Raw genomic sequence first — 1,153,433 nt, 5'->3', positions numbered from 1 at the left:
CAGTAGAGAACCGAGTTGAGGGTTTGGCAATAGTTGAGCAGCTCATAGTGGACGATTCCCTTCCAATCCCTCCAAACACACAGCAAAACCTTCCTGACCGTCAATCCGGGTTGGCGATGGTTTGGGCCGGTTCACCGCGCTTCGACCACGACTTTTTTCGCTTTGGGTTGTCGTACGTGATCCACTTTTTATCCCCAGTCACCATATTCTTCAAAAATGGGTCGAGTTCGTTCCGTTTTCAGCAGTGCATCGCAGGCGTTGATCCGGTCTAAAAGATTTTTTTGCGCCAACTCGTGTGGCACCCATACATCCAGCTTTTTTTGGAATCCAATCTTCTGCAAATGGTTCCAAATGGTTTTATGGTCTATACCCAGTTCCTGGCCAATCGAGCGAGTGAGATATAACTTGAGACTGAAAAAGACAATCACAACACTGTCAAAACGCCTTTAAATAGCCGTATAGTATGACCCGATGCGTTGAGTACAACACAAGATATGTTGAAGTGTTGCCATATATTGACAATATACGACATTTCTTTTTCCCCAACCCAATATCTTGATTGACAATGCCAGTTGTCACGAGAACACCACTTTTCGGCTACTTGACAATTCTTGCAGCTTAAACTCACGTTGTACCTTTTTTTCCCGGTGATCGTTTAAAACTCTTGACCTGGAAACCACTTGACTTTCGCCTTGACGTTTATTTCATCGTCTATTATAACGCGATTGAACTGAGTCAACAATGTTGTGTACAACATACACGCTTTTGCTTTGGCCGAGGTATTGACTTGTATATTGACATCCTGGCTTAACTCTTTACGCTGTTGGTTGTTTTAGTCCCAAATGTTTTTAACATCTCTAATGAAAAAGTTAGTTCGAAAACGCTAGTCACTCTTCTTGCGCTCGCTGTTGCATCTTGGTTCCGAGTTACTTCTGATCATGGCTTGTCTAACGTTTTACCAAACGCTTTTATAAGACTTGTCACAACCTACAAAATAATAAGCGTTCAAGTTCTTCGAATGCACGATTAAAAATATGCCAATTTTGAATCGAACAATATTTGACCGTTCCACCCTTCATTTCACCACATCTAAAAGAGATATGAACTACTGGCGCTGAAATTGCAGTTCAAATTTGCAGCAATACAAAATCGTCTGATTGTACTTATGAACTAACACCCTTGTTTGACTAACAAGAGTGTTAGTTCATAAGTACAATCCGACGGACTGTATTTAGTGATCCCCGATAATCGTTCGATTCATCGATTAATCGAATACTTCCTACAGAAATCGATTATTATTCGAACGAATACTGCGCAACCAATAATCGAAGGGAACGAATAATTTACGTCGATCAATCGATCCAAACACAGAGAAAAAAAACGTACGACCATTGCAGTTTTATCCTGTAAATCAATCATTATCTTTGACGTTCCCCGTAACTGGTAAACGAAGCTCAATGCCGTCAACGCGAATTGAGCTTCGTTTACGAGTTCAGGGGAGCGTAAAAGTTAATAATTGATTTTCAGGCGGAACGAACACTTTTGATTCCAGGTGGCCTTCTAGCAAATGAAAAATGTTAGTCTAACTAATTATTTCTCTCAGAGTGACGATTAATCGATTAATCGATTATTTGGGGCGATTAATCGTATCGAATATCAAACTGCTGAAAAGTATTCGATTAGCTAATAAACGATTAATTTCAAAAATCGGGGATTACTAACTGTATTGACTAACGACTCTGCACTCGCCGTTTTACGTATTCCTCTGATATCTAGCATTCGATATCTTCTGCGAGGTCGATGCTGATGGGGATTATAGCTGTGATAACAAATACAGATTATATAGTTCTAAATGCACTCACGACACGAAGAACATGAGTCAGAACGTACTATTCAACTTCTTACGATTGCGATAAGTATTCAGATACGCAATCCATAATGGACTCGGCATAGTCATGTTCAACTGAGGATAGTCAGCGGACTATGAAGAAATTCCCCTTCGTATTCAATTGGAAATGACTTTTGGCTTCTTCACGCAGTTTTTCCGTCAACATGACTCAATAGTCAATCAGGCGTTTAGTCGCTATCTCCCTCTACGACTCTCATTTCATTTTTCCCCGTCGAATGGAAATGAAGTCGTTTCTCTCTCTCATGTATCCCGTATGCATGTATCGATGTTTGAGTTCAACGTGGTTTGACATATACTACAGGTGAACAGGTGTTTTTAAACGGTTTTATTTAGCTTGCCCTGTTATCTGTTTGTATGTTTGTATATTTGTAACATGTTTGACTGTAGTGCTGACCCACATTAATAGAAATTTGACCTCCTTTCTGTTGAACGATTGATCTGAAATTTGGAATACACCTTTATCTCTGTAGTCATTATTCAAAATGGCGGATTACATATTTTCTGAAAACCTAATCGATATGGGTTTTCCAAAACCCCATCAATATGGATATCAAATGAAAGGGCTTGACTAGAAGAACACAGTTATTTATGAAAAATACAAACCCAAGATGGCTGCCACTACAAAATGGTGGACTATATATTTTCTCATAACTTCATTAATATGGATATCAAATAAAAGGGCTTAATTAGTAGAATACGGTTATTTATGAAAAATGTAAATCCAAGATGGCTGCCACTACCAAATGGCGGACTACATATTTTCTAAAAACCACATTAATATGGGTATCAGGCTTGACTAGAAGAACACAGCCACTACAAAATGGCGGACTCATAACATTACAGATAATGTACTAAAAGCTTGAAAATAATTAGACAAGTAGCAGTTAGCAATTAACATACACCTTCCTTCATTAATCAAGGTCATTGATGAGACTAAAATAAAATCGTGGGGCACGTTGGATTTCCATTAACGGCATTTCATGGTTTCATCATATACCCCGCGATTTTATTTTTAGCCTCATCAATGTCCTTGATTAATGAAGAAAGGAGTATGGTAACTACTAACTGCTACTTGTCTAACTATTTTCAAGCTTTGAAGTACATTATCTGTATTATTATGTTGTTTAATCACAAAAAAAATGTTTAACTTAAAAAGTTTTTTTTTACTTTTTACTTATTTTATTATATTTTTTAAATGCAAATATTTCGAATAACGAAGTGGCAACTGCCACTGAATTAGGATTAATGAATTGTGTTTTGGTTTGTGTACCAACAATGTTTACGCGAGAGGTGTTCCTACAGATGTAAATCACTTCCGCACAACAGTTGAAGGTTTGTATGGTTGTAACTAAAGTGATGGTATTAATTCAAAATTATATTTTAGAAATTAACGAACCCAAAAACGAATATAGAAGTGTCGGAGTTAGTCCCGACTGACGATGTCATTCTCGTTTGTCTTACCATCGGAGTGAATGACAAAGAAATTCTCTATTAAAATTCGAGAGCAGTCATGTATTTGAATGGTACTTTATTTCGTAATAATGTTTCGATAAATTCAATGAATTCCTACAACAGATAGTTTTTAAAACAACTTAACAGTTATAAATGATGTTAAAACATTGGGTACTCTGGATATAGGCAACTCAACTAGAACAGTTCATCGCATGTCCTAAACTATCCAACTCTGCAATAGTGATTTGAAATTTCAGAACATTAAAATAAATCATACTGTGGGCTATGGATCATGCCATCTTTTGAAACTCTTAGACGAAATTAAAATTAATGGACGAAACAATCATATTTCCTGAATGGCCTAAGTCTACCTAGATCTCTAAATATACTATGCTCGATTTTAAAAGGCTCCTGCTGATTATCGATAGACGACTATTTAATGATTACTTTTTGTTTCTGCAATAGTACGATGTATGCGTTGCGAAGCGTTGATTTTGCGTCCGATGCGGCGTAAATCGCTGATATTTGACAATAAGGCTTTGATAAAATGGTACCGTTTAATGCATGCACATATGGCTCAGTATGTTGCGACTTTGAACACATCACTTTCGCTATCCGGGTTACACGATTGCCCTCTCTTGGCGCCGTGTGGCCCTAGTAAATCCAATTGACGGGCACCCACTGATGCTCGTGGCTGAGGGCATCCAGCGCGTCGGTCACGGCCCGAAATGACACGTCGAAGTCCTCGTTCACGATCACCATGTCCAAATACTTGTCGTACTTCCTCTGCAGCAAGGCACTTTCCTCCACGGCCGAGACTAGGTCATCATCCTGTGCGTTTGGGTGAAACGAAATTTTGTGTTAGCATTTGGAAACGAGCCTCAATATGTGAGAATAACTATCAGTCGAGACACGACCCTCTCTAGAATATCTTACCTCATACAGGGATGCCAGTGATTCCAGTGTTTTTGCTCGACGGGAGCTGAAGCGGATTGAGCTCTGGCGGTCAAACTGGATAGAATGAAAATAAAAACACAAATAGACAAACGACATTTATCAAACATGTTTCAAAACAAAAAAGACGGGTGGGTAATGTCGGGGACATAACCGGAGTGACGTAGGACTATACAAAGGGGACAGCTTTTGTTAAATATATATTTTAAATATATTGTTTTATTTTCTTCTCCTACGTGAATACCTACCTATCTACCTGAAAAATGGATTAGTTTACTGTTTACTCTTCATGAATATGTTGATGGTTCTGAAAAGAACCTTTGGTGTTGTGTTTTTGTTATCACTCGATATTCCCATCTTGTTCGGTTAAACCTTCCTGTTTAGCTATTGCGTTTGCCACTCGCCACAGCTTTCACAGTTGGAAAATTTCTTCCCATCCAGCTTGTGACATGTTGTTCAGTAAATTACATTTAATACGACGTGCCGGAGAAACACTTTGCCACTCACTGAAACTAATTGTTGCCTTGATGAGCGCCGAACCGAAGCTGCTCTGTTCTTGATGCGGGTTTTCTGATTGTCGTGAGCAGTTTTGCAAGCCAACTCGAGCACTCCGACGGCCGAAACTCTATAATCGCTGTTAGTTGTACTGGTGCTCCGGCACCAATCCGTTCGGCCTAGTTACCCTTGCGGAGCAATCAGTGAATGCGACCAACAGGGAACTAGAGACTTGCACGGTTCGAGTGAGACTTTGCCTTTCCCTTAACTTGTCCTCCTTTGTTACGTCCACGATGCCGATGCCGTACAACCACACGGGTTTACGGTTTGAAAGAAAATAAGATATTTTTTTGGGGTCCGCGTGTTTTATACTCTAGCGGTACACATTCACAGGATAGAGACAAATCGGCAGACTCAGCCAGAGGGGCGAGTCCAACGAGACGAACGAATGAGCGTTAAAAGGGAGCGATGGCAAAAAAAAAACATTCATTACGATTTGTTCGCTCGTTGGATTCACATGCAGGCTAAAAAGGGTCCTTTTCAGGATCACAAAATTATCTTCAATCTAAAGAGTTTATTGTTTTGTTATCACTCGATATCCCCATCTTGTTCGGCTAAACCTTGCTGTTTAGCGATTGCATTTGCCACTCACCACAGCTTTCACAGTTGGAAAATTTCTTCCCATCCAGCTTGTGACATATTTTACAGTAAATTACATTCAATGGCACGTCGCATTACCACCACTCAGTATCGGATTGGAGGTAATTTTAACCTGTAATTGAACATTTGCGATGACAGTGGTACAGTGTCGACTTTCAATGTGGGGCCATAATTTGGACCCCGAACTCTATGTTTGCAAAAATGTCCAACTAAATATGTCACATTACTGGTCCGTCCAATTAGCTAAATGTCGAGATAAGTGTAAATTACTGTACTTTCAATCTAGAAGCAATTGAGGAATTGGTGAAAATCAATAAGCTCAGAACAACTGCCAAATTCACATACTCATCATATCCTGGCAAACAAATTATGAAAAAATCAATTTGTGTTTTATTATTATTTTGGATATTGTTTTAGAAAGCATTGAACTGTATTTCCTAAACTCTTTTTTGGAAGGTTTAATGGCCCTGAAAAGCGCCTTGTTTTATGGAATGGTTCCAATTTAGAAAACTTAGTGGTTTTGAAAAAAACCATTTCGAACGCCCTCGATGCCGCCTTGTTCTGGATTTGCCACCAAAGCAGTTTGTATAAAGAACAAACTTTTTTCTTCTGCTACCTGATGCCGTTTTGCGATTGCGTTTGCCACTCGCCACTCGCTGCAACTGCCTGTTGTCTTGATGTCCACCGAACCGAATGTGTTCTGTTCCGAATGCGGGTTTTCTTATCGTCGCGAGCAGCTTTGCCAGCTAACTCGATCACTTCGGCGGCCGAAACTATATAACGCCGGCTAGGTAGACTGGTGCACTGGTACTAACGCGCTCGGCCTAGCTACCCTTGCGGGGAACTCCAGATCAACACGGTTCGAGCGGGATTTTGCCTTTCCCTTCACTTTTCCTCCTTTACCATGTCCAGACATGGCTGCTTGGGTTGGTTTGTTGATGTGTTGTGATGCGAACCGATGTGGTGTACGGTTTGAATGAGAATGATCGTTACGGCAGCGTAGCGGGGATTTTTAAGCTGACTGGCTGGCTCGAGAATTACGCATGTGTGAGACTGCGACCAATGTTTCGTTCATTTTTTTCTTTTTCCTTTCCAATCGTGCTTCATTCTATTTCGCTGCTCTGGTTGCCCGTTTTGGTCGGTACGATTTGAGGAGCACAAAATGGACCAATCAAAAATGGGCACATAGTGCATTTTGACAATGCTTGATATTTCACAATTATTCAATTATTTATCTCAAGAAAAATGAAATGTTATTCGTTATGATAAATGCGTAGATATATTTCCTATCAATTGATGCAAAAACCTTTGCGATCTATTGAGAAATGCTCGAGTTATAAGCGTTCCAAATCTTGCATTTTTTCCTACTTGTTCAGTGCCTAGATTTCCATTTCACCCCCTATATCTTCCGGTTAGACGTAGTCCTACGTCAACAAACAAACTGCATTATGTCAAACAACATTTGAGCATGAGAACCACAAAAGTGATGGTTTTTGTTTTTCTACACACTTAAAAGCAAGATTTGGTCGTTATTATTGAATATATTTCCATTTCAATTGATTCTAACCATTAAATTTCCTCAGTAAATGGTAAAAATGTTTGAGTTTTGTATCTCAACTCGCGATTGAACCATAATCATAGATAATTTTCGGAAATTTTTAGTTTGATAATGCATATAGGTTATGAATACTGTGGATAATTATGATAAAATCGATATCATATTAAGATGGCTGATATCATTGATTACGTAGGGGATTATGTTCGGCCGATACGAGAAGGATCAGAATGATTTGAAACATAATATACCTTCTCGTATAACGTACCTACCACGATGTACAGTGATGATTTCCTGACGCTTTTAGCACAGAACAAAAACTTTAAACCGGTAAATTTAAAGAAAAATGCCGATTTTTCAACAACGGAACAGAATACTCTATATAATAAATCAACCAACTTGATTTGATATCGATTTCATCGCCATTTTCTACAGCATGAGCCTTTGGAAAATGTTCGGAAGTAAGTATTCATAACCTATATGTTTTATCAAATTTAAAATTTCCGAAGAGTGTATATGACTTTGGTCCGTTTGTATGTTAAAGTCATTGTAAATGTACAAAAATCAAACTTTCTTGAGCTTGAGTAGATTGTACACTTCGTAGTTGATTTCCGTGATTTACCTGAAATTGCACAAAGGGCATACTGAATGACGCTTGAGAGTTGAAAATCATTCTTTGTGGCAGTTTCGGCGATTCGAGTTTTAAATAAGTCAATAACGACACCGGGCACGTCTTTACAGTCACCAGGGGGAAGGGAAGCAATGTTAGAGTTATATTCGAGACCAGAAGAGACACCTGTATAGCGTGGTTCTCTTGCGATTATCATGGAAGGAATAGTTGTTAGTGGGAATGGGTAAAAAATGAAACTCTCAACTATTGACGAATCGAGGTTCCGAAAATAATATCCACTCTGACCTGAGAAGGCCACTGAGAAAACTCCTTTAAAAACTTTCGAACAATAGTTTTTATTCATCACATTTCAAAATTTTTCAATTGTCTCGAACGACGTTATTTATGGCAACCTGAGATGGTCGCCGAAGAACTCCTTCAATATTGCTCGAATAAACGATATATTTTTCATCCTGAGAATGTCACAGAAAGAACTCCTGACTTAGAAGTTTATCCATTTCTTTCGTTGCAAAATAACCATGGATAACAGCTATTACAACCATCCTGGTTCTCAATAGTTTCAGGTTATTTTTCGGACAAGCTACTATAAAGATCCGTCATTCGCAGGCAACTCTTTCCGTTTTACTGATAAACATTTAATGGTCAAATTGAATTTAAATGGAATAAATAGAATAGTATTTGCCCAAAAGCACGTATGGAAACTTGACGTGGGACTTTGACAACAATTTCTTTTCGATTAAGTTTTGTAGCTAAAAATACAATTCATTCAATGGTGGCCCTAGGAAAATCGTTTGTTTTAAGAACTGAGTTGAACTTCTAAAGGGTTGAAAGAGTTGTAGTAGTAAAGAGAATTCGGAACCATTTATGATTGATACTTTGTTTTTCCAAAAGTAAACTGCAAAAAGGATAAGAACTCCAACATTAAGTCGAAAAATTTCACATTCTTTGATTTTCTTGTAGATATATTTGTAAATGTACATAATAATCCCTATTAACGAGACCGTCCCAATAGAAATATTAACCGATCGGTCGCCTTTATTCTTTCGTTTATTTAACTGATCTGAATACGATAAGAAGCCATTATCATACAGCGCATTTTTGAACTTCAGTTGAAATAATTAGCTTGTAGTCATCTCGCGAGTCATTTTCTCTCCTTTGATTCTGTTAACTGCTTGCTATCGACGAATGTAGAATAATTCTCGATACGCATCCACTAACCAGGTTCGTCACGTGAAAAAACATTTGAGAACAAATAAGGAAACCAAACCATGGATTAGAGATGTGCAGAATAGTTCACTTTGATGAACGATTCAGTCGCTAACCATTAACCTAAATAAAAGTTTTTTGAACCTTACTTTCACTTTTTCGTTCAGATACCGGTATCGAGAATAACATTGAATGCTAGTTGAAACTCAAAAAACATAGGCAGCTTCACTCTATGCTAAAAATTTTCCTGCAAACATTAGAACCTACTGCGATATTTGCAGAATTACAGTAGATTCTGCTAAGCACTATAAAAATCCTCTTTTTGGTACTTTTTTGAAATCCATGCAAAAAAAATTAAATAATTTGGGTTTGCTGTTGAGGTGGTTAGCAAAAAAATGTGTTAAATAGTCAAGAAAAAACAAAGAAAAGTCGATTTTTCATTTCTTCCCGATATTGTTGCTCACGTCACCTACAACCACCAAAATAAAAATATGCACGTAAAATATTAAAAATATTCTGAAAGTTGTAGCTTCAAAATTATGCGCATCCCATCAATATGCGTTGATTTTTCACGAAATTACAGCATGTCAAAAATCCCTTAACATTTCCGACTTCGCACTCTGTTCCTCTATTTTTTTGTCGAATGTAGTATACAAAATTCAAAGACGTAATCCTACGTCAATAAAATGAAAACAGTAGAACTCGGATTATCCTCGGAATAGTCTGGCAAGATCATCGCGTATACACCATTAAGGAGTTAAATGATATGCAAACACGAAAAAAGAAACTTAGCATGAAAACTTTATCAATACAAGAATCATGAAACTATCCATCTTGTACCCCAGTGGTCAAATAATTTGAAATTCATGACCAAAACAAAAGAGCATAGCCCTACCACTCACTAAAAAATTCCAATAAGGCCTTTAAATTTACTATAGAACTCGCTGTCGCGAATAATCCGCACCACTTCTTCTGTAATTGACGAATTTACGTTGGATTTACAACCAGATGGCGCAGCGAGTAAAATGACGATGTTTTGTTTTTTTTTGGTATGAAATTCGTTCAAATTTTCTAGAAAAATCAGAATTTATCTTCAAATTTCCCGGTTTCATGTATACTTTCCACGCTGAAAAGGTTAGAAAATCATCATTTTACAATGTGCTATGTATATTAGGAGGAATGGCTTGTTATAAGTATTGTAACTTTAATTTTTTTCAACTAAGTAAACGATGAATAGGGTGTTTTGTGCTAAAAATACTGAAAATACTTCTCGTATCGGCCCCTTTATAATCAATGATATCAGCTAATTTGATATGATGTCGATTTCATCGCAATTATCCATGGTATCAATAACCGGCATGCATTATCAAATTTAAAATTTTCGAAGATTATCCATGACTTTGGTCAAATCGCGTGTTGAAACCATCGTAAATATACAAAGCCCTAATTTTCTTACCATATACTGACGACAGTTAATGGTTGAAATGAATCTGAACAGAAATAAAATGAATAATCACTACCGAATCTTGCTTTTCAGTGCGTAAAATAAACAAGCACCCTCACTTTTGTGGTTCTGAGCTCTAATGTAGATGTCGCATGAGCTGATTCAGCTTTGCGTAAATTCGTCAATAACGACCGAATTTCGCTTTTAACCCTCCTATACTCGCGCATACGGTCTGCAGAACGAGAATCAATGAGGTGGCTAAATTAAATGATCATTGAAACTGAATTAAGTTAAAGAAAATATATTTTCTGGACTTTTTTCACTCAATTATATCTTTTTCTTTAAATAAATACCGATAACACCTAAAATACACAATAACAATATTACAGAGACACCCACAGAGTATACGAGTTACGATTTTGCGCGCGAGTACAGTAGGGTTAAGCGCGTAGAAATACAAACACCAACACTTCCGGGGTTCTTGAGCTCAAATGTAGGTGTCGCCTGAACTGATGTAGTTTTGCGTCAATTCGTCAAATAATTTTACGTTCTGGTTACAACAATGCGCATGCAAAATCAAACATTACAAGGCGCAACCTTTCACTGTAAACACTTGGATATACCCCTCTACTCACCTGTAAGCTTTTCATCGAACCCTGACCGGACCTGCGTTCCGAGTAGAGCAACTTCAACTGTTCCATTCCGGGCGCTGCGATGAATATTACGTATGGCATGAATTCAGCACTATTATGCAGGATTTTCAGCGCACTTGGTGCGCAATCGAGAACACACATTTTTCCTAGAAATAAAACAAGTTTCGAACTTTTTGTTGGTCGAAGTAAAATTGCGAAAACTAACCTTGTCGAATAATATCCCTGATGGAATCCAGATGTGTCCCGTAGAGATTTCCATTGTGCTCTCCAAACTCTAGGAATTTATTTTCCTTGATTTCTTGCTCCATAGTTTCCCGGTCGGTGAACCAGTAGGCCTTACCGGATTCCTCCAGAGGCCTCGGTTGACGGGTAGTATCTGTAAAAAAGACAAGCTCATTATACAAAGAATAGGTATTAATTGCAAGCAAAAATTACGAGGTAACACTGAGCCAAATTTGTCCGGATCGCTGTTGATCAGCCGATTCTTGAGCGTCCGTCGCCCAACACCCGACACCCCGATCAGTACCAAGGTTTTCCGCTTGAAGGGTGGCATTTTCGTGACCTCCTCGTACAGCATCAAATCAGCCTTATCGAATTCGCCGTTCTGCTTGGTTTTGTACATAGTTTTGCGCTTTTTCTTGGAAATCTGAAAATTTCGGTTTAGAACCGCGATGAACAATAAGACCGAGAGCAAAACTCACCCTCGTGCCGCATATGCTTATCTTATGCACGAAATCCGCCTCCGGTGGTACGTACGCCTGGCGACGCTCTTCCAGTTCCTGGGAAGGGATCAACCCGATGGGGCCATCTTCGCCGGCGTGACGAGCCTGCCACCAGTTGGGGTCTTTCACGTTGATGATCTGCAGTATATCACCGCGCTGGAATGGTAATCCTATGTCCTGGCAGGGCAGTAGGTTGTCCTCCGCCGGGTCGTAATCGAACAGCGTGCGCATGTAACACTGAAAATTTGATCGCGAAAGAAATGTTGTGTAATAAATTATTAGAAGGTTATGAAATTCGAATCCACTACCCTAGCTAATCTAAAGTGCGACGAGATGCATTTTGTATTTGTGTTCTGCAAGTTCTGCTTGTGTACGTTGAGAAGCAACTCTATTTCGCAATATCAAGGATATTTTGGGAAAATACACAAAAGTCAAAATGGTTATGGGAATTGGTCATTAAAAAGCATCGTCGCCAAGTTGGCAGACCTTTGCTTTGATGTGGAGCTTGAGCGCGATCTGTCATTGAGTTTGTATACAATGCATTCTCAGTTCACATTTTTGTGAGTTTATAAAAATTAGTAGAGTTTACACGATTAATTGAACATGGACCGCGTTGTCATTTATGTCCGCCCTGAAAGACATAAGTTTCATTCAAAAAATCAAATGCGTATAGATTGCTGAAAACAGGATAGAACAGATCAATTTCAACTCCATAATCATAAAACGAGATAAGACATGGGTTTACGAGTTTAAGACACAAACCAGTCAATGAGATTTGGAATAACGTCTCCCAACTGAGCCGAAAAAAAATCGATGAAAAGTCAAGGCAGTATTGTTTTTATTTATGTTTATCGCAATGTTGTCCAATCGAAATCCTTGCAAGGAGGTCAGACGGTAAAAAATATTATTAGTGACATTCAAGGGATGTAATCTGTCGAGAAAAGACAGTTTTGTGGACTAACATTATGAATGTAAAGTTAAATCAATATTAGCAACCACCGAAATCTCATGACATGGTTCCAGCTTTTTTCATTTTAAAACTCAAATTACCACTTCAAGAAATCGTTTTTAGTCTACGAGAGATATAAAAAATAGTTTGATTATTGAATTAGAAATAGTTAGAGTATTTCCACGAAATGGGACAACTTTGAACTCAATACGATAAATTTGAATGAATAATAACAATTTTGCACATTGATCAACTCCTACTATTTTTTGATAGAACGTATATCGGCCCATATTGCAAACTCACAAATCACAACATACGACAATGCATCTGTCTCGCCAGAAATTCTAACCTCTAACTGGTGTTTAGTCAGCACACGTGGAATGTTACATACATACAGTTAAACATTGAAGAAGTGCACGTTTAGCCTACAAAGAGCTACCTTTGGGACAGCTACAAGTGCTAGTAATAAGGTTGTATTTTTACAAACTTATACACACGTGTGCTCTCTCTTATGGATGGATGGTGATTGCTGCCTACTCATCTGCGGTGATCTCATAGTGTTGATAGTACGTTGGAGTGTAATAAGTAACAAAATAATAATACAAACAAAAACGCTAACGAAGCAAAATGCCGAATAGTAATTAGCGTTCACATTCAAAGCCGAACGCTGCTGGAATGATAGTGCCGCAATAGGGTTGATAAAAACGTATAGGTTTGATTCAATTACATTTTAAGTCACAAATTATTGTAATGACTTTCCTCAACCTTGTGCAAATTACAATTCTTTTTATCAGATGGCTAAATTTAATTGTAACAAAAACAAATCGTAGTTCGAAATCCAGTTGTATAATTGAAATATGGTGATCCATAAAATTGTTGGAAGGTCACTGAAGTTTCTACGAAAAATAACATTTCAAATACAATGTTAATAAAACTAACTCAAAATCTAATTTAATAAAGAGTGTACCGTTTAAAATCTACATGCACTCAAATTGTTTTAACTTTTGATCAGTTGGGTAAAATTACTTGAAATTTCGCGTAGACATAGTTTAATATGTATTGTTTACACTCTGTGAGTTAGTTTCATCAGGTGGGCAAATACATTCAAATTGGCGACGAAAGAACAGTGCGTGCGCGAAAATGTGTTGCACAAGTACTTGAAGAATAAGGATATGTCGCACAGTGCCATCGGAAAAAGTTGGGAATCGCGAATTCCACGGTGTCTGTTATCCTAAAACGATTCGAAGAAAGTTTGACTGTTGATCGGAAGCGAACATCCGAAAAAAAGCCGTTAGGTAAACAAGAACGGGCACAAACACGTGGTTGGAACGCCTCAGATTAAGGTGTGGCTAAAAAGTTGCATGTGAGAAAAACTTTCGTGCAGAATTCCAAAACTCGATCAGAACTACGTACGTTTGAAGTTCAGAAGTCCCCAAACCGTGCGAGAAACAGGATACGGTCGCAACAAGCCGTGACCGGAAGTAGTACGACCAGAAGTTAATGAAACCACCCTGCTGCGTAATGAAAGTCGAGACATATGTGAAGGCGGATTTCAATCAGATTCCAGAAAACCTGTACTTGACTGCCAAGGATAAGTTGAATGCTCTTGAGAACCTCCAGACACAGAAGATGTCGAGGTTCGCCAAGAAGTTCTTAATTTGATAAGCGATTCGAACATAACGGCGAAATAAAAGAAATGAATGATGCTAAAACTTATGTGTCGCCACGACAAATGCAAATTACTTTTGCGACACTATTCGGAGAGAAGCGGTTTAAATGCGCGACAACGAAAAAGAACTTTGCGAGATGAAAAATGATAACCTAATGCGGTTGGTTCGACAGATATATTTCGAGTAAAGAAGTCGGTTAATCGTTCGATTAATTCAAATAATCGAATATCTGAAATTATACTTAAGTAATTTTGTATCGAATAATTTAAAATTCAAATATGAATACATCGAATAATTGTCACTGTAATCGCGATTAATGAAAGAAAGCATTATTCTCAAGGTTAATGCATTTTTAGGTTAAGAATTAGGTTATATATTTTTTTTTATTCAACAGTTTGTTATCCAATAATGGAACATCGACAACCTGATAGACCACGCGACCAGAATGACAACATGATACGTGATTATTACAAGAAAAAAATATTCGCTCTATTAATCGAATATTAAAAGACAATTATTCGAATGAATCGAATATTGAAAAAGGCCCCAACGATTAATCGAAAATCGAATAAATGAAAAATTTAGACATCACTGATTTCGAGTGTTCTGTACATTTCACAGTGCGTTTTATATTATTTGACCGGTGGCTATCGGTACATCTAGCTTAGAGGATAATAGAGAACAGGTCCCTTTTGATATGAACAATTGAGTTGCGCAAATTGCTACGCACTATTGAATGCTAGTAGAAAAGCGATTTGGAGATATTGAAATGTGGCTATACGTAAATTAGCCTTTGGCTAATCGGACCTTTGTCCGGGTGATTTATTTCCTTTTTTGTTTTACGGATTCTATCTCTTGAATTTATGGACATTCTATATTGACACGAGATTGGTCTATAGCTCTTTTTTGTACAGCTAGTAATACGGATTAAATCTGGTTTGTTTGACTGAATCTTATGATTAAACAACTAACTTCAATTGTTTCTTTTTACTCCCTGAAAGTTTGGCGCTAATCGGATGAAAACTCGAACTTTGAGGATGAATTTTGTGTGTGCGGATTTTAAACGATACACCTTTTATCAAAAACTTCTATATCTCTTTATCACATTCCCCCTTGCGATGTTTTTTCACATATTTTTTATAAAAATACTGTTTCAATTTATCTAAGTTTGACGTATAGTGGTGCCGTGTCGAACTCACCAAAATATGGTAATGAATTTTTACCAGGAATATAAATACGAAACAGGAATTTGCAAACAAATTGTAATGTAACTATCATCATAATGCATTCCTGGCAACATTGTCTTGTTTTGACATTTAACAGAACTCTTTTTGACGTAGAACTACGTCTTTCATTAAGGGTGCCAAATCAGAAAACAGGTCACGTTTTTATGAAATAAAGTTAACGTTAATAACTATTTTTGTTTCGAACGGATTTTAACGATTTGCATACCAATCGAATCGGAAATTTTCTAAGATTTGTTTGTTATGCTATACATTACTATCCCATAGTCTGTATATGGTTTAAACTGATGAAAATTGAAAGCAATCACATTTCCCCATACATTTGTTCTGTCCATTTAAGTGCTTTCCCGAACAGAGCTGTCAATATCGAGCAACTTATCAACGAAGGGGGATATTTGTCTAGAGTATAAACAGTGGGTCTCGCTGAGGCAAACGTTCATTCTTCATGAGGACACCGACTGGACAACACCGTTGCTGGGCGAGCTGGACCATGAGGGATCGAGTGCCATTCTCAAGGCAATTGGGATGGAGGAGTAATATGAGGAAAGAGTAGAGTTTTTGAAGGACGTTTTTGAAGGCTAGAGACGAATGAACTGAAGAAGTTTAAAGTCTCTTTAATTCAACAAGAAAAGGAAAAGAAGCAATGAACATCGCTTATTCTTCCTTCTTTTGCGCCATCACATGTCTTCGTTTCGGACTGAGCTGTGGACGTGACCAAGATACTCACTCGCTGATGCTTCTGGCATTGCAATCATTGCATCAAACTGACGCCATTGCATTAATGTTTTGAGTTACACAATTGTGTGTGGAATCATCAAGCTGGGCTCTCGTCGGCTCACTGAGAAAATAAATGTTCTGGAATTTTATCTGTGGTTTGCTTTAGCGTGCTAGTAGCACAATATTCTTCACCAATGAGGACAGCTACGCTAATCGAGACCGACAATATTAACAGAAAGGGCTTCTGTTGAGAAGAGTGTAAAACGCAGATAAGTGTGTGTATATTTAGTTGCTTCAAGCCATCGATATATGGATATTTGTGTGCGTACGTGCGTGCTTCATAACTCGTACGTAAAAATAGTGCATCTTCGCTACGCTGAAACCCCATTTGTATCTGTAAATGTTGTTCTGAAATTTTGTATTTGGTTTCGCTCGCCAGAAGCAAAACTTTCTCCACTAGCGACATATATAAAATAACAGCGTAGTTCTACGTCAACAATACGGTCGTGTCTTGGACACAACCTCCTATAAATTTTTTTTCAATTTTTAGGTTTGCAGAGCTTTGAAAATCGGGTTTTGTGAGTGGAAAGTGCAATTTGCGGTCAGCATTGATTTTCTGCTACGATTTGGAAGAATCTGCTGCAAAATAACATCTAATGCTTGTCCATGTCGGTGGACATGCTCATGGAAAATCACCGTGATTTGAGTGCTTCAAAAAAATAAAACGGTGATGTTATCATAAGAAACGGTGTTCCAGAAAATCTAAAACGGGGCTCCACATGAAGACCATGGGAAGATCCTGAAGTCGGAAAAGGGACTCCACATAAGCTGAATAAGAAACAGCAGGAAAACCGAAAAATCACCAGGTACAAAAGGAGGTCATATCTGCATCGAATTGTGACCTGCGATGAAAAGAGGATAAGAAACATGGCTTGAGACGAATTCTATAAACAACTTGGAGCTCACTGGGATTCTTCACTTCGACAAAAAAGGAAAGCGAGGAAAGCAAGAAGCTGAAAGGCAAGTTCTTGTGTCGAGTTTGTTGAATTTCGTTTTGGAGTCAATCAGTTTTCCGAGATCTCGGATTTTTGACGTAGAACTACGTCTTTCAGGAAGGGTGCCAAATCAAAATACAGGTCACGTTTTTATGAAATAAAGTTAACGTTAATAACTATTTTCACTGTGAACGATTCCTCATGATTCGCATATCAATCGAATCGGAAATTCTCTAAGATTTGTTTGATATGCTATACATTACAGTTCGCTAATCTCTAAACGGTTTAAATTCATGAAAACTGGAAGAACCTCCTTTTTCCCATACATTTGTTCTGCCGATTTGTGTGCTAACCCTACCCGTATTTCGAATGCTTAAAACTCGAACATTTCCTAACAGATCGAAAAGATGTTTGCATCAATTGATAGCAAATATTTCTACGCGTCTATCACAATTAATTAAATGTTATTTTTCATGAGATGAACAATTGGCGATCTAACACAAAACGTAAATGATCGGTGAGACATCTGGATTTTGTTTTTGAACTAAGAAAATGATGATAAGGTAACCTTAAACTCAAAAACAAATTACGTATATTTTACTTCCGGTATTTCGAAGGTAGTTCTCACATGTAGGAAACACGTATTTTTCAACTTGTTTTTGATTGTGCTCTCGAATTTTCTTTTTTGATTCAACCATTGTCAACATTTATACAATTTTCACTACTAAAATAGGCAAGAAAATAACATGTTATATATAAAATTGTGCAGAATTAAATTTCTTACAAACTGATCGCAATCAAATAATCTTTTATGACTATAACATTGTGATTAATGGAAATAACTACGAGCCTTCCATAAACTCACATTGCAAAATTTAAAACCATCACTTTCACTTCACTTTCACCGCAGCGCCACCTAGGTGTAGATTTGTACGTTAGATCGCCAATTGAGTAACTGTAAAATGTCAAGCGTCATCTAAGCGCTCTAACTGCCAACTGTTTTGATTGGCCCGATTTACGGTTTCCTCAACACAGACTTCTGAATCGATGTACCTGTGGAAATCCGCTTTGAAAATATACAGACAAGTCGGGGGTATTTTTGTTCCCACCGAGCTGTGTTTCCCTAACACGGACTTCTAAATCAATGTGCCTGGGAGAATCCGCTTTGTCTAAATTAAGAGACGAATGAACTCTCAGAGTTTAAAGTCTCTTTAATTCAATACCGTTACCGTTTGTCAAAACATGCAAGTCGGGGGTATTTTTTTGCCACTGAGCTGTGTTTCCCTAACACGAACTTAAAAAATAATGTGCCTAGGGGAATCCACATAGCAAATACATGCAAATCGGGGGTATTTTTGGATGTGCAATAATTTCAGAGGAAAATGTAAAATACAATGATCGTTTGACAATTTTTCCGCTCAGATATTTTGGTAGTCCTAGGCATCATATTCAGCGTAGAAAGACGTTCATAAAATTTATTTGTAACGAAGAACATAATCTATTACAAAAATTTCGATGCATTCTATAATAATATTCGAAATGGTAAACAAGTGGATTGCATAATATAATTGCGTAGATCTACGTCGAAAATATGCGGTCGGGTCCTAGATACAACCCCTTACAATTTTTTCAAGGTTGGCCGAGGATGTGTAGGATGTGTAGGCGCTGACGAGTAAATCATATCACTTCACACTTCTATGTGTTCAACTGCATGCCTTTTCAATTGCAGCAAGCTATCAACAAGTGTACCTCAACATTCAAAAGGGCCGAACTTGTCGAGTTAAGTGAGAGACATGAGTACCAACATAACGCCATAAAAAATAATCGAAAATCGAATATAGGTAACCCACGGAAATCAAAAATATGCGATACTTTTTGAATAGAACGAACAAAATACGGAGAAAGAAATAGCCAGCATCCAAAAGTCGACATTCATCGTCCAACCATTCCTTAGTCAGGACTATAGAGCTTAGTCATGCAGATCCGTACATTCTGCAGAGTTTAGTTCCCCTTTTGACGTAGGATTTGAAAATCGAAAATCGAGCACATCGTGAAAATTGTATAATTTCAAACGCTTATTGCTCAGTCATTTCATGATGAATTGATGGAATTTTCGCGTCAATCGATTTCGGCACTCCAAAAAATGTTTTATGTTGAAGAAAATAATATATGTCATGAAACTAACAATCAAACAATTGAAAAATCTCAACCCCTATCCTAACGGAAATACCCTCTTCTGATTGGTCGAAATTGAAGACACATGCGGCGGTTCCCTAACAGAGGCATCAAAACTTAGCAGCCTGGAGGAAATCGACATTGCAAATACATGAAAGTAGTAGGAGCTTTTGTTCCCACTGAAAAGTGTTTCCTAACAGAGACATCAAAACCAAGGTGCCCGGGCGAACTCGGCATTGCAAATATATGCAAGTCGAGGGCATTTTTACATTGCAAGTAAGGTGGGTGATACGATTAGTTCTAGCAAATAAAATTTTAATTCGGAGCTTTAATGTTGGTTGCTTCGTGAAATTTCATATCAATGAACGATCGTTGAAAAATTTAGCACAAGTGTAAGTGTAATTGTATATGGTAGCAGTTGTGTTAAAATAACTTGATATATGAAACGATTTATTTCAATTTTCATAAACAAAAACCAAGGTGTGTTCCCGCTCGAGAATGGGTCGTTCGGTTTAAGCTGTCTGTTTTGTTGTATTCATTTTCACCCAAGGAAAATTTATACGGCGAGAAAAATTAGAAAAGTGATTTCTCATATGCTCTACACATAGTATAGTATAGGTGTTGTTAGTCCAATTAAAATTCGCTTTGGGTTGAATAAACACTCAGAAAGTAAAAATTCTAAAAGAATTTTACCTTCTCCATTTCAAATATGTTTTCTCTATATTAAAGTAAGAAGTTTTTACTAATGAGAAAAATTGATAATTATATTCGGTATTGGTAATATTCTTATATTACATTGATGAGTTTTTTTTTCTTTATTTCATCCATACATAACACAGGAGGCATCTCGTCTAGGATCACAGAGGGCGGTTTTCATCATACCTCGTTCCACTTCGGCATCTTATATCGGATACGCACCATCCAACGACTATTTACCATCCTTCTATCATCATCACTCGGTACACACTGGTGGTTATCAAAAGGTTTACCGATGTAATTTTTCCAACACATCCAAAATCAACAGATAGCCCAACGGAATCCTATGTCAACTATGCGGTCGTGTCTCGGACACAACCCTTCTGTGACTTTGTTTTATTTAGTAATTTTTCCAACGGTCATCCAAGAAATTTTATGGAGTAGTATATTTGAATCAGGTAATTGAATTTTTAGTGATGACTGTTGAAGAAAGCTAAAAGATTTTGGATACACCATTAAGAAAACAGTCCCAATTAAAATTGGTGTCATAATAATGAAAATTGAAGTTCTGGATAGTTGCCACCTTATGTACAAAGTTTTTAAACAATCGCAGAGGGTCAGGCCAGTGGGCGATTAATTTAGCGTGAAATTGCTCAACCATTATCTTCTTCACTGAAGACATGTTGGAAATTTCGTTGAAATCAGGGAGGGTCAAGTTACCGTAACTTGATTACTCATTCGGCAAATGTTTTCGATAGATACGTCTGCGCTTAGTATATATCAGTGCTACCTAGTTGCAAAATTAGGAAACAGACGCAGCATGTTTGTTGCCGATGAAAATATTCCTAATGGAATAAAATGAATTTTGGCTATTCGTTTTTCCACTATCTGAGCAGCGTAACCATTCCACGCCTAAAAACAACACAACAAACCAAACCCTTCGGAAACTAAATTCACACTTCAACAAAACCAAAAACAATATTCTTACAAACAATGGTATCTAACTAAGCGCAAACTAAGCTACACAGGAAAATAAAACAAAACAAGAATAAAAACCACACAACTTACCGTCAATTTCTTCCCCGTCTCTAAATTTTTCCCACTTTTTACCTGTCCACCGGCCATCACAATCCGGGCGGATTTCATCTCCTCCTCCAGACTGGGTCCAATCTTCAGCGTCACGGATTCCTTCGCCCGAGATATCTCGGTCTGTAGATCTTCGGGCGTGGCCACCGGTACGCCATTCACTTCCAATATGACATCGCCCGGATGCAGCAGTCCCTGCCGGTCGATCATCCCGCCGGCAATGATTCGGGCCACCATCAGCTGGTTGTGTTCGTCGACCTCAACCGTCAGACCGAGCGGTTCGTTGGGATTCCGCCGAATCCCAACCATTTTGATGGTCTCCCCAGGCATTCCGTTCCCGGCCGTGGTCACTGAGTTTGTCAGCGATCCGTCTAGCTCCGATCCGCTGCTGCCACCGGGAGACGCAGGTGTTTTACCGTCACTTCGTTCGCTGGGAGGATTACTCAGCTTCGCTAGCGTTATCTCGCCGACCTCGTCGTGGGAGTGGATCAGGGCACGGAAGTGGGGATAGCGAAATATTCGCGCTAGTTCCCGAGCATTTGGGTTCCGCGACAACGTACACCGATCGACCACTTCCCGCAGCAGAGAGACGTTGTTCAGCCGGACTGGTTTGAGCGGGGGCGAGACTTCCTCTAATTTGTCTTGGATCTGAAAAAAGAAGTTAGGAAATAAAAACACGCGAATTAGAAGGTTAAACGAGAATAACGGGATGGGTCAAGGTGTCGCAGCGCGACGCGTTTGAACAGTTTAACATTGATCGGTCATTTTAACACGTTCGTCGCCCAACGCGACGTTTTTGAGTTTCTTGCAGGGCCCAACTTGCGAATAAATTATTAAATGAAGATCAAACTAAGTTTGTAGATAACTTTTACATGATCTAGCAATGTTTGTTTTCAATTGAAAACGAATTGATGACAATAACACATGCCAAAGTCATATTCTAGGGGTCTTGCAAAAAACTACAGTACAAACCATCCGTACTATAAATTAATAAAAAGTATAGTATAAACTATATAATATAATGGTTATGTTTTTATTTGTTATATTTTTCTTCATATCCTATAATTACATTTGGGTGCCTATTCTATCAAATTCCTTCGAAAAATCCTATTCAATTTGAACGAGGAAAGTGTCACCCATATGTGGGTGACGGGGCGTCGAAAGTGTTAACGGGTTGCACCGCATAGCGACACACGGCGCAACCATTCCCATTATGTTCAATTATTTACGAACTGAATACGGAGCGCTTGGAGGCATTACCAAGCGTACGAATGTTGCAATCGATTTGGTTCGCAGTGACACACTTATTTTTCAGTCACTTCATGTGTTGTTGTTTTTATTTTTGCTCCGAACGATTGTAACACAGTTTCACTACAACCCATTGCAGCTGTACAGCTTGGTCGAGTCGATGGAATCGCTGGAAGCTGGAGGAATACCAATATCGCAAATAACGCGACGATGAGTCATGCCTTCAAAATCGCGCAGCTCGGGTATAAGCCTCTTGTTGGATACAGTTAATGGATGCCATTGTTCTGGTGTTTGTAAAAGTACAATCTAATAGTAGATGACCGAAACAGGTGTAATAGATTCGGGTGAAATTTTCGGCAGTGAGCGTTTCTTCGGAATACCCATAGACATATATCATCAATAAATTGATACATGATGAACCATGATGAGATTTCATCGGCAGAGAAGCTTTAATTTAAAGAAATTGACCAAAGAAATGAAAAATCATTCAAAACGTGTCGCGCGACGACTGTTCCTTTGCGATTTCTATAGGTATGGTCATATTGGACCAGGAAAGAATTCATATAAGGTTGGGGAAAAGAAATTTATTACTTCAATAAACCTGGAGGAAAAAAAGGTTCTAACATCAACTGCACGAGTTTCAACAAAATGGAAAATTGTTATTCTTATTGTACTCTTGATCAAAAAGAAATTCAATTCAAACACGCAATCCATTCATGGAACACAGCTCCACACAGCAAAATTTTAATTAGAAGAATTACCATTTAATCTCCACAATGCCGATTGCGTGCTCAGTGGCATTTATCCGCACGTTTAGCTTTTATCTCACTCCCTACTCAGTAAAGTATCCGCAAGTTTCCAGTGCTCTATAGCTTCGGCGTAATACACCATATGCACGTCACGATGGGAAAAGTTAAAATCGAAACTTTTCCACAGCTATTTCGCACGCTATTAAGTTAGATCCGATCGGAAAATTAGAAAAGTTTCACTTTAGATAAGCGAGACTAGTTTTTAAATTAACGCTGAGCGGTTCCCACAGTGAGAAAAAAGAGAAACAAACAATATTATTTCGGAATCAATTTACTGTTACCCGATTTGGCTTGCAGTCATAAAAACAATGTTCGGTGCAAACACCTGGGATCCCACTTTAAACACCGTAAATCGATTAGCCCTAATCTTCCTTCCGACCGTTTATTTTCATTAAGATCCTTTAGTCTACTTCTCAAAGCTCATAAACTCCCACAACGAATCCTTTGGGATGAATGCTCTACACCTCTTCCTTCTAGACAACATTTACTTTGGAATATCAAATAAACACATCAAGACAAACGGAAAAAAAATCTCGTTTCACACCTACCGCAGAAGTCGTAAAAATGTATGCACAGAGTAATCGAGCCACAATAAAAAAAAAACTAATAATATTTTCTTCCTCGCTTTGGTGTGCCCCCCACAGGTGCACCAAACGATGGCCTGTTCACACCTCTTTCTCTGTTGGTAAGAGGTTCTCTTGCATTGCTTTCACCCGCGTTGAGATTTAAGGCTTATCTAATTACCGTTAAGCCATCTCATTGGCTTCCGATACTAGGGTGGTTCCATCTTCAAGTGTTGAATTCAGTTTAATATTAACCTTCTTTTTGACGTAGGACTACGTCTTACATTAAGGGTGACAAATCAGAAAACAGGTCACGTTTTTATGAAATAAAGTTAAAGTTAATAATTAGTTTTGCCGCGAATGGATTTTAACGATTTGCATACCAATCGAATCGGAAATTTTCTAAGACTGGTGTGATATATTATACATTACAATCCCATAGTCTGTATATGGTTTAAATTGATAAAAAATGAAAGCATTTCCATTTCCCCATACATTTGTTCTGTCCATTTGAGTACTTTCCCGAACAGAGCTGTCAATAACGAGCAACTTATGCAGCCGCCAGAATGGGAACAGTTGGAGACGAATGAATCGTTGGATGTAATGCCTCCGTAAATAAAGGAAAAGAAGAAGAAGAATAGAAAAAACGAAGGGGGATAGCGAAAAGAGAATATTTCCTCTGAGGAAAATTCTCAGAATCTTTCTGCGCTCGAAATATTAAAGGTCGCATATTTTGCTCGTTTTGTGTTTTATGTTTCACCTCGAGCTGTGAACGCTAGCTGTACATGTGAATAGCACACCTTCGATACTTTTAGTCGCCATTCGTATTTGCTCTCGTGCGCATCGACTCTGTTCTGATGCAATACAGCTCTGTTGACGGTTTTGACCGAGAATCGAGAATCGATTTTTCATAAACGGTCATTCTCGCGTTTCATGTTTCATTTTTATCTCTGCAACTGTGTACGTCTGTGTGCTTGTTGAATGGCGATGAACGGAATATGCCTCTCGTTAAATACCCAGTGCAATGCGTGCATTGGTAAGAAAGAATCGTTGCTTTTAGAAATGATTCTACAAAACCACGCAAGCCATTAAACCTTTTCAGGATCCCGGAACTTTTTACCAAAGAGTTATATATGAACTTGTGTCGTATTCGCAAATAATATCCGAAATGAAAAATCAACAAATTTAAAAAAAAAGATTACGTAGTCCTACGTCCTAAGCAGTCGTGTCTCGAATACCACTCCTCGATTTTTTTCTTTTGATGGAATAACGGGTCTAGCTTTTTAATTCCATACTGCCAAGCTATACTAATCTTACTTAGTTATATCTTCTAACTACCTACACTGCGTTTTACAACTATAGAACCACTAATTTTTTCAGAGTTTTCAGAGATATGTAAAAAGTCGGATGAATTGAAGTTTATAGTGTAGGACATAACAACTATCTTCATTTGGTTTATTGAATAGAGGCTTCAGACTCTGGACTGGTCAGTTTATCTACCATAACAAAACTCAATCAAGAACTTATAAGGAGTGATCGTACGAATAGTAGATGCAGCTTACAAGCAATATGAGTGATTTGAAGAGCTGTAACGAGCTGTATCTTCTGCGTAGAACGAGATACACACTACAACATGGTGCAGCTTGGTCAAACCCACCCCGAATGGGTTATTTAAACTGATTGAGAACTAAAGATGACCTACGAATTAGGAACTTATTGTAATTTATGTGAAATTGACGTTAATTTTGTAAAGGAGTGACAGTTTTCCTATCTGGTTCTATAGTTATGAAACACTGGAATTTTTGTTTTTTGAATGTTTCGCATCTAAACACAAAAATAAAGTTCAAACGGCCAGTTTTTCAAATGAAAATAGTTGTTATGTCTTACACTATATACTTCAATTCATTTGACTTCTTACATATCTCTGGAAACTCAGAAAAAATGAGTGGCTCTATAGTTGTGAAACGCAGTGTATATGTAATTGGATGGAGAAAGACTGAAGTTGCGTAAAAATTTACAGTATAAATTGTACAGAACACATTAAAACAATCAATAAAAGTAGTCAAAGTACTTATAAAAATCAAACATTGGGATTGTCCATCATTTGAAGCATCTTATTTCAGCATTGACACAGTGACTCTCGTTGAATCTAACAATGAAAAGCTTCAACAATTTTGACGTAAGACTGGGTTTTTGATTTCTATATTGGCGATCTAACGCAAAACGTAAACGATCAGTGAGACATCTGGATTTTGTTTTTGAACTAAGAAAATGATGCTAATGTAATCTAAAACTCAAAAACAAATCTCATATATTTTACGTATATTTTTTGTCCTAGAGTTAAAAATAAACAATACAGAAATAGTTTTTGGAGTATAAATTATTTTGAATAAATGTTTCTTGTAAGTTTTCAAACAAATATGTACCCTAAAATGGGGGAGCACTGGCCTTTTTCTCAATGTTATGTGAATTAGGACATCTAAACCCTGGAATATTAAGTTTCATATCATCAAAACAAGGACTGTCCTAGTTGAAACGGAAAGAAATAAAGCTCACATTTCTTAAACTTATTAAAATAAATGTTTCACGTCCAGTTTTCATTTTGGATCTCAATCTGGATAACGGAATTATTCAATAAAGTTGAATTAATTTAGATCTGGAACCTACCGACGCGTATCGATACATGTATGAATTTGTAATTAATGGACATTTCACAGACGTAAACAATGACGCCGATTGGTACATTTAGATGATTGAAACACTTCAGAAAATATGTTCATCGATTCGTGTTGCTTTTACCTGAATTTATTTAATTATTTTTTAATAAAAAGCAAGGTTTGTTTTGTATTACAGTTCACGACAATTTGCCTTATGAAATACGCATGCCGTCAACCTCATATTTATGGGCGATTCTTCCACTTGGTATTATAATGGCATTTCTTGATTTTCGATCTGAAACAATATTTCAATATTTTGCAGCGAATCCTTTATTTTTGATAACTGTTTAATTACTTGTATCTTCAGGGCTGGACTGGATTAGTTTGTCAATGATGTTTTGAGCAATCGAAGCCCAGGACTTGGGAATTCGTACGAACAATTGATCCTTAATGCGGAAACCATTACGTTCTATTCTGCGATCAACGATCTCCCATAGGTTCCCAATCTGATTGAGATTCGGAGAGTGAAGTGGGCCGTTCATTAACGTGATTTTATATCATTGAACCACTGTTCGATCACCTTAGCGGCGGGCTTTAAATTATTATCGCATTGAAAATCATCTTATCAGCATACTCCACTCTATGGAGCAATTCCACCTCAAATCAGCCAATTTTGACGCGACCCTTTTCGATTTTATTGAAATTTGGTACAAATGATGGAAGCTACCCAAAACCATAATTTCCATTATCATATGACCAATTTTAATTACGACTGACTTTTCATAAGGACGTATGCAGAAACATTGAACTTTTTTTCAAAAAATCGAAAATCAGATGTCCAATTAGAATATGATGTTTGACAATGTTGTTAAAAAATAAATTAACCATTTAGGAAAAATATCATTTCAAATGTACTCCTAAAAGATCGTACTCAGAAAATCAATTTCATATTAAAAACATTTATATCTCGAAACACCTATTTCTATTAGAAAACCCTTCCAATTTAACAAAATTTGACGTACAGTGGTGCTCACCAAAATGGAGATGTATATTTTTGAATGCTTTGTGGAATCGTAACTATTAGGAAAAGTGACATAAAAAGTGAAATCTACATTCTACATAGTGATTCTATACGAAACACTATGTATAGCTTTTTATCCTAGGAATAACTGTTCTCGAGATATAACATTTTTTTGTAGTGAAAATAATGTTAGTGAAATTTCTATACGATGTCGGAACTATAGTCTTAATGTCCAACAGCATTATGCATTTTTTAATAGGATTACTGGTAAGTTTCTTGGTTTTTTTCAAAAACTAATGCTTTATTCTACAAAAATGGTTACAAATTTAATATACAAGGCATTGCCCGTCGCTAGTCACAACTTTTTCCCATCTTTCTGGAAATTCACGGATCCCTTTGTGGAAATAATCGGCCAGCTTGTCGGCTAACCACGAATCGATCCAATTTTTGACTTCATCAAAATTGGAGAAGTGCTGGTCAACCAGGCCATGTTGCATCGATTGAAAAAGTTAGTAATCGGACGGAGCAATGTCTGGAGAACACGGCGGGTGGGATGTGAACTCCCATTTCAGCGTTTCCAAGTATGTTCTGATCGGTTTAGCGACATGCGGCCGAGCATTGTCGTGCTGCAAAATAACTTTATCGTGTCTTTGCTCGTATTGTGGTCGTTTTTCTTTCAGTGCACGGCTCAAATGCATCTATTGTCATTGGTAGAGGCCCCCGTAATGATTTTATTCGGTTTTAGCAGCTCATAGTACACCACACCCCGCTGGTCTCATCAAATAGATAGCACAACCTTCTAGCCGTGGAATATTCCGCGCAGCCGTCGATGTTGATGCAATGCCGGGGTATCCATACGTTGCCCGACGTTTAGGATTGTCGTAATGGACCCACTTTTCATCGCCAGTAACGGTTCGATGCAAAAAAAACCCTTTCTTCCACCAAAATGCGATGACTTTCCGCATCTTTTTTCTTCATATTGAAGTAATGAAGTAACACTCCCCGCAAAAACACTCGTTGATACGAAATTCGACATATTCGAAGTGGCAAAAACTATGTTGTTTACGCTTAAACTTTTTGACATGAACTGAAAAAGACGTGCAACGACAGTAGCTTTCCAACGAATGTCTGGAAATTTGATTCACTGGAATAATAATCAAGTTACGCCATCTGTTGTAAAATCGAAAAAACTGACCGGTACACCTAATAATATTTCACGTACATGATTTCAACTATATTAAATCTCGAGAACAGTTAGTCATAGGATAAAACGTTGTATATAGCTTTTCATCAATTTTCACCGCATTTCATTTTTGATGTTACTTTTCTTATATGGTTACGACTTCAATGGTATTGAAATTTCAAAAATTTTCAAAAATTAATATCTCAATTTTGGTGCGTTTATCAGGGCACCACTGCACGTCAAACTTTGTTAAATCTCTATTAAAAATATGCAAAAAAAAAAGGGTCGGAGGGAGGGTATTTTAAGATATAACTTTTATTATTAAATTTAATTTTTGAGAAAAATTTTCAACACTATATATGAAATACGATTTTTCCTAAATGGTTCATTTATTTTACAACAACTTTGTCGAATATAATATTTTAATCAGACTTCTGAATTTTTAGTTACGATTTTTTAAAATCAAGATCAATGATTTTAATTACGTCCTTTTAAAAAATCAGTCATAATTTAAATTGGTCATATGATAATGAAAATTGTGATTTTAGGTAGTTTCCATCATGATTATCAAGTTTCAATTAAATCGGAGAATCAGCAGCCGGCTTATTTGGGATGGAATTGCTCTATGAAGATGTTATTACACAAGAAAAACGTCCAGAATTTCTACGATTCGATAAATTCGAACCAACGCCGTTTGCGGAAAAGAACCCCTGCCCATCACATTATGTTTAATATTCTTTTGACAGTAACATGCGTCTCCCAGCGTCGATTGGTTAACATACACGACAAATAAATTCATCTCAGAGAAATCAAAACACTGATTGATTGTTCGAACCTACACCGATAGCTATAACTCTTGCTGTACCTTAAAAGGTGCTTTTGAGGGTTTCTTCTGGATGCATCTCACAATCATAGGATTGTCTCTGGAATGAGTAGAGCGTGGTTTATCAGCTCAGTGGTCCACTTTCCTTTTTCTGAACAAAATTTGGCATATTTTTCGCAAATCACTTTTGGTCACATTCCGGGCCCATAATCATTCATAATTTTTTCTTTTTTTAATCCCAATGGAAGGCTGTCTGGTGATATCCGAATGCTAGATGTTATATAAATGAGAAATATTAATCGCTTCTTGTTTTCAACTCATATTTTGAAATTAAATTATTAGGAGCACGCAGAATACAACTTTTAAGTTGCACAACAAAACCTTTCACATTGATTTTTCAGTACTTAGATTAAAAAAAAAATTGAAAAAAGATGAAGTAGCACTTGTTTTGATCAACACAAAATGTTGCTTGTTAACAAAACTTTGATTAGCTGATTAGATGATTATTTCCCATGCGATCGTGTGTTACGAATTACCGTCAACCGTCAACGACAGTGCATGGTTTAGTTCCAATTTTAGAAGATTGATACTTTAGTAAACTGACACTCTTTATAATTATTTATAGACAGTTGCAAATGTTTTGTTCAAAATAGTGTAACTTTCTGTATCTAAGAAACTCACAGTCTAATTGGGACTCCATTTTAATGCAGATAGTTATATCTGATTATAGGACCAAAAAATCTTTAAAACAAATCTGTTCCATTTATATACGGAACAGATCGCACCACCCTATCGACAACCGCGACGCTTCCTTCCTATGGCCATTTGAAAGTGAAAATAAATATCTTCGCTCGCTGGAAAATAACGTTCACTGCTATTGCCGCTCTGTGTGAATGCAGAAAGCAATTCGCTCCGTCGTGAACTTAGATGCCCTTTTCACTGTCTAGTCAAAACACGAGATTTTCTTTGGCTTTCCCGCACTGTTTCGTTTCAATCTACACCCGAATGGATTCGAACGGGCGCGGAGCTATTTCACCGTTCCGACTGATTTGACATTGGTTCGAAATTAGATGTAGGAGAAGATGAACTTTAAAAAAATAACTTGGGGGAATACTCTAAATACTCACAATTCGCAAAAACTTGTGTTATCTTTTAATCTCTTGCGATGAACAGTCGAGGAACGTGTTATACTGCCGACCAATCGAGCATAACTAATCCGCCACGTTGCACGTGAAGGCGTCATTCGTTCCTACTTAGTTTTATGACGATTCTATTTATCCATTACTAGGAACTATGTAGGTCAGTAAACGTTTCCACACCGACGGCAGAATTGAGGGAAGGAATCCCCAGGTGCGACTCATGCGCTCGCATGCGCTCAGAAAACGGAAACGATGCGTTAGGGGACAGGTGTGCATGATTGGAGAACAATTTCTTCAAGGGGAATTTGAACAGGCATGTTAAAACAATTGATAGTTGGCAGAATAATTCCAGTTTGTTTCACATGTTGTTTACCTATCTACCGTTGCATAAAGATAAATGGTAACCGCCAGTATTGATATAAGAACGATAGAGTAATTGCTTTTTCGGGTTGGAATGTTTCAAGCTGAAATCAACGGAGCTGAGGTCATGGAGTGAAAATCCCACATTAATGTATCGAGAACCTTCCATTTTTTTTATTTTACAAACCAATTGATGTCCTTGTATTAGCTATAACTCGCCAATTTTTCGGTAACATCGGGGACGACGTCCATTATTCTACTTCCTCTGGTACCAAAATGTGTTCTACCTTTTTCCAACAACATCACATAATGATAGATGATAGCCCCATCGAGAACCTTTCGTCCCATTTTGACGCCATTAATTTAAATCTATGGCACCACTACCGAGCTAATCGGTACTATTTTAGGGCCTTTTACACACATCAGCACTGACCTTTTCGGCCTTTTCTGAGTGGACCAAAATTTATCGTTTGTCCACAACGTGTTGTACCTTTTTTAATAATCTTACTCGAGAGTAGACAAAAAAAGAATTCAAGGTGAAAATTTTGGAGAAGGGCTCTAATTGCTTTAAGCTTGCTTGCTAGAAGCTTCCAAATTTTCATTGCTACAAAACTTCTTCGATATTAAAACAAAATGAATAAATGTTATCTTTTGATGGATCATGTAACGGCTATTTGCATTCAACCAACTTTAATTGTTGCTATCAAGATAAAATTATTTTAAGCAGTCAAAACATTATTTTTTACCTGAAGTCGTCTTATACAGTATGTTTCTAAACTATAGAAAAACTCAATTACTAAAGGGTGTGTCACATCAAATTGCATCACGAAAAAAAACGCTGTAGTAGACCGATCCTTTTGAAAATGTTAGACAGTAAAATAAAAACTATTAAACAACTTTTGGCATTTTCTTTTTATTCATACTTCGAGCCCAAGCCCGTATGCTTACACCTTCCTCTTTACCCCTTCAAAAGGTTCTGTACAACGTCAGGTTGTAGTTTTTTTTTTTGAACAGAAGTCCATTTTCTCTTGAAGTCCGCCTCCGATTTGACAACTTTTGGGTTTTTCCGGAGGGTCTGCTTCATAATCGCCCAATATTTCTCTATTGGGCGAAGCTCCGGCGCGTTGGGCGGGTTCATTTCCTTTGGCACGAAGGTGACCCCGTTGGCTTCGTACCACTCCAACACGTCCTTTGAATAGTGGCACGAAGCGAGATCCGGCCAGAAGATGGTCGGGCCCTCGTGCTGCTTCAATAGTGGTAGTAAGCGCTTCTGTAGGCACTCCTTAAGGTAAACCTACCCGTTTACCGTGCCGGTCATCACGAAGGGGGCGCTCCGCTTTCCGCAAGAGTAGATCGCTTGCCACACCATGTACTTTTTGGCAAACTTGGATAGTTTCTGCTTGCGAATCTCCTCCGGAACGCTGAATTTGTCCTCTGCGGAGAAGAAAAACAGGCCCGGCAGCTGACGAAAGTCCGCTTTGACGTAGGTTTCGTCGTCCATTACCAGGCAATGCGGCTTCGTCAGTATTTCGGTGTACAGCTTCCGGGCTCGCGTCTTCCCCACCATGTTTTGCCTTTCGTCGCGGTTAGGAGCCTTCTGAACCTTGTATGTACGCAGGCCCTCCCGCTGCATTGTCCGCTGGACGAATGAACTTGACAAATTCAGCTTATTGGCGACATCCCGGACCGAACTTCTCGGATCACGTCTAAACTGCTTAAATACGCGCTTGTGATCTTTTTCACTGACGGAGCATCCATTTTTGTCGTTCTTCACCTTCCGGTCGATGGTTAGGTTCTCGAAGTATCGTTTCAGTACTCTGCTGACCGTGGATTGGACGATTCCCAGCATCTTACCGATGTCCCGATGTGACAACTCCGGATTCTCGAAATGAGTGCACAGGATTAATTCACGACGCTCTTTTTCGTTCGACGGCATTTTTCCAAATTTACGAAAAATTGACAGTGAAGCATGGCCAACGTAATCTATACACTCTTATCTGATTATAAGCGAAAGCTGAAGATATAATTCCTAAAAATTAAATTTCTACAGCGTTTTTTCCGTGATGCAATTTGATGTGACACACCCTTTAGTACACTCTCTGCAGAACGATTCTCTTCCAATCCAATTGTTAATAAATGATAAATCCACAAAACAACAAATTCCGAAATTTCATTCACTCTGAGTTGCCATCCGGTCAAAACTCCAAAATCCAAGATAAATTTCATGTAACGGTACACGAAACTGTTTCAATACCCAATCAAAATGTCATTCACCTCTGCGTTTCCCCTACCTGCATTCCGAACCGGGTGGCCGGCCACAGAATAGGTCTGTTCATTCAAAATTTATGCATTCTTGCTCCCACGGCCGTGAGCTCAGCCGTGTAACCCCTAGCGAAGAAAGTAGTTAATGGAAAACTAAAATCAAAGCAAAACAAACCTCTCATTTGAATTTCCCACTTTACCAACACACCACTAGCCGTGCCATTACCGATGATTTGCTACTGCCCACCACCATTCTACGGGGAGAGACACACAACACGTAATCTATGCGCTCGCTTTCAGAATCTCTGTTATGGGCGTTGGTTGCCGTGGTGGCGACCATTCAAACCCCTTTTGCTGAGTACCTGACTGACTGAACTGCATTCTCGGCTAAAGGCGAACATGACGCAAATACCCGCAAATGTCCCGCAGCAATTGACGTCACGTGACTAACAACACACTAGACCTGCTAGTTCTAGACCAACCAGCGGAAATAGTTTGCCGAAACAGGTGTGTGATGTTGTCGGTGAAGACTTACGGTCACTTTGCATACCCGTTCATTCCGAGAGGGCCCCTCCAGTGTACAGTGTACATACATCAAAGAATGGTTCTAATTGACGACCGAACCGGCTCCCACCGCTAATCATTGGGGAATAAGGCACGCGCGATTAGGTTTAGCACGGTAGCAATGTGATACCTTTGCCGGTGTACTTTGCAAAGTGCATGTTGTCCGTTTTAGTATTATCACAAGCGTCAATTGTTTTGCAGCAAAATGAAAGTTTCATAATAGCGTTAGAATTACGTCGGAACGTGAATTCCAGTCCAGAGCGAAAACAAGTTTTTTCAAAGTCATGGTGTCATGAGCGTAACTTACAAGTTGATGTTCATGGAAATTATTATGAAAGAATAGCTTCTGATGATGGGGAACCAGATGAATTAAATTTGTAATGAACATAAGAATATTCGCATTTGAACGTTTCTAACCATAGGTCTTTTGACGATTAAGACTCAAGACTAATTTTTCAATAAGGCGTATGTGTTTGCATACCTGTATTCATTAAAAAAAATATCATGAAAACTGTTGATTGTATTAGAATTGTGTCTGAGAAAAAGTTGCAGAGAATCGAACTTCATATAAAACAAAATAATCATGTTATAACAGATGTGTACATGGTTGCCAACCATTATTTACAAAAATCAGGAAGAATGGAATAGAAATAAAAATCAGGTAGAAATCAGGATAGCTCATATTGGATTGTCCGGAAAGTTCGTATGGATTTTTGGGAAAACGAAAACATCATTTTTATAGGCAGACTTTTGTACATACAGTGATACAAACTCGTAATCGTACTCCACCATGCAGATCTCTTTTCCCTCCTTTTGAAAGTCGAAAACAAGGTTTCGGAACATTCTGTTTAGATAAATTCATAGTATTAAATGAAGTAAAAAAAAAAAAGTTAGTGATACTCCTCCACAATTTCTCGGCACCAATCCCAGTTAAAAAACCATGGAAGTAACCTGTGTAGGAAATTTAGAAACCATCAATTTTCTAAAAATAACGATTTTAAAAACCACTTGGTCAAAAAATGGATGAATATTTCTTCCTAATGCACAAAAAAACTCGTAGATAACGGCTAAACACAGCTAAAGATAGTTGCAATGAACAATGGATACCATGCTAAGGATGGAATTCTGAAATCGATCAACGCTTTGTAAATCGAGTTGAAATTTCAACTGCATTTCAGAGTACGAATATGAGTTTGAGTCAATTTACGTATATTCGCACATACATTCGCTATTCTTAGCGAAATAAAAACCATTATTTTGAAAACAGGTAGCAAACCTTTCAACTCTCATATGACACTATGACTTTACCTAAATAGAATGTTCCAAAACCTCAAATGAAGGGAAAAGAGATCTGCATGGTGGAGTACGATTACGAATTTGTATCACTGTATATTCCATTTCATTCTACATTCTTATTATTGTGTTCTACAATATTTCGCTATCTTTCATGCAGCTTCAAAATCCTATCGTTCCAAAAAATTGTTGTTTTCTCGCATTTTTTAAGCTGGCATATAGTTGAAGTTATTGCCATTGAGAGAACTTTCCAGAGATCTTTTGATCTATTATTTAATTTTCCCGAAAACCTGCATCACTGCAGTGATCTGCTGAGAAATCAAAAACACATCAAATGAGGGAAGCATATCAGTAGTGGATGAATTGTTGCAGTTGTTGAATTCTGATACTATTTGTATCGATTATATATGTGTTTTAGAGATGGGCAAAACGGTTCATTTCAGTGAGCGGCTCTGAGCCATGCGCTCAATGAAAAGAGCCGGCTCATTTGAGCGGCTCGACAGTTCTTTTCAAGAACTGGTTTATTTGTATGTGTAAAGAATGGAAGACGTAAAAAATAAGGTTTAAAATAATAATCAGCGCAGAGAATAGGAAAAAAAATTACTTTACTGAAGGTTTTCTCTGATATATTTTCATCACAATAATCTTCTTTACTTTTTTTAATTATAAACATTATCCTTTCAATGTTATCTGATGAAAATCTACTACATCTTTCACTGCTAACTTGTCCTGCTTTCGGAAAAACTAGCTCACATGTCGCCGGAATACATAATATTTTAAAAAAATTTGGTAGAGCCGCGGAGAGATAGATTTCCTCTCATTCCACCAAAGCAAATGGTCGCTTATTCTCAGCAAATGTGGTTCCGCTAAATATTTATCTACAATAGATATTGCAGCAGCTTTTGGACCATGTGAGGATCGATGATTGCCAACCAATGCATCAAACTCCTCCCATACAGATGACCGCGCTTCATCACCAACGATTTGTGGTAGGTTCGTAGGCGTGTATTCTATAGATGTCATTTTTAGCGTCCTTATTAACGACTGGTGTGCATAGTTGTACTTTCTGTTATCCCCAATACCTTTCTGCTTAAAGCGAGGATCTAGCAGTATTGGTTAGGCTTTATCAGCTCCGAAATCAATTCATTACAGAGCTTTTTCTAATCACCGATAGAACTGATTTCCCTTGATCTATATGATGTTGATCATGTCGAATTATCAGTCGAGAGAGTATAGCAGTTTTCGATAACGACACAGTTTTCTCCCCGTTTTATATCCCAAACATTTTTAAACTGTTTCGAATGGAATGTTTTCATGATTAACTGTATTATATTAGTCAAATCATTTCATTCGATACCCATATGTGGGAGTTGCATAAAAAAAGTAATTGGCAAGTTTGGAGTTGGATTTATCATAAATAACTGTGCTCTACTAGTCAAGCCCTTTCATCTGATATCCATATGATGGGGTTTTCAGAAGAAATGCAGTCTGCCATTTTGTAACGGTCGCCATAACTGTGTTCTACTAATCAAGTCCTTTCATTAGATACCCATATTGATGGGGCTTTGATAAAAAATCATATTTCACCATTTTGTGGTGGCGGCCATTTTGGATTTTGCATTTTGCATTTGCATTTTTCATAAATAACTGTGTTCTACTAGTTAAGTCCTTTCATTTGACACCTATATTGATGGGGTTTTGACGAAGTTTGTTGTCAGCCATTTTGTAACGGCCGCCATCTTGTATTTTCATTTTACATAAATAACTGTGTCCGACTAGTCAAGTCCTTTCATTAGATAGCCATATTTATGGAGTTTCGAGAAAATATGTTATCCGCCAAAATTTTTGTATGTTTGTAAATTTTGACGGTTTTGGCGCTAAATCAAACCGCTCAAAAAGCAACATGGGAAACATATATTTCTTATATATTTCTTCCGCACTGCCGCAGTCCACGGTTCGCCAGAACAAGCGTACGATCCACGGTTCTTTACCAATAAGCCGGCTCTTAAAAGAAACACGGTTCTTTAATGAACCGCAGTTCTTTTTGAACCGAGGTTCATTCAAAAGCCGTTCATTTGAGAGCCGCGGCTCATTTTTAAAGAACCGTGGATCGCTCGCTTTTTCTGACGAACCGGCTGGAATGATCGGGAGCGCTCGCCCATCTATAATGTATTTACTGTAGTTCCACAATTTAAGTTGATACTTTGAATTTGACGAGCAAATGTAAAAAAAATATATTGACTATTGGCTACTCGTATATGCAAATCATACAAGGCAATATTGTTCCTCAAAAAAAATTTCGATATTGTCTATCAAATTTGTCACATATTCGGGCTCCACGAAATTATTTAGCACTGTAATTATAAATGTATGGACCGGAGAGCTCTTATGACAGTTCGCCTTTCGAACCAGGAAAACTTTTATGGATCCCAGTATCTTTTTAGAGGATAATTTTCATTCTGATAAAGCAAATAATTTTAAAAAATCACTAGGAATCAGGATCAGTTCTGGAAAATCAAAATTGCAAAATTGAGTGTTTGTAAGGATATCAGGGAACAAACCAAGAAGTCTGGGGAATCCTGAAAGATCCGGAAGGTTGGCATCTCTGGGTGTGCAGTTGAAATTGTCCGGTTGATGTTTTAGATGTGGCTAGCTGGTTTGTATGCATTGTTTCGATTTGACATATATGATTTTTTCATTTAAAATTGAATTTCAAAACTGAATAAGAGCCATTCTGCAAAACCAAGTACCTTGCTTGTTCAGCGCAATAAAAATTTCGAGTTTCGTTCCGAATAAAGAGCATTTGCGGCACTCGCTACTTTTGTTTTTTCGTTTGAAGAAAAAAAAAGTCGAGACACATCGTTTGCTTGCTATCACGTTCGAGATACCTGCGCGCAAAAATCATGAATTTCCCCGAGTGAAGCCGGCCCATCCTCTGCAAAGCCAAATCGTTTCGGCCGAAAAACAATACATGATTAATTGAGACTTTTCTTTGAAGAAACCGCTAATGTCTTTCAGGACGCAATAAAAGCCCTTAACTGAGAAACGTTATCACAGCAACACTATTCCCCAGACCTGGCCCCCTCAGGTTATCACCTTTTTGCTCCAATGAGACATGTAGGGGAGGTGGGGGTAAAACGGACATGTTAAGAAGTACTTCAATTATATCTTTGGAAACTCATGTTTCCCAAAACTTTGATGCAGTTTCTCGCAATTCAATATACTGTTTTTCTACCTAATTGGCCAAATATTTTACAAAAAAGAGTTTTTCAATGTTTTTTACTAAAATTAAAACAGACCGAAAAGTACAACATATTTTTCGATGCGGGTATAATGGACATGTAGTGGGGGTAATATGGACAGGTTTATAATATATGAAGCGTAGAGGTTTATCGATCGCAAGAGGAATAATTTTATTCAACCAAGTTCTGAACTCATCACGAATGTCCGTTAAATGATGAAAAAATCGAATTAATACACCTAGAAGTGATATCGTGCTTTTCAGCAGTATAAACGGACAGACCCTCAACTATTTTGCTTTTGGTTCCAGTCAGCTTCTAAACAGTCCACATTTTTCGATTTTATTTCCATTTTTAGAAGCAGGGGATACCTTTGGAATAGATTAAACATACTTTTAACAGTCCATCTCACTCCCACTGGCAACTGTCCGTTTTACCCCACCAATATAATTATTTTAAAAATTTCAACTTTTCCACTCAAAAATGAATTTTGCTTTTCCGTACATATCTAATATCGCTTCTCTGTTAACTCACAAACCGAAATATAACCATCAGCGAATTGAATTTTGATATTAAACCACTCAAAATGCTTAATATCGAAGCAGCTAAAATTACATCCTCACGCGGAATCATGTATGATTTTCGGTTTTTGTTTCCCTTCATATTCATATAGACCGCATAGTTTTGCTAGCAACACCGCTCCAGTGAGAAACCAAAAACTAGTTTTAGCACTTTTCCCATTCCCTGCTTTCTGCAAATGGATACCGAATGACGACGTAATTTTTCTTGTATCATTTATCGCTCTGCACTTGGCTGTGCAGTGGTTTTCGCTATAGTAGAACGGGTCGATATATGCGGTTCAAACTTGTGTGCAGGCTTCGAAAATGGTGAGCGATGTTTGGTACAGGTCGTATATGCGATCAACAGTCTTCGATCATCTCTTTGTTTAATCATTTAGTGTAATACAAGTGAGTAGGTTAAGATGGGGGGATTTGGACATAGGGGGTGATTTGGACCAATCCTTTATCTCAAAAAGTACGGCCCAACTTGGATTTTTTATAATGTCATCTCCTTCTATTGTTGAGCCGTATGTACCTAACGTAGAAAAATGGTAAAATTTAACAGGTGGAGGGAACGGTAGCATGAACATAGCAAGCACTTTGATTTCAAAAAATATAAGTTTTCCGATCGTGGTTTTAAAGTTTTTCCCGCTGATTAAACAAACTTTTCGTGTTTTGTGCAGTAAAGTTCTGTTCACCTACAGAAGAGTTTTGATGCAGCGAAACTGTATGTTTGATAACAATGAATGAAATTTATTGCATTTTAATTTTTGCATGTTGTGCGGGGTGACATGGACATGTATCTGTGGGGTGAATTGGTCCTACCGGTTTGAGACTTTTCTTTGGTCTAATTGTTTCCAGATGCCGCTGAATTACAAAAGAAAGGATGGGCAGACAACGTTGGAAAAGGAGGAGCTGGAAAGAGCAACGCAGGCCATCAAGAACGGATTTTCTTTGACCAAGCATAGAAAATGTTTGAAAATGCTCGAACAACAGTGAAAAGTTCCATACAGAATTCGAGATGGTTTCAATCCAATTTTTCTGTTCTGGAATCTGGCCAAGACACCTGGTATCGGTCCCAGAACTCTGTTACTGATTGTAACATTATCCCAAAACTACTCTACATAAACATAAGTATGCTTATGTAGAGTACTTTTGTTCTTCATTTGCAGAAAAAAGCGGTCGAAGCACATCGTTTGCTTACGGAAGCTTATGGTGAACATTCTCCAGCAGTGATAACGTGTGAAAAATGGTTTTGGCAATTCAAAAGATAGATTTATTTTAAGAACCCTCAACCCGAGAAATTATGGCATTCACCTGGTGAAGACGGACAAATGCAAATCCAAACCGTTTCAGCCAAAGCACAATGCTCTGTGTATAGTGAAACCAGGAAGGTATGATGTACCATGTGTTACTAAAATCGGAAGAACCGACCGATAACGAATCAACTGGGAATCGTAGTCGCACTCGCCCTATTTTCTAGATCTGTTCTCGTCTGATTATCATCTTTACGATTCAATGATACATGTACATGCAGATAAATGTAGGGCTGCACTTCGCCGAATGAAGATGTCGAAAATGGGGAGGTTTCCCTCGAAACAAACAGCATGATGTTCTTTCAAGGAATCCACAATATGCCTGAGAGGATGACAAAATTTGTAAAATCAAACGAAGATTACTTCGAATATAAGTATTTTGAGGTTCTCCTGAGAATTATGGCTTCCTCATCTAAAAACCCGGACAATGCAAATAGTCCTAGTAATTCATCCAGTAATTTTTGTAGCATAAATACAAATAGTAATAATTAAACAATTTAACAAATAACATAGGAATACTTTTTTTATGTTACTTGCCGCTCACTATTTCACAAGCAGAAATCTGCATACAACTCAACTCAACTTGCATTTGTAATTACATGTTTTTAGCGGACCAGGACAAGAAATGGATGGGTTATTACTTTTCTACAAAACCGACAAATGTCAAGTTTCTCATATTCATATCAAAATATCAATTCCAACGGTTAACAATATTTGTTTGGCTTTGGACCTCAAAAACGAGAGACTACAATCAGAAACGAAAGATGTTCCATCTTTTAGTAAGGGTGTCAAATTAGAAAACACGTTTTTATGAAATAGTTTTAACGTTGAAAACTATTTTCACTGCGAACTGATTTGAATGGTTGTCATACAAACCATACTATCAGGTTGTCATACATAACATACTATCAAAATCTCTAGGCTTTATTTGATATGCAATACTCTAGTCTGTGAATAATTGAAAACAGATAACAATTCCCCCATACATTTGTTCTGTCAAATAAGGAGTAACTGCGAATACAACGAATCATTCAGACGTAAATCTGTCGCTTGAAATGCAAACGCAGAGAATAAACAATGCCACATTTGAACATACGCTGTGCAGGAAAGAAATATTACAATTTAAGCTCCGGCCGGTGGGAACTTGGTCACACGGCCAGAGCGTAAGCCAGAGCATTTCAATTTTGAATCAACCAGTCTTTCTCCTGCCAGCGAGCGGTTAACATCACTTCGGATGGTCGATAATGCGTCGTGTTGTGAATGATACCATACAAAACGTCAATTGTCATGTCGTCTGGTGGAGAGCGCTTGTGTATTTCTGCATCACACGCAAATGTAGATTGAATTGGCTATCATCAAACGCTGGTGCACAAAGCATTGATTGTTCAGAAATGGTATAAGGGAAATTTACCTTATTTCATCAGCACCTCTGACTTGCCAGCGCCATCTACCAATTTGAATCCATTAGATTTTGGTATTGGGAGATATATGCTAGGGAGGTTAAGTAAATTAAACTTTGGACACTATTAAATATCGTTTGGAGAAAATATGGGACGAAATGTCTATCGAAGTCGTGCATGATGCTTGTGATAGTTTTGAAAAAGCATTTGTGGGCCGTAATCGTATACAAAGGTGAACTAATTCCATCATAGCTTTACTACTTTACTATGATAATAGAGAATAACCACAGAGGAAATGATTACCTGATTTTTTCCGAATGTCGTGCTTGAATATTTAGAACAACATAAATAAACACAAAGGAATGCTCGTGTTTAAGGGGGAACTCCCGTCTGGAAAATCGAAAAAATCGAATTTTGGTTTTTTGCATTTTTGGGAAGCTTAAACCCTCAGAAATGTCCTACAAGGATTTTTCGATATTTTATTTCATTGAAAAGTTACAGCCGAAAGTATGAAGTCACAAATTTTGAAACGCGTTTTTCTCGAAACCATGTTTCTTCAACTGGTAGTATCGATATATCAGAATCTACTCGATCGATTTGGCTGAATTTTGTTATCGGCATATATAAATGAATTATCTAAAGCCTTACATAGCCGTTTTTGAACATTCCATTTTTTCGATTTTTTATGAGCTTCTACGTAGCGATTTTCCATGAAAAACATTTTTAACAAAAATAGCCGCCATTTTGGAAATGTTTCGAACTTTTAAAAACCCCTATGTAACGCTTTAGATATTATCCTAAAGTTTCAAAATATTCATTGGAATTTGTTCTACGACACCCCGTTGCTTCAGAACCGTTACCAGCAGCAACACTTTGAGCTCCGATTTTTTTTGCTATGCTTTACATTCAGACCGCATCAATAGCATTTGCACAATAACATTTCCGGCAAACTTATGATTATAATTTTTCTTTAAATTTTACGTAGAACGTAGAACGTAGAGAAAAATACATAATTGTTAATTGTAACCAACGGCTTCGAAACAGTTTGACCAACCTATTCGATATTGGAAGGTAGTTTGGAGGAGATACTCGCTCTTCTGAAATATAAGTCTTGAATCATAAATTGATCTGCGAAAAAGCACTGCACCGAAGGCAGATTGAAAATTTTAGTCAAATCGGAAATCATGCGTTTCAAACGTTTCAAACATTTGGCAGAAAATTGCCCGCTCACTGAAAAAAGTCAAATACACATATGGCAATTGAAACTTTCAGATTACATTCCTCACAGACGGAAGATCAACAAACAAACGCATCTGTTGTGGCCAGCAACGGTTCTCGCTGGCCATCTCACCAAACATAAATCGAGGCAGAAGAAGAAAAACAACTGTTAGACACACGCAGCATGCGCACGTGCACACCGCGTAGGTGCTAACGAAAAGATAAACATAATCAAAATGTGAGCCAGAGTGCGTTGAGATGCGTTCAACAGAAAGTAGAAAGTTACGAAAGGTAGAAAGAACGAACAAGAACCGACGCCACAAAAGAGAATGAGGTCATTGATCTGGCCGAAACGCACGGATGAACACGGGAACCCGAAACCACCTAGGATGGTACCTGTTGATATGTTTTGGAATTCAAAACACAGCATTGCGGTTTTTTCTTTTAATATTTTTTATGTTTCTTCTTAACAACTACGCTATATCTAAGGAAAACACCTCTTCGTCTCTTCGTCTGAAAACATACGAGGCTAAAACGGATTAAACCTAACACGATTCTAGTTTTTATTTTATCCAAAAAGGCACATTTACGGTTCGTTAAATATGTTCACTGACATTCGTTAGTACTTTCGCGTTTAAAGGTGTGTGTGCTCTGTTTGCGCTAGTGGCTTAAAAATTAAAAACTCGGACGGACGGACTTAACAGCTATGTTCCGTATGGTTCAACGGTTTCGTCATCACTTAACGTTATTTGATTTGTTGTGATTGAGATTCTGGCCTCAGCAGATTGTCGGCGGATGCCTAGACTATTCCTCCCACCGGCATAGTGGATACCGTGCTGTGTGGTGTCGTGGGACGTGACCCGGCTAGCGAGTGCGCCACCGAAGCGTTGAGCGACTGCATCGTACCCATCCGGAGATGAGCGAGATCCTCCAGCTTCGTCAGGTCGGCTAGTTCCAGGTAGAGCGAGTACACCAGCAACCACCCATAGATGGATGCAATCACAATTACGATCCAGATGAGGGTGATTAGAATGTTATACGCGAAGATGAGATCGTTGACGATCGAAAATAGCAGCAGAGCCAAAAATCTGAATATCGTGAAGATGGCGAATGTCCACAGCCAGGGCACAATTCGATTCTCGTGTTCCTTGCGCAGCGCGTGAACCAACATTATGCTGGTTATAAGGATTACGAGCGCACAGATTAAGGAGAATAGTGCCGCGATCATTAGGGCATTTCGCACGTGTTTGTTGCCTACGTACACAAATTCATACGAAATGACGTAGTATCCGTAGTGTGTGGATCCGGGAGCAGCCATTACCAGACAGTATATGTCGAAGACGGAAGTGATAATCGTGAACAGTGCTATGAAGATCGAAAAAGTGCCAGTAATTATCGCACCCCGCTGGATGTCCATGTATTTGTTATTGTGCAGAATCGGCTTCTGATACCACGGTATCCGGATCGATTTCATCGATCGCGATCGCTGCGAGTGCAGATTCGATTGTGATCTACTCGTGATGTGCGAGTAGACCGACGGAGTCGACCTGTAGGTCGACGGAGTCTTCCGACCGTAATTCATGACGCGTTGCTCGTTGTTCAAAGCTGCAAACAATCAAAATATGCCACATTGAGTCAGCGAATTATCGAGTCTGGGGGTGGGAATAAATTCGCTTAAAACGGCCACTTGTTGCACTCGACACGGCAACCAGCACTAATGACAGAGAAATTTACACTTGAACTTGGCACCGGGAACTTGACAGACCGGGAACTTTCGCGCATCGGAACGAAACTGACAGATGTCGAAATCACGCGCACGGAAGACCGCCGCCGCCGAAATGAACGATAAATTGGCACCAGTGGGTATCGATCAAACGAGAAATAACAACCGACACAAAACAACCCAGACAGAGTGGCAGACGGAAGAAAAAAAATTACTGTAAAAATCTAGTTGGACGATTATGAAGGAGGGGTAATGAACTAATCGATAAAAATGTGCCATTTTATCGTCATCATAATGACAGAAGTTTTTTTTTCTTCTATTTTATCATTCAATATTTTTTGCTGTCCCCCTCCAGGCCAGTCGTTTTGTTCAGCTGTAATTTCTCGTCATCAGAGCTTTTTCCTTCATAGTGCCATTTTAAGCAGATACAGGATAAATAGGCCAATAGAGAAAGAGCAGTTATTGGTTGTGAGCTGTACGCAGGTTATATGATCTGATCGTTGCGGTTACCACAGAAACATGTGAGTCAGTTTTATGTGCTATGCGTGAAATTTGACAACCCGAGCGCTCATTTTCCACTGAGAAAATATTTATAATAAATTTTGGAAAATTTTTACCGATAATTTTTTATGAATTCAAATTCAACGCAAAGTTTTCATCACCTGAAAGTAATGTCTTGTATAGCATAGTTTGTGAATAGAAATTTATGCATCATGAGAAACCAAAACCAATTGCCGATTTAGAAATGTGAATTAAAAATACCATAATTATTGTTCTGAATATATTCCTCCTTTGAACTTTTGCAGCCTTATTAAATGTTGATATGGGTGTCGCACTGGCCGAAAAAAAATTCCCTTGTAAAAATCCTCAAATCTTTTGTTTCTACCAAGTACCGTTATCCATTATTCATAGAAACTCCATATTAAATGGTGAACAAGTTCACTAGTCATCAAAATTTTGGAAAAAGCGTAAACTATTACATGGTTAAATAAAGTTTTTAGCATGATTCATTTTTATGATGGTTGAGAGCAGTCATACGACCGCAAAGAGTCACAAGTTACTCTAAAATTCGTTTCGATAATTTGGTAATTATTTTGAATCTCTAGGACCCTGCAACATGAATGACTGAGTCTAGACTCCAGAAAATCTGCTGTTTGGTTTTGTTCCATTAAACAACATCGTTTTTTTATTGGATAGGCAACCAAGATGGGTCAAATATGTACCCTCAGCTCAGAAAATATTATCATGGATCTCAAAATCAAAGAAAAATCACTGGAAAAGATAGCAAATATAATCGGTCGCTCTAGAACATTAGTTAATAACGCGATTCAGCACGTCCGAAAACATCAAAACGGTTCAAAAATCCAGCTAAAGACTCGTCCAAGATAGACAACACTGGCAGACTATTGTGTTATCACACGCATCGCCAAGAAAAATCCATTTATAACCTCCGCAGAAATTTGAGATAGAATTGCTGAGGATTAAGGAATTGAGATGAGCAGCCGAACAACCTGAAAAAACTGGAAGGAAGCGGGTAAGTGCAAGTCAGAGAAAGTTTGCCGAAAATTCCCCCGACCAAAATAGGAATCGAACCTGAACCCCCTATTGCATTCGAAAAGTGTTTCATTCAATTTTTAATTGAAAATATATACCCCAAATATACATACCGTAAAGAAAAATAATTTTCCAGGGGAACGTGGGTGTTCGAATTTATTTAAATCAAAATATAAATTGTGGGCGGGACGAAGTTCGGTGGGTCAGATAGTTGTCTATAGAATGCTTTCTTGAAAGCATAACGGAAATAGTATGCAGTGGGTATTAAATTCAAGGTTACTGAACCACGACAGAATCACAGCTTTTGCAAAAACTTTTAAAAAACTTTCGTTGCGTTGGTTTTGTCAAATGTATACCGGAAACTAAAAAAAGATCACATTATGGTTGACATCCAATAATACAGAATACAGAGCTAAATATCCGAAACACAAAAAAGAAGAACTCTCTGTTTTGACAGTATATGACAGAGATATAAATCCAGCGGCAACACTATATGATAATTTCAGTGCAAGTCAATTTGAGGTTTATCAAATATTTGTTTCAATTTCAGGAAAAAACAGGAACCTTGACAAAATAATTTTACAACAATACAACGCATGGCCATATGAAGCAAAACCAGAAGAATCTACTCTCATACCTCTGTTAGGGAAGTGTACTCTGTCCACTATGTGAGACCATTCTAATCCATTGTTAAATTTGCATGCTCATCCAAATGAAAGCAACAAAGTCTGGTGAATATAGCAGTTGCGAAACGTCGTTATATAAAAGCATAGCAAAGGAGTTTTTTGCAACGTACATGAGAGCTAAAACATATTATGAAGTGTTATTTTCGTTTCTATACTTATATAGCAACCGTTTCTTAGAAAACTCGACACACACAAATTAGTCTTTTTACTGAAGTGATTTGTTTTCATCATCAATATTAAAAATGTCAATATATTGGGTTGTCCGAAAAGTAATTTCCAAATTTTTTGTCATCACAAATAAAATACTTTTTTTGTGCATAGAATGAACGCATAAAGATGGGATGTACCTCATCTTAAAGCTTAAACTCTCGAGTTTTAGAGCATTCTACGAACATATTTTTATCTTGGTTTGTGTAGATGTAGTGTGTAACCAAACGTTGAGTTACAATATTGAATTTGGTGAGAAGGCCAACCGTTGGTTTGGACTTTACCCAATTTTGTAAACAAAAAATTGTTAGTACTGTCTTGTCATATGAGAAACCAACAGTCCATGTCCACAATTTGTGTTTGACCTTTCTGTAGTTTCGCACATGAAAATAAGAGAAAATAATTTTAGGAAGACAACGATTAACTGTCGTAGCAGGACGCAGGACGCAGGAGTTCTATTTTTTGTACAAATCAAAACAAACAGTTAATTGCAGAATCCCGGGTTGGTGTTTTACAAAAAGTTATTTTATCGTTAGTTAGTTTTATTTACTAGTAGTAGGGAAGAAGATATATTTGTTTACTTAATTATTCGTTCATTTATTTATTTATTTATGTATTTATTCATTTATTTGCATATTTATTTATTTATTTATTTACACATTCAAAGTTATTTTTAATATTTATATACAGTTGCTTGTTTTGCTTGACCAAAAACTTTACATTTTTTATTCATATAAGCGAGAAGCGAGTGGGTTAATTTGTCCAGGTAAAGCTCGCTTCCTTAAATATTTGATTGTAAGTTGTATTTGTCTATCGGAGTATTGTCACTCGTCGTCACAGCGAAAAAGGCATGGCTTTGACGATGTGGAAACGGCCCTCAATGGAAACTTACCAGAAAAATTAAATAGGGTAGAAAGCTTCAATTGCTTGAAGAAATTCAAAAGACGTTGTTTGCTCGGAAAGGAAAAAAGAAAGATTTGAAATGGGACAAATTGGAAATTATCGGGGAGTCGTCGCGAAGAACTAGACACGGTCTGATACTATTGCTAAGTCTTCGAGATTTATTGGATTATAAATGAAAAAAGTACATACACAAAAAATTATTTATTCGTTAGGTTATTCAATGTGTGGGGTTTTTTTTTGTTTTTCGTTAGATTTCGTTTTAGTATAAATCTTGTTTCCCGCCAACGATAAAAAGTGTTATAAACGGTTGCATTTTGTGTCCACCATTGTTGTGTGAAAAGAATGATCAAGTGAACAAAAATATCGGGAAGAAAATAAAAACCATTCCTTTCTGTTTTCTCAAAGACTTTGTGGACTAACACAAACGCCGATGTAATAAATTATCTTTGTACAGAATTTATTGGAGGTCTTGAAACTGCATTTCTGCATTTGCGATGCGAAAATTATTTAATCAATAACGAAGGGGAAATTTTTCTTTCAAACAACAATATCTCTGTACTGAAAGGTCTTACAGAAACGTTATAGGAATAAAATGAAAGCTTGTTGATAGAGCTAACTAGATTTTCTTATTGAATTAGTAGACCAAAAATTGTGTTAGTCCATAAAATCTTTGAATATACAGAAAGAAATAGATTTTTTATTTCTTTCTGATTTTTGTCCACTTCATCTACGTACACCAAGATAAAATATTTATGCGTTCATTCTATGTAAGAAAAAAATGAATTCTATTTGTAATGAAAATAATCGGCAGTTAGTATTCGTGCAACTCAATATTTTACTCGTTCATATCACATAAGTTGATGGTTGAATATTGATTCCAAATACATAAGTTGATAGGAAATATCCCCAGAACTTTTTTGCATAAGACGTATATACCGGAAATAGTAAAATAAGCTAACAATATGACTTTAAATTGATAGATTTTTCCGATTTTATTCGTCGTTCACATTCTCTCATACTACAACAAAAAACATTTTTTGACCCAATTCGGACGTTAGCTTTCATTGTATGGTTTGTCACGATGCCTCGAGCAAGAGGGTTGTTTTGCTCTGTAGTTTCGATTTTCTTATAGGCGGATGAACTTCTCTAGAACAAACATCTAAACTAAACTTTAGGTTTTTAGTTACACTCTAGGTAGTGCTAGCTATAAATGAACTGCAAAAGTTCGAACCCCCTATTATTCAATTCTCTTTCTTTTTCTATATCTCCAGAACATCATACATGTTTCAACAACTACCCAACTGACAACCAGTCGCAGGTGGCGGCAGCGAGTGGTTTCAAACGATTCTTAAGATAGAGAGATGAAAGTTTAGATTCATCAAATAAACTGAAAAAGTCTGAAGCAGCTTATTTCGATAGTTCAAAACAGCTTCATCATCTCCAAAATAACCCCGGCGAACTAACTTCTAAATACAAAGCAGAAAAATAAACGAGAAAAATGAAGCCAAAAGAAAGTGAGAAAGAATTGTGTAGAAATAAAATCAAAACTCATCAGAATCCAGCAACACCAACGCCAATGACATTACCGTAGGTTTTCAGAACCACTCAAACTCTCACAAACTCACAAGCCACATTATCATTTGAAAAAATCAAACAAATGAAAATAAAACGATATATTTGAATTGACATCAATACTTAGCTTCGGTTATGTCTCCGACTTTATCCACCTGTCTTTATTTTTTAATTGTTGTTCTCAAAACCGAGATTGAGAATCGATGAAAAGATAAATCCCTCCGGTTTTCATACCGTCAGGTGGAAAGTGTTTGTGTATCATTCAATCACACGTATTGAATCACACTGTTCTTCTGATGGATCAGATAACGCATCTTAGTGGAACATACGACCGGAAGCTGAGGTTGAATGTATTTTGGACAGTTTCCAGACCTGAAATTCTATAAGACCACTGCTAGAGGAAACGTTCTCAGTGAATTTTAGTTCGTTTACGCTGATAAATTTTCCAGGAAGTCCTTGATTTGGCGAGGGATTTACAGCTGTGGACTGAAAATCAATGTTGTCGTCACAAAAATTACATTGAAAATGTACAGGAGAGAGTGCCTGCAGAAACTTGCAAGCTGCCACCACAGTCGAGAGGTGCTTCAGTGGTACCGTGACAATGGGATCAATTACATTGAAAAACACCTCAATCCTCCGAATTGCTGCCAGTTCCGCCCAATCGAAAAATATTGGCCAATTGTCAAGCGGAATTGAAGAAGGGTGCCAAAGTGACACGGGATGCAGAAGGCATGAAGAGATCATGGGATAAAATGGACGCTGAGGTTGACCAACAGGGAGTCCAAACTCCGACGGAGGTATCCGACGAAAAATACGAAAATTCATCGAAACTGTAGAGGAATATTTTTTTCTGAAGGAACAATTATAAAAACATTTTTTGTACCTTTAACCAATCTCGAGATACAACTGGTTTTGTGACTCTGGATTCTAAACAGCTTTAATCAACAGTTGAATATAGTTGAACTTTTTCATCATTATTTACTAACCTTACCCAAACAGCTGCATAATAAAGTAATATAAGCTATGTTCCTGGGATCTTCATTACGCTTCGATATAACTTACAATTTTGAAAGAAAAATGTAACAGTTCGGCTGAAAAATGTGTAAGTGGATGCGGAAGCAATTCGAAGCCCAATTCATGCAATTTTGCCATCGTTTTCATTGATTAATTTTTTTTACAAAAAAAAAGGTGCTTCACTCTCAATGCTGTAACTCACGAACCAATCGACCGATTGCTGTCAAATTTTGACAAGTATCCATTGAAAGATGGTGCTTTGTGCTAGTCGAGTAGATTTTTGCAAGAGGCGCCATCTAGACGTCAACCTTATGAACTTTTCAGCCGAACTGTTACGTTATATCGATGTTTCCCTGTACAGCCACATGTCATGAGCGGACGAAAATAAGGCCACCATAAATACGGAGTGCTATGTTAAACATGCAAAACATAATAGCAAGATAGTTTAGGAGCGTTTTTGAGCATATTCCATAACATTAACTTCAATAATGCATTTATAGGTTACTAGCTGACCCGGCAAACTTCGTCCCGCCCAAAATTTATTTTTCGTTATCACATCAACGTTTTCTTATTAAGCGCACGTTCATAGGTCCAATCGCAGAACTGTTCATTGATTGATCTTCTAATATATCCTTTAAAACTACCCTTCACTATAAAATTCCTAGTACTTCTACCAAAACTCGTCATTACAATAATAGATTATTTTCAAACACAATTCTCGTTCATGATTTTTCAACCACTTGCAAATAACATGTTTCTCCGTTACATGGAATAAATGTTTGATACAGAAAATATGATAGAATAAAGACAGCTCTAAATCGGACAATTCCTTCTTCGAACAACGCTTATGAATATGTAATTGTAGAACATATGCGAATTGGATTTTTCGAACTTTCCCATTTTCTTTCAGAGTTTTTCGAAATTTTTCATTTGTCATGTTTGGTTAGAATATTTTTATTATTTTTGTGGGACCCCCTCTCCATTCCAGAGGAGAGAGGTGTCATACCATCATAGAAACATTTCTCGTACCCAAAAACTCTCACATCCCAAATTTGGCTCCATTTGCTTAATTAGTTTTCGAGTTATGCAGATGTTTGCGTTTCTTTTGTATGGCAGTCCCCATGCCCTCAGAGAGGGGGTAAGTGTGTCGAACCACCATAGAGACATTTATTGCCACCTAAAACCTCCATATGTTAATTTTGGTCCCGTTTGCTCGATTGATTCTCGAGCAATGCAGCCCCCTCACGTAAAGAAGACGGGAGGAGTGTCAAACCACCATAGAAAAATATATCGATCACTAAAATCTCTGTATGCCAAGCTTGATTCCATTCGCTTGATTATTTCTCGAGTTATTCAGAAACCATCTCCCCCCCCTGTAGAGAGGGGGAGGAGTGTCTATTCACCGTAGAAACGTTTCGTGCCCCCTAAAACCTTCACATGCCAAATTTGGCTCCATTTACTTGATCAGTTTTCAAGTTATGCAGAAATTTGTGTTTCTTTTGTATGGCAGCTCCCCCTTACAGAGGGGGGAGGAGTGCCTTACTATCATAGAAACATTTATTGAACCCTAAAACCTACACATACCTCCTTTGGTCTCGTTTGCTTGATTAATTTCCGAGTAATGCAGAAATTTGTGTTTCATTTGTATGGCAGCCCCCCCTTAGAGAGAGGGTAGGAGTGTCTTACTACCTTAGAAACATTTATTGCACCCTAAAACCTCCACATGCCATCTTTGGTTTCGTTTGCTTGAATAATTCCCGAGTATTGCAGAAATTTGTGTTTCATTTGTAGGTAGCCTCCCCTTAGAGAAGGAGTAGGAGTGTCTAGCCACCATAAAAACATTTATTGCACCCTAAAATCTCCACATGTCAAATTTGATATCGTTTTCTTGATTGACTTCCGAGCAATGCAGAAATTTGTGTTTTATTTGTATGGCAGCCCCCCCTTAGAGAGGGGGGAGGGGTCTCGAACTGTCATAAGAACCTTCCTAGACCCCAAAAACCCCAACATACCAATTTTCACTTCTGGTCACTAAAAAATCGACCCTATTTACAGAAAATCAGTAATCAAACAGGTTCTAAAATTCACGTTTTACACCACTAATTACTCAGGTGGATGAAGAAACACGTATTCAACAAATCATTCAATTTTTCATTTCAAAGGAGAAGTTGCAGTGAAACATCAACCTCTGTACCTTGCATTTTCACAGATATTTGAGCACAATTATTACACAGTTCCATTGTCGGATCAAAACAGTTTTGTGGAGACAAAACACTTCACAAGTGTTTCTCCAGTCAAATGTAATTGACTATCAAAACAACTTTCCACCACACTACAACAACACACGTGTCGATGAATAGATGAAGGTACACCCACAGTGGCACAGTGGCACATAAAGGAAATACCGCGACGAAAAATCACAAAACTTGCAGTTTATAATTGCATAACAAAAACAACAACAGCTACAGCATCGAGATGAAAAAACAACAATCATCAGCTTAATATTCGCGGCATCGACTTCTCTTGCTTGATATCCACACTATTGAACACGCCAAACGCGATCAAAACAGGTTTTCTCATCTTGCTGAGAGTCTGAAGTCTCCAGCTCCAAGTGGGGAGTCTCGTACGAGGTAGTCGCAGAGAACTTCCTCAGCTTAGCGCAAAAAAAAACAAAGACCACTACAATTATGCATTGCGGCGCTTGCGATGCGAAGTGGTTTTGTTGATGGAGAAAAATGCGAAACCTGTTTACACCAACACACACCTCAGGTCTTCGACATAGCTCACTATTATTTCGTCTACTGGCTGGATCTGCAACCCGTTTGGGCCCAACCAAGAAGACCCCATCGCACCAACACATGCTATGAATCTTCAGCGGTGGTCGTGTGATGACATGGGTGGATACCTTTGCGGGGCTGCAACTCCCCCGTATGCTTATTGCAGGGGGATGGGATCACAGGAAACTTCACAGTGACTTACTATAATGTCTGTCAGCGAAATGGGAGTTTATTCGAAAATATTTCGATAATAATTTCACTAGCAATAACAAGCATTCGATACAGTCTTTAAGGCCTGTGACGAAGAGATTGGACGTTCCACGTATAGCACGTAATAAATCTGACTCACGGTGTACGATACTCTTTCCCATGCAAAATGTTATGCAAATTAAAACTACCTGCATATTTTAACAATGTGAATGAATTTTCTCACAAACCACAATTGCATCCGATCATATATCCTTTAGCTTTCCGCGAGCTCACGTAATGAGGTTATTCAGCTACGAACGATGGTACACACCTTAAATTTAACCTTGTTTCCACTGTGGACACAGTCGTGTTCGATTCGAAACCACCGGGCTATCGATTCCGAAGGTTTTTATGTTTCACATTCAGCCTGGCAGGCACAGCTCACTATATCAGAAAGGGGGAATGTTGCAATAATCACTCGACGCAGGGAACACTTTTGGAACTAAAACATTCATTCAGGGGGAATGGAAAACAAAAAAAAAGAACTTAATATGAGGTAGCAACGCGACGCAAGCAAACGAGCGTTCGTAAGCACGCAACTTGTAACGAACACGGTTCTCTCGAAACTGACGAACGGCGCGCTCGCGTGTGGTGAATTGGGGCCGCGCTAAGTTTTTCCAGAGGAATGCCCCCCACTTCGGGCACCTTTCCATGCTAGACAGTAGTGTAAACAACCGGCCGCCGTGATGATGAGTAATCGCAACATAAGACGGTGTGAACGAAGAACTCACGAGAGCCGCCCGGCTGTACTCACCAGGTGTGTGTAGAGGGAAACCCTCAGTGGTGAGTTTCCAGCGCGGTGTTGATCGCACTCCGAGCGATCGCCAACTCTCTTTCTCACCCACACATACCACCTCAGGTCTCCCTCAGAACGATCACCACCCAGTCGCAGACAACCTGTGCCGCGTCACTCGTGGTGAATATATTAATTAATTATCCACTGCGTTCGTATACTAATAGCGCGTCGACACGATATATTTTGTTGTCACACCGCTCGTGGCAGCAGAGTGACTTGTTTGTTCAATTCATCACCCACCACAAATCCCACTGATGACGAAATGGATGTCAACACATGCACCGACCACGAACAAATTTTTCCGCATTTACATAGATTTTCCCATTAGCATACCCTATCTGAATGAACCAGTAACGCGAGACATAATCAACACGAAGAAAAGTAAGTTTGATCATAGAGTTGATATTGTCTGTATAGTTTTGTCTATTTTCAACGCTTGGTAACGTGACCCCATGTGTGTCGATCGTAATGCCAGCAGCGGTCGACGCCCATCCGACGGGAACCAACTGTTGTTGTTAGTTACCCAAGTGTTTGCCTGTGGTAGAGCAAATGTTGTTAATATTTGGCAGAAAGAAAGAGTAAAATTTTTGGCGGAGACGACGACGACGACGACGCAGAACCGGTTTCAACACGGTTTAATGACTTGTACACATGGAAAGGGTACGTCATCGTTTATTCTATACTACAGGTTGAAATGAACATGCAAAACATGAAGCAAAAGCCTGTTTTCGGAAGCAACGCTCAAGTTGGAGGGATTTAAACAACCTGACGGGACAAGGAATTGTGTGCCACGCTCGTCACTTGAACAATAATTTCAAGTTATCGTAATGATCGATCGCACAATGTTCGATATAATTAATTTATTTTCGATAACAAATTACATAATTTCTTGTTTTTCATGTTTTTTTTCGTTTTATTATAATATTCTTAATTTTATGTGTCCAAATCTCGGAATAATATTAGCCGTTTGAAATCCGCATGGGCACTCCGGCGGAGCACACTGCCGTATTGAAAGGGTTAAGCTCGAAGTTAGCATAAAACTTTTTTGCGCACGCACTGTTCTTTCGTCGCCATTTTGAAAACTTTTGCGCACCTGATGAAATCAACTCACAGAGTGTAAACAATACACAATAAACTATGTCTACGCAAAATTTCAATTAATTTTACCCAACGGATCAAAAGTTAGAACAATTTGAGTGTGCGGATTTTAAACGGTACACCCTTTATGCTTACGGATGGATGATTGTGCATTATGCATCTAGATGAATGATTGAAACGAATTCTATAAAATATAAGTGGAAAAACATTGTTTTATCAAAAATTGCTCAGAAATTGTGTTATGAATTATTCTTTCTGGTTCATTATGATTGTGAAAACACTTTTTGTGTCATGTTAATATATTTGATGAAATCACCTGGCATCCCTGGTTATGATGTTTTGTTTTGATTTGGTTGTAATGTAAGGAAAATTCTAATTTGAAAATCTGTAAAACAAATCTAAATACTGAATTAAATTTGATGGTTGCAGTTGAAAACATACATTACTTATGCGAATCTGATTTAGTCGCGAAACAATTTCTGAAGATAAAAGCGGACCAAAGGGATGCTTTAAATCAACAAGGTGAACGAACACATAAAAAAAAAGTTGATGGGTCTGAGCCTAGGGGCACGGACGAGATCTTGACATAGAACTGTGATTGTGTGTAGTTATTGCATTTAAATTGAGTTTTTCATTGTTCAAAATCTGTCTTTTTTTCTCTTTTGATACATCAAATGGATGCCCTGGAAAAACCGTTTCCTGTATGTACAGGTCGAACTCGATTATATATAATCGCAACTTTAATTTTCGAATCCAATACACAATCGAATCACAAAAAAAAACTATTTTTCTATTTATGTTTGACATTCATACATTAATGAGAAATTGTTTTCGTGAGATTCGATTATGTAGAGGATTCGAAAATAATTGTTGAAAAAAAATGGTCGACTGTATATAATCGAGTCCGACCTGTACTTGTATCCTTTAAACGTGTTTGATGACATAACGTGGTTGAATTCGGTACCGCATTCTGTTAAAAAATGTACACAAAAATACAATTAAAGCCATTACTACCCATTATCCTGTTTATTCAATCATGCAGAAGATGACAAAGAGTCATCATGTATCATTTTTAAACACAAGTCTAAATAGTTAAGACCTACATTAATAAAAGCCTGGTTCAAATCAAGATAATGCTATTTTTATATTATAGATAAAAATAGCATTATCTCCTTCGTTACCACGTTGTCCGGAATATTGTTTGTAATAACTTCATAGCTCTGTAAGATCGCGACTACTCAAGCTATCATAATCTGATTTACGTGGGTATACCCATTTATTGCATTTTCACATAACCAAACAACATACTCGATATTATGACATCCTGGACCACAATTACACAAATTGTTAGTAGTTATAAACACGATGAAAACGTGAATTGAGCACAAATTGATTGGACAACATACAATCTATATAAATAAAAATGTAAGGCAAAATCTGTTGGTAAGCGGAAAACCCGAAGAAGGGATGGTCCGATTTTATCCTCCTGTATTTTGTTGTATTCGTCTCTTCTCGTAGATCAATATAGTGGAGATAAAAATCAGAAAATTTCCGGAAAATCCTGAAGGAATGTCGGAAAATTCGGAAAATTGAATTCCCACATGTTCGAAAATGACATCATTATAAGCGTTGTCTGCCATTCGATATTTGCGCTATCGAACTTGATCTTTGTTCGTAAGTGGAAATGGATTTTCAGGCGAAATAACGCATTTCCATATCTCGTATCCTCTATAAATAAACTGGAAGGCCAAATGTGTTGGTAAGCGCAAAACCCGAGGAAGGAATGGTTCAATCTGAGTCATCTATTATCGTTGTATTCGTCTATTACCGTAGATCAATATAGCGGAGAGAAAAATCGGAAAATTCGGAAAATTGAATTCCCATATGTTCTACAATTAGCTAAACGTTGTTAGTCGATTTGATGTTGGCGCTAACGAAATTGATTTTTGTTCGAAAGTGGAAAAGGATTTTCAGACGGAATAACGCATTCCTATATCTTCTATCTATATAAACAAAAATGGAAGGCCAAATGTGTTGGTGTGTTCTAAACCCGAGGAAGGAATTGTTCGATTTGAGCTGTCTTTATTTTGTAATATTCTCTGTATCAAACATGTATTCCATGCAACGGAGAAACATGTTATTTCCAAATGCTTGAAGAATCTTGAACGATAATTGTGTCTGAAATTAATTTTAAATTATGAGGACGAATTTTTGTAGAAGTACTAGACAATTTATAGTAAAAGGAAATTGTAAAGGGTCAAAGGGTAATCAATCAATGAAGAGTTCAGTGATTGGACTCACTAACGTTCACTTAGTAAGAAAACGTGGATGTTCGAAAGTATTCCAATCAAAAAATCTATTTTGGGCGGGACGAAGTTCGTCAGGTCAGCTAGTATAATATAAAATTAATGCCTATTATCGGTAAATGGGAAATAATTCATTTTACGCATCAACTTTAGAATTTAGGCAGAAAGATTGCTCGTTGCGTCGGGAAGGAAGCAAGTGGGTAGTGCAATCGAAAGAAAACATACCCAATTAAATCGTCAAATTGTTAACTTTTTTTACTATATTCCCTGTTCATGTTTCAAGCAAAAAATATTCTGGATACATTTCCTGTCTAATGATATATAACACAACATATGTCGCAATAACCATTTTGAGTAATATGCGTTTGAAAACTCTTAATAAATCGTTACATTTTTCGTAGAGTGACCCCCCTATATAGAAATCAAAGGCATAGTCCTATGTCAACAAACTAGACGACTACTCTGTATCAGCGAGCGCGGCCGAACGGTCGGGTCAGACGAGCTACTCGTCTTTTATAGTCGGCTTCTCAAATATGAAAACAAACAAGACAAGCGCTCGTCTCTTTGTCTCGTCTTCTGGAATAGGGCCCTATGAATAGACTAATACCTAAACAGTTCGATACACTCTTCATGCTCTTTGTCAATTTCCCGATCGACATTATCGTCCATCAGGACATTTAATTTAATATGGAAGAGCAAGACAATGCAACATTCCATACTGCTAGTGGCACGGACGGAAACTTGACGTAAGACCTTGAGAACAATTGCCCATGAATTGAGTTTTTGTAATTGTTCGTAAATATGTAAATTTAACTTATCCAAAACTCCAAATAGTGGCTCTAGAAAAACCGTTTGTTATATGAACTGAACTGAACTTCTATGGGCCTTTATCGGCGATATTATCCTTATCTGAAAAATTGCCTGTGGTGAATCGTAATAATTATATCGTCAGGAGATTCAGATTAGATATCGTATGACCGTGAGTGTTTCCTCACGGTCATACGATATCTAATCTAATGTTGAAGAACTAATTTCTAAACGGTAACAGCGTTTGTAAACCTTCTGTAGTGAACTGATCCCAACGGGTGTTGCTTATTTATAGGGAAGGGAAAGGGAAATAAAAATGCGGATTTGGGGAAGTTCAGCTGGCCAAATAAAACCGTTAGCAAATCTTGAAAAGATGTCGCGAACTGGTATACGTGAGTGTACCCTTTCAGAACTCTCAATCGGCAACCAGATTAGTTTTTTCATGGCAACATTTTCGACATTTCCAACGTACTCAAGATCATATCCCACAGCAATAATGTAGAATGATTGTAGAACGATAGGTCAACCAATGGATTGAAAGCAACGAAAAAAACATTTTTTTTTTTCAATTTTCTTTCCCACAAGAAGATTATTTGTTTATCCAATTCATGAATTGTTCCGACTTGCTTCAGATTTTTTCTGATAATCATAAAGTATATAAATATTACAAATGAATTGAAAAAAATGCATTAAATTTAAATTTTACAGCTTTGGCAACAATCTAAATCAAAAATAAAAAAAAACTAATTTTAAATTAAAAATAGAACATACATTAATAAAAACACGTGTTACATGCATTTTGCTTGTGAATGACACTATCGTTATTTGTCTTTTCGTTTTAACGTAAAGCATCAAAATCCGAGCACTTAAGCGCTTACGACGATAATATCAACTACTAAAAAATATTGCGATACTATAACATGAGGCAGTACCATTCCAATAGGATTAGATGGCATTCGTGTAAGTTTTGAATCACAGAAATCCACACACAAAATTTGTAAATATCTTCGCTGTGTCGTGATTCAAATTTTCAATCACTATTCGAATTCCGGACACTTTTGTTCCAAATTCCGATCACATTTTACCAGTAACTGAACAAACAATATAATTCATGCGAAGTGGACCCAAATCATCTCGAAGTATTACTGTCCCTTGATGTTTCATTCTTCTCATTTTAAGATTCTAAGATTTTGGATTGCTCGTGTAGTATTGATATGTAGTTCATAAAATGACGAAATGAACCATTAATTAATAATATCATTCGAACAGATCAAAATGACGTATGTCACCACTCAAACATTACTGTAAAACAATATTTGAGGAAATTTTCTTCTAGAACCTCTAGAAATGTTATTTGGATAAAACTCGAAAAATCTTGTATTTATTGCTTCATATCCACGAAATCACCGATAAAAGATCATCGATAAAAGATAAATCGATGATGTCATTAATTGATGTGCATTGGGACACGTTTTCTGGTTACAAATCACTGCATCGAACCTAACCTCAATCTTCTGTCGTTTTTCTATCAATGCAAATTTTGACATTTCTGTAGCGTTTATTTTGACCATCTTCATGTACTTCGACATTTTGCTGAATAAAATAAAAAGGGATCAAAATAATAAACTTCGGCTTGACGTTTCTGTGTGGTTTGTTTCGTCTCCCATTCGTGAACATTTAAATAGGGGTATGTAGAATTTGAGACGAATGGTAGCTGAAACAAACCACGCTAAACTGACAAACTGACGGCTTCATGCACTGATTAGCACGTTCGTCGCCCAATGCGCCGTTTTTGAATTTCTCGCGGGGCACAAATTGCGAATGAGTTATTAAATGAAGATCAAATTTAGTTTGTAGACAACTTTTATATGATCTAGTGAATTTTGTTCTATTTGAAGACGAATTGACAACAATAGCACATGCCAAAGTCATATTATACGGGTTTCGCAAGAAACTGCAGTACAAACCTTCCGTACTATAAATTGATAAAAAGTATAGTATAAACATTATATTAATATGATTATCATTTTATTATTTTTCTACATATCCTATAGTTACATTTAGGTGCCTATTCTGTCAAATTCGTTTTAAAAATCCTATTCAATTTGAACGAGGAAAGTGTCACCCATATCTGGGTGACGGGGCGTCGAAAGTGTTAATGCAGTGAATTCCGGAATTCACAGCAGATCAAAAATATTTCTGAATCGATTCTATTGTTCAATTGAATCGTTCTAGATTAAACGCTCACGCAACAAATTTTAATAACTTCTACAAAAGTGAACCGATTTTTATTTAAAAAAAAACAAACACATTACGACTCCGATGCTGTTGAAAATCCGAGTTATTTCTTCTTTAAGTTCCTTTAAGTTGGCTTATTAACATAGGTCCTCCACGTAACCCCAGAGGAAGTAATCGACGACGAAAATGTTTAAATTTTTACCATAAGAGGGCAAATTTTCATTGAGGCTTCGGTTGCTCGATTAATACGATTTCACTAAAAATACACGTTCTTGTAAATTGTACACTTTGACACTAAAAACCATCCCAAAGCCAAATATTATCGTCCCGAAGAGGGGAATGCAGTGTTACCATCGACGGAGCGTAAAAATTTTTTATAAGGAGCTATTCGATTTTTTTTTTGCGTGAATTTTGGCATTAAAAATCTATTTCACTACATTTTAGACGTGGGACTACGTCTAACCGGAGTATATGGGGGGTACAATGAAAACCTAAACACAGAACATGCAGGAAAAAATTAAATATTCCGAATGCTTATAACTCGAACATTTCTTACTGGATCGGATAGATGTTTGCATCAATTGACGGGGAATATTTCTACGCTTCTATCGCAATTTATAAAATGTTATTTTTCATTAGATAAACAATTGAATAACTGTAAAATGTTAAGCGTAATCTAAACGCCGTAACTGCCTCGTTTTGATTGGCCCAATTTACGGTTTCCCCAATACAGCCATCGTAACCAAGCAGCCTTGGGGAAATCGGCAATGCAAATACATGGAAGTATGGGGATTTTTGTTTTCACCGAAATATGTTCCCTAACACGGACTTCAAAAACAAGCAGTGTTGGAAAAATTGGCATTGCAAATTCATGCAAGTCGGGGGTATTTTTGTTCTGACAGAAAAGTGTTTCCCCAACACAGACTTCAGAACCAAGATGTCTGAAGAAATTGGCTTGCAAATTCATACAGGTCTGGAGTATTTTTGTTTCGACTGAAATGTGTTTACCTAATACAGACTTCTAAACCAAGGTGTCTGGAAAAATCGACATTGCAAATAAATTCAAACTGCGAGTACTTTCGAACTCGCTTGCCTATGTGCAGACTAGAATATGTTAACATGGTCCTCTAAACTTAGTAACCCGGGAAAATCTTGCAAACATTAGAGGTAAATGAACATTCAAATTGAAAGGCTCTATAATATAAAAAGTATAAGTTGAAGTTGTCGATTCATGCAAGCCGGGGGTACTTTTGCACCCGCATGTTATTATGCACTCCGAAAAGTGTTTTCCTAACACGGATTACAAAAACGGGTACGAACACAAAACTTTGGTTTTTCAAGATTGCATTGAAGGATATGCCTTTATAACTTCTGCTCACTGAATTTCTGGCACTGAGTGCCTGAAGTTCATCAAATCAACCAAATTCGCGGATCGAGAAGTACGTACACTCGAGAGATGCAAACTTCAGATGGCAATGTAAAATAAAATAATCGTTTAATAATTTTTCTGTTCACATATTTTGTCTTAGGCATCATACCAAACGTAAAAGGACTATCATTAAATTTACTTGTAACGAAGAACACAACCTATCACAATTACATGGCGTTTATTCAATCTTTTTACTCACAAAGCAAATATATTGAATTCGATTGAATCCGTAAAATGTTTCATTCAATCAAAAATTTATTCAATACAAACAAATGATTGCTAAGCTAAGCTAGTCCCACGTCAACTTTGAGGTTATATCATAGATATAACCCACCCATATTTTTGGTATTATTCTTCAGTATTTGACTTCTTATATCAGGCTTCCCAACAATATTTTCGTATCAAGTATCAAGTTTTTTTTCTGCTCGAGAAAGCATTTTTGGAAAAAATGTGCATAGCAAACATACTTGCAAAGTAAACACTAGCGTGTATATGCATTTTATGCAAAGTATGCAGTATCTCATTTTATTACGTATTATACGTCAAATGGAAGAGTTTAGATCATGCACAATATTAATGTTATTTAGAATGAAAATCCTTTTAGTGACCATGAGAGCCTAATATCCAATTGATGTAAACGGAAGCAAGTTTACGTGGGTTTTATATTCAAATCAATTAAAGTCAACGGATCACATTTACACAATGACAATCTGATCTTTAGAATGACGATTTTAATCCTACGCATAACAATTGGAGAAGTTGAGTCAGATTTTTAGAAGAAAACAATGATCGGCTTTTTTCTTTTTTGGTGGCGTAGACAAACAGAATTTGCTTCTATTGAATCACCAAGCAGGCAACGAGCATCACTACATTTTCTGAACGTGACTGTATTCCTCGGTGTTCGCTCAAGTTCTTTTTCTCTAGAACTGAGAGAACAATAAACAGCGGTTGATATCGGAGGATTTTTGGGCAAGCAAAGGCGTGAAATGGGTTTGAACGACTACTGGCTTCTGCAAAACGGAGCAATATGCCACATTATCAATGCATTGCAACGATAATTTTCGGTTTACACTAACAGTCCAATTAGTCTAGGAGAGTTCAAAGACAACTTAAGATCTGAATTGCAGCAATATAAAAAGCTTACTGTTATATAGACAAGAATGGCGATTATTAAATGGATGTGGATTTTTGAAAAAATATCTAGAAAATTATCGAGAAGTCCTATACATATGATGTCAACGTAAAACGATACAGATAAACAGAAAAACACAGAACAAAAGAAGTTTGGTTCCTTTTTATTATCATGGTAAAGTAAATGAAACACGGCAAATTTTCCTTGCACAACTTCTGAACAACCAATGCCTAATGCGTCGGTGTTGAATCCTGTAAAGCAGAATCATTCTTCTCCAAATATTACTTTGGCATAAGGAAGCTAAAAATGCTTGCGGTGTTTCCTATTTATTCAAAATCAGCAGCAAATTACAGATAGATTCAATAAACTAATTGGGGTATCCGTACCCGTTTTGTAACGCAACAGAGCACGTGCCTGCTTCTTCAAAATTGAATCAATTAATGCTGTGAATGTTGCTTCCTCGAAGCACTTTCGAACTGACATCACTTTGCCAAAACTGAGTTTTCTTTCATTATTCTCTTAATTGAAAAACAATGAATAATTAACGAGATCGCTGAACATAATCGTTCTTAAAAACTTGCTTTAAGTGAGGAGAAACTTTTTCTGTGTCAAGCAATAAAATGCCACTAAAAGAAGAATAACAATTAGATCATGAACTGTTGGAACATTTAGAGTGAAAAAACGAACTTCGAGACGTCAGGGTCGGCATATAAAGTAGTCTTCTTTGAACAAACTTTCTTCGGAATGTTATATCAAGTTATATATATGTTTTGCACCACTTCCGGGAAGATTCTCGATAATTTTAAGATAAAATTGATTGCGAGCTCACGATTCATCATTATACTTATTTATGTAACTTCAATTTTAAGTATGCGACTATCTGAACATTTCAACGTTTCCGTACAAACAAAATAAACACGCAGAATTCCAGAAAAAGTTTAATTAAGTTGTAATGGCTAATTGTCCCAATTTCATTCTCTTGCTGCGGTCGGTCGATCTTATATGTATTCAAAACATGATTTCACTTTCAACTCTCAGCGGGAAATCGTCTACGTTTTTCTACGTATTGATTGCTATTCCTCGTTCTGTTGTATTCAGACTCCCAGCGGCGAATTTCCCTATCTTCCATCTTTCATACATCAGTATAGAATTCTATCAATGAATGGAGTCTCCTGAGACCGACTCGCACTTAATAATCGCGATCCATTGAATGACTGTTCTTAACGATTCCAGTCACTGTTCTCATCGCTTCAATTTCTCTTTCGGCGAGATTGACTTTAATCTCCATTAGCGAAGTTCAGAATGGTTTAATTGTTATCGCTGTGGTCGAAGGGTCTCCTTTCATGTTTTCGCTCGCACAAAACTCGCGACTGGTTGGGTTCATGGGCCTCTCCGTCGCTGCTCGACGAAGAATCATCATCATCAATGAACTAAATCAATTTAAAGTAATCTGATTTAATTAGGTCCGATGGGTGCCGCAATTTACGGAATGGCATAATTGGACATGAAATTATGACCCAGACACAAGGGGTCAGTGATTCATGCGAAGCAACACGCAACCATTTGGGTGAGCGGTATGTGACCTAACGCAATCTATTAGGGAAGAATCGTTGTTGCTGCGCTCACTCCCACTATGGCGGAAGATGTGTCACACACAGTAAGCGCCCAGCGTCGAGTGAAAAACATAAACACTCTGTCCGAATGTGACACTAGTCACCAATTAAGTCAGCCAGTTTATGAGTGTGGCGGAAATTGGCACCGACAACGAGAGTCCAGATCCAATTAGTCTGAGAAAACAAATGATTTTCCGCTACTGGCGGGTTCACACTTTAGGGGTGCCGGGTTTTGTGGTGTTGATTACAATCAACATATGTTTGTTTTAACCTTTGTGTGCGCATTGTTTAGGTTCAAATACAAAAACATTTGAATGAATCATAGATAAAAACAGACATCCCTAAATCGGTTAACACTGACACACTTTCAATGCTGAGGAAATGTAGAGGAAAAGGTCATGACACATGCCTAATAAATAATTCAATTAACACACTCTGACACCATTCCCGTTTCGTCTCGGGATGCGTTCGAGTAGCGGATGAGGATTGTCCATGAATGATCTCGCAACCGTTTCGGACTTACAATTAACGCTTACCTTTATTATTTGGGTAACTGCCGGATTTTCTAGAATCCCTTGCAGGAACACAAGATCGGTTTCGTTCGCTTCCGATTTTCCATTCAGATCTTCCAAATTTTCACGAACGTGTTGAAAAGCAGCTGAAATCGAGTAAAAAAACCTACTGTTAGTGCTATTATCATTATACCCACTTTTTTGGCTGAAGTAATTTGTTTGAAAGTGTTATCACATTCAACGATAATGTCTCTGGAGGCTTCATTATTGCTCTAACCGGGTAAACCCATTACTTCGCCACCAAATGTAGAAACGTGCCACACAAAACTTCAACAAACCAAGCGCACATACACTCGAGAACGAGAATCCACGAACCAAGTAGGGGGAATTAGGGTAAAACCGACACTCTAAGGATTTCCACATATTTCCAAGATCTACTATATGTCTTAGACTTCAAATCGTTACAGAACCTCTCTTCAAATTCAACTGAAACATTCTACAGTATCTCTTGATCATTTTTTGATTAGTACTCGAATTTTGATAGAATATAAAAATTGATATTTTTAGGTGAAATAAATGGGAGTAGGGTGAGATCGACACCCTGTCGGGTAAAATCGACACCTTTGAAAAAACGAATTAAATATCTATATACTATGTGGACACTTTAGGATCCCAGCTTAGGTGAGCATCCACGTGAAATATGCCGATGGGCGTTAAACGAAGGGATACCATGAGCTCTGGCTTTTTCTGTTGACATGCCCGATTCAACGTTGATTCTGGCTGTTTTATTAGTTCAGCTCTTCCATTTTATCTTTCGAATATAAACACGAGACATCTACAAAAAGTGAGAACGCATTTTTCCTGTCTATGAAACACAAACCAGGTGTCGGTTCTACCCTGATTGAAGGTGTCGGTGTTACCTCGAAATTTCAAAACAATCTTTTCGAGAATTGATATGCAACAACACCACCTCCCGTCTCACAAATTACATTGAATAATGATCTACGATGAATTAAGCTCATAAAAGTATCGAATTTTCTACAATTTTCCGACTTAAACACTTAAATTCCACGAGCGAAATTATACATGAGCTGTCTCATGTTTGCTGGCCGGTTCTGTTTTATTGTTTGTTTTGACAGCAAAGCGACTTCCACATATGTGAGGTACCTCGAAACGTAAGAAATGACAAGTGTGTACAGGGGACATCGGAATTTTTCCAAAAAATTGCTTCTAACTGAAAAAATCAGTGAATGTCGGTTTTTCCCTGATTTCCCCTATAAGAAATGGTAGGGAAAAAACCATCATCTAGACTGCCGTTAGAGAAAAGTTTCTCCTTCCCACATAAATTGAGCAGAATAAGTTCAGAAGAGCACCAAAAATATCACGAAGTCAAGCATGTAGACAATGTTTCTTTTTCACTGTCGAAAACCTCACTTTACTTTCCTATATACGTACGATGCCGGCAAACTTCTTGAGATAGTTCGTACAAATTCGAAGGAGTTAAAGGCTAAGAAGGGCATGCAGGGTACGCTCAAAAATATCGTTTATCATTCATGAAGTCAGATGCCTCCGATAGCGTGATGTCTTTCAATGTGTATCTTTGTAGTTATTTCTATGTTATCTCAATGGAATTTATTAGGTCGAATCATCAGTATCATTCGTTTAGCAATCAAACATGTTTTCTTATTTTTGCAAGTAATGATGAACACTTGTTGATAAATTGTTTCAGTCACCGGGACAAACATATCTTTTTTTAATGACGAAAGAATTCTTAGTTAATCTTCTGTAAACTGTAATGTAAGCTGCATAGCACAATTACTATTCTTCATCGGAATGTTATGTCTAGTTAAATGCCCTTCAGCATCACTTTACATCGTGTATGTAGAGGTATTAGCTAATTTAGCATCTTTTGACGTAGGACCATGTCTTACATTAAGGGTGCCAAATCAGAAAACAGATCACGTTTTATGAAATAAAATTAACGTTAATAACTATTTTTTCTGCGAACGGATTTTAACGATTCACATACCAATCGAATCGGAAATTTTCTAAGATTTGTTTAATATGCTATACGTTACAATCCCCTAGTCTGTATATGGTTTAAATTGATGAAAATTGGAAGCATTCCCATTTCCCCTTACATTTGTTCTGTTCATTTGTGTGCTTTCCCAAACAGAGCTGTCAATAACGGGCAATTTATGCAGCCGCTAGAATAGAAACAACGAAGGGGGATAGCTGAGGAATATTTTCTTCATTCTTCGCGAGGTCACCGACTGAACAACACCGTTGCTGGGCGAGCTGAACCGCGAGGGATCAAGTTCCTTTCTCAAGGCAATGGAGGTGAACGAGTAGGAAAATTTTCCAAGGTTCTTTTTGAAGACTAGAGATGAATGAACTGAAAAGTTTAAAGTCTCCTTATTTCAATAAGAAGAGGAAGAAAAAGAAGGAAAATTCTCAGAATCTTCTGCGCCCGAAACAACAAAGGTCGCTTATTCTGCTCGTTTTTTTTTGTTTTATGTTTCCCTCTCGAGCTGTGAACGCTAGCGAATATTTCACTTGAAGTGCATCTGGCATTGCAATTAACACAATCCGAGCCATGGCAAAGCAGGGGAAAAAGGAGAAGAGTGCAAATGATTATAGGTCGCTTCTAGCCCTCAGTGTTTGGCTTTTTGTGTGTTGCTTGTTTTCATTGCGCGAAACTTAGAACCTGTTCACTTCCTGTACATGTGAATAGCACACCTTCGATACTTTTAGTCGCCATTCGTATTTGCTCTCGTGCGCATCGGTTTTGTTATGATGCTACAAGCTCCTAGCTTTGTTGACGGTTTTGACCGAGAGTCGAGAGCCGATTTTCCATACACGGTCATTCTCGCGATGCTTCATTTTTGTCGCTGCAACTGTGTGCATCTGTTAGACGCGTGTTTGATGCTCGTTGAATGACGATGCACGGAAGATGCCTCTCGTTAAATACTCAGCACAATACGTGCATTGATATAAAGAAACGAAGTGCGTCATATGACCAATTAGTGTATTGTTCTCGCAAAGGCAACAAATAGTCGTTGCTTTTCGAAATGATTCTACAAAACCACGCAAGTCATTAAACCTTTTCAGGAACTTTGTACCAAAGAGTTATTTATGAAATTTCGACGCATTCGCAAATAATATCCGAAATTGATAAACCAACAAATTTAAAAAAAAAAGATTGCGTAGTCCTACGTACTAAGCGGTCGCATCTCGGATACAACCCCTCGAATCTTTTATACGATTTTTTTCCAAACTTAGTCTAGACTTAATCTTGAATGATCGAAACTGCTTTACACTTTTATTATGAACTAGCTGACCCGGCAAACTTCTCCCCGCCCAAAATTTGTTTTTTGTTATCAACACCTTCAAACATTCACGTTTTCTGGCTATGAGCAAGTTCATGAGCCCAATCGCAGAACTGTTCATTGATTGATCTTCTATTCGACCCCGTTGAATTTACCTTTTACTATAACATTCTTAGTATTTCTAACAAAACTCATCATTATAATATCAGATTATTTCCAGACATAATTCACGTTCAAGATTTTTCAACCACTTGTAAATAACATGTTTCTCCGTTACATGGAATAAATGTTTTATACAGAAAATATGATAGAATAAAGACAGCCCTAAATCAGACAATTCTCTCCTCGAGTTCTGCTCTCATCAACACATCCGGCGATCCTTTGGACGTAGAACTACGTCTTTCAGGAAGGGTGCCAAATCAGAAAACAGGTCACGTTTTTATGAAATAAAGTTAACGTTAATAACTATTTTCACTGTGAACAAATTCTCATGAGTTGCATACCAATCGGATCGGAAATTCTCTAAGATTTGTTTGATATGCTATACATTACAATTCGCTAATCTATAAACGGTTCAAATTCATGAAAACTGGAAGAACTTCCTTTTTTCCCATACATTTGTTCTGCCGATTTGTGTGCTAACATTTCTTAACAGATCGGAAAGATGTTTGCATCAATTGATAGGAAATATTTCTACGCGTCTATCACAATTAAAAAAATGTTATTTTTCATGAGATGAACAATTGAATAACTGTAAAATGTCGAGCGTTATCTAAACACCCTAACTGCCAAGTATTGATTGGCCCGATTTACGGTTTCCCCAACACAGACTTCCAAATCGATGTACCTGTGGAAATCCGCTTCGCAAATATACATGCAAGTCGGGGGTATTTTTGTTCCCAACCGAGCTGTGTTTCCCTAACACGGACTTCTTAATTAATATGCCTGGGGGAATCCGCTTTGCAAATAGATGCAGGTCGGGGGTATTCTTTGGCGTTTAGTACTCTTGTACTAGTTTGTCGTTTTCTATTACAAATTTTCGATGCATTGTAAAATAATATTCGAAGTGGTAAACAAGTGGATTGCATAATATAATTGCGTAGTTCTACGTCGAAAATATGCGGTCGTGTGCTAGATACAACCCCTTACAATTTTTTTGTTGGTATAGATAGAAGAAGTTATAGGAGTGCGTCTCATCACATTAAATTCCAATTCCAGTTTCGAACAAAGATCAATTTCGCTAGCGGAAACATCAAATGGACTAACAGCACTTGTCACTATGTAATTGTAGAACACATGGGAATTAAATTTTCCTTTTTTCCTACAAAGTTTTCCGAAAATTTTTACTTGTCATGTTTGGTTAGAATATTTTTGGTTGGAATATGTGTAATATTTTTATGGGACCCCTCTTCATTCCAGAGAAGGGAGGGGTGTCATACCATTATAGAAACATTTCTCATACCCAAAAACCTCGAGTAATGCAGAAGTATGTGTTTCGTTTGGCTGGCAGCCCCCCTTAGAGAAGAGGAGAGGAGTGTATTCACCATAGAAACGTTTCGTGACCCGTTAAACCTTCACATGTCAAATTCGGCTCCATTAGCTCCGGCTTAGTTAGTTTTCGAGTTATGCAGAAATTTGTGTTTCATTTGTGTGGCAGCCCACCCTTAGAGAGCGGAAGGAGTGTCTAACCACCATAGAAATACTTATTACATCCTAAAACCTCCATATGCCAAATTTGGTTTCGTTTGCTTGATTAATTCTCGAGTAATTCTGAAATTTTTGTTTCATTTGTATGGCAGCCCCTCCTTAGAGAGGAGGGGGGAGAGTCTAACCATCGTAGAAATATTTACTGCATCCTAAAACCTCAGTATGCACAATTTTGTTTCATTTGCTTGATTAATTCTCGAGTAATGCAAAAATTAGGGTTTCATTTGTATGGCAGCCCACCCTTAGAGAGGGGGGAGGGGTCTCAAACTATAGCGAAATATATATATATATATATATATATATATATATATATATATATATATATATATATATATATATATATATATATATATATATATATATATATATATATATATATATATATATATATATATATATATATATATAATAGATCCTTTTATACTCGCATCCATCATCGAGCCGAAACTTAAATGTCCATAAGTAACAATAAGATTGGCTGCATTGACAGTTAAATCGATACCGAACCGAAGAACGAATCACGCACGAGTTCGAGTTCGAGTAACATAGAAAAAGTATGGGAAATGTGAATACTTTAATTTTTCTATTAATAACAATTCAATGAAAGTTGAAGTATCGTAATTATAGGCAAAACAAACCTCGGAGAAATTCCATTTCTAATGAAACTTAACGGGGGTTCGGGTTCGATTCCCGTTCTGGTCGGGGGAATTTTTCATCAAACAAATTTCCTCCGTTTTTGCAGTGTGGTCACGCGTATTCTAGAGCTTGCCACTCAGAATGCATTCAAGGTTATTTGGCATAGAAATCTCAACTAACTACTAATAAAAATGACGCAAGTAATATACAGGGTTTTCCATTTCGGGCTTCCGAAAGTATACAGCCCTGCGCCGTTTGACATAGCTGTCAACCAAAGCGTCATATCGTTAGTTGAATGTCTGCCATTTTACAATATGGATCGTTTTAGCATCGCACAACGTGTTAATTTTGTTAAATTATTCTATAAAAATTATGAAAAACCGGCAAATGTTTTTCGATTTTGGTCGTCATGGACGGCCTACAGAGCACACAATCGCTAATGTAGTGCGTAAATTCGAGCAAACTGGATCCGTAGCGGATATTGTGAAACCTGTGCATCATCGTAATGTGCGTTCGGTCGAAAATATTTCTGCTGTTGCAGCCAGTGTGGAGGATGACCCGATTGTTTCGATTCCACGACGTGCTCAGCAATTGGGCTTGTCGAACACATCATTGTGGCGAATTTTGCATTTGGACTTGTACCTACATCCATATAAAGTCCAACTGGTTCAAAAATTAGAGCGTGGTGACCATGGAATGCGTCGGGCATACGTCGATTGGGTGAACGAACAACAGCAGCAAAATGCTGAATTTTCGCATCAAATTTTCTTCAGCGATGAGGCACATTTCGAGCTCGGTGGCTATGTGAACACCCAAAATTTCCGCATATGGGGCTCAGAAAATCCACACGTGATTGTTGAGAGGCCGTTGCATCCGCCAAAAGTCACTGTTTGGTGCGCAGTATGGTCTGGTGGAGTCATCCGGCCGTATTTCTTTGAAAATGAGGACGGCGAGACGGTAACTGTGAATGGTGAGAGCTATGGCCGCATGTCAATCGATTTTTTTTTGCCACAAATTGAAGATATGGATACGGATGACATGTGGTTTCAGCAGAACGGCGCCACGTGCCACACAACACGACCGAACATGGCCATATTGCGAACGAAATTTGAGGGACGCATAATTTCGCGTTTTGGTGATGCCAATTGGCCGTCCAGATCATGCGATTTGAACACGCTAAACTTTTTTTTTGTGGGGTTATGCGAAAGACCGTGTCGATGCCAACTCTCCGCAAACTCTTGAACATTTGAAAGACAACATTCGTGAATTTATGGCCGAGATTCCGCCCCATATGTGCTGAAAAGTCATCGAAAATTACCTGTTTCGGATCAAGGTGTGCGAGGAAGCCCTAGATGTACATTTGAATGATGTTGTATTTCACACATATGGTAAAACCAAACTTTAATTTGAAATAAAAGTTTCATCGAAATTCGAATTCTAAGTGTGTTTTATTTCAATTTATTTTCGGAATTTAAAGTTGGAAAACCCTGTACTATGTTGAGACGGCGAAGTTCCTCTAGGAACGTTAGTGCCATTTAAGAAGAAGACATGCTACAGCTAGCACTGCACATATAATTTTTATATGAAAACCACACATCAAAAAACATTTTTCAGTGAATACATATCTAAAGTTTACAAAAATAATAAATAAATCTAATATATTTTTCATATTATTACGGAAAGTTATGCATCACTGCTCTTTGAAGTAAAAATAATTCAATGCGACTGCAACGAGTTAATTGTGTTCCAGAATACTTTTTCTACCTTGTTAATTATTTACTAGTGAAGACGAACATACTTCACGAAAACGAAATATTTTTTTTCTACTTGTGAAATTGAAACAAAAAAAAATGAAACCCCCGCGATTTGTCTTAAAATCGTTGGAATTCCAATGTTGCAACTGTGGCATTATAACACATCCTTCACCATTCTTAATGGTACTAAAAATATCACTCTACGAAAGTTTCGAGAAGCATCCAATAAACACATTCCATCAAAAACATAAAGTAAAACCATTGCATACTTCTGAGACGATAATATGTTTGAAAACGCGAGCAGCATTTCCGCTAACGCCTCGTCGTTCAAAACGACAAAAACCACATAAACGCAAAAGAATGGACTACCCATAATATGAACATTATTCAGGAAATTATTATTTGTTTACGATGAAATGAAATGTGATTATAAACGGAGATCTAAACCAGTGAAAGGCTTTAACGGCCCATCTCAGGAAAGGGATCACTCATCCGCGCCGTCAAAATTAGCTCCTCTTTGAAAACGATTTCAAAGCATCGCAAACAGTTTATTTGATTTCACTTCCCGAATGGAATCATCATTTGCGTATTCCGCCCGTCGATCGTCAGAGTGGAAATTTATTACCCAGTCCATGATTACCGTTGCTGCTCCTGATGAAAAGTTATGACGTTTTGGGGCAGGGGAGAACAATCATTTTTCATTTAACCCCCACCCACAAAATCACGCACTCGCCTGCCTAAATTTGTCCGATGAGTGTTTGGAAGGTTCTCAAAAGTGAACCAGAAGCAGCATGATTAATGTCGGAGAACGCAACGGTCAGCATCCAGTGTGCGTGTGTGAGACCCGAAAAGCATTACTGTCATCGTAAACGTGATTGATGCCGGCAGGTCCTGCTGGGGAGCACTTTTGGGCGTGGGGGGCACGGAAATGTAACGCATGCTGTAAAAGAAACCAATGTTTTTGCTTGCTCTCCATGTCGGCTGATATATGTCAGCACGACACATTGTTGTTCCGTTGGATGTTTGCACGCAAATCTGTCACCGATGTTTGTATCTGAATGCGTGGCAACAAAGTAACAATATTTCCTTCGTGATAAATAGGAGTTTATGCTTTTCGGTACCGACTGGCGGCTTTATGTACCACCGATCACACACACATTAACCTACGTAACGAGATACACTCAAATATTGTTTTGTCACATCCGATGATATTTATAGAACTCATAAATCAGTATTTACAAATCACGGGCCAGATGAAAAATGACTGCGTTGCTGCTCCTAATAGCTTGTACTTGAATGCTGGCGAAGTACAGATATAGATGTTTATGGCTGCGTAGAGGAAGAGAGTTGTTTTTGTTCAGCACTAGAAAAACAACATCGAGACGAAATTTTGATATCTGTTTGTGAATCAAAGAGCAACAGATATAATCTTATTTTGTTTTGAGGATTTACACATTCCAACATAGTATTCGTTGTTGTTTGTTGTTGTCATGTGAAGGTTGACATAACAGCTGAATGAGGAAAATGTTCAATTTTCCTCATGCTTCAATATAATTAAATGTTGAAAAAAATACAACGTCTCAGAGTACAAGCAAATTATGATGTTTCCATACAAGACTAAAGTTGAAAATCTAACACACTTCAACAAGAATATGCTGATAATATATTATCATTAACCACAGTTTACGAAGATACTTTACTTTAACACTTTCCGAAGGAAGGAAGGCAACTTTATATCTCCATAAATCTAAGTCTTCCGATGTTTTTTTTCCGTCATCCGAATCCCTAATGTTTTCCGAGCCAGGAAAAATCGCTCTGTATGTATGGTTCTAGCATTGGATACATTTTCCAAAATGGCTTCTTCGAAATAATGTGCGATGCAGGGTAAGACTAAGTGCCTTCAATTTTCGGTATGACGCTACGGTATTATTTCAAATATTCGACATATACTGATGGGCGCGAAAAAATCCACCCCATTTGAAATCAAAGTATTCCAATATTAAGAGTTTTCAGTACTCCAGTCAATGCTACGTAAAAGTAGGTAATTAATAGACTTTTTTGCCTTTTCAGTATCATTGATTTATTTTTTTTTTTTGAAAAAACAAAAATGACTTTTGTTCGTAAATGGGTACTTGTAGGGAATGACATGAAAAATCTACTTCATGGTTTATTTCAAAATAATAATGAAAACAAATAAAAACATATAATTAATAGTCAATATGATCCCCTTTGGCTTCGATAACCAACTGACAACGCTTTGGCATATTTTCCATGTGGTTCCGGAGGTGTTGGGGGTCCAGCTCTTACCCCATACTTTCCAGCAATGTTTCGTTGAGGCTCCTTACGCTGGAAGTCACGCACAATCAAATTTCGGACATGTGTTGAGATTCGCTTTCCGCCCATTTTCCGGAAGCTTCATCAGCGCCAAAAACACGTCACTATGTACGAAAAGTTGACTGAACAGCTACGAAAATTATGTTTGTATCAGATGTGAAAACCGAGGATTGCATCGAGGAAAAAAACACGGTAAAACAAATTTGCGTAAGTGGATTTTTTATGTCATATCAGCCCTTCCATACCAAACCGATATAGTGGTTCTTAGATTTTCGTGAAAAGTGGTAGTCTGCTTGCAGAAAATTGGGTTTTTCGTAATTATTGATTGTATTTGTTACATGGTTACATGGCTTTGGACTAGAGGGTGATATATTTTGTATAAAGATATGTGATTTTCGTCGCAGTCAGCTCAGCTTTCAAGAATAAAAATATAAAAATATATAGCGCCTTTAGTCCAGTGCCATGTAAACAATATAAAACAGATACAGGGGAACTTCGATATAACGTACCCTCGTTATAACGTACAATTCGATATAATGTACAATTCGATACAACGTACAATTTTGAAAGTAAAATGTACGTTATATCGAAGTTATCTTGTACAATCAATAACCAAAACAGAATCCATTTTTTTACAATTTTAATATTTTTCCAGACTAGCTAATGGAATTCATATTGATATATGATCCATCTGTATCGGTGAAGTAGTTCAATGTTTAGAATTTTTAAAAAGAGTCATTTTTGAAAGAAAAAAAAAGGAAGAAAGTTGATTTTTCGAACAACCTTAATATGAAAATGGGCATCCTAATGAAAAAATAAATAATACGGGTCAAATATTTCGCGAAAAGGAACAAAACTACAATTTTCCACGAAAATCTGAGAATCACAATATCAGTTCGGCATGGAAATGGCTGATATCTTCGTGCGCGAGATCGAGGATAGAAGGTAGGAAGATTCACGGGTTTTGGTTGTGTCAAACTTTGATTGAATTAGTAGCCAGGAAGATAGGAATTCACATATCAGGCAGACACGTCAGTTACCCAAATGGGACAAAATTGAATGTGTGAATAAATAACGTTGAAGTAGGATTTACAGAAACTAATTACACATTTGCAAAAAATATTTATCGCATTACATTCATCATTTGAAAAAAAACATGTCACGAATCAAAATGATTATTTTTTCTTTGATTTCTTCTTATATCAGGATAAGTATTCTATTGTCTATTATTCTTGGATTTTAGAGGAACATTATGGAAGTTTATCTCTTGTCCGCAATTGTAATTACTTTTTTTCACAATTAGGATGCTGAACACTTCATTTTTCTAAAACTTGAATGCAAGAGGAAAACTTTTCGTCTCAATCTAGATCATACGGAGTAAATAAAATTTATTTTTCAAGTGCATTTTACATAAAAAAAAGACTTGCAACAAGACGAGGGTATCGAAAATTTAAGGAACGTTTCTATCATATTATTGTATTATATTGAAATTCTTTGTCGGTTTCAATAGATATACCTACCTGCCACGATTTTAAGCGTTTTCTTTTGACGTAGGACTACGTCTTACATTAAGGGTGCCAAATCAGAAAACAGGTCACGTTTTTATGAAATAAAGTTAATGTTAATAACTTTTTTTGCTGCGAACGGATTTTAACGATTTGCATACCAATTGAATCGAAAATTTTCTAAGATTTGTTTTATATGCTATACATTTCAATCCCATAGTCTGTATATGGTTTAAATTGATTAAAATTAGAAGCATTCCCATTTCCCCATACATTTGCTTTGTCGATTTGTGTGCTTTCCCGAACAGAGCTGTCAATAACGAGCAACTTATGCAGCCGCTAGAAACAACGAAGGAGGATAGCGAAAAGAGAATATTTGCGAAGTAAGTAAGCTGTCGCTAGCGTATAAGTATTGCGTCTCCTCTGAGGAAAATTCTCAGAATCTTTCTGTGCCCGAAACAACAGGTCGCTTATTCTGCTCGTTTTTTGTTGTATGTTTCCCCTCGAGCTGTGAACGCTAGCGAATATTTCACTTGAAGTTTATCGCTGGCTGTGCATCTGTTAGACGCGTGTTTGATGCTTGTTGAATGGCGATGCCCGGAAGATGCCTCTCGTCAAATACTCAGTCCAATGCGTGCATTGATATAAAGAAACAAATTGCGACATATGACCAATTAGTGTATTGTTCTCGCAAAGGCAAGAAAGAATCGTTGCTTCTCGAAATGATTCTACAAAACCACGCAAGTCATTAAACCTTTTCAGGGTCCCCGGAACTTTTTACTAAAGAGTTATTTATGAACTTTCGACGTATTCGCAAATGATATCCGAAATGATAAACCAACAAATTTCAGAAAAAAAAAGATTGCGTAGTCCTACGTCCTAAGCGGTAGTGTCTCGGATAAAACCCCTCGATTTTTTTTTCTTCATAAAAAGAGATTGGATACGAAAAAAACCTTCGAAAATGAGAAAAAGCGCGACAGTTTCCGTAATTTGTACTTTTAGCTGTTTTAATGAAAAAAAGTTCAAATTCTAGCGTTAAGAATCATAAAAACTTTACTTTTGACGAGAAGTAAATTTGAATTATAATTAAGTTTAGAACACCTCTTCTTAGTTTCTATTGAAATGTCAATTGGGCCCTTATGATTTTGAACGCTATCATTAATTTTTGGAAAAATATGGTACATTCTTTTATATCCGACTATTTTTGCTTTTAATAACAAAGCTTTTCTTATGTAGTGGATTATTATAAGATATTATCTATTATTTATTATCTTGAAAATCCTCAAATCCACCTTTGAAATGCCCAAGAAAAGGCAATATTCTGAAGAAAGCCTAAATTGTTAATGGATCAATATGATGACAGTAAACTAAGAACTCAGAACTCAGCGTGTAAACAAGATACATTTCATAACAGTGGCGGGAAGTTATGAGGTAAGAAGTGTTTTGCGTTATTTTGAATAAATATTTGAAATTTTGGGGATGACGATTGAGATACACCCATACCTCGCTTTACGGCCTAGGTACGTTCCATGAAACTTGGTCACAAAGCGAAAAGCCGTATAAGAAATCATTTATTGTAATACAAATTCATACAAATTTAATGGGATCGGTTTCAAATTTGTTAAATATGTAACATGGTTTATCATTCACAATGCATTTTATCTTTCTATCTTTCTTTCTTTATCTTTCTAAATCAAAAATACATACATAACAAGTACATACATTTGTCCATAGAATAATAACAGAGTCTGTTATAAAATATAATGTTACGTAAAATATGTGTATGTATATTTGAGTGCCAATGAAATAGCCATCTTGAATTTTCAAACGGGATTTTCTTGAAAATGTTGATATTTTGCACAGAGTAGTTTTTCAAGGGAATCAACATTTTTCAAAAAGTTCCGTTTGAAAATTCGAGATGGTCATTTTCATTAGCACTCTGATATAAACCTATCAAGATATATCGACATAGAAAGAAAATTTTTTTGGCCGTTATAGCAAAACATTCTAGGCCGTAAATCGAAAACTGGCCTTTATTGAAGAGGGCCATTGTAGCGAAATGCCGTATAAAAAGCGGCCGTATAGCGAGGTATGGGTGTATTTGAAATGCTTAGAATGTCCGAAACTAAAATTCCAAGGAAACATTTATACGAAGGTAAATTATTTTGGTTTGTCCAGTCGAAAACATGATCATGGTTTGTCCACTTTTTTGAATGCTCTAATTCATCACACCTTTGTCAAATCAGGTATTCAAATGCTTCAAAACACATAAATAAAATTATCTTTTTCACGATTTACAGTTTTACGGATTCACATGTTTTAAAGGATTATAAAATACACCTTCTATTGGTGTCAATGCGCCCCTCATTTGAGCTAACTTTTAATCAATCACCAGATTATTATTTGGCACGTATTCAGACCTTTTCTGGATTGTAACACTTACAAATATTGTAAACATCATGCTTGCACACCATCTGTATCAGCTTATATAGCTAAACCATTAAATTAACGCATTTCGATGACCTCAATTCTGATCATGAGTTGTCCAATTCACTAATGTTGTTTTGTCCACATGATTTCTAAGACAACCGCTTGGCGCGCTGCAGTTTGTTTATTGTGTCCTTCGCGCATAGCAGAAATAAAGGTTCTTTGTGTTGAGTGTGTTGAAGTGAACACTTTTAAAATGCCCAAGAAAAGGCAATATTCTGAAGAAAGCCTAAATTATGAATGGATCAATATGGTGACAGTAAACTCAAGCAATGAGAAATGCAACATCTACCCGAAAATTCGAATTTTTTCATTCAAAAATGATGATTTCTAAAACCGGACAAACCATGATCATTTTTTGAGCAAACCATGATCAGAGGTGGTCAAAACATGATCATAATTTCTCTTTGAGGAAAATCGTTAAAAAACATAAAAAAAATTAATAATTTCAACGCCTTATCTGCCGTTCTACGCAGAGTTGTCCCATGTTCCAAAATAGGCAACTGAGAAAAACGCAATCAAAGTTTTCAGGCATATTTGCCTACCAGAAGCATTAAGCATTTCAGCTTGGCAATACACCGGGTTCTCATAAGCAGTAAACTATTGTCTAATGAAATGTGAAAAGTTACACTCACTTATTCTTATTAATCTTGATTACGGGCTTAAAATTCATGGTGGGACAATTATGCTTAGAATATCAACATGGGACAATTGAAGAAAAGTGAAAATGGTCAAAAAGTAACATGGGACAGCTATAAGTAGAACGGCAGTTATGGTAGTATTAAAAACTAGAGACTTGGGGCATTTTAACAAACCCAAACTCGTATCGATTATATGTGATTTTCATGAAGATAAATCGATTTGAATTTACTAGTTGCATAAAAACGCTCTGAATCGGACAAACCAATATCATTTACCCTTGTAGTTCATAGTGCGTATTCATTTTTGTGAAAACTTTCAAGAGCTTTTCGTAGAAATCGGATTATGGAAAAATTATCTATAAAGTATTTTCAACCAAAATATATTTTAGGATTTTCAATTTTACGTTTTATGAGTGAGCAGTTTGAGAAACTGACCAACTATGACAGAGCATTGGACAAAGCGTCAAAGATTTGCGGCTATTGATTTTGTGGAAGCCAACAGCATCCAGCACGGATTCAACCGAGCTACAAAACTGGCAAGAAGAGATTGATCATCTAGCTTCATGAGGAAGCTTCGCCTGTTTCTTTGAACCCCACAGCAACCCTGTCCAAAATTGTAGGATTCAACAAGGAGCTAGTCAATAAATATTTTGAAATTCCTTTCCTTTGCTTTTGAATGCCTTCAGCGACCTTTTGGCTTGTTTCGCATTCTGGGTACATGAATGGTGAGCAATTATTGGAATGGCTTCAACACTTATATTTGCCGCGGAACTCTCAGAACCGAAATTTAAAAAGATTGATAAACAAAAGTATATGATTGATTGGTAGGGAGAATGAATATATTATATTTTTTCTCGAAAGCAGCCGTATTTGAAATGTTAAAAAATTCAAACTGTATATAATCGAACCAGTATATAATCGAGTCTGTATATAATTGAGTTCGACCTGTATTATTTCAAAATGTATTTCTATATTACAAGTATGTGGATGGTCTCTTATTATAATTCTAGGTGCCGAGAATCAATCAGCACATTGATTTATCGTAACTAAATTCACACCGATAGATGGCATGATAAGATAATTTTCGACCATACCAACCGCCTCACCCACATAACATCATACAGCTTAGCTTAGATGATACCTACACACGCTTCTGAGTGTGCTTTCACCGGAAGTTATTGTAAGACAACCGTTAGGTGCGCACCTTAGCCCCGCACAACTCTATGTTGTTTCTCTACAAGACTGAAGTTGAAATTCTAACACAATTCAAAAAGAGTAAGCTTATAATATATTATCAGCAACCATAGTATACGAAGATACTTTACTTTAGCACTTTCCGAAGGAAGGAAGAAAACTTCATATCACCATAAATCTAAGTCTTCCGCTGTTTACCGTCATCCGAATCCCTGATGTTTTTCTAGCCAGAAAAAAATCGCTCCGTATGTATGATTCACGCATTGGACATATTCTCCGAAGTGGCTCCTTCGAAATAATATGTGTTGCAGGGTAAGACTGAGTGCTTTCAATTTTCAGAATGACGATACGATATTATTTTAAATATTCGACATACTTCAACATAGCACTTCAGCCAATTTAGAATTGTTCAAGGCTTTCTAAGAAATAAGCGCTCACCTGAAGTGATTTGGACTCGTCTGGTTTATCCCGGGAGATCTGAGAGTGTGCAAACATGCAACGGGTTGATGATACTTTGTATCGCAAACGTATAAAAAGAAGTAAAATTCCCCGGAAAATTTCGCACTTTGTACCAGCGGTGTTTGGCACATTAAAGACAGCGAATAAACAAATATGTGTAAACGCAGTTGGGATGCGAATTCCAGGTAACCTTCAAATTAATTCAACGCTCTGCACTTGGATATAATCTAATGGCTTGCACTTGAAGTAAACCAAACAAGACAAGATACTTGAAACACGCCTCCCACATCACTGTACGCACGAAGCTCATCCAGATCGAGATATTATCTCCGCTTAGATAGAACAAAGCCAATCTTCAAGTAGTTGAAATTGCGCGCAGTGAGCTCGTAGGGCATAATTAGATTAATTTGAAAATTACTTACCATTATCAATTTGCTTTGAACTGTTGTAATGCATTGAGTTCATACTGTCCAACAGTTGCCGCCTTTCCGCACTTTCTTTTTTACCAAAACGGACCATTTCGAGTGATGAATACGATGAAGTTTTATTCAATGTCACAAGTTCATAATTTTCACAAATTAGAAAAGGGATACAACAAAAAGATTTTCACTGGGTGTATTTCCACCAGATAGCACCAATCGGATCTCACATTTTTTTCCAGATAATGTGAACAACTGAATCAAACAACTCATAACCACTGCAACAGACTAATAAAGCACAATAACAGAACATGATACGAACACGAGACGAGGTGAGCTTCAATCAGATGAACGAACCGAGACGGACAGAAGCAGTGGAAAACCTCACTCACTATTTTGTCAAACACTAGACAGATTCACTCTGGCCACTGATGAAACAAAACACGCACCCATCAATCTCACATCAGCGGCAAAATAAAACATATTTACGCGAACCGAAGTGAAAATAACTGAAATTGATGAAATTTTTCTTCTAAAAATACACCGTCGTTTCCTCTCAGACGGATCCTCCAAAGAAGACGATCACTATTTTTTTAGAAGTAACCTGTCCCGTTTTCCAACAATCCCACCAACCACGCGAGTGTAACCACTTTGTGTTCACATATGATACCGACTTCCGTCGTGTGTCCGTCTCCTTCAAAGAAATATTACTATCGCCCGCACAAATCGTGTGTGTGTGTGTGTCGACTCCGGAGCGCCACATCGGACAGGAATGGAAAACCACGCGCTCTCAAACGCCTCACCCGAATCGTCCGAGGAAAGCTTCTGTACTGAATGTTGTTGATGGTGCGTCAAAATTTCCGCCGCGATGAAAAACCACGCTTTCCACGACACACCGTTCGCTTTCCCGCAGCATCCCGCGGACTTCTTCGATCTTCGTTCGGTCGGCGAACGGTCGTCGGATGCGACCAAGTAACCGACTGATACAGGCGTGAAGTTCACTTCAGATCACTAGGAGGCGCCATCCGGCGAGAGTGTGAGGCCAACCATGGATAACGTAACGCGATTGGTTTGTTGTGACGAAAAATGCCAAAATATTTCATTTTTTTCGCACCACGACTCACAAATTCGCAGAGAGGGTTGTTGTTTTGTTTTCAGATAGAAAATAATCGTTTATCGGTAAACAATTGTGAATTAATAGGTAGCGATTGAGATCTAGAGACTGAAATGAATCAATTTTTGTCTTGAAGGTTTAGGTTCTGCATCACAAAAAATTGATTTTAGCGTGTTGATATCAATTCTTGTGGAATGTTTGTTGATATTCTTGATTTGTTCCAAAAACGTCACAATGTGATGTTACTTGTTACTTGTAAACAATTCTCCACATCATTATGATTGAATGCTTTCATCGCTGTCAGCTGCATTTTGTGCGATAAAATTAAGACATTCGACGCAACAAAGCGACTCAATAAGGTGATTTTGATGCAAGACCACGCTCGGCCACATGTTGCTCGAGTCTAAGAAACTATAAAATAGCAATACAATTTTCAAAACAATTCTCAGCCTCAGTATGGATGTGTACTGTCGACTACTCGCTGTCTAGAGCGACACCGAAACACTAAACTTACTGAATATCCAAGCAATTTTGACGTAGGGCTGCGTCTTTCAGTAAGAGTACAAAATCAGAAAACAGGATACGATTTTATGAAATAAAGCTAACGTAAATAACTACCTTCATTTCGAATGAATTTCTTCTAGATTCGTTTGAAATCCTATACATTGCGATTCTCTAATCCACCAACATTTTAAATTAACCAAAATTAAATGCATTCCCATTTTCCCCAACATTTATTCTACCCATTTGTGTGTTTACCTACCTATGCTGAAAAATAAGGCGCAACCTATGCATATCCTTCCTTTGCTTTTTTGACGTAGAACTACTTCTTTCATTAAGGATGCCAAATCAGAAAACACGTTTTTATGAAATAAAATAACGTTAATAACTATTTTTGCCGCGAACGGATTTTGGCGATTTACAGACCAAACGAATCGGAAATTCCTTAAGATTTGTTTGATATGCTATACATTATAATCCCATAATCCGTATATGGTTTAAATTAATGAAAATAGGAAGCATTCCTATTTCCTCATACATTTGTTCTGTCCATTTGTGTGCTTCCCCGAACAGAGCTGTCAATAACGAGCAACTTATCGACGAGCAACGGAGGTGAAATCGTAAGATGTAAAGTCTCCGTGAACAAAGGAAAAAAAGAAGAAAGAAGGGAATATTTGCCTAGAGTATAAACAGTGGATCTCGCTGAGGCAAACTTTCATTCTTCGTGAGGAAATCGACTGAACAACATCGTTGCTGGGCGGACTGGACGGCGAGGGATCGAATGCCTTTCTCAAGCCCCTGGGGGTGGAGGAGTAATATTATGGATAAGGTAAAGTTTTCCAAGGGCCTTTGTGAAGGATAGAAACGAATGAACTGAAGAAGTTTAAAGTATCACTGCGTGATTCATAACCCGTACGTAAAAATAGTGCATCTTCGCTACGTCGAAACCCTATTTATATCTGCTCCCGTGTGCATTAGCCCTGTAACGATGCAACAATCGCCTAATTTTTTATGCTATGATTGATGATTGTTTGGTGTTGCAAATTATGCAGTCGTAATTATAAATATAAACAAGGAAGGGAGATAGTGGGAGGAAAATATTTACACTAGGGTATTGATAATGAATCTCTGCTGAGGCAAATGTTCAGCCTTTTCCCAAGCATTTAAATTCATTTGTTTTCTGTCATCAATGCATTGAACTGACGCTATGGTGAAGCAGATGTTAGGGTTGTGCCAATTATTTGGGGAATACCAAGTTATTCAATAAGTTATATTAAGTTATTAATTTATTTGGGCTCGCGTGCCAGTCGAAAAACTGCTTTAAATGTTCTGAAATGTTGTATGTGATTTGGTTTCGCTTGCCAGTAGCAAATCTTTCTCCACTAAGGCTGCGCTTTTCTCGAGCATGTATTGTTCTGCGAGTACATTCTACAATATAAAAAAACATTTCAGGGCGACCAAACCGGTAGAATGGTTATTCCAAAATTTTCGTAGCATTATAAAATATCCTCGGTAATAAACAAGCGGCTTGAATTAAACTACAGGGTAGTTCTACGTCAACAATGCGGTCGTGTCTTAAACAGAACCTCTTATAATGTTTTTGTATTAGCTTTCAATTTTTCAGTTCTTTCACCTCAAGCCCTAAATAGGGCCAAGGTGGACAAACTTAAAGTAAAAACTCCTCCATGCCTTGAAAAAGACAAAAAAAAGACGCTTAGCTTGAAATTTCTATACTGTGCGCTAGTTCGTTCTATCCTGGAATTTGCTCCTGTTGTATGGTGCCCTTTCCCCAGCATTTGGAAAGCGCGCATTGAATCTGTACAAAGAAAGTTTGTACGTCGTGCTTTGAGGAATCTTCCATGGCGGAATCCAAGGGAGTTGCCTCCTTACGAGGAACGCTGTAACCTGCTGCGAATTGATACTCTGGAAAACAGGCGATCTGCAGCACAAGCCATGTTCGTTGCGAAGCTGTTGAGGAACGAGATTGACTCCCCTTTCTTGCTAGCTAATCTAAACATGTATGCTCCAGAACGCACCCTACGTCATCGTGATTTCCTTAGGCTCGATTTCCGGAATAAAGGGTGTGTCACATCAAATTGCATCACGGAAAAAACGCTGTAGAAATTCGCCCAGTAGACCGAACCTTTTGAAAATTTTAGACAGTAAAATAAAAACTATTATACAACTTTTGGCATTTTCTTTTTATTCATACTTCGAGCCCAAGCCCGTATGCTCGTACCTTCCTCTTTACCCCGTCCATAAGGTTCTGTACAACGTCAGGTTGTAGTTTTTTTTTGAACAGAAATCCATTTTCTCTTGAAGTCCGCCTCCGATTTGACAACTTTTGGGTTCTTCCGGAGGGCCTGCTTCATAATCGCCCAATATTTCTCTATTGGGCGAAGCTCCGGCGCGTTGGGCGGGTTCATTTCCTTTGGCACGAAGGTGACCCCGTTGGCTTCGTACCACTCCAACACGTCCTTTGAATAGTGGCACGAAGCGAGATCCGGCCAGAAAATGGTCGGACCCTCGTGCTGCTTCGATAGTGGTAATAAGCGCTTCTGTAGGCACTCCTTAAGGTAAACCTGCCCGTTTACCGTGCCGGTCATCACGAAGAGGGCGCTCCGCTTTCCGCAAGAGCAGATGGCTTGCCACACCATGTACTTTTTGGCAAACTTGGATAGTTTCTGCTTGCGAATCTCCTCCGGAACGCTGAATTTGTCCTCTGCGGAGAAGAACAACAGGCCCGGCAGCTGACGAAAGTCCGCTTTGACGTAGGTTTCGTCGTCCATTACCAGGCAATGCGGCTTCGTCAGCACTTCGGTGTACAGCTTCCGGGCTCGCGTCTTCCCCACCATGTTTTGGCTTTCGTCGCGGTTAGAAGCCTTCTGAACCTTGTATGTACGCAGGCCCTCCCAGTGCTTGGTCCGCTGGACGAATGAACTTGACAAATTCAGCTTATTGGCGACATCCCGGACCGAACTTCTCGGATCACGTCTAAACTGCTTAACTACGCGCTTGTGATCTTTTAACTGACGGAGCATCCATTTTTGCCGTTCTTCACCTTCCGGTCGATGGTTAGGTTCTCGAAGTATCGTTTTAGTACTCTGCTGACCGTGGATTGAACGTTTCCCAGCATCTTACCGATGTCCCGATGTAACAACTCCGGATTCTCGAAATGAGTGCGCAGGATTAATTCACGACGCTCTTTTTCGTTTGACGACATTTTTCCAAATTTACGAAAAATTGACAGTGAAGCATGGCCAACGTGATCTATACACTCTTATCTGATTATAAGCGAAAGCTGAAGATATAATTCCTAAAAATAAAATTTCTACAGCGTTTCTTCCGTGATGCAATTTGATTGAGACACACCCTTTAGTTTGCATGGCCAGCATGATCCGTTGGAGTTTATGTCTGCTAAATCCATTGGGATTTTCTCATCTTCGGCTAGCAATGCGCTTCGGATTAGATTAAATGATCATTTCAGAATAAGTTGACACTCGCAATGCGTGTATTTGATACTGACTTGATTAGGTCCATTAAGACAATTTGATGTCAGATGGATTAAATAAAATAAAATTTTAAAAAAATATAGGAGGTTGTGTCCAAGATACGACCGCATTGTTGACGTAGAACTACGCTGTTATTTTATATAAGTCGCTTGTTTATACCTTCGGATATTATTCTATAATGCTGTGAAATTTTTGAAACAACTGCTTAGTAGAATAATCTTTGAAATGGTTTTTCATTGTAAAATCAGTTGACGATGTTGACGAAAAAAGTTGCATTACTTTCTCATGCTCGAGAGAAGCGCAGCTGTCACCCTTAGTGGAGGAATTTTTGCTACTGGTAAGCGAAACCTAATCACATACAAAATTCCAGAACGACATTTACTTTCTTGGTGACTAAACAAGCGAAATAAACTCTTTTTGTTAATATCAACAACCTCGAAAACAGTAGCAATACTTCATTATGATCAATATTAGCGCAAATGCAATTCTAGTTGAAGGCAGTTTTGCGACTGGCACGCGAACCTAAATAACTTATAACATTCCAGTAAGACATTCAAGATACTTGGTATTCCCCAATTTTTTTTTTTTTTTTTGAGCATAACCTTAACGCCTGCTTCGCCATAACGTCAGTTTAATGCATTGCATTGATGCATTCTCAAAGGCACCAAAGAAGCCGTTTACATTTTCGACCGACGCGCCGAAATCGCCTATTTTGCTGTTGTTCGATGCGGTGTCACACTCGCGAAAGCTCGGTTCAGTGCGAGCGCTTTTCACTACACCAACATCGCGTGCATCATTAGATGACGCTTGCCTCGAAATTTCATTGCCCCTGGCAATGCGTTCTTTTTTTGCAGGGCTAGAGCCTGCCTCCCTCTTCTTCTTGCTCATCACACACTACGCGAAACGTCTAATTTATGACGCGGGAAGAAAAAGCAAACGACGATATCCAAGTTGGGTTACCACTGGTGGAGTCCAATCTTAGATCGAAGCGCAACGAAAGCAAAGTGAACTGGATTGCTCAATAGTCCGATGCCGAATGAAAGTTTGCCTCAGCGAGATCCACTGTTTATACTCAAGGCAAATATTCCCCTTCATTCTTCTACTTTTCCTTTGTTCACGGCGACTTCAAATCCTACGATTTCCCCTTCGTTGGTCGTCGATAAGTTGCTCGTTATTCACAGCTCTGTTCGGGAAGCACACAAATAGACAGAACAAATGTATGGGAAAATGGAAACGCCTAAAGTTTTCATGAATTTTAACCATTTACAAACCAGGGGATTCTAATGTATAGCATATTAAACAAATCTTAAGTAATTTCCGATTCGTTTAGTATGTAAATCGCTACAATCCATTCGCGGCAAAAATAGTTATTAACGTTAACTTTATTTCATAAAAACGTGACCTGTTTTCTGATTTGGCACCCTTAATGAAAGACGTAGTTCTATGTCAATAAAAAATAAAATGTTCCTTACGGTCCCGATACCGTTACGTCATCGCATAAATTTGGTTTCAAAATGTTGAAGGGTTGTGTCCGATACACGGCCGCATAATTGACGTAGCATAATGTTACGATATTTGCAGCATATTGATTTTGAACTTTTTTGAAAAAAGTCACAGGAGGGTTGTGTCCGAGACACGACCACATAATTGACGTAGGATTCCGTTAGGTTATCTGTTGATTTTGGATAATTACATCGTTAAACTCTTTGATAATGTTTAGGTGGACTTGAAAAGGGCCGTTTTGTTTGGATGTTGGGTATTTGTTCATTCCACCAGTGTTTAACGGGTGATGATGACAGAAGGATGATAAACAGTCGTTGGATGGTGCGTTTCAGATAAAGGATACCGAAGTGGAACGAGATATGATGAGAACCGCCCTCTATAATCCTATAATCCGAGATGCCTCTTGTGATATGTATTGATGATATAAAGAAAAAACAGGAAGTGGGTTATATCTATGGTATAACCGCAAGGGTGACGTAGGACTATCGTTGATTTAGAGATCATTTGTTTGAAGTTGAATCTGAATTCATTCTGAATGAATGAATATTTGGAGAACTTCGAAAACGAGAGCGTTACGTTGGAGCCACAAGGTTTTATGCATCCAATATTGGATACGGAAATATCCTACTGATGGGGAAGAATAATCTTCAGAAGCTATCCTGTTAATTGCGATTGATTGAAAAATCACAAAACCAAATGTATTTGGTCACAGTGTTTCATGGATAGAAAACATTAAAATAAACTCTTTCACATGAATGTAATTTCAAATTCCCAGAGGAACTGGCAGATTATTTTCAGTAACGATTAGATATTTCCACATTTTCCTCGATACTGGAAGCCCACCAGTGGTTAATGCTAACTCGATAACCATCTGTTAATAGCACTTGATTGAAACATATTTGGTCACAGTGTTACATGGATAGAAAACATTCAATTAAACTCTTTCACATGAATATATTTTGAAAATTCCCAGAGGAACTGGCAGATTATTTTCAGTAACGATTAGTTATTTCCACATTTTCCTCGATACTGGAAGCCCACCAACTCGATGCCAACTCGATAACCACCTGTTAATAGCACTTGATTGAAATATATTTGGTCACAGTGTTACATGGATAGAAAACATTCAATTAAACTCTTTCACATGAATATATTTTGAAAATTCCCAGAGGAACTGGCAGATTATTTTCCAGCAATGATTAGATCTTTCCGGAACTTTCCCGATGCTGAATGGCATCCTAACGGAAAGAGTTCTGCGCGTGTATGTGTCGATCCTTCGCCGTCCACCTCCTCCAGCACGTTAGGCAACGATGTTGTCTTGTCGATGTCCTCACAAAAAATGAATGTGTCTCACCACCAGAATATCGCTTAAGTATGCTTTTTGTGTGTGATTGAATCGAGAGAAGGTGTGGTTTACGATGGCAATTTGGAAGGCAAACTAGAGGGGAATGAACTCTCTGAGCTCGGAACTTTCGGCGACTGAGCAATAATCGATTGCTGACGCATACAATATTGGATACGGAAATATCCTACTGATGGGGAAGAATAATCTTCTGAAGCAATCCTGTTAATTGCGATTGATTGAAAAACCACAAAACCAAATGTATTTGGTCACAGTGTTACATGGATAGAAAACATTCAATTCAACTCTTTCACATGAATATATTTTGAAAATTCCCAAAGGAACTGGCAGATTATTTTCAGTAACGATTAGATATTTCCACATTTTCCTCGATACTGGAAGCCCACCAGTGGTTAATGCTAACTCGATAACCATCTGTTAATAGCACTTGATTGAAACATATTTGGTCACAGTGTTACATGGATAGAAAACATTCAATTTAACTCTTTCACATGAATATATTTTGAAAATTCCCAGAGGAACTGGCAGATTATTTTCAGTAACGATTAGTTATTTCCACATTTTCCTCGATACTGGAAGCCCACCAGTGGTTAATGCCAACTCGATAACCACCTGTTAATAGCCGCGCGTGTATGTGTGTGTAGCGATGTCTTCCCAGGGAACCGTTTGTGGCATCACTCTCCTCCTGATAGATTCCCTTCTGGCCTAGGGTGCACAAACAGGCTCTTGGTGACACCGTTCATCCGCGCTTTCATGATAAATAAAGAGCTTCACCGCAACAGCGACAACATGCTCCAATCGCTGTTCAATTAGAACTGAGTGGATTTCCGAGCGCCGCTCGCTTATATACCGATTGGTGATTTCAATAGCCTGTTTTGAAAGCAATTTTAAGACTATTGAAACAAGTTTTTGGATCAAAAAGTAACAAGTATATAACGCGTAGACATTTTATCTTTCGAATGAAGTGTTTATCATACCATTTCGTTCAGTTGTTTAGGAGTTATTAACGCTCAAAATCTCGGTCTCCGGCGTAACGCTTTCGTTTTCGAAACTTTGATTTTACACCCCGGTATAGAAATGAAAGACGTAGTCCTACGTCAAAAAATTCACCAATGTAATATAAGATAATTATTAATACCGAACACAATTATCAATTTTTCTTATCAGTAAAAACATGTTACTTTAATATAGCGAAAATATATTTGAAACGGGAAAGGTAATTTTCTTTTATAATTTTTACTTTCTGATTGTTTATTCAACCCAATGCGAATTTTAATTGGAATAACAATACTTAATACTATATGTACACCTAATACTATATGTACTATATGTAGTGAGACTCTATGTTGTACGGGAAAGGGTTAACACAACGGCTATCGTATACAATTTTACACCTACCCTTGTGCTAAATTTTTCACAATACACGATCGGACATTGATATGGAGTTTCACGTAGCAACCAACATAAAAGTACCAAATTTAAATTTTATTTGCTAGAATTATTCGTATTCTTACTTGCAATATAAAAATGCCCCCGACTTTCATGCATTTGCAATGTCGATTTCCATCAGGCAGCTTGGTTTTGATGTCTCTGTTTGGGAACACATCTCGGCGGAAGCAAAAGCTCCCCCTACTTCCATAAATTTGCTATGCCGATTTCCACGCCGCATGTGTCGTCAATTTCGACCAATCAGAAGTGGGTATTTCCGTTAGGATAGGGGTGGAGATTTTTCAATTGTTTGATAGTTAGTTTAATGATGCATATTATTTTATTCAATGTAAAAAATTGTTATGGAGTGCCGAAATAGATTGAAGCAAAAATTTCATCAATCCATCATGAAATGACTGAGCAATAAGCGTTTGAAATTGGACAATTTTCGCGATGTACTCGATTCTCGATTTTCAATTTGTACCCCAATATGTTCCCGAAAGACGTAATCGTACATCAAAAGACATGCTGCAGTCTCAGTCAACGTCCTTGCTGCTGACGGCTTTATTCTACACATTGCGAGTTCTTTTAAAATTTTAACATACGCTTAACAGATAGTTATAGAGAGTAAATGATAACCTAAAAATTGAAGATGTAACGAAATTATGGAAGATTTCGAACACTTATACCTTACCAGGTGGGAAGACTCTGTGTAGCGTGCATAAAAGCCTTAGGCTACATAACACTTAAAAGATCACTCAGTTTAGTCTTGGCTTAAGATAATACTTTGAAATTATCAAACCGTCTTTTTAAATGCTACGAGACTGTTGATTCAGATCTTGCAATTATGTGTGTAAGTATGTGTTTGTAAATGTATTTAATTTTTGTTCATGCACTCTGTTTAGCGAACGATTCAGAGCTCGATTCATGCTTCATGTAAATTCGTGGACTCGCGATATTCAGTCGACTTACATTTGTCGTAGCCCTTTGCGTAAAATAATTCTAAAATAATCTAAAATAACTTCAAGACCTTCGTCTACAATGCGGTCATGATACCTTAGTTCTAATCTATATAATTTACACACAATATATCAAAACTCGTGTTTGATATGACGAATTTCACCATGTCTCAGATTGTGGGTGTAAAAACATTGACCACTTAGGCGGCTCGCACACCGGAGCAATAAGCAACTAGCAACTGTTAACATGCAATAAGCAATATTATCGCCAATGGATTTTTCCATTTAATTTTGTTGATCTCGCACACCGACGCAATACGATATCGCTGTCGCCTTTACAGAGCAACACATGTCGCTAGCAACACGGCGTGTCGGTTGAAGAGCAACTTATCGCCCATATTTTGACAAGTTTCGTACATTAAGCCGATTGTCTGCATAATTTCAGGGTTTTTTATTGCTCTGGTATGCGAAAAACAACAAAATAAGTTGCCTGTTGTATATTGCGTATTGCAGTTTGCTAGTTGCTTATTGCTGCGGTGTGCGAGCCGCCTTAAACAACTTGCATACTTGAAATCTCCAAAACAAATCTACACCCAAAGTTAAATTTTAGCACATGTTATGGCATCCAGATTTATTACTTCAAATGAGCCGAAAAATAATATATATATAAATATATATATATATATATATATATATATATATATATATATATATATATATATATATATATATATATATATATATATATATATATATATATATATATATATATATATATATATATATATATATATATATATATATATATATATATATATATGCTAGAGCCAATATGAGCGAGCGACACAGGTGACATATTAAAACTTTTGGCATAGTTTGCCAAATAGACGGCCCAGACAGAGAAAGATATATTCTCGTTCATGTTCTTCTTTATCCTCTTAGAAAACACTTTCCAACCTCATTTTATGATGAGATGTAATATTATCACGCTTTTATATAACAGTACTGGCAGCTATATGGATAGCGTGATCTTGTGAAATATCTTTGCATTCCAGCCGGCCTTGATTCGACCCCCAGTGACGTCTTATGGACTTTTTTTTTGCACAATCCCAAATGAAATGAGAAACGAAAACAGAAAGAGATGTCTGCTCGCATACATACAAACCTTTTTTTAAGCATTCAAAACAGCTCATTTTTTGAGCAATGGACCCTCCAGCACACGAAATAGCATTGATAAAATGAGATGTTTTCAGCCAACGCTAGTTTGGGTGTAGACGACTTTTTGTAAAAAACCTGAGTCTATTTGTCATATTTTTACAGAAATTGCTAACTCAAAAACTATAAAACCTACAAAACTATTTAAAAAATTAAAATCCATTTTCTCATAAATATATATTTTCAATACTAAAAAGGAAATATAGAAATATATAAAAATAGCCCTGACAATAACCAACAAGTGCATGAGAAGAAGGGTACTTCTACAAGAAAAGCGTTTTTCGAACGACAACTTGTTCCCTTCGAAAAATTAGTAATGTTATATCCGTAACATAACATGTGAATTCTCGCGACGTTTTTTTCTATTCAGTAACATGACAATCGTGAGAATTTACACACAAAAATGTTTCGAGTAAAACAATAGTTTTTTTCTGGAGTTTCCATGGCCGAAATTTAAACAATTTCCTACATTTCATTATTTGACGAAAATTTTGTAGGTGTTATAATTTTTGAGATAGAAATTTTAGTAAAAATTTAAGAAATAAAACGTGCACTTTTTTCGGAAAGCTGTCTAGATTGTTTTGATGATTGAAATGCAATGCTGCCTAAATGGGCACGCTTAAAAAAAATCATTGCAATCTTAGTTGGTGCTGCCGTTGGCTAGTTGAGTTGGCATGAATTTGTCATAACCTTTTTATACTTCTCTCATTACTAATTCATTTAACTTCTCGGCTCAACGAATCATGAGTCACTCAGGATTTGATATCACCCATTTTCCCAACGAATGTAGGTCAGCTAACACCACGATCCACATTGCCAAAACATTCTTCATAAATTTAAAGCAGATATTTCGATTAAGAGCATTATCTAACTCAGTCAGGAATTTTTATAGACTAAACAATACATACGAAGCGCCGCTCCCCAACCCATAAAGTAAGAGCGAGAAGCATCATCTGGATAATCCAAACCCGTACTATTATACTCAGCAGAACATAAATTTCCAGTCCACCCTCCTCTTCCATTCGGCCATGAAACACATTGAAACTAGGATTACACACTTCCCACGATTTCCTACACTGGATTCGTCTTCAGAAGAATCTCGTTCGGACCACAGCAGAATCGATAGATCGAAACGCAAACCCAACGGAAATTGGATTTCACCGACAAATTTCACATTGATATATCGAATGAATACCAGCTGGCTGTCTCCTCGCAAATGTGTCATCTTCGGAATTATCGTTTATTTTCGAATCATTTCTCGTATTGCCACTATTTGTAAACATATCGATGATATAAAAATACACGAGTTTTGTGTTGATTTGAACCGATATGAATCGATTGGGAGGCATTTCAATGTTGGACTTTGGTCAGTTGAATACAGTTGAACGTTGATTCCTACGGAATGTAATATGATGATATTGATATTCGATCAGTGGAACAAAAAGAATTGAATTTCAGAATCGGTGAATGGACCAAAATATAACCGATTACCCAATGACGGAAAACGGGTAAGGTAAACATAATCTATATGCATAATTTTTTATTTGTTTCAAATACAATGTTTATCATGAACGCAAAAAAACGAGTGGCGAGAAATTCAGAATCCATACTGTAGCGATAGAAACTTGTGAACACAAATTGATAATTTTGCTCCAATGTGTCATATTGTGTTCAATGAATGGTTAACCGACAATCTTTTGCCGCCGAGTCTTCTAAAATCCACCGTCTATTCTCCTACCGAATCATCCGTTCGTGATGTTTATCTCCTTTCAATTGGCGAAAGAAATGTGTGTTTATTCGAAACACTATACAATGACGTCTATAAACACAACATCGGCGCACGTTTAGTGCTACTTCCTCTGCGGGCCAGTTCCATTTTCTCTCTTTCCGACACGGAAAGTTGTCTCGATGCACGCGATTTGCTCCCATGTACCCCGTGCACAGATCTCGTAGGTGGCACGGAAATTACCACTGTGAGTAAGGAGGAAAACCGAACGATGCCGGGTGAACACGAGCAGCACGACTGCCAAATTGACTTTCCGGGAAGAAATATTCACTGCAGATGAAGCGAAACACGTGTGTGCCCACCTTCGGCCCTCAAGTGTGTTTGGGTATACAGTGACTCAAACCCGTAATCGTACTCCACCATGCAGATCTCATTTCTCTTCTTTTGAAAATCGAAAACAAGCTTTCGGGACATTCTATTCAGATAATGTCATAGTGTCATATAAGAGTTAAAAGATTTGCTATCTGTTATCAGAATAAGGGGCTGTCCACTTGGACAGAAAAAGTACGCTTTTAGACTCCCCCTCCCCCTCCGTGGACAAGCGTGGACATTGACTATACCTCTCCCCTGTTGTCCACGTGGACATTCTTCCATATATTGTAATTGCAAAAAAAGGAAATAATTGCATTGTGCCTATATTCAATTTTAAATTAGTCTTATTTTATATTTGGTGTTTTTTTTTTGAAATTTCAAGAGAAAAACATGTTCTCTTTTGTGAACAAAATAGAAATTAAAAAAATATTTTTTTCGTCTCCGCAAATCACATATTCAAAAAATAAAGTAGGCAACAGTTCGAAAGCTTCTTAACTGTACTTGATCCAGCTACAGTATCTCAAATTAACTGTTGTTGTCAGCGCAATACAAAACCTTTCCCGTCATCGTTTGGAGAATTTACAGAGGACGCGTTCCATTCCATAAATCGACTAACACTACATCAGCGCTTTGAAAATATGTGTTATTAACGAATTCCCAGCGACCATTCTGCATTTCAAATAACTTAAATCAAATAACCTTTTTTGAAAAAAAAATGCAAATGGGCTTTATTGGTAGTAACGGTTGTTATTTATTATTTGATTCATTCATTAACATTGCCCGAAAAGTTATTTGTATCGCGCTTCAGTTTGTTCCAAATTCTATTTATGTAGTATTTCTTATACCACTATATTATATTTGAGAGTTTGAAAACTACAATATATTTGAGAGTTTAACGCTCTGTTAATTGTATGAAATGGTGAGTTAAAATTACTAAAACCAAAAAATCGTTCTTTTTCATCCCATTTGATCGAATGCGTATGGAAATCTATCTTATCTTCTTTGTTTTTAAGAGGCTTTAAACTTTGCAGTTCATTCGCCTCTATGGAAATCTATTTAATGATTTGTGTAATAATCCCATTATGATAACTGCCCAAACTACTACTTCTTCAAAACGCTTTTCGAGAACATTCCAGAGAATCGACGTCAAATACATATCTGCTTTTCGAATGGTTTTGACGTAACGATTGTTTCCAACGCAAAAATAAAAACTGAAATTAGAAACATTTCTTCGGTGACTTAAAAGGACAGTACAACAGTAAAAATACACAATCAAGCGAATATTTATACAATTAAGCATGAAATAACATCGGAAGAAACTTATTTCACAATAAAATCATTCGCCTGCAGATAATCTCGAGAAACGAGTGTCTATCGAAAAGAGTTTTTCTGAAGACTTCTGCAATTGTTTAGTGCAATTGAATGTTGTTTTATTTGAAGCTAATCGAGGTACTATTTTAAAAAATGTGTCGAAAGCATTTGAATGAAGAAACAACCAATTTTTGTTTATCCCAACAGTTTATTTTATTAGGCTCATTTAGCAATTCAGCTGTAACAGAGCCGAATTCATTCGTGTACATTTTTTATCTTAAGATAACTTTTGTTGTATATTACATTGTTATCATTTTGAGGCGTAAGAGTATTGCTATCTATCGATAAACATTTATTTTATCTATAACACAGTAGCCATTCAGGCGTAAGAGAATTCCTAATTCATTCGATGCACAACACATGTCGCCTTTTTTCGGCGTAAGAATATTGCTATTGTTCGAATGTTCACAGATGGGCTGTTCACAGCGGGACTGTTGATATGAGGCTTCCTTTGTTGCGTTATTAATAGTGCCAATTATCGATGCAGCAGACCGAAAATGTGAGCGGTAAGGGACTGGGATTACCGACACATGATCATTGCTGCGTGAACATAGTAGCTAGAATAACACACTAAGATGGTCAGTTGAGGGGCCCTGAGCTATGAGCTCATGATCGTTCGCTTAGTAGCGGACACGCAACCAATTAGGCTACGAAGACCCCCTGAGAAACAACCAATGAATTTAGGCATACTTCTTTACTAAACTTTGACTGCAAGATACTAGTTCATATGTTGAAGCGAAAATGAGAACAAAGAAAACAACATTTTGAATGTTTTATTCCATAAAGCGTATTGATAGGGGATTCCTCTTGGCTGTGGTGCAGAATATGTAATCTAATCCCAGATTCAAAGCCCCTCTGGAAAAAACACGAATGTGGTAATAACATGTGTTTATTAACGGAAATTTCATTTGTAACATCACAATCTTTCGATCGGTAGGACAAATTGATCCTTAAAAACTGATCCCGGTGCTGAGCATACCTAACGCAGCTGTATCAATATGTCATTAACGTCAAAGAACGTCGCAAAATGAATGCCAAAAATTCGATAAATATTTGGAAACGAGGGTACAACCCATCAGAAAAGGTGGACTGAATCTGCTTCTTTTAGTACAGAGTTCTGCATATGAACTCTGTTTTTGAGGTGGTATTATAAAATTTGGATCGCACTCGTTTCGCTAAGTCCTTTACAAATTGTTTGGAAAATCCTATAATATTCCGGTCATTTCATCATATTATTAACATCCCACATATACTCTGCAGATACAAATGTATCAGCAGTTCGCTATGTCAAATTTACTATCACGTAGACCTGGATTTAGAACACAGAGTTCAGTTTATACTCAAATATGACGTAGCTAAGAAGTTGAAAAAGAGATCCTCCACTACCAATGGAAGCTTGATAGCACAATGTTATGTAACTTCCAGAATACATATTTCAGTGCAGAATACATATTTCAGTGAAGAAGTTCGATGATATGGAAGAATATTCGACATAACCATTTTATGGATAAATAAGGAGTACCCAAAATAGACGGAAAATGCAGAAAAGATATCATTTATTTGAACAGATCTGAATGTATTTAAAAAAAATTGGTTTAACGTGTCCACGTGGACATTATCTGTGCCCCCATCCCCCTCACCGTGGACAAGCGTGGACATTTTCGTACCCCCTACCCCTCTAAAGTTGTCCACGTGGTATGTGGTTAATGCTTAATGGTTTCTCTAAAATGGCGAATGTATGTTCTAATGTATGAAAATTGACTCAAACTCATAATCGTACGCTGGTTGAAATCTCAACTCAATTCGAAGGTGTTGGCCAATTTCCGAATTTCATCATTAGTATGGTGTCCCTTGTTCATTGCAACTATCTTTAGCTGTCTTTGACCTTATGTACGAGTTTTATGATGAGCTTGATGAATTGTGTTTGATTGCCCTTTTTCGCGGAATTATTTGTTATAGCTAGTCAAAAACTCACAGAGAAGACTACGATCCACATTAACAGACCCATTCCATGAGCCACCAAACACTTTGAATGAAGTTTTATAAGGAAATTTCTGATACTGATTATAACATGTAAATTTTCAATTCTCCATAAGATATCAACATCAAGCATTAATAATGGTAAGTTTCCACTTTTTCATGTTCTTATTGTATTAGGTGTACCGTTAAGTTTCTTCGGTTTTACTAGTGAAGGCGTAACTTGATTATTATTCCAGTGAATCAAATTTCCAGACATTCGTTGGAAAGCTACTGCCATTGCGCGTCTTGTCAAAAAGTTTAAGCGTAAACAACCTATTTTTTTGCCCCTTCGAATATGTCGAATTTCGTACCAACGAGAGTGTTTTTGTGGGGAGTGTTACTCATTACTTCAATATGAAGAAAAAATCTGTGGAAAGTCATCGCATTTTTGTGACCATGCTCCAACTGAGCGAACGTGGTTTGCACGGTTTAAAAGTGGTAATTTTAAGTTGGAAGACGAAGAACGTTTCGGACCGCCAAAAAATTTGAAGATGAAGAATTGGAGGCTTTACTCGATCAAGATCCGTCACTAACGCAACAAGAACTTGCAGATACACTTGGAGTAGCTCAGCAAACCATATCCCATCGTTTAAAAGCAATGGGAATGATCCGAAAGATAGGACATTGAGTGCCGTATGAGTTGAAGCCACAAGACGTCGAAGGCCGTTTTGTCACGTGCGAACAACTGCTCCAACAGCATAAAAGAAAGGTTTTTGACATAGGACTATGTCTTTGATTTCTATATAGGGGGTCACTCAATGCTCGGCCGCATGCCGCGAAATCGGTCAAAACATACATGGAAACGCTGAAATGAGAGGTCCTATCCCACCGGTCCCATGTCTCCAGGCATTGCTCCGTCCGATTACTACCTTTTTCGATCGATGCAACATGACCTGGTTGACCAGCAATTCTCCACTTTTGATGAAGTCAATAATTCAATCGATTCGTGGTTAGCTGACAAACCGGGCGACTATATCCGCAAAGGGATCCGTGAATTGCCAGAAAGATGTGAAAAAGTTGTGAATAGCGGTGGTCGATTGAATATTAAATTTTTAACACTTTTTGCAGAATAAAGCATTATTTTTTTAAAAAACCAAGAAACTTACCGTTGCTCCTATTATTAACTTGTTGTCTAATAATTTATCTTTTTTTTTATTGAGGCATGAACTGTTCTTTTCAAGATATCAGGGATATCAAGAAATTTGACAAGAAAGGTAATTTTTCATTGGAGAATGTGTTAATCGAGTGCATTTAAAATGTCATTTTTCCTAAATAGCTAAATATTTTTCAGCAACTTTTTTTATTCCTTTAGTTTATTTTATTAGGCTCATTTAGCAATTCAGCTGTAACAGAGCCGAATTTATTCGTGTAAATTTTATCTCACGATACTTTGTTATATATTACACAGTAGCCATTTAGGCGTAAGAGTATTCCTATCTTATCGATATACATTTTAATCTATTCCACAGTGGACGTAGACGTAGTAGCTAGAATAACACACAAAGATGGTCAATTGAGGGCCCTGAGTTATGAGCTCATGGTCGTTCGCTTAGTAGCAGATACGCAATTAGGCTACGAAGACCTCCTTTTCAACAACTTTGTCAAACATCATATTTTAATCAGAAATCTGCATTTCTAGATACGATTTTTTGAAAGGAAGGCGTCGTGCACGAATTACATAACGCGAAAATTGGGGTGGTGGTCGAGATTGTGTTACTTAATGTGACATTGGGGAGAGGGGGGTAGCCGTAAAGGTTACATAACAAAATTCCAACAGCTAGCTAGCGATTCTGAGACTAAATGAAGGCACTGTTCGAAGGATCGCATTTTCTCTCATGTGCTCGATTTTAAAAGGGCGTGCGAGCTGTCTGGATTTGTGATTATTCGATCTCAACGAATAATCAAGCCCCTTCATAATTTATAATTAATGTGGATGGAGAACCATACGAGAACCCACGTATAAAAAGATCATAGATATTTTCGATTCATCATTTCAATCAATTGTATCTTGATGCAATATTCGTTGCTACAAATGCTCCAGGGCGCAGAGCTTACAACCGAGATGAACATCGGATGGCTTCTCTTCCCCGGGAGTTAGCAGGTTCCAAAAACCGCATTTTTAGCGTTACGTAATTTGTGTAGCACGCCAAACATCAATGATATTGAATACACTTAATCAGTTGTAATTTAAACTGGTCATATGATAGTGAAAATTGTGATTTTAGGTAATGATATTTTGAGCCAATATTTTTTGTAATGAGAAGCCTTTTTTCTTAAATATGTATATATTAGGGTGCCAATGAAAATGGTCATCTCGAGTTTCAAAAAGTTAGCCGATAAAAAATGTTCACCACCTCGAAAAAACACCGACGAGTAATGCAATTTTAAGACATTTGGCTCCAAATTTTTTTTTCAAAAATTCGATTTTCGGTGATTTTTCAAAAAAAACTCAATTTTAACGTCTGCGACACCAGTAAATGAAGTCCGAATGAGCTAATATTTTGCATAGGGTATATTAATGTGCAAATCAACATTTCGTAGCAAGTTCCGAATGAAAAATCGAGATAACTATTTTTATTGGCACCATAAACCATACTTTTCGTTTCGCATGCCGAAAAAAAAAGTCCCAGAGTGCCGATTTTTGACAAAAAAAAAATTTTCGAGATGACACTAGATCTCGACGTTTCATGCCATTTTAAGACGTTGGGCATCAACATTTATTTTCGAAAACCCCGATTTCCTTTACTCCCCCCATGGGTGATTTCTCGATTTTCAAAAAACTCAAACTTTGACCGCTTTGCGCCACTCTCCCTTAAGTCCGATTGAGCTGAAATTTGGCATAGGGTTTTTTTTCGAGGTGGTGAACATTTTGTATAGGGTAACTTTTTGAAATTTCAGGGTCGATTTTTTCCCATACATTAATTGGCACCCTAATATATACAGCGCGGACTCGATTATATACAGTTTTTGATTTCTTTTCACTGTATATAATCGAGTCAAAAAAAAATTTATTTGTTTATTTGTTTTTTTTTGCAAGTATTTTTCATTTTTTGAAAATAAAAGAGGAATTTGATTTTTGATGCATCCCCTTAAAGACAGAAGACACCTTTCTCACATGAAAAAAATAAATTTATCCAGATTATCTCAGGAAGTGATAGTCGATCATATTTGACGAAAAAAATCCTCCTACGCATATGTTCGAATTTCAACAATGACAGAGATATATAATTTTTTTTTGTTTCGGACTCTGTTGCCTCAAACTGACTCTACATTAAACAATACGCTACGGAAGTCGATTCTGATGCTCTCATTTGCTGGTTCGCCTCTGCAAAAAAAAATTAAAAGTTTATAATTTTTAATGTGTTATTATTAATTTGATCCAAAAAAATTATATTAAACTAGATTGTTTCTTTCAATCAAATTGAAGGTCTTTGCCCGCTCTACAATTTGTTCTTTGATGTCCAGCTTCTATCTTTTATAATTTGGCTGCAATATCGATATAAACAATTCCTGGTGAAAATTCAAGCCAAATGTTCAAAAATTACGATTTTTACCCCCACTGTACATGTAATAGCCACTTAAACTTCACCTTAACGTTGAAAGGTTACATTTCTTCTTGAAATAAGCCATATTTGAAATTTAAAAAAAAAATTTCCAAACTGTATATAATCGAGTCCAAAATTGTATATAATCGAATCACATATAATCGAGTCTGTATATAATCGAGTCCGACCTGTATACACAAAATTACACAACAGTGTCTGCGAGTGAATCATTATAGTATAAAGGTAATTTTAAGGTTCGTTGTAAGAGACACCTCATTCTATTCTCAATTAATGTTAATACATAAACATTCTTATGATATTGCTGAGTGTTTTCATTACTTTATAGTTTTTGTTGATTCCATAACTTACTGACTCACAATTTTCTCTTTCTCATTAAGCATTTTGGTGAGTGGTATATGCAGGAAGCCGTATTGCTTAGAGATCTGTGTTTTGGGAATGTCACTATCTTCTACATTTTTAAAATATCCGCTTCTCTACAAAATAATAGAAGACATTTTTCTTACGGTTCATTTTTTGACTTTAGACTAAATCTTCGTAGTCAAATTGCAAGTACATCCATACACATCCATACAAGCTCTGCTGCTTCCAACAAGAAACATCGAGCTGTTATGCAATTAATAACACAACAATGATTACAATGATTATTGTCTCTGCTATTCGGTCTAACTAAACAATGGAACAGAAGGAATGCTCTTACCCCTTAATGGCTACTGTGTAATTATCCATATGTATAGATACGATAAACAGGTAATATTTTCACGATTAAATCTTGCTCTGTTACAGCTGAAATGCTAATGAGACCTAGTGAATAAACAAATGGAATATAAAAATAACCAAGACAAAAAATATGTAAAAATTTATCTGGGTAGGTACATCTTTTTTTATTGTTCTGTATGCACAGATTCTCTATGTTGGAAAATACAGATTGTTGCCCTTAAGTACAAATAGGAAGATAAGTCTTTTTTACCACGTCTATCAGGAAAATATGAGAGGGTGAAATAAAAATCCAAAAAAACTGAAGATATGAGAAATAAAACAAGATTTCGAATGCTTGTTACTCGATCATTTCTTGATAGGTCGCTAGGGTGTTTGCATCAATCGATTGGAAATTTTTCTACGCATCTATCGCAATATAGAAAATATTTTTTGTTAAAGAATATTTTTAAAATATCAAGCATTATTTAAACGCGCTAAATCCAAAGTTTTGATTTGCCTAATTTGTACCGACTAGAAGAAGGGACTAGAGTAGCAGCGAAATACAATATCAATTTTCCACCGTGTATATCATGCTATCCGAGAGAGAAGAAAAAATAAGAAAGTCATATAAATATTGGTATCGCTCTAGTCAACCTCAATCTCGTACCAGCTTGCGAGCTGTCTTTCCTACAGCTGACATCATATACAACGGTTTTACTTGATATAATGGACGTATCGTATACTGTTCAACTCCTGAAAAGAAGCGAAACATTGCGTCACAAGTCCCACCCCCGTGTGCCAATCAGTATACATAAAATTAGCAGCACAGCCGCAAAGCGATCAGTCATTTTGTAAACGGGAAATAGTTAACACCATCAACCAAAAGAGCGAGCGATAGCAAAGCAACAACATCAACAGAAACAACCTAAGCAGCAGCAAAATTTCCAATTTTCCAGCGCAGCGTACGAAGTTTTAAGTTTTGCGTTAGAATGTTATGTACCACAATGAAGCTTACCTTTTACCCTTCCAATGAAAAATAACCAGAGAATCATTTATTTGATATTTGTCTTTTATTTAACGTCTTTATATTTCAGAAGAAATTGACTAAGTTGGTCAGTAATAGGCATGTTCTATTTGAGAAAACAATAGGCGTTTTCCATTAGAGGTTTCCTTCATTATTAATTAATTAATTAAATCAAAACAAAAACAGTTAACGAATATCATGTAGTCAAGTAAAAAAACAAATTAATGGAAATTTCAAATTCTCATCGTTGTTGGAAATTAGTCACGCAATGTTTTCTAGCGATTTCGTCTCTCTTCCACTTTGTGGCGCACAAGAGATGCCAGGTTTGAAGACATGTCTTTATTTTGAAGACATGGGGCCTGATTCTTGAATACACTTCACGGTGGAAACGAAAAAAACCGCACGCCACTGAACTACGTTTTACGAGTTAGTGAAGTGTCGAAGATAATAATGAGTTTTCAGGCAGAATGAGCCCTTTTCAAAATTTTCAAAAATTTCCGTTCCTACCGTGAAGTGTATTCGAAGTGTATTCGAGAATCAGGCCCATTTTCTCGTACCGTGTAAAGACATTTGAAAGAAATCACCTGGCATCCCTGCGGCGCACAACCGGTTTCTTGCTTACATTTGTTTTGATGACATTTGTTCTTTTCGCCCCAAAGTATATTGAAATAACCTTCAGGTGTGCTACATTACTCGATGCATTATTGTGAGTTCTGATATTCAATGTAAGCGTTTATTATATTTAATGAGAATTTTACAGCAAAAAATATAAACATGACAATTATATTGCAAGCGGTTTGTGCGGTTGTTGTTGTTGTTTTGAATTATAGAGACTTTGAGCTGTATGACAGTCATTCGTCTCTTTATACCCCTTTACACACCGGAGCAACCACTCAAAGTTACACAATACTTGTAGGTAATCATTTCAGGTGGGCGCAGGCGCCTCTTTTAGATTACCCTGGTACATGATACCAGGGTGTAAGCGTTCAAGTTTTGATTGCAGTATCAAATGTACTGAATCAGGTTAGCCTCTTTAAGGAAATCCAGAGTATCTCTTTCTTTCCGTGTGTCGTTCTGCAAAACGACATCTAGGCCACCAGTTAAGCCGTACCTCCTACGAAGGTCCGCAGTTCGCATGCATTCCGTTAGAATATGCCCCACCGTCAGGCGGGTGCCGCAACAGGTAGGGGGCTCTTCTTTCTTTGCTAGGAAGTTATGAGTCAACCACGTATGCCCGATGCGAAGACGCGAGAGAATTCGCTGTTCATACGTGTTGGCTCGGTCCCTCCATTTGCCGGTTGATGCTTTAATTCTACGAAACTGCAGGTCCCTTCCACGATTCCATTCAGCCTCCCAAGTGAGGAGAATGGAATTGTTCGCCCTTCTAATGAGGTCCTTACCAGGTATACCTATACTGGTAATGGAGCCTCTCCGCCCTTCGTTAGCAAGCCGATCGGCGGTTTGTGCGGTGGTTGGTATCAGGTTGTCTCGTTTCAAATACACTGAGTTTAGCAGTAAAACATATGCTTTCTATATTTGTTTATATATTGTGTAATGAAACGCGGCATGCCTGAAAATTTTATATGCGTTGTTATCAAACGAGCAATTTGTGTGCGTACCTCGCTTTACGGCCTAGATACGTTCCTGGGCCGCTAAGAAAAAAGCCGTATAACGGATCAATTATTCCAATACAAATTCATACAAACTCTATCGGATCGGTTCCAAGCTTGTTCAACGAAAAGCCGTATAAAGAGCGGCCGTATAGCGAGGTATGGGTGTATATAAAAAAGAATATTCATGAAAATTCAATAAAAATAATTTTAAAAGCGATTTCCGTTTACATTTTAAGCTATTACATACAATAAACTTTTGTTTTACGTTAGAACCGATTTTTTTTCATGATTTTTTACCATTGAAATTGATCCTGAATTTTATAATGCGCAAACAGTGAATGATTTTCGAAAAAATCGGCATCATGTTCGTATTTTTTAACCTACTTATAAAAAGTTTATCCAATTTGCTTATTTTATTGCATCAGCAATTCGCTATTTTTTATCCATAGATCGCTAATTTTTTGGACGCTCAGATTCCGAGATATCGTCACTGACCAACTTACCCCTATGACCAACTAGCCCCGTCCTACCCTGTAGTTTAATGATTATTTCTTTTGGAATTTCGTTTTGGGAGCGTAGGAAATGTAAATCCGGTAAGAGATACTGAAACACTGCTTGGATATTCAATAAGTTCAGTGTTTCGGCATAACTCTAAACAACGATTAAGCAACAGTACATGTTAATACTATAGCTGATAGTTATATGAACATTTAAATATATTTGTTATTGGGAATGGTTTGCGCCGCTCAGTGTGAATGAAAAAATTTAAAAAATGCTTTTAGTTCGCTTGCATCACATCGGCGCTGTATAGAAATATTAATAAGAAACAACATAGTGAACCATGTATTTACTACTTGTTTTTCGGAACCCATATAATTGGACAGATCGCAGAAACATTTTCTGTAAAGATATATATACGCACCTATTACTATTTGAAACAAACTATATATTGAATAATTGTAAAACTAAAAAACCTGATTTTTCGGATTTTGCGCTTTTCCTAGACCTAAAGTATCATTTTAAGATACTGTAATGTGTTTGATAGCGAAATCTGTGATAGGAGCACCTTATTCGATATTGAATATGCTGTAAACGATACCCTAGTGGTATCATATATAGTTTACGACCTATTCTCATGCTAACCAAATTTTTTGCGTATAATTCCATAATTCGACCACGAAAAATTCAGCTTTCCAAAAATGATATAAACAACTAGGGTCTCTTTAGTTCCGATACCTTATAAACCTCAGAAAACTAAAATTCCTTCTAAAAATTCTCTACAAAATAGTCTTTAACTGGCGATTTTTGAAGGAAATGTTCTCAATCATCCAATGCCTGTATATCGTGCGATTTATACATAAACATGTACAAAAACGCGCAGAAATAGATCAACCTAGAATTGTTCTCGCCTAGAGATCAAACCATAGGCCCAAAATCCAACGGTCAATTAGTTTCCATTCACCGAGTCATGATTGACATACAGCATTACGATTCGGACGGGAATGACAATTTGATAAAATCATTGAGAATGCTTAAATATTAATAGATATCCTCATCGACTTTCATGACATGCGGCAGGGAATCGCACGCATGTTATCGAGCAAAAAAAAGAACGAAGAAAAGTCGTCCATTCAGTCACAGCATCATCATCAGCCTTCATCCCAATCATCGCGGGAGATTCTCTTCTGTCTTTATTATTAGTGTTCCAAGTAGACTGTCATGGCGCGATGGCCGATTGACAGCAGGACAGGCGGCAACTCGGGCAGATGAAATATTTTATGACATGTCTACCGAGAATGCTCTACGCTAGGCAACAATGGTGGAAAAAATATAATTTGTGGTTTCAACGGAATGTTGCGAGCCGAAGTTAGTGATCGATTTTTTTTTCGGAGTATTTCTTTCGTCTTTCCAGCAAACTTTTCACGCGCTGGAAACTTTGATCTGATTTCATTTCGCCGATAAACAGATTTTACGGATGTGCTTCTCAGCTGGACTTGCTTCATGCTCACTTGTAGAAGTAGAATACACTAGGGATAGATAATTTCTCCGAATATTTACTGACTTGCGGTACGATTCACGCCACACTTTGTGTGGTGGCGCTTAAACCGATTCAGTGGATATAAATTCCATTTATTCCATACATACAATTGCATATTCATTTCAATCAGATACTGTCAGAATACAAATAAGCCTCTAGATTCCAGCTCTAATTGGATATGGATGTAATTAGGGAGACAGTTCTGGGTGCAATGCAAATTGTCCACCAATGGCGGTAATGAACGCAAATAGAATCGACACATGAGATCTAATGAAATCTAGATTTTTTTAACGTTAAATGGAACCGGAAACACACTAAAACGGTACTCTATTATCCAATCGAAAATTTATTCCATAAAACATTGTAAAGGAATGCTGTGTCACACATCACTGTCACGCCAAAATCACAGAAATAAAACGGGAAAAAACGATTAGTTTCAAAAATATGAAACCGCTGACTGGTCGACCACCAAAATGAACAGCCACAAATAACTTTCAGGAAATTTCTACCATACCAATTGTCAACTGTAAATATTAAATTTCCCACTCAATTCCGCAACTCTTTTACGAGCCAGTTTCCCGACAAAATGTGTAGTCCACATTCTCCAATTGGCAAAATATTTACACCCACATAATTACATCCTGCTTGCTTCACTGGCGGTACAAAAGATGCGGTTCGAGCGGCGCAGCAAAATCTCGCTCCGCCATAAAAACAGGTTTCAGCAGTTTTCCTCCGTCACCGGCCGAGCATTCTATCTTGATTTGAGAAGACACACTCGGGTTGCAACGTAAAAAAACATGCAATCAGCAAAAGACGGGTGCATTGTCAATGAGTGAAAGATTATCAAAAATTCTGAATGAGTGTTTTATAGCCATCCACGCGCTCTCGTTTGGTTCGCACTGAATTCCTCCAACTGACGACAAGCGAAACAAACTCGGTAACTCGTAATTATTCACCAACCCGAGCTCACTGGGGTCCGAAAACTATCACAACAAACAGGTTTATCATCACTCGCGATCACAAGATCTCTCGTACGCTCGCAGGGGGGCGTAGCAAGTTCCGCGTGTCTGAACCCGAAAGCCACACTCACAATCACCGGTCGGTAACTCTAGCGGCGGGGCCAAGCGTCGTTTGAGTTCAGCAACAACGGCAAGACTGAATGCGCTCCTCGCATGTGAGGCCAACCAAGGGCTCCGGCCCGCCATCTCTCGTGCAGTTTCCCGTCCAACCAGAAATGTCAGAATAGCCAAGCCAGAGGAAAAAAAGCGCAAAGTTACTGCTACAGCACAGCACACACAACGGCAAATGGGGGATGGCCAACGTGGTCCTGACAGGGTCGATCAGGTTAAAGTTGCTGGTCCGTCAGGCTAGAGATGCCCAGATTGTATTGCAGAATGTGTAATTATTCAGAACATATGAGAAGATCGAACAACTTCCAATAAAACACATAAGAATGCAAAACTTATGGTTATGAGGATAAGCAGAAAATAAATTTATATAATCATAATTTCAAATCCAGTAAAGAAAGCCCACAGAAGAGTAATAAAGACAACAATCTAACGGTAGCGGAATACAGTGCCCATTAGACGGGTTAAATTTCGTAAGTGTAGCCCGAAAGCGTGACCACAAACGCTTCTATTTCAGAAAGCCCAATCGAATTTTTAAGGCTTAAATTTTTAATCGAATCGATTTGAGCGCACAGAGCCGACGCTGACATATTGAAGATGAAGCCTTAAAATTGTGAAACAAAAGCAAAAGGGAACACGTTACCCGCCCCACAAGTATGAGCTGTGGTGAGCACGATGAATTCACCATACCCACCAGTCTGTGTAACTCACCTCAATCAGATTGTTTTCCGATTGAGCCGATGATTATGTGGCATTAATCAAGAGACTTCCAGTGAGTGACTTATTTCCCCTCCTGCTTCCACTTGACTAACACACAAAAGCGATTATGCTGTCCATTGCATACTTTCCTGACCTCAGCTCTCTGTGTTCGGAGCAGCAATGTCGCTTTTGTTTTGTCCCTTTATTTATCGTTTGGGTTGTCCCTTTGGCTTATGGCCTAATTTTGTTGTGCCCCTTCGGTCTACCACACCCTCTTCGTTAGTCTTAAACTAGAGGGAGAATTTAGGTGAGCAATCATTCTGAATAATGATAACACTATGTTTGCTGCCGATTGGTGGCAGATACCGGGGAAGGAAAACATCCACGTGTTGACAATTGCTTCCTAATGGAAAATGGATTCGTTCGGAAAAAGTCACAGGAGGGTTGTGTCCGAGACACGACCACATAGTTGACGTAGGATTCCGTTAGGTTTTCTCTTACATGCTGATTTTGGATATGTTTGAAGAATTACATTGTTAAACTTTTCGATAGTGATTTGGTGGCCCTGAAAAGGGCCGTTTTGTCTAGTAGTTAGGTATTCTTGCTTCACTCCACCAAAGTCCATACCCGAGTGATAATGATAGAAAGATGGCGATTAGTCATTTGATGGTGCGTATCACGATAGAAGATGCCTAAGTGGAATGAGATATGATGAAAGCCGCCCTCTGTGGCCTTGGACGAGCTGACTCTTGTGTTATGTTATGTAAAGAAAAACAAACTCATCAATGTAATATAAGATAATTATAATTATCGAACACAATTATCAAATTTTCTCACCAGAAAAAAAAGTTATTTTATTATAGAGTAAATATATTTGAAATGGAAAAGGTAATTTGATTTATTATTTTTACTTTCTGAGTGTTTACTCAACCCATTTCCATTTTTGCTTTAAAAACCCAACGGAACACGATGCTACATGCCTCAAGGCGAATTTCAATTTGACATTGATATCGGTCATTGATATGAAATTTCACGAAGCAACCAACATAAAAGTTCCAAATTTAAATTTTATTCATATTCTATCAAACATAAGTTCTATTCAGTTCATTGAAATATCATTCTTCAACTAATCCATCGAATGATTCTCATTGAAACGAAAATTAAAAAAAAGCACTCATTCATCGCTCCCTACTTATTCGCCAGCACGTATGTAATCAGCAATGCCCACGCTAGTTACAATGACCACTATCCATTTGCGCGCGTCGTTAGTTGAACTATCGACCACGAGGGTATTTACATGCTGATTTCCCCCGGACACCTTGGATTAGAAATCTCTGTTAGAGAATACATTTCGAGAGAAACAAAAGCTCCCCCTACTTTCATGTAATTGCAATGCCGTGATTATTCGTTCCAGTCCCAGAATTCCATTTGACATTTGGCATTTTTTTTTTTTAAATTCGTTTATTTTTACAGGCTCAGTTACGTAAGTTTAAAGGAGCCGAATTCTTAAATATGTTTTTAAAACTATATATATACAAACAATTTTCTTAAATTTATGGTTAGTAATGTGGGAAACCGATTACTCGCGGTGGACTCGAGTTTAGAAGGGTGACATAATTTTTCAGGAAAAGGATGGGATATAAGGAAATTATTACAATGTTGGTAATCACACACACTCAATTCTTAAATCTATTCGTATATCTATTGTGAATTTACATTTCAACTTGTTCTGCTGATTAAAGCAAGGGGACCAATTACTCGTAAGGGAGTTTTCTAAATTCGATCTGGCAACAAGATACACCTCACACAACCAAACAACGTGTTCGATGTCGTGGTAACCTCGGCCACAAATGCAGAGATTGCTACCGGCCAGATTGAAACGAAAGAGTAACGCGTCTAACGAACAGTGATTAGACATGAGTCGGGAGAAGGTGCGAATAAAGTCCTGACTCAAGTCCAGACTTTTGAACCATGGTTTGAGGCTAACCTTAGGGATAATCGAGTGAAACCACCGGCCCAATTCATCTTCGTTCCACTTACGTTGCCAGTTTGCGATGGTATTTTTACGGACTACAGAATAAAATTCATTGAAGGCGATTTGACGCTGATAAATATCGCCTTCAATTGCACCAACCTTTGCTAATGAGTCAGCCCTCTCGTTACCCGGGATTGAGCAATGTGAAGGGACCCAGACAAAGGTAATGACATAACAGCGTCTGGATAAAGCACTCCAAATTTCTCGTATTCTCTCAAGGAAGTACGGCGAGTGCTTTTCCGGCCTCACTGAACGGATAGCTTCAACAGAGCTAAGACTATCCGTTACAATGTAATAGTGTTCAACAGGTCGTGAGGCAACGCTATCCAGCGCCCAGTGTATTGCTGCCAATTCGGCAATATACAAACAAGGATTCTGAAGACTGTGTGAGGTGCTAAAAAATTTGTTGAACACTCCAAATCCTGTGGACTCATTCATAGAGGACCCATCAGTAAAGTACATATTATCACAATTGACACGCCCATATTTTGCTTCGAAAATCGTAGGAACGATCCCCGATCGATGATAATCTGGAATTCCATGGATATCCTGCTTCATGGACAGATCAAAATGTACAGAGGAATTGATGTAGTCAGGAAAACAAACACGGTTGGGAATATACGAAGAAGGATCAACCTGCATGGAGACGAATTCATGATATGAGCTCATGAATCCAGAATGAAAATTTAGCTCGATCAGCTGCTCAAAATTTCCGATCACCAATGGGTTCATAACCTTACACCGGATGAGGAACCGAAGAGATAATAAATTGAAGCGATCTTTTAGTGGGAGTAGGCCTGCCAAAACCTCGAGACTCATGGTATGCGTTGAGGGCATACATCCCAACGTGATACGGAGACAAAGATACTGAATTCGCTCGAGTTTAATGAGGTGTGTTTTGGCAGCTGATTGAAAACAGAAACTGCCATACTCCATCACTGAGAGAATAGTTGTTCGATACAACATTATAAGATCTTCGGGATGGGCTCCCCACCAGGTGCCGGTAATTGTACGGAGAAAGTTTATTCTTTGTTGGCATTTTTTACTCAGATACCTAATATGGGCCCCCCAAGTACATTTGGAGTCGAACCAGACCCCAAGATACTTGAATGACATAGCATGAGTGATCGGTTTACCCAAAAGTTGAAGCTTTGGTTTTGCTGGTCTATGCTTCCTAGAAAAAACCACCATCTCTGTTTTCTCCGTGGAGAATTCGATCCCTAGCCCAATGGCCCAGGTTGAAAAATTGTTCAAAGTATCTTGTAAGGGTCCTTGCAGGTCGGATTCGTTTGATCCTACGACAGACACCACTCCATCATCTGCAAGTTGTCTTAGGCTGCAATTTTGTGTAAGGCAATTGTCGATGTCGCTTACATAGAAGTTGTACAAAAGGGGGCTTAAACATGAGCCCTGGGGGAGGCCCATGTAAGAGAACCGACTTACTGCCGAATCTCCGTGAGAAAAGTTCAAATGTTTCTCACAAAGCAAGTTATATAACATATTATTCAATAGAGGCGGCAGACCCCGAGAGCGTAATTTGTCTGACAGGACCTCTATTGAAACTGAATCAAAGGCCCGCTTTATGTCCAAGAATACTGAAGCCATTTGTTTTTTTCCGGCGTAAGCCATTTGAATTCTGAAGAAAGCAACGCAAGACAATCATTCGTCCCCTTGCCCCTGCGGAACCCATATTGTGTATCTGAGAGTAGGCCATTCGTTTCAACCCATCGATCAAGGCGAAACAAGATCATTTTCTCCAACAATTTCCGTATACAAGACAGCATTGCTATTGGGCGGTACGAATTGAAATTGGACGCGGGTTTTCCGGGTTTTTGAATAGCTAAAACTCGTACTTGTCTTCAATCATCTGGAACAATATTATGTTCCAGAAACCGATTGAATAAATTCAACAAGCGATGTTTCGCCACATCAGGGAGGTTTTTCAACAAGTTGAACTTAATTCGATCCGATCCCGGAGCAGAATTGTTACATGAAAGGAGAGCAAGAGAGAATTCTACCATCGAAAACTCATAATCAAGATCGCACCTATCTTGTGGTATATTTCGAACAATTTTTTGCACGGGAGCGGAATCGGGACAAACCTTTCGTGCAAAATTAAAAATCCATCGATGTGAATATTCTTCGCTTTCATTCGTTGAAGAGCGATTTCTCATGTTTCGAGCCACTTTCCATAATTTTTTCATTGACGTTTCTCGTGACAAACCTCCCACGAAATTTCGCCAATAAGCACGTTTTTTCCCTTTGATCAAATTTTTGAACTGATTCTCAAGGGCTAAATACGTTTGAAAATTTTCAAGAGTTCCACGTTTCCGAAAAGCTTTAAATGCATTCGATTTTTCTATATAAAGCTTGGAACATTGGCTATCCCACCATAGATTGAGAGGCCTTCGGGAAATGGTGGAACCTGAAACGGGTTTCGTTTGAGCGCGAACTGCGCTGTCATAGATCAAACGAGAAAGGAAGTTATACTCCTCCAATGGAGGTAAACCATCTCTGGAATTGATGGCTAGAGCAATCGCGTCCGCATACTTTTTCCAGTCAATGTGTCTTGTGAGGTCATATGCCATGTTTATAGATTCAGAAGAATTCGACCCAATGGTGATGGAAATTTTGATTGGCAAGTGATCACTACCGTTGGGGTCCTGGATTACATTCCACTTGCAATCTAACGATAATGAATTCGAGCAAAGCGAGAGGTCAAGAGCACTTGGGTTAACAGGAGGTTTAGGTACACGTGTTGTTTCCCCAGTGTTCAAAACGGTCATATTGAAGCTGTTACAAAGGTCATATATCATCGATGAACGATTGTCGTCGTACTGTTCCCCCAGGCAGTTCCGTGAGAGTTAAAGTCTCCCAAGATCAATCGTGGCTCAGGAAGGAGTGAGCACATGTCAACAAGTTGCTTGCGGCTAACCGCAGCTCTCGGAGGCCAATACAAGCTGACAATACAGAGGTCTTTGCCTCTGATGTTTGCATGACAAGCAACAGCTTCGATCCCTCCAATAGGTGGAAGGTCAATTCGAAAAAATGAGTGGCACTTATTGATCCCCAATAGCACCCCTCCGTATCTGTCATCACGGTCCAAGCGTATAATATTGAAATTATGGAAAGAGAGATCATCTCGCGAAGAAAACCAAGTATCGGACAGAGCAAAAACATCAGAATTGAACTTATGAATTAAAAATTTGAATGTATCCAATTTAGGGATAAGACTACGACAATTCCACTGTAAAACAGTGATATCTCCGACCTCTCTATTTAAATTAGACATCAAGAGAGATAATCATTGCAAGGAGGGGCCATGTTTGCATCAATTGTTGCAAAATTGTCCTTAATACTGGAAGCATTGAAATGACAATGGTTCTGATGGAGTCGGAAACGTTAAAACACTTGAAGATTTGATCCAAAGGTCAGACAACTTTATAAATCCCGATTGGGAAGTTGAGCTGGACGGAAAAATAGGGACAGTTGGGGTTTTTGATGTCCCATCGAGTGCTGGGTCGTTCGAAGGTGAACTATTCCCACGAAAGCCAGGAGGAACCTGATTTTGCTTGACCGCTGCACTCGATTTTTTAGGCAAGCTAACAGCGGATATCACCGGAGGGACTTGTGATTGAATTTTGGGAGTGGTCACATTTTTGCGCCGGGGATTCCCTTGGGAAATAAACGGTGTGCCCCCGTGAGCTGTGTCCGCTTCCATTAAAATTTCCGCAAAAGTGCGTTTCGAGCGTTCCTTTAAAGAGCGCTTCTGTTTCTCCCAGCGACTCTTGTAAATTTCACAAGCTGAGAGCTCATGTGGGGTCCTCCCGCAATATGGACACTTATGCTCAGTCGCACTGCAGGATTTCCCAACATGTTGCTCTCCGCAAGTGGCACAGCGCTCCTTGTTGGCGCAGTAGTCTGCTGTGTGACCAACTGACTTACATTTGTTGCAAGTCATGGGCTTTGGCACGAAGAGACGCAGCGGAAGCCTCAATTTGTCCACCATAACGTAGTCAGAGAGGGCTGAACCAGCAAAAGTTACTCGAAACGAGTCGGACGGCGTGAATTTTGTTTTTCCCTCTTCCTGGGACACTTTTCCTAATTGATGGCAGTCCAAAATTTTAACTTTCGTCAAAGGGAGCTTTTTAAATCTGCCATCTCCCTCTTTTATTAATGCGCTCGTCAGACCCGTTTCTGTAATCACCCCCGAAATTTCTACGTTATGGCAGGGCACATATACGCGATATTCTAGTACGAACCTATTGTCGACAACAATCTCGTTAGCTTGCTTCCGGTCAGCCACGACAACACGCAGTTTGTTCGGTCGAACCTTTCTAATTTCGACCACGGAGGAATAATTTTTTGTCAGATCTTTCATGATCTGAATGACGTTGAGCGATTTCCCGTTGGGTTTTGGCCGGAAGAAAACAACCCATGGGCCAGATCCAGATGCATCTTCTGGATAGACCTTGACACGCGGAGAGGGGACAACTGAGGGGGAGGACGAGGTCGATTGTTGAGCGGAAGCGGGAACAGTTGGGCTGGGAGGCAAGTTCGGGAGATAATCGGAAGCGGGAGCGGGAGATTGAGGGGGCGAAGTGGAAAAGTTTGCCAATTTTCTTGAAGGGGGCTTGTTGAGGTTGATTAACTCTTCCTCTGAAAAGACATCTCTGAGAGGGGAACGCGTTTAAGCGACTTCCCAGTAGTTAGTGAGGAGGAAACATCAGACTCAATGTCCATATCAAGAGGATCGCACTCTGCCATTATGGCAGATATACAATTATGCTTTTTCTTTTTTGACGTAGGACTACGTCTTTCATTTCTATACCGGGGTGTAAAACCAAAGTTTCGAGAACGAAAGCGTTACGCTGGAGACCGAGATTTTGAGCGTTAATAGCTCTTAAACAACTGAACGAAATGATATGATAAACACTTCATTTGAAAGATAAAATGTCTACGCGTCATATACTTGTTACTTTTTCATCCAAAAACTTGTTTCAATAGTCTTAAAATTGCTTTCAAAACAGGCTATTGAAATCAAAAATCAGTATATAAGCGAGCGCCGCTCGTAAACCCACTCATTTATGATTGAACAGCGATTGGAGCATGTTGTCGCTGTTGTTGTGAAGCTAATTTCGTTTATCATGAATGCGCTGATGAACGGTGTCACCAAGAGCCTGTTTGTGCACCTAAGGCCAAAAGGGAATCCATCAGGAGGAGAGTGATGCCACGGTTCCGCTTGAAACATCGGAGCAGCCGCCACACACACACACACACACACACACACACACACACACACACACATACACGCGCGGAATTCTCGTTGCTATCATCGTTGCTGAAAAATAATCTGCCAGTTCCCCTGGGAATTGAAAAATACATTCATGCGAAATAGTTTATTTTAATGTTTTCTATCCATATAACACTGCAACCAAATACATTTGGTTTTGTTATTTTTCAATCAATCGCAATTAACAGGAAAGCTTCTGAATATTTTTTTCCCCATCAGTGGAAATTTTCGTATCCAATATTGGATGCATAACATGAAAAACGGAAAATGTTTCACATCGCGAAAATCAAGTCATTTTCGAGCGATTATTTGCTTTCTACTCATATAATGCTTCGACCAAATACATTTCGTTTTGGATTTTTTCAATCAAGTGCGATCAACGTAAGACCACGCCTTTCGGCAATTTATTAGAGGTGCAATGAATCTTTAGGAATTCCCGCTCTACGCGCACTGGCAAACAATGTTTACTCAACAATTTTTTTTTTTTTTTTTTTTTTTTTTTTAATTCGTTTATTTGTACAGGCTCAGTTACATAGGTTTAAAGAAGCCAAACTCTCAACTATACTTTTACTATTAACATGTTTTCTTAATTCTACGGTTAATGAAATAGGAAACCGATTACTCGCGGTCGACTCGAGTTTAGAAGGGTGACACATTTTCTTTAGGAAAAGGATGGGATGTAAGGAGATTGTAACCATGTTCACACTCACACTCACACTCACTTTCACATTCATACTCACACATCACACTGAATTCTTAAACTATCCTCACATCTAATATGTATTAACAATTTAACTTATTCTAATGTTAGGGAACCGATAGCTCGCGAAGGACGAAAAGGAGGAGAAAATGGGGGGGAAAGGATGTAAGAACAATCACACTCGAAGATCGATATCTTTAAGGAAAACATATATTTGGGACATGTAATCAAGGTCTAACCGAGCCAACACATCTCTCACCGGCACATTGGGCTGCCTTCCTCGAGCCCGAAGGGAGTTTTCTAAATTCGATCTGGCGACAAAATATAGCTCGCACGACCAAACAACGTGTTCGATGTCGTGGTAACCATGGCCACAAACGCAGAGATTGCTGTCGGCAAGCTTGAAACGAAAAAGCAGCGCATCTAAAGAACAGTGATTGGACATGAGTCGGGAGAAGGTCCGAATAAAGTCCCGACTCAAGTCCAGACTTTTGAACCATGGTTTGAGGCTAACCTTAGGGATAATCGAGTGGAACCACCGGCCCAATTCATCTTCGTTCCACTTGCGTTGCCAGTTAGCGATGGTATTTTTACGAACTAAAGAATAAAATTCATTGAAGGCGATTTGACACTGATAAATATCGCCTTCAATTGCACCTACCTTTGCTAATGAGTCAGCCCTCTCATTACCCGAAATGGAGCAATGTGAAGGGACCCAGACAAAGGTAATGACATAACAGCGTCTGGATAAAGCACTCAAAATTTCTCGTATTCTCTCAAGGAAGTACGGCGAGTGCTTTTCCGGCCTCACTGAACGGATAGCTTCGACAGAGCTAAGACTATCCGTTACAATGTAATAGTGTTCAACAGGTCGTGAGGCGACGCTGTCCAGCGCCCAGTATATCGCTGCCAATTCAGCAATATATACCGAGCAAGGATTCTGAAGACTGTGTGAGGTGCTAAAAAATACGTTGAACACTCCAAATCCTGTGGACTCATTCATAGAGGACCCATCAGTAAAGTACATATTATCACAATTGACACGCCCATACTTTGCTTTGAAGATCGTAGGAGCGATCCTCGATCGAAGATAATCTGGAATTTCATGGATTTTCTCCTTCATGAACAGATCAAAATGTACAGAGGAATTGATGTAGTCAGAAAAACAAACACGGTTGGGAATATACGAAGAAGGATCAACCTGCATGGTGATGAATTCATGATATGAGCTCATGAATCCAGAATGAAAATTTAGCTCGATAAGCTGCTCAAAATTTCCGATCACCAATGGGTTCATAACCTTACACCGGATGAGGAACCGAAGAGATAATAAATTGAAGCGATCTTTTAGTGGGAGTAGGCCTGCCAAAACCTCGAGACTCATGGTATGCGTTGAGGGCATACATCCCAACGCAATACGGAGACAAAGATACTGAATTCGCTCGAGTTTAATGAGGTGTGTTTTGGCAGCTGATTGAAAGCAGAAACTGCCATACTCCATCACTGAGAGAATAGTTGTTCGATACAACATTATAAGATCTTCGGGATGGGCTCCCCACCAGGTGCCGGTAATTGTACGGAGAAAGTTTATTCTTTGTTGACATTTTTTACTCAGATACCTAATATGGGCCCCCCAAGTACATTTGGAGTCGAACCAGACCCCAAGATACTTGAATGACATAGCATGAGTGATCGGTTTACCCAAAAGTTGAAGCTTTGGTTTTGCTGGTCTATGCTTCCTAGAAAAAACCACCATCTCTGTTTTCTCCGTGGAGAATTCGATCCCTAGCCCAATGGCCCAGGTTGAAAAATTGTTCAAAGTATCTTGTAAGGGTTCTTGCAGGTCGGATTCGTTTGATCCTACGACAGACACCACTCCATCATCTGCAAGTTGTCTTAGGTTGCAATTTTGTGTAAGGCAATTGTCGATGTCGCTTACATAGAAGTTGTACAAAAGGGGGCTTAAACATGAGCCCTGGGGGAGGCCCATGTAAGAGATCCGACTCACTGCCGAATCTCCATGAGAAAAATTCAAATGTTTCTCACAAAGCAAGTTATATAACATATTATTCAATAGAGGCGGCAGACCCCGAGAGTGTAATTTGTCTGACAGGACCTCTATTGAAACTGAATCAAAGGCCCCCTTTATGTCCAAGAATACTGAAGCCATTTGTTTTTTTTCGGCGTAAGCCATTTGAATTTCTGAAGAAAGCAACGCAAGACAATCATTCGTCCCCTTGCCCCTGCGGAACCCATATTGTGTATCTGAGAGTAGGCCATTCGTTTCAACCCATCGATCAAGGCGAAACAAGATCATTTTCTCCAACAATTTCCGTATACAAGACAGCATTGCTATTGGGCGGTACGAATTGAAGTCGGACGCGGGCTTTCCAGGTTTTTGAATAGCTATAACTCGTACTTGTCTCCAATCATCTGGAACAATATTATGTTCCAGAAACCGATTGAATAAATTCAACAAGCGATGTTTCGCCACACCAGGGAGGTTTTTCAACAAGTTGAACTTAATTCTATCCGATCCTGGAGCCGAATTGTTACAAGAAAGGAGAGCAAGAGAGAATTCTACCATCGAAAACTCGGAATCAAGATCGCACCTATCTTGTGGTATGTCTCGAACAATTTTTTGCACAGGAGCGGAATCAGGACAAACCTTCCGTGCAAAATTAAAAATCCATCGATGTGAATATTCTTCGCTTTCATTCGTTGATGAGCGATTTCGCATGTTTCGAGCCACTTTCCATAATTTTTTCATTGACGTTTCTCGTGACAAACCTCCCACGAAATTTCGCCAATAAGCACGTTTTTTCCCTTTGATCAAATTTTTGAACTGATTCTCAAGGGCTAAATACATTTGAAAATTTTCAGGGGTTCCACGTTTCCGAAAAGCTTTAAATGCATTCGATTTTTCTACATAAAGCTTGGAACATTGGCTATCCCACCATGGATTGGGAGGCCTTCGGCGAATGGTGGAACCTGGGATGGGTTTCGTTTGAGCGCGAACCGCGCTGTCATATATCAAACGAGAAAGGAAGTTATACTCCTCCAATGGAGGTAAACCATCTCTGGAATTGATGGCTAGAGTAATCGCGTCCGCATATTTTTTCCAGTCAATGTGTCTTGTGAGGTCATATGCCATGTTTATAGATTCAGAAGAATTCGACCCAATGGTGATGGAAATTTTGATTGGCAAGTGATCACTACCGTTGGGGTTCTGGATTACATTCCACTTGCAATCTAACGATAGTGAATTCGAGCAAAGCGAGAGGTCAAGAGCACTAGGGTTAGCAGGAGGTTTAGGTACACGTGTTGTTTCCCCAGTGTTCAAAATGGACATATTAAAGCTGTTACAAAGGTCATATATCAACAATGAACGATTGTCGTCGTACTGTTCCCCCCAGGCAGTTCCGTGAGAGTTGAAGTCTCCCAAGATCAATCGTGGCTCAGGAAGGAGTGAGCACATGTCATCAAGTTGTTTGCGGCTAACCGCAGCTCTCGGAGGCCAATACAAGCTGACAATACAGAGGTCTTTGCCTCTGATGTTTGCATGACAAGCAACAGCTTCGATCCCTCCAATAGTTGGAAGGTCAATTCGAAAAAATGAGTGGCTCTTATTGATCCCCAAAAGCACCCCTCCGTATCTATCATCACGGTCCAAGCGTATAATATTAAAATCGTGGAAAGAGATATCATCTCGCGAAGAAAGCCAAGTTTCGGACAGAGCAAAAACATCACAATTGAAGTTATGAATTAAAAATTTGAATGTATCCAATTTAGGGATAAGACTACGACAATTCCACTGTAAAACAGTGATATCTCCGACCTCTCTATTTGAATTAGACATCAAGAGAGATAATCATTGCAAGGAGGGGCCATGTTTGCATCAATTGTTGCAAAATTGTCTTTAATACTGGAAGCATTGAGATGACAATGGTTCTGATGGAGTCGGAAACATTAAAACACTTGAAGATTTGATCCAAAAGGTCAGACAACTTTATAAATCCCGATTGGGAAGTTGAACTGGACGGAAAAATAGGGACAGTTGGGGTTTTTGATGTCCCCTCGAGTGCTGGGTCGTTCGAAGATGAAATATTCCCACGGAAGCCAGGAGGAACCTGATTTTGCTTGTCCGCTGCACTCGATTTTTTAGGCAAGCTAACAGAGGATATAACCGTGGGGACTTGTTCTTGAACTTTGGGAGTGGTCACATTTTTGCGCCGGGGATTCCCTTTGAAAATAAACGGTGTGCCCTCGCTAGCTGTGTCCGCTTCCATTTCATCAACTGGCAACGCGGAAAAGGTATTGTGTGTTGAGATTGGTTGTTGTTGTTGAGCCAGTGGAGAAGCGCCCTTTAAAATTTCCGCAAAAGTACGTTTCGAGCGTTCCTTTAAAGAGCGCTTCTGCTTCTCCCAGCGACTCTTGTAAGTTTCACAAGCTGAGAGCACGTGTGGGGATCCTCCGCAATATGGACACTTATGCTCAGTCGCACTGCAGGATTTCCCCACATGTTGCTCTCCGCAAGTGGCACAGCGCTCCTTGTTGGCACAATAATCTGCTGTGTGACCAACTGACTTGCATTTGTTGCAAGTCATGGGCTTTGGCACGAAGAGTCGCAGTGGTAGCCTCAATTTGTCTACCATAACGTAGTCAGGGAGGGCGGAACCAGCAAAAGTTACTCGAAACGAGTCGGACGGCGTGAATTTTGTTTTTCCCTCTTCCTGGGACACTTTTCCTAACTGTTGGCAGTCCAAAATTTTAACTATCGACCGAGGAAGCTTTTTAAATCTGCCATCTCCCTTTTTTATAAATTCGCTCGTCAGACCCGTTTCTGTAATCACCCCCGAAATTTCTACGTTATGGCAGGGCACATAGGCGCGATATTCTAGGATGAATCTATTGTCGACAACAATTTCGTTAGCTTGCTTCCGATCAGCCACGACAACACGCAGTTTGTTCGGTCTAACCTTTCTCATTTCGACCACGGAGGAATAATTTTTTGTCAGATCTTTCATAATCTGAATGACGTTCAGCGATTTCCCGTTGGGTTTGGGCCGGAAGAAAACAACCCATGGACCAGTTCCAGGTGCATCCTCTGGATAAACCTTGACACGGGGAGAGGACAAAACAGAAGAAGAAGACGAGGACGAGGTTTGGGCGGGAACGGGGACGGTAGAGGGGGGAGATGAGGTGGATGGTTGAGAGGGATCAGGAGCAACAGATGAGGAATGCGAGGTCGATGGTTGAGTTAAAACGGGGGGGTTCGGGGGATGAGTGGCGAGGTTTGTGGATTTCTTAGAGGGGGGCTTTTTAATCGACGACTCTTCTGTATCACACGGAACGCGCTTAAGCGACTTTCCGGCACCTTTTTGTGCAACGGAAAGGGAGTCATCGAAGGAGATCTCCATATTAAAAGACCCCCCACCTTCATCCATCATTTATGTGGCTGATAATTGCAATAGTTTGAATGATTCCTATAACCTAATAAAAAAAAACAAAGAAAAACAAAAAATAATAAAACTACTTGCTAACGCACACCAGTGCGATGATTGCGGTAACGGCTGCTGCTCGATCGGATGATTGCAGACGCCGCTGCGATTGTGCACTTTTCAGTCCGGTGCTCGTTCTCACGTTCTCGCTCACAGCGATTCACACGAGATGCACCAGTACAATTGAACTTAGCGATCGGCTGATCGCGTGTTGGGCGCTCGGCACAAATGAAATGGTGTATCACACCACTAAGCGCGTTCTTCCACACTGATATTGTGTGCGTGCGACTGACCACCGTGTCCGACTCCAATTTGCGATGGCGATGAATTGGCGAGAAATGAAAGCCAGCCACTTTGGCAGGCCTTGTTGCGGCTTCTCCACTCGCTGATTGCGAGGTTGAACACAATGTCCACAAGACCACGGTAAACGCGTGATAATAAAAACACCAGGGCGAGTAAGGTTAATAACAGCTTACGGCACTCGATCACGATTACGGGAACGCGAAAGTAAACGACTGATTGCTTGCGCTGTCCAGACTTGAATGTACTCAACAATTTCTCAAACTAGAAATGGGTGTTGTGAGAGAGGATTAGCGAACGCGAAAACGACAAACGGGAGAAAGATACGTTTGGAGGTTGAAGGAAATTGGCAGAAAACTTCTTCATTCTATCATTCAAATAATGTGATTCATACCACATCGTTTTGCCAGAAAGAGATTTTTAATGCTCAAAGGAGGAATCGAGTCCTCCGAGGAAATTACCCAGCGCAAATTAGAGTCGACTATCGATTGCGGCATTCGTACACAAATAATTTTATAATGCAGTTTCACCAAAGTGATTTCTTCGGATATATTCACTACATCATGTCATGTATTTCATATTCTTCATAAGGAAATCCATATCCATGGCACCTATCGGTAACGAATTATTATCGAAACCACGATTTTCGCTAAATGCTCCTTTCAGTTCGGCCTGTAAAAAACTTTTCTGTACTCTAATCCATCAAATTTGGAGCCCTGAAAAGGGCCGTTGATTATATGCTAAGCTAATATAGCACGCTCTCCTCGGATACGATGGGCCAGCTGGATGTCCTTGGGCATGATGTGACGCGTTTTGCATGGATAGCACACAAATTGGTATCTTCGAATAAGCCTCCTGCAGCGTCATAACCGCGGAACTTTGGAAGCGCAAGTCGGTTTTGAAGTCCTGAGCAATTCCACGAACCAAATGCTGCAAAGGTAGCTTGCGGATCAGCAATTCGGTCGATATCTGATAGCGACGAATTTCATGCGAAGTTCCCGGTCGATAGCGATGTGGCTTCTCCACCTATCCTGCTACTAGTGCGCTTATCCGAGCTGACTTCGTGTGCCTTACCACCGAATGACTAACGAGCTGTCTGCGAAAGACTAACCAGCTCGAGTCCTCACGGTGCGAGAGTAGAGTAAGAAATGAACGAAAGCAAAGGAAGCGTCATTTTATAAACCATAAAAGTATAGAATCTAAATCCCACCCTTATTATATTCGTGAGTATACAGTAAGCTTATACAATAAAGAGGGTGGGGTTTACATTCGATTCTTTTATGTTTTATAAAATGACACTTCCCTTGCTTTCGTTCATTTCTTACTCTACTCTCGCACCGTGAGGACTCGTTTCATCGGGACTAAGCAGACAGCTCGTTAGTCTTTCGGTGGTAAGGCACCACGAAAGCAGCTCGGATAAGCGCATCAGCCGCAGGAAGCGTGAAGAAGCCACATCGCTATCGACCGGGAACTTCGCATGAAATTCGTCGCTATCAGAAGTCGACCGAATTGCTGATCCGCAAGCTACCTTTGCAGCATTTGGTTCGTGGAATTGCTCAGGACTTCAAAACCGACTTGCGCTTCCAAAGTTCCGCGGTTATGACGCTGCAGGAGGCTTATTAGAAGATACCAATTTGTGTGCTATCCATGCAAAACGCGTCACATCATGCCCAAGGACATCCAGCTGGTCCATCGTATCCGAGGAGAGCGTGCTATATTAGCTTAGCATATAATCAACGGCCCTTTTCAGGGCTCCAAATTTGATGGATTAGAGTTCAGAAAAGTTTTTTACAGGCCGAACTGAAAGGAGCATTTAGCGAAAATCGCGGTGTCGATGATAATTCGATAGCGATAGGTGCCATGGATATGGATTTCATAATGAAAAATATGAAATATATGACATGATGTAGTGAATATATCCCCATATCGAAGAAATCACTTTGATGAAACTGTTTACCGTTTGTCGTTTTTAATTGTTGGGAAAGGGCATTATTTCTGCTGACTAAATTCCAAGAAAAAATCCATTCCTTCTTTAAGCGTGATTCATTCTGCTTCGGATCAACGGAACAGTATAATAATCATTTCATACAAAAGATAAAATGTCCAAGAGTTATATGATTGCTATTTATTGAGTCGAAAAATTGTTTCAATAGCTTAATGATAGCTTCGAAAACAGGTTATTGAAATCATTCGTATCCGTATGTAGCGCGCCCACTTGGAAACCCATTAATCTTATTGGAATGTGAGATGGGGAAGCTCATACTTACGTCTATGCATTATGCTGTACACTACAGACTTTTTTTCTCCGTACTGATTAAGAAGCCGACCGAACTATCGGTCGACAAGTCAGTCTGCAGTCGGCGGGGGCTCTTAATTTCGTTTTTGCAGGCCGAACCGAAAAAATTTCAGTCGAGTTAACTCTTTTTTACAGTAATGCTTTTGAATCCGGACACTTTGCATTGCATTCAATATCATACCACAGCCATAACATTTTTTTCATGTTGAATTTATGCGATTAATAGTTGCTAATATAGTTACTGATAGTTTCTTGATAGTTACTTATCAATCGCATTAATTCAACATGCAGAAAATGTTGTGGCTGCGGTATGGTATTAAATGTAACGCAAAGTGTCCGGATTCAAATACATTACTGTATACTTACTTCGATGTTATTCGTTTCTCTCTCAGGGTATGCAACGAATATAATAAGGGTGGGGTTTAGATTCTATACTTTTATGGTTTATAAAATGACGCTTCCTTTGCTTTCGTTCATTTCTTACTCTACTCTCGCACCGTGACGACTCGTTTGTTTGGGACCAAGCAGATAGATAGTTAGTCTTTCAGTGGTAAGGCACACGAAAGCAGCTCGGATAAGCGCACCAGCCGCAGGATAGGTGAAGAAGCCACATCGCTATCGACCGGGAACTTTGCGTGGAATTCATCGCTATCGGAAGTCGATCGAGTTGCTGATCCGCAAGCTACCTTTGCAGCTTTTGGATCGTGGAATTGCTCAGGACTTCAAAACCGACTTGCGCTTCCAAATTTCCGCGGTTATGACGCTGCAGGAGGCTTATTCGAAGATACAAATTTGTGTGCTATCCACGCAAAACGCGTCACATCATGCCCAAGGACATTCAGCTGGCCCATCGAATCCAAGGAGAGGGTGCTATATTAGCTTAGCATATAATCATCGGCCCTTTTCAGGGCTCCAAATTTGATGGATTAGAGTTTAGAAAAGTTTTTTGCAGGCTAAACTGAAACGAGAATTTTCGTTTGGATGCCATACAGCATCGAGAAAATTCCGGAAAGATCTAATCGTTGCTGAAAAATAATCTGCCAGTTCCCTGGGAATTGAAGAATACATCCATGCGAAAGAGTTTATTTTAATGTTTTCTAATTATATGGCGAACACAGCGACCAAATACATTTGATTTCGTAATTTTTCAATCAAGTGTAATTAGCTGGAAAGCTTCTGAAGATTATTCTTTCCCATCAGTAGGATATTTTCGTATCCAATATTGGATGCATAACATGAAAAACGGAAAATGTTTCGTATCGCGAAAATTATATAATTTTCAATCGATTATTGCTCAGTCGCCGAAGTTTTCATACTCAGAGTTCATTCTCCTCTAGTTTGCCTTCCAAATTGCCATCGTAAACCACACCTTCTCTCGATTCAATCACGCACGAAAAGCATACTGAAATGATATTCTGGTGGTGAAACCGATTCATTTTTCGTGAGGCGTCGTGCACAAATTACGTAACGCGATAAGGGGGGAGGGGGTAGATGTTGCGTTACTTTCTGTTTATTAGAGATAGGAAATTGCGTTACGAAAGGGGGGGACCAAGAGAGTATCAGCATCGAAATACGGTTCCTCGGGAAGACATAGAAGCAGCCGCCACACACACACATAGACGCGCGCAACTCTTTTCGTTTGCTGGTTATCGAGAGGAAACCTGGAAAAAAATGATCGTTGCTGAAAAATAATCTGCCAGTTCCCCTTGGAATTGAAAATTACATTCAAGCGAGTTTATTTTAATGTTTTCTATCCATATAATACTGCGACCACATACATTTGGTTTTGTGATTTGTCAATCAAGTGCAGTTAGCAGGAAAGCTTCTGAAGATTATTCTTCAGAACAAGGTTTTTTATGTCCAATATTGGATGCATAAAACCTTGAGTCTCCAACGTAACACTCTCGTTTTTGAAGTCACCCAAATATTTATTTATTCATTCATTCAGGATGGATTTAGATTCAACTTCAAACAAATGATCTCTAAATCAACGATAGTCCTACGTCACCCTTGCGGTTATACCATAGATATAACCCACTTCCTGTTTTTTTTTAAATCCTTAACCTAATATATATATACTTAAATACTTGAAGCGCACGGTGCGGATGATTTGTAACGGTGCTCCAATCGAACCACGTGATGATCGCTTGGCACAACAGCAATGGTGTATCGCACCACAATACGATGACGATGGAACGGCACACGCTCACAGCGCCCGCAGTGGAGGACTTCTCCTTTCCGTTGGTTGTGATTACTTATCACTTCACTCTCGCAATAAAGGAAACCCCGTTAGGGCGAAACAATCACTTCAGCGAAACCGATAACGGTATTGTTCCAACACAATAACGGACACGAACAACTTTGCGTCCGGCGGCTTCGGACTGCGCGAGCTGACTGAGATAACATTTTTGTAATATATTATTTTACTGCAGCTTTTCCCACCCAAAACGAAAAAAATAGGAGTGGGTTATATCTGTGATTTGTGTTTCATTTGTATGGCAGCCCTTCCTTAGAGAGTAAGGAGAAGTGTTGATGCACCATAGAAACGTTTCGTGCCCCCTAAAACCTCCATATCGTGTATCCATCCATATTCATGTATCCATATGTCGTGTATCCGGTTCCATGCTGCTCGCTCTCAGCTCTCTAGAGCACTGAGAGCAAAAGGCAGACAATCGGAGAGGGGGGAGGAGTATCTAACCACCATAGAAATATTTATTGCATCCTAAAATGAATGGAAGAATTCTTAGTTTTGTTGGTTTGGTCCTGAGGAAAGCGATAGTGTAAATTCCTCAGAAATTCTATATCTGTCAACTGATCAACTACTCACTCGTATTCTGAAATCCGACCGAGTCAGAATTACCCAAATGAATTACAATTTTGCATCTATAATCTATAATCCGTCCGACTCAAGTCCAATCGAATTGTGCAAATGTGGCAACCGTGCCACGCAATTCATCATAGACGACATTGAGCTTAGTGTTCCATTTTTGTGCGAAATCGACCTTAATTATATTTATTTAACTAAAATCTAACCAGTATTCGTCGATAATTTGATGCTTCCGGCACGCTTTGTGTCGTTTACAAATGTTCAACCCTCCGAGAACATTTTTTCGAACTCCGATAAACGTTGTTTCGCTCCAAAGTAGATTCACCAGATGTCACAAGCAACGTTCGTAATGTGTTCGCGCACTTAATTTTTTTCCACACAAAATTTGAGCTTGAGCTTGAGCTTGGGTAGACTGTTCATTTCGTAGTTGCTCTCCGTGATTGACCTGAACCAACCAAATTGCACACACAGAATGACGCTTGGGACTAGCAAATCATTCTCGTTGTGCAATTTCGGCGGTTCGAGCTTTGAATGGTCAATAACGACGCCTGCCACGTCCTTACAGTCACCAGGGGAAGGGAAGGAATGTTAGTATGATATTCGTCGCCCGAAGGCTAGAAGGGTCGCCTCTATAGCGTGGTTCCCTAGCGTTTATCAAGGAAGGGATAGTTGTTAGTGGGAATGGTTAAGAAAAAATCAGGATTCACTGCGGTAAGTGATGTGATTCTAAAATCTTAAATTTGAAATTTTTAAATATAAAATTTTTAAATTTTTAATTCAAAATTTTTAATTTTTAATTTTTTAAATTTTAAATATGTAAATTTTATAATACGTTCGGCGACATGTTCCGTTATTTATCACGCGTACGCTTTATAGAACTTCAATCACAACAACGGACAGTTATCTTTAGGAATCCTTAGAAGGTAACCGAGACAACTTCCCCAACTTACCAACCTAGCGAGACAACCTGGAGAACTGCTATTCTTCACGATATCACAAAAACTCGTAAAAATAATAATGAAAACGGTTGCAATGATAATGTCGATCACCATATAACTCTCTTGATCAAGTATATTCGGTACAAATCTCAATATCGAACTAACGCTGGCGATTGTGCGAAGAAGCATTCATGATATGTTACGCTTTGAAGCAGCGGGAAAATATCTAGATCTTCCGAGAAGACGTATTCAATTGAATGACAGTTTAATTAGCTGCTCAATTGGATGAATCAATTTTGATATCCTAAATTTTTTTCCACACAGAATTTGATACAGATTCTTTGATCCATTTTTGCAATAGGCAAAAATCGAAGATGAACCAAAAAACATGTAAGAAAAGCAGTTGTCAAAAATTAACTGAACATTCAAAAAAGCCGTACTTGTAATCTAGAATCGAATATACGTAACCCGCGTAAATTCGAAAGTCGCGATACTTTTTGAACAGACTTCGTACCTCCAAAAAATCACTCATTACATAAGAGTTCCTTACAGCATTTTTTGTTCTGAGGAAATTTCTATTGCACTATTTTATTATGAGCCAGCAAATGTGGGACAGCATTGATTTATTCCCGTAGGATGAAAATAGTATGACCTTTCTCAATTCCAACCTACGTAGCATTAGCATTCATTCTAATGGGCGTTCAAACACCTGTATAGAAGGAGAAGGAATCACATCGGATGAAACATTATTCATAGCTAGATATATTTTCTGATATCATACATTTATTAGACCATTCAACAGGTTTCCTTCTAGTGCCCAAACAATTGGGTGCTTTGTTAAATGATGAAGATAAATTGACACTAATATGGTCACACATTATCCGCCACACTCGAACAAGCTATCATGAGAACTTTAATATCGCAGCAGAAATTCGTATGTAGAAAACCGAAGGAATATATACATGCGACCATGCGACCATACAGCCTTATGTGCACTGTATAGTCCGATTCTACCACTAAACTGATCGATAGCAGTCGTTAGGAAAACATAAATTATTCAATATGAGAGCAGGTCTGGCACACAGCTGCCAGCAACATCTATGTGTATGGGTGCGCCTCCGTGTAAACACAGCAGCTACCGCTCGTCTCCATCAAGCAAACCGAAAACGAGCGCACGGTTGTTTACGCAAGCAATTAGAAACAATGCAAACACACTTACCATAACCGCTTGCAAATTCAACAATCTTCTCGGAGCTCCTCAGCAGGCCAAAGTTAGTCCACAAATTATTGATTCGTCGTCCGAAAGACCGTCTGCGTACCGGTTTGCTGCGGCTAGTTCGCGCTGAAACCACTGCCTTCAACGATTTCGTTTTCAAAGGTTTCCTAATCTCATAACGGTTCACATCGTCCGGAACTGATATGAAAACAGAAGCACAGTTTCTACAGTTGTTATTGTTGTTCTCCTCCACAGTACTAACCAGCGAGGATGGTTCACTGCTCTCGGGATACGCAATAGGAGCATTTCCGCTTGGCTCTCTCGGAGGCTTCGCTTTCCTGTTTCCTCCGAAAAACGATTTGAAACTATCGATAAATCCGACACTTTTACGCGATTCCTTTTCCCGAATCTCGTACTTTTGAACCATATTCACCGCTTACTGATTCGAGGAAAATCCACTAAACAAACATTTTCTCTGCTTGCGCCGCGGACACTGAACAACCTTGCAAGGTGGCAGGTGCAAGAGCTACAATCCGATTCTGCTAGCGGCCGGCCGGTTCACTGAACTGGAAAAGAAAAAGCTAATATCTCTTCCGTTTTTTTTTTTCTTCGCAATGCACTACGAAAATTATGCACACGCGATACATGCACATTCGCTCACTGCACTCCCCTTTCTAAACAACGCCCGCATGGGTCAGTTGCCCGGCTGCAAGAATGAACCACGCGCACGAATCACTCTTCCTGTTCTGAGTCACTACTTGTTAGTTTTCAAGAGGTATCAAATCTAGAGGAGCGTCACAGCGCGCGGCGAACCGCAACTCCGCTGTGTACCATCACGAAATACATGCTAATATATGTGTACGAACGGTCTCTTAGCTGGCCGATTGGAGGCCTTAGTTTGTTTTTTTTTTGCACATCTAAGTAGTGGATAGTAAATAAAGGAATTAATCGCAATAGTGTGGTTTATAGAACATTATTTCCATCAAAGATTCGGGCACAAAGATTAGGATCAAAAGTGAGAAGTGAAGTATTAAATCGTGGGTTATGAGAACGTAATAACAAGCCCGAATTTTCCATCACTTTCTACAACTTATTCCATTCTTATATTCTGGTACATTCCGGTACAATCTTGTTAAAACGATGTTGATTTAGAAGCAATCTATCCGTTCACCCCAACATTTTGGAAACGTGTACTTCCCAAGTCATGCTGCATCAAACAAGTGGTAATCATATGGTGCTATGTTTAGGGAATACCCTGTGTAACGAAGAGTTTCCCATACGAGCCTCACCATTGTTCCTTTTACGGGTTTTCCAGAGTGAATCCGAGCGTTATCGTGAAGGAGAATGAAGGCACACTTATACGTTGTTAGTAGCTGACTTGACAGTGAACAGCTACTGGGCCGGTGAACTCACTTGACAATCGGTTGATTCGCATAGTCCGTTCACACAGTGTGAGTTACTGGCGTGAAAACAGAAACAACTGCACAAGTTTACCAGGAATGCAAGGTATTTTTTCAAATGTCCATCAAATAATCAAATAATCAAAATTATAAATGTAAATGAACTTTTTCATATCAAATAGGGGAGAGGGAGGCAAGTTGGCGAGGGTGGCAAGATAATGAATCGGTAACTTGAAGGTAGCGCCACCTATTTTATACTGAAGATGCATCATAACAAGGCCAAACTTTGTATTCGGTAACTCTGCCGAAAACGTTATCACAAAAAAAGTGAAAAATAAAAATGTGAAAAATCGATTTCATGTGGATATGCTCATTCTTTACGGACGGTATTTAGGAATTGCATCACCTCTTACTGATCGTACAAGTCGTGCTCATACACTGTTTGACCGAAGTCAAATATTTGACTCATTTTTACAAATAAAATTTGATCAACGTGTAGGGTAGAGGGTGGCAAGTCGGCGACGTGAAGATTTGGCGAGCCTTGGAGCTTGGAATATTTTTCTTTTTTTTTTAAAGTTGATTCTGATTTTTATAGTCTCAAATGTTTTTTATCATATTATCTATTGGATGGACAAAAAAAACTAAAAAACTTGACAACCAAAAAACTTTGCGCAAAAAGTGTGGAATTCGCCATCATGCCTCCACGTGGAGGCAAGATGGCGAATGCCTGGAGGAAAGTTGGCGAATATGGTTTGGTCACCTAAAAATCAACAAAATGTAATAACAATTATTTATTTATAAGACAGAAGGACATAAGAGGTACAAATAAGTTCAATGTACACATAAATCACACACATATGGTTTGTCAGGATACATCCAATAACTGCATTCAGAATGTGCTGAATCGAAAATCTAACCTTCATGTCTGGATATTTTCGTCGATAGCGTCTCAAAGTTGATTCTGGCACACCGAATTGTTTTGAAGCACCCAGAACAGACGAACCTTCTTCTATAGCTTTCATAGCATTCTCCAAACTGGTGTCCGACATTGACATTGGTCTCTTTTTCGCTTATAAGTTCAAACCATCTGCAATAAAAAACTAAAAATTTACATAATGTTGCAGTTCGCCAACTTACCCCCAAGCGACTTTTTCAATAAAAAAATTTAGCTGAAAAAAAATCATGACTCGCCGGAAACAAACAGATTATGTACAATAGAGTACCTTTATCATGTATAAAATTATTTTGAAATTAAAACTTTCCCCATAGAGTGGATAATGAAATTTGAAAAAAACGGAAAAAATAACAAATTCACGATTTTTCACTTTTTTGTGATAGCGTTTTCGGCAGCGTTACCGAATACAATGTTTGGCCTTGTTATGATGCGTCTTCAGTAAGAAGTAGGTGGAGCTACATTCATTACAACGGGTCAAATTACCGATTCGTCATCTTGCCTCCCTCTCCCCTACTGATCGAAAGTACAAAACGCGACAAGCAAATATTCAATTATTGGATTCCTAAAATATTTTTTCGCCCTGTTCTTCGAATCTATCGGTACATGGTTAGATTGTTTTAAATATTTCTGTCGATTGTTTAACATCGTTTTGCACTATGGAAAATTGAAGAGTGGCAAACAAAATAGTGTTTGTACAAATATTAAACCAATCTTTATCTGTCAAAAAGTATCAAATATTTAACCTCCGGACAAACAGTGTACGGCCACCTTAAGTCGTCTAACAAAGTCATCTGCTGCGCACAATAAGCTTCGAATTTGGTAGTCATGAGGCTTTGAAAGCATGTACGACCAAACAAAATAATCCAGTGGATTAAGATCGAGGGAAGATGGAGGCCATTGATCCTTGGTAATAAAATTAGTCAAATTTTCCTGGCACCACTGCTATGCCACCTTTTCTGCATCATATTGTTGAAAACAATAATGATCATCCCCAAATAACTCTTCTGAGCGAGGAAATACGTTTCGCTTCAAAATTATGTCGAGGTAATAAGCTGCATTGATTTGCATACCTTTATGAATGAAAATAAGAGGAAGTTTTCCTCTTTTACATATTGCTCCTCAAACCATGACTGATGATTTATTTCGATATCGTGACACGTTATACAGTGACGTCTCGATTATATCACGTTAAAAAAATTTTCGCGTGATAAAATGGAAACGTGATATTTTTATTAAACGAAAAATCCTTTTTTCCAATATGTATGATTTAAACATTAATTTCCATGCAACATGCTAAATTAATAATAAAACATTTATTACAATATTTATCACATGGACACGTAAAACCACACAGTATAACATGATATAACGAAATTATAGTTGCAGTGCTTTTCTCATAGCAATTTCTTTTGTTTTTTCGAAGACTTTGTGTGAAAGACATTGTAGCTAAATTTAAGTTATTTTGTTCTTCCCATTCTATCGTATTATTAAATTTTTGAATTGAAGTTTTGTATGAATTTCATTCTGTTTTTCATAGCTGCTATTTACGGTTGATTACTGTAACTATTCGTCTTTTTTTCTTCATCTTCATCTTTCCTAACATCGGTATCTTCATCCTTTTCTGATGGTTCATTCACTATACCGATAATTTGGCTGTCGGAAAGTTGTGTGTGAAATATTCTTCCTTCTTCGAGGTCCGGAACTGATAATTGATTACCAGGATCAGTAATCATGAATATGGTGGATACAGAAAAAGACAGCTTCATTGACCAAATTCATATTTGTTTAGTTTGTTTAGTTGTTTAGTTATTTTTTTTCAGTGCCTTGTCCAGTATTTATGAATTCAGCATGATTGACATATCTCGATATAATACGATATGTTTTGAAGTTGTCCCTGATTCATCATTCTGTTGACTTTGGAAATCATCAATTAGTCCATTGCCAGAGGAAATTTCATCTCCACAAGCAGTGGTGCGTAATGCAGTTATCTATTATCCGAACGCCCGTACGTTGTAAAATTTTTCGGAAACTTCCAGAACAAACTGATTTTAGAAGCATTCAAGAAATAGTTTCCACTTTAAAACATCGAGGGTTCTTCGACTTTCTAATTATCACCAATGGATGTTTATGAGTACCAGAAAAATTGTAACATGAAAATTATTCGGTTTTTGTGAGCTTTTATTCATGCGAAGCCTTTTTCTCCTACAAATGAATTAACGTTTATCTGGTAAACATTTTGAAAAATAAGGCAGATTCGTTGCAATTATATGCCTGACTAGCTGACCGCTCAACATTTGTTTTTTTGTTATCAATCCCTTCAAACATTCACGTTTTCTTACTATGAGCAAGCTCATGGGTCCAATCGCAGAACTGTTCATTGATTGATCTTCTAATCGACACCGTTGAATTTACCTTTTACTATAAACTTCCTAGTATTTCTAACAAAATTCATTATTATAATATCAGATTATTTTCAGACACAATTCTCGTTCAAGATTGCAAATAAAACCACTTGCAAATAAAAGGTTTCTCCGTTGCATGGAATAAATGTTTTATACAGAAAATATGAAAGAATAAAGACAGCCCTAAATCGAACAATTCCTTCCTCGAGTTCTGCTCTTATCAACACATTCGGCGATACTCTTTTATTGGTATAGATAGAAGAAGATATAGGAGTGCGTTTAATCACATTAAAATCTATTTCCAGTTTCATACAAAGATCAATTTCGCTAGCGCAAACATCAAATGGACTAACATCACTTGTCACTATGTAATTGTAGAACATATGGGAATTTAATTTTCCAAATTTTACCTTTTTCCTTCAGAGTCTCCCGAAAATTTTCAATTGTCATGTTTAGTTGGAATATTTTTGGTTGAAATATGTGTAATATTTTTATGGAACCCCCTCTCCATTCCAGAGTAGGGAGGGGTGTCATACCATCATAGAAACATTTCTCATACCTAAAAACCCTCACATTCCAAATTGTGCTTGATTAGTTCTCGAGTTATGTAGAAGTTTGTGTTTGTGTGGCCCCTGTAATTTGTGTTTCACTTGTATGGCAGCCTCGCCCCCCTTAGAGAGGGGGGGGGGGTGTTTAACCATCGTAAAAACATTTATTGCACCCTAAAACCTCCACATGCCAAATTTGGTTTAATTTGCTTGATTAATTCTCGAGTAATAAAGAAATTTGTGTTTCATTTGTATGTTTTGGTTTCAGAAATTTGTTTTTCATTTGGGGGTGGATAGTCTAACTACCATAGAAACATTTTTTGCACCCTAAAACCCTCATATGCCTAATTTGGTTTCATTTGCTTGATAATTTCTCGAGTAATGTAGAAATTTGTGTTTCATTTGTATGGCAGCCTACCTCCCCCCTTAGAGAGGGAGGAGAAGTATCTAACCACCGTAAAATCATTTATTGCACCCTAAAACCTTCATATGCCTAATTTGCTTTCATTCGCTTGATTAATTCCAAACGTCAAACGTCAAACGATAATATAATGAGTGGTGCTGTTGAATTTTTTCCTACTATGTGATAATTCAAATGTTATTCTCAAACGAGGTGATAGTGAAACCGAGGGATCACTCTAAAGAAGCAATTGTGATATTAAATTTATAGTTATATCATCAGTGCATGAAGCATTCCAAGATATTTGAACAAAGTGTCCGAAATATGATTCAGAACGGTAGATATTGGGTTGGGGAAAAAGAAATGTCGTATTTCTGATCGAAATTTGACGCTTTATTTAACATACTTAAAATAATCCAATTTAAGTCAAATATGCGCCGTTTTGCTCGCAAACTTGTTGCCATTTAGAAGGCAACTTGATTATAACAACACCTCCCCCCCCCCCCATCCTCTTTATTTGCAAAAAACTCAGACAGCCAGTTTTCACAAGCCTCTTTTTAGGCCATCTTAGTATCACCAAGAGCGTTTTGCATGGACCGGAAGAGATGATAATCACTTGGAGCCAGGTCCGGACTATACAGTGGGTGCAATAGGACATCCCATCCGAGCTCCCGTAGCTTCTGGCGGGTCATCAAAGATGTGTGAGGCCGAGCGTTGTCCTGGTGGAATACAACACCATTCCTATTGATCATTTCTGGCCGCTTCTGGTCAATCGCCAGCTTCAACCGGTCAAACTGCTCACAGTAGAGAAACGAGTTGAGGGTCTGGCCATAGTTAAGCAGCTCATAGTGGATGATTCCCTTCCAATCCCACCAAACACACAGCAAAACCTTCCTGGCCGTCAATCCGAGCTTGGCGATGGTTTCGGCCGGTTCACCGCGCTTCGACCACGACTTTTTTCGCTTTAGGTTGTCGTACGTGATCCACTTTTCATCACCAATCTTGTTCAAAAATGGGTCGAGTTCGATCCGTTTCAGCAGTGCATCGCAGGCGTTGATTCGGTCTAAAATATTTTTTTGCGTCAACTCGTGTGGCACCCATACATCCAGCTTTTTTTGGAATCCAATCTTCTGCAAATGGTTCCAAACGGTTTTATGGTCTATACCCAGTTCCTGGCCAATTGAGCGAGTGCTCACATGCCGGTCTACTTGGATGATTTCAACGATTTTATCGGTTTCCACGACGATTGGCCTACCAGTACGGGGAGTACCTTCGACAGCCACTACACCAGAGCAAAATCGATCAAACCAATGCTGTGCTTTGCGAATCGTCCATAAACTACACGATTTTTTTCGGACGCCTTCGTTGCAGTTTTACCTCGCAGGTAGTAAAAACGTAAAATATGGCGAATTTCTTGCTTGATGGACTCCATCTTTGACGCGCTTTAACTTGAGACTGAAAAGGACAATCACAATACTGTCAAAAAAAAAGGACAATCACAATACTGTCAAAACTTGTAGCACAGATTGTCGTCTTTAAATAGCCGTATAGTATGACCCGATGCGATAAGTACAACACAAGATATGTTTAAGTGTTGCCATATATTGACAATATACGACATTTCTTTTTCCCCAACCCAATATATAGATATAGATTGTTCAAATTATTTTTTTGAAGTTATCCATTGCACAAACTTTAAAATTGAGACGAGAATCGCTGAACTTAAACGACACAGATACTATCAACCACCACAGCCGTATCTAGTTTACTGTATTTTCTATTGAAGTAAGTATAGAATATCTACCATCAATGAATTTAAACATTAACACAATTCTACCTTCAGCAGCACATTTAAATTTTCTTATAGTGCTCATCATTCGCTATCCAACTCTTGACGAGTAAAGTTCAGTGTCGTTATTGTGCGTTGCCACTTTTACTATTGTGCGATTGGTATAGTGTACGAGTGAAGGTCATTGCTGTCCGCTTTCGAATTGACCTTTTGTGAAGTAGAACAAAGGAAGCAGCGCTCTTGCAGCTTGCAGCCCTTGGCGGCTGTTGAACATTGGCATAACGGGATCGCCATCGTGTGGCTGTCGTTAACGGGAATTATCATCACGTGACCGTGTGAGCTATTCTTGCGCTATTGTGTTGATCCATAGCGCGTAGCCTCTGTCTCTCCCTGGTTAGGGCAGTAGAGCGCAGTATCGGAACAACTTTTATATTAAGGTACACATATTTAATATTAATATTATTGTTCAACTCATATGTTCATTGCTTAATATTATCATCATAATTTGTTGTTTGTTTGTTTTGTTTTTTTTTTTTTGAGATTATTGTTAAAATCAATAATAGATTAGAAATAAGACAAAAATTTTTGTAAAATGGAGAATAGTGGAGGATCTCCAGAGATGGAGATCTCCGATAATGAATCCCATTCAAGATCTGGGAAAAAACATAAACGAGTCCCTCAAAAAGAAGATAATTCTTCTGGGGACGAATCTGCTCATCCTTCCAAGCCCCCCTCTAAGAAAATAGCACGCCTCCCTTCTGAACCCACTGTTACTTCCACTCCCCCTCTCCCATCATCGATTTCGCTTCCCCCTTCTGATGTTTCCGATCCAACCCAATCCTCGTCCTCGTCCTCGTCCTCGTCTTCTCCCTCTGTTGTCTCCGCTCCACGTGTCAGATTTTATCCAGAAGATGCACCTGGAACTGGCCCGTGGGTTGTTTTCCTCCGGCCAAAACCAAAAGGAAAAAGCCTTAACGTGATTCAGATCATGAAAGATCTGGCCAGATACACTTCTGTATCTGAAATTCGCAGGGTTAGACCGAACAAATTGCGGGTTGTCGTGAATGAACGGAAACACGCAAACGAGATTGTTGCTGACCAACACTTCACTCTCGAATTCGAATATAGAACATTTATACCCTCCCATAACGTAGAAATTGAGGGGGTGATAACAGAAACGGGTCTGACGAGCGAACAAATAAAAAAAGAAGGAAAAGGCAAGTTCAAGAAGCTTCCCTCAATGGAAGTAAAGATCTTGGACTGTCGCCAACTCGGGAAACTCTCCCATGATGGGGACCAAACTAAATTTACGCCGTCAGACTCGTTTCGAGTCACCTTTGCTGGTGCCGCCCTCCCTGACTACGTTATGGTGGACAAATTGAGACTACCTGTGCGACTCTTCGTGCCAAAGCCCATGACTTGCAACAAATGCAAGTCAGTTGGTCACACTTCAGATTATTGTGCCAACAAGGAGCGCTGTGCCACTTGCGGAGAGCAACATGAGGGGAAATCCTGCAGTGCGACTGAGCATAAGTGTCCATATTGCGGAGGATCCCCACACGCGCTCTCAGCTTGTGAAACTTACAAGAGTCGCTGGGAGAAACAGAAGCGCTCTTTAAAGGAACGCTCGAAGCGCACTTTTGCGGAAATTTTAAAGGGCGCTTCTCCACTGGCCCAACAACAACAACAACCAATCTCAACAAACAATATCTTTTCCACGTTGCCAGTTGATGAAATGGAAGCGGACACAGCTAGCGGGGGCACACCGTTTATTTTCAAAGGGAATCCCCGGCGCAAAAATGTGACCACTCCCAAAGTTCAAGAACAAGTCCCCTCGGTGATACCCCCAGTTAGCTTGCCTAAAAAATCGAGTGCAGCGGACAAGCAAAATCAGGTTCCTCCTGGCTTCCGTGGGAATAGTTCACCTTCGAACGACCCAGCACTCGAGGGGACATCAAAAACCCCAACTGTCTCTGTTTTTCCGTCCAGCTCAACTTCCCAATCGGGATTTATAAAGTTGTCTGACCTTTTGGATCAAATCTTCAAGTGTTTTAATGTTTCCGACTCCATCAGAACCCTTGTCATCTCAATGCTTCCAGTATTAAAGACAATTTTACAGCAATTGATGCAAACATGGCCCCTCCTTGCAATGATTATCTCTCTTGATGTCTAATTTAGATAGAGAGGTCGGAGATATCACTGTTTTTCAGTGGAATTGTCGTAGTCTTATCCCTAAATTGGATACATTCAAATTTTTAATTCATAACTTCAATTGTGATGTTTTTGCTCTGTCCGAAACTTGGCTTTCTTCGCGAGATGATATCTCTTTCCACGATTTTAATATTATACGCTTGGACCGCGATGACAGATACGGAGGGGTACTATTGGGGATCAATAAGTGCCACTCATTTTTTCGAATTGACCTTCCACCTATTGGAGGGATCGAAGCTGTTGCTTGTCATGCAAACATCAGAGGTAAAGATCTCTGTATTGTCAGCTTGTATTGGCCTCCGAGAGCTGCGGTTAGCCGCAAACAACTTGATGACATGTGCTCACTTCTTCCTGAGCCACGATTGATCTTGGGAGACTTCAACTCTCACGGAACTGCCTGGGGGGAACAGTACGACGACAATCGTTCATTGTTGATATATGACCTTTGTAACAACTTCAATATGACCGTTTTGAACACTGGGGAAACAACACGTGTTCCTAAACCTCCTGCTAAACCAAGTGCTCTTGACCTCTCGCTTTGCTCGAATTCACTATCGTTAGATTGCAAGTGGAATGTAATCCAGGACCCCAACGGTAGTGATCACTTGCCAATCAAAATTTCCATCACCATTGGGTCGAATTCTTCTGAATCTATAAACATGGCATATGACCTCACAAGACACATTGACTGGAAACCCATCCCAGGTTCCACTATTCGTCGAAGGCCTCCCAATCTATGGTGGGATAGCATATGTTCCAAGCTTTATATAGAAAAATCGAATGCATTTAAAGCTTTTCGGAAACGTGGAACCCCTGAAAATTTTCAGACGTACTTGGACCTTGAAAATCAATTTAAAAACTTGATCAAAGGGAAAAAACGTGCTTATTGGCGAAATTTCGTGGGAGGTTTGTCACGAGAAACGTCAATGAAAAAATTATGGAAAGTGGCTCGAAGCATGAGAAATCGCTCTTCAACGAATGAAAGCGAAGAATATTCACATCGATGGATTTTGAATTTTGCACGGAAGGTTTGTCCTGATTCCGCTCCTGTGCAAAAAATTGTTCGAGATATACCACAAGATAGGTGCGATCTTGATTCCGAGTTTTCGATGGTAGAATTCTCTCTTGCTCTCCTTTCATGTAACAATTCTGCTCCGGGATCGGATAGAATTAAGTTCAACTTGCTGAAAAATCTCCCTGATGTGGCGAAACATCGCTTGTTGAATTTATTCAATCGGTTTCTGGAGCATAATATTGTTCCAGATGATTGGAGACAAGTACGAGTTATAGCTATTCAAAAGCCCGGAAAACCCGCGTCCGACTTCAATTCGTACCGCCCAATAGCAATGCTGTCTTGTATACGGAAATTGTTGGAGAAAATTATCTTGTTTCGCCTTGATCGATGGGTTGAAACGAATGGCCTACTCTCAGATACACAATATGGGTTCCGCAGGGGCAAGGGGACGAATGATTGTCTTGCGTTGCTTTCTTCAGAAATTCAAATGGCTTACGCCGAAAAAAAACAAATGGCTTCAGTATTCTTGGACATAAAGGGGGCCTTTGATTCTGTTTCAATAGAGGTTTTGTCAGACAAATTACACTCTCGGGGTCTGCCGCCTCTATTGAATAATATGTTATATAACTTGCTTTGTGAGAAACATTTGAACTTTTCTCACGGAGATTCGGCAGTAAGTCGGGTCTCTTACATGGGACTCCCCCAGGGCTCATGTTTAAGCCCCCTTTTGTACAACTTCTATGTAAGCGACATCGACAATTGCCTTACACAAAATTGCAGCCTAAGACAACTTGCAGATGATGGAGTGGTGTCTGTCGTAGGATCAAACGAATCCGACCTGCAAGGACCCTTACAAGATACTTTGAACAATTTTTCAACCTGGGCCATTGGGCTAGGGATCGAATTCTCCACGGAGAAAACAGAGATGGTTGTTTTTTCTAGGAAGCATAGACCAGCAAAACCAAAGCTTCAACTTTTGGGTAAACCGATCACTCATGCTATGTCATTCAAGTATCTTGGGGTCTGGTTCGACTCCAAACGTACTTGGGGGGCCCATATTAGGTATCTGAGTAAAAAATGTCAACAAAGAATAAACTTTCTCCGTACAATTACCGGCACCTGGTGGGGAGCCCATCCCGAAGATCTTATTATGTTGTATCGAACAACTATTCTCTCAGTGATGGAGTATGGCAGTTTCTGTTTTCAATCAGCTGCCAAAACACACCTCATTAAACTCGAGTGAATTCAGTATCTTTGTCCCCGTATCGCGTTGGGATGTATGCCCTCAACGCATACCATGAGTCTCGAGGTTTTGGCAGGCCTACTCCCACTAAAAGATCGCTTCAATTTATTATCTCTTCGGTTCCTCATCCGGTGTAAGGTCATGAATCCATTGGTGATCGGAAATTTTGAGCAATTGATCGAGCTAAATTTTCATTCTGGATTCATGAATTCATATCATGAATTCACCTCTATGCAGGTTGTTCCTTCTTCGTATATTCCCAACCGTGTTTGTTTTCCTGACTACATCAATTCTTCTGTACATTTCGATCTGTTCATGAAGGAGAAAATCCATGAAAATCCAGATTATCTTAGATTGGGGTTCGTTCCTACAATCTTCAATGCAAAGTATGGGCGTGTCAATTGTGATAATATGTACTTTACTGATGGGTCCTCTATGAATGAGTCCACAGGATTTGGAGTGTTCAACGTATTTTTTCGCACCTCACACAGTCTTCAGAATCCTTGCTCGGTATATATTGCTGAATTGGCAGCGATATACTGGGCGCTGGACAGCGTCGCCTCACGACCTGTTGAACACTATTACATTGTAACGGATAGTCTTAGCTCTGTCGAAGCTATCCGTTCAGTGAGGCCGGAAAAGCACTCGCCATACTTCCTTGAGAGAATACGAGAAATTTTGAGTGCTTTATCCAGACGCTGTTATGTCATTACCTTTGTCTGGGTCCCTTCACATTGCTCCATTTCGGGTAATGAGAGGGCTGACTCATTGGCAAAGGTAGGTGCAATTGAAGGCGATATTTATCAGCGTCAAATCGCCTTCAATGAATTTTATTCTTTAGTTCGCAAAAATACCATCGCTAACTGGCAACGCAAGTGGAATGAAGATGAATTGGGCCGGTGGTTTCACTCGATTATCCCTAACGTTAGCCTCAAACCGTGGTTCAAAAGTCTAGACTTGAGTCGGGACTTTATCCGCACCTTCTCCCGACTCATGTCTAATCACTGTTCGTTAGATGCACTACTCTTTCGTTTCAATCTTGCCAGCAGCAATCTCTGCGTTTGTGGCCAAGGTTATCACGACATCGAGCACATTGTTTGGTCGTGCGAGGTGTATCTGGTCGCCAGATCGAATTTAGAAAACTCCCTTCGGGCCCGAGGAAGACAGCCCAATGTGCCGGTGAGAGATGTGTTGGCTCGGTTAGACCTTGATTACATGTCCCATATATATGTTTTCCTTAAAGCTATAGATCTTCGTGTGTGATCGTCCCTACATCCTTATACCCTCCTTTCCTTCCTTTGCGGGTAATTCGTCCCCTTGCTATAAATAGTAGAATAAGTTGAAATGTAAATAAACTATAGATATACGAATAGATTTAAGAATTGAATGCTCATCAACATTGTTACAATTTCCTTATATCCCATCCTTCTCCTAAAAATATGTCACCCTTCTAAACTCGAGTACACCGCGAGTAATCGGTTTTCCACCTTACTAACCATAGATGTAAGAAAATTGTTTCTATATATATATATAGTTTTAAAAATATATTTTAGAATTCGGCTCCTTTAAACTTAAGTAACTGAGCCTGTAAAAATAAACGAATTAAAAAAAAATATAGTGCTCATAGTCAAAACATACAGTTTCACAAATTATTAATTCTACTTTAGGATTCTTGTGATTGTCGTACGGTGTATACCGAATTATTGAGCGATTTGGGATTTGTATTCTTTTTCATTAGCTTCTTCTTCTTCTTCAATGGCACTAACATTCCTAGAGGAACTTCGCCGTCTCAACGTAGTATTACTTGCGTCATTTTTATTAGTACTTAAATGAGATTTCTATGCCAAATAACACGCCTTGAATGCATTCTGAGTGGCAAGCTCTAGAATACGCGTGATCACAGTGCAAGTCGGAGGAAATTTCTTTGACGAAAAATTCCCCCGACCAGAACGGGAATCGAACCCGAACACCCGGCATGTTAGTTATGACGCTAACCACTCGGCCAAGGGAGCACCTTTTTTTTCATTAGCTTATATCGCCTTATTACCACTACACAAGAATAAATATATTACAAAAAATTATGACTGTCTCGTTCACGGCTCAAATAGGGAAACGGCAAAGGTCGTGCGTCTCATGTCACAAAACCGAATCAAAAACTATGAATAATTCTGAGTAGCTATCTACTCAGAATTATTCATAGTTTTTGATTCTGAGCTCATGAAAATAATATGCTTTCAAGATTTTAAAGAAATATGAGGTATACGCTACAAATCCATCAGTAAGAAAATTTTCCATGAATATGGCTAATCACAATAGACGGCATGGATGCTCAAAAATATTTTTTCTTCTTAAATTTCACTTTTTGTTCAATAATTCAACGGCAGATTGAACTTTGCATATAATTTCTCCTTTTTCGAAAATCGTAATAAAAGCGAAACATTTTCAGTGATAAATTCGAGAGTGATGAAAACGAGACGTGATAGAAACGCCCAGTTATATAATCGATACGTCACTGTACTTATGGGAAAGTACATCCTCGATACTTGCACTCCATACACGATCATTTTGGCGAAAATAGAACTTTTCATCCGAAAAAAATAGTAGCTTTCGCGATCTTTTAAGACTCTCTCTTTTGCAGCTTCCGAAACACCATGAACCAAACTTTTTTTGTATGATTTGAGTTGCATATCTCGCCGCAGGAGTAATCGGAGAGATTCGCGATTGACATTGAGGTTACTAGCCAACTACCGAGCAGATTGAGCAAGATTCCGGCGAAGTCTTTCTAACTTTGGTGTTCTCACAGTTCTTTTTCTTCTGATCGTGGTATTTCCTTGTTACTTCCGATCTGTACATACCTATCTATGGTACGGTAAACAAATCTTTTGTTGATTTTGAGGTGTTTGAGGTGTTTCAAGATATCTCCAGGTTTAACTTTAGGACATTCAACGATAACAACTTCTCTGTGCCCGTTCATCTTCGCAAACAAAATGCACATGGACGCAACATTGTTATTTTGTACTATGATTTTTTTTTTTTTAGTGATTTTCAACACATTTCGGCTGGTTCGTCACTTTTACTTCCGTTTTTGGAAGAATGTCGGGAGTGAGAATTGAACTCTCTGCGTGAGAGGTATGGATGTTACCACTACGCCAAATGGCCTCCTCACTATAATAATGAACCTTTCATTTGAAGTAAGATTTCGCGTTTAGTCTACTATTGAAAATCGAAGTTTTCGTTACGAGACTCGAAGATGTACAAATGAATGTGCCTGAAAAACAATGCCTATCGTGCATTAAGGCACACGAAAAAACTTTGGAGTTTTGGCCAGATGTGGCAAAATGCCACTAGAGCCAAAAGTTACTTCAGAGTTACTCCGTGACAATACTTAATACTTAAAACCAAACCTCAAATCCGAATGTTCATAATAAACATCACATTACCCACAAATGCCACCGTCGATAGAAACTAGTAACTGATGAGCTCATCGACTGAACCGTCTTGTCATTCACCTTCTCGCGTATAGGTCTGACAGACCGAGCATCAATGGGGTGGCTGAATTAAATGAATATTAGACTGAAGTTAAAGAAAAAATATTTTTGGAGTTTGTTCACTCAATTAAAATTTTCTCTGTGAATAAATAAGGTAAATGAATTTGGTTTGTCCAGTCGAAAATATGATTATGGTTTGTCCGCTTTCTTGAATGCTCTAATTCAGCACACGTCTGTCAAATCAGGTATTCGAATGTTTCAAAACATATAAATAAAATTGTCTCTTCCATGAATTACAGTAGTTTTCTAGTATATTTTTACGGAATCACATGTTTTAAAGGATTATGAAATACACCATCTATTGTTGTTAATACGCCCCTCTTTCGAACTAACTTTTAATCGATCACCAGATGATTATTTGGCACGTATTCAGACCTTTTCTGGATTATAACACTTACAAATATTGTAAACATCATGCTTGCACACCATTTGTATCAGATTTACATAGCTAAACCATTAAATTAACGCATTTTGATGAACTCAATTCTGATCATGAGTTGTCCTATTCAATAATGTTGTTTTGTCCACATGATTTCTATGGCAACCGCTTGGCGCGCTGCAGTTTGTTTATTGTGTCCTTCGCGTATAGCAGAAATTAAGTTTCTGTGTTGAAGTGATCATATTTAAAATGCCCAAGAAAATTCAATATTCTGAAGAAAGCCTAAATTATGAATGGATGAATATGATGATGTGCAACATCTACTTTAGAATTCGAATGTTTTCATTCAAAAATGGTGATTTCTAAAGCCGGACAAACCATGATCATTTTTTGGGCAAATCATGATCAGAGGTGGTCAAACCATGATCTTAATTCCTCTATGAGGAAAATCGTTAAAAAAACATGAAAATTTGAATAATTTCAACGCCTTATGGTAGTATTAGCAACTAGAGACTTGGGGCATTTCAACAAACTTGTATCGATTATATATGATTTTCATGAAGAAAAATCGATTTGCATTTACTAGTTGTGTAAAAACACCCCAAATTGGACAAACCAAGATCATTTACCCTACCAATAACGCCTAAAAATACACAATGGCAACATCACAGAGACGCGCATTACGATTTTCGCGCGAGTATAGTAGTGTTATCGGTCGCGCTAGAGTGCGGAAAGATGGCGGACAAACTATCTACAGTGTAACGGAGAAATTCACTGGAGAGTACACCCTGATGAGCTTTTACCTGTGCGCTCTGGCGGATGCGCACAGGTAAAAGAACAGAAGTAACTTAGCGCTGTGTTTCGCTGAAAAAAGTGAACCGAGGTAAAACATGCGTGTTGATTATATGTCGAATGAGATTGCACTCAGTTTACTCTCCAGTGTACTCTTCAGTGTACTCCTCAGAGTGACACAGTGCGGATCAGTGCGCTTAAGTGCTGGACACAGGTTTTCGCACACTCAAACTCCCAAGAGTAAAGTAAGAGAGTAAGAGAGTGCGACTCACTCGCACCATGATTTCTCCCAACTAGCGCACACTGGTTCTATATAAAATTGCCGGTGAAAGAGAAAATCGCATGGTTTCTCTTTTGGTGAGTGATGATTGTATCCTCAGTTTGAGTATGAAACTCGCGCGCGGGTGTACCATTTCAGTGAAAATGCCATCACTGCTAGATAGTAGAATTTCGAATACATAGGACACAACGCATATCACTGAATATTTGCGTGCAAAAATAATAAAAGGAAGGAAATAATGATTTACGGCATTCATTCGTTAATTGAGCGAGCAAGACTGCCCAGTTATCGGCATTCGCTTGCCAACTGGACCAGCATGTAAAACGTCAAATGAAAAAAACTGGATAAACAAAAAGTTTCCACTGAATGTCTTGCATTGAATGCGACAACAGGTGTATCACACCGGTGATATATATTTTGGGGAAATTATTTTTCTATAATTTGATCATTGTTGTTGTCATGCGAAAATAATGTCAATTTTTATAACATCTCAAATTACATTCGAATTCCCCTCACAGGATATCTTCAAATCGAATATGACGTGAATTTTCTTACGAATTGCTGCTTTTTAACTGGACTACAACCCAGTGAGCTCCATAACAGCCTAATGTTTACCACACAGAAAATATTTGCACTTGAAAATAGGTGAAAAAAGCTCGTGTAAGCTATCCTGCCCATGTTTGTATAGGAGACGTAAGCGACAAAATAAAAAAAACGACTTTTTCGCTATTTCGCATTCTACTCAATGTAATACGTTTGCTCAACATGCAAACAAACATTTTTTGTTCGAAAAAATTTGAACAATTTTGAAAAAAAACTTTCCGAAAAATCACTGTTTGTCCGCATAACAGACGTAGTTCCACATACTCAGCATTTACTCATACCGTTAGAGTAAGTCACTCCACCATCTTTATGCGATTTATCGTGATATCGGTAAATCATGTTGCTAAATTACGAACATTGCAGATTGACTTTACAAATTCAATTAATTGGAAAAACACGAACCTGCTGTTCTTATCATATCCCAGAGGATTCTTCAGGAAAAAAGTACTATCATAGACTCGCAACAAATCAAGAGCACCTTTTCCAGACATTTCACTAAATTTCTTCCAAACCTTTTTGAATTTATCTCATAACAACTGAAACTACCGACAGAGACGTTTTGACTATTATCGGAATTGTAAATACTAAATACAAAAAAATTATGTATAGGTAAATACAAACAGAGCAACCTGGTGATTACGTCTAGCTATGCGGACAAATGTTCATTGAAACGATTGATTGTCCGCATAAATAGACGCAAGCATTTTCCAAATGGAAAAAAAATGTTATAATCCGCAAAATCACCTAGGATCTCTTTTTGCCGATAATATCCTTAAACTGGACAGATCATTTCATCGGAAATTTAGATGGTTATGCTTGTAGGCCAAAAAACAACAAAAATGCGTTTTCCCAACACTAATGGTGTTGTTCATTACGTCTCCTATGCAATCATGGGCAGTATCTATAAGTATGCACCGGTGTATGTGTGTGTGTGTATGTCGTTTGTTGTTTTTGGTACACAAAACAAACCATTCCATTTGGAACTCCCACATAACCATTCGCAGCAATGATTGATTTCGTTGGAACTGTCACAAACATCCACAAACCTCTGTTAGAACGGGCATGCTACTTGTGCAAATGAATGAACCAAATGAACCATCTGTTCAGAAACGCAAACTTCTGTACACCACATTTACACTAACGACCACGTGCGTTCTATTTTCCACCGAACAACAGCGACACCATCAAATCTTATCAGTAGCCATCAATCAACGTCATTTGTAACCGGGAACAGCCGCTCGGTCTCTACGCTCAAGGATCGGAACCATTTTTCGTGTTAATTCACCCAAATCCACCACCTAACTGAAACAACAGCCCTGTGAGGCTTTTCCATCAGCCCACCAAAACAAACTTTTTTTGTCGTACGATAGACTCAATAGACGTAAGAAACAGCGATGAATGGAGAAAATCAGAGAAACACTATTTATAAACCGATTATTTGCCTCTATCGCTTAGTCACTAGGTATACATAGGTACATATGCTATATATACCCAGTGACATTATGGGGGTGGTAGGCGATTTACGCGCGATTTGCCTAGCTCCAACTTTTTGGTTCGTTATCAGCTGTTGTATTGTAACAAGGACAGCGTGAGGCAGCGGTGGAAACCAATTTTGGATGTATCGGTTTTCAATTATCTATTATTGGCTTAATCAAGCCATCAATTATTGTGTTCTTGCAAGCAATTATCACTAGAATAACATTGCTCAGAACAGCTTAAACCTATGCCTAGTCTGAAATAGTAGCAACATAGGCTACACGCGAATGCGAACAGAGCTTAATAAGTTTAGTATATTCATCCACCGTATTAAGCGCAGCTGAACAGGGCCGTTAAGCCGGCCATAGACGTTCAATATTATGTCGTAATATTTTCAATATTACCCCTAGACGATCAATTATATTGCACAAACCAAAATATTCAATATTATTGATCAATAATATCCAACGTCTATGGGCCGCTTTAAGGCTGTTTTATATTATCCAGCACGTAGCGCGTGGAGAACTACGAAGATGCTGTGTTTTTACAAGCCAATCGTATGTCGCTCAACCCTTCAAAGTGCTCTGTAATCTCCTTCTCTCGGAAACGATCAACGATACGATTCGATTATGAGCTTCATAGATCGACGTTGGACAGAACTACAAACATTAAGGACCTAGGAATCATTTTAGATTTGAAACTAACGCTCCAAGAACACACTTCATACGTTGTTTCCAAGGCATCAAAAGATCTTGGTTTTACGTTTCGTATCACCAAACATTTCACCGACATACAATGCCTCAAAGTTTTATACTGTTCGCTGGTTCGCTCGATCTTGGAGTACTCATCCGTCGTTTGGGCTCCTTATTACGACAACAGCATCCGAAGAATTGAGTCCGTTCAACGCAAATATGTACGCTTCGCTCTACGTCGATTACCCTGGAATGCTCCTCAGTTTGTTTTCGATCTCTTACAAGGGAATATCGATTGCCCAGAATTACTACGACAAATAAATTTCAATATCAGAAGGAGAAATCTGCGCAATCACTATTTTCTTCGTCTTCCAACATCGCGCACTAACTATGCTTACCATGAGCCCGTTACAAGCATGGCTCGCGTATTTAATGACCAAATCGAACTCATTGACTCCAATTTGACGAAAGAATCTTTAAAAAGCCGCCTCCTCCGTAACCGATGGCGTAAGATAGATTGAGATAATTTTTGTATCATTTGGGTTGTAATTGAACCTGTTGATAGATCTAAATGTAGCATAAACGGCACGTACCGACACGGGCAGACAAATACATGATGTATTCATATTAAATATCAGGCATAGCAACTTTTCTGTACGGACCGGAAGCGCCAGCGTTGCCAATGTTCCAGTTTAAACTGGATTCTTCCAGTTTTTTTCACTCGATCCAGTCAAACAGTTAAACCCTAAAATCTTCCAGTTTTTTCAAATATTATCCAGTTTTATCCAGTTTTTTATATGTGTGCTTCAGTTTTACCCATTTTATGTAAAATAAATTCAAAATGTATAGACAATATCCCTCACTTACCCTTCCTATTCCTGGCCCAACTTAGTTTTTTTTTACATTTATCGTTCGTTCGATCCAATTTGCGTTTCCCTTGGATTTCACACTCAACTCAGTGTTATTTTTTTCTTGCTTACTATTCCGAATTTCTAGGTCCTTCTAGTTGAGACTAATTGAACTACCGTTTCAACTAGCAATGTTCATAGTCTTACCCAAATAGGTTCATAGAGCCCGTGTGCTATGCTGGCTTTGAGTTTATATAATCATCGAATGTTATAGGCCCTCCAAATCATTTTAAATTTCAGAAGACCTTAGTGTCAATGAGTTACATTGACTTTGATTGATATAAAACCCAAGTAATCTTGTCCCCGTTTACATCAATGGGATATAAGTTTTTAATGGTCTCTCAAAGTATTTTTAGTTCTAAATAGCATTAATATTACACATGATCTAAACTCTACTATTTGATGCATATTTCGAAAAAAAATGCAGGCTTTGGATAAAATACATAAGCACTATAGTGTTTATTTAGCAAGTATGTATACTATGGATATTTTTCCAAAAGTATATTCTCGAGCAGGAAGAAATACTTAAGGATACCTCATTTTGATCTTGATACACAAATTTAGTTTGGACAAGTCTGATATAAAAGTAAAATACTAATAAATAATATCAAAACTGGAGCAGTGTTGCTTTGGTATTGAATGTGCTCTTTTTAGAATTGAAATAATATTATGGGACTCAATGAAAAAATATTCTAGAATTTTGATACATAGATCACTGCATACATTAGTGCAGAAAAAGAACAGGATTGATTCCGTGTCCCTGTGCACCTCAATTAATCTGGACATGACATGTTATGAAGGATATGATGGACATGAAGCGTTGACGAAATTGAGCCAAGTGTAGCTACTGGTGATCGAACCGATGTCATACCGAAGAGTGACGAACGCACCCATACCATGAACTTCGACGTTTGATTTGTATGTATGGTGCTACTCGCCCGTGTAGTTCGTGCCCGGCACCGGAAAAATGTTCTTTTCGAGAATACCTTCATGCATTTGTCTGAAACGTGATGTGTATGCCCGGAGCCGTTTAGCTATATATACGCATACACATTTGAAACAAACGCAATAATATTTGTCTTGCATGAAAAGTGCCGTGCCGGTTACGCTACGTGCCTGATAACCTTTTTACGAGCAACGCTCTGAACCGAACATATCTTCGTTCGGCAATCTTTCGCTGAGCGCCTCGAGGTAAGCCTGCACACATCAATTGACCTTTTCAAGACTAGATGCGAACAAACTTTCATAGTTTAAAATTAAAGAAGTTCAAAGTTTGAAACTCTCTGCTTCAAAGAAGAAGAAAAAGAAGGCACAGATTTACTTCAGTTATTACTCTACTCCCGCGCGGATTGTTCGCGTCCAAATCAGATGCTTCAGAGTGCATGCACATGCACAATACATAGGGGAAGGTGGCCTTGACCCGCCCACTCAAATTGCAACGGCCATCCGTCACATAAAATTCTTTTTTTTTTTGGCGACATCGGCATTTTAATGTTTACTAAACTATGTTTTATATTGGTCGGTGTGGTTCATGAATGCTTGAATAGGCCAAATCGAAACTCCCCTTTTCGACACCTTCACAAATGGTGGTTCTAATAAAAAAAAAATGTAAAGGGTTGTATCTAGGACACGACCGCATATTTCCGACGTAGAACAACGCAATTATATTATGCAATGCAATTGTTCATCACTTCGAATATTATGAATATTATTTTAAAATGCATCGAAATTTTTTTTTATAGATTATGTTCTTCGTTACAAATAAATTTGATGAACGTCCTTTTACGCTTGATGCCTAGTACTACATCACAGATATCACAGTTTCATTAGGTATATATTACTTAACAAACAACAAATATATTGGTGTCAATTGGACTGTCCCCTGAATAGCCGCAACCGGTTTGTTGAACCCTTGCAGCCAAAACCTTGTAAACTGGTGGGAGTTCTACAGGTCTTTCTAGTGGACCGATTTCAACCAACTATTTTTTACGTAATCTTGGATATATTCCCTGTCATCGTACGTAGAATTTTTTCAAAATATTGATTTTTGAGGAAATGGCAACATCTTCTGTAAAAAAAAGCGTTTTTGTCTGGAAAAACGAGACAAAAACATTCAATTTTATTTTTCAAAATATCAAAAAAAAAATCCTCCGTACGATGACAGGAAATTTAGTGGAGAATCTGGGAAAAACTATCTCATCAAAATCGGATGGACCGTTCCGGAGGTAGAACTCCCACCAGTTTGAAAAACATGGTTTCAAGAAAAACGCGTTTTAAATTTGGGATCCGCACTCCTCACGCAAAGACTTCTTCTTCTTCTTGAATTGCGTTAACGTTTCCTGTGGAACTTTTGCCGTCTCAACGTATGCATTGCATTAACTAGCGTCATTTATTAATACTTAGTTGAGATTTCTTAAGCCAAATAACACGCCTTGAATGTATTCCGAGGGGCAAGCTCTAGAATACGCGTGACCACAGTGCAAGTCGAAGGAAATTTCTCTGATGAAAAATCCCCCGGCCAGAACGGGAATCGAACCCGAACACCCGGCATGATAATGTGAGACGCTAACCACTCGGCCACGGGTGCATGTGACGCAAAGACTTAGGTCCACTGATAAGGTGATACAATTTGTTCAAAACAATGTAGGGCACATATTGTAAGTAAAAACCCTACAGTCTGAAATGCTGGAAGCAGAGTGGAAGAAATGAAATTCCTATCCATTTTTTTATCATTCTATTTCATTGCATTTCCAAAAATAAAGTTAAATTCTAACCGTTGTGCAAACTTAAATATTTTCAGAACTTTCATATTATACAAAATGCATTCAGTTATTTTTGTTTGTATGGCATTGAAACATCAGAGCAATTCTGATTCTGACGGATGACCGCTGTTTAATTGGATTGCACCTTAACTAGCGAGCTCCCAATTAAAAAGCACTTCAACTAGAAAACTCCCAATTAGCGAGCGTGTTGTGAAGTTCTAACCCTTACAAAATCATATTTGGTACTTATGTATTATCGCCACCGGAATCGAGGGTTGTTTGCGAGAGGTTGCCGCTTTTGACGGCGGGTCAGCGGGTCAGCGGCCGACTCGAGTCGCATTACCTAAGCGGTTCTTTATCTTCGTTAGATGGGTACTTCGTCCCATTACATTGATCTCAGAATCACCGAAACAAATCAATTCATAATGAGAATAGCACTCTGGTAGCGTTCATACGAAAATACCTTCTTGAATGGCACTGACGTTCCCAGTGGGACATTTGACGTAGGTATTTCTTGCGTCATTTTTATTAGTAGTACTTAGCTGAGATTCCTATGTCGGAAAACCCGCCTTGAATGTATTCTGGAGTGGTAAGCTCTAGAATACGCGTAACGAAAATACCGCAAATCCCAAATACGCATTTCCACAACACTCAAAAATAATAAAACACTGCAAACATCAAGGCAGCCACAATATAAAAGATAACTGAGTGCCCGTGAGAACAATAAATTGTTCCACTATTGTATTTCGGCCTCTGTGATGTTAATACATACAGTGATGGGCACAAAGAATCCCCCTCCATTTCAAATCAAAGTGTTCCAATATTAAAAGCGTGCGTGGCTTACAGCGTAAGGAGTGTTAACGAAACATTACTGGTAAGTATGGGGTAAGCCGAGGTGTGGTCGAGCTGATCATTCGGCAACGACTGGGAAGAGGACCGAAACGTAAGACTGATGCAAAAACGGACACGAGAAGTAAAGAAAAACCTACGAACGACCATTCGGACGATTGAACAAAAATTGAATCTGGACCTTTCCACTAGCACCATTCGGCGACACTTGGTGGAACGGGAGCTACTTGGCCAAAAATCGACCGATGATCAGCAACACCAACAAAAAAAAGGCTTCAGTTTGCGAGGGATAATGTCAACAAGCCGCTGGAGTTTTGGAAGCGCGTTATTTGGTCGGACGAGTCCAAGTTCGAGCTGTTTAATAAGCAAAGGCCTCCAGGACAGGCATCTACAACCGACTATGTAGCACGGTGGTGGAAGCATCATGATGTGGGGTTGTTGCTCGTGACTGGGATGGGAAACATAACGCAGTTCAACGGTATTATGACTGATGATGATTACATCGACTTTTTTGGCGAGAACCTAGAAGAATCCATGCTGAAAATGAGGCTGGAGGATAACTACACCTTCCAGCAAGATACTGTCTCGAAGCATACTGCGAAGAAAACAGCGAAATTCTTTCGATCGGCCCGGATCAAACAAATAGTGTGACCACCCCAAAGCTCGACTTGAGAATGTATGGGCGATTTTGAACAACAAACTAGACAAAACTGACACTACGAACAAGCAAAACTATTCTGCTACGTTGAGGCTTTGGACGAACTGGACCCCCAACACCTCCGGAACCTCATGGAAAATATGTCAAAGCGTTGTCGGTTGGTTATCGAAGTCAAATGGAGTCCTATTGATTATTAATTGTTGGTTTTTATAATCTTTTTTTTTTTTCAATAAATTATGAAGTGGATTTTTTATTTTTTTTTTATCCCTTTTGTTTAATTTTTAGGCTCATTAGCATTTTAGCTGTTACAGAGCCGGATTTTAATCGTGTACATATCACATGTTTATCATATCTATAATTAGCACATCACACAGTTTCCATTTTTCGGCGTTAGAGTATTCCCTTCTATAACATTGCATATGGTACACATTTACACAGTAGCCATTTAGGCGTAAGAGTTTTCTATCTGGTCTTCCATTGTCCAGTTAAACCGGACAGCGGAGACAGTTGATTGATCATTGTTGAGTTATTTATAGAACAGCAGCCCGATGTGTCTTGCTGAGCAGAGCAGTTGTGTGGATGAATCGATCTTATTTCGACCGTGGATCGATCTCCACCGCTGATGATTGTTGGGTGGACGTAGTTATTCTGTAACAACACAAAGATGGTCAATGAGGGCCCTGAATTTTGAACTCACGATCGATCGCTTACTAAGCGAATGCGCAACCAATGTGGCTACGGAGACCCCCTAGTGGATTTTTTATGTCATACCTTAAAAATACCCATTTAGAAACAAAAGTCATTTTTGTGTTTTTTTGAAAAATAAATCAACGATGCTGATATGAAAAAATTACCTACATTGACTGGAATACCGAAAAATTTGAAAAAACTTTTAATCTTGGAAAATTTTAATCTCACATGGGGGCTGTTCACATACTACGTGGACAGAAAAAGCACGATTCAAACACCCCCGCCCTTCCGTAGACAAGCGTGGACATTTCTTGTACCCCTCCCCTTTTATCCACGTAGACATTTATAATTATTGATGTAGGATTACGTCTTTCGGGAACATATTGGGGTACAAATTGAAAATCGAAAATCGAGCGCACCGTGAAAATTGTCCAATTTAAAACGCTTATTGCTCAGTCATTTCATGATGGATTGATGAGATTTTTGCGTCAATCAATTTCGGCACTCCATAACAATTTTTTACATTGAATAAAAAAATATAACTAACTATCGAACAATTGAAAAATCTCAACCCCTATCCTAACGGAAATACCCACTTCTGATAGGTCGAAATTGACGACACATGTGGTGGGTCCCTAACAGAGACATCAAAACCAAGCTGCCTGGGGGAAATCGGGATTACAAAAAACACATGAAAGTAGGTGGAGCTTTTGTTCCCATCGAAATATGTTCCCTAACAGAGACTTCAAAACCAAGCTGCCTGGGGGAAATCGGCATTGCAGATACATGAAAGTAGGGGGAGCTTTTTTCCCACCGACATGTATTCCCTAACAGAGATTTCAAATCCAAGGTGTCTGGGGGAAATCAGCATGTAAATACCGTCGTGGTCGATAGTTGAACAGACGACGTGCACAGATGGATAGTGCTCATTGTAACTAGCGTGGGCATTGCTGATTGCATACGTGCTGGCAAATGAGTTGGGAGCGATGAGCAAGTGTTTCTTCGTTCCAGTAAGGATCTTCCGATGGCTTGATTGAAGAATGATGTTTCAATGAACTGAATAGAACTTATGCTTGATAGAACATAAATAAAATTTAAATTTGTAACTTTTGTAATTTGTAACACAACTTAATTGTAAAAATGTATATGTATAATTGTATATGTCTGATGAGAAAACTTGTGCTCGATAATGATAATTATCTTATATTACATTGATGAGCTTTTTTTTCTTTATTTCATCCATACATAACACAGGAGTTATCTCGTCCAGGACCACAGAGGGCGGCCTTGGCACGTGATACGCACCATCTAATGACCAATCACCACCCTTCTATCATCATCCCTCGGTTATGGACACTGGTGGAGTGAACAAACCATACCTAACAACCAGACAAAACGGACCCAAATCATTATCGAAGAGTTTAACAATGTAATTCTTCAAACATATCCAAAATAAGCATGCAGCAAATAGCGTACAGAATCCTACGTCAACTATGCGGTCGTGTCTTGGACACAACCCTCCTGTGACTTTTTTTAGAACAAATTCAAGAAAATAATCGAATTGCGTTTGATTTTCATTTCATTTCTATTTTCTGTTACATGTTTTTTTTTTAAATGGATGGGTTGTTTTCGAACCATGACTGAATACTTGACGTAGGATTACTTTAAGATATTTATTGTATGTTGAATTTGAATATATCCGAACAATATATTATGATGTTCAAAAAATTAAGTAGTGACGGGTTGAGATTATGTTACTTGTAATGCTTTATGGGTATGTCTTACGTTATGTTAGGGAGAGAGGGGGTCCAAAATTCGTATGTTTAGCGTCATTGTCATTGTCATTTGTGCACTTTATTCTTCTTTATTCTTTGACTTCTTCAACATTACCTGGGAAGTTCTTTGTATCGCTCTTCAGTTTCTTCCAAATTCCATTTATGTTGTCTTCGGCTAGCTTTTGTGCGTAAAAAAATGCTATAACTGTTTCTGACAAAGGGTGTTCGATTTTTCGATTTTTCTCGTTAAAAAAATAAAAATAAAAATAAAAACATTGCCCATCGACCACTATTTTATTTTTTCAGACAGTCTCAGCTCAATAGAGGCAATCCGCTCAATGAAAGTTGATAAACGCTCATCTTATTTCCTAACAAGAATAAGACATCTATTGAGTGTTTTGGTCGAAAAATTATTCAAGATTACCTTAGCATGGGTTCCCTCTCATTGCTCGATTCCGGGGAATGAGAAAGCGGACTCGCTAGCTAAGGTGGGCGCTTCAGAAGGCACACTTTTTGAAAGGCAAATTACTTATAACGAATTTTTTCACATTCCTCGTCAGGACACACTCGTTAGTTGGCAGCGCATGTGGAGTGAAGATGAGTTCGGTCGTTGGTTACACACGATTATCCCTAAGGTTTCGACGAAAGCTTGGTTTAAGGGATTGAATGTCGGTCGTGATTTCATTCGCGTGATATCTCGGCTTATGTCCAATCACTACAACCTAAACGCGCATCTCTATCGAATTGGGCTCGCAGCAAACAATCTTTGTGATTGTGGCGATGGCTACCACGACATCGAGCATATTGTCTGGTCGTGTATCCGGTTCCATGCTGCTCGCTCTCAGCTCTCTAGAGCACTGAGAGCAAAAGGCAGACAATCGGATATCCCCGTCCGGGATATCTTAGGTAGCCGTGATCCTGATCTTCTGCTTCATCTATACCTGTTCCTCAGGAACGCCGATGTCAACGTTTAATGATTTTTCCTTCGTTGTGTCCCTGTTTCGTATCCCTCCTATTCGATCTATAAACTTTTACTTAGTCGCGGCAATACATACACACACTCTTTACAGATACACGGGCCAAAGGTTGTGCAGTCCACTGATGATTCAACAAAAGCCAAAGATTGTACCGCTCATGACAACTCTACACGAGCTGATGATTGCGCCGGCTAGTGACCATTCTATCCTGGATTCCTCGAGAAGACGCACCACGCTAGATATGGGGTACAGACAAGGGGGGCGTTGCTGGTTAATGGTCAGCTGCATCCCAATAGGAAGTATCCCGTGTCGGGCACAGGTACAGATCATTGAAGACAGCAACATCACAATTACGAAAACACTTGTAATACTAACCTCGAGCCAACCGCGAGTAATCGGTTACATATTACTAACATAGTTATAAGGCAAACATTGTCGAAATATTGAACTCCCGGCCCCGTCAGGTTGACGCCATATGAGCCTTAATAAAAATATATATTTTGGATAAAAAAAAGGGTGTTCAGTCATTTTGTTATGAATTTACCAAATGGTCTGCAGGGAATTGCTTCACACTCGCAAAGCCTACTTTCTTTTAACTCACGCTAGTCGATCATCTAAAAATGATACAGTAAGCTGCTTATTGCTGCGGTGTGCGAGCCGCCTAAGTGTATTCGATAGCTTCGCCCACATGTTTGTCGAGCCATTCTACATTGTAATTTTCAAACAAACTGCATCACGCGCATCCTCTGCAAGGAATTTAATTTCTCAACAAAACTGCTGGCTCGAAAAGTCACGATGATATGGTTGCAATAGTAATATTGTTCAAGTTATGAAAAGAGTTCGTATTGTGATGTAATTTTGGATCGTTCAACACCCAAGTTGTCGCTCAAACTTAGATCAAACTTAGAATTAGTTAATCAGTGACCAATTTCAGATCCCATTCACTTAGCTAATCCGCAGATTCATCATTCCATTGAAATAAGTTTGGAATTGGTATTTGCTATTTGCAACAATGATACACCCCGCCTCTACAGAACACAAAACTAGGCTGGGTAGGGTGCCAATGATCTTCCTGTGTAATTTCTTGAGAAATATTTGGCTGATCGGAAAGCTACATCCTGGTGGAATTAGTGATCTTCTATTAACAATGGAAATATATCGATCGCTCACAATTTATGTTTATGCTTTATTCACAGAATATAGATTTCAATGTGAACAGTTTCGTAACCCCTACCCCTGGTTTTTTTTTCGCCCATCAGTGTAAGGGTCAAGACTATGTGACCTGACCATGCATACAACATTTCCAAAATAATTTTCATTAAATATTTGAAAACCTACAACTGCCTTCGAGCATGCTAATATCAAAGAGAACACTTATTCACACACTTCACAAGGTATTCGTTTGTTTTATAAACTGCAATAGAATTTATGGAAAAACGGCACTTAAAGTATAGTTGAAAACACATGGTATGTTTATATTTGCATCATACAAAGTTCATTTTAATTCATAATTTGTTACTAAAAGAGTGTCTATTTAACCTGGAAATACATTACCATTTTCACTTCACGCAAACGGAACACAACGGAGCACGAAACACAATATCGTCAACGCAAATACGCCCTTTGAGTATAATTTGGGTCGACGAAAGGAAAAGAAAACACAAAAAATCGACGAAGTCAACTTTGACAGCCGATACTGACAAACCGAGTGATGCGGGAAACGCACGGAGATGAGAAAGTTAAAACTGCAAAAAACTGCAAACTCCGCGGCTTCGCGTATATTTTCCGAACGAAATACTCGCAATACACGATAATTACGCTTCCCGAAATATCAAAATTAGCCGCCGGAAGTGTTAGCAAAAACTCCGGTGATTTTGTTTACGGTATTTAGTACGTTCCGGAGGAATTATTAGGAAGAAATTCACATGCCACAGGGCATCAATTGATTACAAACCATCAGAGACTACGACTGAGATTTGTCCTTGGGCCAGAACTTTGGAAAAGAGTGTGCAATCGAAGGATATTTGAAGTGTATTCCTGCGTGGAAATCTATATCGTACAGAATAACTACCTCCGATGGTAGCGATGCTATGCTAATTTTCATTCTCATCGGAACAGTTCAGATTTTTCGCGTTTTCAAAAGAATCGGACACCAGCTCCGCACACTACTGCTTGCGATGGACAAGATGGGGAAGACTACTTCGAACGGGAGCATTGATGGATCAACAAAAATGTAATTTTGGTTTTTGAGTTAGAAATACCGGGTTTTTAACATTTTTTCTTCTGCTTTTTAAGTGTGTTTAACAAAGATGAGAAGCAAAATTGTGTTGAGATTTCTGGAAAGAATGTAACCGTGGTCGGTGGCGCTGGTAAGCACGACCATGGGAGTTCGAAGATCAAATTAAAGAATATAGTGGACTACAAATGGGAACTGAAAAATTATCCGGGTCATTTGATTGCGTGTCATAGAGGAGGAAAGCTCATTGCATACGCAATAACAGGTAGAATTGCTTATTCATGTAACGTGTAATATTTAAATTATAACTTTACACCAACGTTTGTAGTAAATCATCGCGCCACCCCGGAAGGAATGGTCCGTATTGTGGACCTTTCGCTCGGACAACGCGCACTCATAAAGAATATGTCAGACGAGGTACTCGATTTGCAGTTTGCACATATCTCGTCCAAGATTATACTGGCCGTAATCGAACAAGCTGTGCTTCGCGTGTTCACGGTTGAGATTATCAATGAGAAAATCATATGCACAGTGTTGATTATGATTAGCGATCCGATCGATAATCACATTCCAATATGCGATAAAATCTCCTGGTGTCCATATCTGCAAGACAACGGTTATGAAGATGAGTATGCGAGCCAACTGTTGGTGTGGACACGCGGCGATGTCTTCCAATGTTACAGTATTAGTGCCGTTGTTCAACGTTACAACTGTTGGTTGATCGATGCGAAAGATATTTCCGAGGGTGGATTCAAAGTCAATCTGCCGAACATCACCGGAGCGGTATTCTCAGCCGATGGAACAACACTGGCCGTCAGCTGTGACGAAGGAGTTATCCGGTTCTATCAGATTTATCAGCATACCAATGACAACAACTTGCGCTGTTTACATCAATGGAAACCCCATGGGGGAAAGACAATCAGCAATTTCTTCTTCCTGGATAACTATACCGAGCAAGGAGCAGAGTATATTTCTTCTATTCGATCATAAAAAGCTTCATTCTCATCTGCTTCTCTTGTTTTCCAGTCAAGTTTTATGGAAACATGCGATAACTTGTTCGGACAACAACACGGAAATCAAGTTATGGTCCTGCGAGACCTGGGAATGCACACAAACAATCAATTTTGTTCCGTCGATCGATCAACCGTTGAATTTCAAGGCCGAAATCGACCGAACTTCGTCGTTCCTTGTCCTCTCGGACATAACCACTCGCGAGATGTACGTGCTTCAAATTCGCAAAGAAGTGGTTCGCTCCGACAACCGAACCGACGGCGGCTCCGTTAGCAATGGGAATTCGGAGGCAAACTTCGACAGTTCCAAGGAGAACGAAAACAAGCCAAACGATCAAGATATCACAACCTCAACAACCCTCAGCTCGACCGGCACAGGAGTTCCGTTGACGCGGGCGTTCATTTCCTCGATCGCAGAATTCCCCCTTTCGTCGCCGATTCTCAGCTTCGGTATTCTGGATGTGGCCGTTCGGATGTATAAAACAAGCGATGCTTACCTAATCGAAGAGTTGGATGATTACGACGACGAGAACAGTGCTCTCTACTGTGTGGTAATCCACATGTTTCTCGTTCAACCGAAAAGCGTGCAGGAATGCTATGTGCTCTACCAACCGAGTGTGACCTATTTGACTGATGTCCTCAGCACCATAACGAGCATGAGCAGCGAGTATCGTAACATGTCCCAGTCATCGATCGGCGGTTCGACAGGTAAAGATGAACGGATGAACAATACACCTTCCGTGGTGGATGGCGTTGTTCGCAACGCAGGAAGCCGTCTGTCGACACGAACGGGTTCGGAAAAGTCGATAAACGTTTCGGACAATAATGATTCAAATGCAAAGGAAGTGGAAGACTTGAAAAAGATGGTATCACCTAATGTATCTGCTGTGAACAGTGGTGCTGCTGTTGGATTACCATCGGTTGTTCTGACGGTTGGGGGAGGAAGAATCAGTGTCAATAATTTGGCAAATACTGGTGTGGGTTCCACCAGCGCTCAGCCAAAGCAACCGATCAATTTGATGACGCCGGACTCGTTCAATTCAACCAGCGTGGAAAAATCTGGTGAGTGATAATGACTCCTTTATATCTATCATCTACATTGTTTTTCTGATAAGTTTTTTCAATGGTCAAAAAATTGAATCTAGAAAACTAATGAAAACCGCAAAAAATCTATCGGAATAAGCAATACTCAGTATGTAATTCGTGGTTTAAAAGTACACACTTGAGCTTATTGTGTTTCCTATGCTACCTTCAAAATGAATTGCATACTTATTCGATAAATCACGGGGAAGTCACAGAGTATAAACAAAAAGATAAAAGCTTTCTAAGACTTCCCAGGGGTTTCATTTTGACTGTAGTATTGGGACCTTTGGCTAACAACCTACTGTTCCCGAAATACCTAAGTAACAGTAAGTAACAGTAACCAATAATGAAAGATTACGAACTGATTTTACGGCAACGACTTTTAGTGCAAAACAAAGGACAAGAATTGGAACATGGAATGTATTAACGTTAGCTCAGCAAGGAAAGCTGGCACAACTTGCCAGCGAGGCCCGTCGGGCTGAGCGAAGTCCGTTGGCCTAACTTTGGAGAATACAAGCTTCCATCGGGACAGGTGCAATTCCCAATGAAATCGAACTAAAAATGCAGATTTTAAAAACTTGTATTTTCGATTCGAACGAAAGTTGGTACTCCGTTTGGGTTGGAGGAAATATGAGTTTTCCACAGCATTTGGGATTTTTTTTGACTCGAGTGTAACTTTTGGAAAGGCCGTATCGATTTTAGTAAGAGAAATCTTTGATAATTTATATCTCAAAAACTATGAGGCGTACCGAAATGGTGTCTTAGAAGGGTTACAGAGTATTGATGTTAAAAAGTGAAAAAATATACACTGAGAAAAAAAATTAAAAACTTTCTTTTATTTACAAAAAAAAAGTTTAATTTGCAATATCTAAAATACATGTTTTTATTTTTTCATAAAAAATAGAAGTCATGTAAAAAATTTAAAAAATTCAACCGAAGATGGTAAAACTATTCTTGACGAACTTTGTGGAACATCAATATTTTATGAATTTTCGAAACTTGGAATTTTTACTCGCGAATTGCTCAAGCAAATGAAACCAAATTAGGCATATGGAGGTTTTAGGGTGCAATAAATGTTTTTACGGTGGTTAGACACTCCACCTCCCTCTCCAACGGGGGCCAAATAAATGAAACACAAATTTCTGCATAACTCGAAAACTAATCAAGCAAATGGAGCCAAATTTGGCATGTGATGATTTTAGGGGTCAAGAAAAGTTTCTATGGTGAATAGACACTCATCCCATCACTCTAAGAGAGGAAGAGGGGGGGGGGGGGTGGTGGAGGTTGTCTCTATTCTATCATATTTTCTGTATCAAACATTTATTCCATGTAATGGGGAAACATGTTATTCGCAAGTGGTTGAAAAATCTGAGGAAACATGTTATTTGCAAGTGGTTGAAAAATCTTGAACGAGAATTGTGTCTGAAAATAATCTGATATTATAATGAGTTTTGGTAGGAGTACTAGGAATTTTATAGTCAAAGGTAAATTCAACGGGGTCGATTAGAAGATCAATCAATGAACAGTTCTGCGATTGGACCCATAAAATTGTGCTTAGTAAGAAAACGTGAATGTTTGAAGGTATTGATAAGAAAAATCAAATTTTGGGCGGGACGAAGTTTGCCGGGTCAGCTAGTAAGTAATATAATAACAAAATACAAACGGTTTTCATGCAACAAATTTGATTTCATATTTTTATCTGATTACAAAAAAGGTATATAAGTCGTAATTCTTGAAACCGTTGTCGAAAAGCACACCTCATGTCATCTTCGATATCCACTCTGTTACGGTGTTTTGTTTTCATCAGCAGCTTTGTAGGAAATCCAGATTCCCATAATACTAGGCAAAAGACAACAACACTTGCAACGCTTATTTCACATGTTGGGATAAGAATCGATCATTTGTAGATCGATGAGATTAATCCGAAAACTATGGATGGGTTATACCTATGATATGACCGCAAGGTTGACGTAGGACTGCCGTTGGCTTAGCAACCATGTGTTTTTTTTTCACCTCGGATGTTCCTCATTGGGTACGATATCGCCGCTGTGCAGAGCTATTGATTAAACTAGTGAATGTATGAAACAATTTACGTATTCAATTGCAAACAAATCCCAATTTAGGTCAATTCATGCATTGTGGTAATGGTTATCGCAGCAAATAGTTATCAACATTTAGCCTAATCATCAAGCGGTATGCGTAGAAGTTCAGTGAGCTGGCGACATGAAGGGAAATGCAGTCTTGAATAACCGAGCCAAAGCGTTGCATTTGCACCCGATTTGTTAGCAAAATGAATCTGTAGTGTAAAAATACAAGGGGGTATAAAAGTACTGCCGAGATCTGCAATGCCGATTTTCCCAACTTTTTAGTTTCGGAATCTGTGTTGGGAAAAAAACATTCCTGTTTGCAAAATTGCAAGCGAGTACAAAAGTACTCGCTGCTTGCATCTCATTTGCAATGCCAATTTCCCCACGCTCCATGGTTTTGAAGTCTGTGTTAGGGAAACATTGCGATTTGCAGAAACACAAACGAGTACAAAAGTACCCGCTGCTTGCATCTAATTTATAATGCCAGTTTCCCCTGGCTCCATGGTTTTGAAGTCTGTGTTAGGGAAACATCCATTCATTCCAGCGATGCTACCTCAATCGTTGCGCAATCATAACTGAGTAGATTTCCGAGCGGCACTCGCTTATATACCGATTGGGGTGATTTCAATAGCCTGCTTTGAAATCAATTTTAAGGCTATTGAAACAAGTTTTTGGATTAAAAAGTAAAAAGCATAGATCGCGTAGATATTTCATCTTTCGAATGAAGTGTTTATCATACCATTTCATTCAGTTGTTTAGGAGCTATTAACGCTCAAAATCTCGGTCTCCGGCGTAACGCTTCCGTTTTCGAAACTTTGAACTTACACCCCAGTATAGAAATGAAAGACGTAGTCCTACGTCAAAACTACTAGTCGGAAAGCATTTCATGTCAAAATTTTATTTTTTTGATATAGGGAATTTTTCAAGTTTTTTCAATTTGTTTCAAGTTTAACTTGTTGTAAAAAGTCTTGAAAAATGCTGTACAATTTCCTTTTTTATGGTCTTATGTACTATTTCATCATCTGTTCCATCATCATTCACTGACGAAAGTATTTCAAACATTGCGAAGTTGTTCAATTGAACAGATTTGGAAATGTTTGCCGAGGATCGGAAATTTCAGCGTATCAATTAAGTTTTTGTGGCAATTTTTGCTTTTGCTTCAAAGCGAAATAAATGTGCAATATTCCCTTTCATTTTCCCTTTTTTTTAATGATCAAATTCCCCACTAGGGGGGAATTCCCCACCGGTTGGAAATCACTCGGCCTTATTCTGCGTGGCGTGTGAGGTGAGATGACAATTGTCACTTATGTCACGCGATTCCACCAGGCGTATGCCGTGAGAAATCTCACTTGAATGAACTCTCACTTTATTCCCGCTCTCAAATATACGTGACGATTGTCACATGAACTGGGATTTCTAGGTGACAATCGTCGACATGTCTTGAGGTGTCGACAGTGCATGAAAACAAATGAAAAAAGGAAGAGGAATAATAAGTGTTTTTTTGGGTCGTATAGAATCGATAGTAATGGTATTATATGTATCAATAAATTCAATTTATCTTCAATTTTCACAGTACGAAAGACAAATTGCAAGTAGTTTTTTTTTGTGAAAGCGGTAGTGAGTCTGTTATTCCTCAATTGGACGAATAAGCACACCGAAATTATTTTCATTTCATGAAATCTATTTATTTTCTCTAAAATATATCTATCATATGGGTCTTGTGTTTCATCTATCTATCCGCGAGTCATCGTCACCGAACTGCATATCCATTTCAGAAGCCGTGGTATATGCCCGAGCCGGAGCCAGAGCAACAATTTAACACTGAGAGTGCAGAGAGCAGCAGCAACTACGACCAAAACAAAAAAAAAAGCTAAACTTTACAGGAAGCAATCAACAATCACCAAATCTAAATCAAATACCTGCAAATTCGGCAGAATGTCCTGATACACTAACAACAGGCCAGGTTAAATCAGATCTATAGATACGGTACTGACTGCAGCAAAACAAATATCTGACCTCTCTGAGCGAAACAAATAAAATTCTGGGATGCCAGATGTTTTTTCTCAAATATATGCGATAAAAATCTGAAATATTTGTAAATATGTGCTAATGTCTGACATACTGACCAGCTTCGTTTATCATATGGAATCAATAATGTTTTGTCACTATTTTAAATAGCCTGCAGCAGGAATAAAAGGTTATGATAAAAGTTAAATGTCTACAAATTCGTGAACACATGTGCGAATGTGGCATCTCTGATCAGATTTGGCAACCAGCAGAATGAACGCCTTGTCACTTGCTGTTCATCCTCTCACATACATCAAATGAACCTCTCACGGCATCCGAAACGACTGTAGGAATAGAGTGAGGAGAGTTGCGTGATGGTGATGTGACAATTGTCATCTCACCTCACACGCCGCGTAGAATCAGGCCGACTTTCTGGATAGAATAGAATGATTTAACCTGGCCTGTTGTTAGTGTATCAGGACATTCTGCCGAAATTGCAGGTATTTGATTTAGATTTGGTGAAACAGTTGATTGCATCCTGTAAAGTTTAGCATTTTTTTTGTTTTGGTCGTAGTTGCTGCTGCTCTCTGCACTCTCAGTGTTAAATTGTTGCTCTGGCTCCGGCTCGGGCATATACCACGGCTTCTGAAATGGATATGCAGTTCGGTGACGATGACTCGCGGATAGATAGATGAAACACAAGACCCATATGATAGATATATTTTAGAGAAAATAAATAGATTTCATGAAATGAAAATAATTTCGGTGTGCTTATTCGTCCAATTGAGGAATAACAGACTCACTACCGCTTTCACAAAAAAAACAAACTACTTGCAATTTGTCTTTCGTACTGTGAAAATTGAAGATAAATTGAATTTATTGATACATATAATACCATTACTATCGATTCTAAACGACCCAAAAAAACACTTATTATTCCTCTTCCTTTTTTCATTTGTTTTCATGCACTGTCGACACCTCAAGACATGTCGACGATTGTCACCTAGAAATCCCAGTTCGTGTGACAATCGTCACGTATATTTGAGAGCGGGAATAAAGTGAGAGTTCATTCAAGTGAGATTTCTCACGGCATACGCCTGGTGGAATCGCGTGACATAAGTGACAATTGTCATCTCACCTCACACGCCACGCAGAATAAGGCCGAGTGTTCGATGTCGATGCTATTTTAGGACGCGTTACATTAATACCTCTGGTACACTTAAGATTGCGATAAAGGATAAACTAGAACTCAAGAAAGCTCTGCCCCCATCACTAAAGCAACACTGTCCTGTTTTCGTCATATTTGGGATCCTACCATTACGGAACAAAGGCCATGGAATGAAATAATCGGCCTGATTCTACGCGGCGTGTGAAGTGAGATGACAATTGTCACATCGCCATCACGCAATTCTCCTCACTCTATTCCTAAAGAGGTTCATTTTATGTATCTGAGAGGATGAACTGAATGTGACAAGGTGTTCATTCTGTTGGTTGCCAAATCTGATCAGAGATGCCACATTCGCACATATGTTCACGAATTTGCAGACATTTTACTTTTGTCAAAACCCTTTGTTCCGGCTGCAGGCTCTTTAAAATAGTGACAAAACATGATTGGTTCCAAATGAAAAATGAAACCGGCCAGTTTTGTAGACATTAGCACATATTTACAGATATTTCAGATTTTTATCGCATATATTTCAGAAAAAAATATTTGGCATCCCAGAATTTTATTTGTTTCGCTCAGAGAGGTTAGATATTTGTTATACTGCAGTCAGTGCCATCGTTGCTGCTGCTGCTGCTCTCTACGCTTTCAGTTGTTGCTTTGGCTCTGGCACCGTCGTGTATGGATATGTAGTTCTGTGGTGATGACTCGCGGTTAGATAGATGAAACCCAAGATCCATGTAATAGCTATATTTAAGAGAAAATAAGTTGATTTCATGTAATGGAAATATTTCCGGAGTGTTTATTCGTCCGATCGAGGGATAACAGATTTCACAAGAATTTTAAACTACTTGTAATTCGTCACTCACACTGTGAAAATTGAAGATAAATTGATTTTATTGATACATACAATACCATTATTATCGATTGTTTAAGACCAAAAACGACGCTTATTATTTATCTTCCATTTTTCATTTGTTTTTATGCGCTGTCGACACCTCAAGACATATCGACGATTGTCACCTAGAAATCCCAGTTCATGTGACAATCGTCACGTAGATTTGAGAGCGGAAATTTGGTGAGAGTTCATTCAAGTAAGAAATCTCACGGCATACGCCTGGTGGAATTGCGCGTTATACGTGACAGTTGTCATCTCACCTCATACGCCGCGTAGAATCAGACCGATGATGAGATTTATAGAAATCGCATCAACCGTTTACACTAGCGCGAACTTATATAATGAATATATACCTCAAAGAAGTGTATCATATATATTCTCATCTTTACATCTATTTTTTGGTGAATAAATCCATCTATAGCTATAGATCTCCCTAGTGTAAACCCGCCATAATGCTTCGCACACGCGATGGAGACAGGGATGCCAGGTGATTTTCTCAAATGTCTTCACATGGTACGAAAAAATGTCTTCAAATGTCTTCATAATAATATCGGAGGAAACTAAAACTCATAAATTACTTTTGAATAAAGTATAAGAGCTTATTCAATGTCCAACTGGTATTGTTATAGAGCGCATTTCATTAAACTTGCTTTGAGGTTTCGAAATTTATTTCAATAAATGTGAACAAAGAATATATTGCACAACTGCGAACTAAATTTAATGAGTTTAGAAATGATAATTAGCTTGATAAACCGTTGATTGAGTGAATATAGCCCCAGTTCTTCCCAAGAACGGAACTATGATACCTCAATTTGTTTAATTCACCTTGAAGTTGTAACTCAAACCATATCCATATAGGCCCAAAATAATAAAAATCCAATGTCACAATCAACCGAATTCTCGAGCGCAAATGAGCTAATATCTTCCAGAGACAATATGTATTCAGATCGTTGGAAATTCTTCAGAATTTGAAGTAGAAGTCGCTTTATTGTTGAATTCATTATATGTGCTTCTGGATTTTCTGCTTGGAATAGTTCGAAAAAAGCAAGTAAATGACCCTGACACAAAAGTCTCCGTTGATTACTATGAACAAAAGTAAACAAGTGACACTGATAAAAAGCGAGCGGATGACACTGAGATAAAATCCCTACTCTTGCCGATATTGTCGGCCAATAGTTAGAATTTCATGGGAATAATATCTCTCAAAAACCCTCGTACGCTGAAATGTCTTTCCATATTTCATAATGTCTTCAAAATGTCCTCACAAAATCAAATGTCTTCACAGTAAGTCAAATGTCTTCAAAATGAAGACATGTCTTCAAACCTGGCATCTCTGCCCATATTCCGTTTTGCCTACCAAGATTGGGTCGATGAAATGTCAACAATCGACCTCAAATGCTGCCACCTTGCAATCGATTTATCGACCTTCAATATACATTCATCGAACAACTTGACGTCACTTTCTTGCCAACATGTGCAAGGCGTCGACCTGCTTTCAGCACTGCTCACCTCTTGTTTGTATTGATTTGCTATTGAAATGAAAGAAGAAAAAATACATAATTATTTTTAATCATTATATTAGGCTGTCAAAAAAGTCCTGCGGTATTTCCGCGAGGTGTCGTTGTAAGCGTGTAGTTCTAGTTGTATTCATTGTATCGAGTCATACTATAGCTTGTTGGAAAGGTATTTTTGCGCGCTATAATATAGTCCTTGACGGTGTTTTGTTTGGTTAAGTCGTTCGTGAGCTATAGTGTCGCAAATATGGAGCAAAATAAAGAGAAAATCCGACATATTTTACAGTACTACTATGACAAAGGCAAAAATGCATCTCAAGCTGCCAATAAAATTTGTGCAGTTTATGGACCCGATACAGTTTCCATTTCCACCGCACAACGATGGTTTCAACGTTTTCGTTCTGGTGTAGAGGTCGTCGAAGATGCGCCACGCTACGGAAGGCCTGTCGTTGAAAATTGCGACAAAATCGCTGAATCAGCCGAGAAAGACCGGCATTGTAGCAGCCGTAGCATCGGCCAAGAGCTGGGGATAAGTCATCAAACCGTTATTAACCATTTGAAGAAGCTTGGATTCACAAAGAAGCTCGATGTATGGGTGCCACACACGTTGAAGCAAAAAAACATCTTTGACCGTATCGACGCATGTGAATCGCAACAAAATCGACCCGTTTCTGAAGCGGATGGTGACTGGCGATGAAAAGTGGGTCACTTACGACAACGTGAAGCGCAAACGGTCGAGGTCGAAGCCCGCCGAAGCGGCTCAGACGGTGGCCAAGCCCTCATTAACGGCCAGGAAGGTTCTGCTGTGTGTTTGGTGGGATTGTCAAGGAATAATCTATTATGAGCTGCTTCCCTATGGCCAAACGCTCAATTCGGACCTGTACTGCCAACAACTGGACCGCTTGAAGGTAGCACTCATGAAGAAGAGGCCATCTTTGATAAACAGAGGCCGCATTGTCTTCCATCAGGACAACGCCAGGCCACACACTTCTTTGGTGACGCACCAGAAGCTCCGGGAGCTCGGATGGTTCTTTTGCATCTGCCGTATAGTCCGGACCTTGCACCAAGTGACTACCACCTGTTATTGTCCATGGCGAACGAGTTAGGTAGTCAGAAGTTAGCCACAAAAGAGGCTTTTGCCAATAAGGAAGCGAGCTTCTATAACAGGGGTATTATGAAGTTGGCATCTCGTTGGGAACAAGTCATCGAACAAAACGGCGCATATTTGACTTAAAACAGATGATTGTAACTAATTTTATGAACAAATGAAAATTTAAAAAAAATACCGCAGGACTTTTTTGACAGCCTAATATTACAGATAATTACAGATAATCAGCCATTCTGTTCAGCTATTTAGTTTTGCCGCTCATTTGCAAATATGTATATATATTTTAGGTGGAGAGGGTTTTCTCATGGTAAATCTCAAAATCTGAGCGAGGGCAAGACTCTAATAGCTTTTCATATTCCAGTTCCTCCCGGCGATCCCATTCTTCAATGGCTTGGGCTTCTTCAGCATTAGAATCCTGCATTGGAGGATACTCGTCGCGTTTTTTCTTCATTTTAGTATTGGTGTCGATGTCTCCAGGGTCTGAAAAGACAAATTCATTACGGCATTATTCTCATAAAAAAATGCAACTTACATGATTGCTGATAACGATTAACAGTCTTGGATCTCATCCTCGCATCCTAATAAAGTTTTTCGAAACACCATCGATGGCAGGTCCTGTTGCTGTTCTTCGGCACGGTCAACAAGGTTTGGATGATACTGCTGCGGAAACTGTTGATGCTGTTGGCTGCTATCACAGTGGCAATCCACACTGTGGTGATGGCGGAAATAATCTCGCTCACAGGAAGCAAAATAGCCTGGTGTGTTCATAGCTGAAACAAAATAAAATAATTAGTAAATGAAAAATAGAAATAGAATCCCAACTCACCAGTTGTATGATTCGATTGTTTTGTTATGAGATGACAGTTTGGCGGAGAAAAAAACAGGGAACAAAGAAAAAATATTCAGAACTAAAAAAGTTAAGAGCTGATGAAGTGAGAGGATACTAAAAAAAAGTTGTGCCGTGGTGTACACGATTCCAGCCCTTCTGGTTATCAAATCAAAAAACAGCATAAAAAATCGAAGAGATTCTCAATCAGTAAAGATACCGCTATCGCATGAACCTCGGGCAAGTGAAAAACATATTTTTGAACAAAACGGCGGCCGTTTGAAAAACAAAATACGGTTTAAAACGTTTTGTGTTACGTTTCCCGATTTTTTAAAAATAGTGAAATTTTAAAAATATCATTTTTTACAGGTTCATGTGACAGAGAGATGACTGTAGATCAGAGTTGCAAAATCTCACACTCACTTTACTGACAGCGCAAGATATTGAGACAACATCAAAATCAACCACCAATGCCCCCGCAGTTCATGACAAATGAACCAAACTTAATTACATGCAACCGACACTCCGTCACGTGGAACATTTGGTTTTTGCATTATTCCCCACACTCATTCGTTCCACTGTCTCACTGAGAATTTACGCCCGAAATTTTCATACGCATCTTCGATCAGCTGACAGTGGAAGGGAACAAAATTCCATACAAGGAAATAAAATTCCATACAAGGAAATAAAATTCCATACAAGGAAATATCATCTCACTGACACCGCGTCAGACGTTTGAACGCGTGTTCGTGTGTATGTTTTCCTGGTATGTTTCTAGCCCCGGTCCCATTTTTGTGCCACTTATTGCACACACATCGATGGGCAACGGCACATTTGAGTGTTCAGTTTATTGGTGTATGACCAACGAAAATTTCACCAGGACGCAATGAAAGGTGATATTTTCGGCTTGAATTCACTGACATCGAGAATGAACTGATATTTCTGTTGATGGAACGAAAACTATATCATAGGCACAGCGGCACCGCGATGGAAAGAAGTGAAGAGTGTCGGTGGAGATATTTTGCACTGATAAAAATTGCTTTTCGATTTCAACATGTTCTTTCGAAATTTTGCATCCTTGCTGTAGATCTTATCCATATAAATTCGACATGAATCGGTCCAGTAGAGCTTGACATATTGTCTACGCCAGTTTAAAAAAAACTAATTTAGAGACAAACGCGTTTGAAGTTCATTGTTATGGCCGTACCACGTTAGATATCGCATCACAGAAAATGGCTCTAACCTCGTAAATAATAAGATTTCCGATAAGTCCTTTCTTGGGTATATTCTTGAATACCTAAACTACAGAATTATGGAGGAAAATTTTTTTGACAACATTTAACTAACTATGCGCGAAAGAAAATTTAGCGAAAAGTTTTTTGCTAATTATTTATTCCAACAAATTGAATACAATCTCTATTCTAAGCATCGCAAAATTGAGATTACACCATAAATTTCTCCAAACTAATTAACTTTTTTAGTAACATCTTTGCGAATTAGCGTACTTTTTTTCGTCAGTGTGTGACGTCGACACCAAGCCACTGCTTGGGTAATGTTGGTTTTTATTATTTGTAGATGTTTGAAAAAGTTTCTATCAAAATGGAACGGTATAGATATTGTTACACGTACAATGATGATAAGTAAGACTTGTCGAGGAAAGACATTACGGGAAATAGCAGCTGCTGTCGAAAGAGCCCACTCTACAGTAAAGAAAATCATAAACAAGTGGAAATACGATGGAACCATGGAAAATCTCCCGATAGAGAACGCAAACGGATCCTATCCTCTGATGATGAACGGGTAATTGTTCGAACATTGCGAAAAAACCCTTAAACAAACATTCCTAAGTAGCCGGCATCATTGAGAGACCTGTCTGCGCGAACACTATTCGGAGAGCAGCATACAGGAACAATTTGAGAGGTCATGTTGGCCGTGAAAATTATTTCATCTCAAAGGTGAATATGAAAAAACGACTACAGGTTGCTAAGGTATATATGAACAGACCTAAGGAGTTCTGGAACAAGATCTTTTATACGGGTGAGCCGAAAACCAATATCTTTGAATCGAATGGAAAACAGATGGCGTGGAGGAAACCAGGATCGGTGCTTCAGATTCAGCATTTAGTTACCACAGTAAAATACGGCGGCGGTGGTCAGTTGATGTATGGCGGCTGCTGGAACTGGAACCATGCCTGCTCTATAATGTCCCGATCAACTCAAAACACCTCCGAAATCACCGAACTTGAACACTATTGAGTATCTATGATGGGAAATCAAGAACCATCCATTCTTCAAAATCCAGGGAACGAAGCGGAACTCAAAACGACGATTACGGAGATCCGGGAGGCACTTCCATCTACAGAGACCAGAAATCTTGCCTCAGCGCTCGCAGGAAGTACTAGACGCCAAAGGGGGGCCATACCAAAAACTAGGGGATTGTTTTTGGTTGTCTGTTAATACTTCTGAACGGGTTTCAATTTTCCTTTTAAAAAAAAACATAAACTAAACATTTTTTTCTAATCACAACATGAGGGTAAAATGAATCGATCATACGATGAATTCACATTTAATACCTATAGCTTAACGATGTTCATTAAAGGAAAATTCGTGAACTAGGCACACAAATTAGTGTTATTTTAATATAATTTTAAGTATGACTATGAGGGTGGTTTCCTATAAACAAACGGGCTTTTGTGAATAGTGTAACTTCTATTGTTTGTTGAAGATTTATTGTTAAAAAAAATTAGTCCCCAGCTAGATCTATGGGTGTTGTTAGCGTTCGCTGGTTGTACAAAGGACGTGTTGACTGTCAGTCGATGTAGCGATACCAACATCATGAATATTATTGTTATATCGATTATATATCACAATTAAAACTACACAAATATACATGTAGTGGATTATATTCTTGAGAATGATTGTTTTGACATAACGCAAATTCTTGTTTCAGATAATCACAAAAATGATGAAACGGTAAACCCGGATGTGCTGAATACGCTCTTCATGTTGGCCAATGTGACCAAACAGCAGCAACTTAAAAACAGCGAAGCGTCGCCCAACGACAACCTGACAGAGAAACCATCACCACTGAGTGTACTTAACATGGTGAATAGTGCAGTACTCGAGGAACAGGAGAAGGCCAAAGTTCGGAGATCCGACGAATTACGACAGAAAGCATTGTCAGGTATGTTGAGGCCTTTGTGTAGCTCATTGATAGAACAAAACCAACACGTTGATTCCGTAGCAACACCACCCGTACCACCAATGCCCTCGGCTGAAATGCTCGCTAGCGGTGGGTCCAGCCCTAGCCGGGAGATCCAAGAAATCCTGTCCCTGAAGGATAATGACTGCTACGACTCGGATAACATTTTAATGGACAAAATATTCGGTATCGGTGAGGACGAGCTGAATGATCTGGAGAATGAAATTATTGACGACGAGGAAGAGGACAATGGTTACAACTTCAAGAACATCGATGATGACGACGATGAGGATGAAATTCACCAGCGCAGAGAGCAACCGAAGTCACTTTCTCAAACTGCACCGAAGACATCGGAGGCGAAACCAAACAACCATGATCAGTCGCACGGTTACGTGAAATCGGAAGGGACTCACGAGAAGCTAAGCAAATCCGAGCAGAACAAAAAAATAGACTGGCCAAAAGTTCCGACGGGACCACATCCAACGCAAAACAGCTTCATATCTCCTACTCAACACCCACCGCCCCAAGCTCCGATGATCGTAACGGTGCCAAACGATTCCAAACATCTTGATGATATCAGCCAAAAACTGGATCGAATGATGGATGTGGTACAGATGCAATCTCGTCAAATATCAGAACTGAGAACTCAAATACACGATATGAACACTTCTCGCTCGGAGGACATACAACGCTATCAGTCCCGAATCGACCAGCTAGAGGCCAGCATTCCAAAAATAACCTCCGAAGTATATAGCAAAATTAATACCCATCAAATATACAAGCTCGAGGCAGCTATTCACGTTCAGAACAGAACGTTTAAGGATGAACTGATCGAAAAAATTCGAGTATTTTTGTCCAATCAACTTGTGCAAAAACTGGCGCCCATGGTTATCAGCGAAGTGCAGCGGGTCTGTGTGCCGTTGATCGGAAGTAAGGTCGATCATATCACAATGCTCTTCAAGAAGGAAGTTGTGACAACCATGCAGGCCCATGACGCCGCCTTCCGACATAGCATCGATAAAATGAGCCGTAGTCAGGTAAGTCGGAATCGAGTCGGTTCTATTTATAAAACACTAGCTAACCCGGTGAACTTTGTTGCGTCCAAAATTATTTTTTTTAATATGAATACCTTCAAACATTCACATTTTCTTACTAACCGAACGTGGTCCAATCACAGAACTCTATATTGATTTATTACCCGGGACGGATGTCTTGGGTGTCACTCCTAAAAAAATACTTTTTTTAGGTTCATTTTTTTTCAACTGGCTCAGCAACGTTAAGCATTAATGAGCCGTGTTTATGAATAGGAAAAAGCCCCTGTGAGGAGAACTATGCAATTTTTTTTTTCAAAAATGCATAAAAACCCTATCGTTTTTTTTTTTTCAAGAAATGGTACAATATAAATCATTACAAAATTTCATTTCTATCTATCTGATTCTTATGGGCTCGGAAACTACTGAACCGATCGACATGAAAATTGGTATGTAGGGGTTTTTGGGGTCGGGGAAGGTTCTTATGATACTTCGAGACCCCTCACCCCTCTCTAAGCAAACGGAACCAAATTTGGCATGTGGAGGTTTTAGGGAACAAGATACGTTTTCATTGTGATACGACATTCCTCCCTCTTCTCTATGGGGGGACCACCATACCAATGAAAGACAAATTTCTGCATAACTCGAGAACTAATCAAGCAAAGGGTAAGGGAAAAACTCGAGGAAGGAATCGTTCGATTTCAGATGTCATCATTTTATTATATTTTCTGTATCAAACATATATTCCATGTGAGGGAGAAACATGTTACAGTCAACTCTCCCTAACTCGATATCCAAAGGGACCATCGAGTTAGGGAGGTATCGAGATACAGAACATTTTTTCCTAATTTTTTTTATGTCTCAAATTGTCATATATTAGGGTAAGTGTCCCAATAATGGTATGAATTTGAATTTTTGATTCATTCCCTTAAAGTGAAAAAACACCTTTCTCATATAAAAAAAATATTTTTTCCAGAATCTTTCAGGAGGTGATAGACGGTTATATTTCAACGATGACAGACTTATAGAACTTTTTCTTTGTTTCGGATTCTGTTGGCTCAAACTGACTCTACATTAAAAAGTATGCTACGTAATCCGATTTTGTTGCTTTCATTTGAAAGATGAGAAAATTTAGTACAGGATATAGTAGTGGAACATCTAAATTAGTGGATTAAACATTTTTGAAGTGGAAAATTTAAAAGTTTTTTTTTATTTGCAATTATTAATTTTCTCCTAAAAATTCATACTAAACTTGATTGTTTCTATCAATTAAATTAAAGCTCTCCAACCTCTCAACAATTTGTTCTTTGACGCCCAACTTCTATCTCTCTTAATTTCGCTGCCGTATCGATATAAACAATTCCTGATGAAGATTCAATCAAAATCTTCAAAGATCGCGATTTTTAACCCACTGTACTTATAAAAGCCACTTAAATTTCACCTTAATGCTGAAAGGTTAATTTTTTTTCTTGAAATTATTCATATTTGAATTATAAAAAAAAACTTTTTTTTCAAACTGTATACAATCGAGTCCTAAAGTTTACATAATCGAATCATATATAATCGAGTTTGTATATAATCGAGTCCGACTTGCACGAGGCACTAGGTTAATAAAGAAAATATTGATTTAGTATGTTACTCAAACTGAATTGTAACGATCACGCAGGAACTGTTCAATCACAAAGAAATGTTCGAATAGTTTCACAGGAACATTTTCAGTTGATTTCAATATTCCGGACATATTCTTCAGGTTTGATTTAACGTTCGAATTAACATCTCAATAGAACTACTATCTTCAGGGTTTTTCTCAGGTTTTTCAACACTTTCTAGTATATCGGTATCTGGCATCAGATCACAGCAAATCACGTTTTGGTCCTTTTTGCACTAATTATTAAAAGACATTGAGCAATCGAACGGTATTGTACCGTCGACATCGCTCACGACACATTAATTATGCCAGCGGAATATCACTCCCGTCCATGTTGGTTGTGCTTTAAAGTTAGGATTTCCCAGTTTCTGGACAAATTCTCAAGCCATATCCCTAAGAATAGAAGAGGGGTAAATTATTTTGTCTAGCTTGACAAGACAAAAATTCATTGACCGCTCCAGCTTCTCGATTCTGACCAACCTTATATGCTTTTGGTCTAGATACAATTTTCCATTCCGATTCCATTTTTACTTCAGTTTGAGTAGTGTTGATACCGCACTTTGTGCAATACTGAAATTATTTGCAGCTTCAGACCCCTTCCGTCCATATTTTTCGACCTGCTCGATGATGCTCAAACCTTGCGCAATGGTTAGCGTTTTGATTGTTCGCTTGAAAGGTTTCTCGTGGTTTTCCATACTTGAAAAGAAATTGTTTGATGACACGAACACTCCGTCTTTACTTTCAAGGGCAATTGAAATCTGAGGTAATAACGCACAAAAACATGTACGCGAAAATCAATCGAGTTAGGGAGGTGAAAATCCATGGAAAAATGAATCAAAACACATCGAGTAAGAGAGGCATCGAGTTAGGGAGGTATCGTGTTATGGAGAGAAGAATACTTGTAAAATCGAAGGTGCCATGAAATCCATCGAGTTAGGGAAAATATCGAGATACAGAACATCGAGTAAGGGAGAGTTGACTGTATTTGCAACTGATGAAAAATCTTGAACGCGAATTGGGTCTGAAAATAATTTGATATTATAATGACGAGTTCTTGTAGAAGTACTAGGAAATTAATAGTAAAAGGAATTTGTAAAGGGTTAAATTTAATCAATGAACAGTTCTGCGATTGAACCCATGGACGTTCGCTTAGTAAGAAAACGTGAATGCTTGAAAGTATCTATAACAAAAAACCATTTCCGGGCGAGACAAAGTTTGCAGGGTCAGCTTGTAAAATAATATTGGAGGCTTCTTCTTGTGACTTTTTTGATAGAGATAATCACCTCCTTGAAGATTGCGTACGATTACGTGCATCTGAGTATTTTTAGGTTCTGAGGGAAATAGTTGGAGAAAAACGAAAACGTTGAAAACCGTAAAAAATAAAACTATTCATAAAAAAACAAAAAAGTTGGAGATGTAAACGATAATTAAAAATAACAAAAAAAATACACACATACTCATACTTGAAAGTGTTTGGACTTGAAGAAATAATATATCAACGAAATAGCCTCGAGATTACGCGTAGCCAGAACGTCGCGGATCGAAACAATACTACTCACATAAACTTTCATTGACAAGTCAAAATTAATAGAAGGATTGAACAAAATTAAAAGAATGGTCTGGAAACCAGATAAAGCAGATGGGCTTTCCAGAGTCAGAAATTCATGATATAGCAACATTCGATTAGATTGAGTGCCTAAGGTTAGCATTTTTCCAAAGTATAGCAAACTATCGGATTGAGTGTTTCACAACGTATCAAAAAACGGAATGATAATTCGAAAAAGCGCACAGAAAGAGGAAGGATACCAGCTAAAATTTTCTAGTCTCGTTGTATGTGTTAACTGCATACATCCTAAAGCAATACGCAAACAGCGATATTGAATTCTCTCCAGTTGCAGAATATGAGTACAGGCAGCGGAACTGAAGCAAAAACTTCCTTACTTCATAACAGATAAAACGGTTGTTTTATACAACCTAATCAAATCGTCGAGATGAGTCCCCCACCCTGTTATGGATCAGAGGAAATTTATTCGTTTCTGACATTTTTGTTTCAAGTAGCCTATGTGCCTCTGGAATCAAACACAACTCCTAAATACTTGAATGACACGGAGTGTCTAATTGTTCTACCCAAAAGTTTAAGTTGCAGTTGAGCAGGAAGGTGTTTTCTTGAAAACACAACCATCTCTGACTTTTCAGTAGAAAACTCAATACCCAATTTGCAAGCCCAATCAACCAAATTATCAAGAGAAATCTGCAAGGGATTATACAGATCAATACTGTCTTTGTCCATTACCGACACTACACAATCACCTGCATATTGTCTCAAAGTACAGTTTCCTGATAAACAAACATCAATGTTATTTACATAAAAGTTGCAAAGGATTGGACTAAGACATGAGCCTTGAGCCCATGTAGCTAACCCATAAAACTGATGAAGAACCTTGGGAAAACTCCTATGTTTTTCACGCATTAGGTTAAACAGAAAACTATTCAATTTCGGAGAAAACCCATTTAGATGAAGTTTTTCAAGAAGAAAAACCTCAATGGAAACTGAATCAAACGAACCCTTGATATCTGGAAACACTGATTCCATTTGATGCTTTCTACACAAGGCTATGTCAACCTCTGATGAAAGCATAGCAAGACAATCATTAGTTTCTTTGCCTCTACGAAACCCGAACATCGAAGGTGAGAACAAAACAGGAAGTGTGTTATATCTGTGATATAACCGTAAGGTTGATGTAGGACTATCGTTGATTTTGTGATCATTTTTCCGAAGTTCAATCTGAATCCATTCTGAATGAATGAATAAATGAATATTTGGGAGACTTTGAAAACGAGAGCGTTACGTTGGAGGCACATGGTTTTCTGCACCCAATATTGGATACGAAAATATTCCACTGATGGGGAAGAATAATCTTCAGAAGCTTTCCTGATAATTGCACTTGATTGAAAAATCACAAAACGAAATGCATTTGATCGCAGTATTATATGAATAGAAAACATTAAAATAAACCCTTTCGCTTAAATGTAATTTTCAATTCCAAGGGGAACTGGCAAATTATTTTTCAGCATCGATAACATCTTTCCGGATTCTTCTCGATGCTTGAAGTTCACCAGTGGTTAATGCTAACTCGATAATCACCAAACGAAAAGAGTTGTGCGCGTGTATATTTGTGTGGCAGCTGCTCCGATGCATCAAACAAATGTTGATGCTGGTACTTGGTCGCCTTCTCTTCTCCTGATGGATCAGCCTTCTGCGCTCCTTAACAGTTCGGAACATACTGAATGCGTTTCACCACCAGAATATCGCTTAAGTATACTTTTTGTCCGTGATGGAACCGAGAGAAGGTGTGGTTTATGATGGCAATTTTGAAGGCAAACTAGAGGCGAATGAACTCTCTGAGTTTGAAACTTTCAGCGACTGAGCAATAATCGATTGAAAAATATATAATTTTAGCGAAACGAAACATTTTCTGTTGCGCGGAAGAATAATTTTCAGAAGCTTTCCCGCTAATTGCACTTGATTGAAAAATCACAAAACCAAATGTATTTGGTCGCAGTATTATATGGATAGAAACCATTAAAAGAAACTCTTTCGCTTGAATGTATTTTTCAATTTAAAGGGGAACTGGCAGATAATTTTTCAGAAACGATGACATTTTTCCGGATTCTTCTCGATGCTGGATAACAACCAAACGAAAAGAGCTCCGCGCGTGTATGTGTGTGTTGCGGCTGCTCTGATTCCTCAAGTGGAACCGTTTTTTGATGCTGATAGCCTCTTGGTCGCCTTTTCAGTGACAGTGGCATTGTGTCTGAAAATAATCTGATGGATTCCCCTCTGGCCTAAAGTGCACAAACAGGCTCTCGGTGACACCGTTGATCAGCAAAATGCTCCAATCGCTGTTCAATCTGAATGGAGGGGCGCTCGCTTATATACCGATTGATGATTTCAATAGCCTGTTTTGAAAGCAATTTTAAGGCTTTTGAAACAAGTTTTTGGATCAGAAAGTAACGCGTAGACATTTTATCTTCCGAATGAAGTTTTTATCATTTTGTTCAGTTGTTAAGGAGCTATCAACACCCAAAATCTCGGTCTCCGGCGTAACGCTTTCGTTTTCGAAACTTTGATTTTACACCCTGATATAGAAATGAAAGACGTAGTCCTACGTCAAAATGCTCTCACAACCGGAAGGAAGCATATCACTAAGCTTTTAAGAGGATCATTTATGTTTAAAACATTTAAAATATTGTCCACTAGGTCAGAAAGCGCAAACAAGCCAGGCTTTGACCGCAAAAAAGGAACAGACGGGTTAATTTTTCTAATTCACTTTGCTCTTTACATTTACCTTTTATTTTACACCCAAAATACTCACTAGAAATAATTTATATAACAGAACAAAGTTTGCCAGGTCAGCTAGTAGATATAGATATAGATTTTCAGTTGTAATGTTGTTTTTCTTTTAGGTATTCATCGATGCCCTGACATTGTCCGTACACAGTGGGGTGCAGAAAGGGCTGGAAATGTTGTTTAACGAATCTCTGCGAAATGTGATTCTTCCGAGCTACGAGCGATCCACAGTGGAGCTGTTCCAACAGCTCAACGCCACCTTCTCCGCCGGAACGAAAGAATGTAAAAACTAAAAATTGAGTATTTTGTTGTTTGCTTGTTTGTAATTGTATGTTGTTCGCTTTTAGATTTACAAAAATTGGACCAATATGTGGCCCAGCAGAAACAAACAACGGATAAATCGGAAGAAATTATCGAACTGGTGAAAAAAGTACCGGATCATGTCAACGCAAGCACCCAGCACCAATATAAAGCTGACACGACTGGCCTTCGGGAAGAAATCAACCGAGACTTCAAGCTGCTGCAATCGAACCTGCTCAAAATCATCCGGGAAAACATTCGCCACGAGATCGAGAAGGGCCTCGAAGCGCAGGCGTCTTCACTCGAAGATTCCGTACTGTCAGCGGTGCGGTCCCAAGCCCAAACACCTGCTCCCACCAATGTGGACATTCAGGAGCAAATCAAACAATTGCTTGCTCTCGGACAGATAAACAGTGCCTTTCACAAAGCACTGCTATCCAACGATCTTAGTTTGGTGGAGTTCACCCTGGAGAAGGCCGACTACAAGCAAGTGTTTAATCCCTGCCCCCTTGAACAGACAGTTCTGCTCTCGCTTATTCAGCAAATTTCCGCCGACATGTCCAACCATAATGATCTGAAGCACAGGTAAGTCGCAATGTCAGATAGAGTGTCTGTGACACAACTGAAAAAATTTTTTTTAAAGGTATCTCTCCGATTCGATAGTCAATCTCAACTTTCTGGATCCGGTCACGAAAGAGCATTCAGCTAGAGTGATGCGTGAGCTAACCCAGAATTGTCAAAACTATCTGAGCGCAAATCCCTCATCTCAACTAACAACTAGCATCAAAATGCTTATGATCGCCATCAAGGGTTTGGAGTACAAGCAATTCTGATATGTGTGGAAATAGTTCACAGGCGATGAAAAAATTCCACACTCATTTGTTTAGATTTTCAGGTTTTTATGTTATTCGGAGAAAAGTTAAAAATTCGGTATTTTATTAGAGAACATTCCATTCTGAAGTTCTCGAAAAGCGGTATCAAAAAATGTTTATTTTTCTCAGAGGTATTTTGGGAAAGTTTCGATTTGTTTGTACTGTTTCCATTTTTACGCTCGGTAATACAAGCCTTCAATTTTAATTATTGATGATGCATTGGGTTTTATAACAAAAACTAGAAATATTTGAATGGTGCGTAAATGCAGCGAGAGACTGGACAGCAACATATGTAAAATCACCGAATCAAACATCATTATTCATTCAGAAGATATATGTCATAAGAATTATAAAATTAGCCAAAGCTTTTCTTATCATCTTGATCGGTAGTAAAATATCACAGTACCTTTCATTAACAGATCCCATTTTGTCCATATTGGCAATGGTGGAACATGGTTGCTTCGACTTGAACTTGCTTGCTTGCTCCTCAACGCTGCTGTAGACCACACTGTTATCGAAATTTCTTCAGATGTACCCGTAAAAGTGGTTTCGTCAAAAGGTCAGGTAATTCTCCACGGAGAAAACAGAGATGGTGGTTTTTTCTAGGAAGCATAGACCAGCAAAACCAAAGCTTCAACTTTTGGGTAAACCGATCACTCATGCTATGTCATTCAAGTATCTTGGGGTCTGGTTCGACTCCAAATGTACTTGGGGGGCCCATATTAGGTATCTGAGTAAAAAATGTCAACAAAGAATAAACTTTCTCCGTACAATTACCGGCACCTGGTGGGGAGCCCATCCCGAAGATCTTATAATGTTGTATCGAACAACTATTCTCTCAGTGATGGAGTATGGCAGTTTCTGTTTTCAATCAGCTGCCAAAACACACCTCATTAAACTCGAGCGAATTCAGTATCTTTGTCTCCGTATTGCGTTGGGATGTATGCCCTCAACGCATACCATGAGTCTCGAGGTTTTGGCAGGCGTACTCCCACTAAAAGATCGCTTCAATTTATTATCTCTTCGGTTCCTCATCCGGTGTAAGGTTATGAACCCATTGGTGATCGGAAATTTTGAGCAGCTTATCGAGCTAAATTTTCATTCTGGATTCATGAGCTCATATCATGAATTCATCACCATGCAGGTTGATCCTTCTTCGTATATTCCCTACCGTGTTTGTTTTTCTGACTACATCAATTCCTCTGTACATTTTGATCTGTTCATGAAGGAGAAAATCCATGAAATTCCAGATTATCTTCGATCGAGGATCGCTCCTACGATCTTCAAAGCAAAGTATGGGCGTGTCAATTGTGATAACATGTACTTTACTGATGGGTCCTCTATGATTGAGTCCACAGGATTTGGAGTGTTCAACGAATTTTTTAGCACCTCCCACAGTCTTCAGAATCCTTGCTCAGTGTATATTGCTGAATTGGCAGCAATACACTGGGCGCTGGACAGCGTCGCCTCACGACCTGTTGAACACTATTACATTGTAACGGATAGTCTTAGCTCTGTCGAAGCTATCCGTTCAGTGAGGCCGGAAAAGCACTCGCCGTACTTCCTTGAGAGAATACGAGAAATTTTGAGTGCTTTATCCAGACGCTGTTATGTCATTACCTTTGTCTGGGTCCCTTCACATTGCTCCATTTCGGGTAATGAGAGGGCTGACTCATTAGCAAAGGTAGGTGCAATTGAAGGCGATATTTATCAGCGTCAAATCGCCTTCAATGAATTTTATTCTTTAGTTCGTAAAAATACCATCGCTAACTGGCAACGCAAGTGGAACGAAGATGAATTGGGCCGGTGGTTCCACTCGATTATTCCTAAGGTTAGCCTCAAACCATGATCAAAAGTCTGGACTTGAGTCGGGACTTTATTCGGACCTTCTCCCGACTCATGTCCAATCACTGCTCTTTAGATGCGCTGCTTTTTCGTTTCAAGCTTGCCGACAGCAATCTCTGCGTTTGTGGCCATGGTTACCACGACATCGAACACGTTGTTTGGTCGTGCGAGCTATATCTTGTCGCCAGATCGAATTTAGAAAACTCCCTTCGGGCTCGAGGAAGGCAGCCCAATGTGCCGGTGAGAGATGTGTTGGCTAGGTTAGACCTTGATTACATGTCCCAAATATATGTTTTCCTTAAAGATATCGATCTTCGAGTGTGATTGTTCTTACATCCTTTCCCCCCCATTTTCTCCTCCTTTTCGTCCTTCGCGAGCTATCGGTTCCCTAACATTAGAATAAGTTAAATTGTTAATACATATTAGATGTGAGGATAGTTTAAGAATTCAGTGTGATGTGTGAGTATGAATGTGAAAGTGAGTGTGAGTGTGAGTGTGAACATGGTTACAATCTCCTTACATCCCATCCTTTTCCTAAAGAAAATGAGTCACCCTTCTAAACTCGAGTCGACCGCGAGTAATCGGTTTCCTATTTCATTAACCGTAGAATTAAGAAAACATGTTAATAGTAAAAGTATAGTTGAGAGTTTGGCTTCTTTAAACCTATGTAACTGAGCCTGTACAAATAAACGAATTATAAAAAAAAAAAAAAAAAAAAAAGGTCAGGTCATCGTTTCCGTGGAACAGTACTCGTTTTAGACAACAATGATTTCTATTTGAGTGAAAAACGAATGATTTTACAGAGACACTCGTTGGCTCAAGCAAAAGTTTCCAATTTGATTCTACCACCATCTAACGTCATTCCGAGAGGCAAATGAGGGAATGCAAAATTCTCTGAGAATAGATGAGCAAAATCCAAACAGTATTTTTGCGTTAAACTCGAGAATGAACTTTGCGAAGATGATAGGTGAATGTTTTCTGTCTCAAATAAAGTGAGCCATAAACGGAGAATAGAAGGGTGAGTTTTATCTGTGGATGAATGTTGTTGAACGAATTTCGATGCGATTTTGCCCATACCTGGCCATAACCTATTGACGGATAAGGTATTGTTCCACCTCATCCGCTAACCTATTAGCGGATTGTACCACCTATAGTACAATAGGACTAAAGTTGAAAAACCCGCCGATAGTTTGAACGTCTGTATTTATTGGTTGCAGGTTTTAAAATGATAGAAAATATTTATATAATGATACTACAGATTTCTCATCCGTTGCAAGATCATGAATCCATTGGTGATTGATAACTTCGAAAATCTACTCCAACTGACTCCTCAGTCAAGTTTTATGTTTTTATACCATGAGTTCCTTACCCATGAAGTGCACCCTTCACCGGGCATCTCCAACCAAGTTTGCTTCCCATACTTTTGCAATTCCTCCGCAATTTTGACCTGTCCATGCGACAAAAAATCCATGGAATCCCAGATCATCTACGCTCCGATTCTATTCCGCCGATATTTTCGGCAGAATATGGGAAAGTTAGATCTGATAAAATGTTCTTTACTGACGGTTCATGCATAAACGGGTCCACTGGCTTCGGCATCTTCAATGAAAATTTCAGTGCCTCTTTCAAACTCAAAGATTGTTCCGTGTGTTTCGCTGAAATGGGTGCGATATACTATGCTCTAGGGATCATTGAAACACTGCCCATCGACCATTATTTTATTTTTTCAGACAGTCTCAGCTCAATAGAGGCAATCCGCTCAATGAAAGTTGATAAACGCTCATCTTATTTCCTAACAAGAATAAGACATCTATTGAGTGTTTTGGTCGAAAAATTATTCAGGATTACCATAGCATGGGTTCCCTCTTATTGCTCGATTCCGGGGAATGAGAAAGCGGACTCGCTAGCTAAGGTGGGCGCTTCAGAAGGCACACTTTTTGAAAGGCAAATTGCTTATAACGATTTTTTTCACATTCCTCGTCAGGACACACTCGTTAGTTGGCAGCGCATGTGGAGTGAAGATGAGTTCGGTCGCTGGTTACACACGATTATCCCTAAGGTATAGGTCGGTAGTCGTGATTTCATTCGCGTGATATCTCGGCTTATGTCCAATCACTACAACCTAAATGCGCATCTCTATTGTATTTGGCTCGCAGCAAACAATCTTTGTGATTGTGGCGATGGCTACCACGACATCGAGCATATTGTCTGGTCTTGTATCCGGTTCCATACTGCTCGCTCTCAGCTCTCTAGAGCACTGAGAGCAAAAGGCAGACAATCGGATATTCCCGTCCGGCATAACTTAGGTAGCCGTGATCCTGATCTTCTGCTTCATCTATACCTGTTCCTCAGAAACGCCGTTTTATGATGTTTCCTTCGTTGTGTCCCTGTTTCATATCCCTCCTATCCGATCTATAAACTTTTACTTAGTCGCGGCAATACTTACACACACTCTTTACAGATACACGGGCCAAAGGTTGTGCAGTCCACTGATCATTCAACAAAAGCCAAAGGGCTGATGTTTGCGCCGGCTAGTGATCATTCTATCCTGGATTCCTCGACTCAAGAAGACGCACCACGCTAAATATGGGGTACATACTAGGGAGACGTTGCTGATTTATGGTCAGCTGCATCCCAATAGGAAGCATCCCGTGTCGGGCACCGGTACAGAGCATGGGAGACAGCAACATCACAATTACGAAAACACTTGTAATACTAACCTCGAGCCAACCGCGAGTAGTTGGTTACATATTACTAACATAGTTATAAAGCAAACCTTTTCGAAATATTGAACTCCCGGCCCCGTCAGGTTGACGCCATATGAACCTTAAAAATAATATATATTTTGGATAAAACAAATATATCAAATATATTTCTGTGGAGGCGATCTGGCGTAGTGGTAACATCCATGCCTCTCACGCTGAAGGTCACGAGTTCAATTCTCACTCCCGACATTCTTCCAAAAATGGAAGTAAAAAGTGACGAACCAGCCAAATGAGTTGAAAATCACTATAATACAGATAAAAAAAATAGAAAACATTTGTTTGAAAAGCAATGGTTGCTTCGACTTGAAGTTGCTCGCTGCGTTGATGCTCACATTAACCCATTTCCTAATGACTCTAATGGAAATTCATTATCAGTCTTGAAAAACCTCAGTGGCACCAAGATGGAAACGGTGATCGCATAATAAAATAATAACATAAATGATTAATTCACATGTTCTCAAGAGATTAATTCACTCGTTTTATTCGACTTCAAATGTTCTATAACATGTTTCGGAAGTTTTACACGTTTCCGTTTTTTCTTCTCGATGACTTTATCTTTCACACCGTCACTGAACGGTGGGTTCCTATTTTGCGATTTCTGTTTCTTTGATTTTTTACAAGACAAGGGATTTGGATTTTTCATTTTCTTCCTACGTTTTGGTTTCTGGTCCGTATCCACCAAAAGTCCTTGCTTCTTCTTGAGGTTGCTCAAAGTCTTTTCGTCCACTTCACGGACCTGCACCTTGGCTTGTGTTTTAGAGGCAGCTGCCTTAACGCTAGCTTCCGACGGTTGCACCAAAGTGGGAACTAGATTATTGTGGAGATAGAAAAGCGGTATCCCGGCCTGGGAACGAATCTTGTCCTGCAGATCGCGATCCTGTGTGGCCACTATATAATTGCAAGTCTTAGTGAGAGCCCGAATACAGGCCGATCCTGGAATAGGATGCTTCTCGTGACCACATTTATGCACGAGAAATTTCTTTAGCAGCTGACACACCGCTACTAGTGGACCACCGATGTTTTCAGTCTCTGTGATTATACAAGCCGTCACTATTAGTTTCAGCTCGCATTGAAAGTATCTTTTGAGCTGTTCCTCGATTTGAAGTCGTGCCTGTTGAATGTTGTATGCATGTTAAAAATACATCAACCAATCGTTCGCAAAAATGTTTACCTTATAAGCAGCATGACAAAATGTACCATCGATCAGGACAAGCAGCGGCTCTCGAAATCCAAAGTTGTTCATATAGAAACTCATATACTTGCGAGCTTTTTTATGTTTTGTTACCTTCATCTTGTATTTATATTAAAAAAACGTTCATATCGGTAAAATATAGAGAATATAATGTGTGATAACGAGATACAAACGAAACGTAAACACCAAAAGCAAAACGTGACAACTGTTTTTCTTCTTTTTACCTATCCTTTCCGCCACCGTACACACTAAATATGCACTATATGAAAAATATGTGAATTCATGGGTGATGCACTGAGAGAAATAATTAGTAAATATACGGAAATTTTTTGGTAAATACTACCAATCTATAGTCATTTTCGACCGTACTAATAAACACATATGTCAAGCAGAACCATGATTCGGAAGCCCAATATCGGCTACATTTTCTCGCCGAAAATGCACGTATCAGAATTATATCCTTATTATACCTCCGTATTGCCTTATGGGAACAATGAAAATGGTTAATACGCGCTTTTCTCACCAATTTTCAGATATGACAATATACAAGCTTACTAATGTTATCGAGTAAAATATACTAATCTCTGGTAGGGATGCGGGTTTGTTGACAATATGTACAAAAAAATTTGTACATTCTACTAATTTTGCATTACCAAATGTATTTAGTAGTTTTCGACCGAGGATTTTTCTAAGGGTGATCATTCGTACATTTTCTCACGGATAGCTGATTCTGAGATGACGGGCCTGTTTCTCAAATACACTACGAATTTACTTCACGGTGGAAACGGAATGAAACGTATTCGTGATGACAACGGTACGGTGTCGACATCTGATTGAAACTGACGAGATTAGTTTCCCACTAAACTTATCATTATAATATCTAATTATCTTCAGATGAAATTTTTGTATGAGATTATTATATCACATGAAGAAAACAAAATTCTCCTCTCACATTGAATACCAGTTTGATACGAAGAAGTTAATTTTCATTAATGATTTTTTATTTGAAAAGTGCTCATTCTGCCTGAAAACTCATCATTATCTTCGACACTTCACTAACTCGTAAAACGTAGTTCAATGGCGTGCCGTTTATTTCGTTTCCATCGTGAAGAGTATTCGAGAATTGGCGATCTAACGCAAAACGTAAACGATCGCTGAGACATCTGGATTTTGTTTTTGAACTACGAAAATGATGATAAGGTAACCTAAAACTCAAAAACAAATTATGTATATTTCACTTCCGATATTTCGAAGGTAGTTCTCACATGTAGGAAACAGGCATTTTTCAACTTGTTTTTGATTGTGCTCTCGAATTTTCTTTTTTGATTCAACCATTGTCAACATCCATATAATTTTGACTACTGAAAGAGGTAAGAATATAATATGTTATATATTAAATTGCGCAGAATTAAATTTCTTACAAACTCATTGCAATCAAATAATCTTTTATGATTATAACATTGTAATTTATGGAAAGAACTACAAACCTTCCATAAGCTCACATGGCAAAATTTAAAACCATCATCACTTTCACCGCAGCGCCGCCTAGGTGTAGATTTGTACGTTAGATCGCCAATTGGCAATTGGCATATAAAGGGTGTGTCACATCAAATTGCATCACGGAAAAAACGCTGTAGAAATTTAATTTTTAGGAATTATATCTTCAGCTTTCGCTTATAACCAGATAAGAGTGTATAGATCACGTTGGCCATGCTTCACTGTCAATTTTTCGTAAATTTGGAAAAATGTCGTCGAACGAAAAAGAGCGTCGTGAATTAATCCTGTGCACTCATTTCGAGAATCCGGAGTTGTCACATCGGGACATCGGTAAGATGCTGGGAATCGTCCAATCCACGGTCAGCAGAGTACTAAAACGATACTTCGAGAACCTAACCATCGACCGGAAGGTGAAGAACGGCAAAAATGGATGCTCCGTCAGTGAAAAAGATCACAAGCGCGTAGTTAAGCAGTTTAGACGTGATCCGAGAAGTTCGGTCCGGGATGTCGCCAATAAGCTGAATTTGTCAAGTTCATTCGTCCAGCGGACCAAGCAGCGGGAGGGCCTGCGTACATACAAGGTTCAGAAGGCTCCTATCCGCGACGAAAGGCAAAACATGGTGGGGAAGACGCGAGCCCGGAAGCTGTACACCGAAATGCTGACGAAGCCGCATTGCCTGGTAATGGACGACGAAACCTACGTCAAAGCGGACTTTCGTCAGCTGCCGGGCCTGTTGTTCTTCTCCGCAGAGGACAAATTCAGCGTTCCGGAGGAGATTCGCAAGCAGAAACTATCCAAGCTTGCCAAAAAGTACATGATGTGGCAAGCGATCTGCTCTTGCGGAAAGCGGAGCGCTCCCTTCGTGATGACCGGCACGGTAAACGGGCAGGTTTACCTTAAGGAGTGCCTACAGAAGCGCTTACTACCACTATTGAAGCAGCACGAGGGCCCGACCATCTTCTGGCCGGATCTCGCTTCGTGCCACTATTCAAAGGACGTGTTGGAGTGGTACGAAGCCAACGGGGTCACCTTCGTGCCAAAGGAAATGAACCCGCCCAACGCGCCGGAGCTTCGCCCAATAGAGAAATATTGGGCGATTATGAAGCAAGCCCTCCGGAAGAACCCAAAAGTTGTCAAATCAGAGGCGGACTTCAAGAGAAAATGGATTTCTGTTCAAAAAAAACTACAACCTGACGTTGTACAGAACCATATGGACGGGGTAAAGAGGAAGGTGCGAGCATACGGGCTTGGGCTCGAAGTATGAATAAAAAGAAAATGCCAAAAGTCAATAGTTTTTATTTTACTGTCTAAAATTTTCAAAAGGATCGGTCTACTGGGCGAATTTCTACAGCGTTTTTTCCGTGATGCAATTTGATGTGACACACCCTTTATAACATGTTATTTATTTACCTCTTTCAGTAGTGAAAACTATAAAAATGTTGACAATGGTTGAATTAAAGAAGGAAATTCGAGAGCACAATCAAACACAAGTAGAAAAATGTACGATTCCTGCATGTGAGAACTACCTTGGAAAGCCCGAAAGTAAAATATACGTAATTTGTTTTTGAGTTTTAGGTTACATTAGCATCATTTTCTTAGTTCAAAAACAAAATCCAGATGTCTCACCGATCGTTTACGTTTTGCGTTAGATCGCCAATCAGGCCCGACATCTTAAGAGATGACTAGTGCTAAAATTTACGTTACATCAGAGTTACAACCTGATGACGCAGCGAGTGCAACGATGATTCGTTTTTTTTTGGTTTGAAGTTCGCTTGAACTTATTGGCGATCTAACGTACAAATCTACACCTAGGTGGCGCTGCGGTGAAAGTGATGATGGTTTCATATTTTGCCATGTGAGCTTATGGGAGGTTTGTAGTTCTTTCCATAAATTACAATGTTATAATCATAAAAGATTATTTGATTGCGATGAGTTTGTAAGAAATTTAATTCTGCGCATTTTTATATATAACATGTTATTTTCTTATCTCTCTCAGTAGTGAAAATTTTATAAATATTGACAATGGTTGAATCAAAGACGGAACTTCGAGAGCACCATCAAAAAAAATTGAAAAATGCATGGTTCTTGCATGTGAGATCTACCTTGGAAAGTCTGGAAGTAAAACATACGTGATTTGTTTTTGAATTTTAGGTTACCGTACCATCATTTTCTTAGTTCAAAAACAGAATCCAGATGCTCACCGATCGTTTACGTTTTGCGTTAGATCGCCAATAAGAAAAATCTGAATTTTTACTTGAAATTTCCCGGTTTCAAGTATTCTTTCTACGCTGAAGAATAATTTGGTATAGGGGAAATGAGGTTAAAATGAACAGGGTTGGTAAAATGAAACAGTGCTCAAACTTCGATAATTAAGCTATAAATAAATTGATACTTCTTCATTATCCTATTCTTGGAACATTTGAAGCTGTTATGCATGTTATGCATGAAACTGTCAAATGTAAAAAATAATAAATAAAACAGAAATTTCTCTCACGGTAGCCATTTTGATGTAATTTTGTGCGCATCGTATTTAAGGAATTTCAAGTGAAATTTAAATTATTCTACCTGATATGTTCGACAAATCATCAGTTTGGATAACTGTTCACATATACAATGAGAGGTAAACAGATATTTTGTTTGGTTTCAGTGATTAATTCGCATCCGAAATTACTTTGTTGTTTGGAGCAAAATGAGCCACCACTGGATAACCTAGGTAGTGCGGACTGAATCAAAACGGCTGTCAAAAAAGATCCAATTGAAATGTCAAAAGAGATCCAACGATCAGGAGTGTTATTTTTCTTATGATAATCAACACTATAAAAGAGGTATTGTTGTCAAGGGCAAAAATAAATAAAATTATAAAATGAACGAACTACATATTTCCGTCAATTGTTTAATTAACCATTGCATCTCTGAAAGAGCATCTCAGCCTTTCACTGAGCAACGTATTTTTAATGTCCCCTCTCTTTGTCATAACGTTTTTCCGAACGTAATAAAAACAAACAAAGTCAGAGTCACGTAAATGTTTACTCCTGCGATTTGGAAATATTCGATAAAAAGTGGAAGGAAGAGCTGCCAGATGATTTTTAAAAAAAGTCTGTAAAAACATGTGAATGTCTGTTAAAAATGTGGAAAAGTCTGTAAAAGTGTGCAGATCTATAGAAATGTCTTTTAACGTTAATTTTCACATATTCATTAATACTTTGTACATCACGATGCACGTAAGATTGTATTCTGTATATATATACAGCCATTCCATGCCAAACTAATATAGTGGTTCTCAGATCTTCGTCAAAAGTGGTAATTTTGTTCTTTATCGCAAAACATTAAACTCGTATTTTTTTAATTTGTCATTAGGGTGCCCATTTCCATTTTAGGGTGATCCCAAAAATCATTTTTTTCCACTTTTTCCCAAATGACTTTTATCAAAAATTTATAACTTTCGAACCACTAAACCGATTTAGATGATCGACATATCAAATTTAAGCCAATGAGCTTTAATTGAGAAATATTTAACTTGCATATAATATGGATCCTATTTTTAATATGGATTGAAAGCTGAGAATTTTTTACATAAAATATCTTGATATCAGAGATGCTATTTTTTTCGTTTTTGAAATATGATTTTTCAAAACTAATCGATGGTTCGAAAAACAATGTTTCCCCATTGTTCCCACTACAAAAAGTCATAACTTTCAAACTATTGGACCGATTCATATCATCGACATATCAAATTGAAGCTTACGAGTTATTTTTCTTTGAAAAAATATTACTTTTGCGCAAAAAATTGAATTTTGTTTTTGTAATTATTGATTTAGTTAGTTTTTCATAGTTTTCTCGGTTAAAGATAGGAGCGCTATATTTTTTTATATTTTTTATGGAAAGCTGAGGATTATTTACCTAACATATCTCGATATCAGAGATGCTATAATTATCGTTTTTAAGTTAGAATTTTGTAAATTTAACATGTTTTAAGTCTTTGATCAATATTCATATGTGACTAAACTAGACCTATGCTACTAGAATCCAATCTTCTCGCAAGTGTGAATTTTGCTTATTGGCTTCAATTTAATATATCGATCATCTAAATCGGTTCAGTAGTTCAAATGTTATGATTTTTTGCAGAAAGTTATTTTTGGACAAATGGGGAAAAATGATTTTTTTAAAATCATATCTAAAAAACGAAAAAATAGCAACCCTGATATCGAGATATGTTGTGTAAAAAATCCTCAGCTTTCAAGAAAAAGTATAAAAAAATATAGCGCCCTCTAGTCGAAAGTCATAAAAAAATAAAAAACGACTACAATCAATAATTACTAAAATATAATTATTTTTTTCGCAAGTTAAATATTTTTTAATAAAAGGCTAGGTCAATTTTATATGTCGATCATCTAAATCGATTCAGTGATTCAAAAGTTATTAATTTTCATTTGTCATTTTTGGGAAAAAGTGGAAAAAAAATATTTTTCGGACCACTTAATAACTTATGTCCTGTAATGTGTTTAAATGTTTCAACGATCTACACATACATACATACACATACATACGCGTTGTTAATTTTTATAAAAAACAGTATTTCACCGTTGATATATTCGACATCCACCAAGGCTTGCGGTCTTGTCGTTGATGAAATTTATAAGAAAATGCAGTGTATACTTTCCATCCGCCATGCAAGGCTATACAAGTTTTAGATCACCACACGGCCATGAACCATGTCTGTCGTAACAATATCGAACAGTAACCCATATTTCGTCATAAGCAGACCCGAAAGCAAATGTAAGTTGTTAAAAATAGAATGAAAATTTTTATTCGATGTTGTTTAAATACTTAGAAGACATAGTCCTGACCCTAACTTAACTATTTTTCAATAAATCTCCTTGCATTTCAGCAAAACAATCTTATCTAGAACAGAAAATATTTATCAGAGACAATTTTCGTTCAAGATTTTTCCTTACCTGCAGAGAATGCAATTTTCATTAATTGTGAATAACCGTATCCTCTCTTTTGTCTGCAATGATGTCAAGGCAAAAGTTCATACACACCAGATGGGCCAACCAGAAGGACTGCTGGTCTAACGTCATGTGTATTGATATATACTAAATATAATAACTTTTCTGTATTGAAACTATGGAAAAATGTCATATGGTGAGTCAAATATTTTTAATGTGATGAATAGATGTGATGAATGTTTTACGGATATGTCTGTAAATTTACAAACATATTTGTAAATCTGGCATCTCCGGTGGTCTGAGAATTTATTGCAAGAAATCGCTTGAAAACATGCATGAATTTGCTTGAAAATGAAGTGGATTGAGTCCGCACCACTTAGTGGATAACGACTGACAATGTCATGTTTTCCAAAGCTGATCTAGCTCACCAAATGTTGCTTTTCTAGGGGTTCATTTTGTAGCTTTGACCCTGAAAAAATAAGCAACCTCGACCAAAACCAAACCTCAATATGTGAAGCGTTATGTGTTTCTTACTACTTTTTCGCACGTATGAGTAAATTCTAATTACTACTCTAGGTGAATAAGCTCAGCTTGATTCATACATGTATCTACTATTTCAATAATGATTTAAACAAATTTAGATAAGGAACAATGCATAAATCTATCCCATTTAGCATGATATGTGTAACTGTTCATTTTACCACCAACATGTGATCATTTTAACCGCACGATAAAAAAATGCTCGATTTTACATCTTATTTTCTTTTAATGAAAAATGTACTATTTTTATTTTTTATAATAAAAACCGTTTGATATCTTGAACAACAGTTAGTTAAGCTATAATATTCTTCGAAGAACGGAAACTGTAGCAGTGTGTGGACGCAGTAAATGGGCATATTCCTTAGGGTGTTCATTTTAACCGCTTTTCCCCTAAGTGTTTTAAGTTACATTTTTAAGTAACGGCAAAACGGTATCCCCTGCATAATCAATGATATCAACAAACTCAATATGATATCGATTGCATCGCCATTATCCACAGCATGAGTTTCTGAAAAAATGTCCGGAATTTAGTAATATATACATTATCTAACTTAATTTTTTTTTGTGATAGATGCGTAGAAATATTTCCAATGGATTCGTGCAAACAGCTTCACAATCTATTAGGAATGGTCGTGTTAGAAGCGTTCGGAATCTTTTATTATCTTCTACAGGTTCAATGTCCAGATTTTCATTTTACACCGCATATAGTCCTGTTAGACATAGTGAAAAAGCTCTGCTAGAAAGCTCAACAAACAATCATTAGCTGTTATAAAACTAATGACAGCATCGTAATGAAACGAATGATAGCATTGAGTGCTTAATAAGACGATATGTTGGACTATATGTTGTATAAAAGATTATTTAGACCAAACTGTAGCTTTTGTTCAACGTTTCTTCAACTTCAAAGCAACTTTGTACAGCACATGACGAACTAATGAAATGAGCATTTGCGGCAAGTGTTTTTAAGTTCATAATCGACTGCTTGACATTACATTTACATTTGATAGATATTTCTTTCCAAAGCTCATCAAAAGCTGAACAATTTATATCTACGAAAAACATTCAGAAACATCTGTCAGTAATATCGCCAAAAATCGAAAAATGAATTTATTCAAAACATTCGATAACAGGCTTTCAAAGAACTTCCCTTCCGATAAAATACACGATTCCTAGCGAGTTTTACACTTTTGGAAGGTCTGATAACAGAATTTTTTCTCCGAGCTTCTTTAAAATCGCCTCCAATGCTTTTACTACTGATATACTCTTGGTAAATCGACGACCTCTAAGGTGTTTTTTCAGCTCAGAAAACAACGAATAATCTCAGGAAGCCAAATCAGGGAAGTAAAGAAGGTGTGGCATAACTTGAATGTCGTTTCGATAGGGGGCTGTCCACATACCACGTGGACAACTTTAGGGGGGGTAGGGGGTACGAAAATGTCCACGCTTGTCCACGGTGAGGGGGGTGGGGATACAGATAATGTCCACGTGGACACGTTAAACAGATTTTTTTGAATACATTCAGATCTGTTCAAATAAATGATATCATTTCTGCATTTTCCGCCTATTTTGGGTATTTACTCTATATTTATCCATAAAATGGTTATGTCGAATATTCTCCCATATCATTGAACTTCTTCACTGAAACATGTATTCTGCATGGAAGTCACATAAACATTGAGTGATCAAGCTTCCATTGGTAGTGGAGGATCTTTGTTTTCAACTTCTTAGCTACGTCATATTTGAGTATAAACTGAACCATGTGTTCTAAATTCAGGTCTACGTGAGAGTAAATTTAACATAGCGAACTGCTGATACATTTGTATCTACAGAGTATATGTGGGATGTTAATAATATGATAAAATGACCGGAATATTATGGGATTTTCCAAAAAATTTGAGAAGAACTTAGCGAAACGAGTGCGATCCAAATTTTGATAATACCAGCTCAAAAACAGAGTTCATATGCAGAACTCTGTACTAAAAGAAGCAGATTCAGTCCACCTTTTCTGATGGGTTGTACCCTCGTTCCCAAATATTTCTCGAATTTTTAGCATCCATTTTGCGACGTTATTTGACGTTAATGACACATTGAAACAGCTGCGTTAGGTATGCTCAGCACCAGGATCAGTTTTTTAAGGATCATTTTGTCCTGCCGATCGAAAGATTGTGATGTTACAAATGAAATTTCCGTTAATAAGCACATGTTATTTCGACATTCGTGTTTTTTTTCCAGAGGGGCTTTGAATCCGGGATTAGATTACATATTCTGCACCACAGCCAAGAGGAATCTCCTATCAATACACTTTATGGAATAAAAAATTCAAAATATTGTTTTCTTTGTTCTAATTTTCGCTTCAATATATGAACTAATATCTTACAGTCAAAGTTTAGTAAGGAAGTATACCTAAATCCATTGGCTGTTTCTTCATTTCAATGCTTTCGACACATTTTTTTAAATAGTACCTCGATTAGCTTCAAATAAAACAACATTCAATTGCACTAAACGATTGCCGAAGTCTTCAGAAAAACTCTTTTCGATAGACACTCGTTTCTCGGAGATTATCTGCAGGCGAGTGATTTTATTGTCAAATAAGTTTATCCAGATGTTATGTCATGCTTAATTGTAAAAATATTCGCCTGATTGTGCAGTTTTACTGTTGTACTGTCCTTTGAAGTCACGGAAGAAATGTTTCTAATTTCAGTTTTTATTTTTGCTATGGAAACAATCTCTACGTTAAAACCATTAGAAAAGCAGATATGTATTTGACGTTGATTCTCTGGAATGTTCTCGAAAAGCGTTTTGAACAAGTAGTAGTTTGGGCAGTTATCATAATGGGATTATTACACAAATCATTAAATAGATTTCCATACGCATTCGAACAAATGGGATGAAAAAGAACGAATTTTTGGTTTTAGTAATTTTAACTCATCATACAATACAATACAATACAATTCATAAAAATTAATACAATTAACAGAGCGTTTCCTGAAGCCAACGATTTCACATATTTTCAAACTCTCAAATATATTGGTAGGAAGTGGTATAAGAAATACTACATAAATAGAATTTGGAACAAACTGAAGCGCGATACAGATAACTTTTCGGGCAATGTTAATGAAGGAATCAAAGAATAAAAAACAACCGTTACTAATTAAGCCCATTTGCATTATTTTTTTTTTCAAAAAAGGTTATTTGATTTAATATTATAATCAGAAAGTAAAGCAGTTTGCGTTGCATCGAATGAAAAATGCACTGCCTCAGACGAGAATTGTCTAGTGTAATTTTGCCTAACGAGCACTCTGGAAGTAAAAGCAGAATGGTCGCTGGGAATTTGTTAATAACACATATTTTCAAGGCGCTGATGTAGTCTTAGTCGATTTATGGAATGGAACGCGTCCTCTGTAAATTCTCCAAACGATGAAAGTTTCGTATTGCGTTGACAACAACAGTTGATTTGAGATACTGTAGCTGGATGAAGTACAGTTAAGGAGTTTTCGAACTGTTGCCTACTTCATTTTTTGAATATGTGATTTGCGGAGACGAAAAAAATCATTATTTTTGTTTCTATTCATTTGTTCACCAAAAAAGTACATGTTTTTCTCTTGAATAATTTTTTTATCATTGAAAAACGCCAAATATAACATAACACTAATTTAAAATTGAATATAGGCACAATGCAATTATTTCCTTTTTTGCAATTACAATATATGGAAGAATGTCCACGTGGACAACAGGGGAAGGGTAGTCGATGTCCACGCTTGTCCACGGAGGGGGAGGGGGGGAGTCTAAAAGCGTACTTTTTCTGTCCACATGGTATGTGGACAGCTCCTAGTGAGGAAATGCGGTACCCATTTTGCGCACACATGTCCCAGTTTCAATTCGTTCGCTAGGATATTGTGTGTCGAACGGATATATTCATGATCTCGGCTATTCGTTCTACACTAATAGACCTATCTTCTTGCACAATAATTCATATCGTGTTGATATTGACCTCAGTACAGGAGGTTCTGGGCCTTCCTTCGTGAGGAATCAGTTCACCCGATTCTCGACCATTTTTGAAGCTTGAGTACCATCGAAAAATTGTTCTTTGGCTCATAAAAAGCCCACCATAAGCCTCTTTTATCATATCGACCGTTTCTGGCGCGGATTTGCTCAAGAGATGGCAAAATTTCATCGCACAACGTTGTTCATTTTTTAGCGTCGCGTCACACAAAGCGAAAACTTCGGAGGCGAAAACCAACACGATATCAAAACACATATAATCATCCGCTGTAAACGAGTGTAGGTACAATACTGACAGTTGTTCTTGAAACAAAAAACCACAATCTACACGTTCCCGAGATCATTTCAACCGTAACCAGTGTTGCCTCTTCAAAAAACAGGAAGTGGGTTATATCTGTAGCATAACCGCAAGGGTGACGTAGGACTATCGTTGATTTAGTGAACATTTGTTTTTAGTTGGATCTGAATCAATTCTGAATGAATGAATAAATGAATATTTGGGGGACTTCGAAAACGAGAGCGTTTCGTTGGAGGCACAATGTTCAACAAAAGAAGCAATCACACAAAAGTTGTATAATACATAATACATTGCTTGTATTGTGATATGATTTGTATTCCATTTCCAATAGACAAAATATTTGTCGCATCAAATAAGTCTACATAATTTTTGCGTTTGCTCATCCTTTCTCACAACACCCATTCCTCGTTTGAGGAATTGTTGAGTAAACATCGTTTTCCAGTGCGCGTAGAGCGGGAATTCCTTCTTAAGATTAATTGCACCTCTAATAAATTGCCGAAAGACGTGGTCTTACGTTAATCGCACTTGATTGAAAAATCAGAAAACCAAATGCATTTGGTCGCAGTGTTATATGGATAGAAAACATTAAAATAAACTCTTGCGCTTGAATGTAATTTTCAATTCCAAGGGGAACTGGTAGATTATTTTTCAGCAAAGATGATATATTTCCGGAATCTTCTGGATGCTGGATGGAAATCGAACGAAAAGAGTTTCGCGCGTGTATGGGTGTGTGTGGCGGCTGCTCCGACGTCTCAAGCGGAACCGCTTTACGATGCTGATATTCTCTTGGTCGCCTTCTCAGTGGCATCACTCTCCAGGCTCTTGGTGACATTCCAGTCCATTCTTTGTTTTTTGAGAGGCTTTAAACTTGTAGTTCATTCGCCTCTAGACCTTGGTGACACCGTTCATCAGCTCTTTTATGATGAACGAAGTTAGCTTCACCACAACAGCGACAACATGCTCCAATCGCTGTTCAATCATAACTGAGTGAATTTCCGAGCGACGCTCGCTTATATACCGCTTGGTGATTTCAATAGCCTGTTTTGAAAGCAATGTTAAGGCTATTGAAACAAGTATTTTTATCAAAAAGTAACAAGTATATAACGCGTAGACATTTTCTCTTTCGAATGAAGTGTTTATCATACCATTTCGTTCAGTTGTTTAGCAGCTATTAACGCTCAAAATCTCGGTCTCCGGTGTAACGCTTTCGTTTTCGAAATTTTGATTTTACACCCCGGAATAGAAATCAAAAACGTAATCCTAAATCAAAAAAATCAGTTTCTGAACGTTTCTCGTTGTAGCTGTGAAACACTCTAAAAAGCGTCTGCCAAGGAGCTAAAAATTTAATTCTATTCATAGAAATTTGATAAAATAAATTGGAAGAATTTGGAGTTGTACCTACTATGGTCTCCACAGACACTTAAGGTCAAACAGACTTAGCAATCATGCGAAATGTTCTCTGTACAAAACCCTCAATAGACCGGTTGTACTCTACGGACACGAAACGTGACCAATACTCGAAGAGGACCTGCGAGCATTCGGAGCCTTTGAACAACGGGTGTTAAGAACCATCTTCGGCGTTGTGCAGGAGGACGGCGTATGGAGGCGAAAGATGAACCACGAGCTCACGCAACTCACCGGCGAACCCAATATCCAGAAAGTGATCAAAGCTGGAACAATACGTTGGGCAGGACATGTTGCAAGAATGTCGGACAACTATACAACTATCCTGCAAAAATGGTGTTCATCGGGAATCCGACTGGTACGAAACGACGAGGAGCGCAGCAAACCTAGTGAAACAGGACCTGATGAACACAGGGTGCCGCGGAATTGGAGAAAGATAGCCACAAACAGAGATAATTGGAGAAGATTTGTAAATCAGGCCATGTTGTAAAGACGTTAAGCCAAAATAAAGAAATAAAAAGCCATGAGCTGAATGAAACTATCACAAAATCATCACACTGATGGGGAATTGTTAGTTGGGAGTAATCTACAATTTACCTGAGAGATTTCGGGGGTTTCTTCAAGTTGAAATAATTTAAGGTTCTCCTGGAAATAGAGGGGTCTTTTTCATCGAAAGAACCGAATGATTTCTACTTGCACATTCTCCATCTTCAGAAAACAAATCATTTGTTGATATTAAATCCGAAAAGATTTAGAGAAACAAATTTACATTACGAAAATCCAAATAAAAAAAAAATTATCTCGAAGTATTTTTCCCAAAAATGGTACACAATACAACCATACAACAATACACCATTTGATATTGGAATATCACAATAGAAACTGTTAACCCTTAAACAAAGGCAGTCTCTCTAGAGTCTAGGCATTTCGCCTAATCCACAAATAGCATTTGTGTACCTCCGATGTTGAGTGATATAATCAATATTCTCAGTGAATTATATACAGTACAAATGTTCATTTAATTATTACAAAAGTTTATTGACTTCTAATTAACATAAACGAAAAGTTTATCCAAATGAATTAATTAACAGACTTATTCAAAAATCGTTGGTATCTCCGATTAAACGTATTCTCCGTTTCAATGGAAGCAAACACACCGGAACCACCTTCGGGCATTTTATTGTTAGAAGTTTTTTTGACAAACCGATTGAAACGTGTATACTCTAATCCACCACTCCAAATACTACCTACTACATCACGAAAATACGATTTGCCGCAACACTTCCTCTTGTTGTCACCAGAACTATCGAGTACAAAAACAATACAACTTCATCCGATAATCATCCACACAGTAACTCTGTTTACCGTAGAGATTCGTCCTGCTGACACTACCAGTAAGTGTGCTCTGATTGAAGGAATCGATTCTAACGGTCGCTTCGAACTCCGCCCCACCCGGTTTCGTCACGAACCGCACACTTATGTCACTAAACTGGTTGACCGGCTTTTTGGAAATTATTTCCTCCGTCGATACACCCAGACTGGCATCCTCGATCGTGTACAAATGGAGAACACTGCACTGGGGGTGTTTCTTCAGCATTTGATTCAAACTGTCCACGGTGTAGCGTGTGACCGCCACCACCCGATAATCGTTCGTAGCGATTGGTCGGTGATTGTGGCAGGTGCACCAGTGTGAGGCAATCCCGGCGTCTTCACAGGAGCGTGTCGGGGAGATCGGTAAAAACAGACTTATCCCTCGGGGAACGGGCTTCGTTTCCAGCAACTCGAAAGATCGCTTCTTGATGCTGGTTGGGGTCAGTGAGGATAAATCGGCCAGATCTTTGAGCGTTTCGTAAAGATCGAAATGAGACGTCAGCTGTAGTCTATTCTTGCGTAGATTACGGTAGGCCGTTGGATACTTCTGCTGGAACCACACAGGAAGAATAATGTACAGAAATGGTTGTCGTTCTTCCATCATTCCCTGATATGTGTTACGATAACTTCCCCAGCGTATCCCATGGTCACTCAGTAATACAACGGCTGTTTTCTCAAAGAATCCTTGCTGTTCCATATGGGCCAACAAATCTTTATAATCTTTATCGATTAATACGGGATAGTTCAGCAAATCGTGGGTCATCGTACAGGCCCAAAGCAGCGAAAAGCTAAGTCGATCCTTCATTACCGTTACTATTTTCTTAGCATATTCTACCAATATCTGGGTTGGATTTCTGCCCCCAAGACAAAGCTTAGCGTTCACCTTTTTATTATACCCGATCGACGAATCTGCTTGTCGATAGAAACTCCTCAGATAGTAATCTGTGGGTTGTTCGTGGAAGCCCTTCTTCAGGTAGTTGAAAGTCTCCAGAGTGCTAGAGTCCTCCGAGTAGAAGGTGCGATAACCAGCATCCGCAAATGTGTGCCATATGAAGGGACACAAGTCGAAGGTACTGTTCGAGTTTGGAAGACAGACAGCTGACAGTTCTTCTACGTCCAGTCCTGTTAACACTGGTACCAAATTAGGGTAAGTATTGTCACCCACTTTGTTGTAACCGAACATCTCAACAGCTGAAAGAAACAAGAGATTCTATGAAAAAGTGTTAATTGATTATTCATAGTATTACCTTTCAGTCGATCGATCACAAACTCTGCGGTTTGTCGCATCTGTCGGTGAAAGTTCAATCGTGAAACACTATCTATACCCAGGATCATAACACTAAGTTTATCGTCGTTTATCAAGTTTTTAGACTTCAGATCATTTCTTGTCTTTTCACATCGTTCTTCAACCGCTGGTTTCAACGCAACAAATGCAAAGTAATCCCGGTAGAATATAACATTCTGCCTACTGGGATGCGTACAGATGACCGCTATGAATTCACAGCTTATTTCCATCCGTTCGCCATATTCGAAACAATTCTCCTGTCCAACGATTCGAACACCGTTGTTCGACTTGCGCTCGAACGGCCTATAGCAGCACTCGATCATGCTGGCATTTGTCAGATTGTAGTATCTCTCAACGTCGTCCTCGTTCAACTGAAACCAAATGGAAGTGGCATCGCTTTGGATCAACGCCGGAGTACAGTTGAGAGGGTCAACCTTCTGAACAAACTTCTGGATGTTTTCGTCCATGATAGGCAGACTGGGCATCTTACAGCCTGGCGTATTAACGAAATAAGAGCTGTTGTAGTTGAAGTGCTGTTCCTCATCCTTCGTCAGATAGGCTTCCTCCCAGTAGGGATTCCCCGTTCCTCCACCGTAGATCCATGACGGTAGACTGATGCTGTACAAAAATACAAGTAGTACACCGGTTAGAACCAGTGCTAGTTTGAATCGCGCTCTACGTGAGGGTATCTTGAAGCTGTGCGATGCTCCCAACGGGCTACCTCGGGCTATCAACGTGCGGTAGTCTACCTCTTTTGGCATGGTTCTGAAAATGAAAGAGGAAAACCGAAAAGAAATCATTATTTTGTGAATTAATGTGAACAAAGTCTTCCCCGGTGATTCCGGTGGTTTCAGTTGGACTGATGAAATATACACAATTTCTAACCAATGGAGCCACCGAGGTTCTTAAAGGTACTAATCACCAGTGGATTTATGTTCTACTAGCTGATCCGGCGAACTTCGTCCCGTCCAAAATTATTGTTTTGATATGAATTCTTTAGAACAAATTTCTAAACTTTTTCTCATCATAACATTGTTCTATGGGCAGAATAAAAAAATACAACAAAATGAAGACGGCTCAAAATTATGCTTTCCTTCTTCGGATTTTGCGATTAGCAAAACATTTGGCCTTCCTTTTTTATATTTCTATAAATACAGAAGATAGAAGATATAGAAGTGTGTTATTGCACCTGAAAATCTATTTTCACTTTCAAACAAAGATCAATTTCAATAGCGCAAACATCGAATGGACCGACAACGCATATCATGATGTAATTTTAAAACATATGAGAAATCTATTTTCCGAATTTTCCGACCTTCCTTCAAAGTTGTTCGAAAATTTTCCGATTTTTCTCTTCATAACATTAATCTACGGGCAGAGACGAATACATACAAGAATTAAATCAATACAAAAGAATGATTGCTAAGCTAAGGTAGTCCCACGTCAGCCTTGCGGTTATATCATATATATAACCCACCCATTTTTTTAAAAATAATGTTTGATAGTTAAAATTCCAAAAATTTCATACATTCCATTCTTTGACGAAAATGTTATAGATTTCGAGTTAGCAGTTTTTATAAAAACTAATGAAAAAAGGCCCTGTACAAAAAGTCGTCTAGGTATTTTACAGATATTTCAAGTATGTAAAGTTGCTTAAATGCACTGAATTGCCACTACTAACAAAAAATGTATTCAACGACAACACCCAGCGAAGAATACAATCATGCTCTCACATTAACTGTGTTTCCGTTTGTTTCGTCAATGATGTTTGTTTGTAGCGCTTTACTATAATACATTTAGTGTGTAAGAAAATATGCCATAAAATACTTACACAATTGTTAGGGATTAGGTTGAGTAACATGTACACTAGGGTGCCAATGAAAATGGTCATCTCTAATTTCAAAAAGTTACCTCATAAAAAATGTTCACCACCTCGAAAAAACACCCTATGCCAAATATAAGCTCAATCGGACTTAAGGGAGAGTGGCGCAAAGCGGTCACAGTTCGAGTTTTTTGAAAATCGAAAAATCACCCTCCCCCCTAAAGGAAATGGGGATTTTTGAAAAAAAAAAATTGATGCCAAATGTCTTAAAATTGCATGAAACGTCGAGATCTAGTGTCATCTCGAAAAATTTTTTTTGTCAAAAATCGCCACTCTGGGACGTAAAAATTTTAGTTTTTTTTTGAAAAACGAAAGATCACCGAAAATCGGGGTTATGAAAAAAAAATTGTTGGTGTGAAATGTCTTAAAATTGCATGACACATCTGCTATCTCGAAAAAAAAATTTGTAAAAAATATATTTTTTTTGGCATTTGGTCGTTTTTCCGTCTGAAAAGTCAATTTTTAACAAATTTTTTTTGGATATAACTGTAAATCTCGATGTGTTATGCAATTTTAAGATATTTGGCATAAAAAAATGTTTGAAAACCCCGACTTCCGGTGATTTTTCGGTTTTCAAAAAACTTAAATTTTAACGTCTGCAACACTAATTAATGAAGTTCGAATGAGCTAATATTTTGCATAGGGTATATTATCGTACAAATCAACATTTCGCTACAAGTTCCGAATGAAAAATGGAGATAATTATTTTTATTAGCATTTAAAACCATATGATTCGTCTCGTACTCTGAAAAAAAAAACTAACCAAACGGCACTCTGTGACGATTTTTGATAAAAATATTTTTTTTCGAGATGACACTAGATCTCGACGTTCCATGCAATTTTAAGACATTTGGCATCAATTTTTTTTCTCGAAAACCCCGATTTCGATTTTCAAAAAACTCAAACTTTGACCGCCTTGCGCCACTCTCCCTTAAGTCCGATTGAGCTGATATTTGGCATAGGGTGTTTTTTCGAGGTGGTAAACATTTTGTTTGAATTGTTTGAAATTGTCTTTTTGAAATTTTAGGGTCGATTTTTTCCCATACATTCATTGGCACCCTAATGTAAACATTCACATAGAAGCTGGAATGAGAGAACGTAGAGGATGCAACGGAAGTAGAGATGGGGTTAGAGATGGATAGTAATGAATATATAGAGGAAAGGATGGAGATTGAAGCAGAAGAATCGAAGCATCAAGAGAGTGAAGACAGAATAAGGCAGATGAAATGATCGCTGAAATGATGGATCATTTCCTGACCAACGACTGAGCACTCATAAAATACACATAGAGAAAAAGTTGTATATTCTCTCAATTTATTAAATTGTTGTCTGTGACACATAAATCCTTGAGAACCAGTGGTAGCTGATAGAATCAGGTATTTGTCGGATCTGTCTTTGATTAGAATTTTTTAAGAGGCTCAAAGTGGAAAATAATTTCCATTCTCTATCCGATCAAGACCCGTTGATTTAGGGTTTAGGAAGCAATCTTCATCATAACCCCGGAACACCCAGCGAGTAGCGTTGTATCCAGCGTATTCAGCCGGCGACTAGGAGTCCAGCGGAAAACCACACCAGACACCGACACACACCCACACATATTTTGTACCGGATAGGTAATAAAATCAAATGGCTCAAATCGGACGATTCCGCGCTTACCAACACATTTGGCCTTAAATTTTCATTTATATAGATATAGAAGATAAAAAATGTAGGAGTACGCTATTTCACCTGAAATCCATTTCCACTTTCAAACAAAGATCGCTTTCGATAGCGCAAACATTGAATGGACCGACAACGCTTATCATTATGTAAATGTAAAACATATGAGAAATCAATTTTCCAAATTTTCCGACCTTCCTTCAGAATTTTCCGAAAACTTACCGATTTTTCTTTCCATAACATTGATCTACGGACAGAGACGAATACATCAAAATAAAGATGGCTCGAATCGGACGATTCCTTCTTCGGGATTCGCGCTTACCAACACATTTGGCCTTACATTTTTATTTATATAGAAGAATTCATGAACATCGATATAAGAAAACCGACGAATATCGAGTTTTACGTTTCAATATTGGAAAATCTATCTGATTTTTTTTTTCAACAGTTTGAAAATAGAAAGCATCAATAATTAATGTTTCCGGGTTCTTCCCTCCACTACAATTCTTACAACCCGTTTGAAATTCAGTTCACATCACTAACTGTTTTACCAGGGCCACTATTCGAAGTATTGAATGAGGTGGATTCACGGATTTCTGAACAGATGCAAAAACTCGAAAAAACTAGGCTCAGACCCTTATTCTTTTTCGATATTTTGGTTTTCCGATTTTATGTGAGCATGATGTTTTTTTATTACAAAAATAGAAAAATCTTCAACAAAATAAATAGTCAAATTTCAACTCAATCTGCGTTATAGCTTCCGATTTAAATGTTCCGCCAGCGAGGTACAAATTTTTAGAGGGCCAGCTACCAACGCCTTAATAAACATTGTCCTAAAATTGTTAGAAAATTTTTGATTTTCTTTTCTCTTCGTAGACCGCGTAAGCATAAAACATCAAATTAAATCGTTTTCTACGCTCCTACACTACATTCGCTTGCATCCGCTGACCACGTGGCTGGGAGTTTGCAGTGTTTGTCGATGAAAGCTGTTTTTTGCAGCCCGATGTTACCTAAACAAAGCTTTAAAAGAACTCACTTCACTTTCCAAGAACCATTCAAATATAACAAATCTTTCCAAACTGAAAAACTGATAAAAAAATTAGGGGAAAAATGTTTGAAAAACATTGATTGTCCAGAGGAATTATAGTGTCAATAATATTTAACACGATCGAGTCAAACCTGTATTCATTACGAATCACATCTCATAGTCAAATATCGGAAAGTCAACATTACACCAATAGATGGAATCAGTGCCATGAATGTGTATGAATCTAATCCCAATATTGGAAAAATTCAATAGACCAACTTACCACCTTAACTTTTTGTACCGAGCTGATTGACTAGAATTTGAAAACATTTTTCCAATTTCCGTTACGTTCGCTTCCTGATTCATTTCCCCAGTTCCGTTCTCACGGCGGAATGGCGAACTCTCCGATGAAAAATGCGCGAAAATTCCATTATCACTGCCAAACTCCCGTAATAACTACATACATACATACACCGTCACCGGCTCCGCACGATGTATCCAAATTGTAATCCACTTTTTCAATTTGATACTATTTGTAGTGCACTGGGTATAAATCAGTAACTTTTTTTGGCCCGTTTCCAGCCAATGTCCTTCCTACTGAGTTATGTTTTTCATCGTTCTCTAAGCATTGCCAGGAGGCAGCCTTAATCTCGGCAAGAGAACCACACTGCGGACGCGACTGATGGGGAGGGAGGTGGCGGTGAGGATTGGATGTTTTTCTCTTTTATAACGATTCTTGGCTACTCTTTTGATGATGCCGTCTAGTCAGAGATTCAGATGGTGCAATTGGGGTGCGATAGGATAGTTAGAAATGAAAAATGTTGATTACTTAGAAGAAGTCCTTTTATCTCAAATGTAGCAAAAACAAGCAAAACTACGAAGATCCTCTATGAACGTTAGTGTCATCTGAGAAGAAGCTGAGCTCTCATACTGAGGCAGTAGCATTCATTTTTTGACGTAGAACTACGTCTTTCATTAAGGGTGCCAAATCAGGAAACAAGTCACGTTTTTATGAAATAAAGTTAACGTTAATAACTATTTTTGCCGCGAGCGGATTGTGGCGATTTACATACCAAACGAATCGGAAATTCCTAAATCTAAGATTTGTTTGATATGCTATACATTACAATCCCATAGTCTGTATATGGTTTGAATTGATGAAAATTGGAAGCATTCCCATTTCCCCATTCATTTGTTCTGTCCATTTGTGTGCTTTTCCGAACAGAGCTGTCAATTGGCGATCTAACGTACAAATCTACACCTAGGCGGCGCTGCGATGAAAGTGATGATGGTTTTAAATTTTGCCATGTGAGCTTATGGAAGGTTTGTAGTTCTTTCCACAAATTACAATGTTATAATCATAAAAGAATATTTGATTGCGATGAGTTTGTAAGAAATTTAATTCTGCACAATTTTATATATAACATGTTATTTATTTACCTCCTTCAGTAGTGAAAACTATAAAAATATTGACAATGGTTGAATTAAAGAAGGAAATTCGAGGGCACAATCAAACACAAGTAGAAAAATGCACGATTCCTGCATGTGAGAACTACCTTGGAAAGCCCGGAAGTAAAATATACGTGATTTGTTTTTTGAGTTTTAGGTTACATATGCATCATTTTCTTAGTTCAAAAACAAAATCCAGATGTCTCACCGATCGTTTACGTTTTGCGTTAGATCGCCAATAACGAGCAACTTATCGACCAGCAACGAAGGGGAAATCGTAGGATGTAAAGTCTCCGTGAACAAAGGAAAAGAAGAAAAACGAAGGGGAATATTTCCCTAGAGTATAACACCAAGAAAATAAATGTTCTGAAATTTTTTCTGCGATTTGGTTTCGCATTACGGTAGCAAAACTCTCTCCACAGAAGATGTCAGCTAAGCTGATCTAGACCGGCAATATTAACAACGAGGGCTACCGATGAGAAGAGCGCAAAACGGAGATAATTGTGTGTATATTTGGTTGCTTTGGTCCATCGATATACAGCCATTCCATGTCAAACCGATAGAGTAGTTCTCAGATTTCGTAAAAAGTGGTAGTTTCGTTCTTTATCGAAAACTATTAAACCCGTATTTTTTCATTTTTTTTTGTTAGGGTCTTCTTCTTCTTGAATGGCGTTAACGTTCCCTGTGGAACTTTTGCCGTCTCAACATATGCATTAACTAGCGTCATTCATTAATACTTAGTTGAGATCTCTTAAGCCAAATAACACGCCTTGAATGTATTCCGAGGGGCAAGCTCTAGAATACGCGTGACCACAGTGCAAGTCGGAGGAAGTTTCTTTGACGAAAAATCCTCCGGCCAGAACGGGAATCGAACCCGAACACCCGGCATGATAATGTGAGACGCTAACCACTCGGCCACGGGTGCACGGGTTTTTGTTAGGGTGCCCAATTTTATTTTAGGGTCATTCGAAATATCCCCTTTTTCCAAAAATGACATTTTTAAAAAAATCATAACTTATGAACTACTGAACCGATTTAGACGGTCGATATATCAAATTAAAGCTAATTAGCTAGTCATTCTCGGAAAAATACTACGTTTGCAAAAAAATCAGGTTTTGGTTTTGTCATTATTGATTGTATTTGTTTTTTATAGTTTTCATGCTATCGGGACCATGGGTGCTATATTTTTTTATATTTTTTATAAAAAGTTGAGGATTTTTCACATAACATATCTCGAAACCAGGGAGGCGTTTTTTTCGTTTTTGAGTTATGATTTTTCAAAGTTACCCGATGGTTCAAACCCTATTTTTCCCTTTTTTTTCCCAAAAATGACTTTTTTCAAAAATATATTACTTTTGAACTACTGGACCGATTCAGATGATCGACATATCAAATTAAAGCCTACTAGCTAGCTTTTTGTTTTGAATAATTAACACACTTGCCAATTAATTGGATTATAGCCACATACATCCAGTCTAGTCGCATAGAAATATTGAACAAAAACTATATTATGTGAAAATACCTGTGCTTTCTGGAAAAAATATTAAAAAAAAAATATGACGCTCTTGGTCCCGAAACGATGTAAGCTATAAAAAAAAACAAATATAATCAATAATAACGAAAACAAAATCTATTTTTTAATCAGAGTGTAATATTTTTTTAGACAATACTAGCTCATTGGCTTTAATTCGATATGTCGATCATCTGAATCGGTTTAGTAGATCAAAAGTTATGATTTTTTGTAGTGGAAAAAAGGGAAAAAAATGATGTTTCGGACCATCGGTTAACTTTGAAAAATCATAACTCAAAAACGAATAAAAACGCCTTTCTGGTTTCGAAATATATTAAGTGAAAAATCCTCAGCTTTCCAGAAAAAATATAAAAAATATAGCGCCCTTGGTCCCGAGGCCATGAAAGCTATAAAAAACGAATTCAAACAATAATAACGAAAACGGAATTCAAATTTTCTGCAACTGTAGTATTTTTCCAAAAAACGACCAGCTAATTGCCTTAAATTTAATGTGTCGAATGCCTGAATTGTTCCAGTAGTTCGAAAGTTATAAATTTTGGAAAAAAGTCATTTTTGGCAAAAATGCGGAAAAAATGGATTTTTCGGACCACCCTAAAATGGGAATGGTCACCCTAACAAAAAAAACGGGTCTAATAATTTGCGATAAAGAACAAAACTACCACTTTTGACGAAAATCTGAGAACCGCTATATCGGTTTGGCATGGAATGGCTGTATATGGATATTTGTGTGCGTACTTGCGTGCTTCATGACCCGTACGTAAAAATAGTGCATCTTCGCTACGCTGAACCCCATTTGTATCTGCTCCCGTGTGCATTGGCCCTGTAACGATGCAACAATCGCCTAATTATTTTATGCTATGATTGGCGGTTGTTTGGTGTTGCAAATTATGCAGTCGTAATGATGAATATACACAAGGAGGGGATATAGCGGGAGGGAAATATTTACGCTAGGGTATTAGTAATGAATCTCTGCTGAGGCAAATATTCAGCCTTTTTCCAAGCAGTCGACATTGTTTGTTTTCTGTCTTCAATGCATTGAACTGACGCTATGGCGAAGCAGGTGTGAAGGTTGTGCAAATAAATTATTTGAGGAATACCAAGTTATTCAATAAGTTATATTAAGTTATTAATTTATTTGGGCTCGCGTGCCAGTCGCAAAACTGCTTCAACTAGGATTGCATTTGCGCTAACTTGATCATAATGAAGCAGTGCTACTATTTTGAAAGTTATGGAGATTAACAGATAGAATTTATTTCGTTTATTATGTCGCCAAGAAAGTATATGTCTTTCTGGAATTTTGTATGTGATTTGGTTTCGCTCGCCATTAGCAAAACTTTCTCCAGTAAGGATGACAGCTGTGCTTATCTCAACCATGTATTGTTCTGCGAGCACAAGAATGAATCATCAAATAATTATCGTCAAATGATTTTACAATAAAAAAAACATTTCAGGGTGACCAAACTGGTGGAATGGTTATTTCAAAATTTTTATGACATTTTAAAATAATATCTGCACTTATAAACAAGCGACTTGAATTAAACCACAGCGTAGTTCTACGTCAACAATGCGGTCGTGTCTTGAACACAACCTCCTATAATTTTTTACTTATAAATCAATAAATCTCGATCGATATGCATGGAACTTGATAACAGAGCCATATAAAGTCATGGGGAAGATGGGGGTAAGACGAACATGTTAAGGAAAACTTCAATTGTTTCTTTGGAAACACATGTTTTCCAAAACTTAAAAGCAGTTTCTTACAGTTCAATATACTGGTTTTCGAAATAATTGGCCAAATGTTTTATAAAAATGTTTTTTTGTCATGTTTTTAATGAAATTAAAAAATGGGTGGGTTATAGCTATGATATAACCGCAAAGTTGACGTGGGACTAGCTCAGCTTAGCAATCATTTGTTTGTATTGATTAAATTTTTGATTGAATTAAACAATTTCCGAATTCAATTGAATTTAATATATTTGCTTTGTGAGTAAAAAGATTGAATAAATGCCATGTAAGGTCAATTCAAGCATTGTGATAGATTATGTTCTTCATTACAAGTAATGTTAATGACAGACCTTTCACGTTTGGTACGATTCCTAGGACAAAATATGTTAACGGAATAATTATCAAATGATTATTTTATTTTACATTTCCTTCTGAAGATTGCATCTCTCAAGTGCACGTACTTCTCGAACCGCGAATTTGCTTGATTTGATGAACTTCAGGCACTCAGTGCCAGAAATTCAGTGAGCAAAAGATATCAAGGCATACCCTTCAATGCAATCTTGAATAATCGAGCCAAAGCGTCGTGTTCGTACCCGTTTTTGTAATCCGTGATAGGAAAACACATTTCGGAGTGCAAAAAAACATGTGGGTGAGGAAAGTATCCCCTGCTTGTATGAATCAACAACTTCAACTTATACTTTTCATATTATAGAGCCTTTATTTTTGGTTTTGAACTTTTCAGTTCATTCGCATCTAATGTCTGCTAGATTTTCCCAGGGTCCCTAAGTTTAGAAGACCGTGTTAAGAAAACATATCCCAGTCTGCACAAAGGCAAGCGAGTACAAAAGTACTCGCTTGCATTTATTTGCAAAATCGAGTTCCCCACGCTCCTTGGATTTAAAGTCTGTGTTAGGGAAACACATTTCAGTCGGAACAAAAATACCCCCGACCTGCATGAATTTGCAATGCCAAGTCCCCCAGACACCTTGGTTCTGAAGTCTGTGTTGGGGAAACACATTTCGGTCGGAACAAAAACTGCCCTCGACTTGCATTAATTTGCAATTCCAATTTCTCCACGCTCCATGGATTTGAAGTCTGTGTTAGGGAAACACATTTCCGTCGGGACAAAAATACCCCCGACTTTCATGTGTTTGCAATGCCGATTTCTCCAACACTGCTTGGTTTTGGAGTCTGTGTTAGGCAACACATTTCGGCGAGAACAAAAATCCCCGTACTTTCATGTATTTGTAATGCCGTTTTCCAGAAGGCTGTTTGGTTATAATGGCTGTGTTGGGGAAACCGTAGATCGGGCCAATCAAAACGAGGTAGTTAGGGCATTTCGATAACGCTTAACATTTTACAGTTATTCAATTGTTTATTTAATGAAAAATAACATTTTATTAATTTCAATAGATGCGTAGAAATATTCCCTATCAATTGATCATACATCTTTGCGATACAGTAAGAAATGATCGAGTTATTTCTTGCATGTTCTGTGTTTATGTTTTCATTTTACCCCCCATATACTCCGGTTAGACGTAGTCCCACGTCAACAAGCCGAAGAGTAGAACAATTTTATCGATGCGGGTATAATGGACATGTAGTGGGGAGAATATGGACAAGTTCAAAATGTATAGCGTAGAAGTTTATCGCGCGCGAGAGGAATAATTTCGCTCTCTCTTAGTGTTTGTGCGTCCAGTAACTGAAATAGAACAAAAAGAGAAAGCAATATAAAAAAGAGTTCAATATTCTTTCCTTCACTTTCCATCATGCATTGGATGTGATTATGGATGTGACTGTCCATTTCAACTACACCAGTGCAATTATTTCAATAAATTAAATTTACAATTTACGAATGAATTTACTTTTCCGTACATACCTAACATCGCTTCTCTGACAACTCACAAACCGAAATATAACCATCAGCGAATTCAATTTTGCAATTAAACCACTCAAAATGCTTTATATCGAATCCGCAAAAATTACATCCACACGCGGAATCATGTTTGATTTTCGGTTTTTGTTTCCTTATTTCACTTTTGATCAGTATTCATTATCAAAGGATGGTTTAAATATTCTAGAAAAGCATGTAGAAGGGGCTCCCATCAACAGAAATTTGAAATTCATAATGCAACTATACAAATCAACCACCTGTCCATCATACCCACACTGTCCGTCTTACCCGCGGTTCCCCTATAAAGGGTGTGTCACATCAAATTGCATCACGGAAAAAACGCTGTAGAAATTTAATTTTTAGGAATTATATCTTCAGCTTTCGCTTACAATCAGATAAGAGTGTATAGATCACGTTGGCCATGCTTCACTGTCAATTTTTCGTAAATTTGGAAAAATGTCGTCGAACGAAAAAGAGCGTCGTGAATTAATCCTGTGCACTCATTTCGAGAATCCGGAGTTGTCACATCGGGACATCGGTAAGATGCTGGGAATCGTCCAATCCACGGTCAGCAGAGTACTAAAACGATACTTCGAGAACCTAACCATCGACCGGAAGGTGAAGAACGGCAAAAATGGATGCTCCGTCAGTTAAAAGATCACAAGCGCGTAGTTAAGCAGTTTAGACGTGATCCGAGAAGTTCGGTCCGGGATGTCGCCAATAAGCTGAATTTGTCAAGTTCATTCGTCCAGCGGACCAAGCAGCGGGAGGGCCTGCGTACATACAAGGTTCAGAAGGCTCCTAACCGCGACGAAAGGCAAAACATGGTGGGGAAGACGCGAGCCCGGAAGCTGTACACCGAAATGCTGACGAAGCCGCATTGCCTGGTAATGGACGACGAAACCTACGTCAAAGCGGACTTTCGTCAGCTGCCGGGCCTGTTGTTCTTCTCCGCAGAGGACAAATTCAGCGTTCCGGAGGAGATTCGCAAGCAGAAACTATCCAAGTTTGCCAAAAAGTACATGGTGTGGCAAGCGATCTGCTCTTGCGGAAAGCGGAGCGCCCCCTTCGTGATGACCGGCACGGTAAACGGGCAGGTTTAGCTTAAGGAGTGCCTACAGAAGCGCTTACTACCACTATTGAAGCAGCACGAGGGCCCGACCATCTTCTGGCCGGATCTCGCTTCGTGCCACTATTCAAAGGACGTGTTGGAGTGGTACGAAGCCAACGGGGTCACCTTCGTGCCAAAGGAAATGAACCCGCCCAACGCGCCGGAGCTTCGCCCAATAGAGAAATATTGGGCGATTATGAAGCAGGCCCTCCGGAAGAACCCAAAAGTTGTCAAATCGGAGGCGGACTTCAAGAGAAAATGGATTTCTGTTCAAAAAAAACTACAACCTGACGTTGTACAGAACCTTATGGACGGGGTAAAGAGGAAGGTGCGAGCATACGGGCTTGGGCTCGAAGTATGAATAAAAAGAAAATGCCAAAAGTTGTTTAATAGTTTTTATATTACAGTCTAAAATTTTCAAAAGGATTGGTCTACTGGGCGAATTTCTACAGCGTTTTTTCCGTGATGCAATTTGATGTGACACACCCTTTACTCTGAAAATGTGCCAATTTAACCCACACCACAGCCGATTGCTTCCTTGCTTCCGAAGAACATTGCCCATTTATCCCCGATATTACCACACTACAGGGAAAAAAAACTTTATTTTTTGGGTCGCCTCATAACTTTTGCTTGTGTGGAGACGGTCCAACGAACGCATCCTTCGTATTTATCCCCCACAAGGGCAAAATTATGCTGCTACCATGCACAGAGCAAAAATCCATGTAACATCATAAGTTTTTACGAAAACAATTTAATCAAAAGAAGATCTCACACGTTTAAGAAAAAACTTTGGTGAATGCCTTTGCTTATTTACATGTTATACAAAACTCATTAGATCTGGACTAGAATGTATTTACATTCTTCAGTTTCAAATAGATTACGAATGAAAAGATGTAACATGATTACATCAATTCATTCACTTCTCCTCAGTCACAGTCGTGACATATAGAGAAACGGCAACAATTACGAAAATGAGACATTTCAATCGTATTATCTGAGCGTTTCATGACTTAATTATCGCATTTCTCGCTGTCCAGCATCTTCAGGCCGAATGACTAGAACTGCTGTTGGATATGTGGCTTCTATATTCATATGAAAAATGATGACACAATCTTTCATGTCGTTAGCATTCACGGATAGCGAACTCGTGACTGCAGTAGTAGTTCAGGACATACCCATTGCATTGCCATTCCAAATTGTGATATCCAACAGCAAATAGTGATTTCATAATGACAAAGCAAATCTGCTCATGCAATTCCCCAGATTCAATTCTACACAATTCATCTTCAATCGTATATGAGCTTATCCAGAAATCCGTTCCATGTAATCCAACTAAAAATCTTAACCCTCAGCGTCTGGAGAAAGTTGTCAAATTTCAGCGCTGTCGCCAGCATGTGTCTTAATATATTTTCAGAACGGATGTGATAATTCTACTACCGGAATCTTCCACAGATGCAGACTTCCTTTGCTTCATAGAAAGTGTAAAAGAAAAAGGAAGCTTTTTTTCTGTTGGGATTATATCTAATGCCTTCACAGTCAATTTCCTTTCATAACAGTCATGTGGTTCGGTATGGTGCCCTTCACAGGAATTTCACTTTGCTAAGCATGTACGGAAGAGAATAGGAACTGAATCCTTTCTTCGCAAACACCCTTTGGCGCACAATGTTGGATTCTCACATGAAAAAAAGTAAGAGTACAGTTTGCTGATATTCGTCCAATGTTTTTTTTTTATTAATCTGTGTTCCATAAGGATGCTTATACCAATACGTCGATAGACTCCTTCACTTACTGAAAACTTTGTTGACCTAACAGTTACTGAACAAGTAACCTTTTAATGGGCGTCTCCCTTCCAATACCATCATACACACAGCATCACCTTATTCAGAGTCAATCCGAGCTTTGAAGTTACAGGCTTACTTCATAATTTTTGCAAACAATATTCCTGTATTTTACTCATTCTTTATCCCTCGGGGTGATTTGCTTCAGATATTTGTTGATTTAGTTGCGTCTTCGGCGGCTCGCACACCGGAACAATAGCCAACTAGCAAACAGCAATACGCAATATGCAACAAGCAATATATTTTGTTGTACTTCGCATACCAAACAATGAAAACGCCTGACATTATGCAAACAATCTGCTTGATGAATGAAACTTGCCAAACTATGGGCAATAAGGTACTAGCGACACTACATGTCGATTATATGATATGTTCTTGGTATGATATACCCACAGAATATTCGCAATCGATTGAACAGAATATTCCATATTCTCTAATAAAATTGTAGTTATTCATCATCATCGAATATAGTATATAGAGTGAGTACGTTCGGTTGGATTTCATTTTCTATTATCATTGGCAACACTGTACAAATGTCTGAAAAATTATTTTTATAAGTTTTATAATCAGCAGTTGGTTGATTTCATTCAGAAAAGTAGTCCTTAATTGAACCCGAATTCATTATCGTTGCCTAGCGCACCGACAGTTGAACTTGGGTCCCGCAAGAATCTCGACCGAAATGCACTGGGCGACGAAAGTATTAAACCTTACATACGAAGCTCACAACACCTTTTGGGACTGTTTCAATGCACACAAAAATGATAGTGAAAAAATCCCATTGCTAACGAAATCGACTGGTATGCGAAAACATTTCGAATCCATCGCAATCATATTCCGTACGTTTGGTGGTCATTAAACCCTAAGCAGCACCCCCAAGGTTTGCTAAAGTTTATCATTCAGCTCCTTGCAGTATTGTTTACAGTGTAAGACTTTTCTTTGAAGCTGGCCTGACGTAAAACGAAGCAAACCGTAATCGGTCGGTTAAAATATTTATAATAAAAGTCAATAAATTAATTATTTAATGTATGAATTAATATTAATAAAAATTTGGAAAAAATATGATTTACCATGTGTTAGAGAGAAATTATTGATTTTGTTGTAATATCCGGTATCCGGCCGGATACTAACCGAATACCCGTTTCATCTCTAATGTTTATGCATCAACCTTTGAGAAGAGCGAGAATAAAAAACTACATAATTATATTTAAAACATTTTAGGTTTTCACTATGTTTATGTTCCTTAAGATATATCTGCACTTGTTTAACCAAACTTCAATGCTTATATACCATTGAATGGATAATTAAATACTTGTTTGAAGAGCAGTGGGTAGACTTAGAAAGAACTTTGTAATTTATGAGAAACAAGCACTTTTTCGGGTATTTTGAAGCGTTGTCACGTCACAAAAATAGATTTTTGTTTAGATTATCAGATGAATCTTAGTTCAAACATGTTTATACTCAGGGTTTCTCTTAGCAAACAATGAGGGTCAACATCCCACAAAATTTGGTGAAGAGCGGTCCACAAATAAAGGAGTATCAATTGTCTCAAGAAGTTGTTGTCACGTCACTAAAAGTATACGATCCATTCCAGCGTGACGTGACAACATTTTGACTCACTACAAAATCTTTTTTTTTGTTTTGAGTTTTCATTTAGGAGAAGGTCGGGGAAGACGGACAGGGTAGGAAAGCTGGACACCTATATGCCCATGTTTGCATAGGAGACGTAATCCCCAACACCATTAATGTTGGGAAACGCATTTTTGTTGTTTTTTGTCTACAAGTGTAGCCATGCAAATTTCCAATGAAATAATCTGTCTAGTTGAAGGATATTATCAGCAAGAAAAAAGGGACTTGGAGATTTTGCGGAATTAAACATATTTTTTCCACTTGAAAAACGCGTGCGTCTATTTATTCAGACAATCAATCGTTTCAATGAACATTTGTTCGCACAGCAAGACGTAATCACCAGGTTGCTCTGTCGGTAGCGTTAGTATTTACATTTCCGATAATAGTCAAAACGTCTCCGTCGGTAGTTTCAATTGTTATCGGATAAAATCAAATAGGTTTGGAAGAAACTTAGTGAAATGTCTCGAAAAGGTGCTCTGGATTTGTTGCGAGAATATGATAGTACTTTTTCCCTGAGCAGCAGGTTCGTGTTTTTCAATTAATTGAATTTGTAAAAGCAATTTGTAATGTTGGTAATTTTAGCAACATGATTTACTGATATCACGATCAATCGCATAAAGATGGTGGAGTGACTTACACCAACGGTACGAGTAAATGCTGAGTATGTGGAATAATTCGATGTCGAATTCGAGGAGTTATAATGCTGAGAACAAATATTATTTTAATTTTACTACGATCTGATTGTTCCGTTATCTACTCGAAGATTCAAATGCAGAAATTTAGGTAATTATAACAGTTGCTTCTCTTCGTTCATCGTAGTGTAGTGTACAAAAAACAGTAATTATATGAGCAGCATTTCAATAGTTTCTTTTATTCATCTATTAGAAAATGCTAAGTAATAAGACACTATCATGAAAGGCATGTTAGGACTCTAAAAAGAATTCAAATTGATTCAAATGTAGATTTAGGTTATAGCACATGAACCTGATAACTGTTTATTTTCGAACGATATATGAAAGTTGTATGGAACTACGTCTGTTATGCGGACAAACAGTGATTTTTCGGAAACGTTTTTTCAAGATTGCTCAAATGTTTTCGAACAAAAATTGTTTGTTTGCATGTTGAGCAGACGTATTACATTGCGTAGAATGGATAACGGCGACAAAGTCGATTTTGTTCATTTTGTCGCTTACGTCTCATATACAAACATGGGCAGTATGTATTATTGATAATTTTTTAGTTTTACATTTTTATTTTAAATTTCAAACATGTAAAAACTTGCAATACAGAGTATCAATACTTTTGACACTTACTGTGTACACCCAGCTGGCCTTTTGTTAAAATTGTATATAAAATTATTGAAAATTATACGATACAAAATTACTTCATTAAAATTGCAGATATTCGATTATTTCAATTAATCGAACGATTAACCGACGTCTTTACCATCACTTCCCTTCCTTTTCATCGAATCAGCTGTAATTTTTCTCGCTTTTAAATCAGGAATATTGATGTTATAAAAAGGGTCTTCCGTCAACACAGTTGCGTTGAATTCTATCATTCCAAGATAAACAGTCATACGGCATCTCAAAAATTCTAATTATTCACCACGGCTAGGACCACTTCAGACAGTTTTCAGTCATCAGCAGGAACAAAAAAACTCAAATGGAAGCGACAGAATAGTTGTAAGTATCGACGTCTCAACGACCTAGAGAGGAGATTCTATGGGAAGTTAATGGCGGAAGTCAGAAAATTGGCTTACGAACTGACAGAAAAAGACGGACTGAAGCATTCGTTCATTAAACCAACTCAGATGTCTGGAAAAGCCTAGCTTGACGGTTTTAAACAAAGTCCGAATCTGTCATTCCGGATGCCGGAAGCTATTTAACACATGAAAAAATAAGAAAAATTACAAGGCCCTAGGTGATTTTAATCAAGGTCTTTCCGACAAATTTCCCTAACTTACTTTCTTTCGTACGCTTTGCATAAACTACCCGCCTTCCGCATTACATAACATAACAAGCAGTCTTAAGAATGCAACCCAGTGCTGATGTGTAACAAGAACACATGCGCTCTGGCGAATGAGCACGCTCCGAAACACAAATGAAATGTTTGGTTGTCAGCGCCGTTCTTACGCAGAGATTTGCGCTGAGTTTTACGCTGAAATTTGCGCCGTATTGCTACACTGCGCGCTTGAATCTGGATTGCTCTCTCTGTTGAGATATTTTTCTTCACACAAGCGTATGCGGTTCAAATGGGGGCGCGCTGTTGTTTTTATGCTTTGCTTAGAAAGAACGAAGACAAAGCGGGCGCTAGAATTTGATGTTTGTGTGTATAGAATGAGACGCGCATCACACAAGTGAGAAGAAATGTTCAGTATCTGAGTTCTGCACCGGGTACATTTTGTGCTGTCGTGCTTATGAATTTTGTGCTCTTTGCACCAAGAGAGAATACAAGTTTTCTTTGAGCGCGCGCTGATGAAAATTAAACTCAAGCGCAGCGCTGCGTTTGTTTTCTGAAGACTGATAACAAGCATAATGAACAACCAGATGTTTTGCCTACACAGATGTTTACCACCAACGATGTTTTGCCTGTGTCTAGGTCACAAACAATTTTAGGTAGAATATAAGTCTTGACATTTGTTGAACAAACACTCAGTAAGAATCAGAATACGCTACGCGTCACATCTCTTGTTCTGTATGTCCGAGACCCCAACGGCCGACAGGCTATTATTAAAAGCTTGCATCTATTTTGCAATGTGGATTTCTTTTTTTTTTTCTTTATTATAGGGACTTTCAACACATTTCGGCTGGTTCGTCACTTTACCATTTTTGGAAGAATGTCGGGAGTGAGAATTGAATTCGTGATCTATGCGCGAGAGGTATGGATGTTACCACTACGCAAGATCGCCTCCATGTGGATTTCTCCAGACTCCATGGTTTTGAAGTCTGGGTTAGAGAAATACATTCCAGCGATCGTACCATTTCGTTCAGTTGTTTAGGAAGTATTAACGCTCAAAATCTTGTTGCTCCGGCGTAACGTTCTCGTATTCGAAACTTACACTCCAGTATAGAAATGAAAGACGTAGTCCTACGTCAAAAAAAAGTATCAATGTACACGCACTTTTGTTTGACCAAATTTTGATCCTAACACACTTTAACTGGTAGAACATGAATTGATATTATTTTTAATGTGATCTTTAATGTGACTTTATCTAGAAATTTTCGAGGCCTGAGGAAAAAAATGTTCTTCCATCAAAACAACGCGCTCTCCTTCGCAAATAAAAACAACATCACAAATTCGATTCACAGAGATTTTGTATTCTGATGCATTATTCCTTCGAATCCCTCAGATCAAGATCAAGGAAAAAAAATTAGTCTAATTATTTTTTGAATATTTCAAGTATCCAAAGATGCTTGAATGATCAATGTCTTTACACCAACAACGTTTCAATGCTGTCTGAGAAGGTGCTGCCACCTTCTTAGACGAGTTGGCATGAAACTCTTCTATAAAGACATATGAAAATAGTTACCATTACCTATCTCAATCAGAGAAAACAAATGAAACGATACAATGCAAATATCGATAGATATTTATATCAATTTTTGGCTTGCATATTTTAAAATCTGCATTTGAAAATCATTCGTTTCGTAAACCTTACAAATCTCAAATCGGAGAGAGTCCATTACAATTGAAGTTTTGAAACCTCATCATGCACAACCCCTCCTACTTACCGCGTTTTAGTCATGTGTGATCTCCGGCGAGAGTTTATCAGGCGTATCCACCGTGGCAAGGTCCTTGCTCCCTTCTGCACCACTTCGCTCGCGAATCTGTTTCCCGCAGTGGGAAAGTACACACTCAAGGATAATGTAAATACTAGATACAGTGTGTAATCGACGTTGAGTGGAAAACAAAATACACACACTCGATTTCAATCGAATATTATCACGTCCCAAACGAGAGCAGTATTTTTTTCTCCATCTATCCGAAAGAAATTTCCGCATTCATTGCCCTTGAGACTATTGGGAGACCGTTGTACAGCTTCATTCAAGATTCACAACTTTGTTACGAGTTTTTCTTCATATCCCTATCAATTATCCACACGCTACGCCAGTTTTTATAAATTTTTGTCAATGCAGACTGGGATTCGACTGCCAAATATTCACATGTCCTTGGTATTCGTGTCACTTATCTCATCATCTCGATATTTCCAGCTCCTGCAATCATTTTCAGCAACATTGCTCCCACAGACATTCCTTCACTACCCAACAAAGAAAATGCAGACTACGGTCAGCAAGGAAAAACACAATTTTGCCACCCTAAGCACGACTTTTCACGGTGATCTCCAGACTCCAACTAGCAGAAAAGCCTTAGCCTCGGTTCAACCACACATCTTCCTTCCACTCAAGGATGCATTTTGTCACGCACGAAAAGTAAAAGTCCTAAAAAGTAGCATCCTTCCAGCCTTTCGTCTGCACATCGAGATGAGATGGGCATCCGTGTGTACCTAGTAGCTGATTCGGGATGGAGTCTGCGCTCGGAGAGAATGCCCAACCATACTCTCCGACTGCAATCGCTATGGTAACGCGTGTGCTTGTATTACCACGGTTCACGGAAACACAGCGTATTGCCGGCGCCAAGAACCTATACGATTGACTGACTGACTGCCTAACTGACTGGCGGAGGGTGGTTGGAAGCACAAGATTTTCCCACCCTCCCAGTCATCGGATTCGGACTGAGGGGAATACCCCAGAGGGTTACGTGGGATTGTTTTCGATTAAATTCAACCGGATCGAGTGGCATTCATCGTGTTGTTTCTCGCGCATCATACCTTTTGATCCCATCTCACTCCCCACGGATGCAGCATTTACTGGATGCCGAAGGAGTAAAAACAAGAAATATGATGGATGAAAGACCTATATATTTTTTCTTGGACAAAGATAAAGAATTTCATTTGTTAGCGAAATATTTCTCTCTGAAACCATTCTTATATTTTATTCAAACATCGCCCAAATTTGTATGTTCTGAATCTGTGCTGGTTTCAATTGATATTTTCCATACATTCTATAATAGTTGAGAATATACATAATGTTTCATAAAATGACTACTCAATTCTTTTAGTTTCCACCGATATACTCTTTGTCTGCTCCCGTGGCCGAGTAGTTAGCGTCCCACATTATCATGCCGGGGGTTCGGGTTCGGTTCGCGTTCTGGCCGGGAAATTTTTCGTCAAAGAAATTTCTTCCGACTTGCATGTGGTCGCGCGTATTCTAGAACGTGCCACTCCAGAATACAATCAAGGCGTGTTATCCGGCATAGAAACTCAACTAAGTACTAAGTACTATGTTTTTAAACGGTTTTATTTAGCTTCACCGGTAACGTGTTTGTATGTTTGTAACATGTTTGTCTGTAGCGCTGTCCCACATTAATACAAATTTAACCCCGTTCCTATTTACGGACTGATCTGAAATTTGGAACACAGCTTTATCTCTACAGTCATTATAAAACTTCCTATGACGGATTACAAATTTCCTCAAAACCCCATCAATATGGTTATCAAATGAAAGGGCTGGAAAAGTAGAATACAGTTATGTTTAACTCTCCTGTACTCGCGTGCAAAATCATAACACGTATACTCGCGCACGGTGTCACAGACCGAAAATTGAACTTCTCTGTAATGTTGCCATTGTGTATTTTTCAGGCTTTATTGGCATTCTTTTGAAGAAGAAGATAGGATTGAATGAAAAAAATCCAAAAAATATTTTCTTCGTCTTTATTATGTTTTAATAGTCATCTAATTCGTCCTCCTCAAAATAGAGTAATTTTTGATACTCCGACACAAATAACGAAATTCGAATTGTTAACTGTTACTATATAAAAGTAAGCAACTGAATATAATTCATGGACGTATAAAGAGCTAAATAAAATAACATAAAAACGTATTAATTGATTGTGGTTTCATTGGAGTAAGAATCAAAACATAGCATAACTGCATGCTCGAAACAAACATATTTTTTACATTTCATGCAGTTGTTGTGTGTTTTTCGAGTCTTTTATCGAAGAGAAGAATGTATAACGACCTTCTAGATAATTACCAGATGATAAAGGTTCTGGAATATGAAGTTTGCATATTTCTATTATTCTTTGTCTGTTTTCTTGGTAAACTAAGAATTAATGTCTTTTTTTTAGATGGGGCATAAAAAGATGATATAAAAGGATTTCTAGGAACTTCCTTTTCTTTTTCTTGTTTTCTTGTCGATATTGTCCATTATAAAAAAATATCCCCGAAACTGTTAAATTGATAAAAATTACTATATGCTACCGATTAGTTTATAGTTTACTGTTTACTATTCTTCCACAGGTGAAATTCTTTCACAAGTGTGTATATGTATGACCATTATATTTAGCGAATAACTATACGAAAGTCAAACATTTATATTTTGCTTTTGAACGTATGACTCTAACGACGAATATATCGACGAATAGTTAATATATGGATCCGTTCAATCCAGTTACAAAAGGCACTGAAATCAAATAAGAATAGTCCGGTAATGACCTTATGCATTATATTCAATAAACATTCCACGCCACTAACATTAATTTATACATTTCATTCAACAATATTCTAGAATATGAAAAAAGGCACTGGTCCAAAAAAGTTACTCCTACACTCGCGTCGGTGTGTCAGACCGAAAGTGTTAAAAAAGTGACACACGTCCCCTTTGTACCAACACATGCGATACGCTAAACGATGACGAACGACGAATAACGAAGCTAGAGAGAATCGCAAAGTCGTGGTGTTGATATTTTCTGAGAAATGAACGAGTTATTGATTTCTCGGTCTGACAGACCAATGCGCGAGTATAGGAGTGTTAAAGAATGTAAATACAAGATGGCGGACACTACAAAATGGGTATCAAATGAAAAGGATTGACTAATAGAACACAGTTATTTATGAAAAATGCAAATCCAAAATGGCGGCCACCACAAAATGGCGCCATATATATTTATTCAAAACTCTATTAACAAACATGTGAATGTGATTGACTGGTAGAACAAAATAAATCATAAAATAGCAAATCCAAACGCTAAAGCTCACGAGTTCAATTCTCACTCCCGACATTCTTCCAAAATGGAAGTAAAATGACGAACCAGTAAAAGTGTTGAAAATCACTATAATTTAGAAAAAATATATATTGCAGAAAAATATACTAATGATACAGATAATGTACTAAAACTAGAAAATAAAACAAGTAAAAAAACGTTTTAAGTAAAACGGTTTTTATTGTGATACAAAATAATAATAATAATACAGATAATGTACTAAAAACTAGAATATAATAAGACAAGCAGCAGTTAGTAGTTATCACATCCCTTTCATCATTAATCTAGGGCACTGATGAGAGTAAAATCGTGGGGCGCGTTGGATTTCCATCATTATTTGTTTCATCGTATGCCCACGATTTTATTTTACTCTCATCAATGCCCTAGATTAATGAAGAAAGGGATGTGATCACTACTAACTGCTACTTGCCTAATTATTTTCTAGCTTTTAGTACATTATCTGTATTATTATTATTATTATCACAATGAAACCATTTAACTCAAAAACATTTCTTCTACTAGTTTTATTTTGCAATCCAGCGGCATCTGGAATAAATTAGACCAAAGAAAAACTTCAAACCTGTAGGAACAATGCACCCCATAGAAACGTGTCCATATCACCCCACACAACATGCCAAAATTCAAATGCAATTAATTTCATTTATTGTTATCAAACATACTGTTTCGCTGCATCAAATTTTTCCTCTTCCTTAGGCGAACAGAACTTTACTGAACAATACACGAAGAGTTTGTTTAATCAGCGGAGAAGACCTTAAAACCACGATCAAAAAACTCACATTTTCTGAAAATCAAAGTGCTTTATGTTTTCATGCTACTGTTTTCCTTCACATGTTGAATTTTACCAAAATTTCATTACATTAGGTACGTAAAGTTCAACAATGGAAGAAGGTGACATTATAAAGAATCCAAGTTGAGCCGTACTTTTCGAGATAAAGGGGTGGTCCAAATCACCCCGTATGTCCAACTCACCCCGTGTTACCCTACTACTAAATGATTGCTTTGAAATGGCCAAGAAATGATGAAAATTTTCACTTCATGCTAATTTGATTATTTAAACCCAGTACCTAACTTTCTCGACCATTTTTATATGAATTGCCTAATGTTTGCACTAAATTTATTTTATTTCTAATGATACTGCATCCCATTGAGAGATTAGACCTTCTTTACAATGTTTCGGCAATAATCCGATCCATGGCTGCAGTTCTCCAACTCCCGACCGCACCGATTCTTGTCAAGTCATCTGGTCCAACCACCTCGCTCGCTAGGCTCCTCTCCTTCCTCTCCGGATTCGATACGAACACCATCTTTTCAGGGCTGCTGTCCAGTAGCCTTGCAACATGTCTCAAGGGGTCGATATTGACCACTTTGAGAATCCCACCCTTACACCCTTACACATTGACTGGATGTCTAATTTGTTTTATTGAACGCAACACAATTTTGTGTTGGTTCACGAGAACGAGCTGGATAAAAAAAAGCATAATACTTGATTTACCTTTGCATTCGCTCGCAAAACATACCTCTTTTGTTCGTTAAATTGCTCACTTGTTTTACTATTTCCCCTGTAGATATCTTAGGTGAAAAAATTGCTGGATAAATTTAGACGGCAAAATGGTATATACCCACGAGTATCAAAAGATCGTGGACTCAGTACCGCCAACAAAACAATTGGCGATCTAACGTACAAATCTACACCTTTTGCGTTAGATCGCCAATCACGTATTGACGAATTTACGTAAAGCTGAATCAGCTCATGCGGCATCTACATTAGAGCTCAGAACCACAAAAGTGAGGGTGTTTGTTTATTTTACGCACTAAAAAGCAAGATTCGGTGGTGATTATTCATTTTTATTTCAATTTAGATTCATTTCAGCCATTGAATATCGTCAGTATATGGTAAGAAAGTTGGAGTTTTGTATATTTACGATGGTTTCAACACGCTATTTGACCAAAGTCATAGATAATCTTCGAAGTTTTTAAGTTTGATAATGCATACCGGTTATTGATACTATGGATAATTGCGATGTTATCGAATCATATCAAATTGGCTGATATCATTTATTATGTAGGGGTAGATACGAGAAGGATTTGGAGTGTTTTTAGCGCAAAACACCCTATTCATCGTTTACTTAGTTGAAAAAAAATAATGTTACAATACTTACAACAAGCCATTCCTCGTAATACACATAGCACATTGTAAAATGATGATTTTCTAACGTTTTCAGCGTGGAAAGAATACATGAAACCGGGAAAGTTGAAGATAAATTCTGATTTTCCTAGAAAATTTGAACGAATTTCATACCAAAAAAACAAAACATCCTCATTTTACTCGCTGCGCCATCTGGTTGTAAATCCAACGTAAATTCGTCAATTGGCGATCTAACGCAAAACGTAAACGATCGGTGAGACATCTGTATTTTGTTTTTGAACTAAGAAAATGATGCTAATGTAACCTAAAACTTAAAAACAAAGCACATATATTTTTCTTCCGTGCTTTCCAAGGTAGTTCTCACATGCAGGAACCATACATTTTTCTACTTGTTTTTATTGTGCTCTCGAATTTCTTTTTTTTGATTCAACCATTGTCAATATCTATACAGTTTTTACAAATGAAAGAAGTAAGAACATAACATGTTATATATGAAATTGCGCAGAATTAAATTTCTTCCAAACTTATCGCAATCAAATAATCGTTCATGATTATAATATTGTAGTTTATAGAAATAACTTAAAAGCTTCCATAAGCTCACACTGCAAAATTTAAAACCATCATCACTTTCACCGCAGCGCCGCCTAGGTGTAGATTTGTACGTTAGATCGCCAATATTTTACTTCCGGGCTTTCCAAGGTAGTTCTCACATTCAGGAACCATGCATTTTTCAACTTGTTTTTGATTGTTCTCTCAAATTTCCTTTTTTGATTCAACCATTGTCAATATTTATACAGTTTTCACTACTGAAAGAGGTAAGAAAATAGCATGTTATATATAAAATTGCGCAGAATTAAATTTCTTCCAAACTGATGATGAAGATGGTCCAAAACCGACCTCAAAAATATGATCTTTACCGATCTCCTGTTTTGCTTCGTAGTTATTTAGGACGTTCACTCAAGTGCTCATTATACCGGACGCAGTTTTTAGTACATTATCTGTATCTTTAGTATATTTAGCACGTGAGCGTGAGAGCATGTAGTTGCGGCAGTGTGTTTGTGTGTGCATATGCGCGTACTTGTGTTGAGTGGTGAGCGCTGAGCGGTGAGCGTTGAATTTGTACGGAATATGAATGTGAGCGTGAAGCGTCAAGTGCGATTCACATACAACATCCACGTTACGTTCACGTCCCGTCACGTTACGTCAATTATTCTACCATGCATTTCTTATGGAAACATTCACATATACCGGCAACGTAACGACCCGTCAGCATACGTTCAACGAAAACGACCGGCATGATTTGTAGAAAAGAATAATTGACGGAGACGGACGGTTTGTTTGGTTTTTGTCTGGGATTTATGTCTCGGGTTTTTGTTTTTATTTTGGTTATATTTTTTATTCCAAATTTTGAAGTCAAAATCATTCGTGACTAGTTGTGATTAGTAGTAAAATAGTCTATATATTATTATTGTTGAATAAGGGTCGGGACTAAGGGGTTTAAGCATTTAAATAATATAATTCAATGATTTTCATAGATTTTTTTGCAATTGCAATTTAAAACTGTTGTAGGTGGCGACACCATGAATAACATTAAATAAATCATTCGTTTGACATTTGACGTGACGGTGCTGCTGCAAGCATAGGGCCTGATTCTCGAATACACTACGAATACACTTCACGGTGGAAACGGAATGAAACGTATTCGCGATGACAACGGTACGGTGTCGACATCTGGATACGAGATTAGTTTCCCACTAAACTTATCATTATAATATCAAATAATCTTCAGATGAAGTTTTTGTATGAGATTATTATATCACATGAAGAAAACAAAGTTTTCCACTCACATTGAATACCAGTTTGATACGAAGAAGTTAATTTTCATTAATGATTTTTCATTTGAAAAGTGCTCATTCTGCCTGAAAACTCATCATTATCTTCGACACTTCACTAACTCGTAAAACGTAGTTCAATGGCGTGCCGTTTATTTCGTTTCCACCGTGAAGTGTATTCGAGAATCAGGGCCATAGACTGCAAGTGTGAATTGGTGGAGACGGTAAAGGAACGTGTACATTCTTTTCCGTAACGATCAATGTGAATCGCACATTAAGCGTTAAGTTTTAAGCATTAAGGTGAAGGTGGAAGCTAGCCACAAATGGCTGCCACTAGAGATGGGCAAACCGTTCACGAACGGTACGAAAGAACTAGTTCGCCGAAAAGAGTGAACGAACGGTCGTTCTTTTTCAAAGAACGGTAGTTCTCCCCACGAACTGATTGCGAGTGAACGGTTTGTGAACGAACTGATTCCGAAAGAACGGTTTGCGAATGAACTGATGGAGAGTGAACTGTTTGTGAACGAAGTGTTTGCGGGCGAACTGTATGCGAACGAACTAGTGCAGCTGAACTGATTTGCGCTGGACGGAATGGATAAATATAACGAGAACGGAACAGGAACATAAAACGATATTGTCATTTATGAGAAAAATGTATCTAACGCAAGGTTTATTTTGTTAATGTATACTCAATTTTGGGTTAAAAATTAAATAAGATTTTCGTAGTTTTAGCTTGAGCTTGCTTGAGCTTGGGTAGACTGTACAATTCGTAGTTGCTCTCCGTGATTGTCCTGAACCAACCAAGTTGCACAAAGAACACACAGAATGACGCTTGGTACTAGCAAATCATTGTGCAATTTTCGGTGATTCGAACTTTGAATGGTCAATTACGACGCCGGCCACGTCCTTACAGTCACCAGGGGAAGGGAAGGAATGTTAGTATGATATTCGCCGCCCGAAGGCCAGAAGGGTCGCCTCTATAGCGTGGTTCCCTAGCGTTTATCATGGAAGGGATAGTTGTTAGTGGGAGTGGTTCAGAATAAATCAGGATTCACTGCGGTAAGTGATGTGATTCTAAAATCTTCAATTTGAAAATTTTGAAATTTTTAAATATTAAATTTTTTTAATTTGTAATTTTTAAATTTTAAAGTTTTGATTTAGTAGATTTAATTTAGGATTTAGTAAGGAACTCGCTGTCGCGCTCGCGGATAATCGAGGTTCGACTGTAACTCACCCACTCTCCCTTGACACGATGAGTTCCATGTTGGCTATTGGGGGTCGACATTGAAATTTCTGTCCTACACACTGAATGGCACTTGGGAGTAGCAAACCAGTCTCATTGTGCAAGTTTCGGTGATTCGAGCTTCAAATATTCGATAACGACGCCGCTCGAAAGCCAGAAGGGTCGCCACTATAGCGTGGTTCCCTAGCGTTCATCATAGAAGGAATATTTGTTAGTGAAGAGAGGTAATATTAGGATTTACTGAAGTAAATGATGTGATTATGTAAACGCGAACTATCGATCACGTGTCACAACAGAGATTCTGAGAAGGAAAACCTGTTAAATCAATTGGGCCGGCTATATACTCTATAATTAATCAAGATTACTTTTTATCGAGATCCAATCGCGACGGCGAAGAATTATTTTCGAGAAACCTGAGAAGGTAACCGTGAAAAACTCTTCGAAATCATTCGACCCGGCGATATATTTCGTTATCGATTCTTAGAATCAACAAACTGAACACAGAAATAATTTTGTACACACACATTAAACATGAAATTATAAACATACAATCTGCTATATGGAACATTAAATTAGAACCAAATGTGTCATCCGCAACTCTCTGCCACTGAAATGGAGTATAAAATTCGTAAATATAATATGTAGCTGAAGTATGTTAACATGGACGCATACAATGACTAATCGCAATGGCGGGAAATAATAAAAAATAAAGAATTAGAAAAATTACGATGCACTGTAATGAATGAATCAGATTATATTATGTGTTAGAGTCGTTAAACTTTTTTGATGTCATAAGCTACCCGAAAATGAAGAAATAAAAATTAGATTTTTTGTATGTTCCAGTTTCTCCCTAACGTTTTCGATAATTACTTAAGAGTTATAATTTGAATTTTAAGATTTACGATTTTGGAGATTGCATCGCACCTCACTTATTTTTGTTCGCTTGACATCATTTACTCTCGAAAAATAATCACCTCTCACACTCACATTCTATCATCTCTCCAGGAAAGCAGCCAGTTAATGATTCCTAACGAAATTGGAATCATTTCCAGGATTCCTGTTAGAAGTTCATTCGCCAGAAACAAAACCCGTGATGAACACTTCAAAATTTAACATTTAAAAGTTCTATGTCGACATATATGGAATTCAGCTTTCAAATTAAGAGAGACGTATGAATAAATGAATAAAGCAGTAAATTGACATTTGGATTTGAGTAAATTAGATTTTCGTAGTTTTAAAAGCAAAACTTTATATTTTCAATTTCATGTGTTCTTTCAATTCCGCGTAACATTCATATATTTCCTGATTATCAGAAATAAATCTGGGGGAAGCTGGGACGATTCATGGATTAGGTAAACATAAAATCTTATAGTGAGGGCAAAGTTTTTTCGTTGCTTTCTATTCATTGTTTGGCCTATTGCGTGTACGTGTTATTGTGATTGTTTGTATGATTGATTGTTAGTGAAAATCGCTGCTGATTTTTTTTCCCTGAATGAACATTATAAAATATGATATTACATGGAACCTGTGTCTTGTCCAAAAAGCGAATATGAAAAATCGCACATATTTTGTGCGCATCAAATTATTACATAAACTTTTGTCGACTGATGAACATATTTTCACATACAGTTTGCGAATTTTAAAGAAGAAGCAGCTTATCTTTCCCCACTAAATTTCAAAAATATAAATTCCATACCTACACTATCCAATCCAACGATATTAATTAATAGCTGTATATTGATGTTGGGTTCCAGCTAACATTCTATGTTGTTCTTAATACCGCTGAACGAAAGAGCGAAAGAACAGTTCAAAAGAACTGATTCTCTTAGATGAACGGTTAATGAGTGAACCGTTCATAAAAGTGAACTGTTTTGCCCATCTCTAGCTGCCACCATGGCACTCATTTCTTTCATCTCCCTCCCTCGCCCCTCGCCCCTCGCCCGAAAATCAATAATTTTGCGAAACAGTGTGAAGAAAATTATCGTTTTCGCACACTTCCCATCAAGTAATATTAACCAAACTCTAATCGATTAATCACAAGATATTAAATTTTCATCTGCTGTCACACTGTATAGTGAAAAACGTCGGAAAACTCGAGCAAGTGCTCTAAAGTTAATTTTTCGTTTTTCAATCTTCGGCAATGGTTTTGTTTGTATTGGTGAAAGCATCGTTATTTTTTCGACACTAATGCCAGACAACATCATCCATAAAAACCACTCAATAAAATGTTATTCTAGATTCATAGCGATTCATGTCATGAAAATCAATAGAATAAAATTATGTTGATATCAATGCACTTGTTAATACCAAAAGAGCCCCAATTCGCATGTGTTATAAATTTGCTTATGTTACGCTCGCGTATAAACAGAATTTTACTCCATGTGCAAATGCACCTTATATATATATTTATATTTGCAATTGTTCATCGGAACATATCGTTCATATATTTTACTTTAGTATTGAATTGTTATTTTTTTTCAAATGTATTCAAAGACTGGTGTCAATGAAGCGCCACACAGTCTGATAAGTGAATTAATCTATTTACGTGTGCTTTGCTCTTCTCTCACAAACACTATTACCCAATTTTTACACGTGGGTTTACCTATACCACTACAATGGCTAGATTCCACCTTCACCTTAAGTGCGCTACACATATAGCGTCACCGTCCCGTCAACTATTCTCTTGGACTTATTTTGCCGACGTCAAAGTTGCCGGTCATGGTGTATGTGAATGCTACCGTACGATTTCCATGGGAGAATATTTGACATTTCATTCCTTTACGTTGACTTCACGGTGACGGGACGGTGTATGTGTAGCGCACTTCAAGCGTTAAGCCATATCGTAGGAGTTTTTCCTCGTTGCTAGTCGCAAACCAGAAGTCAAAACACGTTTATTTTTGTTTTCCGCTTGTCAGTTATTTCCACATAATGTCATTTCCGGCAAATTGGGAGCAGATTCGCTGCAAAAAAGAGCGTTGATTTAGGACCACCATTTTTGAAAGTGTCGAAAAAAAGGACTTCCGATTAGGTCTTTGTTTCCCTCTTTCTTAACACTCATAAACCACACCGATCGGTAGAAAACATAGTTAAAGTGTCATGCTATACATTTCAATACTGAAGTTGCTAAAAAACAGAATTTTATGTGATGAATTACCATTGCGATTTAGGATGTCGGGTCAGGGCCACCCTCCCGTATTTATCCAGTTTCCAGATGGCGGGCAATGCGCCTGGCTTAAGGCGAATTGATGTTACTTGCGTATGTGGAGATGTGGAGAATAAAATTTGGGGTCATATGTATTTTTTGTAGCTAAATTTAAGAAAAAATAAATAGATTTAGATATTTAGATTTATAAACAATAATTCGAATTTGAATATTTTATTTATTTTATATCACTTGTTTAATCTACAACAGATATTTACACACAACGTATGCATCACAAAAAATATGACGAATTTAATTGATTTCTAAAGAAAAACGCGGTCCAGTACGGGGATGTATGTGAAATGCTTCATTCCGTACGGGTAACCATAACTGAACCCCAATGGATTTAGAGTCAGAAGCCTCCACAAAAGGATGCTATTTGCCGCTCACAAAAAGCAACAAGCAACACAATAAATACGGGTATATTATTCAAATCAAATACCCTGTAAGGGTTTATTCAGTTGCATATATTATCTAATAATTCTATGCTTTGATCCTAAAGTCTTGTTGTGGTTTCAACCATTGAGCGTGTAGTTAAGAAAATCGGAGTCCATTATACACGCGATTGACAGAAGCTTGGTTGAGAAGGTTTTTAATATCTGAAATGAAACAATTAGACATTACATTAGACATTAGATTACAAGAACATATGGTTATGCTTAATCACAATACCCGTACCTTCTTTTTCGGTATCACTGAGTTGCGTCTTTGGGAATTCCACGTCAAATGTGATGTACAGCGTTCCTCGCAAGTTGTTATTTTCATAGTTCGGCATACCTTCGCCATTCTTACGGATTCGTGCCCCGGGCCATGTCACTTTCTCACGAGTGACAGGCACTTTGTGCCCATCTAAATGCTCAATGTCGAGAGTAAATCCAACCAGCGCGTCCTACAATCATGAATGAATTCAATTTGGCATGTTTCTTTTAGTAATTTCGTTGGTACAAACCTGTAAACTAATCGTCACATTTGTGTACAGATCATCTCCCTTTCGCTCGAACCTCTGGTGCGGGACAGTCTTTATCTTCAAGATGAGGTCTCCTGGTTCGCCATCGATGTGAGGCTCACCTTCCCCGGAGAATCTCGTCTCCTGACCATCTTCCATTCCTTGCTCAATTTCAATCTCAATCGTGCGTTCCTCATTCACCAGCTTCACATTGGGACATTCGTCGCACACGGTCTGTTGCATCATCTGAAACCGTCCAGGGCCCAGGTTTCTCGTCACCATCTCCTGCCGACAGTTACATTTTCGCGTACCATGTGCAGATTTCATCACCGGTTTGTTTCGTGTGATTTCCACAAAGTTTCCAACGTACAACTCCTCGAGCGTCACGAAGAGATCCATCACTATGTTGGCTCCTTTGGGTGTTTCGCGCTGTTCCTGACCCCCACCGAACCCGAATCCAAAATCACCGAAGAAATGGGCAAACGGATCGCTGTTATCCATCATACCTTCCTTCTTAACACACTCCTCCCCGCACCGGTCGTAAAGTTTTCGCTTGTCCTCATCGGACAGCACCTCGTAGGCAGCACCCAGATCTTGGAACTTTTGTGAAGCATTCGGATCGTCCTGGTTCTTATCGGGATGCAACTCTTTTGCAAGCTTTCTGAAAGTAGGCGAATCAGATTTTTGTTCAGTTAACGACAAGCAGGTTAAATACGGGAAAAGCAGTTTTTGTTCAGTTATGGAATGGGAATCGATTATCCTCGTCCAATTATACATTAGTTCAGTCTGATCTCATGATGGATGAATAAAGAACAAAACATTCGTGTGACGTGTGATTAAATAAGCGCGAATACCAGATCAATAAAATTTATTGGTACATGCTAAATTCCTCTACGATTGTTTCCACATTTATTTTTCATTACTATTTTATGAGTAAAAGATAGGATTTTACGAGTAATATATATACGCCCCATTAAACGGAATAACAGTAACAGGGGAGTAAAAGCTCAACACAAAATACATACCTGTAGGCTTTTTTAATTTCATTTTTGCTGGCTGACTTCCTTATGCCCAAAATTTGATAGAAGTCCCTGCCAGCAGAAGTTTCTTGAACCAGCAAGATGAGCGCTGCCTGAAGTAGAACAGTGCTCCACACTCCGGGAAATTTCATTTTCGTTCTTTCACTCAATGATGATTTCGTCTAATCACTAAACTTCTCAACGCTCATAACCCGTAACTCGACGTAATTCTATCAGACGAAGTTCAATAATGCTCCATTCGATAATTCATTGAAAACTAACTACAAATTTTATACAATCGTCTCGTACCGAAAACACCCGTCATCAGAACTCTCTTTTCTTCCGCGTCGTCCGTCTGACAGTCGGCACTGTCAGCGTTATGGCATTTGCTGGAGAGCGCTGATTGGTCGAGCGAAGTGTCGTCGGAGAGGGGAAGGTTGATGGGTTTGATTGTTTTGGTAGTCCTCGTATTCACTGCTGCGCAGGAAGCAACTGAAACGAAAAGCAACTCGCTTGTGATTTCACGCCATCAAAAAACATTCTTCAATTCGTGCAAACCTTCATATGAGGACGAATTCGTAAGTGATGGATAGAACTCTGTAGTTTATCGCACATACACTCCGTTTCATAACCACTTCTTTCAAAAAATGTATAAGAAATCGATAAAAATTGCACAAATTGGGTTGAATGCAGTAATTATCTTCGTTTACAAGATTAAAGCTAATCTTCATCCTCTTTATCGTTTTTGGTTAGGCACGAAACATTCTAGAAACTAAAAAAACTAAATCACTTCTTTACAAAATAAAAAAGTTCGTGTAAATTACATCAAGTTCCTTTGATCTGACATCTTATTTAGATACGCGTCGAATCATCGAACTTTCACCACCAAAGTTGCGAATTGAAAAATATCGTGTAACCAGAAGGACCAAAAAGCGGCCCATACACGATCAGTAGCATTGACACTATCAGTAATGACAATAGTAGCAAGAATCACTCCGTTCCGTATAATCACTATTCTTCAACCCTTCACGATCATTTTTATCGCTTGGAGGAATTCAGCAACGCTAGCCTTCATAGTCGTGAGAGGAGCAACACATTTTCGAAATGAAAATTATCAATGAAAATTATATTTATTGTATCAAATAAACATCCCCATCAATAATTTGAAAGGTGTTCTGTTAATAACGAAAAAATCTTGAACGAAACTTGTTTCTTATAATGATTTCTAATTATAATTTCAACAATTTGATCTGTTCTTATGTTGTCTTCCAGTAATGGATGAAGAAGGTTCAGAATAATATGTTATGAACATTCAATAAAAAAATTTTAAATGCTTTTCATTGATATATTAACAATTTAAAACTGTATTTTGTCATAGTAATTTTAATAGCTTATGCTTTATTCACTACAATCTAATACCTTCGTAGATGTCGACACCGTATCTTACCCGTATCTTACTCGGGTTCACCAATACAATACAAGTATTATTTTGGAAAATCTAAAAATAAAGACTATTGAAATGGAAAACCTGCTGCTTTTGCTTTTGTATTATTGGAATCGTAATCTAATTCGGATTCTGATTTGGAGAATATATTCGCATAGACGGATTTAAGCTTCGTGTGTTTTCATTGGGAGGCGAAAATAATGATAGATATTCAGGTGGAATATACATGCTCTCAAAATCCAAATTATGAATGAAAATTTACTTTAACGTATCGAATATTTATTTTATGTGATGAAATAAGAGGTTTTTTATCGATATCGCATATTATAACATATTGAACGAAAACTGTGTCTAATGATGATTTTATATTATAATAGTAATTATTTGTGGAGCAGAAAATGCATCGACAAATGGTTAAGTGAGTGTCAGGACTACATGTGTTAGGTAATCAAACAATATAAAGTAAAAATTTTCATTCAAACTTTTATATTTTTCCACTCTTCTGATCTGATAGAGAATAATTTAGCTCCCAAGCACTAATATCGCCACCAGACGTCGACACTGTACATTTGTCGTCGCAAATATAAACAAATCAGACTATATAACGCACACCAGCTTTCGTGAAACTGAAAACGTTTTTTTATTACAGAGTCAGTTTGGCACTAACTCAGTTTTGAAAACGAATTCGCTATTAAAACCTATATAACCCATAATTATAGAAGTCTGCGCACTAGACATCAGAACGATTCTGACATAAACTACACGTTAATATTTGATGATAAACATACACGAAATCCTCGAGTGACAAAATTAACTCAAATTCACGCTGACGGCGGAATAGTGTCGACATCTGGATACCACATTAGTTCGTATGAGGCCAACTCTTCTCTATCTGATTAGTCTGCCCTACGGCAGTTTTAAATTACAGAAATTTGTATGAAATTGTTTTTCTTGGCTTTATTTACCTACTAGAAGTACGTTGTTCTGACCCTGATTTAAAGTATTTTGTGTGAATTTTCAGATATTCTCTCCAGAACTTACCATTATAATATAAAATTATCTTTAATTATCGATTACATACAGACTCGATTATATACAGACTCAATTATATGTGATTCGTGATGTGATACAATTTACAGCTTGGGATTTTTTTTAATATTTCATATATGACTTATTTCAAGAAGAAATGTAACCTTTCACCGTTAAGGTGTAATTTAAGTGGCTATTACAGTGGGGTAAAACTAAATTTTGGGGTAAATTAAAAAAAAATTGTTTTGACTCGATTATATTGGCGATCAAACGTACAAATCTACACCTAGGCGGCGCTGCGGTGAAAGTGATGATGGTTTTAAATTTTGCCATGTGAGCTTATGGAAGGTTTGTCATTCTTTCCATAAATTACAATGTCATAATCATAAAAGATTATTTGATTGCGATGAGTTTGTAAGAAATTTAATTCTGCGCAATTTTATATATAACATGTTATTTATTTACCTCTTTCAGTAGTGAAAACTATAAAAATGTTGACAATGGTTGAATAAAAGAAGGAAATTCGAGAGCACTATCAAACACAAGTTGAAAAATGTACGATTCCTGCATGTGAGAACTATCTTGGAAAGCCCGGAAGTAAAATATACGTGATTTGTTTTTGAGTTTTAGGTTACATTAGCATCATTTTCTTGGTTCAAAAACAAAATCCAGATGTCTCACCGATCGTTTACGTTTTGCGTTAGATCGCCAATACAGTTAAAAGAAATCAGAAACTGTATATAATCGAGTCCGCGCTGTACTTGCAATCAAAAGTGATTTTCATTTACACAAAGTACTAATTTGATTTGGGAAAAATAATATTCATTCATAATTTTTATTTTAGTGTGTATCCATTTCTTCTGCAAACCCATATTGTCATGCCTACTCCCACATTTCGTAATGCGAATTTCAATGCCGTCATCGCGGATAAGTAACTCAATTTTGAAAAAAAAAATTGGGCAGATAACTCATTTTCTGAGTGAAAAATCTGGATAAACGTCCCGCAGAGTTACGCAAATATTCCATGAATATTCGATAGCTTTGTCTCTCAGCTACGTTTAGCAGTAATCTCATATAAGTCGCAAAAATTTCTGCATAAAGTTAATCTTTTTCTGGTAAATTTGAGGGTGGGTCAAAAAGGTAAATAAACAAAGCCCGAGTCAAGAAAACGTTTGTTCATTTGATCAGAGAAACATTTTACTGTTAGTACATGGGGAAAAAAAGCTGGTAGAAAATTTGTTTTTCGAGCAAAATATAGTTGAAAAAATTAATTCAATTGACTCCGCATGTCGCAGGTTTATCAAGTCAATTATCATTTCAAAACTCATATTTAGTTCGCAGCTGCGCAATATAAAATATATTTATATATTCATATTTACTGAAATTTATTTCAAAATCTCAAGGTAAATTTAATGAAACGCACTATACAACAATTGAATAATCTATCAAACATTGCTCAAAATTGAGTTATAAAGTTTAGTCTCCTTCAATAAGGTTGTGAAGACATTTGAAGACATTTTTTCGTGCGATGTGAAGACACCCGAAAAAAATAACCTGGCATCCATGATCACCACGAACTTGAACAGGCTTATTCAAAGGGCTTTCGTGCGCTGAACTGAAATTTCCGGCAATTTGACAGTTCATAACAGTCCAAAAAGGCTGCTCTGAGCGTTTCCGCTGTCGCTATTTCTTTTTCTGTCCTCCGTGGCATGGCGGACGTGCTTTTATAAGTTTAAGTCGCGGTAGTTTTTGGATTTTACAAGTGAATCCTCGATCTAAAATGGTTAGTATAAGTTGAAAACGATTCAGAAAGTCATGTAGGATAAAGTTCTGGTGATTTTTGCTTATTTTGAACGGTGGATTACGTACAAATTCGACTATTTGTACGTGTTTGATAGATTGCGCATTGTTTGCTGTACTGAATATATACATATGTCTGATACTTCTACTCGGAGTAGAAAAAGAATGTGGTGTTAATATATTCATTTGGATATTCTTGAGAAGATCTTTTTGGAGATGTTTATCTGTGTGATGTCCTGGCTTGTTTACTAATTTTCCTGTACATGAAACGTCCCAACAACCATTTGTTTATAATCGTAGAATTTACTAATGTTCCCTTCATGATCTATTATAGAGTTTGACGGCATCCCGCCCACTGGTTAGTGTCTATTCAGACAAAAATGAAGCCCTGAAGGATAAGAACATCGCGTTGCCGTACGTGTTCAAGGCACCGATTCGGCCCGATATTGTGAGTGAGATCTCGCAGCTGATGCGCCGGAACAGGCGTCAACCATACGCTGTCAGTGAAGCAGCTGGTCATCAGACCTCGGCCGAATCATGGGGTACAGGTCGCGCTGTGGCTCGTATCCCACGTGTTCGCGGTGGTGGTACTCATCGTTCCGGCCAGGGTGCCTTCGGTAACATGTGCCGCGGTGGTCGCATGTTTGCGCCAACCAAAACCTGGCGTCGTTGGCATCGTAAGAACAATGTGAACCTAAAGCGCTACGCGCTGGTTTCCGCAATTGCTGCTTCCGGTGTTCCGGCCTTAGTTCAATCGAGAGGTAAGCATAGCAGAGGAATATTTACATTTTACCTACCTCGACTGTTCATTTGATATCTTGATACCTAACAATGTTTATTTACTTCTAGGACATGTTATCGATGGTCTTTCGGAGCTGCCATTAGTCGTCTCGGATGAAATCCAGAAGTTCCAGAAGACCAAACAGGCCGTCTCTTTCCTTCGCCGTTCCAAGGTTTGGGCTGATGTCCAGAAGGTATACAAGTCGCAGCGTCTACGTGCCGGACGCGGTAAGATGCGCAACCGTCGCCGTGTTCAGCGTCGTGGTCCATTGATTATTTACTCGAAAGATGAGGGTCTACGCAAGGCGTTCCGCAACATTCCTGGTGTTGATACCATGAAGGTTTCCCGTCTGAATCTACTGAAGCTGGCACCAGGTGGCCATGTTGGCCGTCTTTGCGTCTGGACCGAGTCTGCTTTTGCCCAGCTAAATGACATCTATGGCACCTGGAAAACTAAGTCCACCGTCAAGAAGGACTACAATCTGCCGAACCCTCTTATGGGTAATACCGATCTTGCTAGACTGTTGAAGAGTGACGAAATCCGTAAGGTCTTGAAACCGACCAAGAAAGCCGTTCATCGTCACGTGCGTCGTCTTAATCCACTTACCAACACGCTCCAGCTGGTCAAACTGAACCCATATGCTGAAGTGACCAAGCGCCGGGCTCTTCTGGCCTCCAAGAAACGCAGGTGTGAGCGCATCGTTGCTGCATGCAAGGCCCGCGGCGTTGAGCTGGACAAGAAGAACAACGCAGTCAAATACCTGGCCCAAGAGAAGAATCGTGAGACTCAGTTGGCTAAGAACAGAGAACTGCGCAAGAAGAAGATCGACGCTAAGAAAGTTGCAGCGAAGAAGAAGAGCAACTTGAAAAAGAAGAAGGCACGTAAGACCGTTAAAAAGCCGAAAACCAAGAAGTAAACCAGGAAAGTAAATGATTAGAGTGAACTATCTTTCCATATTTACTGTAAAGAATAAAAGCTGAAGCTTGCATACCTGTGGTATACAAAATAATTAGTTGTATTATTATACTTATATGAATTTATTCGACGTTTGTTTTATTTAATTTTGTGTTTGAACAGGTGTCTAGAATCGGGATTTTGAATGCAATGAATGAACGTGTTTATTCCCTTTGGTTTACCTCAGAGAATTCACATAAATAAGTTTTTCTGAATAACGTCGACTTTGGAATCCTATTCTGCTTGGCGTATGAGGTGAGATGCACCCGTGGCCAAGTGGTTAGCGTCTCGCATTATCATGCCGGGCGTTCGGGTTCGATTCCCATTCTGGCCGGAGGATTTGTCGTCAAAAATTTCCTTCGAATGGCACTGTGGTCACGCGTATTCTAAAGCTCGGAATACATTCAAGGCGTGTTATTTGGCTTAAGAAATCTCAACTAAGTATTATTAAATGATGCTAATTACGTTAACGTTAAGACGGAAAAAGTTTTACAGGGAACGTTAACGCCATTCAAGAAGATGAGGATAGATGACAATTGTGCCAAAACACAATTGTTATAGTGCTTTACGAAAGTTACGAATCGTTCGTTCTGGGAATCACGTAGGATTTTGTACTGGTACGAATTGCGATTAAATGCTCCTTTAATTTAATACAAACTTTAAAAAACGGCTGAACGTATCAATACGAAACGTTCACAGATGTTTAAAGAATATACTAGGCTAAAAATATGCCTGCAAAAATTAGACCTTACTGCAATATTTGCAGCATTACAGTGGAATTTGTAAAGCACTATGCAAATCCAATTTTTGGTACTTTTTTGAAATCGATGCAGAAAATGTATATTAGGATGGCAGCGAAAATGGTCATGTCAAATTTCAAAAACTGACCATGTATATTTTGTTTATTTGCGATCTATCGTACAAATCTACACCTAGGCGGCGCTGCGGTGAAAGTGATGATGGTTTTAAATTTTGCCATGTGAGGTTATGGAAGGTTTGTAGTTCTTTCCATAAATTACAATGTTATAATCATAAAAGATTATTTGATTGCGATGAGTTTGTAAGAAATTTAATTCTGCGCATTTTTATATATATAACATGTTATTTATTTACCGCTTTCAGTTGTGAAAACTATAAAAATGTTGCCAATGGTTGAATTAAAGAAGGAAATTCGAGAGCACAATCAAACACAAGTAGAAAAATGCACGATTCCTGTATGTGAGAACTACCTTGGAAAGCCCGGAAGTAAAATATACGTGATTTGTTTTTGAGTTATAGGTTACATTAGAATCATTTTCTTAGTTCAAAAACAAAATCCAGATGTCTCACCGATCGTTTACGTTTTGCGTTAGATCGCCAATTGGTCCAAAAAAATGACCTGTGCAAAATTTCACCTCAATCGGATATGATTTAGGGGTGCCTCAAAGCGCTCAAAGTTTTGATTTTTTGATCCTCGAAAATCTTCCAAGGGGGGAATTTGGAAAATCGAATTTTTTTCGATACCAAACGACTTAAAAGCCTGAGAGCTTTAGCCTGTGAGGCAATGATGGTATGGAAAAAAATAATTATCGAGTTTAAAGAACCGACCATGCACATATGGGTTCATCACTCAGACGTTTTGTTATTATGGATTTATTGGGGGCAATGTTTGTTCATCTAATCAACGATTTATCAAGAAAAGTTTAAAATCTATATATATGTATTTCCAATAAAGTAGTTGTTTTGAATTACTCATTTTCGTTCAATATGTGAGGACCCTTTTCGTGCCGTGTTAAGTGCGATTCACATACAACATCCACGTCACGTCCACGTTCCGTCACGTCACGTTACGTCAGTTATTCTACCATGCACTTCTTATGGAAACATTCACATACACCGGCAACGTAACGATCCGTAAGCATACGTTCAACGAAAACGACCGGCAGGATTTGTAGAAAAGAATAATTGACGGAGACAGACGGCTCGTTTGGTTTTTGTCTGGACTTTGTGTCTCGGATTTTGTTTTGATTTGGTTGTACAGTAATTTATATCTAATTCGACATTAAGCTAATTGAACAGATCTATGATGCAATACGTTTAATTGGAAATTTTTACCTCTTATTGGACATTTTTGTAAACATTGCGTTCGGAGCCCAAATTATGGCCCCACATTTAAAGTCACCACCAGTCGCGAATGTCCAATTACTGGTCAAAATCGACTCCAATGCGTGTGTGAATTGGTGGAGACGTTGACGGAACGTAGACGTTCTTCTCCGTAACGTTCTATGTGAATCGCACATTAATATATTCAAAACAGTCATCTAGCATCGCTGGATATGAGTTCAATGTTTACATTTGGTTATGTTGTTTGGAAGAGGCCCATTTGAAAATATGTAAAATCTAACAATTACTGAACTGAATTTTATGGTTGCAGTTGAAAACATACATTGCTTATGCAATACTAGTTTAGCCGTGAAACAATTTTTGAAGATAAAGGCGGGGCAGAAGAATACCGATGCTTTCAATCTACAAGGTGAACAAACACATCAAACAAACTAGACGATTCGACTGATTCATCGACGAGCGCGGACAAACGGTCGTCGAGCGAGACGAGCTACTCATCTGTTTTTAGTCGAGCTTGGCTTCTGGAATATGAAAACAAACGAGACGAGCGCTCGTCTGCTCGTCTCGTTTTCTGGAATAGGGCCCTATATTGCCATCAATTTTTCCAATGCTTTTAACTGTTTTGCGTATTGAAAAAAATTGTTTTGTGTATTTTAGCATGTAAACATGTCATTGTATTATAGTTTGGGTTGATTACATGTCTAGCTCTCACGACCCGTTGAAGGGTTAATCCTCGAACAATGCAGAAATTTGTGTTTTGTTTGTATGAGAGCCTCCCCCACCTTTCAGAGGAGGGAGTTATGTCAAACCATCAAAGAAACATTTCTCATACACAAAAACCCTCAAATGACAAATTTGGCTCCATTTGCCTCGTTAGTCTATCGCCAATAGTAAGTAGATTTGTGGGAAGTTATCAGGCCGGATTAATGCCCGGTTTCTCGACGACGAATCAGATTTTTACACTGCAGCAGATCCTCCAAAATTGCCGCGAGTATCAGGTCCCTACGCACCACAACTTCAAGGCCGCATATGATACAATCGACCGACGACAGCTACGGCGGATCATGGACGAACACGGCTTTCCACGAAAGCTGACAATATTGATTCAGGCAACGATGAACGGAGTGCGGATCTCAGGTGAGCTGTCGGAATCATTTGAGACTCACAGGGGACTTCGACCAGGTGATGAACTCTCCCGTCTGCTCTTCAACGTGGCGCTGGAAGGTGTTATGCGGAGAGCGGGCTTCAACCTTCCGGGCACGATTTCCAACAAGTCTAGATCAACATGTCAAAAGGGCCTATCTTCTTTGATCGATTCTCTTTCATTAATAACTCAGCTGTAATAGCATTTCCAGATGTGTTCGACGATAAGAAGTGTAAAAGCGGACCTCGTTTATGGCAAAACTACATGGCAAAACTGGAGCTAAATCTGTCTGAAAGGCCGTGGTTATCGAAAGAGAAAGTCGATGAAGAGAATCGATCAAAGAAGATAGGCCCTTTTGACATGTTGATTTAGAAGTCTAGTCAGTCGGACTTGTATACCTGACTGAAACACGAAGCAGGGCTGATTGGGCTTGGGATCAATGCGTCTAAGACTAAATACATGCTAGCAGGAGGGACTGATCGCAACATAGTTCTTCTTGGTAGTAGTGTTATGATCGACGGCAACGAGCTCGAAGTGGTAGAGGAATTTGCCTACCTTGGCTCATTGATAACAAATGACAACTACAGCCATGAAATTCTAAGACGCATAGTCAATGGAAGTCATGCCTTCCATTGGGCAAACTCGGACCGCGTATGAAATGTACCATGTACAAATCCCTAATTCAACCGGTTGTTCTCTATGGGCACGAAGCATGAACGATGCTTCAAGACGAGTCACAAGCGCTTGGTATCCCGAACGTCAAGTGCTCAGAACAATGTACGGTGGTGTACAGGAAAATGGAGTATGGAGAAGGAGAATGAACCACGAACTGACGCAACTCTACGGAGAACCTAGCATCCAGAAAGTCGCCAGGGCTGGACGAGTGCGATGGGCAGGGCATGCAAGATTGTCGGACAGCAGCCCCGCTAAGATGGTGTTTGCATCGAATCCGGTGGGAACAAGAAGGAGAGGAGCCCAGCGAGCGAGGTGGTTGGACCAGGTGGAGCAGGACTTGGCATGAATCGGTGCAGCCGGGAGTTGGAGAACTGCAGTCATGGATCGGGTTCATTGGCGAAAAATTGTGAAGAATATCTATACTCTCAATGGGAAGTAAAATCATTGTAAATAAAAATAAATAAATAAATTGCTTCATTAGTGCCTGATTAGTTCTCGAGTTGTGAAATTTGTGTTTTATTTGTATGGCGGCCACCCTCATAGAGAGGGGGAAAAGTCTCGAACCATCATAGAAACATTTATTGCCGCCTAAAACCACCACATGCCAAATTTGGCTTCATTTGCTTGATTAGTTCTCGAATTATGCAGAAATTTGTATTTCATTTGAATGGCAGAAAAAAATATTGGTGTTTTGCAGTTTAACGGGGTTTCTATCGACCAAATCTTGTTTGTCACAGCAGATAATGGAGCTAACATGTTTTACCCGGAACCGTTTTCCATGACGAAGGACATCAATGCGATGATAACGAATTTCTTGATTCACTTGCAGTTGAATTTGAGCCTCTGCTCTGTCTGACTCAACAGATGTGCAAGTCACACACTTCAGCTTGCTGTGGGAAATGTCGTGAAGAAACACGAACAAAATTCTCAGGGTTACGGACCTTGTCAAAGAAACATGGAAAACAACGTACTGCTTATATTTTGAACACAAGCAAGCTTCCAAAGTTCCACTGTGGTCTCCAACCAGATGGGGAATTATCGAATCGATCATTAATAAAATAAAATTTACGTCGAGTTGGTTCAGGAATACAATGATATCGGTAAGAACAAAAATACTAAAATCGTAACTGTCTCAATACTGTTTATTTCGTCAGGTTGTTTCAAAAGTTCTTACCCTCAAAGGCCAATCGCTTCCTAAGTGTCTGGCACAATACTGAATAGCATATTTATCACCAGCTTAATGCTTTTCACACAGAAGAGATGACTCATCATGCGCGACTTTCAATACCAGGCATACACTGTGTCGTGCAAGGAGCAACTGCGCTGGCCCCTCGGTGACCTATTCACCTATTACACCATTCGGTGAGCGCATTGCATAAAACTTTAGCAACACCCTGATATATAAGAACGTCAGACCGGACCATGTGACATTTTTATGATTTCGAGAAAAACAATTTAGATACGCTTTCCTGCTGTACGCATGATTCTGATAAATCTGATCTGAATCGAATAAATGTGATATGTATTTCCCAAAATGGTTAACCTAATGCCTCGAAATTTTTAGATTTATGACTTGGTTCCCTCTGACTTAAGACAGACCAAATTGAAGTAAAGGCAATAGGGTATAGAGTGATAGGGTAAAACAATTAGCCTATTTTATTGTTTTTTTAAAGCACATCAAAAACTGAACGTGTTTCATCTAGTAGCTATAGAATGATCTAACGAGCGCCTGTCAAGGTGCTAACAAGCGGATTCTATTTCTTGAAATTTGGTAAAAAATACTAATGCAAAAATTGAATATTGGAAATCATCTAAACGAAAATTGACCCGTTCTGACTGGTACAACCTGCGCCTGGCTATTGTGCATCATTCTGTTCAAGGGAAAAAAAACCAGCACACTGCGATCACTGCTGGCTACCGTTAGAGGCGAATGAACTGCAAAGTTTAAAGCCTCTTGAAAACAAACAAGAAGGCCTATCGCCAGTTTCAATTTAGCTACCGTGTTAAATTGTGCTCCAGAATGAGTTCTCAAAATACGCACAAAGCCTACTCGGAGCAATCTAGCAAAGCACGAGAGAAAAGTTTAAGCTTAAGCTATGCCTTTGATAATTCTAATCTCGCTTCAGGTAGCAAGCAGCCAACAACCACACACAGAGTTTTTTAGTTGGTTCTTTTCTAAATTGTTGTCCTCCACTTGACGGCGGAAGTGCAATGAAAAGTTGCACCACATCAATTTTAGTGCTGCCCGGAGGGTATTATTGTATCGTAGAATTACTACTGAAGCTTCATGGAATCGGGCATTAATAGTACTGTAAAAATGTTATTGAATTGATCAGGTTCCTGAGACTATTGCGATTGAACCATACAAATCAATGAACCAACGAATAAAATTCCGTCACTGGTGTTCTTCAAACCAATCATCGATTCATGAATCACCATCGCATCCACAGAATTTAGTATGCGTTTCGAAATACTGAAAATACGGGAACATATTGGGGATACAAATTGGAAAACTAAAATCGATCGCATCGTAAAAAATGACCAATTTCATGTCGTATTGCTCAATAATTCCATGATGGATTGATGAGATTTTTGCTTCAATCGATTTCGGCACTCCATAACAGTTTTTTACATTGAATGAAATAATATATGTTATGAAACTAACTATCGAACAAATGAAAAATCTCAACGAAAAATACCGCGTTCTGATTGGCCGAAATCGAAGATTAAAGAATTTAATATATTTTGTTTTGTTTATCTTTCTAAGGACGAGAAAATGCCACGAGAAAAATTGGAAATGTGAAGGAATACACCCAGGTTTTTTGCGCGGTTTTTTTACGAGGTTTTTTTTACGCGGACTTTCCAATTAACGCGGTTTTTTGACGCGGATTTTCAAATTCACACGTTTTTTTTTACACGGATTATCCAACAGCCCAGTGCAATATAACATCTCCCCCTTAGCTCACATTTTTCTCTTATGTTTGTTATGTTATGAGCATATTACGATAATTAGTGCTTGTAACGGAGCTTAGCGCTTATGAAGGAAATAAGTGCCGCACCTTATCACGATTCTTACGTGGATTTTATGTGTTGGGTAACGGTGAGCTCACCGCAGTTGGGTAACGGGACGAGGTTTTTACGGGCAGCGATTCGTGAATGTCTTTCCCTGTCTACTTAACTCTGGACGGTCCAACAGTGGTGCTACACCTGCATCGGCAGTAGAGTGTACAAATCACAAGGGAATCTTCTAGCAACAGCAGATGAACCAAACTATAGCTACCAGTAACCAACCAAATTGTAGGAAAAAACTTCGCGTTTTCGTAAGCGAGTAACACTCAACTTTTTACTTCCGTTCTACGTAAGAATAGTCCCATTTTATATCTATCATTAGGTGACATGTTTTTTTTTACGCGGATTTTCCAATTAATGCGGTTTTTTTTACGCGGATTTTCGGATTAATGCGTTTTTTTACGCGGATTTTCCGATTAACGCGGTTTTTTTACGAGGTACGTATCTCCCGCGAAAAAAAACCTGGGTTTATTCGAAAAAGTGATTTCCCATATGTTCTACATATCTTATTGTGCATTGTTAGTCTAATCGAAATTCGAAATTCGCATATATTCACGATGCTATATGCCTTTCGAATTCTAATCGAAATCGAAAGGCATATAGCATCGTGTTCCGTTGATTTTGAAGCGAAAATGGCAATGGGTTGAACAAACTCACTCAGGAGGTACAACTTAGGAAAGAAAATTACCTTTTCTATTTCAAATATGTGTTCTATATAATAAAGTAAGATGTTTTTTTGTGGTGAGAAAAAATGATCATTGTATTCGTTAATGATAATCGTCTTATATTACCCACAGAGGGCGGTTTTTAACATATCTCATTCCATTACACAATATTTTCTATAATTTTTCAAAACAATTCAAGCAACTCATAATTTTTACGAATATCAGCAAGAATCAAAAACCACTCAACAAACCAAATGTAGTTGTTTCACTCCCCAGTGTTCGCTACCCTGTTCCTTGCTGAATTGACACATGGAAGGTTCATAAGTGTTGGTGCAAGAAAATCGTCCTTTCGCCACATAGACTCGGCATGAGCCAGGAGCTGTCGCCAGTAACTTTCTTGCCGATGTACTCTTTGGTGTGTTCATACGATAGCTAGCATTCAGGCGTTATATAGAAGATTTTCCATTTTTTCTTATTCGATTCTCGAAAGGATTTATCGACTTCGGACAATATTCATAAAATCCACGTCCCTGTTAAATGGACAATTATTTAGCAAAGTTGTGAAATTCGATGCGGAAGAACACGGTGGTCGTTACTGTTACGAAAGACAGGTGGATTAATTTTTCTTCACACCCCCATCATATATGAAAGAGGATTATGAATGTGGACTAAATCGATTAATATCGAGGTAAATATTGGATGTATATTGAAATTGAATAAGATACCTTCTGTGTAACTGCAAGGAATTGGTACAGAGTATCACATACTGAAAACACACGTTGCGGAACAGAAGTGAATAATAATAAATTATCTTTCTCTGATTATTTCTGAGTATGTGAGAGTGACAGATATTATAGATTTCTTGTGTAAAGAATTCAACACACTTTTTTTCGTCATTTACCCATTAATCACTTGCTCTTACAGGTAGTTTAAGTAACAGTTCATATCGGTTAGACTGTTGAGTGCCTTTCACACACTATATACAGCAAGAAAAACGAATTCGATGAAAAACTTTCCAATTTGTTGATCTGCCTGTGGTGTAAATCCATGCATCCACTCCTGTAGAAATGGATTCGAGCCAAAAACTGTTTTCGGCTACTGCCAAAAGGGTTGCTTCAAAAAAGTACACAATTACATTTGCATCGTTCCTCGTTATTTATGTGTTTTTGGGTTAACAAGATGTGATCAGCTTTCCCCCAATTCATTCTACAATTTACTCAATAATTTAGTTCACAGCTCTTGCGACTTAGCACATCATACCGCATATTACTCGTCTCGAACGCGGCCGTGAAGGCTTGTCGGGAAAAAGTGAGTGTGCCTGGCGAAGAAAAATCGATTTCATGCCATCATCCGCCTCTCGCGAACACAAAATCATACACTCATTCAATCAAAGCTCTACCTGTTTACTTTATAACTACAACCGCACGCTAGGGTGGGTCTGTTACGATTACATCTCAGCAAACACTATATTGCGGTTTTTGGTTCTGAAGTGCACTCAGGAAAGATTAGATATCGTGTCGGGTCGAAAGTTTACATCTGAGCGGTTCTAACAGCTGATGTTTCAAACCTGGAAACCTGCAGTAACAGAGTTCTGGGATCGATGCCAGGTGTTTGGGCAAAAACCAGACCAGACGAATTGCATTGAGCTCATACAATGCCTGTTCTAGCAACAAAATTTTATGGTACAAAAGGATGGCGTTACCCGACATGTAGCATACCCTAGATATTCGGTGACAATGATTGTTGAATGTGATATTTTAGGTGCTTCATGCATCCGTTAAATCAATCTATTCCGGCTGAACGAGTTTTGAGATTGAATGAATGAGTAAGCTTATTTTTTTCCGGTCAATTCAAATGCCATTTCCCGAATATCACTTGACGTTAAACCTTAGGCCTGATCACGAACGTTACTTCACGGTGAAAACGAAGTGAATTGTATACAACCTTATTACGGCTGTCACCGTGTGTGTAGAATCCAGAAGAGTTCATCCGTCGTGACAATTTTGATGAACTCGGTGTTATTATGAATATCACGATACTGTCACGTCACGGGGAAAAACAGGTATATTTGTCACTTGTGTTTTAGATGGTGAAAGCTAGTCACGCGGAATGGAGTAAATTTAATTTCGTATTTATTTAGCTTTTTTGCTAACATTTTGGATCTTGTCTTGTCTTGTTTAAGAAACAAAAGATAAAAAAGATAAACAGCAATTTACCCGCCTGGTGGCACTTTTAGAACGAAATTCTGACTTATCCAGAGGACGTAAATTTGTTTATTTGAACTCGGTAAATGCGCTATGGGATGTAATTAACGATTAAAAATGTTGTTCCCGTAGGTCCATTGAAACATGGCGGAGTTCTACTTCCGATTGTCTTGAATGAACAGATTTTTTTGTTTCTATTTTTAGGATTAGACTAAGAGAGAGTTGCAACACCATAAAATGGCAATGAAGGCCACTGGCCCAAATACGATCATGATTGATTATGTACAGGGTTTTCCAACTTTAAATTCCGAAAGTAAATTGAAATAAAACACACTTAGAATTCGAATTTCGATGAAACTTTTATTTCAAATTAAAGTTTGGTTTATGCCATTATGTGTGAAATACAACATCATTCAAATGTCCACCTAGGGTTTCCTCGCACACCTTGATCCGGAACAGGTAATTTTCGATGACTTTTCACGGGTTCAAATCGCATGATCTGGACGGCCAATTGGCATCACCAAAACGCGAAATTATGCGTCCCTCAAATTTCGTGCGCAATATGGCCATGTTCGGTCGTGTTGTGTGGCACGTGGCGCCGTCCTGCTGAAACCACATGTCATCCGTATCATATCTTCAATTTGTTGCAAAAAATGCGCACCAAACAGTGACTTTTGGCGAATGCAATGGCCTCTCAACAATCACGTGTGGATTTTCTGAGCCCCATATACGGAAATTTTGGGTGTTCACATAGCCACACGCTCTAATTTTTGTACCAGTTGGACTTTATATGGATGTAGGTGCAAGTCCAAATGCAAAATTCGCCACAATGACGTGTTTGACAAGCCCAATTGCTGAGCACGCCGTGGAATCGAAACATTCGGGTCATCCTCCACACTGGCAGCAACAGCAGCAATATTTTCGGCCGAACGCACATTACGATGATGCACAGGTCTCACAATATCCGCTACGGATCGAGTTTGTTCGAATTTACGCACTACATTAGCGATTGTGTGCTCTGTAGGCCGTCCATGACGACCAAAATCCGTCCGTAATGCTCGAAACACATTTGCCGGCTTTTCATAATTTTTATAGTAAATTATACTATTACGTTGTGCGATGCTAAAACGATCCATATTGTAAAATGGCAGACATTCAACTAACGATATGACGCTTTGGTTGACAGCTATGTCGAACGGTTGTCAGCGCAGGGCTGTATACTTTCACAAGCCCGAAATGTAAAACCCTGTATAATGTTGATTTGTTGGTATTTTGAATATAAAATAATAACTGTAAAGTTTTTCCAACATTGCAGAGCTAGTTTTTTCTAATTCAAACATTCACAATTGGCGGCCCATACCAGAATCAGGACGATAGTTAAAACTTTTTTACGTTATAGATATTTTCAACGGTATTGTTTTGAAGACATACTTTGAATGAAAGAATATTAAAAAGTGATAATATGTTTAAAACAAGGAAAAATGAGTTTAAGCATTCACAAGATACTGTTTTTAAATTCTTTTCTAGTTTTTTTCCCATAATTTTGATACCCATCTAAAGAAAATCTGAATCACTTTCTGCTTTTGGCAAATTCCTTGAAACCCATCAGATGTTTTCTATGAAGATTATGCTTCTGACCGACGCTGCTGACCAGTTTCTGTTTAAATAATTAAATCAAACCTCGTGTCCCGTATATCAAATTACACGAGAATGGGAAGGATAAGATGAATAAATTTCAGAATCCCATATGGAAGTAGCTCAGATTATACTGATCGTGAGGAGGATAAATTCGTGTTTGTTATGAGATATAGAAGATATTATTATTATTCATCTAAATTGTAGAAACGGTTCATAAAAAATGATTCTAAATATTTCTCACTATTAAAACGAGTAAGACAGAGCTAAGTACAAGAATATGCGAGATGTCGAGTATTAAACATAATAGTCATGTTTTATGTCTAGCGTAGAATAACATGCCCATATGTTCAACAACTACATTATTCCCGAGCAACGAAGTATTCCTCCTCATCTTTGAGCCAGCATTTGATTCAGCAAACTAATCATCGAGGTATAATCGCAAACTTGTCGTTCTAAAATATACGATTAATTAAATGGAATATTATCTCATACGCTGTATTTATTTTACTTGCATAACGTTCAAACGTCCGAAATTATGCAACCGACACAACGTTCAAACACCCGACATTATGCAACCAACATGTCTCTTATAAACGGGAATGAACACTTTTACTTCACGGAGTTCATTTTCACACGCAACTGTCCGTGACAATGATGATAGACACAAAAAGATTAAGTGAAGCGTAAGTGACGTGAAAGCGTACGTGGCAGTGATGTTCGTGATCAGGTCCCATATAACTGATTTTGCAGGTCGAGAATACAACAATTCCTATTGAGGTGATAAAACGGTTCTATGTAATTCTGATGATGCGGCCGACGAATTTTGCATGAATCTCTTCAGTGTTGTTCGAGCATTTATAAATACTTTCGATGCTTTGTACGATAAAAAAAATCCGTCCTTGATTGCAGGCCGCGTAGCTCTTTCAAGTTCCCCTTTCTTCGAACGTTGTCTGTCCATCCTTTTTTATTGTAATTCCACGGCATCTCGAATCAATTAGATCAAAGAAAAGTTTCTAACCTGTATGACCAATCCACCCCACAAAAACGTATCCGTATCACCCCACACAGAATGCAAAAATTAAAATGCAATTTATTTCATTTATTAAGCATAGTGGTAAGTTTCTTCGGTTTTACAACAAATGGCGTAACTTGATTATTATTCCAATGAATCAAATTTCCACACATTCGTTGTAAAGCTACTGTCATTGCGCGTCTTTTTCAGTATATTTCAAAAAGTTGAAGCTGAATTTCGTACCAATGAGAGTGTTTTGCGGGGAGTGTTACTTCAGTACTTCAATATGAAGAAAAAAGCTGCGAAAAGTCATCGGATCTTGATGGAAGTTTATGGTGACCATGCTCCAACTGAGCGAACGTGTCAGAAGTGGTTTGCACGGTTTAAAAGTGGTAATTTTGACTTGGAAGACGAAGAACCTGGTTGATCAGCACTTCTCCAATTTTGATGAAGTCAAAAATTGGATCGATTCGTGGTTAGTCGACGAACCGTTAATTTTTGAAAAATAAAACCATGGAACTCACTGGTACTCCTATTATATTTATTACTATTAAAACTTACAGCAGTTTCGCTGCATCAAATGTTCGGTGTTAAATTAGAGGTGTCGCAAAATTGAAAAAAATCGCGTTATTGATTGCATTAGGTTCAGCATTTCGTAACCTACATACAATTTTTTTCAGATTTTTCAAACCCTCAACCTTTTCTGGATTATAACATTTACAAGTATTGTAAACATCATGCTTGCACACCATTTGTATCAGATTTACATAGCTAAACCATTAAATTAACGCGTTTTGATGAACTCAATTCTGATCATGAGTTGTCCAATTCAATATTGCTCTTTTGTCCACATGATTTCTATGGTAACAGCTTGGTGCGCTGTAGTTTGTTTATTGTGTCCTTCGCGTATTGCAGAAATTAAGTTTCTGTTTTGAAGTGAACACTTTTAAAATGCCCAAGAAAATGCAATTGTGGGAGATAGTATTAATGATGCCATTTTAAAGAATATAAATGATAGTGGAAAGTCGAGTGTTCGGAATTCGTTAGAATTTCGTTGAATCGAACTATCTGTTACGTAGCTTTGACCCAACTGCTGACAAGCTTTGTACTCTCTCTCTCCACGATAGGAAGAAGAAAGGAGAAGGAACTGTGGAATGTAATGAGAGAGCCTATAGGAAACTGAGAGTTATAAACGAGAGCGAATCTTTTATGTTAGATGCATGAACAACAAACTCAATTCATTCTCTGGATTATTGTTGGTTCGAGTGGTTGATTTTCGGAAGAAAGGAATAATTGGTTACGACAGCAATATTCTGAAGAAAGCCTAAATTATGAATGGATGAATATGATGACAATAAACTCAAGCAATGATAAATGCAACATCCATTTGAGAATTCGAATGTTTTCAGCCGGACAAACCATAATCATTTTTTGGGCAAACCATGATCAGAGGTGGTCAAACCATAATCATAATTCCTCTTTGAGGAAAATCGTTCCAAACAAAAAAAATTGAATAATTTCAACGCCTTATGGTAGTATTAGCGACTAGATACTTGGGGCTTTTCAACAAACCTAAACTCGTATCGATTATATGTTATATGTTATAAAAATCGATTTGCATTTAAAGTTCAAGATCATTTACCTTACATACGGTTCAACAATAAAAGCATATGACATTATAAAAATCCAAGTTGAGCCGTACTTTTCGTGATAAAGGGAGGGAGAAGGATTTTCAAATCACCCCCACTTACCTTACGTGGTGCACCGCTTTTCTAATCAGTCAAAAAGAAGGCATCCTGAAGCTATTTAAACTGCAACTTCCACCACAAAAAGCTCCGCTGGATTATTTCAAATATACAGATTTTTTTTATCCCATTTGTTTATTTTATTTAAGCTCATTGGCATTTTTTAGCTGTAACATAGCCGGATTATAATATTGTACATGTTACATGTTTTATCGTATCTATAAATTGTACATTGCACAGTAGCAATTTTATGGCGTGAGAGTCTGCTCTGTTCTTCCATTGTTCAGTTAGACCACCGGACAGCGGAGACAGTTGATATGATCATTGTTTTGTTATATTAGGCTGTCAAAAAAGTCCTGTGGTATTTCCGCGAGGTGTCGTTGTAAGCGCGTAGTTCTAGTTGTATTCATTGTATCGAGTCATACTATAGCTTGTTGGAAAGTCCTTGACGGTGTTTTGTTTGGTTAAGTCGTTCGTGAGCTATAGTGTCGCAAATATGGAGCAAAATAAAGAGAAAATCCGACATATTTTACAGTACTACTATGACAAAGGCAAAAATGCATCTCAAGCTGCCAATAAAATTTGTGCAGTTTATGGACCCGATACAGTTTCCATTTCCACCGCACAACGATGGTTTCAACGTTTTCGTTCTGGTGTAGAGGTCGTCGAAGATGCGCCACGCTCCGGAAGGCCTGTCGTCGAAAAATGCGACAAAATCGCTGAATTAGCCGGGAAAGACCGGCATAGTAGCAGCCGTAGCATCGGCCAAGAGCTGGGGATAAGTCATCAAACCGTTATTAACCATTTGAAGAAGCTTGGATTCACAAAGAAGCTCGATGTATGGGTGCCACACACGTTGACGCAAAAAAACATCTTTGACCGTATCGACGCATGTGAATCGCTGCTGAATCGCAACAAAATCGATCCGTTTCTGAAGCGGATGGTGACTGGCGATGAAAAGTGGGTCACTTACGACAACGTGAAGCGCAAACGGTCGTGGTCAAAGCCCGCTGAAGCGGCTCAGACGGTGGCCAAGCCCTCATTAACGGCCAGGAAGGTTCTGCTGTGTGTTTGGTGGGATTGTCAAGGAATTATCTATTATGAGCTGCTTCCTCTATGGCCAAACGCTCAATTCGGACCTGTACTGCCAACAACTGGACCGCTTGAAGGTAGCACTCATGAAGAAGAGGCCATCTTTGATAAACAGAGGCCGCATTGTCTTCCATCAGAACAACTCCAGGCCACACACTTCTTTGGTGACGCGCCAGAAGCTCCGGGAGCTCGGATGGGAGGTTCTTTTGCATCCGCCATATAGTCCGGACCTTGCACCAAGTGACTACCACCTGTTTTTGTCCATGGCGAACGAGCTAGGTAGTCAGAAGTTAGCCACAAAAGAGGCCTGTGAAAATTGGCTATCCGAGTTTTTTGCCAATAAGGAAGCGAGCTTCTATAACAGGGGTATTATGAAGTTGGCATCTCGTTGGGAACAAGTCATCGAACAAAACGGCGCATATTTGACTTAAAACAGATGATTGTAACTAATTTTATGAACAAATGAAAATTCAAAAAAAATACCGCAGGACTTTTTTGACAGCCTAATATATAGCACAACAGCCCGATGTTTCTTGCAGAGCAGAGCAGTTGCATGGATGAATCGATGTTCATTCGACCGTGGGTCGATCTCCATCGCTGATGATTGTTGCGTGGAGGTAGTTATTCTAGAGCAACACAATGCTGGTCAATTGAGGGCCCTGAGTTTTGAACTCTCGATCGATCGCTTAGTAAGCGAACGCGCAACCAATGTGGCTACGAAGACCCTCCAACATACAGAATAAGTCCAGCAAAATTTTTCAAATGCTCAATCCGTCATAGCCTTTCGAAAAATATATTTATTCAAATGTAACAAGTTCATTTGACTAGCACACACCGTAGACGTTTCGGTTATTTTTTCCATCACTTGCGTTTTTTTCCTGATATGAGCTGTTCTTGTAATCATCAGAAAATTAATATAGATTTCAATGCTACACGGGGATTCAAGATCTGGTGAGAAACAAAGTACTATCAACATTTTTGGATTTTTTTTACAAAAATCATTATATCTAGATTTTTTATTATTAAACACTGAATATATTTACTATAAATTTTATCCTCATTTGTTTATTTATCTTTTAACAATAAAACAAAAATTGTACACAAAAAATATTCATAACTACCTGACCCGGCGAATTTCCCGCCCAAAATTGATTTGTTATATGAATACTTTCTAAGAGAATGTTTTTGAGTTCAATCGCAAAGCTCTTCATTGATTGATCTTCTATATAAATATAAATAATATGTTCTCTGTTATATGGAATACAAGTTGAATACAGAAAAGTAAATTTTCGTTCATGATTTTTATTTTCAAAGTGCGTTATTCAATCGGAGAATCCATTGCCATTGGGGGGTTGAATAAGTATTATTTGTTTTACTCCTAATGCATAAAGAATACAAAAATACGTTGCGGAGGAAGATTTGTGTCACCCAATAGGGCTCTTGCTACACATAACGGGTGTTAAATAAAAAATGAGATTTTTTTCAATACCTTTCAGTAACTCAAATAAAGAGCGTAAAATTTTCTTTCTCCAAGAAAATTGCTCTTTGGGCTAGAAACAGTAGGCGTGTTTGGTTTTGCTAGTTTGAATTTAGTCAAAGCAAAGATGGCGTCGAAACAGCACGTGCTCCGCGAACGCATTGTACGGTTCTACGAAACGCATTTCTAGCAAGGAAAAAAGTTCACGGTGGCACATTTTAAGGAAGAAAATGTACCTGTCAGTACGGTATATCGTATCCTGGGTTTCCTGAACGTAAAGCGGAAGGTCGGAAGTGGTCGTCCGGTGACGATAATGACGAAGCAGAGGAAGACATAGTTAAAGAAGCTGTTTGACAACAAGGACGCAACCAGCCTGCGTGACGCCGGTCGGAAATATGGCTGCTCCCACGTATTGATCCATCGGACCCTACACGAAGGAGCAGATTGAGACGGTTAAATCACAGTGTCGGTGAATGGCCAAAAAATACCGCGGGACGTCTTTCGTTCTGGACGACGAAAGCCGAGCGGTCTGGCAATCAACCAACAAATCTATCGAGAAGAGTGCCTCGATAAAATCCTGCTGCCGTTCCTGAACGAGCATCACGCGGATGGGAAGTACGTCTTCTGGCCGGACAAGGCGTCTTCCCATTACGCCAAGAAGACGCTGGCGTATCTTGAGGAGAAAAAGATACCGTTTGTTCCGAAAGATCGTAACCCAACAAACTTGCCCCAGTGCCGCCCAACAGAGGATTTCTTTGGCTCACTCAGTGCCATAGTGTATAAAAACAATTGGAGGGTCAAGGACACGAAGCAACTGTCTACAAGAATCCGGAATTGTATCCGGAAAATGGACGTAAGTGCCATACAACGTTCTTGTAAGAGCATCGCGACAAAGTTGCGTCGAACAGCAGACCACGGCCCTTACTCAAACATTCACTGACATTTTTTTGAAGAAAATACATTATTAATAATTATACTACTGAAATCGATGAAAAAAATTTTTTTTTTATATGTGATTGAAAAAATTCTCATTTATTATTTAACACTCGTTACTGCAGAGCATCTGTTGAGCAAACATCATTTGTTTACATTTGTAGCTTCTATGCAGCAGGAGCGGATAAATCGACGTTCTTGTAGATGATTTAAATAGAGTTGCGATCTTCCTATTAGCGCGAAATATTTCATAGAAAACTTTGTGAAACAGTTAGGCAAGCTATTTACCGAACAAGAGCTTTTGTGTGACGCATATTGCTTAACTTACTAGCACCTCTTTCGCGATGTTCATTGAGCGACTTTCCCACTAGATTTGAATCGGAAAAATAACAGTAAAGGATTATCAGTATGTTCGGACCTAGATTCAAGACACAGAGGCTCGAGAGCTCACGTTCCAATGCTTCCTTGTATTTTCCATGAGTTAGCCAATTGATGGATTTTCTTCGTTTCCGATCAATTTTCTTATAACCATATTTCACTTCTACGCAGAGCATTCAGTTACCCGGAAATCATATCTGAGGGTTGGTTGATCTTTCTGGCTGAAAACGTTCTTAATTTCAACATAATCATCTGCTTTTTTGGCGGGACTAACCACCGATTAAGGATATCTGCACACGAATATTTATTATAGTCTACTTCTTCACGAGACCAGCATTTTAAGGCAAAAAGCACGAAGCCTGAATGCACGGAACCTAAATTCACACAATCCGGCTATACAATCGCAATGTGCAATTTGCATTGTTTCTGTGAAACTTTTCAAATAATCAATCTGCTTCCATTGATATGGGTCAAGTCATAACAGAAATTTTCTTCGCATGTTATTGATATAGTGTAGCGCGTAATTTCTATTTCTCTATTTCGCTTAAATAATTATTTAAACAAAGTTCAATCTTGTCGATCCATGTGAATCCTATGCAGCGATCTCTTTTTCCTGCCCAACAGATCACTAATACATATGCACTCTGCAAGCGCCCTAAATATGCACAGTACTTAGTAAGCTCAGTAAGCGGGCTTTGTCTGCCACTCAGCTTAGTGTTCTTTGTACATCTCTAAATTGAGGGCTTACTATGCGTTTTCAGTTTTTTTGCAGGCACAGAGTGAAGCATGTGAATATCGTATATCGAATTCCAAGTTCTTCGAAATGTACTGAAATCATCTTGATCCAAGAATAGAATATCAAATAGAGAAGGAAAATTAATGCTAACATCTGTTGGGATTTGTGCTTTCAAACTATCTAGTTTTAACTGGGAGGAACTGGAGCTGGTATAAATTGATGTTCGTTTTCAGAGGTTCGAAGCTGAATCGAGCTTCGAGATTTGTCACCTTCGCAACAAAAGGGTATCTTTCTTAGGAATTCCAAAAATACGTTCTCAAATTTGAAGAATTGGTTTTCATCGGGACTAAACAATTTTGTATCAATTCCAACAGTAACTACTCCTTGTTTCAATGCAACAGTTCCTGTCGTTACATTTCACTACTTGCAAAAAGTAATGGGATGTTCTCACGTGACGAGCAAACTACTCGGGTGAATATCCTAAAAAGTCCGATTCATCAATTTGGGAGTTTGCGGGCTTGATATAATCTGCTTGATGAGATATCAATCGATTGCTAGGTTGTTCCACATAACTTTTAACGATCTCGCTGCATACTCAAAATGTTTCGCTTCCAGTTTCGGGTCCTTTGTTTCAAGTTTTTCATCCATGTGAAATCCGTAGTTATCATGATGAAGTATGAAAGCTGTAAGCTTCCGGAAAGAGGAGCCATTCGACATTCAATTCTGTTGAAAGCACTGCGAACATTTGCAACAACGAATAATGCATTAAGATTCAATTACAGTAAAACCTATTTTTGTGCGGTTTTTTTGTGCGATTTTCTGTTCTTGTGTGGTTTTTTTGTGCGAAGAAAAGAAGCATATTTGACGAAGTTATATGCATTTCAGTGCGAAAAAATAAAATTTGCGTCTCAATTATCCACTTCTGAGATCATTCCCCTCCTCTCATCAGTTTTTCTAAGTTTTTGCATTTTTCTAACAGCAACACGTTTCGACATGCAACTAAAAGCACAAAACAGCCACGCGCATCCGAAAAGGCAAAGTTTTTGTGCGGTCCCTATCCCCCGCACAAAAAAAGGTTTGCCTGTAATCAAAATGTTGAATCGCCATATCTATGACCTATTTAAAACGAGGGTGCTCGTCCAGTCCTCCATCCACATTAATTATGATAACTGGTTTAAATAGTTAAAATACCTAATAATTTCGAATTCAGGGAGCTCGCTAACGTTTTTTTTATCGAGCCCATATGTTCGGAGAACAGTACCTTCCTGAACAAACTGCAACATACAGTGGTCCCGTATCCAACTGCTCCAGCATGACCAAAGTTCCCTAGCTTCTATCTGCATCTGCGATAACCGATGAAATAAACTAATGATTAGCTGCCGTGACAAAATCGTGACCTAGAACAGGGGTTTTTAAATGGTGTTCCGCGTGAAATTTGTGCTCCTCGAAGTTATAGCAAATGCTCCCACTTGAAAACCCACCTTTTTTTTTCCAAAATATATATTTTTATAAAGGCTCATATGGCGTTAGCCTCACGGGGCCGGGAGTTCAATACAATTTTTCTTATTATCTATGTTAGTAATATGTAACCGATTACTCGCGGTTGGCTCGAGGTTAGTATTACAAGTGTTTTCGTAATTGGGATGTTGCTGTCTCCAATGCTCTGTACGTGTGCCCGACACGGGATACTTCCTATTGGGATGCAGCTGACCATTAATCAGCAACGCCCCCCTAGTCTGTACCTCATATCTAGCGTGGTGCGTCTTTCTCGACTCGAGGAATCCAGGATAGAATGGTCACTAGCCGGCGCAATCATCAGTTCGTGTAGAGTTGTCATGATCGGTACAACCTTTGGCTCTTGTTGAATGATCAGTGGACTGCACAACCTTTGGCCCGTGTGTCTGTAAAGAGTGTGTGTATGTATTGCCGCGACTAAGTAAAAGTTTATCGTTTGGATAGGAGGGATATGAAACGGGGACACAACGAAGGAAACATCATTAAACGTTGACATCGGCGTTTCTGAGGAACAGGTATAGATGAAGCAGAAGATCAGGATCACGGCTACCTAAGATATCCCGGACGGGGATATCCGATTGTCTGCCTTGTGCTCTTAGTGCTCTAGAGAGCTGAGAGCGAGCAGCATGGAACCGGATACACGACCAGACAACATGCTCGATGTCGTGGTAGCCATCGCCACAATCACAAAGATTGTTTGCTGCGAGCCCAATGCGATAGAGATGCGCGTTTAGGTTGTAGTGATTGGACATAAGCCGAGATATCACGCGAATGAAATCACGACCTATATTCAATCCCTTGAACCATGCCCTCGTCGAGACCTTAGGGATAATCGTGTGTAACCAACGACCGAACTCATCTCCACTCCACATGCGCTGCCAACTTACGAGCATATACTGACGAGGAATGTGGAAAAATTCATTATAAGCAATTTGCCTTTCAAAAAGAGTGCCTTCTAAAGCGCCCACCTTAGCTAGCGAGTCCGCTTTCTCATTCCCCGGAATCGAGCAATGAGAGGGAACCCATGCTAAGGTAATCTTGAATAATTTTACGACCAAAACACTCAATAGTTGTCTTATTCTTGTTAGGAAATAAGATGAGCGTTTATCAACCTTCATTGAGCGGATTGCCTCTAATGAGCTGAGACTGTCTGAAAAAATAAAATAGTGGTCGATGGGCAATGTTTCAATGATCCCCAGTGCGTAGTATATCGCACCCAGTTCAGCAACATACACGGAACAAGGATCTTTGAGTTTGAAAGAGGCACTGGAATTTTCATTGAAGATGCCAAAGCCAGTGGACCCATTTATGAATGAACCGTCAGTAAAGAACATTTTATCAGATCTAACTATGCCCCCATATTCTGCCGAAAATATCGGCGGAATAGAATCTGAGCGTAGATGATCTGGGATTCCATGGATTTTTTGTCGCATGGACAGATCAAAAATGACAGAGGAATTGCAAAAGTATGGGAAGCAAACTTGGTTGGAGATGCCTGGTGAAGGGTGCACGTCGTGGGTAAGGTACTCATGGTATAAAGACATAAAACTTGACTGAGGAGTCAGTTGGAGTAGATTTTCGAAGTTATCAATCACCAATGGATTCATGATCTTGCAACGGATGAGAAATCTGTAGGATAATTCTGTGAACCGAAGAGTAAGCGGGGGTACTCCTGCCAAAACTTCGAGACTCATCGTATGTGTCGAATGCAAACACCCCATGGCTATACGCAAGCAACGATATTGTATTCTCTCCAGCTTGAGAATATGAATCCTGGCAGCTGATCGGAAGCAAAAACTGCCATATTCTAACACTGATAATATCGTTGTTTTGTATAACTGAATGAGGTCTCCTGGATGGGCACCCCACCATGTTCCGGTTATTGTTTGGAGAAAATTGATTCTTTGCTGGCATTTCTGTTTCAAATACGCAATGTGTATTCCCCAGGTACATTTAGAGTCAAAATATACTCCAAGGTATTTGAAAAACATCGAGTGCTTGATCGTTTTGCCGGATAGGTGAAGCTGGAATTGGGCGGGTTCGTGCTTCCTAGAAAAAACGACCATTTCGGTTTTCTCCGTAGAGAATTCGATACCCAGCTTGAGAGCCCACGTGAACAGATTGTTCAGGGTATCTTGCAAGGATTTTTGCAGAACGGCGGGATTAGTACCCGTGATGGAAATAACTCCATCGTCTGCAAGTTGTCTCAGCGTGCAGTTTCTAGTTAGACAATCATCTATATCATTGACGTAAAAACTGTACAAGAGGGGGCTTTGGCAGGAGCCTTGTGGTAGGCCCATAAAACTGTATCGAGAAGATTTCAAGCTGCCATGATTGAAAAACATGTGCTTTTCTGACAGTAAATTGTACAGGAAATTGTTGAGAATTGGTGAAAGTCCACGATTATGAAGTTTCTCTGAGAGAATTTCCATGGAAACTGAATCAAATGCCCCTTTGATATCGAGAAAAACGGAAGCCATTTGTTCTTTGCGAGCAAATGCGATTTGGATTTCAGAAGCTAGCAGCGCGAGACAATCATTTGTCCCTCTACCTCGGCGGAAGCCAAACTGCGTATTTGACAGCAAATTGTTCGTTTCGACCCACTTGTCCAAACGAAGTAGAATCATTTTCTCTAACAATTTACGAATACAGGATAACATTGCAATCGGCCTATACGAGTTGTGATCGCAAGCCGGCTTGTTGGGTTTCCGTATAGCTATCACTCTCACTTGTCTCCAGTCATGCGGGACAATATTCAGCTCCAGAAACTTGTTGAACAAGTTCAGCAAACGCTGTTTTGCCAAGTCGGGAAGATTCTTCAACAAGTTGAATTTAATCTTGTCCGACCCCGGAGCTGAATTGTTACATGAGAGGAGGGCAATTGAGAATTCCACCATCGAAAAATTCTCATAGTCGCATTGGAGCGGAATGTCGCGTACGACGCTTTGTGCAGGAAAAGAATCGGGACAAACCTTTTTTGCAAATTTGAAAATCCAACGGTCAGAGTATTCCTCACTTTCATTTGTATGGTTCCAGCCACGCATTCTCCTAGCCGTATTCCAAAGAGTGCTCATAGCGGTCTCCCTTGACAAACCATTGACGAACTTTCGCCAATATCCACGCTTTTTTGCTTTAATCAGACCTTTTAGTTTGGCTTCTAGAGCTTGGTGCTTTCGAAACCATTCCACTAGTCCAGTTTTCCGGAATTTTTTGAAAGCGGATGATTTTTCAAGGTAGACCTTTGAACACTCCTTGTCCCACCAAAGTGATGGAGGACGACGTCGTAATGTGGTAGCAGGAACACGTTTCTTTTGAGCTTGAAGTGCGCTTTCGTAAATCAAACTCGATATAAAATTATACTCTTCGAGTGGAGGAAGTTCATGCATTGAAACAAGTGCTTCAGATATTATTTCTGCAAATTTTCTCCAGTCAATATTTTTCGTGAGGTCATACGCAATATCGACTGACTCACGAGAACCTGATTCATTGGCGATCGATAAAATTATTGGCAGGTGGTCACTACCGTGGGGATCTTGGATTACCTTCCACGTGCAATCCAGGGATAACGAAGAAGAGCAAAGTGATATGTCTAGCATGCTTGCCCGTGCAGGAGGGTTGGCTATTCTAGTTGCTTCCCCAGTATTCAAAACTGTCAATTTGAAGTTGTCACACAGATCATAAATCAAAGTGGCACGGTTGTCATCGTAGAGTGAACCCCATGCTGTTCCATGGGTTCCACCTTGAAAAAAGCAATTCTTTAATTTAATTTCATTGGGCATATAGTGATTGATCTTGTTTGTTTTGGGTCAGATATCGTGTAACTGCGACGCGTAACCGAAAAAGATTTGTTCCCAGTTGGGTAATGTTAATGCAAATAGAATTTGTTTTATTAATTAAAAAAAGACGGGTGGGTAATGTCGGGAACATAACCGGAGTGACGTAGGACTATACAAAGGGGACAGCTTTTGCTAAATATATATTTCGAATATGTTTTTTTATTTTCTTCTCCTACGTGAATACCTACCTATCTACCTGAAAAATGGATTAGTTTACTGTTTACTCTTCATGAACATGTTGGGGGTTCTGAAAAGAACCTTTGGTATTGTGTTTTTGCGTTTTTCTTACAAACTTGATTCTTGTTTTTTTCTGAAGGCTTTGTACTTATTAAATGTTCAACGCCGGGCATCTTTCGGCGTATACACATATCGTACAATCAAAATGATGGCTGTGATAGGGAATGCATAGATGGTTATCAGCTCATTCACTATCATATATTTCACTATTGAGCACATTACCGTACCTTAAACTGTGGTTTCGGAAACGAATGAATTGTAAGATTTGTAGTCTCCGCAAACAAAGTAAATAAAAATGAAAAACTGAGGTTTTGGAGACGAACTCTACGATCTGTCGAGAAATAAACGAGCTAGAAGCGTTCTGAAAAACCAACAGTAAATACAGGGACGGATGACCTTCGGATTAAAGTTCTTTAAAATAAGAACAGAGCAGCAGGAAATACATAGCTCATCATGTTGCTCCTTAGTTAATTTTCTATACAATGCAGATGTAACGTCAGTCAATTTTCAACATCAGTTATCAACCAAAGAAAGCAGTTCTTGCTACCGAGAAAATTCGTTAATGCCATGCTGCATACAATATGTTGTAATTTGAAGCCACTTTTAATTCGGAAACCAAGCATGGGTTTGTGAAAACTGAATGATCAATTTAAAAGGCCCCAACCACCAATCAAGAACAAGCATAAACAAAATAAATCAGTCTATATTATATGTCATATTATGTCACTTTAGAATGCATTGGTATTGTGAATAACTTTTAATAACTTTTCTTTGAATGGTTTAATGGTCCTGAAAAGCGCGGTGTTTTACGGTAGCTGGTTTTGTCACCAAAGCAGTCTGTATAAACAAACTTTTTCCTTCATCTAAAGGGTGTGTCACATCAAATTGCATCACGGAAAAAACGCTGTAGAAATTTAATTTTTATGAATTATATCTTCAGCTTTCGTTTATAATCAGATAAGAGTGTATAGATCACGTTGGCCATGCTTCACTGTCAATTTTTCGTAAATTTGGAAAAATGTTGTCGAACGAAGAGCCGTCGTGAATTAATCCTGCGCACTCATTTCGAGAATCCGGAGTTGCCACATCGGGACATCGGTAAGATGCTGGGAATCGTCCAATCCACGGTCAGCAGAGTACTAAAACGATACTTCGAGAACCTAACCATCGACCGGAAGGTGAAGAACGGCAAAAATGGATGCTCCGTCAGTGAAAAAGATCACAAGCGCGTAGTTAAGCAGTTTAGACGTGATCCGAGAAGTTCGGTCCGGGATGTCGCCAATAAGCTGAATTTGTCAAGTTCATTCGTCCAGCGGACCAAGCAGCGGGAGGGCCTGCGTACATACAAGGTTCAGAGGGCTCCTAACCACGACGAAAGGCAAAACATGGTGGGGAAGACGCGAGCCCGGAAGCTGTACACCGAAATGCTGACGAAGCCGCATTGGCTGGTAATGGACGACGAAACCTACGTCAAAGCGGACTTTCGTCAGCTGCCGGGCCTGTTGTTCTTCTCCGCAGAGGACAAATTCAGCGTTCCGGAGGAGATTCGCAAGCAGAAACTATCCAAGTTTGCCAAAAAATACATGGTGTGGCAAGCGATCTGCTCTTGCGGAAAGCGGAGCGCCCCCTTCGTGATGACCGGCACGGTAAACGGGCAGGTTTACCTTAAGGAGTGCCTACAGAAGCGCTTACTACCTCTATTGAAGCAGCACGAGGGCCCGACCATCTTCTGGCCGGATCTCGCTTCGTGCCACTATTCAAAGGACGTGTTGGAGTGGTACGAAGCCAACGGAGTCACCTTCGTGCCAAAGGAAATGAACCCGCCCAACGCGCCAGAGCTTCGCCCAATAGAGACAAGGCGATTATGGAGCAGGCGATCCGGAAGAACCCAAAAGTTGTCAAATCGGAGGCGGACTTCAAGAGAAAATGGATTTCTGTTCAAAAAAAACTACAACCTGACGTTGTACAGAACCTTATGGACGGGGTAAAGAGGAAGGTGCGAGCATACGGGCTTGGGCTCGAAGTATGAATAAAAAGAAAATGCCAAAAGTTGTTTAATAGTTTTTATTTTACTGTCTTAAATTTTCAAAAGGATCGGTCTACTGGGCGAATTTCTACAGCGTTTTTTCCGTGATGCAATTTGATGTGACACACCCTTTACCTGCTGCCGTTTTGCGATTGCGTTTGCCACTCGCTGAAACTAGTTGTTGCCTCCGAACCGAATGTGCTCTGTTCTGTAGGCGGGTTTTCTTATTGTCGTGAGCAGCTTTGCAAGCCAACTCGAGCACTCCGGCGGCCGAAATTCTATAACCGCTATTAGGTACACTACTGGTGCTCCGTCACCAATCCGTTGATGCGATGTGATGTGAAATGATGCCATACAACCACACTGATTTACGGTTTGAAAGAGAATGATATATTTTTCAGCGGATCCGCGCGTTTTGTACTTTAGCGGTACACGTTTATTGCGTTTATTGTTTTGTTATCACTCGATATCCCCATATTGTTCATCTAAACCTTCCTGTTTAACGATTGCGTTTGCCACTCGCCACAGCTTGCACAATTGGAAAATTTCTTCCCATTCAGCTTGTGACATATTGTACAGTAAATTACATTCAATGGCACGTCGCATTACCACTACTCAGTGTCGGATTGGAGGTAATTTTAACCTGTAATTGAACATTTGTGATGACAGTGGTACAGTGTCGACTTTCAATGTGGGGTCGTAATTTGGACCCCGAACTCTATGTTTACAAAAATGTCCAAATAAATATGTCGCATTACAGGTCCGTCCAATTAGCTAAATGTCGAACTAATTGTAAATTACTGTACTTTAAATCTGGAAACAATTTAAGAATTGGTGAAAATTGAATAATGAGGAAAGTCTCCAACTATCAATAACCTCAGAACAACTGCCAAATTCACATACTCATCAGATCCTGGCAAACAAATTATGAAAAAATCAATTTGTGTTTTATTATTATTTTGGATATTATTTTAGAAAGCACTGTATTTCGTAAACTCTTTTTTGAAAGGTTTAATGGCCCTGATAAGCGCCTTGTTTTATGAAATGGTTCCAATTTAGAAAACTTTGTACTCGTGGTTTTGAAAAAAACCATTTCGAACGCCCTCGATGCCGTCTTGTTCTGGATTTGCCACCAAAGTAAAAAGAAAAACTTTTTTCTTCTGCTACCTGCTGCCGTTTTGCGATTGCGTTTGCCACTCGCCACTCGCTGCTACTGCCTGTTGTCTTGATGTCCACCGAATGCAGTTTTTCTCATCGTCGCGAGCAGCTTTGCCAGCTAACTCGATCACTTCGGCGGCCGAAACTAAACACGATTCGAGCGGGATTTTGCCTTTCCCTTCACTTTTCCTCCTTTACCATGTCCAGACATGGCTGGTTGGGTTGGTTTGTTGATGTGTTGTGATGCGAACCGATGTGGTGTACGGTTTGAATGAGAATGGTCGTTACGGAAGGAAGGAAGGAAGGTATTGTATTATAGAGACTTTAAACTTTTGCAGTTCATTCGTCTCTAGCCTTGAGAAAGGCCCTTTGAAAACTCTACTCTATTCTACTCCAGCGCTACCACCTCCGCCCTCTTGCCTTGAAAAAGGCACTCGATCCCTCGCCGTCCAGCCCGTCCAGCAACGATGTTGTCCAGTCGGTGTCCACACAAAGAATGATCGTTACGGCAGCGGAGCGGGGATTTTTAAACTGACTGGCTGGCTCGAGAATTACGCATGTGTGAGACCGCGACCAATGTTTCGTTCATTTTTTTTTCTTTTTCCTTTCCAATCGTGCTTCATTCTATTTCGCTGCTGCTCTAATTGCCCGTTTTGGTCGGTACGATTTGAGTAGCACAAAATGGACCAATCAAAAATGGTCACATAGTGCATTTGGACAATGCTTGATATTTCACAATTATTCAATTATTTATCTCAAGAAAAATTAAATGTTATTCGTTATGATAGATGCGTAGATATATTTCCTATCAATTGATGCAAAAACCTTTGCGATCTATTGAGAAATGCTCGAGTTATAAGCGTTCCAAATCTTGCATTTTTTCCTACTTGTTCAGTGCCTAGATTTCCATTTCACCCCCTATATCTTCCGGTTAGACGTAGTCCTACGTCAAAATTCAGGTGCTCCGTCAAATAATTTTACCAGAAAAAGTGCTCTACCATAAACAAAAACTGAAAACCGAGATGCATTATCGACCGCTGTTTGGCCTATTACAACACGTGCTTTATCATCTTGCCTCAGGAAACACAGCTTATTCCGTCCCAGCATCGAAGTCAGCTGCTCAATAATATAAGGACGCGTTGAGTTATTTATCAATAAAAATGGACGTTTGTTACGTAACGATTACAGCTAGGGTTTACGGTTAGACAACATGAAGCTGAGTGGTGTCTTGCTAAACACTCCATTTTTGTTTTCGTTCAAGTCGAATACGTCCTAAAGTTTTGTCCATTTCTGTTTTCATTCGAAACACGAAAATTCGTTGGTGCAAAAATTACAATTGTTGACATCGGACAATTCGACTATGTGATGAAGAAAACCTTCGTTGATCGAGGAATGCTTTCAATTCAGTGTTTTCGAATGTCAACATTGTCACCATCGAACATCGTCCGGACATCAAAGTCACCGTCATCGAAGCGAAGGAATTTAATCATGGAATTGTTTTCCACTTTAAGTGCACCCGTGGCCCAGTGGTTAGCATCTCACATTATCATGCCGGGTTCGATCCCCATTCTGGCCGGGGGATTTTTCTCAGAGAAATTTCCCTCGACTTCCACTGTAGCCACGCACATTCTAGAGCTTGCCCCTCGGAATACATTCAAGGCGTGTTATTTGGCTCAAGAAATCTCAAATAAGTATTAATAAATGACGCTAGTTAATGCATACGTTGGGACGGCAAAAGTTCCACAGCGAACGATAACGCCATTCAAGAAGAAGTTTTCCACTTACAGTATCTCCGTCACCTTTTTGGAGCTTCAGCAGCGGGTTCCTTTTTTTTGCTGTATTATACTGACTTTCAGCCTTTGGCTGGTTCGTCACATGGTCCAACGAATTTATTCCGTTGGAAGAATGTTGGGAGTGAGACTTCAATTCGTGACCCTTAGCGTGAAAGGTACGGATGTTAACCACTACGCCAGATCGCCTCCCTTCAGGCCGTTTTCTTTGTACAAAAGAGAAAAAAATATTAATTTAATCAAATTTATTTATTATTTATAATATTAAAAACTTTTATCTCAATTTTTTTTTATTTTTTATTGGACACCCTTTCAATGAAACAAAGTTTGACGTACAGTGGTGCAGTGACGAACCCACCAAAATGGTGATATGAATTTTTGAAATTTGAAGTTTTATCCTAGGATTTACCGAACCAGCATTTATTGCTGGAGTTATTGATTGACAAACATAATAAAAAAAACCGGTACTTTATTGACAGAATATAATTCGTTGATTGAGATGTATAAAATTATAATCGAAATTTGAAGCTCAAAAAATTTCTTCAAATGAGTAAGTTCTCTTAAATATGAACGCAACTTAGATTTTCTATGATTTACAAATTCTTTCTTTTTTCATTTCTTTTTTGATCATATCTTCAAATGGCCTCCAGATTACTCATCATCATCATCAAACTTATCAACAAACAACATGATCGAATCAATAATGCTACATACTTTCGGGAAAAAACTTAGATTCGTAAATAATCTGTCTCACATCATCATTCGGTTTTCTTATAATCCAAAATAACGCGAAACAATTAACGTTAAATGCCAAAATTGGTATAATCATCATCATGATCATCACATCTAATAAGAAACTACGATTAACATCGCTATTCGTACACTGCAGACTAAACTATGTGTTTAATTGCTACACCACCAATTTGATGGCTATCCTTAGCATCCTAGATTGTATCGTGTCTATATTTAAGGGGTCGTCAACTACCTAGAACTGGAACTGGATGGCTTTTTCTTCGATGGGCTCCGGTAATCGATTTTCTCAAGGACTGCCGGCATTCTCATTCAGCGCGAGCAAACAAAAATGAACAATTCCATCCATCCACTGCTGTACTGACCCATATCAAGCATGCTTATGTAAGGCCAGGTGGGGGCCATTCATTTCCTTGAGCACTTTTTCATTGAATCAGCCGCGACGAACGGTGCAACGCCCACCGTCAACACCATCGTGCCGTATTTCTTTAAGTATAATTTATTTCCGGACAGCACTAATAATGGCTATCTCAATTTCCTCACGACGATTTTTCGTGGAAATGTGTGCATTAATTACAGAAAATTATACCTACGTTGCAATGGGTGTAGTGTTTTATACCAACCGTTGGTGCGAAGGGAAATCATGGACTATGTGTCCAACAATCCATAAACGCTTTCCCGATGCATTCAATATGTGTACCCCATATTCGCAGATCGTGAATACCACTTGCGAATGGCTAAACAAATCGGCCACCATCATTGTTTTCTATGCAAATTGCGACTATTTCCTACCCGCAGGTGTTTGCCGAGTACTATCCCTATAAAGTGTATGTCTACAACAAACGTTGCGTGCATGGTTAGCACTCCATGAGCAACTGGAAAACGTTTCCCTAGTAAAAAAGAGACGGTCTGTTAGACACATTAAACAATATTCTTCTAAACCGAACAAATCAGGAAATAAATACCACGGAAATTGCGGCAATGGCACCGAAATAAAACAACCAAGAGTCTATACAAAGGAACTCATTAATTAGAGAATTTGGTGATAGGTACTCCAAACATACCGATTCCACCCTTGATTCAGTGTCTATGCGACGGTGTCGGAAGTTATTGGCAAGACACGCGAGGAAAAAAAAAGATTCAATGATTCGGAATATCCTGTGGTGTAAGCCATGCATACCCTCGTACAGCGGAAGCCGCTGGTGGTGGGCAGAATCATGTTTTCCACCCGTTCGGCGGTGGTGACGTGCAAGAAAATAATGAAGTCATACTTTTCCTTCGAGGAGGGCTTTCTGTTCAATCATATAGTAGGGATGCACAAATAGCGATTTGCGCTCTTCCCGAACATAACATTGTTCTAATTTCACAATTTATCGAAACGTGATATAAACAGTTATTCCAAGCCAAAATTGATTGTAGAAGTTTCTTTTTATTTTATTTTATTACAAAAACGTTTATTAATCAGACTTAATTACTTATCATCTAACTTTTACAGAGTAAAATTTCACCTTAAAATAAAAATTATTCTCAATATAATGAAGACTAACAATTTAATAATAACTAAATCTAACACTAGATTGATTGGGCAGGATTAGCATTTAGGACTAGGAGTTTTTATCTAATACATTTCTTATGCAAGTATAGAAAATTCAATGAAATGTACTATCAATGGAAAGCTTATTTTACAATGCAGTGTTCTTCATTCGTAGGACGTTCAAAGCGCACCTACTCGCCATAGAGCGGAAAAAAATATTCAAGCTTTTTCGATCAAATCGCCGACAAAGATGGCACAATAGGCCGCAATGCCGGATCGTTTCGGAAAGAACACAACGTTGTGAGTTTTTCTGGGATAATCGAGGTGATATCTGGTACGACCTCTTGAAAGCCAGTTAAACTGTCATTTGAGGGGCTCAGTAGGAAAGGGGTATAAGTGAATTGATCAATTTCCCTTCATTCACTTTTTCTTTAGTTAATAACTCAACTGCAAAAACGTTCTTGAGTTTGCTATAGAATTCGATAGATGAGGTTCTGACCTATCTTCCACATTGTCAAATACAGCAGCTGTGTGTTTTCAGCTATGTTATGACCAAAAGAGAGAGTCGATGTAGAGAAATCGATGATGTCACTTACACCCTTTTCATTTTGAGCCCTTCAATTTTGAACACTACCGGTCTGATCGAAAAAAGACAGGAATATCAGAGAAGACAAAACAAAGTGATGTTTCTTGATGGCAATGTACCGTCACACCGAACAAGACCCGCATGAGAAAGAGCTGGCTTGACTTGGCTCATTCCGATTACAATTTGTTTTAATCGATGGGACATGTATTCGCTGAACAGCACTTCAATTCTTTCGAAAATGGGAGAAAGCGGTTAGATGATTAGTTTGGTTGAAAAGACGGTGAATTTCGAATCAACTTTGAGTTGACGTCTCGATTATATCACTGTCGAATTTATAACTGTTTATATCACGTTTTTTGAAACATAAGGAATAATATGAAAAGATCAGTTTCAAATTATTGAACAAAACATAAGAATTTCACAGAAAAATATATTTTGAAGCATTCATGCCAATTGGGGTAATTAGTCGTATTCACTGAGATTACAGAAAATTTACTTACTGCGTAATAAAAAATCAATATTTTGTTTTGAAGGAAAATAAAGTCAGCTCGAAACGGCTGTATACATGTGATTTCTCAAATAACTTTCTTATAATATCTAGAGATAGAACGGATATCCGGGAATTATCCGGTATCCGACCTATTCGGCCAATATTTGCTATCCGGCCGGATTCTGGATATTAGAAAAAATTAATAATTTCTCATTAACACAAGATAAATCTTTTTTTTTAAATTAAATTGACATTAACTCATAACATTAATTCATTAACACTATGACTTTTAACACTATTGCAAGGAGCCGAATGATAAATTCTAGCAATCCTCGTCAATTGAGGGTACTTCTTAGAGTTTAATGACCATCAATCGTATTGAACGAGTCGAAATGTATTCGCAAGGTTTAATTTAGTTTCGTCTCTCTTGCTCCATTTGGTTTGATTTGTGGTGAAGTAAGCGTATCCTCTCTCAGAATATCATCCCTGTGGACAGTTTCAAGTTTTGAAATCTTGAATGAAAATAATTAATTGATGTTTTTCGCCTATTTGAAATCGTAGTACCTACTCTTTCTCGACTAGTATTAAAATTACTTCAACATATTCACAAAAATTTCATCATTGTAACCTTTTAATGACCATCAATCGTATTGAACGTGATTGCGAACGAGTCGAAATGTTTTCGTAAGCTTTGCTTTAGTTTCGTCTCTCTTGCTCCATTTGATTTGATTTGTGGTGAGGTAAGTGTATCCTCTCTCAGATTATCATCCCTGAGGACAGTTTCAAGTTTTGAAATCTTGAATGAAAATAATTAATTGATGTTTTTCGCCTATTTGAAATCGTAGTACCTACTCTTTCTCGACTGGTATTAAAATTACTTCAACATATTCACATCATTGTAACCTTTTCTGTTAATAAATCCTTAACAGAAAAAAGTTCAATATATTTTGCAGAAAAATTGATGTTCTATTAAGGGATATTCATTCTATACGGAAAATTTAATAATAGTTCATTTTTTATGTAAAAATGTGTTTATAACTCCCTAAAATGTAATCCTCCATTTGTTTCATGAACATATGCAGTTTCTCCCAGTTTCGTATTCGCAGATAAAGAGCCGAATATCCGGCTGCCGGATATCCAGCTATCCGGTCTCGAAACTTGCCGAATATCCGGTATCCGATATCCGGCCAAACTACCATCTGTTTCATCACTAGTAATATCATTTCTTCTGAAGATATTCACTTACGGGGCAATTTGGGTGTACCTGCGTCGTTCATGTTCAGTGGTGCGATAATTTTAAAAAGAGCTTCGGAATTAGATGCTTAAGATGTTGTATTCGGCCGATTTTTGAGCAATGAATACAAGAACTGAAAATCAGTATTTTAACGTTGACCAGGTCTATAATTACGACGAATCTGGTTAATTTTTCGAAACATTAAAACGTTATACTACCTCATTTGGAAGAAAACTGTGTTCCTAGGATCAGAACTGTTAAAACCCGGTAACTTACATACCATGTTGTTATGTTTCTGATACTCAGAATCTGACAATGATGATAATTGGAAGCTCGAAGAACCCGCGATACGATACCTTCAGTTACCTTAATGCTTGGATGGCAACTATTTTGTGAATAGTTTCAAAATCAGTTTGCGCCGGAAGATTGCCAGTTCCTATCCTAAAATAAAACTGCAATCTAAATCTCAATCAATCAATCTAAATTAAACATTATCTGATAATAGATTGATAAAAACTTTTTTCTATCACAGAATGCAACCAAATGCAACTAATGAATCAGGGAAAGTTTAAAAAAATAACTAATATAATAGAACCAATCTACAAAGAAAAACTAGTAATGACAATCATGCTCAGAAACACTGAACAAGGCAATGACGAAAAAACATTGAAAGATGTACTATTTTAGATATTTGAGTCCTGATTGAACGTTTTGTTAACCAACATCACCAAATCTTTCAAGCAAATAGGTGTAATGCAGAACTATTATTCAGTTCAGTGAATACAAAATTTCTCTGTCTCTCTCTGTCTTGTTTATGACTTCAGATCTTTAGACTCAAATAGTGGTACCGGAGCTCGGAATGATATGTCACATATCAGTAAAGAGAATTGGCAATCAAAAATGAATGAAGATACCGATGTGGATGAAGATGAAGATGAAATTAAACATCAACAAAATGTAATCCGCACAAAACAGAAATTAAAAATTTATGTGATACAATAGAATCCGCGGAACGAAACAACTTAGACTTAGGTCATAGCTCATTTAGATTACTATCTTTGAGAAAAATAAGAGAAATTGCAATGAGAAAAACACTGCAATAATAGTTTAGTTAGAGACCCCTAACAGGTGCGTCGAGTAAGAGCTCACACACCCGAAACTGTCCCCCACACTGAAGTTTTTGAACCGGCCGATAGTTTGGTCGGACTGGACTGGACTGGCGAACCGACCCAACTGAATCGGTATAAAGTGCACATTTGCATACCTCTCAATACTGATTGAGAAACCGACCAAACTATTCTGCCGTTCTACGCATAGTTGTCCCATGTTACAAAATCAGCAACTGAGAAAAAAGTTTTCTCGCATATTTGTCTACCAAAAGCTTTAAGCATTTAAATTTAGCAATACACCGGGTTTTTTTATAAGCACTATACTATTGTTTAATGAAATGTGATGAGATCCTTCACTGAATCAATCAAGCTTGATTACGGGTTTAAAAATTCATGGTGGGACTGTTATGCCTAGAATTGCACTGATAACCTCCAAATGCCAAATTTGGTTTTATTTGCTTGATCAATCCTCGAGTAATGCAGAAATTTGTGTTTCATTTGTATGGTAGCCCCCCCTTAGAGAGGGGGGTGGAGTGTCTAACCACCAAAGAATTATTTATTGTACCCTCAAATCTCCATATGCCTAATTTGGTTTCATTTGCTTGATTAAATCTCGAGTAATGCAGAAATTTGTACTTCATTTGTATGGCAGCCACCCCTAAGAAAAAGGGGAGGGGTATCCAACCACCATAGAAACCTACTTTGGTTTAATTTGCTTGATTAATTCTCGAGTAATGCAAAAAATGTGTTTCATTTGTATAGCAGCCACCCCTAAGAGAAGGGGGAGGGGTATCTAACCATCATATAATCATTTATTGCACCCTAACACCTTCACACGGCAAATTTCGTTTCATTTGCTTGATTAATTCTCGAGAAATTTAGAAATTTGTGTTTCATTTGTATGGCAGCTCCCCCTTAGAGAGGGGAGAGGGGTCTCAAACTGTCACGAAAACTTTCCCCGGCCCCAAAAACCTCTACATACCAATTTTCATGCCGATCGTCTCAATAGTTTCCAAGTTCATAAGAATCAGACAGACAGAAAGATAGACAGACATCACTCCATTTATATATATATATATATATATATATATAGATGGATGTACAAAAAATACATGGTGGGACAGTTATGAATAGAATATCAACATGGGACAATTGAGCTTGATGTTGTTTTTTTAAAAGCTGGGAACAAACTATAAGTTTTTTGTGTTTTTCGTAAGATTATGCATAAAAACAACGTTTTATGAAGAAAAGTGAAAATCGTCAAAAAGTAACATGGGACAACTATGCGTTGAACGGCAGTATTGGTCGATAAAAAGTCTGCAGTCTGTGGGAGCTCTTATACTATGTAATATTGTGTGGTTTTACGTGCCCATGTGATGAATATTGTAATGAATATTGTTTAATAAATTTTGTTAAATTAATATTAAAAATGTACATATAGAAGAGAAAAAAAGATTTTTCACTTTAGAAAAATTGTCTGTTTCGAATATATCACGTTTCCATTATATCACGCTATTTTTTTAGCTTGATATAATTGAGACGTTACTGTATTTTATATTATTCAAGAAAAAGAATAAGAATATTTTAGTGATGAAATTTCGATTTCACATTATGCGAAATAGCTACATCGAAATGTCAAAGTTTTCCCGAAAAAAATAGCATGGATAATATCATTTAATTCAGCCGAATATTTGTTACCTTTGATGCTAATTTAGGAAACAGCAGCAAAGACAGTTTTTTATGTTACCCTCATATCTTGTACTAAAATTTGAAGTTTCGATTTTGAAATCTCAAGTCAGCAGTTAAGAAATTATTGACTAAGAATACCGTATTTTAGTTTTTAAAATCAAACAGACATAATTCCCGGAATGCGATACATCATGTCACTAATATAAAATGAACATCCCTAGTGAGGAGAATCCACTTACCTACAAGCTCCTTCAGGTGATTGTCGTTCGTGCATACGCTGCTGACATTTGTTTTTTTTTTGCGCGCGGGTTTTGAACAAACCGCCATCAACTACCATTGGGGAGAGCCACCAACGATGACGACGACGCTCGTCGGAAAGCATGTGGTGCGAAATTTTGGGTCAACCTGTACATGCTTATAATGCTTCCAGTAGTTTCATAGATTTCAGTCGCCCAGAACCTCAACCCGGACACGGTTGCAACGGAATTGATTTACCACCGACCGTGGGCAGACAACGTGTTCTGTTGGATTATTAGGTTTCGGTTAGTGGGAGCCAGTGTAAGTCAATAGTAGTAACGCTAAACAGTCACGCGAACGGCATGTGTTGCATTTTTATAAAATCCCATTTTGTAATCATTGTAACAAAGGTAATGGAAACTATACTTCACGGTTCTGATAAAAATATATTCGCTTTCCATGTACAAGCTTTGTGTTTTTGTGTTTCGTTTGGTGATGGACATGTTATAAAGTGAGATAATCAATGAATCTGAGGATCCCGCATTTTAACACATCTAATACAGCGACCGTTTCTGCCGTTCTAAGCATAGTTGTCCCATATGCCAAAATCAGCAACTGAGAAAAAAACGCATTCAAAGTTTTCTAGCATATTCGTCTACCAGAAGCTTTAAGCATTTCGGTTTAGCAATACACTGGGTTTTTTTTTATAAGCAAAGAACTACTGTTCAATGAAATGTGAAAAGATCCCCTAATTTGAATCAATCAATCTTGGTGACAGGCCTAGAAATTCATGGTGGGACCGTTACGCTTAGAATATCAACATTGGAAAATTAGCCTTGATGTTGTTTTTTTGAAATACTGAGAACAAACAATTAGTTTTTTTGTGTTTTTCCGAAAGATTATGCATAAAAAGATCGTTTTATGAAGAAGGGAGTGATCTGCAATACTTTGCATATATATATATATATATATATATTTATATATATATATATATATATATATATATATATATATATATATATAAATCTCGTTTTTATTAGGCATTCGCAAACAAGGGGCCTGATTCTCGAATACACTTCGAATACACTTCACACTGGAAATGGAATGAAACGTATCCGCGATGACAACGGTACGGTGTCGACATCTGGATACGAGATTAGTTTCCCACTAAACTTATCATTATAATATCAAATTATCTTCAGATGAAATTTTTGTATGAGATTATTATATCACATTAAGAAAACAAAGTTTTCCACTCACATCGAATACCAGTTTGATACGAAGAAGTTAATTTTCATTAATGATTTTTTATTTGAAATGTGGTCATTCTGCCTGAAAACTCATTATTATGAGTTTCACTTCACTAACTCGTAAAACGTAGTTCAATGGCGTGCCGTTTATTTCGTTTCCACCGTAAAGTGTATTCGAGAATCAGGGCCAAGGTGTACACGTGTTCTGTAAAATTTGTAATTACTCGAAAAACCGAAGCCTTAACGAAACTTCGTCCTCTTATGGTAAGAATTTTAACATTTATCGTCGTCGATTACTTCCTCTGGGGGTAAGAGAAGGACCGTTGCTATGGTCATAAGTCACAAATTTTGGAGGAACTTAAAGAAGAAATAACTCGGCTTTTCAACAACATCGAAGTCGTAATGTTAGAGTTGTGCATGAAGAATTTTGTTCACCGTTTAAAACGTGTATTTAAAATATTATACACTAAATCCTTTTTTTACACGACTGATGCGTGCGCACAAAAAAATTGCATAATTTCGAGAAAATCGCATAAAAAAGATTGCCCCATCACCGGCGCGCTCACGTCACAACCACACTCGCACACGCTCTAACAGAATTTATTCTCTTCTCTTCCTTTTTCCAACGAAGCGACGGTAATTTCGTAATTTCAATAAAATCACGTAAAAACATCGCGTAACTTTGAGAGAATCGCGTAAAATAAAATCGCGTAAAAAAGAATGCAGTGCAGTTCATTAATTTTCCAACAAATTTTTCAAACATCATATTTTAATCAGACATCTGGATTTTGAGTCATGATTTCTTGAAAAGAAGACGAATTATGTTGAATATGCCCTTTGAAAAAAAATAAGTTGATCATAACCAATGTATATGATCAGTGGCGTAGCGTGATCGGGTTTTCGTTTTCGAATGAATAATCATTACATCAATTACAAAATAAGAAAATAAATATTATTTGTTATTTGTGGATGTCGAAATATGACTCAAATAAATCTTATCAAATGAATATCTTCGGAAGCTGAGACTGACATTGATATAGTACAAAGTCTTCTCGTGAGTGAGCTTTCGCTCTCTTGTTGCGGACTCAATGGAATGCGCAGCAATAAGCCTCTTCACAAGATGCCACATAAATGTACACGGTTAGAAACAGCTTCACTGTACGATTTGGAACGGATTCTTGGAAATCCGAACCGATTCTTTGTGTTAAACTGTATCACATTCAATGCAATCTCATTAATGACATCATTAGAATTAATTTCAGCAGCCTTGAAATGTCTACGAAGTTTTGGTATCACTAGCAAAAGCTGCTTTTCCGAAACTTCATAGTTGTCAATTTGTCAAATCGACTTTTTCATTTCGCTGTCAGGTGCTCATAACATGTGTCGAGCTTAAATTGCTTCCAAAATTTCGGCTTCTTTTAAAATTAAAAAAATTAAAATTAATAATGCACTCCAATATGTCACCCTTCTAAACTCGAGTCGACCGCGAGTAATCGGTTTCCTATATTATTAACATTAGAATTAAGGAAAAATGTATATATACTAGTAACAATACAGTAAGGAGTTCGGCTCCTTTAAACCTATGTAACTGAGCCTGTAAAAATAAACGATTTAAATAAAAAAAAAATGCACTCCAACATTCCCTCTTCCATCGTTGGACCGGGCCCGGGAAGTCTTTCACCTGGTTAACTCATCCTTTGAGAAATTCTCCTTTCAGTAGCAAATTTTTAATGGATGGATTTTAATAAAACCTTCTTAATAACCATTTCGTCTAGTCTGTTCCTTTCAACAGCGAGAAAAACTAGCCCAAAGCCCAAAGAGTCTACGAACCATATGGATACGGATTTTTTGTTTAGCCTTCTCAACAAATCCTGAACTCCTTCATTTGATCCTGACATGGTCGGAGTGATCGATAGCCTGCGAACGGGACGAACGGAATCTGCAGTTTCTCCCACCCAAAACAAAAAAAAACTAGGAGTGGGTTATATATGTGATATAACCGTAAGATTAACGCAAGGCTATTTCAAAAAGCTATCACTATTTATAAGGAGTTAAATAGTTTGCTTTCGAAGTAGTTTAGAGCGAGCTATTGAATCAATTTTTCATGGTCAATAAGTGAAAAACATCTCTCACAGATCTTTCATCTTTCGCATAATGTTATTTTCATACCACTTTGTACATCCGGTAGAGAGATATTAACGATCAAAACCTTGTACTTTGAACGTCACCCCCTCGTTTTCGAGACTTACACCCCAGTACAGAAATGAAAGATGTAGTATGACGAAATAATGAACATAAAAACCATGAAAGATGCTATAACATGAACTTTGCATAGTGAAGTGACTTGTTTTGTTAGATAATACCATAAGTAATAACCGGTTACCTTCACTCAAAATCATGATTTATTTTTACAATATAATATACTCGTTATGGTCATGGGTGTCACCCCCCTAAGGGTGACAACCGGGGCGGACCGACCCCTGCAATTCCGGATCCTCGTGTTCAGCTGCTTGGTATCCGTAGCCGTTGGTATTATCCTTGTAGACCAGGGCACTGAGGTAGCCGAAAAATTCTCGATCGGACGGCACTGGGGCAAATTGGTCTGGTTCCGTTCCTTGGGTACGTACCCGCGATAATTCTTCGTCATCCACCGGCACTGAGACTCCACGGTCGCTATCTGCTCATCCGTATACTCTGGGGACCTAGTCTTCTTCCGACAGACGATGCCCTCTTGCTTGATGGTTCTGTGGATGTAGGAATGGGCCGTGCAGGCGTCACACAAACTCGTACAGTCCTTGTTGTCGAACAGCTTTTTCAGAGATTCCTTCTTCTTTTTCGTCATAATCTTCGCCGGACGGCCACTACCGGTCTTCCGCTCGACGTTCCGGGATGCCAGGATCCGGTAAACAGTGCTCACCGACACATTTTCGTCCCGAAATTGATCTACTGTAAACTTTTTTCCTTGACTTTCACGCGTTTCGAAGATCCGTACAACGCACTCGCGAAGTGCTTGTTGTTTCGACGCCATCTTTAATCGAACTGACAGCACCCGAGCAAAAAGAAACGAGCAATCCGTTTCTAGGGAGCCCAGAAAGTAATTCTCTGGGTGAGAAAAAAAATACGCCCTTTTTTTATACAGAAAGGTATTGAAATAATTCTCATTTTTTATTGAACACACGTTAAGTCAGACCGGACCATGTGACATTTCTATGATTTCGAGAAAAACGAACTTGAAGTTTGGTGCTATAGGAGGTTTTCGTTGAGCATTCAAAACAATTTCGATATCGAAACGGTATCAAGCAGGAATCGAACCAGTGCCGGCTGGGATGTAGGGCTGTTTTACACGACTACGCTATCCCCACAGATACTAATGCTGTTGCATAAATCCGTGATAATATTACACAAAAGAAAGTGTTGGAAAGTGTTTCCGTTTCAAACGTAAATCTATATTTTTTTCGTTCTGGGCCGTGTATTTGGCAAAGTATGCGAAAAGGTTTCATGTGTGCTTATTTGCAATGTGTCTCTTGTTTTGCTCGCCCATGTTGATTCAATATTACTATGGCATATACACTTTTCTAATGCTGTATCCAGCGTTGCCAGCATTCCAGATTTATCTGAAATCTTCCAGACTTTTATTAATTTATTCTAAGCGGAAAAATAAAGAAAACATTGATAAGACAAATCCTGGTTTTTATCTACCAACAGCCAGACTCTACTGAAAAACACTTGGCAACCCTGTCTGTACCAGTATGGAAGAGTAGCACATTTTCTGTTGTTTTAAAACTCATTTCATATAATAAATCAGAACTATTTTGGGTGTAGATTTGTTAAATATCAACGTTATAAATTAATTTAAAAAGATCTGGTTAGTTTGGAGCCATTACGACATCAAAATATGAAACAGTATATATCGTGGCCCCAGTTTAGCTGAAAATCTTATCATGAATAATAATTATAAAAAAAACACAATACATTGCTTGAATCCCGCAGGTGATAGTGATTTGCTTCCTGTCGATTATACCATGGCCCGGCCCGAGCGTCTTCAAAATATCCTGCTCAAGGGACAGCTCCCGTGTGGTGCGAAAGATAGTGCAATCGAAATGGTTGCCTATTCTGGAGAAGTACCAGGTCCAACTCCCTCTCGAGTGCCCGTTTCACCCACTGCGCGATATCTTTGGGCCGCAGCAAAGCGCTAAGAAACAGCACCGCCCCAGCCAGTGGACCTGTGGGTTCTGTGGAAAGAGTTTCTTCGAGGAAAAACACCTCGACATGCACTTTGAAAGCCGCCACCGGAGCAACATCAACATGGCGGAAGATGCCGTCTGCCTGGCGGATTACTGCGACATGATGCGTTGTGAAGTACTCATTGCGAAGGACGCAACGCTCTCGTTCGGTGGGGACCCGAACATGATGTCCACCGACATCGAGGTGTGGAGCGAGTCCACCGCATACCGAACGGCGCTCTCAACTTCCGGTCCAAGAGATTTGGCGAAAGTGCCAGTGAGGTGCGTAACTTGTGTCGGAATCACAACGTTTTCAACTGTTCTCAACCTACCTTCCCGTTTTTTGTTTTTTTTAGGAAATCATTCTTCCCTAAGATACTACAAACGCTTAAAAATGATATCCTAAATGGGCACAAAACACAAACATCTTCACTCGAGGAGAATCAGCTTGCAAATTGCGATGCTTCCGAACATCGTAAACGCCGAGCGAACAAACATTCTCCCGACGAAGGTAATCTAACAAAGGTCTCTGAAAGACCTACGCTGTATTCATTATTTTCAGATGTACTCGATCAACTAGTTAATGTTGACGATGATGGCGACGATGAGGACGAAGAGGATGAGGAGGATGAAGACGACGATGAAAATGATAACGACAATAACGCGACATCGCAGTGCGATCAAAATCTTGTCGACTCCTCGTTGCCACCCGTTGATCGAAAGCAGCAGAATTTGTCGGCAATGCAACGAATGAAAGCTAACTGCAAGTCGGAGGAGCTTGATCAGTTGAAAACTCGTTGTGAAATACTGGTCCGCGATTGCATCGTTGGACTGCTGGTACAGTTATCTCTAGAAGACTTCAAAAGCATGGAAGAAGAGTTGAACCGGGCGGTCTGTTGGTACTTGTCGTGCGAACGATACTGGGAGGATGGACCGTTAGACCAGAGACCCTTCCCATGGGGATTGGTATTTGTGCTAGTGATGGTTCTGTCACTGGGGGTCTGTCTGTGCTACTACATCATATGGATTTTATTTGAGTGAGTATTGTGCCGTAAAACATTGATGTGAATTTAGATACTTTTTTTACCACCACTTCAATCTTTCATAACGTTTTGACAGTATTTGAACGTCCATTTTATGTCTCTTTTCGATACTTTTTTGGCATTTGTGTAATATTATATGTGTCTGTGTCGATGTTAACTTGAAATTAACTCAGCAGTGAGGACCACAGCCCAATTGGAAGCAATCAAATTACTGCTCACCCAAGTCCCACCCATGGAAGACACTATTTGCAGCCCCAGTCGGCTAGTATCTACCATCTGCAAGACGGTGGCCACTCCGCCACTAGTCTCAACAGTCTAGGCCAGATGTCTAACATAAACGTCGCAACGACAGGAGCTTCAAGTGGAACTGATCTGCAACATACACCACAGATCCACGCTGCACAAGTACAATATGGCGACGAAGGCGGGTACGGATACACGGCTGAGGGAACGAACGCAACCGTGGCAGACGGTGCGGCCATCCTAAGTGGGACAGCCGGTGGAACCGAATTTAGCGAGCTAGGACAAAGCGAACACTACATCTACGTTACCTATCCGCCAGAACTGAAACGAAGACTACTAGAAAGGTACGGTAGTGACATCTATATGCAACTTTTACGGAAAGATGCATTCGAGTACTATTAGCGGTTTTTATTCGGTGTCGTGATGTGTGCCGCCTACTTTCTCTTCCTCTCTCAGCACTATCATTTTTCACGCTAGCCACAATTTAGGTGATGTACAAACTCGTAAATATTTATTGCCAGTGCTAGCGCACTGTTCTGAAATACACGGTGGTCTAGAATGAAATTGAGAATAGAACATAATTTCTTTATTGAATCATTCGTACACTATCCTTAAGGGTCCCTTACACGATGAATAATAATTACATTACTTATTAGAATTACAACAACGATGATCGTGTAAAGTTGACAAAATTTTTATGACGGACAATGATGATGCAAATCCGGATTTTCTGATCTCGCTCCATCATTTCTGTAAAAGGGCAGGTACACTATCATTCGTGGTGTCTAGGATACTGTGCGACATCTTGTGTTAAAATATTTCTTTGTGAGGTAGTTTTCTCTCTGTCAGGTTAGTGGGCCCAAAAGAATTTTGAATTTCTAGAATTTAAATGAAAGTTATAACTTGTTGTTACTTCAATGCATAAAACACGTAGCACTGAACCTTACTTAATCAACTTTCTATAATTTTTCTAAAATCCCTACTAAAATTCATAATTATAAAATAAAGTTATACCCAGATATTATTTCAGTTGAAGATTTTTTCACTATTTGTGGAAAAACCTGTTATTCTATTACATAGAGGAACATATTTTATACGAAGAAAATGATTTTCATTTTTATTTTTTGATTAAAAAAAGTTTGTCCATTCCACCTGAAAATCCGTTATCATTTTTGCTTCACAAGATGGAGCATCAAGCTCAAAATTATAACTCGCGATGGCAACAATACAGTGTCGACATCTGTTGCCCAAATACGATGATGCAGCATACAGGTAAGATACGGTGTCGACATCTACGAAGGTATTAAATGATAATGAATCAAGCATAAGCTATTGAAATTACTATGATAAATACAGTTTTAAATTGTTGATAGATCAATGAAAAGCATTTCAAAATGTTTTATTCAATGCTCATAACATATAATATTATTCTGAACCTTCTTCATCCATTACTGAAAGATATTCTAAGGACAGAACGAATTGTTGAAATTATAATCAGAAATCATTATTAGAAACAAGTTTCGCTCAAGATTTTTCATTGTTTGCAGAAAATCTTTCAAATTATCAATGGAGATGTTTATATGATACAATAAATTTATTTTTCATTTCGAAAATGTGTTCATTTCTCTTGCGACTATGATGGCTAGAATTGCTGCATTCATCCAAGCGATAAAAATGATCGTGTAGGGTTGAAGAATAATGATTATTCGGAATGGAGTTATTCTTGCTGCTATTGTCAATACTGATAATGTCAATGCTACTGATCGTGTAAGGGCCGCTTTAAGGATTCATTCAACAGGACATTATAAACAATCACCGATACATGTGAAATACGTACAGTCAATCGCAAAATAGAGCGTACGCCCCGTGTTAGTTCGTTATTTTTTGAGTTTTCGTGGTGTTTTTTATTCGTTCATTTCGACAGGCTCAGGGTATATGGATATAGGAACGATCACACACGAAGATCGCTGGCTTTAAGTAAAACATATATTTGGAACATGTAATCAAGGTCTAACCAAGCCGACACATCTCTCACCGGTACATTGGGTTGTCTTCCTCGGGCCCGAAGGAAGTTTTCTAAATTCGATCTGGCGACCAACCTCGCACACCTCGCACGACCAAACAACGTGCTTATATCTTGATAACCTTGGCCACAAACGCAGAGATTGTTACTGGCAAGATTGAAACGGAAAAGTAGTGCATGATATGATATGAACTCATGAATCCAGAGTGAAAATTTATTATTCAAAGTATCTTGCATGGGTCCTTGCAGGTCGGATTCGTTTGATCCTACGACAGACACCACTCCATCACCTGCAAGTTATCTCAGGCTGCATACATAGAAGTTGTACAAAAGGGGGCTTAAACATGGGCCCTGGGGGAGGCCCATGTAAGAGACCCGACTTACTGCCGAATCTTCATAAGAAAAGTTCAAATGTTTCTCACAGAGCAAGTTATATAATATATCATTCAATAGAGGCGGTAGACCCTGAGAGGGTAATTTGTCTGACAAAATCTCTATTGAAACAGAATCAACGGCTCCCTTTAAATCCAAGAATACTGAATCCATTTGTTTTTTTTCTCGGCGTAAGTCAGAGTTTTTGGTGTTTGAAAAGTAAATGAGGGGCTCAAAAGGAAAGGGGTGTGAGTGACATCATCGATTTCTCTTCATCGACTCTCTCTTTTGGTCATAACTTAGCTGCCACACATTCCCAGCTGAATTTGACAATGTGGAAGATAGGTCAGAACCTCATCTATCGGATTCTATAGCAAACTCAAACTGGAACGTTTTTGCAGTTGAATTATTAACTTAAGAAATAGTTGATGAAGAGAAATCGATCAAATCCTTTACACCCCTTTCCTTCTAAGCCCCTCAAATAATTAAAAGCGGCTTATATTCATCATAAAATCGTTCGAATATAAAATCATGTCATTCCCGTTTACCCTTCACGGTCAAAACGAAATGAAGTGTATCCGCGATGACAACGGTACGGTGTCGACATCTGGATACGATATTAGTTTCCCACTAAAACTTATAATAAAGATACAATTTTTGTAAGAGATTATTTTACCACATGGAGAAAACAAAGTTTTCCTCTCACATTGAACACTATTTTGATACGGAGAAGTTAATTTTCATTCATAATTTTTATTTGAAAGCTGTTCGTACTACATCGGTTGAGAAATGCAAACATATATATAAAATCAATCATTTAGTATTTGGAATGGCCCCCTTTGACGTCTGGCAATATCTATAAACGTCGTGGCATCGTTTCTACGAGATTTCTGGTCAATTTACACGGAACACTATCCCATATCTCCTTAATCGCTGCCTTGAGTTCCGCTTTGTTCCTTTGATTTTTATTGTTCAGACGGTTCTTGGTTTCCCACCATAGATGCTCAATAGGGTTTAAGTCAGATGGTTGCGGAGGAGATTTGAGTTGATTGGGAACATTATAGTGCAGCCACTCCCGCACGATGAAAGTAGTGTGCTTCAGACCATTATCCTGTTGAGTTTAAGCTTGATTTGGTACACTTCGTAGTTGCTCTCGGTGATTGACCTGAACCAACGAAATTGCACAAAGAACACACCGAATGACGCTTGGGTGTAGCAAACCATTCTTATTGTGCAAGTTTCAGCGAATCGAGCTTTAAATAGTCAAATACGACGCCGGTCGTGTCCTTACGTTCACCAGGGGACGGGAAGGAATGTTAGTATGATATTCACCGCCCGAAGGCCAGAAGGGTCCCCTTTATATCGTAGTTTCCTAGCGATTATCGGAGAAGGGATAGTTGTTAGTGGGGGGAGGTAAAAATCAGGATTCACTGTGGTGAGTGATCTGACTAAAGTTTATCCATTTCTTTCTTTGTATGATCACCATGGATAACAATTATTACAACCATTCTCCTCAGGGGCTTTAGACCCTCTACCCTGGTTCTCATTCTGGACAATCGTAGGCGGAGTTGCTTCGGGTCATTATCCTGTTGAAAGTAGTAATCACGAGGGAGACTCAATTTCCGCACGGAAAACTGCAGGTTACGTTCCAGGATGTTCGAGAAAGGCTCTAATCCATCGCCAAATCGATGAACCATACAAGGATTACCTTATATACCTTAGCAAACTCTAGTGGTTTTTCCATATTCACCTTTTGATGAAAGGCTTTTTACGGGCAACACGACTTCTCAGATTGTCTGATGTCTGCGCTGCCAGGTCTTCCGGTGGTGCCGGCTACTTTGATAGTCAATTTGGGAATGCTTGTTCTAGGGTTCTTTCGTAATGTTCACACGATTACCCGTTCATCACCAGGTGCAGGATCCAACTTTTACGGAAAATGCATCCGAGTACTATTAACGGTTTTTATTCGGTGTCGTGATGTGTGCTGATTACTATATTCACTTCCTGCATTCCGTCCCGATTCCAGCGATAAGGATAATACAACTCTGCTATCATATACAATTTGAATGTTCATTGAACTGGAATGCACTGATGAAACCTCCATGGGAACGCCTAGTTCGCTCGACACAGTTGTGCTTTTTTATCCATTATGTCGTCTAAGTGGTTTCGGTCCTGTTGTCGATCTGCGAACAGAGATTTCCCACCCACCTGCTCAAGGTCAGAACCGCAAAAATACCGTTCTAGATCCTGCTGAGGAATCTTCGCCTTCTAACATTACTCCTAAGTTAACACAAGCTCCCCAAGCAAACAAAAATCAGTTTAACTTTTTTTATTATTTCGGATATCATTTCAGAATGCATCGAACTTTTGTATTGTAATAACTCATAATAAATCATTTTTGAAAAGTATGGGGGCCCTGAAAAGCGTTAATGGATTCATTCTTGTTCTCGTGATGTAAAAATTTGTGTCCTCATTTTGTCAATGCACTTTTATAGACAAACTAAATGCAGCCACAGGCAACTCTGCATCAGTGTCAGTGACTGAGTGCAGGACCGATTACACGAAAGCGATGGGTGATGGTTGTCCATTGGATGACAACAAAATGAAAACTCGTTGGTCGTTGCCGGTGATAACATGTTATTCATTGCGATAGATACGTAGAAATATTTCCTATCAATTGATGCAAACATCTTTGCGATCTATTGAGAAATGCTCAAGTTATAAGCATTCGAAATCTTTCAGTTTTTCCTACATTTTTAGTAGGGTGCCAATGAAAATGGTCATCTTGAATTTCAAAAAGTTACCCCATAAAAAATGTTCACCACCTCGAGAAAAAACACTCTATATAAAATATCAGCTCAATCGGACTTAAGGCTGTTGTCACATTAGGCGGATTCGCCGCCGCGGATATCGCGACGGTTTTTTTTTCTCGATATGAATTCGCTTCCAAAACCGCCCCGCTCTGTGTGACATGGCTAATTCAAAATACACTGTAGATTCTCCGCTGCGGTTTTACTCGCGGAATCCGCCTAATGTGACATCAGCCTAAGGGAGAGTGGCGCAAAGCGGTCAAAGTTTGAGTTTTTTGAAAATCGGAAAATCATCACTTGGCGTAAAAAACAATTGAAAACACTGATTTCCGGTGATTTTTCGGTTTCAAAAAACTCAAATTTAAAAGTCTGCTACACTAGTAAATTGAGTCCGAATGAGCTAATATTGTACATAGGGTATATTATCGTGCAAATCAACATTTCGCAGTATGTTCTGAATGAAAAATCGAGATAACTATTTTTTTTGGCACTCAAAACCATATGTTTCGTTTCGTATTTCCAACAAAAAACGAAAGTCCCAGAGTGTCTATTTTTGACAATTTTTTTTTCGAGAAGACAATAGATCTGAAGATGTGCTCCCTTGGCCGAGTGGTTAGCGTCATAACTAACATGCCGGGTCGGGTTCGATTCCCGTTCTGGTCGGGGGAATTTTTCGTCAAAGAAATTTCCTCCGACTTGCACTGTGATCACGCGTATTCTAGAGCTTGCCACTCAGAATGCATTCAAGGCGTGTTATTTGGCATAGAAATCTCAACTAAGTACAAATAAAAATGACGCAAGTAATACTACGTTGAGACGGCGAAGTTCCTCTAGGAACGTTAGTGCCATTGAAGAAGAAGAAGAATAGATCTGAATCTCGATCTCGTTTCATACGATTTTAAGACATATTATCAAACATTTTTTGACGTAGGACTACGTCTTTCATTTCTATACCGGGGTGTAAAATCAAAGTTTCGAAAACGAAAGCGTTACGCCGGAGACCGAGATTTTGAGTGTTAATAGCTCCTAAACAACTGAACGAAATGGTATGATCAACACTTCATTCGAAAGATAAAATGTCTACGCGTTCTATACTTGTTACTTTCTGATCCAAAAACTTGTTTCAATAGTCTTAAATTTGCTTTCAAAATAGGCTATTGAAATCACCAATCGGTATATAAGCGAGCGCCGCTCGGAAATCCACTCAGTTCTAATTGAACAGCGATTGGAGCATGTTGTCGCTGTTGTGGTGAAGCTCTTCATTTATCATGAAAGCGCGGATGAACGGTGTCACCAAGAGCCTGTTTGTGCACCTTAGGCCAGAAGGGAATCCATCAGGAGGAGAGTGATGCTACAAACGGTTCCCCGGGAAGATCTCGAAGCAGCCGCTACACACACACACATACACGCACGGAATTCTTTCCGTTTGGATCGAGAAAGATCCGGAAAATAATCTGCCAGTTCCTCTAGGAATTTAAAAATACATTCATGTGAAAGAGTTTATTTGAATGTTTTCTATCCATGTAACACTGTGACCAAATATGTTTCAATCAAGTGCTATTAACAAATGGTTATCGAGTTAGCATTAACCACTGGTGGGCTTCCAGTATCGAGGAAAATGTGGAAATATCTAATCGTTACTGAAAATAATCTGCCAGTTCCTCTGGGAATTTAAAATTACATTCATATGAAAGAGTTTATTTCAATGTTTTCTATCCATGTAACACTGTGACCAAATACATTAGGTTTTGTGATTTTTCAATCAATCGCAATTAACAGTAGGATATTTCCGTATCCAATATTGGATGCATAAAACCTTGTGCCTCCAACGTAACGCTCTCGTTTTCGAAGTTCTCCAAATATTCATTCATTCAGAATGAATTCAGATTCAACTTCATACAAATGATCTCTAAATCAACGATAGTCCTACGTCACCCTTGCGGTTATACCATAGATATAACCCACTTCCTGTTTTTTGAAAACCTCGATTTCCTTTACTGCCCCCTGGGTGATTTTTCGATTTTCAAAAAACTCAAACATTGAACGTTGGCGTTGTGCACAAATTACGTAGTGCGAAAAGGGGGGGAGGGGTCGAAGTTGCGTTACTTTCTGTGTATTAGAGATAAGAAATTGCGTTACGTATGGGGAGAGGGGGTGGCCGAGTGGTTAGCGTCTCACACTATCATGCCGGGGGTTCCGGTTCGATTCCCGTTCTGGTCGGGGGATTTTTCGTCAAAGAAAATTCTTCCGGCTTGCACTGTGGTCACGCGTATTCTAGAGCTTGCCACTCCAGAGTACATTAAAGGCGTGTTATTCGGCATAGAAATCTCAACCAAGTATTACTAATAAAAATGACGCAAGTAATGCTACGTTGAGAAGGCAAAAGTTCCACTGGAACGTTAGTGCCATCCAAGAAGAAGAAGAAGAAAAAGGGGGGAGGAGGTCCGAAATCCGGATTTCTAGCGTTACGTAATTTGTGCACGATGCCTTTGCTCATTCTCCCACTTGACTTAAGTCCGATTGAGCTGAAATTTTTCATATGGGATTTTTCCGAGGTGGTAAACATTTTGTATAAGGTAACTTTTTGAAATTTTAGGGTCGATTTTTTCCCATAAATTTATTGGCACCCTAATGTTCAGTGCCTAGATTTTCATTTTATCTCCTATATCTTCTGGTTAGATTGAATAATTAGCCAAAAAACGAAATTCAATATTATCTAGTCAAATGTGTAAGTATTTAATATGCATCAAAAGAATGAATGTATTAAAAATAATCTGTACCAAATAAATGAAGGTATCGCCAAGTAGCATGTGTGTGCTCAATTTTGTGATTGACTGTGTGTGGTGACACATCGGTTTAGCGGTGCGAATATCAAATTTGTGTAACTACCTGTTTTTAGAAGAATCTAATATACTCCGAAAGACACATTCAAGACCACCCTGTATTGTGCAGCAATTGCCAATCTCGTTGAGAAAATCCAAACACCTTTTAAACTATTTACAAATATTGTAGCATCAACTAGTTACAGTTGTTGAATTGCATAAACCAAGGTTTCTTCATTATCTCTTAAATAAATGCATTGTCTTCATCATTAATAAACGCGTAGATGACACGTTCCAAGATTGAACCGAGATTGCACCGCATTCATGGTTCCTTTTCCACATGTCGAACCGAACCGCATGATTCTATCTAGATCGAGTACTGAGTTTAAGACAATTTGCCTCTATTTTCTAATAATTGTTGTTACTGTTTTCTCAACTATCTTTCTAAATGGTTGTTGATCATCAAAAGGTAATCTTTAACGTTGTGAAATAGTATTCATTAACCGTATATCTTTATTTAGTTTTCCTAGCAACTGTAGTTAGTTTTATATTTACTGAATGTTCTCCAATAACTTCTTCTATCGAAATTGTTTTTCACAAAATCGAAGATGGTATGGACAACAATCGAAACAATGAATCGAATCATTGTCTCGTTTTCCATATCAAATTCAGAGACCGTTTCTTCCATCTACTATGTCCCTATGTGTCACCATTTAGTACTTCCCCTGATTTCCTGCAAATCCGCAAACAATTTGAACTAGTTAGTAAATCGAAAATTCTCTCGTTCTTTTTTCTCGTTTCTTTTGTTCCTTTTCTTCCTTTAGCTGCTACAATAGAACGACCCGACTGTAAAAATTAGAATGAGACTATTAAAGCAAGCAGCGAGAAAATATTGAATCACTCGCTAAGGGTTAATCACAAAATCCATAAGTAGACTAACACTAACTGGTTACTAACATTGTTGAACTCAATGTTATTAGCAGGAATCAACAATTGTTCTAACAAGTGTAATAGAAATCACAACGATAGTGCTTTTCACAAAGTAAATATAAAGCTTTAATAAGCAAAGGATAGGTTTTGAGAAATCTAAAACAGTGAGTCAATCTGTAGGACCTAGATCTTATGATTTAACACGCTTACATCGTTTTGTAGACGGGTAGATACCACTTTTGTTATTTCAATAGTGAATAGCTGGTTTTGGTTCTACATTTCTCATTCAACAATCCATGTTCTATTACAATACCATAATGATTTCAATAAATGACCTGGTGAAGCTGCCGGCACTTAACTTTAATCTAGCGTATACTTATCATCAGTCACAAATAAGACCAAAATGAAGGGCAGATGATTACTATTGTTCCATGTTCCATGGAATAGTAAACCAAAAAACGCTCCTTGCACTGTTCATAACTATAAAGTACAAACAGAACACTTACTAACCGTAATACTGAGTTTTGAATTCTGAAGTCGCTTCATAATAGTTAAAATTAGTATAAAACCGAGTCGCCATACGGTTTTGTACGCATCGTGAGTGCCGCGAACGAATAAATGGCAGCTCCCTATTTTGGCAGCAAGTTTAGCTCAACTGAACCAATTTGTAAAAATAAATTTAAATAATCGATAATCAATTTTCCACTTTAATACAAAAGAAAAAAGAAGAAGAAAAAAATCATCGCAAGAAAGAGTTTACTGATTTTTTCTTTCCCGTATACTTTTGAACAAAAAAAAATTCAATTCAATCCGGATGACACGTAGAGTAAACTATAATGATAAAAAATAAGACAAATTCTGATGTAATGAGCATTACTAGACATGTGAAGAGAATGCGGATAAATACCATTTATCTGAATAAAAGAAATTTATAACATAGCAAAATAGGTTGTTTTCTTATTCTATTTTTAATACCACCATACGTATTTAGAGTACTGTATTATCGATGCCAGGTTTTACCAGTTTTGTGTCCCTGTGTGTTTCTGGAAACGATGTGAACTTTGCCGGAACATGCCCGTTAATCATAAGCACGTAATTATTTCGATAAAAAATTGTCGTTCCAGCTGTACTCGACATTGTTCCAAAAGTCGCGTGTTACGGACGCCAGTGTGGAATTTTATGGCCTAACACGTGGTCGACTACGATTGTGGCCTAGCTTATTGAACGATATTCGAACATGTTATAAATATCGTAATGTAATCCTACGTCAACTATGCGATCATGTCTAGAACACAATCAATCAAAACACATGATGAAAAGGAGGTCAGAACATTATGACCCTTATTCTGCATGAAGAGAAACGAACAATCCGTCTCGTCTCGTCTCGTCTCGCTTCCAGCCACTGTCGAGAGATATTCTATTCCAGTGCACGAATCACATTGAAATGTCAAGACTGGTCACTATTTAGTGTTATGATCAGCGAGGTCAAATGTGAAAACATGTTTATCAAAATTTTAAAAATTTATTAATCGACTCCTCTCAGTGCCAAAATCTTAACCTCTTGCCGTACGATTTAATTTCCAACAACAGGGCCCAAACACGAGCACAGTAAGTCGTTTCGATACTCTGCTGATTGTGTGTATCTTACTTGCAATCGTAGTAGTCATGATGCGGGACACGTATCCATTTCACATCGATAGACGACGAGTGAGGTTCGATGTTGTACGTTCTGGCACAGTCCAATCGCCACGAGTGTGGTTCGACGTTATACGTGAAGGGGTGAAAATCATAATAAATAGGAATAAGTATTATTGTCATTGACGTTTTTTCTTCCTGCATATGATCTTAGCATTCAGACGTGTGGTTATGATAGAGTTATTAATGGTGGAATTGAATTAGAATAGAGTTAATGGTACATAAAATATGGATAGACAAAGTATTGCAATTTAATCCGCCCGTTTTCAATTTATTAAGTATAAACGAGCTATTTGCGATTTCACAGCATTCACGGTTCATCAGTAATTTAGGTAGCAACCTGACGGCAGCAAGGTTTTCCAAATGGCCTTTCTCTAGGCTAGAGGCGAATGAACTGAGCAATGTTGAAACCCCTGTAATTCAAACCAAGATCATCATCATTCAAGTCACAGTCTCGCACCAACTAACAGAAAACAGTCTTTTTTCAATGCTGATGTCAGACACAGCTGCACTACACGATACAAAGGAAGAGTTAAATATAAATGTATAAATGTATCGCGTCGATTTTCATACCATCTGGTGAAGTGTATTTTTGCACCACCTCATTTCCGCATACAGTTGAATTTCACTCGTTGGGCTATCTTTAGTTGGGCTTCGATTTAGTTGGGCTTCGATTTAGTTGGGCTTCGATTTAGTTGGGCTCCCGTTCGTTGGGCTATAGCCCAACTAAATCGAAGACAAACGTCAATTCTGACAACGTAAAATTGTTTTCGAGGGGCTCGTGGATGGTGTTTTTAGGTTTAAAATAAATTTTAAATGAATCATTGAAATAAATAAAATCGAATATTATTCAACAAAAACAATATTTATTTTAAACGTTTCAAACAAAATTAAACAAACCACGTAAATTCATTTTCAACAAAATGGTAGAGTTCTTCAACATGCTCGTTTTAACCATTCAACTTCAGTGATTTTCGAACGCAGCGCGTTCAAACGGCATACTTCTGCAACATCATGCTTCATATAGCGAACTAGGCAATCAATTGACTTGATTGCATCGCCAAAACCAGGATCTCCGGTACTAGTAATGGAAGTATCAAACGAATTACTTCCATCTTCTGTGTCTACCAACCATTCTTCTTGCATTTCAGGTTGATCTTTCTTGAGAACTGATGACAAAATCTCGTCATCAGAGAACACTTCACTGGTTACCCAATCTGGATTATGATCAGCATCATACACCTGATCTTTATACCTTGTCTTGTTTTGCTTCCGTCCGCTTGCCACGGTCTCATCACAGGTAACGACAGAGCATGTGGCTAGGAGCTTGATGAACAAGGCAGATTCATCTGCATTAAAGACTTGGGATAGTGATAGCTGCATTTCCTGAATCTTCTTCTGTAGAACCTTCTTGAAATTTAGATACGCTTCAACGTTCATCGATGCCTTTTCTCCTGTTACGGCTTTCACGCGCAATCCAAACCGCTGCTTAAAACGATGCATCCAGCCATCCGAAGCAGAAAAACCGTGCACCGCATAGAGCCCCCGGTCCTGGAACATCTTAAACAGCAGCTCCGCCTTTGCTTTAAGAATATCCACTGTCAACAAAATGTTGGACTGCCGCTGCTGTAAAATCCAGATGTAAAGAGCTTCTTCCAGCAAAGGGAACGTCTGCTCTTTCAATGTTTTTCGATTATTTACACCATATTCCTTGAACTTGTCCACCGCCTCACGAATTGCTTCTTTCTTTTGGATTATTCTCGTGACCGTAGAAGATCCTACGCCGTACTTCTTCCCAAGAAAGTCATGCGTACCACCTCCTGCTTCAAAATCTTCAATTATGCGAACCTTCTCCACCAGCGTCAGGAAATTGCTCCTCCGTTTCCGGTTAACGTTCGTACTGGATCCTTGCAAACCATCCATTTTGAGCCTGGCGATCGAAATGAACGTATATTAAATCTACGCTAATTTTAATATCAAACTTCATTAAGAACTTACCAATTAATCCAACCTAGAACGAAACTCAACCACGAATGAAATAAACGTCAGTGGTGTGAAAACTTTTCTGCGTTTCCCATAACAACAAACAATCGGTGTGACCCTCGATCGATTTTCGACTTTGACAGTTCAGCCCAACGAGTGAAAGTCTTTCACAAATTGGGCTAAGAGCTTAGTGCAACGAGTGAAATTCGACTGTACTATACATAGGAGTAAGTTTATTTCGAAACGAGAACGTTCGGTGATGTTTGTTACTTATTGACCCAAAAACATGTCGTCGGATGGCCGTGAAAAATCAAATGCTATTTTCCGATTCACAATTACAATCAGTCATACTTTACAACACTTCGTTGATTTGACGAATGGCATGTTTCATTTGTACATATTTCCTCTCGCTGTATGCCTCCTATCCGATTGAATAACCACAACTAACCTAATCCCCTAGGTTCCCGAGTGGTTAACCGCACACCTAACATGCCGGTGGTTCGGGATCGATTCCCGTTCTGGTCTGTGGTCACGCGTATTCTAGAACTTGCCACTCAGAACGCTTTCAAGGCGTGTTATTCGGCATAGAAATCTCAACTAATTACTAATATAAATAACGCAAGTAATACTACGTTGAGATGGCGAAGTTCCTCTGGAAACGTTAATATCATTTAGGGCAGTATTCTAGTCTAGAAATTTGAAAAAAATTAAACAAATTTTTCGTCATATTTATGACGCTTAGGCATTCAAGAATATACCGTAGAAAGGACTTTTCGAAAATCCTATTATTTACCGAGCTATAGCCATTTTCCGAGTGTCATAGTGATTCTCGCAGGGCTCAATATGGGTGTCGTAGTGATAACATCACAGGGATCAATACGCTTCTTGCATTGTTCAACGCGAGTTTCAAAATGCACAGCCTAGCTGCAAGGAATCGGACGGGCCGCAGGTTATGGATAGCGAAATGGCCTCCAAATATGGAGGGTAGGTGAACAATAGACAATGAATAAGTACCCCTGAAAAAGCAGCAGTAGTTAATTAGGGCCGGGAGATGCATAGTGGGCCCCTAACACTATCTCCCCTAAATCGACGCCGCCATGAGCGTCTCAACCCAAAAAAATCGGTGCGTCTGATCTCTAGGAGGAGCGGCCCAAACAGTGTATGTTTTGGAGCGAGCGGCTTAGAATAAAATGCTGTATCCCGCCGGCTACACCTGAGATGGCAGCCTCATCAGAAGGATGTAGGGATCGCGACCCTGGTAAGGTAGCATACCGAAACCCATCCTAACCACGAACAGCAAATTTAAAAATACGGAACATATTAATCGGTAGAGACCTAGGCAACGAACACGTAACACGAATAAGGTAAACGATTGGAAATTAGGTACTTGGTACGTCAGATCTCTCAATGAACCGGCGCGAGTGGGCTTGCTTGCTCGAGAATTACAGCTGCAGGGAGTCGAAATCGCAGCGATTCAGGAGGTTCGGTGGCCAAATCCCGGAGAAAGGGAATTCCGTGCAGTAGACCCTATTGCACATACTTCTTCCAAGTACCAGATCGGGGCGTCGGTTACGAAATGCTGGGAAAACAGAAAACAAGAGTCATCCGGTGGAGATGACCGTATAACTATAGTTTAATTAACACCTACGCACCAACGACAAATCCGATGACGTAAAAAAATGATTTCTACGAAAAACTAGAACGAACCTATGGCGAGTGCCCAAAACACGACGTAAAAGTCGTCATCGGAGATGCAAACGCATAGGTTGAGAGGGAGGAATTCTTCCGTCCGGTCATTGGAAGGAACAGCCTTCACTGGTCAACCAATGAAAACGGCCTGAGGCTGATAAACTTTGCCGCGACCAGAGGAATGGCCATATGTAGTTCCTATTTTCCACGTTTGAATATTCGGAAACATACCTGGGGGCACCCAAATGACCTGCTCCCAGATCGATAACGCACTGATTGACGGTCGGCACTTTCCGAATGTTACTGATGTCAGGTCTTTTCGCGGACCAAACATTGACTCTGACCATTATCTCGTAGTTTGTAGGAACCGCGTTATCGAACGTGCTGAAATCTCGCACAGAGAGGACGATGCGGTTCAACATACAGCGGTTGAAAGTTGATAGCGTGGCAGAAGAATACGCCAGGGAACTGAACCAACGGTTCGCAGAACAGCAGGAGGAACAGGATATAAATGGGCTGTGGAGTACTATTCACGGTACCATTGAAACGACAGCGAGAGAAATGGTAGGTACGACGCGGGGAAGACAGCGTAACGGCTGGTTTGATGCCGAGTGTCAGAGAGCGATAGACGAGAAGAACCGTGCCAGGAGTCGCATGCTATATTTTTGTACCGCGCAACACTGAAGAAATGACATGCATCTAGAAAAGCCGAAAAAAAAAAGATATTTAAATATGAATTAGAGTAGTACTGAATCTCTAAATCTAAAAAACGAAAAAATACGTTTTTCACCATAGACCCTATGTTAAACCACATAGGGGTTCAAAAAAACTGCCATAATTTCATATTTGATATTCTATACAATATTTGCCATACAGCTGGTGATTTGGTTTTGGGCACTTTTTACTCCCTTACCCGGCCAGGTCCTTTGCCAGGAAATTCTTGATTTGGCTGGGATTTCCAGCTGTGGACAGAAAACCAAGGTTTTTGTCAAAACAAGACAATGCAATCGAAAATGTATAGGGGAGAGTGCCTGCAGAAACGTCCAGTGAAGTTATGGCCATATTTGGTAAGTAAGTCACTACTATCGAAGGGTGCTTCAGTAATCCCCTGTGACAATGGGATCGATTATATTGAAAAAGACCTCAATCCTCCCAATTGCGCCCAATTCCGCCCAATCGAAAAATATTGGGAAATTCCGAAGTGGAATTGTGGAATTTGTGCATAAGTGATTCGGGATGCTGCAGATTCGAAGAGATCGTGGAATAAAATGGGGGCTGAGGTTGAACAACAGAGAGCCCAAACTTTGATACGAAAATTCATCGAAACTGTGAAGGAATAATTTTTACAATATTCTGAATAAAAAAAATTAATTATCTATATTTTGATACAAAAACATTTTTTTTCCATTAACCAATCCTGAGATATAATTGGTTTTATGATTCCGGATTCTAAATCATTCAAGCTTCAATCAACAGTATGATCATGAGAAGGGTTGATTTCATCTTCTAGTTGAACTTTTTTTTCATTATTTACTTATCTTACACAGACAGCAACACAAGAAAGTAATATAAGCTATCCTGAGTTCTTTATTATGCTTCGATATAACGTACAATTTTGAAAGTAAAATGTACGTTACATCGAAGATTCACTGTATCATCTATTGTATCTATTTTTTAACAATAAAACAAAAATTGAACTCCCTTCTGGTTATCTCAAACAATAAAAAATCTCACAGTTCTAAATCAGTCAAAATGCCACTATCGCATGAACCTCGGACAAGTCAAAAACATGTCTTTTAGGCAAAATGGCGGCCGTTTGAAGAAAAAAATAATGCTCGAAACGTTTTTTCTCAGGTTTCCTGATTTTTGAAAAATAGTAAAAAAAGTCATGATTTTTCAATGGTTCGCGCGATTGTATTCATGTAAATTTTGTATTCATGTACACCCCTATTCTGTATTTCGATCGATTCGAAATATTCCGAACGACTTGATAAAATTCCATTCTGTATTTCGTTCGAGTTGTTTTTGCATTCCGTTCGATCTGTTTTTTCTCTTCGAACATTAAATGGACAAAACGTTCGAAATAGGCAATGCAAAATTATAACTCGAACGAAATGGAAATCCGTCGGAATACAGAATAGGGCTGGTAAATTCGACATACATGAATCGGCTCAGTAGAATTTAAGATATCGTGTACGTCCGTTTGAAAAAAAATAGTTTAGAGAAAAAACGCACTTGAAGTTAATTGTTATGGCCGTACTAAATTAGATACCGCATCACTGAAATGGCTATAACTCAATAAATAATGGGATTTTCGAAAAGTCCTTTCTGGGGTATATTTTTGAATTCCTTAGCTTCAGAAATATGAAGAATTTCTTTTTATTTTTTTTCAGATTTCTAGTCTAGAAAGGCCCTTTTGGAAAACTTCGCTGTCGCTGCCATCAGGATGACTGACAAACCGCGAATCACTTCGAGCATTGTTTCCGGGTTGAAAAAGCGCCAAAGAGCAGCGCATTTCCAGCCGAAAATGAAGAAATTTTCAACGGTGAAAGTTGCGTTCTACAGTGGAAAAATTGAAGGTGAAAATTTGTACCGTAGCAGTTGCTGTCGATATCGGCACCCCACATCACACCCGATTCGGTTCGGTTCGAGTTTTCTGTTGCCATTCTGAGTGTTTTTTGGAGCGTGGAAATGTCATTTCGCTAAGAGATACTGAGAAATTACTTGAATATTCAGTTCAATGTTTCATTGTCTTATTTATTTTTTATTTATTCCGGAATAAGTGAAAGGCCCATTTAAGTGTGGCTTATTCAAACCTTGTTCCTTAAATGGGCATAAAACCTTCTCTACTCTTAGATATCAACAGATTTCCTAATCCTGATTACACAACCTATGCTTACATCTAACGTCAATGAATTTTAATCTACGTAATAGTAACCTAGACTAAACTGACCAGACGTCCCGCGTTACGCGGGACAGTCCCGCATTTCAACAAAATGTCCCGCGTAGGATTACGTCCCGCGAAACGTCCCGCTTTTGGCAAAAGAAACGAAAATGTCCCGCGATATCAATATATTTCAGTATTATAATTTGATCATGTTGATTTTCTTAAATGGATGAACCTCAAAATAAAACTTTTATTTGTCAGACTGTTCAAAAGCGCTTCCAATGCATTCAACGAATAATACGTTGAGCTGGTTTAATCGCACCGACAGTGGACTTTTTGTTTAGAGAGTGTCAACTGGAAACGACAGCAACAAAATCGGAAAATTGATTTTTATAAAAAAATATTTTTAGAATTTTTATAAAGATTTATAAAGATTTTTATAAAGATTTATAAAGATTTTTATAAAAGTCCCCTATTGATCCGCTGGGACCAACGTGAGTCAAACGAAAAGTTCATCTTTGGTCCTCTAGCTCGGTCATTGCTTAACGTGTTAAATAAGCCGAAAGAACTAGTATATGCTGGACAGGAATAGGCAGGGTTGTTTGATGGAGTATCGCAAATGAAGCAAATGTTGGCCGGAACCTCAATCATGGCTGATGATAAGATGTATGTCGACATGTTCTTTTACCTTTCCGTGGCTTTGGTAGTCAGCTATCTCTTCATTATGGCCATTCGCTTAAAAGTTTTCTATAGGCCGAAGCTGGGGTATGTTGGGAAGGTTGGTGGTCTACGCGACAATGTTATCTCCAGCCGATCCATTATCCATTCTCCAGTGATCTTTTGGCATAATAGGCTGATCCCCGTTGAAGAAAATTGTTGAATTTGAATCGTGCTTGCCAGGCTTTAATGCTCTAACTGAGCCAGTGATTTTCAGGCGTAAACAAAATCTAAACCACCGAAAAATCACAACTGAATGACGATACTTAGAAAGAAATAATACAGATCAGGTTTAATTGCAAGGACACATGTTAAGTGTTTCACGAATAAATGAGACTCGCTAAACTATGGTTTATTTTCACATAACGTATATACATAACGTTTTGTTTTTTTGTGTCCCGCGTTAGACCTTTGACCATCTGGTCACTTTAACCTAGACTAAACTAACGGAACACATTATACTAAGCTTAACGAAACTAACCGAGCACTTCATGAAACCTGCTTCTATTAGGTACAAATGGAAGTCAAATACACAATAACAACGGCTAAACACACGACACATACTGCTAATTGACTTATTGTGGCCGTTATTTGTGAGGAATGCCAGAATTCGGAGGAAATCGTGCGAATCGATCGGGTTCGACGACGAATATCGAAATTGAGCTTATTTAATACAGCAGGGCAGTCGAAGTGAGATTGCAGCACGTCAGACCCTAAGCAAGCCTTGGTAACATTTTTCAGTTAAAAGGGGATCTAGATCGATTAGCTGGTAGCTATCCTCATACGAGGGTCGTTCAAAAAATAAGTTTCAGTGCCTCAGAAATCGCGGAAAAATAAAGTTAGGACAAAAAACAAGGTGATTTTCGTAATCTTCGTTTTATTTTCTATTTTACTGCACAATCGCCGTAACGTTCGAGGCATTTTTCATAGCGTGACACGAGTTTTTCTATTCCGAGCGCGAAGTGCGTGGTGTCGGCGTAAACGATTCGATAACATCGAAGAGATTCGTGACGCAGTTACATCGTACTTCAAAAAGTTGGACGCTACGCACTTCGCGCTCGGAATAGAAAAACTCGTGCCACGTTATGAAAAAATCCTCGAACATTACGACGATTATGTAGAAAAATAGAAAATAAAACGTAGATTACGAAAATCACCTGGTTTTTTGCCCTAACTTTATTTTTCCGCTATTTCAGAGACACTGAAACATATTTTTGAGCGACCCTCGTATCTTGGGAGATTGAAAAGATCGTTCCAAGGCAATCGTCTAAGAGCAAAGCGGATAAACTCGCGTTGAATTGCCTCTACTTGTTGTATGTCGTTTTGGTGATGTAGTGCCTCTACAATTGCTGCATACTCCAGGGAGGATCGAACCAACAAGTAATAAAGAACCTTCAGGTAGTAGACATTAGTGAATTGTTTTGCAGCACGAAAGATGAAGCTAAGACACCTTGAGGCTTTAGTAATTATATAGGGCCCTATTCCAGAAAACGAGACGAGCAGACGAGCGCTCGTCTCGTTTGTTTTCATATTCCAGAAGCCGAGCTCGACTAAAAACAGACGAGTAGCTCGTCTGGCTCGACGACCGTTTGGCCGCGCTCGTCGATGAATCAGTCGAATCGTCTAGTTTGTTTGATGTGTTTGTTCACCTTGTTGGTTGAAACCATCGGTATTCTTCTGCTCCGCCTTTATCTTCAAAAATTGTTTCACGGCTAAACTAGTATTGCATAAGCAATGTATGTTTTCAACTGCAACCATCAAATTCAATTCAGTAATTGCAAGATTTTACAGATTTTCAAATGGACCTCTCCCAAACAACACAACCAAATGTAAACATTGAACTCGTATTCAGGGATGCTAGATGACTGTTTTGAATATATGAACACGGCACGAAAAGGGTCTTCACATATTGTACGAAAATGAGTAATTCAGAACAACTACTTTATTGGAAATACGTATATATAGATTTGAAACTTTTCTTGATAAATCGTTGATTAGGTGAACAAACATTGCCCCCAATAAATCCATAATAACAAAACGTCTGAGTGATAAAACCATATGCTCGAGGAAAAATATCAATGAAACCAAAAGATATATGAAACTTATTCCTTTTTGTTGTTTTTTTTAATATTTTGGCACTGAGAAAGGAGTATCGATTGATCAATTTTAAAACTGTTTGTTGTTTGTCTCAAAACAAAAACATGTCTTCTCATTTGACATCACTGATCATACCGAGAAAAACTGACTGAAGTCTCTCCAGTCTACCAAATAAAACCTTTCAATGAAACTCGTGTACTGGAATGGGATATTTTACTCGTCTCGACGTGACTATTAGCCTAAATCCTTAACGGTGGCTTCTCGTTTGATACGCCTATTGGCAATGGCATAATCGAAGTAATGAGGAAAGCGTTTACGAGCAAATGAAATGACAGAGCTTTTGTCGGCATTCAGACTCATCATTCGGAAAAAATGGTCAGTTCTTGTTGAAGAAAATGTGCATCTTCTGGACATGTTATCATACAGAAAAAAGTTTAGAGTCATCGGCGTATGAGAGCTTGAAACATTTGAGTATAAGGTTCACATCGTTCAGGCACAGTAAAAATAAGAAAGGTTCGATGTGGCTGTCCTGTCGCTCTAGACAGCAAGCAATAAACAGTACATGAAAATTCTAGGAGTTAATTTGAAAATCTGCTCAAATTGGCGTTTTGTTGCATCGCGAAACGTTTGCGCTCCGCACTCCATGGCAGTATTCATTCATCGGCCCTTATTAGTGCTACCAACGGTTTCTACTAGATAGTTTCATTTTTAAATTTCTATAAATTTTTGTTTCTCTTCGGTTATAATTTCGTAGTCCTACGTTAACAGTATGGTCATGTCTTGGACACCACCCTTTTCTTTTTTTCTGCGGCCTGCGGCACCATGACTAACACTTTATTTAACTTTCTGAAAAAAAATTGAATCCCACTGACATAGACTCATACACAGACTAAAGATTAGATATCTAGGACATAAAATTTTTGAACGAGGTTGCTACTACTTCTATGAAAAACTGAGTAAAGGAATTTCGGACTACAAAAAACAGGAATGATTTGCAACTTTCATTTATTGTGCAATTTCAACTCAATTAATATTATTATATCAAAATATAGATAACTTTGAAATTTATATTCCATTCGATTCCCTATTCGATAATCATAATCATTGAACAGCACGAATCAACAAGGGTGCATCGGGTTGGGGCTTACCTGCAAAAAAGGAGAAATAAAAAAAACGTTAGTTCCAATTATTTTGGGAATAATTTGTTGGAGCATTTGCTTGTTTCAGTATTATCAATTATTGTTTCACATTGTTTTCAAATAATGTAGGTAAGGATATATTTTGCTATCATCATGAAAATGAACAATTTTACGAGTATAATGGAATTGTTACACACCTCAAAACACAGTATCGTTCCAGGACCGTATATAAGAAGTGCCAAACATCTGCAATGACAAGCGACAACATTAATAACCATTGTTGAAGATAGGCTGTTGAAATACAGTTAGATCATGTTTTATCAGTAATTGTATCGTTTCATGAATTCTCAAGTAATGTAGGTAAGGAATATTTATTGAAACTCATCACCGAAAATAACTGTTTATACGTGTTCGTTTATTACTACAACTCACCTTCATCGTGGTTTTTCCCTCTGTTTACACGATCTGAAAACGAAAGAAATTTTTTTTTATTCTTTATTTTTAAGACTTTCAGCCTCCTGGGCTGGTTCGTCTCAGAAAACGAAAGAAACATAAATATTAATCAGAATAAAATATTTCATAACGTTGGAAGGAAAACATGTAACAAATGCATCCAAGATGAAGAAAGCAGAAGGTTGGCCAAGATCATCCGACAGGAGTGTCAAAGGTCAAGTATTGTTCTGGTCCATCTTGAGACCGCCTGACCCAGGCATTGAGGCGGTCGGACGGCTCTAGTCAGGACGAAATGTTTTAAAAATTTACCGGGTAACCTACCTAAAAGAATCTTCCCGTGGGCTTGTTCTTGTTTTCACAATTTTCTGGGGCATCTGGAAAAGAGAAAGTGTTACAATTAAATGAATCATTGTTTTTTTTTGTAAAGTGTGAAATTGTCACTCAAAAATTGATGATTAGATTTGGAATTAATACAAATCAGGATAGGCCTATGAGCATGTTAGTTTTGTCCATATTTAGGAGTGCTCAACAATGTAAAAAGACAATGACATGAGCAATTATTCCAAATAAGACATATTGGATACAATTTGATGTTTCGGTCAGTATCCTTATTCATTACCGGAATCAAACTAAACTGTATGTAATTATACAAAAATTGACATCTGTTCCAATTATCGAGTGCAACAAATGACATGCAATTACAAATAATAATTTACCATAGTTTAGTCAGCATTAAGGGCAACTGAAACACTGCCCCAAACACTCGTCAAACATGGTATTTCGTACGGTTAACAAAAACTCGTGGTAAGCAAACATACATGAAAACATCTTTTATACCAGCACATATGAGTTTCAACTTACCTCAATTCGATATATCCATTTTCGCATCAAACTGCTTATAAACAACTTGTCAACCATCACTATCACGACCCTCTGTAAGCTGTAACGAGAAAATATTCGAATGTAACACATTGTTCTCTTGGAAAGGCTGATATGTGATCAATATACTATTCATGTTGTCACTTTTTTCAGTACGAATTTTTATCAGCATCGTTTTACCTAAGACAGGGATAACTGAATGATTCTAAGTTCATCATAGAAACATTTATAAAATATCGATTACCGCCTCCGAAATGAGTTGTAACATTTTATTTGGAAAATTGATGCTGCTCACCTTGTTCAGATGAATGCATATTGCACTGCAGGCTTCCACTTTCAATTCCCATCAGTCGAATCTGTAATAGAAAAAACCATTCAAAATTATTGACATTTCATTGGTAGAGAGAGAACCTGAGAGGTCTGTTTGGAAGCTAGAGTGATATATCAGTGCGATTCTTTCTCAGCATCATTTCCTAAGACAGGGATAACTGAACAAATCTAAATCATCATGATATTTTTAAGGAAATCAACAACATATTACTCACATCATAAAAAAAGTTATGAATTCAAATAGAAAGTATGAAAAACGTTCAAGAAACTCTAATCTCTTATTTAAAGCAACTCTCAGTTGATGCTGGGATATATAAAAAAAAACTAACTTACCTAAGTCGGAAAGTTTCGTTGAACTGTAGTAGCCTTGGAATCTAAAACTGTAATCAGTGGATGTAAAAAAGAAAACTGTTTAGTATCATTTGGACAAACTATGAAATGAAATGAGGAATTCGCAAATTTCTTCTTCAGATTAGAACTAACAACATATGAACATTCAGCCTGGAGCGGTACATCAATGTTCTAAATAGAATTGCTATCATCATAAACGGAGCGAATTTATGTTTAAGTGATTGAAGCCTGATAAAATATGTTACGCACCTTTGAATTATTCCGGTATCTGTAGCCAGCGGGAGCAAGGCGCCGTGTTTATTTTGGTTTCTTTATTCTGAAAAAAAGAATTTTTTTCAGAATAAAGAATCAACATGATTGCGAAGTTCGAATTAAAGAGTTAAAGAGTTTCGAATTTTGGAGTACGAATTAAAAATGAAATGTGGATATGGTCAGTAAGGAACTGGTTCATGTAAGAAGACAATTCCTCGTACCATATCGTTGATGTTGTCCACATCGGAGATCACTTAGGTACATATAAAACAAACGCTAAGTGATTGACTAGTAGAGGACAAATATGTTCATCAAAACTCGCTCGATTCGAACAATTAAATACTCACCTTTTAATTAATTATGACACACTGCACTCCAGTTGTAGAAGAGAACTGTAATAGAAGAGAAAAAAAGGGTGATATTTGTTTATAACAATTATTGTAATAAAAAAAAAGTTTGAAATCAGTTGTCGTTACCAACAACAGCGGACAGGGAACCATAATCGGCCCAAATCTGCCACTTTGCTTGAGATGTAACAACTTGTTGTCGTCTCCAGAAAGGACAGCGAATTTTATACGACTCCCGTGTTGACGGAAACCTCAAACACGCCGTTCTGTGAAGAGACTGATACGTGTATCTGTAATAACAGTAGTTTACAGTGGTTTATAGTTTCACAGGCACTTATTTCGAGTGTGTGAATGTACAACATAATCCCCACCCATAGAGAGTGCAGAGTCGCAAACAAATATAACAGTATTTCAGTTTTAATGCAATCTCCAAATAATAGTATAATAAAAAAAAATATCTTGTTTTGCTAATTCAAACGTTGTGCTTTGTTTTCGACCGGACTTAACTTATAGAACCATGACAGGACCCCGCCAGTGGTAATCCTTTGTAGACACTTACAAATGTAAGATTTTTATCATAATTTTCAGTCCACATTTTCGAACCGACAACCTTATACCGATTTTTGATCCGAGCCCGAACAGTTCGTAAAACGCTATATAGTTGTTGACGAACCTGCTTGGACACATAGCAGAATGTATTTGACCGATCGTTGTGTAAAATGATTGACACCTCTGTTCATGAGAAACTCACATTCGAAGTAGAAAGTCACAATCGTTGAAAAATGTCTACGCGTCAACTATTTAGAGTGCTGTTTGTAGCTCTTTAGGGGAGTGTTAACAAGGATGTTTAGTGGTACGTGACAGAAGTACAGACAGCTAAAATATAGAAAATTTATTTTTCTTTCAGAAAAAATATATTCAAAAAATTATTCCTTAACACTTTGAAAATGTGTAGAAGCGAGGGGAAGCAATGTAAAAACACCGATACAATTCTATATAGTTGTTTACTTCTTACGATTGCATGCGATTCGTACAGCCACATTTTCGTAAGAACCTGCAAGTAATGTCACCGTGGCCTGAAGGTCGGCTAATAAAGGCTCGAACCTCTGCGTTTTAATATAAATCTATGACCATTAAGAAATGATTCATTTCATTTCGTTGATAGCGGCAAAGTTCCGAATGCAAAATCGAGACGACTGTTTTTATTGGCAACCCAAAACCATACTTTTCGTCTCGTATTCCGAAAAAAAACCCCAAAAGTCCCAGAGTGTCGATTTTTGACAAAAAAAAAATTTCGAGATGACACTAGATCTCGACGTTTCATGCAACTTTAAGACATTTGGCATCAATTTTTTTTTAAAGCCCTGATTTCCTTTATCTGGTCGATTTTCGAAATTTGACATGACCATTTTCGCGACCACTCTAATGTATAGCTTCCGAACATGATCGAAAAATCAGCAATAATTTATTTAAATTCCCGATATTTGCTGAACTGAAAAGAATAATCCAAGGAAAGACCATTGAGTCAGAAAAAAGGAAGTCTTCTCTGCAACTGAAGCGTATCCTGTTGTCAAAGATGAATCACCCACACAAAAAACTGTTCGAATTCGGATCGAAATCGGTAATCGATCGTCGGTTCTAAAAGTGTGGACTGTATGGAAATCTAACTCTTTTAGGATTACCACTTCTGAGTCATATCATGAATCTACAAACTAAATCCGGTCAAAAACAAGGCACAATGTTTGAAAATAACACAATGGGATTGATTTAATTCTCTATTTGATTCTACTACATCTCTGCCCAAATATGCATGGTTGGCGTTACCAACACAACTCTGTGATGGAAAACGCTTTTTTCTTGTTTGTATGTGAATAATCATGACTGCGAACAATTTAAATAGACTAAGCACTATTTAATAAATATGCAGGATGGATGGAGGATGGATGGGAGGACCAGCCCAGGAGGCTGAAAGCCTCTCAAATAAAGAATAAAAAAAATTGGATGGGAGGATGTAGGATAACCCTTGAAGGATGTTGTTGTCAGTGCTTGTCATTTTTGAAACTAAGGAATTAAATTCTTCCCGATTCCTTCCGCTCAATCGAGTCATTTTCGAATGATTGATTTTAATGGGGATTGAGTGAAATTGGATTATTTTCTCAATTAATCTTTTTCATTAATTTATACTGTCGTTTCCTTTCAATTTGGAAAGCAGAAGCTTTTTTGACAATTGAACCCGCTCAAATGGGTTATATTCATTAGCATCGTCTAAGTCTGAACAAGGTGCAACAAGAAATGCAGTAGGTTCTTTATTAAGTCGTGTTTTGCATGATTGGTACCAAAGAACAGAAGTTTACATACCTTACAAAGCCTATCTCTTCTGATAAGGCGAACTCGGAACAAAATGCGCACCATTCTACCAATGTTTGACAAACCTGAAGAGAAAAAAAAGAATGTTACAATTTTGATCTATTAGTGAATCGCTATATTTACATTTATGTCATAAATGTAACAATAGTTTCCACGGTGAAAAAACAAGTAGACATAGAGTCATCAATTTGGTCACCAGAATAATAAAGTAATTTGCTCTTGTCCAATAGCGAAGCAAACGCAGTAAAGGATTTTACCGCGATCACATTAGAATGGACATATAGAAATTCATAGAATTGAACAAAATTTTGAATAAATAATATGCAACTCACCTTCTTCATACAAGTGAAATTGGTACAAATTCCGAGTTTTCATTTCCGCGTTTCCTGAAATGAACAGAGAGATTCAATTAGTATTTGAACATCAGTTTTCTGATCATTGTAGCAACGGCGACAAAAGCATCAATCAGATAGGGCAAGTCTGGGTAAACTGTAGTTTCAACAACATGAAATTCTGTCCCCGAATGCGTATATTGATTAAAAATCATCATTCAATGCGAGTTACGGAATGATAATACAAATGTGTTAAATTGTCGTCTCACCTTAATTATTTTCAGATGCTTTGGCTACAGTGTTTGCTTGTTTGTTTCCCGACAACAAACGTTTCCTGAAATAAATTAAGAATTTCTAATTATTGATGTTAATATTGCGTGAACCTTGGTCTCTATTTCCAAATGTGATCAGATCAAGCAAGCTAATATGGGTAAGTATGTTTCAACAACATAGAATTCTGTTCCCAAACATTTTAAACTCATCATAAAAATAATAAATTATATGAAAGATATTTTTCTTTGCTTACCTTAACACATTTTAGGCTTAGACAATCGAAGAATCAAAGGTACAATTCAGCCAGATCTGAAATTGATGAGATAAGAAAGAGACAAATGAGATTCGACTCAATGACATACAAGTTCGTGAAATCTTGTAAGGAGGTTCAGTAAGACCAATCGAATATTTTTGTTCGACATTATTATTACGTAATATTCATTATTTTTCATCATAAAAAAATAAATAGCCTTAAAAAGAGAAGGCTTTTTGTACCCACCATAATTCTTAATGCTTCTTCTGGGCGTAGATCGAGGGAGTTCAAAACGATATCTGCAAAAAGGAAAATATCGTTAAGTTGCTATTTCTTGTTCAATTACTGGAAAAAGAGGCACAACTCAATGCGAGCGACGGTCGATTTTTAGTAGTTTTGGCGCCTCAAAAGAAATGAATTCTGATTGGCCAAGAAAAATTCTGATATTTAATACTCGTTATTTTGGCAAATACTAGGCAATGTCGATCAACTACTAATAGCCACCATCGCTCACTTTTTCCTGTGTGTATGCAGACATCAGATAGGGCAAGTCTGGGTAAACTGAAGTTTCAACAACGGAAATTCTGACCCCTTTATGCGTATATTGTGTTATAAATCATCATGAAAGCTACACAACCGATTGGATAAATCAGTGCAAAAAAAATTATTCTCCATATGAGGTCAAATTTCATTTTCACACTAAAACATTTCCTATGAACAACTAAATTCTTACCTGGATGCAATGCCGCCGATGTTGTTCAAAATTCAACTCATGGATGGCTCTGTAATGAATAAAAAAACAGTCACAATGAGACGATTTATGAACAACCTCATAAGTTCGTAAAACACATAGATGGCATGACTACTTAAGTATCCAACTAATGTTTAGGAAATACATACAGGGTGCGTATTTTCAAAATGGATAATAGAATGAATATGTCTGCAGCGATCGCTATCGTTGTAATTGCTGTTTTTTACAATGACATAGAACTTTGAATTGGCACAAACTTTTTGATATGTTCGTCATTTTGAACAGCGGTCACTTGCTTAGTTTGATTTGCCATTTCATTAAGAATAAACTGAGAAAATGCCAGCAAATTGTGCAGATTTTCTCGGAAAACCAGGTTCAGTGAAAGAAACCCATTTCGAGCTATTCGTCCATTTTACGGCCGACATAATCGTCCACCAAAGTCAGTCTTTCAGCCATCAGGATAACACGCGTCATTAGATACGTCGTACAATGTGTGGTGACGCTTGGTGACCGACGGAATCATTATTCTGTTTTTCTTTAAAACTATGAAGAACCAGAATGCAAATAGTTAACCAGCACAAGGTTACGATCACCGACTTATTTGTACCACAATGGAGGGGCTCAGACGGAAAGGGATTTAAGAGATTTTCATTAACTTTTTCTTCAGTCAATAACTCAACTGCAAAACCGTTCCAATTTAAGTTTGCTATAGAATACGATAGATGAGGTTCTGATCTATCTTCCACATTGTCAAATACAGCCGAGAATGTTTTTGCATCTAAGTTATGACCAAAAGAGAGACGATGTAGAGAAATCGATCGACTTACACCCCTTTCATTTTGAGTCCCTCTATTTAGTCCATACATTTAATGTGAAGGAGCTTTGGATTCGAACAAGATGATGCAAAATACAACCGTTAAACCATTTTTTTGTTGTGAATCTCCAATCTATGTGAAGTGTTGGCACATGATCCCTAAAATTGAATGTATTTCGAGTTACGATGGCAGAGGTTATCAAATAGGCAATCTGAGAAGATATCCAAAAAAACTTCTCTCAATTAAGTCAAATCGGCGTAATATTATGTGACTTTCCGCGACTTCCAGCAGAACTTGGATACATGCCATACTACAAGCCCAACCTTATTATTTTTTGCGTAGAATGTTTCCGGGAGAAGTAAAGTTTGTATTAAAAAAAATGGACAAAAATTGCCGATTTTTTATTTTACACACACTGATGACATTACCCAGGCAGCATCAATCATAGTAAACCATGAGTCAGCAGAAAAAAATTGACGTTCAGAAGTGTGCACGTTCAAAGAACGGTATCTCGCCGCGTCGAGAACGGATATCATGCGGCACTTTGCGGACGTCGGATACACCCGTTGTTCCGGCGCCTACAACATCTTGTCCCTTTTGGGCAACAAAAATAGCATCGAAAGAAAGCCCGGTTCCGGACGGCCGACGACCCTGAGCGACAAGAAACTTCAAAGGATACTTTATAGTACGAAGTGCCTGCCGGAAGTTGCATCGTTCATCAAGAAATACCATAAGGCGCCGGTGTTCTGCCCGTATTTGGCGTCGGCTCACTACTCGAAGCAATCGTTAAGGAGATGGAGCGGCTAAACATCGATTTGGTACCTAAGTCGGCGAACCCGCCCATCGTCCCATCGAGAATTTCTGGACAAAACTGAAGCGTAAAATCTACTCCAACAATCTGTCCGCGAAAACTGAGAAGGAATTGATAAATAAAACGAAAAAAACTCAAAAACATGCCTATACCCATGTTTTTGTCCGCCATGGCGAATGTTCCGTTTAACTGCCGGAAGGCCGCTCACGAGGACGTAGAATGTTTTTGCAAGCAAGCTAATATAATTACCATCTGTCTATTTTTTTATCACCATTCGAAAAAAAGTTCATTATTTTTTATTCACAGCTTGCTTTGATAGACATAGATTGATTGAGAAAAATTGTGAATATTATGATTATCAAATACAACTTTCAAAATCCATTCATCCTTGTCAAATTCATTCAAAAATTCAATAATCCAATTCAAGAGAACGCACTCTGTATCAATCATTTGATGTGTTACACAATTTAGATTATTATTGATTGCGAATTCCTCAGATTAGAACTAACAACATGGACTTGTTCAGCCTGGAGCGGTACAACATATGTTCTAAATATGATTAATTTCATCACTAAAAATCCCAATCAATAAACCAAACATTCGAACTGAATGAAAACGTCTACAACTCTTATTTGGAATAGTACGAATACAACGGTCGTTGAGACTTACCTCTCGCGAAATAGCAAACGGAGTTCAACGCAGTTTCGGTGTTCTGGAAAAAAAAATAAAAAAAACACGTTATAACATTCGACAAAAACATATCAATGTCAATTACTTCATGAAAAAAAATGTCGCTGAGATTGCGAGAAAGGAATCGAGATTTGGTCCGATTTCTTTGCAGATTTTCATCTTTGCTCTAGTCCAGTAGAAACAAACATCGACCGAAACAAACACAGGTCAACATTTACAAGTGAGCTGGACGGACACTTCTTGAAGTTTTGCCATGAGAACAAACAGAAAGTGAAACTGTCTGGTAGCTAAAATATGTAGTAATGTGAAACTTACCACAAATTATCTCTGTTACGTGGAACTCGTTCTCTCTGTTATCCACATATGAGGGAACAAAAACGTTCATCTGAAAATTATAAACCGAATGATATGCCGTCAGTATTTGATTATTCGAAAAATCATTCAGTTTGTGATTTATGTATTTATCAGATTAGAACTAACAACATGGTTTGGTTCAGCCTGGAGCGGTACAACATATGTTCTAAATATGAATAATTTCATCACGAGAGTTTGCAGTAAATTGGACTCAAGGGGCATGATCAATCAGACATAAAAAACTAAAAAAAATTGGGAAAAAAATAATTAACTGTGGTTAAATTGATGAAAAATTCACCGAAACGCTTCAACTAATGAAACAAGTTTATGGACGCTTATCTTTTTTGTCACCAAATTAATTTTACCAAAACACCAAAACTTATTTTACGAAAAATCTATTTGGTGCAGAAATTTTCTGATATTGCAACCAAAATGTACCAACTGATCATTACTCCTTCAACTTATGCCGAGAATTTCGGAGAAAATATTTACCTTGATTATTGTCAGCTGATGGGACGAGTTTAGGTCAATGCAACCTGTAACGAAGACAAAAAAACACTATCAAAATTATGTTCGGTGATGATTGCAGTATTGCAGTAGTGTTCGGTTTCGTTTTATTTCAGCAAGTTGGAAAACAACACATATGCGTTCTGCCTGGGACGGTACATATAAATCCAGAGTTCATCATTTTATTAATAAAAATAAATATTTTTACAAAAAAATCGATTCATGCCATACTAACCTATTATCGATCATGAACATCTTCGTCTTGAACAATAAGTTGATGGACAAATATGCAACCTGAAATATAAAAAAAATACTGTAAATGATATTTGCAAACAGTACTGAACTCAGTAAATAATCAAACGAAAGAGTGATCTGTCACTAGTCTTGTGAAGGGCAACCGAAACGGGCCATTCAGTACCCAGCAAAGTGACTATCTATTATTCTTGTCCTCTAGCCTTGTCTAGCCGAACCATGACAGAATAGATTCGGTTGATAATAAGGTATGTGGACTAAACCTTTTGGACAAAATGCGAACGATATTGGCAACCCGTGATAATTTTACAAAAGAAAAATAAAAAGAAATTCCAGCTTAACACTTTAATCTCATAACGGGTGAGAGTTTTAGGGTTGACGAGTAAGTGAACAGGAGCGATCTTTTTTTATGGTATGCTTGCCAGAAACTTCGAACTCACAATCAAACGCAATGCGAAGACAGAGGTATCATCTCGGTTTTCTCAGCGGAGAACTTAATCAATTACTTTTGTAAGGGCTCGTGCAGGTCAGATGCTTTTGTTACAACAATCAACATCACTCTAGTTGCAATACCGCTAGACAATTGTCGAGGTTACTTAGGTGAAAAGTTGTACAAAAGGGAACTTGAACATGAAACTCATGTAGAAGATCCAACTTAGTCATCGTGCACAAATGACGTAATGTGAGAAGGGGGAGAAAAAGGTCGGAACACGTTATTCAATAGAGTTGGAAAATTTAGAGTCTAATTTTGTATTCTATCCCATTTAGCATTCATCCTAAGGCGCATCAAAATTGATCATAAAAATATTCAGAACACAAAAATGGCAAATTTGTTGGTAGTGTATTCAAACAGTCATTAGGGAGGATATCCAGTGTAACTGATGATAGATTACAACACCTATTACTTTAGTCCCAAGCTTCCTTTTGAGTCAAATATGGGCGCATCTGATCCAAATGGTCTGCTCGGACAATGTTATCAATGGTTATAATTTAATTGATCAAAACTGCTCACCTGTGAATGATACAGCAATACACGGCGGGACACTCCGCATCACAGTAGTCCTGGAAGTGTAAAAATAAGCTGTTGATTAAAATCCCCATGAGAACTCGATTGTATTTAAACGCTCAAACAAAAAGGAAGGTTGTAGGTAATACGCATAAGGGAATCAGCCAATGAAATTAGTTGACTCCCAAGAAGAATAAACCTATTTTACTATTGTCCTTTAAGCGTCAGAATATTCCTTTGTAGCGCGACTATTCTGTGTCATGCAGGACATATTCGTAATTAAAAGTGTGAGCGTTTCAGAAACTAATGTATTTTCAATCGAATGACAGAAGTGTATTTCACAGTTGCCCAAAGTTTCGATTTTGAAAAGAAAACGCTATCTGTCTCGAATTGGTTTCCAACTCGTGTTGTGCGGGTAGGAAATTTCAGCAGAGACATTCTGAGGAGAGCACTCTGAACTGTATTTGAAAATGAAGTTATCTACTAATCTTTGAAGAAAAAAGTACATACCGTTTTCGATACAATCGGCATCCTGGGAAATATTTAGAACAGAAATATTTTCGCAATGATTCCTGAAACATAAAACAATAAAACAAACCATTAGAATACAAATTACACAAATAATGCTGCAAATATGCATGATTTAAACAAAATTAATGTCGTTGCACCGTGCGATGTAGAGTCACAAATAAGCTCGGGACTCCAAGATACCTGAGAACGTTAATCTGGTCCAAATGTTCAATGCCTAGTCGAATTGAATGTGGAAGAAGCATATAAAGACGTTTGGACCATCAAAGCTCTCAACGAATTTTACAATATGAAACTCACCTAAACAGCGCAACAGCTCAATTCAGTCATATTTCGGTGCTCTGGAAATAAAATCTTATTTGTATTAAAATGCCATTGAAAAAGGGTATAAATTTCAAAAGCGACCGGCAAATGTTTTGTCGGTGAGATTGCGAGAAAGGAATCGGAGTTTGGTCCGATTTCTTTGCAGATTTTCATCTTTTCTTTCGTCCAGTAGAAACAAACATTAACTTAACGGATTAAAGGTCAACATTTACAAGTGAGCTGGACTGTTTGTAACTTGAGATCGAAGAAAATCCTTATTATAAAACAATCAAAGTAAGCTTACCGATTGTAGTTGAAGTGCGCCATGGGTAATTTCCTCTTGAATCTTAGATGGCTGAGAGGATCTCATTCCAAAGCAGCATACCTCCTATCCCTAATTACAAAGAAAAAAATCGCAAAATATCTAACCTAGATCGAAAAGATAACCACATGCATGAAGTTTTATAGCCATATTTTTATTCACGTTCTAACGCGCAGCAATGTTGTTGTTTTGACATCGGCAATTACAGTTATGTTGGTCTTGTAGTGCGCAAACAGAAACTGGCTTCCACAGCCAGCCAAAGAACGAAAAAAAGGTTTGCCCTAGGTAGGAAATAATAGTAAATGGTGGCAACAGTACCGACCACTCGGTTGGTATTGGCCACACCACACGCGCACGCCCGCAAACTGAAACGGCTTATCGGTTGGACTTGGCAACACGTTCCAATTCATCCTTCTTCTTGATAGCATACGAGTTGGAAGATCCCTGGAAACCAGAAACAAAATGGATGATTTGAAATGGGTCACAAACCTGCGATAAAACCAAGCACATATTTAAAGTTGCACTTGAGATTTTGCATTATGCATGCAATTGCTTTTCGAGATATGATACGAAGTCACTTCACTCTTCAAGGATTTTCCCTGAACTACTTGGCAATGGAACGATGCGCAACCCGAGACGTTCGGAAGGCAACTAATAAATTATTCCAGAAATCTCTCGATTTTATACAAAACGAAAAGCAACAAACTCACCTTTGCAGCGTTGATCAACTCATCAGCCAAGCATTCGGCAATGGTCTTAATGTTACGGAATGCAGCTTCACGAGCACCGGTGCACAGAAGCCAGATAGCCTTTAGAAAAAGAAAAGTAATAATGTTAGCACCGTGAATCTTCAATTATTAGAAAAAAGTTGTAATTGAGCAACTAGAACACTTGATTTATGTTTCATGAAATCTAGCGACTTCAGCCACTCAATTTGGGGTTTAATATCCGATCCGAATGGAATTGAAAATAAACATACATTCAAAATGGTTCATCCAATATGCCTGTATAGAATCGGAAGCTAGAACATATGCCCCTTATGAACAATACCCTACCTGGTTCACACGACGCAGGGGCGACACATCGACGGCTTGACGACGGACGGTACCGGCACGGCCGATACGGGTGGAATCTTCACGTGGGCCCGAATTGATGATGGCCTGCACCACAATCTGCAGGGGGTTTTCACCGGTCAGCAGATGCATTATCTCGAAGGCATGGCGCACAATGCGAACAGCCTTCAGCTTCTTGCCATTGTTACGACCCTTCATCATAAGCGAATTGGTCAGACGTTCCACAATCGGGCACTGAGCCTTGCGGAAACGCTTGGCAGCATAACGGCCGGCGGAATGAGGCAGATACTTAGCGTGCTTCTCCTTGACGGCAATGTAATCCGAAACAGAGATGTCCGAAATGTGGATATCATCGCTGCTCCAGCGACCGAACAGTTTGATGTCCGGAAGTTCGGCAGGCTGCACAACCGGAGCCTGCTCGAAGACCTGGGGCTGAGCGTTATCACTCTCAAAGGTGTCGTAAGCTTCAACTTCAGACATGGCGCTGGAAAACACAAGTTCTTTTATCAGTATTTTCTGTAGCAAATAGAGGGAAATTACTTCAGCAGTTCTCGTTCCAACTAAGCGCGTGAGCTCTATTTCACTTTATAACACTATTGGTTCCTTTTCTTGCGTTGCTTAACCGTGAAATCATTCGGAGAAAAATTGAAACCCAACACGTGCGCGTGATGGTTGGTGAGTGAATGAACGAGTCGACCTTCTCGCCTAACCCACGAAGCTATGAAACTTGCAGTCGCATATATGCTCGCATACGGCCAAAAAGAATTTCCTTTCAAATCACTAAATTCCACCAGCCTTACAGTACCTCCAGATCCCAATTTCACGAATTGAAACTTAGTTGAAACGAGCAGCTGCTGTTAGTGAAAATACGTGAAAATATTCACTAGTTTTGGTAGAAAAATCAAAAGATATTCACTTATTTACGTTTAACACGTCTGTGTTTGACAATGGTAAAAGCCGGAAAGAGGAAGCATATCAAGTTTGATGCATCAGGTTGGCAGCACCGATTACCGACAGTTGCTGTTTTCCACTCAAATGAGATGTGAGACGTTTAATGTTGCGATACACTGAACAATATGACACAGCAGTCATACATTCCGTAGAAACAAGAGATAGTTCTTGCAAATATCATACGAATATGAAGAATACAAATAACATACAAATATGGGCCCATTCCATACCAAATACTGTGGTTTTAATTGTTTTTTTTTATATTTTCATTAGGGTGACAATTTACATTTTAGGGGGGTCCAAAAAAATCAATTTTTCTTCCTTTTTTTCAAAAATTCATAACTTTTGAACTACTATGGGTGCTCATACACTGTTTGACCGAAGCCAAATATTTGACTATTTTTGGCAGATAAAATTTGATCAACGTGTACTGATCATATATTTTCAACGCAAAACATGACAAGCAAATATTTAGTACTTGTTTGGTTAAACTTTTTTAGACCAATTTGTCAAACAATGTAGTGAAGCGAGATGGAAAATTAAAGGTGGGAAGATTTTTAAATCTGTCACGTCACAATACACTTGAAAAATAAATTTAATTGACTCCGTATGACTAAGATTGAGACGAAAGTTTTCCGTTTGCGTCTTAGTTTTAGACGAATGAAGTTGTCAGCACCCTAATTCTGAAAAAAAGTAATTACAATTGCTGACATAAGATGAACTTCCATGATGTTGCTCTAAAATCCAAACATAGTAGACATTAGAATACTATTTCTGATATAAGAACAAATTGAAAAAAATAAAAAAAATTTAAAAAAAATAAATAAATTTTAGTGCGTGACATGTTCTGTTTTTTTCAGCCGGGTGCTATGATTGATGCTAGGATCGTTAGCAAAATCTCAAGCAGAACTGTTAGTGGGATACCCAATTCATATGAAAACAAAGGGAAAATGTCAGTGGGATACCCGATATGTTGGCTCCTGTCAGTTCAATGGGGGTTCTCTAAAGACGTCACCCGGCTGGTTTTTTTATAATGCGAAAAATATGTTTTAGAAATATGTAATCAGTTTTTGTATATCCTCTTTGAACGTTATTAATCATTTTTTGTATATCCATTTGAGTTACTAACTGGTATGCCTGATATGTGAACTTACTATCTATCGGGCAACTAATACCCGTGAATCTTCCCAACTTTTCTCATCTTGGTCCCAATCCCAGTGCCACACTAACTGCTGTCAAAACGTTTTTTTATTAACTCAGTTTCAACCCAGTTTCGCACTAGGTTCACCCCAAAAGCTGTTAGTTTCGCACTGAGATGTTTCACGGGTTCACCAATACAACTATACTGAACTGTCAAGATGTATGAACTAAAGCAAGGCGCCTAGAAGTATATCCTAAGGTGAGGCCGTTTCGTCACTTAGTTGGTTAGGGGAGCGGTATATGAAAACAGTATGGAAGAAAGCAGAAGCGGAAATATTTGCTTGAAGCGTGAAAGAGACAGACTGATCACGAGCGAGCTTGGGCCCAAGCGTATTGTGTTTTGTTTACAAACAAAACACAGTAGACTTCCAAGATGGCTGAAGAGTAGTTTTAGCGAGTTGGCCCACCTTAGGATATACTTCTAGGCGCCTTGGAATAAAGGTGTGACCGTGTCTTAAATAAGTGTGCAAGGGGAAACGGTAAACGGTATCATGGGGTCATTTTTGAGTTTAAATTTTTAATTGTTTTTCAGTATTCGATTAATCGAGCGAATATTTATTTCTTATAATCAAAACGAACAGTCATTTATTTTATAAAAAATGTCATAATTTTAAAAGTTACATTAAATATAATTTTGAAATAAACGTGATGCAGAATAATGGTTTTTGAAGGAAATGGTATTTCAGTATATTGATAAATTTGCTATTTCATGATTTTGACGATTGAAAAAAGAGCACACCATGAAAATGATGCACAATATTTTTATTGTACCAACATAAAATGTTTTCTGTTCAAAATTACCTGTTCTTCGAATTTTGTTGAAATAGCTGATTTGTGTGTATATTTCTGCTTGGTCTCTATAACTACTAGTTCAAAAGAAGTATATTTATAGAATCATTGATCACTAGTATGTTATTTTTCCTTGGCACCCGGAGTTTGAATACTACTATTTTAGAACGGGAGCTGAGAACACCTTCTTCTAGTCCGCATTTTACTCCTACAGACTCTGAATTCTTCTTCCCAGTATCCTCCACCACCAGTGAATCATTTTTATACTTCAACCGTGAATGGTTTAGCATATTCGATGAATTTCGACGAGACACCATGACTGCTAAACAAATTTTGAACCGTATTTTTTGAAAAAATGGTTCCCTTTTTCATTAATCCCGATTACTTTGATAATTATTCGGTGTTTTCATATTTTGGTTTTTCATTATTCGATATAAAATTATTCGATTAAAATTTCAGATATTCGATTATGCAGGCGCTACACGATTCGTCCAACGTTTCACTCGAATGTTGGACTCAAACATTTGACTCGATGAATCGACAAATGTTGTGACGAATGTGCTGCTACACGGTGAAGTGAATGTTCGATTCAATGCAATCGGTCCAAACAATCGACGAGTATTTGGATCGAATGTTTATTGTTTTTATTTACCATCAAAAACGTTAGGAAACTGGACGACGATGCCGTACACTGGAGAAATAGTTTAGTAAAAGCAGCTACCAAATCTTTAGTAGCCAAAACATTGGTAAAATATACATATTTTTGGTAAATATTACCAAAATCGCGTAAAAGTGGTGTCAGACGCAATGAACGTTCTTACCAAGGATTCGTATATGTTACTTCATACCCTTAGTAACCTTGTTTGTTTTGTCATACCTAACAGCTGTGAAGCGCGCACTTTGCAATTGCCATTTCTCTTTTGGAGACGAAGATAGATATTCGGAGGTGAGCATTTTGTTGATGTTATGTTTCATTACATGTATACATATTTAATATTATTAACATATGTTTTTCCTTTGTTCATGGGGACACGAGAGAACAAAATACGGATGAAACGCTGTGCTACCGACACTTTGTTAATCAGCTATCTCCGTCCCTGAATAATGCAAATCAGAGCGATGCAGCAGGAAGAGGAACGGAAACTTTTTCGAGTACTCGAGACTTTGGAAATGCATATGAAATTGATGTGGTTGAGGCTGCGATAGTAATTTTCCCCTTGTACGCTGCTCATAGAATAATTGATGTTATTAAGTACTGTTATTATTATTCACAATGATAATTTTTATATTGTAGAATAATTGATACTGTTTATAGAATAAGTTATATGTTATTAGTATAATGTATTCTAAGTATGTGGAGTTAAATGTAATCAAATACATTTTTTGAATTAAAAATAATTATTAAAAAATATTTTCATAATCCCTGATAGGTATTCATCACAAATGAGAAGCAACATTTTCACTGATATTCAACCAATGTTGGACCAACAAATCGCAGTTTGTTTGACATTTTTTCCTACCATTTTTCTTTCGTAACATGTACCAATGATTAGTAGGGTAGAAAATGACAAGAGAATTGGTAGCATGTACCAAAAAATTCGTCATATTTACTAAATTTTCCTCTCAGTGTAGCAATTGTATTGATATCGGGCTGTAAATTAAAAATGCTTGAAATCAACATTATTAAACTGCAATATTTTGCCGAACATTTTGAATTTTATGAATCAATTTCATAGTTCCTTCATCTAAAACTTGTAAACAAAACAATCTGTCAAAGATAGATTCGGACGGATCGTGTAGCGGTGTATCGAATGTCATCGAGTGTCGAATCAACAAATGACAAAAATCCTTTGACTCGTGCCACTCGCGTTGGAAGGTAATCCACAACAAACGGATTACCTTCCAACGCGAATATTCGACACTCGACATTGGAGGTTCGTAGCTCGTCAGTCGACTACACGATGCGTCGAATCATCGAGCGTCCAACATTCAAGGGTGTTCGTCGCATCGTGTAGCGCTGGCTTTAGGGCATCCATATACTAATGCGGGCGCTACACGATTCGTTCAACATTTCACTCGAATGTTGGACTCAAACATTTGACTCGATGAATCGACAAATGTTGTGACGAATGTGCTGCTACACGGTGAAGTGAATGTTCGATTCAATGCAATCGATCCAAACAATCGACGAGTATTTGGATCGAATGTTTATTGTTTTATTTACCATCAAAAACGTAGGAAACTGGATGACGATGCGAGTATTGAAATTGCTGCCGTAGCAATTGTACTGATATCGGGCTGTAAATTAAAAATGCTTGAAATCAACATTATTAAACTGCAATATTTTGCCGAATATTTCGAATTTTATGAATCAATTTCATAGTTCTTTCATCTAAAACTTGTAAACAAACCAATCTGTTAAAGATAGATTCGGATGAATCGTGTATCGGTGTATCGAATGTCGTCGAGTGTCGAATCAACGAATGACAAAAATCCTTTGACTCATGCTACTCGCGTTGGAAGGTAATCCACAACGAACGGATTACCTTCCAACGCGAATATTCGACACTCGACATTGGAGGTTCGTAGCTCGTCAGTCGACTACACGATGCGTCGAATCATCGAGCGTCCAACATTCAAGGGTGTTCGTCGCATCGTGTAGCGCTGCCTTTAGGGCATCCATATACTAATGCGGGCGCTACACGATTCGTCCAACATTTCACTCGAATGTTGGACTCAAACATTTGACTCGATGAATCGACAAATGTTGTGACGAATGTGCTGCTACACGGTGAAGTGAATGTTCAATTCAATGCAATCGGTCCAAACAATCGACGAGTATTTGGATCGAATGTTTATTGTTTTTATTTACCATCAAAAACGTAGGAAACTGGATGACGATGCGAGTATTGAAATTGCTGCCGTAGCAATTGTATTGATATCGGGCTGTAAATTAAAAATGCTTGAAATCAACATTATTAAACTGCAATATTTTGCCGAATATTTCGAATTTTATGAATCAATTTCATAGTTCCTTCATCTAAAACTTGTAAACAAACCAATCTGTCAAAGATAGATTCGGACGAATCGTGTATCGGTGTATCGAATGTCGTCGAGTGTCGAATCAACGAATGACAAAAATCCTTTGACTCGTGCCACTCGCGTTGGAAGGTAATCCACAACGAACGGATTACCTTCCAACGCGAGTATTCGACACTCGACATTGGATGTTCGTAGCTCGTCAGTCGACTACACGATGCGTCGAATCATCGAGCGTCCAGCATTCGAGGGTGTTCGTAGCATCGTGTAGCGCTGGCTTTATTTGGATTAATCGAACGATTAACCGACTTCTCTAACTGCAAAACGCTCGAAAATATTTCCATGACCAACCGACACCGCAGCAATCACAAAGCAATTCATAACAAGTGTTTTTTTTGTTGCGAATATTACGTGTTTTGCTCCATTTCATTTGAAAATATGTCAATAATACGTGAGATAGAGGGGTTAGTAAACCATTAAATTTAAAATAACGGAACTTGTACCCAGGATGTGTTGTTTCTGTGTTGCTTTTTAAAGAGGTCTTTTTACGGCGGCCCGACTGCGAAGGAGTATATATAAAATATTTCTATTTTCAGATAACTCTATGGCTCGATGTGTGGCACCCGGATACGTGAGTGTTTAGCTATTGATACCCTGGCTCGAGTCCAACTTGAATTATGGAAACATATCCCACAAATTATCAATCCATCGATCCCCAAGGGATGTGACTATTCGGAAGAAATGGCTTCGATCTTTGGACAGGAGCTAAACAGCAATACTAAACACATGTATATTTGCTCGCTTCACTTCAGTCCAGATTGTTTCATTCATATCGATGGCTTGGAAGTACAATATCGTCGAAAACTGATACAAACAGGTAAATTTGAACAAATCCATATTATAGTTACAATTATTACACAAAAATGTCTATTTTTAGCTGTTCCTACTGTCAGAAAGGCTAACGATTCTCATGCCTCAGGAAATTAAAACGGACGGCTCGCCGAAAGGTCCTGATTAACATCCGCGGAGTTGGTCCAGTTTCTAATGGGACGAAACATGATTATCCCGAGAGGGATATTCCGACAAATGAAATCGGGAGCAGCACTATCAACATCTCTAATGAAAAACCTTGTGATTCTGCTAGTTCTGAAAGCTCAATTCAAGCACTGCAGTAGCAGGTATCGGAGAGCTACAGAGAGCTTCAGGAAGCTAAACTCTGAATTACCCAACCACAATTTCCCCTAGGTTTTGATCTAAATAGATTATCTTTACGCAGCAATGAAAAAAATTAGCTAAAAAAATTTAGCATTTAGCTAAAATACAAAAGAAATAAACTTATTCAGACAAATTCATTATACCGCTCCATGATAATTGCAAAGCTAACATGTCACAGCCTCACTGTTACTGATGCACTAGTCAGTCCAGACCAAGATGCTGAACGATAGGTGTTTCGTTTTTCTCAGCAAACATTAAATCGTATAATTTTGCACGTGCCAAGTCTTACAAGAAATCCGAATAAATCAGAATCGCATATAATATCAATCAAAGTATGTATCGTGTATATTTGAAATTGCATAAAATGTAAAAACTCGATTTTATATACCATTATCAAATTAAGTCGCAATTCGGTATAAGAAACATCAATTTTATGATGTATATTGTCGTAAAATATATTTAATCCGCATCATATGCGTATATTACGCTGATGCAATTTATGTGTCGTATAAGCGTATAATTTAAATCGATTCAGTACTGTAGTAAATCGTGTTGCATGCTGAAGAAAATCATGAAACAGTAATCATATTAGATCCTAATAAAGAACATATTACATCATATTGAAATGTCAATGAATTGCTGATGCACTCGAAAGTTTTAACCGCTGTTGAATTAAATTTCAGATAGCCGCGCGAGATAGCTGGTGGATGATAATCCAGACGACCGGAGTTCGAACCCACATCAGAGCAGTTTTTACCAAACATCAATCTGTGTCATTTTAAACATTCATATAAGTCAATCAATCAATTATTATTTCTACGAACATAAATACTCATATAAAAAAATGGTGATTCGTGAGGTTATAATAAACATTTCACGAAAATATTTTGCGCCATTTGTTTTTTTTTCTATGTCTGTAATAAATCGTATATGAGTATGACAAAAGTTGTATTTGGTGCTTTGACAATTCATGAATATATTCATATTAGATCGCAATTCAATTCCAACATAATCGCTATTATAGCCGGTCAAAGTTGCATATTCATCCAAACAAATTCGGTAAGCATTTGCCATGTATGTATATGGCCTCCACTTTTGCATGCATATGCCAGTTAGGCGCATTATATGCCAACCAAATGTTAGGGCATATGATGTTATATATACGCTTGTGCGATTCACATACAACATACACGTCACGTTCACGTCCCGTCACGTCACGATACGTCAATGATTCTACCATGCAATTCTCATGAAAACATTCACATACACCAGCAACGTAACGACCCGTCAGCATACGTTCAACGAAAACGACCGGCAGAGTTTGTAGAAAAGAATAATTGACGGAGACGGACGGCTCGTTTGGTTTTTGTCTGGGCTTTGTGTCTCGGCTTTTGTTTTGATTTGGTTATACAGTAATTTACATCTACATCGACATTAAGCTAATTGAACAGATCTGTGATGCAACACGTTTAATTAGACATTTTTACCTCTAGTTGGACATTTTTGTAAACATTGAGTTCGGGGCCCAAATTATGGCCCCACATTGAAAGTCGCCACCAGTCGCAAATGTCCAACTACTGGTCAAAACCGACTCCAATGCGACACTGAGTGGTACCCCAGCATATCGCTTTATAAGTAACTTACTGTATTTTTTATGCCAACATATCTCTTAGCTCCAAATTTCGGAGTGAAAATCATTCGCGACTAGTTGAAAGAATTATTTTATTTATTATTATTATTGCATGTGGGTCGGACTACGGGGTTTAAGCATTTAAATAATTGAATTTAATGATTCTCATTGAATTTTTCAAAATTTAGAACTGATTCTAGGCATGCAGATTTGAAAGAGGGCATTGCAATTTAAAATTGTTGTAGGTGGCGACACCATGAATAAAATTAAATAAATCATTCGTTTGGCATTTGACGTGACGGTGCTGGTGGAAGCATTGACTGCATGTGTGAATTGGTGGAGACGTTGACGGAACGTAGACGTTCTTCTCCGTAACGTGCTATGTGAATCGCACATTAATGTTTGCTGGGTTGACACTTTCAGGACATGACGTGAGACGAGTAGCGAGACGTAACTTTCAGAGTTATTTACTTTTTGTTTGGGTGTGCGGTTATGGTTTCATATCAAAAAATATCAGAAAAATAATTGAAGGAAAAATAATCAAATATATATTCGTGAAAAATAGTACACAACTTCCTTTTGCTCTAGCCAATTACTTGTAACGGCCCTTTCCGGATCTTCTGGATCTGGTAATCTCCTTCCCGGTATATGCACAGCATTCCTCCCTGAGCGAAATCAGTGGAGCCACAATCAGCGTTATTTGTTGTCACCATCGCCATAAGCTGATAGTACTCTTTTCCCCGCCGATGGGAGCCAATCAGAAGTACATTTTGCTTGGAAAGAAAGGCATTTTTGTGCTGGTTCATAACGACAATCAACCGTGCCGGCGAAACTGTAGTCAATGTTTAGTGTTGTTTGGATACCATCTATGTAAATAAGTTCAAACTTACGGGATACGTCCGAACGGCAATTCTGACATTACGTTTTACCTTCCACTTCACTTTCCTTGGTTCCGAGTATTGTTTTGGAATATCTAAAAAAAAGACTATGAAAATGGAAAACCTACTGCTTTTGCTTTTTTTATTATTGGAATCGTAATCCAATTCGGATTCTGATTTTGAGGAGTATATTCGCGTAGACGGCATTGAGCTTCGTGTGTTTTATTGGGAGGCGAAAATAATGATGGATATTCAAGTGGAATAAACATGCTTTCAAAATCAAAATTATGAATGAAAATTTACTTTAACGTATCGAATATTTACTTTATGTGATGAAAAAAGAGTTCTTTTTCCGAAATTGCAAGAATATATTGAACAAAAACTGTCTGATGATGATTTTATATTATAATAGTAATTATTTATGAAACAAATAGAAATGCATCGACAAATGGTTAAGTGAGTGTCAGGACTACATGTGTTAGGTAATCAAACAATATGAAGCAGAAACTTTCATTCAAACTTTTATATTTTTACGCTGCACTTGGTCCTTCTGATCTGATACAGAATAATTTACCTCCCAAGCACTAATATCGCCACCAGACGTCGACACTGTACATTTGTCATCGCAAATATAAACAAATCAGACTATTAGCGAATTCGTTTTTAAAACTGAGTCAGTGCCACACTGACTCTGTAATAAAAAAACGTTTTCAGTTTCACGAATGCGGTGGTTTGTTGGTGTGCGTTATATAGTCTGATTTGTTTATATTTGCGACGACAAATGTAAATTCTCTATCAGATAAGAAGGGCCAAGTGCAGTGTAAAAATATAAAAGTTTGAATGACATTTTTTACTTCATATTGTTTGATTATCTAACACATGTATTCCTGACACTCACTTAACCATTTGTCGATGCTTTTCCTGTTTGTTCCACAAATAATTACTATTATAATATAAAATCATCGTTAGACACAGTTTTCGTTCAATGTTTCTGCGATATCGGTAAAAAACCCTCTTATTTCATCACATAAAATAAATATTCGATACGTTAAAGTAAATTTTCATTCATAATTTTGATTTTGAGAGCATGTTTATTCCTCCTGAATATCCATAATAATTTTCGCCTCCCAATGAAAGCACACGGAGCTTAATGCCGTCTACACGACTATACTCTTCAAAATCCGAATCCGAATTGGATTACGATTTCAATAATACAAAAGCAAGAGCAGTAGCTTTTCCATTTTCATAGTCTTTCATTTCTAGATTTTCCAAAACAATACTCGGAACTTGACAGTTCAGTATAGTTGTATTGGTGAACCCGAGTGCCAACCCGTGAAGCATCTCAGTGCGAAACTAGCAGCTTTCGGGGCGAACTAGTGCGACACTTAGTGCGCAACTGAGTGAATAAAAAAACGTTTTGAAAGCAGTTAGTGCGGCACTGGGGTTGAAACTGAACAAAAACGAATTCGCTATATATAACGCACTCCAACAAACCGCCGCATTCGTGAAACTGAAAACGTTTTTTTATTACAGAGTCAGTTTGGCACCGAGATGAAGAATAAAAGGTGGGAAGATTCACGGGTTTTGGTTGTGTTGAACTTTGATTGTGTTAGTAGCCAAGAAGATAGGAAGTTCACATACCAGACATACCAGTCAGTTACTCAAATGGTACAAAATTGAATTTGTCAACGAATAACGTTGAAAAAGGATATACAGAAGCTAATTACAGATTTTCAAATCATATTTTTCGCATTATGAAAAAAGCAGAACATATCACGAACTAAAATGTTTATTTTTTTCTTTGATTTCAGAAATAGTATTCTAATGTGTTTGGATTCTGAAGTAACTTCATGGAAGTTTGACTTTTGTCAGAAGTTGTAATTACTTTTTTCACAGTTAGGGTGCTGAAAACTTCAGTCGTCTGAAACGAAGACGCAAGCGGAAAACTTTTCGTTTCAATCTAAGTCATACGGAGTCAATTAAATTTATTTTTTAAGTTTATTTTACATGAAAAATAATTGCAACCTTTTCTCCCATACACTGTCAAATGTTTATCCGTAAAAGGAACAAAAGATTGTGTGATTCTGACTTTGTTCGTTTACGTTTTTGGTCGACGTAACGAGAAGTAAAATTGAATTGAAATTAAGTTTAGAACACTTCAAAAATACTGTAATTTCAGTTTCTGTTAAAATGTCGAGCCCTTATAATTTTGAACGCTAGCGTTGATTTAGGGAAAAAAAACTAGTTCGTTCATTTCATTTGCTTATTTTTACTTTTATTTACAACACTTTTCATATGTAGTGGACTATTATATGAAAAGTAACATACATAAACGTCATAACTAACATGCCGGGTGTTCGGGTTCGATTCCCGTTCTGGTCGGGGGAATTTTTCGTCAAAGAAATTTCCTCCGACTAGCACTGTGATCACGCGTATTCTAGAGCTTGCCACTCAGAATGCATTCAAGGCGTGTTATTTGGCATAGAAATCTCAACTAAGTACTAATAAAAATGACGCAAGTAATACTAAGTTGAGACGGCGAAGTTCCTCTATGAACGTTAGTGCCATTGAAGAAAAAGAACATACATAAACAAAATCTGTGACGTCACAGATTTAAAAAATCTTCCCACCTTTCATTTTCCATCTCGGTTTGGCACTAACTCATTTTAAAAACGAATTCGTCATTAAATTCGGTAACTGAATGTTTATTTTGTGTATGTAATTATTTAACTCAGTTTTCTTGTACCGGTACAGGGCCTAGGATTCGACTGAATTTTAATCCATCGTTTGTAAGATGGTACGTTTGTGTTGCATTCCAATCTGTCGCAATGCAAAAACTAGCTGCAATGACGGCGCGAGTTTGTACCCATTTCCTGTAGATCCTGAGCTACGACAAAAGTGGATTGAATTCGTCGGTGTAGACCCGAACAAATTCCGTTGGAAGATCAAGTTCATCTGTTCGGATCACTTTCTCGATTCCGAACTTACCGAAGAAAATGGACAAACAAAACTTCTCACTGGGGGTAGGTCTAACGATTGATTAACACGCGTAACTTACCTTCATGTATTCCATTAACAGCTATCCCGGTGGTGTATTCCTATGAAGAAAAAACAGATGACATTCAGCAGAAGGATGTAATGATATCGGGAAAACCTGCCGTTGCGATTACTGCTAAAGCGGTCGAAGCAGGGGTTGAAGAAATTGATCTGAGATCAACGTTCTGTAGGATTTGCCTAAAAAAACAGACCGGTTTATTGCCTTTCAGTTCTAAGTTGCATAATAAAACACTGACCGATATTATATACAGCTTCTCCGGAATGAGGATCGATTGTAGTGGTAGGGTCCCTACGAAGATTTGCGTTGGATGCGTTTCAAAAGCAGATCTTGCTTACAGCGTTCGAATGGAGTTTATTCATAATGCGCGAATACTACAAAATATGCTACGAAACGGACAACTGGAACATCATTATAGATTCTATGAAACCCACAAACATGCCCGGGAGGGAGAGAATGAAATATACTTGAATAACTTGATTTCGACCATAAAGCTTGAAATCACAAAACAGGTTTGTACACAATGTTCAATAATAATTATATATTTATTCATTTTGCGCTTGCAGTCAACCGAAGAACAATTGAAACAGCCTGAAAAGACCCAAGAAGAACTGAACACCGAGGAGCAGATATCATCCAATTATGTTGAGTTTGGTACTGCGAATGCATCTATAGATTCAAAAAAAGTGATTCTGGATGGGTCCCCTTATGAGGGAGATGAGCAAGAGGTAAAGGATGAACCATTCGTGGAACATGATAATTCTGCGAACATATTAAAACACGAAATATTGTCGGACTCATCGGAAGACGAGAGCGAAGGGAAGTTTGTTTTTTCATGGGAAGAGTTGTATAAACCACCAAAAACAACTCAGCCACCGAGGCGTGTTATCGAGCGTCTACCGAAACCTAAATTTGTTCCAAATACTTGTTACATCTGCAACACATCGTACGCTGACGCCGATGTACTCGATACGCACCTGGAAGAGCACGTTAGTATAGTGCCACACACCTGCGCTGAATGCAGCACACCAACGAATCCTTCGGTCCAAAGATCGCTGGTTTCGCTCAACAGGCATCTTCAGTCACATCTGTATCCGTATAAGTGCAATGAATGCCCATTGCGTTTCCTGACAATTCCAACCTTTTCGGAACATCTTGACACGCATGACGATACGTTCAAGGACGGCTACACGTGTGAATACTGTGGAGATTTCTACACCATGAAGCGACGTTTTATGATTCATATTGCGAAACACCGCGCGATTGAACTGGGTAAATATAAGTGCGAGCACTGCGGGAGGGCATTCGGCAACACTACGATTCTCAAGCGTCATGTCAGGATACACACAGGTTGGTAATTTTTGTTTTTATTGTGATTTATTTTTTTAATTCGATATTACACAGACAATGCACAAAGTACATAGTAAAGGGGGGCCTAGAGGCACGGGCGGGAACTTGACGTTGGACTTTGAGGACAGTTACTTTTGAATTCAGTTTTATGATTGTTCGGAAAACCGTGAATTTAACTCATTCAACACTCCAAATGTTGATCCTAGAAAAACCTTTTGCTATATGAATTGAACTGAACTACAAACGAATTGTACCAGTTGTAGTGGTAGAAAGAATCCGGGACCATTAATTATTAATATTTTCTTTTTTTTTTAATAGTAAACTGTTGAAAAAAAATCTGGTAGATATTCCAACAATAACACGAAAAATTCCACATTCTCTGGTTTTCTAGTATGATGTTCATAAATGTACATTGTTCCTACACTTATTTCTAAAAATGACACAGTGAAGTAGTCGGTATTTCCAAATTCCTTCATTGCAGTCTTCATTTGGGTAAACGTAACATTCGAGCAAATTTTTCATTCGAGTAAATGTCGTATTCGGGTAAACGTAGCATTCGTTTATTTGTTGCATTCGGGTAAATGTTCATTTGGTTGAATGTTGCATTCGAGTATTGATAACATTCGGGTGAACGTCATCTAGTGACACAACCTGTGGCGACATTCTATTATCCCCAAAGTTTCGACGAGGGTCTGGTTTAAAGAGTTGATAGAGGTTTTTTGTTATCTGTGTTATAGTGACTTTCAACTCATTTGGTTGGTTCGTCACTTTTTACTTCCATTTTTGGAAGAATGTCGGGAGTGAGAATTGAACTCGTGACCCTTAGCGTGAGAGGCATGGATGTTACCACTACGCCAGATCGCCTCCGATGATAGAGGTTTTGTTAGAAAGGTTGTTGTCTAATCATATCATGTTCAATACACGTCTCTATCATGTAGGATATGATATTGAGTACACTGGTAATGTCGGAAATTTTGCAATGAAAAAACTAAACTGGCTGGCAAGAAGTACTAATGGATGTCAGCTTGTATTGGCCTCCGGGAGCTGCGGTTAGCCGCAAGCAATTTGTTGACATGTGCTCACTCCTTCCTGAGCCACGATTGATCTTGGGAGACTTCAACTCTCACGGAACTGCCTGGGGGAACAGTACGACGACAATCGTTCATTGTTGATATATGACCTTTGTAACAGCTTCAATTAGACCGTTTTGAACACTGGGGAAACAACACGTGTACCTAAACCTCCTGCTAACCCAAGTGCTCTTGACCTCTCGCTTTGCTCGGATTCATTATCGTCAGATTGCAAGTGGAATGTAATCCAGGACCCCAACTTGCAAAATCAAAATTTCCATCACCATTGGGTCGAATTCTTCTGAATCTATAAACATGGCATATGACCTCACAAGACACCTTGACTGGAAAAAAATATGTGGACGCGATTGCTCTAGCCATCAATTCCAGAGATGGTTTATCTCCATTGGAGGAGTATAATTTCCTTTCTCGTTTGATCTATGACAACGCAGTTCGCGCTCAAACGAAGCCCATCCCAGGTTCCACCATTTGCCGAAGGCCTCCCAATCTATGGTGGGATAGCCAATGTTCCATGCTTTATATAGAAAAATCTAATGCATTTAAAGCTTTTCGGAAACGTGGAACTCCTGAAAATTTTCAAACGTATTTAGCCCTTATTTAGTTCAAAAATTTGATCAAAGGGAATAAACGTGCTTATTGGCGAAATTTCGTGGGAGGTTTGTCATGAGAAACGTCAATGAAAAAAATATGGCTCGAAACATGAGAAATCGCTCTTCAACGTGTAACCTTTTTCAAAGCTTACAAGCTGAGATCACTCGCTTGGTGATAGTTTTGATACCAATGAAAAACAAAATATTGTTTGTAAATATAAATAACCGCACAAGAAATAATTGAATTATATAAAACAAATTAAATAAAAGAGAAACAGAAACGAATTTCGCAAATCAAATTAAAATTGAATTCAAATTTCGGGCAACCCACTATGAGTTTCGTCGTCGCGCAACGTATTTCAAAAAAACAGGGGAACTTTCAGCACGGCAAAAAGAATTGATGTGTCGTTAAGTGAGACGGAACTTTGAATGCAAAGTGTCGCGAGTGAACAAAACCGAAATAATTCCTCTCGCAGTGCACATACCGCTATCCAGGTCGCCGAAGGTCGTCCACCAACATACGACCAACCACCATCATCTAATCTTCCGACCAGAGTCGGAATTATAAGCCGTAGCAGCCGAAGATGTCCATCTTGCCGGTTGGAAACCGGAAAACGCAGCGCAACATATTTCTGAAGGCCGGCACAGCCGCCGGTAATAACCACGTGGTGACGGTATCACAACAGCGACGGAAGCAGATATGAGCAGAGCGAGTGAGTCCGTTTAGATCTTTTTAATAAATAAATTGTCATTGGATTATGGAATAAAGTGTTTTGATTCGATTCTATAAATTTTGCTTGCGATATTTTCTTGTGTGCACCAAAGAAATTGATTTCAGCTTGATTAGCTCCACACGAAAGAAGAGACAGTTGAGTTTCCACTAGCGCGTTTTAGTCGACCCTGAGAATAATTGAGTGAGAGTTAGCTTGGCTGGCTTAAGAAGACATCCGCATCGGATTACAAACGAATGAAAGCGAAGAATATTCACATCGATGGATTTTTAATTTTGCACGGAAGGTTTGTCCCGATTCCGCTCCCGTGCAAAAAATTGTTCGAGATATACCACAAGATAGGTGCGCTCTTGATTCCGAGTTTTCAACTTGTTGAAAAACCTCCCTGATGTGGCGAAACATCGCTTGTTGAATTTATTCAATCGGTTTCTGGAACATAATATTGTTCCAGATGATTGGAGACAAGTACGAGTTATAGCTATTCAAAAATCCGGAAAGCCCGCGTCCGACTCCAGTTCGTACCGCCCAATAGCAATGTTGTCTTGTATACGGAAATTGTTGGAGAAAATGATCTTGTTTCGCCTTGATCGATGAGTTGAAACGAATGGCCTACTCTCAGATACACAATATGGGTTCCGAAGGGGCAAGGGCACGAATGATTGTCTTGCGTTGCTTTCTTCAGAAATCCAAATGGCTTACGCCGAAAAAAAAACAAGTGGCTTCAGTATTCTTGGACATAAAGGGGGCCTTTGATTCTGTTTTAATAGAGGTTTTGTCAGACAAATTACACTCTCGGGGTCTGCCGCCTCTATTTAATAATATGTTATATAACTTTATATAACGTTATATAACGGGGATTCGACAATAAGTCGGGTCTCCTACATGGGACTCCCCCAGGGCTCATGTTTAAGCCCCCTTTTGTACAACTTCTATGTAAGCGACATCGACAATTTCCTTACACAAAATTGCATCCTAAGTCAACTTACAGATGATGGAGTGGTGTCTGACGTAGGATCAAACGAATCCGACCTGCAAGAGTTCTTACAAGATACTTTGAACAATTTTTCAACCTGGGCCATTGGGGTAGGGATCGAATTCTCCACGGAGAAAACAGAGATGGTGGTTTTTTCTTGGAAGCATAGACCAGCAAAACCAAAGCTTCAACTTTTGGGTAAAGCGATCACTCATGCTATGTCATTCAAGTATCTTGGGGTCTGGTTCGACTCCAAATGTACTTGGGGGTCCATATTAGGTATCTGAGTAAAAAATGCCAACAAAGAATAAACTTTCTCCGTACAATTACCGGCACCTGGTGGGGAGCCTATCCACAAGATCTTATGATGTTGTATCGAACAACTATTCTCTCAGTGATGGATTATGGCAGTTTCTGTTTTCAATCAGCTGCCAAAACACACCTCATTAAACTCGAGCGAATTCAGTATCTTTGTCTCCGTATTGCGTTGGGATGTATGCCCTCAACGTATACCATGATTCTCGAGGTTTTAGCAGGCGTAGTCCCACTAAAAGATCGCTTCAATTTATTATTTCTTCGGTTCCTCATCCGGTGTAAGGTTATGAATCCATTGGTGATCGGAAATTTTGAACAGTTTATCGAGCTAAATTTTCGCTCCGGATTCATGAGTACATATCATGAATTCATCTCCATGCAGGTTGTTCCTTCTTCGTATATTCCCAACCGTGTTTGTTTTCCTGACTGCATCAATTCCTCTGTACATTTTGATCTGTCTCACGATCATCGAAGCAAAGTATGTATGTTGATAGCTCGCGAAGAACTAAAAGGAGGGGAAAAGGATGTATGAACAATCACACTCGAAGATCGATAGCTTTAAGGAAAACATATATTTGGGACATGTAATCAAGGTCTAACCGAGCCAACACATCTCTCACCGGCACATTGGGCTGCTTTCCTCCAGCCCGAAGGGAGTTTTCTAAATTCGATCTGGCGATACAACTCGCACGACCAAACAACGTGTTCGATGTCGTGGTAACCATGGCCATAACCCCTCCTTCGCGAGCTATCGGTTCCCTTCCTACTAACATTAGAATAAGTTAAATTGTAAATACATATTAGATGTAAGGATAGTTTGAGGAATTGAGTGTGAATGAGAATGTGAATGTGAATGTGAATGTGAGTGTGAGTGTGAACACACATATCCTTAAATCACATCCTTTTCCTAATGAAAATGTGTCGCCCTTCTAAACTCGAGTCGACCCGTGAGTAATCGGTTTCATATTTCATTAACCATAGAATTAAGGAAACAACATGTTAATATATGCTAGTTGAAATATAGTTAAGAGTTTGGCTCCTTTAAACTTAGGTCACTGAGCCTGTAAAAATAAACGGATTAATAAAAAAAAAGTACTAATGGTTTTATTTAGCCAGCTACCCTTCCACAAATCCACTGGTTCATTCCACCTCCCTTCCCTATAAATAAGCAGCACCCACTGAAGTCAGTTCACAACAGAATTTACACAAATTTCACGAGGCAGCACTCACGGTTATAGGATATCTAAAATTAATACGAGCCAACCACAGACAAATATGGCAAGCTAGCTATTCAATTTAAGATTAAGAATGCAGATGCCTTCTTTCGTATTCAGCTAAATTAAATAAAGAATCGTATTCAGCTAAAAAACGAAAGAAAAAAGACGATCGAGCGATTAATATTTCTGTGGGGACGGATTTTGAAATACATTTATGAACATCGATACAAGCAAACTAGAAAATGTCGAGTTTTTCATGTTAATGATGGAATATTTATCTGATAAGTTTACTATTGAAAATAGAAAGTATTATTGATTGATGGCTCCAGGTTTTTGCTACAACTACACTGTCGTTCTACGCATAGTTGTCCCATGTTCCAAAAACAGCAACTGAGAAAAACGCATTCAATGTTTTCTAGCATATTTGTCAGAAATCTAAAGTATTTCGGTTTAGCAATATATTGGTTTTTTATAAGCAGAGAACTTTTGTTTAATGAAATGTGAAAAGATTCCTTCATTTGAATCAATCAATCTTTGTTACAGGCTTAAAAAAAGGTGGGACAGTTATGCCTAGAATATCAACATGGGAGAATTTAACTTGATGTTGTTTTTCGAAATACTGAGAACAAACAATTTTTTTTGTGTTTTTCCGAAAGATTATGTATAAAAACATCGTTTTATGAAGAAAGGAGAGATCTGCAATACTTTGCAGAATACAAATCTCGTTGTTATAAGGCATTCGTTAACAAGGTGTACACGTGTGCTATTAAACTTTTTTTTTATTTATTTGAGAATTAGTTGGTTATTCAAAACCAGAAATGAGTACATTGGTCCTGCTGAAAGTGTGACATAGAAAAAAGGCGACCGAGCCTCATTCTTGTACTTGAACTGATTTAATTGTTATAGATCTACAAAAATATATGGTGGGACAGTTATGAATAGAATATCAACATGGGACAATTGAGCTTGATATTGTTTTTTTAAAGCGGGGAACAAACTATAACTTTTTTTTTTGTTTCCAAGAGACTAGACATAAAACATTGTTTTATGAAGAAAAGTGAAATTTGTCAAAAAGTAACATGGGACAACTATGCGTTGAACGGCAGTACATCTCTTACCATTTACCCTCTTACCCATTTAAAGTTCAGTTTACTTCAGTTCAGTTCATATAACAAACGCTTTTCGTAGGGGTTTTAAGTTTGGAAGTTTTGTTAAATTTACAGATTTCTGAATAGTTACAAAAAGCTAATTCAAAAGAAATTTTCCCTTAAGTCTTACGTCAAGTTCCCGTGCGCGCCTCTAAGCACAGACGTTTCTACTTTTTTTTTTTTTTGATAGTACAAAGACAACGTACAAAACTTATACTCTATACCTATATCGTTTTTCTAGGTGAGAAACCGTTCGAGTGCAAAAAATGTGGCCGTACTTTCAACCACGAGGAAAACTTCAAAACACACAAGCGAATACACATTGGAGAGAAGGCATACGTCTGTGAAGATTGCGGGAGAAAGTTCACCAGTGGAACCATGCTGCGCTATCACATGGCGGAGCATTATCCGGATGATCCAAAATATCGGATTCAGAAAAGAGTTTCACAGCCCCGCATCAACTCTCAGGGCCAAGGCACCGATCCGAAACTGTACATATGCGTGGTGGAAGGATGCGAGTACGAGACTTTCATCTATAGGCAATTTTTCTACCACAAGAGTATGCACACAAAGAAATTCCAATGTGAACAGTGTGATAAGCGCTTTCCGTTCAAAAGTTCTCTGGCCAGACACCAAATGGTGGCGCACGAAGGTAAGGGTCCAGAGAGAAATTTGAAGTGTCCGTACTGTCCGAAGTTATTCTACTGCAAGGTGAAACTTAAAGTCCATATCGACATCCACGAGGATAATCGACGCTATAAATGCAAGTTTTGCGGCAAGGCCTTCGTGCAGAAGCCGAATTTAACGGCTCACGAGAAAATCCACACCGGGGAAAAACCGCATGCCTGCAGGTTTTGTCCGGCCGCGTTCATCTCCTCGTCTGCGAGGAAAAAACACGAAAATACACATCAGGACGCACAGTTGAAACAGATCGACAGTATCTCCATAAAACAGTCTGAGGTAGTGATGGAAGAGGTTGAAGAAACTATAGAACATATTGAGTTTGAGCCGGAATTAGAGGTCGAAGTTAGCGTTGATGGAGAAGAGATAGAGGAATATGTTCTATATTAAAATCGCAAGCACTAATGAATTTATCCTTACGATTCCGTTGATTAAAAATCTACATTTTAACGATTGTTTTGACTGAGACTTTTTGCGGTTCCTCAGCATATGTTTATGTGAAACGTGATGCATGCAGATTATGATCCGAAACAAAAGCCGATAACAGGGGATCTTCGTAGCCTAATTGATTGCGTGTCCGCTACAAAGCGAACGATCATGAACTCATAACTCAGGGTCCTCAATAGACAATCTTTGTGTGTTATTCTACGCAATTCTACGTCAACGCAACAATCATAATGTGATGGTGATCCCAGCCTCTCACTTCACATACGATCTGCTGCATCGGTAATTGGTACTATTAATAACAAAACAATGAAAGCCTCATATCAATAGTCTAGCTGTGTATGATCCAACTGGTGAACATTCGAACAATAGGAATATTCTTACGCCGAAAAAGGTGACATGTGTATCGATAAGATAGGAATACTCTTAATTTTCGTTAGATAGAAATGTACACGAATAAATTCGGCTCTGTTATAGCTGAATTGCTAAATGAGCCTAATAAAATAAACAGAAGGGACAAAAAAGAGCCGATAAACGAGTCGTTTCGCCGAGCTCAAGTATCTTTCTTGAGTAACTACAGTGTCGGACAAAACCTTAACCCTTTGTGGTCGTATTTAATTTGTATATGGGTGTCGTACTGGTCGGAATTAATTTCCCTTGAAGAGCATATGTCACTGCATGTGTCATGTAAGATTATGAAAGCTAAATAAGATCTGTTTATTTGTTGTGAATTTTAAATATGCATTTACTAAACAATGTGTTTTTATAGAACAGTTATATTTTATAATTCCCCTTCGTGTATATCAGTCGAATAACCTACAAGTTTTACGAACCAGCCTGCGGCTGAAAGTCTCGAAAAAAGGCAATGAACCCACAAGACATTCCATCAACTTACGTACACATTTTTGTACTTCTCTCCTATTCATATCGTAGTTTAAAATAAAATTAGGATTACTAACGTAGAAGGTGCCGCCTCGTTTCATCCTTTCTACTACACTGCGTTTCACCACTATAGAACCACAAATTTTTTCTGAGTTTCAAGAGATAGGTAAGAAGTCGGTCGAATTCAAGTATATAGTGTAGGACATAACAACTATCTTCATTTAAAAGATTGGCCATTTGAACTTTATTGTTGTGTTCATTCAAAAAACTGAAATTCCAGTGTTTCATAATTATAGAACCAGATGGAAAAACTATCACTCCTTTACAAAATTAACGTCAATTTCACATGAATTATAATAAGTTTCCAATTCGTAGGTCATCTTTAGTTCTCAATCAGTTCAAATAACCCATTCAGGGTGGAAACACTAGAATTTTAGTTTTTCGATTATTTCGAGCCTGAACACAACGATAATGTTCAAATGGCCAGTCTTTTTAATGAAGATAGTTCTTATATTCTACACTATATATTAGGCTGTCAAAAAAGTCCTGCGGTATTTTTTTTTGAATTTTCATTTGTTCATAAAATTAGTTACAATCATCTGTTTTAAGTCAAATATGCGCTGTTTTGTTCGATGACTTGTTCCCAATGAGATGCCAACTTCATAATACCCCTGTTATAGAAGCTCGCTTCCTTATTGGCAAAAAACTCGGATAGCCAATTTTAACAGGCCTCTTTTGTGGCTAACTTCTGACTACCTAGCTCGTTCGCCATGGACAAAAACAGGTGGTTATCACTTGGTGCAAGGTCCGGACTATACGGCGGATGCAAAAGAACCTCCCATCCGAGCTCCCGGAGCTTCTGGCGCGTCACCAAAGAAGTGTGTGGCCTGGCGTTGTCCTGATGGAAGACAATGCGGCCTCTGTTTATCAAAGATGGCCTCTTCTTCATGAGTGTTACCTTCAAGCGGTCCAGTTGTTGGCAGTACTGGTCCGAATAGAGCGCTTGGCCATAGGGAAGCAGCTCATAATAGATTATTCCTTGACAATCCCACCAAACACACAGCAGAGCCTTCCTGGCCGTTAATGAGGGCTTGGCCACCGTCTGAGCCGCTTCAGCGGGCTTCGATCACGACCGTTTGCGCTTCACGCTGTCGTAAGTGACCCACTTTTCATCGCCAGTCACCATCCGCTTCAGAAACGGGTCGATTTTGTTGCGATTCACATGCGTCGATACGGTCAAAGATATTTTTTTGCGTCAACGTGTGTGGCACCCATACATCGAGCTTCTTTGTGAATCCAAGCTTCTTCAAATGGTTAATAACGGTTTGATGACTTATCCCCAGCTCTTGGCCGATGCTACGACTGCTACTATGCCAGTCTTTCTCGGCTAATTCAGCGATTTTCTCGCAATTTTCGACGACAGGCCTTCCGGAGCGTGGCGCATCTTCGACGACCTCTACACCAGAACGAAAACGTTGAAACCATCGTTGTGCGGTGGAAATGGAAACTGTATCGGGTCCATAAACTGCACAAATTTTATTGGCAGCTTGAGATGCATTTTTGCCTTTGTCATAGTAGTACTGTAAAATATGTCGGATTTTCTCTTTATTTTGCTCCATATTTGCGACACTATAACGCACCATATTAACCTTTAACGAATGAGCACATTTTTCTAGAACGATGATCAGTTGGTCGGGGTTCTGCCAGTACGAATCAAGCGCCAAAAACATTATTTTGAGATACACCCAGGTTTTTTTACGCAGGGAATACTTCGTAAAAAAAACGCGTTAGTTGGAAAATCCGCGTAAAAAAACCGCTGTTCCATGAAGAATTCATGGTTTACAGGAGGTACATATTTCATCAGATGTTGAATGTCGTTGTACTTCGCACGAAAAATGCCGTGCCCTAAATGGTAGAAGTTCCATTTTGGTTTGACTAAAAAGGTGAAGGGCCTCCTAATCTCTTCCTCAAGTCTAACTTAAAGAATGGATCATCAGGGCCGTGGCTATACTTAAACATAAGTATTCCGGGTTTCGACTTCAACACAAAAATGGCTTTCAAACTCAGCCAGTTCACATTGTCTTTGTTCTTATACCTTTTCTTTTTCTTTTTTTTGATAACTAACTTTTTCCACGTTCAGTGGAGTAAAAAATGAACTATTGAAACACGAATTGATTTGGCAATAAATGCTGGTTGTGCTTCCCACGATGCTTTTTCGTAAAACTGTTTGAAATTTGAGAGACGTTACTCAAAAGAAATTTTGTTATAACAATTTTTTGGACAACCACAGACGTAATCGGTTTGAATCATCTTAGCCGCAACTACCGCCCCTCGTATGTTGATGTATGGTTTGCCTGCATTTCTATTATGGTGGGTTACATTAGAGAGATCTATAGCTATGGATGGAATTATTCACGTGAAAATAGGAGTAAACGGGTAAGAATAAATATGATACACTTATTCGAGGTATATATAACTTGAATAAATTCAGCATATGTAAACGCTTGGGAATTTCTCACTGGTGAGAAATCACTAAAGTTGGATGCAGTTCTACTTTAGGTGAATATATTCACCGTAAATATGAATATATTCATTATATAAGTTCACGCTAGCGTAAACGGTTGATGCGATTTCTATAAATTTCATCATACTTCTTCATGAAATGTTCATTCACTAAACTAAACCCACCCTTAGAGGCGAATGAACTACAAGTTTAAAGTCTCTCAAAAAACAAAGAATGGAAAGAGATGATGACATTCTGTTCTTACGCGTTAAACACACAACATCCTTAAATAAAACCTAGGAGAAAAAGTAAAAGTTCTTGACTTTCTTAGTGCACTCTAGCCTTCCTTCTTGGAAACCATTCGCACCATCGATATCGGCCTGAGTAGACTGCTGTGGAAACCAATGCCTGCTTTTCTCAAGGCGGAAGAAGAGTTTTATTTCCACACAGTTGAAACCTTTTACCGTGTTTACAGTCCACTGCCTTGGCGCTGAGGAACGCGCCAACAACGCTTACGTGGTTTTGACGTAGGACTACGTCTAACCTTTCAATATAGGGGCCCATTTCAATATTTCGGTGTGAAAAAGTGTTCAGTTTTTGAACGCTAATACCTCCTCAATTAATGAAAGTATTTTGGTTCCAAATACACACATTGATAGGAAATATCCTCAGCAATTGTTTATATGCTACACATTACGGGTTTTCAGCTCATATAAAGTTTTTTTTTGTCTCATTATTTATTCTAGGCTCATTGGCATTTTAGCTGTAACAGAGCCGAATTTTAATCGTGTACATGTCACATATTTATCATATCTATGTGGGATAGTTGAGAGACCCCTCGATGAAGTGTGGAGAAAAAACTCAGTTTCGGATTACACATCATGTAGAGCGCATCGCGTTTTCGTGGTTGAATAAATTAATGTTCAATAAAAGTGGTTTTTGTATATTTCCTTGGCAATTCACCCATTCCGTCTTACATGGGGGCTCAACCAGGATAATCGAGTTGCTAGGAAATTATCAGTCAAGTGGAAAAAGCGTGAAAAACTGTTGAAATTATAATGTGAAGCGATTCAAATCAAGATGGCGGATCGCATTATCGAGTTGTGTGAAAATTTTACGAAAGTCGGTTTGGTGAGAGAGTGTGAGAAACGAGGAATCTCCACGGATGGAGAGAAAAAAGCGATGGCGAAGAGAATTATATCTCACGACACGAATGTGGCTGTAAACGATGTGAGTCTGTGTGCCAACGACGAGGCGCTCGACAACAGCCAACGTGAGAAGCGTCTTGGAACCATTAAAAACGGCGTAGACGATGATTGTTCTTCCAACGACGATGGCAGCGAAAAAATATGTTACGACGAAGAAAATGAAAGTGTCGATGACAAAACCGATTACGACGAAAGAAGCAGTATCAACGACGAAAGGAGCAGTGTGGGTGCTCATTTCCAAACCGCTGTAAATAATGAAATGATGTCAACCCCGAAAAGATTGTATATGTCGCTGGAACGAAGGTCATATTCATTTCGTGATGTCGAAGACAGTATCGAATCTTTTGGAGCAGACGACGGCCAAGATGTAAAAGTTTGGATGAAACAATTCGAGGCTATGTCAAGGACAGCACATTGGAATGATGAGCAGAAACTAATCATGTGTCGTAAAAAGTTAACGGGCACTGCAAAACGGTTCATGTTCACCCAACGAGATGTTAGTTCATTCGTCGAGTTAAAAAGCGCACTGTTAAAAGAGTTTGCCCCATTTGTGCGTGCAAGCGATGTACATCGTAAGCTGGCAGCACGAAAAAAACACCCGACGGAATCAGTGAGAGACTACATTTACGAAATGCAGCGAATTGCCCTTCAAATAGATCTTGATCAACCGAGCATATGTGAGTATGTAGTAGACGGGATAACAGAGGACGAATTCCACCGATCTCTCTTGTACGAAGCGCAATCCATTGAGCAGTTGAAAGAGAAGCTACTGAACTACGAGAAGGTGCAAAGGAAATCTTATAAGAAATCTCGATCAGACGATACATGCACGAGGCGAAAGGAACATCGGAAAATGGAACCGAAAAAAGTGAGCGAGAAGGTCGACACGAAACGGCACTGTTTCAACTGCGGAGAGTCATCGCACGTTGCTAGTGAATGCCCACAGAAGAATAACGGACCAAAATGTTTTAGTTGTAACACATTCGGTCATCTATCGAGAGAGTGCACGAAAAAGGTGAGAAAAGCGGAGAAAAAAAACGCAGCAGAAGTTAATGTGGTGAAAACTGTAAACAACGCCAAACCAAGTGTGCATATTAAGGTGAATGACTTAGAAATTTGTGCTATTGTTGACACTGGTAGTGAAGTTTCTTTGATAAGAGAACATTTGTGGTCAAAATTATCAAAAAAAGGATTACAGTTACAGAAATCTACACTGAAAGTGCGTGGTTACGGCGGTAATGTACACGTTGTTTGTGGTGAAGCTGTTTTGAAAATGTTCCTCGGCAATAATGAGTATGAAATTCGTGTTTACATCGTGCCGCTCAGTGCTATCGATATGCAAATGTTGATTGGCATGGATTATCTTGGAAGTGTTGATTATGCTATCACGCCGAGTGGTGTTCGCATAGAAAAGTGGGCGACAGAAGAATCCGATCCAGATATTAACGACGTGAAATGGATTCGTCGTATCGAGGAGTATGTCGATGTGAAAGAAGTTATCGTACCGTATAAATATCGCGGTCAGGTTATGGAACTTATTGAGAACTATACACCAGCAACAAACGTAAGGGCGGCCAATGAACTGACAATAAGACTGATGGATAATGATATAGTCTGTGAGAATCCGCGTCGTCTCGCGCCAGTTGAAAAAGAAGTCGTGAAGAGGCAAATAGACGAGTGGCTCAAAAATGGAATAATTCAGCCGTCTACCAGCGAATATTCTAGTGCAATTGTCGTGGTACCGAAGAAAGATGGTTCGCGCCGTGTATGCGTTGATTATCGTGAAATTAATAAAAGAATGATACGTGACAAATTTCCGATGCCTAACCTGGAGGAACAGATAGATCAACTATCTGGAGCCTGTGTATTTACCACGCTTGACCTGAAAAATTCATATTTTCACGTGCCTGTGGAGCAAAAAAGCCAGAAGTATACGTCATTCGTAACCAGTGAGGGCCAGTATGAGTTTTTACGTGCACCGTTTGGTCTTTGCACCAGTGGGAATTGTTTTGGCCGATTTATCAATACAGTGTTGAACGATTTGATCAAAGAAGGGAAAGTGATTGTATTTGTGGACGATATGATCATTCCATCCAAAGATGAAGAAGAAGGATTGGAAGTGCTAACGACAGTGTTGAAGGTATCTGAAGCAGCTGGATTAAATTTTAATTGGAACAAATGTGTTTTTCTGCAACGTCGTGTAGAATCTCTTGGCTACACCGTGTACGAGGGTCGAGTTGAACCAGCACCAGCTAAAATAGAAAAGCTGAAACAGTTCCCGCAACCGACAACGGTGAAACAACTACAGCGCTTCTATGGACTGGCTAGTTATTTCAGAAAATTTATACCATCGTTTGCTGAGATCACACGTCCGTTATCAAACACGTTGAAAGGAGGAGGATATTTTGAATTCACTGAGGAAGCTGTTGGTGCGTTCAATCGGATTAAAGACATGTTAACAAAATATCCTGTGCTACGCATTTTTCGACCCGATGGCGATACCGAAGTACACACAGATGCCAGTAAAATCGCGTTAGCTGGAATCCTGATGCAGCGTGCCGAAGATGATGGGAAATTTCATCCCTGTTATTATTATAGCAGACTCACGAATACTGCAGAACAGAACTACCATTCTTACGAGTTGGAATCGTTAGCAGTGGTCGAATCTCTAAAAAAGTTCAGGTGTTATTTGCTAGGTTGCAAATTCAAAATTGTAACGGATTGCCGTGCATTCAAATTGTAACGGATTGCCGTGCATTCTATGATGAAGCGCAAGATGAACGTACGCGTGGCCCGATGGGTTATCGCTCTTGCAGAATTTGAGTACGAAGTTGAACATCGTCCAGGAATTAAAATGCCACATGTTGATGCTCTATCTCGTGCAAATGTGTTGACTATATCGACTGCTGTTTGTGCTCAGTTGCGTTCTGCTCAAGAAAATGACGAAAAAGTGAAGGCGATTATGGCAGCTGTTGGACAAAGCGATTCATTCAAGGGTTACACGATTAGTAATAGCATACTGTACGAAGGCGATGGCGAAACACGACGATTATACGTACCGGAATCAATGGAGACAGCAATAATTCGATCAGCCCATGATAAGGGGCACTTTGGCGTGAAAAAAACCAAAGAAAGGATATGTGCAGATTATTTCATTCCTGAAGTTGAAAAGAAAATTAAACGATGCATCGATACATGTGTTGCTTGCATTATCGGCGAAAGGAAACGCGGCAAACCTGAGGGTGAACTTCCTCCAATCCCAAAAGGTGACATCCCATTAGACACCTTTCACGTAGATCATTTAGGACCGATGCCATCTACGAGAAAATCGTACAATTATATCTTAACGGTGATTGATGCCTTTACGAAGTATGTTTGGCTATTTCCGACGAAAACAACTACGGCAGACGAGACATTGAAAAAACTCAAATTAATTTCCGATTATTTTGGGAATCCGAGAAGAATTATAAGCGACCGTGGATCAGCTTTCACTTCTGGAATATTCACCAAGTATTGCAATGACGAGGGCATAGAATTGTATACAATTGTGACCGGTGTACCTCGCGGAAATGGACAGGTGGAGCGTGTCCATCGCATAATAATCCCGATGCTAACAAAGCTGTCAAATGAAAGGCCTGACGAATGGTTCAAACATGTGGGTGACGTACAAAAGTTCATCAACAACAGTTGGCAACGTGCCATAGAAACAACTCCTTTTCAACTGCTATTTGGAGTTAAAATGCGTACGAGACAAGACGAAGTACTTCACGCGATACTGGAACGAGAAATGCGAGAGGATTTTGAACGGGAACGAAATGTTTTGCGGAATATGGCGCATGCAAGTATTTCTAAAATACAAGAGGAGAATAAAAAGTTCTACAATCTTCGTAGAAAACCGATGCACCGATATAAACTTGGTGATATCGTAGCCATACCGAAGACACAATTCGGCGTAGGTCAAAAAGTGAAACCTAAATATTTTGGACCATATGAAGTTGTGAAGGTTTTGAATAACGATCGGTACGAGGTAAGAAAGCTAGATGAAGAAGCAGAAGGACCAAAATCAACATCGACGGCTGGAGATCATATCAAACCGTGGACATTTCCGGATCAAGAATGATGTCAGGAAAGGCCGTGTGGGATAGTTGAGAGACCCCTCGATGAAGTGTGGAGAAAAAACTCAGTTTCGGATTACACATCATGTAGAGTGCATCGCGTTTTCGTGGTTGAATAAATTAATGTTCAATAGAAGTGGTTTTTGTATATTTCCTTGGCAATTCACCCATTCCGTCTTACATCTATAATTAGCACATTACACAGTTGCCATTTTTCGGCGTTAGAGTATTTCCTTCTATACCATTCCATATGGTACACATTTACACAGTAGCAGCCATTTAGGCGTAAGAGTTTTCTATCTGTTCTTCCTTTATCCAGTTAGACCGGACAGCGGAGACAGTTGATTGATCATTGTTGAGTTATTTAGAGAACAGCAGCCCGATGTGTCTTGCAGAGCAGAGCAGTTGTATGGATGAATCGATCATATTTCGACCGTGGATCGATCTCCATCGCTGATGATTGTTGCGTGGACGTAGTTATTCTGTAACAACACAAAGATGGTCAATGAGGGCCCTGAGTTTCGAACTCACGATCGATCGCTTACTAAGCGAACGCGCAACCAATGTGGCTACGGAGGCCCCCTCATATAAAGTTCAAATTGATGAAAAATTGGAAGAAAGAATTCCCTATTCTCCCATACATTTTGTCTGCGCTCCCGCAGCAAACAGCTATTCATTACAAGCAACCACGGGTACGGGTGAACCGTATGGACAAGGCGAAGGAGGGAGACAAAAAAGAGATTATAAATAAATATAGGCGGTCGCTACAACGTTAACTATATGGCTATATAAAGTGAGCGATGGTGGGGCTTGGCCACATTCTATCATCGGACGCCAAGCAGGAAAGACGCTATCTTGAAATTGATTTTCAGCATAAGAGATATCGCTGCACTTGCCGGGGATGTATGCGGTGCGATACCGCAAGAGTGAGGGACAGGAGTTTCAATGGGATGTGGAGCAGGAGAGCCTATGGAAGTGTGTTAAAAGCGGTGGAAGCGTCACGCCGGGTGAATGAGTGGCTAATCGCGCTCGATTTGATAGAATGCTGGAGTTTTTAAACGGTTTTATTTAGCTGTGACATATTTGTATGTTTGTATGTAACATGTTTGTCTATGACGCTGTTCCACATTAATTGAAATTTGATCCCTTTCCTGTTGACCGATTGATCTGAAATTTGGAACACACCTTTATCTCAGCAGTCATTATAAAACTGCATATTTCATAATCCTGAAAGTCCAAGATGGCGAATTACATATTTTCTCAAAAACCCCATCAATATGAGTATCAAATGAGAGGGATTGACTAGTAGAACACGGTTATTTATGAAAAATGCAAATCCAAAATGGCCGACACCACAAAATGGCGGATCCCATATTTTCTCTAAACCCCATCAATATGGGTATCAAATGAAGGACTTGACTAGTAGAACACAGTTATTCATGAGGAGCGCAAAGCCCAATTATATCACGACCATACTTGGCTTCTGAATTGTTCTTTTTTTCATTCCAAACCCAACTGTCATCGAATAAAGACGTTCTCCAAACTAAACTTATAAAAATATCAAAATTTTCATTGAAAACTTGAAAATTTCTAAACATATCCTTTTACAGTTCAGGGTGAAATAATTTTCAGAATGCCTTGGGACATTCGAACGTGAACATGAACGGAGAAATATGTTGACGTCTATATTCACCACTGTTTTCATGTTCACGTTCATCGAAGTCGGTGAGCGTGAACGTGAACTATGGTGAGTTCACCAACATCTCGATTCCACGGTGGAAATTCAGAATCGTTGTGAAATATTGAATTGATCCACGTTTATCAATATACATTATGTTTAAACATGTTTTTCAACTAGAAATTGTTCATTCCTATAGTTTTAAGATGTTTTCCTCTCGTTTTATATATGAACTGATGAATTATTAACAAAAAAGTGTTTGTCCGCGTTCACGTTCACGGGAACTCTAAACCTACCTTAAGCAACTCTCATGTTTTCAGTGAAAATTTCTATCTGGATTCAACTTCATTCAATCGGATCTCTGCAAGGGTTGCTTCGTTGCTTCGGGTTGATTAGTGAACAACTGTATATTTTATACGAATTACTTTATTGAAGCTCGATGCTTGTTTACTTCACGTTTACTGGCGAACTTTTAATATAAACGTGAACGTGAACTAAAACATTCTATTCACCACGATTTTTTGAGTTGTTTTTTTGCATTGTGGTTCACTAGCCTTTAGATGAAGAATTCGCCCCCATTACCCACATAACATTGATCTCAAAATAAATTTCACTACGAAAACAAATCATAATGAAAATTGCATTCCATTCCATTTCAAAATTGCGCCCCGGTGGCGTTAATACGTAAGTACCGAGAATAGTTTGATCCAAACTCGAATGCCGTTACCAGACTTCAACACTGTACATTTGTCATCGCAGATATATTGAGTGATTGTCGGAAAAAATAATAGCACACCTGTACTAGCAGTCAGTTTACGTTGGTTTTGGGTATATATTAGAGGTATGAACATTTAATAATGTGTTGGACTGATGAGCTTTGCAGTGGCCATCTTGATTCTCCCCACATTATTCAGTGAAATCTCAATCGTTTCTATTCAGGTTGATACGGTTTATCCTTGTTTATATATGTAATTACTTAATTTAACCGGTGCAGGGTTTTACATCGAGTTTTCGGTTGAATTTGAATGCTTCTTTTGTGAGATGGTACGATTGTGTTGTATTCCAATCTGTCGCAATGCAAAAACCAGCTACGATGACGGTGCTAGTTTGCATCCATTCCCAGCAGATTCAGACCTACGACGAAAGTGGATCGAATTCGTCGGTGCAGATCCAAACAAATTCCGTTGGAAGATCAAGTACATCTGTTCGGATCATTTTCTCCACTCCGAACTTGTAGTGGAAAATGGACAGAAGAAGCTGCTTACTGGAGGTAGGTCTCATTGATTGATAGCAGCTCTTGATATGTATTGACGTGTTCTCCACCAGCTGTTCCGATGGTGTATTCCAGTGAAGGAAACGAAGATGATGAAGTTGAGCGGGAGGATGTGATGATATCGGAGGAACCTGCTGCTGCGAGCATTGCTGAAGAAAACGAAGCAGTGGTGGAGGAAATTGAACTGAGGTCGCTGTTTTGTAGGATTTGCCTCAAAAAGCAAACCGATTTGTTGCCTCTTAGTTCGAAGCTACACAATGCGGCGCTATCCGATATCATTTTTACTATCTCCGGTTTAAAACTCGATTCTAATGGCATGGCCCCTACGAAGATTTGCATGGGATGCGTTTCAAAGGCAGATCTGGCTTTCAACGTCCGGATGGAATTTATACATAATGAGCGGATTTTAGAAAATTTGATAAAAAGCGGACAGCTGGAGCACCATTATAGATATTATGACGACCATAGGTATGTCTCCAAAGGAGTGAATGAATTGTACTTGAATAATTTGATATCGACTGTTAAGCTTGAGGATGCTGAGCTCGAGCAGGTTTGTATTCAACGTTTAAACATATTTAGGTATTAACATAGCTTGGCTTTGCAGCCAGCCGAAGCACAACTGACACAGCCCGAAAAGATGGAAGAGGATTGTGAACTGAGCACTAAAAAAGAGTTAGTTGAGTTTGATGCTACGAATGTATCCGCAGACGCCGAGGAAATGTTCCTGGAAGAGCACCTATATGAGGAACAGGAACAGGAGGAAAAAGATGAACCATTTGCGGATCATGATAATTCTGCGAACATGTTGAAGCAGGAAGTGTTGTCGGATTCGGAGAACGAAAGTGAAGGCTCTGCGAAAAAGTACGTTTTCTCGTGGAAGGAATTGTATAAGCCGAAAGCTGCTCCCAAAACGCAAAGGCGTGTTATCGAGTATCGACCGAAACCTAAATTTGTTCCAAACACTTGCTACATCTGCAACACATCGCACGCTGATGCCGAAGCACTCGACACGCATCTGGAAGAGCACGTCGCTGTATTGCCATACACTTGCAGTGTGTGCAGCACCCCAACGAACCCTTCGGTGCACAAATCGCTGGTTATGCTCAACAGGCATCTCCAGACCCATTTGTATCCGTACAAGTGCGATGAATGCCCTCTGCGTTTTCTGACGAGCACTACCTATTCGGAGCATCTGCGCAACGTACACGAGCAAGGAAACAAGGATGGTCACACGTGTGACTACTGTGGGGAATTCTTCACCATCAAGCGACGATTCCAGATGCATATCTCGAAGCATCGTGCAATGGAAAACGGCAAATACAAGTGTGAGCACTGCGGGAAGATGTTCGGCAACAGCACGCTCCTTAAGCGTCATGTTAGGATACACACAGGTGAGTGCCTTGTTTGGTTTTGCTTTTGATTAATATTGACACAATAGGACACAAAAATGGGTGCACCCGTGGCCGAGTGGTTAGCGTCTCACATTATCATGCCAGGTGTTCGGGTTCGATTCCCGTTCTGGCCGGGGATTTTTCGTCAAAGAAATTTCCTACGACTTATTTACACCGTCTTCGACTAGTCGTACAAATTGTAATTTGTTTATACCTATGATAGACATTTTATCCTATTTCTAAAAGCGTTCTTAGTCAAAAAGAATGGACAGAGTGGTAAGGGAACCAGACTGGCGCAGCGTACCCAGCGTAATGCGAACTAGTAGGGTAGGGCGGAGCTAGTTGGTCATTTTTGAATAAAAGTAGTTAACTTTAACTTATAATAACTTTGTTGTAAGAAGTTTTGCGTTAGAATGTTATGTACCACAATGAAGCTTACCTTTTACCCTTTCAATGAAAAATAACTAGAGAATCAATTATTTGACATTTTTCTTTTATTTAACGTCTTTATATAATAATAAATTGACCAACTAACCCCACACACGGGGTAAATTGGTCAATAATAGGCATGTTATTTTTGAGCAAATAATAAGCGTTTTCCATTAGAAGTTTCCTTCATTATAAATTAATTAATTAAATCAAAACAAAAACAGTTAACTAATATTGAGTCTCGACCGAACACTCGTCGGGTGCGGATGAGTTTTTCTTTGCGTCTGATTTTTTTTTCTTCTTTGTTTAGCGCGTTTCAACCTGTTTCGGGAGCCGATCTGGCGTAGTGGTAACATCCATACCTCTCACGCTGAAGATCACGAGTTCAATTCTCACTCCCAACATTCTTCCAAAATTGGAAGTAAAAAGTGACGAACCAGCCAAAAGTGTTGAAAATCACTATAATACAGATATAAAAAAAAAACCTGTTTCGGCTCTATTCGCTGCTAGGAATAGTTTGTTGGTGGAAGTTATCGTGAAAATGGTTTCTGGTTTCGTTGTGTTAATGGTGTTGTAATGAAAAAAAAGTTCAAATTCAGTTAATCAGTTTTGTGGTTATTTTACTGGATTATGGCGTTGTTTTTTTTTCAACTCTCTCGTGTACCGTGGTTATGTGTGTATACGTGGTAGCTTGCTTTTTAGAGCATGTTTTTTACAGCAGTGATATTAAGGATGGAATCCACTAACCACTAATTCTGCTAGCAAAATGATCCAACTGTATCGAGAAACATCAACATCCCAGCTAAGTACTATTGACAATTTGTTATTTTTATAACCGATCCGAAATGCAATCCGCTTCAAGTCTCTCGGTGTTGTGTGCGAGAGAGAGAAAGTGTCAGTCAGTAGAAGACTGCGGTGATGGCGGGTGCGGCTGCGTGCGAGAGTGTGGCATTACGAGTACGCGATCGTGGAGGATGTCCAGCAAACATGTGATTGTATTGGTGTGGTTGCCTTGCTTCCCAGAACGGACTCGTTTGCTTCGGATAACCAAGGTAGTTTGATTCTTTTCGTCGGTTGACGTACAGTCGAGTTTTTGTGAGAGCATATTTTGATTGTGCGATAGCTGACGGATGGAGGCAGGCTGTTTTGTTTGTTCGAGGCAGACGATTTCGGTCACGGCAAGGCGGAGCGGACGGTGTAGCCACGCCGGTGCAGTTCTATGTCGTTGTTTACTTCTCGAAGTTGCGTGAGATTTGTGCAGCCGCATTTTCGCGCGAAGTTGCATTCAATCTAAACGACATTCTAGAGTTTTAGAAGATCCAATAGTTTTAGAGGTTTTTATATATCTAATATTGTCTTCGTGGTAAAGAGCGCATTGACGTCAACGTAACATCGATTTTCTTTTCTTTTAAATCTAGCTAGACGTTGACTTTGATGTGTATGTACAAGCGGCCATAAGATTTCCATGCAAGAATATTCAATGTAGTGTGCGTTTCGACCATGGGAATGTTACGGAGGTCGAGAGAAAAGTTTGAATTAACTTACATTTGTCTCTTTTGCTCACCCATGTTTTTTCTTGGGATTAGTAGTTCACCTTGAATGTCAGTGAGTTCTTCTTGTATGTATCTCCTTTTCGTTTTTTTTTGAATAGAGGATTGACGTTGCTTTTCCTTCAATTATGTCATTCTAACCCTTACTACAAGAACAATGATTTCGTTAATAATTGCTCGACTGATTACTTGAGAAATTGTTAGTTTTTATTACAAATCCAAATCGCAGGTATCAAGTTTTCCTTTTCGAGGTTCAAATATAAATTGCAAGACTAGGTTCAAGATGCTAGAGTCCCAATTCGGAAAACTTCCGTGATTTCCGTGTATTACAATGGAAGAGCATGACGTGCGACTAGGCACAAGTATTAAGTCCGATCCGAGTCTGATAAGACCTTATCAGGTGACCCTTCAATATATTCAATCTTCAAATGCATTTGATTTTCGAGTTTTTGCTCCGTTGAACAGAGGAGACTTTTCAGGTTACCGTTCAGCTGCTACGAAATGCATTTGATGTTCGAGTTTTCGTTTCAACGAGTAATTGGGTCCACGCTTACAACATTAATTCACTTACCAGAGTTATGATCCTTTTGCAGAGACCTTTTCAGGTCACCCTTTAATATCTTCACGGCTACGAAATGCATTTGGTTTTCAAGTTTTCGTTTCGTCAAGTGATGTCTAGTTTGCGTTAGCATAATCACATCACTTACCACAGTGAATCCTGATTATTACCCCTTCCCACTAACAAACTATCCCTTCCATGATAAACGCTAGGGAACCACGCTATAGAGGCGACCCTTCTGGCCTTCGGGCGGCGAATATCATACTAACATTCCTACCCTTCCCCTGGTGACTGTAAGGACGTGACCAGCGTCGTTATTGATCATTGAAAGCTCGAATCACCGAAAATTGCACAACGAGAATGATTTGCTAGTCCCAAGCGTCATTCTGTGTGTTCTTTGTGCAATTTGGTTGGTTCAGGTCAATCACGGAGAGCAACTACGAATTGTACAGTCTACCCAAGCTCAAGCTCAAGCTCAACAAAAACAGTTAACTAATATCATGTAGCAAGTAAAAAAACAAATTAATGAAAATTTCAAATTCTCATCGTTGAAAATTAGTCAGACAATCTTTTCTAGCGATTTCGTCTCTCTTCCACTTTGCGGCAAACCAGAGATGCCAGGTTTGAAGACATGTTTTCATTTTGAAGGTATTTGATTTCGTGAAGACATTTTGAAGACATTGTGAAATATGTGAAGACATTTCAGTATGATAGCGTACGTGGATTTTTAAAAGATATTATTTCCATGAAATTGCAACTATTGGCCAAAAATATCGTCAAAAAAGTGGGGATTTAGTCTCAGCGAACGAAGCAGTCCGAATACACATTGTCTCTAGAAGAAATTAGTTCATTTGCGCTCGAAAATTCGAATGATTGTGACATTGAATTTCTATTATTTTGGCCCTACTATACAATAGATTAACCTAGATCTTTCAAACGACCACTTCACAAATCGAAGGTTTTCCGATTACATATCTTTTCTACAATTAGTTTCATGGATATGGTTTGAGTTAAAACCAAAATTTCAAAGCTGGAATAAGCAAATAGAGTTATCACAGTTCCGTTTTTGTGTTAAGAACTTTCCTCCGATATTATGGTGATGACATTTCCTCGTACCATGTCAAGACTTTTGAAAAAAAAATCACCTGGCATCCCTGCGACGCACAACCGCTTGCATTCTTGCTTGCATTTGTTTTGATGACATTTGTACCGTTCGCCCCAAAGTATATAGAAATAGCCTCCAGGTATGCTACATTACTCAAAGCGTTATGATATTCAATGTAAGCGTTCATTATATTTAATGAAAATTTTACAGCAAAAAATATAAATATGACAATTATATTGCAAGTGGTTTGTGTGGTGGTTGTCTCGTTTCAAATACACTGGATTTAGCAGTAAAACATATGCTTTCTATATTTGTTTATAGCTTGCGTAATGAAACACGGCATACCTGATAATTTTATATGCGTTGCTCTCAAACGAGCAATTTGTGTGACGAACTAGCCCCTCTATATATAAAAAAGAATATTCATGAAAATTCAACAAAAATAATTTTGAAAGCGATTTCCATTAATACTTAAAGGTAATACGGACAATAAAGCTTTGTTCTACGTTTGAGCCGATTTTTTTTCATGGTTATTAACCAGTTTGAGAACACATTTTATAATGCGCAAACCGTGAATGATTTTTGGCGAAATCGGAACCATGTCCGTATTTTTTAACCTACTTAATAAAAAGTTTTTCCGATTCGATTATTTTTTCGTATCAGCAATTCGCTATTTTTCATCCATATATCGCTAATTTTTTGGACGCTCAGATTCCAAGATATCGTCACTGACCAACTTACCCGTATGACCAACTAGCCCCGCCCTACCCTACGCTGTATAGTACTTTCAGTGCATGGATACCTGTGAATTAAACTGCGTGACGTCGTATGAAACCCATAACGGAAAATGCTTTCGCGGTCGCAACGGCCACATGCTCACCGAATCTAAGCTTAGAATCAATAGTAACTCCGAGGTCGTTGATGAACGATCACGTTCCAACTCTGTTGATTCCACCCAGTAACGATGCATAACAACCGTATCGAACGCTTTCGCGAAGTCAACGTATACTACGTTAATTTGTCGTCTACCTTCTACTTCGCGAGACAGGGCATTGACGTTGTACATAAGATTCGTAGTTGTAGAGCGATACTTCATGAACCCGTGTTGTCCTTCAAAAATAATGGGGGATATCACTTTGTGCACCAACCTTTCAAATACTTTACTAATACAGCACAGTAGAGTAACGCCACGATAATTCTCCACTTTTTTGTAGTTGCCAGACTTGTGAATGAGAACAATGTAGGCAACTTTCCAGGTTTTTGGAAAGATCATAATCGGAGCCGCTAATTCCCTCGAGCAGTTTTTCAGCAGTAGGGGAGATATTCCATCCGTCCCTTCTGCGATTGTGTTGGCTTGGATATCATTGAAGTTGACGCTACGAGGGATACGAGGCACGACAGGTTCTGTTTTACGCTAGTCTGAATCTTGGCAATGTAGTTGCTGTAACTGTCGAACAACACTGTCTTGTATGTCAGTTCGATATTTCGAAGATGATTCCGATCGCTTAAGACCCCGAATTGAAGAAGCGGTGACGAGCTTTCCTGAGAATGTTGCACAGTTTCCGGAGTTCGGGGGTTCACCACGGTTTACTAGACATTGTTCTGAACGTCTTCTGCGAGGCACGTCATTAAACACCGCACACACTCTATCCAACTTCTATAAGACCGCCCTGATTCTATTTCGTTGTAACACAAGCAGTTAGAACTTCAATAAGATACATTCATACATTGGTGAATGCTTAGAATAAAGTATATTTAACGTCAATTTCGTTCAAAAGAGTTGTTTGTTTATTTATTGTGCTTATATATGATAATTTCAGCTGTCCAGTTTCTATTTCAATAATTGGCAACCTTGCCATTTCGGCTAATAACCTGGAAAATTCGTGTTTGAATACTATTTACCAAATGCTGCTGAACGAATTTTTCGCTATTTTTCCATGTTTCCGAAATTGCTACCTTGAGCTCTTCAATCATGGTGTACCGTTTTCCCTCAGTGTAGATTCTGCGTACAGGATCCCCGTACGATTTTCAACAGGATTCAAATCTGGAGAGCGATCCGACCAGTCCAAAAATTAAGTTTAGGGTCCTTAATCCATTGCTTAATGTTGGGAACATGGACATCCCTAATTATCATGCCAACATAAACATCGCTGAGCTCACTGGTGGCAGTTAAGCTGTCACCCGTAGATGCGCGCAACAGCATAATAATGAAAACAAAAACAATAACAGTGCAAGTCCGTCATCGTTCAATGTAGTCTGTTTTTAGTCCATTCAATAATATAGTTTTAATTTGTTTGTATTTACGTTCGTGCGTGTTTCATTTGTACGTTATGTACACGGCCACCCCGATACCGCGTACGTAAACGTGGCGACGAGGAAAAAGTTCAATTGAGAACATTTTGCGCGAGTGAGCAAAAGTGTTTCGCTATCGGAAGTGGAGGAAAATTGCCGACAACGGTATGTTTTCGCCCGGGAATGGCCCGCAACACCAATCAGTGGCGGGAAATGAACTGCAGCAGGATCCAGCAGTTCAAAATCTCCCGCCGGTAGTGAGTGTACACCAACAGCAGTCGCAGCCAATCATCCTCCCGCCGATGTTTCAGCAACAACAACAACAACAAAATTTTCCATCGATCGACCCAAAGATGCTGCAATTTTTGCAACAGATGCAACAGCAAATGCAGCAACAGATGCAACAATTATTGCAACAGCAGATGTAGAAACAGTTTCAAGCGCAGATGCAGCAGCAGCAATCATTTTTGAAGCAGCAAGAGCAGATGTTTCGAGCGGTGATGTCGGCCATCAATGTTCAAATGCCGACGAACCCGGAACAAATTCTCGATTCGCTGGCGAGTAAAATCCTCGAATTTCGATATGAGCCAGATCAAAACATTACGTTTGCTGGTTGGTATGTGCATTACCAGGATTTATTCGCCAAAGATGCCGTCCGACTCGACGATGAAGCGAAGGTGAGATTGCTGCTGAGGGAGTTGGGTCATCGGAACACGAGAGGTACACCAGTTACATCCTACCGAAGAGCCCCAACGAAGTTAATTTCGACGACACGGTGAGCAAACTCAAAAGTTTATTCGGCATCCCAGAATCCGTGATCAGCAAACGGTACTGGTGCTTGCAAGTCACGAAGCAAGCCACTGAAGACTAGAAAACATTCGCCTGCCGGGTGAACAAACTGTGTGTCGAATTCGAACTGGGGAAGCTTTCGAAGGATCAGTTCAAATGCCTCGTGTTTGTATGTGGACTGAAAGCAGAAAGCGATGCGAAGTCAGAACCAGGTTGCTGAGCAGAATCGAGGAGCGGAATGATATCACGTTGGAGCAGATTTAGGAAAAAATGTCAACGACTTTTGAACCTCAAGCACGACACGGCGATGATAGAGGCAGCATCTTCGTCGGCAGCAGTGTAGAGCGTAGCAGTTAAGTGGGAACCCGCTCAGGGCGAGGATCGCCAGAATCGAGATCCTCAAATCAGCGAAGTGCTGGTCCAGCAACGCCTTATTAGAACTGTGGTGCCATGCATTATTCGAAAGACTGTATTTTCATCAATCATCGGTGCAAGGATTGTGGTCAAGTAGGCCACAAAGATGGGTACTGCACCAGTGCCAAAAAGATTAAATCCTCAAGCCAGCGGCACTCATTCAAGCCAGTGGTAACAAGAAGTGTGCAGGTGAAAAACCAACGGAAGCGAAGGAGGTATGTGGAAGCAGAAGTTAACGGCAGGCTGATCGGTCTCCAGTTCGACACTGCATCGGATGTCAGCATCATTTCCGAGCAGACATGGAGGAATATCGGGCTACCCACAACGAGTCCTGTAACGGTTAAAGCTGCCACAGCGTCGGGAACAAATTTAAAACTGGATTCCGAGTGTTCTTGTGAAGTAGTGATCAAGGGGGGAAAGCGTCATGGTCGATTCATCGTGGTCAAACAGCAACTCAACCTGCACGGACTGGACCTAATCGACAGCTTCAACCTTGGATCGAAGCAGTTCTGCAATCAAATCAACAGTAGTCCAACATCAATAAGTTCTACCCAAGCAGCTTTTCCAGCGGTTTTCAGCATCATACCTTCGTTTTCTGCAATAAGCACCAAATCAACCGGAAATACAAAGAAAAGAAACAGCTGTACAGGTACCTTGTCGCTCTTCAAGTCCGCGAAAACCGCCGTTAAGGTTTGATCCGTACTAGTTGTATTAAGAGGGGAACTGTTGGGAACATAGACATCCCTAATTATCATTCCAACATAAACATCGCTGAGCACACTGGTTGCAGCTAAGCTGTCACCCGTAGACGCGCGCAACAGCATAATAGTGAAAACAAAAACAATAACATTGCAAGTCCGTCATCATTCAATGTAGTCTGTTTTTAGTCCGTTCAATAATATAGTTTAAATTTGTTTGTATTTACGTTCGTGCGTGTTTCATTTGTGCGTTATGTACATGGCCACCCCGACACCGCGTACGTAAAACTTAGTTCCCTTGCTGATATGAATAGTAGCATTGTTTTGCTTGAATGTGAATTTTTCGTGACGATATCCATGCAAAAACGGTGGGAGAGAGGATTCCAGAACATGTAATCCTTGAATGACGTGAAAGCTATCTCCAGTAGGGCCCGAAATCTTCGAAGGTAAAAAATAAGTACCGACTCTACTCTCAGTAGCTTCTTTTCAACTAGAACTGCTTCGGCAATCGCCGGCAACAAAAAGTGACTTGACTAGAAAATTAAATGACTAGCGAGGATGACTAGTGAACTAGTTCAGTCAGTGGTTATTTTAACTGACTCGACTAATGAATACAAATCTACCTCTTCATTCAACTGACTTCAATCCACACTTCCATTTCCCCCTGACACTAATTCGCGTACCCGCGTACGGAATATTATTTTCATCCATATAAAGAAGAACGAAAACATGATTTCTGTTGCAAAAAAGAAGTTACCACATCAATGGACGGTTTATTGTCTACCCATCGTGAACTCAAACCAACGAACTTAGACGTTTATCAAGTATGCTATAATGGTCCTCTCGTTAGTATTAGTATTAGGCGTGCAAAATAGCGCACACACACTGCACGCTATTTTATACGTGTGGGTAATTTTCGTGTACGATACTAAATAATCTAGCAAACCTGTAGCGTACATGTTGTTTGATATACGTTGAACTCAAACATCGATGCATGCACACGTACATGGGAGAGAGAAAGAGAGGAACGAATTCGTTTTGAGGGAAGTCACTTCAAAATGCAATGGACAATTTGACTGGGAAGAATGAAATGATACCGACTGCTTTATTGCTGACTGCATGAACGATTTTCATATTTCGGTTTCACATGGAGGTGTTCACATTTAACAAGGAGTTTAAATTTAGCCACTATTCGACTATATAACCGGACCGAGTTGTAAACAACAGTAAGGCTGATGTCACATTAGGCGGTTTCGCCGACGCGGATTCCGCGAGTAAAACCGCAGCGGAGGATCTACAGTGTATTGTGAATGAGCCATGCCACACAGAGCGGGGCGGTTTTGGAAGTGAATTCATATCGAGAAAAAAACCGTCGCGATATTCGCGGCGGCGAATCCGCCTAATGTGACATCAGCCTAATTGAGAGAACCAAAATGTCAGTGAACCGCAGCAATATTGGGTACACTGGCAATATGAGGGATTTGACGTTTTAGTCATACCCCTGTTATTAACTGAATACGGATATAGTCAGTCAGATAGTCAACTGACTATCCTCAGTTGACTATGACTATGCGGAGCCCTGCCTATCACACTCCATTGCGCATCTAAACAATGTTATTTTAAATTTATATACAACATATATGAACTACGCACGACTATGAAAAATAGATGAAAATTGAAATTAGACTTAGAAATGCTTGAAATACGATGAAACACGAGATAGTTCAGCCAATCCATTAAAATTCTTGCATAAAGAAAACAACATTCGAGCACTAATTAACCCCCATTTTGCAATTTTGAGTCAAAGTTTTGGGTCACCGTGTAGGTGCACAACTAGTCAATTTAATCACGAGTCGCCACTGCATTTGTACTTATTCAATTCAGAGTATAAAGTTTTCAAAATACCAAATTCATGAATAACACTAATTATTGAAATTCTCGCTCATTCCAATCAGTGCCTAATTCCGTTCACTTAACAAAATACTCTATTTCATTCTTGCTTGTTGATTTCTTCTGATAAATTATGTTTGTGTATACTTGCAAAACAATAGTTATCCGAAAAATTGGCAAACAAAATGTTAACCAATATCATTTGTCGTTCAGCTATCCGCCATATTAGTTGTTTTCCTTAGTAAAGTGGCTATCAACCTTGACAGTTATCAATTTACAAAGTGTAAATGAAGAATAATAAATACTGAACGAAACAGGTACACTGCTCTGATTTATTTTTTTTTCACATACTTTAACCCTTTCGCGACGGGTGCCGTGTATATACGGCAGTCACTCGGTGCATCTCAGCGGCTGATCCCGTCTATATACGGCGGCCACTTTTTGTGTCCATAAAGACTGACGTCGCTTGTTCATGGCAGTCTTTTATTAGTTCACAGCGGTGATGATACTACTGATGATAATCCTATAAGACTCATAGAAACACACTATCCTGCTTCGTGCACATCCGTGCATGGAAAAAATAAAGTCCGGAGATGCATTGTTTGCCGTAAAAATAAAAGGAGACGTGAATCCCGTTATGAGTGCAAAGAATGCAATGTTGGATTGTGTGTTTGTCCCTGCTTTAAAGTTTTTCATACTGTAAAAGATTATTAAAAATGATATGGAATAAATACTATTGAAATCATGATTATAATGTTATTTTATTTCAATATGAACTTACTTGCGATTTTGCGCCTTTGTGAAAATTGGCAAAGTATCGGTTATCACGAACATAAACATGATTGGAATAAGGATTCCCCCATTTCTACTTGTTCCTTTTTCCATTCAACAGATTTTATTCGTTTAGTTGCGGAGAGCAAAAAAGACGCTGCCCCGAAACGCATGCAATATGATAGGTCGAAAGTAGCAGACGCTCTGGAAATGGTGAGAACCGGGAGTTCCGTTCGGCAGGCGGCAAGATTGTATGGGATTCCGAACTCAACACTGCGCGAGAAGCTATTAGGAAGGCATTCTCAACCAAATCCTGGTAAAGCAAGAGTTCTCGAAGCAACTGAAGAAGGACGAATAGTTGAATGGCTGCTAGCCAAAATAAAAGTTGGATTCCCCGTGGACACCAAGAGATTAGTGTCAACCGTAGCACATTATGTGCGAAAATCAGCTCGTCCCAATCCGTTCAAAAACGGGATACCTGGTCGTAAATGGGTCAATGGGTTCTTTAGTCGGCATCCAGAAATACCGAGACGGGTACTAAGCGTATTGCCAAAGCCTCGTACGGCCGTTTCTGAGCCACAAATCAGAAGCTGGTTTCACAAAATTCGTGAGCATTTCGAGGAAGAGGCGCTGTCCCATGTTTTGAAGTCTCCGGAAAAGATATTTAATTTGGACGGAACAGTGGTACGTACAATACCCACACAGGAAGCTAATTCCGGTCAAAAACTCATCCACGCAAAGGTAGGAAACGCCGAACGTGAATCTTACACTGCACTGTTTTGTGGAAACGCAACTGGGCAGTTAGCACCAACGTTGATGATATACCCGTATAAATTCAGGATGCCAAAAGAGATCTGGCAGAAATTGCCCAAAGGTTGGGCCGCTGCAAAAGCCGAATCGGATATATATTGCCTGTTTTTCAAGGATGTTTTTTATCCTTGGGTTGTCCAGCAAAAAATAACGTTTCCTGTTATAGTTTTTCTAGATGGATATAAGTCGCATGTCTCATTTGAAACGATGCAGCTATGTACGGAAAAAAATATAATCCTGGTTTGTCTTCCACCGAATTCCACTGAAATCACCCAGCCGTTGAACGTTAGCTTTATCCGACCACTCGAAAACTTCTGGAATCAAGTTCTGGTAGAATGGAGGACCGACAATAACGGTGAAATACTTCCGAGGAAAGAAATTGCATCACTTCTAAAACAAGCTGTGGATAGAATGACGAACCTACAATCGACATTGGTTAACTGCTTCCGGCAGTGTGGATTGTATCCGTTAGACCCTGATGCTGTTAATTATTCAGGTCTTATTGGAGAAACCAGTGAAGCATTTTCAACACAAACTGTGTTACCAACAATGAAGAGTGCAATAATGAATCCTTTGTGAAACGCTTCGAATCAGGGTTGTCACATTTAATTCTGTGAAATTTTCTGAAAAAAAACTGTATATCTGTATTTTTACCAAAAAAAGAATCTTTGAAAAATCTGTATCGAAGAATTAAGGAAAATAAAACAAAAGTAAATATTTACGGGTTGTTGAAGTCTTATCAATGAAACGAAACAAATCATAAAAAGACTTCCTTCTAAACCTTCGAATTGTATTATGTTTCTACATGGTTTTGTTGAACCTCATCCTTCATCTTTCAAGCTCCCCCTTGATCCGATACATAGTTTTTTTGCTTTCAAAATAGAGTCTACAAATGTGGGTGCAACCGATTTCCAGACAGGCATTTGGCATTGTAAAGCTAAAATATTCGCTCAACACACGCTGTTGAATGTTATCAAAAAGTGACAATCAACGCAAAATACAATACAACGACATGTTTACATGTCAAAATACACAAAACATTTTTGACGTAGGACTACGTCTTACATTAAGGGTGCCAAATCAGAAAACAAGTCACGCTTTTTATGAAATACAGTTAACGTTAGTAACTATTTTTGTTACGAACTGATTTTGACGATTTGCATACTAATCGAATCGGAAATCCTTTGTTTGACTTTGTCTTGTTTGATATGCTATACATTACAATCCCTTGGTGTGTAAAGTGTTTAAATTGATGAAAACTAGAAGCATTCTAATTTTCCCATACATTTGTTCTGTCCATTTGTGTGCTTCCCAAACCGTGCTGTCAATGACGCGCACCGCGTGCGCACGCGAGAATAGAAACAACGAAGAGGATAACGAAAAGAGAATATCTGCGACTTAAACTCCACCAAGGAATGTGAACAGTCATTTTTGCAGGTCAAGGAACTTATTCAGTCCGGTAGTTGCCTAGTACATTACTCACCAGAGCTTCCTCTTATTCCTGCCACGGATGCGTCTCCCTATGGAGTGGGGGCATTATCGAGCCACATAATGCCAGACAGATAAGAACGACCAATACAGTTTGCATCACAAACCCTAAATCGCTCGCAATAAAGGTACATGCAGGTTGACGAAGAAGCGTACTCAATCATACAGAAAAGAAATATTTTCAGTACCTTTACGGCCGTAAGTTTATTCTTATTTCGGACAACCAAGCGATTACAAAGATATTTGGCGAACACAAGGACCTACCCGTAATGTCAGCCTTACGGATGCAACACTACGAAACATATTTGCAACATTTCGACTATGAGCTAATGCGGATGCATTTTCACGAATCCCGTTAGAGCACAGGGAAGCTGAAAATATCGTGAAAGGGACTGATGTCATTGAGATGAGTCAGATTGATACATTGTCATTACTGCTGCGACTGAGTTAGCCCAGACTACTTCCGAAGAGTCATTACTGCGGGTTCTACTTCAAGCCCTCGAATATGGGCAAAATGTTGAAGCGAAAAACCGGTTCGGCGTGGATCAAAGCGAGTTTTCTCTCCAGAATGATTGCCTGCTACGAAGAATCCGGGTTTACGTTCCATCGAAGCTCAGAAGACTGGTGCTGGAAGAGCTTCATAGTGCGTACTTTGGTAACACACGTACCAAATCACTGGCTAAAGGTTACTGCTGATGGGTTGAAATTGATCGGGAAATTGAAGAAATGATTGCTAACTGTGCAGACTGTCAGGCCGAGCAGAACCATCCAAGACACCATTACATTGCTGGGAGTCATCAACGGAGCGGTTTCAAATGGTCCACGTGAATTTCGCTGGGCCATACTTAGATACATATTTCTTTATTTACTTGGACGCGTACAGTAAGTGGCCAATCGTGATGATTTCTATAACTTCTGAAAATACCGTAAACATGTGTCGAGAAATTTTTGATACCTACGGAATACAGTCGGTACTCGTGAGTGATCATGGAGTTCAGTTCACTGCAGCAACATTCCAGAGTTACTCACAAGAGAGGCGCCATACCATCCTGCGACGAACGATGCGTTACGTCCAAACGTTAAGCAGAAACTAGTGATCCCCGATTTTTGAAATTAATCGTTCATCAGCTAATCGAATAGTTTTCAGCAGTTCGTTATTCGATACGATTAATCGACCCAAATAATCGATTAATCGCAATACTGAGAGAAATAATCCGTCAGACTAATATTTCTCATTTGCTAGAAAGCCATATGGAATCAAAAATATGTTAATTCCACCTGAAAATCAATTATTATCCTTTACGCTCACCTAAAGTCGTAAAGAATGCTCAATTCGCGTTGACGGCATTGAGCTTCGTTTATGAACTTACGGGAGCGTCAAAGATAATGATTGATTTTCAGAATAAAACTGCAACGGCCGTACGTTTTTTTCTCTCAGCGTTTGGATCGATTAATCGACGTAAATTATTCGTTCACTTCGATTATTGGTTGTGCAGTATTCGTTCGATTAATAATCGATTTCTGTAGGAAGTATTCGATTAATCGATTAATCGAACGATTATCGGAGATCACTAGCAGAAACTAAAAGCATTAAAGTGAATAAAGGCGGAGATGAACTTGGAGCTCTCTAAAATTTTATTGACCTACCGGAAAATGATTCACCCGTCTACCGGAGAGTCACTATCAATGCTTGTGTTCGGTCGCCAAATGTGATCAAGATTGGATTTGCTTTTGCCCAAGTATGAGCCAAGAGCGAACAATTATTACGCCGTTCGTCAGTTTGAAGAGGATGATCCAGTGCGTGTGAGAGACTTTTTGTCTAACGATAAATGGAAGTTCGGAAAAATTGTGGAGAAGGTTGGGAAGCTACGTTATACCATCCGACTGGGCGACGGTAGAATTTGGGAACGTCACATTGACCACATTGCCGCAATTTATTTAATTTATTTTCGGTCGTCACAACAAGACTCTTGATCAGACTCAGCAAGTCCTAAACAGTGCATATGTATTGAAAACATCAACAAATTGATTGTTTTTCAATGATTTTCCGGGGAATTTGTTCTTGCTGCTCTAAATTGAGAATTGTTAACACGAAAATAGCTCCAAAACGGATAGTTTTTTGTTTATTTCGCGTTCAAAAAAAATGAGGCATGTTGATAGATATCAGAACTAGTTACCACATAAGGCTAGAAGTGATAATTTATTGTTAAAGAGAAGGAAAAAAAATGGTTGGGTGAAACATAGTCTGCACTACCCGAAATCAGAACTAGTTACCACATAAGGCTAGAAGTGATAATTTATTGTTAAAGAGGAGGCAAAAAAAAAATGGTTGGTGGAAATATAGTCTGCACTACCCGTAAAAGAGTTGAATCGTTTGCCATGTTTTTTTGTGGCAAAACATATGATAAAATGAATGCTTTCAATCCGTTCCTACAGGCTTCGGTAATAAGCGGATAATAAATCAACAATCCGAAACAAGACTTGAAGTAACTATTCTTCAATTGCATAAGCTCAGGCTATCCTTCCTTCACCTCGGTATTCTTTTTTTTTCTAGGCGAGAAACCATTCGAGTGCAAAAAGTGTGGCCGTCGTTTCAACCATGAGGCTAACTTCAAAAACCACAAGCGACTGCACATTGGAGAAAAAGCGTACATCTGTGAGGAATGCGGGAAAAATTTCGTCAGTGGAACCATGTTACGCTATCATATGGCTGAGCACTATCCAGATGATCCGAAATATCGGGTCCAGAATAGCGTACCGCGGCCCCGCTACAACGCCCAGGGTCAAGAGATCACCACCTATTCGAAACTGTACACGTGCGAAGTGGAAGGGTGCACATTCGAGACGTACACTTATCCCACGTTCTTCTACCACAAGAATATGCACACGAAGAAATACCAATGTGAACAGTGTGATAAGCGCTTTCCATTCAAGAGTTCTCTGGCCAAACATATCATGATTGTGCACGAGGGTAAGGCACCGGAACGGAACCTGCAGTGTCCCTACTGTACGAAGTTGTTCAACTGCAAGCAGAAACTCAATCTCCACATTGACATTCACGAGGACAATAGGCGCCACAAATGCAAGTTTTGTGACAAGAGTTTCGTGCAGAAGGTAAATTGTGTGGCTCACGAAAGGATCCACACCGGGGAAAGGCCATATGCCTGCAGGATTTGCCCGGCCGCATTTATCACCTCCTCCGGTAGGAAGAAACACGAAAATACACACCAGGACTCAGAGTTGAACCAAGTAGACAGTATTTCCAAAGAAGAGCCTGAGGAGATAATGGAAGAGATTGAAGACACAATCGATGTGGAACATGACGAACTGGAACCCGAGTTAGAGGTCGAGGTTAGCGTTGATGGAGAAGAGTTGGTGGAATATGCTCCGTTTTGAAATGACATGTCCAAAATCAGAATGTTATCATTCGTTAATTGTGCTCAGCAGTTGTTAGCAAATTAATTTTAACGATCTAATAAAAAAAAGCTAAAAACTTTCTACATATTACTTATTGTTTTGATTGAGACTTTGTACTGAAGAAACCTATAAAACGTTTTGCGAATTTGTCATTCGATGATCCTGAAAGTGAAAGAAATTCGTTCGAAAAGCGTAGGAGGTCGACGTTTTATTCCATTGCCAAAAAGAGAATCTTCTTATTCCTTCAGCTTGTTCAGCGTTTTAGTCTAGTCTATACGTGATCCAATAGTTTCCATATACTTTAAGCGGAAATGGGAAGGAAAAAAGGCGAAAATTGAAATTTAAAGGTAATGGACCCTTTTATATAAATCAACGATAAGATTGTCTTATCAAAATATTGAATCGAATCGAAATGCATATCGATATGGAGAAAGATGTATTACCTAAACTCAATCTAATTATTTTATCAGATACAAAAGCAACCATTGACAATCAGACCTGATAATCTAACATTAGAAACTATAATGAGTATGATCCAGTTATAAGGGTACGTGGCGAGCTCGACGATGTGGTATCAAGCAAGATACAGATGGCCTGTGTTTACATCTTGGGGGAAAGGGAATAAAATGCATTGGTTCAGTGAAATACCTAGGCGTAATCCTAGATGCTAAACTAAACTGGAATTTATCCTCCACCTGTTACCTCAGTGGTACTGATTGGTTTAATTACCTCAGGGTCGGTTCTTTCCTTTTGAACGTGGTGGACTCACGAATACTACGGAAGCTGATGGTGTTGAATTTAATGGAGAATTTGCTTATCGTAAGAACGAAATGGTAAGTATTTTTTTAAATTTGTTATATATTTTTTTCTTTTCTTTTCAGGTTAATAGGTTGAATCGTTGCGGTCGAGCAGGAACAGGTTGACTCCAGGTTAGTATGTTGGTTTTGTGGGAGAAAAAGGGTTTTTGTGTTTTTTTTGATTTTCTACTCACGGTGCCCGCACACGGAAATCGGTCTCATCGGTCCAAGTGACGATGAGCTAGGCTCGACCAGAACTCATCGCACTGTGACCTCCGAAACGTTCGACCGACTCAACCGCATAGGTGTGGAGCAGTGATAACGTTGGGGGCTCGCTGACCACCGGGGTTTTCTCCGAGGTACCTCCTTCGTCGTCTGATTCCTGCGAGGAGGGTGAATGTTGCCCGTCTTCCCTTTTTTCCGCTCGAACTTCACTTCCAAAAAGCACAACTTTAATCTTGAATATTTTCTCTTAGATCGATATGATTTCTTCGACGGTCCGTGACCTTAGACCAATCCGAGCCGCTCTCATTCTGCTTTACGGCTCGGATCCCTCGTTTACCCCTCACTCTATTCCTTCCGATCTCTCTATCCGCTTTCTCTCTCTCTCCACTCTGCATTTTTAACGCTTTTTTGTCATCCTTTGGACCAGAGAGCTCCAAATTTGTTGTAAGGAATTGGCGATCTAACGTACAAATCTACACCTAGGCGGCGCTGCGGTGAAAGTGATGATGGTTTTAAATTTTGCCATGTGAGCTTATGGAAGGTTTGTAGTTCTTTCCATAAATTAGAATGTTATAATCATAAAAGATTATTTGATTGCGATGAGTTTTTAAGAAATTTAATTCTGCGCATTTTTATATAGAACATGTTATTTTCTTATCTCTTTCAGTAGTAAAAATTGTATTAATATTGACAATGGTTGAATCAAAGACGGAAATTCGAGAGCACCATCAAAAACAAGTAGAAAAATGCATGGTTCTTGCATGTCAGAACTACTTTGGAAAGTCCGGAAGTAAAACATACGTGATTTGTTTTTCAATTTTAGGTTGCCTTATCATAATTTTCTTAGTTCAAAAACAGAATCCAGATGTCTCACCGATTGTTTACGTTTTGCGTTAGATCGCCAATTGACGAATTTACGTTGGATTTACAACCAGATGGCGTAACGAGTAAAATGAGGATGTTTTGTTTTTTTGGTATGAAATTCGTTCAAATTTTCTAGAAAAATCAGAATTTATCTTCAAATTTCCCGGTTTCGTGTATTCTTTCCATGCTGAAAAAGTTTGGAAATCATCATTTTACAATGTGCTATGTGTATTACGAGGAATGGCTTGTTATAAGTATTGTAACTTGTTACCTTCTCAGTAGTCATATAAATTATGAGAGCTTGAGGATTTCATGTCTTTATTAGTTGGAAGGTAAAACTAGAATAATCACAAATCTAAAAGCATGTCACTCCTGCTTCTGGCATGGCTACTGTGATCTATCAACAGTCATGGTAGCCAAGGTAGCATCTCCCCCTCTAATTTGGTAGCAGTGGTAATCTTGAAACTTGATTGGTGGCCGGGTTGATCGCACGGGACGTTGCAAAGGTGTCGATGTCAGAATCGGCTGGGGAACATCCATTGACAGTAGAGTTTCATCTCCTTCACTCGACAACGTATCTTGAAGATCAAGAACCTCGGCTGACTCAACGTGCTCCTCATCGGATGTTGGTTGATCCAAGTTCAGGACTTCATTAGGTGTTGGTTGATCGTTCTGGATCGAAGATTGGGTTCTGTCCAGCTGAGGTGTTGGTTCAGCTGGAGTAAGTCCAAAGTCGTTAATCAAGGTGGATAATGGTGCTGGTGCAGGAGCAACTTCTTCCATTCCCGTTCGGAGTTGATCAATGTGCGAACGTAGCACTTTGCGTCGACCAACTTGGCAGTCCAATAATATGTTGTAGTTGACGTTGCCAATAGCTTCGAGCACAACACCGGGCATCCACTTCCACTTATCGTTTGCAGAGTAGACTTTGGCATAAACTCGAGCACCAGCTTGGAAACTTCGCTTGACTGGTTGATGTTGCGGGTGAAATTCTGGTTTGGGTGACGGTCGTAACAGGTCCAAAGTTGTCCTCATCTTGCGTCCAAGCATTACCTCGGCTGGAGATTGTCCACTCAGAACCGCTGATGGAGTGGATCTGTAGACGTACAGGAACGTTTGAAGCGCAGTAAGGGTTGACCTCTCTCCTCCGTCGACAATTTTCTTCAGCGATCTCTTCAAGGTGTCCACAAACCTCTCCGCTTGCCCGTTTGATTGTGGATGATACGGAGCTGTACGGAAATGGACGATCCCAAATTCTTCGCAGAAATCACGGAATTCAGCACTGGTGAACTGGCTTCCATTGTCCGACACAATGACTGTAGGAATTCCAAATCTTGCGAAGCATTCTCGAAGAAATGTGGTCGTTGTGGAAGTAGTCGGGTAACGAGTTTGCAGTATTTCCGGCCACTTTGAGAAAGAATCCACCACAACTAAATAGTATTCTCCATCCACAGGTCCAGCGAAATCGATGTGGAGTCGTTGCCAGGGTCCTTCAGCTCGAGGCCACGGTTGTGGTTGAGCATGTGGTGGAGATTTTGCAGCATTCGCACAGCTTGGGCATCTACGAACGTAGTTGGTGATGTCTTCATCTATTGTCGGCCAGAAAACGGTTCCACGAGCGATAGCTTTTGCCCGTTCGATGCCAGGATGTGCTTGGTGAACTTGCTTGAGGATCCTTTTCTGCAGGCTTTTGGGAACTACAATTCGATCCGCCATCATGATACAGTCGTCAATTACGGAGTAGGAATCTCGACGGCTGAAGAAAGATCAAACTTCTACATCTTCGATACCTTCGCACCGTGATGGCCAGGAACCTTGTGTGTAGGAAATTACCTTCTGGAGCACGGCATCCTTCTTAGTGGCGATCTTCAGGCTCTTGTGGGTGACTGGAAGATCTTGAATAGAGTCATGGAAACAGGAACTAACGTCATCTTCGACTCGAACCATAGCGATGACTGCTTCTTCGTCGGGTTTCGGATGGTTGCTGATAAGCCGGGAAAGTACGTCAGCGTAACCGAAATCATGAGTTGATACGTATTCGATGTTGAAATCGTATCCCAAAAGTGTCAGGGCCCATCGTTGGAGCCGATTTGCGATATGTACAGGAATGCCCTTTTTGGATCCGAAAATTCTCAGCAATGGTTGATGGTCCGTTTGAAGCGTGAACCGGCGACCCCACAGCAAACGATGGAACTTCGTGCAAGCAAAAACCAATGCCAACGCTTCTTTTTCGATTTGGCTATAGTTCTGCTCTGCTACAGTCAGCGATCTCGATGTATGTGACACAGCCTTGATGATGCCGTTCGGAAAACGATGAAGAATAACTGCACCAATGCCAGTTTTTGACGCATCTCCTGCCACGATAATCTCTTGCTCTGGATTGTAGTGGGTGAACAACAGACCAGATTGTAGCACTTTTTTGATGTTTTGGGAAGCGTGCTGACACTCCTTACTCCAATCGAACTTCGTGTCCTTTTTCAGAAGGTTGTCTAACGGATGGCGTAGTTGGTGCATCTCGCGGACAAATTTGCCGTAAAAGTTGACTGCACCCAAGAACGATCGCAAGGTGGGAACGTCGGTTGGTGCGGGCATTTTCGAAATGGCTGCAATCTTGGCTGGATCGGGTTGGATACCTTTAGCAGAAACGATATGTCCAAGGTACTTGATTTGATCCTGGTGGAATCGGCACTTCTCCACACGTAGACGGAATCCATAGTCACGCAGACGGTTGAAAAGCATGTGGATGATTCGGTTATGATCCACGAGAGTCTTGCTGTGCACCAGAATATCGTCGAGGAAAACTTCCACACCACGTAGACCCGAAACCATTTTCGCCATTAGCTGCTGGAATGCACCGGGTGCTGACTTGACCCCTGGAGCCAATCGGTTGAAACGGAATAACCCACGGTGGGTGTTAATCGTCAACAGCTTCTTGGATTCGTCATCGACCTCCACCTGAAGGTAGGCATCCGACAGGTTGATGATGCTGAAGACTTGACTGCCGGATAGCTTGCTGAAGATCTCCTCCGGGGTAGGAAGAGGGTGGTTGTTGGTCTCCAGTGCTGCGTTGAGCCCAGTCGAGTAATCGGCACATACACGCACTTTTCCCCCCGGTTTCTTGACAACGACGATGGGTGCTGCCCAGTCCGAAAAATCGACCGGCGAGATGATGTCCAACCGCTCGAGTCGATCCAGCTCCTCTTCTACCTTTTGGATGGCATGAAAAGGCACCGGTCGCTTTGGTCGGAAAACGGGTTGGGCATCCGGCTTCAGAGACAGTGAAATTTTCGTCTTCATGTCGCTACGCTGTGCGATGCTTCCGATCGCCTTCAGCTGTGGTGAAGTTGTCAATTCCTCCATTTCTCTCTTTCGTACAGGAGAGAGCGGCTATAAGGTAATTCTTCTCTCTCCTGCTACGGTACACCCAACCCGCGATCCCAGATGATCAAACCATACCGTGTTTACAATTTTACTATTGTTCGCTAACAGCTGACCAGGGTATAACTTCCCTACGATGCATGATTTGGGGTGATCAGTTAGTCACGAACATCCTCACCCACCCTGAAATTGCCGATTTCTGAAACGATAAAGAAACTCCTCTTCGTCGGGGATGGGTGAAGGATAGGAATTGGTTTGGGTTTTTGTGAAGTCTATTGCATAAATCTCCAAAATTGATTCCTCCAATTGCTTTGAAAATTTTCCTAGACTGTTGAAACAAAAGCTTTCAACATCTGAGTTTCCTTAATTCAGTTTCTCGAAAATTGATTTTTGATGTTCTCCAACTCTCATTCACCATTGGCAATCATGAGTAATTCTTTCTGTGATTGCTCCCTGATGTGTCTCCTTCCACTATTCGAGTGAACCAATCGTTGCCTCGTATTGGTTCAACACATCTATTAACCAAACTAGCCTCATCAATGGATCTAAACTGAGTAGTTGTTGATCTAGATTCCTCCGTTGTAAACTTGTTACTGGTTCTTCTCATTGCCCGGTTGGTTCCAACGCACCCGCACACCACCCAGCCGAACACCGTTTCATACAATGTAGGTAATTGTTCTCCCAAATGTAATTTTCTACCGGATTCGAAACAGTCGAAAAATGATTCGATCCCAAGCACGATGACCACTGCCATGGGTACGTTGAATAAGGGATCCGCCAGCCTGATTCCCTCTGGAGTTGCGCATTCGTAGTTGATTGTTTCCGATGGAATATTCACCGCCATTCTGGGAAGCACCAAAAAACTCATTTCCCGAGAGAAACTTGAGTTTCGAGAACTAATTGCAACCCGAATCCTTTGCTTCGCCCTAGATGCGACGTGGTCGATTCCTAGAACCGGAATGTCTACACGTTCTCGATCCAGATTCAACCTTTGGCTAAGTCGTTCCGACACGAAATTACTTTCCGAGCCAGAGTCGAGGAGAGCTCGTGCAGTTATACGATTGCCGTCATCATCCACAAGTACAATCACAGCAGTTGCCAACAAAACCTGCGATGAATGTTTGGAAACCCATGCAGTTGGTATCACCGTATTTGCCGATAGATTAACTCCTGGCGCCGAAGATGAACTCGATTGAACCTGTTTCTTCGCTGCTAGGTTACCGTTGGGGCTCCTTGGGGTAGCAACAAACCTTGGCTGGTCCTCCCTACCTCTGTAGCACACCAAAGTATGGTGTCGACCACTACATCTCCTACATATGATTTTCGATGAGCACTCTTTCGCATGATGACCCTTTCGGAAACAGTTGCGACAAAGGTTGTGTGTACGCAATACTCTTTGCTTCTCAGTAACCTCCATTTGCCGAAATACACTACACTGGTTAAGCCAATGATTCCCAGTATAACCGAAGCAGCGGGGCCTAACGTTGACACTACCCTTCGTAACTGTTGGTTTCTCCCTTGTTGGTTGTTGTAGTTGACGTTGACTTCTTCCCTCATGAGTTCTTGTTGGCAGAGAATCTAATCAACGAAGCCTTCGCTGCATGAATTCGACTAGTTCATCGATCGTATCTCGATCCTTGGTGGCTGTAAACTCTTCCCATCCTCTACGGGTCAGTGGATCCAGGCGTGACGATGCCAAATGCACCAATAGAAGATCCTTGTAATTAGCTGGCTCTACGATTTGGTCAAGTATCCGAATTGTCCTGACCAGTCCTTCCAACAGGGCGTGCAAATCTCCGGACGATTCCTCAGTCATCGTTGGCAGTTGGAATAGAGTTTGTACATGCTGCTTCATCAGCTGTTTGCTGTTATCGTATCTTCTGCACAACATGTCCCACGCTATTTGAAAGTTGCCAGCAGTAATCGGTAATGGATCGACTAAATTCCTTGGCTCTCCCTGCAAACATCCCTTCAGGTAATGCAGCTTCTCCACTTCCGGTAAATCCGCCTTAGAATAAATCAATGATTGAAATAAATCCCGGAAGCTCAACCACTCGCATATCTCTCCACTGAAGGTTTGTAATTGTATTGGAGGCAGGCGTACATGGTCCAGTGTACCTTGCATTGAGGGCTCGCTGCCTCTACCAGAGCGACCAGGTCCGTCCTCCCTCTCCCTAACTCTGTCCAACAGGAAAGACTTGGACTCGTAGTAACCGTTGCCGAATTCCTGTCTTTCCTTCTCAAGATTATCATCTGACTCCTCGTAGTCTTCGTGGGCCCTAATTTCCACCAGCGTTTGCCCGAATCTTTCCCATAGTTCGTCCAACTTCTCCAACCGTACCTCCACCTGAGAATTATCCACCTCACTCCGGAAGTTTTGTATAAAACGTCGGATGTCGTTGAAGGATGCCTGAATATCCTTCAATTTTACCAGTAGAAATCGCAGGGATGGAGGTCTCATGGTAGTAGATCCAAAAACAGCAGGCATCATGACACGAAAAACAACGAAGAAAGTTACGGTGTAGTATTCTGAAATAAAGCCTAGCTTCGCATATACCATGTAATTTACCTGACAAACTAGTTTATGGTGTCCCAAAATCACAAATTGATCAGAATACTACAGCTCGTACAGTCGACCAGCCTCAGGGTGATTCAAATTGGAGGGAAGAGGAGGAAAAACCACCGTGTAATATCTATGTTTTCTGGCCCCGGCGAACCATATACTGTTGTATCTCACCTGGAGAAAACAACAGCTGCACCAATAGTGTCTGCCGTTCGTTTCAGTAAATCCACAGCCACCACACGACTTCAGAATCCCAGAGAATACCGTTGGAAAAGTTTGTTCCAAAAAATGTCGCTCAAGATCCAATGAAGCATGAACGTTTTATCAAATATGTAATCCTTCCCCATAAATACAGTTCGGCCAATAGTTAACTCAATCACTCGATGTAGGAAATAAGGTGGCAATCAACAAAGAGGCAAGGATATTTATTTAGTTATGTGTATTTCTGAAAACTTCGGCTGGCATATACGTTCTTCACTCACCGAACAGAAAATACTAAGCTGCTTCCTCTTCTTGTTGATGCTGACTCTAAAGGCGCGTCCACATTATGCCGAATGATACCGATCGGCCTGTACCAGGCGGCATATTCGGTTCGTTAAGTAATGTGGACGCCCCATCGGGTGCACGAAGCCGAAGTCCCATCGGATGCACGAAGCCGTCACGAACACACGAAGCACTATGTCGTCAACGCTAATTTACTTCGTTTTGTTTTGGTTCGACTTTCTCGAACCGGACCCACTTGTTTCGGTTTGGGTTCGGTTTGATTCGAGTCGGTTTTCGGCACGTCGGCAAGCCCGGGCGGTACGTCCACATTTAGTCGGCTTTACCGGGCGGCTAAGGCCGATTAGCGTAATGTGGACGCGTCTTAAGAGACGAAAGGTTTATTGAATCGAAGGATCGTCCAAAACACCCTTTATGTTGAATCAGTGGATCTCCCAAAAGGCGAATCTCAATGAGTATCCAACTGTACGCCAAGAAGTCTACCATCCGTTTCCACAAAGTTACGCCGCAATAATTCTTCCAGCTACCGTTTGTCCTTCAGTTATCATGCTTGTTTCCAGCAATAATCAAGCACCATGTTTCTCCAGACAACACAATATTCCCAAATTGTCCACGTCCGAAGTACAAATGTGCGTATAGGTGAATTAATTCCACCACAATCAATTCAACACAGCATAAATAGTTTACAAATTCAGTACAAGTTTTTTTCAAAATTCACATTTCGTCCACAAAATTTTTCAATTTTCATAACATTGTTTCGGAAACACATTAGCACAATTAAAAAAAACGTTCATACGATTCCACAGGTTCAGTTAAATGAAACACCATGTTATTCAAACCAGTTCACAAATGAATTTTACATATTTCAATTTAAAAATGTTAGGAGTCAGTCTCACACAACACGAATTGTTCCAATAGCACGTCCAAAGTAGAAAAAGTCCACTTAATTGAACGCTTTCAGTCCGATATTCTTTTCGCCTTTTCGATAATTATGGCGTATTAAAAAAAAATAATTTCCTTTTCTTCCGCTTCAATTGAAATTGTTCCCCGAAATAAAACGTCCTTGTTCCACTATTTGTATGGCGATTATTCGCCAATTCAAATGGCGAGCGGTTATAGAAACCGCGAACACAAAGCACTTCGCCAATTGTTCACACTACAATCCGGCTCGAAGGACCAAAATGTTGGGTGTCCGGCCCACTTCGAAAGCTCAGTTATTCCTGACACCCAACACTACTTGGGAAAGTCCTTTCCCCACCAAAATAGTGTTCCTCTAACGTCGGTGAACACACATAAAAACCACTATATTCACGCAGTGCCCAGGCAAACATTAATCCACGAACAATCAGCACAATCAACAGCGGAGGGTTCTTCCTCTTAATTGAAAACAGACAGTGCTGGTACAACTATACATTTAATCCATTTAAACACTTCTACAATATATTTACAATTCACATTTCACAATATTATAATTTACATTAATATTCGAAACGAACGACACTGACATACAATCAATACACTCTGTGTTTCCCGTGGTGGATTACTTGAGACTGAAGTCGCTCCGTCGATCTACAGAATTTTCTGCTCATCTCCCTTGATCGCTACGCTGTGCGATGCTTCCGATCGCCTTCAGCTGTGGTGAAGTTGTCAATTCCTCCATTTCTCTCTTTCGTACAGGAGAGAGCGGCTATAAGGTAATTCTTCTCTTTCCTGCTATGGTACACCCAACCCGCGATCCCAGATGATCAAACCGTACCGTGTTTACAATTTAACTATTGTTTGCTAACAGCTGACCAGGGTATAACTTCCCTACGATGCATGATTTGGGGTGATCAGTTAGTCACGAACAATCATCATTAGACACAGTTTTCGTTCAATATGTTTCTGCGATATCGAAGAAAAACCTCTTATTTCATCACATAAAATAAATATTCGATGCGTTGAAGTAAATTTTCATTCATAATTTTGATTTTGAAAGCATGTTTATTCTACCTGAATATCCATCATTATTTTCGCCTCCACACTGAGAGGAAAATTTAGTAAATATGACGAATTTTTTGGTACATGTTACTTAATTCTCTAGTCATTTTCTACCCTACTAATCATTGGTACATGTTACAAAAAAAGAATGGTAGGCACATATGTCAAACAAACTACAAATTGTTGGTCCAACATTGGTGCAATAACAGTGAAAATTTTGCTTCATATTTGTGAGAAGTAATCATCAGGGATAATGACAATATTTTTTAATGATTATTTTTAATTTAAAAAATTGTATTTGATTGCGTTTAATTCTACATACTTAGAATACATTATACTAATAACTTATTCTATAAACAACATCAATAATTCTCATTGGAATCATTCTATAAACTGCGTACAAGAGGCAATTTTTAATCGCAGTCTCAACCACCTCAATTTGATGAGCATTTCCAAAGCAAGTTCCCGTTCCTCTTCCTGCTGCATCGCTCTGATTTGCATTAGCTGATTAGCAGAGTGACCGTAGAATTAGCACGTTTCATCCGTATTTTGTTCTCTCGTGTCCCTATGAAGAAAAGAAATACATATGTTAATGATATTAAATATGCAATAAATTATGTATGTTCACCTTAAGTTTTTTACGGTCGATGATGTGTTGAAGAAAGATTCCAATCTTAGCGACAAACTCGCCGTTACCTTCAATCCCATAACTTGGATGGTTTTTGGTAAATAAGTATTACGAGTCTGGGATCATGCCAGCTGTAAAGACAAGGAAAAAGGTCAAAAGTGTTGTAATGTATAGAATATAACTGATGTTTATCCTTGGCGGGAATATGAAAATAGTTTCCCGACCGAGGTGACTGATGTAATGATGTAAAAAAACGAATACTTATCTCCGATTTGTTTATGATGAATGATTGTACTGCATATAATTTTAAGGTCAACTAAAAAAGAAAAAAATGGTATTAGGTCAATTTTCCCCGCCGAAAATATGAAAACAAATTCTCGGGGGAGATGAATACATAATTGAATTCAATAAAAACAAAGTGCTTACCTCCGAATCGCTTCGTCTCCAAAAGACAAAAGACAAAGTGCGCACATCACAGTTGTTAGGTATGACAATAAAAACAAACTTACTAATGGTATGAAGTAAAATATACGAATTCCTGGTAGGAACATTCATTGCGTCTGACATCTTTTTTACGCAATTTTAGTAATATTTACAAAAAATGTGTATATTTTACCAATGTTTTTGCTACTAAAGATTTGGTAGCTGCTTTTACTAAACTATTTCTCCAGTGCAATGAAAGCACACGAAGCTTAATGCCGTCTACGCGAATATACTCTTCAAAATCAGAATCCGAATTGGATTACGATTCCAATACAACAAAAGCAAAAGCAGCATTCTCATAGTCTTTATTTTTAGATTTTCCAAAACAATACTCGAAACTTGACAGTTCAGTATAGTTGTATTAGTGAACCCGAGTGCCAACCCGTGAAACATCTCAGCGCGAAACTAACAGCCTTTTTTTGTAAATTAAAAATGCTTGAAATCAACATTATTAAACTGCAATATTTCTCCGAATATTTTGAACTTTATGACCCAATTTCATAGTTCCTTCATCTACAACATGTAAACAAACCAATCTGTCAAAGATAGATTCGGACGAATTGTGTAGCGGTGTATCGAATGTCATCAAGTGTCGAATCAACGAATGACAAAAATCCTTTGACTCGTGCCACTCGCGTTGGAAGGTAATCCACAACGAACGGATTACCCTCCAACGCGAATATTCGATGCTTGACATTGGGGCTCGTAGTTCGTCCAATATTTGGGGGTGTTCGTAGCATCGTGTGGCCCGTCTTTATTGTGGCACTGGGGTTGAAACTGAACAAAAACGAATTCGCTATAATTATTTCTCTCAGTATATCAAAACCCGTGAATCTTCCCACTTTCTATCTTCCATCTCGGGTAAGATCAACGTGATTTGACATATGCTACAGGTGTGCCATTTTTTTTGTATTGTACACGAAAATTACTCATAGATATAAAATGGCGCGCAGTGCTGTGTTCAGAAACTCGGAAAAACTTGTGAATTTTGTTGATATAAATCCGTTTTTCTGTATGTTTCTACACAAAATTAAATTGAAGACAAAGTGATCTAAAATTTCGTTCAAAATTCCTGACAAATTGTACGCTATTTACTGATACTAACGCAAGGACCTTCATAGCATACCTAGTAAGGTAAGAGATCTGGTAAGATAAGCAGTGACAGGTACCTGGTTTTGTTTTGTTTTACGTACGATTATTTGATTTTGTTACTTTAAACCGTTGCAAGACCTCTGATACAGTTTTCGGTAGTATTTGAGTGCTTTAATTGCGCGATGGTACGTTTGTGCTGTATTCCAATCTGTCGCAACGCGAAAGCTAGCTGCGATAACGGAGCGGGCTTACACCGTTTCCCAGCAGATCCTGAGTTACGTAGAAAGTGGATTGAATTTGTCGGTGCCGATCCAAACAAATTCCGCTGGAGGACTAAATGTATCTGTTCGGATCATTTCTCCCACTCCGAACTTATAGAAGAAAATGGGCAGATAAAGCTGCTAACGGGGGGTAAGTTCCATCGATTGATAGCAATTCATAGCTCATATTCATGTGTTTCTCCACCAGCCGTACCTATGGCATTCTCCTGCGAAGACAACGAAGAAGATGACAGCGTTATGCGGGAAGATGTGATGACATCGGAAGAACCTTCCACTGCGAGTATTGCAGAAGACGGAACAGCAATTGAGGAGATTGAACTGAGATCGTTGTTTTGTCGAATTTGCTTAAGGAAACAGCCCGTTTTGTTGCCTCTCAATTCAAAGCTACACAACGCGACACTAACCGATATCATCTACACAATCTCCGGAACAAAGCTCGATTGCAGTGGTATGGTTCCTACGAAAATTTGTATGGGATGCGTTTCGAAAGCTGATCTAGCTTTCAAAGTTCGCATTGAGTTCATACATAATGAACGAATATTACAAAATTTGCTAAACAACGGAAAACTGGAACACCATTATATATCTTATGAGGCTAATGGATGTGCCCCCAAGGATGTAAATGAAACGTACTTGAATGATTTGATTTCGGCTGTCAAACACGAAGTCACGGAACAGGTATGTATCCAAAATTTCAACGTGTTCAAGTATTAGTTAGCTTTTCAATTGCAGCCGCTCGAAATTCAACAGCCCAAAAAGGGAGGAAAGGGTCGCAAGCAGAGCCCTAAGAAGCAGCTATCAACCACACATGTTGAGATTGACACAACGGATCCATCGGAAGATACCGAAGAATTCTTCCTGGAAGAACATTTAAATGAGGAACTTGAACAGGAACCGGAACTAGAGGAAAAAGATGTACCATATATAGAACATGCTAGTTCTGCGAACATATTGAAGCAGGAAATAGTGTCGGATTCTGAGAACGAAAGTGATAGTACCACGAAAAAGTACGTTTACTCGTGGACGGAATTGTGTAAGCCAAAAGCAGCTCCCAAACCGAAGAAGCTTGTTATCGAAGACCGTCCGAAGCCCAAGTTTGTTCCATACACCTGCTACATCTGCGACACATCGCACGCCGATGCCGATGCACTTGATATACACCTGGAAGAGCACGTTGGTTTGCTGCCATACACCTGCGATGATTGCAACACGCCAACGCATCCTTTTGTCTACAAATCGCTGACTGCGCTCAACAAGCATCTCCAAACCCATTTGTATCCGTACAAGTGTCATGAATGTCCGCTGCGTTTCCTGGACAAAACTGCCCTTGGAACACATTTACGCTACAAACGTGATGATGAAAACAAGGATGGCCACACGTGTGATTACTGTGGACAATTCTTCACTATGAAGCGACGATTTAAGATACATATCGCGAAGCATATCGCGTTGGAAAAGGGTAAATACAAATGTGAACACTGCGGCAAGACGTTCGGTGACAGTAATCTTCTTAGGCGGCATGTTAGGATACACACAGGTTTGTATATTCTTCATTTTTTTGGAACTCATAATACACAACTTATCAAATTCAGCTAGTAAAGTTCAAACTTCAAAATGCAAGAACAATGACAAATTTCCTGTTTAAGGGCGGACCCCGGTCTGGAAAATCTAAAAAATCGAATTTTTGTTTTTTCAATTTTTAAGAAGGCTATGCCGTCAAAAATGTTGTCCTACAAGGATTTTTCGATATGTGATTTCGTTTGAAAATTACAGCCAATAGTATGAGGTTACCTCAAGAGATATAGTATTGCTGTAGACATTTTTAAACGCATTTTTCTCGAAACCATGTTTTTTCAACTGGTGGTATCGATATTCGAATTTTCAAAAACACCTATGTAACGCTACAGGTATTGTCCCAAAGTGTCAAAATATTAATTTGAATTCTTCCTGCGACACCCCGTTGCTTCAAGGTACCGGTTTTCAGACAGCATCTACGCATCCACCTGTCAACAGCGTAATAATCATTATTCGCACATTCAAAAATCTAAAATATATCTTCAAATATACCATAAACAATAACCAAAATACATAAACACTCTACTTTATCCCTAACCTTCGAAAAAAAATCACGAAAATTCATAATTTTTTAAGCAAGCTTTTTTATATTTTACGCAGTAAGTCCAGTTCTTCAACCGCTACTTTAGATTTCGTCTTCGAATGAAGCTTGAAACATTTAGAATCCGCAATCACTGTTCAATTTATAGTAACGGTCGTAGTAGGCCTATGTCAAATCGTTTATCAGCAACTCAACTCAATCGAATCTATTTTTCAAGTGCATTCTGCTTTTAAAAACCAAAATCTTGCAACTTTTTTCCCCATTTTCCGGTACTTTCGTATTAGCGTCACCGGAGCCGAAATACAATAGATAGCAATTACTTAACCGGGCAAACGTATGCCGTCCGACGCTCGCTAACGCTCGGTCGGACCTAACTAAAGGATCGTCTCCTATGTTTCAAATTAATCGGGCAATCGATGGAACTCAGGTTTGTTTGCGAAAGACCGCCGCTTCCGACGGCGGGTCGGCGGCCGACTCGGATTGCGCCACCGCGGCGGCTTAGGGCCGCCTCTGTTCCTTATCCTCGATTGATGGGGACTACGTCCCCATTACGTTGACCTCAGAATAAATTTAAATAAGAAAAACTAATTCATAATGAAAATTGCGCTCCGGTGGCGCCTTAAATACACCAAATCCCATATACGCATTTTCGTAGCACTAAAAAATGACAAAACACTGCATACAACAAGGCAACAACAATACAAATAATATTTGAATGCCAGTGCGAACAATAAAAATGCTATCTATCATATTTCGGCTCCGGTGACGCTAATACGAAAGTACCCGTTTTCCCTATAAGAGGAGCGAACGTTTTCAAGACCCGGGCTTTGTTTATTTTACTTTTGTGGGCGAGCTAGAATTGGAATAAATGTTGTAATTTGAGTAATTCGTATTTTTTAGTTGATACTGAATATACTGAAATTTCAGAATCTACACAAATGTCAGTAGTGCTCTTATGATTTCAAACGCTAGGAATAATTGATGTAAAAACGTAGTCCATTCATTTTATTTAATTCGATTATTTTTGTCTTTCACAACAATACTTTCTCTATGTAGGGGATTAATATAAGAAAGGTAACATTTTTCGAAAAAAATTACTATGCACATATTTATATAAAAAAGAGAGTTTTTCCCACGAACGTATAAATCATCACGGGAGAACGGCTGATCAGATCTACGTCGTCCATTTATATTGTGAATTGGTCTTCACCCAAATTAGAATGATAGAGTACTTTGGAAAATTTTGGAGATGATTTGAAAAATTCGAAAAAATTGACTTTGCACATCTTTATATATAAAAGAGAGTTTTTCCCACTTATGTATAACTCATCATCACGGGAGAACGGCTGATCAGATCTACGTCGTCCCTATATTTTGTGAGTTTGTCTTCACCCAAATTAGAATTATAGAGTACTTTGGAAAATATTTGAGATGATTATAAAAATTCGAAAAAAATTGACAATGCATATCTCTATATATAAGAAGGATATTTAAAATAAAAAGGGAAAATTCGAAAATAAGAGGTACGCATATATATATGTTCCGCAGTGAAAATCATCATTTAGATCAATTTGACAGATCTCAACGATAACAAACAAACTCTCTTGAAGTATATCCGTTATTTTTACCAACCAAAAGTGCACCCGTGGCCGAGTGGTTAGCGTCTCACATTATCATGCCGGGTATTCGGGTTCGATTCCCGTTCTGGCCGGGGGAATTTTTCGTCGATGAAATTTTCTCCGACTGTGGTCACGCGTATTCTAGAGCTTGCCCCTCAGAATATATTTAAGGCGTGTTATTAGGCTTAAGAAATCTCAACTAAGTATTAATAAATGACGCTAGTTAATGCATACGTTGAGACGGCAAAAGTTCCACAGGGAACGTTAACGTCATTCAAGAATAAGAAGACCAACCAAAATATTCTCTAGAAATACATTATATGGCGTAACAACGTTTGCCGGATCTACTAGTTTTGTATAAGTATAATCAATTTTCAGTTTGGAAATGTAGTCCATTAGGCGAAAACGGGTCACATAACAATGTGATATCAATTTATTTATTCGTTTGGATTGGATTGGACCAATCATGGTGGAACATAATTTAACTTGGTTGCTACATCATTGCAAAACGAAAAACTTCTTACGGGCTTTGAAAAAAAAACTAACAAGAATTGGTGTAAATATTATAGAAATGCATGAGCCCAGATTATCCTTCCCTCACTTCGGGAATTTTCTTTTTTAGGCGAGAAACCGTTCGAGTGCAAGAAGTGTGGCCGCCGGTTCAACCATGAGGATAACTTTAAAAACCACAAACGTTCCCACATTGGAGAAAAGGCATACATCTGTGATGTTTGCAAAAAAAATTTCGTTAATGGAACCTATCTGCGTTATCACATGGCGAAGCACTACCCGGATGATCCGAAATATAGGGTTCAGAAGAGGGCCCCACCGAGGCCCCGCTACGATACTGAGGGTCAGGAGACTACCACACATTCGAATCGGTAAGCACATGCGAGGTCGGAGGGCGCACATTTGCGTACACTCATGCTACATTCACTATCCACAGGAGAAAGGCACAGAAGATATTCCAATGTGAAGAGTGCGATAGGCCGTTTTCATTCAAATATTTACTGACCGAACACATGGCAACCGTGCACGGGATTACACCGGAGCGAAGCCTAGAGTGTCCGTACTGTTCGAAGTCATTCAAGAACAGGCAGAGACTCAATTGCCACATAGACAGCCACGAAAACAACCGACGCTACAAATGCAAGTTCTGCGACAAGTCCTTCGTACAGAAGGTGAATTGTGTGGCTCATGAACGGATTCACACTGGTGAAAAACCGCACGTCTGTAGGATTTGCCCGGCTGCATTTGTCACCTCCTCCGGGAGGAAGAAACACGAAAGAACACATCAGGGGGTAGAAATCATTCTGGCGGATAGTGTTCCAGAAGAACAACTCGAGGAAGTAATTAAGGATGAAGATGATAAAGAAATTGTTTCAACAATTTAATCGATAAAAACACTTCAAGTACTATCGATTGTTTTAATTGAAACTTTGTTCGAAAGCCCTGTCTATTTATTTCACAGCATATGTTCATGTAGATTTGGGGTATAGCCGGATGGCATTGGAAGCGAAGTTTGTGTCGTGATCATAATGAAATTTCTTCTGTACAGGTTGGCAATTGGATGATCTCATTCTGAAACTTTGGGCCCTATAATGTAAATCGAATCGAGAAATTGATACATTCAATATCTCTATCACACAGATAGCGTTCCATCGGTACTTCGCGTACCTGCAGGCATAAAATGGACCCCATTCGTGGTCCTTAGCTTCCTGTCCAGTAACTCCTATCCCTACCTCCCAGTGGTGCCAGCTGGGGTACGAGTAACCATAGAGAAGATCGGGTAACCAATCCCGATGGGATCTTGGTCGTATGCTGACAGGGAAGGGGGCCTATCCGAGCGTCTGTTCACCATGGAGGTGCGGCTCAAAACAGCGTCTGTTCCCCATGTCAGTAGCGACTGATCACTGTATTCGTGCCAGCGAGGAATCTAAAAAGAGGTTTATGCGGAGAGCGGGCTTCATGGGGCACAATTTTCAACAAGTTCAGTTTATCTGCTTCGCCGACGATGTGGACGTAATCGAAGAAACACATGTGACGGTAGCGGACTTGTATACACGACTGGAACACGAAGCAGAACTGATTGACCTTAGGATTAATGCGTTCAAGACTAAATACATGATAGCAAGAAAGACTGATCGCAACAGAATTCTTCTTGGTAGTAGTTTTGTGGTCGAAGGCGAGGAGCTCCAGTTGGTAGAGGAATTTGTTCACCTTGGCTCGTTGATAACCGACAACAACAACAGCTGTGAAATTCAAAGACGCATAGTCAATGAAAGTCGTGATGATAATCACTTGGAGCCAGGCCCGGACTATACGGTGGGTGCAATAAGACATCCCATCCGAGCTCCCGTAGCTTCTGGCGGGTCATCAAAGATGTGTGAGGTCGAGCGTTGTCCTGGTGGAAAATAACATCATTCCTATTGATCATTTCTGGTCGTTTCTGGTCAATTACCTGCTTCAAACGGTCAAGCTGCTCACAGTAGAGAACCGAGTTGAGAGTCTGGCCATAGTTGAGCAGCTCATAGTGGATGATTCCCTTCCAATCCCACCAAACACACAGCAAAACCTTCCTGGCCGTCAATCCGGGTTTGGCGATAGTTTGGGCCGGTTCGCCGCGCTTCGACCACGACTTTTTTCGCTTTAGGTTGTCGTACGTGATCCACTTTTCATCACCTGTCACCATCTTCTTCAAAAATGGGTCGAGTTCGTTCCGTTTCAGCAGTGCATCGCAGGCGTTGATTCGGTCTAAAAGATTTTTTTGCGTCAACTCGTGTGGCACCCATACATCTAGCTTTTTTTAGGAATCCAATCTTCTGCAAATGGTTCCAAACGGTTTTATGGTCTATACCCAGTTCTGGCCAATCGAGCGAGTGCTCACATGCCGGTCTACTTGGATGATTTCAACGATTTTATCGGTTTTCACGACGATTGGCCTACCAGTACGAGGTGTATCTTCGACAACCACTACACCAGAACGAAATCGATCAAACCAACGCTGTGCTGTGCGAATCGTTAGAGTATCGGGTTCATAAACTACACGATTTTTTTCGGCCGCCTTCGTTGCAGTTTTACCTCGCAGGTAGTAAAAACGTAAAATATGGCGAATTTCTTGCTTGATGAACTCCATCTTTGACGCGCTATAACTTGAAACTGAGAAGGACCATCACAACACTGTCAAAACGACACTTGTAGCACAGATTGTCGTCTTTAAATAGCCGTATAGTATGATCCGATGCGGTAAGTACAACACAAGACCAAAGGATTGCTAAGATGGCCGCCTTTCAGTAGCCAGCATAGAAAATCATGAGCATAGAAATCATAACCTAAAATTCAAAATGAAGTGCTCCGCGCGATTCTTCGGCTGTGATTTGAATTGCAAATCGTCAAGAAAGCTTCCGGATGGGTATCCAAACATCGCTTGCCAAAAAAAAACTATCCAACGTAATCAAATATTAACATATATGACTCCAAACATTAAACAATACGTGAGCCCCCTAAGCGCGAGCCCTGTTTTATGCTGCCTACGCTCAATTTGCATTGGATGGGATAGGGTTGCCAGAGCCCCGCACAAGACATGTTTAAGTGTTGCCATATATTGACAATATACGACATTTCTTTTTCGCCAACCCAATATGTACATTTCTAGATCAACATGTCAAAAGGGCCTATCTTCTTTGATCGATTCTCTTGGGCGACTTTCTCTTCCGATAACCACGGCCTTTCAGACAGATATTACTCCAGTTTTGCCATGTAGTTTGATAAACGAGATTCCCTTTCACACTTCTCATATCATCGAACACATAAGGAAATGCTGTTACTGCTTAGTTATTAATGAAAGAGAATGTAGATGAAGAGAATCGATCAAAGAAGATAGGCCCTTTTGACATGTTGATCCAGATTTTACCAATGTTTGCATAACCAAAGATCTGGTACCTCCTTCAGTAAGCTCTCGATGACACGGTTGCCCACGAGCCTCCGATGAAACCAAATGAACGGTAATACACTTTTGTTTAGAAGTTCGTTTATGTATAACCGTTCTCTTGTATAACCCCGTTGAATTTGGCCAGCAACTGGTCATACTACTTTCAGTCCCGCGTTGTTGCCATGTTTTGCTTCACTTAGTAAACATACTGCTTCCATAGATTCCAAAATCACTGAGTGTTGTACTGGACAAAAAAAAGTACCGATTCTAGATTTCCATTTGCACGAGTGAACTGTCTCATAGTACATCTTGGCGAAGAACAATAGAAACGCTTCTCCAATATGCTGGATAGCAATGGACGTTTGATATGGACACAAACAAAACGACATTCTCTGAGACGAACCAGCCTAGGAGGCTGAAAGTCTCAAAAATAAAGAAAACGACATTCTGTGCGAGCTTTAAATTTTATTGCATGAGCAAAATAGTGTTCTTTCTATAGAAATGCATAGAGACTTACAAACGGTGAAACAACAATATATATATATGTATAACAAACTGGTGCTACCTCTCAGTATTCGTACCACGATGTAATCACTTCATTGGTTCCATAAAATATGAAAAGCGTATAGGTAAAAAATGCTGATAAAACTTCTATTCTCGCAGGCGCGTCATTCATTCCGGACTGCCGCTGAGCAAGGAGAAGGGATTGGCCATAGCCGTGCTGGAGCTGACGGGAGACAGCATCGAATTACCCTCCTCATCCTCCTCATTGTCGGCATCGTTGCTCGCGGCGCCTGCAATATCTTCCGTATCGGTGTCCGACAGGTAGTCATCATCATCCTCTTTTGTGCTGTTATCAGACAGGGCTTGGATTTGACTGATGAGTGCCAGTTCCGGATCGTTCCGCAAACTTTCGCGCATCCGATGAAATCCAATTGGTTTCAAGGAGAGTGAAATCTTCCCGTCCAAAGCCATTCGCAGAATGCTGTTGGCAGCGCGGTATGTATCAGGCCTTGCTGTCTTCGCAGTTAGGAAGCCCCGCTTAATTGCCCACGCATCAGATATATCGAGCGCAGACCAGCCTCCGCTCGCATCATTTTCCGGATGCTTCATGTTGAGTAGAGTTGGTAGATCCAGACGCTCGGCTAGATATCTAATCGATGCGTACGGTTCACGAAGTTGGGCAATTGGATAACTTCCCATCAGCACTTGAAGCCTTCTCGGGATGGAAGATGGAAACACCAGGCCGGGACAGTCACACAAACGAACCGTGTTCGTGAGGAATATTGTCTGAAAATGTTTCGTATGACCCGGTGTTCTGCTGACCGAAACGACCTTTTTGCCCATTACTGCGTTGAGGAGAGATGATTTTCCCACATTAGGAAACCCTACGCATCCAATGGTTAGCACACCATTTTTGAATCTTACTAATTCCTCGAACGAGAAATCTTTTTCCTCCTCGTGAACCCCTTCTGACTCCACTGGTTCGTCATCCTCTCCGTCTATGTCCATGGGAGCACTTCTCTCTTCGAGGATTTTCTGCTGCCACGAGCTCAGGTCGACGTCGTTGCCTGCGTACTCCTGACAGATGTTATAGATCTGTTGAGCACCTTCGGCAGCCATACGCATTCGACCTTTGCGGCGACGTATTTTCAGACCTTGACTATTCTCTCGCTTGCCACGCAAGTTGTACGAAGGATAAGACGTGAAAAGCACAATCTTGATATCTCTGTATTTCTCCTCGAAGTAGCGCTTCCAAGCAAGCACTACTTCAGGTTCGACAAGGTCTACCTTGTTCATTACTAAAATCATGCGCTTACCCACATCCTCCGTCACGTAGTGGTATAACGAGGGTGGGAACATTAGGGTCTAAAAAAAGACTATTGTTAGTATCGTTACTGTCCAAAATGTTCCACAGTTTACCGGAAATCGCGCATCCACAATCACAAGCACCATTTCAGACAGTTCAAGCACACGCCACAGTTGACGCCAGGTCTCCAAATTTAGCTCGCAGAAACTTAACGATTTCATGTCATCGTAGTGAGTCTTCTCAAGATATGTGATGTATTTCTGTAACGCAAATTTTTGTTTTATCAAAATTTTTCAAAGCAAAATTGTGTCGCTTACAAAAAAGTACCGGTTCTCGTTAGCATCCAATTGCTCCTTGGACATCTCGAAGGTCCATTTCGGTCGCTTAGGAAAATCGTATCCCACGAAGTAGTTGTCCCCCAGTTCCATTTCCTCTTCGCTGCACGGCACAAGTGCATTTCTGGCTTCCTCCTTCAGCTCACGGAGTTGCTTGCCCGTCTCGCGTTGAAATTGCAGCACGAACCGGTTGGTTTTACTGCGGGGATCCTTCATGGGTTGCATATTAATTTTTTCCACGTTATCAGGAAATGACTTTGGAATATCGCTATCTTCGCTGACATCGCTTGATTCCTCATCGTGCAGCTTTCGAATGATGTTATGGGAAGTGCTCGCTGGAGGATAAATTGTGGTGAAAATGTGATGCAGAAGCACAGCTCTCATCCGGATGTTAATGACAACCCTTTGTGCAAACTTACATTTGGCCTGTTTCTTAACCAGAAGCTGTTGCTTCTTCTGTTTTCCGCTGAACGGAACCTTTCTTCTTCCTTGGGGCATACTTGCAGTTTTCCGACTTACGAAACAGCAGGATTTTACGTTTTATTTTGGCACTCCCTTGAAATGTCGATCATATCAGATTTCTATCAAAACAAACACGCGAATGTGCCGTTAGCGAAAAGGTAACCCAAGTTGATTAGCAAACGTTGGGAAATTTATTTCAGCTGTCAAAATTGTTTCGTCATTTATGCACACTTAAGTGTGCTACACATACAACGTCCCGTCACCGTTTCGTCAACTATTCTCTTGAACTTATTTTGCCAATGGCGAACTTGCCGTTGCGGGTGTATGCGAATGTTTCCATAAGGCGGCGGTGACACTGGATGCAGAGAAGTGATCGTACGAATTGTATGCAATAGGGCGCTTGCAGCGTGCATATGTATTAGTGATCTGTTGGGCAGGCAAAAGTGATCGCTCCATAGGAATTATATGGAGCGACAAGATTGAGCTTTGTTTAAATAATTATTTTAGCGAAATAGTTATAAAGATTACGCGCTAATCTATATGAATAACATGCGAATATATGTTTCTTCACATAAAAATATTTACTTTTAGCGTCAAAGCCATACACACGGGGAAAAATAGAAATTTCTGTTTTGGCCATGATTCATATCAATGGAAGCAGATTGATTATTCAAAAATTTTCACAGAAATAGTGCAAACTGCACATTGCGATTGTATAGCCGGATTAGGTGAAGTGTGCTCCCATTTAGGTTTTAAGCTTTTTGCTGGTCTCGTGAAAGAATAAACTATAATGAATATTCGTGTGCAGATATCCTTAATCGGCGGCTAGTTCCGCCAAAAAAGCAGTTGATTATGTTGAAATTAAGGACATTTTCAGCCTGAAATATCAACCAACTCTCAGATATGATTTCCGAGTACCCGAATGCTCTGCGGAGAAGCTAAATACGTTTATAAGAAAATTTATCGGAAACGGAAAAAATCCATCGATTGACCAATTCATGGAAATACAAGGAAGCATTCAAACGTGAGCTCGAGACTCTGTGACTTTGATCTAGGTGCGAAAATGTTGATAATCCTTTTTCTGCCAATTTTTCGATTCCAATCTAATGGGAGAGTCGCTCAATGAACATCGCGAAATAGGTGCTAGTAAACTAAATAATATGCGTTACACAAAAACTCTTGTTCATAAAATAGCTTGCCTAACTGTTTCACAAAGTTCATGTTAGCTCTATGCACTATTAGAATGACCGTAACTCTATTTAAATCATCTACAAGAACGCCGATTGATAAAAATCCGCTTCTGCTGCATAGACACTACGAATGTAAACAAGCGAATGTGTGCCCAACACATGCTCTGCATGTATGTGTAGCAAGAGCCCTATAGTGAAAGTAAACAACCACATTGAGTTGTATTGGTGTGGTTACATTGCTTCCCCCTTGCTTCGTTCGAATTCGTCTGTTTCTATCGAACAAAATTGTTTGTTTCTATTCGTACAATCAAATTTTCGTGCGTACTCCTATCCAAAGTAACCTTAGCCTAAGGCGGCAGTGACACTGTATGCGGAAAAGTGGTCGTACGAATTGTATGCAATAGTGAAAGTAAATAACCACATTGAGTTGTATTGGCTTCGTTCGAATTCGCCAGGTTCTATCGAACAAAATTGTTTGTTTCTCTTCGTCAGTTATCGTACAATCAAATTTTTTCCTGCGTACTTCGAGCCAATGTCACCTTAGCCTAAGAATTACATGGGAAAATAATTGACGCAACTTGATGTGAATATTGTATGCGAATCGCATTCTATGCTATGTTATGTTTGTAAATAGCATTCAAAATTATTTGAACTTGTACGAAATTTTTGTAAATTAATGGGAAGCAGATAGATATTTTTCCCTAAAAAGTCTCATATTTGATATAAGAATATGTGTTTTGCACGGATTCATATATTTTAGCTACATATTTACAAAGAAAAGTTTTTCATATATAATATTCACAGTCAAATACCAACGTTGTCTTTGCTGCATTCTGATTTGGCTGACACCGTCATACTTTTTGGAAAATTTACCTTTTCTTAATAAAACGAGGTTTTTATGCATAATCTTTCGAAAAAACACAAAAAAACTATACCTATGATATAACCGCAAGATTGTCGTAGGACTGCCGTTGGCTTAGTAATCATTTGTGTTTTTTTCAATTAGCATTAATCGCATCTCGGATGTTCCTCATTGTGTACGATCTCGCAAGCGAGTACAAAAGTAACCGCAGCTTGCATCTATTTTGAAATTTTGCCGATTTATCCTGGCTCGATGGTTTTTGAATCTGTGTTAGGGAAACATTACGATTTGCAGAAACGCAAGCGAGTACAAAAGTACCCGCTGCTTGCATCTTTTTTGATATGTCGACTTCTCCAGGCTTCGTGGTTTTGAAGGCTGTGTTTTCCGAGCATCACTCGCTTATCTACCGATTGGTGTGATTTCAATAGCCTGTTTTGAAAGCTATTGAAAAAAGTTTTTGGATCAAAAAGTAACAACCATATAACGCATGGACATTTTATCTTTCGAATGAAGTGTTTATCATATCATTTCGTTCAGTTGTTCAGGAGGTATTAACGCTCAGAAACTGGTTGCTCCGGTGTAACGTTTTCGTTTTCGAAACACTGAACTTACACTCCAGTATAGAAAGGAAAGACGTAGTCCTACGTCAATAAACAACGCCAAATTCAATTGTCCCATGTTAATATTCTAAGCATAACTGTCCTACCATTTATTTTTAAAACCCGTAATCAAGCTTGATTGATCCAAATGAGGTGAACTTTTCGTATTTAAATAAACAATAGTTTACTGCTCATAAAAAACGGTGTTTTACTAAACCGAAATGCTTTAAGCTTCTGGTAGACAAACACGCTAGAAAACGTTGATTGCGTTTTTCTCAGTTGCTGATTTTGAAACATTATTCTTTATTATTATTTGATTCATCTGACAGAAATAATCTTAATGAATAATCTATCACGTTTTAAAATACATGCAGTCTTCTTATACTATTAACAAATTGTGACGTTGACATTCCAAATTCAAACACTGATTCAACGGACGAAAACATGCGGATCATTGCACAAACAGGTTGGTTGTATCCATACAAAGTACGATGAAATCCCGGCTGCATTAGGGATCGGTCCCCCAGCATCCTACCCGAGGCTCGAAAGTCCAAAAGCGATAGGAGATAAGAGCAGTCGACATCGCCATTGAGTAGTTTAACTACAAACGTCGCTTGTTGAATCTTTCGTCTCCGACCAAGTGTTTCAAGTCCAAGCAAGCGGCACCTGTCAGCATATGCTGGTAGGTTCAATGGGTCACGCCACGGTAAATTTCTGAGCGCAAGCCGTACAAACCTCTTTTGCACTCGTTCAATCCTTAGGTTCCACGTGACATCATTAGGAGCCGAAACAGCAGATGCATTCTCCAGGATCGGGCGAACAAGTGAGCAATACAATGCTTTTAGGCAATGCGGCTCCTTGAAATCTTTGGCAATCTTGAATAGAAAGCCAAGTTGTCGGTTTGCCCTAGATATGGTCCAGGTATAATGAGAATGGAAGGAAAGTTTAGGATCCAGCACTACGCCAAGATCTACCACTTCATCTACTCTCTCAAGAACATTTTCAACGATGTGATAGTCAAAAATGTTTGGACAACAATGCGTAGAACGACAGTGTAGTATATGCCAAATGCAGTTGTACTACACTGAGCTTCGTGTGTTCGATTTGTGAAGCGAAAAATGATAATGGAATTTCAAGTGGGATAAAAACATTTTTTGAATAAAAATTGCGAATGAGAATTAACCGTTTTATTATCAAATATGCGCTCTTGGTAATAGAGTTCCACCTTTTTTCGCAAGTGGAAAAAAAATTGTGAGGGATTCTGCCTAGGACACGACCGCATTTTCGACATAGAACTACTGAGTTATATTAATCAATCCGCTTGTTTATCACTTTGAATGTCATTTTAGAATGCATCGATTTTTTTTTTAATAACTTTTTAGAAAAAAAATTTAAAAAAATTTAAAATTAAAATTTAGTGTTGTGAAAAGAGTCGTAGTTTTATAGAATCAGCTGAAGATAGGTTAGTCATGATTCATTCTTTCTCTCACGAGAACAATACGACGAGCACGGGGATAATAAGCAAGCATCGCAAGAGTTATTTATTATATGGACATATCACATTGAAGACAGAAAATCACGGTTTTCGATTCCCTCTCCCCCACGTGGACCTTTGCCTGTATACTTGAAAATTGGAACATCAAAATAATTTACATCCCATCTTTACGCGTCGATTTTTCACGAAGTTGCAGTATGTCTAAAATTACTTTAAAATTTCGATTACGCATTTTGTTCCTTTAATTTTTCTGTCGAATTTAGATGTGCACGTATTTTGATTTTTTTTTTATTTTATGTGTTCTTATGGGCATTTTCCTTACCCCTCTATCCTTACCGCAGATAATTTTGGACCTCCTACCACCTCAAGATGACCATGTAATATGACCCATATTATTTACGGTGAAAAATGAGGTTTTGATGTTTATTTCAATAAAGTTGAACAAAGAATATATTCCGCAATTGCAAACTAAATTTTATGATAATTGAAATTGAAATTAATGTTGAGATATAATTAATTTTTGAAATTTAGAAATGATAATTGTCTTGATATACCGTTGATTGAGTGAATATCGCCCCAGTTCTTTCACGAAAACGGAACTGTGATTTCAGCTTTAAAGTTTTGGTCGTAGCTCAAGCCATATCCATAAAACTAATCATTGAAACGGTATGTAACCGGAAAGTCTTCGATCTGTGAAGTGGTCATTTGAAAGACCTAGGTTAATCTATTGTATAATATGGGTCCAAAATAATAAAAATACAATGTTGCAATCATTCGAAATGTCGAGCGCAAATGAGTTAATGTCTTCTAAAGACAATACATATTCAGACCGCTTGAAGTTCTTCAGAATTTGAAGTAAAAGTTGGTTTGTTGCTGAATTCATTCTATATACTTGTGGATTTTCTGCTTGGAAAAGTTTGAAAAAAGCGAATGAATGACCCCGACACTAGTTTTGCGCAGTGGTGATAGCCAATGAGGTTTATCCGAGGTGCGATTATTGCTAGTTGAAAACTAGACAAAAATTCGAGACGTTGATTTCTTAGAACATAAGTAAAAAAGTTACATTGATGAAAAAGCAAGCGAATGACACTGAGACAAAAGCCCTACTTTTTTGACGATATTTACGACCAATAGTTAGAATTTTATAGTGCACCCGTGGCTGAGTGGTTAGCGTATCACATTATCATGCCGAGTGTTCGGGTTCGATTCCCGTTCTGGTCGGGGGAATTTTTCGTCAAAGAAATTTCCTCCGACTTGCACTGTGGACACGCGTATTCAAGAGCTTGCCCCTCAGAATACATTTAAGGCGTGTTATTCGGCTTAGGAAATCTCAACTAAGTATTAATAAATGACGCTAGTTAATGCATACGTTGAGACGGCAAAAGTTCCACAGGGAACGTTAACGCCATTCAAGAAGAAGAAGAAGTTAGAATGTTATGGAAATGATATCTCTCAAAATTCCTAATATGCTATCATACTGAAATGTCCTACCATATTTCATATTGCCTTGTTCAAAATTAAGACATGTCTTCAAACCTGGCATCTCTGACGATAACACAACTTCCAGTGCAAGTGTCAGAAATAAATAACAATCACAGAACAGAATTGTTTTCAGCTTGATTGGGTGCAGTATGTTAAATCTGTCCGGCAGTTCATCGTACATGATAGTAGGATGGCTAGCGATGTGTGTCGAATCTGTTTGCGTAAATCGACGGAATCGATCCCAATATTTGAAACCTATCTTGGCGGTAAGCTGGTGTCTGAAATTATTTGGATAACGTTCGGGGTTGAGGTAAACAGTACGTACCGTTACAGTCAGCTTTTCCATCTAAAAATCCTTTGTTCCAGCTTTCTTCCAGCAACTATCTCTCGAACCACATTTGTCAATATTGCGTTTTGAAGATAGATTTCTTGTACAGTTTTTATCAGGAACTTATCGAATGCCAATCACATTTATGTCGATTGAGGGAAATTGATGAGATCGACAATTGTTCACAGAGAAAGTTGACTGTCGGTCCTAAACACGGCAGTGATAATTTGTTTCAAACGGCACGAAGGCTTGAAGAGGCAATAGCCGACGATAGTCTATTAGAATCGATGGCGGTGAAACCTATCAATAATGGAATTAATCCTTTGGATAACGTTAACATTGAAAAAAAATCATGTAACGATGAGACTGAATCAAAAGATCTCGACGATGTCAAGAGTGTAACGGATCCATATCCCAAAGAAGTTATAACAGAAGATCGAAAGTCGTTAATTTATGCCTTTGAGAAATTAAAGAAAAGAGGTAGGATTAAGAAACGAATCGTCAAACAAATAACCAACAAATGTTACATCTGTGATACCATTACTGATAATCAGGACCTCCTTGAGTTACATTTGATAAATCATACGGACATGCTTCCGTTTAGGTGTGACCAATGTAGCACGGAATCGAATAAAATAGAAATTAAGACTTTGTTATCACTTAACAAGCATTTAGAATCACATCTGTTCAAATACGTCTGCTCAAACTGTCCATTACGGTTCCGGTCTTACCACTCATGGCACCACCACAATCGAAACGTGCACATGAAAGATTATCTTTACACCTGCAACATCTGTAAAAAAAAGTTCATCGAATTACGCAACTTTGGTGAACATATGAGAAGTCACAAAAATTTTAAAGAGAAACAATACGAATGCAAAATCTGTCGAAAAACGTATCAAACGAAGGCAGTCCTGGTGCGACATGAACGTATACATAAGCAGGAAAGACCCTATGAGTGCCCCTTCTGTGATGTTGCTTTCAAGGACAAATCGAATCTGCAACAGCATAAAAGGCGCCACATCCAGCTAATGGGAGGTAGCTAATGGTAAATTTTATTGGAGGCAAATTAAGTGAATCTCTGTAGACAGACACATTCAGAATCACTCGATGGAAGGCATTAATGGATAGAGAATACAACATAAGTATGTTATAATAGAATATTAATAAAATCAATTTTTCCACGGATAATTCCAAATCTTACTAAATTTTATTGTATTGGACTATACCAGTAGTACTCAGCCTTATTCCCAGGGGGACCATAATCACGTTTTAGTAATGGTATCGTGGGCCACAAAAAATAAACAAGGGTTGTACCCAAAACATGACTGCATTGTTGACGTAGGACGATGAAATTATAAACGTCGAGAAAGAAATATTATAGAAATGCAATAATGAAACTCTTTAGTACAAACATTTAGTATCACTGACATAGGACGATGAATGAATACTTTCACTGTGTGAGGGTTGTGAACGTTTTGCGAAGGAATAAAACGTCAAATCGAGCAAAATTTCAAATGAACCCTCAGAATTACCATGTAGATGAAGTGGGTGTAAGACGGACATGTTAAGAAGAACTTCAATCGACGAATCGTCTATGGGATTGGAATGACCCTCTTAGAACTTAATGAAACATTCTGGGGGTGAAGGCCTTACCTAATTAAGCAACTTGGAATACTTAGTTTTCCGAAAATTTATCTAGACTAACATATGGAAAGGACTAAATATTTTTGATCATTTTTTTCTAAAAATTTTTTACTCGAAAGTGGTAAGTCCTACAAAAATGTGATCCATGGTAGAATTTTGGGAAAATAATTGAATTTTCAGAAAAAAATACTGAACTTTTTTTTTGAAATCCTACACTGAAAAAAATCGATTTCAAAAACTAAGAGTCGGTTTTCTCAAAATGGTCATCCCAGATTTTGATGAAATGGCAGATAAATGGTAGATAAATATTTGCCCTACAACTCTTCCATACATCGCTACTTGTGCATATTTAAGGCAAACAGTTTTTTTCTCGAAAATTTTCTATTTTTTTGGGTTTACAGCTATACAAAAAATCAATAACAGGTAGAAATGGATTTATGGTGACCCTTGGATGCTAAAGTACAGTTTTCAGCTTGTTTTTGTAGTCAAATATAATATGTTTCAATTAAGAGAGAAACGATAGCTCTCAAACAATAGCCATCTGCCAAAAATCTCTTGATCGGTGTTAAGTCAGACCGGACCATGTGGCATTTTTATGATGTCAAGAAAAACGAACATAAAGTTTAATGCACTGCAATTTTCAAAGCATTTAATTTTTTCGTTCAATATTGTTCTCAAAAATGTTAGCTACTCTCTGACAATACTATTACGTATGATAGTTGTAAAAAACATCAAGTATCATGCCAAATGACAGTTATTTGGCTGCCTATACATACATGGTCCATTCTGACTGAACCAAATGAAGCATTTTTTAAGAGTTGGTTCACTATGACTGAACAATTTCGAAATATTTCTCAATCAATTAACAGGTGTGAGTCAAAGTGTGCCATTCTTCTGTGAAAATTACAGCGAGAAGGATTATGAGTTTGGAACTGCATTAAGATTTGTTTGCGTTCAGCATAATAGTCTCTGCCATCTACTGCTGGCATGAATTTGATTGGACGGCAAATATGTTAAGCATGAACTTCCCATCTTAGACAGTATACGTCAATAAAATCGTCAAATTTGAACTCATTGTCATCGCTACAGCAGAAATCGCACTCTGAAATAGTACATTTTGCGATCATTCACACTGAAGACCAGCATTTTTCACTGATCCCTTCAGTCAGAGTGGACCAAGTTTATTTTTTAATATACTCAGAATGTGCACATTTTACACTAACAGGTTCAAGCACATTTCGACAAGGTACCTATTAGCTTCAACAAAATGTTTTGTTGGTTTGAATTCGGCGCTTGGATATTGTTTAAATTCAATATACAAATGATTGTCACATGGTCCACTCTATCTGCACACGATATAGAGCCATTTTGCCATGGTAAAGGAACATGATCCGCTCTGACTGCATACTACGAGGGATTTTCGTTGATCAAACATATCAATTTCGATCCGTCATTCCTGCTGTATGCATGATTATCCAAATCTGATAAATGTGGCATGTAGCTTACATAATGTTTAACCAAATGTAAAATATAACTCAAAATTTTCAATTTTGCGACTTGGTCCCCTCTGACTTAACACCGACCAATTATGGGTCACTGTAGATATGATAATAATAAATGGATTGTATAGATACCTAACGGATGAATAAAATGGCTCTGCAGTTGTTTGAAAATTACCAGTCGTGACCGGCAGCAAATATAAAGTGACGGAAAATAAATAGCATTATTATGTTTCTGAGTAATCATCAGAATTCAACAAAGAAAAGTGTGATATTGTTTAGCAACATGAGTCAAATCGTGATCTCCAGGATTTGCAAGGATTGATTTTTTCTATAGCTGTACAAAAAAAAAAAATTTTTCAAGAAAAAAATTTTGAAAAAAGTTGTTAGGAAAACTTTGTTGCCTTAAATATGAACAAATTGCGACGTACGAAAGAGTAACTCATCCACGGTAATGCGCGGCTGGCCATATAACCTGATGGGTTACAGGAATACTTGGTTTCGGAGGGTCCACCTTTTGTCAATGTTTCGTGCAATCGCGCTCTGGGATAAATTATGAAATGAAAATGTCGACAGAAAACCTATTGAATCCTCTGGCTCGTGCTATGGACGTCGCTTCTGGTTTCCGCCAGCTTCTTCGTCGCACTGAAAGGATGGTTCATCTTATTCGTTTCTGCAACATCAGAAGCCAACTTCTGGATATCTTTCTTGTTCAAGCCATAAAACCGAGATTCCATATCAAATAGGTGCTGCTCTAGCTCGTTTTCCTGATCTGTTGTAAAGACCCATCCGCTTCTCTCTTTTCGACGAAACAATCCGTCTGCAGAGTGGAATTCCGTAGGTGATCGAAGCGGCTTTCTTGGACATTCTTTTGTTTACTGCGTCTACTGCAGTTTCCAACTGTTCTTGTGTTCTGCGAGTCATCCATAACATCAAAAATCAACTTTTAGGTAACCACTTTGCCCCCAAAGAGCAATATAACTTTGAGGCAAATCACTAGCTGAAATTGAACAAAATATCTGCCTACCTCTCCGGGAGTATGTGAAAAGCCGTCTAAACCGTTGATTTCGCAAAAATAGCAGGTCGAATGAACTAACTCACGAGAGAAAATCCTTAAATACGATGCACACAAAACTATGGCCGAATGGCTACCGAAAGAGCGATTTTTGTTTTTGTTTATATTTTGATATGCGTTGGCTTTCCTGATGCACAGGGTGGCTTAAAGGTCTTAGAACTCTTCGAACATAAGATGAATATCAATATGGCATCAATAGTCAATAGTTATACTGCCAAACAAGCAGGTGACCACTTGGCCCCCACTGACCAAATTACTCCCGCACCCCTATATGGTAAAAACTTGCATTTTTTTTTATCTACTCTACGATCGGTGTACTCACCTAGATGAACCGCTGATATCCGTAATCAGATTCATAATTGTGCCTTTATGCGGTAACAGAACCGTTGAGGATTTTCTCTCAAGCATTGGGTGTAAAGAAGAAGTTGTTTCTTATTAATTTATTGTTATTGATTAAATTAACATTTCTGTGTGCTCATTGATGACAACTTGTAAAACTATGTTTTACTTCATTCTTTGAGACAATTCAATGTGTTATCCTAGATTTCGATATTTGATCTACGTTATCGTTATTACGTCGCACTCAATCATGCATCTCGATTTCCGGAGTGTTTTCTTCTGCCGCTATAGTCGCCTTAGCAGTGGGTGTATCGGAAGTGGATTCCTCGTTCACGTGTACTTCAATGATGTGTGTTTTCATTCGTTTTGCGCTTCTAAACGAGCCACCGCAAAACACGCATTTCCGCGTCCCAGTGCTTTGATGGTTGAGTAAATGAACTTTGAAGGGATGTTTTCTTCTATAGGTTTTGTGGCAAATAGTACAATCGTATATCCGTGTGCTGAAATGATGCACCTCCATGTGGTCCCTGAGTAGACTTTCTTCCGGGAACTCACTGTTGCATTCAAGGCATTGGAACGGATTGATGTGATATTGATAATGGCTACGCATTAGTCTAGCATTCTTGCCCACATACGTACAACCAAGTTCTTCACATGCTCGTGGGTACGAGCTCTTCGGAAATTCGTGTTTATATAGGGAGGTAAGCATCGTTTTAATTTTCTCCTGAGTATCTTGAGTGGGATCCATCTCATTCGCTGGCAATTCCCCACCAATTAATTCCTCATCGAGTGCCTCTAATTTTATGTTCACGGAATCATCGCCACTATGGATCTGTTCTTTGGTAATATCGTCAATCTCATGGTTCGCACTGTGCGTCAATGAAGTGCCTTTCATCAGTGTATCAATTTTTAAATCCTCCAACTCTCGCTTGTGGATCTTCTTCATATGGCATCTCCAACCGGATACGGAATTCAATGATTTGTCGCAGATTTGGCAGTGTTCAAATTTTCGTGTTTTCAAGTGCACCTTTTCTATGTGATCTCTAAGTGAACCTATCGTCCGGACCTTTATCTCGCACTCACGACACTGGAACGCTTTACAGTGCTTCTTATGATGGAGTCGCATAAGTCGGACATCCTTAGCTATATAAACACAGCCAGATTCCTCACATGGTCGTGGATACGTTTTTCTTCTGCGTAAATGCACTGGGAAATCATATTTTAAGACGATGCACAGCGCTTCAATCGCATGTATCGCTAAAATGCTAATTTCAATGCTTCCGTCTGTTTTCTCATGAACGGATGATTCGTTCGAAGTATTTGCCACACCGGGGAGATTTGCTTCATCATTTCCGATTGCGTTCTCGGAAAAATCTGCTTCATCCACGGCGGGGAGACTGGTTTCACGATGGTCAACGGTGTTTTCACGAACGTCCGATAGAAGAGTCTCCGTCTTGATCACCGGAAGTTCCGCGGTCATCGATTTTTCATCGAGGGCCTCTACATTCTTATCCACAGAACTCTTGTCGGAAGCATTTTTTGTATCGGATCCTGCATTCTTATCGGATGCTTCATTAACCTGTTCCAGGGGGTCGGACGATTCTGGATTATAGGTAAATGCCTCATTCGGCTGCACCAAACTCGCATGCCGCTCAACTATTATCGTGTCAGCCGTAACGTTGCTACTGGGGTGCTCCTGATCTAATTGTTTATTCACCAGCTCCCAATCAATTTCATTCGGAGTATCTCTTGCGTCTAGCATTTCTGGGATAGATTCCACTCCTTTGTCAACACCGTCGGTTTGAAGAGGAGCATCCCACGCGCTCTCTGATGGCTCGACAAGCAACACTTCCTCAAAACCAAGTGCTTCTAATTGTATGTGCCGTGAAGCGTTGTCGTTAAGAATTTGTTCACTTGAAATATCGTTGCTGGCTTCTGCATTATTTGTGTTAGGTTTAGCAGCGTTTTCGCTGTTTGCATCATTTTTAATCATATTCGAATCGACTGCCGAGAGAGCTTCATTCCCCAAATTCTCTAGTTTATGCTTATGCTTTATGTGCCACCTGCGGCCGGATGAGGAAGTGCATACTTTGTCACAGAACCGGCATTTGTACTGCTCAGCAGGCGTATGTACTAACGCATGTTCCTTCAAGCTTCTTTTCTTTAGGAAAAACTTTCCACAAATACTACATGTATTCTTTTTCGTTCCCTTATGTTTCACTCTTATATGAGACCTCAGTTCAGTTCCGCTTGGGAACCTTTGCTCACACTGGTGACACTTGTACATCTTGAAGTGACGCTGATAATGAGCAATCATTCTCTTGTATGTTTTTGCTACAAACTCACAGTTCGTTTCAAGACAACTTCGCGGATAGCTGTCGACATCTTGGAGGCTTTTCGGGAAGGCGTACTTTTTGGTTATACTTACGGGCTTGATTTTCTGTTCTTCGTCTGTGCCGTTCGAAGTACCATAACTAACGAGGCCATTCATATCGGCGGATATCTCTGGTATCGTCATTGCCGTCGTCGAATCTGCGTTGGGAATCGTGGGGTGCTCCTGTTGCATGTGTTCATAGAGCAGTGCCGAATAGGCGAAGGTTGCCTGACAAGCAGTGCACTTCAGTGCAGCCCTCTGCTTATTCCTTCTGTCTCTATGTTGGTATCTGTAGTGATACCACATATCTGTTTTGGTATCAGCGACGAATGTACAACCACTTTCTTCGCAACCCCGAGGATAAGTGATGGCAAATTTCAGCGTTTCGGGCAGATAATTCGTTTTATTGATATATTTCGGATCGGGTTCATGTGGCCCATGTTTCAGCAGATCCTCCTCTTTGGGGAAGTGAATTTTACATTTCGAACAATAATAGGCATATTCCCCATTATTTTGCCGTCGCATGTGGGTCATTTTGTGTTTATCGAAACTGGATTCACTGCTGAAACTCCGCCTGCAGAAAGGACACACATACGCCGGTTGTGTGTGGGTCATTTCGTGTTTTTGCATATTTTGGAGCGTCGGAAATGCAGTTTGACACTTCGTACATTTGTATCGCTCTGCTATCAGGTCTCTGTGGACTCGCATATGAGACCTATATTTACGTGTATCTGAAAACTCTTTCCCACAGAGTTTACACTTTTTGTCTCGCCTCATCATGACATGCATAACTTTCACGTGATAATCATACGAATCTTTGTTTCGAAACCGAAGAGGGCAATGTGGACACTTGTTGGGAAACCCATGGGTTTCAATGTGCTTATTGAGCGTCTTTACTGTTTGTAACATTATCGGATGGGAAGCTGTACTGCATGGCAAGCATTGATATGGCAGGAGGTCCTCGTGGCGTATTATATGAACATCGAAGAGACTCCTGCTCTCGGAAACAACATTGCAGATGTAACATTTGTTAGGGATAGATGAATAACTGTCTGTTTTTCCTTCTCGTCTGGTGTCGTTTACTTTTTGTTTGGTGGTTTCGTCACGTGAACAATTTTCATCAGACGAATCTATAACGAATACGCAAGGCTCCTGGATAACGATATCAATAGTGCGATCCTGATCCGCTGATTGAGATTGTTGTTCATTGTCATTGGTATCGCATGCACTGTCCTGCACGCCACCAACAGATTGTGTGTCTTCATTGATCGTTGATTTTTCAACCAGCGCAGGGTCTGCTGTTTCATTCTCATCATTCAGCTCACTTGATCCTCGAGGTTGTTCTATATCTTTTGCTGTGCAATCATTGGTGACTTCCTCATCCTGTTAAAAAGAAAATATAGGCGGTTAAACTGGATACTAAATGGGGGAGATGGGGTCTTGCAATTCAATATACTGTTCGAATTATTCGGCTAAATGTTTTACAAAAAAAAAATCAATATTTTTTACTGAAATTAAAACAGAAAGTATCGAAAGTACAACACTTTTTTCGATGCGGGTAATATGGACAGGTTACAGTATTATTTTGATAAAAGAACACACATTGTGATGAAGGGAAAAAAACCATTGGATTGAACCTCCTACAGAATAAAAAATGTAGGTTTTGGACAATGTACCGGAATGCAGAAGAACGGAAAAAACTCTTGATGATTGGGGGTTCTGTAACGCCAATCACCAAAATTATGTGAATGGCTTCCGTTAAAACAATGGCCCTTATTCCCAAACACACTACACGTGAAAAAGATTGATCTTGATGGATCGATTCTCTAAACGGCTCCCTAGACTCACTGGTTTAAGTGCGCTACCTATACAACGTACCGTCAACGTAAAGGAATTAAATGTCAAATATTCTGGAAATATTCATGAAATTTGCATGGTAGCATTCATATACCAAATCACCGGCAACTTTAACTTCGGCAAAATAAGTCCAAGAGAACAGTTGTCGGTACGGTGACGGTGACGTTGTATGTGTAGCGCACTTTAAGTGTGATTCACATACAACATCCACGTTGCGTTCACGTCACGTGACGTTACGTCAATTATTCTCCCATGCAATTCTTACGAGAACATTCACATACACCACCGTCACTCGCGAGAATTGAAAATATCTCAAACTGTGTGAATCAACCCTCTTAAAAATATACTAAGGGGGGGTCAATATATCAAAACCATCTGTCGCGGCCCGGACCACATCAAAGGAAAATACACAATGTAATTTTCAACACTTTATTTAAATCTAAACAAAACTTTAAAGTTACAAAACAACAAACACCATTTAACACTAAAACACTAAACACATTTAAATCAACACTCATCCTGAATCCGCAACTGGAAAAGAATAATAATTAACGCATCTACATATTTGTTTATTAATCGATACTCACCTTTTCATCGGGAACAAAACATAAAACATTATTTGTACAACACACAATAATCACAATAACACTTAGTTTGACAGAAACAATATTGCTATAAGAATCAAAGCTCAATTGTTATAGCGAAAGTTCTAGAAGAAACCCGACCAAAAGTATAAGCCATATTATTCAAATGACCAAAGGGAATCATATAAATAGGGCAAAGCATGTTCAGTAGGCTCAGTTGCGAATAAACTACCGATCAGTATAGATCAAACCTGCTTTGTCTATATTCGATCACTTCGTTACTCTACTACTAGAACTCTGCTCAGATGCCTCTCTGGGCGGATACACCATCTGTAGCAATCTTTTTTTTATCCCATTTATTTATTTAAGGCTCATTAGCATTTTAGCTGTAACAGAGCCGAATTTTTTTTTAATCGTGTACATGTCACATGGTTATCATATCTATAATTAGCACATTACACAGTTGCCATTCGCCAGTATTCCTTCTATACCATTACATATGGTACATTCACACAGTAGCCATTTAGGCGTAAGGGTATTCTTTCTGTTCTTCCATTATCCAGTTGGACCACCGGACAGCGGAGACAGTTGATTGATCATTGTTGAGTTATTTATAGAACAGTAGCCCGATGTGTCTGGCAGAGCAGAGCAGTTGTATGGATGAATCGATCTTATTTCGACCGTGGATCGATCTCCATCGCTGATGATTGTTGCGTGGACGTAGCTATTCTGTAACACAAAGATGGTCAATGAGGGCCCTGAGTTTTGAACTCACGATCGATCGCTTACTAAGCCAACGCGCAACCAATGTAGCTACGGAGACCCCCCTGTAGCAATCTTAGAAATATTGTATTTTTGTACACGATTTTGTGAACTCTATTCAATACGACGTTTTACGTTGCAGACGTTTCGTTTTCTATGCGCAAAACGTCTTCGAATAAAACTTGCTTCTGTACTGCTTTCATGCACCGCTCCCCTAACCCACCTATCAATCAAACGGTTGCACCATTAACCATAGAATCGTCTTGACTTTACCGATTAGTTTGGCGATGACAGTTAAATTGACGGCACAATCTTGACTTGCGGATCACATTTTCTTATGGTGGGTTTACATTAGGGAGATCTATAGCTATAGATGGATTTATTCACGTGAAAATAGGTGTAAACGGGTGAGAATAAATATGATACACTTATTCGAGGTATATATAACTTGAATAAATTCAGCATATGTAAACGCTTGTGAATTTCTCACTGGTGAGAAATCACTAAAGTTGGATGCAGTTCTACTTCAGGTGAATAAATTCACCGAAGATATGAATATATTCATTATAGAAGTTCACGCTAGTGTAAACGGTTGATGCGATTTCTATAAATCTCATCATATTTATTCACATGAATATATCCCTAGTCTAAACCCACCCTTAGCCGGGGCCTGGTACCAAGGAATAGATCTTTGAAAAATCGAATGCCTTTTTTCCAATTTATTTACTTGTTCTATATAAGTGTTGTCTTTTCTTCAAACATGGAATAAACATTCAACATTTCTATTCATACATCAAAGGGATTTCATTGTAATTCTCAGGATGAAGGTCACAAACAAAACTTGAAAGCCCAGAAAAAATGTAGTTTCCAGGGCATTCAACCGACTATAGACGACAAGCCAAGGCGCGTAGAAGTATATCCTAAGGTGGGCCAACTTGCTAAAACCACTCTTCAGCCATCTTGGAAGTCTACTGTGTTTTGTTTGTAAACAAAACACAATACGCTTGTGCCCAAGCTCGCTCGTGATCAGTCTGTCTCTTTCACACTTCAAGGAAATAATTCCGCTTCTGCTTTCTCCGGTATTGTTTTCATATACCGCTCCCCTAACCAACTTAGTGACGAAACGGCCTCACCTAGTACCATAGACCCGTCTTGGATCACACCAGCGCGATGTGCATACTTTTCGGCGCAGTGTTCCGTACAGTGGTAGCACTTCGGCGGAGTACACTGCCGTAATGAAAGGGTTAAATCCCAGAAACTTTTCCTATTTCATCAGCATTAACGTTGTGTTAGAAGCGTTTCCACGATTCTACAATGGGAATGTACAAGTTGAGAATGTTGAGAATTAATCTATTTTTTTTTAAATTTATAACTCGCTAATTTCGAGTACTGTTGATGAATAAATTCGCATCTAATGAATTGAATTGGTGCTCGCATCTAATCCGGTAGGAACAAGAAGGAGAGGAGCCCAGCGAGCGAGGTGGTTGGATCAGGTGGAGAAGGACTTGGCAAGAATCGGTGCAGCCGGGAGTTGGAGAACTGCAGCCATGGCCCGGGTTTATTGGAGAAGAGTAGTGAATCAGATCTAATCTCAATGGGATGTAGAGTCATAGTAAATAAATAAATAAATAAATGATGAATAAATTGTGAGTTATAATTTAATTTTAAAAACATTTTTCGGACATTTTGATAATCAAACTATTGTATATTGAATTACAATTTATATTAGTTGAATTTTAGAGTGTATTCGAACATCTATCAAATGAGTATATTGTATAGACATTTTAGATAACTTCAATTATTCGTGTATTCAGCATTCGGCGGGATAAATATACTGCTGTCAAATTAGTTGTTGAAATAAAGTTTCCTTTCCGACTTTGACACCCAAACAAATCACGCGTGTTTTTATCATACTCCGAAGAATTTGACAAAGTATCATTTAGTAGCACCCCTCGGATTTCCCTCGGTGATCCGAAACACATTACAAGCCTTTTTTTTTAATTATCTTGTGTTAATTAGAAATTTTTGTAGGTGATACGGACATGTTAAGAAGAACTTCAATCATATCGCTGGAAACTCATGCTTTACAAATCATAAATGCAGTTTATTGCAATTCAATATACTGTTTTCTCGGATTGATCGGCCAAATGTTTGACAAAAAAGTTTTTTAAATGTTTTTTTAGTGAAATAAAAACAGACCAAAAAGTAGAACATTTTTGTCGATGCGGGTATAATGGACATGTAGTGGGGGGAATATGGACAGGTTTGTAATATACGAACCGTAGAGGTTTATCGCTTGCGAGAGGAATAATTTCGCTCTCTCTCATCGTTTATTTGTCCAGCAACTGATATAGAACAAACAGAGAAAGCGAGCGACAAAATCGAGGGGTTGTATCCGAGACACGACCGCTTAGGACGTAGGACTACGCAATCTTTTTTTTAAATTTGTTTGTTTGGCATTTCGGATATTATTTTCGAATACGTCGAAAGTTCATAAATAACTTCTTTGTAAAACGATCCGGGAACCCTGAAAAGGTTTAAAGGCTTGCGTGGTTTTGTAGAATCATTTCGAGAAGCAACGATTCTTTCATGCCTTTGCGAGAACAATACACTAATTGGTCATATGCCGCAATTTGTTTCTTTATATTAATGCACGCATTGCACTGAGTATTTAACGAGATGCTTTTTCTGTTCGAGAAGATGCAATTGCCACGAGAGCAAATAAGAATGGCAACTAAAAGTATCGAAGGTGTGATGCAATACTTATACGCTAGCGACAGCTTACTTACTTCGTAAATATTCTCTTTTCGCTAACCCCCTTCGTTGTTTCTATTCTTCTTCTTCTTCTTCTTTTCCTTTATTTACGGAGATTTTAAATCCAACGATTCGACCTCAGGAACGAATGACCTTTGGGTTGAAGTCCCTTCAAAAATAAAAACCGAACCAACGATTCATACGTCTCCGACTGTTTCTATTCCAGCGGCAGCATAAGTTGCTCGTTATTGACAGCTCTATTCGGGAAAGCACACAAATGGTCTAAACAAATGTATGGGGAAATGGGAATGCTTCCAATTTTCATCAATTTAAACCATAAACAGACTATGAAATTGTAATGTATAGCATATCAAACAAATCTTAGAATGTTTCCGATTCGATTGGTACGCAAATCGGGAAAATCCGTTCGCAGCAAAAATAGTTATTAACGTAAACTTCATTTCATAAAAACGTGTTTTCTGATTTGGCACTCTTAATGTAAGACGTAGTCCTACGTCAAAAAGAGTTGAATACTTTTTCCATCACATTCCATCATGTATTGGTTGTGATCTCAACACATCACTGTCCCTTTCGCCCCATCAGTACAATTTTTTTAGTGATTTAAATTTTCCACTGACAAATGAATATACTTTGCCATACATACCAAATATCGCTTCTCGGTCAACTCACAAATTGATATATAACCATCAGTGAATTGAATTTTGATAATAAACCACTCAAAATGATTTTTATTGAAGCCGCTAAAATTACATCCACACGCGAAATCATATATGATTTGGAGTTTTTGCTTACTTTTTCAACTTTTGAGCAGTATTCATTGTCTTGGGGTAATTTAAATACTATAGAATAACATGTAGAACATGTTCTCGTTAACGGAAATTAAAAATTAAAAATGTATCTATACGAGACAACCATCTGTCCGTATTACCCGCAGTTCCCCTATCCCCCTTATTCCACGCGGCGAGTGACGTGAGATAGCAAAGTTTCTCGCTTCATTGTGGGAGCTACATTACTTTTCAACTTATTTTTCATACCCGAATCGATAACATATGAGGACACGACTTCAAATCTCACTTAGTGTCAAACTATAGTCACGCCATTCGCCTACGGGAATGCAGTGACTTGAGCCATCTCACCTCACTCGACGCGCGGAATAAAGGGGTATTGGTTGAAAATAACAGTGAATTTGTTTTTGTTCAGTTTCAACCCCAGTCCCCCATTCCTCGTCGATTATTTGCAAGAGACGGACACACATTGTCCGTCCTCCGCTACAATATCGAAGCTGGAAAGTTTTTTTTCCCCCTCCGCCAAAGTGATTTTTGGTTGTTGTTTTTTTTCTTTCGCCCATTGGTGACAAGTTAAGTGCCAACGCATCCGGAACAGCGAGGAAGCAGCACCTCTCCAGCGACGCTGGACCGGTGTTCTGTGAATTGGTTCCATTGAGCGTCACATTTGTATCTTCACCAAACATCAAACAGAGAAGTACAATAGAATAGTTTTTGCCGTCTCGCTATTGTGCTTATACCGTAGCGTGCAGCGTTGTATAGCTCCCTGAATAGGGTTGTTCAAGTTGTTCGAACTCATCAGACTAAATTTTTTTATTGAGTTTTTATTTATTAAAATTTTTTTTTTACGAAATTATTGTTTTTTTTCAAGAAGATTTTTGATTTGAGCTAGTTTTTAGTTTAAGTTAGTTTTTAGTCTAAGTTAGTTTTAAGTTGAGTTTTTGCGCGAGTGTGTGCGTGTGAGTTGTGTGTGTGCGTGCGAGTTTTTTTTTTCGTTTTCATAGGCCGTTGCGCACCGTCTGCGCAACCGTTATGACATCTGCTGATGCCAATGTTGCGCGGACGCGTTATTATCAACAGTCCTCGAAGGCACCATGGGTTGTTTTCTTTCGGCCCAAGGAAAAAGCTTTGAGAACTCTTGATATTTCAAGAGATTTGCTGCGCAATTATAAGGGCGTCTCGATACATAAAGAGAGACCGGACAAACTGCGTGTAGAAGCACCGACTTTTGATGTGGCCAACAAGATTGTTGACCACGAAGTTTTTAACAGAGAGTATCACATCTACATCCCTTCTCGAGAAGTGGAGATAGAAGGCGTAGTAACCGACGCGAGTCTGAGTGTCGATGAACTAAAACAAGCGTCGGGTTCCTTCAAAAACTCGATGATTGGAGATCTTGTAAAGATCCTGGATGTTAGAAATCTGCATTCAGCATCTTTGGAAGAAAATAAAAAAGTTTATAAGCCCTCGCACTCTTTTCGAGTTACTTTCGCAGGTTCTGTTCTCCCAAACTATGTGAAAGTAGAAAATGTTTTTTTCCCAGTGCGCCTGTTTGTACCGCGGGTTTATAATTGTACCAAATGTAAAAAGTTGGGACACTCGGTTAGCCACTGCGGCAACAAATTTCGTTGCGGCAAATGTGGCGATAAACATAGTGAGGATTCTTGCACTCAAACAGTGGAAAAATGTATTCACTGTGGCGAGAATCCTCACCCTCTACAAGAGTGCCCAAGGTACAAACAGCACTCCGATAAAGTGAAGCGTTCTATCGCTGGACGCTCCAAGCGGACTTATGCTGAAATGCTAAAGACCGCATCAGCCGCTCAAAATGAAAACCAATTTTCGGTTTTGTCATCTCAAGAATCGGATTCTGATTCTGATGAGGGTCATACTTCGGCTGCACCAGAATCTTCAATAAAGGATGAATCATCAAAAAGAAAGCTCTCTTCACCAATGGTGCACCGTAAGAAAGCTAAAATGACCCTCGGAAGATTGTCTAATTCCAAGGGTAATAGTAGCAAAAAAAACGAATCCGAAGGCTCCTTCTCAGCCAGTTCCTGGTTGCAGCAAGGATTTTACGTCATTACCCAGAGAAGAGAGAAATAAAAACGCTGCTCCTCGATCTTCTCGTAGAAAATTCGCGTCTAATGGAGGATTGATAGCTTTTTCGGACATTGTGGACTTCATACTAAACACGTTCAAAATTCAAGACCCCATCAGAAGCCTTATTTCTGCCTTGCTTCCATCTTTAAAGTCTTATCTTAAGCAATTGACTGCTTCATGGCCCCTCCTTGCATCAATCATATCTTTCGATGGATAATTCATCTAACGTAGTAGAAGATATGATCAATGCGCTACAATGGAACTGCCGTAGTCTAGTGCCTAAACTAGACTCGTTCAATTTTTTACTTCAAAATTATGATTGTGATATATTCGCTCTTTCCGAAACATGGCTTTCTTCTGACACAGAACTCAACTTCCACGATTTTAATATTATTCGCCTGGATAGAGATGATTCCTATGGAGGAGTACTTTTAGGGATCAAAACGTGCTACTCTTTCTATAAAATTCCTCTCCCAGCTCTATCAGACGTCGAAATCGTCGCTTGTCAAATAACTGCAAAGAATAAAGAACTTTGCATAGCTTCAGTATACGTTCCCCCGAATACTTCCATTAGCCGTAGTCAACTTTGGAATCTAATTTCGATTCTCTCAACCCCAGTTCTAATTTTGGGTGACATGAACTCCCATGGTACTGGGTGGGGCGATCTTTATGATGACGCTAGGGCGGCTATTTTTTACGATTTATGTGACGATTTCAACTTGACTATCTTGAACACTGGTGAAGTGACACGAATTGCAAAACCTCCGGCTCGGGAAAGCCGACTCGATCTATCTTTGTGCTCAAACTCGCTATCATTAGATTGTCAGTGGAAGGTCATCAATGATCCCCATGGTAGCGATCACTTGCCAATCAATATATCAATCAAGTGTAGCCCGCAATCCACTGAACCATCTCGAGTTCCATTTGATCTAACAAGGAACATCGACTGGCAAAAATTTGCAACGGCGGTAACAATCGGTGTCGAATCAATAGATATACTTCCACCATTGGAAGAATATCGATTCTTCGTCGATTTATTGTATAAAAGCTCACTGGAAGCACAAAAAAGAAAAGTTCCAAGTGCTTCATTTAAAAGAAAACCAGCCACTCCTGGCTGGGACGATGAATGCACAAAATTGTATTTGAAAAAATCTGATGCTTTCAAAGCTTTTCGCAGACATGGAACATCCACACACTTCGAGGAATATTCAAAGCTTGAAATACAGCTGAAACAATTAGTTAAAGCAAAAAAACGCGGTTACTGGCGCAATTTCATCGAAGGTCTTTCTCGTGAAACCTCAATACGCACCTTGTGGAGGGTAGCTCGCAACATGCGTAACCGCTCATCTACCAACGAGAGTGAAGAATACTCCAACCGATGGATATTCGATTTCGCTAAAAAGGTCTGTCCAGACTCAGTTCCAGCCCAACATATTCTTCGAGAAACGTCTCTAAGCGGTGGACCTCTGGACAGACCATTCTCAATGCTGGAATTTTCTATGGCTCTTCTTTCATCGAACAACTCTTCACCCGGAAGCGATATGATTAAATTCGTTCTTCTAAAAAATCTTCCCGATATCGCGAAAAGACGCTTGCTAGACTTATTCAATACTCTACTAGAAAACAATATTGTGCCACCCGAATGGAGACAGGTCAAAGTGATAGCAATTCAAAAGCCTGGCAAACCAGCGTCTGACCATAACTCATACCGTCCGATTGCTATGCTCTCGTGCATTAGAAAATTGCTGGAGAAAATGATCCTTCGAAGACTCGATCAATGGATCGAGACAAATAATTTGCTATCAAGTACACAATTTGGGTTTCGCAAGAGCAAAGGAACAAACGATTGTCTAGCGTTGCTTTCTACAGATATTCAACTGGCCTTTGCGCACAAGGAGCAACTGGCTTCAGTATTCTTGGATATTAAGGGAGCTTTTGATTCAGTTTCCATAGAAATGCTGTCAGACAATCTGAACAGATGTGGACTTCCTGGAATTTTGAATAACTTCTTGTACAATTTGTTGTCAGAAAAGCAAATGAACTTCACCCTTGGACAACTGACAACTTCCAGAAATAGTTATATGGGTCTACCCCAAGGCTCATGTCTCAGCCCCCTTCTTTATAATTTTTATGTGAAAGATATTGACAGTTGTTTGGCAGAACAATGCACGCTAAGACAACTTGCAGATGATGGTGTGGTTTCCGTCAGAGGTCCCCATGCCGAAAACTTGCAAAGACCATTGCAAAATTCCCTAGATAACTTGTCTTCTTGGGCAAGGAACTTAGGGATAGAATTCTCGCCGCAGAAAACAGAACTGGTAGTGTTTACTCGAAAGCGGTCCCCAGCCCAATTGCAACTTAAGCTTTTGGGGAGAAACATTACCCAATCATTGACCTTCAAGTACCTTGGTGTCTGGTTTGATTCAAAATGCACTTGGAATACCCACATTACGTATTTGAAGCAAAAATGTCAAAAAAGAGTCAACTTTCTCCGCTCGATTTGCGGCACGTGGTGGGGAGCTCATCCGGGAGATCTCATAACGCTTTATAAAACAACTATTCTATCTATTCTGGAGTATGGCTCTTTCTGCTTTCTCTCAGCAGCTAAAAGTCACCTTCTAAAATTGGAACGAATTCAATATCATTGTCTGCGTATAGCTCTCGGCTGTATGCACTCAACGCATAACATGAGTCTCGAGGTTCTGGCAGGAGTAACTCCTCTACAGAACCGATTATGGGAACTTTCTCTCAGAATACTGGTGAAATGCGGTATCACGAACACACTTGTGATTGAAAACTTTGATAAAATGCTTCATCTAAATATACAATCTCGGTTTATGAGAATTTATCATCACTATATTTCATCAGGTATTTGTCTTCCATCGTTTACTCCAGACCGTGCTCACTTCACCATCAGCAGTTCCTCAATTGAATACGATCTGTCGATGAAACAAGCAATACTTGGGATTTCAGATCAGCTTCGACCAACTTTCATTCCCCGTATTTTTAACCGAAAGTACCAAAAAGTCAATTGCATGAAAAGATACTTCACTGATGGGTCTCGCCTCAATGGATCCACTGGCTTCGGTGTTTTCAATGAAAATTCAAGCGCTTTCCGTAAACTGCAGGAACCTTGTTCCGTTTATGTTGCTGAGCTGGCAGCAATCGACTTCGCATTGGGGATGATCTCCAACAAGCCTGCAGACCATTACTTCATTTTCTAAGTAGTCTCAGTTCGCTTGAGGCTCTCCAGTCGATGAAAACTAGTAGGCACCCATCTTATTTCCTCACAAAAGTGAGACAGCAGATGAGTGCACTGATCGAAAGATCTTATAAGTTAACCTTTGTTTGGGTCCCCTCTCATTGCTCAATTCCTGGCAATGAGAAGGCGGACACTCTCGCAAAGGTGGGTGCCCAGGAAGGCGAATTGTTTGATAGACAGATTTCATACGATGAATTTTTCCAATTACTGCTTCAGAGTTCCCTCTTGAGTTGGCAAACCGATTGGGACACTGGAATTCTTGGGCGGTGGTTATATTCAATTATTCCAAAGGTTTCTTCGAGACCGTGGTTCAAAGGTTTGGACTTAAGTCGTGACTTCATTCGTGTAATGAGTAGACTTATGTCCAACCACTACTCGCTAGATGTGCATCTCCACAGAATAAATCTTGTTCAAAGCAATGTCTGTCGATGTGGAAACGGTTACGATGACATCGATCACGCAGTTTGGCAATGTACGGATAATTACGCAGCCAGAGAGTACCTTTTGAATGCCCTTGAGGTCCAAGGAAGACAACCCTATGTTCCTGTTAAAGACGTGTTGGGAACTCGCGACATCTGCTATATGCAGTTGATCTATATGTTTGTGAAACGGTCTAGTATAAGTATTTAATGCTTTTGTGTTTTTCTTTTTCGTTATTAGTTTGTTTGTCTTGTCCCCCCATCTCACCGTCGCCCACCCTCGACAGCTAGTCGAACACCAGATGCTATCCCTGGTCATTATGCACAATGCTACAGTGCGTGCGGCAACCCTCGGTTGAGACAACGATACCTCATATCCATATCCCCAACCTGACCCGTCCCACAAAAATGTTGCCCTTTTAACCTCGAGTAAACCGCGAGTATTCGGTCGAATCCTACTAAACATAGATATTAGTTGAAACTTTGTATAAACAAACCTTGAATTAGCGGCTCCGCAAAGCTTATGCGATTGAGCCTTACAAATAAATGAACTGGATAAAAAAAAAAACCCCAGTCCCAAACTAATTGCTGTCGAACGATTTTTTATTCACTCAGTTTCGCACTAGGCTCAACCCGAAAGTTGTTAGTTTCGCACTGAGATATTTCACGGGTTCGCACTCGGGTTCACCAATACAACTATACTGAACTGTCAAGTTCCGAGTATTGTTTTGGAAATTCTAAAAATAAAGACTATGAAAATAGAAAACCTGCTGCTTTTGCTTTTGTCATTATTGGAATCGTAATCCAATTCGGATTCTGATTTTGAAGAGTATATTCGCGTAGACGGCATTAAGCTTCGTGTGCTTTCATTGGAAGGCGAAAATAATGATGGATATTCAGGTGGAATAAACATATTTTCAAAATCAAAACTATAAATGAAAATTTATGTGATGAAATAAGAGGTTTTTATTCCGAAATTGCAAAAAACTTACACTGCACTACTGAGTCGAACCAGCCCAGGAGGCTAAAAGTCTCAAAAATAAAGAAAAAAAAACACTGCACTTGGTCCTTCTGATCTGATAGAGAATAATTTACCTCTTAATCACTAATATCCACCAGACGTCGACACTGTACATTTGTCATCCCAAATATCAACAAATCAGACTATATAACGCACACCAACAAACCGCCGCATTCGTGATGGTGGTTTTAGACTAGTGATATATTCATGTGAAGAAATATGAGATTTATAGAAATCGCATCAACCGTTTACACTAGCACGAGCTTATATAATGAATATATACACATTTTCGGTGAATTTGTTTACCTGAAGTAGAACTTCATCCAACTAGTGATTTCTCACCAGTGAGAAATTCACCAGCGTTTACATATGCCTGAATTTATTCTAATCATAGTGGTTATATATACCCCGAAGAAGTGTATCATATATATTCTCACCCGTTTACGTCTATTTTCGCGTGAATAAATTCATCTATAGCTATAGATCTCCCTAATGTAAACCCGCCATGAAACTGAAAACGTTTTTTCATTATAGAGTTAGTTTGGAACTGACTCAGTTTAAAAACGAATTCGCTATAAGTGTACCATCTATTATTTTGCGAAATATAAAACAGCCAACATTTAGCAGCGTCACACGACTCGCAATCGGAAGAATAGATGGAGCAATAACTTAAAAGAGGGCTTTCAAAGGTGAAGATTTTCTCATTCCTCAAATTCCCAATATTCCGACCGATACACTATTCTAAGACTGCGATTCCCAATCCGATTGGCGTTTGCAATTACAACCACTAAAGCTTAAGAACAATCCCGGAAACTGTATGCGATTGGTTTCTCACAAGGACAACTGTGTATTACATATCGCTGTGCCACAAAGGCAGTGAAAAAAAAATTATCGACAGCGGAAAAACAAAAAAAAATTAAATTAATGATGAAGATTACTCAAAATGGGTCGAATATCGTACAATTGTTACCTGGGTTAAATTATAATCACTGGGGTTTCGAGGTGCATCCGTAGAGGAGGCATCCAATATGCCGTTTTCCTTCCAAAGATTCAATTGTGTCTGGCTATTGATTATCGCTTCATGGAAACTGTTAAGATGTTCCAAACTTTTTATACAGCGATCACAAACATTATTCGGTAGACTGTCACATTCATCGAGCTGTATTTAGTTATTGAAATTAGTATTCCATAGTTCGTGTTTTCATTACAATGCCTTACCTGGATACCGAAAGTGGTCAAAATCAATTCAATTATCAGCGTTTCGCCAATACGTGTTATGAACAATCCGTGATCGTCTGACGATACTTCTAAGCACAACCGGCACAGTGGAAGCATTTTGATTCTGTTTGTATGATACAGTAGATCACAAATTATGACTTTACATAGGAAGTATCAAATTTCTCGCTGTGATCAACATTCTTCATTGCCACTCCAAATAAAAATACCCGTTCAAAAAGGTGATAGATTTTCAGAACCAAAATGTTTGACATTTATCACAGGTGTGCAAACATTTTTGTGACATATACAAAAACCACACGAATAAGATAGTGTGCAAAATTACGATGTCCTGTTTGGAATTTGTAAAAATTTTGTGAATATAGTAAAATATTTATTTGAAATCGTTATTCCATGGGTTTTCTAGAAAAAAACTGAACTCGATGATGGAACGAACAAAGCAGTGGTGACTGTTACCGTGTTTAATTCAGAAAGCGCATGAATTTGCTCATTGAAGACACCTTGATTAGAAGTTTCTGGTCTGATTAAGCGTAGTCTGCTGTAAAACCTGTAAATATGATAAATCGCATAAACATGTGATTATGATCTCCGTATAAAATAGAAATAGAATTTTTCGACGAGCAAAATTGCGCACATTCTGAATTGAAACCGGGTAAATCTTATCGCTTTTTAGTTCATTTCATTACCGAGATCAATTTTGTAAGGAAGCATAGACGGAAGAATAAGTTTGAATTAATGAAACTCTTCAAATTATTACAAATTTAAAACAAAACATCGTGTTTCTTCTTCTGGGGGTCTTCGTAGCCAGATTGGTTGCGCGTTCGCTTATTAATCGATCAATCGTGAGTTCAAAACTCAGGGCCCTTAATTGGCCATCTTTGTGTGTACAGAATAACTGCGTCCACGTCCACAATCATCAGCGATGTAGATCGACCCACGGTCGAATGGAGATCGATTCATCCATACAACTGCTCTGCTCTGCAAGAAATATCGGGCTGTTGTGCTAAAGAAACACAACAATGAACATATCAACTGTCTCCGATGTCCGGTGGTCTAACTGAACAATGGAAGAACAGATAGAATATTCTTACGCCTGAAGCTGGCTACTGTGTAATATACAATTTACAGATACGATAAAACCGTAAACATGTTACAGCTAAAATGCTAATGAGCCTGAATAAATAAACAAATGGGATTAAAAATCGTGTTTCTGCACACTTATCTGAGTGAGTCATTTTGTGATAATTTATTAAAATCTAGCACACCTGTACTAAGGTACACTTTGATTCTGAACATATGTTTACAGCAATGAGATACATATCTGTATAGAGAAATAGTCCATGTATATTTGTGTTGGTAAACAAAATATGGTATTGTCGTCATTTGCATCCAGTATGAATGGTATATGCATGAGACAAATTGAAACAAAAATGTTTTGAGCCATTTTGAGTTGTTTTTTTTAAATAAATGTAACTTTTTTTGCATTTTTAAGTGGTAGAAGATCCAGAGAGCACTTGCATTCTCAGTCGTCGGAAGCAGCTTTTTCGGTGGAATGCTGCTTAATTACAGACCATTCTCCCGCATTACACACCCAATATTGAGAGCCTTAAGGTGAAGGTGGAAGCTAGCCACAATGGCACTCATTTCTTTCAACTCCCTCCCTCAACCCTTGCCCGAAAATCAATAATTTTGCGAAACAGTGTGAAGAAAATGATCGTTTTACCACACTTTCCATCAAGTAATATCAACCAAACTCTAATCGATTACTCACAAGATATTAAATTTTCATCTGCTGTCGCACTGTATAGTGAAAAACATCGGAAAACTCGAGCTAGTGCTCTGAAAGTTAAATTTTCATTTCTCAATTTTCGGCAATGGTTTTTTTTGTATTGGTGAAAGCATCGTTATTTTTTCAACACTGATGCCGGACAACATCATCGAAACAGCTATAAAAACCACTCAATAAAATGTTATTCCTGAGTCATAGCGTTTCATGTCATTAAAATCAATAGAATAAAATTGTGTTGATATCAATACAATTATTATTTCCACGTTTAATGGGTCTATAATGTAAGTTTTAGCAACTTTAACATTGGGTAAGAAAATTGTATTGCAGAGCTCGGAACACTGCCACGGCTGCCTATGCTTCAAAAACAGTAAACGGAAAAGTATTACATTCAATCAAAATGCCTCGGCCAACGAAGAGAAAGGTTAAGGCTCTCCAACGTGAATATGTGAAAACAATACGATCAACGAAGGAAAACATTAAGGAATTATCAACATCGAGTTACTATGCGGAAGAACTTGTTAATACCAAAAGGGCCCCAATTCGCATGTGTTATAATTTGCTCATGTTACGCTCGCGTATAATCAGAATTTTACTACATATGCAAATGCACCTTCTATATATATTTATTCTTTCAATTGTTTATCGGAACATATCACTCATACATTTTACTTTAGTATTGAATTGTTATTTTTTTTCCAATTTATTCAAAGACTCGTGTCAATGTAGCGCCACACAGTCTGATAAGTGAATTGATCTATTTACGTGTGCTTTGCTCTTCTCTCACAAACACTATTACCCCATTTTTACACGTGGGTTTTCCTATACTACTACAATGGCTAGCTTCCACCTTCCACTGTGTTCGAGCATCCTCCTTACTCCCCAGACCTCGCCCCTAGCGACTATCACTTATTCACGGTGTCGCATTGCTTTCCTCTATTTTTTTTGAGTGCAGTACTTTGACCACTCCGGAATATGATCGATCACAGCAAATGCCGATTTATTTTACTCTGAATTTCCGATTCACCTTTAAGTGCGATTTACATACAACATCTACGTCGCGTTCACGTCTCGTCACGTCACGTTACGTCAGTTATTCTACCATGCAATTCTTATGAAAACATTCTCATACACCGGCAACGTAACGACCCGTCAGCATACGTTTAACGAAAGCGATCGACAGGATTTGTAGAAAAGAATAATTGACGGAGAGGGATGGTTCGTTGGGTTTTTGTCTGGGCTTTGTGTCCGGCTTTTGTTTTGAGTTTGGTTGTATTTTTCATGCCACCTAGCTGAGAAAAATACAGTAGAACCCCGATCATCCACGGAATAGTCTGGCTAGGTCACCGCGGATCACAAAAATCGCGAATAATGCAATAAATGACTAAAAAAGAGATGCAAACACAATATTTCAGCATGATAACTATGTTTTATCAATAAAGAAATCATTAAACTATCGATCTATAAAGTTGTGTACACCAGAAGTCAAATAATGTGAAAATCATGACCAAAACAAAAATGCAAAATCCTACACCTCACTGATAATTTCCAGGAAAGTCCATAGCATTACTATGGAATTCGCTTTCGCGGATAAACCGCATCGCGGATAAACCGCATCGCGGATCATCCGCTCGCGGATAATCGAGGTACCACTGCACTATGGTCCAGGAGGTGCATTTAAGTGGAAATTAGCATCTAGAGCTCGACAGTGATTCTCTAGACAAAAACTGTCTTCGACAAAGTTGTTACACATAATAGAGCGCTCATTTTTATGTTATCAAAAATAGGGTGACCAAAATTGTCGATGAAATAAAAAAATCTAACTTTCTTATCTTTATAGATAGAGGTAAACATAGTTCGACAATATTGTAGCTCTGGTTATTTTAAGTAACTTTGTGGAACAATATTTCTTTCTATCTCTTCAAATAACCGATATAACGCTTTTTCTCTAGGTTAAGTTAGGGTTACCATGAAAAAAAAGGTTTTTTTGCTCTAACTTTTATATGTAAAATTCTACATCAAAACTGTCTTTGAATGATCTTTAGAGCTTTCCAATCCACGCATTTTACGGTGCATAACTTGTATGTATCTTAATTCTACTCAAAGTTATTGATGTTTTTTCCCCGAAAACACGACCTTTTCTTTTGCTTGTCGTTCTTTTTGGGGCAAACATAATAAAAAATTATTAATGTCATTTTAAAGAGCACATTTGACTCTACATAAGGTGAAACTTTCAAAAGAGTGTTATTTTTTGTATTTGAGTAAATTAAATTTGAAATTATGAGTTTTTGCATATAAATGAACAAGTTGCAATTTTTAAATGCATATAGTAAGCGTAGACTTTAAAGCAGCATCACTTCAGTTTAGTCTTATAGCCACTCAACATGGAGGTTCAAAGAAGACCACTCGCTGCAACTGACTGTTGTTGTCTTGATGTGTTCTGTTCTGGATGCGGTTTTTCTTATCGTCGCGAGCAGCTTCACCAGCCAACTCCATCACTTCGGCGGCCGAAACTATATAACGCCGGCTAGGTGGACTGGTGCACTGGTACTAACGCGGTCGGCCTAGCTACCCTTGCTGAGCAATTGGCAGATACACCTACGGGGAACTAGACACCTGCACGATTCGAGTGGGACTTTGCCTTTCCCTTAACTTGTCCTCCTTTGTTACGTCCACGATGCCGATGCCGTACAACCACACGGGTTTACGGTTTGAAAGAAAATAAGATATTTTTTTGGGGTCCGCGTGTTTTATACTCTAGCGGTACACACTCACAGGATAGAGACAAATCGGCAGACTCAGCCAGAGGGGCGAGTCCAACGAGACGAACGAATGAGCGTTAAAAGGGAGCGATGGCAAAAAAATACATTCATTACGATTTGTTCGCTCGTTGGATTCACATGCAGGCTAAAAAGGGTCCTTTTCAGGATCACAAAATTATCTTCAATCCATAGAGTTTATTGTTTTGTTGTCACTCGATATTCCCATCTTGTTCGGCTAAACCTTTCTGTTTAGCGATTGCGTTCGCCACTCGCCACAGCTTTCACAGTTGGAAAATTTCTTCCCATCCAGCTTTGTGACATGTTGTACAGTAAATTACATTCAATGCGACGTGCCGAAGCGCCACTTAGTGTCGCATTGGAGGCGATTTTAACCTGTAATTGAACATTTGCGATGACAGTGGTACAGTGTCGACTTTCAATGTGGGGTCATAATTTGGATCTCTATGTTTACAAAAATGTCCAACTAAATAAGTCGCATTACATGTCCGTCCAATTAGCTAAATGTCGAACTAATTGTAAATTACTGTACTTTAAATCTGGAAACAATTTAAGAATTGGTGAAAATTGAATAATCAGAAAAGTCCCCAACTATCAATAAGCTCAGAACAACTGCCAAATTCACATACTCATCAGATCCTGGCAAACAAATGATGAAAAAATCAATTTGTGTTTAATTATTATTTTGGATAATTTTGGATAATGTAATGTTTATTTAGAAAGCATTGAACTGTATTTCCTAAACTCTTTTTTGGAAGGTGTAATGGCCCTGAATAGCGCCTTGTTTTATGGAATGGTTCCAATTTAGAAAACTTAGTACTCGTGGTTTTGAAAAAAACCATTTCGAACGCCCTCGATGCCGCCTTGTTCTGGATTTGCCACCAAAGCAGTTTGAATAAAGAACAAACGTTTTTCTTCTGCTACCTGCTGCCGTTTTGCGATTGCGTTTGCCACTCGCCACTCGCTGCAACTGCCTGTTGTCTTGATGTCCACCGAACCGAATGTGTTCTGTTCCTAATGTGGGTTTTCTTATCGTCGCGAGCTTGCTGCTTGGGTTGGTTTGTTGATGTGTTGTGATGCGAACCGATGTGGTGTACGGTTTCTATGAGAATGATCCTTACGGCAGCGGAGCGGGGATTTTTAAGCTGACTGGCTGGCTCGAGAATTACGCATGTGTGAGACTGCGACCAATGTTTCGTTCATTTTTTTCTTTTTCCTTTCCAATCGTGCTTCATTCTATTTCGCTGCTGCTCTGGTTGCCCGTTTTGGTCGGTACGATTTGAGGAGCACAAAATGGACCAATCAAAAATGGGCACATAGTGCATTTTGACAATGCTTGATATTTCACAATTATTCAATTATTTATCTCAAGAAAAATGAAATGTTATTCGTTATGATAGATGCGTAGATATATTTCCTATCAATTGATGCAAAAACCTTTGCGATCTATTGAGAAATGCTCGAGTTATAAGCGTTCCAAATCTTGCATTTTTTCCTACTTGTTCAGTGCCTAGATTTCCATTTCACCCCCTATATCTTCCGGTTAGACGTAGTCCTACGTCAAAATCTGTTGTGAAACATTTCAAATAGTGGAAGATAACAATAGGAAAAACATTGTGGTGTCAAGGAAGGGATTGTAGAATGGTTTTCGAGCTTTAAATTTGTTAATAGAAAAATCAAGTTTCTCACGCATTTTTGGGAGAAAATAAATAAAAATCATTAAAAACGAAAAAATCATTTCTAAAAGTTACTTCAATCTATTAATTCAAATGTCTCGCAACTTCATTCTTTGCGAAATGAAAAAAAAATAGAATACTTGGTCAATTGATTAAAGTTTGACGACTATTGGTGCTTGGATGGATCATCTTACGCAAATGAAAATATTAATTCCTAAAAATTGACGAAATTCCAATACTTATAAAAATTTTAACTTTTCGAGAAAAAAGATACAAAAAATTGATTTTACACGTAATTCTGCATGAAAATCCATACAGACATTATCCTAAAACTAACTGTTTTTGAGATGGAAATTTATATTTGATGAAAAAACCATATGCGTAATATCATGAAAACTCAACCATTATGGGATCGTTCAATTTTTATAGTTTTGAACTATGAACGTATATGCATAGCCCGTTACTATAAAAGTCATAAGATCATATGAAATAGTTGGGCGGAAAGTTTCTATAACGGCTGCATAAGTTGCCCGTTATTGACAGCTCTGTTCGGGAAAGCACACAAGTGGACAGAACGAATGTATGGGGAAATAGGATTGCTTTTAATTTTCTTCAATTTAAACCTTATACAAACTATGGGATTATAATATGTAACTCCTTAAAATCCGTTCGCAGCAAAAATAGTTATTATGTTATGTTATCATTTCATAAAATATATTTTTTGAGACTTTCAGCCTCATGGGGTTCGTCTCAGCAAAAACGGCCGAAACCATGCCGCGAGCATGCTTTTTGAGCTATTTTTCCCCTTGTCGTTTGACGAGGATGTCCGTTTACCATGGCCCCAGGCCACAGGTAGGGAATCGGCCACTCGAAGATGCCGACTGTTCTTGTTCCCCTTATCCTGCAGGGGAAGGAACAAGGATCTTCGATTTGATCACATGTTTTTTGTTTAAATTTTAAAAAACAGATCGGCATCTTTCAAAAAACGGAGCAGTGCAGCAGTTCGTGAAGGGTCGTCGCCAAGCACATCACGAATGCTCCCGCTGATCCCGTGTAAGTTCCGGAGGTTCTCGTACTTTGGGCAAATACAGACGATGTGTTCGACTGAATTGCGAACCTCGCACAAGTCACAAATGGGATAAAAAGGTCCTCTGTTGAAGTTATGAGACATGGTGCAGTGGCCGGTTCTTAACCTGAATAAGATTCGTTGCTCTCTCATCGTTTTGACGTCTTCGAATCTGGTGATGGATCCTTTGATTCTCCGGAGGAACAGCGTCGCTTCAACGGACCATTTTTCCGCCCAAAAACTTTTTGAAGGTGTTGGCGATCCATAGTCTGATGTCGTCTAGCGGTACTTTGCGCGTTAAAAGTTGTCCAAGGTGACCGATTCCGGCAAAACGGTCGGCTGCTTCATTGCCGGCTATTCCATTATGTCCGGGGACCCACATAAGGACTGTATCCGGCAGCAGATACCTCCTGATAGCTAGTATCGATGGGTGCCTAGTGATAGCCGCGCCAACAGCATCGATGACGCTGACCGAGTTGGTAACTATCAGGATCGGTTTGCTTGACGGCATAGTGGCAGCTTCAAGCATAAAATATATATTATGTTATTATTTCATAAGAACGTGACCTGTTTTCTGATTTGGCATCCTTAATGTTAGAAGTAGTCCTACGTCAAAAAAAAATCAGTGCTTCAATCCATTTATAGTAATCTATCTACTATTTGCATTGTTCGAAGAAAATCATAACATATGTATTTTGTTAAAAAAATCATTCGTTAAAAATTGTTAAATAAAATCGTTAAAAAATGCGTTTTAAGCATACTTAACAACTAAAATGACGCAACAAAATTTAAGACCAGTGCTTCGTTTCGGCTGTTTCGAGTGTTGTTTCGACTGATTTTTGAAAACAATCTATTGTTTCTCGGTGTTATTTTGTGTTTTTCGGATTCTGGTAAATATTTATCATGTAAAAAAGAAGTATGTAAGGTTTTAATTCTCGAATTCTAGTTGCAGCCAACGAAAAATGGGCCGTGTGCATAATTGCACGGAAACACAGCGAATGGTCATCCGCAAAATGTCCAAGGCAGTCAGCAGCCAATGCGAAATCGCAGAGTACTTGGGACGATCCAAAACTTTCTTGTTCAAAGCCTTCCACACCTCAAAAAAATCGAATTAACTGGAAGCCGAAGGAGAATGACGTCGGTTAGTATGATATCGATTTCATCGCCAAGGAAGACACTGCCATAAAGCGAGCCTCCAAAAAGATTCGGGTCAAACTGACCTTGTCCGTGAGTACCCGGATGGTTCAGTGGCGGCTGATGGAGCAGGGGCTAAGCGGTGAAAGTCCCCAGAAGGTAAGGAAAAGGAAAAGCAGTGGCGAAATATACTGTAGTCGGATGAGACGAAGGTAAACCTCATCGACTCGGACGAAAAAACTTGGGTCCATCGCCCAATAGGCTGCACTTACATGCCACAGTACACCATGTAGACATGCAGGCAAATGGCGCGGCTAGTATAGTGAAGTTTTTTTTTTGTATGAAATTCGTTTAAATTTGTTAGGAAAATCCGAATTTGTATTCAAACTTCCCGGATTCAAGTATTCTTTCCACGCAGAAAAGTATTATTATGAAGAATGGCGTGGAATAAGGGTTGTAACCTTATTTTTTTTTCTCCTAGGTAAACGATGATTGGCATGTGCTGCGTTGAACATATTGCAAATCCTTCTCGTATCTACCTCTACATAATCAATGATATCAGCTAACTAAATATACTATCGATTTCATCGCCATTATCCACAGTATTCATAACCTGTATGCATTATCAAACTTAAAATTTTCGAAGACGAATTGTTCGCCTCGTCATCTAGAATAGGACCCTTGGTTATGGGTGCAATAACAGATTCCGTTACCAATAAAAAGAAGGACCAGGCCAACAATTGGAGAAAAACAGTTCCTTGTCGTTTTCTCACAAGAGCATCAAATGGACTTGTGGGGTTTCTCAAATAAAGGATTCAATTGTGCTTTCATAAAGGTAACAGAAATGATGATCAATTGCGGAGTTTCTCTAAAGCACTGGGTTTTTAGCTAATATTAATTTATCGATATTGTATAAATTAAAAACTCTGTTTACTCATGAACGATAACTTATAAAATGTTTTACCCAATCCTTCGAGACATTTCCATGTGTTTTCCACAAACATCCTATCGTAACATGTATGTGCTGTGCCTGTTCGGCATCCACAACGAGCTTCCCCGAAGGCTTGCGAGCAGCTGTTATCATTTCCGGTACCGAGTTTTGGCCCTAGATAATATTTTATCTGCATTCAAACATTCATCTCGACTTTTACAGTGTCTTTCTCCGTTGTTGTAGCCGTAACTGCGGGTGTATCGTAAGTGGAGCCCACGTGTACCTCAATTATGTGGCTTTTCAACAGTTCCGCGTCCGAGAACGAGGCATCGCAAAGCACACATTTCCGCGTTTCGAAATCTTGGTGCTTGAATAAATGTCCTTGTAGATTATGTTTTCGTTTGAAAATTTTGTGACAAATAGCACAATCATATATCCGTGTGTCCAAATGATGTACCTCGATGTGGTCCCTAAGTAGCTTTTTGATCGAGAACCGTTTGCTGCATTCACGGCATTGAAACGGTTTGTAGTGATACTGGTAGTGGATCTTCATTAGTCTAATATTCTTGGCCGCATGCGTACAGCCAGGCTCTTCACATGATCGTGGATACGTTTCGATTTGTTGTAGGCTCATTGGGAAATTGTATTCAAGGAAGACGGACATCGTTTCAATTTTATCCAGGGTGTCCTGAGTATCGAGGGCCTCCAATATTGTGTCCACGGAGTCATCACCGCTATGGACCAAATGTTCTTTGGTGTCTTCCAACAGTACAGCAATTTTCAAATTCTCCAACTCTTGCTCATGAAACTTCTTCACGTGTTGTCTCCAACCGGACACGGAGTTGAATGATTGGCCACAAAATTGGCAGTGATCGAATTTTCGCGTTTTCAAATGCACCCTTTCTATGTGATTCCTGAGCGAGCCTATCGTCGATTGCAATCTGTCGCACTTGCGACACTGAAAGGCTTTATAATGTTTCTGATGATGCATTCGCATCAGTTTGGCATTCTTGGCTACATAGTCACAGTCAGATTCCTCACATGGTCGTGGATACGTTTGGCTTTCGCGTAAGTGCGCTGGAAAATTATACTCCAAGACGATGCACAGCGCTTCAATTGCATGTATCGCTGAAACGCTGATTTCATTGCTCCCAACTGTTATCCCTCGAGCGGCTGATTCGGGCTCCGAAGTATTTAGCGCCACGGGCAGATTTGCTTCGCCATTTTCGATTGTGTTCTCAGAAAAAACTGATTCATCCGCAACGGAAAGACTGGTTTCATGATTGTCGACGTTGTTTTCACGAACGTCCGACAGAGCAGCCTCTGTTGTGTTCTCCGGATGTTCATCGGTCATCAATTCCTCATCGAGTGTCTCTATCTTTATATCCACTGAATCTAGAGATTTCTCTGTGACGGATTCTGCGGTAACCTCATAACATGAATTATTTTCTTTTGGATCGTTTTCGGATCGCTCCATATTTTGCTGTCTCTTGTTATGGAACAGATTTATGTGTCTCCTCCAGGCGGATAAATAGTTAAAAGATTTGCCACAAAATTGACAACGAGGCAATTTTACTGTTTGATGTGTGAACATGTGCTGCGATAAAAGACTTTTCTCTGAGAAATGCTTTCCACAAATATTGCATATGTTCTTTTTTGAGTTCATGTGTCCCGATGCTATATGCGTCTTAAGCATAGTGGCCGTTGGGAACCTTCGCTCACATTGCTGGCACTTGTATGGCTTGTAGTGGCGTCGATAGTGACCAGCCATACTTCTTCGTGTTTTTGCCACGTATTCACAGCCCGGTTCCAGACAGCTTCGCGGATAGCTTCTTTTATTTTTCAAAGTTTTTGGAAGCATAAAATTCCTGGCAACACAGACAGGTTTGCCTTCAAATAGCCTATCTAGCTCATTTTTTGCCTCGAAGCTCACAATACCGCTTTCTTCATAACTGTCTGCCGATGGATTTGCTTTACTATCGGATTCTTCATTACTCTTTTCTTGTGGCTCAGACGATTTTGGATTATCATTCGGCTGTCTCAAATTCGCTTGCTTCTCATCTATTATCGTGTCAAACGAAGCGTTGCTTTCGGGTTTCTCTTGATCCAAGTGATCCAGTTCATAACTCGGAGTATCTCTCGAGGCTAACATTTTTTCTTCAGCTCCCGCTGTTTTGTCCCCATCTTCATCTGCATGAAGAGCTTTCCACGCACTCTCTGATGGTTCGACAAGCAATCCTTCCTCAATATCAAGTGCTTCGGTGGCGATTTCACTGTTCACATCATTTTTCATGGTCGAATCGACTGCCGAGAGAGCTTCGACCTTTGAATTCTGTTCACGTTTATGGTATGTTTTTGTGTGCCACCACCGAGAGGGTGAACTCTTGAATGTTTTGTCACAGAATTCGCATTTGTACCTTTGTCGAACAATCTGATGTACGGGCATGTGCTCTTTCAAACTATATTTGTCTGGGAAATTTTTTCCACAAGTATTACAAGTATTCTTTCCCGGGTCCATATGCTTCAATTTTATGTGAAGCTTAAGGTAAGACGCGGTTGGGAACCTTTGTTCACACTGTTGACACTTGTGCATCTTGAAGTGGCGTTGATAGTGGGGAATCATTCTCTTGTATGATTTTGCTACAAAGTTGCAATCCTTTTCAAGGCAACTTAGCGGATAGCTTTTGGCATTTTGAAGGCTTTTCGGCAAAACGAACTTCTTGAGTATACGTATGGGTTTGGCTTTCTGCCCTTCATCTGATTCATTCGATGTACCATAGCTAACGAGGCCACTCATATCTGTTGATAACCCCGATATCGCTAACGTTATCGAATCTTCGTCGGGAATCGTAGGTGGTTTAAAGGTGGAGTGCTCCTGATCTATGTGTGCATAGAGCTCTGATGTGTAGACAAAAGTTGCTTGACAAATAGTACAGTTCCGTAAAGCTTTTCGCTCGTTGCTTCTATGGCTATGTTGGTACTTGTGGTGAGACTCCATTTCATTTATTGTATCAGCAATGAACGCACACTCATTCTCTTCACAACTCCGGGGATAAATGCTGGAGCGTTCCAACGTTTTGGACAGATAATTCGTTTTATCGACATATTTCGGATCGAGTTCATGTGGCCCATGTTTGAGCAAATCCTCCTCTTTGGGGAAGTAAATTTTACATTTCGAACAATAATAGGCATATTCCCCATTACTTAGCCGTCGCATGTGAGTCATTTTGTGTTTATCGAAACTGGATTCACTACTAAAACTCTGCCTGCAGAAAGGACACACATACGCTGCTTGTGTGTGGGTCATTTCGTGTTTTTGCAAATTTTGGAGCCTCGGAAATGCAATTTGACACTTCGTACATTTGAATCGTTCTGCTGTTAGGTCTCTATGGGCTCGCATGTGATACCTGTATTTACGTAAATCTGGAAATTCTTTCCCGCAAAGTTTACACTTTCCGCCTCTCTTAATCTTGGCATGCTTATATCTCATGTGATAATTATACGTTTCTTTGTTTCGAAACCGATGAGGACAATGGGAACACTTGATGTGAAACTCGTGGGATTCAATATGCCTATTGAGCAACTTAACGGTTCTCAATACTATCGGGTGGGAAGCTGTACTGCATGGCGAACACTGATATGGCAACATGCCAATGTGGCTCATCAGATGAACTTCGAAAAGACTCCTGCTCTCGGATACAACATTGCAGATGTAACATTTGTTTGGGATAGATGAAGAAACGTATGATTTTGCTTTTTGCTCATGGACCTCGGTATCATTAGTGCGATCCTGATCTGCTGATTGAGATTGATGTTCATTGTCTTTGGCGTCACTCCCTTCGTCCTGCATGCCACCAACAGATTGCGTGTCTTCGTTGATCGCTGATTTTTCAACCGACGCATGTTCTGCTGCTTCATTCTCATCATTAAACTCGCTTGATGCTTGTTGTCGCTCTGTTTCTCTTGCTGTGCATTCACTGGTGATTTCCATATCCTGTAAAAAATAGAACATATGCGGTTAAAAATATTAAAAAAAATTTATATGAGATACATCATATGCTTGTGGTATTCGGTATATTCAGAGTGGTATAAAGCAGCAGACAACAAAACAGATAATGAGGGTCTTTGTAGCATTTCAAGAATGGCGATAGACCCAATCTTAGGCTGACCAAATAGTTCAGGAATAAAAACGGGACACGCAAACCAAAAAAACTAAACAAGAAGAATTTTGAAGAATTTTAGTGAGTAAATAAAACCGAGAATAAAACCAATCAATCAAACATTCTTAGATGCACCTGCTACAAAGAAGAAAAATTTAGATGCTGTCTTCAGCATGCAGCAGACTTTGCGAAAAAATATGATTTTTGGAAATTTTATCATGAAATTTATCACATTCCAAATTAAAGTTCTATTTTACAATTAATATAGCGTTTATGTTGTTACTTCGCTGTTGTTCAAATATTCCTCCTTATTCCACGCGGCGAGTGACGTGAGATAGCATAGAATTCTTTGAATTTTAGAAATTTCTTTCCCTTTCCGAAAATACACGACGATTTGGAACTGTTACGAATTATATGTTTCAACTTTGTTATCTTATTAACTATAATTCTTGTAATCTATGACAAGAAGTTTTTTACTAATGCAACTTTGAATCTCTGGCAATTGAGAAATTAAAATAATACTGTTATAATTCTCCTAGACTAGTCTTCCTTTTTTTTCAATGTCCACCGACGCAGATTTTCTACAGTTTTGACTATTTTAGCCTCCTGTTTTTCACCTGAATCAACTAGTCCTACGTCAAAACTACGGCCCTTAGTAAGGGAGCCAAATCTGAAAACATATCACGTTTTTATGAAATAGTTTTAACGTTTTAACGTTGATGATTTGCATACCAATCGAATAGGAAACTTTCTGAGAATTGTTTGATATGTTAAACATTACACAATCTTGATTCATAAATTGTATATAAAATTTAAATTAAGAAAAATTGGAAGCATGTCAAATTTCCCATACATTTGTTCTGCCTATTTCTTTTTTTTTTTATTCTTTATTTGAGAGGTTTTCAGCCTCCTGGGCTGGTTCGCCTCTTTATCGACGGCATTGCCGCAAGGTTTCGTTGGGAACAGATTGCACATAAAATTATCACATAAAAATTGGACGTAAAAATTAAACACATATAAATCCTTTTGCGAGACATGACTTAACAAAGAACTTGCTGTTTGCTTGTTGGACCAGATGGCATGGATGTCCTCGGACCATGGCTCCAGGCCAGTGGAGAGGAAGCCGTGCCGTTGAAGATGCCGGCGTGTTCTTATTCCCCTTCATCGTGGAGGGGAAGGAACAAGGATCTTCATGACTGATCCATTGTTCAGACGCTAGATCTTAAAAAATAGTTCGGCATCTTTTAGGTAGCAGACAAGCGCTGCTACTCTTGCTGGATCGTCCTTCAAGATGCCTTACACTCCCGCTGATTCCATGCAGGTTTCGCAGATCATCGAATTTCGGGCAACCACACAAGAAGTGCTCGACGGAGTTGTGGATTTGGCAGAGGTCGCAGAGTAGATGGAAGGGTCCTCTATTGAATCCGTGTGAGACCGAGCAGTGACCGGTCCTCAATCTGGACAGGATTCGTTGTTCTCTCATTCCTTTAACATCGTCAAACCTGACAATCGTGCCCTTGACTTTTCTGAGGAACTGCCCCCTCTCTGCAAACCACCTTTCGGTCCAAAAGGTGCGGAAAGAGTTGGTGATCCACAACTTCACATCGTCAAGCGGCACATCCCGAGTGAAGAACGGTCTGGTGTGACCGATTCCGGCAAACTGGTCGGCCGCTTCATTCCCTGCGATGCCGTTGTGTCCGGGGACCCACATGAGCACAGTGTCAGGCAATATGTTCTTCCTGATGGCCTGTACCCATGGATGTTTGGACCTGGTCGCACCGATGGCATCAATGGCGCTTGCCGAATCGGAGACGACCAACTGCCTATTTCTGTGCTTACCTACCTGTGTTTTCTATCCGATTAACGAGTGGAGTCGTGAGGTATAATTTTTATATAGGGGAAATGGGGGTAAGACGGACATGTTAAGAAGAATTTCAATTGTACCTTCGGAAACTCATGTTTTCCAAAACTTGGCCAATTGGCCAAATTTTTTATAAAAATGTGTTTTTCCATGTTTTTTACTGAAATTAAAACAAGCCGAAAAGCAGAACATTTTTATCGATGCGAGTATAATGGACATGTAGTGAGGGGAATATGGACGGGTTAATAATATACGAGCCGTAGAAGTTTTTTGCGAGCTGTTTTCAAAGCAATTTTGAAACTATTGAAACGATTTTGTGGACCAATAAGTGACAATCATTATTGTGATTATTATACCGGTAAAGAGGTATTAACGTTCAAAACCTTGCACTCTAGCATCACTCTCTCGTTTTTGAAACTTTGAACTTACATAAAAGACGTAGTCCTACGTCAAAAAGTGTTTTCGGTCAAACAGTGTGTGAGCACCTTTAGATGCACCAGGAGGAGTTGAGAAAACAATCCTTACTCTCGTAGTTAAGAAATTGATGAATCAACAGTTTGAACGGGGACTTTCAAAGGTGAAGATGTTCTCATTCACCGATTTTCAACGATCTTGACCGATACACCATTTCAATTCAAAAGACTGCAATGCTCACTTGGATTGGCGTTTTCATTAACTATCAATGAAGCTCGAGGTCAATTTTTCTGGTTTAGATTTATATGACAATTGCTTCTCACATGGACAACTGTATGCTGCGTATTTTCTCATTTAACTTCCATGCAACAACACTGTTCTGCAACTAAACCTGGCTCTGTTGGCTGTTAGAACTAGAAATTTCTAGATGTTTGAAGATATGTAGAGTATCGAACAACTGTTACCTGCGCCAAAACATAATCACTGCAATCTGGAGATGCCTCCATAGAATGTCCACCGAGTAAGATGACATCTAATGTGCCACTTTCCTTCCAAAGATTTAATTGTGCCTGACTATTGATTATCGCTTCATGGAAACTGTTAAGATGTTCCACACTTTTCAAACAGTGACCGCAAACATTATTCGGTAGACTGTCACATTCATCGAGCTGTAGAGTTAAGGAAATTAGCATTCCATAGTTCGTGTTTAAATTACAATGCCTTACCTGGATACCGAAAGTAGTCAATATCAATTCAATCAACAGCCTTTCGCCAATACGTGCTTCAAACAATTCGTGAGCGTCTGTCGATACATGCAAGCACAATCGACACAGTGGTAGCATTTTTATTCTGTTTGTATTATGTTGTAGATCACAGATGATCGCTTTGCATATGAAATAAGAAACTTTACGCTGTAGTCAGCATGTCAACATTCTTCAAATCCATTCAAAATAAAAACAAATATCTACTGTCAACCAGTGAGTAGAAATCAGGCACAGCAGTGGAACTCCATACTAACTAAAAAGTGTCCACATTTTCATCGCTTGTTTACGTGAAGAATATAATTATTTCAGGCACACTTGATTTGAGAGTGTATGGATTTCTAGCTGTCTTGACGCAAGGTCTTTAATGAAAAATGAGAAGATGGGCAGGTTTATACAAACATGTTTATAATTACATAAGTTTATTCAAATATTAATATTGCCCTTATTTAACTATTCAGTGCAATTTTATCAAAATTTGAAAGAGAAATTAAAAAAGGAATGTTTTTTTCAATATTTTTATGAGATTAATCTATTAAAAATCCATGATTACCTTTGCTTTATTATTTACCCCCCATTATTTGTTAATTTTTCCTGCTTTTCGTTCTTTGACCTATCATTTTGAGAGGTTTGAAATTGCGACAAGATAGAAATTTGGTGTGAAAGAGCGAATTGTAGAAAATTAAGTCGCAAATTCTCTAAACTTTATAATTAAAGTTTTTATGTAGTATTCAATTTTTGAGTTTGTTTGAATGACAGATTGAAGTTGATTCATAGAAGAATAAGATTTCATTTGATATTACGATTTTTGAAATCGACTCAATGGTTGTAAAATTATGACGTTTTGGAAGAAATCTTACTTATTTAATCAGCAAAAGGCCCACGTGGCATGTGCTGTACACAAAAATCGTCTCCATTCACATGAATTTTATTTTTTTTTCCATTTGTTAACTTTCATTCTCATATCAAGGATCAACATATCATATCTTTCCATTAATCCGCAAACATGCCTAGTAGTAACTTAAAAAAAACAAACTCATAAACGACAAAACGAGTCTTCGTATATTTTTTATATATTTTTCACAGTTTTATAGTAGTTTTATAGCGCATTTTTAGTTGGAGTGCCTTTTAATTGGCAGTTCGCCAGTTGGAGCACGCGTCAATCAAGAAGCAATCATCCGTCATAATTGTATGTCAGTTTTACTTAGTTTTTCAATGCCATTTTTATTGAAGAGTCTTTGAACGTTAAAATCAAAAAATTAAGGCACAGTATAAAAGTATTTAGTTTTGCAGTTTGTTTGACAAATGTATTCGTTTGAAAATATTTATTAATATATATACATATATAAAGTGGATTATATCACATCCACTATTCAAGGAAGTTAATGATATTTTCTACCATCAATCCAAATGCAGTAATCTTAATTATTATTATGGCCGCACTAAAAGACATGAAAAACAACAGGAAAAACGCGAACTTTGAAATTTGTAAACTATTGCAGTATTACTGCAGTATTATTGCAGCCATTCCATGCCAAACTGATATAGTGGTTTTCAGATTTTCGTGAAAATTGGTAGCTTGTTTTCTTTATGGTAAAATATCGAACCTGTATTATTTTTTTGTTGGGTCCCAGCAAACATTAAGTCGTATGAATAGCTATAATTGGAGGCGATATACATACAACCAAGACACATTTGTATGATATATGATGCATATAACTAGCATTTACACGCAAAAGTGGAGGCTATATACGTATATGCCATATTGTGTACGCATATAAAGCCGTATATATCGATATGCGATGCTTTTTGGACTGATATGCGATTTGATCCGACAATATTACCACTCAATCCATCGATGACATGGAAAATCGTGTTTTTGCATTTTATGCGAGTTTAGATATACATGATCGATATTTTGATTGATATTTTATGCGATTGTGATTTGATACGAATTTATGTAACTTATCATATGCAAAGTTATACGATTTAATGTTTGCTGGGGTGATTCGATTTTTTTCACTTTTTCCCAAAAATAACTTTTATCAAAAACTCATAACTTTTGAACCACTAAGCCGATTCAGATTATCGATACATCAAATTGAAGTTAATGAGCTAGTCTTTTTTGGAAAAAATGTCAAACTTGCAAAAAATTTGAATTTTTTTTCTTGTAATTCTTGATTGTATCCGTTTTTATAGTTTACATGGTTTCGGGACCAACGGCGCTATATTTTTCTATATTTTTTCTTTAAAACTGAGGATTTTTAACTCAAAATTAGATATGTTCTTTTTTTCTTTTTTGAGTTATAATTTTTTAAAGTTAACCGATAGTTCGGAATATTAATTTCTTCCCCTTTTTCCTATTCTCAAAAATTCATAACATTTGAACTGTTAGAGCGATTCAGATGATAGATATATCAAATTAAAGCCTACAATTTTTTGGAAAAATATTGCACTTGCGAAAAAAATTAATTTTGTTTTCGTGATTAATAATTGTATCTGTTTTTTTATAAATAAAAAAAATAGTTTTTTGCAAGTGTGAAATTATTGACTTGAATTAACTATGTCGATTATCTGAATCGGTTCAGTAGATCAAAAGTTATGAATTTTTGAAAAACGTAATTTTTGGAAAAATGGAGAAACATGATTTTTTGAACCATCGGTTAAATTTGAAAAATCATAATTTAAAAACGAAGAACGACACATTTTTGGATATGTTATCTAAAAAATCCTCAGCATTCGAGAAAAAATATAAAAAAATGTAGCGCCCTTGAATGAAAACTATAAAGAACAATTACGAACAATAATTGGCATGGAATATATATAGTATATAGTTTGGTGTTAATTTCCCCGGCAGCTAAAAAGCTGTTTACTAAAAACTAATTGACGTTAACGTTTCATTACCTTGTAAATTCTAGATACAATACCAACAGAGGGTATTTAAAAAAAATGGCTTTTTACGGGGTATGTTCGAAACTGAAAAAGACAGGTGGGTAATGTCGGGGACATAACCGGAGTGACGTAGGACTATACAAAGGGGACAGCTTTTGCTAAATATATATTTTAAATATATTGTTTTATTTTCTTCTCCTACGTGTATACCTATCTATCTACCTGAAAAATGGATTAGTTTACTGTTTACTCTCTATGAACATGTTGGGGCGTTCTGAAAAGAACCTTTTGTGTTGTGTTTTTGCTTTTTTTTACAAACTTTCTCAATTTTTTCTCACTATCTCATAGTTGATTCTTGATTTTTTCCTGAAGGCTTTGTACTTATTAAATGTTCAACGCCGGGCATCTATTGGCGTATGCACATATCGTACAATCAAAATGATGGCTGTGATAGGGAATGCATAGGTGGTCATCAGATCATTCACTATCATATATTTCACTATTGAGCACATTACCGTACCTTAAACTGTGATTTCGGAGACGAATGAATTGTAAGATTTGTATCTCCGCAAACAAAGTAAATAGAAATGAAAAAGAACTGAGGTTTTGGAGACGAACTCTACGATCTGTCGAGAATTAAACGAGCTATAAGCGTTCTGAAAAACCAACAGTAAATTAACACAGGATTGAAGACCTTTAAAATAAGAACAGAGCAGCAGGAAATACATAGCTCATCATGTTGCTCCTTAGTTATGTTTCTAAACAAAGCAGATGTAACGTCAGTCAATTTTCAACATCAGTTATCAACCAAAGAAAGCAGTTCTTGGTACCGAGAAAATTCGTTAATGCCATCCTGCATACAATGTGTTGTAATTTGAAGCCACTTTTAATTCGGAAACCATGCATGGGTTTGTGAAAACTGAATGATCAATTTAAAAGACCCCAAACCAATAAGTTCAAGAACAAGCATAAACAAAATAAATCAGTTTATATTATATGTCATATTATGTCACTTTAGAATGCATTGGTATTGTGAAAAACTTTTAATAACTCTTCTTTGAAAGGTTAATGGCCCTGAAAAGCGCCGGTGGCTGGTTTTGCCACCAAAACAGTCAGTATAAACAAACTTTTTCCTTCTTCTACCTGCTGCCGTTTTGCGATTGCGTTTGTCACTCGCTGAAACTAGTTATTGCCACCGAACCGAATATGCTCTGTTCTGTAGGCGGGTTTTCTTATTGTCGTGAGCAGCTTTGCAAGCCAACTCGAGCACTCCGGCGGCCGAAATTCTATAACCGCTATTAGGTATACTGGTGCTCCGGCACCAATCCGTTGATGCGATGTGATGTGAAACGATGCCATTCAACCACACTGATTTACGGTTTGAAAGAGAATGATAAATTTTTCAGCGGATCCGCGCGTTTTGTACTTTAGCGGTACACAGTCACAGGATAGAGACAAATCGGCAGACTCAGCCAAAGGGGCGAGTCCAACGAGACGAACGAAAGAGCGTTAAAAGGCAGCGATGGCAGAAAAATACATTCATTACGATTTGTTCGCTCGTTGGATTCACATGCAGGCTAAAAAGGGCCCTTTTCAGGATCACAACATTATCATTAATCTAAAAAGTTTATTGTTTTGTTATCACTCGATATCCCCATCTTGTTCGGCTAAACCTTCCTGTTTAACGATTGCGTTTGCCACTCGCCACAGCTTTCACAGTTGGAAAATTTCTTCCAGCTCCAGCTCCAGCTTTGTGACTTGTTGTACAGTAAATTACATTCAATGCGACGTGCCGAAGCACCACTCAGGGTCGCATTGGAGGCGATTTTAACCTGTAATTGAACATTTGCGATGACAGTGGTACAGTGTCGACTTTCAATGTGGGGTCACAATTTGGACCCCGAACTCTATGTTTACAAAAATTTTCAACTAAATATGTCGCATTACAGGTCCGTCAAATTAGCAAAATGTCGAGCTAAATGTAAATTACTGTACTTTCAATCTAGAAACAATTTAAGAATTTGTGAAAATTGAATAATCAGGAAAGTCCCCAACCATCAATAAGCTCAGCACAACTGCCAAATTCTCATACTCATCATATCCTGGCAAACAAATTATATTATTAAAAATCAATGTGTTGTGTTTTATTATTATTTTGGATATTGTTTTAGAAAGCATTGAACTGTATTTCGTAAACTCTTTTTTGAAAGGTTTAATGGCCCTGATAAGCGCCGTGTTTTATGGAATGGTTCCAATTTAGAAAACTTAGTACTCGTGGTTTTGAAAAAAAAACCATTTCGAACGCCCTCGATGCCGCCTTGTTCTGGATTTGCCACCAAAGCAGTTTGTATGAAGAACAAACTTTTTTCTTCTGCTACCTGCTGCCGTTTTGCGATTGCGTTTGCATCTGCCTGTTGTTGTCTTGATGCCCACCGAACCAAAGCGCAAGCAGTTTTGCCAGCCAACTCGATCACTTCGGCAACGAAGCTCTATAACGGCGGCTAGGTGGACTGGTGCACAGGTACTAACGTGCTCGGCCTAGCTACCCTTGCGGAGCAATTGGCGGATACACCTACGGGAAGCTGCAGTCCAACACGGTTCGAGCGGGATTTTGCCTTTCCCTTAACTTGTCCTCCTTTGTCACGTCCACACGTCCACGTTGCTGCTTGTGTTGCTTTGTTGATGAGATGCGATGCGATGTGAAACGATGCCGTACAACCACACTGGTTCACTGTTTGAAAGAAAATGAGATATTTTTTTGGGGTCCGTGCGTTTTGTACTCTAGCGGTACACACTCACAGGATAGAGACAAATCGGCAGACTCAGCCAAAGGGGCGAGTCCAACGAGACGAACGAATGAGCGTTAAAAGGGAGCGATGGCAAAAAATACATTCATTACGATTTGTTCGCTCGTTGGATTCACATGCAGGCTAAAAAGGGTCCTTTTCAGGATCACAAAATTATCTTTAATCTAAAGAGTTTAATGTTTTGCTATCACTCGATATCCCCATCTTGTTCGGCTTAACCTTCCTGTTTAACGATTGCGTTTACCACTCGCCACAGCTTTCACAGTTGGAAAAATCCTTCCCATCCAGCTTGTGACATGTTGTACAGTAAATTACATTTATTACCACCACTCAGTGTCGGATTGGAGGCAATTTTAACCTGTAATTGAACATTTGTGATGACAGTGGTACAGTGTCGACTTTCAATGTGGGGTCATAATTTGGATCTCTATGTTTACAAAAATGTCCAACTAAATATGTCGCATTACATGTCCGTCCAATTAGCTAAATGTCGAACTAATTGTAAATTACTGTACTTTCAATCTAGAAACAATTTAAGAATTGGTGAACATTGAATAATCGGGAAATTCCCCAACCATCAATAAGCTCAGAACAACTGCCAAATTCTCATACTCATCATATCCTGGAAAACAAATTATGAAAAAATCAATTTGTGTTTTATTATTATTTTGGATATTGTTTTAGAAAGCATTGAACTGTATTTCGTAAACTCTTTTTTTAAAGGTTTAATGGCCCTGATAAGCGCCGTGTTTTATGGAATGGTTCCAATTTAGAAAACTTAGTACTCGTGGTTTTGAAAAAAAACCATTTCGAACGCTCTCGATGCCGCCTTGTTCTGGATTTGCCACCAAAGCAGTTTGTATGAAGAACAAACTTTTTTCTTCTGCTACGTGCTGCCGTTTTGCGATTGCGTTTGCGTCTGCCTGTTGTTGTCTTGATGCCCACCGAACCAAAGCGCAAGCAGTTTTGCCAGCCAACTCGATCGCTTCGGCAGCCGAAACTCTATAACGGCGGCTAGGTGGACTGGTGCACTGGTAATAACGCGCACGGCCTAGCTACCCTTGCGGAGCAATTGGCGAATACACCTACGGGAAACTGCAGTCCAATACGGTTCGAGCGGGATTTTGTCTTTCCCTTCACTTTTCCTCCTTTGCCATGTCCAGACATGGCTGCTTGTGTTAGTTTGTTGATGTGATGTGATGCGAAACGATGTGGTGTACGGTTTGGATGAGAATGATCGTCTGGCTCGTTCGAGAATTATGCATGTGTGAGACTGCGACCAATGTTTCGTTCATTTTTTTCTTTTTCCTTTCCAATCGTGCTTCATTGTATTTCGCTGCTGCTGTGGTTGCCCGTTTTGGTCGGTACGATTTGAGGAGCACAAAATGGACCATTCAAAAATGGGCACATAGTGCATTTGGACAATGCTTGATATTTCACAATTATTCAATTGTTTATCTCAAGAAAAATGAAATTTTATTCGTTATAATAGATGCGTAGATATGTTTCCTTTCAATTGATGCAAACACCTTTGTGATCTATTGAGAAATGCTCGAGTTATAAGCGTTCCAAATCTTGCATTTTTTCCTACTTGTTTAGTGCCTAGATTTTCATTTCACACCCTATATCTTCCGGTTAGACGTAGTCCTACGTCAAAAAAAGAAATTTATTCAGAAATCATATTTTTAAGTTGTTTTTTAAGCGTACATACATTATTTAGTCGTATAATTATTGTATCATTCAATTTATTCCGATGAGAATGCTTTCAAATATTTCAACTGATGCTCTTACTACATTTTATTTTTTTTTTCAATGTTCAGTTTCTATGGCGAAGCTTCATTCGTAAATTACACATTTGTCATCATTGGTGGAATACGACCATAAATGTTGTTATGAATAGAACAGCAAGTTATGATTACAATACATATGGGTTTATTTTGATAATGCATTATACATAAGCCGATAAAAATGCATTATAATATTTGTCCACAGCGTTTCAGCGTGTATATGTATATTTTATTCAATTTTCAGTTCATAATTTCTATCCCATTCGCCGTGTTTATCATGATGATGCTAACATTATATACGAACCTCCCACCTTATATATGATGTCTCCCACCCTCTTAGAGACATCTTAACAATATGTTCAATTTTTAGAGCGTAAACCATCTGTCAATTTTTTCACTGTTTACATTTTCTTGCCACAAATCGTTGCCACTTTTTTCTCTCAAGTTCCACTTCTCTTCTCTGAATCAGGGGTACGACTAAAACGTCAAATCTCTCATATTGCCAGTGTACCCAATATTGCGCGGTTTACTGACATTTTGGTTCTATCAATTGTTAATGATTTAGGGTTTCCCCTCTTTCTCCCTGCTCATGCACACACGCACACACATTCACCCAGCGCTCACCTGTGTCATCTGCCGACCAAATCGCGTCTGCTGTCCTGGGAGAGCCCGTCGCTCGATCCCGGCGTGCTGGGGAGAGCTCGTCGCTCGATCCCGGTGTCCTGGGGAGAACTCTTCGCTCGATCCCGGTGTCCTGGGGAGAGCTCGTCGCTCGATCCCGGTGTTCTGGGAACAGCTCTTCCGGTCCCCGGACGTTTCGGGCCACCAAACAAATTTCGGACTCCAGGCTCGTGACCTTGACCCCGTGAGTGCCAAATGCCCTCTGGCCACACCAAGCGCACCTACTGGGTGCTGAGAATTGTGCCCCCTTTGGGCCACACCAATTAACTTTATTGCCCTCTGGGGCCCGCACAATGCCCTTAGGCTTGCTATTGGCCACCACTTGGCCCGCCTCGCGCCACGAGGCAAAAATCACCCAATTCACTTCACACGCGACTAGCCGTCTGTCCGGCACCAAATTTACTCCTCGAATGCCTTCGCTCTTTTCTCCGCTGGACAGTTGTTTTTTTTCTCTTTTCTCCGAGCGGTTGGCAGTTTCGCCGTTGACATGGACGTGAAGCGCTGCGTTGCGTGTGCTGTCAGTCGAGCCTTCTCATAGAGACCCTTATTTAAGCGACGCCCAAACGTTACACAATTACTGTTGTTTACAACTCGGTCCGGTTATATAGTCGAATAGTGGCTAACTTTAAACTCCATGTTAAATGTGAACACCTCCATGTGAAACCGAAATATGAAAATCGCTCATGCAGTTAGAATAAAGCAGCGCATTTTTCGATTTCAATCCTCGTAAATGATATGTTGATAAACAAATGACGCCATATTGATTTTGATTTTGGGTAGCCTATATTCAATTTATGTCTAACCCCTGGTAGAAATACGGGTGTAGTAGCACTCGAAGGATATTCAGATCAAGACCAAGGCGCTTGTATAAATGTATAACAGGTGAAGCAACATCATCACTTCAATAAGAAGGGGATTACGGTTTGTGGAGCGGGGGTTGTTTGTTTTGTTATTGCTAGGATACGCCATTATTGCATTTTCACATGCGAGAGAAATGGATGAACTGGATGAGAACGAAATTCTACAAAATCATCCCACCTTTTTCACATAAATTTGCGATAGTCGAACATAGTAGGCATCGTTCGAATAAGCGTCGTGGCAATTTGTAGAGAGCCGCCGGCAGCTGTTTGTAAACAATACCGACAGCAATTCCAATATGGCTGAAAGAGCATTTCATATGATTGTTTCACCTGGTATATATAGAGGCGCCTTGATCAAGACGGGTCTATGGTTCCTATGTCCTGGAAAAAAGGTAATGAAGATGGTCAAGTTTCGAGCGACATAGCATGCGCTGCCATAACTATTCCGCAAAGCGTGACGTCAGTCGATGTGTTTATCTTTGATTGCCCACCGCATCCATGTAAAAATGTTATTTTCAGGAAGTAATTTATCAATTAAAAACGTACATTTTTGTAGAGCTCCCGCTGAATATGAGGCTAATGTGATAGCGTGAAGTGAATGTTTGTGAAATCACATCGAAAAAGACGGATAAAAGTGATATTTCCATGTGCCATTTTCACTCCCCCACGTCCATAGAAACAAACGAAGTTTCATTATTTTACCGTTATGAATTTGATGTTTCAAAGGCTCTCAGCGTCGGTGTGTATGTTGTGAGATAATTAATCAAAATTTCACCGAAAATGCTTTCACGACTGCTCTCTGAACCTTTTTACCACATGAATAATAGGAATAAGCCACGATATAATTGTCATCTGTTAAAAAACAACCAGTTGAATGATTTCATGAGAATTTTGGCTCAAATTATCATGCAACCGTAACTACTTTCATCATTGTTTTGTTTCTTCCATATACATTCCATATTGAATGCAAATAATTAAGACACGATATTTGGCTTGCCAATACAGATACACTTCGCCTACTGCTCCACCTCTATATGTATCTCATTGCTATGGTACCAAGATGGTGGAGTTAACAGGTGGCTCGCAATTTACACTATTTAGAAAAGACGTATGAGGAATGGCAAGACGAAAGTTTGGATTTGTTTATGTTATTACTTACGTTGATATGGTTACATTTGATTTCGTCGAAGGTATTTGAAGCAGTATAATAAATAAACAGTTGTCGTTGAAAATTGTAACCTAGTAACCTTTATGCATATGCTTCCGCCAGCTGGCTCGGCTAATGTGATTCAAGGAATGCTTTGATCGTGGTACCGCCACTGGCGTATAATTTGCAGCTTTGTTTTTTTTGCTGGTTTATAACGGCAACCAACCGTGCCGGAGAAACTGTAGTCAATGTTTAGTGTTGATTGGATACCATCTATGTAAATAAGTTCAAACTTACGGGATACGTCCGAACGGCAATTCTGACATTACGTTTTACCTTCCACTTCACTTATCTTGTATGGTACTAGGTGAGGCCGTTTCGTCACTAAGTTGGTTAGGGTAGCGGTATATGAAAACAGTACGGAAGAAAGCAGAAGGGGAATTATTTGCTTGTAGCGTGAAAGAGACAGACTGATCACGAGCGAGCTTCGGCACTAGCGTATTGTGTTTTGTTTACAAACAAAGCACAGTAGACTTCCAAGATGGCTGAAGAGTGGTTTTAGCCAAGACGGGTCTATGGTACTAGGTGAGGCCGTTTCGTCACTAAGTTAGTTAGGGGAGCGGTATATGAAAACAGTACGGAAGAAAGCAGAAGGGGAATTTTTTCCTTGAAGTGTGAAAGAGACAGACTGATCACGAGCGAGCTTGGGCACAAGCGTATTGTGTTTTGTCTACAAACAAAACACAGTCTGGAAGTCTACTGCAGTATGGAAGATGGCTGAAGAGTGGTTTTAGCAAGTTGGCCCACCTTAGGATATACTTCTACGCGCCTTGGTTTTAGCAAGTTGGCCCACCTTAAGCCGGGTTCAGACGGTGCGAGCAAGCATACGAGTCGGTCTAGTCAGTTACTGCAGTGCAGCTACTCACACCGTGTGAACACATCATGCCAGTTATTGTCATGTGTGATCCGGCGTGCGAGCTACTTCAAAGTTTTTTGAATTTACTCGCACTCGCATGCTTCAAAACGTCAAAAACAGAATTTAGCGTTCGAATCAGGGATGCCAAATGTAAAGAAATGTCTCTATTTTTAAGATATTTGAAAATATGCGAAGATATTTATAGACTTGAAAATTATTGGAAAAACAAATAAAACCCTCATAGTTTCTTAACGAAATCATTGTTATTCTGTTTTGCACGCTGGCGGGGCACGCTTTCTTTTTGAGATAGTTTTCTGGAGAATGTCTAATATAGAATCATTATCAGGCACAATTTTCATTCAAAATTCACTCACAACTTGCGAAAAAAAGTAAGGTTCTAAGAAACAGAATACATATTCGATTTAAAAAAGTACATTTTCATTCATTATTTTAATTTTTGACGCGTGTGAATAAAATTTTAAAAAGTCTTCTAGACTATCATTTAAAGCATCACATACTTCCGGAATTATCTTAGCTATGGATGCTTTCGAGATTCTAAAAAATATCGACAACAATCTGAACAATATTCCAGAAGAAAGGCATATCAATGTCATTTATATTATCACTCTTGCAGGTACAGCATCCTTCATGAGTGTATCTTGGCGTTGTATTTGTGGAGCAATTAAATTCAACAGTTTTTCCACTTGTTCAGGTGTTATTCTCAACACTGCTCTGTAATCTCTATAAAATTGTGTAATGATACATTCAACTGAAAACCTAAGATGAAAACTACCAATAAAGAAGTCGATTTCGGACCAATCATTTGACAAATTCGGACCTGATTGCTGTTTCTGACTATTTGATGGACATTTGAAAAATCGCCTGGCATCCCAGGTAAACCCGTGCCGTAGTATCTAGTTTCTCGCCAGCAGCTCACACTATGTGAACGGACAAGGCGAGTCAACCAATTGTCAAGCGAGTCCACCGGGTCAGTAGCTGCTCATTGTCAAGTCAGCTACTAGCAACGTATAAATGGGCCTTTAGGATATACTTCTAGGCGCCTTGATTCAGATGTAGATTGTACATATGAGGTGGAGCAGTAGGCAGAGTATATTTCTCACGTAACTTTCGAAAAGGTCCTAAGTAACAAATGTAAACAAATCGAGTTAATAGATGCACACTATTAGTTCTCAATCATTGAATGCATTGCAAAAGCAATCGTTCAAGTATCTATCCTTCTCACCATTTTATCACCGATACAAAAAATGTCCAATGTACAGATGCGAATTTTGAGCACTCGACTGTTACTTCGGACGCCACTTTCCTCTGACGCTCGATACGTCCGATGTAACAAAGCAATCAAAACAACACGAAGTCATACTTTGGTCATTTTGAGTTTTTGTTTTTTTCGGGTGTTGATATCGTTTTTAGTGCAACTCAACGAGTGATAACAATAATGATCTGCCTTCAGCACGAAGTGCAAATATTTGGATCGTTGTTCAGTAGTTGTTTTCAAATTCTCATCGTAATTTGTCCAATGTACAAAGCGGTCAGTCAAAACGTCCAATGTAACATTTCTCGCTGGGAGGCTTCAATTTCAAACGAAAATCATATAACAACAGTTACGATAGCTTTTCAGAGTTATTATTGACTGTTAGTGGTAAAAGTAGTGATAAAGATCGATTCCTTTTGAAACAATTCGCGGACCAATGTTCCGGTCTTCAACTTTATTTTTCTCGAGTTGATGTGAATGTTACATAGGACCTTTTCAAAAGTTACGCGAGATTTGATTGCTAAACAAAATATGATGTCGTCATTATTTACATTCAATACGAAAGGTATTTGGAAGAAACAAAACAATGTTAAGAAAAACTCGCAGTTTCATGATTTTTTGAGCTAAATTGTTTATGAAATCTTGCAACTGATTGTTTTTTTCAATAGATAATTGTATTGTGATTTACTTCCATCATTTAAGGAACAAAAAGGTTCAGAGAACAGTCGTATTCTTAAGGTGGCCGTACACTGTTTGCCCGGAGGTCAAATATTTGTTATTTTTTGACAGATAAGGTTTGATTTGATATTTGTACAAACACTATTTTGTTTGCCACTCTTCAATTTTCAACAGTAGTAAACAATATCAAACACCGAACATGGAAAAAATCAACTGAAATATTCAAGGTAACCTAACCATGTATCGATAGGTTCGAAGAACAGACTGAAAAAATATTTTAGGCATCCAATAATTGAATATTTGCTTGTCGTGTTTTGTGTAGAATATATTTGATCAGTACACGTTGACCAAATTTTATATGTCAAAAAGAGTCAAATATTTGGCTTCGGTCAAACAGTGTATGAGCACCCTTAGTCTTCGGTAATAACAGCATTGACAATGAAATGTTGCTCAATTGTAGTGGCGTCGACTGGGAATGGGCGTTGGCGTTGGATGTGGACCTCCCCCGGGTATACGATTTGCACGATTTTAAGGGTGCAGAATGAAAATCTGAAAAAATAAATATGATTGATTCTCTTTTGTAGCAAGTCGACTCTTCCATTCGGGTGCGACACTGACTGGCCTTGGCGATCAGCTGTTCAAATGTTCTATTGGTCACAGTCAGGGGATGTTGAGAGGTTGACGATTTTTGGTACAATTTTTTTTCCCTGTTGGGGATGAACCACTGCGTTCATTGTTCTGAACCATTGTGACATGTCTCATTTTTTCTAATGCACTTCAATCTTACGTACTGACTATTAAGGAAACAGTAGACTGAAAGCTATAACGGGATAGACGACAACACAAATCAAATCTCCTTGGGTTCTAGAGAAGCCTCATCAAGATTTTGAAGTCTGTATCATGTTAGAGAGAGTTAGAGAGGTAACAATTTGTGTGGAACTGGTCAGGTTGGAGATATAGATATGGGGTACCGTTGTCTTGACTGAGGGTTGCTAGACGCGCTGTAGCATTGTGTATAATGACCAGGGATAGCATCTGGACTGTCTCACAAGGGTGGGCGACGGAATGTTTCGAATTTCGTGTTGAGTGTTGTCTCTGAACTCTTCTGAAGTTGCTGGCTTGTTGGCATAGACCAGAGTCTTAACATTGCTATTGTGTATTTTTAGGCGTTATTGGTATTTGTGATAATATAACCACGGCGCGTAGAAGTATATCCTAAGGTGGGTCAACTTGCTAAAACCACTCTTCAGCCATCTTGGAAGTCTACTGTGTTTTGTTTGTAAACAAAACACAATACGCTTGTGCCCAAGCTCGCTCGTGATCAGTCTGTCTCTTTCACACTTCAAGGAAAAAATTCCCCTTCTTCTTTCTTCCGTACTGTTTTCATATACCGCTCCCCTAACCAACTTAGTGACGAAACGGCCTCACCTAGTACCATAGACCCGTCTTGAATATAACCACGCAAGAACAAACGCTCAACTGCTTCGCTTCCAAGACACATTTATTATGCCCTCATCAATAGCTACCACAGATCTATAACAGACTAATCACCACATCTCCCCTCGTTTTAGAAACAAAGACTCAAAGATTTCATTGTAATAATGATCTAAAATGTTAACAATTCAATATTTAATATAAGTCACTCCATGAATCGGCTTGGACGTTTAATCACACGCTTGGGACGAAGGTGCTCTGTTGACTTGTCTTCGATAACAGATTCCGGTGAAGTAAATCGATTTCCATCAATGGTTGTCGGTCCAGTAAAACCCGCATCGTTCTGCTTCTTCGGTTCGCCGTCCTCTGTGTTTACAGTAGTTTCGTTGAAGGACTTTTCGTTAGCATTGTTGTCAACTCTTTTCAGATGACTCGAATTCCTATCATAGACTTTTCCAGACTCTTCACATTGGACCGTTACTCGTGGGCCTTGCTTACCTACAACGGTCATGGCTGTGGGGTTGAAGGTAGTGGCAAGTTTGTTGGTAGGCATGGAATTTTCCATTAACACTTTATCGCCCGTAACAATCTGTGATGATTTGGCTTTTCGACGTTGATCCTCGGCCATCTTCCCTTTTTCCTTGATGTGCATGTCTCTATCCCTGTAGTCTGAAGAAGGCAACGCCGTGCCTGTGCTGACGTCATGTATCGATGGTATTTTAGTCCGTATAGTTCGACCGAACATCAATTCACTCGGAGTTTTTCCAGTAGTGCTGTAGGGTGTGGAATAGTACATGGAGAGGTACGTTCCTGAATCAGCCTTCCAATCACTGAGCTGAGCCTGACTAATTTTAAGTCTTTTTTATTAGAGACCTGTTTTGGCGTTCAACTAGACCATTCTCTTGAGGCCAATACGGAGTCGTCTTGTTGAGCACAATACCACGCTGCTTGCAATATTGATCAAAGTAAGTGCTCACAAATTGTCTTCCATTATCGAGAGTAATAGTTCTCGGATATCCTAGTCTAACAAATATTTTTTCCAACCGTTCAGCTGTCTCGATTGCTGTGATCTTTCTAAGTATTTCGATTTCCTTGTACCGACTAAAGTAATCGATGATCACCAGCAAATAATCTCCTGATGGAAGCGGCCCGAGAAAGTCAATTGCCACGTCCACCCATGGCTTGTCAGGCAAAGCTCTTCTAGTCAGAGGTTCTGGTCGATCTGGCTGGCTTACTAGTCTACATCCTGCACAACCATCAACCATTCGACTAATAGAATCGTCCATTCCAGGCCACCAACAGTTACATCTCAGTCGCTGCTGCATTTTTGTCTTTCTAGGATGTCCTTCATGGCCAAGTTCAAGCAATCTTTGCCTAAGACTTTTAGGTATGACTAGCTTGCTACCTCTAACGATCATATCTCCAATTGTCCCTAATTCAGCTCGAAATGTATGGTAAGGCTTCAGTATATCATTTGCGTAGTTCCATACTCCCTTCTCTATACATTCTCTCAATGCTTGCGTTTCTGGATCATTAGCCGAAGCTATCTCAACTTCCTCTATGTCAACATCTGTATGTTCAATGACATTCCGGATATAAACATCGGAATCAGGATCGAATTCTTCGTTTTCCGTTGGACGTGATAATCGCGACGATGGATCTGCGATATTTGACTTCCCTTTACGATATACAATGTCATAGCTGAACGCTTGAAGCCTTAAGACCCAGCGCTCAATCCGCAAGCATGGAGATGAAGTTGGCGTAAAAATAGATTCGAGAGGTTTGTGGTCGGTTTCAGGCTCGAAACGTATGCCAAAAAGGTAAATCTGGAATCGCTCCATAGCCCAAACCAGGGCTAAAGCTTCCTTCTCCGTTTGTGCGTACCGACACTCCGTGCTCGTTAAACTCTTGCTGGCATATGCGACGACCTTAGGATGACCTTCACGGAACTGTAGAAGGACTGCTCTTAATCCAACTGGGGACGCGTCTGCCACAACTCTAGTTTTAAGTTTTGGATCGAAATGAGCAAGTGTCTCAATGTTTCCGACCAGCCGAATGAGTTCGTTGAAAGCCTTTTCTTGGTCTTTTTCCCAGATAAAAGTTGAAGTATTCTTGGTCAGTTCACGCAATGGAAACGAGATAGTTGCTAAGTTTGGAATAAACGAACCCACGTAATTTACGAGTCCTAGGAAGCTTCGGACTTCTTCACAACTTTTCGGTGGACGAAAACTTTGTATGGCTGCTATCTTGCTTTGAAAAGGTATCATTCCATTCTGATTGAATCGCTGACCGATAAATTCAATTTCAGTAAGCTTGAAAGTACATTTAGATTGATTCAGAAGAACCCCGTATTCACTGAGGTTCTTAAGGACCTTCTCCAGAGCCATATCGTGCTCCGTTTCTGATCTGCCTGTCACAACAATGTTATCTATAAAATTTACCGTATTCTCACAATCCGCCAAAATCTGTTCTAGAATTTTCTGGAACATTTCCGGTGCGCAAGAAATCCTGAATACCAAGCGCTTATACCGGAAAAGTCCTCGATGGGTTATGAAAGTGGTCAAATGTTTGCTTTCATCGTCGAGCTGTCGAGAGAAATATTTGGAACCATCAAGTCGAGAGAAATATTTGGAACCATTCATTCTCCAACGTATCTCCTCGATCGTCGGCAGCGGATGTATTTCTCGGAGTATAGCTTTATTCAGTTGTCGCATATCGATGCACAGTCTAATGTCTCCACTGTCTTTGACGACAATGACCATCGGTGATACCCAACGGCTCGGTTCAGATACCCTCTCGATAATATCTTTGGACAGCAAATCATTCAGCTTTTCATCTACTTTTCTCAACATAGGTAACGGTAAACGACGGAGACGCTGAGCTACTGGTTCCACCGATTTATCTACGGGAATGTGTATTTTTACTCCTCGTATGCAAGGAAATGTCCGACACGCTTCTATCTGATGAATTGGTTCACGCTGACTAGGCAATCCAACGACTAAAACGCCCAGTTGCTTAGCTGTATGCTTACCCAGAAGAGGTTGTGGTCCGTTTTTCACAACATAAAATCGTGACACAGCCTTGAGCTGTTTGCACCCATCCGGTACGACAATCTCTGCGTTAAACATAGCAATTACTTTTAAGCAATCTGTTTGAGCGTACGCTTTGAATCTTCGATCAGAATCACGAATCTCTCCGATCACGTCCACTCCATTTTTGTTCATGGCTTCCCATGTGCGGTCATCAATGATGTTAGATTTAACCCCGGAGTCTATTTGCATCTCGATCAGTACACCACCTACTTTGGCCCAAATAAACTCATCTGAATCATTCCCAGACGAAACCATTTCAACGAGTTCATATTGTTCCTCCTCATTTTCATCTTCAATCGCATGTATCTTCCGAGCGAATTGCGTTGTTTTCCTCTTCGTCACCAGACCCGAACCGGAAGGAATTTTTTTTTTTTTTTATCCAGATCATTTATTTGTAAGGCTCAATCGCATAAGCTTTGCGGAGCCGCTAATTCAAGGTTTGTTTATACAAAGTTTCAACTAATTTCTATGTTTAGTAGGATTCGACCGAATACTCGCGGTTTACTAGAGGTTAAAAGGGCAACATTTTTGTGGGACGGGTCAGGTTGGGGATATGGATATGAGGTATCGTTGTCTCAACCGAGGGTTGCCGCACGCACTGTAGCATTGTGCATAATGACCAGGGATAGCATCTGGTGTTCGACTAGCTGTCGAGGGTGGGCGACGGTGAGATGGGGGGACAAGACAAACAAACTAATAACGAAAAAGAAAAACACAAAAGCATTAAATACTTATACTAGACCGTTTCACAAACATATAGATCAACTGCATATAGCAGATGTCGCGAGTTCCCAACACGTCTCTAACAGGAACATAGGGTTGTCTTCCTTGGACCTCAAGGGCATTCAAAAGGTACTCTCTGGCTGCGTAATTATCCGTACATTGCCAAACTGCGTGATCGATGTCATCGTAACCGTTTCCACACCGACAGACGTTGCTTTGAACAAGATTTATTCTGTGGAGATGCACATCTAGCGAGTAGTGGTTGGACATAAGTCTACTCATTACACGAATGAAGTCACGACTTACGTCCAAACCTTTGAACCACGCTCTCGAAGAAACCTTTGGAATAATTGAATATAACCACCGCCCAAGACTTCCAGTGTCCCAATCGGTTTGCCAACTCAAGAGGGAACTCTGACGCAGTAATTGGAAAAATTCATCGTATGAAATCTGTCTATCAAACAATTCGCCTTCCTGGGCACCCACCTTTGCGAGAGTGTCCGCCTTCTCATTGCCAGGAATTGAGCAATGAGAAGGGACCCAAACAAAGGTTAACTTATAAGATCTTTCGATCAGTGCACTCATCTGCTGTCTCACTTTTGTGAGGAAATAAGATGGGTGCCTACTAGTTTTCATCGACTGGAGAGCCTCAAGCGAACTGAGACTATCCGAGAAAATGAAGTAATGGTCTGCAGGCTTGTTGGAGATCATCCCCAATGCGAAGTCGATTGCTGCCAGCTCAGCAACATAAACGGAACAAGGTTCCTGCAGTTTACGGAAGGCGCTCGAATTTTCATTGAAAACACCGAAGCCAGTGGATCCATTGAGGCGAGACCCATCAGTGAAGTATCTTTTCATGCAATTGACTTTTGAGTACTTTCGGTTAAAAATACGGGGAATGTAAGTTGATCGAAGCTGATCTGAGATTCCAAGTATTGCTTGTTTCATCGACAGATCGTATTCAATTGAGGAACTGCTGATGGTGAAGTGAGCACGGTCTGGAGTAAAAACGATGGAAGACAAATATCTGATGAAATATAGTGATGATAAATTCTCATAAACCGAGATTGTATATTTAGATGAAGCATTTTATCAAAGTTTTCAATCACAAGTGTGTTCGTGATACCGCATTTCACCAGTATTCTGAGAGAAAGTTCCCAGAATCGGTTCTGTAGAGGAGTTACTCCTGCCAGAACCTCGAGACTCATGTTATGCGTTGAGTGCATACAGCCGAGAGCTATACGCAGACAATGATATTGAATTCGTTCCAATTTTAGAAGGTGACTTTTAGCTGCTGAGAGAAAGCAGAAAGAGCCATACTCCAGAATAGATAGAATAGTTGTTTTATAAAGCGTTATGAGATCTCCCGGATGAGCTCCCCACCACGTGCCGCAAATCGAGCGGAGAAAGTTGACTCTTTTTTGACATTTTTGCTTCAAATACGTAATGTGGGTATTCCAAGTGCATTTTGAATCAAACCAGGCACCAAGGTACTTGAAGGTCAATGATTGGGTAATGTTTCTCCCCAAAAGCTTAAGTTGCAATTGGGCTGGGGACCGCTTTCGAGTAAACACTACCAGTTCTGTTTTCTGCGGCGAGAATTCTATCCCTAAGTTCCTTGCCCAAGAAGACAAGTTATCTAGGGAATTTTGTAATGGTCTTTGCAAGTTTTCGGCATGGGGACCTCTGACGGAAACCACACCATCATCTGCAAGTTGTCTTAGCGTGCATTGTTCTGCCAAACAACTGTCAATATCTTTCACATAAAAATTATAAAGAAGGGGGCTGAGACATGAGCCTTGGGGTAGACCCATATAACTATTTCTGGAAGTTGTCAGCTGTCCAAGGGTGAAGTTCATTTGCTTTTCTGACAACAAATTGTACAAGAAGTTATTCAAAATTCCAGGAAGTCCACATCTGTTCAGATTGTCTGACAGAATTTCTATGGAAACTGAATCAAAAGCTCCCTTAATATCGAAGAATACTGAAGCCAGTTGCTCCTTGTGCGCAAAGGCCAGTTGAATATCTGTAGAAAGCAACGCTAGACAATCGTTTGTTCCTTTGCTCTTGCGAAACCCAAATTGTGTACTTGATAGCAAATTATTTGTCTCGATCCATTGATCGAGTCTTCGAAGGATCATTTTCTCCAGCAATTTTCTAATGCACGAGAGCATAGCAATCGGACGGTATGAGTTATGGTCAGACGCTGGTTTGCCAGGCTTTTGAATTGCTATCACTTTGACCTGTCTCCATTCGGGTGGCACAATATTGTTTTCTAGTAGAGTATTGAATAAGTCTAGCAAGCGTCTTTTCGCGATATCGGGAAGATTTTTTAGAAGAACGAATTTAATCATATCGCTTCCGGGTGAAGAGTTGTTCGATGAAAGAAGAGCCATAGAAAATTCCAGCATTGAGAATGGTCTGTCCAGAGGTCCACCGCTCGGAGACGTTTCTCGCAGAATATGTTGTTACGCGGTTACGCATGTTGCGAGCTACCCTCCACAAGGTGCGTATTGAGGTTTCACGAGAAAGACCTTCGATGAAATTGCGCCAGTAACCGCGTTTTTTTGCTTTAACTAATTGTTTCAGCTGTATTTCAAGCTTTGAATATTCCTCGAAGTGTGTGGATGTTCCATGTCTGTGAAAAGCTTTGAAAGCATCAGATTTTTTCAAATACAATTTTGTGCATTCATCGTCCCAGCCAGGAGTGGCTGGTTTTCTTTTAAATGAAGCACTTGGAACTTTTCTTTTTTGTGCTTCCAGTGAGCTTTTATACAATAAATCGACGAAGAATCGATATTCTTCCAATGGTGGAAGTATATCTATTGATTCGACACCGATTGTTACCGCCGTTGCAAATTTTTGCCAGTCGATGTTCCTTGTTAGATCAAATGGAACTCGAGATGGTTCTGTGGATTGCGGGCTACACTTGATTGATATATTGATTGGCAAGTGATCGCTACCATGGGGATCATTGATGACCTTCCACTGACAATCTAATGATAGCGAGTTTGAGCACAAAGATAGATCGAGTCGGCTTTCCCGAGCCGGAGGTTTTGCAATTCGTGTCACTTCACCAGTGTTCAAGATAGTCAAGTTGAAATCGTCACATAAATCGTAAAAATAGCCGCCCTAGCATCATCATAAAGATCGCCCCACCCAGTACCATGGGAGTTCATGTCACCCAAAATTAGAACTGGGGTTGAGAGAATCGAAATTAGATTCCAAAGTTGACTACGGCTAATGGAAGTATTCGGGGGAACGTATACTGAAGCTATGCAGAGTTCTTTATTCTTTGCAGTTATTTGACAAGCGACGATTTCGACGTCTGATAGAGCTGGGAGAGGAATTTTATAGAAAGAGTAGCACTTTTTGATCCCTAAAAGTACTCCTCCATAGGAATCATCTCTATCCAGGCGAATAATATTAAAATCGTGGAAGTTGAGTTCTGTGTCAGAAGAAAGCCATGTTTCGGAAAGAGCGAATATATCACAATCATAATTTTGAAGTAAAAATTTGAACGAGTCTAGTTTAGGCACTAGACTACGGCAGTTCCATTGTAGCACATTGATCATATCTTCTACTACGTTAGATGAATTATCCATCGAAAGATATGATTGATGCAAGGAGGGGCCATGAAGCAGTCAATTGCTTAAGATAAGACTTTAAAGATGGAAGCAAGGCAGAAATAAGGCTTCTGAGGGGGTCTTGAATTTTGAACGTGTTTAGTATGAAGTCCACAATGTCCGAAAAAGCTATCAATCCTCGATTAGACGCGAATTTTCTACGAGAAGATCGAGGAGCAGCGTTTTTATTTCTCTCTTCTCTGGGTAATGACGTAAAATCCTTGCTGCAACCAGGAACTGGCTGAGAAGGAGCCTTCGGATTCGTTTTTTTGCTACTATTACCCTTGGAATTAGACAATCTTCCGAGGGTCATTTTAGCTTTCTTACGGTGCACCATTGGTGAAGAGAGCTTTCTTTTTGATGATTCATCCTTTATTGAAGATTCTGGTGCAGCCGAAGTATGACCCTCATCAGAATCAGAATCCGATTCTTGAGATGACAAAACCGAAAATTGGTTTTCATTTTGAGCGGCTGATGCGGTCTTTAGCATTTCAGCATAAGTCCGCTTGGAGCGTCCAGCGATAGAACGCGTCACTTTATCGGAGTGCTGTTTGTACCTTGGGCACTCTTGTAGAGGGTGAGGATTCTCGCCACAGTGAATACATTTTTCCACTGTTTGAGTGCAAGAATCCTCACTATGTTTATCGCCACATTTGCCGCAACGAAATTTGTTGCCTCAGTGGCTAACCGAGTGTCCCAACTTTTTACATTTGGTACAATTATAAACCCGCGGTACAAACAGGCGCACTGGGAAAAAAACATTTTCTACTTTCACATAGTTTGGGAGAACAGAACCTGCGAAAGTAACTCGAAAAGAGTGCGAGGGCTTATAAACTTTTTTATTTTCTTCCAAAGATGCTGAATGCAGATTTCTAACATCCAGGATCTTTACAAGATCTCCAATCATCGAGTTTTTGAAGGAACCCGACGCTTGTTTTAGTTCATCGACACTCAGACTCGCGTCGGTTACTACGCCTTCTATCTCCACTTCTCGAGAAGGGATGTAGATATGATACTCCCTGTTAAAAACTTCGTGGTCAACAATCTTGTTGGCCACATCAAAAGTCGGTGCTTCTACACGCAGTTTGTCCGGTCTCTCTTTATGTATCGAGACGCCCTTATAATTACGCAGCAAATCTCTTGAAATATCAAGAGTTCTCAAAGCTTTTTCCTTGGGCCGAAAGAAAAAAAACCATGGTGCCTTCGAGGACTGTTGATAATAACGCGTCCGCGCAACATTGGCATCAGCAGATGTCATAACGGTTGCGCAGACGGTGCGCAACCGCCTATGAAAACGAAAAAAAAAACTCGCACGCACACACACAACTCACACGCACACACTCGCGCAAAAACTCAACTTAAAACTAACTTAGACTAAAAACTAACTTAAACTAAAAACTAGCTCAAATCAAAAATCTTCTTGAAAAAAAAACAATAATTTCGTAAAAAAAAAATTTAATAAATAAAAACTCAATAAAAAAATTTAGTCTGATGAGTTCGAACAACTTGAACAACCCTATTCAGGGAGCTATACAACGCTGCACGCTACGGTATAAGCACAATAGCGAGACGGCAAAAACTATTCTATTGTACTTCTCTGTTTGATGTTTGGTGAAGATACAAATGTGACGCTCAATGGAACCAATTCACAGAACACCGGTCCAGCGTCGCTGGAGAGGTGCTGCTTCCTCGCTGTTCCGGATGCGTTGGCACTTAACTTGTCACCAATGGGCGAAAGAAAAAAAAACAACAACCAAAAATCACTTTGGCGGAGGGGGAAAAAAAACTTTCCAGCTTCGATATTGTAGCGGAGGACGGACAATGTGTGTCCGTCTCTTGCAAATAATCGACGAGGAATGAACCGGAAGGAATCATTTGCTCGTAAGTCCTTTTGAAGGAATTATGTCTGTTCGAATTGTTGCTACTGTTTGGTCTGCTTGATGATGAATAGCAAACCAAGGCAAAATGCCCACGCTTCCCACATTTCGCGCATGTTTTATCTCGCGCTGGACAAGGTTGTTGTCCGTGTGAGCGACCACAAAATTTGCATGATATCGCGACGTATTGAAGGTTATCTGCAGACCTAATCGCTTGCAACTGAGTATTTTTTCTACCCATCTGATCGTTGGCTACACGTGATGTTTCAAATACATTAACTTGTTTAATCACTTCCTCTAGTGTAAGATCTTTCTCCTGGAGTAATTTTGCTCTTAATTGATTGGGCACAAACTGCAGCATCTTGTCAACAATTGCAATGCCGCAACTCTCCGTGGCTGATTTTCCGAAATTACATTTGGAACCATATGCTTCTACACGCATCAGAAACTTTTCTAGGGGCTCATCCGGTTCTGGTTGCATAGTCCAGAATATAAATCGTTCATGGGCCTCATGGCGTTGGGGGGCGAAATATTCGTCTAACTTCTGCAATGCTACAACATATGGATCGATTCCCTGATCTTCATCGGCAGTCATGTCTGCTCTCGGGATACCAAAGAAAATATCTTGAAGTTCGAACGAACCGCACGCCAAAAGCATATCTTTCTTCTCTGTTCCATCTGTTACTTTCGCTGCTCGCATACAAATTTCAAAATCTCTTTTCCATGTGATCCATCTGTTCCTGCGATCCGTTAATGGGACTCCCACAATCGATAACGGAGGCAGTTTAGAAAAGATTTTGCTTTCATCCATCGTATCACAGCCGTAATGTACTGATCACTGCTGTATAAACATAAGTCAAATTAGCACAATACACAAATATATCCGAATTTTCTGCTTACCAGACGCAGCGCAACAAACTCAACAACTTCGAACGTAAGCTGGCTTCTATTCTCTTGACACAGAGCTGCTTGTAGACAACTGCCAACGATTAGAAAACCTCTCGATTTTCCACTGCTATCTTGACGCGGGCTATTCTGTTTACAAAACACAGAGTTTTGATCACGCTATTTTTTTTTCACCGCTGCCTTGACGCGGGCGCTTCTGTTTACAAGACACAGAGCTTATATTTTACCTTCTTCTCGATTCTCTACCGCTTTCACGACGCGGACCTTTCTGTTTGCAAGACACAGAGCTTTTTTTTCTCCTCTGCTTTCTAGAGGCAGTGCCACCTCTCTCACACACACCTACAAACAAAACGATATGAACTTTTTCTACTGACTTGCTTTGCTGCCGGAAATTGTATTCCATTCCTTTGTCAATTATTCACTTTTATTTCCGTGAAAACTTACCGTTATTGAGTATTTGTATATGAAACGCAGATTATTGCCACAAAACTGAGAAAAAAAAATCCTGTCCTCGTCGCCAATTTGTGATAATATAACCACGCCAGAACAAACGCTCAACTGCTTCGCTTCCAAGACACATTTATTATGCCCTCATCAATAGCTACCACAGATCTATAACAGACTAATCACCACAGTATTTATTCAAAGAGAGATATAATTGAGTGAAAAAACTCCAGAAAATATTTTTTCTTTTACTTCGTTCAGTTTTATTAGCCAATTAATTCAGTCACCTCATTGATGCTCGGTTTGTCAGACCTATGCGCGAGTCTAGGAAGGTTAAAGAGAATTTCAGCCGAAGGCTGGTTCATCTCTGTATCACTGAAGATGATTTCGTGATAAAAATCACCATTTTCTTCAAGATTCGCCAGTGCAGAACCGGAGAATTTTAGGCACTTCATATGATCAAGTGGCTTTAGCTCTTGAGTCAATTTGATCTTGTAAGGATTTACCCAAGATCTTTTCGTAAAATCTGTCATGCAATCAATTGATTTGAATGATTTCAGATGGATACACAGCAAAAAGGTAGACTCAATTTTGATCACTAAAATATCCATAGCCTGTCGGCTGGAACGATTATTCCGACCAGAAATTGGAATAATTGGAGTAAGCTCTCCTAAAGTTGCAACCACCGACTCCGAATTTCGGTAGTAATTTTTGATAATTATTAAACGTTGCTCGTTCGTGTACTTCACCATGATGAAAATGTTAATTTCAGCTAACGTTTTGACATTGACGATTACAAAACAAGAACACAAAACTATCAAGTCGTTAATGGATGACCCTTTACTAGACATTTTCAAAAAACGTAAATCGACTGCATATCACAGACTTTGCAATTTCCCAACACCTCTCTGATAGGAACAAAGGATTCCCTTCTTGGGACTCAATGGTATTCAAAAAGTACTCTCTGACTGCATCCTGACATTGCCAAACTACGTAATCGATGCCATCGTTAACAATTCCACACCGACAGATATTGCTTCCAACAAGATTTATTCTGTCTCGATAAAGTATTTGGTATAATTGAACGTAACTACCGCCCACGACTTCCAACGTCCCAATCGGTTTGCTAACTCAAGAGAGAACCCTGATGTAATTATTGGGAAACATCTATCTCTAAAACAATTCGCTTTCCTGGGCACCCACCTTTGCGAGAGCGTCCGCCAGGAATGCCAGGAATTGAGCAATGAGAGGGGACCCATAAAAGGATTATCTTGTATGAGTGCACTGATCACTTATCTGCTGCTTCACTTTTATGAGAAAATGAGATGGGTGTCTACTAGTTTTCGTCGACTGGTGAGTCTCAAACGAACTGAGACTATCCGAGAAAATAAAGTAATGGTCTGCAGGCTTTTTGGAGATCATACCCAATGCGAATTCGATTGCTGCCAGCTCAGCAACATAAACGGAACAAAGTTTCTGCAGTTTACGGAAGGCGCATGAGAAACTCTTGCAGTTTTAACGTAGGTATTACCTTGAGTTAATTATGATTATTTAATAATCAAATAATACGCCTTGGATGTCTTCTGAATAGAAAGGTCTAGAATACGGGGACCACAGTGCAAATCGGAGGAAATTTATTTGACTAAAAATGTCCCAGCCAGAACGGGAATCGATACTGCAGCGGAGACACTAACAACATATGAGGAATGATGAATTTATCATGCATAATATTGAACGCAAACATACAACAAATTTGCACCAAAAATACTGGTGAAAATCACTGTTTATAACTGAATATTCTTATCAAAAATCTTCATCTTCCCATACCACGTGGACAACTTTAAGTAGGTAAGGGGGTAAGGAAAATATTGACGCTTGTCCACGGTGAGAGAGGTAGGGATATAGTTAATGTCTACGTGGACACGTGAAATAAATATCCAAGAAAATAAAACCACATCTATATTCATAAAATTAATGAATTTTTTTTCTAATTTTCAAGAATTTTCAAACTTTCCGATCACTTTTGTTCTGCGTATTAAACAATCAAATTTTTTATCTTCCTGATTTTTTTTTTCAAAAGCTTGCCAATGTGGACACAAGTCGGGGTTTTTGAAAATGCTTAAAATGAAATTACCACGGAAGTAAATAGTTTAACAATTTGGTGTCAGAGAATTAATAAGTTTGTGGTTAGGTTGATGAAGAGCTTCTCGATAAACTTTTTGGTGTAGGCGATCGACATTTGTGTCGGTTTAGACATGGGTGTCGTACTGGTCGGAATTATTTTTACTTGAAAGTGTAGTGATACATAATTTGTAAGATTATAAAGATAAACAAGTTTTATTCCATTCTTTGTGAACTTTTTATGTGTGTCTACTGAATAATGTGTTTTAATGTGCGATTTTTATATAAAAAATCATATTCTATAACTCAAGCTATCGTGTTATCGTTTCGAAACAAGTCCCTCAACATGCAGTCCTGATTTTTTACTATGGTTCTTTTCTATGGTGACTGAGAGCCATCATACGAACATTACGCATGGTAAAACAAGGTTTGGTGGCGGAGAACTCTTCACGGTCGCTTATCTGACAGTGAAGAGTTAATTTTTCTTTTACATTACTTTTTCCAAAAATGTACACTTTTGTGAGATATTGAAATATGAGATTTTTTTTTAAATTTTAAAATTGTGCGTCTATTCCCTAACTGGACACGACGGTTAGAAATAGCCGCGCTTCAAACGGTCGTAAAAATAGTCGCGTTCACTGTTGACAGATAAATACGTCAAGAATGACAAATCTGATTATTGTCTTTGCTTATTAGTTTGTGAGTATTTTCGTGAATTGTAAAGATTGCATCGGGGATTGTAAACGGGTCAATATCATTACAAAAAAAAATTCTTTGTTTGTACAGCTACTACTTCCTGGGATTATCACGATCACAATTAAATACAAGCTGCAAGAAGATCAACTCAACCATTGGTTCCTGGATCATGGATTATGAACGAGAAGGAATGAAACCTTTCAGAAAACGGCAGAGAACTTTTCGGAAGTTAGATGTAGACAAACGAATATGTTTGATAATCCTGTTCCTGAATAATCCTATCTTTTATCTTGACGAAACTCTTCAACAGTACGCCCTGCTGTTTGGGGTCTCAGTAAGCTCATCCTCAATATTCCGATTATTATATGGACATCGGAATGTTATTAATTCAACCAATGGATCCCATTAAATTCAACTCTTGTTTCTTTGACATTGTTGTCTTTGCAAATAAAGAGATCAACCAAAAATACGGAATTATAGAACAAAAGAGAAATTTTTCACGAAAACCAAGTGCCTCTGGGCAGTCTGGTAAAGTAGAGAGTATTGGAAACAGAGGGCATATTTACGTTTTTCGATTACTGTTCTTACCGACTTACAATTCAATTTATTCATGCTTTGTTTTAAGTTTGTTTTTTTTTATATTTGAAATAAAGTTGAAGGGGTGAGCTTTCTCCATGAATTTAATCATCCCTCGTAAAAAGCGACGATTTAAATAGGAAGCTGAAATGACCTCAGAATCCAATAGTCAAGTAAATTCACAATAAATAAAGAAACAAAATCTAACATGAAACAAACTCGAAATGGATTTAGTATACAATCGAGGTAATTACTTGGTAATTTTTAATTAAAAAATATCTTATAATGTCCACGTGGACAACAGGGTGAGGGGTCCGGGTAATGTCCACGTTTGTCCACGGAGGGGGAGGGAGGAGTCCAAATTCGTGCTTTTTATGTCCACGTGGTATGTGGACAGCTCCATACGTAGCATTCATTTTTTTCCTCTTTTCATGCACCGTCTCAACGCATCATTTTTTTGCCACCTTGTAAATGTAAAACCTGGGTTCGATTTTCCGAAATAGAACTGGCAACTTTGTACAACTGGTAAACACGGTAAACAAATATTGAAATTCAGGCATTTTTTCATCAGTAATGAACGTATACGATTTGCAAACATAAGCCCGTTGGAACGATGCCACGCCGGTGCCGTCTATGTTTGCGAAATGCTACAGAACCGTGTCCACTGTTCAAATCACGCATTGGCGATAAATTGGTGACTGAAATCATCTGGGTTACGTTTAAACTGGAGGTATGTTGCGCGCATATAATTTGCCTTAACGAATTTACAAACACTTAATTTTTCAGCTCGACAAAAGTGTGGATTTTCCCAAGTATGTTTGTAAAAATTGTCTCAGAAAAGTGGATTACTTGTACCATTTCCATCAAGAGATCGAAGGGAGCCAATTATTGTTACACCAGTTGAGAGAGGAAGGTAAATTGGAAGGTATTGTCGCTGAGCAAACCTTTGAAGAAGAAAAAGTAGAGTATCACAGTGATGGAATATTGGAGGAAGTCGAAGAACTGGAGGAATCTATAATTCTCTCGGGAAAGAATGATCCGGTCCAAGATGATGTTACAGAGCAGGAGAATGATGAACTTGAATCCATCGGCTGTGAGGCTAAAGAAATAGTTGCAGAGCAGCTAATCGACATAAAAATTGAAACCCTCGAATCTGACAATGAATTTATTGTCGAGCATTTATCAGAGGAATTAAACGAAGAGCCGAAAAGTGAGAGTGACAATGATTTCAGAGGATTTGAGGAACTAGTTCCAATGAAACTCGAAGCTGCCAAAGGCTTGCGACAAAAACAAACGAAAAGGAAATCGAAACAAACGGTGCCCAAACTTGATATTGTCGAGACTATACCGAACAAGTGTTATATTTGTGATAATGTTAGCGAAACAAGGGATCTTTTCGACATGCATCTTATTGTCCACAAAAATATGCTACCCTACCAATGCGAAGAATGTAGCACGGAACAATATCCGATAGAGATCAAGACTTTGGTTTTGCTCAATAAACATTTTGAGTCTCACGATTTCAATTATGTTTGCGACCATTGTCCGCTACGATTCCGATCGTATCCACCCCTCTATGATCACACACGTAACGCACATTCGGAGACTCGCGATGGTTTTCATTGCGAGATGTGTGGCCAAATGTTTCACGAAATTCGCAAATTTCAGAAACATGTTCGAGCCCACAGGAATAGAGAAACGCAGCGATATAAATGCGAAACTTGTCAAAAGTCCTTCCAAACAGGAACAATCTTACGTCGTCATGAACGTATTCACAGGAAAGATTCCATATTCAGATGTCCTTTCTGCGACCGCGGTTTCAATCACGAGTCGAATTTCCAGCTGCACAAAATGCGTCACATCCAGCAGCAAAGCAATACTCACAATGGCCATCCTTGTTCCGTGTGCGAAACACATTTCACCAACGCTATCGATTGGCGGAATCATATGCAGCAGCACTTTCCGGATGATCCCATGTATACCACAAAGACGGATATTCTTCCGGCGTCATTAAAGGATATCAACAGTTATCCTCGTGCCTGTGAGGAGCCTGACTGTAAATATATGGCCCCTTCGTACCAGCTCATGTGGTCCCACTACCGGAAGCATTACAAAATGTTTCAGTGTCAGGAATGTGGTCGGAAGTTTGCAACAGCAACCATTCTCAGAACCCACATTCAGGTGATCCACAAAAAGATACGCAAGTTCCAGTGTGAATTCTGTCCTAAGACATTTGCCTACCAACATAAGTACAAGGAGCACACGGATGTGCACAAGGGCATTAAAGCTCGCAAGTGTCGCTATTGTGATAAAACCTTCACCCATTCGTCGAATCTGATTGTACACGAGCGTATCCATACGAGGTCAAGGCCATATACTTGTAAGACGTGCGGATCAACCCATGTAACCACCTCGGCTCTGAAGAAGCACGCAAAAACGCATGAGAAGAACAAGACGGGGGAAATGTTGGAACTTTACGTGATGGACGCGCATGACGGAGTGACGGAGAATGTGATAGCCGAAGAGGAGGAAGTGATACAAGAGGACTATGGCCCGGCTGAGATGACGTAGAAAGTGTTGCATTCAAATTGCAAAAAGGTGTTTGGGTTTCGACTTGAAATAGAATTGTTCGATGATTGGATTCTTCGTTTGTTTTTTTTTCTTCTATTTTTTGAGAAAATACCCTATCAATTCTTTAACATATTAGACGATTGGAATACTACTAGTTTATACTCAGTGCACAAATTGTTCGCCCAAAACATGACATCAAGATCATCTTCGGAGATTTGAGCGCTCAGATGGGTAAAGAGAAGGAGTTGATATAGTTAATTGGTAATGTAAAGTGCACATCAGTTGACTAATGAAAACGGCTTAATTGTAATCAATTTTGACTCCTGAAAGAATATGGCCGTACGTAGTTCCTGTTTCCAGCCCAAATTCCTACACATGGAGATTATCAAATCAAACAGGATCCAAGATCGACCAAGACCGAAATGTTCGACACTTCTCGGACAAAACATTCGATACCGATGCTCGATGACCGATGACGGTGTACGAATCCTACGCGATATCGAATGTTAGTGTGTTCGCTCGAAGCTTCACAAACTTAACCTAACGAACCTAATGAAGCTCCTCTGGAGGGCTGTTGGAACATGATGACTGTTTTACATCAACAGCGCAGCGGAGAACATACAGGGCGTTGCAAGAGTGCATGCGAAAGCATGATGGGTGCATACGATGTGGTCACCGAGTGTTGGAAGCAAGGCGGAGCAGAGCCTTGCAGTTTGCGTTAAAGGTGCATACGATAGTGCGCTGAAGGATGCATGCGATGCGCTCACCGAGTGGTGGAGGGTAAGCGAAGCACCGTTAGCCTGCGTATGAAAGCGATAGTGATAGCGCATGATAGGTGCCGTTCCTCCGTGTGAGCATATGAACGACACAGTGGATGCCAGGTATAGCAATCCGCGCATGACGAGGCATCTCTTCTGCGTGAAAAGTATCAAAGTGGAGATGAATAGCATTGAATAGCGCATGGTGTTCGACACTTAGGAAGCGATTGGTCATTGAGGGTAAGAATTTTTGAATCAACCTAATATTAGGTTAGGCTTGGTACATAAATTACGTAACGCTAAAAACGCGATTTTTGGACCCCATCCCTCCCCCTTTGTAACAATAAGTAACGCAAGACAAACTTCCCTCTCCTTTAAGTTACATAACGCTCACATAATTTGTACACAATGTCAAAGTCAGGGATGTTAAAAAATCACATTCAACGATCAATGAATAAGTCTATCCCTCTAGTCGGATGTTTTTAAATCACCCCATGCTCTTTTATTCTTCATATGAATCCCCACTGTATGCACTCTCGAAGCATTACTTCTACTACTCAAGGTTTATCGTGAGTGCAGACCACAAACGATTAATCCCATTCCATAGAGCGGATGATGAGTTCTTGATCGGAAAGTGTACAAGAGACGATCAACTGAAATCTTACGACACTCGTCGAGGGATTTTAAATTCTCTATTGCACTGACCGCAGTGAGTGGCTGACTCAGTCTCGTGTCGGTTTTATTTTGCTGTTGTTTCCTGTCCAATAATTCTGAACATTCACATTTCTCTCCAAATAGTTTTTCCAATAGTAATTCAATTAGTGACTTCACGAAACACCTTTCGAATTCGATTGAATTTCAGACCCTTTCTTATTTAGTAGATAAAACGGATCACATATTTGATTAATTCAATTCTGTGTGGTTACGTTCTTCATTGCGAATAAATGTAATGAATTAGTTTGAACGTATGTTATTCATATATCGTGAACTTCCGACTAGTGATGTCTAAATTTTTCATTTATTCGATTATCGATTAATCGTTGGGGCATTTTTCAATATTCGATTCATTCGAATAATTGTTTTTCAATATTCGATTAATCGAGCGAATATTTATTTCTTGTAATAATCACGTATGACGTTGTCATTCTGGTCGCGTGGTCTATCGGGTTATCGATGTTAGATGGCTGGAGAAAAAAATGTTGGAAAAAAATATATAGCCTTATTCTTAACCCAAAAATGCATTAACCTTGAGAAAGATTTCTTCTTTCATTAATCGCGATTACAGTGGCAATTATTCGATGTATTCATATTTTGATTTTAAATTATTTGATACAAAATTACTCGATTATAATTTCAGATATTCGATTATTTGAATTAATCGAACGATTAATCGACGTCTCTACTTCCGACATATGTGGCAGTAGATTTATCGAACGACTAATTTTTTTTTTACATCCCTTCAAACTTTTTGCATCTCTTAAGTGTACATACTGCTTTGACCGCAGATTTGCTTGGTTGAATCTGGTTAGTTTCAGGTATTCAATCTTCATATTGTCGAATGAATATTGTTGGAACAATCGGTATCGCAACAAAGATGATCAACATCCTACCTAATCATCAAACGGTATGCGAAGAATTTCAGTGAACTGACGGCATTGGAATATATGCTTTATGAGGACCACACAATTATTATCAAAGCACATAAACGTCCGACTTGAAGTCATGAACATCAATTCAATGTTCCCAAAATAAATTTATCCTTTGAAGGTCATTAACCTTTCTAAAGATGATCAGATGGAATATATTCCAATGTCGTCTGGACTAACCGAACCAAAACCTTATGATCGTAATATTGTTTTTGCTATTGTTCTGATGTTTCGTAACACGGCATTCTATTGATTATTCGCCGAAAATGAATAAAAAATATCATTGAAGTTAGCCTACGGTTTTAGTAGCAGTGCAATATGGTGAACCAGTCTCAGAATAAGAAAACATTACTAAAAAAGCTTATTTTTTTTGAAAATCAGATAATCATTACCCATTTGAGTTGTATGAGTATTCCCCCACAAACTGTAGATAGTCTATCTGCATACAAATTATGTAGAGTTCCACAATCCTAAAATTTTATGAGCAAATATTTACGTGCTTACACAAAAAACACATGTTGAAATATTTGCCCTAATTTATGTTTTTGATTAATTCAAGGTAATCAAGGTCTTTTCTAGCCACCAATTTACTCGGGTCCGAAAAAAGTATTCTGTATTTGGGCAGACGGAAAAATATATCTCGCAAGACCACGTGTTCGATGTCCTAATAGCCTTGGCCAACAACGCATTTACATTAACTCTAATAAAATTAGTGATTTGAGGGGGATTATTGTTTGTAGTCACTTGTAGATAAATTTATACACCATCTGAGAAATCCTCTGTGGAACATTAAACATTAATGTCGTCCTATCTGCTGTAGCGCATTTTTTTACTTTACCCAGTTTTATCGAAGTAAACGCGAAAAGGAAAATTGAACGCCCGGACGAGAGAGCGAGAATCGTAAAGCGTACGCCATAAAGATACATGGCGTATGCAAATTCATGGAGCAAATTCTTGTTACGAGTTCTAAACAAAACGAGGAAGGAGAGTAACTCAATGATTCGAACTAGTTTCAGTCTGGCAATGCTTTGGTCAACTCAGAATTACCAAGAGAAAAACATTTGGTTATTTTTTTTTTATCCCATTTATTTATTAGGCTCAATAGCATTTAGCTGTAACAGAGCCGGGTTTAATCGTGTACATGTACATATGTTTATGTTTCTATAAATTGTGAATTACACAGTAGTTAGTAGTAGCCATTTAGGCGTTAAGTTTTTCTGTTCCATTACATTATGGTAAATTACACAGTAGTAGCCATTTAGGCATAAGGGTATTCTTTCTGATCTTCCATTGTTCAGCAGACCGGACAGCGGAGACAGTTGATATTGATCATTGTTGGGTTATTTATAGAACAGCAGCCCGATGTTTCTTGTAGAGCAGAGCAGTTGTATGTATGAATCGATCTTTGTTCCACCGTGGATCGATTTCCATCGCTGATGATGGTTGCGTGGACGTAGTTATTCTATAACAACACAAAGATGGTCAATTGAGGGCCCTGAGTTTGAACTCACGATCGATCGCTTGGTAAGCGAACGCGTAACCAAGTGGCTACGGAGACCCCCTTACATTTGGTTATGATGGGAGAGAATTGATCGTTAGTCGCAGTTTGTACAGATCGCGATCTGTGCAGTTTGCGATTAATCGTAAATCGTATCATGCTATCATGTTTTCCATCCTTGTAGTTCAAACGACTTCGACTCAAAGTCATTTGGAAAAATGTCATTATAGTTCAGCTTTATTTAAGTAATGAAAATTTAAAAATAATCACATCACATCAGTTAGGATTGATGCTTTAAAACCATCTATCTCGAATTCAGGCAGCTCGCACACCCTTTTGATATCGAGCCCATGAGAAAATGCGTTCGAAGAACAGTGCCTTCCTGAACGCACTGCAACGTACATTGGACCACTGTATTGAACTGCTTCAGCATGACCAAGGTGAGCTAGCTTTATTTTGCGTCCTGCAATAACAGACGGAATAAGCTTTTGTTTACCAGCCATGATAAAATCATGATCTAGTACATTATCGCGATTATCGATTATCGTATCTATGATGAGACAGCTCAGAATCGTTCACTTGATCGTGGGTAAACTAAAAACTACAGAGAGAAACTATGCGAAATTTGAATAATTTGTGTTAAGGGAGAGACACGTTACAGGTAAAGATAAATTTCGTTTGCGCAAGAATCAAATGGACTAACAACGCTGTCACTATGTAATTGTAGAACATATTGAATTTTCCGAATTTTCCCATTTTCCTCTCTTCCTTCAGAGTTTTCCGAAAAAAGTTAATTGTCATGTTTGGTTGGAATATGTTTGGATGATATTATGTGTATTATTTTACGGGACCCCCTCTCCATTCCAGAGAAGAGAGGAGTGTCATACCATTATAGAAACATTTTTCGTACCCAAAAAGCCTCACATCCCAAATTTGGCTCGATTTGCTTGAATAGTTCTCGAACTATGCAGAAATTTGTGTTTCATTTGTATGATAGCCTCTCCATTTGCTTGATTAGTTCTTGAGTTAATCAATCCCCCCCATCTTTTTTTGAGGGGGGGAAGAGTGTCAAACCACCATAGAAACCTTTATTGTCCCCTAAAACCTCCACCTGCCAAATTTGGCTCGATTTGTTTGATTAATTCTCGAGCTACACAGAAATTTGTGTTTCATTTGCATGACACCCCTCCTCCCCTTAGAGAGTCTTAGAGAGTGGAGAGTCTTACCACCATAGAAACATTTATTGCACTCTAAAACATCCACATGCCAAATTTGGTTTCATTTGCTCGATAAATTCTCGAGTAATGCAGAAATTTTAATTTCATTTGTATGGCAACCCCTCCTTAGAGAGGGGGGTGGAGAGTCTAACCATCATAGAAACATTTATTGCACCCTAAAACCTCAATATGCCTAATTTGATTAATTTGTTTGATTAATCCTCGAGCTACGCAGAAATTTGTGTTTCATTTGTATGGCAGAGGGGGGAGGGGTCTCAAACTATCACGAAAATCTTCCCCGGCCCCAAAAACCTCTACATACATATTTTCATGTTGATCATGTTTCCGAGTCCATAAGAATCAGACAGACAGACAGACGGACAGACAGACAAACAGGCAGAAATCCATTTTTATACATACATATTATATATTTTTATATTGTATTTTTCTATTTTTTGAATTTATAAGAAACAGCTGCATACTTTATTTTTATACTCGTTGTTTATTGATTGGATGATATTTAGATTTTTTTTATTGTCACCTATCGATCAGTCGATTCTCCCTGAGTATGTTTACGGCGTCCCGATTGAATAGTGTGCTGAATCATTCGGCATCGCTTTAAATAACCAGTAAATCACTATCACTGCCATTGCCTCTAAGTTCGAGCGCTGCCTCATCGATCAGTATCATATCAACGTTGTTCAAATGTTGCTTGCGTATATGCACTTTGAGATAATCCTTCCTCGGGTATCGCTTCAAACAGTATTCACATTGGAAGGGTTTACCACTCTCACCCGGGTTGTGGGTCAGTAAATGACGCTTTAAATCCGACGACTGAACGTATCGTTTCGCGCAAATATTACAACCGAACGCTTTCTCCCTTGTGTGAACTTTGATGTGGATTTTAAGGCACTGCAATCGCTTGAACGTTGCCGGACATACGCTACAAGCGTACTTGCGTTCTTCGCTGTGACTGATCGAATGTGTTTTAAGGAGATCCTTCGTTCGGAAACATTTTCCGCATTTTGCACAAGCAAAATTTTTCGACTCGCTTGTAGCATGCAGCTTCAAATGGTTTTTGAGGTAGAGCTTGTTTTTAAACTTCCGATGGCAGAGCTGGCACGAAAACGGCATTTCGTTCGAGTGCGTAGTAACGTGAGTAGCTTTATCGTGGGCCCGACTGAAAGAGCGTCCACATATCTCACATTCGTAGCGTTTCTCTTGATTCGCCTTTTTCTGATGCTGCTGCAGATTTGGTTTCGAGGAGAAGCGTCTGTAGCAAATTTCACACTCAAAGGATTTTGTGTCATCTCGCTCCTGATGATCGTTAGGTTTGTGGGTGAGCAAAGCGTGTTCTCGTAATGCTCCTTGGTTAGGAAACTCCAAACGACAGCCACAGCACCGTCTGTTACTATCCTCGCGCTCGTCTGATCGGCAAGACTGCTCATGTAATGTTAGGAACAATTTCTTCATAAACACTTCTCCACAGCGTGGGCACTGATGCTGCTGTATCATCCGCTTGTGACTCACAAGTGATTTGCGAGTTGGATATCGCCGAAAGCAAGTTTCACATTCATAGGGCTTATCTTGATTTGAAGTTTGCTCAGGCCTGTGCACCTCTCGCGAGTGCATTAGAAGCTCTGTTTCGGAACTGAAATCTTTGCGACAACCGCAGCACTTTTTGGTTTCCCCCGAAGAAACATGACATTTGAGGTGATTCGTAAGATTTTCTTGGGTCATGAAGCCTTTCCCACACTGACGACAAAAATACTTACGAACCGCGCTTCGTTGGTGCTCCTTTAGAAGTTGCTGATTGGAGAAGGATTTATAACAAGTAGAACATTTGAATGGTTTGGTATCGCAATTGTCTGAATTTTTCGAATGAACCAACTCAATATGATTCTTCAGATCGGTTTCATCATCGAACTCTGATTTACAGCCACAACATTTTTGCCTGCCGTGAAAGACTGAATACTGTGGTTCTGCTTCTAGCGGATATTTTCCTTGAATTTCCCCTATTTCTGCGTTTCCTTCTTGTTCGTTATCCAACTGCTCATTTTCACCATAATGTGCGTTGTTTTGGAACTCTCCAGGATCCACTTCGTTGGTCGGCTTCACAATTAGTCCATCCACAGTTTCCAACATTATGTTGTCATACGCATCCGAAAGCAGAAAAGCATACTCCGCCGGATTGATGTCTTCTACGTGAATATTAGCCGCATTGTAGTTTTGCTCTTCTCGGCTGCGAAAATCAATCTCATGTTTGAAAATGTTCCTCAGTGTTTGGTCCGAATCACGACACTTTTGAATAATGTGGTAGGCAATTATCATATACTCGGCACAGTTTCGACAAGCGTTCCGTGGCAATGCATCATCCTTTCTTATCTGTAACGAACCGCAGAAATGAGGATGGGATGTACAATATGATAAGAAAATGTTCATTAGAGACGCCTGTTGAATAATGCACCGGTTTTTACATACCTCTATACGGGCACATTCAGTGATAACGTCCATCAGGATATTGTCCTCGAACTCGTCATACACGCATATAAAGTCGTCTTCGCAATTCTCCATACATATACGACATATTTTGAAACAGTCTGGTTCAATCAGAATGTCCATTTTGACCTAGCTGAGGTAGGTACTTTTACGGAACTACGGACGAAAGAATTTGACTTCCTGGTGGCACAGTTTGCAAAAACGAATTGTTATCATATCTTATCTTAAATTTTAAATCTAATTCACATCTGCCTACATTAATGCGATAATGTTTTCGTTATACTTGTTCCATTGTTTGTTTTTGTTCGGTGCGCCGCAAAAACATGTGTAGAGAATTGACGGTCGTTCTGTTATAAGATTTCCAACTAAAGTTTTTAAAATTTCAATTCCTCATACACTCGAAGAAACAATTAATAAATATGACCAAACTTGTGGCAACTATTACTAATTCGATGGGTCATGTGGATAGAATCAAATTAGTTGTCAAAAAGGATCCATTAGAAATGTCCAAAGAGATCCAATAATCAGGAGTGGAAAAAATGTTACTTTCCTTATAATAATCCACTACACCTGTTATCACCACTACACCTGTTATGTGCTCCCGTGGCCGAGTGATTAGCGTCACAACTAACATGCCGGGTGTTCGGGTTCGATTCCCGTTTTGGTCGGGGGAATTTTTCGTCAAAGAAATTGCCTCCGTCTTGCACTGTGGTCACGCGTATTCTAGAGCTTGCCACTCAGAATGCATCAAGGCGTGTTATTTGGCATAGAAATCTCAACTAAGTACTAATAAAAAATGACGCAAGTAATACTACGTTGAGACGGCGAAGTTCCTCTAGGAACGTGCCATTGAAGAAGAAGAAGACCTGTTATCACCGGAAGCCTTTCCACCAGGATACCAGCAAAAATAATCCCATTGTTCTTCGGTGAACGATGAGAAAGCTGTGATTGATGCTCTACGAACAGAAGATCACAACAATTTCTGCAGAAAGATAATCTTCCTTGAGTGAAATTCTGGGTCAACGAGTGCGAACGCGTTTCCTTTCGCTCCGTGTAAGTGGTTTAAATCCGGCAAGAAAAAAACACATTCTCGTTGAGTTCACGTAGTTGTAGTGTTATGCCTTTCATAATTTATAACGTGTGAAATTTCGGTCATTAAAACGTCATAGTGTCGAAAAGTTGCCCTTAGAGCCTCCGCATACTACAGACTTTCTGTCAACCAACAGTTTGGTCGGGTCGGCCTTCTGGTGCAATACCGACCCAACTGAATCGGCGTAATGTGCCCACATGCATACCTCTCCGTACTGATTAAGAAGCCGACCAAACTATCGGCCGACAAATCAGTCTGCAGTCTGCTCTTAGAAGTCCATTCCATTTGCCATTTTTAGACGTGGGGCTACGTCTAACCGGAGTATATGGGGGGAAATGAAAACCTAAACACAGAACGTGCAGGTAAAAATGAAAGATTTCGAATGCTTATAACTCAAACATTTCTTAATAGATCGGAAAGATGTTTGCATCAATTGGTAGGAAATATTTCTACGCATTACATTTTATTCATTGTGATATGATAAAATGTTATTTTTCATGAGGTAAACAATTGAATAACTGTGAAATATAAAGCGTTAACTAAACGCCCTAACTGCCTCTTCAAAATCAATGTGCTCCCATAACACGGTCTTTGAAGTTGAGTTAATACAAACAAATGCTTACTAAGCAAACGGTAGTCCCACGTCAACCTTGCGGTTATATTATAGATATAACTCACCCATTTTTTTTCTATTGGTGTGCATACATGTGTATTTTCAATTGCGGTAGTGATAAAAAGAAAATGGCTTCGTCCAGATAACGAAGTTTATTTGTTTGTGAGAGCGAGAGGAGCGGATTAAGTGATGGATCATGCTAAGGCTGTGAATTCGTAGGCTTCATATTAACCTGTTTGTGTTGTGGGCAGCGTTGCCCGAAAGTATTCATTATGTTTTAGTTAAAAGCGAATGGCCCGGATATAAAGTGTTAAAAAGACGTCAAACAAACCAAAATATGGGCCCTATTCCAGAAAACGAGACGAGCAGACGAGCGCTCGTCTCGTTTGTTTTCATATTCCAGAAGCCGAGCTCGACTAAAAACAGACGAGTAGCTCGTCTGGTTCGACGACCGTTTGGCCGCGCTCGTCAATGAATCAGTCGAATAGTCTAGTTTGTTTGATGTGTTTGTTCACCTTGTTGATTGAAAGCATCGGTATTCTTCTGCTTCGCCTTTATCTTCAAAAATGGTTTCACGGCTAAACTAGTATTGCATAAGCAATGTATGTTTTCAACTGCAACCATCAAATTCAATTCAGTAATTGCAAGATATTACAGATTTTCAAATGGGCCTCTTCCAAACAACACAACCAAATGTAAACATTGAACTCATATCCAGGGATGCTAGATGACAGTTTTGAATATATTAACACGGCACGAAAAGGGTCTTCACATATTGAACGAAAATGAGTAATTCAAAACAACTACTTTATTGGAAATACATATATATATATATATATATATATATATATATATATATATATATATATATATATATAGATTTAAAACATTCCTTGATAAATCGATGATTAGGTCAACAAACATTGCCCCTAATAAATCCATAATAACAAAACATCTGAGTGATGAAACCATATGCTCGAGGAAAAATATCAATGAAACCAAAAGATGTATGAAACTTATTCCTTTTTGTTATGTTTTTTTTTTAATATTTTGGCACTGAGAAAAGAGTATCGATTGATCAATTTTAAAACTGTTTGATGCTTTTCTCAAAACAAAAACATCTCTTCTCATCTGACATCACTGATCATACCGAGAAAAACTGACTGAAGTCTCTCCAGTCTACCAAATAAAACATTTCAATGAAACTCGTGTACTGGAATGGGATATTTTGCTCGTCTCGACAGTGACTGAAGCCGAGACGAGACGAGACGAATTGCTCGTCTCGTTTTCTGGAATTGGGCCCTATTACTTCGTATTTTTTATCCTCTTTGTTTGTTCACGAGAAGCCAGTACAATTTGCAATCTTCTACTCCTCACTCTGCTTGTCGCTACTTACTCTCTCGTGCCAGACTGGGCTTGAGATTGGATCGAATACCGAAGAAATCCAAACATCACAAAATTAGTTAGATGGACGGATTCGTTCCCACTTTCACGAAGAGAGGAGTATTATCTTCTCTCTCTCTCACTCTCGACAAAACATGAGTTTATAAGAAAATGAATATGGGTAAACGAGTTTATTGGGCTCATGTTCCACGCATGCACGAAAAAAAACGGAATTGCATTTGAATGACACGCAGTAGAGCCCAGAAATAAAGGATCACACTCGCTTCGAACACGCAACAAATTTGAAACTGTGATTTCATGTTTTAAATTTATCTCATATCCTTTCCGTCAAATATTGACATTTAGTAACATTGAGTTTAGTTGCGAATAATTTTACATCGCACCGTGTCTAGTACTAATTTGAAATACGGGTTGGTCATTGTAATGTGCTATTTTAAATATAATTTTGTGTTTGTCGTTATTTTTAGTACTTTCATGAGTTCTCTAGGTTACCTTCTCAGGTTTTCACAGTCGCAGTTAGATTTCTATTAAGCGTGCGCAATGTATAATGGAACATAATGCCTGGAAAAATGTTTCTAGGAGTTCCCTAGGATACTTCTTAGGTTTCCAAATATAATTACTAGCCGGCTTCATGATTGGAACTCTATAAAGAATACGAATGATGAATACCGGAATGTATCTTTGAATCGCTTGGTTTTAGAAGAGTTCCCTAGGTAACCTTCCCAAGTTTCTCAATGTTTTTCTCCACCGTCGCGATTGGAGTTTTATAAAGAATACGCGTGATGAATAACGGAGTATGCCGCCGAGGTTAATTTTAGAGCAGTTTTTTCGGTTATCTTCCGAGGTTTCTAAAAGCCCCCGTCGTCATGTTTGGAGTTGAATAAGAACTACGTGCCTTGAATAATGGAATATATGACCGGTCGGATTGATCCAAGGAGTTCTCTGGGTTACCTCATCAGGTTTCCCACGGATAACTCCCCGCCGTCTCGAAAGGATTTCGATGAAAATACGTAAATAAAAATGGTAGAATACATAGATAGGCACATGAATTTTTTGGATTTTCGTTTCGTTGAGTGGTCGATAGTTTGCCACATCACTTACCCCAGTGATTCTTACTTCTCCCCATTAACAATTATTCCATCAATGATAAATCGCTAGGAAACCACGCTATAGAGGCGAGCCTTCTGGTCTTCAGGCGGCGAATATCATACTAATATTCCTTCCCTTCTCTGGTGACCGGCGTTGTTATTGATTATTAAAGCTCGAATCACCGAAACTCGCACAATGAGAATGGTTTGCTAATCCCAAGTGTCATTCAGTGTGTTCTTTGTGCATTTTACTGGTTCAAGTCAATCACGGAGAGCAACTACGAAGTGTACAGTCTAGCCAAGCTCAAGCTCAAGCTCAAATTGCACGATATAGATGACCAACTCACTGATCATAAACGAGATATGAGATTACTCACCAAATTCAATGCCCAATAAATTGGTTGTTACGTATGCTGTGTCATTTTGTCCAAACTACATGTCGACCTGATTCGGCTGGCGTGTTTTGGGCTATAAGCCAAAAGTCATTGCACGCTAGCAATCATCATTGTTAGCAACGTTGTTCTCATCTTCATCTTTAAAGAAGTACGGTAATTCCTTTGGATCACATACCACATCAAACACTAGATATTTGGGATGCGTTGCCAGCTCTTGTATTGCTTGTAACTGCTGGGACCAAATACTACAATTTTGCTTATCAACGTATTCGTTCAACCAAGAATGAGATTCATCGATGAAATATTTTCTAACAGAGCATTGATTTTGATAATAAGTTGACTTAACATGGAATTCACTCAAACTCTTTACTTATAAAATGAAGAAAAGGTGTTGAATTCAATTGAATAGAGTTCCATTCAATCACTAATTTGAATTCAATTTTGACCAGACAAAGTTCACCCGGCCTACTAGTAAAGATGCTTCCATACTTTCACTCATTCACTCACACAATTACATGAAGAACCAAGAATGAGATTCATCGATGAAATATTTTCTAACAGAGCATTGATTTTGATAATAAGTTGACTTAACATGGAATTCACTCAAACTCTTTACTTATAAAATGAAGAAAAGGTGTTGAATTCAATTGAATAGAGTTCCATTCAATCACTAATTTGAATTAAATTTTGACCAGACAAAGTTCACCCGGCCTACTAGTAAAGATGCTTCCATACTTTCACTCATTCACTCACACAATTACATGAAGAACCTTCAGAAATATTTGAAAATATCCATTCAGCCATTCATTGAGAATTGATTTGGATGCAACTACGAACAAATATTCAGTAAGCTAACGGTAGTCCTACGTCAACCTTGCGGTTATAACACAGATATAACCCACCCCTAGTTTTTGTGTAGACTTGGGTAAAGGAAACAAATTTCAAACTGGAACTCAGATCTCAACATAGTTCGAGATCCATTAATTTGGTATGTCGAAGGCGCATTGTCGGTGCATCACTACAATGAAGAATCGTTATTAGACACAATTGTTGCTAAAGATTTTTCTCCACTTGGGAAAAATGTGTTACTCCTTTGTGTAGAACCCATATTTTATACAAACAATCTAATTTATAATTTTTATTGTAAAAAAGCCGTCATCACGAATCCTCTCACGGTCTCTCACTGATCAGCTGTTCAATGTCGTCAAATATTGAGTGCTATCTAAAATTGCGACCAGACATAGAATTAATGCATAACATGTGTCTTATCCTTTCCGTTACGTAGTTCTAGCATTTTTTACCTTTAGAACTTTCGTTTTGGTTTTGATATAGCTATTCAATCGTGTTCATTGTGCTTTTTAGAGGAAGGTATTAATGTGTTGGTATTATTGAAAACTCGTAATTGAAAACATTCAGCTGCTCGCTACTGAACATAAAAGGATAATGGGATCAATCGGATCAAGGTAGCCACTATCATGAAAAAACGTGAAAATTCTTCCAGCAATCTGAACCGTCTTGGTATTAAAACTTCATTTAACGCTTGCAGCAATGAACAAAAGGTGGTAAGTATCTAAATCCAGCAAAACAGAAAATTTTTAACTATATTCTTTGGGTTGTTTCAGGATACTTTTGGTAATCTGTGTCACCATGGTATGCAGAGCAAATGGTTCATTCTTGGATTCTTTTTGGCCACCCCAAAATGATGGTAAAAACTTGATATTCGAACTTCGGACGAATTGGAAAATGCGCTTGCGATTTTTCCAGACAAATCCGGTTATGCTGTGGGTCAATATCCTTCGGTCCCGTATGAACTGTCCGAAGGGGATGAATCCTTCATCCGAGAAGCATCGAAGTGGATTGGTACCAATCTGTCCAAATTGGATTTTTGTCATCATCGAGTCATACTGAAGCTGAAGAAATCTTGTCATCTTTTGAATGCCGAACAAATTGGAAAACTGGCTGTCATGCTACTGAATTGCCAGTCCGATTCAGAGGGCCGAAAAATTTACGAATGCACCGAGGAGATGTCACTGAAGATGTGCACCGAAAGCATGGATCCGGACACATGGAATGCGTACCATTTAATAACGAACAGAGCGAAGGCAGTTTGTGCAAGTGTTCGGCATGAACAATTCCGAGGTTTGACCGAACTCACCATCAATAAACTTATGAACACGGCAGCCGAACAGATTCAGATAATGAAGCAGATGGCGAATAATCAGAAGGAGCTACAAAACCTCGCTCAGGAAGCAATTGATGAGATGTCCGTTAATAATAATATGATCATCAGTCAGCAGGGGGACATTATGAAGCTGTCGGAAGCACACAGAGCGAAGGTTGAATCAAACTTCCGAGAATTGGTCAGGGAGAAAAGTTTAATTCGAGCAGGTCAACAGGAGGTTGCCATACTGTTGTCCGATCTTCGTGGTCGAATTGATGATAATATAAAACAACTGGAGTTGCAGTCGAAAAAGAGTAAACTGAATCAGGATTCCCTTTTGCGAAACATGGAGAATTTACAGAAAAACGCGGCTACAATTGCCGAAAAGATTGATGAAACCAGTGACCATTTCGCCTCTCACCACAATGCGGTGGAGATGCAATATCAATACACTTTAGAACAGTTGCAAAAAATTAACAGTACGATTGCAAACATGCTAACAATGATTGGCGCGCTGCAGGAAAACTTCGATAAAAAGATGGCATGGATAACTGAAAAAGTGGGTGGTAGCGAGATGCTTTTCCAGAAATTGAACACTATAGTCATTCATTTTTGTTATCTCGTTTTCGGAATGATTAGTTTGTCTTTCGTGAACGCTGATAAGTTCATTCGAATTTTCTTTATTCTTGTTGTTCCTGGCAATTTGATTGGTAATTTATTGGATCTATTTGATTCCGATGTCATTTATTTGACTTTTGTTCTTGGAAGTTTCATTCTCGCTGACCTTCTCTGCCGATTGGGCCTTCGATTCTATCCAAAAGGTTCTCACGGTACGCCGTCCGTCGGTCGGAGTCAGGCCGCCGATTCCACGCAGAACAATAGAGAACCATCCGTTGCTCCTGGAGCTGCATTTGGGAGATCTGTACGGACAGAATCCGAGCAAAACACCGTTGAAGAACAACTGGAAAACGATAACGATTCTTATCTGAACACTTTACGAGCTAGGTTATCGAGACAACGATCGGTAACTCCGTTGTTAAGCAGAAACGGACGAAGAGAAGAGACCCCCTCCAACAGTAGCGACGAAGGAGCTCGAAACCAGTGTGCAGCAAGAACGCTTCGTGGTGAACAATGTCGCGGTATTTCGCTTTCTGGAAGAGACTTTTGTAGAATTCATGATCAGAGGGGACTGTGAAAATAATCGCTGGGTTGGGTTATGAAAAATTGGTTTGATATCGAAAATATTTTTTTCAGTCTGTTAGTTTTTCTCGCATTGTTTCCTCGCTTGTTAACATTGAACATATTAATTATTTAAATATTAATGTGTTTTATTAAATTGAGTTTGTTTGGATTTGTGAATTGAACTTTATAAAATAATGAGTTTAAAATAAATATATAAAAAATGACAAAGGCATGAAACTGTCTTGTTTTTTTGGATTTTTGACGTAGGATTACGTCTTTCGGGAACATATTGGGGTACAAATAAAAAATGAAAATCGAGCACATCGTAAAAATTGTCCAATTTCAAACGCTTATTGCTCAGTCATTTCAGTCATCAGGATTAATTAAATTTTTGCGTCAATCGATTTCGGTACTCCATAACAATTTTTTATATTGAAGAAAATAATATTTGTCATGAAACTAACTATTGAACAATTGAAAAATCTCAACCCCTATCCTAACGGAAATACCCACTTCTGATTGGTCGAAATTGACGATATATGCGTCGCGTCCCTAACAGAGACGTCAAAACCAAGCTGCCTGGGGGAAATCGGCATTGCAAATACATGAAAGTAGGGGGAACTTTTGTTCCTAAAGCAATGTGTTCCCTAACAGAAACATCAAAACCAAGCTGCCTGGGGGAAACCGGCATTGCAATTATTTGCAAGTCGGGGGCATTTTTATATTTCAAGTAAGGTGAGTGATATGATTAATTCTAGCAAATAAAATTTAAATTTGTAGCTTTAATGTTGGTTGCTTCGTGAAATTTCATATCAATGACCGATCGTGTATTTTGAAAAATTTACCAGAAGTGTATATGTAAAATTGTATATGGTAGCAGTTGTGTTAAAAATGACTTGATGTATGAAACGATTTCTTTCAATTTTCATAAATAAAAAATTATAGGAGGTTGTGTCCAAGACACGACCGCATTGTTAACGTGGAACTACGCTGTTATTTTATATATGTCGCTAGTGGAGAAAGTTTTGCTACTGCCAAACCAAATCACATACAAAATTCCAGAACGACATTTACTTCCATGGTGACTAAATAAACGAAATTATCTCTTTCTGTTAATCTCAACAACCTCGAAAAGAGCAGCATTGCTTATGATCAAGATTAGCGCAAATTCAATCCTAGTTGAAGGCAGTTTTGCGACTGGCACGCGAACCCAAATAGCTTATAACATTCCAGCACGACGTTCAAGATCCTTGGTAGTCCCACAACCTTAACGCCTGCTCCGCCATAGCGTCAGTTCAATGCATTGATGAAATGTCAAAGGCACCAACGAAGCCTTTATGATGACGGAAAACAAACAATGTTAACTGCGACATAATTTGCACCACCAATGTGCACGGGAGGAGATACGAATGAGGTTTCAGCGTAGCGAAGATGCACTATTTTTGCGTACGAGTTATGAAGCACGCATGTACGCACACAAATATCCATATATCGATGACTTGAAGCAACTAAATATACACACACTTATCTCCGTTTTACGCTCTTCTCAACAGAAGCCCTTTCTGTTAATATTGCCGGTCTCGATTAGCGTAGCTGTCATCATTGGTGGAGAATGTTGTGCTACTGGCACGCTAAAGCAAACAGACACAATTCCAGAACATTTATTTTCTCGGTGAGCCGATGCCCAGCTTGATGATTCCCTACACAATTGTGTAGCTCAAAACATTAATGCAATGGCGTCAGTTTGATGCAATGATTGCAATGCTAGAAACATCAGCGAGTGAGTGCCTTGGTCACGTCCACAGCTCAGTCCGAAACGAAGACATGTGATGGCGCAAAAGAAGGAAGAACAAGCGATGTTCATTGCTTCTTTTCCTTTCCTTCCCTTGTTGAATTAAATAGACTTTGAACATCTTCGGTTCATTCATCTCTAGCCTTCAAAAATGTCCTTCGAAAACTCTACTCTTTCCTCATATTACTCCTCCACCCCAATTGCCCTCGGCACTCGATCTTTCGCGGTTCAGCTCGCTCAGCAACGGTGTTGTCTAGTCGGTGTCCTCGAGAAGAATGAACGTTTGCCTCAGCGAGATCTACTGTTTATAATCTAGGCAAATATTCCCCTTCGTTATTCTTCTTTTCCTTTGTTCACGGAGACTTTAAATCTTACAATTTCCCCTTCGTTGTTCGTCGATAAGTTGCTCGATATTGACAGCTCTGTTCGGGAGAGCACATAAATGGTCAGCATAAATGGTATGAGGAAATGAGATTGCTTCCAATTTTCATCAATTTCAACCATATACAGACTTTGGGATAGTAATGTATATCATATCAAACAAATCTATTTTCCGATTATTTCCGATATTTCCGATTTTATTGGTATGCAAATCGTGAAAATACGTTCGCAGCAAAAATAGTTATTAACGTTAACTTTATTTCATAAAACATGACCTGTTTTCTGATTTGGCACCCTTAATGAAAGACGTAGATCTACGTCAAAACTAAGGTGTGTTCCCGCTCGATAACGAGTTGTTTGGTTTAAGCTGTCTGTTTTGTTGTGTTCATTTTCACACAAGGAAAGTTTATATGGCGAGAAAAATTAGAAAAATGAAGAAATATTACAAATAGTGTTTTCCCATATAGTATTAGTTATTGTTAGTCCAATTAAAATTCGCATTGGATTGAATAAACACTCAAAAAGTAAAAACTATAAAAGAAAATTACCTTTGCCATTTCAAATATGTTTTCTCTGTATTAAAGTAACATGTTTTTACTGATGAGAAAAATCGATACTTGTGTTCGGTATTGGTAATTATCTTATATTACATTGGTGAGTTTTTTTTTCTTTATTTCATCCATACATAACACAGGAGGCGGTTTTCATCATATCTCGTTTCACTTCCGTATCTTTTATCTGATACGCTGTTTACCATCCTTCTTTCATCATCACTCGGTAAACACTGGTATAGTGAACAAACAATACCTAACAACCAAACAAAACGGCCCTGATTCAGAGCCACCTAATCATTATCAAAGAGTTTAACGATGTGATTCTTCAAACATATCCAAAATCAACAGATAACCTAACGGAATCCTACGTCGACTATGCGGTCGTGTCTCGGACACAACCCTCCTGTGACATTTTTTTTTACGGTTTTCTATGTTCGTAGTTTCAGAAACGCTCGAGTATATGCAATTTTGCAACACAATATTTGAGCGTTCCTGGAACGTTCCCAAAGAAAAATATCAGGGACGCAAACCAAAACAAAATAATTCTCTCAACGCTTTTACAGTGCCACTTCCGGTAAAAGCGTTAAGAGAATTATTGCCACCAACGAAATTTTTTTTTTCGCTGCATTTGGTATATTATTTCATTATTTTACATACCCAAAAACTTCTAAAAGCATCTGATAGTACTCTGATTTTGATGTGGGACTACGTCTAACCGGCGTATATGGCGGGTAAAATGAAAACCTAAACACAGAACAGGCAGGAAAAATGAAAGATTCCAAGTGCTTATAACTTGAACATTTTTTAGAATGCATCAAAATTTTTGTAATAAATTATGTTCTTCGTTACAAATAAATTTGATGAACGTCCTTTTACGTTTGATATGATGCCTAGGACTACCAAAATATGCGAACGGAAGAATTGTCAAACGATCATTGTATTTTACATTTCCCTCTGAAATTATTGCACATCTCATGTTTACGTAGTTCTTGAACCGCGAAAGTTTTTTTTTTTTTTTTTTTTTATATCTGTATTATAGTGACTTTCAACACTTTTGGCTGGTTCGTCACTTTTTACTTCCAATTTTGGAAGAATGTTGGGAGTGAGAATTGAACTCGTGATCTTCAGCGAGAGAGGTATAGATGTTACCACTACGCCAGATCGGCTCCACCGCGAAAGTTCATTCACTTCCAGTATCTGAAATGGTGATTTTCCCAGTCTACTCAGTTTAAAAGTACGTTTTAGGGAAACATATTCCGGTCTGCGCAACGACAAGCGAGTACAAAAGTACTCAATACCAAAAAATACCCCCGACTTGCATGTGTTTGCGAAGCGGATTCCCCCAGGCACATCAATTTTGAGGTCCGTGTTAGGGAACACAGCTCAGTGGGAAAAAGTCACAGGAGGGTTGTGTCCGAGAACGCATAGTTGACGTAGTATTCCGTTAGGCTATCTGTTGATTTTGGATATGTTTGAAGAACTACATCGTTAAAATCTTTGATAATGATTTGGTGGCCCTGAAAAGGGCCGTTTTGTTTGGTTGTTGACTATTGTTTGTTCACTCCACCAGTGTTTACCGAGTGATGATGACAGAAGGATGGTAAACAGTTGTTGGATGGTGCGTATCAGATAAAAAATACTGAAGTAGAACGAGATATGATGAAAACGTGACCGGAATAAATCGCCACAGTAAACAACTGCAACAGAAACAACCACTTAGAAAAAGTGTAGTAGGCTAGAAATATTTGGCGCGGGAAAAACATCATGTGTATAAATGCCTCACATTTCTATTATAAATTTATTCTTTTGTTCTCGTTTTCCGAAATTTATTCTGAGGACAATGTAATGGGGACGAAGTCCCCATTTGGCGAGGATAAGGAATCGAGGCGGCCGAAGCCGCCGCGCCACAATATTTATAGCCTACTACACTTTTTATCAGTGGTGGTTTCTGTTGCAGTCGTTTTCTCCTGCGCTCTATTCCGGGAATCGATGAAAACCGCCCTCTGTGATCCTAGACGAGACGCCTCCTGTGATATGTATGGATGACATAAAGAAAAAAAAACTCACCAATGTAATATAAGATAATCAACAATACCGAACACAATTATCAATTTTTCCCATCAGTAAAAACATGTTATTTTAATATAGATGAAACATGTTCGAAATGGAAAACTTTTTCAAAACGTTTTTACTTACTTTGTGTTTATTCAACCCAATGCGAATTTTAATTGGACTTTTTTTTTTTCAAAATTCCAGCCGAATCGGACTCGTAGTTTTGTTACGACCGTGTGTGGGAGCGGGCGTGTCCGCGGATTTTAGAAAAATTGAAAATGGGCAATATCGGTCGGTGATTCGATTCTTGTTCTCGGAAGGGAAATCGCGCAGCGAAATCAAAGATCGCTTGGATTCTGTATACGGTGACTCTTTTCCTTCGATGGCGATCGTCAAAAATTGTTTTAACGAGTTTCAACGTGGTCGCTTTTTGATGAGCCACGCCCAAGTTCCCCCGAAAACGTCTACCACCGAGGATAACGTGACAAAAATCCACGATCTCGTATTAGCAGACCGCCGATTGAAGGTGCGTGAGATAGCGAAAACAGTAGGCATCTCAAAAGACCGCGTGGGTCATATCCAGCATGAAATTTTGAGTATGAGAAAGCTGTCGGCGCGATGGGTGCCGCGTTTGCTTTCTACGGACAACAAGAGCATCCGTGAGACCACTTCAGAGCAGTGTTTGACGCTGTTTAAGCGCAATCCGAAGGAGTTTCTGCGTCGTTTTGTGACCGTCGACGAAACATGAATCTACTGGTACACACCAGAGACCAAGGAGCAGTCAAAACAGTAGACTTCACCCGGAGAACGTGCTCCGAAGAAGGCGAAGACTGTACTATCGACCGGAAAGGTGATGCCACCGTTTTCCGGGATTCACAAGGTGTGATCTACATCGACTAATTGGAGAAGGGCAAAACGGTCACAGGGCTCTACTATACCGAATTATTGGGCCGATTTGACGCCGGTTTGCAGAAAACGGCCCCACCTGGCGAAAAAAACAGGTGCTCTTCCACCACGACAACGCACCGGCCCGCACCTCCGCCGTCGCCACGGCCAAATTGGTCGAATTGCACTACAAGCTACCCCATCTACCGTATTCTCCATATTTGGCCCCGTGCGACTTTTTTTGCTTCCAAACATGGAAAAGTCACTCGTCGAGCAGAAATTTGAGTCGAATGAGGAGTTCATCGCCGCCACGGAGGCCTACTTTGCAGACATCGAGAAACCGTATTTTTCAGATGGATTAAAGAAGTTGGAGCATCGCTGGGTCAAGTGTATCGAGCTAAAAGGAGACTATATTGAGAAATAAATCGCCACTTTTGCAAAAAAATGGTTTTTTTTTTGTTGGCTGAGTACTTATCGGACTGCCCCCGTAAGATTTCCGGTAATTTTATTTTTAAAATGAGTTGAGTTAAAATTTGTGCATCGTGTGATAAAACACCACACGACGAGTGTAAAATAGTAGAATCTTGTACAAAACCCGGTAAAAATATGTTATCAACATGAGATTTGATTGTTTGAATCTGATCGTATGAAACCTCATTCATCAGATATGTTGATGTTGAAAACATTTCAAATGGTATTTTTAGTTTTCTATCACGTTCGAGACATAATATGATGAATTAGAAAGATCTACCCAGAATTTGGATACACTTGGGTCATGATGGGTCAAACGAAATTTCCTAGCATTACTGAGCTAGAAATTAGGGGGGTCTTCGTAGCTACTTGGTTACGCGTTCGCTTACCAAGCGATCGATCGTGAGTTCAAACTCAGGGCCCTCAACCATCTTTGTGTTGTTATAGAATAACTACGTCCACGCAACCATCATCAGCGATGGATATCGATCCACGGTGGAACAAAGATCGATTCATCCATACAACTGCTCTGCTCTGCAAGAAACATCGGCCTGCTGTTCTATAAATAACCCAACAATGATCAATATCAACTGTCTCCGCTGTCCGGTCTAACTGGATAATGGAAGAACAGAAAGAATACCCTTACGCCTAAATGTCTACTACTGTGTAATTAACCATAATGTAATGGAACGGAAAACTTAACGTCTAAATGGCTACTACTATCTACTGTGTAATTTACAATTTATAGAAACGTAAACATATGTACATGTACACAATTAAACCCGGCTCTGTTACAGCTAAAATGCTAATGAGCCTAATAAATAAATAAATGGGATAAAAAAAAAGAGCTAGAAGTAATTTTTACTTAAGTAATAAACAGATTTTTCACTAGAATATTTTATATTATAACTAGTTTTCCATATCTATACAATAGAATCTAACAAACCGTAGCCACAATTCTACGGTTACATACCACAAAAACTCATTATCAGTTTGATACACCGGAACAGAGGGGATATTTTAATTAACTTATATTTTGTTATCGCTTCATTGAAATCAGCAACAGTAAGTTCTGGTGCAACTCCAAATCGATTCCACCAGTTTTCCGGGTTACACTGCAAAAGCCGCTTTCATATAGATGCTCATAACTAGAAAAGAGCATAACAGGGAGTGGGGTAAGGACAGAACGAACCGGTGTTACGAAAATAAGATGATAGACGGCTGGTAATCAGCTTTACACTCATAACGGGCTTTTGGACAAATATTTGGGGGGTTGCACACATCGTTGTCACGAACAAGGAGCGCTTTCAGTTTTATGTACCAGAACGTGTATCAAGTTTTCACGGCCTGTTGTGGGGAAATTGAATACACTCTGCGGTGCTCATTATTTTTGATGTTTACTTTAATTGAATCATTAAATTCTCGGACTGTGAATCCAGCGTTTGATTGGTCGTTAATATATGCACGATAATGGATCTCATCCTCGTCATACTCGAATCTTCCTGTTCAAAAATATGCACGCATAAAATATCTCGAATTGGTGTTCTCATATGTTTTGTTTTGGTTAACTAACATTTCATTTAGTTAACCACATCATAGTTTTCAAAAAAAAAAAAAAAGAATAAATCAATGGCACATCAGTTTTCTTAAACTTCTTCGTGCCATATACGCGGTTTTACTGGAGCCGTTTCCTTTGGTCACATCGTATCAAAACGAATTAATCTAAAAATCTATTCAAAACTATTTCTGCTCTTGTTTTCTGTCAAATATTACAAATATTAGGCTTTTAACTTGTCTTCTGCTCATAAATGTTTGATTTAGACATTTCTAATGCGCTCGGTAAGTTTTTTTCAGTTTTTACAGGTCTCGATTATAAATTATTAGTGTTTATATTAACACCATCACGTTTGAGGCATCCCTAAATTGTGCCAAGTTTTCATCGTCTTTGCTCCTTTCCATGCTCTCCGCATAGATAGCACTGGTTATATGAATCCCGTCAGATGGTGATGATGCTGTTGGTATGGCAAAACTTGATGTCATATTTGTGACCGAATGTTTACTTTAGTTTTCTTATTTTCCCGTCGCGAGAGCGTGAGCGTGATTTTAAAGAGGGACGCTTTTCATTGCACAAGAGTGCGACGCTAGGGGATGAACTGTTTCTACGTCTCTCTTTAGAGCCATTTTCCACTGCGACATGTGATTTGCTCTCTCAAAACCGATAGGAAAAGTTTGTTTGCTTTCGGCGTTTTCGTCTTTCCTTGCAATTCTGTGTGAGCAAATAGCGCAAATCGGGCTGGCGTCAGAGCGGAGAGAGAGAAAGAGCGAGCGAAGAGATTATGTCAATGTTTTCATTCCGTTTTACTTTACGGCTCACGAGGGGTGTGTGCATGTGTGCAGAATGTTTATGTTTTCTTTGCTACATATTATGCAATACCGGCGCTCGTTGCTTCTCTGTACACGCTGATATTGCGGATAGACGCGTGGGAGAAGTCTACTGTAACCGAACGCGAAGAGTGTACGCTTTGAAGAGAGCGAAACGCGGGAGAAAAGAAAATATAAATATTTATCGCAGAAATCGGAAGTGGGAATAGCAGACTCGGAACAAAACGTTCTTATATATCTAGGGTTACCATCTGTTCAACGTCTTCGAGCTTTTGAGAATTTATCGCCCTGTGGAGAATACTTTTCATGCTTTCGTGTCTGAATGTTTTCTAACAGAAATATTTTAATTTTTTTATAATCTGTTATGAAATAATTTTTTTGGTACTATTTTGCATAAACACGTCGAACATTACATCGGTCCCTAGACACCGATACTGAGCTTTTTGTTAGGAGAGCATCGATCACTGGGACTTACAGTTACAGAGTAAGAAAATAAAAATTATTTGGCTTTGTTTTCGGATGCGTTACGAAATGTTCCAATCGAATGTCTGACTATTTTCATTCTATACAATAAATATCTTTTAAAGCTGGGACCGACACTGATATTGTGCAAGCGCTCTTAACACTATATGAGGCCGGGGAAACTACATCTTCAGAGAACTTCAGAAAACATAATCCTTACATGAGGAATACCACATATTTACCTTTGAAAAAATTTACACTAAAATTTCTAATCCTAAAAATGCAGATTTTTTAAACACGTATTTTTGATTCGAATGAAAGTGTGTATTCTGTTTGGGTTGTAGGAAATATGAGTTTTCCACAGCAATTGTGAATTTTTTGACTCTATATAGATAGAGATAAATAGATCAGTATAAACGGCATAATTCGCATTTTTTCTCTATATAGAATTAAACGGCATGATTCGCAATTTTTAAAAATGTATCTATAAGGATATTGTATCTCGTTAACTTAAGTTTCTCAACCACTGACACGGTTAAGAAACGTTCTTCAAATGAACATTTCGTACTGTTTTCGGAACAAAAACCCCGGAAAGAATGAATATGTTTTTCACGTTTAAATTTCAATACTCTATAACTCTTTCTAAGACACTATAAGACACTAAATAGATATATATTATCTAAGATTTCTCTTACTAAAATCGATACGTCCTTTTGAAAAGTTACGCTTGAATCAAAAAATTCCCAATTACTGTGAAAAACCCATATCTCCTCCAAACCACACGGAATACCAACTTTCATTCGAATCAAAAATACTCATGTTTTGTCGTTTGCCGATTTCATTTGGAATTGCACCATTGAAACAGTTGCAAAATTGGTGGTGTTGTTCGATAGTAGTAACACGAAGATTCCGTAAATCGCTTTATTTAGAAGAGTTTACAAAATTCTTACAAGAAAACAAAATTAGACTTAAGCTTAGATTAATCTCAGCAGTGCATACTATTAATGACTCTTCCAGCTATCGTACAACGAAATTTAGTGTAGTACTTAGTTTTTTGTAGGTCCTTAAATAATAGCAAACTGTATGAATAATTTTAACATTTAGTACCTATAATAAGTTTTTTCTTTATACTTTTGCCGCGAGTATTCCGTAGAAATAGCAATTTCCTTTTTTTTCTTTCACACGAACACAAGTTTCAACTAAAATTTAATTATAATTAGGGGTTGTATTAAATATTTTCACTACATTTTACTACCTCTAGTTTAGTATAATTATTTTAAGGGAAATTCTAGAATTAGGCACAAATTAGGATTATTTCAAAAGAATTGTAAATATAACTCTGCAAGTGGTTTTCTAGGAACAAAACGGGCTCAGGTGAATTGTGCAACTTCTTCGTTTTTCCTATGATTTTTTGTCAACAACCAACAATCCTCTGCCAGATCACCGGATGTGGCCAGCGTATGCTGGTTGTGTAAAGGGCGTATTGCCTATTAGTCGATGTAGCGATACCAACAGGTGGCAATATAGTTGCCATGGCCCGTTAATCCTAAAAACACTGCCTTGTAAATTCACTTTATTGCGCCTTTGATTATGCAAAAAGCGAAACAATATTTCTAGTGCAGCGATATCGATTATTTCAGCGATTTACAATATATCTAGCGCACAGAAAAAACTGTTTTTTTATACAAAGTTTCAAAGAAAAAATTGAAAATTTGAATTTTTAATCAAATGCACCATTTATTCTATTTTATTAAAAAAACTGCATGATCTTGAACGGAATAGTACGTTTACAGTGAAAAACTTAACAACTTGTTGCATTTTCATCGAATTTAAACAGAATGTTCTGCCGGTGCTCTAAAGTCGTGGTTTTGTTACATAAAGATGACTCCCAAATTAACATCGTACATTTTTAGTAGCCCAAAAAATTGGCCAGATACATTTCGATATTTTTAGTTGAGTAAGATAGTGAAATAGTATTCCAAGTGCAGCGAAAAAAATATTTTTAGTTGGTGGTAATATAGTTGCCACGACCTTATAAAGGGTATGGGGATGAATGGAAAGCGCAGCAGGAACAGTGTAGGGCCCAAAATGTTGAAAACTGCCACCACTGTCAGATTAATAAAAAAGTTTAAAGAATCGTGTGGAAGTGACTTACAACTACAGAAACGTTTGCTCCATTAGGATTGTCATCACAATTCTTAAATCGCGGTAAATTGATGAGCTCATCTGTTGGAATGGATATTGTGAGTCTTGGGAAACTATTTTTTGCAGTTCTTGAATTTATTTTTCGGTTTTGTATCAAACCGATTTTTGCTCCAACTATTTCGGCAATTCATTCTGTTCATTATATCATGATTCATTTGCGTTAGATTCTTTCCTTAGTTTCTCCTGATGTTAAGTGAGATTCTTCTGACACTGTTCGATTTCACAGCTTCCTTTAGTTTATTCTCCGGAGAATGAAGAATCGCTGAATGTTCGTTCTTTTTGTGTAGGCACTTCTTGTAACGATTACATTCCTATCTGCGATCCGATCTATTTCACCTCGTCGTTATTCAGTTAAGGGATAAAGACAACATGATAAAAAGATTTTTACATTTCTTCCTTCTTTCCAATCAATGTAGTTTTGAACTTGAGCATATTAAGGAAATTGCTTAAAGCTTGTGTTTTTTGGAACTCGCGTGTTTCAGTTTGTATTTCGGTTTTCCCATTAGGATAGGGCGATCTTTAGAATCATTGATTTTCTAAACGGCGCAGGGATCAATTCACTGATTAAATCAGTACCAAATAATCGATCTTCGAAAAATCGAATGTCTTTTTTCCAATTTATTTGCTTGTTTTATATAAGTATTGTCTTTCCCTCAAATGGAATAAACATTTCACATTGCTATTCAAACATCAAAAGCATTTTATTTTGATTCTCAAAATGAAAATCACAAAAAAACTCAAAGCTTAGAAAACATTGTATTTTCCAGGGCATTTATTTTGAACCGTCGTGGAATTATTTAATTAAAAATAAGAATTTTATTATTAGAAATTCAACAACTAATATTCATCCAGAACTCCGCTGACAATAATCCCATAAAATATAACCGTGCCATACGTCTGGCATTTAATCGAAATCCTGGTAGTAATTCCAGTTCTAGAAAAGAACACTTCAGCTGGACCTGGTGTTACCATCCGATTTCGTCACAAATTTCACTGTTAGCCTATTGATGTGATGGTGAAAATATAACTTGTGATCATTTGTTTGGTAATGATCATAAGGTAGAACACCGATTAACCGCGGAATAGTCTGGCAACGTCACCTCGGATAACGAAAATCGCGAACAAAGCAATAGGGGACTAAAATGAATTGTGAACACAAAAAAAAGACATTTCAGCATGTGAGAACCATGATAGATAATGTGAGAGCCATGATCTAAACAAAAGATCAAGTACCTACCAATGACGGAAAAAGTTCGGAAAATTCTATAGAATTGCTATAGAACTCGCTTCAGCGGATAATCGAGGTTCTACTGTATTTACAAAACTGCTTGTGAGTTATCTGCAAAATTTTGAAAACTTTGAGAGGGATCCGATGTTTATGAAATTTGTCAGGTGGGTTTTGGTATCCACTGAGAAATAAATTTACGAACATTTCTCTACGATCAAAAAGATCGAAACAATCGAAAAGAAAAGATTGATTTTCGCGGTTTTTTGGAGAACAAAGAATCGATCCGAAAAATCGGAAATCGGAGAGGAAAAAATCGATCTTTTAGATATCGATCCAAGATCACTCAATCCTACCTTCCATATAAATTCAATGTGGTCCAATAAATTCGACTTATTAAACGGAAGTTAGCACTTTTTCTCTTTAATTCTGAAATCATGCAATCGATCATTATTCTGTTTGATCTGTTCTCTGAGATCCTCCATCATATTCTGCTGTTTGGTTCCGAAATATTAGGCTGTCATAAAAGTCCTGCGGTATTTCCGCGAGGTGTCGTTGTAAGCGCGTAGTTCTAGTTGTATTCATTGTGTTGAGTCATACTATAGCTTGTTGGAAAGGCATTTTTGCGCGCTATAATATAGTCCTTGACAGTGTTTTGTTTGGTTAAGTCGTTCGTGAGTTATAGTATCGCAAATATGGAGCAAAATAAAGAAAAAATCCGACATATTTTACAGTACTACTATGACAAAGGCAAAAATGCATCTCAAGCCGCCAATAAAATTTGTGCAGTTTATGGACCCGATACAGTTTCCATTTCCACCGCACAACGATGGTTTCAACGTTTTCGTTCTGGTGTAGAGGTCGTCGAAGATGCGCCACGCTCCGGAAGGCCTGTCGTCGAAAATTTCGACAAAATCGCTGAATTAGCCGAGAAAGACTGGCATAGTAGCAGCCGTAGCATCGGCCAAGAGCTGGGAATAAGTCATCAAACCGTTATTAACCATTTGAAGAAGCTTGGATTCACAAAGAAGCTCGATGTATGGGTGCCACACACGTTAACGCAAAAAAACATCTTTGACCGTATCGACGCATGTGAATCGCTGCTGAATCGCAACAAAATCGACCCGTTTCTGACGCGGATGGTGACTGGCGATAAAAGTGGGTCACTTACGACAACGTGAAGCGCAAACGGTCGAGGTCGAAGCCCGCTGAAGCGGCTCAGACGGTGGCCAAGCCCTCATTAACGGCCAGGAAGGTTCTGCTGTGTGTTTGGTGGGATTGTCAAGGAATAATCTATTATGAGCTGCTTCCCTATGGCCAAACGTTCAATTCGGACCTGTACTGCCAACAACTGGACCGCTTGAAGGTAGCACTCATAAAGAAGAGGCCATCTTTGATAAACAGAGGCCGCATTGTCTTCCATCAGGACAACGCAAGGCCACACACTTCTTTGGTGACGCGCCGGAAGCTTCGGGAGCTCGGATGGGAGGTTCTTTTGCATCCGCCGTATAGTCCGGACCTTGCACCAAGTGACTACCACCTGTTTTTGTCCATGGCGAACGAGCTAGGTAGTCAGAAGTTAGCCACAAAAGATGCCTGTGAAAATTGGCTATCCGAGTTTTTTGCCAATAAGGAAGCGAGCTTCTATAACAGGGGTATTATGAAGTTGGCATCTCGTTGGGAACAAGTCATCGAACAAAACGGCGCATATTTGACTTAAAACAGATGATTGTAACTAATTTTATGAACAAATGAAAATAAAAAAAAAATACCGCAGGACTTTTTTGACAGCCTAATATATCAAATTCCTGATATGATGTGATATGGTCTTAATTACGATCTAATATTATTTACTGTTGAACGATTTTCCACATCATGTAATACAATATTTCGCTGTACTTCTTTCATTCAATTTATATGTTCACGCGACTCACAAACTGATATGAATATATGATATCGTATAGATCGATTTAAGACAGTGTATATCATAAAACCGATGTTTTTTACTCCGAGTTGAGACTTAATCAGTAGTGATAAATTAAATCGAGGTTTTCGTATTTTATACGATTTTAGATGTAAACAATGTATCCTTTGATCGACATTATATCGATATTACTTTATATGCGACTTAGAATATGCCAAGTTATGACTCGCATAATGTTTGGTGGGTTGGCATTCACAGCAACAGCTCGTAGGAGTGATAGCGACAAATGGGCTGAATTGAAAAGCCAGAAGAACTTTGTATACTTCGCAGTACTTTTAACAATATGCAGTACTTTTAACAAAAACAGATTAGATTAGCCAGCGTGATAACGCAAAAAACGTCAAATGTTCGCAGTTTTACAACTGCAAAAAATCCGTAGATCTGACAACATTCATTTACTGTGCTAATTATAAGGTCATCACTGTAGCATCCTGAATTAAAAAAAAAATGGCTGGGCTATATCTATGATATAACCGTAAGGTTGACGTGGGACTATCGTTGGCTTAGAAATCAATTGTTTGTATTATTTAATTATTGATTGAATGAAACAATTTTCGAATTCAATTGAATTCAACATATTTGCTGTGTAGGTCAAGAATTTGAACAAACGCCATGTAATGTAAGACACCTTGGTTTTGATGACTGTATTAGGGAGGCGATCTGGCACAGTGGTAACATCCATGCCTCTCACGCTAAAGGTCACGAGTTCAATTCTCACTCCTGACATTCTTCCAAAAATGGAAGTAAAAGTGACGAACCAGCCAAATGAGTTGAAAGTCATTATAATACAGATAAAAAAAACTGTATTAGGGAACACATTTCGGTGTGAGCAAAAGTTTCCATAAACTTGCATGTATTTGCAATGTCAATTTCCCCAATTTCCTTAGTTATGATGACCGTGTTGGGGAGCCCGTAAATCGGGCCAATCGAAACGTGGCTGTTAGGGCGTTTGGATACCGCTTGACATTTTACTGTTATTTAATTGCTTGTCTTGAGACAAGAATCAATTGATTTCCGATCTATTAAGAAATGTTAGTGTTCTGAGCATTCGAAATCTTTCATTTTTTCTTGCATATTCTGTGTTTAGGTTTTCATGTTACTTCCCCATATATTTCGGTTAGACGTAGGCTAAGAGTCGGAAACGTTCCACAATGGATTGTAAGAGTTGTGTTATCAAAAATCAATTTTTGTTTTTGCCAAATACAGAATTTTCAAAATTCACTTCATTGGGATAGTTGCAGACAACATCGTTAGTATGATAAGTGGTTTTCCATGAATTTGAATTGAATACAACATACATTATGATGGAGATCCAGTAAAACAATATATTTTATCATATCCGCTCCGAAAACATCCCTGCCCACCCTATCCACAATGCTTCCGTTTTGTAGATATGCTTCCAGAGTGGTTTCACAGACTCCCGTCCGTCGTCTCAGTCACGCCGGATGATTCCTTTTGTGCTGCCGTTCTATGCACGCGTTATTTAATGCTTTGCTCTCCCCTTCCTCCGGTCGGCCGCCAGGAGCAGACACGGACGGAGCATCGGAGAGCGAACATACTCCGATCGCGTTTGCGTGAATTTAGTCGGTGGGACCTTTATGCTGCTGCTACACTTGCTGCCGTCCACCACAGTGCTCTGTGCGCCAGAAGTGCCAGTCGTACGCGAGCAGTGAAATACATCGGACCGCCGACCGAAAGGGAAAGGACTTTTGTTGCGCGCCCTGTATGCGAAATCGTATGTTTGTGTGTGCGGAGCGGAACACGGATCCTTGGAGGATAACGACATAGTCCTGCGAGGGTGGATGTGGGCACGTGCAGAAATAAATTCGGAATATCCGCATATCAGTGAAAATGTAGTTAATGCTATGACGAGAGGATAGCGCGGGTTTATGTGTGTCCTTAAGCAGGAGGAAATTCTAGCAGATGTGATAAGTGGAGAGCGAAAGCGAAATAATATTCGATGTGGTGAAGATTTTTTTTTCTGCCTCACTGACAGAGAGCGGAAAAGCTGCTACAAGGAAATTGTATTTTTGTGTGAAGATTCAAATTCCCGGGATAACAAGAAGTAAGCCGGGGGGTTCTGGAGTGTGGGGTTCGTGCTACGGTGTATTAAATTTCGCCCGAATTGTTGCTTATTTCTCGTCAACGTCGGGGGAGAACTCGTGATAAAAAACCCATAGTTGAAAGTGATTTGTTTGTGATAAGTAAACACGACTCTGCTCCGTTGGGACAGTGCACCGAAACATGATTGAATTTGCACCAACGCCACTCTCATCAGCTGCTGCTGGATGGCAGCGACGAAAATATTTTGCGGATATTCGATACCAACCGATGGTTCGCGAGCAGCGTGAATTTGTGTAAATGAAGCATCAGATTCATTCGGATCATCCGATAGTTTAGAGCAAGAAGATCAAAAGCGAAGTTTAATTATTCAATAGTCAAGCTCGGCGCTTAGCGTTTCACCGTCCCTGTTCAATAATCCCTTGTGAGCTGCAGCTTGGTTGGCGGCTGAGTTATTTATTTATTTAAGTTATTTATTTACGATCTTATTTATTAATTTATAACCATGGCCTCGAAGGTACTCTTCCGTAAGCTTACGGCGTACTTACTGACGATTATGATGGGGTTCAATGGTTCAACAGTTGCCGTAGATGCCATGTCAGATACGTTAGTGGCGCCCATAGGTACGTATATTTTTCTCGTAGTAAAGAGAGCCTTTTTGTTATGTTTCGGTGATGATGCTGGTGCGATTCTTTTGTTTGACCAAATGACAGTGACTGTGTCTCTTCGTTGTGTTTTAGCATACATGAGGTTTCACGCATGTTTATTTCTGTTCTGCCGAGTAAACTGTGGGTATTGTGGTTTCATGGTTTGTTTAACTTCTGTGAGTTTGAATAAAAGTGTATAGCCAGACTTCACATACTTTGGCAAGTTTGTAATAAGGAAACGAAGACACATGATTATGATTCTGAACCATTCATGACTGTGAACACCCACTCTATTGTTATCAAATCGATTCAATGAATAGTGGCATCAATTATGTGCGTGCAATTAATCGATAAATACACATGACTTATAGGAACGTGTTTTCAAATTAAACAAAATTCTAATTATACTGAATCTTAGATCATTTTGAATCCGAACATCCACTTTTGGCGGTTGCAGCGTTTTCAGTTGATGACGAGTCGACTGATGAAAAACTTCACGAATACCCTTACTACAGTCTGCAGAGCGCAAACTAAGTGAAATTGTTTCCCTGTGAGCTGCGGTTGGTAATAATCTGGCAGACAGAGGTTGATCCCGGCATCTCAGATTTGGCGAGAAAACTGAATCCTGATCGCTGCACTGTACGACAAATCCGTCCACGAGAACGTTATAAGTACAACTTAACCGAACCAGTGTCTTCACAGTGGAATGGGTTTATTATTCCAACACTAGCTGACCCGGCAAACTTCGTCCCACCCAAAATTTGTTTTTTGTTATCAATACCTTCAAACATTCACTTTTTCTTACTAAGCGCAAGTTCATGAGACCAATCGCAGAACTGTTCATTGATTGATTTTCTAATCGACCCCGTTGAATTTATCTTTTACTAAACAAAATCATAGTACTTCTACCAAAACTCAATATCAGATTATTTTCAGACACAATACTCGCTCAGGATTTTTCAACCACTTGCAAATAACATGTTTCTCTGTTACTTTAAATAAATGTTTGATACAGAAAATATGATAGAATAAAACAGACCCCTTCCCTCTTCTCGCCTTAGAGAGGGGGAGGAGTGTCTATTCACCATAGAAATGTTTTGTGCCATCTAAAATCTTCAAATGCCAAATTTGGCTCCATTTGCTTCATTAGTTTTCGAGTTATGCAGAAATTTGTTTTTCATTGGTGTCGCTCCACAGCTAGGCTAGTTGGAACTAGTCCTCTCTGGAGCCACCAAATGTGGCTGCAGGGTATCGTGCTGATTACGCTGGAGGAAAGATCCTCTCTGGAGCCACCAAATGTGGCTGCAGTTCGAGATCGTGCTGATGACACGAAGGGAAAGCCCTTTACTGGACGCTATGTGGTAGGCCAGATCACGTAGAGCGCATAACGAGTATGCGCCTACTGGTGCGATCCGGTAGTACCGCGTCACTTGGGAGTTTGGCCGGGCGGAGCCAAGGGAAGGAAAAGGGAGAGGAAGGGTGGTTGGAATTTCGGATCTTTGGAGGAGGGGTGTTCAATACTTACCAGCGCTTGTTGCGCTGGGATCTGCCGGCGATGATGTCCAGGGTGCTCCCGATGGTGTCCAGGATGCTCGGGCGATGTCCAGGGTTGTGATACGTTTATGACAAAAAAGAGGGGTTCGGTACTTCGCCACGACGCTCCTACGTCCGTGGTATGGTTGAGAGTGTCCAGTTGAGAGTGCGTTTATTCTGTTCAAGTTTTCTCTTATATACAGACATTGCCTTCTTATCTACCCCAGAAGGGCGTAGCATAAGAGAGAGAAAATTACAATTATTTATTCTAAGCCAGACGGGCGAACGAGGGATGATTATTAACACGCTCGCAGGCGTGTTATCTTTTCCTCTCCGTTTTATTACTTATTGTCCTAGCTCGGAGATAGGCTCCGTTTATAGCACCCATAGTGCTCTCTTTTTTGGGATTTCTCCCGTCCTTCGGTATTTACGATCGGAGATAGGCTCTGATCGTAAACACATTACGTCGTTTTGCTTATTTTTGTTTTGTTCTCCTTCCCGGCGGGTTATCGCTGGCCGGAGGAGTTTTATGATATTTAGGTTTTCAGCTAGCAATAATCGCACTTCGGAAAAACCTCATTAGTTACGATAAAGCCACTGCGCAAGCTATTCTGTGTATTTAGGATAGAGCGCGATCTAAGCATCCGCTCTATCGTTCTCGCCATGAATCACGCTCTAAAGGCATGATCCGTGCGGCGACATACCGGCCCTCGTAAATCGCGTAAGGCAGATTTACCAATTGAGCTACGCCGCATCTGTTTCTAATAATTTTTTCTTCTATGCTTCTGATGCTGTATCTTTTATTACTGTATAATTCGCAATTGTTTCATCTTATATTCTCTTTTCAATATTATGTTTTTCTTACATTCAATTTCCTAACCTGAAGTTATACAATGCAATTCGTTTGCTATGAGCGGATGACTTCCGTTTATTCTTCATACATGGTGTGTTATAAATTCATTCTTTGCTTCGTTACAATTTATTAGCCACTTTGCCTTCAGATTCATTTACAATGCAAATCCTATTCATTTTAGCTTTGTGTTACACTTCATTTTACTCTCGCAGGAGTATTCAATTTTCAAATTCAATACTTCTTCTATCCATAGAAGAGTCTTCAACTTTATGTACTTTAATAGCCATACAACGGCGCCTAATTGCTTCTTTCACTGAACAAATTATATTTTTTTACTATTACATTAGACGACATATCTTCTCGTCAGTTTATGCAACCCTTTGTTGCTTATATTTCTTATTCATTGTCAGATTCCTCATTTTGACTACAATTATTTCATATTCAATTATTTTCTTCTATTTTACATTTTGTGTACTTATGGTCTAACAGAGTTTTAAATCACTTTTTCTCTTCAATTCTTCGGCATGCCGCCTTGCTTCATTGAACGTCCCTCCAATGCTTGGTTTTAAAGCGCTGTGTCTTCTAATTGTTGCCGGTTCAATAGGTTGTCCATTCGGATATGGACATCGGGTCCTGCTGTGGCTCTGGATCTGGTGCAGCATCTTCGTCTGCAGCAACGTAGATAAATGATCCCGATTATAATCATTAGTATGCTTACGAAAAGGGCGGCGTTCCTCCAAAGATACTTCGATTTCGGATGGAAGGGATCCAAACTGTTGTACACGGTTATCATAGCGTTGTTATCGTAGGGATTATCGGGCTTCGGCTCCACCACATCTTTTACGGTGTCATTGAATTCGTCCAATAGGTGATCGGCCACCTGGTATTTAGATTTGAAGTATGTTGCAATCTTCTTGTTCATGCCATTTAAACTTGCATGTATCGTTTTGTTGTTGGATTGTATACGGCAATCTGGCTGGAGAGTTACTACTGCTGCCTCATAAGGTGGTGACATTACCACGTTGTCGCAATGTATAACTATTGCCTTTGTATCGGATGCATAGTATAAAACGGTATTAGGAGTGGACAGTGTCTCCATCATAGCGTAAGGCGTGGTTAACAGTTTTGTTGCACATTTGCGGGTACTTGCGATATGCAGTATGACAGCCGCTACGCAATCCACTTCCTTACTCAGTTCTGGTTGAACCGTAATTAAATGCGTATCATTCAGTTTTGTTAGTTCGATCGATGGGTAGAAGAAGTCTTGGTTGTGGCCTACCGCGATGCGATCATGTTCTGTTACAATAATTGAGCCATTCTCAGCCCGTGGGATCGGTATTATCTTAAATACCTCGAACTCAACTTTGTTGATGACAACACTCGTCATGGTAATTATGAGGGAGCCGTTGACTACACGCGTGTTGTATTTTACGGCTGATGGGTGATCCAGGACAATGTAACCAGTTGGCAACGCTTGTGAAATGTTTTTTCTGGTTTGGGCTAGTTCGTCGACGGACAAAGGAAACGTTCGAACTTTCCTATATCTATTCAACGTTCCATCGATAACTTCTCGTGCCAATATCGTGGTTTCTAACATCGTTGTTCGTAACCTTTGAACCTTATCCGCAGAATATAATTGTTTTAATTGAGTCATGTCTTTGTACAATTTATAGTATCTCTCGTTAAGCTGTTCTCCCATTTTGGACGCCTTGGTATTCATTTTTACCATTGACTCCGATATTTGGTGAATTTTTTCGTCTTCATGAACCCTCATTGCCTGTAGCTCGTTTTCCATATCGTCGCTACCAAATATTAAGTCCGCCAAAAAACCGAAGAACCCTTTGCTTCGTTTAGTTCTCGTTGTCTGCTTGATCTCATCAATCGCATCATCGCATAAACGTTCAACAGATGTTGCAATTTGCTCTAGGAGAGAGTCTTCGATGACAAACTCCATGTCTTTCATCGCTACTGTCACATTATTCCGTATCGAGTTAATTACTTCAATGTCTTCATCGGGCACTACGTTGGTTTGTATATTCGTTTGCCATATGCCTCTATGTAATAAGCACGTTCCTTCGTGGTCGAACATTAGACCGTCTTTGTCAACGGGTTTTATGGATATAGCGTTGATCAACGTGAACGACATTACGAACAACATCATTATTTTCAATATACGTGAGATGTTGAACCAAGATTTAGAAATGCCTTTTGTTGTAGTCTTATTTCTACGTCTTTTTTTTTTTCGCGTTGATTTTTTTGATTTATCTTCGGTCGAGGTTATCAGCATTACGTTGTTAGAACTCGCGGTGGTATACTTGTTGACCGGTTCTAAGGGCAAGGGGTTGTCGTTGACTCTTATTGGTTGTCTGATGCTAAATTCATCGATTGAGAAGTGCGCAGCCATCATATCTCGTAGTTCTTTATCGTGTTGCAATAGTTCATGATCGTTTTGATAAATTGATCTGACATTACCGAAAATAAACCATCCAAGCTTACTTCGGACTGCTATTGGGTCATTGTCACTTCCCCTTCTTGTTTCCATGGCGGTAAGCAAATGGCTTTGATTCAGCCCTATGAGAATTGTTGGCCTTGCAAGCTCGTAGCTTTCGATCGGAAGGTTTTCCAAATGCGGATATTTTGTAGCCATTGCTTTGTAGTTCATTGTCTGAGTCGGAAGTTGTAAGTTTTTAATGGTTCTTACACCGTCAAGTCGGTACGACCTTCTGGACGACCCCTGAATGCGAACTTGTACTTTTCTACTGTGCAGCTCGTTTCGAGACACGTCCTGTGTCCATTTTAATTGTAGTGGTTCTTCTCTGCCGTATAGGTCCAAGGAGTTTGCCATTTCCTCATCTAGCAATGTCAGGGAAGACCCTGTGTCTAGGAAGGCATATGTATCGACTGAATGCCTTCCGTGTTGAAGTGTTACTGGAATCACCTGGTAGTATATCTCGTTTGCTGAGGACTTGTGAATATTGCAGTTGGCTTCAAGCGGAACTGTAGCGGACGTATTACGAGGTGTTGGTTCCATGTCTGGATTCGAGTGTAACATTCTGTGGTGGTGCTTGTTACATCCACTCAAGCCGCACCTCCTGGATCGTCTGCAATCTTTAACCATATGTCCGGTGCCTAGACATCCGAAACATATTTTACATTGTACTGCCAATCGACATCTCTTCTGGATGTTTGATTTCTTAAATTCCGTGCAATCGAAGATTTTATGTATATTCGAGCAAACCGGACACTTCATGCGTGGCATTTCTTGATGGACGTGTATCTGGCTTCTAACTGTAGAAGGTAGAGGAGAAGCCATATTCCTCATTATTTTGGCGTGAGGTTTCAGCCAGTTACTCATTTCTTCTAAAGATGGGGCATCACCAGTCATCATTCTATGGCGTGTCCATTCTATTTGCAGGTTGTAAGGTAGTCTCTTAACTAGGTCTTCTATTAACCTCGCATCTAGTAGGTAACCTCTTTGATTTATGATCGTCATGTTTGCCACCATATTTTCTAAAGCATCTGACATTTCGATTATTATTGATCTACTTTCTCTTTTAAGCTTCTGTAGATCGTGCAGTAGTTCCTCATATATGAATTTAGGGTTTCCGAAATTTTCCTCTAGTCTCTCTATTATACTCGGAACATTTTCCGAGTTTATAAATAGTTGCTGCACGCTTCTAGCTGCGCGTCCTTCAAGGGCAGCTTCAAGTCTGGAGAGATTTTCATGATTGGAAAACGCACATTCTCTCGTGCTGACTTCGTAGATCCTTTTGAATTTAGCCCAATCTTTGGGCGACCCGCTGAATTTTGGCAAGGGAGTCAAAGCTTGCCTCTTCATTAGAATCGTAAAATCTCCATGCTGTGGAGCTGGCATCATTGCACTCTGCTCCCAGCCAATTGATGGACCGGATCTCATTGGTAGTGGTGTTTGAATCGTTGCTCGGTCACGTTGTTGCCCGGAGATATTGATTAGGGGTTCAGTTGACTGCGCTTGCGCCGGAGAGCATGGTAATTCTGTTTGTCGCTGTGTTGCTATTGTCGTTGCGCCCACGACTAAAGCGTTGAGTGATGCCTGCATTGTTACTATTTCCTTTTTTAATGTGGTTATGTTGTTGCGTTCGCTAACATGCATCTCAGCTAGTTGTGTAACTAGATTCGTCAGCTCCTCTATCTGTTTTTGTTCCCTCGAATTAGTTGAGGGATGAGACGCTGCAGGTGCCTGTGCCTTTCCCTCACTTTCGTTTGTTTTGGTAGGGGAACAAAGCGAGCATACTAAATAGGTTTCCTCTTCAGTGGGTGTATGTCCTACACAGGAATGATGATAATTCCTTTTGCACTGTCTGCATTGGACCAGATTGTCTAGTTCAATTTTCTTGCCACATGCATCACAGCACGGGCGTGATGATCTCGTAAAGCTTGATATCATTATTCCTGAGTGAGGAGCCTGGTTGCCGTCACTCGATGTTTAAACTGTGTTATAATGCGCAAGTGGCGAGGCGCCTGGTTGCCTTCGCCTTGTCTTAACCAAGCGTGGCGCCTAGTTGCCTACGCTGATTTCAAACGTTGCACAATATTCGTCTTCCGGCCCTCGTGACCGGATTACAGTTGATGTTGACGAGGCGCCTGGTTGCCTTCGTCCAACTATGCCTGACTGGCGATCGGTCTGTTTATAAAGCTGGACTTGTTTCAACAAGATGCCGATTTCTACGGCCTAATTTGTCCGTCTTTCAGGACCTAATTTCTGTTTCTTGAAATGCGCAATTTGCCTCTTGGCTAAATGGTGATGTCCACAGACAACCTCACCTTGTTCGTCTTTACAAGACCGAACCTCTCCGTTCAACGACGGGCGCAAATCAATTTAACAGGATTCTCAACTCAACCGAGCGTGTTGTGAGTTCGTACAGTGTCTTTAGGAAAAGACTCCTCTCTGGAGCCACCAAATGTCGCTCCACAGCTAGGCTAGTTGGAACTAGTCCTCTCTGGAGCCACCAAATGTGGCTGCAGGGTATCGTGCTGATTACGCTGGAGGAAAGATCCTCTCTGGAGCCACCAAATGTGGCTGCAGTTCGAGATCGTGCTGATGACACGAAGGGAAAGCCCTTTACTGGACGCTATGTGGTAGGCCAGATCACGTAGAGCGCATAACGAGTATGCGCCTACTGGTGCGATCCGGTAGTACCGCGTCACTTGGGAGTTTGGCCGGGCGGAGCCAAGGGAAGGAAAAGGGAGAGGAAGGGTGGTTGGAATTTCGGATCTTTGGAGGAGGGGTGTTCAATACTTACCAGCGCTTGTTGCGCTGGGATCTGCCGGCGATGATGTCCAGGGTGCTCCCGATGGTGTCCAGGATGCTCGGGCGATGTCCAGGGTTGTGATACGTTTATGACAAAAAAGAGGGGTTCGGTACTTCGCCACGACGCTCCTACGTCCGTGGTATGGTTGAGAGTGTCCAGTTGAGAGTGCGTTTATTCTGTTCAAGTTTTCTCTTATATACAGACATTGCCTTCTTATCTACCCCAGAAGGGCGTAGCATAAGAGAGAGAAAATTACAATTATTTATTCTAAGCCAGACGGGCGAACGAGGGATGATTATTAACACGCTCGCAGGCGTGTTATCTTTTCCTCTCCGTTTTATTACTTATTGTCCTAGCTCGGAGATAGGCTCCGTTTATAGCACCCATAGTGCTCTCTTTTTTGGGATTTCTCCCGTCCTTCGGTATTTACGATCGGAGATAGGCTCTGATCGTAAACACATTACGTCGTTTTGCTTATTTTTGTTTTGTTCTCCTTCCCGGCGGGTTATCGCTGGCCGGAGGAGTTTTATGATATTTAGGTTTTCAGCTAGCAATAATCGCACTTCGGAAAAACCTCATTAGTTACGATAAAGCCACTGCGCAAGCTATTCTGTGTATTTAGGATAGAGCGCGATCTAAGCATCCGCTCTATCGTTCTCGCCATGAATCACGCTCTAAAGGCATGATCCGTGCGGCGACAATTGGTATGACAGCCCATGACAGGTTTCTAAAGAGAGGGGCGAGGAGTCTCGAACCGCCTTAGAAATGCCCCCTTTAGAGAGGGGGAGGGGGGGTGGTGGAGTGTCCAACCTCCATAGAATCATTTATTGAACCTTAAACCCTCCCCCAATTTGGTTGCATTTGCTTGATTAATTCTCGAGTAATGTAGAAATTTATGTTTCATTTGTATGGCAGACCCCCCCCCCTGAGAGAGGGGGGAGGAGTATCTAACCACCGTAAAAACATTTATTGCACCCTAAAACCTTCATATGCCAAATTTGGTTTCGTTTGCTTGATTAATTCTCGAGTAATGCAGAAATGTTTGTTCCATTTGTATGTCAGCGCCCCCCCCCCCCCTCCTCGCTAAGAGAGGGGGGAGGAGTATCTAGTCACCATAGAATCATTTCTGGCACGCTTAAACCTTCAGATGCCTAAGGGGCTGTCCACATACCACGTGGACAGAAAAAGCACGATTTTACATTTCCCCCTCCCCCTCCGTGGACAAGCGTGGACATTGACTATACCCTTCCCCTGTTGTCCACGTGGACATTCTTCCATATATTTTAATCGGAAAAAAAGAAATAATTGCATTGTGTCTATATTCGATTTTAAATTAGTCTTATTTTTTTGTGTTTTATAATGATAAAAAACAAGAAACAATTGAAGAAAAAAAAAGATGTCCTTTGTTTTGTTTTTTTTCGCATTGAAAACTTGTTTTAATAACAAATTTCTAGCGACCATTCTGTATTGAATATCCAGATTTCTCTCGGAGTGCTCGTGAGGCACAGTTACACTAGACAATTCTTGACTCAGGCAGCGCATCTTACTTTCGATGCAAGGTAAACTGCTTCACTTCCGGAGCCTGCAACATTGAAATCGTTTTATTCGGATCATAATCCTAAATCCTTTTTTGAAAAGAAAAAAATGCGAATAGGCTTTATTAGTAGTTGCGGTTGTTTTCTATTCTTTGATTGATAGCACCTCTTCCTACCAATATATCTTAGAGTTTGAAAAAATGTGAAATCGTTGGCTGCAGGAAAAGCTCGGTAATGGCAACTGTAATGAAATGGTGGGTTAAAGTTGCTTAAAACAGAAATTCATTCTTTTCCATCTCATTTGTTCTAATGCGTATGAAAATCTATTTAATCATTTATGTAATAATTCCACTATGATAACTGGTATTGTGCTCAAAATATTACTCCTTCAAATTCGCTTTTCGAGAACATTCGAGAAAACCAACGACAAATGCATATCTGCTTTTCTAAAGGTTAAAATGGAACGGCAGTAGAACTGCACAATCTAGCAAAAACTTTTTTTGTAATCGTAAAATCACAGCTGAATCAATAAACTATACAGGGAAACTTCGATATAACGTACCCTCGTTATAACGTACCCTCGATATAACGTCACTCGATATAACGTACACATTTCCAAAGAGTAAAAGAAAAAAAAAATTCAATATTTTTTTTTCTGATAGAACAATGAATTATTTGTATTGTGATGCTAAAACAAGTTTTGTACCTTCAATCAATCCCGAAATACAGCTGGTTTTGTGATTCCGGATTCTAAATGAATCATGCATTAATCAACAGTACGAAGGGAAACATCATGAGAAAAGCTGGCTTCGTCTTCTGATTGAAGTTATTCATTGACTAAAACAGCAACACAATAATGTATTATAGACTACGTTTGTGAGTACTATATTATGCTTCGATATAACGTACAATTCGATACAACGTACAATTTTGAAAGTTAAATGTCATTATATCGAAGTTTACCTGTAATCAAATGACGCATGAAATAACAATATTCAATCCACTTGTTTATCACTTCGGATATTATTTTAGAATGCATCGAAATTTTTGAAATAACTTTTTAGCTATTTAGTCAAAAATAACTTTTTAGCTTATGCATGCGACTCAGAATCGTTGAAAGCTATCAGTACTCTTCGTTTATTTGGTTCCGTCCTCACTTTACGATTGAACTGCACTATCAACTCGCATCAGACATTCTTCTTCCCACTCAGATATGCAACATGCAACAGTGTGGTTTCCCTGCTAGAATTTTAAAGTATACTTCCAAGAATAATAAATTGTATCTAAATAAATGCAGAGTATATCTATATTCCAAAATTTTGGATACTTTTCCATATCCACACTAGCCCAAAAATTACCCATACGCACTATCTTTGCAGAGCTTCCTTTTTTTGTACCGAGCTGTGTTTATATGTGTGTGAAATCAGCATTAGGCATGAATGTTATTGGCTCGTTGTGCTGAGTTTGCTAGCTCACCCGCAATTGTGGTTTTATGCCATTCAATTTTGGTTTTTGACTCTAGCCCTGAGAAGGGCCCTTGTGGAAAGAAACTCTACCCCATACTACTTCTTTATCTGCCTTGAGAACGACAATCCTCTCCCGTTCGATTTACTCTCCGAGAACGATGTTGCTTCGATGACTAGAGACGTCGGTTAATCGTTCGATTAATTCAAATAATCGAATATCTGCAATTTTAATCGAGTAATTTTGTATCGCTCGATTTTGTAAACCAACTTTGGGTTCCCTAGTCCTTTCTGAGTTCACTCAGAGGTAGGCCTTGAAAAGAAATCGTATTTTTTATTGCACCATCTATCACTTGAACACCAACATTTTCCCTTCGACCAATATTCCTAATGACATCTTAGTAACGGAAAACAGAATGAAAAGAAACAGAAACAGAGGTTTTAAACTTTGCAGTTCATTCGCCTCTAATCAGTAAAACCATCAATTTTGCGATAAACATGTGATTATTTAAATTTTTGCATCCATCTTGCCCGTTGTAATGTAAATAATAGGATGTAGCCAACTAAATGTACAAAAGCGATAATTTTTCAAAAGACAGCAAGTTGTAAGTGTGTTGTAACTTTCTGGGACTGCCTATAGCAATATTTTATCTACTGTTATAACAGGGTTATTATTAGGGATATGCTCAAAAACCGTTTCAGATCCTAACATACGCATTTAATATGAACAAGAACACAATGCAAATGTTGTCAAATAATCTCCTCTATTCCGCGCGACGAATGACGTGAGATGGCTCAAGTCACATTATATCTCACGCCAATCGAGACGCAGAATAAAGTGGAATATTCCTTCTGGTCTTTCGTACAACACAATCGATTGAAGGCGCATTCGTCTACAGTTTTCCGAGGTGATCGATTTGTTGTTTGAGATATACAATTATAAGATTTATTTTATGCACATTTTAAATATGTACAGATTCAGCGAGAGATTCTTTCGCAAATTACTTCACCGAGATGTTCAACACCATTTCAAAAGTTACGAACGAAAAACTACATGTTCCATCTTTTCACAAGCTGCCCAAGTGAAGTACTTTAATTCCAGGTCATGAATCGGTAGAATGAAGCACTTTTTTGGGCCATTATTTGGCCCGAGGGCCTATTTCTCTTCCGTCTTTTCATTGTTTTTTTTTGTGTCTTCCTATGGCTCTGTGCCATTAATCCTTCATTTCCTCCCGCTCTTTTTTCGTTCAATTTATCTCCCAACCAGCCGCAGCATCTCTCTTCCCGCAGTGTTGCGATTGTGCCTCATTCAATTTGAGTCCCGTTTTTCGCACAAACGCCTTTTGCCACTCTCCTTAAGCCAAGAGGCTTCCAGTATGCTAGCACTGGTTCGCCCCTGTTTTCGTATGGACCATCCAGCGATTCGCTGTAGTCGATATGGCGATTGGATGCCTAGCCATCGGCTGGAAGGACGCTTGACTGATTGTCCACACTTGGGCAAATGGAAAAATATGCAAATTTTTGTCCTGTTGTGGAAAGCATCGGCCCCGTTCGGGTCAATTGGAAATCCGCTCAAGCGAAACATTGCTCCCCGGTTTGTTATGTGTATCGTACCCACCGTTGTAAAAGCAAATACGTGTCGGTAGCGTAACGCATTTATTATGAAACCGAGGCGCAGCATATGGCGGCGATTAAATTTCAAACAGTGCGAACCTGTCGGTTGTGGGGGTTGAGTTACTGGATCGCAATGTAGGGGTTCGGGTTTGGGTGGCTTACAACGGCACTAATTTGGTGATTGATACAATTTTCCGGCTGTTGCGCATCTAGAGAGTCCTCACATTCACTGGTATGCATTGTTTATCTTTTCGATGAAAAATGCATATACAACGCATAGTGCTGTTTCTGCGTTCCGATTGATCGTGATCCTAGGTTTTTGTTAAGATTTATGAAGTAGTTTCTCATGGTATCTTGCTTTTTAACAATGTTGGATTTATTTTTTTCAACTCATTCGTAAAATGGAATAGACGGAGTGCTTCAACAAAAGATGCCTTGTATCTCGTGTAGAACCTATTTGTTGACACATTAAGGACCGCACGTTTTTGGATTCAACGCTTCATTTGTTCAGATTCCACGAATGAGATCGTTTCCTTCGATGTGGATGAGACAACGGCGAGTCATCGATAGGCCTTGTTAGATTCTTGGCAAACCAAGGATTTAACTCTCAAGTGTAGAAAACACGGGTTATTTCGAAATCCATCCGTAACAGACGGAACGCGAAACACGAGAAATCTCGTGAGCGGTCCGCAATGTGTTAATCAATAATGATCAATGTTAAACGCATACAACAATAGTTGATAAGTTCGAGGGTTCTATTCTCAGTGACCAGCAACGAAAATAAATTCATTTGAACCATTATCATATAATGAGACTTAAATGAACAATGTTTGTGAGCAGAGATACCAACCCTAATGATTTTTCAGGATTCCCCAGACTTTTTGGCACGTTCCCTGATATCCTGACAAACATTCATTTTTTCCTGATTTTTCTTAAATAATCATGATTTTCCTGATTTTTGCACATTTCACTTTATTTGGATGAAAATTATCTGTAATAAATGTTAATTTTTTTATGAAATTAATTACTTCATGTCTTTTAATGCTTAAAACACATAGTCTTTACTCTTACTCAACCATTTGTCTATACATTTTCTGCTATTTTAATAAAAACTCAACATTATGATACAAAATTATTATTCGATACAGTTTTTGTTTAATACTTAAATTTACCGTTAAATTTACTTGTTGCAATTTGCGAGAAAAACGTGTTCCTCTATTAAGAATACACACTCGATACGGAAAAGTGAATTTTCCTTCATAATTTTTATTCCAATAGTACATTTTTTCACCTGCCGTTTTAGCCGTCGATTGTTGCCGCTCATCGCGGTTTGGGAAGTTCTGTACCTTGTATGTATGTAGTCCAGCTCTCTTCTTTGCATTCTGGACGTAGCTCTGCGACATGCCGATCTTTTTAGCCAAATACCGGCTTGAGACATTGGGATTTGCTTTAATCATCCGCTTCACCTTTCCCTCCGTCTTTTTGTTCTCCGGTCCCGGTTTTCTTTCAGCTCCTTTGCCGTGGTCCAACGTCAACCGCTTCTGGAACCGCTTCAACACTCTGGGGACGGTTGAATGGTAAATGTTCAACATTTTTCCCAACTGCGACAGGTCAGGAAATTCCAGGTTTTTGGAAAGAATTTGTTCTCTCGACTCGCGTTGGTTCACCTCCATTTTCGATGAATCGAAAAACACGACTTCGAGTTTGACAGCATGTAGACAATACACATCAATGAGAAAGTGTGCAAAATCTGGTTGATTTTTACCCAATGGTAAAAAAGTTATGCTCTGTTGAATGTGTCGCAATAATTTCGTGTTCGCCCTTTATACGAAGGCAGACGTCGTTGATGAAGTGGACAAATATCAAAGGGCCCAGCACACTCCCTTGCGGTGCGCCAGACGGAATGTTGAATGTGCTGGATCGTGATGAGTTGAGCTGTGTTGTGAGGCTATGTGTTGCAATTTATGCACTGCGCAAGCGTGCGGTACCGTGTCGAAGGCTTTCGAAAAGTCGATATAAATAGAGTCTACTTGATTTTGGTATGAATTCGTGTCGATGATCTGAGATAAACGGCAGTGTTGCGTTTACCATGACGTTATGCATCAGAGATTCGAAAGCCTTTCCCAAGCAACTGAGGATCGAAATCCCACGATAGTTGACGACAATGTACAAACTGCCAGATTTGTGAACTGAAATCATAGAAGCGGTTTTCTCAAAACTCGGGAGGCATCTCTGTACAATTGAGCTGTTAAATAGCATCGTCAAAGGTACCGCCAACGATGCCGCGCAGTTTTTAACTAACAAAGGCGGCAGAGCATCCACCTCGGCTCCATTCGAAGCATCCAGTTTCACCAGTGCACCGAGTACTTCTTCGTTGGAAAAGCTGAAGATCGGAAGGTGGAACGTTATTGAAACATCCCGGCCGCGGTACAGGTGAAGTAGAACAAAACACACTTTGGAAGAAGTCAGCTGTACTGGCTGTGGAATCATTGTAAACAACATTGATTGGCACGAGGTTGGTAGCTCTTTGTCTTTTAACGTACCTCCAGAACATCGATGGGTTTTGTTTCAAGTTAGATTCCAGTCTGTATATACATTGTTGTCTGTATGTATATTGTTGATAACTGGAAGTTTGTAATTCGTTGTAACATTTGAGCGAATAATTTTGTTAAATCTGTCGTAGAACAGAAGAATATTTGTGTCAACAGATTGCTTGTTAAAAAAATGCTGCCGATGGACGAAAACGCGGCGTTCAGCGAATCAAAATTGCATCGCCTGAAGTCCATGTCGTTCCCATTCGAAGCAGAAAAAATTTGGTGGCAAGTGACCGTATTTTGTAAATCCACGAGCAGGTTGAACGGAGGGTGATGTGCGTCAATGGGCAGCAGTGGTAGTGGTGGCTGAAATACCAGTGATATCCGGAGAACTCGTGAAAGCTAAATCCAGAAGCCTGTTGTTCGAATTGACATGCGAATTCACTTGAACCAAGCCATACGACGAAATTATATCAGCTAGATTTGTCTCTTGTTCACTGGACGCGTTTGAGCGTAAGTATCCGTTGAGGTCCTCCTAGACACATTATTGTAGATGAGGAAGATTATAATCCCCAATAAGCACAATAACGTCGTTGGGTGATGAACGATCCAATAAATATTGAGCAGTCACGGCGTGAGCTGAATAAAGGCCAACATCTGAGCCCGGAGGAATAAAGAACTGCCGTTCCGTTGCTGACGCTGATTGTTTTCATGGTGCGTGGACAATCGAACCCGTCGGCGTGGCAGTTGGACATAACGCTAGGACCGGTAGTTGAGTTTTCGAATGTATGATCAGGACGACTGCTGAACGATGACCGGAAGAGCCGGAAGACCGGGATTAGGGGTTACCATGTTGCTAGGTTTGTTGCGTCCTGGAGTTGAAACACGTTTCGTAGTGTAGCTCGAGGGTTGACGATTAAACGGAATAGTACTGAAACCAAACAACGAATCAGGGGTTATACTGATCGGTGAATTGACGTACTTGCCTGATGAGACAAGCTGGACAATCCCATCACCATGTTCGAACACAGGGGCGGGACGACTGCGGCAGGAACCGACGAAATATGGCTCGACTGTGCTGAGAGGATAAGGGCTGTCCATAGAGCCTGTTTGTGCGCGTCCCGGGTTGACCACATTGATAGGTTTACGTGCTGATTGATCGTTCTTTGCAAGTTCAATGTTGAGTTTTGACGAGATGAAGTAGGACCGTTTTTTTGGTCGTGATCGAAAACACGAATGGTAACTCCTTCTGGCCAGTACCAACCATCGCCGACCACGTTGGATATAGCTTTTTTTTATTAATTCGTTTATTTTTACAGGTCCAATTACAAAAGTTTAAAGGAGCCGAATTCTTAAATATATTTTTAAAAACTATATATATAAACAATTTTCTTAAATCTATGGTTAGTAATGTGAGAAATCGATTACTTGCGGTGGACTCGAGATTAGAAGGGTGACATATTTTCTCAGGAAATGGATAAGGATAAGGAAATTATTACAAGATTGATAATTACACACACAAAACCTATATTTGGGGGATATAGTTTTATTAACGGTCACTTTGAATGATACAAACGATAGATCATCGAAACATTTTCCACGAGGAACCAGCTTGACCACTTTAACCAGCGTTGAGTCCACGTTTGTGATGTCATGAATGTGTTGTTTGATGTCACTTTCTTTCTGGTCTGGGGTGGATGGAGTCACGTAGAAGTCTATCATATCGTCAGTAGTCTGCCTAACTTTGGCAACGCTCAAAGTCCCAGTACTGTGCCGAAAAAAATTGTCACTGTTTCGATTGCCGTTGTTGGGTAAGGTATGACCGGAGATAACTGAAATAGACCGGTTACTATTTCCTCCGTTCTGAGCGTGAGGTGGAGGTTCGTTGCCGGATAATTCGTAGGGCTTTTCGATTGGTGCTGCCGGTGTGTAAGTTTACCAGAAGCACATTTACCCGAATGAAACAAATAAATTAGTGTAGACACAATAAACATGCTTTGTTCCTTTCCGTATTGCTCTTTAAGGGGTAGCACACTATCGACACCATAAAAAGTATTTGATTTGCGCGGTTTTTTTCCAATGAGAAAATAAATTACTATGATTAATCTGATATCACAGTTTTATTAAGTATATTGGACTGTCTCTTGAATAGACGCAACCGGATTGTTGAACCCTCGCATCCAAAACCATGTAGACTGATGGGAGTGCTACAAGTTTTTCTAGTGGACCAATTTCAACTTCTATTTTTTTACGTTATCCTGGATATACTTCTTGTCATCGTACGCAGGATTTTTTCGAAATGGCGACAATCTTTCTGAAAAAAACCCGTTTTTTCTTAAAAAGTCGAAACAAAAATATTCACCAAAATTTTATTTGTCAAAATATCAAAAAAAATCCTACGTATGAAGACAGGAAATTTTGTGGAGAGTAAAGACATCCCAGATAACTTTTTAAGCCACAAATTTTATTTTTTATTTTTTCAAGTTTCCATAGTTTCCATAGTTTCCAAGGCCAAGAGATCATTTAGAAAAGAACACGGAATTTGCAATATTCTTTCGAAAATTAGGCAGGTAATTTTAACATGAAAAATATAAAGCATAAATGTCTTAGAAAGGTGAAAGTGAAAGGTGAAAGGTTGTAAGAATAACAAAAAATGGTACTTTGCGCATTTTTCTTATGAATTTATTGTTTCGTAAAGAAATTCATTTTGAGGTCAAAGTAATGAGGACGAAGTCCCCATCTAACTAGGATAAAAAACCGAGGTGACGCAATCCGAGTAGGCCGCCGTTCCGCCGTCGGAAGTGGCGGCCTCTCAAAAGCAAATCTGTGTTCCACCGATTGCCCGGTTAGTTTGAAACACAGGAGACGATCCTTCAGTAAGTTTATCGGTCGGTGTATTACATTTAATCTTTGCTTTGAAATATATTATTTATATTTCACTGAAAAATTTCCGGTCGGGTAGTGTTCAACTGGTTTTCATTTATTATTAAGATTAATACCAAAATACTATATTAATCTTAATAGATTAGATAGATAGATTAATACTTTTTTAAATATTCCTTTCTTTCTCTTTCGGAATCATTTACCATTCGGGTAAACTTACTGTCCAGATAAAAGGTATTCGAATGACCATGTTTCTCGTGAATGCTTTGGTATCTCACTGTGTTATAATACTTTTATCTCCTTCCAACGCATTATCGGTCTATTTTTGTTTTTTATAACATATTCTAATATCTCATTCTATGGCCAGAATTTCATCCGCTTTTACATGAAAAAAGCCTTCTTTTATTTGGCAGTGCGTTTAGGATCATTGTGCTGTTGGAAAATGAAGCTTGTTATTATGCCGTTGATTTGAATCAAGTTTCCTACTCCGGTCTAGGCAAAGCAGCCCCAACCCTTGATGTTCGACCACCGTGCTTTACCGTAGGCTATAGATGACGATCTTGTAGCGCTTCACCTGATTTTCTTCAAACTCTCACTCGTCGTCATGATTGAAGTTCTTAAACTTCGATTTGTCAGTTCACAAAACACGTTTCCAGAAATCTACCGGCTTGTTGAGATATTTCTCTAGCCGTGCTTTTTGACGAAGGACTACGTCTAACCTTTCAATATGAAGCCCATTTCAATATTTCGGTGTGAAAAAGTGTTCCACATTCTATCATCGGACGCCAAGCAGGAAAGACGCTGTCTTGAAATCGATTTTCAGCATAAGAGATATCGCTGCATTTGCCGGGGATGTATGTGGTGCGATACCGCAAGAGTGAGAGACAGAAGTTTCAATGGGATGTGGAGCAGGAGAGCCTATCGAAGTGTGTTAAAAGTGGTGGAAGCGTCGCGCCGGGTAAATGAGTAGCTAATAGCGCTCGATTTGATGGAATGCTGGATTGTTGAAACGGTTTTATTTAGTTGTGACATATTTGTATGTTTGTATGTAGCATGTTTGTATATGGCGCTGTATCACATTAATAGAAATTTGACCTCTTTCCTGTTGACTGTTTGATCTGAAATTCGGAACACACCTTTATCTCTGCATCCATTGTAAAACTGCGTATTTCATGATCTTGAAAATCCAAGATGGCGACCGCTTCAAAATGGCGGATTACACATTTTCTCAAAGCCCCATCAATATGGGTATCAAATGAAAGGGATTGACTAATAGAACACAGTTATTTATGAAAAATGCAAATCCAAAATGGCCGCCACCACAAAATAGCGGATTACATATTTTCTCTAAACCCCATATCAAATGAAGGACTTGACTTGTAGAACACAGTTATTCATGAGGAGTGCAAAGCCCAATTATATCACGATACTAGATGGTAAATTCCTATTACGATATGCTTGCTATCAAATGTGTGTTCGTTGCCGTCTGAACAATAACCCCTACAACATTTGCGCGACAAATTTTGATTTTCTTGTATTTGAACCTAAACGTTTGTGTGTTTGCTGAGTGTTGAGGTTTCATTTTATCCTTTGATTTTTTTCTGTAATTTTGTACATGAAAAGTTGATCATTCAGGGATCTGTGCTCCATGATATTCGAATAATGTACACCCCTTGGTGTAGTCCTACGTCTCTCCGGTTATGTCCTCGACATTACCCACCCGTCTTTTTTGTTTTTGGGACCGATGTATGGCAGTTTACGAGTAAACTTGCTCTGCAAATAATGTTCCCTGATCCTGCGGCTCATTGTACTGTCGAATATTGGAAGCTGAAGGTTTTCCTTGATAGATCGAATGGCTGTCGATGGATCTTTCTTGAATTCTTCGATGAACATTGAATCGACGGTATGTTTTACGCACACCTCCTCTACGCGTTCTGTCAGCCACAGATCCGAGTTTATGGTACCAAATTTCCTGTACAGCACCACGTCTGATACTTTATTTTGCAACAACTTTCAGTTGTGATAGATTGTCCTTACAGTCTTTTACCACCATATTTCGGATGGGAATTGTAATTTGTTCACCAGCCTCAAGTTATAATACTCTTTTCAACGATTGAAGCATAAGCTTGAATCGATATAAGACAACACCAATAACAAGGGGTGCGTCAATGTTTTGTTACAAGATATTGCTAAATTTTCCAGTTCATTTCCATGTCACACCTGTTTTAAGCAAAAATTACCAAATTTGCATAGAACTTGAAAAATTGCGAATCAAATGAAAAAGTTAATGAATTCGGGTGGATTTTTTCGTAGCGGATCTCTATATATGTTGTAATTTTAATCATACTGACGTCATGCTGGTCCAATTTACAGATTATTTGTTTATAATGTTGTAACATTCAAAAAGAAAACAACTGTTTTCTTTTTCCATTTCCACACACCCTTCAACTTCTGTATTCATACCGTGAATCACATTTAATCTGACATGTCATGTGAACATGACAAAGACTCTCTATATAAAACAGTTACTGAAACTAGCTACACACGGATGAAGCTGTCCTATCGTACGAGTTCAAACTCATAAATCAACATGCCAACTGAAATATAACAAAAAGTGGGCCAACAAGAAAACCCATTTAGCGAATTCTAGTGTCTGTTTCCATGCAATGCGTTCGAAACTGCCAGAGTTGAAACACGGACGCCCCTAGTGAAAGACAGAACTTTTACTATCGATCGCATCGCCTGAGTTTTAATCCCTTCTCCGCTGCCCTTATCAATTGCTTGTGCTAAAGTCGATTTTAATACTCTATTATCTGGCCTTTCTTTACATGCGTCGCCGCCACCGCTCATTGGTATGCTGGATAAAACATACTTTACTGATTCTGTGTCCGCCGTGCCACCGTGGATGCTGTACAGAAGTGATAGAGGAGTGGGGCTGCTACGACACCGAAATTCGACTAACGTGTGGAAACCTTGAGTCGAGGATAGCGATACTCGAGGCTAAATTCACACCTCGCTGTGCAGCGGAACGAGCCGAGGACTGTGTGCACCTCGATGAGCACAGGTGAGTACTTGAGCTGAGTGGAGGAAGCTTCTCCCGAAGATCGCTCTCCAGTGTGGATCCTTAAATTATTCAGAGACGAAATGTTGGGGTGGTTTAATGTTGGCAATATGTTGATGTTATTAAAAATTTGAGAATCAAATATCTGTCTCACAACTGTTGATATGACAAAATTGTACATATTGAATACTGTAACCCAGCGTGGCCGTGTAGGAACCCTATTCATTCCCATCCTTCATCTTTCCTTCTAGCAAACTAGCGCATCTCTACATTTTCGTCCTTGTTATGAAGTAGCGGAAGCTCTGATATATTTATACCCGCCCGGTGGTCCATTTTTCATAGAGCGGGAGACAGGTAGAGTGAGTATATTTATCGACCACTTCACGGGTTTTCTTTCCGACGACGAGAAATGCTTGTGCCAAACCAAAGTGTTCATTATAAATCTGGGCTAAGGCTACGATGAAAGGATTGTCGAATCGTACTTATGTTGTCGCCTCTTCTCGTTCCCGCTGGGGGACGATTAACAATGCATGCCAGTGACCTTGCGCTAGGCCATGTTCTGAAGTTATCAGTCTCCGTAATGGTGATGAATCCTTGATGTATGCTCTCGGTATGCTGAATTGTTGATTCATTTGGTTTCTTGTGCAACCGGTGAAAAAAATAGCATTTCTGACTTTCATTGACTAAATTTTCCAGTTCGGTCAAATGTTCATTTGATAGCGAGAAAAGCTATCGAAAGATGAAAAACTTTCCTGCTCAGTGAATCTATAATTGTTTTGTTTAACATCACAACAGAATGGAGGATAAATACAAATAATATGAACCAATTGCAGTGTAATTATTATCCAATCTGCATGCTAATGTTAGATTTGGGAGGTTAATGGATGATGAATATTCGGCATGTAGGGTGGCATTTCAATATGTTCTAGACAGAATAGACAGATTCTTTTTTCATTATGGTATTTGAAAAAAAATCATTTCAAATTTCGACTTATTCTGGAGAAAGAACTTTCAACAATCAGTATACTAAAAATGTGTCTAACTTCTAGAAGATTATCGTCATCCATAGATCTTACATAATAACGCATGTTATAAGAGTTTTAAGTAAATGTGTTGATGCATTTTTTCTCTATCATAGTGACATTCTACACATTTGGCTGGTTCGTCACTTTTACTTCCATTTTTGGAAGAATGTCGGGAGTAAGAATTGAACTCGCGACCTGTGCGTGAGAGGTATGGATGTTACCACTACGACATATTGCCTCCAACTTTTGATGCATTCTTTAGTATTACATGTAACATTTATTAAACACTTATTTAGTAAGACAGAATCGAACAGTGTCGTTTGAGACTTGAATATACTCATTTCTTCTGACCAGTTCGAATAACACAGCGATACTCGATCTTTATTTCCATATGGGCTACAAACACGTTTCAGTAACGGTATCGCGGGCATTAAAAAAGGCTGTGGTCAAGAAACGACCGCATTGTTCAAATAGGACTTCGAAATTACAACCGTCGGGAAACAAACATTATAGAAAGGCAAGAATGAAACTCTTTACTACAAACATTTGGTAGCACTGCATTTGAGAACGATGAATGAATACTTTCACTGAGTGAGGACCGTAAACATTTCGTGAAGCAATAAAACGCCAAATGAGCAGCTTAACTCATGTACTTTTAATTGCTCGCTATCAAGAGCGACACTGAACTCACTGAATTATCAAGTAGTTTTCAAATATCACTCTCAAAAACAACGCTCCAAAGAACAGTCAGAATGGCAACAATTCGAGCCAAATCGGGTCGATAACAAACGCTTTCAGCTCTCACCGCTGAAAAATACCTTGAAATGTGCTGCACTTTGAGCAAATTTCATATTTATCACGGAAAGAATGCTCGAATCCACGAAATTGATTGATCGGTAAATGTCACCCATATTTCATTCACGATTTATCAGTCGTCTTGCTAGCGATCAGATGGCAGCAGCAGCAGCGAGGCTGGTCGCTGTAAATGGGTAATTCATGATTCATTCTTGTAGAATAACGAAATCTTAAGATTTTAACATTTTATTGAACAACGTGTGGCAGCTCGATATATTTTCAATAACTGATATAGGAGCCGATCTGGCGTGGAGGTAACATCCATACTTCTCACGCTCAAGATCACGAGTTCAATTCTCACTCCCGACATTCTTCCAAAATGGAAGGTAAAAGTGACGAACCAGCCAGAAGCGTTGAAAGTCACTATAATACAGAAAAAAAATAACTGATAGTAAGCAATCCAAGTTTAGTAAGAGTATGTTTAACCAATGAATAATTTGAGGCTTGAGTACCATTTTTATCTAAGCGACAAATATTTTGAATGGTACATATTTCGGTGTGGTTTTTCGAAAAATACAGATAAAAAAAAATTTTCCAGTACAAGTCGGACTCGACTATATATAGTCTCGATGACATACAGACTCGATTATATGTGATTCGATTATATACAATTTTGAACTCGATTATATACAGTTTAAAAAAAGGTTTTTTTTTTGCTTTTTAAATATGACTTTTTTAAAGAAAACATGTAACCTTTCAATGTTAAGGTGAAATTTAAGTGGCTGTACAGTTATGTACAGTTATGTACAGTGGGGTAAAAATCGTGATTTTTGTAAATTTGGTTTGAATTTTTACCAGGAATTGTTTATATCTATATTGCAGCGAAATCAAAATATATAAAAAATGGGTGTCAAAGAACAATTTGCAGAGTGGTTAGAGAACTTTAATATAATTGATAGAAATAACCATGTTTAATATAATGTTGTAGAAGAAAATAACACATTAAGAATTTCTAAATTTGAACTTTTTCACTACCAAAATGTTATTTAAATCCACTAATTTAGATGTTCCACAACTATATCCTGTACTAAATTTTCTTATCTTTCTAATGGAAGCAACAGAATCGTCTTCTGTAACATACTTTTCAATTTAGCGGCAGTTTGAGGCAACAGAGTCCAAAACAAACAAAAAGTTCTATAACTCTGTCATTGTTGAAAATCGAACAGAAGGAAAAGTCGGAAGGAAGTCGATGTAGAAGGATTTTTTTCAACAAATCTGATCCTCTATCACCTCCCGAATGAATTCGTTTTTCTTTGCATGAGAAAGGCATGCTATGACTTTAAGGGGATGAATCAAAAATTATATTCTTCTTTCATTTTCAAAAAACCAAAAATATATGCATAAAAGACGATTAAAATCTACCTCTCATTCTTCCTTTGTATCGGAAAAAAACGGTTGTGTCAGACACCAGCATTAGAGCGAGACTATGATTGGTTTTAATTATAGATACCTTTAAATTTCTCAGTACATTCACCTTTAGCCGTGAAGAGGCCAATTTAGAAATCTAAACTAAACTCTCGGCCTTGAGGAAGGTCCTTTGGAAAACCACGCAACCTTCTGGTGGCTAGCTGGATGACTAATAAATCTTGAATGCTGTGAAATCACGAATAGTTTGTTTATCGTCAATAAATTGAAAAACGGGCAGAGCTTAAATTACAATATTTTCTTTATGCACATTGTCCGTAGGACAAACGCTGCTTTTGCTACTTGTATTTCATACCATGTTCTCTGATTTGGCACCATTACTGAAAAATATAGTCCTACGTCAAAAAATAAGTAGTGATTTCTAAGGTTTTCATTATTGTTGTACATACAAATTAGTTTAAAATAATATAATACCATATGGGCTAACCAAAAATGCCTGCAGGTTGAGTTAGCAGAACCAATTTCTTGATATATTCCCCATGTCACCGAACCCTATAATCTTAAACTTGTCTACAGTAGTATACTACACATAGGTTTCACACTGGGTTCGAGTCCGAGGAACTGACCATCTCGGCAAATCTATTTAAGAAGTATAGGGGGTGGTGTCCAGAACGGATTTTTTTACGTAGGACTACCGAATTATTTGACTCAAAACGTTCGTTTGCCAATTTTATAATATATCGAAATTTTCGTATTAACTCTTGAGTATAAAGCTTTGAAGGGCCTGACAAGCCATCCCACTTGTGTGGTATAGCCAAAGTTCAGGATGGTTCATTCATATTTCCTTCTTGCGCTCGCGTGAACGATACACAAGCTTGTCATATGTCGAATTTTTTTTCGTATTAATCGATGTGCACTGCACTGCATATGCATCGCAAACATTTTTCTTCTTCTAGAATATCAAAATCAGCAACTATCGCGGCAGTTGTTTTCTCAGCTCTCACGCTGTGGGGATTAAATATGATGTTCCCCTATCACCATTATCAACCCATTTTCAAATGAAGATGGGTACCAGTAATTCAATAATACATAAACACTATCTGTCTGACGGTGTGAAAAACTCGCTGAACTTTTTTCATTTTGCTACCTCGGATTTGAGATCTAAAATTTAAAGGAAGATCAAAATTGAGTCTTTCGGTCACAATACACAATCGATCATTCGAAGCGATTTTGCTATCAGATTTCGCATCTGGAAAAACATCTTTTTCGTCTTTTTTTCCCCTGCTCTGGATTTGCATTTCGAGCGAGCGATTTATGTGCAAATTGGGCTTCGCGATGGTGGTTGCGGTTCCCGAAAAAAGAAAACAACTGCAACACAAACAACCCCTCAGAATAAGTGTGAGGGCACATGTAGGCTAGAAATATTCTGACGCGAAAAAACATCATTGGTATAAGACGGTCTGTGATACCGTGCGGTCATTATGCACTCAGATATCATTATACTGATGACGATATTGATCTTAAGATCGATTATGATGGAAACCACGCATGGGAGGAGTAATGATTAGAGGGATATGGTGAAGGCTAACTCATTTTTGTATGCTGAAAAAAATCAGCTAAATCGGTTCACTAGATTTTGAGATAAACGTAGCAGAAAAAAAGTTTCGAGAAAAACACATTTAAAGGTTCGTACAGCTATGCTACTTCCCTCGAAACAACCCAAAGGTTTTTGCTGTCACTGTAACAATGAGATGAAATATTATGTAACAAAAAGATGAAATATCTTATTGTTATATTAGTGTTCCCGTTTCGATTTCCGTCATGGCCGGGGGATTAAAGAAATTTCTTCCGACTTGCACTGTGGTCATGCGTATTCTAGAACTTTCCACACAGAATGCATTCAAGGCATGTTATTTGGTGTAAAATTCTAAACTAAGTACTAATAAAAATGAGACAAGTAATACTACGTTGAGACCGCGAAGTTACTCTAGGAACGTTAGTGCCATTAAAGAAGATGAAGATGAAATATCAAAAAAATCCTTTCGGTACAATATTTCTGAAGGTATAAGCCTCCCGAGAATGCAAAAAAAAATCGATTTGACTTTCCACAGTAGGCCCCCCTTCAGCTGCAACTTTTGCTTTCTCCATAATGGTCGTAGAGAGAGAGTCCATAGATCTTACATAATAACGCATGTTATAAGAGTTTTAAGTAAATGTGTTGATGCATTTTTTCTCTATCATAGTGACATTCTACACATTTGGCTGGTTCGTCACTTTTACTTCCATTTTTGGAAGAATGTCGGGAGTAAGAATTGAACTCGCGACCTGTGCGTGAGAGGTATGGATGTTACCACTACGACATATTGCCTCCAACTTTTGATGCATTCTTTAGTATTACATGTAACATTTATTAAACACTTATTTAGTAAGACAGAATCGAACAGTGTCGTTTGAGACTTGAATATACTCATTTCTTCTGACCAGTTCGAATAACACAGCGATACTCGATCTTTATTTCCATATGGGCTACAAACACGTTTCAGTAACGGTATCGCGGGCATTAAAAAAGGCTGTGGTCAAGAAACGACCGCATTGTTCAAATAGGACTTCGAAATTACAACCGTCGGGAAACAAACATTATAGAAAGGCAAGAATGAAACTCTTTACTACAAACATTTGGTAGCACTGCATTTGAGAACGATGAATGAATACTTTCACTGAGTGAGGACCGTAAACATTTCGTGAAGCAATAAAACGCCAAATGAGCAGCTTAACTCATGTACTTTTAATTGCTCGCTATCAAGAGCGACACTGAACTCACTGAATTATCAAGTAGTTTTCAAATATCACTCTCAAAAACAACGCTCCAAAGAACAGTCAGAATGGCAACAATTCGAGCCAAATCGGGTCGATAACAAACGCTTTCAGCTCTCACCGCTGAAAAATACCTTGAAATGTGCTGCACTTTGAGCAAATTTCATATTTATCACGGAAAGAATGCTCGAATCCACGAAATTGATTGATCGGTAAATGTCACCCATATTTCATTCACGATTTATCAGTCGTCTTGCTAGCGATCAGATGGCAGCAGCAGCAGCGAGGCTGGTCGCTGTAAATGGGTAATTCATGATTCATTCTTGTAGAATAACGAAATCTTAAGATTTTAACATTTTATTGAACAACGTGTGGCAGCTCGATATATTTTCAATAACTGATATAGGAGCCGATCTGGCGTGGAGGTAACATCCATACTTCTCACGCTCAAGATCACGAGTTCAATTCTCACTCCCGACATTCTTCCAAAATGGAAGGTAAAAGTGACGAACCAGCCAGAAGCGTTGAAAGTCACTATAATACAGAAAAAAAAATAACTGATAGTAAGCAATCCAAGTTTAGTAAGAGTATGTTTAACCAATGAATAATTTGAGGCTTGAGTACCATTTTTATCTAAGCGACAAATATTTTGAATGGTACATATTTCGGTGTGGTTTTTCGAAAAATACAGATAAAAAAAAATTTTCCAGTACAAGTCGAACTCGACTATATATAGTCTCGATGACATACAGACTCGATTATATGTGATTCGATTATATACAATTTTGAACTCGATTATATACAGTTTAAAAAAAGGTTTTTTTTTTGCTTTTTAAATATGACTTTTTTAAAGAAAACATGTAACCTTTCAATGTTAAGGTGAAATTTAAGTGGCTGTACAGTTATGTACAGTTATGTACAGTGGGGTAAAAATCGTGATTTTTGTAAATTTGGTTTGAATTTTTACCAGGAATTGTTTATATCTATATTGCAGCGAAATCAAAATATATAAAAAATGGGTGTCAAAGAACAATTTGCAGAGTGGTTAGAGAACTTTAATATAATTGATAGAAATAACCATGTTTAATATAATGTTGTAGAAGAAAATAACACATTAAGAATTTCTAAATTTGAACTTTTTCACTACCAAAATGTTATTTAAATCCACTAATTTAGATGTTCCACAACTATATCCTGTACTAAATTTTCTTATCTTTCTAATGGAAGCAACAGAATCGTCTTCTGTAACATACTTTTCAATTTAGCGGCAGTTTGAGGCAACAGAGTCCAAAACAAACAAAAAGTTCTATAACTCTGTCATTGTTGAAAATCGAACAGAAGGAAAAGTCGGAAGGAAGTCGATGTAGAAGGATTTTTTTCAACAAATCTGATCCTCTATCACCTCCCGAATGAATTCGTTTTTCTTTGCATGAGAAAGGCATGCTATGACTTTAAGGGGATGAATCAAAAATTATATTCTTCTTTCATTTTCAAAAAACCAAAAATATATGCATAAAAGACGATTAAAATCTACCTCTCATTCTTCCTTTGTATCGGAAAAAAACGGTTGTGTCAGACACCAGCATTAGAGCGAGACTATGATTGGTTTTAATTATAGATACCTTTAAATTTCTCAGTACATTCACCTTTAGCCGTGAAGAGGCCAATTTAGAAATCTAAACTAAACTCTCGGCCTTGAGGAAGGTCCTTTGGAAAACCACGCAACCTTCTGGTGGCTAGCTGGATGACTAATAAATCTTGAATGCTGTGAAATCACGAATAGTTTGTTTATCGTCAATAAATTGAAAAACGGGCAGAGCTTAAATTACAATATTTTCTTTATGCACATTGTCCGTAGGACAAACGCTGCTTTTGCTACTTGTATTTCATACCATGTTCTCTGATTTGGCACCATTACTGAAAAATATAGTCCTACGTCAAAAAATAAGTAGTGATTTCTAAGGTTTTCATTATTGTTGTACATACAAATTAGTTTAAAATAATATAATACCATATGGGCTAACCAAAAATGCCTGCAGGTTGAGTTAGCAGAACCAATTTCTTGATATATTCCCCATGTCACCGAACCCTATAATCTTAAACTTGTCTACAGTAGTATACTACACATAGGTTTCACACTGGGTTCGAGTCCGAGGAACTGACCATCTCGGCAAATCTATTTAAGAAGTATAGGGGGTGGTGTCCAGAACGGATTTTTTTACGTAGGACTACCGAATTATTTGACTCAAAACGTTCGTTTGCCAATTTTATAATATATCGAAATTTTCGTATTAACTCTTGAGTATAAAGCTTTGAAGGGCCTGACAAGCCATCCCACTTGTGTGGTATAGCCAAAGTTCAGGATGGTTCATTCATATTTCCTTCTTGCGCTCGCGTGAACGATACACAAGCTTGTCATATGTCGAATTTTTTTTCGTATTAATCGATGTGCACTGCACTGCATATGCATCGCAAACATTTTTCTTCTTCTAGAATATCAAAATCAGCAACTATCGCGGCAGTTGTTTTCTCAGCTCTCACGCTGTGGGGATTAAATATGATGTTCCCCTATCACCATTATCAACCCATTTTCAAATGAAGATGGGTACCAGTAATTCAATAATACATAAACACTATCTGTCTGACGGTGTGAAAAACTCGCTGAACTTTTTTCATTTTGTTACCTCGGATTTGAGATCTAAAATTTAAAGGAAGATCAAAATTGAGTCTTTCGGTCACAATACACAATCGATCATTCGAAGCGATTTTGCTATCAGATTTCGCATCTGGAAAAACATCTTTTTCGTCTTTTTTTCCCCTGCTCTGGATTTGCATTTCGAGCGAGCGATTTATGTGCAAATTGGGCTTCGCGATGGTGGTTGCGGTTCCCGAAAAAAGAAAACAACTGCAACACAAACAACCCCTCAGAATAAGTGTGAGGGCACATGTAGGCTAGAAATATTCTGACGCGAAAAAACATCATTGGTATAAGACGGTCTGTGATACCGTGCGGTCATTATGCACTCAGATATCATTATACTGATGACGATATTGATCTTAAGATCGATTATGATGGAAACCACGCATGGGAGGAGTAATGATTAGAGGGATATGGTGAAGGCTAACTCATTTTTGTATGCTGAAAAAAATCAGCTAAATCGGTTCACTAGATTTTGAGATAAACGTAGCAGAAAAAAAGTTTCGAGAAAAACACATTTAAAGGTTCGTACAGCTATGCTACTTCCCTCGAAACAACCCAAAGGTTTTTGCTGTCACTGTAACAATGAGATGAAATATTATGTAACAAAAAGATGAAATATCTTATTGTTATATTAGTGTTCCCGTTTCGATTTCCGTCATGGCCGGGGGATTAAAGAAATTTCTTCCGACTTGCACTGTGGTCATGCGTATTCTAGAACTTTCCACACAGAATGCATTCAAGGCATGTTATTTGGTGTAAAATTCTAAACTAAGTACTAATAAAAATGAGACAAGTAATACTACGTTGAGACCGCGAAGTTACTCTAGGAACGTTAGTGCCATTAAAGAAGATGAAGATGAAATATCAAAAAAATCCTTTCGGTACAATATTTCTGAAGGTATAAGCCTCCCGAGAATGCAAAAAAAAATCGATTTGACTTTCCACAGTAGGCCCCCCTTCAGCTGCAACTTTTGCTTTCTCCATAATGGTCGTAGAGAGAGAGCGTTGCATTTTCATTTCGAGCGAGCGATTTATACGCAACTTATCCATAGTTACCATGCATAAAACAAATGTAAGTAAGGATGCCACTTACAAAAGCCTTTAACTACGCGCTGGTTCGAACGAGTTTGTGTGATAGAAATCGCGAATCGTTTCTTTCATTCCAAATAAGCTGTAAACCGGCGTAGCTTATGTTGTGATATTTCCTGTCTCATCTGGTCTGTAGAACGAACACTGCCTTTGCATTCCGAGCGAGCGATTTACGCTTCTGATTCACAGTGATATATTTAAATTGCACTTCACTATTTGCACCCTCATGACAGCACGGTTAGGTAAGCAGAAAAACGCACAGCACGAATGTATGTGGAGATGAAAATGTTAACTTTCGTCAATTATTTATGGATCAGGGTCTCGTAATGTATAGCATATTATACCAACCTTATAGAATTTCTGATTCGATTAATATGCAAATCCTCAAAATTGTTCGCTGCAAAAAAGGTTATTAATGTTGAAGTCAAATGTGTTGGTAAGCGCAATACTCGAGAAAGGAATCGTCCGATTTGAGCTGTCTTTATTTTATTATATTTTCATATCAAACATGTATTCCATGTAACGGATAAACGTGTTAGCAAGTGATTGAAGTATTTTGAACGAGAATTGTGAATATTATACGAGAATATCATAACAAAGGGTTTTGATAGTAGTACTAGGAAATTTATAGTAATAGGAAATTGAAAAGGGTCAATTAGAACGATGAACATTCGCTTATTAAGAATTGAAGGGCTCGCGGTAAAAAGGAGACAGCTGCATTTTTTCAAACTTCGAGTGAATCGCAGAAAACCGACTCCTTTTTGTACCGCAATGTTGAAGGAGGCAACTGCAAAGTACCTCCAAACAAACTCCAAACAGATTTTCCTCTACGCTATTCGATCCGGGTCGTTTTTTTACTTACGTGGCTGTAAAAACCCGCTAAATTTAAAAAAAAATCAGCTGCTTCACTTTGCCGCGATCCCCTCAATTACTAAGTGAATGTTTGAATGTATTTATAAAAATCCAATCTGGGAAGTTTGCGAAGTTTGCCGGGTCAGCTAGTATCTAATATGTATACCCTTCATGAATTGTGCAATACTCAAACCATCAATTTTATTCAATATATTTTTTCAAAGACAAATTAGATCAGACGATCAATCGTTTCTTGCTTTATTAACAATCCACTTGGTATGGTTTTTGTTCTATGCTCAATCCGTTCTGAACAACTGGAGCTTCAACCGGATAAGGAACCGGATGATCAACACGTACTGAGATTTTCCTTTCAAGCAGCACTGGGTACGGAGCTGGGTGATTGATGTGAACTTGTCTTACAACTTCCACTGGGTAAGGAACGCCAATTGGAACTTTTTTCTCAACTGGGTAGGGAACATGAACTGGGATACGTGTTTCGATGTATACTGGGATATTCTTCTGCACCTCCACTTTGTATGGAATCTTTTTCACGACTTCCACCGGATATGGTACACTCACCGGAACCTCCTTTTCCACCGCATATGGCACTTGAACTGGAACCTTCTTCTCAATATAAACCGGAATTTTTTTCTCCACTGGAATCGGAATGGGTCGTTCAACGGGAACGTTTTTGACCACTTCAACTGGATATGGGACGCGAATTGGAACTTTCACAAGGAACGGAACTTGGACTGGAATCTTCTTTTCGATCTCCACGGGGTACGGAATTCGCTTCTCAACTTCCACGGGATATGGAACATTCATTTGAATTCTCCATTCGATGTAGACCGGGACTTTCTTCTCAACCTTTACTGGATATGGCACCGCACGATCCACTTGCACTGGAACTTGTTTGATCACTTGTACTGGGTATGGAACGGGTATCTTTTTCTCTACTGCCACAGGGTACGGAACTGCACGATCAACGTAAACTGGGAACTGCCGCTCAAGCGCCGCTGGATATGGAACAGGTTGGTGAACGTGGGTTGGTATGGTGTCCACCACCTCCACAGGAACTTCAACTGGATACGAAGCGATGTTCTCTCCGGAAATGAAATTTGACTGATGGTTGTCGCCACAGCAATCATGCAGATTGTAGTTGGGTTCTGGAAGCTGATTCCATAGGTCGCGCTTTTCGTTTATGGAACTCGAAACGATTGTCACAATGACTGAAAACACCACGAGCGTCTTGATGAGGGGAAATAATCAGAGAGATGAGATATTAAACAGATTTATTATTACCTTTATGTTACCTTCATTTTGAATTTAGCCGTTAATTGAATCGTGCTGTTCTGATAAAGCTATCATCGGCGAATGATGTGTTCTTTCGGCTAGAATGGGGTTTTTATACGATCAATCTGCTTATTTTTCGCAAGTTGCTACAGATCTCCCGTTCCGGAATGGGACTTTTCGTTTTTACACTTCTATTCGGGCGTGTAAATTTCTTCAAACAAAACAACGATTTTCATTTAGTGATTTTAGCAGAAAACATTACCCAATGTTGTTTGACGTGTTTAGTTATAGGATTATCATGAAAAAAATATAAAATAGGTTTGGTGTGGTAATACGGTACGAATTTCCCCTAAGTGAGAGCACTTTTTTTTTGAAAAAAATGTTCCATCTACGCCGAATGACATACAAATTGGTTGACAATTGGCAAAACTCTAGTGTGACAAAAAAGAGTTGAAGAAATAAAATATCATCATTGAATTCAATTATATTAGGCGTTAGTACTAGTAAGTACTCGTCATCACGTGCCACGATTTTGAATGCTCAGATTGATTCACTGAATGAGTTAATTTGTTTTTTTTTCTGCTGCTGAAACGCGCGTTCGCGTATTTGGTCGTTTTGAAATGAAAAACGTAAACAACTTATCTTCATCATGCTAACTCCTTCACCGTTTGTTGTCTTTACACGTTCGCACGCCACGATCTCTCGACCCGAAAATTATTTGCAATCAACCATCAAGGTTTTCGATCAAGCGGTAAATCTTTCAGCTAAATGTTAGAATATACAGGTTTATCGTCTCGTTTTGGGAAGGCAGCTAACTTAATCGATTCATGTTGACTGACATACCAAATGATGTGTTGGATTTGACGAACAGTTTCTGGATAGGGTAGTTATTCCTAACGATTTTCATTTATGAACCGAAAAATCGTGTGCTCTCATAATCGCGACAGAACCCGCCATTACAAATTGAAGCCTATGGATAACGTTTGAAAAAGCATTGCCGCTTTTTCCAGCCGTTTTATTTGGCTTGTCTGTGCTGTACTGTAGACCTCCAAAAATAATTCAAATAACCGCCACCATAAAATGTCGGATTATATTTTTATAGCCTCCTGAATGTGGGTATCAAAAATAAAAAGGCTAGGACTATATGATAGGGACACCATCTGTCCTGATTTAGCAGGACATGTCCTGATTTTTGGATGCTTTTGGGGCGTCCTGATTTATTTGAATATATTCAAGTACTTTGATCTCTTGAAGTGCAAATCACATATAACGTGTTTTTATTCATTTACTAGCTGATCGGGAAACTTCGTCCCGCCAAAAATGGATTTTTTATTATCAATAGCTTCAAATATTGATTCAAACATCCATGTTTTCTTACTAAGCGAACGTTCATGGGTCCAATCGCAGAACTGTTCATTGATTGATCTGCTAATTGATCCTTTAAAAAATACTTTTACTATAAATCCACCACCATTTCTTCTTGTTTCTTAATCAAATACCCTACCCCTAACGGAAAATGTGGACCGTCGCGATTGGAGTTCTACAAAGCGTATGCGCGATGCATAACTGAACATATCACCGGAACGATTATTTTTAGAGGAATTCTCTCGGTTACCTTTTAAGGTTTGGGGCTGTCCACATACCACGTGGACACAAAAAGCATGACTTTAGACTCCTCCTCCCCCTCCGTGGACAAGCGTGGACATTGACTATACCCCTCTCCCTGTTGTCCACGTGGGCATTTCTTCATATATACATATCGTGTCATAGCATTAGAACCACACAACTTTTTTGAGTTTCCAGAGATATGTAAGATCTCGATTGGAATGAAGTATATAGTCTAGGATATAATAACTATCTTCGTTTATAAGAATGGCAATTTAAAATTTATTGTTTTGTTCACTAAAAAGAAAACAAATACGGTGGTGTTTATTGACTATAGAACCAGATGGTAAAACTCTCAATCCTTTATATAATTAACGTCTATTTCGAATGAATTACAATAAGTTTCTAATTTGTAGGTCGTCTTTAGTTCTCAATCAGTTCAAACAACCTATTCAGGGCGATTTCGGTTAAGATGCGGCATGTTGTAGTTTGTATCTCATTCCACGCAGGATACTCGGTTCAGCTCTTCGAAACTTCAAATTGCTTGTTAGCTGCATCTATTCTTTGTACGATCACATCTCATGATATCTCGATTGGAGATGGATTTTTTACGGTTTGGGAAGAATTTTCTCAGAAAGGCCTGGTTCCAATAGCTGTTCACCAACACGAATTAACCGTCAGGAGTACAACGAAGTACTTCATAACCATTTACTGCAGTTATTTGCAACATCACTTTTCAGCTTGTGCCAAATTCTATTCATGCTGTCTTGATTACACTTTCTCTCACCGAAATATCTCAGAGTTTGAACAAAAGTGAAATTTATGGCTGCGGGAAAAGCTAAGTTATGATAATTGAATGCAATAAAGGGTTACTAACCCAAAAATCCGTACTTTGTTTAGATGATAACGTCGCAGAATGGACCCTACATTCGGAAACAGATATCCAACGAAAGTTCTGCTAATCAAACGAGGTGGACTGAATCTTCATTTCATACATGAGTGCAAATCTCAGTTATTAAAGAGATTTGAATTTTTTTCTCGAACTCTGGAAAATCCTTCAATTTTTCCGTACATTCCATCAGTTCATTCAGATTATTGCAATATGACGTAGCTTAGGAATCATCATCACTCGAAGTTGGATACAGTGATCCTCTACTACCAATGGCTTGATCGCTAACAATTTATGTGAGTTATTTTAAAATACAGGTTTCAGTGAAGAATTTCAACGATATGGAAAAATATGAATGTACGGAAAGTTTAAACATTCTCAAAAATTCGTTTCGTTTTCCAATTTTGAATTTTCGTTTCTTCGTGTTTACATAATCACATCACTTACCTCAGTAAATTTTGATTTTTACCTCTTCCGCAACAATTTACTACTTCCGCTTCCACGATAATCGCAAGAGAACCAAGCTATAGAGGCGATCTTCAGACCGCGAATATCATACTAACCCTTATTTGCATGATTTTTTCTTTATTGGTGAAATAAATCAAGGTCCAAATACGATCAACTTAGAGGGAACTTGTTCTTTTATATATTTTTTGGCATTCAGTTTTATGATGGGAATTTCCACCATTTTGCAATGAATCATCCAGTCATTCAGTTTGTTCTTTGTACAATTTCAGTGGTTCATGTCACTCACCTCAAGCTCAAACTCAAATCATAAAAGTTACTGCCCAAAAGCGAACATCATCAGTGTTTTTTTATTTTTGTTAATGGGAAGAGCTCCATCTTGCTTATCCCAGGGGATAGGTTTGTAATAGTCAAGGTACCAAGAAGGAAGCTATTATTTTATAAAGTAATAGCACAGGACCAGTTATTTTATACCACACGAAATACAGATGATTTCAATCTAGGTACTACACTGCGTTTCATAACTATAAAACCACTATTTTTTTTTCTGAGCTTCCAAAGATATGTAAGAAGTCGGTTGAATTGAAGTATATAGTGTTGAATACAATAACTATCTCCATTTATAAGGCTGCCCATTTGAACTTTATTGTTGTGTTCACATGAATTACAATAAGTTTGTGGTTTGTAGGTCATCTTTAGTTCTCAATCAATCCGGAAAGTCATGGCATAAATAGGGGCTTCAGATTTTGGACTGCTCAGCTTGTTTACCAGATCAAAACCCTATCAAAAATTTATGCGGAGTGATCGTAGATGCAGCTTACAAGGATTATGAGTTATTTGAAGAGTTTAAACGAGCAGTATCCTCTGTGTAGAACGAGATACACACTACAACATAGCCCAGCTTGGTCGAAACTACCCCCGAATGGGATATTTAAACTGATTAAGAACTAAAGATGACCTACAAACCACAAACTTATTGTAATTCATGTGAAATTGACGTTAATTTTGTAAAGGAATGAAAGTTTTTCCATCTGGTTCTATAGTTATGAAACACTGGGATTTTAGTTTTTTGAATGTTTCGCGTCTGAACAAAACAATAAAGTTCAAATGGCCAGTCTTATAAATGAAGATAGTTATTGTATTCAACACTATATACTTCATTTCAACCGACTTCTTACATATCTTTGGAAACGCAGAAAAAACGAGTTCTATAATGCAGTGTATTATATCAACACACATTGGCACGCCTGGAGGCTAGCAAACAGAACATGAAATATTTTAAGAAGCAAAAGTTGTATTGGTGTTCAATTTCGACGCTTCCAAAGAATTGTTGAACAGCGCTATCGGTAATGCGGAAATACACAAGCACTATCCACTAGATTTCATGAAAACCGATGCGGAATCGATCGAGCCTGTGCCTGTAGTCTGTTGAGAAATGAGAGTGAGGGTAAGAGTGAGAGTGAAAGTGACAAAAATCATAGACTCAGTAAAGTCGGGGAATCAGCCCTCCGTTCTCAACAATGTTCAGGAGTAGTTCAATGGCTGACTTGAGACACCATCCCGAATATGATCTTTACGAAGGTCAAAGAGTTCGATAGCTTCGTGCAGCACACACCCAACGTGCACAAGGAGAAAAGGTCCAGAATGTCTAGACTAAGATCCCAAATGCCACCGAAAAAGCTCTCACTGAAGCGTAGCAAAGAGATCCAGCCGGAGGACAGATGACCCCAAAGATTAATCCAAACCGTTCAAATATTCATTCAAACATCCATGTTTTCTTACTAAGCGAACGTTCATGGGTCCAATCGCAGAACTGTTCATTGATTGATCTGCTAATTGATCATTTAAAAAATACTTTTACTATAAATCCACCACCATTTCTTCTTGTTTCTTAATCAAATACCCTACCCCTAACGGAAAATGTGGACCGTCGCGATTGGAGTTCTACAAAGCGTATGCGCGATGCATAACTGAACATATCACCGGAACGATTATTTTTAGAGGAATTCTCTCGGTTACCTTTTAAGGTTTGGGGCTGTCCACATACCACGTGGACACAAAAAGCATGACTTTAGACTCCTCCTCCCCCTCCGTGGACAAGCGTGGACATTGACTATACCCCTCTCCCTGTTGTCCACGTGGGCATTTCTTCATATATACATATCGTGTCATAGCATTAGAACCACACAACTTTTTTGAGTTTCCAGATATATGTAAGATCTCGATTGGAATGAAGTATATAGTCTAGGATATAATAACTATCTTCGTTTATAAGAATGGCAATTTAAAATTTATTGTTTTGTTCACTAAAAAGAAAACAAATACAGTGGTGTTTATTGACTATAGAACCAGATGGTAAAACTCTCAATCCTTTATATAATTAACGTCTATTTCGAATGAATTACAATAAGTTTCTAATTTGTAGGTCGTCTTTAGTTCTCAATCAGTTCAAACAACCTATTCAGGGCGATTTCGGCTAAGATGCGGCATGTTGTAGTTTGTATCTCATTCCACGCAGGATACTCGGTTCAGCTCTTCGAAACTTCAAATTGCTTGTTAGCTGCATCTATTCTTTGTACGATCACATCTCATGATATCTCGATTGGAGATGGATTTTTTACGGTTTGGGAAGAATTTTCTCAGAAAGGCCTGGTTCCAATAGCTGTTCACCAACACGAATTAACCGTCAGTTAATTAACCATTTACTGCAGTTATTTGCAACATCACTTTTCAGCTTGTGCCAAATTCTATTCATGCTGTCTTGATTACACTTTCTCTCACCGAAATATCTCAGAGTTTGAACAAAAGTGAAATTTATGGTTGCGGGAAAAGCTAAGTTATGATAATTGAATGCAATAAAGGGTTACTAACCCAAAACTCCGTACTTTGTTTAGATGATAACGTCGCAGAATGGACCCTACATTCGGAAACAGATATCCAACGAAAGTTCTGCTAATCAAACGAGGTGGACTGAATCTTCATTTCATACATGAGTGCAAATCTCAGTTATTAAAGAGATTTGAATTTTTTTCTCGAACTCTGGAAAATCCTTCAATTTTTCCGTACATTCCATCAGTTCATTCAGATTATTGCAATATGACGTAGCTTAGGAATCATCATCACTCGAAGTTGGATACAGTGATCCTCTACTACCAATGGCTTGATCGCTAACAATTTATGTGAGTTATTTTAAAATACAGGTTTCAGTGAAGAATTTCAACGATATGGAAAAATATGAATGTACGGAAAGTTTAAACATTCTCAAAAATTCGTTTCGTTTTCCAATTTTGAATTTTCGTTTCTTCGTGTTTACATAATCACATCACTTACCTCAGTAAATTTTGATTTTTACCTCTTCCGCAACAATTTACTACTTCCGCTTCCACGATAATCGCAAGAGAACCAAGCTATAGAGGCGATCTTCAGACCGCGAATATCATACTAACCCTTATTTGCATGATTTTTTCTTTATTGGTGAAATAAATCAAGGTCCAAATACGATCAACTTAGAGGGAACTTGTTCTTTTATATATTTTTTGGCATTCAGTTTTATGATGGGAATTTCCACCATTTTGCAATGAATCATCCAGTCATTCAGTTTGTTCTTTGTACAATTTCAGTGGTTCATGTCACTCACCTCAAGCTCAAACTCAAATCATAAAAGTTACTGCCCAAAAGCGAACATCATCAGTGTTTTTTTATTTTTGTTAATGGGAAGAGCTCCATCTTGCTTATCCCAGGGGATAGGTTTGTAATAGTCAAGGTACCAAGAAGGAAGCTATTATTTTATAAAGTAATAGCACAGGACCAGTTATTTTATACCACACGAAATACAGATGATTTCAATCTAGGTACTACACTGCGTTTCATAACTATAAAACCACTATTTTTTTTTCTGAGCTTCCAAAGATATGTAAGAAGTCGGTTGAATTGAAGTATATAGTGTTGAATACAATAACTATCTCCATTTATAAGGCTGCCCATTTGAACTTTATTGTTGTGTTCACATGAATTACAATAAGTTTGTGGTTTGTAGGTCATCTTTAGTTCTCAATCAATCCGGAAAGTCATGGCATAAATAGGGGCTTCAGATTTTGGACTGCTCAGCTTGTTTACCAGATCAAAACCCTATCAAAAATTTATGCGGAGTGATCGTAGATGCAGCTTACAAGGATTATGAGTTATTTGAAGAGTTTAAACGAGCAGTATCCTCTGTGTAGAACGAGATACACACTACAACATAGCCCAGCTTGGTCGAAACTACCCCCGAATGGGATATTTAAACTGATTAAGAACTAAAGATGACCTACAAACCACAAACTTATTGTAATTCATGTGAAATTGACGTTAATTTTGTAAAGGAATGAAAGTTTTTCCATCTGGTTCTATAGTTATGAAACACTGGGATTTTAGTTTTTTGAATGTTTCGCGTCTGAACAAAACAATAAAGTTCAAATGGCCAGTCTTATAAATGAAGATAGTTATTGTATTCAACACTATATACTTCATTTCAACCGACTTCTTACATATCTTTGGAAACGCAGAAAAAACGAGTTCTATAATGCAGTGTATTATATCAACACACATTGGCACGCCTGGAGGCTAGCAAACAGAACATGAAATATTTTAAGAAGCAAAAGTTGTATTGGTGTTCAATTTCGACGCTTCCAAAGAATTGTTGAACAGCGCTATCGGTAATGCGGAAATACACAAGCACTATCCACTAGATTTCATGAAAACCGATGCGGAATCGATCGAGCCTGTGCCTGTAGTCTGTTGAGAAATGAGAGTGAGGGTAAGAGTGAGAGTGAAAGTGACAAAAATCATAGACTCAGTAAAGTCGGGGAATCAGCCCTCCGTTCTCAACAATGTTCAGGAGTAGTTCAATGGCTGACTTGAGACACCATCCCGAATATGATCTTTACGAAGGTCAAAGAGTTCGATAGCTTCGTGCAGCACAAACCCAACGTGCACAAGGAGAAAAGGTCCAGAATGTCTAGACTAAGATCCCAAATGCCACCGAAAAAGCTCTCACTGAAGCGTAGCAAAGAGATCCAGCCGGAGGACAGATGACCCCAAAGATTAATCCAAACCGTTCGGTGTTCACCAGGGCGGTAGCAAAACCGTGAAGTGAAAATAAAACAAGAACAAAAAGCTAGGGAGAAGGAAAAGAAAGAGAAGAAGAAGAAGCGAAGTAAATGGAGGAGAAGAAAGAGACGGAGGAGAAAAAGAACTCGGTGGCGAGAGGCAAAGGTGATGCATTCCTCGTCGAAGTTAAGGCTAGGGTATTATACGCTGACCTCTTTAGAAATATGCGAGAGGACCCTGGCCTTGAGGAACTGGAGAATAATGTGGTGAGGTCCAAACGCCCCCAGAATGGCGATATGCTGTTCGAGCTAACGAGAGACCTGGAGATCAGTAGCTCAGCACTCAAGGAACTTGTCGAAAAAGTTCTCGGTAGCTCGCTCAGTGAGTAAACGCGCAACCATTTGGCTACGACGATTCCCTCTCTTAGCCTTAAAAAAGCTTGGTTATTTCGTTTCGTTTCTGATCTTCACTCACCAACACATAAACTCTGAATAGAATCAAGGAAGGAAAGGGATAGAATGGAGAACATAAGAAATACAAGAGATTATAACTATTGAGGATAGATTTGAAGAGAAAAGAAGATTAGAAGGTTTATAAGAAATCATCTATTATCCAAAAAGAACTCCAACATTATAATTTCGAAACCAATACCAAGAAGAAAACCATTTTTATACCAAATTACCAAAAATCATTATAAAATATTGTATAAAGTGTGAATTTTTCTATGTTAATATTGTGAATATTGTGAAATAAAGTAAAGTTGTAAATTTAGGCTACGAAGGAATACGAAGTGGTTTTAGAAATAATTTACCATCCGAGTAATTGCGAAGGAAAATAAATTTCATCACTTCCTCGGGATGCTCTGCATATTCCTTGGATTTGAGTATCTGAGAATATATGCCGGAAAGGTTCGATGACGAAAGGCATTTGACTTTGGACACACGTCCGGTTATGATCTGGGAGGAAATGCCGATCGAAATTACAATTACGCAAGTTAGATACCGCAAACCGCGGACAAATTGGACATCTAAATTTTTGCTTAAATTGTACCCAATTATTTTCAATACCAGTACTGGTGCCAAGGTCCCAAAACCGTTTTGAAATGTTTTGTTGAAAAATGTTCTTAAACGTTAGTTCGGGAAATTTTAGCGGAAAACCGTTTTTAAATCCTTTGGGTGAAATTGATCAATCATTTTTTTTCACTATTATCTAGTGTAACATGCACGAAAATGTATAGAAATTCACTGATTTATTTATCTATGGTAACATAAACGATGATTTAAGGGTTTGAGGATTCCAAATCTGGTCCACCTAAAGGTGTAATCGTGTCTTTTTCATATCTCGATTTAAAGTTTGAGCTGCAGGTCAAACTTTAGTTGCTAATTTAAGTGATGACTAAATAGAGGCTGACAGTTCAGCTTTCATTATGTGCCATTCTAATTTTTCTACAATGCTCCAACTATGTCAGGAGGAGTTCAGGTTTTGTTGAGAAAGCAAACAAATCATGTTCAATAGTTTGTAGACCACTCTTCGAACATATGAGGACAACATGCTGTTATTTTTTCTTGCTGTAGCAAATAACATTTATCGTTTCCATTAGGAATTACAAGAGCGGTTGAAATCGTCCAAGAAGTAGCCGAAATTTTTAAAGCAATTCAAGTAAGACACATGGTTGCTAACATTTAAAAATTTCGCTAACAGCGAACTTAAAACGTTGAATCTGACAATTTTTTACGGCGAGTTTCGGAAAGCGAACAGTTCCTAGAGATAACAAGATTTCGTGGACATTTGAAGGCCGCTGGAATTAACCTGGACGATATTATTACTATGTCCATCGTGAAATTGGACTTCTATGAAACGATTCCAAATCTTACTGTGGGTTTGAAGCTATGATAACACAAAACTATACATCTTAATGGACAAAGTAACGATACGATGATCACAATGTTGAATTATAAACATTTGATCAAAGAGTTATAGTTTGGCAAGAGTGTGTATAACAATTACCAAACAAATGAGTGATTTGAAGCTTGAGTATTATTTTTTCAATGGATTTTTCTATGCAACAAATATTTTGAATGGTACAGATTGCGACACCGATTTTTGAAAGAAACAGTACACATTTTGAACATTTTGGTATAACTTTGACAAAAATCAGACTGCTTGCGGAATACTGACCACCCTCAAAGACAAATGACATTACCTCTGTTGCTTTTTTGAGCATATTTTTTGGGGGTCTTCGTAGCCACATTGGTTGTGCGTTCGCTTACTAAGCGATCGATCGTGAGTTCAATTTTTAGGGCCCTCAATTAAACATCTTTGTGTTGTTATAGAACCTGCAAGAGATATCGGGCTGTAGTTCTATTAATAACAATGATCATATCAACTGTCTCCGCTGTCCGGTCTGCTAAACAATGGAAGAACAGAAAGAATACTATTACGCTTGAATGGCTACCACTGTGTAATGTACAATTTATAGAAACCATAAATATGTAACATGCACACGATTGAAATCCGGCTTTGTTACTGCTAAAAAGTCAATGAGCCTTAATAAATAAACAAATATGATGAAAAAAACAGATTTAAATGTTTGTTCCAGGCTGAAAACCCTGAACAATTCATGGTACATGAATAGTTTTGCGATTTTTATGTAATTTTGAAGGATATTTGTAGCTGTTTTTCGTGGAGCTTATCGAGCAAATGAGAAAAGAATTCGATTTTAATCGAGGCCGACGCTCAAGATTGCTGTTTCCAACGATCTCACTATGCCTCAGTTTTCGGCATACGTCGAACGATTTTTTTTTCAATATAATCAGAACAATAATAAAATTCGAAATCGGATGAGCAACGACAAGATGATCGCAATTTTAAGATCAAAATATTTGATCGAACATCGTGGCGGTAGATCAAAAATTTTATTCAATGATAGTATGCAATCAATCTGCCATTAAGGCGAGAAGTGTGAAGATTTTGCGATTTCTTTGTCGTTTTATCTAATAACGAGTGATTTTTTTTGGTGTTTGTTCGGACAGATCACGTGTGATTCGTGCCATGTGTCAAAATTAAAGTTGTGTAGTGTTCATAGCCACTTCATTATGGAAAGATTCATAAACGATCGAAGCATACAAATCATTGGATTTTACTTGTTTGAAGATGAAGATGAGAACAACTTTACCATCAATGGTGATCGCAATCGTGTAATGATATTCGACTTTTTATTGCCCAAAATACACAAAATAAATCTGGTCGACATGTAGTTTCAACAAGATGGTGCCACATGCCACTCAGCACACGAAAGGTTGATCTATTGCGCAATGAATTTGGAGAGCAATTCATCTCCCGTTTTGGAGTAGTGAATTGGCCGCCCAGATCGTGCGATTTGACGTAGTTCGACTATTTTGACGTAGGACTACACGTCTTTGATTTCTATATAGGGGGGTCACTTGACGAAAAATGTAACGTTTATTAAGAGTTTTCAAATGCACATTTTGCAGAATCGGTCTCACGGTATATGCTATAATATATACCATTAGACGGCAAATTTATCCAGCATTTTTTTCGCCTGAGACATCAGCAGTGAAAATAATAAAATAAGTGAGCAATTTTACAAATAAAAGAGGCATGTTTTGCGAGTGGATGCGAAGGTAAATCATGTATACATTGTTTCAACTTCCCATGAATGTTGTATACAAGTTTGTACAATTGTGTATAATAATTCGTTCTATCAAACAAATTAGCAAGACCTTTTTTGACATGTTGATATAATCAGATGCAAGCTTTCATGCATCACTCAAATTTAATGCAAGATTTCATCAAAGCAACGAGAAAATGTCAACCATTAAGTGATCGTTCGTTAATTGGGCCGGAAAATCAATACAATTATCGGATTTTACTCGCCAACCGGACTGCAAAACAGCAAAAGTGATACTTCAAATTGAAGATGACATCTATAATTGTTAAATAACTGCTTTGTAGTCCAGTTAACGTACGCCCTGTTATAGATAAGTCCAGTTGCAGATAATCCAGTTAGCGAATGATTCGTGTATATGACGGTGATGAACATCTTGAGCGACAGTCTTCCGGGCTGCGGCAAGATGGGCAATTGTACAGCGAAAAATGATATCAATACTAGGAGGATGACAGCGATCTTCATGTGAGGACTTTTTAAGATTGGCATTACATCACATCACAAAAATGAAATGAAATTAAATATTAATAATCTTTATGGCTAATATTCATAATTTTCAATGACTCAATTTCTTCTGTGACAGATTGAGCAATACGAACCAATAGGACTTGATTGTGATAGTCTGCAAACCAATCTGCATTTTGAGCAGTAGCTTTTTCGGTGAAATAGAAAAAGCTACTGCTCAAAATGTCTTAAAATAAGACTTATAATAAGAATGAAACAATAGAAAGAAATCACAATACCATAACTATCCATTAAAAATAAAACAACTTCATGATTCCATGTGTATTTTACCTAGAAATATAACGAAATCGCAATATAACAATCGGCCCTTTTCAGGGCTTCAATTTCCGTTTCCAAAGTTTCAAAAGAGTTAAACTAACAGATTTCAGTCTGTTAGTAGGACAATCACAGTCCTACGTCAAACTTCTATCCGTGCCCCTAGGCTCAGACCCTTCTACTTTTTTATGAGGGTAGCCTTCTTAATCCCTTGGATTAGTAAATTTGTTTTTTCATTAGAGAACGAAAACGAAGACTGGGTAATAAAATTCGGTTGGAGGGGTGACATTCTAGACAACCGCCCCGGGTGTCACTCAATCACTCTACGCCACACTGCTGACTATTAAAATGATACAAAAGTTTCAATTACTGTTCTAGATAAATAGGCTAAGGATATTTCATACATCTACCAACTATTTGTTCAGACGAAGAACGCATAAATCTATCCCATTTAGCATGATATGTGCGAGTGACCACTTTGCCCCCAATTGGCGACCTCTCCACCCGCACGCAAAGAACAAAAATCGATTTCCCAACTTTTATGACGAAAAATGCACTATTTTAAATTTTTATGGTAAATCCGTTTGCTATCTGGAACAACAATAAGTTGAACTGCAATATTCTTCCAAAAACGGGAATTGAAGCGGTATGTGGACGCAGTAAATAGACATATTCTTTAGGGTGACTACTATGCCCCCATTTTCCCTACATGTGTGCGATGTAAATTCTCATTCATGGATGTGATCGAATAATTCTACAAACAAAAACACAGAACATGTTTGTTCGATCAACATTCATAGTTTTTATGTGCGTTCACTTTCCTGATTCTGAATTTGAGGATCCTTTACAACAAGTATACCTTGTAGGAACTCCTTTCAATGCTCGTAACAAATCATTATAAATGGACTATAATTGAGATAATGTGTGTAATAGAATCATTGGCTACGTTCCTATTGCCTTTTATGGGCGCTCTATCTTGTTACTTACACCTTGCTGCACTTCCGTTATATCTGGCGCCAATTTGGGGCAGGCAATTATGTAACAGTATTTATCGTGAGCACCCGGAATTGTATGTGCCGGATAAAAATTGTAAGTCACCAGAAGTGATATTTTTATGTCCGTACGAGCGGGCCGACCCTCACGGGGCATTAGAAGTCACCGCCATTAGGCGGCCAGAATTTAAATTGGAATCTTCGGACGTGGTTTGTCCCTAATGCCGACAAACGAAGCTTTTCCTAGTCCGGTCTTCTCCGCCGGCTATTCCGTGCGTTCAATCAATTACGGCTGTTTTTTGAAAAGTTACCGACGGACCGGAGCGAAGAGTAAAACGATAAGGGCTCTCGGAACGGAACAATCGTGGCCGTTGTACTTTCTATCGAGAAACAGAAACAGAATTAAACAATTCTGCATGGCAGCTTCTGTGCTTCTGTGTGGCGCGTTCCACTATTTCTTCGCAGCGAATGAATATCCGAATAGTATTCAAATCACGTTCGGGCGTGAATGGAATACTTTGCCGCTTTTCACGTGGAATGACAAAACCATTTCCAGGCATTTCACTTAGCTGGGCGACGGTGGCATTTGGTTGCCATTTATTCTGTGTTTCAGATTGTAACATTCAAATAAGGAACATATTAGTACGTTATTAAATACATTGTTCGTAACATTCGGTTCTTAGATATTTTATGAACAAACTAAGGGTCTACCTGTCAGTCTACCATCAACTTTATAAGTGTAGAAAATATACGTTTTAGAAATTTCCACTCAAAAACATGCATTCAACTCTGTCGGGTTTCCCGCTGGATTTTTTTTCTCCTTCCAATGCGAATGTGAAAATAGTATTTGATTCATCCACCTAAAGAATAACTGTTTTAAAATAATACTGCGAAACTCGAAAACTTGGTTGGAAAAGCACAGAAAAAAAAAGCTCAAAATAAAAACACGTTATGAAACTACATAGTTATTTCTTCAATGTTCATTCCAGCGAACATTAATCCAACTGCCTTCCCACGTTGGTGACACCCGCAATGGTTAAATTGTCTGCTCTCAAGCTTGCAGAGTATATCTCGGTGAAATATCGCGAAACTTTGCGTAACAAGGAAAGTTTCCACCAACCAACATCTTTGCTGTCTTAATTTTGCTACCGTTATCTTGCTACCGTCTAGCGCAAGTTCCCGTTGATGGTGTTTCCGGTTTGAACTAGTCCTTGCAAGGATAATTAACGGGACGTTTTATTGTTTTGACTTGCGCTTGTCTAGTTTGCGAGTATGCGGGTGGATATTTATGATAGAGTTGTATCTGGCTTGAAACGAACCAAGGTCGTCTTGTTTGTCTTATGAGTTTTTCCAGTTGTTCAAAAGTGCTTCATTAGAGCAGAGAGAAGGTTGTGGCTGTTCAGCCGCACGTTTCTTGCTTTGCGGCCAAGTTTTAATTGATCCCCATCAGGATCTCGTTGGAATAATTATCTTCGCAAAATGAGTTTTGAGGTCAAAATGGTTCTGAGAATAAAGGTTATATTTTACGTATTTTTTCCTGAAATATTTCTTTCTTAAAGATAGATTTTTATTATATTCTATTCTCAGGCAAAAGCTTTGAAAATTTTCCTTTTCATGGCTATTGAGGGTGATACTTTAGTTTATCATATATTATGTTAAAAGGTGATACTTTACACAAAACACAAAATACACAAAATGTCTACAAAAGCAGAAAGATACACCGTGCTGAAGCCTAATATTTTCTTAAATTTAACCCTTGGCGGTCGTATTAAATGTTGACGTGGAAGTCGTACTAATGGGAATAATTTCCCTTGAAAGAGCAGTGATACATAACATGTAAGATTATAATTTTTAGTAAACTTTAACTAAGTATCTACTTCTTCTTACGACAGCCTTCCGATCGATCACACAGATCCAGACAGATTAACGACAGGCGCACTATAAAGATGTCTTGCGACATATATGGTTACCGCTTTGTACTGTACACGATTACTGTTTTATATGTATTTCGTTTCGATTCAATTTCGTACCGACTGTAGCGAGAAGACTGTACTATTGGGATGCCTGGGCCTGCCTGTTTTAGGTCTATCTTGACGCAGGTGGCGTCGTTCATCACCATGCAGTCGACGCGCTTCCGGAATCGCGTTTTGTTCGTCTTGTCTAGTGTATCGACATCTCGCTCTGGCGGAGCGATATTTCAAGATGACTGCAGGATAATTGGAAAGAAGCCACTTCCATTGTTGATCCTGGCTATACAACATAGGGGTAATGGAGGTAATGTGGTCACGTGGGGTAAAGTGGTCACCTGCTTATTTGGTAGTACAACTATTGACTATTGACACTGTATTGATAGTCATCTGTTCTGTTTTCAAAAGCTGATATACCTTATCACTTTCTGCTCCTAAAGGGGTCCCTTTTGTGGCTTTGGCCCAGGGAAAATATTCCACCCCAACCCAAACCGAGCCTCATTTTGAAAAACATTATGGGTTTCTTACTACGTTTTTGTACGTATCGGGTTGGGGAAAAAGAAATGTCGTATATTGTCAATATATGGCAACACTTAAACGTATCTTGTGTTGTACTTATCGCATCGGGTCATACTATACGACTATTTAAAGACGACAATCTGTGTTACAAGTGTCGTTTTGACAGTGTTCTGATTGGCCTTTTCAGTATCAAGTTATAGCGCGTCAAAGATGGAGTCCACCAAGCAAGAAATTCGCCATATTTTGCGTTTTTACTACCTGAGAGGTAATACTGCAACGAAGGAGGTCGAAAAAATTCGTGTAGTTTATGGACCCGATACTGTAACGATTCGCACAGCACAGCGTTGGTTTGATCGATTTCGTTCTGGTGTAGTGGCTGTCGAAGATACACCCCGTACTGGTAGGCCAAACGTCGTGGAAACCGATAAAATCGTTGAAATCATCCAAGTAGACCGGCAGTGAGCACACGCTCGATTGGCCAGGAACTGGGTATAGACCATAAAACCGTTTGGAACGATTTGCAGAAGAATGGATTCCGAAAAAAGGTGGATGTATGGAAAAATCTTTTGGACCGAATCAACGCCTGCGATGCACTGCTGAAACGGAACGAACTCGACCCATTTTTGAAGAAGATGGTGACTGGTGATGAAGAGTGGATCACGTACGACAATCTAAAGCGAAAAAAGTCGTGGTCGAAGCGCGGTGAGCCGGCCCAAACCATCGCCAATCCCGGATTGACGGCCAGGAAGGTTTTGCTGTATGTTTGGTGGGATTGGAAGGGAATCATCCACTCCACTATGAGCTGCTCAACTATGGCCAGACCCTCAACTCGGTTCTCTACTGTGAGCAGTTTGACCGTTTGAAGCAGGCGATTGACCAGAAGCGGCCAGAAATGATCAATAGGAATGGTGTTGTTTTCCAACAGGACAACGCTCGGCCTCACACATCTTTGATGACCCGCCAGAAGCTACGGGAGCTCGGATGGGATGTCCTATTGCACCACCGTATAGTCCGGACCTGGCTCCAAGTGATTATCATCTCTTCCGGTCCATGCAAAACGCTCTTTGTGATACTAAGTTGACCTCAAAAGAGGCTTGCGAAAACTGGCTGTCTGAGTTTTTTTTTTCAAATAAGGAGGGGGGATAATGAAGTTGTCTTTTAAACGGCAACAAGTTTGCGAACAAAACGGCGCATATTTGACTTAAATTGGATAACTTTAAGTATGTTGAATAAAGCGTCAAATTTTGATCAGAAATACGACATTTCTTTTCCCCCAACCCTATATGAGAATATTTAAATTACGATTCTAGGTGAATATGACTAGCTCGTTTCATACTTGTACCTACTATTTGAATAATGATTTAAACAAATTTTACCAATAAAACACGCATAAATCTATCTCTTCTAGCGTAATATGTGCGTGTGACCACTTTTCCCCCCAAAAAGTGTAGCGTTCAAGCGTTCGAAGTATTTAGATCAAAGTGGCCTAACATATTAATCACTGCTCGACCTCTGAAATCTGTATCACAGCGAAGAGAACGTTAGCGCAGTTCAAAACCGCTTCACTGCCCTATGTCACCTTGTCTAACAACCCGCATGAGGACCGTTTCAGGCCATCGATACTCCCTAATGAATTGACGTCCATAGATGCATCGATGGTACTTGCCGTGTACATAATTATCATTATACGCATTCACATTTGGTTGACGGCAGTCTTCCGAAAAACACTTACACATGTTCACGCGATGTGAAAATTCCATGTTTTTGTTTGAATTCGAACATGATTTTCGCTAGTGTTGAATGTCTATCCCAAACATGAACAATGATACACAAACATAGACATGTGAAAACAAACACGATGTTTATAATTCAAGAACATCATGTACAAACATATCACCCGATGTCGCAGTATTCATTGCTTTCGTTTCGTTTCTTTTCATACACGGAAAGAAACTATTCATCCCAAAACATTTCTTCGTAGAATACTTTTTCACAGAAACGAACTTGAAATTTAGTTCGCATTGCACGAACTAAGAGGCTATAAGTTCATGCACCAATATATATATTTTTATTAAGGCTCATATGGCGTCAGCCTAACGGGGCCGGGAGTTCAATATTTTGACAATGTTTGCTTACAACTATGTTAGTAATATGTAACCGATTACTCGCGGTTGGCTCGAGGTTAGTATTACAAGTGTTCTCATAATTGGGATGTTGCAGTCTTCAGTGCTCTGTACGTGTGCCCGACATGGGATACTTCCTATTGGGACGCAGCTGACTGTTAATCAGCAACGACCTCCTAGTCTGCACCCCATATCTAGCGTGGTGCGTCTTTTTCGACTCGAGGAATCCAGGATAGAATGATCACTAGCCGGCGCAATCATCAGCTCGTGTAGAGTTGTCACGAGCGGTACAACCTTTGGCTCTTGTTGAATCATCAGTGGACTGCACAACCTTCGGCCCGTGTATCTGTAAAGAGTGTGTGTATGTATTGCCGCGACTAAGTAAAAGTTTATAGATCGTTCATGCACATTTTGCAAGTCTGATTAAATAATCCTTGGTTTCGTTCAAAGAAAACATTCTCTGAATAGAAAAAAGCTTTCTATTTTTTTTGCGTGCATGTTGGCAATTAAAGTCTGGGGAGCCGACTGCATAGCGAGCGACGTCGTACAAATGCTGACCAAAAAAATAAATACCCAAAAATTAGTTTTAGATGCAACCTTCAGCGGCACACAGCAAAACCAGCAGAGAAATTTCAGTGGCTAAAACACACCATTAATTTCTCGATGTTATCACAAACTGAATGAAGGAAAAAAACTAAAAGCTACACTTACACTGCACTACATATGCATGCTACATGTGCATGCGATTGCATCATCCTTTCTTCTCCTCTTCTGCGCTCGTTTTATAGCTCGGATCGCGATCGTCGCGAACAAGCAGTATTGGCCATTTGTATTCAAAGATCCAGCCAAAATTGTTGCTCCCGTGGTCGAGTGGTTAGCGTCACGCCTAACGTGTCACTGCTGAATAATTCAATTTTAGTACTTGTTCAAATAGCTAATAATAGCGAATGTTACATGAATTCAATATATAAATTGATGCGTGCACTAAATAATGATATCAAATGTGAAAAACTCTCATATCAATCGATGTTTATTTTGTTCAGAACAGAAAAAGAGGTTTATTTTATTTGCCCAATATTTTTGATGAAGCACCCATTGTCATGAAAGGAAAGCATTTTTTCCATGTCAACATACCAACACAACACGCGTTGAGTGGTGGTGGTGTGGTGTCCGATTCGCTTCTTCTACTCTACGCACTGCCGGTGCTTGGGGTGAAAATGCAAGAGAAACTGTACACCATGTTCGAATATCATGTGAAACATTGGGATTAAACATCGTATGTCCAAACATACCACGAATACAAACATGTCACATTTTCTAACATAGGTACAAAAAAATCATGTTTGTACTCAAACACAAAACTGTGAACAGCAGCGTGGACATGTTTATTCCAGTGGCCGAGTGGTTAACGTCATAACTAACATGCCGGGTGTTCGGGTTCGATTCCCGTTCTGGTCGGGGGAATTTTTCGTCAAAGAAATTTCCTCCGACTTGCACTGTGATCACGCGTATTCTAGAGCTTGCCACTCAGAATGCATTCAAGGCGTGTTATTTGGCATAGAAATCTCAACTAAGTACTAATAAAAATGACGCAAGTAATACTTCATTGAGACGGCGAAGTTCCTCTAGGAACGTTAGTGCCATTGAAGAAGAAGAAGACATGTTTATTCCGGACGCAGTGTTTTTTGTGAAACATGGAAGACTGGTTGACGGAATTGTGGTCGCCTGCAAATTTCTTGTTGAAGGGATTGAAATGAAATGAAGGGATTATCGCGAGGGTTTACCCCAAAATCAACTCCAAGCGTCATTTTGGAACCGTCCGTGTAACGAATCGCATAGTTGTGGTATATCCCCGAGATCAGTTCGACAAAGGTTTAATCGAGGCTAACGGAACTCGCCAAGCTCAAAAGTTGTTCTTGATAGCGTTATTCACTTGGACAGGTGGCAACTTCCAGTCATTTGTTCCGAACCAGAGTTATCTAGCTATCGGTTGGATGTTAGAGTGTGGCACCTGCTGTAGGGTTAGGGTAGGGTTGGTTAGGACAGTCAGGTGCGTCTCCTCTCTTCCGCTGATTTTAGCGAGAAAGCCCCCCGCTTTGAATGCTATCGCTGAGTTGATGAAAGTTTCGAAGGAAGGAAGGAAGGTAGACTGTAGGCGCGGATGGGAGTAGCTCAGAGATAAATCGCAGAGAGTTGTTGCAAGTCGGCGATAGTGTTTTGAGGAGCTAACTCTGGCCAGGCACGTCGGTTAGAGGTCATAGATGAGGTGGCTGTTGATGATAGCTCTGACATGTAAGCGAATTATTCGGTCAGTGCTTCATTGGGGTTTGGAGATAGTTTTGACGTAGGACGTCATTGCAGATACATGCAAGCGGCGGGTACTTTTCTATCCGAATTCGTGTATACAGATCAGAATGCGTTTCCTAAAACACGGACTACAAAATCGAGAAGCCTGGAGAAATCGTCTTTGCAGATTAGAGACGAATGAATTTTGTAGTTTAAAGGCTTTTAACTCTTTGCGGTCGTTTGTCTGCTCTTAGCCACCAAAGCTTATTTACTATTTCAGTCGTTTGTCTACTCTCAGTCATCACGGCAAAGAACTATAGAATATTATGCTTTATTCGACAATGTTCATACTTTTTCCAGAAGAAAGGCTTAATGGACAACTCCATGTCTTGAATGTAAATAACAAGTAATGCTCTGTATGTACAAACAGAAAGAAATACGACGGAAAACGCCAAATCGATTATGATACATGTAGTCGAAACCCAGGATTGCATGTTGAGGACTGTTTCCAAAAATATCACGTGAAGGAGAATAATGAAATATAATTTTTATATAACAACACATATATATGTTTCATCATCTTACAAATTATGTATCACTATTCTTCCAAATAAATATAAATCCAACCGGTCGATGCAAAGAAGAGCAAGTGTCGAGAATGTTGATTTTTGCCTCCTGGATATTCCATTTCTAAGCCTCAGAAAACAGCAGTTATTGACTATTTATTATTTGTTTTTAATATTATCTTTTAAATAAACCTTGAAGTGGATTTTTTTCATGTCATACCCTTAAAGTAACTGTTTAGGAATAAGAGTGATTTTTTGGTATTCTAAAAAATAAATCAATGATACTGAAATAAAAAAATTGTCTATAACCTATCTACTTTTACGTAGCATTGACTGGAACACCGAAAAGTTTGAAAAAACTTTTAATATTGGAATACTTTGATCTCAAATGGTGGTGGATTTTTTTTTGTGCGCACTTTTTTGCTTCAACCTCCTTGCTTGTGAATCTAGAAACTTTTTCGTGGAACTAGACTTTTTTTTATTTTGTACTCTTTCGGGGCACCCCGCCGATCAAACGATGTATAAAATTCTTGTCCGAAACGGATTTGCGCCTCATCCATGATGGCGCAATCGTTTTTCGTCAATCAATTCTCACAAAACGTACTTGAGAGCTTCTCTGTCTCCAGATTTTACTTCGGTTAAGGGTTGTGAAACTTCTATCATCTACGTCGCATATCTATATGATAGCTTCGAGTTTCGTTTGAAAAGAGCTACCACTTTAGAATGAGTTTTAAAATAACTGTCTGTGATTTGCGGCTACTTTCGTGTTTCTTGTCGATGTTCAGACGTTTTTCAAATATTTTAAGGACATTTTAAGGGATAATTCAACAGCTTAAAGGGTGTGTCACATCAAATTGCATCACGGAAAAAACGCTGTAGAAATTTAATTTTTAGGAATTATATCTTCAGCTTTGGCTTATAATCAGATAAGAGTGTATAGATCACGTTGGCCATGCTTCACTGTCAATTTTTCGTAAATTTGGAAAAATGTCGTCGAACGAAAAAGAGCGTCGTGAATTAATCCTGCGCACTCATTTCGAGAATCCGGAGTTGTCACATCGGAACATCGGTAAGATGCTGGGAATCGTCCAATCCACGGTCAGCAGAGTACTAAAACGATACTTCGAGAACCTAACCATCGACCGGAAGGTGAAGAACGGCAAAAATGGATGCTCCGTCAGTGAAAACGATCACAAGCGCGTAGTTAAGCAGTTTAGACGTGATCCGAGAAGTTCGGTCCGGGATGTCGCCAATAAGCTGAATTTGTCAAGTTCATTCGTCCAGCGGACCGAGCAGTGGGAGGGCCTGCGTACATACAAGGTTCAGAAGGCTCCTAACCGCGACGAAAGGCAAAACATGGTGGGGAAGACGCGAGCCCGGAAGCTGTACACCGAAATGCTGACGAAGCCGCATTGCCTGGTAATGGACGACGAAACCTACGTCAAAGCGGACTTTCGTCAGCTGCCGGGCCTGTTGTTTTTCTCCGCAGAGGACAAATTCAGCGTACCGGAGGAGATTCGCAAGCAGAAACTATCCATGTTTGCCAAAAAGTACATGGTGTGGCAAGCGATCTGCTCTTGCGGAAAGCGGAGCGCCCCCTTCGTGATGAACGGCACGGTAAACGGGCAGGTTTACCTTAAGGAGTGCCTACAGAAGCGCTTACTACCACTATAGAAGCAGCACGAGGGCCCGACCATCTTCTGGCCGGATCTCGCTTCGTGCCACTATTCAAAGGACGTGTTGGAGTGGTACGAAGTCAACGGGGTCACCTTTTTTTTATCCCATTTATTTATTTAAGGCTCATTAGCATTTTTTAGCTGTAACAGAGCCGAATTTTAATCGTGTACATGTCACATGGTTATCATATCTATAATTAGCACATTACACAGTTGCCATTCGCCAGTATTCCTTCTGTACCATTACATATGGTACATTCACACAGTAGCCATTTAGGCGTAAGGGTATTCTTTCTGTTCTTCCATTATCCAGTTGGACCGCCGGACAGCGGAGACAGTTGTTTGATCATTGTTGAGTTATTTATAGAACAGTAGCCCGATGTGTCTGGCAGAGCAGAGCAGTTGTATGGATGAATCGATCTTATTTCGACCGTGGATCGATCTCCATCGCTGATGATTGTTGCGTGGACGTAGCTATTCTGTAACAACACAAAGATGGTCAATGAGGGCCCTGAGTTTTGAACTCACGATCGATCGCTTACTAAGCGAACGCGCAACCAATGTGGCTACGGAGACCCCCTAACGGGGTCACCTTCGTGCCAAAGGAAATGAACCCGCCCAACGCGCCGGAGCTTCGCCCAATAGAGAAATATTGGGCGATTATGAAGCAGGCCCTCCGGTAGAACCGGTAGAGTTTTTGTGGAAATATCATAAACTTTATAGAAAAATGGTTAAGTAAGAGCAAGGACTTCGTGTTTTAAGCATTCTAAAACATCAGGTAATTATTTTCATCCAAAATATAACTATTTTAAACTGCCTTTGGGTTTGGCAGCCTGATAGAGTATCTTTCTTTCACGACAATTTAAAACTTTAAGAAATTCCGACAATGTGTCGTGAACGTAAATTGCTGAATAGATAGATAATTAACGAAAGCATGATGGAACATTATACAAATACGGGTCTGAGAGATTCTTTGTGTAGGCTCTTTTTCTCATTTCAAGTCAGGAAGACTTCATATATTTATTACGGATAATTTATATTTTTATAAAGCAAAAATGCAAAAATCAGGAGAAATTAGGATCATTTCTAAAAAATCAGGTAGAATTGAGTGTTTGTTAGGATATCAGGGAACGTGCCATCAAGTCCTGGAAACCGTGAAAAATCAAGAAGGTTGGCATCTCTGACTGTGACACTACACTCTCAACGTATTTTAATGACATTTTGAAAATTTTCACTCATAAAAAATTAAATACCATCATTATAGGTATGTATGGACTTTTTCATGTTAAATCTCTATTTCAATCGGATTTTTACTGTATCCTAAGTTGTAGTCAAATTTAAATTTGACTACAACAAAATGTAGTTGGCAAATATCTTATTCCAATGCAGTCATTTTTCATTAAATTGTCATTAAATTCGCTTTGAATTAACACTATTGAAATAGGAAGATCTCAGAAACAACTGTATTGAAGTTCAGAAAGGTTATATCGTATATTAAAATGTATTACAATCATAAATCTTTTTTTTTTAAATTGGTATATTCGTTAGACAAAAAATATATATAATCTGTTTGAGCAGCAGAAAGCAACATACATTTCTTGATCCGATTATTTACATTGGTTCTGTTCCCAAAATATTATTTCTAGTGCATATTTACGCGAAATTTATTCCATTTCTTTTTCTAATCCTCCAACAGGATTACCCACACATTTTCCTCGCAGCGGATCGACAAGCTCACGCTACAGGAGAAGGAAGCTGGCCAGCGATTCCTGCAGACATTGCGACGGAATCATGACCACGAGAACGAGCGCGAAGAGAACATTCCATCGATTGCCGCGTCCATCCAGCCGGCCAACGGTTCCGCCAATGTTCGCGCCGTGAAGGACAAACGAAGTTCAATGAGGGCAACGCTGGAGCACATGATTGTCCGCTATTTGCGACGAATTACCAGCAGCGGCGAGGAGGACCGAGAGGATGAGCACGGGGGTTACGAATCTTCTTCAATGCGGTATCGTCGCCAGGCGGCGGCGACGGCAATGGTCGATGCCAACGGGACGGAGCCGGGAAGTGGAAGTGATAATACAACCGAAGTGGCCGGAAACGAGGGGCTGTTGGGGAGTTCCGTAGAGATTACGTTGCTCACTAATGACACCGATAGTGGAATCATCATCAACGGTAGTGTGGTGGGTAATTTGGGTGAACAACACGGGGAGCCGTTCGCGAAGAGTGATGCGGAAAGTGTGAAGGAAAATGTTTATGTCTTGCCTAGCGCGCAAGTGTCGAGTGAAGAAGAGAAAAGTTCTAAAATTGTTTATGATAGCGGTGAGAGACCGCCTGCCAGGTCTCGGAAGCATAAACCCAAGAAGAAGGAGTGTACCAGCGTTCGCCAACGTATCGCTCAGCTGGATCGTTTCGAGCTGGAGAAATCGATGCGGAACGATTCCTTCCGCGAGTACAACATACGCAACGCACTCAATTATAGGTAAGTAATGGATAAGAGATAACCTTTCCCATTTTTTTCTTGTTCTTCTGTGTTTGGTATGCTGTTTGGTGCGGTTCTACATTGATTGATCGGGCGCTTCCTGCTGACATGTTCAATTGATTGCGAGTTAATAGAGTAGAAATTCAATCATGGGAATTAGAGGTTGTCTTCCGACTGCGTACAGATGAGACAATAGTCTAAGTTTTGTGCTTCGTCAATAGAATATTGTTTGGGTTCGGTGGGATTCCGGATACATTTGTCAGCTAGTGTGTGAGAGTGCGTGCGTTACGAAATTCACTTCATGTTACGGTCCATTTGATTGATGCGTTTGTCCCATTTAATCAGCACGAACGACTTGTGTTTTCGGTTTCCGAATTAATCGATGAACGACTTTCCTTCCCCAAGGGAAGGGAGACGAAATGAGAAACGCAACAAAAACTTTTCATTGAAGGCAATGGAATAAGCAAACAAATAATTCGCTGTATTTGTCATTTGGTGTGTTTTCGGGTCGATTTTGCACCGGCTGATGGCTTTTGTCAGCTTCAACTAATTTCAAAATTTATTCCGATTTCAGCTGTTCAATGATTGATGGTGGCTTTTTATGGGTAAATCCATATGCAGTAAGGAAGAAACAAATTCAACAGTTGGTGTGTAGTAATCCATTCAACTGCGTCTCGTTCATGTGACAAACTTTCCATCCTATGGATGGAATCGAACACATGAATTTATACCGCCATGGAATCAGGGTAGGCTTACTTTTTTTGGTTCAACCTAAATCTAAAAAGTAGCCTAATTCCCAATCCCCGCCGTAATTTATGTGACTTTAAAAAACATTAATTGAGCAATCAAATGTAATGGGAATAAATTAAGCGAGCATAATTACTTGACTCGATCACCAATGGCAATCGAGCTCAGTAAACTTTTTTTTGTTTCTATTGATTCACTGAAATTCTGAGCGATACAAACTTTGAGAGAGGCTGTTTTGAGCGGACGAATATCACTAGCGTGTACAAAATTAACAGTGATTGCATTTCCATGTTTAGGCTGATTGCATTGAATTTTGTGAGAATAATTGATAGCTGCTCGTTTCAGTGGATCCATTCGAGAAAATCAATAATCTGTAACAATTTTCAAGCAATAAACATTGCTATGTTGGATTCTGCATTAGCATCGAGCAAGTTGCACAATTTCGTAGGTGGTATGAATTCAGAACTGTTAGGTTGAAAACTGGCCTCCATCTGTTGCCGATGACATGTTAGATTTTTCTACATAAAATACAAATGTTGGACAATGTCAACCATAACATGTTCCATCATGTTCCATACCATGTTCAGCTGCCATAGATTTCAGAACCCAAAACAATGCAAAACCCACCATTTGGAGTATAGAGTTTCATAATATTTCAAAACCAGCTTATTTGTGAAGATTTCAAGCCTGTATGACTTCATTGACGTATTCTGGGTATGTTTCGGATCAGGTTTCCGAGGGAAGTGATCTTTATTTTTGGTTTTAAATCGTTTATTTTTACATGCTCAGTTATATTAGTTTAAAGGAGCCGAATTCTTAAATATATTTTTTCAAACTATACATATACAATTTTCCTAACACTATGGTTAGTAAGGTGGAAAACCGATTACTTTAGAAGAGTGACATATTCTTTCAGGAAAGGGATGGGATATAAGAAAATTGTTACAATGTTGATGATCACACTCAATTCTTAAATCTATTTGTATATCTATTGTATATTTACATTTCAACTTATTTTACTGTTTATACCAAGGGGGCCAAACGCTCGCAATGGATGAAAAGGAGGGTATAAGGACATAGGGACAATCACACACGAAGATCGATAGTGTTAAGGAAAACATATATTTGGGTCATGTAATCAAGGTCTAACCGAGCCAACACATCTCTCACCGGCACATTGGGCAGTCTTCCTCGGGCCCGAAGGGAGTTTCTAAATTCGATCTGGCGACAAGATACACCTCGCACGACCAAACAACATGCTCGATGTCGTGATAACCTTGACCACAGACGCAGAGATTGTTGTTGGCAAGATTTAAACGAAAGAGTAGCGCATCTAACGAACAGTGATTGGACATGAGTCGGGAGAAGGTGCGAATAAAGTCCCGACTTTTGAACCACGGTTTGAGGCTAACCTTAGGGATAATCGAGTGAAACCACCGGCCCAATTCATCTTCGTTCCATTTGCATTGCCAGTTAGTGATGGTATTTTTACGGACTAAAGAATAAAATTCATTGAAGGCGATTTGACGTTGATAAATGTCGCCTTCAATCGCACCTACCTTTGCTAATGAGTCAGTCCTCTCATTACCCGGAATTGAGCAATGAGAAGAGACCCAGACAAAGGTAATGACATAACAGCGTCTGGATAAAGCACTTAACATTTCTCGTATTCTTTCAAGGAAGTACGGCGAGCGCTTTTCCGGCCTCACTGAACGGATAGCTTCGACAAAGTGACCTTTATGATCATAACCAAATCCCCTCATGCGACACACCGAACTTCACGGTTTGTCAAAACTTGCTCATTGGGGACCTTTTCAAGGATTTTTGGCCATATTAGGATAACATGGACAACATGTACATCATTTTGAAGCTTCAACTTTCAAATTTCGGATTATTCTAAGAACAGCTTTCATTTGATTGCTAGAACGTTCATGTAGGACTCTTCCATACAGAGATATTTCTGCACGAATGAAAAATTACCTATTGGTCTTTGAAGAATTAAATATCCAATAAATAATGATCATACCGCAAATCAAAAGGTAATTTGTAAAACCCAAATAAATTTTGTACAAAGCTAATTTATAGCTTTCACAAAAAAAAAAAATTTATGCATGGATTGGAAATAAAGTGCCAAAAACAGTGTTTTATAATACCCTGTGTAATTTTGCACACATTGCACCAACTTCTAATGCTAGCGTGTAAATTTGTAGCATAGCTGTACCCCCTGAACTCCATATATGTTGCATATTGAATAGTTCAGCCGTTTGCTATCCGATCGATCAAAGCTTGGAGTAAATTGAAGAACACTTCATTGCAAACTGTACCAAAACTACAAAACTATTCGTAATTTCCATGTTCAGTTGTTGTGAGTGAGTCCATGTGAGATTTTGGATATGGAGTGTGTGTATATGTGGGAATACGTAAGTATATGTGTGTTTCATCACTCCTTTCAATCGTTAAAGCCGAGTGCTTCCATGTTTTTGGGTGCTTTGGTCAGTGCCAAAGTACGTAGAATAGTACTTATATGTACTTTGGGTCAGTGCTACTGTTGAGGTATCACTCTCTGCTCTTTAGGAAAGTTATCTCTAGTTTGTCCTTCAAAGTGAATAAGGCTAAAACTACAAGTAATAGCCGTGCTGAAAATCTTCGCCCAGGATGATTTTGCGTTCATTAGGGAAATCGCGGGCAATACGGACAATATGTGCAGGTGGTTGATTTGTATAGTTACATTTTGAATTTCCGATTTCTGTTAATGAGAACACCTTCTACATGTTATACTATAATATTTAAGGTACCCTATGGCAATGAGTACTGATTAAAAGTGGAAAAGGGGGAACAAATCATACATGATTCCGCGTGTGGATGTAATTTTAGCTGCTTCGATATTAAGCATTTTGAGTGGTTTAATATCAAAATTCAATTCGCTGATGGTTATATTTCATTCATTTTTGAGAGGAAAAATTTAAATTATTGAAATAATTGTACTGGTGGGGTAAAACGGACAGTTGCCAGTGGGAGTGAGATGAGGACTGTTTAGAAACTGACTGAAAACAAAAGCAAAATAGTAGAGGGTCTGTCCGTTTATACTGATGAAAAGCACGATATCACTTCTGGGTGGATAAATTCGATTTTTTCATCATTTAACGGACATTCGTGATGAGTTCAGACCTTGGTTGAATAAAATTATTCCTCTCGCGATCGATAAACCTCTACGCTTCATATATTATAAATCTGTCCACATTACACCCACTACATGTCCATTATACCCGCATCGAAAAAAAAATGTACTTTTCAGTCTGTTTTAATTTTAGTAAAAAAACATTGAAAAACACTTTTTTTGTAAAATATTTGGCCAATTAGGTAGAAAAACAGTATATTGATTTGCAAGAAACTGCATCAAAATTTTGGGAAACATGAGTTTCCAAAGATATGATTGAAGTTCTTCTTAACATATCCGTTTTACCCCCACCTCCCCTACCTGTCTTGTATCTTTGTTAAACTGATATGATGTTCTCTTGGTTGCTCTCAGTTTATCAATACATCGCTAGACTGAATCGAGCGGCTCTTTTCACTCAGTTTGCGTACAAATCGCAGCTGTAATTTTTTCCACAAATCTAAGTGTCTCTATGGTATACGACTCGCGCGCTCTCCTCTTCGTTCAGCTTAGCTTGCGTGTATTTGGAGTCCGAAGAAGAGCGAAACAAAATACAACCGACACGAACCGTTCAGTTGTACCCACCGCGAACTGCAGACTTTTTTCGGCCGATAATTTGGTCGGATTGGGTTGTTAGTGCGCACATAGAGCCAACCCAATGAGGTACATATAGAGGTGGAGCAGTAGGCGAAGTGTATCTGTATTGGCAAGCAAAATATCGTGTCGTAATTATTTGCATTCAATATGGAATGTATATGGAAGAAACAAAACAGTGTTGAAAGTATTCACGGTTGCATGAAAATTTGAGCCAAAATTCTCATGAAATCATTCAACTGGTTGTTTTTTAACAGATGACAATTATATCGTGGCTTATTTCGATTATTCATGTGGTAAAAAGGTCCAGAGAGCAGTCATAGCAGTCATATAAGATCAATCCATGCATTTTAAGAGATTGTTTTCTTCGTTACAAGTAAATTTGACGGCCGTCTTTTTAAGTTTGATATGATGCCTAGGACTACCAAAATATGTGAAGAGAAGAATTGTCAAACGATCATTGCATTTTACATTTCCCTCTGAAATTGTTGCATATCTCATGTTCTCGAACCGCGAACGTTCATTCACTCCTAGTATCTGAAATGACGATTTCCCAGGCTTCTCAGTTCAGAAGTACGTTTTAGGGAAAGATATTCCGGTCTGCACAAAGACAAGCGAGTACAAAAGTACTCCCAGCTTGCATATATTTGCAATGCGGTTTCCCCCAGGCATCTTTGTTTTGAAAACCATCTTAGGGAAACACATTTCGGAGGAAACAAAAATACCCCATGTATTTGCAAAGCGGATTCCCACGGGTATATTGATTTTGAAGTCTGTGTTGGGAAAACCGAGAATCGGGCTAATCAATGCTTGGCAGTTAGAGCGTTTAGATAACGCTTTCATTTTACAGTTAATCAATTCATGGAAAATAACATTTTATCAATTGTGTTAAATATTTCCTATCAATTGATTCAAACATCTTTCCGATCTATTAAAAAATGTTCGATTTATAAGGATTCGGAATCTTTCATTTTTTCCTGCATGTTCTGTGATTAGGTTTTCATTCCACCTCATATACTCCGGTTAGACGTAGTCCCACATCAAAATAATCCTTTCGCTTTCTATGACATATCTCGCGTAAATAATGATACGATCATTTTTCAGATAAATCACATGCAAAAACCTTTGTTTCTGGCGAGTTCATTGAGGCAAATGGAGAACAAATTGAATTCTTGATTAGATTCACATCACTTTCCTTTGATAATTATGGTTATGCTGAATACATTATAAAGTATTCTTCGGATGGGACGTTAAAGCAAAAGATATGTTATTATATATTTTTTAATTCTTCTCAAATTATTTTGTAAACGTAGGGGCACCGCGGGTAAGACGGACAGTGGGGGTATAATGGACAAGTCGTTGATTTGTATAGTTGCATTATGAATTTCAAATTTCTGTTGATGGGAAACCCTTCTACTTGCTATTCTATAATATTTAAACCATACTATGAAACAGAAAACTGATCAAAAGTGGAATAGTGAAACAAAAACCGAAAATCAAACATGATTCATGATTTTGAGTGGTTTAATTGCAAAATTGAATTCGCTGATGGTTATATTTCGGTTTGTGGGTTAACAGAGAAGCGATATTAGGTATGTACGGTAAAGATCTCGGACAAGATTAAGGGGTGCCTCAAAGCACTCAAAGTTTTGATTTTTTTGGTCACTTAGGCTAAGTCCCAAAAGGACGATTTTCGGCCAAAAATTTTTTTTCGAGGTAACACCGATCTCGAAGTTTTATGCATTCTTAAGTCATTTGACATCGAAAAAAAATTTCGATTTTCTAAATTTCCTTTATCTCCCCTTGGAAGATTTTCGAGGATCAAAAAATCAAAACTTCGAGAGCTTTGAGGCACCCAAATCTTGTCCGGTTCAGCTAAAATTTTGCACAGGTCATTTTTTCGGGCCAATAAACAAAATGTTCATGGTCGGTTCTTTAAATTCGATAATTTTTTCCATACCTTCATTCGTCACTCAGGCTAAGGTCCCAGAAGGTCGATTTTCGGCCAAATTTTTTTTTCGAGATGACAACAGACCTCGACTTTTCATGATTTTCAAATTTCCTCTACTCTCCCCTTGGAAAATTTTCGAGAATCAAAAAATCAAAACTTTGAGCGTTTTGAGACACCCCTAAATCATGTTCGATTGAGCTGAAACTTTGCACAGGTCATATTTTTGAGCCAATAAACAAAATGTACATGGTCGGTATCCAAAATTTGACATGACCATTTTCGCAGCCCTAAATGATCCTAATTTCCGTCTTACCCCCTGTTCCCCCTCATATACTCCGCTCGTTTTTCGAACCGGTGTACAAAAGATAATGGGGGAAAGTGAAAACAATCCCACAAGTAGGTACAAGTGTTGGCACCTCAACGATTTGCGAAATGATTAATCAAAACGCCGATCTCGTCCAGTGCAGTCACTGTGGAGTAGAATGGATTGTGAGCCTGATTTTCTTCGCGCAGATCCAGCCGTTTTGCCGTAAACCCTGGGAATTCGAAGAAAATAAGGTTCATGTTGATGAGTGACGCATTTTTTTCACTTCACTTAGTGATTACAACACCTACACCTACAACAGCTCCTGAGAATATATTCAAACAAACGGCTGTAACAAATGTATTTTTTGTAGCGTGATGCAGGATACAAAAAGCGTTTGATATTTTTAGAATTCTCGATAGCATAGACTTTTAGGATGAAATTCCATCCGTCCTACCATGTTGCAGCCCATCTTCGATAATGTTCATATTTTTTATTTTTGCTGTTTATTGAAGCAAAATATTATTCAGAGAACGATCCTATGTTTTAGAGGGTATTGACTCATTTTCACGGATTTCTTCTCTCCAGACAATTGGCCCACGTAAACATTCCGTCACGTCAAAACTTGTTGAGCCTACAAACTGCGCACATCATGAAATTCTCTAATCTTCTATGATAACAGAATGATTAAAACCTTTTCCGCCTTTGTTTTTTTTTTGCCGCCGAGACACAGTCAGTGATACCTCTCGGTAATGACAGTCATCGGATTAGCTGCGGAGTGTTTGCTTGGAACAATGGCATCCTTCCCAACGATCCATAACCTGCTGGTTTATTTTACCATGCTGCCATGCTTCCATAAATGATAAGAGGTGGAAGGCAAAACAAAAAAAAACACAAACACGAAATGGCTCCCGCTCGGAATGCTATCCCGTTTCTTGTCCTTTTGCTCTTCTTTTGGCATCTGCGGTGGGTGGGAGTGTTCGCCAAAATTTGTTTTCCTGCCGTTTGTGGTCTAACGTGGATTTCTATTGAGCCCGGTGTAAATTGGCGTTTCGGTTTTGATTTTCTTGTTCAAAACACGGGTCCTGCTGCTGTTGCTGACGGTAGAGCTTCTGTGTTTGCTATTTGGGTGGGCAACAAAGATGGCTTTTAAATTTGATTGGGAAGTGGAAATCTGAATGAATACAGATGAGAAACTACGGAGTACAAAGTGTTTTACTGTGGTTTTGGTTATCCTTTTTGCCTTTTGCCTTCTCTTGGATAATGAAAAGAGATTGGAGTTAATGGTTTTTGTTTAATATGTAAACATTTTCTTGTTCGATGAAGCCCTACTGTAAATATTTAAATGGTTTGTTGCCTAATATTTTCTCCCTGTAATGATCGTCTACAGTTCGATTGATTGAAATGGTGGAAGATTACTCACTCAATATGCTTAATCATTATTTGAAATTGTTTCCATTAGACTTCAACTTGTTTCAATTAAAAAATAACATCGAAAGTGGTTTTCGTATTGACAGAACAAAAGGTTGAATGTGCCAGACCTTCAAAATATGGTGCTCTCGAAAGGTGCTTGAATGGAAATGCCTTGGTGAGATTATATTCGCTACACGGTTCTTTTACTTCTGCCAAAATTTGAGCGGCATTCAACGTTCGATTTCATTAGAATAAGTATCAACTAACGCTGATGCCTATCCCAATTGGGATCGTGACCATTCGCTGATTGGTTGGATTAGTGGATAAACCTGTAATTGAAAAGTATCCTTTTCTCTTAAAAGTATATTCCAATACCTCTTCGAATGAAACGGTAATATGGCGCGGATATTTAGTATGAAGAATTAGATGAATAACGTGTTTTCGTTTATGTTGTTTCTATTGGTCCAATGGCTAATTCCATATTCATACATGATTTACATTGGACTCATTTGCATCCCCTGCAAATACTCAATTGCACTGAAAATCAAATCTTGCACATAATTTGCTTCTAACACAAGCTCATTTGCATTTCGGATCAACAGTATTCTACAGTAATTTACGCCTCCGGGGTGAGACTGCTGCAGTGCCGTTTTATGGCTCTGTGTCACTTATAGCCTTAACCTTATTGCATCTTATCACATCCTCCTCCATAACCTGTGTATGTTTTTGTCTTTGTGGGTGTGTCCCACAAATTTCAGTAGAGAATGCAGTGGTAGGATTTTTGTATTTTTTTTGTTTTCTAGCGAGAAAGGGGAAAACTCATTAACATATAGGCTCATTGGACGTATTCACAAGGAAACACACCTGTTTTTTCGCTTGCTGCTATGTTTTGAGTCGTTATCCGGAGGAACACTCCTATGAGGAACACTTCCCCCTTCAGCATCAGGTAGAATAACATCCTTGAGTGTTTCGATATAATTGTGCTACATAACCTTTGGTATGCCATGCATTTCACCAACAGCAATGTGGCGGATAATGGTTGCGTTTTCACCATTAATTTGGATTCTTCACAAAATGCCACGGGAAAGGGTCCTTTTACTTTTCAAAACATTTATCGAAATAGTTCCAATAGTTAACCTATGATTAACGCTTCTAATCCGATAATTTCTTGATAGATCTCAAAAATGTTTATATCATTCGATTAGAAATATATCCAGCGTCCGTCAGATGAGGAAAATTATGTATTTTTCAAATAAACAATTGAATAATTGTGAACTGTCAAGGATTATCTAAACGTGCTGAATCCCACGTTTTGATTGGCCCAATTTGTGGTTCATAAATAGTCTAAACTAAAATGAGGGGCCTAGAATGCAAGGGGTGTAAGTGATTTGATCGATTTTTCTTCATCAACTTTTTCTTTAGTTAATAACTCAATTGCAAAAACGTTCCAATTTGAGTTTGCTATAGAATCCGATAGATGAGGTTCTGACCTATCTTCCACATTGTCAAATACAGCTGGGAATATATTTGCTGCTAAGCTATGACCAAAAGAGAGAGTCGATGTAGAGAAATCGATCAAATCACTTACACCCCTTTCATTCTAAGCCCCTCAAATAGTAGCGGAATACAATCTGAACACATCATACTCACTGCGAAAAAAAATGTGTACCTATCCACCGTGCGTAGATTTCTATTCAGGGAAAATAAAAAAAAAAGTCGCCAGGGTACGCTATAGATAATCTCAGTCTCACATTAGCTAGCGAGAAGAGAACAGTGTCTCCTAATGCTGACATCACATAGGGGAAATCAGGGTAATACGACACCCTACGGATTTCCCCATATGTCCAAGATCTCCCAAGCTTCTTTGACTTATGTATTATTGAATCACATGTAAGCATTTTTGATCTTATGCTTTGTCAAATAAAGAATCGACTGTGATTGCAGAATATGTGTGACTATAAGAAGAGATGCGTTACGTACATTAGCAATAGGGATACAAATTGCAACATATGACCAGCTGGTGTATTGTTTTCGTGATAACAAGAACGAATCAACCATTTTCAACTGCTTACATAAAACCACGCAAACTATCGCCTGTTTTCAGTGCCATCAAAAGATTCACTGAAAAGTTATTTCTGGAAATTTGTTTCATTTTAACGTAATATTCGAAATGACAAAAAAAAACAAATTGATTTTTATAGTTTTCTTTTGCCGAGAGGAAGATTGTGTGAACTTTTGGCAATTCGTACATTGCTTCAACTAGCGTTGAAGTTTGGGTGTACTTTTAACCCGTAAGCAATGTACGAATTGCCAAAAGTTCATTTAATCTTTGGCAGAAATAATGCCATTTCGTGTGCTGGAGGGTCAAATGCGCAAATAATTAGCTGTTTTAAAAGCTTTAAAAAGTTTGTATATATGGGAGCAGACATCTCTTTCTTTTTTCTTTCTTCATGTCATTTGGGATTGTGCCAAAAAAAGTCCATATGACGTCAATGGGGCCGGCTGGAATGCAAAGCTGTTTCATACGACCACGTTATCCATATACCTACTAGTGCTGTTGTATAAAAGCGTGATAATTTCTAACCTCATCATAAAACGAAGTTGGAAAATGTTTTCTAAGAGGAAAAACGAGGAATTAGAGTTATACTGGATCACTGAACATACTGAATATTCAAGTAGTTTTTTAGTATCTCTTCACAAAATAACGTTTCCAATGCTCCCAAAAACAACGTCCAAAGAACACGGCAACAGAAATTCCGAATCGATCTGGTGTGTAGTGGGGTCGCGGCGTCAACAGCAGCCATGACGGATCAAATTTTCACCTTAAGTTTTCCACCGAAGAATCCAGATCTCACCTCAGAAAATTCCTTGCGCTGCACTTGCCGACTTTGTCGCCAATAAGTCATTAACGATTTATCAGTCATCCTACGAGCGACCAAATGGTAGCATTAGTGAGGCTTTTCAAAGGACCTTTCTCAAAGCCGAATGTTAAGTTTAGTTTCCCAAATGACCTTTTTTAAGGCCAAAGTTGAATGAACAGAGAAAGTCTGAGAGTCTGAGAAAGCCTTTTTATTTCAAAGCATCCGAACGCGCCCTTAAATTCACAGAATCTCTTTCTGAATATTATTTTTGAATGCATCGAAATTGTACCTCTTTAGTCGAAAGTTTTGAAGAGCGGTGATTCATGATTCATTCTTGTTCTTGCGAGAACAATACACGAGATTTGTGTCCTTATTACCAAGGCACGTCGCGCACTCAGTATGCATCGTAAATATTCTTCTCGTACTAAATACAGAGCGGTTCGATGCGATATCATATTTACTCTATTTGATAACAGATAAAATCAACCATTCGTAGGTACCGACGTGGTACGTCCTATTTTGTATTTCTCTTCTGTTATGCTCCTGTCCGCCAATGCAAGCTCTGCATTATGCTTTCTTCTCGCATATTCTGAGAATGGCATTTGAGGCGAAAAATTTTGCACTATCGTTCACAGTAGCTAAACATAAACTGAGGTTTGTTAGGACGAGCACAATATTTCTACGGCTTCACGGCCATCCGACGACATGCACCAACCATTACCAATCTTGATTTCTATGGACTTCCAAACATATTTAGAGAATTTTGTTGTTTCAATAACTTTTCAAAACTAGTTCGAAAAGTTTTTGGTTATGGATAATTTTTTTTGTGTATATAAGTAACAAACATCACTCATACACCTTTTATCTTTCAAAATTGATTGTCATACCACTTCGTTCAGCCGACAAAGAGATAATAACGCTTAAATTTTCGAAATTTGAAACTTACACCTCACTACAGATGCAGAATGAGGTGGTGTACACATACAGAAGTACTCGCCATCAGACGGCAGGAAATCGACGCAGACTTTCACCGAACAAAATTGCACTACTTTCTGCGACATTTTTCTTTCGTTTTTCCTTTGTATCGAGAAAAACAGCTGTGTCTCTCATCAGCATTGAGAAAGACTGCTGTCTGCTAGCTGAAGCAAGACTATGACTTGAAAAAAAAAGATTATAGATTGAATTATAGAGGCTTTAAAATTTCTCAGTTCTTTTGCCTATAAAAAGGCGAATTCGGAAACTAAACTATACTCTCGGCCTGTTCCAGCAGGACATGTGTATATTCTGAAATATTACAAAAATCATCCCAAAAAGGTCTTATTTCAAACCCATTTTATAAGATTATGGTTTTATAAAAAAATCATAAAAGCATAATTATTATAGAAGCTTAAAGTTCCTGTGGGAAATGTCGGAAACATAACCGGCTACTCCAATTGCTGTCTATACAAAGAAAAATTATAGGCGGTTGTGTCCAAGACACGACACGGGAAGCTCACAATCGAGCAGAACAAATGTATGGGAAAATGGAAATGCTTCTATTTTTCATCAATTTAAACCGTTTACACACCAGGGAGTTGTAATATATAGCACAAAAAACAAATCTTTGGGAATTTTCGATTCTTTTGGTACGTAAATCGTCAAAATCCGTTAACGGAAAAAATAGTTATTAACGTTAACTTTATTTCATAAAAACGTGACCTGTTTTCTGATTTGGCACTCTTAATGAAAGATGTAGTTCTACGTCAAAAAAGTTTTATTTCCATTTGTTAAAATTCTTCAAGTGATAATGTGATTGGTGCGTGAAGTAATCTATCCGGAAAATGAATTCGCTGACTCCAAAAAAGATGGGTGGGTTATAACTGGAGAAACGTAAAACCACATCGTTCCTTATGTTGCTTTGGGGGTCTCCGTAGCCACATTGGTTACGCGTTCGCTTAGTAAGCGATCGATCGTGAGTTCAAAACTCAGGGCCCTCATTGACCATCTTTGTGTTGTTATAGAATAGCTACGCCCACGCAACAATCATCAGCGATGGAGATCGATCCACGGTCGAAATAAGATCGATTCATCCATACCACTGCTCTGCTCTGCAAGACACATCGGGCTGCTGTTCTATAAATAACTCAACAATTATCAATCAACTATCTCCGCTGTCCGGTGGTCTAACTGGATAATGGAAGAACAGAAAGAATACTCTTACGCCTAAATGGCTACTGTGTGAATGTACCATATGTAATGGTATAGAAGGAATACTGGCGAATGTCAACTGTGTAATGTGCTAATTATAGATATGATAACCATGTGACATGTACACGATTAAAATTCGGCTCCTTTACTGCTGAAATGCTAATGAACCTTAAATAAATAAACGGGATAAAAAAAAATTATGTTACTTCTAATTCATATATCAGTGCAAATATAATGTAATTAGTGCAAATATAATGCCGACCGTTTTTCCTCTTAGAAAACATTTTCCAACTTCGTTTTATGATGAGGTTTGAAATTATCACTCTTTTATACAGCAGCACTAGTAGGTATATGGATAACGTGGTCGTATGAAACAGCTTTGCATTCCAGCCGGCCCCATTGACGTCATATGGACTTTTTTTGGCACAATCCCAAATGACATGAAGAAAGAAAAAAGAAAGAGATGTCTGCTCCCATATATACAAACTTTTTAAAGCTTTTAAAACAGCTAATTATTTGCGCATTTGACCCTCCAGCACACTTTCGAAAAGTTATTGAAACAACAAAATTCTCTAAATATGTTTGGAAGTCCATAGAAATCAAGATTGGTAATGGTTGGTGCATGTCGTCGGATGGCCGTGAATCCGTAGAAATATTGTGCTCGTCCTAACAAACCTCAGTTTATGTTTTGCTACTGTGTTGAACGATAGTGCAAAATTTTTCGCCTCAAATGCCATTCTCAGAATATGCGAGAAGAAAGCATAATGCAGAGCTTGCATTGGCGGACAGGAGCAAAACAGAAGAGAAATACAAAATAGGACGTACCACGTCGGTACCTACGAATGGTTGATTTTATCTGTTATCAAATAGAGTAAATATGATATCGCATCGAACCGCTCTGTATTTAGTACGAGAAGAATATTTACGATGCATATTGAGTGCGCGACGTGCCTTGGTAATAAGGACACAAATCTCGTGTATTGTTCTCGCAAGAACAAGAATGAATCATGAATCACCGCTCTTCAAAACTTTCGACTAAAGAGGTACAATTTCGATGCATTCAAAAATAATATTCAGAAAGAGATTCTGTGAATTTAAGGGCGCGTTCGGATGCTTTGAAATAAAAAGGCTTTCTCAGACTCTCAGACTTTCTCTGTTCATTCAACTTTGGCCTTAAAAAAAGGTCATTTGGGAAATTAAACTTAACACTCGGCTTTGAGAAAGGTCCTTTGGAAAGCCTCACTAATGCTACCATTTGGTCGCTCGTAGGATGACTGATAAATCGTTAATGACTTATTGGCGACAAAGTCGGCAAGTGCAGCGACAGGTATTTTCTGAGGTGAGATCTGGATTCTTCGGTGGAAAACTTAAGGTGAAAATTTGATCCGTCATGGCTGCTGTTGACGCCGCTACCCCACTACACACCAGATCGATTCGGAATTTCTGTTGCCGTGTTCTTTGGACGTTGTTTTTGGGAGCGTTGGAAACGTTATTTTGCGAAGAGATACTAAAAAACTACTTGAATATTCAGTATGTTAAGTGATCCAGTATAACTCTAGACAACAAGCAATCAACAATACATGTTCATTCTGAATGTTGATTTGGAAATTTGCGCAAATTGGCGTCGGTTGGTGAAACGCTCGATCAGTGACAGCATTTATTCATCAGCTCTTGTCAGTACTACTATATTATTGTACTAAAGAGTTACGCGATACCATGACTGACACGCGTTTGTAGTTTCTTTGAGAAAAGTAACAAGCGAGATAACTACGCGAGATTTTTCTGCCATCTAACATATTTTTAAGATTATTTTGTTCTGGTAAAAACATTTTCCAAATATGCCTTCATCTGTTTTTCTCTCGTTTTAATTCAATTAGCACGCTACGTTCTATTCCATTAGAATGGCATATTGAACGGGGGTTTGATTCGTATGCAGTTTTGTGAAAGTGAATATGGCTTATTTGAAAATTGATTTGTCTGGTCGTATTCACATTGGCTGCAAAAACAGTCTGCAATTTTAATTCATTCAATCAACTCTGCGCAAACAAACAAAAAAAATCCCGTCTGCATATTCGTTATGGTGTGGAAAGTGAAAACAACCTGTTCCGTCCTTTCTACTTTTACTGCTCCTGCAAACGTCTGTCAATTGTACACAGAGTAATTTTTAAATCCTCTCAACATGCTACCTTCCAATCCCCTCCAACATGGAAGCTGAATCAATTATATATTGCACAAATCCCCTCTATCTTTTGACAACCGACCTGATGACAGTGGCATGGCGGTGGCAATTTACAAGTTGCAGTGTGGTCGATTTTCATTCTTGAACAATTAATTCAAACAGTAAGGGAGCATTTTTCTTGATTTGAAGATGGAGGGGAATCTGTTTATAATGAAGTTTTCGTTATTGCCCTAAGGGTTCCTTGAATTTGAAACGCTCGTGGTGTTTATGCATATTCTTTTATTTCGGAAGTGAGGCGAAGTTTTAAAGTGAAATATTTTTAGACAAACCGGCAAGGACGAACATTTCCTGGCTCCGAGCGTGTTTGAATCTTCCAGAGAGAACAATTATGTAACAAAACGAATTAATCTAGTTTTTCGGGCGATGGAAACCCGGACTAATGTTCGCAGTTAGTCAGTCAGGAAGCTCGTTAGCAAAGTTACGTCAGAGTGGGACAATCAATTTTTCGTAATGTAGAGGACGTTAATTATTCGGCTCTTTTCTTTGTCTGACGTTTAGCTGATTCATTAATAAATTGTTCCACCGCGAATGAAGACAATAACGATTGTTTCAGAAGCGGTTTCATCACAATGAAATTTACCAGGGATCGAAGCTTATAATTCGAAAATCAGGAATGAGCATATTCTTCTCAATAATTAGCCGTAACAGTTTCTATTGGATTCTATCGGTTTGCTTTATTCCGATTGAATGCTCTCTTTATACAGCCATAATCACATCGTATGCACAAATTCTATAGTTACCATAGACTGCATCTCTCTGTGATGATGACGCTGGGAAGCATCGAACATCTAGCTTGGCAAATAATTTGCTTCTAGCTCAAGCTGATTTTGCTGTTCTATCCTAATCAACAGTGTTCTCTGCGGCATGCTACGCCCGTAGGGCAGGATTGGCGCAGTGCCATTGTATGCCTCTTCAACATTGACGGTAGTTACCATTTGCATGCGTGCAACAGAGACAGTGGCATCATCAAGTTTAGCCATAGTGCATCACGATAAAATCTCATTCACCACATCACAACATGTAGTCAAACAATAATCTGGTAGAAGGACATATTGTTTAGCAACATAGCGTCCTTCTCGATCGATTCCTTCCGTTTCACCCGTTTTGTTAAAAATCATATAACAAAACTAAACTTATCTACATTTGTAAATGGTAATGGTAAACTATATGAAAAATAAAATTAGTAAAAAAACTTTTCAAGTTAAACGGTTTCATTGTGATTGAACAAAATAATATACTAAAAACTAGAAAATAATTAGGCAAGTAGCAGTTAGCAGTTATCACACCTCTTCTTCATTAGTCTAGGGCATTGATAAGACTAAAATAAAATCGTGGGACATATGATGAAGTCGCTAGTTGTGGATAATGGAAACCCAACGTGCCCCACGATTTTATTTTAGTCTTATCAATGCCATAGGCTAATGAAGAAGAGGTGTGATAACTGGTAAATGCTACTTGCCAAGTTATTTTCTAGCTTTTAGTACATTATTATGTTTGATCACAATGAAACCATTTAACTGAAAAAGTTTTTTACTCATTTTATTTTCTAGTTTTTAGTACATTATCTGTTTGTTTAGAACATTTCTCTACAATAAAACCATTGTATTGTATTCCATTAGTCAAATCATTTCATTTTATACCGATATTGAGTGGATTACAAATGTACATAGTGTGTTCTCCAAGTCAAGTTCGTTCGTTTGATACACATATCTCAATTAACATTTTTTTAGATAATATGGAATCAGCTATTTTGTAGCAGCGGCCAAATTGGAATTATCAAGATCATGGGATAAGCAGTTTTAAAATGACAGCAGATATAAAGGTGTTCTATAAATTCGGTCAGTACATACATACATACAAACATACAAAAAGTACATACAAGCAGTTCAAGCTGAATAAAACCGTTTAATAAAGTTATTTGCTATATTGTGATTGCGGCTATATTGTGATTGCGGCTATATTGTGATGTAGTGGAAGCCATCTTGGATTTGCATTTTTCATAAATAACCGTGTTCTACTAATCAAGCCCTTTCATTTGATACCCATAATAATAGGGTTTTGAGCCCTGCACTGACAACCGTTTGACATAGCTGTCAACCAAAGCGTCATATCGTTAGTTGAATGTCTGCCATTTTACAATATGGATCGTTTTAGCATCGCACAACGTGTTAATTTTGTTAAATTATACTATAAAAATGATGAAAAATCGGCAAATGTTTTTCGAGCATTACGGACGGATTTTGGTCGTCATGGACGGCCTATAGAGCACACAATCGCTAATGTAGTGCGTAAATTCGAACAAACTGGATCCGTAGCGGATATTGTGAAACCTGTGCATCATCGTAATGTGCGTTCGGCCGAAAATATTGCTGCTGTTGCTGCCAGTGTGGAGGATGACCCGAATGTTTCGATTCCACGGCGTGCTCAGCAATTGGGCTTGTCAAACACATCATTGTGGCGAATTTTGCATTTGGACTTACACCTACATCCATATAAAGTCCAACTACAAAAATTAGAACGTGGTGACCATGGAATGCGTCGGGCATATGTCGATTGGGTGAACGAAGAACAGCAGCAAAATGCTGAATTTTCGCATCAAATTTTCTTCAGCGATGAGGCACATTTCGAGCTCGGTGGCTATGTGAACACCCAAAATTTCCGTTTATGGAGCTCAGAAAATCCACACGTGATTATTGAGAGGTCATTGCATCCGCCAAAAGTCACTGTTTGGTGCGCATTATGATCTGGTGGAGTCATCGGGCCGTATTTCTTTGAAAATGAGAACGGCGAGACGGTAACTGTGAATGGTGAGCGCTATGGCCGCATGTTAACCGATTTTTTTGCAACAAATTGAAGATATGGATACGGATGACGTGTGGTTTCAGCAGGACGGCGCCACGTGCCACACAACACAACCGAACATGGGCATATAGCGAACGAAATTTGAGGGACGCATAATTTTGCGTTTTGGTGATGCCAATTGGCCGTCCAGATCATGCGATTTGAACCCGCTAGACTTTTTTTTGTGGGGTTATGCGAAAGACCGTGTCTATGCCAACTCTCCGCAAACTCTTGAATATTTGAAAGACAACATTTGTGAAGTTATGACCGAGATACCGCCCCATATGTGCCGAAAAGTCATCGAAAATTACCAAAGTGTGCGAGGAAGGCCTAGGTGGACATTTGAATGATGTTGTATTTCACACATAATGGCATAAACCAAACTTTAATTTGAAATAAAAGTTTCATCGGAATTCGAATTCTAAGTGTGTTTTATTTCAATTTACTTTCGAAATTTAAAGTTGGAAAACCCTGTACTTTCATTTGATATTCATATTAATAGGGTTTTGGGAAAATATGTATTGCGCCATTTTGTAGTAGCAGCCATTTTGGATTTGCATTTTTTATAAATAACTGTGTTCTACTAGCAAGCCATTTCATTTGCTACCCATATTAATGGAGTTTTAAGAAAATATGTAGTCCGCAATTTTGTAGTGAAAGTCATCTTGGATTTGCGTTTTTCATAAATAACTGTGTTCTACTAGTCAAGCCCTTTCATTTGATACCCAAATTAATGGAGTTTTGAGGAAATATGTAGTCCGCCATTTAGTAGTGGCAGCCATCTTGGATTTGCTTTTTTCATAAATAACTGTATTCTAATAGTCAAGCCCTTTCATTTGATACCCATATTGATGGGGTTCGGAAAACCCATATCGATGAAGTTTTGAGAAAATATGTAATCCGCCATTTTGTAGCGGGCGTCATCTTGGATTTTCGAGATCATGAAATACGCAGTTTTATAAAGACTACAGAGATAAAGGTGTGTTCCAAATTTCAGATCAATCGGTCAACAGAAAGGGTGTCAAGTTTCTATTAATGTGGGTTACCGCTACAGACAAACATGTTACAAACATACAAACATACAAACATATTACAGGGCAAGCTAAATAAAACCGTTTAAACAATATCAGAGACGGTTTTGTTTGACGTTGAAAGCAATTACACACGTTATTTCTTTTGAACGCTTTAAATGGTATTTTCTATACATTTGTTCTAACCATTTGTGTACTTACCTTCCCGAATTGAACTTGTGATTCCCGTGAGATACAATATTATTATACCACTTCGAATCAAAAGCAGCGTTCGTTCTATGGGTATCGTAAAGAGACGTAATATTGCAATGTAACTTTCACTGATTGCAAATCACAGTCTCAATCTTGCTAGCGAGCAGGCAACATTCTTGCCTGATGCTGAATGGTTTTAACATAAGTTTTGAGTGGTGCAATTTTGTTCGATGGGAGTACTGGTTCGACTTTCATGCCCCTGGCGAGGGTGTATTTTTGCGTGATACCTGTATTTTGGCGAATTTTGTTGTTTTTATACGTTGCCAAGGTAGATTGAAGTGGGTAGTAAATGTGTGACAATGGGAAGCAAATATTTGATCGACTGTGATCGAATATGTCACCGACTGTCGCGATAGCGTTCGTGAGCGATGAATACTACATTGCTTCACTACAATACGGAGACAAATTGTTTGCGCGGTGTTCTCGCGAGGGTAGGAATGAATCATACATCAATCATCTATAACTGTTTGTATAATAAAGTCTTGTCCAGTTAGAATCCGTACGCGTTGCACATTTTACAGCGGCACAGTCAGTGGCCGCTGCAAGAAAGTTTTTACAGCGGTTTGTTTACAAATGTTTCCTCTTCTGGTGGAAAAGTTTCAAATTTTTTCGTGCCGTAAGTCCGGAGTTATTCCACATGGAAGACAGAAGAAGAAAATTAATCTTGCACACCCACGTTGACAATCCAACGTGGTCGGGTGCGAAGATCGCGAAACAGTTGGATATCGCTAAAACTACCGTATGTGATGTGCTCAGACGATTCCGCGAGCGGAACAGCGTGGACCGGGCGGTTCAAAAGAAGCGTCGAAGCGGAACCTACGATCGTCAGCTGAATTGGAAGGTGTTGAGAACCGTCAGAGCAAACCCTGGACTGTCCGAACATGATATCGCTCAGAAATACGGTGCCGCTCGTAGTACCGTTCGACGAATCATTCACCGAGCTGGACTTCATTCCTACAAAGCAATCAAGCAACCAAATAGGACGATGAAGCAGAGTCTAGTGACGAAAACTCGCGCTCGTAAGTTGTATTATCAGGTACTAACGAAGTACCATGGATGCCTGCTCCAGGATGACGAAACTTATGTAAAAATGGACTTCGGCCAACTTCCGGGACAAAAATTTTATCTTTCCACGGCACGAGGCGATGTCCCCGCCAAATTCAAGTTCATGTTCATGGACAAATTTGCCAAGAAGATGATGATCTGGCAGGGTATATGCACCTGTGGTGCGAAGACGCCGGTTTTCATCACTACAAAGACCATGGATTCGAAATTGTACAAGGAAGAGTGCCTGAAGGAGCGTGTGTTGCCTTTCATAAAGGCACACAATGGTCCCGTTAAGTTTTGGCCTGACTTAGCGAGTTGCCACTATAGCCGGGAGGTTCTCCAGTGGTACCGCGACAACGGGGTGGATTTTATCGAGAAGGAGTTCAACCCACCAAACTGCCCCCAATTCCGCCCAATTGAAAAATATTGGGCGATTATGAAGCGGAAGCTAAAGAAGACCGGAAAAATGGCTCGGGACGCTGCAGGGATGACCAGATTCTGGAAAAAACTGGCCACAGAGGTCGACACTGCCGCTGTGCAACGTTTGATGGGAGGAATCACCAGAAAAGTGAGAAGTTTCATCAGAAATGAAGAAAAATAATTTTAAGGACATTTTTTTGTAAAAGTGCAAGAATATATCTTTCTTTTGGTTGATCACTCTTTTTTGTATGTCATTCTATCTCCGAGATATAAATGATTTCTTCCGTACGGATTCTAACTGGACAAGACTTTATCATCCATTGTTCTTTTTAGACCCCTAAAACTTCCAGAGTTATTGGAAATTTTTCGATGCATTCTAAAATAATATCCGGTATAATAACAAGCTTATTGATTTTTAAACGGTTTTATTTAGATTGCCCTGTAATCTGTTTGTATGTTTGTATGTTTGTAACATGTTTGTCTGTAGCGCTGACCCACATTAATAGAAATTTGACCCTCTTTCTGTTGACGGATTGATCTGAAATTTGGAACACACCTTTATCTCTCTAGTCATTATAAAACTATGTATTTCATTATCTTGAAAATCCAAGATGGCTGCCACTACCAAATGGCGGACTACATATTTTGTCAAAACCCCGTTAATATCGGTATCAAATGAAAGGGCTTGACTAGTAGAATACGGTTATTTATGACAAATGCAAATCCAAGATGGCTGCCACTACCAAATGGCGGACCACATATTCTGTTAAAACCCCGTTAATATGGGTATCAAATGAAAGGGCTTCACTAGTAGAACACAGTTATTTATGAAAAATACAAACCCAAGATGGCTGTCTCTACAAAATGGCGGACTGTATGTTTTCTCAAAACTTCATTAATATGGGTATCAAATGAAAAGGCTTAACTAGTAGAATACGGTTATTTATGATAAATGTAAATCAAAGATGGCTGCCACTACAAAATTGTGGACTACATATTTCTTCAAAACCCCATTAATATGGGTATCAAATGAATGGGCTTGAATACCAGGTCACAGTAAATCATGTAAAAACCAAATCCAAGATAGCCGCAATCACAAAATAGAAAATTACTTTATTATACGGTTTTATTTAGCTTGAACTGTTTTTATGTATGTTTGTATGTCTGTAGGGTTGCCCCATATTAATAGAAATTTGACCAATAGGAACTGACCGAATTTATAAAACACCTTTATCTCTGCTGTCATTCTGAACCTGCTTATCTTGAAAAATCGAACTTGGCCGCCGCTACAAAATAGCTGTTTCCATATCGTCTCAAAAAAGGTTGATTGAGATATGTGTATCAAACGAACGAACTTGACTTGGAGAACACACTACGTATTTTCTGCAAGCCACTCAATATTGGTATCAAATGAAATTATTTGACTGATAGAATACAGTACAATAGTTTTATTGTAGAGAAATATTCTAATGAAGCAGATAATGTACTAAAAACTAGAAAATAAAATAAGTAAAAAAACTTTTTAAGTTAAACGGTTTAATTGTGATTAAACATAATAATGTACTAAAAGCTAGAAAATAATTAGACAAGTAGCAGTTAGCAGTTATCACACCTCTTCTTCATTAGTCTAGGGCATTGATAAGACTAAAATAAAATCGTGGGGCACGTTTTTTTCCATTTCCATTATCCACAATTAGCTACTTCATAATATGTCCCTCCTCTAAACTTGTCGTATTTGTCGAGGAAAAACAGCAAACATTTCTTGATGTAAATGTGAAAAAATGAAGATTTTGAACGCTTACAACTTAAAAATTCCACGATAGTTCGCAGAGATATTGGCATCAATCGATTGGAAATATATTAGGTTGGGAAAAAAGTAATCCATTATTTTTGGGTGAAATTCAAAACGATTTTGATAATGCTTCGGATTGTCCGATTTGGGAAAAATATATCCCGTTTTGTTGGAAAATTTGTTGCCATTCTAAAGGTGGCTTCATAATGTCTCTATATAGAGGTCTTGGTTCTTATTAACGAAAAACCATAGCAATAGATTTTTACAACCTTCTCTTGATCCCAATTTCTTATCGCTCTGGAAATTTTCCAATGCCAGAAAAATGTGATAATTGTTTGGTGTCAAGTCCTAACTATATGGTAGATGCATTAAAGCATCCCAATCAAGTTCTTGGAATTGTATGGCCTTGTATTGTTCTGATGGCATACAACACTTCTTCTGTTGACCAATTCTGAACGTTTCTGGTCAATCGCTAGCTTCAAACGGTCCATTTGTTGACAATAGAGATCTTAATTTAATGTATTATACTGAAAAAAAAATTTAAAAAAATAAAAAAATAAAAAAATTAATTTAAAGAACATTTAAAGAAAATTAAAATAAATTTAAAATTTTTTTAAAGTAAATTAAATTGCACGTATTTTACTGTTGCAGTTAATGAATCAACATCAATCACAATTTCAGCGACCTGGCTTGCATTTTCGCATTTATAAAATAAAAAGTGATAAATGTACCGAACGTTCTTTTTGGTGACCTCCATTGTTAACACCCTGTAACTCACAACTAATTGGAACAAACAAAAAACAACGAGACGAATAACGGATAACTGTTTCCCCAACCTAATATCTTTGTTTGGTGCGCGTATGATTTGTGAAACGAACTATCGAACAATTCGAAAATATGTTTGGTGCATGGCACGAGCAATATGTGAACCTCCATCTGTGCCGTCAAAAACGAACAAGTATCGAAGCGTTGGGGCACAATTTTTTAGTGCAACAGTATAAACGTCGAGATTTTTATTCAAGTTTACCTCTAGACAGCGAACTATTAACAACGTATGTTAACGTTAAGAGGTAATTTAAAAATTTCAAAATTAGCTTTTTTTTTATTTTGTTGCCATCTTTATTATTTTCAGAACTATTATTAAACAAAACGCATTCAGTAAATTTTTTTTTTGGTATGGCATTGAAACTTCAGAGCAATGCTGATTCTGACGGTTGACCGCTGTTTAATTGGGTTGCACCTTAACTAGCGAGCTTCCAATTAAAAAGCACTTCAAATAGTAAACCCCTAATTAGCGAGCATGTTGTGAAGTCCTAATCCTTACTGAATCATATTTGGTACTTATGTATTATCGCTACCGGAGTTGAGGTTTGTTTGCGAGAGGTCGCCGCTTTTGACGACGGGTCAGCGGCCGGCTCGAATAGTATTACCTCGGCGGTTTGGGACCGACTCGGTTCTATATCCTTGTTAGATGGGTACTTCGTTCCATTACATTGATCTCAGAATAGATTTATTCACGAAAAAAAAAATCAATTCATAATGAGAATTGCACTCTGGTAGCGTTCATACGAAAATTCCTTCTTGAATGGCACTGACGTTCCCAGAGGAACATTTGACGTTGGTATTACTTGCGTCATTTTTATTAGTAGTACTTAGCTGAGATTCTTATGTCGGAAAACACGCCTTGAATGTATTCTGGAGTGGTAAGCTGACGAAGCGTGACGAAAATTCCACAAATCCCAAATACGCATTTCCACAGCACTTAAAAAATAAAAAAAAAACACTGCAAACATCAAGGCAGCAACAATACAAAAGATAATTGAGTGCCCGTGAGAACAATAAAATGTTCCACTATTGTATTTCGGACCCTGTGATGTTAATACATACAGTGATGGGCACAAAAAATCCACCCCCATTTCAAATCAAAGTGTTCCAATATTAAAACCTTTTTTGAACTATTCGATATTTGAATCAATACTACATAAAAGTAGGTAATTTAAACTATTTTGCCAATTCAGTATCGTTGGTTTATTGAAAAAACAAAAAATTACTTTTATTCCTAATTGATGTAAAGAATCCACATCCGTAAGTTTGTTTCACCGTGTTTGTTTCATCGATACACCCCTCGGTTTTGACAGCTGGTAGTTCACATCTGATACAAGCATAATTTTCGAAGGTGTTTAGTCAACTTTTTGTGTGCAAATATACACGGAAAAAAACGCTGTAAAAATTACCTAGTTGACCGATCCTTTTTAAACTTTCAGACAATAAAATATAGCCCATTAGTAAGCTTTTGGCATATTTATTTCATTCAACTTCAATACCATAACCGTTTGCTCGAATTTTACGCTTAACTCCACTTATTAGGTTCTGTACATCATCTGGCTGCAGCTTCTTCTGTACGGAGACTGACGTTTTCTTCATGTCTTTCTCAGATTTGGCCTCTTTGAGATGCTTCCGTAGTGTCTGCTTCATAATAGCCCAGTATTTTTCCATGGAGCTTAATTCCGGTGCGTTGGGGGGTTCCTGTCCTTGAGTACGGAAGTGACCCCGTTGGCTTCGTATCACTCCAGGACATCCTTCGAATAGTGTCATGAAGCTAGATCCGGCCAGAAGACCGTAGGGCCCTCTTGTTGCTTAAATAGAGTTAGCAGACACTTCTGTAGATACTCCTTGAGATAAATTTGTCCGTTTACATTCCCGGTAGTAACGGATGGCGCACTCCGTTTGCCACATGAGCAGATCGCTTGCCATATCATGTTTTTCTGGGCAAACTTTAAAAGTTTCTGTTTCCTTACATTCTTCGGAACATCAAACATGTGTTGGGCGGTGAAGAACAGTAGTCCCGGAAGCTGTCGTTGTACGCCTCGGCGTGAGTCTCATCATCCAAGATGAGACAATGAGGCTTCGTCAGCATCTGGGTGCACAGTTTCCGGGTCCGTGATTTTCTCACCATATTTTGCCGCCCGTCACGATTTGGAGCCTTGTGCACTTTGTGCGTATGCAGTTTCTCTCGGTTTTTGGCTCTCTGCAAGACTTGGAGAAATTCAACTTGTTGGCCACATCCCTTACCGAAGCATTGGTTTAAACACTTTCACAGCATGCTTGTGATCCTTATCACTAATAGAACATCCATTCAGGCCACATTTTTCCTTCCGTTCGATGCTCAGAGTTTCGTAGTACCGTTTGATCACACGACTTACCGTTGATTGCACGATTCCGAGTTGTTTTCCGATGTCTCGATGAGTGAGTTGAGGATTTTCCAGGTGCTTGCGCAAAATCAATTCGCGACATTGCTTTTTGGGTAACGTAATTTTTTCCAATTTTAATAAAACGTGCAGCGATAAAAGTACTGTATACACTCTAAACTACTTCTACCCAAATTTTCAAGAGAAATTATTTAATGGATAATTTTCTACAGCGTTTTTTTCCGTAATGCAATTTGATGTGGGACACCCTTTATATAGCTTCTGTTTAAAAATTGTTCAATGTTATCCGTCTGGGCAAATTGAGGGGGAAAATATCACAGGGTGCTTCCTTCCGTAACTTATTTTGCCAAATAAATCTTGGAATTTTATGGATAACCTCAAATCCATTTGCTTACTTTTCCAAACAATTTGTATCAACAGTGCATTCAGATTTAAAGCGAATCGAGCTTTGGCACAGAGGACGAGCAACCGGATGTTCATGTTCGGCGTTCACCTTGCGCCTGTCATCGTTAGTCACTTTTGGTAAGGATACCCTTTTGTGCCCTCAACAGATTTTTTCCTTTTCGCTTTCAGCAGACGCGATTTTTGTGTGTTTGCTCGTTTCCAACATGCGATTGATGCAACGAGTGCAATCTGTATTCAACGGGTAATGAAATTCGGCTTGCAGCGTTCAATGTCTCCCGGTGCGTTTGTGTTCGCAAATTTGATTTGCTAGTCCAATTAGCAATCAAAGCGGATCTATCGATGATGCCCTGCAGCTGCAGTGGTATTATGGATTTTGTGCATCGGTCCTTTCCCGTTCGCAGCGCGGACCGTAGCATCAGCAGGCGATGTGTGGTCGCCACTCATCGTCATGAACATTAATCATAATTTTGGGTAGTGCTAAAATTATAACAAGTCTCTTCAGGATGAGGAGAGTTGCGCTTGTTTTGGACGCTGGCCAGAATAGACGAAAATCGACATATTTATTACGATTTGATGCTTGTTGAGAAAGTAATTAATAGCTCGGTTCTGAAGTGAGTTGATTGAACGGGATTTTCCTGTTCGGCTAGAAAAAGTACAAACACTTTTTTAAATTTTGACATGATGACATGAACCGGACCTGTTGACGTCTGATATCTATAAGACAACATTGGATGAGTGAAATGAAAACCATTGTCAATGAAGCTGTGAGATTTTTAACCACCCAAAATTATACCTGATTGAATCCACCGAACTGAAATCCACAAAACTCAAGGCTACGATGCTAATCGCATTCACGACGGAGCACTGCCGAAGGAAGTGATTTGTTGGCTTGAATATATTTTGTCTACGGTCTCACCGAGCGAGCTATGTGGCTTAACGCTGACATTTGTTTGATTCGTTCAGGCCAAATTTGTACTCTGTCAAATTGCCATTATCAATCAAAAGGAGGAAACGTCTAATTCACACGAAATTACTACCACCATCTGTCGGTAGAAACAGTGGAATGATTTCACTTTCTTCACTGCCGTCAGTGCGAGGGAATTCGGGAGTTGCTGTCGCCTTAGAAGCGAGCAAAGCGGCAACCCGTAAATTGTCTCAAATTAATTACATTTATCACGGTGCGAAGTAGGAAGTGACGTGGTGTACTCGAGGTGCATTTTTTCCGGATAGCGGGAGATGGCGGTGGTCATCGTGTTCGGAATTGAGCAACGTGGCATTGACGTTCATTTAAAAAAAGGCGCAAATTCGCTTCGAGTTCATGAGTTGGGGAAAAATGGACAATTTAGAAGTGTAGACGTTGATAAATGACATTGCATTTATTTGCTGTTTTTTTTCGTTAGTGGCTCGCTTACTTCAGTCAGTGTTTTTATTTGAATTTAGGTCTACCTTGATTCAGTGGTTGGTTGACATGGAAAGTTGGAAATGGTATTTTATTATTTTCCCTTCAACCATTATTTGTGTGATTGTTTTTATTTATGTGAAATTAACAGCCGACGATGTTGATGAACAGGTTTTTCCATTGCGTTCTATGTACAGTATAGATAAAGTGCAACTGCGTATTTAATCCGGCTCATAAAATTAATTGAATTTTTTTGTCGAACAACAACTGATACGTGAAACTAGGTTTATATTGGATTCATTTCATTCGACGATAATTGAAAATCTGTTTTGCAGCGTACGTTACCTGTGTGATTGCTGATAAGAGGTTTTCCGCAATGTAGCTATATATTGTTATTCGCAGATAACTATTAATCATTGCAATTTTTAGAATGACATTCGTTATCTGTGATTTCATGCATTACTCTTCGGTGAGTTTGATGAATATTGATTATCCTTTTTTCATGTTTATTAGATGCTATACTCACATTTACCTTTAACAATCTCCCACAAAATTTGTATAGGATTTGGTTCGGGGAAACTGCACTGGATGTTGCATAACAACAATTTTATGATCCTGAAAACTCTTCTTTACGGTACCGTATGCGGTAAATGGATTGCACCCTTATGCATAAGTCAGCACCATTTGGAATGTTTCATTGTTTGTGTGTGTACTATAACTCAGATCTCAATCTCTCTCTGTAGAGCATTTCATGAAGTTGCTACACAGAAGCACACACTGCTACACGGTGCTACACTCTGTCCAACTTCTATAAGACCATGTGATGATCTTGCTGCTTTGTGACATTGTAAACACTTCAATTCTCTTCTTTGTTTTTAAGAGACTTTAAACTTTGCAGTTCATTCGCCTCTAAGTGCATTGTAAACAAACAACGCTTCAATTTATATTCTAGTGTATTGGTATTGGTAACTACCCAATGTCCTGGAAAAAAGGTAATGAAGATGGTCGAGTTTCGAGCGACATAGCGTGCGCTGCCATAACTATTTCGCAAATAGTGACGTCAGTCGTTGTGTTTATCTTTGATTGCCCACCGCATCCATGTAAAAAATGCTATTTTCAGGAAGTAATTTATCAATTAAAAACGTAAATTTTTGTAGAGCTCCCGTTGAATATGAGGCTAATGTGATAGCGTGGAGTTAATATCTGTGAAATCATGTCGAAAAAGACGGATAGAAGTGATATTTCCATGTGCCATTTTCACTCCCCCACGTCCATAGAAACAAACGAAGTTTCATTATTTCACCGTTATGAGGTTGATGTTTCGAAGACTCTCAGTGTCGGTGTGTATGTTGTGAGATAATAATCGTTAATTAATCAAAATTTCACCGAAAATGTTACTGCTTTCGAGAACTTAACATACGACTGCTCTCTGGACCTTTTTATCACATGAATAATCGAAAAAAGCCACGATATAATTGTCATCTGTTAAAAAACAACCAAATGAATGATTTCATGAGAATTTTGACTCAAATCATCATGCGACCGTGAGTACTTTCAACATTGTTTTGTTTCTTCCATATACATTCCATACTGAATGCAAATAATTACGACACGATATTTTGCTCGCCAATACAGATACACTTCGTCTACTGCTCCACCTCTATATGTACCTCATTGGTAACTACCATACACTGCATGGTTTTCATATGTGTGTGTGCAAGCGCTCAGCGTAAACAATGTTTTTTTTGTATTTTTCAAGTGTCAAGTTTGTATAAGACCAGTTACATTTTCCGTTGTTTTAGTTGATGATTTTGATTGGAATTGATTAAGGGTCAGCTGCATCCCAATAGGAAGTATCCCGTGTCGGGCACACGTACAGAGCATTGGAGACAGCAACATCCGAATTACGAAAACACTTGTAATACTAACCTCGAGCCAACCGCGAGTAATCGGTTACATATTACTAACATAGATAATAAGAAAAATTGTCAAAGTATTGAACTCCCGGCCCCGTGAGGCTAACGCCATATGAGCCTTGATAAAAATATATATTTTGGAAAAAAAAATAAATAAATCTGGAAGATGCAGAAAGAAAGTGTTCACGGAGAGAGAAAAAGGACAAATCGATGCATTCCACCAAGAGAATGTTGGTATCAGAGAAATTGCCCGTCGGATTGGACGATCCCATCAAGTTCAGCGTTCAATTATTTGGCGAATTCTCAAGAAAACGGTAAAAAGAAGTGGGCTGAAGCAGTCCGACCGGGATCAGCGGTTAGAACAGCTTCGAATACCTCAATATCGCTTATGAAAATAAAGCAATCCTTGAATTTAAATGTTTCCCGGGGGACAACTCGTCAAGTTTTGGTAAAAAGTCCTTACATGAAGAGGGGTAAAAAGGTTAAAGCTTCTTATCTTACACCATTTCACATCGATAGTCGTCTGAGTTTTGTCAAAACTCCCATCAGCCGACAGCGGGGCATGTTATGTTATGAAAAAGCATGTTTTCAAAAAGAATACATTTTGCTATACGCCATAACGAGAAGTTCTTTAATGCTAGGTTATCTTCATTGGCAAAAAACGTTTAATTTAGATGGTCCTGATGGTTTCAACAGGTACTGGCGTGATTTACAGAAGAAGGAACAGATTTTTTCAACTTGGAACTTTAGTGGAGGCTCGTGCATGGGCGGAAGTAAGTGCATCTCGAAAGGTCAAGATAGCTTTCAAATTCTTCGAAATGAATAGCAAGAATTACATACATGTCGTGGAAACCTCTTTCATACCGTTTTTGCGTAGATATCGTAACAAAAATCTCATTCCAGCTAGACAATGTCGCTATTCATACCAGCAAGGAAACTAAGCAATGGATTAAAACATTACTCATTGGACTGACCGGCTCGGTCTCCAGACTTGAATCCTGTTGAAAATCTTTGGTGAACTCAGTATGTAGAATCTATGCTAAGGAAAAGCAGTACACGAGACATGAGAAAATATAGAGAAATCCGTTCAGCAGAATTTGGTAAATAGTATGCAAACACGAATGTTCCAGGTTATTAACCGAATAGCAAGATCACCAATTATTGTCATATAAATCTGCCAATTGTATCAAATATTTCGTTGATATTACTTATAAATTTTGAATTGGTCTTATAAAAACTGGACAGCTGAAATTGTCATATTAAAACCCAATAAATAAACAAACAACACTTTTGAACGAAATTGACGTTAAATATACTTTATTCAAATATACTTTATTCAGCATTCAACAATGTATGACAATGTCTTGTTGAAATTCTAACTGTTTGTTATGTTGCATACGGTAGGTAATTTGCTTCCGATTTACTTCTACAAACAACTTCGAATAGCTCCAGTTCCACGATCGGTCTTCCGGTGATACCCTTCGGTGTTTGCACCTATGCTTGTCGGATCTTTCTATCTTTTCCTCACACAACTTTATTGGCCGTCCATTTTATTCATTGATTCCGTACATTGCCATTAACGACTAACATTTTCTTCAGTGGTTGTGAAATTTCTTTTTATCAGTAACATGAGTTTTGTGAGTTCAAACATTAAACATTACACAATCTGATTTTAATCTCTCTAATTATTCATATATGCTTCACGTATCTCTTCGAAGAGGCTTTAGAATTTTTATATTACTTCGTAATAAAAAAACACATTTACAAATCTGATCCGGCCTTATCGGGTTGCTGGACGAATAAACAGACAAACTTTCTCTCGGACCATCGATGAAATTATAGCATAAATTATCTCTAGGCAATCGACTATTCAGTGGTTGATCGCGCGTACGCTTTATACAACTCCATTCGCGACGGTGCAGAGTTATCTTTGAGAAAGCTGAGAATGTAACCGAAAGAATTCTTCTCAAATCAATCGGACCGGCAATATATTTCATTATACATCCAACGTACGCTTTACAGAACTCCAATCGTGTGCAAAAAAATGAAAAGTATGTTTTTTACCATAGATCCTATACAACGCCTACCCCTATACATTATTTTCCATAGAGCGGGTGAATTGGTTTGGGGCCACTTTTTACTTCCTTACCCAGCCAGGCCCTTTAAAATAAAAATGTAAATTATCAATTATACAGGGGTGTCCATCTTTCCCAACCTGTCCGTCTTCCCCGATCTATCTCTAGTAATGAAGCTTACTCAACATTTTTTATGTAAATTTCCTGATGTTTGCACTAAAATATATCGTTATAATATACAGTAAAACCTGGTTTTGTGCTATTTTTTTGTGCGGTTTTCTGTTCTTATGCGGTTTTTTGTGCGGTGTATGAAAAAAAGCATATTTGACGAAGTTATCGTCCATTTAGTTTTTTTTCGATGGTTTATATGCATTTCAGTGCGAAAAAAGCATATTTGCGTCTCAATTATCAACTTCTGAAATCATTCCCCTCCCCTCATCTGTAGGATCTTATACCAGGGAATTGGTACGGTTTCACAAATAAACTTCACGGTATGAATTTTGAATTAAAGTTCAACACCTTTATTCACATCCGTACGTGGCTATAGATACTTTCAAACTGAAGTCTCTCGCGCTCTGGCTTATACAATCTTGCCCGGGTTCTCTCTCTCTATTCTCCTAACAATAAATACAAGACTCTACAATCCCTCTCCTAGGCTACGGTAAAATAAGAAAGATTAACGTGTTGATGTAGGAATTGTAAAAAAAAATCATGAATACAGCAAAATATCAAATTACAAGTTATACCGCGATGGCATTTTCCGAGTTCTTGAAGGTCGTTCCACAGGACCCAGCTCTCCATCTACTGTTTGAGACATATCTCGATGATCCGTTCGACATTTATTTGGAGAAAGTGTTTCGAACGTCGGCATCGTTGGAGGATTCGAATTTGATGAAATCGTATCAGAAACATCATTACCGCATGGCCATTTCTTCAAATGTGCTACTGAACGGCGATAGGTCACTCCTGATTGATCGGCAACGATTACATCGTTACCAGTTTTCTTAACCAGCGTAAAGCGTTCAACTCGAAAATTAGGTTCAAGTTTTCCAGATACGTTGTTTTGAAGCATGACAGAGTCGCCGACCTCGATGTCTGATGTTTTTGCACGCCTGTGGTTATCTGCGTAGATTTCCCTCTCATCTTTTTGATGGCATCAGTGTCCTTAACGTCCTCTTCTTGGCGCAACGCTGGTTCTGTCCTTAGAGATGGTAATAAATCCTTGACTGGGCGACCTGTGAGCAGTTTCAAAGGTGCTTTCTCTGTTATAGAATGCGGCGAGGTGTTGTACATGTACACGTAGTCCTTCAATGCCTTTCGTCAATCCGAATGAGTAGCTTTTGCAATTCGCAGTGCTCTTAGGATACCTTGGTTTTGGCGCTCAACAAGGCCATTCATTTGTGGCCAATATGGTATCGTTCTAATGAGTCAAATATTCTTGGTTTTGCAGTAAAGAGCGAACTCCTCACTTGAGAATGGCGGTCCATTATCGCAACGGATTGTTTCGGGATATGCTTGCTCGTTGAATATCTGTTCAAGAGCATCAATAGTTTTGGCAGCATTCCCGTTTCGCATTTCAAAAAACGACTGAAATAGTCTACGACAACTAAGAATGTCGAACATTCTTTCGCGGAAAAGAAATCTATCGCTATGTCTTGCCATGCTCGATCCGGGATTTCCTTGAAAATCATTGGTTCCGGTGGTAACTGTCTGCTAACTGCTGTGCATCCAATACAACCTTGGATTCTATCCGAAGCATCCCTGTCCATACAGGGCCACCACACTTTTTCTCGTAGGATTCTACGCATGGTTACGGCTCCCGGATGTCCACGATGGGCGATATCTAGGGTTCGTTGTCTCCCGATCCATGAAATCGCAGCGAGTGGCTTGAGTGCGCAGTTTTAGTATGAACTGATTGAACGATTCGTCGGATGATTGACGTAGCGAACGAAAAATCTCCAGCTCAACACGATCATTTCTCTTACCACTAAAGAATTTATTTAGTCTCTTTACCGCATTGTCGAATTCCAGTTCTTCTTGTGGCATAAAAGGGACTTTTACTGGCTCTGGGAGGATTTCTCCTGGAACTGGTCTCAGATTGTAGAAGATTCGTTGCAGTCCTCTACCACCCCAAGCCAACATCATAACCAGTTTTTCATGTTGTGATTGGATGCCTTTCAATTCGACAACGAGCTCAAATGACCTAAACCATTCCTCCCATTCTCTCCGCAATCCTTGCGTATCAACAGAGTCGTTGAATGGATCCAACGCATAGCGATTTTTCTCGACGTCATTCATCCTGTAAAATGATCCACATTAATAACTGAATAATTCCTCTCAAAAAAGCTCTAATTGCTTCTATTTACAACAATTGATTTAGAATGACTGAAATACCGATCCTTACATGAAACGAACAAATGCCTGGAAAATTCCTTCTTGTTTTTGGTTCGATTAACAGCGTACTGGTTTGGTTTGCAACACGATCACACTTTTTTTTTGACGTATTTTTCTTTTGCAGATCTATTTGCTTTCGTTTACGAGCCGCTAGTGTGCTGAATTAGTGGAAATGCTACATATGTGATAGGTTATATTTTCTTTAGCTCTGCCGCCGAACATTTTATAAGGTTGCTGGGCTACCGGAAAGTGCCTCGGGTATTTTCGTAATTGAGGGTTTAGTCGTTCTAAAGCTAACACATTCGCATCTTTAATGCAATACGCTGACTGTACTAGCAAGCGCGCTTCGACTGTCGTCGGTCTCGCATCTTTCCGCTCTTTAGCCGAACATTCAATATTGCGACTAGACTAGCAGGTGCGCTTCGGATTTCATCGGTCTCGCTTTCTGTAGCTCTACAGCCAAACATAATATTTTCGCGGCTGGACTAACGTGCGCTTCGATTTTTTTCCGATCTCATTTTCTTTAGCTCTGCAGCCGAACATTTTGTAACACGGCTGGACTAGCAAGTGCGCTTCGATTCTCGTCGGTCTCGCTCTCTTTCGCTCTACAGCCAAACATTTTGTTTTACGACTGGACTAGCATGTGCGCTTCGGTTTTCGTTGGTCTCGCATCTATTTCGCTCTTCAGCCGAAGATTCAGTTTGTTTTCCTAGCTGGACTAGCGTTTGCTCTTGGGCTTTCCCATCGATCTCGCTCTGTTTCACTCTACAGCCAAACATTTTGTTTTACGGCTGGACTAGCATGTGAGCTTCGATTCTCATCGGTCTCGCTTTTTTCGCTCTACAGCTAAACATTTTGTTTCACGGATGGGTATAGGCGCTTCGACTTTGTCGGTCTCGCTCTCTTTCGTTTTGCAGCCCACCATTTTGTTTTTCAGCTGGACTAGCGGGAAAAAATCATCACTTAGAAATAAATCAACATTTTCTCATCGCCTTTCCAACAACACCGTCACAAGGACTGAAGTTCTTCGCTTCGTAAATAAATGAATGTAACACTTCTGCTCAATACCCGAAAAATACTTCATTATCACATCAATATACTTTTAAACACGAAAGGAACGTTAGAATCACCTGTTCCGTTTTAACGAATCCAATCATTGATTCGGTGCAACAAACTATTTCAGACGCCATTTCGAAAAAAGAAAATTTAAACTGATAATTCCCGTAAAACACACCTTTATAGATCCTACCGACTGCGCCAAACTGTAGGATCTTATACCAGGGAATTGATATGGTTTCACAAATAAACTTCACGGTATGAATTTTGAATTAAAGTTCAACACCTTTATTCACATCCGTACCTGGCTATAGATACTTTAAAAGTGAAATCTCTCGCGCTCTGGCTTATACAATCTTGCTCGGGTTCCCTCTCTCTATTCTCCTAACAATAAATACAAGACTCTACATCATCATATGCTAAGTTTTTCTAAGTTTTTGCATGATATGATTTCTAACAACATCACGTTTCGACATGCAACTAAAAGCACAAAACAGCCACGCGCAACCGAAAAGACAAAGTGTGCCATCGCAAAGCAGGGAAACGAAAGGAAATTGAACGGTGAATGGCGTGGATTTCAGTTATTTTCTTGGGAGAAACTTTTTTTATGCGGTCCCTATCTACCGCACAACAATTTTTTTTTCAAAATTTGTACCGATCACGATTTTTTAAAGCTGCTGGTGAAGTTTTGCACGATTTTTTTATGCGAGTTTTTTTGTGCCGTCCCTATCCCCCCGCACAAAAAAAGGGTTTGCCTGTAACATCATCTTTAGACACAATTTTCGGAAAACATTTTTTCCCCATTAGCCAAAAAATGTGGTTTTCATATTTTTGTATAATACATACATGATATGTAGAAGCTATTTTTTTATTCATATTTTGGTGATTTCATTCCAACCCATAAGCTATTAAAGTCATTGTCGCTCCCTAAACTCGTGCTACTAAGCTCAATGTTGTCAACGCAAATTTACATTCCCGTCTGAAAACAAATATTTTCGATCCGTTAGTGCTATATATTTTTAAGCCTTCATGGCTTGCATATATTTTCTTTTCACTCATTATAGCTCACATAAATGTGAAGGCTATTAACCCATTTTAGGCCAAGCGTTCGAAAAATCGAACAGCAACTTTGATAATTTTTCATGTCTTTGGACAGGAACCTTATGGTAATGTTTTTGCACCAAAAGATAGCTTAATTTATTAGCTACCACTTATATCGATTTCATACAATTTTGAGTAACTTTTTTGGATAATAAATTCGATTTAAAGCAAGTATGTTTGGAAGGTGTTTTCAATTTCCATTAAAAACCCCAATAAAATACAAAAATATGTGAAGTTTTCTACAGTACTGCTCTGATAAAAGAACATACATTGTGATATAGAGCGAAAATCATTCGATTGAGCCGCATACAGGAAAATAACAGCCGGGGAAATTTAGTGTTCGAAAAATCGAACGTTGGCCATAACGAACATTTTTTTTTCTGCTGAATCAACACCAACACATCTAACATCCGCTGCGCATTTTGATTTGTTTACTTTAGAAGACGGAAGGTTTTTCATTTCTTTTTGCATTTTCAGTTGTGAATGTTTGCAAATATCGATTAATTTAGCAAATATTATCGAAAATCTGTATGATTTTTTGTCCGTAACAACATTAGGTGATGGCGGCCCGTAGAATTTCTTTTGTGGAGGAGCTGGAGTAAATGATCAATACGTGCAACGAGGATCCTAATGAGATTGTTTGGGTGAATATTCTTCCGCCGGACCGAATAATAACCTCCCAACCCTCTATGCCATTGTTTTTAGCAGTACTCTGGTACTTTGCAGGTTTTGGAAAATGTTCGATTTTTTCGGGAAATGGATAATTGGAGAGACTAGTTTTTAAGCATTGACATTTCTCCACAGTTAACAATAAAAATAACACAGCATATGCTTTCGTTTGAAAGAAAAAGCCTGTCAGTAATAAGTTAAAATTACATGAAATAAGAAATGCCACATCTCACCTTAGGTGGATTAATTTGGATTTATACTTAGAGACCTCCATTCTCCCGTTCTTGTTCTTCCGGGAATCCAAAATTGATGCATTTATGAATAACGTATATTTGCTAATTGAAGTGACTTTTAGTTTGCAGTATGTTTGTACTTGCAAAAAAAATGCGGGTTTCGGCCAATGTTCGATTTTTCGAACAGTCATTTCCCGGAAAATGGAAGAAGGGAAAAACATAATTCTTGAACATTGGAGTTCCTTTAGCGATAATAATCGAAAATACAACAATGGCTTTCGTCAAAAAAATAATTTTTACAGCTTGGTCGTTAATGGGTTAATACCTTGTCAGAATAAGCATTGCAAAGAAAATCGTAATTTCGAATAACTTCTAGTAAAATTTAAGTCTTCTCTCAACTTGAAAGGACGCTGCACCAATGTATTTTTTGCTCAACATGCTTGAAACGTTTCGAACGACATCTATTAGTGTATCGGAGAAGTTTGAAATAGAATTGCCAATAAAAGGAAAATATTTTTTTTGAAATTTCTACTGTGGTGTGGTTTCTTAATATTTGTGATATCAGATTTTTCGATTTGTGTTTGTGAGATAATTTTACATTCTTCTTTTCGGGCGAATTGATCCGAAGCCTGTGATAATGTAGAATATACAGGCAAACCTTTTTTTGTGTGGGGGATAGGGACCGCACAAAAAAGTCGCAAAAAAAAAATCGTGCAAAACTTCAGCTCTAAAAATTCGTATTCGGTACAACTTTTGAAAAAAAAAAATGCGGTAGATAGGGACCGCATCAAAAAAGCTTCCCCCAAGAATATAACTCAAATCCACGCCATTCCTCGTTTAACTCTTTGTGGTCGTTTGTCTGCCTTCAGCCACCATACCTTTTTCACCGTTCTGGTCGTTTGTCTGCTATCAGCCACGACAGCAAGAAACCATGCTAATCTTATTTTTCACTCAACCAAGTAACAATTTATACTTTTCCTAAACGTAGCTTGATGTCTGGTGAACCTTTTCGCGAATCAATGCGGTGCTCCTATGAGTAATAGATAACGGTACGGAGTATCAAACAAAGTAGTCACCCACACAAGACAACGCACAGTGCGTTGAATGCATAGGAATGTGGGACGAAAATCATAACAGCACAATTTAGTCATTGTAACACTTTGGTGTGGTGGAAGAGATTGTTGATAAATATTAGACCTACTGTTTGCAAAAATGTCTCATATTATTTGAATGATCGCGTCCCAAGCGACAAAATATTTGTTTATACAAAGTGAAAAGTTCTGATCATTTCAGATACGCAGAAATCATTATTTGAGTAACTTCTGGTGCAGAAGTAGTTGTTTGCATAAGTGTCTTATGTCATCTGTATAATCTCATGTAAAAAAAAACTTTGTTTGTTAAAAGTGAAAAGTACTGATCGTTTCGGATACACATTAACGTTGGTATTAATTATACATTTATTGCATCAATGGCAAAAGTGTCTCATATCTACAGGAAATAAAATAAAATTATTTATTGATTATACTTCAAATGATTTACTCTTGGAGACTGTTTCGAAAGATTTCACACGACGATGAGTCATAAAATAAAATTTTTATATAAATGATCAAATTATCTTGAGACGCAAATATGATTTTTTCGCACTGAAATGCATATAAACCATCGAAAAAAACTAAATGGACGATAACTTCGTCAATTATGCTTCTTTTCATACACCGCACAGAAAAAAAAAAGCACATAAAAAAGTCACTAGAACAGAAAATCGAACAAAAAAAAATCGCACAAAAAACCGCGCAAAAACAGGTTTTACTGTAAACATGATTTTGTAGAATCTATTTTATATATAAAAATGGATTTCTGTCTGTCTGTCTCATTCTTATGGACCCGGAAACTACTGAACCGATCGACATGAAAATTGGTATGTAGGGGTTTTTGGGGTCGGGGAAGATTTTCATGATAGTTTGAGACCCCTCCCCCCTCTCTAAGGGGGGCTGCCATACAAATGAAACACAAATTCCTGCATAACTCGAGAACTAATCAAGCAACCGAAACCAAATTTGGCATGTGGAGGTTTTAGGATAAATGTTTCTATGGTGGTTAGATACTCCTCCCCCTCTCTTAGGGTGGGTTGTCATATGAATGAAAAACAAACTTATGCATAAATCGAAAACTAGTCAAGCAAATGGAGCCAAATTTGGCATGTGAAGATTTTAGGAGACATGAAACGTTTCTATGGTGAATAGAGGGGTCTGTCTTTATTCTATCATATTTTCTGTATCGACCATTTATTCCATGTAACGGAGAAATATGTTATTTGCAAGTGGTTGAAAAATCTTGAATGAGAATTGTGTCTGAAAATAAACTGATGTTATAATGATGAGTTTTGGTAGAAGTACCAGGAGTTTTATAGTAAAAGTTAAATTCAACGGGGTCGATTAGAAGATCAATCGATTAATAGTTCTGCGATTGGACTCATGAACCTGCGCTTAGTAAGAAAACGTGAATGTTTGAAGGTATTGATAACGAAAACCAAATTTTGGGTGGGACGAAATTTGCCGGGTCAGCTAGTATAAAAAAAAGGAGGAGGCACATTTGTGCTGATTGCACAAATTTGTAATAACTACACTAATATGGGAATCTGCACCCAAGCGACCGAGAACAATCTCAGTTGTTCTAGATATATTTTAAGAGATGAGTAAGTTGTACATACAAACGAGGAAATGTAATGAGCTATCTCGCCATACAATACTCGAGAATTGATCTGACGTATGTAACGAACAATGTTTTTATTGTGTACGGATCCAGAAAGTAGAAGCAGGAACGTTTAATAAAGCTCAACATATTATTTGCACTGTGGATGATTGTATTATAACTGCTGAAGGTTATATGAAGTTAAATGAAGGTTTGTTTCGAATCTAATCACCTAAGCCTCTTACTCGTTGAAATCTATTTATGGATTTATTTCCCAGCTTAACACCATTGTTCAATGATGTTTCTTCTTCTCGTAAGAGACATCAAAGTGCATTTTCTAACGTTGAGCTGTGATAAACTCTTAGTGCACCAAGTATAAAAGATGTGAATTCACTTTTGAATATTTGAGAGTCTTCTTCATTCTTCATTTTCTTTTAAGAAAAACGCAAACATCATTGACAAATAAAATGAACAAAAGTGGACCCGAATGAGGCCTCGACGAATTCCAGATGAAACAGATCTTGGTTTCAATTTTTTTCCATTAAATCTTACTATTTGCATAAGGTCTGTCGAATATGATTCGAGTCACTTTAATAGCTTGAGGTCTATCACTAAGATTTATTAAAGTATGTGTACAGAGCCTCAACTTATATCAATTAGAACATTTCAAACAGAACTTTCATCTACTCCAAATGATTTAGAACTCGCGGAAGATGCGTCGTGAACAATGCCGCTGAAGATGAATATAGAATACTACAATATTAACATAAAATGGTGAGACATACGCATATAAAGTCTGCTTCATTTAATATTGGAACACAAACAATTGCGTGTAGTTCAGTCATTTATTAACGAATTCATAATTTGTTTTTCATACAAATGTAGCATTTTCTTTACTCTTTCATAAAAAAATTATTCATTGCTGTTTCGAAGAAATTCTCGTACTTTTCCCGTAATACGGCACATTAGGCGGCGCACATCCTTTTCGTCCACCGTTTTGGCGATTTGATTCCACCAGTTCTTCATTTGAGTCATGTTCCTAACAAGTTTTCCCTTTGCCTTAAGCCTCCGCTTCGTGATTGCCCAGTATTTCTCTATCGGCCGGAACTGGGGGCAGTTTTGGGGGTTGAGGTCCTTCGGTATTACGCTGACCCCGTTCGTTGCGTACCATTCCATAACCGTTTTGCTGTAATGGCAGCTTGCGAGGTCCGACCAAAACATTACTGGACGGTCGTGGGCACGAATAAACGGCAGAATCCGTTTCTGTAGGCACTCTTTTTTGTAGACTTCTGATGTCATTGTCTTGTCAGTGAGAAAGACTTTGGTTTTCTGTCCACAACTGCATATCCCCTGCCAAATCATGTACTTGCGGGCGAATTTATCCGCAAACACGAACTTATATTTTGCAGGTACATCCCCCCGAGCCTTCGCCAAATAAAATTTTTGACCTGGGATTTGCCCAAAGTCCGCCTTCACGTAGGTTTCATCGTCCATCAGAATACATCCGTCGAACTTGGTCAGCACTCGGTCGTACAGCTTTCGAGCACGGATTCTGGCCACATTGTTCTGCTTCAGCGTCCGATTTGGCTGTTTGCTGGCTCGGAATGACCTTATTCCTTCCCGGAGACGAATTCGTCGCACCGTACTGTGAGCGGCCTGGAACTTATTGGCCAAATCGCGGTCTGAAAGATTGGGATTCCTCTTGACGGCCTTGATGACTTTCCCACGCAGTTTCCGGTCGACAGTTCCACTCCGACGCTTCGAATGCGGCTTCCGAGCCGTCGTCAATGTTTCCTTGTACTGCTTGATAACACGCCATACGGTATTTCTGAGCATTTTAAGCTATTTAGCTAGCTTAGATGCCGACAACAATGGATTTTCAAGAAAACTGTGCACAATTTTATCTCTCCGTTCGGCTTCCATGGCGGTTGTTTACAAAATGCTATCGTTTGGTGTTATGACATAATACATGGTGAAAGGTAATGAATTTCCCGACACGTGGGTGAAAAAAGTTTCCAAATCCGTCCACTAGGAGCGCCACAATGAGCAAAAGAATTTGTTCCAATATTAAATGAAGCAGACTTCATGAAATAATTTTCATTTTAGTTGACCAGGATTCCGTTGTTTATCAATAAACTAAATAAGCAAGAATCCTTTTCAAGCATTCTGCGTAGTCGATCCAAACACCAGAGCAAATAATCTAGTATTTGCCAAATTGTGGTGGTTCTGCAAACGGTATTATTTATGCATAACGCTTCTGACTAGGAGACTGCTAGATTGTAGAAACTTTGAGTTTCTTCATAAAGCAGAACAGCAACTGTGCTGAGTGCACTTGAATTTGTCACTGTAACGTTGAATCGAAATATAAACCATGTCAGATTTAAACGTCCCACTCTCCTCGATCCGTTTCCAACATGCAGAATGTAATTTCGGGGGTAAAATCGAGCTCCCGGACCGACAATGACAAACATTTGCCATTTGGTATCGTTGCTCTGAAAACGTAACAACCGTATGTAGGTACGGAGAATATGCCACACCGTCAGAAACAGCAGTTGGTTGTGTCGAGAAAGTGGAGAAATAATTCACACACCAATATTCCACGAGCCAAACGCCACCAACTCAACTCGTCCTGCGATATGCCAATCAATCTTGTGCGATGTGTCAACGCGGAAATTTTGCGTGCGCTTGATACGTGCGGATCGGATCGCTCCGAGGGTTATGCTGCCGAAACAAGGTATGTGTGCTTGTGTGTATTTATGGGAACTGTACCGTAAGGTCTAATGCCTTGGGCTTTATGCGCGTCCCAATACCATCTGCGACATGGTCTAATGAATACCGAAGGCGTTACCATATGATTTACCCCGAAAATAATGAATTGTGAATTTATAAGTGACACTTTGTCATTACTCGCATGTCCTGATAGACATAGGTAGCATTAATTTTGGTAGAAGCGTACGTTCCTCTTCCCAACAGAGCTGTTCCTCTGAAAGTGACGGTTTTCATAAATTTGATTTTTTTGTATTATTTTATTTGGCTCAAATTGTGCAGATTGATTTTTTTTGTGATAAAACGGTTTGCTATTTTGATTCTAATCTTAATTTTGAATAGGCCTTAGCAAAGATTGCTTCGAAACTAAAAAAAAATATTCAGGAACGGTTGATACAATTGACTAAAGGGTGTGTCACATCAAATTGCATCACGGAAAAAACGCTGTAGAAATTTAATTTTTAGGAATTATATCTTCAGCTTTCGCTTATAATCAGATAAGAGTGTATAGATCACGTTGGCCATGCTTCACTGTCAATTTTTCGTAAATTTGGAAAAATGTCGTCGAACGAAAAAGAGCGTCGTGAATTAATCCTGCGCACTCATTTCGAGAATCCGGAGTTGTCACATCGGGACATCGGTAAGATGCTGGGAATCGTCCAATCCACGGTCAGCAGAGTACTAAAACGATACTTCGAGAACCTAACCATCGACCGGAAGGTGAAAAACGGCAAAAATGGATGCTCCGTCAGTGAAAAAGATTACAAGCGCGTAGTTAAGCAGTTTAGACGTGATCCGAGAAGTTCGGTCCGGGATGTCGCCAATAAGCTGAATTTGTCAAGTTCATTCGTCCAGCAGACCAAGCAGTGGGAGGGCCTGCGTACATACAAGGTTCAGAAGGCTCCTAACCGCGACGAAAGGCAAAACATTGTGGGGAAGACGCGAGCCCGGAAGCTGTACACCGAAATGCTGACGAAGCCGCATTGCCTGGAAATGGACGACGAAACCTACGTCGAAGCGGACTTTCGTCAGCTGCCGGGCCTGTTGTTCTTCTCCGCAGAGGACAAATTCAGCGTTCCGGAGGAGATTCGCAAGCAGAAACTATCCAAGTTTGCCAAAAAGTACATGGTGTGGCAAGCGATCTGCTCTTGCGGAAAGCGGAGCGCCCCCTTCGTGATGACCGGCACGGTAAACGGGCAGGTTTACCTTAAGGAGTGCCTACAGAAGCGCTTACTACCACTATTGAAGCAGCACGAGGGCCCGACCATCTTCTGGCCGGATCTCGCTTCGTACCACTATTCAAAGGACGTGTTGGAGTGGTACGAAGCCAACGGGGTCACCTTCGTGCCAAAGGAAATGAACCCGCCCAACGCGCCGGAGCTTCGCCCAATAGAGAAATATTGGGCGATTATGAAGCAGGCCCTCCGGAAGAACCCAAAAGTTGTCAAATCGGAGAAAATGGATTTCTGTTCAAAAAAAAAACTACAACCTGACGTTGTACAGAACCTTATGGACGGGGTAAAGAGGAAGGTGCGAGCATACGAGCTTGGGCTCGAAGTATGAATAAAAATAAAATGCCAAAAGTTGTTTAATAGTTATTATTTTACTGTCTAAAATTTTCAAAAGGATCGGTCTACTGGGCGAATTTCTACAGCGTTTTTTCCGTGATGCAATTTGATGTGACACACCCTTTATATGTGGAGAAAGTACGCACTGTTAAAAAATGTTTCATTTTTATTTTATTTCGAAAATAACACTTAAAATTCAATTTTCTCAAAAAAGGTGTTTTTGATTTTTCTTTTCATTTTTTGATATGTTGTAGGGGACAACTAATAAAGTTAATTGCACAGTGCGCCAATATGGAAAAAATAGTGGGCAAAAAAGATAGATTTTTGTTCAAAGTTGGATTTTTTTTTATCCAAAATATATATTTTTATTAAGGCTCATATGGCGTCAACCTGACGGGGCCGGGAGTTCAATATTTCGACAATGTTTGCCTTATAACTATGTTAGTAATATGTAACCGATTACTCGCGGTTGGCTCGAGGTTAGTATTACAAGTGTTTTCGTAATTGTGATGTTGCTGTCTCCAATGCACTATGGTCCAGGAGTGCATTTAAGTGGAAATTAGCATCTAAAGCTCGACAGTGATTCTCTAGACAAAAACTGTCTTCTACAAAGTTGTTACATATAATAGAGCGCTCATTTTTATGTAATCAAAAATAGGGTGACCAAAATTGTCGATGAAATGAAAAATCTAACTTTCTTATCTTTATAGATAGAGGTAAACATAGTTCGAAAATATTGTAGCCCTGGTTATTTTAAGTAACTTTGTGGAACAATATTTCTTTCTATCTCTTCAAATAACCGATATAGCGCCTTTTCTCTAGGTTGAGTTAGGATTACCATGAAAAAAAAGGTTTTTTTGCTCTATCTTTTATATGTAAAATTCTACATCAAAACTGTCTTCTGTCTTCTGACTTTTAGAGCTTTCCAATCCACGCATTTTACGGTGCATAACTTGTATGTATCTTAATTCTACTCAAAGTTATTGATGTTTTTTGGCTCAGTATTTGGTATTTCAGGCACTTTCTGGCACTCAAAACACATCTTGGCATTTTTCTCGTAATAATTGTATAACGTCTTCTATATTTCGTCCACCGAAAACAAAAACAAAAATGTGTCTTCTTTGAACCTCCATGTTGAGTGGCTATAAGACTGAACTGAAGTGATGCTGCTTTAAAGTCTACGCTTACTATATGCATTTAAAAATTGCAACTTGTTCATTTATATGCAAAAACTCATAATTTCAAATTTAATTTACTCAAATACAAAAAATAACACTCTTTTGAAAGTTTCACCTTATGTAGAGTCAAATGTGCTCTTTAAAATGCTATCAATAATTTTTTATTATTTTTTTTTATAATTTCTTTTTTTTTACAGGCTCAGTTACACAAGTTTAAAGGAGCCGAAATCTTAAATATATTTTTAAAACTATATATATGAACAATTTTCTTAAATCTATGGTTAGTAATGTGGGAAACCGATTACTCGCGGTGGACTCGAGATTAGAAGGGTGACATATTTTTCTCAGGAAAAGGATGGGGTATAAGGAAATTATTACAATGTTGATAATCACACACACTCAATTCTTAAATCTATTCGTACATCTGTTGTGAATTTAAATTTTTTATTATGTTTGCCCCAAAAAGAACGACAAGCAAATGAAATGGTCGTGTTTTCGGGGAAAAAACATCAATAACTTTGAGTAGCATTAAGATACATACAAGTTATGCACCGTAAAATGCGTGGATTGGAAAGCTCTAAAGATCATTCAAAGACAGTTTTGATGAAGAATTTTACATATAAAAGTTAGAGCAAAAAATCCTTTTTTTTCATGGTAACCCTAACTCAACCTAGAGAAAAAGCGCTATATCGGTTATTTGAAGAGATAGAAAGAAATATTGTTCCACAAAGTTACTTAAAATAACCAGAGCTACAATATTGTCAAACTATGTTTTCCTCTATCTATAAAGATAAGAAAGTTAGATTTTTTATTTCATCGTAAATTTTGGTCACCCTATTTTTGATAACATAAAAATGAGCGCTCTATTATATGTAACAACTTTGTCGAAGACAGTTTTTGTCTAGAGAATCACTGTCGAGCTCTAGATGCTAATTTCCACTTAAATGCACCTCATGGACCATAGTGCAATGCTCTGTACCTGTGCCCGTCACGGGATTCTTCCTATTGGGATGCAGCTGACCATTAATCAGCAACGCCCCCCTAGTCTGTACCCCATATCTAGCGTGGTGCGTCTTCTCGACTCGAGGAATCCATGATAGAATGGTCACTAGCCGGCGCAAACATCAGCTCGTGTAGAGTTGTCATGAGCGGTACAACCTTTGTCTCTTGTTGAATGATCAGTGGACTGCACAACCTTTGGCCCGTGTATCTGTAAAGAGTGTGTGTATGTATTGCCGCGACTAAGTAAAAGTTTATAGATCGGATAGGAGGGATATGAAACAGGGACACAACGAAGGAAACATCATTAAACGTTGACATCGGCGTTTCTGAGGAACAGGTATAGATGAAGCAGTAGATCAGGATCACGGCTACCTAAGATATCCCGGACGGGGATATCCGATTGTCTGCCTTTTGCTCTCAGTGCTCTAGAGAGCTGAGAGCGAGCAGCATGGAATCGGATACACGACCAGACAATATGCTCGATGTCGTGGTAGCCATCGCCACAATCACATAGATTGTTTGCTGCGAGCCCAATGCGATAGAGATGCGCGTTTAGGTTGTAGTGATTGGACATAAGCCGAGATATCACGCGAATGAAATCACGACCTACATTCAATCCCTTAAACCAAGCTTTCGTCGAAACCTTAGGGATAATCGTGTGTAACCAGCGACCGAACTCATCTTCACTCCACATACGCTGCCAACTAATGAGTGTGTCCTGACGAGGAATGTGAAAAAATTCGTTATAAGCAATTTGCCTTTCAAAAAGTGTGCCTTCTGAAGCGCCCACCTTAGCTAGCGAGTCCGCTTTCTCATTCCCCGGAATCGAGCAATGAGAGGGAACCCATGCTAAGGTAATCTTGAATAATTTTTCGACCACAACACTCAATAGATGTCTTATTCTTGTTAGGAATAAGATGAGCGTTTATCAACTTTCATTGAGCGGATTGCCTCTATTGAGCTAAGACTGTCTGAAAAAATAAAATAATGGTCGATGGGCAGTGTTTCAATGATCCCTAGAGCATAGTATATCGCACCCATTTCAGCGACATACACGGAACAGGGATCTTTGAGTTTGAAAGAGGCACTGGAATTTTCATTGAAGATGCCGAAGCAAGTGGACCCGTTTATGAATTAACCGTCAGTAAAGAACATTTTATCAGATCTAACTTTCCCATATTCTGCCGAAAATATCGGCGGAACATAATCGGAGCGTAGATGATCTGGGATTCCATGGATCTTTTGTCGCATGGACAGATCAAAATTGACAGAGGAATTGCAAAAGTATGGGAAGCAAACTTGGTTGGAGATGCTCGGTGAAGGGTGCACTTCATGGGTAAGGAAATCATGGTACAAAGACATAAAACTTGACTGAGGAGTCAGTTAGAGTAGATTTTCGAAGTTATCAATCACCAATGGATTCATGATCTTGCAACGGATGAGAAATCTGTAGGATAATTCTGTGAACCGAAGAGTAAGCGGGGGTACTCCTGCCAAGACTTCGAGACTCATCGTATGTGTCGAATGCAAACACCCCATTGCTATACGCAAGCAATGATATTGTATTCTCTCCAGCTTGAGAATATGAATCCTGGCAGCTGATCGGAAGCAAAAACTGCCATATTCTAACACTGATAATATCGTTATTTTGTACAACTGAATGAGGTCTCCTGGATGGGCGCCCCACCATGTTCCAGTTATTGTTTGGAGAAAATTGATTCTTTGCTGGCATTTCTGTTTCAAATACGCAATGTGTATTCCCCAGGTACATTTAGAGTCAAAATATACTCCAAGGTATTTGAAAAACATCGAGTGCCTGATCGCTTTGCCGGATAGGTGAAGCTGGAATTGGGCGGGTTCGTGCTTCCTAGAAAAAACGACCATTTCAGTTTTCTCCGTAGAGAATTCGATACCCAGCTTGAGAGCCCACATGAACAGGTTGTTCAGGGTATCTTGCAAGGATTTTTGCAGAACGGCGGGATTAGTACCCGTGATGGAAATAACTCCATCGTCTGCAAGTTGTCTCAGCGTGCAGTTTCTAGTTAGACAATCATCCATATCATTGAAGTAAAAACTGTACAAGAGGGGGCTTAGGCTGGAGCCTTGTGGTAGGCCCATAAAACTGTATCGAGAAGATTTCAAGCTGCCATGATTGAAAAACATGAGCTTTCCTGAGAGTAAATTGTACATGAAATTATTCAGAATTGGCGAAAGTCCACGTTTATGAGAGAATTTCCATGGAATCAAATGCCCCTTTGATATCGAGAAAAACGGAAGCCATTTGTTCTTTACGAGCAAATGCGATTTGGATTTCAGAAGATAGCAGCGCGAGACAATCATTCGTCCCTTTACCTCGGCGGAAGCCAAACTGCGTATTTGACAGCAAATTGTTCGTTTCAACCCACTTGTCCAAACGAAGTAGAATCATTTTCTCTAACAAATAACATTGCAATCGGCCTATACGAATTGTGATCGCAAGCCGGCTTGTTGGGTTTTCGTAGTTGGATTTTTGTAAATTGTTGAAATGTTTTCTATAATTGTCTTAAGACCCGATTTTATGAAAGTACGCCATATTTGCTGTCAAAAGTTTGCTAAGTGTTACCCTTTCTGAGATACAGTGATTTGAGAATAAAATTTGGCCATTCTCGAATGTTTTTGTAGTCTTTTTAATCTAGAAGTAAACTTTTCTAGAAGAGTGGATAATTTTTGATTGCAATGCTTGAATAAATTATGTCATGTGGTTTATTTATGGTATGAGGCTCAATTTCATTTCTGTCTGTCGGTCTGATTCTTATGGGCTCGGAGATTACTGAACTGATCAACATGAAAATTGGTATGTAGGAGTTTGTGGGCCCGGGGAAGGTTTTCGTGATAGTTTGAGACCCCTCCCCCCTCTCTTAGGGGGGGGGATTGTGCTGCCATACAAATGAAACACAAATTTCTGCATTACACGAGAATTATTCAATATTCAAGCAAATGACACCAAATTAGGCATATTGAGGTTTTAGAGTGCAATGAATATTTCTATGGTGGTTAGACTCTCCACCCCCCTCTCTAAGGGGGGGGGGCTGCCATACAAATGAAACACAAATTTCTGCATTCCTCAAGAGTTATTCAAGCAAATGAAATCAAATTAGGCATATTGAGATTTTAGTGTGCAGTAAATGTTTCTATGGTGGTTGGACTCTCCACCCCCTCTTTAACGGGGGGTGCCATACAAATGAAACACAAATTTCTGCATTACTCGAGAATTGTTCAAGAACATGGAACCAAATTAGGCATATTGAGGTTTTAGGGTGCAATAAATGTTTCTATGGTAGTTAGACTCTCCACTAATGCCAAATGCTGCCATACAAATGAAACACAAATGTCTGCATAACTCGAGACCTAATCAAGCAAATGGAACCAAATTGAGCATATGGAGGTTTTAGGGTGCAATAAATATTTCTATGATGGTTAGACTCTCCACCTCCACCTCTCTAAGGAGGGGCTGCCATACAAATGAAACATAAATTTCTGCATTACTCGAGAATTATTCAAGCAAATGAAACCAAATTAGGTATGTTGAGGTATTAGGGTGCAATAAATATTTCTATGGTAGTTAGGCTCTCCACCCCCCTCTTAAAGGGGGGGCTGCCATACGAATGAAACACAAATTTCTGCATAACTCGAGAACTAATCGAGCAAATGAAATCAAATTTGGCATCTGGAGGTTTTGGAGGCAATTGAAAATTTTCGGAGAACTCTGAAGGAAAAAGGGAAAATTCAGGAAATTAAATTCCCATATGTTCTACAGTTATATAGTGACAAGTGCTGTTAGTCCATTTGATGTTTGCGCTAGCGAAATTGATCTTTTTTCGAAACTGGAAATGGATTTTAATGTGATAAAACGCACTCCTACATCTTCTTCTATCTATACCAAATAAAAAAGTTTCGCCAGATGTGTTGGTAAGAGCAGAACTCGAGGAAGGCATTGTCCGATTTAGGGCTGTCTTTATTCTATCATATTTTCTGTATAAAACATTTATTCCATGCTAGGAATTTTATAGTAAAAAATAAATTCAACGGAGACGAATAGAAGATCAATCAATGAATAGTTCTGCGATTGGACCCATGAACTTGCTCATAGTAAGAAAACGTGAATGTTTGAAGGTATTGATAACAAAAAACAAATTTTTGGCGGGACGCAGTTTGCCGGGTCAGCTAGTCACGAATAAAAAGCAATCAATTTGTGAAATATATTTAAATCAATTCGAAATAATGAAAAATGGTCAAATCGAAAATTAGAACTTGATGAATAGAGGAGTAACATTCTCCAGTTTTCTAACACATACATACCCCAAGTTTTTTACAAGTATGCACGTTGGTATATTTTTTATGGTCAGACAGATACGTACCTTTCGTACTTCTGGTCGACTTTTCGCACGCCGATATTTTCACGTCCTATTGCACCAAAGATCGTACACTGAATCACGGGAGAAGTCAACCTCAATCACGAAACACATTAAAATTCGCTTTCTCTTTTCTTTGCATACCCTATCCGATTCGTTCTCTCTTTTGCCCCTGTACGATATTAATTACGCGACATCTTGCGTTTGTCAATCGCATAGGTTTTGCGTTTATCTACACTGCCATTTACATTTATATATTTTTATATGATATTCCATTTGAAGTTTTAATCATTTGAACGAAGATCCAAAATAAGTTTGAAATAATAATGTCGAACATAATTCTCCAAAATTCATAGAATTTAACAGACTCATCATATTCCCCACAGTACCTTATAGTTGTTTCAAGTTGGTGTTGGTATATAAAACAGTACTGATGCAGCAACGACACAAGCAAGCGATAAGAAAGTAACAAACAAGTGTTAATCAAGTGAGAAGCAAGAGATAGTTCAGATGAGAAGAATGAAGTACAAATTGAATACCTTTTACAAGGATCGTGTAAAAAGTATTCAAAAATTGCCCAAATCTCATGGAAAGTAATATTTCTGAACTAGGATTTGAGGAAGAAACCCCGCTTAACAAAATATTTCAGTTTTTGTAGTTGTTTTAACTATCATGTTAAGTGCTAGAAAAGGTAAGAATATACTATAAATGGACGAGAAACTATTTTTTCATGCAAAAATCTTCATTGAAATGAGTATGTATTTATGATATGGCATCGGAATTGGAAAATATACGACTTAGATGTCGAAGAATGAATAATAGAGCTTTTAGAGAATTCCATGATGTCTTTGTCTAATTGGAACTGCTATACAGCCATTCCATGCCAAACATATATTCTCAGATTTTCATGAAAATTGATAGTTTTGTTCCTTATCACAAAATATATGAACAGTATTTTTTTAATTGTTTCGTGAGGGTGCCCGCTTAATTTTACGGTGGTTCGAAAAATCAAAATTTTCCCCGTTTTCTATAAAGGATAAAAAATTCATAACTTTTGAATTACTAGACCGATTCAGAGGATCGAAATATCAAATTAAAGCCAACTAGCTGGTCTTCTTTGAAAAATTACACGCGCAGAAAAGATGGATTGTTCATGTTCCTATTTTCTGTCTAATGAGCTACCGCAACCAAAACATCGCAAATTTGGAAAATCATAATTGGAAAACGAGAAAAAATCAAATCCCTGGTTTTTGAACATTTTATCTAAATAAAACCTCAACTTCAAGAAAAAATATAAAAAATATAGCGCCCTTGGTTCCGAAATCATGTAAACTATAAAAAACAAATACCAAATACCAATAATTACGGAAATAAAATCCAAATTTTTGCAAGCATATTATTTTTCCAAAAAAAGACTAGCTAATTGGCTTTAATTTGACATATCGATCATCTGAATCGATCCGTTAGTTCAAAAGCTATGATTTTTTTTAATTGTATTTTCGGAATTTAATACAAAAGGATTCGGAATCTGAGTCAGTTACAAAAATTATGTTTGGAGTTTGAGACAAATGTGATTAAATAAATTTTCAGTTTTTCACCATGAAAATGCATTTTAAAATCAAATTTATTGTAGTGAAATGAAAAAAGAAGAGCCTATTGTATCCAAAAATCAAATTAATATCGCGAAAAAGTTCCATTCATTGAGACACTGTTTTATGGTTATCAAAGCCTCCGTGTTCGGAATTTGAGACAAAACGGTACTTGTGGAAGGAGCTATATGTGATTTTTCAGAATATTTTACTTTTGTACTACAGAATCAAGTTGAAAGGCATCACTAGAATGCGCAGCAAGTAACTATCCATCGATTTGCGATCGATCTCAAGGAAAAGGCATGTTCAATCATTTATGTTTTGTAGTAATTTTCGAAGATTTGCGTCATCATTCAATACCCGTTAACTTGTTTATCTCAAAAATGATTGGTTTTATACGTCAAGGAAAGCATTTTAATTTGAACAAAATTTATTCAAAATAGAAAGAACTTTTTCAGTCTTTTCCAATTTAAGAATAACTATTAAATAGATGTTGAGTGGAATTTTTGCAAAGGAACTATTCGAACTATTGGGTTCAAAAGCGAGAGAAGGTGAGCTACTAACTATTTTTTTCCTATGTAACAGAGTATGATTATCAAACAACAGCTTAATGAACAATATTCGGAAGCGATTACTATTCAAGGAACATAAAAATACTATTCATTTATTCCAGTTTGCGTAGATAAAATAGAAGATAGACAATTTTCAAACTATAATGATAGTAAAAAGATTGTAGGCAGTATGAAACAATGAGAAATTTATATAAATAAAAATGGAACGCCAAACATGTTGCTAAGCGTGAATCCCGATTTTCACGATTCTTCCGTCCGATTTGAGTCGTCTTTATTTTGTTGTATTCATCTGTGCCCGTAGATCAATGTTATGGCGAGAAAGAATTTCGTTTTTTTAAACTTCGAGGGAAAGTTAAAAAAATAAAAAAGCATGTTCTACAATCTCATCGTTGTGGGTCCAACTGGATTTCGCATTTGCGAAGTTGAGCGTGTTCTGTTGGTGTGACCGAAAATGGCAAAAGATTCTCAGGTGGATTAACGCGCTTTGTATTCCATGTATTCCATGTAACGGGGAAACATGTTATAGTGAATCAAGAATCTTGTGCGAAAATTATGTCTAAAAATAAAACTAATTATAATGACGAATTTTGGTAGAAGTAACAGGAAATTAAAATTAAAATTTATCAATCAATCAATGAAGAGTTCTGCGATTAAACCCACGAACGTTCGTTTAGTAAGAAAACGTGAATGATCGAAAGAATTCATGTAAAAAAAATCCATTTGAGCGGGACGAAGTTCGCCGGGTCAAATAGTCTGTAATAATATGCGACTCTCTATCATTGCATAAAAACTTTAAATAAAATACTTTCAGAAAAAATATTTTCTTATTTGAATAAAAAACATCCGAAAACGAAATAAAGTTGGTGATTTTCAGTAAATTTTGTAAATCAATCGGACTAACCGTTTCTGAGTTATATTTTTTTGGAAATTTTCAAGCAATCTTTGTTTAGGTCATCTTCAAAAATAAAGTTTGAGTCAAAATGGAAAACCGATAATACACATTGTTCTTTTTAGTCATAGAGAATGCGTCTGCAAAATTTGAGCCAAATTAAAAAATACAAAACCTTCGAATTTAAATGAAATCGCTTTTTGACGTAGGACTACGTCTTACATTAAGGGTGCCAAACCAGAAAACAGGTCACGTTTTTATGAAATAAAGTTAACGTTAATAACTATTTTTGCTGCGAACGGATTTTAAAGGTTTGCATACCAATCGAATCGGAAATATTCAAATGTTTGTTTGATATGCTATACATTACAGTCCCATAGTATGTATATGGTTTAAATTGATGAAAATTGGAAGCATTCCCATTCCCCCATACATTTGTTCTGTCCATTTGTGTGCTTTCCCGAACAGAGCTGTCAATGACGGGCAGCTCATGTAGCCACTAGAATAGAAACAACGAAGGGGGATAGCGAAAAGAGAATAAAGGGTGTGTCACATCAAATTGCATCACGGAAAAAAACGCTATAGAAATTTAATTTTTAGGAATTATATCTTCAGCTTTCGCTTATAATCAGATAAGAGTGTATAGATCACGTTGGCCATGCTTCACTGTAAATTTTTCGTAAATTTGGAAAAATGTCGTCGAACGAAAAAGAGCGTCGTGAATTAATCCTGTACACTCATTTCGAGAATCCGGAGTTGTCACATCGGGACATCGGTAAGATGCTGGGAATCGTCCAATCCACGGTCAGCAGAGTACTAAAACGATACTTCGAGAACCTAACCATCGACCGGAAGGTGAAGAACGGCAAAAATGGATGCTCCGTCAGTGAAAAAGATCACAAGCGCGTAGTTAAGCAGTTTAGGCGTGATTCGAGAAGTTCGGTCCGGGATGTCGCCAATAAGCTGAATTTGTCAAGTTCATTCGTCCAGCGGACCAAGCAGCGGGAGGGCCTGCGTACATACAAGGTTCAGAAGGCTCCTAACCGCGACGAAAGGCAAAACATGGTGGGGAAGACGCGATCCCGGAAGCTGTACACCGAAATGCTGACGAAGCCGCATTGCCTGCTAATGGACGACGAAACCTACGTCAAAGCGGACTTTCGTCAGCTGCCGGGCCTGTTGTTCTTCTCCGCAGAGGACAAATTCAGCGTTCCGGAGGAGATTCGCAAGCAGAAACTATCCATGTTTGCCAAAAAGTACATGGTGTGGCAAGCGATCTGCTCTTGCGGAAAGCGGAGCGCCCCCTTCGTGATGACCGGCACGGTAAACGGGCAGGTTTACCTTAAGGAGTGCCTACAGAAGCGCTTACTACCACTATTGAAGCAGCACGAGGGCCCGACCATCTTCTGGCCGGATCTCGCTTCGTGCCACTATTCAAAGGACGTGTTGGAGTGGTACGAAGCCAACGGGGTCACCTTCGTGCCAAAGGAAATGCACCCGCCCAACGCGCCGGAGCTTCGCCCAATAGAGAAATATTGGGCGATTATGAAGCTGGCCCTCCGGAAGAACCCAAAAGTTGTCAAATCGGAGGCGGACTTCAAGAGAAAATGGATTTCTGTTCAAAAAAAACTACAACCTGACGTTGTACAGAACTTTATGGACGGGGTAAAGAGGAAGGTGCGAGCATACGGGCTTGGGCTCGAAGTATGAATAAAAAGAAAATGCCAAAAGTTGTTTAATAGTTTTTATTTTACTGTCTAAAATTTTCAAAAGGATCGGTCTACTGGGCGAATTTCTACAGCGTTTTTTCCGTGATGCAATTTGATGTGACACACCCTTTATTTCTGCTCGTTTTGTGTTTTATGTTTCCCCTCGAGTTGTGAACGATAGCGAATATTTCGTGTGCATCGGCTCTGTTCTGATGCAACAAGCTCCTAGCTTTGTTGACGGTTTTGACCGAGAGTCGAGAAACGATTTTTCATAAACGGTCATTCTCGCGATATTTCATTTTTATTGCTGCAACTGTGTGCATCTGTTGGACGCCTGTTTGATGCTTGTTGAAAAGCGATGCGCGGAAGATGCCTCTCGTTAAATACTCAGTGCAATGCGTGCATTGATATAAAGAAACAAATTGCGACATATGATCAATTAGTGTATTGTTCTCGCAAAGGCAAGAAAGAATCGTTGCTTCTCGAAATGATTCTAAAAAACCACGCAAGCCATTAAACCTTTTCAGGGTCCTAGGAACTTTTCACTAAAAGGATATTTATGAAATTTCGGCGTATTCGCAAATAATATCCGAAATGATAAACCAACTAAAAAAAAATGAGTGGGTTATATCTATGATATAACCGCAAGGTTGACGTGGAACTACCTTAGCTTAGCAATCATTCGTTTGTATTGATTAAATTCTTGATTGAATGAAACAGTTTCCAAATTCAATTGAGTTCAATATATTTGCTCTGTGAGTGAAAAAAATGAACAAATGCCGTGTAAAGTCAATTCATTTATTGTGATTGATTGTTCTTCGTTACAAGTAAATTTAATGACGGACCTTTTACGTTTGGTATGATGACTAGAACAAAATATATGTACGGAAGAATTATCAAACGTTTGATGAACCAGCCTAAGGCTGAAAATCTTTCCAATAAAGACAAAAAAAAATTATCAAACGATTATTTTATTTTACATTTCCCTCTGAAGTTTACATCCCAAAAGTGTACATACTTCTCGAATCTCGAATTTGCTTGAAACTGGGAAGTTCATTCGCTTCTAGTGTCTGCACGATTTTCCCAGGTTCCTAAGTTTAGAAGATCATGTTAGGACAGACATATTCCACTCTGCACAAAGGCAAGCGAGGACAAAAGTACTCGCAGTTTGCATTTATTTGCACCTCGGAAACCTCGGTTTTGAAGTCTGTGTTAGGGAAACACATTTCAATCGGAACAAAAATACCCCCGATTTGTATGAATTCGCAATGCCGATTTCCCTACGCTTCATGGATTTGAAGTCTGTGTTAGGGAAACACATTCCAGTCGGAACAAAAATACCCCCGACTTGCATGAATTTGAAATACCGATTTCTCCAGGCACCTTGGTTTAGAAATCTCTATTAGTGAACACATTTCGGTGGGAACAAAAGCTCCCCCTACTTTCGTGTGTTCTTCTTCTTCTTTTTGGCTTTAAGAGGGTTTAAACTTTTCAGTTCACTCGCCTCTAGGCTCTTTCGTGTGTTTGCAATGCCGATTTCGCTGCTTGGTTTTAAAGTCTGTGTTAGGGAACATTTTTCGATGAGAACAAAAGTCCCCCTACTTTCATGTATTTGCAATGCCGATTTCCCCAAGGCTGCTTGGTTTTGATGGCTGTGTTAGGGAAACCGCGAATCGGGCCAATCAAAACGATGCAGTTAGGGCGTTTAGATAACGCTTAATATTTTACAATTATTCAATTGTTTATCTAATGAAAAACAACATTTTGTTAGTTGCGATAGATGCGTAGAAATATTCCCTATCAAGTGATGCAAACATCTCTCCTATCCAGTACGAAATATTCGAGCTATAAGCATTCGAAATCTTTCATTTTTTCCTGCATGTTCTGTGTTTAGGTTTTCATTTTACCCTCCATATATTCCGGTTAGACGTAGTCCCACGTCAAAAAAAAGATTGCGTAGTCCTACGTCTTAAGCGGTCGTGTCTCGGATACAACCCCTCGAATTTTTTTTTATCCCATTTGTTCATTCATTTAGGCTTATTAGCATTTCAGCTGAAACAGAGCCGGATATTAATCGTGTACATGTTACATGTTTTTTCGTATCTATAAATTGTACTTTACAGAATAGCTATTTAGGCGTAAGAGTATTCTACGTATAGTACAAATGGCTACTGTCATTCAGGCGTAAGAGTGTTCCTTCTGTGCTTCCATTGTTCAGACAGACCGGACAGCGGAGACGGTTGATAAGATTGGAGGCGATCTGGCGTAGTGTTTAAATCCGTACCTCTTACGCTAAAGGTCACGAGTTCAATTCTCACTTCCGACATTCTTCCGAAAATGGAAGTAAAGTGACGAGCCTGCCAAAAGTGTTGAAAGTCACTATAATGCAGGAAAAAAGAAAAAGTTGATATGATCATTGTTGTTTTATTAATAACACAACAGCTCGTTGTTTCTTGCAGAGCAGAGCAAAAAAAAGAAGAGCTTGTATGGATGGATAGAGGCCAGGACTCCGACCTTGAATCGATCTCCATCACCGATGATTGTTGCGTGGTTATTCTATAAAAACACAAAGATGGCCAATGAGCCCTGAGTTTTGAACTCACGGTCGATCGCTTAGTAAGCGAACGCGCCAACATTGTGGCAACGAAGACCCCCGATTCGCTCTTATTAAACATTAATTGATTACAAAGTTTAGCGTGTTCTGTATTCAAGCTGTTTGTTGACTAATTTTCAATTTACTTAATTAATGTTATCTAAACATATCATATCGTAATCGTATCAGATTGAAGGAAGTTTTCTGTCTGCAATATTTTGTTTGAAATACAAATGAGAATTTTTTGTAATAAGCTTCAAATGATTCACACAACATGAAATTGTTGAAGTTTACGATAATTGTTAGCACACTCTTTTTTCACTTTTATGTTTTCGTTGCAAAGCTAGAGAAAGAAAGTCCACCTGATAAAAAGTTGTATTTTATATTCAGTTTCTGCAACACCTCCATGGATGGAAAATACAAATTGAACAGATCATACCCGATCGGGATAAAAGATAAATTTGTGTTATTTCCCGGAATCAGTCAAGCTTATATGATGATACCTTGAGCAATGACAATGTAAGGATTTATTTCCTTTACTCTTCATGTAACTCTTTCTCCCACACGCGAACAAAAAAACATCGGAGACAGACTTATTGTATAAAGTTTCCGTGTCAATCCTGGCCCCGAACGGGGGCGGCTTCCGTTCATACCTGGTGTATGTGCGGTGGTACTCGAGCGCAAACCTCACGTTGTTCTAAAATTCAATCCACCCTCACATTTCCACTCAAACCCCACTTGAGTTGGATTCGATATTAGCACGACGACGACACCATTATTTATACATGGCCCCACAGTTTTCCTTTTCGCCCTTATATTTGTTTATTTTCTTTTCCTCCCGTCGGAGGGAAATCGAGTATCGCATCCAGGACGAGAAAAGTGAAAGGTTGGGTTGGTGAATTGTTTGGATTGCAGCCTTCATGTGCCGGGCCGACACTTGAAGATATGGTTTACTTTAGTGGTGTTTATCAGTTAGTAATACTCACTCTAGGAATGAAAACGCTGTTTGTCAGTCAAACCAACTTTATACGGTTGAAAGGGTGCCACAGTGGAAAATTGTGGGCGGAAATTGATATACATTTAATTAATTATGAACTGGAAAGTTTGGCTTTGGTTTTACTTTTCTATTCCGTATCTGAGAATATGCTATCAAAACGAGTCACAAATATTTGCCTGATCGTCTGCACGAGCTTCTTGAGAAATAATTTAAATAATCCAATTAACTTTTCCATTGCATTATCATCTTGTCACAAAATTTACACCGTTGTATACAGTTTTCCTTCCTTCCCAGAATGGAATCCTCTCATCATCAACAGATTTCATTTGAACCGAGTAGGTTTCAGTTCAAATTCTGAAGAATGAACACCATTGGGCAAATGTTTCAAAGAGCATCTGTTTTTTCGAAGAAATTTTTCAACAGTGCAGTCGTAATCCTGCCACATATATCGCGTCACGACCGGTATCTTCGCAAACGAAGAGTATTCCCGACACGGTGAACGAGTACAAATAAAGGAGTATGGCCAGAATTATGGACCGGGTATTACATTATTTACCCTTGGTCTGCTTTTGCTCCTTTTTCGGCACATACCCCCAGCTGTGCTGGTGGCGGGAAGTGGTGGTGGTAGGTGTGGTGGAATAAGATTTATCCAAACCCTTGCGCTGGTGAGAATTTACCCGAAAGAAGTTCTGCACCCCATTACCGAAGCTGAATTTCGCAACTTGTTTTTAATAGAGTGGGATCGTTGAGTGCTTGTGAAGTACTACTTCTCGCCTAGTTGTTGCGATGTAAAAGTTTGTTTTGAGAAGTGTAACGAGGAACTTTCACTCTGTACTGTGCAAAATTTCGCCTCTCCACTATTGTCGACTGGTATCATCTTTGTGCTGGTGTGTTCGAGTGCATACTTTCCTTCTTCCCAACAAAGTGTATATGCTTCCTTATTGTAGCGCCAGGTTGTGAACCTTTTCGTGTTATTACCGAGCGAATTTGTCCGATTTTCGCTATAATTCGTTCGATAGAAATGAAACGAAGAAAAATGGGGGAAAAGTTCAGTGAACTGTAATACCTTTTTTTCGCTGGAGGTAAGCGCCACGTGCGGGAAGGACATCAATCTTTTCGATTTTTGCCTGGTTCCCCTCCCGCTCTGATTGTTTGGCATTAATGCTTCATCCGGTGCTTAATGGCTCCATGGTACTTTCCGGAGCTTTTAACACGACAGATAAGTGTGGTTTGCTAGGCGAAGATGGAACTTTAGGTAATTTCCGATAAATTGCCATAATAGTCTCTGAATGCATGTCGTAACACTTAGCGGAATGATATGGCCAATTCTGGAGCATTTTACCCGATTATCTTTTTAAAATACATATTCCGTTGAATATTGAAAAGGGAACTATACTTCGTGATTGGATTTTAGTTATGGTTGTTACCCATAACGTTCGTTCGAATCCAAAACATTCAAATACAGTGTTCTTTCACCGTCACCGTCACTTTTTTCTGGTTGCGAAATCATATTTCCCGTATCAAAATATTAACTTCAAATAGGAAGAATCCACAGGAAGACAGCGTCAACGTGTAAGTGATACACTTTGTTTATACAAACATATAAATATTTCTTCTATGCTTCTTTTTATTATCTTGATAGAGTAGCAGCGTTACAGCGGAATTAGTTTTCAATCTTTCATCTTTGTATTTGATTAAGACATGCAAACGCTTTTCGAAATCATCACAAGCAGCACGCACGACTTTGAACGGCATTTAGGCTCAGATATTATCCAAATAATTCTTAAAAGTGTCCAAATGCATATGTTTTACTCCATCAAACGTATCTCATCCAATGTATCTCCGAATGTTGAATTCCAATGGATTCAAATCAAGAGACGTAGCAATCCATTCAGAGGTGCTGATGAAACAAGGTGAATTTTCATTTCACACCTGAAGTTTTCGGAAATATTTCCGCTTTTCTGTTAATCGGCTGGGATTCAACGAAGACATGCTCCATACACTCGATCATCAGTCTTGGAAGTTAAATAAATTTTCGTCAAAATATATGTCTCGAGCAGCAACATGCGTTTTTAGCAGCAACCGAGCTCTGTCGACAACATTTGCGAGATTATCCGTGATTTTATACATTTGCTCTACCATCATTATTCCACATCTTCCACATCATCAACTTCTAGTAACGCATGATTAAAACAGCAATAGTATTAGCAAGTAGCAAGTGTCAGCTACACATTATTTAGCATTGCCTTAGTGCAGCTATACTCAACCTGCGGCCCACCGGGCTTTTCAGGTTGGCCCGCCTGGCCCGATACCATTTTGAATGTGCAACAATCACGAAAACTTAAGAAATCATTTAGGAAACATGAGATGAGTATAATGAAGATTGACACATTACACATTATTGCACATTAGTTAGTTGTCTAGTTAAGAGCTAGTAGATTAAATATCTATCAAATATATTTACTCCGATCATTACTGTTAAGGAGTTAGATTCATATTGAACCCTATTGCGATCGTATCGCGAGAATAGAATTCTCTCGTAAATAAACTATTTTACGAGAGAATTCTATTCTCGGTTATCTATATTCTCGGTTATCAGAGTAGGTACACCAGATGAACCAAAAAGACCTATTAATTCGTTATATTCGTATAATCTACACGCTCTCTGTATTATTGGTAGACGCATATATATACCACAGTCAGAACCAGATCGAATCAGTCCAAAATATAAATCCCAAGTAGTAGCATCAACCTAGTTAATCTCGGAAACTAACAGGCGAGCAAATAAAAGGTTCCAGTAACCGTTTCAAACCCCAGTTTCACCGCGTAGTGTTAGTCAAAAATCCGAACAATTACTTTGCGAGATTATGAAAGATGAACAAAATTCCTTTATGTTTTGTAAACTTCTGATAAGTATTTACTAAACAATGTTTTTATGTTTATGTTTAAAAAATATTTGCTACAATTCTTCTTTGTGTGATATTTTTCGCATGTATTATAAAAATATTTAGATTGACGTCTTTCGCCTTTTATCTTTCTATTTGAACATACAGAACAATGCTCTTTACATCTACACAGTGCCGCAATTTATGGGGTTTTCATTAACTCTTTCCTGAAGCATGGATGACAACTTTTGTTTATATTGAGTACCGTTGTCTATTATTCATAGTAGCACCGTTTCGGTTCGAGAATAAGTTCACAAGACATTAAAATTCGTTCGTAGAAAAATAGTGAACTGATACACTGTTGCACAAATTATAATATAGCTAGGGGTAGTGGGGGCGAATTGGTCATGGGGGGCAAAGTGGTCACCTGCTTGTTTGGTAGTCTAACTATTGCCTATAGATGCCGTATTGATAGTCACCTTATGTTTGAAAAATTTATTGACTTTTGAGTCACCCTGTACTCCAGTAGTGCTGTCGCATGTCAAAATACAAATAAAAACAGAAATTACTCTCTCGATAGCCATTCGGCTGTAGTTCTGTGCGCATGGCATCTTAAGAATTTCTCGTGAAATTTGGTTTATTCAATCTGATACGTTGGACAAATAATCAGTTTAGACGACTGTTCACATATTCCAGGAGAGGTGAACAGATATTTCGTTTAATCTCAGCGATTAATTAGCATAGAAGTTATTTTCATGTTTGGGGGCAAAGTGGTCATAGGTGATTAACAACTTACAATGTTCTGTTTACTAAAGCTGATATACCTCATCACATTCTGCTCTTGAAGAAGATCCTTTTGTGGCTTTGACCTTGAATAAATATGCCACTCCGACTAAACCAAACCTCATTTTGCGGAACGTAATATGTTTCTTACTACGCTTTTGTATGCAAGAGAAAATTTAAATTGAGACTCTAGGTGAATAGGCCAGGCTTATTTCATGCATGTACCTACTATAACAAATATGATTTGAACAAATTTGGACGAAAAAAACGCATAAATCTATCACAGTATCACAGTTTGATATGGGCGGGTGACCACTTTGCCCCCACTAGGTGACCACTTTACCTCCAAGCAAAAAAAAAAAAACGTTCGATTTTTCACCTTTTTTTCTAATGATGGAAAATGTATTATTTTGAATTTTTATAGTAAAAGCCGTTTGTTGTCTTGAAGAACAATGAGTTGAACTATAATATTCTTCGAGAAACGGGAATTAAATCAGAATGTGGGCGCTAGAAAAGGGTATATTCCTTAGGGTGACCACTATGCCCTCATTTCCCCTATGGTTGCTGATAGCAGACAAACGACCGCAAAAACTAATACAGATTTCGAAACAGATTTATCGAGAGAAAACTCAGGTAAAAAGATTTTTCGAGACCAAAAACACAGATATTATTATGGCAACCCTAGTTACGTCACTTCGATTCTTTAATTGTAGATCCAGAGGGAGCAGTGAGTGAACTATTCGCTCGTCTCCACAACTTGAGAGTCAACGAAGCTTTTATGATGGTAGAACAAGCAGCACAAACGATGTTCGCTGCTATCAGTTTCGAAAGAGACAGACAGTTTGCCTCAGATATTTATAATACCACTAGCTGACCCGGCGAACTTCGTTCCGCCCAAAACTAGTTTTTTGTTATCAATACCTTCAAACATTCACGTTTTCTTACTAAGCGCAAGTTCATGAGTCTAATCGCATAACTGTTCATTGATTGATCTCCTAATCGACCCCGTTGAATTTACCTCTACTTAAAAAATCCTAGTACTTCTACCAAAACTCATCATTATAATATCATATTATTTTCAGACAAATTCTCGTTCAAGATTTTTCAACCACTTGCAAATAACATGATTCTCCGTTACATGGGATGAATGTTTGATACAGAAAAAACGATAGAATAAAAACAGACCCCTCCCCTTTTATCCCCTTAGAGAGGGGGGAGTAGTATCTATTCACCATAGAAACATTTATTGCACCCTAAAACCTCCATATGCCTAATTTGGTTTCATTTGCTTGATTTATTCTCGAGTAATGTAGAAATTTGTATTTTATTTGTATGGCATCCTCCCCTTATAAAGAGGGGAGGAATGTCGAACCATCATAGAATCATTTATTGCACCCTAAAACCTCCACATGCCAAATTTGGTTTCGTTTGCTTGATTAATTCTCGAGTAATGCAGAAATTTATGTTTCATTTGTATGGCAGTCCCCCCTCCCTTTTGAGAGGAGGGTTGAGTGTCTAACCACCGTGAAAACATTTATTGCACCCTAAAACCTCCATATACCTATTTTGGTTTCATTTGCTCGATTAATACTTGAGTTATGCAGAAAATTGTTTTTCATTTGTATAACAGCCCACCCTAAGAGAGGGGGAGGAGTTTCGAACCACCATAGAATTATTTATTGCACCCTAAAACTTCCACATGCCAAATTTGGTTTCGTTTGCTTGATTAATTCTCGAGTAATGCAGAAATTTGTGTTTCATTGGTATGGCAGCCCTCCCCTTAGAGAGGGGGAAGGGGTCTCAAATTATCATGAAAACCTTCCCCGGCCCCGAACACCCCTACATACCAATTTTCATGCCAAACGGTTCAGTAGTTTCCGAGTCCATAAGAATCAGACAGACAGACAGAAATCATTATCTCTCTTCGTTGTTTATATTAAAGGGTGTGTCACATCAAATTGCATCACGGAAAAAACGCTGTAGAAATTCGCCCAGTAGACCGATCCTTTTGAAAATTTTAGACAGTAAAATAAAAACTATTAAACAACTTTTGGCATTTTCTTTTTATTCATACTTCGAGCCCAAGCCCGTATGCTCGCACCTTCCTCTTTACCCCGTCCATAAGGTTCTGTACAACGTCAGGTTGTAGTTTTTTTTGAACAGAAATCCATTTTCTCTTGAAGTCCGCCTCCGATTTGACAACTTTTGGGTTCTTCCGGAGGGCCTGCTTCATAATCGCCCAATATTTCTCTATTGGGCGAAGCTCTGGCGCGTTGGGCGGGTGCATTTCCTTTGGCACGCAGGTGACCCCGTTGGCTTCGTACCACTCCAACACGTCCTTTGAATAGTGGCACGAAGCGAGATCCGGCCAGAAGATGGTCGGGCCCTCGTGCTGCTTCAATAGTGGTAGTAAGCGCTTCTGTAGGCACTCCTTAAGGTAAACCTGCCCGTTTACCGTGCCGGTCATCACGAAGGGGGCGCTCCGCTTTCCGCAAGAGCAGATCGCTTGCCACACCATGTACTTTTTGGCAAACATGGATAGTTTCTGCTTGCGAATCTCCTCCGGAACGCTGAATTTGTCCTCTGCGGAAAGAACAACAGGCCCGGCAGCTAACGAAAGTCCGCTTTGACGTTGGTTTCGTCGTCCATTAGCAGGCAATGCGGCTTCGTCAGCATTTCGGTGTACAGCTTCCGGGCTCGCGTTTTCCCTATCATGTTTTGCCTTTCGTCGCGGTTAGGAGCCTTCTGAACCTTGTATGTACGCAGGCCCTCCCGCTGCTTGGTCCGCTGGACGAATGAACTTGACAAATTCAGCTTATTGGCGACATCCCGGACCGAACTTCTCGGATCACGTCTAAAATGCTTAACTACGCGCTTGTGATATTTTTCACTGACGGAGCATCCATTTTTGCCGTTCTTCACCTTCCGGTCGATGGTTAGGTTCTCAAAGTATCGTTTTAGTACTGTTCAGGAATGTAGATAATTTTCCTAGCCTAGTCCTAGAAACACGGAGAAAGCTCGCTAACTTTCGAGCTCTCGCTCAATTTGTCTAAATGGTCAGCTTGACCTATCGTAAAGCTTTTTCTCGCGCTTTTAATCTGACCAAGACTATAAATATTAAAGCGCAACGCAGAATCACTCTCTTCATCAGTCGGAAATACATACTGAAGTACTCAACGTCTATCGTGTAATCGCTGGAATATCAGACAGAGTTAAATTTCAATAAAAATCTACCAAACTGACCGCGTGTTTTAACACCATCGATTTTCGATTTCTTAACATAAAAAAGTTGGTCCTTCGAACCGGATCGATGGTTCCAACGCGCGGGTGAATTAAATCGAAAGACAGTTCAGTTGTGAGTTTAGTGATAAAACCGGAAATAAAAAAAAATCTATCGAAAAAGTGAAGCCGCTTAGTTCGGTAATAAAATCGCAGAATAGTGTACGAAAGAACCGCAGATCGCAGAACAGGATCGCATCGCAGGATCGCATCACAGGATCACAGGGCTTGGAGCAGTTTCGCGCGCTTGGCTTGGGTCAGCTATTGAGGTTGTAACATCTATTGTTACACTGAACAATAGAGGTAACGATAATCACGGACAGCGTGGTCACTGTGAGTATGCATCAACGATTATAAGGAAACGAAATAAATCGGCATAGTTCTCGCTAAGTTAATTACATTGATTATTATACGAGTCCCTGAAATTGTATCTGTGCTTTTTGCGAAAATTGAACGAAATTTCATAGCAAGTGTGTGAAAGTAGATTTATTCATTAATCCTCGTTATCGGAATCTGTGGCAGTAGAAATTGTTTGACGAGTGCGTGAGTTCGGAATTTTCGACTCTGTTGGTAGACTCATTTTGTAGAATTCTCGTTCGTGATTCATATTCTCAAAATGGCTCCAAGTTTGCGGGCACTATCTCGGCAGGAACGTTTCTGCACTGACTCAATGAAAAATCTAGTTGATCAGGTTAGCAATTACGATGAGCAAAGTGACAAAAACTTACTGGAAGGTTGGAAACGAAGAGTGGAAGAAATTTTTGCGCAGTTTCAGTCGGTTCGTTTGCAAATCGAATTGGAGGAAGATGAGAGTAAATCTATTGATACCTCATACGCGGATGAAGAAGAAAATCGCAGGATACGCGATGAATTTGAACGTAACTATATGATGGTGTATGGGTTCATTGTTACTGAAATTCGCAAACAGAACAATACCGATTCCGATGCAAATAAGGTTATCATTTCCAAAACACGTGATAGCTCTGACCAAATGTTTTCTCGTATCAAGTTGCCGGAAGTGAAGCTTCCGTCATTCGACGGTTCCATAAACAATTGGCTCACTTTTCGCGACACTTTCGTGAGCATGATAGATTCGAACTCACAGTTGAAACCTGTAGACAAGTTCACATACTTACTATCGTCACTCTCAAAAGAAGCAAAACGAGTGATCGAGTCAGTAGAATTGACTGGTGCGAATTACGCAGTAGCTTGGGAGCTACTAAATAAACGTTTCGACAACAAAAAACTTGTAGTGAAAAATTATATTGATTCTCTTCTCTCAATTGAACCTATGCGTAGGGAATGCTATGAGTCCCTAACACGCATTATCGATGATTTTGAACGAAATCTTAGCATGATACAGAAGATGGGAATACCCACCGATGGATGGAGCGTACTTTTAGCACACATGCTGTGCGCACGCTTAGAAGGAGCCACACTTAAGATGTGGGAGCAACATCATAAATCTACGGATGTACCTACTTACGAAGTTCTGATTGAGTTTTTACGAGGTCACGCATCAGTACTACAGTCTTTATCGTCATCGTACAAATCTCGTAATCCCGAATTCGCTAAAACAGAACCTGTTCGGCCAATGAAACCGAAATTAATTCACGCTGTCACCAGTAACTTATCGTCCAAATTATGCATATTCTGCAAGCAAGGTACACATTCTGCATTCCACTGCGACGCACTTCGTAAAATGAACGTTTCTCAACGCTTTGATGCCGTCAAAAGGAGTTCGATGTGTATCAATTGTCTTTCGCCGAGTCATCTCGTCAAACAATGCCCATCGAGCTCTTGTAGAGTCTGTGGACAAAAGCACCACACTATGCTACATCAAAATGCCACATTTCGCACACCAGATCCTTCAAACTCGAAACACATACCACCAGAAAGCATACTCGAATCCAACAGACCTCAACCTTCTCGCAAACCTCTAGCTGCCCAGCCTCTCGCCAACCCTTCAGCTCAGCCCTCTAACATTGACATACCTTCGACTTCGACCACCACCAGCTGCATATCGACCACTTTGATAGGAAATATTCGAACAGTTCCTTCCACCGTATTACTGCAAACCGCTGTCGTAAAAGTTTCGAATCTTAACGGATACGCCGTTTGGGCAAGAGCATTGCTTGACCCAGCATCGCAAATAAATTTGATCACGGAGCAATTAGCACAAAGACTAACACTTCGAAGATACAAAAACCACCAAGAAATTGGAGGTGTAGGAAATTCGCAAATCATCTCATCTCACTCTGTCGTCGCACGAATTCATTCTCATTGTTCGAATTTTATCGCTGATTTCTCGCTACATGTTTTGCCGGGAATCACCAGAGAACTCCCGAGCAGGACAATTCATACAGAAAAATGGAAACTTCCCAAAAATATCGTACTCGCCGACCCTACATTCAACGAACCTAGTCTAATCGACATGATTTTAGGAATGGAGGTTTATTATGATCTGATTGAAGACGGACTTATACGACTAGGTCCAGAGCAACCAGTTTTGCAAAAAACTGTCCTAGGATGGGTGGTGTCGGGAAAAGTAGGACCACCAGCACCATCAACAGCACCCAGTTTTACGCACGTTTGTAATGTGCAATCCTTCGATAACCAACTAGCACGTCTTTTCGAGTTGGAAGCTTGCCAAACTAGCAGCACATTCTCCGTAGAGGAAACGTATTGTGAAGCACATTTTTCCAACACAACTACACGTGATGCTACCGGACGATTCATTGTTCGCCTTCCGAAGCGCTCTGACAAAATTTCCACGCTTGGTAGCTCAAAGGAAGTTGCCGCTCGTCGCTTTTTCGCTTTAGAGCGTCGCCTAACCTTAAATTCCTCGTTGAAAAAATCCTATTGCGAATTTATTGAGGAATATCGCCGACTGGGTCACATGAAAGAAGCATCATCAGACAAACGCAATAGTAATTTGCCAACATACTATTTACCGCACCATTGTATAGTTAAACCCGAAAGTCTTACTACGAAATTGAGGGTCGTCTTCGATGCCTCCTGTGCTACTGACACCGGAGTGTCACTAAACGATGTGGTCATGGTCGGACCTGTCGTGCAAGACGACTTGATCGCGATAATTTTGCGCTTTCGTATGTTTCGATACGCAATAATATCTGATATCGAAAAAATGTTTCGGCAGATTGTCGTTCATCCATCCGACTGCCAACTCCAACAAATCTTATGGCGAGACACGTCCACAGAACCACTAAAGACTTACCAGCTTACAACAGTCACTTACGGGACGTCGAGTGCCCCGTACCTAGCAACTAGATGTTTAAAGGAGTTAGCCAAAATTGGTGAAAATGCACATCCTCTCGCCGCAAGAGTGACATCCAATGACTTTTATATGGATGACTTATTAACCGGAGTTGATGATATCACGACAGGTCAGCAGCTTTGTGCGCAGCTGATACAATTACATCAGTCCGCCGGGTTTTGCTTACGCAAGTGGTCTTCCAACTGTCCCTCAATCCTCGCACAGATTCCTCTTGACTTGCGAGACGAGAGAACGCTTTTAGAGTTAGAACCTTCTTCGAATCCAATCAAAACACTAGGGCTACAGTGGCAAACGACAACGGATCAGTTTCTCTTCAATGTTCCGCGATGGAACGATTGTAAGACGTTCACGAAAAGAGTCATTTTGTCAGATGCTGCTAAACTCTTTGATCCACTTGGATTAGTTGGACCAGCTATTGTCACAGCTAAGATTTATTTGCAACACCTTTGGCGAAACCAAAAATCTTGGGATGAACCGCTAGATCAAGAATTGTGTGAACGGTGGATTGAATTCAGACACAATCTCGAATCTCTCAGGCATATCGCAGTTCCCCGATGGGTCATTCGTATTGGAAATCCTATCATGATTGAGATGCACGGATTTTGTGATGCCTCCGAAAAGACATACGGCGCGTGTCTCTATTTACGCGCAGTAGCTAGAAACGGAGATGTTGCAGTAAACCTTTTTGTAGCAAAATCTAAGGTCGCTCCTCTGGGCGGCACACGAAAACAGAAAAGAGTTTGCCTGCCTCGACTAGAACTTTCGTCAGCCTTGCTTCTCTCTCACCTATATCAAAAGGTTCAAAGCTCCATCAAGCATGAGATGAAAGCATTTTTCTGGACAGATTCCACTATCGTCCTCCACTGGCTAGCCAGCACGCCTTCCCGGTGGAAAACATTTGTTGCGAACAGGGTCTCGGAGATCCAACACATAACATCGTCTGGATTGTGGACTCATGTTCCCGGGACAGAGAACCCTGCGGACATAATATCTCGTGGAATGGACCCTGCTCAACTCCAGCATACCAATCCCTGGTGGAATGGACCACCTTGGCTGTCTCAATCGACGAGATTTTGGCCAGCGTTTCAACGACCTGCCAGAGAAAACATTCGGCGAGAAGACCTAGAAGAACAGCCGATCTCGTTAGCCGTACAGCCAATCCCGCCGAACCAAATCTTCGCATTACGGTCAACCTATATTGCACTACTTCGTCTAGTGGCATGGATTCATCGATTCCGTTTCAATGCTGATCCTCGTAATCGTCATCAGCGCCAACAAGGTCAGTTAGGACCCTCCGAAATAGAAAGGTCTGTTGAAATATTAGTGAGAATTGCACAACACGAAATATTTCGTGAAGAATTTGCTTGTTTAGAAGGCAACGAACAAGTGAACAGAAGTTCAAAATTGAAGAATTTAGTTCCCTTCATTTCCAACGGAATACTACGCGTTCGAGGCCGATTGCGTAACGCTGCTGTTTCGTCGAATAGAATGCATCCAATGATTTTACCCCCCAACCACCCACTAACAACAATGATAGCTCAATATTACCATGAGAAAATGCTTCATGCCGGACCGCAGTTACTCATCGCAAGCATACGAGAAAAGTTCTGGCCGTTACGTATTCGTAATCTTGCCAGAAGAATTGTACATTCGTGCATAAGCTGTTTTAGATGTCGCCCGAAACTCCAAGAGCAAATCATGGGTGATTTACCTCCCGAGAGAGTCTCTCCAACATTGCCTTTCCTTTCCACGGGTGTGGATCTTTGTGGTCCACTGTATTATCGTCATCCACAGCACCGTTCGAAGACAACAAAATGTTATGTCGCAATTTTTGTCTGTTTATCCGTAAAAGCGGTTCATATCGAACTAGTGGGAGACCTCTCCACCGGTTCGTTCATCGCAGCGCTCCGGAGATTTATTGCACGACGTGGAAAACCACGCCTTATTGAATGCGATAACGCAACAAATTTTAAGGGTGCTACACGAGAACTATGGGAACTTGAACAACAGTTTAATTCGCAGCAAATGAAGCAGGCTATCCAACGTTCATGTGCAGAGGACAGTATCGAGTTCAAATTTATTCCACCTCGTTCACCGAACTTTGGAGGCTTGTGGGAGGCCGCGGTGAAGTCGGTCAAGACCCATCTTCGTGTCACTCTCGGTAATTCATCGCTAACAGCAGAACAGCTAACCACCCTTCTAACCCAGATAGAAAGCTGCCTGAATTCGAGGCCGCTCACCCAGCTCTCAGCTGATCCCGAAGATCTCGATGTGTTAACTCCGGGACATTTTTTAATCCATCGCCCACTCACTGCAGTAGCCGAACCGTCACTCGAAAGCATTCCCTCGAACCGATTCGATCGCTGGCAGATCGTACAGGAATATTTACGCAGGCTGTGGAAACGGTGGAACACGGAATACCTCTCCAGCTTGCAGCCTCATACCAAATGGACCACTGAAAAGGACAATATCCGTATCGGAACTATGGTTCTGGTAAAGGAGGACAACCTGCCACCCCTCAAATGGCGTTACGGAAGAGTGACGCACATCTTCAACGGACCTGACGGCAAAATCCGTGTCGTTATCGTGAAAACAAAGGATGGAGAATTCAGGCGCGCAATATCCCGGATCTGCGTGCTCCCGATACGCGACAACTCACCATGCTCAACCACAGGACAATGACGTCCTTTCCATCGCAGCAACAATGCTGCGCATCGACCGGAGGCCAGGTGGCCTCCGGACCGTGTAAGTTAATTTATTCAAATATTTTCAAAAAACTAATAGAATGTTTTTACTCCGTCGATGACTGGCCTTCGGGATCCTTGGAGCTCCAACCCACAACCACGAGCACAACTTCTTGAGCACGCTGCAACATGCATTATGCGCTACAACCCACAACCGCAGCGCCCAGGACCAGGAAACAACGGCAACCAAGGGATGAAGGATGTGAGATGGAGGAAGCCGAAGGAGGAGGAGCAACTTGACGTCATGAGGATCTATTACCAAAACAGTGAAACAATTAGTTCTTGGCCACTATCATCACACTGAAATCCAACCAATTTTACGTTCAAGAAAATCAACGAATATTTGTATAAAATCATAAATCATTGATAAGTGTTAGGATAGTTAGTCGCAGGTCACCACCATAGTGAATTTAATGTTGAAAATGAAATTTTCAACGGTGGCCGGCGTATGTTCAGGAATGTAGATAATTTTCCTAGCCTAGTCCTAGAAACACGGAGAAAGCTCGCTAACTTTCGAGCTCTCGCTCAATTTGTCTAAATGGTCAGCTTGACCTATCGTAAAGCTTTTTCTCGCGCTTTTAATCTGACCAAGACTATAAATATTAAAGCGCAACGCAGAATCACTCTCTTCATCAGTCGGAAATACATACTGAAGTACTCAACGTCTATCGTGTAATCGCTGGAATATCAGACAGAGTTAAATTTCAATAAAAATCTACCAAACTGACCGCGTGTTTTAACACCATCGATTTTCGATTTCTTAACAAGTACTCTGCTGACCGTGGATTGGACGATTCCCAGCATCTTACCGATGTCCCGATGTGACAACTCCGGATTCTCGAAATGAGTGCACAGGATTAATTCACGACGCTCTTTTTCGTTCGACGACATTTTTCCAAATTTACGAATAATTGACAGTGAAGCATGGCCAACGTGATCTATACACTCTTATCTGATTATAAGCGAAAGCTGAAGATATAATTCCTAAAAAATAAATTTCTACAGCGTTTTTTCCGTGATGCAATTTGATGTGACACACCCTTTACTTCTTTTCCTTTTGTCTACGAAAACTTTAAATCGATTCATTCGTCTCTGACACGCTTATACATCCTGTTAAATAAATACCGAGAATATGTAATTTTCAATCTTCCCGCCGAACATCTTTCAAATTTGTTTTTAATTTAGTGCTACTGTCAGTCTGAACATTAATCGCGATCATTTAGTTTGATAACATCGTCATTAAGAACAAGTTAACTTTTTTTGCTCGGCGATTTTTGTTATGGATAATCCTATTGGTCAGAGATATTGTGAAAAGTTTTGTGTTGTAAATACATTCGGTAACTCAACTATGTCGAAAACACGGATGAATGAATGGTATAAGGCATTCAAAGCCGGCCGTGAAGAGATGAACGATTTGTCTCGTCAAGGGCGACCTGCCTCTTCAACCTCTTCAACTGATGAAAACATCGACAGAATAGAATGAATAGAGCATGGAAATCTTCGTTTTAGTTTGAGAGAGCTAGCTCGTTCATTAAATATCTATCACGAGACTGTTCGCCTTATTTTGGTTGATGTTTTGGACTTCAGAAAAGTCGCAGCACGACTAGTGTCAAGAGAGTTGTTGTTAAGATAAGTTCATTTGTTTACATTATTGCGTCACCGGAACAAGCGCATCGCGGATTGAACTATCCGCTTGTGAATTGGCAGAACTATTGAAATATCCCAAATTCCTGTTGTGCCATTACCTGAAACGATTAGTAAAACGTCTGACGAAAATATCAGGGATGCAAAGGTAGATCACTCTAAAACTCATTCGAAAGTCTTCTCAAACCTAACCTGAAGCTGCCATCCAGAGAAGCGACGGAGATGGTAAGTGTTTCGCAATTCTATGTCCAGAAAGCAAATACATAGGCTGGTTTGAGAAGTTTCAAGGAGGCAGTTGCACCGGTTACAGTCCGGAAAGCAAAGCAAAATCTGAAGACATATAAACGCTCGAGGAAGCTCTACACTAATTTGCTGACGAAATACGATTGCATCGAACAACCGTCTTACCGTTTTCCGACACATTCTTAGACAAAAATTTTATACCTCGTTCAATTGAAAAAAGACTGCAAAACAAGAATGAGGTTCCTGAAAAAGTTTCTGGTTTGGCAAGCACTCTGTAGCTACGGATTGAAAAGTGCCATTTTCAAAACATCGGGAGCTTTACGATTTAGGGGATTTATCAAAATGCTGCTACCTATCGTTGCTCAACTTTTGCTGTTAATATAAGAGTAAGATAACATATCTACTGAAAACATCACACGTGCTTGCCAGTCATAGAAGACATAATTCGACGAACCTAATAGCGTCATCTTTTATTGAACCGCAACTTATTGAACAATCTATAACTTCTATAACTCCTACAAAATTGGACACACTGCGATCTCGTGCATTGGCGAATAGCGAACATTTGCATTCAGTTAACTTCCTTGCACGTTTCAATTAGCTCAGTAATGATTCTTGCGTGACAATGAGCTGTTCAACAAATTATCCTGGCACATGGAAAACTCGCCACTGTAATAAAGTATTTAGTCGAACGAACAAACAGCTTCATATGCCACTGCGTGCTTACCGTTCCGTCCCTGACCGCCGGTTCTGAGCGGTTTTCTGACAGATGAAGTTGTAACACTCTGCAGTTGAAACATACTTTCCATTTCCATAACAGGGCAGAGATTTGAGTTATTATCACACACGCTGCTATGCAGTGGCTAGCCACTTCTACGCTTCAAACTGACTGTTTTTCCCGTTTACCGAACGAACCCTAATTGTTGTGGTTCCTTTCATTTTTCAGAATGCCTCTAATGGGAAGGGTGAAAAATCCACTGCCAAATATTTCACCGCTCGCTGGGAGTAATTTTCAAAACGATTTGATGCTGTTTAAATGGTTGTATTCACTCTGAATTGACTATTCAGAAAGTGATGGAGAAGAAAATGAGCCATTTGTCACTCGCGCCGTAATAGGTTACCCATTTGGAGGAGCGCAACTGGCCGACAAAATATGCAAGTGGAACGGAAGAGCTGTGACATTTGGTAGCGTCTTTTCCGGGAGACCAATTATAAGCGATACATTAAAAATAAAACACTAACTTTGATGTGTAAATAAATGTATAGTCGTAAATGGGTTAATAAATACCATAATGAAAAGTCAGGAGACTGTGCTAAAACATTGATTTCTATACACTTGTTTTACGATTTTTGGATTCGTAGCCTCTTTTGGATTTCCAGAACGAGGTGCATCTGCGGTGCTTGCACGGCCCATTTTAAATCCACTAAACCACCAATAAACTGTTGTTCTCGAAGGAGCAGAAGTGGAATAATATTTCGTTCGCATTGTTCAGTTTTCCCATCAAGAAACAATGGTTTTTCAAAATACGATTTTCCTCTTTTCCCATTTTCGAATTCTCAGATAGTGACTCCTTATCAACTGTAGTTTGTGAAGAAATAAACGAAATGTCATGAAACTACACACATAAGCTAGTGACAGATGAATCTCTCGAACCGAATCTTGTGCATTTTTTAGTGGCGCCATCTGTTGAAAATCCCGGGATTTTTCAGCCGATGTATCTTCATATTGGTGGAATGTATACCGATGAATAAGCTTCAGTTTTTGCGAACATGCTGGAAGCTTCGGCTTCAAATATGTCAAATAGATAAACCTCTTTTGTTATTCATATTCTATCAACTGATTGATTGGTTTTTCTGTTCTAGAGGCTTCAAACTACTAATTTGTAAACTATATGAAATTTGTTATTGAGGATTAAAAACAATCCGTGCCGTTTATTTATGTAAATGTAACCAATGAGGTTTTACCAAGGTACGATTATTGTTATTTAAAAGAGATTTTACCACCGCAAAAGTTAGTCCAACGACGTCACGATCCTGGCTGGATCCTTCACTAGTTTAAAACGATAGACGAATTGCTCATCAAATTCATTGCACAATAAGTACATCGTATTGTGTGCTGTGTGGCATGTGGCACTGTCTTGTTGAAACAAAATGTCAATCAGATTTAGCTCGTATATTTTGGGCAACAAAAAATTTGATCATTGGGTGATGAAAGAAGTACTAACCAATAATTCCATCGGGCCACGAACTGAATAAACAATACATTTGGTAGCTCTTGTATGGTTTGTGCGTATCCGTTCCACCAAAATTGTGCATCATCGCCAAAAACAAATTTTCGATAAAACGAAAAAAATGCATTTTTAACAGAGCATTTTTTTTATCCCATTTGTTTATTTGTTTACGCTCTTTAGCATTTTAGCTGTAACAGAACCGGAATTTAATCGTGTACATGTCACATGTTCTGTGGTATCTATAAATAGCACATTACACAGTTGCCATTTTTACGCGTAAGAGTATTTCTTCTATACCATTGCATATGGTAAGAGTATTCCTTCAGTTCTTCCATTGTTCAGTTAGACCACCGGACAGCGGAGACAGTTGATATGATCATAGTTGTGTTATTAATAGAACAATAGCCCGATGTTACTTGCAGAGCAGAGCAGTTGTATGGATGAACGATCTTATTTCGACCGTGGATCGATCACCGTCGCTGATGATTTTTGCGAGGACGTAGTTATAACTATAACAACACAAAGATAGTCAATTGAGGGCCCTGAGTTTTGAAATCACGATCGATCGCTTACTAAGCGAACGCGCAGCCAATGTTGCTACGAAACCCCCCCCCCATTTTAACACAGCATTAATTTTGATAATAAAATTCAGAGAGTCTTTCTATAATGAAATGACAATGAAAACTACACAGCTTAGTTTTGACACATGGTACGAATCACGCGTGATCTGTCAAAAGTTCGTCGGACTAACCAATGATACGATGGCTAAAGTAGTTCAAAAGTTTAAAAAGAATGGTTCTTTCATACCAGCAACGCAATCAGGAAGTCCTTCAAAGTCGTTTCTTGAACTAACAAGGCTATCGTATCAAATGTTACACAAATCGAGGTTTATCAGCTTCTAAAATTTCAAAACAAATATAGAGTGAGTTTCTCATCCGTATGAAATCTCAAACAGTGCTCAATCAACTCCATAAATAAGGTTTTAAGGATCGAGTGGAACTTAAGCAACCATCGTTGAAAAATCGCTGAAGTGGGCAGAAGATCCCATTAATTGCAATGTAGCAATTGATAACTGTAAACAAAATAATTTGGTCAGATGACACTAAAATAATGTTATTACCCAGCAAACATCAAATCGTATAACCAGCATATATACAACATCAAATCTCACATATTTTCGGAGATATACGATGCACATAACTAGCATATAGGGGAGATGGGAGTAAGACGGACATGTTAAGGAAAACTTCAATTGTATCTTTGGAAACTCATGTTTTCAAAAATTTAAAAGCAGTTTCTTACAATTCAGTATACTGGTTTTCGAAATAACTGACCAAATGTTTTATAAAAATGTGTTTTTCCATGTTTTTTACTGAAATTAAAACAAGCCGAAAAGTACAACATTTTTATCGGTGTGGGTTTCATGTTTTTTACTGAAATTAAAACAAGCCGAAAAGCACAACATTTTTATCGGTGCGGATATAATGGACATGTAGTGGGGGTGATATGGACAGGTTCTTAATATACGAAGCGTAGAGGTTTATCGCTCGCGAGAGGAATAATTTCACTCTCCCCCAGTGATTGTGAGTCCAGTAACTGAAATAGAACAAAAAGGGAAAGCAATATAAAAAAGAGTTCAATGCCTTCTTCCCTTCACTTTCCATCATGCATTGGATGTGATTATGGATATGACTGTCCGTCTTACCCGCTGCTTATATAGTTACTATTCTGGTGGAGGCGATCTGATGTAGTGGTAACATCCATACCTCTCACGCTAAAGGTCACGAGTTCAATTCTCACTCCCGACATTCTTCCAAAAATGAAAGTAAAGTGACGAACCAGCCAATGTGTTGAAAGTTTGTACTCTTTGTTCACTGCAGTACGATGAACGTAGAGAAGCAATTTCGTTTTTATGTTGTAATTACTTATTTTTTTTCATTTTGTATTTTCAACTAGATAATGAAACAATCAAATTAGTAGTAAAATATATAATATATAATATTGGTTCTTAGCATTATCACTCATCAAATTCGATATTCAATAATTCAACGCTTTAATCCGTTTTAATCCGCAAAATCTTCTAGGCTCTCTTTCTGCCGACAATATCCTTCAACTGACAGATCATTTCATTGGAAATTTGCATGATTATGCTTGTGGACCAAAAAACTACAAAAATGCGTTTTCCCAATACTTATGGTGTTGGTGATCACGTCTCCTATGCAAACATGGGCATTACATGACATATGCTTGCGAATTAGTATAGATGAATAGTCGATTTATACATACACTTCATACGACTATTGTCATACCAATATACGATTTACTACATACATTGAAAAAACAAACGGTGGAAAATATTTGCATCAAATATAATTATAATCTCACGAATAGCCATTTTGTAGAAATATAATTTATCCAATCGACTTTTAGTGGGAGTGGGATATAAATGTTTAAAATGATCCAACGGGGATTGGAATTCCGGTTGTTTGGATTATCGAGCAGCAGTCATTTCGTACGGTTATCCGAGTTATAATTCTAGAGCAGTTGAAACTCGTACATATGGAACGAAGGGAAGCAATCATATACGTCATTCCTGGTTGCAGATAATACCTTTTTAACCGTATTCTGAGATAAGGAAGTCTTTCCAATCGAACAAACAAAATACTTAATGTCATTCATTTGAAATGATTTCACTACAGGAAATTCATAGGAGCGATCTCAATTCTGAATGGTATTTTGTTCATTGTTCGATGTTCAATTATGAATGTAGTTTTATATACCTAATTTGATATCTTTTGTAAGCCAACTTGGGAACCTTGTTTAGTCAGATAAAAATCAACCGTCTTTATATGTGCGTGCATGTTCCCGCGGCCGAGTGGTTAGCGTCACACATGTCATGCCAGGGGTTCAGATTCGATTCCCATCCTGGTTTCGTCAAATAAATTACTTCCGACATTCACTGTAATTACTCGTATTCTATCGCTTCCCACTCAAAATACATTCAAGGTGTGTGTTGTTAAAGAAGAAGAAGAAGAAGAAGCCACATGATGTGCCAAATTCATGATGCGATGTGATATGTCCTCCATTGCGATCTAATATGATTTATTTTTAAATTATTTTCCACAGTATGTATCACGATTTTTCTCAGCAATACATTGATTTAAAAAATACGTTTATATTTATAATACTGATGCCCCCGTGGACGAGTGGTTAGCGTCCCACACTATCATGGCGGGGTTTCGGGTTCGATTCCCATTCTGGCCGAAGGATTTTCGTCAAAGAAAATTCTTCCGTCTTGCAATGTGGTCACGCATATTCTAGAGCTTGCCCCTCCAGAGTACATTCAAGGCGTGTTATTCGGCATAGAAATCTCAACCAAGTACTACTAATAAAAATGACGCAAGTAATGCTACGTTGAGAGGGCAAAAGTTCCACTGAAACGTTGTTGCCATCCAAAGAAGTTTATGAGACTGATGAACTGCATCTGCCTGATTTACAAATATGCTGTCGATTAGACTGATTTTACGATAGTGCATACCATAAAACTGATGCTTGTTATACTGAGTTACAACTTAATCTGTCGTGATAATTGAAATCGAGATTTTCGCATTTTATGCGATTCTAGATATACACGATGCATATTTTGATCGACATTATATACGATTGTGATTTGGGTAAAATTGTTATATTATATTTGTATGTAAAACCGTATGTTACGATATACGATGCTTGTCAAACTGATATGCGATTTGACTTGACAAAGTTCTATAAAATAAATAGAATGTACGTATATAATACCGCGCTTTTGATACGAATTTATATGCGACCTAGCCTTGTAAAAGTTATACGATTTAATGTTTGCTGGGTAGGGCCAGATGGTATCACACGCAAATGGCGACTAACCGGCGAATACCTAGGAAGGGAGTGTTTGAAGGTAAGAGTTCAACATGGAGGTGGTAAATTATTGCAACATCATAATGTGTCGGAGAACTTCAATTTATTGACGGAATAATCTCCGTAATTGTGTCCGTATATACAACATCATATACCCCATATTATATACGAACGCGATCCGATCCTCCTTTATAAACGATTTAATAATTATGCAGAAGAAGAAAAAGAAAGAAGAAGAAAAAGAAAAAGAAGAAGAAGGAAAAGAAAAAGAAGAAAAGGAAGAAGAAGAAGAAGCATTTCTTTTTGCTGTTTGATGTTTTCATTCGAATTTTCCAAACCAAATGCTCTGTTCCCCACAATGTGAAAATTCTGTAAGGAATGGGAATGCGTCTTTTTTGATAATTTGAACTACTGAGCTTTATTTTATAAATCTTTCCGCACCTCGAACAAACCAATTCCGATTTGATTGGTATGCTTCATTAGCAGCAAAATATTAAAATCTTTTTTTTAAACGTGACATGTTGTCTGATATGATATTATTACTATAAGACGTGGTCCTTCGTCAAAAATCTTAAAAGATTAATTTTGATGTTAAGATTTTCGGTTAATGGTTGGTATTTTTACACAGAAATTCGACAGTCTTGTTACTTTTTCAAATGTTTTTATACTAAAGAGTGTGTCACATCAAATTGCATCACGGAAAAAACGCTGTAGAAATTTAATTTTTAGGAATTATATCTTCAGCTTTCGCTTATAATCAGATAAGAGTGTATAGATCACGTTGGCCATGCTTCACTGTCAATTTTTCGTAAATTTGGAAAAATGTCGTCGAACGAAAAAGAGCGTCGTGAATTAATCCTGTGCACTCATTTCGAGAATCCGGAGTTGTCACATCGGGACATCGGTAAGATGCTGGGAATCGTCCAATCCACGGTCATCAGAGTACTAAAACGATACTTCGAGAACCTAACCATCGACCGGAAGGTGAAGAACGGCAAAAATGGATGCTCCGTCAGTGAAAAAGATCACAAGCGCGTAGTTAAGCAGTTTAGACGTGATCCGCGAAGTTCGGTCCGGGATGTCTCCAATAAGCTGAATTTGTCAAGTTCATTCGTCCAGCGGACCAAGCAGCGGGAGGGCCTGCGTACATACAAGGTTCAGAAGGCTCCTAACCGCGACCGACGAAAGGCAAAACATGGTGGGGAAGACGCGAGCCCGGATGCTGTACACCGAAATGCTGACGAAGCCGCATTGCCTGGTAATGGACGACGAAACCTACGTCAAAGCGGACTTTCGTCAGCTGCCAGGCCTGTTGTTCTTCTCCGCAGAGGACAAATTCAGCGTTCCGGAGGAGATTCGCAAGCAGAAACTATTCAAGTTTGCCTAAAAGTACATGGTGTGGCAAGCGATCTGCTCCCCTTCGTGATGACCGGCACGGTAAACGGGCAGGTTTACCTTAAGGAGTGCCTACAGAAGCGCTTACTACCACTATTGAAGCAGCACGAGGGCCCGACCATCTTCTGGCCGGATCTCGCTTCGTGCCACTATTCAAAGGACGTGTTGGAGTGATACGAGGCCAACGGGGTCACCTTCGTGCCAAAGGAAATGAACCCGCCCAACAAGCCGGAGCTTCGCCCAATAAAGAAATATTTGGCGATTATGAAGCAGGCCTTCCGGAAGAACCCAAAAGTTGTCAAATCGGAGGCGGACTTCAAGAGAAAATGGATTTCTGTTTAAAAAAAACTACAACCTGACGTTGTACAGAACCTTATGGACGGGGTAAAGAGGAAGGTGCGAGCATACGGGCTTGGGCTCGAAGTATGAATAAAAAGAAAATGCCAAAAGTTGTTTAATAGTTTTTATTTTACTGTCTAAAATTTTCAAAAGGATCGGTCTACTGGGCGAATTTCTACAGCGTTTTTTCCGTGATGCAATTTGATGTGACACACCCTTTATATTCACCTAATAAATGCCATCACAGCATCCATATCTAGTATCCCTGATTCCATTATAGATTAAACATATTGTTAGTAATATGGCGTACATAGTTTTACCTTTAGAATTCTGCTTCTAAGGCATAATGAGTGTTCGCTTAATTTGTTTGGAACATTAAAAATTCAGGACATTTCATAAGCAATTTTACAACCCGCTGACAAATTTCTTCGTCTGTCTGTCTGTTCGAGTTGATTCCAACATCACCTATGGAATGAAACATAAAAACCAAAAAAAAACTTCTGCCCGTGAAAAGTGTCTTTTCCAGGATGTAGCTGCCATTATCTATTGTTTTAAATAATTTATCAACCTTGAAATTCCGATGTTTGTAGACCCTTCTTCAGAGTAAACACCCCCCGAAAAAGCCATTTCGTTTGGCCGCACGCGAATATTCACCGAAAGAACAACATCCCTCGCGGGGAAAACATCCCATCAGAGAGGCGGAGATTCATGACCATAACTCATCTGCAAATTTGAGAGTTCTGCCTGCTTCGAATCACGTACCGAAAAGGTTTACAACTCATTCCACCTACATTCCACCTAAGAATAAATAAATAAATAAAAAATACAGTCACTTTGCCAATTATGATAACCCTTCGGCTATCGAACTCCTGTCAATGACATGCAGTAAAAACAGATATCGAGAGCTTGCTGGGGATGTTGGTGCAGCTGCTGTAATTCGGTTCGTAAGTCTTCCGATCACGAGGAAGAAAAAAAACTCTGCTTCCAGCGATGTCAGGTTCACCATGTTATTCTTTCATCAATTCTTCTCCCCTTTTTTGAGCGGTTCGAAGTTAAATCTTCAGGCTCCCTACGACGGATTTCCCAACCTAACCCCTAAAACAGTTTCAGCACCGAAAATGCCTTCACCGTAATGGACAAAGATGGAATTTTATACCATCCGTCTCGTTCCTCACACTTCCAGAATTCCATTTCGTTTCTCCCAGCTTTTCCCAGCATCACATTTTTGCAGACAGGCCGGCATTTCGCCTCCCAAGCCTCCCTTGGAATAAAGGTAGGTTGTGTGTGGGGGAAAGGTTAATCTCCTCCCCCTTCCCCAATAGCTTACGCTATTGAATGGCACCATCACCGCAACTAGACGACGAGTGGCAATGGAACAATTTAAGGTATGGAAATATTTCCGAAATTACTTTTCTCCTGGCAGATATGATGAAAATCTGAGGGGAAAATTCGCTTTTCATTTACAACAGCCGGTGAGATGCTGCGGTGATGCGAGCGGAGGAGAGTGGCGCGGGTCGGTGGCTTTGATCTAGCATTATTATATTTCTGTGCATAAACCGTCAGGTGGAATAAACAATTGCAGAAGAAGTCGTTAAAAACAAAAGCTAAATTTTCAAATTTATGGCCGTTTCCGTTTCAATAGAGGATCGTCCTTTGTGTTTACTTTCAGGTTTTTTTGTCACGCCGTTTTATGTGGGGTTAATAAATTATGCTATTCTTTCATCGGTATCAGAGAGTGTTTGTTCTGCAAGTGGCAAGTTAATGGCTTTCGGAGCATCCGGTTCCCGGTTGAGGAGAAACGGCATTTGACGTAAAGTAGCAAATTGTGTTGTACTTCAATATCGTCTAGGAACTCCAGGGAGCAGATTTTTGTTTCTGTAGTTTCTATGGATTCTTTTGGAAATTTCTAAGTATGCATCATCCTTCTAGTTATACGAGCCAAATACTTTCCCACCGAGTCTGTGTTAGAAAACCGAGAATGCATTCGATTCCCTGAAGATGTTCTACCTATTTTCTTTGTTCTTTCACATTAGGGACATGGACCATGTAGTGGCAAATAATAATAGGATTTCGTTTCCGCTTTGGAGCCCGAACTGGAATGCTCCATTTTAAATCCCAAGGACCGTACCATCACTTCACTCTTCCTGATACTCTCTGCCTCCCTCCTTTTCTCTTTCCCAGGACCAGGTGCCAGTGAATAACTGCTAAGGATTTTTGGGTACGGCTTAGTAAATGGAATTTGATGAGGTAATAATGTTCATTTTATTGAATGAGCTTCCAGTAGGCTCAGGTATGGGCACTTGGAATGGGATCGATACTTCCGAAAGTATGTCTTTAATGTGAGATGAAGTCCGATACAATGAGCAATAATGAAATTTATACTCGTTTAAAATATATAGCTATTGGGAAGTTGTTATGTAATGTAATTTTATGCACGGAAACGTTGATTTCAGATTTCCCATAACTTTGATACTAATTTTTTTTAAATCTCAAACATCGTTAAAAGAAATATAATTACGAAAAAAGCCCCACATTTGGTAAGATGTTTTGATAGCCTGTTTATGTTTTCCAAACAGCCGATAATCACAGCTTGAAGTTGTGCAAATAACGACACTGAGTTTCAGTGTCACCATCTTCCGAGAAGGAAGGATTGAAGCTCGCAGATACATATCAGGGGAAAGTCACTGTTTAACGTGCGGCTGTATTGCCAAAAGCAATGGAGGCGCTTCCGGAGAATTCATGGGTAGCCTTGCACTCGAATCGATCGACTCTCGGGAACTGATGCTTTAGTGAATCAGTAGTAAAGAATGTGAATTGACATTACCCAAAGTCACTTAATAGACAAAAATGACATTTCATTGTGATCTGTGTCTCTGACTCTTGAATGCCGCAAATAACTTCAAAATTGTTCCCCTTCTTAATCAGAGCCCGGATTAGGCGAGTATCATGGAGTTTTGAAGACGAAAACAAAGAATTTTCCTAACAAAGAATCGGGGAAATTGGGTGCAAGTATTGGTAAGTCTTCAGTTGATGTAAATTTTGTTACTCTTATTTTAAAACATATCCCCAAATCACTTTATCGATATTTTTTTCGCATCAGGTAGACGGCTTGCATGAATAATTTCATAAATCTGTATCACTCAAACACTTGTGTCTCAGTTGTTTTGAGAGTAAATCAGCTTTGCATGTTCTGTCAATGCATTCTGAGCGAACAACTTCGCATGTCCGTTCATCTCCATAACGAAACGATTGTTTTGTAATGGTATCGATGAATTAAACTGTGTCCACCGTTACTTCAGGTGCTCGTTTTTGTAGGCACAGTTAGAAAAGCACAGATGGGACCAATCAGAACGTTGTATTTTCGTTTAGACATTTTTTCGATAAACGTTTGTGTTAATAGACGAACTAATTTCGGCTGGCAATGACTACAACTACAAGAGATAATTCAGTTGAACAAATTTTCCTTGAATTATATGTTCATTAAGCCCACAAAAATCTTTCCAAACCCTGCGGAGTGGCCTAAGGGCAGCAGGCCGCAAGCTTGGCTGATGAAAAGATGTATGTGGACATGTTTTCAACTTTTTCGTGGCCTTGGCGATTTGAAGTGTAAATCTTCCTGAATGGCGTTAACGTTCCCTATGGAACTTTTGCCGTCTCAACGTATGCATTAACTAGCGTCATTTATTAATACCTAGTTGAAATTTCTTAAGCCAAATAACACGCCTTGAATGTATTCCGAGGGGCAAGCTCTAGAATACGCGTGACCACAGTGCAAGTCGAAGGAAATTTCTTTGACGAAAAATCCCCCGGCCAGGACGGGAGTCGAACCCGAACACCCGGCATGATAATGTGAGACGCTAACCACTCGGCCACGGGTGCACTAATTATAGGAGTGTGAATAGATTGTTTTAATTGTATGAGAAAACTAAGGATGAGCTATGAAAACTTGTTGCAATTCATTTGAAATTGCTGTTAATTTTGTAAAGGAGTACCAGTTTTCCATCTGGTTCTATAGTTATGAAACACTGTCGTTATGGTTTTTTGAATGTTTCGGGCCCGAACAAAACAATAAAGATCAAATGGTCACTACTACACTATTACATCATTTCAACTGAGTATTTACACATCTCTGGAAAATCGAAAAATTGATTGGTTCTAACGTTATGACACATAGCGTATTATATTGACCGATCATTTTCGGATATGAAATGTGGTAGATTTGCTGCTAGCCACGTTTTTGAACCTTTTAAGGAGTTTTTTGCATAGCTGTAAATCTGCAAAATACGTTTATCTTCCATACCAGCTGTTTCTTTGTACCGTTGTAGTGTACTGTACACGAATCATTCATTGATAGAAAGTGGTTTGAGCTGCTCGTTGATCTGTCTCGCCGCCTACCCGTACATAAACAACGCGACAGTTGCCGAACACTCCTCGTACAGACCGAACTTTATCATTGCTAGTGAATCAAACAAATTCTGATGATCATGATGGATTACCCTGTTTTGATCTCACCAAATACAGATCATTATTCTGACACGGCTTCGGCTTTGCCAACCAGGCTTTTGTGTTTCGGATTGTCGTACTGATTCCATTTTTCGGTCCCGGTACCAGCCCCGGCATCCGTAAGATCCAGCGAGAGATTGGAAGGCTGAAGAACAATCCTGCCGGCAAGGACAGACTATTGCTGGATCACTGTCTTGGGTTATTAATAAGGTCTTGGCCTGAGTCTGATTCGTGTGATTGCGGATTGAATACTGGAATAATGAATGAAGTGAGTCTTATGTTCCATGATACTCTCCCAAATCCAATTTCTACGTCTATCATCATTCAACCGGAAGGTTCGTGGATTAGTAACAGACGGGTCAAATCTTTTCAATTCAATCCTATAGCCTTTACAAAAATGTCTTGGATACAACTTATCCATATACCACATTTCCATCGAATTTAAGGCAGCTTGTAATACTATTGATAGAGAACAGCTATGGCAGATCACGCTTCTATGGAACAAAGACGACCACTGAGGACAATTTATGGTGGACACATTTTCTTAGTAGGACTTTGTCCAATGTTGAAATCGTGTAGCGAAACTCAAGCGAATCTTCCAACTTTTGATAAATCTAAGTGATTTTTTTGCAGGTTGAATAAGCTCTCACGGAGACAGTGGAGGCATTTTTTATTGAGCTAAACGATAGCTGAGAAGTTTCATAAAAGATAAGAAATCGGATCGATATGACGCTATCCAAATTCAAAGGTTTTCCTTTTTCATTTTCACCAGTTGCAGCTCGTGTAAAATGTCTAACTCAAGGAAAAATGAAGGACATTGGTTGAAGTTGAACTGCAGGTACTGATTGTACAAGTGAGTGATCAATCTCAACATAACCTGGAGTTGCCTGGTTCGAGCTTTTGGTGTAAATACGGAACAGTATGCAGTATGCATCTTGCAGCCAAATGCCTTGAAGAGTGGCTCTGCCTGTCATTTTGCACTTAGTACTGTTATGCTTTGTACAAATGTACAGAAAATTAGCCATTTTTTGTAACATAGAAAGCAGTTTATAAAAAACGGTGAAAATTGCCAAAACTATTTTTTTCTATATCATTGATGGATAAAGTCGTATATCGGTATAACTATCATCCTAATATCGCGATTTGCGGTATTATATACGTACATTTTATTCATTTAATTTAATATTGTTAGGTTCAATCGCATATCAGTGTAACAAGAATAAAGGGTGTGTCACATCAAATTGCATCACGGAAAAAACGCTGTAGAAATTTAATTTTTAGGAATGATATCATCAGCTTTCGCTTAAGATAAGAGTGTATAGATCACGTTGGCCATGCTTCACTGTCAATTTTTCGTAAATTTGGAAAAATGTCGTCGAACGAAAAAGAGCGTCGTAAATTAATCCTGTGCACTCATTTCGAGAATCCGGAGTTGTCACATCGGGACATCGGTAAGATGCTGGGAATCGTCCAATCCACGGTCATCAGAGTACTAAAACGATACTTCGAGAACCTAACCATCGACCGGAAGGTGAAGAACGGCAAAAATGGATGCTCCGTCAGTGAAAAAGATCACAAGCGCGTAGTTAAGCAGTTTAGACGTGATCCGAGAAGTTCGGTCCGGGATGTCGCCAATAAGCTGAATTTGTCAAGTTCATTCGTCCAGCGGACCAAGCAGCGGGAGGGCCTGCGTACATACAAGGTTCAGAAGGCTCCTAACCGCGACGAAAGGCAAAACATGGTGGGGAAGACGCGATCCCGGAAGCTGTACACCGAAATGCTGACGAAGCCGCATTGCCTGGTAATGGACGACGAAACCTACGTCAAAGCGGACTTTCGTCAGCTGCCGGGCCTGTTGTTCTTCTCCGCAGAGGACAAATTCAGCGTTCCGGAGGAGATTCGCAAGCAGAAACTATCCAAGTTTGCCAAAAAGTACATGGTGTGGCAAGCGATCTGCTCTTGCGGAAAGCGGAGCGCCCCCTTCCTGATGACCGGCACGGTAAACGGGCAGGTTTACCTTAAGGAGTGCCTACAGAAGCGCTTACTACCACTATTGAAGCAGCACGAGGGCTCGACCATCTTCTGGCCGGATCTCGCTTCGTGCCACTATTCAAAGGACGTGTTGGAGTGGTACGAAGCCAACGGGGTCACCTTCGTGCCAAAGGAAATGAACCCGCCCAACGCGCCGGAGCTTCGCCCAATAGAGAAATATTGGACGATTATGAAGCAGGCCCTCCGGAAGAACCCAAAAGTTGTCAAATCGGAGGCGGACTTCAAGAGAAAATGGATTTCTGTTCAAAAAAAAAAACTACAACCTGACGTTGTAAAGAACCTTATGGACGGGGTAAAGAGGAAGGTGCGAGCATACGGGCTTGGGCTCGAAGTATGAATAAAAAGAAAATGCCAAAAGTTGTTTAATAGTTTTTATTTTACTGTCTAAAATTTTCAAAAGGATCGGTCTACTGGGCGAATTTCTACAACGTTTTTTCCGTGATGCAATTTGATGTGACACACCCTTTAGTATATCGCTATATATGGCTGTATATATATAGCCATTCCATGCCAAACCAATATGGTTGTTACAATTGACAGTTTTGTTCCTTCTCACAAAATATTACACTCGTATTTTTTTTATTTTTTATTAGGGTGCCCATTTCAATTTTAGGGTGGTCCGAAAACTCAACATTTCCCCTTTTTCCGGAAATAGTTTTTTTTTTTCAAAAACTCATAACTTTCGAACTACTGGTTCGATTCGGAGGATCAACATATCAAATTGAAGCCAATTAGCTAGTCTATAGTCTGATATTATACTTGCACACATGCGCTCGGGCGAATCAACGCGTGCCGAAACATAGCTGAAGGGCCTGATTCTCGAATACACTTCACGGTGGAAACGAAATGAAATGTATCCGCGATGACATCTGGATATGAAATTAGTTTCCCACTAAAACTTATCATTATAATATCAAATTATCTTCAGATAAAATTTTTGTATGAGATTATTATACCACATGACGAGAACAAAGTTTTCCATTCACATTGAACACCAGTTTGATACGAAGAAGTTTATTTTCATCAATGTTTTTTTTTTTGAAAAGTGCTCTTCTGCCTGGAAACTCATTATTATCTTCGAAACTTCACTAACTCGTAAAACATAGTTCAGTGGCGTGCCGTTTATTTCGTTTCCACCGTGAAGTTTATTCGAGAATCAGGCCCGAAATGTTTTGTTGAGAACTCCGTTCGATTTAAGGTTCAAACATCCTTACTGCACCGTATTTTTACACCGTTTCATATACCCAGTTTTGAACCACGCTCGAATCTGCTATGTCTGCTTTGCTTTCTCTGCTGAGTGATTTTTCATAATACAAGCGCATACGGTTGGTATGGAGACGCGCTGTTGTTTTTATTCTTAACTTAGAACAAGCGAAGACAAAAGGGGCGCTAGAATTTGATTCGTGTGTATAAAATGAGGCAGGTATCACACAAGTGAGAAGCGATGTTTTTTGTATCTGAATTCTGCGCCGGGTTCATTTTGCACTCTCAAGTTTATGAGCTTGATGATGTATAACGAAGTTGTTGAATTTATTATATTTTTTTATATTTATTGACGCTTTGTCATGAAAACTAGTTTGAGAGTATTTATCATGAGTACATTATATAGAAGAGTATTTTCTAATTTTATTAGCAACCCTTTAGAATTTACCAATCAGCAGCTGGTCCGAAAACTGGTCCGCAATCGATCCCTATATTGTCTAGTTTCGTATCAGGTATCGCTGACACCGAATTGCCCAGCAATCTGACGGTTTATGTTTCCGGATTTTTTCTTTGAGGCCAACACTGTGAGCATCGATCTTCAATGATTTTTTCATCACCAATGATAATGAATCCAAGCGCAACAAAAGAATGAAGGCACTGAACGCTTCATGCACTTTTTCTGTTCACGTTCACAATCAGACATGCCAGGATTGAAGACATGTCTTCATTTTGGAAACATTCGATTTCCAGTGTCCGATTTGTGGATAAAAGACCATGTACCTGCTTCTGAGTGCACCGTGGCCGAGTGGTTAGCGTCTCACATTATCATGCCGGGTATTCGGGTTCGATTCCCGTTCTGGCCGGGGGATTTTTCGTCAGAGAAATTTCCTTCACGCATATTCTAGAGCTTGCCCCTAGGAATACATTCAAGGCGTGTTATTTGGCTTAAGAAATCTCAACTAAGTATTAATAAATGACGCTAGTTAATGCATACGTTGAGACGGCAAAAGTTCCACAGGGAACGTTAACGCCATTCAAGAAAAAGAACCTGCTTCTGAACAAAACTTGGAGGTTGCCAAGCGAAGAATTTTTCACGAGACGAGCGGACGTCAAAGTGTCAAGTTTATGGATTTATATTTTTTTAAACATTGCTTGGTGCATTTTTTAAGTCCGATACTTTCTCTTTCATATCAAACCCAGAAAAAAAGGCTTTCAATGAAGTTGTGCAATAAAGGGTGTGTCACATCAAATTGCATCACGGAAAAAACGCTGTAGAAATTCGCCCAGTAGACCGATCCTTTTGAAAATTTTAGACAGTAAAATAAAAACTATTAAACAACTTTTGGCATTTTCTTTTTATTCATACTTCGAGCCCAAGCCCGTATGTTCGCACCTTCCTCTTTACCCCGTCCATAAGGTTCTGTACAACGTCAGGTTGTAGTTTTTTTTTGAACAGAAATCAATTTTCTCTTGAGGTCCGCCTCCGATTTGACAACTTTTGGGTTCTTCCGGAGGGCCTGCTTCATAATCGCCCAATATTTCTCTATTGGGCGAAGCTCCGGCACGTTGGGCGGGTTCATTTCCTTTGGCACGAAGGTGACCCCGTTGGCTTCGTACCACTCCAACACGTCCTTTGAACAGTGGCACGAAGCGAGATCCGGCCAGAAGATGGTCGGGCCCTCGTGCTGCTTCAATAGTGGTAGTAAGCGCTTCTGTAGGCACTCCTTAAGGTAAACCTGCCCGTTTACCGTGCCGGGCATCACGAAGGGTGCGCTCCGCTTTCCGCAAGAGCAGATCGCTTGCCACACCATGTACTTTTTGGCAAACTTGGATAGTTTCTGCTTGCGAATCTCCTCCGGAACGCTGAATTTGTCCTCTGCGGAGAAGAACAACAGGCCCGGCAGCTGACGAAAGTCCGCTTTGTAGGTTTACGTAGGTTTCGTCGTCCATTACCAGGCAAGCGGGTTCTTCAGCATTTCGGTGTACAGCTTCCGGGCTCGCGTCTTCCCCACCATGTTTTGCCTTTCGTCGCGGTTAGGAACCTTCTGAACCTTGTATGTACGCAGGCCCTCCCGCTGCTTGGTCCGCTGGACGAATGAACTTGACAAATTCAGCTTATTGGTTTTTTTTTTCCGTGATGCAATTTGATGTGACACACCCTTTAGTTTTCCCCCGCCAGAAACGAGAAAATTTTCTCGAAAAATTTATAGCTGATAGCAATGTCAGTCGGACCCGATTCTTGTGCACATTGCTAGAAAGTATTTCCCCTCTTGTGATTCAAATCGGTCAGATGTAGGTATTATTGTACCCTCGTAGTCAAACCTCACGTGCAATTTCTTCCGACTTTCAGTGTTTCGTCCGGTTCCGACCGGCGGCGGACAGTGAGTGCTATCGTATCCACGCAAAAATTATGTTTTCCCCGTTTCCCTTTTGCATGACTGCTGCAGCATTGTGACCTTCTGGTGGTGTGTGGGAAGCTAAAATTTTCTCAATTAATATCACTTGAAAACACTTCCTCCAGCATTGGAAATGACATTCTTCCAGTCGGGTGATCTAACCGTTGATAAACCGATGGACGATTAATGGGGTGGTAGTTTCGGTTGGGGTGAACTAATATAATGGGAGTGAAAATTCGAGACAAATAAAAACCGAAACAGCGAACTGCAGAAATTGGCGAAACATGGGACTTTAGCATGCTGTTGAGGTTTCAGCCAGGATTAAATATGTCGGCTTCGGGCTGAACGGCGGCGGCGGGAGGTTGGGAAAATATATTTATCGTGTAGCCTATTGGATTTGTTCCGCAGTAATGTACACTGTATGCCTGGTGGGGAACACAACGTGGATAAATTAACCGACAGACAGTGAAGAAGTATTATGTTCTTTTCTAGCCGTCGACTGCTAATACCTAGCTCCGATCGGATTTCGGGAAAATGGACGCCGCTGAGCAGCAAGGCGTAATTGGCAATATGAATAAGCAGTTATCAAATTCAGGTAACATCGTTGGTATAATGTTACGAAATGTGCCTTTAGCCTGTAATGTAAATACAATAATCTCCAACCCACAGCACACCCGCACACAGTCTTGTGTTGAAGTAATCTTTTTATGGTTTTCAATCGTCTGAAGTATGATTCAAACGAGATGTTTTAGATTCAATCGACTGTTACGTTCATTGGTTGGTATCGTTCTCTTGTTGATTATCACGAGAAGGCGGAATGAATTTTTTCGATTCTAAAAATCAACAATGCCATTCCCACCTCCTCGACTCTGTCGGTTTTGACTGGGTTTTCTATTGTACACAAACAGTTTCTGAAAGATTTTCAATTTGTTCATGTAGCATGCAGAAACTATTTTTTTTGTGATTGGGTTTTCGCAACCCGATCATAATTACTTTTGGGAGTTCCATAATAATTAATAACTTTATACAAACTGGTAGTAAAATAACTCCTCCTAGCGCTACTCGGGAACTTTATAGTCGAACGATTGAACCATTGATTAGAATATCGATGCGTTTGAAAATTTCTGCTTTAACAACCCAACTCGATGCTAATCCCTCATGATCTCACTATAAGCGCTTGGAAACATTTGAAGATTGTCGACTTTTTATATTTTTTATATTGGGGTACATAATTTAAAGCACCCTCAAATGACGACAATTTGACTCGTTTCTAATCGAGAATAACAGAGGAGAAGATGAACCTGACCCGACTTCCTAAATTGCAACGGCTATTTATCACATGACATTCATGGTTTTTGGCCACTTCGGCAATGAAATGTATAGTATAACTCTTTATCTATGATTTCTACTGGTCGGTGTAGTTCATTAGTGTTAAAAAAGTGGTAAACAGAGGCCAAATCGGAGGTCCATTTTTTCGACATTTTCAAAATAGGTAGTTCTAAACCAACCCCCATGGTCGTTAACGGATCCTCTATGTTTTGCAGTGAATCAATTCCCAAATCACCGGAAATGACATACACTCCCAATTAAACAGCGAAGAAAATTCGTTTAAACACAAGCTATTTTTTCTAAGTCCTCAAATAAACGAGTATTGTTCTTCACAACTATATTTGATTGGTCGTCGGGTGTATAGTTTAGAGCTACAATCATTTGATTCGAAAACTGCGTATTCCTTTAATAGGAGGAAAAAATCCATTTTGTGGAGGGATATTCGTTTAAACACACACTTGAATATACGCGACTGGCATGCCTATGACACCAAAAACCTTGGTAAACTGTCATTTCAGTTTTGTTGTTGGCTTAAGCGCCCCATACACGCACAATACTATTGAACGAATTTATTGGCATTATTATTGAAGGTTGTCCACAGACGTACAATATTATGGCGTCACAGTCATATTTGTGCAATGAAATTGAATCATTTGGGGATGATATTGAAGTCGGTCCTGAATATTGTGCAAGGCTGGCTACTGACGTTCAATATTTCATCGCAAGTACTCGTTTTTTTCCCTCTACTCACCCCCATCTCGAAGAAACTCTTATTCGAGAATCCTAGAGTTGGGCACCAATTATTTTTTGCTGAAAAAATTTTTTTTAAGACAATTTACAATTCCGCAGGACAAAACAAGATTTTTAGGTACGAGGTGAGCGGACAATAACATGTAAAGCAAAGATGAATGGATCCCAGTGAAAATAGTATTTCTTTTAAGGGATCCAATATAATATAAGAATATAACATAGTAAAAAAGATAAATAGAAACAACAAAAATTGGAACTTGACACTTGATATCCCATAATGCCGGAAGGGAACGATTAGTCTCAATAAACTCGATAATAAAATCCCCGTCGGCGTTTTTGATGGCCATCGCGACACACGCGTCCTCGAAAAACAGTCTGTGAATTTTTTTAGGATGACACTCACTTTACACCCGAGACGATGTAATTGTAAACATGAGCTTTGACATTAACTGACACCATATTGCACAACGTCACACATAGATCATGAAATATTGTAAGCGTTGCATAGTAAATATCTAAATTTTTTGATATCATACAATATATTGCACAACATTTCAATATCTGAAACACATCCTCAATATTATTTCACAACCACCTATGTTGTGCAATATTATTGTAGATGTATGGGCCGCTTTAGTACGCAAAACAGTTGTTGATGCTCAAAGTACGTAGAATAAGAAGGATGTCTACTACCTGCTTTGTTCATGTGTAGTAAGCAAAGAAAAAAAGCAAAAAATAATAATAAACCATCGATCGAATCCTTATAAATTCAAATATTTTTTAGTTTTTTAAATTCTCACACAAGAACTGTCTAAAAAAAATGGGTGGATTATATCTCTGATATAACCGCAAGGTTGACGTGGGACTAGCTTAGCTAGTGCTCATTGGTTTGTATTAATTAAACAATTTCTGAATTCAATCGAATTCAATATATTTGCTTTGTGAATAAAGAAATTGAATAAATGCCATGTAAGGTCAATTCATGCATCGTGATAAATTATGTCCTTCGTTACAAGTAATTTTAATGACAGTCCTTTTACGTTTGTTATGATACCTAGGAAAAAATATGTGAACGGAAGAATTGTCAAACGATTCTTTTATTTTACATTTTCCTCTGAAGTTTGCATCTCTCAAGTGTACGTACTTCTCGAATCGCGAATTTACTTGATTTGATGAACTTCAGGCACTCAGTGTCAGAATTTCAGTGAGCAGAAGATATCAAGGCATATCCTTCAATGAAATCTTGAATAAACGCGCCAAGCATTGTGTTCGTACCCGCTTTTGTAATCCGTGTTAGGAAAACACTTTTCGGAGTGCAAAAAAAAAAAAAACATACGGGTGCAGAAGTACCTCCGGCTTGAATTAACAACTTCAACTTCTACTTTTTATACTATAGAGGCTTTAAACTTGAATGTTTATTCGCCTCTAATGTCTGCACGATTTTTTTCAGGTTCTTAAGTTTACAAGGCCGCGTTAAGGAAACATATTCTGGTTTGCACAAAGGCTAGCGAGTATTCATACTCGCAGTTGTTATTTATAGTGGAACCCCGATTTTCCGCGAAAGTGAGTTCCATAGTAATTCTATACAGCTTCCCAAAATTTGTCAGTGAGACGTAGGCGCTTGCTCTTTTGTTTTGGTTTTGGCTAGCGAGTATTCATACTCGCAGTTGTTATTTATAGTGGAACCCCGATTTTCCGCGAAAGTGAGTTCCATAGTAATTCTATACAGCTTCCCAAAATTTGTCAGTGAGACGTAGGCGCTTGCTCTTTTGTTTTGGTCATAACATAAATATTATCTGACCGGTGTGGTTACCCGCGATTTTCGTTATTCGCGGTTACCCAGCCAGACTATATCGGGAAAAATCGGGGTTCTACTGTATTTGCAATGCCGATTTCCCCAGACACCTTGGTTTTAAAGCCTGTATAAGGTAAACACATTTCAGTCGGAGCAAAAATACCCCTGACTAGCATGAATTTGCAATGCCAATTTCCTCAGACACCTTGGTTCTGAAGTCTGTGTTGGGGAAACACATTTCAGCCAGAACAAAAATGCCCCCGACTGGCATGTATTTCCAATGCCAATTTCCCCACGCTCCTTGGATTTGAAGTCTGTGTTAGGAAAACACATTTCAGTCGGAACAAAAATGCCCCCGACTTGCATGAATTTGCAATGTCAATCTCCCCACGCTCTATGGATTTGAAGTCTGTGTTGGGGAAACACATTTCGGTCGGAACAAAAACACCCCCGACTTGCATGAATTTGCAATGTCAATTTCCCCATGCTCCATGGATTTGAAGTCTGTGTTGGGAAACACATTTCAGTCGGGAAACACCCCAACTTTCATTTATTTGCAATGACGATTACTCCAACACTGCTTGGTTTAGAAATCTCTGTTAGGGAACACATTTCGGTGAGAACAAAAGTCCGCATACTTTCATGTATTTGCAATGCCGATTTCCCCAAGGCTGCTTGGTTATGAAACCGTAAATCGGGCCAATCAAAACGAGGTAGTTAGAGCGTTTAGATAACGCTTAACATTTTACAGTTATTCAATTGTTTATCTAATGAAAAGTAACATTTTATTAATTGCAATAGATGCCCCGTACTATAGAAATAATGCAAAATCGATAAACGAGTACGTGGAGAGGTTATATCGATGCAGTGTCGTTCCCGTTCCTGATCCAAGGAGCGAATGCATAGGATAGCTGAAAATATCTCCGATTAGTTTATCTCATTCGAAATTATTCTGTTTCGACATCGCGGGACGTGATACTTCAACATTTTGCTGAAGTAAACAAAAACTCTTCAGTATGAAATCGATAAAAAATCACATAAAGCCTCGACTCGACTTGCAATTTTGTTACCTTTCATGATTTTTAGAACTTTTAAAATCGAGAAATATTGAAAAAACTTCAGAACATCGAACAAATTGAGGAATTTTCAATTACTAACTTCGTTGTGTGTGTAACACATGCGTGTGTAACACAGAAAATATCCCTTACCTTCTATTCTACATATATACTTTGGTTGATGCTTGCAATTCGTTGATCTGTGGTGAATAATGCCGATGAGTGGTATGAGTAACCGGATAATAGTAAAGAGAGTAAACAGACCCGAAACATCGATTCGAAATGTGTTGAAGAATGGTGAAAAATATAGCGTTAAGAAGAAAATACCAAAATAAGCAATCGTGACAGGAAACGAATTCTGAAGCAGGCCGGATCTGGTAAGTTCAATGTGCCAGAAATTAAGAAGGAACTTGAACTCTCGATTACCAATGAGCACATTGCACAAATATTGCGGGAATCTGGTTACTTGAAGCACACTAAAAAAGCCAAGAAACCGAATCTTACTCCCGCACATATTCAGGCCCGATTGAATTTCGTCAAAAAGCATATGGCATGGTGAAATGAATGGGATAACGTTGTATTTTCGGGTGAAAAGAAGTTCAATCTAGATGGCCCTGATTGTTGTGCATACTGCTATCATGATTTGAGGAAGGAACCCGAGGTCAAGCTGAGCCGAAACTTTGGAGGTGGAACATTCATGATTTGGGGTGTTTTTTTACGTCATGCAAAACTCCTCTTGCTTCAATTTCAACCAGGATGAAATCAGAAAAGTACGTGGAATTACTGGACTGTCTTGTACCATTAACCGAGGAGTGTATGTCTGAAGACTTCCCTTTTTCAGCAAGACAATGCAGCCATCTATGTCAGAAAGAGAAGTATGCAGTGGTTTTCGAAGCGAGACAGCAAGGTCTTGGCCTGGCCAGCACAGAGTCCAGACCTAAATCCAATAGAGAACCTTTGAAGAATTCTTGCACGGTGTGTGTGCAGCGGTGGAAGGCAGTACAGATCAGTTCGGAAACTAGAAGCTGCCGTGAGAGAATCCTGAAAGTCCATCGCTGCTGCAACGCTTGAAAATTTCGTTAATTCCATACCGAACAGAATTTTTGAAACCAATAAAGGGCGATTATATACAATCTCCAATTTCTTCTCACTGAATCTAATCGAATCTAAAAAAAGACGGGTGGGTAATGTCGGGGACATAACCGGAGTGACGTAGGACTATACAAAGGGGACAGCTTTTGTTAAATATATATTTTAAATATATTGTTTTATTTTGAATTCGTGAATACCTACCTGTCTACCTGAAAAATGGATTAGTTTACTGTTTACTCTTTATGAATATGTTGATGGTTCTGAAAAGAACCTTTGGTGTTGTGTTTTTGTTATCACTCGATATTCCCATCTTGTTCGGTTAAACCTTCCTGTTTAGCTATTGCGTTTGCCACTCGCCACAGCTTTCACAGTTGGAAAATTTCTTCCCATCCAGCTTGTGACATGTTGTTCAGTAAATTACATTTAATGCGACGTGCCGGAGGAACACTTTGCCACTCACTGAAACTAATTGTTGCCTTGATGAGCGCCGAACCGCTCTGCTCTGTTCTTGATGCGGGTTTTCTGATTGTCGTGAGCAGCTTTGCAAGCCAACTCGAGCACTCCGACGGCCGAAACTCTATAACCGCTGTTAGGTATACTGGTGCTCCGGCACCAATCCGTTCGGCCTAGTTACCCTTGCGGAGCAATCAGTGAATGCGACCAACAGGGAACTGGAGACCTGCACGGTTCGAGTGAGACTTTGCCTTTCCCTTAACTTGTCCTCCTTTGTTACGTCCACGATGCCGATGCCGTACAACCACACGGGTTTACGGTTTGAAAGAAAATAAGATATTTTTTTGGGGTCCGCGTGTTTTATACTCTAGCGGTACACACTCACAGGATAGAGACAAATCGGCTGACTCAGCCAGAGGGGCGAGTCCAACGAGACGAACGAATGAGCGTTTAAAGGGAGCGATGGCAAAAAATACATTCATTACGATTTGTTCGCTCGTTGGATTCACATGCAGGCTAAAAAGGGTCCTTTTCAGGATCACAAAATTATCTTCAATCTAAAGAGTTTATTGTTTTGTTATCACTCGATATCCCCATCTTGTTTGGCTAAACCTTTCTGTTTAGCGATTGCATTTGCCACTCGCCACAGCTTTCACAGTTGGAAAATTTCTTCCCATCCAGCTTGTGACATATTTTACAGTAAATTACATTCAATGCGACGTGCCGAAGCGCCACTCATTGTCGCATTGGAGGCGATTTCAACCTGTAATTGAACATTTACGATGACAGTGGTACAGTGTCGACTTTCAATGTGGGGTCATAATTTGGATCTCTATGTTTACAAAAATGTCCAACTAAATAAGTCCGTCCAATTAGCTAAATGTCGAACTAATTGTAAATTACTGTACTTTCAATCTGGAAACAATTTAAGAATTGGTGAAAAATGAATAATCAGGAAAGTCCCCAACTATCAATAAGCTCAGAACAACTGCCAAATTCACATACTCATCAGATCCTGGCAAACAAATTATGAAAAAATCAATTTGTGTTTTATTATTATTTTGGATAATGTTATAGAAAGCATTGAACTGTATCTCCTAAACTCTTTTTTGGAAGGCTTAATGGCCCTGAAAAGCGCCTTGTTTTATGGAATGGTTCCAATTTAGAAAACTTAGTACTCGTGGTTTTGAAAAAAAACCATTTCGAACGCCCTTGATGCCGCCTTGTTCTGGATTTGCCACCAAAGCAGATTGTATAAAGAACAAACTTTTTTCTTCTGCTACCAGCTGCCGTTTTGCGATTGCGTTTGGCACTCGCTACTCGCTGCAACTGCCTGTTGTCTTGATGTCCACCGAACCGAATGTGTTCTGTTCCGAATGCGGGTTTTCTTATCGTCGCGAGCAGCTTTGCCAGCTAACTCGATCACTTCGGCGGCCGAAACTATATAACGACGGCTAGGTGGACTGGTGCACTGGTACTAACGCGCTCGGCCTAGCTACCCTTGCGGGGAACTCCAGATCAACACGGTTCGAGCGGGATTTTGCCTTTCCCTTCATTTTCCTCCTTTACCATGTCCAGACATGGCTGCTTGGGTTGGTTTGTTGATGTGTTGTGATGCGAACCGATGTGGTGTACGGTTTGAATGAGAATGATCGTTACGGCAGCGGAGCGGGGATTTTTAAGCTGACTGGCTGGCTCGAGAATTACGCATGTGTGAGACTGCGACCAATGTTTCGTTCATTTTTTTCTTTTTCCTTTCCAATCGTGCTTCATTGTATTTCGCTGCTGCTCTGGTTGCCCGTTTTGGTCGGTACGATTTGAGGAGCACAAAATGGACCAATCAAAAATGGGCACATAGTGCATTTTGACAAGGCTTGATATTTCACAATTATTCAATTATTTATCTCAAGAAAAATGAAATGTTATTCGTTATGATAGATGCGTAGATATATTTCCTATCAATTGATGCAAAAACCTTTGCGATCTATTGAGAAATGCTCGAGTTATAAGCGTTCCAAATCTTGCATTTTTTCCTACTTGTTCAGTGCCTGGATTTCCGTTTCACCCCCTATATCTTCCGGTTAGACGTAGTCCTACGTCAACAGAAACATCAAACTTATGATGAGCAGTAAAGAACTGGAGCTCCGGAAGCTACTAGAAGTCTGTTTTGATATACGTTTCGTCATCCTTAACGAGGCAATCAAAAACCGTTGTCAGCATCTGAGAGCTTCCGTGCACGTGGTTTTGATACCATATTCTGTCGTTCATTGCGATTCGGTGACTTTTGGATTTTTTTGGTGTGCAATCCCTCCCTTTTTTTGTATTTCGCACGAAAGTTCTGCTTTGATTTACTTTTTTCACCATATCTCTAACGGAACTGTTCGGATTACTTATGGAAGATTGAGTTACGCGCTTGTAACCCACAAATTCACCACAAATTGATAGCCCAGGTCTTTTTTTATAATCAAACTAACTGACCCGGCAAACTTCGTCCCGCTAAAAATTTATCTTTGCTATCAATACCTTCAAACATTTATGTGTTTGCTAAGCAAACGTTCATGGGTCCAATCGCAGAATGTTCATTGACTGATCTTCCAATCGACCATTTGAAATTACCTTTTACTATAAAATACTTAGTACTTCTACCAAATCTCGTCATTATAATATCAGATTATTTTTAGACACAATTCTCGTTCAAGATTTTTCAACCACTTGCAAATAACAAGTTTCTCCGTTACATGGAATAAATGTGTGATACAGAAAATATGATATAATAAAGACAACCCTAAATCGGACCATCCCTTTCGCGAGTTTTGCTCTTATCAACACATTCGGCGATCCTTTTTATACTTGTATAGATAGAAGAAGATACAGGAGTGTGTTTTATGACCTGAAAACCCATTTCCAGTTTCGAACAAAGATCAATTTCGTTAGCGCAAACATCAAATGAACTAACAACGCTTGCACTATATAATTTGAATTTTGCCACTATGTAAATTTAATTTTCTGAATCTTCCAATTTTCCTTCAGAGTTTTCCGAAAATTTTCAATTGCTATGTTTGGTTGAACTATGTGTAATATTTTTATGGGACCTCCTCTCCATTCCAGAGGCCCATCATAGAAACATTTCTCGTACCCAAAAATCCTCACATCCCAAATTTGGCTTCATTTGCTTGTTTTTATGGCAACCTCTCTCCCCCTAAGAAAGGGGGGAGGAGTGTCGAACCACCATAGAATCGTTTATCGATCCCTAAAACCTATATATGCCAAGTTTGATCCCATTTGTTTGATTAGTTTTCGAGTTATGCAGAAATTTGTGTTTCATTCGGATGACAGTATCCGCACACACCCTCCCCACCCCTTAGAGAAGATGGAGTGGTCTCAAACTATCTTAATAAACCTTCCCCGGCCCCAAAAACCCCTACATACAAATATACACGTCGATCGTTTCAGTAATTTCCGAGTACATAAGAATAAGAAAGACAGACAGAAATCCATTTTTATATGTATGGATTTGTCATTGAGGCAGAAATTTTGCAAAATGAATGTGTGCGTCATCTTTGAAACAATAACATTGAGTCGGGGAAAACGGACACTTGGTGAGATGGACACCTAGTGTGGGAAAGATAGACCCTAACTGAAAATTCAAGTTTATGAACTCGATAAGTTTTGGAGGTCTTAAAATAGGCCTTAAAAACGATCGAACAAAAAGGCAACACTGAAATCACCTAGAAGTGCTTGTATTTTTTTCCCAATTTTTCATGTTTAAAACAGCTTTTTTATTTTACAATTTTAACAGAAAGCCAGCTAGGCGTGAAAAATAAGTGTCAAAGTATTGCAAGTTTGTACATCATTGAAATATAAAATAAAAGTGTTATTTTTCAATTATACAGGGGTGTCCGTCTTTCCCGAACTTCCCCTATATAGCGTATTTTGTTGAGCAGACCATAACCAATCGAAATTGCTTAATTTTGTAATTTATCGACATCTAAAAAAACATTGAACTAATTTTCCGTATAGGTCAAAAATCTAAATTTTCCTTCGAAAACACAAAACGGTGGCAAAACGTAAGATTCAGTAAAAAGCTCATTGACAAGTTTAAGATTAGATTTGATTCGCATTTTTAAATTATGTAATCTGTGTAGAATTCACCTCTAAACCGACTGCTAAACGCAGTGTATCTAGAAAACGCACCACTAGTGTTGCGCAATTGGTCAGTTTTTTAGGCAGTTTCTCTTCTTCGATCTCTTTTTTATTTGCTTTTGATCGTTAGAGTTACAATTAGCCGGTAACCAGTAGCCATAGTTGTAAAGTACATGTGTTATATCACAATAAAGATTGGATTCTAGATTTTGGACTACGAGAAATAGTAGCTTACTAAAATTATACGCGTCGTTGTTTGGTGAATATTTAACCCCGAAAGTTTAAGCTCGTCGTCATACAACTAAATTGTCAACGATGTGACACCTTTCATTTGACGCTACCAATAATTCGGTAAGCTGCGCCGAGATCCCAAAAGGAGTCGGATCGGTCGCACTAGGACTACCTTCCCCTAATTATAGAGATTTTTTTCCAGAAATATACCCGTTTTCTCTGTGGAATGTTTACACACAAATACATTTACAGCATGCCACAAACTCATACGAACCCATGTGAATACAAACCAGATGACACTGCATTAAGATGAATGTTGAACGCCTGGAAGGATAATTGAAATAAGCCCGACTTAAAATATGCCATCTTTTTCCTTTCCGTTAGTATAATTCCTCCCTTTCCGAAGCTCGCGATGATTGATATGAAATAATCTCAACTATCCTGAAAATAAATCTACCCCTTGTTCGTTTTCAACTTAGCTAGCTTGTCTTGGAACGTGACATTTGGAATGCTGACCAGAATTCCGATGGCATGCAGCAGAAACCCAGTCAATGATTTGTGCGTAATAGTGCGCATGTTCTCTGATTAGAGTCCCATACATTGCGAGCGTTTTTCTGCCGTGGGAGAGCCGGGGGTTTCCCTGAAAGCGTGTCAAAGCGACTGGAATGGGTGGGATGAGTGTCATTACGATGCCCTTCAACTTGACTGAAAAATAACGGGAGAAGGGCCGGAATGTTGTGGCATTCACCTTCTGTGGATTAGACAGCAGTCTAAAATAGAGAATATTATGTCCCAATGTTACTTTGTAAATCCCTCGTCCAATAATTTCCATTTAAGGTTGCACCGTAACAGTTTTCTTTTGTTGTGCTAAATTAAAGTGAAACCACGCCACGATTTAGCCTCAGGTGGAACCCAAACGTCAGCCTTCCCACTTTTATCCACGTTTCGTGCCGTTACACATTTTGCATTTATTTATACGATTTGGCTGGATTTGGCTCTCCTGGTGCCGTTTGGGATCTTCGCCGGGGTCCGCTGGTTTGCCTCTTCCCTTCGTTCGTCTGGTGGCTGGTTGTTTGTTTATTCCCTTCAGCCTGGTATGGTGAAAAACGAAGGGAAGGATTTGAAAAATGGAACAACGCTGTTCTGGTTGGAGTGAAATCTCACTTCCGGGACGTTTTTTTTTGGTGGTGCCCCAGTGGTAACGTTCGCGTTTTTAGCACTTGTTTTGGATTTCGAGGGGCTTCAGGTTATTAGCAGTACCCGGCCGGATCGAAGAGACATTCTCCTGCACAGCCTTCCCTCACTGGTGGTGGTGGCAACGGTCTGCGCCGGATATTACATATTTATGAAGCGTTAAGATTGGAATCGGCATTTATTTGATTTCATTTACAGTCGGATTTCTGGGGTTTTGCCAAAAAGGAGCCATATGGTATCGGCAATAGAACTGAAAAAAAAAGATTCTTGTGATGATAAATGCCTTCAGCGAAATTTTACCATTCCACTTGATTATTTTATGTGAAATGGACATTACGGAAATGTAACTTGTATATGATTGATTTGAAGTGTAGAACAAATTGAAAGCATTATGCATCGCAACTTACCCGTTTGAAATTTGCGGGAGTATGAAAGATTCCATTATCGAGAGGAAATTTCAAACTCTGCCACTGAGCAATCGTTGGCGTCACTCTATGGAAAGGAGAAACAATTGACATTTGGATGTCATTTGCGATTTATGGTCTAGTATTTCTTCAGCCATCGAGCAGTCATTTGTTATGGCTGAGCAGTAATTTTGATTTTCAAATTGACTTTCTTGAAGGTTACGAGAAAGTGGCGACTAAACCATCCCAACTATCTACCCTTTTCAAAACTAACAACAAATTGTTCTAAAGATTTAGATATTTAATTTTATCTCTTTCTAAAGTAATATCCGAAACAATGAAAAAAAAGGAACAATGAAATCTTTTCGTTGACCTATGTTAACAATGCAACGTATGCATTAACTAATGTCATATATTATACTTACTTGAGATTTCTTAAGCCAAATAACGCCTCTTGAATGTATTCCAAGGGGCAAGCTCTAGAATACGCGTGAGCACAGTGCAAGTCGAAGGAAATTACATTGACGAAAAATCCCCCGGCCAGAACGGGAATCGAACCCAAACACGTGGCATGATAATATGGGAATAATCATGATCATAATCATCATAATCATCCGCCTCTAAATTGAAGTTAGGTTAGGTTTTGAATAAAAGAGACTTTAAACTCTGAGAGGTCATTCGTCTCTTGAGTAAATTGAAGTCATGCGAAATTTTTATTTTAGACTAGACTGAACTCTTCATTGATTGATTACCCTTTACAATTTCTTTATAATTGTTTAGTACTTCTACAAAAAATCGTCCTTATAACATAAAATTTTATTCAGACACAATTCTCGTTCAAGATTCTTCAAGCATTTTGAAATAACATGTTTCTCCGTTGCATGGAATACATGTTTGATGTGCACACCGGGTTTAGGGAACACCAACACATTTGGCCTTCCATTTTTGTTTATATAGATAGAAGATATAGGAATGCGTTATTCCGTCTGAAAATCGTTTTCCACTTTCGAACAAAAATCAATTTCGTTTGCGCCAACATCAAATGGACTAACAACGCTTAGCTAATTGTAGAACATATGGGAATTCAATTTTCCGAATTTTCCGATTTTTCTCTCCGCTATATTGATCTACGGGAAGAGACGAATACAACGAAATATAGATGACTCAAATTGAACCATTCCTTTCTCGGGTCTTACCAACACATTTGGCCTTCCATTTTTATTTATAGATATAAGATATAAGATATAATATGGTAATGCGATATTTCGCCTGAAAATCCATTTCCACTTACGCACAAAGATCAATTTCGATAGCGCAAACATCGAATGGACTAACAACGCTTATTATTATGTGATTTTCGAACATGTGGGAATTCAATTTTCCGAATATTCCGACCTTCCTTCAGAATTTTCCGAAAATTTTCCGATTTTTCTCTCCACTATATTGATCTAGGGGAAGAGACGAATACAACAAAATACAGGAGGCTAAAATCGGACCATCCCTTCTTCGGGTTTTCCGCTCACCAACAGATTAGATTATCAGTGTTATGGTCGACTATCGATGTGACGGTCTTTCACTGCGTTTGTCATCCTCCATGCCTGAAACGTTGCCATCGTTTAAAAAATTGTTCGAATCTATTTTTAACACAAAATTCAATACAAACTCTTTGTTGTAAATTCATTTCTGTTTTATGAATCTGAAATTCCACAATATTTTTGTTTTTAAATTTTTTATTTGTTGTGTACAATGATCGAGCCTAATTTGTCTAGATATGCCACTGAAGAATGGCGGGCTCGTGAAGGAGATACGTGAAAGTGACCTAACGAAAACGGACGTGTGATAATGCCCCGCCGGAGTGATTCCAGTTTTTTTTTGACGTAGAACTGCGTCTTTCTTCTCTATAATGGGGTGTCAGTTCAAAGTTTCGAAAACGAGAGCTGGAACAACAAGATTTCGAACGTTAGCACCTCCTAGTCAACTGAAAGAAATCGTATGATAACCACTTAATTCAAAAGATAAAATGTCTACGCGTTATACGTTTGTTACTTTTTGATTCAAAAACTTGTTTCAATAGCGAAAATATTGCCTTGAAAGCAAGTTATAAAAATCACAAAAATATGTATATAAGCGTATGCCAGCTCGGGAATTCATTCAGTTTCTTTTTAGCTTTCGCATTGAGTGGTCATGGAATTTCACAATTTCAACAGAATTTCAACAGAAATAGTAAGGGTGTGGAGGGGATAATATATATATATATATATATATATATATATATATATATATATATATATATATATATATATATATATATATATATATATATATATATATATATATATATATATATATATATATATATATATATATATATATATATATATATATATATATATATATATATAGAAATATATATATATATATATATATATATATTTATTATCCCCTCCACACCCTTACTATTTCTGTTGAAATTGTGGAACAACATTTTCTGTATATAACCTCAACAAAACGAAGAATATAAACAGGCTGGGGAACTTTATGATGAAAGGTATACTGGCTACGAGAAACAACGTTTCTTTTCACGGGGGGCAAATAACCACACAATGTACGAACAGGTTAAACATTCGTAACAAGAAATCTAACCCAAAATCGTCCATAGAGCCCGCGTGTTATGCTGGCTTTATATTTATACAAACATTAGATGTTATAGGTCTCCCAAGTCATTCTGAAGTTCACAAGATCATAAAGCAATGTGCTCCATTGACTTTAATAGATATTAATATAAAACCAAAGTAATCTTGCTATCGTTTGCATCAATGGACTATTAGTCTATTAGTCTAATAGTCACTCAAAGGATTTTTAGTTCTAAATAGACTTTATATTACGCATGATCTAAACTCTCATATTTGACGCACAGTTCGTAATAAAAAAAATGCATTCTTGGCATAGAATGCATAAGCACTATAGTGTTTACTTTGCAAGTATTCATACTATGTAAATTTTTGCTAAAAATACTTTCTCGAGTAGGAGAAAACCGATAACAATTGATGCGTTTGAACCGAGCCCTGAATGACAAGAGTTGGCAATACGCCGATAGATACGACAAGGTGTTTCTGCAACATGACAACGCTCGGCCCCATGTTGCAATTGGTGTCAAAAACTACCTGAAGAACATCAAATGGGAAATCTTGCCCCACTCGCCGTATTCACCATTTTTCTCCTATAATGATTCCAAAAAATGTGTCGATGATTGGTGTGCCTCAAAAGACCAGTCCTTCTTTCAACGTGGAATCTGTATGCTACCATAAAGATGAGAGAAGGTTGTAGCTAGCGATGGACAGTACTTTGAATAATCTGTGACTTCTCTTCTTTTTATGATAAAACGTTGAATTTTCAAAAAAAAAAAACGCTGGAAACATATTTGTACTCCCATATATACCGGGAATTTTTGTTTTTAAAGTAAATGTATCAATTATCATCTATATTCATATTATAGTCTTAAAAATAGGCTCCATCTGAAGCAATATGCTTTAAACAACGAACAATCCAATCATCGAAACTCTTTTTATAGCTGTATCTAAGAATTGCCATTGCAACATCAACAACATATCAAATCAAAATCATATTAAAATCATCGAGCAAAAAAAGTTAACTTGTTTTTAATGAATCTGTGAACAAACTAAACGACAGATCGCGCTCAAAATTGGCATGAAGACCACTGACAGTAGTAACAGCGCAAGGATTTGACAATACAAAATCTCGGTATATATTTGACAAAATGTGGTATTGGAATAATGTTGTGGGATCTAATTAAAATTATTCCAGAATTCTAATACAAAGATCACTGCATGAATTAGTGCAATGAGACGTCAGTTAGACAGTTTTGCGTGTATTGTTTTAGCTCCCATTCATTGCAGTTTACACATATTTCAATGTTAACAAATGGAAGTTGCATTGATTTATTTGCTTCTATTGTTCCACATTCTACATGAGTGCGAAAAAGATAGAAACGAAAGTGGTCAAAAAAAAACACTACAGTAAAAAGGAAAAAAAAGTTGATTGAGGTTAGGTTCGATGCAGTGATCTATAACCAGAAATTGTGGCTTAATGCTTCACAATGAAACACATTGTCGAAAAGTTTTGCGACGATCTACTATAAGCGATTTCATGGACATAAAGCAATAAATACGATTTTTTCAAGTTTTACCAAATAAAACCGTATTTTCTAGTGGTTCTAGAAAAAACATCCTCAAATACTATTTCACAGTAGTGTTCGAGTGGCGTGAAACGTCATTTTTATCTGCTCGAATGATATGATTAATTAATGGTTTATTTGGCGATTTTAAAAATTAAATACTTGTGCTCCCGTGGCCGAGGGGTTAGCGTCATAACTAACATGCCGGGTGTTCGGGTTCGATTCCCGTTCTGGTCGGGGGAATTTCGGGAAAATTTCCTCCGACTTGCACTGTGATCACGCGTATTCTAGAGCTTGCCATTCAGAATGCATTCAAGGCGTGTTATTTGGCATAGAAATCTCAACTAAGTACTAATAAAAAATGACGCAAGTAATACTACGCTGAGACGGCGAAGTTCCTCTAGGAACGTTAGTGCCATTGAAGAAGAAGAAGAAGATAAATTAAATACTCACGAAGCTTCGAAAGAAATTCTATTTCTACAGTATTGGGATGGGTAGAGAAATCGTTTTAGAAAGCGTATGTTCTTAAAATAAACGGTTTTACAGGATTCAGTTTTCTTACAGTTTTTTTAAGAGCAATCTCCCAGTTTTTGGGAAAATATTATTGGCAACCCTGGTTAGACGAGTGATTCGTTAATTCATTTTTAAGGAACGATAACGCACAACAATATTATTCTTCAAATTACTTAATAAAATCACTGTGCTGATTTTCGAGCCGAATTGTTTACATTTTCTTTATATGTTTGTATGTCAGCTGCAATTCATCACTATTCACCCATTTGTGACAGAAAGATACACCAGCTGTATCCTTCTTTCCTTTTGAACGTTTCCGACCTACGAAGATTTCAGTCGATCCTCGTCTGTTCTGCGATCTGCGGAAGATCAATGGAACGCAGAACATAATTACTCAGAAAATTCTCCGAAATTATCACGATGTCTCTCCCTCCTCACTAAAAGCTGGACAATAATTATCTAATTTACAGGCTGAAATGGGGGGTAATTAGGTGCGAGCTAAAAATAGGTCCCTCGTGAGATGGCTACAATTATTGCTCTCACATGTCATCATCCGCTGGTGGTAGAATCAGTCAGAAGTGGAAGTGTCACTCGGGCTTTTACTGTATTTCGGCATGCTGGTTGAATAGGCGCAAATACCATAACTCACAGTCCAATCCGTTATGCGCTGACAAAGGTTCCAATAAGTGGGAATCGATCACAGTCACGCTGAAAGTGGCGACAACAGAGCAGTAGATATAATGCGACGCCATATGCGACGCGCAGCCGTCCGCATGACACAATGCGTATATTTATCGGTCAAATAATCAATTGACGATATAACGTTTTGGTTCGCACTGAGACGAATCCGTTAATTTTGTTTAGATACAAAACTTGTGATGTTCCATATCGAACAATAAACAAAAATAATGAATTCTCGATAACAAGGTAAAGCGCCAAATGCTTCAATTATCATTCCTTTCTCTTTGCTTTCTCATTTTCTCAGATGTTCCGGGAAGAACCACTGCAGCTTTGTGTTTGCACAGGACCACCCGTTCGCGGTCATATGGCGAGAAGGTACCGTACGTGTGAAGTACCTCTGCATGGACGGTAAGTTGCTACTAGGATATTTTTTCCCGAGAATGCTGGGGATGCTCCATGTAATGTGCTGTTAAATAAATTTGACTCCATGAAATTCACATGAATTCTATATAAACTTCAATCAATCAACGCGATATCTCGAAGAACCTAGCATGCAGGCTAACTTTACTAAACTCAATAAACAAAATGCAAACATCCCTCAATAATCTGGCTGACAATGGAGGGAAGCAGATGAATTATCGAGAGGATATACGTTTTGTGTCTCGATGCCACGGTTATATGTGACAAATGGATTTTACAATCAAGTGGCCCTGACTATTTCTCCTTAAACTGCTTTAAGAATCATCTGTTTCATTTGTTATTTATTTAGATGAAATTGATTGGTTAAAATTCAAGTCACAAAAAGGGAAAATTATTACTGTCGTGATAATTGGTTGTGGATGAAGATGAATTGGTGATATTCAGAATAATACGAGTACGAAATCATTTACAGCTTGTCAAACAATACCCTGCACTTGTTCGGGTATTGCCAAAACAATCCCTCCGAAAACTCACCGACCGCCCTCTCTTCTGAAAGGTTGAAACTTAATTACCACCAAATGAGAACTAATTGACAAATAAATCTACCATTCTACGTGAGAATTGTGTCTGTGTGTGTGTGTGTGTGTGTGTGTGTGTGTGTGGGATTGTACTGGGTGATTCATTACGTTCCGAAATTGACTCAAAGTCCTGAGTAAATAACGTTCGATTGAGCATTAACCTATCGATTGTATAGGACCCCATTGTTCGATGCACGAAATTGGGTAAATTGATTAATTACACATTACAGAAATCAGTACCATTGTGGCGAACGCGGAAAAGATTAATCGGAGAATCGTGTAGACACAACAGGACACCTGAACAGAAAAATACATTCAAGCGTTGAAACTCACACCCGGCAGAATGTTGGATCAATTCGTATTTTTAGAGTTTTAAATTTTACTTCGTGATATGAAATCAGACACCTTCGTATTAAAAATATTCGAACAGCATCGTGTAATGGCCGGTCCATTAGATAGTTGTAAACATTTCACTAGAAAATAATCTAGTGAAATGATAATATCTTTAAAAAAATCGAGTAATTCGAGCATACCTACAACCCATTTTATGTCATTTGTTCGATATATTTACACTGTTTCAGTTATTTCTGTTTATTAGTTTTCTGTTATAATACAATAATAATATAATACGATAGTACCTTGTGTATTGTTCTCGCAAAAACCAGAATAAATCCATCTTCAGCTGCTTCCACAAAACCACACAAACCATCGGTATTTTTAGGTACTCCAAAACAGTTATTAAAGAGTAATTTCAAAAATTTCGATGCATTAAATTAAATAATATCCAGGTGTCGGTAGAGAGCTTGTGTGGATTTATATACGATCGAACTTTTCCGACTGATCATTGAAATGTCTTTAATTCGAACATATTGTTCGAGTGAAAAGTGGCACTAAAGTGCAGCGCATTTCAAGCCAAAAGCGAACAAAACATTTTCCAGCGATAAGAGCTGTGTTCTTCGATGTAAAACTGAAGATGACTATTTATTCCCCAGCGGTTTATGTCGTCGCTGCTGTCAGCACACAATTGATTCGGTTAGGATTTTCTGTTGCCATTCTGCGAAAGATTATCCATAGCATAATTTGTGGATTAGTAAATTGGGAAATTGTGTTTTTGGGAGCGTTGGAGATGTTATACTGCTAAGCGATAATGCTAAAAGATTAACTGATATTCATTTGACAATTAGCTCAAAATGTTTTTTCAAATATCATCATCGTTCGCGCCTCCCAGTGCAAGCATTTATCAGTCCTTGTCAATGCTGCCTAATAATTGTTTCAAAGAGTTCATTCATAGATGATCATTCTTCGCCCTCTGAATTTTTGAAACATTTAGCACAAGTGTAATTGTAAAATACTATATGGTAGCGCTTGTGTTAAAATGATTTGAAATATGAAACGACTTATTTCAATTTTCATAAATAAAAACCAATGTGTGTTCCCGCTCGAGATAGGTTCGTCCGGGTTAAGCTGTCTATTTTGTTGTGTTCATTTTCACCCAATAAAAGTTCATGCGGCGAGAAAAATTGGAAAAGTGAAGGAATATTCGAAAAAATGATTTCCCATATGCTCTATATATCGTATTAGGTGCTTTTAGTCCAATTGAAATTCGCATTGATGTATATAGCAACGTGTTCCGTTGGGTTTGAAGCGAAAATGGAAATGGCTTGCATAAACACTCACAAAGTAAAAATTTTAAAAGAAAATTACCTTTTTCATTTCAAATATGTTTCTTCTGCAATAAAGTAACATGTTTTTTTTCTGGTGAGAACAATAGATAATTGTGTTCGATAATGATAATTATCTTATTTTATATTGGTGAGTTTTTTTCTTTATTTCATCTATACATAACACAGGATCCATCTTGTCCAGGGCCTCAGAGGGCGGCTTTTATCATATCTCTTTCCACGTCGGCATTTTATATTATGATACGCACCATCCAACGAGTAATCATCATCCCTATGTCATCATCACTCGGGTATAAACAATGGTGAAGCGAACAAACAATACCCAACAACCAAACAAAACGGCCATTTTCAGGGCCACCAAATCAGACTGGCAGTATAACGATGTAACAGTTCGGCTGAATAGTTCATAAGGTTGACGTCAGATGGCGCCTCTTGCAAAAATCTACTTTACTATCACAAAGCACCATCTTTCAATGGATACGTGTTAAAATTTGACAGCAATTGATCGATTGGTTCGTGAGTTACATTGTGACTCACGCATTGCATTGAGAGCGAAGCAACTTTTGTTATTGTGAAAAAATGGAAAAATCCCAAATCAACGAAAACGATGGCAAAAATGCATGAATTGGGCTTCGAATTGCTTCCGCATCTACCGTATTCTCCAGATCTAGCCACCAGCGACAATTTTCTGTTTGTAGACCTGATAAGAATGCTCGCTGGCAAGAATTTTAAGACCGACGATGAAGTGATTACCGAAACTGAGACCTATTTTGAGGAAAACCCGAAAGAGTACTATAAAAATGTTATCGAAAAGTTGCAAGATCGCTATAATCGCTGTGTCGCCCTCGAAGGCAATTATGTTGAATAATAAAATTGAATTTTGCAAAAAAAAATTGTTTTACTGTGTTACCTTATAAACTTTTCATCTGAACTGTTCATTCTTCAAACATATCCAAAATCAGCATGCAGTAGATAGCTTAACGGAATCCTACATCAACTATGCGGCTGTTTCTCGGACACAACTCTCCTGTGACTTTTTCCAAGAGAACGGGTTAATCGATGTGTCCTTGCAAACTATCAGCTGCCTGTAAAGCTTTAGCTGTGCTTCTACAAAACGCCAAAGATTCCTAGTTGATCAGCTGACAACGATTTTCGTGATCCAGTAATCGGAAGAGGTACTCTCACGGCAATCTATGAAGTGTATGTTTCACAATCCCATCCGTTTCGACGCCGTTGTTTTAATGCCGAGTCCAATCTGCTGAATTAAAGTCTAAACCAGAACGAGTCAAAGAACCAGTAGAAGGAAGGAAGTTTTTGACAATCCTAACGATGATCGATAACCATGATCGTGATGTGTGGCTTGAATGAGAGTTCAAAATAACTCCCTTTTCCTTGACTTTATTGAATGGCTTAATTTCTCTGAACCGAGTAAATTTCCAAAAATGTTCGGGACGTGATTTGAGTATGTATTTCACGCTGATAATGCAGGAAAGATAGCTTCGCAACACGTTTATATTCGTCATTGATTCTCGCATTGAGGAATTATTGTGCTGCGTCTAGTGAACTCGCTCAGTGTGTCCCTCTTTAATATTTAGATTTTTTAGATTTAGTAATCTAAACACTGAACATGTAGGAAAAAATAGAATCCTTATAACTGAGCATTTCTCAATAGATCGCAAAGATGTTTTTATCAACGGATAGGAAATATCTATCTCTATAAATAAAAAAAATCTTGAGATTAACAAATGAATAATTGTGAAATGTCAAGCTTTGTCTAAACGTGCTAAATCCCAAATTTTGATTGGCCCGATTTGTCACACTATAAATATTGCGTTCGCTCTGGATAACATCAAGTTCTATTTTGCTACCTTGTTGAATGAACGTGCAAATTGTTGTGCTTCACAGAATATGCACAAAGCAAGCATAGTGCAGAACTTGCACTGGCTTGAAGCAAAGCAGAAGAGAAATATTACCTAGGCAAGTATAAAATAAATATCATTTTCAATTTAATTGAAGTCTAGTAATTCTAGTCAAGGCTGGGAGGTTTGGACCTACATCGAGTAGAGAACGTTCGTGTCTTGGGCGTGACTTGTACCTGAAATTTTTTTATGAAGACTAAGATTATTTTTAGGAGGCCTGCGGATGGTCGATAGTCTGTTGAAAATGAAAAATCTCACACCGCAGTGCAATTTTGATCTTTCTTAAGACTGTTGTTCTCGCGCCTGAAGTTGGGACACGATGAGAAGATACACCGTGTTGGATTTTTATACTGTCAGGTGGAAGTGTTTGTGTGTAACTGTGTCACGCGTACGAATTTTTGTTTGGTGAATGGTGATGGTGAAACAAATATATAATCGCCTTTGGCTGCAGTTTGTGTCTAGAAGAAGAACGTTGGCGATGTATACCCATTGGAGTTCGTGCATTGGTATAAATGACACAAATTGCGACATATCACAAGCTTGTGTATTTAGTAGGCTGACCAGTTCAGGAATGAAAACGGGACATGTAAACCAAAAAATAAACAAAAGGCTTTTTTGATGAAATTTTATTGAATGAATAAAATCGTAAATAACACCAAATAATAAAACATTCTTAGATGTATCTGATTTGTTCTTCACAACGATTTTTATTCGTTTACATCTAGATGATCTCTTTTGCGAAGGAGATAGATTCTCTCATAGACTCATAGACTCTCACGATCAAGGAAAATATTTTCCTTACTACAACAATCGTTTTCGATTGTTCAATTATTGAATCTATATTTTTTTTACTGAATGTCAAAATAAAACGTATGTCCAAGGCAGCAAATGTGTTTCTGAACAAATAAAAAAAGAACTGTCAAACATGGTCTGACTTAACACCGACCACATAATAAATGTGTTATGTGCAATGTCCACTTGTGCTTCACAAGTGAACGAAATTGTTTCGTAGAATACCATAACTAACTATTTATTTTACTTTACTGATATTTTTTATTATGTTTTTTGTATAACAAAGCAATACATAAAATACTGATAAAATAAATCTAACTCTTCGTTTATTTGCTTTTATGGTCCATAGGGAAAAATATTTCCCATTAAATTATAGGAAACCTATACACCCTGATATGTTTTTCTAGTGATATTCTCTTACTTTACACTCACAGTCAGGGTTGCCAACTATAATTTCCAAAAATCAGGAAAAATGAAAATAGAAATCAGGAGAAATCAGGATAGCCCATATGGGGTTGTCCGGAGAGCTCGTTCCGATTTTCGGGAAAACAAATGCATCATTTTTATAGACAGACTTACATTTGTTCAATTTTATTCTTTCTTATTATTCCGTTCTACAATCTTTCGCCAGGTTGGATATTCTATCCTTACAAAACACGCTTGTTCTCTCGTATTGTTCATGCTAGCCATAGACTTGAAGCTTTATTTATTTAGATTTAGATTTATTTTGAATCGTCCATACATTGAAATGTATGAAGTTGGTACAAGTTGGAATTTAATTTAAGCATTGATATAAGCATTCTTACGACCGGACCAGGGAGCTAGTATGTATAAGGTTTCCTGTTTAATAATCAAGACACTACAGTTTTTAATTATTCACTGGTTTTATTTGCCAACACAACTTTTATTTAATCACTGATTTATAAGCCCTTTAGTGCTGCCTACCGCACTCACTGTCGCTGTCTAACTGACTCTCTCTTCCGTTTCGTGTTCTCTTCGTCTATCCAAGGTTATTCTCTCTCAAGCAGGTGTGCATCATTTACTGCTCGAATGCACTACTCAAAGTGTTATTGTACAGCGGTGGCAGGACCCTACAACCCCCTCTAACCTTAATAAGTTCAATGTGCTATAAAGTCCTTGTATCGTGACGGCTCCGCTTTTATTCTGTTGGGTCTATTCTGCTGAAGCTCTTCTTGTTCTGCCTGTTGAATTGGTTCGTTGAGTGGTATAAACTTTTTAAGATGTGCCACATTTCGTCGAAATTTCTTTCCAGATTCCTTTGACTGTATGATAACATCTCCACCTTGTTTTCTCAGCACTTTGAACTCTTCAGGTGAGAATTCCGCAACCAGCTTGTTATCTTTCTTTAATCTTTTCATTAAACTCTCCCCGGCACATGCACAATCTTGTAGTCAAACGATTGCAAGCGAAGTACCCATCTCTCGATCCGTGCACATGGCTTCGATCGAGGCGTGAACAAATATTCTAGTGCTTTACAGTCAGTTACTAAATCGAAAGTTCTGCCATATATGTACATTCTGAATCGTTCCACACTCCATACTAGCGCTAGTGCCTCTTTCTCCGTTTGACAGTAGCGACGCTCCGTATCAGTTAGTGATTTCGACGCATAGGAGATGATACGCGATTCACCTTCAGGAGAAGTTTGAATCAGTGCAGACTCTAGACCATGAGGGCTTGCATCCGCCATAACTGCTGTTCGATCCCCGGGGTCGAAAAATCCAAGTCTAGGAACGGTCCTAAGATATTCTTTAATCATTTTGAATGAAGTGTCGTGAATGGATCCCCATTGAAATCTAACCCCTTTCTTCGTTAACTCTCGTAGAGGTTGCGCAATGTTGGCCAAATCCGGGATAAATTTACTCATATAATTCGCCAACCCCAAGAAGCTCCTTACTTCTGACTCTGATGATGGTGGACGGAACGACAAGACTGCGTTTAATTTTGTCAATGATGGACTAATCCCTTCAGTAGATATACGATGTCCTAAAAATTCCACCTCTGGCACACCAAAAACACACTTTGTCCAGTTTAATTCAACACCTCTCTCCTTTAGTTTTGTCAACACCTAAAAAAACGATTATTTTATTTATTTATTTTTAATTAAATATTTTATTTATTATTTATTTATTTATTTATTTATTTTTTAATATGTTATATTGCCATAAGGAAAACTAAATCAAGGAAATATCACATAAATGTTAATCATTAAATTGTACCTTTTCCACATTTCTGTCGTGAACATCTTTGTTTTCGCCTTCCACAATGACATCGTCAAGGTACCAAAATGCACCCTTACATCCGGAAAGCAGTTCTTCCATTACTCGCTGGAATATCTCCGGTGCAGTGACCAATCCAAACGGCATCCTCTTAAAACGAAACAAACCCCTGCTTGTTATAAATGTGGTGACATCTCTTGAGTCCGGAGCCAACTCGACCTGATGGAAAGCCTCGCGAATATCCAATTTCGTCCACAGTTTTCCGCGACCAAGCCGAGCCAGATATTCATCGACTACTGGCATCGGAAAACGTTCTCGTACAACTGCCTCGTCAACTCTACGAAGATCTAAGCAGATCCGTGGCTCTCCTGATGGTTTACCCACAACCACTAATGGCGAAACCCAGGTAGTTGGCCCTTTTTTAACCTCGATAATGTCGCGCTGCAGAAGATCTTCTAACTTTTTATTCACAGCATCTTCCATAGGAATCGGGACTCGACGAAGCGGTTGAAAGACTGGCTTTATATGTGCATATGTACGAATATGTGCTTGTACTCCAGATATTTTACTAAACGGCTCCTTATTCGTTTCTACATGATATACATCTAGGCCGATCTTCAAAACACCAAGCTGTTTTGCTGTACAATCTTCAAGAATGTCTCGCTGACCACCCTGCACTACGAAAAATTCAGCTTCGACCATCTTCGCTCCTACGATAATTTCGGCTCTGAATGATCCAATTATCGTTAGAGGTTTATCGCTACCATAACCTTTCAGTATTTTTGAACAACCTTTTACTGTACTCTTGACTTGAATCCTCTTTGCTTTCATATTTTCCCATGTCTCAGATTTGATTAAATTAACATCTGCCCCGGAGTCCACCAAAAGCTGAATCTGAACACCACCAATGATTCCTGCCAACACATTTGTGTCGTTTCCTCCGTAAAAAGCATAGTACACGTTTTCTTCAGATCCCAAGTTCTTTATTATATCACTTTTATGTAGATCATTGTTCTTCGTTGAAGCTTCCACTTGATGGACTCGTTTCGGTTTGAAAAACGATTTTCCTTCAGTGTTACGTTTTCGGCATGTTTTCTCAAAATGTCCCAATCGTTGACATCGCCGGCAGGTTCGTCCTCTTGCTGGACAATCGAGTGAAGTAGCAAAATGGCCCTTCTGGCCACAAGCATAACAAGCCCGAGCATTCTGCCCGACAGTAGCTCTGAATTCCTTAGGTCCTCTAACAAACTTTTCGACACTGTTTCTACCTACTTGAAACTCTGGTTCATCGTATGACTTTTGGCTAGATATCCGGTTACCATGCTTAACTTCATAAACAACTTTCTCACGTTCGAATCCTGAAGCCTGCTTCAGATTTTTCATCTGCATTTCAGTGCTTTCAATGCTGCTAGCAATCTCCTCGATTTCACGCAACGAGCGATCTCGTTTAAGAATACTTTTTCTCAGCTCATCCGATCGGCAATTTTCAACTACAACATCAATCAGATACATCTCCTTCAAAATTTCGCTAACATCACTGGAATATTTTTCGAATCCGCAGTTCTTCGCTTGTTGTCTAAGACGAACAACAAAATGCGAGAATTTCTCGTTCTCTTCTTGTCTAGTCTGTCGTAGCTTCCTTCTCTCGATAATATATTGTCGTCCCGCTTGAGAATATCCATCCAAAAGCTCGATCGCCATATCGTAGACCTTTCTACTGCAACAACCGGTATCTTATCATGGTCCGGCAAACTCCTAAAGATACGCTACAGATCAATACCTCCAAAATGCAAAAGTTTAGCTTTCTTCTCCCGCTGATCGTTTATGCCGTACGCCTCGAAATAAAATTCGACACAACCTTTCCATTCCTCCCATGCTTGTGGTAATTTGCTCTTCTCGATTGTTTCGCAGCGAAAACATGGGATTTGTCTTACTTCCTCCATCTATACAAAAAATTATTGATTAAGCGACAAACTACTTTAAACATTTTGATTTATATAAATTTAATCGTATCGGATGAAGCCTTCGTTAGAATTTAGTATCTTTAAAATTTAGTTTCTTTTAGTATCAACATTTCTTTACTAGTATATTATGTCGTCTGGATGACTTAATGATGATGTGAAATCGATAATCCAATAACAAACCGGTTTGATATTTGTTTTTTTGACGTAGGACTACGTCTTTCATTTCTATACCGGGGTGTAAAATCAATGTTTCGAAAACGAAAGCGTTACGCCGGAGACCGAGATTTTGAGCGTTAATAGCTCCTAAACAACTGAACGAAATGGTATGATAAACACTTCATTCGAAAGATAAAATGTCTACGCGTTATATACTTGTTACTTTTTGATCCAAAAACTTGTTTCAATAGTCTTAAAATTGCTTTCAAAACAGGCTATTGAAATCACCAATCGGTATATAAGCGAGCGGCGCTCGGAAATCCACTCAGTTCTAATTGAACAGCGATTGGAGCATGTTGTCGCTGTTGCGGTGAAGCTCTTTATTTATCATGAAAGCGCGGATGAACGGTGTCACCAAGAGCCTGTTTGTGCACCCTAGGCCAGAAGGGAATCTATCAGGAGGAGAGTGATGCCACAAACGGTTCCCTGGGAAGACATCGCTACACACACATACACGCGTGGCTATTAACAGGTGGTTATCGAGTTGGCATTAACCAGTTAAGCTTCCAGTATCGGGGAAAATGTGGAAATATCTAATCGTTACTGAAAATAATCTGCCAGTTCCTTTGAGAATTTTCAAAATATATTCATGTGAAAGAGTTTAATTGAATGTTTTCTATCCATGTTACACTGTGACCAAATATGTTTCAATCAAGTGCTATTAACAGGTGGTTATCGAGTTGGCATTAACCACTGGTGGGCTTCCAGTATCGAGGAAAATGTGGAAATATCTAATCGTTACTGAAAATAATCTGCCAGTTCCTTTGGGAATTTTCAAAATATATTCATGTGAAAGAATTTAATTGAATGTTTTCTATCCATGTAACACTGTGACCAAATATGTTTCAATCAAGTGCTATTAACAGGTGGTTATCGAGTTGGCATTAACCACTGGTGGGCTTCCAGTATCGAGGAAAATGTGGAAATGTCTAATCGTTACTGAAAATAATCTGCCAGTTCCTTTGGAAATTTTCAAAATATATTCATGTTAAAGAGTTTATTTGAATGTTTTCTTTCCATGTAACATCAAATACATTTGGTTTTGTGGTTTTCAATCAATCGCAATTAACAGGATAGCTTCAGAAGATTATTATTCCCCATCAGTAGGATATTTCCGTATCCAATATTGTATGCGCCCGCAATCGATTATTGCTCAGTCGCCGAAAGTTCCGAGCTCAGAGAGTTCATTCCCCTCTAGTTTGCCTTCCAAATTGCCATCGTAAACCACACCTTCTCTCGATTCAATCACACACAAAAAGCATACTTAAGCGATATTCTGGTGGTGAGACACATTCATTTTTCGTGAGGACATCGACAAGACAACATCGTTGCCTAACGTGCTGGAGGAGGTGGACGGCGAAGGATCGACACATACACGCGCAGAACTCTTTCCGTTAGGATGCCATTCAGCATCGAGAAAGTTCCGGAAAGATCTAATCATTGCTGGAAAATGATCTGCCAGTTCCTTTAGGAATTTTCAAAATATATTCATGTGAAAGAGTTTAATTGAATGTTTTCTATCCATGTAACACTGTGACCAAATATGTTTCAATCAAGTGCTATTAACAGGTGGTTATCGAGTTGGCATTAACCACTGGTGGGCTTCCAGTATCGAGGAAAATGTGGAAATATCTAATCGTTACTGAAAATAATCTGCCAGTTCCTTTGGGAATTTTCAAAATATATTCATGTGAAAGAATTTAATTGAATGTTTTCTATCCATGTAACACTGTGACCAAATATGTTTCAATCAAGTGCTATTAACAGGAGGTTATCGAGTTGGCATTAACCACTGGTGGGCTTCCAGTATCGAGGAAAATGTGGAAATGTCTAATCGTTACTGAAAATAATCTGCCAGTTCCTTTGGAAATTTTCAAAATATATTCATGTTAAAGAGTTTATTTGAATGTTTTCTTTCCATGTAACACTGTGATCAAATACATTTGGTTTTGTGGTTTTTCAATCAATCGCAATTAACAGGATAGCTTCAGAAGATTATTCTTCCCCATCAGTAGGATATTTCCGTATCCAATATTGTATGCGCCCGCAATCGATTATTGCTCAGTCGCCGAAAGTTCCGAGCTCAGAGAGTTCATTCCCCTCTAGTTTGCCTTCCAAATTGCCATCGTAAACCACACCTTCTCTCGATTCAATCACACACAAAAAGCATACTTAAGCGATATTCTGGTGGTGAGACACATTCATTTTTCGTGAGGACATCGACAAGACAACATCGTTGCCTAACGTGCTGGAGGAGGTGGACGGCGAAGGATCGACACATACACGCGCAGAACTCTTTCCGTTAGAATGCCATTCAGCATCGAGAAAGTTCCGGAAAGATCTAATCATTATTGGAAAATGATCTGCCAGTTCCTTTGGGAATTTTCAAAATATATTCATGTGAAAGAGTTTAATTGAATGTTTTCTATCCATGTAACACTGTGACCAAATATGTTTCAATCAAGTGCTATTAACAGGTGGTTATCGAGTTGGCATTAACCACTGGTGGGCTTCCAGTATCGAGGAAAATGTGGAAATATCTAATCGTTACTGAAAATAATCTGCCAGTTCCTTTGGGAATTTTCAAAATATATTCATGTGAAAGAGTTTAATTGAATGTTTTCTATCCATGTAACACTGTGACCAAATATGTTTCAATCAAGTGCTATTAACAGTTGGTTATCGAGTTGGCATTAACCACTGGTGGGCTTCCAGTATCGAGGAAAATGTGGAAATATCTAATCGTTACTGAAAATAATCTGCCAGTTCCTTTGGGAATTTTCAAAATATATTCATGTGAAAGAGTTTAATTGAATGTTTTCTATCCATGTAACACTGTGACCAAATATGTTTCAATCAAGTGCTATTAACAGGTGGTTATCGAGTTGGCATTAACCACTGGTGGGCTTCCAGTATCGAGGAAAATGTGGAAATATCTAATCGTTACTAAAAATAATCTGCCAGTTCCTTTGGGAATTTTCAAAATATATTCATGTGAAAGAGTTTAATTGAATGTTTTCTATCCATGTAACACTGTGACCAAATATGTTTCAATCAAGTGCTATTAACAGGTGGTTATCGAGTTGGCATTAACCACTGGTGGGCTTCCAGTATCGAGGAAAATGTGGAAATATCTAATCGTTACTGAAAATAATCTGCCAGTTCCTTTGGGAATTTTCAAAATATATTCATGTTAACGAGTTTAATTGAATGTTTTCTATCCATGTAACACTGTGACCAAATACATTTGGTTTTGTGGTTTTTCAATCAATCGCAATTAACAGGATAGCTTCAGAAGATTATTCTTCCCCATCAGTAGGATATTTCCGTATCCAATATTGTATGCGCCCGCAATCGATTATTGCTCATTCGCCGAAAGTTCCGAGCTCAGAGAGTTCATTCCCCTCTAGTTTGCCTTCCAAATTGCCATAGTAAACCACACCTTCTCTCGATTCAATCACACACAAAAAGCATACTTAAGCGATATTCTGGTGGTGAGACACATTCATTTTTCGTGAGGACATCGACAAGACAACATCGTTGACTAACGTGCTGGAGGAGGTGGACGGCGAAGGATCGACACATACACGCGCAGAACTCGTTCCGTTAGGATGCCATTCAGCATCGAGAAAGTTCCGGAAAGATCTAATCATTGCTGAAAAATGATCTGCCAGTTCCTTTGGGAATTTTCAAAATATATTCATGTGAAAGAGTTTAATTGAATGTTTTCTATCCATGTAACACTGTGACCAAATATGTTTCAATCAAGTGCTATTAACAGGTGGTTATCGAGTTGGCATTAACCACTGGTGGGCTTCCAGTATCGAGGAAAATGTGGAAATAACTAATCGTTACTGAAAATAATCTGCCAGTTCCTCTGGGAATTTTCAAAATATATTCATGTGAAAGAGTTTAATTGAATGTTTTCTATCCATAAAATATCCATATAATACATTTGGGTTTGTGGTTTGTCAATCAAGTACAGTTAGCAGGTTAGCTTCTGAAGATTATTCTTCAGAACAAGGTTTTTCGTATCCTATATTGGATGCATAAAACCTTGTGCCTCCAACGTAACGCTCTCGTTTTCGAAGTCTCCCGAATATTCATTTATTCATTCATTCAGAATGGATTTAGATTTAACTTCTAACAAATGATCTCTAAATCAACGATAGTCCTACGTCACCCTTGCGGTTATACCATAGATATAACCCACTTTCTGTTTTTTTTTGTTTTTTTTTCAGACCAAAAACATAGATTTTATTATGGCAACCCTGGCAATCTTCTTTGTATGTCACTGGTACAAAAAATTATTTCAATCCGGACACGCACGCTCCTGGTACAAGAAAAGTAACTTCCTTCCAGACGAATCCAATCTCCGATAACACTCCATGCACGCTACTGGAACATACGTCCTGCTTGTACGCTCCCGGTACAACAAAAATTATTATTCCACTCTAATCAACTCCAGTCCACACACACACTCTCCCTCTGAACGCTATTGGTCCAATCTCTAAATAACGTCAATTGAACGCTACTGTTTCTTACACCTTGGCTCCTTGTACGCTCCCGGTACAACAAAAATCATTATTCCACTTATTAACTCCAGTCCACACACACACTTCCTCTGAACGCTACTGGTCCAATCTCTAGATAACGTCAATTGAACGCTACTGGTTCTTACTTCTTGGCTCCTTGTACACTTCCTGTACAATAAACTTTGATTATTTTCAATTTTATTAATTAATGCTTTACTCCTGCTTCTGGTACAATCCCAATAAAACTTTTTCACTCTCTTAAATATAAACCTTTATTAGAAACATAAATTTGTAAGAGTTTGTGAGACAAATAAAATTGTTTCATTGTTTGAACGAAATGTGTAAAATGGTTGCATCAACAAAAAAATAAAATCCATAATTGAATTCATCTTTATACTGAATAAAATTCCTCCGTAAATAGCATGAGAATGATACTCGCACAACATTAGATTCACTACTTCTGGCTATGAAATACACTATAGCAAATAATCTCCATTATTTATTTCAATATGAAGCACTTCATCCGACCGACGCCATGTTTTTTTTTCTTTCAATTTCTTTTCCAAAATCGAAATTGAAATCGAAAAAATTAATAAATCCGTTTCATGGAATAAACAAAACACTCACCTTTAGCCTCGTCGCCAGGTTATAAGGTTACCTGTTTAATAATCAAGACACTACAGTTTTTAATTATTCACTGGTTTTATTTGCCAACACAACTTTTATTTAATCACTGATTTATAAGCCCTTTAGTGCTGCCTACCGCACTCACTGTCGCTGTCTAACTGACTCTCTCTTCCGTTTCGTGTTCTCTTCGTCTATACAAGGTTATTCTCTCTCAAGCAGGTGTGCATCATTTACTGCTCGAATGCACTACTCAAAGTGTTATTGTACAGCGGTGGCAGGACCCTACAGTATGACAGCTCTCACTTCGAATCAGGAAGACTTTGGCATGGGTCCCAGTATATTTTTTTATGGATGATTTTCATTCTGATAAAGTAAAACGTAAAAAAAAATCAGGAAAAATCAGGATAATTTCTGAAAAATCAGGCAAAATTGAGTGTTTGTCAGGATGTCAGGGAACGTGCCAAAAAGTCTGGGAAATCCTGAAAAATCAGGCGCACCCTATCCCCCACACCAACCCCGAAAACCCCCAGCAGGCGAAGTTCAGTAGGCCGCACGATCACAACAACTGGGCGACTTAATTTCGCCATCAGCCTTCTAATTGCGGCACGTTTGTTTAGGATCCGTTACTCCAATCTACTGCTCCATGGAGACTTACGTCTTTCACGGAGATGTTGGAGCAGTCCGCCTCTTAGCCTTATGCGGTATCCTAAACTTTAAAAAAAAAAAAACTAAAAAAACTAAAACTAAACTTTCAGTTGCAGCTCCTCCATGTTCTCAGCATCAACCAAGTGCAGCGGAAGAACGTGCTCGTTCGTGAGCTTTACTGCACTTGTCAGCCTGCGGGAATGTTGCAACTTCGGGATCCTGGGGCGCGACAAAGGGTCTGTGTCGCGGGACTGTGAGATTGCCTCGTCGTAGTGGAAGACCAGATCGCGTAGTACCTGTTGATCTGGCAGTGGGTCTTCCGGCTCAGGGGGTTGTTGTACTGTGGCTTCCACTTGTGCTATAGATTCTCGTGCCCCATTCGCGAATGATCTCTTGCTCTGTTTGTTCTGGAGCTTAGTTCCCTCTGCACCTGCTACTTGATCTCGTCGATTTCCGTTTGGGAGAGCATGTTGTTGCGTATAATCGCTCTATGCCTCGCGTTCATCGCGTACTGATCAAGCCTCCCGACAAACTCTGGATACGTTTTCTCGAACATTGTTAGTATTCGAGGGCGGCCGCTCATGTCCGTCTCCAAAGCAGTGCAGATGTAATAGGCACGGATCACGAATTTGTACATATTGTGTGTACACATGATTCGGCGCCTAGTGGTACCCTCAAGTGTGGACATCTGGCAGTCGCAACACGTCTCGTAGGCGCAGCGTTTCTTCCGTGGTGTTGATGGATACTGTTTCCGTGTGGCGGTAGCTCTTCGGGGGTTGAACCCGGTTGGTGGCCCGCTCTTGCACATCGCCCTCCAGCCGCTGGTCGCTCGCTCTTACTCCTGTTCCAGGACCAGCTCCAGTTCAGGGACCCTCCTCGGGTGATTGCATTCTTAATATTCTCCTTGATCGTAGCTCCAATAATAGGAAAAATAGTGGCCAAAAATCCTTAAAATCAGATGAAAAAAAAAATTTTTTTGGGCACTAGGTTATTAAAAATAATGACATATTTTTCATTACACTCAACATACGGAACAAATTGATAAAAAGATGGGACAATCAAAAAAAGGTCAAAAAACGGTACGTTCGGTTAACCTTATGTATTGGCCATTCTTTCGCATGCGAAACGGAACTCTTTGATGCTGATATTAAATATTGCTTCTATCGTCCATTAAATCAATCGAAAATTACTCTAGTGCAAGTAAAACAATCATTTTCATTTCCAAGGCTACGATTTTTCAGTTTTATTTCTGCTCAATCACATCCATAGGAGCGAAACAAATTTTAATATTAGGGGAAGTGGGGGTAAGACGGACATGTTAAGAAGAACTTCAAATATATCTTTGGAAACGCATGTTTCCGAAAATTTTGATGCAGTTTCTTATAATTCAATATACTGTTTTTCTATCTAATTGGACAAATATTTTACAAAAAAAGCGTTTTTCAATGTTTTTTACTGAATTTAACCGAAAAGTACAACTTTTTTTCGTTACGGGTAATATGGACATATACTGGGGGTAATAAGGACATGTTCGTAATACATAAATCGTAGGGGTTTATCAATCGCGAGAGGCATAATTTCATTCAACTAAGGTCTGAACTCATCACGAATGTCCGTTAAATGATGAACAAATCGAACTAATCTACCTAGAAGTGATATCGTGCTTTTCAGCAGTATAAACGGAGAGACCCTCAACTATTTCGCTTTTGGTTCCAGTCAGCTTCTAAACAGTCCACATTTGGCGATTTAATTTCCATTTATAGACGCAGGGCATTCCTTAGAAATAGATTAAACAGACTTTTCACAGTCCATCTCACTACCACTGGCAACTGTCCGTTTTATCCCACCAGTACAATTATTTCAATAATTTAAATTTTCCACTCGAAAACGAATTTTCTTTTCCGTACGTAATATCGCTTCTCTGTTAACTCACAAACTGAAATATAACCATTAGCGAATTAAATGTTGATATTAAACCACTCAAAGTGCTTAATATCGAAGCAGCTAAAATTACATCCACACGCGGAATCATGAATGATTTTCGGGTTTTGTTTCTCTTTTCCACTTTTGATCAGTATTCATATCCATAGAGTGACTTAAATATCATAGAATAACATGTAGAAGGTGTTCTCATTAACAGAAAACTTTTTGTATATATCTCACATACATCAAGGAATTTCAATAAAATTATGTAGTGATCAGATTGGTTGTTTCTATTCGATCAATCATAACTCGTAGTAGAACGTGCGAATGTCGTTCTCATTTAGATTTTGAACAATGTAACAGTTCGGCTGTATTTTTTCCATCAAAAAGCAATGCTTTATCAATACACGAAATTCGGATTTTTCATTCTTTTCACAATAACAAAAGTTGCTTCACTCTCAAAACTGTAACTGACGAACCAATCGACCGATTGCTGTCGAATATTGACACGTATCCATTGAAAGATGGTGCTTTCTGTTAGTCAAGTAGATTTTTGCAAGAGGCGCTATCTAGAAGTCAACCATATAAACTTTTCAGCCGAACTGTTATGCGTTGTTAGAAGCGAGGATGTTCCAAACTATATAATGTACAGATATATTGAATGTTTTTATTCTCATTTCCAATTGGCCATAATTCTGTTGCTGTGCCACTTAAAAGAGAACCTCTGGGTATCAATCGTGTTTTTTTTTGGGAAACAGAGCACCGAACATCTCGGAAAAACAGTCAAGGTTGACATAGCATCCACCAGCAGAACACACACACAATGACGCATAAATCAGCCTCGATATTCATTCTGCGAAAGAATATGGCTATTTGCCTTTCAAAAAAGTTTTTGATACTAATCTTTACGATCAACGCTGGCGGGACAAATGAGACGGCAAAAATATGCAGATGTAAACAGAAGTCGTCGCAGGAAATACAAAGGCGCCAACGAAAAGAAATGGATGATGATTGAGTTTGCCAAAGCCAAGAAAGAAGGGATTTCCGATATGAAATCCAAATCCCTGCGAGAGGATTTTCTGTGCAATGCGTAGCCGATGTTGCCGAGAGTGGCATCAATACGAGCCATACAAAAAAGCGGACACAGTCCCAGAATAGAATTGTCGTATAAATAGAGTGATTCGAATTCTGTGGAAAAATAGAGCATCAAAGAATTGAATGTGACATACGCTCGATGTTTACCCAAACTCGTGCATCGGAAGTTTTTTTTTTTTTATTAAATTCGTTTATTTTTACAGGCTCAGTTACATAAGTTTAAAGGAGCCGAATTCTTAATTATATTTTTATTACTATACATAAACATTTTCTAAATCTAAGGTAAGTAAGGTAGAAAACCGATTACTCGCGGTCTACTCGAGTTTAGTAGGGTGACATATTTGTTCAGGAAAAGGATGGGATATAAGGAAATTGTTACAATAATGATAATCTCACACACTCAATTCTTAAATCTATTCGTATATCTATTGTGTATTTACATTTCAACTTATTCTACTGTTTGTAGCAAGGGGACCAATTGCACGCAAAGGATATAAGGATATAAGGATAATCACACACGAACATCGATAGCTTTAAGGAAAATATAGATTTGGGACATGTAATCAAGGTCTAACCGAGCCAACACATCTCTCACCGGCACATTGGGCTGTCTTCCTCTAGCCCTGAGGGAGTTTTCTAAATTCGATCTGGCGACAAGATACAACTCGCACGACCAAACAACGTGCTCGATGTCGTGGTATCCGTGGCCACAAACACAAAGATTGCTGTCGGCAAGATTAATACGAAAGAGTAGCGCGTCTAACGAACAGTGGTTGGACATGAGTCGGGAGAAGGTGCGAATAAAGTCTCGACTCAAGTCCAGACTTTTGAACCATGGTTTGAAGCTAACCTTAGGGATAATTGAGTGGAGCCACCGGCCCAATTCATCTTCGTTCCATTTGCGTTGCCAATTAGCGATGGTATCTTTACGGACTAAAGAATAAAATTCATTGAAGGCGATTTGACGCTGATAAATATCGCCTTCAATCGCACCTACCTTTGCTAATGAGTCAGCCCTCTCATTACCCGGAATTGAGCAATGAGAAGGGACCCAGACAAAGGTAATGACATAACAGCGTCTGGTTAAAGCACTCAAAACTTCTCGTATTCTCTCAAGGAAATACGGCGAGTGCTTTTCCGGCCTCACTGAACGGATAGCTTCGACAGAGCTAAGACTATCCGTTACAATGTAATAGTGTTCAACAGGTCGTGAGGCGACGCTGTCCAGCGCCCAGTGTATTGCTGCCAATTCAGCAATATACACTGAGCAAGGATACTGAAGACTGTGTGAGGTGCTAAAAAATACGTTGAACACTCCAAATCCTGTGGACTCATTCATAGAGGACCCATCAGTAAAGTACATATTATCGCAATTGATACGCCCATACTTTGCATTAAAGATCGTAGGAACGATCCCCGATAGAAGATAATCTGGAATTCCATGGATTTTCTCCTTCATGAACAGATCAAAATGTACAGAGGAATTGATGTAGTCAGGAAAACAAACACGGTTGGGAATATACGAAGAAGGAACAACCTGCATGGAGATGAATTCATGATATGAACTCATGAATCCAGAGTGAAAATTTAGCTCGATCAGTTGCTCAAAATTTCCGATCACCAATGGGTTCATAACCTTACACCGGATAAGGAACCGAAGAGATAATAAATTGAAGCGATCTTTTAGTGGGAGTACGCCTGCCAAAACCTCGAGACTCATGGTATGCGTTGAGGGCATACATCCCAACGCAATACGGAGACAAAGATACTGAATTCGCTCGAGTTTAATGAGGTGTGTTTTGGCAGCTGGTTGAAAACAGAAACTGCCATACTCCATCACTGAGAGAATAGTTGTTCGATACAACATTATAAGATCTTCGGGGTGGGCTCCCCACCATGTGCCGGTAAGTAATTGTACGGAGAAAGTTTATTCTTTGTTGGCATTTTTTACTCAGATACCTAATATGGGCCCCCCAAGTACATTTGGAGTCGAACCAGACCCCAAGATACTTGAATGACATAGCATGAGTGATCGGTTTACCCAAAAGTTGAAGCTTTGGTTTTGCTGGTTTATGCTTCCTAGAAAAAACCACCATCTCTGTTTTCTCCGTGGAGAATTCGATCCCTAGCCCAATGGCCCAGGTTGAAAAATTGTTCAAAGTATCTTGTAAGGGTTCTTGCAGGTCGGATTCGTTTGATCCTACGACAGACACCACTCCATCATCTGCAAGTTGTCTTAAGCTGCAATTTTGTGTAAGGCAATTGTCGATGTCGCTTACATAGAAGTTGTACAAAAGGGGGCTTAAACATGAGCCCTGGGGGAGTCCCATGTAGGAGACCCGGCTTACTGTCGAATCTCCATGAGAAAAGTTCAAATGTTTCTCACAAAGCAAGTTATATAACATATTATTCAATAGAGGCGGCAGTCCCCGAGAGTGTAATTTGTCTGACAAAACCTCTATTGAAACAGAATCAAAGGCCCCCTTTATGTCCAAGAATACTGAAGCCATTTGTTTTTTTTCGGCGTAAGCCATTTGAATTTCTGAAGAAAGCAACGCAAGACAATCATTCGTCCCCTTGCCCCTGCGGAACCCATATTGTGTATCTGAGAGTAGGCCATTCGTTTCAACCCATCGATCAAGGCGAAACAAGATCATTTTCTCCAACAATTTCCGTATACAAGACAGCATTGCTATTGGGCGGTACGAATTGAAGTCGGACGCGGGTTTACCGGGTTTTTGAATAGCTATAACTCGTACTTGTCTCCAATCATCTGGAACAATATTATGCTCCAGAAACCGATTGAATAAATTCAACAAGCGATGTTTCGCCACATCAGGGAGGTTTTTCAACAAGTTGAACTTAATTCTATCCGATCCCGGAGCAGAATTGTTACATGAAAGGAGAGCAAGAGAGAATTCTACCATCGAAAACTTGGAATCAAGATCGCACCTATCTTGTGGTATATCTCGAACAATTTTCTGCACGGGAGCGGAATCGGGACAAACCTTCCGTGCAAAATTAAAAATCCATCGATGTAAATATTCTTCGCTTTCATTCGTTGAAGAGCGATTTCTCATGTTTCGAGCCACTTTCCATAATTTTTTCATTGACGTTTCTCGTGACAAACCTCCCACGAAATTTCGCCAATAAGCACGTTTTTTCCCTTTGATCAAATTTTTGAACTGATTCTCAAGGGCTAAATACGTTTGAAAATTTTCAGGAGTTCCACGTTTCTGAAAAGCTTTAAATGCATTCGATTTTTCTATATAAAGCTTGGAACATTGGCTATCCCACCATAGATTGGGAGGCCTTCGGCAAATGGTGGAACCTGGGATGGGTTTCGTTTGAGCGCGAACTGCGCTGTCATAGATCAAACGAGAAAGGAAGTTATACTCCTCCAATGGAGGTAAACCATCTCTGGAATTGATGGCTAGAGCAATCGCGTCCGCATATTTTTTCCAGTCAATGTGTCTTGTGAGGTCATATGCCATATTTATAGATTCAGAAGAATTCGACCCAGTGGTGATGGAAATTTTGATTGGCAAGTGATCACTACCGTTGGGATCCTGTATTACATTCCACTTGCAATCTAACGATAGTGAATTCGAGCAAAGCGAGAGGTCAAGAGCACTTGACTTAGCAGGTGGTTTAGGTACACGTGTTGTTTCCCCAGTATTCAAAATGGTCATATTGAAGCTGTTACAAAGGTCATATATCAACGATGAACGGTTGTCATCGTACTGTTCCCCCCAGGCGGTTCCGTGAGAATTGAAGTCTCCCAAGATCAACCGTGGCTCAGGAAGGAGTGAGCACATGTCAGCAAGTTGCTTGCGGCTAACCGCAGCTCTCGGGGGCCAATACAAGCTGACAATACAGAGGTCTTTGCCTCTGATGTTTGCATGACAAGCAACAGCTTCGATCCCACCAATAGGTGGAAGATCAATTCGGAAAAATGAGTGGCACTTATTGATCCCTAATAGCACCCCTCCGTATCTGTCATATCGGTCCAAGCGTATAATATTAAAATCGTGGAAAGAGAGATCATCTTGCGAAGAAAGCCAAGTTTCGGACAGAGCAAAAACATCACAATTGAACTTATGAATTAAAAATTTAGATGTATCCAATTTAGGGATAAGACTACGACAATTCCACTGTAAAACAGTGATATCTCCGACCTCTCTATTTAAATTAGACATCAAGAGAGATAATCATTGCAAGGAGGGGCCATGTTTGCATCAATTGCTGCAAAATTGTCTTTAATACTGGAAGCATTGCGGTGACAATGGTTCTGATGGAGTCGGAAACATTAAAACACGTGAAAATTTGATCCACAAGGTCGAACAACTTTATGAATCCCGATTGGGAAGTTGAACTTGACGGAAAAACAGGGACATTTGGGGTTTTTGATGTTCCCTCGAATGCTGGGTCGTTCAAAGATGAACCATTCCCACGGAAGCCAGGAGGAACCTGATTTTGCTTGTCCGCTGCACTCGTTTTTTTAGGCAAACTAACTGAGGGTATCACCGGAGGGACTTGTCCTTGAACGTTGGGAGTGGTCACATTTTTGCGCCGGGGATTCCCTTGAGAAATAGGCGGCGTGCCCCCGTTAGCTGTATCCGCTTCCATTTCGTCAACTGGCAACGTGGCGTAAACATTATGTGTGTTGATTGGTTGTTGTTGTTGAGCCAGTGGAGAAGCGCCCTTTAAAATTTCCGCGAAAGTGCGTTTAGAGCGTTCCCTCAAAGAGCGCTTCTGTTTCTCCCAGCGACTCTTGTATGCTTCACAAGCTGAGAGCACGTGTGGGGTTCCCCCGCAATATGGACACTTTTTTACCGTCGCACTGCAGGCTTCGCCCACATGTTGCTCTCCGCAAGTGGCACAGCGTTCTTTATTGGCACAATAAGCAGCCGTATGACCAACTGACTTGCACTTTTGACAAATCATTGGCTTCGGAATAAAAAGTCGCACGGCTAACCTCAATTTCTCTACCATCACGTAGTCAGGGAGAGCTGAACCAGCGAAGGTGACTCGAAACGAGTCGGACGGCGTAAATTTGGTTTCACCCCCTTCATGGGAAACTGTTCCGAGCTGGCGGCAACCCAAGATCTTAACAGTCATCGAGGGCAGTTTCTTAAAACGGCCAGTACCTTCACTCGTAATGTATTCGCACGTCAGACCCGTTTCGGTTATCACACCCTCAATTTCAACTACGTGAGAGGGAATGTAAACCCGATACTCAATTGTAAAATGCTGGTCGACAACAATCTTGTTTGCGTCCTTTCGATCAGTCACGACAACTCGCAATTTGTTTGGTCTAACCTTCGAAATTTCCGACACGGAGGTATACCTTGCCAGATCTTTCGCGATCTGCATGACTTTCAAAGCTTTTCCATTTGGTTTGGGCCGAAAGAAAACAACCCATGGGCCAGTTCCAGATGCATTATCTGGATAGACCTTGACACGGGGAGAGGACGTACCAGAGGGGGAAGACGAGGACAAGGATTGAGTGGGGAGTAGGCGAAGGTAAGGATTGAGTGGTAGCGGGGATAACAGAAAGGGAACCCGAAGTGGAAGGTAGGGTGGGAGCGTCAAGAGGTGGAGAGGAGAGATTTGCGATTTTTTTATGAGGGGGCTTATTAGCATGAGCTGATTCGTCCCCAGAAGAAACATCTTGCGATTTTGGAACACGTTTAAGTGTTTTCCCTTTTTTACCTGATGGGGGGGATTCATTGGTTTCATTGTCTGAGATCTCCATATTCGGAGACCCCCCACCTTCTGCCATTATAAATGGCACTTAAATTCTAAATGCGCACCCCGCGCAGATAATATTCGACTCGTTCTGCACCGTCCAGTTGATCACGTGTTGGCGTCTATTGCTACACTGCTGTAGGTGTATTGGTGAGCGAGCGCACCTACGTCGGCGGTGGAAATGGCGATGATTCGGCGATCAAAAGTATCTCTCTATAGACCTTCACCAGTATCTGCTGTGAGAAGCTATTCACTCCAGCTGGTGGGAATTGTTGAGCGCACTTCACTGTTCCCACAATTAACACGCGATGGAAGAAGCACACTTGGTTGAGGAAAAAACACCAGCCAATAACAATAGCTGTTACCGAAACGCGAGCACAATAGCACAAAGCGTCCGATCGCTTCAAGCTGAACTGTGTGTGCATCGGAAGTTTATCGATCACCATTTGACAGCTAGAGTTGACGTTGAGCAAATATACTTAAATTTTGCTGTTCCCACATTTTAATTAATTCTCTCATGGTGAAATGATATAACGACTGCATTCGAATGGTATGAATATGAGCACCACCAAAATCGTTAGAGGGCGTTGAAAGGAAAACCCTACATGATTCTGATGTTTCATGTTCATTGTGCTGCACCACCCAACGCCGTTTGTTCCGCGTGGAATGTGCATGCATATTTGCGTAGTGATTTGAACTTGGCACTGCAATTCAAAGCAACGCTCCCTCATTCGAAGGAATAAGCACTGATGTGTTAGCAAAGCTATGCGGTGGCAATGGGCACCAGTCTGTTCCTGATCCTGCCTTCGTTGAAGGTAATCGGATTAGTGTTTATATAATTATATGAATGCTAGACATGTATGAATACTTGGAATAATTTTGGCAGCTAATTATCACTAATGCAAGTTCAACGAATCAATGAAATACATTTTACGTAGGTTTAAGTTACACACTTCAAAGACTCATTTGTCGCGTCTTTTTTGTTTGCAATAAAAGTTCGTCCACAGAAAGAAAAGCCGTAACTTTTTCGTTAATCCGCCGTATATTTGACTTCGTTGTTTGTAGCTGTTTCACTTCGCTCGTCACTTGTCGTCGCCGTAATCCCCAAGGCCGAACTCGTTAATCTAGGCAATTGTCTCACGCACCGTTGGATCCACATTTCGCAAATCCAATCCTCCGTCACGTAGGATTCAACATTGTGCTCATCCTCCATGTGTTGTACACATACGGATAAAATCAACACACAAACAAGCTCCAATGTTATGTGGCACCAACCATACGCACGTGCCTCTTAACCGTTGGTTCATGTCATTGTACGACCGCCACGCCGCTGTTAGGGTATGCTTCTTGGGGTTGAACCTACCTATCTGTGGGGCTTTTTGCTTACCACCCCATCCCCGAGCTCTTTGTTCGAGAGCGCAAAAGTGTGAAAGCTAAATATCGGCTTCAATTTCCATTCTCGAGTCAGCTTGATTTAAATTGCTAGTCGCCACTGCTTCTGACTTCCGATTACCGATTAAGGACGAAGGATCCGGCAACAGAACCAAACGCTCCAAATGTTTGGCGCCGGCTGCTAGCAACCCTAAAAAGAATACGAGCGAGAATAGATTTTCCTGCCAGACGCGATGACGCTTGCTTTCGATTTTTTCTCTTCTTTTCAAGGAGATTTACGCAGTTTATGAGGAATTTTGTACGAGGCGTTGATTTTTATTTATTCCGTTCGTATCAGGGAGATAGGTATCATGCGCTACTCAAAAATGTTCGCATCACGAGCATTCTCACGCATCACGGGCATTGTCTAGATTATTTTCTATGGGATATAAGATATATCAGTGCTTTTAAACGACAATATTTCAAGTAATAGTCAATTTTCAAAACTGACAAAAAACAGAGTCCACCAGTGCGAGTGAAACCCTATGGGAGTAACATCGGCCCCCTAAATTTGCCAATAAGTACACACAAACCAACGTTGCTAGAGAGTATTTCACTTTCGGAAGAAACCATGGCTTTTCATGCCGTGTAGCGTCAAATGAGCAAATAATGTCATCTGTTCCCCAAAGCTTTGAAATGTTTGTATGTTTGGAAGCAGACATCTATTTCTTTTTTTTTTTATTCTTTTTTCATCTTTTTTGGGATTGCACCCAAAAAAATGTCCAAACAACGTCAACCGGAATCGAACCAAAGCCGTCCTGAATGCAAGACTGTTTTACACGATCACGCTATCCACATAACTAATGATGCTGTTTCGGACAAGCGTGATAATATTACAAATTGAAGTTGAAAAGTGTTCTCTAATTTTGCTCCTAGAAAACACTTTCCAGCATAAAGGAAATCTATATCCATCTCGGTCTGGGCCGTGGCCAAGTAATGCGTGCTTATTCGAAACGTGTCTTTTGTTTCGCTCACTCGTATGAATCTTATTTTGCCGAACCATATATATTATACAAATGCTTACTATTCGAGAGTCATGACATTTTCTATCATTTTTACGGCCATTTAATGTAATAAATCGGGATGTCAAAACATGAGCTAAAAATCAATTTTGGGTGTATACTTGACACCAGGTGAACCAGTTTGAATATGGCAACCGCCAAATGGGATGTATTCTAATTCTAGATGCCACTATCGAATATGGTTCGAATCGCTTAACTGATTCCGGAGATATGGTCGGAACAAGTTCCGGTGAACATGGAATATGGAAAAGAAAGGAATTTGATATTAGGCAAATCTATTCTGCGGCACCTCAAACCACACCACAATTCAATTACTAGTTCGATAGAATCTAAGTCCTAGTTTCGAGCTTACCACCTTTCACAAAACGTGATCCTGTTATGTAGACCTGGGGATTCCAAAGTCTTGGAAGGACGTTTGACAGAAACTCCACCAACGATAGCCTCTTTTGCAAGGGTGAGGTTCTCCTGGGACCTACTTTTCCAACTCGATTTCCTTGGGAGCGGCGAGGCATCTGAAATAAATGGAAAATATGTCCCAATAGCCTTCTACTAACCTTAAGTCATGTTGGGTTTATTTCTATTAATTTATTGCTGAACTCAACTCGAATCCCAGTAATAGTTAACACGTTGAGTCCAGCGTCGGTCCCTAGGGGCCGACGTTGAGATTTTTGGTAGGAAAGTGTTGACTGACTAGGGCTGACACTTACAAAATAAAAAAATAAAAATATATTTGGTTTGTTTTCGGATGTTTTACAAAATGTGACTACCTTCTAATCGAATTTATAACTATTTTCTATTTACACAATAAATATCTTTGGGAACTGGGACCGACACTGATATTTTGCAAACGCTCTTGATGCGGGTTGGATGGAAAGCGCAGCAAGAAAAAATCGAGGCTTAACGTGTTAACAATCTAGGGGACAAACAGTAGAACAACGAAAAAGAATTTGATACCTCGTTCAAGAATAAAAGCTATAATTCCACCACCGAAAAATTACATCCGGTTGCACATCATCGGCACTCGCGTTTGTTTTAATTAATATTTCAAAATTTAACGAATTACGGTGGGTTGGATTTAATTTAAAACGTCTAAAATAATAAATACTAACATGTACAGTGTTCAAAATCATAGTTAATTAGAGTTTTCTAGTAAAACTCAAGGCGCCCCTTACCCTTAGTGACGGGCTTATCCCCAGTTCCCCTATTCGCTACGTTTACGAGTTTGTTTATATGAAAAGCCGGGATCGAACAACATCGATTGACGAACAAAAATGAATTCAGAATAGAATAATCGAATTTTCAATGCATTGAATAATCAAATGGCCTTACCGATGGTGACCGATATTCAGTATTGCTTACACCGTGTTGAATATATTCTCATACTCTTTCCATTCATTCACTGTACATTGTTTATCAACGATGAAAGAGATTCGTGCAGTGATGACTTCCTCGTTGGATTCTCGGAAAAGATCCGGCAAAAGACGTTCAGCAAGGACTGAGCGAGTAATTAAACATATCGTTAAGCCAAGTATGAAATAATTGCACGTGAATGATCATTACGTGTTTCAGCAGGACGAAGTACCTTCTTATACGGTGAATCTGGTTCGGAACTGGTCGGTGTTAAGTCAAACCGGACAATGTGACATTTTTCTGTTTTCGAGAAAACTTACGCTTATTACAAGCATGAATATGATTGCCCGGCTTACACGTTAAAACATATACTTCCCATTTTCAGTCACTTTAGGCAGTACTCCTCAATTTTCAATATTCTTTGAAAATTGTTTGGTAGCTTTGAAAAGGGCCGATGGTTTACGTAACTTTGTAGGAGCATCTGAAGATGGATGATTCATGATTCATTATTGTTCTCGCGAGGATAAAACACTAGCTGGGCATATGTTGAGAGTTATGCCCTTATTGCTGATGTGCGTGGTGCAAGCGGAAGCGGTACTAATTTTGAAATAAGATTAAAATTACAATGTGGTTTACAAACAAAAACAAACAAAACATGGTTTTAGACTCCCCCTCTTCTTCTGGGACGAGCGTGTACATTGATTATACCTCTTCCTCTGTTGTCCACGTAGACATTTCTTCTTATTAATCTTTACGTAGGATTGTGTCTTCCGAAATTGAAACTCTAAAAATCGATCGCGTCACGAAAAATTGTTCGAATTTGAGCGCTTAGTGATTTCTTGATTTATGAATTTTTTGCACCAATCGATTTGAATATTTCTGACAACCTATCAATACTTATTTTGTTAGAATAGTGTTCAAATGAGGACCTTCAATCTACTATACATTTGTGCAGACCGCAAGGAGTTTTCCAAACTGACTAGAAAGTCAGTCATCGAGACGATACAAGGAAACTGCAGATATAGAGATAAATGAACTTTGTATTTTAGGGCCTCGGTAATAGAGAAAATCGCCCAGTGAGCTGCAGGCGCATTCGTACACGAGTGACAGTATATAGAAGAGCTCTCCACAAATAGGATAAAGTCAATAGAGACAAGGCCGTTGTCGCGAGTGGTCGATTACGACTGCGACGTATCTTTTTTAAAGAAATTCAAAATCAACATTCGAATACATCGCATCCTACATCAACTGTGTGGTCGGGTCTCGGACACAACTTTCAAACTATTTTATTTCAAAGGAAGAAAGGGAGTAACTCATTGCGCCTCTATTCCATATTATGTTTGTTCTCTTATACTCGTATATTTAATGTTTTTTTTTCATAAAAAAAAACAAGTAGAGTAACATGGGGTGAGTTGAACACACGGGGTAATTTGGACCACCCCTTCTCAAAAAGTACAGCTCAACTTGGATTTTTTATAATGTCATTTTCTTTCATTATTGAACCGTATGTAACTAACGTAAAAAAACTTTGGTAAAATTCGACAGGTGGAAGAAAACGGTAGCATGAACACAACAAACACTTTGATTGCCGAACAATGTGAGTTTTCCGATCATGGTTTTAAGGTTATTCCCGCTGATTAAACAAACTTTTCGTGTATTATGCAGTAAAGTTCTGTTCGCCTACAGAAGAGGAATAATTTGATGCAGCGAAACTGTAAGTTTGATAACAATAAATGAAATTAATTGCATTTTATTTTTTGCATGTTGTGTGGGGTGACATGTACACGTTTCTGTGGGGTGAATTGGTCCTACAGGTTTGAGACTTTTCTTTGATCTAATTGATTCCAGATGTCACGGAATTACAAAAAGAGGATGGGCAGACATCGTTGAAAAAAGGAGGAGCTAGAAAAAGTAACTCAGGCCATCAAGAACGGATTTTCTTTGACCAACAACGAAAGTGTTTGAAAATGCTCGAACAACAGTGAAAAGATTCATGCTCAATTTGAGATGGTGTCAATCCAATTTTTCTGGCCTGGAATCTGGCTAAGACACCTGGTATCGATCCCAGAACACTGTTACTGATTGTAACATTATCCCAAAATACTCTACATAAACATAAGTATGTTTTTTTCGATGAAACACACACTGGACCAATCACCCTACAGACGGTCTAAATCACCCCGCATCAAATTTTACTGTCCAAAAACCATCTCTTTTACTTTACGATATATTTGGTAGTTTGAAGCTTGATATAATGATTAAACATTATTGATTGAGAGAAAACAAGTGTAGCTCAGTGTTCAATGTGTCATTTGTTCTTAAGACCGCATTGGTTTGGAAATATTAGGCGATTTGCTTAGGTGGTCCAAACTCCCCCCTTTTCCCCTACAGGTAAAACTGATTTTGTGCGAGGGTGGAGAGCACACAGAAAAATCACATAATAAAATCGTACAAAACTTCACGAGTAGCTTTGAAAAATAGTTTTCCATTTGTTTTTCTGCTGAACGTTGGGACATGTTGTCTTCTTGGTCGTGCGTCAGAACTTGCTGCGATTTCAGCTGCATGTCGGAACTTGTTGCTATAAGAAATCATGTCATGTACAACATATTACATTTGATGGAAGGATGGGAATGGCTCAAAGAGTGGAAAATTTAGATAAAACTTTCTCTTTCCGCACTGCTAGTTGGTTGCGAACAACCATAACTCATGCTTGGAAATCAATTTTATAGTAATTATACAATAACGTGAAAGTGTGGAAGGTGGACATTAGGGTGCCAACGAAAATGGTCATCTCGAGTTACCCCATAAAAAATGTTCACCACCTCGAAAAAACACCACTATGCAAAATATCAACTCAATCGAACTTGAGGGAGAGTGGCATAAAGCGGTCAAAGTTTAAGTTTTTTGAAAATCGAAAAATCACCCAAGGGGGAAGTAAAGGAAATCGGTGTTTTCGAAAAAAAAATTTGATGCCAAATGTCTTAAAATTGCATGAAACGTCGAGATCTAGTATCATCTCGAAAAAAAAATTTTTGTGAAAAATCGGCACTCTGGGACTTTTTTCGGAATACGAAACGAAAAGTATGGTTTTGGGTGTCAAAAATAGTTATCTCGATATTTCATTTGGAACTAAATTGCTACGAAATGTTGATTTACACGATAATACACCCTATGCAAAATATTAGCTCATTCGGACTTCATTTACTGGTGTCACAAACGTTAAAATTTGAGTTTTTTAAAAACCGAAAAATCACCAGAAAACGGGGTTTTTTAAAAAAAAATGATGCCAAATGTCTCAAAACTGCATGACACGTTGAGATTTAAAGTTATCTAAAAAAAATTTTTTTTAAAATCGATTTTCAGACGGAAAAACGTCCAAGTGCCAAAAAAAAACATTAAAAAAAAAATTCGAGATAACTGTGAATCTCGACGAGTAATGCAATTTTAGGACATTTGGCATCAATTTTTTTTTAAAACATCGATTTTCGGTGATTTTAAAACTTAAATTTTAACGTCTGCGACACCAGTAAATGAAGTCCGAATGAGCTAATATTTTGCATAGGGTATATCATTGTGCAAATCAACATTTCGTAGCAAGTTCCGAACGAAAAATCGAAATAACTATTTTTATTGGGACCCTACACCATACTTTTCGTTTCGCATGCCGAAAAACAACCAAGTCCCAGAGCGCCGATTTTTGATTAAACAAATATTTTAAATGACATTAGATCTCGAGGTTTCACGCCATTTTAAGACATTTGGCATCAAAAATTTTTTTATCGAAAACGCCGATATCCTTTACTCCCTCCCCCCTTGGGTGATTTTTCGATTTTCAAAAAAAACTCAAACTTTGACCGCTTTGCGCCACTCTTCCTTATGTCGAATTGAGCTGAAATTTGACATAGAGTGTTTTTTCGAGGTGGTGAACATTTTGTATATATAATTTTTTTGAAATTTTAGGGTCGATTTTTTCCCATACATTCATTGGCACCCTAGTGGACATCCATTATTACCAGATTGAGAAATCACACGCTGTATTCTTTCTTATTTTTATCTTTCACTACATTAAGTAGAAAACCAACTCTTTGCTATCTTAAAAAAGGTAATATCGTGTATTCTTATTTCATATAGCAAAGAGTTGATTTAAACGTTAAAATGTTAACAAGTTAAACAAACAGAACAAAGCACGATATTGGTAATTGGTTAACACCGCACAAGAAACTCGTACAAAAAGATACATTTGATTGTAAATAAATAGGCAGTAGAAATGTGAATTGGCATAATCTACAGTTAAATAGTGTTAATTGCCCTGAAGTGGAATAAGAGGATAAAGTTTCCGATTGGACTTCCTCTGAGCCAGCTGAAATAGCTATATGGCGGAATTCATATTCAAATATAATGGCAATGGGCAATGGGAAAGAATAATTCCTTGCCATTATATTTGAATATGAATTCCGCCATACAGCTATCTCACCTGGCTCAGAGGAAGTCTAATCGGAAGGTCCAATTTGCATTGCTACTTTTTGTAGCAATGAAGATCATATATAACGTGTGAAATGACAGCGGTCGAAATGACGCACATATACATTAGAATACATTTTCTGAGAAGGAGCATATTATACCTTCGTCCCTTATCTGTCTTCCATCGGACGATTTTAATATGTTGCATTTCTGTTCTGGATAGCAATACAAATGAAAGAGCCTAGGGTGGATTCGCTTGATATCGCGTTTCGAGCTGTTGCAGTATTATTGATTTCTTTTCAGTGGCGGACGATAGCAAAGAATGTTCAAGAAAATGTATCTTGTGATGTACATCCAATGTATTTTCATATTTTCTGATGTTATTTACCATTGTTTGTCAAAAATTCATAAGGTGTGCAAATTACTACTCGTTTTTTTTTTTTTGATGAAAATGCAACTTCATTGTGAAAAAGCGGTTACAAATGAATCTTTCAAATCATTGCCCATCGCTAGTTTCAACTTTTGTCAATGTTTCTGACGAAGCTCGAATATCGTTCCGGTAAAAGTCGTAGTCTTAGTCTTAGTTAGGCTTCCCAAGTATCAAAACGATTTTCTGATATCTGCACATGAGCGGAACTGCTGATAAGGCAGTATTATTCGGACGGTGTTATATCTGGCGAATGTGGCAGTTGGGGTAGGTGTTTCTCATTTGAGTGTTTCCAAGTAGGTTTCACGGGTTTAGCAACGCAAGCCCAAGCATTGTCATGCTGTATAATCACTTTCTAGTTTCCCTGTTTGCATTGGGGCGATGATGGTATCATTCAGTTCGAACGGATCATCATAAATGACACCGAACTACTGCCACCAAGCTGACGACGTAGAAGCATGGTAGTCTCCATGACTTTCCTGTCTTTGGGTTGCTGTAATGAACAGTGCCATAAATTATCAAAATTCACTCACGACCAAGCAAACCATTTGTCATGACAATGTCATGCGAAAATGCGAAAACAGAATAGAAACTGAGAGAGGTTGGCGTCGACATCATGCCTCATACCGTATGACTCATACGGTCTGAGGCATGATGTCGACTGTTTTCGCATTTTCGCATGACATTGTCATGACAAATGGTTTGCTTGCTCACGACAGTAAGAATCAACTTTTTCCCGGTGTCTGATGAATTCTCTTCTACTGAAACACAACATCATATCTCTCATAGTGAGTGTAACGCAAGAGTTCATTTCAATCATGTCAAGGACGCGTGAACTTTATTCACTATATTGAATGAAAACAGCACGAATGAATTTCGACAACACCTGCATTCGCGCACCTTCCCTACTGTCAATAATTTGAGATGATTATCACGCAAGCCAAATTGATATTCGTCGCTTGCAGTGAATTTTTATAAAATACGATTCTTATACTAATTAAGAACAAAGAATTCTCCTTTGTACAGTGGATTTTGGATGTAAGTAGCCCGCCACCCGCCACTTCCTCACCCAGCATACATAATTTAATAATTTTCTTTCGTTTATATAATTTCCGCATTTTAAAATAATCATTAATCTGAAATAGAATAATGGATATAAAAGATATTATTTATTTTATTTGTTCAGAGCTGAAAAAACGTCCAAAAATCATGCACTAGCATGCATCTGCACTAGCATACCCTCTAGTCGAATTCAATCTCAATTAGTTGACGTTGAATTTTTATGTCTTGATTCTCACTAACACGCAATGATATTCAATTCTGATGACTCAAATATCAAGGCAAAAATGAAGACGTAATGAAAAAAAACTTCATAGCATGTTCATGTTGATGTTCATCCCACTTGTTTTCAATGATAGTATTGTATCGATATTATTTTTATCGATAATCGCTTGAGCAGTAGGTTGTCAATACAAGGTAGGGTGAAATTCGCCGTATTTGTATGTTGTGAACGTGAATGTTTTCGGCAATGGTAATGAATCCATTTCTCATCATCCGTCACAATGCAATAAAGAGAATCCTTCCTTTTTTGTCGCTGAAGTACTTGTTCACAGACGAACGCCCTCACGGATCCTCATCAAGCAATGTCTCCAATTCAGCGTCTTCGAAGGTTTTGGGCCTTCCATTACGTGAACGGTCGTCGACATCGAAATCAACGCCTTTGAAGCTACTGCACACGATTATATGCCAAAAACGCACGTTTAAGCCTGGGGTGACATTGCGCATTTCGACATCGTCGACATCGAAATCAACGCCTTTGAAGCTACTGCACACGATTATATGCCAAAAACGCACGTTTAAGCCTGGGGTGACATTGCGCATTTCGAAACGATTGTTTTTTGTTCGTTTCGACCACTTTGACTTAGCTTTGTTTACGAACCCAAAAAATTTACATTTCTCTACCAGACAAATTATGCTCTGAATCTAGTACACTGAAAATATTAACTTGAAAAAGATACATAATACTGAAACCACATCGATTTGTGTTCGAATTTTCTCGAAGCGAGTTACTCGTTTCGAAATGCGCAATGCCACCCCTGGTTCGTGATGTTTTCAATATGTCGAAATCGATCGATATTTACTACTGGAGCCATCTATTGACAAACAGCAGAGTTCATTCCTAATAGTAGAACTAATTAAATGTCAAATTTTACTCAGCCAAAACAACGAAAACAAACTGTCGAAATGTTGAATCCACAAATATTGATTTCCGAAAGCAAAAACGAACGATTTGCCATCGGCACTTCAAAACTTTGTTTGATCTACACTAAACACTATACATGCAAGAATACTCCCAGACATTTGTGGAATCTCGGCATTCGATCCACATTGTTTCCATTGCTATTCTTGAATTCTACCCAGACATCCGATGTTACTGAATAGATGAGAATGTATATTTAATGCTTATTTGCTTTTATTTTAAATCAAATCAAATAGTTTGCGCAGCCCATAAAACGTCAAACCGATTTCATTTCCATCATAGAGGCGTTCGATAAATTTCCTCTCACATCAAAGGCGCAACAATATTTTGGATTCTTAGAAGGAAACGAAACAAACGCAATTTACCGAGCCAAACAAATAGAAGCTTCCCGAAACTTTTCGTTTTCATGCCCCAATAAATTGTGGCAATTTCGGTTCTTCCTGTTTCTAGCTGATGTGATGTGTCGAAAATAGAACCCCAAGCATATCCCCACTGGCTTCCTAGTGCTTCATGTGCTCCGTGTCTTATCGACATTGATTGAGTGGCCGTGCCTCCGAGTGGCCAAAAGCGGTTCATTAATATCGCTGACGTGGAAAAGCACAAATCGTCTTTTTTGTACAGTTGGAACTTATAGGGCGGGCTTTTCGTAAATCACCCACTTTTTGATAGAGTCAGGTGTTAGATTGTCCAGTGGGAGGTCACTTGGAATTTATTACTGTTTCTGTTAACTAACAGGGATTAAATTCCCTCAAACGTGCAACGTTTGCGATTCACAACCGATACGCTGTTGGTGATGCTGGGTTGGAAGAAGAGTTGGAGAATGCAACACCACTTGATGAGAATTAATGCTCTCGAATGAATCAACCGGTGGTTCCAGGCCGGCGGATTTCACCATCCGACTTCCAGCTCTAGCTTCCTCACATTGGTACATATCTTTGCATATTTACCACGCTTAAATGTGGGGTGTTAAAAATAAACGCCAGCGGTTCGCGCTGATGAATTGATGCTCTGCTATTTGTTTACTATGAAAAAATGAGATAAACTTCACCATCACGGGCATACTACTTTTTTGTTTGTGTATGATACATAATAATGGAGCGATTTCTTTGACTCTAATTAATGTTTGGTTAAAATTTATTGTCTGTGTTATATTCTCATTATTGGGTGCTTTGTTTGTTTTGTTTGTGATGTTCAAAATTTGGATAGCTTAACCGGAATTTATGAATTGCGATAGAACGTCTTGCAGCATCTATATCTTCTACCATGTTGAAGAGATTTATATAGATTATCACAACCGACATTTGTTTAGGTACCGTACAGTAATAACGATGTAATAAAACTTTATGTTATAATCGATTTAGGGGTTGATCCTATCGAGAATTTGTTCAGTTGGTTAGAAAATCTGATCCCGCCTGTCTGACCCCCTTTTCTGCGAAGGCGAATCTTGCGAAGCAAAATACGTACATAGGAGTATCTTCTGGGTAAACCAATGCTATCGATTCAAAAAAAAATCACGCAAACGAAGACACGTACCTAGCCAACTTTTCCACATTGTTGAAGGTTAGGAGAAGAGTGGTTATGTTCTGTGGCAAACGCACTTCTTCTACATGCTAACGCATGCTAAACATTGCTTTTCCATACGTAAACCATAACACGATACCCTTACCGGATGGTGACATCGTTTGAAGGTCGGTTTTTCATGCTCTAACGCAACGGTTACCTAAATTTATCATCAAGACGCGCGTCTGTCGGAGACTAGACTGAAGGTAGTACTTTTACTAGCGCCCCTCTCGATATTTGTTTGTCGTACATACATTTCATGTTTGTTTTTTTGTCACTTCTTTCCCAACATATGCAAGTGTTTTGACTTACGGCGACAAGTCAAATCCATCAATTTCGCTTCTTGGCTTCGTGTACCATGAGAGGGCATCATAAATTGAAGACATTCGTTGCTCGCAGACATGTGTTTGAGAGAGGAACAACATTCTGAGTGACCTTTCAAGATTTTACATTTCTATTGGAGTTAATGGAGAGCAAATCTTTCTGCGATAGGAAAAAAGACCAAAAACCGTGAATATTAAATAATATTAATTATTTGAATATTAAATTATTTATAACATTAAAGTTCGGTAAATTCACATTTAAGAATCAAGTGTATTCCAAACACTAATTCTTTAATATATCATTTTATTTCATCCATTTATTGTAGATTCTTACCATTTCTAGTACACATGAAAACAACAAACAAAATAGTTGATAAAACTACAAAAACTGAAAAATTGACGATGTTTGTATTTTACAGAATTTGCAAACGCAAACAATTTGTCATTGGTTTTGACTGTCACTTCGCAAATGCTTAATATTATAAATTATAACCGTATCGATACCTGTAAATGATGTTAAAATGAAGGCTATAACCCAAAGAATTTCAGGATTCTGATTTTATTTTATTTATTCATTTCGTCAAACAAATGTAGACTACACACTTATACACTAATGTTACAATGCTTTCTTAGGTTAAATATTATTTTTGCGGTACATGTTTCTTTTTAGCTGTTTTTTATTCATTGTTGTGTCAATTATTTCGCAGTGCTGATTGTATATACGCATCATGCGATTGATAGGGGCGCTATTTGCATAATTTGTTCTGGATGATTTGGATAGAAACAAATTTCGTGTTCTTAGATGAAAAACATAGAAATTTAGTTTTTCTAGTAAGTCAGCTGACTGTACTCGTTGCGAAATTAGGTCATTAACAAAAGAAAGCATCGCAAATTCACGGCGTTCTTTTAGTGTTTGGATGTTTATGAGCTCCCGTGGCCGAGTGGTTAGCGTCATAACTAACATGCCGGGTGTTCGGGTTCGATTCCCGTTCTGGTCGGGGGAATTTTTCGTCAAAGAAATTTCCTCCGACTTGTACTGTGATGATCACGCGTATTCTAGAGCTTGCCACTCAGAATGCATTCAAGGCGTGTTATTTGGCATAGAAATCTCAACTAAGTACTAATAAAAATGACGCAAGTAATACTACGTTGAGACGGCGAAGTTCCTCTAGGAACGTTAGTGCCATTGAAGAAGAAGAAGATGTTTATGAGCATGCAGCGTGCTTCATATGAAGGAAGTGGAAATGAGGTCCAGTTGAGTTTACGAAGTGCAAATAGAAGAAAATGTTTCTGGACTGACTCAATGCGTTCTTCATGTACGACCATATACGGGTTCCAAACGATGTTACAGTATTCCAGAATAGGCCTTACATATGTAATATATAAAAGCTTTATTGTGTATGGGTCCTGGATGTTATGTGAGAAGCGTTTGACAAAATTTAACACACTATTCGCCTTATTTATTACATAGTTGTAGTGTTCTATGAATGCGAGTTTACAGTCCAGGACGACGCCTAGATCTCTAACTATTTCACATTTTTCTACATTTTGATTTCCAAGACATATTACAATATTTGGTACATGTTCAATTCAAGTTTTGTTCAATTATTCATAACATTAAAGTTCAGTAAATTTACATTTGGAAATTAAGTGTTCGGATTTTGAATCATTTGATTCATATTCCGAACACTACTTCAATATTAATTTTAATGAATATTTCTGCATAAAATATCATTTTTTCACCCATTTATTGTAGGTTCATACATTCTCTAGCACTTAACATGAAAACAACAAACAAAATAGTTGATACAACTACAAAAAACTAAAAAATTAACGATGCTTGTTTTTTACGGAATTTGCTAACGCAAACATTTTATCATTGGATTTGACTGTCACTTTTTTGCAAATGTCTAATATTAGAAATTATAGGCTGTTTCGATACCTGTAAATGATGTCAAAATGAAGGCTATAACCCAAAGAATTTCAGGATTGTGATTATTCAATTATTCATAACATTAAAGTTCGGTAAGTTTACATTCGAAAATTAAGTGTTCGGAATTTGAATCATGCGTAGAAACTTGATTCATATTCCGAACACTACTTCAATATTAATTTTAATGAAGATTTCTGCATAAAATATCTTTTTTTTTTTCACCCATTTATTGTAGGTTCATACATTCTCTAGCACTTAACATGAAAACAACAAACAAAATAGTTGATACAACTACAAAAAACTAAAAAATTAACGATGCTTGTTTTTTACGGAATTTGCTAACGCAAACATTTTATCATTGGATTTGACTGTCACTTTTTTGCAAATGTCTAATATTAGAAATTATAGGCTGTTTCGATACCTGTAAATGATGTCAAAATGAAGGCTATAACCCAAAGAATTTCAGGATTGTGATTATTCAATTATTCATAACATTAAAGTTCGGTAAGTTTACATTCGAAAATTAAGTGTTCGGAATTTGAATCATGCGTAGAAACTTGATTCATATTCCGAACACTACTTCAATATTAATTTTAATGAATATTTCTGCATAAAATATCATTTTTTCACCCATTTATTGTAGGTTCATACATTCTCTAGCACTTAACATGAAAACAACAAACAAAATAGTTGATACAACTACAAAAAACTAAAAAATTAACGATGCTTGTTTTTTACGGAATTTGCTAACGCAAACATTTTATCATTGGATTTGACTGTCACTTTTTTGCAAATGTCTAATATTAGAAATTATAGGCTGTTTCGATACCTGTAAATGATGTCAAAATGAAGGCTATAACCCAAAGAATTTCAGGATTGTGATTATTCAATTATTCATAACATTAAAGTTCGGTAAGTTTACATTCGAAAATTAAGTGTTCGGAATTTGAATCATGCGTAGAAACTTGATTCATATTCCGAACATTACTTCAATATTAATTTTAATGAAGATTTCTGCATAAAATATCTTTTTTTTTTTCACCCATTTATTGTAGGTTCATACATTCTCTAGCACTTAACATGAAAACAACAACAAAATAGTTGATACAACTACAAAAAACTAAAAAATTAACGATGCTTGTTTTTTACGGAATTTGCTAACGCAAACATTTTATCATTGGATTTGACTGTCACTTTTGTGCAAATGTCTTATATTATAAATTATAGGCTGTATCGATACCTGTAAATGATGTCAAAATGAAGCCTATACCTTAAAGAATATCTGTGTTTTCATTGTTCAAATATTTATAACATGAAGTGTTCGTAATTCGAGACTGTTCGGAATATGAGGCAAAACGGTACTACACGATCCGTTCGAACACCCGTGCCGCAAATTCCTTTCTACCAGCGATCGGATAGTTGATTTTCAGACATTAATCGGCTTTGTTGAAAGAAACAATGTTGCTGAAGTTGTTTTTATTTTTGATCATTTTATTGGAATTCTTCAACGTGAAAGGGGAGAGGTTTCTTTGGACTAGCAAGGTGCAAACTGTTCTAGATACTCTAGTTAATTCAGGTGAAACACAGAATGCTACATTTTTCAAAACTGTGAAAATGTTTTCGATACTGCGTTGGAATACATTGAACAATGGAAGGCTAGTCTAGGAGTAACACAATTGAATGTATGGATTGTATTAAAGATCATTCCCAAATGGTCAGATGTTCGAAGTAGCCCTAGTAAAAAAACAGGAAGTGGGTTATATCTATGGTATAACCGCAAGGGTGACGTAGGACTATCGTTGATTTAGAGATCATTTGTTCGAAGTTGAATCTAAATCCATTCTGAATGAATGAATAAATGAATATTTGGGGGACTTCGAAAACGAGAGCGTTACGTTGGAGGCACAAGATTTTATGCATCCAATATAGGATACGAAAAACCTTGTTCTGAAGAATAATCTTCTGAAGCTAACCTGCTAACTGTACTTGATTGACAAATCACAAACCCAAATGTATTATATGGATATTTTATGGATAGAAAACATTAAAATAAACTCTTTCGCTTGAATGTAATTTTCAATTCCAAGGGGAACTGGCAGATTATTTTCCAGCAACGATTAGATATTTCCACATTTTCTTCGATACTGGAAGCCCACCAGTGGTTAATACTAACTCGATAACCACCTGTTAATAGTACTTGATTGAAAAATATTTGGTCACAGTGTTACACGGATAGAAAACATTCAAATAAACTCTTTCACATGAATGTATTTTTGAATTCCCAGAGGAACTGGCAGATTATTTTCCAGCAATGATTAGATCTTTCCGGAACTTTCTCGATGCTGAATGGCATCCAAACGGAAAGAATTCTGCGTGTGTATGCGTCGATCCTTCGCCGTCCACCTCCTCCAGCACGTTAGGCAACGATGTTGTCTTGTCGATGTCCTCACGAAAAATGAATGTGTCTCACCACCAGAATATCGCTTAAGTATGCTTTTTGTGTGTGATTGAAACGAGAGAAGGTGTGGTTTACGATGGCAATTTGGAAGGCAAACTAGAGGGGAATGAACTCTCTGAGCTCGGAACTTTCGGCGACTGAGCAATAATCGATTGCGGACGCATACAATATTGGATACGGAAATATCCTACTGATGGGGAAGAATAATCTTCTGAAGCTATCCTGTTAATTGCGATTGATTGAAAAATCACAAAACCAAATGTATTTGGTCACAGTGTTACATGGATAGAAAACATTCAAATAAACTCTTTCACATGAATGTATTTTTAAATTCCCAGAGGAACTGGCAGATTATTTTCCAGAAAAGATTAGATCTTTCCGGAACTTTCTCAATGTTGAATGGCATCCAAACGGAAAGAATTCCGCGCGTGTATGTGTGTGTAGCGATGTCTTCCCGGGGAACCGTTTGTGGCATCACTCTCCTCCTGATGGATTCCCTTCTGGCCTAGGGTGCACAAACAGGCTCTTGGTGACACCGTTCATCCGCGCTTTCATGATAAACGAAGAGCTTCACCACAATAGCGACAACATGCTCCAATCGCTGTTCAATTAGAACTGAGTGGATATCCGAGCGGCGCTCGCTTATATACCGATTGGTGATTTCAATAGCCTATTTTGAAAGCAATTTTAAGACTATTGAAACAAGTTTTTGGATCAAAAAGTAACAAGTATAGAACGCGTAGACATTTTATCTTTCGAATGAAGTGTTTATCATACCATTTCGTTCAGTTGTTTATGAGCTATTAACGCTCAAAATCTCGGTCTCCGGCGTAACGCTTTCGTTTTCGAAACTTTGATTTTACACCCCGGTATAGAAATGAAAGACGTAGTCCTACGTCAAAAATCCAGTTCGAATAAATGAGCATATTTTGTTTGATTAGTAGACAATTTTAATGAGATAAAAATAAAAAGATGATATAAAAATAAGTAACAAAGAATTCGTGCCAGTTGCAAATCGGAAGGTGCAGATGTTTACGGAGATGAAAACGAATTTTTAAAGCAATTCCACACCAAATCAGCCGGCCGTTGTCCCAATACTCTTCAATTTTTATATGGTTTGTATGCAATGAGGTACATATGGAGGTGAAGCAGTAGGCGAAGTATATTTGTATTGGCGACCAAAATATGGTTTCGTAATTATTTACGTTCTTGACGAAGTGTATATGGAAGAAACAAAACAATGTTTGAAATACTCACGGTTTCATGATGGTTTGTGCCAAATTTCTCATGAAATCTTGCAATTTTTTGTCTTTTAACAGATGACAATTGTATTGTGGCCTATTTCCCTTATTAATATGGTGAAGAAAACCAGAGAGTAGTCGTAGTTTTAGTCTTCGAAAGCAGTAACATTTTCCGTTCTCACATCACACACGCACACTGAGAGCCATAGTAATATTAATATGGTATCGTTAGAAAAAGGAAAGTTCGTTTGTTTCTATTGCCATGGGGGAGTGAAAATGTTTCACAAAAATATCACTTTTGTTGGTTTCCTTCGTCGTGATTTATAATACGCGGGAACATCAATAAAATGTATGTTTTTCATTGATAACACACTTATTGAAAAAAGCATTTTAACACGGATGCGGTGGACAATCAAAGATAAACACGACGACTGACGTCACTATTTGAAAAAAAAAGTTTTGGCAGCGCATACTATGTCATTCGAGACCGAGATGGAAAATGAAAGGTGGGAAGATTTTTAAATCTGTGACGGCACAGATTTTGTTTATGTATGTTACTTTTCTTATAATAGTCCACTACATAGGAAAAGTGTTGTTTTTAAAAGTAAAAATAAGCAGATGAAATGAACAAATTAGTATTTTTTCTTAAATCAATGCTAGCGTTCAAAATCATAGGGGCCCAACTGAAATTTTAGCAGAAACTGAAATTTCAGTATTGTTGAGGTGTTCTAAACTTTATTTCAATCTTATTTTACTTCTCGTTACATCGACAAAAAACGTAAATGAACAAAGTCAGAGTTACAAAATCGTTTTTTCCTTTGACGGAAAACATTTTACAGCGCATGAGAAAAAAGTAGCAAGTTTTTTTTCCGTGTAAAATGCACTTGAAAAATAAATTGAATAGACTCCATATGACCTAAATTGAGACGAAAAGTTTTCTGCTTCCGTCCTAGTTTTAGACGAATGAAGTGTTCAGCACCCTAATTGTGAAAAAAGGAATTACAATTGCTGACAAGAGATAAACTACCATGAAGATGCTCTAAAATCCAAACATAGTAAAAATTAGAATACTAATTCTGATATAAGAAGAAATAACAAAAATGAAACATTTTGTTTCGTGACATGTTCTGTTTATTTTTCAAATGATGAATGTAACGTGAAAAATATTTTTTGGAAATATGTAATTATTTTCTGTATATCCTCTTCCAACGTTATTCGTTGACACATTCAATTTTGTATCATTTGAGTAACTGACTGTTATGCCTGGTATGTGAACTTCTTATCTTCCTGGCTACTAATACAAACACAAACACTGGCAAAGTTTAACACAAGCAAAACCCGTGAATCTTCACACCTTCTATTTTTCATCTCGATTCGAGACTCTACCATCTTCATTACCTTTTTTCCAGGACATTGCTTTGTATGTATGGTGACAGGTACCAAAATCCTTATTTTCATTATCAGATGATGTTCGCGACCGACAGCGCGAAAGAGGAGCAAGAATCAAATGATGTAACTTTCCTTTTCCAACCCTATCTTCATTCCATCCAAGCCTTTCCTTCCTACCATAATCACAATCATAACCAACACAATAACCCAATGCGCAAATAACATGAGCCGAACGCATACAACGAAATAGCATACGAGAAGATCCTTAACAAATACTTTTAACATTCCAATTCCAACCTTTTAACGTGTAACGTCGCCATTAATAAATCCTGTTAGTATTTAGAAGTTTTCCAAAGTGTCTTAATTTTCCACGCAAGTAAAATTCAAATGGTCTTCCAACAGACCAGAATTCGACAACCTGAGCTATCATCCTCCAGGCCTTCTTCAGCCGAAGAAACCGCCATCTTCCTCAATGGTGTGATCCACCATTTTTTGGTCCTTCGAACCGGATTGATGACCATTTTTATTTACGACTGATTTTGTATAAGATCATATAATTGACTTTTCTTTCCTAAAATAATAACTCGGATTCAGAACGAAAATATGATGTACGGCCAAGTTGTTCGAAAATTAATGGAGTGTTTTGGAAAAATAACATGGGGACATGTTTTGAGTTATCAAAATTTTTAATATTGAACTCAATTTTTGAGTAAGATTTTCTAACGTTGTATTTAGAATATTAATTTTCCGAAATAGTTGATTAATTTCCCTACAGTTTCGAGTAATGATTTTTGTCCTGTCTGGAGCTTCGAAAGTTTCGTCCAACTTCGTGGAGTTAGAAGTATTGCCTACCGTAATTTGAACCTCTTCTACTGCGTCCCTCTAGTTTAATACGAAATACATTTGGCGTGCAAAGCAAGATCGAAATCTCGACGAAATTCCCAATCAAGCACACGCGAGAGCCAGTTGCCAAAAGCAACACTGCGTTTTGACGCCACTTCTAACCCGGAAACAATGCTCGACGATATTCCTCCCAATTGACGGAAATTTAATAATCGATTGGAAAAAGTCACCAATAAGTCCCCTAAAAAAACTCTTTCTTGATAAAAAAAACTATTAAAATCAATTCACTTTTTATTATGTCGGATATTACTTTAGAATGTACCGAAAATTTTTAAAAAACTCAACAGTTTAAGGGGTTTTGGGAAAACCGATGGATAGTTTTGTAGCAATATGTAAAGATTGTTGATTGATGACCCATTCATGAATTTGCGAGAGCAATACACAAGAAATTCGTTTCCTTATAGTGATGCATCAACGTACCATTCATCGCGAACACTATCGCGACTGTCAGCGACACATTCGATCATAGACAAATAAATATTCGTAGTAGTTCTACATAAAAATATGGTACAGGTTCGCGTCAAAACTGTCTGTTTTGGCGTGGAATTGCTCTATATTTTTGTGTCTACCTGGTAGTACCGCACCTGTTAAAAGGATTTTTTTTGGCATGAACAATATGTGGACTATGGAAAAGATACAATTTATTGTTGAAACCATGAATGTTAGGATAATTGTCGAACAGAACTTCGACTTGGAATTTGATAAATTAAATGAGAAAACTTCCAAAAATCATAATATCCTTGAAAACGTCACTTCATCATCTAAATATTTCTTCGTTGTAGAGAACAGAGCAGGTGCATCTAAGAATGTTTGATTATTTTGTTTTATAATCGGTTTTATTTACCCAATAAATTTTTTTGAAAAATATCATAAGTTTTTTTTTTGGCTTACGTGTCCCGTTTTTATTCCTGAACTATTTGTTCAGCCTACTTGAAAATCCATTTCCACCTTCGTACAAAGATCAATTTCGTCAGCGCATACAACGAATGGACTTATCACGATGTAATTTTAAAACATATGGGAATTCAATTTTCCGGGTTTTCCCATTTTTCTTGAGAGTTTTCCGAAAATTTTCCGATTTTTCTCCATATCATTGATCTACGTGTAGAGATGAATACAACAAAACAAAGACGGCTCAAATCAAATCCTTTCTCGGGTCTTCCATTTTTATTGATATAGATAGAAGATATAGTAGATATAGGATACGATTTGGTGAGCAACACTGCGTGTAGAGTAAAGCAAAATCTGGAGGTGAAAGCGAATTTTAGCGAAAAATTGAATTTAGTTGCCAAACATATGAAAAACTGGTGTAAAAAATGATGCACTGTTAATGTCCCATTCGATTATTCCAGTAGATTTTTTTACGTTGGAACGATTATTTGTTTTCTGATAAATTACATTTATGAAATAAATATGAAACCGGTAAGTGTTTAGGAACGAATCATCAGCTGTAATTTTCTGTCAGAAATAATAAATATATGAGCAACTTCATAAAATGGAATAGTTTCATGTCATCTTTCAAGATTTTTTTTTCTAAGTAGGTGAAGGCGCACATTCGCAGACGCGGTAAGTCATGAAACGTTATTACTTGCTTTAATCTAGGACGATATCTGAGAATTGGCTTCTAGCGCTCAGTTGGTGAAGTACAAATACGTAACCTATTTTACAACAAATTGTTTTTTTGTGTAATTCTTTGTCATTAAATCGAGCTGGAGAGTATGTACCATAGGTTTATGGGGTAGAGGAATATTTGAAAATACATAGTATATATTTAGGTTTGATTAGGATCAAGTTGGCCATTGGTACTTTGTGTACCTGGATGCTTGAAATAGACCCCATGCGGTGTTCGTAGCATCGGGTTTGGTAACTTCTATTCCTACCTCTTCGCAGTGTCCACTAGGGTACGAGTAACCATATTGAAATCGGGTAATCAACTGGGTGGTGGCTGATCAACGAAAGTATGTGCAGATTGAGGATACAAGGCCACTTCTCCAATATCAGCATCATCAACGTCATTTATAAAAAAGGTAACAAGTTGGATTGGATTGATACTGAAGCCGTCTACCGCCAATAGTAAGCAGCCATCAGCTTTCGCATTCAATTGGAAATTAGTGTTTGCTTCTTCCAGCAGCGTCTCTGTGACATGACTCAACAGTCATCTGGGCGTTTAGTTGGTATCTCACACTAGGACTCGACTATTTCATTTTATTCTGTCCCGTCAAATGGACTTCATTGCATATTGAAGTGACAACCATTTTTCTAATCCGTTGGATATGAGACACTTTTGTCATTGATGCAATAAATGTGTAATTAACGCCAGCATTGTGTATCCGAAAAAATGAGCACTTCTTACTTTTAACGAACAAAGATTGTTTCACGTGAGACACTTATGAGACTATCCAAATCACATAGAAGACTTATGCGATTATTCAAAGGACATGAGACATTGGTGCAAACAGTAGTTGTGATACTCATGAACAATTTTTCTCATCACATAGTGGCACAATCAATCAATTCTTATGTTATAATTTTTTTGTCCCACATTCCTATGCATTCAACGCACAGTGAGATGTGTTTTCGTTACGTTTATAAAGCGAGAATCAGATAGAGATACAATTTTTTTCCAAAATTTTCGTCTACAAACAAACATTTGAGACGCAGTTCATAATTTTTCTAGAAAATTCATTGAAATTCCTTTCATTTTAAGTAAAATAGTTGAAAATTGGTCAAGCTGTATAAAATTTCAACTTATCAGTATAATTTTTGAAATCAGCATGGCAATGGGAAAACAATATATTCCTGAGATTTGGATATTCTATGTAACAGATATAAAAAAAAAACATTATTCACTATTCGAGGTGTCATGTTTTCTTCTGGTGAATCTTCTACATTCTGTCAAATATATGAAATTGTGAAAATGTAATTTGAAATCTTCCCGCTGAACTTTTTTTTTCTAAGTGTACATATTATTTTTCTGAGTTGGTACACCGTCAGTGGTCATAATGTGTATTTTGAGCACGATCTGTCATTTAGGTTGTTTACATCGTCATTAAGCGTCATTACTGAATGGATGTGGTTTTATTGAAAAGAAACCGTAGTTTGGAGGCCAAAGGTTGATCTAATTACGAAGTAAATCATCACAACGTTAAAGATGAATGTTAATTAACTTCAATTGACCTTTGCTGATAGAATATAGTCCATGGTAATACTACTTAGAAGTTCTCTTTAAGGATGAAAGTGTTCACTTTAAAATACACCCGGGAAATATGAACACGTTATCAACGTTATCAAGAAAAATAAAACTTGCCATTGTTCATTCTTTTCTTTTATCAACAGCTCTGCTGCTAATGGATCGTTCGAAAAGATCTTCCTCGAGGCAGTTTAGTTTTTTTTGCAAGTTCTGCAACAACAATAAAATAAACCCGCGCTTGTTGACACAAATGCAGCGCGCAGTTATTGAAAAAACATTAGGCTACATTGTTATTTGACTATATTTGTCTTTAATCGGAAAGAAAGTTTTACAATAAATGCGTTACTGTTACCAATGTTTTTTTTTTGTCTATCCGATACATTACATTCACAAAATAAGTATAAAAATAGCAAGTGTTCAGGAACGGATCATCAGTGGCTGCCCAGCATCAGTTCTAAATACAAGACCTTCTTGGAAGTCACCAAAATGAGTAAGTTGGTTTTCGTGGTGGTGATGGCCCTGGTGGCCATTTCTGGTCACTTTGCTTCGGCTCAGAGTAAGTTTTGTATCCGATAGCTATATTGATAAGAGGCATTTAATTTCGATTGAAACTGTGCAGAAAACGTTATCGGCTACCTCGGAGCCTGGGCTAACTACCGCCCCGGAAACGGTAAATTCACCATTGAACACATCAACCCGAAGCTTCTCACTCACGTGATTTACTCGTTCTTTGGAGCTAACAGTGATGCAACGATCAAACATTTGGACTCCTGGCTGGACATAAACTTGAAATCCATTGCAAGATGCATAGAGCTCAAGAAACAAAATCCAACCTTGAAGGTACTGGCAGCTGTGGGTGGATGGAACGCAGGTGTTCATGAGTTCTCTGCTATCGCTGCCACACCGGAGTTGAGAACCAAGTTTGCTAATGAAGCTGTTGCTTTCTGTAAAAAATTTGGTTTCGATGGTCTCGATATGGACTGGGAATATCCTGCGAATATCGAACGAGGTGGAAAGCCAGAGGACAAACAGAACTTTGTGCTACTGATGAAAGAATTGTACACCAAATTTAAACCGGCAAACCTTACTTTAACTGCTGCAGTCGCGGCTCCAGAAAGCATTGCTTCTGTCTCATACGATATCAAACAGTTGGCCAACAATGTAGACTTCATCAATTTAATGGCTTACGATTTCCATACCTCTGTGGATGGAGCTACGGGACAAAACGCTCCTCTCAAATCGGCTAACGCTGGTGACAAGCTCAATGTGCAGAGTAGTGTTGAATACTGGTTGAAACAGGGACTTCCTCCCAGCAAGCTCAACCTCGGGATACCGACGTATGGTCGAACGTTTGCTGTCAGTAAAGCAAATCAAAGGGGACTTGGTGCCCGAGCTACCGGTGCGGGACAAAGTGGCCCTTATACGCAGGAGCCTGGAATGTTGGGGTACAATGAGGTAAGTGTAGATCATCGTCCATTTGGTAGACAGTATTTTCTGCATTGAATGTTTTGTAGATTTGCGAGATGAAGAACGACGGGAAATTAACTGAAATCTGGGATACAAATCAGGCGGTACCATATGCCTCTAATGAAAACCTATGGGTAGGATTTGACAATGTGAAAAGTATTCAGGAGAAGGTAAGTTGACTCCGTCCATATTCGTAACATACAGACGTATAAATTAACGTTACAATTTACTTTTTAGTGCAATTATATCAAAACGAAAAATCTAGCAGGAGGAATGTTCTGGTCACTAGAGACCGATGATTTCCTTGGAAAGTGTGGTCCTAAATTCGGGCTGATATCTGCATTGAAAAACTGTCTTTGATGAGAGTTCTAAAATTTGAAATGCCACGTTTACTGCTATCCAGCATTATTGTTTCATCCAGCAGCCAACAAATCTGAACAGTACAAAATGGTGTAGCTGGCAAATGAATACGATTGCTGCATTTGCACATGGAATTTTCTTGAGAAGTTGATGCGGAAGAGAATAAACATCTACAACGCTTACCTTGTCTGTTTATTTTACTAAAGACCTCTTCTATTCTGTAGAAGGCCGTAATTATATCCGAAACTTATATTTAAACTGTACCACACCTTGATCTACATCACAACCCTCTTGAGTAGTGCGGGGCAAAGGTGCGCATGGGGCAAAGGTGCGCATTGGCCATTCTGAAGCAAACGAGCAGAAAATTTTGACAACAGTGTAACGTTTGATACATTATTACACCAGCAGCTCACACATATAAAAAAGGTACATCTCATGAAAGTGGCAAAAAGTTTTAAGGTAAAAAGAGAGCGTCTTAGTCTGCATAAGATTTATATGTCAAAAAATAAATTATATACCGCGAGTATGGATTAAGTACATAAAAATTATTTCTGTGGGAACTTGAGTGTTCGAAATAATTTATATCAATATATCAATTGTGGTTGGGACAAAGTTCGCCGGGTCAGCTAGTTTGTTAATAAAAATGAATTCTGTTTCAAATGTTGGACATTTTCGAAAATCTTATATTGTCAGTCTCCTCCCTCCCAAAAATTTCCGCGTAGTATGTTCGATCATAACATCCACTCTTCTCACTCATAAAAAAACCATAGAACACCCCCCTTCTGCCTACTGGATACACTCTCTAGTAATGATGCTTCTCCCGCTTCTGATGATAAAGCATTGATTTTTGGTATATGTTATCTCAAAAGTTCAATTCAATAAGTGCGCCATGGGGCAAAGGTGCGCATTTGTCTTTTTGTATTAATGCCTATGTCCAATTACAAACACCACTCGAGAAATGCTTGTACTATGTTTCGAAGATAATACATACAGTTACAATTTGGTAAACAAACGGAATTTTATTTGCTTTTATTTCAAGAGTTATTGGACAACAACAGTTAGGTGTGCACCTTTGCCCCGCATTACTCTACATATGTTTTCATCTAGAGCAGCTGTACTCGACCTTTTTTCATAGGGGCACGTGTTAGTAATGGAGTGGTGGGCCGCAAAAAAACAAAGATCAGTGATATCTAAGAAACGACCGTATTGTTAACATTGAACTACGAAATTATTGCCGGGAAGAACAATCATTAAAGAAATTTTAAAAATGGGTGGGTTATATCTATGATATAACCGCAAGGTTGACGTGGGACTATCTTAGCTTAGTAACCATTTGTATGTATTGATTGCAGTTTGCATGTATTTGCAATGGCGATTTCCCCAGACACCTTGGTTTAGAAGTCTTTATAGGTAATCAGATTTCAGTCGGAACAAAAATACTCCCGACCTGCATGAATTTGCAATCCCAATTTCCCTGGACACCTTGTTTCTGAAGCCTGTGTTGGGGAAACATATTTTAGTCGGAACAAATTGCCCTCGACTTGCATGTATAAGCAATGCCAATTTTCCCTCGCTCCATGGATTTGAAGTCTGTGGTAGGGAAACACATTTCAGTCGGAACAAAATGCCCCCGAATTGCATGTATTTGCAATGCTAACTTTCCCACGCTCCTTGGACTTGAAGTCTGCGTTAGGGAAACGCATTTCGGTGGGAACAAAAGCTGCCCCTACTTTCATGTATTTGCAATGTCGATTTCGCCAATGCTGCTTGGTTTTGAAGTCTGTGTTAGGGAACATATTTCGGAGAGAACAAAAGTCCCCCTACTTTCATGTATTTTCAATTCCGATTTCCCCAACGCTGCTTGGTTTTGAAGTCTGTGTTGCGGAAACCGTAAATCGGGCCAATCAAAACGAGGCAGTTAGGGCGTTTAGATAACGCTTAACATTTTACAGTTATTCAATTATTTATCTAATGAAAAATGACATTTTATTAATTGCGATAGATGCGTAGAAATATTCCCTATCAATTGATGCAAACATCTTTCCGATCCAGTAGAAAATGTTCGAGTTATAAGCATTCGAAATCTTGCATTTTGTCCTGCATGTTCAGTGTTTATGTTTTCATTTTACCCCCCATATATTCTGGTTAGACGTAGTCCCACGTCAAAATCGAAATGTTTTCCTAACACAGATTTCAAAACCATGGAGCCAGGGGAAATCGGCATTGCAAAATAAATGCAAGCTGCAGGTACTTTTCTACTCGCTTGCATTTCAACAAATTGGAATGTTTCTCTAACACAGACTTCAAGATCATGGAGCCTGGGGAAATCGGCATTGCAAAACAGATGCAAGTAGCGGGTACTTTCGTACCCGTGTGCGTTTTTGCAAATTGGGATGTTTCCCTAACACAGATTTCAAAACCATGGAGCCTGGGGAAAATCGGCATTGCAAAATAGATACAAGCTGCGTGTAGTGATGTCTAAATTTTTCATTTATTCGATTATCGATTAATCGTTGGGGCATTTTTCAATATTCGATTCATTCGAATAATTGTTTTTCAATATTCGATTAATCGAGCGAATATTTATTTCTTGTAATAATCACGTATGATGTTGTCATTCTGGTCGTGTGGTCTATCGGGTTATCGATGTTAGATGGCTGGAGAAAAAAATGTTGGAAAAAATTATATAGCCTTATTATTAATCCAAAAATGCATTAACCTTGAGAAAGATTTCTTCTTTCATTAATCGCGATTACAGTGGCAATTATTCGATGTATTCATATTTTGATTTTAAATTATTCGATACAAAATTACTCGATTATAATTTCAGATATTCGATTATTTGAATTAATCGAACGATTAACCGACGTCTCTAGCTGCGTGTACTTTTTTACTCGCTTGCATTTCTGCAAATTGGAATGTTTCTCTAACACAGACTTCAAGATCATGGAGCCTGGGGAAATCGGCATTGCAAAACAGATGCAAGTAGCGGTTACTGTCGTACCCGTGTGTGTTTTTGCAAATTGGGATGTTTCCCTTACACAGATTTCAAAATCATGGACCCTGGGGAAATCGGCATTGCAAAATAGATACAAGTTGCGTGTACTTTTCTACTCGCTTGCATTTCTGCAAATTGGAATGTTTCTCTAACACAGACTTCAAAACCATTGAGCCTGGGGAAATCGGCATTGCAAAATAGATGCAAGTAGCAGGTACTTTCGTACTCGTTTGCGTTTTCGCAAATTGGGATGTTTCCCTAACACAGATTTCAAAACCATGGAGCCTGGGGAAATCGGCATTGCAAAATAGATACAAGCCGCGTGTACTTTCGTACTCGTTTGCGTTTTCGCAAATTGGGATGTTTCCCTAACACAGATTTCAAAACCATGCAAGTAGCGGGAACTTTTCTACCCGCATGCATTTCTGCGGACAGTATGAGTTTCCCCAACACAAATATTAAAGGCAATGACTCAGGGGAAATCGGCATTGCATAATAGTACTACTTTTGTATTCTCATGCATTTCTGCCGAACGGAATGAGTTTCCCTAGCACAGACTTTAAAACCATGGAGTCTGGGGAAATTGGCATTGTATGATGATTAGGCAAAATGTTGATAACTATTTGTTGCGATAACCACTACCATAATGCATGAATTGACCTAAATTGGGATTTGTTTGCAATTGAATTCGTAAATTGTTTCATTCATTCACTAGTTCAATTAATTATTCAATCAATACACACAAAAGATAGCTCTGCGCAGCGGCGATATCCGTGCCCAATGTGGAACCTCCGAGGTGCGATTATTGCTTATTGAAAAAAAAAAATTATTACTAAGCCAACGATTTTTTTAAATTTTCATAAATGAAAAACTAATGTGTGTTCCCGCTCGTGTGTTTTGCTGTGTTACTGTTAGGTACTGTTAGCCCAACTAAAATTCGTATTGAGGCACATAGCATCGTGTTAGGTTGGGTTTGAAGCGAAAGTTGAAATGGGATGAATAAACACTCAGAAAGTAAAAATTATAAAAGTTTTCCATTTCAAATATGTTTTCTCTATAATAAAGTAAAATGGTTTTTGAGAAAAATTGATAACTGTGTTCGATAATGATAATTATCTTATATTACATTGGTGAGTTTATTTTATTTCATCCATACATACCACAGGAGCCATCTCGTCCAGGGCCGCAGATGGCGGCTTTCATCATATCTCATTCTACTTCGGCATTTTCTTTCGTGATACGCACCATCCAACGACTAATTACCATTCTTTTGTTATAATCACTCGGTTGTAAACACTGGTGGAGTGAACAAACAATACCTAACAACCAAACCAAACGGCCATTTTCAGGGCCACCAAATCATTATCAAAGAGTTTAACGATTTAATTCTTCAAACATATCCAAAATATGCATGTAACAGATAGCCTAACGGAATTCTACGTCAACGCGGTCGTGTCTCCTGTCACAACCCTTATGTGACTTTTTCAAATTGGTCTTTTTCAAGGCTAGAAGCGAATGAACTGAGAAAGTTTAAAGCCTCTATAATTCAAAACAACATCGTTACACCAATAAATCCAAAACATTTCTGAATTCACAGAAGCTCCCTTCGGTCAAAAATTAATTCAAAATAGATTTTTATAATGCAATGGACGAATTTCATGCCAACTCGTCTTAGGAGTTGGCAGCACCATCTCGGATAGTAGTGAAACATTGTGGGTGTTATGACATGGGTCATTTAAGCAACTTTGCATACTTGAAATATTCGAATAAGAATTAGACTACTTTTTGGAAAGACAATTTTATTTTCTTAATTTTTTACAAAAATTTATAATTCTAAAACTATGATACCTACAAAAATCTTGTCAAAGGACGAAATGTAGAAAATTGTTTAAATTTTTACAAATAATACCAAAAATGTTTGACAAAAAACAACGCTGACAAAAAAGTTATTTTAAAAATTAAAATTAATTTTTCTCAAAAACGTATTTTTTTTAAATTTCCAAAAAAGTATATGTATATGAATAGCCCTTACAATTTCTAACAAGTCGTCCATACATCGGAAGATGGGCACTTTTATAGAGAAAAAGTTTTTCGAACTATATTATCAAAGAATTTTTTGGAAAAAAAATCCATTGAAATAACATATTTTGAAAATTTAAATTAATTTTTTCTTGAAGACATATGCTTTAGAAATTATGAAAAAAATGTGCATATAAATAGCCCTTCAAATTTCCAACAAGTTTTCCATGCATCGGGCGATGGCCACATTTACATAAAAAAAGTTTTTCGAACAACAACTTTTTAATTTTTTTTCTTTGAAAAAATACTATTAATGTTTTTTTTTTCTATTATAGTGACTTTCAACACATTTTGGCTGGTTCGTCACTTTCACTTCCATTTTTGGAAGAATGTCGGGAGTAAGAATTGAACTCGTGATCTCTGCGTGAGAGGTATGGTAACATCACTACGCCAGATCGCCTCCACGACTATTAATGTTTAATTCGTAATATTTTTATGTAATCGCAATTTACATGCTTTGCTAACTTTTCTCTATTCAGAAACATGTCAAGATCATGTCAAACGTGAGAATTTACACGCAAAAATGTTACGAGCAAAACATTTTTTTTCAGGAGTCTTCATACAAAAATGGCTTATATTCCAAAAACTAGAAAAGATAGAAAGTTGATGTTTTCGACAAAAGTTTATATTTTAATTTTTTTTGTCGAATACACTATATCGCTATCTTGATTTTAAACAAAATTAGGATTGGTTGTATTTTTCTTCAAAGAAAACATGAAAAAGTTGTTGCTCGAAAAACATTTTCTCTGTATAAGTTCCCATCTTCCGATGTATGGACAACTTATTGGAAATTGTAAGGGCTATTCATATATATATTTTTGGAAATTATAAAAAAAATACTTTTTTGAGAAAAATGAATTTTAATTTTTAAAATTACTTTTTTGTCAGCGAAATTTTTTGGTGATTTTTTGTGAAAATTTAAACAATTTTCTACATTTTGTCTTTTGACAAGAATTTTGTAGGTATCATAGTTTTTAAATTATAAATTTTTGTGAAAAATTATAAAAAAAATTTTGCTTTTTCCAAAAAGTAGTCTAATTATTTTTCGAATATTTCAAGTATGCAAAGATGCTTAAATGACCCATGTCTTTACACACACAATGTTTCTGAGATGGTGCTGCCAACGCCCAGTCGAGTTGGCATGTGATTCGTCAATTTAAAAAAAAAATATTAGTGGTCCTAAGAAGGACCGATGGGTTTGTGTTGTTTTTAAGACGCAACCCACTACAACGCATGAAATTAACAATTCGTACAATCTTCACGGTATGAAATTCGAAAACGTACGTCCTGCCTAATATTTCTCTTCTGCTTTAATTCTGCTTTACACTATGCTTGCTTCTTGCGTATTTTGGCGATGCATTCTGTAGCGAAAAAAAATTGCTCGATACAGTAGCAAAATAGAAACTAAGGTTGAACAGGGCGAGCACAATATTTGGAGATATTTCACTGACAGCCAACGACATGCATCGAATAATCTTGGCTAGGATGAACTTTTAAGCAGGTATTCATATTTAACGATTTTTGCAATTTCAATAGTTTGCATTCGAAGCAGTTTTGAGCTATTGAAACAACTTTTTGGGTCAATAAATAACCAGTATTACTCATACACCTTTTATCTTTCGAATGAATTGATTGACATACCGCTCTGTATAAACGACAAAGAGGTATTAACGTAAAAAACTTTGCACCCCAAGCGAAACGCTCTCATTTTAGAAATTTTAAACTTACACCCCAGTGCAGATTCAAATATGATTTGATACAAAAATACAGTGCACTTCTTCAGTGTTATCGAATCGTTGATTATGAAAATCACCTTGTTTTTTGTCCTAACGCGATTTCTGAGGCACTGAAACTTATTTTTTGAACGACCCTCGTACGCAGTATATCTATGAGATAATGAAGGATGAACAAGATTCATTTAGTTTTTTGTAAACTTCAGATAAGTATTTACTAAACAATACATTTTCATTTATGAATGTATGTGCTATAATTATGCTTACTGTGATATCTTTCGAAACAATGGAAACAAAATGTAGTCCTGATTTTCGCATGTATCACGAAAATAATTAGTTTGGCGTCTGGCTCGTTCTATCTTCCTGTTTGAACATATGGTAAAAGGGGGGAATTTGGACCACCTAAGCAAATCGCCTAATATTTCCAAACCAATATAGTCTAAATAAAAAATGACACATTGAACAATGAGCTACACTTGTTTATTTCTCAATTAATAATGTTTAATCATTATATAAAGCTTCAATCTACCAAATATATCATAAAATAAAAGAGATGATTTTTAGACATTAAAATTTGATACGGGGTGATTTGGTTCAGTGTGTGTTTCATCGAAAGAAACATACTTATGTTTATGTAAAGTATTTTGGGATAATGTTACAATCAGTAACAGTGTGTTGGAATCAGATTCCAGACCAGAAAAATTGCATTGACACCATTTCGAAGTCTGCCTGAACCTTTTCACTGTTTTTTTTCTCCAAAATATATATTTTTACTAGCTGACCAGGCAAACGTTGTTCTGCCAACTAAATTATTTCTAGTGAATATTTTGGGTGTTGAATGAAACACACTAATGTATTGTAAGTGTGTTTGAATATTTTAATGATCTTTAAAATAAATCGAATGTGACCGATAAAAAAACGAATTAAATGATTGAACGAACGGTTATATGATGTTTCTTGGTGTATTTCATTAACGTAACTGACATGTTTGATCTCTTAAAAGTTAACCGTCAACTGAAAAAAGACGGGTGGGTAATGTCGGGGACATAACCGGAGTGACGTAGGACTATACAAAGGGGACAGCTTTTGTTAAAAATATATTTTAAATATATTGTTTTATTTTCTTCTCCTACGTGAATACCTACCTATCTACCTGATAAATGGATTAGTTTACTGTTTACTCTTTATGAATATGTTGATGGTTCTGAAAAGAACCTTTGGTGTTGTGTTTTTGTTATCACTCGATATTCCCATCTTGTTCGGTTAAACCTTCCTGTTTAGCTATTGCGTTTGCCACTCGCCACAGCTTTCACAGTTGGAAAATTTCGTCCCATCCAGCTTATGACATGTTGTTCAGTAAATTACATTTAATGCGATGTGCCGGAGAAACACTTTGCCACTCACTGAAACTAATTGTTGCCTTGATGAGCGCCGAACCGAAGCTGCTCTGTTCTTGATGCGGGTTTTCTGATTGTCGTGAGCAGCTTTGCAAGCCAACTCGAGCACTCCGACGGTCGAAACTCTATAATCGCTGTTAGGTATATTGGTGCTCCGGGACCAATCCGTTCGGCCTAGTTACCCTTGCGGAGCAATCAGTGAATGCGACCAACAGGAAACTGGAGACCTGCACGGTTCGAGTGAGACTTTGCCTTTCCCTTAACTTGTCTTCCTTTGTTACGTCCACGATGCCGATGCCGTACAACCACACGGGTTTACGGTTTGAAAGAAAATAAGATATTTTTTTGAGGTCCGCGTGTTTTATACTCACAGGATAGAGACAAATCGACAGACTCAGCCAGAGGGGCGAGTCCAACGAGACCAACGAATGAGCGTTAAAAGGGAGCGATGGCAAAAAAATACATTACATCACTAATAATTCTAATCCGGCCACTCTACGAGGCCAACTGGACCATCTGTTCTCCCAACTTCCCATCCCAATCAAATTTATGGGTGATTTCAACGCCCACTCATACGCCTGGGGAGGCGCATACCTCGATCAAAAAGGATCTATAATCGAAGATTTTATCTCCGACCATTCCCTACTCCTTCTAAACAACGGCCAACACACCGGAATTCATCATTGATCTTACTATGGTATCACACAAACTCTCTTCAAAACATTCATGGAACATTCACGATGATACCTGCGGCAGCGATCATTTTCCAATTCTCATCTCCTTCGGCCAATCTTCTCCAGAGTTTCCAACAAGGCCAAGATGGAAATTTGAATATGCTGACTGGGCTGGCTATCAATTTGATATTGAAAACCGCCTTTCCGCTAAACAAGACTGGACAGCCGAGGAATTCTCCAAAGTTGTCCTTGAGGTTGCAATGTTGCACATCCCTAGAACCAGTGGCATCCCTGGCAGGAAATGCGTCCCATGGTGGTCGCCTGAGGTGAAGGCAGCGATCAAAGGTCGACGTAAGGCCTTACGCAAACTCAGAAAGGCCCATCCGGATAACCCCCATAAGCCCACTCTGCTCACAGAGTTCCAAAGGGCTCGCAACGAAGCTCGAACTGCCATTAATTCAGCCAAACACAATAGTTGGGCTAAATTCGTCAGCGAAATTAACCCTAACACGTCGACAAAGGAGTTATGGAGTAAGATTGGTAGGCTTCATGGCAAGAAAAGAAGCAAAGAGTATAATCTTCTTATTAACGGTCAATACACCAATGACCGGAAAATCATTGCCGAGGCGTTCGGAGAATTCTTTGCATCTGCCTCCTCCAATCAAAATTACGACCAAACCTTTCAAACCCACAAAACGGAATGCGAAAAAATTCCCATCGATTTTCATACCGATGTGGAATTTGACTTCAACAAAAACCTCTCCCTCAAAGAGCTCGATTGGGTACTGAACAAAGTCAAACAAGGATCTACCGGACCCGATGACATCAGCTACCCGATGCTAAAGAAACTACCCCATCTCGGGAAAAAAGCACTTCTGAAGCTCCTCAACAAAGTCTGGAACAGTGGAACCCTCCCCAGTTGCTGGAAAGAGGGTTTAATGATCTGTATCCCGAAACCAGACATGAACAATCATCTTCTCGACAATTTCCGCCCCATCACTCTTCTAAGTTGTGTTGGGAAAGTCATGGAAAAAATAATAAATCGACGCTTAACGACCTCTCTCGAGTCAAATAAGCTGATTGATTCCAGACAATTCGCATTCCGCCCGGGAAAAGGTACAGAAGATTGCCTCGTAGCAATCGAAAAAATCCTAGACGACGCAACTGAAAAATTACAGAACATAGATATCGTTTCACTTGACCTATCCAAGGCCTTCGATCGGGCATGGAGATACCCAGTGCTGAAAAGCCTTTTCAACTGGGGGATTCGTGGGAGGTTAGGCCTCTTTATAAAAAGTTTCCTTGAAAACCGGTCTTTCAAAACCATCATCAACAACCATAGGTCTTCTTTAAAAATCCCTGAAAACGGTTTCCCCCAAGGCTCAGCACTTTCACCTACCCTTTTCAACATTGCTATGCAATTCACCTTCGAACTAATTCCCGATCACATAAAGATCATAGTCTATGCAGATGACATAACTCTTATCTCTACGAGCTGCTTCGGCTTAAATCAGAGAAAGAGGCTTCAAAAAACCTTAGACTCCATCCAAAACTGGGCTCTAAAAACATTGGAAAACATCTCAGTAGGAGAACCTATCTTCAACTTAACAAAATCCCGATCCCCACAACGAGGACATTGAAAATACTAGGAGTTACTTTTGATAAGAAACTCAACTTCTTACCACATTCCCAAAAGACCAAAATAGCCACCAGAATGAAACTGAACATCATCAAGGCTATTGCAGGCAACCTAGCCTCTGGTCACAGAAAAACACTGCTGAATATTGTAAAGTTTGGTTGGTCCCAGAAATCCTATACGGAATAGGCACCTTCAGCCGCGGAGGGGACGGTGTGTTGAACACCATTCAACCAGTTTACAATAAAGCAATCAGGATTGCAATCGGAGCTTTTCCCACTAGCCCCACTCTTGCCGTAATGGCTGAAAGTGGTCAACTTCCCCTCAAACACCTGGCGACAAAAGCCATCACAAATAAAGCCATCCGTCACCTGTCACTTCCCGACAGTGACCACAATGTCCCACTAATACGCAGGGCCAAAACATTATTCAACAACCTCACAAACAAAGACCTGCCCAATATTTGTGAACGGTCATCTGCTACGGGAAGAAATTGGAACGTCAAACCGCCGAACAGTAACCTTGATCTTCTTAAGGCTGTCCGAGCGGGAGACCCTTCTCCAAAAATCAAAGCTTGCTTCAATAACCTCATTGCATCCAATTTTCAAATCAATCACCAGGTATATACAGATGGTTCAGTCAATGCCGATGGAGTTGGATGTGGAATTTTTGAGAGTAGATACATAGGTAACTTTTCTCTTCCACCGCAATGCTCCATCTTCAGTGCGGAAGCTTTCGCTCTTTTAATAGCTACCCAAGAATGCACCCATGATTTCCTTCCTACCACAATATTTTCCGACTCAGCTCGCTGTCTCCATGACCTTCTAAGTGGAAACAGCAAACACCCATGGATAATACAAACAGAAGAGGCTGCTTCAGATAAAAACATCACCTTCTGCTGGGTTCCCGGTCACTCAGGAATCTGCGGAAACACAGCCGCCGACATATTGGCCGGCAAGGGCAACAAAATGTAACCCCCAGACATGCCCTGTCCTCCATCTGACATTGTCCGCTGGGTAAAACAGCAAGTCCGTGAAAGTTGGGACATAGACTGGATAAACAGCCGTCCCACTCAACTTCATAAAATCAAAAATTCCACTCTCCCTTGGGAGGACCGTCTCAATAGTAGGGAAAGGCGAGTCCTTACCCGTCTTCGAATTGGGCACACTAACTTCACCCACTCACACTTGTTCTACAGAGCCGAAAAACCCCAATGTAGCACCCGTTTCCGTTAGCCATCTTCTATTAGAATGCCAACATACCAAAGATGCTCGAGCCCGACACAATATAGGTCAGAGTCTCCGAGATATCCTCAGTAGAGACGAGACCCAAGAAACCAATCTTATTGCGTTTCTGAAAGAAACCGACTTCTTTGGTAAAATCTAAATCGAAACATTAAATACTTTTGAAATTGTTTATTTATTACAGTTCGCCACTTCACGGTCATGTATGCGTGTTCATGTGTGTATATACATGTATGTACCTACATACATATATATACACGCATCTCTTAATACATATTCTCACATATATATTCCATTTATTACATTACTAAACTGATTTCCTAACTTTACAGCCACACTCACCAAGGAGGATAAATTCATTAAATAAACCTCTCCATTTTTCAGCTCTACTATATACCATTAAATTCAAAACCACTATATTTTATTCAAACTGTATTTCATTTAATTTCACAACCACCCCACACCCTACTCCTCCCCTCTTTCCTTCCCATACCACTCCCACCCCCTTCCACTCCTCTAATCCCACCCAAATCCTTTCCACTCCTTTCCTTCCCATCCTCCTGAGAAGGGCCTTTTTTGTGTTTTTTTGTTTTTGGAACACGCCCTGCGCTTGGAGTCTAGGTCATTTGTGCTTCGTCACTGCTTCGGTCCTCGGATCAGTAAATATTTACTTTTTTTTACAGCATATATTAAATATCTTATGAAGCATAGGATCCCTTCCTACCTTCTTCTTTAACCGAAAGTCGAGCGGACAGATTTGATGAGTGATTTTTTTGGTTTCCCTTTCGCCAGTCCCCTCTGGGCTGGTTTTATTGTGGTTCTTCACTGGGCTAGAGGCGAATGAACTGCAAAGTTTAAAGCCTCTTAAAACAAAGAAAGAAAGAAAGAAAAATACATTCATTACGATTTGTTCGCTCGTTGGATTCACATGCAGGCTAAAAAGGGTCCTTTTCAGGATCATAAAATTATCTTCAATCTAAAGAGTTTATTGTTTTGTTATCACTCGATATTCCCATCTTGTTCGGCTAAACTTTCCTGTTTAGCGATTTGTTGCCACTCGCCACAGCTTTTACAGTTGGAAAATTTCTTCCCATTCAGCTTTGTGACATGTTGTATAGTAAATTACATTCAATGCGACGTGCCGAAGCACCACTCAGTGTCGCATTGGAATTTAACCGATTTTAACCTGTAATTGAACATTTGCGATGACAGTGGTACAGTGTCGACTTTCAATGTGGGGTCATAATTTGGATCTCTATGTTTACAAAAATGTCCAACTAAATAAGTCGCATTACATCCAATTACCGTCCAATTAGCTAAATGTCGAACTAATTGTAAATTACTGTACTTTCAATCTGGAAACAATTTAAGAATTGGTGAAAATTGAATAATCAGGAAAATCCCCAACTATCAATAAGCTCAGAACAACTGCCAAATTCACATACTCATCAGATCCTGGCAAACAAATTATGAAACATTCAATTTGTGTTTTATTATTATTTTGGATAATGTTTTAGAAAGCATTGAACTGTATTTCCTAAACTCTTTTTTGGAAGGATTAATGGCCCTGAAAAGCGCCTTGTTTTATGGAATGGTTCCAATTTAGAAAACTTAGTACTCGTGGTTTTGAAAAAAACCATTTCGAACGCCCTTGATGCCGCCTTGTTCTGGATTTGCCATCAAAGCAGTATGTATAAAGAACAAACTTTTTTCTTCTGCTACCTGATGCCGTTTTGCGATTGCGTTTGCCACTCGCCACTCGCTGCAACTGCCTGTTGTCTTGATGTCCACCGAACCGAATGTGTTCTGTTCCGAATGCGGGTTTTCTTATCGTCGCTAGCAGCTTTGCCAGCTAACTCGATCACTTCAGCGGCCGAAACTATATAACGCCGGCTAGGTGGACTGGTACTAACGCGCTCGGCCTAGCTACCCTTGCGGGGAACTCCAGATCAACACGGTTCGAGCGGGATTTTGCCTTTCCCTTCATTTTCCTCCTTTACCATGTCCAGACATGGCTGCTTGGGTTGGTTTGTTGATGTGTTGTGATGCGAACCGATGTGGTGTACGGTTTGAATGAGAATGATCGTTACGGTATGGTATGGTATTGAATTAAAGAGACTTTAAACTCAGAGAGTTCATTCGTCTCTATCGTTACGGCAGCGGAGCGGGGATTTTTAAGCTGACTGGCTGGTAGAGAATTACGCATGTGTTAGACTGCGACCAATGTTTCGTTAATTTTTTTCTTTTTCCTTTCCAATCGTGCTTCATTCTATTTCGCTGCTACTCTGGTTGCCCGTTTTGGTCGGTACGATTTGAGGAGCACAAAATGGACCAATCAAAAATGGGCACATAGTGCATTTTGACAATACTTGATCTTTCACAATTATTCAATTATTTATCTCAAGAAAAATGAAATGTTATTCGTTATGATAGATGCGTAGATATATTTCCTATCAATTGATGCAAAAACCTTTGCGATCTATTGAGAAATGCTCGAGTTGTAAGCGTTCCAAATCTTGCATTTTTTCCTACTTGTTCAGTGCCTAGATTTCCATTTCACCCCCTATATCTTCCGGTTAGACGTAGTCCTACGTCAAAAGTAATATAAGTTTGTCGTAAAGTAGAAAAAATGAAATATAAAAAATTAATATTTATTGCTGTCTCCTTGTTAGAAAATACGTGCATGTAATTTTCAACATGGCTTAGTTTATAACAGCTTGGTCTCGTTCATAAATTGGAAAACGTTCAAATTAATCGGCCTGTTTGGAATCGCGTTATTTTATCGTTGTCATTCAATCGAGGAGTATTCACATCGGTAATCTAAGTTTGAAACACAGCCATATTGCTTCCTTTATTCATGGATGTTTTTATTACTCCTCACCGATTTGTAGAACTCAATATTCATATATGCATATGAGTGATCGGATTTTACAATTCGATCGAAATCGACTTTTACACTCTTAAATTCGTTCGCCTTGTCGCGAAACAATGGTCAAAATAAGTTGTATTCAACAGAATACATTGTTGGTTGTATTCTTTTGAATACAACTGTGGGGACGAATACGATCGAACTTCATTTTGTGTTTGAACACACGCGCAATGTCATGACAATGCATTGCGCTTTGACCTGGCTATAATTAAAGCTGTGTCGGCGTTGCTCATGATAGTGTCTCGCAAGTGAATGTATTATTCCTCGCACCGCTTTTGTTGATTGTGTAGTAAGAATTGCAGTCGTTCAATCTCTATCTTCGCGTATATGTCGATTGACATTGTTGACACAGCTTACGATATCTTGAATTGGCGTTTCTTGTCAAACCATGTCAAATCACCATATGATAAACATAAAAATCCTTCGAGCGCGCCCTCTGTTTGTTTCGTCGCATGTTCATAAATATTAAATCAAAATGAGAAATGATGTTCATAATGAATTAAGTATCTGTGACGGGGTCTCGTTGGTCTAATGTTTATGCAAGAGATTTTTCGTTAAAGAAACCCTTCTGACTTGCACTGTAGTCACGCGTATTCTTGAGCTTGCCACTCCAGAACACATTCAAGGCGTATTGTTCGTCATAGAAATCTCAACTATTTACTAATAAAAATGACGCAAGTAGTACTATGTTGAGAAGGCAAACCTTGGGAACGTTAGTGCCATTGAAGAAGAACATAGCGAGGGTCGTATGAACGGTGTGTGTCAACGATGAATTCCAGATTATTGTTTTTTCTTCGCATTAAATTTCTCGTGTCACCGTGCTGTCATGATTCCAGCAGCGCTTGTGCTTTGGATCTACACACGTGCTCTCCAGCTGATGTTTTATCAGGGTTGATGGCAATAGCGTGATTGTCATTTTGTAATCCGAGCAAATGTGATTTGAAGAATTTCGATAACTCATTGTGCTCATTCAAAAAGGCTTCCAGCTCGTCGGAGATGCTCCCTGCTTTAGATGAATTGATGTTACTTGTGTATTTGTAGATGGATGTCCAATGAAGCGGGCGTTACGCCATCAATCATTGAACAACTTAAATAAATTCGTTCTGTAGAAAAAACGAACAACGGTTAAATTATTAGAATATTTTTGACACAAAAATAATAAAATCGCAATTAAAAAATAGGGAATTGGGGTCAAAATTTAAGGTTATATGTATGGTATGAAGTTAAATTTTAAAAAAAATATCCAGATCTTTTTTTCTGCATAGAGCCACCCTATTCGGTATTAAATGTATGGTTATCGGTATCCTACCGGTATCATATATAGTTTACAACCTATTCTCATACCTACCAAGTATTTTGAGTATAATTTCATCAAAATCGGTCGAGCCGTTTCGGAGGAGTTCGGTAACAAACACCGTGACACGAGATTTTTATATATATTGAAGATTAAGGCTTATATGGCGTCAGCTTAACAAGACCGGGAGTCAATATTTTTACAATGTTTGCCTTATAACTATGTTAGTAATATGTAACCGATTACTCGCGGTTGGCTCGAGGTTAGTATTACAAGTGTTCTCGTAATTGGGATGTCTGGAATGCTCTCTACGTGCGCCCGACACAGGCTACGTCCTATTGGGATGCAGCTGACCATTAATCAGCAACGCCCCCCTAGTCTGTACGCCACTGTTTTTTTAACTGTTGTTCGAGCATTTGTAACACTTCCGTCAAAGAAAATCCGTTCTTGATGGCCTGCGTTGCTCTTTTGAGCTTCTTGCTCTTCCAACGTTATCTATGCATCCTTTTTTTGTGATTCGGCGACATCTGGAATCAATTAGACCAAAAAAAGCCTCAAACCTGTAGTACAAATTCACCCCACAGAAACGTGTCCATGTAACCCCACACAACATGCAAAAATTAAAATGCAATTAATTTCCTTTATTGCTATCAAATTTACAGTTTCGCTGCATCAAAATGTTCATTTTCTGTAGGCGAACAGAACTTTACTGCATAATACATGAAAAGTTTTTTTAATCAGCGGAAAAAACCTTAAAACCACGATCGAAAAACTCGCATTTTCTAGGAGGCGATCTGGCGTAGTGGTAACATCCATACCTCTCACGCTAAAGGTCACGAGTTCAATTCTCACTCCCGACATTCTTCCAAAAAACGGAAGTAAAGTGACGAACCAGCCAAAAGTGTTGAAAGTCACTGTAATACGGATAAAGAAAAAAAACTCGCATTTTTGACAATCAAAGTGCTTGGTGTGTTCATGCTACCGTTTCCCTCCACCTGTTAAATTGTACCAAAGTTTTTTTACGTTAAGTATATGCGGTTCAACAATAAAAGGAGATGACATTATAAAAAATCCAAGTTGAGCCGCACTTTTCGAGATAAAGGGGTGGTCCAAATCACCCCGTATGTCCAACTCACCCCGTGTTACCCTACAGAATAATGCACTTTATATCTACACAGTGCCGCAATACATGGAGTTTTCAATTAGGCCTTGTTTATATTGAGTATCGTTATCTATTATTCGTGGGAGTACCGTTTTGATTTGAGAACAACGACCAAACTAGACACTGAAATTCGTTTAGAAAAATTTTAAATAGATCTATTATTGCATGAAGTATAAGATTAGTATACTTTCTTCCTGTGGTGGCTGACAGCAGACAAACGACCGCGAAGGGTTAAAGCATATTTGGGGACCGTAATATATAACGCACTGAAAAAAAATTAAAGAATTTCCGATTCGATTAGAATGCAAAAGATAAAACATCCGTTCATAGCAAGAATAATCATCAACATTAAAACTATTTCATTAAAAACGTGACCTGTTATTTTGATTTGGTACCATCACTGAAAGATGTAGTCGTGTGTCAAAAAATTGTTAATGATTTCATATTCATATTCAGCCATTCCATGTCAAAGCGATATAGTGTTTCTCACATTTTCGTGAAAAGTGGTATATTTGTTCTTTATCGCAAAGTATTAAACCCATATTTTTTTATTTGTTCATTAGGGTGCTCATTTCCATTTTATGGTGGTTCGAAAAATCAATGATTTCGCTTTTCTTCCAAAAATGACTTTTTTCGAAAAATCATTACTTTTGAACTACTGGGCCGATTCGGATGATCGATATATAAAATTAAAAACAATTAGTTGTTATTTTTTTAGAATAATATTTATTTATTTATTTCCACCGTCTTCGATTACTCGCACAGACTGAACTATTTATTTACAATCTATGTATAATTAATTATCCTATTTCTAAAAACGTTTTCGCTTAAATTGAAATCAAATTCATTACATACACAATTAAACAGGCGAAGACATGAATCAAATGGATTGTTGTAGCCGTAGTTTGTTTTATGATATGGAACAGCTAGTAGTGATGAATTCCGAAAACGACGGGGAGGAATGTTCAAATGAACCTGTTCAGGGCAGTCAATGGAGCCTTGCAGTATGTCGAAGATAAATATCCTTTGCAATGTAACGCGCCTGGTTGATAATGTTTCCAATCCTATCAGCTTGCACCGGTCGGAATAAGGAGGAAGATTAGATGGGTCATTCCACGGGAGCCGTCTCAGGGAAAAACGTAAAAAAAATTTCTGCACCCGTTCTATCGTCAAAGCATGAACTACATGGTGCATTGACATGCATGCATGAACTTCTGGTGCATTTCGTCGATTTATTGGCAGTTTTTCTCCACCGTAATCGTTTCGCCCTGATTCAGAAAGCTGTGATGGAGGACACCGGCTACAGACCACTAAACAGTCACCATTACCTCCTTTTGGTGAAGTGCTGGCTTCGGAAAATGTTGTGGAGCTTGATCGCAGTCGAACCACTGAGCCGAACGTCGTCGATTGTCGCAGAGGATCTATTTCTCATCACACGTCACAATTCGATCAAGGAATGGGTCATAATTGTTGCGCAGAAGGAGCGCAGAGTGCTTCAAAACGTTGAACAATTATTTTTTAAACAAAATCACTACAATGAATAGATAAAGCGAAAACGCGCTTCAAAATGACATATAATATTAACGGATTATAAGCAAATTTTATTTCAAAATACATCGTTTACAATATAAGTAACAAAACCCGTAAGAACTTACTTTACGACCTAATAGCAAACAAGTGTAGACGCATGAGTTTGAGAAATGACAAATCACACAATAAAAGCAAAAAAGTTAAAAGCATCAATAGTTAGAATGGCCTCCTGAAGTTTCAATGACCTGTTGAAGACGTTTGGGCATACTATCGACCATGTTCTGGAGGTGCTGAGGGTCGATTTAGATCCACGTCTTCTGTAGAGCCGTGAAATAAGTATTCTTATTATTTTTTTTTTTATTAATTCGTTTATTTTTACAGGCTCAGTTACTTAAGTTTAAAGGAGCCGAATTCTTAAATATATTTTTAAAACTATATATATATATATAAACAATTTTCTTACATCTATGGTTAGTAAGGTGGAAAACCGATTACTCGCGGTGTACTCGAGTTTAGAAGGGTGACATATTTTTAAGAGAAGGATGGGATATAAGGATATTGTAACAATGTTGATGAACACTCAATTCTTAAATCTATTCGTATATCTATAGTTTATTTACATTTCAACTTATTCTACTATTTATAGCAAGGGGACGAATTACCCGCAAAGGAAGGAAAGGAGGGTATAAGGATGTAGGGACAATCACACACGAAGATCTATAGCTTTAAGGAAAACATATATATGGGACATGTAATCAAGGTCTAACCGAGCCAACACATCTCTCACCGGCACATTGGGCTGTCTTCCTCGGGCCCAAAGGGAGTTTTCTAAATTCGATCTGGCGACCAGATACACCTCGCACGACCAAACAACGTGCTCGATGTCGTGATAACCTTGGCCACAAACGCAGAGATTGCTGCTGGCAAGATTGAAACGGAAGAGTAGTGCATCTAACGAACAGTGATTGGACATGAGTCGAGAGAAGGTGCGAATAAAGTCCCGACTCAAGTCCAGACTTTTGAACCACGGTTTGAGGCTAACCTTTGGGATAATCGAGTGAAACCACCGGCCCAATTCATCTTCATTCCACTTGCGTTGCCAGTTAGCGATGGTATTTTTGCGAACTAAAGAATAAAATTCATTGAAGGCGATTTGACGCTGATATATATCGCCTTCAATTGCACCTACCTTTGCCAATGAGTCAGCCCTCTCATTACCCGGAATTGAGCAATGTGAAGGGACCCAGACAAAGGTAATGACATAACAGCGTCTGGATAAAGCACTCAAAATTTCACGTATTCTCTCAAGGAAGTACGGCGAGTGCTTTTCCGGCCTCACTGAACGGATAGCTTCGACAGAGCTAAGACTATCCGTTACAATGTAATAGTGTTCAACAGGTCTTGAGGCGACGCTGTCCAGCGCCCAGTATATCGCTGCCAATTCAGCAATATATACCGAGCAAGGATTCTGAAGACTGTGTGAGGTGCTAAAAAATACGTTGAACACTCCAAATCCTGTGGACTCATTCATAGAGGACCCATCAGTAAAGTATATATTATCACAATTGATACGCCCATACTTTGCATTGAAGATTGTAGGAACGAACCCCAATCTAAGATAATCTGGATTTTCATGGATTTTCTCCTTCATGAACAGATCGAAATGTACAGAGGAATTGATGTAGTCAGGAAAACAAACACGGTTGGGAATATACGAAGAAGGAACAACCTGCATAGAGGTGAATTCATGATATGAACTCATGAATCTAGAATGAAAATTTAGCTCGATCAATTGCTCAAAATTTCCGATCATTAATGGGTTCATAACCTTACACCGGATGAGGAACCGAAGAGATAATAAATTGAAGCGATCTTTTAGTGGGAGTACGCCTGCCAAAACCTCGAGACTCATGGTATGTGTTGAGGGCATACATCCCAACGCAATACGGTGACAAAGATACTGAATTCGCTCGAGTTTAATGAGGTGTGTTTTGGCAGCTGATTGAAAACAGAAACTGCCATACTCCATCACTGAGAGAATAGTTGTTCGATACAACATAATAAGATCTTCGGGATGGGCTCCCCACCAGGTGTCGGTAATTGTACGGAGAAAGTTTATTCTTTGTTGACATTTTTTACTCAGATACCTAATATGGGCCCCCCAAGTACATTTGGAGTCGAACCAGACCCCAAGATACTTGAATGACATAGCATGAGTGATCGGTTTACCCAAAAGTTGAAGCTTTGGTTTTGCTGGTCTATGCTTCCTAGAAAAAACCACCATCTCTGTTTTCTCCGTGGAGAATTCGATCCCTAGCCCAATGGCCCAGGTTGAAAAAATGTTCAAAGTATCTTGTAAGGGTCCTTGCAGGTCGGATTCGTTTGATCCTACGACAGACACCACTCCATCATCTGCAAGTTGTCTTAGGCTGCAATTTTGTGTAAGGCAATTGTCGATGTCGCTTACATAGAAGTTGTACAAAAGGGGGCTTAAACATGAGCCCTGGGGGAGGCCCATGTAAGAAACCCGACTTACTGCCGAATCTCCGTGAAAAAAGTTCAAATGTTTCTCACAAAGCAAGTTATATAACATATTATTCAATAGAGGCGGCAGACCCCGAGAGTGTAATTTGTCTGACAAAACCTCTATTGAAACAGAATCAAAGGTCCCCTTTATGTCCAAGAATACTGAAGCCATTTGTTTTTTTTCGGCGTAAGCCATTTGAATTTCTGAAGAAAGCAACGCAAGACAATCATTCGTCCCCTTGCCCCTGCGGAACCCATATTGTGTATCTGAGAGTAGGCCATTCGTTTCAACCCATCGATCAAGGCGAAACAAGATCATTTTCTCCAACAATTTCCGTATACAAGACAGCATTGCTATTGGGCGGTACGAATTGAAGTCGGACGCGGGTTTTCCGGGTTTTTGAATAGCTATAACTCGTACTTGTCTCCAATCATCTGGAACAATATTATGCTCCAGAAACCGATTGAATAAGTTCAACAAGCGATGTTTCGCCACATCAGGGAGATTTTTCAGCAAGTTGAACTTAATTCTATCCGATCCCGGAGCAAAATTGTTACATGAAAGGAGAGCAAGAGAGAATTCTACCATCGAAAACTTGGAATCAAGATCGCACCTATCTTGTGGTATATCTCGAACAATTTTTTGCACAGGAGCGGAATCAGGACAAACCTTCCGTGCAAAATTCAAAATCCATCGATGTGAATATTCTTCGCTTTCATTCGTTGAAGAGCGATTTCTCATGTTTCGAGCCACTTTCCATAATTTTTTCATTGACGTTTCTCGTGACAAACCTCCCACGAAATTTCGCCAATAAGCACGTTTTTTCCCTTTGATCAAGTTTTTAAATTGATTTTCAAGGTCCAAATACGTCTGAAAATTTTCAGGGGTTCCACGTTTCCGAAAAGCTTTAAATGCATTCGATATTTCTACATAAAGCTTGGAACATATGCTATCCCACCATAGATTGGGAGGCCTTCGACGAATAGTGGAACCTGGGATGGGTTTCGTTTGAGCGCGAACCGCGCTGTCATAGATCAAACGAGAAAGGAAGTTATACTCCTCCAATGGAGGTAAACCATCTCTGGAATTGATGGCTAGAGCAATCGCGTCCGAATATTTTTTCCAGTCAATGTGTCTTGTGAGGTCATATGCCATGTTTATAGATTCAGAATAATTCGACCCAATGGTGATGGAAATTTTGATTGGCAAGTGATCACTACCGTTGGGGTTCTGGATTACATTCCACTTGCAATCTAACGATAGTGAATTCGAGCAAAGCGAGAGGTCAAGAGCACTTGGGTTAGCAGGAGGTTTAGGCACACGTGTTGTTTCCCTAGTGTTCAAAACGGTCATATTGAAGTTGTTACAAAGGTCATATATCAACAATGAACGATTGTCGTCGTACTGTTCCCCCCAGGCAGTTCCGTGAGAGTTGAAGTCTCCCAAGATCAATCGTGGCTCAGGAAGGAGTGAGCACATGTCATCAAGTTGTTTGCGGCTAACCGCAGCTCTCGGAGGCCAATACAAGCTGACAATACAGAGGTCTTTGCCTCTGATGTTTGCATGACAAGCAACAGCTTCGATCCCTCCAATAGGTGGAAGGTCAATTCGAAAGAATGAGTGGCACTTATTGATCCCCAATAGTACCCCTCCGTATCTGTCATCGCGGTCCAAGCGTATAATATTAAAATCGTGGAAAGAGATATCATCTCGCGAAGAAAGCCAAGTTTCGGACAGAGCAAAAACATCACAATTGAAGTTATGAATTAAAAATTTGAATGTATCCAATTTAGGGATAAGACTACGACAATTCCACTGAAAACAGTGATATCTCCGACCTCTCTATCTAAATTAGACATCAAGAGAGATAATCATTGCAAGGAGGGGCCATGTTTGCATCAATTGCTGTAAAATTGTCTTTAATACTGGAAGCATTGAGATGACAATGGTTCTGATGGAGTCGGAAACATTAAAACACTTGAAGATTTGATCCAAAAGGTCAGACAACTTTATAAATCCCGATTGGGAAGTTGAGCTGGACGGAAAAACAGGGACAGTTGGGGTTTTTGATGTCCCCTCGAGTGCTGGGTCGTTCGAAGGTGAACTATTCCCACGGAAGCCAGGAGGAACCTGATTTTGCTTGTCCGCTGCACTCGATTTTTTAGGCAAGCTAACTGGGGGTATCACCGGGGGGACTTGTTCTTGAACTTTGGGAGTGGTCACATTTTTGCGCCGGGGATTCCCTTTGAAAATAAACGGTGTGCCCCCGCTAGCTGTGTCCGCTTCCATTTCATCAACTGGCAACGTGGAAAAGCTATTGTGTGTTGAGATTGGTTGTTGTTGTTGGGCCAGTGGAGAAGCGCCCTTTAAAATTTCCGTAAAAGTGCGCTTCGAGCGTTCCTTTAAAGAGCGCTTCTGTTTCTCCCAGCGACTCTTGTAAGTTTCACAAGCTGAGAGCGCGTGTGGGGATCCTCCGCAATATGGACACTTATGCTCAGTCGCACTGCAGGAGCGCTGTGCTCTCCGCAAGTGGCACAGCGCTCCTTGTTGGCACAATAATCTGAAGTGTGACCAACTGACTTGCATTTGTTGCAAGTCATGGGCTTTGGCACGAAGAGTCGCACAGGTAGTCTCAATTTGTCCACCATAACGTAGTCAGGGAGGGCGGCACCAGCAAAGGTCGCATCTTCTGGATAAACTCTGACACGGGGAGCGGCGTAAATTTAGTTTGGTCCCCATCATGGGAGAGTTTCCCGAGTTGGCGACAGTCCAAGATCTTTACTTCCATTGAGGGAAGCTTCTTGAACTTGCCTTTTCCTTCTTTTTTTATTTGTTCGCTCGTCAGACCCGTTTCAGTTATCACCCCCTCAATTTCTACGTTATGGGAGGGTATAAATGTTCTATATTCGAGAGTGAAGTGTTGGTCAGCAACAATCTCGTTTGCGTGTTTCCGTTCATTCACGACAACCCGCAATTTGTTCGGTCTAACCCTGCGAATTTCAGATACAGAAGTGTATCTGGCCAGATCTTTCATGATCTGAATCACGTTAAGGCTTTTTCCTTTTGGTTTTGGCCGGAGGAAAACAACCCACGGGCCAGTTCCAGGTGCATCTTCTGGATAAACTCTGACACGTGGAGCGGAAACAACAGAGGGAGAAGACGAGGACGAGGATTGGGTTGGATCGGAAACATCAGAAGGGGGAAGCGAAATCGATGATGGGAGAGGGGGAGTGGAAGTAACAGTCGGTTCAGAAGGGAGGCTTGCTATTTTCTTAGAGGGGGGCTTGGAAGGATGAGCAGATTCGTCCCCAGAAGAATTATCTTCTTTTTGAGGGACTCGTTTATGTTTTTTCCCAGATCTTAAATGGGATTCATTATCGGAGATCTCCATCTCTGGAGATCCTCCACTATCCTCCATTTTACAAAAATTTCTGTCTTATTTCTAATATATTATTGATTTTAACAATAATCTCGAAAAAAAAATAACAAGACAAAAATAAATTATGATAATAATATTAAACAATGAACAAATGAGTTGAATAATAATATTAATATTAAATATGTCTACCTTAAAATAAAAGTTGTTCCGATACTGCGCTCTACTGCCCTAACCAGGGAGAGACAGAGGCTACGCGCTATGGATCAACACAATAGCGCAAGAATAGCTCACACGGTCACGTGATGTTAATTCCCGTTAACGACAGCCACACGATGGCGATCCCGTTATGCCGATGTTCAACAGCCGCCAAGGGCTGCAAGCTGCAAGAGCGCTGCTTCCTTTGTTCCACTTCACAAAAGGTCAATTCGAAAGCGGACAGCAATGACCTTCACTCGTACACTATACCAATCGCACAATAGTAAAAGTGGCAACGCACAATAACGACACTGAACTTTACTCGTCAAGAGTTGGATAGCGAATGATTCTTATTATTGACACCATCTTTCACCACTTTGTTGTCTAGAATGGCCCACAGGTTCTCAAACGGGTTGAGATCAGGACTTTGTGGTGTCCATTCAAAGGGGTTTTATTTTGCGTGAATGGTAATAGGCCTTGGTCTTCTTAGCGGTTTGCTTCGTTGTTCTGTTGGAAAACGGATCTGTTTCGTAGGCCAATTTTCCGGAGCGATTCCTTCAGGTCGTCCTTAAGGATGCTGTCATGATTCCGTGAATTCACACCAGATTTCCAACACCAGCCCAGGAAAAGCATCCCCGCACCATTACATTGCTTTCTACACGCTTGACTGTAGTCTGCAAATGACGTTCCTGCAATTCTTCGTCATCCTTCCGCCACCCTCAAATTTCTCAAATTCGATTCCTCAGTCCAAAGTACTTTTTTCCAAAAGTCTTTGGGTTTGTTACCATGATTCCGGGCAAATTCCAGTTCAGTTTAATTTTCTTGATAATGAATGAACGTTTTTTTGTGAATCTGCTCTCGAGTCCATGCTCAGCTAGGCGTGTACGGTTCTGGCCGATACCGCCAACGACAGGTTTTCTTGAATGACTTTGACTGATACTTTAGGAGATTAGGAGATTAGACAACTAACTAATGTGTAATTGTGTAATGTGCAAACATGTTTAATGTGTCAAATTCCATTATTCTCATCTCATGTTTCCAAAATGGTAACGGGCTAGATCAGTAGAGCCGAAGGTTAGGTATAGCTGATCTAGAGTGTTCGAAGTTCTTTACTGGGAGTTGTCCTCATGAACATAGCTAACGTTTTTCTGCTTTTCCCCAAATGAGCTATTCGCGCCGAGTCCGCCACTAGGGACCTAATACAACCCGAAGGAGAATAAGCCACCTAAATTACTCCCCAGAGTATCGGATACTCTCGATATTGTGTCAAAATTTCTATGTCTCCAGGCACGGAGATCTAGGGCTGTAAAATGGCGCGACGTATCTTTAATCTCCATCAGCATAAAGTGTCGCTCTGCACATTTTCATTAAATTCACCCAGCTGATGGGATGGTAGAGCCGCCACTCACCCGATCTCTGTGACGGTGCCGCCGGAAAGATGTCCCCTAAATTGAACATAAATCCATGACGACCCGAAATTCTCCTCCCCCTCGCTTTGCGTTGCCGGTGCGATGCGGTGACGAGTCTCAACGCTTTGACAGTTGCGTTGTTGAAAAGCCGAATGAAAGCAACAGAAAGCCGAAACATAAGCCTGACAGCAGATGAAAATGTACCAATTCTTATGATATATTAAATACGGATGAGGAAAACACTACGGCACTACAAGCCGAAGAATAAGTGCGATTTAATAGCTTCATTAAATTGTTGGTGGTTAAAGTTATCTCTTTTTTTTTGGTTTCTCTTCTGACAATAGTATTCTTTTTAGTTTCTGGAGAAGGTGTCTGTAATGAAACCAGAGAATAACACACGCCACTGATTTGTGCGTGTAACGAACAACATGTGCTTAGAAGAATGTATGTGAATGGTAACACATAGGGTGTGAGAAAAATCACCTACTCATCACCTGTCTGTTGAAGCTAAGGAGAAACATTTATTGGTTTCTCGGGAAGTCTCTTGCAGTGTTTTCTGAAACAAACACTTAGTGATGATTGCGATAAACAACCGAAAGAAATGTTATCAAATAATGGATATCGACACCAAATGATTGGAAGTCACTTTTCGCCGCGTTCAAATAAAAACAGTAGGGTTTTTTATGACACACGCCATGTGTTCTGGTGCTGGCCAAATGGGACGACTGGCAGCGAGATAGTATCGGCAGGGGTTCGCAGCCTCTGTTTCCACTACAGCGGAGGGTTGCACCAATCGATTGATTTCCCAATAAGGATAATTAAATGTCACGCAGGAATGATGCGCACGAGTTTTCATAATTTGAGATAAATTGTTTCAACACATTTGCGCTGACGTTGATTGAAGCTATGGCGTGTCGTATAGTTTTGATAAGTTTTGATTAGTTATAATTGAAGCATCGGCAATTATAGTCTAAAGGATATCAAATTGTTCTCAATCAAGGGGCTAGATGATACTAAAAATAACGCTTCTCATGATTTCGTGGATCTAGCTACATCCAGCAGTATTATATTTTTGTGTGTGGGAACAATACCAGCGGGAGAGAGTGTTGAAAGCGTGCAAAATATACGTTTTATTTTCACCCTCTCTGAATTTCACCCCCACTGAGTTTTTATATGTCCTGAACACTACCTCTGCAAAAAAAAAAGAATATTCCAAAATCGTTCGGGTGAGACATGTGCACAATCGCAAAACGCCGCTGTGCGTTTGCGACCCCTTGGCTAATCTTTCTGGAATGGACGTTATTTTCTGTGAAAACCACTAAATTCACTGCCACAGGAGTACACAAAATTTCAATCCATGAGCTACATTTGGGCTGAAATGTTCAGATGATTGGAAACCACTAGTACGAACAGATTTGGCAATTTACAAATGCATTATTATTGAAATACAATCTACCATGACAGACAAAATAAATGGATTTTTAATACGATCAAAAAACCTGCGTATCAGTACAACTACGTACCGTTCTGAATCATATTTCGGACGACATCATATTTCGGATACTTTGTTCTAATAATGCTTAATGCACTGATGATATAACTATCAAATTAATATCACAATTGCTTCTTTAGAGTAATCCCTTGGTTTCACTATCATTTCACATGAGAACTACATTTGAATTATAACATAATCGGCAGAAATCTTACAACACTACTCATTATCGTTTGTGTTTGACGTTTCCTTAGCGTGAGTACGTAGAATTTACCCGTTCATAAATATTTAAATTTCTCCCGTGTTTCATCAGTTCTCATCATCGTTAACAGTTTACTGTGATCAGTGCTTGGAAATATCTGTATCACATCAATCTTTTCAGCTGAATTTCCGACCACATTCGATCATTATCCATTGCATTCGGGATACCGAAAATGAACCAACGCCGAACCTCACAATCACAGCAAGCCCCTCACAGTTGATTCATCCAATTTTGTTCATTCTCTTTTTCGTCCTGTTCTGCGTTCACGGAATTTGAGCAAAAGAAAATATCCCTAGTTTTGTCATTCATTGATATTAACACACCGTTCATTCACTATCAGCATCGTTCTCGGATACTGGCCGAACGGAGAAATTCGTTGAGGAAGATAACGAAGTACAGAATGCTCATAATAGTGACAAGAAATTATATTTTTCAAGCATGCAAGTTAAAATGCCTTCATTTCACATAGTGAATATGCGATTCCAATTCCACTTGTTAGAAATGATTCAAATGACTCCAATTCCGATGTAAAAAATATCGTCTTGACTCTTGATTTACAAAATAAAGTGTCCGAAATTTGATTCTTATTGCTTCATTTGAAAAGCATTTTATTCGATTATTTTTTATGTTTTCAATCAAATAGGTACCAAAGTAGAAAGCTTAGAAGCATATTGAACTAATTTATTAAAAATATCAACCAAATAATACCTGTGCATAAAGTTTAGATCTGTTTTCTGCATCATATGCCTTAAGCGTCCGAAATATGATTCAAAACGGTATTTACCATTTTGCTCGATAAAAAGCAATACATATTTTAGTTTATCGAAACTTTGGACTTTGGAAATTTTGAACATAGTCGCTCTTTTGACATCAAAACTACGAAAACTCGAATAATCGAATAATGTGAATTGTCCGAATTGTTGACGTAGGACTACGGAGCTATTTTGTTCCGTATTTTTAGTTCTTCATTCCTAGCCTCGCGAGAACAATACACAAGCGTACTAAATATGCATCGTGAAAGTACACAATCTTCTAGAAGATTCTAGAGATCTTAAAAATATAGTATTTTTTGTACACAAAACAACACAAGTGTACACGGTTTTGTGAACTCAATTTAATACGACATTTTACGTTTCAAACGTTTCGTCTATTCTACGTTGATCTTCGATTCGTTGATCTTTATTTTATACGCAAAACGTTGATCTTCGAATAAAGCTTGCTTCTGTACTGCTGTCATACACCGCTCCCCTAACCCGCTTATCAACCAAACGGTCGCACCATAAACCATAGAATCGTCTTGACTTCACCGATAGGTTTGACGATGACAGTTAAATTGACGGCACAATCTCGACTCGCGGATCATATTTTCTTGAGCGGGGCTTGATCGAAATCCATTCACAGTGAAAATAGCTATTGACGCTAACACTATTTCATGAAGTACGTAATCTATTTTATGATTGTGCACCCATACTAAAAGACGTAGCCCTACATAAGAGTGGATACGACATTTCTGACATAATTCGCCATTCTTCAGCACGGTGGGTGACCGAAAACATTCATCCATTGAGTTTCCGTTTAGAGTTTCCGATCCGACTTATGTGAATATAGTGAATATAGTTTAAATCAGCTCATCGTCATAGATCGGGAAAATGGTAGTATGATGTGGTGATATGAAGAGAATATGACGGGTGGGGTAGGACATCCTTTTGAAGAACCTCCAGGTAAACTATAACAACTTGAGCAACATGTGGCCTAGCATTGTAGTGCAGCAAAATCACCTTGTTGCGTCTGATCATATTCCGGTTGTTTCATTCAATGATCGACCCAAACGCATAAGTTGTGTTCGGTTGCGAACTCCCGTGTTGGTTTCAATAAGTCATTATTTACATTACATTATTTACATTATTTCCATTATTTACACGTTCTTCTAATGTTCCTACCATAGCTATCAACAATCATTAGCTGCAGATGTCTTTGAATTCTTCCACAAGTATTTGACTGTGCCAATTTTCTCACAACAATTACAGTCAACATCGATAAAAGCTCTTGCGAAATTCCGTCGACTTGAGCTCGGTTTACACATCAGTTCTATCAAGTTCTTGACTCTGCTTAAAGAAAATAAATGTATCAATTCGTTTGATATTATAGTAAATTCATATATCTTCTTTTTAGTAACTGTCTGTTTGAATTTTATTTGAAAGTTTTTTTCATCCTTCATTAAAGCGATTTTCAGCCGAAGGCTGGTTCATCTCTGTATTTGAACGAATTTTTGCTTGATATTTTACAGAACATAGTCTATTTCAGGGGTGACCAAACTATTGGGCATCATGGGCGACTAATTGTTCAAATGTTAGTCTGCGGTCTACCAACGTTGACAGCATCAAAAAGTCATTAGGAAATGAATGTAGTACTAGACAATAAAACAAAACTTAACCCTCTTGTACTCGCGTGCAAAATCGAGTCGCAAGTCTAACTGAAGATAAATATGAGAGATTGAGCAAAAGGATGTTGTTTTTCTTCATTTCTACGTAGGTACTTCGCTCTTTTTTTATTTAACTTTCGATATAGCGTACTAGAACAGCATCTCGCAAACCAAGTTTGCAACATTTTTTACGATCATGTAAAAACAACTATTTCAGATGTACCATTATATAAAAACGAAAAAGCGCTTAAATCAATTGATACAGAAAAAGATGACAACGCCCATTCTTGAATATAAACCTATTTTTTGGTATAGAAAATGAAAACACTATTTATTCAAGGGGTTCATACTGACCTTTTCAATTGCACTCACCAAACACAGTAAAACAGTTACAATCCAATCCAAAAATCACCAAAAACAATTTTTGGGGAACTACATGGCCTTTATAATTTAGAGAGGTAGTTCAAGACTACTCTATATTTCTTTAACAAAGATGGATACGCATCTTGATCAGCCTCATGTTGCTGTGAATTAGTGAAATATCGTTCGATTTGAATTCTTCTCTCACTATTAATAATAATAATGAAGGTCCCGCCTCATTTCCCTACATAAGTCACAGTTGGTCAATTATCTAGTTGATAATTAATTTATTACATAACCAGTTTTACAAACAAAAACGAACTGATTGAATTTACAGATATGAAATCACCTCTTTGTGATACTGGTGTTTCACCAAGCTTCATCCGTTCAAAAGTTTCTTCGGTTTCTGTTAGTAAGAAGTAAACAGCAAATCTTTCAGTTCAGTCGTCCCCTAGAATCTTCTGAGTTTACTGTAGCCTGACTGCAAAGTTTGTCAGACTAACTGTTCTAATTTCCAGCTTAATCAAACATTTGACCCGTTGGATGAATTTCAGATTATAGGCTCTCCGTTTATTCTGATGGTTGTCTTCTTGATCCTTCAGAAATTGCTAATGGGTCTTCCTTGCACGTTCTCCCGATCTTCAAACAAACCTCAATCATAGCTCTGCTCCTTCTTATCGAAACTTACATATCCAATTCCACAATAAGAACAAACTCTACTATGTTCCAATCGCTATCAAAATTCAGATGCTTAAACTTATGTAGACTACTTTCTATTTTCTTTTTTTTTCTTTCCATTTCTATAAGCATATCAAAAATCCTTCACCATCATTGAGACGAAGATGGCAGTTCATTCTTACATAAACATTCACACAGTTTACGAAAATGCATTCATAACAACTTTGTCAATTAAAATTTCACTATTCACATTCAATTGAGAATCTTATACAGTTTGATGGTATGGCATCAACGATACAAGGGGATGATAACCTTATATTAAGGCGAATTTATTCAACTTAAGTTTTCTGCCTGCAAGTTAAATCTAGAGCAACATGTCAAAAGGGTCTGTCTTCGTTGTTCGATTCTCTTCATCGACTTTCTTTTTCGATAACCATGGCCTTTCAGAAATATTTTGCTCCTGTTTTGCTCTGTAGTTTGATAAACGAGATTCCTCTTAACACTCCTTGTCGTCGAACACATCAGAAAATGCTTTTACTGCTGAGTTATTAACTCTCCTATACTCGCACGAAAAATCGTAACTCGTATACTCACAGACTGTGCGTGTCTCTGTAATATTGCTATTGTGTATTTTGAGGCGCTGTTGGTATTTATTTAAAAAATATATAAAATTGAATGAAAAAACTTCAGAACTATTTTTTATTCAACTTCATTCAGTTTTAATAGTCATTTGATTCAGCCACCTCATTGATTTTCAGTCTGTCAGACCTATGTGCGAGTATAGGAAGGTTAATGAAAGATAATGTAGATGAAGAGAATCAATCAAAGAGGATAGGCCCTATTGACATGTTGCTCTAGAAATTTTCTCATATAGCATTTCGAAAACAAAGAAAAACACTTTTAAAATTGGCTCATATGTTGGCTGCTTGCCAACACTAGAACGAAATTGAAATAAAAATTGCTAATGACCTTTTTCATACCATCGTCCGATGTAATTGTTGTGCAAGAGCAAATTTCACGTTATAAACGTTATAAATAAATAAACGTTAAAGGCCTGTTTTGACTATTCGGACTGACAGAGAAAGTAAGAGTAGCAAAATATGACATGAGTTAAAACCTGCATTTTTTTCCATTTTTCATGCCTTTTCGCTTGTGTGCATGCCTCCATTTTTAGTGGCTTTCATGGTCTAGAGCAGGGATTCTTAAGCTATTTTGGCCAAGAGACCCCTTTTCCAGAATAAAGTGATACCATCGACCCCTATAGCCAAATTACATTAACAATAGTATCTATATCTTATCATATCATATCAAAATCATTGCGGTTGATTAAGTGAGTAAGTTCGACATCATTTTCTTAACAATAAACAGACATAATATTCAGTAAATATCAAGTGTAAATCATAATTTTTCCTCCAGTGCACGGTTCAAACGCATCAATTGTCGTCGGTAGAGGTCTCCTGTTAGTGGCTCTCGTGTCCGAGTGGTTAGCGTCCCACATTATCATGCCGGGGGTTCGGGTTCGATTCCCGTTCTGGTCGGGGAAATTTTCGTCAAAGAAATTTGCTTCGACTTGCACTGGGGTCACGCGTATTCTAGAGCTTGCCACTCAGAATGCTTTCAAGGCGTGTTATTTGGTATAGAAATCTCAACTAAATACTAATTAAAATGACGCAAGTAATACTACGTTGAGACGGCGAAGTTCCTCTAGGAACGTTAGTGCCATTTAAGAAGAAGAAGAGATCGGTTTTAGCAGCTCATAGTACACCACACCCAGCTGGTCCCACCAAACAGCATAACCTTCTGACCATGAATAATCCGCGTGGCTGTCGATGTTGATGCATGGCCGGGGTATCCATACGTTGCCCGACATTTAGGATTGTCGTAATGGACCCACTTTTCATCGCCAGTAACGATTCGATGCAAAAAAAAACCCTTTCTTTTATGCCGTTGGAACAGTTGTTCGCACGTGAAAAAACGGCGTTCGACGTCTCGTGGCTTCAATTCATACGGCACCCAATGTCCTATCTTTCGGATCATTCCCATTGCTTTTAAACAATCAGATATGGTTTGCTGAGCTACTCCAAGTGTTTGAACAAGTTCTTGTTGCATTTGTGACAGATCTTGATCGAGTAAAGCCTACAATTTTTCATCTTAAAACTCCGGTTAAAACTGGCGGTTCAGAACGTTCTTCGTCTCCCAAGTCAAAATTACCACTTTTAAACCGTGCAAACCACGTTTGACACGTTCGCTCAGTAGGAGCATGGTCACCATAAACTTGCGGTTTCCGCAGCTTTTTTCTTCATATTGAAGTAATGAAGTAACCCTCCCCGCGAAAACACTCTCGTTGGTTCAAAATTCGAAGTGGCAAAAAACTATGTTGTTTACGCATTATAAAAAAATATATACTGACGACAGACGCGCAATGACAGTAGCTTTCCAACGAACGTCTGGAAATTTTATTCACTGGAATAGTAGTCAAGTTACGCCATCTGTTGTAAAACCGAAGAAACTTACCGGTACACCTAATACTTCCTACTAAAATTTTTGCATTTGCATTCTTAAAACAAGATAGTTCACGTTACACAACTTATACAGTATCTTGAATGATTCAAATGAGAACTTGTTTTTATTAATAGGGGTCGATTTTAAGGCCTCGTTGACCACCAAAATCAGTTTTCGTTCATGTCGACCCCTGGGAATCTGAAATAGACCCAAGGGGTCAATATCGACCCCTTGGCAGTGTTCCGAGCTCTGCAATACACTTTTCTTACCCAATGTTAAAGTTTCTAAAACTTACATTATGGACCCATTAAACGTAAAAAAAAAATTGTATTGATATCAACACAATTTTATTCTATTGATTTTCATGACATGAAACGCTATGACTCAGAAATTACATTTTATTGAGTGGTTTCTATAGCAGTTTCGCTGATGTTGTCTAGCATCAGTGTCGAAAAAATAACGATGCTTTCACCAACACAAACGTTCTTCGTCTCCCAAGTCAAAATTACCACTTTTAAACCGTGCAAACCACGTTTGACACGTTCGCTCAGTAGGAGCATGGTCACCATAAACTTGCGGTTTCCGCAGCTTTTTTCTTCATATTGAAGTAATGAAGTAACCCTCCCCGCGAAAACACTCTCGTTGGTTCAAAATTCGAAGTGGCAAAAAACTATGTTGTTTACGCATTATAAAAAAATATATACTGACGACAGACGCGCAATGACAGTAGCTTTCCAACGAACGTCTGGAAATTTTATTCACTGGAATAGTAGTCAAGTTACGCCATCTGTTGTAAAACCGAAGAAACTTACCGGTACACCTAATACTTCCTACTAAAATTTTTGCATTTGCATTCTTAAAACAAGATAGTTCACGTTACACAACTTATACAGTATCTTGAATGATTCAAATGAGAACTTGTTTTTATTAATAGGGGTCGATTTTAAGGCCTCGTTGACCACCAAAATCAGTTTTCGTTCATGTCGACCCCTGGGAATCTGAAATAGACCCAAGGGGTCAATATCGACCCCTTGGCAGTGTTCCGAGCTCTGCAATACACTTTTCTTACCCAATGTTAAAGTTTCTAAAACTTACATTATGGACCCATTAAACGTAAAAAAAAATTGTATTGATATCAACACAATTTTATTCTATTGATTTTCATGACATGAAACGCTATGACTCAGAAATTACATTTTATTGAGTGGTTTCTATAGCAGTTTCGCTGATGTTGTCTAGCATCAGTGTCGAAAAAATAACGATGCTTTCACCAACACAAACAAAACCATTGCCGAAGATTGAAAGATGAAAATTTTACTTTCAGAGCACTTGCTCGAGTTTTCCGACGTTTTTCACTATACAGTGCGACAGCAGAAGAAAATTTAATATCATGTGAGTAATCGATTAGAGTTTGGTTGATATTATTTGATAGGAAGTGTGCGAAAATGATCATTTTCTTCACACTGTTTCGCAAAATTATTGATTTTCTGGCGAGGGGTGAGGGAGGGAGATGAAAGAAATGAGCGCCATTGTGGCAGCCATTTGTGGCTAGCTTCCACCTTCACCTTAACGGATACTGATTCCTGGCCCTGGTGACAACTCGTCGCTGTTTCTAGTTTTAGAAATATATAACAATGTAGATAGAGTATCACACAAAGAAAAATACCAGCGATAGAAAGAGAGGCAACGAGAAATTTTGAGTGCTTTAACCAGACGCTGTTATGTCATTACTTTTGTCTGGGTCCCCTCACATTGCTCAATTCCGGGTAATGAGAGGGCTGACTCATTGGCAAAGGTAGGTGCAATGGAAGGCGATATTTATCAGCGTCAAATCGCCTTCAATGAATTTTATTCTTTAGTCCGTAAAAATATCATCGTTAAATGGCAACGTAAGTGGAACGAAGATGAATTGGGTCGGTGGCTTCACTCGATTATCCCTAAGGTTAGCCTCAAACCATGGTTCAAAAGTCTGGACTTGAGTCGGGACTTTATTCGCACCTTCTCTCGACTCATGTCCAATCACTGTTCGTTAGACGCGCTACTCTTTCGTTTTAATCTTGCCGATGGCAATATCTGTGCTTGTGGCCAAGGTTACCACGACATCGAACACGTTGTTTGGTAGTGCGAGGTGTATCTTGTTGCCAGATCGAATTTAGAAAACTCTCTTCGGGCCAGAGGAAGACAGCCCAATGTGCCGGTGAGAGATGTGTTGGCTCGGTTAGACCTTGATTACATGTCCCAAATATACGTCTTCTTAAAAGTTATCGATCTTCGTGTGTGATTGTCCTTATATCCTTATATTTTCCTTTTCCTTTTCCTTCGCGAGAAATTAAATCCCTTCTTACTAACAATAGAATAAGGTGAAATGTAAATACATATTAGATATAAGATAGGCTTAAGAATTGAGTATGATGAATGTGAGTGCGAATGTGAGTGTGAACATTGTCAACATATCCTTATATCCCTTCCTTTTCCTGAAAAAAATGTCACCCTTCTAAACTCGAGCAAACTGCGAGTAATCGGTTCTCTACTTCATTAACACTAGAATTAATGAAAAATGATTATATATACTTGTAACAATACAGATAGGAGTTTGGCTCCTTTAAACTTATGTAACTGAGCCTGTAAAAATAAACGATTTAATAAAAAAAAAAAAGAGAAGCAGCTCAACATACTCTCCGAAAATACGGAAGATCCGGATAATGGATCAGGATAATAAAAATAAACAAATGTCTTCATCAAATGTAACCAGTTGCGGTTAGTACATTCCTCGAAGAGTTATATCTATTTGAATCGTGACAAAATTTTGCTTGTCACATTATTTTGTCTACCTTTTGTCTATTCTATGGTTGAATCAACTGATTTGTTCGAGTCACATTTAGTTGATTACTAATTATATTCTCCCTTCCCATTCTATGTGATCACTCCACCATATATCACGAAGTACAGACAAAATAAATCTACCTTGAGGCAAAATAGAGGGCCGCCCCTACAGTTGTTTTTTAAAATTATAGTGCCTGACACCTGCCATGTGCACCGTCTCATTTGTTTACACCAGAGATACATTCCAGTAATCATCGCGTGCACACAACCGGGGGTTAGTTTGAATTTAAAGCGTTGGAATAGTGGTGCAGGTACAGTGGGTACAGAACACGATGAATAAGAACAAATTGGAATGGAGGAGACGAATAATTTTAGCCTCTATGAATTCATACCCGGTAATGCGCTGCTGATGCACTAATGAATGATCCTTTATTCGGGGAAAACTTTTTCCTGTGAATATACGACCGGAAGGGTGATTGGGATGATTGAAGGTTTTGGTTGAATCAACTCGAATTACAGGTTACTTTGTATTATGGTTTGATTTTCCGCAAAAACAGTTTCGTGTGTTCAATTATGAATTCATAAATAATTTGTGTAACGTTTTTTTAAAGCATCGAAACATAGCTTGTTTTTTTTTCCTTCATATTTTACGTTGTACTGAGAAAAGTAATTCACGGATCGAAACTGGAACGAAAATAGCAGAATTCAAACGTAATGTCCTGATTTCATTCAGTGCAGCACCAACGTTCAATCCGAAGTGTACAGCATTACAATCCCTGTTCATTCCCCTTCACATGTATATATATGCGGAAATCCGCTGTCATCTTGAACGTGACCTACAACGTGTCGAAAAGTGGAACAATGCAACACGAATAATAAATCAATATCACGAGAGGGGAAACAAAGCTCCGTCTTATGCCGGGATTACAGTGCACAATGAAACACTAGGGGACGATGTTGGGAATCGTATCGGTATATAAACATGTATATCCATATGAGCAAATAGGAACAAAGCGCAAACAGCGCAATGTATCTGGATTCTTACTACGTCGTTATAAACATGTTTTTCGCTGTGATAGTACAGAGCTGGAGAAGCATGATGCTTGCAGAAGAGCAACGGCAGAAGCAGTGACTCGACACCAAGAACATGCAATTAATCACAGAGGAATTAAGAAAAAGGTCAAGAAACGAGAAAAACAAAATCATTATTGAGCAGGTGAAAATAATAGCAGCTGAACTTAGTCAATTCTTCTTCCAAACGTACTTTTCCTTATCATTCCCTCAAGGTGAGCTCACAGATTTTCTAAAAGGTTAAGTCTTCGATAGCGTTGATTTTACATTTTACAGCAGTCACATCATTTGAAAAGCCTACGCCGACGCTTGGAACGAAGACGTGCGCCACATCATCACATTGAGGCTTACCTTCTTGTTGCCGAAGTGTGTATGAAGCAGAATTTTTTCGCATTCAGGGGAAAAATGTACAAGCAAACGTTTGGTTTGAGCATGGGTAGCAAACTTTCACCTCTTCTGGCGAATGTCTTCATGAGCGACTTTGAGGATGAAATTGCAAAAGAAAAACTCTTCCCTCGAACATGGAGATGATACGTAGACGACATTTTCGCATCGGTGAAAGAGCGCTACCTAGCCAAAACGCTCGACATGCTGAATTCTCGTCACGATTCGATCACATTTACTTGTGAAAAAGAGGTGGATGGAAAATTACCTTTCCTGGACTTGGAGATTACCAGGAAAGAAGACAACACCCTGAAATTAGGAATCTACCGCAAACCAACTTCCACTGATCGTTTTATAACGAGCGATTCCTTCCATTCCATGGCACATCGCCTTTACAATATCCCCATGGAAGAAGAAGAGTTTGCGAAAGAAAAAGAAAATATTTACAAAGCGGCCACAGTAAATGGGTACGGGAAGGAATTTGTGGAAAGGATTCTTCGAAAACACAAACGCAAAAAATACATACTAGGCATCACAACACTACAACCGGAGATAGACGACATAAAGAGAATTACTCTGCCATTCTACCCCAAAATAACGAATCCGATCAAAAACACACTTAAAAGACAAGCACTACACATAGTGTATAAAAGCGAAAATACCCTTCGTGATTTGCTATGTAACCTGAAGGACAAGATTTCTCCCGACGAGCAATCCGGGATTTATGAAATACCGTGCCGAAATGGCCCTGCTGTATATATCGGGCAAACTCGTCGAAAAGTTAAGGTACGCATAAGGGAGCATAGAACGGCAGTAGATAACAGCAAATCAAATGACTCAGCAGTAGCGGTACACACCACCAGCCTTGACCACAACATCGATTGAACGAAAGCAAAGCTGATAAAATACGTCCGAAAGTCAACACAACTTAACGCATGGGAATCAATGTTCATCAGCAACTCCCAGAAGCCGTTGATGAATGAAGATGATCCTCCCATCACTTCATGTTTGTTCAACTTAACGGAGCTGAGAATTCAGTAACTTAACTCTCCATCCTTCGGACGACTGCACAACACGCACGAAGACAACGAGTAATCAGTCGGACATTGGCCCGTAGATGGGCAGCTTCGCGCCCGAAACCGGTCGACACTTAAGGTAATTTTTAAACCATTTAATAGTAAAAACAGTAAGTGTTTGTCTTGTCTCGCGTCGCGTCTTAGTGAATATCACATCATGATTAGCTCCAAATAATTTTTCGGATTTCATGGCATTCTCTCTCGCATATCGACTCGATAATCAAGAAACATCAACTAATCTATGATATAAACCATAACATCCCATACTAGTGGATCGAATTCTGAAAAACGAATAAAAATTATAATACTTCTAATTGTCGTCAATTTGAACTATCTGCGGACTAGTGTATCATAACTTGTTTGCAACTTGAACAAATTTTAACCCGATTCGATTGGTATGCAAATAATCAAATTCAGCCGCAGCAAAAGGAGATGTTTTCTAATACGGTTCCCTTAAAGATAAAATCTATAGCCCTACGTAAAAATAGGACAGTCCTTGCAGTGAAGTTTCACGTTAAAGTGTACCATGCATTATTGTATGCAATATAGCATGGGAGTTAACGCAAACAATAGCCTTCCATCATTCGAAGTAAAAGATAGAGACAAAGTAATAAATATCGATAATACAACTCTTTCTAGCTACGACAATAGTTAGAGAGCATACAAAAGAGGGCTCGTTTGAAAGCCTCTCTAATATAATTCGGAACCTATCTCGTCATATGGTCTATGTTCAACACAAACTGCCATAACTTGAGGCCATACCCATTGCCATTGTATCAGCAGTACACTTGCCACAAATAGTTTTCATGTGGCAATTTTTCGTCCCGTGGCAATTTGAAAACTGTGTTACGTCGCGATTTTATGGTTTGTAGTGGTCCCATTGTACCACAATGCTGAAGATTGTATTGATTTCCCTCAGGCGTGTAATGTTGGCAGAACCGTTCTTAATGTGGGTCACATACAAGACGTTGGAGTAGCCATCGTCTTGAGTTTTGTGGCACTATCAGCGGCGCAGACAGCCCGATTTGGTTGGCGCATTCTGCGTTGTACTCGCGCAATTGTCGTACTTGAGCAACACACAGTGCGGAAATGTCGACGATTTCAAGTTCCCCTTCTTTGCGTTGTAATGTCACTCTCTCCAGTGCCGATTGAGGTTGGTGCATTGCGGCCTCTTTGAATGCTTTCCTCATCCTCCTCTCAAGGTCTTCTAGGTCAGTTTTGCTCCATTTAACTACTTCAAAATTGAAGGTCACCATACCTTATCTTATTGCCATGACCATTTCTATTGAGCGTACTACTGAGTGAACCCCAGACAAAACCAAAGCGAGCTGACAGAGTCGCCTTGGAATATTCATATACTATATACCGCTTGTCCGACTATGGCTGCGTCGAAGATGGACTGGTCTTTGCAGCTATGAGTTTTTTCTTGCAGTCTTTCTGCTCTTTTGTGATGATGTGATGTTATTCGCAGTGGGCAAAAACTTTGGCGGTTATGATGCTGATCAGTATGTTGTACAGACTCGATGGGCACATTATTGGTCTGTACATTGATGGGTTCAATGTGTTGCTGTCTTTGGGGGGGGGGACTGTAGGAAGGGCACGTCACGGGTGGCGAATTCAGGAAGTATGTGGAGGTTACGTAGCACCTTGTTGTTGGATATGCGACGGGCAGCTTCTTGTGCCAGAAGATCCGAACACCATCAGGGCCCGGTGCTGCCCAGTTTCTCAGGTACCGTGAGGCTTCGCGGACATCGTGCTCTCCGACGATGATAGTTGGCATCTCTCCAATTTCACCACAACTCTCCTCCTCCTGTCTTAACAACATTTGTCCTACGCGATTTTGTACTGGGGTCTCCAAAATACCTATCCAGAAGCTCGTTACATCGCTGATAATTCTAGCTATTCTAGCTAGCAAGTATTCTAGCTTCTCGTTGCTTATATGGTCGTAGAACGCTTTTTCGTTATCTCAGAACATGAGCACATGTTTTGGCATCCTGATTTATTATATTAACACATTGCGGACCGCTCACGAGTTTTCTCGTGTTTCGCGTTCCGTCTGTAACGGATGGGTCACGAAATGAACCGTGTTTTCTACACTTGATGGTTAAATCCTTACTCTTCCAAGAATCTAACAAGGCCTACCGATGGCTTGCCTTCGTCTCATCAACGCCGAAGGGAACGATTTCATTCGTGGAATCCGGACAAATGAAGCGTACAAGTTTGCCCTAAAACGTGCGATCCTTAATGTGTTAAATGAGTTTAAAAATTACAAAATATGTGTCACTCTCCCATACTGGTACAGCATTTGTATAATATATATGCCATAGCAATATAGGAGCACTATGAGCGAGCGAAACAAGAGACACATTGCAAATAAGCACACACTAAACCTTTCCGTGTACTTTGTCACATACACGGCCCAGACCGAAAAGAATATAGGTTACCGTTTATGCTCTCCTTTTTACTCTTAGAAAACACCTTTCAACTACATTTTATAAGGTGGTGTAATATTATCACGCATTTATGCAACAGCAACAGTAGCTATGTGGATAGCGTGGTTGTATAAAACAGCCTGGCATTCCAGTCGGCGTTGGCTCGATCCCCGCATGACATCGTTTGGACTTTTTTTTTCATAACCACTAGTGGTTCCATGGGAAATTGCCAACACTTGTGTTCGAAAGTATTTGACATGCTGCCTAACGCACTATTTGACATTGTTATGATGGATTATGATTATTGCATTGAAAAAGGAATATTTTGTATAAAAAAACAGCATTTGCGGTTAAAAAAGTAATGCATTCAAAAAACAAGAAATCATCCGGCTTCGACGAAATTTTTAGCGTTAACGTTTCGAATACGACGAAACGTACGTGGATATGGATTTTGGACAGTTCCCAGGCCTGAAATTTTATGAGACCACTGCCAAAGGAGATACCTCCAGAAAATTGAAGTCCGTTTACGTTGATAAATTTGCCAGGTAGTTCTCAATATGGCAAGGGATGCGGCAGACATGAACCGATCATGGAATAATCAATCTCTAGATACAACTAGTTTTGTGATTTCGGATTCTAAATAAATAAAGCTTTGGACATTTAATTTCATTTAGGAAAAATGTAAACCATTACATTGGTTGATTAAAGTGTTTAGTATGATTTTTTTACTGTGGTAGCTGAGAGCAGACAACAACGCTTTCATAGTTTTTGAACCTAACTGATAGCTGTGATGTTGGCATCATTCGAGCACATAGGAAGAGATAGGCGATAGCAGGGAGCTAGTCAATTGTGGAGCTAGTCAATTGTTTGTTTTATATAGTATTTAAACTCATTCACTCGTTCACTAATTTAGCTAATAGCTGTTAATAAGGAAGACCTGTTCCGAAATTATTTATTTTGTTTTCTACCATGCGTTACAAACGTTATGCTTTTTCAACACTGATTCTGTTATTCTGCACGTAGTAGATTACAGTAACGCACAGCATGGGTCAGTATCATCATGCCCTGGTCAAGACCAAAGTACGTAGAATCAGAAGGTAGTCTACTCCCTGTTTTGTTCAAGTGTGATAGGCAGAGAAAAAAAAGCTAAAAATAGTAATAAACCATCGATCGAATCCATATAAATCCAAACATTTTTTAATTTTTTAAATTATAACACGAGAACTGTCTCAAAATATGTTTCGAAATGATGAAATATCAGTTTACTTAATTATTTTAAAACTTAAAACAGTGAAATTATCGCACCTGTACTATAGAAATAATGCAAAACCGATAAACAAATGTGTGGAGAGGTTATATAGAAGCAGTGTCGTTCCCATTTCCGATCCAAGGAGCGAATGCATGGGATAGCTGAAAACATCTACGATTAGATTATCTCATTCGAAATTATTCTGTTCCGGCATCGCGGGACGTGATACTTAAACATTTTGCTGAGGTAAACAAAAACTATTCAGTATGAAATCGATGAAAAATCACATAAAATCTTACTTGCAGTGAAAAAGCGGTACACTTTCATGTTTATCGTCGGCTCGACTTGCGATTTTGTCACTTCTTAAGATTTTTAGAACATTTAAAATCGAAAAATATTGAAAAAACTTCGCGTGGGAAAATTCACTGGTTTTGGTTGTGTTAAACTTTGATTGCATTAGTTGCCACGAAAATATGAAGTTTACATATCATGCATACCAGTCAGTTACTCGAATGGTGAAGAATTGAATGTTTCAACGAATAACGTTGAAAGAGGATATACAGAAACTAATTACATATTTCCAAAAATTGTTTCGCATTATAAAATAAACAGAACATGTCACGAACTAAAATGTTTGTTTTTTTTTCCTTTGATTTCTTCTTATATCAGAAATAGTATTCTAATGTGTACTATGTTTGGATTTCAGAGAAACTTCATGGAAGTTTATCTCTTGTCAGCAATTGTAATTACTTTTTTCACAATTAGGGAGCTGCACACTTCATTCATCTAAAGCTAAGTCGCAAACGAAAAGCTTTTCGTTTTAATCTAGGTCATACGGAGTCATTTAAATTTATTTTTCAAGTGAACTTTAAATGAAAAAACCTTGCAACATTTTTTCCCATGCACTGTCAAATGTTTCTCTGTCGAAGGAACAGAAGATTCTGTGACTCTGACTAGGTTCATTAACGTTTTTGGTCGAAGTAACGAGAAGAAAAATTAAATTGAAATTTAGTTTACAACACCTCAATAATACTGAAATTTCAGTTTCTGCTAAAATGTCAGTTGGGCTCTTATGATTTTGAACGCTAGCATTGATTCAAAAAAAAAATCGAGGGGTTGTATCCGAGACACGACCGCTTAGGACGTAGGACTACGTAATATTTTTTTTTTTTGTCAGATATGATTTACGAATACGTCGGAATTTAATAAATAAGCTTTAGTAAAATGTTCCGGAAACCCTGAAAATGTTTGATGGCTTGCGTGGTTTTGTAGAATCATTTCGAGAAGCAACGATTCTTTCGTGCTTTTGCGAGAACAATATACTAATTGGTCATATGTCGCAATTTGTTTCTTCATATCAATGCACGCATTGCACTGAGTATTTAACGAGAGGCATCTTCCGTGCATCGCCATTCAACAAGCATCAAACACGCGTCTAACAGATGCACACTGTTGCAACGATAAAAATGAAACATTGCGAGAATGACCGTTTATGAAAAATCGTTTCTCGACTCTCGGTCAAAACCGTCAACAAAGCTAGGAGCTTGGTGCATCAGAACAGAGCCGATGCGCACAAGAGCAAATACGAATGGCAACTAAAAGTATCGAATGTGTGCTCTTCACGTGTACTGGAGATGAACAAGTTCTATGTTTCGCGCAACGAGAACAAGCAACACACACAAAGCCAAACCCTGATAGCTACATGGAATGGCTGTACATACACACATATTTTATATATAACGTGAAGTTGTTTCAGTTCTGTTTGTTGGTTTTTTGAGTTTGTTGTTATTTTATGTACATATGTATGTACTTGTTATGTGTGATTTAAACGAAATAAAAAGATAAGATGCATTTTGAATGATATTTTTAATGAATTACATATTTAATGAATTTGGAACCAATCCGATTGAATTTGTATTAGAATAGTATAGTTACTGAAGCGAAATTATCAAATCGTCAAATGAAAATGAAAGGTTCTTTTTTTCTCCCATTTGCTTATTTTGAGGCCCATTAGCATTTTAGCTGTAACAGAGCCGAATTTTAATCGTGTACATGTCACATGTTTATTATATCTATAAACAGCACATTACATAGTAACCATTTAGGTGTAAGAATATTCCTTCTGTTCTTGATGTGATGATCAGTGATGATCATTGTTGTTGTTATTATTGTTATCAATAGAACAGCAGCCCAATGTTTCTTGCAGAGCAGAGCAGATGTATAGATGAATCGATCTTCATTCGACCGAGGACCGATCTCCATCGCTGATGATTGTTGCGTGGACGTAATTATTCTGAACAACACAAAGATGGTCAATGAGGGCTCTGAGTTTTGAAAATGAAAGGTTCTTATACTTTGTTATACTTTGTATAGATACTTATACTTATACTTAGTTAGAATTCGAACCATATTCACTGAAACTGATGAAAATGTTGATGTGAAAGAATGTGCAGTATGCCAGCAGGTGTAATTAGTTGCCGGCACTGGTTGTAAGACTAATATGTCCTCATATGCCTCTTTAAATTCCACTTTTTTGAAAGACCGGGAATATTAAGTTTGGAGAAATGAAATCGAATGAAACCTTCAATTGAAAGCAGTGATCTTCCTTTCACATGTACAATTGAATGTGACATATAGCAATTGAAAGTGACACATGACCATGAATAGGGGAGTTTCAATCGTCAATTGAAAGCATCTGATTTCAAATTCAAAGAAAACGACAGCAGAATGAAAACGAAATTGAATAATCGATGTTTCGGTATGCGTAGTGAATACACACAATCGAAGTTGAAATTGGCTGAAGAGAAAGGAAAGTCATTTTCATCTTTTAGTTTCGAAATTGTCAAGCCCTGCTCACAATGCGCTCTTACACATTTTGTGAATTCTATTCAATACGACGTTTCACGTTGCAAACGTTTCGTCTTTCTTATACCTGAAATGTTATCTTCGAATGAGACTTTCTTCCGTATTGTTTTCATATATTATTTTTATGTAAAAATGTGTTGATCGCTCCCTAAAATGAAATTCTCTATTTGCTTCATGCACACGTTCAGTTTCTCCCAGTTTCGTATTCGCAAATAAATAATTGAATATTCGGCCATCCGACCTCAAAGCTTTTCGGATATGCGGTATCGAGTATCCAGCCAAACTACTATCTGTTTCATCATTAAAATTATCTTCAGTCACAATTTTCGTATGAGATTTTTTCACCATCTGCAAAACAAAGTGTTTTTCATTTACATAGTATGTTCACAAAAATGTCCAATTAAACTTGTCGCATTACAGGTCTGTCCAATTAGCTAGATGTCGAATTAGATGTAACTTACAGTACTAATAAAAATGACGCAAGTGATACTAAGTCGAGACAGCAAAGGTTCACCAGAAACATTAGCTTGAACTTGAGCTGGGGTAGACTGTACAATTCGTAGTTGCTCTCCGTGATTGACCTGAACCAATCAAATTGCACAAAGAACACACAGAATGACGCTTGGGACTAGCAAACCATTCTCGTTGTGCAATTTTCAGTGATTCGAGCTTTAAATGATAAATAACGACGCCGGTCACGTCCTCACAGTCACCAGGGGAAAGGTGGGACCAGAATGCCGCGCCATGCGTCGCGTTGCGACAATTGTGCTTTGACACTTCATTTTAAATATGTGTGTTTCCATTTAGTCGAACACAATAATGCGTTGCGTCATTCGCATCGTTGTACTAAACGCTAACATTTGTTCTAAACTGCTTGCGCAGAATTCGCGATGACAGTGGCATGGTGTCGACGTCTGGTGACAATTTCAAATTAGGGCCATAATTTGGGTCCCAAACTCATTAGTGTAATCTCTATCAGATTAGAAGACACGAAGCAGGTTTTCAAATTCTAAAATTTTAATGAAAATTTTCACATCATGTTATTTGATTACTTGAAACACGTGTTTCTGACTTTCGTTCAACCATATGGCTAAACAATTCCAACATTGTTGCTGAATTTTTTCATCATAATATAGAGTTGTCTTTACAAACAATTTCCGTATGAGACTTTTTCACCACCTGCAAACAAAAATGTTTTTCATTTGAATAGAGTACTAGTTTGATATAGAAAAGCTAATTTTCATTCATAATTTTAATTTTGAAAACGTGTTCATTCCGACTGAAAATCTGCTATTCTTTCACTCTCCCCTAAACTAGTAAACGAAGCTCAATGCCGGCAGCGCGGATATGTCAATGTGTTGTTTTTAAAAACATTCAACTGATCCTCGGACACAACAAGAATAAGATTTTCATACGAACTTTATTTTGTTTTTGTTTACATGAAAAGTGGTGACGCGAATGCTAGATTGTGACTGCAAATCAGCAGACTGCGTCGGACGAATGTTTTAGTACAAAACGCAAGCAATGACTGCTGATGAGAAGCAACGCACAACGCGGCATTCTGTTTCCACCTGAAGGGAAGGAATGTTAATATGATATTCGCCGCCCGACGGCCAGAAGGGTCGCCTCTATAGTGCGGTTCCCTAGCGTTTATCATGGAAGGGATAGTGTGATACTAAAAACGTGAACTCTCAACTATTCGGCGAAATGAGATGAATTGTTTTCTATGAATTACTGTAATTTAATTCAAATTATAATTATTTTAATTTTTCCTCAATTTTAACTGAATGATTACTACGTAATTTTTTGTAAGCTGTTTTGTTTAAAAACTTTGTTCTCAAAAGCAAATAAAGCAAATCGAAAGTTAGGTGACTGTGGGAATATGAGTGAGAATTATTCGTTAGTATGCACTGGGCTGGAGTTTTTCTTCTACACAATTACACAATCCCATCAGAATATACAAGGAATTTTTACGAATTATAACCAGATAATCAGAACTTTGGGATAAAATATATGACAAAAGATAAAATTGATTAGAAAGATAGAGAAAACTGAGCTGTGGGATATATTTGCTTGACAATTTAACTGCTTGTACAGCTATTATGTCTCCGTTCATCGTGATAATACCACTCGAACAAAATTCGATTATATATCTTTCTGCCATCAAGCCATTTACACACGATTCCGCTTTGATTATGAACGACTCACGCACACACTAACACTTATAGCTTGCATCACTCGGTGGAAGAAAAAAAACATGATGGAACATGAAAATAACCGAGTCAACAGGAAATGATGAAAACGGAATAAAATGTATACAAATTGCATACAATTCATTTCGTTTTCACCGTGAAGTGACGTTCGTAATCAGGCCCATAGATTTAACTCATAAACTTTGATCTTCTACTTTCAGTAGATTTCATTTCACCTCCACTTCACTATCTGTTTTGCAAGCACACACAAACTTGAAGAAAAATTGCGTATTGCAAAGCAAGACGGACTGTACCGAAAAATGTCTCTCCATGTTACGCAATCGTCATGCAAAAACAAAATAGTTTTTAGCAGTTGCATTAATCAATTGCTTTCTTTAGTTGTCTGAAAAGTTTCGAAAAACTCCAATGAATCCGTTCTTTATTTCGTATCACTTTCTCATTTCGAAGTACATGGTTTTAAATCAGAAAACCATGAAAACTGTGAGGAATAGCACAGAACACAAACGCGTCTGTCTGCAACCGCTTAATCCGAACTCACAAAGGTTCACTAGAAACATTAGTGCCATCAACAAAAAAGGAGAAGAAGAACATTAATTTGATACGTCGAGCTTAATTTTCATTCATAATTTTTATTTTAAACAAGTTTTCATTCCGCCTGAAAATCCAAAGTCCGCAATTCCATCTTTGACGCTTCACAAAACTGTAAAACAAAGCTCAATGTCGTCAACACGGATTCGGTTTTGCCACTAAAGTACATTAAACCCGGACTTTGACAGCGATTTTTTCGCTTTGGGTTTTCGTTTCGATTCACTTTTATTCTAGCCTTTCTTGATTTACAATTCGATGCAAGAAATCCTTTCTATTTTGCCTATGGAGCAGTTGTTTGCACGTGGAAAAAGCGGCTTGAGTTTCTACGAAATCCAATTTCCTATTCTCTTTGCACATTACTCATCACCATGAGTATCTCTTGTTGAGTCTCAGAAGAATCTTGACCCCGATTCAACGGTATTAAAGTTCACCGACCTCCCTTCGCGTTTCCTGCCGCTGATATTGAAATCGCAACGTTAAAACACTGGAAAGAAAAGCAGCGCTATCCACGAACCATGTTTTGTTGGTACAAAGATTGACGCATCGATATTTAGAGGGACATAATGTCGCTTCAACATCATGGTCCAATACCTTTCAATGATAATTAGGCAATCTTTTGAAAATCCCTCAAAACCTATATGTACCCCATAGGCAGCTTCAGTATGTCGGTTACTGTAGCAGGCTCGATCCGTTTATTACCACCATGGAGTTCCAATTTGAACACTACGCTTTTAGACACAAGGCGATAGCGGCTATAGGCTCTAGTGGTTTCCGAGTAGCTCCATCGACACACGCCTCATCGATCGACAATGCAATTTATGTAACAAAAAAGGGTCATCGTGGCAGTTTGGGAACATAATTCGACGATAGTTCTCGTTTGCGGTGACCTTTTTGCCAGTCAACGATCGTTACAGCTATATGTATATCCCTATAGAGATAGTGTTGGCTTTGTTAGAAGCAAGAAGGATTCATTCAGTGCTGTGTAGTTGGCCGCATGAAGATAACGCCACCAACAATTGATAAATCCCCACCCAAGCGATGCGTGAAATCCACTTCTGAGATAATATTGCTCGTAACGAATGGGATACTACATGACATGCAACATTTCTCTCCTTTTGAAACGGTGGTGGTGTTTTTGTATTATATGGGTAGTTTTTTCTCGTTTTATATTTTTTTCGCTGAATGTATAGCGTCACTCATGCATTTTATCTGAATGCCACAAGGATATACGCGAGGATGTGGCAAGCATCCACCGTGCCAAGAAGCATGAGAATGTGCATTGCCACACCATTCTTTGCACCACTCTTGTGCGGTTTGTGATTTATGTTTCATCGAGTGTATCGACAGAACTTTTGTGGATAGATATATGTATACAAAACATAAACGACGCGAGATTTTAGCATTTAACCACAGAAACCAGAGAACGGTATTATGTTCAATTTGAGATACCAACTGTTGGTTTTCGCATCGTTTATATGAATAGTGATTCAAATTTTGAATCTGATACGGTGAAACATGATCGTATGTCCCATTACCGCACACCGAACTTCAGATAAATATTTTGGAAAACGGTTCTTGAGCGTCGCTCACAACCTAGGAGTATCAAACTGTGTGGCCAAATGTGACCCACTCCAATTTCAGATTACATTAATGTAACCGATAACATAAAGTAATATTAACTTCACAGACCACGTCAATGTGTTAAATCGCCGAGGAAGAAATATTAGAACTATTCGCAATATAAATTTGATAAATGTTCCTCTTGTTACCTTCAGCACTGTACACAAATCGTGTGGTTTGTTCCCGTTACAGATTTCCGCATCAGCAGGTACTGCGATGAGCACTTAATTATCGGCAACGAAGCCCAATGGGAGCGGCGCCGTGACAACCAGCCATCTAACGAGACACACGACGTTTCCGGCCCGGAAACAACGATGGAAACGACGGCGTCGGCGACGATGGACGGCGACGAGAGCGGCCAGCTGCTGCACCACTCTTCTGGCTACGAAGCCGGAAAAAGTTATTATAATGGCCATAATTTGCCCGGATTTGCAGAGGACCGAAATCAGTGGAGCTACGATACCTCGTCTTACTACGAGGAGGACCATCAATTGCAGCCGGACGAGTACGATGCCCCCCGAGGTGAACCGAGGGCGGAAGCCTTGCAGCAGCAGCAGGTCCAGCAAATGCATTCGCTTCACAATCTGAAAATCCTCAAACCTGTTCCCGGCGAGGAAGCGGCGATTAATGATGTGGAAAATCAGCGCCAGCTTGAGGCGGAAGCAGCCAACCGGAAGCGCCAGCGGCAACGGCAGAAAGTTTTCTCTCAGGTAAGCGCGGGTGCTTTTGTCCCATATCGGAAGGGAATTATAGCTGTGGCTCAATTGATTGATTTCCGCGGTTGTATATGAGTACGGATTACGAGAGTATCGTCGTGTTAAATTAAACTGATTCATCCGAATCACCATTTTCCTGATTAAGAGCGATTAATTTTTCGTCGGAGTGAATGGGAGCGAATGCTTCCTTTTCTCATCCGACAGGATTAACAGGATTCGAATTCAATTCAACTGTGAAAATTATCTCACAGTTGAATTGAATTCGAATCTTTCATTGTTAGCCGATTATAATTGTTGACTTTCACCTTTCATGAGAAACACAACAATTTCTTACCAGTTCATTGAAATTTTATTGACAAAATTTTATTGAAAAAAGCTATCATATAACCGCAGGGTTGACGTAGGACTGTCGTTGGCTTAGTGATCAATTGTGTTTCTTCAATTGGTAATAATTCCACCGCGGATGTTCCTCATTGGGTACGATATCGCCGCTGCGCAGAGCTATCTTTTGTGTGTATTGATTAAATTATTGATTAAACTAGTTAATGAATGAAACTATTTACTAATTCAATTGCAAACTAATCCCAATTTAAATCAATTCATGCATTATGGTAGTAGTTATCGCAGCGGATAGTTATCAACATTTTGCCTAATATTCAAACGGTATGCGTAGAACTTCAGCGAGCGATCATTGTTGTTGTTATTATTGTTATTAATAGAACAGCAGCCCAATGTTTCTTGCAGAGCAGAGCAGATGTATAGATGAATTGATCTTCATTCGACCGAGGACCGATCACCATCGCTGATGATTGTTGCGTGGACGTAATTATTCTGAACAACACAAAGATGGTCAATGAGGGCTCTGAGTTTTTAAAATGAAAGGTTCTTATACTTTGTTATACTTTGTATAGATACTTATACTTATACTTATACTTAGTTAGAATTCGAACCATATTCACTGAAACTGATGAAAATGTTGATGTGAAAGAATGTGCAGTATGCCAGCAGGTGTAATTAGTTGCCGGCACTGGTTGTAAGACTAATATGTCCTCATATGCCTCTTTAAATTCCACTTTTTTGAAAGACCGGGAATATTAAGTTTGGAGAAATGAAATCGAATGAAACCTTCAATTGAAAGCAGTGATCTACCTTTCACATGTACATTTGAATGTGACATATAGCAATTGAAAGTGACACATGACCATGAATAGGGGAGTTTCAATCGTCAATTGAAAGCATCTGATTTCAAATTCAAAGAAAACGACAGCAGAATGAAAACGAAATTGAAGAATCGATGTTTCGGTATGCGTAGTGAATACACACAATCGAAGTTGAAATTGGCTGAAGAGAAAGGAAAGTCATTTTCATCTTTTAGTTTCGAAATTGTCAAGCCTCGCTCACAATGCGCTCTTACACATTTTGTGAATTCTATTCAATACGACGTTTCACGTTGCAAACGTTTCGTCTTTCTTATACCTGAAATGTTATCTTTGAATGAGACTTTCTTCCGTATTGTTTTCATATATTATTTTTATGTAAAAATGTGTTGATCGCTCCCTAAAATGAAATTCTCTATTTGCTTCATGCACACGTTCAGTTTCTCCCAGTTTCGTATTCGCAAATAAATAATTGAATATTCGGCCATCCGACCTCAAAGCTTGTCGGATATGCGGTATCGAGTATCCAGCCAAACTACTATCTGTTTCATCATTAAAATTATCTTCAGTCACAATTTTCGTATGAGATTTTTTCACCATCTGCAAAACAAAGTGTTTTTCATTTACATAGTATGTTCACAAAAATGTCCAATTAAACTTGTCGCATTACAGGTCTGTCTAATTAGCTAGATGTCGAATTAGATGTAACTTACAGTACTAATAAAAATGACGCAAGTGATACTAAGTCGAGACAGCAAAGGTTCACCAGAAACATTAGCTTGAACTTGAGCTGGGGTAGACTGTACAATTCGTAGTTGCTCTCCGTGATTGACCTGAACCAATCAAATTGCACAAAGAACACACAGAATGACGCTTGGGACTAGCAAATCATTCTCGTTGTGCAATTTTCAGTGATTCAAGATATGCGTAGAACTTCAGCGAGCTGACGACATGAAGGGATATCTTCCAATGCAGTCTTGAAAAATCGAGCCAAAGCGTTGCATTTGAACCCGCTTTTCTAGACCGTGATAGCAAAACGTATTCCGGAGTGTAAAAATGCTTGGGGTATAAAAGTATTGCCGACTTGAATGTATCAGCAATACCGATTTTCCCAACTTTTTGGTTTCGAAATCTGTATTGGGAGAACACATTCCGGTTTTCAAAAATGCAAGCGAGTACAAAAGTACCCGCAGATTGCATCTATTTTGCAGTGTCGATTTTCCGTAGGCTTCGTGGTTTTGAAGTCTTTGTTAGTGAAAAATTTTCCGCTGCTTGCATCTGATTTGCTATGCCGATTTCCACAGGCTCCATGATTTTGAAGTCTGTGTTGGGGAAACATTCATCCATTCTAGCGATCGTACCTCAATCGTTGCGCAATCATAACTGAGTGGATTTCCGAACGGCACTCGTTTATATACCGATTGCTGTGATTTCAATTGTCTGTTTTGAAAGCAATTTAAGGGCTATTGAAACAAGTTTTTGGATCAAAAAGTAACAAACATATAACGCGAAGACATTTTATCTTTCGAATAAAATGGAGTTATAGTTTAGGAGTTATTAATGCTCAAAATCTCGTTCTTCGGCGTAACGCTTTCGTTTTCGAAACATTGAACTTACACACCGTCAAAACACAATTTTGTTGGGCTGATATGTGAGTAGTTGTATCCTGAATATGTTTACTTATTTTTGGATTTTCTTTCATTTGATCTTTTACTTGCTTCTCTTCGACTTTATCTCATCTTCTGTAGCCCTTTTTACCATAATTTAATTTTCTTTCTTCTTCGGTTTCCGCTGTTTTATTTTTCGATTCTCTTGGATTTTTTTTTCGCTTTTTGATTTCTCTGCTGATAAATACATTTTGGTAGGAACAAAAGTCCTTCCTTCTTTCATGTATTTGCAATGCCGATTGCCCCCAGGCAACTTAGTTTTGATGTCTCTGTTAGGAAATACATTTTGGTAGCAACAAAAGTTCCCCTACTTTCATGTATTTGCAATGCCGATTTCCCCCAAGCTGCCTGGTTTTAGTGTCTCTGTTAGGGACCCGCCGCATGTGTCGTCAATGTCCACCAATCAGAAGTGGGTATTTTCGTTAGGATAGCGGTTGAGATTTTTCAATTGTTCGATAGTTAGTTTCATGACATATATTATTTTCTTCAATATAAAAAATTGTTATGGGGTGCCGAAATCGATTGACGCAAAAATTTCATCAATCCATCATAAAATTACTGAGCAATAAGCGTTTGAAGTTGGACAATTTTCACGATGTGCTAAATTTTCGATTTTCAATTTTCACCCCAATATGTTCCCGAAAAACGTAATCCTACTATTATATAACCGCAGGGTTGACGTAGGACTGTCGTTGGCTTAGTGATCAATTGTGTTTCTTTAATTGGTAATAATTCCACCTCGGATGTTCCTCATTGGGTACGATATCGCCGCTGCGCAGAGCTATCTTTTGTGTGTATTGATTAAATTAAGAAATTAAGAAAGACGTAATCCTACGTCAAAAGTTTATACAGTTATTCGCATCAGTTCCCCAAAGTTCACCTTGCTGATCATAAAAAGTACTTTCGAAGGATCAATCTGACCACCGGCCTACATAGCGGTCAATTTATTATATCAATTGTTGTGAATTTTCAAACTCCTCAGTCCCTTAATTTTCTATATTCTATCTATCATATTAGGTTGGGGAAAAAGAAATTCATATTTTTTTTTTAATTTCAAGTGTTTCGGATTGTCTGATTAGGAACGAATATGAACCGTTTTGTTGTATAATAATTACCTTTAGAATGGTAGCCTCATAATGCCTCTCTCATAGAAGTCTTGGTTCTTATTGACGAAAACCTCTGGTTGAAAATCGATTACTATTACAATCTTCTCTTGACCCCATTTTCTTATCAGGAAATTTTGCAATGCGAGAAAACGCCACTGCAAGGTAATTATTATTGTGGGGGCTGTAGTGGACTGTAATTGCTCCGATCGATAAGGGTGCTCACGTTCCCAGCGGGAACCGAGCCGGGTGGGAGCAGGAATCGCTTTGTTCCTTCCCAGGAGGGCATCTGGACCGGACTTCTTGGGTTGGCTTCGCCTCATGAAGCGAACGACGCAGTTGAACTGGACTAGCTTGGCTAGCAATAACCAACTAGCTACTGCTGCTGATGATGTTGGTCTTCTTCTTGCTGCTGGCTCCGATGTGCACTGCACCACTGCTCACGCGAAACTGAATGCCGTGCCGCGATAGGCGTTCATTTTTATGCCATCTAGCACAGCGTGTTTTAGTGATGGCTGGCTCATAGTTGCGCTGTGGGAGAGGTACTCGTGGTTTGTGGTGTCGTGTGCAAATTCTGCACGCCGCGAGATGTTCTCGCTTCAGTTCGGTTGGCGTGGAACTGAACAATTATTATGAAGTTATTTGGTCGTAATGAATATTATGAGGTCAATGGTGGCATCTAACGAGCATAAGAAAGTGAGGTGGCCGAAAGCCGTCGAGGAGACGCAAAACGAGTCGGCAGCCGACCCACCGTTGGAAGCGAGGGCCTCTCGCAAGCAAACTTGTGTTCCACCGATTGCCCGGTTAGTTTGAAACATAAGAGACGATCTTTTATTTAGATCCGACCGAGCGTTAGCGAGTGACGGCCGGTTTACTTTTCCCTGGTGCGTAACGTTTGCCCGGTTGATTTAAGCTTTGAGATACATCATTCATTTCAATTCAAAAAATTACCTTGCAGCTCGAAGCGAAAATGCTGTTCAGAAAAAAAGAAATTTGTTTAATGTAGTTTAATGAGCAATTCGTTGAGTACCACTGACGAAAAGAACATATAGATGATTATGGTACTAATATTGCATATTGCAAAGTTCTCAAATTTAATTAAATAATAACTTTAAAAATTCAAGTTTGTTATCATTAATACGTTTGATCAAATTTCACCCCGGTGATCAATTTTCCCTCGGATGACGGTACAAAAAAATAATAATCTATACCATACTTCCATGTTGAACATGAGCTGTTCTTTCGCGTTATTTTTTTTTCGTTCTGAATATTTGAATTGTATTTAACAAACGTTAATTTCTTGATTTAGGTGCTCCGGTGCCTGAGTGATTAGTGTACACATTATCATGTCGGGGGTTCAGGTTCGATTCCCGTTCTAGCCGGAGGATTTTTCGCCAAAGAAATTTCTTTCGACTTGCACTGTGGTAACGCGTATTTTAGAGCTTGCCTCTCCAGGATACATTCAAGGCATGTTATTCGGCATAGTAATCTCAACCAAGTACGCAATGACGCAAGTAATACTACGTTGAGAAGTCAAAAATTCCACTGAGAACATTAGTGCCCAAAAAAGAAAAAAGAAGAACTTCCTAATTCAATAATTACAGATTCCAACGCATCTGTCTTTTTTTTGTTTTTTTTAACAGATTTCAATATTTCATTTTATGAATTTTATGATAATTGTTTGAAATTGACAACTTTCTTCTACGTGTACGGGGGACGTTAAAGTCCATCAATCATACAAAATGAAAAATTAATATAAAAGTGAAACTTCATACCTTTTTCATAACTTTCAAAACTGCTATATGCAACGTCACTCTCTTTCGTTTTTGCTCTAATTACGAAATATACGTGTTTTTGGATACCAGTTATTGTATTAATGTGATCATTTTGATAACGCTAATCAGGATTAAATACAAAAATACCTTCTAATAAAATAAAGCTATAAATAGTACCCGAATGGTAAATGTTACTTTCGGGTAAATGTCGCATTTGGACAAATGTTCATTCGGGGAGATGTTCCATTTGGTTACTTGTCGCATTCGGGTATTTATTACATTGCAATTGGAATTGAATGAAATTCGGGTGAATGTCTTTCGGGTAAATGTGACACAATCGCTGCTTTTGACCACGAACGTTTTCATACATACGTGACCCGTACCTCACTCCCAGTTACTATCCATTCAAGAAATGGGTCGATTTCATTCCGTTTGGCCAAGTTCGCAGATTTTTTTAGGTCCACCGTGTTATTGGTGTTAGTTGATATGGCACCCAAACATCGAGCTTCTTTGTGGACCCACACTGAGAGAAATAATTAGTAAATATAACGAATTTTTTGGTAAATACTACCAATCTATAGTCATTTTCGACCGTACTAATAAACACATATGTCAAGCAGAACAATGATTCGGAAGCCCAATATCGACTACATTTTCTCGCCGAAAATGTAGCCGATATTTGTTGGGACAGGCCGATTGTTGGGACAATTTTCGTACCCCTTTTCAGCAAACCGTTTTAATTGGTGTAGCTCAAAAGCTGTAATTTAAATTTATTTTAACAAATTACAGTAATGATATTTGTAACAAACTTACATTTTGGTCTTCGAAATAATTAAATCCTGAATATCCTCCAACAAATGTAATTTAATTTTCCTTCAGCTCTATCTTATTCGTGTCGTGCGAAAAATGATTTTTGTTGTTATGACAATATCTTGCGAGAAAGGGAAATGTCAATCGTAACGTGTGGCCTGTAGGAAATTGCGTATTTTCGAAAATGAAGTGCTGGCAGTGACGTAGTGCCCCCACATCCCTCGACCCGTAATGCTGGTCAGCAGATCCCGTCGTCCAGCGTTACTCACGATGCGTTGTCCTGGATATTCAGCACGGCTATTTTCGTAGCAGGTCTTCGCAGTACTCCCCTCTGAGTCTTGACGAACGCCTGGCGTACTCTTCCGTCACGCCCGTGTACCACGGATACTACACGTCCTCGCAGCCAACCATTTCGACAGGACTCATCCACGATTAACGCCAGATCTCCCTCCTTCAACTCCTTGGACTCATCCGTCCACTTCGGGCGGCAGGCAATGGTGGGGAGGTACTCCTTTACCCAACGGTGCCAAAATTCATCTACCATGCTCTTCATTAGCTTCCAGTTGCTTCTCATGGCTTCAGGGCGCTCCGTCAAAGGCTCGGGTGGTTGGGTTACGCCTTGGGAACTGAGTAAGAGGAAGTGGTTGGGAGTGAGTGCCTCCTGTGCCTCATTCTCCAGTGGAACGAATGTGAGCGGTCGCGAGTTGACAACTCCTTCGGCTTCAATCAGTAGCGTGAGTAGAGTTTCATCGTCTGGATTTCTCGTGGTCGACAGCCCGGCGAAAGCGGTTTTAATTGACCGAACCAGTCGCTCCCACGATCCACCCATATGTGGTGCAGCCGGTGGATTGAAGATCCACTTGGTGTTGGTGTTCGTAAACACTGCGGACAACTGCTGGTCAATCTGCTCCAAATGCTTCTTCAGTTCTCGGCTGGCTCCTTGAAAATTTGTACCGTTATCACTCCAAATTTCCAACGGAGATCCATGACGCACCAGAAACCGTCGTATCGCCATCTTGCAGGAGTTCGTCGACAATGAGTGCACTATCTCCAGGTGCACGGCTCGGATGGTGAGGCACGTGAATAGCGCCACCCATCTTTTCACCAACGATCGTCCGACCTTGACCTGCAATGGTCCGAAGTAGTCCAGTCCGGCGTAAGAGAATGGACGCACGAATGGACTCAGCCTCGCATCTGGAAGCGGTGCCATACGTGGAGCAGATGGTTTCGCCTTCTTCACCTTGCAGTACGTACAGGAACCCGCCACCTTACGAAGCTGGATTCTGAGAGAAGGTACGTGGAAGCGTTGCCGTACTTCGTTCACCACCGTTTCGTTGTTCGCGTGAAGATAAGTTCGGTGATACCAATCTAGAAGAAGGTTCGTCAGCAAATGGCTCTTCGGTAAAACAACCGGGAATTGTGCGTCAAACGGAACGAAGTGCGCACCTCTTAGACGGGAATCCATCCGGACTACACCATGATCATCCATAAAAGGAGAAAGCATGAAAATTCGACTGGTTTTCTGCAGTTTCACTGATCGTTCTCCTTCGGCGATCTTCTTGAATAACCTGACTTCCTCCGGGAACGCTTGCTGCTGAACAAGACGCCAAAGAGCATTTTGCGCTTGATTCAGTTCGTCTGCTGTGAGATGCCCATTTTTTGACGGCTGTCCTCGTTGATTGAGACGAAAATTCTCTACAAAACGGTAGATGAATGCGATGGCGCGCCATACTCTCTCGAACTTAGAAAATCGACACCAGTCAATCAGCCCATCTTGTCGCTTGGTGTTCTGTACCATGCACGGCAAAGGCTTAAGCTCTTCTGGAGTTTCCTCGGCTATGGGTTGACGTGGCCAAGACACTTCAGGTCCTCTCAGGAACTGCGGTCTGACGAACCAGCGACTTTCAGGATCTAGGGATGGCCCTTTTCCCCATTTCGTAGCTTCGTCTGCCACGTTCTGTTTTGTGGGGATCCACATCCATTCATCAGTGTTTGATTTTGTGAGGATCTCGCCAATTCTACACGCAACGAACTGACGATAGCGGCGATGATCGGAATTGATCCACGCTAGAACCGTCTTCGAGTCGGTCCAGAAAACTCTACGTTTTATCGGCAAACTGTGGCTGGAGCAAAGGGTCTTCATTAATCTGCATCCGATGATGGCGGCTTGGAGCTCCAATCTTGGCACCGAAAGAGATTTCAGTGGCGAAACTTTCGACTTCGCCCCTACCAGCGCAGTGCGATACTCGCCGTGGATCCAAGCACGAAAGTAAGCAACGCAAGCGTAAGCGGTCTCACTGGCGTCGACGAAAACGTGAACTTGCAGATCCTCAATTTCTTCCGATCTTACACCCGGAAAATAGGCTCGGGAGATGCTGACCTTCTTCAATTCCTCGAACAGTTTGATCCACCTCTGCCATCGCTGAAGGATCTCCTCGTTGACAGTGTCGTCCCAGCCTGCCTTCGTTCGCCAAATGTCTTGAATAATGACTCGGCCGTGGATAAGAAAGTGCGAAAGCAGGCCAAGTGGATCGTACTGGCTCATTACACACCGTAGAATACCTCTTTTCGTCGGAACAACTTCCGAAAGATTCAGTCCGTTTGCGTACACAAAAATATCAAGTTCGGACATCCATAGCATCCCTAAAACCCTTTCCACTGAATTTGTCTTATTTGCGTTGACAGATTTCGCCCGGCAACCATCCGTTACTCCGACCCGTCGCAGAACTTCCGAAGAATTAGACAGCCAGTTCCTAATGTTGAAACCGCCTTTTTTGTGAACCAGCTTCACTTCTTCAGCTACCCGACAGGCTTCCTCTTCGCTGTCGAAGCTGTCAAGGTAATCATCCACGTAATGTCGACGTAGGATAGCCTCAGCAGCTCTCGGGTATTCATCAGCATATTCCTGTGCGTTCAGGTTTTTGATGAACTGCGCCGAGCACGGCGAGCTTGTTGAACCAAATGTCGCAACATCCATGATAAAGATCCTGGGCTGTTGCGTCGGGTCGTCTCGCCAAAGAAAACGCTGAGCGTGACGATCCTCAGCGCGTATCTTCACCTGATGGAACATCTCTTGCAGGTCGCCACCAAGCGCCACACGTCGTTCCCGAAAACCGTATAATACAGTCGGTAATGGTACTACCAGGTCTGGGCCTTTCAGCAACATGCTGTTCAATGAGATCCCGTCAATCTTGGCTGCGGCATCCCACACCAACCGAATTTTACTCGGTTTCTTTGGATTCTGAACTACGCTTACTGGTAAATACCAAACCCTGCGCGGGTCCGTGGATGTCAGCTCCTCGTTGCTCGCTTCATGGATGTACCCCTTTTGCTGATACTCAATGATTTGACGTCGAACACTCTCGTTGATTATTGGGTTCGACTTCAACCGCCTCTCGAAACACTGTAGCCTACGAACCGCCATCAGATAACTGTCGGGGAACTCTACATAGTCATGCCGCCACAACAGTCCCGTTTCAAAGCTGGTTCCAACTCTTCTGGTCGTCGCTTGAAGAATTGACCTGGCTCGTTTCTCTTCGTCCGATTCTGGTCCACAATCTGCTGATACACCAACGTTCTCTACGGTGAAGTACTGCCTGACTAAATCATGCAGCCTATCGTTTGTAGTACACTCGCAAATATGTAGGTTATACGAGCGACTCTGCTTCCCGTCCTGGAGCGATCCGTATACTGCCCATCCAAGTCTGGTTTTTGCGGCGATAGGCTCGCCCCGATCCTCGCGCAGTTGTTTGGTGGCAGTGAGTGGTGTATGCCCAGCTCCGATGAGAATTCCCGGTGTTACGCCGTCGTAGTCCTTCACCGGAAGCTTTTGGAGATGTTGATACCGCTCAGCTAACTCATTGTATCGCAGAGACTGCGTCGGAAGCGCCAATGTATTTACAGTGCGCACATCTTCAAGTGTATGCCGACGATCTGAATCACTTCCTGCAACCTCGATCGTAATTTGATACGAATTCTCCTCATCTCGGGTGACATTGCCAGTCCACGATAAGCAAAGCCGCTTCTTAACACCCTTAACATTGAGTGCACCTGCTATCCATTGTTCTACCAGCGTGACAGATGACCCTTCATCAATTAAGGCATACGTGTCCACGCTTCTTCCATTCGCGAATATCGTCACCGGCAAAATGCGAAATAGCGTCGTACCCTGACCGTCACGATGAGCGTTTACCCCTTCGACTTCACTCGAAGAAAACTCTGCGCCACTGCGACCGGACGACGAACCAACCGAGTGTGTCGAAAATTTCGAGCCACTGTGCAGAAGTGGGTGGTGACGAATTCTACACCCCTGAATTTCACAGCGTACCTGGGAACGGCATGGTTTCCTACCATGCTTGCCGAGGCACACGCGACACAGCTGGTGCGTTTGAACAGCTTTCCATTTGTTCTCTCCACTCATCTTCTTGAACTGCTCGCACTCCTTCACTTTGTGATTCGGCTCACCGCAGACTAAACATCGCACCGAAAAACCTCCTTCCTTTGACTGCTGTTGCTGCGCATTCACCGACTCCTTTGCTGCTGATGCATTTGAATGAGCCTTGATGAATCCTTTCGCCTTCTCTGTTCTTCCTGCTTTCGATCCACCAACGTCCAGCGTCAAGGTCACGTCAGCCGCTGCAGAAACCAAATTCGCCATGAACGCACCAAATGCACGCAAATCCGCCACCAGGAACTGCCGTTTGTACAAGGACCAGTCCAGCTTCAAGTGAGCCGGAAGCTTGTCGACCAACTCCTGAAGAAGTACCGGATTTGAGAGGTGAGTCACTTGACCCGCTGCAACTAAATGCTCGCAGAAGTTCTGCACTGCCAGTCCGAACGTAACTAGTGTCCGTAAATTTTCTGCTTTCGGTGGAGGAACTTCCCGTACTTTTGTGAGAAGAGCGTTGATGATCTGCTCCGGACGCCCGTACAATAGCTGCAACGTCTGCATTACCTGCGGAACTGCAGAGGGGAGTAAAAGACGGCTTCGTACTGCTTCCAATGCACTGCCCTTTAGGCAGCGTTGGAGTCGGCCGAGGTTCTCCACTTCACTGTAGCCGCACGCTTCTGTCGACGTCTGGAACGCACTATAAAATATCGGCCACTCTTCGGGGTTTCCACCAAACATAGGAAGATCTTTCGGCATAACGTGCCGAGCAGCCAGCTGACGAGATGTCGGCACATTTAGCTCTACTCGATTCACTACAGGCACCGATTGACTGACAGTAGGTATTTGAGGATGATTAGGGATACATTGAGGAAAGGAGTGAGGTGGGTGAATGTTGTTCGCATTTAGTTCATTTATATTTGAGTAGCCTATCCCTACACTAGCTGATGGATACTGTGGAACATGACCTGGCACTAGTCCTACTGACGTTTGTGTACAATAATATGGTAATTGGCTGTACTGACTTACGGCTGCGTTAGTCCATGGCCACATATACTGACCAAACTGCCCCACCGAGCTGATGGTGGGTGGTAATGACTGCGTAGGGATGGTGTAACTCGTCGCTGGGCCCAGCCAAGGTGCTGGCATCGATGACGTAATCGGCGTCGACGATCCTGGTTGGTTTCTTCCACCTCCAATTAGGAAATCGCGCATGTATCCCGACGTCAGTCCCATGGAATACGGGTACGGAGTGCCTCCTGTGGTCGACTGTGCACCCATCGTCGCGGTGTTCACGTTGGTAGGTGCGATTGTTTGGGGAAAAGCGCCTACCATCGATGATAATCCTATTCCCTGGCTATACGTGGCGGAAGGGATGAGCGGCGGGGCACTTACAAAGGTTCCAATTGTGTTTCTGGAAACTGTTGCAGGATTTGGCCGACCCATGACATGAGCCAAACGATTTGTCCAGTCCGCGAGAGGCCCACTCACGTTTGGAACTCCATCGCCTCCACTGGCCTTCATGATTTCGCTGCGAACTCGCCACGCTTCTTTTTCCAACTCCAATTTCTTTCGCTGAAGTTCCGTTTGTTGTTCCAGCTCCATCTCTCTCAACAGAATGGAATGCTGTTCCTCCAGCAGGTTGAGGTTAAGTCTCATTTGTTTTCCGATCGCGTGAGACGTTGTCTGGTTTACGTTCGCAGATGACGTCATTGAATCACTTGGGAGAATTCCCGCTGAAGCAGAACTCGCTGCTGAACCGCTTACCACTGATGGGTTATTAACCACATTATTGGTGGTACAGTCCGAACACTTCCACTGCTCCGGTTTCATCCCGTCGTCGAATCCGACGCACCCATAGTGGAACCATCCGCCACACGCCCCTTCGCACTGCACCATATCGTCGATGTTGTTGGCCAAGCTGCAGCGGCGACAATCGAACCGACTTGTTTCGGGCATCGTGGGTGATTAACCTCAAAATCTTTTGAGAATTGTTGGGACAGGTGTACAATTTTCGGACCCCTTTTCAGCAAACCGTTTTAATTGGTGTAGCTCAAAAGCTGTAATTTAAATTTATTTTAACAAATTACAGTAATGATATTTGTAACAAACTTACATTTTGGTCTTCGAAATAATTAAATCCTGAATATCCTCCAACAAATGTAATTTAATTTTCCTTCAGCTCTATCTTATTCGTGTCGTGCGAAAAATGATTTTTGTTGTTATGACAATATCTTGCGAGAAAGGGAAATGTCAATCGTAACGTGTGGCCTGTAGGAAAGTGCGTATTTTCGAAAAATGAAAGTGCTGGCAGTGACGTAGTGCCCCCACAGCACGTATCAGAATTATATCCTTATTATACCTCCGTATTGCCTTATAGGAACAATGAAAATGGTTAATACGCGCTTTTCTAACCAATTTTCAGATATGACAATTCTGTCATGTCAGAAGATATGACTAATGTTATCGAGTAAAATATACTAATCTCTGGTAGGGATGCGGGTTTGTTGACAATATGTACAAAAAATTTGTACATTCTACTAATTTTGCATTACCAAATGTATTTAGTAGTTTTCGACCGAGGATTTTTCTAAGGGCAGCTTTCCGTTTTTAGTTTAAAATTGTTTCATGGTCGATTTTTAGCTCCTGGGCGTTGTTACGACTACTAACATGCCGGTCAGCTTCGATTATTTCTATGATTCTATCGACTTTTCTGACGAAGGGTCTGCCTGTGCGAGATGCATCTTTAACATAAAAACTAGAAGTGGGTTATAACTGTGATATAACTGCAAGCTAGACGTAGTACCGCGGGCTCAGTAATCATTTATTCGAATTGGGCATGAATCAATTCTCAATGAATGAATGAATGAATGAATATATTGAAATAATTATATTTATATTTTTTGCTTTCGTGAGAATAATATACGAGATTGTTCATAACCATTCCACGCGAAAGCAGAATAGAAACTAATGCTAATGGATTGCATCACAAACACCTAGTAAAATGCGCAAATGTGTGCGAATATTTCTCCGCTCGGGCGCAGGTACAGACAAAAAAAATTACAAGAACACTCCATGCGAAAGCAAAATAGAAATTGGGATGATGGCGTCGACATTATGCATCATGCCTCAACCGCATTTCAATCGCAACTGAAACGATATTTCAAGTGATTCCGATAGTATGCTTCGAAGCAATTTTTCAGCTATTGACGCTATTGATCAATAAGTGACAATCATATAAATCTTGGCCACTTTCTCTTTCAAATGAAGTTATTTTCATACCACTCCGTTCAACCGCCAAATAATGAGTAACGTTTAAAAACTTGCACTCCAAGCGTCACTCTCTCGTTTCCAAAACTTTGAACTTGCTTACACTTCGGTACAAAAATGAAAGACGTAGTCCTGCGTCAAAAATACCTGAACGGAATCGACGAAACCAAAATTGCACGTAACCCACATTCCGTTTTGCCTGCCAAGATCGGGTCGATGAAATGTCAACAATCGACCTCAAATGTTGCCACCTTGCAATCGAGTTATCGACCTTTTATATGCATTCATCGAACAACATGACGCCACTTTTTCGCCAACATGCCCACATTCCGTTTTGCCTGCCAAGATCGGGTCGATGAAATGTCAACAATCGACCTCAAATGCTGCCACCTTGCAATCGAGTTATCGACCTTTCATATGCATTCATCGAACAACTTGACGCCACTTTTTCGCCAACATATGCAAGGCGTCGACCTGCTTGCAGCGCTGCTTCCAGCACTGCTTGCTGCTTGTTTGTATTGGTTTGTTATTGAAAATGAAAAGGAAATACATTGATCGATTTTAATCATTTTATTGAAAAAAAATAATAAAAATCCATGTATAATAAAAATAAGGTATATAATGGAATCGGTGCATCCGGGTTGTCTGGATTGACGATTCAAATCCGACTGAGTACATTGATGAATACCTCCTTGCCCTTGATGACACAGATATGTGGCTGAGGAGGATTCTTCAATGTGCGTGAAGCACAGGATCTCCGATGGGGAAAATTGCTCGAAATACTATCGATGGCCAGGTCCTGCTGCTGTTGCTGTTGATGCTGTTCCCCGGAATAGCACCCTGGACTTAAAGGATACTGCTGCGGGAAAGCTGATGCTCTTGGCTGGTGTGACAGAAGTGGAAATAAGCAATGTGGTGATGAGGGAAATCATCTTTCTCATTCGCCGATTGATTGAGTCGGATGTATTCATAGCTGAAACAAAATAAAATGATTAGTAAGTGAAAAGCAGAAATGAATTCCCTACTCACCAGTTGTATGATCCGGATAAAAATGCGAACATTAAAATATCATGCGATTACGTTCTCTTACCTTGCCTATTTTCATTCTACTATACAACGGAATCAGTGCATTCGGGTTCCTCCGGGTGGTAATTCAGCTGAGCAAGTTGATAAATACCTCCTTGTCGTTGAGTTTTCGTGTCTGAAGAGGATTTTTGAATGTGCGCGAAGCACGGAACCTCTAATGGGGAAAGTTCTTCGCAATACCATACCATGGTCAAATTCTGCTGCTGTTGCTGTTAATGCTGTCCCCCGGCATTGCCAACAGGGATTGGAGGTTACTGCTGCAGGAAAACGGATGTTGTTGGCTGCTGTGATAGAAGTGGAAATCCGCACTGTGGTGATGGGAGAAATCATCTTTCTCACTTACCGATTGATGGAAGCAAACGAGTCGAATGTATTCATAGCTGATAAGACAAGATAAAATAATTAATAATTAAAAAGCCGAAATATATTTTATACTCACCAGTTGTATGATCCATTTGTTTTTGTTTGAGATGACAGTTTAGCGGAGTGGAAAAAAGAACCACCAGTGATGCCATTTGGTTTGTTTAATTATTCAGTATTTTCGACTAACGAACTATCCGCGTTGACGATATTGGGGAATAGGCATGACAGTATGGATTTGCAGAAGGAATGAATACACTTTTAAAATTAAAATTATGAATGAACATGATTTTTCCTTAATCAAATTAGTACTCTATGTAAGTGAAAATCACCATTGCCTGCAAGTGGTGAAAAAACGTCATAAAAAATAAGTTTTGAGATAATTTTATTTTATAATGACAAGTTTTTTTTGAGAATATCTGAACGTCTATAGAAAATAATTCAAATTAGGGTCATGACAACGTACTTTAAGTAGAAAAAATTATGCCAAGAAAAAAATTTCATACAAATTTTAGCAAATATAAACTGATTCGGGCCGACTAATATGATAGAGAATAGTTTGCCTCATACAAACTAATGCCGTATCCAGATGTCGATATCTAATCGTCGTCATCGTGAATAGGTAACAGCGTTACGGTCGTTGTTAGGTCGATGTTTTTTCGTCGATTGGATTGTGGGAATTAGCTGTTACAGTATCGGCAACAACACCATTTGCAATATCAGCGACCGGGCTTGAATTTTCATCTTTATCTAATCAAAGCTGTAAGATGTACCGGATTTTATTTTTGTTGACCTCCACTGTTAACACTCTGTAACTCACAACTGATTGGAACAAACAAACAACAGTAACATTATTTTAGTGTGAAATGTCACCTTAACAACGAGCATAAATTTGAAAATGTTTGATCGATACTATACGAGATATCGATCACTACAGCAATCTACCGAGAAAACAATGGACTTCTTTTTCCCCAACCTAATATATTAATGCACTAGAATCACAGAAGTTATCGAAGTTGGCCGGCATATTAGCAGTCATATGATCGTCCAGAACCCAAAGTCCAAGCATAGAAAAATTTCAAACCATTTGATGGAATCGAAAAGAAGCTTGATATTTAGGTGCCAAACCAATTAACATAGAAATATGACACTTTAGACAGATTCTTTCAACCACAAATTGCATTTTCAAACGCCAATCACGTGTCATATATTCTTGATCTAAGACTATGGGATTTTCATCTAATTTTGATAAAATATTACACTAACATTGTTCTAGAAATCTCTATGAACGTCCTAACCCACTAGCTCGACATACATGTCATACAAATACGGTATAGAGTGAACTATTTCAAATAAAATTAGTTTTGGGTGCATCTTGTTTTTGCTTCATTTCAGCTACCAGTGTCTCTGATGTGCCACCTTGTACCTGGGAGGATGAACAATTGAACGATTATCATAAATTTACAATTTTGTTTCCGTTATTATTCGTCGCAGACATGATATTGCAAATCCCAAAATCAATAGAATGGTTGTTATACCGTTCAAATTGAAACAAACCCCAATTTTTTTTTGAATTTGCCTAAAATGTGTTATGCAAGATTCACAATACAATCTTTGTCTTCCAACTTCTTCAAAGAGAAAATTGATACAAGTGAACAAATACACTATGCTCATGGACACCCAAGCAAAATACCGCTCTATAAATCGGGTAGAAATGGAAATTACGCTATGGCTTGAGATTTGGCATATTCCAAAAGATTGAGTAACATTTAGACAGAAGACACTAAGCCAGAAGATTCACATGGATTCCATTTACCCGAATGTAAGAAATACCCGAATGCGACAGCTACCCGGATGTTACCCTAATGCAACATTTATCCGAATTCAACATTTACCCGAATGTATTTAAATCAATTTTTTATGAGCAGATATTTCTATATTCAATGTAAATTAACGTTATTAAAATGATCACATGTGTTCATTTACTGCTATATGTAGACTCGTATATTGTGTGGGTAGAGCAATGACAAGAAAAAAATATGGTGGGTGGAGTCCAGGAAAGAGTTTTTTACCCAGTGAATTCATGTTGACGTCATTTAGCTTCATGGGATTTCCAGCCATTAAAATAAAATTTCTCTAAATTCGAGTTTTTATCCGATTTCCACCGAATTGCGATTAGATACGATGGGATTTTCGATTGTAGGCTGTTTCTCGTTACGGTTTGAGGACTTCTGAACCTTGAACGTATTTAGTTCAGCTAGACTTTTGGTATTCTGCACGAAAGTCTTGCTCACATGCAACTTTTTAGCCACATCTCGAACTGAGGCGTTCGGTTTTCGTTTGAAGGCCCCAACCAGGCATTTGTGAACGTTCTCGTTGACCTGACGACTGCTTTTTCGGATATTCGCTTTCGATCAACAATCAGATGTTCGTCGAACAGTTTTATGACATCAGACACCGTGGAATTCGCGATTCCCATTTTTTCCGATGACACGTGGCGATAAATTCTTATTTGCGAAGTACTCATGAAAAACTTTTTCGCGCACGCACTGTTTTTTCGTCGCAATTTTGAAAACCTTTGCGCACCTGATGAGCTCACAGGGTGTAAACAATACACATCAAACTATGTTTACGCAAAATTTCGATCAATTTTACCCAATGGATCAAAAGCTAGAGCAATTTGAGTTTGTGCGGATTTAAACGGTACACCCTTCATGAATGTAAATCAACTTTTCCATATCGAATATATATTCTATGTAAAAGGATAATATATTTTCTACATTTGGTGGAAAAATATTATACTAATAGGGTATCTGATACTGATTGTATATTATAATGATGAAGTTTTAGCTGAAATTTTAGGAAATGTAAAGCTTAGAAAAGGTCAAGACTGCGCGTAAGACTGCGTGTATTTATTCAAAGTTGCGGAAGCCATCGGGTTCACTTTTTCAGCTGATCTTCTCTGAGGAAAAGAAATTCAACTTGGATAGAATTGCTTCATACTGACAGGATTCGCGGAACGAGTAACAGATTTTAATTTTGTAAAAGAGTGATAGTTTTCTATCCGGTTCTACAGTTATGAAACAATGAGTAGAAAATAATAAAAAATATATATAGGAGGTTGTGTCCAAGACACGACCGCATTGGTGACGTAGAACTACGCTATACTTTAATACAATTTGCTTGTTTATAACTGCGAATATTATTTTATAACATTTAAGACATTTTAGAAATAACCATTCTACCAGTTTGGTCGCCCTGAAATATTTTTTTGAGGTAGAATCATTTGATGATTCATTCTTGTCCTCGCAGAACAATACATGCTCGAGATAAGCGCAGTTATCATCCTTAGTGGAGAAAGTTTTGCTACTGGCAAGCGAAACCAAATCACATACAAAATTTCAGAACGACATTTACTTTCTTGGTGAATAAACAAACGAAATAAACTCTTTTTGTTACTCCCAACAACCTCGAAAAGAGTAGCACTTCTTCATTATGATCAAGATTAGCGGAAATGCAATCCTAGTTGGAGGGAGTTGCAACTGGCACGCGAACCCAATTAAATTAATAACTTATTATAACTTATTGAATAACTTGGTATTCCCCAAATAATTTGTTGGTGCACAACCTTAACACCTGCTTCACCATAGCGTCTGTTCATGGCATTGATGCAATGTCAAAGGCACCAACGAAGCCTTTACGGAAAACAAACAATGTCAAGTGCTTGGAAAAAGGCTAAATATTTGTCTCAGCAGAGATTTATTACTAAGGGTGCTCATACACTGTTTGACCGAAGCCAAATATTTGACTCTTTTTGACAGATAAAATTTGGTCAACGTGTACTGATCAAATATATTCTACACAAAACACGACAAGCAAATATTCAATTATTGGATGTCTAAAATATTTTTTGAGTCTGTTCTTCGAACCTGTCGGTACATGGTTAGGTTACCTTGAATATTTCAGCGGATTTTTTCCATGTTCGTGTTTGACATTGTTTACCACTGTTGAAAATTGAAGAGTGGCAAACAAAATAGTGTTTGTACAAATATTAAATCAAACCTTATCTGTCAAAAAATATCAAATATTTGACCTCCAGGCAAACAGTGTACGGCCTCCTTAACACCCTAGCGCAAATATTTCCCTCCCGCTATCTCCCTCTCTCGTCACGTTCGGATCGACATGTTCACCCGCAACAGCGGTTACGTTTAGCGTGGAAACACACTAGACGGCTCTACCGCGCGATTTACCCAATGACAAGTCGCAGCAGGAGCTTGATGTAAAACACATTCAGCGCCTTTCGTCGGCTTCACTAGCTGCCATTATTATATTTTTATAAACGGATGCAAGACGAGTCTATGGTACAAGGTACAACTGTTTGGACAGTAAGCGGATTAGAGGGGTGGTATATAAAAACAGGATGGTGGAAAACGGAAGAGGGGATGTTCACTTGAGCGAGAGGGAAAGAGAGTTGATCACAATATCTGAAATATTGCATTTCTCGACAATTTGGATGGAATTCGAGGACCCGCAGCTACATAACCGCAGAGTGGTTTTCACGTATTGGCTCACCTGATAGGACATTTAATATTGTCTTGCTTTATGTGCACTAATACTCTCGCAAAACCTTTGCGGCGCATCATCTCCATCGATCCACCGCAGCGAATTAGGAGTCGTACAACAGTGATTTTGGAACCGTACACACCCGCCCCGCCTTGTGTGTTTCATCTCATTCACATTCCATTATCGAGGCTCCGCGACGGCCTGTCACTGCAATATCCGCGCGGGAGAGCCGTCCAGTGTGTTCTTACGCTTAAACGCATGCACGTACACACACAAATATCCATATATCGATGGCTTGAAGCAATAAATATACACACACTTATCTCCGTTCTGCGTTCTTCTCAACAGAAGCCCTTATTACCAGTCTAGATCAGCTTAGCTGTCATCTTTTGTAGAGAAAGTTTTGCTAGCGTTATGCGAGCCCAAATCACAGACAAAAATCCAGAATATTTATTTTCTTGCTAAGTGCACCCGTGGCCAAGTGGTTAGCGTCTCACTTTATCATGCCGGGTGTTCGGGTTCGATTCCCGTTCTGGCCGGGGGATTTTTCGTCAGAAAAATTTCCTTCGACTTGCACTGTATCCCGCGTATTCTAAAGCTTGCCCCTCGGAATACATTCAAGGCGTGTTATTTGGCTTAAAAAATCTCAACTAAGTATTAATAAATAACGCTAGTTGATACATACGTTGAGACGGCAAAAGTTCCACAGGGAACGTTAACGCCATTCAAGAAGAAGTTATTGGGCCTGATTCTCGAATACACTTCGAATACACTTCACGGTGGAAACGGAATGAAACGTATCCGCGATGACAACGGTACGGTGTTGACATCTGGATACGAGATCAGTTTCCCATTAAACTAATCATTATAATATCAAATCATCTTCAGATAAATTTTTTGTATGAGATTATTCTATCGCATGAAGGAAACAAAGTTTTCCACTCACATTGATTACCAGTTTGATACGAAGAAGTTAATTTTCATTAATGATTTTTTATTTGAAAAGTGCACATTCTGCCTGAAACCTCATTATTATCTTCGACACTTCACTAACTCGTAAAACGTAGTTCAATGGCGTGCCGTTTATTTCGTTTCCACCGTGAAGTGTATTCGAGAATCAAGCCCATTTTCTTGCTGGTTTGACGATACCCTAGCTTGATGGTTCCCCACACAATTGTGTAGCTCAGAACCCTAATGCGATGGCGTCAGTCATTGATTGCAATGCTAGAGACATAAGCGAGTCACTAATTTGGTCGCACCTAAAGCTCAATCCGAAACTAAGTCGTGTGAGATTTTAAACTTCTTCAGTTCATTGGTTCTTCTTCTTGAATGGCGTTAACGTTCCCTGTGAAACTTTTGCCTTCTCAACGTATGCATTAACTAGCGTCATTTATTAATACTTAGTTGAGATTTCTTAAGCCAAATAACACACCTTGAATGTATTCCGAGGGACAAGCTCTTGAATACGCGTGACCACAGTGCAAGTCGAAGGAAATTTCTTTGACGAAAAATCCTCCGGCCAGAACGGGAATCGAACCCGAACACCCGGCATGATAATGTGAGACGCTAACCAGTTCATTGGTCACTAACCTCCAAAAAGGCCGTTGGAAAACTTTACTTTTTCCTCGTCTTAAACTTGCTACAGAATGAGCGAATTTTTCACTTGAGAAATTCATCCATGCGAATTGTTTTCGCTAAAGTCATTCACATTGAATTACGAAATCATGCGAATCTGTCAAACTATCGTCTTTACAACGAAAACAAGTTGTACGAGATTGGTGAATCAAATTCATATTACTCACAAATGTGAATTCAAGTATATCTTGAACTTCGTACAATTCAATGTTAGAAAATTCAGTAAAGTATAAATAGAAATTTGAAAAATTATTTACTATCCTGCCGCAAGCTTGAATATTGCTCACATATTTCCATCGATGTGAAGCTGAGCAAAAGTTTTCATATCTTGTTGCACCCATCTTGATTGACTTGTTCCAACTTTCTGATGTGGGCAGAGGCAACTGTCAGTGTACCGTGAGTTCGTAATTTTTCGCAGCAAAAGCTTGGAAAGTTCTATCTTTTTTCGCTCTTTCGCAAGTGATCCCGCGCTTCGTTCTGATTGGTTGGCGAAAAAAGTTCGCAAACATTCGCATGAATTTGTCTTCATTGTGAAGGATTGAAAAACAACGGTGAGGGAAGGGCATTCGATCCCTCACCGTCCAGCTCGCCCAGCAACGATGTTGAAACGGATGAAAGATTTCCTATTCTATTCTTTTCTTTGTTTTCGAGAGGCTTTAAACTTTGCAGTTCATTCGCTTCTAAAAAGTTTGCTTCAGCGATATCCACCGTTTATACTCTAGCCAAATATTCCCCTTCGTTATTCTTCTTCTTTCTTTCGATATCACCTTCGTTTCTCGTCGATAAGTTGCCCGTTATTGACAGCTCTGTTCGGGAAAGCACATAAATGGACAGAACAAATGTATGGGAAAATGAAAACGCTTATAGTTTTCATGAATTTTCACCATTTACACGCCATGGGATTGTAATGTATAGCATATCAAACAAATCTTTGGGAATTTCCGATTCCTTTGGTATGTCCGCCAGAATCCGTTCGCGGTTAAAATTGTTTTTAACGTGAACTTTATTTCATACAAACGTTTATTTCATACAAATGTAACCTGATTTGGCACCCTTAATGAAAGACGTAGTTCTACATCAAAAAATGAGTGGAGTGGTGGTCTGGAGTGAAAAGCATCACCGAAAGCACTTTGACGCCTTTTTTCACCGGAAACAATGCTCGAATTCACGAAAGTTAAATGATCAATCGGAAAAAGTCATCAATAATTTCAAACACACTCCTGCATTCCCACAAGATTTTTTTCTGCTCGCTAGCTGGATTAGGGCTATGACTTTCAATCATGAATGGGTTATTTGTATTCAGTTCAAAACAGAACTCATTCGTTGCGAAAGTAGTTTTTAACGTTAACTTTATTTCCCATAATCGTGACTTGTTTTCTGTTTCGGAATCATTACTGAAAGACGTAGCTTACAAGGCAGTGGCAGATAGTGTTTTGGGGCTATATTGCCACCAATTTCGTCAATTGTAACAATATTTTTTTATCAAAGTTAAATATGTGTTTTTTCTCATGAGAGGATTATGTTCTCACTCACCGTGCGGTACAACAAGACGGGGTTTTTTCGAGCAGCGATTCGTGAATGTCTTCCTGTTTACTTAGCTCTGGACGGTCCAACAGCAACACAACACTACACTTTTTACTTCCGTTCTACGTTGTGTATTGAATCAATGTTATAATGGGTATGACAAAAAACAATCCAGAGGACGTGAACAATAGAATTCCAATTGGTATATTTGGAACAGATAGAAAGCGCCACTAACTTGCGCTACAAAATATTTCAGCGGTAAAGGGATAGCCCCATTTGATATCTATCATTAGGTGTCATGGGTTTTTTTTACGCGGATTTTCCAATTAACGCGGTTTTTTTACGCGGATTTTTTAACTAACGTGGTTTTTTTACGTGGATTTTCCAACTAACGCGGTTTTTTACGAGGTACGTATCCCCCGCGTAAAAAATCCTGGATGTATTCCAAAACTACCAATATGTTGCTTGCAAGTGATGTGCATCTAATCTTTGAGTGCTCATCACGAAGTTCCCTCAAACAGACTCAATGTAAAAGTTATAACGAGTATTCCGGTAAATGTCGAAACTTCGACGTAGATCCATCACTTTTGTTCATGTTGCAGGCCCGCCAAAATTGGAAGGAATATCGAATATAATTAACACTCATCAGATACTCATTATCAGCTCTTCATCTTCATCTTTATCCTAATCACACAAGCTGTAAGTTTATCGCCATTTCTATCTTCAACGTGTGTATGAATCGGAGGCATCATTCATGGCAACAACATTGCTTTGAGGAATTGTCAATCAACGCTCAAATCGGTGAACTAAACTGATGACTAATAGAAAAATCATTTTATATAATACTCTCGGATATGGAATCCTGGTATATTTTTTAAACAAAACGGATCATTTCGAAAAGTTTACCACACGTTTCTGCAAACTGTAGAAACATTGTAAAATAATAAAATGAGGAATGAGTTCGCAGAAACATTGAAAGTCTATCATACAAACGTTTACGAAGCACAAACACGTGATCTATTCAATAATCATGCTGTTCTTTAACAAAGAAAAGTTCAATCGATAACGCGTGTAAATCTGTGGAAGAATTATCAAACGTAAGAATAATTTGCAAAAATAAGCTACTCATAATTGGTGATGAGAAAATGATAGGGTGTGAGATGCGAAGAATCTTAATCGATACTGAAAGCAAACGTTCATCGGAAGAATGACATGCGACAGGATTTTGAACAGAGTAAAAAATGAGGAGCACCGACAGCTAATCTGGGTGATGCATTATTTTACAATTATCGCTAGCACTGTCGTTTTTTACACAACTTAGCGCGTGTTCCTTCGCATAATTAAATGGAAAAAACAGTAAAAGGCAGCTCAATTTTTTACTATCGTTAATATGGAACATTGTCACAATGAACCTGCAACCACAAATCTTAAAATATTTGTTGTTTATATTTTCATTCTAATTTGTATTATCACCTCAATGAAGATATGATATTTTCTCCATTTTGATATTTCTAAAAACGTGAATAACGAAACCACGCTAAAAAATGCCTAGAGCATTCATACACTCCATACACAGGATAATAAACTATTGAACCTAATCAACTTAGGTTAAAGTTTTGTATCCTACACATTTACTAAAATACAGTTCACCTGAAAAGTGTCACTATATTATCGTTAGCAGGACTACCAAAAATAAAGTGATCGGTTTATTGATACAGCTGACGAAATTTTATTCTAGGAACGAGCATAATAACACTCGATTGTGCTTCCAAAACCCAACTTTTTTTTGTTTAATGAACAAATCGGCCGGTTTATTTGATCGAGTGTACGAATTATCTAGAACGAATGACGATAGTTGACACAATAAGAACCACAGTTGTCTGCCAATACTTTGGATAACACCGCTGTCCACAATACGATTTCTAAATATTCCCCGGAATGATACTGGGGGATAATATTCAGTATATAAACCCACAAAGTCAAGGTAACGAACCAGTCATACATTTGATTGCGAGTCCGTGAAGATGCGAAGTCTGCTAATTATTGGGTTCGGCTTGTGCCTGGTGAGCGTAAGTATACAGTTTCAAATACCCTCTGAAAAACCTCTAACAAATTCGCTCAGGTGGCTTCCCCTAGCCTCATTGGCGCCCTTTTTGACAGTGCCACAAAAGTGGTGGGAGGCGTGACGAATGTCCTGACTTCACAATTGTCCGCGATAAATTCTCTCCTCACGAATACTATAAAAGATATAGATGCTGCTATAAGGAAACAACCCGTGGCCCCTGATGCGCTGTCTGCTCAGGCCAAAGGTGCTCTTGCGGACGCCAAAACCACCATACAGGAAGGCTCGGCCGTACTAAACGCTGCTGCCAAGGATGCAGGAAGTAGCGACCCCGAAAAGACTAAGAGCATAACGGACGTTGTTGGCAGCCTGGGTGAGTTAACCGATGCTACCAAGGAGCTGACCAAGGCTGGCGTGAAGCAGACTCAAACATCTATACAAAAGGTACAAGATGCCACCAACAAAGCACAGCGCTACATCAAGATCGCGATGTTCCTCTTCAAGGTTGCCACCTTCTTCGGATGAATCATGGTATAACTGATGTACGAAGCAATTATATGAATATTCTTTAAAGCCTTCACGTGTTCTGAAATGTAGAGAAAATCCATTAATAGATTGCGTTAGTTTATAATAGCACCAGACGCACTATCAACCGTATCACTAACAGACGTGTAGATCCTGTGATCGAGTGACCAGCGGTATTGGAACTCATCATACACAACTTGTCTAGCTTATGGTTTCTTTGGGATGACCTTTTCTCAATGATAACATGACGAATGTTGTCTCCTAAGGAGTCAATCGTCTTTGGCTTATCTTTGTAGACCTGAGACTTCCGATAGCCTCACAAAAAATAATCCAACGACATGACATGCAATTGCGTTGGTCAGCAAAGAATTGTATTGATCTACAAATAGTTTGAAAAAAAAAACAGAATATTTTCGTCCACTACATATACGCACACCTAGACAAAAATATTTGTAAAATATTCAAAATATTGAAAGTTGAAACTTCAAAATGATATACATGCCATCTTAATTCATTTATTTTTTACGATGTCACAGCTTTTCAAATATCATCTAAAAATTTCGACTCCCCATTAAGTTCCTTTATTTTTTTTGTAGAGTGTATATTGTTTTATTCAATATAAAAAAAATTTCAAATTAAATATCTAATAATTTAAGATAATATATTATGGTATTACCTTTGCTTTATAACTTATTAACTTTTTTACAAATATCGTTAAGATGCTGCAAATATGAAAACAAATTGCAAATATCGTGATGAAAATGATATATTATAATAATTTTTCAGCAAACTTAACAGTACAGTCTTAACAGTATTAAACGCTATTAGTTATTAGATATTAATTTGAATGTCTCATAAAGACCATAAATAAATATTCCTGTGTGTCAACCAATCATCCATGCTTGTTAGTCAACCTGCAGTGTTCAACCGAACATTTTCGTAATTTTCGTAACATTCGTAGCACTTGTTATATTCTGCACCTGTGCGTTGATCGCGTCGGTGATATTGTTCAGATCGTTCAAGAAGCTGGTCGAATTTACGTTTCCATTTGCCAAAGTAACACTCAAGCTATCCATCAACGATTGCAAGCTCGGCAGCTGCGTCTGGAAGGAATTGCCCACGACGCTGCTGGAAGGTACATTGACCAGGCTGGACAGCGTTGTTTGAACATTGACCAACGTTCTGTTTGCATTCATTAGGGCGACATTCAGGGCAGCTCCTGTGTTGTTAGCGATACTTCCGAAGATATTACCAATGGCTGAAATGTTGGCACTCACTTGACTCTGTATGTTTCCAATGAGTATGTTTATGGTTGACACAAAAGCGCCGAACAAATTTTCGAAGAAAGAAAATACTGCGTTGGGGAACTGTGGCTGAGGAGCTGCCTGGGAAATCTGTAATATCCAGAATTAATACTAATTTTCATTGTTAAACAGAAATTCACTCACTGCCACCAGACACACTACTAGGACTATTAACAGCTTCATGGTGCTTTGAACTTGATTTGACAAACTTTCAGTTCTAACTGATACGTCTTATCGGAGGACCATAGTATTTATCCGGATCATACTAGTCGAAATTGTAGTCGGTACATAGTGGTTCTGTTTATACAGTTGTTGACGAGGGCAGTATCATAATGATGCACGGCGTTCGCGTAATGCGTATATGTCCTTCTACATACCATCACTCGAAATTTTCAAGGTTTGAAACTTTCGACATGTTTTGTGAACTTGAGAAAATCTGTTTTCCATGCCGGATAGAATTCACAGTGAATTTGTGTTGATTTTTGCATCTATTTTCATTTTAAAATAAAACACTCAAAATATGTCAAAGGTGTATGAAACTGTTAATCGAACCGATAAAGAAATAAAACAAGCAGTGTCATAGAACACAATAAAATGGTTTAAGAGAGGTTTGCACATATTTTTAACAAAGGACGATTTTTAATAAATGAATTCAATAATTTGTAAACGACGCTTGGATTTACTTCGACAAATTTTACGGAGCAAATGTATGCGGTCCCAAATGAAAGTAATCAACCTGGGCCCTGTTGCATTACAAGCATCAAAATAATAGTTACAAGTTACATGTCAAGAAGATACAAGTTCTAATATTTTGCGTTGCAGAATAATCTTACATCGGATCAATAGTATGAGTACTCGTTTTATTAGTAACACGTCATTGTTTTATTAGTAACGCCTCACAGTAACGGCACAGCTTGAGTGCGTCTCCACGATTTGGAAGCTCGACGTAAGGATCAATTACTCGCAAAATTTGCTCTACCTTCGCAGGAGTCATCCGACATTCGAAAAAACGTACTTGAAAATGAAAATACGTAATCTCGTTTGTCGAAACGTTAGATAAATTCTAATCAAGCATCACATCCATTCTCGTTTCTATTCACGATTAATAACAAAAAAAATGTGGAGGAACTGGGGGTAATACGGATAGGTTTAGATGAACATTGCTTGTATCTGTAGAAACTTATGTTTTACGAAACTTGAATTATTTTTTTTCTATTTCAATGCATTATGTCAAATATAAAGCGGGAATTTGTGTTTTGGAAGGAAATGCTTTATTTATCATCTAAATTTGTATTATCGTCTTCAAAATAGCCACCATCTTAAGCAATACACTTTTTTCCGATGAACAATCCAAACATTGAAACAGTTTTTATAGCTGTATTCAGGAATTGTCTTCAGTTCACGGGGTAATTTGAGTAGGAAATAAGAAAAAATCACACGGGGTCATATCCGGAGAGTACGGTTCTTGTTCAATCACATTCGTACCATTTTTGGTCGGAAATTTGTTCACAATGATCCATCGATTAGCTGGTGCATTATCGTGGTGCAAAATCCATGTGTTATCATTCCAAAAATCTGGCCGTTTATGACGAATTTTCTCTCTCAAACGCCTTATAACGCCATAATATTACTCGTTCTCTACCGTTCGATCCTCTGGAAGGATTCCTGAATGGACAACACCACGAATATCGAAGCAAATAGTCAGCATTATCTTTACTTTTGGTTGACTTTGACGTGGTTTCTTCGGTTTTGACTCGTTTGCATCGGTCCATGCTAATGATTGTTTGTATGTCATACTCGTACAGCCATGTTTCGTCGCCTTTGATTATGCATTGTATGAACGTGGGATCTTTTTTTTTATTAATTCGTTTATCGTTCGTTTATTCGCTGTGTGTACAGGCTCAGTTACTTAAGTTTAAAGGAGCCGTATTCTTAAATATAATTTTAAAACTATGTATACAAAACAATTTTCTTACATCTATGGTTAGTAAGGTGGGAAACCGATTACTCGCGGTGTACTCGAGTTTAGAAGGGTGACATATTTTTAGGAGAAGGATGGGATATAAGGAAATCGTAACAATGTTGATGAACACTCAATTCTTAAATCTATTCGTATATCTATAGTGTATTTACGTTTTAACATATTCTACTGTTTATGGCAAGGGGACGAATTACCCACAAAGGAAGGAAAGGAGGGTATAAGGATATAGGGACAATCACACACGAAGATCGATAGCTTTAAGGAAAACATATATATGGGACATGTAATCAAGGTCTAACCGAGCCAACACATCTCTCACCTGCACCGGTCTTCCTCGGGCCCGAAGGGAGTTTTCTAAATTCGATCTGGTGACCAGATACCCCTCGCACGACCAAACAACGTGCTCGATGTCGTGATAATCTTGGACACAAACGCAGAGATTGCTGCTGGCAAGATTGAAACGGAAAAATAGTCCATCTAATGAACAGTGATTGGACATGAGTCGGGAGAAGATGCGAATGAAGTCCCGACTCAATTCCAGACTTTTGAACCACGGTTTGAGGCTAACCTTAGGGATAATCGAGTGAAACCACCGGCCCAATGTTTCATGTTTCTTTGTTTTTAAGAGGCTTTAAACTTTGCAGTTCATTCGCCTCCAACACACCGGCCCAATTCATTTTCGTTCCACTTGCGTTGCCAGTTAGTGATGGTATTTTTGCGGACTAAAGAATAAAATTCATTGAAGGCGATTTGACGCTGATGAATATCGCCTTCAATTGCACCTACCTTTGCTAATGAGTCAGCCCTCTCATTACACGGAATGGAGCAATGTGAAGGGACCCAGACAAAGGTAATGACATAACAGCGTCTGGATAAAACACTCAAAATTTCTCGTATTCTCTTAAGGAAGTACGGCGAGTGCTTTTCCGGCCTCACTGAACCGATAGCTTCGACAGAGCTAAGACTACCCGTTACAATGTAATAGTGTTCAACAGGTCGTGAGGCGACGCTGTCCAGCGCCCAGTGAATCGCTGCCAATTCACCAATATACACTGAGCAAGGATACTGAAGGCTGTGTGAGGTGCTAAAAAATTCGTTGAACACTCCATATCCTGTGGACTCGTTTGTAGTGGACCCATCGGTAAAGTACATATTATTACAATTGATACCCCCATACTTTGCATCGAAGATCGTTGGAACGATCCTCGATCGTTGATAATCTGAATATCCATGGATATCTTGCTTCATGGACAGATCAAAATGCACAGAGGAATTGAAATAGTCAGAAAACAAACACGGTTGGGAATATACGAAGAAGGATCAACCTGCATGGAGATGAATTCAAGATATGAACTCATGAATCCGGAGTGAAAATTTAGCTCGATCAGCTGCTCAAATTTTCCGATCACCAATGGGTTCATGACCTTACACTGGATGAATAACCGAAGAGATAATAAATTGAAGTGATTTTTTACTGGGAGTACGCCTGCCAAACCTCGAGACTCATGGTATGCGTTGAGAGCATACATCCCAACGCAATACGGAGACAAAGATAATGAATTCGCTCGAGTTTAATGAGGTGTGGTTTGGTAGCTGATTGAAAACAGAAACTGCCATACTCCATCACTGAGAGACTAGTTGTTCGATAAAACGTTATAAAATCTTCTGGATGGGCTCCCAACCAGGTGCCGGTAATTGTACGGAGAAAGTTTATTCTTTGTTGGCATTTTTTACTCAGATACCTGATATGGACCCCAAGTACATTTGGAGTCGAACCAGACCCCAAGATACTTGAATGACATAGCATGAGTGATCGCTTTACTCAAAAGTTGAAGCTTTGGTTTTGCTGGTCTATGCTTCCTAGAAAAAAACCACCATCTCTGTTTTCTCCGTGGAGAATTCGATCCCTAGCTCAATGGCCCAGGTTGAAAAATTGTTCAAAGTATCTTGTAGAGGTTCTTGCAGGTCGGATTCATTTGATCCTACGACAGACACCACTCCATCATCTGCAAGTTGTCAAGGCTGCAATTTTGTGTAAGGTAATTGTCGATGTCGCTTACATAGAAGTTGTACAAAAGGGGGCTTAAACGTGAGCCCTGGGGAAGACCAATGTGAGAGAGCGTGGGATCTTGATTATGATGAAAATTTTGAAGGAAATTTAGCTCTTTAGCTAGTCGTGCTGTTACTTTTCTCATGCCCAAAACACCAATCTAAGATGACGAACGGGCTCGTGCAAGATATTTAATTCACGGGATAGCTCTCTGAAACTTAAATAACGGTTTCCGAGCACCATTACTTTTATTTTGTCGTTGTTTGTATCATTGAAGAGGTGGATGGTCATCCTTGACGTGGCAAATAGTTCGTCTCTTCTCGGCCATCTTTCAATGCCTTATACCATTCATACACCCGTGTTCGCGACATAGTTGAATCACCAAATGTATTCTGCAGCATTCTCAACGTTTCGGCATAAGAAGTTTTGTTTACAACACAAAATTTCACACAATAGCTTTGACCAAGCTTTGGCTGAAAGGTTTATAAGGTAACACAGTAAAACTATTTTGTTTCTGCAAAATTCAATTTTATTATTCAACATAATTGCCTTCGAGGGCGATACATCGATTATAGCGATCTTGCAACTTTTCGATATCATTTTTATAGTACTCTTTCGGTTTTTCCTCAAAATAGCCCTCAGTTTCGGTAATCACATCATCATGGGTCTTACATTTCTTGCCAGCGAGCATTCTCTTCAGGTCTGCGCACAGAAAATAGTCGCTTGGGGCCAAATCTGGAGAATGCGGTGGATGCGGAAGCAATTTGAAGCTCAATTCATGCAATTTTGCCATCAATACACGAAATTCGGATTTTCCATTTTTTTCACAATAACAAAAGTTGCTTCACTCTCAATGCTGTAACTCACGAACCAATCGACCGATTGCTGTCATATTTTTGACACGTATCCATTGAAAGATGGTGCTTTGTGATAGTCAAGTAGATTTTTCCAAGAGGCGCCGTCTAGACGTCAACCTTATGAACTTTCCAGTCGAACTGTTACAGTAGTACAAACTTTAAAAAAACATTAGAAAAGTTTGACAGGAAGATTTTAAATTGCTAAATCCATATATATTTGACAGAATGTGCATGAAATAATCTTTAAAATTTGAATGGCAAGGATTGAATTGTATGATAAATTAATTAGATTGAATTTGGCTAATACATCTTTCCCGGACTATAGGGAACTCCATATCGATATCCATACTCAACCCCAATCGCGGTGACGAAGGGTTATCTTTAGGAAACCTGAGACGCTAACCGAGATAACGGGGGTTATTCTGAGAGTTAAGTCGGTATAAGTCAGATTTTTCCCTTCGGAGTTATATGACAATTCTCACCAAATTTCAAGAGTGGGGCGACTCGGAAGTACAATGAGAAATGAACAGAGTTCGTTACAACTGGCTTTTTTTTTATTACACCGATTCTCAGAATACAAACTCGTGCGCAAATTGACTGTCACGTCGTGAACCAACTCTCGGAATAGACCCCAATTCCTCTACAAACAATCGACCTGACGAAGTGTAATATATTACGATATATTTCGTTATTCATCTTGAGGAAACCTCAGAAGGTAACCGAGAGAATTCATCTAGAAACAATCGTCCTCCATTATGATATAAATTAAAACAACGCATTAGCTATCACATTCAAACTTTACATATGTGCTTATTAAACTAATTAGTATGTTATGTTGTGACTTATGTCTTTCACAAAAAAAATGTTTTGGAAAAATGAACTCATTATTTTTTCAATAGTTCGCGCGTAGTTATATCTAGTTGTGATAAGAGTAATAAGAAAGATAAGATATCATAATGAAATATGTAACTTAAATGGGATACATCTAACGTTGCTGGAGCCTTCAATTTCATGCAAAAAATCATGGGTTTCCCCATTCCCAACCTAGTATGAAATATATTGAACACAAAGGCAATTCAAAGAAATTAACATGTAGTTTTATTGGAACGATGAAAGCAACTTTGAACGCTAAAACTACTATGTATGTACTTGTTCCATACTGTTTGCATTTGGGTTACATTCGATGCACCTCTGTGAGACAACGCGGCTGCACGAATCGCATACATTCGCGAGAATAAAAGGAGAAATAAAATATTTTGCGACAAGGAACAAAACTACCATTTATCACGAAAATCTGAGAACCACTATATCGGTTTGGCATAGAATGGCTGAATTATTCGTGCTGTCATCAGTACTTGTCAAACAAGAGTCCCCTGAATTCTCAGTTTTGTCATTTGGAAGAGAGGAAATGATATTGGTGCATCTTCTCCATTTATGAAGTGCACCCGAGATAATTTTTTAAATGAGTTAAATGAGCATAAAAATAACAAAAACTGTGCTACTCACCCATACTGGCACAGCCTTTGTATAATATATATGCCGTAGCAATATAAGAGCAATCTGAGAGTGTAAAACAAGGGACACATTGCAAATAAGCTCGCATTAGCCCTTTACGCATACCTACACGGCCCCCGTCCGGAAACGATACAGGATCAGGAGTAGGCTCTCCTTTTTACTCTTAAAAAACACTTCCCGTGTATACTTTTAAAATCCAACTTCGTTTTACAATGTGGTGTAGTATTTTCACGATCTTGTGCAACAGCACCAGTGGCCAGGGTTGCTAATAATATTTTTGAAGAAACTGGGAGATTGCTCTTCAAAAACTGGATTCTGTAAACCCATTTTACTTAAAGAAGATCGGGTATGATTTGTCTAAAATAATTTTTTTACTCATTCCATTGCTTGGGAAACAGAATTTTCTTTGAAGTTCGTATAGTGTTTATTTGTCGTTCATAAAATGACGAAATAAACTATTAATTAGTCATATCATAATCAAAATATCAGATAAAAATTACGTTTCCCACCACTCGAACATTACTATGGAACAATATTTAAGGAACGGTTTTATTTCAGCAAAACTTGAAGAGTCTCGAATTTATCGCATCATGTCCATACAATCGCTGATAAAAGATCGTGACAAAACTGCTCGATAATATGGTACATAGGGACACGTTTTATATCTTCCGTCTTTTTTTCTTTTAACACGAATTTTGACATTTCTATAGAGAAAGCCCTTCTTCTTTGACGATATTTTCGACCAATAGTTAGAATTTTATGGAAATAATGTCTCTCGAAAACCCAGGTACACTATCATACTGAAATGTCTTCACAGAATCAAATGTTTTCACAGCAAGTCAAATGTCTTCAAAATGAAGACATGTCTTCAAACCTGGCATCTCTGAAAATAGTAACCAATGGGAGCTGTAACCAAGATGGTGGAATTTACAGGTGGCTCGTAACTTACACTATTAAGAAAAGACGTATGAGAAATGGCAAGACGAAAGGGTTCGGATTTGTTACATACGTTGGTATGGTTACATTTGATGTCGTTGTAACTGAAAATGAACGCAACCCGATCAGGACCGAATAGTTCGGTACCTCAAAAAGGTACGAATTAGCATGAGATACGAGGTAAAATACCAAAGAAAAATACCATAAACAACTTCCCATAATATTATTTCAACCATCAAATAAGCACATTCAGTGCATGAAACAACACTGCACAAGTATTATTTTGGTATTGACATTTTTGTTGGTCTTATTCATTGGTAATTCACTTCTTGTATCAGGCTTGTCCAAATAAAATTTTGGTATCAAGATCAAAATGAGGTATTCATAAACAATTCTTCTTGCTCGGCAAGATTGAAGCCCCTAGACGAACAAGATTATATTGCACAAATCAAAATATTCAATATTATTACGCAATAATGTTGAACGTCCGCTTAACGACAAACCTTTTTTTAGAATATCATACGAGACTCAAACATTTGGATTTGTCCCTCCCATTTTCGAATTATTTAATCTTCAGTTCATCGCACTGAAGCTCTGTATTTGATTCTATAAATCATCAATAATCCATTAAAAATTCTGATTTGAAAGACCAAAGACTTTTTTTTTATTAAAAATAAATTTTGTTCGAATTAATTGAAGTGACGTTGATACCTTCAAGCCATTGCACTAAATCCAAAAAAATTGGAACTATTTTAACACTTTATTTCGCAAAAATAGAGATGACGGAATAATTATTCTTCTGTTATGTATGGTAATTGTTGATTTGGATGCTCATTACTGCTTATTGATATGTAGTGCAAACTCCAAAATCAACAAAGGTGTTTCGGAGTGTTATCTCGCCGTTCAGTTCTGTCAAACATTTATTTTTATTTGAATTTGTCAAAATACTGATGAGCTAAATTTTCAAAGTTATCATTGTCATTCTCACTTCTTCTCAAGAATAATTATTGACACAGGTGAACACCCTTGCTACACTCAACATTTCTATTTTTCTAACATCTAACAATTGCGTGTTCAGCTCGAAACAAAATTATCTGGTTGTGGTTAACAAAGAATGTCAGAGCACAATACAACACTTGAATGATCCACAATTGTACTTTTATGAAAAACTCGACAATAATATTTGATAATAACATTCATAACATATTCGAGATTTTTTTAGTTCTTCCCAAGGAGGGTTTTTCAAATATCATCACAGTAGAGCCCCGATTATCCGCGAAATAGTCTGGCAAATTCACCACGCAAAATGAAATTGCGGATAACGCAACTAAGGACTAAAAACGTGGTGCAAGCACGAGCAAACAGATATTTTAGGATGAAAACCTTGTTTTATCAATACAGAAATCATTAAACTATCCATCGGTAAGGTCGTGTACACCAGTGGTCAGATAATGTGAAAGCCATTGCCAAAACAAAATAGTGTGAGCCTGTCACATTAAGGGAAGCCCTTATATTTACCGCTCTCGGATAATTGGGGTTTCACTGTATATGTACTCTTACCTTTGCTATTCACTGAAAAAATCTGAAAAAGGCAATTACTATTAGTAGAAAAAAAACAGATATCGAATGACTTACATCATTACGACCATCGTGAAGGTGCGTAGGCTGTTCTTTGAGATATGAACGAAACTACAATACACCACTCCGAATTTGTCCCACCTTGTTTCATCAATAGAGGTGGTCAATGTAATAAATCTGGTATAGAGGAAGTTGTGGCTCCAACGGCTGAGAGATCAGCATCACACAAATCGTAATGAGAATTTCGAGATCGGTTTCCGTTGTGTTTAGTGGGTATTTCGCCAAAGAAAGGTTCTCCAAGTCGCACTGGTACACTCAAAGATCTAAAAAGAATAGTTGCAGATCGCCACTATATCTAAATATGTCACTTCTAGTGAACTCAGAACTAGATTGCCGAGAACCATCTAAAACAATGGTTAATATTATTCTCTAAATCACCCCTTAGTGACTACTTTAAAGATTTTTGAATGGAGTCAATTGTACTAATCATCACACAAATTGCAATTTGTATACAAGCTGCATAAACAACAGCTTTAGCCTCGAATTTTTTCTGAGCCAAAAACAACTGGTGTTTTTCCGAAATTTTTCAATAAATACCATATCTTTATCGGTAGCGATCACAGTTTTCCGTTGTCCTCTGAAGCGATAGAAATAACAAGATGAAGTTTGTACTGTTTTTTGGATTTTGCTTTGGTCTGGTGGCGGTAAGTACACAGACTTTTTGCGCCGATAACTGAGCACTTCAGATTTAATTAATCTATTGGAACTCATTCAAGGTTTCATTGGCTGCCTCCAAGTCCGAAGTTTCTGAAATAATCGCAGCGATCGATGATTTATCCGGCACGGTTGCCAAAATCCTTGAAGATGCTGCTCTAAACATTCAGAACGAAGCCAACAAGACAAAGGAAAAAATTCAGGATTCAGCACAACGCATCGAGATCGCCGAAAAAGACTCGGTACATGATGCATACATCACTGCATTGAACAACGCCAACACATCATTGGAGAACGCTCGGACTACTCTCAACAGCGTTGCAAACATCTACAGTGTACAGAGCAAGATCCCAACCGATCTGCAAACCCGTCTCTTGAACGATGTCACAGTTCTGAAGGCTGAGGTTTCGACCTTAAAGGACGCACTGCCGCTGACGGAAGAGAGAGCCGATTCCATCAAGGCGCTGAACAAGAAGACTAACAATTGCAACACGGCTACTAAGGATGTCACCAGCACACTAGCTACCATCATTACGACCACTCTTTCCGCTGCAGATAACAAGAATGATAGCTTTTTCGGTAAACTTATCAATGCTTTAGGATAGGATGACCTAGATCGTTCCTTCGTTTCCGTTGTTGAATAACGTACGGATTCCAACAACGTTTGCTTGAAATGTAGAACGAATAAAGTGGAGGTTCAAGGCTGTCCCTCGATTAAGAAATTCAATGTGTTTCACTAAACTGTTTCTCCTGCTAGCAATACTTTTCTTAAGTAGGGATTCCACTGTAGTACACAGTCTTTTGAGCTACAAAAAGCGACAATCCAACCCTTCTATGTATTGAAATGTCGAAAAGTGTAACGAGCACCAGTGGAACCTTTCCTCATCGACCTGTCGCATTGTCTCAGCAGAATCGCATGGAATTTCTGTAGACCCATTAATTATCGTTTTGGCGATCAAATGTCTGTTCTGCAGTGAACAACATTTCATCTAAGAAGAGGAAGAAAGCCTTTAGTAATAAGGTTAAGACAACTGGTGATTTTAAGGTAGTCGTGATCCTGATCTTCTGTTTCATTTATACCTGTTCCTCAGAAACGCCGATGTCAATGTTTGATGATGTTTCCTCCGTTGTATCCCTGTATCATATCCCTCCTATCCAATCGATAAACTTTTACTTAATCGCGGCAATACATACACATACTCTTTACAGATACACAGGTCGAAGGTTGTGCAGGCCACTGATCATTCAACAAGAGCCAAAGGTTGTACCGCTCATGGCAACTCTACACGAGCTGAAGATTGTACCGCCCAGTGACCATTCTACCCTTTTTTTTATAGAGGTGAGGAACGCTCTTCCAGCCTTATCTGGGAAGGGATAACCCAGACGTCGAGTGGGGATCGCACCCACAAAAACCAAGCCCTCTACTCGTAGCCTCATTCCCCCCGGGACCACATCTAGGCGACTACTTCAGGGGGCGGCTGTGCTCATGCACTTCACGAGTTTTCAACGCAAACTAGCGTTGATCCTTCCCTTTTTCTCTATATTCTTATTCACCATTCGTTGCTCTCCACTACGCTTATGACCATTTTGCAGGCATCCATTTACCCGTCGAGACGTGCACCGATTAGGAAGCGCCCTCCAACTTAACGCGCGCCCCGTCACAGTCACCCTCGCAGGATTTCTCTTCCCAACGGAGCGCCGATTAGGTAGTGCCCTCCAACATGACGCGCACTCCGTCACAGCTACTCTCGTGGGGTATGCACCAGTTTGTCGATGGCTTCCTCCATGATGCTCGCTCCTTCGAAATGTTCGCAGTGTTCCTCCATCCAGGCACGATAAGGCGTTGACAGGCAGGCATTTTTTTGTTCTTCGCGACAGCATCCGTTTACCTGTCGAGACGTGCACCGATTAGGAAGCGCCCTCCAACTTGACGCGCGCCCCGTCACAGCCACCCTCGCAGGATTTCTCTTCCCAACGGAGCGCCGATTAGGTAGTGCCCTCCAACATAACGCGCACTCCGTCACGGCCGCTCTCGTGGGGTACTCCGGTGCTTCAGATCTCACTGTGGTTCATCTTTTATAGTCAGGCGTTATCCGCACGCTGGTCGGTCCTCCACTTCCGCTGTAGCTCGGACATGATGTGGACGATTGCACTGTTCACTGCGTTCCAGGTGCCCTCGTCACGACACATTTCTTCTACGATGTTCCCAGCATGAAGGGTAGGCAACCCCTCGCGCCTTATGGTGAATCTTGGACATACAAATACGACGTGTTCCGGTGTTTCCTCCACATCTCCACACTCCGGACAAAGAGGTGATCTTGCATGTCCAAACCGGTGCAGATACTGCCTGAAGCAGCCATGCCCAGACAAAAACTGCGTTAGATGAAAATTCACCTCTCCATGTTTCCTGTTTACCCAGCCCATTAGTGTCGGTATGAGCCTGTGCGTCCATCTGCCGTTTTGAGCCGCACTCCACTCTTGCTGTCACCTAGCCATCGACTCTGCCCTCATTAGCTTCCGGATTCCTCTGGTTCCCCTCCTCATATAGCACTCGCTGTCTTCCGCCAAGATGATGTTGATAGGTACCAACCTGGCTATGACGCAGACCGCTTCTGTTGATATGGTTCTGTACGCACTCGCGACTCGCATAGCCATGAGCGGGTATGTACTATTCAGCCTCCTCGTGTTCCGCTGAGTTTCTAACGCCGCGATCCAGGCTGGACTCCCGTATCGTAATGTCGATGAGGAGACACTAGCCAAAAGGTGCCTCTTGCTGCTGCGGGGCCAAAGTTGTTGGGCATGATTCGTGTCAGTGCATTGATTGTCTTCGTTGCTTTTTTACAAGCGTAGTCGACGTGACTGTTGAAGTTCAGTCGATCATCGATCTGCACCCCCAGGTATTTTAAATCTCGCTTCGAGGTTATCAAGTGCTCTCCGATGGTGATTTCTGCACGTTGCACCGCCCTGCGGTTGCTGACAATCAACATTTCCGTCTTGTGGTGGGCTATCTGCAGTTTCACACTTTGCATCCACCTTCCGATCATGTCTATCGACTCGGTCGCGAGCATTTCGACCCGTTCCAAGGATTCTCCGGTCACGAGAATAACAATGTCATCCGCGAAGCCAATGATCTCCACACCTCTGAGCAGATTCAGTTTTAGTACGCCATCGTACATACTGTTCCAGAGCAATGGACCCAGGATTGAGCCCTGCGGAACTCCAGCCGTAGTTTTAATCTACGCCTGGCCCGTGTTTGTCTCGTACACCAGCACACGGTTTTCGAAGTAGCTCCTAAGTATTCTACACAGATAGTCAGGAACTCTCATCGTGTGGAGCGCAGTCGCGATGGCCTTCCAGCTGGCACTATTGAACGCGTTCTTAACGTCGATCGTTATCACTGCGCAGTATCGATTTCCTCTGAGCTTCTGTTTGGATGCTCTGTTTGCTCTTTCGACCACTATGCGAATGGCATCTACCGTGGATCTCCCTTTCCGAAATCCGAATTGACTATCGGACAGTCCACGAACTCCCTCCGTGCATTCCGTCAGCCTATTGAGGATGATTCTCTCCAAAAGTTTCCCCAGAGTGTCCAACAGGCATATGGGTCTATACGATGCTGGATCACCCGGCGTCTTTCCTGGTTTGGGCATTAGTACTAGCTTTTGTACCTTCCATCGATCCGGAAAGTAGCATTCGTCTAGACACTTCTGCATTGCTGTCCTGAACATATCAGGGAATGCTAGGACTGCCGCTTTTAAAGCTACGTTGGGTATTCCATCTGGGCCAGGCGCTTTCTTCGTTTTGAGGCGTTTCATAGCTGCAACTAGCTCGTCGTTCGTCACCTCTCTGCGTTCGATGCTATCCTCATCCTCTCCATATGGCGTGGGTGGCCAGGTCGTTGGGTTGTGCTGCGGAAATAACCCTTCCACGATAGTTTTTAATTTTTCGGGACACATTTCGGAAGGTGTCGTTGGGCCCCTGAGCCGACATAACTCCCTGAAGCAATTAGATTTGCTCCGCTTAATCGCCCGTTTAAGAGTGGATCTAGCCTCTCTAAATTCCACTCACCGCTCTTCTCTGGTGTCTATGCTTGACCGTTGGAAGCGTCTTCTGGCGCTGAGGCAGTTGGCCCGAAGCACGCCAAGTGTCTCACTCCACCAGTAGGCTGGAGGTCGCTCATACCTGGGTTCACTTTGTCTTGGCATTGTTATATCGCATACTATGGCTAGCGTTTCCGTCAGTTCATCCGCGTTCATGTTCAATACGCCGCTCTCCACGCGTAGTGCTTCGATGAAAAGATCCTTGTCAAAGGTTTTTGTCTTCCACCTGCGTGGGCATGTCCTAGTTATCCGTACTGCCACGGAGTGTCGTTGGCCAATGGTATAACGGATGGCTTGATGATCACTGTGGGTGTATCCTTCGCATACCCTCCATCTCATTTTTGTCATTAACGACGGACTGCAGAAAGTCAAGTCGATGATGGACTCTCGGCCATCTCGACGGAAGGTACTAGTGGTACCCTCGTTGCACAGGGTAACATCCAGCTTGGCCAGAGCTTCTAGTAAGCAAGTCCCTCTCGCGTTGGTGCATCTGCTTCCCCAATCTACTGCCCAAGCATTGAAATCCCCTCCTATAACGACTGGTTTTCGTTCGGCGAGCTCCTCGGTGAGGACATCCAGCATATAGTGGAACCGGTCCATCGTCCATCTGGGAGGTGCGTAGCAGCTGCAGATGAAAATTCCGTTGATCTTTGTGATCACGAAACCCTCGCGAGCCCTCGAGACTACCTCCTGAATGGGATATCGGCCCATGACCTGGATGGCGGCCATTCCCACTTTATCCGTCACCCAATTACCGTTACCGGGGGGAATGCGATACGGCTCCGCGATAATTGCGACATCACATTTTGTTTCTGTCGTTGACTGCCACAACAGTTGCTGTACGGTGTCACAATGGTTGAGATTTATTTGGATTATCTCCATCACTGTTCGCTTGTCCTCGCCTGTTTGTACACAGGGCAATTAAAGCCTCCCGTCGTATGGTCATTACTGTCCTCGCAGAGCATACACCTTGGCTTTCCCTTGCAGTCGCTGGCAAAGTGTCCCTCTATTCCGCATTTCCTGCACAGTTTGGATCTATCTGGCCCCAAGCAGCCTTTCGCCAGGTGGCCGAAGTTTAAACACTTGAAACATCGCTCCAGTTGCTTTGGAACAGGCGGAACGATTCTAAAACGACCCACAGCCCAGCAGACGTTTATACTCTCTAGCTTCAGCAACTTGTTCGCTGCGTCCGTTGGGAGACGAATCGTTGCGGTCTGCGTCCCGCGATACGCGTTTCTTAATCGGATTTTCATCGGAACTTTGCCCACGATGTTTTCCTCCTCCAACTTCTGACGCAGGTCCATCTCGGTAGTGAACAGACTGAGGTTCCTGCATTCAATCGATGACTCGGAGGATAAGGCCCTTACGTTCGCTCCGTCACCGTGAGCCCTTTCGACAAGATCCTTAAATGCAGAGCTTCTGATTTCTGGGTCTCTCTTCAGCTCGAACAGCATTTCGCCATTCTGGGTGCGCCTAGACTTCACCACGCTCTCCTCCAGTTTCTTGAGGCCAGGGTCCTCTCGCATTTTTTGAAGAGGTCAGCATATGATACGTCGCCCTTGGCTTCGACGATGAGTGCATCACTTTTGCCTCTCGCCCGCCGAGGATTAGGCTTCTTGTCCTTTGGCTCCTGTTTCTTTTCATCCTCTTTCTTCTTTTTTTTCACCGTTTTCTCTTTTCTCTCCCTCTCTTTTTGCTCGTTCACTAATTTTTTCTTGTTTCTTCTCGTGACCGTGCTCCAGTCGTTTCTTTTGCTATCGGTGCCGCTCTGATCGTCGCTGTCACCCAGCTCTTCGCTGTCGCCCTGGGCAGCACTATCGCCTTGATCGTCGTTGTCGTGGTCGTCCTTGCGTTTTTTGAGCATTTCTTCTTCTGCTGGTGAATCTTTTTTTCTTTTTTCCGAACGGTTTCGAGGAATCTTTGGCGTCACCTGTCCAGCTGCAGCTTTTTGCAACGCTTCTGCGAGTGTTTTCTCGGCAGTTTTCGTCCTTTCGACGAGTCCATCGTGCTCCTTCATAGCTCGTCCCAAGAGAGATCTTATACCCGACACCCTGGTCTTGATCTCTTTATGCACGTTGGGTTTGTCCTGCACGAATGTGTCTAGTTCTTTGACCCTTATCATGATCGTGTTCAGAATGCTTTCTCCAGTCAACCCTCCTTCCTGGGTTAAACTACCGCTGGACTTTGGCAGGAACAGGGGATTGATCCCCCGACTTTGCTGGGTCTCGGGTATTCCTCCATTACTGCCACTAGGACCTGGTGTTACCACTTGTTTCATTATTGGCGATCGCAGTAGCTTTTTACTACTAGCAAACGCGTTGGCTTGGTCTCCTGTATCCATCATACTGTTTCTTCGTTCTTCGTTGGACCATTCTACCCTGGATTCCTCGAGTCAAGAGAGATGCACCACGATTGATATGAGGTACAGACTAGGGGGGCGTCGCTGATCAATGGTCAGTTACACCCCAATAGGAAGTATCCCTTGTCGGCCACACATACATTGTACTGGAGACTGCAACATCCCAATTATGAGAATCTTTGTAATACTAACCTCGAGCCAACCGCGAGTAATCGGTTACATATTACTAACATAGTTGAAAGACAAAAATTGTCAAAATATTGAACTCCCGGCCCCGTCAGGCTAACGCCACATGTGCCTTAATAAAATATATATTTTGGAAAAAAAAACTGGTGATTCACATGAATCCATGTATCTTTGAAATAGAACCATTAATTTATCTTGCGTTTTTTTAGCATTTCGATACGATAACAGCTAATGTTCGCTCTCTTGAACTACCGTCACATCATATCGGACAACATCATAGTTCGGACACTTTGTTCTAATATCTTGAAATACATCATGCGCTGATGATATAGCTATAAAATTAATATCACAATTGCTTCTTTAGAGTAATCCCTTAGTTTCACTATCATTTCATTTAAGAATTACATTTGAATTATTACATAGTAGGAAAAAATTCAACAGCACTACTCATTATGTGTTTGACGTTTGTTTAGCGTGAGCATGTAGAATTTACCCGTTCATGAATATTTGAATTTCTCCCGTGTTTCATCAGTTCTCATCATCGTTAACAGTTTACTGTGATTGCTTGGTATGTGTTTCGCAGTTGACTATAAAATATAATCAGGTGTAATGTAATTTTCGTCCAAAAAATTACAAAATAAAGTGTCCGAAATTTGAATTCAATCTGTCCGAAATTTGATATAGTGTCCGAAGTTTGATTCTTATTCGCTTCATTTGAAAAGCATTTTATTCGCTCATTTTCTCATGTTTTCAATCAAACAGGTACCAAAGTAGAAAGCTTAAAATCATATTGTCTTCTTCTTGAATGGCGTTAACGTTCCCTGTGGAACTTTTGCCGTCTCAACATATGCATTAACTAGCGTCATTCATTAATACTTAGTTGAGATTTCTTAAGCCAAATAACACGCCTTGAATGCATCTGAGTGGCAAGCTCTAGAATACGCGTGACCACAGTGCAAGTCGGAGGAAATTTCTTTGACGAAAAATCCTCCGGCCAGAACGGGAATCGAACCCGAACACCCGGCATGATAATGTGAGACGCTAACCACTCGGCCACGGGTGCACCCCGTCATATTGAAAAATCATATTGAACTGATTTATTAAATTATTTTTTTTTTCTTTATTTTTGAGACTTTCAGCCTCCTGGGCTGGTTCGTCTCAGTGATTTATTAAAAATATCTACCAAATAATACCTGTGCACAAAGTTTAGGTCTGTTTTCTGCATCATATACCTTAAGCGTCCGAAATATGATTCGGAACGGTACATAACATTTCCTTGTGCTCTACATACCCAATGATAATTTGATAATTTTCTCCGCCCGCATTCGTTCACAGGACTTCCGCCTGCTCAAGATCCTCCCGAGTAATCTGGACAAGGTCGAAGACATCAAACAAGTCGGGGACGAGTATTACTTCAAAAAGGACGTCGAGGTTACGGATGTATCCGAGAACGAAATAGAACCCGGAGAGGGCGCTAGTAAAAACGAAAGTAATCAGTTCACAGAGACTCTCGATATTGTAGTCCTTCCGCCGCCCACCAAGGATGCCGACGTGTATGAGAGTGATTTCGATCAGCCACTGGAAGACACTGGCAGAAACACAACGTATCTTCCAGTAGCGAGTTCACCGTTACCAGTCGTTGGCCCAATACAAAATGTCTCTGAAATGATTACTACAACGACAGGCTTCATCACTAGTGGTAGAATAGATGTAGACAAAGTACAAGATTTGATAACATTTAGTACAACAGCGATATCGTCACCTACCGCTGTTGCGTCAACAGTTTCCGAAGATAGTTTAGAAAAGTATTCGGGAATTGAATCAAACGAAATACAGGAAGACAGAAAACCCAACAAAACTAGCTCCGAAGACAGTTTTAACTTCAACAACAGAACATTTAAAAAGATACAGGAAGCGGTACGAGAAGAAATGGGCGAAAGTCAGTCCGGGACCGTAGAAGGATATCCTGGAAGCTACGACGATGATGACGATGACGATTTTGATGAAGACGATAGTGACGATGATTACGATGACCACGAGAGCAGAAGCCACCGAAAATATATAAGGTAGGTACAGTTGTTACTGATCAATGTCGCTCGGTATTATAGACCTTCTGAAAAGAAAAAAAACTGAACCATTTGTAGAGATGTTAGGTGTATACAAAAATTAAATATTTTCCATTTTAAATGACAAAATTACAACGAGGTATCAACAAAATTAGGTATTATCAATACATAAATTGGGATTATTGACAATGATTATAACTGGCGTTCGTGCATCATGATCCACAAAAATAAGGTGTAGAATAAGGTAGGGTAAATGATTTTGGTTTGTCCAGTCGAAAATATGATCATGGTTTGTCCACTTTTTTGAATGCTCTAGTTCAGCGCACCTGTGTCAAATCAGGGTTTCAAATGTTTCCAAACAAATTAATAAAATAGTGTTTTCATGATTTACAGTAGTTTCATATGATATTTTTACGTATTTACATGTTTTAAAGGTTTTTAATGTACACCTCCTATTCGCATCTACGCGGTCCCGCATTTGAACTAACTTTCAATCAACCACCAGATGATTATTTGGTACGTATTTAGACATTTTCTGGATTATAAAACCTACAAATATTGTAAATATTTTAATGATGATGATTAATGATGGTCTACTTCCTAACTAATATCATGCTTGCACGCCATTTGGATCAGATTTATACATCTAAAACATATAATTAATGCATCTCGAGGACCTCAATTCTGATCATGGTTTGTTCAATGCATTGATATTGATTTGTTCACATTTTTACTATGGCAGCCGCTTGGCGCGCAGTTTGTTTGTTTTGTTTATGTTGTCCTTCGTGCGTAGCAGTAATAAAGTTTCCCTTTGTTGAGTGCCCAAAAGCCCAAGAAAAGGCAATATTCTGAAGAAAGCCTAAATGCAGGGACGAATGACCTTTGGGTTAAAGTCCCTTCAAAAACAAGAACAGAACAGAAAGCCTAAATAATAAATGGATCAATATGATGACAATAAACTCAAGTAATGAGAAATGCAACATCTACTTAGAAATTCAAATTTCTTCATTTAAAAATAGTGATTTCTAAAACCGAACAAACCATGATCATTCTTCAGACAAACCAAACATTTGGAGAAACAAACATTTGTGCATGGGAAAAAAGGTTATTTTTTTTCCATGTAAAATGCATTTGAAAAACAAATTTAATTGACTCTGTATGACCTAGATTGAGACGAAAAGTTTCCGCTTGCGTCTTAGTTTTAGACGAATGAAGTGTTCAGCACCCTAATTGTGAAAAAAGTAATTACAGATGCTGACAAGAGATAAACTTCCATAAAGTTGCTCTAAAATCCAAACATAGAAGACTTACTTAGAATACTTTTTTCTGATATTAGAATAAATCAAAGAAAAAATTTAACATTTAGGTACGTGACATATTCTATTTTTTTTATAACGCAAAAAATATTTTTTGGAAATATGTAATTAGTTTTTGTATATCCTCTTGATGCGCTTTCGTTGAGGATGACGAAGTCGGTGGGTGAAACACGTTTTCATGCTCGTCAGCTACTACTTTTACCGGGAGAGAACTAACCTGGAATTTGATGCGGCTCGACGGTAAACATGATTTCGTCGGTGAACAGGATTACTAGATTTTTTTCGTTTGAAAAATTTTCGTTCGACTCGTAGCTCCCGGATACGGTTGGTATTCATGTGAGTTTTTTCCATGCCCTCGACTTCGTCCCGCAATCTTTCTTTACGATCTTGCGTGTCATAAAGCCGCTGATCCAGTGTTCCTTTACCTTTTCTCATTGAATGCACTGGGTTCCTGGATTCCTTTTAATGGTAGCGATAAGGCATGGTACATAATTTACGTAACGCAAAATATGCGTTTTTCTCCATCCACATTGTCCGTAGAATGAAAGCGGAATTTTCTATTTCTATTTCATTAAAACGTGCCCTGTTTGCTAATTTGGCCAGCATTCGAAATCGAATGTGACTACATAAAGAACTGTTGACCCAAAAGCTTCGTGCCATTAGCCTTTCTGGATTGGTTGACCGCCCATAACATACATTTTGTACGTAAAGAAGACAATGCCCCAAACGTACTCCAGACACAGCCAATCCAGTCGTATTGGGCCATACTGCCCCAGTTGGTGTACAAAAATGGTTGGGGAGCCACCACAGCTCAACAACTCAAATCCCGTATCATCAGATGTGCCAAATAAGTGGACCTCAAGATGGTTTCAAGAATATTGAGGAAGATTGAAAATGAAAGGCCTCGATCTGTCTAATTGTTTCACACCTTCTAGCTATCACAAATCTCTAGAAACTCAAAAATTGAGTAATCCTATGCAGTGCCACCAATTATCAAAATTTATTCATGAATAGAGAAATGTGCCTTTTCCCAGTGTCGGATGAATTCTCTTCTGTTGAAATTCAACACCATATCTGCCATAACACATGAATTTCAAAAAGTCTGAAGTCAGGCATTATTAACAGTAATAATTCCACGAGAATCAAGTTGATCTTCATCGCTTGCAGTGAATTTTTATTGGAAGCGCGTTTTATTCCAATATGCAGAAGAAAAAAAAGACCGGGATCCGGAAAAGGAAACATTATGGTTTTCGTTGAGCGTTGACTGTTTTGCGATGTGTGTTGAGCGTAGAGCGACGTTAAGCGTTGAACGGAATAGAGCTTTGAGCGTTGAGCATTGAGCGTAGATCGGCCTTGAACGTTGAGCAGCGTGAAGCGCAGAGCGGAGTTAAGCGTTAAGCGTTGAGAGATGAGCATTGAGCGTTGACCGCTGACGTTGGCGTTGCATTCGTTTATGTTTCCTTTTTGTTTTCATTTCCGTTTCCGCTTTCTATGAACTTTTATTGCCGCCATTTCGCCCAACACGATCTTAGTTTCTAACACTTCTTTTGTCTAGCTCCACTTCACTAACTCCAATTTCAGTCCGTTTTCAATGAACCGGAAACCATTATCTACTTTTTTAAAATGGTATCAAAATACGATATTCGACTGACTTTTGCTGTTATAGACCTTCCACTCAATACCCATATCGTAGGGGTCACCACCCATTGCTGGTCATTTAGAAGCAGTATCATCAAATCGGAAGACAAAACAAGATTAATTTCGTTTCCCACTCGTCCGTTATTTCCACCCATTGTCCATGTAATTAGAAGTGTCACGACCCCTTGGTCGGCGCGTCTCACCTTGAGATATAAACCACCTTGCATTCAGCGGGAGCAGCGAGAAACGTCAACGTACGGGCTCTCGGACGTAAATTTGTCATTTTTTGTTGTTGTTGTTTTCTCGATTCTTCCTCGGGCGCCATTCTGAAAAAGAAAAAAAATATAGTGGATTAGAGAGCTGAAATTAAATCGACTGGAAGGTGAAGAACGGCAAAAATGGATGCTCCGTCAGTGAAAAAGATCACAAGCGCGTAGTTAAGCAGTTTAGACGTGATCCGAGAAGTTCGGTCCGGGATGTCGCCAATAAGCTGAATTTGTCAAGTTCATTCGTCTAGCGGACCAAGCAGCGGAAGGGCCTGCGTACATACAAGGTTCAGAAGGCTCCTAACCGCGACGAAAGGCAAAACATGGTGGGGAAGACGCGAGCCCGGAAGCTGTACACCGAAATGCTGACGAAGCCGCATTGCCTGGATGACGAAACCTACGTCAAAGCGGACTTCCGTCAGCTGCCGGGCCTGTTGTTCTTCTCCGCAGAGGACAAATTCAGCGTTCCGGAGGAGATTCGCAAGCAGAAACTATCCAAGTTTGCCAAAAAGTACATGGTGTGGCAAGCGATCTGCTCTTGCGGAAAGCGGAGCGCCCCCTTCGTGATGACCGGCACGGTAAACGGGCAGGTTTACCTTAAGGAGTGCCTACAGAAGCGCTTACTACTACTATTGAAGCAGCACGAGGGCCCGACCATCTTCTGGCCGGATCTCGCTTCTTGCCACTATTCAGAGGACGTGTTGGAGTGGTACGAAGCCAACGGGGTCACCTTCGTGCCAAAGGAAATGAACCCACCCAACGCGCCGGAGCTTTGCCCAATAGAGAAATATTGGGCGATTTTGAAGCAGGCCCTCCGGAAGAACCCAAAAGTTGTCAAATCGGAGGCGGACTTCAAAAGAAAATGGATTTCTGTTCAAAAAAAAACTACAACCTGACGTTGTACAGAACCTTATGGACGGGGTAAAGAGGAAGGTGCGAGCATACGGGCTTGGGCTCAAAGTATGAATAAAAAGAAAATGCTAAAAGTTGTTTAATAGTTTTTATTTTACTGTCTAAAATTTTCAAAAGGATCGGTCTACTGGGCGAATTTCTACAGCGTTTTTTCCGTGATGCAATTTGATGTGACACACCCTTTAAATGTATTTATAGGAATTTTTTAATCGTGTTTATAAATAAACAGATTGTTTACCCGGAAACTGTCCTTTTTCCTCACCGTCTCGTTGGCCTATTGCCAACAAGAGGTGTATGTCATTTTCGACCAATCGGGAGTATATCCATAAAACATAGTCAAAGAGTTGTACTATACAGTTCAATGCCGAAGTCGCTAAAAACAAAAATTTCATGTTATGAATGGTCTTCCTACCGATCTCGATTAATCGATTTCACTCTCAGTTGATTGACGTTGAATTTTTATGCTTTGATTTCCTCTAATACACAACGATATTCAATTTCGAGGTTTCGAATATCATGAAGAAAATGAAGATGTTCATTCCACTGGTGTTCATTGGTTGTGTTGTTCCATATAGCGAATTCATTTTCGAAACTGGGTTAGTTCCGAACAGACTCTGTAATAAAAAAAAATAGGACACAAGGTCCAAGGTCCAAGACACGACCGCATTGTTGACGTAGAACTACGCTGTAGTTTTATTCAAGTCGCTTGTTTATAACTGTGAATATTATTTTATAATGCTACGAAATTTTATAAATAACCATTCTACCAGTTTGGTCGCCCTGAAATTTTTTTTTGTCTTGTAGAATCATTTGACGATTATTGTTTGATGATTCATTCTTGTCCTCGCAGAATAAAACATGCTCGAGATAAACGTAGTTATCATCCTTAGTGGAGAAAGTTTTGCTACTGGCAAGCGAAACCAAATCACATACAAAATTCCAAAACGACATTTACTTTCTTGGTGACTAAATAAACGAAATAAATTCTTGCTGTTAATCTCAACAACCTCGAAAAGAGTAGCAATGCTTCATTATGATCAAGATTAGCGTAAATGCAATCCTAGTTGAAGGGAGTTTTGCAACTGGCACGCGAACCCAAATAAATTTGTAACTTATTAAAACTTATTGAATAACTTGGTATTCCCAAATAATTGTTTGGTGCACAACCTTAACACCTACTTTACCATAGCGTCAGTTCAATGCATTGATGCAATGTCAAAGGCACAAACGAAGCTTTTATGATGACGGAAAACAAACAATGTCAACTGCTTGGAAAAAGCTGAATATTTACCTCAGCGGAGATTCATTACTAATACCCTAGCGCAAATATCTCCCCAACTTGTCGACACGTTCGAATCGACATGTTCAACCGCAAAAGCGCAATACGTTAAAACGCACGCACGTATCTACACAAAAATATCCATACATCGATGGCTTGAAGCAATTAAATATGCACAAACTTATCTCCGTTTTGCGCTCTTTTCAACAGCCCTTTTTGTTAATATTGCCGGTCTAGATCAGCTTAGCTGTCATCCTTTGTGGAGAGCGTTTTACTACTGTCATGCGAAACCAAATCACAGACAAAATTCCAGAACATTTATTTCCTTGGTGAGCTGACGATAGCCTAGCTTGATGATTCCCCACACAATTGTTTTTGACAATTATATAGCTCAGAACCATAATGCAATGACGTCAGTTTGATGCAATTATTGCAATGCTAGAGACATCAGCGAGTCAGTAATTTGGTCGCGTCCACAGCTCAATTCGAAACTAAGACATGTGAGACTTTAATCTTCTTTAGTTCATTCGTCTCTAACCTTCGAAAAGGCCCTTGGAAAACTTTACTTTTTCCTCGTATTACTCCTCCGCTCCTCACCGTCCAGCTCGGCCAGCAACGATGTTGTTCAGTCGGTGTCCTCACGAAGAATGATAGTTTGCCTCAGCGAGATGTACTGTTTATACTCTAGGCAAATATTCCCCTTCGTTCTTCATCTTTTTCTTTGATCACGGAGACTTTAAGTCTTACAATTCCCCCTTCGTTGCTCGTCCATAAGTTGCTCGTTATTGACAGCTCTGTTCGGGAAAGCACACACATGGACAGAACAAATGTATGAGAAAATGGAAACGCTTATAGTTTTCATGAATTTTTACTATTTACACACCATGTGATTGTAATGTATAGCATATCAAACAAATTTTAGGGAATTTCCAATTCGTTTGGTATGTAAATCGTATGTAAATAAAATCCGTTCGCGGCAAAAATAGTTATTCACGTAACTTTATTTCATAAAAACGTGAACTGTTTTCTGATATGGCACCCTTAATGAAAGACGTAGTTCTACGTCAAAAACGTTTTCGGGTTCACGAATGAGGCGGTTTGTTGGTGAGCGTTATATAGTCTGATTTGTTTATATTCAATGACATTCAATGACAAATGTACATCGTCGACGTCTGGTGGCGATCTTAGAGCTTGGTAGGTATATTATTCTCTATCAGATCAGAAGGACCAAGTGCAGTTTAAGATTATAAAAGTTTGAATGAAAATTTCTACTTCATGTTGTTCGATTACCTAAAACATGTAGTCGTGACACTTACTTAAGCATTTGATAGATTTCCTGTTTAGTTCACAAATGTAATATAAAATCTTCATCAGACACAGATTTCGTTTAATATGTTTTTGCAATTTCGAAAATAAAACCCTCTTATTTCATCACATAGAATACATATTGGATACGTAAAAGTAAATTCGCTAATAGTTATCGACTCTTGCTTAGGCAGTAGATTATCAATAAAAGGTGGACTGAAATTCGTCGTATTCGAAAGTCGTGAACGTGAATATTTTCGGCATTGGTTTTAAAGTCTGCAACAAAACACAAACAATTGCGTGTAGTTCAGTCATTTATTAATGAATTCATAATTTGTTTTTCATACAAATGTAGCATTTTCTTTACTCTTTCATAAAAAAAAATTATTCATTGCTGTTTCGAAGAAATTCTCGTACTTTTCCCGTAATACGGCACATTAGGCCACCATTTCGTCCACCGTTTTGGCGATTTGATTCCACCAGTTCTTCATTTGAGTCATGTTCCTAACAAGTTTTCCCTTTGCCTTAAGCCTCCGCTTCGTGATTGCCCAGTATTTCTCTATCGGCCGGAACTGGGGGCAGTTTGGGGGGTTGAGGTCCTTCGGTATTACGCTGACCCCGTTCGTTGCGTACCATTTCATAACCGTTTTGCTGTAATGGCAGCTTGCGAGGTCCGGCCAAAACATTACTGGACGGTCGTGGGCACGAATAAACGGCAGAATCCGTTTCTGTAGGCACTCTTTTTTGTAGACTTCTGATGTCATTGTCTTGTCAGTGAGAAAGACTTTGGTTTTCTGTCCATAACTGCATATCTCCTGCCAAATCATGTACTTGCGGGCGAATTTATCCGTAAACACGAACTTAAATTTTGCAAGTACATCCCCCCGAGCCGTCGCCAAATAAAATTTTTGACCTGGGATTTGCCCAAAGTCCGCCTTCACGTAGGTCTCATCGTCCATCAGAATACATCCGTCGAACTTGGTCAGCACTTGGTCGTACAGCTTTCGAGCACGGATTCTGGCCACATTGTTCTGCTTCAGCGTCCGATTTGGCTGTTTACTGGCTCGGAATGACCTTATTCCTTCCCGGAGACGAATTCGTCGCACCGTACTGTGAGCGGCCTGGAACTTATTGGCCAAATCGCGGTCTGAAAGATTGGGATTCCTCTTGACGGCCTTGATGACTTTCCCACGCAGTTTCCGGTCGACAGTTCCACTCTGACGCTTCGAATGCGGCTTCCGAGCCGTCGTCAATGTTTCCTTGTACTGCTTGATAACACGCCATACGGTATTTCTAGGCATTTTAAGCTGTTTAGCTAGCTTAGATGCCGACAACAATGGATTTTCAAGAAAATTGTGCACAATTTTATCTCTCCGTTCGGCTTCCATGGCGGTTGTTTACAAAATGCTATCGTTTGGTGTTATGACATAAATACATGGTGAAAGGTAATAAATTTCCCGACACGTGGGTGAAAAAAGTTTCCAAATCCGTCCACTAGGAGCGCCACAATGAGCAAAAGAATTTGTTCCAATATTAAATGAAGCAGACTTTATGTATTATTATGAAACATAGTGTATTCAGATTCAGAAGATAATACAATTCATTATCATTTAGCGGAGATTTAGATATAAATAATAAGTTTTCTTTTTGCTATCTTTTTGCTCTTTCTTTATAAATCGTTTATTTTTACAGGCTCAGTTACATAAGTTTCAAGGAGCCAAATTCTTAACAATTCTCTTAATTTGAAGGTTAGCAAGAAAGAAAACCGTTTACTCGCGGTTGACTCGAGTTTTGAAGAGTGACATATTTTTTCAGGAAAAAGATGGGATATAAGAAGATTGTAACAATGTTGATGATCAATCTCAATTCTTAAATCTATTCGTATATCTATAGATATTTATATTTCAACTTATTCTACTGTTTATAACAAGGGCATCAATTGGCGATCTAACTCAAAACGTAAACGATCCGTGAGACATCTGGATTTTGTTTCTGAACTAAGAAAATGATGATAATGTAACCTAACACTCAAAAACAAATCATGTATATTTTACTTCCAGGCTTTCCAAGGTAGTTCTCACAAGCAGGAACCATGCATTTTTCAACTTGTTTTTGATTGTGCTCTCGTATTTTCTTTTTTGATTCAAGCATTGTCAATATTTATACAGTTTTCACTACTGAAAGAGGTAAGAAAATAACATTTTTTGCGTAGAATTAAATTTCTTTCAAACTCATCGCAATCAAATAATCTTTTATAACTAAAACATTGTAATTTATGGAAAGAACTACAAACCTTCCATAAACTCACATTGCAAAATTTAAAACCATCATCACTTTCACCGCAACGCCGCCTATGTGTAGATTTGTACGTTATACCAGGGACAGACATACAGCTGTACTTGCGTTGTACGTGTACAGCGTTGTACAGGTACCATCGTACCATGACAGACATACTTTGGTTGTACATTGTACCGTATGTCAAACTGACAATCAGATATTTTTCCAATTTCCACCACATATTTCAATGAAAAAGGTTTTTATTTAGTGTCTAAACTATCAAACACAACAAACAAGTTTCCAATCTGAGTTATTAACTTAAGAAAATGCAAAGAAAAGAACGTTTATCAAGTGATTTGATTCTGCTTGTTCATGCTACCCACCACTAACCGTCTATGGCGCTGCGCACAGTACAACTGTAGCCATGTACAGCGGTAAAACAGGTCGGTACAGGTACAGCGATTGTACCGAGTTGCTTGCATGGTTCTAGCGCTGTACATGGTGACAGACATACAATTTTCGAAGTACAACGCAAGTACAGCTATATGTCTGTCATAAGTATTAGATCGCCAATTACTAAAATAGCAAAAAAAAAAATTCAATGCGCGCACTTACAAAAATCCTCGGTCGAAAACTACCAAATACATTTGGTAATGCAAAATTAGTAGAATGTACAAATTTTTTGTACATATTGTCAACAAACCCGCATCCCTACCAGAGATTAGTATATTTTACTCGATAACATTAGTAAGCTTGGATATTGTCATATCTGAAAACTGGTGAGAAAAGCGCGTATTAACCATTTTCATTGTTCCCATTAGGCAATACGGAGGTATAATAAGGATATAATTCTGATACGTGCATTTTCGGCGAGAAAATGTAGCCGATATTGGGCTTCCGAATCATGGTTCTGCTTGACATATGTGTTTATTAGTACGGTCGAAAATGACTATAGATTGGTAGTATTTACCAAAAAATTCGTTATATTTACTAATTATTTCTCTCAGTGTGTAGGCTATATGGACTATATTTCATAGCGATCGATGAACGTACCCTCCAGAGAAATAATTAGTAAATATGACGAATTTTTTGGTAAATACTACCAATCTATAGTCATTTTCGACCGTACTAATAAACACATATGTCAAGCAGAACCATGATTCGGAAGCCCAATATCGGCTACATTCACTCGCCGAAAATGCACGTATCAGAATTATATCCTTATTTTACCTCCGTATTGACTCATGGGAACAATGGAAATGGTTAATACGCGCTTTTCTCACCAGTTTTGAGATATGACAATACCCAAGCTTACTAATGTTATCGAGTAAAATATACTAATCTCTGGTAGGGATGCGGGTTTGTTGACAATATGTACAAAAAATTTGTACATTCTACTAATTTTGCATTACCAAATATATTTGGTAGTTTTCGACCGAGGATTTTTCTAAGTGTAGCATACATTTTCGTATGATAACATCCTGTCCAGCAACACTGTCGAGTAACGCTGGCTTGCGAATCTAAATTTCTACCCTCATAGCGTAACGTTTCTACCGAGTGTGCACCGTTACCATCAAACAGCAAACGTCAAAGTTATGCGTGTGAAATTATTCTTGTGCAGAATTTCCATAGACACTAGAGGGACAGTACCACGTTGTTCGCTACAATGGCCGATCTGGACGATTTTTTCGCGAAAAAGGACCGTAAAAAGTCGAAAACAAAGAAATTTGCTACCGCGGAGGAACTTGCCAAACGCATAGAGGACACAGCGAAGAAGGCGACCGAGACAAAGCCACGGAAAGTGAACCCAACAAACACCGAAGAAGTCGAATCGAAAACTCCACCTGTAGAAGAAGAGTGGAAAGAATTCGAAGAGGAAAGGAAAGATTACAGCGGTCTCAAGTTGGCACAATTGAACATAAACGAGGAAGAACAAAATCAAACCAATTACGGAACGGACGAAAGTGCTGCAGCGACGGGGGAAAACGAAGGCGAGAAAGGTGCGGACAGTGTGGATCGCAAAGGCTCAGGAGCTTGGAAGGTGGTGGATTCGTCAGCGGAAGGATCTGCCGACAAACTTCAACAGCAGTCAAATGCTGCTGGATCCAATGCATACATTTCGCCCGCGATAAAAAATATGCGTTTGAAGGGCAAAAAAGGAGTTGCCCCGGATTTGAAAAACGAGGATTTCTTCCCAACACTCGGTGCAGAACAGCCAGACGCTTCGCGGACTAAGAAAGATTCCACATTCGAGGAGGTGAAACACGGTGGCCGCGTCAGACAGTCCGACATAGCGTCGGCAGCACCCCTATCAGTAGGTAATAGATTCACTTCGCTGAGTAATGATGCGAGCTAGAGAGTCCCGCTTGATGTTTTGATGCCGTGATTTGTGTGGAGGAAAAAGTACATCTCAACCTAAAGCTTCACACATAGCCGATTCCTTCTGGCGCGACGGTCAGTTAACATCCTAGATTTTGTAATTGTATCTTCTTACCTTCTTTTTAATTGCTAAATGGCTACACATCCCTCGACTGTGCGCTCTACATACTGCTCATTACAGAATAGGAGACCACAGGAAAACCCCAAATGCCGGATTATCCTGTTTCAAGCAACTCGCTTCGAGTTTGAGAGACGGATGGTGTATGAAACTACGGAGATTTCCAACAAGTCTAGCTTTCCTACGCCAAATTACGGTCAAACAGGTTTTTCAAAATTATTTCGGTATTGTAAATGGAACAGAATTATCCGGTATGGAAAACGAACCAGGCAGTTTTTTTTTTTACGAAAATTTAGATCGTCTTTTCTATATTTTTAATACATAATGTAACACAACGATGAAAACTCATTATGTATGCCTTTTTGTGTTATTCGAAACTGTAGTCCAATCTTCATTTACTGTGGGTTACTCTTTAAGAAATTATCTGAAACTACGTTATTATTTACAATAAAAAAAAGCTGAACTATAGTCATTGGGTATCAATTCTTTATATCACATGGTTCTCCTTCAAAAATAGTGGCTTCAAGTACTGATCTGAAGAAGGACCGCTTCCTAACCAGAAGCTAGAAGCTATTACAAGTAGAATAGAACTCTGATCTATATATATATATTAAAATCTCGTGTCACGATGTTCGTGGTCGAACTTATTCGGAACGGCTCGATCGATTTAAATGAAAATATACTCAAAAATTCCGAATTTTCTGAATAATTTTGTTTGGCACGTTTGTTTTAAAGTCAGATAGAGTTTTTTTTTTATTTCGGAACATAACGGCCAAGTACAACGTAAGCATTGGTGTGATTCAAAAGCTTTGGAAGAAATACCGAGAGCTTGGTACCGTTTGCGACCGGGTAGGACATGGACGAAAAGGTTTGACGACGGCCCGGAATGATACCAGAGTCGTAAGAGAAGTGCGAAAAAACCCAAGAGCTACAAGCATACCTATAAAAGGAAGCTTATCATTGAATAACGAACCAGCAACAAGGATTAAGGAGCAAGTTTGCGTCTCGGCGACCAATACACACGTCCACAAGCCAATCTCGTTCTGGAAAAAGGTGCTGTGGTCGGAAATTCCGGTTTTCGTAACGAAACAACGAACCAGAGTATGGATTAAGCGAGGAGAGGAGCTGCTTGACAAGAACGTTTTTCTTCTTTTTTTCCTTTGAGACTTTAAATCTAGTATTCATTCGTCTCCGGTATTCTTTTTGTTCCTATTCTTATTATTTCGTGTTTTTTTATTTATATTTTCCTGTAAAGTTCAGTTTATTTAAAAAATGCTATTTAATTATTTATAATTTTCCTGTGTTTCATTGTTACTTAGAATACCTCAAGTTCTGTTCTATATTATTTTTAATTCTAGCGTCCTTTGTATGTTGGCAATCCAGTAGTAAGTGACTTACAGAAATGTGTGCCTCCCTCGAAGACGCAATTTCTTTAATTATCTCAAAAAACCCATTCCACTTTTATCTCGAATTTCCGACTTTTAACATAAAAAACTCCTAGCAGAAATCTGCCAACATAAAACCAATGTGTATGTGTGATAGATGTAAATGGTTGGTGTTAAGTCAGAGTTATTGATTGTATTTGGTTAAGCATTACGTAAGCTACATAGAACACTTATCAGATTTGGAAAATCACGTGTACAACACGAATAACGTATTGAAATTGTTTTGAATGCTCAATAAAAGCCCCTTATAGCGCCAAACTTCAAGCTTGTTTTTCTCGAAATTAAAAAAATTTTACATGGTCCGGTCTGACTTAACACCGACCAAATATCCGAAGACGTTCTAGTGAACATTGAAAATAATGTCTGAACAATTTGAAAAGAAAATCCGTGAAGCCCCTCTAAAGGCGGGGTTGGATTATAGTGGGTTTAAAGAGACTTCCTATGTTGAAGCTAGGTTGCCAGAAATTGCCTTCAATAAATTTAATCTACTTCGGGCTTCTTTTTTGCCCGCCTGAGCATGTGGCATAAAACTAAGTTTCTTGTCAAAGGTTACTCCGAGTATTTCAAGAGTTTTGACTGAGGGGATTTGGGTTCCGAAAATGTTGGGGTTGGACATTTTGAAGCGAACTTTGGGACTACATATATGAAGAACTTTTTTTCCGGAAATATTTCGAAACCAACATTTCGGGCCCAGTCTAGAACGGAATCAACGACGCTCACTGAAACTAGTACAATGTCATCTGCATAAACAAGGATTTTTAGGTTTTTTTTCCAAAATATATATTTTTAGAAAGGCTCATATGGCGTTAGCCTCACGGGGCCGGGAGTTCAATACAATTTTTCTTATTATCTATGTTAGTAATATGTAACCGATTACTCGCGGTTGGCATTGGCGTTATCTGGCATTTTTTGCAAAAATAGATTGCATAATGACCAAAAAGAGGGTTGGTGATATAACCGAGCCTTGGAGGATTCCATTTTCTTGGATTTTCAGTGAAGATTTTGTGTTGTTGACTATGGTTCTGAAGGTTCTATTTTCTAGGAAACTTTTAATATAAAAACCTAGTCTTTCACGGGTCCCCCAGTCGAAGAGACTCTTCAATACTGGGTACCTCCATGCTCGATCAAATGCCTTACTTAGATCAAGTGATGCCACATCTGCTTGGCGAACTTTCTCGATAACGTCATTATAGGTCGGAAATTGTCCAGAAGATGTTGGTTTTTCTGGTTTCGGATGTGAAACTATTAAACCTTCTTTCCAGCAATTGGGAATATTCCCGCTGGACTCTACCTCATTGTAAAGTTTCAATAAGACTTTTTTTTTTCCAAGGGAGGTCAGTTTTCTCAACATAGGATAGCTAATCTCGTCTGGTACTGCAGAGCCTTCTTTAGCTCTACTAAATGCCCATTCAAGATCGATGATGGAAAAGTCCCTGTTGTAATCAAACTGAGTATCGGAGTTAAAGTCAACGAGTTCAGTTTCACATTCGGCTTTTCTGGTTTGGAAAAGACTTTTATAGTTATGGTTAGACTAGGCTTTGGCAAAATGTTTTCCAAAAGCTTCTGCTATTGTTTTACGGTCAATAGTATATTGACCATCAATAAGGAGATTGTATTGGTTTCTTCTCTTTTTGACATTTAGCCTTCCAATTTTATTCCATAACTCTTTTGATGACGTTTGAGGGTTGAAGTCTTCAACAAATTTGGCCCAATTGTCCTGTTTGGCTTTGAAAATGGAAAATGGAATTCCTTCAACAGAATGGGCTTGAGCGGACTGTTTGGGTTGGTATTTCTCAATTTTTGTAGCGCCTTTCTTCTGCATTTAATAGTAGTACCGACCTCGGGGGTCCACCGAGGGACGCACTTTTTTCCAGGATTTTCACTGGTTCTTGGTATGTGCAGTAAAGCAGTTTCAAGGATGGTCTGAGAAAAACATAACGACAGACATCAGCATATACCAGCTTACAGCATGAAACGCATACAAAGAAATATGTGCATACAATCGATCAATATCAATATCATATTCGCCATTCCATATCCAATCTCCAAGTGTGATAGATCACGATTCCAATTCCAACGTGTAACCGTGAAGCATCGCAATAAATCAAGTTTGTGTTTGGATAGTATACCAAGTGTTTCATTCTCCAACAAGCCACATCCAAACGGACCAAAGTGCAACGAGTATCCAGACTCTGAGCTAATCAAAATCCAGCCCTCCTTCAGCCTGAAGATCCGCCATCTCCCTCAATGGTATGATCCTCCGAGGACTATACGAAAAACATGAAGATAGTCTCTAATATGTGTTCTGTGTAACAGGAAAACACATTCACAATTTGTTTTTGATAATGATTTCATATTATGGATGAAGTTTTGGCGGAAATGTAAAGAGATTTATAGAAGAAACGTTAAGTTAGGTCTGTCTTTTGAGTATTTAAACAACATCGATTAATGATTTTCATTCAACTTTTGGCAATTTTTCTGCTAATCTGATAGAGAGTAAATTGCTCCACGAATACGGATTAATTATTTGGAAGTTTATTTTGCGCCAAGGTAAGATTGCCACATCTCATAGCATTAATGAATTGAGGTCGATCGGATTTCAGAATGCAAAAGACGAATAGTAAAATCCGATCGAGATTCAAAACAATCGGACTCCGGAATATGGGTGACTGTTCGATATTGTTACCACAAACATGATTCATTGCCTACGTGGTAATCTAAACCTAAACGTTTTCCAAAAAGCATGAACTAGACCTAGCACTTATAAACTCAGCCGTTCATATTGAAAACGGAAGCGCGTATTTTCCATCAATTGGATAGCCATTTAATGAAATTAATATTGATTTTCTTTATTTTATTTTACAATAAAATATATTAATATATTACTTTTCCCACTTTATATTTAACATTAAAGAGATCAAGCATGTCAGTTACGATAATAAAATATATTGAATTAAAAAATGGGTGGGTCATATCTATGACATAACCGCAAAATTGACGTGGGACTAGCTTAGCAATCATTTGTTTGTATTGATTAAATTTTTGATTGAATGAAACAATTTCCGGATTCAATCGAATTCAATATATTTGATTCGTATGTAAAGAGATAGAATAAATGCCATGTAAGGTCAATTCATGCATTGTGATAGATTATGTTCTTCGTTACAAGTAAATTCAATGACAGTCCTTTTACGTTTGGTATGATGCCTAGGACAAAATATGTGAACGGAAGAATTATCAAATGATTATTTGATTTTACATTTTCATCTGAAGTTTGAATCTCTCAAGTGTACGTACTTCTCGAACCGCGAATTTGCTTGATTTGATGAACTTCAGGCACTCAGTGCCAGACATTCAGTGAGCAGAAGATATGAAGGCTTATCCTTCAATGCAATCTTGAATAACCGAACCAAAGCGTTGTATTCGTACCCGTTTTTGTAATCCGTGTTAGGAAAACACTTTTCGGAGTGCAAAAAAACATGAGGGTGCAAAAGTACCCCAGGCTTGCCTTAATCAACAACTTCAGCTTACTTTTTTTTTATGTTATAGAGCCTTTAAACTTGAAAGTTCATTCGCCTCTAATGTCTGCCAGATTTTTTTCACATTTCAGTCGAAACAAAAATAACAAAAAATAAAATTGGCATTGCAAATTCCTGCAGGTCTGAAATTTGCAATGCCAATTTTCTAAGACACCTCAGACACCAGTCTGTGTTGGGGAAACATATTTCAGTCTGAAAAAAATACCCCCAACTTGCATGGATTTGTAATGCCAATTTCCCCACGCTCCGTGGATAAGAAGTCTGTGTTAGGGAAACACATTTCAATCGGAACAGAAATGCCACCGATTTGCATGAATTTGCAATGCCAATTTCCCCACGCTCCATGGGTTTGAAGTCTGTGTTAGGGAAACATATTTCTGTCAGAACAAAAATACCCTCCACTTTCATATATTTGCATTGCCGATTTCTCCAACACTGCTTGGTTTTTTAATTCTGTGTTAGGGAACACATTTCGGTGAGAACAAAAATCCCCACACTTTCATATATTTGCATTGCTGATTTCCGCAAGGCTGCTTGGTTATGATGGCTGTGTTGGGGAAACCGTAAATCGGGCCAATCAAAACGATGTAGTTAGGGAGTTTAGATATCGCTTACAGTTATTCAATTGTTTATCTAATTAAAAATAACATTTTATTAATTGTGATAGATGCGTAGAAATATTCCCTGTCAATTGATGCAAACATCTCTCCGATCCAGTAAGAAATGTTCGAGTTATAAGCATTCGGAATCTGTCATTTTTTCCTGCATGTTCTGTATTTAGGTTTTCATTTTACCCCCCATATACTCCGGTTAGACGTAGTCCCACGTCAAAAAAAAGTAAACGCTCCATTTCTCTGTATGTCATAGATCTCATCTCCATCTCCACATCACACTAGGGTTCGTGAAGTCCACTTTCCCACGGTTCAATGTAATACACGGATACACGGTATCTGCTCGATATTCACGTGGAATCTATCCTCCATCGACAACAATCGATTAATTTTATAGATCGTTAAAACATTTAAACACACTTACAATACATTAGTTATTTTTTATTGAACAGCCAAAATATTCACTAGAAATAATTTATGTGGCAGAACAACGTTTGCCGGGTCAGCTAGTTAACTAATATTAAACTCTAATAGAAACTCAATTTGACACTCGCTTTCGTCGTTATTTCATTTCCAGTATCCAACGAACGCTTCTCAAGCACCCTCTACGCCAGGGCTTCCTCATGACTCCTGGTTATCCGAAGTACTACATCGGGGATAGTATTTGCCGGTGGACATTATACGCTGAGCGACATCAGAAAATCAAATTGACTATTCTAGACTTGGCTTTGCGACGTGAGTATTTTACCGAGCCTTCTCGCCTTCTCTTGCAGCTTCAATCACCCGGATTCGCGTTTTTTCTTCCTACAGAGGACGAGCCGTGCAAAGATTATGTCGAGATTAGGGACCTGAACACAAACCGGACCCTGTTCAGCAGTTGCTCCGAGAGCACTCGACCCATAGAGGTGATTAGCGTGGAGGAACAGGTGCAGGTATGTCAATGGTTGTTGATTGATTCATCGTGTACAGTCAATTCAAAACAAACTCCCCTTTCGTTTGAAGGTGAACGTGCGAACGACAACGAAGGTCGCCTACCCCAAAAGAGGCGTGCTGATACACTATGCAGGTAAGCAAGCGGGAATGATTGTACTATTTGTGTAAAGTTTATGTTGTCCTTACTGTTGTCGATGTCATGAAAGGTGGGTTTCATATTTCATATTTCTCATATTTCTATCTGCTAGAGATGAGTCAACTGGGACAAACCAGAACGAGTCCACAAGAAACTCAATTGTTAGTTCTATCAAGAACAATTCTGGAAAACATATTTTTAAATTACAGAGAATTTCCGTTTCTGGAAACCCCAAAGACGTCGGCTGGTCTCAAATCGTCCGTTTTGTCTGCTGCAACTGTACCTTTGAGTTTTATTTCACCAAGATCTTAGTGTGAAATATTTCATTCTTGATTCTGAGTTTTATCGATAATGCAGCCTGAAATTTTACTCGATTCTTTTGTTCGCGTTTCCACATCCAGATAGCTCTCGGAGCGAAAAAGCTTCCACTGTGCTGGACATACTTTCACCCCACCGCTATGTGGCAAAGCAGTCGAGGAAGTCGTCCTTGACACGTATTAAGGAAAATGCGGTTAAAATGAACATGGCTGGTAAAATGAAGCGGTGTCTGAATTTCGATAATTTTACTAGAAACCAATTGAAACCTCTTGATTATCCTGTTCTTAGAACACATGAAGCTATTTAAAACACCCTGTTATGCGGAAAACTGCCAAATGTTGAAAATAATAAATAGAACAGAAATTTCTCTCACGATAGCCATTCTGATGTAATTTTGCGCGCATCCGTGAAATCTATTTTATTATTTATTACAAATCATCAGTTTGAACGACTGTTCACATATTCTAGAAGAGTTAAACAGATATTTTGCGTGATTCAAGCGATTGATTCGCATTCGAAATTACTTTGTTGTTCGAGGGCAAAATGAACCGCCACTGGATAATGGCGTACAAAAGATGTTTTTAATGTTTTCTAAAGCTGATATACCTTATTACATGTTGCTCTTCAAAGGCTTGGCTTTGCCCCTGGAAAATATCCCACCCCAATCCAGAGGGGGGCGGGGGGTTTTGGTGCTTGAGATATTGGTATTGATAACGAGGCCTGGGTGACATCCACCCCATGATGAATATATTATATTGTTTCGAAAAATCTTCAAGATTATGAATAAACGTTGCTCTTCAGCGATTGGCGATTTTGTTCATTGAATTCATGTGAAAGAATCTTTCTTGCTTGTTTTCGTTTTGGAGAGTGACGGTTTAAATTTCATGAAGCGTCGTTCACGATCATTCGACAACGCTCCAATCATATCAGGGACCTTAGGGACAAACGAAGAAGTTGAGATTTTGTAGAGAAACAAAAAAGCCGTATTCATACGGTTTGTAGACTACTCTTTGAATTTATGAGGACAACAAGCTTTTTCGCTTGAAAATCCACAGTGTGAGATATTTTTTTAGAACTGTTGAATCTGTTTACTGGGTTTTCACTGTTTCAACCGGGGTTCTGGCAACTCAATCCCAACCAATACAAATTGAGCGTAGGCAGCATAAACAGGGCTCGCGCTCTGGGGGCTCACGTATTGTTTACTGTTTGGAGTCATAAATGTTTAACATTTGATTACGTTCGATAGTTTACTTTGGCACGCGGTGTTTGGATACCCATCCGGAAGCTTTCTTGGTGCTTTGCAATAACGATCACAGCTGCAGGATCGTGCAGAGCACTTTATTTGCAATTTCAGGTTATGATTTCAATGCCTCCTGGTTTCAACTCATCGCTGAGACATGCATCTGAGCCTCACAGGTATGATGGGAAAAAGCTCGCGAACTCGATAATGTGCTCATTATAATGTTGTGTTAAACTAGCAACATGTAATATTCATCGTCGTGTTGCACACAAACGATGAAGATAATCAAAGACAAAACGGCCGCGAGTTACGACTATTTCTATTCGTAGCTGAACATAGTTATTCTCAACAAACGAATGAGAAGCGAAAATAATAGTCTTCGTGCTTCATTTGAGCGACGCAACTTCCAATAGACATCGTCGTGTTGCATAGGATTCAGGACTATTCGCATTGAGTTTCGTTTTCCGAGCGTGGCAGAGTGGTAATGACATGTTTTCGGGAGGATAGGGTGTATGGGGAGATGTGGTTTCGGATGGAATGAACACACTTTTACCGTTTGACTGCCGGGAGCGCGAAAGCGTTTTTCCTGTTTTATTTTTTTTTTATTTCATATTATTTTTGATGTTTGTTTTATTTCATCATTTTTTTTGCACCTTTGTTAGAACGTAGGATTTTGTCGCGACGGAGAATAAGTGTAGATAGAGAAAAAAATCATAAATTCATAAATTCATAAATTCATAAAATCATAAATTCATAAATTCAAAAATTCAAAAATTCAAAAATTCAAAAATTCATAAATTCATAAATTCATAAATTCATAAACTCATAAATTCATAAATTCATAAATTCATAAATTCATAAATTCATAAATTCATAAATTCATAAATTCATAAATTCATAAATTCATAAATTCATAAATTCATAAATTCATAAATTCATAAATTCATAAATTCATAAATTCATAAATTCATAAATTCATAAATTCATAATTTCATAAATTCATAAATTCATAAATTCATAAATTCATAAATTCATAAATTCATAAATTCATAAATTCATAAATTCATAAATTCATAAATTCATAAATTCATAAATTCATAAATTCATAAATTCATAAATTCATAAATTCATAAATTCATAAATTCATAAATTCATAAATTCATAAATTCATAAATTCATAAATTCATAAATTCATAAATTCATAAATTCATAAATTCATAAATTCATAAATTCATAAATTCATAAATTCATAAATTCATAAATTCATAAATTCATAAATTCATAAATTCATAAATTCAAAAATTCATAAATTCATAAATTCATAAATTCATAAATTCATAAATTCATAAATTCATGAATTCATGAATTCATAAATTCATAAATTCATAAATTCATGAATTCATGAATTCGTAAATTCATAAAGTCATAAATTCATGGAAAATGTCAACGTCTCCATCAATTCATACATACAGTGTATGCTTGCAGCAGCACTGTCGCGTCAAATGTCAAACGAATGATTTATTTAATGTTATTCATAGTGTCGTCTCCTAGAACAGTTTTGAACTGCCATGACGTCTTTCGAATCACCATGCCTAAAATCAGTTTTAATTTTGAAAAATTCAACGAAAATCGTTGATTCCTTTTATTTAAATGCCACAAACATTTGAGTCCCAACCCTTATAAAAAATGCAACCAAAAACAAAACAAAAACCGTGACACAAAGTCCAGATGAAAACCCAACGAACCGTTCGCAACCGTCAATTATTCTTTTCTACAAATCCTGCCGGTCGTTTTCGTTGGACGCATGCGTAAAAATTGTGTACAGTGATGCTTCTGAATCCGGACGCATTTTTATCCGGACACTTTTTCATTACATTCAATATTATGCCAAAACCATGACATTTTTGCATGTTGAATTGATGTGACTGATAGTTACTATTGTGTCAATTTAGTTTAGTGTCAAACATGGTACCTAGCTGTTAACAAAAAAATGTAAAAAATCAAAAATCAATGTGAATTTCACAAACCCATGTCCGAAATAAAAAGCACATTCAGAAAATGCTTTTAAATCCGGACGGTCAAAAGTTGACGAATCAATTTCTTATTAAAGGAGTTGCATAAGGGTATGTTAGGAGACTTAGTATGGGGTATGGAGTGTGGAGCAAAGATTTTCGACCCGGGAAACCGCAAAACTCTTCGGTATACAGCACGGGGTCGATTATATGACCCGATAGTATGTACGTGGGTAACTTTGTAACTTTGTCTGTAGCACCTGTCGCACATTAATGTATATTTAACCCCCTATCTGTTGACCGATTGATCTGAAATTTAGAACACATCTTCATCTCTGCAGTCATTATAAAAGTGCGTATTTCATGATCTTGATAATTCAAAATGGCGGCCGCTACAAAATGGCGGATTTCATATTTTCACTAAACCCCATCAATATGGGTATCAAACGAAAGGGCTTGACTAGTAGAACACAATTATTTATGAAAAATTCAAATCTAAAATGGCCACTAGCACAAAATGGCGCCATATACATTTTTTTCCAAACCTTATCAATATGGGTACCAAATGAAAGGGCTTGATTAGTAGAATACAATTTTTTGATGAAAAATGTAGATCCAAGATGGCGGTCGCTACAAAATGGTGGATTACATATTTTCTCAGAACCCCATCAATATGTGTATCAAACGGCTTGATTAGTAGAATACTTGATGAAAAATGTAGAAAAATAGATTCAAGATGGCGGTCGCTACAAAAAATTGGAAGATATATTTTCTTAGAACCCCATCAATATGGGTATCAAACGAATAAGATTGACTAGTAGAAAACAGTTGTTCGTGAAAAATGCAAATCCAAAATGGCCGCCACCACAAAATGTTTTGAAAATATTTTGTTTTGTTTTCAAAACTGCATCAATATGTGTATCAAATGAAGGGGTTGACTATTTGAACACAAATACAAAATGAACCACGTCAGATTTCCATTTTCTACAGTTACATGTTTCATTACATGTTCCTCGATTTTATTTAAGTATCATCTATGCCCTAGATTAATGAAGAAAGGGGTGTGGTAACTACTAACTACTACTTGCCATATTATTTTCTATCTTTTAGTACATCATCTGTATCATTATTATGTTTAATAACAATGAAACCGTTGAACTTAGCAGTATTTTTTACTTATTTTTTTTAGTTCTTAGTACATTATCTGTATCATTAGTATATTTCTCTACAATAAAATCGTTCAACAATTTCTTTAAAATGTTGGATTTGCATTTTTCATAAATAACCGTGTTCTACTAGTCGGTCTCTTTCATTTGATACCCATATTGATGGGATTTTGAGAAAATATGTAATCCGCCATCTTGGATTTATATTTTTCTTCAATAACTGTATTCTACTAGTCAAGCCCTTTCATTTGATACCCATATTGATGGAGTTTTGAAAAAAAAAATGACGCCATCTTGTAGTGGCGGCCATTTTTGATTTCCATTTTTCATGAATAACTGTCTACTAGTCAATCCTATCCATTTGATACCCATATTGATGGGGTTTAGAGAAAATTTGTAATCCACCATTTTGTAGTGGCTGCCATCTTGTATTAACGTTTTCCATCAATAACTATGTTCTACTAGCCAAGACCTTTCGTTTGATACCCACATTGATGGGGTTTGAGAAAATATATAATCCACTATTTTGTAGCGGCCGCCATCTTGTATTTACAATTTCCATCAATAACTGTGTTCTACTAGTCAAGCCCTTTCGTTTGATACCCATATTGATGGGGTTCTGAAGGAATATGTAATCAGCCATTTAGTAGCGGCCGCCATCTTGGATTTACATGTTTCATCAATAATTGTATTCTACTAGTCAAGCCCTTTCATTTGATACCCATATTGATGGGGTTCTGAGGGAATATGTAATCCACCATTTTGTAGCGGCCGCCCACTTGGATTTACATTTTTCATAAATTACTGTATTCTACTAATCAAGCCCTTTCATTTGATACCCATATTGATAGGATTTCGAGAAAAAATATACACGGCGCCATCTTGTAGTGGTCATATTGTAAAAATACAAAAAATTATTTAATTAACAAAAAAAATATTGTACCAAACGTGTTTCCATTTAGTCCCGCTGCTTATGACGCACCCGTTAATAAGTTCTACAAGAATTAATAAATAATTTCTCTCAAAGAATTGCAAAGAAAACAAGTGTCCGGATTTAAAAGCAAAAGTGTCCGGATTTCAAAGCATGATTAAAAAAGTGTCCGGATTTAAAATCACGACACGATGAAAGAAATTTCAAATTCAGAAAATGCTTTTAAATCCGGACGGTCAAAAGTTGACGAATCAATTTCTTATTAAAGGAGTTGCATAAGGGTATGTTAGGAGACTTAGTATGGGGTATGGAGTGTGGAGCAAAGATTTTCGACCCGGGAAACCGCAAAACTCTTCGGTATACAGCACGGGGTCGATTATATGACCCGATAGTATGTACGTGGGTAACTTTGTAACTTTGTCTGTAGCACCTGTCGCACATTAATGTATATTTAACCCCCTATCTGTTGACCGATTGATCTGAAATTTAGAACACATCTTCATCTCTGCAGTCATTATAAAAGTGCGTATTTCATGATCTTGATAATTCAAAATGGCGGCCGCTACAAAATGGCGGATTTCATATTTTCACTAAACCCCATCAATATGGGTATCAAACGAAAGGGCTTGACTAGTAGAACACAATTATTTATGAAAAATTCAAATCTAAAATGGCCACTAGCACAAAATGGCGCCATATACATTTTTTTCCAAACCTTATCAATATGGGTACCAAATGAAAGGGCTTGATTAGTAGAATACAATTTTTTGATGAAAAATGTAGATCCAAGATGGCGGTCGCTACAAAATGGTGGATTACATATTTTCTCAGAACCCCATCAATATGTGTATCAAACGGCTTGATTAGTAGAATACTTGATGAAAAATGTAGAAAAATAGATTCAAGATGGCGGTCGCTACAAAAAATTGGAAGATATATTTTCTTAGAACCCCATCAATATGGGTATCAAACGAATAAGATTGACTAGTAGAAAACAGTTGTTCGTGAAAAATGCAAATCCAAAATGGCCGCCACCACAAAATGTTTTGAAAATATTTTGTTTTGTTTTCAAAACTGCATCAATATGTGTATCAAATGAAGGGGTTGACTATTTGAACACAAATACAAAATGAACCACGTCAGATTTCCATTTTCTACAGTTACATGTTTCATTACATGTTCCTCGATTTTATTTAAGTATCATCTATGCCCTAGATTAATGAAGAAAGGGGTGTGGTAACTACTAACTACTACTTGCCATATTATTTTCTATCTTTTAGTACATCATCTGTATCATTATTATGTTTAATAACAATGAAACCGTTGAACTTAGCAGTATTTTTTACTTATTTTTTTTAGTTCTTAGTACATTATCTGTATCATTAGTATATTTCTCTACAATAAAATCGTTCAACAATTTCTTTAAAATGTTGGATTTGCATTTTTCATAAATAACCGTGTTCTACTAGTCGGTCTCTTTCATTTGATACCCATATTGATGGGATTTTGAGAAAATATGTAATCCGCCATCTTGGATTTATATTTTTCTTCAATAACTGTATTCTACTAGTCAAGCCCTTTCATTTGATACCCATATTGATGGAGTTTTGAAAAAAAAATGACGCCATCTTGTAGTGGCGGCCATTTTTGATTTCCATTTTTCATGAATAACTGTCTACTAGTCAATCCTATCCATTTGATACCCATATTGATGGGGTTTAGAGAAAATTTGTAATCCACCATTTTGTAGTGGCTGCCATCTTGTATTAACGTTTTCCATCAATAACTATGTTCTACTAGCCAAGACCTTTCGTTTGATACCCACATTGATGGGGTTTGAGAAAATATATAATCCACTATTTTGTAGCGGCCGCCATCTTGTATTTACAATTTCCATCAATAACTGTGTTCTACTAGTCAAGCCCTTTCGTTTGATACCCATATTGATGGGGTTCTGAAGGAATATGTAATCAGCCATTTAGTAGCGGCCGCCATCTTGGATTTACATGTTTCATCAATAATTGTATTCTACTAGTCAAGCCCTTTCATTTGATACCCATATTGATGGGGTTCTGAGGGAATATGTAATCCACCATTTTGTAGCGGCCGCCCACTTGGATTTACATTTTTCATAAATTACTGTATTCTACTAATCAAGCCCTTTCATTTGATACCCATATTGATAGGATTTCGAGAAAAAATATACACGGCGCCATCTTGTAGTGGTCATATTGTAAAAATACAAAAAATTATTTAATTAACAAAAAAAATATTGTACCAAACGTGTTTCCATTTAGTCCCGCTGCTTATGACGCACCCGTTAATAAGTTCTACAAGAATTAATAAATAATTTCTCTCAAAGAATTGCAAAGAAAACAAGTGTCCGGATTTAAAAGCAAAAGTGTCCGGATTTCAAAGCATGATTAAAAAAGTGTCCGGATTTAAAATCACGACACGATGAAAGAAATTTCAAATTTTGAACACTTAACTTAGATGAAGATCTTCTAATTCTATAGGAAAGTTTATTTTTCATGCTATGATATGCCAATATTTTTTAGTAGTTGAAGTTATATTCGTAAGCGCTTAAGCGTCCAGATTTCGAAGCATTACTATATCTGTTGAAATGGTACATTTCTGCACTCAAAAAATTGGAACGAAAAATTGAAAAAAAAAATTGTTTTAGTGATAGTTCAATTATGCAACAGGCCCCATATGTTATCCCTACATAAGAGAGCCGTTTCAAATTCCCCATATGGTATCCCTACATACTCGTAAGAGGGCCGAGCGAGTGAATGTCGAAAGAAATGTTCAATTGGAAAGCGAGGGAAAGAAAGAATACTTCAGAGACGCAACATGTAGCGTAAAAAAATACATTATTCGTATCAGTATCAGAGACAATATGACAATATGTATATATCAAACAATGGCCCAAGTCATTGTTTGTATAAAACCTGACAAATATTTAATCGAAACGCTTAAAATAATTAGTGAAGTGTAAGGAAGTGAAGTTGAGTGTTTCAATATTTGTGAAATATCAATTAATAGCATTCGATTTTTTTTATCCCTTTTGTTTATTTTAGGCTCATTAGCATTTTAGCTGTAACAGAGCCGAATTTTAATCGTGTACATGTCACATGTTTATCATATCTATAATTAGCACATTACACAGTTGCCATTTTTCGGCGTTAGACTATTCCCTACTATACCATTGCATATGATACACATTTACACAGTAGCCATTTAGGCGTAAGAGTTTTCTATCTGTTCTTCCATTATCCAGTTAGACCGGACAGCGGAGACAGTTGTTGATCATTGTTGAGTTATTTATAGAACAGCAGCCCGATGTTTCTTGCAGAGCAGAGCAGTTGTATGGACGAATCGACCTTTTTTTTTCATCCCATTTATTTATTTAAGGCTCATTAGCATTTTAGATGTAACAGAGCCGATTTTTAATCGTGTACATGTCACATGGTTATCATATCTATAATTAGCACATTACACAGTTGTCATTCGCCAGTATTCCTTCTATACCATTACATATGGTACATTCACACAGTAGCCATTTAGGCGTAAGAATATTCTTTCTGTTCTACCATTATCCAGTTGGACCACCGGACAGCGGAGACAGTTGATTGATTATTGTTGAGTTATTTATAGAACAGCAGCCCGATGTGTCAGAGCAGAGCAGTTGTATGGATGAATCGATCTTATTTCGACCGTGGATCGATCTCCATCGCTGATTGTTGCGTGGACGTAACTATTCTGTAACAACACAAAGATGGTCAATGAGGGCCCTGAGTTTTGAACTCACGATCGATCGCTTACTAAGCGAACGCGTAACCAATGTGGCTACGGAGACCCCCTTTGCGAATCGATCTTTATTCGACCGTGGATCGATCTCCATCGCTGATGATTGTTGCGTGGACGTAGCTATTCTGTAACAACACAAAGATGGTCAATGAGGGCCCTGAGTTTTGAACTCACGATCGATCCTTACTAAGCGAACGCGCAACCAATGTGGCTACGGAGACCCCCAGCATTCGATTTGACATATGATCAATCTGGCCTAGATATTATATAGATTCGGCGTTTGTAAAATTATTGGTCTCGGTTGCAAAGAAAATGCAACGTCGGTTTTCGACTTTTCCCAGATCCAGGCTTGCTGGTTGTCCAAAAATGTTCTAAAATAAGAGATGTTCGAGGCTTCCCATGCACGATTGAAAGAAATGCGTTCAATTAAAGTCGACCACATTTTTGTTGTAACACCCTTTAAGTGCTGCATGAAACTGGAAGTGAAGAAGACTGGTTGTTCTTTTTTGGTTTTCTGGGAAACTAATATTCAGAGCAGTGTTCACGATAACTGAAAAATATTATATCCCCAATTGGTCGGTGTTAAGTCATACCGGACCATATGACATTTTTATGATTTCGAGAAAAACGAGTTTGAAGTTTGGTGCTGTAAGGGGTTTTCATTGGGCGTTCAAAACAATTTCGATAAGTTATTCCTTCTGTACGCGTGATTTTCGAAATCCGATAAATGTGAAATGTAGCTAACAAAATGTTTAACCTAATGCAATCAATAACTCGAAATTTTTAATTTTGCGACTTGGTCCGCTCTGTTAAGTAACCGACCAATTATGCTTATACTTGCATACAAAATTTGCGATTTACGTCATTTGATATTAAAAACCGCAATATCAAATGAATTTAATGAAAATAAGTAAATTACTGTGTACGTTCTTGAGCCGTTTTCAATTAATAGTTGGGAAAAATTAGCATTACAATTAGATTAGAATTTTGTTAGCCGTAATTATCAAATTTTATCAATATCAAAATCAAATAAACAGGTAGTAATGAAACGATGGCTGCATATTATCACCACACAATCATCATTACTCTCACACATAGCAATCACAATCATAAAGCTACAGAAAACATTACTTGAACAGAGTCAAGAACTCTAAAAATAGCACCAAACCAGAATTATGTTCTGGCGGACGGAAAATAACATCGCAGCGCGTATGCATGCCGTGTCTCGAATCCGATATAAACATGCAATCGCTTAACTTGTTCCTTCCGCTGGCTGGTTGGTATTTGAACATAGCCATTTCCCTCCTTGTTTCTTCGATTTGTTCTTCCTCCGGTGAAGAAGGTTTTTTTCCTTCCTACATTCGTGTTCTATTTTCCTTCGACTGAAGTTTGAAATATACGAAAAACATGGCTTTAGCCCCACCATAGATGATTGCTGTTTGCCTTTCCGGTAGCCAATCGGTGTGGTTAGAATATCAATGTTGGTTTATATGCTATTGATGTTTTGGTTGTTTTCAGCCATGAAATTTGAACGTCAATAACCTCGAGAAGAAATGCATTGCATATTGCGGTAACGTAATTCTAAATGAGAATATTAGAGAGTATTTGCGACACAGTAGTTATTGTTGTAATCCGAAATATTTCCCTGAGTTCGTGAAATAGGGTCATCAACCGATGTTTCGTCTGCTCACCAAGTTTTACGCAGACAAGACGACGCCTTCGGAGAGAGAAGAAACATGATTATGAATATGCTAGCAGTTACTTTCTCCAGTATTTAACTTTTATGTTGTAGTGAAGTCCATAGAAGATGCCACAACGGATTGCATCGACTTCAATAGAAACTGGAAACATTTCTGGTTGCTGTTATATGGCATAACTTACAAGTTGAACTACAAGTCATAATGAATTCATTTTCTTACGGAATATTAGTGTGATTATGCATACCCCGAATGCACCGTTCCGTAGTTCATCGCTGCTCCCGAGTTCTAATAGTAGCAAACAGAACGGCACCTTCTTTGTTTCAGCACATTTATCACTTTATCAATCCATCCCTTTCTGGCATGCGCTCGAGTGGACCCTAAGCACAGCTGATTACATGCACTTCCATGCTATAGCTTTCTCGCTTTTTTTTTCTCTTTCTCTTTTTCTCCCGAACCATCCTTTACTAGCACTCGGCTGTGAGCTGCCATCGCCAACACCGCCGCATATGACGCTGGTTCGTCGAAGCGAGCACCGCATAAAATACGTCTGTGATCCTTTATTCGTGTTTCCCGACACAGCTGAACCCAGTCGTGAGTTAGTCTGCACTGCTAAGCACACGTGGAACCGACCGTTGCCGGCCTGCGTAGGTGAGTACTGAACCCAAACAGATGAATGCTCGTGTAGGCTCGTGATATCCTCCCCCGCAAACAGACGGTGTGTGTTTCGTCTCAATGAATTGTTTTTTGAATGAATTGTTTGCAACGTAGTGATGTTTTGATGATAGCCATAGGAATTTAGAGAGGTCCACTATTACCATTCTCCCTCTAACAAATGTGCGAAGTGACAAAAATTGCTCATTATATTTAGATTGTATCTGTACAACTGTGACGCGATTCAACGAAAGCGTGATGTTTATTCTTATAATTTGTCTAACCGTTTTTAACATTGTGTTGGTGAAAATTCGTTCCACCGAAAAAGGATCATTCAATGAGAAACACAAGGAGACAACGCAATCAAAATGGTAGCATGATTCATACAGCCTTATGCTGTGAGCAACGGGAAATAATGTTTGTGCAAGGGAGTGCTCAACAGATAGTGACGATTATGTTATGATTCCAATTCCATACAAAACGTTACAGCTGTGAAGTTGGGTTGCTGATAGATTGAAAAAACCGTTCGGTGAGAAGTGCATAGCATCATGCATAATGATATTACGGATATAGTTTATGAATAATTAGATCCACTTATTTCGGCTTCTATTCTTCTAAAGGATCTATTGAAATACAATTCAACAAACGAGTGAATAGTCAAAAATAAAAATGTGTAGTTTTCATTGCCATTTCATTATGGAAAGACTTACAAACGAACAACGCTTACAAATCAATGGATTCTATTATCCCGTATTTCAGATCCGTATGTTTTTGGCGTTGGACTATGTCTTACATTAAGCATACATCTAAAATATTATTGCACAACACAGGAGATTGTGAAATAATATTGAGCGTGTGTTTCTGATATTGAAATTTTGTCCAACATATTGTACGATATAAAAAATTTAGATATTTATTGTGCAACGCTTAAAATATTGCATGATCAATGAGTGACGTTGTGCAATATTGGTTCAGTTAATGTCAATGTTTATGTTTACATGTACATCTTCTCGAGTGTTAAATGAGTGTTCTCCTACAAAAAATTACAGGCCGTTTTCGAGGACGTGTTTATCGCGATGGCCATCAAAAACGCCGAAAAGTATTTTATTCTCAAGTTTATCGAGCCTTGCGCAATATTTAGTACAAACTTCAATATCATCTCCAAACGATTCAATTCCATTGCACAAATATGACTGTGGCGCCATAATATTGTACGTCTGTGGACAACCTTCAATAATAGTGTCAATAAATTGGTACAATAGTATTGTGCGTGTATGCGGCGCTTTAAGGGTGTCAAATCCGAAAACAGGTAACGTTTTTATGAAATAAAGCTAACGTTAATAATTATTTTTGCTGCGAACGGATTTTAACGATTTGCATGCCAATTGAATCGGAAGTTTTCTAATATTTGTTTTATATGCTAAACATTACAATCACATAGTCTGTGAATGGTTTGAATGGATGAAAATTGGAAGCATTCTTATTTCCCCATACATTTGTTATGTCAATCATTGTCAATCATGTCAATCATTTTTTCAAACGGGACTTTCTTAAAAATGTTGATTCCTATGAAAAACTATCTTATGCAAAATATATGCACAATCGGACTTCATTTACTAGTGTCGTACAGCCGTCAAAGTTTGAGTTTTTCTAAAATCGAAAAATCATCCAAGGGAAGAAAGAGTAAATGGAATCGGCGCTCTCAATTTTTTTCTCATTGATTCCAAATGTCTTAAAATTGTATCAAACGTCGAGATTTACAGTTATCTCAAAAAAATTTTTTTTGCCAAAAATCGACTTTTCAGATAGAAAAAGGACAGTGCCAAAAAGTCAATTTTTGACAAAAAAAAATTTCGTGATAACAGTAAATCTCGACGTTTCATGCGATTTGAAGACATTCGCCACCAAAAATTTTTTTTTTTTGGAAACCCCGATTTCATGTACTCCCCCCTTGGGTGATTTTTGAATTTTCAAAAAAATCACATTTAAACGTTTGCGACACTAATAAACGAAGTCCGATTAAGCTAATATTTCGAATTGAGTATTTTATCGTGTAAATCAACATTTCGCACGAAGTTCCATATAAAAATCGAAATGACCATTTTCATTGGCCCCTATACCATACGATTTGTCTCGTATTCCGAAAAAAAGACTATGTCCCAGAGTATCGATTTTTGACAAAATCTCGAGATGACAGTAGATCAATTTTTGAAAAAATTTGACATTTTTTCTAAACCCCAATTTCGTGTACTCCTTCCTTGGGTCATTTTTCGATTCTCAAAAAAACTCAAACTTTTCTCTACATAACATATGTGATCGTCCGGGAAGAAATGGGGTTTAAGGTATTACAAGTATTATTCGGTTGTTTGGAGACAGAATATTTCTTATTACTTTGCGGTTTTCGCGTTACTCGTATTTTTGATTTTGATTTTGAATACTTTTCAGTCGTAATTTTGTTCTAAATAATTGTTACCGGTGTGGGAAGTGATGGATTCGTATGCGTCGTTGAAAGAATTGCAAAGTAAATTCGATGAATATGAACCTCCGAACCGAATCGAAATGTTCGAAAACCGAAATGCCGAGAAAACTGCGCAGAAAAAAAAATTATAAATTGTTTTGTTACTTTTTTTAATAAACTTTTTGAATTGATCTTGTACAAAAAACCATTTCACGGCCTCAATTTTCAACTCTGATGGGTCTCAATCGATTCTTAAGGGTTTTCTGGACCCGAATCGCGAAAAAAATACAATATCGAAAAATTTACCCTAAGCCCCCTTTTTCCCTCCATATATTAAAATCAGAGAGACAATTTTTTCGTGTTTGAGTTATGATTTTTCAAAGTTTACGGAGTGTTCACAAATTTTTTCCCCCTTTTTCAAAAAATCATAACTTTTGAATTACTGATCCTACTTGCTGAGAGGCACTTACAAAAACGTTTTACAGCTTCTGCATGGGATATTTTTCCGGTGTATGTCACAGAGTCCAAAGTATGACTTGCCTTTCCTATAGCTAGCGTCAGAACCTAGAGAAAAGTTGCCAAACAATATATAGTAATTTTTGTAAAACATCCATTCCATGTCAAACCGATATAGTGGTTCTCAAATTTTCGTGAGAAGTGATAGTTTTGTTCCTCATCGCAAAATATTAAACCCGTATTGGTGTTATGGTGGTCCGAAAAATATTGTTTCCCTTTTTTTCAAAATCACTTTTTTTAAAATTCATAACTTTTGAACTACTGGATCGATTCAGATCATCGACATATCATATTATAGACAAGTATATGATACTTGCAAAAAAAAATGGATTATAGCCGCATAGGAATATTGAACAAAGACTGAAAAGATTTTTTTTGGACCATTGCAAAGTTCTGAAAAAAGATGATCAAAAATCTCTTCTAGTTGAACCTTACATTTTAGAGGTTGGGTGTCTCCAGAGAAGTTGTTCAGAATGTTGATCCAGATAATTATACGTTTCCATTTAAACTCTTACTAAGTTACAAGAAAACATAGAAAAACAAACTTTTTGTACTTGCGAGATAGTTGAGTTTTATGATCAGTATAACTAACAATATATTACAATTACAATTTATAACAATTTAAATTTTTAATGACACCGTTTCGATGTACAGTGGATACAAAAAAAATTAGTTACTTTTTCTCACTAAATTATTCAAAAATGTGCACGTCTGTGCGTCCATACTCAACGTCATTTTTTTGTCAAAGTTTGGAATGTAACCCATACTACTTTTCGAACTTGGGAACTTTCGAGAACATAATTTTTTATGTCAATTTTGACGTAGGACTACGTCTTTGATTTCTATATAAGGGAATCACTCTACGAAAAACGTAACGAAAAGTTAAGAGATTTCAAATGCATATTACGCGGAATCGTTCTTACGATATATGTTATAATATATACCATAAGACTGCAAATTAGTGTCTATTAGTGTCTTCGGAGGAGTTGTGTATTTTGATGTCACATATAACTTTGTGGAACATATTGAGTTGATATAATGTAATTTAGATGGAACTTAAGTTAAAAAAAAACTAGTTTTTAGACACTCTTCCAAAAAACACAGTTATATCTCGGCAGCAGTAAGCGATAGAAATTATGTATCTTCGGAAAAGTTTCATAAAGTTGTTATTTCTTTAATTTTTCTGCAGACAAAACTCAACTATCTCGCAAGTACAAGAAGTTAGTTTTTCTAAGTTTTATTGTAACTAAGTAAGAGTTTAAATGAAAACGTACAATGTTCTGGATCAACATTCTGAACAACTTCTCTGAAGTAGGGTGTCGACTACCTTGAAAATCTTTGAAATTCAGGAAACCTCAGGGAATTTTGTCACCAATCTGGAAAAAAAATGAAATTCCGCCAATTAGAATTTCGATTATTGCAGTAATTAGAAAGTTAATGATACCAGAAAAGTTGTGCTTGACTAGTTTGACTCTCTGTGGATTTCCAGTATATGTTGTTTGCTTTTGCCTGTAGGTGAGCTTAGTCCTTCCGAAGGGTAAACAGCGCAAAAGTAGACGACTTTTACATTCGCGCTGTTTTTACTGGTATTTGGCAATAAATTCCCTTCCTTTATTTTTCTTCGAAATCTCCGCACTGTTGAAAAATTTGTTGTATTGAATAGAACGTTTCATGACAGTCAGAAAGCTGAGAACGTCCATTTAGGGCGTTATAAAATGAGCTTTATGATGATGTTTGGCTCGATGAAACATTGTTAGCTATACATTGCCGTTGGGTCTTTGAACAAAACGACGATTTTTTGAACAGATGGATCTAACGTTCAGATTTGGAATGAAGAAGAGAAGGAGTTGGTAAATCTTTACATTACACCATTGTTCTTGAGACGTTCTCAAGCATCAAAGATCAACTTGCAGATTTTAAAGAAGGCCTGGGAAAAATGTATATTTGAACAAACTTCTTCTTGTGTCGATGGATGGTGTAAAAGTGAATTGGTCATCTCACGCGAGCTGCAACTGATCCGAGGCACTGGTTTTTAAGCTTATGAAGCGTTGATGTATCCTTGATCTCTCCGTCATTGATTCCGACAAAAAAATGGAGGAAAAACGATTCGAGAAGCTTTTGACTATTGACTATTTTGATATTTGACGGCTTGAAGTGAAAATGACTCATTCTGTAGTAGTATTTCAAGATAACTTTGAACTGTATTAGTAAATACATATTTTTAAATCTTTTACGACACTTCTCAGTCGTCGTTTAACTCAATTAAAAATCAGAAATAATTCATTTATTGGAAGATATCGACAGACGTTCTTAAATTTCATTATTTAAGCTAACTAAATATTTTAGGAACTACAACTAAAGTACTAGTAGAGGACTTGATTACTGGAATTTTTCTGAAAAATTACTGGAAAATCAGGCAATATAGGGATTTTTTTGGAATTTTGAAGAGTAGCTCATTGGTTTCATTTTGATATGTCGATAATCTGAAGCGGTTCAATAGTTATGTTTTTTTAAAGTAATTTTGTGCAAGAAGTGCGAAAAAAAATGATTTTTCGGACCACTGTTCGTCGAAGTTTTTTTTTTCAGAATTTAATTAGAAGAAACTCGAATCTTCCGATTAATCAGCTAAAGCTGCAATAATTTTATTTTTAAATTCAACTTTGTATCAATTCATTTTACTTACAGTCTAGAATCCTTTTTATTCGAAAACAAATTTACATTTTCTTTGAGTTTTGTCGAATCTTCTTTATATTGATAATCTTTTGTAACAGTTGCTTTTTCTTGTTATTTTTATGGTTCAAGACTACAGGGTGAAATTATAGCTAATATCTAGTATTACACTAAACATTCTTCTCCCTGTGTCGCCAAAATCTTGACTTCGGCGTCACCTAACACATCTAACAATGCAAGTTAAACAATAGGTCGCTGCTAAATATCACATGAGGTGAGAACATCTGCCCGACGCGTAGCTCTATCTCGTCCCGGAATTGTGCGTTGTACACGCCCTCCAATCCAACGATTCCTGGTCTTTTCATCCACTATAAGAACCAGCTTTCCCTCCCAGATCTCTCGTACGTTGCTGAATCACTTCGTTCTACTGTATTCATTTTCTGCAATTCTTCCTTCAGTTCTCTGCTCGCACCTACAAAATTGGTACCGTTGTCGGCAAATATCTCTTGTGGGGCTGATCGGCGAACGATGGAACAACGTATAGATTTTTTGCATGAATCGGTGAATAGACTTGTAACGACTTCAAGGCGCACAGCTCTGACAGTTAGGCATGTGCGATGCACTTTAGTTACCTCTAAAACAAAAGTAGCGCCTCTACAACCACTGTCAATCCCGTGATTAGAGCTGATGACAGCCCTCATTGGAGCTCGCCTGAAAAGAATTGAAGACTTTCTGTTAAACGTACCTATTTTTATTTTAATGCGGTGAGAGCTGTGTTCTTTGGTTGAAAAATGAAAGTGAATATTTGTTCCTCTGCGGATGCTGTCGCTACCGCCGCTGGCATAGAACCGATTCAGATCAGATTTTCTGTTGCCGTTCTTCGAAAAGGTAATGCATGAATGTTTTAAACAAAAACTGAATGACCAGTGCACCCTCCAATGCCCTAGATGCTCTTTTACACTTTCTACCCTTGTGCTTAAAGTATAAAAGACTCAAACGGACAAAACGTCTCCAAGATGAGATCTCAAGGGAAATTTTCAAAAAAAACTGAGCACTTTAGTACCTATGAATTAAGAATAGGTGGAAACTAAAAGTGACTTGAGTCGGCAGACGAACAGCTTCTTGTGGGGGTAAGAGATGCAATGTTATGCTTTCTTTTTCTGGCAAATTTAATTGTTTTTGGAGGGTTAACGCTGAGTTCTTTCAAGTTTTCACCACGTGAGTGTGGTTTGAGGTTGTTTGCATTCTATTAGAAAAAGTAAACTCGGATTTACCTTTACTAAAATGATTATAACATTAGTGAATCCAAGAACTTCGTGTCTCAAGTTGGTCAGGTTATACATGAGATCTTCGGCAATTAGAGACAACAACAATGGAAACAGAACCCCTCATTGAGGGCAACCTCTTGTTGGTTCTGTTGTTGAGTTAAATTCATACGTTCAAAAGCAAAATATAAATGTTTGACTTTCGTATAGTTATTCGCTAAATATAATGGTCATACATATACACACTTGTGAATTAATTTCACTTGTGGAGAATTGTAAACAGTGAACTATAAACTGAACGGTGGCTTAAGGTAATTTTTAACAGTTACAGTTTCGGGGATATTTTTTTTATAATGGACAATATCAACACGAAAACAAGAAAAAGAAAAGGAAGTTCCTAGAAATCATTTTATATCATACCAAGAATACAGAGACAAAGAATATGCAAACTTCATACTCCAGGACCTTTATCATCTGGTAATTATCCTATTATGCATTCTTCTCTTCGATAAAAGATCCGGAAAATACGCAACAACTGCATGAAATGTAGAAAATATGTTTGTTTCGAGCACGTAGCTATGCTACAATCGATTAATACGTTTTTATGTTATTTTATAACTCTTTATACTTCCATTAATTATATTCAGTTGCTTACTTTTAATTAATAACAGCGAAAAATTTGAATTTCGTTATTTGTGTTGGAGTATCGAAAATTACTCGGTTTTGAGGAGGCTGAATTAGATGACTATTAAAACATAATAAAGACGAAGAAAACATATTTTTTTGGGTTTTTTCTTCAATCATACCCTCTTCTTCAAATAAATGCCAATAAAGCCTGAAAAATACACAATGGCCACATTACAGAGAAGTTCAATTTTCGGTCTGTGACACCGTGCGCGAGTATACGTGTTATGATTTTGCACGCGAGTACAGGAGTGTTAAATATCCTCCTCTCTAGAGTGATAAAAATAGAAGTGAAAAGAAATTGTGGTGATTGCAGTTAACAGGAAATGGTGTGCTGTGAGATGCATAATCATTGCATCTAACATCTTTGTTATTGTTTTGCATATATTCTACCTTTATTAATGTTTAAGGCGAAACATAAGTGAAGCATATTCTGTTTCTCAGTCTCTCTCAGCTCATTGATATCGGTTCGTATATATGAGAACGGAAAAGTGACATAGTGAGAATGCCGCGTGTGATGGTCTTCCTGTTTGTGTTTCACTAGGGACAGTTTTGCTCTCCATTTTCCATCCATCCATTTTTGCTCTCCACATATTTTTTCACTCCAAAATTAATTCTAGATTGTAAAGTATCCAAGAAATACAGCTGTCAGAATGATTAATTAAAGATAATTTATACACATTCGCTCTATATTCATTCGAGCTTTGGACCTGAAAATTTGTTTTGTCTCTCTTTCTATTATATGTTTTAGGTGCTTGTTTGTAGATTGTAGATTCATTCTCTCCATTCAAAGGTATACGCTCTATTTTCTCCGTGTTATACCATTCTCTGAGCGGCCAGTAAGGTCCATGTGTGTCTCACGAGACATGAGACGTGAGCCAGATAAATTCAATAATTACAAGCATGAGCTTTATATACAGATGTCATGGTTGCCAGCTTATTTTAGTAAGTTCATATTTTCAATTTTATCTCCCGATAAACAGTCGTTGTCTGCGTTAGCTTTCATTGAGGGTAAAACATTTTTTTTAAATTGGTCGCCTATCCCGTAACGTTTTTTTTGTGAGATTTCATGAGACATTACATTCAGATTCTATTGGTTTTTGTCCATGATTTTAGATCCACTTTCATATTTCGGTTACCTGATTCAGTTTTTATATTGTGTTTCCCATTCTCACATTCCTATCGAACTGTGGTCGATCTTGGACTTTTTTTCGTCTTTCCGTGTTCAGTTCCAGTTAGTAATATAGGAGTTTGGGCTTAGCATCGGTGCAGATTAGACGTGCTGCTTGCGTTCTGTCTTCTTTCCTCGGTTGCGATATTTGTTGTGTTTAATTTAATTCGACGGTGACGTGTACGTAAAATCGCGGAGTAATGAGTGATTGAGAACAGCGTTCACAAAATCACATCACCTACCACAGTGAATCCTGATATTTACCTTCCCCCACTAACAACTATCCCATCCATGATAAACGCTAGGGAACCACGCTATATAGGCGACCCTTCTGGCCTTCGGGCGGCGAATATCATACTAACATTCCCTCCCTTCCCCTGGTGACTGTAAAGACGTGGCCGGCGTCTTTATTGACCATTTAAAGCTCGAATTACCAAAAATTGCACAACGAGAATGATTTGCTAGTCCCAAGCGTCATTCTGTGTGTTCTTTGTGCAATTAGGTTGGTTCAGGTCAATCACGGAGAGCAACTACGAATTGTACAGTCCACCCAAGCTCAAGCTCAAGCTATATGCTTTGGGAGTCGTCCTGTCGCGTTTTCCAATCTTACGAATAAATAAAACCCAGACTTTTACTTGGAATATAGCCTACTATTATACAAATGATAGAAGTGGAACAGTGATAGCCTTACATTTCTGTCACAGCACTGGATACATCCCAACTGGTCCAGGAGATTTTGATGGGCTTAGGGAATATACTGTCCACTCTATCATGTAATTTTCGTAGCAATTCTATTTTCCATCTCTTTTGGTATATTTTTCTTTTTTGGAGATTAAAGAATAATGAACATATTCGTGATGAGCCAATATAATTGAACACAGTCGAACCAATACCGAACTCGATATTTCACTGCAAATCGTTAGGTAATCCTTTAGGGAGAAGTGCTCACGTTCTCTTGATCCGTACAAATGCTTGCAGAGTATTTACACTTCCAGCAATTTATATTTGCTATTCATCCCATTTCCACCTACTTAGCCGCGCAAGAATGCCTAATGAGTGTGTTTGACGAAAAGGATAAAACCTGGCACTTTCCTAACGCATTTGCTATCGCTTCCATCAAAACAAACTACAAGTTTCACACAGCCGTCCACGCTGCCTCCAGACATGGAATGGTGATGAAATATATATCACACACGTGAAGAACGTAACCATGTGGAAAATGTTACCCTGGAGGTTATTTGTTTGAGTATCGTCATCTTCAGGCACGCACCCAAATTGTTCCACTGTTGTTCGCTGTTCGCGCTGAGCTCTGTATCATTTGTGTTATGGAACTAGACCGCGCCAAGGGATAAACATAATTTGCATGGGACTTTTCCCTGGAGTTTTTGCCAACTGAAGCGGTGTCTGAGTTTCGAAACTTATTGTAACTACACCCAGGTTTTTTTTACGTGGGGGATACGTACCTCGTGAAAAAAACCGCGTTAATTGGAAAATCTGCGTAAAAAACCATGTCACCTAATGATAGATATCAAATGGGACTATCCTTACGTAAAACGGAAGTAAAAAGTTGAGTGTTGCTCGCTTCCAAAAACGAGTAGTTTTTTCCTGCAATTTCGTTGGTTACTGGTAGCTATAGCTCGGTTTTCCACACGAATGAGGTCATCTGCTGTTGCTAGAAGATTCCCTAGTAATTTGTACACTCTTCTGCCGATGCACGTGCAGTACCAGTACCGTCCAGAGCTAAGTAGACAGGGAAAGACATTCACGAATTGCTGCTCGTAAAAACACCGTCCCGTTGTACCGCCCGGCGAGCTCCCCGTTACCCAACACCTAAAATCCACGTATGAATCGTGGTGCGGTTCTAAGCGCTAACCTCCGTTACAAGCACTAATTACCGTAATTTGCTCTAAGGGAACATGAGAGAAAAATGTGAGCTGAGGGTGAGATGTGATATTACACTGGTCCGCGTTAATTGGAAAATTCGCGTAAAAAACCGCGTTAATTGGAAAATCCGCGTAAAAAAACCGCGTTGATTGGAAAATCCGCGTAAATAAAACCTCGTAAAAAAACCACGCAAAGAAACCGCGTAAAAAAACCTGGGTGTATATCTAAACAATAATTATTTTAGAGCTTCACAAGCCAATCCACGCCACTATCAAGTTATTCAAATGTAGCAGGGATATCATTTTGAGATGAACGGCCACATTTAAGTTTTGTGTAGGAAATCCGCATGCTTCACAACGAGAAAGACACTCCTTTAGCGCGCTGTGTGTCTTTGGAGTCTATTTGTGTTTGATAGTTGGTGAAGCCGAACCAAGTTTGAAAGAACGAAAAGTGTGTATATTCTATCTTGAACACACAGTCTCAACAATAACAGAGGATAGTTTGCATTATCAAGACGACCCTATGCGAGGACAAGTATAATCGCAAATAGATTCTGTTCCCACTAATGTCGTTCGAAACGCCACTCAACAGTATATAAGATGTCTCATTTGAATTTTTTTCGTTATCAATCATTCCATTTGTATTATCAAATTTTATTTGGTACAGAACCACGTGCTTCCGACGTGTGAAAATAAAACGATCGCGAAGAATCGTGGTATTCTTGATGAATTGCAGCCGGTGGGGTATTGCATTATATAAATACTAACGAAACCACCTTCATGTTTTGTGTTTGTGTGATGAACGCACTACTCTATAAATATAGTGTACTGATATTTGTATTCTAAAAGTATTGTGAGTAGCTTTTCAACCGGAATGCACTTTTAGTGTTAGTACAGAACAACGAGAAGAACTCCCGCGTGTTGGGATCTATTATATTCAGTAAGCATAGCGGCGATTTCCAATAATTGTTTACAGACTCAAAATATAAGCGTAGAGAAACATTGTCAAATTGGTTATTATTAGGAGAGTGAGGATGGAGCAGGGTCTCTCACCTTTCACTCTGCATTTTTTTCGGCGATTATCATTTGAGCTGTTGGTAAACAGGCTAAATGCGTGACTGTGTGCATATTGTTGATCAACACTTTTTAGCGACACTGCGGGACACCTTTGACGCCAAAACGGTATGTTCAGTCGACGAAAAAAAATAGAGGAACAGAATGCGAAGCAGAAATGTTTGGGTGATTGATGCAATGCTGTAACTGCGTGAAAAATCAACACATGAAGATGGTGAACACATCATATCGAAGTATTTTTAGATGTAGTGGAAAAATATCAAAAAATATCAAAAAAATAATTTTGTTCTGTTTTTTTTCATAATTTTTGTGGACTTACACAATTTTTAACTAACTATGCCAATAGCAAATCCAATTAACTTTATCCACTAGCATTCATCTATTTCCTAGAACGTTCATGTAACTACTTTCGATACAGAGATATTGTGGTTTAAATGAATGAAAAATTACCCCTTCGCCTTCAATGATGAGTTACTCAAAAAATAATGAATGCGAAATATTCTCGTAAAATATTCCAGAACTTGAAAATTTGCTTTAAAATGACGTATGTCCCATCTTCATGCGTTAATTTTTCACGAAGTTGCATCAAAAACAATTTGATAATTTATTTATTTGTTTATTTTTTTTTTTATTTAAATCGTTTATTTTTACAGGCTCAGTTACATAGGTTTAAAGGAGCCGAACTCCTTACTGTATTGTTACTAGTATATATACATTTTTCCTTAATTCTAATGTTAATAATATAGGAAACCGATTACTCGCGGTCAACTCGAGTTTAGAAGGGTGACATATTTTCTTCAGGAAAAGGAGGGGATATGAGGATATGTTGACATTGATCACACTCACACTCTCAATCACACTCTCAATCACACTCATCACACTCAATTCTTAAACCTATCTTATATCTAATATGTATTTACATTTCATCTTATTCTTAAGAAGGGATCCGATCTCTCACAAAGGAAAAGGAAAAGGAAAAACTAAGGGTATAAGGACAATCACACACGAAGATCGATAGCTTTAAGGAATACATATATTTGGGACATGTAATCAAGGTCTAACCGAGCCAACACGTCTCTCACCGGCACATTGGGCTGCCTTCCTCGGGCCCGAAGGGTGACTACTAAATTCGATCTGGCGACAAGATACAGCTCGCACGACCAAACAACGTGCTCGATGTCGTGGTAACCTTGGCCACAAACACAAAGATTGTTGTCGGCAAGATTAATACGAAAGAGTAGCGCATCTAACGAACAGTGATTGGACATGAGTCGGGAGAAGGTGCGAATAAAGTCCCGGCTCAAGTCCAGACTTTTGAACCATGGTTTGAGGCTAACCTTAGGGATAATCGAGTGGAGCCACCGGCCCAATTCATCTTCGTTCCATTTGCGTTGCCAGTTAACTATGGTATTTTTGCGGACTAAAGAATAAAATTCATTGAAGGCGATTTGACGCTGATAAATATCGCCTTCAATTGCACCTACCTTTGCTAATGAGTCAGCCCTCTCATTACCCAGAATTGAGCAATGTGAAGGGACCCAGACAAAGGTAATGACATAACAGCGTCTGGATAAAGCACTCAAAATTTCTCGTATTCTCTCAAGGAAGTACGGCGAGTGCTTTTCCGGCCTCACTGAACGGATAGCTTCGACAGAGCTAAGACTATCCGTTACAATGTAATAGTGTTCAACAGGTCGTGAGGCGACGCTGTCCAGCGCCCAGTGTATCGCTGCCAATTCAGCAATATACACTGAGCAAGGATTCTGAAGACTGTGTGAGGTGCTAAAAAATTCGTTGAACACTCCAAATCCTGTGGACTCATTCATAGAGGACCCATCAGTAAAGTACATATTATCACAATTGATATCCCCATACTTTGCATCGAAGATCGTTGGAACGATCCTCGATCGAAGATAATCTGATGTTCCATGGATATCCTGCTTCATGGACAGATCAAAATGCACAGAGGAATTGATGTAGTCAGGAAAACAAACACGGTTGGGAATATACGAAGAAGGATCAACCTGCATGGAGACGAATTCATGATATGAGCTCATGAATCCAGAATGAAAATTTAGCTCGATCAGCTGCTCAAAATTTCCGATCACCAATGGGTTCATAACCTTACACCGGATGAGGAACCGAAGAGATAATAAATTGAAGCGATCTTTTAGTGGGAGTAGGCCTGCCAAAACCTCGAGACTCATGGTATGCGTTGAGGGCATACATCCCAACGCGATACGGAGACAAAGATACTGAATTCGCTCGAGTTTAATGAGGTGTGTTTTGGCAGCTGATTGAAAACAGAAACTGCCATACTCCATCACTGAGAGAATAGTTGTTCGATACAACATTATAAGATCTTCGGGATGGGCTCCCCACCAGGTGCCGGTAATTGTACGGAGAAAGTTTATTCTTTGTTGACATTTTTTACTCAGATACCTAATATGGGCCCCCCAAGTACATTTAGAGTCGAACCAGACCCCAAGATACTTGAATGACATAGCATGAGTGATCGGTTTACCCAAAAGTTGAAGCTTTGGTTTTGCTGGTTTATGCTTCCTAGAAAAAACCACCATCTCTGTTTTCTCCGTGGAGAATTCGATCCCTAGCCCAATGGCCCAGGTTGAAAAATTGTTCAAAGTATCTTGTAAGGATTCTTGCAGGTCGGATTCGTTTGATCCTACGACAGACACCACTCCATCATCTGCAAGTTGTCTTAGGCTGCAATTTTGTGTAAGGCAATTGTCAATGTCGCTTACGTAGAAGTTGTACAAAAGGGGGCTTAAACATGAGCCCTGGGGGAGTCCCATGTAAGAGACCCGACTTACTGCCGAATCTCCGTGAGAAAAGTTCAAATGTTTCTCACAAAGCAAGTTATATAACATATTATTCAATAGAGGCGGCAGACCCCGAGATTGTAATTTGTCTGACAAAACCTCTATTGAAACAGAATCAAAGGCCCCCTTTATGTCCAAGAATACTGAAGCCATTTGTTTTTTTTCGGCGTAAGCCATTTGAATTTCTGAAGAAAGCAACGCAAGACAATCATTCGTCCCCTTGCCCCTGCGGAACCCATATTGTGTATCTGAGAGTAGGCCATTCGTTTCAACCCATCGATCAAGGCGAATCAAGATCATTTTCTCCAACAATTTCCGTATACAAGACAGCATTGCTATTGGGCGGTACGAATTGAAGTCGGACGCGGGTTTTCCGGGTTTTTGAATAGCTATAACTCGTACTTGTCTCCAATCATCTGGAACAATATTATGCTCCAGAAACCGATTGAATAAGTTCAACAAGCGATGTTTCGCCACATCAGGGAGATTTTTCAGCAAGTTGAACTTAATTCTATCCGATCCCGGAGCAGAATTGTTACATGAAAGGAGAGCAAGAGAGAATTCTACCATCGAAAACTCGGAATCAAGATCGCACCTATCTTGTGGTATATCTCGAATAATTCTTTGCACTGGAGCGGAATCGGGACAAACCTTTCGTGCAAAATTAAAAATCCATCGATGTGAATATTCCTCGCTTTCATTGGATGAAGAGCGATTTCTCATGTTTCGAGCCACTTTCCATAATTTTTTCATTGACGTTTCTCGTGACAAACCTCCCACGAAATTTCGCCAATAAGCACGTTTTTTCCCTTTGATCAAGTTTTTAAATTGATTTTCAAGGTCCAAATACTTCTGAAAATTTTCAGGGGTTCCACGTTTCCGAAAAGCTTTAAATGCATTCGATTTATCTCCATAAAGCTTGGAACACTGGCCATCCCACCATGGATTGGGAGGCCTTCGACGAATAGTGGAACCTGGGATGGGTTTCGTTTGAGCGCGAACCGCGCTGTCATATATCAAACGAGAAATGAAGTTATACTCCTCCAATGGAGGCAAACCATCTCTGGAATTGATGGCTAGAGCAATCGCGTCCGCATATTTTTTCCAGTCAATGTGTCTTGTGAGGTCGTATGCCATGTTTATTGATTCAGAAGAATTCAACCCATTGGTGATAGAAATTTTGATTGGCAAGTGGTCACTACCGTTGGGATCCTGGATTACATTCCACTTGCAATCTAACGATAGTGAATTCGAGCAAAGCGAGAGGTCAAGAGCACTTGGTTTAGCAGGAGGTTTAGGTACACGTGTTGTTTCCCCAGTGTTCAAAACGGTCATATTGAAGCTGTTACAAAGGTCATATATCAACGATGAACGATTGTCGTCGTACTGTTCCCCCCAGGCAGTTCCGTGAGAGTTGAAGTCTCCCAAGATTAATCGTGGCTCAGGAAGGAGTGAGCACATGTCAACAAGTTGCTTGCGGCTAACCGCAGCTCTCGAAGGCCAATACAAGCTGACTATACAGAGGTCTTTGCCTCTGATGTTTGCATGACAAGCAACAGCTTCGATCCCTCCAGTAGGTGGAAGGTCAATTCTAAAAAATGAGTGACACTTATTGATCCCCAATAGTACCCCTCCGTATCTGTCATCACGGTCCAAGCGTATAATATTAAAATCGTGGAAAAAGAGATCATTTTGAGAAGAGAGCCAGGTTTCGGATAGAGCAAAAACATCACAATTGAGTTTATGAATTAGAAATTTGAATGTATCCAATTTAGGGATAAGACTACGACAATTCCACTGTAAAACAGTGATATCTCCGACCTCTCTATTTAAATTAGACATCAAGAGAGATAATCATTGCAAGGAGGGGCCATGTTTGCATCAATTGCTGCAAAATTGTCTTTAGTACTGGAAGCATTGCGGTGACAATGGTTCTGATGGAGTCGGAAACATTAAAACACGTGAAGATTTGATCCACAAGGTCAGACAACTTTATAAATCCCGATTGGGAAGTTGAACTTGACGGAAAAACAGGGACAGTTGGGGTTTTTGATGTCCCCTCGAGTGCTGGGTCGTTCGAAGGTGAACTATTACCACGGAGGCCAGGAGGGACCTGATTTTGCTTATCCGCTGCACTCGATTTTTTGGGCAAGCTAACAGGGGGTATCACCGGAGGGACTTGTCCTTGAACTTTGGGAGTGGTCACATTTTTGCGCCGGGGATTCCCTTGAGAAATAAACGGCGTGCCCCCGTTAGCTGTATCCGCTTCCATTTCGTCAACTGGCAACGTAGCGAAGACATTGTGTGTATTGATTGGTTGTTGTTCTTGAGCCAGTGGAGAAGCGCCCTTCAAAATTTCTGCGAAAGTGCGTTTAGAGCGTTCCCTCAAAGAGCGCTTCTGTTTCTCCCAGCGAGCCTTGTATGTTTCACAAGCTGAGAGCACGTGTGGGGATCCCCCGCAATATGGACACTTATGCTCAGTCGCACTGCAGGATTTCCCCTCATGTTGTTCTCCGCAAGTGGCACATCGTTCTTTATTGGCACAATAAGCAGCCGTGTGACCAACTGACTTGCACTTTAGACAAGTCATTGGCTTTGGAATAAAAAGTCGCACGGCTAACCTCAATTTATCTACCATCACGTAGTCAGGGAGAGCTGAACCAGCGAAGGTGACTCGAAACGAGTTGGACGGCGTAAATTTCTTTTCTTCTCCTTCATGGGAGACTGTTCCGAGCTGGCGGCAACCCAAGATCTTAACAGTCGTCGAGGGCAGTTTTTTAAAACGGCCGGTACCTTCACTCGTAATGTATTCGCACGTCAAGCCCGTTTCGGTTATCACACCCTCAATTTCGACTATGTGAGAGGGTATGTAGACCCGATACTCAATTGTAAAATGCTGATCGACAACAATCTTGTTTGCGTCTTTTCGATCATTCACGACAACTCGCAATTTGTTTGGTCTAACCTTCGAAATTTCCGAAACGGAGGTATACCTTGCCAGATCTTTCGCGATCTGCATGACTCTCAACGCCTTTCCATTTGGCTTAGGCCTGAAGAAAACAACCCAGGGACCAGTTCCGGGCGCATCTTCTGGATAGACCTTTACACGGGGAGTGGGAATAACAGGGGGGGAAGGCGAGGACGGGGATTGAGAGTGGGAAGGCGAAGGTTGAGAAGGAGCGGGAAGAACAGAGGGAGAAGACGAGGTTGAAGGTAGAGTGGGATCGTTAAGGGCAGATGGGAGATTTGCTAGTTTTTTGGAGGGAGGCTTGGTAGGGTTAGCTGACTCGTCCCCAGAAGAAGTATCTTCCGTATTTGGAACACGTTTGAGTGACTTTTTTTTATCCATTAGGAGGGAACTAGAGTCAGAGACCTCCATATCCGAAGGTCCCCCACTCTCTGCCATTTTAAATTTTCACTTATATTCTAAGTATTTTTTTAAACAATATTTCACAATAAAATAATTCACAAAAACAAAAAAAAAAAAACTTATAATTATTAAATATTTTCTCTCAGTATATTCAATCTTATTCACCTATGAACGCACTCCAGTGCAGATGAACGGGAGCGTGCTGAAAGCTCGTTGGTGGTGGGAATGTGCCTACGACACCACTACACACAGTCGTCGGTGAAAGCTTACCCGCACTGTCACTGTTGGCACGATGACTCGGCGAAATCTCCAATGTCGGCGAAGCAGCGACAAAACAAAAACCAATGCTTGGCTTTCCGAGGATGAAAGCCTTTATCCACTTGCAGGCAGGGCACTTCACTCACTATCCAGATAGTGAAATGAACTCTTCAGCGGCAAAAAAACAACAATCACGCGGTAACCGATAACGGAACTTGGACGCGACTTTCCTTCGTCTGGTTACTTCGGGCAATCGGCGAAGAATGATATTTATTTGTTGTCGTCAATCTATTGTAGACCGATACATTCTTAATACTACTTAGAACTAAAGCGAGCTGGCTGGATAATTTATCCGTTTAATTTAAAAGCGGGTTTTAACAAGTTGCATAATCTATTTTTTTATTTATTTATTTATTTCGTCAAACCAGCGTAGACTAAATATGCTGCTCAAATATTACAGTGAAATTCAACTATATCTTATCCTATTCAGATAGTCTTTAAGCATTGACCTTGACGTGGTTACATTGATTATTTCACTGTGTTCGTTACAGAGGCTCATCATACGATTAATAGGACTATATTTGGCATAATTCGTTCTTCGGTAATTGGGTAATATGGCATCAATTCATAGAATCTGGAAGGTCATGGCACCGGCTTTTTACATTTCTCTGGAAACTCAGAAAAAAATGAGTGGTTCTATAGTTGTGAAACTAAGCGAACTAATCGATCGTGAGTTCAAACTCAGGGCCCTCAATTGACAATCTTTGTGTTGTTTTAGAACAGGGGTGGCCAAACTTTTGGGCATTACGGGCGACCAACTGTTAAATGTCCTGTACTCGTGTGCAAAATCATAACTCGTGCGTGTCTCTGTAATTTTGCTATTGTGTATTTATGACATACAATTTGCATTTGCAACATGCATTTATTTTTCATGAAAATACACCCAAGATGATAATTATATTCCTCAATCACCAAGAGGTATAAGAAATAGAGATGAAACGGATATCCTATAACTATCCGGCCGGATACCGGATATTAGAAAAAAAATCAATTATTTTTCATTAACACAAGATAATTTTTTTTTTCAAAATTAGGTTAACATTAACTCATAAAATTAGTTCATTAACGCTATTACATTTATTATAATGTTTTTTAAACGAACGATTACGCTTTGCTTCGTACGTTTAGAGAACAGTCTTTTACTGTAAACACTAGTGCAAGGAACTGAAAGTTAAACTTTAGCGAACCATGCGAATTAAGGATATCGTAAACCGTGGGCAAATTGATCACTATATTCAGAAAATGTGAATATGTCCGATTTTTTTTTGTTAGATCTATACCTAATTATTTATAAAATCAGTACTGATGCTAAGGCCACAAAACGAAAGTTCTGTTCAAAAAAATCCTTAAGCGTTAATTTGGAAAATTTTTAGCGCAAAATTTCAAAATATGGCATCTAGGTGGAATTCATCAATCTATGCGTCTATGCAACATTCGATATGTCGCATGATGGGATTCGGTTCTGGTAATTCGTGGTGCTTTTTTGTAAAATAGTTTTTTCACACTTGTTTGAATAGTAATTACAGGTATTTGATTACTGATTCAGCTCATCAAGCATAGGCTAGAAGGGAATTAATATGTTAAGCGTCTATGAATACTTCGATGTTGTGAAACTAAGCCTCATTGCCATAGTTGATGGAAACAAAAAAGCTATTCAGAAAAATCAATTCAATCCAATGGTATATACAGTGATGGCGAAAATAACAAATTCGCGCTTTAGAATAAATTAAATACGGGTTGGAGTCACTCTTCGTTTATTTCCGCAAATTGAATACCAAAAAAAAACATGTTTATGATCAACGGTTGCTGGTTTCAAGACTTCAAATAAGAAATTTTGCCGCTCACTAATTCGGCCAGTACCAGGCTTCCGTTCGACGCTCTCACCTTGCTTTAGAACGAGAGAGGATGATGTAAATGCATCAGCATCGGATATATCCAGTGATCACGAAGTGCCTCACTATGTCCAACTTCTTCGCTACGGGGTGGAGCTGACAGTACGAACAATGCATCGAGCGTAGTTGCTTGACTTTTTTTTTCTGTATTATAGTGACTTTCAACGCTTCTGGCTGGTTCGTCACTTTTACCTTCCATTTTGGAAGAATGTCGGGAGTGAGAATTGAACTCGTGATCTTGAGCGTGAGAAGTATGGATGTTACCTCCACGCCAGATCGGCTCCACAGTTGCTTGACTGTTTTTTTCATGGCTGCTGAAAATCAACCGATATGTTTTCTGTTCACAACAGCGTTGCTACAAGTGGTAATTCACCACTTTTTTTTAAATGCATATGTTATATCACCGTGCCAGAGCAACCTGGCGAGAAACGCGTTTGAGAGATTCTAGAAGCTACCACAAAACGGGTGGGCTAAACTGAGCTGATCTGGTATGACAATGGGATGTGTGTAGGCTTCTCGAGAGCTATCCAAGGATGAAGGCCTTCGAACTAAAATTAGAGAGAGACCTGTAGCGAAATGTGTGCCAGCAACATCACTACATGACAGTTGAAGAAAGCAAAGAAAATCAGAGTTCGACGATGTGGAATCTGCCGATAAACGCGGTCAACAATTCGAGAAATCCTGGTTGAGTGCGCCTGATTTGGAACGCTGTTGCGTCGGTCGGAGGAGCTGCGCTGAACTCAGAATTACCAAACGGGCCGGGTATGATTACTTTAAGATTATCTCATTCAGCTGCTTTTACGATCTCTCACACCACAAATTTAAGCTAAAGTTCATCTGCGGTCTGGGCGTATCCATCGACGTTATGTTCAACGAACACTGAGAAACCACGATCGCTAAAACTGCTTTTGGATTTATCCGCCTCCGATTTCATCATTTCATGCGTTGAAGAACAAATCGTAGGGGATCTTACGATCGTAAGCTGAGGTTGGAGGTAGTGAGAACAATTAAGACAAATCCGGAATTCGAGAGCTATCGCCAAAAAATACAACTCTAACTAAAGTACCAACCGGAGAATCCGTATGCGAGAAACTTATCGTATTTTCCATGCCATCAAGTATCCAAACTGGACGCTGAAGCAAAACCTAGTGGCCAGAAGACGCACTCGAAAGTTGTACAACAGGTTTTGCTGATGAATGACGAAACGAAGGTGAAGATCGATTTTGGACAGTTCACAGGCCTGAAATTTTCTAAGGCCACTGCCACTGCCACTTATTAAAATCGAAAAAGTATAGTAGAAATTTCTCCTTTAAGTTTATTAAGGCCCACAAAGGTCCGGTGAAGTTTTGGCTGGATTTGGCAAACTGCCACTTCAGTCGAGAAGTACTCCAATGGTACCGTGACAATGGGGTTGATTACATGGAAAAAGGTCTCAATCCTCCTAATTGCCCCGAATTCCGAAAAATTTTGGGTAATTGTCAAGCGGAAATTGAAGAAGGGTGCCAAAGTGACTCATCATCTCATCAAACATCAAACTCATCAAAGTGAGCAAACATGAAGAGATTATGTAATGAAATGGGCGCTAAGGTTAACCAACAGAGAGTCCAAACTTTGATGGAGGATATCCGAAGAAATGTACGAAAATTCTTAAAAACTGTAAAGGAATATTTTTTTCAACATTCTTTTCTGAAAAGTACAATAGCTTATCTGCGTTCTGGTTTGGAACATTTTTTGTGCCTTTAAAAAATCCCGAGATACAACTGATTTTAAGATTTCGAATTCAAAATGTTTCAAGCCTTGAATTCCTTCTGTTTTTGAAGCATAGAACGCAAGTTTGATGAAATTGCATTGCTCCTAATTGTCGTCAATTCAAACTATTTACAGAGTGTGAAACCGTTTTACCGTTTTACTATGAGTGATAATGCTACAAACACTGTCATTTTTGAGTTTCCAGTTATATTTGAGAGCTCGGTTGAAATGATGTCTACCGTGCAGGATATATTAACCATCTTCGTTTATAAGACTAGTCATTTGAACTTTGTTGATCAGGAGTGAAACATTCAAAAAACGAAAACGCCAGTTTCATAAATATCGTCAGTCTGCTCTGTTGTTGTATTACTTACATAACTAACATCAATTTCGCATGAATTATAAGTTTATCTTTTGTAGGTCATCTTCTGATCTCAGTCAGTTCACATAACCTATTCGGCGTGGTTTCAGCCATGGTGTTGCATGTTATATTTCGTTTAACGCAGAGGATACCGTGAAAATTGGTATCAATTGGACTGTCCCATGAATAGCCGTGAAAGTTCTACAAGTTTTTCAGTGGACCGATTTTAACCAATGATTTTTTTTACGTAATGTTGGATATTTTTTTTTAAAAATTGCGTTTTTGCCTCAAAAAATCGAGACAAAAACATTCACCAAAATTTTATTTTTCGAAATATCAAAAAAATCTACGTGCGATGACAGGAAATTTTGTGGAAAATCTGGAAAAAACTATTCCATCAAAATCGGATGGACCGTTCCGGAGGTAAAACTTCCACCAGTTTGCAAAACATAGTTTCGAGAAAAACGCGTTTTAAATTCCGCGCTTCTTACGCAAAGACTTAGGTCCACTAACTGGCTTGTACTACAAAACTACTACAAAACTACAGTAACTACCTTTTTTTAACTTTTTCAAGTTTCCATAGTGTACTACCTCCTTAAACCATGCCATGGCTGTCCGCCTTTATGCACTAATGCGTTATCTTGTCATTAAGGTGGTTTTGTTACAAAAAGGAGAGTAAATGATTCTGAAGTACTTAGTTGTACTCCTGATTGTTCATTGGTGTAGATGAAAAGCTATTTGAACTAGGCCTTTATGAAAAAATCCTCCCATGTCATACCAAATCATATAATTGGGTAATTTGTGTAATTGCTGCACATGAACTTTACTAACCAGCATAATCATTGAAGAGGATAAAAAGTCACCATACCTACAAATTACGATATGACGATTTCATCTCATCACATGTTATTCTTCCCTCGAACCGTTTATTGGGCTATGTATTTGAGGACACGTAAACCAAGCTTTAATCAAATGAGCCGGCATGCCTCTCTGATTGGCTAGCCATGTCAGGAAGCCCGAATCCTCATCATAGATGAGATAGATGAAACGACCCAAATTTCTGACATATGGAAGATTGAACGTTTCATTATTCAGACACTGTATGCGCTGAGAGAGCAAACATTGATTGAATTAATCAATTAATGTCATGTGTGTTGCAGTAAATGAAACAACACGAGGGACCCATCCGTATCCGTCTTTGATTAAAGTTTCTACTGCTATCCTCTATCCACTTGTCGAAGATGAGTGTTGCGAGTTAACAACTTTTATAATTGAATGAAAACAATAAGCGGGATCAAATCATCTCAACGAACATTGTTTTATTTTTCTTTCAACTGTTTGGAGTAGAAAAATAAATGGTGGTCAATGACTTCTCCGTGTGCCATGTGGATAATCAATAAAACAGTTAACATTATCCACAAATATAACGTAGTTTGCTCTATCAGCTCGATTCGTCATCTTATCAGCATTTTCCGAGCGCCTTTGAACTTCTTATATTACCAATGTCATCAGGTAGAGCCAACCTGAACTTATGACATACACAAACATTTTGCAAACAAAGTGGTGAGCAACTTCGGAATAAAGAATATCAAACATTGCCGTAACCATGTAATCCGAGCTCAGCTCTCATCAGCTGATCGAATTCCGTCGATGTCTTATTCCACGTCAATTCGCCACGAATAGAAGCACTTATTGTTATTGAATGCGATAAGTAATAAGTAAACACAGAGTAACATTTTATCAGGGATGGAGATGATGTTGGTGCTAAATATTTACGTTATCTACGTTACTGATATTTCCTTTGAAATATGCTAGAGTTCAAAATTATAATGGCAATTACTGATTAGAAGATTAAACTTTTTTTCCTTTTACTACAGGGTGTCGACTATCAAGGACAGCCTTGAAAATCAGGGAATATCAAGGAATTCAGACAATGTCCGAAAAAATCAGCGAATGTTAGGGAATTTCTTCACCAACTCTGTAGGTTTTTCAGTATATGTTGTTTGTTTTTACCTGTAGGTAAAGTTAGTCCTTCAGTAGGGCAAACAGCACAAAAGTAGACGGCTTCTGCATTATTTTTGACGTAGGACCACTTTTTTTCATCAAGAAAGACCATTGTGAATGTCGTGCTGGAATGTTATGTGTGATTTAGGTCCGCGTGGCAAAACTGTCTCCACCAAGGATGATAACTGTGCTAATCTTGAGCATAAAAAAGCAATGCAACTCTTTTCGATGTTAATAAGATTAACAGAAAGAGTTTATTTTGAGAAGAGCGTAAAATGGTCAGAAGTGTGTAAAATATTTAGTCGCTTCAAGGCATAAGAGTATGTCTCTGTATGTGTAACATGTTGGCTTTTATCTCGTTTTGAATTATGTTTTCATGATGTTTATTAATTTCTTCCGTAAATATAAATAGCATACCTTCGCCAGTTGTATCATGGTCGTGATCTTGAATCTATAATAGTAACAAAAATGGCTGAGAGAGGGGGAAACGAGCGAATAGACGGCTCTCTGCCTCCTCGAAACGCTGAGGTACGTGATACTGGAATCAATTCGACCAAAGAAAAGCCCCAAACCTTCAGAACCAATTCACCTCACAGAAACATGTCCATGTCACCCCACACAACATGCAAAAATTAAAATGCAACTGATTTCATTCATTGTTATCAAACTGCATCAAATTGTTCCTCCTCTGTAGGCGAACAGAACTTTACTGCACAACACACGAAGAGTTTGTTTAATCAACGGAGAACACCTTAAAACCACGATCGAAAAATTCACATTTTCTGACAATCAAAGTACTTGCTGTGTTCATGCTACCGCTTCCCTCTGCTTATGAAATTTTACCAAAGATTTTTTACGTTAGGTACATACGATTTAACAATAGAAGGAAATGACATAAAAAATCCAAGTTGAACCGTACTTTTTTAAATATACTGCCGTTCTATGCATAGTTGTCCCATGTTACTTCTTGATAATTTTCAATTTTCTTCCTAAAACGATGTTTTTATGCATAATCTTCCATGAAACCACAAAAAAAAACTTATTCTTTCTTCACAGCTTTTCAAAAAACAATATCAAGCTTAATTGTTCCATGTTGTTTTTCTAGACATAACTGTCCCACCATGTATTTTTTGTAGATCCATAATAAACGAAACGAAACGGTTCAAGTACAAGAATCTTACGTCACGCTTTCAGAAGGGCTAATGCACTCATTTGCAGATCATTCCCTTCTTCATAAAACGTTGTTTTTATGCATAATCTTTCGGAAAAACACCAAAAAACTTATTGTTTGTTCCAAGTGTTTCAAAAAACAACATCAAGTTCAATTTCCCATGTTGTTATTCTAGGCATCATGTCTTTTCAAACCGTAATCAAACTTAACTGATTCAAGCGAGGGGAGCTCTTCACATTTCATTAAACAATAATTTATTACTTATAAAAAACCCGGTGTATTGCCAAACTGAAATGCTTAAAGCTTCTGGTAGTCAAATATGCTAGAAAAAACCTTGATTACTTTTTTCTCAGTTCCTGATTTTGGAACATGGGACAACTATGCGTAGAACGGCAGTATAGGGGTGGTCCAAATCATCTCGTATGATCAAATCACCTCGTGTTACTCTACTATCTAGCGGAGAAGTACTGGCAAACCGAAGGATTCTTTCTGGGCAACCTTGTGATCAGACTCAATGCACTGGCAGTTTTTCTTGCGGCTGAGAGGAACAGTTCATTCGAAAATTCCATCCAAAAGGTTGTAAGGGAGGCCCTGCTCGGGTCTTCGAAATCACTGCCGAAAGTATTCTTTCAAGATTCAAATTTATGGTTGCCCGAATATAGTCGTTTCAAGGCCTTACTAGAATTCAACAATTACGAATTAGCTTTTGGAAGTAAATTCGGACTTTTATGAAACGCATACAAATCTTACAATGAGCTTGAAGCTTGCAATGATCTTACATAAATTACATTAATTTAAAAAAATGTTAAGGATGAGACACGCATGCCTAAATGTATTGGCTTTGTATATATATACTCTTGTGGGAAGACGGACATGATTTTTACGGATACTTCAGCTAAGTATTTACTAAATAATGTGTATGACAATATTACTTTCATATAAAAAATATATGCTGTAATTTTCCTTCGTGTGATATCTTTCTGTTTTAAGGAGTTCGGCTCCTTTAAACCTATGTAACTGAGCCTGTAAAAATAAACGATTTAAATAAAAAAAAAATATCTTTCTGTTTGAACATACAGAACAGTGCTCTCTACATCTACACAATACCGCAATACATGGATTTTTCTATTAAGCCTTTTCTCAAGGATGGGTGACAACTTTTGTTTATACTGAGTACCGTTATCTATCATTTATATGACCGTTTTGATTCATGGACAAGTACACTAGACATTAAAATTCGTTTAGAAAAAATGTGAGCTGATATATTGTTGCATAAAGTATAAGATTAGTATTCTTCCTTGCTGTGGTGGTTGAGAACAAACAAACGACCGCAAAGGGTTAATACAGGGAAACTTCGATATAACGTACCCTCGTTATAACGTACCTCGATATAACGTCACTCGATATAACGTACATTTAACCCCGATATAACGTACACATTTTCAAAGTGTAAAGGAAAAAAAAAGTTCGTTATTATTTTTCTGATAGAACAATGAATTATCTGTATTGTGATGTTAAAACAAGTTTTGTAACTTCAATCAATCCCGAAATACAGCTGGTTTTGTGATTCCGGATTCTAAATGCATCAAGCTTTAATCAACAATACGAAGGGAAACATTATGAGAAAGGCTGGCTTCGTCTTCTGATTGAAGTTAATCATTAACTTTACTAAAACAGCAACACAATAATGTATTATAGACTACGTTTGTGAGTACTCTATTATGCTTCGATATAACGTACAATTCTGAAAGTGAAATGTACGTTATATCGAAGTTTACCTGTAAATCCAATTTCTTATATGTTAACGATGTTTCTCAGTCGACGTTTAATTCAATCCAAAATCACATACAATTATTTTTTTAAATGATATCGACAGTTTATTAATTTCATTTTTCAAGCTTATTAAATGTTTTGGGAACTTACCAGAACTAGTAAAAAATTTGATAACTAGTCTACATCTGGAATTTTTCCGAAAAAAAATGGAAAACAGGGATGTTTTTTAGCATTTTGAATCGATACCCTGTACTGATAGCTCACTAATCCTTTATTTTGGATTCTTGTATTTTCGCAGAGAAACGTGACACCGAAGGAAGTGGATTAGTGTCCCACTACGAGCAAAAACGCAAGATAAGCGATTCTGAAAATATGTCTGACAAACAGGCAGATACTGTGTATGGTGAGTGATTAGCGAAATGATAATCGCGATGGGTACTCGAATAACGATCCGTATTTTTTTCCCCTTTTCTTTTTTAGACATCCTGATTCCGTCGATGATTATCGCTGCCCTATTTATTGTTAATGGTATCGTCTTCGCGGTTATAATGCGCTACAGGAACAAGAGAAAGCAACGCCTTGAACTAGACAGTAAGGAACTAGCTGAGCTGTAAGCTGTAATCACACATTCATTAAATCGAAACCATTAAACACGAACAAAACAATGTTTCGCAAAGATGATGCATGTGCAAAAAAAAAAACAACAGGAATTCAGTCATTTCAGAGAAAATGAAACCATCACCACCGTCACCAAAATGCCATATACATATGAACAAGAAGTTTAGTTTAAAACTAACCAAGCAGAGTACAGTAAAATGAGTCCTTCTCCGTAATCTTTCCTTATGGACATTCATCAACATGTACGAATCACTTGCGTCTCGCAATGATGCTGTTGCTGCTACTATCAAACACAAACGACACATTTATTTGTCAAGGACAAGCACAAGCCCATCTCTATTGTCGGCCAGGAAGCAGTGTGCAGCCATAGGCATGCTTCCATATTATGCGAACGCAGTTTATCATATCATCAGCCCGTTGTCATTATCATGGTCATTGGAGCATCATCATAGATGAACGAAACAGGTCATTATCATCGCTAAAGTAAGTATATTCACAGTTCAATTATCGTAATGCTACGAAAAAAATGGATTGAAGAAGGCACTCTGTGGGAGAAAGTTTTTGCCGGATATTTTATCGCTCCGAATGAGGATCAAGGAAAAGTTGTAGTGAAAAAAGCTTTGAATTTAAACAAAACAACATAAAATATTAGTAGATTCTATACATACACACACCAACACGGTACTATTTTGCACGCTGAAAAAAAAACAAATATTATATACAACTATAGAATCTTACAACATTCTAACCAATAGTAATCAAGCAAAACGAAAGTGAATATTTATAGTAAGACGCCGTTAACGAATTTTGATAACTTATTTCCCTAATCTTTTCGAGCCATAAAAGTTCCCTTGCTTTCCCTCTCGACGAAAACCAAAAATTTAACGCTATAGTGCGGAGTGCAGTTTCCAAATCGACAACAACCAAATATTTTCTAAATTTATACAAAAATTAGTACATATTGAAACAAAGCATTGGCTGCTGCGTACGCTATCATCTACACCGATTTAGAATACAGACAAAAAATAGGTCAATGTTAGTGTCAATATATTTTCTGAATTATTTGTATGATAGGCTCGGCCAGCATTCGAGAACGGGATTTGAATTAGAGAAAGTGTTAACATTGTATGAAGCCAACCCGAGGTGTTCCCTCGTAGGAAGCATGATTACAACAACAACAAAAAAACAAGATAAACTCAGCAAAAAACGCCAAAGATTAGATGTTATACGCTCGTCGCTAGCTTTGAAAAGGATTTGGAACGTAACGATTGTTTGCCACGTGCTTTACGTGTCCGCATAAAAATAGAGCTCCGTTGAACTGAGAATTGATGGTATTTGATGAACTGATGGAATTTTTTTCTTAAATTGAGAGGAGAGCGATAGTTTCGGAACATTTGCGACCTGTTATTACCGAGTGATTTGCGGTCCAAAATAAAATGAGTAGATCCAACGATGTGAGCAAAAACAAAACGTATGCACACGTTTAATATAACAATCTGTAAATTGTACATTTCAAATTTTCAAATTAAGCTTCCCGAAGCTAACGAAGGTTTGGTTTTATCACGTTCGAGTTTTGATTCTTTCTGTTGTACAATTGGGCCATGTTGAGAAAGTAAAAACTTATTGAATTTGGTTATTTTCTTAATTTTCTAAGAAAATATTATTTGTCTAATCAAACATTGTACTTCCATGCAAAAATAAAAAGGAAAGAAATGATAGGTCGTGCCGTTTCATGAATCCGAAATCCATATGATATTGTTTAACCCCCGACCAGAAGCACAGGAACTGGCCCTCATTACTGGGATTACCCTCTCATGCTTCCAGTACCACTGAACTCGTCTATGGTTTCATCTTCGAACCGCTTTTAGTATGCACAGAAGCTGAACGAATTCTTTCGTCAAACTTTCGTTACTATTCCACGCCCCCAAGTATTCGGTTCTGTCTCCGATTACGAAAAATACACTAAAACTTTCTGACGTTAATATGTAAACCACTTTTATTTAGACCTGGCCGATACTCTCGCATCGCTTGGTGCCAAAGTTTGCAACATAAGTATTGTGCTCTGTTGTATCCACTTCTCAATGCGTTCGTCACTTCAAGTCGTCGATTTCATGTCGTGGGATTCTTGACGTTGGACATTGATTCGATGAACGTCCCCAAAGGAAATGATTCAACATAATTCGACACATACGATGAGTCTCGAAGTTTTGGCAGGAGTACCCCCGCTTACTCTTCGGTTCACAGAATTATCCTACAGATTTCTCATCCGTTGCAAGATCATAAATCCATTGGTGATTGATAACTTCGAACCTACGCTCCAATGTTATTCCGTCGATATTTTCGGAAAAATATGGGAAAGTTGGATCTGATAAAATGTTCTTTACTGACGGTTCATATATAAACGGGTCCACTGGCTTCGGCATCTTCAATGAAAATTCCAGTGCCTCTTTCAAACTCAAAGATCCTTGTTCCGTGTATGTCGCAGAAATGGGTGCGATATACTATGCTCTAGGGATCATTGAAACACTGCCCATCGACCATTATTTTATTTTTTCAGACAGTCTCAGCTCAATAGAGGCAATCCGCTCAATGAAAGTTGATAAACGCTCATCTTATTTCCTAACAAGAATAAGACATCTATTGAGTGTTTTGGTCGAAAAATTATTCAAGATTACCTTAGCATGGGTTCCCTCTCATTGCTCGATTCCGGGGAATGAGAAAGCGGACTCGCTAGCTAAGGTGGGCGCTTCAGAAGGCACACTTTTTGAAAGGCAAATTGCCTATAATGAATTTTTTCACATTCCTCGTCAGGACACACTCGTTAGTTGGCAGCGCATGTGGAGTGAAGATGAGTTCGGTCGTTGGTTACACACGATTATCCCTAAGGTTTCGACGAGTGTTTGGTTTAAGGGATTGAATGTAGGTCGTGATTTCATTCGCGTGATATCTCGGCTCATGTCCAATCACTACAACCTAAACGCGCATCTCTATCGCATTGGGCTCGCAGCAAACAATCTTTGTGATTGTGGCGATGGCTACCACGACATCGAGCATGTTGTCTGGTCGTGTATCCGGTTCCATGCTGCTCGCTCTCAGCTCTCTAGAGCACTGAGAGCACAAGGCAGACAATCGGATACCCCGTCCGGGATATCTTAGGTAGCTGTGATCCTGATCTTCTGCTTCATCTATACCTGTTCCTCAGAAACGCCGATGTCAACGTTTAATGATGTTTCCTTCGTTGTGACCCTGTTTCATATCCCTCCTATCCGATCTATAAACTTTTACTTAGTCGCGGCAATACATACACACACTCTTTACAGATACACGGGCCGAAGGTTGTGCAGTCCACTGATGATTCAACAAGAGCCAAAGGTTGTACCGCTCATGACAACTCTACACGAGCTGATGATTACGCCGGCTAGTGACCATTCTATCCTGGATTCCTCGAGTCGAGAAGACGCACCACGCTAGATAAGGGGTACATACTAGGGGGGCGTTGCTGATTAATGGTCAGCTGCATCCCAATAGGAAGTATCCCGTGTCGGGCACACGTACAGAGCATTGGAGACAGCAACATCCCAATTACGAGAACACTTGTAATACTAACCTAGAGCCGACCGCGAGTAATCGGTTACATATTACTAACATAGATAATAAGAAAAACTGTCAAAATATTGAACTCCGGCCCCGTCAGGCTAACGCCATATGAGCCTTGATAAAAATATATATTTGGGGAAAAAAAAATTATTGTTACCGGATCTTCTATCGAAATTGTTGATGCATAAGTTAGAGGTTGAGAATTAATAATATTTTCAGCTTCAGCTCAATCATTAAACACATTCATGACTTCTTTACCGATCGAACCATGCGTTCCCATACTCCTTCCACATGTGATCCAATTATTTTTCTTCCGTCGTTCGTCGTTCCTCACAACTTTTCTAACTATTGATCGAAGTCAACTAATGTAAAATGCGAGACTCATGTGGCGTTACGATCAGTGAAAGTTCCTCGACAGATTCGGAATGGCGAAGCGAAGGCTGGAATATGGATCCGAGAGGGTCTGGTCTTTACCGTTAGCGGTCGTTCAAAACCTGAAGACACCCGAAAAAATTCGTCTTGTCTGGGACGCTGCGTGAAGGTTTAGGGTGTCTCATTTATCAGTCGAGAGCAATTTGAATAGCTCCAATCAGGATTGCCACATATACAGAATATTCTGTATTTTACAGATTTTTCGCCAAATTTCAGGTACAGAATCTGTATATATATAGATTTACAGATTTTCAACAAAAATATAAAATGATAGAGGCGAATGACCTGCAAAGTTTAATGCCTCTTAAAAAAAAATGAGTGGGTTATATCTATGATATAACCGCAAGGTTCACATGGAACTACCTTAGCTTAGCAATCATTCGTTTGTATTGATTAAATTCTTGATTGAATGAAACAGTTTCCAAATTCAATTGAGTTCAATATATTTGCTCTGTGAGTGAAAAAAATGAACAAATGCCGTGTAAAGTCAATTCATTTATTGTGATTGATTGTTCTACGTTACAAGTAAATTTAATGACGGACCTTTTACGTTTGGTATGATGACTAGAACAAAATATATGTACGGAAGAATTATCAAACGTTGGATGAACCAGCCTAAGGCTGAAAATCTTTCCAATAAAGACAAAAAAAAATTATCAAACGATTATTTTATTTTACATTTCCCTCTGAAGTTTACATCCCAAAAGTGTACATACTTCTCGAATCTCGAATTTGCTTGAAACTGGGAAGTTCATTCGCTTCTAGTGGCTGCACGATTTTCCCAGGTTCCTAAGTTTAGAAGATCATGTTAGGACAGACATATTCCACTCTGCACAAAGGCAAGCGAGGACAAAAGTACTCGCAGTTTGCATTTATTTGCAGAGCCGATTTCCCCAGAAACCTCGGTTTTGAAGTCTGTGTTAGGGAAACACATTTCAATCGGAACAAAAATACCCCCGATTTGTATGAATTCGCAATGCCGATTTCCCCACGCCTCATGGATTTGAAGTCTGTGTTAGGGAAACACATTCCAGTCGGAACAAAAATACCCCCGACTTGCATGAATTTGAAATACCGATTTCTCCAGGCACCTTGGTTTAGAAATCTCTATTAGGGAACACATTTCGGTGGGAACAAAAGCTCCCCCTACTTTCGTGTGTTCTTTTTCTTCTTTTTGGCTTTAAGAGGGTTTAAACTTTTCAGTTCACTCGCCTCTAGGCTCTTTCGTGTGTTTGCAATACCGATTTCGCTGCTTGGTTTTAAAGTCTGTGTTAGGGAACATTTTTCGATGAGAACAAAAGTCCCCCTACTTTCATGTATTTGCAATGCCGATTTCCCCAAGGCTGCTTGGTTTTGATGGCTGTGTTAGGGAAACCGTAAATCGGGCCAATCAAAACGATGCAGTTAGGGCGTTTAGATAACGCCTAATATTTTACAGTTATTCAATTGTTTATCTAATGAAAAACAACATTTTGTTAGTTGCGATAGATGCGTAGAAATATTCCCTATCAAGTGATGCAAACATCTCTCCTATCCAGTACGAAATGTTCGAGCTATAAGCATTCGAAATCTTTCATTTTTTCCTGCATGTTCTGTGTTTAAGTTTTCATTTTACCCTCCATATATTCCGGTTAGACGTAGTCCCACGTCAACAAAGAATCGAATTGAATAAACAATTTACAGATTTTTTTAAATTCAATTAGAATATCGAATTTATTGCAGCGCATACATAGGTACCTTTATTTATGAAAAAAATTAACGCAAAGCAACGAGATGGCTTTCGTTCGATTTGCGATTTGAAGAGCTTAAACTATTCTTTTCGTTCCAAGTTAAATATGACCATAATCAATCCGCCAATCTTATAACTAAACCAATTATGCTGTTTCTAAACTTTGTTCTACCGCTCTTCAATAAAGTCAATTGTACTTTTCAATCAGTTCTCAATTTCACGAACTTTATAATAAGACATGTATGTTATTGTTGATCATGTTAGGTATCCCATGTTTTGAGGGCTACGCGCTACGATTAGCGCGCTACGGACCTTGATGTGAAAGAATTCGAAGACTTTCTGAAGAAGCATGAGGATGTTTACGTTGATATCGAGAAGAAGAGGCTGAAAAAGTATTGGATAACGCTAGGAGGCTGACCTTCAATTCGATTTGTTGTGACTTCTATATTGAACTCGCGAAACAGATTTCAAAACGATTTGATCTCAGCGATCCGGTTATCAAAACTGCGGCCTTCAAAAACCCTCAAAATTTCATCAAGCTGATGCGATTTGATGCGCCAATTTCGTCAATTCGTTGAAGCAGATCATAGACAAGGCTTGGAACACGAATTCAGGCCCCTCAAAACGAATCATATGGATCAAAAATTGAATATCTCAGATATAACTTGATCCCAGCTGTTGGATGTCAAAAGACGTGATTATAATTTTTTGTATCCATTGCTAAGGTTATTTGTGAGACCTTTTATGATAACATTCATCAGCGTGTGTTGAGCGAATATTTTCGCTTTACAATGCCAGCAAAACAAAGTCCGGAAATCGGTTGGTCCCCACAATTACAGACTCTATTTTGAAAGCAAAAAAGTCGCAGGAGGGTTGTGTCCGAGACACGACCGCATAGTTGACGTAGGATTCCGTTAGGCCATTTGTTGTTTTGGATATGTTTAAAGAATTACATTGTTAAACTCTTCGATAATAATTTGGTGGTCCGGAAAAAGGCCGTTTTGTCTGGTTGTTGAGTATTGTTTGCTCACAATCGAGTGATGATGATAGAAGGATGGTGAATAGTCATTGGATGGTGCGTATCACGATCAGGGCTAGTTATTTTCGAAGCTAATAAATGTGATTGAATTTTGTTCATACAGCTCTCACTTCCACTACAGTCATTTTCGGTGGATTAATTTCAGTGTATCGGGGTGAAGTGGAAACGAAATTTCTCTACGCATACAGTAACATTGATTCTTTTGTTTCGTTCCTTTCCTCTTTCGTTCTCTTACAAGTATAAAAGCAAAAGCTTTCACTGACGATTAAAACTGCTTGAACGGGTTATATTTATTTTCATTTCGCATGTTAGAGGATGCTTGCTGCTTTCAAACGTAAGTTTTATTTTACCAAAATGGATCGTCGTGGACCGTGCACAAAATTCTTCAATCACTTGTAAATAACATGTTTCTCTGTTATTTGGAATACATGTTTGTTACAGAAAATATAATAAAATGAAAGACGGCACAGATCGGACTATTCCTTTCTCGAGTTTTAGGGGGCAAGGAATATTTCTATGATTTCTACCCTCTCTAAGGGTGAAAGGAATAGTCCGATTTGAGCTGTCTTTATTTTATTATATTTCCGGTATCAAACATGAATTCCATGTTACGAAGAAGCATGTTATTTGCAAGTACAATGGATTCATTTTTATGCGTTTTTTGCGTGATATTTTTTACGCTATTCGCTCAAAATTACGCTATTTTTTTATGCGATTTGCTTGAAATTACGCGATTTTTTTACACGATTTGCTCGAAATTACGCGATTTTCGACTAGGTCTGCGCTTTCAGCGTGCCCACGCAGAATTTCGAGCGCACGCACAAACGCATACACAACGCCGGAAGCACGCGCACGCACATACCAAATGCGTACACAAACACGCACAAACATGTGCACAAAAACGCGAACGCACACAAACATACAAATGGACGCACAGGTGCGCATAAACGCGCACACACAAGCACATACACGCGCACGAACGTGCACTCGCACAGACGCACGCACGGAAAGAAACGAGCACGCACGTGCACACACGCACACAAATACGTGCACACGTACGCACACACACCCACACATGCCCACGCACAAAAAAGCGCGCACACCTGCACGCAAGCAAGAAAAAAACACGCGCAAACGCAAGCGCACACACGCACACAAACACCCAAAAAACGCGCGAACATACATAAACACCCACACAAATACACGTGCACGCATACAAACAAGCACAAACACAAACATCGGGCTGTCGAATACTCGGCTATCCGGACTCGAAGCTGACCGGTATCCAGTATCCGACAAAACCACTATCCGTTTCATCACTAATTTCACGCTGACAACTAGCACCGGTAAATAATTACTCCTGCACCGTTTTCATTAGTTTCAGTGAATAAGTTTCGAATGCAACAAGGAAACATTCATTTCTATAGAAACTGCCACAATACATGGATGCTTCAAACTAATTTCCAAGTGACGATTTCTAACGTCGCTTTTGTTTGCAGAATGAAAGGAATCAACGTGAAATGAAAGGAATATGTACGAAAAAGACGAGATATTTTTCTTATTGTGCGTGAAAAGAGAATAGACATATTTTTAGCCTGCATGGTTCTGGTTCGGTTCTGAGAAGCGATAGACACATTATTGAGTGACGATGTGCTAATTGAAGTGAAATTGTCAGGCCCTGATCACGATAGAAGATCCCAAAGTGGAATGATGCGGTAGAACACGGGTTAGCATCGCATTTCTTCATGATGAACGCTGGTACAAAACGGAGATGATAGAACACACTGGAAACAATATGATTCACAGCGATTTGTTGTAGTTGGCACAATGGAGCGCTGACACTGTACTGAGAAGATTGAATCGCAAAATTGCAAAATTATCAACTTCCCGCGCACAGATTCCACCTTGTTAACATATTAACTTGTTCAATGATAATGTGTTAACAGTACAGCACTGAATTTATATCCGTAGATGATATAAATCACGATAAAAATCAATATTTTGGAGAGCGTTAGCAATAATAAACCGAACTAGCCGAGAAGGTTCAAGGTATTTATATGCTGATTTCCCCCAGGTACCTTGAATTTGAAATCTCTGTTAGGGAATACATGTCGGTGGAAACAAAAGCTCCTCATGTATTTGCAATGCCGATTTCCTCCAGGCAGCTTGGTTTTGATGTCACTGTTTAGGGAACACACTTCGGTGGGAACAAAAGTTCCCTTTACTTTGATGTATTTGCAATGCCGATTTCTCTGTATCTTCAATTCCGACTAATCAGAACGAGGTATTTCCGTTTGGAGATTTTTCGATTTTTTGATAGTTGATTTCATATGATATATTATTTCATCCATTGTAATGAATTGTTATGGAGTGCTCAGATCGATTGATGCAAATATCTCGTAAATCCATCAGGAAAATACTGACTAACAGCTGTATGTACATGAGCCGCCGCATGTGTCAACAATTTCAACCAATCAGAAGTGGGTATTTCCGTAAGGATAGAGGTTGGGATTTTTTAATTGTTCAATAGTTAGTTTCACGACATATATTATTTTATTCAATGTAAAAATTGTTATGGAGTGCCGCAATTGATTGACGCAAAAATCTCTTCAATCCATCATGAAATGTCTGAGCAATAAGCGTGTGAAATTGGACAATTTTCACGATGTGCTCGATTTTCGATTTTCAATTTGTACCCCCATATGTTCCCGAAAGACGTAATCCTACGTCAAAACTATGTATCGGCTCGAGGAGGAGCTTCAATGATGAAATCGACGAAAAATTTGAAAGTAAAGTTCAAACAAAACCTTGTATAAACATCATACAATTCAGAGGATTAGAAAAAAACCTTTTTATGGTTTATTTTGTTGTATTGGTACGACTTCAACAACCCATAAATAAGAAACTTAATTTCATTTTTTCCCTTAATTCTTCGATACAGATTTTTTTTGCTAAGCATACAGATACAGTAGAACCCCGATTATCCATGGAATAGTCTGGCTAGCTACCCGCGAATAACGAAAATCGCACCCCGGATGTACACTGTGTACAGATTTTTCTAGACAACTTTACAGAATTAAATGTAGAAATCCTGGCTCTGATAGAGTGGACGAGGCCATTTATATTTCTGGGAATGTCCTGGATTCCAAAGCATGATCCATTCATATATGGCGTGGATGTGAACGTGGACAAAGTTACACCGGCAAAGCGCAGCCTGTTACAGTGCGTCATGAGTATCTTCGATTCACTGTGCGCTCGGGATGTCAAAGTAAAGATGACTTATCCATCTCCATATGAAACATCTTGGGCGCAAATATAGCGAAGATCATTACTGAATCCCATTCGCTACCCTTCGCTCGCCGGATATTGCAGACCGATTCGGGAACTGTGCTTACCTGGATAAATCGGATCACAGACGATACCGATAATTTGTTGCCCATCGAATATTACAGAACTTGGAAAAAACAACGATGGAAAATGGCACACCTTGAAGCTAAATGTGGCGGATAAGGCTACTAAGTAGGGAAAAAGTCCCTACCCTAGTCTCGATGGGTTCAGAGTCCCGTGTTTGATGGGTTCAGAGTTCCGTGTTTCTACGGCGTCCGGAAGCAGAATGGCCAAAGAAGAATGGCTGTAAAATCGAGACATTTCTCCGAAGATGGGTCCATTGCATGCAGCATACTTGGAGCCAGGGCTGGACAATTTAGAAACTAAAAGATTTTTTACTTCTTCCTTTCTCTCCAGCCAATATCGATTTAATATTTTTTTTAATTTTTTTTTTTCTCTATTATTATAGTGACTTTCAACACATTTCGGCTGGTTCGTCACTTTTACTTCCATTTTTGGAAGAATGTCAGGAGTGAGAATTGAACTCGTGATCTCTGCGTGAGAAGTATGGATGTTACCACTACGCCAGATCGCCTCCGATTTCGATTGTATGTATTCACTATGCATACTGAAATATCGATTCGTGAATTTCATTTTCGTTGAACGGTCGTTTTCTTCGAATTGCATTGTTTGTTGCCTTCAATTGAAAGTATCATTCGATATAATTTCTCCAAACTGGATTTTCCCGGACCGCCTTTCAAAAAAAAGTGAAACTAAAGAGGCACATGAAGGCATATTAGTCTTACAACGGGCGCCAACAAATGGTTACGGCTGCTGGCATACTGCACATTCTTTCGCATCGTCATTTTCGTTACTTTCAGTGGATACAGTTCGAGCTCCAACTAAATTTTCATTCGTAATATAACACTTTCATTCGATATAAAAGCCTTTCATTTTCATTAGACGATTCGATAATTTCGTTTCAATGTGAAGAATGGAAGAAATGAATGTGAAATGAAACGAAACTGTACGGAGGTGAAGTGATATTTTCTTTATTGGGCGTAAAGAGAGAGCAGCATTATTTTCAGCCTGCATGAGTTTGCATGAAATTGAAAGGCGGTAGTTTCACTATTAACCCTTTAACGAGTACTGGCAACTATATTGCCACCAAAATATTTTTTTGCTGCACTTGGAATATTCTTTCAATATTTTACTGAGCCAAAATCTTCTAAAGGTATCTGGAAAAAACCCCAATTTTTTTTTGGGCTGCTAAAAATGCACGATATTAATTTCATTTTTATGTAACAAAACCACGATTTCAGAACGCCGGCAGAAAATTCTTTTTAAACTCGTTGGAAATGCAACAAGTTGAAAAGTTTTTCACTGTAAACGTACTAATTAGGATCTACTGTGTAAGATGATGCACTTTTTTCAATTAAATAAATGATGTATTTAATGAAAAATTCAAATTTTTTATCTTTGAAAATCTATATAAAAACAGGTTTTTTCGCTGCACTAGAAATATTGTTTTTATTTTTGCATAACACAAGGCGCAATAAAGTGAAGTGTTTTTGGGGTAAACGTGCAGTGGCAACTATATTGCCACCAATTTTTTCAAACCGTCCCAATAGTTGAAAAATTTTCAAAGGTAACCATGTGTTCTTCCTCATGTAAGGATTATATTCTCTGATGTTGAAATCGATCCCTTGCCTAGTTTCCGCGGCCCGTTAAAGGGTTAAGTGACGATATGTCAACTGAAGTGAAATCGTAAGACCCTGCTTGGAGCAGCGTGATTGACCCACACCTACGTAGGTATCGATTATTCCGGGTCGATATCGTTCGAAATAATCTCGTGAAAAAATAGTTCGAACATAGAGTCTGTCATATTTAGTGTCATAGAGTCTGCCATACCAATATTTGAAGGCTGATGGTTGATCAGCTCTGGAAGAGGTGAGCGCAGGAGTACTTCTAAACCATCTCGATGAGAACAAAATGGTTCAGCGAAACGAGGGCTCTGCAAATGGTAGATCTTGAGGCGTAGAAAAACGTTCCCAGCAGATATAGAAAACAAAACAAAAAATATTTTAGCGAACATTGAACATGGGCGCCATGCTCCAAAAATTTCGTGGCCAAAACGAAAGGCAACTAATCACAAAGGCCACGAAATACAAACATGGTTCCGACCAACTGCCTTTAGGTCGCTCAGCACTTTTGAAGAAGATAATTTTGTGGAAAACATAATAAACGTAGGATTTGAGGAAAATTTGTTCCATTGATTTGTCTTTTGTAATTCTATTTATCGCCTTCCGAAATTACTCCATTTTTTCAATTTCTGCGTGAACCTGACACATTTCACGAATGTCAAGCCCAAATTCAATCTTTCTCTCACGGAAACTGTTAATAATTCCGGATAATGTTTTTAACATATCTGCACCTTTTGAAAGTTTATAGTTCAGCGATACGCCATTGCACAATGGTCCAGGAGATGCACTTAGGTGGAAATTAGCATTTAGAGCTTGACAGTTATTCTCTAGACAAAAAATGTCTTAGACAAAGTTGTTACTCATGATAGAGCGCTCGTTTTTATGTTATCAAAAATAGGGTGACCAAAATTGTCGATGATATATAAAATCTAACTTTCTTATCTTTATATATAGAGGTAAACATAGTTCGACAATGTTGTAGCTTCAATTATTTGAGACATCTTTGTAGAACAAAGTTTTTTTCTATCTCTTGAAATAAGCGATATAGCGCCCTTTTTCTTTCGTTAGGTTCACCATGAAAAAAACAGTTTTTTGCTCTAACTTTTATATTTTCAATTTTACATGCAAACTGTCTTCAAAAGACTTTTAGAGCTTACTAATACAAACATTTTTCGATGCAGAACTTGTCAATATCTCAACTTCACTCAAAGTTATTTTTATTTCTTCCCAAAAATCACGCTCTTTTCATTTGTTTGTCATTCTTTCTGGGGCAAACATAAAAAATGATTGTTGACGGAATTTGAAAGAATAGATTTCACTCTATATAATATGTGATTTTCAGAATTATGTTATTTTTTGTGTTTGAGTAAATTAACATTGAAATCATGAGTTTTTGGATGAAAATCCATCAATAACGTTGAGCAGGATTAAGATATTGACATGTTCTGCATCGCAAAATGTTGGTATCAATAAGCTCTAAAAGTCGTACGAAGACCATTTTGATGTAGAGTTTTTAATGTAAACCCGTTACTATGAAAAAACCCGTTTTTTCATAGTAACCCTAATCCAACTAAGATAGAAAGCGCTAAAAACAAATTTGTGGGAGATATGCATTGTTTAGACAAAATCTGTCTTAGAAAAAGTTGTTACATATGATAGAGCGCTCATTTTTATGTTATCAAAAATAGGGTGTTCAAATCAAAAATAGGGCTTAGACTTTGTCTAAGAAAGTTTTTGTCTAGAGAATAACTGTTAAGCTCTAAATGCTAATTTCCACTTAAATGCATCTCCTGGACCATTGGCCTTTGCAGAGGAATCCCAAATGAATCTGGTTTCTTTGGGTTTATGACGAAACTTACTGGTAAAATTTTTTAGATTGAATAAATCAGTTTCGATCAGTTCCTTTTCAAATTTTAAGATCTTCCTTTCGTTTTCCTCCTCATGTTTCTCTTTAGTTCTTCAGTTCTCGCATAGCTCTTACTCTTATGCAATTCCATAAGAAATCGTCCTAAAAATGCAGATTTGTAAAACATGTTTTGTATTCCGTTTGGGAGGAAGTATGAGTTCTCCACAGCAATTGGGAATTTGACTCAAGTGTAACTTTTGAAAAGGGTGTATCGATTTTAGTAAGAGAAATCTTTAATAACTCATATCTCAAAAGCTATAAGTCGTACCGAAATAGTGTCCTTGAAAGTGCTATAGAGTATTGATGTTTAAAAGTGGAAAAAAATATACACTGAGGAAAAAAAAATAGTACTCTTTTTTTATTAACGAAAAATACCTTATTTTGCCATACCTAAAAGATGTAATTGTATTTTTTTAAATATAAATAATAAAATAGAAAATAAAGAAGAAATCATGTAGAAAATTCAATAAATGAGTCCAAGATGGTAGGACTATGTTTGACGAACTTCGTGGAATCTTCGAATTTTTGTATGTTAACAATCAATTTTAGCCACAAATTATAAATCTTGATGTGATTCAAAACAAAAAAAGCTCATTATAAATCCCCTTCTAAATGCAGCCATTCTCGAGAGGTTCAAAAAAATATTTTTAATTAACTGTATTTTTATAGTAAATAGGCCATTCAATATGTTTGTCGTGTTATATCGTCATGTTCATGAAATTTTATGAATTTGCTTATAATTTCTAACAACTTTTCCAAATACATCATTATGGAAAAAATATGTTTAGGAGTTACGTTGAAAAACATTTGAAAACATGTGGCTTAATATAAAAGGTGGCGATATTGAAAGATTTTTTTTGTCTCGATACAAACTGTTAACACATCATTCGTGTTGCACATTAAAAACATGAACAGTTTTCAATGTATTATTTAAATCCTAACAACACAAATAAACCTCGTTGGTTTATTCAACGGCATGATCAGCGAATTTTTAAAGATGGATCTGAAAGTACATTGCATTTCATTAACTTAAGTTTCTCAATAACTGACACGGTTAAGAAACGTTCTTCAGATGAACGTTTCTTACCGTCTTCCGGAAACGTTCTACAATACGAGAAAATTGCAGAAATACAGTCCATTGTGGTGTACTACTAAAGGGTGTGGCACATCAAATTGCATCACGGAAAAAACGCTGTAGAAATTTAATTTTTAGGAATTATATCTTCGGCTTTCGCTTATAATCAGATAAGAGTGTATAGATCACGTTGGCCATGCTTCACTGTCAATTTTTCGTAAATTTGGAAAAATGTCGTCGAACGAAAAAGAGCGTCGTGAATTAATCCTGTGCACTCATTTCGAGAATCCGGAGTTGTCACATCGGGACATCGGTAAGATGCTGGGAATCGTCCAATCCACGGTCAGCAGAGTACTAAAACGATACTTCGAGAACCTAACCATCGACCGGAAGGTGAAGAACGGCAAAAATGGGTGCTCCGTCAGTGAAAAAGATCACAAGCGCGTAGTTAAGCAGTTTAGACGTGATCCGAGAAGTTCGGTCCGGGATGTCGCCAATAAGCTGCATTTGTCAAGTTCATTCGTCCAGCGGACCAAGCAGCGGGAGGGCCTGCGTACATACAAGGTTCAGAAGGCTCCTAACCGTGACGAAAGGCAGAACATGGTGGGGAAGACGCGAGCCCGGAAGCTGTACACCGAAATGCTGACGAAGCCGCATTTCCTGGTAATGGACGACGAAACCTACGTCAAAGTGGACTTTCGTCAGCTGCCGGACCTGTTGTTCATCTCCGCAGAGGACAAATTCAGCGTTCCGGAGGAGATTCGCAAGCAGAAACTATCCAAGTTTGCCAAAAAGTACATGGTGTGGCAAGCGATCTGCTCTTACGGAAATCGGAGCGCCCCCTTCGTGATGACCGGCACGGTAAACGGGCAGGTTTACCTTAAGGAGTGCCTACAGAAGCGCTTCTTCTTCTTCTTTAATGGTACTAACGTTCCTAGAGGAACTTCGCCGTCTCAACGTAGTATTACTTGCGTCATTTTTATTAGTACTTAGTTGAGATTTCTATGCCAAATGACACGCCTTGCAATGCATTCTGAGTGGCAAGCTCTAGAATACGCGTGATCACAGTGCAAGTCGGAGGAAATTTCTTTGACGAAAAATTCCCCCAACCAGAACGGGAATCGAACCCGAACACCCGGCATGTTAGTTATGACGCTAACCACTCGGCCACGGGAGCACAGAAGCGCTTACTACCACTATTGAAGCAGCACGAGGGCCCGACCATCTTCTGGCCGGATCTCGCTTCGTGCCACTATTCAAAGGAAGTGTTGGAGTGGTACGAAGCCAACGGGGTCACCTTCGTGCCAAAGGAAATGAACTCGCCCAACGCGCCGGAGCATCGCCCAATAGAGAAATATTGGACGATTATGAAGCAGGCCCTCCGGAAGAACCCAAAAGTTGTCAAATCGGAGGCGGACTTCAAGAGAAAATGGATTTCTGTTCAAAAAAAACTAGAACCTGACGTTGTACAGAACCTTATGGACGGGGTAAAGAGGAAGGTGCGAGCATACGGGCTTGGGCTCGAAGTATGAATAAAAAGAAAATGCCAAAAGTTGTTTAATAGTTTTTATTTTACTGTCTAAAATTTTCAAAAGGATCGGTCTACTGAGCGAATTTCTACAGCGTTTTTTCCGTGATGCAATTTGATGTGACACACCCTCTACTCACTCTATAAGGAAAATTGTTCGACTGATTAACGGTGTTTGAATCTGAGTAACTTTAAATACATAAATACATAAATGGAAATTCCGCCGTCGCCACGGCCAAATGGGCCGAATTGCACTACGAACTGCTGCCCCATCCCCCGTGTTCTCCAGATTCGGCCCCGTGCGACTTTCTTTGTTCCTAAACATGAAAAAGTCACTCACCGGGCAGAAATTTGAGTCGAATGAGGAGCTAATCGCCGCCACAGAGGCCTACTTTGCAGACCTCGAGAAAACGTATTTTTCAGATGGATTAAAGAAGTTGGAGCATCGCTGGTTCAAGTGTATCGAGCTAAAAGGAGACTATGTTGAGAAATAAATCGCCACTTTTCCAAAATTTTTGTTTTTTTTTTGTAGGCTAAGTACTTATCGGACTTCCCTCGTATATAGTTATTCATAAGTTATAAGTATAAGTTATTCAACTACGGTGCTCGGTGAGTTTTTAAAAAGAAACACTACTTTTCGACTAACTGCTAAAAACAGACTGAATTTTATTTTGTTCTTTGCCCTAAGCTTGGTTCCCTAGCGAGGCACGCGGTTGTAAACTGCTGATTCCTTTTTCTGGTGCCGGTCGTTGGTCTCCGCTCGCTGGGGCACGCAAAGTGTTGACACATCGATCTGATCAATCGATGGATTGTGCGCTATGGATTCCGTTCGATGGGCCGATGGGCCAAGTGATGATACTGCAATATGCTGCTCGGCCGGTCGATGAACGCTGTGGAGCGAATGGTTTGGCACCCGAATCGTTGACGTAGCGATACGCTGTTGGGCCAACTTATGAGTGGTGTGATTGGCCTCCGGACCTGGTTTATGATGATGCGGTGTTTCTGGGGAACTTGATAATTGTGCTTTGGTGGTTGTTTGGTGGCTGACTGATTTATCCCCAGCCACGTGGAGAGTCTCCTGATAACTTATATCTGTAAAATAAGAAGTGGGAGATCAATATAATTTAAAATATTGATCAATAAATGTCATCACATGAGTTGAAAAGTATTAAAAAAAATCGCTACAAAATTTCGCGAACAAATCATACAACCGGCTATTTTGACTGCAGAGTCGTCAATCATGTTTCTAAAGTATACGAAATTCAATATTATTAAATTAGGTCAATTTAAGCAGCCTGTACTACCACGAGGGTGAATACTTTGACATGAGTAAATAATTAAGTAAATAAATATATCAAGAACGAGCATAGCTTTTCCCGAAAGCTGACCAGACATATGCAGGCAATGATGAATAAGTTGCGGACGTCAGGTGATCTGTCTGAATAGTGCGAAACTCCCAGAGAACTTCGACAAGACGACTGACTCTTCGGTTAGCGAATCAACGTGTTATGCGGAGTGCGTGTTTCAACTTTATCGGAAAAACACCGGTTTCGAATTAGCTCCACAAGTCCAGTAGCCGATAGTTCTCTATGGCCATGAAGTATGATCGATGCTGGAAGAAGATTCGCAAGAACTAGTTGTGTTCTAATGTCGAGAACTTAAAAAAATGAGTATGTTATATCTATGATTTAACCGCAAGGTTCACGTGGAACTACCTTAGCTTAGCAATCATTCGTTTGTATTGATTAAATTCTTGATTGAATGAAACAGTTTCCAAATTCAATTGAGTTCAATATATTTGCTCTGTGAGTGAAAAAATTAACAAATGCCGTGTAAAGTCAATTCATTTATTGTGATTGATTGTTCTTCGTTACAAGTAAATTTAATGACGGACCTTTTACGTTTGGTATGATGACTAGAACAAAATATATGTACGGAAGAATTATCAAACGTTTGATGAACCAGCCTAAGGCTGAAAATCTTTCCAATAAAGACAAAAAAAATTATCAAACGATTATTTTATTTTACATTTCCCTCTGAAGTTTACATCCCAAAAGTGTACATTCTTCTCGAATCTCGAATTTGTTTGAAACTGGGAAGTTCATTCGCTTCTAGTGGCTGCACGATTTTCCCAGGTTCCTAAGTTTAGAAGATCATGTTAGGACAGACATATTCCACTCTGCACAAAGGCAAGCGAGGACAAAAGTACTCGCAGTTTGCATTTATTTGCAGAGCCGATTTCCCCAGAAACCTCGGTTTTGAAGTCTGTGTTAGGGAAACACATTTCAATCGGAACAAAAATACCCCCGACTTGCATGAATTTGAAATACCGATTTCTCCAGGCACCTTGGTTTAGAAATCTCTATTAGGGAACACATTTCGGTGGGAACAAAAGCTCCCCCTACTTTCGTGTGTTCTTTTTCTTCTTTTTGGCTTTAAGAGGGTTTAAACTTTTCAGTTCACTCGCCTCTAGGCTCTTTCGTGTGTTTTCAATGCCGATTTCGCTGCTTGGTTTTAAAGTCTGTGTTAGGGAACATTTTTCGATGAGAACAAAAGTCCCCCTACTTTCATGTATTTGCAATGCCGATTTCCCCAAGGCTGCTTGGTTTTGATGGCTATGTTAGGGAAACCGTAAATCGGGCCAATCAAAACGATGCAGTTAGGGCGTTTAGATAACGCCTAATATTTTACAGTTATTCAATTGTTTATCTAATAAAAAACAACATTTTGTTAGTTGCGATAGATGCGTAGAAATATTCCCTATCAATTGATGCAAACATCTCTCCTATCCAGTACGAAATGTTCGAGCTATAAGCATTCGAAATCTTTCATTTTTTCCTGCATGTTCTGTGTTTAGGTTTTCATTTTACCCTCCATATATTCCGGTTAGACGTAGTCCCACGTCAAAAAAATCTACAACGTTGCCCAGAAAAATTAAGAAATAGTAGGGATTGAACAAGTTTGATTGCCTGGAAATATTGTTAGAATAATGTGCAGTATCATAACAACAAATAATACGACATTAGATTCAATCAATAGTACAGTTAAGATACACTTTTATTCATTTATCGTTTCATTTGAAGCATTCATTCCAAAAGTTGTCCATTGTATGATATAGATGCTGTTGTACGCCAGAAAGTCCATGTGCCTCATCAGGATAACTCTGAAAGTATTTATGAAACATTCAAATAAGTAAATCTTCAACCTTTTTGTTCTATAAATATTCTAACCATCTGCTCAAACTCGACATCCTCTAGTACCAGAGCCCTAACGAAAACCATGGCATTCTGGTAATGTACATTGTCATCTGCATTACCGTGAATCAACAAAAACGAGTGATTCTTCATACCACTAACATACTGGCTAACATCACCCCTCTTATATCCTTCTGTGTTGTCCTTCGCTGTTGGGACACCCATGTAACGCTCCGTATAGATTGAATCTAGAAGACATAAAATTGAATGGGTTCGAAATTGCCTAACATATGCACCTACCATAGAACATCCACGAAGTCACCGGGGCTACTGAAATTCCACATTTGAACACCTTTTCGCTATCCTTCTCGAGAGTCATCGATGTGGCGTATCCCCCATAACTCCAGCCCCAGATACCGGTGCGCTCTCGGTCGATAAAACTGTATTTCTCTTGAAGATAGTGCGTCACCGCAATCTGATCTTCGATTTCGAACGTACCCAAGCGATTATTCACCGTAAACAAGAACTTATAGCCCTGGTTCCCAGTGCCTCGCCCATCAATCTGACAGTAGATTGTCTTCTTGGTTGTGGTCAAGTAATCTCCAAAACCGATACCGAAGTTATCGGTAACCCGGACCGAATTGGGGCCTCCATAAACCTGAACAATCATCGGATATTTATCCTCGTTATTCTTGAGATCTTCGAAGTCAATTTCCGGTGGGAGATAGAGCCGAACAGACGCTTCAAATCCGTCGCCGACAGGTACTTTGATGAATTTAACCTGAGTTTTCTTGTAGTTAGCAAGTTTGTTACGAAGCGCCACATTCCATTCCCAATCTATCAAAGGTTGACGGTCAGCCGTTCGAAAGATCTGCATATAGGCTGGTGTTGGCCCAGAACATGTGGCAGCGAAATGTGAGTAGTCAGTACTGAAGGAAATACTTGCGTAGTTGCATGGAACATCGCCGTCGAGTTTGTCTTTCAACAGATCACAGGTTAGACAACCTTCATCGTCGAACACGTGTCTATGTTGAGGATTCTCCGCTGGGACTGCTGTGTAGTAAATTTTCTTGTTCACTTCATCATAACCGTTGATTCCGGTGACAGTGAATCGTTCTGGAGATTTGAACGTTACGGCGTTGCCATCCAGCTGCCAAATTCGTCGCCAGCCAGCGTTGTCACCGAGGAAAAAGCATCGATCACCCGTAGTGGTGCAACGTGGAGTGTACAGATCATACCACCCGTTCGGTTCGTTGACCCTAGCGAGCTGTGAAAAATATATTAATGAGATGGTTTAATATCAGAAACGCAGTTGGTTATCGCACACCTCGGTACACTGCAGCGATTGAATGCTGCATCGCTGGAAAGTGGCCACATTTTGTCTACGGTTAGTCCAAATCATTCCCAAGTCCTCTCCGATCCAATTCACGGTTCCCAAGATATGGTCGTTGGTAACAATCTCCACCGGCGCAGGTACTTCACGCCACACACGAGGGTTTGCGTTGAGGTTCATCACCCTCAGATGAACTGTTGGATTTGTAGTGTTGACCTTTGGGTACCGCAGGGTAAAATCTTCGGGATACTGATTTTTGGGGTCATCTGGTTCACCATAAACATGATACGTAAACTCCTTGACCTGCGTGTCATCGAAACTTGCCATAGCGATATGACTCCCGTCATTCGAAAACCAAAGTGTGGCATCCGTGCCGAATACTTCCTCTACAACAAACTGTCAGTCACATTTGTTTGAAGCTGAGGCATTCCACCAATGAACACGATTTTTTGAAGAATTTTTCAAATTTCATATTTTTGATTTAGCTAAACTTTGCCAATTCACGCGACACTAGTTACGATACCATTTTACGGTATTAGTCATTTAATTAATTTTTTGAAAAGGGTTTATGCAAAAATGGTATAATTTATGAAAATAAACTATAACGGGTTATTTGATCGAAATGGTGTCTTAGGCGATGTTATAGATTGTGGGCATTATATACACTACACGTGAAAACAATGTGAAATGAGTACAACCTTATTCCGGAATATACGCAACTGTAAACATTTGGTAGGATTCATTATGAATACACCGAGTTCACCCATCGATGTTATTCTGGTTTATAATTCACGCCGTCGCGCTCATCGTAATCGCTGATCATATTCCTTTTTCGATACAACTCGTCCACTACTCGAGGATAAACAAAACAAAATACAACTGACGATTCTCATAGAAACGACATTGGAAATGAACACAGGGCTATTCTGATTTCCACTCCAATTTTTACACTACACTTTCATTTCTATAATTCACGATCAGTGGTAACGGGGATGGGTGCAAAAAAGTGAAGTGAGATGTAAGCGTAGTGGGAACGTAGGTGTAAGTGGATACGGGAATAAGGCCCTATAATTTTTCGGTTTTGGAAAAAGTACGCACTAAAAAAAAACCTTTTTTGACCGAAAAAAAATAAAAATAAAGTTTAAAAATGGAATATCTCAAAAATTACATTTTTTTTAAAAAAATTTTGACATTTTTGACACAATAAAGCCCATATTGCCTCCAAAATCTGAAAGAAATTTGATCCTGGACAAATGAAAAATGAATTTTTATGGATTCCGAGAAAAAAAGGAAACAAAATCTATATATATATATATATATATATATATATATATATATATATATATATATATATATATATATATATATATATATATATATATATATATATATAAATGTATTTCTGTTTGTCTGTCTGTCTGTCTGATTCTTATGGACTCGGAAACTACTGAATCGATCAACATGAAAATTGGCATGTAGGGGTTTTTGGGGCCGGGGAAGGTTTTCGTGATAGTTTGAGACCCCTCCCCCCTCTCTAAGCTCTAAGGGGGGGCTGCCATACAAATTAAACACAAATTTCTACATTACTCGGGAATTAATCAGGCAAATAAAACAAAATTTGGCATGTGGAGGTTTTAGGGTGCAATAAATGATTCTATAGTGGTAAGACTCTCCACCCCCCTCTTTAAAGGGGGGGGGGGGGGATCTGCCATACAAATGAAACTCAAATTTCTACATTACTCGAGAATTTATCAAGCAAATGAAGCCAAATTAGACATATGGAGGTTTTAGGGTGCACTAAATGTTTCTATGGTGGATAGACTCTCCACCTCCCTCTCTAAGGGAGGGAGGGTGATCGGGCTGCCATACAAGTGGAGCATACATTTCTGCATAATTCAAGAACTAATCAAGCAAACTGAACCAAATTTGGCATGGTGAGGTTTTAGGGGGCAAGAATCATTTCTAAGGTGGTTCAACACTCCTCTCACCTTTCTGAGGAGGTGGGGGGGGGTTCCTGCCATAGAAATGGAACACAAATTTCTGCATAACTCGAGAATTAATCAAGCAAATGAAATCAAATTTTGCATGTGAAGGTTTTAGGGTAAAATAAATGTTTCTATGGTTGTTAGACTTTCCACACCCCTCTCTAAGGGGGAGCTGACATATATGTTTTTACGGTGGTTAGATACTCCTCCCCCTCTCTTAGGGGGGGCTGCCATACAAATTAAACACAAATTTCTACATTACACGAGAATTAATCAAGCAAATGAAACCAAATTTGGCATGTGAAGATTTTAGGGTGTAATATATGTTTTTACGGTGGTTAGATACTCCTCCCCCTCTCTTAGGGGGGGCTGCCATACAAATGAAACACAAATTTCTACATTACACGAGATTTAATCAAGCAAATGAAACTAAATTAGGCATATGGGGGTTTTAGGGTGCAATAAATGTTTCTATGATGGTTAGACTCTCCACCCCGCTCTCTAAGTGGGGCTGCCATACAAATGAAACACAAATTTCTGAATTACTCGAGAATTAATTAAGCAAACGAAACCAAATTCGGCATGTGGAGGTTTTGGGATGCAATAAATGTTTCTATGGTGGTTAGACACTCCTCCCGTCCTCTAAGGGTGGGCTGTCATACAAATGAAAGACAAATTTCTGCATAACTCGAAAACTAATCAAGCAAATGGAGCCAAATTTGGCATGTAAATGGCTCAAAATGGAAGGGGTGTAAGTGACATCATCAATTTCTCTAAATCGACTCTCTCTTTTGGTCATAACAAAGGCGCCTAGAAGTATATCCAAAGGTGAGGCCGTTTCGTCACTAAGTTTGTTAGCGGAGCGGTATATGAAAACAATACGGAAGAAAGCAGAAGGGGAAGTATTTTCTTGAAGCGTGAAAAAGACAGACTGATCACGAGCGAGTTTGGGCAGAAGCGTATTGTGTTTTGTTTACAAACAGAACACAGTAGACTTCCAAGATGGCTGAAGAGTGGTTTTAGCATTTTGGCCCACCTTAGGATATATTTCTAGGGGCCTTGGATCATAACATAGCTGCAAACACATTCCCAGCTATATATGTCAATGTGGAAGATAGATCAGAACCTCATCTATCGGATGCTATAGCAAACTCAAATTGGATTGTTTTTGTGGTTGAGTTATTGACTAAAGAAAAAGTTGTTGAAGAGAAATCGATCAAATCACTTACACCCCTTTCCTTCAGAACCCCGCAATTGTGAATCAGGCTATGTTATATAGCCGTTAAGCCAAAATAAATAAATAAATAACTATTTGAACAATGTGTTACAACAGAAATCATTGTAAAGCCAGCAGATGTTTAAAATTCGAAAGTTGGATTTTGAGAAATACAAAAAGTAAATTGCGAGAAGGAATATTTTTGGCGACACTGGATTTTTTCTCAAAACTACAGCTTTGTATTACAGGATGAAGTTAAATCGCATCATTGGAATGCGCAACAAGCTACCATCTATTCATTTGTAATATATTATAGAGAACACACGTAAGCCGAATATTACAGCTTTATAATAATTTCTGAAGAGTTAAGGCACGACTCTGTGGCTGTTAACTTGTTTATTTCCAAAAAGATGCATTTTCTACGTGTGGATTAACATAAAAAATTAACAGAATGTATTTTATGTCTGATGGAGTTGCTGTTCGAGCCTCTATAAATTCATATCGAGGTATGGAATTGAAGCCAAGTGGCATTTCTTTGCAACCTCCCATGGGAAAGGTATTTGTGACACTATAGGAGGAACACTTAAGCACATGGCCACTAGAGCTAGTTTAGCCAAAGAGCGGGAACATCTAATCAAAAATGCTAAAGAGAAGTTCTATTGGGCACAAAAATCGCAAAGAAAATGAATAACAAAATTATTTTTCGATTCTGCCACAACCAATGAATGGCGTCAGAGCTCACCGAGCAAAATAATAATGCAAAAAACTATTGAAGGAACCCAAAAATTCCACTCGTTTATTCCTTTGTCAGAGAGCATAAATAAAGAAACACTTTACTCGAGCTACAGTAAAAAAGATGCAAAACTATTCAATTGTGAAAGAACATAAATAAAAATAGGACTAATGAATATGTACACCTTTCATGATTTAGTATTGGAGATCTTTGAAAAAAAAATAAAAATACAATTTCATATACAAAAACGACCCTTATCACATTGATATCAGAATATTACAAGCGTATTATTGTTCAATCAATATGGCGAATTCCATTAGCAACGATTATCTTCATCTTGAATCAAGACTCCTTTTTCAAAAAGACCTAAGACAAAAATCAAACAAAAAACTCGTCTTTGGAGTTGGCAGCACCATCTCAGATAGCTGTGCAACGTTGAGGATTTGAAGACAAGCAACTTTGCATAATTGAAATTCTATAAAAAATAAGACTACTTTTTGAGAAGGGTCAAAAAAAATTTCAAATTATCAAAAAATATATGAATGGCCCTTCAAACTTGCAACAATTCATCCATACCCCGTAAAATGGGAACTTTTACAGGAAAAAAGTTTGTCTAACAACAACTTTTTCATCTTTTCTTTGAAAAAAATATAACTGATCTTATTTTTTTTTTTTTGGAATAGCGATATGGTGCATTCGAAAAAGTTTTAATCGCATTAAAAAATGAACTTTTGTCGAAGACATCAACTTTCTATCTTTTATAGTTTCTGGAATATATGGCATATTACTCGTAACATTTTTGTGTGTAAATTATCGCGGTTGATATGTTCTTGTATGTTACTAAAATATGTTGAAGAATATGTCAACCGCGATAATTTACACATAAAAACGTTACGAGTTAAGCATTAATAGTAATTTTTAAAGAAAACATGAAAAAGTTGTTGTTGGGAGAGTTTTTTTTCCTGTAAAATTGCCCATCTTCCGATGTATGGATGATTTGTTGGAAACTGTAAAAGCTATTGAATAAATCAGAATAAAAAAAACAGTTTTTGGGAAAAATCAATTTCAATTTCCAAAATAATTTCGTTTCAACAAAATTTTCTATTTGATGTTGTTTGATGTTTTTGATCGAAACTTAAATAGATTCCTACATTCTATTCTTTAACCAACATGTCTTAAAGGTTTTTGAGTTAAGATTTTTCGAAAAAAAGGCGAAAAAAATCTAATTTCAAAAAAAAACTCACTCAATATAGCTATGTTGGCTAAAGGATGTTTTCTTTAAAAACCATCCAACAAATTTAAAAAAATAAATTCATTGAAAAAAAATATTTTGAGGTTTAAAATCCTTTTTTTTCTCTCAAAAATATGTTTTTTAATATTCTAAAATATACATTAATAGCCCATACAACTACCAACAAGTCATCCACATCAAAAAAAGGGCGATTTTAATTAACTGCTACAGAGTTTTTCTAGCATCAACCTTTTCATGTTTTCTTTGAAAATTTCCAACTAATGTTTAACAATTTAATATGTGAATCATCGCGATTGACATGTTCCGAAAACTTTTTTTAAACGCGAGAATTCACACACCGAAAAACTACGAGTAAATTTTTTTTTGTTTAGGCGTCTCCATACAAAAATGCCGTATATTCCAGAAACTATAGAAGATAGAAAGTTAATGTCTTCGAAAAAAGTTCATATTTTAATGAGATCTAAAACTTTATCAAATACACTATATCGCTATCTTGACATTAAACAAAATCAGGATGAGTTGTAATAACTTTTTAGAATAATTAAAGTATGCAAAATTGTTTGAAATGTCAATCTTTTTACACCCTCAACGCTTCACTGTGATCTGAGATATTGCTGCCAATGGCCAGTCGAGTTGGCATGAAATTCGTCATATATGAAAATTACTGTAATATACTAAGAAATATTGAATTGATGTGTTTAATCAATGAACATAATTCAGCAAAAATGTTTAGAATAGTATTACAATTCTAATTAACATATACATTGTTAATTACAATATTAATTTAAATGTTTATTAAAATTTGGTTTTGGTTTTGGTAGTAATTTTAAAAAACGTGCAAATTTCAATATCGAATTTCTACCAGTTATTGGAGACAACTTTAGATTTTCAAAAAATGTAGTTTTTCAGATATTTCTTTTTTAAACCTAATTTACAATTTTTCTCGATGAAAATTTTTTTTTCAGAGTGTACTTTTTCCTAAAGCGTAAAATTATAATCTATAACTTAGCCTAAGACTCTATATCGATCAAACAACCCGTTTTGGCGTTATAGTTCATTTTCTGGGATGACACCATTGATGCATAAGCCCTTTTCAAAAATTTGTCGTGATCGTATTTGAAAAAAAAAATAATACCGTAAAATGGCATCGTACCTAGTGTTGAACAAGTTGACAAAGTTTCAGCTAAATCGAAAATATTAAATTAAAATGGTTTCGTGCTGATTGGTGGAATTCCTTATTTGTAATGACCGTATTTACCTTCATAGACCCAATCGGGTACTCCATTATAGATCACACCCGGAACGCCGTCCTGAGTAAGGGGTAGTTCTTCGTCATTCATCGAATTGGGTCGATAGAAGACGTTATTGTCCTTCACGTAAGCCAGAGATTTACCACCCGGAGAAAGTTTACAAATGGACACCTCCTCACCGTTTGCTATTTTGTAAGAGGTACTGGACAAAGACCCGTGCTAATTACTGAGACATTAATCAGAATTGACTTGAACTTACTTTGTGGTTATGTCAAATAACGCGTACTTGGCAAGCGTTGAATGACGGAACACTGTTCTCGCGTCGTACCGAATCAAAATTTTGTCCAGGTTGGGCCTGATAAACTGTGCAGATGCACCACTCCAATTGGACTTTAATATAGAATTGATTTATGTCGTTTAGCAATCACAAATGAGCCATCTAATACCCACCAAAGCTTTGGAATCCAAGATGATACACCCTTCTTTAGTTACTACATCGTATTTTATATAGTTTCCTTGCACGTCACGGTAGAGCAAGTCTTTCTCTAATAATTATACAATGAAAGTTACATGACCCACATTCAGTAAAACGTAGAAGCCACAACCGACCTGTCACCCAGCTGGCATTCAATCCTCGAACACCAAATTTATTGGGTATAATTTCGTTCAGTGCAAAATCTTTCAATTGATCAGATTTCGACTCAGCAGGTGCTCCTTTGACACCCACGACAAGCATGACGACCACCAGGGTCAGTGGAAATAATTTCATCTCCATTTGTCACGTGACTAGATTCTATATAATCGAGGGACAGCCTCTCTATAGAACCAGAACAAAGGACTAGAAAGCGTGCGATTAATACAAATCAACTACTTACAATTTCTCTTCAGCGTATTATTGTTCATATAACTAGATAGGCAGCAGATTATGGACTGACAATCGATAAGGTAATAGACCACCGAACTACGTTATATATTGTTCACCTTATCTCCTAAACTGAGCGATAAACTTCATTCGATACACCGTAGATTGGGGGAAACGAACGACGAACTTGCAGCGAAGCGATTTCTGGTAGTACTCTGGCCTAGTGGAGATACCCGTCAAGTTTTTATAAAGGCAATACTAACACGGATGCTTTTTACTCAGCCTGCTTATCGCAATTTGGTTGCTCTATCCATTGTCACGCTTTACATATGAATGCCATCGTTTGGGAGCAATTTTGCGTAATATTACTGAAAGTGTTTGAAGGTCTTTACTGCCCGCAGAATATTTCGGGTAAAAATAAATTTATGGCTCAGGCCGTGTGTCGCTGGTTTACAGTCACCCGAGCCACACGAGGCTCCAACGAAATTAGTACTTTCACTCAACCCGCACCGCGTTAGACAAGGTTAACTCTGGAGGGCTCGTTCCCGCGTGGTCTAATTGACCTACACCTAGACTTGTCAGCCGAGTACTGAGGATCAAATGGAGTGTAATAGAATATTCATTAACTATACTACAGCTCAAATCCATACATCATCCTGATTTATGGTTAGTTGTTAGCGTGTATATAATAAGGATGCATACATTTTCTCCACTTGTTGTTATTGTGGCTTATGTTTAGCGGAGTCAATGCAGAATTCATTCCTCGTTCAGTTCAGGCCATGATATTTTGTCGCCATATAAAATCAAACAGACTCGCACTGAGAAAAATTTCATCATTGATCTTGCCATTCAAACCATTAGCCGACTATTGTGTTTCAAACGCAAATGGTACTACATTCGTACGAAAAATGTATTCTATACAACTATTCAAGAATGAACATTACAATAAACTCTCTCCAGAAGAATTAAAGAGGATCGTTGGAAAGGTTCGCGCAAAGTCAGAGAGGAGGCACTGTTGGCGCGTGTCTGGGTTATGTTCGGTTAGTAGCATCTCTTGGAAAAACTCACCAGTCTGTATATTTGTGTTTGGCAATCGAGGAAGTCGAGGGACCATCACGAGAACGCACCAGCTTACGCCTCAGTAGCTGAAATCGCAAAATTAATGGAAATAGGGTTCCAACTTATCTCACATTCTCCTATACTCCAGACTTGACTTCCACAAACTACTGTTCGATGAAATGAATGACGGGAAAAATACTTCATTCAAACGAGGAGGTGAACAAATCCCATCCTTCCTTTGAAAAACAATTGAGTAGTTTTTACTTTCTGTTGAAAGTTCAGATATGCCTTTATATCTTCTGCTTACTGAATTTCTTCGCATACCGTTTGTTGATTGGGCAAAATGCTGATAACCATTTGCTGCGATAACGTCAATTGATTCAACAATATGCGTTGGACGTACATGTAAAAATCGAAACTGAGGACCTGAAGTTCATCAATTTTCCGTTCACATATTTTAGGAGTCCTAGGCATCATACCATACGTTAAAGGACGATTATCAAATTTACTAGTAGCGAAGAACATAATCTGTTACAATATATGAATGGATCTTACATGGCAACTGTTCAAACTCTTCACTTACAAGACAAATATGTTGAATTTAATTGCATTCGTGGGAGCGCTTACTTTCTTACATTTTTTCATTACCCTTTTTTGGTCTGATCTAGCGTCTTGTCATTACCCACAAATCGTTCAAGTTTTAAGAGAACCCGTTCAAAGACGCAATTTTGCTGAGTAATTTTGTGTGTGCAATTTTTTCATCGAATACACCGTTTACATAATTGAATTTTATGCATGGGAGAATGGAGAACTCCCGTTGGATTGTTTCGGAAGCTAAGAATGGAGATCAAGGCCCGAAATCTTCGAAGATGAAAAATGAAAATCGATTCTCCTCTCAGCAGCTTCGCTTTGACTAGGATTACTTCGACATACGCAGTCAACATAATTTGAATTGACTAGAAAATGAATAAATGTGTCACCCTTCTAAACTCGAGTCGACCGCGAGTAACAGGTTTCCTATTTTATTAACCATAGAAATAAGGAAACGTGTTATTATGTTGTAGTTAAAATATAGTTAAGAGTCTGGCTCCTTTAAACCTATGTAACTGAGCCTGTAAATATAAACGGATTAATAAAATAAACAGAAAATGAATTGACTAGTGTTGAGAGCGAGGATGACTAATGAACTATTCTGGTCAATGTTTATTCTAATTGACGTGACCAATGAATACAAATCTGCTTCTTCATTCAACTGACTTCAATCAACATTTCTACTTCCCCTGACACGAATCTCTTTACCCTCGTACATAATCTTATTGATTTGATTTCTGTTGCGAAAGAGTAGTTACACCATTAATGGACAGTTTATTGTGTACCCACCGTGAACTCAAACCAACGAACTTAGACAGTTATCAGGTATGCTATAAAGTTCCTCGCGTTAGTATTAGTAAATAGCGTGCAAAACAGCGTGCAGTTTTGGAGGAATTTTAAATAAAATTTTAGTTCACTTTGTCTGCGAGTTCAATTTTATGAAAAAACATACAGGATGACACAGCACACGCGGAAGCGGTGAGCGTGTGCTGTGTCATCGCTGTGTGTGGCGTATCATCGTCATCGATTCCATCATCGTATCGTGGTACGATATACCGTTGCAGCTGTGCGGGTGATCGTCAAACGGTTCGATTGGGACACCGCTTTAAGTATAACACATATTAGGTTAAGGAATAAAGAAAAATTCAAAATTATAAAATTGCATATCTGCCATAGTGGCAGAAGAAGGCCAGTTTGATATGGAGATTGAAACTACTGTTTCCTCCTCACTAACCACAACGGGGGCAGGGAAGTCACTTAAACATGTTCCCCCCTCGGAAGAGGCCTCTTCACAGGAAGAGTTAACCCACCTTAACAAGCCCCCCTCAAGAAAATTTGCAAACCTTTCCTCCTCACCCCCTCAATCTCCCGCTCACGCTTCCGCTCAACTTCCTAACTCGCCCTCCAGTCCTACTGTTACTGATCCCGCTCAAACATCGACCTCGTCCTCCCCCTCAGTTGTTTCCTCTCCTCGTGTCAAGGTCTATCCAGAAGACGCACCTGGAGCTGGCCCATGGGCTGTTTTCTTCCGGCCCAAACCGAAAGGAAAATCTCTGAATGTCATTCAAATTTCGAAAGATCTGGCAAGATATTATTCCTCCGTGGTCAAAATCTCCAAGGTTAGACCGAACAAACTGCGTGTTGTCGTGGCTAATCGGAAGCAAGCTAACGATATTGTTGCCGACAAGCGCTTTGTAATAGAATATCGCGCGTACGTACCCTGCCATAACGTAGAAATTTCGGGGGTGATTACAGAAACGGGTCTGACGAGTGAATTAATAAAAAAGGAGATGGCAGATTTAAACGGCTCCCTTTGAAGCAAATTAAAATTCTGGACTGCCATCAACAAGGAAAAGTTTCCCAGAATGTGAAAGAAAAAAAATTTACCCGTCCGACTCGTTTCGAGTAACTTTTGCTGGTTCCGCCCTCCCTGACTATGTTATGGTGGATAAATTAAAGCTTCCAGTGCGACTCTTCGTGCCAAAGCCCATGACTTGCAACAAGTGCAAGACAGTTGGTCATACAGCAGACTATTGCGCCAACAAGGAGCGCTGTGCCACCTGCGGAGAGCAACATGAGGGGAAATCCTGCAGGGCGACTGAGCATAAATGTCCATATTGCGGGGGATCCCCACACGAGCTCTCAGCTTGTGAAACTTACGGCGCAAAAATGTGACCACTCCCAAAGTTCAAGGACAAGTCCCTCCGGTGATAATCCCTGTTAGCTTGCCTAAAAAATCGAGTGCAGCGGACAAGCAAAATCAGGTTCCTCCTGGCTTCCGTGGGAATAGTTCACCTTCCAACGACCCAGCACTCGAGGGATCATCAAAAACCCCAACTGTCCCTGTTTTTCCGTCCAGTTCAACTTCCCAATCGGGATTTATAAAGTTGTCTGACCTTTTGGATCAAATATTCACGTGTTTTAATGTTTCCGACTCCATCAGAACCATTGTTATCTCAATGCTTCCAGTATTAAAGACAATTTTGCAACAATTGATGCAAACATGGCCCCTCCTTGCAATGATTATCTCTCTTGATGTCTAATTTTAATAGAGAGGTCGGAGATATCACTGTTTTACAGTGGAATTGTCGTAGTCTTATCCATAAATTGGATACATTCAAATTTTTAATTCATAACTTCAATTGTGATGTTTTTGCTCTGTCCGAAACTTGGCTTTCTTCGCGAGATGATATCTCTTTTCACGATTTTAATATTATACGCTTGGACCGTGTTGACAGATACGGAGGGGTGCTATTGGGGATCAATAAATGCCGCTCATTTTTTAGAATCGACCATCCACCTATTGGAGGGGTCGAAGCTGTTGCTTGTCATGCAAACATCAGAGGCAAAGACCTCTGTATTGTCAGCTTGTATTGGCCTCCGAAAGTTCAGGTTAGCCGAAAGCAACTTGCTGACATGTGCTCACTCCTTCCTGAGCCACGATTGATCTTGGGGGACTTCAACTCTCACGGTACCGCCTGGAGGGAACAGTACGACGACAATCGTTCATTGTTGATATATGACCTTTGTAACAGCTTCAATATGACATTTTGAATACGGGGGAAACAACACGTGTACCTAAACCTCCTGCTAACCCAAGTGCTCTTGACCTCTCGCTTTGCTCGAATTCACTATCGTTAGATTGCAAGTGGAATGTAATCCAGGACCCCAACGGTAGTGATCACTTGCCAATCAAAATTTCCATCACCACTGGGTCAAATTCTTTTGAATCTATCAACATGGCATATGACCTCACAAGACACATTGACTGGAAAAAATATGCGGACGCGATTGCTCTAGCCATCAATTCCAAAGATGGTTTACCTCAACTTCATTTCTTCATTTCTCGTTTAATCTATGACAGCGCGGTTCGCGCTCAAACGAAACTCATCCCAGGTTCCACTATTCGTCGAAGGCCTCCCAATCCATAATGGGATAGCCAATGTTCCAAGCTTTATCAGGATAAATCGAATGCATTTAAAGCTTTTCGGAAACGTGGAACTATTGAGAATTTTCGAACGTATTTGGACCTTGAAAATCAATTTAAAAACTTGATAAAACGTGCTTATTGGCGAAATTTCGTAGGAGGTTTGTCACGAGAAACGCCAATGAAAAAATTATGGAAAGTGGCTCGAAAGATGAGAAATCGCTCTTCAACGAACGAAAGCGAGGAATATTCACATCGATGGATTTTGAATTTTGCACGGAAGGTTTGTCCTGATTCCGTTCCCGTACAAGAAAATTGTTCGAGATATTTCACAAGATAGGTGCGATCTTGATTCCGAGTTTTCGATGGTAGAATTCTCTCTTGCTCTCCTTTCATGTAACAATTCTGCTCCGGGATCGGATAGAACTTACTTGTTGAAAAGCCTCCCTGATGTGGCGAAACATCGCTTGTTGAATTTATTCAATCGGTTTCTGGAGCAAATAATGTTCCAGATGATTGGAGACAAGTACGAGTTATAGCTATTCAAAAACCCGGAAAACCCGCGTCCGACTTCAATTCGTACCGCCCAATAACAATGCTGTCTTGTATACGGAAATTGTTGGAGAAAATCATCTTGTTTCGCCTTGATCGATGGGTTGAAATGAATGACCTACTCTCAGATACACAATATGGGTTCCGCAGGGGCAAGGGGACAAATGATTGTCTTGCGTTGCTTTCTTCAGAAATTCAAATGGCTTACGCCGAAAAAAAAAACAAATGGCTTCAGTATTCTTGGACATAAAGGGGGCCTTTGATTCTGTTTCAATAGAGGTCCTGTCAGACAAATTACACTCTCGGGGTCTGCCGCCTCTATTGAATAATATGTTATATAACTTGCTTTGTGAGAAACATTTGAATTTTTCTCACGGGGATTCGACAGTAAGTCGGGTCTCCTACATGGGACTCCCCCAGGGCTCATGTTTAAGCCCCCTTTTGTACAACTTCTATGTAAGCGACATCGACAATTGCCTTACACAAAATTGCAGCCTAAGACAACTTGCAGATGATGGAGTGGTGTCTGTCGTAGGATCAAACGAATCCGACCTGCAAGGACCCTTACAAGATACCTTGAACAATTTTTCAACCTGGGCCATTGACCTAGGGATCGAATTCTCCACGGAGAAAACAGAGATGGTGGTTTTTTCTAGGAAGCATAGACCAGCAAAACCAAAGCTTCAACTTTTGGGTAAACCGATCACTCATGCTATGTCATTCAAGTATCTTGGGGTCTGGTTTGACTCCAAATGTACTTGGGGGGCCCATATTAGGTATCTGAGTAAAAAATGTCAACAAAGAATAAACTTTCTCCGTACAATTACCGGCACCTGGTGGGGAGCCCATCCCGAAGATCTTATAATGGGTGACCGGAATAAATCGCCACAGTAAACAACTGCAACAGAAACAACCGCTTAGAAAAAGTGTAGTAGGCTAGAAATATTTGGCGCGGGAAAAACATCATGTGCCTCACATTTCTATTATAAATTTATTCTCTTGTTCTCGTTTTTCGAAATTTATTCTGAGGACAATGTAATGGGGACGAAGTCCCCATTTGGCGAGGATAAGGAATCGAGGCGGCCCATGCCGCCAAGATGACGCAATCCGAGTCCACCGCCGACCCGCCGTCGGAAGCGGCGGTGTCTCGCACGCAAACCTGGGATCCACTGATTGCCCGGTTAGTTTGAAACATAGGATACGATCCTTTAGCAATGTCCGACCGAGCTCTAGCGAGCGTCGGACGGTATACGTCTGCCCGGGGCGTTACGTTTGCCTGGGGCGATACGTTTGCCCGGTTAATTCTTGTTTTGAAATACAATACCGCGCCACAATATTTATAGCCTACTACACATTTTATAAGCGGTGGTTTCTGTTGCAGTCGTTTTCTGTGGCGATTTATTCCGGGAACCCTTATAATGTTGTATCGAACAACTATTCTCTCAGTGATGGAGTATGGCAGTTTCTGTTTTCAATCAGCTGCCAAAACACACCTCATTAAACTCGAGCGAATTCAGTATCTTTGTCTCCGTATTGCGTTGGGATGTATGCCTTCAACGCATACCATGAGCCTCAAGGTTTTGGCAGGCGTATTCCCACTAAAAGATCGCTTCAATTTATTATCTCTTCGGTTCCTCATCCGGTGTAAGGTTATGAACCCATTGGTGATCGGAAATTTTGAGCAGCTGATCGAGCTAAATTTTCATTCTGGATTCATGAGCTCATATCATGAATTCGTCTCCATGCAGGATGATCCTTCTTCGTATATTCCCAACCGTGTTTGTTTTCCTGACTACATCAATTCCTCTGTGCATTTTGATCTGTCCATGAAGCAGGATATTCATGGAATTCCAGATTATCATCGATCGGGGATCGTTCCTACGATTTTCGAAGCAAAGTATGGGCGTGTCGATTGTGATAATATGTACTTTACTGATGGGTCCTCTATGAATGAGTCCACAGGATTTGGAGTGTTCAACAATTTTTTTAGCACCTCACACAGTCTTCAGTATCCTTGCTCAGTGTATATTGCTGAATTGGCAGCAATACACTGGGCGCTGGACAGCGTCGCCTCACGACCTGTTGAACACTATTACATTGTAACGGATAGTCTGAGCTCTGTCGAAGCTATCCGTTCAGTGAGGCCGGAAAAGCACTCGCCGTACTTCCTTGAGAGAATACGAGAAATTTTGAGTGCTTTATCCAGACGCTGTTATGTCATTACCTTTGCCTGGGTCCCTTCACATTGCTCAATTCCGGGTAATGAGAGGGCTGACTCATTAGCAAAGGTAGGTGCAATTGAAGGCGAAATTTATCAGCGTCAAATCGCCTTCAATGAATTTTATTCTTTAGTTCGTAAAAATACCATCGTTAACTGGCAACGCAAATGGAACGAAGATGAATTGGGCCGGTGGCTCCACTCAATTATCCTTAAGGTTAGCCTCAATCCGTGGTTCAAAAGTCTGGACTTGAGTCGGGACTTTATTCGCACCTTCTCCCGACTCATGTCCAATCACTGTTCGTTAGACGCGCTGCTTTTTCGTTTTAATCTTGCCGACAGCAATCTCTGCGGTTGTGGCCATGGTTACCACGACATCGAACACGTTGTTTGGTCGTGCGAGTTGTATCTTGTCGCCAGATCGAATTTAGAAAACTCCCTTCGGGCTGGAGGAAAGCAGTCCAATGTGCCGGTGAGAGATGTGTTGGCTCGGTTAGACCTTGATTACATGTCCCAAATATATGTTTTCCTTAAAGCTATCGATCTTCGAGTGTGATTGTTCATACATCCTTTTCCCCTCCTTTTCGTCCTTCGCGAGCTATCGGTTCCCTTCCTACTAACATTAGAATAAGTTAAATTGTAAACACATATTAAATGTAAGGATAGTTTTAAGAGTTGAGTGTGAAGTGTCAGTGTAAATGAGAATGTGAATGTGAATGTGAATGTGAGTGCGAGTGTAAACACACATCTCCTTACATCCCATCCTTTTCCTAATGAAAATGTGTCACCCTTCTAAACTCGAGTCGACCGCGAGTAATCGGTTTCCTATTTCATTAACCATAGAATTAACGAAACAACATGTTGATATATGCTAGTTGAAATATAGTTAAGAGTTTGGCTCCATTAAACTTATGTAACTGAGCCTGTAAAAATAATCGGACATGTACAGATATTTTTCGTATTAGGTGAGAACACTGTTAAAAAATCGCCTGGCATCCCTGAGCGTTACGTTACGCTCCGCTTCGTCAAAAGTTATGACTGACAGTTGAATTAGCAGAAGATACGTGGAATCGAGCATATCGTTCGAATCCGAGTGTTGTTAATGTTCTCTCAATTAATAGTCGATCTGAAAGTTGTGGTTTCGCTTTAGTTTGTCGATCGATTGGTGTGTCCATTTAGCAACGATCCCAATTGACCGTATCGTACTCCCGGGATGGCACCGACGAGGAAGCCCAACGATGGCTTGCTGGCGAGAGTGAATTTTCCACTGTATGCAATAGAAATGCTAACCAGTCGACACGTCCTTGTTGCTGGTGGTGGCGGAGCCTCTAAGACGGGAGTCGCTAATGGATTCGTAAGGGCTTTATATACATGTTATCACTAGTGGAGTAAGGTTGTTACAGATGGCCTTCATTCCGTTAGAAAACCTTTCTTCACTTGTGTATATTTGATTTCAAATTGTTTCATCGTCCCATTACAGGAAATTTATGAGATATACCATAATGGTGAGAAATATGTGGCCGATGAGGTGATTCGCCACGAAACTGGTCCTACAGTGGTCATGAATTGCGCTATAAAAAACGACGAGAAACGCACGCTGTTAGTTGCGGGCCAGGAAAGTCACTGTCAAATGTACTTTGTGAATCCGATAATCAGCTCAACCGATGGAGAGGTATGCGGGGGGAGAACCGAAACCATTGATGGGGTACGGAAGCGGAAGAACATATCGTATCAGCCACAAGCCAACGGTCAGATTAATCAACAAGCGACAGAGAAGAAAAACAACGTTGAGCAAAAAGAGCACATAAGGCAGCAGATACATTTCGAAATCAAAACAGGTGACTCTGTGCAAACCGATTTCACGGAATCAGAACCACTGCAGCGGGTAGTGCGAATCAGTCCAAATGGGCGAATTATGGCCACCGGAGGAATGGATGGTCACATAAGGTTATGGAACTTTCCTAAGATGACAATGATCACGGATATTCCCGCTCATACTAAGGAAATTGATGATTTGGACTTTAGTCCGGATAGCAAGAATGTTGTTTCGATCGCTAAGGATGGATTAGGCGTCATATGGTCTATCAATCCGGAGAAAGAATCTCGTAAATTGTCCTGGAATCCTCCGGAAGGTACTCGTTATCTCTTGAAGCGTTGCCGGTACGGGATAATCGAGGGTCAGAAAGATAAACATCGACTTTTCAGCTTGGCGAACCCATTTGCCAAATCTGGCAAAGCGAAAGGCCTACTCCAGCAGTGGGATCCTGAGCAAGGGCGGCTGACACGAGTAGTTGAAATAGATGAATCGCTTGCGGCACTGGCCGTACGGGATGATGGTCGCTTTGTGGCGGTCGGAACGATGTTCAGTGGTTCGGTATCGATTTACATTGCATTTAGTCTTCAGCGAGTGCTGCACATTCCAAACGCACATGCGATGTTCGTGACGGGTTTGGAATTTCTACCGGTCACCAACTTTGATGGACCTTCGGTGACGGGAGACACGGAGGCCGCCGTGCTGTCCATCTCGGTCGACAACCGCGTTTGTGTACACAGTTTGCAGTATCGACGTGAGTTCAATTTGATTCAAGATTGTTTGGTTTATGTATCATATTGCATTCTTAATTTCTTTGCAGATTCACTGCCGGCTTGGGTGGCTATTTTCGCGATCGTAGCGATACTATTCATCACGTTTTGTTTCTGTTCGTACATCGGGCTTTAAGGAAAGGGGAAGTATACTGTCATTAATGTGAAATTTTTGTGTTATTTATGTTAATTTTGTACAGTTTTAAAATCTGCAACGTATCGTAGAAATTATCTAGAAAACAAATAAATATCTATTGTAAGTCTAACTTATGTGACTAGGAAACTTCAAAATATAGCTCTTTTAATAGTGCACGCGACGCGTGCGAAGTTTGTTCTATCGATCTAGATCTATTATACGAAAATAAAATCAACAAACATATAATTCAGAAATAGTTGTTGAACTTCGAGTAATTATTTGTCTTGTAATTAAGTGAAATAAATTCAATGCTATGAAACAATTAGGGATTATGGTTATAAAAGAAACGAGTACTGCACAATAACTTGCCCAAATCAGCATACCGCGTAACTTTAACTAAGTTGTATCTTAGTCTTCGGATGTTTTAGATTTCATTCTATCATTGTAATTTTAAATCTTTTTTTATCCCAACAGTTTATTTTATTAGGCTCATTTAAAAATTCAGCTGTAACAGAGCCGAATTCATTTTTGTACAATTTTAATCTTAAGATAACTTTTGTTGTATATGTATTACACAATTGCAATTTTAAATCTTCCTGCTGAACATTTTTTTCATATTTGGGTAGTCGACACTACTGTCAGTGGTCTTAATGTCAATTTCGAGCACGATCTGTCATTTAATTTGTTTACAGCAGGCCCCGGCCAAGAGGATATGATCCGCGAGTCAAGATGTGTCGCAAATTTAGCTGTCATTGCCAAACTATCAAATTTCTCGGTGAGCTCAAGGCAGATCTACGTAACCAGGTGCGCCCATTCGCTAATCATATTTAACTCGAAACAATCGTCAAATTCGCGAAAATTTAAAGAAGGCAGTTTTGCAATTCTAAAATTTGAATGGTGATTCTTAAGTTATCCGATTACTTGAAATACGACGCTCTCTTAACCATTTGGCTATATATTTTACAACACACAACATTTATAATAACTCGCCATTATAATATAAAACATCATCAGACACAATTCCAGTTCAATATTACGTAATACTGTATTGCATAGAATACATATTCGAATTAGAAAAGCAAATTTTCATTCATTATTTTTGAAGTAGGATTACGTCTTTCGGGAACATATTAGGGTACAAATTGAAAATCGGAAGTCGAGCACATCATGAATATTGTCCAATTTCAAACGCTTATTGCTCAGTCGTTTCATGATGGATTGATGATTTTTTTTGCGTCAATCGATTTCGGCACTTCATAACAATTTTTTATATTGAATAAAATAATATATGTCATGAAACTAACTATCGAACAATTGAAAAATCTCAACCCCTATCCTAACGGAAATATCCACGTCTAATTGGTAAAAATTACGACACATGCGGCGGTTCCCTAACAGAGACATCAAAACCAAGCTGCCTGGGGGAAATCGGAATTGCAAATACATGAAAGTAGGATGAATTTCTGTTCCTACCGAAATGTGTTCCCTTACAGAGACATCAATACCAAGTTGACTGGGAGAAATGCAAATACAGGACGGAGACGAATGAATCGTTAGATTTAAAGCCTCCGTGAACAAAGAAAAAGAAGAAGAAGAAATACAGGAAGTAAGGTGAGTTTTTATTCCCACCGATATGGGTTCCATAACAGAGACATCAAAAACAAGGTGCCCGAGGGAAATCGGCATTGCAAATATATGCAAGTCGGGGGCAACTTTATATTACAAGTAGGGTGAGTGACACGATTAATTCTAGCAAATAAAATTTAAATTTGGAAATTTATTGTTGGTTGCTCGTGAAATTTCATATCAATGACCGATCGTGTATTGTGAAAAGTTTCGCACAAATGTAATTGTAAAATTGATAGCAGCAGTTGTGTTAAAAACGACTCGATATATGAAATGATTTATTTCAATTTTCATAAATAAAAACCAAGGTGTGTTCTCGCTCGAGAACGGAACGTTTGGTTTGAGCTGTCTGTTTTGTTGCGTTCATTTTCACCCAAAGAAAGTTCATGCGGCGAGAAAAGATTGGAAAAGTGAAGGAATATTTGAAAAAGAGATTTCCCATATGCTTTACATATAGTATTAGGTGTTGTTAGTCCAATTAAAATTCGCATTGAGTTGAATAAATACTCGGAAAGTAAAAATCATTAAAAAATTACCTTTTCCATTTCAAATATGTTTTCTCTATATTAAAGTAACATGTTTTTACTGATGAGAAAAATTGATAATTGTGTTCGGTGTTGGTAATTGTCTTAAATTACATTGGTGAGTTTTTTTTCTTTATTTCATCCATACATAACACAGGAGGCATCTCGTCTAGGGCCACTGAGGCATCTTCTATCTGATATGCACCACACAACGACTGTTTACCATACTTCTGTCATCATCACTCGGTAAACACTGGTGGAGTGAACAAACAATACCCAACAACCAAACAAAATTCCCTTTTTCAGGGCCACCAAATCATTATCAAAGAGTTTAACGATGTAATTCTTCAAACATATCCAAAATCAACAGATAGTCTAACGGAATCCTACGTCAACTATGCGGTCGTGTCTTGAACACAACCCTCATGAGTCTTTTTTAATTTGTTGGTTTATCATTTCGGATATTATTTGCAAATACGTCGAAACTTCATAAATAACTCTTTAGTAAAAAGTTCCGAGGACCTTGAAAAGGTTTAACCCTCCTGTACTCGCGTGCAAAATTCATAACACGTATACTCGCGCACGGTGTCACAGACCGAAAATTGAACTTCTCTGTAATGTTGCTATTGTGTATTTTTCATGCTTCGTTGGCATTTATTCGAAGAAGAGAGTATGATCGAATGAAAAATATGTTTTTTTGTTGTCTTTATTAAGTTTTAATAGTCATCTAAATCAGCCTCCTCAAGACAGAGTAATTTTTGACACTCCAACACAAATAACGAAATTCGAATTTTTCACTAAAGTAAGCAACTGAATATAATTCATGGAAGTATAAGGAGCTATAAAATAACATAAAAGCGTTTTAATAGATTGTGAGCTCTCGTGCATTAGAAAATTGCTGGAGAAAATGATCCTTCGAAAACTCGATCAATGAATCGAGACAAATAATTTGCTATCAGGTACACAATTTGGGTTTCGCAAGAGCAAAGGAACAAACGATTGTCTAGCGTTGCTTTCTACAGATATTCAACTGGTCTTTGCGCACAAGGAGCAACTGGCTTCAGTATTCTTGGATATTAAGGGACCTTTTGATTCAGTTTCCATAGAAATTCTGTCAGACAATCTGAACAGATGTGGAATTTTGAATAACTTCTTGTACAATTTGTTGTCAGAAAAGCAAATGAACTTCACCCTCGGACAGCTGACAACTTCCAGAAATAGTTATATGGGTCTACCCCAAGGCTCATGTCTCAGCCCCCTTCTTTATAATTTTTATGTGAAAGATATTGACAGTTGTTTGGCAGAACAATGCACGCTAAGACAACTTGCAGATGATGGTGTGGTTTCCGTCAGAGGTCCCCATGCCGAAAACTTGCAAAGACCATTGCAAAATTCCCTAGATAACTTGTCTTCTTGGGCAAGGAACTTAGGGATAGAATTCTCGCCGCAGAAAACAGAACTGGTAGTGTTTACTCGAAAGCGGTCCCCAGCCCAATTGCAACTTATGCTTTTGGGCAGAAACATTACCCAATCATTGACCTTCAAGTACCTTGGTGTCTGGTTTGATTCAAAATGCACTTGGAATACCCACATTACGTATTTGAAGCAAAAATGTCAAAAAAGAGTCAACTTTCTCCGCTCGATTTGCGGCACGTGGTGGGTAGCTCATCCGGGAGATCTCATAACGCTTTATAAAACAACTATTCTATCTATTCTGGAGTATGGCTCTTTCTGCTTTCTCTCAGCAGCTAAAAGTCACCTTCTAAAATTGGAACGAATTCAATATCATTGTTTGCGTATAGCTCTCGGCTGTATGCACTCAACGCATAACATGAGTCTCGAGGTTCTGGCAGGAGTAACTCCTCTACAGAACCGATTCTGGGAACTTTCTCTCAGAATACTTGTGAAATGCGGTGTCACGAACACACTTGTGATTGAAAACTTTGAGAAAATTCTTCATCTAAATATACAATCTCGGTTTATGAGAATTTATCATCACTATATTTCATCAGATATTTGTCCTCCATCGTTTACTCCAGACCGTGCTCACTTCACCATCAGCAGTTCCTCAATTGAATACGATCTGTCGATGAAACAAGCAATACTTGGGATTTCAGATCAGCTTCGACCAACTTTCATTCCCCGTATTTTTAACCGAAAGTACCAAAAAGTCAATTGCATGAAAAGATACTTCACTGATGGGTCTCGCCTCAATGGATCCACTGGCTTCGGTGTTTTCAATGAAAATTCGAGCGCCTTCCGTAAACTGCAGGAACCTTGTTCCGTTTATGTTGCTGAGCTGGCAGCAATCGACTTCGCATTGGGGATGATCTCCAACAAGCCTGCAGACCATTACTTCATTTTCTCGGATAGTCTCAGTTTGCTTGAGGCTCTCCAGTCGATGAAAACTAGTAGGCACCCATCTTATTTCCTCACAAAAGTGAGGCAGCAGATGAATGCACTGATCGAAAGATCTTATAAGTTAACCTTTGTTTGGGTCCCCTCTCATTGCTCAATTCCTGGCAATGAGAAAGCGGACACTCTCGCAAAGGTGGGTGCCCAGGAAGGCGAATTGTTTGATAGACAGAGTTCATACGATGAATTTTTCCAATTACTGCGTCAGAGTTCCCTCTTGAGTTGGCAAACCGATTGGGACACTGGAAGTCTTGGGCGGTGGTTATATTCAATTATTCCAAAGGTTTCTTCGAGAGCGTGGTTCAAAGGTTTGGATGTAAGTCGTGACTTCATTCGTGTAATGAGTAGACTTATGTCCAACCACTACTCGCTAGATGTGCATCTCCACAGAATAAATCTTGTTCAAAGCAACGTCTGTCGGTGTGGAAACGGTTACGATGACATCGATCACGCAGTTTGGCAATGTACGGATAATTACGCAGCCAGAGAGTACCTTTTGAATGCCCTTGAGGTCCAAGGAAGACAACCCTATGTTCCTGTTAGAAACGTGTTGGGAACTCGCGATATCCGCTATATGCAGTTGATCTATATGTTTGTGAAACGGTCTAGTATAAGTATTTAATGCTTTTGCGTTTTTCTTTTTCGTTATTAGTTTGTTTGTCTTGTCCCCCCATCTCACCGTCGCCCACCCTCGACAGATAGTCGAACACCAGATGCTATACCTGGTCATTATGCACAATGCTACAGTGCGTGCGGCAACTCTCGGTTGAGACAACGATACCTCATATCCATATCCCTAACCTGACCCGTCCCACAAAAATGTTGCCCTTTTAACCTCAAGTAAACCGCGAGTATTCGGTCGAATCCTACTAAACATAGCAATTAGTTGAAACTTTGTATAAACAAACCTTGAATTAGCGGCTCAGCAAAGCTTATGCGATTGAGCCTTACAAATAAATGAATTGAAAAAAAAAATAGATTGTGGTTTCATTGGAGTAAGAATCAGAACATTGCATAACTGCATGCTCGAAACAAACATATTTTTTACATTTCATGCAGTTGTTGCGTGTTTTTCGGGTCTTTTATCGAAGAGAAGAATGTATAACGACCTTTTAGATAATTATCAGATGATAAAGATTTTGGAATATAAAGTTTGCATATTTCTAATATTCTTATATGCTGTATTCTTGGTAAATTAAGAATTAATGCTTTTTTTTTTAGATGGGGCATAAAAAGATGATATAAAAGGATTTCTAGGAACTTCCTTTTCTTTTTCTTGTTTTCTTGTCAATATTGTTCATTATAAAAACAAAATCCCCGAAACTGTAACTGTTAAAAATTATTATAAGCCACCGATTAGTTTATAGTTTACTGTTTACAATTATTCCACAAGTGAAATTCTTTCACAAGTGTGTATATGTATGACCATTATATTTAGCGAATAACTATACGAAAGTCAAACATTTATATTTTGCTTTTGAACACATGAATCTAACGACGAATAGTAAAATCCGTTCAATCCTGTCGCCACTAACATTAATTTTTACATTTCATTCAACAATATTCTAGAATATGAAAAAAGGCACTTGTCCAAAAAAGTTACTCCTATACTCGCGTCGGTGTGTCAGACCGAAAGTGTTAAAAAGTGGCACACGTTCCCTTTGTACCAACACATGCGATACGCTAAACGATGACGAACGACTAATAACAAAGCTAGATAGAATCGCAAAGTCATAGTGTTGATATTTTCTGAGAAATGAACGAATTATTGATTTCTCGGTCTGACAGACCAATGCGCGAGTATAGGAGTGTTAATGGCGTGGTTATGAAGAATCATTTCGAGAAGCACCGATTCTTTCTTTTGCCTTTGCGAGAACAATACACTAATTGGTCACAACTCGAGGGGAAACATAAAACACAGAGCAGAAAAAGTGACCTTTGTTGTTTCGAGCGCAGAAAGATTCTGAGAATTTTCTTCAGAGAACATGCAATACTTATACGCTAGCGACAAATATTCTCTTTTCGCTATCCCCCTTCGTTGTTTCTATTCTTGCGGCTGCATAAGTTATCCGTTATTGACAGCTCTGTTCGGGAAAGCACACAAATGGACAGAACAAATGTATGGGGAGATGGGAATGCTTCCAATTTTCATTAATTTAAACCATATGCAGACTGTGGGATTGTAATGTATAGCATATCAAACAAATCTTAGAAAACTTCCAATTCGATTGGTATGCAAATCGTTCAAAATCCGTTCGCAGCAAAAATAGTTATTAACATTAACTTTATTTCATAAAAACGTGACCTATTTTCCGATTTGGCACCCTTAATGTGAGACGTAGTCCTACGTCAAAAATTTGTGGCAAAATAGTTGACACCTGCCCCGCTAGCGCAAAATGTTGGTGGCAATATAGATGCCACCTGTCCGGTTAGCGTAAAATCCTGCTGGCAATAAAGCTGCCACCTGCCCGTAAAAGGGTTAGGCCGTCTACACATTAGGCAACAACAACCCGATCTATGTTGGCGATGTCAATCGCATCGCCAACTCAGCTCTGCACATTGAGACAACTCGAACGCGATGAATTCGTTAAGTTTTTATCCGTCATAATAAACTGCCTAATCGCTGGCAGAGATGCCATTTATTTAACTGCCGAAAAAATCATACGGAGAGCAAATTATGAAAAATTGGTTTGAAAAAAAATACTTTACTTGGGATTTTTCTTGACACGAGGCAATGAAAAAATAAATAAAAACTTAATTTCACAAATCATCGAATCAAATTGAATGCATACGCGGCTTCTTAAAACTACAATAGAATCAAAAGGGCACATTTGAAATACAATTTACATTATAGCAGAAAAAAAATCTGCTTATCTGGCATTCCTGGATGTACTTTTTTTCGAAGGTGTTTCATCTCATATATCAAACAATAATACCATTTTTATTTAAAAAATGTACCGTTGTGTTAATATTCCTTCGTGTGTACAATAGATTTCAGAATTTCTTTTGGGTTCTGCTTTTTTTCTAAATTCTAAATATTTCTAAAAAATGGATGTATATATTTATTTTTCGTTGGAGTAATACCACAAACCAGCAAACAATATTTACAAACATAAAAAAATCATTGAAATAAGAATACAGCCGAAAAGAATTATATAAAGAAAACAGAAAAATTTTCAACAATTCTTCTAAAGAATGATTTATGTATACACTAACGCTAAATATGAAAAATTCTCCCAGGGGTCACATATTCGCAGACCGCACCTTCGCACATGGTACAATCGAGAATCAGGGATGATAACGGTTTCCCGGGAAATCTGACCAGAATTATCCAATCTTAGGCTATCTGTTGGTATTTGTTGAATCATTATTATAACCGACGGCATCAAGCTAAAGGTGACATATTTACCTAACATACTTATTTCGGCTCGCTGATAACAACAGACAGCAACAATTGCTGTTAACTTGGAAAAAACACATCCAGCGGATTCTGTGCTTCTTGCTCAATCTCCAATATTATACCAGGGTGTCGACTACCTTGAAAATCCTTGAAAATCAGGGAATATCAGGGAATTCAAATATGGTCAGGGAAAATCAGGGAAAATCAGGGAATTTTACCACAATCAGGGAAAAATGAAATTCGTTGGATATAAAATATAAAAGTTTTTAGCCTTCCAGGTTTTATGTGTACATTTACTTCAGTGTATGTTGTTTGTTTTTGTCTGTGAAAATGGCGCGAAAGTAGAAGTCTTTTACTTTCGTGCAGTTTTTGCCAACTCCGTGTTAAGCCGTTATTTATCAGATACCATCATCTCGAGCACCAGTTTGACAATTGTTGAATGCAACTGACAGCTGATATATTTGCGCTTTCCGAGCACAGCCAGTAAGATAGGCGATGTCACGGGGCTGTTTTTTCGACCATTTGAAAGATGTGTTTGCGTAAGAAGAAATAGAACTGCAAGAATTTAAGTTTGAATTTCGTTCAACGGAAGCGACTGTTGGTGCTCGTAGGCAGAAACAGAACTGCAAAAATTTAAGTTTGAATTTCATTTAATGGAAGTGATTGTTGATGCTCGCTTTGTGTTAAAGTTGAGGTGGGTGAGCCAATTTTATAATCGGTGAATACAGTAAAATAATTTATTCATTATTTTAGCAGAGAGGTACGATAAAATCATAAGGTTGTCTGGCATTCTTCCCCGACTATCAACTGAAGCGAAGGTGTAGTGTACTGACAATTTACAGTGACCTTTTTTACTGATAATTATTATCTTTATCATAGGAAATCCAGTAGAACTTAGTTCGAAATGGCAAGCAAAACCACGTTCCAAGGCGTTTGGTTGCATGACCCGGAGTTTTCATCATGGTTGAAACGAATTGACACTAAGCTAGGATGCGCATACTGTTCTGTATGTTCCTGTGAAATAGTTCTCAGCAACATGGGCAAACAGGCTCTCAAAAGTCATATGAAATCAAAGAAGCATAGTCAACGAACCACAGCCGGAAATATTTTCAAATATCTAATGAGTGATTCACACCAAACGTTCGAACCAGGCACTTCCAAGAATATCGGATTCAGTTGTGCTAGAAATGATCATCCACCTGTGGAATCAGTACCTACTGTTGCGATTCCTTCAGTTTCCTCTGCGAGCATTCTACCTCCTTCGAAAACTATCGATAAATTCATGCTGAAAAACGATACCATCAAAGCTGAGATCCTGTGGTGTTTGGAAACAGTTATGTGTCACAAATCACTCCGCACAGCTGAAAAGGACATGGTAGTATTGAGAACAATGTTTCATGATAGCCAGATTGCTGAGAAGGTTCAACTAGGCCGTGATAAAATGAGCTACATGATGCTGTTTGGCATTGCCCCCTATTATAAATCTGAGCTCGATAAAACTCTGCATAATACAAACTGCATTGTCGTTGGTTTTGACGAGTCCTTAAATAAGACTACAAAAAAGCAGCAAATGGATCTAAATGTCAGATTTTGGGATGAAGAAAAGAAGGAGGTGGTAACTCGTTACATGACCTCAATGTTCTTGGGACGATCTCGAGCAACAGATTTACATGCAGCTTTTAAAGAAGGCCTGGGAAATATCCCTTTAAACAAGCTTCTTCAGGTGTCGATGGATGGTCCCAACGTGAATTGGTCATTTTTACGCGAGCTGAAAATGGACTTTGAACATGGAGAAGAAAGGCTCTTGGATTTAGGTAGCTGCGGATTGCATATTTTGCACGGTGCATTCAAGGAAGGTGTTCGCTGCTCTGGATGGAATGTTACGAAGTACCTGCGAGGCATCTATCACATCTTCAAAGATGTTCCAGCACGACGCGCTTTATTCACATCGTATTCGGGAAGTGCTGTGTATCCACTGAAGTTTTGCGCTCACAGATGGTTGGAAAACATTAACCAGGGTGTCGACTCAAAACTCGAAGAAAATTTCCCTGATATTCCCTGATTTTCCAGTAAATTTTCAGAAAAATTCCAGATGTAGACTAGTAATCAAATTCTTTACTAATGCTTTAGCTATAGTTCCTAAGATATTTAGTTAGCTTAAACAATGAAATATAAGAACGTCTGTCGATATATTCCAATGGAAAAAATGTTTGTGATTTTTAAATAAGTAAAAGACGACAGAGTAGTGTCGTAAAATCGTTAATCTTTCGGGCTTCTGTGCATTTCCCAAAATTTTCTTATTTCTTTCAATTTTCCTTGTTTTCTAGATAAAGAGAATGAGAATTTTGAACTCGTTGAATTAACTAGCTCAACATTTTTATTGATTCTATCCTTCCAAAGTGAAGCATACCATCGTAAACTTGTCGCATAGCATAAACGTTTCGGCAGAAATGTTTTTTTAAAAACATTCGGTATAAATGGAAAAGCTCTCTCAACGTTGGAGTTTCTACACGAGAGACAGAAGACCATATTGGTTAAAAAGTTCCGTAATCCTATCATTTCCAAAAAATGCTCCAGTCGGTTATTTTCCGGATCATAGTGAGCAAACTTGTTGCTTCTCTTCTTCTTCTTCAATGGCACTAACGTTCCTAGAGGAACTTCGCCGTCTCAACGTAGTATTACTTGCGTCATTTTTATTAGTACTTAGTTGAGATTTCTATGCCAAGTAACACGCCTTGAATGCATTCTGAGTGGCAAGCTCTAGAATACGCGTGATCACAGTGCAAGTCGGAGGAAATTTCTTTGACGAAAAATTCCCCCGACCAGACGGGAATCGAACCCGAACACCCGGCATGTTAGTTGTGACGCTAACCACTCGGCCAAGGGAGCACAACTTGTTGCTAGTTTTGCTATCAATATTGTTTTAGTACTAAGTCTGCTGCAGCTCCACTGATACGTTCAAAATCCTTCAAAGATTAAAAAAAAGCACTAGAGTCAACAGTCAAAAGTTTCTCGACTCGTTTTCCAGCTATTTTTTTAAATCGAAATCAATGCCGTCGAGATCAAGGATATATCAATGCCTTGAAAGCATTAAAAGCGAAAGCAGAACTCCGCATCCCAGACGAAATTTCAAGATTTGTCTGTCGTAAATTTCGGCGATTTTTTTATCCATCAATCTATTGATGAATCCGGAGCTATCCAAATTCAAGAGTTTTTCTTCTCCTTTGTAAAAGTCCAGTTGCAGCTCGCGTAACATGACCAATTCACGTTGGTAGGTTTGTTCAAATATATAATTCCCAGACCTTCTTGAAAAGTTAATCTCTGATGCTTGAGAACGCTCCAAGAACATAGACGTCATGTAACGATTTACCACCTCCATTTATTCTTCCTCCCAAAATCTGATATTTAGATGCAACTGCAGCCTCTTTGTAGTCTTGTACAAAGACTCGTCGAAACCAACGACAAAATATATCTTACGAAGTTTCATCGAGCTCAGAATTCTCAGCTTTAGAGTTCGTGGCAAAGTCTAATATCATCATGAAGCTCATTTTATCAAGCCCTAGCTATACCTTCTCAGCATTTGGTGTTATCAAAATTTTCTAATTACTGCAATAATAAAAATTCTAAATGACTGAATTTATTTTTTTTCCAGATTGATGTCGAAATTCCCTGATATTCCCTGATTTTCCCTGACATTATTTTAATTCCCTGATATTCCCTGATTTTCAAGGATTTTCAAGGTAGTCGACACCCTGTTAACGTAGCACAAAGAGCTGTGGAGATTACTCCTCATATAAGGAAGTTCGTTGAGGGTGTTCAGAATGACAAAATTGAACCAAAATCAGATTCGTACGTCGATGTAGTTGAGTGTCTAAAAGATCCTCTACTGTTGGCTAAGTTGACCTTTTTCAAATCCGTTGCCGCTGAAGTAGAACCATTTTTGCGCGAGTTCCAAACGGATAATCCCATGGTGCCATTTTTGTATAACAATTTGAGTCAAATGGCTAGAAGTATATTGGGAAGATTCATGCAGATCGATCAGCTAAAGAACATCACTCAGGTATATTTAATCTCTTGTGGATAATTCATTCTATCAAATGATTGATCCAATAGCAATTTTATTGCTATTTGAATAAAATTTACTGTTTTCATTTCTTTCAGGTAACAATAGAAGAGATCAATGAAGCCAAGAATCATTTACCAATGAAAGAGATTGTATTGGGTTTTGAAACAAGAAAAGTTTTAAAAAACTCGTCAAAATTGACCCAAAAACAAATTCTGCAATTTCGTCTGGAATGCAAAGGATTTTTGAAAGCACTGATTCTAAAGCTTATGAAGCGATCGCCATTGACGTATCCTGTGACGAAAGCCGCATCCTCTCTTGACCCTTCAGTCATTGATTCCGATCAAAAATTGGCTGGAAAACGATTCGAAAAGCTTTTAACTATATTGATGGATTTTGGTCGTATCAGTGGAGCTTCAGCAGACTTGGCACTGAAACAATATTTAAAATTAGTTGGTAGCAACAAAAGCAACAAGTTTGCCTACTATGATCGGAAAAATGAACGACTGGACCATTTCTGGAAGGGATTGCTATCGGGGGATGAGTTTATGGAACTTTTTACCATCGTAAAAATGATCTGCTGTCTCTCGCATGGAAACGCCAACCTTGAGAGGGGCTTTTCCATTAACGCTGAATGTCTTTTTGAAAACATGCGTGAGGAATCGGTTGTTGCTAAGCGACAAATTTATGACGCTGTATTTCACGCTGGAGAGATAGCATCAATACAAATTTCGAACCAGCTAATTCAACGAGTTCGAAATTCTCACTCCCTTTATATAGAAGACAAGGAACGCCGTAAGAAAGAAGATCTTGCGTCAAATGCGTCAAAGATGATGAAACGTCAACGAGAAGCAGAAGCGAAATCTTTAGAGATCAAACGGAGTAAAATTTTGGAAAACGCACAGAAGGAAGCCGAAAGTTTGCAAGAAAAAATCGCTTTGTTGAAATCAACTGTTTTGTAAAACTCATCCGAATCAAAATAAATAAAATTTTCTGCTGTATTAGTATTTAAGCATCTTTCATGAACTGCATGAATAAATCATGTTCTATCTTTTACGCCGTTTCTCAGTCTTTGTATAATTCAAACAAAAAAATACAAAAAACTCATTTATTGGATTATATTCGCTCATAAATTTACTTGTTCTAGCCTTCATAGATACTTACTAGCTGTTAAAAAACAGAACTAAAATAAAAATTTTGATCACTAGTCTATATCTGGAATTTTTCTGGAAAAGTACTGGAAAATCAGGGAATATCAGGGAATTTTTTTTCGGAATTTGAGTCGACACCCTGTATACGCATCAATTCAGCACTCTTCCCGGACGGTATATCAAGAGAACTTGCATATTGATGGCATTTCCTAACGTCAAACGAATATATATTATATATAAACTAAACCAAAGTAGCAAAATACTTACATCTCGTTCGTTCATAGAAACAGATGCGCCAATATTGTAAACACTGTTTTGCATCACCATTGACAGATATTGAAATTCAATGAACGCAGAAATCAAAACGTCAACAGCAATTCGCGTTGACGGCGGAATGGTGTCGACATCTGGATACGATATTAGTTTGTATGAGGTCAACTATTCTCTATCAGATTAGTCGACCCTAAGGCAGTTTTAAATTGCTAAAATTTGAATGAATTTTTTTTCTTTGCGTTATTTGCCTTCTATAAGTACGCTGTTCTGACCCCAATTTAAACTATTTTCTATCAATTTTCAGATATTCTCACCAAAACTTGCCATTATAATACAAAATTATCTTTAAACACAATTTGTGTATGATATTTTTTTACTACTTGCAAGCAAAAGTGATTTTAGTTTACCTAGAGTACTAATTTGGTTTGGTAAAAATAATGTTCATTCATAATTTTTATTTTAAAAGCACGTTTATGTCTTTTGCAAACCCATATTGTCATGCCTGCTCCCCCATTTCGGAATACGAAGCTCAATGCCGTCAACGCGGATTGAACGAAAAGGTTGCCGACACAAATCGCGCGCGACTCGACATGCTGAGTTGAATCGAAAAAGTTGGTCCGACCAAAGTTGCCAGTTGCCTAGTGTGTATGCTCCCATTTGATTACACATGTTCTCAACTTTTTTGACAGATTCGTTAAGTTGCTTTCCAACTTAGCGTAAGAACACACTGGACGGCTTCCCCGCGCGGATTTTGCAATGACAGACCGCCGCGGGGCCTCGATAATGGAATGTGAATGAGATAAAACACACAAGGCGGAGCGGGTACGGCCGGTTCTAAAGTCACTGTTGTAAGGTTCCTCATTCTCTGCGGTGGCTCGATGGAGATGATGCGCCGCAACGGTTTTGTGATAGTATTAGTGTTTATGCGGTGCACATGAAGCAAGGTAATAGTTAATGTACTATCGGTGAGCCAATACGTGAAAATCACTCTGCGGTCATGTAGCTGCGGATTCTCGAATACTACCCAAATTATCGAGAAATGCAATATTTCAGACGTGTGCGATCAACTTCTTTCTCCCTCTCGCTCAGGTAAACATCCCTCTTCCGTTTTCCACCATTCTGTCTTTATATACCTCCCCTCTAATCCGCTTACTGTCCAAACAGTTGTACCTTGTACCATAGACTCGTCTTGCATCCGTCTATAAAAATATGATAATGGCCGCTAGTGAAGCCGTCGAAAGCCGCTGAATGTGTTTTTCATCGAGCTCCTGCTGCGACTTGTCATTGCGAGAATCGCGCGGGAGAGCCGTCTAGTGTGTTTCCACGCTTAGGTTGCCTAGTGTGTAGATGGCCTTAGAGTTAGATGTTGGTGACAATATGGCTACCACCTGCCCAGCTAGCGTAAAATGTTGGTGGCAATATTGATGCCACCTGCCCGTCTAACGGAAAACACTTGATGGTAAATATGTTGTTTTTGTATTTGAAATTTTGATGTTAGTTCCAACAAAAACAACTAATAAAATTCATGATCAGACTCAACAGGTACTAAACAGTTCATATGTATTGAGAACTTCAATAAAATGACTGTTTTTCAAAAACTTTACGGGAAATTTGCTCTTGCTGCTCTAAATTGGGAGTTGTTGACACAAAAATGACTACAAAATGAATAGTTTTTGATTTTTTGAACGCTCAAAAAAATCAGGTGTGTTGCTAGACATTAGAACAAGTTACCACATAAGGTTAGAAGTGATAATTTATTGTTAAAGAAGAGAAAAATAAAATCGTTCCTTGTGACTAATTGATCTGAAATTTGGAACACACCTTTATCTCTGCTGTCATTATAATACTGCGTGTTCCATTATTTTGAAAAATTTAATTTTGCCGCCGCTATAAAATGGCCGATTTCATATTAATTTGAAAAAAACTTAATTGGGATATGTGTATCAAGTGAATGGATTTGATTTGGAGAACAAACTACATTATGAACAACATGAAATCAGAAAGGTCGCCAGCATCAAATGGTCGACTATGTATTTTTTATAATCTCATCATAATCGGTATCAAATGGGATGATTTGATTAATAGAATACAGTACATCATGAAAACATTCCGAAAAAAATAGGCAAATATCATCCATTTTCAAAAATTGTGGAATGTTTTTATTGTAGAGAAATATACTGATGATACGGATAATGTACTAAAAACTAGAAAATAAAAAAAAGTATAAAAACAAACTTTTTAAGTTGAACGGTTTCATTGTGACAAAACATAATAATAATGTAAGGTAAATGATTTTGGTTCGTCCAGTCGGAAATATGATCATGGTTTTTTCACTTTTTTGAAAGCTCTAATTCAGCACACCTTTGTCAAATCAGGTATTCGAATGTTTCAAAACATATAAATAAAGTTGTCTTTTCGATGATTTACAGTAGTTTTATAGTATATTTTTACGGAATCACATGTTTCTAAGGATTATAAATATAAAATACATCATCTATTGGTGTCGAAGCTCCCCTCATTCGACCTTACTTTTAATCGATCACCAGATGATTATTTCGTACATATTCAGACCTTTTCTGGATTATAACACTTACGAATATTGTAAACATCATGGTCGCACATCATTTGTATCAGATTTACATACCATTAAACCATTAAATTAACGCATTATGATGAACTCAATTCTGATCATGAGTTGTCCAATTCAATAATGTTGTTTTGTCCACATGATTTCTATGTCGACCGCTTGGCGCACTGCAGTCTGTTTATTGTGTTCTTCGTGCATAGCAGAAAAAAAGTTTCTCTATGTTGAGTGTGTTGAGGTGAACACTTTTAAAATGCCCAAGAAAATACAATATTCTCAAGAAAGCCTAAATTATGAATGGATCAATATGATGACAGTAAACTCAAGCAATGATAAATGCAACATTTACTTGAGAATTCAAATGTTTTCATTCAAAAATGGTAATTTCTAAAGCCGGACAAACCATGATAATTTTTTTGACAAACCATGATCAGAGGTGGCCAAAGCATGATCATAATTCCTCTTTGAGGAAAATCGTTAAAAAACATAAAAATTTGAATAATTTCAACGCCTAATGGTAGTATTAGCAACTAGAAACTTGGGGCTTTACATCAAACCCAAACTCGTATCGATTATATGTGATTTTCATGAAGAAAAATCGATTTGCTTTTACTAGTTGCGTAAAAACACCCCAAATTGGACAAACCAAGATCATTTACCCTATTAAAAGCCTAAAAAATGATTAGGCGCCACTTCGTTTAATCTAGGGCATTTTTTTTTTTTTATCTTCGCTTATTTTTCGTCGGCCTATTTCCGCCACTTTAGTGCCAATCACCGACATCAGGGAGGCGACTCCACCTGTTCCTACCTATCAGACTCAACAACTCATGAGCCGGGCCAACTTCTTTTACTTCCGCTCCGAAGGAAGACGTAACCAGAGATTTTTCGCCTCAGAAAATCCCAACGACGCCAGCTGGGATTGAACCCAGGCCGATCGGATTGTGAGGCTGTTACGCTAACCATACAACCACTGGCGCCGTCGATCTAGGGCATTGATGAGACTCAAATAAAATCCTTAGATTGCATTAGATTAAAGGAAGGGGTGTGATAACAGCTAACTGCTACTCGCCTAATTATTTTTTAGCTTTTAGTACATTATCTGTATTATTATTATATTTTGTCACAATGAAACCGTTTAACTTAAAAAGTTTTTTTATATTTTTTTTATATGTATTGATTAAGTAAAGTTTCCAAGTGCACGACATACACATTTTGATTTCTCGTACAAGATAAGTTACTCTACATGTATTGGATGAACTGGAGAGGATTAATTTGATGATATAGCAAGAACAATTCACATACGCATTCACTTTCCAAAAGTCACATCAAAACCTTCAATTCGAAGAACAAATAAAATTCTTCAATTCCGTTATGCGATTGCATACAAGTTAAGCAATTTGAATATTGAATCGTTAACACACAGGCGTAAGCGCGCAACGCAACCGCCGGTGAGAACATGCGCGAGCGAAGAGGACCAATGTTTACAACTCTCTCGCATTTCTCCTGTCGATATCTCTCTTCTTGCAACCATACGAAAAAAAATTGCACGTCTCCCCTTGCGATCCACGACCTGATCTGTCTCTTTTGGCCGTTGCCTATGTACCTATCTACATCCGCTATTTACCCCGACCGATCGCAGCAACCGCTTTGGGATCTCTTTCGTTCTTCGTTCGTCTTCTGTCAGCAGTGCGCCAGTTCTTTTTTCCAGCTTCGGTGTTCGGTCAGCTCAGTTCTGCTCCAAAGTGCTATCTGTGACAAACGTATCCAGCTAAGAGAGTTTGCATTTTTCTGTTTTAATTTTTGCAGCAGTGCAGAATAATTCGAAGGCGAAGTTCAGTTGTTGATTGGAGATAAGTTTTAATTCGTGAATTTTGTGATCAAGTGCGTTTTCCACCCTTTGTTGGTTTGCTACGAGGTGTCATACTGTAATTTATGGTAAGTCTGAAAATGCATAACATTAGTTGCTCGAACAATGAACTCCATCTTGATATGAATTGCTTCTCATTGCACCGTTTCTTTGTTCGTGGTTGAGCATATTTGTTTACCAATATTGGGATTCCAGTTAATACGACGGAACTTACTGGTCTTATTTTTTTTTAATATGACATTCAACCGTTTTGTACATTCGCATCGTCAGTTGAGCGTTTTTGAAATGCAAATTGCGCCTTACGGCCGCTATCAACTTTTGCATAACGTATATAAAGTTTCATTGTTCCAGGTGTAATATGCTTTTAGTGGGTAGCAAGAACAGTGTGAGTTCTCGTGTAATAAATGATAACACTGGAAAAGATTGTGCCTTTTAGCCGAATTTTTATTACCGGATGTCTGTTTTTTTGGATATGCATTATTTAAGCCGGCGCACAAAAAAAAACATCTTGGATAATAGAATTTCAAATTGTTTTGTGCTTCGTTGAGTTTCACCTTTAATTACTCGCTCACTTCTCATCTACAACGCCGGTTAACATATGAATCACTAGCCTATTCTGTGCTACGAATGAGAACGGAAAACAATATGCATATCTACATAGAATAATATATACATTTGATGGTAATGCCGGGCTTTTGCTTGTTGTTTTTCCTAACAAGATTCGCGATGCCTTTTTTCTAGCGGGCCGCCGAAGCCAAAAAATGTAAAATAAGCGAAAGTTTCGAAGGATACCGCAGTACGCTAATGCGAATGCATTTCCGTTCAATCATTGCCAATCAGACGCAATCCAGTCAAACTCTGCAATTGAGTCTAGAGATGTCTAGATTTTTCAGTTATTCGATTATCGATTACAGGTCGGACTCGATTATATATAGACTCGATTATATGTGATTCGATTATATATAATTTTGGACTCGATTATATACAGTTTGGAAAAAAATATTTTTTTTTATATTTCAAATATGACTTATTTCAAGAAGAAATTTAACCTTTCAACGTTAAGGTGTAATTTAAGTGGTTATTACATGTACAGTGCGGTAAAAATCGTGATTTTTGAAGATTTTGCTTGAATTTTCATCAAGAATTGTTTATATCGACATTGCTGCCAAATTAAGAAAGACAGAAGTTGGGTGTCAGAGAACAAATTGTAGGGCGTTTAGAGAGCTTCAGTTTAATTGATAGAAACAATCTAGTTTAATATACATTTCTAGGATAAAATTATTAATAACACATTAAAAATTATTAACTTTTAAGTTTTTCACTTTCAAAATGTTATTAAAATTCACTAATTTAGATGTTCCACTACGCAGATTTCAAAAACATGTATTTTAGATTCGAATGGAAGTTTGTATTCCGTTTGGGTTGGAGGAAATATGAGTTGAGGACGTATCAATTTTAGTAAGAAAAATCTTTCAGGCGAAAAAACGACCAAGTGCCAAAAAAACATTTTTTTGAAAAAAAAAATTCGACATAAATGTAAATTTCGACAAGTAATGTTATTTTAAGACATTTGGCATCAATTTTTTTTAAAAAACCTCGATTTTCGGTGATTTTTCGTTTTTCAAAAAAAACTCAAGTTTTAACGTTTATGACACCAGTGAATGCAGCCCGAATGAGCTAATATTTTGCATAGGGTATATTATCGTGCAAATCAACATTTCGTGGCAATTTCCGAATGAAAAATCGAGATAACTATTTTTATTGGCACCCAAAACCATACTTTCGTTTGGTACTCCGAAAAAAACTATGTCCCAGAATGCCGATTTTTTAACAAAAATTTTTTTTTCGAGAATCCCGAAAATCCCGATTTCCTTTACTTGGGTGGTTTTTTAAATTTAAAAAAAACTCAAACTTTGACTGCTTGGCGCCACTCTCCCTTAACACTTTACGGACCGCTCACGAGATTTCTCGTGTTTCGCGTCCCATCCGTTGCGGACCGCTCACGAGATTTCTCGTTTTCGCGTTCCTTCTTTACGGACTTGTATGAATTTAGCAGATAAAAGTTTTTGTTGCGTACAAGTTTCTGTTCAACGTCTTGCTGGATTTAATGAATAATGAATTATTTCAGTTGAAATAAATTGATTGTTTATCAAGTAGCAACCTTCATGCTCATTAGATAGAGAATTGAATCATTCATCTTTCGACATTATTTATTTTTTTCATGATCGTGACAGAGGAAAGTTATAGACTGAAACGTGAGCATGGGTCAATATAGGAAAATATACAGAATTTTGAAAACCAAAAAAAGTTTAGCCCAAAACCTATACAACTTGTATGGGGGAAATTAATTAATTAAAAGAAATTTAAAAAAACAGGAAGTGGGTTATATCTATGGTATAACCGCAAGGGTGACTTAGGACTATCGTTGAATTAGAGATCATTTGTATGAAGTTGAATCTGAATTCATTCTGAATGAATGAATATTTGGAGAACTTCGAAAACGAGAGCGTTACGTTGGAGGCACAAGGTTTTATGCATCCAATATTGGATACGGAAATATCCTACTGATGGGGAAGAATAATCTTCAGAAGCTATCCTGTTGATTGCGATTGATTGAAAAATCACAAAACCTAATGTATTTGGTCACAGTGTTACATGGATAGAAAAAATTAAAATAAACTCTTTTATATGAATGTAATTTTAAATTCCCAGAGGAACTGGCAGATTATTTTCAGTAACGATTAGATATTTCCACATTTTCCTCGATACTGGAAGCCCATCAGTGGTTAATGCTAACTCGATAACCATCTGTTAATAGCACTTGATTGAAACATATTTGGTCACAGTGTTACATGGACAGAAAACATTCAAATAAACTCTTTCACATGAATGTATTTTTAAATTCCTAGAGGAACTGGCAGATTATTTTCCGGATCTTTCTCGATCCAAACGGAAAGAATTCCGTGCGTGTATGTGTGTGTGTGTAGCGGCTGCTTCGAGATCTTCCCGGGGAACCGTTTGTAGCATCACTCTCCTCCTGATGGATTCCCTTCTGGCCTAAGGTGCACAAACATGCTCTTGGTGACACCGTTCATCCGCGCTTTCATGATAAATGAAGAGCTTCACCACAACAGCGACAACATGCTCCAATCGCTGTTCAATTAGAACTGAGTGGATTTCCGAGCGGCGCTCGCTTATATACCGATTGGTGATTTCAATAGCCTATTTTGAAAGCAAATTTAAGACTATTGAAACAAGTTTTTGGATCAGAAAGTAACAAGTATAGAACGCGTAGACATTTTATCTTTCGAATGAAGTGTTTATCATACCATTTCGTTCAGTTGTTTAGGAGCTATTAACACTCAAAATCTCGGTCTCCGGCGTAACGCTTTCATTTTCGAAACTTTGATTTTACACCCTGGTATAGAAATGAAAGACGTAGTCCTACGTCAAAAAGTTATTTGAAAGGACCCAATACACATTTTTGAGATAATACTCATTGGATAGAGAATACTTTTATGGTGGAGGCGATCTGGCGTAGTGGCAACATCCATACCTCTCACGCTAAAGGTCACGAGTTCAATTCTCACTCCCGACATTCTTCAACAAATGGAAGCAATGTGACGAACCAGCCAAATGGGTTGAAAGTCACTAAAATACAGATATAAAAAAAAGAATACTTTTATACATCTTCAGCCAATTTTTCGTTGGTCGGAAAGGAGTCTGAGAAAATGTATACAAGTTGTAGGAGGGAAATTAATAAATTTTACGAAAACAGAAATAAAACTATTTCACACTCGAAAAAAAATTGAAGGAACAGAGTGCGAAGTCGAAATTTTTAGGCGATTTTTAAAATGCGGTAAAATCGTGAAATATCAACGCATGGAGATGGGATATAAATCACTTTAAAGCAAAATTTACATGGATTTACACGGAATATTTTACAGAGAAATTTGTATTTCGATGTATGTAGAAAAATAACATACAACTTTTTTCAATTTTCTTTAAATTAATTTATTCCATCCATACAAGTAGTACAGGTTTTGGCCTATAACTTTTCTTAGACCCTTTTCCGACCAATGAAAATTTTGCTAAAGATAAGTAAAAATATTCTTTATCGAATTAGTACTATTCCGAGAATGTGTTTTCGGTCCTTTCAAATGACTTCTTCAATTTTCTTTAAAATAATCAATTTCTTCCATACAATACAACTTGGCCTATAACGTTTCTCAGACCCTTTTCCGATTAATAAAAATGTGGCTGGAAGATAGGTAAAACATTTCTCTACCGAATAACTTCGATAACTCTTTTCGAACAACTTTTTTTGATTTTCAAATTCTGTATATTCTCCTATATTGATCCATGCTCACGTTTCAGTCTATAACTTTTCTCTGTCACGATCAAGAATAAAATGAATTATGTGGAAAGATGAATGATTCAATTCTCTATCTAATGTGTATGATTTTGAAGGTTTTTACTTTAAAAACAATCAATTTATTATTCATTAAATCCAGCAAGATGTTGAACAGAAACTTGCACGCAACAAAAACTTTTATCCGCTGAACTTTCATCCGCTGACTTCACACATAGAGGCGAATGAACTGCAAAGTTTAAAGCCTCTTAAAAACTTGCAAGCAAAGCAAGCAACTTCACACAAGTCAAAACGTGCGGTCCCAGGCGTATGTCTTACAGATTTCTTCTCGGTCCTTAAAGTGTTAAGTCCGATTAAACTGAAATTCGGCATAGGGTGTCTTTTCGAGGTGGTGAACAGTTTTTATGAGGTAACTTTTTGAAATTAGAGATGACCATTTTCATTGGCACCCTAATGTCCGTATTCCAAACCTCTGGATACTCTTCCATATATATCCGCACTAGCACCCGTATACTGATGACACCTTCTTTGTCGAAGCAAATTTTTATACGAAGGGCTTCCTCTTCTTCGATGGTGTGTAGTGAATGCGGAAGAAATTGCATTGCCATTTCGCAATATCTTCCTTTTTTGCATCGAACTGTGTGTCTTCGTGTGTGTGAAATCGACATTAGGTATGAGTGATGTCCGCTCGTTGTGTTGCACTTACTTACTCCCCGCTCGCAACGCTCATTCTATTCCATCCGTGGAAAGAAACTCTACTCCATACTCCTCCTTCCTTTGTCTTTCCCTACAGGGAAAGAATCCATTCTCGCTCGATGTTGCTCGATGACCACCAAAGTGGTGTGGGTTCAAATCGTGGTTGGCTTATTTATACCAAATAAGTTGAAAACGGGCAGAAACGAATATATTAGTTGCTCGTTATCGATGGGAAGCACACAAATCAGCAGAACAAATGTACAGCAAAATGGGAATGCGTCCAGTTTTCATTGATTTAAAACGTTTTGGGATTAGAAAGTTGTAAGCATATCAAATAAATCTTACAGAATTTCCAATTCTATTGGTATGCAATCATCAGAACCCGTTCGCTGTGAAAATAGCTATTAACGTTAACTTTATTTCATAAAAACGTGACCTGTTTTCTAATTTGGCACCCTTCCTGAAAGATGTAGTTCTACGTCAAAATTCTAGTGTTATTATTACTACCTCTTAACACTAAACCTACCACGAGGGGTCAAATGACCCATTTTAAACTTTTAGTCAAAATTTTCTTGCAAATTACATTGTCATAACATAGTTTTCCTACCTTACTTTTCTTAAAATATACATCGAATGTATTTTTCAGTGTTTACTCCTCTCTTGTTATTTTTTTAACGAGAAATTTATGTGATCTGCCATAACTACCGCATGCCCCGTTGCGGAATGTTGACCCGTGCAAACATTCAAATGATATCCGAAAGGTTTGTATGTGTGGTTGTGATACAAAACCATTGCATTACATTTTTGCTATTGCTTTATATATTTTGTTGTATTTGTGAATGAATAGTGAATGATTAGAATTAATTGTATTGCTATGTATTGCTAATCTACAGTTCTATTTTGGGTGTCAAAAATTGTAATTTCATTACAATAGCCAGGTGATGTATATTGAGTATCCTATAGTATCGTGTAGCTGCTGTAGTGAATTGATCTCATTGGGTGCTAAGTTCTGCTCATGTATAGGAGAATGGGCAAGTGCATTTGAGGAAGTGAAGCGAGCTTCTAAGGAAAACATATATGGGGAACATAATATTAAGATCGCTACTACTCAAGCTATCATAATCTGATATGCGTGAATATACCCTTTCGATATTCTAAATCAGCAGCAAGTTAAATTCATATAATAATTCGCTATACACCGATACGCCCTATTGAAAAGTTACACTTGAGTCAATCCCCAATTGCTATGGAAAACTCATTTCCTCCAACCCAAACGGAATGCAAACTTATTCGAATCAAAAATACTCATGTTTTGTCATTTGTCGATTTCATTTGGAATTGCTCAATAATAATGCACAGAAGCAAGCAAACCATTTGTCATGACAATGTCATGCGAAAATGCGAAAACAGAATAGAAACTGAGAGAGGTTGGCGCTCATACGGTATGACTCATACGGTATGAGGCATGATGTCGACGCCAACCTCTCTCAGTTTCTATTCTGTTTTCGCATTTTCGCATGACATTGTCATGACAAATGGTTTGCTTGCACAGAAGTGATAATAGAGAAAGATTATGATGCTATAGTTTTAAAAGTTACATTTAATATAATTCTAAAATAAAAATTTAAATGCAGAATAATGATTTTTTTTTCTTTATCATAGTGATTTTCAACACTTTTGGCTGGTTCGTCACTTTTTCTTCCTTTTTTTTTTGGAAGAATATCGGGAGTGACAATTGAACTCGTGATCTTGAGCGTGAGAGGTATGGATGTTACCACTACGCCAGATCGCCTCCACGAATAATGATTTTTGAATGAATTGGTATTTCACTATTTTGATAAATTTACCAATTCATAATTTCTGCGGACGATTGAAAAAAGCGCACATTAAGAAAATGATCCACATTATTTTTAGTGCAAAATGTATAGCCTAACTCTTAAGTTGAAAATGCATGTTTCATCAATTACGATAATTATTCGACGTATTCATATTTTGATTTTGCATTATTCGATGCAAAAAAATTCGATTATAATTGAAGATATTCGATTGTTTGAAATAATCGAACGATTAACCGACGTTTCTAGTCGCTCTGCAATTGAGTCTGGTTTTGCCATAAATAGTAACAACGGCTCACGAGTCAACAAACTTCCACTTCTTCCTGATTGCAGATTTACCCTTTACTCGACACGGAAAAAAAAGCAGTGGCGAATCCAAGCGAGATGATTTACGCCTTGTTTTGCGCAGCTTCACAGTTGGATGAATCGCTAATCTATTCTGTAGCGTAAACTTCTATATATTAAAATAATGTTGAAATTATAAAGAACTTAAAATTTGCCGCACATCTCTCGCAATCAGATATAATACCCACGATTACTGGACTCAGCATTTGAACCAGCTTCCGTTCGTTCGTGCTTGTGGATGCAGCGGTTCATCCAAACGGCGACAGTTGGGACGATAACAAGCAAAAAAGTGTTGTAATCCGCCTCGGCGCATCTGGTTTGACTTGTTCGTTTGGAGAGTTGCATTGTGTTTGTCTTTAACCGGGTTCTCTTCTTGTCCACGAGGGTCATACCGCGAGCCAGATTGTGCCAAGTTTTTCAACTCAAGCGAAAATAATAATAGTTTTCTTTCACTTTTGTGTTCTCTCTCTTATTTCCAGCCAACGAACAACAACGAGGCACGAGTGCAAGAAAATTGTAAAAGTGGATTTTTATTTGTGCTATACATCGGCCTTGCGATTACCACCCACACCACTGGTGGCTGCTGCATGTAGGTAGGCCTGTGTAATTCTTTACGCATTCTGCCAACGGCCTGTGGAACTTTGTTGTTTATCTCGCTTGCTTGTAACAGTCGCTCGCGTCGCATCTGTGTGTGTTTGTGATCCAGCAACAATGACCGATGCAATTAAGGAAGTCGAATCGGCAGAAGGTAAGTCAATGATGGGGCTTATTTGTACAGACATTTGTAAACGTGTCTTCAAAGAGTTGGATACGACAGTAATTACAAGTAAGTCGTTGCCAGTGCTCAATATGGGAACTGGCTGGTTGTTCGCACCAAATAAAATGACCGGACAGACGAGATGAAAACTTTCTAACATTGTATGGTCACATGGAGATGTCTGTTGGGCAGTTATACCACAGACGGAATTGTGGAAAGAAAGTATTGAATGTTATCCTGAACTGCTTGCAGTTCAAAACAGTAGCCGTTTTTCCAGGATAAATTGAACGAGAGTATAGCGTCAACTTTCTTTTTTTTAAATTTTGTTTGACATCGATAGTTTAAATAATTTAGTGCACTAACGTTTGCATTGAAAAAATGGCCTTTTTTCGGATGACGATGAAAAAATTAGACAGATAATTGAGTTTGATAAATTTCCCATAGAAGGCAATTACCACCTATATTAGCTTACTTGCAAAAATATTCTACGCTCTTGCGAGCGTAGTTAGCCGGAGCATTCGCATGCGTGTAGACATGTTTTTGATTCCTTTCCATTGCATTCTTTGTTAGGCTATCTGTTGATTTTGGATACGTTTGAAGAATTACATCGTTAAACTCTTTGACCCTGTAAAGGGCCGTTTTTTTGATTGTTGGATATTGTTTGTTTACTCCACCAGTGTTTACCGAATGATTATCACAGAAGGATGGTAAACAGTCGTTGGATGGTGCGTATCAGATAAAAGATACCGAAGTGGAACAAGATATGGTGAAAACCGCCCTCTGTGATCCTAGACGAGATGTCTCCTATGTTATGTATGGATGAAATAAAGAAAAAAAAACTCAACAATGTAATATAAGATAATTACTAATACCGAACACAATCATCAATTTTTCTTCACTTTTCCAATTTTTCTCGCCGTATAAGCTTTCCTTGGGTGAAAATGAACACAACAAAACAGAGAGCTTGAACCAAACGACCCGTTTTCGAGCGGGAACACACCTTGGTTTTTATCTATGAGAATTGAAATAAATCGATTCATATATCAAGTCATTTTTAACACAACTGCTACCATATACAATTTTACACTTACACTTGTGCTAAATTTTTCACAATACACGATCGGTCATTGATATGAAATTTCACGAAGCAACCAACATGAAAGTTCCAAATTTAAATTTTATTTGCTAGAATCAATCGTATCACTCACCTTACTTGTAATATAAAAATGCCCCCGACTTGCATGTATTTGCAATGTCGATTTCCCCTAGGCAGCTTGGCTTTGATGTCTCTGTTAGGGAATACATTTCGGTTGAAACATAAGCTCCCCCTACTTTCATGTACAGGCAAACCTGTTTTTGTGCGGTCGCTTTTTGCGTTTGCGCGACTCGTTTTGTACGATTTCATTGTGGCATCGGGTCTTGAATCACACAAACTAATCGCACAAATTGAATCACACAAACTAATCGCACAAATAATAAAATTGCACCTAAAAAGTTTTACAAATGAGAAATCGCACAAAAAGCAACCGCACAAAAACAGGTTTGCCTGAATTTGCAATGCCAATTTCCCCCAGGCTGCTTGGTTTAGATGTCTCTGTTAGGAATACATTTCGGTAGGAACAAAAGTTCCCCCTACTTTCATGTATTTGCAATGTCGATTTCCCCCAGGTAGCATGGTTTTGATGTCTCTGTTAGGGAACACATTTCGATATGAACAAAAGTTCCCCCTACTTTTATGTATTTGCAATGCCGATTTCGCCCAGGTGGCTTGGTTTTGATGTCTCTGTTAGGGACCCGCCGCATGTGTCGCCAATTTCGACCAATCAGAAGTGGGTATTGTCGTTAGGATAGGGGTTAAGATTTTTCAATTGTTCGATAGTTAGTTTCATGACAAATATTATTTTCTTCAATATAAAAAATTAAATGCCGAAATAGATTAACGCAAAAATTTCATCAATCCATCATGAAATGACTGAGCAATAAGCGTTTGAAATTAGACAATTTTCACGATGTGCTCGATTTTCGATTTTCAATTTGTACCCCAATATGTTCCCGAAAGACGTAATCCTACGTCAAAAAAATGATTGTACATTTTTTCCTATAATGATAAGTTTGTTCAATTGGAGGTAATTTCTTCAATTGGAGTTAATTTCTTCAATTGGAGGTAATTTCTTCAATTGGAGTTAATTTCTTCAATTGGAGTTAATTTTGACGACATTGAGATTAATGTGTCGTTATTGTAAATATTATAATGGATTTTACGTTGCTTTCATACTTCGGAGGATATTTAGATGAATAGCAAAATTCGAATAAAATCGACAACACATATGCATATTTCGCAATGAAAATCATCAATCAGATTAATTTTACAGACATTTACAGATAACATACAAACTCTCTTGAAATATATCCGTTATTTTTTGACGTACAACTACGTCTTTCAGGAAGGGTGCCGAATCAGAAAACAGGCCACGTTTTTATGAAATAAAGTTAACGTTAATAACTATTTTCACTGTGAACGAGTTCTCATGAATTGCATACCAATCGAATCGGAAATTCTCTAAAATTTGTTTGATTTGCTATACATTACAATTCGCTAACCTCTAAATGGTTTAATTTCATGAAAACTGGAAGAACTTCCTTTATTCCCATACATTTGTTCTGCCGATTTGTGTGCTAACCCTACCCGTATTTCGAATGCTTATAATTCGAAGATTTCTTAACAGATCGAAAAGATGTTTGCATCAATTGATAGGAAATATTTCTACGCGTCTATCACGATTAATATAATATTATCTTTCATTAGACGAACAATTGAATAACTGTAAAATGTCAAGCGTTATCTAAACGCCCTAACGGCCAAGTTTTGATTGGCCCGATTTACGGTTTCCCCAACACAGACTTCAAAATCGTTGTACCTGTGGAAATCCGCTTAGCAAATATACATGCAAGTCGGGGGTATTTTTGTTCCCACCGAGCTGTGTTTCCCTAACGCGGATTTCAAAATCAATGTGCCTGGGGAAATCCCCCTTGTCTAAACATGCAAGTCGGGGGTATTTTTGTTCCCTAACACGGACTTCAAAATCAATGTGCCTGGGGAAATCCGCTTTGTTTAAACATGCAAGTCGGGGGTATTTTTGTTCCCTAACACGAACTTCAAAATCAATGTGCCTGGGGGAATTCGCTTTGTCAAAACATGCAAGTCGAGGGTATTTTTGTTCCCACCGAACTGTGTTTCCCTAACACGGACTTCCAAATTAATGTGCCTGGGGAAATCCGCTTTGCAAATACATGCAAGTCGGGGGTATTTTTTGATGTTGAGTATTTTTGTGCTTGCTTGTCGTTGTGCAGACCGGAATATGTTTCCCTAAAACGTACTTCTAAACTGAGAAGCCTGGGAAAATCGTCATTTCAGATACTAGAGGTGAATGAACTTTCGCGGTTCGAGTACTATGTAAACATGAGATGTGCAATAATTTCAGAGGGAAATGTAAAATACAATGATCGTACGGCAATTCTTCCGTTCACATATTTTGGTAGTCCTAGGCATCATACCAAACGTTAAATGACGTTCATCAAATTTATTTGTAACGAAGAACATAATCTATTACAAAAATTTCGTTGCATTCTAAAATAATATTCGAAGTGGTAAACAAGTGGATTGCATAACATAGCTGCGTAGTTCTACGTCGAAAATATGCGGTCGTGTCCAAGATACAACCCCTTACAAGTTTTTCAATTTTCCTTAGCGATTGTTTCTGTTGCAATTGTTTTTAACCTACAATAATAGCCTCTAGAAATGATTTATATGGCAAAATAAAGTTTGTCGGGTCAGCTAGTATAATATACAACAAATACTGAATGCTGAAATCCAGCTTAGAAGATGCTGAATTTAAACAACGGAAAAATTAAACCGTTTAAAAATATGAATATTCAAGATGTTTGGTTTTCCTCATATTCATATTTCTCATATGTCCTTCTTTCCCTTCCTTGACTTTCTATTTTCCTTCCGAAATAAGCGCAAAACGACGGTTTTAGATAAAACTACTGAGATAAACTTTTTTTTTGCATCCACACTCGCAAGAATATATAAAACGGAAACATTAATAGGCGCAACACGAAATAATCATTCGCGATGACAAAGGTCACAAAGAAACAGCCATCCTCTATCTCTTTCTGATTAGCAAAAGCAGAGATAGTAGAATTTTTTTTGTACATATTATGAAAGTCTGTTCAACATGGAAGCCCATTACCATTATCAAACCATTACCAATTAATCATCAGCAATGATGGCGGATGATTTTTTAGTTTTTTTGATTCAGCACGCGTGTTACGCTCCAGGCCAAACAATCAAGGATAAAAAACACACATCAATCAAATGCTGAACACTTTGTTTACAAACTAAAAACTTCAAAACAAATATATAAAACTACAAAACACAAACATAAAATCACAGGAGGTTGTGTCCGACACGACCGCATAGTTGACGTAGGATTACGTTAGGCTGTCTGTCACATGCTGGTTTTGGAAATGTTTGAAAAAATATATTGTTAAACTCTTTGATAATGATCTGCTGGCCCTGAAAAAGGCCGTTTGGTTTGGTTGTTGGGTAGTTTTTGTTCACTTCACCAGTGTTACAATCGAGCTTCCGGTATCAGTGATAGAAAGTTGTTTCAGCTCCGATGCCCGTTTACGGGATCGGCACTCATATCGCGTAAACATTTATTGCGACATATTTACTCGCTTAAAACTTTCTAGAGTTTTCGTTGACACCACCACAGCGAGCAAAACGACGGATGATACACTGGATGTTGTCATGTAGAACGATTCTTCGATCCTTCTTTGCCTTCCTTGCCGCATGAAGTCGTGTTGGTTTATGTTGATTTGATGTGACCACACTTGAAACACTAAAAACATAAATGTTTACCGATCTGAGCGTCGAATAAGAATGAGAAATCTGACTGAGCAGCATCAGCAGGGAGAGAGATTATGCCTGAAACTCTCTACTCATGATGTTTGCTGTTGCCACTAGTAGTGGACCGATGCGAGACACAGCTCGATTGTTATTGTTAGGCCTCGATGTTTACCGCCGCTGCTGCTGCTACTGCCACTTAAGTTCGATGTGAGACACAGCTCAATTGTTGGCCACTCAGATTCGATGCTGCACTTTCACGATGACAAGAACACGTTCTCGTACTTCTGACGAAGAGAACGTGCCTGAAACGCTTCGCTCGTGATGCTTGCTGTTGCCACAAGTACTAGAACGGTTTCAGCAATCGTTGCTACTGTTTGCCGCTTCTTATGCTGCCATAGAAGCTCGATGGGAGGCGCAGCTCACATTTTGACCGCTCAACTTCGATGCTCGCCTTAAGAAAAGCCGCTTCCACTGCTGCTGCTATCCACTTGTTGTTGTCCGTTCCACGTCCGTTGTAAGAATAGAATGGATGAGATCCACGTATACTCCCTCCTTTTATATCATTTGGTATGTGTGAAGTAGGCGCCTCCTACTCGATTTTCATGCAGCTTGCCGGTGAACGAACGAATCGGACGCGAAAATAAATGACGTCAATTTCGACCAATCAGGACTGGGTATCTCTGTTTGGATAGGGGTTGAGATTTTTCAATTGTTCGATAGTTAGTTACATGATATATACTATTTTATTCAATGTGAAAAATTGTTATGGAGTGCCGGAATCGTTTGATGTAAAAATCTCACCAATCCATCATGAAATCAATGAGTAGTAAGCGTTTGAAATTGGACATTTTACACGACGTGATCGATTTTCGTTTTTCCATTTGTACCCCAATATGTTCCCGAAAGACGTAATCCTACGTCAAAAAAGGTGTACTGCAAAACAGTTCTGATCTTCATTTTGTTCATCAACGACGTGTGTGTCCACTTAAGCTCCTGTAAGATACTATACGCTGATGACCTTAAGTTTTATCGTACGATCAACTCGATGCTAGATTGCTGCGAGGTTCAAACTGATATTGTTCGGTTAATAAGGTGGTGTCAGATGAACAGCATGTAAGTAAACACAGCTAAATGTAAGATCATCACCTTCACCCGTGGTCAGTCGCCGATCAGATTCGAATACTCGATGAACCAGTTGACGCTTGCAAGAGTCGATTCTATTCACGATCTTGGACTGATGTTGGATGGCAAACTACGATTCAACGAACACATATACATGTTGATCGCGGAAGCTAGCGCTATGTCTGGATTGCTACGCTGCATTACAGCACAGTTCGACGACGTTTATGCGCTAAAAACATTGTATTGTTCGTTGGTTCGTAGTGTTCTTGTTCTTGGAGTACAAATTTGAGCTCCATATCATGACGTCCACATTTCACGAATTGAACGAATTCAAAAAAGATTCGTAACATTTGCGCTACGTCGTCTTCCATTGTCAAGTCCTGACAACTTGCCTTCGTACGAGCAAAGATGTGCGCTCATCGGAATTTTTACAGAGACTCTTCTTTTTTTGGACACCGTTCAGCCTATGGCTACAACAGTCCGCTTGACAGATGTTGCAGACTCTTCAATGACGTTTGTAGATATTTTGATTTTGACGTTAACAGAATAGTTTTTAAGAATAATATTAAGTGTAACCAATCTGACTTTGTGTCAAAGATCTTGATAAATAAATAAATAGCATGAAAAATTACCGTTCCTATAGAATAAGAAAGCGTTCATGTATGTTCGAAATCATATTAAATTTGTTTAAGATTTGTAAATTTCTTCATTGTGGCTTAATTTTAAATTCGGACACTCTTTATTCATGATTTGAATTCCGGACGAACTTATGCAACTCCTTCAATAAAGATTTCATCATTTACTTCGATCCGCCGTCCGGATTTCAAATTATCTACTGGATGTGCTTTTTATTCCGGACATATACATGGTTTGAGTGCTTTGAGGCACCTCTAAATCATTGAGCGGAAATTTTGCACAGGCCATTTTTTTGAGCCAATAAACAAAATGTTCATGGTCGGTTTTTGAAATTCGACGATGATATGTAGTCTATGTAGCCTATGTTTAGTAAGAGTACGTAAAAGTAGCATATAACAATTCAGTAATTTGAGGCTAGAGTAATATTTTTTCATGTCAACAAAACATTTTTTTCGCATCCTATTTTATTGTTTTTTTTTTTGGAAGAAGTACAGATGTTCGAAGATTTTCATTCCTTCTACTATTCTTCTGAAGTGAAGTACTGTTTCCGGAATCTGAAACCAGCACTCCAGAAGTTCTGGATGTTAGAAGTTGTTGAGCACTGCTCTAAGCTATCGACTAAAAAAGATATATGTGAAGATCAATGATTTCTGCTCGTTACTCTTGGGGAATCCCGTTCAGTCACCGAAGGCTGCTTTTTGTACCTTGAAAGAAGACATGAGCCAGATAAAAAACCACTTAAGAGACTCACTGTCGTCTGTTGAACGAATACGAAAACCTAAACCAAATTGGAGAAGCACATGGATCCAATAGATGAAATCAATCCATAATGTCACACCATCCGGTGTTTAATGAATCCAGCACCACCACAAAAGTTTCATTTGTATTTGCTTCGTCGTGCAAAACGTCGTCTGAGATCTCTGTAACGGTCCGAACCCGTCGTTCAAGAAGAGCTACGGTCGATATTATCTCGAAGTTTTGAAGCAATTTATTGCCAGAATCCACTAAATTCGATCATGATATTACAATCCAAAAGTAGCGTTGGATGCCATTCCTGAAAGTGAGCTAGAATGTGCACTTGAAAGACTATTAAATTGATATAAAAAAGTATATTAAAGCTAATGGAAACTACTTTGAGTAATAAAATAAACAAACATTAAAATAATTTGCGCACCTTCATTATCATTCCCGAAACTTAACTGATACCCTGTGTAGTAGTAAAACTACCGCTCCAATTTACATGATTAGCACTGATGCCGCTGAACCACAAGAAATTCTTGACGTATAAACAAATATAAAATAACAGCAAAATATTAAAATTATGGAAAGAATTCATATGTTTCTATTCAGATGCCCGGTATGGGCTTCCCGAGTATGCTTGAAATCGAACTAGACCCCGGTAAAAGGCTTTAAAAACCTAAAAACCTCGTTTTCAATTGAAAATACATCTGAAATCTTTTCCATCGATCATGATCCGATAAATGTTATAATTATCATCTATCGACATCATGAAGCTCCAATGAACCAAATTATAATTTTCTCACTAAAATCGTTAAGTTTCTACGAAATATTAACTTGTCATATCGGGTGATCCACAAGTATGAAGTTTATCTCCACAGACAATATATCTTCAGGCACCTTTTCAAACTCCTATCCAGCTTCGTCCTGTTTATAAATTTCACAAATGAAGAATAGCAAAACCTTTTCGTCTACCTCGTCCCCCAATGTTATCCCGCCCCCAAACGATTGCCATAAACCACCACGCAGGACAATCAGCCCTCTAATTCATTTATTCCATTCATTATCACTTCATCGCTCGTTTTGCTACCAAAAGATAGGAGTTTATAAAAGGATAAACGACCCAATGCACACCACCGCACCGAAGAGCCATATAACCGGATAAAGTTATTTTCAGGTTTCAGGATTTTAATTGATTTGATAAAATCTCATTATAAACCACTTTCACCCCGGAATCGTCATCTTCCGTCCGTTCCGGGCGGCATTTGTTTACACAGGATCGTTCACTGCCGGGTAAACACTGCTCAACCACATTTCAGTTGGAGGGATTGGGAGTGATGGAACAATGGAGAAGCATTGCGTTGCTACAATTCCGTGGGCAATACCGGTCTCATTTAAAACGAAAAAAGTTGAGTCAATTAAGGGCTATATTCACGGTGGAATAATGCCGTTTGTTTAGGCCATCTATTATTTTTATTCATCCCCGAGACTATCTCTTGCTAGCCCGCCATAGCCAATAAATAACTGCGGTCGAGAACTAAACTTGAAAACAGCAGACTTGCTTTTAGCAATCATTTATCAATAATAGCAAAGAAGTTTTCTCCTCATACCCCCGCGCATGAAATGGGTCCGCGTACCCCGGGGGATGCGGAAAACGAAGCTACGCATAGAATATGGAATTGATAATCCTTTAAATTGAGATTTATTGCTGGGAGCTAAGGCGCGCGCGATCTCCCGTCTTGAATATGAAATTGGGTCGTGAATGAAAAAAAAAGCTTCTCTAAAAAATTCACTGGTTACGTTACATGAAGTGTCATCGCGGTAAAAATATACATAGGAATGCATGCCCTGGCTGGGGCAAATTGATCGTATTTTTGACGTAGTACTACGTCAAATTTGAAAACAGGTCACGTTTTGATGAAATTAACCCTTTCGCGTCGTCTTTAGAGTGGTACTGCACTTCGACCACACCAGCGCGATATGCATACTTTTTGGCTAAGTGCTCCGTACAGCGGTAGCACTCCGGTGGAGCACACTGCCGTATTGAAAGGGTTAAGTTAACGTTGATAACTATTTTTGCCGCGTACGGATTTTGACGAATTACATACCAAACGAATCAGAAATTCCTCAATATTGGTTTTTGATGCTATATAGTACAATCCTCTGGTGTGTAAATAATTGATGAAAACTAGAAGCATTCCCATTTTCCCATACATAAAAATACTTGTGCTAGGGTGTGAGTAATGAATATCTACTGAGGCAAATATTCTGTCTTTGTCGTTACTTCAAGCAGTTAACATCGCTTGTTTTCCGTCGTCATAAGGGCTTTATTGGTGCCTTTGACATTGCATCAATGCATTGAACTGACACTATGGTAAAGCAGGCGTTAAGGTTGTGCGCCAAATAATTATTAGAGGAATACCAAGCTAGGCCATCGTGAATGTCGTGCTGGAATGTAATGGGTTATTTTGGTTCGCGTGTCAGTCGCAAAACTGCCTTCAAATATGATTGCGTTTGTGCTAATCTTGATTTAAATGAAGCAATGCTACTCTTTTCGAGGTTATTGATATTAACAGAAAGAGTTCATTTCGTTTATTTAGTCAAAGTAAATGTCGTTCTGGAATTTTGTATGCTATTCGGTTTCGATTGCCATTAGCAATACATTCTCCACTAAGGATGACAGCTGCGCTTTTCTCGAGCATGAGAGAGCAATGCAACTTTTTTCGAGGCCAGTAATATTAACGCGTAACGCGAAGCGTTTCTTTTGAGAATAGCGCGAAATGGTGAGAAGTGTTTATATTGCTAGTCGCTTCAAGCCACCAATGTATGGCTCTGTATAGTGTATTGTTCTGCGAGGGTAATAATGAATCGTCAATCTATTATCGTCAACTGATTCTACAATACAAAATGATTCTACAAACCATTCTACTGCATTATAAAATAGTATCCGAAGTTATAAACAAGCGACTTGAATAAAATAACAGCGTAGTTCTACGTCAACAATGCGGTTGTTTCTTGAACACAACCTCCTATAATTTTTTTCACAATTACTAAACTCGACAAAAAAAAATTTAGATACTACATGGGCTGAAAAGTCCCGAGATTTTTAATGAAAACAATCGTTTTTTTTTGGGGGGGTCTTCGTAGCCTAATTGATTGCGTGTCCGCTACTAAGTGAACGATCATGAGCTCATAACTCAGGCCCCTCAACTGACCATCTTAGTGTGTTATTCTAGCTACTCTGTCCACGCAACAATCATCATGTGTCGGTAATCCCAGTCCCTTACCGCTCACTTTTTCGGTCTGCTGCATCGGTAATGGGCACTATTAATAACGCAACAAAGGAGGCCTCATATCAACAGTCCCGCTGTCAACAGCCCAACTGTGAACATTCGAACAATTGCAATATTCTTACGCCGAAAAAAAAGGCGACATGTGTTGTGCATCGATAGAATAGGAATTCTCTTGCGCCTAAACGGCTACTGTGTTATAGATGAAACAAATGTTTATCAATAGATAGCGATACTCTTACGCCTCAAAATGGTAACAGTGTAATATACAACAAAAAGTTATCTTAAGATAAAAAATGTACACGAATGAATTCGGCTCTGTTACAGCTGAATTGCTAAATGAGCCTAATAAAATAAACTGTTGGGATTAAAAAAATCGTTTTTTGGGCAAAGCTGTATTGATTCCTCAACATAGTTTCCTTGTAGCGCAAGACACTTGGTATAGCGAGTTTCCAACATTTCGATTCCCTTACTGTAGTACAAAACGTTGACCTCTTCGAAATATGCCACTTTGTAGATTACCTTTTGGACTCAGAAGCGTGGTAATCGATCCAAGTTTCATCCATTGTCACAAAACGTCGAAAGAAGTCCACTCGATTACGCTTCAACAACGCCAAACTGGCTGTTGAATCATCAACGCGCCGCTGTTTTTGGTCGACGGTCAGCAAACGCGGCACCCATTGCGCGGACAGCTTTTCCATGTCCAATATGTCGTACAAAATGTATCCCACTCGTTCTTTTGAAATTTTTTTGTGCCAATGAAAATGGTCATCTCTAATTTCAAAAAGTTATCTCATAATAAATGTCCACCACCTCGAAAAAAAATACCGTATGCCAAATATTAGCTCAATCGGACTTAAGGTGGCGCAAAGCGGTCAAAATTTGAGATTTTTAAAAATCGAAGAATCACCCAAGGGGGAGTAAAGGAAATCGGGGTTTTCAAAAAAAAATTTTTTTTATGCCAAATGTCTTAAAATTGCATGAAACGTCGAGATCTAGTGTCATCTCGATTTTTTTTTTGTCAAATATCGACTCTGGGACTTTTTTTCAGAATACGAAACGAAATGTATAGTTTTGGGTACCAGTAAAAATTGTTATCTCGATTTTTCATTCGGAACTTGCTGCGAAATGTTGATTTGCACGATAATACACATTCTTTGCAAAATATTAGCTCATTCGAACTTCAATTGAGTAAAAAATTGAGTTTTTTTTTTGAAAAACGAAAGATCACCGAAAATCGGGGTTTTCAAAAAAATTTGTTAGTGCCAAATGTCTTAAAATTGCATTATTCGTCGAGATTTCCTGTTATCTGTAAAAAAAAATTTTTTTTGCGCTTGGTCGTTTTTCCGTCTGAAAAGTCGTTTTATGACAAAAAATTTTACAGCCGTAAATCTCGATGTGTCATGCAATTTTAAGACGTTTGGCATCAAAAAGATTTATTTTGAAAACCCCGATTTTCGGTGATTTTTCGGTTTTCAAAAAACTCAAACTTTAACGTCTGCAACACTAATAAATGAAGTTCGAATGAGTTAATATTTTGCATAGGATATATTATCGTGCAAATCAACATTTCGCAACAAGTTCCGGATGAAAAATCGAGATAATTATTTTTACTGGCACTTAAAACCATACGTTTCGTCTCGTATTCCGAAAAAAAAACTATATCCCGGAGTGTCGATTTTTTTTTTTCGAGATGACACTAGATCTCGACTTTTCATGCAATTTTAAGACATTTGGCAACAACATTTTTTTCGAAAACCTTGATTTTCTTTACCTCCCCCCTTGGGTTATTTTTCGATTTTCAAAAAAACTCAAACATTGACCGCTTTGCGCCACTCTCCCTTAAGTCCGATTGAGCTGATATTTGGCATAGGGTGTTTTTTCAAGGTGGTAAACATTTTGTATAGGGTAACTTTTTGAAATTTTAGGGTCGATTTTTTCCCCATACATTCGTTGGCACCCTAGCCTACAGCCTCAGTTCACTTGCGTAACTCCTCTCTATGATCGTTCAAAACGAGTCGATGCGCTTGTTTTACGATTTCTGGATTCGTAGCCTCTTCTGGCCTTCCAGAGATGGGTACTTGTACGACCCATTTTAAATTCACTAAACCACCAATAAACTGTTGTTCTGAAGTGGAATAACATTTCTTCAACCACTGTATTGATTGTTCAGGAGTTTTTTTTCCCATCAACAAACAATGCTCGAATACGATTGAATACGATAAGCTAGTGACAGTGATAGATGAACCTCTCGAAATGAATCTTGTTCATTTTTTAATGGCGCCATCTGTTGAAAAAATCGCGGGTCTTTTCAGCCCATGTAATTTTAAAGGAATAGATGTCACTTCGTGTCTAAGGTGACTTTTTTTGACACCTTCGGTGGGAATAGTGTTAAACCTCGAATGTATCACCTGGATAAATTATAATTACGACAGTCACAACAACAACTACTAAAATTTACAAACTCTCGTCTCTCGTCCAATGTGGCCTAATATATGCGGCTAATGTGTTAAAAAAGGCTAAATGGAAAAACAGGCAACGAAAATAAGCTATACAACGTCAAGTACGTGAACACGCCGTATATACCACCACCATCGCATAAAACCATCCAAAGCTTTCCGAGTTGACAAGTGCTTGATAGCATCACCGACAAAAGCCGACCATATGCCATAAAACTTGGAGTAGCAGCATCAATAGCAACAGCAGAAGTAGCATCGTCAGTTACCACCATCCAACCATCGCAAAAAGGCAGAAGCTTATCACCTATTGGAAATTGAAACATAAAACACACGGTATATAAAATGTGTATGTCGAATTGCGGTGGAGCACTTTCTCTGCATCCATCTCTCACACCAGGCGGCGGGGGAGAGCAACAGCTTCCGCCGCCGCCATACCCAGCAGCGATGAATCGTCATCTCGATCTGGTCGCTGCGCTGTTGCGTTGCTCTTTCGATAGCGGATCCATAGCCGTCCGTAATGGGGAGCTTCGTCGTATATATGTGCATCCTTAGCAACATATTTATGGGCGAAGATAAAAAAAAGATGTCAGAGTAGATAACCATCCATCGGAATCGATCTGCTGCCAGGGAGGAGCTGGGTGATGGGGTGGGCAATGTAGAAATAAAAACATCCGAAAAACTTAATTTCCCAACGATAGGACCAAAAGATCAGGATGAACGGTGTGTAGAGCGCAGCGAGTGTGGCAGGAAAACCGAATGAGTCATGGTTTTTCTTCCATTGGACGTGGTTGTTTTTGGCCGAGAGATGGTGTATATGTGTGTCGTTGACTAGAAGGGGAGCACAGTTCTCTCAAAAAGAACACGAGAGAAAAACTTCCAATTGTGTGCCTCTGCAGACAAACAACGTGATTACTTCTGTGCTGCTCGGTGCTCATTACGATGAATGGCATATGTTGCTATGCCCATGTGCGATGCGTACAGGAGGCGAAAGGGAGAGAGGGGCGACTGAGTAAATATGCATTTAGAATGTGCAGAATTTTTGTTGCAATTCGGCGGTACCCCAAGCGTCATCCAAGGTTGTTGACACCTATTTACTTGGGCATGCTAAAAAAAAAGGACATAGAAGGGGCTTTCTCCCTAAGACTGGTTTGTCAGTTTACTCATTATGTATTGAATTTTGTTATAATTATGAATAATGGTTAACAAAAAAATAATAATTTTTATTCTTATTTTGGAAAAAAGAAAACATTCTCTGGAATGGAAGCCCAGTTTTTCGGTGTAAATATGAACCTTGTTCATCGACTATCAAAATGTTGAAGTGTGGATTGCTCAGATTCTAAAATTTCATGATGCTACATCATTCAATGTAACACATTCTATATGTGCATCAATCGATGGTAGTTCGACTAGGATAATTTTGGCACATTCTAGGTATGTTTAGTACGATCGATATGTCTTTCTCAGATCTTTAGCTAAATGTCGAAACAATATCTTTTTCATAGAAGCACATTACCGAATTATTTTTTTGTTTTTTTTCATTAAGGACGAATTACCTTAGTTCAATCTACAGTCAACTCTCCCTAACTCGATATCCAAGAGACCATCAAGTTAGGGAGGTATCAAGTTATGGAGAGAACAATGCTCGTAAAATCAATCAAAGGTACCATGAAATGTATCGAGTTAGTGTTATAGAACATCGAGTTAGGCAGAGTTGACGGTAATTAATTTATGGGATACTAGCTGACCCGGCAAAAAAACACCCGAGTTAAAAAAACATTTTTTATTTGTTTTTGTACATATACTAGCTGACCCGGCAATCGTTGTTCTGCCATATAAACTATTTTCAGTGAGTGTTCTGATTAATATATAAAAAATATCTAATTTACTATAAGTTAATTTGAATGTTTTTACAATCTATAAATTAAATCGTACGTGATCGATAAAATAGAAATAATGGTGCGCATTGTCGATTCAATAAACAAACCTGAATAGTTCGTAACTATTGGGTTCTATTGAGAAGAAAAATGTCACAGTACCATGTAGGTGCGCAGTAATTCAGAAATATCCGGCCAATCAAGCATCTATGGTGTACCTCGTCGGGTCATTTGGACACCTATGCGTAGGACATTCGCCCACACTTGTGATTGTGTCGTTGGAGAACTCCTTAGGGAAACACTTTGTATATCTTCCATCTGGCAAGCAACGCGCTAAAAGCTCCAGATAATCGCATGGGTCATGAATCATGGTTGTTAAAAAATCCAACAGTCACCCATATTTCAAATCCGATGGGTTTGAGAGTCGATTGGATTTCACAATTCTAAATCGAATTTTGCATTCTGAAATCCGTTTTACTCAAATTCATGCACTTGTGGTAACATTGCCTTGACGTAAAACAAACGTTAAATAATTCATACGTATTTGTGGATCAATTTACTCTTCTTTACTCTACTTCCGGAACCAAAAACAATTTTAAATTGTTAAAATTGTCGTCTGTTGCCACATTTGCACAACTCGAACTCGAACGGATTACAGAAGAAAAAAATTCGATCAGTTCGAATATGGATCAGTAGACGGATCTGAAGTTCCCGAGAAAATTACACGATTTCCTCAGGGTGTATTTTGTCAAATCACGCTTTGGACATTCAACCGAATACATCCAGCAACGTGTGGGACCAAATACGTGATATGCCCATTAAAGACTTCATTCTCTGTTTGAGCACACGTGCTGTAATGTCATGGCTTTGCGCTTTGGCCTGTCAAAAGCCACCCTAATCAGTATTAAATAAATGATAATCGGTAGCATAACGGTATCATATATAGTTTACAACCTATTCTCATGCCTATCAATTAGTTTTTGCATAGTTTCGTTTTTTTGAATATGAAAGAAGAATTTATTTTTTCATTCTTCCTCTTAAAGTCATAAAATACCTTTCTCACATAAAAAAAATCCGAATTCTTTCAGAAAGTGATAAATGATCATATTTGATGGAAAAAACCTTCTACGCATATATTCGAATTTCAACAATGATCGAATTATTGAATTTTTTCTCTGCTCCGAACTCTGTTTGCCTTAAACTGGCTCTAATTCAATAATTACGCTACGTAGGACCATTCTGTTGTTTCCATTTGAATGATGAGAAAATTTTATACAGAATATATTTGTGGAACTTCCATATTAGTAGATATAAGTAACATTTTAGAGGTGAAAAACTTCAAGTTAGTGGTTTTTAAGTGGGTTATTCTTAGTCATATCCAAAAAATACTTCATAAACTCAAATGTTTCCGATTTTCCCATTTTGCTTCAGTGTTTGCCAAAAAATTTTAATTGTCATGTTTGGTTCGAATACGGTTGGTTGAAATACGTGTGATATTTTTATGAGAACCCCCTTCCAGAGAAGGGAGTGGTGTCATACCATCGTAGGAACATTTATGGCACTGTAAAATCCTCACATTCCAATTTTGGTTACATTTGCTCTATTATTTCTCGAGTTATGCATAAATACCCATCCCCTTGGAGAGGAAGGAGGAGTGTCAAATCACCAAAGAATCATTCCATACCCCCTAAAACTCCCGCATGCCAAAATTGGTTCCGTCTTAAGTTATGCAAACCACTCCCCCTCACCTTTTTGAGAGTGGAGGGGAGTGTCGAACCACCATAGAATCATTTTATGCCCTCTAAAACTTCCACATATTTGGGGGTCTCCGTAGCCACATTGGTTGCGCGTTCGCTTAGTAAGCGATCGATCGTGAGTTCAAAACTCAGGGCCCTCATTTGACCATCTTTGTGTTGTTACAGAATAGCTACGTCCACACAACAATCATCAGCGATGGAGATCGATTCATCCATACAACTGCTCTGCTCTGCAAGAAACATCGGGCTGCTGTTCTATAAATAACTCAACAATGATCAATCAACTGTCTCCGCTGTCCGGTGGTCCAACTGAATAATGGAAGAACAGAAAGAATATTCTTACGCCTAAATGGCTACTGTGTGAATGTACCATATGTAATGGTATAGAAGGAATACTGGCGAATGAAAACTGTGTAATGTGTTAATTATAGGTATGATAACCATGTGACATGTACACGATTAAAATTCGGCTCTGTTACATCTAAAATGCTAATGAGCCTTAAATAAATAAATGGGATAAAAAAAAACTTCCACATACCAAGTTTGGTTCTATTTACTTGATTTGTTCTTGAAGGTATGCCTCAAATCCCCCCCTCCCCCTCGCCCGTTTTTCAAGAGGGGAAGGAGTGTGAAATCACCATAGAAACTTTTGTTGCCCCTTAATAGGCCAAATTTGGTTCCATTTACTTGATTAGTTCTCTAGTTATGCAGAAATTAGTGTTTCATTTGTATGGCAGCTCCCCCTCAGAGAGTGGGGGGAGTGTCCAACCACCGTGAAAATATTTGTTACACCCTAAAATCTTCACATGCCAAATTTGGTTTCATTCATATGAACCTTGCTCGGCCCCAAAAACTTCTACATACAAATTTTCCCGTCGATCAGTAATCTTTGAGTCCATTAGAATCAGAAAGACAGACAGAAAACCATTTTAATATACGGTTGGGGTTCTACCAAAACGAACCAAGTTTCAGCTCAATCGGACATAATTTAGGGGTGCCTCGAAGCTCTCAAAGTTTTGATTTTTTCATCCTCGAAAATCTTCCAAGAGGGCAGTAAAGGAAATTTGGGAAATGGAAATTTTTTTTGGATGCTAAATAACTTAAAAATGCATGAAACGTCGAGACGATTGAGCTGAAATTTTGTACAGGCCATTTTTTGGGCCAATAAACAAAATGTACATGGTCGGTTCTTTAAATTCGATAATTATTTTTTCCACCTAGTCCCAAAAGGTCGATTTTCGTCCAAAATTTTTTTTTCGAGATGACACCAGATCTCGATGTTTCCTTTTATTTCCTTTACTCCCTCCTTGGAAGATTTTAGAGGGTCAAAAAATCAAAACTTTGAGCGCTTTGAGGCACTCCTAAATCATGTCCGATTGAGCTGAAACTGCGCACAGATAATTTTTTGGACCAATAAACAAAATGTACATGGTCGGTTTTTGAAATTCGATGATGATTTTTTTTCCATATATCCATTGCCACCCCAATGTATATATTAGAGTGCCAATGGATGTATGAGAAAAAAGTGACCCTCGAATTTTCAAAGCGAACTTGATTAAAAATGTTGATTCCCACGAAAAACTACCCTATGACGGATTTCACGCCAACTCAACTGGTCATTGGCAGCACCATTTCAGATTGCAGTGAAACGTTTTGGGTGTAAAGATATTGGTCATTTAAGCAACTTTGCATACTTGAAATATTCCAAAAATAATTAGACTACTTTTTAAAAAGGGCCAAAATTTTTTAAATTCTCAAAAAATTTGTGTGAATAGTGAAATTATTTTGGTTTTCTTTAAAAATTATCAAAGAATTTTTTGAGAAAAAAAATTTCATTGAAAAAAAAATATTTTGAAAATTAAAATTAATTTTCTCGCAAACATATGCCTCTAAAGTTCCAAAAAGTTTTCCATAAATCGAACGATGGGCACATTTACATGGAAAAAGTTTTTCGAATAAAAACTTTTTCATGTTTTTTTTCGAAAAAATGCTAACAATGTTCAATTTGTTACATTTTTATGTATAAATTATCGCATTTTGAATGCTCTGCAAACTTTTCTCTATTTAGAAACATGTCAAAAACATGTCAAACGTGAGAATTTACACACATAAATGTTTCGAGCAAAACATTATTTTTTTCAGGAGTCTTCATACAAAACTGACTTATATTCTAAAAACTATAAAAGATAAAAAGTTGACGTCTTCGACAAAAGTTTATATTTTAACAAGATCTAAAACTTTGTCGATTAAACTATATTGCTATCTTGACTTTAAACAAAATTAGGATAAGTTGTATTTTTTTCAAGGAAAATATAAAAAAGTTGTTGTTAGAAAAACTTTTTTCCTGTAAAAGTGCCCATCTTTGGATGTATGGACGACTTGTTGATAATTGTACGGGCTATTCACACAATTTTTTTGAGAATTTAAAAAAAATACATTTTTGAGAAAATTTAATTTGAGTTTTTGAAAAAAAAATTTTTGTGTAAATTAAAAGCAATAAATTTTTAAATATTTTTTTATGAAAATTTGACAATTTCAATCCTACAATTTCTTCTTAGATCAAAATTTTGTAAGTCTTATAGTTTTTGAGATAGGAATTTTTGAAAAAAAATTAAAAAAAACTTTGGCCCTTTTCAAAAAGTGGTCCAATTATTTTTGGAATATTTCAAGTATGAAAAGTTGCTTAAATGACCAATATCTTCACACCCAAAACGTTTCACTGCAATCTGATATGGTGCTGCCAACTCCTAAGACGAGTTGGCGTGAAATCCGTCCTATGTAAAATGTCAGCTCAATCGGACTTCATTTACTAGTGTCGCAAAGCGGTCAAAGTTTGAGTTTTTTGAAAACCGAAAAATCAGCCTAGGGCTCCTCCCTTCCTCAAACATTTTTTTTCGAAAACCCCGATTTCCTTTACTCCCCCCTTGGGTGATTTTTCGGTTTCCAAAAACCTAAAACTTTGACCGCTGTGCGACACTAGTATATGAACTAGTATACTAGTATATGAAGTCCGATTGAGCTGATATTTTGCATAGGGTAATTTTTCGTGGAAATCAACATTTTTAATCAAGTTCGCTTTGAAAATTAGAGATGGCAATTTTCATTGGCACTCTAATATATATACCGTTTATGAAATTAGTCAAGAACCGTTACAAGATACTAATGTGTTGTGTAATGATATTATTTCAATAGTTAGTATGTACTTGGTTCGCTCTGGCTGCAAAGAGAACGAAGTTTTGCGCGTCTAGCATCTACAAAATTTTATTTTTTCATTTTCCTGAAGACTCTGAATCCGAAATAGACGAAGATGTGTGGTCACAGCATGAAAAGTAGTGTTATGTTATTGCGAAAGACTTAGTTACAACTTCCGTATTTTAGGAAGCAATAATATTCTAGGTGACATTTTTTAACTTGGTTCACTTTGGCTGAACTTTTTTTTTATTTTCTTCGATCATAACATTTTAGAACCAGAAAGTTTACACCCAAATGGGCTCAACACTTCTCGTGCGAAGTTCAACGACATTCTACATCTGACGAAATGTGCACCTCCTGTAAACCATGAATTCTTCATGAACCTGGTTCCTAATGACCAAAAAATTGTTGATATCGATTTGGCCTGACCAGCCACGAATAATCATAAGTTTCTTCAACCATTTTGATATTATAATTATAAAGGGTGTGTCACATCAAATAGCATCACGGAAAAAACGCTGTAGAAATTACCCCAGTAGACCGATCCTTTTGAAAATTTTAGACAGTAAAATAAAAACTATTAAACAACTTTTGGCATTTTCTTTTTATTCGTACTTCGAGCCCAAGCCCGTATGCTCGCACCTTCCTCTTTACCCCGTCCATAAGGTTCTGTACAACGTCAGGTTGTAGTTTTTTTTTGAACAGATATCCATTTTCTCTTGAAGTCCGCCTCCGATTTGACAACTTTTGGGTTCTTCCGGAGGGCCTGCTTCATAATCGCCCAATATTTCTCTATATCTAAGCTCCGGCGCGTTGGGCGGGTTCATTTCCTTTGGCACGAAGGTGACCCTGTTGGCTTCGTACCACTCCAACACGTCCTTTGAATAGTGGCACGAAGCGAGATCCGGCCAGAAGATGGTCGGGCCCTCGTGCTGCTTCAATAGTGGTAGTAAGCGCTTCTGTAGGCACTCCTTAAGGTAAACCTGCCCGTTTACCGTGCCGGTCATCACGAAGGGGGCGCTCCGCTTTCCGCAAGAGCAGATCGCTTGCCACACCATGTACTTTTTGGCAAACTTGGATAGTTTCTGCTTGCGAATCTCCTCCGGAACGCTGAATTTGTCTTCTGCGGGAAGAACAACAGGCCCGGCAGCTGACGAAAGTCCGCTTTGACGTAGGTTTCGTCGTCCATCACCAGGCAATGCGGCTTCGTCAGCATTTCGGTGTACAGCTTCCGGGCTCGCGTCTTCCCCACCATGTTTTGCCTTTCGTCGCGGTTAGGAGCCTTCTGAACCTTGTATGTACGCAGGCCTTCCCGCTGCTTGGTCCGCTGGACAAATGAACTTGACAAATTCAGCTTATTGGCGACATCCCGGACCGAACTTCTCGGCTAAACTGTTTAACTACGCGCTTGTGATCTTTTTCACTGACGGAGCATCCATTTTTGCCGTTTTTCACCTTCCGGTCGATGGTTAGGTTCTCGAAGTATCGTTTTAGTACTCTGCTGACCGTGGATTGGACGATTCCCAGCATCTTACCGATGTCCCGATGTGACAACTCCGGATTCTCGAAATGAGTGCACAGGATTAATTTACGACGCTTTTTTTTAGTTCGACGACATTTTTCCAAATTTACGAAATATTGACAGTGAAGCATGGCCAACGTGATCTATACACTCTTATCTGATTATAAGCGAAAGCTGAAGATATAATTCCTAGAAATTATATTTCTACAGCGTTTTTTCCGTGATGCAATTTGATGTGACACACCCTTTAGTTACGATTCAGACTAACAGTGCATCCAACCACACTGAACTGAAAACCATAATCTTTCACTTTCATCTGCCAAAGTGAACTGAGTGTATTTTTACCAAAACTAAAGGTCATTTGTTTGAAGACATCCTGTTTGTAACACGTGAACGATAAAATAATAGATTGATCAGCAACGGGCAATTAGGAGCTCAAACTTCAAATTGAAATATCTCAAAATAATGTTTTTGGCGCTTGGTTCGTTTTGACAGACCCACCATATCGTTGCGAGAGAATTGCGAATTGCTTTTGAAAATGACGTATTTTCGTAAATATTTGTTTATGCTAAAATGCACACGCCCTTTTAATTTTTTGTAAATTTTACCCATTTTTCATACATTATAACAGTAACACCGATGCTGAACAGATGAAATGCTAATGACAACCATTAAAGCGAAAAAGACAGAATGTCCATAACATTTCCTCGAATTGTATACAGATTGAAACTTGAAACACAAAGTTAAATATCTGAAATGGGTACTATTCATATTCGATATCATCAAATATTTCATAAAACGATTACCATTACTCATGTTTAGATACCGTTTCAGTTTAGAGTCTCTAAGGAGCCTCTGTGTTTTCAGACAGGACACAATCATCAGTCATACTGTGTCTTATTACTGCATTTTCCACTCTGTTCATGGGCTCCTCGGAGTGGTTCATTTTCCGCCACTAACACTGATGCATGTTAGCCGGCGCTTTTTTAATGCCTTCCGATTTCTGTCTCACCTTTTAGCTACTGAAGTATGGTGTGGGTGGAGATGGGGGGTAAGCAAGCAATGAAACATGCCATGCATGCAGTATGAGGTTGCCGGGTCTTCATTGTCAGCATTGCTGCTCTTCTCTCCATCTCTCCAAGCGAAAGATCCACTAGGACAATGACGGCGAAGAATGACGCTTTTATTTATTGATGACGATGATGATTATACGGCGTTTTACGGCTGCTGCTGCTGTACATAACCGTGACGTGGTGACGTGTTCCGTTGTCTGCTCCGTTTCGCGTGTGCCTTACTACTCATGTTGGCTAGCTGGATGGCGCCCTCGAGGCAGGCGAAGCAGCAGGCTTCATCGGCGATCGATCGATTCTGCAAGTCTACCGGCGAATGGGAGGAAAAAAAATTAAGACTCTTGGATTATGTATTTAGTTGAACACCTGCGACATGCCGAGCTGTGACTTTTCTTCGGCCGAAAGAACGGAAAAACCCAACTCCGTAAGTCGGTCCAATCCGTCTTATGGAAAGGAAGGGCGATGAATATTTAAAATTTTATTCTTTCTTCATCCCCTTTTTTGTGTGAGGGGGATCTTCTGGCGTTTCGGCGAAAATTGGAGGAACGCAAAAGCCGAAGCTGCTGGTTATCCTTTTGAGACACAGAATAGCTTTCGGATGTATGGTGTGAAGAAGTGAATTTTGATGGTCGATACGGAAGGTCACGTTGTTCCGATGGGAAACGCACGCACACAAACGAATTCAAGAATTGATTCAAGAGAAAGAGAGTTGTTTGATTCAGGAGTTTTTTTTTCTAGCCGAGCATACTGTCTAGTGCGCATGTATTTGTTTGCCGTGCATGCGACGAATTTCGGAAGTGGATAAATCACCCATGGATTAGTCGGACACTGTAGGCATATACAGCATAGAGTAATATTACTCCATCGTTTAACGCGAGTCCCTTCAGCTGGCTGTCGCTACTATAATGTGAATGCAATTATTGGGGGTATATGTGATTGTACTGAACACCAGCGAAAATGCAATTAGCGATTATTTCGAACGGGTTGACATTTGGAATCCAGTAGTTTGGCGATTGCAAATTAGCGATTGGCTCATAAAATGGATGGTGATCGTTGTGACCCGGCCTGGCACAATTAATTTATGCACGCTATAAAATCCAACCAAAATGCATAATGAATTGGAAAAAGCACTTCCAGCCTCAAATGTGCTGTTTCAGCTGCTTAGATTATTGGGGTAGATAAGTTTCTGGTTTGAAAATTGTTATGCTTGAATTCGTGAGAGGCCAGGACTCGCATTCAAAAATAGGCTTGACCTTCACGTGGATTATCGGTAATTTTATCATTAATTTTTCCATAAATTAACTTTGCTGCTGTTTTGGCCCGAGTCGAGATAAAACTATGAACAAATTTTAGCCTCCTGAATAAAGAAATCTCAATATCAAAACCATGCTATACAGGGAATAGACGAAAAGAACCATACTACTAGTTCTGGTTTCATAAATCAATAAATATATTCTATTCATATATTACAAGGAAAAAATAGAATCAAAAATTTTCGCTTCCAACTTCCAACTCTCCGTATTACGGAAAATCTCCGGTGTCGACCAGTCACCTCAAAATCAAACAGTTTCAATCAGAATTTCCCCATCAAATCCAACCAGTTGCATCTAAATAAGTAAATTTTTCGAGGTCAGATAAACATGACAAAATTACAAAAATGCCATTTTTAGCTTCTCTGTTTGTCTATCCCTTGTAGGAAAGGATTGTGTATAAACTGAAGAACGAAAATTTTGTGTACATAAAACATAATATTTTTCATCTTTACCATACAATTTGCTATATAATCTTGAATTAAATATCAAATAACAGATTACCATTGATACCATTTTTTTTCATTTGTATATTTCCATCTTTATTTCATTATTTTCTCAAATTCATACAAATCCATACATCTTGTGTTGGTGTATTGTTTTTTTAATTATTGCAATTTCTTTTTTGATAGCAGTTTAAATATTCTTCAATCAAACAAAAAACAAGCTTGATTCTAACTCATGTCATGTTACAAGTGACATTTCAAGATTTGATACGATATTTCCTACGAATAACACTGAATTGTTTACAGTGTATTCTGAGAGTCTGTTTACACAGGTGCTTATGATGTCCTTTAAAGAACATCTATATTTCGAAAAAGATTGATTTGTATTGATGGTGACGGTAGTCCTGCAGAAAACAGTGACCCTCATCAATATGAACCAGCGATGCCAATCTTCCAGATTTATCTGGAATCTTCTAGACTTCCACGAATTATCCTGATTCGCCTTTGTCTATGGGTGGGGCAAAGTCGAGGACACGGAAAAAAAACTTCTATGATTACCAACCGCATCCGGGAGCCCCGAGTCGAGCGATGTAAGAAAATCTTGAACTTCCTCAAGCGAAAAAATCCGGTAACCCTGTACACCGACAAGAGCATGTTTACCGTCGATCCCGTATCAGATTCCAGAACCGATCGCTATATAAGTTCTTTCGCGGTAAAAAACATGACCGACGAGCAAAAAAAGCATACAACAAGAACTGAACGGAAAAAAATATTGAAATTTAGAATAGTTGCAAGCAGGAGAAGTGAAGGGGCTCAAAAAAAATGGGTGGATTATATCTATGATATAAGTGCAAGGTTGACGTAGGATTACCGTTGGCTTAGTTATCATTTGTTTGTATTGATTGAATGAAACAATTTTCTAACTCAATTAAATTCAACATATTTGTTTGGAAGTAAAGAATTTAATCAAATGCCATGTAACACCAATTCATGCATTGTAATAGATAATGTTCTTCGTTACAAGTAAATTTGATAACAGCATTTTGTCTAATTATCATTCTACGCATACAAGAAATTCAGTGAGCAGAAGATATGAAGGCATATCCCTCAATGCTGTTTTGAATAACCGAGTCAAAGCGTTGTGTTCGTATCCGCTTTCATAGTCCGTGTTAGACACACATACCGGAGTGCAAAAACTTCAACTTCAACTTGTACTTTTTATACTATCTCTAGTATCCAAAATGACGATTTTTCCAGGCTCCTCAGTTTAGAAGTAGGTGTTAGGGAAACACATTCCGGTGGGAGCAAAAGTTCCCCTACTTGCATTTATTTGCAATGGCGATTTCCCTAGGCTCCTTGGTTTTGACGTCCGTGTTGGGGAAACCGTAAATCAGGTCAATCAAATCGTAGCAGTTAGGGTGTTTCGCTTGACTTTCTACAGTTATTCAATTGTTTATCTCATGGAAAATAACATTTTATCAATTGTGATCAATTGTGCGTGGAAATATTTCCTATCAATTGATGCAAACATCTTTCCGATCTATTAAGGAAGTTATGTTCTGCTGTATGTTCTGTGTTTAGGTTTTCATTTTACCCCCCATATAGCCCGCGCTTAGACGTAGTCCTTTCTAGAACAAATTATCTATTGCCAAAACTTCAAAAATATGAAGGAACAAAAAGTTTTTTTAGACTACGAGCTTCATTTTGAATCTTTTGCGCAAATAGTTTTATACTGTTTAAGGTCGATGCTACGATGCTAACATGTTTATTTCGATTATTTGTATGATTATATCGAATTTCAAAATAATTTGAAAATAATGTCTTAAATTTATGACGAGAAATGCCCGATAGAGGACCTGGCCGGGTAAAGGAGTAAAAAGCGCCCCCGAACCAAATCACCAGCAGTATGGCAAATATTGTATAGGATATTGAATACGAAATTTGGCGTATTTTTGAACTCCTATGTGGTTTAACATAGGATCTATACTGAAAAACGTACTTTTTCGTTATTTCACACCATTTTCAAAAGCTTCGAGATAAAATTTGAAAAAAAAACTGAAAGTGCATCTCACTACGGTGTATCAAGAAAAATAATCAAAAATTTGGGTACCAAAAAAAAAATATTGAAATTTAGAAAAAAATTTTTTTGGGATTTAGAGATTCAGTACTACTGATTCGTATTTAAATGTGTTCCTACGGCTTTTCAAGATATGTGTGATTTTTTTTCAGATTTTTTTCAGTTTTGTGCGGTACAAAAAAATATTTTGTTTTATATTTCCAAAGGGTCTGGCTGGGTAAGGGAGTGAAAAGTGCCCCCAAACCAAATCACCAGCTGTTTGGAAAATATTGTATAAGGTACTAAATAAAACATTTTGACAGTAGTATTATATATTTGAGTCCTTATATGGTACACCATAGGATCTATGGTGAAAAATACACCTTTTCGTTGTTTTCACGCCATGCTCAATAGCTTCGAGACAAAAATAAGAAAAAAACTGAAAGTACATCTTACTAAGGTGTATCGATCAATATTTTCATACAATTTTTCCATAAAAAAATCAAATGGTAAAAAAGATTTAAAATATTTCAATTTTAAATTTAATTTTTATTTTTTTATTTTGAGATTCAGTACTACTTTAGTTTGTATTCAAATTTCTTTCTACGTCTTTTTTAGGTATATGTGGTTTTTTTTAGAATTTTTAGTGTTTTTTTCGGTACAAAAAAATTATATATATTTTCAGGCATTTCGAAATTTTGAAAAAAAATATCACTTTGAGACCCACTTTTGCTCTTATTTTTATTTTGATGCGTTCGTACGTGTTATTTTTTCCACATGTAGCGTAATTTTTTCTTGAATTTTTAAGAGAATTGCGCGAAAACAAATAATGTTTTGGCCTTTGGGCATTTTTAATTTATTTTGAATTTAGAGACCCAGTCCTGCTCTAATATTTATTTGAATTTTATTTTTTATATGTCAAAATTTTGTCGGTATATTTAGAGCATTGTGCTGCACAAAGATTTTTTTCTCGTATCTTAAAAATATATAAGATTATCTGTACATTGGATTTAGATGGTTTACCAAATTCATAGGAGTCAGCAGTACGATAGACCTCTGTGAGAAAAAATAAAGTCCTTGTGGAAAGATCATTCGGATCAATGAGAACAACACTTGAAAAATCCAAATTATTATTATTTTTTAATTTTAATCTTACAATTGAAAACTACGAATACAATAAAATAATCGATTTCAGGAAAATAAAAATAAAAATGCAGAAAAATTATTTTTGTGTCTCGCAATGCTCTTAAAAATTCAGGAAAACATTACGCCACATGTAGAAAAAAGACACATACGAACGCGTTTAAATAAAAATTAGAACAGAAGATGATCTAATAATTTTGTACCGCGTATTTATTTTTTTTTATAATTCAATTTTTAGATGAAAATTGTTTGAAGATATTTATTGACACACCTTAGTAAGATGTACTTTCAGTATTTTTTCTTATTTTTGTCTCGAAGCTATTGAGAATGGCGTGAAAAAAAAGAAATGGTGCATTTTTCACCATGAATCCTATGGTGTACCATATAAGGACTCAAATATATTGCACTATTCTGTCCATGATTGCATAGGAGACGTAATCGACAACACCATTAGTGTTGGGAAACTCATTTTTGTTGTTTTTTGGCCTACAAACACAACCATGCAAATTTCCGATGAAATGATCTGTCCAGTTGAAGGATATTATCGGCAAAAAGAGGGTCTAGGTGATTTTGCGGATTATAACATTTTTTTTTCCATTTGGATAACGTTTGCGTCTATTTATTCGGACAATCAATTGTTTCAATGAACATTTGTCCGCATAGCTAGACGTAAGCACCAGGTTGCTCTGCATGTAGCGTTACTAACCTTTCTGATAATAGTCAAAACGTTTCTGTCTATAGTTTCAGTTGTTGTCGGATAAATTCAAATGGGTTTGGAAAAATTCAGTGAAATGTCTGGAAAAGGTGCACTGGATTTGTTGAGAGTTTATGACAGTACATTTTTCCTGAAGAATACTCTGGGATATGAAAAACAGCAGGTTCGTGTTTTTTTCAATTAATTGAATTTATAGAGGCAATCTGCAATGTTGGTAATTTTAGCAACATGATTTACCGATATCACGAACAATCGCATAGAGATGGTGGAGTGACTTACACCAACGGTATGAGTAAATGTTGAGTATGTGGAATAATTCAATGTTGAATCCGAGGAGTTATAATGCTAAGAACCAATATTATTTTAACTATACTACTGATCTGATTGTTTCATTATCTCTACTTTTTTTTTTTTTTTTTTATAAACACATTTATTTCGAACACTAGATTACATTACATTATAGTTTTACACAGGTACACATTGTAGATAAAATTCTAAGGCTTCTACAGAAAGTGTGTTATTTTCATCTAAAATAAAATTTACATAATTTATAAACAATCTTAGAGCTCTAAATTTGTCTCTTCTTCTAATTTGCTTTAACTCAGGAAGAATGAAATTCTTAAAATTGACTCTTCTTCCCACGATTGTTTCCAATCGTGAGAGAGTGACACTCCAGAGTAGCCTAATTCTTTGACACTGCGTTATTTTGTGTTCTAAATTTTCTACTGCATTTGGACAGTACTGACACATAGGGCTGTCTGTTCGATTTTGTCGATAAAGTAACGCAGCATTTGGTATTTTCCCGTTCACCAGTAGATAATATAAAGAGCGTTCGGCCGATGTAAGTTTTCTACTCTTGATGGTCTCCCAAACACTTTTCCAGAGCACGTTAGGGTTTTCCAACGATATTTTTGGTGTTTGTATGCTTTCTCTGAAAAAGTCGTGCAGAGAAGCAGTCGAAGGATTTTGCTTGAGACGATCAGGAACGTATGCTATAGTTTTTGCAACATTTTTTAAACAAGGATATAGTGCTGGAACAGCTGCAACATTCGGTGGATTACCCAGACAATTCGAGAATGTGAATGCAAAGGGAGTGAATTCCATGTCTCTGATGAATCGACTGACTAGAAGCGCTTTGCATTTATACTTTGGCAGATGCAGATTGAGACCACCCATGCTAACTGGTAGTGCAAGTTGTTCTATGGGTATTCTCGTTGGGTGCCGATCCCAGATGAAGCTGCCTATTTGAGATGTGATACGAGCAATTGCAATATTTGGGGCACTGATAACAGAGGCCAGGAACCACAACCGCGAGGTGATGAAAGTATTTAGTATAATAATTTTTTGATGTAATGTGAGGATCCTCGGCTTGAACATCCACATCAATTGCGACGTCTTTCTGATTGCATCATTCCAGTTGAAGTCGATTGTTTGCTTCATAGAGTTGAAATATGTGATCCCTAAAATTTTTACGGAGGGACGAACTGTCGGCCAAACAGACTCATCGGGTTGTTGCCAGCAGCCAATGTTAACTGCCACGGTTTTTGTCAGATTCAGAATAGATCCCGAACATAAGCCAAAGTCCACGAAGGTTTGTTCGATGATCGGAAGCTTATTGCTATCAGTTGTGATGATGGAAATGTCGTCCGCGTATGCTATCACTAGATCTAGTGGACCATTGCAAACTGAGCGCAGCTTTTCAAGGAGGGGATGTAGGTACAGGACAAATAGATGCATACTGATAGGATCGCCTTGTCTTACTGAGCGTAGGATAGGGAATTCGGGAGAGAGATTTCCGTTTACTAGTAAACGCGAAATTGACGAGGACATTATCTTCCCAATTAGTGACACAAATTCCTGGTTCAAGCGAATGTTCCGCATCACGCCCAGAAGAAAATTTATATTCACTCTATCAAAGGCATGATCAAAGTCAAAGGAAATTATCTTCCCTGACCTTCTTCTGCAATTTAGTTCAACTATTCGGTCTTTTATTCCGTTCACGGCTTCGAATATGTTTCTCTTTGAGTTGGAACACTTTTGGCTTTTATTTAGTATATCATTTTCAGTCATCACATGGTCAAGTCGTTGTTTCAATATCCTAGCCAAAATTTTATAATCGAAATTGAGTAAGCTTATGGGTCTGTACGACTTAATTGTATCGTCTCCGGATCGCTTTTTGGAGAGTACAATTATCCCCTCAACAAATTTTTCAGGAATATTCCCTCGAATTGCTTCGTTAAGCATCAAATTCAATTGAGGGTGGATAATATCATAGGCTCTTTCGTAAAATTCTTTAGGAATACCATCTCTGCCTGGGGATTTCCTCGATGCACTTGACTTTATAGCGAAGAAGATTTCCGAGGTAGTGATTTCGTTCATCAGCTGATTGTTACTTACGGAGCCTTCTGGGACAATTCGATTTGTTGGAAAGTAATTATTTTGTTCTAAATTCTCCGCAGTGTAGAGGTTTTTGAAATAGTCAAACGCATGACTCTCTATTTCATTAGTGCAAGTGAGTAGCTGGTTCTGATGTTGTATTTTGTCGATAGTACTGTTCTTCTTCTTTTGTACCCTTTCACCGATTTGAAAAGAAGAAAGTTTTTCCCCACAGATTAATCGATCATTTAGATGTTCGTACGCTTTGGAAAAATTGCTTTGCAATTTTAGCATTTGTCCTTTAATTTTATTTATTTGTGTTCTCCCATTCAGGTTGTTCTGCATATTTTCATAAGCAATTTTCAATTGACGATACAAAAATTCGTTTCTTGCGTGGAAATCTCGAAACGCTTGGTTAGTTTTCCAACGGAAAAAACTCTTAATTTTGGGTTTTACGAAATTTATCCACCATTCTAGCCAACTATTATAGTTCCGTTTTTCTCGAAGCCAATAGTTCCACTTTCTGCTGAACTCCTCAAGGTTTTCCGAGTTGAGAACATGTGCACGAATAGACCAAAATCCTCGTCCATACGGACGTCCGAGATCAGGTAAACAACAGCGTACCTTGCAGGCTTTGTGATCCGAAAAAGACGTCACAAAATATTCAGCCGTACGGAGATGCGGAACAACAACCTGTGAAACGTAAATTCGATCGATGCGTGATGCTGCGTTTGCCCGAATGAAACTATAATCTATTCGATTTCCATTCAATACCTCCCATACATCATAATGCCCAAGATTATCAACGAGACGTTTGAGAGAGGGACTAAAACTGTTGGTTCCTGTGGCATCTTTGCAGGCTATAACGCTATTAAAATCACCGCCTAGAATCAAATAGTCACTACTATTTTGTAGATAGAAGGGGAGATTTTTGAAAAGATTTTCGCGAGCAGAGAAATTTTGCGAACCTGAATGTGCATAGACATTACATATAGTGACTGAGTCGTTGATCTTGACTGTTATGATTCGACTATCTAAACTTCTTTGCACGTTGCAGAAGGGGATGTGAGGCTTAAGCGCTATTGCTGTTCCTCGTTTGTTTTCGTCTACATTTGTCACCACATTGAATCCAGATATACTAAAATTAATATTTTCGACTTCTTGGAGCAAAATTATGTCGAACTCCATTAAACGTGCGAAGGTGGACAAGGCTGCTATTTTATTAGTACTAGATATTGAGTTGGTATTAATACTACCAATGTTGTAGCTGATTGGTAGATTATTCATATGGTAATGGAATATAGTTTAGTAAGGAGAGGGTAATATGTAGAAGAGGAAATACTTCTTAAACATCATCTCCCTCATTCCGTGACTGGGACGACTTATTCGATACTTTGTTAGTGATATCTGTAGATACATGAGGCGGAGAGCATGTCCGTTGTTTCTTTGGACGCCCCCTTCCTCGTTTTACTTTTTGAGGTGGTACACTCTCACACGACGACTCATTGCTTTCACTCTCGGAAATCTCCATTGTGGTGGGATGGGAATGAAGGATAGAAAGAGGAATTTTGAAAGTGCTTACACTTACTGCGTCGGTTTCACTTTGGACTTTGTTGCGCTGAGAACCCTCTACTCTCAGCGGGTCCCGAGTGTCGTTGCATTCGTTGATTCCGTTGTCCACTAGAGCAGCCTCATCTCCATGAGCACGATGTATAGATTCATCAATGAGTGCCGTCGACGTTATTGTGGAAATTGACATCGTTGTCTCTTTAGATGGTTCTAGGGGACAATTGGTTTGGGATGACGAAGTTGTTTCAGATGACGTGGTAGCAGTTGAACGAGAGGAGGATGCTTCCAAGCGATCATCCGCTTTCGGCTGAGTAACTCGCGCTCGTTCGTTGAGTTTGTTTAGATTGGTACCCACAAACTTCGGCAGAAGATCGTTGCCGAGGTTGGTTCCATTAAGCGCTCCCGCGTAGGTCGAGGTTTTGTTTTGTATTGTCTTCAGTCGATTGTTAAGATCAGTCTTTTGTCCGAGAAGCTTTTTGTTCTCGACACAAGTGATGTCTGGGTGCTGAAGATTTTGGCAATGTTTGCAAGTCTGTGGCTGGTTGCGATACGTAATCAATGATTGTTCCCCTTGGATAGAAACGAACGACTTAATGTGTCTTCGTAAAATCATCTTCGCTACCCGCACTCCCGTCGATACTCCTTTGTAGGCGAAGTTATCGCCCCATACCAATTCTTTGATGAGAAGAACATCCCCGTACTGCTTGAGATACTCTGCGATTTCCTCATTCCGAATATTCTCGGACAAATCATGGATTTTGACCTCTACTCCTCCGTCGTCCATCAAGAGTCGAACTTTGATTTTGTTTTTATTCACCTCCAACTCGTGTTTTTCGTTGTGTTGCTCAACAGCATCCTGAGCGGTCTTCAGATCGCAGCACTTTACATGAGCACAGTTTTGGGCATGGTTCATCTGTAGTCTGAAAACCTGGTCAATGGACAGACCGATTGTCTCGTGTACAAACTTGTGTATCTCCTCGAACGATGGGCGCTTGGGGAAGTTGGACAAATCCACTTTGAAGGTGTTCTCACGGGAGCGCACAGGTGTCATTTTTGCTATGATAACTCAAATAGCAAGAGCTGTCGTTAGTTGTCCTAACGCGAGGCAGGTCTATCTTCACACCGAAGTGTGGAACAAAAGCAATTCGAATACAATCGATACGCAGTGTAATCCGTAAACACGTCTGGTCGTGGCAAGAGCTTCGACCTAACTACCACTTAAAGATTCAAATACAGAAATTATAACATTAAAAAACGCAATCGCTTCTCTTTGTTCATCGCAGTGCAGTGTACAGAAAATAGTAATTATATGAGCAGTGTTTTAATGGTTTCTTATATTCATCTATTAGGAAACACTAAGTATTAAGACACAATCGTTACAGACATGTTTGGACTCTTCAAATAATGAGATTCAAATGTAGATTTAGCTTATAGCACATAATACTGACAATTGTTGATTTTCGAATGATGTATGAAGGCTGTTTGGAACTACGTCTATTATGCGTACAAACAGTGATTTTTCGGAATCGTTTTTCCAAAATTGCTCGACGCCACTGTTCAGAATGATTATTACTTATCTAGAATTTATTATTACCTATATAACCTTGGCTCAGATGGTGAAATGTGGTACTCATTGTGGGTTTCAAATTGATTGAACAGAAAGAAATCGTAAGGAGACATATCAGAAGGTTTCGATGGCTGTTTAGATGGAATTTGTTTTATTCTTAGTCAAAACGGACCTGAAAAATAGTGTTTGTCCTTGATGTTTTCGCACGACTTCTTGACCGAAGCGAATTCTAAATCCATTTTCGATCATTTTTTTTTATATTTTCCGAGTAATTTCGTGGAAGTGTAACTTGTGGTATACATTACCACTCAATTTAAACATAATGAGAAACAATTTCGAGTAAAAATATTTTCGGTCATATTGCTATGTTAAAAATCGATATTTTGGTGCATACCATCCTAGTCCGCTCGGACGAGAAAAATAATTGTAGCCAAAAAAGTACTCCAAATTTTCCCTTTCCTCTTTTCTTACTCATACCGCATGATACAAGCCGGCGACAGTGTGCCATTAGCTCTGTGGTAGCAACAAATTTCGTATTGAATTTTTCGCACAGCCAAAAGTCAAAAAGTGAAGCAACGATAAATGTCCTGTTCTCTGCCGCACATCACACCACGCGAGAATGGTCCTTTCCAGAGAAGCGAGAGAGAGAGAGTAAAGCAAACCAGATGTAATGTGCGTTCCTTCGCCGGTTTGTGCGAGAAGCAGGAAAAACCATTCTAATTCCGTGCTCCCGCGCCGTTTCCTGTGGCGTCTTGCGATGTAAAGTTCGTCGGTGTGTTAGTAAATTATACGAGTAATTCCACACGCTGTTCACAAGGATATGGGAGACTATTGATTTTTCCTTTCCATCTCGTCGCTTTCTGGCTTGGAGTAGAGTGGGAGCGTGAGTGGGGTTCCTTGGAGAAAGGAAAACGGATTTTTGAGAATGCGTGTGGACGAAATATGTACGGTTGAGAGAGTCTGTTTTCCATGTTTTCGGTCGGACACACGAAGGCGGCACTGGGTGTCCTTCTCGGGTGGTTTTCGGGATGCTATGACTCTGCGCTTGGTAGCAGTATCCACTTGCCGGCTAGTTGTCCCGACACAGTCCCTGTTCAGAACTAGACGTGTACAGAACTATAACCGAAGACCAGCCATAGTCGAGCAATTGTCCTGTACCGAGGGAAGGCAGAAAAGGTGACCGGTAAGGATAAGCATCGAGGAGACACGTGGTGGTAGCGCCGAAGAGGAAAAAATATCGGGAAAGAGAGGCATAGTTTGAACCACTGTGGAGCAGAGAGTTCAGAGAGCAGACGAAGGATACAAGAAAAGCAGCAGCGGTCCTGTTGAAAGCGTAAAGTTTTTCCTGTATCTAATGTGTGCCCCGCCCTGAGTGTCAGAGAGTTAAAAAACAGTTTTTTACTGCACACATCTTATAATTTTCCGTGAAAAAAATATTGTCACCTAACACCATTGGTAAAAACAATTCTGTATAAACCTATTCAGTAAAATATCCGTGCTTCATTGTTATCTTAATTGGTGCCAGTCTACATTCGAGACAAACCGCAGTCAAAAAAGTTGTGTTCATTCAGTGAGAGAGCAGCGAGAGTAGTAGCTGTAACGGAGAAAATTTTCACGTATCCTAGAGTCAGTCATACCGCAGTCGTTGGCGAACACTAACGCGATTTCGGAAAGAAGAAGATCAGTGAAAAAACATAATAATACAAGAAACACACAACCAAAAAGTGAAAACTAATTTGAAAATCGGACTTGTGTCTCTCGTGGCAATAAAAGGAAACAAAAGTCCAATCTAGTGATCCCAAAACAGCTACAAAATGTTGATTGGATTAGTCCGAGATTCCGTTATGCAGTGCTTCTGCCACACGTGCCGAGCACCGATTCTGCCGGCAGGTAAGGATACATCCTCTGAAAATCTCGCACTTTCTCGTCTACTCTGAAATGCTACTTTGTATTTTTTGTTCTTAAAAAGGATTCTTAACGTTGTTTCTGTTTCATTTGTGATTTATTCGTCCACGTTTGAGAAAGCTCCCACTTTACATATGTTGAAGTCACGATCGACAATAATCGCAAACATATTGGAAGACTTAATTGAAAACTGAGTACGTGACTGTTACTGCCACGAACAACAATCGCATGAATCAACGTTTGAATTCGCAATACTGTGTTAAAAATCCTGCGGATTATAATATTATATAATTTCCTTCATGGAAAATATGTACTGGCGCGGATATGTACGCTCTGTTGTTCATTTGTACCCGAAGCACACAGTCGGAAAATGATGACTCATCCATCGAGCCTTTCGCCCGACCAGTCAGCCAACCATTTCTTCAAGGCTGGTCTTAGTTCCAGTGGGTGTGTGTGTGTGTGCTGCGCCTTTACTCCTTCTTCCTTAACACACGGCGGTGAGCTTAGACTTGTTAGCATTCATGAGCCATTCCCGAATTATGTCATTCAGCACACACCGCCGTACGACAAATAATTTTCCCCATTTTTGCTGCGGCACTTCAGGCGACACGGGACTGTTGTTCTGCCTTTGAATCGGCAACGACGACCCGGTGGATGGGTTCTTGGAATAATTTTGAAGTTTTCTCCAAAGGCAAACAAGAACTTTTCCGTGTGGACATTTTCGTTTGGAGAATTGTCAATGAATGAACCGTGTCACCAGATATAACACAAGTCAGAATGTTGAAGAATGACTATACTATTTATAGATTCTATTTTACTTACGAATGTTCAATCTCTGCAGTACTGATGCTCGATAGCAAGAAAAAAAAATTATAAATTTTATTGTAGGAACTCTAGTCTGTTGGGGACGCTTAGTTTGCACAACTGTCTACTATCATCATCCTTTTTGATCCCCTCTCACTCTCGTGAGAGCTTCGTTCCTCATCAACCGAGAGTAATGACTCCTCTAAACGATCCTGTACGGTATTCACAGTTGAACTATCGAACATTCGTGTTTATACAAATATGCGATCGACGACTTCCTTACTCTCATGAGATTGTACTTCGTCAACGACAAAGAGAATAATATATCTTCTGTCTTACCATGAGAATGTGCGTTCCAAATTTGGCAAACCTTAACAAGTCAATGACTCATCCTCGTAAATAATTTTAAATATTCCGAGATGATATCAAAGATGCCACAAACTTATTTATTACAACAAGAATTCGTAATTGACATTGCTGGGATTCTACAGTTTTCGAAATTTTTTTTTAAGATGGACAGAATTTTGTTTTTTTCATTAATATTGATTCTTTTTTTTTTTGTTGAATTCACTGATGAATTTTGAAGGGAAAAATATTTCTCCCTCTACTTATGAAAAACACAGTATATTCCACATAGTTTAAAGAGCTCCCATCTTTACAGAATCTCTCTTAAACTCAATAAAGCATTTTACAGAATCGGTTGATCAATTTAAAAATTGTCATGTAAAATATATTTGATTACATTTGTAACAAATTTCGAACGGCATTATTATGATTGAATCAAATTCCATCACTTTTGTCTCAAATTCCGAGCAGCAATTATGCAAATTTTATAAAAAAATCATAACTTTTGAACTACTGAACCGATTTAGATGATCGACCAATTATCTAATCTTTTTTGGTATGCTGCCATACAAATGAAACGCAAATTTCTGCATTACTCTAATAAGGCAAATGGAGCCAAATTTGGGATTTGAGAGTTTTTCGATACGAGAAATGTTTCTATGATGGTATGACACCTCTCCCTTCTCTGGAATGGAGAGGGAGTTCCATAAAAATAGTACACATATTCCAACCAAACATGACAATTTAAAATTTTCGAAAAACTTTGAAGGAAAGTGGGAAAATTCGTAAAAATTAATTCGCATTTCGGTAACGAAATCAGGGTGTCGACTACCTTGAAAATCCTTGAAAATCAGGGAATATCAGGGAAAGTCAGGGAATATCAGGGAATTTCGTCACCAATCTGGAAAAAAGTGAAATTCCGTCAATTTAAATTTTAATTATTGCAGTAATTAGAAAGTTAACGATACCAAAAAAGTTGTATTTGACTGGTTTGACCCTCTGTAGGTTTTCCAGTATATGTTGTTTGCTTTCGCCTGTAGGTGAACTTAGTTGTTCCGAAGAGTAAACAGCGCAAAAGTAGACGGCTTTTACATCCGCGATGTTTTACTGGCATTTTTGGCATCAGTATCAGCCGTTCAGCTTCAATCAATTCCTTCCTTTTTCTTCTTCGAAAACTATTGATAAATTAACACGTTTAAGTGCCACGCGGTTTTATAGCGACTTTCCCGTCTGGACGCGCGTGCGCCGGTATCGTGTACAGCAAATGCGAAGCGCAATATTGGAAAAATGGAATTTACTCGATGGAAATGTTTATTTAACACGTTGAGTGTCATGTCAGTTATCGGTGACTGACATCGAGATTTCCGCTCAGGTCTTGTCAGTCACAAGTAACTAACAGTATAAAATAAGATAATAAAGGTAAATTTTTTTTCTCAGAACACTTGATAATTTGAGTGACATTTTTATTACACACCGGTGACTGACACGACCGGAACGGAAAGCTCGGTGTGAGTCTCTACCGAGCTTTTCTGAAAAAAAATCTATTTTTACCTTTATTATCATATTTTATGCAGTCAACGGTGACTGACAAAACCTGAACGGAAATCTCGATGTCAGTCACACGATCTGAACGGAAAGCTCGGTGTCAGTCATCGATGACTGACATAGTACTCAACGTGGTCATAAAAATCATTGAAGTTTTCTGGAAAAAAATCGATTTTTACCTTTATTATCATATTTTATACTGTCAGTCACCGGTGACTGACATGGCTCTCAACGTGTTAATGCTTGAAAACCATACCATGAAAGCTGAGCTCCTGTGGTGCCTGGAAACAGTTATGTGGCACAAATCACTCCACACTGCTGAAAACTACATTATTGTATTGAGAAGAATGTTTCCTGACAACCTGGAAGCTGAGAAGGTCTAACTAAGACGTGATAAAATGAGCTTTATGACGATTTTTGGTTCGATGAAGCTATGTAAGCTATATATTACCTTTGGTTTCGGCGAGTCTTTGAACAAGACTACAAAGAGGATACTAGTGGATCTCAATGTCAGATTTTGGGATGAAAATGAGAAGGATTTCGTAAATCTTTACATGACGTCAATGTTCTTGGGACATTCTCAAGCATCAGAACTTGCAGCTTTTGAAGAAGGCATGGAAATAATATATTTGAACAAACTTCCTTTTGTGTCGATGGACGGTATAAAGGTGAATTGGTCATATTACGCGAGCTGCAACTGATTTTTAAAAAGAAGAGAAAAAAAAATCTTGAATTTGGATAGCCTTGAATTGCATATTTTACACGCACTGCGTTGATGTATCCTTGATCTTTCCATCATTGATTCCGAAAAAAATGGAGGGAAAACGATTCGAGAAGCTTTTTTTTTCTACCGAACACTGTGGAAAAAAGAACCATTGCAACTTAAGCTCCGCCTATTTCCAGCTTATTGTGTGTAAATATGCCATTCGCGATTTCTATTACTCAGTCCCGCTCCAGCTACTGAGTATTCAACAGTCTTTCCTAACAGTGATGTCATACACTAAGGTTTTGCTTGATACAAAATTCAAGAAGAAAATCACGTCGAAGTGCCGATGGTGATGTGAAAGGAATAACCCAAAGTGGAGTGGCACCGGGTCTTGTTCTTATTTTTATGCGTTCCCTATGGTAGATTGTAGTGGTTAAGATATGCGAAATGATATTGGTGGATCAAGTATACAGCGATACAAACTCTAATTCGCAACACATCGTGCATATTGCTTTTCATTTTTTTTAAAGTCGAAGTTTTGAAACGCTCTGTTTAGATAAAGTCATAGTGTCACATGATAGTGAAAAGGTATGCTATCTGTTTTCAGACAGAAGGTTTTTATTTCTCATAAAATTATCGAAGATTAGCGAATTTATGAAAATTCAATAAAATTCATATTCGTACGGCATTTGAAATATCAATTCGATTCCAAAAGTGTTGACCAATTCCGAATTCACTGTTTAGCATGGTAAACCTTGTTCATTGCAACTACCTCTAACTGTTCCGGAAGGCTATCTACGAACTTTTTGGTGTATACAATATTCATCTATGTCATCCGCAAATAAACTATACTCTGAAAGTTATTATATTCTACAGATCTTTTTGGGTTGAAAGATGTACATTGTGAAATGACAGAGCTAACCCATAACGGTTCTTTCGCTATTCATAGATAAACTTTTTTCAACGTGGCATTTCTCGTTTATCTCAAACTGTGTCGAATTAATTGCTAAATAAACATTTTAGGAATTCACTAAATGGCAAATAGCCATAGAGCGTCACCTATGAGACATAAGTGTGAATTTCCACGCTATCCAATAACCCCAAAAGAGGTATGAATTGATGTACCACAATAGGACGAACAAAAGCGCTCCATTCACATCAACCGCGTGATTGTTCTAACCATTGGTGCTCTAACTGCGGATTAGCACCACCATTTATTTTTCCTATTATATAAGAAACAATCTGCTTTTCGCAAACCGAGCTAGCGTGCCACAAGGTCGTAATCCAAGTTCATTTTTCCACGTGCATACCTTGCATACTCCCATGCGGGTAGCACCAATACACGCACAAACACGGAAAATTGCACCGACCACGGAGAAGGATGAATGAGTCATCATGCACTGGCTCCAGTATCCCGGATCCTGCAAAGGGGAAAAAGAACCCAACGTAGTGTGTGCACATGTACGTATGTGCATGGTGGTGAGTGGGAATTCCTCGAATACCACTTCTGCAAATCAGGAATGAAGCCGCCGGGTACATACCGGTGCCGTTGCATGTACATATATCCTGAAAATTCCCGCCGAAGTTGATGTCCTCGACTCCATTCTAGGGTTTAATGTCCGGATTATTCATAGCAATGCCGTGTATCGGTCAGGATGCGTCAGCTACTGTGAAAATGTAGTTGCGATAGAAACCATTTACACAGGAGCATTCCGCCGGCTGCTTTTGAAAGCTGAACCATCATACTCTGTGCTAGTTTCAAATGAAAAAGACAACTCCTGTATCGCGTTTTAATCGCCCAGTCACGAATCGGATTAAGTCTGAAAACCCCTGCTTTTTTTCTTCAATTCCACTTATATTCATTCTTTGTTCACATTGATTGACTTAATCAATTCCGATTGACGGTAATATCGAACGGGATGGCACAAAAAGGTGGAAGCATTATTCCCCACGGGAACCGGCGGAAAACTTCTAACTGCTCCGATATACATCCACAATAAGTCAGTGTTTCTATGCGCTTCGCTACCCCCAACCCATCCCTAATGCCTCTGATTCGATTCCCAGTCCACCGTGAGTTGAAGGTATAAAATGGGAAATAAATTATGCACTTTATGTACTTCGGGTAACGGAAGAGAAGAAATATACTTTGTGAAAAATAGCCCTACTGCAGAGAGAGAGAGGCCCACTGAGGGGAAAACCGTTCACATCGACTTGGAGGCGCCATTAAATGCATTGAACTTATGCTTTCCGGATGATTGGCTAACCATTTATGTTCGTTCTATGTTCTGTTTAGTTTAGCCTGTATGCCCGTTTAGAAATGGGCGCATCTTTACGAAATGTTTGGAGTAGATCATTTTTGGATATGTTTCAGTCAGATATTACTTGCGTGATATTGTGGAAGGTTCACCACAGTCAATTTTCTTGAGCTTGAGAGAAAGAGAAAATGAATGAGTTAGGCTTCTTTTTTCGTCTTATTCACTCACCCAAGGTTTTCCTTGATTTATTCTACAACGATAGACGAGCAGTCGGCTTGTGTTCCATCTGCGAAAAAATGAATGTAAACAAACTCTGTGTAAACCATGAGCCCAAACGATTTTTGTCCTAATGTAAACGTACCCTTACACGCTATACGGTATGATGTTTGCTCTTATTATTTGCAAGAGTGATACTAGCAAATAACATCCAGAATTATATATCTTTTTTTCTGGTGAAGGTTTAAAAACAAATTCTTGAATTCAGCTTATACTGATACTGTCGATCCATATGGAATTCTTATCTTCATGCCTTTGTGATAGTTTTTTTTTCTAAGTAGCAACAAACTGTGGAGAAAATGTATTTTCTGTGGAAAACTCCCTTTTTCCCTACAGTTGTAACAAATTAAGTAAACAAATTCCACAATTTCAACTCGCGTCGGAATTAACAACACCCTTCTCAGGATTCATACATTCAGAATCATTGTATGTACAATACGTCCAAAATTGGTCTAGATTGTCTTCTGGAAAGGACGATACTTTTTTTAGTTTTTTTTTTTCATAAATCGATTCAGCACAAAAACAGAATCTCCTACAGAAATATGTGCAATAAGCAGAAAATTGTATGAATACATATTTTTTAAATCACGATTAGAGTCCTACTGTATCATTTTGGTAGGGGCCGATAGTTTGTGTGGTTTCGTAGAATCACCAGAAGATGGTTGATGCCCATCATTCCTGCCCTCACTAGAACAGTACACAAGCGTGTCATACGTGTCAATTTGCTTCGCCATGTCTTGTGAACAAAAAATTAAAAAAACGCGAACGTTTTCTTCGTTTTTGTATAATAGCGATAACAACTATCCTGACGCCTTTCGGCTCAGCTGACACATACTCGATCACAGGCGATTATATATTTGTTGCCCCACCACAATAACTCCATATTTCTGATTTGGAAAATCGTGTTTATCGCATAACGCGTGAAAACTTAATGAACATAATTTGCGACCTCTGTTTCATTCCGAGAATTGTAAAAATGAGACCTGTTCCCTGATTTGGCATCCTTACTGAAAGAACTAGTCCTAAAACAACATGGCAACTTATATAAAAATATACTCAATGTGTGACTTTGGGGAAATAGGCTGAATTTTAATAAAATTCAATCGAATGTGATCGATAAAATAGATTGAATGAAACAATTTGAACGAAAGTGTGTCTGATGCCTTATGCTCCCGGAAATGACGGTGCGCATTGTCGGTCGAAAAACAAAGTTTTTAAAATGCTGAAAAGAAGTTATATGAACAGCTCATACAATAATCAACAAGTCATCAATGCATCGGAAGCACTTCTATAGCAAGAGAGTGCTTCTACCACAAATTTTTCTAACTTTAAACAAGATTAGGATCAACTGATTTTTTACAAAAAAAAAATCGTGAATAAGTTTTAAGAATTTAATTAGGCAAAAGTTGCTTAAATGCCCAATGTTTTTACACCCACATCGTTTCACTGCAATCTGAGATGTTAAATATTGTGTCAAACAATCATTTCAGCGAAAGTTTATTCGAACTTGATAAAAAAAAATGATAGGGGGTTGTGTCCAATGCAGACAATTCAAAATAATGGACGCAGTGATTCACACCTAACAGGGGAAAAATTTCCAATACCGCATTATTGACGTAGTATTATGAAATAATTTTATTCAATTAGCTTGTTAACACTCCGGGTCTTATTTTGGAATGCATAAAAATTTTATAAATAATTCATCAATCGAATGTTTTGGAGACCCTGAAAAGGACCAATAGTTTGCGTGGTTTTGTAGAAGCAGTTGAAGATGGTTCATTAATAATTCATTGTCACATTCGAACACAGGCGATTATATTTTATACCAACAGCTGCATTATTCCACATTTCTTAAACATTTCAATATACTTTTGACCAGGTATAAAGCCAACAATGATATCTGCGTGGGATGCAAAAATACAGAAGCACTCTCCACCAGACAACATGGAAATCGATGCGGTGCTTCCTCCGAACAAAATTGCACCACCGTGTGTGTTTTTTTTATGCCAAATGTCGTAGAATTGCATGGAACGTCGATATTTACTGTTATCTCTTTCGCCTGAAAATTTCTAGCCTATTGAAAAAAGGCGTTTTCTTGTTTGACTTCCAAAATATTTAAACAAAAAAAAAACACCGTGAATCGGTTGAACGGTTCTAAAGGGCGAACACGAAATTATGGCGACACCGAAAATGTCATGCCAATTTATAATGTAAATATAATGTTTAGAATCAAACCAAAATTTTAGGGTTTATACATATATTTACTTCAAAAATCAAAAGAAAAGTTAATCGATGGAGCCTTGAATGTAAAATTGAACGCATTTTCGCATGATGCTCTCCATCAAAGTCTTTACAGTGTCATCCGGTACCAGTTTCTCAGTACCGGATGACACTGTAAAACCCGCCAAACTGTTCGGAGCTGCGCCCGGTGGAGCAGTACTGCGCAATAATGAAGCCGGAACATCGGAAGAGCAAGAAGACAGTCAAAGACGAGAAGGACATGTTAAGAAAATGGAAAAAAAAACTGAGAAACTGGCACCGGATGACACTGTAAAGACTTTGATGGAGGGCATCAAGCGAAAATGCGTTCAATTTTACACTCAAGGCTCCATCGATTAACTTTTCTTTTGATTTTTGAAATAAATATATACATACTACCCTAATTCTAAACATTATAAGAAAATTGGCATGACATTTTCGGTGTCGCAATAATTTCGTGTTCGCCATTTAGTCCGCAAGAGCAGATGGCCTGCCAAACGAGATATTTGGAGGCGGACTTCGACATTTTCTTCTTCTTACATTTGTCGTCCACATCGAACTTGCTCTTGCCGGTGAAAAACTCCAACCCCGGAATTTGCTTAAAATCGGCTTTTATATACGTTTCGTCGTCCATCACACAACAGCCATATTTTGTCAGCATCTTCTCGTAGAGCTTCCGTGCCCGAGTTTTAGCCGTCGATTGTTGCCGCTCATCGCGGTTTAGGAAGTTCTGTACCTTGTATGTATGTAGTCCAGCTCTCTTCTTTGCATTCTGGACGTAGCTCTGCGACATGCCGATCTTTTTAGCCAAATCACGGCTTGAGACGTTGGGATTTGCTTTAATCGTCCGCTTCACCATTCCCTCCGTCTTCTTGTTCTCCGGTCCCGGTTTTCTTCCAGCTCCTTTGCCGTGGTCCAACGCCAACCGCTCCTGGAACCGCTTCAACACTCTGGAGACGGTTGAATGGTGAATGTTCAACATTTTTCCCAACTGCCGGTGCGACAGGTCAGGAAATTCCAGGTGTTTGGAAAGAGTTTGTTCTCTCGACTCGCGTTGGTTCACCTCCATTTTCGTTGAATCGAAAAACACGACTTCGAGTTTGACAGCATGTAGACAATACACATCAATGAAAAAGTGTGCAAAATTTGGTTAATTTTTACTCAATGGTAAAAAAGTTATGCCCTGTTGAATGTGTCGCAATAATTTCGTGTTCGCCCTTTAAAGTTTATCAACATGTCTTTTCATGTCTTTGAGAAGCAACCATATGATAATGCTTAATTTGGAGAAGTATTTATTGACTACCACTTACCATCATTTTCATTCAATTTTGTATAGCTTTATCGGGCAATGATCATCTCAACTATACGCGGGAAGTTTATAACATAACATAACCTAACAAATAGCTAGATAAATTTATATCATTTCAATTTCCATCACCATCTCGGATAGCAGTGAAACGTTGGGGGTAAACACATGGGTCTTTTAAACAACTTTGCATACTTGAAATATTCGCAAAAAATTAGACCACTTTTTGAAAAGGAGCAAACATTTTCATTGATTTTTTACAAAAAATTATAACTTAAAAATTATAATACCTAAAACAAATTCTGGTCAAAGGATCAAATGTAGAAAACTGTTGAAATATTCATAAAAAAATACCAAAACTGAAAAAAATTCGTTGAAAAAAAATATTTAAAAATTGGAATTCACATCCTCAAAAACGTATTTTTTCGAAATTCTCAAAAAGAATTATATACATAGCCCTTAAAATTTCCAACAAGTAGTCCATACATCGGAATTTAATCCTAATTTTATTTAAAGTCAAGATAGCGATAAAGTGTATGTGATGTCGATCCCAGCCTCTCACTCCGCGTACGATCTGCTGCATCGGTAATTGGTGCTATTCATAACACAACAATGGAAGTCTCATATCAACAGTTCCGCTGTGTATATAGTCCAACTGTGAACATTCGAACAATAGGGATATTCTTACGCCGAAAAAAGGCGACATGTGTTGTGTATCCATAGAATAGGAATACTTTTACGCTAATGTGTAATAGATAAAATGTGTATCGATAAGATAGGAATACTCCTACATAGCAGCGCAGTGAGGATAGACAGCGCCCCTGACAAACTATGAAAATGGTGCCCCAAAAAATACAATTTTTTTTCAAATTTATCACTATAATTACACTTAGGTGCCTACTCTATCAAATTTCTTTTAAAAATCCTATTCAATTTGAAAAAGCAAAGTGTCACCCATATCTTGGTGACGGGCGATATTTTATTAATGCGTAGCGAAAAAAATCAAAAGGGTATTGATGTAATATGATGTTGGGTTTTTCAATTTTTCGAAAATCAAAGAGAATTTATTGGTTTCATGTACGGAAAGAAGCAACTACTCATGATGAATGTATTTTTACTCAATTGAAAGATGAAAAATAATTCGGGGGAAAAAATTGCTTTCGGAAATTGTTTGATTTTGACTCCCAAAGAGTCAGCGCCCCCGGCAAATGCCGGGTTTGCCACCCGCACACTACGCCGCTGCTCTTGCACCTAAATGGCTACTGTGTAATATACCACATGAGAAAAAAATGTACAAGATAATGAAAATAAACAGATGGGATAAAAAAATAAGGCATTGACATGTTCTTGACATGTTTTTTAAATATAAAAAATAGTTAAAAGAGCATGTAAATCGCGATAATTTATACACAAAAATGTTACGAATTAAACATTAATAGTAATTTTTCAAAGACAAATATGAAAAAGTAGTTCAAAAACTTATTCCCTGTAAAAGTGCCAATCTTCCGATGTATGGGTGACTTGTTAGAAATTGTATATGCTATTTATATCTATTTTATCATAATTTTCAAAAAAGATGTTTTTTTAGAAAAATGAGTTTCAATTTTCAAAATATTTTTTTTTCAATGATGTATTTTTTTTCAAAAATTTGTTTGGTATTTCTCAATTAAAACCTCAACAATTTCCTACATTTCATACTTCGACCAGAATTTTGTACGTATTATAGTTTTTGAGTTATATTTTTTTTTGTAAAAAATCAAGAAAATACTCAAAAAACAGTTCAACTCTTTTTTGGATATTTCAAGTATGCAAAGTTGCTTAAAAGATCCTAGTGTTTACACCCACAAAGTTTCATTGCTATCTGAGATGGTGCTGCCAATTCCTAAGACGAGTTGGCATGGAATCCGCCAAATGTAACACAAATTTCTGCATAACTCGAGAGCTAATCAAGCAAATGAAATCGAATTTGCCATGTGGAGGTTTCAGGGAGCAAGAAATGTTTCTATGGTGGTTCGAGACTCGAGACAATGATTAGCTTTGCGATTGGATCCATAAACGTTCGCTTAGTAAGAAAATGTGAATGTTTGAAAGTATTGTCGTGTCAGCTGGCATCCTATATAACTACTGTAAATCATGAAAAAGACTATTTTATTTTTATTTTTTTCAACATTTGACACAGGTGCGCTGAGCTAGAGCATTCAAAAAGTGACGAACTAAGATCATACTTTCGGCTGGACAAACCAACATCATTTACCTTATAAGCTTCCCAAGAATTTGAAAATTAAAAGTTCGAACTTTTCGATTTTTCTGGCCGGGGTCAGGAGGGAAGACGCAATAGCTTTTTTATGAACGGAGAGCAGTTTTGATAATTTTTCATTTCTTTGGGAAGTGAACATATAATGTTCACTTCGGAGGAGTGATTTAGCTATCACTTATCATAGATTCTTTTCATTTTTTATAATTATATTACTACACGAATTTTTTCGGCATTATTCGGCGAATTTCGTTGCAGTTTTACCTCGCAGGTAGTAAAAACGTAAAATATGGCGAATTTCTTGCTTGGTTGACTCCATCTTTGACGCGCTATAACTTGAGACTGAGAAGGAAAATCAGAACACTGTCAAAACGACACTTGTAGCACAGATTGTCGTCTTTAAATAGCCGTATAGTATGATCCGATGTGATAAGTACAACACAAGATATGTTTAAGTGTTGCCATATATTGACAATATACGACATTTCTTTTCCCCAACCCAATATTTTGGCACTGAGAAAAGAGTATCGATTGATCAATTTTAAAAATGTTTGTTGTTTTTTCTCAAAATAAAAACATGTATTCTCATCTGACATCACTGATCATACCGAGAAAAACTGATTGAAGTCTCTCCAGTCTACCAAATAAAACATTTCAATGAAACTCGTGTACTGGATATTTTGCTCGTCTCGACAGTGACTAAAGCCGAGACGAGACGAATTGCTCGTTTAGTTTTCTGGAATAGGGCCCATTATTTCAGGTTAAAGAAATTATATGCGGGAAGTGCATAACCTAATATAACCTAACAAATAACAAAACTTAATATAATGCAAAAGTATGTAAACATTCGATTGGACCTGCTACAGCATAAAAATGCAGATTTTGGCAAATTTTCTATTTTCCATCATTTTCAGGAACATGGAAGATTGAAAAAAAAATTCTTGCACATTAGGGTTTCTTTGACACCAATCATCAAAGTTAAACCAATGGCTTTCGCCAAAAAAATAATTTTAACAGCTTGGTCGTTAATGGGTTAAGGGGAATCTGCCAATAGATTTTTCCACTGGGAAGAGCAAAGAAGTATGAACTCATCGGTGTAAAATGGAATGTGATCTATTCACAATTATTTCCTGCATTCCCTACCACTCACAGCTGCTATGTGGCATCAAGCACGAGGTTCGATAATTTCCCTGGTGTTGCCTTGTGTGCGCCAGGAAAGAGGAACATGAACGCGTCCACAAAAAAAACGCGCAAAAACATTCTATCAAGAACATTCAAGGACATTCCATGGCATGGCATATTGCAGATATGTGGTGCCTACTGCTCGAGGAAAAAATCCTAGGGGAAAGGCGCGGTGATATTTCTCAAGGCTGTGTTTTTGTGGGCAATTCGTACATGGCTATGTCATTCATAATACCGTGTTCGTGAATGAAGTGCTCTTTGAAGAGGCGGGTGATGATGCTAACGAAGTAAGACCAGTTTACTTATCGGTTTGTCTTCTACATAACGAGCCATGATTACGTGTCCTAGTTTTATTTTTTCGGGAAGCGCAAGTGTCCAAGCTATGCGATGCGATGTCGATGCTGATCACACAAACCCGTTGAGATATAAATTGAGTATACGAAGTTTCTGAATGTTTTTACCCAATATACCCATTTTTGATAATTCGTTACTTTGAATGAATTTTGGTATGAAAAATATTGGGCTGCACTCCAAATGTCTACTTGAGGCGGAATAAGTTTTCGAGGTGTCGACCCTAGGTAACGTTATTTGTTCATATCATTTTGAAAAAGTTGATACTTTTTTACAAAGCATATCAAAAATTCTGAGATATACATTACCTAATTTTCGAGATACGGAAGTTTTCCCATTTTTTTCGGTAAAATAATCAAAAATCGATCAAGACATTTTTCTTCAAAATGAGTTTTTTCGTCGAATATGCATTAGAAAAAAAAATTCTCGATAATGAAATTATAAAACCCTATTATTTAGTTTTGACCATGAACATTTGAAGGTTTAGCCTAAAAATAGGCATTTTAAGTACGCTCCAGTGTTTCTCTAAGAAAATCAGGAATCGATCTAGCGATTCAAAAGTAACGAATTTTCAAAAATGGATACACTCGGCAAAAAGTCAAATTTTTGAACCAGCCCAAATAAGGGCGGTGACATGAGCAAAACAAAAAATGCGTATTTAATTTTTTTCGATAAAGATGAAGTAAAGTATACGTGCTCCCGTGTCTGAGTGATTAGCGTCACACCCTAACATGCCGGGGGTTAGGAGTTCGATTCCCGTTCTGGTCAGGGAATTTTTCACCAAAGAAATTTCCTCCGACTTGCACTGTGGTCACGCGTATTCTAGAGCTTGCCACTCAGAATGCATTCAAAGCGTGTCATTTGGCATAGAATTCTCAACTAAGGACTAGTAAAAATGACACAAGCAATACTATATTGAGACGGCGAAGATCCTATAGGTACGTTAGTGCCATTTTTAAAGAAGAAGAAAGTATACGAAGTTTGATCAATTTTTGTTGTCTGTAGATTCTTTTTCAAATGTTGATAAAATATATGTAAAATGTTCCGAGAGCCGCTCAGAAATATGTAGTTATGAAAAATTCAACAGTATCTTCTAAAATGTCACACCAACGTACCACATCAAACACGAACACGAACTGTTCTAGTTCTTTTTTACGCAACAGTCACAGCGCACGTTGAACATTTCTTTGAAAAAAGTCACTGAAAGTGTATAATTCAGAGTCGCTCGCTGATTAGAGACAGGAAAAAGGGAAATGAATGTTGTTTTTCATCGCGCTTCTTTTTTCCTGTTTTTACTTGAAAGCCTTATGAAGCTTTATTGTGGGGGGGCGGAATCCTTTGAATGGGAGCGGCCAGGAAAAATATTTTCAATGCACTGTTTGTACCGAAACCAACATTCACACAGAGCGCAGAATGCTGACGCCGGCCTGCGAGGCATTGATAACGTTGTGGGAGTCTCTGAAAACGAGCGATGGTATTCCTCATGCTGAAGGCAAAACTGTGCGATGTATTATGATGGATTCGCTCCGAAGAATGAACATCATCAGTAGGGTTGTGATAAGATTTTTCCAACAGTAGCAACAATTTCAATGACCAGTTACCCTGCACATATTGTTACGAATGCCACCCAATCTATACCCCCAACATATCCAGGTTCAGACGAAGAAAGTACTGCTGATCCCTCCTCGTAAATAATGCACTCAACGATTTCGACGTCTCGTGTCCTTCGCTGATTACACCACCACCCCAACCGGGTATGAACAATGGAAACGCTTAGACGGGATTAAGTCATTCGACGGAAGCCTGATAATAGGCTTTGAAAATGAATACATTCTTTTCGTCAGCTTTTGCAGCATTGATTTGGTTGCAACCCTTTTCGCATGTTTTGACCAAACATATGACACCCACCGATAGATTATTGATGCGGTTGTGGGGCTTGCCGTAGACTATGACTTTACGTTCTTCAGTATTGTGCCACCTTTGTGTTTTGTGTGCCTAAAAGAGGAATAATCCTTATTCCTAATCCTTTTTAATTCAAGGGTTCTCCCTCAACCATAGTCAACCATCGCGCATTTGCGATGATGTTTAACCCAAGGCACTACTGCTTGGAAGTAGGTTTGGAAATTCAACTTGTCATTATATTGAAATTATTCATTCTTCTGTGCGCTCTTTAACGGGTTTGCATTATTCATCATTTCCTTACCATATATTGTACAGCTTTCAGACCACCATACGTATACATCACATATATCATTCTCTCAATGGGAAGCGAAGCTTCGCGGATGACTCCAGCAAAGAGAGGTCCCCCTCATTCACTTATTGAATCCTTACTGACATTCTTCAATTTTTGAATCAGACCCACACAACGTTTTCGATGTTGTCGTCTGTCTGGTTGAATAATTATCTTTCCTCTGATCATCGTGCACTTTAGTTTCATTTTGACCTGTTTTTTCGTATAATGTAGCATTTTATGAGTAGCTCTATAGAGCGAGAATGAAATTTTCAAATCTCATGGACCAGCACTATATAAATTGTGTACAATTTTTTACTATGGATTTTTTCTCCTGTAACTTTCTGTGCCGTCTTGGATCCATACTCGGTTGGCAGTCAATCGTCGTTCAGTCCCACTAAAGAAACCGACCAAAGCCCGCACCAAGCAGCCAAAAGCATCGAAGAAAGTGAAATTCATCAGTAAGTATAAAAAATAAAGCTCAAATGTTTCTAGATATTTTTTTTCATTACAGTTGTTTCAAAAAATATATATTTGTTGAATGTTTTCGTTTTTGATAAAAGGGCATGGATAAGCTTGTTGGAAGTGTTCCCAATCCTAATCACCAGCACTATGTAAAATATTGTACAGGGCATCAAAAAAGAGATTTAGGTTTCTTTTAATCCCTATATGCTCAACCATAAGAGGTATGATTAAAAAATTCTATTTTTTTTTCACACCGTTCTCGATAGTTTTGATCTTAAAATATCGAAAAAATATTTAAAGTGGATGCTTTAAATGGTGCACCGCGACACATCTTTATGAGAAATTCCATCGAAAACAGTTTTTTTTCTGTATTTTTTACAAATGATAAAAAAATTCTGAATATTTTTTTTCCTAAAGCAATTCCAAACCAAATCACCAAATCCTCTCTTTTTTTTAAATTTAGAAGCTATCTATGACCACAATTTGCATTATCATATGAGCAAGTTAAATAACGATCGATTTTTTGAAAGGGCGTATTCAAAATCATTGATTTTCTTTCTTCCAAAAAATCGTGACTCAAAATCCAGATGTCTGATTAAAATATGATGTTGATGTTTGAATTTTGAAATTTAAAATACACAGTTAAAATATCTTACTCAAAAATTTAATTTAATATTGAAAGCATTTTCATCTGAAAACACGCCAATTTTTTCTAATTTTCTTTTCAAACACTAACATTTGCCAACATTCAATATAAATTGAAAGTTTTTTTCAAAATTTCGAATTATCTGTGAATATAAATTATTTGGGTACCACGCAATATGCTCTAAAAATACTGAGAAAATCCAAAATGCTGCAAAAACTCTGAAAAAAATTAAATGAAAAATGAAAATACGTACGAACGCATTAAGAAAAATAGAACAGTAAAGAGTCTCAATATTAAAAAAACGATTTCGAAATTCATAATATACATTATTTTTGGTACCGCGCAGAATGTTCTAATTTAAAATTATAAAAAAATGGGTCTCAAAATTCATTTTTCTTTCGAAATTGCAAAAAAAATATTAAAAATATGATACTACAGCGCGGACTCGATTTTAGATTTTTTTCACTGTATATAATCGAATCCTGTATATGATCGAGTCAAATTTCTCACCTGAAAAAAATAAATTTACCCAGATTCTCTCAGGAGGTGATAGACGATCATATTTGATGAAAAAAAATCCTCCTACGCATATGTTCGAATTTCAATAATGACAGAGTTATAGAACTTTTTTTTTTTGTTTCGGACTCTGTTGCCTCAAACTGGCTCTACATTAAAAAGTACGCTACGAAAGACGATTCGGATGCTCTCATTTGAAAGATGAGAAAATTTAGTACAGGATATAGTAGTGGAACTACTGAATTAGTGGATTTTAATAACATTTTGGAAGTGAAACACTTGAAAGTTCATAATTTTTAATGGGTTATTATTAATTTTATCCTAAAAATTTATATTAAACTAGATTGTTTCTATCAACTAAATTGAAGCTCTCTAACCGCTCTAAAATTTGTTCTTTGACGCACAACTTCTATCTTTCTTAATTTGGCTGTAATATTGATATAAACAATTCCTGGTGAAAATTCAAGCAAAAACATCAAAAATCACGATTTTTACCCCACTGTACATATAATATCCACTTAAACTTCACCTTAACGTTGAAGGTTACATTTCTTCATGATCTATGGCTTATATTTGAAAAATGAAAAAAAAAACCTTTTCAAACTCGAGTCCAAAATTATATATAATCAAATCACATATAATCGAGTCCGACCTGTATATAATATTAGGCTGTCAAAAAAGTCCTGCGGTATTTCCGCGAGGTGTCGTTCTAAGCGCGTAGTTCTAGTTGTATTCATTGTATCGCTATAATATAGTCCTTGACAGTGTTTTATTTGGTTAAGTCGTTCGTGAGTTATAGTGTCGCAAATATGGAGCAAAATAAAGAGAAAATCCGACATATTTTACAGTACTACTATGACAAAGGCAAAAATGCATCTCAAGCTGCCAATAAAATTTGTGCAGTTTATGGACCCGATACAGTTTCCATTTCCACCGCACAACGATGGTTTCAACGTTTTCGTTCTGGTGTAGAGGTCGTCGAAGATGCGCCACGCTCCGGAAGGCCTGTCGTCGAAAATTGCGACAAAATCGCTGAATTAGCCGAGAAAGACCGGCATAGTAACAGCCGTAGCATCGGCCAAGGGCCAAACCGTTATTAACCATTTGAAGAAGCTTGGATTCACAAAGAAGCTCGATGTATGGGTGCCACACACGTTGACGCAAAAAACATCTTTGACCGTATCGACGCATGTGAATCGCTGCTAAATCGCAACAAAATCGACCCGTTTCTGAATCTGATGGTGACTGGCGATGAAAAGTGGGTCACTTACGACAACGTGAAGCGCAAACGGTCGTGGTCGAAGCCCGCTGAAGCGGCTCAGACGGTGGCCAAGCCCTCATTGACGGCCAGGAAGGTTCTGCTGTGTGTTTGGTGGGATTGTCAAGGAATAATCTATTATGAGCTGCTTCCCTATGGCCAAACGCTCAATTCGGACCTGTACTGCCAACAACTGGACCGCTTGAAGGTAGCACTCATGAAGAAGAGGCCATCTTTGATAAACAGAGGCCGCATTGTCTTCCATCAGGACAACGCCAGGCCACACACTTCTTTGGTGACGCGCCAGAAGCTCCGGGAGCTCGGATGGGAGGTTCTTTTGCATCCGCTGTATAGTCCGGACCTTGCACCAAGTGACTACCACCTGTTTTTGTCCATGGCGAACGAGCTAGGTAGTCAGAAGTTAGCCGCAAAAGAGGCCTGTGAAAATTGGCTATCCGAGTTTTTTGCCAATAAGGAAGCGAACTTCTATAACAGGGGTATTATGAAGTTGGCATCTCGTTGGGAACACGTCATCGAACAAAACGGCGCATATTTGACTTAAAACAGATGATTGTAACTAATTTTATGAACAAATGAAAATTCAAAAAAAAATACCGCAGGACTTTTTTGACAGCCTAATATGATTTATATTTCTCTAAAATTTCATGTTTTTTTAATATTTGTTTTATGAATTTTGAAACCCAGTACCATTATCTCTATTTAAATGTGTTTGTACTTTACAAAAAATCAAACCTTAATATTTCATTATTTTTTTAAATTATGAATGAAAAATTTGAGTTTTGAGACACAGAAATTTCTCTATTTTTTTTTCAAATGTATTCATACGTGGTTTATGTGTTCATGTTATGTATTTCTAGAGCATATTGCGCGGTATAAAAAATAATTGGTATTTTTTGGAATTTCGAAATTTAAGAAAAAATATTTGTATTTTTTTTAATTTTGAGACCTGGTACTGCTTCAGTTTTTATTTAAATGTATTTTCTCAGAATTTTCAAAGCACTGCACGTTACAAAAAATGATTTTATATTTTTGTGGAATTCGAAGTTTAAAAAAATGGGTTTTTGAATTTTGAGACTCAGTACTGCTTCAGTTTTCATTTCAATATGGTCGTATGTGTTGCGACTTCTTTTTTTTATATTTATGTTTTATGTATGTGTTTATGTCTAACCTAATCTAAAGCACTGGTACCTAGTTTTTAGATATTTTTAGAGCATATAACTCGGTGCCAAAAATTATCCATATTTTGTTGGAATTTCGAAATTAATCGAATCAAAATCGAATTTTGAATCCAGTGCTGCTCTGATTTTGATTTAAATGTGTTTAAATGTATTTCTATGCGTGATTTTTTTCAGAATTTTCAAAGCATTGCGCGGTACAAAAGTTTTGTAAACATTTTTTTTTATTTGAGACCCAATATCGCTCTATATTTTATTTAAACGTATTGTTACGTGCTTTATTTGTGATATTTTTCAGAGTTTCTAGAGTACATTGTTTGATATCAAGAAATTATTTTTTTTTGAATTTTTAAAATTTGGAAAAAATACACCCATACCTCGCTTTACGCCCTAGATTCGTTCCACGAAACTTGGCCGCAAAGCGAAAAGCCGTATAAGGAATCAATTATTCCAATACAGACTCATACGAATTCAATCGGATCGGCTCCAAATTTATTAAATATGTAACATGATTCATCAATCAATATATAAATTCATATTTGTACATAAAATATTAACAGGCTCCGAAAACCAACAATAATCCATAAACAAAGCTGAAACAACGTCATGTTACATAAAATATACAAAGGCAGTTCGATAAGTACTTAGCCTACCAAAAAACTTGGAAATGTTGCGATACACTTGACCCAGCGATGCTCCAACTTCTTTAATTCATCTGAAAAATACGTTTTCTCGAGGTCTGCAAAGTAGGCCTCCGTGGCGGCAATGACCTCCTCATTCGACTCAAATTCCTGCTCGGCGAATGGCTTTTTCGAAACGAAAAACAGTCGTACGGAGAATACGGTGAATAGGGCAGCAGTTCGTAGTGCAATTCGACCAATTAGGCCGTGGCGACGGATGAATTTCCATTTTTCTAAAATCCGCGGACACGCCCGCTTCATACACGGTAAAAACAAAACTACGAGTCCGATTCGGCTGAAATTTTTACTTATCGGACCGCCTTCGTACAGTAATTTCATACCAACCCGATATAGTGGTTCTCAGATTTTCGTTAAAATTGGTAGTTTTGTTTCTTATCGCAAAATATTAAACTCGATTTTTTTCTATTTTTTCATTAAGATTCATTTCTATTTAAGGGTGGTCTGAAAAATCATTTTTTTCCTTTTTTTTTTTACCAAAAATGACTTTGACTTTGAAAAAATTAAAAATACTGGTCTGATATTTTGCGACAAGGAACAAACACACCACTTTTCACAAAACTTGAGAATCGATATGTCGAAATCTAAAAAAAAACTTTTTTTGGCGTTATAGCGAATCATTTTAGACCGTAAATCGAAAACGTACCTTAATTGAAGGGGCCGTTATAGCGAAATGCCGTATAAAAAGCGGCCGTATAACGAGGTATGGGTGTAAATACTTTTTTGAATTTCCAGACCCAATACTGCTCTAATTTTCATTCAAATCTTTTCGTACTTTTTTTATATATTTGTGATTGAAGAGCGCGGTACAAAAAAGATTTAATTTTTTTTTTATATTTACAATATATTTTAGGCATTTTGAAAAAAAAAGTTTAAATTTCGAGACTCAGTACAGTTTTAATTTTTATTTGAATGTGTTCGTATATTGTGAGGTAACATTTTTTTAAATATTACCTCACAATATATGTTAAGGTTTTTTAAATTTATTTTTGGATTTCGAAATTTAAAAAAACTATTCTTTTTAAAATTATGAGACCCAGTTCTGCTCTGAGTTTTACTTAAGTGTGTTCTAACTTGTTTTTTCGTGATTTTTTAAGAGTTTGTAGAGCACATTGCACGGTATCAAAAATCATTTATATTTTTTATATTCCAAAATATAAAAAATAACAAAAATCTTTTTTTTATTTTTCAGACCAAATACTGTTTTTTTTGTTTAAATGTGTTCGTATGTGTTTTTTTTTTGTATTTGTGATATTTTTTTTTTAATAATTTTTAGGCTTCGCGCGGAACAAACAATTTCAAACTTTTTTTTGAATTCTAGAACAATTGATTTTCAATTCTAGAACATATTGCGCGATATCAAATAATAAATTGTATTGTTTGGAATTTGAAATAAAAAAAATAATTGCGTTTTTAATTTTGAAACCCAGAACTGCTCAATTTTTATTTAGTTTGTACGTTGTTTTCTTTGCGATTTTTTTTTAGAAATTTGGGAGCATTGTGCAATGTAATTTCTTCATGTTTTTCGCATTACGATTTCTGTTTTTAAATTCAAGGCTTATTTTCTACCAAATGTATTCGTACGTATTTTTATTTATGATTTTTTCAAAATTTCAGAGCCTTGAGAGGTACAAAAATATTCATTATTTTTTCGTATTCTGAAATAAAAAAAAGAGCGCCAATACTGTTTCAATTTTTATTTAAATTTGTTCGTGGGTGTTTTTCTAATAAGTGTGATTTTTTTGTCAAAATTTTAGACCATAGTACGGTACAACAAATGTATCATATTTACGGAATTTCGATATTATTTTTCCTAAATTAAAAAATTACAAATAAAAACCACTTCATATAAAAATATTATTATTAAACAAATAATAATATTTTTATATGAAGTGGTTTTTATTTGAAATTTTTTAATTTTTATATGAGTGGTTTTTATTTGTAATTTTTTTCAAAATTTGTAGATCATTGCACGATGATTGTTTTATATATATTTTTGGCATTTTGATTTTTTTTCAAATACAATAATTTCAATTTTTTATTCAAATTTGTTTGAATGTGTTCTCATGATTGTAATTTTTTTCAGCTTTTTTATTTAAAGGTTTTTTTTTATTTGTGATATTTTTATCTGACGGTATTTTATTTTGATTGTGCATTTTTTCAAATATTTTTGAGCAATGCGCAGTATAAAAAAATATTACAATCAACTCTCCCTATCTCGATGTTCTGTAACTCGATATTTTCCCTAACTCGATGGATTTCATGACACCTATGATTCATTTTACAAGCATTCTTCTCTCCATAACTCGATGGTCCCTTTGATATCGTGTTAGGGAGAGTTGACTGTATATATTTTTGGCATTTGGATTTAAAAAAGTCCTGCGGTATTTTTTTGAATTTTCATTTGTTCATAAAATTAGTTACAATCATCTGTTTTAAGTCATATATGTGCCGTTTTGTTCGATGACTTGTTCCCAACGAGAACCAACTTCATAATACCCCTGTTATAGAAGCTCGCTTCCTTATTGGCAAAAAACTCGGATAGCCAATTTTCACAGGCCTCTTTTGTGGCTAACTTCTGGCTACCTAGCTCGTTCGCCATGGACAAAACAGGTGGTATTCACTTGGTGCAAGGTCCGGACTATACGGCGGATGCAAAAGAACCTCCCATCCGAGCTCCCGGAGCTTCTGGCGCGTCACCAAAGAAGTGTGTGGCCTGGCGTTGTCCTGATGGAAGACAATGCGGCCTCTGTTTATCAAAGATGGCTTCTTCTTCATGAGTGCTACCTTCAAGCGGTCCAGTTGTTGGCAGTACAGGTCCGAATTGAGCGTTTGGCCATAGGGAAGCAGCTCATAATAGATTATTCCTTGACAATCCCACCAAACACACAGCAGAACCTTCCTGACCGTCAATGAGGGCTTGGCCACCGTCTGAGCCGCTTCAGCGGGCTTCGACCACGACCGTTTGCGCTTCACGTTGTCGTAAGTGACCCACTTTTCATCGCCAGTCACCATCCGCTTCAGAAACGGGTCGATTTTGTTGCGATTCAGCAGCGATTCGATACGGTCAAAGATGTTTTTTTGCGTCAACGTGTGTGGCATCCATACATCGAGCTTCTTTGTGCGCAAAAATACTTTTCCAACAAGCTATAGTATGAATCGATACAATGAATACAACTAGAACTACGCGCTTACAACGACACCTCGCGGAAATACCGCAGGACTTTTTTGATAGCCTAATATATGAAAACGTGAAAAAACTTCACGCTGTGATGAGTCATAGGTTTCTTTCGACATGCTCACTCTCAAAGCATTTCACAACGTTCGACGTTGATTCAAAAAACTTTATTTACCCTCATTGCACTCCGAAACGACACTGGGGAAAGCACAGTTTTCAATTGCCGTGCTAGTATGCGAACTAATTTAACCTTTGCTTAATAACTGTACTGAACAACAATATCCAACATCCCACAACAGCAAACTGCATACAATGGAATCATGAAGCCCCGGCAGTAAAACCTCATGACTTCATCATCCAGGGATCCATTAGAATTTGTCACCATGAAAATTAAATTTTCTTGCCCTAATTCAATTTCATTGCTCCCGCGTATTATACAACATGGCTCGGACCGTCCTAAATGAAATCATATAAAGGCACTGCGTTAGCAGTTTCTGTTCGTTGATGGGGAGCAGGAAGTCTGATGCTGAATCTCGGCTCAGGGATCATCGGACATGTCGTCACGATGATTTATGTTCGAATAATTCTAAAACAAATATCGCCGCATGCTGTGAGGTGGCGACCGTTCTGTTCATTGCTGGAGTGGAGGAGGATGGACATTCGATTTTCATCGTAGTCCCCCCCCCCATGCTCAAGTGCTGTGCCTCGCCAGGGATTGAAACAAAATGGATTATGCGTTTAATCATCGAATTGGGAGGCAATTTTGCGAAAAGTTTACCAATGTGTGTTTGGTGTGTGCGAGCGAGTATGGATTGAGGCTAGTTGATGGGGCTCTTTTTTTGTTCCTTTCAGGAGACGTGCTTCGATTTATGTGTTTCGTTTTTCATCCGAAGTGAGTTATTTGTTGGTTAGTTGTGTACCCACCCATTTCCATTGTTTGCCAAAGAGGCTCGTAGGCGTGATTAATTGGAATGTATTTCCAATTAGCCAGAGTGGCATTGCTCGAAGTGTGTGCAAAACATATTGCTGTTTTTAACACCCGGAACACTAGAGCAGATTATAGTTGAGCTTCCATTGATCCACTACATTTTCATTCCGCAAATTTTGTATGTCCCTGGTATCGACAGAGATTAAATAGCAATTTTGATTAATTCGAGGCTAACTGAATTTCATAGGTTAGATGACAAATACGTGCAGATATTAGATTATAACAGAGGATAGCCGAGAAGAATGGAACGTGCAACATTTTGTCAATGTTCAAATAATCATAAATAATAATCAATGATATTTGCTTCGATGCAACTGGTTACATTTGACGGAAAAATGTATCTAGTTTTAATAGTTTGTTTCTGACTCTAGGGTGGCTAGCGTACCGTTTTGTCTCATATTCCGAACACTTCATTTTGAAATGTAAATTCACTAAACTTTTTTGTTATAAATAATTGAATAATGATAACACAGACATTCTTTGAGGTATAGGCTTTATTTTGACATCATTTACAGGTATCGATACAGCCTATAATTCATAATATTAGACATTTGCAAAAAAGTGACAGTCAAAACCAATGATAAAATGTTTGCGTTAGCAAATTCCGTAAAAAACAAGCATCGTTCATTTTTCAGTTTTTGTAGTTGTTTCAACTATTTTGTTTGTTGTTTTCATGTTAAGTGCTAGAGAATGTATGAACCTATAATAAATGGGTAAAAACATGATATTTTATGCAGAAATCTTCATTAAAATTAATTAAAAAAAACTTCATTAAAATTAATAAATAGTGTTCGGAATATGAATCAAGTTTCTACGCATGATTCAAATTCCGAACACTTCATTTTCAATAATAAATTTATTGAACATTAATGTTATAAACAATTGAATAATCAAAACCCTGAAATTCTTTGGGTTATAGCCTTCATTCTAACCTCATTTACATGTATCGATACAGCCTACAATTTATCATACAGGTCGGACTCGATTATATGTGATTCGATTATAATCCATTTTGGACTCGATTATATACAGTTTGGAAAAAATTTTTTTTTTAATATTTCAAATATGGCTTATTTCAAGAAGAAATGTAACCTTTCAACGTCAACACTTTAAGGACCGGGAAGAAATATGTAAGACATACGCCTAGGACCGCACGTTTTGACTTGTGTGAATTTGCTTGCTTTGCTTGCAAGTTTTTAAGAGGCTTTAAACTTTGCAGTTCATTGGCCTCTGAGTGTGAAGTTAGCGGAAGAAAGTTTAGCGGATAAAAGTTTTTGTTGCGTGCAAGTTTCTGTTCAACGTTTTGCTGGATTTAATGAATAAGAATAATTTCAATTGAATTAAAATGATTGTTTATCAAGTAACAACCTTCAAAATCATGCTCATCAGATAGATAATTGAATCATTCATCTCTTCACATAATTAATTTTTTTCTTGATCGTGACAGAGAAAAGTTATAGACTGAAACGGGAGCATGGGTCAATATAGGAAAATATACAGAGTTTTGAAAATCAAAAAAAGTTGTTCGAATAGAGTTATCGAAGTTATTCGATAGAGAAATATTTCACCTATATTTCAGCCACAATTTGATTAATCAGAAAAGGGTCTGAGAAAAGTTATAGGCCAAGTTGTATGGGAGGGAGTCAACCACGAGTAACCGGTTTTCTACCTTACTAACCATAGAATTAGGAAATTGTTTATAAATAGTTATAAAAATATAGTTAAAAAGGGGAGAAATTAATTATTTGAAGAAAATTGACAAAAGTTATTTGAAAGGACCGAAAACACATTCTCGAGATAGTACTCATTCGATAAAGAATATTTTCATTTATCTTTTATATTTATCTTTATCTTTAGAAAAGTTATTGCCCAAAACGTTCACAAGTTATACGGGGGAAAGGGTCTGGCTGGGTACGGAAGTAAAAAGTAAAAAGGAAGTAAAAATTTCTATTGCATAGAAATGTTGACTATTTTTCGAATCCCTATTCATAGGATATATGGTAAAAAACGTACCTTTCAATTTTTAGCATGCGATTCTCAATAGCTTTGAGATAAAAAATTGAAAAAAAAATACTGAAAGTGCATCTTACTATGATATATCGATAAATATAATCAAAAAATAAATTCCTAAAAAATTTAAGTACTAAAAAAATCTTGAAATATTGATTTTTTTTTCAATATTTAGAGATTCAGTACTACTATAATTCGTATTTAAATGTGTTCCTACGCCTTTTATAGATATGTGTGATTTTTTTCAGATAAGATAATTCTCCTATACGGTTCGCTATAAGAGCTATAGTGAAAAATGATTTTTTTCTATTCTCAATAGACTTGGAAATGAACATTTTTAGAAAATACTCAAAGTACATCTACTATGATGTACCACGACAAATTAAAACAAATTTTTTTCTTCTGCGTAAAAAAATCATGAGTGTATAGAATTTATTAGAGTTTTCAAAACTGTTTTTCGATGATTATTTATTGAACCATTTATTATCAAATACGAATTCGAAATTTTTCGTTCATACAATAACATGTCAGTACTGGATGGTCCACAACAACGTTATAAAAATCAAATGAAAAATAGTTGATAACGTTAATTGGATTTGCTCTCTTTGCAAAAACAGAAAGAAATCGATTTCTCATTTCTTCCCGATATTTTTATCCACTACATCTACATACATAGAAATACAAATTTCTCTGTAAAATATTCCGTGTTAATCCATGTAAATTATGCTTTAAAGAGATTTATGTCCCATCTTCATACGTTGATATTTCACGATTTTAAAGCATTTCAAAAATCGCTTAAAAATTTCGTCTTCGCACTCTGTTCCTTAATTTTTTTCGAGTGTGAAAAAGTTCTATTTCCATTTTCGATAAATTTATCAATTTCTCTTCTACAACTTGTATACATTTTGGCACTTTTCTCAGACTCTTTTCCGGCCAACGAAAATTTGGCTGAAGATGGATAAAAGTATTCTCTATCCAATGAGTTGTTACTTGATAAACAATCTTTTTTTTTTCAATTGAATTAATTCATTATTCATTAAATCCAGCAAGACGTTGAACAGAAACTTGCACGCAACAAAAACTTTTATCCGCTAATTTCACACAAGCCCGTAAAGAAGGAACGCGAAAACAAGAAATCTCGTGAGCGGTCCGCAACGGATGGGAAGCGAAACACGAGAAATCTCGTGAGTGGTCCGCAAAGTGTGAAGGTGAAGTTTTAGTGGCTATTACATGTACAGTGGGGAAAATCGTGATTTTTTGAAGATTTTGCTTGAATTTTCACCAGGAATTGTTTTTATCGATATTGCAGCCAAATTAAGAAAGTTAAAAGTTGGGCGTCAAAGAACAAATTATAGAGCGGTTAAATAACTTCAACTCAATTGACAGAAAAAAATCTAGTTTAATATAGTTTTTAAGATAAAATGAATAATAACACATTAAAAATTATTAACTTTGAAGTTTTTCACTTCCAAAATGTTAATTAAATCCACTAATTTAGTTGTTCCATTACTATATCCTATATTAAATTTTCTCATCTTTCAAATAAAATCGTCTTCCGTAGCGTACTTTTTAATGTAGAGCCGGTTTGAAGCAACAGAGTCCGAAACAGGAATAACGTTCTACAACTCTGTTATTGTTGAAATTCGAACATATGCGTAGGAGAATTTTTTTCATAAAATATGATCGTCTATCACCTCCTGAAAGAATCTGGATAAATTTATTTTTTTCATGTGAGAAAGGTGTTTTCTGGCTTTAAGGGGATGAATAAAAATCAAATTCCTTTTTTATTTTCAAAAAACGAAAAATACATGCAAAAAAACAAATAAAGTTTTTTTTTTACTCGGTTATATACAGGATTCGATTACATATAGTGAAAAGAAATCAGAAACTGTATATAATCGAGTTCTATAAAAAACAAGCATCGTTAATTTTTCAGTTTTTGTAGTTTTTTCAATTATTTTGTTTGTTGTTTTCATGTTAAATGCTAGAAATGATAAAAATGTACAATAAAAGGGTGAAATAAAAGGATATGATGCATCTGCATTAAAATTAGTGTTCGGAATATGAATCAAGTTTCTACGCATGATTCAAATTGCAAACACTTCATTGTTAAATGTGAATTTACTGAGCTTCAATGTTATAAATAATTTATTATTCAAAACCCTGACATTCTTGGAGTTATAGACTTCATTTTAACATAATATACAGGAATCGATACCGATATAGCGCCCTTGGCTTCGATACCATGTAAACTATAAGAAACAAATACAATCAATAATTACAAAAGCAAAATACTTTTTTTTTTGCGAGCATGACAAAGAAGACTAGTTAATTGACTTTAATTTGATATATCGATTATATGAATCGGTCCAGTAGTTTAAAAGTTATGATTAAAAAAAATGCATTTTTGCTGTTCGGAATTTGAGACAATAGTGATTAAACATATTCTTAGTTTTTCACCATGAACATGTATTTGTAAATCAATTTTATTGTAGTCAAATGAAAAGGAAGGCGGCATTGGAATTTGAGACAAAAGTGATTAAACATATGTTTAGTTTTTCACTATGAATATGTATTTGTAAATCAATTTTATTGTAGTCAAATGAAAAGGAAGGCTCTATTGTATCCAAAAATCAAATTAATTTCGCGAAAGAGTACCATTTTGAGTAATGAGATACCGTTTAATGGTTGATGCTTAAGTGTTCGGAATATGAGACAAAACGGTATTGACGCACGACTCAATGGATAAATAGTCTCCTTCATTCTGCACCGCAAGTAACGTGAGATAACAATGTTTCTCGCCTTATTGTGGAAGCCACTTTACTTTTTGGCACTCGGGAGCCGATAGCATATGGGCACACGACTTCGATTCTCATCCATTGACAAACTATAGTCACGTCATTCGTCTTCAGGAATACTGTGACCTGAGCCATCTCTAGTCATTCACCGCAATGAATAGAGGGGAGTATTGACTACTATTCTGCAACTAATTTTATGGAAATGGCTGTAACTCAGCTCGATCTGTATATGAATAAAAGTTATTCTGTATACAATTGTAAATTGTATTAGCGTTTGTTTAATAAATTCTTCTTTCTTCTTTTACAGGTAAGTTTCAAAACATTTGAACCGAAAAAGTATTTCTGGCTAATTAGGAATACACGAGGTGGTAAGTGGATTGAATCAATGATAATTAGAGTTCTAATATGATGCTTTTCCCATGCCTGGAAATGTAGTACCATCATATCAATAAGTATTTCCTCAAATAAGAATTCTGAAGAACCGTAAACCTTAGAAACGCATTTCTTGACGACGTGAGAATGTGTATTTTTCCGAATAGGTTCCACATTTAGGGCATTTCGAAATCATGAGATATATGTTGCAGGCGATGGTGCACCGCGAGTCATTTCATTTCTGTACAAATAGTCCAACAGTCACCATCGTTGATTATCACGTAAGCCCAGCCATTAGATATGACACGAAGTGCAACCCCATAAGAGTCCCCATTTTATTTAATGAAACACCTCACCAGAGTGTGTCTCCTCTCCGCTGCTGTATGCCACTGCAATGGGCTTTTCCCATCCGGCAAGAACAAAAAAAAACCACAAATCAGATAATGCCATACTCTACAAACATAGAAAAATTATATATACTCGTATCACGAATATTGGAACGTTGGAAACATGACATGCTCCGGCTGGAGCCTGCCTGTCTCAGCGGTGTGCATTCTCTCCCCTGTGTGTCTGCATAAGCATCATGAACATTATCGGTATCGTCGTAGCTCAGCTGTGGGGCGCCAGTTTATTAGCTTTAATACTAACCCGCTTATTCCGCTGCCGAGTTCGATCGAACTCCGCCTACCTTCCCTTTGGACGGCTTTAATGGTATTCATGCTTCCAGGCCCTCGATTCTCCTCGTCGTTCTGATTTGTCTAGAAAGTTTCGAACATTTGTTTTCCATTTTTCCGGAACACGCTCAACCAACGACGCTACCAACAACGCAAATAAATTTCAATCCATGTACATAGAGCCTTCAAACTTTGGCTTTTTTTGTTCTTTTTGTGCCAAAGGTGACTCCGCAAGGCTTCCGCTAATATGAGGCCATGAAGAGAAGCAAGCTTACGATATATTTTATACACGCGGATGGGCACACTGATAGCAGGACACATTTCGCACAACTGCCGGAGCTCATAAAAAGGTAAAATGTAAAATCGATTCCTGTTGGCTGCTGCGGTTGGCAACTGGCAACAAATTGGAGCAAGCAGAACAGAGTGAGGAGGAGGTTCAGTCGGGCTATAATCAAATTCTGACAACCCACAGGTATGGTGGCCACATGGAAGACTACTTTCACTCATCCGGATGCGAAGAGTAGATCATAACCGGAACTAATGGGGGGTTGATAACAAAGCGTCGAATTCGTTGAATTATAGGGCGGAAAAATTCTAAAAGGTGTCGGACGCACCACGCCACCTTCGCCGCCACCGCCACCGCCGGAGGCTTTTATCCCAGATTGTATAAATACTTTCCACAAACAGCAGCAGAAGCCAATGCTTTTGGATTCACCTGCGCTATTCGTAGATGGCGGAAAACGCTCAAACAAGTCCTCCTGGTTTCTGTTTGTTATGGATATCTTCTCACCTTCGTGTTCCATTCAGTTCAGTAAAATCGTGACCACATCGCCGCGGTAGAATCCATTGGATACATTCTCTCTACCATCCGTCGTTTTCGTTGGCTATTATCGTTTGCCCCACGTTTTCCCGGAGGAATAAAAATAAAATGCTTCATAAATTGTGTAGCGCCCCGACCAACGGCCAGTGGGCCTCCAGCTAAAGGGAGGATTAAATTGTCGAATTTATTTCAGAATGCTTTCTAACTTCTCCGTCCAAATTGGGCAAGCGCGAAAGGTTAGAGCATTAGCAAATAAAATCGAATTGGTCGCTTTTAATATGAAAACGAGTTGAAAATGTTATTGGTACGGAGACGCCCACATGTCTGGATGTTTGATTACGACAAATGAAAAACAATGGCGGTTTTTTACCGTTGATATATCTACGGGAAAAAAAGGCACACCTAGACCTCTGCAACATTGTCGTGTGGCCGCCGTCGCTTTGTCGTCAACGCAAACCGAGAAAAGCGATTCACCAATCTTTTTTGTACGGGTAGCACAGTCCAATTCCGGCTCCCACTTCCTGCATTTAACTCACAGTCACCAATCGTCGTCGTCGTCGTCTAGTCAGTGAGTCTAGTCACGCAAACTGTTTCCCCGGCTTTTTTCCCGTAATGGACTTGGCAACTGCCCATTAATACGAAGTAGATTGTGCGCCTGTGTTTCACAGCCGAGGAGCAAGGAGCAAGTTATCTACCGATTATTTATCCCCGTCCGAGTAGTGCTCACAATTAGAACACGGGATGTAGGGTTTAGTCTTGCGCTTTTCGTACGGCCTTCGCCAATCATATAATACTGTTTATTGGGCTTTGGACGTTTGTTTGTTCTAAAAAAAATTTCAAGAAATAGTCATAGTCATAGTCATGTTTCCTTGAATATTTTTTTTAAAATTATTTAGATGAGAAGCTGCCAATGACAACGCAGAACTATTTGCCGTCGCAATTCTTCTTATCGAATCACCGAAACAAGTACGCGTTGTGAGTCACGCTGATATCGCTTATTGCTGGCCTGCGAAAGCCATTCATTTCTAGTGCTGTCATCGTGGCTCGGATAGCTGGCATGTCGCCAAACAATCTCCTCGGGCTTTCACTGTGAAACTGAAATGATGCTAAAGGGAGCGTCGACTGGATCGCGTATGGCGCCTGCAGCGATTGGAAAATGATAATTAGATATATAGAAAGAGCGCTTACTGACTGGTGGTAGATTTGGAGTGTCAAATTAAAACAACAATAATAATAATGTTTTGCATGTAGATTTTCTTTTTTGTTTTAAATCACATCAGGATTCATAATTTGTGGCTAAAAATGATTGTTAACATACAAAAATTCAAAGTTTCGCAAATTCCTAAAAATTCGATGTTCCACTAAGTTCGTCAAAAATAGTTTTACCATCTTGGGGCCATTTTTTAAATTTTCTGCATGACTTCTATTTTGTATGAAAAAATTTAAAAAAAATTAAAAAATATGTATTTTGGATATTGCAAATTGAATTTTTATTTTGTAAATAAAAAAAAGAGTACTATTTTTTCTCAGTGTACATTTTTTTCACATTCAACCATCAATACTCTATAACTCTTTCTAAGACACTATTTCTGTACGACTAGGTTTTGAGATATAAATTATCAAAGATTTCTCTTACTAAAATAGATACGCCCTTTTCAAAAGATACGCTTGAGTCGAAAAATTCCCAATTGCTGTGAAAATCTCATTTCCTTCAACCCAAACGGAATACACACTTTCATTGGAATCAAAAATACAAGTTTTTAAAATTTGCATTTTTAGGACGATTTTATTTTGAATTGCTGAGTTTTTATTGTTTTCGTGGTCTCGGGATCAAGGGCGCTATATTTTTTATATTTTTTCTGGAAAGCTAAGGATGTTTTACATAACATATTTCAAAATCAGAGGGGCGTGACGATTACAACTTGATTGAAACAATATGAATAATATCGGCCCCTCTAAAAAAAACTTCAAATTTCAGCTGAAGAGAATATCCACAGTTTATGCATTTGTCCCAATTTTCTTGTGTTGGACGCATTACATAAGGATTTTACTAAAATGGTTTTAAATATTCGAATTTTTTAAAATCCTCAATGGATAATAAATAACGCAAAAACTAAAAAAAACGCCTCTCTGATTTCGAAATATGTTATGTAAAAAATCTTAGCTTTCACGAAAAAATATAAAAATATATAGCGGCCTCGGTCCCGAGACCATAAAAACAACAAAAAAAAACAAATACAAGCAATAATTAAAAAACCAAAATTCAAAATTTCTTCAAGTCTAATATTTTTTCCTAGCTAATTGGCTTTAATTTGGTGTGTCGATCATCAAAATCGTTATAGTAGTTCAAAAGTTTGAATTTAAAAAAAACGGTTTTTGGAAAAAATGAGAAAAAAATATTTTTTAGACCACCCTAAAACGGAAATAGTCTCACTAAGAAAAAAAATAAAAAATACGGGTCTAATGGTTTGCGATAAAGAACAAAACTACCACTTTTCACGAAAATCTGAGAACCACTATATCGGTTTGGCATGGAATGTCTGTTATTCTAGTTCACTTCATTTAACTATGTAAATATCTTGTAATCTCTTGAATTAAATTAGAAGTTGAGTACATTATCATTCAAGCTCCAATGTATTGCAGAACGCATATGAACTTGCAACCTAAGGGTAAGCTGGTTATACAGTAAAATTTCAGGAGCATGTTTGGACATGAATTTGATAAAGACTTCTTTCGTGTTAAATCGCTGTTCACGTTTTTTTACTTGCCGAATTTTTCATATTGTACTTTTGGTACTTTTTTATTTTCATCTTGTGTACACTCATCGTCTTGTTGAGATTTAAAATGGACAACAATAATATTTTCTACAAAGTTATTAGGCATTCTCAGGGTTACCACATATACAGAATATTCTGTATTTTACAGATTTTTTGCCAAATTACAGTCAAATTACAGATTTTCTGCAAAGATACAGAATTTAAAGATATTTAGATATTTAGAATTTAAAGATATTGTTTTCAAATTCTGTCTACATTCTTACTAATTGACTTTGTTTTTTATCGTTGAGTCATGAAGATATGTACACTGATTTATAAAAATGTTGACCCATATGAAATGCCACCTCACTTCTCCATTCCTGCTAAGGATGTTTTTGGGACACTTTTTGATAATTCCACATTCATCGGCGTGTGTCGAATGAATTTTCTCGCTTCACAATGCCAACAAAACAAAGTTCTGAAATCGGTTGGTTTACACAATGATGGACTCTATTTTGAAAGCAAAGAACTATGGATGAAATTGACGGAAAATTTAAGAAAAGCAAAGTTCAACGAAACCATGTATAAGCATCATACACTTTATTATGAGAAAACTTTTTTATGATTTATTTTGTTGTATATATACGACTTAAGCAAACCATAAATAAGAACAATAAATTCTAAATGAAAATAAACCTTTCTTTCCATTCATTCCGTTAGTTGTTTGATACATATGTTTTCTGCTAAAAATACAAAAATATAGATTTTTTTCAGAAAATTTTACAGGATCAAATGTGACAACCCTGGTCATTCTGATAACAGGGTGGTTCACGTAACACAACCTATGGAGCATCTCAAATGTTTCAAATAAGAACTTGTGTTATTATTTGAAACGTCGACCCCCAAAATCAATTTTCGTTCCTGTCGACCCCTTGGAAATTGAAATTGACCACTGGGGGTCGATGTCGACCACTTTGAGAAACACTGTTTTAGACGAACAAAGTTAATTCCCTCTTTCAAAGTCGCACATCCCTGGAAACGATCGATACTATGTCATGGATCTACGGCATCTCCGAACATAAAATATATGTTTAAACATAAAAATAATGTTGCATTTCCGAGAGAGGTATTTCCAAACCATTGTTCAAACCCTCTGGCTTGACTATCAATCAAGCGTACCAGAACGAATGTTTGAAGAAAATGTTGATCTTGTTTCAACAAAAAAATCATACATATGGACAATACGTGTTTTGACTGGATGAAGCGTTGTTACATTTAGTCAGAAAAACACAATCGTTCCTGTATTTCCCATTCAATCTTATTTTTATCTAAAAACCTCAACTCGACAAATCCTCCTCAGTGTCGCCCATTCGAAGATTTCTCCGGTATTTTGAGCTCATTGGTGTACAAAACTAACTGGAGAACCACGAGTTGCAATCAGATTGGTAGAAACAAGAACTGCATTCACAAAATTGACATGAAGGCCGTTTAACGGTCTTATTCTGTCATCAAACGGAAGCTTCGTTGAACGACCGACTACGGACCGTTCTCAAATGTTCACTATTTTTTTCAACAATAGACAATGTATTTTTAATTTCGATAAATCAGATCTTCAAGTATGGTTTTCTTTTTTTTTGACAATTTGAGAAAGAAACTCCAAAATTTTAGTTGCCACCCGTTGTATACAGGGAATTAAATTTTTAAAGAAAATTTATACTATAACCATCGAAATAGGCTCCTTTTGAAGCAACACACTTTTTTCAACGAACAATCCGGTCATCGAAACTATTTTTATATATTTTTATTTGTATTACCATCAGTTCACGCAGCGATTTCGTTTTTATGTCTTCAATGCTTTCAAAACGGGTTCCACGAAGCGGTAGTTTGTGTTTCGGAAATAGGAAAAGTCACTCGGGGCCATATCTGGAGAGTACGGTGCTTGTTGAATCACATTCGTACCATTTTGGTCTAAAATTCGTTCACAATGATCGATTGATGAGCATTATCGTGGTGCAAAATCCATGTATTATCCTTCCACAAATCTGGCCGTTTGAGACGAATTTTCTATCTCAAACCCCTCATTTTCAACGTTTCACAAAAAAATATCTTTGACCAACAGAATTATCCATATCAAAAATCGCCAAGATAAAAAAGCTAACATGTTCTTTATGAAGCTGTAAACAAACTAATGGCGATTTGCGCTCAAAATTGACATTAACACCACTGACGGTAGTACCAACTTGGTAAAACAAAAATTTAAAAAATGCTCAACGGGAAGATTTAAAATTACATATTACCAGTATACGTTGACATATTGTATGGCAAAATGTTTAATTAACTGGTATTATCTGAGTTATTCCTTCATTTCGACGACTGCTGCAGTTTTCCAACTCCCGCCCGCATCGATTCTTGCCGAGTCCTGCTCCACCTGGTCCAACCACCTCTATCGCTGGGCTCCTCTTTTTCTTGTTACCACCGCATTCGATGCGAACTCCATCTTTGCAGGACTGCTGTCCGGCAATCTTGCAACATGCCCTACCCATCGCACTCGTCCAGCCTTGGCGACATTCTGGATGCTGGGTGCGCCGTAGAGTTGCGCCAGTTTGTGGTTCATCCTCCTTCTCCATGCTCCGTTTTCCTGTACACCGTTGTATACTGTTCTGAGCACTCGGCGTTCGAAAAAACTAAGTGCTTGTGAGCCCTCCTTGAGCATCGTCGATATTTCTTGCCCCTAGACAACAACCAGGCGAATCAGAGATTTGTACAGGTACACTTCGTACGGAGTCGGAGTTTGTTAGACCTTAAGGATTTGTGGAGCTCATAGTAGGCGCGACTTTCATTTACTATGCGTCTTCAAATTTCAAGCCTGTTGTTGTTGTCAGTTGTCTATCGGAGTTCGTTACATCAGATAGGAAATTTTATATTTCAAATACCGGGAAAAAAACTTAGCATTTCTGGCATAATACTTCATCATCAAACTACATTAAGTTCCGGCATTAATACTGGGTAATAAAGAACACAAAGCGGTTATCAAATTTAACGTTTCACTTAATAAAAATTTGTTCCACTTGGTCAAACGGACATTAAAGAATATTATCTTAAAGCTTCGAAGCAATTGATAGTCAGAATCAATAATGTGAAGACTAAGTAATCATAAAATCAACATAAATAAAAGTCGTTCGGACCCTGGCGTTGCTGTCTGCTCAACGATGGTCCATGCTCATTTAATTTTGCACCGTTAAATGAATTTCACAGCATATTTAAAAAAACCTACCCACCTCTCCCCAATGTTTTCATTTTTTCAAGTTCCGTTTCTTTTTGTATAGACGTTGAAATAAGAGTGTGTACGCGGGCAACGAGGTATATGTTAGGGTTGATTATTTAGTAGTAGTGGAGTGACGTCAGGTTGAATGAAGAGGTAAATTTGTATTCATTCGCCACGCCAATTAGAATAACCATTTGCTTCAACTAGAAATGAACTGACGAGCGTAAAGAGCGAGGATTAGTGATGAACCAGTCATGTTTGACGGCGAATGTGACCCAGTAACAAGAGAGAGGAGGATCATCATTATAGTTTTCTACTTCTATTCACCTGTTTTGTTTACAAATAAGAGCAGATTTCAACGATTCACTTACCTGAATTCACGCGGTTTTTTAACGTGCCATGTATCCGCGTAAAAACGCAACTCTAGTGTAACTGGAAAATCCGCGTAAAAAACCAGGTCACATAAATCTACATAAGAATCGTTATAGAAAGCGTTACTTAGTACCGTACCAAGCCCTAATTACTGTCATATGCTCTGAGGGAGCATGAGGGAGAAATGTGAGCTGTTGAGGGAGAGATATGATATTGCTCTGGTTAATCGGAAAATCCTCGTAAAAGAAAACCGCATTATTTGGGAAATCCGCGTAGATAAAAAACCGCGTAAAAAACGCGTCAAAAACTGGGTGTAGTTCAAACTAGCATATTCCAAGTATACCACGGTGAATCATGCGCATCTGAATCGCACGCTCGGAATCCAAACGCAACATCCATTGTGAAAATATTGCAATTTAGGCTCCGCCTGACTTGCAACTTGCTCACACGGTCTGAGCGTAAAACCAGAATTTTCAATTTATGTTAACCACTCTTGTTTCTGCCAGCAAGCGGTCAACATTTCTTTGAAGGCTCGATAGTGTTGCCATGTTGCAACTAAAATCATGTCGTTTCACACTGCTGGAGAGCGCTTGTGTATTCTTGCACACGCACACATTGTTAGATTTGAATATATGTTTCTGCATAAGATATCATATGAAATAGATAGAAATTCGATACGATCCCCCTGTTTTTATTTCGACGATATACAACAATGTGCAAACTTACCTAATGAACAAAATGCATTTCATGGCTGGTCAATTTCGCATTATTCATGCTGGTTCAATACATTGCTGCTGCTTTGTTTTCACATTTGCTGTTCGTTCACACCGCTTCACGATCATTCGCTTAATTCTTCACACTGGAGCGAAATTTTCAGAGCAAATTAAGATGTTCATTCATTCGAGGATTCTATATTTCTTGTTCTTGTTCTGAATTTATATGCAGCCATATTAGTCCTATAACCGGCGCCTGCAACTGATTACTCCTCCTGGCATACTAAACATTATTTTACACCGCCGTATTCATTAGTTTCAGTGAGGACGTTTCAAATTCAAACGAAACTTTCACTTGAATATAAGATACATTCATTCTGATATTTTGGCTCGCTTTCATAGATATAATAACTTCGCTTCAGTGTGAAGAATTAAACAAATGAACATGAAGCGAAACGAGTGTGTTCAGAGGAGATGATATATTCTCTTTATAGAGCGTGAAGAGAGAGCAGGGACATTTTTAGCTTGCATGGGTCTGCTATGAATTGAAATTCGTAGGCTCATTATTAAGTGGCAATGGCAATTGAAGCGAAATTGTAAGGCCCTGCGCCTTTAAATTAAAAAAAAAAACAAACAAAAATATATTTAAATAAACGATACTAAACCGGAGCTTGATAACAGAAATTGATACACGCCAAGCCAAAGAGAATCAATTATTTGCTAAACTAATTGTTGTCGTCAGAGGAGGAGTTTGTGTGACAACGATGAAAAACTTCCTTTCTATTTGCTTCCCCAGTGGAGCTGGGGCCTCCGACAAAAACTTTTGCGAGAGCCGTTCTCATTCGTATCTGACCGATGTGTCGTCGTTTTCGTCGTCCTCATCGTCCTCAGCAAGAGTAAACTATCGATTCCACTCAATTCTCCTCTTGTCTATTTCTACACATACAAAAAAACTCCAAGCAAATCGGTTGTTCGATAGGGGCAGGCTACAACAACACCCCGCTCTAGAAACCGATTAATATTCATGAATGAAATTAAAAACTGAAATAATAAATGAAACTGCCATTATGGGAAATAATAGGATCTCTCGTCAGTGGTGCTTTCCGGTTTGTTAGAACAATAACACACCCCACCGCCACCGCCACCGCATTGCTGTGTGACGCAGATTTCGATTCTGCCACAAACGTTTATCGCAGTCTATAGGCAATTCTGTCACATAGGCAAGGCAAGCGGGATGATGCTGGTGAACTCGATTGTTTGGCTGAATTTATCATGAGGATTAATTAGAGTTACCCATGCTTGTGAATAATGTTGTGTATTAATCGAATAAATTGCTGCTAATGTGTATAATTGGACCTTTAAAGGTTCGAAAAATGATTTCGCTCAATTTTGACACCATTTTTTTCCGTCAGTGAGTGATATTGATAGGCTTCGGAAATAACTTGAGATGCAATTTAAGACTGTTGGTATGTTGTAAGTTGTGAACCCAATGATAAAATGATAGAATGATAAAATGATAAAATGATAAAATGATAAAATGATAAAATGATAAAATGAATTTATCATGAGGATTAATTAGAGTTACCCATGCTTGTGAATAATGTTGTGTATTAATCGAATAAATTGCTGCTAATGTGTATAATTGGACCTTTAAAGGTTCGAAAAATGATTTCGCTCAATTTTGACACCATTTTTTTCCGTCAGTGAGTGATATTGATAGGCTTCGGAAATAACTTGAGATGCAATTTAAGACTGTTGGTATGTTGTAAGTTGTGAACCCAATGATAAAATGATAGAATGATAAAATGATAAAATGATAAAATGATAAAATGATAAAATGATAAAATGATAAAATGATAAAATGATAAAATGATAAAATGATAAAATGATAAAATGATAAAATGATAAAATGATAAAATGATAAAATGATAAAATGATAAAATGATAAAATGATAAAATGATAAAATGATAAAATGATAAAATGATAAAATGATAAAATGATAAAATGATAAAATGATAAAATGATAAAATGATAAAATGATAAAATGATAAAATGATAAAATGATAAAATGATAAAATGATAAAATGATAAAATGATGATAAAATGATAAAATGATGATAAAATGATAAAATGATAAAATGATAAAATGATAAAATGATAAAATGATAAAATGATAAAATGATAAAATGATAAAATGATAAAATGATAAAATGATAAAATGATAAAATGATAAAATGATAAAATGATAAAATGATAAAATGATAAAATGATAAAATGATAAAATGATAAAATGATAAAATGATAAAATGATAAAATGATAAAATGATAAAATGATAAAATGATAAAATGATAAAATGATAAAATGATAAAATGATAAAATGATAAAATGATAAAATGATAAAATGATAAAATGATAGAATGATAGAATGATAGAATGATAGAATGATAGAATGATAGAATGATAGAATGATAGAATGATAGAATGATATAATTATAAAATTATAAAATGATAAAATGATAAAATGATAAAATGATAAAATGATAAAATGATAAAATGATAAAATGATAAAATGATAAAATTATAAAATGATAAAATGATAAAATGATAAAATGATAAAATGATAAAATGATAAAATGATAAAATGATAAAATGATAAAATGATAAATTGATAAAATGATAAAATGATAAAATGATAAAATGATAAAATGATAAAATGATAAAATGATAAAATGATAAAATGATAAAATGATAAAATGATAAAATGATAAAATGATAAAATGATAAAATGATAAAATGATAAAATGATAAAATGATAAAATGATAAAATGATAAAATGATAAAATGATAGAATGATAGAATGATAGAATAATTTTTTTTTTTTTTTTTTTTGTAATGTCAATTTATTGTCAATTTATTTACAAGTATTCCATTTTTTAAATTTTCACCATTTAATTCATTTTGGAGAGCTGATAAATCTATTGCGCCCTCAGTGTCGTTTATAATTATAATATAAGTAACCAGTAATTTCAAAACATTGATTCTCTGTGTTGTTTGCATGTGATTAAGAACAGGTCTCAAGAATTCATTAAACTCCAGCGTTCGCCAACCATTGGATATTTCACATGTTTTTTGCTGCATCAGTGTCCACGCCGCTGCTACTCGTTGACATTCGCTGAACTTGTGCTGCAGTGTTTCTGTTGTTCCGTTGCAATGTGTACAGATTCCATCGTCCGCCCGTCTTATAATATATGAAAGTCGTCGATGTGGTGTTTTCTCATTCACGAACATGAATAACTCTCCGCGCTGTGTTGACGTTAGTGCACACGAGGATATATTTCTCCATATTTTTCGCCAGTTCGCAGATGGCGAATTCGCCGCCACTTTTGGTGGATCTGTTGCCTCGATAGCAAGCCGATGAATTTGATCGGAGGATGGGTTTCGAACTAAATGAGCGGGAAGTGTAGGAATCATTTGCGAAATAATCCTCAGGCAAGGAAGCTCTGTTGGTGGAATTTGTATGTTCGGAAAAAGATATGATTTGTAGAAGGGAATGGCTTCGATCTCCTTGAGATGACGACTAATCAATAACGCTTTACACTTTAACGCCGGTAGTTGCAATCTTAATCCTCCATTCTCACGATTACGGGCAAGTTGCTGCATGGGAATACGCTCTGGAATTCTATTCCATATGAACGTACCCATTTTTGATGTGATTCTTGCTATATGTACTCCATTTGGCGATAAAATGGACGAAAGATACCGGATTTTGGAAGTGATGAATGTGTTGAGAAGTGTTGCTTTCTGATGCAAGGTTAGTGAGCGCATTGAATGGAGCCATATTTGTTGTGAAAATTTGCTCACTACTTCATCCCAGTTGACTGTTATCATGCGACGAATAGAATTCGCATAGGTAATACCTAAAATCTTTAATGTATCTACCGTTTGCAGCCATGGGATTGTCATTGCATTTCGTACCATGACACCTATATCAATGGCTTTTGTTTTCGCCCAATTCAGTCTTGCGCCGGAGACTTGTTCATATTGCATGAACAGTTCTCTTATACGTTCGATTTTGCTCACTGATGTTGCGATGAAACTGATATCATCAGCATAAGCGACAACGATGTCATTCTCGCACACCCGTTCTAGTTTAGTCACCAACGGGTGTAAATAGAGTACGAATAGGTGCATGGATAGCGGGTCTCCTTGCCGAACCGATCGCTGGATAGGAAAAGCTTCAGATAGGTGTCCGTTTATCAACAAACGCGATGATGCCAAACAACCAATACGAGAGAGCAAGTTGACCAGCCTCGGGTTGAAGCCGAGCGAGCACATGGTGTGATAGAGAAATTGTCGATCCACACGATCGAATGCGTGGTCGAGATCGAAGGAAATGAGTTTACCTTGCTGTTTGTTTACTTTCATTCGAGCTATACGGTCTTTCAACGCAAGCACCGCTTGGAATATATTCCGATTTGCGTTTGCACATTTTTGGCTCTCACTGAGAACTCCGTTGTCACTCATCACTCTTTCTATCCGAGCTTTTAGAATACGAGAAAGAATTTTGTAGTCGTAATTCAGCAGCGAAATCGGTCTGTATGATCGAACTGACTCGTCTGCATGTTTTTTCTTAACCAGCACAATTACACCGTCGACGAATTCGGAGGGGAAATTTCCAGCGAGCGCCTCGTTCAGAATCAGATTCATCTCTTTATGGATCACATCGAAAGTGCGAAGGTAAAACTCCTTTGGTAATCCGTCCGAACCAGGAGATTTTTTCGACGCGCTTGTTCTGATTGCCGTAAATATTTCGGTTGTGTTAATTTCATCCATGACGATCCCATTCGCTTCGTCATATTCTGGAATGATTCGCTCGCATTCAAACGTATCGTTCTCCATGACATCGCTCTCGGCATACAAATGCTCAAAGTATCGAATCAGATGGGTCCGTATTTCTTCGGAATTATGTATGAGTTCGTTTCTCTCGTCACGTAGCTTGGTGATCGCAGTTTTTCTTCTTCTTCTTTCTCCTAATTGGAATGTGGTTATCGGCTCTCCGGCGATGTGAGTCTCGTTTATTCGCAAAAATATTTGTGTAAATCTACGTTGCTGTGCAAGCATCTCTTTTTTAATTCGGTTGATAGTCATTAGCATGTCAGGGTTTTGCCAGTAGCCATCGTAGGCTTGTCGTAGCAAGTTGTAGCAACGTTGCTGTTCTTGATGAAAACAGTCGTATGCCTGTTTGGACTTCCACCGAAAAAATGTTGCGATCTTCGTTTTAGCATATGAAAGCCACCACTGCATCCATGAGGTGTAGTGTCTTCTTTGAAAAGTCCAATACTGCCATTTTATGCTAAATTCAGCAATGTTCTCGTCTGTAAGTAAATGCGGACGAAGATACCAGTATCCTCGACCATGTTCTTCGCCAAGATGAGGCAAGCATAACCGCACCAATAGAGCTTTATGGTCACTGAAGGAACAAACATGTGTTTCTGCGGATCTTAGCATTTCTCGTAGTACCCGGCTAACGTATACACGATCTAATCTAGATGACGAATTGTGAGTAAGATATGTATACCCGGGAGTGTTCGGATGCAGGTTCTCCCATGCATCATGTAGTTGTAGTTGTTGTACCGTTGCTCGGAGAGCCGGACTCGCATTTTGACCAGTAGTATCACATGGTCGTAAGACACAATTGAAATCACCGGCCAGTATGATGTGTTCGGTGTGATGACGAAGATGGTATGCGACGGCATTATTGTAGAAATACTCTCTGTCCGAGCGCAGGGCGGTGCCTGATGGGGCATATATGTTACAGAGAGTAGTATTATGAACTCTCAATGTGATTATTCGTCCATCAAGGCTCTTCTCTACGTGAGAGAAAACGATATGGTCCTTGAGAGCAATCGCTGTACCTCTTCTGGTTTGATCTACATTGCATATGATATTGTAGCCGGGTAGACTTAGATTCTCGTTTTCTACCTCTTGCAGAAAAACGATATCTAAATCGAGCATTCGAACGAAGTTTTTGAGAGCATCCAACTTCGTCGCGTTCGTGATGGTGTTAATGTTTATTGTGGCGAGGTTATAGTTCGTGTACTGAGTCATGATTTACTTTCTCCAAGATGCGAGTCATCGCTATCGTCTTGACGCATTTTTTTGCCCTGCTGGCGTTCTCTCATTTTTCCGCTTCTCAAAGAGGTCGACGACCCATCGGTATCGTGTTCTTCAGCACTCTCTGTTGTTGTTGCTATTTTACGAGACTTGTCAACACTAGAGAGTTGTCTCGGGGCATTCACCCCTTCATCTCGTTTTGAAGCGTCTGCTGAAGGTGGTGGCGGTATTGGTGGACTTTGTACCCTATGTACGTCAGCTATTATTCTGCTGTTCTGCTGTTCCGCTGGTTTTGATGTGGAGATATTTGTTTGTTTTGTTGCCGCTTGTTTTGAGCTCACAGATGCTTTGTGAGTCATTATTTTCGGCCGTGAAACGTTCTGTTTTGCTGCGCTTCGAGCTACACTCGCGTACGAATGTTGATCCGCCGACAATTTTTGTACTAACAACTTCTTATTCCCTATACACGTAATACCATTGTGTATATATTCCCCACAGTGTCGACAGGTTTGCTTCTGTCCATGGTATGCTACTATCGTCGCTTCTCCATCAATGGAGATGAGAGATGGGATATTTTTTTTAATTATCATTTTCGCGACTCGCACTCCTGACGGTAATCCAGCTAACGGATAACGACTGTCCCACAGTTCTTCATGGATAGAAACGACCTCACCAAAGTCGTTTAAGAAATCGATTATGTGTTTATCAGTGACGTCTATTGAAAGGTCGAACAACTTTACCTCCACTGTACCATCGACCATCGTGATTCGTAGACTATATTGCTGATCATCTACAGATATCACGTGCTTATTATCATGTTCTTCTACAACTTTCAGTGCTATTGAGAGGTCGATAGTCGTGACAAAAACACATCCGTTGTGTTTGCTACAATGGACCCTTTCCAATTCTTCAGGCTTTAAGCCCAATTTGTTCTTGATGAATCCGTGTACGTCGACGAAAGATGGTTTCTTTGAGATGGCCGCATAATCAATGCGAAATGTATTTTTTCGACGAAACATCGCACTTTGCTTCTCATCCACCGCAAGCAAGACGCGAACGACTGTATATCGCGATATCCAAACTCAAATACGAGGAAAAAAAACTAGAATAGCCCGTGAACGACTTCCGAAAACATGCGCTAAAGAAAATCCGTCTGCACGGCTCGGAAGATGAGCACTAACTGATAGAATGATAAAATGATAAAATGATAGAATGATAGAATGATAGAATGATAGAATGATATAATTATAAAATTATAAAATGATAAAATTATAAAATGATAAAATTATAAAATGATAAAATGATAAAATGATAAAATGATAAAATGATAAAATGATAAAATGATAAAATGATAAAATGATAAAATGATAAAATGATAAAATGATAAAATGATAAAATGATAAAATGATAAAATGATAAAATGATAAAATGATAAAATGATAAAATGATAAAATGATAAAATGATAAAATGATAAAATGATAAAATGATAAAATAATAAAATGATAAAATGATAAAATGATAAAATGATAAAATGATAAAATGATAAAATGATAGAATGATAGAATGATAAAATGATAAAGTGATAAAATGAAAGAATGATAAAATGATAAAATGATAAAATTATAAAATTATAAAATTATAAAATGATAAAATGATAAAATGATAAAATGATAAAATGATAAAATTATAAAATTATAAAATTATTGACAATATGTAAAAACAATTAATTTCCATAAAAATCAAACATATCCGTATATTCACAGATATTTACATAGATATGACTCTTAGACAGAAAAAAATGTCGTGTATAAACTCTTTCTCGATGGAGGAAAAACACAGTTCAGCAGACTGACAGAGGATGGATGTAACAAATAAAAAAAATCCAGACGACGAATGTTGGGCACATAGCAACAACCGCTTTGTTGAGAGGGTACCGAACCCAGGCAGGAAGTATCCCGAAAACTATCCCCCTTTCTTAGTGGAAAATCCGAGGAAAAAAATACCCCGAAGGAAAGTCTCACTCTTGTAACAAATCTAGAAACGAGATAAGAATAGTCGGTCTAAATTCCCCCCACTACCCCCTTGTTTTCGCACATTCGTGGTAAACTTTGTGTCGCTGTACAACATACCGAATATTGCTGGGGATAGATCTGCTCTAAGTGCGCGCAGGAAGAGAACCGGGGAAAATGTAATTTGAACTTTTGCCATCGTTTGCCACTTTTATCACTCACACATAAACGTCGCGCTCAGTTGAAGCCGGTTATGTTCCATCGCCCGCGAGATGTTGGTGCCGCCGCGGGTGGGTGGGTCGTGAACAGGACTTTTTTTGCCTGCCTTCCCTCATCTATTCGGGGTCGGTCAAAGTGCGTTGTCGTCAGTTACGGGCGGGGGCGCCAACTGATTAGGCTAAATTAGTTTGAAACAAAGAAACAACATCCAGAGTAACATCAATATAGGCGGGGAAATGGGTTTTTCGTTTCATTTTTTTTCTGTTTTCTCTCGTTGCAAATACACACCGGATGAAAGAGAAACTTTCAGAAACATGCCAACGACAACAGACGGTGGTGATAAGAATTTTACGGGGTGGGGAAAATTTAGCACAAATGTCGATGGTGCGCGATAGGCTTTGCATGACAAGAATCTCTAGCCGTACAGAAAATCCTATAATGGGGACTGAAAGATTATGTGGTTCTTTTTGCTGTGAAGAGATAAGTATTAATTTTATTTGCCAAAAGCTGCCAAACTATTTCGATCCTCATTTTCCCGTAAAGTTTCGATAATACTTCATTCTGTGAGAATACAGATTCACTGACTTTCTGCTGCTCATCATCAAACTGCCATTAATGTGGTAGTTAATGGCATGTCACCACAGCATCGTTTGCCAAATTAAATATGAATTAAGCTACACATTTTTTATTGGAGATCGCTCCCAAAAGATTGCTTGCGATGAGTTGACGAAACCATTAACATACACTTTTTTGCTTCCTAAGCTCCATTTCCGTTCTGCCAACAACGAACCGCCCAAATGTATAGAGCGAGCAATTAAAACGGCGCTCATGTTGCCTGTCTGCACGATTCCACGAAACGAAAATCAATCATCACTATCTATCCATCTGGGGATGAATTATGGAAACGACAATCGAGCCTGCGATTTTTTTTCTGAACAGAATGGTGATATAGATGTTGATTTCATATCGCTGCTCGAAATGACTGTTCATTCTACGAATTTTTGCGATCATCATTTTTATCTTGATTACGGACGCATTGGAATGTTGATCCGAATTACTCGAAATTTAATTATTGCTATCTTTTAGAGACTCGATTTAGCAGTCTACATTTACTAAGACTGGAAATGAAATATGATACAGACTCTTTGGGTTTTAAACGAATTTTTAAGTGATCGAATGAGGAGGAAAATCTTATTACTAAACCCGTGAAAACTGATAACCCAAACTGAAAATAGTCAATCTGAAGCGGTCCTTATAGTTACAGTAGGGGTAGTGGGGGCAAATTGGTCATGGGGGGCAAAGTGGTCACCTGCTTGTTTGGTTTAGTATAACTACCAAACAAATATGCCGTATTAATATTCCCCTTATGTTTGAAGAATTCAATGACTTTTGAGTCACCCTGCACTTCAGTAGAGCTGTCGCATGTCAAAATACAAATAAAAACAGAAATTACTTTCTCGATAGACATTCGGCCGTAGTTCTGTGCGAATGGTATCTAAGGAATTTCTCAAGAAATTTAGTTTATTCAATCTGATATGTTGGACAAATCATCAATTTGGACAACTGTTAACATATTCTAGGAGAGGTGAACAGATATTTTGTTCAATCTCAGCGATTAATTAGCATATAAAATATTTTCATGTTTGGGGGCAAAGTGGTCATAGATGAATAACAACTTACAATGTTCTGTTTACTAAAGCTGATATATATCATCATATTCTGCTCTTGAAGAAGATCCTTTTGTGGCTTTGACCCTGGATGACTATGCCACTCCAACTAAACCAAGCCTCATTATGCGGAACGTTATGTGTTTCCTACTACGTTTTTGCATGCAAGAGAAAATTTAAATTGAGACTCTAGGTGAATAGGCCAAGCTTATTTCATACATGTACCTACTATAACAAATATGATTTGAACAAATTTGGACGAAAAAACCCATAAATCTATCCCATTTAGCATGATATGTGCTGCTGCTTTTCTCATGCCCAAAACATCAACAAAAATATGACGAACGGTCTCGTGAACGATTTGTGTTTCACGGGCTAGCTCTCTCAAAATTGAATGAGGATTTCCTAGCACCATTCCTTTTATTTTGCCGACGTTTTCATTAATTAAAGAGGCGGATGGTCGTGTTTGACTTGAAAAAATATTCATCTCTTCTCGGCCGTCTTTGAATGCCTTATACCATTCACACTCGCGTTTCCGACATAGTTGAGTCACCAGCGACATTTTCAACCTTCTGGCACAAGAAATTTTGTTTGTGAAACTAAATTTTTCCACAATATATTGACCAAAAGAATTATCCATATCAACAATCGCCGATATCATGCTAAAAAGTTTCTATTTTACATTTATGTTTTTCAATCGAACTTTCGTCGTTCAATTATTTGAAGATTCATTACAGCAGATGGTCCTAAGAGTTATTTGTCTGCTCTCGCTCGGTACTGTAGTTTTTTTCGTACAACTTCCACCCCAAATCAGATATCTTGTGGTTTCTCATATCTTGCGACCTTGGATTTGATGAATTATTCTGGGCATATTTCACTCAAGAGAGTAAGATAAAGTGTTCTGTGTTCGGAATGTTCTGTTCAACTTATTAATCAAAGGCAAACCATAGTTCAGAAAAAAAACACATGAAAAAATAAAATAAAATAGGTTTGGTCATGATTCAGTTGGAATGATTCAAAATTCGTTTCACTGTGTAGTTTCGAACTTAGTTGGCTTGGAAATTGGAAAACATTTTCAGTCCGGTGAACCTAACTAGGTTTAACGACGGGTTCTATTGAGAGCTATCTTGTGGCGGATTAATTCAGCATTTTCAATGGTTTGAGCTCCAGTTTTAAGTGATCCGCGTTGTGCAACTCAATAGATCTATAAAATGTAGCTCTCGACTGAAACTCCTTTTCATCAAAAATACGAACGACAATAGACAATAGTTTTTATGGTCGCAGCAAATCATCACGAAAAGCTAATAAAAAAGCAAGTTATTTTCCTCATTGATTTCGATTTCATTTTTATCATAAAACAATTTCATTCAAAACAATTTATCAAAAATGTATGTGGATTCAAATGAAGAAACAAGAGTATGTTTTCTTAGTTCTGGAAATCGCGTTTCTGCAACAAATTCAGAGAAGAAGTCCAAAATATCGTGGTTGCCAAATTTGTCACGCAGTTCTGAATCACACTACATTTCAATAAGCTATATCTACGTTTCTAACGGGCATATCCATCAAGGAAACTAATAATTCTTTCATGTGCTTTGAAGTTTCCAAATCTGCGAGGGAAAACAACCTTCATCGCCTGGAGTGCGTAGTTTTTGAAATGGGATAGATTCATACGTTTTCTGTCCCAATTTGTTTCAATCATTATTTAAATAGTATGTACATTAGGGTGGCAACGAAAAGGGTCATGTCAAATTTCAAAAACCGACCATATACATTTTGTTTATTGGCCCAAAAAAAATGACCTGTTCAAAGTCTCAGCTCAGTCGGACATGATTTAGGGGTTCCTCAAAGCGCAGTTTTGATTTTTTGATCCTCGAAAAATGTGACTCAAAAGTCATGAAATTCTTCAAACGTAAGGTGACTATCATTACGGCAAGTATAGCAATAGTTATACTACCAAACAAGCCGGTGACCACTTTGCGATTTCCAATAGACACTGGAAAGGAAATAAACTCGACTGTTCTGCAATGGCGGGAGTGCAGCAAAAATCAACTGAATTCACTCCAAAACTTGTGGACTTTCGTACAGGACTTGACAAAGTCATATTCAACTGTGTAGTAGAGTGTAGTCAGGCGAATATGAAGCCATCGGCCTTCGCATTCAGTTGGAAATGAGTTTTCGTTTCTTCCAGCAGTTTCTCTGTCAGCATGAATCAAAAGTCATTCTGGCCCTTTCGTGGCTATCTTCTCTACGACGGTCCGTGTTCGTCAAATTTTTCACCGTGAAATGAACGACACCGTAGTGAACCGACTATACATGACTACTGAATTTTCTCCTATATTTCAAATTAACCGTGCAATCGGTGAAACACAGGTGTACATGCGAGAGTTCGTCGCTTCAGACGGCAGGCCGGCGGCCGACTCGGATTGCGTCACAGTTTATATGGCATACAGCGATCGTACAATAATGTATTTTTTTAGGTTTTGGGAAAGTCAGAAATCAGAAAACTTAGAAGAGAATTCATAGCAAATACGTACAAACCGGTTATTCAGGTTGTTCTTATATTTACTTCTTCTTCATTACATAAAGTAACGATGCAAACTAGATTTTTGTAATTTGTTCAGAAGAGAAATGTCAGATTAGGATTTCGTCTTTAAAGAACTCTATCTTCCGGATATCATTAGAGAGTCTACTGATTAGTTAATGAGCACCAACCATTTCTTATGAGGCAACGGAATTGTACCGAATCTAATCTAATCTAATCTTTCGTACTAATCACATCGCGTGTTACGGGATTAATACTGGATTTGTGTTGATTTTCACTCTTCGGAATTACGAAAACCACTTAACACAAGTGTTAAAACAACCATAATCTTTGGAAAGACCAAAACCATTATATATTGAAGTGAGTTAAGTATATTTAACTTTTTCGAGCCTGACTGACATTCGTATTTGTCGTGGATTTTCATGTGCAGCGCGATTCAACGACCCGACCCTTGTATCTATACACGAATCGTCCTCGCTGTTTCTTCGATCTCGAGCATTTCTTTATTGTTGAACTACCAAAAAGGATCCCGACCCGGAGTGCGTATAACTCATAAATATTAATTACCTTATTACGCAGAAAGTATGCTAATCGAAAAACGGGTTTCAGCAGCTCCGTGTCCGATATATCCACCAAAGCACAACGCAAAGAAATTATAAATTCATAATTCTCAAACTTCCAGCTGTCTGGTTGTTGTTTTTTACGGTTCTACCTTCTTTTTTCACTCCCTGTAAATCCACTATAAGAAGCGAACAAGAAGAACGACGGCGCTATCGGAAATCGAAAATTCGTCCTGTATCATGGACTTTGTTTTATAAATCCCATCTTAGGGAAAAAAACAGGAAAGGAGGGAAACAGCTGCAACAAAAGTGGGATACGAAAATCGCAATCATCGTAGAGTAGCGAAAAGCCACCACCAACCGTGGTGGTTGGCGCAATGTGTTGCTGAAATCTACATAATGGAGGAGTGATTTTTTTTCGTATCTTTTCCTCTACGTGATGCTCGTGGAACACGCGAATGTGCCAAAATAGAGTGGAATAGAAAGGAAATCGATCTGGATTGAAAATTAGGATGTATCAGAGTTTTCTTTTGAAGCGTTCAATTTTGTGTAGTTTAATATTTGAAAAATCAAATACATCCAACTAAATTACCTCCAGAACCAAGAGCAATCCTTTTTTGTGGTTCGGTTGAAATTCTAGCACACAAAGCATAATCAACTCGTGGATGGCAACGCGAAAGGCATCGAGAGTTGTTGATAAAATAGCTTGTTATACACATTCTCCGGATAACAGAAGACTTAAAGGACCAGCTCCCACGGATAAGATGGGATTGTTTTTTCCTCCCTTCTCTGCTTTTGCATCTCAATTTAAAGAAGTGCGATTCGATTTCCGGAAAAAAACCAGGGAGGCTCTATTTGTGTTTCGCTTTAAGACGATCGAGTTCCGAGCAGCAGGAGTTGATGGTTAGATCGAAAAACGAGCACGGGGATGGGGGGAGGGAGAAATTTATTAGAATTGAACTTTGGAGATATGTCTGAGTGGAATGGGAGCGAGCATACCAGGATCATCAAACAATAAAAAGGAAAAATACAAGCCATTGTGAAAGGATCGGGCAAAAATTTGCTGTGGGAATAATTGTGGGGTAGAAATGGGATACGAGAGGAAGGAAGCGTGAAAGGAAAAGTATCATAAATATGAACTTTAATCCAACTGTGTTTTGTGCTCCGCGTGGGGAAAGTCCTTTGACATTTAGAGGAATCACAATTCTCGGATAGAAATAAATGTCGTAATAGAATTACTGCATGCGTTTTTCGATATTTATGGAACGATGAACTGGAAGTTCACCAATAGTTTATGGTACATTTGGAGCACAGAAGATATTTATGTTTCCAATGTTCCAGACGCAAATTGGCTATCGTTCAGTGATATGTTCAGTGAACTGTTAACTTCATCTTAGTTAATTTTGTTTGTCCATCATCTGAGTAAGCTGTATATTCGAATCAGGGCTCTGTATAGTCATAGGCAACTGAGGATAGTCAGCTGACTATCTATATCCGTACTCAGTTAGGAATTAATTTTTGGCTTCTTCACGCAGTTTCTCCGCCAAAAAGACTAAACGTTTGGTCATCAGTATTCAATAGTATTCGCAATTCGTAATTTCGAATACCGATCCGAAAGCTCTCCGAAATCCATTTCACATGAAGACTCTCTCAGTGTTGTGAGAGGGAGAAGGGACGGTGGATGCGACTGTTGTGCGAGAGTGTGGCCGTACGAGTCGTGTGGGGTCGTAGGATTGCAGCCGTATGGAATTGTATTGGTGTGGGTGCCTTGCTTTCCCTCTTCGGGCGGGTAGAGTAGTTTGTTTTTCTTTGTCAGTTGTGCAATCATGTTTTCGTGAGAGCTAGGATCCACTGTCTTCATCGCCTTGAGTGCGGTTATATTGGCAGGCTTCACTTAATGAGGCCGATTTCGGGTGGGGCGATGGCAACTAGCTCAGTGCAGTTGTGTGTAGCTGTTTACTTCTCGTGATTGCATACGATTTGTGCGGCCACATTTTCGCACAGCGATGCATCAAATCCAATCTAAATGGAACCAGTTTGGAACTCATATGAACTTAGTAGCTTTAGTCTATGAAGCGTACCCGCGATATAAAAATGAATATATCGCAGGGTCCATTGGTTCAGAGGAGTTCTCTCGGTTACCTTCTCAGGTTTCCGACATGTAACTGTCCGTCATCGCGATTGGATTAGCGATTGAAAAAAGAACCTGTATTTATGAATATATAGTCGGTCCAATCAATTTAACAGGTTTTCCTCCTCAGGATACCTAGAGACAATCTCTAACGTGTGTAACATACAAAATTTTAGAAAATTTGTTTCGACGAGTGGTCGATAGTTCGCGTTAAAAGAATCACATCACCTACCACAGTGAATCCTAATTTTCCTTAACCAATCCCACTAACAACTATCCCTTCCATGATAAACGCTAGGGAAGGCGACCCTTCTGGCCTTCGTGCGGCGAATATCATACAAACATTCCTTCCCTTCCCCTGGTGACTGTAAAGACGTGGCCGGCGTCTTTATTGACCATTTAAAGCTCGAATTACCAAAAATTGCACAACGAGAATGATTTGCTAGTCCCAAGCGTCATTCTGTGTGTTCTTTGTGCAATTTGGTTGGTTCAGGTCAATCACGGAGAGCAACTACGAATTGTACAGTATATCCAAGCTCAAGCTCAAAACGACTAAACGTTTGGTCGCTATCTCCACCTACCGGCTCGACTATATCATTTCATTCTTCCCATTCTTGTCCTCATTGCATTTTGAAGTGACTTCCCCAAAAACGAATTCGTTTCTCTCTTTCTCTCTCCCATGTACGTGTGCATGCATTGATGTTTGAATTCAACGTGGTTTGACATACGCTACAGGTGACCTAGATTTTTTTGTATCGTACACGAAAATTATTCACACGCATAAAATAACGTGCAATGCGTGTGCGCTATTTTGCACGCTATTTACGAATACTAACGCGAGGACCGTTATAGCATACTTGATAAATATTTGAGTTCGTTGGTTTAAGCCCATGATGGGTAGACAATAAACCGTCCATTGATGGGGTAACTTCTTTTTTGCACCAGAAATCATGTTTTCGTTCCTCTTTATATGAACGTAAAAATTAGATTGCGTACGCGGGTATAAATTTCGTTCCTAGGGAAGTAGAAATGTGGTTTGCAGTCAGGCAGATTTGTATTCATTAGTCGAGTCAGTTAAAACAACCACTGACTGGACTAGTTCACCAGTCATCCTCGCTAGTCAACGCTAGTCAATTCATTTTCTAGTCAAGACATTTTTTGTTATGGGCGACTGCCGAAGCAGTTCTAGTCGAAGCGAAGCTACTGAGAAAAACGCATTCAAAGTTTTCTAGTATATTTGTTTACCAGAAGCTTTAAGCATTTCGGTTTAGGTTTTTCTATAAGGAGGAAACTATTGTTAAATAAAATGTAATAGATCGCCTCATTTGAGTCAATCAATCTTGGTTACGGGCTTAAGAATTCATGGTGGGACAGTTATGCCTTTCTATCAACATGGGACCATGTTGTTTTTTGAAATATTGGGAACAAACAATAAGTTTATTGGTGTTTTCCGAAAGATTATGCATAAAAACATCGTTTTATGAAGAAAGGAGTGATCTGCAATACTTTGCAGAATATAAATCTCATTTTTTTTATCTTTATTATAGTGACTTTCAACTCATTTGGCTGGTTCGTCACATATATGAATCTCATTGTTTTTAGGCTAACTAGGTGTACACGGATTTCTTTCAATTTTTTTTTTATTTGTTTGAGAATTAGTTCGTTTTTCTAAACCAGAAATGTATTAGCCCTGCTAAAAGCGTGACATAAAATTCGTGTACTTGTACCGATTTATTTGATATGAATCTTACTCGTTCTAAGCTAAGCATAAATACAACAGCGCGCCCCCATACCAACTGTTCGCGCGGTTTAAAATTGGGTATATACACCGGTGTATGGATACGGTGCAGTAAGGATGATCGAACTTTAAAGCGAAAGGTGATGACAACAAAGCATTTCAACTATGTTTCGGTGCGCGTTGATTCGTCCAGGCGCAGGTGTGCGCATTGAGTGAGAGTTCAACTGGGCGCAAAAAACAAGTTGCAAATCAGCACCGCGTTGCATTCCGAAGACTGCCGGCGAGTCACTACGGGATGTGTGCGGCCTTGCGTTGGCTTGATGGAACAAACATCCTTTTTTTGTTGGCCAATTCTGGCCATTTCTGGTCAATTGCTTGTTTGAAACGGTCCAATTTAGTGTTTGGCCATACGGAAGCAACTCATAATAAATTATTCCTTTTAACTCCCAACAAATCCTAGCTGTTAGCTTTGGTTTGACAACCGTTTGAGCTGCTTCGCTACTCTTCGACCACGATCGTTTTCGCACAACATTATCGTGCTCCATTTCTCATCTCCAGTCATTCTACGTTTAAGAAATGGGTCGATTTCATTCCGTTTGGCCAAGGCTTTCGCAGGTGGAAATTCGATCCATCTTTTTTTGGTGTTCATTGGTGCTTCCATGAGAGTGACATTATGGTACTACATTTAAAATGGCAACAAATTATACAACAAAACGGTGCATATTTGACCCAAATCGGACAATCCGAAAAATCTTAAATAAAGTTTCGAATTTCACGAAAAAATCTTTACAGAATTATAGCTCGGAAGCCTTTGGTTGTACACCCAAACTAGAGTTGGGAGAAAAGTTACCGTTTATGGCAGAAAGATCCCGTTTATGGCAGAAAAATCCCAAACGAGCTCGAGAAGGGATCGAACCAAGACCGGTTCTTAGTTGTAAGGTTGTTCCACACAACCACACTATCGTCATAACTACTGGTGCTGTTATACAGAATCACAATGATCCATGGATCCTTTGTTTGTCTGTTCTCAGCCACCACAGCAAAGAATCATACTAATCTTATACTTTATTCAACCATGTATCATTTTACACTTTTTCTTAACGAATTATAATGTCCAACGAACCTGTTCCTGAGTTAACATGAAGCTTCTATGGATGATAACGGTACTCATTATAAACAAAAGATTATTAACATGGAAAGATGAGAGGATAATTACGATGCAGAGTAACTACGATACATCGGACACAACAACTATAGTAAAATGAATGAAGCGAACCAAATTGTATTATAAATTACAATATGAATATGGGAGGATTACGACAATTTGGACGAAAATCGATAGAACAACTTGTAGGTGAATCTCGTGTAAAATACACGAAGGTGAATTATAAAATATATTTTCTTTATTAAAACACATTATTCAGTAAATATAATGTTCACAAGTTCACAAACTATAAACAGAACAGAGCTTTCAAGATCTTTTCATGATACATGCAGTAATACATGTTCTTCCAAGGTAAATAAATTCCGACCAGTACGACACCCACATAAAAAATTAATACCACCACAAAGGGTTAATATAGCCGATTTAGCACTTTTTTTTCTTAGTTGCATTAGGATCGCCATGAAAAATTTAAAAAATAGCTGCAGTATATAGACGACGTCAATCGCTGTAATGTACCAAGTGATTGCCGTAGGGGAAATGGGGATAAGACGGACATATTAAGATGGAGACTCATATTTTCCTAAACTTAAAAGCAATTTCTTACGGTTCAATATACTGGTTTTCGAAATAATTGGCCAAATGTTTTATAGAAATGTGTTTTTCCATGTATTTTACTGAAATTAAAACAAGCCGAAAAGTAGAACATTTTTATCGATGCGGGTATAATGGACATGTAGCGGGGGGAATATGGACAGGTTAATAATATACGAAGCGTAGAACTTTATCGCTCGCGAGAGGAAGAATTTCGCTCTCTCTCAGTGTTTGTGTGTCCAGTAACTCAAATAGAACAAACAGACAAAGCAATGTAAAAAAGAGTTGACTATTCTTCCCTTAACTTTCCATCATGCATTGGATGTGATCATGGATGTGACTGTCCATTTCAACCCCATCAGTGCAATTATTTCAATAATTCAAATTTACCACTTACGAATGAATTTACTTTTCCGTACATACCTAATATCGCTTCTCTGTCAACTCACAAAACGAAATATAACCATCAACGAATTCAATTTTGCAATTAAACCACACAATATGCTTAATATATTAACAGACGCAAAAATTAAATCCACACGCGGAATCATTTTTGACTTACGATTTTTGTTTCCCTATTCCACTTTTGATCAGTATTCATTGTCATAGGACGGTTTAATTATTATAGTATAGCATGTAGAAGGGGTCCAAAAATCAAAGAGGAGTTCATTCGACATTCAATCCCTTGATCCATGCGTTTATTTATACCTCAGAAATAATTGTATGCAACCAGCGATGATGTTATCTTCACTCCTAATGTGTTGCTAATTGGAGAATGCGTACCGACGAGGAATACAAAAAAATTATGATAGGTTATCGGATCACTCGGAAATGGTACCTTCCAAGGCGCCGTTCATAGCTAACCAGTCCACCTTCTCATTACCTGGAATGGAACAATGGGCTAGCATCCAGGCTAATGTAATCCTGTAAGATTTTCTCAGGGAAGGTACTCAAAGTCTAAGGTGAAGCGCCCGAGCGGGCTAAGGCACTTTCATCAGGAAATCAAACAACTTTTTACTTCAAGCTGTGAATTCCGACTGTCGTTTATTTTATCCAATTCTCCTAACGCAACATTCTTAAACTAAATTCCTACCGACTGCACTCCACATGCGGAGTTTGTTTATTCTTATATACAAACGAAACACAAATTTCTGCATTACTCGAGAATTAATCAAGAAAATGGAACCAAACTAGGCATGTGGAGGTTTTAGGGTGCAATAAATGTTTCTATGGTGGTTAGACACTCCACCCCCCCCCCCTCTCTCTAAGGGGGGGCTGCCATACAAACGAAACACAAATTTCTGTATTTCTCGAGAATTAATCAAGCAAACGAAACCAAAGTCGGCATGTGAAGGTTTTAGGATGCAATAAATGTTTCTATGGTGGTTAGACACCATAGAAACATTTATTGTTAGACATGTGAAGATTTTAGGGGGCACGAAACGTTTCTATGGTGAATGGACACTCCTCTCCTCTCTCTAAAGGGAGAAGAGGGGAGGGGTCTGTCTTTATTCTATCATATTTTCTGTATCAAACATTTATTCCATGTAACGGAGAAACATGATAATTACAAGTGGTTGAAAAATCTTGAACGAGAATTGTGTCTGAAAATAATCCGATATAATATTGATGAGTTTTGGTAGACTAGGAATTTTTTAGTGAAAGGTAAATTCAACGGGGTCGATTAGAAGATCAATCAATGAACAATTCTGCGATTGGGCTCATGAACTTGCGCTTAGTAAGAAGACGTGAATGTTTGAATGTATTCATAACAAAAAACAAATTTTGGGCGAGACGAAGTTTGCCGGGTCAGCCAGAAGCCGAATAAAAGAAGCTTGAATTTCGCGGGTTTGTGCTTTTAAAAAAAATACCACCTCTGTTTTCTTCGTAGATAATTCGTTATCCAGCTTGATAGCCCATGTGGACAAGGTGATAATATTCAGAGTATTCTGTAACGGTCTTTGCAGATCAGCGGAGAAAAATCCTCTATTGGGACAACCACTATCAACAAGTTGGCGTAGCGTGCAGTGTCCTGAAAAAATATAATAGAGGGCTCAGACATGAACCTTGTGAAAGATATATAACTTAGTCGAAAGACTGCCGAACTTCCATGAGCAAAACTCATGTGTTTTTCTGACATTTGCTGCAACAGTTATTCTGTAGTATGTTCAGGAATTAAAAGGTAGGTCGAAATAAACAGGTTGCAAATATCGGACAATACACTGGGGCATCTGTCCGCATGAACCCTTAGACACAGCAGTCAATTTGTGTCTGCATCTTCAAGTTATTCTTGATTGATAACGTCATTCCACGGGTCAAATTCTAATCATTTTCGGAAGGTTTTAGTTTTCTACTTTAATATGAAGAGATATGTGGCTTAGTCTAATCGAATGTCCCCAAGTACCTATGATTTGTTGGTTTGGACTCCTCAAGAATGGCGATTTTGAAAGAAGTTATACGAGGATGTTGAATTGGAGACACTGCTTGATCAACAATTGTGTCAGAATCAAGGGAAATTGGCAGGGACTGGGTGGTTTTCAAGGTGTTATTCTTAATTTTATCAAAAAAAATATGATTTTTCTATCAAACAAATTTAAGCTCTTCGACCGCTTTACAATTTGTTCTTTGACGCCTAACTCCTATCTTTTTAATTTCTTTACAATATCGTTTTAAACAATTCCTGGTGAGCCATCAGATGGAATCTCCAAAAATCACCATTTTTACATCACTGTACGTAAATATCAGTTACAGTTAAACATTTTGATTTGTCGGATTGTCTATTATTTGTTTTCGGCGCTAGTACGTAGAACGTATGACCAACTAAGCCCACCCTCATTTGATTATCAGTGTACCATTTTACTTTACTCATATGTATTCATTGAATGAAATAACCATAAAATACAATGTCAACAACTGAAACTTCGAATTTCGTTGAGCACATCTGTGTCAGGCTTGCTACTATAACCATCATACCCTCTATTCATGCTGTGACAACAAGGTGTCGACTGTAAATATGTTCTAATAGCTTAATTAGAATGTCCCATAATCTGCAACAAATCGATGATCCCCTCCAGCATTTTCCTACGAAACAGAGGAAAGCCAGCATCGAGAGCGCATTACTCAACGTTCTAAACCCACCTAATAATCATCATTTTGAAATTTTACGCTTTTTACGGCTGGTGTGTGACACATAAAAGGAATGAAATTTATTACTTTCACTTCTGAAGTGTCGACCCAAACCGCCGCTCGGTACATCACTTGGGCTGTCTGGGGAATACCCGAACAGAGCAAAGGGGCCTATTTGGCTAAGGGGCACATTCCATCAAAGCTCGTTCGAAAGACACGACCGAACGCCGCGAAATCTTTGTCGCATCCTTAATGAAGAAATTGAAATTTTCTTTCCCTTCGTTAGGAGACAGTTCCACCATCTCTCCCGGACATTCTTGTATGACAAAAGAAGCCATTAAAAGCGGGTGTGTGTGGGGGAAAGGGCACAGGAGTACGAGCATGACACCAACGACTCCAGCCGGCTCGACTGCTGGAGTAGGAGCAAATTAAAACACGCTATTCAAGCTGGTGCCATGCGGGAAAAGGGCGCCAATGTAAATAAAGTGAACCTTTTCCACCTTCCCCCTCTCTTCAGTTGTGAGAGAGGGGGTAAATTGGCAACGTCTTGGCTGACAAGATTCAGGCAAACGAAACCCTGCTGTCGCTCCCTTAGTCGCAGTGAATTAGGGCGTCTTATGGATCTCGTTCGATCACGTTTTGATTTGATTCACACCAGGCGCGGTAACAGTGGTTATTCCGTACAGAAGAGCTAGGGTTATCTTTAGATGGATACTATTAGCTCGAGACAGCAGCACGTTCTGCTCATCCAGCTGGCATTCAGACTGTTTCGAACGAATGTTTCATGCTGGCCTTCGTGTTCGGGGCTTACGCAAATATCTTTGACATAGATAAGGCCCTAAGAGCATTGTACTTTTTCGATTAGTTGTACGGATAGTTCCTCAGGTATAATTCGGCAACTATGTCTCCCCTCGCCTGGTCGTAAAGCCTCATGTAATACGAACACACTACGAAACTCCACATTATCGACATGTTCATGCTTACACTGGTAGCCACAATACAGATTTGGCTTATTATGTTACAATCAAGACACCCTTTGCTGTGTGGGCTGGTCTTCCCGTCCCCCAAAAAAGCAACTTGGGCTCATTATTACAACCATCGACGACCGTCGTCGTCCGGTTATGGTTTGCATTACGCGTTATACGGCATCGAGTTTCAATATCTGCCCCAACGGTCTCAACGAGGCTAGGCAAATAAATTATGATACACACCCTGCGAAAGACAACGACGCATAATATGCTCTATTAATTTTCCTTTCTTTTATTCCGCGAAGTTGAAGAATACCTTTGTGTATCTCTTTACTGCATTTGTTTTGTCCATGGAGATGGCATTTATGAAGCGGAAAAAAAGTTTGTCGTAGGTGTGGATGATACAGTTCTTGGTTCTACGTTTAGAATGCAATTATATCAGAAAAGAGCTCAACTCAGAAAGTTTATTATTTATTTAACATTATTATTTTTTTGTACTTACCGTTGTCATAGTTTACAATGATGCCGTGCATTACGAATTCATCTCACGTGGTAACATGATATATTTTTCAATGTTATGAGGTGATGATTATGATCAAATATCTATGAAAACTATTTATTTCGTGGATAAATGAATTGTTACTTTATCATGAACATATTGCGCCATCATTATTATTTGCGAATTTCACGCCAGAAACAAACAAATATTATTCGCGAAACCCACCCCTTTTATGGCACCATAGAATACGACAAACAACTCCAGAGCACCGTATTCAACGATTTCACGAATAAAAAATCTATCTACCAAAAGAAATTCTCTAAATCAAATCATCTCATCTCTTCTCAACAAATTGTAGACGCTTATAATTCGTTATTTTCGAGCTCCTTCGCTTTTGATTTCCGATCTCTTTATTTATTTAACCTATTCAACAGGTAGTATGTTGCCCCAATGATATTATAAGAAACTCCATATGAGTGCGTTTCTTGAATAAAGAAAGTCGAAACTAGAAATTACTCTGTTGGCCAAACGTTAGAGACCTACAACGGATGAGTTCAATCCGTCCGTGGCTGGTAAATACGATGGAAAGGAACTCGGCGGAATGCTAAGGCTCAAGGTTGAACCAGAAGATTGATGTTCTTCAAAATAATTAGGCATTCTGACCAAAAATGGATCACATAACAATTTTTAAAATACAAAAATACAAATGGGAAAAAATAAATACATTCTGTCAAATATATATTGTGTTAAGAGTCCTAGTTAGATTCGTGTATTACCATCTTGTTCAGAGATGCCTGATATCCTGGCAAACACTCTATTTTGCCTGATTTTTCAGTATTTTTTTTAAATCGTTTATTTCTACAGGCTCAGTTACATAAGTTTAAAGGGGCCAAACTGCTCACTGTATTGTTACAAGTATATTGTTCAAAGATGCCTGATATCCTGGCAAACACTCTATTTTGCCTGATTTTTCAGTATTTTTTTTTACATCGTTTATTTCTACAGGCTCAGTTACATAAGTTTAAAGGGGCCAAACTGCTCACTGTATCGTTACAAGTATAAAGGGTGTGTCACATCAAATTGCATCACGGAAAAAACGTTGTAGAAATTCGCCCAGTGGACCGATCCTTTTGAAAATTTTAGACAGTAAAATAAAAACTATTAAACAACTTTTGGCATTTTCTTTTTATTCATACTTCGAGCCCAAGCCCGTATGCTCTCACCTTCCTCTTTACCCCGTCCATAAGGTTCTGTACAACGTCAGGTTGTAGTTTTTTTTGAACAGAAATCCATTTTCTCTTGAAGTCCGCCTCCGATTTGACAACTTTTGGGTTCTTCCGGAGGGCCTGCTTCATAATCGCCCAATAATTCTCTATTGGGCGAAGCACCGGCGCGTTGGGCGGGTTCATTTCCTTTGGCACGAAGGTGACCCCGTTGGCTTCGTACCACTCCAACACGTCCTTTGAATAGTGGCACGAAGCGAGATCCGGCCAGAAGATGGTCGGGCGCTCGTGCAGCTTCAATAGTGGTAGTAAGCGCTTCTGTAGGCACTCCTTAAGGTAAACCTGCCCGTTTACCGTGCCGGTCATCACGAAGGGGGCGCTCCGCTTTCCGCAAGAGCAGATCGCTTGCCACACCACCACTTTTTGGCAAACTTGGATAGTTTCTGCTTGCGAATCTCCTCCGGAACGCTGAATTTGTCCTCTGCGGAGAAGAACAACAGGCCCGGCAGCTGACGAAAGTCCGCTTTGACGTAGGTTTCGTCGTCCATTACCAGGCAATGCGGCTTCGTCAGCATTTCGGCGTACAGCTTCCGGGCTCGCGTCTTCCCCACCATGTTTTGCCTTTCGTCGCGGTTAGGAGCCTTCTGAACCTTGTATGTACGCAGGCCCTCCCGCTGCTTGGTCCGCTGGACAAATGAACTTGACAAATTCAGCTTATTGGCGACATCCCGGACCGAACTTCTCAGATCACGTCTAAACTGCTTAACTACTCGCTTGTGATCTATTTCACTGACGGAGCATCCATTTTTGCCGTTCTTCACCTTCCGGTCGATGGTTAGGTTCTCGAAGTATCGTTTTAGTACTCTGTGGATTGGACGATTCCCAGCATCTTACCGATGTCCCGATGTGACAACTCCGGATTCTCGAAATGAGTGCACAGGATTAATTTACGACGCTCTTTTTCGTTCGACGACATTTTTCCAAATTTACGAAAAATTGACAGTGAAGCATGGCCAACGTGATCTATACACTCTTATCTGATTATAAGCGAAAGCTGATGATATAATTCTTAAAAATTAAATTTCTACAGCGTTTTTTCCGTGATGCAATTTGATGTGACACACCCTTTATATAAACATTTTTCCTTCATTCTTATGTTAATGATGTAGAAAACCGATTACTCGCGGTCTACACGAGTTTATAAGGGTGACATTTTTTTTTTCAGGAAAAGGAAGGGATATAAGGATATGTTGACAATGTTCACACTCGTCACACTCAATTCTTAGGCCTATCTTATATCTAATATGTATTTACATTTCACCTTATTCTATTGTTAGTAAGAAGAGATTTGATTTCTCGCGAAGGAAAAGGAAAAGGAGAATATAAGGATATAAGGACAATCAGACACGAAGATCGATAACTTTTATGAAGACATATATTTGGGACATGTAATCAAGGTTTTTGTTCTCGTGGAAAGTTCTATTGAGTATCTTTCATTTACTGGCAATGAATCAGGGATCGTTACAACGGTTTCAAAGTGATGAAATTAAAAAATGGGTATGTTCGACTAAATTGGTAGAAAGCCTAATTTGTATACCCCCTGATTCAGTATGGTGCACTCTTATGACAAAATAAAAAATACAAAAAAATGAAAATTTCAGCAAAATCGGATCATTTTTTTAGTATTTATTTTTGTAGAGTTGCTGTATACATATTTTTATATGGGCAAGATTTTAGGCAAAGCCTTAGAGCCAATTTCCTGAAGATAGAGTGTAGTTATGGAGAATAAGGGTCTGTGCATAAGGGACTAACGAAAGCTTGTTTGGATTTTTTAATTTTATTTTGGTTGTTTTAATTGTTCAGAAATTCGTAAACTTAACTAATTTTATACTTCAAATGGTTGCCCTGAAAAAAGCCGTTTGAAACATGGATTGGTATTCTTCAAGCGGGGTGTAAAAGTTGAAGTCTTTAATTTATTTCATCGCACTACATGAGTACTGTGATAGCGCAAAAACAGCAAGTTTGCATCTAAATTTTCCACTGGCAACCCCTTCTCATGTTCCCATCAAATGCCTGCTATAATTTCTAAAGCGGCCCTTAGACGTTCAATATTATTAATCAATTATATTGAATATTTTGGTTTGTGCAATACGATTGATCCGACCTGCATATAAAACAATAAGTTCCGACCTGCATATAAAAACAAGTCACAGCCACATGTATAGCAACGTATAACTGGAAAACAAAAGGAATTCGAACGGTGATTACGAACAGAATCATTGGGATTTGAGTTATTTTCTTTTGGGGAACTTTTTTGATATATATATTTCAAATTCTACAATTTGAAGATTTGGAAGATTTTTAGAGCATACTAATACAAATATTTTGCGATGCAGTCAATATCTCAACTTCACCCAAAGTTATTGATATCTTTCCAAAAAATATGCTCTTTTCAATTGTTTGTCATTCTTTCTGGGGCAAACATAAACAAAGTTTATTGGCGGCATTTGAAAGAGCATATTTAACTCTACATGATGTGGGATTTTCAAAAAAATGTTATTTTTTGTGTTTGAGTAAATTAAAATTGAAATCATGAGTTTTTGGGTAAAAAAAAACATCAATAACTGTGAGTAAGATTAAGATATTGACAAGTACTGCATCGCAAAATGTTGGAATCGATAAGCTCTAAAAGTTGTACGAAGACAGTTTTGATGGTGGAATTTGGAATATAAAAGTTAGAGCGCTTTTTCATGGTCACCCTAATGCAACTTAGGAAAAAAGCGCTAAGTCGATTATATTAAAAGATAGAAAAAAGCTTTGTTCTACAAAGTTGTTTAAAATAATTTGGGCTACAGTATTGTCTTACTATGTTTATCTCTATCTATAAAGATAAGAAAGTCAGATTTTTTATTTTATCGACAATTTTGGTCACCCTAGTTTTGATAACGTAAAAATGAGCGCTCTATCATATGACACAACTTCGTCGAATACAGTTTTTGTCTAAAGAATAAATATCTTCCACAAAGTTGTGTTTTAACTATGTTGCATTTGGGTAACCATGACAAAAACGGTGTTTTTACTCTAACTTTTATATTAAAAATTCTACATCAAAATTGTCTTCGTACGACTTTTAGAGCTTATCAATAGAAGTTGAGATATTGAGAAATACTGAGATATTGACAAGTTCTGCATCGCAAAATGTTTGTATTAGTATGTTCTAAAAGTCTTTCGAAGACAGTTTGTATGTAGAATTTGATACATAAAAGTTAGAGCAAAAAATAGTTTTTTCATGGTGACCCTAACGTAACTTAGAAAAAAGGCGCTACATCGGTTATTTCAAGAGATAGAAAAAAAAACTTTGTTCTACAAAGATGTTTCAAATTACTGGGACTACAACATTGTCGAACTATATTTACCTCTATCTACAAAGATAAGAAAATAAGATTTTTTATTTCATCGATAATTTTGCAGGTTTACAGGTAGTAAAATTAAAATATAATATTTTTGTGGGTTCGTACGATGGAGAAATGAATAAAGATTTATTCACATCACATAAATCAGTTCAGAAGAACTTAAGATATCGTGTACGCCTGCTTAAAAAAAATAGTTTCGAGAAAAACACGTCCCATTCCCGTCCAATCCCATTCGGATCATTTGAAAAATCTGTGTCGTGGATATCAATCAAAGCATTCAACCTACATATTATAAGTTGACATTTTATTACATTCGGCTGACGGAAGGATCATAAGTTTCGTTTCTTTCCATTTATAACCAAATATAATTCGAACGCAAACGCTCACGGCACGACCCACGCACAATGATGCATGCATTTCTCTCAGTCACCATTTCAATTATGAACCTCTTTTTTTGTATGCTTCGCACGAACAACCACCACCTACCCGTTGGTCCAAATTTGGACCTTGAAGATGGTGCTATATATCGATAGAAGACGTTGAAACAATCACGCTGCGTCTGACTGCCGGAGGCTATTTCTTATGCTTTCTCCATCTTCATCTATCCGTACGAAAATGACCGGCTTCTCGCTCAGGGAGTTGAACTTTCAAGCCAAAGCTGCTTTTGCTGCGTTGGTAGTATTGCAATCACGAGGAAGGCACGTCTCATCTTATGCGCTGAAGCTGCTGGTGTGGCGTTAGTTCTTGCATCTATAGCAATCCATATACATGGGAAACTCTGGCATCCAAAAGACGTGTTTTCTTCCTCTCTTGCGTGTACTTTCTTGCAATCAGCATCGTTACCTCCTACTCCTCCTACACGGACCTAAAGTGGAAGACAATTTCAGCGCAATCGCACCTATTTGCACTCGAAAGGAGGAACGAACACCGGTTGGAAACTGACGTTTCGGGGGATATTCCAACTATGGTGCCTGAAAAGGAGATGTGCCAAGAAGAGGGAAAACACAAATGTGATTTAATTTAATATACGAATTTCTCGCTCCATCTTTGTTCCGGTGAAATCAGGGAGATGTGTGTGGGGGAGGGTTTCTTCGTTACATATATGGATGTGATCGAGCAATAAAGACGCATACAACATCTCAGACTCGTAACGGGGAGGTATCCCCGCATGGCTTGAAATAACAGACCAACGCGCTAGTAATAGGGTTTCTGTTTATTGGGTTTGAGAAATGAGCACTCCTACACCAGTCCAACAGTCCCAAGGTACGCGTATCCTTTGCCATTGGTTTTGTGCATCTGTGCTGACGGGATTTGGACATCTTTAAGCGAATCCGAGAAGAGAGCTACAAATAGACAGCAGCAGCGCACACCTTCGTTTTCAATATTTGAGAAGAGGGTTATTAAATTTTCATGCACTATTCTACCCTACACGAAAGCATGTTCGATTGGGAGTAGATAAGAAGTCAAAAGTTTGGCTTTCTTGTGTGTTAAATAATGAACCTTCCAGTATCGATTTTTTTAGTTATGTATAACAAAATTGTAAAATCCAAATGAGCGATATCGGCAAGAAACTTACACATAATTTGCATACAGCTTTCCACGCGAGACTTTATACACAGAACAATGAACAAAATTCACAGAGTCAGTTTATGGAAACTAACTTGTTGTCGGTTCAAAGTCCTAACATTCCTATTGTCTGATGGTCACTTTGGGCACACCCCATGAAAATAGCGGTTGATGCAAGTCGTCGGTTGACAATGAAAGCACTGTTTATAAATTTTGATGCATTCCAGAATAATATCTTAAAAAATAAAAAGCGAAAAGACTTTTATATTCAGCCATTCCATGTCAAACCGATATAGTGGTTCTCAGATTTTCGTGAAAAGTGGTAGTTATATTCTTTGTCGCAAAACATGAGACCCGTATTTTTTTTATTTTTTCAGTAGGGTGACCATTTCCATTTTAGGGTTGTCCGAAAAATCTACTTTTTTCCAAAAATGACTTCTTTCAAAAATTCATAACTTTTGAACTACTAACCCGATTCAGATGATCGACGTATCAAATTAAAGCCAATCACTTGGTCTTTTCGAAAAAATACTACACGTGCAGAAAATTTGAAATTTGAAAGAAAATTTTGTTCTCGTTATTATTGATTGTATTCATTTTTTATTGTTTTCACAGTCTCGGGACCAAGGGCACTATATTTTTTATATTTTTTCTGAAAAGCTAAGGATTTTTCACATACCATATGTCGAAAACGGAGAGGCATTTTTCTTCGTTTTTGAGTTATGATTTTCCAAATTTTACCGATGGTCCAAAAAATCAAAAATGACCTTGTTCAAAAATTTATTACTTTTAAACTACTAAACCGATTCAGATGATCTCGATATATCAAATTAAAGCCAATTAGCTAGGCTTTTTTGAAAAAATGACACATTTGCCAATTAATTGAATTTTAGTCGCATACACCCAGTCTAGTCGCATAGAAATATTGAACGAAGACTGAAAACATGTTAATTTGAAAAAATCATAACCTAAAAACGAAAAATAACACATCTCTGATTTTTGGATATGTTGTGTAAAAGAACCTCAGCTTTCAAGAAAAAATATAGCATCCTTGGGCCCGAAACCATGTGGACTATAAAAAACTAATACAATAAATAATTACGAAATCAAAATTCATTTTTTTCGCAAGTCTAATATTTTTCGAAAAAGATTATCTAATTGGCTTTAAATTTATGTGTCGATCATCTGAATCCAGTAGATCAAAAGTTATGAATTTTTGTGTTGGAAAAAAAGGGAAAAATTGATTTTTCGAAACATCGGTAAACTTTCAAAAATCATAACTCAAAAAACGCTTCTTTGGTTTCGACATATGTTATGTAAAAAATCCTCGGCTTTCCATAGAAAATATTAACAAAAAGCGCCCTAGGTCCCGAGACCATGAAAACTATGAAAAACAAATACTATCAATAATGACAAAACCAAAACCTGACATTTTTGCAAGCGCAGCATTTTTCCAAGAATGACTAGCTTATAAACTTTAATTTGATTTATCGATCGTCTAAAAAAAAAATGTCATTTTTGGAAAAAAGGAGAAAAAGTCGATATTTCGGATAACCCTAAAATGAAAATGTGCACCCTAACAAAAAAAATATAAAAAAACACGGGTCTAATAGTTTGAGATAAAGAACGAAACTACCACTTTTGACGAAATTCTGAGAACTACAATATCGGTTTGACATGGAATGGTTGTATATAGATGAAACAATTTATAAAATAACTAGCTGACCCGGCAAACTTCGTCCCGCCCAAAATTTGTTTTTGTTATCAATACCTTCAAACATTCACGTTTTCTTACTAAGCGCAAGTTCATGAGTCCAATCGCAGAATTTACCTTTATATCTAACTCCTACCAAAACTCATCATTATAATATCAGATTATTTTTAGACACAGTTCTCGTTCAAGATTTTTCAACCACTCAAGATTTTTCAACCTCTTGCAAATAACATATTTCTCCGTTACATGGAATAATCTCAATATACCTAATTTGGTTTCATTTAATTGACTAGTTCTCGAGTAACTATCACGAAAACCTTCCCCGGCCCCAAACACCCACATACCAATTTTCATGTCGATCGGTTCAGTAGTTTCCGAGTCCATAAGAATCAGACAGACAGACAGAAATCCATTTTTATATATGATCGGTGTTAAGTCAGACCGGACCATGTGACATTTTTATGATTTCGAGAAAAACGAACATAAAGTTGATTGCTCTACAATTTTCAAAGCATTTTATTTTTTCGTTCAATATTGTTCTCAGAAATGTTATTTACTCTCTGGCAATACTTTGACGTATGATAGTCATAAAAAAAACATTAAGTATTATGCCAAAAAGGCAGTTATTTGGCTGCCAATACGTACATAGTTCACTCTGACTGAACCAAATGAAGCATTTTTTAAGAGTTGGTTCACTATGACTGAACAATTTCGAAATATTTCTCAATCAATTAACAGTTGTGAGTCAAAGTGTGCCATTCTGCTATGAAAATTGGAGCGAGAAGGATTATGAGTGTGGAATTGCATAAACATTTGTTTGCGTTCAGCATAATAGTCTCTGCTTTCTACTGCTAGTTTGCACGGCAAACATGTTAAGCATAAACTTTCCATTTTCAATCATCTTAGACAGTATTCGTAAATATAATCGTCAAATTTACTATATTTTGGGATCATTCACACTGAAGACCAGCATTTTTCAATGATCCGTTCAGTCGCAGTGGACCAAGTTTATCTTTTAATATACTCAGAATGTGCACATTTTACACTAACAGGTTCAAGCACACTTCGACAAGGTTTCTATTAGCTTCAAGAAAATGTTTTGTTGGTTTGAATTCAGCGCTTGGATATTATTTAAATTCAATATACAAATGGTTGTCACATGGTTCACTCTGTCTTCACATGACATAGAGCCATTTCGCCATGGTAAATGGTACATGATCCACTCTGACTGCATACTATGAGGGATTTTCGTTGATTAATCATAACAATTTCGATCCGTTATTGCTGCTGTATGCGTGATTTTCCAAATCTGATAAAAGTGGTATGTAGCTTACATAATGCTTAACCGAATGTAATCAATAACTCGAAATTTTCAATTTTGCGACTTGGTTCCCTCTGACTTAACACCGACCATATATAGATTCAAACAATACCTAACCCACAATTCCACTTCTGAATAGTCCATTGGCACGAGCAATCTGTCCTGTCCTTGGTATGTTTAGACAATATCTGCAATATCTGTGCTGAATGCACATTGCACCGGACCAGAGTAATTGCGATTTCTATTCAACCAGCTGACCCGGCAAACGTTGTTCTGCCATTTAATTTATTTCTAGAAAATATAATGGTTGGTAAAAACAACGAATATATTTCAAGAGAGTTTGTATGTTTTCGTTCAGATTTGTAAAATTGATCTAAATGATGATTTTCACTGCGAAACATACATATGCGTCCTCTTTTTTCCCTTTTTATTTTAAATATCTTTGCTTTATGTATAAGCAGATATGCATAGTTATTATTTATCGAATTTCCTATTTATCGCGAATATCCTCCAAGGATTTCATTCTAATTTGGGTGGAGACAAACTCAACGATATATAGACGACGCAGATCTGATCAACCGTTCTCCTGTGATGATATATTATACGTACGTGGGAATATCTTGTTTTCTATATATGAGATTATCGCTCGAGCCAGCGAGCCGTCAACAGCATTTTTGGAAGCTGAGAGTTAGCTATAGAGTTTCCGAATAGGCTTTCCAAAAAGTTGCGACAAAACCTCGGCCCTTTTCAGCCACAAGAATTTCTACTGAAAAGTTAATTATTAAATTTCTTTTTTTTTTCTAAGATTATATCCGGATAGTTAAATAGGTGAATCGAATAAAAATTTTTCATTAACTTACGTAAATATGGCCGTGTTTATATCACAACCCTTCTATTTTTTGATCCCAAGGGAACAACCTGATTTCCCATTTCCCCCCTCTCACTTACCCTTTCCATCGGACGACGATAATGCAATGCGGCACATGAATAACGTCCCACGCGTGCTACGGGCTTCGGCCCTGTCAGGTTGCTGTCGCTCGTCCGCGTACGGTCCTGCCAATGTTCGGCAGTATAAATCCTTTGTTTTCACGCGTTAAAATCCAGGAGGCAAATAAAAAACCGCAAACCGTAAATAAGCATGTGGTTGGTGGCGGAAGAAAATAACACGGCTTCTTGGGCTTGACGCGGGAGAGAACAAAATACGTTCATGATTAAAATATAAAATAATTTTACGACCGTGTGATGGTGGCCCGGCCGCGTAGCTTCGAACCGGTCCAAGCCGAAGAGCGTTGTTCTATTGGGAGCCGTTGGGGAAGAAGTGCTTTTATGTTATGTCTGTGGGCCGAAGGGATGGCGCTCAGGGTGAAAAGTCTTCTCTGTTTATTTTTCATTCTATTTTAAATGCAAACAACACACAATTGAACGTTGCAAATAATTCAGCGGGCTTTACGGTAACTTAACGAATCGTTCTCCTCTGTAGAGGAACATGCCTCTAGCTTTTCCGTTTTCCTGTCTCTGCCGTGCATCATTGTTCTATTTCTATTCCACATGGGGTTCATCACAGGGATGCAGGCTGGGGTAGTGTGGAGGAACTGTAAAGCTGAAACAGAGCAGCGCAGCTAGAGAAATAGATCCAGGGAAAGTGAAAAAGGACATTCATTCGAAGTGTTATACGGGCCACACAAATTGCTCGGAGAACATTTCAGATTGCGGGTCGAGATCTATCATTTTTAACAGGACGATGTTAGCAGGCTCAGCATCCTCCTGCTGAAGCACTCCGAAATCCGAGCGCACTTTCCAGCCTCTCCTCATGAAGTCATCAACGGACAAGAAAAAGCGCTTCGAGGTAATTCGCTTTTATGGTTGCTGCTGCTGCTAATGCCGGCCTGTGTACACGTTTTTCTTTGTTTTAGTATATCCACCGGCTAGGTTAGATGGGGAGGGGTGGGTGATGTACAAACAGACGTAACGATACAAATTTCGAACCGCAATCCAGGGTCGGGTTGCGGTTAGTGACGCCAACAGCGATGTCGTGGGTTGGTACTTTTTTTCGAGTGTTGGCTTTTAGAATTTTCGAAGTAGGGGAACTCGTCAATTACGATTTACCTAGTATTTGTGCGCGCTATGACGATGAAGGTGTAATGGATTTACTCAAATTTTCCACATATGGAGCCCGAAGGATATTTTGTGCAATGGAATGGAGACGCATGGTTATTTTGTGAAAATAGAAAGTCATCTTTAGAAATCGATTTCGTTTTGTTTCTTCTAATAAATCCAGCAGAACGACGAATGATTCTTATCACTTGTCTACGGAAAAGCCTGAATTTTAGTAACAAAAAGGCAAAGCAAAGTAAGGAAAATATATTGCAAAGTAATGTTGGGTGCGTAAATCGAGTTGGACCCGCCCCCCTCCGTGGCCCGGTCTTCGTATTTTAATTCGACACTAATTACATTGTTGATTGTGCGATTTTACTGTCTTTGTATTGGTGTTCCGTTCCATTTCCGCTTTTAATTTTAGGTAGCATTGTAACGCAATCGCAATTTATGGTCATGCAAAAAAGCCCCCTCACCTTCTCGCTGTCGATTCTTGCTATCCGCGGTGGTTCTGGTTCACGTGGCGTCGTGGCAGGGGCGGCGCCGTACCAGGCAGGCGGTAATTAATGTCAGTCTAATTGATATTCATGTTTACTTTTCTCGCGATGGGGTTCCGATGAACAAGAGCGTTACTTCGACATGGGCGCTTCACGGTTAGATGATTTGAAGTGTACAATTTCATCGCGTTCAGACATTTGGCAGATCGTAACTGTGGATCGGAGGCAGGTGGGGTGGCATATTGGGCGTGCAATTTTTTTTGTGAACAATATATCTGTTTAGCAGCACAACATGAAAATTAATGGTCGATGTTAAGCCATACCGGACCATGTGACATTTTTCTAATTTCGAGAAAAACGAACATGAAGTTCAGTGTTCTGCAATTCTGGAAGCTTCCAATTTTTTCGTTCAGTATTGTTCCCAGAAAGGTTAGCTACTCTCTGATAATACTGTGACGTATGAAAAATGGTTTAAATTCGGCGCTTGGAGATTTTTTAAATTCAATGTACATTTGCACATGATATAGAGCCATATCGCTATGGTAAATGATACATGGTTCACTCTGGCTGCATACTATGATGGGTTTTCGTTGATCAATCATAACAATTTCGATCCGTTATTCCTGCGGTATGCATAATTTTCCAAATCTGAAAAATGTGGGATGTAGCTTACAAATAGCTTAACCTAATGGAATCAATAACTCGATTTTTATAATTTTGCGGCTAGGTCCACTCTAACTTAACACCGACCAAGTGGTCTCATCACCAGGTGTTAAGGTTAACGCATGAAAAATTGGTAAAATTTGCCCATTTTTTAATGTAAACGTGAGAACCTTTAGTTGGTGCTGATTTGGCCACCGTTTGAGCTGCTTCACCACGATCGTTTTCGCACAATTGTCGTATTGTCGTATGTTCTCCATTTCGTCGCCATCAGTAGAAGAAATGGATCGATTTCATTGTTTGAACGTAGTATTATAAAAATAACAATGTGTGCATGTGATGCAAAATTACGGAAGCGCTCTCCACCAGATGGCATGGAAATCGACGCAATGCCTCAGCAATGTACCGGCGCTGTGTGCGATATCTTCCATTTACAACACCATCGACCCAAAACCGTTGTGAGTGACATCAGCATTAAGGTTGACTGCTCGCTAGCTAGAGCGAGACTGTGTATTCGAAATCGCGAATGACTTATTTACCACGTGTACAAATATAAACCGGAATTTATTTTGAAGAAAGCACTTGTTTAACACGTTGAGTGCCACAGTTTTATAGAGATTCTATGAAAATTTTCAAACGTAAAGGGTGTGTCACATCGAATTGCATCACGGAAAAACCGCTGTAGAAATTTAATTTTTAGGAATTATATCTTCAGCTTTCGCTTATAATCAGATAAGAGTGTATAGATCACGTTGGCCATGCTTCACTGTCAATTTTTCGTAAATTTGGAAAAATGTCGTCGAACGAAAAAGAGCGTCGTGAATTAATCCTGCGCACTCATTTCGAGAATCCGGAGTTGTCACATCGGGATATCGGTAAGATGCTGGGAATTGTCCAATCCACGGTCAGCAGAATACTAAAACGATACTTCGAGAACCTAACCATCGACCGGAAGGTGAAGAACGGCAAAAATGGATGCTCCGTCAGTGAAAAAGATCACAAGCGCGTAGTTAAGCAGTTTATTTATTTATTTATTTATTTATTTATTTATTTATATATTTAATTCTCATCTGGCTAGTTGCCTTAATGATATCACATGTACCGATAAGATGAGGAAAAGCCCTTTTGAGTTGTTGGATGTTTTACACAAAAGGGCATAAAAACCTCATATCTTTTCAGAATTCCTACTACAAAATATTAACAATAACTAAGCACATAGTACAGAGAAAAAAACATAAAAACAAACATTCTTATAAATCATAATAATAAAATTAGAGTCATGAATAATAAAATGTATACAGTGAAGCTGCTGATCGTGGTGGTTCTTCAGTATTCCAATGTTGGGTGTTATCCATTTAATAGGTTTCGATTGAATGCTGCAGCAGAAGAGTTAAAATCGAACATCTGATAGACTTCGTTGAATCTTGTCGCCATAAATCGAATGGGGTCGTATTGACCATATGCTGAACGACGACCGTCTAGTAACAGGAAGTCCCGCTGTCGAAGGGCTCTAATAGGTGCATATATATTTAGTTGTGTCAATATTTCCGCTGAGTCAATATCGCCCAAAAGTATTTTTGCGACAAACATAACTTGGGCAACATATCTCCTGCGTTCCAACGTGTCAAGCCCAAGGAGCCTACATCGCTCTTCATATGGTGGTAAATTCAACGGGTCTCGCCATGGAAGACTACGGAGCGCGTATCTAATGAATTTTTTTTGTATTGATTCGAATCTACTTATCCAGTTTAACTGATACGGGCACCACACGATTGCATTTGATTCCAGAATGGAGCGCACCAGTACACAGTAAAGTGACCGATAACATTGTGGATCACGGAATTCGTTGGATACTTTAAATATAAATCCTAGTTGTCGGTTAGCCTTTGCAATTATGCTGTCATAATGGGGGCGAAAAATTCAACCCTGTGTCAAGGATGATTCCCAAGTCGCGTATTTGATCAACACGCACTAGAGGCTCGTTAGAAATATTGTAATTGTGGATGATTGGGTTCAATTTTCGATGAAACGATATTGCGTTGCATTTATGGATACTGATCGTCAATAAATTATTTGTGCACCACTCTTCGAATTCATTGATCCATTGTTGTAGAGTGTAGCAATCTTGGATGTGATTTATGGCTGTGTATATTTTGACATCATCCGCGTAGAAAAGTTTAGACGTGATCTGAGAAGTTCGGTCCGGGATGTCGCCAATAAGCTGAATTTGTCAAGTTCATTTGTCCAGCGGACCAAGCAGCGGGAGGGCCTGCGTACATACAAGGTTCAGAAGGCTCCTAACCGCGACGAAAGGCAAAACATGGTGGGGAAGACGCGAGCCCGGAAGCTGTACACCGAAATGCTGACGAAGCCGCATTGCCTGGTAATGGACGACGAAACCTACGTCAAAGCGGACTTTCGTCAGCTGCCGGGCCTGTTGTTCTTCTCCGCAGAGGACAAATTCAGCGTTCCGGAGGAGATTCGCAAGCAGAAACTATCCAAGTTTGCCAAAAAGTGGTGGTGTGGCAAGCGATCTGCTCTTGCGGAAAGCGGAGCGCCCCCTTCGTGATGACCGGTACGGTAAACGGGCAGGTTTACCTTAAGGAGTGCCTACAGAAGCGCTTACTACCACTATTGAAGCAGCACGAGGGCCCGACCATCTTCTGGCCGGATCTCGCTCCGTGCCACTATTCAAAGGAAGTGTTGGAGTGGTACGAAGCCAACGGGGTCACCTTCGTCCCAAAGGAAATGAACCCGCCCAACGCGCCGGAGCTTCGCCCAATAGAGAAATATTGGGCGATTATGAAGCAGGCCCTCCGGAAGAACCCAAAAGTTGTCAAATCGGAGGCGGACTTCAAGAGAAAATGGATTTCTGTTCAAAAAAACTACAACCTGACGTTGTACAGAACCTTATGGACGGGGTAAAGAGGAAGGTGCGAGCATACGGGCTTGGGCTCGAAGTATGAATAAAAAGAAAATGCCAAAAGTTGTTTAATAGTTTTTATTTTACTGTCTAAAATTTTCAAAAGGATCGGTCTACTGGGCGAATTTCTACAGCGTTGTTTTCGTGATGCAATTTGATGTGACACACCCTTTATTAGGGCCAACGTTTCTTTTTGTAGTGAAAGGTATTTTTGTTGAAAAGGGAATGCTTATAGGGGAAAAGGGGGGAATTTGGACCACCTAAGCAAATCATCCAACCAATACGGTCTAAATAAAAAATGTCACATTGTATACTGAGCTACACTTGTTTTCTCTCAATAAATGATGTTTAATCATTATATAAAGCATCAATCTACCAAATATATCATAAAATAAAAGAGATGATTTTTGGACATTTATGCGGGGTGATTTGGACCGCCTGTGGGGTGATTTGGTTCAGTGTGTGTTTCATCGAAAAAAACATACTTATGTTTATGTAAAGCAATGTTACAAACATACTTATGTTTATGTAAGGCAATGTTACAATCAGTAACATTGTTTTGGGATCGATACTAGGTGTACTAGGTTGTACTAGGATACTAGGTTGGATTGACACCATCTCGAATTCTGCATGAATCTTTTCACTGTTGGTCGAGCATTTTCAAACACTTTTGATGCTTGGTCAAAGAAAATCCGTTCTCGATGGCCTGCGTTGCTCTTTCAAGCTCCTCCTTCTTCCAACGCTGTCTGTCCATCCTCTTCTTGTAAATTCAGCGGCATCTGGAATCAATTAGACCAAAGAAAAGTCTCAAACCTGTAGGACCAATTCATCCCACAGAAACGTGTCCATGACACCCCACACAACACGCAAAAATTAAAATGCAATTAATTTCATTTATTGTTATCAAACTTACAGTTTCGCTACATCAAATTGTTCCTCTTCTGTAGGCGAACAGAACTTTACTACACAATACACGAAAAGTTTGTTTAATCAGCGGGAAAAACCTTAAAACCACGATCGGAAAACTCACATTTTTTGACGCTCAAAGTACTTGATGTATTTATGCTACCGTTTCCCCCTACTTGTGAAGTTTTACCAAAGTTTTTTACTTTAGGTACATACGGTTCAACAATAGAAGGAAATGACATTATAGAAAATCTAAGTTGAGCCGTAAATTTTGAGATAAAGGGGTGGTCCAAATCACCCCATATGACCAAATCACCCCGTGTTACCCTAAGCCTATTTTTTATTAAAGGTTTTATTTAGCTTGCCCTGTAATCTGTTTGTATGTTTGTATGTTTGCATGTTTGTACAGGGTTTTCCAACTTTAAATTCAGAAAGTAAATTGAAATAAAACACACTTAGAATTCGAATTTCGATGAAACTTTTATTTCAAATTAAAGTTTGGTTTATGCCATTATGTGTGAAATACAACATCATTCAAATGTCCACCTAGGGCTTCCTCGCACACCTTGATCCGGAACAGGTAATTTTCGATGACTTTTCGGCACATATGGGGCGGTATCTCTGTCATAACTTCACGAATGTTGTCTTTCAAATGTTCAAGAGTTTGCGGAGAGTTGGCATAGACACGGTCTTTCGCATAACCCCACAAAAAAAAGTCTAGCGGGTTCAAATCGCATGATCTGGACGGCCAATTGGCATCACCAAAAATGAAACCGCATGTCATCCGTATCCATATCTTTAATTTGTGGCAAAAAAAAATCGGTTAACATGCGGCCATAGCGCTCACCATTCACAGTTACCGTCTCGCCGTCCTCATTTTCAAAGAAATACGGCCCGATGACTCCACCAGACCATAATGCGCACCAAACAGTGACTTTTGGCGGATGCAATGGCCTCTCAACAATCACGTGTGGATTTTCTGAGCCCCATATACGGAAATTTTGGGTGTTAACATAGCCACCGAGCTTGAAATGTGCCTCATCGCTGAAGAAAATTTGATGTGAAAATTCAGCATTTTGCTGCTGTTGTTCGTGGAATCGAAACATTCGGGTCATCCTCCACACTGGCAGAAACAGCAGCAATATTTTGGGAGTTTGTTCGAATTTACGCACTACATTAGCGATTGTGTGCTCTGTAGGCCGTCCATGACGACCAAAATCCGTCCGTAATGCTCGAAAACCATTTGCCGGTTTTTCATCATTTTTATAGTATAATTTAACGAAATTAACACGTTGTGCAATGCTAAAACGATCCATATTGTAAAATGGCAGACATTCAACTAACGATATGACGCTTTGGTTGACAGCTATGTCAAACGGTTGTCAGCGCAGGGCTGTATACTTTCGGAAGCCCGAAATGGAAAACCCTGTATGTTTGTAACATGTTTGTCTGTAGACCCACATCAATAGAAATTTGACCCCCTTCCTGTTGACCGATTGATCTGAAATTTGGAACACACCTTTATCTCTGTAGTCATTATAAAACTGCGTATTTCATGATCTTGAAAATCCAAGATGGCTGCCACTACAAGATGGCTGACTACATATTTTCTCAAAACTTCATTAATATGGGTATCAAGTGAAAGGGCTTGACTAGTAGAATACGGTTATTTATGATAAATGTAATTCCAAGATGGCTGCCACTATAAAATGGCGGACTACATATTTTCTCAAAAACTCATTAATATCGATATCAAATGAAAGGACTTGCCTAGTAGAACACGGTTATTTATGAAAAATGCAAATCCAAGATGGCTGCCACTACAAAATGGCGAACTACATATTATGTTAAAACCCCATTAATATGGGTGTCAAATGAAAGGGCTTGACTAGTAGAACACAGTTATTTATGATAAAAGCAAATCTATGATGGCTGCCACTACAAAATGGTAGGCTACATATTTTCTCAAAACCTCATTAATATCGATATCAAATGAAAGGGCTTGACTAGTAGAATACGGTTATTTATGAAAAATGTAAATCCAAGATGGCTGCCACTACAAAATGGCGAACTACATATTATGTCAAAACCCCGTTAATATGGGTATCAAATGAAAGGGCTAGTAGAACACAGTTAAGGCTGATTTAGACGATGCCAGTCAGCGCTCTAGTTGAGGTATCCAGTGAACAGAGAACAGACACTCTGTCCAAGTTACTTGTACCAGTATCGAACAAGTAATTGGCCTCTAACTTGAACAGAGTGTCTGTTCTCTATTCACTGGATACTTCAACTGGAGCGCTGACTGGCATCGTCTAAATCAGCCTTTATTTATGAAAAATGCAAATCCAAAATGACTGCCACTACCAAAAGCGGATTACATATTTTGTCAAAACCCCGATAATATGGGTATCAAATGAAAGGGCTTGACTAGTAGAATACGATTATTTATGAAAAATGTAAATCCAAGATGGCTGCCACTACAAAATGGCGGACTACATATTTTGTCAGAACTCCGGTAGTATGTGTATCAAACGAACGAACTTGACCTGGAGAACACACTATGTATTTTCTGCAATCCACTCAATATCGGTATCAAATGAAATTTTTTGACTGATAGAATACAGTACAATGGTTTTATTGTAGAGAAATATTCTAATGAAACAGATAATGTAATGTTTTCCTCTACATATTTTCTCAAAACTTCATTAATATGGGTATCAAATGAAAGGGCTTGACTAGTAGAACACAGTTATTTATGAAAAAAGCAAATCTATGATGGCTGCCACTACAAAATGGTAGGCTACATATTTTCTCAAAACCTCATTAATATCGATATCAAATGAAAGGGCTTGACTAGTAGAATACGGTTATTTATGAAAAATGTAAATCCAAGATGGCTGCCACTACAAAATGGCGAACTACATATTATGTCAAAACCCCGTTAATATGGGTATCAAATGAAAGGGCTAGTAGAACACAGTTAAGACTGATTTAGACGATGCCAGTCAGCGCTCTAGTTGAGGTATCCAGTGAACAGAGAACAGACACTCTGTCCAAGTTACTTGTACCAGTATCGAACAAGTAATTGGCCTCTAACTTGAACAGAGTGTCTGTTCTCTATTCACTGGATACTTCAACTGGAGCGCTGACTGGCATCGTCTAAATCAGCCTTTATTTATGAAAAATGCAAATCCAAAATGACTGCCACTACCAAAAGCGGATTACATATTTTGTCAAAACCCCGATAATATGGGTATCAAATGAAAGGGCTTGACTAGTAGAATACGATTATTTATGAAAAATGTAAATCCAAGATGGCTGCCACTACAAAATGGCGGACTACATATTTTGTCAGAACTCCGGTAGTATGTGTATCAAACGAACGAACTTGACCTGGAGAACACACTATGTATTTTCTGCAATCCACTCAATATCGGTATCAAATGAAATTTTTTGACTGATAGAATACAGTACAATGGTTTTATCGTAGAGAAATATTCTAATGAAACAGATAATGTAATGTTTTCCTCTACATATTTTCTCAAAACTTCATTAATATGGGTATCAAATGAAAGGGCTTGACTAGTAGAACACAGTTATTTATGAAAAAAGCAAATCTATGATGGCTGCCACTACAAAATGGCGGACTACATATTTTGTCAGAACTCCGGTAGTATGTGTATCAAACGAACGAACTTGACCTGGAGAACACACTATGTATTTTCTGCAATCCACTCAATATCGGTATCAAATGAAATTTTTTGACTGATAGAATACAGTACAATGGTTTTATTGTAGAGAAATATTCTAATGAAACAGATAATGTAATGTTTTCCTCTACATATTTTCTCAAAACTTCATTAATATGGGTATCAAATGAAAGGGCTTGACTAGTAGAACACAGTTATTTATGAAAAAGCAAATCTATGATGGCTGCCACTACAAAATGGTAGGCTACATATTTTCTCAAAACCTCATTAATATCGATATCAAATGAAAGGGCTTGACTAGTAGAATACGGTTATTTATGAAAAATGTAAATCCAAGATGGCTGCCACTACAAAATGGCGAACTACATATTATGTCAAAACCCCGTTAATATGGGTATCAAATGAAAGGGCTAGTAGAACACAGTTAAGACTGATTTAGACGATGCCAGTCAGCGCTCTAGTTGAGGTATCCAGTGAACAGAGAACAGACACTCTGTCCAAGTTACTTGTACCAGTATCGAACAAGTAATTGGCCTCTAACTTGAACAGAGTGTCTGTTCTCTATTCACTGGATACTTCAACTGGAGCGCTGACTGGCATCGTCTAAATCAGCCTTTATTTATGAAAAATGCAAATCCAAAATGACTGCCACTACCAAAAGCGGATTACATATTTTGTCAAAACCCCGATAATATGGGTATCAAATGAAAGGGCTTGACTAGTAGAATACGATTATTTATGAAAAATGTAAATCCAAGATGGCTGCCACTACAAAATGGCGGACTACATATTTTGTCAGAACTCCGGTAGTATGTGTATCAAACGAACGAACTTGACCTGGAGAACACACTATGTATTTTCTGCAATCCACTCAATATCGGTATCAAATGAAATTTTTTGACTGATAGAATACAGTACAATGGTTTTATTGTAGAGAAATATTCTAATGAAACAGATAATGTAATGTTTTCCTCTACATATTTTCTCAAAACTTCATTAATATGGGTATCAAATGAAAGGGCTTGACTAGTAGAACACAGTTATTTATGAAAAAAGCAAATCTATGATGGCTGCCACTACAAAATGCGGGACTACATATTTTCTCAAGACCTCATTAATATCGATATCAAATGAATAGGGCTTGTCTAGTAGAACACGGTTATTTATGAAAAATGCAAATCCAAGATGGCTGCCACTACAAAATGGCGAACTACATATTATGTCAAAACCCCGTTAATATGGGTATCAAATGAAAGGGCTAGTAGAACACAGTTATTTATGGAAAATGCATATCCAAAATGGCTGCCACTACCAAAAGTGGATAACATATTTTGTCAAAACCCCGATAATATGGGTATCAAATGAAAGGGCTTGACTAGTAGAATACGGTTATTTATGAAAAATGTAAATCCAAGATGGCTGCCACTACAAAATGGCGGACTACATATTTTGTTAGAACCCCGGTAGTATGGGTATCAAATGAAAGGGCTTGACTAGCAGAATACGGTTATTTATGAAAAATGCGAACTCAAGATGGCTGCCACTATCAAATGCGGATTCCATATTTTTGTCAAAATCCCGGTATCAAATGAAAGGGCTTGACTAGTAGAATATGGTTATTTATGAAAAAAGTAAATCCAAGATGGCTGCCACTACAAAATGGCGGACTACATATTTTCTCATAACCCGATTAACATGGGTATCATATGGAAAGGCTTGAATAGTAGATCACAGTAGATCATGAAAAATCCAAATCCAAGATGGCCGCAATCACAAAATAGCAAATTACTTTACTAAACGGGTTTATTTAGCTTAAACTGTTCGTATGTATGTTTGTATGTATGTAGGGTTGTCCCACATTAAAACACCGCTACAAAATAGCTGATTCCATATCATCTCAAAAAAAAAGGTTGATTGAGATATGTAAACTAGTAACTATACTATGTAAACTATACATAAAACTAGAAAATAAAATAAGTAAAAAAACTTTTTAAGTTAAACGGTTTAATTGTGATTAAACATAATAATGTACTAAAAGCTAGAAAATAATTAGGCAAGTGGCAGTTAGCAGTTATCACACCTCTCCTTCATTAGTCTAGGGCATTGATAGGACTAAAATAAAATCGTGGGACATATGATGAGTCACTACGCTCCTGAACGCTTAGGGTTCTTGAAATATATTCTCTTTTCATCGCCAGTCACAATCCGATGTGGAAATGGCTTTCTTTCGTAATTGCCGGGCAGCATTTCACATGTGATTTTTCGGGTTTCTTGCCATTTTTCGTTCAGCTTATAATGGAACCCATTCACCGAATTTTTGGATTATTCTCATGGCATTCAAACGTATGGTGAGTCACATTCAATTGATCTACGAGTTGATCTTTCGACTCATTTGACTCCGTTGTACTTCTCGCGGCTACATTAGTTTCCCACTATTGAAAGCACGGGAAGTTAAACACAGAAATGCACAAAACAAATGTAAAAAAGAAAATGCTTCCAATTTTAGTTCATGTAAACCTTTTAGGAATAGGAAATAGTAATGTGGAATACATTAAATAAATCGCGAAGAATTTCAGATTCGATTGGCATTAAACAGTTTTTAACGTTAAAACTATTTCTTACTATTTCTATATGTTTCCTAATGTGGCACCTTTTCAAGGATATTCCGGTAAAACGATTCTGTACGAATAGTCATGTCTTATGAAATAATTATCACTCCATTTTATCGAACCAAAAATATCCAGAAAAACCCAGAAAATCAATACTCTCGAAGCAGCGAATTATTCTAATTAACACCAAACATTTGCCAGCAGTATTGCCGCTAATTCTCACCCTTATATAAATGGGGCATTTTTGGTGTTGCTACCCCATTTGGTTGAATTGCCACCCGCGCGCGGTACTTGACACTTTGGTGTGAACATCTGCCACCGATGGAATGTTGAATGAAATTGCCTGTTTTCGAAATGCCACACGTTTTGTTATCGATTTTCGCTTTTTTCTCATTTCATTAGAAGTTGCGAAAAAAATATATGGATATTGCGTTCAGAACCAGAATGTTGCGCTGCATATAGTGCATGTTCGAGTACAAATAAATGTAAACGCTTGGTGTGCACGTTGATTTTGGCAATGAAAATAAATGAACCTGATTCCATTTGAATTTTTGTGTTTGAGGGGGAGACGTTCTGCGGGCAAAATTGGAATGAATAGAGGTTGGTTCTTCCCTCCCCAAGAGCAGAGCAAGAGAATTCATCCATATGAAGAGTTGGACGTTATAGGTTCATTTCCGGAATTTCATATGCTGACTCAATTGCTGCTGGCAGCTATGTGACAATTAATTTACTGCCATAATTGTTTTATTAACGGTAGTCTTCTGTGGAGGTTACGAAATGCCCTCGGGGGGATGTAGAAGGGGTAGAATAGGTCAGATTTTATAGGACATTCGTACACGCAGAGATTGAAGCCGCCCCCTGAGTGTGGGGCTCATTAAGTGTCGAATTATTCTGCTTTTTCGTAAGTTGTTGGGACCTATATATTCACGGGAAAAGTTATATTAAATTGCCCTACTAATTAGGGTTCTGATATGTTTATTTATCCTCTGCAATATTTTCCAGATTTAAAACCCAAACAGCGCGTGAATGATACACAATAACTTCAGTGCGGGATTGAGCAGAATCGGTACAATTCTACAGAAAATTTAAATTCAAACATCAGTTAAGAATTCTGTGTACCAAAACAAATTTTGGAGATCATAAACTGTTAAATTTCAGTGAGGATACTGTGACCTTCATCGAAATTCGGTGCCTCACGACATATGTTTTTCGAACACATTTTCCTAGCATTTTAAAAAATGTGCCCTAACAACTAACAAACGTTGGGTCTGGCAAGAATTGGAAGAAATTGCCTGTTTTCGAAATGCCACACGTTTTGTTATCGATTTTCGCTTTTTTCTCATTTCATTAGAAGTTGCGAAAAAAATATTCCGCCGAGACACTTATTCAGAATACAGAGTTTGTGGTTTTTCCATCGGCCATCGAGGCAATTTTAGCTTGTTCTTACATCGGGATTCACCAGTAAAACGACTTAAATTCTCATTCAATGCGAATTTGGGGTTCGCCAATTTTGTATTCACTGGGCGTGTCATGTTTTTTTGTTGGTGGGGTTATTAAAGAAGCGCCCCAAAATCTCTCGTGGAGCTTGGGTTGATTATATGAATATGGATAGGAACGGATGTAAAACGCATGTTTTCAACTGCCCCTTTCCCCAGCTGTCACTTTTTTTCTGGCAGAAGAAAAAACACATCTGAAGCAATGTACCGCCCGAGTGTGTGAAGGCTGCTGCGTCTTGGCGTTTTGTAGCAAAACATGTGCCTCCTGGCGACACGTACTTACAAGGGAGAAGGAAAATAGATTACTCATATATTCCCCGACACAATTTCTGCTATCATGCCTGATAATGTCACATGAGAGATTACACTCGTTCCCTGAGGATGCTAAGAAATGCTGTAAAATTCATGACAACTAGTTTATTTTTATGAAATTTTCCTGCGAAATGAACCGACCCGTTCAGTATAAGAACGCCTTGTTTAACGCAGGCTGTTTCAATGAAAAACCTCTCGGTTTTCTCAATACTAGAAACAAAAGCAAGACTGATCACTCTAGGACAAGTTTATCGAATTTTACTATCGCTGTCATCTTTAAAAATTGTGTCTTGAGATATAGAAGGTCGAACTCAGCTTACCCTTTTTAGGATCCATCTACGCTTTGCTCGACTGACTCTGCTGTTGAAATATGATACATCCTGGCCATGTGTGAAAACCAATTGTCATTTCTTTAAGCTGTCGAGTTCTCACGTCCCTCCGCGTCCATCGTTGCCTTACGTGTGTGAAAACTCCTTCAAATGTACCTCGACAAACTTTCTCTGCAGCATACCATCAATAACAACCCTCCTTGGCGGAAGGTTGGGAAAATAGAAACGAGCCAAAAATATATATATGTATATTTCACACGCATTGCTATTTTCCATTTTCGGCTGGGTTGGAGCCAACCGTATCTTGCCTGGCTGGCATACTAAATAGCCAGTGAAATCGAGAGGATCGATATTTTTTCTTCTTCTTGGTGCACTCGGCTGTTTTCCACCAGCACTCGGTGCTGTGTTGGACTTTCTTCTGGTGCGTCGAACTACCCATCATCTCTCAAGGGTTTGGTGGGGTTTGCTCAAACTTTCGATGTTGACCGCCCCCTCCGCGGGCTAAACTCCGCTCAAACTTTGTGATAGAGACAGATTGACAGGTAGGTTTTTCTTTTTATTACCGAAGTTTTACTTCGTGCGTTTCAATCGAAATGATGAATGTTTGGATTTCTTCGTACAAGCTGCGAGAAAGTTTCGAGAATTTAAATATCCGAGCTGATTATGGTACCTACCGCTGCATTAGTCTTAATAATGAATGTTTCTGGCATAATTATCATCAGTATCACGAACAAGTTTCGACACAGAATAGACTCAATTCGAGCTCGGAGTGTCTTATTTATACATTCGAAAATGAAATTATAACAACATATTCAAGATGAAACCGGAAAACACACGCTTGTCGTATAAAAATGAAATACTTAATTCTATCCACAGTATTGCCTATACATATTATTCATCTTCTCCATTTTACCGGAAATTTGTTGATATTAAAAGCTACCGACAACAAAGGAGCGATTTGAATTGGACATTGTGTAAAATATTGCCCTAAAAAACTCGGTTCAGCTATTCGGCCGAGAAGTCCACCATATGAGGTTTACTCACTAGATTTGAATCTAGGATTTGGTCGGTATTTGATGGTTTTGTTTGTCCAGATCGAACACGCATTTGCCCAGCAACACTTCAATTCTTACGTGATGTAGACATATGACTTGATGATTGGTTCGCTCTTAACACTTTTCCTACCATAGATATCAGAAGGTGTCTTTTGACGTAGGATTACGTCTTTCGGGAACATATTGGGGTACAAATTGAAAATCGAAAATCGAGCACATCGTGAAAATTGTTCAATTTCAAACGCTTATTGCTCAGTCATTTATTGTTGGATTGACGAAATTTTTGCGTCAATAAATTTCGGCACTCCATAACAATTTTTTGTATTGGAGAAAATAATATATGTCATGAAACTAACTATCGAACAATTGAAAAATCTCAACCCCTATCCTAACGGAAATACCCACTTCTGATTGGTCGAAATTGACCACACATGCGGAGGGTCCCTAACAGAGACATCAAAACCAAGCAGCCTGGGGGAAATCGGCATTGTAAATACATTTAGGTAGGGGGAGCTTTTGTTCCCACCGAAATATGTTCCCTAACAGAGACATCAAAACCAAGCTGCCTAGAGGAAATCGACATTGCAAATACATGAAAGTATGGGGAACTTTTGTTCCCACCGAAATATGTTCCCTAACAGAGACATCAAAACCAAATCATCATCAAAGAGTTTACGACGTAATTCTTCAAACATATTTAAAATCAACAGAAAGCCTACCGGAATCCTACGTCAACTATGCGGTCGTGCGGACCCTCCTGTGACTTTTTACGCTATTTCTACCACGATTTTGAGTAGCGAAAGTATGACGGTCAGGTTAAGAAGATCTTCGATTGTATCTCTGGAAGTTCAGTTGAATATACTTTTTTCGAATGAATCGGTCGAATTTTCGAAAAAAATGTTTTCCGATATTTTCACTGAAATTGAAACAGGAAGAAGGGAAGAACATTTTTTGTGATGCGGTTGAAACTGTGATGAAAATGTAACTATTCAAATCAACTGTATGTCCATCATACCCTCTGTGTCCGTCTTACTCGCACTTCCTTTATACCTATTACGACCAAGTGTTTTTGGACTCCTATGGGTTGTAGTGAAAATAACTGTGGAAATAAATATCAATAATACAAAATAGAACTTTACGCAAAACATAATTTCGAGTCCAGAAAAAGTTTCCGGTGTCAATTACGCGCGATGGATAACGGGCATACCACCGGGTCCATTGTGTTTAGAGGAATTCTCTTGGTTACCTTCTCAAGTTGCCTACAGTCAACTCTCCGCTTTCCGTGAATCCTGATTCTTATCTCTCCCCAGCTGAAAATTACCCCTTCCATGAGAATCGCAAGAGAACTACGCTATGAGGTGACCCGTATAATTCCGTATGTCATACTAACGTTCCTTCTCTTCCCATGTTGCCTGTAAGGCATAAAACGTCGAGATCTAGTGTCATCTCGAAAAAAAAATTTTTGTCAAAAATCGGCATTCTGGGACTCGGCATTCTTTTTCTTCGGAGTACGAAACGAAAAGTATGGTTTTGGGTGCCAATAAAAATAGTTATCTCGATTTTTCATTCGGAACTTGCTACGAAATGTTTATTTGCACGATAATATACCCTATGCAAAATATTAGCTCATTCGGACTTCATTTACTGGTGTCACAGACGTTAAAATTTGAGTTTTTTGAAAAACGAAAGATACCGGAAATTCAGTGTAAAAAAAAAATGTTGATACCAAAAGTCTTAAAATTGCATGACACGCCGAGATTTACAGTCATCTCAAAAAAATTTTTTTTGTCCAAAATTGATTTTCAGGCGAAAAAATGACCAAGTGCCAAAAAAAATCGAGATAACTGTAAATCTCGACGAATACAGTAAAACCTGTTTTTGTGCGGTTTTTTTGCGCGATTTTTTTTGTGCGGTATATGAAAAAAAGCATATTTGACGAAGTAATCGTCTATTTAGTTTTTTTCGATGGTTTATATGCATTTCAGTGCGAAAACAGCATATATACGTCTTAATTATCCACTTCTGAAATCATTCCCCTCCTCCCATTAAATGCTCTAAGTTTTTCTAAGTGTTTGCATGACATGATATCTAACAGCATCTCGTATCGGCATGCAACTAAAAGCACAAAACAGCTACGCGCAACCGAAGAGACAAACTGTCTCATCGCAAAGCAGGGAAACAAAAGGAAATTGAACGGTGAACGGCGTGGATTGGAGTTATTTTCTTGGGGGAAACTTTTTTAATGCGCCTCCTATCTACCGCACAAAAAAAGTTTTTTTTCAAAATGTGTACCGAACAGGGTTTTTTAAAGCTACTGGTGAAGTTTTGCACGATTTTTTCATGCCGTCCTTATCCCCCGCACAAAAAAAAGGTTTGCCTGTAATGCAGTTTAAGACATTTGGAATCAAACTTTTATTTTGAAAACCTCGATTTTTTATGTTTTTTTTCAAAAAAAAACCCAAATTTTAACGTTTGTAACAACAGTAAATGAAGTCCGATTGAGCTAATATTTTGAATTAGGGTATATTATTGTGCAAATCAACATTTCGTAGCTAGTTCCGAATGAAAAATCGAGACAACCATTTTTATTGGCAGCCAAAACCATACTTTTCGTACTCCGAAAAAAAAATAAGTCCCAGAATGCCGATTTTTAACAAAAATGTTTTTTTTTCGAGATGACATTAGATCCCGACGTTTCATGCGATTCCAAGACATTTGACACCAAAAAAAATTTCGAAAACCCCGATTTCCTTTAATCCCTCCTTGGGTGATTTTCCGATTTTCAAAAAACTCAAACTTTGACCGCTTTGCGTCACTCTCCCGATTGAGCTGATATTCTGCATAAGGTGTTTTTTTCGAGGTGGTGAACATTTTTTATGGGGTAACTTTTTGCTTTTTGAAATTCGAGATGACATTCAACCCAAGTTCAAACTGGAATATTTGAGGAAAGTAACAGACGCAGCAGTGAGCCGGTGTCAAAATATTCCTACGATCAGTAAGCATCAAACTATGGTTGCCGAAGGTCAATCTCTCTCTCTCTCTCTCTCTCTCTCTCTCTCTTTCTCTCTTTCTCTCTTTCTCTCTTTCTCTCTTTCTCTCTTTCTCTCTTTCTCTTTTTCTCTCTTTCTCTTTTTCTCTCTTTCTCACTCTTACTTTCCTCCTGTGACTAGTTAAAAAGTGCGCGGCAACAGAAAGTCCACTTGTGGAATTAACACATTCCAGTGATTGGGCACCTCAGGAGTCTTCATACAAAATGCCTTATATTCCAGAAACTACAAAAGATAGAAAATTTACGTCTTCGACAAAAGATCTGAAACTTTGTCTATGGTTTGTCTATACTATATCGCTATCTTTACTATAAACAAAATAAGGATTAGTTGTTACTTTTTCAAAGAAAACATAAAGAAGTTGTTGTTAGAAAACTTTTTCCTTGTGAAAGTGCCCATCTTCCAATGTATGGACGACTTGTTTGAAATTGTAAGGGCTTTTCATATATTTTTTTGAGAAATTTTAAAAAATACGTTTTTGAAAAAAAATAGTTTTAATTTTTAAATTAGCTTTTTTTTCAGCTAAATTTAAAAAAATGGTAATTTTTCATAAAAATTTGAACAAATTCCTACATTTCATCCATTGACCAGAATTTCGTAGGTATCATAGTTTTTGAGTTATAATTGTTTGTAGAAAATCAAGAAATTTTTTTTGGCCCATCAAAAAGTAGTCTAATTTTTTTTTTGAATATTTCAGGTGTAAACAGTTGCTTCAATGATCCATGTCTTTACACCCACAACGTTTCACTGCTACCTGAGATGGTACTGCCAACTCTTAAGACGAGTTGGCATGAAATTAGTCAATATGATCTGATATTTTGAAATTGAGTTAAGATTCCTATGTTGCATATCACGCCTTGATTGTATTCAGAGTGGCAAATCCCGAGAACACGGATGTAACCCAGTCCAAGTCGGAAGAACTTTTTTTTCTGTATTATAATTCTGTCTTATAATGGCTTGGATCCAAATCCCCCATAACGGAATGTGTGAAACTCAGTCATGATAGCCACTCGATATTTCTGGCATGTTAATCTAGAATCTGAATCTAGAACATGGGATACTGAAACTCAGATCCAGGATTTAGAAACTTTAGTTCATAATCTCAGTCTTGAACATAATTGTTGGACTGGACTGTTGTATCTGTTTCTGATGCGGTAAACTTATATAATTTGAGAATTTAGTAAATTTAAAAATACTGCTCCTATGTTCTCTTCTGCCCAATTCGCTCAATATATCCAGAGGAAAACTCTCTCCTGCGAGCGAAAAGTGTGTATCGAGCGAGAAGCAATTTCGAAAGGAATCCATTGTATATGAGACCCCACAACATCAATATTTTCTGAATAGTCTCGACTAGCAGCCGTTAAATATCGATCTCTGGTCATTTTAAAATTTAAAATGAAGACCTCCGTTTAGCTAAAAAAAAACAGGTAATCAACAGGAAATGACCATGAGGCACCACAACATGGAAACCGGCTCGACCAGCAGATGTCGAGCAATAATCGCTGAGGCCATTTCTGAATTCAAATTGAGAACTTTCGGTTTGGCCAGAAGCCAAAAGGGAATGGCGTTGGGATCCCACAATATCGACAGTTTTAAAACCGTATTGACCAGCAGAAGTTGAACACAAAAAGTATTCTCAGAGGTAAATTTGCTGTCCAAAATGCTGACTTCTGGTTATATATATCTCTAAGATATGAAATAAAATCAACCTACGCTTCCCGAATCCTTATATGGCCATCAAAGATATATTTTCCTATGAATCTTTCGGATCATCCCAAATGCCTCACGTCGTATTTATATTTGTGGATCGAAAAATTTTAGGCAAATTGTGTCCGGGACACGGCCATTTTGTTGACGTAGGATTACGAAATTATTGAAATCAATTCGCTATCTCATCACTTCGGATATTTTTTTGAAAATAACTCCTTGGTAGAAAGTTTTGGTGACCCTGAAAAAATTTCGTGGATTTGTTGAGCCATCTTAACATTGTTGATTCATCATTAATACGATGAGCATAACAAAAAGCAATGATGCAAAAATACACAAGCACTCTCTACCAGACGACATGAAAACCGTTACGTTGTATCATTTCATCGAATTCCACCAAGTTGGATTTGCAGTTGTGAGCAAAATTCTACCGTGATTTGATGCAAATCCTTCGTACGTTCTGACCGCCAAGCGAGAAACGATGTTTAGTATCTGAATTCTGCGCTGTGTTCGTTCGGCGATCTCTTGTTTATGAATTTGGTACACACCGTACCAAGAGAGAATACGTGTTTGTTATGAACGCGTGCTGATGAAAATTAAACTCGAGTGCAGCTCAGCGTATATTTTCTGAAGACTGTCGGGCGGAATTGCAATATTTTCTCTCTCCGCAGTGTCCGTTCACATGTTCAATGTATGGGGAAATTGGAATATTTTTCTTTTTTAACAATATTAACCATTTACAGACTATGAAATTGGAATGTATGGCATATCAATCAAGGCACAGAGAAATTCCGAGCGCAACTAACTTCCGGCTGTTTGATAATAGACGGCAGTAAGGGCTGGTCGATTTCGACATACCCGAAACGTCATGAGCTAAGCTAAGACAAATGATAAAGAAGCCGATTTGACTCATCAATGATTTTGTTTTAGCGTCATTTACTTTTGGTTGTGTGAAAAATGTCGCTTAACTTCACTCATAAGGTTCTGTACAACATCTGGCTTCAGCTTCTTCTGTACTGAAACCCACTTCTTCTTCATATCTTCCTCAGATTTGTCCTCCTTGGTATGCTTCTGTAGTGCCTGCTTCATAATAGCCCAGTATTTCCTTTCATTAGTTCCGGTGGCTTAGGAGGGCCCCCCTAGCTTCGTACCACTCCAGGACATCCTTTGAATAGTAGCACGAAGCTAGATCCGACCAGAAGATCGTAGGGCTTCGTGTTGCTTCAAAAGAGGATGCAGACGCTTCTGTAGACACACTTGAGACACACTAGATCTGTCCGTTTACAGGCCCGGTAATCACGAACGACGCACTCCGTTTGCCAAATGATCAAATCGCTTGCCAAATCATATATTTCTTGGCAAAGTTTCTGCTTCCTTACTTTCTCAGGAACATCAAACTTGTTCAAACTTGGGCGATGAAGAACAGTAGCTGCGGAAGCTGCCGGAAGTCCGCCTTGACGTAAGTCTCATTATCCATGATGAGACAATGAGTCTTTATCAGCATCTGGGTGTGCAGTTTCCGGGCCCGTGACTTTTTGCCGTATTTTGCCGTTCGTCACGATTTGGAGCCCTCTGCACTTTGTTCGTTTGCAGTCCCTTCCGGTACTTGGCTCTCTGAACGAAAGATTCAACTTTTTGGCCACATCCCTAACTTGATCCTATTCACCAATAGAACATCCATTCTGACCGCATGCCCTCTGTTCGATGTCCAGAGTTTCATAGTAACGTTTAATCGACTCACCGTTAACTGCACAATTCCGAGTTGTTTTCCGATGACCCGAAAGGAGCGTTGAGAATTTTACAAGTGCTTGCGCAGAATCAATCCGCGACGTTGCTTTTCGGGTAACGTCATTTTTGTCCAATTTTCGAGAAACTGACAGCGATGAAAATACAGTGTAAACAATGCACTCTAAACTACTTGTACCCAAATTTTCAAACGAAAATACAAAGTTTTTTCCGTGATGCAATTCGATTTGAAACACCCTTTATTATCTTTAATTAACAGAAACGTCAACAAATTAGCCTCAAAACAACTCTGGACTCTGATCCGATGAATACCTGGCACAAAAAACTGGTTTCATCAGTTACACTGTTTCGGTAGAAGTTTCAAAAAGTACAAGCAAATCAATCAAAATTTGAATTCAACTTCATTCAAATCATCACTGATGCTAAAAACCTCAGTTCATATCAGAAATTCGACTACAAATCGTCTGTTAATAATGATATTTTGGAAACATCACTTCAGAGACGATCAATAGATGTCGTAGGGTATGCTGTTTTGAAAAGTCCATTTCACTCTAGAACGAATCATGTCCGATTGCAGGCACCAATTGTATCCCTCTTGATGGCACCATATCATTCGCTTTCGACGAAAACTAACGAGCCAAACCATTTGAATTACCAGTCCGGTATATTACTCCCAGGAGAGAATTTATCACAGTTTACGGTTATAGACACCCAGACTATCGTTACAATCTTCACCATCCAACAATCCTAGCGACTGTCGGTTGCTGGCTTCATCCCAGAACTTCTCAGTTCCAAATGCCTAGTTAAGAATTCACCGTTAAGGGGGACATTGTTTCTGTCCGAAACAGCCATAAAGCAATTTTCGATCAACCTCCGTTCTACATTTTAATGAATCTCCTGTCTGAACACGGTGCAGTCTCCCACACATTTGTATATTAATATTTTATTAAATGTAATTTATTCTGGTTGATCCGATAAGAAGAAGTCGTTAGTCTATTACCGGAGGAGGCGCTTGGAAGAGCAGAGGGAGACCATGAATTATGATTTTGCTTAGTTTCAGACCGGAGTAGACGACGGTCCCAATTCGACCGTTCCTGCGGGGCTATATCTACCAACTGCCCCCCGGTAACAGTGGTAACACAACGGTGGCAGTAAATCGAATTTAATTTTTTGGGTTGGTTCCAGATGAGGCAAGCAAAAATTTAACGGCCAGGGCAGCAAACAAAATCCGGCCATAAAAAAATATTTGACAGCATCAGCATCAGTGCTCGCGTTTTGCCGGATTTGTTGTGCAGCCTCCAACGAGAGAGAGAGAGAAAGGTGGGTCTGCAGTGCTTGATTGCCTGGTGCGTTTGGCCTTTGTTTGCTCAGCTAATGCAGCCAGGGAGGATTCCCAGAGACCGTCCAGACAAATTGTCTTGGGCGGAAAGCGCCCCGGAAAAACGATGGCAAGTTGGGGTGGGGGGCGTACTTGGGTTTCGCTTTTCTGGCTTACGCTTTGTATATTAGGCAAGAACATCGGGGATTTCTTGCGTGTAATAAAAATACAACTGTAAACGTTGGTAACGGGGAACATTGTCCTTCTGGTGATTCATCAAAATGTTTAATGTAATGCTGTTTGGGCAGTATTTGCATTTTGGCAATGAAAACCACTAAACTATTTAATAGTGTCAGATATAATGCCAATTTGGTGTTAGTGTTTTTTTTTATTTTATACTGTACACTCTGTCCAACTTCTATAAGACCCGGTGTTGATCTTGCTGCTTTGTGTCATTGTAAACAAACAGTGCTTCTGTTTATATTCTAGTATGTAGGTATTAGTGACTACCATAGAGCGCTTGCAGCGTGCATATGTATTAGTGATCTGTTGGGCAGGCAAAAGGATTTGCATAGGATTTATATGGATTGACAAGATAGAGCTTTATTTAAATAATTATTTTAGCGAAATAGTTATAGAAATTACGCGCTACACTATATTAATAACATGCGAATTTATGTCTCTTTACATAAAAAAAATACTTTTAGCGTTAAAGCCATATACACGGAGAAAAATAGAAATTTCTGTAATGGCTATGATCCATTTTAATGGAAGCAGATTGATTATTCAAAAAGAAACAATGCAAATTGCACATTGCGATTGTATAGCCGGATTAGGAGAAGTGTGCTCCCATTTAGGCTTTGTGCTCTTTGTCCTGAAATGCTTAATCGGTGGTTAGTTTCGCCAAAAAAGCAGATGATTATGTTGAAATTAAAAAACACATTCAGCCAGAAAGATCAACCAACCCTCTGATATGATTTCCGGGTACTTGAATGCTCTGCGGAGAAGTGAAATATGGTTATAAGAAAATTGATCAGAAACGAAGAAAATCCATCAATTGACTAATTCATGGAAAATACAAGGAAGCATTCGAACGTGAGCTCGAGCTTCTGTGTCTCGAATCTAGGTCCGAACATGCTGATAATCCTTTCCTGTTATTTTTTCAATTCAAATCTAGTAGGAAAGTCGCTCAAAGAACATCGCAAAATAGGTGCTAGTAAGTTAAGCAATATGTGTCACACAAAAGCTCTTTTTCGGTAAATAGCTTGCCTAACTGTTTCACAAAGTTCATGTTAGCTATATGAAATATTTCGCGCTTAAAGAAAGATCGCAACTATATTTAAATCATCTACAAGAACGTCGATTGATAATGAATCCGCTTCTGCTGCATATGTAAACGAATGTAAACAAATGATGTTTGCCCAACAGATGCTCTGCATGTATGTGTAACAAGAGCAAGATACAGTGCATGATTTTCATCATCAGAGAAATTGCTCGTTGGCGAATCCTCAAAGATACGGTAAGAAGTAGAGAGCTATACGTAAATCGAAGCTCTCTGACCGGGATAAAAAGAATAAAATTTTGCTATATACCATAACGAAAAGTTCTTCAATGTATAGGTTATCTTCACTGACGAAAAAAATGTCAATTTGGATGGTCCTAATGGTTTCAACGAGTACTGGCGTGATTTACGGAAGAAGGAACAGTATTTTTCAACCAGGAATTTTGGTGGTGACTCGTGCATGGTTTGGGCGGGATTCTGTGCAACCGGAAAGCTCAAGATAGCTTTCACATCATTCAAGGATTACATACATGTTCTGGAATCCTCTCCCCTACCGTTTTTGCGTGGATATCGCCACAAAAAAATCACATTCCAGCAAAACAATGCTACTATTCATACCAGCACGGAAACTGAGCAATGGATTAAGGAACAAAAACTTAATTTTTTGGACTGTCCGCTCTCCAGACTCCAGAAAATCTTAGGGTCTACACTGAGGGAATACGGTACACCACGATTGAAGAGCTCAAGGTCGTAGTTTCGGAAACATGGAAAAATATCGAGAAATCCGTTTAGCAGAATTTGATAAATAGTATTCCAACACGAATTTTCCAGGTTATTAGCCGATATGGCAAGGTTACCAATTATTGACATGTAAATCAGCCGATCGTTTTGAATTTTATATTGATAATACTTTTTTGAATTTTGAAATGGTCTTATAGAAACTTGACAGCTGAAACTATCATATTTAAGCACAATAAATAAACAAACAACTCTTTTGAACGAAATTGACATTAAATATACTTTATTCTAAGCATTCAACAATGTATGAATGTATCTTGTTGAAAATATAACTGTTTGTGTTGCGACGAAATAGAATCAGTATTAGACGAAGCTATTTTCATACGAACAAATAACACAAAAAACAACAACTGAATGCGTAAATATACTGGATCAATATCATCCCTTCTGAGTTTCACCTTATAAATATATTATTTTTTCCTTCTGAAGCTTTAAATAGCAGACAAGTCCCATGCGTTTTTGCCTGTCGGTTCAAGGTCACTCAACGGTACCTTTTCTTTTCCCTTCTCTGTTCCCACAGCTACCGAAATCCGATGCCAGGAGAAATCGAAAGGTGGTCTGTGCTACGAGGTTATCCTTGCGGAACCCGCCGCCAACGTGTCTCTACCGAAACTGCCACCTACCTCAGTTAAGCCTGTGTCTGCCGAGGAGATCGAAGAGAAGCTGAAGGCTGCCGAGGAGAGACGCCTATCGCTGGAGGCCAAAAAGATGGCGGATTGGTCCGCCAAGATGGCTAAGATTGAGGAAGCCAGCCGCAAGAAGGACGAATTGGACAAAGAATTCAAAACGAACGCGAAGGTGGTCCTAGAATCGAAGATGGAACAGTACGAAGAAAAGCGGGAAGCACAAATCACTGAAATTAAAGAAAAGTTGAAGGTAAGTCGTTACAAGCAGCCTGCGTGTTGTCCAAGCAGATTTAATATGTATCCAATCGCCCCCCACAGATGCACACTGCGGAAATCGAAAAGACACGGCACAGCCTGGAACACACAAAGTCTGAGGAGCTCAAGATGCAGCTCGAGGATAAACTGCGAACCGCTGCCACGCTGCGTGACGATAAAATTAAGAAAATTCTGGACCGATTGAAGGAACATGTAAGTACGATAAGGTTATCACCAAGCCACCACCTCTGTAATTCCTAAATCAATACACTGATTGTGGTCACGAAAAAACTATTTCGGCGTTCATGGCAACGTTAGGTGTATTTTTATTTCTGTCGGAGAGCCATTGCGTTTTATTTTTGGCCGGCATTTATTGGCTCGTTTTGCCGCTCTCGTGATAGCATTACCTGGGACAAATTTATGTTTGGGCAGTGATACTCACAGTGTTATGAGTAGGATTTTATGAGTTCTATTATTTTATTTGTCTAATTTTGTACATAGCAAAAATTCTGATGATTTTCTTTTTGTTTTCTTTCCCTTTTCCTTTTTTCTTTTCATGTCGACTTCATCACGCAAAACCACACGTATCTCGTATCACACTGCAACAACGAATCATCTGCGAAACAAACAATTCATGACACGCACAAACATCACCATCATCATCATTCATCATGCTGTCGGTGACGACACGACTGAACATCCCGGATCTGTGTATGGTCGCGCCAAACATTATTACATTTTCATATATCACCATCATCGCCATCGGTCACCCACAAAACGACCATTGCAACAAATATACATTCTTGTTTACCCAAATTGTCAATGCGTGTTCCACCATATCAAATCGGCATCATTCTCGCGGTCCAAATCGATTCTATCGATCTGAACGTCGTTCGCTCGCGCCACGTCCCGCTCATCAATCATACGGGGCTTAATTAATTACTGAAACGACGAATATTGTTATATCAACAATCAAATCGTGTTGTGTATCATCATTTCGACATTAACATCACTGGATCCATAACACACGCACATCACCATCATTATCATCAGAACACCGATAAACTGAACGAAGTGCGAGCCACCGTGGATATGCTCGAATCGCAGAAAACCGAAGAGAAGACCCGTATTATCGAGAACAAACTGTCCACTGCAGAGCAGAACCGCGAGAAGGAAATCCAGAAGAAACTGGATAACATTCGTAAACACGTAGGTTTCCAACTGTTTTAGTTTTTGTTTGAGTTTTCTTTATAGCTAATCTGATTTCTATAAAATTTTGATTCCCGGCGTCTGATTTTTTATTGTGAAAAAGAGTGCTTTTGATATGCGAGTTTCTTGAGATAAACTTTTCAGGGTTTGATATGAGTCCCATTGGGAATATAATTTAAAACCAGGCTAGAAAAAATACTTCGAGCCCTTTTATATAAATCGAATCGAGAAGTCGATACAATCACTATCTATATCACAGCGAGCAAAATTTCATATTTTGTAAATCGAGATAATTTCTTACCGAACTCGAAATCCATGTGTTGCTAATCGCATATATTTAATAGTTTCTGGAACTTTTATCAAAGGAAAATATCAGGGACGTAAACCAAAACTAAATAATTTTCTGAAGATATCCAGCAAGCAAACAAAACAACTCAAAATATTTTGACAGTTGCACTGATAGTTATCACTCCGCCGATGCTATCGACTTGCTCGGTATCTATAATAGCAAAATAGGGCTAACGAGCAAAGTTCTTATCGATTTCTATAAAAGGGCCCCTCATTTAGATATTTCATCAGCATCTCGATGTACACAAATATCAGTTAAAACAACTTTTTTTTCATTTTTATTAGCTTTGATTTCATAGCGTTTATAATATTACCATTAAGCTTTTTAATACGGAAACATATGATTCAATAGCTTTAACCCCTACATCGAACTAATGGCCTAATGACAATATCCTGATGATAAAGCTAATGCCTGGTTTTGTCAAACCTCCTTCGGGAACTCCTATTCTTTATTTAATTCCTGTACGGTTCTACTGCCATTTTATTAAATTACATGAGAGCAACCTAAATTTTGACTGATTTGGTTGTTATTTCAAGTTAAATTTATATTACTTTCGAAAACGAAGGAAGATTACCTAGTATTACCTGTTTCTTACCTGTACACCCAAACTAGTGTTGGCAGAAAACATTTCATCTTTGGCAGAAACGATGCCATTTAGTGTGCTGGAGAGTCAAATGCGCAAATAATGAGCTGTTTCAAAAGCTTAAAAATGGTTCGTATGTATGCGTGCAAACATCTTTTTCTGTTTTCTTTTCTCATTTCATTTGGGATTGTGCCAAAAAAAAGTCCATACGACGTCAATGAGGATCGAGCCAAGGCCGGCTGGAATGCAAAGCTATTTTACACGACCACGCTATCCACATGGCTAATGATGCTAGCAGCAAATACGTGATAATATTGCACCTGATTATAAAATGAAGTTGGGAAGTGTTTTATAAGAGTAAAAAAGGAGCGCATGAAGGAGAACAATATCTATCTCGGTCTGGGCCGTGTATGCGGAGAACTTATTTGTCTTTTGTTTCGCTCGCTCGTATTAATCTTATATTGCTGTACCATGTATATTATACAAATGCTTACCAGTATTTGTGAGTCATGACATTTTCTGTTATGTAATGTCTCATTTAATGTCATAAATCGGGATGACAAAACATGAGCTAAAAATAAACTTTGGGTGTATGTGAATTCAGACAGTTTGGAGCCCATGTTAGTCATCTTTTTGACAAATAGTTCCAAAGTAGGTCATCTAGCTGAAATCGTCTGTTTAGAATAAATGAATTACCGTAACTCCACCATATTATGCGCAGTTCAGACCTTTCAAAGTTCAAACCTTTCTGTAGCCCAAATATATGCACCATTTCATAAAACAGTTAATGTGGTCTTGAAACTACAGGTCGGACTCGATTACCTTTCAACGTTAAGTTGTAATTTAAGTGGCTATTACGTGTACAATGGGGAAAAATTAGAGATTAGGGTTAGAGAGCTTCAATTTAATTGATAGAAACAATCTATTTTAATATAAATTTTAAGGATAAAATTAATAATAGTACATTAAAATTATTAACTTTTAAGTTCTCCACTTCCAAAATGTTATTAAAATCCACTAATTTAGATGTTCCACTACTATAATCTGTACTAAATTTTCTCATTTTTCAAATGAAAGCAACAGAATCGACTTCCGTAGCGTACTTTGTAATGTAGAGACATTTTGAGGCAACAGCGTCCGAAGCAAAAAAAAAGATCTATAACTCTGTCATTGGTGAAATTCGAACATATGCGTAGAAGGATTTTTTTCATCAAATATGATCGTCTATCACTTCCTGAGAGAATCTGGATAAATTTATTTTTTCATGTGAGAAAGGTGTTTTCTGACTTTAATGGGATGAATAAAAAATCAAATACCTTTTTATATTCAAAAAACGAGAAACATATGCAAAAAAAAACGAATAAAAAATTTTTTGTTTTGACTCGATTATATACAGTGAAAAGAAAACGGAAACTGTATATAATCGAGTCCGCGCTGTATAGCATTAGTAGTTGAAAATGAAAACCGTAAACAGTGCTTCATAAAAATATTTTTGAAAACATATGATGTGCGTCTAATTCTGCGCACTTAAATTGTAACATTCCTAACTCTGCGCAGCCATGCAATGTAAATTTATCTGTCAAAAGGTTATTTTACTTATTTATAGGCAAACAAGTTTCACGTGACATCCAGTCTGAGTCGTTTTTAATCACTGACCAACAATCGGGAGCGCTATTTGCAATTCCGCAGGAAAGCGCTTTTTATGCGGGAATAATACAAAAAGCGGTGCCAATGCACCAAAAGCACTAACTGGAAACAGCACTGCGTAGCATATCTTCTCCCAGTTGGCATTTGGAGTATGGACGCATTTTTCGCTAGCTGGTGCCAAAATTACTTTCTTTGTTGTTTGATTTGTCCATGTTGAACACACGGGTAGAATCTTCTAAGACGTCACTTATATCTGCTTGTCGGACATAATCATCTGCCTCTTGGAACCACTTTCGGATTTTATGCTCTGTAACACTATTTAGAAAGCGCACTTGGAATTCTTCGCTTGATGTCGGGATGACGTCATTGGAAACCACTTGTATCCAGGAACACCCCTCTTAACCCTTCTTCGCATAATGGTGGAAATTTCCATTATTACATTGAATGACCACAATTATATAAAAGAACAAGTTCACTTTAAGTTGATCGTGTCTGGACTGTGATTTGTTCCACCAATAAAGAAAAAATCATGCAAAAAAGGTTTAAATGGCCTTTTCCTTGTAACGGTTCCCAGAAAATATGCCACGCATGTCTTCAAACGTTTCTTGTCAATCGGAAACCCGGCTCTGGATGCCTCGATTGCCCACTGAACGATGCTTTCTTCCTCTTCCTTCCAAAAACTGAATGTTTTCCAAGGCGTGTCACGTTACCATTCAATTTCAGTTGCGCACGGTGCTTTCCGTGATTCCTTGATATTTTGCTGCGCGGCATTCAGAAATACCTTTTCTTGTCATCTTCATGGTCAGGTCCAGTTGCTGGCGGGAATAATGCATATTTTTCTTATTTCATATTTCATTCTTGTTTTATTCTGCGCAGAGTAAGGAACATAAACAAAACATTCAGAGCTTAAATTCTGCGCATCATGAATCCTCTTTTTGAGTCACATTTAGATGAAAAACACTTAAAACATACTGATTCCGGATAAATTTCGGATCTGCAATACTTTTTTTTTTGGTAAATTGGGGAGAAGAAAGAATTTGTTGTATCTTATACTGCCCATGTTTGTATAGGAGACGTAAACGACAAAATGAACAAAATCGACTTTTTCGTTGTTTCGCATTGTACAAAACGTTTGCTCAACAAGCAAAGAAACATTTTGTGTTCGAAAACATTTGAGCAATTTTGAAAAAACTTTTCAGAAAAATCACGGTTTTTCCGCATAACAGACGTAGTTCCATACAGCTTTTATACATCGTTCGAAAATCAACAATTGTCAGTATTATGTGCTATAAGCTAAATCTACATTTGAATCACATTCTTTGCAGAGTTCAAACATGCCTGTCACGATAGTGCTTTATTACTTAATGTTTCCTAATAGATGAATATAAGAAACCATTGAAACACTGCACTGCGATGAACAAAGAGAAGCAATTGTGTTTTTAATGTCATAATTACCTAAAATGAAACAACCAGATCAGTAGTAAAGTTAAAATGATATTGGTTCTTAGCATTATAACTCCTCGGATTCAGCATTGAATTATTCCACATACTCAGCATTTTCTCATACCGTTGGTGTAAGTCACTCCACCATCTTTATGCGATTGATCGTGATATCGGTAAATCATGTTGCTAAAATTACCAACATTGCAGATTGCCTTAACAAATTCAATGAATTGTAAAAACACGAACCTGCTGTTCTTATCATATTCCAGAGTATTCTTCAGGAAAAAAGTACTATCATAGACTCGCAACAAATTAAGAGCACATTTTCCAGACATCTATATTTCTTCCAAAGCTTTTCGATTTTATCCGACAACAACTGAAACTACCAACGGAGACGTTTTGACTATTATCGGAATTGTAAATATTAACGCTACAAACAGAACAACCTGGTGATTACGTCTAGCTATGCGGACAAATGTTCATTGAAACAATTGATTGTCCGAATAAATAGACGCAAGCGTTATCCAAATGGAAAAAAAAATGTTATAATCCGCCAAATCACCTATGCCCTCTTTTTGCCGATAATATCCTTCAGCTGGACAGATCATTTCATCGGAAATTTGCATGGTTATGCTTGTAGGCCAAAAAACAACAAAAATGCGTTTTCCCAACACTAATGGTGTTGTCGATTACGTCTCCTATGCAATCATGGGCAGTATAGCGAATTAGTTTTTGAACCTGAGGTTAGTTTCAACCAGACTCTGTAAAAAAACGTTTTCGGGTTCACGAATGAGGCGTTTTGTTGGGGTGCGTTACATAGTCTGAGTTGTTTATATTCGCGATGGAAAATATATGGTGTCGACTCAATCTAATCTATTTTTTAATGCATTTAGCTTGAAAAAAACATCTTGCAATTTTTTCCCCATGCTGCCAAACATTTCTCTTATAAAAGGAACAAACGTTTTCGTGACTCGTGCTATGTTTATTTACCTTTTTTGACCAAATTAGAATTGAAATAAATGTTGTAATTTGGGTAATTCGTATTTTTTAGTTGAAATTTCAGAATCTACCAAAAGTTGTGCAGTTGTGCTTATGATTTCAAACGCTAGCATTAATTGACGAAAAAATGTAGTTCATTCATTTTATTCAATTCGATTGTTTTTGACCTTCATAACAATACTTTCTCTACGTAGGGGATTATTATAAGAAATGTAACACTTTTTTCCCCTTCTGAATATTGGATCTCTTTTGACAACTCGATTGGATTCTTTTTGACAAACAATTTGTTTCCATCCGCATGACCCAGGTGTCAACGTCTGGTGGCAACAATCATCCTTGGGAGGAAAATTACTCTCTACCAGATTGGCAGGGCCGAAGGCAGTTTCAAATAGTTAAAATTTTAGTGAAAATTTCTACTTCGTGTTATTTGATTACTCAACACATGTAGTCGCGACAGTCGTGACAACTATTTACCTATACTTTTCTTGTTGACATAGAACTACGACTTTCATTAAGGGTGCCAAATCAAAATATTACATAGAATACATATTCGATACGAAAAAGTGAATTTTCATTCAGAATTTTAAAGCACGATTATTCCACCTGAAAATCCATAGCCGTTTTCACCACTCAGTGGAGGCACACGAAGCTTAATGCCGTTAACGCGTATATACTAGGATTGGGTGATCTCGGATCGATTTTTCGAAGATAGATCTTTTCCATTCCGATTTCCAATTTTTTTGATCGATCTTTTTGACTTGATCGATCTCAGAAAAGCTTTTTGTAGATCTGTTTTACAGTATACATCGATGACCATCCGACAAATTTTATAAACATAATGTAAACATTTGAATTGCTTCTTCTACGATTTAATTCTGTACCAATGCTGACCGAGACAGAACTAGCGGCAGCAACTGAGGGGATTTATTGTCACCAGTGGATCGAGTCATAGGATTAATGAACTAGATGTTGACATCAATTCCAGACGAAAGGTTATTCTTAAGAACTGACGCCAAAATCAAGAATCAGCTTCATCTAAATGACAAACGTATGGCACGACTGGCTTTTATGGAAACGTTGTCAGCTGAGTTATGAACGGTTATCAATTGTTGAATTTACAGTAATGTTTAAGTAATGCTTGATAAAACGACTCCATGACGTCACAAAATGAATGCCCTATAAAATGTTTTTTTAAGGAGTTTATTTTTTTGTGGCCTTCACGCTGAGGAACAAAACAAAATACTTTTGATATTTGAATAGAAATATGGAATTTGCATTTCATGTCTAAAGAAAACACGACACTCCTATAGAATAAGCAGATAAATTGGAAAAAAATCTTTTGTTTTTCTAAGACCGATTCGGCAAAGATTGGTTCTTCGGTACCGATTTTATCAGTGGATCGATCCCTACGCCGTTTGGAGAATCGATTCGACAAGATTGATCTTTTTATAAAGATCGCCCAATCCTAGTATATACCCTACAAAATTAGAATCCGAATTGGATTCCGATTCCAATAATACGACAATAAAAGCAGCAAGATTTTTATTTTCATAGCTTTTATTTTTGTATTTTTCAAAACAATACTCACAACTTGACTGTTTAGTATAGTTGTATTGGTTAACCCGAATGCAATACACTGCGTTTTACAACTATAGAACCACTCATTTTTTCTGAGTTTCCAGAGATATGCAAGAAGTCGGTTGAATCAAAGTATATAGTGTAGGATATAATAACTATCTTCATTTAAAAGACTGGCCATTTGAACTTTATTGTTGTGTCCAGGCGCGAAACAATCAAAAAACTAAAATTCCAGTGTTTCATAACTATAGAACCAGATGGGAAAAATCTCACTCCTTTACAAAGTTAACGTCAATTTCACATAAATTACAATAAGTTTCTAATTCTTAGGTCATCTTTAGTTCTCAAAAAGTTCAAATAACCCATTCGGTGTGGTTTCGACCAAGCTGCGCCATGTTGTAGTGTGTATCTCGTTCTACGCAGAGTTCTACGCATACTGACCGTTCAAGTTCTTCAAATCACTCGTACTGCTTGTAAGCTGCATCTACTATACGTACGATCACTCCTCATATGTTCTTGATAGGGTTTTGATCTGGTAAACAAGTAGACCAGTCCAGAATCTGAAGCCCCTATTCATTGAACCATGCCTTGAATTTGTCATTTTCAGTGATGACGGATTTGCTTTTAATATTTTTCTCTCTATAACTCAATTTTTTACGGTGAATTATCGGGTGATAACAAAGACAAAAGAACAATCTAACTTTTCAACTGTATTAATACAGGCAAACCTGTTTTTGTGCGGAGGATAGAGACCGCAACCGGTTTGTTGAAACTTTGCAGCCAAAACCTTCTAAACTGATGGGAGTTCAACAAGTTTTTCTAGTGGACCGTTTCCAACCAATGATTTTTTTGACGTAGAACTACGTCTTTCAGGAAGGGTGCCAAATCAAAAAACAGGTCACGTTTTTATGAAATAAAGTTAATGTTAATAACTATTTTTACTGTGAACGAATTCTCATGATTTGCATACCGATCGAATCGGAAATTCTCTAAGATTTGTTTGTTATGCTATACATTTCAATTCGCTAATCTCTAAACGGTTTAAATTCATGAAAACTGGAAGAACTTCCTTTTTTACCATACATTTGTTCTGCCGATTTGTGCGGTGATCCTACCCGTATTTCGAATGCTTATAACTCGAACATTTCTTAACAGATCGGAAAGATGTTTGCATCAATTAATAGGAAATATTTCTAGGCGTCTATCACAATTAATAAAATATTATTTTTCATGAGATGAACAGCTGAATAACTGTAAAATGTCAAGCGTTGTTTAAACACGTGGGTATTTTTTGGTGTTGAGTACTTTTGTACTCGCTTGCCGTTGTGCAAACCGGAATATATTTCCCCAAAACGTACTTTTAAACTGAGAAGCCTAGCAAAATCGTCATTTCAGATACTGGAAGTGAATGAACTTTCGCGGTTCGAGAACTACGTAAACATGAGATGTGCAATATTTTCAGAAGGAAATGTAAAATACAGTGATCGTTTGACAATTCTTCCGTTTACATATTTTTGTAGTCCTAGGCATCATATCAAACGTAAAATGACGTTCATCAAATTTATTTGTAACGAAGAACATGATTTATTACAAAAATTTTGATGCATTCCAAAATAATATTCGAAATGGTCACTTGTTTGCATAATATAATTGCGTAGTTCTACGTCGAAAATATGCGGTCGTGTCCCAGATACGGTTCCCGGAATAAATCGCCACAGAAAACGACTGCAACAGAAACCACCGCTTATAAAATGTGTAGTAGGCTATAAATATTGTGGCGCGGTATTGTATTTCAAAACAAGAATTAACCGGGCAAACGTATCGCCCCAGGCAAACGTAACGCCCCGGGCAGACGTATACCGTCCGACGCTCGCTAGAGCTCGGTCGGACATTGCTAAAGGATCGTATCCTATGTTTCAAACTAACCGGGCAATCAGTGGATCCCAGGTTTGCGTGCGAGACACCGCCGCTTCCGACGGCGGGTCGGCGGTGGACTCGGATTGCGTCATCTTGGCGGCATGGGCCGCCTCGATTCCTTATCCTCGCCAAATGGGGACTTCGTCCCCATTACATTGTCCTCAGAATAAATTTCGAAAAACGAGAACAAGAGAATAAATTTATAATAGAAATGTGAGGCACATGATGTTTTTCCCGCGCCAAATATTTCTAGCCTACTACACTTTTTCTAAGCGGTTGTTTCTGTTGCAGTTGTTTACTGTGGCGATTTATTCCGGTCACCCCCAGATACAACCCCTTATAATTTTTTACTTAACTTGGCTATATTTCCTATCATCGTGCGATGGATTTTTTTCAAAATATAGATTTTTGACGAAATGGCGACATTTTTTGTAAAAAAAAAATGCGTTTTGCCTCAAAAATCGTGACAAAAACATTCACCAAAATTTTATTTTTCAAAATATGAAAAAACATTCTACGTACGATGACAGAAAGCTCAGTGAAGAATCTGGGAAAAACTATTTCATCAAAATCTCCCACCACGTTTCAAAACTTAGTTTCGAGAAAAACGCGTTTTAAATTTTGGATCCGTGCTCCTTACGCGAAGACTTAGGTCTACTAATTGGCTTGCAACTTTGGAACGGAGCATCGGACAAACTTGGGACAAAAACTACGGTAAAGTAGACATCCCAGAGAACATTTTGGGCCAGAAATTTTTTAAAATTGTTTTTCAAATTTCCATAGCGTACTATCCCCTTAAACACTCTGGCTTGAGAAAGACCATTTGGAAAACTTCGCTGCGCTGTCATCTGGTCGTTAGCCGGATGATTGATAAATCGTGAATTACTTCTTGGTAATTTTAGTGAATTCGAGCAATGTTTCCGGTTTCAAAGTGGCGTCAAAGTTTAGCGTGTTCCAAGCCGGATGTGAAGAAGGTGAGCCTTATTCCCTTACGGTGGATTTAGACTAGGGATATGTTCATGTGAAGAAATATGATGAGATTTATAGAAATCGCATCAACCGTTTACACTAGCGTGAATTTATATAATGATTATTATATTCCTTTATACAATTTTAAGTTATGATAAATGTACAACCCGTTTACATATGCATATATTTATTCTGAATTGTGTATCTTTCTACCACTTGAATAATCAGCAGTGAAATACCATTTTGGATCAGTTAATTAATTTCGATTCTAATCAAATCTTTCTGCTCACTCTTATCGATCATGGCAATAAATTAACCATCGATGGCACGAGCAAATTAATATAAATTGATTTAAAAATGAACGTTGTTTACATCTGCTGACAGCAAACACATTCAATTGCCTATGAATACGAGTGCAAGAAAGAGAGAATGAGTCGTCTATCTCTTTTTCGGTGAATTTAGTCACCTGAAGTAGAACTCCGATCAACTTTAGTGATTTCTCACCAGTGAGATATTCACCAGCGTTTACATATGCTCACATTTACATAATTTATTCTAGTTATATATACCTCGAATAAGTGTATCATGTATATTCTCACCCGTTTACTTCTATTTTCACGTGAATAAATCCATCTATAACTATAGATCTCCCTAATGTAAACCCGCCATTATACACTTCACGGTGAAAACGATATGAAGTGACAACGTTACGTTGTCGACATCTTTATACAAAATTAGTTTTTAACAAGGCATACTAATCTCTTTCAGATTAGCCGGCCCGATTTGAATGAAAAGTTTTACTGGGCGTTATTTATTCAAGTTTTTTCTACACTAGCTTAACCTATTTTCTATAAACTTTTCTTAAGGTGGCCGTACACTGTTTGCCCGGAGGTCAAATATTTGTTATTTTTTGACAGATAACTTTTGTTTTGATATTTGTACAAACACTATTTTGTTTGCCACTCTTCAATTTTCAACAGTAGTAAACAATATCAAACACCGAACATGGAAAAAATCAACTGAAATATTCAAGGTAACCTAACCATGTACCGACAGGTTCGAAGAACAGTCTGAAAAAAATATTTTAGGCATCCAATAATTGAATATTTGCTTGTCGTGTTTTGTGTAGAATATATTTGATCAGTACACGTTGACCAAATTTTATCTGTCAAAAAGAGTCAAATATTTGGCTTCGGTCAAACAGTGTATGAGCACCCTTAGACTTATTTTGATCTTCAGATACAATTCTTGTAAGAGATTATTTTACCACATCAATAAAACAATATTTTCTATGCACAATGAAAACTAATTTGATACGGAAAAGTTATTTTCATTCATAATTTCTATTTGAAATGCGTTCATCCTGCCAGAAAACTAATTACTATTATCGACGCTTCACTAACTCGTGAAACGAAGTTCAATGACGCGGCGTTCGTTTCGTTTCCACCGTTAAGTGTATACGGGAATAGGACCCAGTAAAAAAGGTTGAGTACCACTGATCTAGAAGGTACTTATTCGAACTGATGAACTCTGCTATGGCATTGCCACTTGTTTTATCTACATGAGGAAGAACTTAGTGTTGGCTCTTTGTTTAGAATTCATTTTTGCATCGAAAAAAATCAAACATGCTGTCACTTACAGAGCAATAATGCAATTCATGATCGTCATTTGTAAAAGTTGACAGATCCAAACACTGCTAAAACAATTATACAGGGTACAAAACATCAAGTTACTTCGAATCATTTTTAATTAGAATTTGCTTTCGAAATTCTAGAATATCAGGGTAGTCCATTATATTGCCAACAATTTGTACATTTTCATTTATTGTTTCTATTGTATTATACACAAACGTTCACCAACACTGACTTGCCGGTTGAATTATTTTCTATGTCCTTGTGCAACTAATGAAACCATATATACATTTTCTGATTTCAGGAGCGACGCGCGGAAATTGTGCGCCAAAACAAGGCAGCTATCGCCAACCAAAAAACCGATGATAACATTACCGCATCATCAGGTTAAGGCATCTAACCATCTTACGAGCTTCCTTTTTATCCCCTCTCTCTATGAATTGCAACCGTGAAACAAAGATCCTCCAAACAACAACCTCCGATGGAATAAAGGAGAAAAATTCAATGTGGATCATATATATATATATATAGATAAAAAAACGCCCAAAACGAGCAAAATGCAAAGCCAAGTAGCATAAACAGCGTTCAATCACCGATTTGATGTAATGGCAAAATTCAACAACAATACAAATGTAATGATAATATCTGCTGCGGATTTCAAACTGCAAGCAATGCGCAATGCAAAAACGCTGCGACCAAATCAAACCTGTTTATTGATCAAACCATTTGAGGCCCCATTTGCAACCCAAAAAACAAGGATAGATAGATAGAGAAAACAAAACAATACTTCTTTGAATTGAGAAATTATGCTGAAATGAAATGAAACAAAAAATTAAATGCTACCTTTTCAAAAGGCTACTGTTACTGAAAGAGTTATACACAAACAAAATTCACACCAACACGCTAAAAAAACTGAACGAACAAAATCGGCACACACTCAATGTTTTTTTTTATTCACAACTATCCCAGAAGAAAACAATAATTACTTATAATACTCAAAATGGAACGGAATGCAGTCTTTGTTTACCTTGGATGGAAAATATCAAACAAATAAACGTTTCACAAAAAAAAAGAAGATAACACGAGCAGAGAAGAGAAGTAAATGAAATTTAATGTAAAACCATTGTAACTCCATATAACCTGGCAAATTCTTCTATATATTGAATTAATCGAAAATAAACATAAAATCTCTTGTTGCATTGCATAACCGATCGGTGGTCACCCCCCAAAACCCAACCCGTTCGCGTAATTGATCTAGAGCCTTGTGTTTAGTTTCGAGTCTTTGCTTTCTTTGTGGCGAGAGCCATCCAGTTTCCAGTTTCCTTGCAAAGTGCGACAGTATGTAATGTAAGAAAAAAAATGCATCCGCTAGAAGCCACAACAAAAAAAAGATGCGAAACAATAGGAACAATATAAGAAGCCGGTCGTCCAACAAAAAGAAAAACAAAACAAATTAACATCCGAACAAAAAAAAATTAAAACTGCCCAAACACAAATAAAAATTTAGATATAAACAATAGCGGAAAATGTGAACACTAGCTCGAAGCACGCACGGACATCGGAATAGAGGGGAGCTTTAAAACGAGGGGATATCGTTCAACCGGAAGTAAGGAATATTACATTTAGCGACATTTGGTTAATTTGATATTGGTTGCATTGGAATTCAGTAATTCAATAAAAACATCCAGCAGCTTGGAATATATCCAACCTTCTTCAAATTCTGACAAGAAAATAATAATTTTGCAATGGCAAACACAAACAAGTGGAAAATTTTAGATAGGACCGTGTATAGAATGTAATGAATTGAAACGCAGAAAACGATTATTGAGGGATTGAACGGGAATTGCGAGGTCGTTAGTTTCACAAAGAGAAATCGGCTAAAAGGAAGCAAGTTTGTGTTGATTTTAATTCTAGCTAACCCCTTAATGTAGGCGAAGTTTTGATTACTCTATTATAATTATAAACACTAACGAGGAAAAAAAAGCTTCCGCGTAGAAACATTTTACTTGCATTCATATTATATCGCCTGTGAGCAGTCTTTTTTATTATTGATTCTGAAACCAATTAGCGATTATTACATTTATACCATAAGCAAAGTAAACAGGTAAGATGGGGAACGTTCAGTGTTCCTTCTTAATCCGTTGGAAAAAGACACTAAAATTAATCTTGATTTTTTTTTGTATTAAGATTTTGCTGATCCCTTATAGAGCATTGTATGAAAATACTGCAAGATATTGAAGAATGAAAAAGAAAGCTAACGTAAACGAAAAAAAAAACTTATGAATGTGGTTTGGAATTGGATTGAGCCATACGAAAGCAGAATCGGTTCGACAAAAACCTTCAGTGCACGCTGTGAATTGGCCGAATGTGAGCGAAAAAAGATATTGTAGAAATTAGAATGCTAAATTTGTGAGTAAACATCCGCCTTGTGTAAAATATAATACCTTAACCGCTTTGTCAGTATTGAGTCAAAACGCTACATGAACATTAACCCCCAGAAATGAAGCCTTCATGTGTTAATTTTTATTATTTTTCTTCTTCTATTAATAACTGTTTTTCATTTCCTTTGCTTAGTTAGAACCCGCTTTGCAAAAAAAACAATAAAAAAACGATGAATGTTGACATCGCACAGCAAGCAAGCAGCAGAAAGTGGTCCCTAGTCCGGACAATAATAAGATTATTTCTTCGAAATCAACCCCAAATCCACAACAACGGAAGAATATATAATATATTCTTATATATATGGATATATGAATGAAACGTAACGCGTCGTAGTGCTTGCTAAGGAACAAAATTCCCAAACAACGGAAATATGTTCATAAAATAGCTCAAATAAAGTTATAAGAAGCGATATGCAAAAGAGGAGGGATCGTGATTAGGGTTATAAACTGAGCAGAGACTGGTTTACTGAAAAAGTGAAACACACAAAACGAACATTACAAGATTTGAGCGAGTGCTTCATGAATTGATAGTTTAGTCTTGCTTTTTTCCTAGGTTTGACTCCTGTCAAAAAAAAAACCAAGCAAACACTTGTCAACAAATCGTTGTAAGAAATTGAGGAAGATCCGCGTGGGTGAAAGTCTTTCTCCCCTTCTTATTATCCCTTGGTGAGAAAGGACAAAACGCCATATATCCACTTCATAAAAAGAAAAGAAAAACAAATCTTTTCGAAATGTAAGAACAAACGAAAAGTGTATCGAAACTTATCTATCAAAACGCATATACAATTATCATGATTAATATATAACTATATATATATATAGCACAAGCAAGCTTCTGTGATGGGTTTCATTCATATTTTTAAAAGACAACCGTGCAAGAGCAAGCAAGATCGGCGATGATAAACGATGCTTAAAATTAAAAAAAAGAGAATAAAGGTTCAACACCAAGCACAGAGACAGCTAGCAAATCAAGAACGGCAGCGTCGAGTTGAACATGAACAAGAACAGAATTCTTACATAAAACGAAGAACAAAAAAAATGCATAATGATAAAAAAAGTTCAGCTGAAACCTAATAAATACACAAACAAACACACACTCACACAATGGGGGAAAGTAAAATGAAAGCGAACAAGAACAATTTAGTGTACAATACAGAACAAACAAGTGGAATATCAAAACTAAAACTTGATTTCAAATAAAGACAAAAACCGACACAGAGTGTGTGTGGGGGTATTTTTTTCTACTTCGAAGCTTCGAAAAGGCATGTTATTTTCAGGAGCTTTTCCCGTCTATACAAAAATAAAGGCATGCGAAGAACTCAATGGCGCTATCTTGTGATTACTAGGAGAAAACGAGAAAAAAAGCGAAGCAAAGATACAAAGTTTTCGTAGTTTTCGTAGCTGAATTAGTAGGCGACCGATCGTGAGTTCAAAACTCAGGACTCACAATCGATCATCTACACTCTGTTCAACTTCTATAAGACCAGGTAAGGTAGGAAGGTCTTGTATTATAGAGACTTTAAACTTTTGCAGTTCATTCGTCTCTAGCCTTGAGAAAGGCCCTTTGAAAACTCTACTCTACTCTATTACTCTACTCGAGCGCTACCACCTCCGCCCTCTTGCCTTGAGAAAGGCACTCGATCCCTCGCCGTCCAACAACGATGTTGTCCAGTCGGTGTCCACACAAAGAATGACGGTTTGGACGAGAATGATGTAAAACCAGCTTCAATTTATAGTCTAGTGTATTGGTATTGGTAAATACCAAACACTGCATTTCATATGTGTACGATTTTTCAAACGCGTTTTTCTCGAAATTATGTTTTTTCAACTGGTGGTATATCTCAGAATCTACTTGACCGATTTGGCTGAAATTTTTTATCTGCATGTAAAAATGAATTATCTAAAGCATTACATAGCCATTTTTTATATCTATTTTTTTCATGTTCTAACTTTTCCCCGCTTATCCCGGTCAGAGAGCTTCGATTTATATGGAGCTCTATTCTTCCTTAAGGATTCGCCAAATAATATAGCACTACTTGATGGGATCGTCCAATCCGACATGTAGAGTAATTCCAAATGAAATCGACAAATGACAAAACATGAGTATTTTTGATTCGAATGAAAGTGTGTATTCCGTTTGGGTTAGAGGAAATATGAGTTTTCCACAGCAATTGGGAATTTATTGACTCAAGCGTAACTTTTGAAAAGGGCGTATCGATTTGAGTAAGAGAAATCTTTGATAATTTATATCTCAAAAACTATGAGTCGTACCGAAATAGAAGATCATCAGTCATCCGATTCCGGAGCTTACTGTGAGTATAACTTTGCTCGGTGCGATTTCGAAGCTATTAACTCGAGAGTGGTGGCATTGGATTTTTTTTATCCCATTTATTTATTTAAGGCTCATTAGCATTTTAGATGTTACAGAGCCGAATTTTAATCGTGTACATGTCACATGGTTATCATATCTATAATTAGCACATTACACAGTTGTCATTCGCCAGTATTCCTTCTATACCATTACATATGGTATATTCACACAGTAGCCATTTAGGCGTAAGAGACAGTTGATTGATCATTGTTGAGTTATTTATAGAACAGCAGCCCGATGTGTCTTGCAGAGCAGAGCAGTTGTATGGATGAATCGATCTTATTTCGACCGTGGATCGATCTCCAACGCTGATGATTGTTGCGTGGACGTAGCTATTCTGTAACAACACAAAGATGGTCACAATGAGGGCCCGGAGTTTTGAACTCACGATCGATCGCCTACTAAACGAACGTCGAAAGCCTTCTATATATATATATATATATATATATATATATATATATATATATATATATATATATACATATATATATATATATATATATATATATATATATATATATATATATATATATATATATATATATATATATATATATATTAATAAATGTTTTCAAACGAATACATTTGTCAAACAAACTGCAAAACTAAATACTTTTATACTGTGCCTTAATTTTTTGAGTTTAATGTTCAAAGACATTTCAACAAAAATGGCATTGGAACAACATAGTAAAACTGACATACAATTATGACAGATGATTGCTTTTTGATTTGCGCGTGCTCCAACTGGTGAACCGCCAATTAAAAGGCACTCCAACTAAAAAAAACGCCAATAAGCAAATGGTACTGTAAAACTGTGAAAAATATATAAAAAATATACAATCTAAGACTCTTTTTGTCGTTTATGAGTTTGTTTTTTTTAAGTTACTGCTTGGCATGTTTGCGGATAACGGAAAGATATGATATGTTGGTTTGAAAGTTAAGAATTGGAAAAAAATATAAAATTCATGTGAATGGAGACAACTTTTGTGTACAGCACATGCCACTAGGGCCTAGATTTCTTACAAAACGTCATAACTTTACAACCATTGAGTCGATTTCAAAAATCGTCATATCAAATGAAATCTTATTCTTTTATGAATCAACTTTAATCTGTCGTTCACACAAACTCAAAAATTAAATACTACAGAAAAACTTTAATTATAACGCTTAGAGAATTTGCGATTTAATTTTCCACAATTCACTCTTTCACACCAAATTTTTATCTTGTCGCAATTTTAAACCTCTCAAATTGAATTGTTAAAATGATAGGTCAAAGAACGAAAAGCAGGAGAAATTAACGAATAATGGAGGGTAAATAATAAAGCAATGGATTTTTAATAACCATCTCAGAAAAATATTGAAAAAAAAACAATCCTTTTTTAATTTCTCTTTCAAATTTTGATAAAATTGCACTGAATAGTTAAATAAGAGCAATATTAATATTTGAATAAACTTATGTAATTATAAACATGTTTATATAAACCTTCCCATCTTCTCATTCTTCATTAAAGACCTTGCGTCAAGACAGCTAGAAATCCATACACTCTCAAATCAAGTGTGCCCGAAAAAATTATATTCTTCACGTAAACAAGCGATGAAAATGTGGACACTTTTTAGTAAGTGAATTGTATGGAGTTCCACTGCTGTGCTACTACTCTCACAAAACCGTTGCGGCGCATTATCTTCATCGGGCCACCGCAGCGAACGAGGAACCGTACAACAGTGATTTTGGAACCGTACGCACCCGCCCCGCCGTATGTGTTTTATCGCATTCACATTTCATTATCGAGGTCCCGCGGCGGTCTGTCTTTGCAAAATCCGCGCGGGAGAGCTGTCCAGTGTGTTCTTACGCTTAGAAAGAGTTATGTGCGATTCACATAGCACGTTACGGAGAAGAACGTCTACGTTCCGTCAACGTCTCCACCGATTCACACATGCAGTCAATGCTTCCACCAGCACCGTCACTTCAAATGCCAAACGAATGATTTATTTAATTTTACATGGTGTCGTCACCTACAACAATTTTAAATTGCAATGCCCTCTTTCAAATCAGCATGCCTATAATCAGTTCTTAATTTTGAAAAATTCAATGAGAATCATTGAATTCAATTATTTAAATGCTTAAACCCCGTAGTCCGACCCTTATGCAACAATAATAATAAATAGAATAATTCTTTCAACTAGTCGCGAATGATTTTCACTCCGAAATTTGGAGCTAAGAGATATGTTGGCATAAAAAGTACAGTAAGTTACTTATAAAGCGATATGCTGAGGCACCACTCAGTGTCGCATTGGAGTCGGTTTTGACCAGTAATTGGACATTTGCAACTGGTGGCGACTTTCAATGTGGGGCCATAATTTGGGTCCCGAACTCAATGTTTACAAAAATGTCCAACTAGAGGTAAAAATGTCTAATTAAACGTGTTGCATCACAGATCTGTTCAATTAGCCTAATGTGGATGTAGAACATGTAGAAAACAAAAGCCGAGACACAAAGCCCAGACAAAAACCAAACGAGCCGTCCGTCTCCGTCAATTCTCGCGTAACTTTTGAAAAGGTCCAATGTAACATTTTCGTCAACTCGACAAAAACGAAGTTGAAGACCCAAACATTATCCCGCGAATTGTCTTAAAAGCTTTCGATCTTTATCGCTACTTTCACCACTAGCAGTCAAGAAACTCTGAAAAACCAATCGTAACTGTTGTTCCGTGATTTGAGATTAAAGTTGAAGACTAGGAGCGAAAAATGTTACATTGGACCTTTTGACTGCCCGCATTTGCACATTGGACATATTACGTTACACGATAAGAATTTGAAACTAACTACTAAACAACAACCCAAATAACAGCATTTCATTCTAAAGGCAGATTATTATTGTTATCACTCGTCTAATTGCACTAAAATCGGTAACAACACCTGTAAGAAACAAAAACTCAAAACGACCGAAGTACGACTTCGTATTGTTCTGACTGCTTTGTTACTTCGGACGTTTCGGGCGACGGAGAAAAGAGGCATCCGAAGTAACAGCCGGGCGCATAAAATCCGAATCTGTACATTGGATATTTTTTGTATCGGCGATAAAAAGATGAAGAAGATAGATACGTGAACGATTGTTTTTGTAATAAATTCAATGATTTAAAACTAATAGCGTGCATCCATTAACTCGATTTGTTTACATTTGTTACATAGGACCTTTTCAAAAGTTTCGCGAGAATTATTCTTTTCTACAAACCCTGCCGGTCGTTTTCGTTGAACGTATGCTGACGGATCGTTACGTTGCCGGTGTATGTGAATGTTTCCATAAGAAATGCATGGTAGAATAACTGACGTAACGTGACGTGACGGAACGTGGACGTGACGGAACGTGGACGTGACGTGGATGTTGTATGTGAATCGCACTTTATAGAGTATTGATGGTTGAATCAAGGCGCGTAGAAGTATATCCTAAGGTGGGCCAACTTGCTAAAACCACTCTTCAGCCATCTTGGAAGTTAACTGTGTTTTGTTTGTAAACAAAACACAATACGCTAGTGCCGAAGCTCGTTCCTGATCAGTCTGTCTCTTTCATGCTTCAAGCAAATAATTCCCCTTCTGCTTTCTTCCGTACTGTTTTCATATACCGCTCTCCTAACCTATTTAGTGACGAAACGGCCTCACCTAGTACCATAGACCCGTCTTGGGTTGAATATGAGAAAAAAGTACACTGAGAAAAACAATTAGTACTCTTTTTTTTATTTACAAAATAAAAATTCAATTTGCAATATCCAAAATACATATTTTTAATTTTTTGACGTAGGACTACGTCTAACCGGAAGATATATGGGGTGAAATGGAAATCTAGGCACTGAACAAGTAGGAAAAAATTCAAGATTTGGAACGCTTATAACTCGAGCATTTCTCAATAGATCGCAAAGGTTTTTGCATCAATTTATAGGAAATATATCTACGCATCTATCATAACGAATAACATTTCATTTTTCTTGAGATAAATAATTGAATAATTGTGAAATATCAAGCATTGTCAAAATACACTATGTGCCCATTTTTGATTGGTCCATTTTGTGCTCCTCAAATCGTACCGACCAAAACGAGCAACAGGGGCAGCAGCGAAATAGAATGAAGCACGATTGGAAAAGAAAAAGAAAAAAATGAACGAAACATTGGTCGCAGTCTCACACATGCGTAATTCTCGAGCCAGCCAGTCAGCTTAAAAATCCCCGCTCCGCTGCCGTAACGATCATTCTTTGTGTGGACACCGACTGGACAACATCGTTGCTGGACAGGCTGGACGGCGAGGGATCGAGTTCCTTTCTCAAGGCAAGAGGGCGGAGGTGGAAGCGCTGGAGTAGAGTAGAGTAGAGTTTTCAAAGGGCCTTTCTCAAGGCTAGAGACGAATGAACTGCAAAAGTTTAAAGTCTCTATAATACAATACCTTCCTTCCTTCCTTCCGTAACGATCATTCTCATTCAAACCGTACACCACATCGGTTCGCATCACAACACATCAACAAACCAACCCAAGCAGCCATGTCTGGACATGGTAAAGGAGGAAAAGTGAAGGGAAAGGCCGAGCGCGTTAGTACCAGTGCACCAGTCCACCTAGCCGGCGTTATATAGTTTCGGCCGTTATATAGTTTTGGCAAAGCTGCTAGCGACGATAAGAAAACCCGCATTCGGAACAGAACACATTCGGTTCGGTGGACATCAAGACAACAGGCAGTTGCAGCGAGTGGCGAGTGGCAAACGCAATCGCAAAACGGCATCAGGTAGCAGAAGAAAAAAGTTTGTTCTTTATACAAACTGCTTTGGTGGCAAATCCAGAACAAGGCGGCATCGAGGGCGTTCGAAATGGTTTTTTTCAAAACCACGAGTACTAAGTTTTCTAAATTGGAACCATTCCATAAAACACGGCGCTTATCAGGGCCATTAAACCTTCCAAAAAAAGAGTTTACGAAATACAGTTCAATGCTTTCTAAAACATTATCCAAAATAATAATAAAACACAAATTGATTTTTTCATAATTTGTTTGCCAGGATCTGATGAGTATGTGAATTTGGCAGTTGTTCTGAGTTTATTGATAGTTGGGGACTTTCCTGATTATTCAATTTTCACCAATTCTTGAATTGTTTCCAGATTGAAAGTACAGTAATTTACAATTAGTTCGACATTTAGCTAATTGGACGGACATGTAATGCGACTTATTTAGTTGGACATTTTTGTAAACATAGAGATCCAAATTATGACCCCACATTGAAAGTCGACACTGTACCACTGTCATCGCAAATGTTCAATTACAGGTTAATATCGCCTCCAATCCGACACTGAGTGGCGCTTCGACACGTCGCATTGAATGTAATTTACTGTACAACATATCACAAAGCTGGATGGGATGAAATTTTCCATCTGAAAGCTGTGGCGAGTGGCAAACGCAATCGCTAAACAGAAAGGTTTAGCCGAACAAGATGGGGATATCGAGTGATAACAAAACAATAAACTCTTTAGATTGAAGATAATTTTGTGATCCTGAAAAGGACACTTTTTATCCTGCATGTGAATCCAACGAGCGAACAAATCGTAATGAAAGTATTTTTTTGCCATCGCTCCCTTTTAACGCTCATTCGTTCGTCTCGTTGGACCCGCCCCTCTGGCTGAGTCTGCCGATTTGTCTCTATCCTGTGAGTGTGTACCGCTAGAGTATAAAACACGCGGACCCCAAAAAAATATCTTATTTTCTTTCAAACCGTAAACCCGTGTGGTTGTACGGCATCGGCATCGTGGACGTAACAAAGGAGGACAAGTTAAGGGAAAGGCAAAGTCTCACTCGAGCCGTGCAGGTCTCCAGTTCCCTGTTGGTCGCATTCTCTGATTGCTCCGCAAGGGTAACTAGGCCGAACGGATTGGTGCCGGAGCACCAGTATACCTAACAGCGATTATAGATTTTCGGCCGTCGGAGTGCTCGAGTTGGCTTGCAAAGCTGCTCACGACAATCAGAAAACCCGCATAAAGAACAGAGCAGCTTCGGTTCGGCGCTCATCAAGGCAACAATTAGTTTCAGTGAGTGGCAAAGTGTTTCTCCGGCACGTCGCATTAAATGTAATTTACTGAACAACATGTTCAAGCTGGATGGGATGAAATTTTCCAACTGTGAAAGCTGTGGCGAGTGGCAAACGCAATAGCTAAACAGGAAGGTTTAACCGAGCAAAATGGGAATATCGAGTGATAACAAAAACACAACGCCAAAGGTTCTTTTCAGAACCACCAACATGTTCATAAAGAGTAAACAGTAAACTAATCCATTTTTCAGGTAGATAGGTAGGTATTCACGTAGGAGAAGAAAATAAAACAATATATTTAAAATATATATTTAATAAAAGCTGTCCCCTTTGTATAGTCCTACGTCACTCCGGTTATGTCCCCGACATTACCCACCCGTCTTTTTTTTAATTTTTACATACAAAATAGAAATTAAAAAAATGGGCCCAAGATGGTAAAACTATTTTTGACGAACTTTGTGGAACATCGAATTCTTAGGAATTTTCGAAACTTCGAATTTTTGTGTGTTAACAATCATTTTTAGCCACAAATTATGAATCCTGATGTGATTTAAAACAAAAAAAGGTCATTATCAATCTCCTTTTAAATGTAGCCATTCTCGACATATTTAAAAAAATATTTCTAATTTATTGTCTTTTTTATGGTAAATAATCCCTTCTAATATGTTTGTCGTGTTATACCGTCATGTTCATGAAATTTTATGAATTTGCTTATAATTTCCAACAACTTTTCCAAATACATGAACCATGATCATTTTTTGACTCAAGCGTAACTTTTGAAAAGGGCGTATCGATTTGAGTAAGATAAATCTTTGATAATTTATATCTAAAAAAATATGATTCGTACCGAAATTGTGTGTTAGAAAGAGTTATAGAGTATTGTTGGCTTAATTTGAAAAAATATACACTGAGAAGAAAAATTAGTACTCTTTTATTTACAAAATAAAATTTTAATTTGCGATATCAAAAAATGTGTATTTTTTATATTTTTTTTATTTTTTTCATATAAAATAGATGAAATGTAGAAAATTTAAATATGGGCCCAAGATGGTAAAACTATTTTTGACGAACTTTGTGGAACATCGAATTCTTAGGAATTTTCGAAACTTCGAATTTTTGTGTGTTAACAATCATTTTTAGCCACAAATTATGAATCCTGATGTGATTTAAAACAAAAAAAGGTCATTATCAATCTCCTTTTAAATGTAGCCATTCTCGACATATTTAAAAAAATATTTCTAATTTATTGTCTTTTTTATGGTAAATAATCCCTTCTAATATGTTTGTCGTGTTATACCGTCATGTTCATGAAATTTTATGAATTTGCTTATAATTTCCAACAACTTTTCCAAATACATGAACCATGATCATTTTTTGACTCAAGCGTAACTTTTGAAAAGGGCGTATCGATTTGAGTAAGATAAATCTTTGATAATTTATATCTAAAAAAATATGATTCGTACCGAAATTGTGTGTTAGAAAGAGTTATAGAGTATTGTTGGCTTAATTTGAAAAAATATACACTGAGAAGAAAAATTAGTACTCTTTTATTTACAAAATAAAATTTTAATTTGCGATATCAAAAAATGTGTATTTTTTATATTTTTTTTATTTTTTTCATATAAAATAGATGAAATGTAGAAAATTTAAATATGGGCCCAAGATGGTAAAACTATTATTGACGAAATTTGTGGAACATCGAATTTTTAGGAATTTTCGAAACATCGAATTTTTGTATGTTAGCAATCATTCTTAGCCACAAATTATGAATTCTGATGTGATTTAAAACAAAAAAGGTTATTATCAATCTCCTTCAAATTTCAACCATTCTCGAGATATTTAAAAAAAAAATTCTAATTTATAATCTTTTCATAATAAATGATCTCTTTTAATATGTTTGTCGTGTTATACCATCATGTTCATGAAATTTTATGAATTTTCTTATAATTTCCAACAATTTTTTTGATTGATTGAAGTTTGTATTAAGATAAAAAAGATTTTTTAGTTTCGCTACTTTTTGTATTAACCCACATGTCTTCGAATGTTTCGTAACGTAACTCCTGAACATATGTCTTTACCATAACGATGTATTTGGAAAAGTTGTTGGAAATTATAAGCGAATTCATAAAATTTCATAAACATGATGGTATAACACCCAATCCCAATTATGAGAACACTTGTAATACTAACCTCGAGCCAACCGCGAGTAATCGGTTACATATTACTAACATAGTTGTAAGCAAACATTGTCAAAATATTGAACTCCCGGCTCCGTTAGGCTGACGCCATATGAGCCTTAATAAAAAAATGTATATTTTGGATAAAAAAAAAACAAATAAAACAACTATTTTGGATTCCAAAAATAAATTGCTATCGACGTGTCTTATATTTGCTCCCAATACACACAACTGTATAATTTTTCAATAGCCTGTAATTCATAACTCCAAACAGCAAAGTCTTCACCGTATTCTGAAATTTACAATTTACAATCATGGAAATAATAAATGTTAATCCGCGCATCTCAAACGCTCTCGATAACAAAATCAAACTTCGTGATTACAACACCGCAGCGTAATCTCTAATAGATTCGCATAATAAAAAGCTATTACCTATTTACTTATTAGCAGTCCAACGATTGAACACATCAGAGTGCATATTTCCTCTCTCTATTGCTTAGTAAAACTAATGAATTATACGTTTTGGGGGATGACGAAGGAACGAAAGAGAGTAAAATAAACGATTTTAGTACATCCCCCTGAGAAGAAAAATATATACTATGCTAAACTAAAACACTCACTAGTGTCTAAATACTACAAAATAAACGAATTCTGTTCTGCCGCACAAGTAACGGCTTTAGTCTAACAATTCACAATTCAACGGAAAAGGATAGCTCTATTGGGATCAAGCTCCTCGATGAGAACGCTTCATTAGTATCATTATTTCTCTATAGAACACCCATCAAAGCGCAAGTTTCAAGTTACGTCTCCAATTCAAGGACCTCCTATCTATGCAACAGTAGATATTCCTCAATCGATTTAAGCTTAACGAGCTTATCACTAATCAGCACGAGTTGACGGTTTTCGGCTGAGTTGAGAAAGATTTTCTCCCTCGTAGCCACATTATCACGAGTGATCCGTTTCCCATCGGAGCTCTGCAGCTGCTTGTGGTTCGTAAAGTACGTAGTGAGATCATCCAAACAGATTGCCAGCAGTTCGCCGCTTTGGAACGAAGTACAGTGAAGACTAGTCGAGTTCAGTGCAGATGATTCACACAGGATGCTAGGGAGGATAGGGAAGGAAATCTTAATAGAACGCAGTAAGGGACAAAAATGGATATTTACCTGCTAGATTCCAGCAAAACCTCGTAGCTGTGAATCAAATGCCATGAGCGTTTGCTCATGTTTATTCCTAAGACCTTTATAAGCTTGCGTTTTGAGTTCCCACCGGGGGAGGGACACATTTGGACGAGAAACAAAGCGCTTTCAATCTGAGATACAATTAAACGTTAGTAAAGAAACAGATGTGATGTGCTTGTATTTACTTACATTCTCTGTGCGAATAAAGCTGGTCAACGAAATATGGAGCTCCATTTTCAGATCAACTGTGAACAACAAGCAGCCGTTATCGTGGTTCCATATGGCAATCGTTGTCGAGCCCAAGCCGATAAGTCGATCATTGTCCAGGCATTTCAGGCTCGTCAATTTGGAAATCATGGTTGGAAACTCTCTAATACTGGCCAACGTTTCCAAATCGGGAGTTAAACTGTACTTGCACAATCCGGTACGATGCTCCACTTCTGACAGCTGCTCGTACCAACACATCATGAAATATCTCGATCGAGGCAAAGGAACAAACAGTATGTCGGACAATTTGCTGGAGGAGAAACGAGAAGTCTTAATTTTAGCAGTAATTAATTTTAACAAGATATTGACTCCGCCTGCGAATGACGGATCTCTATAGTAGCATGTCCGAAAAAGAACCTATTGAGAACCAGACCAAAGGGTCCAAAGCGCCTAAGGAGGATGGTTATAATAGCTGTTTTCATGGCTATTACGCAAAGAAAGTAATGGATAAACCCCTAAGCCAAGGTGTGACGGGTCCCGTGCCGAGGAATGAATGATCGGGATGGTTTAATTAAATACCTTGCCACTAATGGAACCAGTGAAGTACCAGGGCCCCCTCCCCAGTACTTTGTGCCCCTACTGCATTAGGTGGATCACTGATGCAGTTTATCTTCTTCAGCGCGCAACTCGTGGGACCTTTATTAATAATCCCACATTAATAATCTATATTAATAATCGTGACGTGACATGGATGAGTTTAGTAATTTATTTTCTATTTTTTTAAAGATGGTTTTCGTTATATATTTTGAAGAGATAAAACGATTTAGAATTAAAGCACACACCTCGAAAGCACAGTTTGTATCAGCGAGCATTTAGCTTTTTCGATTACCAAAATACCACTAGATGCATATAATATGAAATAACATATAATTTCACGGCAATGGCCTAATGAGGCTTGAATGAATTGTTTTGACGTAGGACTACGTCTAATCCGAAGATATAGGGGATGAAATGGAAATCTAGGCACTGAACAAGTAGGAAAAAATGCAAGATTTGGAACGCTTATAACTCGAGCATTTCTCAATAGATCGCAAAGGTTTTTGCATCAATTGATAGGAAATATATCTACGCATCTATCATAACGAATACCATTTATTAGATAAATTTAATTAGATAAATTATTGAATTATTGTGATAAATAATTGAATAATTGTGAAATATCAAGCATTGTCCAAATGCACTATGTGCCCATTTTTGATTGGTCCATTTTGTGCTCCTCAAATCGTACCGACCAAAACGGGCAACCAGAGCAGCAGCGAAACAGAATGAAGCACGATTGGAAAGGAAAATAAAAAAAAGGAACGAAACATTGGTCGCTGTCTCACACATGCGTAATTCTCGAGCCAGCCAGTTGGCTTTAAAAACCCCGCTCCGCTGCCGTAACGATCATTCTCATCCAAACCGTACACCACGTCGGTTTGCATCACAATACATCAACAAACCGACCCAAGCAGCCATGTCTGGACATGGTAAAGGAGGAAAAGTGAAGGGAAAGGCAAAATCCCGCTCGAACCGTGTTGATCTGGAGTTCCCCGCAAGGGTAGCTAGGCCGAGCGCGTTAGTACACCAGTGCACCAGTCCACCTAGCCGGCGTTATATAGTTTCGGCCGCCGAAGTGATCGAGTTAGCTGGCCAAGCTTCTCGCGACGATAAGAAAACCCGCATTCGGAACAGAACACATTCGGTTCGGTGGACATCAAGACAACAGGCAGTTGCAGCGAGTGGCGAGTGGCAAACGCAATCGCAAAACGGCATCAGGTAGCAGAAGAAAAAAGTTTGTTCTTTATACAAACTGCTTTGGTGGCAAATCCAGAACAAGGCGGCATCGAGGGCGTTCGAAATGGTTTTTTTCAAAACCACGAGTACTAAGTTTTCTAAATTGGAACCATTAAACCTTCCAAAAAAGAGTTTAGGAAATACAGTTCAATGCTTTCTAAAACATTATCCAAAATAACAATAAAACACAAATTGATTTTTTCATAATTTGTTTGCCAGGATCTGATGAGTATGTGAATTTGGCAGTTGTTCTGAGCTTATTGATAGTTGGGGACTCTCCCGATTATTCAATTTTCACCAATTCTTAAATTGCTTCTAGATTGAAAGTACAGTAATTTATATTCAGCTCGACATTTAGATAATTGGATGGACCTGTAATGCGACATTTTTGTGACCATAGAGTTCGGGCTCCAAATTATGACCCCACATTGAAAGTCGACACTGTACCACTGTCATCGGAAATGTTCAATTACAGGTTAAAATCGCCTCCAATGCGACACTGAGTGTTTCTCCGGCACGTCGCATTAAATGTAATTTACTGAACAACATGTCACAAGCTGGATGGGAAGAAATTTTCCAACTGTGAAAGCTGTGGCGAGTGGCAAACGCAATATATATATATATATATATATATATATATATATATATATATATATATATATATATATATATATATATATACATATATATATATATATATATATATATATATATATATATATATATATATATATATATATATATATATATATATATATATATATATATATATATATATATATATATATATATATATATATACAACCTTGGAAGCGATACAAATTTGTGAATCGCGACCTTCTAAAGCGGCCGATACGACGGTTAAGGCCAAATAATAATAATAACAATTGTGACCAGCAGCGCGCGTTACGCGCTCGTACCAAAATATATACCATAATGTAGGATAAACAAATTTTCAAGCGCGCTCGTTTGTTTAATTGAATCGAGACTCATGGCTAGCGCCCCCTCGCATACAATTGTAACAACGACGTAGCTTATTGATTAACAAATTTAATTACTCTAATTAGAAAATTATTTTTTTCACATTATTAAATTCCTTATCCAATTAATACGGATATTAAATCAATATTAAATGAAAAATAAATCAATATTGAATGAAAAATAGGAATCAGTACAATTACTTTTTATTTTTTTTAGTACGAGAAATAAATTACCGAAGAAAGTAAAAATCGAATTAAAAATGACAAGGAATTAATGAATTTCGGTACAGTTACCGATGAACGTAACATATTGAAGACAAAGAAGTCGATAGAAACAATAAGCTTTCAAAATTATTATTATGGGCAATGCGCAAAATATGACGATTTTTTTTTTTGTCAACAAACAGGTTGTATGCAAAGCAGCTTCATCAGCTGTGTAGGGATATTAAATCAAGGTTAAAGAATAACATTTAATATCATGGTAATGGTCCAATGAGAATACATGAATAGAGTTTTTATATTGAAATGCAAGCGAAGAATAAATAAACATTCTTATATATATATATATATATATTATATATATATATATATTATATATATATATATATATATATATATATATATATAAATATATATATATATATATATATATATATATATATATATATATATATATATATATATATATATATATATATATATATATATATATATATATATATATATATATATCTAAATGTTTTAAATGTTTTCCAAGAACATGAGAAATAAGAAGCTCGTGAACACATACATAAGAGATAAGATAACATTATCATACACGAAAGGAAATCGTCAACAATGCCATTTCCATGTATGAAATCATTGTATAAACCTCCAAAATGCACTAAAAATAAATCAAATAAATAAATAAAAAAAAAATTTAAAAATTGGATATGCTTAACTTTTTCTCTCTTTTTCCAATTATATTTCCAATTTCTAATTCCTAAAAACTTCGAGTTATTAGAAAATTAGTGGCAGAAGTCTGATCAACTCCATGTCATAAAATTCAAAATAGCACGATTGTCTTTAATATCTCTAACTTTTTCTTGACGAAGCGTAGTAATGACTTTATAATGACTTGACCTGAGTCGAGAATCCGAAAATTTATGAAGACCCAAAGAAGCGAAATAAAAAAAAAAGAAATATGATGCACGAATGCACATTTAATTAAAATGGAAGTCAAACATAAGAGTTTGCTCTTCTAGATAAAAGAGAAAAATGAGCCTAAATAAAAGGTCATGAATATAATGCAGCAGCACAAGAGCTGACTAGCGAAGGAATATAAAATGGGCATATTAAAAGAACGAAAGGCAATTGCTCTAGCGCATTGTACTGATTAGTTCAGAAACTTTATTCCGCTCCACTCTCCACTGTCCACTCTTCTAGACAGAGATGAGACGAGTAACGAAGAAGTTCATACGCGTTGAGTCAATAAAAATTCTAATTTCAAACTAACCTTAAAACAAATACCCAGTTGAAAACTATATATATATTTTTTTAAACATTCACTTTTTAAATTTTGAAGAGTATACCACATGTTGTATCAATTGTTAATAATTATTTTATGAATAATGAAACCACAATCAGTAGTGCAATATCGTATAGAAAATCTGTTTTCATAAAAACCGTATTATAAAATATAACCCCACTCCCGATTAGGGGGAAGGGAACAGTAGAGCAACGCGTATATACGCGCACATTCATATTATACATAAAATAACTTATCACTAAGCGAAATAAATAAAACCAAATATTGTAAAAAAAAAACAACTGTTCTTCATACATATTATATATATATATATATATATATATATATATATATATATATATATATATATATACTAATCATTATTAAAAAACAGGAGCATCCACAAAAATCCTATTCCAAAATTTTGAGCAAGAATGATTCCATTGAATTACATCATTCTTCCTAAGGGGGATGGTGTGGCACTACGCCTTCCAAAATTGAACTTTCCCACAGATCTCCTCCAACACTTTAATTACAAATGTTTCATCTCATTTCACACTTGGTGAAATTCAATTATCCGAGATCCCAAACCCTCTTTAACCACAGGTCATAAACTGTTTATCACCCACCAAACAATTTATGACCGCAGAAACAACATTCATACCAAAGAAGTAAACATGATACTTGAACCGTGTGTACAATTCGTCGCACGACGCAAGCGTCAGTGTTTTATTTCAATGACCCACTTGAGACATGCTTGTGCGTGCAAGGCGGAAACCCAATCGCAAGCACAAGAACATTTCTCCGTCCTCGTTCTATCTCTTTCACTTTCTACTTGCACCATTTCCCTGTGCGATGTTCCGCCCAGTAAATTACGTTACGTTTTGTGTAGAGTTAAGAAAATAAGTGTAAACTAGTATTTAAGCAGATACATGGAAATAAACAAAGATCTTAATTGACAGTCAGTCAGACCCAGAGTTTCCTTTAAATGCTACAACTGTTCGGGTTTCCGCACCCCAGAATTTTTAAATTCCAAAAACCTTGGAAATCTGAGCTCTTCTGGAACCAAATTTGTGGTTCCACACAAAGTACAAAGTAACGTCATCAGGGATTCTGGCTTGCCAACCTGGCAGTTCATGGGCCAAGCGGAACCGACTCAGCGGCTACCGCCAGAGGTCAAGCTAGCTTCGAACGACCACGCACGATTTAGGGAAGAGGTAACGAAACCTACGTGAACTTCCTTGCAAAAACGCTGTTTCTCAAATCACCGATTTCCGCAAATATTAGATTTTTCAGAAAACCTTCCAATTCTGTTAACTAATTTTAGGATAGGGGATCAACTAGCAATGATCACGAATAGATTCAACCGAAATGAAATATTATTTCATTGAAAGAAAAAACTCTTTCATAACCGTATTAACAATTTATTTCCTATTTTTCTTTCCTCACATGCTCCTCTATTTCCTTATTCTTGTTCTTCGTTCGAAAAACTTCTCAGTTCCCAACACTGTTCCTGAAACAGGGCAATCAAAAATAGCACAACGTATGATGCGTACGTTGCGGGGCACTGCAAAACACGCCGTGTGCCGGCCGGACGATCCTAATTGCCTCATGCCCGTTCGTTGCGGATAAGGAATCCTCGGCTCAACTGAATATTCCGAATAGATATGAGCTTCAGAATCCCAGATACGCTGCCTGTTGAATAGGCGATCTGTTCAACACAAATGCCTAATTATGTTTGAGATAGGTTGGAAAGAGTTTAAATTTACATTTAAACTGACTGTATAACTGCACTAACTGTAAAAAGTCTAAAGCAGGGGTTCTCAAAGTGGTCGATATCGATCTATTGGGATTTCTCCAGGGTTCGATATAAACGAAAACTGATTTTAGTGGTCGACCAGGTCTAAAAATCGACCCCTATTTATTAACACAAGTTCTTCTTTGAAAAATTTCAAGATGCTGTATAAATTTGTTTTACGATTGATAAATAGCTTTTTTGTTTTAAATCATATCAGGAATCATAATTTGTGGCTAAAATTGATTGATAACATACAAAAAATCGAAGTTTCGAAAATTCATAAAAAATCGATATTCCACAAAGTTTGTCAAAAATAGTTTTACCATCTTGTACTAATTATTTGAATTTTCTACATTATTTCAGTTTTATATGAAAAAAAATTAAAAAAAAACAAAAATACATATTTTAGATATTGCGAATTAAAGTTTTTTTTGTAAATAAAAAAATTGTACAATTTTTTTCTCACTGTATATTTTTTCCACGTTTAACTCTTTGTGGTCGTTTGTCTGTTGTCAGCCACCATAGCAATAGGTAATCTTATATTTTACTCAACCAAGTATCAGCTTATGATTTTCCTAAACGAAGTTTGATGTCTAGTTAACCTGTTCACGAATCAATACGGTGCTCCTATGAGAAATAGATACCGGTACTCAGTATCAAACATATTTTTTTTATCTGTATTATAGTGACTTTCAACTCATTTGGCTGGTTCGTCACTTTTACTTCCATTTTTGGAAGAATGTCGGGAGTGAGAATTGAACTCGTGACCCTTAGCGTGAGAGGCATGGATGTTACCACTACGCCAGATCGCCTCCACAGTATCAAACATAGTGCAAGAGGAATGTGGGATGAAAATTATAACAGCAGAATTTAGCTATTGTAACTCTTTGGTATGATGGAAAAGATTGTTCATAAGTATCAGAACCACTGTTTGCATAATTGTCTCATGTTATTTGAATAATCGCATAAGTGTCTCAAGCGACAAAACCCTTGTTCATCTAAAGTGAATAGTTCTGAATAGTTCTGATCATTTCGGATCACAGAAATCACTAACATGGCTAACTCGGTAAATAATAGGATTTTCGATAAGCCCTTTCTAGGGTATATTCTTGAATGCCTTAACTACAGAAATATGAAGGAATTTTTTTTTTTAATTTTTTTATTTGCTGTAGTGATAGTATGTTTAAGTCACTTTTATTGAAAGGACGTGCGTCACAATCACACACACACACACACACACACAAGGCGGCATCGGACTTCGTTTCTTCACGAGATATACGTTCAGCCGTAGGGCATAAAATCGAGTTTTCGCATAATCACCAAGCCTTTATCTGTGTTTTTAAAAAAAATACTTGGGAATGTTCAATTTACAAGATAAATATTAGATGTGCAACGTAAGAAGTTGGTCAGATTAGTGATTTACGTAGAATTTGAAGGAATGGCGAAAGGTATTCCATTGACGGAAGAGGGGCGGAAAATAATAAAGATATTCAGTGAACAAAATTTTTCTAATCGCTCGATCGTAACAAAAATTGGTCTATCTGAGAAAGTGGTACGGAATTTCTTTAAATAATGCCAGAAATGTGGAATATAACGACCAACAAATGGGAACACCAAAGTTACTTTGCGTCTTCAAGGTCGAATAAAACACGAAGCAACCAAGAAACGATGTCCTGCTCATACATTAAGGCAGAATCGGTTGTTCCAGTAACGAAGAGGCATATTGCGCGCATCTTGGATGAGTCACCAAACATCATGTGGAAGAAACCTCAAGGGAAGCCGAAACTGACCGCCCATAAGCACCCATAAGCCCATAAGCAGAACCATCTCAGTTTCGCCCTGCAATACATGGAATGGAAACTAAAATGGAGAAATGTTGTATTTTCCGGCGAAAAAAGTTCATTTTGGATGGTTCGGACTGTTACAGTTGCTATTATTACAATTTAAGTCAACGGCATGTCGTGAGATCGAAGCGAAACTTTGGGGGCGGAAGTTCGAGCTGTTTCCTATCAGAGCAAGCTTCTCATTTGTTTCATTTTCACCCGGATGAACTCTGAGAAGTATCTTCAATTACTGGTGGACGTTTTTATTGGCCATATTGAGAATAACGCTACCGAGGATGTCGTTTTTTCAGCAGGATTATGCATAGATCCACATGGTTTGCCGAGAAGGACATTCCGCTTCTTGAATGACCTGCTGGCAGTCGATTGCAATTCCATAATTCCATAGAAAACCTATGGAGAATCCTGGCCAAGATGGTCTATGCAAACGGATGACAATTTGACAACATTTCCAGTCTCAAGGAAGTAATTCTGGAATGTTGGGCTATAATCAATGTGGCAACACTTTAAAAGCTGTCTGACTCGATGCCAAATCGAGTTTTCAAAGGGATCCGAAATGGAGGTGGACATACTAAATATTAGCTACCGACCATTTTCATTATAGGGTTGTCCGAAAAATCAACTTTTTCCTCTTTTTTCCAAAAATGACTGTTTCCAAAAATTCATAACTCTTGAACTACTAGACCGATTCAGATGATCGACATATCAAATTAAAGCCAATCACCTGGTCTTTTCTGGAAAAATACTGTACCTGCAGAAAATCGAATTCTGCTCCCGTTATTATTGATTGTATTCCTTTTTTATTGTTTTCATAGTCTCGGGACCAAAGGCGCTATATTTTTTTATATTTTTTCTGGAAAGCTGAGGATTTTTCATATAACATATGTCGAAACCAGAGAGGCGTTGTTTTTCGTTTTATAGTTATGATTTTTCAAAGTTAACCGATGGTCCAAAAAATCATTTTTCACTTTTTTCCAAAAATTACTTTGTTTAAAAATTTATTACTTTTACTACTGGACCGATTCAGATGATCAAAATCAAAACTTTGAATGCTTTGAGGCACCCCTAAATCATGTGTGATTGAGCTGAAACTTTGCACAGATCATCTTTTTGGACCAATAAACAAAATGTACATGGTCGGTTCTTTAAATTCGATAATTATTGTTTTTCCATACCTTCATTGCCTCTCAGGCTAAGTCCCAACAGGTCGATTTTAGGCGAAATTTTTTTTTTTGCAGATTACACCAGATCTTGACGTTTCACGCATTTTTAAGTCATTTGGCATCGAGAAAAAAATCGATTTTCCAAGATTTTCGAGGATAAAAAAATCAAAACTTTGAGCGCTTTGAGGCACCCCTAAATCATGCCCGATCGAGCTGAAACTTGACACAGATAATTTTTTTGGGCCAATAAACAAAATTTGCATGGTCGGGGTTTGAAATTTGACATGACCATTTTCGCTGCCACCGTAATATATATAGTTCAAAAAAATGTTTATTTTTCATAATCTTGCATGCATCACTATTTTTTCGAAGAAAAATAATTCCGACCAGTACGACACCAATGCCCAAATTTAATACGACCGCAAAGGGTTAAAAACCAATACTCTATAACTCATTCTAAGACACTATTTCGGTACGACTCATTGTTTTTGAGATATAAATTATCAAAGATTTCTTCTCTTACTAAAATCGATACGCTCTATTGAAAAGTTACACTTGAGTCAAATAATTCCCAATTGCTGTGAAAAACTCTTATTTTCTCCAACCCAAATGGAATACATACATTCATTCGATTTAAAAATGCTTATGTTTTGTCATTTGTCGATTTCATTTCGAATTTCTTTCTAATCGAATGGATCCATTGAATGCTCACAAATAGGTAAATCACCTCGGAGCAAGGCGGGTCATCAATATCTGTGATTGCAACAAAAGGTTGCCCAAAAGGAGGGGTTCTATCACCTCTTCTTTGGTCACTAGTGATTGACGATCTTCTTAGGTTCCGAAAGCTTAGAAGCTTTGGTTGGGTTCCGAAATCGTGGGTTTCGCTGACGATCTAGTCATTATGCTACGTGGCAAGTTCGACAACGTGATATCGGGCCTGCGGCCTAAGATAGCCTGAACATAATTAGTGTGATGATCAAAGACTGAGGAGACCATAGCTACGCAAAAGCTAAACAAACTCCAAGGCCTGACATGCGTTGCTATAACTGGAGTAATGCGAAGCTCACCCTTACAGGCATTGGAGACTATCCTTCACCTGTTTCCTTTGAGTCAACATGTTCAGCTGCAGCCAATTAGTTTCAACAGATTCGTTTAACCGAATGTTGAATTTAATCGATTCTTTTACGTAAATAGCAACTCCTCCAGTGTGTCTGGAATGTGAAAGACAAAAAGCAACTTTGTAACCCGGGATGCTATATTGATCAAATGAATTCTCATCAACAATATGAGTTTCAGAAACCAAACGTGGACGAACACTTTCTACAGCATGTCGCATTGGAAAGATATACGATCCAACGAGTCGAGACTATTCAAATTTACAACCGAAATCCGGAGTGAATGGGCTCAACTTTACGAGCGATACATCCAATTTATGGTCGTCATAATCGTCCTGCCAGATCAACAATTGAGCGTCTAGTTGAAAAATTTGAATCCACAGGCACAGTACAAAATGTTTCCGTGTCCGTGAAACAAAGAAGTTCCCGTAGTGTCGAGAATATTGCTGCCGCTAACGCATCAATTGAGGAAGACCCAAATCAGTCTCTCACACGTCGTTGTCAAGCGTTGGGCATCTCTGTGATTTCATTGTGGCGAATTTTGCGAAAAGACCTTGGCCTACGTCCTTACGAGATCAGATTGAAGCCACTTGAAGAGGCGAATGAACTGCAAAGTTTAAAGCCTCTTAAAAACAAAGAAAGAAGAAGAAGCCACTTGACATTCGTGATATTCGTGAATTGAGCTGAGCAACTTGAAAATAATCCGGACTTTCATCGAAAAATCATCTTCAGCAATGAGGCTCATTTCTGACTGAGTGGCTTCCTCAATAAGCAAAATATTCTTTATTTGTCAGGCAACAATCCACACGTACTCCATGAGTCACCATTGCAGCCCGAAAAAAATACGGTTTGGTGCGGTTTATGGTCTGACGGCGTCATTGGGCCGTACATCTTCATCACGGAAGACCGGCCCGAATTGGGTGATACGGACTTGGACAATTGAGGGGCTTAGAATGCAAGGGGTGTAAGTGACTTGATCGATTTCTCTTTGTCAACTTTTTTTTTGATTAATAACTCAACCGCAAAAACGATCCAATTCGAGTTTGCTATAGAATCCGATAGATGAGGTTCTGACCTATCTTCCACATTGTCAAATACAGCTGGGAATGAGCTTGCAGCTAAGTTATGACCAAAAGAGAGAGTCAATGTAGAGAAATCGATCAAATCACTAACACCCCTTTCATTCTAAGCCCCTTATGGTTTCAACAGGACGGCGACACAAGCCACACAGCGAATTTAACAATCGATTTATTGAAAACCAAGTTTGGCGAGCGTGTTATCTTACGGAATGGCCCAGTCAATTGGCCGCCTCGGTCGTGCGATTTGACGCCGTTAGACTATATCCTGTAGGGCTACGTCAAGTCTATGGTCTATGCCAGCGACGATTGATGAACTTCGCACGAATATCGAACGTGAAATTGCAGCAGTATCGGCCGATTTATGCTTGAAACCCGTCGAAAATTGGGTCAACGTCTGGACTTCTGCAAGCATGGTCGTGGTGGTCATGCAAAAGAAATCGAGTTCCATACATAATGGAATCAAATGTACTTCCACATGAATAAAGAATTTCATTGATATCCAAAACCGTTTTTGTTTTATTTTAAAAAAAACTTTTGTAGCGCTCTTATTGAAAAACCTGATATTTTCGAATGCACCGTGTAAAATATACAATTCGCAGCAACCTAAATTGAAGAACTTTTCTTTCCCAGTTTGAAGAAAAATGACTAATTCACGTTAAGGGCCGTCCATCGACGCCTGAAGAAGCTTGTTCATAAGAGATATTTTTCAGGTCTTATATAAAAACAGCAAGCTGGGGTGACATTGCACATTTCGAAACGAGTAATTCGTTTCGAGATAATTCAAACTCGAATCGAATTGGTTTTAGTATTATGTATCTTTTTCGAGTTATTATTTGCAGTGTACTAGATCTCGAGCAAAATTTGTCTCGAAGAGAAATGTCAAATTTTTGGGTTTGTAAACAAAGCAAACTTCACGACTATTGCAAATATCAATGCCGAAAAACAAATTTAATTTGATATTATATTAAAATTGTGATTAAAAAGAAAAGATCGCGAAATGACAATGGCGATAGTGAAGAAGAGAGTACGCTTACTCCACAGAGGCGGGAGTTGAGGGATAAAAGTGACTCTCTTTCGCTAAGTGAAAATTAGTGAGTTTGTCTTATATACGTTTCCGAATTAAAATCAACGTTTGACTAACATTTTCCCATACGACGATCAACCATTTCTTGTCGAGACATTTGTTCTGGTTTCGAGTTGAAAAATGCTCGAACTCAATGTTACGTAATGTCAAACATTTCGCTCGTTTCGCTCGCTTCGAAATTCATAATGGCAAAAGTGGTCAAAACGAACAAAAATCACTCGTTTCGAAATGCGCAATGTCACCCCTGATTTGAAGCCCATCATTGTTTAAAGATTCTTCGAATCCAACGACAATGCAGCTTGTATTAGGTAATGTTTCATTGGGCTCAGATTTATACATATTATGGACAGCACAAAACATCATCATGTAGTTTTTATTTTATCACGACCTAGTTTATTTTATTATTTTGTCACGGACTAGTTGGACATTTTCAACGATCTGGCGGCTGTCGTGAAACATTCTTGTCGATACACATTAATTCCTTGGAAGCTTTCATAGGAGGAAGCTCGTGGAGGGAATGAAAGAAAATTCACAGCCTGTTTTGTGTGCGCGCACAAAATCAAAATCGCGTAAATCTTTTTTTTTTATCTGTGACTTTCAACTCATTTGGCTGGTTGGTCACTTTAACTTCCATTTTTGGAAGAATGTCGGGAGTGAGAATTGAACTCGTGACCTTTAGCGTGAGAGGCATGGATGTTACCACTACGCCCGATCACCTCCACTAATCGCGTAAATAAAAATCGCATAATTTCGAGAGAATCGCGTAAAAAAAGATTGCGCCATCACCGGAATGCGTTCGTCACAACTACACTCACAAACGCTCTCGCGCAAAATAAAATCATGCAAAAAAAGATCACCTGGTACCTGAGGTAAGGTTTTTTACGCATTTTGTATCAACTTTCTAATTACTGCATTAATTGAAAATCTTATCGGCTTATATTGTAATTTTTCCCTGATTGGATTGGAAATTCCCTGATATTCCCTGATTTTCAATGTTTTTAGCTGCTGAAGCGTGGCAGAAAAAATGGGCCATACCGAAAAAGTTCGAAACAACTGACAATGGTGTGAATAACCCAACAGGGTAAAAAAAAAACAAAAACTTACCTTCTAACAGTATCCAGTTGAAGCGACTTCATTTGAACGCATTGGCCGTCCTCTTCATCAACGTCACTTGTACCAGCAAAGTAGCAGTTGATGTAGATGGACGCCAACGGACAAGCCCGGGCTTCATCCTCGTCCAGATTGCGCGCCCGTGGTTCCAGATAGAATGGTTCGTCTTCGTTTAGACCCAACCGATTTGTGTTCGTTGGATCAACTTGTGAATCTGTATGAAACATAAAACATGATAATCAGAATGTCGGAAATAATTATTTCAATGGTTCAAACCTCTCTGAGCACGTTTCGTCTGTCCGACCAGCTGCAAATCCTGTTTCAACCCAAGCATTGCAGTTAGCCTCGAGCACTCCCAGAAGCTAACCATCTCTTGCTGAACAACGATGAGCTTGCCGGAGACATAAAACGCCATCAGAACCTCCCCGTTGGAACGAGACAAAGGATTCCTCATCGTTAAAAGGTCACTAGCAACTGGTTGAGGCACCAACTCGTCCTCAACGAAACCATCGCATCGCTTGTGATCCGCCGAGGTTGAGCTGCTGACGGCACTATCCACAGACATTCGGCTGGATTGGACGGGCTCATTCTCACGGGTTGGCTTGCTATCTACCAGAGGCTCCTCCTGTTTTTGTGGAGCTAATTTAGGTCTAACCGTCTGGTTAGCGTTTCGCTTCCGTCGTTTCTGCTCAGCACTGCTGAGGAGATTTACGAACGATGCCTTCTTCCGTTCTTTGCCATTTCGCAGAGAACTTTTCATGACCAAGCGTCGGTAGCTGCGAAGGTTCGACGGAACGATCATTATGGATTTTTTCTTCAGCTGTTTTTTGCGGACCCTATAGCGAACAGTTTTGCCAGCCGATTTCTTCCGGTTTTTGCCATATTTTGGGACGCGTTCGGTCGATTCGGATCGCTCCGATTGTCGACGCACAGAAATATTGTTGACATTCGATGCGATTGAAGGGGGATCCTTGATTGCTGACAGAACAACAACGGCTACTTTGTTTTCGTTAATCGTAGGCTCACCTCTGTGTTTCAACAAATTGGGACGATACGCCGGATTTCGACGTAAATACTTTTCAAACACCTCCTTCTCCTTCGAGTCATCATTGAGGAAGTTACTGTACGGATCGTCGATACATTTCGAGGTTGAACTGGGATCATCTTGCGACCGACTAAGTCTAGATGGAAATTTGTGATAATTTTTACGAACTTGTATCATACTTCCAGGTTTATCAATTTCGGGATTAACTTGGCTCTTCCGAAAATCCAAATCCTCGCTGCTCAGATGCAACGAAGATGGAGATCTGTCACCGTTCTCTGCCCCCGTACGACGCTTCTTGCGGGTGGCCCTCTGTTGCTTCAACAGTAGCAAACTGGGACTGTCACTCGTTTCGGAGTCACTGCTCTCAGTGCTTGATATATGGATGGGATCATCCAGAGGACGTTTAACTGATGCATTGCTTTCGATCTCCGCATTACTTGGGATTGAGTATAGTAGATCTTCCCTGGTTACACGCCAGTATTCCACACGATCCTGCTGAGACATTGCTGGTACCTGCTGGTTAATTTTATCCAACAACAAATCGAAATCGTTATGTTTCTTTGTGGGATTTGCGGAACTTATGTTATCACTAGACTTTTTAACACATCCAGAACTCGAAACATCCCAAAACGAATTTGCTAAGGAAGAAGGATTCATCTGTGCAGTTGAACTGGTTTCCGAATCACTCAACGAACACTGTTCCACCTGCGATTCGTCAGCGGGAATTTTGTTCGATGTTCCCGCGACGGGTTCCTTACTCACATCAGAGCACCCATCCGCCTCATCTTCGTCAGATAGTTCCATTTTGGATTCATCCTCGTTCATAACCTCATCATCCTCGTCGATTTCTATAGTTAATATTTTGTTTTTCTCAGTCATTTCCTTACCGCCACACAATTTAGATGAAAGCGGAGTCGAGGAACTTCCCACGAGGGCCGAGTTTGTCGATGTCAGAACATCAGGTTTCGGAGACATACTTACGCTGGGGGAGCCCTTAGCTGTTGAAGGTTTGTCTAAATTGTCCGCTGCATCGGAGCTGTCGTCGTCCGGCTCTAGATCTATTACACCGAGGAGCTTGTATGGTCCGTTTCGCTTCTCCTGGCGTCTGACACGATCAGGCACTGAGGGAGTCGTCTTATCGAAGGAACGACGAATAAGCTGTGTTTCGTTCTGATTAGTGGTTCTCACTGAAAACATTGAAATTTCGAAAAGTGACGCTTAAGCTTTCTATCGTATCTACAAAATCGAAACGGTACTCACCAGGTTTAGGATCTGTATTGACAGACTTTTCGCCAAAAATTGCAGCTGCCGATAGTACTCCCGGAGTAGGCGGTGTGTCCAGCACACTGAAATAATTTTCCTTCGGCGAAATTGGCTTTTTGTTATACACCCGATTGAAAATAATGCCAGCAGGCGCTGTTGTTATTTCATGAGCAGTTCTAGGGATAAATAACCCACGATGCTCATGTGTTATCCTGTGACCCGGGTAATTTTCAGTGGCTTCTGTGGGCCTCTGAGCATTTGTCGGTATCATATGAGCTCTCGGTGTATGGGTAGTCGAAGTAGGAAAACATACATTCCCACCGTCTTCTTCCTCCAAATCAATTGTCGGAATATCCGTTATTTGAGTTCGCCTTTGATCCTGCAGCTCAATCCGGCTGAGATCCCAAACAGGTAGAGTTCCACTACCCGTGGGTATGTTTTCACAGTTGCTGTTCGTGTTCAATTCCCTGCTTTTTACATATATCCTGTTCCAGAAGTTTTCTCTCAATTGAGAGTACATGTTTGACTATATTTCACGTTGACCAAGCGATGCAAATAGAATGAGTTACCGAATTTCAACCCGCAAATAAAAATCTTCTCACAAAGAAATGCGACGTGCGCTTCTGCATTTCGACAATGACAGCCGCTGTTTGATAATAAGAAGATCGAAAATTCTATACTCTGCTAATCATTTTTCCGTGGCATACTGAAGAAAACTAATTTTCCTATTATTCGTTAAATTTTTTCAATCAGCACTCTCACTCCGTCTGCACAGCACGACCCGATGTACTATTTTTTGATTGTTTTTACGATTTTATGCAAAATTTTTCGTTTTTTTCCACGATTTCGTCACTATGTTTGGAATAAACACTCGTTAGAAAATGAAAACGCACCCACACGGAGTAATCTCGAGAATTGTCAAAACATGTGTTTCCAACATGGCCGAAGATCGAATCAATATGCGTGCATAGGGAGGTGGAACCATTCGGTCACTAAAATGGCGAAGAAAGTTTTTTGATACTTTTACTACACGGCATTTCGTGAGTTCAAAACTCAGGGCCCTCATTGACCATCTTTGTGTTGTGTTGTATCCACGGTCGAAATAAGATCGATTCATCCATACAACTGCTCTGCTCTGCAAGACACATCGGGCTGCTGTTCTATAAATAACTCAACAATGATCAATCAACTGTCTCCGCTGTCTGGTGGTCCAACTGGATAATGGAAGAACAGAAAGAATACTCTTACGCCTAAATGGCTACTGTGTAAATGCACCATATGTAATGGTATAGAAGGAATACTGGTGAATGACAAATGTGTAATTTGCTAATTATAGATAGGATAACCATGTGACATGTACACGATTAAAATTCGGCTCTGTTACATCAAAAATGCTAATAAGCCTTAAATAAATAAATGGGATAAAAAAACACACGGCATTGGTAAATTTGCGTGTTGATATTCCTTCGCGTATTCAATGTCACAACGGAAACAATTGAGCTCAAATCGATTTCAGAATCGCATTTTTGCGAAACTCTGTAATTTTTATCTTTTCATCTTTTTTTGACGTAGAACTACGTCTTTCATTAAGGGTGCCAAATCAGAAAACAGGTCACGTTTTTATGAAATAAAGTCAACGTTGATAACTATTTTTGCCGCGAAAGGATTTTGGCGATTTGCATACTAAACGAATCGGAAATTCCGTAAGATTTGTTTAATATGCTATACATTAGAATTCCCTGGTTTGTAAATGGTTAAAAATCATGAAAACTTTTAGCGTTTTCATTTTCCCATACATTTGTTCTGTACATTTGTGTGCTTTCCGGAACAGAGCAGTCAGTAATGAGAAACTTATCGACGACCAACGAAGGAGAAATCGTAGGATTTCAAGTCTCTGTGAACAAAGAAAAAGTAGAAGAATGAAGGGGAATTTTTGCTTAGAGTATGAACAGTGGATCTCGCTGAGGCAAACTTCCATTCGGCATCGGACTGTTGAGCAATCCAGTTCACTTTGCTTTCGCTGCGCTTCGATCTAAGATTGGACCCCACCAGTGGTAATCCAACTTGGATATCGTCGTGTGGTTTTTTCAGTTCGTTTTTGGCGTTATTCGTATCGTGTGTTTTTCTTTCCGCGTCATAAATTGGACACTTCGCGTAGTGTTTGATGAGCAAGAAGAAGAGGAAGGCAGGCTCGAGCACTGCAAAAAAACGAACGCATTGCCAGGGGCAATAAAATTTCGAGTTAAGCGTCATCTAATGATGCACACGATGTTGGTGCAGTGAAAAGCGCTCGCACTGAACGAGCCTTCGCGAGTGTGACACCGCATCGAACAACAGCGAAGTAGGTGATTTCGGCGCGTCGGTCGAACATGTAAACGCCGTTACCCAGGCAGCAACCAAATCAAGCTCTTCCCGCTGGTGGTGAAGGCGGTCGCTCTTGACAAACTCATCAGCGAATTCGCATCGAAGGGTGTTACAGCAGGGTACAAGCTGTGTGGCAGAATTCAGTCTTTTTCCAAGCAGTTAACATTGTTTGTTTTCCGTTATCATAAGGGCTTCGTTGGTGCCTTTGAGGATGCATCAATGCATTAAACTGACGTTATGGCGAATCAGACGTTAAGATTGTGCGCCAAAGCGTTATAGAATGATATCCGAAGATATAAACAAGCGACTTATATAAAATAACAGCGTAGTTCTACGTCTAGAATGCGGTCGTATCTTGGACACAACCTCCTGTAATTTTTCTCGTTGTAACCAAGGCGCTTATATCAATGTATAACAGGTGAAGCAACATCATCACTTCAATAAGAAGGGGATTACGGTTTGTGGAGCGGGGGTTGTTTGTTTTGTTATTGCTAGGATACGCCATTTTTGCATTTTCACATGCGATTTTCACATGTAGTGGATATGAGAATGAAATTCTACAAAATCATTCTACTTATTCACATAAATTCGCGAAACCCGAACATAGTAGGCATCGTTCGAATAAGCGTCGTAGCAGCTTGTACAGAGCCGCCGGCAGCGTTCTGATGCTGTTTGTAAACAACACCGACAGCATTTCCAATATGGCTGAAAGTGCATTTCATATGATTGTTTCACCTGGTACATATAGAGGCGCCTTGGTTGTAACAATACCACTGTTGTGGTAAATATAAATAAACACAGAAGTCGCTTTTTACATGGTTTTTAAGCGAATTTCAGAATTAACGCGTTTTTTTAAGCAGATTTCAAAATGTACGTGGTTTTTATACGCGGCATGTATAAACAGCGTAAAAAGTGACTCCAATGTAAACAGGTTTAATATGCTAATTGATGTGATTTTTCACGAAATATGTTTGTATTGTATCACTGATTAGCAACTGTAATAATTCAATCAATCGTTAGAAAATGGGTTTTTACGCAGAATTTAGAATTTACGCGGTTTTCTTTTACACGGCACTTATCCCCCGCGTAAACTGCGCTACATACACACCGTCCCGTCACCGTGGAGTCAACGTGAAGGAATGAAATGTCAAATATTCTCCCATGGGAATCGCATGGTAGCATTCACATACACAATCACCGGCAACTTTGACGTCGGCAAAATAAGTCCAAGAGAATAGTAGACGGGACGGTGACGGCCCCCTAAAAAAGCGACTCCAGTGTATAAACAAAATCAAAAATCAATGAACAATTCTTCTAAAGCATGATTTATCTGTACACGCACACAAAACGACGAAGGAAACTCAAGCTAAAAGCAACATATACTTACCATATTTATTTCGGCTCGCTGATAACAATACACAGTAGAAACTAGAAATGGGCAAACCGTTCACGAACGGTACGAAAGAACTGGTTCAGAACGAACTGTTTGCGCACTCTCAGAAAAGATTGGTATATATGACGAATTTTTTGGTAAATAAAGGGTGTGTCACATCAAATTGCATCACGGAAAAAACGCTGTAGAAATTTAATTTTTAGGAATTATATATTCAGCTTTCGCTTATAATCAGATAAGAGTGTATAGATCACGTTGGCCATGCTTCACTGTCAATTTTTCGTAAATTTGGAAAAATGTCGTCGAACGAAAAAGAGCGTCGTGAATTAATCCTGTGCACTCATTTCGAGAATCCGGAATTGTCACATCGGGACATCGGTAAGATGCTAGGAATCGTCCAATTCACGGTCAGCAGAGTACTAAAACGATACTTCGAGAACCTAACCATCGACCGGAAGCTGAAGAACGGCAAAAATGGATGCTCCGTCAGTGAAAAAGATCACAAGCGCGTAGTTAAGCAGTTTTGACGTGATCCGAGAAGTTCGGTCCGGGATGTCGCCAATAAGCTGAATTTGTCAAGTTCATTCGTCCAGCGGACCAAGCAGCGGGAGGGCCTGCGTACATACAAGGTTCAGAAGGCTCCTAACCGCGACGAAAAAACATGGTGGGGAAGACGCGAGCCCGGAAGCTGTACACCGAAATGCTGATGAAGCCGCATTGCCTGGTAATGGACGACGAAACCTACGTCAAAGCGGACTTTCGTCAGCTGCCGGGCCTGTTGTTCTTCTCCGCAGAGGACAAATTCAGCGTTCCGGAGGAGATTCGCAAGCAGAAACTATCCAAGTTTGCCAAAAAGTACATGGTGTGGCAAGCGATCTGCTCTTGCGGAAAGCGGAGCGCCCCCTTCGTGATGACCGGCACGGTAAACGGGCAGGTTTACCTTAAAGAGTGCCTACAGAAGCGCTTACTACCACTATTGAAGCAGCACGAGGGCCCGACCATCTTCTGGCCGGATCTCGCTTCGTGCCACTATTCAAAGGACGTGTTGGAGTGGTACGAAGCCAACGGGGTCACCTTCGTGCCAAAGGAAATGAACCCGCCCAACGCGCCGGAGCTTCGCCCAATAGAGAAATATTGGGAGATTATGAAGCAGGCCCTCCGGAAGAACCCAAAAGTTGTCAAATCGGAGGCGGACTTTAAGAGAAAATGGATTTCTGTTCAAAAAAAACTACAACCTGACGTTGTACAGAACCTTATGGACGGGGTGAAGAGGAAGGTGCGAGCATAGAGCATCGACATCTCTCTTCCATTACAAAGCAATTGATGATACCATTCTGAACCTGATTTAGAACCAGTGACGGAATTCGTCCTCGTCGAACGCCATTGTTAGAATGAATCCCGCGAGGTAGTGCTCCAACAATCGATAATTCTTTTTAAATTCACTCCCCGTATTTTGTGGGCGTTTTCATATCGTCCGGCAGTTTATAGTTCGATCGTTCTCTGCATCGTCATATTCTGTGAGAGATGAGAAAATTTAACCTGCAATAATTTGATCAATAAGCTATTCTGAGGAATATGTTCCAAACAAAACCGAATTTACCTCAACCAGCTTCTTCGGGTTCATAGAGCGATGCCAACAGCGACATGGAGCGAACGGTTTTGGAGCACAACACCAGCCGTGTAGACCGATTGAAAGTTCTTAGTAAGATTCATCCTTCTCTTCGCGGTTGGCATGGTAAGGTTCTGAGTCAGGATCGCCGATTCCTTCAACATCGAGAGAAGCGAGAAGCACATCAACCCAATCAGCCATAATATCACTAGTTCAAAATGCTGCATATCGTTGGCTGCCAGCAAAATGTGCTCGTGACAAAATTAATGGACGTAGATTTCCTGTAAAAAATCTTCTATAATTTATGTTTAAAAATAATTCAAAATAATTTACCTTCATGCTGTTGCTATCCGCACGTTGAAATTTAAAATGATAATGCTTCATTTTCTTCGCGGTTGCCAGAATGACAATCGTCTAAGTTACGAACAACATGTAGTAAAATGTACCAATGTTGGTACTGATGTGTATTCCATCTGACATCCATTTTACATACGATATGAATGAAACGATACATGAAACGATTTTACATACGATATGAATGAAAAAACACAGCATCGTAGACTTTCGTTTATAATAAGAAGGGCGGACGACGAAATATGTACACACTGTAACAGAACAACGGAAACTCTGCAGCATAAATTCAGCGAATGTTGTCGAGTAGCAACTGCGTGGACACTGATGCAGCGTAAAACAAGAGAAATTCTCAACGGTTGGCGAACTTTATCCTTCTCGCAATTGTTAAGGCCTGCGCTAGGGAATATGCAGACAACACAGAGAATAAGCATTTTAAAATTGCTCGTCGTATATATAAAACACATACATAGAACCGAAGGAGCCATAAATTTATTAGCGCTTGAGAATGAATTGAATAATGAAATGTAAACATGTATATCTGTAAATAATATTTATCAATAAATTGACAATGGAAAAAAAATAGTAATATTAATCCGCATCATATGCGTATATTACGCGGATGCAGTTTGTGTGTCGTATAAGCGTATAATTTAAATCGATTTAATACTGTAGTAAATCGTGTTGCATGCTGAAGAAAATCATGAAACAGTAAATCATATTAGATCCTAATAAAGAACATATTACTTCATATTGAAATGTCAATGAAATGCTGATGCACTCGAAAATTTTAACCGCTGTTGAATAAAATTTCAGATAGCCGCGCGAGATAGCTGGTGGATGATAATCCAGACGACCGGAGTTCGAACCCACATCGGAGCAGTTTTCACCAAACATCAATCTGTGCCATTTTAAACATTCATATTCCACTCCCAACAAACAATTATTATTTCTACAAACATAAATACTCATATATAAAAATGGCGATTCGTGAGGCTATAATAAACATTTTACGAAAATATTTTGCGCCATTTGTTTTTTCTCTATATCTGTAATAAATCGTATATGAATATGGCAAAAGTTGTATTTGGTTCTTTGACAATTCATGAATATATTCATATTAGATCGCAATTCAATGTCAACATACCCAGTAAACATTAAATCGTATAATTTTGCACGTGCCAAGTCTTACAAGAAATCCGAATAAATCATAATCGCATATAATATTAATCAAAGTATGTATCGTGTATATTTGAAATCGCATTAAATGTAAAAACTCGATTTTAAATACCATTATCAAATTAAGTCGCAATTCGGTATAATAAACATCAATTTTATGATGCACATTGTCGTAAAATATATTTAAGCCGCATCATATGCGTATATTACGTTGATGCAGTTTGTGTGTCGTATAAGCGTATAATTTAAATCTATTCAGTACTGTAGTGAATCGTGTTGCATGCTGAATAAAATCATGAAACAGTGAATCATATTAGATCCTAATAAAGAACATATTACATCATATTGAAATGTCAATGAAATGCTGATGCACTCGAAAGTATTAACCGCTGTTGAATTAAATGTCAGATAGCCGCGCGAGATAGCTGGTGGATGATAATCCAGACGACCGGAGTTCGAACCCACATCGGAGCAGTTTTCACCAAACATCAATCTGTGCCATCTCAAACATTCATATTCCACTCCCAACACAAGTCAATCAAACAATTATTATTTCTACAAACATTTTTTGCGCCATTATTTTATATGAGTATTTAACTCATAAAAAAATGGCGATTCGTGAGGCTATAATAAACATTTCACGAAAATATTTTGCGCCATTTGTTTTTTTTCCTATGTCTGTAATAAATCGTATATGAGTATGGCAAAAGTCGCTATTATAGTCGGTCAAAGTTGCATATTCATCCAAACAAATTCGGTAAATATTTGCCATGTATGTATATGGCCTCCACTTTTGCATGCATATGCCAGTTAGGCGCATTATATGCCAACCAAATTTTAGGGCATATGATGTTATATATACGCTTGTTATGCGATTTAATGTTTGCTGGGTAATCGCTATTATAGCCGGTCAAAGTTGCATATTCATCCAAACAAATTCGGTAGGCATTTGCCATGTATGTATATGGCCTCCACTTTTGCATGAATATGCCAGTTAGGCGCATTATATGCCAACCAAATTTTAGGGCATATGATGTTATATATACGCTTGTTATGCGATTTAATGTTTGCTGGGTTATACCGAATTGCGACTTAATTTGATAATGGTATTTAAAATCAAGTTTTTACATTTTATGCGATTTCAAATATACACGATACATACTTTGATTGATATTATATGCGATTATGATTTATTCGGATTTCTTGTAAGACTTGGCACGTGCAAAATTATACGATTTAATGTTTGCTGGGTTGCATACTGATGACATTTTCAAACATCGAACGAATATATACACTCGATTAAAAAATTAGGGGAACAGAGTGCGAAGTCGGAAATTTTAAGTGATTTTTCAGATATTGTAACTTCGTGAAAGATCAATTTACATACATATTTTTATCTTGGTGTTTGTAGGTGTAGTGGGCAACAATATCGGTAAGAAATGAAACATCGATTTTTCTATGTTTTTTCAAAAATATTCTGGACTAACATAATGTTTTGCTTACCAACAATTCAACAGCAAATCCAATTAATCTTATCAAGCAGCTTCCATTTGGTTAAAAGAACGTTCCTATAGAAACTTCCCACACAGAGATATCCCAGTTTGAATCAAAAATTACCCCTTCGTTTTTGATGATAAATAATTCAATAAAAAACCATCGCACCGCAAATCGAAGGCAGTTTTGAAAATTCCAATAAATTCTGCACAAGGATAATTTGTTACTTCGACGAAAATAAAATTATTTAAATTTCTTGCATCGCTTTCAAAAAAGTGCTGCAAACAAGATTTTTCTAGTGCTTTACAAAATCTACTGTAATTCTGCAAATATTGCAGTAAGTTCTAATGTCTGTAGGCAAATTTTTAGTCTAGTGTGTTCCCTAAACATTTTTGAACGTTTCATATTGATACGTTCAGCCGTTTTTTCTAGTCGATTTTTCAAATTTTGGAGTAAACGAAAGAAGCATCGCAAATCGTATCAGAAGTAAAAAATCCTACACGACTCTCGAAACGAACGATGTAGCTGATGCGCATCCCATCGATATGGGTTGATTTTTCAGGAAGTTACAGCATGTCAAAAATTAATTAAAATCTACGACTTCGCACTCTGTTCCTCCATTTTTTTTTATCGAGTGTATTGTATATAAAATTTACAAATAGTAGCTAAATACAGTGAGTTACATCTAATTCGACATCTAGCTATAGCTCAACCTTTTTATTGATGAACACAAAGTACGCGGGGTGAACGGAAAGTGTGAAAGTTCATGAAAATGCATAACAGATTCTTATGAATTTTTGATTATGACGTGAACAAGGGTGGACATTTTCGAACCCCATCGTCGAGGGCAAGACGTGTCTATGGTACTAGGTGAGGCCGTTTCGTCACTAAGTTGGTTAGAGGAGCGGTATATGAAAACAGTACTGAAGAAAACAGAAGGGGAATTATTTGCTTGAGGCGTCAAAGAGACAGACTGATCAGAAGCGAGCAACGGCACTAGCGTATTGTGTTTTGTTTACAAACAAAACACAGTAGACTTCCAAGATGGCTGAAGAGTGCTTTTAGTAAGTTGGCCCACCTTAGGATATACTTCTAAGCGCCTTGGTCGAGCGTATGCCTTTTAGTAAGTCATTCTCAACGAAAAGGCCCAGTAATGATTACTGTCGATTCAGACGTCACATTTAACGGCAAAATTAAAAAAAAAATGATTGTGAATTTTAGCGCAACTTTAGCGAATAATATAGAATAAAGATTTCATGTTTTTGTTGTTTCTGTAATTACCAAACATTGTTTCGTCTGCCGTTAATTACAAGTTCAAGGTTAACTATTTTTCTCTGCTGTTCACTTGAAATGCCTAGCGAAATAATAACATTGCAACTGGGACAATGCGGCAATCAGAGTATGTTTTACTTTACATGTTTTTTTTTCTGTATAGTATAGAATATTCTAATCCGTTTCGTAATCCTCTGTGTGCCTTAGTTGGCTTCGAATTTTGGAAACGTCTATGTCTGGAGCACGGAATTTCACCTTCCGGTGTGTTGCAGGATTTCGCAACAGATGGCATAGACCGGAAAGATGTGTTCTTCTATCAAGCAGATGACGACCATTACATTCCTCGGGCGGTTCTGTTGGATCTCGAGCCGCGCGTAATCCACACAATTATGTCATCACCCTATGCTAAGGTAAAGAACGGTTTGGAGTGTTATTTGTAGTCCCTTATTCACGCAAACATGCATATTGCAGTTGTATAATCCCGAAAATGTTTACCTCTCGAAGGATGGTGGAGGTGCCGGAAATAATTGGGCATCAGGATTCAGTCAAGGGGAGAAGTTACACGAAGAAGTTTTTGATATCATTGATCGAGAAGCTGACGGAAGCGATAGTTTAGAAGGGTTTGTTTTATGCCATTCAATTGCTGGAGGAACGGGATCTGGAATGGGATCATACATTATGGAACGATTATCGGATCACTTCCCGAAGAAACTAGTGCAAACATACAGCGTGTTCCCAAATCAAGATGAGATCAGTGATGTTGTAGTGCAACCTTACAACAGCCTTTTGACACTGAAGAGGCTCACGAGTTGTGCGGATTGTGTTGTTGTTTTAGACAACACAGCGTTGAACAGAATTGCCACTGATAGGTTGCATCTAGAGAATCCCAGTTTTACTCAGATAAACACACTGGTCTCTACGATAATGTCTGTAAGCACTACCACCCTTCGATATCCTTCCTACATGAACAACAATTTGATCGAGCTAATAGCTCCGTTGATTCCAACCTCGCAGCTACATTTTCTGATGACCGGTTATACCCCACTCAGTACCGACACGGACACTGTGAGTGTACAGAAAACCACCGTTCTTGACGTTATGCGACGCTTGCTACAACCAAAGAACATGATGGTGTCCACTGGACCTGATAAGGCGAATCACCACCGATATATTTCTATTCTCAACATAATTCAGGGCGAAGTAAATCCGACTCAGGTGCACAAATCGATTCAGCGCATCCGCGAGCGAAAGCTTGCCCAGTTTATCAACTGGGGTCCAGCCAGTATTCAGGTCGCATTGTCACGTAGTAGTCCTTACGTCCAGAGTGCTCATCGTGTGTCCGGGCTAATGCTTGCGAATCACACCAGTATCTGTTCACTGTTCGAACGAGCCCTGAACCAGTACGATAAACTATGCAAAAGAGGGGCTTTCCTCGATCAGTTTAAGCGCGAGGACAAATTCAAGGATGATTTGAGTGAGTTCGACGAGAGTCGTGACGTAGTGGATGCACTCGTGCAGGAATACGAAGCTGCCACCCAGGCGAACTATCTAAGCTGGCATGCCAAAAAAACGACCGGAGAGTGAAGTGAAAACATATGCGAATTGAGAATACGTTAGCGTCCTTGTTCCTTCCGTTACTGCTTCCGAGTGTTATAATACTCAGTGTTTTGTTTTGTTAGTGTTTCTAACATGTTCAATATCTTTTGTTGCTTCTCTGGCTTAACCAGGTACGCCGGCTTACCTGTTACAACGTTAGATATAGCGCATCCACAGATTAGATTAGATCTGAAATACGAAAAGGCGCTTGTGTGTAAGGAAATCTATCGAAATCAATTTAATTCGTTAAAGGACAGGTTTTCCACTGTGAAATGGCAAAGGAATCGGTATATGATTTCTACAACAACTCAATGAGTTTGGATCTGTTAAATGATGCACATGCATGCTTTGAATAAAAAAATAATATCAATGTGTTTAGTTTTTACTACACCTATCTTACCGTTTTCGAGAACTGCCTTTGCTTCCTTTACATCCCGGGGAAAAGAATATCTACGCTTGTCCATGTTGCCCAGGGAGGGGGTATAGGGGTATATGCACGTTAGAGTGCCAAAGGATGTATGGGATAAAAGTGACCTTCGAATTTTCAAACGTGACATTCTAAAAAAAATTTCCATTAAAAAAAACCTATGCAAAGTATCAGCTCAATCGGACTCCATTTACTAGTGTTGCACAGTCGTCAAAGTTTGAGTTTTTTTGAAAACCGAAAAATCACCCAAGGAGGAGTACATGAAATGGGGGTTTTCCAAAAAATGCTTTATGCCAAATGTTTTCGAATTGCATTAAACGTCGAGATTTACTGTTATCTCGAAAACATTTTTTTCGTCAAAAAATGACTTCTATAAATATGCTTGCAGTGGTGTCGTCGGATGACCGTGAAAGCACTAAGATATTGGGCCTGATTACAAACGTCACTTCACGGTGAACCAGCCAAAAGTGTTGAAAGTCACTATAATAGAGGAACAAAATGGTTTTCAATTGGGGATCAACACTAGAGTAGGAGCCTTCCCTTTAGTTGCTACTGTTCCTATCTCACACCTCCACGAAGATCACATGATGACATTTTTAGATCGGGCGTGGGGTGACATTGCGTAAATCGTTTCGAGATAATTCAAACTCGAATCGAATTGATTTTAGTATTATGTATCTTTTTCGAGTTAATATTTTCAGTGTACTAGATTTCGAGCAAAATTCGTCTCGAAGATAAATGTCAAATGTTTGGATTTGTAAACAAAGCAAACTTTACGGCTATTGCAAATATCAATGCCGAAAAACAAATTTAGTTTGATATTATGTTAGAATTGTGATTAGAAAGAAAAGGTCGCGAAATGTTTTTTGACGACAGCGATAGGGAAGAAGAGAGCACGCTTATTCCACAGAGGCGGGAGTTGAGGGATAAAAGTGACTCTCTTTCGCTAAGTGAAAATGAGTGAGTTTGTCTTATATACGTTTCCGATATAAATAATAATAATTATTCTTTTGTTTCAAGGTTTCGGTAGCATATCAGACTTAGTCGAGAAGCATTTGGAAATATTTTGGATACAACCGTGTTCCAAACAACTTTCAGATGCACTGCTGCCCCTGCAGGTTTGAAATTAGCGACCGTTTTGAATCATATGGTTTCTGGTCGTACCAAATTAATGTAATGAAGGAGAAAACTTTTTACTTGGTATAGCTCAACCAACAGTTTCATCTGTGTTCAATGAAATGATGCCCCTTCTGGAATGAAGCTTATGCGAAAAATTGATCGAATTGGATACAACATCGTTTAATGAAACAAAACAACATTTCCTCGACAAATTCAAGATACCCAGTGTTTTGATGGTACTTATATACATATTATAAGCCCTACTGAAAATGAACGAATGTACTGCAAATGTGATGATTATTGTGTTTTTTCCATAGTATTTCTTTCCATAGTCTATATAAATAAAAAAGGAAGGCAAAATCTGTTGGTATGCGGAAAACCCGAAGAAGGGATGGTCCGATTTTAGCCTCCTGTATTTTTTTGTATTTGTCTCTTCCCGTATGAAAAATTTCTCTATTGAAAGAAAAATTTTAACGCTTTCGCGTGAGTTCTGTTACAATACTAAAAAATTTATTCAAAAGTTTCACAATATATACATGGTTCCTTAAACTAAGATTGACGAGGAACATCTCCTCTCTCTCTCTTGAAAACCGATAACATATCGGTTTCGTTTAGATCATCTACCTTCCTTGTCCCTTCTTCTAGCGTATGGTAACGTGCAGTCTGAGACGGCTGCACTACCCTAAGAAAATACCTTAAGTTTATAGCACCTCGTCGGTGCGCCTATCTTATTCTTGGATTTCCCCTTTCCATCCTTCGCTCTAAATAACATCCTTTTATTTTATTACACCCTGCTGGTGTATCTGGCTGAGCGCAGCTAGGGATGGAAAAGGGTAATAAAAATGCATCCTAAATGATGCATGCATTAAATTGTTTACCGGACGCTATTTAAATATTCGTCCATTCTGAATTTATGACCGGCAATAATTTCGAACTACAAGCGTTTTCTAGCCTAACAAAACACTTGAGCTCTTACATCTTTTAATTGCCTTACATTGGTCCTTTCTAAACGTTTCTATACCTCGCTTGGAGGTCTTTTCTAAATATAATCTCAAATAGTGCTTATCTTATGGATCTCTAACTCGATTCGCGATAAGCCTCAGCTGTCCGTAACATTCCGGACTCCGTAAATCTACTACATAGATTTACCAAATTCTTCAGTATTATCATTCTTTTCTACATTTTAATTTAAATTTTTGATAGTCGTTCTACATGTTCTAAATCATATACATTTGCTTGAACATATTTCCATCTGTAGCTGTATCGCTTTATTCTGTGTTTTATTGTGTGATTTGATTTCACTCACATTATTATCTTTTCCTTACACTTACACTTACAAGTTTATACTAGAAAACATAACTTATTATTTGTTTTATTAATAATAGTATTTTTTGTTTCATTTTTATTCTGCATACAGTTATGCAAACTAATCGTAAACATTCGTAAATTTCGAATAATTGCTCTCACTAGTAATTTGATATAACCGTTAATTATATAAACTAACTTCAAGTTTCTTTTTGGAAAATTATTCATTGAGGTTCAGTGTTATATAATATTTTCCATTAAAGGAAATGCAAATTACATTTTTCTTTTCTCTTATAAGATTTTCTTTCATCAAACACAACGTTCCATTTTAATGCTAAGTTATCTCGTTGCCAAGAAAGGAATCTTGAATCCAACATCCCTTTGCTAGTTGTCTTGTTACATTGCTGATATTGTTTTTCTCAAAACATCCTTTTGAAATAATTAGTCAATGTGCTAATCTTTTGGTAGTACAATTACCGTTCCTTCAGCAAGTATTAACATTAAAGTTTGTCTCTGAATACTAAATCCAATTTTAAAGCCTCAGTTCTCATGTAACTGTTCCGACTAATCATATAATACGACTGATCGTAGCTCACATAAACTTTTTCAAGTCGTTTTCTTTATGCATGCAACTCATGCTCTCATAGTGTGATATACTTTGAAATACATTTAAAAATTTCATTCAATTTTTTTTCCTGTTACTTGTATTCAAATAACTCATAATGTCATCTACATTGTATAGTTAACCATCTCCAATCTTTCCCTCAGTTAAGACTGGAAGCTATGCTTTTAATATTCATTTGAATAATGCATTGATCATATTCTCAGCAACTCACATGCTGAGCTTCGCAAACCACTTGTTTAAAAAATCTTTCTTCAGCATCTCACATGCTGTATTTCATCAACCGACTTACTGGTGATGTTGTTACTCTCAGCAATCCACTTGCTGAGTTTTAAGCAATTCACTTGCTTAAAAAAGAAACTTTTGGTTTTGACCCCTTCAGCAAATCACTTGCTGAAGGTTAAGCAATCCTCTTGCTAACAAATCAGTCTTCCAAATTCTTCATAGCTGTATTTTTAATTTTTTCTACCATCAACTAATTTACAGTTGATATCGCTCCTTTCAGCAATTCACTTACTGAGCTTTGAGCCAATCATTCGTATAGAAACTGGCTTCAGCATATCACTTGCTGCGCCATAATTTTTTCTTTAGTGGTCAATGTATATTTTTCAGCAGAATACTTGCTATACTTTTAACCCATCAGAGTAATGTTTTGAGCATTCCAAATGCTTGACGCTTGACCAGACAGTCTCTTCTTTTTTGCTCTAATTGATATTTTGGACCTTACAAGTTATCATTTTATTGGGTCCATTTTATAACGAAACAATTGTATCTTAAATTGTATTAAAGTCTTTCAGCAGCTCACTTGCTGAACTTCAAGCAAATCATTTGCCTAAAAATATTTTCTAATTAATTCAGTTAACAGTTTTGTTAAATTTCCATTTTAAGATTTTCGTCTTTATATTTTATCTAGCTTAAGATTTTCTATACTTTATATAGATATAAAGAATATCAACATATTACAAACGTTGAAAAACAAACTTTCCAACCTCTATATTAGAGAGTTTATAGTTTTGATCTACGGTAATAATTTCCCTATCTGGGCCATAATTTTGCAAATTGCGGAAACATATAATGAAAGAATCCGAACTCATATCTTGCGCTAACTCAAGATGTATTGCTCTCGTTGTCATACAGGTAAATAGACGCCCCTAATACTTAGGAAACAGTCTTCTAAAGATTTGAAAGTTATTCAGAGCCATAATTTTTCAATTATAAGTAGTCCTATTTTATACGAATCTATGGCTTTTAACTATAACGATCGCATTATTTTATATGTGTTGCCCTATGACTAAATATTGTCAACATGTCACAAATTTTGCAAAATAGAATATTCATCATATTTCGTTAATGATGGTACAATAGTGTAACTCGCGGTTACAGAGTGGAAGTCGTTTTTGATACGACGTCGAGGATACTGGTAATCTGGGGTACAGTATTTATCGAGATTTCCAATACTATAATTATCGACTGAATATGATTTTCTATTGTGGGAATTATTTCTCCTTGGAAGAAATGAAGATTCATTTATAAACAATTCCTTTGGTGTTATTTCTGGCGCTACCTTCCTCGGAGGCTCAATAACACAAATCTCTATATTTGTTGAGTTTTCAAATTGTATGTTAGCATCTTGTGATGAATCATCCATCTTGATGATAACACTTTTGGGTTTACATTGGCTCCCAATTTTTGGGATGAACTTTGCACTTCTAAGGAATTTTTTAAAACCTTTACGCCAGGCTTTCGTCTTCAAATAAAACTTTGCTAATATTTTTGTTCTATTTCTGAGGACTACTTCCTCTACTGCTACAGGTGGTTCTATTTCTTCAAACCGTTTTTCAGTTGGGTATTTTATTTTCTGTTCAACAATCACTGTTGCAACAGAATTCTTAATTAATCCAGTAGCTGGCCTTTCCCATTCTGGATCTTGAAGGTTGATAGATAGTTTTTCTATCTTAAAATTTTTAGCGTTTCCATTAGTGGAATCCGCTATTTCTTTATTTGCAGATATCTCATCCGCCCTGACTTCATGCATCACGCATGGTTTTTTCTTTTCCGCCATAATTCCTCTATCTGTGGAGGTTTTCGTATTTTCTTCTATCACAGCCCATACATCTGTGATGATACCCGTTTTGCCTATTGCGGGCAAACTATTCTCATAATCAGATTCGCGTTTTGCGACTGATATGGTTTTAAATGGCTCTTTCCTCACTGGGAATGAGCAGCCATCTTCACCGCTCTGAGGACTAACATCTCCTAGTTTTTCATTCATTTCAACTTGTATCACTTCAAGTTTGTCTTCATCATCTGAATCTTCTGACTCAGATGAATTGTCATTTTTCCTCCTCATATACCTAGCCAACTTAGGGTTCCACGGAGGAGGTGCAATTAATCTGGTTACTTTAGATGATTCAAATACTTTGTCATCTGAATCATTACCTTTCCTCCTGCAATCAACTAGATCAGGATTCCAAGGAGGAGGCATTTTTAATTGATGGCATTCCTCTGAGTTTCTAAACTCAGATTCAGAATTGCCATTTACTCGCCTATGCAATTCACTAATTGCCCTAAATGGAGGCGGCTTGGTTGGCATATCCTCCTTATAATAATTTCCCCACCCACTAGGATATATGCTAGTAGCGAGTATTCCTATTAAGTCACTTATTCGCACTTTCTTCGAATAATTATATTCTAGATCTGTGCATTTGACACAGATCCACCGATCACCCGTTAGAGGGGCTTGCTTTAGATTAGTGCAACTCAAGTGGAACCATCGCTCACACTCGCAACAATAAATCATCTGTTCCTCATCAGACTCGTGACATAGGTGACAGTGACCCTTCACATTACGTGTGAAGTATTTAGTGGTAATCATCTTGTATGTGTTTTCCATATTCCTACTAATTTTATTGTTTATAATTTAATGTTGGCTCACTTGGCCGTACGAATTTATTCCTTTATCATTTCTTTGCTCTCTTGGCCACTATTTTAAAAACTCCCATGGTTGCTATCGCAACCCCTATAATTTTTAAGATAGATTAATTCTATACTTGTTTTTCGATTAACTCATCTGGTGCTGGGATACTACTGCTGCTGCTGGTGCCGACTGGTTCTTGAGTGGTCCAAACCTTCTGGCTCGGATTGTTCTTGTCACTTCTGATAGTGCCAATGCTGGTGCTGCTGCATCTAATGCCACCGCTGCTTGCTTCTGGTTCCGCTGGTTGTTAGTTCCTGGTATTTCTAGCGATGGTCTCTTCGATTGTGCCGAGGATACTGCTGCTACCTCTTGCTTCTAACTCCACGACCACGTGCTGCTGCGGCAGTTGGTCATATTTATAATAACTGCCTTCTGGTACTTGAATTAACATATATTTATGTGTGTGTATATAGCATCCACTGCTTTAGTAAAGTTCGCGAAACGAATACACTCTTTAGGCATCTACTGCCTTAGTAAAGTTCGCGAAAAGAATACACTTTTTAGGCATCTACTGCCTTAGTAAAGTTCGCGAAAATAATACACTCTTTAGGCATCCACTGCCTTAGGAAAGTTCGCGAAAAGAATACACTTTTTAGGCATCCACTGCCTTAGTAAAGTTCGCGAAAATAATACACTCTTTAGGCATCCACTGCCTTAGGAAAGTTCGCGAAAATAATACACTCTTTAGGCATCCACTGCCTTAGGAAAATTCGCGAAAATAATACACTCTTTAGGCATCCACTGCCTTAGGAAAGTTCGCGAAAATAATACACTCTTTAGGCATCCACTGCCTTTAGGAAAGTTCGCGAAAATAATACACTCTTTAGGCATCCACTGCCTTAGGAAAGTTCGTGAAAATAATACACTCTTTAGGCATCCACTGCCTTAGGAAAATTCGCGAAAATACACTTTTTAGGCATCCACTGCCTTTTGATAAAATTCACGAAAGAAATGCACTTTTTAGGCATCCACTGCCTTTGAGAATTCACAAATTCACACTTCTCGCATTCACTGCTGAGAAGATTTCACGAACATCACCTCTGGCATCCACTGCCGAGAAGAGTTCGCAAATTAACACATTTTGTACTTAAATAAAAGGAAAAACTTGCTCCTCTCTGGAGCCACCATGAAAAATTTCTCTATTGAAAGAAAAATTTTAACGCTTTCGCGTGAGTTCTGTTACAATACTAAAAAATTTATTCAAAAGTTTCACAATATATACATGGTTCCTTAAACTAAGATTGACGAGGAACATCTCCTCTCTCTCTCTTGAAAACCGATAACATATCGGTTTCGTTTAGATCATCTACCTTCCTTGTCCCTTCTTCTAGCGTATGGTAACGTGCAGTCTGAGACGGCTGCACTACCCTAAGAAAATACCTTAAGTTTATAGCACCTCGTCGGTGCGCCTATCTTATTCTTGGATTTCCCCTTTCCATCCTTCGCTCTAAATAACATCCTTTTATTTTATTACACCCTGCTGGTGTATCTGGCTGAGCGCAGCTAGGGATGGAAAAGGGTAATAAAAATGCATCCTAAATGATGCATGCATTAAATTGTTTACCGGACGCTATTTAAATATTCGTCCATTCTGAATTTATGACCGGCAATAATTTCGAACTACAAGCGTTTTCTAGCCTAACAAAACACTTGAGCTCTTACATCTTTTAATTGCCTTACATTGGTCCTTTCTAAACGTTTCTATACCTCGCTTGGAGGTCTTTTCTAAATATAATCTCAAATAGTGCTTATCTTATGGATCTCTAACTCGATTCGCGATAAGCCTCAGCTGTCCGTAACACCGTAGATAAATATAGTGGAGAGAAAAATCGAAAAATCGGAAAATCCTAAAGGAAGGTCGGAAAATTCGGAAAAATGAATTCCCACATGTTCGTGATGTAATTTATCATAAGCGTTGTTAGTCCATTTGATATTTGCGCTATCGAAATTGATCTTTGTTCGTAAGTGGAAATGGATTTTCAGGCGAAATAACGCATTTCCACATCTTGTATCTATAAGTAAAAATGGAAGGCCAAATGTATTGGTAAGCTCAAAACCCGAGGAAGGGATGGTTCAATTTCAGTCATCTGTACTTCGTTGTATTCGTCTCTTCCCGTAGATCAATATATTCGGAAAATTGAATTCCCATATCTTATACAAAAAAGTCCATTTGATGTTGGCGCTAACGAAATTGTTTTTTGTTCGAAAGATGAAAAGGATTTTCTGACGGAATAACGCATTCCTATATCTTTTTTTTTTTATCCAGTTCATTTATTTGTAAGGCTCAATCGCATAAGCTTTGCGGAGCCGCTAATTCAAGGTTTGTTTATACAAAGTTTCAACTAATTTCTATGTTTAGTAGGATTCGACCGAATACTCGCGGTTTACTCGAGGTTAAAAGGGCAACATTTTTGTGGGACGGGTCAGGTTGAGGATATGGATATGAGGTATCGTTGTCTCAACCGAGGGTTGCCGCACGCACTGTAGCATTGTGCATAATGACCAGGGATAGCATCTGGTGTTCGACTAGCTGTCGAGGGTGGGCGACGGTGAGATGGGGGGACAAGACAAACAAACTAATAACGAAAAAGAAAAACACAAAAGCATTAAATACTTATACTAGACCGTTTCACAAACATATAGATCAACTGCATATAGCAGATGTCGCGAGTTCCCAACACGTCTCTAACAGGAACATAGGGTTGTCTTCCTTGGACCTCAAGGGCATTCAAAAGGTACTCTCTGGCTGCGTAATTATCCGTACATTGCCAAACTGCGTGATCGATGTCATCGTAACCGTTTCCACACCGACAGACGTTGCTTTGAACAAGATTTATTCTGTGGAGATGCACATCTAGCGAGTAGTGGTTAGACATAAGTCTACTCATTACACGAATGAAGTCACGACTTAAGTCCAAACCTTTGAACCACGCTCTCGAAGAAACCTTTGGAATAATTGAATATAACCACCGCCCAAGACTTCCAGTGTCCCAATCGGTTTGCCAACTCAAGAGGGAACTCTGACGCAGTAATTGGAAAAATCCATCGTACGAAATCTGTCTATCAAACAATTCGCCTTCCTGGGCACCCACCTTTGCGAGAGTGTCCGCCTTCTCATTGCCAGGAATTGAGCAATGAGAGGGGACCCAAACAAAGGTTAACTTATAAGATCTTTCGATCAGTGCACTCATCTGCTGTCTCACTTTTGTGAGGAAATAAGATGGGTGCCTACTAGTTTTCATCGACTGGAGAGCCTCAAGCGAACTGAGACTATCCGAGAAAATGAAGTAATGGTCTGCAGGCTTGTTGGAGATCATCCCCAATGCGAAGTCGATTGCTGCCAGCTCAGCAACATAAACGGAACAAGGTTCCTGCAGTTTACGGAAGGCGCTCGAATTTTCATTGAAAACACCGAAGCCAGTGGATCCATTGAGGCGAGACCCATCAGTGAAGTATCTTTTCATGCAATTGACTTTTGAGTACTTTCGGTTAAAAATACGGGGAATGTAAGTTGATCGAAGCTGATCTGAGATTCCAAGTATTGCTTGTTTCATCGACAGATCGTATTCAATTGAGGAACTGCTGATGGTGAAGTGAGCACGGTCTGGAGTAAACGATGGAAGACAAATATCTGATGAAATATAGTGATGATAAATTCTCATAAACCGAGATTGTATATTTAGATGAAGCATTTTATCAAAGTTTTCAATCACAAGTGTGTTCGTGATACCGCATTTCACCAGTATTCTGAGAGAAAGTTCCCAGAATCGGTTCTGTAGAGGAGTTACTCCTGCCAGAACCTCGAGACTCATGTTATGCGTTGAGTGCATACAGCCGAGAGCTATACGCAGACAATGATATTGAATTCGTTCCAATTTTAGAAGGTGACTTTTAGCTGCTGAGAGAAAGCAGAAAGAGCCATACTCCAGAATAGATAGAATAGGTGTTTTATAAAGCGTTATGAGATCTCCCGGATGAGCTCCCCACCACGTGCCGCAAATCGAGCGGAGAAAGTTGACTCTTTTTTGACATTTTTGCTTCAAATACGTAATGTGGGTATTCCAAGTGCATTTTGAATCAAACCAGACACCAAGGTACTTGAAGGTCAATGATTGGGTAATGTTTCTCCCCAAAAGCTTAAGTTGCAATTGGGCTGGGGACCGCTTTCGAGTAAACACTACCAGTTCTATTTTCTGCGGCGAGAATTCTATCCCTAAGTTCCTTGCCCAAGAAGACAAGTTATCTAGGGAATTTTGCAATGGTCTTTGCAAGTTTTCGGCATGGGGACCTCTGACGGAAACCACACCATCATCTGCAAGTTGTCTTAGCGTGCATTGTTCTGCCAAACAACTGTTAATATCTTTCACATAAAAATTATAAAGAAGGGGGCTGAGACATGAGCCTTGGGGTAGACCCATATAACTATTTCTGGAAGTTGTCAGCTGTCCAAGGGTGAAGTTCATTTGCTTTTCTGACAACAAATTGTACAAGAAGTTATTCAAAATTCCAGGATGTCCACATCTGTTCAGATTGTCTGACAGAATTTCTATGGAAACTGAATCAAAAGCTCCCTTAATATCCAAGAATACTGAAGCCAGTTGCTCCTTGTGCGCAAAGGCCAGTTGAATATCTGTAGAAAGCAACGCTAGACAATCGTTTGTTCCTTTGCTCTTGCGAAACCCAAATTGTGTACTTGATAGCAAATTATTTGTCTCGATCCATTGATCGAGTCTTCGAAGGATCATTTTCTCCAGCAATTTTCTAATGCACGAGAGCATAGCAATCGGACGGTATGAGTTATGGTCAGACGCTGGTTTGCCAGGCTTTTGAATTGCTATCACTTTGACCTGTCTCCATTCGGGTGGCACAATATTGTTTTCTAGTAGAGTATTGAATAAGTCTAGCAAGCGTCTTTTCGCGATATCGGGAAGATTTTTTAGAAGAACGAATTTAATCATATCGCTTCCGGGTGAAGAGTTGTTCGATGAAAGAAGAGCCATAGAAAATTCCAGCATTGAGAATGGTCTGTCCAGAGGTCCACCGCTCGGAGACGTTTCTCGAAGAATATGTTGGGCTGGAACTGAGTCTGGACAGACCTTTTTAGCGAAATCGAATATCCATCGGTTGGAGTATTCTTCACTCTCGTTGGTAGATGAGCGGTTACGCATGTTGCGAGCTACCCTCCACAAGGTGCGTATTGAGGTTTCACGAGAAAGACCTTCGATGAAATTGCGCCAGTAACCGCGTTTTTTTGCTTTAACTAATTGTTTCAGCTGTATTTCAAGCTTTGAATATTCCTCGAAGTGTGTGGATGTTCCATGTCTGCGAAAAGCTTTGAAAGCATCAGATTTTTTCAAATACAATTTTGTGCATTCATCGTCCCAGCCAGGAGTGGCTGGTTTTCTTTTAAATGAGCACTTGGAACTTTTCTTTTTTGTGCTTCCAGTGAGCTTTTATGCAATAAATCGACGAAGAATCGATATTCTTCCAATGGTGGAAGTATATCTATTGATTCGACACCGATTGTTACCGCCGTTGCAAATTTTTGCCAGTCGATGTTCCTTGTTAGATCAAATGGAACTCGAGATGGTTCAGTGGATTGCAGGCTACACTTGATTGATATATTGATTGGCAAGTGATCGCTACCATGGGGATCATTGATGACCTTCCACTGACAATCTAATGATAGCGAGTTTGAGCACAAAGATAGATCGAGTCGGCTTTCCCGAGCCGGAGGTTTTGCAATTCGTGTCACTTCACCAGTGTTCAAGATAGTCAAGTTGAAATCGTCACATAAATCGTAAAAAATAGCCGCCCTAGCGTCATCATAAAGATCGCCCCACCCAGTACCATGGGAGTTCATGTCACCCAAAATTAGAACTGGGGTTGAGAGAATCGAAATTAGATTCCAAAGTTGACTACGGCTAATGGAAGTATTCGGGGGAACGTATACTGAAGCTATGCAGAGTTCTTTATTCTTTGCAGTTATTTGACAAGCGACGATTTCGACGTCTGATAGAGCTGGGAGAGGAATTTTATAGAAAGAGTAGCACTTTTTGATCCCTAAAAGTACTCCTCCATAGGAATCATCTCTATCCAGGCGAATAATATTAAAATCGTGGAAGTTGAGTTCTGTGTCAGAAGAAAGCCATGTTTCGGAAAGAGCGAATATATCACAATCATAATTTTGAAGTAAAAATTTGAACGAGTCTAGTTTAGGCACTAGACTACGGCAGTTCCATTGTAGCACATTGATCATATCTTCTACTACGTTAGATGAATTATCCATCGAAAGATATGATTGATGCAAGGAGGGGCCATGAAGCAGTCAATTGCTTAAGATAAGACTTTAAAGATGGAAGCAAGGCAGAAATAAGGCTTCTGAGGGGGTCTTGAATTTTGAACGTGTTTAGTATGAAGTCCACAATGTCCGAAAAAGCTATCAATCCTCGATTAGACGCGAATTTTCTACGAGAAGATCGAGGAGCAGCGTTTTTATTTCTCTCTTCTCTGGGTAATGACGTAAAATCCTTGCTGCAACCAGGAACTGGCTGAGAAGGAGCCTTCGGATTCGTTTTTTTGCTACTATTACCCTTGGAATTAGACAATCTTCCGAGGGTCATTTTAGCGTGCACCATTGGTGAAGAGAGCTTTCTTTTTGATGATTCATCCTTTATTGAAGATTCTGGTGCAGCCGAAGTATGACCCTCATCAGAATCAGAATCCGATTCTTGAGATGACAAAACCGAAAATTGGTTTTCATTTTGAGCGGCTGATGCGGTCTTTAGCATTTCAGCATAAGTCCGCTTGGAGCGTCCAGTGATAGAACGCTTCACTTTATCGGAGTGCTGTTTGTACCTTGGGCACTCTTGTAGAGGGTGAGGATTCTCGCCACAGTGAATACATTTTTCCACTGTTTGAGTGCAAGAATCCTCACTATGTTTATCGCCACATTTGCCGCAACGAAATTTGTTGCCGCAGTGGCTAACCGAGTGTCCCAACTTTTTACATTTGGTACAATTATAAACCCGCGGTACAAACAGGCGCACTGGGAAAAAAACATTTTCTACTTTCACATAGTTTGGGAGAACAGAACCTGCGAAAGTAACTCGAAAAGAGTGCGAGGGCTTATAAACTTTTTTATTTTCTTCCAAAGATGCTGAATGCAGATTTCTAACATCCAGGATCTTTACAAGATCTCCAATCATCGAGTTTTTGAAGGAACCCGACGCTTGTTTTAGTTCATTGACACTCAGACTCGCGTCGGTTACTACGCCTTCTATCTCCACTTCTCGAGAAGGGATGTAGATGTGATACTCCCTGTTAAAAACTTCGTGGTCAACAATCTTGTTGGCCACATCAAAAGTCGGTGCTTCTACACGCAGTTTGTCCGGTCTCTCTTTATGTATCGAGACGCCCTTATAATTACGCAGCAAATCTCTTGAAATATCAAGAGTTCTCAAAGCTTTTTCCTTGGGCCGAAAGAAAACAACCCATGGTGCCTTCGAGGACTGTTGATAATAACGCGTCCGCGCAACATTGGCATCAGCAGATGTCATAACGGTTGCGCAGACGGTGCGCAACCGCCTATGAAAACGAAGAAAAAAAATCGCACGCACACACAACTCACACGCACACACTCGCGCAAAAACTCAACTTAAAACTAACTTAAACTAAAAACTAACTTAAACTAAAAACTAGCTGAAATCAAAAATCTTCTTGAAAAGAAAAACAATAATTTCGTAAAAAAAAAAATTTAATAAATAAAAACTCAATAAAAAAATTTAGTCTGATGAGTTCGAACAACTTGAACAACCCTATTCAGGGAGCTATACAACGCTGCACGCTACGGTATAAGCACAATAGCGAGACGGCAAAAACTATTCTATTGTACTTCTCTGTTTGATGTTTGGTGAAGATACAAATGTGACGCTCAATGGAACCAATTCACAGAACACCGGTCCAGCGTCGCTGGAGAGGTGCTGCTTCCTCGCTGTTCCGGATGCGTTGGCACTTAACTTGTCACCAATGGGCGAAAGAAAAAAAAACAACAACCAAAAATCACTTTGGTGGAGGGGGAAAAAAAACTTTCCAGCTTCGATATTGTAGCGGAGGACGGACAATGTGTGTCCGTCTCTTGCAAATAATCGACGAGGAATGATTCCTATATCTTCTATCTATAAGGTAAATGATCTTGGTTTGTCCAATTTGGGGTGTTTTTACGCAACTAGTAAATGCAAATCGATTTTTCTTCATGAAAATCACACATAATCGATACGAGTTTGGGTTTGTTGAAAAGCCCCAAGTCTCTAGTTCATGGACTGCCCAAAAAAATTATCATGGTTTGTCCGGTTTTAGAAATCTCCATTTTTGAATGAAAACATTTGAATTCTCAATTAGATGTTGCATTTATCATTGCTTGAGTTTACTGTCATCATATTTATTCATTCATTTTAGAAGTGTTCACCTCAACACAATCAACACAGAAAAACCATAATTCTGCTTGCCATAGAAATCATGTGGACAAAACAACATTGTTGAATTGGACAACTCATGATCAGAATTGAGTTCATCAAAATGCGTTAATTTAATGGTTTAGCTATGTAAATCCGATACAAATGGTGAGCAAGCATGATGTTTACAATATTTATAAGTGTTGTAATCCAGAAAAGGTCTGAATACGTGCCAAATAATCATCTGGTGATCGATTAAAAGTTAGCTCGAATGAAAAATATACTATCAAAAACTACTATAAATCATGTAAAAGGCAATTTCATTTCTATGTTTCGAAACATTCGAAGGCCTTATTTGACACAGGAGCGCTGAATTAGAGCATTCAAAAAAGTGGGCAAACCATGATCATATTTTCGACTGGACAAACCAAGATCATTTACCCTATAAACAAAAATGGAAGGCCAAATGTGTTGGTGTGCTCTAAACCCGAGGAAGGAATGGTCCGATTTGAGATATCTTTATTCTGTAATATTCTCTGTATCAAACAGGTATTTCATGCAACGGAGAAACATGTTATGTCCAAATGCTTGAAGAATCTTGAGCGAGAATTGCGTCTGAAAATAATTTTATATTATAAGGACGAATTTTTGTAGAAGTACTAGACAATTTATAGTAGAAGGAAATTGTAAAGGGTCGAAGGGTAATCAATCAATGAAGAGTTCAGTGGTTGGACTCACTAACGTTCACTTAGTAAGAAAACGTGGATGTTTGAAAGTATTCAAGTCAAAAAATCTATTTTGGGCGGGACGAAGTTCGTCGGGTCAGCTAGTACTGAATAAAAGTATTGTATTTATACTCACATACTTGTACACATAGACGTCAAAACCAAAGGAAATGCAATTGAAATTTTCTTTGATGTAAGGTTTAGTATTAGTATACACAATGTTACGTAATGTCAAACTTTGCTCGAAACTCTACTACTGCCTCATTCATTTCGCTTGTTTCAAGCTCGATTCGAGATTCATAATGGCTAAAGTGGTCGAAACGAACAAAAATTACTCGTTTCGAAATGCGAAATGTCACCCCTGGTCTCGGCTCCGAGAACGGTTGTCGAAAGTGGCTAAGTGAGGGGTGCGAGCGAGCGCTATATCTCTCCCGGGTCATTGGGGGCTTAGGGGTGCATCTGTTCTCCATGTGTGGGGTGGCGTCCCGAAAAGGGTTCTCTGGCAAGGTGCGGGCGTAAGAGCGAGCGGCCAGCGGCTGGATGGCGATGTGCAAGAGCGGGTCACCAGCCCGCTCAACCCGAAGGGCTACCACCACACGGGAACATCAGAAATCAACACCACGGAAGAAACGCTGCGCCTACGAGACGTGTTGCGACCGCCAGACGACAGTCGTCCACACTTGTGGGTACCACTAGTGCCGGATCGTGTGGACACACGATATGAACAAATTCGTGATCCGCGCCTATTACATCTGCACTGCTTTGGAGACGGATATGAGCGGTCGCCATCGAATACTGACAATGTTCGAGGAACCGTATACAGTGCTCGTCGGGAGGCTTGTCCAAAACGCGATGAACGCGAGGCGTAGAGCGATTTTACGCAACAATATGCTCTCCCAAACGCAAATCGATGAGATCAAGCAGCAGGTGCAGAGAGAACTAGGCTTCAGGAACAACAGAGCAAGCGATGTGTCGAGACGAAGTTCAGTACGGCTGAGCAATTCATTCGCGAGTGGGGCACGCGAATCAGCACCAGTGGAGGCCACAGTACAACAAACCCCTGAGCCGGAAGAACCACTATTTAGATCAACAAGGATTCCAAAGTTGCAGCATTCCCACAGGCTGACATGTGCAGTTAAGCTCACGAACGAGATGCACTTGGTTGATGTTGAGAACATGGAGGAGTCGTAGCCTTATATGTAGGATACCGTATAAGTTCAAGAGGCGGACTGCTTCGACATCTCCGTGAAAGGCGTGAGCCTCCATGGCGAAGGAGATTGGAGCAACGGATCCTAAATGGGCGCGCCGCTATTGGATGGCTGATGGCGTATAAAAGTGGCAGCAGATCGGCGAAATTATGTCGCCAAGTTTTTGTGATTATGCGGCCTACTAAACTTCGCCAGCTGGAAGCTCACCAGCTGTTCCTCGGGTTCCTCAGGAACTGGGCAGCACCGGGCCCCGAAGGTGTGCAGAACTTCTGGCACAAGAAGATGACCGTCGCACATCCAAAGCTAGCTGAGTGTTTCAACAAAGTGTTATGTGACACACAACTTTCCTGAATTCGCCACCCGTGGCGTCACCTTCCTTCTCCCGAAAGACAGTTACACATTGAACCCATCGAAGTACAGACCGATATCGTGTCTATCGAGTTTGTATATAATATTGAGCAGCATCATAACCGTCAAGGTTTCTGCCCACTGCGAACAACATCAAATAATCGCAGAAGAGCAGAAAGGATGAATACGCATGGCTGCAAAGACCAGGCCATCATCGACGCAGCCATAGTCGGCCAGATGGTATATAACCAGCGGAACCTAAGTATGGCCTATATCGATTATGACTCCATACCTCACTCGTTTCTCGCCCGGTTGCAGCTTGCAAGCAGTATGAGTGATTTGAAGAGCTGAAACGAGCAGTATCCTCTGCGTAGAAGGCGATACACACTACAACATGGCGCAGCATGACTGAAACCACCCCGAATGGGTTATTTGAACTGATTGAGAACTAAAAATGACCTTCGAATCAAGGACTTATTGTAATTCATGTAAAATTAACGTTAATTTTGTAAAAGAGTGAGAGTTGCCTGAACACAACAATAAAGTTCAAATGGCCAGTCTTATAAATGAAGATAGTTATTGTATTCTACACTTTATAATTCAATTCTTACATATCTCAGGAAACTCAGAATCACTCCATTGATTCTATAGTTATGAAACGCAGTGTATATGTTCCCAAACCTCAAGCGGTGGCTCCAGGGAAAGAGATTCACATCGAGTGAGGAAATCATCGCAGAAACTGAGTCATATTTCGATGGCCTAGACGTTTCGTACAACAGAAATCGATCGAATCGAAATGTTGGAAACTCGCTATACCAAGTGTGAGGAAAAGTAGTCTTAAACATTTAACACGTTATTACACACAAACGGGTGATTTTTTTGTCGTGTAATCAGAGCACGCTTCGATTACATATCATTAATCGAAATACAAGTCATTTAGTCGGGATCACAAAGTTGTTTTCGAAATGTCGCGGATTGATTTGGAAACTAAAAAGAAAATTCTGCACAATTGGTGCACTGAAAAGGGTGTTCCATATCACAAAATAAAAAAAAAATCAAAGTTTGTTCAGGAAGTGTAAAACGAATCGTCGCAAAGTTCGGTAATGAGTGTTCTTTCGAGGATCTCAGCAGAAGTGGACGAAAACCCGGACCAAGTTCTCCCGAATTGGACCGAAAAGTTATAAATTATATTTAGAAGAACAAGTCTGCATCTGTTCGTGATTTGGCCAAGAAGTTCAAAACCAGTATTGGGATGATCCAACGAATTAAACAGAGACATGGTCGAAAGACCTATAAAAAGCTAAAAGTGGCCAAACAAACACCGGTTCCTCAAGATCACGCTAAAACACGAGCTCGAAAGCTATATGAGCGTATTTTGATCAACCAGTGCATTTAGTGATGTCTAAATTTTTCATTTATTCGATTATCGATTAATCGTTGGGGCATTTTTCAATATTCAATTCATTCGAATAATTGTTTTTCAATATTCGATTAATCGAGAGAATATTTATTTCTTGTAATAATTACGTATCACGTTGTTATTCTAGTCGCGTGGTCTATCGGGTTGTTGGTGTTAGATGGTTGGATGAAAAAATGTTGGATAAAAAAATTATATACCCTAGTTCTTAACCTAAAAATGCATTAACCTTGAGAAAAATTTCTTCTTTCATTAATCGCGATTACAGTGGTAATTATTCGATGTATTCATATTTTGATTTCAAATTATTAGATACAAAATTACTCGATTATAATTTCAGATATTCGATTTTTTTAATTAATCGAACGCTTAAGGTGAAGGTGGAAGCTAGCCATTGTAGTAGTATAGGTAAACCCACGTGTGAAAATGGGGTAATAGTGTTTGTGAGAGAAGAGCGAAGCACATGTAAATAGATCAATTCACTTATCAGACTGTGCGGCGCTTCATTGACACTGACAATACTGGTTATACGCGAGCGTAACATGAGCAAATTTATAACACATGCGAATTGGGCCTCTTTTGATATTAACAAGTTCTTCCGCATGCTGATAATTCCTTCATATTTTCCTTCGTTGGTCGTATTGTTTTCACATATTCACGTTGGAGAGCCTTAACTCTTCTCTTCGTTGGCCGAGACATTTTGATTGAATGTAGTACTTTTCCGTTTATTAGACCTTATTCTGCGTGGCGTGTGAGATGACAATTGTCACTTATGTCACGCGATTCCACCAGGCGTATGCCGTGAGAAATCTCACTTGAATGAACTCTCACTTTATTCCCGCTCTCAAATATACGTGACGATTGTCACATGAACTGGGATTTCTAGGTGACAATCGTCGACATGTCTTGAGGTGTCGACAGTGCATGAAAACAAATGAAAAAAGGAAGAGGAATAATAAGTGTTTTTTTTGGGTCGTATAGAATCGATAGTAATGGTATTATATGTATCAATAAATTCAATTTATCTTCAATTTTCACAGTACGAAAGACAAATTGCAAGTAGTTTGTTTTTTTTGTGAAAGCGGTAGTGAGTCTGTTATTCCTCAATTGGACGAATAAGCACACCGAAATTATTTTCATTTCATGAAATCTATTTATTTTCTCTAAAATATATCTATCATATGGGTCTTGTGTTTCATCTATCTATCCGCGAGTCATCGTCACCGAACTGCATATCCATTTCAGAAGCCGTGGTATATGCCCGAGCCGGAGCCAGAGCAACAATTTAACACTGAGAGTGCAGAGAGCAGCAGCAACTACGACCAAAACAAACAAAAATGCTAAACTTTACAGGATGCAATCAACTGTTTCACCAAATCTAAATCAAATACCTGCAAATTCGGCAGAATGTCCTGATACACTAACAACAGGCCAGGTTAAATCAGATCTATAGATACGGTACTGACTGCAGCAAAACAAATATCTGACCTCTCTGAGCGAAACAAATAAAATTCTGGGATGCCAGTTGTTTTTTCTCAAATATATGCGATAAAAATCTGAAATATTTGTAAATATGTGCTAATGTCTGACATACTGACCAGCTTCGTTTATCATATGGAATCAATAATGTTTTGTCACTATTTTAAATAGCCTGCAGCAGGAATAAAAGGTTATGATAAAAGTTAAATGTCTACAAATTCGTGAACACATGTGCGAATGTGGCATCTCTGATCAGATTTGGCAACCAGCAGAATGAACGCCTTGTCACTTGCTGTTCATCCTCTCACATACATCAAATGAACCTCTCACGGCATCCGAAACGACTGTAGGAATAGAGTGAGGAGAGTTGCGTGATGGTGATGTGACAATTGTCATCTCACCTCACACGCTGCGTAGAATCAGGCCGATTGTTTTTGAAAGCATAGGCAGCCGTGGCAGTGTTCCGAGCTCTGCAATACAATTTTCTTACCCAATGTTGAAGTTGCTAAAACTTACATTATAGACCCATTAAACGTAAAAATAATGATTGTATTGATATCAACACAATGTTATTCTATTGATTTTCATTATATGAAACGCTATGACTCAGGAATAACATTTTATTGAGTGGTTTTGATAGATGTTTCGATGATGTTGTCTGGCATCAGTGTCGAAAAAATAACGATGCTTTCACCAATACAAACAAAACCATTGTCGAAGATTGAAAAATGAAAATTTAACTTTCAGAGCACTTGCTCGAGTTTTCCGACGTTGTTCACTATACAGTGCGACAGCAGATGAAAATTTAATATCTTGTGAGTAATCGATTATACCAGGGACAGACATACAGCTGTACTTGCGTTGTACGTGTACAGCGTTGTACAGGTACCATCGTACCGAGATGGAAAATGAAAGGTGGGAAGATTTTTTAAATCTCACAGATCACAGATTTTGTTTATGTATGTTACTTTTCTTATAATAGTCCACTACATAGGAAAAGTGTTGTTATTAAAAGTAAAAATAAACAAATGAAATGAACTACTTTTTTCCTAAATCAATGCTAGCGTTCAAAATCACAAGGGCCCGACATTTTAACAGAAACTGAAATTTCAGTGTTTTTGAAGTGTTCTAAACATAATTTCAATTCAATTTTACTTCTCGTTACGTCGACCAAAAACGTAAACGAACAAAGTCAGAGTCATACAATCTTTTGTTCCTTTGACGGATAAACATTTGAGACGAAGCACTTTCCGCTTGCGTCTTAGTTTTAGACGACTGAAATTTTTAGCACCTTAATTGTGAAAAAGTAATTACAATTGCTGACAAATGTCAAACTTCCATGAAGTTGCTCTAGAATCCAAACATAGTAGACATTAGAATACTATATCTGAAATCAAAGAAATAATTAAACATTTTAGTTCGTGATATGTTTCGTTTTTTTTTCATGATGCGAAAAATATGATTTGGAAATCTGTAATTAGCTTCTGTATATCCTCTTTCAACGTTATTCGTTGACACATTCAATTTTGTACCATTTGAGTAACTGGTATGTGAACTTCCTATCTTCCTGGCTACTAACACAATCAAAGTTCAACACAACCAAAACCCGTGAATCTTCCCACCTTCTATTCTTCATCTCGCCATCGTACCATGACAGACATACTTTGGTTGTACATTGTACCGTATGTCAAACTGGCAATCAGATATTTTTCCAATTTTCATCACATATTTCAATGAAAAAGGTTTTTATTTAGTGTCTAAACTATCAAACACAACAAACAAGTTTCCAATCTGAGTTATTAACTTAAGAGAAAGTCAATGAAAAGAACGTTTATCAAGTGATTTGATTCTGCTTGTTCATGCTACCCACCACTAACCGTCTATGGCGCTGCGCACAGTACAACTGTAGCCATGTACAGCGGTAAAACAGGTCGGTACAGGTACAGCGATTGTACCGAGTTGCTTGCATGGTTCTAGCGCTGTACATGATGACAGACATACAATTTTCGAAGTACAACGTACAACGAAGTACAACTTCACCTTCACCTTAACCGACGTCTCTAAGTGCATTCTCATGGATGACGAAAAATACGTCAAAGAAGATTCCAGAACGCTGCCAGGACCTCAATTTATACCAAATCGGTTGGAGAGAGTGTACCATTTGCGGATACGACTGTTGTTGTCGGCCGAAAAGTACTCGTTTGGCAAGCCAATTGCACGTGTGGCATGCGATCGTCAAATTTTTTCACACAAGGGACCAGGGTTGCCAATAATATTTTTCAAAAAACTGGAAGATTGCTCTTAAAAAAGCTGGAAGAAAACTGGGAACAAGTGAAAATGAAAAAAATACGTCACAAAAAATGTCCAAATCTGAGCTTACACATCATTTCATGAGGAATATTTTTGATATGTTTTTTAATAAAATTCAATCACAAAATTTAATTCTCCAATTTCGTATAGTTGATGGCAAATAGCGAACAGCGTAGAAAATAGAGCTTTTAACTCCCCATAGATTCGGGTTGTTTCCCTAACACATACAAGACCGTGTTAGGTCTATCCCATGTTGAAAATACTGAATTCGTTCGCAACAAGATGGCTCTTGCTGGAATCCGTCGTTAAACGTAACATGGAGAAGTTCAACTGCGACCAAAACCAAATAGTGGAACTAACTTTGAATCATTTGAACGACTCGAAGACCAAACATGTGTTTTGTTAAACGTTTCGCTATTGGTTATTAAATCGAAAAAACAAACTGAAACGCCCGAATTTACTCAGATTAATCCAGAAACCACAACAATTTATCTTTCTCTCTTGAACAATATATGCCCACAATAATACACAAATCTAAAGTAGTAGGATTAGACTTTGGAGATTTTTAACAGCATCTAACAGCGACTATCTGGAATATTTTTGAATTAAGGAAATATCAGGGAATTTCGTCACCCATCAGGGAAAAAATGCAATTCGTCGACAGAATTAATTATTGAATTAATTAGAAAGTTTAATGGTACCAAAGAAATATACCTTGCCTTACCTTATATTTCATGTTTTTAAAACTTGTGAAGCGTTGATGTATCCTACGACGAAAATCGTATCCTCTCTTGACCTTTCCGTCATTGACTCCTATCAAAAATTGGATTAATTGGGTTGAAAACAAGGAGCTTTTGACGGATTTTCGACGTACCAGTAGATACTATACTATTGTGCAATGCGACATGTGTTTCACGTTGGAGGGATATAACATAAATAAAAATGTCGAGCTAATTAATTCAAATTGCATAAGAGAAAAACAGAGTATAAGGATAAACGATAAATTTTCATTCACTCTTAGAAGGCAGGGAAATTCGGAACAAAAGAGCTTTTGCGTCAAATGATACAAAATAATGAAACGGCTACTAGAAGCAGAAGTGAAATTTCTCGAGATGAAACGTAGGGTATTTTGGAAAATGCAGAGAAGGAAGCCCTAAGATTGCAAAAAATAGTTTCGTTAAAATCGTAATAGTTTCGTGAAAGGCAATCAAAAATCACAAACAATTTATTCATTTTAAGATATCGACAAAGATTCAAAAATTTCATCGTTTTAGCTAATTAAATGTTTTAAGAAAGTATAACTACATAACTAGTAGAAATTTAGTTACTAGTCTACAACTGGTTTATTCTGAAAAATAGATGGAAAATCAGGGAATTTTTATCGGGGTTTGAGTCGACAACCTGTCTAAAGGAGCCAAATATATCTACATCGGTGTTGAAGTTGTAGAAACAAAAGCTACTGAACTGGACGAGGCAGAAATATCACATTTTAGAATATCTGCGGAATCGTCAAATGTTTCAACGAAGAAAGTTCGAATAAAAAAAT

At 38.6% G+C, this 1,153,433-nt stretch overlaps 30 protein-coding genes, 2 long non-coding RNA genes, 1 other non-coding gene and 3 pseudogenes across 48 annotated transcripts; 20 read left to right on the top strand and 16 right to left on the bottom strand.

Moving 5' to 3' along the window:
- Positions 1-3,420: 3,420 nt before the first annotated feature.
- LOC129773409 (protein PALS2) lies at positions 3,421-149,755 on the bottom strand. 6 transcript variants are annotated; one of them, XM_055777007.1, is made up of 10 exons: positions 149,513-149,755; positions 130,905-131,818; positions 65,509-65,630; positions 21,196-21,861; positions 11,661-11,918; positions 11,395-11,605; positions 11,165-11,335; positions 10,942-11,105; positions 4,298-4,372; positions 3,421-4,192 (listed from the first exon to the last, which is right to left on the bottom strand). In XM_055777007.1, exons 2-10 carry the CDS (start codon positions 131,326-131,328, stop codon positions 4,016-4,018), a joined length of 2,268 nt encoding a protein of 755 aa, XP_055632982.1. In that variant the 5' UTR covers positions 131,329-131,818; positions 149,513-149,755; the 3' UTR covers positions 3,421-4,015. The 6 variants fall into 6 exon arrangements, with proteins under 6 accessions (XP_055632982.1, XP_055632984.1, XP_055632983.1 ...); XM_055777009.1 differs by having other exon boundaries at positions 21,238-21,861; XM_055777008.1 differs by having other exon boundaries at positions 130,905-131,467.
- Positions 43,305-54,142, bottom strand: LOC129773415 (uncharacterized). The gene is made up of 2 exons (XM_055777020.1): positions 53,825-54,142; positions 43,305-44,473 (listed from the first exon to the last, which is right to left on the bottom strand). Exon 2 carries the CDS (start codon positions 44,448-44,450, stop codon positions 43,668-43,670), a length of 783 nt encoding a protein of 260 aa, XP_055632995.1. The 5' UTR covers positions 44,451-44,473; positions 53,825-54,142; the 3' UTR covers positions 43,305-43,667.
- An 11,195-nt stretch (positions 149,756-160,950) lies between the features above and the next one.
- LOC129773407 (enhancer of mRNA-decapping protein 4 homolog) lies at positions 160,951-184,945 on the top strand. 2 transcript variants are annotated; one of them, XM_055777005.1, is made up of 10 exons: positions 160,951-161,309; positions 161,372-161,486; positions 161,549-161,754; positions 161,818-162,454; positions 162,516-163,561; positions 176,134-176,367; positions 176,428-177,422; positions 183,532-183,697; positions 183,763-184,300; positions 184,359-184,945. In XM_055777005.1, exons 2-10 carry the CDS (start codon positions 161,431-161,433, stop codon positions 184,546-184,548), a joined length of 4,068 nt encoding a protein of 1,355 aa, XP_055632980.1. In that variant the 5' UTR covers positions 160,951-161,309; positions 161,372-161,430; the 3' UTR covers positions 184,549-184,945. The 2 variants fall into 2 exon arrangements, with proteins under 2 accessions (XP_055632980.1, XP_055632979.1); XM_055777004.1 differs by having other exon boundaries at positions 160,951-161,486.
- Positions 184,946-189,639: 4,694 nt separating this feature from the next.
- On the bottom strand, positions 189,640-190,617 carry LOC129773416 (rRNA-processing protein UTP23 homolog). Its single transcript, XM_055777021.1, has 2 exons — positions 190,369-190,617; positions 189,640-190,308 (listed from the first exon to the last, which is right to left on the bottom strand). Exons 1-2 carry the CDS (start codon positions 190,486-190,488, stop codon positions 189,655-189,657), a joined length of 774 nt encoding a protein of 257 aa, XP_055632996.1. The 5' UTR covers positions 190,489-190,617; the 3' UTR covers positions 189,640-189,654.
- Positions 190,618-204,128: 13,511 nt separating this feature from the next.
- LOC129773411 (uncharacterized) lies at positions 204,129-225,986 on the bottom strand. Its single transcript, XM_055777013.1, has 3 exons — positions 225,213-225,986; positions 205,699-206,501; positions 204,129-205,642 (listed from the first exon to the last, which is right to left on the bottom strand). The coding sequence occupies exons 1-3, from the start codon at positions 225,224-225,226 to the stop codon at positions 204,384-204,386; spliced, it is 2,076 nt and encodes a 691-aa protein (XP_055632988.1). The 5' UTR covers positions 225,227-225,986; the 3' UTR covers positions 204,129-204,383.
- Positions 225,987-237,184: 11,198 nt separating this feature from the next.
- LOC129773414 (dnaJ homolog shv) lies at positions 237,185-239,363 on the bottom strand. The gene is made up of 4 exons (XM_055777019.1): positions 238,998-239,363; positions 237,976-238,633; positions 237,705-237,915; positions 237,185-237,625 (listed from the first exon to the last, which is right to left on the bottom strand). Exons 1-4 carry the CDS (start codon positions 239,141-239,143, stop codon positions 237,561-237,563), a joined length of 1,080 nt encoding a protein of 359 aa, XP_055632994.1. The 5' UTR covers positions 239,144-239,363; the 3' UTR covers positions 237,185-237,560.
- Positions 239,364-243,112: 3,749 nt separating this feature from the next.
- On the top strand, positions 243,113-245,054 carry LOC129773413 (60S ribosomal protein L4). Its single transcript, XM_055777018.1, has 3 exons — positions 243,113-243,247; positions 243,599-244,025; positions 244,114-245,054. Exons 1-3 carry the CDS (start codon positions 243,245-243,247, stop codon positions 244,959-244,961), a joined length of 1,278 nt encoding a protein of 425 aa, XP_055632993.1. The 5' UTR covers positions 243,113-243,244; the 3' UTR covers positions 244,962-245,054.
- Positions 245,055-253,032: 7,978 nt separating this feature from the next.
- Positions 253,033-298,712, top strand: LOC129773412 (uncharacterized). 3 transcript variants are annotated; one of them, XM_055777017.1, is made up of 6 exons: positions 253,033-253,343; positions 287,302-287,816; positions 287,891-288,045; positions 288,097-288,571; positions 288,751-289,164; positions 297,672-298,712. In XM_055777017.1, exons 1-6 carry the CDS (start codon positions 253,317-253,319, stop codon positions 297,697-297,699), a joined length of 1,614 nt encoding a protein of 537 aa, XP_055632992.1. In that variant the 5' UTR covers positions 253,033-253,316; the 3' UTR covers positions 297,700-298,712. The 3 variants fall into 3 exon arrangements, with proteins under 3 accessions (XP_055632992.1, XP_055632989.1, XP_055632990.1); XM_055777014.1 differs by lacking the exon at positions 253,033-253,343 and adding an exon at positions 282,293-282,471; XM_055777015.1 differs by lacking the exon at positions 253,033-253,343 and adding an exon at positions 282,295-282,471 and having other exon boundaries at positions 288,754-289,164.
- Positions 298,713-300,408: 1,696 nt separating this feature from the next.
- On the bottom strand, positions 300,409-303,491 carry LOC129773364 (tigger transposable element-derived protein 1-like). Its single transcript, XM_055776961.1, has 2 exons — positions 303,376-303,491; positions 300,409-301,402 (listed from the first exon to the last, which is right to left on the bottom strand). Exons 1-2 carry the CDS (start codon positions 303,489-303,491, stop codon positions 300,409-300,411), a joined length of 1,110 nt encoding a protein of 369 aa, XP_055632936.1.
- Positions 303,492-309,833: 6,342 nt separating this feature from the next.
- On the bottom strand, positions 309,834-322,127 carry LOC129773418 (uncharacterized). Its single transcript, XR_008742682.1, has 22 exons — positions 321,836-322,127; positions 321,518-321,579; positions 321,014-321,063; positions 319,985-320,043; positions 319,735-319,778; positions 319,204-319,273; positions 318,868-318,910; positions 316,555-316,603; positions 316,068-316,120; positions 315,822-315,877; positions 315,565-315,629; positions 315,296-315,349; positions 314,955-315,028; positions 312,597-312,641; positions 312,247-312,313; positions 311,980-312,026; positions 311,612-311,672; positions 311,299-311,377; positions 310,759-310,811; positions 310,417-310,449; positions 310,182-310,230; positions 309,834-309,993 (listed from the first exon to the last, which is right to left on the bottom strand). It is a non-coding gene; the product is annotated as an uncharacterized LOC129773418 (long non-coding RNA).
- A 166-nt stretch (positions 322,128-322,293) lies between these two features.
- LOC129773417 (40S ribosomal protein S5) lies at positions 322,294-324,283 on the bottom strand. 2 transcript variants are annotated; one of them, XM_055777022.1, is made up of 4 exons: positions 324,150-324,283; positions 323,216-323,717; positions 322,871-322,969; positions 322,294-322,604 (listed from the first exon to the last, which is right to left on the bottom strand). In XM_055777022.1, the coding sequence occupies exons 2-4, from the start codon at positions 323,711-323,713 to the stop codon at positions 322,536-322,538; spliced, it is 666 nt and encodes a 221-aa protein (XP_055632997.1). In that variant the 5' UTR covers positions 323,714-323,717; positions 324,150-324,283; the 3' UTR covers positions 322,294-322,535. The 2 variants fall into 2 exon arrangements, with proteins under 2 accessions (XP_055632997.1, XP_055632998.1); XM_055777023.1 differs by lacking the exon at positions 324,150-324,283 and adding an exon at positions 323,774-323,925.
- An 11,365-nt stretch (positions 324,284-335,648) lies between these two features.
- On the top strand, positions 335,649-391,721 carry LOC129773362 (uncharacterized). The gene is made up of 18 exons (XM_055776960.1): positions 335,649-335,958; positions 336,015-336,502; positions 336,557-337,340; positions 343,647-344,473; positions 348,996-351,836; positions 351,894-353,150; positions 355,911-356,112; positions 356,154-356,186; positions 356,243-356,739; positions 356,794-357,580; positions 372,930-373,764; positions 377,133-377,477; positions 386,253-386,345; positions 386,440-386,714; positions 386,772-387,262; positions 387,317-388,121; positions 390,942-391,200; positions 391,266-391,721. The coding sequence occupies exons 1-18, from the start codon at positions 335,730-335,732 to the stop codon at positions 391,711-391,713; spliced, it is 11,496 nt and encodes a 3,831-aa protein (XP_055632935.1). The 5' UTR covers positions 335,649-335,729; the 3' UTR covers positions 391,714-391,721.
- Positions 358,085-372,923, top strand: LOC129774767 (uncharacterized). Of its 2 annotated transcripts, none has more exons than XM_055778717.1 (2): positions 358,085-365,694; positions 368,199-372,923. In XM_055778717.1, the coding sequence occupies exons 1-2, from the start codon at positions 365,670-365,672 to the stop codon at positions 369,464-369,466; spliced, it is 1,293 nt and encodes a 430-aa protein (XP_055634692.1). In that variant the 5' UTR covers positions 358,085-365,669; the 3' UTR covers positions 369,467-372,923. The 2 variants fall into 2 exon arrangements, with proteins under 2 accessions (XP_055634692.1, XP_055634693.1); XM_055778718.1 differs by having other exon boundaries at positions 358,087-365,862.
- Positions 391,722-394,686: 2,965 nt separating the features above from the next.
- Positions 394,687-397,101, bottom strand: LOC129776076 (guanine nucleotide-binding protein-like 1). Its single transcript, XM_055781473.1, has 4 exons — positions 396,815-397,101; positions 396,378-396,730; positions 396,174-396,320; positions 394,687-396,119 (listed from the first exon to the last, which is right to left on the bottom strand). The coding sequence occupies exons 1-4, from the start codon at positions 396,891-396,893 to the stop codon at positions 394,923-394,925; spliced, it is 1,776 nt and encodes a 591-aa protein (XP_055637448.1). The 5' UTR covers positions 396,894-397,101; the 3' UTR covers positions 394,687-394,922.
- A 4,850-nt stretch (positions 397,102-401,951) lies between these two features.
- On the top strand, positions 401,952-402,085 carry LOC129780935 (U4 spliceosomal RNA). The gene has a single exon (XR_008744042.1). It is a non-coding gene; the product is annotated as a U4 spliceosomal RNA (small nuclear RNA).
- A 412-nt stretch (positions 402,086-402,497) lies between these two features.
- LOC129773050 (zinc finger protein 888-like) lies at positions 402,498-404,045 on the top strand. The gene is made up of 2 exons (XM_055776601.1): positions 402,498-402,795; positions 402,852-404,045. The coding sequence occupies exons 1-2, from the start codon at positions 402,676-402,678 to the stop codon at positions 403,857-403,859; spliced, it is 1,128 nt and encodes a 375-aa protein (XP_055632576.1). The 5' UTR covers positions 402,498-402,675; the 3' UTR covers positions 403,860-404,045.
- Positions 404,046-407,459: 3,414 nt separating this feature from the next.
- On the bottom strand, positions 407,460-441,348 carry LOC129773361 (uncharacterized). Its single transcript, XM_055776959.1, has 6 exons — positions 441,085-441,348; positions 440,824-441,027; positions 434,127-437,918; positions 424,534-424,698; positions 424,286-424,474; positions 407,460-411,130 (listed from the first exon to the last, which is right to left on the bottom strand). Exons 1-6 carry the CDS (start codon positions 441,199-441,201, stop codon positions 407,618-407,620), a joined length of 7,980 nt encoding a protein of 2,659 aa, XP_055632934.1. The 5' UTR covers positions 441,202-441,348; the 3' UTR covers positions 407,460-407,617.
- Positions 441,349-470,200: 28,852 nt separating this feature from the next.
- Positions 470,201-472,305, top strand: LOC129773048 (zinc finger protein 564-like). Its single transcript, XM_055776600.1, has 2 exons — positions 470,201-470,386; positions 470,443-472,305. The coding sequence occupies exons 1-2, from the start codon at positions 470,270-470,272 to the stop codon at positions 472,225-472,227; spliced, it is 1,902 nt and encodes a 633-aa protein (XP_055632575.1). The 5' UTR covers positions 470,201-470,269; the 3' UTR covers positions 472,228-472,305.
- Positions 472,306-477,782: 5,477 nt separating this feature from the next.
- Positions 477,783-480,201, bottom strand: LOC129773047 (zinc finger protein 883-like). 2 transcript variants are annotated; one of them, XM_055776599.1, is made up of 3 exons: positions 480,102-480,201; positions 479,828-480,025; positions 477,783-479,731 (listed from the first exon to the last, which is right to left on the bottom strand). In XM_055776599.1, the coding sequence occupies exons 2-3, from the start codon at positions 479,966-479,968 to the stop codon at positions 477,965-477,967; spliced, it is 1,908 nt and encodes a 635-aa protein (XP_055632574.1). In that variant the 5' UTR covers positions 479,969-480,025; positions 480,102-480,201; the 3' UTR covers positions 477,783-477,964. The 2 variants fall into 2 exon arrangements, with proteins under 2 accessions (XP_055632574.1, XP_055632573.1); XM_055776598.1 differs by having other exon boundaries at positions 479,828-480,183.
- A 5,247-nt stretch (positions 480,202-485,448) lies between these two features.
- Positions 485,449-488,905, top strand: LOC129776427 (protein brambleberry-like). Its single transcript, XM_055782059.1, has 3 exons — positions 485,449-485,997; positions 486,058-486,140; positions 486,200-488,905. The coding sequence occupies exons 1-3, from the start codon at positions 485,984-485,986 to the stop codon at positions 487,789-487,791; spliced, it is 1,689 nt and encodes a 562-aa protein (XP_055638034.1). The 5' UTR covers positions 485,449-485,983; the 3' UTR covers positions 487,792-488,905.
- Positions 488,906-503,798: 14,893 nt separating this feature from the next.
- On the top strand, positions 503,799-878,908 carry LOC129779793 (uncharacterized). 2 transcript variants are annotated; one of them, XM_055787495.1, is made up of 12 exons: positions 503,802-504,855; positions 525,502-525,649; positions 561,981-562,766; positions 673,030-673,133; positions 773,300-773,817; positions 818,663-819,393; positions 837,056-837,213; positions 837,289-837,410; positions 837,481-837,544; positions 849,193-849,372; positions 876,873-876,977; positions 877,055-878,908. In XM_055787495.1, exons 1-12 carry the CDS (start codon positions 504,738-504,740, stop codon positions 877,186-877,188), a joined length of 3,168 nt encoding a protein of 1,055 aa, XP_055643470.1. In that variant the 5' UTR covers positions 503,802-504,737; the 3' UTR covers positions 877,189-878,908. The 2 variants fall into 2 exon arrangements, with proteins under 2 accessions (XP_055643472.1, XP_055643470.1); XM_055787497.1 differs by lacking the exon at positions 849,193-849,372 and having other exon boundaries at positions 503,799-504,855.
- Positions 506,893-507,021, bottom strand: LOC129780786 (U4 spliceosomal RNA; annotated as a pseudogene).
- Positions 513,036-513,164, bottom strand: LOC129780784 (U4 spliceosomal RNA; annotated as a pseudogene).
- LOC129779794 (acidic mammalian chitinase-like) lies at positions 721,457-723,066 on the top strand. The gene is made up of 4 exons (XM_055787498.1): positions 721,457-721,613; positions 721,677-722,512; positions 722,572-722,694; positions 722,762-723,066. Exons 1-4 carry the CDS (start codon positions 721,544-721,546, stop codon positions 722,882-722,884), a joined length of 1,152 nt encoding a protein of 383 aa, XP_055643473.1. The 5' UTR covers positions 721,457-721,543; the 3' UTR covers positions 722,885-723,066.
- LOC129780966 (U4 spliceosomal RNA) lies at positions 726,633-726,750 on the top strand (annotated as a pseudogene).
- On the bottom strand, positions 788,548-789,679 carry LOC129779798 (uncharacterized). Its single transcript, XR_008743771.1, has 3 exons — positions 789,518-789,679; positions 789,022-789,458; positions 788,548-788,965 (listed from the first exon to the last, which is right to left on the bottom strand). It is a non-coding gene; the product is annotated as an uncharacterized LOC129779798 (long non-coding RNA).
- On the top strand, positions 799,106-799,795 carry LOC129779797 (uncharacterized). The gene is made up of 2 exons (XM_055787501.1): positions 799,106-799,229; positions 799,283-799,795. Exons 1-2 carry the CDS (start codon positions 799,185-799,187, stop codon positions 799,745-799,747), a joined length of 510 nt encoding a protein of 169 aa, XP_055643476.1. The 5' UTR covers positions 799,106-799,184; the 3' UTR covers positions 799,748-799,795.
- On the top strand, positions 810,576-811,404 carry LOC129779796 (uncharacterized). Its single transcript, XM_055787500.1, has 2 exons — positions 810,576-810,672; positions 810,745-811,404. The coding sequence occupies exons 1-2, from the start codon at positions 810,628-810,630 to the stop codon at positions 811,285-811,287; spliced, it is 588 nt and encodes a 195-aa protein (XP_055643475.1). The 5' UTR covers positions 810,576-810,627; the 3' UTR covers positions 811,288-811,404.
- Positions 829,970-831,351, top strand: LOC129779795 (protein CDV3 homolog). The gene is made up of 2 exons (XM_055787499.1): positions 829,970-830,840; positions 830,947-831,351. The coding sequence occupies exon 1, from the start codon at positions 830,053-830,055 to the stop codon at positions 830,740-830,742; it is 690 nt and encodes a 229-aa protein (XP_055643474.1). The 5' UTR covers positions 829,970-830,052; the 3' UTR covers positions 830,743-830,840; positions 830,947-831,351.
- A 17,671-nt stretch (positions 878,909-896,579) lies between the features above and the next one.
- LOC129777785 (venom dipeptidyl peptidase 4) lies at positions 896,580-905,928 on the bottom strand. 2 transcript variants are annotated; one of them, XM_055784270.1, is made up of 10 exons: positions 905,632-905,646; positions 905,367-905,573; positions 905,101-905,308; positions 904,942-905,036; positions 904,751-904,881; positions 904,500-904,693; positions 898,050-898,441; positions 897,023-897,989; positions 896,759-896,970; positions 896,580-896,691 (listed from the first exon to the last, which is right to left on the bottom strand). In XM_055784270.1, exons 3-10 carry the CDS (start codon positions 905,264-905,266, stop codon positions 896,602-896,604), a joined length of 2,247 nt encoding a protein of 748 aa, XP_055640245.1. In that variant the 5' UTR covers positions 905,267-905,308; positions 905,367-905,573; positions 905,632-905,646; the 3' UTR covers positions 896,580-896,601. The 2 variants fall into 2 exon arrangements, with proteins under 2 accessions (XP_055640245.1, XP_055640244.1); XM_055784269.1 differs by having other exon boundaries at positions 905,367-905,928.
- Positions 905,929-914,231: 8,303 nt separating this feature from the next.
- LOC129776327 (prolactin regulatory element-binding protein) lies at positions 914,232-917,255 on the top strand. Its single transcript, XM_055781907.1, has 3 exons — positions 914,232-914,554; positions 914,681-915,767; positions 915,834-917,255. The coding sequence occupies exons 1-3, from the start codon at positions 914,414-914,416 to the stop codon at positions 915,917-915,919; spliced, it is 1,314 nt and encodes a 437-aa protein (XP_055637882.1). The 5' UTR covers positions 914,232-914,413; the 3' UTR covers positions 915,920-917,255.
- Positions 917,256-924,006: 6,751 nt separating this feature from the next.
- Positions 924,007-926,176, top strand: LOC129778962 (uncharacterized). The gene is made up of 2 exons (XM_055786161.1): positions 924,007-924,702; positions 924,764-926,176. Exon 2 carries the CDS (start codon positions 924,789-924,791, stop codon positions 925,944-925,946), a length of 1,158 nt encoding a protein of 385 aa, XP_055642136.1. The 5' UTR covers positions 924,007-924,702; positions 924,764-924,788; the 3' UTR covers positions 925,947-926,176.
- Positions 926,177-927,646: 1,470 nt separating this feature from the next.
- On the top strand, positions 927,647-929,232 carry LOC129778963 (uncharacterized). Its single transcript, XM_055786162.1, has 2 exons — positions 927,647-927,944; positions 928,046-929,232. The coding sequence occupies exons 1-2, from the start codon at positions 927,852-927,854 to the stop codon at positions 928,907-928,909; spliced, it is 957 nt and encodes a 318-aa protein (XP_055642137.1). The 5' UTR covers positions 927,647-927,851; the 3' UTR covers positions 928,910-929,232.
- Positions 929,233-933,654: 4,422 nt separating this feature from the next.
- On the top strand, positions 933,655-1,091,660 carry LOC129776096 (stathmin). Of its 3 annotated transcripts, none has more exons than XM_055781499.1 (6): positions 933,655-933,890; positions 941,550-941,818; positions 1,075,306-1,075,661; positions 1,075,730-1,075,879; positions 1,076,720-1,076,875; positions 1,088,296-1,091,660. In XM_055781499.1, the coding sequence occupies exons 2-6, from the start codon at positions 941,782-941,784 to the stop codon at positions 1,088,380-1,088,382; spliced, it is 786 nt and encodes a 261-aa protein (XP_055637474.1). In that variant the 5' UTR covers positions 933,655-933,890; positions 941,550-941,781; the 3' UTR covers positions 1,088,383-1,091,660. The 3 variants fall into 3 exon arrangements, with proteins under 3 accessions (XP_055637474.1, XP_055637473.1, XP_055637475.1); XM_055781498.1 differs by lacking the exons at positions 933,655-933,890; positions 941,550-941,818 and adding exons at positions 976,661-977,474; positions 993,380-993,463; XM_055781500.1 differs by lacking the exons at positions 933,655-933,890; positions 941,550-941,818; positions 1,076,720-1,076,875 and adding exons at positions 976,661-977,474; positions 993,380-993,463.
- A 9,087-nt stretch (positions 1,091,661-1,100,747) lies between these two features.
- LOC129777518 (uncharacterized) lies at positions 1,100,748-1,119,151 on the bottom strand. The gene is made up of 6 exons (XM_055783826.1): positions 1,118,237-1,119,151; positions 1,116,208-1,118,163; positions 1,115,926-1,116,145; positions 1,102,401-1,102,728; positions 1,102,197-1,102,342; positions 1,100,748-1,102,134 (listed from the first exon to the last, which is right to left on the bottom strand). The coding sequence occupies exons 1-6, from the start codon at positions 1,118,757-1,118,759 to the stop codon at positions 1,101,858-1,101,860; spliced, it is 3,450 nt and encodes a 1,149-aa protein (XP_055639801.1). The 5' UTR covers positions 1,118,760-1,119,151; the 3' UTR covers positions 1,100,748-1,101,857.
- An 8,639-nt stretch (positions 1,119,152-1,127,790) lies between these two features.
- On the top strand, positions 1,127,791-1,129,867 carry LOC129776482 (tubulin gamma-1 chain). The gene is made up of 3 exons (XM_055782151.1): positions 1,127,791-1,128,028; positions 1,128,109-1,128,311; positions 1,128,373-1,129,867. Exons 1-3 carry the CDS (start codon positions 1,127,980-1,127,982, stop codon positions 1,129,483-1,129,485), a joined length of 1,365 nt encoding a protein of 454 aa, XP_055638126.1. The 5' UTR covers positions 1,127,791-1,127,979; the 3' UTR covers positions 1,129,486-1,129,867.
- The last annotated feature ends 23,566 nt before the right edge of the window (positions 1,129,868-1,153,433 follow it).

Source organism: Toxorhynchites rutilus, chromosome 3, assembly GCF_029784135.1.
Source record: "Toxorhynchites rutilus septentrionalis strain SRP chromosome 3, ASM2978413v1, whole genome shotgun sequence".
In the NCBI taxonomy this organism is placed as follows: domain Eukaryota; kingdom Metazoa; phylum Arthropoda; class Insecta; order Diptera; family Culicidae; genus Toxorhynchites; species Toxorhynchites rutilus.
The sequence above is the reverse complement of the archived record's forward strand: the minus strand, read 5'-3'. Positions and strand labels throughout refer to the sequence as shown.

What these genes read in the sequence shown, in the direction of transcription:
- LOC129773415 (XM_055777020.1), bottom strand. Translation starts at nt 44,450, where the DNA reads ATGAATTACGGTCGGAAGACTCCGTCGACCTACAGGTCGACTCCGTCG.
- LOC129773409 (XM_055777007.1), bottom strand. Translation starts at nt 131,328, where the DNA reads ATGGTTCAAAAGTACGAGATTCGGGAAAAGGAATCGCGTAAAAGTGTC. An exon ending in TGAATTTGCAAGCGGTTATG is followed by an intron (nt 65,631 to 130,904) that starts GTAAGTGTGTTT and finishes ACTCGATTTCAG; the next exon opens with CTGCTTTTCAACACGTTCGT. An exon ending in ATTTGGCTCAGTGTTACCTC is followed by an intron (nt 11,336 to 11,394) that starts GTAATTTTTGCT and finishes TCTTTTTTACAG; the next exon opens with ATACTACCCGTCAACCGAGG.
- LOC129773407 (XM_055777004.1), top strand. Translation starts at nt 161,344, where the DNA reads ATGCTAATTTTCATTCTCATCGGAACAGTTCAGATTTTTCGCGTTTTC. An exon ending in ATTGATGGATCAACAAAAAT is followed by an intron (nt 161,487 to 161,548) that starts GTAATTTTGGTT and finishes CTGCTTTTTAAG; the next exon opens with TGTGTTTAACAAAGATGAGA. An exon ending in AACCAGCGTGGAAAAATCTG is followed by an intron (nt 163,562 to 176,133) that starts GTGAGTGATAAT and finishes TTCTTGTTTCAG; the next exon opens with ATAATCACAAAAATGATGAA.
- LOC129773416 (XM_055777021.1), bottom strand. Translation starts at nt 190,488, where the DNA reads ATGAAGGTAACAAAACATAAAAAAGCTCGCAAGTATATGAGTTTCTAT. An exon ending in TTTGTCATGCTGCTTATAAG is followed by an intron (nt 190,309 to 190,368) that starts GTAAACATTTTT and finishes AACATTCAACAG; the next exon opens with GCACGACTTCAAATCGAGGA.
- LOC129773411 (XM_055777013.1), bottom strand. An exon ending in TGTGATCGATCGACTGAAAG is followed by an intron (nt 205,643 to 205,698) that starts GTAATACTATGA and finishes TGTTTCTTTCAG; the next exon opens with CTGTTGAGATGTTCGGTTAC.
- LOC129773414 (XM_055777019.1), bottom strand. Translation starts at nt 239,143, where the DNA reads ATGAAATTTCCCGGAGTGTGGAGCACTGTTCTACTTCAGGCAGCGCTC. An exon ending in GAAATTAAAAAAGCCTACAG is followed by an intron (nt 238,634 to 238,997) that starts GTATGTATTTTG and finishes GCCTACTTTCAG; the next exon opens with AAAGCTTGCAAAAGAGTTGC. An exon ending in ATGTGACGATTAGTTTACAG is followed by an intron (nt 237,916 to 237,975) that starts GTTTGTACCAAC and finishes TCATGATTGTAG; the next exon opens with GACGCGCTGGTTGGATTTAC.
- LOC129773413 (XM_055777018.1), top strand. An exon ending in GGCCTTAGTTCAATCGAGAG is followed by an intron (nt 244,026 to 244,113) that starts GTAAGCATAGCA and finishes ATTTACTTCTAG; the next exon opens with GACATGTTATCGATGGTCTT.
- LOC129773412 (XM_055777014.1), top strand. Translation starts at nt 282,424, where the DNA reads ATGTGTTGCATTTTTATAAAATCCCATTTTGTAATCATTGTAACAAAG. An exon ending in ATCATATGGATTTTATTTGA is followed by an intron (nt 288,572 to 288,750) that starts GTGAGTATTGTG and finishes AAATTAACTCAG; the next exon opens with CAGTGAGGACCACAGCCCAA. An exon ending in AAACGAAGACTACTAGAAAG is followed by an intron (nt 289,165 to 297,671) that starts GTACGGTAGTGA and finishes TTCTTCCTTTAG; the next exon opens with CTGCTACAATAGAACGACCC.
- LOC129773364 (XM_055776961.1), bottom strand. Translation starts at nt 303,491, where the DNA reads ATGGTCAGAGTCAATGTTTGGTCCGCGAAAAGACCTGACATCAGTAAC. An exon ending in GGTCATTTGGGTGCCCCCAG is followed by an intron (nt 301,403 to 303,375) that starts GTATGTTTCCGA and finishes TTCGATCGCCAG; the next exon opens with GCTCAAAATGGATGGTTTGC.
- LOC129773417 (XM_055777022.1), bottom strand. Translation starts at nt 323,713, where the DNA reads ATGTCTGAAGTTGAAGCTTACGACACCTTTGAGAGTGATAACGCTCAG. An exon ending in CCCTGCGTCGTGTGAACCAG is followed by an intron (nt 322,970 to 323,215) that starts GTAGGGTATTGT and finishes CTTTTTCTAAAG; the next exon opens with GCTATCTGGCTTCTGTGCAC. An exon ending in AGTTGATCAACGCTGCAAAG is followed by an intron (nt 322,605 to 322,870) that starts GTGAGTTTGTTG and finishes TCTGGTTTCCAG; the next exon opens with GGATCTTCCAACTCGTATGC.
- LOC129773362 (XM_055776960.1), top strand. Translation starts at nt 335,730, where the DNA reads ATGGTACGTTTGTGTTGCATTCCAATCTGTCGCAATGCAAAAACTAGC. An exon ending in AACAAAACTTCTCACTGGGG is followed by an intron (nt 335,959 to 336,014) that starts GTAGGTCTAACG and finishes TTCCATTAACAG; the next exon opens with CTATCCCGGTGGTGTATTCC. An exon ending in TGAATAACGATCGGTACGAG is followed by an intron (nt 353,151 to 355,910) that starts GTAAGAAAGCTA and finishes TAACCGGTGCAG; the next exon opens with GGTTTTACATCGAGTTTTCG.
- LOC129774767 (XM_055778717.1), top strand. Translation starts at nt 365,670, where the DNA reads ATGTACATGGCCACCCCGACACCGC. An exon ending in CATGGCCACCCCGACACCGC is followed by an intron (nt 365,695 to 368,198) that starts GTACGTAAAACT and finishes TCCATTCAACAG; the next exon opens with ATTTTATTCGTTTAGTTGCG.
- LOC129776076 (XM_055781473.1), bottom strand. Translation starts at nt 396,893, where the DNA reads ATGCCCCAAGGAAGAAGAAAGGTTCCGTTCAGCGGAAAACAGAAGAAG. An exon ending in GGTTAAGAAACAGGCCAAAT is followed by an intron (nt 396,731 to 396,814) that starts GTAAGTTTGCAC and finishes TTTATCCTCCAG; the next exon opens with CGAGCACTTCCCATAACATC. An exon ending in TTGTGGATGCGCGATTTCCG is followed by an intron (nt 396,120 to 396,173) that starts GTAAACTGTGGA and finishes GTCTTTTTTTAG; the next exon opens with ACCCTAATGTTCCCACCCTC.
- LOC129773050 (XM_055776601.1), top strand. Translation starts at nt 402,676, where the DNA reads ATGGCTAGCGATGTGTGTCGAATCTGTTTGCGTAAATCGACGGAATCG. An exon ending in GGATAACGTTCGGGGTTGAG is followed by an intron (nt 402,796 to 402,851) that starts GTAAACAGTACG and finishes CCTTTGTTCCAG; the next exon opens with CTTTCTTCCAGCAACTATCT.
- LOC129773361 (XM_055776959.1), bottom strand. Translation starts at nt 441,201, where the DNA reads ATGCTACCACTGTGTCGATTGTGCTTGCATGTATCGACAGACGCTCAC. An exon ending in TGACTACTTTCGGTATCCAG is followed by an intron (nt 441,028 to 441,084) that starts GTAAGGCATTGT and finishes TTAACTCTACAG; the next exon opens with CTCGATGAATGTGACAGTCT. An exon ending in GTGATTATAATTTAACCCAG is followed by an intron (nt 411,131 to 424,285) that starts GTAACAATTGTA and finishes TCTTTTTAACAG; the next exon opens with GATGAGGAAGTCACCAATGA.
- LOC129773048 (XM_055776600.1), top strand. Translation starts at nt 470,270, where the DNA reads ATGCCACGCCGGTGCCGTCTATGTTTGCGAAATGCTACAGAACCGTGT. An exon ending in GGGTTACGTTTAAACTGGAG is followed by an intron (nt 470,387 to 470,442) that starts GTATGTTGCGCG and finishes TTAATTTTTCAG; the next exon opens with CTCGACAAAAGTGTGGATTT.
- LOC129773047 (XM_055776599.1), bottom strand. Translation starts at nt 479,968, where the DNA reads ATGGACATTCTGATTGAACCAGACTGTTTCAAAATATGTCGTATATGT. An exon ending in CTGAATGTGCCCGTATAGAG is followed by an intron (nt 479,732 to 479,827) that starts GTATGTAAAAAC and finishes GGTTCGTTACAG; the next exon opens with ATAAGAAAGGATGATGCATT.
- LOC129776427 (XM_055782059.1), top strand. An exon ending in TTGGCCACCCCAAAATGATG is followed by an intron (nt 486,141 to 486,199) that starts GTAAAAACTTGA and finishes CGATTTTTCCAG; the next exon opens with ACAAATCCGGTTATGCTGTG.
- LOC129779793 (XM_055787495.1), top strand. Translation starts at nt 504,738, where the DNA reads ATGGCCTCGAAGGTACTCTTCCGTAAGCTTACGGCGTACTTACTGACG. An exon ending in TACGTTAGTGGCGCCCATAG is followed by an intron (nt 504,856 to 525,501) that starts GTACGTATATTT and finishes GATGCTGTACAG; the next exon opens with AAGTGATAGAGGAGTGGGGC. An exon ending in CGCAACGCACTCAATTATAG is followed by an intron (nt 562,767 to 673,029) that starts GTAAGTAATGGA and finishes TCATTTTCTCAG; the next exon opens with ATGTTCCGGGAAGAACCACT.
- LOC129779794 (XM_055787498.1), top strand. Translation starts at nt 721,544, where the DNA reads ATGAGTAAGTTGGTTTTCGTGGTGGTGATGGCCCTGGTGGCCATTTCT. An exon ending in TCACTTTGCTTCGGCTCAGA is followed by an intron (nt 721,614 to 721,676) that starts GTAAGTTTTGTA and finishes GAAACTGTGCAG; the next exon opens with AAAACGTTATCGGCTACCTC. An exon ending in GAATGTTGGGGTACAATGAG is followed by an intron (nt 722,513 to 722,571) that starts GTAAGTGTAGAT and finishes AATGTTTTGTAG; the next exon opens with ATTTGCGAGATGAAGAACGA.
- LOC129779797 (XM_055787501.1), top strand. Translation starts at nt 799,185, where the DNA reads ATGCGAAGTCTGCTAATTATTGGGTTCGGCTTGTGCCTGGTGAGC. An exon ending in TCGGCTTGTGCCTGGTGAGC is followed by an intron (nt 799,230 to 799,282) that starts GTAAGTATACAG and finishes AAATTCGCTCAG; the next exon opens with GTGGCTTCCCCTAGCCTCAT.
- LOC129779796 (XM_055787500.1), top strand. Translation starts at nt 810,628, where the DNA reads ATGAAGTTTGTACTGTTTTTTGGATTTTGCTTTGGTCTGGTGGCG. An exon ending in TTTGCTTTGGTCTGGTGGCG is followed by an intron (nt 810,673 to 810,744) that starts GTAAGTACACAG and finishes AACTCATTCAAG; the next exon opens with GTTTCATTGGCTGCCTCCAA.
- LOC129779795 (XM_055787499.1), top strand. Translation starts at nt 830,053, where the DNA reads ATGGCCGATCTGGACGATTTTTTCGCGAAAAAGGACCGTAAAAAGTCG.
- LOC129777785 (XM_055784269.1), bottom strand. Translation starts at nt 905,266, where the DNA reads ATGGAGATGAAATTATTTCCACTGACCCTGGTGGTCGTCATGCTTGTC. An exon ending in TCTTGGATTCCAAAGCTTTG is followed by an intron (nt 904,882 to 904,941) that starts GTGGGTATTAGA and finishes TCTATATTAAAG; the next exon opens with TCCAATTGGAGTGGTGCATC. An exon ending in ACCCGATTGGGTCTATGAAG is followed by an intron (nt 898,442 to 904,499) that starts GTAAATACGGTC and finishes AGTTTGTTGTAG; the next exon opens with AGGAAGTATTCGGCACGGAT.
- LOC129776327 (XM_055781907.1), top strand. Translation starts at nt 914,414, where the DNA reads ATGGCACCGACGAGGAAGCCCAACGATGGCTTGCTGGCGAGAGTGAAT. An exon ending in CGGGAGTCGCTAATGGATTC is followed by an intron (nt 914,555 to 914,680) that starts GTAAGGGCTTTA and finishes GTCCCATTACAG; the next exon opens with GAAATTTATGAGATATACCA. An exon ending in ACACAGTTTGCAGTATCGAC is followed by an intron (nt 915,768 to 915,833) that starts GTGAGTTCAATT and finishes ATTTCTTTGCAG; the next exon opens with ATTCACTGCCGGCTTGGGTG.
- LOC129778962 (XM_055786161.1), top strand. Translation starts at nt 924,789, where the DNA reads ATGGCAAGCAAAACCACGTTCCAAGGCGTTTGGTTGCATGACCCGGAG.
- LOC129778963 (XM_055786162.1), top strand. Translation starts at nt 927,852, where the DNA reads ATGGTGCCATTTTTGTATAACAATTTGAGTCAAATGGCTAGAAGTATA. An exon ending in AGCTAAAGAACATCACTCAG is followed by an intron (nt 927,945 to 928,045) that starts GTATATTTAATC and finishes CATTTCTTTCAG; the next exon opens with GTAACAATAGAAGAGATCAA.
- LOC129776096 (XM_055781498.1), top strand. Translation starts at nt 977,399, where the DNA reads ATGTTGATTGGATTAGTCCGAGATTCCGTTATGCAGTGCTTCTGCCAC. An exon ending in AAATTAAAGAAAAGTTGAAG is followed by an intron (nt 1,075,662 to 1,075,729) that starts GTAAGTCGTTAC and finishes CGCCCCCCACAG; the next exon opens with ATGCACACTGCGGAAATCGA. An exon ending in TGGACCGATTGAAGGAACAT is followed by an intron (nt 1,075,880 to 1,076,719) that starts GTAAGTACGATA and finishes CATTATCATCAG; the next exon opens with AACACCGATAAACTGAACGA.
- LOC129777518 (XM_055783826.1), bottom strand. Translation starts at nt 1,118,759, where the DNA reads ATGTACTCTCAATTGAGAGAAAACTTCTGGAACAGGATATATGTAAAA. An exon ending in CAATACAGATCCTAAACCTG is followed by an intron (nt 1,118,164 to 1,118,236) that starts GTGAGTACCGTT and finishes CAATGTTTTCAG; the next exon opens with TGAGAACCACTAATCAGAAC. An exon ending in GTTTTGCTGGAATCTAGCAG is followed by an intron (nt 1,102,135 to 1,102,196) that starts GTAAATATCCAT and finishes TATCCTCCCTAG; the next exon opens with CATCCTGTGTGAATCATCTG.
- LOC129776482 (XM_055782151.1), top strand. Translation starts at nt 1,127,980, where the DNA reads ATGCCTAGCGAAATAATAACATTGCAACTGGGACAATGCGGCAATCAG. An exon ending in GGGACAATGCGGCAATCAGA is followed by an intron (nt 1,128,029 to 1,128,108) that starts GTATGTTTTACT and finishes TGTGTGCCTTAG; the next exon opens with TTGGCTTCGAATTTTGGAAA. An exon ending in TGTCATCACCCTATGCTAAG is followed by an intron (nt 1,128,312 to 1,128,372) that starts GTAAAGAACGGT and finishes TGCATATTGCAG; the next exon opens with TTGTATAATCCCGAAAATGT.